General features: G+C 41.3%; 4 protein-coding genes and 1 long non-coding RNA gene across 6 annotated transcripts; all 5 read left to right on the top strand.

The window, feature by feature from the left end:
• Window positions 1-258,925: 258,925 nt before the first annotated feature.
• On the top strand, window positions 258,926-747,576 carry SPON1 (spondin 1). The gene is made up of 17 exons (XM_061610510.1): window positions 258,926-259,168; window positions 259,484-259,807; window positions 277,318-277,424; window positions 360,548-360,681; window positions 403,348-403,421; window positions 410,001-410,123; window positions 422,780-422,928; window positions 650,464-650,528; window positions 708,105-708,306; window positions 720,985-721,125; window positions 721,996-722,074; window positions 724,397-724,579; window positions 724,684-724,854; window positions 724,963-725,130; window positions 736,171-736,335; window positions 738,934-739,197; window positions 741,298-747,576. Exons 2-17 carry the CDS (start codon window positions 259,558-259,560, stop codon window positions 741,459-741,461), a joined length of 2,439 nt encoding a protein of 812 aa, XP_061466494.1. The 5' UTR covers window positions 258,926-259,168; window positions 259,484-259,557; the 3' UTR covers window positions 741,462-747,576.
• A 75,669-nt stretch (window positions 747,577-823,245) lies between these two features.
• LOC133377992 (keratinocyte-associated protein 3-like) lies at window positions 823,246-823,839 on the top strand (the record flags this gene model as incomplete). Its single annotated transcript, XM_061612779.1, has 1 exon — window positions 823,246-823,839. A coding segment is annotated over exon 1 (594 nt), but the record flags the coding sequence as incomplete, so codon positions are not given.
• Window positions 823,840-967,071: 143,232 nt separating this feature from the next.
• LOC133377991 (uncharacterized) lies at window positions 967,072-1,005,290 on the top strand. Its single transcript, XM_061612778.1, has 5 exons — window positions 967,072-967,156; window positions 967,246-967,441; window positions 968,285-968,363; window positions 1,004,690-1,004,781; window positions 1,005,116-1,005,290. Exons 1-5 carry the CDS (start codon window positions 967,072-967,074, stop codon window positions 1,005,288-1,005,290), a joined length of 627 nt encoding a protein of 208 aa, XP_061468762.1.
• A 550-nt stretch (window positions 1,005,291-1,005,840) lies between these two features.
• SYT9 (synaptotagmin 9) lies at window positions 1,005,841-1,151,377 on the top strand. 2 transcript variants are annotated; one of them, XR_009760620.1, is made up of 8 exons: window positions 1,005,841-1,006,348; window positions 1,087,541-1,087,886; window positions 1,090,481-1,091,027; window positions 1,146,134-1,146,254; window positions 1,147,328-1,147,499; window positions 1,149,101-1,149,230; window positions 1,149,809-1,149,967; window positions 1,151,000-1,151,377. XR_009760620.1 is itself a non-coding variant. In XM_061610509.1 (7 exons), the coding sequence occupies exons 1-7, from the start codon at window positions 1,006,201-1,006,203 to the stop codon at window positions 1,151,009-1,151,011; spliced, it is 1,476 nt and encodes a 491-aa protein (XP_061466493.1). In that variant the 5' UTR covers window positions 1,005,842-1,006,200; the 3' UTR covers window positions 1,151,012-1,151,377. The 2 variants fall into 2 exon arrangements, 1 of the variants encoding a protein (XP_061466493.1); XM_061610509.1 differs by lacking the exon at window positions 1,149,809-1,149,967 and having other exon boundaries at window positions 1,005,842-1,006,348.
• LOC133377122 (uncharacterized) lies at window positions 1,021,719-1,032,894 on the top strand. The gene is made up of 2 exons (XR_009760621.1): window positions 1,021,719-1,021,805; window positions 1,032,085-1,032,894. It is a non-coding gene; the product is annotated as an uncharacterized LOC133377122 (long non-coding RNA).
• Window positions 1,151,378-1,153,433: the final 2,056 nt, after the last annotated feature.

Genomic DNA, 1,153,433 nt, shown 5'->3' with positions numbered 1-1,153,433 from the left:
GCTTCCCCCCTCACCGCGCACACGTAGACAGCTGAAAAGACAGGAGAGAAGGGGGGGAAGGCGGGCAGTACCTGAGGAGCAGTTAAGGAGGAGCGAAAGGTTGCGCGCCCGTTTGGCCCCTTCTTAAAGAACAGGCGGGAAGCAGCCCCTTGCTCTGTCAACTTTCTCCCAATGCCGCAGGACCTGTATCCCTGTATTGCTTCATGAGAAGACGCAGTCTTTGCTTGGACATTACCCTAATAAAACACGAATTACTTACAACCTCTGGTCTGGTTCCTGAGTCTCATCCTGGGCCTGACAGCTAAGGAGCCACGGAATGCAGCTGTTTACATGCCTGGGGGAGTGGAGGGATGCTTCTCTCATATACGTCAATTGAAACCCACCTGCCCGTACTTACATAATTTTGTTATTGTTTGGCAGATCTTCTCTTGTTATATTTGAATAAATATGACTCTTCCATCACTACTCCTTCTTCCAACATGTGTTGGCAATGTTAGGCTTGTGTGTCTTGATCTGCAGCCTCTGCCCATGCTATATATCAGCCCTGTAGCTGGGGGGGGGGATGGATGTACTGCCCCCTCCAGCTGTGCTTTGCCTCCTCCCACCAGGATCATTTTGGAGAATTGACTTTTTAATTTGTGCCATGACAGACAATGATATCCTCCATTTAAAGAATAACAGCTTGTTTTCAGAACAGGAGCAATTTAAGAATAGGACCTTCTGGAAAATTCACTGAATAAGGCAGGGCGAGTGCCCAACAAAAGGCTCATCTGGAAGAGCTTGCAAAAGGTTTGCTCACTCAAGTCTTTCCCTGACTGGGGGTGCATTTTTCCTAATCATAACTACCCTATAATTACTTAAGTGATCCAGAAAAAACAAACAAACAGCCTATATAATATCATGACGCTTGAAGAGTTAAATATTAGATCTTTGTATTATGGGCTAGAGTTAGACTCCACCCCTTGGAATTCATTTGCTCTGCTTTTTGGCTTCAGTTGTGTTCTCTACCCAGCCAGCAGTAAAAAAAACATGTTTGCCTGCAGTAAAAAGTAGGAGTTTGTTTATTCTGCAGTTATTATGATGAATAGAGCAGATTTGGGTGTTTATTGCTAAAGGGTGAAATAAAGAGATTATTCAAAGTGATCTGAAAAAATATCTACCCTAAGTTATGTATTTATTTATTTATTTATTGCACTTGTATACCGGCCCATAGCCGAAGCTCTCTGGGCGGTTTACAGCAATCAAAAACATTAAAACAAATAAATAATTTAAAAACATATTTTAAAAACAATTTAAAACATAATTTTAAAATTCAAAACAATATAAAAAAAATTTAAAAACACATACTAAAATGCCTGGGAGAAGAGGAAAGTCTTGACCTGGTGCCGAAAAGATAACAGTGTTGGCGCCAGGCGCACCTCGTCATTTATTTTTTAGACCCTCACTATACCTTTTCTTCTTTTTCTTGAATACTTGATGGCAAAGAATGAAAACAGCCCTAGAGGAATAATTGGAAATTTGTTCTTCATCTGGATATTGAAAAATGGATAACTGTAAAGGAGTTTAAGTTTTTACTTTATTACATATTGCCCTTGAGAAAAGGACCTGCTGACCTGAAACGCATTGGGCCTAAATAAACATTTGAACAGTTTATGTACATGCTGTGTTTTGCTTTTTGTTTTACCCTTGAAGTTTTTCATCTACTGGGTTCTGTGCAGCTCAGTTTGAGGCCTTTTCAAGGTTTCTGGACAGAAAAATCAACCCAACAACCAGTAAAATATATCCAATTGCTTTCCAAAATTAGTTCCTAATTGCTTAGTTAGCCCTTTATATAGCAACTAGTAAAAATATTTTCCCTTGATTGACCAACAGAATGGAAATCTAAAGGTCATAAGAACATAAGAACATAAGAAGAGCCTGCTGGATCAGGCCAGTTGCCCATCCAGTCCAGTATCCTGTTCTCACAGTGGCCAACCAGGTACCTGGGGAAAGCCCGCAAGCAGGTCCTGAGTGCAAGAACACTCTCCCCTCCTGAGGCTTCTGGCAACTGGTTTTCAGAAACATACTGTCTCTGACTAGGGTGGCAGAGCACAGCCATCATGGCTAGTAGCCATTGATAGCTCTGTCCTCCATGAATTTGTCTAATCTTCTTTTAAAGCCATCCAAGCTGGTGGCCATTACTGCCTCTCGTGGGAGCAAATTCCATAGTTTAACTATGCGCTGAGTAAAGAAGTACTTCCTTTTGTCTGTCCTGAATCTTCCAACATTCAGCTTCTTTGAATGTCCACGAGTTCTAGTATTATGAGAGAGGGAGAAGAACTTTTCTCTATCCACTTTCTCAATGCCATGCATAATTTTATACATTTCTATCATGTCTCCTCTGACCCACCTTTTCTCTAAACTAAAAAGCCCCAAATGCCGCAACCTTTCCTCATAAGGGAGTCACTCCATCCCCTTGATCATTCTGGTTGCCCTCTTCTGAACCTTTTCCAACTCTATAATATCCTTTTTGAGATGTCAGGAACAAGACTAGAAGGAGGGGCTCTCAAGGAGGAATTAGCAAACACACCCTAAAGTATATATTTTCTCTGCTCTTCCCTAAACATATAGTATAGATAAGTTTGTTTTTCGGGTGGAATTTAAAACCGAGATACCTAATCCAGCATCAAAGCCAAGCTCAGGAGTTGTTATTGCCAAAGTATTTTTCCCATAATACAGAATCTGAACATATGGACAGATCACAGGTGAAATGTGACCCAAATGCCCCACCTAGAAATGTGGCTGCCCCTCGTAACAAGGAAGGCTGTCTTCAAGGCTGCACATAATGAACCACTTTTGAAACAGGACTTTCAATAGCAGTTGGATATAGCAGGAGGATTTGTGGCTAAATTTTTTTCCCCCTATATTATATTTTTGTAAGAGACATACTACCACACTTCTGCACAGGTGCAAGTCTGCACAGAAGCATTCATGTGTAGAGTGCTTCTGTGAGGCAAGGTGGACCAGCAGTGGCACTGCTGCTTGCTCAAAACACCTGGTGGTGGCAGGTCGCAGATCAGAGTGAGCAAGTGAGCAAATTAATGGAGCAGTGGTGGACGTGAGCGAGGTGCCCAGTGGGAGCTGGGCCTAACCAGGCTTCGCCTTTGGTGGATTGGTCAGAGGGTGGGTGGGAGAGGAACCTGTGGGGAGAGACCCATGGGGAGGGAGGGGGACCCTTGGGGGTGAGGAGGGAAAAAGGGGGACCTGTCGGGATGAGGGGGAGGGAGGGAAACACATGGAGTGGGAGTGCTGGTGACCTGTGGGGGGGGAGGGATTTTTTTAAAAGGCCTGTGAGTGCTCAGTTGTACCAATTCTCATGCTCCTGTGTCTCTCCTGTTCCTTTCTTCAAGATGTTGAAAAAACTGAGGGCTTTTAAAATTAGGTTTGTGATACATGACTCATGTGGTTAGCATCAGGCAGGCACAGGTTGGCAGCATCATGGAGGAAATATGCACATAGGGACATGAAATCTCGATACATGGTGGCCCCTATAGAGGGAATTAACCATGACAAATTTCAGGTGGGTTGCTCTGGGGGTTTTCATTCTAGCCACCTTTAAAATTTGCTTTTTCTAACAAATATTTTTTTTAAAAAAAAGACTGTGATATGGGGGCAGATTGCCAACATCAGTACTGAATGAGAAAAAATTAAAAATACTGTTTAGTATTAATAATAATCACTGTGGTTAGCAATTGGAAATAATAACAATAATAATTCTTAACTCAGAATGCTGACTAATATGCCCACAAGGTTTGGCTGGCTGGCTAACAACAACAACAACAATAATGTGTAACCACACAAGTTGGCTGTTTCTTATTGTTTGTGAGTAGTAACTGGAAAATGATATTCATAATACTGAATTTAGAAAGCTGTGGCTAAATATGTCTACAAGGTTTAATAATAATTCCTACCAATCAGAATTGAATTAAAAAAAACACAGACAACTAACTTTTAATATATATATATATATAAATAAGGATGGGAGTGGGATTGATTTGGAATGAACAGAAAACATATACAAATTCCACTCAGCCCTCACCAAACATTTCTAAGAGATAGAACTTACAAAAGATTTCTGCATTTTGAGACTTCAGCCCTTCCAAGCATTGTGATTGGAATGTGCTATATGGGGTTATAGCATTCTGCCTTCCTCTCTTTCCACCCTGGTATTCTCATTTATGGTATTGCAATTGCTCCATTTCAGAGACACCCTGTCTGGGTTCATTAGAGACTGTTTTGAGCTACAGATCTGCACAAGTCTCTACATATTGATTTGGGATTGACTGATCCACTCTGTAGAGATTTGTAGCTGCTTCAACCCAATTTGGACAGGATACAAATAGGCCCAAAATGGCCCTATTTGGTCTGTTATTTATGATTTATTCAAATAAAATGTGCAGCTCTATTAATGACAAGCCCAATGCATTGCATGTAAATGAGGTTTTTTTGAAGCCTACAATTCTGGTTAAATCCATGGTGTAACTGAATACATGCTGAAATTTTCCTTGGTCTCTTCAAAGAAATCAAACGTATTTATTTTTTAAAAATCAGGCATATAATATTGAGGTATACTAAACTAACATGGTTGAAACAAAGCTCACTCTAACTGAAGACCGTAGTGGTTAAAGAAGAAAAGAAAATGGAGGTGCTTTTATATCATGATCACCTTGGTTTGTAATTTTATTCTGGAATAATACAGAGTAAGAGAGTAGCTTTTCTTTTTGTAAGCTTGATAGCTGAGATACCAGAGGATCTAGGTGGACTATCAGAGTGGGAGATTCTTAGAAGGGTCTGAAGTTAACTCATTTGCAAAACAAGGCACGACTGAGATCTCATAAGACCTGGCTACAAGATTGCCTTCTTTTCATCCATGGGGAATACTGATCTGGGAAATGAATGGTTTTCATCATATCTCTACAACTATAGTGGAACAAAGTATGCCTGAAACTTTCCCTGTTTGACTATGCAAAGTGGATGCTTAGCTGTATTTGCCTTCTTTCAATTTAGATTACTCTTATTATTTTCAGGTTGGCTAAAATTCTCATTGTTTTCCTACTCTCCAATTGTCTTTTAATGTATCAGAAGAATTCAAAATAAGGCAAGTCTGAAGGATTGGGGGCAAGTACAGAGTTTGGGGTGCAATTCTCTGCTTTAATAACAGACGAATTGCTTAATTTTTCTTCCCAATGTGCCATTTCTCAACTTTATTTCAACATTTAATTTATTAACAGACTGCATTATTTCACTAAGGAACTGAATAGTGAAATAATGAACTGAACAATGAAATTAGGAACATAATTGAGGGACTGGAGCCAAATTTGCTGAGAAATGGCACATAAAATTGCTGGAATTAAGTCTAATAATCTATAGGAAAATTGATATTTCAGCTTTCTTTTATTAATCTGTCATATATTTATGTATTTGCCCAAGAAAGCATCTATATGAAACAAGTATTCATGAAGTAGCCATCATTGTTTGGAAACAAATTAGCTACTTTAGCATATTTTGAATCTGAATATTCACATGCATTTATTTGTTTCAAAATTTAACTCTTACAAGTAACCAATGACCTTTACATCTGTAATGGAGGAGTTAAGATGTTGACATACTAAGGCTGCATTCAAACAATAGTTTATTTCATTTCCCAAGTTTTCATTACTGGATAATTTCCGCATTTTATTTGATCTTTCACACAATGTAAAAGCCACTTCTGGAAATCTAGCAGAATATAGTGGAAGTTCAGTGCTCGTTTCTGTGTTAATTGCTTCCAGAAAAATAACTGATTGTAACCCAATTAAACCAGAAAATTGCAGGAGTAAAGTGATGAAATTTGGGGTGGTATACTGGCATACAGTTCTTTCCTGCTGTATTCAGGGGAGAACAGAAGTGCACATGTGTGGAAAGGGTGGGGGAATAGCGACATATCCAATGATGTTCATTGTGTCACACCACACACCCTGAATTTTAGCAAAACATGTGAATGCATTTCAGCATGACATGGCAGTACATCAGTCAAAAAGCTGCATTTCCATAATACAACAGGTGCAGCAGAGTGAAAAGAATGTTAGAAATCAGTACAGACATGCTACCATTGTAATCAGTAAACTAACTGAATAAACCCCATGCCTGAATGCAGCCCAGGTAAATCCATGGCTAAGGAGCCTTAGGCTAAGGAACCTTAGCCCCAGGAGCCAAATACAGACCTCCCACATACACACACCAATTGTGTCTATCTGATCCTTGGGACTCTTCCCAGGCTAGACACTCTCCTGAGCCTAGGGTTGCCATATTCCAGTTCCACAAATCCAGGCAGGCTAATTTGCATATTATGCTAATTATTTGCATATTCTGCTAATTATTTGCATATTATTTGCATATTATCCTAATTATTTGCATAATATTTGGATTGTCCAGTTGTTTTGTTTTTGTGCCTAGGAATTACCACCAAAAATTGGGGAAAGATGTGAGAAAACCTTTTTTAAAAAGCAACATTTTCAGCCTTAAATGCCTAGACTCTAGTTTCCAACACTATAGAATATTGATTGATTGATTAAGAGGATTTATATCCTGCCCTTCTGCTGTTAAAAACAGAGCTCAGCGCAGCTTACAAATATAATAAAAACAATAAAAACACACAATCAATATAAAAACATAATAAAAACACAAAATAGCAACAAACATAAAGTAAGTCAGGGCAGCAGTACGGTTAACCATATACGATATATTTCAAAGATGTGGTGGGTGGAGAAAAACAAGAAGCCAAAATGTTAGGAAAAGGAGTCTTTCACACCACATGCTCAGTTCTAAATACTATTGCAGCAAGTTTTACAAGTTCCTCCAGTATTCCACTGGTGCAGGCACTCAGACATTCAAAGTATCTGTATGTTTCTTAGGTTTTATAAAAGCTGAGCTTTGCTTAACTCAATTTTTTTTCTCCCTTTGATCAACCACATCTACACAGGTTCCACCTCCAGACTCAAAATGAAACTGGGCCTGGAAGTGTGCAACAACCCCACACATACCTTGCTAAACAGATTACCAATGCCAGGATGTCTGTCTTATCAACTACTCTCCTGCTCTCCCCCCTACCGGGCATCATGAAAGACCCAGTCCTGGGCTCAGAAAGAAAATAAATATCTGGTTCTCTTCAAAGTACTGATAAGCCTCTTGTTTTAATTAAAATAATAATTATAAATTCTTGCTCTTATCACTAATGGGAGTTAATTATCTTGCATATGCTGCTGTTGCTTCTATGGCTGTAATGGAGTGAGGTTAAAGATAAGTGAAATGCAAATAGGAAAAAAACAAAACAAAAGGCAGTAACACTTTCCTAAATGTAATACCATACCAACCACAACAAGATTCCTATGAGTAAAGCAGAAAACTCAGCATCCCACAACCAGTCAGGATTCATAACCAAAAACCCAAACTAAAAAAATCCTACCAGCCAGTCAACCAAGGTCACAGAAATCCCCATGCAGCACAACCTGACCTGGGGACTGCAGTTAATGCAGAATGCTGCAGCACAATTGCTGACATGAGTGAGATCCTCTGCATGATACCTCTGCTCTGATATCTGCATTGGTTGCTGATTTGCTACCAGGCCAAGTTCAAGCTGTGCTTTCCATGTTATGGGTGCCACATGGTACAGTACTTGTTCTGCTCTTGTAAGAAATCAGTCCTGTAAAGTGGCAGCACCTACGCTTTGGAACTCCTTGCCTATTGACATTAGGCAGACGCCTCTTTTCAGCACCTGCTAAAATCAGTTTTCTTGAGGCAAGCCTCTCCAGGCATGTGGAAGCTATTGTGTTTTTAAATCTGTTTTTAACTCATTGTTGGTTTTATTATTTTGAATGTTTTTAAGTATCTGTCCTTAACGCTTTTGCCAATAATTTGATTGTTTTAATTCTTTCTGTAAACCACTTTGAGATTTTTTACAATAAAGCGGTATATAAATGTTGTAAATAAAAATACATAAATAAATGTTGGAGTCACTGTGGACCTTGAGTCTCTTCCCACTTTTAGGAACCAAGGAATCTGCCTTATACTGATTCAGGCCATTTCGTACCATGATTTCTTAAATGCAACACCATACCAACCACAACAAGTTTTCTATGAGTAAGGCAGAAAACTAAGCATCTCACAACCAGTCAGGATTCCTAACCAAAAACCAAAAATATGATAAATGAAGAAGCATTTATATAAGCATGACTATCAAATATATTTATTATTTACACAAACTGTAAAGATATTTATAGTGCAATCCTAGGTTTATTTATTCAGAAGAAAGTCCCAGTGTATTCAGTGGGGCTTACTCAAACAGGGACAGAAATGCAACCTCAAGTGATAAGCAACTTCATTCACACAACCCCAAATTCCGAATCATGCCACTTTACGCTGTTTTGCAACTGTTTATACTTGTTTTTATGGTTATTGGATTTTAAATGGCTTTATTTCTTGTTGTGAGCTGCCTTGGTTTCCAACCCTACCTCACAGGGTTGTTGGAAACACTCCATACATGCACATGCACACACTGCAGATGTATAAATACATACAGCCCATATAGTAGTTTATTTTCAAACCAGTTGGTCATTGCAGAAAAATCAGTATTCGTTTTAAAATAATCAGTATTAGTTTCCTACAGAATAAAAACTGTAATACCTAAGTAAGCCCTGCCTACTTGCTTTAAAATAGGACTGGAGGTGGAGGGACAGAAAGAGTTAGAACACAAACACGATTCTTTTTTACATTCACTCCAAAGTCCCATTGATTTTCAGCACATTCATAACCATGTCTACTCAAAAGTAAGTCCTATTGAATTCAATGGGATTTACTCTGGGCATATGGGATTAGCATTGCTTTTACAAAAGCAAGTATGGGGAAGGTTTTCAAAACACTGCTCAGGATCTGACTCCTGCACACAAGAGGAAAAAAACCTGAAATGTATATACTTACCCAGTTTATGAGATTTTCAGATAAACAGGGGAGGAACCACCATTTTCTGGCCTCGCAATGACGTGTTCTAGACACTGCCTGAGGTCAACCAAACTGAAGCACAACCCTGGCTTCACTGATTGGCTGCAATCCTGAACGGGTGGGGTTAAAGCTACGAAGTGCTATACAGTACTGTTTAAAGAAAGATTTAACAGTCGGGGGCAGCTGATGTTTTTATGTATATCTCGAGAAGCAGACCACCTAGAAATGTAATTTTTTTAAAATTAAAGCTGAGAATCCGGGCCACCTAAGGGGCTAAACAGGCGCCGGGTGGCATGCAAAGAATCCGGGTAAACCCCAGCTAACTGGGCAATATGGCAACCCTACCTGAGCCACACCTCTAACTAGCCCAGCTTTGCACCCTTCTTGAGTGTTTTTGCTTGGCTGTCCTTGAAAATGCTTCTTGATTGCCTGAATGGAGGATTTCACTGTATATTTCTGATCTTTTGAGAGACTACAGAACTCTTGAATTGCCACAGCCATGTAATATAAATAGGGGTGGGGGAGAAATTTAATTCAGTTTGCATTTGAAGCAGAATTTCTCACATGTGCATATTCTGAAAAAACATGAGAACTGGAACACAGCCACTTATCCGAATTTTACAGTGGAGTTCTCCAGCTAAGCAATGTTTGCAAAAATGCATATAAGGGGAACATTTTCCTAAAAATGAATATATTAGTGAAAAATGTGTACATTAGTCAAAACTGCATACAAAAATGTGTTTAGTAGGAGAAATTCTAAAAAGCTGGAAATTTTTCACAATTTTTTAATGCAAATTGCTGCAGAAATGTGCAGAACCAAATTTAGGATTGGAAAAATAAGAAACTAAGAGAACTGAAATTGACAGATCCTTCCATTGCTAAATGCAAAGTTAATCACTTGTGAAGAATTCTGAAGTAAATTGGGTGCCCTAGGTGGCTGTAAGAAGCTGTAAGTCTGCAGAGTAATTTTAGAGTGTCTGGTTCTAAGAGAACTTTTGTGATGGATGACTTCCATACTACAAGTCTTCAAGAGTTTGTGGCAAAAATGTAAAACAAAATTAATTATAGGTTAAAAGATAGTATGAATGGGAGTTCTAACAAAGTTCACAATATTTACAGCAGAGATTCCATGATTTGTGTTTGCATTTAAAGTATGTCCAGATTCCATACATGATGCCTATGAAAAGTCTCATGAATCCTGTCAGGAAATCATTCTGCATTTCATTTTCAACTATCTGGAAGTGAGCTCTCTGTATCCTGTTACTTCATCTTTCCCAAGGTACAACTTTCTTCCCCCTTTTTTTTTGGCTTGGGAATGATTGGTGGCCCTGGCATAGAAAGGAGGACCCACTATAACCAAGGGAGGTCTTTGAACATTCCTATCAAATGCCTGAAACACCCCTCTAGGGTGTGTGTGTGTGTGGTTTGAAAAAGAATTAACAGAAAAGGTCAAAAAGCCCAACTGGTTTTTCAGGTCAAGTCAGGAGGAGTTTGCACATCACTAGTTTTATATATAAAAAGGCAGATTGTTTTTTTTTTAAGGTTACCTTAGCTTGAAAGAAATTCTCCTAAGAAGCATGTTGGAATTCCAGTCTCAAACAGCATTCCACCATGATAACAGCAGGTCCAACAAATGCTATTAAACATATCTGTAAACAAGGGGGGAAGTCCATTTAATGCCTAGGTTGTACTTAGGAAGGAACATAGCAAGCTGCCTTATACTGAATCAGACCATTGGTTTATCTATTGCCTACACTGACTAGCAGCAGTTCTCCAGGGTTTTAGGTAGGGAGTCTCTCCCAGTCCTACCTGGAGATGCCTAGGATTGAATCTGGGACCTTCTGCATGCAAAGCAGATGTTCTCCCACTGAGCTATGGCCCTTTCCCTACTTCAATCCCATGTGTATATTAGAAAAGAAATGGCACAATCTTTCAGTTGTAGCAAATTAAATTGAAATATTGCCCTGTGGGTGCTTTCTTTAATTTTCAAAACCATTTCCTAAACTGACAATTAATAAACCTTACATTGTACAAATCCAATGAAATAAAAACTTGTCCATGACCATAGTTTCCCCAATATCTATTTCAGTCACATTATTTTTTAATAATTATGGGATGGAAACTTCATGAAGCTATGTATCTAATCATATTTGGTTATCTGATGCTAAGCCAACTGAGAGTGAAAATTGTGTTTCCTAGCAGTAGCCACGTAGATGAACCCAGCCAATCAGTGATCATGTAGTTGATAAATGCTCTTACAGTGCTATGTCGCCAATCTGATTTGGCTGTATGATGTCACAACCAAAGCCAACTCAGAGTAAGGACAATGCTTCCTGAACTGGATAGCTCTTTTACAACTATTATTAAAAAAACATACTGGAAGGATGGCACTTTTTGACCCTGCAGAAAATGTTCAAGAAACCTTTACCCCTTGCATTTAGGCTCAGCCCTACTGGTGAGAAACAGATTAATGTAAAGAGTGGAGGCAAAGTTCTGAGACAACTTTGCTTTCTCTAATACAAAAGCTCATTGTTTGTCGTGTTTCCAAACGGGAGGGATGGACACCAATGGCAAGTGGAATGTATTTGTTTTCCCACCAAGATTGACACCAAGTTCCAAAGGTCAAGCATCGTCTGATACCCTATTTACCAGCTTAAGCACCACTTTCCCACCGGGGATGGGTTTCTATGAGAACTGGACCAGCTGCCTGTCCATCAGTTAGGGATTTTTCTTACACATCTTTTGTGTAGGAGCTGAACTTGTAAGAAGATGATAATTAGCCAGCAACTGGAATCCTTTCTATCCTGTGTGGGCAAATGGGCCTGAGGCAAATAAGCACAGGATGGATACTCAAAAGCAATCATTCTGAGCCTTAATAATTCAACATTTCATTTCCTTCCTTCCCATCCTCCTTGCATGCCTGAATTAAGAGTGACAAATAGAATGCAGCTCTGTTTGGTCCCTTCCCAGCTTTTTGTGCTGTGTTCAACGAGCCAGTCAGCCCTCCAGACTATCTTTCAAGTTCCAACTAGTTGAAACTGCTAAACTTTATAGGAGTTGGTATCTCAGTATGGAATGAGATATAATTCAAAACCTCAAAGGAATTCCTTTAAACCAGTGCCTATATGCACATCATATTGGGCTGAAAAAGGCCATTTTTCTTCCGCTTGTCCATATCACAACTAGGGGTGCTTGAGGGAATTGACATTTGCGAATTCCAACAGGAAGTGGCCTGATCTGCATTTCCCTAACTAATGTGTGGATTAGAAGGTAGCTGGCAATCGGATTTTGCACTTCTTTTTTTGTGATTTTATTATTTATTTATTTATTTATTAGATTTATATCCCACCCTTTTTCCCAGTAGGAGCCCAGGGCTCAGTTCCTGGTTCAATAAATGCAGTTCTTGGCTCAATAAATATATCAAAATGCATTTTAAAACTTGTATTTTGAGAGAAAATAAATTTAGAAATAAGTATTTTTAGAGACTCTGTTTAGAAATGCATATTTAAATACAAATTTTGCCTGGATTATTTTTAGAAAATAGCAGATTAAGGTAGAATCAGGAAAGATTTATAAATGATCATATGCAAAGGTGACATGCACTGGAAATGGACTGATCAGGAATGGGCAAATCACAGTTAGCACTGACCTGGGCTAGCACAGATTTCACATAATTTACCCAGGGACCTTCTCTTTACCAATGGCAAGTGCTAATACAATGTAGTCTTGCATTTGGGAAAGACCAAATTTGCTGGAATAAATGCAATTATTTCTAACTAGCTTTCATTTGATTGAAAGAACGTCCAGTTCCACAGCAAAAGGACTAACCTGTCACTTGCCTAAGCAATTCACCTGTTCAAAAGAGAGCCACAATTGTTTTAGGCTAGGAGCAGACACATTTTCAAAATAGAGACTATAGAACAATATGGTGGATGTCTTCAAATTAACACGGCTCAGGTGCTGATACATCTTCCTTTTCTGATGCGGGTGGTTTAAATCTTTATGAAGGAAGCATTTAGTAAAAAATGTTTGGCCACAGGAATTGGATGATGGCAAGAGGGACATGAGAAGAAAAATAAAGTCTACTGTTTACTCAGGGCAATTAGGTTAATAGTTTCACATAATTGCATGAGTGGGTGATGAATGGACAAATCTATCAATTTTACCATCCCATTTTTCCAGTCTTATGTTCAATTCTTCATATTTCCTTCATGAGAAATATGCATTTTAGTGTAAATTTTTCACAATAGACATATGCTTGTATACAATTTTGCTTAATACACACGTTTTGCAAAGCAATTTCCGCTAATACCATGCATTTCTGTATGTTGTTTTCACTAATATGAGCATTTTTTATTCATACTTTACCATATATGCATTTTTTTACAAGTTACTTGGCTGGAGCTGCACTGCAAAATTCAGAGCAGTGCCAATTTCAAAAGATGGCTATGCTTCAGTCTGTATGTTGCACTGTTTTGGAAAGTGCAAATTTGGTAAGTTCACCTTTAAATGAGAACTGAATCAAATGTATCCCCCATCCATAGGTTGGGGAGGGATACATTTTTAAGTAGCCAGTGTTAAGTTGGTGTTTCTATTTTTCTGGGTGTGAAAGATTCTTCAATCATAGATGGTGAAATAATCATGCTTTTAACAAAATTGATTTTTTTCCTCCTCCACAAATCTTGAAATGGTGTGTCACTGACCCTTCTTCATAATAGTGTTTCTACTAGTGCTAGCTTGAGTATGATGACTGCTTTTTTTTCATAGACTGGCCGAGCCACCAGCCTGTGAAGTATGTGCTAAAGTTCAAATTGCACAGCCTTTGTTCTTTGCTTAGCCCTACCTGCTCTGAATATGTAAGAAAAGAGTACAAAGAATAAAATGAGTTACAGTTAAGAATCATTTCAGGGCTGAATGGAGGAATAAATCTGCTTAGTATGCCTTTCTCTCTCTCTCTCCAAAATAAATTGAGTCTATATTAAAATAAGCAAGCATTAGTGGACCCTTCAGGATTTTGTATTAGAATATCCTGGCCTCCTTTTCTGTTAATTTTTTCCCCTTCAGATGAATTTCAGTTCTGTCCATGCCCTTTATTGTGATTTCCAATCACATGGTAGCAAACTCCCAATTCAGCATGCCATGTGACTTCATTAAGGCTGTGCAGGGACCCCCCCCAACCCAATTAATGGCCTTCATTTCTAAATACAAATAAGGCCCAATATGTTCTTGTTTTTTCACACAGGAACATGAAATTTGGGGACATGGCAGCCACAATTCAGGGGATAATAAACCCTAAGTGGGAATGAGCAGAGACTTTTTTGGGGGGTCAAATAATTGAGGAAATAGCCTAGAGTCTAGTGGAATACAGTATCTTTTAAACTGGGGAAAAAAATCCATTTCCTCCCAGGCAGCCTAGCTTACCCTTTGGAGCTGGAGCGAAGTGTACAATCCATCTCAAAAGCCTTGGTTTGTGGATTTTTAACTGGACAACTTGTGCAATAATAATAGATATCATCATCATCATCATTACCTAATTTGTGTACAACAATTTAATAATAGCTCTGGAAATTGTCTGAAAGTAAAAGTCCCTGAAAGGCTGTGATTTTGCCCATGCATTAGGGTTGCCAGGTTCTTGGCCTGAGACTCATCCTGTATCTTTAGGAGAAGTCAGCCAAGTGCAGGTGTTCTTGCAACTCTGTAATGCGAAAAACCACAAGGAATTTTAGTCTGCTTGCCTGCTGCATCTGTAGAATCTAGCAGGTTAGAAAACTGCACATGCCCACTTGATCAACACATGCAGCTCCACCCCTTACCCATATACTTTCTGGTTGCATCAGCAAGGAGAAGCAGGTTTCATCTCAGTTGCCTGTTTCTCAGGATATGTTTCTTAAGTGGTGAATGCAATGGGAGGGTCTGCCTGTCATCATGGAGGATGAAATAAAAGGGTTTGATTCCACCAAACACTCCCTCCCCTGAACAGATACAAGATATAAAAGCAAACCTCTCTGTAGAAAAGGCAGTGATACTAGCATTTGCATTTTTCAGCCCTGTACCCACCTTGTTAAATGGTGCTTACTCCTAAGTAAAGTTGCATTGGAATGCAGCCTCACTCACCCTGTTGCCTGACAGAGCCTCTGTTCAGCAATTCAGAAAAAGCTAAAAAGTATTTTTGATACATATCCTTCTTCAAAATGACTGTCAGGCATCTCCCCACCAAAGATCACCCTACTTCCATTTCCCCAGGGATGGATATGTGTGTGTGTGTGCGCACGTATACCTACACACATGTGTATATATACATACACACAGAGGCACTCGCTCTCTCTATGGATATATTCAATGCAGTGGGGGGTGTAATCTTCCCCACCTTAAGACGAATAGGAATGGAACAGCTACCCTGTCTAATGCTACCACAGCTTGCCAGGTCTCTAGAATTCACTGCGTTTTTATTTTCTTTTTTAACAAAGAGATGCCAGCACCCAGGTCTCCATCATGTTCCAGCCTTTATCATAGAAGGTTCCATTTCCCCTCTCTCTGATCAGATATGTGAGAATTGGTGTACTAAAGACACTTCTTACATGCTCAGACATGCTCCCTTTAGTTAAGATGATTGACAGAACTGATAATATTGAAATCTTGATTTCTATCTGTGTTAAAAGTTGTATGATTTTTATAGTGCTACATTGACTTGTTTTATGTTGTGTTTTTATTGTTTTTACATTGACTGTGCATTTTTATTGTTTTTATGTTTGTAAGCTGCCCTGAACTCCATTTTTAACAGTGGAAAGGCAGGATATAAATCCTCTTAATAAATAAATATTCCATAATAGGCATTTAAGGTTGAAAATGAAGGATTTTTTAAAATCTTCCCCCAGTTTTTGGTGGTAATTGCTAGGCACAAAACAAAACTGGTCAATGCAACTTTTAATATAATTAATTTGCCTAATCAGGCCATGATTTGCATAATATGCAAATTATGTAACCAATTTATAATTTGCATAATATGCAAATCAGCCTGCCCGGATTTGTGGAATTGGAATATGGCAACCCTATCCTACCACACAATGAAAAGTGCAGTGTTTTTTGCACCATCACCAAACAAGTTTAGACATTCAGCAGTATCTTGACTTATCAGTGGATGGTGGGTGCTGTTAACAGACTAATATACCTAGCACTAAATGCCAAGTACTGGAATATCTAGCACAATTGCCCCATGCTGAGACAATTGTTCTTTTTTATTTATTTTTATATTTACACCACTGTCTTTCAGTCTTCCAGAGGCTTGCAAGGAGTAAGTTTGCCAGGCCTTGACTGGGGAGTAATGATGGATGAGAAATTCAATTCAGTTCACATTTAATCATAGAATCATAGAGTTGGAAGGGGCCTATAAGGCTATCAGGTCCAACTCCCTGCTCAATGCAGAAATCCAAATTAAAGCATAACTAACAAGTGGTTGTCCAGCTGCTTCTTGAAAGCCTCCAGTGTTGGAGAGCTCACCACTTCCCTAGGTAATTGCTTCCATTGTCATACTGCTCAACAGTTAGGAAGTTTTTTCTGATGTTCAGGCAAAATCTGGCTTCCTGCAACTTCAGCCCATTATTCCCTGTCCTGCACTCTGGGACAATTGAGAAGAGATCCTGGCCTCCTCTGTGTGACAACCTCTCAAGTACTTGAACAGTGCTATCATAACTCCCCTCAAACTTCTCTTCTCAAGGCTAAACATGCCCACTTCTTTCAGTCTCTCCTCATAGGGCTTTGTTTCCAGTCCTCTGATCATCCTTGTTGCCCTCCTTAATGGCAAACCTACCTAATCTGCACTTTTCGAAACAAGATGTGAACCAAAACACAGCCATCTCACAAAAATGTGCAGTTCTCCAAATTTTGCAAGGCAGCTCTCTGGCCAAGTAACGTGTACAAAAAAGCATATACTAGGGTAAGGTATGTATAAAAATGCATGTTGGTGTAAATAACATGTAAAAGTGCATCATATTAGGGGAAGCTGCTTTGCACAAATATGTATATTAGGCAAAACTGCATACAAAAATGTGGAGAGTAGGATAAATTTGCATAAAACTGATGAATTTTCATGAGGACTTAAAAAAAGCTGATATGGAAATGTGGAGAACTGAATTTAAAACTAGAAAAATGAAAAACTGTGAGAAGCTGAAATTGACAGGTTTGCCAATCCCTACTAAGGAGGAAGTTCTACGAAAGGAGTGTGGCTGCTGCCAACAATCGAGAGCTCCATGTGTGGCCACCACCACCACCACCACCACAACTCTGGCTTCAAGTGCTTGTGATACCCACAGTATTTATTGATGTCCACTTCATACTAAGACATTTTTGAACCGATGCTCAGGCACCAAAATTAATTGAACTAAAATACCAAAATGATTTCCATGTTTGAAAACTCTGTTTGCTCACCTTAAATTGGGCCATTAGTTTTTCCCTCCCACTAGGTCAGTTGTTTTCAGTGACAGACTTGAAAGCCAACCTCTCATCTAAGAATGTAGGAAGGTCCATCTAGTCTAGCATCCTGTTTTCACAGTGACCAACCAGATGCCTATGGGAACCTGAGCACAAAAGCACTCTCCCCTCTTGTGATTGCTAGCTTCAGAGCATACTGCCTCTGACAGTAAAGGGATAACATAGCCATCATGTCTAATAGCCACTGATAGCCATATCCTCTATGAATTTGTCTAATTGTCTTTTAAAGGCATCCAAGGTGGTGGCCATCACTACCTGGGTGAATTCCATCATTTCTCTATGTGCTGCGTGCTTTCTTTTGTCTGTTCTGAATCTTCCAACATTCAGTTTTGTTGGATGGCCCTGAGTCCCCTGATTATGAGAGGGCAGGAAAAACTGTTCTGTATCCACTTTCTGCACATAATGCATAATTTTATACACTTCTATTGTGTCCCCACTTACTTGCTTTTTCTCTGAACTAAAAAGCCCCAGATGCTGTGACCTTTCCTCATAGGGGGAGTTGCTCCATCCCCTGGATCATTTTGATTACCCTTTTCTGAAACTTTTCTAACTCTACCAGGGCCAGCGCAGGCATAACTGAGCCCTTGGGCACCAGCCTGCCCTGGGTGTGCGGCTCCTGCCTGTTCCACCTACCTCTTTCCTGTGTTCTGCTGCTGTGCATGTTGCGTGTGCTGCGCGCATAGGGCTGCCATCAACCAAGATATTATTATTATTATTATTATTATTATTATTATTATTATTTCATCTGGAATTTTGGAGTGTGTTGTCAGCAATATGCTGATGATACACAGCTCCATCTCTCCTTTACATCTGCAGATGTGGCAATGGATGTGCTAGATTGATGTCTGGCCTCGGTAATGGACTGGATGAAAGCCAACAAAATGGAACTTAATCCAGATAGGACTGAGGCACTGCTAGTGGGTGGTTCCCTAGACCAGATAGGTGGGGGAAGGGCTGCTCTGAATGGGGTTACACTCCCTCTGAAGGAACAGGTGAGTAGCTTGGGGGTACTTGTGGAACCATTACTGCCACTTGTGGCCAGGTGGCTCCAGTGGCACAAAGTGCCTTCCATCAGCTTTGGCTGGTGGCCCAGCTACATCCCTATCTGAACAGGGATAGCCTAACTTCTGGTAACCTCTAGGTTAGATTACAATAATACTTTATACCTTGGACTGCCTTTGAAGTCAGTTTGGAAATTGCAGCTGGTGCAGAACTGAACAGCCAGACTGCTGACTGGGGCAAGATGGTTGAAACATATAACACCAATTCTGGCATGGTTTCACTGGCTACCAATCAGTTTCTGGGCCAAATTCAAAGTGCTGGTTTTGACCTATAAAGCCTTATGTGGCTCAGGACCCCAATACCTCAAGGACTTATTTATTTATTTATTTATTTATTTATTACATTTCTACCCCGCTTTTCTTTTTCATGATTGAAACCCAAGGCGGCTTACATATGGTTCCCAGGCAGTCTCCCATCCAGGCACTGACCAGACCTGACCCTGCTTAGCTTCAGCAGGGAGCTGGCCACATGTGCCTTCGGACCATAGCCTGGGACTTCCTCTCCCCACATGAACCAACCTGGACCCTGGGTTCGTCATCTGCGGCCCTTCTCCCTGTACCCCTTCTGAGGTAGATGCAGAGGGTCACAATATGAGAATGAGCCTTTCCAGTTGTGATTCCCCTTTTGTGGAATGGTCTCCCCAGGGAAGTATGCCTGGCACCATCACTGCCTGTTGTTAGGCACCAGGCAAAAAATAAAATAAAATAATTCACCCAGGCCTTTGGAGTTTAATTTTCCTTTTGTTTTTAGTTAAGTGGGGTGGAGTTGGATCTTGTTTTTATGTATTTTGTGTGTAGGAACATAGGAAGCTGCCATATACTGAGTCAGACCATTGGTCCATCTAGCTCAGTATCCTGCTCTCCAGGATTACAGGCAGGCATCTCTCCTAGCCCTACCTAGAGAAGCTGAGGATTGAACCTGCGACTTTCTACATGCAAGGGAGATGTGCTACCACTGAGCTACTGCCCTTCCGCTACAGAAGTTATATGTATTTTAGGATTTTATTCTTGTTTTTATAGCTGATTTTAATGTTGTAAGTTACTTTGAGTTTCATTTTGGGGAAAAAGCAGCTAATAAATATAATTAATAAATAATTATATAAACACTTTAAGGCAGAAGAGACCAATATGGTGCCTTCTAGTTGTTGTTGGACTTCCATTCCCATCATGTCTGACCATTGGCCATGCTGGCTGAGGCTGATAGCAGTTTGAAGTCCAAGAACATATGAAGGTTACCATGTTGGTTTCTCTAGATTTACAGGGTAGTTTTTTTTCCTTGGTAGTCTTACTGTTTTTCTTTCTTTGTTTTGTAGTATACTTTCACTATCACTATCTTTTTCCTGTTCATTTAGCAATTCAGTGACTCATATCTCTTGCTGCTTTGCGTGCCTCTTGTGCTGGTGCTAGCTCATTTGATTCGTTATGATTGCCTGCCATATCTACGAACACCTACATAGGGATGGACAAATCTGTCAATTTCAGTGTCTCTGTTTCTCACCTTTCCAGTCTTAAGTTTGGTTCTCCACATTTCCACATCCGTTTGCAAGTTTTAAAAAAGTCATGAATATTTATCAGCATTTTAGTGCAAATTTCTTCTAATATACATGTTGTATGCAATTTTGCCTAATAAACACATTTTTACAAGCAATTTCTCCTAATACAATGCATTTTTGTATGTTATTTTCACTAATATATGTACTAACTTGGATGGAGAAGTATAAATTTCAAAGGATGGCTGTGTTTCAGTTCGCATATTGTTTGGGAAGTATGAGTTAGGTAGGCTCGCTTTTAAATGTGAACTGAATCAAATTTATCCTCCATTCTTACTCCTAGGAGAATTACATTTTTCAAGTGAATTCCTTGAGGATACCAGATTTGATTTTTGGCAGGTCAATTTGCATAGTAATTCATTCAAACCTTATCAATCATTTTCTTTAAGCAAAGTTCTAGAGCAAGGGTAGTCAATGTGGTGCCCTTTAGATGTTGCACTTCAACTCTGACATTTGTGACCATTAGCTATGCTCACTGATGCTGATGGAATTGGAATCCAACAGCATCTGGAAGTCACTATGTTGGCTACTCCTGCCCCAGAGGTTTTCGGGCAGGCACGCTTCATTCTGCATCAAGGGCTTTGTAGATTTAAGGCTGCACAAAATAGCATGTTTTTGATCCAGGACCTGCTATTAAAACCACAATAATTCTACTATATTCAAGCTTTTAATGAACTCAACAGAAGTCTGTTATTTGCTGTTCTGAAAGGAAAATGTCAATGTCATCTGAATGCCACCATGCACCAGATGTACTTGTGGCCTATGAACACCCACATAGCCATTTGACATCAAAGATATAAATGTGCTGCTATTTTAAGACTTGAATCATCTGTGAAAATTGGGGAGGGGGAGAATCCAAAACTCCTATGAACTAGCCTTTGGCTGCTACCTCTATATTGTAAAGAGATTTCAAATTCTAATAACTCACCCAACAGTGAAGATAGATCATGTATAATACAATTAATACCTTCGATTGTGCATTGCAATAAATGGGGAACTGAAAAATACCAGTTTCTTAGAGTGAAAAACAGGAACAGTTTATAGTTGTGTTGTCTTCAGAAATTTGAGCTGATACACTACCTGGTTGCCACTACATTTGCATCTGATTTCTTTAAAAATAATTTCTTTATGAACACTGGGATTTAGCATTTTTCTTTTCAGCGGCTAAAATTGTCTGTAAAGCCTAGGGCTTTTATGTATTCTGCTAGTTCAAAATTGCCTGTCTTAACTATTGCTCAAGAGCTTAGGCCATCCTTACTTGAAAAAAAGCATACCAGGGCCAACATACTTATTGCCAAGTGTGTAATTCATAAGGCACATGTCCTGTACATCCCATACAAATCTCACTGAAATGAATGATCATGGAATCATGGAATAGTGGAAGGGGTCTATAAGGCCACTGAGTCCAACCCCCTGCTCAACGCAGGAATCCAAATTCTCTTTTGTGAGAAGATTGAACCAAGATTGTAGGAATGCCTTTTCTTTGTCATCTGCCATCCTCACTGAGTAGCTGTACCACCATTTTTCCCCCTCTCTTTTATTTTGCATGCATCTGAAGAAAGCTTTTTTTTTTTTTGCTTTTAGCATCCCTCACTAACCTCAGCTCATTCTCAGTTTTAGCCTTCCTGATGCCATCCCTGCAATTCCGTGCTACCTGTCTGTATTCTTCCTTTGTGGCCTGGCCTTCCTTTTTTGAATCAAGAACTCTTCTGCTCCTAATAGTCACCTTTTCCCACTTTTCTCTACTTCGTTGTTCCTCTCCACAACAGTCTCCTCTTCTTTTTCAACATGCACTTTTCTTTGCTGATGTTGTTCCAGCATTCTGTCTAAGAAGTCTTTGTCTTCTCTTATACTCTTGAGTGTGGCCACCCGCCATCCTAGGCTTCTCATTTTTTCTTCCAACAGTACTAACAGCTTGCACTTGTTGCACATGTACACCATGTTGTTCTCAGGCAAGAAAACAAACATTCCACACACCTTGCAGGTCACCACCACTGAAGCGTCCTTTCCATCTGTAATTGCCATTACCTTTCACTTCTTTCTTTCTACTTTTATTGGAATGGCCTGTGCTTTGTCCTGTCTTCCTTGAATGTGAACAGAAGAGTCCCACTGGTATGTGCTGCATGCTACAAGAATGTTGTTTTTTTGGTTAGTGACCTACCCCTTGACTTCCCCCACCAAACTCCACTGCCAAATTCCTGTTAGCTCACTCTGTTTGACCACTCTCTGAGAACTGGCTCACTTGTATATCCTCTGGACCAGCTGAGACAGCTCCCTCTGCTCTGCTCAGTTAGGAGTCAGGAAACAGATGTTGTTCATTGAAGTTAAAGCCTAGCAGTGAATTGCAATAATCATTAATAATCATTAATAAAAACTGATGTGTGCTTCCTCATGTAGTCGTAATCCTTATTTTCACATATCCATGCTCCAGATCTAGTGTTTGCAAGAGCCACATACAACAGGCCATGGTATCCTTGCCAGAGTTGGGGGTTGGTGACACAGTTCTTCTCAGCTTGGGACCTTGCTACATGCTTATCTCTTACCACATCTATCTATCTACCTGTGCCTTGAGATCTTTAGCTGAGGCCTTTCTTCGAGTGTCCCTGACAAATTACGTATGGTGGTGTCTGTGTGTGAAACAGCATTTTCAGCATTGGCCCCTGGGCTGTGAAATGCCTTGTCCAGCACAATAGTGGCTCATCTGGTGGGGCAGAGCCAGAGGAGTTTCCTAGCAATGGAGTTGCTGCAGCTTACCATAAGGTTGTTGTTGGTAACACAGCAACAGAGTCAGGACTGCATAGGTACACGAGCACCGGATTGGTTCTGCCAATGTGTCCACACATACCCAACTCCGAGCCTCCCAGAAAGGGACCTCTGGCCCACTGTCTAGCATGGTCTGCCTGATACCTATTTATTTTATTCTATTTTCCCAGGCCTTTTAATTTATGTGGTGGTTTAGTGCTGTTTTAGTTCTGTGAATTTTTATTCCTGTTTTGTGGTTTCAATTGATTTAACGCTGCAGAGCTGTGTTCCTCTACTCTGCTTTTAGAGTGGACTGTTTGACTTTATAGTTGTGTTTTATTTGTTGTGTTTTATTGTAACTTTGATGCATTTTAACTTGTTCTTGTTTTTATCTTGTAAGCTGCCAGAAAGCTTTTGTTATAAGGCGGCCTTAGCTAATGCAAGGTGCTTCAGGCCACCAAAGCTATGGCTCTAATAGCAACACCAGACTATGAACCTGGTCCTTTAGCAGACCTGCAGTCCTGTCCATACAATCACCATCTCCTGAGCCACTTGTTTCATCTTTGAGATAATGGATATACCAATGGATCATACAATCAGTTTGTTGCCTTTATCGGAACTCAAAAAATCTAAAGCACATTTAGTATGAACAGTTCTATTTTCTGTTTTGCAAAGTCTGAATCTTCAATGATATATATCCCTGTAATTCTGTTTGTGCATATAAATCTTATGTGTGGTACAAGAGTGCTCTTGTTGCTCAACCATAGCTCCTTCAGATCTTTATCCGTAAATAGATCTATGTGTATTGCCAAGTCCCCTCGCTTTCTGTATATTGAATCAGCATGGAGACTGAGCCTGTTAGCAACTAAAATATACACATGCTGACAGTGCAAGGGCTTAGGGGAAAGCCATAGAGCAGTGGTTCTCAGACATTCTATTCCTGGTGCTCACTTGAGAGGCTTAAAAATTACTGAGGCCCACCATGGTGGATGGAGATGGAGTTCGGCATAATCAGTTTGGCCATTACTGACATCATTTTCTACTGATCCCTCTTTGAAAATGATTAAATTCTTTGCTACAGCAATTTCCTTGTGGCAGGGAGTTCAGTAGTTCAGCTTTCCTCAGGCAAGTACAGAATTTGTTCTGGAGATATCGTCACTCAGCCTCCCCATTTTAAGCTGAATTTGCTGATCCTTTCTTTTTTCCCTCTTCCTCGCATGCCTCTCAAAGTATTGGTACTGGTATTGGTATTTATCCCCCGTCATTTCTTCTCCCCTTCACCTTTCACAGTTAACTTGTACCCTTTTCCCCCTTCCAAACTTCTAATTTGGACCTCTCTTCCCTAGTCTTTTCCCATTCACTTCTTCATTTTATAATAGCTTCTCTCTCTTTTCCTCTTCCTCTGTCCTCTCTGATGATGATGATTTTGTTGTTGTTTTAAATAACCCTTTCTCTCTCTCTCTAATTTCCTTCAACGTCCCCTCTGGCCCTTTTTCCCTCAGGAAGGAGGAAAGACTTCCTGGCTTGGCAGGAGACTGGGAAGAAAGGAGGGGATGTAAGTGAAATGGGGGGAGGAGTCAGAAAGTTCAAGCAAGAGCCTCCTTTTCCTCTTCCTCAGCCCATCTGTTCCTTTCACCTCCTTCCTTCCTGTTCCCTTTTCCTTCCCTCACACTCAGTTGGCCACATCATCTATTTCCTCGCTTTCTCTTCTCTTTCATTCCCTTCTTCCATTCCAGTTCTCATGCTACAGCCTCACTCTCTAACCAGCTCCCACTCTGAAGCTACTGCTGTTAGCCTCCAACCAGCCCAAAGTCTGCTGTACAACCAAAGGGCAGGCTGTAGCACTGAAGCCCACTGCTGGTCCCCAAGCCACAGCTTGAGAAACATTGCCACAGAGTATCTAAAACAAACAAAAAAAGCTTACTTCCTCAAGTAAAGTACTCTGCTGGATGACTTCTTTTTTTCTAACCAGAAAGTCTGTCAGTTCTGTCCCAGCGATCCCAAAACTTCCCCCCCTCACGGACCACTTTAAAATTGCTGAGGGTCTTGATGGACCACTTAACAATTGTTTTCTGCCCATTTTAGCAATTAAGAACATAAGAACATAAGAAGAGCCTGCTGGATCAGGCCAGTGGCCCATCTAGTCCAGCATCCTGTTCTCACAGTGGCCAACCAGGTGCCTGGGGGAAGCCCGCAAGCAGGACCCGAGTGCAAGAACACTCTCCCCTCCTGAGGATTCCGGCAACTGGTTTTCAGAAGCATGCTGCCTCTGGCTAGGGCGGCAGAGCACAGCCATAACAGCTAGTAGCCATTGATAGCCCTGTCCTCCATGAATTTGTCTAATCTTCTTTTAAAGCCATCCAAGCTGGTGGCCATTACTGCATCTTGTGGGAGCAAATTCCATAGTTTAACTATGCGCTGAGTAAAGAAGTACTTCCTTTTGTCTGTCCTGAATCTTCCAACATTCAGCTTCTTTGAATGTCCACGAGTTCCAGTATTATGAGAGAGGGAGAAAAACTTTTCTCTATCCACTTTCTCAATGCCATGCATAATTTTATACACTTCTATCATGTCTCCTCTGACCCACCTTTTCTCTAAACTAAAAAGCCCCAAATGCTGCAACCTTTCCTCGTAAGGGAGTCGCTCCATCCCCTTGATCATTCTGGTTGCCCTCTTCTGAACCTTTTCCAACTCTAGAATATCCTTTTTGAGATGAGGCGACCAGAACTGTACACAGTATTCCAAATGCGGCCGCACCATAGATTTATACAACGGCATTATGATATCGGCTGTTTTATTTTCAATACCTTTCCTAATTATCGCTAGCATGGAATTTGCCTTTTTCACAGCTGCCGCACACTGGGTCGACATTTTCATCGTGCTGTCCACTACAACCCCGAGGTCTCTCTCCTGGTCGGTCACCGCCAGTTCAGACCCCATGAGCGTATATGTGAAATTAAGATTTTTTGCTCCAATATGCATAATTCTACACTTGTTTATATTGAATTGCATTTGCCATTTTTCTGCCCATTCACTCAGTTTGGAGAGGTCTTTTTGGAGCTCTTCGCAATCCCTTTTTGTTTTAACAACCCTGAACAATTTAGTGTCATCAGCAAACTTGGCCACTTCACTGCTCACTCCTAATTCTAGGTCATTAATGAACAAGTTGAAAAGTACAGGTCCCAATACCGATCCTTGAGGGACTCCACTTTCTACAGCCCTCCATTGGGAGAACTGTCCGTTTATTCCTACTCTCTGCTTTCTGCTTCTTAACCAATTCCTTATCCACAAGAGGACCTCTCCTCTTATTCCATGACTGCTAAGCTTCCTCAGAAGCCTTTGCTGAGGTACCTTGTCAAACGCTTTTTGAAAGTCTAAGTACACTATGTCCACTGGATCACCTCTATCTATATGCTTGTTGACACTCTCAAAGAATTCGAATAGGTTACTGAGACAGGACTTTCCCTTGCAGAAGCCATGCTGGCTCTGCTTCAGCAAGGCTTGTTCTTCTATGTGCTTAGTTAATCTAGCTTTAATCATACTTTCTACCAGTTTTCCAGGGACAGAAGTTAAGCTAACTGGCCTATAATTTCCGGGATCCCCTCTGGATCCCTTTTTGAAGATTGGCGTTACATTTGCCACTTTCCAGTCCTCAGGCACGGAGGAGTACCCGAGGGACAAGTTACATATTTTAGTTAGCAGATCAGCAATTTCACCTTTGAGTTCTTTGAGAACTCTCGGGTGGATGCCATCCGGGCCCGGTGATTTGTCAGTTTTTATATTGTCCATTAAGCTTAGAACTTCCTCTCTTCCTTAGAACTTCCTTAGAACTTCCTCTCTCATTACCACTATTTGTCTCAGTTCCTCAGAATCCCTTCCTGCAAATGTTAGTTCAGGTTCAGGGATCTGCCCTATATCTTCCACTGTGAAGACAGATGCAAAGAATTCATTTAGCTTCTCTGCAATCTCCTTATCGTTCTTTAGTACACCTTTGACTTCCTTATCATCCAAGGGTCCAATCGTCTCCCTAGATGGTCTCCTGCTTTGAATGTATTTATAGAATTTTTTGTTGTTGGTTTTTATGTTCTTAGCAATGTGCTCCTCAAATTCTTTTTTAGCATCCCTTATTGTAATATGTTGTGCTAGATGTATGGTTTTTAATTGCATTTTAATGCTTCTTTTATTTCTTATTTTGTATTTTTTGAATTACAATTTGAATTCCGTAGAACTCAATATCAAATACAATAATAAAAAATTAAAAATATAAGAAATAAAAGCAGTAAAAATACATCTAAAAATCAATATTAATATTTAATGCCCTGTGCCTGCCATTCACAGTCACTGCTTCCTCTGCTCTTCACGGATACCTCACGGACCACCTGAATGAAGGTCAAGGGCTACGGATGGTCCATGGGCCACAATGTGGGAATTCCAGTTCTAACCTCACCTCTGTCCTCTTATCCCCCATACAAGGACAGTGCAGGTCAGCCCTGAAAAGGCAGGAATATGTAGCATCACTAATTTGTATGTATACATACCAGAAGTGACTCTGTGGCTGGGGTAGAACTGCTACATTGGCTTCCCCACAAGTGGGTTGCTGTTGCATACTGTGAGAGAGTAAGGGAGGGATGAGGAGGTGGGGAGGTTAGTGTGGTGCGTTCACATGGACAGGAGCACCGGATTGGCTCCACCAGTGCATTTTTGTCCTGCCCACCTGCCCACCACCTTATTTATTTTTGTTTATTTTATTTATTTATTTATTTTATTTGTTAGTCGCTTTTCTACATAAATATGTGCACTCAAAGCGAATTATAGTTTAGAGAGAGTTTGTATGTATGTATGTATGTATGTATGTATGTATGTATGTATAAAAGCAACAGAAATCCAGCTGCTGGGAAGCTAGTATAGCAACTCCATCCTATCTGGCAATCCACTTCCGAAACATAAATGTATTTCAATGATGTTCTTAAGGAATGGCCTTGTATTCCATCCTTTCATGTGTGTACTCCACCTTACTGTGAGAACAAAAGACATCTTGCATGCTCCTTTTGTTTTAGGTTTATAACTATTTTATTTCCTATTTTGACCATTATACTGTTTTGATCATATCAGCAGGACAATCTGATTTTCTTTGTCTGCAGTTCTAAGTTACTTCCAGAAATGGATCACCCTTATGAAAAATGGAAATGGACTGTCTTTAAGTTGATCCCAACTTATGGCAAGCCTATGAATAGGGTTTTCATGGTAAGCGGTATTCAGAGGGGGGTTACCATTGCCGTCCTCTGAGGCTGAGAGGCAGTGACTGGCCCAAGGTCACCCAGTGAGCTTCATGGCTGTGTGGGGATTCAGACCCTGGTCCAGCACCTTAACCACTACACCACACGGATCACCCTCATAGTTAAAACAAAATGCTTTCTTGCTACTCAGCATCTGACTGGATTGCATTAGCTAGCACATAAATGATGAAAACATACACATTTAAATGCTCATGTTACAGTAGGAATCTCTCTGAAATGTGTTGTCTGACTTTGATCACTGGTGTCACTTGTGCCAGCCAAATAGTTTCTTTTCTATATTAGCATTTTAATTGCTTAGGTCTGACCAGCCACTAATATGTGGGAAGAATTCTCCTCTGAGCACTGGGGCTGAATGGCTATGCCCTCATTTAGATTACAGTGGTCTGTTGACCATAGAAGGGCTGATGAGATTCCAAAAAATAGATCTTATAATGAGCTCTGACAAAGAGGTGTGACTGCTGTACCATTTGGGTCCTTGGATAAACACCACCCCATAGATGTTCTCACTCATTACCTCTATTACCATGAAGAGCAGTGTGTTTAATGATGATGCACTAGTAAATTTGGCCCCAACATTGATACCAGAGCTGTTGCTTATGTTGGATCTCCATGCAAGCAAACCCAACACTAGCATCCAGCATGCTGGGGATCTGCCAGGGCCCAAACACTCCAGTAGAGACACTGAGGCTGATGCTTATCCTGCCTTGGGCTTCCACCCCATCCCAGTATAGGTATAGCTGCTGGTGCCACTTGGACCATCCAGCAGCATGGATGCAAGTCTGAGAAACTCTGCTACCCCCTCTTCCTGGATGGGCTGCAGTGTCTAACAATGCAATCATTCTGGCAGCAATGGCAGGGGGAGAGAAAACCGAGCCCACACAGGGAGCCTTTCTTTGCTCCTGTGGTGTTTGTTGGTACCAGGAAGGTCACTTAGGAAGGTGGTACTTAGCCCTGACTTGGTCCTGATGCTACAGTGCATATAAGAAGCACATTGATGGGGTAACCTAAACCCCTTTCCTCAGCTATCTGCATTAATTGGCTGAAGAAGAGGGGGGCTGTGTGTGTTTACAAGACTGTGGGATAACCACAGCCACTTTGGGCCACAGCCACCAGTGGGCAAGTGACCTCCAGGTGGTAAGTCAAGGGAGTGAATGTGGCCCTCAGGCCAAAATAGGTTAGCCACCCCTGTTCTAAATAGAAAGATTATTTGTCAAGCTGATACTCCTATGTTGAACTGTGCACCTGAAGGCTGACATTTCTACATTTGTGTGGCAATTTCTAGATGTGGAATGTGGGGAGTATTCAGTTTTCTCTGTTCTGCAGAGCTTGAATTGGGGTAATACATACTGGTAAACTAAGGCAAGCGTTGCTTTAGCAGTATGATCTCTTAATGCACTTAAGTGCACTTCAGACTGATAAATAAAACAACAAGAACTTGTAATACCTAAGACATATGCAAAAAAGGGCACATTTTTTGAGTCAGTCACCCACTAAATGAGCACCAAGCCATTTACATTCTTACAGGAAAGTTTAACAGATGCTATAGTGGTGGGAGGCAACACTTCCTTGGGAGCTGGATTTTAATTTACATTTTTAATAAAAGGCTGTGCTAGTGGAGCCTGTTATATTTTTTTGTTTTCCAAGCACAAGTAAGTTACTCTTCTAAAATCTCAAACCAAGACATTGTCATAAGAAATTACAAGAAAAGACTTCTTCCATATTATTTTCTCATTACAATTCTGTCCAGATACGGAATCAGGTTCAGAACTCAGCCAGACACATTGGGATTGTTCATAATGAACATATAGTCTGCAGATTTATGAAAAATTATGACTTGCACTTTCTGATACCTGAGGAATGATTCAGATGGTCTCTTGATCATGAGAATGATGTGATCCAGGCAGGGTCAGGAAACAGACAGCTATTTCACATCCATATGTTGATAATACACTGGATATGGAATGGCTACTATAAGAAGTAAGCTGAAATGAGGGGAGGGGACTCTTTTGCAGCAGACTTTTCACTCTTGCCAATTTTTGCAAGGGCTGAAAACAGTGGTGCAAGTTTTTTCCATTTAGAGTGTGGGAAATGCTTCCTTTCCTCACTCTTAATGTCTTAGTGACATTATTAATAAATAAAAAAAATAAAATTCTATCCTGGCCTTCCTCACAAAAGGAGTCCGGGGTGGCAAACAAAGGACAAAACACTAAAAGCTTCCTCTTGTTGTTGTTATGTGCCTTCAAGTCGATTACGACTTTTGGTGACCCTATGAATCAGCAGCCTCCAAGAGCATCTGTCATGAATCACCCTGTTCAGATCTTGTAAGTTCAGGTCTGTGGCTTCCTTTATGGAATCAATCCATCTCTTGTTTGGTCTTCCTCTTTTTCTATTCCCTTCTGTTCTTCCCAGCATTATTGGCTTTTCTAGCGAATCATGTCTTCTCATGAAGTGTCCAAAGTATGATAACCTCAGTTTCATTATTTTAGCATCTAGTGACAGTTCTGGTTTAATTTGTTCTAACACACAATTATTTGTCTTTTTCGTGGTCCATGGTATGTGCAAAGCTATCCTCCAACACCACATCTCACATGAGTTGATTTTTCTCTTACCCGCTTTTTTCACTGTCCACTTTCACATAGAGATTGGGAACACCATGGTCTGAATGATCCTGACTTTAGAGTTCAGTGATACATCTTTGCATTTGAGGACCTTTCCTTGTTCTCTCACAGCTGCCCTCCCCAGTCCTAGCCTTCTTCTGATTTCTTGACTATTGTCTCCATTTTGGTTAATGACTGTGCCGAGGTATTGATAAACCTTGACAAGTTCAATGTCCTCATTGTCAACTTTAAAGTTACATAAATTTTCTGTTGTCATTACTTTAGTCTTTTTGACGTTCAGCTGTAGTCCTGCTTTTGTGCTTTCCTCTTTAACTTTCATCAGCATTCGTTTCAAATCATTACTGGTTTCTGCTAGTAGTACGGTATTGTCTGCATAGCTTAAATTATATTGATATTTCTCCCTCCAGTTTTCACATCTCCTTCATCTTGGTCCAATCCCACTTTTCATATGATATGTTCTGCATATAGATTAAACAAATAGGGTGATAAAATACACCCGTCTCATACCCTTTCCAATCGGGAACCAATTGGTTTCTCCATATTCTGTCCTTATAGTAGCCTCTTGTCCAGAGTACAAGTTGTTGCGCATCAGGACAATCAGATGTTGTGGCACCCCCATTTCTTTTAAAGCATTCCATAGTTTTTCATGATCTACACAATTAAAGACTTTGCTGTAATCTATGAAGCACAGGGTGATTTTCTTCTGAAATTCCTTGGTGCGTTCCATAATCCGACATGTGTTTGCGATATGATCTCTGGTGCCTCTTCCCTTTCTAAATCCAGTTTGGACGTCTGGCATTTCTTGCTCCATATATGGTAAGAGGCTTTGTTGTAGAATCTTGAGCATTACTTTACTTGCATGGTATATTAAGGCAATGGTTTGATAATTACTGCACTCCCTGCGATCCCCTTTCTTTGGAATTGGGATATATATTGAACGCTTCCAGTCTGTGGGCCATTGTTTAGTTTTCCATTGGTTGACAAATTTTTGTCAAGATTTGGACTGATTCAGTCTCAGTAGCTTGTAGCAACTCTATTGGTATGCCATCTGTTCCTGGTGATTTGTTTCTTCCAAGTATTTTAAAAGCAGCTTCCACTTCACATTCTAAAATGTCTGGTTCTTCATCATATGGTTCATCCATGAATAAATCTGTCATCCTTGCATCTCTTTTATAGAGTTCTTCAGTGTATTGCTTCCATCTTTCTTTTCTTTCAACTCTGTCAGTCAGTGTGTTCCCCTGTTGATTATTCAACATCCCTACTCTTGGTTTAAATTTCCCTTTCATTTCTCTAATCTTTTGGAATAGGACTCTTGTTCTTCCCTTTTTGTTGCCCTCTTCTATTTCTATACAATAACTATTGTAATGGCTCTCTTTGTCCCTACGTACTAGTCACTGTATTGTTGCGTTTGTTACATGACCGTATTTCTATCTCCCTTTGCTTTCCTTCTCTCTTTAACCATTTTAAGTTTCTTCAGTCATCCACTGAGGTCCTTCTCTCTTTTTAACTAGAGGTATTGTCTTTTTTTTTTAGAGCCAGTGTGGTGTAGTGGTTAAGGTGCTGGACTACGACTTGGGAGACCAGGGTTCGAATCCCCACACAGCTATGAAGCTCACTGGGTGACCTTGGGCCAGTCACTGTCTCTCAGCCTCAGAGGAAGGCAATGGTAAACCCCCTCTGAATACTGCTTACCATGAAAACCCTATTCATAGGGCCACCATAAGTCAGAATCGACTTGAAGGCAGTCCATATCCATATATATTGTCTTTTTGCATTCTTCCCTGACTTCACTCCACAGTTCTTCTGTCAACTAAGTTTAATGTTCAATGTTTTATATTTAATGTTTTTCGTTTAATTTGTTGCTGTTTGTTATTGATTTTATTGTAATACTGTATTTTAATCTTGTTTTGTTCACCGCCCAGAGAGCTACTCGCTATGGGTGGTTTATAAATGAAATAAAATAAATAAATAAATAAATAAAGCCTCAAATCTGTTCCTTATTTTATCTTTATATTCTTCCGGGATGTTATTTAAATTGTATTTTGGCATTATGATTGCTTTGTTTTTCTTCTTTAGGTTTACTCTGATTTTTGACATTACCAGTTCATGATCTGTACCGCAGTCTGCTCCTGGTCTTGTTTTTGCAGAAAATATGGACGTTTTCCTGCTTCTGCTACCAATTATATAATCAATTTGATTCCTATATTGACCATTTGGTGATGTCCACGTGTACAATCGTCTTTTCAGTTGCTCAAAAAATGTGTTTGCAAGAAACAAATTATTGGCTTCACAGATTTTAATAAGACATAGGAACCCTGCTGGGACCTGGCTCCCCCAAAATAAGGGCTCTAAGACCCTCTGAGACCCCCTGGACAACTACACCCCTACATGTAACCAAATTTGATTGGTTATGTTGTCCCTGATTGCCTGGGATCACATAACCAGGAGGAAGGACAGTTTTAAAAAGATGGTTCCAAAGCAGCTGTGCATTTGACAGAAAATAGCACACAGTCAACTTTGAAATAAATGTGGTGAGGGGAGTTAGAGGCCATTTGGCCCCTTGAGGGCATCTTTTTTGCAGCAAAAATGTACCCCTGGATATGTTTAACCCAACCCATTAATAAAACAATAACATATTTTAATTTGCAAACAAAGCATACAGAAATCTTGTATCATTCCCAATTTCCTTGTAGGATAATTATTTTTCCCAGGCTAAACGATAAGTATTTATTTATTTATTTATGAGTTTTGTTAGATGCCCATCTGGCAGAGGTTAATCTGCCACTCTGGGCGGCTTACAACCAAACACAAGTACATTCCATATAAACATAATCAGAATCCTAAAAATTAGAAATTAGAAATTAAAAGCTTAAACATTTAAATCCCCCAAGATCTGCAATCTGCCAGCCTAAATTTGAATTTAACCCCCCAAGAACTGCAGTCTGCCAGCCTAATCCCCTTCCCATGCCTGGGTAAAGAACCAGGTCTTCAAGTAGGGACTGAATCCACACCACTCCATTTTAAGTTTGGTTTCTCATGTAATGGGCCATACTAATTCACAAATATATTTGTGGCTGGTGTTAAAGCCATGATGCCCTTCACCCTAGAAAAATCACAGTGTCTTTATCCTACCAAGGACTATGTCCTTCCACAACAGCAAGGTGACTGGCACATGTAGTCCTGAGCTTTGCATAATACACAGGATAGTGGTCCTCCTGGGTTAATTCATCTGACAGGAAGGGAAGGGAGACATCTTAAGTATACCCCTTAAAGTTACCTATACGGGCTAAACCAGGGTTAGCCAAAGTGGGACTCTCCAAATGTTGCAGGATTCCCAGCTCCTATCTGTCCCTGCCAACATGGCCAAAGGTTATGAATGATGGGAGCTGAAGTCCAACAACATCCGGAGGACACCAGAGATAAACAATGTATTAAGTATTTCCACCTGCAAAGCCCAGGACCATATCTAAATGTCAGCAGTGCTGAGATCAAAATTTGTTATGCTATATCATTGATTTTAGTTTTGCAATTTTGAATGTTTTAATTATTGTGTGTATTATGTTGTGCTCCTCCCTGGATTCCTTTGGGAGGACAAGCAGTATATAAACACAATAAATAATAACAATAGAACACTTGCTTGTCCCCCTGAAAAGAATGCAGTATAAAAATTGATAGTTTGAAGATGTCTTCATCTGGGGAATGCTTGCTTGTGCTCCTGTACTCTCTTGATGTAAGTTGCTAGAACTAATTTTGAATCTGGATCTGCAAGAATTCACTAGAATTTGCTATTAATACCTTTATTTTCATGCATTTCCTAATTTTCTTACATCTCTATCTTGAATTAGGAAGTGGAGCTGATTCAAGAGTTCTTCCTCAGACAATCTTACTTGTAACTGAAGGCACATGGACCCAGGTCTGCCTATTTCCCCTAAAAACTTGGGAGAAGTGGATTTCCGCATGTCTACATCTAAAATAATGAACATGGTGGCTGTTGATTATTAAAGAGAGAAATGCTTTTCAGCCTGTTCTACCTTATAAGAAAGGTATGTGTGCACATGTACCCCATTGTTTTAGGCAGAAACAGACTTCTTATAGCCTTTCTCTCACAAATCCTGAGTAAGTAAAGTATTAACTTGTTAGAAAATCCAGTTGATAAATAAACTGACCACATATCTGGTTAGTAATATGCAAGCCCTCCCCCCCCCCCGGCTGCCCCTACTGGCTTGTTCTGAAAACAATTTGATTTGTTCAGGCATTCCTGTTAAACATTCAAAAATGCTCAGGGTTTTTCCAACCATTTTTCAGAAATGTTAAAAAAGCTCAAATGGATGAAGCTTGGCACTCCCTGCCATACTAATTCCCAAAGCCACTCAAAGACTTGAGTAAAGCTCACTGCCACACAGGAGAAGCCTCTCAAAGTGGCTTCATTAGCTGAAAATGCTATTCCAGACATCATTTCCAATTAGGGAACTCGTGCGGTAGTTGTCCCTTTCTGCTTTATGTCCCCCTTCCCCTTTGTTTGGCTGGCAGAGAAGACAGGATAGTCATAGCAGCAGGCAGTGGAGGCTGGTGTTTCTTGAGGCTGGCAAGGTTGAAGGCAGGGAGACCAACAGTAGGTGGAGCCAAAGCTAATGACAGAGACAACGAATTCTAGTTTTGTCCCCTCCCTCCTCCCTGCAGAATTCTCCAAGGGCAACACTGAGGCTAAGGAGAAGAAAGCTGACAGGCAGTGCCACCCTAGGGGCTGGTTGTGAGTAGAAAGGCAGGCGGGGACTGGCTGAGGGCAAGCTGAGGTTGATGTCCCAATTTCTCAAATGGACCAGCCTCCACTGGCAGCAACCGAATTTCACATTGGAAAAATGGAAATGGACTGCCTTCAAGTTGATCCCGACTTATAGCAACCCTATGAATAGGGTTTTTATGGTAAGCAGTATTCAGAGGGGGTTTACCATTGCCTCCCTCTGAGGCTAGTCCTCCCCAGCTGGCTAGGGCCTGCTCAGCTTGCCACAGCTGCACAAGCCAGCCCCTTCCTTGTCCGCAACTGCCAGCTGGGGGGCAAAGGGCTCTTTGGGACTATGCAGGTTGCCCATGGCTGCACAGGTGGCAGGGCACGTAACCCCTGAGCCACTCACTGTGGGGTGATCTTTAGCTGGCCCTTGACACCCAGGAGACACGAGCGGGGATTTGAACTCACAGACTCTGGACTCCCAGCCAGGCTCTCCTCCCTACTGTGCTATACCAGCTGTTGGACAACTCGAAATAGGGCCAAACTTTGGGGAGCAGGGAGGGTGGAGTTGGCATTTTAAGATCCTTGCCGTCGAAGTCTCACACTATCCCTACACCTGGTGCTTTTTAAAAGACTTTGCTGCATTGGGACTCAACTGTTGTTCATCCTCAAAGAGTGGCACTTTACAGAAGAAATGCCTAGAAATCTAGAAATGTAATCCTTCTAATGGTGAGCCTGTGGCATGGAAAGCATTGCGTTTGTTCTCTGACGTTTTGGCTGCAGTCCTGCACCCACTTACCTGAGAGTAAGCTCCATTGAACTCAGTGAGACTTACATCTGAAAAGTACTGTCAGAGACAAAACGTTTGTGCTGTTAGAGACAAAAATGGAGGCAATTGCATAAATGTATATCATATTTGGCTTGTCTCAGATGAGCTGTTTTGCAAATTCATCTATCTACGTCATGTATGATTCCTTTTGTTTTAAGAATTTTCTCTCCCTACCTTAATTTTTTTAGGTTTGGGCAGATTTTCCATCTGCTGTTCTAAACGAGGATTTTGCATCTTCTTGATGGCAATGCATAATTGGCACTCTGAGGACGTATTATCTCTTAATGTCTCCATAATTGTATATGCCTTTCTGTATCTCAGAATCGTTTGCCAAACAAAACCATTGTTATTCTCGAACCCTCAAGCCAAAGTCCAAAAGCTGTTGTTTGACCACAGCATCCCACATGATCAGGCTATCAGATATTCAGTGCTGATGTTTTTTTAATCAGCAAAAAGGCATTCATCAGAAATGTAAATATGTGTGATGATTATCTGCTGCTAGATGGTTTTTTGTCAGGAATGGAAAGAGGCTCACCAAAAATAATGAAATTTAGGAATGAGGAAAAGACCAGCAAAATATTCAATCCAGAAAGAATGGTGGAAGAATAAGTTCAGATGGGATGTGCAAATGACACTGTTGTTTATTAGTATTTATTTAATTATTCATTACATTTATATCCCATCCCTCCTCCCAGAAGGAGCCTAGGGCGGCAATAGCACGGGCCTTGCTAGATTCACAGTTTCCATTTCTATCAGCAAAATGTCTTATTCAATATTTTCTTCATCAAAAAGATATCAGGGCAGTTTACAGCATATGTAAAAACAGTAGAAAGCAATTGTATACAAAGCAAAACAGTAAGTAAAATTAAACAGTACTAAGCATAATACATTTTAAATGCTGTAAGAACTCCAGGAGTAGCATATACAATAAAGTCTTCAATTAAAGCTATGGGAAACAGATGGAACATGTAAAAAACTTTCCTTAAAAACTGATGGAACCAGCCATATATCTTTCAGAAGGGAATTCCACAGGGTAGGAGCCACCTCCAAGAAGGCCTGATCTCTAGTGCCCTAAGAACATAAGAAGAGCCTGTTGGATCAGACCAGTGGCCCATCTATTCTAGCATCCTGTTCTTACAATGGCCAACTAGTTACCCATGGGAAACCCATAAGCAGGACTTGAGTGTAAAGAGCATTCCCCCGTCCTGCAGTTTTGAGCAACTGGTATCCAGATGAATGCCACCTCCAATTATGGAGGCAGAGCATAGACATCATGACTAGTAGTCATTGATAGCGTTTTCTTCCATGAATTTGTCTAATCCTCTTTTAAGCCATCCAAGTTGGTGGCCATCACTGCCTCGGGGGAGCGAATTCCATAGTTTAACTATTTGCTGTGTGAAGAAGTACTTTCTTTTGTTTGTCCTAAATCTTCCAACATTCAGTTTCATTGGATGTCCATGAGTGCTAGTGTTATGAAAGAGGGAGAAAAACTTTTGTCTATCTACTTTTTCCATAATTTTATACTCTTCTATCATGTCGCCTCTGACTCAGCTTTGCTCTAAACTAAAAAGCCCCAAAGGGAGTCGCTCCATCCACTTGATAATTTTGTTTGCCCTTTTCTGAACCTTTTCTAACTCTACAATATCTTTTTTGAGGTATGGAAATGGAAATGGACTGCCTTTAGGTCGATCCCGACTTATGGCGACCCTATGAACAGGGTTTTCATGGTAAGTGGTATTCAGAGGTGGTTTACCATTGCCTTCCTCTGAGGCTGAGAGGCAGTGACTGGCCCAAGGTCACCCAGGGAGCTTCATGGCTGCGTGGGGATTTGAACCATGGTCTCCCAGGGAGTAGTCCACCACCTTAACCACTACATCACACTGGCTTTTTGAGGTAAGGCCACCAGAACTGTACAAAGTATGCCTTGGCAGGGGAGCATTTTCCTCTACCCTCATAAAGGAATGAAGCATGAGACCAATTGCGCAGAACCAAAAAAGAGCAGGCATGTGGGGATGCCAGTGGCATGGAGATTTTGATGCACCTGTTTATGACTGCCCTGCCTCATTTGCATACCTGATAGCAGCCACAATATCTCTTCCTACTGTAGACACCCTAACAGTACAGTTTTAGCTGGTTGCCTTTGGGGCTAAGGAATAAGTTGGGGTTTTTTTTGTTAATTGGCATACTGAGTTCATCTTTTTTGCATCTGCACTGAACTGTAGGATATTTGGAATGAAATGCTAATTGCCCTGTTCATCACTGCATTTGTCTCATTAGGCTTACCTTGGTGTTTCACCAAGCAGGCACAGTATAGATGGTCTTGAAAAGCCTACAGTATACTGGTGAGCACTATGAGGCAGCAGACAAGCAATGTGAGGCTTTCCCATACCAGCTTCTCAAGGCTGACCATCTTAAGAGAACTTGGCACATCATTGGGCCTCAATGATGTACTTGCCTGGGGGATGTTGATGCTTGTGGCATCTCTTCTTCTGTATACTAATCCAATGATCCCACGGCTGTGCCTGTACTGCACAGAGCTCCCTGCTGCCTTGCCCATCATTGCTGGTAAGGAATGATGTGCGGTGTTGGGAAGTCACATCAGAAACATAGCCCCACCTTCTTTACTGGCTGTTACTGCTCTGAGCCAGCATGTACAAGATAGCCAGCAAAGGATTTCAAGTATCCCTAAGAACAGTTAACTCACAGCTGGGAATTTGGGGGTGTGGTGGTGAACATTTAAGCTACAGATCAATTATTTAATAAATTTCTGCCAGTGGGGCGTGGGAAGTCAAACAACCCTTCTCGCATTTAAAGAATGTATGACGGGGTGCATGGCCACATGGGCAAGCCTCGCCAGATCCAGTGGCTCTATGCATGTGCATCAGTTCATGTGTAGAGCTTGCTAAATGCCAGCAAACATGCAGAATCTGGTGGTAGCTGTTGTGTGAATTAGAGATAGGGTTAGCCTATATTTCAAGGGCTGTAACACAGATAATTGTTGTTGCTCTGGGAGGTAGTAGGACCCAAACCAATTGGTTCAAATTAGAAGGGGAAAGGATTTAGGCTAAACATTAGGAAGAATTTCCAGTTCTGGTCTCCGCACTTCAAAAAGGATGCAGACAAACTGTAACAGGTTCAGAGGAGGGCAACAAAGATGATCAAGGTATCGGAAACAAAGCCCCATGAGGAGAGACTGAAATAACTGGGTATGTTTAGCCTGGAGAAGAGAAGACTGAGGGGAGATATGATAGCACTCTTCAAGTACATGAAAGGTTGGTACACAGAGGAGGGCCGGGATCTCTTCTCGATCATCCCAGAGTACAGGACACAGAATAATGGGCTCAAGTTGCAAGAAGCCAAATTTTGACTGAACATCAGGAAAACCTTCCTAACTGTTAGAGACATATGACAATAGAACCAATTATCTAGAGAGGTAGTGGGCTGTCCAACACTGGAGGCATTCAAGAGGCAGCTGGACAGCCATCTGTCAGGAATGCTTTGATTTGGATTCCTGCATTGAGCAGGGGGTTGGACTCGATGGCCTTATAGGCCCCTTCCAACTCTACTATTCTATGATTCTATGCATTTCCTGATAATATAACCTGGAAAGGTGGTGGACTCTTCTTCAGTGGATTTTTAAGCAGATGCTAGATGGCCACCTATCAAGGCTGCTGTAGTAGTGGATTTTCTGCATTGGCCTGGGGTTTGACAAGATTACCTTTGAGATTCCTTCCAAGTCTCCTTCTCTGATTCCTCTTATGCCTTCTTTCAATGTGTGGAGAAGATCTTCTGAACCTCTTTAAGTTAAGCCACTGCAGTCATATTGTGTCTTTATTCTGCAGTGAGTGAGGAGGAAGGAGTTTCAGAATCACAGATAGGATTTTTCTTTTGTCAGATGTAAATGTCATCTTTCTCTCCAGATAATTCATAAAGAATATTACATCTTTCATAAAAGTACAACACATCCCCCTTTGTGATACTAGCACATGATTCTGATATGGAGCTGAAATTCATTTACCATTTAACTGCAGATCATAACGTTGAAGATATATCCCCAATAGTTTGAATATGTATTTATCAGAATAGCAATGCTGTCAATTAATTACAATAATCTTAGAATGTGTTATAGATGGAGACTTATTATGCAAACAACAACAACATAGTGCAGTAGACTACAGTGGAAAAGAAGTGGGACTTTATTCTACTGACGGGCTCAGAGGGGCACTTTTTAAAAGTCTGCATTTTTATTTTCTACTACATAAAATGGAATGTTCATTGCATCTAATCAACCCATACCCTTGACATCTGATTTTTGGTGGGGAGAGAATTTGCAGCTGATAAATTGCTGAGATGTCACCAAAATTCCTTAGATTACATTGAGATTGCAACCTTCTGGCTACTTGGCTTAAAATGAAGTGATTGATTGGGGAAATGAACTATGTAATCACGGCTTACAAAGCTCAGAAACACTTGGCTCTTCACAGCTCACAGCTTTGTGGGAGAAAATAGCACCAAAGTCAAACCAACATCCTATTTCAATAATACCCCTAAAAATCCTGAAACTAACCACTGGCCCTCCACAGCATGGGATTCATGGGTTTTACTATAAGAAATGTTTTGAGGGGGAAGGCCATGCTAGGAAAATGTCATTTCTTCAATTCTGAGAAGTTAAACTTCCCAATATACTGCAGTGGTTACTATTCAAAGCTTACATCACTTTACCTGCTTCTCTTACAGATTTGGAGAAATTTTACTCCATATATTTTTCAAGTAGCATTCTCCATTTCATCAGGACAGTAAACAAAATTGACAGTTACCCGTCAACTCCATGAGCTGTTTCTGACCATTTCCTGTTATGCTATAAGATCACTGGATCTTGGGGATTAGGAAAAGTGAGGTGACATGAAGATGAAGGAAGACTAGAAAGTGTGAGGGAGGCAGGGGAGGAGGAACTGAAAGGAGGCCTGAATGCAGGGTGAAGCCACGACAGGAAGCAGATAAAGGTATGTTGTTGTTATGTGCCTTCAAGTTGATTACGACTTATGGCGACCCTATGAATCAGCTACCACCAATAGCATCTGTCATGAACCACCCTGTTCAGATCTTGTAAGTTCAGGTCTGTGGCTTCCTTTATGGAATCAATCCATCTCTTGTTTGTCCTTCCTCTTTTTCTACTCCCTTCTGTTTTTCCCAGCATTATTGTCTTTTCTAGTGAATCATGTCTTCTCATTATGTGTCCAAAGTATGAAAACCTCAGTTTCATCATTTTAGCTTCTAGTGACAGTTCTGGTTTAATTTGTTCTGACCCCCAATTATTTGTCTTTTTGTGGTCCATGGTATGTGCAAAGCTCTCCAACACCACATTTCAAATGAGCAGATAGAGGTATAAGCTCTAAGATTGATATTGTATCTGTATCTATGTGTTTTTAAATAATTCTGTTTCTGAGTCATTCTGTGATCTCTTCACTTTGATCTGTGTTTCAGGTTCTGAACTACGCTGTATAAAACTAATATTTGTATTCCTTTTTCACTATAATGGAGAATCTAAAAACAGCAATACCTTTCCCCCTTTTGGACAAAGTGGATGAAATTTACTGACATGAGAGCCCCTCCAGAGTTGATAAAGCCTGCCAAATTGCAGACAAATAGGTTCCAAGGATTTTCATGGGAGAAATAAAGGGATTCAATTTCCTCTCTAAACCTTTACAGGGAAAGGGGGCTTAAAATAATTAAGAGGTGGTCAAATGATGTGTATTCTTGCTTGTACATTTTAAAAAACTTTTCATCTGCTCAATAGCTTTTCCTTTCTTGTGTTTGTGTCCTCTGAAAGGATTTACAGGCAAACTTCCAATAGACCTTACCAGAGCTTGGAAAAGTTACTTTTTTTAACTACAACTCCCATCAGCCCAATCCAGTGGCCATGCTGGCTGGGGCTGATGGGAGATGTAGTTCAAAAAAGTAACTTTTCCAAGCTCTGGACCTTACAATGTGAGGCTGTCCAATATGTTGTAGAGTTCTGAAGACCTCTGGGTTGTTGTCATTTTGTTAAAGCAGAACAATATAGGATTTTTTAAAAAAATACTAAAAGAAGTGTTTAACTTTTTAACAAATCTGTGGCTTACTTTAACAAAAAACAATCCAGAGGCCTCACTTCTTGCAAAGTCAATTGACTTAGAGAAGCATATAGAGATAGGAAAATATAGAGCTGTAAGGTACTGGAAAGGACAGAAACATACATAGAAAATACCTTACAAAGATACATAGAACTGAGGTGTTCTAATCCATGTTCAGACCCTTCAAAATACCCTTCAAACACTCAACTAGGAATGGACAATTTTGGTTTCTCTCCATTTCTCATTTTCTCATTCTCAAGTTCAGTTCACCACATTTTTGAATCTGTGTTCAATTTCCCCTGATGTATGTAGTTTTGTACACACTGTTTGGTTGGAGAACTGCCTCACAAAATTTGGAAAAGTGTGAATTTCAAAGGATAGTTGCATTTTGGTTCACACATTGTTTTGCGGAGTGCAGTTTCGGTAGATTTGCATTAAAGCATGAACTGAATCAAATTTCTCTCCCATCCCTGTCCTTAACTTCTCTTAATTTTGGATGAGAAATGGAATATATGAATAGCAACACACATATGAAATGTATTTTACGTGTCATATTTGTTTTCCCAAGGTGCTGGAGATCACTGCTGTTTGATTAGCAGGAGATAGTAATCTTGCATGTGGGGAAAAATGTTTACCCAATGTTCCTGAACTTGCACAATGTGCATGATTCATGATCTAGTATTCATAGATACTTTGTGTTGTAAATTAAACTGTGACCCTTCCATTCTAGTGATATTATAGTTTAATGGAAAGTGGAATGGGGAGGATAAGGGAGTAACCTATTTTATTGGATATGCGGTAAAGTTAGCTCTCTTCTTTTCTTTTTTTGTAAAAAACAACAACAACGCTACATACTAAAGAGAGTGGCTGTGTAGAAAAAGCAGAATACATAATGTATTCTGATTTAATTGCCTTCAATGAAATATATAGAATTAAGTAGTTCAAAATTATTCAGTGCTAATGCCAGAAGAAGTACATTTTGGAACTTAAATGCTGAGATGTTTCATTTAATCTTGAAAGCTTTGAAGTGAACATGAATCTGAATGAAATTATTATTCAAACAAGGGGAATAATATTTTTTAATAAAGAGTCATAGATGGAGAAATTTCACATTTTAGCAGCTCATTGTATATCTAGAATATACCAAGTGAAGATAGGTTGAAAACCTTTTTTTCCCCATGAAAAGCTCTGCCTTCTGTCATTAGCAGGTAAATCAGGTGGCTTGCTCTGCCTGTGTTCCTAAACTCACAACTAACAGCAAGGGTCCATCCTGGAGGCATCTTAGGAAAATGAGTAGAGCTTGCTTGGCTTCATTTCCATTAGGTCCACTTTGTGGTCACAGCTATGTGAATGGTGGCTTAGATTAAACCCAGCAGTGGCTTGCTAGGTGGATGGGAGCTGCTGCGCTTGCTTTCCAGAAGGCTGTTTGCTGTTGCTTACTGCAAGGGAAAGGGGTGAGGTGGCAGGGAGTTCATTGTAGAGCAATCACAGTAGCAGAAGTGCCAGATTCATGGTGAGTGTGCACCATGCTGATCTCCCCATCACCTTCTCTCCCTTCCGCTAAGCAACAGTGACCATATAGGAGACATGTTTATACAGCATTTTATGGAAAAAGAGCATAAAATTATTTTATTATTTATTATTATTTATTAAATTTATATACCGCCCGACTAGCAATAGCTCTCTGGGTGGTGAACATAGAAATACAAAGCATAAAAGATACAATAAATAACACAATATGATACAAAATAACACAATCTAAATCAATGCAGTGACATTTTAAATTTAAATCAATTTAGAATAGAATGCTTCGGAGAATAAGAAGGTTTTAACCTGGCGCTGAAAGGAAAGCAGCGTCGGCGCCAGGCGTACTTCCTCAGGGAGACTGTTCCATAGTTTGGGGGCCACCACTGAGAAGGCCCTAGATCTTGTCATCACCCTCCGGGCATCCCTATGAGTTGGAACCCGGAGGAGGGCCTTCGTAGTAGAACGTAGTGTACGGGCAGGTGTTGGGAGCAGGCCTGCTTGTGTTTATGCTGTGCAGGCCTGCAGAGTGGCCCTTAAAACCAACACAAGCTGATGATGTCATCAGGTAGCACAAGCCACAAGAGCTCTATGCACGGCACAAAGCAGGGCGCTTCATTTCTATCCTTTTGCTTGTTACCCAGCAACATCAGCATCACAGGTTTCAAGACCTTCCCACTCCTTAGGTATCACTTAGGTATTGGTGGCAGGGAACAGCAGCACTTCAGGCTTAGATGCCGCTGCTAAGCTTTTATCAGATTCATCTCACGTTGGTGTTCTATCATTGGTTTAGGTTTCTGGAAACTGCAATATATCTCCAGTAAAAACTCACTTTTTAAGGGAAAGGTCTAGATTGTGCACAACAAATGACAATCTGTTACACTTTTTTGTATATTAATGGGGAATTTTCCAAATAGCCATTAACATAGGAACATAAGAAGCTGCTTTATATCAAGTCAGACCATCGGTCCATTTAGCTCATTATAGCCTACACCAGGGATGAGGATCCTGTGCCCTTCCAGATGTTGTTGGACTCCAGTTCCCATCAGCTCCAAGCAGCATGGTCAGTAGTCAGGGGTGATGGAAGATGGAGTTCAGTGACATCTGGAAGGCTACATCTTCACCAGCCTGTTTTATGCTGACAGACAGGTTCTCCAGGGTTTTGAGACAGAACTCTTTCTCAGCCCTTTGTGGAGATGCCTGGGGTTGAATCTTGGACCTTTGGCATGCAAAGCATGAGGTCTGAGCTATAGCCCTTCTCCAGTACAATAGCTGTATTCTTAATGTATTTCAAGCAGGTCCCAATAATGCAGAGTTGATTGAAGATGCTGTTTCTTACAGACAAAATGAACTGTTTTGACATACTACCAAGATGCTAAACTGTCTGTATTTTAGAAGAAAACTATTATTCAATTTTTAAATGTCATGTACAAGTTGTGAAATTAACGTGAAGCATGGAAAATAAATGACTCACAAAAACAATGATATCGGCATGTCTGCAATGCCTTTTCATTTAGGGATCTCTGAAGCACCTTATAAACATTAATTAATCACAATGGCATCCCCTGAAGTACATAAAGGGCTCAAAGAGATCTTTTCACCCACCTCTGAACTCTGCAAACGGTTTAAGAATTCATTGCAGAAAGGCACAATGGTTGGATGTAGGAAACCAAGGAAATATCACATGTGGGTTAGAAGAGGTATGCAAAAGGTAAAGAGGAGCACATGCACTTCAGTTTTGCTCTCTGAATTTCCTTCTCAGAAGATGCCCCCAAAGAACCCTCGAACTGCATTCTGAACTGCACCAAATTTCCAAAAGCATTTTGAGGCTTTTTTTAAAAGAGAGAGAGAGAGAGAGAGATTTGGGAGTTAGGGAAATGGCATGCTTTTAGTTGCAGAAGACCTCCAAAAATCAACAGATTAATGCTCCACTGATTTCAACAGGGAGCATTTTATTTATTTATTACATTTATATCCCACCTTTCCTCCTCCAAGGAGCTCAAGGTGGCATACAAATATAGTTCTTCCCCTCCTAATTTTATTCTCACAACAACCCTGTGAGGTAGGTTAGGCTGAGAGACAGTGACTGGCCCTAGGCCACCCAGTGTGCTTCATGGCCAAGTGGGGATTTGAACCCTGGTACCCCAAGTCCCATTCCGACACTCTAACCACTACGCCACACTGGCTCTCAATGTGCTCTTTATAACACATTCTTATGTATGTTTACTCAGTAGTAGACTCACTGTTTGCAGCCTTAAGCACATGCATATCTATCTATGGAAACCAATGGCTTCACCATGCTTAATTTTTGTAGGCTATTCCTATTTGCATGCGCCCCCCTTCACAGAATAGAAGAGGAAGTAATCTTTTGAATCTAGAAGAGCATTTCTGAGATACTTGAATAATGAACCCTGTTACGTTTGCAGATAGAAACGTCTTCCTTCTATCTTCACCTTCACAGCTGTCATACCTCACCATGAGATTTATGGACAATTAGTTTATTCTGGTAGGTTCCCAACATCTTCACAAGCCATTCTTTGTTCATGCCTAAGGTCCCTGCTGTTGGCGAAAATACGGCATCGTTCTCCAAACCTGTCCCTTCTTTTATGTTTTCTAGTAGACCCATCATTAAGCCTCATCTCCTTACCTCCACAGTTGTCCTCTGATTTACTTGTGTGTCAGAGGCAGCTGGGCTCAAACTTGGCACTTTCTTCTCTAGCACTTTTGGTAGTGAGCTGCTCCAAGCTGCAAAATGAAGGAGGGGAAAGTGCTATATTAACCTCTCAGATCTGGCCCCGCCCATGCCATTCCACTTATTCTTTTCTACTATAGGGATGGATGAATCTGCCAATTTCAGTTTCTCATATATAATTTTTTTCAGTCTTCAGTTCACATATCTGCATTAGATTGTGACTTTAAAAAAAAAAGTCAGCATCTTCAAGTGCATTTCTCCTAATAGGCACATTTGATGCAATTTTGCCTAATCTACCATTTTTTCAAGCAATTATCTCTAAATACAACACATTTGTGTGTTATTTTCACGAATGTATGCATTTCCCCCTAATGTACACATTTGTTTTGTTCAAGCATTATTTGCTTGGAGAACTCATTGCAAAATTTAGAGAAGCACAAATTTCAACGGATAGCTGTGTTGTGGTCTATGTATCGTTTCAGGAAACATGACTTAAGTTGGCTTCCTATACACACTTCCATTTCAGTGTTTGGCATTTATTTGGGTAACAGCTACATTTTCACCTGTGGATGTCTCTTGCTTGCCTGCTCACTCACCCTTCTATCTGTCATCCTTTCGCCTCTTTAGCTTTTATCCTGTATTGTGATTTATAACCATTATTGGATTTACAGCAGTGTGCAATGATTGAGTGAAGCCACTTCACAGACATGTGCATGTCTATAGAAAAGCAAGTCTCAGCAAGTGCAGCCGGAAGCAGATTCTCCCTAGCAGTCTTCCAATTCAAAAGAAGTTTTCCAATTGAGATTTGTCAGACCGAGCCAGCCCTACCTCTAGGTAGAGTGAAGCAGCCACTAAATGCTTCACAGATTCACTAAAACAAGTCTGTAGCAGCATAAAAAAAACATAGCAGTAAAACACTAAAAACCTCCCAAAACAAATACACTTTCCATTTCTGTTGGGGGAAAGGTGGAGGAAAAGGTGTTGGAGGCCAGAGCTGTGTGCTTCACATGCCCTGCCCTGGATTCCGTAAACTACCCTGCTGCCCTCAGATGTGCTGGAGAATGCTGTCTCATGGCCAGTTTTGAAGTAAGATTCAACTGTCAGCCTGGTCGGTTTCTGTCCATGGAAAGAGCAGGGCACCATCTTGTTCTTTGTTTCAGGCAATATAATGTCTTAGGCTGGACCTGTGGCCAGGCCTCCGCCCCAAGCTTCTTTCAACAGAAATGGAAAGTGTGTTTGTTTTGGGAGGTTTTTAATGTTTTACTGCTATTTTTTTATGCTGCTACAGACTTGTTTTGGTTTTTTAAAATAGATTTTGTTTTAATTGATGCTTTTATAGTGCAATCCTGTGTCTACTTAGAACTAAGCTCCTTTGAGTTCAATTAGATGGGTTTGCAGCCTGAATCTTTAATGATGTTGTCTATACAGTAGGGGCCCGCTTTTCGGTGTTCCGCTAATATGCCGTTTTTCAATTAAGGTAAGGCTCCACTTATACGACACTTGTTCCTCTTTTACGGCATTTTTCAGGCATTGGGCACCATTTTATTGACGGAGTCCTGCTTTTCGCGGGTTTTGGTTTTTGGCGGGGGTCTGGAACATAACCTGCCATATGAGTGGGGGCCCACTGTAATTGTGTTTCTATGACTGATGTATTTTTATGTATTCTTGATGTAAGCCGCTGTGGGTGCATGTAGAAGTATCTTAAGAAATCATGTCTTACTTTCCTGGGAGTGAGTAAGTAAGTGTGCACTGACATGCAGCCTCAGCCTTCAAGAGGGATTCTCTCAGTGCTCCTTGAGAACATCACCCCCCACATTGGTCCTCTCAATTGTCTTTCTATACCTTCTTTATTCCAGTTCTGTCTTTCTCTGCTGTTGTGGGTGGTTCTTTTTACTGGTCTCTACTTGAGTAGATTCAGGCAGCTATACCAGTGCAAGACAAGATTTTCTTTCATTTGCCCTTTACTTTCAAATTCTTCTTATGGTTGTTTGTTCTTAGACACACTTGAAAAATCTTCACAGTAGACACCCATCATATTTTCAATCTTTCTTTAATTATATTGAGGATTAGAAGAATGCCTTTAAAGAAGAAAGCTTAGATTCTCAGAAGTCTGACAAGCATCAAGCGCCTCCAACCTGGATTCAGTGCTCCATCATTGGCAGAAGCATCTCCACTGAGGAGAACGAATAGACATATGGACAATCCAGCTGTACATGTAAAAGTAATGGGTGATATGTAGCTTTGCACTTCTATTGCTGGTATGGACTCAACTCATTGTCAGCAGGCTTTCATGTAAAAGGTATGTGGTGTATTGGCCACCTTCACATTCAAATTGTACAATGTCAAGGATTCAGCCAAAATTCTGCTGGGAATTTTGCTTCTGTACAGAATTTGGCCCTCTGGGAGGATGAAGGTTCATGCAAAATGCTCTCTCCAGTGAGCATATATTTTATGCAAAGAAATTCTTGGATGCTTTATCATGTCTTAAATTACTGAAGTAATAGGTAATATCCTTTTGTGTAAACTTCAATCTGCAAAATCAATAATGGCCTAAAATAAAAATAATGTAGAATAACTATTCCAGGTTTTATCACCTCATTACTTTCCCCAGATAAATTATCTTTTCTAGCTTTTTGCCCTCAGGAAGCATTCATCTGGTAGGAGAGATAAATTAGAAACAGAATTCAGTGGCTATCCTTTATAGAACAGAACAGAACTCAAGGGGGTGGAAGAGAAAGAATTAAGGCCACAATCCCCTGATGTTGGTGGGAAAAAAGTCCATTGACTTGAATAGTTGTTTGCTATACCTTAAACTACCTGCCCTTGGCTCTTAAGCACACAGCCTCACTTGGGGTGGGTAAATATATTTCACAATCTGCAGAAGATATACTGTCTCTGACAGCATTGCCATGTGAAAGGACCCATGAAATGTATGTCTTTTGATGTAGGTGTGTCTTGCAGAGCTAACTGGAATATAAACTATAATTTTAAAACCTCTTAAGAAAATCCTGATTTATAGTCTCAGAAGCAAGTTCTCTTTTTCTGTATAAGATATATAATTTCTATATTCAAATAACATTTGGACAATAAATTTTGAGGTTTCTTTTTATATTTGTACATTACATTGTTCCTTTCATCTGTTGTAAAAGAATGAGTGATGGCAAACTGGTAGATGTTCATGATTTAAAGCCAATAAGGGTTCCCCCCATTCCTAAAGTGTAACTGCAACAAGCACATGGGCTGTTCACCTGGGATTCATATTGACGATGCACATTACAAGTTCATTATCAGTATTCCATAATGCTGTTAAAAGAAATGTGGTATTCTTTTTCAGAAACTTAGTTCCTGGCTCAAGACATCTTGCCACAAGAATAGTTGATTTGCAATTTTTTTCCCTGAGCGTAAGAACAACTGTGCGTAGATGGAGTACTGTCCTCTTCATGCCCCATTCAGACTTGATACTCCCATAAGATCTTGCACTTTGGGATTTGTGAACTCTGGAAGAGCATCTCAGTGGCTTTTCTCTGTGGTTTTTTCACCATAGAGCACATGTCCAAAAGGGCCCCCCAAAGCAACTTTTATTTTAAAAATTGTATTATAAAAACTGATGGTACTTCTCTTGGAGGTTTGGCTGAACTGTAGTTTCACAGCTGAGCAAAACATTTTTTTTCCTGGGGCAGGGATTTACTCAGTAGGGTTGACAAATTAACATGCAGTACAATGAATTTGGCTCCAGTATTTCAGACACTGGTGACTTTGCAACTGGATTACTGCAATGTGCTTTATGTGAGGATTCCCTTGTGCTTGATTCAAAAGCTGCAGTTAGTGCAAAATGCTGCAGCACAGTTGCTAACAGGAGTGAGATCCTATCAGCATGTGCAACTCTGATCAGAGATCTGCACTAGTTGCCAATTTGTTACTAGGCCAACTTCAAGGTGTCACTTTTTAGTATATAAAGCCCTTAGTGGCTTGGGACCAGTTTGCTTGACCTTGCTCCATATACAGCTTTTGTCTGTGGAACTGGCACTGTTACAGTTGCCACATAATATTTGTTCCACGCTCGTAAGAACCGGAACTTTTAGTGTGCAGCACCTAGACTTTGAAACTCCCTGCTTATAAACATCAGGCAGATGCCTTCACTGTATTTTTTCAGTGCCTGCTAAGAACATTTTTGTTCAAGCAAGCCTATGTAGACATGTAGTTGTTGACATCTGCCCATTTGAAGCAGGACTTACATAAGCAGAGAGCCAAGAATGGAATCTCACTAACAATAGCACAGACTCAATAGACTTCGCCCAATCACGCATCAAAACCATAGAGTTATTGGTTACTTTTGAGCTGGGTTGGAGGAAAAATTAAATTCAGTTCTCATTTAAAACCAAATCTATTAAATTTGCATTTTCTGACATAATAAGAGAATCAAAACACCACCAACTTTCAATTTTTCTGCTTATCTGAATTTTGCAATGCAGTTCTCCAACCACTGTTTACAAGGAGACATAGATTAGGGGAAAGTGTGCATAAAAATGATTGTATTTGTGAAAATAACACAAAAAAACCAAATTATATTAGCAGAAATTATTTGCAAAAATGTGTACATTAGTCAAAACTGCAGACAAAAATACGTTTATTAGGAGAAATTGCACTAAAATGCGGAAGAATTTTCATGAGGATTTTTTTAAAAAAAATCTTCACAAATTGCTGAAGAAATGTGGAGGACTGAATTTAAGATTGGAAAATGAGAAGCTAAGAGAACTGCAATTGGCAGATCCTTCCATTCCTATGGAATCCCAAACCTAGTGCTTCCTCCATGATGTCTCTGGGAAAGATTAGCATGTGTGGGAAAATTCATTTACCATGTTATCAACCCCCCCCCCAGTTTTGTGTGGTCAGGCTCAATGTCACAATGCTACTTTATACATGTGGTAATCATGTGGATTTCCCAGATCACAGGTTACTTCCCACACAAGGGCCACTGTTCAATTTCAGCCACATCATGGGTGTTGAAAAGATCAGTGCAATCCACTAGAGTGGTCCTTGCATATCTTAGCACTGCAATCTGGAGTCCAACCACGTGGAAGTGGTTCTCTGACAGCTACATTATCATCTAGATCAAGGGTTCCCAAACTGTGGTCCATGGACCAACAGTGGTCCACAAGCTTCATTTAGGTGGTCCACAGCATGTCTGTGGATTGGTGGATGAAGTTGGGAGATGGCACATCCATCGCTTTGAATATTCATGTTGATTTTAATTGTACTTTTATTGCTTCTTTTATTCCTTATATTTCATTACATTACAATTTGAATTCTATGGAATTACAATTGCTACAATGGGCAGAAAAAAATATTAAATGGTCTACCAAGACCCTCAGCGATTTTCAAGTGGTCCGTGGGGGAAAAATAGTTTGGGAACCACTGACCTAGATAGTCAGCCATACCGATTAATGACTTGGGTAACTAATAACTACCGAACAGGCACATGGTCTAATACACTCCATTTAATTTTATTTTTTAATCCCAGCAGCACCCATTATATGAAACAAAATCTTTACTCTTAAAAATCAGCTAATGCTTTTAGGTCCCCAAAGAAGAAAACCCATTCTCTATCCATTTTAGGTTTATGCATACTAATGAACATTTCATTAAGACTCAGTCAAAACTGATTCTTAGCACAGAAAGCAACAGAGTTAAATCCTCTCCTGAGAGTTGAAGTTTAATATTTAAAGTATACTGCTGGTTAATATTGGCTTGGTCAAGGTTTGAGGAGGGGATGTTGGTTTTTAAAGATTGTTTCATCTTCATATATTATAATGAGCCTATTGATAAGGGTTGTCAGCATTTTTACTGCAAAAACCTGCTAACTGAGGTCTTTATACAGCTTGGCTTTAACTTTTGTTTTTGCTTTAGGCTAAAATTAGTTAAACCAAACATCATTCTGGGAGCAATTTTTGGAAGCAAATTTGATTCAAACTGCTGTCATTTATTTATTCAACCATAGCTTAGCTGCCCTAGAAAGTCTTCACAAAGCATGAAGGATGAGCAGGCTTTAAGAATCCAATTCTGTTCTTCTTCTCACAGCAAGCAAACCTTTAACCCAATTTGGTTGGTTGGACAATGCATTTATCGATTAGGGACTGCAAACAATTCAGCATTTTCCTGGTCCAAGCAGCAAAATTGTGCTCTGCTTCTGTCAAGAAACTTCTACTAGGGTATGAAAACTCCATAAAGTCACACTACCAGCCTTCCCCATGCAGAGGCAGCATGCTAATGTTTGCTGGGTTCCCCATAGAGCTCAACGAAGACGTGCTTTTCCATTTCACAGACAGGCATGTACCCAAAGCAGTGCACCAGAGCAGTGAGTATTCCAGTCCCCCCAACCTGCTGCCCTCCCACATTAGCGACAGCCAGATGGAGGATACCAGGTTGGAGTAGGGTGCCATATTCCCTTCTAGCTTTCTCCATACCCACACACCCATTCCCAAGTTGGTCAAGTTGCTTGAACTTTGGAACAGGAATAGTTTGACTGATTGCAGGGGGAGAACCTTATGGGGAAATCATAAGTGTATATGCCTCTCATTCCTGGTAAATAGGACATTGTACTGCACATGTTTACTCCAAGTGAGGATGAGTGCTCTCACCTTTCTCGACTCAGCCATGAGTGAGAGTTAGTACCTTATCCTGGCCTTTGACACCAGAGACCTGTATTTTTAGGACCAGCCCTATTTAATATTTTTTTAAAAAAAGTATTTATTTTCTTTATTTATTAAATTTCTCTCCTGCCCTTCCTCCCAGAAGAAGCCCAGGGCAGCTCTGATTCTGGTTGTTTTTAATTGTTTTTAATAATGAATTTTAAGATTGTTGTACCCCGCCCTGGGACCTCTGGGTGAAAGGCAGCCAATCAATGCTAATGCTAATAATACTCTTGAAACCCACAGTTGGCAGTACCACTCTCTGTATATTGTTGATGGTGAGGAATACATTTTTCAGGTAAGATCTCTAGCCTGAAAGCATACGTGGGTGGGGTATCCTTGCACCTACTTTATTGTCATTAGCCTTAGCTGAAAGGTCTCAGAGATGTAAGCTCTGGGAACCTCCTTTCTCTAAGCTGGTCTTCCTTAACTTGGTGCCCTCCAGATGTTTTTGGACTACATTTCTCTTCATCCCTGACCATTGGCCATGATGGCTGTGGCTGAGAGTTGGAGTCCAACAACATCTGAAGGGCATCAGGCTGCAGAAAGGTGCTCTAAGCAATGTGTTTTCAGAATTGAATCGCCTCATACCCTGGGGAAGAAGAGAATACACTAGCTTCTTTACAGACAGTTGAAAGCTATAGACCCAAATGTTAAAACCGTGCTGAACCATTGCAGCAACTTTCCCTGTGCATTGCACAAAGTGAATTGTTAGCTCAGAAGTGCTTTTAAAGAGTCATCTCCACTCCATCTATTCACTAGCCTGGCATTTTGTTCCTTTGCACATCAAGTTTCACAGCTTGTTCCTACAATTTCAGGGTGTCAGGATGCTTTCCTCTGAAAAAACAACCACACACTATTTCATGCTTGTTTTGAAACATATACATGTTGGTCCCACAATATGCGCATTTGTATTGCCCTTTGACATCACAAAGCTGCACTGACAAGTGAATTCGTAAGCCAGATATTCCAAGCATCTAAACAAGAAAGTCAAAAAATAAAAATAAAAAATGCAATTGATTATGAGAAATGGAGTGATGTTTTTTAGAAGTTCTAGAAAAGTTCAAAAAGCATTCATTTCATTTTAGTGCCATATGACAAAGATCTAGGGAACAAATTCAGTGTGTGAACCATCTTAACACTTCTCACATTTTATTTCTAATTCAATCTGGTGTTGTTTTTAAAGCTGGAAATGCTGCATCAAACCATTAACCTAGGAATGCAGCTGACCTTGGAAAAGCCAAACTTCTCTTCTAGTTGACATTTCTCTGCTTGAATACGTCTGTTATATAAATATATGTACTTTGGGTTTTTAATGGAAAACCTCTAGAGACCAAAATATAGCACGCCAAGAGAGACTGTAAGAAAAGCAAGTTTTGTGCATGGGGAACAATGAAAGTGGGTTGGATCCAATCCTGCATGAGCACCTATGTAAGGGAGCTTTTCCAACTGCTACTCCTCACTGCAGCCTACCTGCATCGATACAAATGCCTCTCCCAGGAGTGAGGAGAACCTCAAGAAAAATCCGGGATATTTCACTGAGGCCTGCAGTGAAAACTGTGGGGTATGGTGGCAGGAGGGTCAGATTGGCTCTGTCACCACGTGCTAGACCACGCCAAACTCACCACGCATCTCCCCTCCCCCTCCCCATCTCAGTCAGCATCAGCGATCTGCCATGTTCAGAAGGCAGAAGAGCAACAGCTAACACAGCATTGGATACAACCCATAATGTGTTTATTATGTGCACCTGAATGAATCAATATTTCTTTATTACAGCAAATGACCAGCAAAGAAAGCATTCAGAAACAGCATAAAACATATTGTCCAAATATATAAACTAGAATAAGATAGGAGATCATAGAGTAAAATAAAATATACTTTTTTGTGGAAATATTACACACAGACACTAAGGTTAAAAGCACAAACTCAAAAAAGGAAGGTCATAGGATGGCTAAAATTAATTCTTGCACTATTCTTTGGGGTGGGGGAAGTTGTTAATCTAGTCTGATACATTTGTCTTTATAATATTAACATATAAAGCTTTGGCAGAAATCTGAAAAAAAGGCATGGAAAAGAACCAAAAAGAGACTGTTACCGCTCTCTGAATCTGAAAGGGGATTACAATCCAATTTCTTGAGAAAACCCACAAAAGGGGGGAAGGAAGGGGTGCTACCACTCTAGGAAAACCCAAACGCAAAACACAAGAAGAGCACTCCCAAGTGAATAATAAGAAATTACTGACTACATTGAACACCAAAATGACAGCAGAATGTGTTAATAAACGTATTTATTATAACTAGGGGATGTGCTGCCTTTAGATTATAAGGCTGAAAGAAATACATTTGAGAATGCCAAATGCTTGTAAAAGTCATCTTAGATCTACCTTTGTCATTACTGTGCACACCCATTGCTTTTCCATCCCGCGACTGTTTCTGCACATTTCACTCTCCCTGCCCCTTTCTCCTCCCTTGCCTGTCCCAGGAGAACATCATGATCACCCTGCTCAGGCATTATCACTGGCACTTGTGTAAGAAGAAGCAGAAGCACATACACTATCCCGAATGTCCCTGTGCATGCTAATGCCACCTCCTGACCTCCCACATTGAGCAGAAAGTTCTGAAAGGGGCTTCTAAGCATACTTGGATAGACATGTGCGGAGTCCTTCCTGCAAATGTGAACATTAATAGCCAGGATTTCCATTTGCATAGAGGTTTCTCAGTATGGGAAGGTTAGGGGCGGACCATGTGGGGCTGATGCACACCGCCTATTCATGTTCAGAATTCGCTGTAGAGGAGTATGGACTAAACTAGCCACTGTCACTAACAGCAGTGCTTAATTTCTGTATCACTCTGAAATGCCCTTTTTACTGATTGTAACGCACGCACTTATCATCACATTCTGCTATCATTTGTGTATGAGATGTCATTATTGTGTATGAGATGTTATTTATTATTTGATTGTCCATTAGTGGGAGCTTGTATGTGTGTGTGCCTCATTCAGCCTCACCAGTCAGTTCAGACAACCACTTAGGTGGATGGTGACACCAATGTATTCATTGAGAGAGATGTAGTGGACAGGCAGCAATTAATCTACTGCATAAGATGCAAATTGGTCCTCAAGTGGTGAATAATGCCACCAAATTATCAAGTGCTCTGTGGGGGCTGCTCGTGTGCACCACCACTCAAATCTCTTTTCAAATTCATCCCTCTGTATGCTAAACTCCATGTATGCAGAGGTGCATCTGGTTATATCAGGGCTGTATAATAGATGTGTGATACACTTGTATCTGACAACTGAAATCATGTTGAGGGCCACTTGAATATTTTTATTAACTTGAGAGGGCTGCATTATTATGGAAAGCTATGGAAAAGCATTTTGTAACAACTAACTCTGTTCTTCTTAAGCCTTCCTCTGATTTTCTTTTTGCATCCTCTTGCGTTCTCTTCTCTTATTGTACAACTACAGGTCTGCATCTTATCTCCATTATCCCTCCCTTTTTCTGTTTTCCCAATCCACAGATCTCTTTGCAGCCCCATCATTCATGGTCTTGCCTTTTTTCCACTGGGCTCTATAGCACTTTGTTCTTTGTCTGCATGACCACAGATCCCTATCTGTATTACCTCACATGTGTCTTAGCAGTCCATGTTATCTACTTTTCTCCCTGCAGCCCACAGTAACTATTTCCTCCTCTCCCTGCTTATGCCTGCACTTCCAACTCTGTTACCAAAGGTCTCTCAGTTTCCCCTCTTCTCCTCAACCCCCTCGCTTTATACAATTTCTGGGTCTCTATCCCCCTCCAGTTGCTGCTTATCTCTACGACTCTGTGCTGAATCTGAAGCAACACATATTTACATATTCAGCCAGCCTGAGAACCAAGAGCTCAAGAAAACAAATGTCTTAGTCAAAACTTTGCTACCTGGTGAGCAAGCACAAGGCTGTAGTCATCTGTGGTTTTGGGGGATGTCTTAGAACCCCTGCCTTTGGGGGCAGCAGGGTCGCTAGGTCTCCAGCATCCTATCAGCCAATTAACATGATAGGGAAGTGTGTTAGCCACTGAGAGGAGTTTTCTAACATCCTTCCTTGTACTTTCCTGCTGATTGGGGCCAATCAGAATGAAAGGAGGTGAATGAGCCACTGAAAAGACTCAGTGGCTAATACTCTCCTCTTTCATTCTTATTGGCTCCTTGGAATGTTTGTTGTTGTGGGAGAAGGCACTAACAAGGATCTCATGCTCAACCCCACAGCAAAAAATGGGGGAGGTGTCATGGCTGTGACAAACATGAAATGACCCTGCGCTTCTGAATTTGCCCTACACTACTGCAAGAGCTGCTTCACTGGTTGAGCTGGTGTGTTCTGCTGTGCTATTTGCTTTATGTCCTCTCTAGCATATTGCATTTTAGTTGTTTGTTTATATCCTTATATCCTGCCCTTCATTGGAAGACCTCAGAACAGGTTACAACAAATTCATACATAAAACCCAATAATAAAATGTCACATAATGTCAACAGTCTGTCCTTTTCTGACTACACAGGACAATGTCACTGCCTTCAAAGGCCTATGCATACAAAGCATGCCTTCAGCTGGTGCCTAAAAGCTATACCATGTTTCTGCCAGCCTAAATGTTATTTATCTTGTGATTCCTTCAAATATTCTGTTACCCAGAGTTGCCTGGTTGTATACAATGCTAGGCTACTTTCAGACATGAGGCTTATTGTGTTAGTTTAACAGATTAAAATGGTAGTGCTTCTGTTCCAATCTCTAAAATTCCTTTTACACTTCAGTACCTGTTGCGTTAAGGAAAGTAGGCTTTTCAGCTGTTATACCGGCATTTCTCACAAATGTCTTTCACACAGCTGCAATGAACAACATCTTGTTTTAGTCCCTCACCTGTTATACACATGTGCACTGTAGTTCCCCACTGTGTAAAGGTCTAAGATCTCATCCGACAACCCATATCCGCGCCTACGCCGGAATACTGGTACAATTTTCTCCAGGCAAAAAAAAAAAGCGTGCCTAAAGGGCAGGAATGCACTGCATGCTGGGATGCCTGTCACATGAGCAGCTGCAGCTAGCGAAAAACTCTCATGGTTTTCTGGGTTCCCAAGCTTGCAAATGGATTATTTCTGGTATCATTTATCATGAAAATTTGTGCTAAACTTGCACTATATTCCACTAGAATTCCAGAACTAGCTTATATAGTGTGTGAAAGATCAAATATAATGCACAAATTACTAGGTAGCAAATTGTCAGAATAACAGAATAAAGTGTGGTGTGAAAGCAGGCCTAATCCTACTCAAAGCAGACCCATTGAAATTAATAGACATGGCTAATGTAGGTCCATTAATTTCAGTGGATTCACTCGGAGTAAAAGGTAGTTGAAATCAACCCTTTGTGTTCTTCCAGGTCCATTTTTGTGCGACAACATGGTCCCTTTAGGGCAGATGTGGTGAGCTGCATCTTGCCAGTGATGCTGACTGTTATCAGCCCCACCCCTCATGGGCCAAGTTTGACAGGTGGGTGGATCTGCTCATGTAACTCATCTGATGTCACAATGCCTTCAGGTGAACCTTTTTGCACGTGACAGCCTTGCAGAGTGCTTTGCAAAGTGCTCTGTAAGATGGTGTTTGGCAAGGGACTTAACAAGATCTGACCATCAGTTGATGGGTCTTGAGAAGCCCTTTAAAAATACTATATTGCACAGTGGTTTGCAGTGCCCGCAGCCCCCCTTTGTACTGAGCAAGGGTATTACCTGCCTCATTCCTAACATCATATTTGACATCAGGTGTGGGGCAGGTGGGAGGCCTGGTGAGCCTAATTAGGACCTTAAGTTGAATTAATGTTCAAAATTAATAATGAACAAGCCCCACTGAAGGTGCTGTTACATACATCAGAGAGGCAACTAGGACCTGAAACAAAATGATGCAAGGCAGGTTGCACATATTCATTTCTCAGTCAGTCAGCAATGCCCTCCTCTGGGATATGCCATTCTGTCCCCCTCCCCTCCTAGTTTCTATGTTGCCCTCAACAATCATGGACACTGAACATGCAAACTGTTTTTGGATTTTCACCCCCTTTAAAGTTTCCCCCCTAAATATTTGCGTACTTCTGAAAAGCATAGGGTTCTCCCTAGCTTGCTGAAACCTTCTTCTTGAGCATGGATGGTGCTGTTTTCGCTGCATAAGGACTAGCACTGACCTCTGAACTCAACAATAGAGGGAATGAGGTGCAAGGAATGTGTGTTTGCAGGTTTTTTTGCTAAGCAATTCCCACCAATCTACCATGGTGAGTTGATGGCAGCAGTTTCTCATCAGTTCAGATGATGTACTGGCTTCCCTTTCAGGCAAGTGGCCATAACTGGATAAGTTTGTTAGTTTCCTATTCCCAATGCTGTTCTTTTTTTTCCTAGATGGGTTTGAAAGCAATTTGTTCATCACACCTGTTAGGCAGTATGCCAGTTTTTAAACCTTGCTTCTCTTACGGACTTCTCCTCTACCTTCGCATGGAAATCAACCTCCATTGTTGAGTAGATGTGAGCAGTGGGAACTTAGGGAAAGAGCAGTGGGAACTTAAGCAAATTGCTTGATGCTACCACCTGTGAAACTGACTGGCACTCTGCCAGATATGCAGGAGAAAGATTTACCAGCATATGAACATGCCACAAGGGAAGATTCTGATCAGTTTAATCTGTCAATGGATCTTCAGCAGGTAAATCCTAAGCAGAGATCAAGAAGTGCAAAATAGAGAAACTTTTGCCTGCTTTGGAAACAACCTGTGCCATGATTAAAAGAGTTATGAAAAAGCAAACAAGAACTTTGGAATTCTAGAATTGTCTCTAGAAAAGTTTTAAGTATTTATTTCCCCCCCATTTTATTTTTCAAGCAAGGCTAATTGTTTATGCCAGTCTCTTTTAATAAAGGGTCACCAGCTTTTGCTGATGGGGATTACCACTGACTACTTCCTTCAGTAGTTATATTTCTTCTCAGCCCAATAGATTTTTCTTAACCATACTCGTGTTGGCAGTTTGTTTCCCCAATTTCATGCATTGTTATTGTAGAAAGAACAGCAAAGAAGAAATGAATTTAGTCCATGGTCTCAAAAAAAAAAAAAAAGTCCAGCATGAACTCATAATTATAGAGTAAAACAATTTCAAAAAACAAGATTTAATAGTTAGCAGAGTAGTTAACACATCCCCAAACAATTGATGTTTGAGGTAGAAAGCATATCAATGTTAAAGTTGTGTCTGAACTTCATCCTATTACAAATCCAGTGCAGTAGCAACCCCACAGAGGCTGTATGCAATACCTTTATTGTAAAAGTTTAGAAAGTAGCATAGGGGAGCTTACAGTGTTCCAGATCTCCTGCAGTGAGATTATTGCAGCAGAAATTGTGCCAATCTGCCTGCCTTTTCTGTCTCATCTGCAGTTCTGACAGAGCAATCGCATGCATGTTTACTCAGAAAATAGTAAACCAGATGCTGTTAGACTATAGCTCCCATCATCCCTGACCATTGCTCATGCTGGCTAGGGCTAGAGTTGGGGTTCAACAACATCTGGCGGGCCACAGGTTGTCTGTTCCAGTTCTACAGTATGCCTTCACTTCAGGTAAAATCCCCCCTAGCTAGCTTTGCAGCCATTGCGTACCTTGCTTAGATGATCTACATCACAATTCAAGCTATTACATGATATTATATTAGGGGAAAGTGTGCATTAAAATGCATATAATGGTGAAAATAATATACAAAATGGATTATATTGCAAGAAATTGTTTCTAACAAATGTCTATATTTGGCAAAATTGCATACAAAAGTGTGTATATTAGAAGTGCACACTAAGGCCCCAGCTGCACTATACAATTAAAGCACAATTACATCATTGTAAACAGTCATGACTTCCCCCAAAGAATCCTAGGGACTATAGTTTGCTTAGGGTGCTGAGAGTATTTAGGAGACCCCGTTCCCTTCACACAGCTACAATTCCCAGAGCAGTTTAACAGTCAATTCGTCTTCCCAGGGAACTCTGAGAATTGTAGCTCTGTGCAGGGAATAGGAGTCTCCTCTCAGAACCTGTAAAAAATGAAAGTTGCCAGGTTTCTTTGGGGGAAGCCATGACTGTTTAAAGTAGTATAAAAGTACTTTAAATGTAGGGTTGCCATATTCCAGTTCCACAAATCTGGGTAGACTAATTTACAAATTATTTGCTAATTATGCAAATTAGGATGTTAAAGGTTGCATTGTCCAGTTGTTTTGTTTTTGTACCTAGTAATTACCACCAAAAACTGAGGGGGCATATGAGGAATCTTTTTAAACAAACCTTTCATTTTTAGCCTTCAGTGCCTAGATTCTACTTTCCTATGGACTATTAGTGTGGTGTAGTGCTTAGAGTGTTGGACTATGACCTGGAAGACCAGGGTTTGAATCCCCACACAGCCATGAAGCTCGCTGGGTTACCTTGGGCCGGTCACTGCCTCTCAGCCTCAGAGGAAGGCAATGGTAAACCCCCTCTGAATACCACTTACCATGAAAACCCTATTTATAGGGTCACCATAAGTCAGAATCAAGTTGAAGGCAGTCCATATGCATTTTCAAGAAGATTTATGTCCTGCCCTTCAACTGTTAAAAACAGAGCTCATGGCAGCTTACAAACATAGTGAAAACAAAACAAGAAAATCACAATCAATGTAAAAACATAATAAAAACACAAAATAGAAACAAGCATAAAACAAGTTAATGCAGCAGTGTAAAAATCCAGCACAAAACAAAAATCCAGCAAAGCATCAAGCAATATTGTGACTGAGAGGTTGCCTGCACCAACAGTTAGGAAATATGAATACAAATTATAACACAGATAGAAATCAAGATTTCAGTATTATCTGTTCAGTCAATCATGTTACCTAAAGAGTGTAGTGTCTGAGCATGTGAGAAACTGTCTTTAGTACATTGATTCTCACATACCAGATCAGGGAGAAGGGAAACGCAGCCCTCTATGATAAAGGCTGGAACCTGATAGAGACTTGAGTGCTGGCATCTCTTTAATAACAATAACAATAACAATAATAATAATGCAGTGAATTCTACAAACCTGGCAAGCTATGCTAGCATTAGACAGGGCAGCTGTTCTATTCCTATTGGTCTTAAAGGGGAAAAATCCTATTGGTCTTAAGGGGGGAAAACATTACACCTCCCCACTGCACTCAGATAGATAGATAGATAGATAGATAGATAGATAGATAGATAGATAGATAGATAGATAGATAGATAGATAGATAGATAGATAGATAGATAGATAGATAGATAGATAGATAGATAGATGCGGCCGATGGGCAAAATAAAACACAGACAACAGCAGTTATGGTTTGAACAAAGGGCCACTTTATTAAACTATAACAAAACCCATTAAAGCAACCTGCAGAGGGGAAACCTAGGTGCGGGAACTAACTATAGACAAGCAGCTTGCCCTACAGCTCTCGGGTGACCAGCCCCTTCTGGGGCCAAGGGCAAGCCCCTTTTGCTTACCCCTTCCCCCGGCCACACCTTGTAGGTGAGTAGGGGGGCCTTCCCACATCACCACCCCCCAGGGCCATACAACCCTCGGGTGGATGAGGTACGTTGGCCCCAAAAGCAGCCCATATCCTGCCCTTGGGCCGTAAAACCCTAAGAGACAGGCCTCCGGAACCACCAGTCACCTCCAAAGGTGCCTAAGGGGGCCACCTAGCTGTCCTTACCTACTTCCCTTCCCGCATCAGTAACCCCAAGCTTACCCTACTTGGGGTATCCATTTTAGCATACCAAATTAGCTGAATTAGCCAAAACCACCTATTGATCACAACTCCCCCTAACCATATTCCCTCCCACCCTCATAGTGTGGGACAGGCAAAAAACCTGCCGGCCAACAAGGGTGGGCAGGATAAAAATTCCTACTCGGCCCCGAAGCGACCTTGATCACACCATAAAAGAGGGAGGGTGGGGTGGGCGTCGTGAGGCAAAGAGGATGAAGGAGGGTGTGGCATGGGCTTAAATAAGACCTTGGTGCTCTGCTCCTCTACGGAGCACGTCGCATGCGCCGATTACACGCGACACGCAATGCTGCCCTTATTTGAAATGGTGGCTGCGGCTTCGCCCACTAGCCACAACTAAGCGCCGCCCGCCCAGGCTTCACGATGGCGAGCGGAGCTGGACATAGATAGATAGATAGACAGACAGACAGACAGACAGTTTTGAAAGCAACAAACAGAACTTCATTCAAGCTTGCTCTGGATCCCTATAAGGATTCCATTAATCACTTAAAAATATATGAACGTAATTGTGATTAACTAAACAGAGGTTTTTATTGTAATACCAAAACGTTTCAGCTTCTGCCTTCATCAGCTGCTAACATACAAATGCTGTTACCAAGGTGGCAGTTATAGAGCTTTGAGGATGGAATGCTCAGAGGGGCTTCATTTGCAGAAGCTAAATAGTGCTGGTACTGTCCTCCAGGTTCAGGCCATGTGGTGCCAATGTGTCCAGAGAGTAAATCCAAAAGTTCTCCGTTTTAGTCAATGCTGTTGGATCTGTTGGCGTCTCTATAGCTGTTATAGAAAAGTCCAACAGGCTGTGACCCTCAATGTTGAAATGTTTTGCAAGTGGTTGCTCCACTTTTTTTGTTAAGATTGCCAATTTGTGGTTTCTGAAGCATGTGCATAGGTTAGTTGTGGTTTTTCCTACGTATTGGATATGACATCCTGGTCTTTTGCATTCGATGACATAAATTTGCATTCGATGACATAATTATATTGCAGGACCTACAGGTGATGTTCTGTTTGATGCAATATGTCCTGCCTATCCTAGTGCTTGTAAAAGTAGCTGTCTCCCTGAGGTACATAGGTGATACAGCATTTGGAGTGACAAGGATGAGACCCAGGATTGGTGATAGGTGGCTTAACCACAGCTCTCACTAACAGTCTGCGCAAATTAGGAGGCTGGCAAAATGCTACAACAGGAGGCCTGCTGTTCTAGCAGGAGGTTCTAGCAAGATGTTCAGAGTTTGCCAGCAATGGGTAGCTCTCGGTGATAGTTAGGTGATGCTGGATAGAAATCTACCACAAATGGAATCTGTTGCTCTCTGCTCTTTGACACCTCAGTATGATGGAGGAAGTTTTCTCTGGACAGAATGGAGGCTCGGTGGATGTTGCAATCGATAATATGTAGAGGATATCCTCTCAGAAGAAGGTTTTCTTTAAGTTCACTGATCTTTCTCTGGTATTTATCTTCAGTGTTGCAAATAAATTTGATTCTCAGAGCTAAGCTATACACAATGTTTTTCTTTATATGCTTAGGATATATATATAGAGAGAGACTGTGTGTATGTATATATGTACATGTGTGTATATATATGTGTAGACCCCCATCCATCCATCCATCCCTGTGGAGGAAATGAAGTAGGGTGATCTTTGGTGGTGAGATGCCTGCCAGTCGTTTTGAAAAAGGATATGTACTAAAATACCTTTTAGCCTTTTCTGAATCTGCCAGGCAACAGGATGAGTGAGACTGCATTCCAATGCAACTTTACTTAGGAGTAAACACCAACACAGGCTGGGGGCAGGCCTGATAAATGCAAATACCAATACCTCAGCCTTTTCTACAGAGAAATTTGCTTTTATATCTTTTATTTGTTCAGGGGAGGGAATTATTCCTTTATTCCATCCTCCATGATGGCAAGCAGACAATCCCATTGCATTCACGGCTTGAGACACATACCCTGAGACACAGAGACCATTGAGATTAATGTTGCTTCTCCTTGTTGACTTAACCAGAAAGTCTATGGATAAGGAGCAGAGGTGCACATGTTGATCAAGTGAGCATGTGCAATTTTCTAAACTAGATTCTGCATATGCAGCAGACAGACAGACTAAAATTCTTGATTTTCCCAGGACAGCTGTAGTGTCCCTCATTGGCTGAGAACAAAGAAAGACATGAGTAGGCGGATTTCTCACAAAACGGCCAGAAAACTGCCTCCACATTTTGCCTTTTATCTCTAGAGCCACAAGGGCTAGATACTTGCTTTTTTAAAAAAATGAAAGCTGGGAATCCACACCACCTAATGGGCTAAGCCGTCACTGGGTAACATGGCTAGAATCCAGGTAAAACCCAGCTAACCAGGCAATATGGCAACCCTATTTAAAAATAAATACACTTAAAAGAAATCACAAACTGTTGAAGAAATATGGCAAACTAAACTTAATGTTAGAAAAGAGAGAAGCTGAAATGTACAGGTATCACTTACTTCAGTGTTAATTCTTTTCAGCACCTTCAAACTGAATCAGACCAGTGTTTAACGGTAACTGCAGGTTCTCTGGTGATGGATTCAGCCTCACTACACATGGAATATAGGTGATGGGATTAGACATCTTCATGGAGAATTAAGGCTATTAATGGTTCCTAGTGATGAATAGTATTTACTCCTTCCAGGATCAGAGTCAACATGTGTCTGAATACCAGTTGCTAGGGAACAACAGTGCTGTTGAACTCCTGACCTGTTTGTGGGCTTCCCGTAGGCCACAGTAGCAAGCAGGGTGCTGGACTAATAGGTCTTTCTTTTGATCCAACAGAGCTCCTCTTATGTTTTCATACTATGGTTTACAATAATAGGGTCCATTAGTTATGCCATCTCAGGACCAAAAATTGTTCTACTTTATTATAGAGGGTGCAAAAACATGATAAAATCATAGGCCATGGTTAAAAACAGAGGGGTTAACATAAGAAAATTCCAGTCCAGCATGCCACCACAGAGTCCTATGATTTTTCATTATGCCTCTAAATCTTTTCCTTTCACCAGCCCACCCTCTCCAACTACTCCGTGCTGCTAATTGTACATTGATACTTGTGCTAATACCATTAGCTTCTGTTAAATGTTCCAAGCAAAATCCCCTCAGAAGAGTGATTGCATCTCTCTTAACTTGCATAATGGCCAGGTCACTGATGGGCATGCTGGATGCAGTTAATAACAGTCAGTGAGATATGCTACCTAACAATTACCATGCAAAGCCAAATGGAATTTCAGTCCTGCTAGTTCATCAGATTCACCTTAGACCCTAGTGTCTATTTAAAAAATGCACCAATGATCCCAGCTTTTACAACCTTTGCAGGCTAGGTATATCTCATGTTGCTTCAGGGTTTTGTGAGTGTGTTTGGTAAGCTACAATTTTCAGCTTTTTATTTTCACATACAAAAAATCATTAATATCTGTCAGGTAAATGTAGTCAGTTTTGCACTACAAAGGCAAAGAGTGAGAAAGCATAATGGATTTCAGAATTGTCACCAGAATTTTCAGAAGAGATGGACCCAGGGCTGGCTCAGGATATTTTGCTGCCTGATGTGAAACAGCAAGCAAAGCCCCGACTCAAGTTGAAAGCTTGTTATCATTTATTACCCACCCCACACTTTGAGGTCCCAGAGCAGTTTACAACAATTTAAAATAAAAACAACTTTAAAAAGAACTTGCAATCATAAAAATCACAAAAAATAGGGTGGGTTCTACAAATATACATCTGATGTGTCAAAGGCCAGCAAATTATTTTGACACCTGAAGCAGAGAATCCTGCAAGTTATCATCTCTGTATTTTAGAAAATGGGACTCCTCACTGGGCAGTAATTGTGACTAGATCTTGGAATGGCACTTCTTTCTGTATTTGATGAGGACAGGCAGGATGCCTCACGTAAAGATATTTTAAAAAATGTATTACCAGCAGCAAGAATGATGATTGCCAGAAGATAGAAAAAAATCGGTGATAATTTAATATCAGAATGGTATCAACAAATTTGGTCTGTCACAGTAATGGGAAAGTTAACACAAAAAATAAAACACAGAAATAATTCAAGAAACAGAGTGGATAAAATTCAAGCAATTTGGTCCAGCTTTATTGCATATGTGGCACAAAAAGAACACAATGAGCAACCACCATCCACACACTGACTTATCTGGAAAGGCTGTATTAAGATAACCCTTAAAGGAAAAAGAGAACAATTACTAAACAAGGACAATCAATGAAAAATTGACTACTTCAAATACTACAATATGACCAATGCTGTTATCTTTTCTTTCTTTGTTGTGGGTTATGTAGTGTTTTATACTGTACTTATATTTATATACCAAAAATGAACTAAAATATTTTGAATAATAATAATAGTGGTAAAAATAAATTAAATAACTAACCATTTGTATGCAAGGCCAGCACAAAACATTGTGTAGCCTGAGGCAAAGAATATCCACTGTCTCCCCATTCTCACCAACTTCCTCCTCACCTTTCTCCTTCTGCTTTGGTTTTTAGTACAGGTGCTTCTAAGGTCCTCTGGGGGCATCTCATCCATGTCTCACTCCGAGGAACACAGTGTCCTTCCTTGAAGTGAGGTATTGTTAGAGAAGTGGCACTAGGGAGTTTGTGATGGCAACTGCTCCGCAAAGTTCCACAGTTATAAACTCTTAAACTTTGTAAAGAGGCACTCTCACTGCCCAGGACTCTAGGAGCTCCACAGCAGCAAAGAGAGCTTCGGCTCTGGGGTGGTATATAAATGTAATAAATAAATAAATAAAGTAGTAGCAGGTGCTAAGTGTTATTAGCAGACTTCTATTCTCCTGAGAGAGCTCCAGTGGCCAGTGGTTTAACAGTCAGCCCCTATTCCCAGAGAACTCTGGGAATGGGAGTGCTGTGAGGGGAATAATGGTCTCCTAACAACTCTCAGCACCCTTCACAAACTACTCTTACCAGGATTCTTTGGGGGAAGCTATGACTGTTTCAAGAGGAATAAATGTCTGGTGTGCATGTGGCCTAAGTTATGTTTGTTAAGCAAAATGCCACAATAGGAGGAAGAACACAGCAATTATTTTGTTTGTTAAACATAAGTGCCATTTCTCTGCAAAACAAGAAAGTTATACAGAAATTCAAATTCTAAAAAATAAGGACCTAAAGCCAATCTTCAGATAATATATAGTCTTTTAAATGAGCCTAAGATGTATGCAGATGTTTGTGCCACTGGTGTAACTGTTCTCTTTAGCTTTATGTTTTTATGTCCTCATTCTGTCACTTTTCCCATTTCTAAACAAACAGCTCCAGATGCCATAGATTTTTGTGTGTGCTTTAAAGGAAGTTTCCACAGCCCTTCAGAGACTGCCTTAATTAATAACTGCACCAAAGTCTGTGACACATCACGTTTCAGCATTTTCAATGCACATCCATGCCCAACTAATTTGTTAACTTTCTGCACACTGCTTTTGCTACAAAATTGGGGAAAATGTATTTATGAACCTCACTGGAAATGATTTGCTTTTTTATGCTTTACAATTCAATATACCACAAGTGCTTTTTAACATTCAAACACAAACACGGGCACTTAACATCAGTGTGGAAAATATCTGACATAACTAGGCAGGAACATGACTTTTCTATTTTATTTAGAGTGGAGTGTAAGCTTATTTCATTGCACTTTTACTATAAATCCCCTCAAATGTTTAATTTACTTTTGAGAGCTCCCTTGAAATGAATAACTTTTTCTAGCACTGTGTACTGATCTGTGTATTATGGTACGATCCAAACCTCCATTGTGCCAGGCTGGGTGGGTGATTGAATTAGGCAAATATGTCCCTTTGCCCAGCCCTGCGGGCCTTTGCCAGTTTGAAGCTCCCTGTTCTGGTTGCCAAATGTGCAGATGGGTGGAAATTCTGCCAGTAGGATTCCTGCTGGTGGCAGCCAGCAAAACCTCTGAAATTGGGTATTGCAGGGTGGGGATGGGGTTGACATGGCCCCACTACCATCACATAAAGGCATTGGGCCTAATCGATGCCCAATTGCCAGGACGATGCAGCAATTTGTCTGCCACCAACTTCTGCTTTGTTGCCGTGTGCCCCACCACTAAATTAAGTCCTACTGGGCAGGGACCAGGGTTTGGATAGCTCCTTTAGTCGAGGAACTGAAAATCAGATCTGTTCACTTCAAACGTGGATCAATAAAATCCTCAAGCATCTTTAACAAGAGCACTCCTGGTAAGAGCTGGGAATGCATCACAATATTTTGTGGTGATAAGAGTCTTAGTGATCTCTCTTATTGCAACTACAGCATTACAGTACAATGTGTATGGCAAATTATTTTAAATGAAGCCTTTGTCATTCTAACTGTAAATGACTAGACCCCAGTTAAATATAAAGTCATTCAGAGATCATTTTGATTACCTCCAACATGTACTGACACCCAGATAGAAGATGTATACACCAATTGTTGCCTGACCCTTTTAAGCTTTTCCACATGGTGAAAAGCACACCATGTTAATTACAGGCTCATAAGGGCTTGATCTTCTCAACAATTATTCTTTAAAATTGCAGTAATTAAACAATGACATTAGGTGGTGTCTGTGGAAATCTCAGTTAATGAGTTGTAAGTACAAACCTGCCTTCTAAACATGGATAGGAAAGGGAGATCCTTATTGTGGGAGGATGCAGCTACCACAATGTAGACCCCCCCGCTAAATACTTTTCAAGAGATTTACAAAAATTGTAAACATACATATAACATAGGCTAGATCAGAGCAGGTTATCCAGTTAGATGGCCCATGTTCAAGGCAGAAAACCAGTCCCCTGAAGATGTCAGTCTAATATATACTTTAAAGAAAAATGGTCTGTAGACCTAATATGAGTTGTGGATGGGGGTGGATGAATCTGGCAAGTTTAGTTTCTCTGAATTTCTCATTTTTCCTATATAAAATTATGTTCTCCAATTTCTCATAACAGTTGAAAATTTGTCAATCTTTTAGTGTGAATTTCTCTTGATATACATATGTTGGTCTGCAGTTTTGACTATTATACATGTTTTTGCTAGGGTTTTCCCCTAATGTAATGCATTTTTACACACATTGTTTGGCTGGAGAACACTATCACAAAATTCAGAAAAAAGTTGCGAATTTCAAAGCAGAATTTTGTTCTGGTTTGTGTATTTGTTGGAAAGTGTGAATTAGATACCTTCTCATTAAAATGCAAACAAAATCAAATTTCTTCTCATTCTTAGATGTGGGCAGTAAGTTACCATTTCAGATCCCACTGTTTTTTCAGTTTAATTAATCCTGGAAGACTACCTCCTAGTAGGGATGGGAAGAAATATGATTCAGTTGGCATTTAAAGCCAGCTCTATTAAATTCACAGTTTCTGAAGCAACATGAGAACCAAAACACAGCCATTCTTCAAAATTCACACATCCAAATTTTGTGATGCAGTTCTCCAACCAATATTTACAAAAATGCATATGTTAGTGAAAAGTGTGAATAAAAATCACTATATTGGTGAAAATAACATTAAAATGCACTATATCAGGAGAAACTGCTTGCAAAATTGTGTACATAAATCAAAACTGTGTTTATTAGGAGAAATTCACACTACATGCTGAAGAATTTTTATGAGGGTTTTTTTTTAAAAAAAGTCATAAATTGCTGTAGAAATGGGAGTTAAGATTGCAAAAATGAGGTTCTTTTAGAGGGCATTTTGGGATGCTTAAAACAACTGAAAAGAGTGCTTTTTGCTGTTGCTATTTATTAATTCTTGCTTTCTAAACCTGGGGTACAATATTTTAAATGGTTTTTAAGTCTTATAAGCTGTTTAGAGGGCTTTAATACAGCGATAAACGGAGGTACAAGTCTCCTTGCTACAACAAACAAACAAACAAACAAACAAACCTAGTACATCCATTGGTCCTGAATCAGCCATAGGCTTGTAGACAATCAGACAAAACTAGCACTAACTGGACACAAGGGATGGGGTTCACTCTTTGGTTCCGGTCAGTGTTTTGGTTTTCGCAACTGGCTTGTGGTGCTGATCCGCAATATTTTTCCCCCAATTTTTTTTGCTCTTTCTGATCTGCTTTAATAGCTAACAAAATTGCTAATGCTGTTGATGATCTTTCTACCGATAGTGTCTTGGGTTTTCTATTTAAATTTAAATTAGGCAGATCATTGCCTGTCAATTCTGCCCATTGCCTCAGGTTACTGCGGTGCTGACCAAAGACTGTCAACCTCCCATCCCACCCCCATTAAACAGCCACAGACAGGATCACAGCGAGAGAGAGAGAGAGAAAGAGAGAGAGGCTCATTCCCTCTTTCATCGTTAAAACATCCATGTGTGTGGATAGTAGGCTTAGCTAAATAGCTTCCTCTGCTTATGCCCTCCGTGCAAAAAACCAACCTCACTCAGTCAAGCAGGCTGGAGGAGCTAAGAACTCTTTTGTCAAAGAAATGCTGCTGCAATCTACCTGAGAGGGATGAAAGTTAATGGATGTTAATGGTGATTGAAGTTCTGTCTCTATGAGGTGACAGCAAAGGAATACACATTGCAGTATGCAGAGCAAAGATGTTTATGTTAATAACAATGTCAAATTAGCCGTAGATTTGTGTTTTTTTTAAAGCTGGTGTCACTGACAGTCTCAAGCATTAGCAAGGAGTCAAGCCCGATCCGAAGACATACGGGATTTGTGGATTTTGACAGAATTCAGTAACAAATCTGAAAATGTGGAAATTCGCCCCCATCTCTACTGTGCACAAAGTTGAACCCTGGAAAATTCAAATCATTTTATTATTTTTTTAGAACCCTCAACACTTCATTATTAGGTACCATTGACAAAAATATAAAGTACCAAGAAGCGATAAAATGTGTGGCTTAGAGGTTTAGCAAGACACACCTCATTTGTGAGATCCTATGTCAATTTCCACAGTATCACAACATTGAATTTGTAGTCCAATACAGGTTAATGCACATGTTTCAATTTATATGACATAAAATATTTGACACCTTGTTGGATCCATATTTCCATATGGGAGGTTGCAGAGAGGGAAGGGGAATCACAAAAGATCTCCTCAAACCCCGTTCCACTAACACAAGACTCTGCTAGATCAAAGAGCCTTCCAGCAATGGAGGAACACCAGTTGGATGCAACTCCATTTTTAGGACCTTGTCCTTTTTTGTGATAAATGTACCCTATTTGAGGAGAGTGCATATACTGTTCTTTTCTAGAGAAGGTGTCACAGACTTATCTAAAACTTCATGAGCACCTGGCAAAACAACCAGAGATTTACAGTGATTAAGATTCCACTTGAGATGCAAATGGGAAAACAATGGCCCATAATTCTAAATGTGATTACTTAAAACTGTTTTCAGAGGGACAGGCTTACTGGCATTTGTAATCCTATGGTACCTGACTGCCACTATTCTTGAGAGGAGGTCAAGGTACATGCGTCTTTTACGCCAATAGACAGTCATTAACTGGATTTGCTGGCAAGACCAGTAGGATGTACTCTCCTTGTTGGGAAATATTCCAGGGACCTTACATTTTCTTAATTTGGTTATTTAGTTTAATATTGTTTTTAATGAAAGAGCATTTCTCCCCAACTCTAGGGTGATATTCAATGAAATAATTGTTCTAAGAGTTCCACAACAGAATGTTCTCCCCTTGTCATTCTCCAAGCGCCCTGCACCATCCCAAAATCTTCTTTAGAGGCTTGGGGGGGGGAAATCCGGAACAGATCTACAGGGCTCAGGGGGAGAGGGGGAGACTGGACTGTTGTGCAAGGAGAAATCCTTGTGCTGATGAACTGTTCACCCTAGTGCTACACTGAAAATAACCCCTAGTTTTTCCTCGACCCTGTCCTGTTCTGAAGGAGAGGACTTTTTCGTTTGGTTTATTTATTCAGCCTTATTATGCCACAGAATCAGGTCACAATGGGTATGTTTGGTAAGTGTGGGGGAAAGAGGTGTGGGCTTAGCTAGTGCATACCCCAAGATAATAAAGTGGTGAAGGGAGGCTTGCCAAAGCCAACTGACTTGAGGGGGAGCTGGGACAGGGAGCATCCTGATGGACATATTGACTCTCAAGGCCAGTGGCAGAGTGGCTGAAGTCCAGCGGGCCTAAGACCAGAAGGGCCTAAATAGCCACCCAGAGAATGGCAGTTCATGGAGCGGAGACAATCAGACTTCAGCACCTGGGCTGGCATAGACATGCTGGTCATTGTAGCATTCTCTTTATAGTTTGGGGCGGTTGGCCAGACATGAACATGGTTAGAGATTCTCATTTGTTATTTTTACAACAAAATGGGGGTTATTCCCAAACAAATCGGTTTACTGACAAGCGAAACAACCACCATTCTTTTCCTGTAGCCACAATGGTGCTATGATTTAAGTGAGTTTTAAAATGCCAAACTGCATATGCTCACAGCATTTTTTTTTCTTAAAAAAGGGGTTGGGAAACTTTTTTATCTGCTTATTGCTCAAACATATCAGGAATGTAGAAGTGGTTGTAACACATTAAACGGCAGTGGTGGAAGGAGAAAAGAGATGTGAAATGATTCACATGGCTATCTGCAAGGGATCCCCCATAGTCCAGGGTCTAAAATTCCCTAGCTGCCTCACTACTCAAGGCTTATAGCTGTGGGTCGGATGATATTAACAGGGACTCCCCAACACACACATTTAGGGGTGTGGGCATGGAAGAGCAAGGAACAATTGTAATAACTGACCTGATGTGTGGAGCCTATACTGAAGAAGGTAGTTAGCAAGGGTATTGCTAGGTAATGTAAAAGACTTCGGCATAGAAATGCATGAAATTTGGATGTGCTAATGTATATGTATAAATGCAAATCTGGCCAATTTTCAGAGAGAAAAACCAAATTCTGGCTCTTGCTGTCAGGACTTATTGTGAACTATGAGGTGCCAGTAGGATTTAATAGGCTCAGTACAATGTATGTGCTTTGGACCCTTGTGCAATATATCAGCAAGAACTGCTGCTTACGTACATATTAAAACTAAAGCAAGTTATCCGAAATCTCATGCCTCTCTCTCAGTCACACTCGCACTTACACATACACTGCTCTTTCTCCTTCTCTACCCATCCATCCATCCCATCCATGACCCTGTCACCAGTCAATACTATCCACAGAGTCAGTGGGACTTCCTTCTGAGTAGACATATATAGGGCTGCACTGCTAAACAGTTAATTAGGTTTCAGAGCAGCCACGAAAAATTAATACTGCTGTAGCCCTTTGACATATGTTGTCTTGTGCCTCCATCCTGAGGGTGTGGGGGCAAATGTATTTCAGGATTTCAGTCTAAACAATACATTCCTCATTAAATGACCTGAGGTTGCACAGATTACAGTGGAGCTGCATAGTATTAATACTAAGGTGTACTCCTCTTTGTCAATGATGCACTAACAATACTGTTGCATGAACATGAAACCAGAAAAATGTTGTTCATATGAGACATTTATGTGTCCAGATAAAAAACTTCCTTGTTGGAAAGGTAAACTAGTTTGCACGACTAAGGTGATCGAGCAGGAGGAGGTTTTTAAGCCTTGTGGCTGCTAAATAAATGTTACATAGTAGCAACGTATTATTATTATCAAGTATAAAATTAAAATATTCACCATATTTAATACGATCCCAAGACCTGCCCCTTCATACAAAATCATACTTAAACGCAGGTTTTGAATTCCCTAAGGAAGAATATGATGGTGCAGTTAGGGAAATTATCCACAAAATGGAAGATAACTCAACCTACAGCTTCACCTTAAATTTACGGTGGTGACTTTTATTTATATTTCCTGATTAAGTAAAGTAGAATAGTCTTAGAGATAAAATATATGTTCTATGACACTGGTGATGCTAAGTCCTTTAAGAGCTCATAAAGCATTCGTGGAAATTATAGGCACCAATATTGATCAGTTCAAGGATGGTGCTGAGACATCAGCTTACTAATTAGAATGCCCTCCACTTTCTTAATTATCTTTCATGTTCCTCTTTTGTACAGCAGAAGGAGCTGAACAATTGCTAATGATGGATAGCCCACATCCAACTTACTCAATGTGTTTTTTTCAACAATACTTCCCAAGGTGTTGTAAAGGGACCACTTTCTTTCCAATGGCACAATGATTCTATAATGGATTCTAAAACAGCTGAACACGTTACCTTTTGTATAGGTTGCTGGACTGATAGCAATGGGATTGGAGAAACATGCTGTGAAGAAGATGAACAAATGAATACCTTTCTGAGTTGAGAAAAGTGGCTGATAAAGTATGGAGTTATCTCTGCATACATACCTGAGACTAAGTCCAACTGGGACAAAAATCTGGGAATAATCACTGTTCTAGTTCATCCCTGTGCCATTCATTTGAAAGGTTCAAGATCATTAGGTTTCCAATTGCAAGCAATGCAAGAAATTAGTCACAGTAAACTATGTGAAGATGACACCTCTTCACATGCTTGATGGCAACCTGGACATGTACTGAAACACTCAAGACAACTGCGTAGCTTCAAACCAGGTAGAATTTTGTAGCAGTCACATCCACTCCATACACATTTAAAGCACATGACTTCCCTGAAAGAATTCTGGGAACTGTAGTTTGTTAAGGGTACTGTGAGAGATAAATTATATTTCCCAAGATTCTTTGGGAGAAGCCATGTGCTTTTAAATGCGTGTGATGCGAATGCGGCCTTTAAAATAATATGAAAGCATGCTAAAAGAGAGCTTGTGTAAGCTGGCCAGTCAGTGCCAGTCTTGCCTTCCCCAAAAGTGCTTAGCTCCCTATAAATGACCCATCAGATCCCACCCAGGACCAGACACAAAGAGCCTTGTCTCTTTTTAATTTATCTGTATTTTGGTTGGACATGTTCCGCCCAAGGGCCACATTTCCTTCTGAACTCCCTTCCAGTCCATATTCCAGTAGCGGGAAGGGCCAGAGACAAAAGCAGGCAGAGCAACCAATCTGAGTTTTCCCTTTGTTTCTACACACACCCCTGTCTCTTAATCCTTCATCTAGGCAAGGAAGAAGTACGATCAGAGTTCAAGGTCACATTCCAGTCAGGCAAAAATGCTCAAGGGTTGTGTGCAAAGCAAGGCGAGGGGTGTGGGAGAGTCCCAAGGCACAATGGAGAAGCCTAGAGGCCACCTTAGGGGCCCAGGCCTGACGTTACTCATCCCTACTATATGCCAGAGATTCAGAACTGGTTTATAACATTATGCACTCTGCGCTTTCAAAAAATGACTCAAGCTGAAGAAGACCATGTTGCATTCTTTCTGTCAAAACCTACCCTAGTAAACATGGAACATCTCACTCATTCCTGTTCTGCCCAGTTTGGGTTTCTCTTTTCTTGCTCCCCTGAATTTACTGTTAGCATGGAGAGTCTGAACAAGAAGCCTTTTGAAACAGGGGTTCTTTAGGCCAAACCACCTAAACTCTACTTCTAGCATAAAAACCAGTTTTCCCCTTTGACAGTCTTAAAATTCTGGAATCCAATCTTTTCCAATGGCGAGTGCAAACAGTCTTTGTTTTCAGTGAAAAAAAGATTTTGAAATCTGTCATAGTCACCAGCACACTAAAGTTCTTTGCATGTCCAATAGGGATTCTCTCCAATTAAAACTTGTGTGTTACATATGTTATTCAGTCTTTCCAGCTCCTTACCTGAAGTATGCACGTGTTTGGTTAATAGTTGTTATGCAGAAGCGATGTCTTCTGTCTCTTTAACTCATTTTGTATAATCTTCTTTGTACTGCAGCAGGATTCCAGTTTTGTTCCACCTAAGACAGAAGTTGCAAGCAGGTGATGGTTAAACAGTGGACAGGAAAAATGTAGTTCACAGATTAGAAGTGGCAATAATGTCTGTTTCTTTACATTTCTTGTTACTTTGAAATGCCACTTTCCCAAGTATGGACTAATCTCTGCATACATACTTGAGACTAAGCCCAACTGATTTAAGTAACCTTGTGTAGGATCAGATTATGTAAATTCTAGCAAGGAAATATTTTGTCCTCAGTGTTCTTCAAAGGAAAGTTGGACAGGGCCCTAACAATGTGACCCTATACAGTACATGTCTACCCAGAAGTCTTTCAGTGGTACTTTTTCCCAGGTATGTAAGTATAGGATTAAGATTGCACTGTAAATTAAATTGCTCTTTAAATTGCTTTTTAAAAAATGTGTTTTTAGATTTGTATATTTATTTTTAATGTTTTTAATTGTTGTAAACTGTCCACAGAGCTTTCGCTAGGGGGCGGTATACAAATGCAATAAATAAATAAAATAGATAAGTAAGTGGACTTGGCACCCTGTAATTTACACAGAAAATGTTCCTAGCCATTGTAAGACCATACAGAGTGCAATATTTGATAAATTGCTCTGTATTTTTAAGTATTCTGTCAGTTGCTTTGAGATATTTTGTAAAAACCAATGAACAAATATTAACAACAAAAACAAAAGAAGGTGTTTGGTGTTCATCACTTGAAATGGAAGAGTCAAAAGAATATAGCACACTTTGGAATTTTAGACTACATGTTTGCATTTCTGGTTCAGAATCAGCTGTTAGTAAACTGCTGTGTCAACACCCATTTGCTTTTTGCTTCACCACATCTAACCTTTTTCCTTCTTGTCAGCATATTTTCTATGCCATGCTTGCCAGAAGTGAATAACACTGTCAGACTTCCTTCTTAGTAAAATAAACAGTTTACTTCTTCTAAGATCAACAGGCTTCTTTCCTCACACTGGAATAAACAGAGTGCAATTCTTTCTTCTCCGAAATTCCTCTTCTTGTTCAACAGGCCTCCCTCGCCCCATTGTTTTTTGACATGACATTTTATTTTGGAATAACATTTAAAACACAAGCAACAAAAAGAGAGAACGCACGTCACAATACAACTAGATCACTAAGTAAGGGGAAAAGGACATTTACTGCAGAGCTTGGAAGTAACTAGTTACAAGTAACGAATTACTTGTAATTCATTACTTTTTTGAGTAACGAGTGGGTAATTCCTTTACATTTTGATTGTAATAGAACTAAGAGTAATTTTACTATTTTTGTGGAGTAATTGTAACATTTCCAGAATTACTTTTGGGCATTACTTGGGGGAGCAGGGGAAATCTTCTGCTCCTCTGATTTGTGGATGAAAATCATGTGCCTCAAACTGGGCTTCTGTGCAGCGTCGCTCTTTCCTCATGCTCTGTGGATGGGTAGGAGGCGACGAGGGAGGAGGCGGAGAGTGAGACGGGGTGGAGTGGAGAAAACAATTATTGTAAAAAATGGATAGTGGTGGTGAAGAATGGAGTGGAGGGGAAAAAGGATCCGGAGGTCAAGAACATGGATAAAGGAGGAGAAGGAGGCAGCAGCAGAATGGAGAGAAAGAACTGTGGAGGTGAAAGATGACAGAGAGAGAGAGAGAGAGAGAGTACTGTGTTTGCACTTGGCACACAAAGTGGCCTCCACCACCCTCTCTGGCTACTGTGCTGCATCTGCAGTATTTTAACTATTTTGCATCTCAGGGGAAAATGGTTGCTTGAGTGAGTGTCCCTTAGTTGGTGGCAGGGCAGGGTCCGGGAGGTGGTTAAGTGACAGAGATTATGCTGGCTGGCTGAAGGGGCAGTTGCACTTGGTTTGACGTGCAAGGATCTGAGTAGCGGCCTCAGCCTCCCTCCCCACCACCCTTACCAGTGGAGAGACCACCATTGCTATCTTATGAATAAAAATAATTATTCTACTACCTCTGTATGTATTTGTTTATTTTTAATGTTGTTTTAGGCTACTTAGATGTGCAGCAGCCAAGGCCAGCACCTTGTAGGCATTATTTTTTAAGTAACTGAAATGTAATTGTAGTGATTACTTTGGAGGAAAAATAAAGTAATTAGTTACTTTCAGAGCTATTGTAATTGTAACAGTAATTACTTTTTGGGGGGCCATGTAACTGTAACCGTAATTTATTACTTTTTAAAAGTAATCTTCCAAGCTCTGATTTACTGATTATAGTCTTTAACATATTATTGGTAAACATGTGGGGCAATTAGAATAAAATACTCTGAGAAACTCATTAGCTACTGAGAGAATGTAGATGTGTAAATTATTTAATTGAAACATGGTCAGAAAAAAATATACATCTAAAGTTGATTGGAATGGTGTCCTATTTGTAAGAGAGATGCTATCCCTCTTTGAATAGGGAATCATGTGAGGTATCCATCTGCCCAGCCCAGGTGTGTCAGCCTTTGCTGGTGAGGAGCTTTGTCGCTGGCAGAGGCTTTTCACTGCTGAGATGTGCCCCAATGTACCTGCCCAAATGGTAGGCAGAAGCTACTGTCAGTTCCCTTCCCCCAGCTTTAATTTTGTGCAAATAGCCTTTTTAGTAATTGCAACATTTTACATTTTCATTGTAAAATAGCGAATGGGACATTTTGCACACTCTCAAGTATTTGTTACTGAGAGGGAGATGCTTTCAAAGCAATAGCAACAAGCCTTGCTGTGATTAATCCAAGATGTCACCACAGTCATAAAACACTATCCACAAGCCTCCTTTAAAATGAGGCTTTCTCAGGTAAATGAACTTCCTGGCAATGAATCACTGACATCTGAAAATGCTTTCTCAGAGGTTACTTTTATATTTATGACTTTTTCAAATTAAACTATTTCAAAAATTATATCAAGTAGATTGAAACCTTATTGGATAATGCCTCTTTTATTTTATCTATATCCAAAATTGTACAATCTCCAAAAATTGTGGTTTGAGATATATATGACAGGTGAAGCTAATGCAGCTGAAGTATGTTACTGTTACTTGTAGATGAGTCACAAGTCCTTTCTGTGTGGTTGTGTGACCTTTCTGCTTGGTGAAAAATGAGAAGCCATTTTATGCTGCTCAAGTTTAGGGTTGCCAGGTTCCTGTCCTGAGACTGATCCTGTAATGTTAGGAGAAGAGAGAGTCAGCCAAGTGCAGGTGTTCTTGCAACATTGTAATGAGAAAAACCACAAGGTGGCATTCTCTCTTCCCCCTACACAACTTTTAAAGATACAGAAGACCTCTTGGAGGCCAGGCCTGGCAACCAAGAGGTCTTCTGTATCTTTAAAAGTTGTGCAGGGAGAAGGGAGAATGCCACTTTGTGGTTTTCCCCATTACAGTGTTTCAAGAACACCTGCACTTGGCTGGCTTTCTCTTCTCCTAAAGATACAGGATCAGTCTCAGGACAGGAACCTGGCAACCCTGCTCAAGTTAGATGCATACAGCTTGAATTTTTGAGGTAACACCCAGACTTTAGTGCAGTATGCATTAGATTAATGCATTAATCCTGTCTGGGGAAACCCAGATAATCATCAGGTTGTGGATTAGGGAGGGTTGAGAAATTCCAGGTAAGGTGCCACAATGCCTCCAGACATCTTATTCATAGTCTGAATCTTAACTTTTAAGAACTTCCATTCACAGAAGAAGAGTTGTGCTCATGGAAGGAGCTTTCCATTCATTAGGGTCCAAACCATTGAGTTTATAACTACAAATGGTTTTATGTTTCATATGATTACCCTTAAAATATACACACACAGGGACCAACATGAAGATTTATGTAGAGAATTTGATTTCAGTTTTCAGTGTGATGCAATCCTAAATGCTTCCTCCACGGTGAAGCTCTGTGCTGTAACTGAATTTATTTTTATTATGTTTAGTGCTTCGCTATGCTGTTGTCTTAACTAACGATTCCTGTAATTTAAAACATATAAGAAAGCAGACAGGAAAGTCTCTGTACTGAAATTTTGCCTCCGCTTATCTTTCATGGAAGCTTATATTTAGAAGATATTTCTGCCCTCCAGCGTTTTTACTATAGAGTCAAAACTGAGCAGCATGAAGAATCCTTCATTTGAACTTAGCAAAAAGTCATGAAATACTCCCAAAGTTTTACATTCTCTTGGAGATGGAGGCTGCATTATCACTTAATGATTTACCTGTATTTTTGTTCTGTTCCACGTGTGAAATAATTGGTCCCTTAACTATACTTTCCATACTCTATGTCATTTATATTGGTGGGTGCATGATCCTTTCTGTTTTTATTTGATGTTCTACTTAAGAATTTTACTGTAAAGGCACTTCTAATGTTTTAGAAAAACCTGAATTCACAGGTAGCTATTTCTTGCTTGGTTCCGTTAAGAATCTGTGCATGCACAAAGGAGGACAACCCTGTAAACTGAATATGTTGTAGAGTTAACAGTTAAAAGAGAGTGGAACCAGGTCAGCATGGTGAGAGTGTTTAGCTCTGAACTGAAGGTTCCCCACCCCTTTGCAAATTTGGAGAGACCCAACTTCTTTAAGGAGCAAACAGATTGAAGTCAGACCAGAAGAGGGAAGCCAGGTATCTCTCCCAATTTCTTCCCTGAAGATGCTGAGAAAGACATGGAGCCAATTTAGTGTTTAGGTCTGAATTGCAGCTTCCCTGCCCCTTGCAAAGCTGGATGGTCACTGCTACTTTAAAGAGCAAATGGGCCAAATTGAGACTGTGGAGAAGTGATTGGGGTAGCTCTTCCTTCTTCATTCCCCTGCAGACACTGAGTACTGTACCTCAGTGTGCACCTTGGTGATCATGCAAAATGCATCACTCTGTGCACACTTTTAGAACAAATGCAGAGGCACATAAGGAAGCATGAACACACCAAGGTAGGATATACTAGTGGTTGGTGCTGAAGAATCTCCGTTTTGGGTACAAGAATAGGATTTTTCTTAGGAAGGAACACATCACATACAGTAAGTCAAGATTTCCACTGGATGATAAACAAACTGCCCCTTTATAACAAAACTGCCTTCTATTAACAACAAGGTTTGTCCTAATTAAACTGCTCTGCTAAGGACATTTTAATACTGATAACAGAAATGTTTTTCTATTAACTGGCCGACACTTGTTTGCTACTAGCTGTTCTTTTTTAGGATTTGTTGCTAAACATACTGTGATAATGCTAATAAAAGAGATGTTTTCCCAGCAACTAACCAGCATACAAACAGAACTCTACACCTGTTAGAATCTTGCATCCACCATTGGAACCTCATTATTGGGTCTTCTTAACTAACAGACCCATGTGAGTTTAACTAACTGAATTAAACTATCACAAAATGTACTATTCTCCAATAAATGAATCATGCTTCAGGGAAGTGTTTCCACTACAAAGTGAAATCTACCTGTATTAAATTAACTGTGCTCTACATTAACAAAGCCAAGTCCTGTATTACGTTTCTATTGCTAAAGTTTGCTTGCTTTAGCTGAACTGTGTCTTCAGTAATCAAACAACATTTGGACTGATACTGTTTTTAAGAATTGGCTTTTACTACTAGTAAATGATATGTTTCTACAAATGATTTACCTTATACTCACTGAATTATCTTCTACTGAACTGTCATGCTATCATTTGATCTCTTCTTGTCAATTAATCTATCTATTAATTCAACTTTTAATCAAACTGGCAATGAATGGTTTTGTATTTTGCCCTTTTTATAATGAACTGATTGTTTAATGAACTGCTTTCTGACAAACTGATTTATAATGCAGTATAAGAACAGAAAGATGAAAGATAATATAAGTACATTTTTACTTATTATTGATTAGGCATCAAGTACTGATAAAGAACCTTTGCTGATATTTGTTGAAGCCGATAAGGCATTTGACAGTATAGAATGGCCCTTTCTTTAAACCTTTCTTAAAACCTTAAGAGCATTCACTTTGGGAACAACTGCCCTGCCCAAAGTTGAGAGACTCAGACTCAACAGTGGTGTTTTCTCTCTTTTTTAAAGTAACCGACAGCTGCAGTGCAGAGCACCTCATGTAAGTAGCTGCTCTTTCTAGGTAAGCAGCATCCCTCTCTGGCACTAGCTAAGCATAACTTCATGACTCCAAGATGTTGACTCAGCAACTGTTTCACCCCCTGAGTTTGCTTAAGTAGGTTGGGCAAGCGCATGCAAACAGAGGCTCCTCCTTAGTTGGGTCTGTTGAATTTCCCACTTCAAGTGTCTTTGAGAGAGGGGCGAAGGTGAAGCCTTGGCCAGTCTTGTCTTCCCCCTCCAATGGAGGGGGTGCTAACTGTCAGTTCAGGCATAGGATGTGGAGTGTCTGGCTGGGAAGTGTCTGACAGGTCAGGTTGAGCTCCCAGAGGGGGGGCTGAAGTTGCAGGGGGTGTGATGTCAAAGAGGGGTTGGGGCACCCTCTAGGTCTGTGCCCCTGCTTGACCCCTCCCCAAGTGATTTGTCCCAGTCCCTGTCTTCATCTTGTGACTTGCCCCTGCCTGTCCACCCCCACCTGGCTCTACACCATGAGTAGAGCCTGCTTGGTTTAGGCCAATGGCCCATCTAGTCTGGCATCTTGTTCTCAGAGGCCAAACAGATGCCTATGGGTAGCCCATGAGCAGGATCTAAGCACAAGAGCACTCTCCCCTCCCGCAGTTTCCAGCTACTGGTATTTGGAAGCATACCACCTCCAGCCATGGAGGCAGAGCATAGCCATCATGGCTAGTAGCCATGTCTAATCCTCTTTTAAAGCCATCCAAGTGTAGGCTGCTGAGAAGTCTATGTGTCTGGTTTTCCAGAAAGACATAGGAATGGGTTAACACTGTGCAGAGAGTGCCCAAGGTCAGCACGCAGCTGGCAAGAACGAAACATCTATAAAAGCCTTGAAAGAGAAACTGCAAGATGTGGGGGTGTTCGGTGTTAGGAGAGCTAGGAAAGCATTCGTGTTTGTAACTCTATTAGAAAATCCTGTCAGTAAAAGACTCTTAACTAGTAACTGTGTCTGTGGATATCTTTCGGCTGGATCTATTACTACTGGGCTCTAGGTGGGCACACGCTTGGCACACACGCTGACAATACACCGCTGCAACAGGGGTTATGGGCCCAGCCTAGCAGCCCAAGCAACCCAGCCTAGAGGACCAGACAACCCAGCCTAGGGGCCAAGCAACCCAGCCAAGCTGCTCAAGCTTCCCAGCAGCAGAGAACCAAGGAAGAGTGCTTATTCGTGGAAATCAGAGAAGGAATAGTGTTTAGCAGTGTTCAAAGCATGGCAGTTTCACTTTCAGCCGGGATGCCTTTGGAAAGGTTCACTGAATGAAACTATTCCAGTTGGCGTCTAAGGATGCAAGCGTTCCTTACTAAGGAAGATTTATGGCAGGTGATTGTGACTGACCCACCGGTGGATCCACAACCAGCTCCGTGGATTCGAATAGATGAAAGAGTGAGAGCATTAATCATCTTGGCTGTTGATGGTTCTCAATTGTTGTTTATTCAAGATAAGCCGACGGCTAGGCTTATATGGACTGCATTAAACAAAGTGCATGTGAGACAAACAGCAAGCAGCAAAATTCACTTAGCACGTAGACTCTATCAGATGAAGCTAACTGAGGACAGGACGATGTCTGCTCATCTATTGGAAGTAAAGAAGCTGTTTGCAGAGCTGCAAGAAAGGCATGTGGTGCACACACAGTTGCAGCAAGTGTACATCATACTCTCTTCATTGAATTCGTCTTGGGATCCAATTGTGAAGCTATGCCAGATGATGGTCTGACAGTCGGCTATGTCTCGGGCAAGCTGCTCCAAGAGTGGGAGAGATGGAAGGAAACAGCCGAAGGAAGGGAGAGAACTGAGAAAAGAGAATGCAGAAAGCCACACTTCAAAGACACAGAAGCAAGATCGTTTGTCATAAAAGCTTGTTACTTTTGTGGTTCTACAACTCATCTACAAAGAGACTGTGAAGCGAAGCGGAAAGGACGAGGCAGGAAGCCGTCGTGTGTGCAGCTGGTGAGTGCTGACAACTGCAAAACTAAAAGCAGCAAAGACAGAGACAGTACTGTATGGGTTGTTGACTCAGGCGCTACCCACAGTATGGTGAAGGACATAACTTTGTTCAAAACTACACTTCCCATGACAGAGGATGTTGTGCTTGCAGATGGCACGCACAGACAGGTATTGGGGAGGGGTACTGTAAAGTTAAGTGTATTAAACACCATTATGACTGATGTATTGTATGTACCAAGCTTAGAATGTAATGTCTTGTCTGTTAAGAAACTGAACGCAATGGGATATGTTGTCATGTTTAGACAAGGAACATGTGAGATACAGAGAGGGGACAAACTCTGTATGAAGGGGTATCTTAGGAATTCACTGTTTTACATGCAATTCAAACCCACAGGGTGTGCTACTGTGAGTGCAAACAAGAAGCCTCATGACAGATGCATACATCAATGGCATAGGAAACTAGGACACACTAGTTTTGGTACTATCATGAAAACACCCAGTAACAGTGTGGATGTGACACTAAAAGAGTGCAATCAGTATGTGGAATGTGATGTATGTAATCAAACCAAAGCCACAGTTGCTCCCATATGTAAGGAGGCAGAGAGTAGCACAAACACACCATATCAAATGATTCATGTTGATCTTGCAGGACTGTTTCAAAGGTCACAAGGTGGTGCCAAGTATTTTCTGGTGATTGTAGACGACTATAACAGGTTTTGCACCATATATCTGTTACATGCAAAAGACGAAGCAGAGGGGAAGCTGAAACAGTTTGTGAAGAAAGTTGAAGTGCAACATGGTGTAACAATCCAAAGAATACGCTCTGACCAGGGGGGACAGTTCACTGGTAAATCATTAGAGCAGTATTTGCCAAAGAAAGGGATAGAACAAAATTTCACTGCACCGTTTTCTCCGTTTCAGAATGGGATAGCGGAGAGAAAAAATATAACACTTCAGGATGCAACTAGAGCCATGTTGAGGGACTCTGAGTTACCGAATGCGTTTTGAGGAGAGTGCATGTTGTATGCCAATTACATCCAAAACAGGTTGTATCATAGGGCAATTCAAATGACACCATATGAAAGGCTCAATGGGAAGAAACCGAAACTGCAGCACATTGTAAGATTTGGAGCAAAGTGCTGGGTGCACGTTCCCAAGGGAAAACGGCATGGGAAGCTAGCACAAAGAGCAAAGAAAGGGAATGTACTGGGATTCCAAAATGCATATTATCGTGTCTGGATTCCAAATCAAAGCAGGGTGGTGCTTAGCAGAAGTATAAAAGTCAATGAACAGGATTGGGATAACATTGAATATGTTGAATTAGACAATTCAAGTGATCATGATGTAAACACAGAACATGAGATGAAACAGGAGGAAGAGGAACAACCTCTTGCTGAAGTGGATGAGAGAGGCAAAGAGGAAAAAGAGCCTCAGGTAACATTAAGACGCTCTGAAAGAGCAAATCTGGGAAAACCTCCTGAAAGGTTTCAAATTGGCACAGTAACAAGCAAATCTGGGAAAACCTCCTGAAAGGTTTCAAATTGGCACAGTAACTGTACCTAGATTGTGTTAAATAAAACTGCAGAACAAATTGTAATTGTGAAAAGCAATGAAATGTATGTATTCATGTCTTTATGGAAAAGGTGGGAACTGTAGGCTGCTGAGAAGTCTATGTGTCTGGTTTTCCAGAAAGACATAGGAATGGGTTAACACTGTGCAGAGAGTGCCCAAGGTCAGCATGCAGCTGGCGAGAACGAAACATCTATAAAAGCCTTGAAAGAAAAACTGCAAGGTGTGGGAGTGTTCGGTGTTAGGAGAGCTAGGAAAGCAATCGTGTTTGTAACTCTATTAGAAAATCCTGTCAGTAAAAGACTCTTAACTAGTAACTGTGTCTGCGGATATCTTTCGGCTGGATCTATTACTACTGGGCTCTAGGTGGGCACACGCTTGGCACACACGCTGACAATACACCACTGCAACACCAAGTTGGTGGCCATGACTGCCTTTTGTGGGAATGAAGTCCATAGCTTAACTATATGCTGAATGAAGAAGTACTTTCTTTTGTCTGTCCTGAATCCTCCAACATTCAGCTTCATTGGATGGCCATGAGTTCTAGTGTTATGGAAGAGGGAGAAAAAATGTTTATCTACTTTCTCCATGCCACACATAATTTTATACACTTCTATCATGTCACCTCTTTTTCTCTAAGCGAAAAAGCCCCAAATGCTGCAACCTTTCCTCACTGGGGAGTCACTCCATCCCTTTTATCAGTTTGGCTGCCCTTTTCTCACTGGAGTGAAATGTAAGAACTTATTTTCAGCCTTGTGTTAGAAGGGCAATACTGGGAGGAAGGGTGGGATATAAATTTAATGAATAAATAAATAATGCAGATGTTTTAGAAGCTTTATTTTAGAAAGAGCAAAAACAGGTTGTTAAGCATTGCCGTTTAGAGTAAAAAATGGAATAAATCCTGTTGATCTTGACTGTGTAAAAACAAAACGGGTTTGTATACAAATTTGTTTGTATAGTAAGTTTTTTCTCCTTTTCCCATTTTTTTAAAAGAAAGTTAAGAGACTTGGTGTGTGTGTGTTTTTCAGCTACGAACAAGATGCAGCTGCTGACCTGAACACCTATGCGGAAGATAACATGTATCGTCCCCATAAGTCACAACAAAGGATAGAAGAACTAACAATACATGCCATTTTTGATTCCTCTGCAGGTACAGCGGTTTCCACAGGAAGAATTAAATACAGAACTCAATAGATCCCCCTTCCAGCTTACCCTTGGCACAAATTCACAGGTATATGCAAACACAGCTGTGGGAGGACTTTGTTCTCCTTTCTTATGCTTGTTTGAGCATACCTCTCTTGCCCAAGTTTCCAGCCTGCAAGTAATATGCTGGCCAGGGCTTTAGGAAGGAGGGGAAACACTGGATACATTTATTTAAATCTTTAAGACATTTATACACCCATTTTCTTAATCATGAACTTCTCCGGTGATTTTCCTCCTGATTTTGTACATGGACCTTAGGCCGTCATCCTAACTCCAGCTACCAGCCAGGAGGCCTTTATGGAGCAGCGGGACCACCACTGCACCCACAGCCCTGCCACAAACGGCAGTCGGAGCAGGAGATGGGAGGGCCAGGGCAGTCGCTGCGCCAGCCTGGAGCTGTCACGGTAATTGGGCCCAGAGTGGACCTGATGCCATCATGCAATGGTACAGGCCAGCCTTGGAACCAAAAGATCCTGGTCTTGTTCAGCCCCTTTCTGCCTCCTGTAGGCCAGTTTCAAAGCCTCCTGCTAGCTGCATCCCTGCCAGTGAGACTTCTCCCCACCCGTACATTCAGCAGGTAGATGGGGGAAGGCCTGGTCACCTGGCAGAACTGGGCAGAGAGATTCCTCCTCCCAATCTAACCAATTCCCAGCCCAGAATGGGTGTGTGTGTTGGATTGCTCTGACTATGGATTAATGAGGGACACACACAGACAATGTATGTATGTGCAAGGGAGGTGATTTCATGACTTTCCACCTATAAAATGAATATAACAGTAACCTATTTGACAAAGTGCATGTCACAATTATCTAGATAAAAACAGTAAAACATGTTACATATTAAGGAATCTATTCATCAATGCTGAGAGGTAAAATAACCATTAATTTAAATCAGGCTTGTGCAGGGAAAGAGAATCTGGTCTCCAAAAGACTGCTATTTATTAATAAGAATTATAGTAGGTATCAGTTTGATACTGACATCAATCAGGAGAAGAGATTTCTTCAACCAGCGTGTTTTAAATGTCCACAAGAACCCACCATCAGAAAAGTAGAAGGAACTATGGATCTGAACTATGGATCTGAATTTGGGGGTAATTGACTCACCAAAATTCAACTCATATTTTACATGTTGTGAATTTGAATTTTTAGGGGATTTTCCCATTTAACTAAAAGCAAGATATGATTTGTATGACGTATATAGCACAGCCATATTGAGCAGTCAATAAGAATAGAATGAAAATTAGTATACCGGCAATGGAGGATGGGTGGGGGAAAATCAGTTTTCCTACACAAAAGCTTCATAGAAAACTAAGCTTTGTAAAAATCCAGCTTCTGATCTTGACTCAAGACTGCAAAACTGTGAAATGCTTACAAAGGAAGGAAAGGGACAAAGCAAGAGATGAGAGCAGATACGGCAGAATGGAGAACCATTTGGAATGTGAATGAGCAGGGACAAATATTTGAAAAGGAGCAGACAGCTGGAATTGACAGTTGCTAAAGCCAGCAGAATCAATGGGAAGTGTATTTGGAGAAGCTTGTGTTACTCCTTCATGTTGTTTTATTACCACGGTCCCTCTTTTCTCTGCAGAATAAAGATATAACTTTCATTGTAAGACTTTGGGTTGCCCCACACATTATGCAAAAGCGAACACAGCTTTGTGTCTGCAGGTGACTTCTCACAAGACACATACACTATGATGAAAAGACTCACATTCCCCAACCTCCTCCACCCCTGATGCTTTCAGGTCTCATGCAAAGCAGCGGGGGTGGGGTGGAGTGGGGTGGAAACACATATACATCCCCTCTGGCAGGCTGCAGATTCTCTCCATACAAAAGAGAAAAAGCCTCCCACCATGAAGAAAATGTGCATGCTATAGGAGAAATTTATATCAATTAATATATTTAAATTGCATGTTGCCTCAAGCTTAGGCACATTGGTGGTGGTGGAGAGATGCTATCCTAACATGCTAACTGCTAGCTAACTGCACTATGACTGGAAATATGAGTGAGACTGAAAAAAGGGGAACATGCAGAACAAAGGGAAACGTCAGAGAACAGGCAACCAAGAAAACACTCTGCACATTAATGTGTTCCACGTGACACATGGGAAGTAAAAGAGAAAAAGGGAAGTAAACATCTAGGGACTTGCTGGAACATTTGATTCATAGTCAGAACACATGGAGGATATTTGGGGTGTACATGTGGAGGACCCCTGGGCAGTATAGGTCCTGAAGGACAAAGGGAAGCATGCAAAGCCAGTCAGGGAATGACAGGTCCAGAGTTAAGGTACCAACGCAACGACTGTGTGAAAAGGAGTAGAAAATAGAGCTTACTACAGTTCTTGGACTTGGATTCTGTCCATTTGTCCCTGCGTTGGACAATCTGGCTGAGCCAGCTTGACAGATCATCTCTACTAGTACAACACTGTGTCCCCTGAAAGAGTAATATAGTTTTGGTTTTTTTGCATTCTCTATGCATGCTTCATTGTGCCGTCTATATTCCTTTTGATGCTTGTGTAAAACTCTGTGTTTTCAATAAAGCTTTCATTAAACCTTTTCCCTTAGGGTTTTGCTGTCGCTAAGTTGGAATCCAGTGAGTGAACAACAGCCCCAGGGACCAGAGCAATTAAACTGAAATGGAAGTCTGTAGGAATGTCCAGATCAAAATGCTGGTACCTAATGAAAAATTCTCCTAAAATCCTTTGTAAATTCCTACAAAGCCCTTACCACAACAATTGAAAGCATTAGGGGCAGAAGCATGCATTATTCATGTAACCTTCTGCCACTGCTTCTGTGTATCATATGATAAAGTCATTGTGAGTGTACACTCAAGAAGCAGTTGCAGCCAATCACAGCTCTCTGAAGGATCACGTTTGAAATTACATGTTTGTCCCATCCACATGTTACAGTTTTAGATGTATTCTGAACACATCATAGCTGTATAAAACTAGAAATGAAACATGTGAAGTGACACTAACAGTAGCCTCACTGTCTGTCATATTCATTGATACTCTTTAATTTTCCATCATAAGTTGACAGGTACATCTTAGTATGTACTAGTTTTTTGTCAGGTATGGGGAGGGGAATGCCCTTGCATAATGCCCAGCTCACAATATGGAAAATAAACATAATGCATTCAGAACTGAAATAACACATTAGACTTTTTTATGTATTTTGATTATTTCTCTTCCTTTCTTTATATTTTCTTTATACGTGCACACTGAAGATTCCAAACTTTCATCATGGGAAGCCCAAAGTCGAGTTTATTTATTTTAGTTTAAAATATTGATATGCCCCTCATGAAATTAATACAAAGGCAGTATATAAGAAAACAATTCAATACAAAACAACAACTCAGAAACAGTGCAATCTACAATAAAACCATCCAATAAGACCAATATAACACAATTACACAGTAGCCAGGAATCATTCAACCTAGTATCAGATGCAGCCAGTAGTCTGATTCTGGAGTCACACAGACATGAATCATGATCATTAAGTCCAAAAGTACTCCTGCCCAACTCTGCAGTTTGATAATCAAAGCACATTGATGCATTCAGGGCATTTTCAAGGTTGGGAGCCTGAGTGACCACAGATGTCAAGTCATACAGCTTGCTGATCATCATTACTTTAATAGTATTTCCATTCAGTTTCAGTCTGCTCACCTGCATTAAATTCCCACTGATAGCCAGACACTAGCAAAAGTCCAATATTTCATGCTCTGGGACAGATGAACACTAGTCTCCATGATTTCCCGCTATGTCAACTGTCACCTCTCACAGAGGGAGGAAAGAATGAAAACCTTCAGGAACGCATAAGGAACTCCTATGGGATGGGCCAGCTACTTGTTCTCTCCCAGAGGATGTTCCATATGGAGTTCTGCAGGGTTTCATTCTGCCCCATCTTATGCAATGCTTATTATGCAACAGCCAGGTGACAGGGTAGTGAGACAATTACATGAAATCTAGTGCCATCAATATCGGTGCTTTTCCAGTTCTCTCCTTCTCATCTGATCCAGGGCATGAAATACTGGGGCTTTCCACTGGACATTGGCCCTCCTTCTGGGACCTCCATGCCAGGAATGAGCAAAACCACTCAAAGGCAGTGCCAGAAAGAGTGCCCAGTCTGGCATAATGCCAACGCATAGTGATTGTCCGTATTAAAGGCCACAGAAAGGTCTAACAGGATCCATAGGGTGTAATTTCCCCTATCCATCTCATAAAGAGAGACTGCCAAGGCTGTAAATGTAACTAACCCTGCTGAAAATGCATAAATTGCTTGGTTACTGGAACCATTTAATATTCAGCATTTGCAGTAGATGAGGGGGAAAGGGAGTGAAACCCAGTTTTGTTTCTAGTGTTGCATGACTTGGGGGTGGATGGGAAATGATGCCCTAAGGGGAATGTTGAATGAAGAAATTAAGGGAATTGTGAATTGCACTGTTGTACATAACGAGTCCAATAAAAGTCAGGACGACAATAACAGCAAAAAACCACCCAGCATTTTTAAGCAACTCCCACTTCACCACTGTCATTGGTGCTGTGGTTTATTTATGCATCTAGAAGATTCAAATGCATGCTCTCTTTTACCTATGACAAATAAACCAGCCAGGTGGAAACAACACTGAAAAGATATGCTGGTGGCTGAGGAATCATTGATCTTCTTTAAACTAACATTAATTTCAGCAAGGCAGCTGGAGGACTGTTGGTCTGTTCTATACAAGCTGACATCAGTAAATTGGAGAACAAAGCTTGACATCTTTCCATGTGTTTCTTATTGTGCAGCAAATGTTATAACACCTTGGTTACTGGCTGGTTGTAAATTTCACTTCATTAAAGTTTTCACATCTGGAGCATAAATATGCACTCTTTAAAGTAATTAGCTCTTGGAGTAGTCTGTCTGCAATATAAATGACAACAAACCCCAACACAACTTCTTTTATTGTCACTTCAGTAATGAAGTTTCCTGTAGTCGTGCACTTGGAAAGAGCTCCCTTAATGATGCAACAGAGTTGGGAACAAATTCCAAAGTTGGGAAAAGTTTGACCCAATTAATTATAAAATAATGGAACAATATTGGGGAAGATCCAGAATATGCACTGGGCACAACTTCCTTGCTAAGAAAATGAATTTAATTTTATGACTTTGAGTTTGTCACTTAAATGGGTGCTGCCTTCTCCCCCTGCCCTCCAGTCTATAATCTTGACTTCTCTTCTGCCTTTCCAAACCTCAGTTCCCTCTGAAAATGTTATGTCACACAATAGGGCTTATTACATTATGCCTAATAGGCTATGATCCAGGAAGTTTAACAAACAATACAAATATTAGCATGAGCACATCTGCATTTTAAAACACAATTGCTTTTTAAAAACTTTTCAGACATTTGAGGTGTGAGTGTAATCAAAGCTCCACCCCACCTGTGAGACCCTTAACCCCCTGAACCTCATTGTTTTTGATTGGCTTATGTCTGATTGTCAAAGGGATTCTGGGTACATGTTTGCTTGCTGCTTCCATGCTTAAAAGGAGATGTGAGAACAGACCAGCTACCCAAAATAAACAAGACATCTGGCAACATTGTGGAATGTTTAGTGGAAAAACATGGGCTAAAGTTTTGAGATAGCTCATGTGTGGAAAATTTTGTGTAGGCACAAGATAACCTGTGCCTCTGATCTAAGTGTGGGGTTTGGGGGTCAGGATATTTAGGGGACACAGCAGGGGACATACTGACCAAAAGGACAGAGAAGTCTTGGATTGCTGACCCTAAGAACAGGGAAAACACCCTCATGGGGAAGTCCAGGTGACACTTGTATTTGTGCTGGACCAATACGATAGTTAGAAGTTTACCTCATTGGTGATGCTGTGGTTGGTTGACCAAGGAAATTGGAAAAGATATTTAATTAGGTGCAGGAAAAATGACTGGGGTCTTCCCTTCAATATCTGAGAGGTCCCACATCGGGAGATGTAAAATGTCTTCATGAGTCCGTCATTCTAAGACACTCTGTGTTGCATTAAGTATTGCTTTAACCTTTAAGTTTTCTAATTATGTATTAGGAACTATACTTTATTACAATAAATTCTTTAATCTATTTCTGGTGTCTGATGGTTCTGGCCAACTGGCTAAACCCACCCTCACAAACCTAGACTGGGATACACAAAGGACTATCTGCAGTCAAATTTTATAATTAAATTGAGACCACACCTTGAGAGAAATTAGACCTAAAAATTCTGCAACTTCAAAGCCCTTCCCACCTGTCACACTCTGTCACCTGTTCTAGGTATGCTTGGATTGACATCCTTGGGCTGACAAGTGAAGTCTGGCTCTTTTAAAGTTATTCCTGTTAAGGTAGTTCAGCCAATTGTATATGTTTGTATCATAACCTATGTTCTAACCTATGGGCCAATGTGCAGGACTATGCAAACATTCTGTGTTATCAAGCCAGGCTTTGCAACTTGTGACCTCCCCCCAAGCCAAACTTAGCCCCGCAGCTATGCATTGTGACCAACCAGGTATTTACCCCATCCTACTCCCTGTTCTGCAATCCCAGGCTGGCAATGAAAACTAGAAGATTCTTGAGCCCCTGGTAGACTGCCTTAGTGGCTTTTGGGCTGTGTTGGGCCACAAGCTGTGCAGGCCTTTTTCAAGCACATCATATGAGGTGCACAAAATATTACTCCTCACCTCTGCCCTCTCTCTCTCAATCCTCTCTTTAATCAGACTTCTGCTGGAGGTTATAGAATTACAAGCGCTATAGAATAACAAGGAACTATAATTTCCCAAGCTGTCAGATAAAGCACTGGAACAAAAAACAGTAAAGGCAACTATGTTTCAAGTGACATGATTCACTAGAAAAGACAATAATGCTGGGAAAAACAGGGAGTAGAAAAAGAGGAAAGCCAAACAAGAGATGGATTGATCCATAGGGAAAGCCACAGACCTGAACTTACAAGATCTGAACAGGGTGGTGGTACATGACAGATGCTCTTGGAGGCCACTGATTCATAGGGTCGCCATAACGTAATCGACTTGAAGGCACAAAACAACAACATGGTTCAAGCATATCTCTATTTCAAGCCAACCAGTTTTCATCCTAGAATGTTAAAATTGCCTGCGAATTACCTTGTGGTTATACAGGTTTGCCTTTGATGTAAGGGAGAAACAAATTTTATAAACCAAACAAAGAAAAAGAGCTCATTAATCCATAACAATTTATAAGTAGCAGAGTCTTAATTTAATTAATGTGATTAACCAATATCTATACCAATTAGAAAGGTAGTGTGGAGAAGTGAACAGAACAGAGTATTAGGCTTATGCTAAGGAGATTTGGATTTCTATTCCAATCCACCTGAGCATGGATTGTATTTCCATGTAATGAAATCCCAAAGGCAGAAAAGCTTTAGGTGGATAAAGAGTTAAGCCACTTCTCCATTCCAAACTGTCCCCTTTATTGCCATGATAGATGCTGCTGCTGGGATTTTCTTGCATACCATATGTACATTCTATCCAGCTGAAAATCATAAGAGAAATCACACAAGCAGTGGAAATACAGATCGATCACTAAAGAGATCAGAAGCTGAATAGTTCAGGCTTGTCAGGAAAGAAATCATAAAGGTGAAGGTGTACATGGGTGACAACTTTTTGGAGATGTTAGACATAATTAGAAATATGTCAAAAATAAATGGAAGACAAAAAAGCTACATGATCATCTGTGTTGGAATTGCTTTTTAATATGTTTTTAAAGCTTTTTTTAAAAAAAGTTCTTAAATACGTTTTGTTTTAATATGTTTTAAGGATGTTTTGTTGCAACATATGTTAAAGTCTGTTTTTGTGATGTTTTAGAGTGTTTTTAGTGCTTTTGTTTGCTGCCCTGGGCTCTTACTGGTAGGAAGGGTGGGCTATAAATCAAATAAATAAATAAATGTACTATATTTTCCTGCAGGGCAAGATAATCCCTACCAGCCATTATTTCTATAGATTTACATAATCTAATCATACATCTAGTTATTATAATAAGTAACCATTATATATTCACTAACAGGTAAAAACCCTTGCAGTTTAAGAATGTACCTATAGCCAACAGATATTTATACCAAACTTTAAAAAGCAAGGAAATTGGGCAGCTACAGTGAATGCACCAGGGGAGCAGGAGACCTGACCTCCTCTCTGAGATATTGGAGTGCCCTACAAATTTGTCAAAATGCAAACACAATTTGGGTTGGTCTTTCACAGTCCAATCCACTTCCTGTTGAGCTTGGAAGAATTTGGTAACATGTGCCTCTGACCATGGGGTAGGGATAGGGGGTAGGGGGAAGGGGATGGGCAAGGGGAAGTGAGGGGTGAAGGAAGGGGGACAGAAGGGGCAAGAGGGAGGGGGATAGGAGGGAGGAGGAAGGGACAGCAGGTTTGATCATTTGCATGCTTTTTAAGTTCAGTGGGATTTACTCCTGTGCAATCATGCTTAGAATAGGTGACACTGACCTGGAGGAGGGAGGGGAGGGCAGGAAGGGGAGGGGCAGGAAGGGGGAGGGGAGGAGATTGGATGGGTGGGCACTGGGCAGAGGAGAAGACCCTTTCCTTTTCAAAAGGAAAACATTGTGAACACTATTATTCTTTTTCAGGGTTTTCCCCACCTTTTTATTCTACAGCAGGCACATGTAGCCTCCTACCCAAATTTAAACCAAAGCTGTCCCTGGCCACATCCACACCAGACATTTATTTCACTTTAGACAGTCATAGCTTCTCCCAAAGAATCCCAGGAAATGTAGTTAGTGAAGGGTGCTGAGAGTTGCTAGGAGATGTTCTGTTTCCCTCACAGAGCTTCAATCTGTGCAGCTGACTGTTAAACTACTCTGGCCGCTGGAGGTCTGTCAGGGGAATAAGAATCTCAGTGCCCTTCACAGACTACACTTCTCTGGATTCTTTGGGGGAAGCCATGACTGTCTAAAGTGATATCAAGGTCTGGTGTGGGTGTGCCCCCCTGATTAGGCAAGCCCAGCAGCTGTGAGTCTGACATTTAGAACACTGACACATGGTTCTTAGTGAGCATGCCTGGCCTTATCATTGAATTCAGTGCTAAATTTCTTAAATTAATTAAAAATAAGCCAGGTATTTTTAAACGTTTAAACTACAGAAGATGATGGTCAGAGTATGGGACAAGGTCAGTAATTGGATTACAGGTACTCTGTGAACATGGCTGATTTTTAATTAATATCAACAAATTATGAGAACTCTGACAGAAAAAAGTCCAAAGTGGCCTGTTTTTCCTCTCTCCCTTTTTACACTTTGAACTCTCGGTTCTCTCTGACTGTTTTGTGTATCACCATGAGAATTTAGAGGGTTGTTAAGCAAGCGTTTCTGAGTTCAGGACTATAAGTTTTGTAAGGTTTTGTTTTGAAATGAGCTTATAGAAGCATCAGACTGGCATAGGGGTATTTTCAATTTAACATTGTGGAATGCAAAAAATCCATGCTGACTATAGTATACAGCCACTCTTGTGGCTGTATAATCTAGGAACCATAGGTTAAGAACATATCTTAGTTTTATCCAAGATGTCTGATACTTTAGTATCATTTATATTTACCTCAAAACAAGAATATATTCTTATACCACTCTCAACATTCTGTACGTGAATATAAGGATGTTGTTATATGCCTTCAAGTCGATTACGACTTATGGCGACCCTATGAATCAGTGACCTCCAGTAGCATCTGTTATAAACCACCCTGTTCAGATCTTGTAAGTTCAGGTCTGTGGCTTCCTTTATGGAATTAATCCATCTCTTGTTTCGTCTTCCTCTTTTTAGTGAATCATGACTTCTCATTATGTGTCCAAAGCAGAGCTTGGAAAAGTTACTTTTTTGAACTACAACTCCCATCAGCCCCAACCAGCATGGCCACTGGATTGGGCTGATGGGGGTTGTAGTTCAAAAAAGTAACTTTTCCAAGCTGTGGTCCAAAGTATGATAACCTCAATTTCATCATTTTAGCTTCTAGTGACAGTTCTGGTTTAATTTGTTCTAACGCACAATTATAGGTCTTTTTTGCAGTCTTTTTTGCACAAAGCTCTCCTCCAACACATTTCAAATGAGTTGATTTTTCTCTTGTCTGCTTTTTTCACTGTCCAACTTTCACATCCATACATAGAGATCAGAAATACCATGGTCTGAATGACCCTGACTTTAGTGTTCAGTGATACATCTTTGCATTTGAGGACCTTTTCTTGTTCTGTCATAGCTGCCCTCCCAAGTCCTAGCCTTCTTCTGATTTCTCGACTATTGTCTCCTTATTGGTTAATGACTGTGCCAAGATATTGATAATCCTTGACAAGTTCAATGTCCTCGTTTTCATCTTTAAAGTTACATAAATCTTCTGTTATTACTTTAGCCTTCTTGATGTTCAGCTTTAGTCCTGCTTTTGTGCTTTCCTCTTTAACTTTTATCAGTGTTCATTTCAGATCATTACTGGTTTCTGCTAGTAGTATGGTATTGTCACCGTATCTTAAGTTATTGATATTTCTCACTCCAATTTTCACACCTCCTTCTTCTTGATCCAATTCCACTTTCCGTATCATATGTCCTGTATACAGATTAAATAAATAGGGTGATAAAATACACCCCTGTCTCACACCCTTTCCGATGGGGAACCAATTGGTTTCTCCATATTCTGTCCTTACAGTAGCCTCTTGTCCAGAGTATGGGTTGTGCATCAGGACAAGCAGATGCTGTAGCACCCCTATTTCTTTTAAAGCACTCCATAGTTTTTCATGATCTACACAATCAAAGGCTTTGCTGTAATCTATAAAGCACAGTGTAATTTTCTTCTGAAATTCCTTGGTGCGTTCCATTATCCAACGTATGTTTGTGATATGATCTCTGGTACCTCTTCCCTTTCTAAATCCAGCTTGGACATCTGGCACGTCTCACTCCACATATGGCAAGAGCCTTTGCTGTAGAATCTTGAGCATTACTTTACTTGCATGGGATATTAAGGCAACAGTTTGATAATTACTGCATTCCCTGGGATCCCCTTTCTTTGGAATTGGAATGTATATTGAACGCTTCCAGTCTGTGGGCCATTCTTTTCTTTTCCATATTTCCAAATTTTTGTCAACATTTGGACAGGTTCAGTCTCAATTGCTTGTAGCTTTATATATGTAGAATATAAGGATACTGTATCAAAGTTCAAATATGACTGTATAATTTCTGCAAGTTTTATCTGTCTATTTTCATCAAAAGCTCCAAAACCACTAAATAAATATACTGATGTGCATCAACAAGGTGTCACACAAATGTCCACGACAACTTGGCAATACTTACATGGCTTAACATACTTTGCTCATATATCTTTGAATTCAAACTCTAAGGTCACCAAAGGCTCCTTTAACACTTTGTTTCCTGAGCCAAGGCTGCATGCGACCTCTATGACATCAGAACAGCTAAGTCAATAGTAGGCAAAGGGTCCAAGGTCAAGACGTTTGCGCACTGAAGTCTACAAGGGTGTGAATGTTCTGTGTGTATGGATCAGCTTTTTGGTCAATTGCATGTATACTGAGACTGAACAGTTTCCAAATATTGTGAATGGAATTGTAAGTAAGAAGTTGTCCATGTTCAGGATAGGAGTGTGTGCATATCCCAGATTACCTCTGAGCCTTCTAACGCTAGAACTTTTTGTAATTATCCTTAAAAATCTTCAAGAATAATTAGATAGAGAGGTAGGTCATATGTCTGTTTATACTGATAAATCTTAAGAACACAGGAAGTTTCTTTATACCAACCATCTAGCTCAGTATTGTCAACACTGATTGGCAGCGGCTCTCCAGGGTTTCAGACAGGGGCCATTCCTTCCAGAGATGCTGGGGATTGAACCCAGGACCTGTATCTCTGAGCTACAGCCCTTCAGTTACTTCCAGTAACTGAAAAAGCAACTGAAGTGAACAACTATATATATATATTCTCGTGGCATTGTTTGAACTTGAAGCAGGAGTTTGATTCCAAATGGGACACTTTGTGCTTGCTAAGCTTGGAGGAATCTGTAGAGTTGCAGATGATTTGTTTGTTGATTAGGAATTGTGAAACCAAACATCAACCTCCCTAAGTACCATTACATTTCCAGCTTGATCTGTAACATTTGCAACAGGAAACATGGAGAAATGTAGGCATCAGTAATACTATCTGAAAATTTTCCCCAGGATACAGTTGACATAGATCGGAATAAACATTAACATATATAGTGTTTTTCCCCACAATTGGATACCAAGTTACGATTTTCAAAATAATTTCCTTCTACATTTTATTTACATTTTCTTTACACAATATTATAAAAATGAATCTTGATGCATTTTAATCTAATCCTGTTTTTGAAAAGGATATCAAAACTGAAGGAGAACAGAAAGGGAATGTATGATACCTACAGTTGTGTCCAAGACTGGATTAGTTTTGAAAAATTCAGAAGCTGCATACACAATATTATTTATTTATTTTTGTCATTATTCTCATTAGTGCATACATAATGCATTCGGAAAGATAGCACCAGGTGAAGAAAACTCAGATTCCATTTTACAGAGAGGACATTTTTCTACATGTACTACTGTCCTGTCATTTTTCTACCTTTCCTTCTGAAAGACATTATGAAGTTTAGCATTCATGCACAATATGGGGTTCAGGAAGGGACCAAATATTATAGTCAAGGCAAATTCCTGTTTTCAGATTGAACTATCAGGTCAAGTCCTATTCATTCCAGTTAGGTTCTCACAAATGCAGGTGCTTACCATATTCATCTAGTTAAAATGGTTTCTTTCTCTTTTAAATGACTATATACAGTACAAGCTCTCTTCGGGCATTCAGTAGAATGTGGGAGGGCTTAAACTGAATTGGAGGGGTTGCTCAGGTGCATGTGTCGAACCAGCACTAGTGTCCCAATGCATCTCACCCCACCCCTCTCATCTCTTGTTCAGTGGAAAAGTCCTCTGGAAATTCTAACCATGTTCAGATGGATCCAGTTAGAATCCTCACTTCAGTCAGGAACTCTGATTTGCAAGGTTTCTGATCACAGGGAAGATTCTTGCACTTTCGATTGGTTAGAACCCCCCTTCAGATCTTCTCACAGGAGAGGATCTGGCACATTAGAGCAGGGTTGCATGCACATCCCTCCCCACTTTAAGCCTACATACATTCTCTTGAATGCTTGAAGAGGGTTACATTTTGTGGATCCCAAGGCACTTTTGTGCAGCTCCATATTTTAATGCCAAGAATTAGTCTTTCAAATAAAAAGGTGATGTTTTTAGCCCACACGCTTGCAAAGCTACCACTCTTATTTTCTTCAATTTCAGACTCTGCTTTAGGGCTTCTCAAACCATTCCCCTAAATTGTATTTATTATCACATCCGTTTGAATCCAGACTTAGCCTATGATTTTTAAATTGTGGTCTTTAAAATGGTGCTTACATGTTGTTGTTGTTAATATTATTACTTGCTCTGCATGTCAGAGTAGAAGATGTGGGAGATGAGTACTTCATAGCATGATAAAAGAAGGGAGACTTTTATTTGTTTAATAAGGTTTAACATTTTTAAAAGACAAAAGACATTCAGATTAATTCTCCATATAAGGCATGGCAAAATAGCATGTCATTAGAATAGCATAGTCATTCTGAACTAATGATTCTAATTTTCCATAAGACTGATTGCTGTTCTGACATTCCCATGAAAGGCTGAGGGGGATGCAAAAATAAATTAATATACTGATATAATATAGTGCAAAAATCTGAAGAAAGGAAGGAAGGGGAGGATGTGTGGGTTGGAAGTCCTGGTGACTGACTTTACCTCTCCCATCAGTTCTTGCTCAGGCCTCTGCAAACTGCCTCCTACTTACCTGAGTTTGGCTGATGGTGCATGGTACAAAGGAGAACAACACCTGTTGCCAAAGCCTGCCCTTGTCTCATAGAATCATAGAATAGTAGAGTTGGAAGGGGCCTATAAGGCTATCAAGTCCAACCCCTTGTACAATGCAGGAATCCAAATCAAAGCATTCCCGACAGATGGCTGTCCAGCTGCCTCTTGAATGCCTCCAGTGTCAGAGAGCCTACTACCTCTCTAGGTAATTGATTCCACTGTTGTATGGCTCTAACAGTTAGGAAGTTTTCCTGATGTCCAGTCGAAATCCAGCTTCCTGCAACTTGAGACCATTATTCCTTGTCCTGTACTCTGGGATGACCGGTGAGCATTGGGTTTGGGTTTGCCAGTCAGGTGGAACTGTAATCTCTCTGTTTCTCATCTTTCAATAGTAGCGTTGTATTCTCACGGTCTTTGGCCTTAAACAAACAGCAAGCCTATCCAGACCCACAGATGCTGACGTGTTTTAATCTCTTTAATCTACTGTTGTTTGCAATTGTTTTAAAAATGTTTTAAATACTAGTTTTTAACTGTTTTTCTTGAAAATTGCAATGTTTTTTGTAAACTGCTTAGAGGTTTTTCTCACAATCAAGTGGCATACCCTCCAGAAAGTGCACAACGGAGAGTCAGTGGCACAGAGCACCCTGCAGCTGCTTCTAACTCAGTACACATTGCAGGTTTGCCTGCCTGCTGACCCTGGCCACAATCCCAGGAGTTTAGAAAGAGCTGCTGTTGCTTCACCAAGAGATCTACAGCACTGAGAGAGCCGGGACTGCAAGCCAAAGAGAATTGCGTGCCTGCCTCCCTCCCTGCCTGTTGTTTTCCACTGGCTGTGCGCTTCAGGGTGGGCTTTTTTTTGTTTGTGTCTGTGTGTATTTGTCACTGTTAAGGGTGCCAAATTAAAACTGCAGTATTGACTCAGCAAAAACTTTAACCATCTCCTCCACAACATTGTCAATATTGTTATATTTGATGAGGGTTTTTTTTTTAAAAAAGAAATCCGTTGTCAGGAAAATAAGTAATAAATAAATAAAATCCGCAGAAGCTTGCAGCACACAAGGTATTTATTTATTTATTTCATTTATATACCGCCCCCATAGCCGAAGCTCTCTGGGCAGTTTATAAGATAGGTCCGCAAAGATAATGACTGTGCAGACTATGGGAAACTGCAGTGCCAGATTCATATTTAGTGAAATGCTTGCTCATCCCTAGCACTGATGGGACGCATTAGTTGGATACCAGCTGTTATATTTTGTATTTTTATATTTTATTGTCAGATGGAGTTGGTTTCTATTGGGGATTGTCAGCTGCTTGGTGGAGAAAGTTCCTCAAAAAGTTGTTGATTGACCAGGGGAGGAGGTGAAAAACCAAGAGGGAATCGAATGGGGTATCCTAGAAGAGACATGGTTAGACTCTGAACAGGAGCACTCCACATTGCAACATTTTGATGCAGTTACTCCTCCTAACTTTTATTTGTAACAAGAGCTTCCATACAGTATTTTTTAGAACTTCACCATAATTGCTACATGCTGCATGGTGATGGTAATTCAGTCTCTACAGTATGGTTTTAATAACAAGTGTCCCTATCATTTTCAAGAATTTTCACTGAAGACATTGAGCTAGATATTGTTTTTGCTTTTGTTTCATTGTTCTTTTGTCACTCTAGAATAATGATGGGAGACTAAATTAGATATGTATAATGCAAAACAGGTATTCTGCAAAGGTACACATCACCTTTTCTTTTTTTTGTAAAAGGTGAACTTTCCTTCTGTATTGTCATAGACAAGGAGGTGTAGGTGACATGCACAGATTACCTCTCAAATGCTATATTCAGGTTCTGTGTAGGATTTTGTATAAGGTTAAATATTGAAGTCCATCCCCTATGCAGTGGAGGGGGTTAATCAATGAATGTCACCTACCCCTCCTTGTCTATGACAATACAGAAGGAAGGACATGCCCAGGCTTGTACTGAATGTCCTTAGCTCTCATGAGGGAACATTTCATCTGTATTAGGTTACAGGACTTCTGTGCATGAGACTAGCAGGAGCTTAGCAGAAGGTGAGTCACATCTGCTGGCTCCTTTAAGGGAGGGGGCCAATAGACTATATCTAGCAGCCTTTTACACAGACAGGAGAAAGAGACAGCTGGGGAGAAACAGACACAGAGATAGCAGGGATCAGACCAGCAGAGGCCCCAGGAATGACCAAAGAGAGAGGGAGAGACATCTCCTTCCACAGCTAAAGCTCTACCCAGGCTGTGAATGATAGTGTGACAATCACCTGCTCCCAGGGGATCTCCTAAACACTGCTGTCAAGGAACGTGAGATATTTTATGCATACTTCTGTGTGTATGTTCAGCAATAAACATTACTAGACTGCTTACCTCTTAGTGTACTTAATGGCCTAATTGGGATTAAGAACATAAGAACATACAAACAGCCTTCGGGAACAGGCCAGTGGCCCATGTAGTCCAGCATCCTGTTCTTACAGTGGCCACCCAAATCCCGTGGGAAGCCCACAAGCAAGACTTCAGTACGAGAGCACACTCCCCTCCTGCAGCTTCTGGCAACTGGTTTTCAGAAGCATACTGCATCTGACTATGGTGGCAGAGCATAACCATCATGGATAATAGCCACTGATCACCTTATTATAGGGCAGAAGGGTGGGATAGAAATATTTTAAATAAATAAAATTATCCTCCATGAATTTGTCTAATCTTCTTTAAAGCCATCCAAACAAATTCCTCAGTTTAACTATGTGCTGCATGAAGAAGTACTTTCTTTTGTCTGTCCTGAATCCTCCAACATTCAGCTTCTTTGAATGTCCACGAGTTCTAGTATTATGAGAGAGGGAGAAGAACTTTTCTCTATCCACTTTCTCAATGCCATGCATAATTTTATACACTTCTATCATGTCTCCTCTGACCCGCCTTTTCTCTAAACTAAAAAGCCCCAAATGCTGCAACCTTTCCTCGTAAGGGAGTCGCTCCATCCCCTTGATTATTTTGGTTGCCCTTTTCTGAACCTTTTCCAACTCTACAATATCCTTTTTGAGGTGAGGTAACCAGAATTGTACACAGTATTCCAAATGTAGCCATGCCATAGATTTATACAATGGCATTATGATATTGGCAGTTTTATTTTCAATACATCTTCACTGAGCTATCCATTATGACCCCAAGGTCTTGTTCCTGGTCAGTCACCACCATTTCAGACCCCATGAATATATATGGGAAATTAAGATGTTTTGCTCCAATATGCATAACTTTAGACTTGTTTACATTGCATTTCTTTTGCCATTTTACTGACTATTCACTCAGATTGGAGAGGTCTTTTTTGAGCTCTTCACAATCATTTTTTGTTTTACGAACTAACTGCCTCTAACCAATGAATTAGTAGTCACCCTGGCACACGGGTGGCACCCTGTGACAGTACACCTTCCTCTGCTAAACAAAACAAAACCCTCTGCGAAAAAAAGATGGGTGAAGTTTATGCCAGTATTGCTTCCAAATAAGCAAAAGGAGCATCAATCTTGATCAACAAAAAATCAAATCCAGAAGTGCATCAAATGTTCTCAGATCCAGAGGGCTGGCATTTGACTGAGAAAACCAATTTGTTCATTCATGTAAATGTTTACAACCTAAATATAGACTCTCATGATAAGAACATTTTTTTAAAAAAATCAAAAGACAATATTGTCATAAGAAGAGATGCTAATGAATTCTTAGACCCGGTCACACACATATCAGCTCACACAATTTCCACTACAAGCGGATATAGCCAATTCAGGACAATTCAGAAATAGGCCTGCTTATGGCATCTTGTTTATCTGACTGAATGAGATTATATTCCATCCATCAATCTTTTTCTCAATTAGATTATTTTTAATAGCAGCAACTAGTATACTTCAGTGAGTCAAGGATCGAGATTCTGTAGCTATATCTGATCATGCACTAGTGGTACATCAATTAACACCAAAAGCTGGAGTGCCTTCCAACAGAACACCATCCATCCACTAGACCAGGTGTAGAGAAGCTGTGGCCCTCCTGATCTTGCTGAAGTACGATTCTCATCATCCCTAGCCATTGGCCATGCTGGCTGGAGTTGATGGGAATTGTAGTTCAGCAACATCAGGAGGGCTACAGGCATTAGGCAAATTAAGAACAAATGAAATTAGACTTGAATATTTTCAACTAACGTACACATTGTTTCTTCCAAGGCTATTCTGTGGAAGCATGTTTGGAGGTGGGCGTATGATTGCTTCAACACACACACACCCACACACCAAGAGAGAGAGAGAGAGAGAGAGAGAGAGAGAGAGAGATTACTGAGCTGGAAACCAACGTTTAAGATAACCTATAGCAATTTGCCTTGACCCTTATTTCTGAGCTTCACCATTTGTCTCAGTTGAAATTTGAGTTGACAGATGGGTGGGAGAGAAGTGCAGCCACGACAGAATTCATACTGAAGTGTGTTAAGTAATTTTATCAGGAAGCAGGAAGGCACCCCAGCAAAATCATAGCTTATAAATTATAGCAGGCCCCAAATCAGACATTTTATTCCATTACTAATTGTTGGTAGCCGTAAAATGAATCAGACACCTAAAAACAAAACAAACAAGCTGAAAAGTGTTTGTTGGACTTATACATGAATGAATCAGACTGAACAGATGAGAATGCTGTGCTGTTTCTTGACAGATTTGCAGAAGGATCTATTACAATTGCCCTTGCAGGTAAATGGGATAGGAAATGTCATTGAGAACAGTTTCTCTTGAAGGTGATGCCAACAGATATAAATTAATACAGCTTAATTCTATGTTTTAATGGTGATGAGAGGCCATGCTTAGATGCATTTTAGAATAATTATTATGGCTGCAATCCTATACCCATTTACCTCGGAGTAATTCCCATTAAACTCAATGGGTGTTACTTTTCATATGCATAGGGTTTTGGTTTAGAGCCTGGTTCAAACCTCATGTGATGGAAAATAATTTTTCCTTTATAAACTGAATCTATGCAATCTTGTTTTAGTATACACATGTTATCAAATGTTCTGACAATTTATTTGAAATGGATTAATTCTGAGCTCAGATTTTAATTAATAATTTATTTAGGATGGAAACACCTGCTGAGAGAGGCTGTTTCAGGTTTTTGTTGTTGATCTTTATTCTGTTGTTCTCCAATACCGGGTTTGCTCCATGTGCGTGTGGCAACACCTGCACTCTACATTTAAAGAAGTGTCATACCACTTTAAACAGTTATGGTCACTCCCAAAGCATCCTGGAAACTGTCATTTGTTATAGGTCTGATAGTTTTTAGGATACTCCTATTCCCCTCACAGAGCTACAATTCCAAGGGTTCCCTGGGAAGATTGATTGTTAAACCACTCTGAGACTTGTAGTTCTGTGAGGGGAATAGGGGGGTCTCCTAATGATTTTCAGCATCCTTAAGAAACCACAGTTCCCAGGATTATTTGGGGGAAATCACTGTTTACAGTGGTATGATACTGTTTTAAATGTATAGTGCAGATGAGGCCTAAATATTTTATTGGGTTAGTATGGTTCTCCATTGTATTTGCATAACAGATTCATTTTCTTTGTTGGTAGCTTTTGGGTGAAGCTGAGAATGTTATATTTTCAAGGCAAAGGGGATGTTTGTGCGTTTGATGGATGGTCTGCACAGAACTTTTAAAAATCAGAATAGATGTATCACCCTTGACATCCAGCTGTGAATCTCAGATGATTCTGCAACAGATTTATAATGCTAGGGAAAGCATTTGAGATGAGGGAACTTTGCTGCATGCATAAGAATGAGGACACAAGAGCGTTAAGGTGACTGTGGGTGAGTCTGGAACACAAGATGCTGGCTCCCTTGCTGTGTGTTCACTCTAGTTGTGTCAAAGACAAACTGCTGCTTAAGCTTGCACTTTATTGATGCTTTTTAAATGATTCTGATCATTAGGGCTCAGCCAGTAGTCCCAATGTCTATCTCGTCAAGTACCATCAATATGCAGAAAGCCTTTTTTCCCTCCAAGAAGTAAACCTTTAGTTGGGCGGACATTTAATGAAGCAGTCCAGAAACTGCACATCAGTGCCTTTCATAACATGCTAGCCACAAGGTGAAAGCCAAGCAAAATAATTAAGATAGAAGCTCCTTAAACGTCTTTGGAAATGTATGCCCCCCCCAGACATACACAATATACAATTTAAAACATTTATTTAGTTTAGTTTGTTGCTCTGAGGGAGGGTAAGAATTGATGATGTTTATATTATTATTGTTGTTGTTATTAAAGTTTTCTTGTTTGCCCTTCACCATATGGTCCCATGTTGGGTTACAACAACAAAATGGCGCAACAAAACAAAACCAATCAACAATCCACAACAATAATTAGGTTAACAGTTTTCAAGTAGGTCACAACATTACTTTTCAGCTATCATAAGCTAGGGTACAGAGAATATATATTTAACTATGTTGAGTAAATATATGTCGTGCCCGGGTTGGGACTCAAGAACAGAATCACTTGATGAAAGCAAATCAGTTTTTATTAGAGTAATTTCCAGACATAGGCTCCTCCACCTCATGAACTCTTAACATGGACCAAAACCCGCGACATGGAAGAGAGTTGATAAAACAGAGTATCAAACATTCCCTGTCCCTTATCAAGGGGGCTTTGAGGCACGAATTCTTTCGCTCCGCCTCAAATTGCCCACATCTACACCCCTTCCCTCCTCTTTACTTTGGCGCCTTTTTAACTGTCTTTGGGTGCGGGGCAAAGGGGGGGTGGCTACCTCCTCCCCTTCTGATTCGGAGAGGATGGTAGGGAGGGGGGGTTGGCCCAACACTTCAGACGATTTCTCTCTATCCTTCTCTGTAGCCGAAGGGACTTGGACTCCCTGCTCCTCCCCCTCTGTCTGTAACTGCTCCACATTCCTAGGGGGGGAGTGCGTGGGAAATGAGTCTGTTGCCTGTTCAAGGTTTTCACCCTCTATCTGGGAAGCCTCCTCCTCCCCTCCAGACGGCTCAGCCCAGCTGCCCCCCTCTCCTAGCTCATTCTCAGAAACATCAGAATCCCAACCATACATCCTGACAATATGAGTAAATATGAATAAATAGTTAAACATGTTGGCTTGTATCCAATTAAATCATACTCAGAACTTAAGTTAGTCATGTTTATTGATTTCAGTGGATCTATCTATTGAATATATCCTATTCATAATGGGGGTATAACCCATTGTAAATGCTATAGGATGAGTGGGGAGTCCATTCTGTCAAACAGAGTAAAGAGGTGAACATTACAATTGGGGTGGGGTGGTTGAAATCTGAATCCCTGCTTGAAAGAAAAGTGCTACCACTGTTGTGTGCACAAATAATAACCTATATATCTGGTTATATATTTCATCATAGAATCACAGAATAGTAGAGTTGGAAGGGGCCCCTGCTCAATGCAAGAATCCATCTTAAAGCATACCTGGCAGGTGGATGTCCAGCTGCCTCCTGAATGCCTCCAGTGTTGGAGAGCCCACCAGCTCCCTAGGTAATTGGTTCCATTGTTGTGCTGCTGTAACAGTTAGGAAGCTTTCCCTGATGTTCAGCTGAAATCTGGCTTCCTATAACTTGAGGACATCCTGTGTCCTGCACTCTGGGATGATCAAGAATAGATCCTGGCCCTCCTCCTAATCCCTTAGATTCCCCCCTACATATAGAAGTGTGGTAAAATTCTGCACATCAATTGGCAAGGCAATATACCAAGTAGATACAGAACACCATTCTTCAACACATTCTACCACACACTTGTGCCTGATATACATGCCCCCTTAATATTTGGCTGGATGACAGACAACAAAGCTATGCCAGCATGAGATGGATGGTAATTTGGCTCTATGGGAAGTTATCAGAGAGGCTGCATTCAGACAGCAGTTTATTCCATTTCCCCAACGTTTCCTTACCTGATAATTTCCACATTTTATTTGATGTTTCACATTACATAAAAGCTACTTCTGGAAATCTAGCAGAATATAGTGGACGTTTACTGCTCATTTCCAAGTTAATTGCTTCTAGGAAAAAAGCATTTGCAACACTGTTTACCCAGAAAATCATGGGAGTAAAGTGGTGAAATTGGAGCAGTATACCGCCATACACTTTTCCTCCATGGTTTTCATGGGAGAATCATGAAGGAACAGAAGTGTGCATGAGCAGAAAGGTAGTGGCATGTCCAATGATGTGCATTGTTGTATCACACCATGCCCACTAATGTGAATGAAATTTAGCATGTCATGGTGGTATATCAGTCAAAACGTCACATTTCCATAATGCAACAGGTACTGCAGCATGAGAGGAATGTTAGAAATCAGGACAAAAGCGCTACTATTATAATCAGTAAAACTAGCGCAATAAACCCCATGTCTGAATGCAGCCTTAGTAAATAGCTGTCCATCCAGATGACTGGTCTACCAAGTGCTTTATCTCTGTTCACCCTGACTCTTGTCCCTATTCACCTATTTCCTTGCAGTAAACTCATGCAGACACCTTTCCTGCATCCCAACAAAACCCATTCCCTGTTCATTAAAAATTGCTACATCGGATTTATTCACATTAACAAGAATCTCCCCTGCTCTTCTTCTCCAAACAATGAAAGAAAACTCCTTTGCATTACGCTCACCATCACCATTCAAAAGCAATTGCCATGAATTGCTGACCTCATTTTGATAGACAATTTCTTTGCTGAAAAGCAAAGGTTCCCATATTGGGCCAGGGCCTCCCCATTTTTTTGGCAACACTGTGTTTGGTAGCAATCCCCTATCATGAACACAACTGGATACTGTGATGTGCAGCAGAATGGACCTAAAGTGATGGCAGGAGATGTGACAAGCATGGATTTTGGCATTGTTTTTATATAGCCATTTTAGGGGATTTTAAATTGCTAGAATGCACCCTAAGGTAAACATATTTCAGTAATTGACTAAAATAATTTGTTTTGATATCGTGCTCATTGGAAAAATACAACAAATGTGCTCGATCTTCCGACTCAGAGAAAAAAATGTACATTTTCAAGCTAAAGGAATAATTTTGAAATGTAGTATTAGTTTAGATGTTCATTAAAAAGACTGAAGGCACATCAGACACATCTATTTTAAGGAAAGATTAATAAAATATGCAGAATGGGAAAGCTCATTATTTCTGATACATTGTAATTACATCAAACACATAGGTGTGGAGTTTTTTTAAATCCAACAATGATTGAAAAGGCTTTCAAAAACTTTGGCTTTTTTTTTTCTTGGCAAAGTAACTCAAATGCAAGGTTATCATGTTAACTACACAATTAAATATATTCCTACAGATAAACTTTGCATTAAATATTTTGGAACTTTCAAATGCAAACTTTTACATGTTTTGTCAACAGAGTCTACTTACCATACATATTTTAGTAATATTTGCACAGTAGTGCACATCATTTATATCATGCAGAGAGGGGGTTGCATGGCACCCTCCAGGCCTCTTTACATGACCCTTGGTTCTCTCCCTCCCCCCCAGGACACTTCTTCCTCAGGCCACACCCCTCACCACCCCTGTTCTATGCTACCCTTGAGTGTGTGTGTGTGTATGTGTGTGTGAAAACCTGTGGCTTTTGTGTATCTTACTCTACTCTATCACATCCACTGCCCACGTTTATCTCTGATTCCCCTGCCTTGAAAGGTTGTCTATGAAGAAATGTGGCCTCCATGCTGAAAAAGATTTCTAACTCCTACCTTGGAGAATCTGTGCTGTACAAGTTGAGCAGCACCTTTTATTTTGAGTATATCATCAGTTTCCAGGCCACCCCTTCAGAACATCTGTGAAAGTGCACCTGCTTAACTGATGAACTAAAATCTTTGTATCCCAAGCATCTTGAATTATTACAGGTATAGTCTGTTATAATAGCTCCTGTCCCTCCATTTTATGCATGTTTTCAGTACACATTCTTCTTTTGCAGAATGAACAGCAGATTTCATTTCATCTGGACATTTATTGAAAAGAAATAAAGGCTACATTAAGTAGTCTTGTCAAATCCCAAGTTTTGAGTATGCCTGAAGATCTTACTCCACTGTTGTAAAGCTTTTGGTGGGTCATCATCAAAAATGCAATGAAATACGATGCACATCGAAGTTTCAGGATTTTAACAATCTGGTATCATCACTGTATGCCAAAACTCAGCCTGCACACTGTCAATTGACACTGCATTCTGTCAAGGTTATGTGTTAAAACATTTCTCGGATTCATTTTCAGCTCATGAAGGTCACTTTGGGAATTCAGTGTGAAGGTAGTAAAACAGTCATCTGAATATAGTCCATGATAGCCCCAGATCCTCATGATACCACTGATCTTTTTGAAGGATTTATAGTGATGCTCTGTAATGTCTGAGCATGTGGTAGAGTTTTTCAGACGGCCTCATCATCACATCTGCATTTAATCCTGAATGACTGAAAAAGCTCTCCAGTTAAGACTTGTGGATTGCAATTGACTTAGCCCCAAGTTATCATAAAATGTGATATGAAATCCTTTCCTACATGTTTACTATTAAGATACAGAAATGCAATATAGTATTGATTTGTCCAACATCATTTAATGCTATTTGTTCTAACCAGTTAGATGATGTCTGGATTCTAAATAGGAAACTCACTGAGTTTCAACTAATAACAAACTGACATTCTGTTGGTTTTCAAAACAACATTTTGTAAAAATGCAGTAATGAGACCACACCAGGAGAAAGAATCCAGTGAGGCCCCCCGCACCAACCATATGTATGGTCTAGATTTAAATTCTAATTTTATTCTCCTCTGACATTTTTTAGTAAACATCTATTGGAATATAATGAACATAATGAGCCGCCCTGGGCTCCTACCGGGAAGGGTGGGATATAAATCTAATAAATAAATAAATGACAATATTGAATCAGTATAACACAAGGCATATAATATTCAAGTGGGAGCAGCCTAGGAATTGCAAAATAAAACTACCGCATGGTGAAATATTTCCAATGTAACCTAAATGTCTTATGCAAAAGCTGTTGCTCAGGTATCAGCCTTGCCATTTGATGATCTAATAGCCCCTAGTCCTCAGGGAACATGGCAACAAAATGTTTTAGAGAAGCTCCTGTGTTCATACTTTGTCATCTCTAAGATTTTTGCATAACACTTTGTTCTGTTTCATTAAATGAAAGTACCCTAAAGTCTTGTGAAGGATTTTTTAAGATAGGCATTATTGGATTCCACATTTATTGGATTTAAATTACTCCCATATAAATAGCTTATTTGCTAAATACAAAGCAGGGTGAATGAAACCCGTCACAGAAGCCTCAAGTTGGATTTGATTTTGTTCAAGAATACCCCTACGATACAGGTATGAAAAAGGTATAAATTGTGCCCTTGAGAGTGCTTAAATTATTTGACTTCACTATAGATGTAGCTAAAGGGAAATGCATTAAGGGAATATGTTGATAATACCCAGAAAGAATTAAACTTCTTTTTTCCACATAGATTAGTTGGCTTTGCAGAGTAAACACAAAGCACTTACAACAACATGTATTTTGGTCAGTTGGACAGTAGACAGGACTAAGTAAAAAAACAAAAACAGAAACAAACAAATAAAATCCCTGATCGAACTAAACCAAATAGCAGAAGGACTACAAAAGAGCACCTTTTTGGATACATGGACCTCATTTTCCATAGACCAAATGAGCATTCATTGATTGGTAGACTAGAACAATATCATTGCAGGCAGGCATATTATAACATTACAGGAAAACATGAAAGAACCAGAATAGACTGGGAAACCTGAGGCCTTCCAGATGTTGGATTCTAAATCCCATCAGACTCATCCAGCTGACCAATGGCAAAGGATTATGGGAGTTGTAATACAAAAATATCTGGAGGGCCACAGGCTCTCCAGCCTGAACTAGATTTTTTTTAAAAAAAACCCACAGGATTATTTTACAGCAGGAATAACCAGCATGTTGCCTTCTGGATTCTTGGGAACTGTAGTTCGTAACGGATGCTGAGAGTTGTTAGGAGACCCCTATTCCCCTCATAGTGCTATGATTCCTAGAGTTCCCTGAGAAGAGGGATTGATTGTTAAACCACTCTGAAAAATGTAGTTCTTTGAGGGGAACAGGGGTCTCCAACAACTCTCAGCATCATTAACAAACTAAAGTTCCCACGATTCTTTGGGGTAAGCTGTGAGTGTTTAAAGTGGTGTCATAGTGCTTAAATGTATAGTGTGTATATGACCCAAGTCTGTTCAGTGATGGGGGGGGAGGTCATAAGTTACGAGTTCTGTACTATTTTAAGGAACCACGTGTCATGCTTGCTCTAAATAAAAAAAATTGTTAGTATAAAACAGCTGTTAAAGGAATTCCACACAAATACTATATAAACATATTTCATTTTTAATAAACATTTTAGTGTAGAATTAATTAGTAACAAATAACTGTTCTAGATGCAACTTGCCCTTCAAATAATATCTCCCTCTCTCATTTTGCTTTCATGACTGCTCCTTGATTGAACATTGTGAATGGTCTTTTTTAAATAGAAAATGGTCTTTTTAAAATAATTTTTAAAATTTATTTAATAAAAATAAATTTCAACAGCATGTAAACATAAGGAAACAATACAATTGAATGAAAATGAAAATTAAAGATACAGAAAAATAAAAAATGGTTTGTTGCATTCACAACCCCTGGGAAAATAATTATTATTTATATTGGAGGATAGTAACATGTCTTTTTAAAAAGATTTATTTTATTGGTTAAGGATTAGGGTGTTGTCCTCAGGGTCTGATGATATTCTCTCTTGAAGCTGAAGAGTTACTAAGAATTCCCTATAGTTGGCATGTTTCACTGGAGACATTTGAACCTTCTTGTCATTCTTTATATATAAAATAAAATTTTGCTATGTAGTTGAAAACAAATCTCTCTCTCTGATCCTCTACTATACCTTAATTATTGAGTTAAGTTTTAGCAATGTACCATAAATCCTCATTTAACCCCTCTAAATATTTCTGCAGTAACAATCCTGACAGCTAGCAGTAATATATAATCTATTCTTTGTTTTGTTCGTGTTCATTTGGCCCATCCCATATCTCCAGTAATGCTAAGGAAGGGGTTGGTATCTGGTCTTGTTTTGTTATTAAATTAATGTCTAGGAACACCATTTCCAAAAAAGCTCCCACCATATGTGGAAACAGGGCCAGTGCCAGGTCAGAGTGGGCCCTTGGGTACCGACCCCCCCGCAGTCACCCCGACTCCTGCATCGTGATGTTGATGGGCTGTACTGTATGTGCATGCACTGATGTGGTGACACAGAAGTCCATGCTGACTGTGTGTGTGGGAGGGTGTTGTCTGAAAGGGTGGTGGAGCACCTACTCCACGATCAGTGTCAGGTTGCAGGGCATGATTTGCAGCTGCAAATCACACTCCGTGATCTGACACCATTGTGAATAGTGGAGCGTCAGCCTCCCAGCCTGTAGGTCTAGCAGGGACTCCTTGGGAGCAATCTGCAATCAGCATTAGGTTGTGGGGCATGATTTGCAGTCACAAATCATGCTCTGCAACGCAATGCCATTGCAAATCCAGAGCTGCATCCTCCCAGCTCCAGCCTGTAGATATAGGCAGGGGCATCTTAAGACCAGCTGGGGCTCTGGGGCTCTTGCCCCACCTGGCCGACCGCTGGTGCCACACCTGAGTGGACATATGAACCTTTATATTTTGGGGGGGAAAGTATGATTCAACACAGAGACAGATGCCTGTGTGGAGAACAAAGTTCTATCAAATTTTAGGGACAATTTAAAGAAATCTTGCACTGGGGACTGAACTTTCAGGGAATTTAGAGACTCTTGTCATGGAAGAGAAGAGCAACAAAGATGATGAGAGGCTTCATGGCAAAGTCCAATGAGGAAAGATTGAAGGAGTTTTGTTTAACCTGGAGAAGAGATTATTAAATGGCCATAGGATGGCCATCTTCAAGTATTTGGAGGGCTGTCACAGAAATTGTGGAGTAATTTTGTGTTTTTTCCTATTGCTCAGTCTAGAGGGTAGAACACAAACCAACGAGTTCAAATTACAAGAAAGGGGGCTAAACATTAGGAAGACCTTTCTAATGGCACAAGCTGTTTTGACGGTGAAATAGACTGCATAAGAAGGTGGCAGTCTCTGCTTGAATTCAGTTGGGCTTTCTTCTGAGTAAACATGGGCTGCGTACATACCATACATTTAAAGCACACATCCCCATGAATCCTGGGAACTGTTAAGGGTGCTGGTAATTATAGTTCTGTGGAGGTAAACTACAGTTCCCAGGATTCCTGGGAGGTGCTTTAAATGTGCGCAGCCATGGTTAGGTTTGCACTGTAATCCAGTGACCTTTCTTGTTTGCCTCATTTATAAGCCATGCTGAACCTCTCAAAGTTCTTCTGCTCATGCTGCCACTTCTGAGATAAGAAAGCCTGTCTCCTAACTTCTATTCCCTGGTGGTGGACAGGGAATAAAAAGACCCCTGAGCTCATTCACTTTCTATTTGTTTCAATTATATTTGCTGCCCAAACATGGAAGACAAGTGCTGGAGAAACTGACACCAGTTCTGTCATTTCTTGAAGTACTTTGCTGGTTAAAGAAGTAGTTTTGGAATGGTCAAAGAAGCACTTCATACTAGGGATGGAATCTTCTCCTTTTTTATGTTCCATTCTTAAGTGTGCCCCCCTGGTGGTCATTAACAATCTGATTCTTTTTTCCTCTGATACCTTTATATATAAGCATATATACATATACATATGCACACACATACACATTTGCTTTGCAGAGAATTGATATTATAATTGCTATTTATTCAAGAGTCTCCACTGGTATTAATCTTTATTCTGACCTCTGTTATTATTGCCTGCTTACATTCCTTTTCAAGTGCACTGCAGAGCAGAGTAAGGCAGATAATCAAGCCAGTGTCTCCCCCCCCCCCGCTTGCAATCAACACCTTATTCCCTGCTGCTGCTTTTTATCTCTCAGTTATAATCAGTGCTTCATTGACATCAGTGAAAGAGAATACACATTTGAAGAGCTCAGACAGAAAGTAGATGGATAAAAGTATCACTCACACTATCGATGATTTCAAAGCTAATTTAAAAAATAAATGAATCAGACAAAAAATAATGAATCTGAAACTAGGCATAGAGAGTTGATATTTCAAAATTCTCTCTGCAAAGTTAGAGAATGTCAGAAATAATAATTAATCAGATGGCAAAGCCAATTATTGCAGAAATGGAGCCCATCACTAGTTCAGACAGACTGTTTGAAAGGCTGACATGATCCGAACAAGGTCAGAAAGCTTCTCTAATCAGTCTCATCTCCTCTCTTGTGAAAGCATACTGAGCCTCCATGGCTAATGGCACTAAGCTTGCTTATTCTAAGCCCCATGAATCTGTCTCCTGCCAGTTTGAGAAGGAAGAACTGTGTGGATGTGTGGCAGTTCTATGCCCTGTTAACAGTCTCAATAGGTGTAACCTGGAAATGGGCAGAAAAGATCCAAGGAAGACTCCCATTCCTATCCTAAATAAACATTTCATGGCAAAAAGGAAACTATAAAAAGACAAATGTCCTTCCAGCCCTCTCCAAAGGTCTAATGTCTGTAAGAAAACAGCTAATGGCAATCATGTGTCTTAAAATGCTTAGGTCTTTATGAAGCAGAGAAAAGCTGGGTTCCAGATGCTTAGAGATATCCTGATAGTGAGCTGGGATCCTTTCTTCCTCCAGGCTTATGTTTCAGCAGAGGATCAACAAAAAAAGCAAGAAAAGGCAACTTGGAACAATGCTCTATTCCTTGTTTCTTTCTTTGGGGAATTAAGGCTGAAATCCTATACATACATAAAGGCCTCAGAGAAGAAAAAGGTATTTTATGTGGCACCATAAAAGTAGCAGTGTATGCACTAGGCAAGTCTTCTTGGAAAGGGAGTTCTACAGCTTGAGCACCACAACTGAAATCCTCCTCCTCCTGCTGCTCTTCCTCCAAAAGTAGCATAGGGAGGCAAACAGCCAAATAATAAAAACAATACAAAGATTTTTTAAAAAAACAATCAAATATCCTTTCAGCTCAAAAACACCCTATTTCCGATCACCTCTTCAATTCCTAGAGAAGAGCATCAATATATGTCTTCAGCATACACCCTGTTGAGGTGGGAGCAGTTTGTTTCGTCAAGCTGAGTTATGGCTCACCAGAGCTTAGGCAACAAATCTACTTTGAATGCCTTGGAATACATGAAGTCACAAAGGAGAAGAAAATATCTCAAGCATGTTTACAGTTTATTTCTTTCATTGTTGAGTAGCCTCCCACATCTGACAGGAGAGGGTGAAGCAGAGAGAGAGAGAGAGAGAGAGAGAGCACGAAGGAGAAAAGTTTGAGAGTGTTATCCAACATCGTTGCTAAAGGGTGTACATGGAAGATTAGCAAATTGAGCTCACATCTTGAGGTTCTTCACATTTGAAGACTGTGAAATGCAGCTCTTCCTAAGGTCAAAACCAGAGAACCCTGGTGGGCAGATAAAAAAAACTCCACCAGATTTGAACGTTCACTGACATATTTCTCAGTTCTAATAATACTCCTACTGTCTTTATCCTCTAGCTAACATCTCCCAAGAACCATTTGTTGTCTGGTATATCGAGGTCATAAAACAGACTATTAAAACAGGCCATTATCTGCGGAGTAGTTACAGTTTGGAGACATTGCCAGGGGGCTGGGATTTCCCTCCCTTCATATTGAGAAAGTCACCGATATACTAATGTTGAATAAAGAGGATTTTCATTTAATCTCTTTAAGAAAATCCCTTTCCTCTATAATGGCATAACATCCACGCCTGATTTAAAAGCAATGGTTCCCCCCCTCATCTCTACAAGTACAGTAGGAGAACATGTCAAGGACCTCAAAGAAATGGAAGTCTCATAGACTAGGAAAGAAAATATCTAATAAAGAACTATCTCTGCTGCCTGATTAACCTCAATCCAACACTTAGAGGCGGTTACTACTAGAAACAAGACACAAAATTGCTCACTGTGGAACTCTGCCTTATGTCCTCATCACATGATAAAATCTGGACACCATTTTAGACAACATTACATTGTAGGGCAATTACTGTGATTATAGAAACATGGACAAGTATTTTTTAAAAAACTAATTTACTCCCAAATGCCAACAGAACCTAAAACAATTTTATTTGATATAGTGCACAGAGGGCAGGCAGGTATTTACAGTTACTCTAAAATAACAGAACCCAACTCCCACTCCACTGGTTCTCCTAAACCTGTGCTGTTGCCACCATTAAGTCTCACTTATTCCCCCTGAACCCTTAGTTCAGTAATTGTGGGGTACAGGTGCAGTGCAAGCCATAGTGGATATTATAATTAACAGAGACATTTATTTACAACAAAAATATTAAGTGCTCATCCTTAGGGTTGCCAGGCTCAGAGCCTGAGACTGATCCTGTATCTTTAGGAGAAGAGAAAGTCAGCCAAGGGCAGGTGGTCTTGCAACACTGTAATGGGAAAAACCACAAGGTGGAATTCTCCCTTCGTCCTGCACAACTTTTAAAGATACAGAAGACCTCTTGGTTGCCAGGCCCGGCCTCCAAGAGGTCTTCTGTATCTTTAAAAGTTGTGCAGGGGGGAGGTAGAATCCCACCTTGTGGTTTTTCTCATTACAATGTCGCAAGAACACCTGCACTTGGCTGACTTTCTCTTCTCCTAAAGATACAGGATCAGTCTCAGGCCCTGAGCCTGGCAACCCTATTTAACAAGCTTCTCTGGTTGCTTTAAAAATAGTACTGTATATTTAAAGAAGTATACACTTGGTTGACTTATTGCTGTCACTTTAAATACCAAGCGCTTATATTCAGCCAAGACAGCTTGAAGCAATTAGTCACCCTATTAAAACCCTTTAGCCAAATTACCATTTTACTCTCTCCACCCCAGTTAAGCCTCACCAACACCAAGGCATCTGCTGGAAGTCTCTTTTTTCAAACTTGTACTGACCTAGTGAAGCACAGGTTTGTCTTGCTGTCCTGCTCTAGAAATCTTCTCTCTGCTCCTCCTTCCAGTCACCAGAGACAAACATTCCAAGCTTCTTTAACCTTCAGCTATCCCCAGCAAGGTTTTGAGTGCCAGATCTTCCTTCTCCTCTGATTCTCATCCTCTGCAGTCTTCTTCTTCTGGCTGACCAACCCTCACAACTCCAACTCTCTCCAACTACCTAACCCTACTGACCAGCACCTGGCCATTTCTACTCTTCTTCTGGCTCCTCAGTCCAGCCCATCCAATCACACTACCTAACTGAAAATTCTAAACCTCCACCCACAAATCAAAATATGCATAGGCCCCACACAACAATTAAACTAACTTTTAGTGGACCAGACAGAAAACTTCCCTCATCAAATACATTACAATGTAAATTACAATACAAATGCCAGAACACATTACACAACACCCATTACAACTTCCCACAAACAAGAATTCTTCACATGCATTTATCCACCAGTCTTTTCAAGATCCATGAAATCAATCCAAACAATCTCTCTGCGTTATTGGGGTTGCCATGCTGGATCACAGCCAAGGCTCCTGATCTAGAGCTCAGCACCAGCTCAAACACAAGTAGGCATCTACATGAACCTCCCTTCATTATGGAGCTCAAACACAAGTAGGCTTCTGAATTAAGCTGCCCTGGGCTCCTACTGGCAGTATAATAATAATAATAATAATAATAATAATAATAATAATAATAATAATAATAATAATAATAAAAACTTCCCTGAAGGGGAAGGGACATTTCTATGCACATATCACTTGGCATGCTTGGAGCTGCCCCTTACAAATTGGCAAAGTGAACTCTGTGTACACACAGGCACTCCTGTGGTTGCAAGAAATCAGTAAACTGAGGCATAGTTCTATGGATCAGGCTTTTTGTGTTAAATAACTTATGAATAAACTATCAGTTGGTTCACACATGCATGGTCATCATTTGATGGCTGCAGTACAAAATCTAGCAGTGATTTGCATGTAAAAATGAAGTGCAGCAGTCCAACATCACCTTCTGCACAATTCTTTTTAGTGCAGTTAGTGTACACTTCAATAGTGCACCATCAAAAGCGAAATAATTAGATGAGGACAAATTAAATTTTGTAAATGCATACGTGCACTGGCCCCAACCTGAAAGAAAACTTTTAGTATGGTTGTACTTGTTTTTTTTCCTTTTTTTTTTTTTAATAATTTTTATTCAAATTTTTCAAAAGACAAACAAAACAAAGTCAAAAAAACATAACAATACATCAACAAAAAATGAAAATAAAATAGTTGACTTCCGATTTGTCGCAGATCAGCTATAAGTATATAATAAACATCAAACCTGTCCCTTAATATATACATACAGAGTCCCTTTTCTCCATAAGCTGTCTTAATTAATCATCAAATCCCAATATCATCATTTTATTTTGATCTTTCAACAAAAAGTCTAAGAGAGGCTTCCATTCCTTAAGAAATGTATCTGTCGATTTTTCTCTAAGTAAACATGTCAATTTGTCCATTTCTACTAAATCCATTAATTTCAATAGCCATTCTTCCATTGTTGGTATTGATTCCATTTTCCACTTTTGTGCATATAATAATCTTGCTGCCGTAATCATATATAATATTATTCTTCCATATTTCTTTTCTATTTGTTTATCCATAAAACCCAATAAAAAAAATTCTGGTTTTGACTGAATATTTATCTTTAGAATTTTTTGCATCTTCCTACCTATCTGTGCCCAAAATGATTTTGCCTTTTTACATAACCACCACATATGATAAAATGATCCTTCTTGTTGTTTACATTTCCAACAAACATTAGAAACATTACTATACATTTTTGACAACTTTTCTGGAGTCATGTACCAACGGTACATCATTTTATAAAAATTTTCTTTAAGATTATAGCATAGTGTAAATTTCAAACCTTTTTTCCACATATTTTCCCATTGATCCATTTGTATGTTATGACCAAAATTTTTTGCCCACTTTACCATACACTCTTTTACTTGTTCTTCCTCCATATCCATTTTCAATAAGAGTTTATACATTTTCGCAATTATATTTTCATCATTTGTACACAAACCTATTTCAAAATCAGATTTACTTATTTCAAACCCATACATTTTCTTGTCCATTTTATATCTTTCTAACAATTGTAAATAGGCAAACCATTGAAAACTATATCCTTCCTTTGTCAGTTGTTCTCTCTCTTTCATTGTATATTCTCCATGTACATTTTCTAATAGTTCTTGATAAGTTAACCATTTCTCTTTTCCAGTCATTTCTCTTCTATAAAACGCTTCTTGACTTGAGACACATAATGGTATTTTCGAATAAAACCTTGGTTTGTATCTATTCCATATTTTCAACAGAGGACGTCTTATAAAATGATTGTTAAAGTCTACATTTACTTTTACTTTGTCATACCATAGATATCCATGCTATCCCCACTTCAAATTATGACCCTCCAAATCCAATAGTCTTTTATTCCTCAATAAAATCCATTCCTTTATCCAGACTAAACAGCAGGCAGCAAAATAAAGTCTCAGATTTGGTAATCCCAGTCCTCCTCTTTCTTTGGCATCTTGTAGTAGTTTAAATTTAACTCTTGGTTTTTTTCCTTGCCATACAAATTTAGAGATATCTTTTTGCCATTGTTTAAAAGGTAAATCAGAGGATATTACAGGTATTGTTTGAAACAAAAACATCATTCTCGGTAATACATTCATTTTTATCACAGATATTCTACCCATTAATGACAGTTGTAGTTTATCCCATCTTAGCAAATCTTTCTTAATCTCTGTCCATAATTTTTCATAATTATTATGAAACAACTTTGAGTTTTTATTTGTCATAATGATACCTAAATATTTCAACTTTTTCTCTATTGTAAAATCTGTCTTGTCCATTAACTCTTTCTGTTCCCTTAAAGTTAAATTTTTCACCAACATCTTTGTTTTTTGATTGTTGATCTTAAATCCTGCTAACGGTCCAAATTCTTTTAATTTGTCCATCAATATATGAATTCCTTCCAAAGGGTTTTCTAGTACAATTATCAAATCATCAGCAAATGCTCTCAATTTATATTCTTCTTTTTTTATCTTTAATCCCGAAATTCTTTTATCTTGCCTTATATCTCTAAGCAGCACTTCTAAGACCAGAATAAATAAAAGGGGAGATAATGGACATCCCTGTCTTGTACCCTTTTGTATTTCACATGAATCCGTTAAATCTCCGTTAACAATTATCTGAGCCTTCTGAGATGTATAAATCGATCTAATCCATTTTATAAAATTGTCTCCAAAATCCATTTGCTCCAAAACCTGAAACATAAATTTCCAATTCAAATTATCAAATGCTTTTTCAGCATCTAAAAAAATCAAAGCTGCTTGTTTATCATTTCGTTGTTCTAAATATTCCAAGACATTCAAGACATTCCTGACGTTGTCACGTAATTGTCTTTTAGGTAAAAACCCTGATTGATCTTCCTGAATAAATTGTTGCAATATTATTTTCAATCTTTCTGCCAAGATCATTGTAAAAATTTTATAGTCATTATTCAATAGAGATATTGGCCGATAATTTTTTGTTTTAGTTAAATCTTGCTCCTCTTTAGGTATTAATGTTATATTAGCATTTTTCCAACTATCCGGTATCTTTCCCTCTTGCAGAATAAGATTCATTGTAGACTGTAAAGGTAGTAAGAGTTCTTCCTCCAAACATTTATAATACATTGCAGATAACCCATCTGGTCCTGGTGCCTTTCCTAATTTAATTTTGTTTATAGCTTCAGATATCTCTCTTGACGTAATAGGACCATTAATAGCTTGTCTCTGAAAGTCTGTAATTCTAGGCAAATTCTGTTTAGATATATACTCTTCTATTTTTTCAGATGGAATTTCCTGACACTTGTACAATGTTGAATAATATTGATGAAAAATCTTTTTGATTTTTACATTATCTGTCAGCGTCTCATCTCCTTCTTGTATCTTTAAAATAATATTTTTTTGACGTTCTTTTCTTAATTTATATGCTAACCATTTCCCAGGTTTATTTGCAAATTCAAAAGTCCTTTGTTTAGCAAAATTTAGTTTCCTTTCAATTTCTCTAACTGTCAACATTGACACTTGTTTCTGTAACATTTTAATTTGATTTACAATAGAAACTTTAGTTGGATTCTTTTTCAATTCTTCCTCTTTTTGTTTTATTTCTTCCAAAATTAATTGCATTTTCTGTTGTTTCTTTTTTTTTAATTCAGAGTTACATTTAATAAAATATCCCCTCATAAATGCCTTACTTGTATCCCAAACGATATTTTCACTTGTTCCTTTATGTAAATTATGTTCAAAAAACTCTTTTAATTTCTTCTTACATTCTTGTACTACTTTGTCATTCTGAAGTAAAGATTCATTTAGTCTCCATCTAAATCCAAGATTTTTTTTTTTTAAAGTTAATATCACAGGATTGTGGTCCGAAAAAGTTTTTGGTAATATATCCATTTTAAAAATATCCTTCACTAAAATTTTAGACATCCAAATCATATCAATCCTCGAGAATGTTTTGTGTCTTTCTGAAAAATAAGTAAATTCCTTTGCGTTATCATTTATATATCTCCAGGTATCCACCAATTCTAAATGTTCCATCAGTTCAAAGCAAATCTTCGGTAATTTACCCTGTGTCTCTTTGATATTTTTTTCAGAAAGCCTATCAATTTTTGGTGAGATTACCCCATTCCAATCACCCATGACGCACCAATGATCATATGAAAACTCTGACAATTTTTCCATAAGTCCTGTGTAAAACCTTGTTTTATCTTCATTGGGAGCATAAATACCCACTATCAAAATGTTTGTACCCTGTAAAGTAATTTCAACCCCCACAAATCTACCACTATCATCCAGTAATACCAATTTAGGAAGCAATTGTGGGTTAATGTAAAGAACAACTCCATTTTTTTTTTTTGGTCCAGCTGAAATAAATTCTTCACCCAAATTTTTACAAATCAAATATTTGGAATCTTTCTTCTTAATATGAGTTTCTTGTAAACAAATTATATCCAATTTTAATTTTTTCAAATAATGAAACACTTTCTTTCTCTTCTGCGCCGTGTTGGCTCCATTTATATTCCAAGTTAGATATTTGTAATCCATCTTTAAGCGTGTATTTTAAAATGTGCCTGATGCTCCTTTTAATCCATCATCTTCCTTCCCCTCCTCTGCGTATCCTTGTTGACTTTGTTTCCCAGGAATTATATCCATATCTTTGAGTTTATCTTCTTCCATATCTTTTGAAGCTTTTCTCAAGAAGTCCCTTGCTTTTTGAACAGTATTCAATCTATATTTCTGTTGTCTGAATGTAAAGATCACTCCTTCTGGAACATCCCATCTAAATTGAATTTTGCATTGCTTAAGTTTTTCTGTAAGGAAAGCATATTCTTTTCTCTTACGTAGAAGTCTAATAGGAATTTCTTTCATCACCAGTATTTCCTTACCATCCATTTTAAAGGTATTTTTAAAGTGTTGCTGTAATACCATATCTCTGGTCGTCTTTTTTATAAAATGAACAAGCACATCTCTTGGAATTTTTTTCATTGTTGCATATCTGGAATTAATTCTATAAACTTTGTCTATTTCAAATTCCATCCGATCTTCATTCAAATCCAGAAATTTTACTAAAGCATTAACAATTTTATCTCTGATGTCTTCACCTGTTTCCTCAGGGATTGCACGGAATCTCAAACAATGCTCTTTATTTCTCATTTCAGTCACAGCCAAATAGTCCAAGTTTTTTTCTAATTCCAGATTTAATATATCTGTTCTATTCTCCAAGATTTGTACCTTTTCTTTAGTATTTTTTGCATCCTCCTTTATTTGCCCAATTGTCCCTTTAATCTCATCCACTTGTGTTTTAATATAGTCTTTTATATCTATCAATTCAGTTTTCATTTCCTGTTTTATAGCATTAATCCCTTCCATTATTTTTTGAAACATATCTGGGGGTATAGCCCCTTCCTGTGGGTCAATAGAACCTCTTCGCTCCTGGGCCCTAGTTGCTTTTTTAGTTGTCATTTTCAAAAGAAGCCTTTAATTTCTGATATTAACCACTGTTCCAAAACCTAGAGGCAGTCTATTTCTTTTTTTTTTCCTCCACCAACAAAAGAGTTAATATTCCAGGCCTGTTATTATAGTCCAGCCAGCACAACACAGTTCTTATCTACGTCCAAGAATACAAAACAATCCTGGTTCCCAGTACAGCCAACACCAAGCGATTAGTAACATATACGAACAGCAGATTCGTCCAAAAAAAAATAGTCCAAGGAGAAAAATAGTCCAAAATATATTTCCATCAAATAATAATTACCTCTCATCCGTTTTTAAACTTTAAAGCTCCAAATTCAGGCCAGCTTTTTGTCGTAAAAAAAATATATAAGTTGTTTACATTTTCTTTCTTCCTCAATTATATTTAAAAGAGAAAAAGTATGACTCACCCAGGTTTCTCAGTTGCTGATTCGTAAACAAATCCCTTTTATTGTAGTAATTTAAGCCAAATGATAAGATTTAGACAGAAGTAGGCTCGCTGGTTAAGGACGTTTTTTTTGAAGGAAAAAAAAACGCTTCGCTTTATCCCAGTACAGCTTGCATGGAAGTCCTGACTCTGTCTTCAGCCGATCGGCATGCCTTCTTATCTCAGGAATTTCCTGATCAATTCCAGCCGCCGACAGCTCAACGAAGTCTTGTGGAGAATCTGATCGGTTCTCCTATACCTTGGAGAACATTTAAGCCAGTCAAAGTTTCCTTTTAACTGGCTTTTAACCTGAAAAAAGCTTCCTCTGAGGCAGAGATCTCTCAGAGACAGTCACCAGCTGAGCACTCACTTCCAGGAAGTCCCGTACTTGTTTTTTTTCCTAATGGCCACATAAAATATTAATAAAATCTGACAGGGTACATGATGAAAATACTTTTTGACACATTGTCTTTGGGACTTGATTCTGCTCTTTAAAATGATGACACATTTCCCCACAACTTATATCAAGGGAAATCAACTTGGTATTTGTGCAGTGCACATTCCTGCAAGGAAAATGGCTGCATGCCCACATTAACAGGGCTTTAGAGCAGATCACATTTTTATACTATTTCTTTTTTTAATTCCTACAACCCCATTAGACAATAAGTTAGGATATTTTGTTTAATTTAGGATGTTATCAAACCATCATCAGACAGGGAATGTGATTCCTGTTTCCATACTGTATGTCATCTAGTCTAAGATCTTCCCTGTAGTTCCTAAGGCAGATTTGAGGTCTAATTAAATAACAAGCATGAAGGCATGGGGCATTTCCTGGGAAAAGAGAATAATCTAGCCTGGGGCTGAACCTCAGGCTGTTAGTTTTATCCATTCATTAATCCTTTGCAAATGCCCCATGTTGAGGAGGAAATGGCTGTAGCAAGATGCAGAGAAATAAAGAGATAACAACAAAACATAGGTCTATGGCTTTCTTTTGATCAAAGATGCACTTTCAATTAAAGTATTTTCAGCTTATTTTCAGGGGATTAATTCCATGTCAATCAACTTGCCCCAGTGATTTTATAACTTTTTTTTCATTCTGCTTTAAAATGAGAAATGCATAACAGGGTGAAGGAACAGGCAAATACATCAGTCTTCAGATATTGGTCCAGCTCCAGAAACTGTGCCCAGCTGAATCACATGGTTAACCATGGAAAACCAAAGATCCACATGTGCAAAGTTGTGAACTGCCATCGATGGAGAAGTTCTGACTGTACTCAGGGAACTCAGCTTCCAGATCTTATGTCGTTCTTAGGTAGATCTATGTCCTGCTTGCCAATAATGCAATGAGAAAAAAAAATAGTTCAAGTGATTTATCATTTTACAAATGGAATAATCATACATACAAAGCTAGCCATCTATTTAAAAAGAAATGCCAATGTCTCTGAGTTGTAAACAAAGGATTAAACATCACACTAACAATAATGAAATGGAAATGGACTACCTTCGATTCTGACGTATGGCAACCCTAGGAAGAGGGCTTTTATGGTGAGTGGTACACAGAGGTGGTTTGCCATTGCCTTCCTCTGAGGCTGAAAGGCAGTGACGGGCCCAAGGTCACCCACTGAACTTCATGGCTGTGTGGGGATTTGGACCCTGGTCTCCCAGGTCGTAGTCCAGCACTCTAACCACAATAATACCAGGTGAATATTCTGATCCTAACTATTTATCCTGGCAGGTCTTGGCCTTGTACATCTAAGCAACAGTGTGACATAGCTTGAGATGCTTTGTCAGATTAGATGGAAATCAGCACAGCTACACATGCCTAAGATCAGTTGTCTTCTTCCATCTCTTGTGCATGTATGCATGGTGTACCTTGGTTCTTACTACTCTCTGTTTGCATGTTCGCACATATCATCATTTGGAAGATATTGCTTAACAGCTGTTATAGACAACTATTATATTCTGTATTTCCATATGTATCTTTTTTCTTTTTTTAACAGGATATAGAGGAACATGGTCTTCTCTTTTATATCCAGCTAAATTACTTTCTGCGTTTTCATTTTAATTTTCCTCTGCTGCTCTTTCCTCTGCCTATTCCAGTAGTGTACCCTTTCCCCAAATTCCAAAGGAGTGAAACACACGGACTGTAGATTGAACCTACCTATCTTTGATGTTCCAGAGAAGCAATGAGAGGGGAAAATGTATGTGGCTGGTGTTTCCTCTCCCTGAAGTTTCTGGATGTCTAGAATTGTTACTTGGGTAGAAAGTCCATCTAATCTCCTTTGGATGTGACTGAGAAGCCTTCAGTACAGGGAGTGCAAGTTAGTCCTGGTTCCTCTATTGCTGCTTCTTTGAAACCTCTGGTGTTTCATTATCATTTTATTATCAATTAACACGGGCAACAATTTTACAATTTCACAAGCAACAATGTTAGGATGTATTTATCTATTTTGAGGGAGGGAGAAGCATTTGATGGCATTCATATGGATACACACTTATCATTGTTATTCCATGAGGACAGAGGTAGAGAACTTACCTCTGGCCCTCCAGATGTTGCTGGACTATAGAACTATGGCAGTTGGAGTCTGACATCTAAAGGGCCACAGAAGAAATATTTGTCCAATCAAGGAGATTTTATATAGCTTTTTATTCGGTCCCATCTACTCCAGTATTTGACCTTGTGTACTTTCTGAGTACTCCTTTTCAAAACACTCAGACAAAATTCTGTAGAAGCACTTATCTGTTCAACAATAGCAAATTGGTTTTCAAAATAAACGGTTCCCCAGAACCAATTTTACATATTTATTTTGTTTCCAAACAACATCGAGAACAGTCATTTTTGGCTCTGAATGCTCATTCAATATCACTGAATAGATGTTTGTGAAAATGTTTACAAAATTGATTTAGGAAAGGAAAATCACTAATTCTTCAATGAAAGACAAGCTACAGAAAAGAGAACCTAGAAAAGTGAAAAGGATTAATCCCTCCTCCATGACCATACATAAGATAAAGTCAGATTTTTTGTATTCTTTCACCCCATCCCAGCTATCTGAGCATGAAATTCCATACCTACTTACCTTGGTGTTATTCCCATTGAACTTAATGGGTCTTACTTCTGAGTTAACATAGATAGGATGTGCCATGTCAACCTCATTTGGGCATGGTAACTCTGCTTGAAAGAGGCTGGGCAAAGTCTAATGTCTCCGCGTTTAATAGATGACTCTATAGTTACTCTGGGTCAAGACTTATTCCATGATGTTAGAGAGTCAAATATCAGCCTTGATACATAGATAGTAGAGGAAAAGATTCACTTTGTCTAAAATGTCACCTGCAGAGTTTTGAAAGCTCTGGACTCCCCCTCCCCATTTTTTTTGTTAATGTAGACCAATGCATGTTCTTAATTTTTTTTAAAAAAAATCATCCACTGCTATGCTTTAACAAAAATAAAACAAAACTCAGAGCTCTTTGGTTCTCTGTAGGCAACATTCAGCCCCACTTCTTGTATAGCCCATGGACCTAGAGAAATGCAGAAATATAGGAAAACTTAGAGGTATATGGTACAAAAACAACAGACTGACATGAGACTTTGTGGGAGCCAGTGGTGGCTGGTGCCCACTGGCAGAAGACAAGGAGACAAACAGTAGGTAGAGCCAAAGTGAATCATAGGCAAAGCCAACTAATTCTAGTGTTGAGTGTTAATTCTTCTCCCTTCTTCAAGAGGCAATGCTAAGTCTAAGGAGGTGGAAGCTGACACTTCATCTTTCAAACCCCCACAGAACTCATGCACACCCCTAATAGACAGCCGTTGGAAGGAGAAATTATGAAAATAAAACAGTAAAGGTTAAAGCCAGATACCTGCCAAGCAGTGCCAGATTTAGACTTGGAGCTTGGAGGCCCTTTGTTAAAAAACTACACCAGATATATATATACATATTCAGTACACATAAAATTTTAAAAGCCCCCCCCAAAATATCTGAAATTTTTTGAGGCCCCTGCAGATTGTGAGGCCCTAAGCTGTAGCTTGTTTAGCTTATGCCTAAATCTGGCACTGCTGCCAAGGCTTTAGTAGGGTTTACACTTGGCTTCAAACACAGACAGCAAAGCTGATATGTATGTCTGCAGGGGGAGAGGTGACATGAAAAGCGAGTAAGAAATATGCATTTTCTACTGTTCAGATCTTCTCTTGTGGGGAAGTGTGTATAAAAAAATCTGCATGAAGATTCTTATTTGAATACAGATTTCTAAAATATTTTCTCTCAAAATGCATACTAGCCATGATGGCTGTGCTCTGCCACCCTGGTCAGAGGCAGCATGCTTCTGAAAACCAGTTGCCGGAAGCCTCAGGAGGGGAGAGTGTTCTTGCACTCAGGTCCTGCTTGTGGGCTTCCCCCAGGCACCTGGTTCGCCACTGTGAGAACAGGATGCTGGACTAGATGGGCCACTGGCCTGATCCAGCAGGCTCTTCTTATGTTCTTATATTGTAAAACCTATTTTCTCTCAAAATATACATTTATAAAAGCATGTTTACACTTTTTTAAAAGTCAAAATATGCATTGGAACATCCCAGAACTCCAAAAGCAAATGGATCAATAGGTTTTTAATTGCACAAGAGTTTGGGAGGTGTGGTAAGGTCAATTTGAATCAGAATTCACAAAGATTGGATTTCTCAAGCACCCCAAATGTTATCCTTTCCGCAAGCTGTAAGGCAGGTTCAGCCAACTCAACGAGTTTAGTGGCTAAGCAGGGATTTCAACTTGGATCTCCTCATTCAAACTCTAGCACTTGGCCATTACATCACACAGCCTCTATTCTAGTCCCTTCTCTGCTTCTCCTGTCCCCTGGCTCTTCCTTTCTCCTGGACCCCTTTTTCCTCCATGGGCAAGTTTAATCCACTGGCCTATGCAACATCCCAAGTGGGAAGGGAAAATGTACCAGAAATGTAACATACTCTTTCTGTATCAGAAAAAAATCAGGACCGAAACCAAAGCAGCATTAGGATATTCTCTTGGCAGCTGTGTTAGGCAGACCAAAGAGCATCTGTATAGATGTAATGAAGGAAAGTCTGACATAAGACACCCATTAAAGCATGGGATTGCAAATGCTGAAGGCTACCAGTGACAGCTACCCAGAAGGATGTCCATTCAAATGCTACGTCCTTTGTCTGACACTTAGAGATGATGGCTTGATGTATGCATGTTGTCTGTTTTTTATGAAGTGGCCAGTGCTATGGCTTTCCTTTCTCTATTTAGCAAAATGTTGTTTTTCTAAGTTTTCACGTAATTCTGTATTTTTTCCCCTTCCACATTTTCTCGTACTTTCCCTAAATACAGTAGAAAGGCAGAACAGGGACAATCTCCTTGCTGTGGTAGAGCTGATCCAAAATGTCTCAGAAAACATTTTTTTGTCTGTGATTTTTTTCTCACATACACCAATTGAAAAAAAGCTCCTTTACAGAATTGTCTCTGAATATTCTCCAAGTTTCTTGGTGGTAGCCTCCATTTCCACCTCTTCCACAATCCCCTAGGATGACGCTAGGCCCGGGACATTGTGGAGGAGGTAAAATGGTGGCCAGGTTCCTAGTGCAGTTGCTGCTACTGCCACTTACAGTTTGGCAGAAAGAAAAAAACCATAAAAAACACCATTTGGAAATGAAATGGGTGCCTAAATAACTATGCCTAATGATCTTTGCATTTGACTTGGCACTGTATGGGGATGAAATCTATGTACCTCTCTTATGATTGCACATGATATTTCTGCTCTCTTGCCCATGTGTATGACAGTTTACATAATTTATATAGAAATTACTCAGGCTTTTAAGGTGTGGTTAAGCAGTGACTGTGTAGTAGAGTTGTATATGGCTTAACTCAGAAGGAGGGCTTCTCCATGGTGAGAGCTATGGTGGCATGCTCCTGTGGGAAATCTGCAGAATAGTGGCATGTCCTCAAGATGTTCTAGAGCACTACATATTAACCTACTACTGCCTATGAAATATCTGAGTTCCTTGTATGAATTCATAAGAAAACCACCGTCAGTAGCTCCTGAGGAAAAAATAAGATGTTACATTATCCAGGGCTCTTCCATCATTCTAATATGTTATGCCTTAGGTAACCCAAAACAATTTTCTTCCCGAAGTGAAGGACAATATGGCACCCCCTCTTGTTATGTATACAGAAGCTGCAGCTATGGCAGTGGAATGCTATTTCAATACTGATGGCAGGACAGCATTTTCCATTACTCCTAAGAGCAGCAGGCTGGCTTAGCAAGCAGAAGGAAAGCTGTGTGACACATACAGATCTACCCTTCAACGCTGGCACTCCCTGTCCTTCAGCATTTACCACCTGAAGTAGCTGCCTCACTCTGCCTAATCGTAGTGCCTGTGTTTTACTGAAAGCTGATTGTTGGATTTGTTGTTTGTTATGTGCCTTCAGGTCGACTACGACTTATGGCGATGCTATGAATCAGCGACCTTCAAGAGCATCTGTCATGAACTACTCTGTTCAGATCTTGTATGTTCAGGTCTGTGGCTTCCTTTATGGAATCAATCCATCTCTTGTTTTGCCTTCCTCTTTTTCTACTTCCTTCTTTTTTCCAAGCATTATTATATTTTCTAATGAATCGTGTCTTCTCATTATGTGTCCAAAGTATGATAACCTCAGTTTCAACATTTTAGCTTCTAATGATAGTTCTGGTTTAATTTGTTCTAACACCCAACTATTTGTCTTTTTTGCAGTCCATGGTATCAGCAAAGCTCTTCTCCAGCACCACATTTCAAATGAGTTGATTTTTCTTTTATCCATTTTTTTCACTGTCCAACTTTCACATCCATACATAGAGATCAGGAATACCATGGTCTGAATCATCCTGACTTTAGTGTTCAGTGATACATCTTTGCATTTGAGGACCTTTTCTAGTTCTCTCATAGCTGCCCTCCCCAGTCCTAGCCTTCTTCTAATTTCTTGACTATTGTCTCCATTTTGGTTAATGACTGTGCCTAGGTACTGATAATCCTTGACAAGTTCAATGTCCTCATTGTCAACTTTAAAGTTACATAAATCTTCTGTTATTACTTTAGTCTTCTTGATGTTCAGCTGTAGTCCTGCTTTTGTGCTTTCCTCTAACTTTCATCAGCATTCATTTTAAATCATTACTGGTTTCTGCTAGTAGTATGGTATCATCGGCATATCTTAAATTATTGATATTTCTCCCTCCAGTTTTCACACCTCCTTCATCTTGGTCCAATCCCACTTTCCGTATGATATGTTCTGCATATAGATTAAATAAATAGGGTGATAAAATACACCCGTCTCACACTCTTTCCGATTGGAACCAATTGGTTTCTCCATATTCTGTCCTTACAGTAGCCTCTTGTCCAGTGTATAGGTTGCGCATCAGGACAATCAGATGCTGTGGCACCCCCATTTCTTTTAAAGCATTGCACAGTTTTTCATGATTTACACAGTCAAGGGCTTTGCTGGATTGTTGGACACGTTGCTGAAAAACCTTTCAGTTCATTTGTGATCCTCCCTCTGCATTACCATGTATGCACATAGATAAAACACTGTAAAAAAACAATCTTGGTATGATGTTACGTATTGTTAAGTCAAGATTCTTTTTGTGCAGTGTTTCAACAATGCACAAAAAGGGTGTGTACAGATCAGTAAAACATAGTGAGAAAATAATCTCAATTCACTAATACATATGATCACATCAATTTTGCTTCGTGCATTGCTTTTTCAAGACGTAGATGTAAATTTAAAATAAACAGAGGAAGGAGGGAGGAGAGGCAAATGAACTAAACTGTAACTTGTGTATAATGGCACATAATCAAATTCAAAAATTATTTTAAGAAATCTAAACTCGAATCAAAGAGCAGGTGAACAGAGCAAATCTATAAAGGAAGGGAATGGAGGAAATCTATTCATCATCTGTAAGCAAAAAGCTCCCACAAGATCCAAAGGTACCTTACATGAGAAAAACAAAGCACTTGTATTCATGCAAGGTACACCCCGGCCCGAATTCTGTCAATTTCCCCATCCTGGTGCCCCCTCCCACACCATTCAAAAGGGTCCCTCTTTTGGGAGGTAGTTTTTGAGGGTGGAGTGGGCAACAGTGGCAAGGAGAACCCAGGAAAACCTAATTGAGAGTATGCAGCTGTTTCCACTAGTTGGACCCAACCCAATGCAGTTGTGGAAGCACTCATACAATTTGTTAAGCACAAAGAAAGTAGAATTATTATTATTATTTAATATTTCAGCCCTGTTTTTCAGCTCAGCAAAGAGCAGCTTATTGCATCAACAGACAATATAAAACCACTAATGTAAGACAATCATTAAAATCACGTATCACTAATATAATTAAAAATAGTAGCGGAGCTAGATGTCAAAAGCCTTTTTGAACAAACATGCTTTCCATTTCTGTCTGATTAACAGCAAATAGGGAACCAAATGCATTTCTAGGGACAGGGCATTCTAAGCCCTTTGCCCAACCATTAAGAAGGCTCCATCTCCCATTGTCACTCGGTTATCCAGTCATGATGATCACAAAGATAGCAGGGTCTCAGGCAGATCTTTAAGCCAAGGCAAATTGATATGGAGCAGATAGTCCTTGAGGTAAATGGGCCCAAGGCTGTTTAGGACTGGAAAGGCTAAGCCTAGCACTTCAAATTGAGCCTGGAAACAAATAGGCAGTGATGCTGGAACAAGATCAGAGTTATATCATTCAAGCTGGAGACAAAAAGTTCCAACGCTATTTACAATAAATAGATAAAAATAGTTGTAGTATTCTTTGCAACACATTTCAGCTATATTGTCAACATAGCAAGAAAGCTAATGCTGCTATAAAATGAGATGAGGCATCTTTTGTATGATAAATATTCATAAGCGATGTGAAAAAGCATGCCTTCTGCATTGACAAGAGAGTGCATGCAATTGTTTCAAAGTGTGCCTGTGAATGTCGCTACTTTTTGCTGCCACAGGCAAATGCTACACACTATATGATGTGCAAGAGGTCAGGAAGATAATGAGGGTCACCTTTGCAAAGGACTGCAGTTTTCCACTTTAGAAAAGAAAGAATTCATAAACAGCAGCACATGCTGTTAGAGGCATGAAGAGGGAAAACAGGATGGAATCTTTCTGGAAGAATGAACTCTACAGCATAAAGAGCCTAGCATGCTATCTATTTCATTCAGATCACAAAAGATCTGTGGTTACACTGTAAGACTACAAGATACTCAGAGGCAAAGTGGCAGATGAAATACATATCTTCAGCACTTTAATTTTGCACACTTCAAAATAGTATTAGTGTTTTTAGTGCTTTTGTTTGCTGCCCTATTTGCCACACTGCCAATGAAAACCATACTGATCAGCTTTTCCCTGAGACCTTCAATAGATAGGATTATAGCCTAGTACTAATATTATGCCTGCAATCATGTAGGATGAAAACTCTAGTTTATGGCTTTGTTTACAGGGCACAAATAAGCATGCAATTACTCTGTTTGTATACTAATTATGTAGAAATGCATGTTATTTTTCTCCAATAGGCTACCTAGTAATTTTGCAGTACAATAAAATTAAGGCCTAGAAATGAATATATTAACAAAACTATCTACTTCCTCTTTACAGTATTATTTAATTTATCAATAAGTTTTCTTCAGTATCCCACTGGTGATATTTTTCTTCTCTAGCTATTAATATTTTTGCACACAGATTAGCTAGCTGGGGAAAATTGGAATATGTGTGTGTGTGTGTGTGTGTGTGTGAGAGAGAGAGAGAGAGAGAGAGAAGAGAGAGAGAGAGAGAGATTCTCAGCAGATGCCAAACTGGTGTTATTTGTATTGGATAGCGTGACTAAGAATTAAGGTGATGCACACAAAACGCAATACATGCGGGAATAGTTGCACTGGGTAGTCCCTGGCTTTGCCACAACCCTCTCAATGTGGCTCTGATTTTAACAGAACAAAATAAACTCTTTCAGAAACTTGTCCCAGTTTGAAAGGACTGAAGTTCATCTCAAGTCCACTGTTTTAAACTTCCCAGTAAATTGCTGTATGCTGTATGATTCCCAAGCCTTTCCATAGAACTGCATGATGTATCCAAAGCAAAGCATATGAATATCTGATCACTGAATAAACAATGAATTATTATTATTATTAAAACACTTTAAAACATCATAAAAAGACCTTAAAATACATTAAAACAAACGTTTAAAACATTTTTTAAAAAGTTTTGAAAAACCTTTTTTTAAAAACAGGTTAAAAACATATTAAAGAAAACATATTAAAAGCAATTCTAACACAGACACAGACTGGGATAGGTCTCAACTTAAAAGGCTTGTTGAAAGAGGAAAGTCTTCAAAAGGCACCGAAAAGATAGCAGAGATGGCGCCTGCCTAATATTTAAGGGGAGGGAATTCCACAGGGTAGGTGCCACCACACTAAAGGTCAATTTCCTATATTGTGCAGAACAGAGCTCCTGATAAGATGGTATCTGGTAAAGACGGTCTTTCAGGTATCCTGGTCTCAAGCTGTATAGGGCTTTGTAAGCCAAAAACTAGAACCTTGAACTTGGCCCAGTAGCAAATGGGCAGCCAGTGCAATTCTTTCAGCAGCGGGGTGACATGTTGGCGATACCCTGCTCCAGTGAGCAGTCTTGCCGCTGCATTTTGCACCAGCTGCAGCTTCCAGACCAACCTCAAGGGCAGCCCCACATAGAGCACATTACAGTAATCCAGCCTGGAGGTTACCAGTGCGTGGACAACAGTGGTCAGTCCATCCTGGTCCAGAAATGGCCACAGCTGTCTTACCAGCCAAAGCTGGTAAAAGGCACTCCTAGCCACAGAGATCACATGGGCCTCTAGCGACAAAGATGGATCCAGGCGCAACCCCAGACTAAGGACCTGCTCTTTCAGAGGGAGCACGACCCCTTCCAAAGCAGACAACTGACCAATTACCTAAACACGGGAACTACTAACCCATACCACCTCCATCTTGCTAGGATTCAGACTCAGTTTATTAGCCCTCATCCAGCCCACCACTGAGTCCAGACAGAGGTCCAGGGCTTGCACAGCCTCTCCCGATTCAGATGTTATGGAGAAATAGAGCTGGGTATCGTCAGCATACTGCTGATACCTCACCCCAAATCTCCTGATGACTGCTTGCAAGGGCTTCATATAGATGTCAAACAGCATGGGGGACAAGATGGTACCCTGCGGCACCCCACAGCACAACTGCCAGGGGGCCGAAAGACAGTCACCCAATGCTATTCTCTGAGAACAACCCTGGAGATAGGATCAGAACCACTGTAAAACAGTTCCTCCAATACCCATCTCACCAAGTCAGCCCAGAATGATACCATGGTCAATGGTATCAAAAGCATCTGAGAGATCAAGTAAGAATAACACGGTCCCACTCCCCCTGTCCTTCTCCCAATAAAGGTCATACATCAGGGTAATCAAGGTTGATTCAGTCCCATAACCAGGCCTGAACCCAGACTGGGATGGGTCAAGATAATCTGTTTCATCCAAGAGCACTTGCAATTGCTGCGCCGCAACCCTCTCAATCACCTTCCCTAAGAAGGGGGTATTTGCAACCAGTCGGTAGTTGTCACAAACCAATGGGTCCAGGTTGGGCTTTTTCAGGAGTGGTCGGATCATCGCCTCTTTCAAGGCGGGCTCTTGACACTCCCTCCTGCAATGATGTGTTGACCACACCCTGGATCCACTCGGTCAAACCCCCTCGGCAAGCTTTAATAGGCCAAGAAGGGCAAGGGTCAAGAGGACACGTTGCTGGCCACATCATCGCAAGCACCTTGTCTACGTCATCAGGTCGCATCGACTGAAACCATTCCCAAGAAGTTGCAGCAGACGTTGCACTGGACACTTCACTGGGGACTATAGTAGACTGCTACAGAGGCGAGCAACTTTACCCTCAAAGTGCCTTGCAAACAATTCATAGTGGGCCTCTGAAGGGTCTAAAACTCCATTGCCTGGAGTTGATGTCAACAGACTCCTGACAATACAGAAAAGCTCCACCAGACGGCTACTTAAGGATGTGATGGAGGCAGAGAAGTGGGCCTTCTTTGCCGCCCTCACCGCTGCACAGTAGGCACGGTTATGATGTTTTACTCGTGCCCGATCAGCCTTACAGCACATCTTTCGCCACTTGCGCTCTAGCCATTGTCCGGCCTGTTTCATTGCCCTTAGCTCACTGGTGTACCAAGGTGCAGACCGGGCTCCACAATGCTGGAGAGGGCACTCTGGGGCAAACGTTTCAAGAGCCCGATGCGCCTCAGTGTTCCACAGCATGACAAGGGCTTCAACAGAGTCACCTGCTCTATCTATCCAGTGGATTCCATTAGGCTCCGGGGGCGGACCATCTTCATCTATCCACCACCCCTGCAGGGAAGGATCAGATCCATAAGTCTAAACTTCACCAGGAAGTGGTCTGACCATGACAATGAAGTGACATCCACACACCCTCATCTCCAGACCACCCCTTTCTCCATCTGGAGCAAAAGAGGGTGTGCCCTGCCCTATGCATCAGGCCAGTGACAACCTGAGCCAACCCCATGGTCATCATGGAGGCCATGAAGTCCCGAGCCAGAACACTAGAGGCAGCCTCAGCATGGACATTGAAATCACCCAAGACTATCGTTCTGGGCTCCTCCAACACCACAGCCGAGAAGGCCTCTGCCAGCTCAGTCAGAGAAGCTGCTGGGCAGCAGGGTGGATGGTACACCAGCAGCAACCCTAGTTTACTGTCTCCTCAGCCCAACACCAGGTGCAGGCCCTCACAGCCAGCTCCAAGACAGGAACTACACATACACCACATGCCCTCCCCACCACCAATCTCCTCTAGAATGGTTTAACAGAAAATTAAAGCAAACAAAAAGGTAATAGAAGGGGGTAGCGCCCTTGGTCTCAGGACTCCCCAAGGGGTGACTCCATTTGGTGTCACCCCTTCGGTGGTGAACCCGCTGGTGGCAGACCCGCCCCCCAAGGGCAGCCGGGCTTTTATGCCTCCTGCCCAGCCAGCAGCTGATACAAGAGGCTGCAAGATTAACTGCAGCCTCTCTCTGGAGCCAGGGTCAGGCAGGGGGTCCCAGTCCTTGCAGCACTTACCAGGGACTTCAGCTGTCTTGAGAGACAGTACCCCAAAGGAGAAAGTAGCAAGCACTCATATGCTTAGATACTCACTCCCAGGGCAGGCTTTCTTCAGACCCCTAGTGCTGCAGCTGTTCCACGGTGAATGTGAATTTCAGAACTAGTTCTTGTTATTGCAAATAAATATATTCCTTTCATTCACGCTCTTGCACTCTCACTGATACATAGAGGACCAGGATGCTGAAACATAGCATAGTCAGAGTGCTGGTAGTAAAGCACCAATGCATGTTACAAAATAACGAGTAGGGGGCAATAGACAGAAAGACGATCTATTCTTCCCTGTGCTGATTCCTCATCTAAAGCATTTGTTGATTTTGCAGGCTTTGCTCCTCCACTTCTTTTCTCCCCTTTCTTTGTCTTTGTTCTCAGTTAGTTAGTAATGGCTCCCTGAGATACTGCCAAGGCCGACCCCCTTGCCAGTGAATACACAGGGTCAAGGGTTCCTGCTTTCTCCCTTTCTTCGTATCTACATAGAGTCCATGTATGTCAAATGTTTGTTCACTTAAGCTCACAGGTTATCTATGGCAGTCTAGTGCAGGTGGAGAAAAGAATAGAGGAGACCCCATTCAAGAATTCTTGAGTCTTGGGAGGTACCAGAAATTTTCTATTTGGGAGTCAGACATCAGACCGCAGAACAGTCTTTATAATATATGCTGTTTATTCATATCTTGCACCCTACAACTAAGGGCCTTTATCCAAACGGAGCGGGATAATCCACGGTTTCCATATTCGGCTTGTCATCTGATAGTCCCCACTTTGCCTTTTAGTTTGCTTTTTTGCACCCGCACCCGCAGCGGTAAGACCCCTACATTCTTTTCTCTTTTTCCAAGCTCCGCCTCTAAAACCTCCCCCTATCAACCAATTGGTCAGCAAAAAAATTATGTATGCTCCTCTCCCCCTTTGCAACAAAGCACAATATGGCTGTAAAGGAGTTCTCAACTTGGAAGGAAAGGCTGCTGGTCGGTTTCACGCCTGCCTTGTTTGTATTTGCGATATTATGCTTAACTGAATGTATGCTTTTCTGCCTTTATTGATATTTAAGGAGATACACACGCTGGCAATTGCACTTATTTCTCCAAAAAAGCAAGAAACTGTCATCACCACCCTCCTTCTCCCTTTCCTTCCCACTGAGAATGAAATTGACAAAGCTTTCTGGAGCAGGCTTGAAACTGACCAGCAGCCCTTTTCTTGTTTGTATTTGTGATATTACACTTAAAGGAATGTATGCTTTTCTGCCTTTATTAATATTTAAGGAGATACACATGCTGGCAATTGCACTTATTTCTCCAAAAAAGCAAGAAATGTGTCACCCCCCCTTCTCCCTTTCCTTCACATGGAGAATGAAATTGACAAAGCTTTCCGGAGCAGGCATGAAACCAACCAGCAGCCCTTTTCTTGTTTGTATTTGCGATATTACACTTAAACAAATGTATGCTTTTCTGATTTGAAGCAAAAACCCCAGCAAGTACAATGAAATCGACAAAGCTTTCCAGAGGCAGGCTGAAACCGACAATCCCCCCTTTCTCACTTGCTGTGCATTGCAGATCTCACCCAGAGCGGCTGCCCAGTTTGCAGGCTGGCAAAAAATAAAATGCATCTGCACAGTAGTTGCATACCCCCCCAAAAACCCCACCATTGCAATGATTGGTTCAATTTTCCTGGGCTTATTCTCACACATGCGCAAAAGTGCAGATATGTGATTGGCTGAAATGAGGAGAAGGGGCAAGGGGAAACGCCCAAGAACCGCCCATCAGCTGTAAAGTCCGCGGTATTGCATCCTAACTCCTGAAGGCACAGTGGATGATTCCTGATTTTAAACAGCAAATCGCATTTTTGCCAGTATTGCAAGGAGCGGATTTAACCCGTGAAAATGCGTAACAGTGCGAGACGTCATTTGGACGACCAAAAAATAATAAACACACATAGCGGGCGTGTCACACATTTTGCAGTCGTCTGGATGAGCCCTAATAAAATGCATTCTAGGGAGCCTTAGCCATCATTGCAGAAACAAAAAACAGGAATTCATATCAGCATGACAGAAGTTGCTGGATATCCATTTAACATCAAAGTATAAGACTTTGAAGGCACATCTTAGTTAAAACAACTTACAATAGATGAAGGACTGAGGTAAACTCTAAGTCATATTACAGAGCCAATATTACAAAGTACATGGAAATGCATGTCATGATACATCACCCATCAGATGTCATGGATGGACTAGATGGATGGTTCTCCTGCTGAGTGGTAATGAGTGCTGTAAAACCTGGCCTTTTATACACATTCTCATTAAAGGGAAAGCGTGTTCCCATGGCCTTATCAGTTATGGGGCCTCCTAGAAGCAGCATTAGCTGCTGCCTCCTTGCCTCTCTTCTCCTAGAGATGGCAAGTATGACCAGTGTCAACAACAGGTTGGTTAAACGTTACCATACAAGGAACTTCCTCTTAAATAGCCAGAATGTTGGCTGCCTGGCTAGCCGTCTTATCTTATACTGTACTCTGCTTCATAACATTGCTTTGTTCAGAAGGGAGGGCTGGAAAAAAACAATTTTCAAAAGAGAACATTTCCCCTCTATGCTACTTATGGGGTATTAAGCTATAAGCTAAGCCATTATAAGCAAATATAAGCAAATGTAAAGAAATGTAAATGATTTCAGCACATGTTATGCATATTTCAAGCCAATATCTGGACTGGCCCATTATACATTGATCATTTTGACTCACTTTAGTGGTGTTAATATATATGTCTAAGTGTCTTAAGATTTATCTAGAGGACAACATCCTGTCAACATATACTAATAATTCTTAGTAGGTGACATCCAACACTATCCATGCATAAACAGAATGGACTTCCAGTGACTTGCATAATGGGACTTCACCCTCCTCCTTTCCCAGCAAGCTGGATGCAGGGTTAAGGAAATGAAGGCAAAGTTCCATTGTGTGAGCAGAAATTCACTTCCACAATGTTGGATTCCACCCAGTATTTATACTAGTGCTAAGTAAGGATTCTCAGGAGGTGCTAAGAACATTTGGCTCATTTGCGGTAGGGAAAGGAGGACCACAAAGTTTGGGTGAGGTTAAAATTCTGGGGCACAAAACACACTGACTGTCTCAGAAGCACCATTTTTATCTCCCAGAAGAAGGCCCTGTCAGAATGAATGACACTATCTTATCATGTAGACTTGCTACTGGGGGCTTATGAGGGGAAAAAAAGGTGGCTGCCAGAAGGAACTGAGGATGTGATCCCTGCCCCCCACTGGGAACTCAGCCAAAGTAAAGCAGCCATTTCAGCTTGGTCTAATTTAGATAGCATCTATAACTAAGTGCTCAAAGATCTTCAAGCACATCATCTCAGTAACCCTTACATAATGCTGTTATTTTGCATCGTTATTTTGCAGATAGGCTGGGAGTAGTGTGGAGGCTGAAAAGGAGTCCCTTGGTTAAGGCTGCCTTGTGAACTCATGACTAAAGGGAGACTTGAACCAGAGATCTTTTATTTGCATTAAATAAGAGTCTGCACGTGCTCTTACTGTGTCTGTGCTACTTTCTCTGCAGATATTATTCATATTTTCAGGACTGAGCCATGGATTGCAAATGTGTTCTGCTGTGCTCTGATGTGCACTGGCTCAAGTGAAACAAGTTTTTGGTCTACTTTGTTCTTTTAATTTAGAGAAAAATGTGTTTTGGACAATGAAAAGTTAAATTAATTTGGGGAGGGGGCAGGAAAACTGCAAGCAATTGGAAGAAAGTGTTGCTCACATTTTAAACATTTTTGTATGTGTTTTGTTTTTTAGCAATGGATGTGTAGGTGTAAACAATACATGAATTCAAAAACTCATGGAGGAGTGGAATCAACCTTATCTGAAAATCATACTTCGCTCTTTTACATGGAAGCTCTTCCATTGTCTATAGATGTGCAGAGAAATGTTATATTTTTAGTGAGGAGACAGTGGCACTCTGCACATATGTAATGGCACACTTTCCTAAATAAGTACTGTACAAGTCCTATTGTGATGAAAACAGCAAAGTTAACAAATTACAGCCCTACCAAGTTAAAATGTTACTGGTCATTACACTGGTTTCCAGAAGCTTTTGCACCTTGCTATCATTGTATAGCATGCATGCTGCTGTGATTTAAAATGGAATTGCTTGCCTTAGACTACATCTGTCATGAGGGAGCCAGCACGTGGCCAGAGCAGTGTATGTATATGCACACCAATTTTTCTTATTTGAAAAATGTAGTTTTGCATCTTGGGCACTGCCATCCATATTTACTTCTGAAAACAGTACTTTAAATCTTGTAATATCATCCTGTTCTGCCATTTGACTGATTTATATGCTAGTAACACTTTACACACTATATGATTTATACACTAGTAATCCTGTGAAAAGCTCATATTGAGTGTTGTTGTTTAAAAAAATCTTTTAAAACTTATCAGAATGGAAGTACTATAATGCTGATAGCATGCTTTTAAAATGGCTGGTATAATTTATTTTGTTTTCTTTTTTGAGAAGGAAAAACACCCTCTCTGCTTTAAAGCAGGAAATTTAAGGGCAAGAAATTTAAGCAGCGATATATTTATGGCAAATATATATTTACTTTTATTTAATCTACACTTAATGTGTATCTATTTAAATAATCAGTGGGGAACCTCCAGCCCATGGGCCTAATTAGGCCCACCAGACCTCCCCTTTATATTATTTTGGGCAAGCCACGCTTACTTGCTCTATACTTAATATCATATATGATGCCAGGTGTAAGGCAGGTAACGACGTGGTTGGGCTGAAAGGGGGTTTGTGCCGTGCTTTCTAAGCCCCAATGATTGTAGACACTTGCAAAGTGTAATCCTCTGCCCATGCAGTTTGATTTGAAACCACACAAGCAAAAACAGGTTACTTGACATCATTGTGACATCTGGTAATTGACAGGTGGGTGGCCCTGTCACTGGCCAGTTCCAGTCCTTACACCACACCCCAATTTAAATGACTGATTTGCTGTTTTTTCAGCATGCATTCAAATTAGCTTACAAAAAGAAAAAACATACCCTAAAAACTAAAATAATTTCTATACATGTAATATTTTGCATGTAGAGAGCCAGTGTAGTGTAGTGGTTAGAGTGCTGGACTACGACCTGGAAGACCAGGGTCGAAATCCCCACACAGCCATGAAGTTCAGTGGGTGACCTTGGGCCAATCACTGCCTCAGCCTCAGAGGAGGTCAATGGTAAAACCACCTCTGAATACTGCTTACCATGAAAACCTTGTTCATAGGGTCACCATAAGTCAGGATCGACTTGAAGGCAGTCCATTTCCATTTCAGTATTTTGCATGGGGATGGGGGCATGGCAGGCATGAAGCAAGTGTGGCAAGGGTATGAGGCAAGTGAGGATGGTGAGGGAGGCAGGCAAGATGCAAGCAAGCAAACAAGGTGGGAGGCAAGGTGGCTCAGGCGAGCCATGGAGGAACAGTCAGGACAGCACAGGGTAGCTCCTCATCTACTGTCTTGCTTTGCTGTTGCTATCCCCTCACCTCACCGACAGCCTCACCTGCAAAAGGCAAGGAAGAGAGAAGTGATGGGAGAGCCCTGGCCACTCCCCACTGTTCCTGTATCACTTGTCTCGGCCGGTCTCCTCTCTCACAGGAAAAGGTCTAAAGGGGATGAGGTGGCAGCTTGGTGATCCATTCTCAGTGAGAACACTTGGCAACCAGAGGGGGGAGGGTGACCTGTTTGGGTGTCCCTGTGTGTGTGTGCATGTGTTCATGTATGTGTGGGGGGTTGGCACGCGAAGTGAGCAGGGGAAAAGCCCCTAGCAAAAGCAATAAAAGCAGAATAAAATAAGTGGAAATGGTATCAGTCAGTAAGAAAAGTTGATCTAGGAAGAAATCCTAATATATGGCAGAAAGAAAGGTGTTCTAGCCCTTCTAGAATGGAAGCAAAGACAAGCTCTACTCAGGCTTTAGCTCTCAGTGTGAAGGGCTAATGCATGGAGGGGAAACATGAACGACCCTCTTAGCCCTTTCCTGACATCTCACACTACACCAGCCCTTCCTCCAATTCCCTGCATCTCCTGGCCCTACCCCCTCTGACCTCCACACATTCAGTACATGTCAGAAGGGAGAACTGGCTGAGTTCATGCAGGTTCTCCACAATGATCAGAGGTCTGGGAGGCGGAGCCAGCAGATTTTTAACTGTCATGCAAAGCAATTTTAAAGTTCACACATGCTTTGAAAATATATTACATTTTCAAGGAAATGACCCCAAAAGGTTAAATATTTGGTTGCCGTTAAAAAACCTGAGACAAAACTAAAGCAGAGCACTAAGGATATATTAAACTGCTTTCATTCTTGGGTTCTTTCATTATTTGCATTGCTGAACTACCTAATGAAAATCAAAATAATGCATTTTCTCTCTGTGAACACTAATTTTCATTATGTTTTATGGAACTTTAATCCAATTTATGTACTTTTATGTCCAGATCCTAATTCCTATTCTATTGTAATATTGTTTGTTTGTTTTGGAGGGGGGGGGATTTCACGCTGTGCTGTAAGCATCTGACTTTCAAAAGAAACTTGAGTAAAAACAATTGAAAAGCTATGAGGTAAATGGTGTTCCGCCATTTGGTGGGGCGAATTTGCTCCCACTCCCCCTTCTCTGAAGAAAATGTTATGGGTTGACTCTTCTGAGAGGGAGGGATTGGCGGGGGAACATGGCGTGAGGCCATTTGGCCAATCGGGATAGGGGTTGAGCAAGGCTTATAAACCTTCTCCACCCCTAGCCCAGCACCTTCGCTTTTGCTGCAGCAGAGGAGGAGATTGTGGTGCTACAGCATTGCTGTTCTGGCCTTGTGGTCACATCTTTGATCCAGCCTCTCTGATCCTTTTTGCGCTCACTTTGCGAGCAGCAGAGCGGGCTTGCTGCTAGCGATCTATCGGGCGGGAGCTGGCTTGCTGCCCAGCCTTTGATCTGTTGATCAACCTTTACCTTTCGTGCTCGCTTACCGAGCAGCAGAGAGGGCTTGCTGCTAGTGAGCAGGAGCTGGCTTGCTGCCGGCAATCTGGCTCATCAGGTTCACATAGCGAGCAGTAGCATGATCGGGCTTTTCTTTATTTAGGGGAAGCCCCCACGCGTGGCGATTGAGGGGGACCCCAGTCCGTTGCTTCTCCCAGTTTGCTTCTCTGCAGATTGGTTGGTGATTGGGTTGAGGGGGGCAACAGCGGCACTTGCATTAGCCTGCTTCTGGGCAGGAAAATAACATAAAAATAAATAAATAAAACACAATAAAAAAAGAGGAGGAGTTGGAGTAACCCACGTGTTTTGGCTGGTGTTCCCCCCCCCATTTGAGCCTTGTGAGTGGGAGGTCTGGTTCCCCTTCCCATGCCGTGGAACTCAGTGGTTAACATAACCACATCATAAGATAGGATGATGATGATGATAATAATAACAATAATATTTTTCAATTACATTTATAAATAACTATAAGTATGTGGTGTGTGTTCCTGTTCCTCCCCTCGTCACTGTTAAGTGAATGGGGTGTTGTTCCTCTTGTCCCTAGCAACATTGTCAGTTGTGTTAGTATAATATTAATTATAATATTATTGTTGTTGTTAATAATAATAGAAATAGCAGATTGGGTAGTACGTGATGCCTCCAAAAAAGGTGAAGGAGAAAAGGGGGTTGAAGGTGGTTAACCAGGTGAGCAAGTGGCCACCTGCTCATCCACCTTCATCTGAGGATGAGGACAATGTGGGATCTGTGTGTGCGGTGGTGGCTAGGATTGAAGCCTTGGAGAGCGAGTGTACCTTGCCTGCTGATCCCGAAGTGAGTCCTACTGTCCAAGAACCTATTTAAAAATCTGCTAGGTTAGCATCTAAAACTAATACTCTTTGTGCTTTGGTTGCTTTGGAGAAAGGAGCGGTTACCAGGCCACAGGTGCTTTCAGATGCTAGTGTGGCTGTGGTGCAGGTGATTCCACCAACTGTGCTTTGCTGACCATCCAAGGAGGTCTAATTCCTCTAGTGCAGTCTTTCTCAACCTTTGGGTCCCCAGATGTTGCTGGACTACAGTTCTCTTAATTCCTGACCATTGGCCATGCTGCCTGGGGTGGATGGGAGTTGTAGTCCAGCAACATCTGGGGACCCAAAGGTTGGGAATAGCTACTCTAGTGGCTCAGACATGCACCTCACTTTCTGCTGCCAGCTTGCCCACACTGGTGGCGCCCGCAGTACCTGCGGTTGGGGTTTCTCCAGCTGCAGTTTCATGTGAGGCGCACACTGCTCATGTCGCACAACCAGCCTCATTACAACAGTTGTCCCAGCAGCAGATGGTTTATATGGGGGGAGAGGTTTAGTTCCTCAACAACCTCAACTCCCCTGGCCATCTGTAGCAGTGGCCCCTTGGCAGCCAGATTCTGCTTCTGCTCTTCTGGCTTCCTCTTCCTTGCCTTTGCCATCAGCAATTTATCCCAAGGCTGATACATCTCTTCCCTTGGGGGACCACCTGTTGCAGATCCCCCAGGAAAGGATTTGGAAGGGTGAATATATAGACTTATTCACTCTCCTGTTCTGGGAGTCAGAGGTGAAACCAAAGGAAGGGGAGGAGACTAGGAGGCAGACAAAAAGAAAAAAGTGGACCACATTTGGCCTAATTGGCTTAATGCCTATGCTGTCTATATGGGGGTTATGACGCAAGCTTACCCATCCTGTGTCCTGTCCATGACAAAGTATCAGGACATTATTCACAGAGCTTTTCCGTATTTTTCAGGCATGGCATGGTTAAGGTATGATGAAAATTTTAGGCAGAGGGTGGCTCTCAACCCTACATTGCATTGAGATGTTGAGCACCCAGGGTTGTGGCTTTGATCTATGACACCTGCCAGGCTTGCTTTGGGGGACAGAGTAGATAGCGGACATCTGTTAGTATGGGCACAGATGTGTTTATGTGGGGTGAGAGGTGATCAAGCTGCAGCTGATTGCCTTTCATGGCATGGAGTTCAGTCAGGTGAGGAAGATGGAAGGATAAACAATAGGTATAACTGAGGCATTATGGGGCAAAGGGCACCTGTTAGGAACCACCACTGCTTGTTGCTTGGGGGGGAACCTGGGGGTGCCCTTGTGAACTCACTTGCACATTGGAGTGAACGCCAGCACGGTGGGGCCATGATGCGGAGGTGGGGTGCACACCCAAGGGTCAGCCAGCAAGGAGGGATGGAATAGCTTCCCCATCCTTCACTGGGGAGCCACAGCCAATGGCTGCTGACAGGCCCTGTGGAATGGAGGGATTCTGCCCTACCAGATGGAGTTTAGTCCTCACCTGCCCAAGCGGTTTGAATTTGGTTGATTTGGTTTAATTTCCTTCTTTCGGACAATCTGACTGCAGTTCCTCCAATGGAGGATTGTTATATTTGAATAAATGTCTCTGAGTCTTCTTTGCGGGTGTGGTGGCAAATAACTCTTATTTGAGACTTCTTGTACATACCTTCCTATGCTTTTCCTATTTGCCATGCTGATGACCTGCTAGTATGGTCCCTATTTGCACTCAGTGGGACTTTTAACACACACATATATAATATTCACTCATAGGCAAAAAACCTTGCAGTTTAAGAATGTACCTATAGCCCACAGATATTTCTATCAAACTTTAAAAAGCAGGGAAATTGGACAGCTATAGTGAATGCACCAGGGGAGCAGGAGACCTGACCTCCTCTCTATTGTACTGCCCTACAAATTGGTCACAATGTAAACACCATTTGGGTTGGTCTTTTACAGTCCAATCCACTTCCTGTGTATCTTGGAAGAATTTGGTAACGTGCCTCTGAGCATATGGTGAGTGGTGGCAACACCTGCCATCTCCAAAGATGGAGAATTATATTTTTGTATGTTTGTTGGTGTTCTTCTTACTTTGCTTCTTTCCTGTGTTACTAATGTTTCTACAGAGAATCTAACCCAGAAAATTTCCCTCCCTCCTTATTCATCCTAGAAATCTGTGTCAAATGTATTTTTATTAATTTCAAAGCCTTTTTATTGGTCATTGTCATGTGATGGTGAAGACAGCCTTTTGTGTTTTATATTGGAGATTATGTTCTATTTCTATTTTGGGTGCATTAACAGTGGAATCTGAAACTGCAGTTTGATGTAAAATCAGACTGATTCCAATATGTTACTACTTCAGCAATGACTCTAGCTGTTGGAAAAAAGAGGATGCATGTTTTCAGCCTGCTATGTTTAAACCACTTTATTTAAGGCAAGGTGTTCACGGTCAGTTAAAAACAGAGCACATCCACCATTTTGCTAGAATATATTTCACCTCCCACTGTTTTATCTTGTGCAAATTGAGACACTCCTGAGGTCCACTGGAGAGTATTCTGCAGAATTCAGTGCCATTATTATGTTTGGAGTTTTTTTAGTGTAAATTTTGCAAAGTGTTGCTGTACTTCACATATTCACAGAAATAGAAACAAAAGAAAATGATTTCCTACAGGAAGCTTCACTAAAATTGCAAAGGAAATCAGACATATTCAAAGTGACCATCTGAACTATATCAACTTTCATAATGTTGGTTCCTCCCTGCTAAAACAAGATCAGCACAGCACATGTCTTGTTTCTGTTATTTGGGCTGATTGCAGGTGTTGCCACCACTCACCATATGCTCAGAGGCACATGTTACCAAATTCTTTAGACTAGGTTTGGGGTTAGGATTGTACTATGAATGTAATCAAATTTAATTTTGTAAAAATTAATTGGGTGTTAGAACAAATTAAACCAGAACTGTCACTAGAAGCTAAAATGATGAAACTGAGGTTATCATACTTTAGACACACAATGAGAAGACATGTTTAACTAAAAAAGGCAATAATGCTGGGAAAAACAGAAGAGATTAGAAAAAGAGGAAGGCCAAACAAGAGATGGATTGATTCCATAAAGGAAGCCACAGACCTGAACTTACAAGATCTGAACAGGGTGGTTCATGAGAGATACTGTTGGAGGTCGCTGACTTGAAGGCACATAACAACAACAACAAGCCCCATTGAATAAGTGAGATTTACTTCTGAGTAGACATTTTTAGAATTACAGTGTGAGCCCTCAGAATCTTTCCCCCTTCTCTCTCTTCTGCCCTTCTCCCAAAATAGCACTCCACTTACCTGGGAGTAAGCCCCACTGAACTCAGTGTGATTTACTTTTGAGTAGACCTTTTCCTCCTTCCCTTCAAAATCATTGCAAGCATACAGAAGCTCTGCTCCACTTACCTGGGAGTAAGCCCCACTGAACTCAGTGAAATTTACTTCTGAGTAGACATTTTACCACCTTCCTTCCCTTCAAGCTCATTGCTGGCACACAGAACCTCCACTTACCTGGGAGTAAGCCCCATTGAACTCAGTGAGATTTACTTCTGAGTAGACATTTTACCACCTTGCTTCCCTTCAAGCTCATTGCTAACACACAGACCCTCCACTCCACTTACCTGGGAGTAAGCCCCACTGAACTCAATGGGACTTACTTCTGAGTAGACTTTTAAAAAATTGCAGAGTCCTTCAAAGCTCCCCCCCCATTTTTTGACTCTTTTCCACTCACCTCCATTTCTCCCTCCATCGACCATTTTCTCTCTCTCTCTCTCTCTCGTGCTTCCTCACACAGAGCAAGCTCAGCAGAAGGTCAGTGTGAGTCACATGTCTGTTGCCCACCAATCACAGGAGCAGACTTCCCCTGCTTCCTCCAAGTAACTGGAAGGGGAGGAGGAGGAACAGTGAAACGAAAGAACTCTTCTGCGCATGCGGTACGTTATGATCCACTGTAATGCATTTTTAATAAATTAATTAAAAATAAACCATGTCGTTTTTTAAATTTAAACCTGCTACAAATGAAGTACTGTGTTTGGGGCAAGCTCAGGGATTTGATTAGGGATACCTTACAGTCATCTCTGAGTTGTAATCAACGACAACAGATTATGACAATTTCTCAAGAAAAAAGTCCAAACGGTTTCTAGTTTTTCTCTCTCCTGTTTTTCACTTTAACCTGTGGATTCTCCATGGGGGGGTTGTGTATCACCAAGAAAACTTCCAGAGTTGTAGAGCAAGCGATTCTGAATCCAACAGTATAAGCCTTGTAAGTTTTTGTTTTGAATTGGGACTATACAAAGCACCAGAAAGAGGTGTGGGGGGTATTTTCATTTAACATGGTAGAACGCGAAAAATCCCTACTGACTATAGTATACAGCCACTCTCGTGGCTGTATAATTATACTGCTCTGCAAAAGAAGAAATCTACAAATAGACTACATGTTACTACAGTGCCCCAGGATCTCCAGTGGCAATGAAGCCAAATCCAAGCCCAAAGGTTACCTGTTATCAAACCAAGTCTTCTTCATTCTCTTTTCTTCTTGATATGCCAGTTTATGGGTAGAAACAGACTCACTGTTTTGCCACTTCCAGTGCATCTCCACCTCTCCTGAAAATGGGGGGCACACAATGCTAGTCAAATTATTTTAACTGTAAAACCTGATGGTAGCAGAGTGAGTGCATTTTTTAAAAAAATCAGCTTCAAAGGGATTTCACAACTGATTGGCAGATCAGCCCATTCCCCCTCCAGGTGTGGCCAATGGAAACGCTTTGCTCTGGTGACAAGTATGTTTACAGCCACAGACACCAGAAATACCATGAGATAATTGTAGGTAACCTATTGCTTCTCTGTGCTCCCCCACATGTCAACATTTGTACTGTGTCATAGGAGGCTTAAATGACACACCAGGCAGGGAGCTTGACAAGAACTCTATTGTCTTTGTTGAAGAAGAACAGAACAACTTCAGGAAGCTATTGACTCCACCCAACTATGTCTAAGTCCAGTGCCGCCTAGCCTCTAAACCAGTGCCCTCCAGATATTGTTGTACTACAGTTCCCATCATTCCTGTCCATCGGTCATGCTGACTGGGTCTGATGGGAATTATAGTCCAATAATGCCTGGAGGGCACCACATTGGCTAATACTGCTCAAAATATATAATTGACATTATCCACACACTTTACTAGAACAACAAAGGATTTTGAACCCCATGGATCTCTCATGATCTAGTTCTGTTCAATGGCTTAATGTTTTCTCTTACTGACTCTAAGCTATTCAAATTAAAAGGGTGGGCCAAGTGTTGTCAATAATATACAGTGCCACAATAGGGCTTCTCCTCTTCTTTATATTCCTGCTGTATTAGCGAAAATGTATTGCACAATCATGCATATTAGAAGAAACACAAAAAAAGAGTGCAGGTTTTCATGCAGACTTTTTTTTAAAAAAAATCACAAACTAATGGCAGATATGAGTTGAACTGAATTTAAGATTAGAAAAAATGAGAAAGTGAGAGAAACCAACATTGATAGATTTGGCCATCCCTAATAAGATTGCAGCCTTAATGTGCTAAAACTTAAATGGACACAAACATATCAGTACATGCCACAGATGCAATTAGACATCATTTTTCTCAGTGAAACACTGACAGATTTGGGCTTTGAAGGGTATAAGCACTGTCGAAACATATTCATGAAAGACAAGCTTATCAAAAGCTGTTAGGCAGCATGCTTTTGATACCTGTAGCTATCACACACTTCTTCTGAGCTTTCCAGTGTCAAGATTTGAGCTCCCAGCAGATCCTGAATATATCCTCCCAGCAGATCCAGAGCCTAAGTGATATCAGGTTGGGATTTAGAGTTAGTCTAAACAAGATGTAGCAGAATGAGAAGGTTGAATCCAAAGAGAATAGAGTGGACTGTACCACTTTAGACTATAAATGAGAGATGCTTCCCAGCAAGTGGGAAAAAATACACTGGTGTGAAAGGTTCTGCCCCACCTGTCTCACTGCTAGCAATGGAAAAATCTGTCAGTTTCTCATTTTTCCTCTCTTAAATTCAGTTCTCCACATTTCTGCAGCAATTTGTGATTTTTTAACAAAAATATTTACATATAGTTCACAAAATAAACCTAATTTTCCATAACGTAATAAGTACTAAGAAAGTACAATCAATGAGTAAAGGAAGGAAAAATTGTGCACATTGTGTGCAATATGCAAAGGTTTATAAAACATATAATTTTACTTTTCATATAGTTTTTCTCCCCCTGTAGGATGCACACCTTAATGTGGTGAGGGGGTTGGAGAGTGTTGAAGAAGCTGAGAGCAAAGCCGTCAGGAGTCTAGACCAAGAGGCTAGACTCCTAGCAGGGGCACCCAAGGCGGAATGGTCACAGCTGAAACACCAGAGTAGGATGCATCCAAACTCAGAGGAAGGCAATGGTAAACTACCTCTGAATATCTCTTACCATGAAAACCCTATGAACAGAGTATCCAAAATGCAACACGAGATAGTGCTGGAAGATGAGACCCCCAGGTCAGAAGGCACTCAACGAGCTACTGGGGAAGAACAAAGGACAAGTACGAGGAGCGCTGTGACTAATGATGCAGCTGGGTCAAATCCAAAAGAAGCCCAGAGGCTGATGTGCACAGATGCGAAACGAGAGTCCAGAGTTGTACGACGCACACAATAGGAACATGAAATGTGAGAAGCATGAACCAGGAAAAGGTAGAAATTGTCAACCAGAGATGGAAAGCATCAACATTACAATACTTGGTGTGAGCGAACTAAAATGGACCAGAATGGGACATTTTCAATCCGGCAACTACAAAGTATTTTATGCAGGAAATGAGAAATTAAAAAGAAATGGGGTTGCTTTAATAGCGAGAAGTGATGTAGCAAAAGCAATTAGGAGCTACAATGCAAGGTCTGAGCGAGTTATATCAATGAGATTAAATGGGAAACCTATCAACATAACCATCATCCAAGTCTATGCTCCAATGGCAAACGCAGAAGAAGAGGAATTGGAGAGATTTTACGCAGAAGTACAGGAAGAAATTGATCACACACCAAAACAAGATGTGCTGATAATCATGGGGGACTGGAATGCAAAAGTAGGAAACAGAGAAGAATTAGGAATTGTGGGGAAATGGGGCCTAGGAGACAGAAACGAAGCAGGAGAAAGACTTATTGAATTCTGTGAAGCCAATAATTTGTTTCTTGCGAACACATTTTCTGAGCAACCAAAAAGACGACTGTACATATGGACATCACCAAATGGTCAATATAGGAATCAAATTGATTATATAATTGGTAGCAGAAGATGGAGGAGTTCCATACTTTGTGCAAAAACAAGACCAGGAGCAGACTGCAGTACAGGTCATGAACTGGTCGTATCGAAAATCAGAGTAAAGCTAAAGAAGACCAACAAAGCAATCATAATGCCAAAATACAATTTAAATAACATCCCAGAAGAATATAAAGATCAGATAAGGAATAAGCTGAAGCTGAACCCTGACAAAACTGAGGTACTGTTTGTGGGAGACAAGGGAAGGTTGGGGGATGTTGACCTGGTGCTCAATGGGGTACAATCGCCCCTGAAAGACAAGGTCTGGAGCCTGGGGGTCATTCTTGACTCCCAGCTGTCCATGGAGGCTCAGGTCTCGGCTGTGAGCCGGGCGGTGCTGTATCAACTCCATCTGATATGGAGGCTGCGCCCCTACCTTCCCAACCATCTGCTCCCACTAGCGGTACATGCCCTGGTCTCCTCTCGCCTAGACTACTGTAATGCACTCGACGTGGGGTTACCCTTGAAAACGGTCCAGAAGCTGCAACTGGTACAGAATGCGGCGGCTCAACTGATTAAAGGCAGCTGCTGGCAAGATCACATCACTCCAGTGCTGAAGGAGTTGCACTGGTTACCGGTTGTTTTCCGGGGCCAATTCAAGGTGTTTGTTTAAAACCCTATATGGTTTTGGCCCAATCTATATGAAGGAGCGCCTCCAACATCATCAGGAATGCCGCTCAACAAGATCAGCCTCAAAAGGCCTTCCCTCTATCCCACCAGTTAAAACAGCTAGACTGGTGAGGACTAGAGAGAGGGCTTTTTCAATTGTGGCCCCCACTTTGTGGAATTCCCTCCCAAATGATCTCCGCCATGCCCCCTCTATGATGAGCTTCCGCCAGGCCTTGAAGACCTGGCTCTTCAGGCAGGCTTTTGGGGTTGGTTAGGTTTTATAATTGTTGTAGAGATTTTTAATGTTTTAATGTATTTTTATGTTTTTATTTTGTACGTCACCCAGAGTGGCTGGACAGCCAGCCAGATGGGCGACTAATAAATTTAATAAATAAATAAATAAAATAAGGAACAGGTTTGAGGCTTTAAACTTAGTTGACAGAAAACCAGAAGAACTATGGAAAGAAGTCAGAAACATTATCAGGGAAGAATGCAAAAAGACAATACCTCTCTTTAAAAAGAGATAAAGACCTCAATGGATGACTGAAAAAACTCTTAAAATGGTTAAAGAGAGAAGGAAAGCAAAAGCAAAAGGAGATAGAAACACAGTCAGAACTCTAAATGCGACAGTACAGCAACTAGTACGTAGGGACAAAGAGAACTATTACAATAGTTACTGTATAGAAATAGAAGAGGACAACAAAAAGGGTAGAACAAGAGCCCTGTTCCAAAAGATTAGAAATGAAAGGGAAATTTAAACCAAGAGTAGGGATGTTGAATAATCAATGGGGGAACACACTGACTGACCAAGATGAAATAAAAGGAAGATGGAAGCAATACATTGAAGAACTCTATAAAAGAGATGCAAGGATGACAGATTCATTCACGGAGGAACCGTATGATGAAGAACCAGAAATTTTAGAATGCAAGGTGAAAGCTGCTCTTAAAGTACTTGGAAGAAACAAATCACCAGGAATAGATGGCATACCAATAGAATTGCTACAAGCCACTGAGACTGAATCTGTCCAAATTTTGACAAAAATCTGTCAAGAAATATGGAAAACTAAACAAAGGCCCACAGACTGGAAGTGTTCCATATACATCCCAATTCCAAAGAAAGAGGATCCCAGGGAATGCAATAGTTATCGAACTATTGCCTTAATATCCCATGCAAGTAAAGTAATGCTCAAGATTCTACAACAAAAGCTCTTACTATATATGGAACGAGAAATGCCAGACGTCCAAGCTGGATTTAGAAAGGTAAGAGGCACCAGAGATCACATCGCAAACATACGTTGGATAATGGAACAGACCAAGGAATTTCAGAAGAAAATCACCCTGTGCTTTATGGATTACAGCAAAGCCTTTGACTGTGTAGATGATGAAAAACTGGAATGCTTTAGAAGAAATGGGGATGCCACAGCATCTGATATTCATCCCAATATGAAACTACCCGTACACTGCGCTCAACATCTAAGGCCCTCCTCCGAGTACCATCCCATCAAGAAGCTCGGAGGATGGTGACTAGAAATAGGGCCTTTTCGGTTGTGGCTCCTGAACTGTGGAATGGTCTCCCCGATGAGGTGCGCCTGGCGCCGACGCTGCTATCTTTTTGGCGCCAGGTGAAAACCTTTTTATACTCCCAGGCATTTTAAAGTGTATTTTTACAGTATTTTATTACTATGTTGTATTCTGGATGTTGTTTGGTTTTCGTATTGTTTGTGTGTTTTTGTTTCTTGAGTTATTGTATTTATTGTATTTATATATTGAGCTTGCTTTTACCTTTTATGTACACCGCCCAGAGAGCCTTCGGGCTTAGGGCGGTATATAAATTAAATTAAATAAATAAATAAATTGTCCTGATGCGCAACCTATACTCTGCACAAGAGGCTACTGTAAGGACAGAATATGGAGAAACTTCCCCATCGGAAAGGGTGTGAGACAGGGGTGTATTTTATCACCCTATTTATTTAATCTATATGCAGAACATATCATACGGAAAGTGGGATTGGACCAAGATGAAGGAGGTGTGAAAACTGGAGTGAGAAATTTAATAATTCAATAATTTAAGATATGCAGACAATACCATACTACTAGCAGAAACAAGTAATGATTTGAAATGAATGCTGATGAAAGTTAAAGAGGAAAGCACAAAAGCAGGACTACAGCTGAACGTCAAAAAGACTAAAGTAATGACAACAGAATATTTATGTAACTTTAAAGTTGACAATGAGGACATTGAACTTGTCAAGGATTATCAATACCTCGGCACAGTCATTAACCAAAATTGAGACAATAGTCAAAAAATCAGAAGAAGGCTACGACTGGGGAGGGCAGCTGTGAGAGGACTAGAAAAGGTCCTCAAATGCAAAGATGTATCACTGAACACTAAAGTCAGGATCATTCAGACCATGGTATTCCCGATCGTGAAAGTTGGACAGTGAAAAAAGCGGGTAAGAGAAAAATCAACTCATTTAAAATGTGGTGTTGGAGGAGAGCTTTGCGGATACCATGGACTTTAAAGTTGGTCAATTGTTGCGGAAAAGCATGTTCTTAATTTCCTGCCACTAAAGGCTCGATTTCATGTTGAAGTTAAATGAGCCTCGCCAACCAAAGCCAGTCCTGCAGAAGATCTCAATGATCGAGCTGGGTTCAGGCAGTGGTTCATAAGATTCCCTGGACCTAAGTTGGTCAAGGTTTTGTAAATTAATACAAAGACCTTGAACCTGGCTCAGTAGCAGATGGGCAGCCAGTGCAGATGTTTTAAAAGTGATGTCACATGTTGTTGGCCATATGCTCTCATCAGCAATCTGGCCACCACATTGTGCACCAGCTGGAGCTTCCAAACCAGAGGCAAGGGTAGCCCCACATAGAGCTCATTGCAGTAATCCAATCCCGAGGTTACCAACACATGGACTACAGAGGAAAAATGTCTGTTCCTCTGAACCGATTATTGCTGCAGGCAAAGACAACAATTTGATAGAGAACTCCTGGCCATTACCACTGCTATCTAGAAGGAAATTTGTCAACATGCTTCAATTATTTAGAATAACTACATATCACAGCCAGATGACAAAATACAGTGATGGAGCCCTATTTGTGTATCCCCCCCCAAGTGGCCTCTTTAATATACATCATCTCTAAAAGCAATCATGTAATCAGTATTATTTTGGATAGGCATGAATAGTTTGGGATATACAAAAAGTATCCATCTTTCTCTATCCTTCCTTTTGGCCTAAGTGTATTTACACTGTTGCTTTGTGGCATGTCCTATGGGTTTGTGCCCATATTTGAATGGAACAATGAACTGTTACAAGCAGCACGGGATACATAATGATGAAAGGTGGGGGATTGATTGTGCGTTGCTATGGCAGTAAAGCAATCATTTTGAGTATTGTGCTGTTTTGCTCACTTATTATGGTAACAATGATGCATATGAACTTATTGTCGAACAGTTTCAAGTAAAAGCCTCACAGGAAAGAATGATCTAAATGGAGAACTGTCCATTTACAAAAACTTGCTTTTCAGTTTGCAGCTGCTGCTGTCGCTGACAGTGTGAAATAGTACTTCAGAAACTTCCACCTCTTACTGTGGCTTTGCTAGGTCAATATGAAAAGGAAGCAAATGATTGTGAACAAAATGGGAAATTAAAGCAAGCAAGCAAACAAACAAATAGAACAGCCAATACCACCAATGACAAACCAACCTGATTGCCAATATGATAAAACTGAAGAATTCATTTTTGATGCATTTCCAATGTAAAGTGTCTCAGTCACAATATGCTCTGCTCCATATTAAAGCCCACAATAAGATAATTGTACAAAACAGGAAATTTGCAAAATAAGCATAATGGAAGGCATTTGATTTAAGAAATGAAGAGAAAAAACGATAAAGTGAAAAAATCCATGTTCTACTTTGTATGACAAATCATGAATATTGCCTCCCATTATGAATTTCAGCTACTGCCTGTGGGAGAACTTTAATTAAGCAGCTCCAGATTGCTATTGCTAGTTCAGTAGGCATGAACTTGCACACTTTTTAAAAACACACACACACTAAAGCAGATTTTACAACTTTCACCAAGGCCATAATTGAAAAAGTACTGTCTTTCCAAGAAAATAATAATCCAGATCATGCTTTACTGAGTGCAAATGTCAGTGCACAGTAATACTAAATGCCACAGTCCTCTTCTTCGGTCACCAATTGGAGAACTATTCAAGTGTGCTGCTTCTACACACCTAATACCCAGAAGTCACGTGATGACTGTGGGGGTCTCCATACAAGATTCCCTTGAGTCCGAGTTGCAGATCAGAGGATTGGATGAGCCAGGAGGGGAAATGGTACGGTTCGAACAGGGGGCTAGTCACTAGTTGCTGTAGAGAACACTACATATGCCAACCTCTGTTTTCCCAGTGCTACTTTCCCTCACTATGGGGTTTAGTACTAAATCACACAATCCCTGAAGTAGACTGCTTCCGGTGCCATCTATATCTTACATAAGATGTGGTGTTTTTCTCTCCCAAACAAATATGCTCTTAAAGACTTGTTCACTTGTCTTTAGTATGTTTTTCTTTTTCTTGTTAAACTATTTGTTTATGGGCTCCTTCAACAGAAAGGGTAGGATATAAATTTTATTATTATTATTATTATTATTATTACTACTACTACTACTACTACTACTACTACTACTACTGCTACTGCTACTGCTACTACTACTACTGCTACTGCTACTGCTACTGCTACTACTACTACTAATAATAATAATTTATTGAATGTTTAGAATGTATGGGACCCCCTTTGTAAGCTCAAAAAATTTCATGGCCCCCATGCTAATTGTAATTTTAGTCTCTGCTAATTGAAAAAAAAATGATGTGTGGCAAAATCACATCTCCAAATACTCCTGTCCATTAAAAGCTCCCTACAGACAGGGAGGTGTTGCTTTCTTTTCTTAATGCAAAGATCCAATCAAATTGGTATACCCCTCTCCCCACCCCCACAGTTTGAACATGTACAGTCCTATCTCCCAACACTAGCAGTTACTGTGTTGGACTAAGATCCAGGTTCAAATCCCCACCCAGCCATAAAGCCCACTGGGTGCCCTTGGACCAGACATCGTTTCTCAGCTTCACAGTATCTCACATAGTCTGTGTAAGGATAAAATAGAAAGGGGGGGGAACCATATCACCACCTTGAGCAACTTGAAGGAAAGGTGAGATATAAATGCAGTAATGTAAATATAGATATAACTGCAATAATAAATAAATAAATAAATACATTTCAGCTGCAGTATGTGGACCCCAGCCTCAGCCAACCTGCTGAGCTTTTAAATAATAATGATAATAATGATAATGATGATAATAATGATGATGATGATGATGATAATAATAATAATAATAATAATAATAAATAAAAAATAAAAAACAAGAAGCAGCAATGTGGTCATGGTGGGAATGCAGCATTGTAAAGACAAAAGTGTGGGGGAGATTAGTGCTTTTAGGCCTTGGGATGATCATCAGAACTGATGACTTGGTTAGCGTGCACCTGGGAAATGAGAGCAGAGCAGAAGACAGAACAGTACACACACACACACACAAACACACCTGCCTGTCCTGCAAGCATCTGCAGACATGCATATATTCAGGCACATGGGAGGGAGGAAGCCTTCAACTGCTGCAGCGGCTTGGAAAGAGAGATTGGGGGTGTGTGGAAAGTAAGTGGAAGATTGGAGGATTCCAGCACACACATAGTTAGCCTCAGAGATGGGGGGTGAGCAAGTCCTAAGCATTCTCACTGCTCCTTGGCTCCATCTGGGCCAAAAGTGAGATCTGGGCAGCCTTGGAAATAAGAATATTTTTTAAAGCAGGTGGCAGAGAAGCAGGAGCCAAGAAAGGTAGGCAGGCTGGCTGCTGGGAAGGGAGAAAGCAGCCTTTCCTTGCAGCCTTGCTTCTTTTGCTTCACGTAAAACCCTCTCCTCTCATTCTGAGTAAGGGTGCCATCAGCAGTGAGAAGATGGGAGTACGAGGAGATAGGAGTCAGCGATAGTAATCCCCTCTTCTTCCTCATAACTGCACCCTCAGCCTCCTTTGGCATGTGCCACATGTTTTATAGGCAGACGACTACCCTCAGCATGCCTGAAAGATGTTTTGCCACTTCAGCAAAATTCCTCCCCTCTTATTTGGAGCAAGGGGGAGGTCTGGTCTGCAGTAGCAGTGGAAAGCAGACAGCATTTAGGGAATGAAGACTTTAAAAAAAAGAATAAATAATTCATTTCTTTACTGTTCATGATCCCTCTGGATTACTTCGCAGTCCCCCTGGGGGTCATGGCCCCCAGGTTGGGAATCAGTGGTTTAGATTATTCTAAACTAGGCCTGAGGATCAAGGTTAGCTCCAGGTTTGAGGGGGCCAGGTCTCCTCTATCGGTGGGCCTAGCAGACTTACCTGGTAGCAAAGGACAGCAGCTCTGGATGACCTTAGTGCAGCTATTATTCTAATTTGCCATAATGCAGCCTACATAGCAATGCTCCTGCACATTGTAAGAAATGTAACTGCCAAGATGACCTCACTGCTCAGTACTGTGCAGAGCACCAGGCTAGACTACTTTTTGTTCAAAGGGATGTCTAGAGCAGATGCCAGCTGCAAGCACTTTCAGAACACTGAGCCCTGGCAGCTGCCCAAGAATGCTGGGTGTTGACACTGGCCCTGCTTAGGATACATTCTAATAATCAGTACAATGTGGATCCTTTAAGTAGCCCAATTTATCCCAGGCCACAAGACCTGCCAACAGTTGTTACCTCATATGTGTTTAGATCAGGGGTGGGGAATCTGGGGCCACATTTCCTTCTGTGCATCCTCACAGGGGTCACATGCCCATGGTGGATGGGATAAGAGGCCAAGGAGGGCAGAACAATGAATGTAAATTTTACCTTTGGGCAGTAGCTAGTTTCTCCACACACTTGCACACCCCTTTCTATCCTCCATCCAGGCAAGGACACCTTCCAGCTAAACAGGGATGGTATGAGCAATGACTGCAGAGGAACTATGGCCCGGAGAGAGTCCCAGGGGCCAAACAGAGCCCTGGTCTAGAAGGAAAGCTGTGCTGTATAGCATCACTCCGCAGGGCTCTGTTTTTGCACCAGTATGTTGGTTAAGTTCTTTCATCATATCTTACAAGGCACAAGAACAATCCTTTAACCCTTCATGTCTGCAGGATAGAGCTATCTATTGAAACATTTATATCTATCACTTAGTAGTCTGTAGAGTTTTAGTCCCAAAACCAAAGAACAAATGTAGAGGACACATTTTATAACATTAATTTTGGTCCTTGTTATTTATTAATTATTAATTTATTTTTGCGTTTATATCCCACCTTTTCTTCAAGGAGCTCAAGGTGGCATTTAACATTCTCCCCCTCTCCATTTTAATTTCACAACAACCCTGTGAGGTAGGTTAGGCTAAGGGACTGTAACTGGCCCAAAGTCACTCAGTGAGCTGCATAGCTGAGTGGGGATTTGAACCCTAGCCACCCAAAGTTCCAGTCTGACATTATACCACCAATTTGCTATTACATGAATATGGACACAAAAATGGTTGTTAGATCAATGCAGAGCCTTAAAAAGCAGTACCATCTGCTGACTAAATCCCACCACTGCCATAATTGTCCCACATGATCAACTCATGTGAAGCTATTCTAGAACTTCCTGGTTATGTTTTGATGAATATATTACAAATCATGTACTAATGTCCATCTCTTCTGTTTATATTGTGATGGCCTATGGTTATAAGCAATAAATTTGAAATGAACTATAAACTTTTTATATAACTTGATAAAAGCTTGTATTTCAGTTTTAGAAGGGAAAAAGTGTTTACCATTTAAATTCAATGAATGGCTATACCTGACATTATCAATCCATCAAGCCAAGTGCAAGGCTATTGCCACTTGCAACTCAACTCAAACTGATTGATACTGACACTGAAATGCAGGGAAATCTGTTTGCATGCAACTTTTCTGAGCATGTTATTCCATTCGTTTCAGTAAGTGGTAATATTGATCTAATATTGACAGAGGACAAGAAGACATGATGCAACACAATTATGAGGATACAGTGTTCCTTTTTTGACATGATCTGAAAATGCCTCCTACCATTTTGCAGAGCTCTCTAATCTTTTTTTTTTTAACTGAAGGCCCATTCATAGGAGGTATCCACTCTGGTGTCAAGTGCTGGTGTCAAGTGCAGTCTCTGCCTATAGTACTGGAATGTTTTTTTCCCCTTCCATAAAAAATCAAAATAGGATTGGCTGTTGTGCTCACTCACCCGAAATGAAGAGACTATTTGGGCTATAACGAGTAACAACTTTGTTGAAGTTGCAGCATTATTGTTTTAACACAGGAATAGCCAATGAGGTGAACTACAACTCCCATTGGCCCTAGCTAACATGCCCAATGGTCAGGGATGATGGGAGTTGTAGTTCAAAACATCTGGAGAGCACCATGAGAGATAGAGAGCACTATCCCCTTTTAACTTAATTAATGCCCTCCCTCCAGTGCAAGGGGCCTGAGGTAGGTGAGTTTTATTTTTTCTTCAGCCCTTTCTGGTTGACGTCTCCTGGCTTAGGGCCTACGGATAGCCTTTCTCCTATTCATGATGTGCCAGGGATCATTTGCCTGCATTACCACCCTCTTGCACCTCATACCTCTGTGTGGGTTTACTGGACAAACCCCAAGCAGAAGGCCTGTCCCTATCTCTCTAACTTTATGGCCCTGAGGAGTAGGGTTGCCAGGTCCATGACTTGAGACTGATCCTGTATCTTTAGGAGAAGAGAAAGTCAGCCAAGTGCAGGTGTTCTTGCAACATTGTAATGAGAAAAACCACAAGGTGGAATTCTTCCTTCCCTCTGCACAACTTTTAAAGATACAGAAGACCTCTTGGTTGCCAGGCCCTGATAACCAATGAACAGCTCATTTGGGAACTCCTCCAGATGATCTGTTTATTGACCATTCATGCTGATTTGCTTGCACAAAGCTTTCACAGAAGTTATACAATATGCAGCCTCCATTGAGCACTTGTTCTGATTTGTTTGCAGGGAAGCAAACAACAATGCACATTCATCTTGATTTGTTTGCAGGGAAGTTATCCCACACCTTTTAGTTTTTCCCTGTCACTTTCCTAAACACAAAATCCCTGTGTTTTTAAAAGTAGGTTTGTTGTGCCAGAATTTTAATCCACTTTAATTGTGCAAACCTAAATTTCCAGTATGTGGCTCTCTCCTGCAAAATAGTGGCTGTTTCCTGGACAGGCAGGCAGGCGAGTGGTGAACTGAAGATCTAAGAGGAGGCTTTGGTGGCAGAGCACTTATTATGTGGTCCTGTTCCAGACCCTCCACCCAGCTTGCCTGGCTTCCTCTTCTTTTTGTTGGAGGGGGGAAAAGAACCTTTTTTCCCTTTCCTTTTCGTTTTCAACAGCTCTTAAGACAGAAGCAACAAAATGCAAAAATGCATGCAAAGGCGTATCTCAAGGGAAGGCTAGCATCCAATTTGTGAACTAGAGATGAGGAAGAAATTCAATTTTGTTCACAGTTAAAGGCAAATCTACCTAATTTGTACTTTCTGAAACAATACAAAAACTGACATACAGCCATCTCTCAAAATTCACACTTTTCTGAACTTTGCAAGTAATTACAAAAATGCATATACTGAGGCAAAGTGTGCATAGACAGGCATATATTGGTGAAAATCATATTTTAAAAGCATCATATTAGGGGAAATTGCTTTACAAATACGTGCAAAGGATAAATTTTCACTAAAATACTGATGAATTTTCATGAGGACATTAAAAAAAACTGATTGATGTGGAAAAGTGGAGAACTTAAGATGGAATAATGAGAAACTGAAACTAATTGATTCACACCTTCCTAAGAAGTGAATGCAATTTTGGAGGGAATGTTGGCAAACACCTTGGAGCACATCTCTAGACCTCATACAGAATGTGGCGATGATCCTACCTATTTTGTGTGTCTTGCACTTTGACCATAGATGGCAACAACCTTCTGCCACACCCCTTTTCAACTGCAGCATGAATCTCACAGCACCATTATGCAATAGAGTGCATTCACAAATCTTTACTATGGTATTGCAGAAGCCTGCACTATTGTGCTCAATCAAAATCATTTTATTTGGTTTTTATTTAACAGACAGCCTTTCAAAAGACACTATTTTAACAAGGCATCAATTATACTAATGCACCTCTGCCCAGAAATAAGGCTTAAGCTACAGGTCCAATTGATGAATTCTGATTTCCAGCCATTTCTCAAGGGAAGGTTGGCATCCAATCTGTGATATGAATGCTATGTTGGAGGGAATTTTGGCAGAAGCCTTTGGAGCCCACCCCTAGACCTTGTGTAAAATGTGGTCCTTAATAACTATCACCAGCAGACAGGGCTTTTAATGTTAAGGTCTTATCTAAAAGACACAGAGAACTGCATGGTACTCAATTTACCTCCCTCAGAAAGATAAGGAGCTGAATCAGTTCCATTGGCATTCAGAGCTGCAGTTCCAGGGAATCAACAGCAGGAATGATAAACTCTCCATCGTCATTTTGTTGCGAAAGTTTGTTCATATTTTGGGAGTATCTTCACTACCATCTTAACTGAATGAGATTTTTAAAACTATGACAACCGAGAGCAAGCACATTTTATTCATATTTAGAGAGAGAGAAATTATTGAAGCTAGCTATGTTTTCTTGCAAGTAAATTCTACTAAATTCAATGGAGCTTACTTCCAATTAAAAGGCATTAGATAACTATCTTAACTTCACAATTCTGTGTAGAATCACATGCTCCAAAGTTTATTAATTTTAAATAAACATAGGGCTAAACTCTGTTACATGACAAATGGTGGGAAAGTCACTTCAGGAAACAGGACTTTGGAGCCTGCTGATTTTTGCACAGCAAACATCTGTTAAACCCACAGGAGTAGGTCAGACTGTTTTGTGTTCTGATCAGCTAGCAACCCTCACTTCTCTGCTCCCATTTCTCTATCCATGGCTCTTCTAACTGAACAAGGGCTGTCAGATTGCCATTACATGTGCTTGTGATTCATTTGGTCCTGAGCCTATAGGCTCATTGGGTTTAGGCATGCCTATCTCTGCAGAAGACTTGGCTGCAAAAATATTAAAGGAGAATTTTTGCACATAGAATTACATCAAAAAGGTTCTAGGGATGGGGAAAATGGATTGAAGTAATGACTCCTTTGCATGATTTTACATAAGGAGGGATAAGCAAATAAAATCTACCATATTTCCTGTGTAAATTGAGAAACTAGTTGACATAAGAAGAGGGCAAGGAAGAAATGATAATTCCTTTGTAGTAGCTTTGGGGATATGATGTTTTGAGTCCAGTCTCAACTACCTTACTTCACACACACTGAATTTGCAATGGGATTGTGCACAGGGTTTAGGCGTATTACTTAACAATAATGTTTGCTTTTCATCTTTTTAAAATTTCTTTAATAATTTGAAAAGTTAATGTGATTGTATGTTCTGTACTTATTCTGATTTAAGCAAGGTTGATTTGTTCTCGCTCGCTCGCTCTCTTTTTCTGATTTTGCACATGTCTGCCAAATTCATAATCCCCTTATAGAATTGCCTTTTAAAAGATCCTCCATCATTTCTTAAAAGCTGGCACACAGAAAAATCAGAATTATCTAAGAGGAACACACAGCCAGTTAGATGAAAATTTGGCACAATTGAGCAAAATCCTATCTTAATACATACCAGACAGCACCAGAGATGCAAAGGTATGAATTGTAAACAGGGCACACCAACACTCATGAAGTATGCTTTTGAAGGACAAAATGGTAAGAAAGCAAAAATAAAACAGAGTTCAATGATTTTAATAAATCTGTATTGGTGGAAATTTGGCCTGAATATCCCAGATTGTTAAATTATAGGGACTGTAACAGAGTACAGTTACAGAGCTCTAAGCATGTTAATGGAAGCATTCAGGTTGGGATATAAATTACTGCAATAATTAATGAATAATGGACACAGGTGCCCCTTGATGGTATAATGCAGTGGTGCGCTGGAGCCGGCTCGTACAGGCTCATGAGAGCCGATTGTTAAAGTTTTGAGAATTTTGCGAGCCGTTTGTTAACAGAGGGAGCAGGGGAAGTCTTCTGCTCCTCTGACTGGTGGACGAAAGACATGTGCTAGAAGCATAGGCTTCTGGGCAGAGCTTAGAAATGTTACTTGTTTGAACTGCAACTCCCATCAGCCCAATCCAGTGGCCATGCTGGCTGGGACTGATGGGAGTTGTAGTTAGGGTTGCCATATTGCCTGGTTAGCTGGGTTTTACCCAGATTCTTTGCATGCCACTCGGCGCCCGTTTAGCCCCTTAGGTGGCCTGTATTCTTAGCTTTAATTTAAAAAAAATTATGTTTCTAGGTGGTCCGGTTCTCGAGGTATACATAAAAATGTCAGCCACCCCCCACTGTTAAATCTTTTTTAAAAACAAATCTGTCCTGTATAGCACTTCGTAGCTCAGTCTAACCCCACCCATTCAGGATTGCAGCCAATCAGTGTGAAGCCAGTTTGGTTGACCTGGGCAGTGTCTAGAAAACCTCACCGCAATGCCAGAAAATGGTGGTTCCTCCCCCCGTTTATCTGAAAATCTCATAAATTGGGTAAGTATATACATTTCAGTTTTTTTTTCTTGTGTGCAGGAGTCAGATCCTGGGCAGTGTTTTCAAAAACTTCCCAATACTTGCTTTTGTGGGGGTAAAAGCATGCTAATCCCATATGCCCAGAGTAAATACCATTGAATTCAATAGGACTGACTTTTGAGTAGACATGGTTATGAATGTACTGTAAATTAATGGGACTTTTGAGTGAATGTAAAAAAGATTTGTGTTTGTGTTCTAACTCTTTCTGTCTCTCTTCAGTCCTATTTTAAAGCACTTAGGCAGGTATTACAGTTTTTATTCTGTAGGAAACTAATACTGATTTTTTTAAAACTAATACTGATTTTTCTGCAATGACCAACTGGTTTGACAATAAACTATTATATGGGTTGTATGTATTTATACATCTGCAGAGTGTGTGTGTGTATGGAGTCTTTCCAACAACCCTGTGAGGTAGGGTTGGGAAACCAAGGCAACTCACAATAAGAAATAAATCCCTTTAAAATCCAATAACCATAAAGCAAGAATAAACAGTTGGAAAACAGCCTAAAGAGGCATGATTCTGAATTTTGGGTTGGGTGAATGAAGTTTATTTATTTACTATTTGATTTATATGCCACCCTTCCTCCCAGTAGGAGCCCAGGACGGCAAACAAAAGCACTAAAAGCACTTTAAAACATCATAAAAACAGACTTTAAAATATATTAAAACATCTTTGAAAATATTTTAAAAGCTTTAAAAAAATCTTTTTTAAAAAAAGAAAAGGCTTAAAAACATATTAAAAAGCAATTCCAACACAGACTCAGACTGGGATAAGGTCTCAACTTAAAAGAACAAGTTGAAAGAACAAGTTCCTTATCACTTGAGGCTGTAGTTCTCTGCACACTTCCCGGTTTGAGTAAGCTCCATTGAATACATTGGGACTTGCTTCTGAGTAAACAAACATCTGATTGCACTATAAATATATTTACAGATTGTGTAATTCATAAACATACTGTATTTGATAGTCATGTTTATATAAATATTTCTTCATACTGTGTCCCAATAAGTATTTGATTTCACACTATGGTTGTAGATGATTTTTTCCTCTACATTTTAAGTGTGCCCTTCTTCCTGGGGGTGGTCATGGTTCTCCGTTGTTTTCATCCTGAGGGGAGGATAGGCTGAGAGATGATGGGTAGCACATTTAAGGTCTCTTCACCTCCCCCCTTTTTATTTGTATTTATTTTATATTTCTCCAATATCTTCCCCTGGCTGTTTTTATGTATTTTAAATATTTTTAGATTAAATAAATAGGAAATCACAACTGTGAACCTCCCTAAAAGCAATTTACCTATCCTTATGTTTTGGCAAAGTGATGGTGTGAAGGCATGCTGGTAGAACAAGACACCATGTTTGAGGCATGTTTTAAGGTGTTTGAGGACTTTGTCACACGTTACTTTTTGAGACCTGTTGGAAAGAACACGTTTCATGTTGGAAAGAACACGTGCACGTTTTGAATGGTGGCTTGGGTGCTGTTGTTTCAGTCTACGCTGCATGCTTAGGGAAGGTGATACATCATCTGGCAGCTAGCTTCATAATGTGAGAATGAAAAACATTTGGATCACCATTCACTTGTTTACTTTTCTCACTATTGAGACCACTTCATATATTACTTTTTCATACACAGAAATTTAATCTTTGTATAGGAAAAACTATTTTCTAAAATATGGACAGTGGCTGCCCAGTCAGTATAACCATTGTGCAAGATCTACTCAGCCACTGTAATTACCTTTTTGTTTGAGTGCCCTGTTGTCTGGGTGTGTATCCAACTTTGATGTGCTTATGGAAGGGGTGTGCAAGTAGTGCCCCCCCAAGTGTGGAGGCTTGGACAAACATTGTGTTATGGAAAACCAAAGTCTGTGTGAAAGTACATATTTGGAAATGCCATCAGTGTAATCCTAAACACACTTAATAAATAATATCGAACTTGCACATCACAAAATATTTTACGGTCATGTCCATAAGCACCAGGAGGGTAGTCGCCCAGGGGGTCTTAGTCCCTCTGCTTTTTTGGGAGCAGGGTCCCTATGTCTCCAAACATCCTACAATCAGCATGAAAAGGGAGTGTGTTAGTCACTGAGAAGAGTCTTCTAATATGCTTCCTTGCCTTTCCTGCTGATTGGAGCCAATCAGAGTGAAAGGAGGTGAGTCAGCCACTGAGAAGACTCTTCTCAGTTGCTAACGCTCTCCACTTACATGCTGATTGGCTCCTAGACATGTTTGTTGTTGTGAGAGAATGCATTAACAAAGATCTCATTCTTAATCCAGGAGCAAAAAAGGGTGTATGTGGCTGCAACTATCATGAAGGGACTCTGCACTTCTGAACTTTCTACTAAACAACTGATAGATACCTATGTAACTTTGTGTCTGGAGACTTATGATTAAGAATCACTTTCCATAATTGTAAGGAGGTATGTCCACACGCAAGAATCCCAGGCACCTAAATGAGGGGTGAGAGCAGCATAGGGACATAAGCAGATGTCTTACACCAGGGGTTCCCAAACTTTTCTTCTACATAAAAGGTAAAGGTGTCCCCGCACTTGTAGTGCGAGTCGTTTCCAACTCTTAGGGTGACATCTTGCGATGTTTACTAGGCAGACCATATATATGGGGTGGGATTGCCAGTTCCTTCCCCGGCCTTTCTTTACCCCCCAGCATATGCCAGGTACTCATTTTACCGACCATGGATGGATGGAAGGCTGAGTGGACCTCGACCCCTTTTACCGGAGATTCGACTTCCTCCTTTCATTGAAATCGAACTCCGGCCATGAGCAGAGCTTTGGCTGTGTTACCGCCGCTTACCACTCTGCGCCACGGAGGATCTTTGTTTTTTTCTTCTACATAGACCACTTGAAAATTGCTGATGGTCTGAAAGTATCTGAAAATTTACTATGGGCATATGCAAAATAATTAACTCCCATTAGTGATAAGAGCAAGAATTTATAATTATTATTTTAATTAAAACAAGAGGCTTATCAGTACTTTGAAGAGGTGTTTGTTGTTATGTGCGCCTCCAAGTCGACTATGACTTATGGCGACCCTATGAATCAGCAACCTCCAAAAGCATCTGTCATGTACCACCCTGTTCAGATCTTGTAAGTTCAGGTCTGTGGCTTCCTTTATGGAATCAATCCATCTCTTGTTTGGTCTTCCTCTTTTTCTACTCCCTTCTGTTTTTCCCAGCATTATGTTTTTTTCTAGTGAATCATGTCTTCTCATTATGTGTCCATTTTAGCTTCTAGTGACACTTCTGGTTTAATTTGTTCTAACACCCAATTATTTGTCTTTTTTGCAGTCCATGGTATGCACAAAGCACTCCTCGAACACCACATTTCAAAGGAGTTGATTTTTCTCTTATCCACTTTTTTCACTGTCCAACTTTCACATCCACACATAGAGATCGGGAATACCATGGTCTGAATCATCGCCATGTACACCGCCCTGAGAGCTCGTTGCTATAGGGCGGTTTAAAAGCGTAAATAAATAAATAAATAAATAAATCCTGACTTTAGTGTTCAGTGATACATCTTTGCATTTGAGGACCTTTTCTAGTTCTCTCATAACTGCCCTCCCCAGTCCTAGCCTTCTTCTGATTTCTTGACTATTGTCTCCATTTTGGTTAATGACTGTGCCGAGGTATTGATAATCCTTGACAAGTTTATTTATTTATTTATTTATTTATTCGATTTCTTAGTTGCTCATCTAGCTGGCTACCCAGCCACTCTGAGTGACGTACAAAGCAAAAAACATATAAAACACCAAAAACACCAAACACTAAGCAAGAAAGCTAAACAATAACATAGAGACTAACTCAGTTACAATAAGGCTTTTCATCTGTATAGTCCAAGAAGTGCGCCTTCAGATGGAAACTCGTGATATGAGTCTTCCCACCCTTGCACGAAGACCGGTGTGAGTGAGAGTCCATATGCAAGACCGAAAAACAACACCCCCTCTTGATCTCACATTCAGCGGGGGGGGGCACGGCAAACAAACCCCTTCAAGTCATGACTAACAGGGAAGTTCTCTTCAGAAGCCAACAACAAAGGCATTAAGATGTAAATACTGCTGATATTAAGGGCAAGCAGACAGAGGTCAGATGGTAAGATAGTGGCGGCTGCAGGGGCGCTCCCCCGCCATCAGCATTCACCAAAAGATCATCGCAACAGCATGGTGTCCCCAGGGACAGGCCGCGGCACCAGACCCGCTGAAAGGCCCCAGCCCCAGCCCAGCTCCAGCTCCAGCCCGGCCCCATGCGACGGCGGTGGTGGCGGCGGCGGGGGCAGCAGCCCGGTGCAGATAAAAGCACCAAGCTGCATCCCGGTCAGGTACGAGGGAGACGGCATTAAGAGGGGGGAGGCTGCCCCATATTTCCAATATGTTGTAGCCTCCGACAAGGGGCATTTATATAGAAAATTACCCCATAAAAGCCGTCAGTGGTGGAGCTCCCTCGTCCGTAGCTGTTGCACCTCCGCCATTTTAGACTGTGTTGGTGTGCAAAGCCAATGTCCTCATTATCAACTTTGAAGTTACATAAATCTTCTGTTGTCATTACTTTAGTCTTTTGACATTCAACTGTAGTCCTGCTTTTGTGCTTTCCTCTTTAACTTTCATCAGCATTCGTTTCAGTTCATTACTGGTTTCTGCTAAGAGTATGGTATCATCTACATATGGTAAATTACTGATATTTCTCCCTCTATTTTCACACCTTCTCATATTGGGCCAATCTCGCTTTCCATATGATGGGTTCTGCATATAGATTAAACAAATAGGATGATAACCCTGTCTCACACCCTTTCCGATGGGGAACCAGTTGGTTTCTCCATATTCTGTCCTTACACTAGCCTCTTGTCCAGAGTATAGGTTGTGCATCAGAACAGTCAGATACTGTGGTATCCCCATTTCTTTTAAAACCGTTCCATAGTTTTTTGTTATCTACACAATCAAAGACTTTGCTGTAATCTGTAAAGCACAGTGTGATTTTCTTCTGAAATACCTTGGTCCATTCCATTATCCAGCATATGCTTGCAATATGATCTCTGGTGCCTAGCCCTTTCTAAATCCAGCTTGGATTTTTTCACCCGGAGAGCTGGTTGTTAAATATTTACCAGCACACCACTGGTATAATGGCAGAGTAGTGTATGTCTGCAAGATTCATCACAAGATTCAAGGCCCTGCTCTTGAATAGATAAAAAATTAACAGTGCAATCCTATGTATGCCTATTCAAACGTAAGTTGCACTGGATGGTATTCAGCTAAATAATTGCATGTATAGAATGACTTCCACTTGCACAACAAGACTTCCCCTCCCCCTGTGTGTACCCTGTACCCTTCGCAGATATGTTCCAAAGGGTTGAGGTAACCTCCAGAAGAGATTTAGGGGGTACGGGGGGGAAGTTCCATTGTGCAAGCAGAAATCTTTGTGCTGATGGAACATTTGCCATAGTACTACATTGAATACGACCCATTTTGTTCAATTGGACTACGTGGAAACATGCAACAACAATAACAACAGTAGCAGCAGCAGCATTCTAAGAACCTTTGCCATGGTTATTTTTAGACATCATTTAAAAAAACCAGAGTAAGAAGTACATTTGAGAAATAATCACATCTGGTCTGACATTTGATATGGCATGGAAGGACCTGCCGTCCCCAAATGGTGCCCCTGATAACTAAGGGCAACAACATGGGATCTGCATCGAAAGGTTTAAGAGCGGAGTACTCCCATTCTGAGCTCCAGCCAGCCATGCTCTCTTTCAAGAAATTCCATTCCATTCCCCTCCCTCTTGCTTCCCATTCCATCCTCCCAACAGATGCTTAGCATTCTGTGGCCACTGAACATGCTGTTTTCTCTCTACTTGCAAACTTTGGGGATCCCAGTTTTGCTATCTCCCACTTTTTCTCAATGCCCCTGTTTTGGCTACTTCACTGTCCATATATTTGTATGTGTGTGTGTATCTTTCCACATCTATCCATCTCAGAGGCTTCTATTAAATGTAATTGGGAGTTTCTACAAGTTTCTGCTTACATAAAACTGTGTATACCTGATTGGTCCTCCTCTAGGATGCACACTTGAATGTGGTGAGGGGGTTTGAGAGTGTCAGTGAAACACTGAAAGATTTGGGCTTTGAAGGGTATAAGCACTGTCGAAACATATTCATGAAAGACAAGCTTATCAAAAGCTGTTAGGCAGCATGCTTTTGATACCTGTAGCTATCACACACTTCTTCTGAGCTTTCCAGTGTCAAGATTTGAGCTCCCAGCAGATCCTGAATATATCCTCCCAGCAGATCCTGAGCCTAAGTGATATCAGGTTGGGATTTAGAGTTAGTCTAAACAAGATGTAGCAGAATGAGAAGGTTGAATCCAAAGAGAATAGAGTGGACTGTACCACTTTAGACTATAAATGAGAGATGCTTCCCAGCAAGTGGGAAAAAATACACTGGTGTGAAAGGTTCTGCCCCACCTGTCTCACTGCTAGCAATGGAAAAATCTGTCAGTTTCTCATTTTTCCTCTCTTAAATTCAGTTCTCCACATTTCTGCAGCAATTTGTGATTTTTTAACAAAAATATTTACATATAGTTCACAAAATAAACCTAATTTTCCATAACGTAATAAGTACTAAGAAGGTACAATCAATGAGTAAAGGAAGGAAAAATTGTGCACATTGTGTGCAATATGCAAAGGTTTATAAAACATATAATTTTACTTTTCATATAGTTTTTCTCCCCCTCTAGGATGCACACCTTAATGTGGTGAGGGGGTTGGAGAGTGTTGAAGAAGCTGAGAGCAAAGCCGTCAGGAGTCTAGACCAAGAGGCTAGACTCCTAGCAGGGGCACCCAAGGCGGAATGGTCACAGCTGAAACACCAGAGTAGGATGCATCCAAACTCAGAGGAAGGCAATGGTAAACTACCTCTGAATATCTCTTACCATGAAAACCCTATGAACAGAGTATCCAAAATGCAACACGAGATAGTGCTGGAAGATGAGACCCCCAGGTCAGAAGGCACTCAACAAGCTACTGGGGAAGAACAAAGGACAAGTACGAGGAGCGCTGTGACTAATGACGCAGCTGGGTCAAATCCAAAAGAAGCCCAGAGGCTGATGTGCACAGATGCAAAATGAGAGTCCAGAGTTGTACGACGCACACAATAGGAACATGAAATGTGAGAAGCACGAACCAGGAAAAGGTAGAAATTGTCAACCAGAGATGGAAAGCATCAACATTACAATACTTGGTGTGAGCGAACTAAAATGGACCAGAATGGGACATTTTCAATCAGGCAACTACAAAATATTTTATGCAGGAAATGAGAAATTAAAAAGAAATGGGGTTGTTTTAATAGCGAGAAGTGATGTAGCAAAAGCAATTAGGAGCTACAATGCAAGGTCTGAGCGAGTTATATCAATGAGATTAAATGGGAAACCTATCAACATAACCATCATCCAAGTCTATGCTCCAATGGCAAACGCAGAAGAAGAGGAATTGGAGAGATTTTACGCAGAAGTACAGGAAGAAATTGATCACACACCAAAACAAGATGTGCTGATAATCATGGGGGACTGGAATGCAAAAGTAGGGAACAGAGAAGAACTAGGAATTGTGGGGAAATGGGGCTCAGGGGACAGACATGAAGCAGGAGAAAGACTTAGTGAGTTCTGTGAAGCCAATAATTTGTTTCTTGCAAACACATTTTTTGAACAACCAAAAAGAAGACTGTACACGTGGACATTACCAAATGGTCAATATAGGAATCAAAATGATTATATAATTGGTAGCAGAAGATGGAGAAGTTCCATACTTTGTGCAAAAACAAGACCAGGAGCAGACTGCAGTACAGATCATGAACTGGTCGTATCGAAAATCAGAGTAAAGCTAAAGACCAACAAAGCAATCATAATGCCAAAATACAATTTAAATAACATCCCAGAAGAATATAAAGATCAAATAAGGAACAGATCTGATTCTTTAAACTTGGTTGATAGAGAACCAGAAGAACTATGGATTGAAGTCAGAGACATTATTAGGAAAGAATGCAAAAAGGCAATACCACTAGTTAAAAAGAGAGAAAGTCCTCAGTGGATGACTGACAAAACTCTTAAAATTGTTAAAGAAAGAAGGAAAGCAAAAAGAGACAGAAACAAGGTCAGAACTCTAAATGAAGTAATACAGCAACTAGTATGTAGGAACAAAGGTAGAACAACAGCCCTATTCCAAAAGATGAGAGAAATGAAAGGGAAGTTTAAACCAAGAGTAGGGATGTTCAATAATGGGAACACACTGAGTGACAGAGATGAAAAAAGAAAGATGGAAGCAATACACTGAATAACTCTATAAAAGATGCAAGTATGACAGATTCATTCATGGAGGAACTGTATGATGAAGAACCAGAAATTTTAGAATGTGAGGTGAAAGCTGCTCTTAAAATACTTGGAAGAAACAAATCACCAGGAACAGATGGCATACCAACAGAGTTGCTACAAGTTTCCGAGACTGAATCTGTCCAATTTTTGACAAAAATCTGTCAACAAATATGGAAAATGATGAAATTGAGGTTATCATACTTTGGACACATAATGAGAAGACATGATTCACTAGAAAAGACAATAATGCTTAAAATAAAACAGGTGCTGTGGCCTGTCCTTGGAAGACGCAGCTTGCTACGAAGATCTTTCGGCTTCTGAGGGTTAGAAAGTGCCCCTGCAGTGGCCGTCGTCCTACCATATGGCCTCATCCACTTTGCCTGATATTGGTTGTGCTTACACCCTGGCTCCTTTGCCTCGGCTTCTCTGAGAACTGCCCTGTTGGTTTCGATTTTGAGGGGCCTGTTTGTCTTGCCCCTCTCCCTGCTGGAGTTGCTGGATGCTAAGATTGGGGGGAAATGCCGTTTTAGATCTTGCAGATGGACTATCACCCACACTGGTTTTTATGCCAATGTGGGAAGACTTACACCAGGAACTTCCATCTGCAGTTACATCTTCGGACTATACAGGCGAGAAGCCTTATTATTGAAACTCAGTTGCCTTTACCTTATTGTTTAGATTTTACTGTCAAGTTTTTTTTCATGTTTTTGATGTTTTGATGTTTTATATGTTTTTGCTTTGTACGTATCTCAGAGTGGCTGGTTAATCCAGCCAGATGGGCGACTTACAAATCGAATAAATAAATAAATAAATAAACAAACAAGCAAACAAACAAACAAATAAAAAGAAGACCAAACAAGAGATGGATTGATTCCATAAAGGAAGCCACAGACCTGAACTTACAAGATCTGAACAGGGTGGTTCATAAGAACATAAGAACATAAGAAGAGCCTGCTGGATCAGGCCAGTGGCCCATCTAGTCCAGCATCCTGTTCTCACAGTGGCCAACCAGGTGCCTGGGGGAAGCCTGCAAACAGGACCCGAGTGCAAGAACACTTTTCTCTATCCACTTTCTCAATGCCATGCATAATTTTATACACTTCTATCATGTCTCCTCTGACCCGCCTTTTCTCTAAACGAAAAAGCCCCAAATGCTGCAACCTTTCCTCGTAAGGGAGTCGCTCCATCCCCTTGATCATTCTGGTTGCCCTCTTCTGAACCTTTTCCAACTCTAGAATATCCTTTTTGAGATGAGGCGACCAGAACTGTACACAGTATTCCAAATGCGGCCGCACCATAGATTTATGCAACGGCATTATGATATCGGCTGTTTTATTTTCAATACCTTTCCTAATTATTGCTAGCATGGAATTCGCCTTTTTCACAGCTGCCGCACACTGGGTCGACATTTTCATCGTGCTGTCCACTACAACCCCGAGGTCTCTCTCCTGGTCGGTCACCGCCAGTTCAGACCCCATGAGCATATATGTGAAATTAAGATTTTTTGCTCCAATATGCATAATTTTACACTTGTTTATATTGAATTGCATTTGCCATTTTTCCACCCATTCACTCAGTTTGGAGAGGTCTTTTTGGAGCTCTTCGCAATCCCTTTTTGTTTTAACAACCCTGAACAATTTAATGTCGTCAGCAAACTTGGCCACTTCACTGCTCACTCCTAATTCTAGGTCATTAATGAACAAGTTGAAAAGTACAGGTCCCAATACCGATCCTTGAGGGACTCCACTTTCTACAGCCCTCCATTGGGAGAACTGTCCGTTTATTCCTACTCTCTGCTTTCTGCTTCTTAACCAATTCCATATCCACAGGAGGACTGATTGTCCTGATGCATGACTTATACTCAGGACAAGAGGCTACGGTAAGGATAGAATATGGAGAAATCGATTGGTTCCGAATTGGAAAGGGTATGAGATGGGTATATTTTATCACCCTATTTGCTTAATCTATATGCAGAACATATCCACAAGAGGTTCATGACAGATGCTCTTGGAGGTCACTGATTCATAGGGTCGCCATAAGTCGTAGTCAACTTGGAGGCACATAACAACAACAAAAGCTATGGCCCACAGACTGGAGTGTTCAATATATATTACAATTCCAAAGAAAGGTGATCCCAAGGAATGCAATAATTATCGAACTATTGCCTTAATATCCCATGCAAGTAAAGTAATGCTCAAGATTCTACAACAAAGGCTTTTACCATATATGAAGCGAGAAATGCCAGGTGTCCAGGCTGGATTTAGAAAGGGAAGAGGTACAAGAGATCATATTGCACACATATGTTGAACAACGGAACAGACCAAGGAATGTCAGAAGAAAATCGCCCTGTGTTTTATAGATTACAGCAAAGCCTTTGATTGTGCAGACCATAAAAAAGTATGGAATGCTTTAAAAGAAATGGGGGTGCTACATCATCTGATTGTCCTGATGCATGACTTATACTCTGGACAAGAGGCTACGGTAAGGATAGAATATGGAGAAACCGATTGGTTCCGAATTGGAAAGGGTATGAGACGGATATATTTTATCACCCTATTTGCTTAATCTATATGCAGAACATATCATATGAAAAATGGGATTGGACCAAGATGAAGGAGGTGTGAAAATTGGAGGGAGAAATATCAGTAATTTAAGAAATGCAGATGATACCATACTACTAGCAGAAACCAGTAATGATTTGAAACAAATGCTGATGAAAGTTAAAGAGGAAAGCACAAAAGCAGGACTACAGCTGAACATCAAGAAGACTAAAGTAATGACAACAGAAGATTTATGTAACTTTCAAGATGTCAATGAGGACATTGAACTTGTCAAGGATTATCAATACCTCGGCACAGTCATTAACCAAAATGGAGACAATAGTCAAGAAATCAGAAGAAGGCTAGGACTGGTGAGGGCAGCTATGAGAGAACTAGTAAAGGTCCTCAAATGCAAAGATGTATCACTGAACACTAAAATCAGGGTGATTCAGACCATGGTATTCCCGATCTCTATGTATGGATGTGAAAGTTGGACAGTGAAAAAAGTCGGTAAGAGAAAAATCAACTCATTTGAAATGTGGTGTTGGAGGAGAGCTTTGCACATACCATGGGCCATGAAAAAGACAAATAATTGTGTGTTAAAACAAATTAAACCAGAACTGTCACTAGAAGCTAAAATAACAAAACTGAGGTTATCATACTTTGGACACATAATGAAAAGACATGATTCACTAGAAAAGATCATAGTGCTGGGAAGAACAGAAGGGAGTAGAAAAAGAGGAAGTCCAAACAAGAGATGGATTGATTCCATAAAGGAAGCCACAGGAGTGAACTTACAAGACCTGAACAGAGTTGTTCATAACAGATGCTCCTGGAGGTTGCTCATTCATAGGGTCATCATAAGTTGTAATTGACCTGAAGGTACATAAGAACAAAACCTGATTGGAATCTGAAGTTTATACATATTTGGCTGTCCCTAGTAAATGCATTTTCAGGCTTTTTGCATTCTGTGTGAACAGAGTATAGCATAAATATGCCAAAAATATAATAAATGCCAGTTCTTCTGCGTTGCATTTATAACTGGTTGGCAAGTCTCTAATCCCTAGCCTGCTTGGCTGGTATATAGTTTGAAACAGCTCCCTCTGTCCACACGTTTGTTTATTTTATCTTTTTAATGGGTTTAGGCATATTGTTAGTAAGTGAAAATGTCACATGGTCGATACACTTCAAAAACCTGCACAGTTTTGGGGGGAAGTTGATCTAGTTTTTTTGCTTTGATATCATCACCACAAGGAGATATATTGGAATTTTCCAGTATGCACTCACTTGGATCACTTCTAGCCCAAAAGGTGAAGGATGCAGATTATCTGCAAAATTTTAGATGCATCAGCAGTCACCATTAGTCACATTGGAACGAGAGCAGCTGAAACTGACTGTATCTCAACCATGTGAGGTACAGCTTTTGGCTTGAGTTGAATACATATTGGGTTATTTTAAATGCATTAAATGTAGATGTTTCATTTATATGGGCATAAATCCGCTCAGCATTGCAAATTTATGCCATCTCTTCCTTTGTGCTTCCACTCACTGAGAACAAATAAACAGGGTTAAAATATGAACTGCCCAATTAACACATGAAGATATTTCTTTCATTGAGGATGCGGGTATGCTGCCTTTAGTGTGGCTAGTGGATTGCTACGCTAGTAAACTTCTGTTTACAGAGGTGAAAATATAATGAGTTTGCCAAGATGAAACATGGCGACTGAGACATATCAATATCAGTAACTCCTATTGCATTAGCTTGCTTTTCTGTGCACAAAAATTAATAGAAGATCTAAATAGGCCAATTTCCATGCTTCCAAAGAGTATTTTTATTTAACCTACACTAAGAAAATCCATTTGAATGGCGTTGCCAATTGCTTAAAAACTGCTGTTTTCATGCTTCATCAATATTTCCTAAACCCAGGTACTGAATTCCCACCGACAATCCTGCTAGAGCAGTCTTAGCGATGTATTAAATTCATCCTGGCCTTGAATGGTTAATGAAGAATTTCTGGATTTCATTACTGTCTGGGAGAATAATTAATTATCCCTGAAGAAACCGTAATGACTAGAATTACTTGGTTTGTGTGCATGCACTTGTGTAGGGGCAATGCGGATGCTTCATTCATTATTTAGAAAATGCAGACCCCCAACAATCATTACTCACAATGTTAGCATTCAGTGACAGGCTGACCCAAAATACAGATGCACCAAATTGGGGATATTGGCTAAGACATCTTGTAAAGATATTCACCTGTCTTGCAAATAGAGTTTAATTTGCTTGCTTCCGATACAGCAGTATTTTACCTGGCAAAAGGTCCTGATTTGCTCAGTAGAATAGCTGGAAGAGTATAAAGATACCATCATGCGAACCTCATGATGTATCAAATTTAATTTTGAAAAAGAAAAGGGAAGAGTGTATTACATTCATAAAGTAAAAGAATATTGGGTTGGATCCATACTAAGTAAGCTGAACTCAGTTCCCAATGAAATCACTGGGACTTATGTCATGACTAACCTGCCCATTGGTTTCAATAGAAACTTAGTTCAAGAAATCACATTTGCATCCTTACATTTATCTTGAGGTGGCAAGTCAAATCCATACACTACACATCTAAAGCTGCAAGTTTGAGTCCATTTACTAAAGAGGAAATTCCCTTAATCTCAGTATGACTTAACTCCAAGTAAACAAGTTTTAAGATTACATTGGAAAATGGACTGCCTTCAAGTTGATCCCACCTTATGGCAACCTTATGAATAGGGTTTCCATGGTAAGCGGTATTCAGAGGTGATTTACCATTGCCTTCCTCTGAGGCTGAGAGGCAGTGACTGCCTCAAGGTCACCCAGTGAGCTTCATGGCTGTGTGGGGATTCAAACCCTGGTCTCCCAGGTCGTAGTTCAACACTCTAACCACTACGCCACACTGGCTCTCTAAGATTACATTACATGACTTTAACTCTCATGCTTTGACTGTACTACAGTTTGATTTGAGCTTGCTACCTGGAGGTTAAAAGGAAGTCCCAAAGTGTAACCAAACTTGACTTACTTAGGATGGCAAGGTGTTTGAAACAGTTTTTATTGTTCTAGTTATGTGCATGAATGAACTGTTCTGTGTCTGAATTTATATTTATTTCATTTTACAAATCTACAAACCACTTAATATAGAATATCTAAGGGGTGAACAAGCTTAATAAAAATTACACAGCATAATAAAAATCCTTTCCTAGGATTTTAGCTGGATCATATCAGCTATAAACTAAAAAAAAATTCAGCTGGGCAGAGCCTAAGTAAAAAAAAATATATATATTTTTAACAGGCATCTAAAAGCACAGGATAGTGGGCACCTATCTAATCATCAAGGGGACAGAGGCTGCATGCACACCATATCTTTAAAGTACATGACTTCCACCAAAGAATCCTGGGAAGTGTAGTTTACCCCTCACATAGTTACAATTCCCAGCACCCTTAACAAACAACAGTTCCTAGGATTATTGGGGGGAAGTCATGTGCTTTAAAGGTATGGTGTGTGCCCAGCCAGACCTCCATCATGTTGGTGAAGGCTCTGAACGAAAACTTTTATTACAGTGAGCTCAAATAAATGTCCAACATCCATAATGGAATGGTGAATTGAAATGACTCAGCTCTCCCCAGCAAGTGGTACCTTCCTACAAACCACCTTATGATAGCATCGGTGTTGCAGAATGTACTCCCTGCTGAAATATGAGAAGCTCCATTGTATTGGCATTCTGCTGGCTTTTGAAGATGCACCTGTTTATACAGGCAGTCCCTTGATCTCTCAGCCTGAGCCTCCTTTTTTTAACTGTTGTGTTGGTTTCATGGGATTGTTTTAATGTCTAAAATTTAATGATGGATTTTTATATTTTAATGTTTGTGTAACTGTTTTTTATACTTTGTGAACATCTTAGAAGCTTACTGTGGCATTACAGTTTGTGACTATAAAATACATCATCATCATCATCATTGTGATGCTTAAGGGTGAGAAGTCAGTCGTATTCCTGTCTTAGGTCCCCACACTGGGTGCAGAAGGAAAGCCTAGGTTCCCCCTGGCTTGGCCTGCTTGAATATACTGATCAAGGTTGCCACATATGCATCATTATGAAAAATGAGGAGATGCAGCATGAGCTTGAGGTCTTGGCGAGCTCCTGACAGAATAGGTTGTGCTGGACGAGTTGACTCTACTCAGGATAAGGCAGCTTCCTTCATGTGTTCAGAATGTGAGCGCATACATACTGACCTGAGTGTGCAAAGTGAAGCAGTCCTTCCCCCATGAGTTTCTTCACACATACAAACTCAGCCCATATGCATTCAACCACATGTCAAGTATGCTTAAACTGGATTCCTGTTTTGAGCAGGGGGTTGGACTCGATGGCTTTGTAGGCCCCTTCCAACTCTGCTGTTCTATGATTATATGATTCTAATCCACATCAGAGCCTTTATCTGACTGAAGGAGGGGATGGAAAAGTTTGAACTTGGCAACGGTCATATAAGTCTCCCTTTTGTGAGAACGTATCAGAAAAATAGCTTATATAAAGGAAACAATCCCTTCCTTTTCAATGTTGGAAGCAGTCCGCTGATTACTTCATGTATACATTGCATAGATGTGTTCATGAAAGAAGCATATGTATAGAGCTAAACCATGCTAGTTAAGAAGCGCTGACTTCTGTTCTGTTCTGCCTGGCATGATACCCAAATTAGCAGACTGTTTAGCACATATTCTGACAGCTGGAAGCCATCCTCTCTATGAGGAAGCTGATAGCAATAAGAAATGACAATGCTCATGCTACAGCATTTAGCATTAGACATAATGTCAATACGAAGATGATTTGCAGCTTCTTGGCTGCTTGCTGTAAACAGGCACTTCCTCGTGCCAAGAGTAAGCCAACAGTGTGAGAGCTTTTTAGAACCTTAAAGAGCCCTGTGCTATGTGACAATAGGCTCACTTTTCACTTGAAGCTAATGGAAAGTGTGTGTGTGCGCGCATGCATGCACCCATGCGTGTACAGACACATCATGTTATGGCTGAGAGGATAAATATACAGATTTTTTAGTGAATTCCAATCATTTTGCTTATATTTTTAATGTATTTTTCAGAATAGGACATGTTCTGAAGTCCTTTGTCATGTAGAGAAGCTGGCTGCATACTAAATTGAGCCTATATTTAATGCTTATAAATGGAAGCAATCTCCTCTGTTCTGCTGGATTCATTTACTCAATTGTATAACAGTTCTGTATCTGACAACGGCTGGAATCACGCCACTGTGTCATCTCACATACCCTTTTCTTCTCAAAACATGGGTTGAATAATTATGAGTCTTTATAGCTTACAGCTTTATTTAAAACACACACGCATACACAGCAAGGATTGATCAAATGTCTAGCACTAAGCTCATACTGCATACATTCTAAGTATATCAGTGGCGTTCTGAACATATTCATATTATTTTGATGACGTTCGGCATCTCTTTGTTTCTCTGGATGATACTTCTTTTGAACACCTCTCTCCCCCTTCTACTCTTACACTGTCATCAGCTTCATTTGCCCTCACTGGTCTGGATTAATTTGTTGTGGTGCCCCACATGAGTTGCTGATGATGTCATGATGCAAGATCTCAGGTGATGATGTCACAGATGCTTGTAAACCAAAGAATATGGGTCACAACAACCAGATTATACAACAGTGGGAGCAGCTGAAGCTAAGAACAGTGACAGCAAAGAAGATGGGGTTTGAAGCAGTGGCAACAAAAGGGAAACAAGGGTACTGGAGAAAATAGAAGCAAAATGTTTCATGATTTGGGGGGGATTACTTTGGTTGAGTCAGATATACTCCTTTCAAAGTGGCTATTTTGATTAAATTTTTAGTGTAGCTCCTACAGGGCACTAGCACTGGTGAAAGAGGATAATTTGTCCTTTCATATCACTGCTGCAAAGAAGGTGTCTTTTCAGGAACCTTGGAGTAATTTGTCCTTATGAGCATTCTCATGCATCGAGAGCAAATCATTTTGTTAGCGTATGACATCTGCCGGCCAGCTAATTCATCTAAGGCTCATCTGTCATTGTTTTCCATAAGCAAAACACTTCAGTAGTACTAGACAATGATCTCTGAAGCATAGGTCAGTAAATATTAAAAGGCTCTTTTATCTACTTAAAAGAATACTGAAATGCCACAGCAACTGTTACTGAATCTGTTCATTAAAAGTACTTTTTTTAGCTATGATATTGACTCATATTTACAGTCATCAGGATCAAGGACCTGTTTTTCTTTTCTTCCATGTAACTATGCATAAGGCACCTGTCTCCAAGACTCATGTACTGTGAATGAAAAAATGGAAATCAATATTTCTCAATATTATACCATATTCTAGCTCATATTACTGTGTTGGTCCAAGTCCTGTTTTAAATCAAAGGTGTCCATTATACTTTTATTTGCCTAGGTTTTGTTTTATAACTGTTTCTTATAGCTGTCTGGCAAGCATAGTTTCTCATACCCATCAAGCTATGCATCCCCAAACTGTTTCTGATAAATTGCTGTGAACGAATGTTAGGTTTTTATTAACTGGCAAGACACCAAATGCTTTTTCTCTGTGAGGGATCAAAACATGTTGGAGCTGTGAAACCATGCGTAGTTATCACTTTTTTCAAGGATGACATAATTCAGTTGCCTTTGAGATAATGCTGACGTTGTGCAGGCACAGGGTAATAAGGATAAAGAAGAGATGAAGACAAATGAATGATCTGTAATGTGGGATGCAGGCTGGGCCCTAGGCTTTCCATTGCACACATGAATGGAATCGAAGAGTTTGAATAATGTAGTCTTCACAGTTTCACTCTGCCTGCTAGGTCTGAGGTGCTAGAAATGAAGATACTAAATTGCCTCAGGTTAGTGTTTTCACTTAGACCAAGAGCTGTTCTGTTACAGAAAATGATGTGGTAGAACTCCAGACCATGCTACTTTGGATTGTAGTGCGGGAATCATAGTTTTGAATTCTTCCCTATGTAAAACAAAAACAAAAAACACCCCCCTCAAATTCCCTTCATGTAGTAGACTAACACATTGAAGACAGAGGTTTAGCATAGCTTGGTCTTTAACTTGCATGCAGAAAACTTTTTTTGGAGGGGAGGGGTAATTTCACTGAAAATTATGATTCCACATCTAGTGGTGACTAGTGCCCATTGGGACTGCTAGGACAGAGGGCACTGAGACCAACAATAGGTGAAGCTAGAGTCAATGACAGGCAAAACCACCCCTGAATGGTTGTCAAGAAGAAACAGGCAGAAAGGACTAGCTGAAGGCCGACCATTCGTCATAAAAGACGAGTCTCCACTGACCACACCTGCAGTCAGTAGTTGTATAGTCTGTCACTTTATTCTGCTTAAGATGTAGGAAATGGTTCTAAGGCCAAAGAAGTGGAATTGTAATGGGAAAGTTCATATAATAGTTTCAAATATGCATATAATGTACTGAAATCATTTAAATGTGCTTAGAAGATGCTTAAGAATTAATGGAATAATCTATATAAAGTCTGCTGTATGCATAAGAGCCAAACAGTAAAACAGGAGTAGTTTGAAACTGCCCCCCTTTTTCCCTCCATCTCCTGATTAAAGCTGCAATTTTCCTGAGAAACACCTGGACTAGACAAAGCACAATTTTCTCATGAAGTTGAGCACAGTACAAGATAGGTCTGGGCAGACAGCCAGTGTGCCATGTGAACTGTCAATAGGAAGGAAGATGAAATCCTTATATGGTGAAGTTAAGTTGACTAGTTAAGAAAGAAAGACCGTTTTGGAGCTTCAGATGAGAGCCTGATTAGAAGTAGCAAAAAGCAGATAAGACCATGGGAACAAGCCTTCTCATAGAAAAGAAAGGGCATAAAAAGCCAGATTTCATAGCACTCAGGGCCCCTGAGCTCTGCTAGAGTGTGGGGGGGGGGGAGTCAAAGAAAGCAGGAGAACCATCCATCTATTTCATCCATATCATCTGATGGGTGATGTATCGTGATATGCATTCTGATGTCCTTTGTACCTTGGCTCTGTTTAACTCAGTCCTCCAACTATTGTAACTTGTTTTAATCAAGATGTGCTTCAGAGTTTTATGCTTTGATGTTAAATGGATATCCAGCAATTTCTTTCATGTTGATATATATTTCTATTTTTCTGTCTCTGCAACCTAAAATGCATTTTATTAATTGTAGTATACAAGATATGAATAAATAGCATATATTATAAAGACTATCCTGCTGTCTGAACAAATAGAAAAATTCTGGTACCTCCCAAGACTCAAGAATTCTTGAGTGGGGTCTCTTCTATTCTTTTCTCCACCTACACTAGACTGCTGTAGACAACCTGTGAGCTTAGGTGACCTAACATTCGACATATAAGGACTCTGTGAATACTGGGGTAGGGAGAAAGCAAGAACCCTTGACTCTATGCATTTATTGGCAAGGGGGCAGCCTTGCTGATAACAGAATGATGGGGTAGTGGAGTAGAGTCATAGTCAACTGACAAAAATGCAATATATATAAGTGAGTACCTTCTTCCAGGAGATGTGGAACCAATCTAGTTCTTCAAATAACAGCCACTGAATTTCATACTCTGGAAGTATGGTTTTCTTCCACTTTCCATATGTCTTTTTGCTTTCCTCCAAGCAAAAAGCTTGCTAGGGAGCAGGATATATCAAACATCTCTTCTGTCTGAGCTCAAGAATTAGCTGTAAGAATAAAACCTTGAAGGAGATGGTATGGCATTGGAGGGCTTCTGTAAATTCCTCTCATGGTTGTAGAACAAATGCAGTATGCATGCTAAAAGAGGAGACTTTTATTTCCTAGGACAGTGCATTGGATTCAAATGAACTCTGAGCTGAGGTGCCTCAGAAGGATTTTGCGCTTGCCTGAGGCAAAGTAGGATCGGTACAAGGCTGCACAAGGCAAAGCAGGGACAGAACTCATGCCCCCTTTCCATAACAACAATCATATGATTTTTGGGGTGAAAGGGTTATAGGTAGTCTGAAATGACGTGTTGATCTTAATTTACATTGCAAAACAAAGCAAGACACACCAACAACTGATAAGGACATATACATCGCAGTTCATTTTTCTAGTGTGTGTCCTACTTTATAGGGGACAGACCTATTTTAAAGAGATGCCAGAGGACAGGCATCTATGTGAAAGTTTGTTATTTGTGGGCTGTCCAGTTCAAATCTAGTTTAAAGATAAGAAACCATAAAAAAGGGAAAGAACAGGAGCTTTCAAGTTGCTCATCAATTGTAAACAGCAACTGGTGAGCAGGCATACAAGTCACTGGTGTGTCTTCTGCACTATGATGAGATGCTCTATATTTCTGTTTAAATTATAGCAATTATTTCTAAATGTGCATCTATACATACAAATTACCATATGCATATTGTATGCAAATTGGTGCCTTATTTCGTCCATCTCACACTCTCTTTTTGGTGATGCAAAATCCTCTTCTTTGGCCACCTTTTATTTTTCCTTCAGAACCTCTCTTCTAACTCCCAGCCAAACTCCAAGCCATCTTTTAAAATCCTAGGTACTAGTGTAAAGCACTTTGAGCAGTTAAGCATGGGGAGCTGCTGAAACATAAATTGCCTTATGAACCCTCAAAACATGTACAAATCTAGCTTGTGTGCATCACTAGATTGTGGACTGTGGGTTGAGGATAATCTTTCTTTGGTAGCATACCTATCTTAAGCACCTTTCTTGGCTTCCAGGTATAGCTAACATGGGGTGGTCAGGCATTTGCATGGCACTGTCTTATGTAATCAAGAAAATAAATTCTATTTTACAGTCCTTGAAGATGTGCATAATTTGACTTTCTTGCCATTAGATCACTGGAAGCAAAGTACTTTGAGACATGGAAAAGTGCCTTCAACTCACACCATCAAAGAAAAAGCACTGAGGGCTTTGCATTGTTGAACTATCCCATGAACTTCCTGAATAATCTTTAGTCCATGTGCTTCTCAGTATACTGATAACAAGCGAGGCCCACTTGTGATGTTTTAGAAATGTTTGCAAAACATGATAATGTCCTCTCTATGGATGTGGAAAATGGCATGAATGAACTGCTGAAACATGCCATCAGGTTGTTTCCATTCCCTCCCCCCGTGATATCCTTTGACATTAATAACCACAATCATAAAAGCAACATTTTAGCTTATCTTTTTCCTCTACTTACATCTGCCAGCACCTTGCTGCTAAGTTTCACACAGAAATGCACTTTGTACTCATAGAGCATAGTTGGCCTCATCAGTAAGCATGCACATTCAAAGCTAGACTCCTCAGAGAGTGTAAACAATTAGGCTTAGCAGTGAGGATGGTGACCTCATACAAAGTCCCTATGCCCACTTCAGATAGGCCTCCAGACATAAGAAAGATTAAAATCCTGCCATCAGACAACTAAAAAGCAGTCATGATTAATTGTAGGAAGAGGCCCAAAACAAAGAACAGAAATTTAACACTCACCATTTTTGTTTTAGTCTGTTCCTTTTTCAAATTTAAAGCAGCAGCTTGATGCTATGAACTGGTAGCAGGTACCAGACTCACATCAATAGCTAACAGGAGCCCTGTTCAGACATTATTCCTGAATGATGGGTATATCTCAAGTCCTATACAGCCCATGGGATTATGCATACCAGCCCCAGCTGCAGCCCCAGGTGTGCTGGCCCTACCCACTCCATCCCCACTTTTTCCACATTTAGCAGGAAGATCTGAAGCAGAATTGCAAAACATGTTTACCATTCTCCATACAAGCAGGAATCCTGGATTATTAGGGTTCCCAGTCATAGGGAAGATTATAGAGGTGTTTAACGAACCCCCCTTCAGACCCTGCTCAATGCCTGGAACTCTTCATATATTTTTGCAGTAGATGCCTGAAGAGGACCAGGGTATCAAGTATTCAGCAGGGTTCCCAGATTTGGAAATGGATGCCAACCCTACCATCAAAGTCCATGATAAGATCACCAGGCCTCTATAACAGAGGAGTGGGAGGTTCACCATTGTCCAGGGAACTATAGAGTTCCCTATGCATTCGTCTATATGAGAGGTCAGTGGAGAATGATATCAAAGCATAAAACATAAATTTCCAAAAAATATATACTGTTTTACCTCCAAATTTAATAAAACCAACAAAATGTAGAAACAATTGAGATTTTTCAAAAACGCCAGAGAAGTTGGAATGTTCATAAATATTCGATAGCTTAGCTGCTGAGGCAGTGCAGATGGGGGACACCAGTAGTGAGCAGCAGGGTGGTGTGGGTGGCACAACATTGCTCATCTGGCTTTCCAACACTGAACATTGTTGCAAGTTACTGAGAAGGATGAGGTGGCGGGGAGTATGGCACAGGGTGGGCATAGCAGCTGAGCCCATCTGATGCATTCTGCTGTTGTATCTGCACTGCACCAGACTCCCTGCTGTCTCCCCTCTCCCACTCTCATTCTCCATAGCCATCAGCAACGCTCAGCATTGGGAAGCCAGGTGAGCAATGCTGCCCCACCCTGCCACCTGATACTGGAGGTCACATTTCAAACAACTTAAACTAGAGCTCTTAGCTGTAATAGCTCTGGAGGTTTCAAAACACAGGTTTCAGTCCTATGTGACCGACTGAAAGTTGGGGTGGCTGTATTTGGGAAGTGATGCATGAGAGGTTAATAAGAGTGTGAGTACAGTATGTTAGGGATGGGGTTCTCTGCCTAGTTCCGATCCGCTTGCATTCCGATAGTACGTCATTCCATCCCGATCTGCCCTTTTTTTGTTCCTGCTTGCTTTGGCACTTACTGATTCAATCCACTGTTTGTTTGTTTTGGGTTGTGAAAAAAATTGCATATTTTTTAATGTAAATGCCTATGTAAAATGATCAAGGTGTTCCACGTGGTTTATTTTTTTCCTATTTATCACACCTACACACCATTACGAATGCATCAACTTAGATGAAATTACAAAGATAATTATGTAAAAATGGGAAGGAAAAATCCATGCTGATAAAATCCATGCCAATTACAACCGCAGCCCACCGCAAGAAATCAGTGCCACCCCAAAAATATAGCCAACTGTCGAATTAAGTCAGAATCCAATACCAAATCCAATTTAGCGGATATTCTCTCCCATCCCTAGTGTATATATATGAGAATATATATATTATTGATGCTTGATACATTTTGCTTGTGTGATTGTTGTAGATTGCCCTGAGCTCCTTTGGAGGTAGGGTGATTCCTAAGTACCCTAAAATGGATAAATAAATGCAGGATTTTGTGTGTGCTCAGTCTTATCAGCATAGAATTGTAGGATCTGTAGGTGAATCACCAAACCACCGAGGCATACTAAAAGGTATGTGCTAGAAGAATATAGCCTACAATCAGCAAGATTATTATTTCCTAGAATAATATTTCTGGGAGAAGCTGTAGAAATATTACCCACTGTCATTAACTGTTTCTTTAGAATTGATGAGCTAATTTGGGATTCTTGTGCTGGGAAATTTGTGCTTGTACTTTTCTCTTCCAAAGATATATTTGAATAATTCTGATTCCATGGTCTATTTTCTGTCTCTTTCCTATGCACCATAGTACATTTGCATAATATTAGCTAGATTGCAAGGAGACTACTTGATCATGACTTCTCTCAATCAGTGGCAGCAAAAGAACACTTCGGAGGAGTTTTGCTGCATGACTAGGCTGCAGTTGATACTGATTTCGTTACAGAGCCCTAAGCAACATTTATATTTGCAATTGTGCCCTGTTGTACATGAGATAATGGTTTATAAAAATGCCTCCTGATTTCAAGCACTTCCAGAAAAAAAATGGGGACCAATTAACAAAGATCATATATCAGGAGAGTGTCAGGCTATATTTCCATCTATTTGCCACAACAGCATTCCATGACTTTCAACTTGACCTTTTAAACAAGAGGCCTCTGTGTTTTCTTTTGTTTCTTTTGTTCAAGGGTCTGTTCTGGTCTCTTTGTTGGGATTTATTGTTTTTATTTTGTTTTAACAAGAGACGTTATGCTTTTTATATTAAAATGAATAAAGAGCTTCTCAGTATGATAGGCTGAATTTTGGTACAGAGGTACCTGCTTTGTACTAGGTCAAGCTATTTGTCCATTTAAGTAAGTATCACCTATTCTGAATGCCGGGGGGTCTCCTGAATCTCAGGAAGAGGTTTTTCCCATCACCTACCACCTGATCTTTAAACAAACAAACACCACCTGGATATACCAGGAAGGTACCTTTTGCATTTAAAGGAAGTGTTCTTGCTAGTGCTGAGTTGATATTTTCAGCCAAGTAATTTTTCATCATTTAAAATGGGGAATTTGCCTCCAAATTTGGCCACGGGTGGGAGAAAATTCTGACAAATGTCAGGGAGAAAGGTCGGAGCTTCCCTAATTAAAGTTATGAGTTGGCCGAGGAAGATTCTCGCTTTAATGTTCTTCATGCAGTGCTGCAGTCTTCTGGCTTCCTGCACTTCCTTTTTACTTAAAATAAAGTTGTCTAACTCTCAGGTGCTCTAGATGAAGCTGTGGGCAATCATGCATTCAGCATCAGAACTACAAGTTGAGACCTCACCCCTTCCTTCCAGGGCAGATTTGGGGTGGTACAGGGCATGCACGAGGGAGTAGAGTAGAGGGGGACATTCAGCACTCACAGTGATTTAGTTGAATACCACCCAGAGTCATTTTCCCAACCCAAAACTTAAGTAGTTGCATTAGATAAAACAATAGAGCACATAATTACAGTATACAAAAACATTTTATGCATATGGGAACTCTAATCAGTAGTGTAGTGGCATATTCCGAAGTGCAGAGTCCTTTCATGATAGTCACAGCCATGCCCCCTCCCCTTCCCCTCCTATTTTGCTGATGGGTTGAGAATGAGATCCTTGTTAATTCCTTTGCCCACCACAACAGATGTTCCCAGGAGCCAGTGGGCATGAAACAGAAGTGTGTTAGCTACTGCGAAAAGTCTTCTCAGTGGCTGACTCACCTCCTTTCACTCTGATTGGATCCTTGTAAATATAAAGAATTATTTTCCAGGAGCCATGTCTCCTGGAGGCAAACGATGTCAAATGACTGGAGGTAGAGAATAAAGTCCGGTTCCACCAGTTCTTCCAACCGGCTATATTCCAAGATAGAAAGTTTGTGGGGTGGCAAGCTGGCATCTTGCTCGATGGTAGGGGGGCCTCACTAGGGGGGGGCGGTGGCCCTCTATTAGGGGCTTGGGATTGATCTTCGCCCGGCACGTCTGTTGAGGCTGGGAATCTGATAAGAGCCTGCCTGCACACCTGTCTTTTGCAAGCGGGTTCCAAGGTAGCCCACGGGCACTGATTGTCACCAAAGGCAGGTATATCGTCCTCTGAGCCTTTGCTCCTTGAGGTCCCATCTGTGGGGAAATAGTATATTGTTCTTCGTGAGGACTTAGATGGAACAGTGTGGAGATAGTGCTGCCCCTGTCATTTTGGGACTTCTCCCAGAGCAGCGATTGTTTCTAGGGTTGGGTTCCAAATACTGACATTCGAGATAATTGGGCCAGCCTGGGTGGCAAGTAGGTCGGGCGGAGTCACTCTCTTTTCGGGGGAGCCCAATTCATCATTCTCCAGGTAGCACATGTCGATCCATGAAGGGCCCTGGGAAGGTTCGGGCCTATCTTTGGAGATGCTGGAGGCAGGATTGCATCCATCCCTTCTATGATTGTTTTTATGAGAGACTAAATTAATTTTTGCCACGATCTGGCGTGTGGCGTGGCGTTGTCCCGTCGGGGGAGGGTTCTTTTTGGTTAAATGAGGAGTGGGATCTGCTGTCGTCTGCTCCCTAGAAGGCTCGCTTTTGCTGGGAGAGCTATGATGATCTGCTTGCAAGTTTTCTAGAAGGGTTTTAAGTAGGTCCAACTTTATCACTATTTCATTTTGATCTCGTGAAGGTAGAGCTTGAAAGGATTCTCCAAGTTGGATCTCTTCTGGTTCCAGCAGATCAGCCGAGAGGGGTAGAGGGGGGCTATCATCACGTTGGGGGTAGGAAACGACGCCTGCGGAGATGTCAAAATCGATCAAATTTGTGGGAGCATGAAGAATTGGATCCAATCAGCAGGAAAGGACAAGGAAGTATGTTAGAATACTCATCTCAGTGGCTAACTCTCTCCCCTTTCATGCTGATTGGCTCATAGGATGTTGGAGACATAGAGATCCTGCTGGGACCTGCTCCTAAGAACCCTTGAGACCTTGGACGACTATACTCCTGCTAATGATAGAGACAGATGCTGAAGTATCTAAGATTATTCCATATATATATAATTAATACTACTCCTACTGGGAGGAAGGGTGGGATATAAATAAATAAACAATTTCATGCACTTTGTAAATACAGCGTAGATTAGGGTACATGGTTGAAAATCTCCATTCCCTTCGACTTTTGAATATGTATTATTAAGTAACTAAATAGATACCTGAATGCCCTAATTGTTGAAGCCATGTACAGTTAGGAACATAGGAAGCTGCCTTATACCAAAGACCAATGGTCTGTCTACCTCAGGATTGGCACCGGCTCTCAAAGGTTTCAGACAGGGTTCTCTCCCAGTCCTACCTTGAGATGCCGGGGATTGAACCCGGGACTTTCTGATAGCAACACTGATAAGATGGTATCTGCAGGAGGCCCTCACCTGCAGAGCGTAGGGACCAACTGAGTATATAAGCAGTAAGATGATCTTTCAGGTATCCTGGTCCCAAGCTGTATAGGGCTTTGTACACCAAAACTAGAACCTTGAACTTGGTCCAGTAGCTAATGGGCAACCAGTGCAATTCTTTCAACAGAGGGGTGACATGTTGGCAATACCCTGCCCCACTGAGCTGTCACCTCACCACATTTTGCATCAGCTGCAGCTCCCAGACCAACCTTAAGGGCAGCCCCACATAGAGCACATTACAGTAACCCAGCCTGGAGATTACCAGAGCATGGACAACAGTGCTCAGGCTATCCCAGACCAGAAACTGCCACGGTTCTCTTGGCAGCCAAATCTGGTAAAAGGCACTCATAGCCACTGAGGTCACCTAGGCCTCTAGCGACAAAGATGGATCCAGGAGCACCCCCAGGCTACGGACCTGCTCTTTCAGAGGGAGTATGACCCTATCCAAAGCAGGCAACTGACCAATTATCCAAACCACCAACCCACAGCACCTCCGTCTTGCTAGGATTCAGAATCAGTTTATTGACCCTCATCCAGTCCACCATAAAGTCCAGGCATGGGTCCAGGTCTTGCACAGCCTCTCCTGATTCAGATGTTACAAAGAAATAGAGCTGGGTATCATCAGCATACTGCTGACCCCTCACCCCAAATCTCCTGATGACCATTCCCAAGGGCTTCAGATAGATGTTAAACAGCATGGGGAACAAGAAGGTACCCTGCAGCATCCCACAGCACAACTGCCAGGGGCCCAAATGGCAATCACCCAATGCTATTCTGTGAAAACAACCATGGAGATAGGATTGCAACCCCTGTAAAACAGAAGGATACCATGGGCAAAGGTATCAAAAGCTGCCAAGAGATCAAGTAAAATTATAGGGTCTCACTTCCCCTATCCTCCCGATAAAGATCATGAATCAGGCAACCAAGGCCGATTCATTCCCATAACCAGGCCTGAATTCAGGGTCTAAAACTCCATTTCCTGGAGCTGATATTAACAGACTCCTGACAATATGAAAAAGCTCCACTGAACAGCTACTTGAGAATGTGATGGAGGCAGAGAACTGGGCCTGCTTCGCCACCCTCACCACCACACAGTAGGCATGATTATGATGTTTTACTCGTGTCCAATCAGCCTCACAGCATGTATTTCACCATTTGCTGTCTAGCTGTCATCTAGCCTGTTTCATTGCCATAGTTCACTGGTGTAACAAGGTGCAAACCAGGCTCCACAGTGCCAGAGAGGGCGCTCAGGGGCAACCATGTTAAGAGCTACAGCCTTTCCTCAGCTTCTTCTTGAAACATCTGTCTTGAACAAGTGTGGGACCGAGGTGGGGGAAGGAGATGACAATTTAAGAGTTGTCATTTCCCATTTACAAAATTGCAGACAGCACTAAAGTAGAACAGTGACAGCCCAGATACACCCACACATAGGAAGAGTGTGATGTAAACCTACACTGGTAGTTCTGAACATGTAATTTTGTATGATACTGTTTTTAATTCTGATTAAAAATCCTTTAATCTTCAAAACCATTATCTGTTGTACAGTTTTCAGAAGATTGTTCTAGCAATTTGTTATTGCACAGAATTAAAGAAACACATTTCTTTGTCTAGCTGAATTGAGTGACAAATCATTACAGCTTGGTTCCATAATGGATTTAAGCAAGCAGTTAATATGGAAAATGTGGGAAAGCTTAACAATGTAAAAATGCCCTTCTTACAAAACAATTCAAGTTTCCTTATACAGCTTTGTAAATCTTTCTAAGCGGGTTCCGCAGTGCACGTAAGTGAAGTAAATGACCTGCAATATAGAAAAACTGGGGGAGGGGATCTAAGAATATAAAGTTTTTCTTTCTTCAAAAATAATCCAAGCTGCCTTTCACAGCTTTAGAAGTTAGTGGTGGTGTATATGAACAATGACCTCTGACGCATTTACCAAATCTCAGTGGAATTTGAAGCATGAACTGAAATATTTTTGTACTATATTAATACACCCTTTTAAAGCATTAAAATACACAGTTCTTGATAAATCCTGATTTATTGTTCTGCATGTTCAACCTCAGTCATAATGAGAGTTGTTCTTCACTTAAGAAGTACAACCTCAGTCAGAACTCCAGGTGATAATCTGATGTTATCAAAAGAAATAAAAGTATTTATCATAAGAGAAAGGGTTAAAGAGCCTTTTGAGTCAAATGGACAAACAATGCTATTGTATATTCACTAATAGGCAAAAAACCTTGCGGTTTAAGAACGTACCTATAGCCCATATATATTTCTACCAAACTTTAAAAAGCAGGGAAATTGGGCAGCTATAGCAAATGCACCAGGGGAGCAGGAGACCTGAACTCCTCTCTGAGATATTGTACTGCCCTACAAAGTTGTCAAAATGCAAACACAATTTGGGTTGGTCTTTCACAGTCCAATCCACTTGCTGTGTAGCTTGGAAGAATTTAGTAACATGTGCCTCTGAGCATATGGTGAGTGGTGGCAACACCTGCCATCTCCAAAGATGAAGAATTATATGTGTGTATGTTTGTTGGTGTTCTTCTTACTTTGCTTTTTCCTGTGTTACTAATGTTTCTACAGAGAATCTAAACCAGAAAATTTTATTTCCCTCATTATTCATCCTAGAAATCTGTGTCAAATTTATTTTCATTAATTTCAAAGTCTTTTTATTGGTCAACGTCATATGATGGAGAAGACAGCTTTTGTGTTTCAAATTGGAGGTTATGTTCTATTTCTATTTTGGGTGCATTAACAGTTGAATCTGAAACTGCAGTTTGATGTAAAATCATACAATATGTTGCTACTTCAGCAATGACTCTAGTTGTTGGAAAAAAGAGGATGCATGTTTTCAGCTTGCTATGTTTAAACCAGTGTGGTGTAGTGGTTAAGGTGTTGGACTATGACCTGGGAGACCAGGATTCAAATCCCCACACAGCCATGAAGCTCACTGGGTGACCTTGGGCCAGTCACTGCCTCTTAGCCTCAAAGGGAGGCAATGGTAAACCCTCTCTGAATACCCCTTACCATGAAAACCATTTTTTAAAAAAATGTTTAAACCACTTCATTTAAGGCAAGGCGGGCACGGTCAATTAAAAACATATAGCACACCTAGAATTTTGCTAGAATATATTTCACTTCCCACTGTTTTATCTTGTGCAAATTGAGACACTTCTGAGGTCCACTGGAGACTATTCTGCAGAAGTCAGTGCCATTATTCTACAATTATGTTTGAAGTTTTTTAGTGTAAATTTTGCAAAGTGTTGCTGTACTTCACATATTCATAGAAATAAAAGCAAAAGAAAATAATTTCCTATAGGAAACTTCACTAAAATTGCAAAGTAAATCAGACATATTTAAAGTGACCATCTGAACTATATCAACTGTCTTAATAATGTTGCTTCCTCCCTGCTAAAATAAGATCAGCACAGCACATGTCTTTTTTCTGTTATTTGGGCTGATTGCAGGTGTTGCCACCACTCACCATATGCTCAGAGGCACACGTTACTAAATTCTTCCAAGCTACATAGCAAGTGGATAGGACTGTGAAAGACCAACCCAAATTGTGTTTGCATTTTGACCAATTTGTAGGGCAGTACAATATCTCAGAGAGGAGGTCAGGTCTCCTGCTCCCCTGGTGCATTCGCTATAGCTGCCTAATTTCCCTGCTTTTTAAAATTTGATAGAAATATCCAGGGCCAATTCTAAAGGGTGACCAGGTGGGGCACTGGCCTGAGGGCCCCACAGCTACAGGAGCCCCTGAGGGGCCCCTGTGGGCGCTCTGCTCCCCTTCTGCAATCTGCGGCAGGAGCCACAGATCGCAGCACAGGAGGAGCTTCTGAGCTGCCCGCCATCCCACCGCTTCACCTACCTTTCTCTACTGTTCTTTGCGGCTGCGTGCACTGTGTGCACAGGGTTGCTATCAATAAAGATGGCGGCCAAGGTTTCCATAAGGGACTGAGGCCTCTGCTGCCATCTTGGTTGATGGCAGCAATGCGCGCGCTGTGTGCCATCAACCAAGATGGTGGGAAAGGCTTCAGTCCCAAATGAACACCTCGGCCACCATCTTTATTGATGGCAACCCTGTGCAAACAGCAGAGAAAGGTAGGTGAAGTGGGGAGGATGGCGGGTGGCTTGGAAGCTCCTGTCTTGCAATCCACGGTGCGGCTCATGCTGCGGATCGCAGAAGGGGAGCGGAGGGGCCTGGGGCAGGCTGATGCCCAAGGGCCCCAGCGTTCCTGGACCCAGCCCTGGAAATATCTATGGGCTATAGGTACATTCTTAAACCGCAAGGTTTATGCCTATTAGTGAATTTCCCTGCTTTTTAATCTGGGAGGTAAGAAATGGGATCCTGTGCAAGTTTGCTGAGAATGGATTGATCATTTGCATGCTTATTGAGTTCAGTGGGATTTACTCCCCTGCAATCATGCTTAGGATAGGTGAAACTGACCACAAGGGATGGGGAAGGGAGGGGGAGGAAGAGGGAGGGGAGGAAAGACAGAGGGGAGGACTGGGAGGGGAGCAGGCAGGAGGGGGAGGGGAAGGGCAGGTTTGATCATTTGCATGTTTATTGAGTTGTGCAATTTACTTCCATGCAATCATGCTTAGGATAGGTAAAACTGACCAGGGGGGAGGGACGGAGGGCTGAAGTGGGCAGGGGAGGAGGAAGAAGGAAGAGGGGAGGGGAGGAGGAAGGGAGCAGAAAAGAGAAGGAGGGGAAAGGAAGGTCTGATCATTTGCATGCTTATTGAGTTCAATCGGATTTAGTCCTATGCAATAATGATTAATATAGGTAAAACTGACCATGGGGGAGGGGGAAGGGGAAGGAGCATATTGGAGGGGGGCAAAGGATGGGGGAGGGGAGGGCAGGTGTGATCATCTACATGCTTATAGAGTTCAATGGTACAATGTATATACTTCTGTGCAATCATGCTTAAGAGAGGTAAAACTGACCATGGTGAGGAGGAAGGGGAGGGGGAGGGAGGGGCAAAGAAAGGGGAGGGAAGGGGCAAGAGGGAGGGGATAGGAGGGAGGAGAAGGGAGGGTGGGTTTGGTCATTTGTATACTTTTGGAGTTCAATGGGATTTATTTCTTTGCAATTATGTTTGAAAATGGAAATGGACTGCCTTCAAGTCGACTGGACTTATGGCGACCCTTTGGATAGGGTTTTTATGGTAAATGGTATTCAGAGGTAGTTTTACCATTGCCTTCCTCTGAGGCTGAGAGGCAGTGACTGGTCCAAGGTCACCCAGGGAGCTTCATGGCTGTGTGGGGATTTGAACCCTGGTCTCCCAGGTTGTAGTCCAACACTGACCTGGGGGAGGGGCAGGGAGGGGCGAGAGGAGGAGATTGGGTGGGTGGGCACTGGGCAGAAGGGAAGCCCCTTTCCTTTCATTGTGAACAGTATCATTACTTTTCAGTATTTCCCCCACCTTTTTATTCTACAGAATGCACATGTAGCTTCCCACTAGGGTGGCCAGGTTCAGGGCCTGAGACTGATCCTGTATCTTTAGGAGAAGAGGATGTCAGCCAAGTGCAGGTGTTCTTGCAACATTGTAATGGGAGAAACCACAAGGTAGAATTCTCTCTTCCCCCTGCACAACTTTTAAAGATACAGAAAACCTCTTGGAGGCCTGGCCTGGGAAGGAAGAATTCTACCTTGTGGTTTTTCCCATTACAATGTTGCAAGAACACCTGCACTCGGCTGACTTTCTCTTCCCCTAAAGATATAGGATCAGTCTCAGGACCTGAACCTGGCAACCCTACCTCCCACCCAAATGTAAAACAAAGCTGTCCCTAGCCACATCCACACCAGGCCTCTATTACACTTTGGGCAATCATGGCTTCTCTTAAAGAATCCTGGAAAGTGTAGTTAGTGAAGGGTGCTGAAAGTTGCTAGGAGATGCCCTGTTCCTCTCACAGACCTTCAATCAAGGTGGCTGACTGTTAAATCATTCTCTCAGGGGAATAGGAGTCTCCTCTCAGCACCCTTCACAAACTACACTTCCCAGGATTCTCTGAGGGAAGCCATGACTGTCTCCCGTGAAATCAAAATCTGGTGTGGGTGTGGCCCCCTGATTAGCCAAGCCAAGCAGCTGTGAGGCTTTTAGAACACTGACGGTTCTTACTGAGCATGCCCCATGTTATCATTGGCTTCAAACCAAAATTTCTTAAATTAATTACAAATCAGCTAGTCATTTTTTTTAACTTTTAAACTGCAGAAGATGAAGGTCAGAGTATGGGGCAAGGTCAGTATTAGGATTACAGGTATTCTGTGAACATGGCTGATTTTTAATGAATTTCAACAGATTACGAGAACTCTCAGAGAAAAAAGTTCAAAAGGGCTCTGGGGTTTATTTCTCTCTCTTTTTAGACTTTGAACTCTCAATTCTCTCTGACTGTTTTGTGTATCGCCATGAAAATTGAGATGGTTGTTAAGCAAGCTTTTCTGAGTTCAGGATTGTAAATTTGGTAAGGTTTTATTTTGAAATGAGCTTATGGGAAGCATCAGAATGGCATGGGGGGTATTTTCAATTTAACATTGCGGAATGTGAAAAATCCACGCTGGCTATAGTATACAGCCACTCTTGTGGCTGTATAATATATCAACTCAGAAGTAAGCCCCAATTGAGATCAATGGGACTTACTCCCATAATTATGTGTTTACCTATACCTACTTACCTTGGAATAAGCCCAACAACTCAGTGTTACTTACTTCTGAATAGATTTGCGCAGGATTGTTCTGTAAGTCTTTAATAGTGTGGTGGTAGGTTTTAGATTGGAAGCTATGCTGGGATCTGCTTGGGGATTTTTAAAATCAGAATCTGAGGGTTGGATTTGGACCCTTGGCTACATCTATAAAAAAAATCTACAAAGAATATTATTCATATAAAATATTAGCCAAGTTTTTTTTTAAATCATTTTGCATGTCTTTACTGTAATTACAAGAATATTACAGGCTTGTTTGTATTATAGCAGGTGTTCAGAAGGAGAGAGTGGAGTGAAGAAGTAATGGATATAATCACTTGTTTGCTGTAACATTTTGGTGACAACATAATATTTAGGTAATTACTACTCCTAAGTCATGAAACAAAGTTGAAAAGGCTCCAAGCACTTTTCTTTTTTAAAAAGCGTTGGTAATACAACAGGTTTAGAATTATGTTCTGTTTATAACACATTCTCTAACAGAACATGAATAACTAGGAAAGATCATCAATAGCTTTAAGGTAGTGGCTTAAGTGATTGTAGGACTTGGGCATCTATCAAGAAAGAAACGCTATCCCATTTTTTGACAGAACTGAAAATGAATATGACTGAAATATATTATGTATTTAATATGTGTCAGTTTGAACAGCTTTAATCAAGTACAAAGGCACTTTTTGCAGTTACTGCTAATTCAAATATGTAAATTTACTTCTAAAGGTTATTATAGTGGGAAATGTTGATTATTCACATGTAATAGTGATTTTATGTTAATTTCTATCCTCAGGTTCCAGAGAACACTACAACCTTATCCTATCATACTAGTGGAAGAGTAATTTTCACTGAAGATTTCAAGCTGAAAATTAAAAAGCATTCATTTTGCTGAGGCTTTAGCATATTTTATTTTAGCCTGCATGAAAGCAAATGTAATGACTGAAAATCCGAAGCAAGGAGAAAGAATATACTAATAGGCTTGGGTCAGTATTGCTTACAATGGTAACATAGAGATTTGTTTATTTATTTGATTTTTATTCTCACCCTTCTTCTCAGAGAAGTCTAGGTGGCAAACATCAAAATGTTAAATCAATACAATTATATATATATTTAAAACAATTAAAAACCATCTAAAACATTTAAAAACTTTTAGACTGAAAACATTTAAAAACAATCACTTACCCTCACAGCTGCGAATTTCAAGGTTGCAGTGGTCAGTATCTGTGAGCCATCAAATGCCGAGGTAAACAGGAAAGTTTTTAAATTTCTCCTGAAAGTCAGTAATGAGGGAGACAGATGCACCTCTCCAGGGAGAGCATTCCACAAATGGGAGAAAGCCCAGTCATGGGACAATGTCAACTGGGCAGCACCACTAACAGGGCCTCCCTTGCCAATCATAAGGCCTGAGATGGTTGATACTGGGGGAGTCACTGCTTTAGGTACTTGATTTCCAAGCCATTTAGGGCTTTGTATGTTAGTACTATGTAGTGCTATGTAGAAGATTATAAGCATAGGTTAGATGACAGGTGCAAGGTTCCCTTCATTGGTGTGCATTAAGAGGCCTGAAACCATGCTCTTGGGCAAGCCATAAATATATTTGGGGCTTGCTGTAGAATTAGTATTGCAAAGATGTCATAGAATCATAGAATAGTAGAGTTGGAAGGAGCTTATAAGGCCATCAAGTCCAACCCCCTGCTCAATGCAGGAATCCAAATCAAAGCATTCCCGACAGATGGCTGTCCAGCTGCCTCTTGAAGGCCTCCAGTGCTGGAGAGCCCACTACCTCTCTAGGTAATTGGTTCCATTGTTGTATGGCTCTAACAGTTAGGAAGTTTTTCCTGAGTTTCAGTTGAAATCTGGCTTCCTGCAACTTGAGCCCATTATTCTGTGTCCTGCATTCTGGAACAATCGAGAAGATATCCCAGCCCTCCTCCGGGTGGAAACCTTTCATGTACTTGAAGAGTGCTATCATATCTCCCCTCAGTCTACTTTTCTCCAGGCTAAACATGCCCAGTTCTTTCAGTCTCTCCTCATAGGGCTTTGTTTGCAGTCCTCTGATCATCCTTGTTGCCCTCCTCTGAACCTGTTCCAGTTTGTCTGCATCCTTCTTGAAGTGCGGAGACCATAACTAGATGCAGTACTTAAGATGAGGCCTAACCAGTGCTGAATAGAGGGGAACTAATACTTCACACGATTTGGAAAGTACACTTCTGTTAATGCAGCCTAAAATAGCATTTGCCTTTTTTGCAGCCACATCGCACTGTTGACTCATATTCAACTTGTGATCAACAACAATTCCAAGATCCTTCTCACGTGTCATATTGCTGAGCCAAGTATCCCCCATCTTATAACTGTGCACTTGGTTTCTTTTTCCTAGGTGTAGAACTTTGCATTTATCCCTGTTCAATTTCATTCTGTTTTTTTCAGCCCAATGATCCAGCCTATCAAGGTCCCTTTGAATTTTATTTATTTATTTTTATTTATTTATTATATTTCTATACCGCCCAATAGCCGTTGCTCTCTGGGCGGTGCACAACATAAAAACATCCAATATACAAGTAAAAACATATATCAACAACTTAAAAACAATATACAATTTTGTTTCTGTCCTCCAAGGTATTACCTGTGCCCCCCAATTTTGTATCATCTGCAAATTTGATAAACATGCTCTGTACCTCCTCATCCAAGTCATTAATAAAAATGTTGAAGAGCACTGGGCCCAGGACCAAGCCGTGTGGTACCTCACTCGTTACTTCCACACAGTTTAAGAAGGAACCATTGACAAGCACTCTTTGAGTATGGTTCTGGAGCCAACTGTGGATCTACCTGATAGTTGTTCCATCCAGCTCACATTTAGGAAGTTTGCTAATCAGAATATCATGGGGCACTTTGTCAAAAGCTTTGCTGAAGTTGAGATATATTATGTCCACAACATTCCCACAGTCTACACGGGAGGTTACCCGATCAAAAAATGAGGTAAGATTAGTTTGGCAGGATTTGTTCTTCATAAATCCATGTTGGCTCCTAGTAATCACTGCATTGTTTTCAAGATGCTTACAGATTGACTGCTTAATAATCTGCTCCAGATTTTTTTCAGGGATTGATGTTAGCCTAACTGGTCTGTAGTTCTTCGGTTCCTCCTTTTCGTCCTTTTTGAAGATAGTGACAACATTAGCTCTCCTCCAGTCATCCGGCACTTCAACAGTCCTCCACAATTTTGCAAAGATAATAGGCAGCGGTTCTGAGAGTTCTTCAGCCAGTTCCTTCAGTACTCTAGGATGCAGTTTATTGGGCCCTGCCAATTTGAACTCATTCAAAGCGATTAGGTATTCCTTGACCATTTGTCTATCAATCTCAAGGTACAATCCTGCCCCTTCCACTTCATGTTTCCCAGGAGGGTCATAGACCCTTTTTTTGGGAGAAGACTGAGCCAAAGTAGGAATTGAGCACTTCTGCCTTTTCTTTGTCATCTGTTATCATTTTGCCATTCTCATTGAGCTGTGCAATTTTTAGGGACCTCCACCTTGACCTCCCCTGTTGAACTCCTTTGTCAAACTCCTATTTGCTCTCCCTGTTCACTCACTTTGTTCGATCGATCTCTGAAAGCTTGCTTGCTTGTATCTCCTCTCTTGTGGACCAGCTGAGACAGTTCCCTCTGCTCTGCTCAGTTAGGAGTCAGGAAACAGAATGAATGTCTTTAAGGATCCATGCTTCTTGTAGTCCCTTGATGTTGGCTAAGCTGTGAACTGCTGTTCACAGCATGAGAACAACAGGACATAATATATAAAGAACAGGTGATTATGGGTTGTTGTGTCTAGACGTGGAATCTGTAAAACCTGCATATAAACAACCTAAGGGCTTGCTGCATGTGGTAGTGCCATCTCTTGGCTACTGAAAAGTACTGGCCAAAGGATGACTCCAGTCACAAGATGGAAACCCAAAATTTTCTAAGGCTATGAACCTGTTTCTTCAGGGGAAATGCAATCCTTGGCATATCCTATGGGCACATTTTCTTTACTATTTTTAATAAATCCATTTGGAACTTCATCATCAATGTTTTTTCTTTCTGGCATCCTGGTTTCCTCCCCCCCATCCTCCTGAAATGCAATCCTTCCCAGAACATGTTGCACACCTAATTCCAGGACTCGGGAATTGCCCACCCACAGCACCTCTGCTTTATCAAGATTTAGCCTCAGTTTATTGGCTTCCATCTAGCCCTTCACTTCTTCTAGATACCATTCCAACACTTTCACATCTTCTCCTGGTTCAGATGGAATGGAGAGACAGAGTTGCATGTCATCAGCATACTGATGGCACCATGCTCCAAATCCCCAGATGATGGCTCCCAAAGGTTCCATATAGGTGTTGAATAGCACAGGAGACAGAATGAACCATTGCAGAACCCCACAACTCAAAAGCTACGGGGCTGAGCAACAATCTCCTAGTACTATTTTCTGGTGACAACCGTGCAGGATGGAGTGGAACCACTGTAACACAGTGCCTCCATCTCCCATGCTTCTGAGTCACTTTAATGATTATTTGTATTGTTTTGAATGGTGTTTTATTGTATACTGCTCTTATTTATTTTATTTATTTAACAAAATTTATATACTGTTTGAATGAAAAGAATGCGAGTGGTTTACAAAAACCATTAAATTATCAATAAAACAGTTAAAAACAAATAATTAAAACATTTAAAATAATTAAAACAGCTACTAACTAAAAATATTAAAACAGATCAACACCTGTGTGTCTGGAAAGGCTTGCCTGAACAGAAAGGTTTTAAGCAGGAGCCGAAAGGAATACAGCGGAGGTGCCTGCCTTATGTCAATAGGCAGGGAGTTCCAAAGAGTAGGTGCTGTCATACTAAAATAATGATTTCTTTCAAGTGTGGAATGAGTATTATGTGGCACCTGTAATAGTGCCTGTTCCACAGAGTGAAGTGCTCGAGTAGGCACATATGAGGTAAGGCAGTCTTGCAAGCAAACTGGTCCCGAGCTGTTAAGGGCTTTATATACTATTAGTAACAACTTAAACTTGGCCTAGTAACAAATTGGCAACCAGTGCAGATCTCTGAGCAGAGGTGTTATATGCTGACAGGGTCTCATCTCTGTCAGCAACCTGGCTGCACATTCTGTACTAATTGCACTTCCAGGTCAAGAGCAAGGGAAGCCCCACATAGAGTGCATTGCAGTAATCCATATTATAATATGGCAGTATAGAAATACATTTATAAATAAATAAATAAATAAATAAATAAATAAATAAATAAATAAATAAATAAATAAATAAATGTCAAAAGCCACTGACAGGTCAAGTAGAATTAACAGGGTCTCACTCCCCGTCTTTCTCCCAACAGAGGTCCTCAGTCAGGGCAACCAAAGCTGTTTCAGTGCTAAAACCAAATCTGAAGCCAGACTGAAATGGGTCAAGATAATTTGCTTTCTACAGGCATACCTGCAGCTGGCCAGCCACTATCCTCTCAGTAACTTTACCCAAATAGGGAGTATTAGAGACTGGATGGTAGTTTTCTGTAACCGCTGGATCTTCAAGAAGGGTCACATCACTGCCTCTTTCAAGGCAGTGGACATAACTCCCTCCCATAATGAGGCACAAACCACTGCTTGGATCCATTCACATGAAAAGCATCTTAGGTTCCCCTTTTTTAGAACTTTAACTCAATCCAGTGCCTCTTCCCATATATTGACTCCAGGTTTGAGGAGCATGGTGACATCTGGTGGATTCCCTCCTACTGTGCTTGGAATCACCATTGAAGTTTTCTGCAGTGTCCTGGAGGTGTGACATTTTCAACTAAGCCCCAAAACAATGCTACACTGAGGGTGCTACAAGACACAGTAGGAAAATTACATGGTGGCTCCAAACTAGGGCTATGTCAGGATTTCACTACACCTGAACTTGGCACTGGACTTCCTGATAGTCTACAGGTCCACTATCTTTGCAGACTCATCCTGAATGCTGTGAGTTTCCCGGGCTTTTCCTGACACTGCATTTTTTTTTAAAAAAAGCAAATACATAGAACTTTTGTTTTGTTGATATGAAACTGACTAGCCTATAGGTTTGCTTGTGAAATTGACTACCCTGTGTATTTGCTTTGCTAATGTTAAACTGACCACCCTACATGTTTGCTTTGCTAAGGTTAAACTGGCCACACCATTTGGGGGAAGGGGAGGGGGAGTATGGGCGCTGGGTAGAGGGAAAGTCCCTTTCCTTTCCTTTTGGAAAGGAAAACATTGCTAACAATATTTTTCAGGAGGGGAAAATCAGAATGGTAAAAGCAAAGGACAGCAGAAAAATAACTAATGTAAAATGGAACTGTCTGCCAGTTCAACAGAATGCAATCCAACAGGCACCATCAAGTGGATTCTATCCCTACTCCAAATCACTGAATATTGGAAAATGAGAGGCCCAGGGCAGACGTCAGTGGTGGTGCGTGTCCTGGTCAACCTGGTTGGACTCAGACTCACTGGTGTGTTTTTCCCTGTTATGTTTAAAGTGGAATTTCAGCTTAAAGCATTCATCAATCAGCTTACAAGTTACACAGCATTCTGTGTCTCTACACAACAATACAGAGCATGACTACTCAAGCTAAGACGCTGTTGCAGCAACTAGATACATCCCTCAAGACTCTTTAAGAAGGCTCAGGGCTGGCTTTCTGTTTGCATGGGGAAGATGTCTTTGAATGGAACTGGGTTTGCAAGCACACATTCCTACAAACAAGGCAAATAGTGGGTGCTAATTGTGCCTGTCTGCACATCTGCTGACGTGTCCTTGGAGATGGGGGTGGAGGAAGGTCAGGCAGATTTTCCTTGGATACTGTCTCTGGTCCAGCAACCAATTCCCCCCTGCGAGCAGAGGTGGCAGCAGCATCTGGGTAACAATGGAGAGGGAAGAGGAGGAACAGGGGCCGGCTTGTTGTCAGATAGCAGTATTTCTTCAGTTGGAACTGAAGCTAGGGGGGCAGAGCTCTCACTGCCTAAAGTACTGAAGCCTATTCCTATTTCAGCCTCCTGGCTCTATAACCCACTGGGTCCCTTCTCTGGGTCCCAGTTCATCTCCTCTTCCTGATCACTCCAGCAATGCTCTGCAGAACCCATGACAGTGCCCTAGCAACTGCCTGAGGATGCCAGGTGCTGACCCCAGTCTCTGATGCTCCCATGAGGCTTCACATGCACAAGGGCTTCCTCATTCACTTCAAGAGAGGGAAGTGTCTCTTGCTGTCTCTTGTCAGCAAGTTTAGAAAAACTAATTCAAACAAAATAAATAAATAAGAAGGCTACTGATATAAAGGACCTCTTTATGGAAGTGAGCATTATGGCTAATTACTTATTGGATTAGAGCTAATTACTCAACTGTCTCTTTTCTCACAAACAAAGACCAAAGTGAGTGGATAGGGCAGAAAAATGTACTGTTGACCATTGGGTTAATGAACTAACTTGCTTATTCAAACTCATATATGCTACTGACAACTAGTAATGCAGTGGTGTCAATCTTGACCACTATAAGCAGGGAAAAGGTACACTATAAAGAGAAATGACTCAAGCAAGGGAGTCAATTCACACATTATATAGAAGACCCCTGAAATCATTCATCCCAAGAATTCTAGGGAGGTGAGGTCTGGTTTTGATGTATGTCCTCCAATGCACAATGTACATGCTCCAGTCAGACAATGAATACAATCTGAGCAAGAAAGGATAGACCAAAATGATGAGGGAATACATTTCATGGGAAAACTGGCATGTCCTAGTTTTAGAGACTGGATTTCTTTTACATTTCCAGAAACCTGGACAGATTACACAGGAAACGAGAGGGTATGCCATATTCTAGAACAGGGGTCACCAACCTTTTTGGACCAATAGACACTTTGGAAGTTCTGTAGGTACCAGTCACAAAATTACTGCTTTGGGGCATGGCATAACACAAAATAATTGTTGTGGAGGTGTGGCATGACATAAAATGGCTACCACATCTAAAAGAGCAAAAAGAGAGAGACAGCCACAAAATGATGCAGAAAGGGCACCTACATCAGTCATTATCATGCTTGCTCATAGAGAGAAGCTCTTGAGACCCCTCTTCTGTTCAGAATGGAAGGGAAGGTGGGTGGGTGTCCAATCCAGGCATCTAATGAAATGTAGGCAACTGTAAGGGGACTGCCAATGCAAACAGGAATGGAGCAGGAACGGCAAACATACTCTATAGTGGCTTTTTGAAAGGATATTTACTGATACCTTCCCTGGGCATAAGAGGTACAGATGGTGTGTTGACACCTGTGGGTGCCATGTTGGCAACCTGTTCTCAGAAATCTCTCTGATCCACTGCTACGGGCAGTTGTGTATACCAGTGAATCAGGCTTTCTCTTCCACTCCTGCTGAACCATTTGTTTTCTCTCTCTGGCCACATTCACACCATTCATTTATTCCACTATTATTCCACTTTAAACACTCATGGCTTCCCCCAAATAATCCTGAGAAGTGTAGTTTTTGAAGTGTGCTGAGAGCTGTTAGGAGATACCTATTTTCCTCACAGAGCTACAGTTGCCAGAGTGGCTTAACAGTCAGTCCCTCTTCCCAGAGAACACTGGGAATTGTAGTTCTGTGGAGGGAATAGGAGTCTCCTAACAACTCTCAGCATCCACTATATCTCCCAGATTTTTTTGCAGGAAGCCATGACTGTTTAAAGTAGAATAATAGTGGAATACATGTATGGTGTGAATGTGACCCCACTGTGTGGGCAACTATATAGAGGCTGATCAGAGCTTGGAAAAGTTACTTTTTTGAACTACAGCTCCCATCTGCCCCAGCCAGCACCATGCTGGCTGGGGCTGATGGGAGTTGTAGTTCAAAAAAGTAACTTTTCCAAGCTCTGGAGGCTGTTAATACCCCCATTCCTTTGCAACAGTGTGAGGGTAAAGCTATGAAACTCTTAAAGGTACAAGGGTCCTAGGGAGGTTGACAGGTTTGTTTTGGGCATCCTTTTGGAAGGCCTAGGCCTCTGCTGATTTCTGCAATATGCACTTCTGCAGCTCTAACATTCTTTATTTTTGTTGTTGTTCTTGTTCCTAAAGAGACCAAGAAGCAGATTTTAAATGGTATACAACTCCCTTTGTGACTGGGAAAATGAGAGTGTCTGGTATGGCCATTTTCCTGTTTCATGTTTACGTGGCTGCAGAGGGACAGTAAACATGTGGTTGATTCAACTCATTAGACTACAGGAAGCTCCCTTGTGCTGTCTAAAAGTCAATTAAACCTTGAGTGCAAATTACCTTAGGCTTCTGTAACTGAATATTTTTCTTAGGTTACAGCATTTTGATTTCAGGACAGTTCTGAGCAAAAACAAGAAGTACTTGTGGCACAAGCTCAACCTTAGGAACAATCATTTCTCTAGTTCACAGGCCAACAGGAGCAAGAAAAACTTGGCTCTGGAAAATCACATCTGTTTTTAATTTCTGTTGCTTCTGCTGAATTTGAGTTCTATTTGCAAATAATTACCCCACCAATGCTTAGAAACGATAATGACCATGCAGACCAGCCCTCCTCAGTGGGTTTTCCATCCTGAGAGTCCAATAGAGTAGATGCACAGAAAAGGCTGGTTTGTTTTTTCCCAATGATATGATATGCGTATGCTACCTCATAATACTTGAGGGATACTTTTGCTTGAGTAGGAAATATTCCTAAATCTCAAGAGGTATTTACATGTCAATGCATCCCTGGATTCATTCTTGTTCTAGCATTTATTTCTTGAGATAAATTATTTCAGGGGGCTTTATATGTGACTTGGCTCCATTGTTTGAGTCATTTGCTTTTTATAGTGTAGCTATTTCCAAAATAAAGGGTTAGTTGTGGACCATACAAATTTTTGATTCACACATATTATTGTCTCATCTGAACTGGAATCATGGTTTTAGGAGGTTAATCCTATCTCCCTGAGCTTCATTTTCCTGCTGAAAACCCATCTCTGAGCTTCAGATGGCACCTTTGGGGAAACGAGCATCTGAGAAGAGGTTTGATTTTCAATGGCAAAACAGAATGGGGGAAAGGGTTAAAAAAGTATTCCCCCATGCTATAGTCCCCATCCAGATAACTGTTCCACTTCTGTGGCTTCTATTTAAGAAGAAAAGCAAGGAACAGATGGCATGTATCTCTTTATCTAATTTGTTTCTCAGTTCTTCTGACTGTCATTTCTTAGCTTTTAAGATTTCAAAGTGCAGGTATGATTTCTCAGTCTCTGACCAGTACATGGCTTGTATTTCTTTGCTTCCACAGGGATATATGGATTGAAATTCCTGACAGATTTTTTGCGATGTGAGCATCTGAGCAATCCAGTTTTGTCCTGAACATATCAAATACATTGTGTGTGTGAGGAGAAGGGTGGGGGGAAATGATGGACAGTGCGCACAGGTAAAGAGCATCGGCAGACCTAAAAATGTTACTTGTTAGTTCTTCATTATTGTACCATAAACAGTTTTTCTAGAAACGTACATTGTAGGGATGCAGCAAGTTCTGTGATTTTCTTTTCCTGAACTGAAAGTTGCATATTCACAGTTGTGAGTTCACTAATAGGCAAAAAACCTTGTGGTTTAAGAACATACCTATAGCCAACATATATTGCTATCAAACTTCAAAAAGCAGGGAAATTGGGCAGCTATAGTGAATGCACCAGGGGAGCAGGAGACCTCCTCTCTGAGATATTGCACTGCCCTACAAATTTGTCAAAATGCAAACACAATTTGGGTTGGTCTTTCACAGACCAATCCACTTCCTGTGTAGCTTGGAAGAATTTTGAGGAAGCATGTTTGATAATTTGCATGCTTTTTGAGTTCAGTGGGATTTACTCCTGTACAATCATGCTTAGGATAGGTGAAACTGACTTGGAGGAGGGGCAGGGAGGGGAGGGGCAGGGAGGTGGAGGGGATGGGATTGGGTGGGTGGGCACTGGGCAGAGGGGAAGCCCCTTTCCTTTCCAAAAGGAAAACATTGTGAATAGTATCATTCTTTTTCAGGGTTTCCCCCACCTTTTTATTCTACAGCAGGCATATGTAGCCTCCCACCCAAATTTAAACCAAAGCTGTCCCTGGCCATATCCACACCAGACTGTTATTTCACTTTAGACAGTCATGGCTTCTCCCAAAGAATCCAGGGAAGTGTAGCTAGTGAAGGGTTGCTAGGAGAGGCACAGTTCCCGTCACACAGCTTCAAACAGAGCAACTGACTGTTAAACCACTCTGGCCACTGGAGCTCTGTCAGGGGAATAGGAGTCTCCTCTCAGCAGTCTTCACAGTAGGATTCTTTGGGGGAAACCATAACTGTCTCACATGAAATAAAGGTCTGGTGTGGGTGTGGCTCCCTGATTAGGCAAGCCAAGCAGCAGTCTGGCTTTTAGAACACTGACAGTGGGAGATACAAGGAAGTTAGGAATTACTGACCTGATGCTTGATGGGGTACGTTTACCCCTGAAGGACCAGGTCCGCAGTCTTGGGGTCATACTTGAGTCCCAGCTGTCCATGGAGGCTCAGATTACAGCAGTGAGCCGGGCAGCTTGGTATCAATTACATCTGATACGTAGACTGCGTCCCTATCTTCCTGTTCACCTGCTCCCTCAGGCGATACATGCCCTGGTCTCCTCTCGCTTAGACTACTGCAATGCGCTCTACGTGGGGTTACCCTTGAAAACGGTCCAGAAATTACAGCTGGTACAGAACGCGGCGGCATGCTTGATTACGCATAGCCGTCACTGGGATCATATCACCCCAGTGTTATTAGATCTTCACTGGCTACCAGTTGTCTACCGGGCCCAATTCAAGGTGTTGGTGTTGACCTTTAAAACCCTATATGGTTTCGGCCCAGTATATCTGAAGGAACGCCTCCAGAATCACCGATTGTGCCACCTGACGAGATCAGCCTCGCAAGACCTTCTCTCGGTCCCACCGGTGAGAACAGCTAGGCTGGTATGGACCAGAGAGAGGGCATTCTCTGTTGTGGCCCCCACCCTCTGGAACTCTCTTCCTTTCGATCACAGACATGCTCCCTCCCTGTCCAGCTATCGCCGAGCCTTGAAGACCTGGCTGTTCAGGCAGGCCTACAAGATTGGGACAGATTAACTTATGTTATAATTGAATTAATGAATGGTTTTTTAGCTTAAAATTTGATTATGTTGATCTATATGTATTGTTTTTATTCTTGTTGTTCGTCGCCTAGAGTGTCCCTAACCCAGACAGATAGGCGGCTGAAAAATAAAATTTATTTATTTATTTATTTATTTAGTTGGTTCTTACTAAACATGCACGACATTATCATTGAGTTCAATGCTAAATTTCTTAAATTAATTAAAAATCAGCCAGGCATTTTTTTAACTTTTAATCTGCAGAAGATGAAGGTAAGTGTATGGTGCAAGGTCAGTAATAGGATTACAGGTACACTGTGAACATGGCTGATTTTTAATGAATTTCAACAAATTATGTAAATTCTAACAGAAAAAAGTACAAAAGGGGTCTGTTCTTTTTCCTCTCTTTTTACACTTCGAACTCTCGATTCTCTTTGACTGTTTTGTGTATCACTATAAAAATTTAAAGGGTTGTTAAGCCAGTGTTTCTGAGTTCAAAACTATAAGTTTTGTAAGGTTTTGTTTTGAAATGAACTTATGGGAAGCATCAGAATGGCATGGGGGGTATTTTCAATTTAACATTGTGAAACGTAAAAAATCCATGATGACTATAGTATAGTGTATAATGAGTGTCCTAAATCAATCAACAGATTTCTAAATCTCTGCAGAAGTAAGAAACAGAGTAATTTATTCTACAGGAATTGGCACAGCTAAGCCAAATGCACAGACAGAATGCCAAGGGGTACCCAATACGAATGTAATAAGTTTCTTTATACCAGGTTAAATTATTTGGCGATGAATACCAGAGCTTGGAAAAGTTACTTTTTTGAACTACAACTCCATCAGCCCAATCCAGTGGCCATGCTGGCTGGGGCTGATGGGAGTTGTAGTTCAAAAAAGTAACTTTTCCAAGCTCTGATGAATACTACTGATGTCTATTCTGATTGGCAGCAACTCTCAGGCAGAGATTTCTTCCCCATTCCCTGTTACCTAAGTCATTTTAAGGAAATGCGAGGGATTGGACCTAGAATCTTTTGCATGCAAAACATGTGCTCTACCACTGAGCTATAGTCTCTCCATAGTCTGAATTGTAATGGAACAACCTGGCATTCCAGGTGAACAGCTTAAAGGTGAACAGTATTTTGGGTTTATAGAAGTATTTTGGGAGACAGGCTACAGTTTTTTGAGCAGGTCAAGGAAAGAGAAGAAGATCTCACATCTGGAAAGTATCTTTCAGAGGACTGAGTTTTTGTAAAGATCTGATGTCAGGCAGTGCTGCTGGAGTGTTTAAGATGTTTTCCTCCACACAAGCTCAGCTCATATATTTGTAAGTAAACTCAGCTGTTACAAAAATGCCATAAGGCTCCAGTGTTCATATTCTAAAGGAAACCAAACCTGGGTAAGTGCTGCACCCCTGAAACTTTCTATCACTCTAGCAAGTGGGGCAGATGTAACATTATCCTATTTTTCAAAGAAGCAAAATATAAAATAGAAAAACTACTTATTTTGTGCAAACATGGCCATTTTAGATAAATTACTCTGATTGTCGATTGTGTTTTCCAGTAGTGCAGCTTTTTGAAAAACAATGAATGGAACTATGTTTATATTCTGGCTTTAAGGAGGCAAGTACGTTAGTGAGTCAAATACAATTTACAAAATTGCAAATTACAAAGGCTTTTTAGAAAGCATGCAAAGCTTCTTTCAAAATTATGCATATATTGTTGCCTGCAGTGCTAGAACTCAGAGCTGTAGGATTTTATTATTTATTTATTATTTCAATTTATATACCGCCCTTAGCAGAATAGCTCTCAGGGCGGTGAACAAACAAGATAAAATACAATATATCATAATAAAAATCATAAAAACATATACAAACAAACAACAAAAAAACACTACAAAAACACAATACGACAAAAATTAAAAATACGGATTAAAAGATTAAAAGATGTCCTATTATTATTATTATTATTATTATTATTATTATTATTATTATTATTATTATTATTATTTACTACTACTGCTACTAGATTTCTTACTATAGGTTCCCAGGCTGGGTTACAATAAATAAAGATACAATATTAAAATCAGTTAAAACAATTTACTATCAGAAGAATGGAGTGGGTCCTAAAAGACATATATCTCGGTTTATTTTGAAAAATGTTGGCTCCAAATATTGACAGCTCTTGGGAATGACCTCTTTCTCTTGTCTATACCAAATGCATTCCCCAAAGGACCAAAACAGAGAGAGTCCAGCGCATGGATCGCCAGAGGCCTCTTCTTCATGTCTGTAGAATCTGAGAAGTGGACATTCAAGACTTACAAATATTGAACATTACATATAACTTTAACTTTTATTGCCTTGTGTGACTGGGGAGGAAGGAAGAGAGAGGGAGAGATATGGTAGTTTCACTTTTTACATCGTTTAAATGCATAATTGTTGTTCCTTGGTCCATTTTTTTTAAAAAATGCTAAGTCATATTTATTTGTTTGCTTACTTTGTTGTTCATTATTTATGATTATCACATTTTGTAAGAGTATTAAATTGGACCTATATTTGTATGACACATTTCCAGTGCAAGTAATCATTTTGTATACATTATATAATTTGTGTCCATTATAAAGAAAGTATCCTGAATGCTAGTTCTTATATGCTAGTTCTGGACATGAGTATTCCCCCCTCATTTATTATTTCAAACATAATATTGATTTATTTATTTATTATATTTATATACTTAGCTAACTTAAGTGATACAATGGTGATATTGAATCAGAGTAGGCCAGACAAGCAAATACATTGTTGCCTCATTTCCCCTTGTGAAGTCCTGTTTCAGAAGGATATGGTGCAAATGTACTGCAAGTTATAACCTTCTTTCACCTGCCTGGAAGTAAAGAGGTTACAACAGAAAAACCATCAATCCTTAACAGCCCTGTGACTAGCCTTCCTTGTTAGTTGGGGTTGCCACATTTCTAGGTGGGGATTTTTTTGTGGGGGAGGCATATAATGCCAGCCAATCCTCCCCTTACTCACTGGTGGAGAGGGTGTGAAGGCCAGGCCAGGGGAAAGTAAAAGCACTTTCCATGCAAAATCCATGCAGAAAGTGTGTTAATTTAGATAATGGACTAAACATAAAATTTAGCATGAGCACTAGGAATTAAATGACTGGCATATTTTTTTTGTTTCATAAGAAAAAAATGATGTTAAAGATACAGTGAACAAGGGGATACCAAAAGGTTTTAACTCCCTCTTGAGGATCCCTCCTTCTAGCCTTGTTCCTGACCTTCAGATTTTCCTTCCTGTTGGACAATTAAGAGGAAACTGTTTAACTGATTGCTGTATAAAGGACTAATGAAGCAATTGGAAACTACTTCAGGAAAGCAAGTGGATTTTTTCTGGTTGCTGAGTTTATTATTCTGCCCAGAAACTCTGAAAGGGCCTCATACTGAGCTACACACATTGGCAAATTCAGATATTAGGGTTGAGTTAAAGGCTAAGTGGCCGGCCAGCCAGTTAACTGTAGTGTACACACGAGTGTTTCTATTCCTCTAGTGCTGTTTACATCCTTTGCAATCACATATGCAAGCAAAAGAAGAAAAAACAGCCACTTCAAGTTTATGAGTATAGGGTGTACTTTAAAAGAATAAAGGATAACACAGAGCAGACATTTTTTCAGATCACTTTGAGTTATCTCTTTATTTCACCCTTGAGCAATAAGCACTCAATCCTGCTCTACTCATCATAATAACTGCTGAATAAGCAAACTCTTACTTCTTACTGCAGGCACAAAAACATGCTTCTTTATTGCTGGCTTGGTAGAGAACACCACTGAATCTGAAACTGAAAAGCCAAGCAAAAGAAAGTCCATGGGATGGAGTTTAACTCTAGCCCAGTGGTTCCCAAACTTGTTTCCCCACAGACCACTTGATAACTGCTGAGGGTCTTGGTAGAAAACATAATGATTTTTTTCTTCCTGTTGTAGCAATTGTAATGTGCTGTGGTAGATGCTGTATGATTTTAATTGCATTTTTATTGCTTTTCTTGTATTTTGTTGTATTAACATTTGAATTCCATAGAATTCAAATTTTATGAGTTCTTCGTAGACACACAAGGAATTTGCAGCTGCCGCTGATTCACTATCAATCTGCTCCATGCCCACCCACCACCATGGAGAACGAGGAGGCAGAAGTGGAGCCCCCCCCCAGGTTGAATGATACAGTGGAGGCTGTAGCAACAGTCTCCCCAGCAGGACCAGGCCACAGAGGAGGAAGAGGAGGTTGCATACTGCAGGGCAAGCAACAGATTGTAGACTGGGATGGGCAGAATATGTTTAATTCCAACTCACTATGTCACTTGTCCTGCAGTGTGGCGCCTCTTCTTCCTTCCTCGATTGCGGTCTAGCCCTGCTCAGGGAGGCTGTTGCTGAGACCTCCACTCTTATTGTTCTGCCTAGGAGAGAGACTCCTCTGCTGCCTCCTCCTCCTTGGTGCAGGGGTGGGCAGGCACAGAGTGGATTGGTGGCGAATTGGAGGCTGGCAGATTCCATCGCCAAACACCACATACCACCTAAATGAAGTCCACAGACTACTGGTTGTCCACAGACCACAGATAGGGAACCCCTGCTCTAGCCCATAATACTAAGTTCTAGTATTTAAGTCTTCAGGGTCATGTTATTATACAGGCTTTCCACCCCCCCCATGATTACTTTTCAGGATGACTGTGATCATGAAAAATCCACCCTCAGTCAGGGAAAGTCACGAGTGAGAAGACTTTTGGGGGCTCATCCAGATGAGGCATTAGTGATGCACTCAACTTGCCTTATTCACTGAGTTTTTCAGAGGATCCTATTCTTAAATTGCACCTGTTTTTAAAACAAGCAATGACATATGGAACAATGAGATTTAAGTCAGGCAATGTACAGTAAATCTGGGGAAATTTCTGGGAAGCAAAAACTGCACTTTTTTCAAGAAGAAGAAAGGTGTTTTTTTTAAAAAAATGCTATTTAACAAAATTTATATACCGCTTCAATATAAAGACCTCCAAGTGGTTTGCAAAACACATTAAAATTATCAATAAAACAGTTAAAAGTAAGTAATTAAAGCATATATATAACAATAAAACAGCTACTAACAAAAAAATTAAAACAGATCAACAGGTTGTGTGTATGCATACAGATCAAAATGTATGAGCCTCTCACTGTATAAGCATGTAGGGTGAAATCTTTCCACAAGGAAATTGTAGGGAATCTATTTTAGACCTGTTGGCTCAGGAAACATCCTTGTTCAGCAGATATACATCAATATATTCACCAATGGTGTCATTTTGCCTTTCCAATCTTTTCTCTGCTCATTTCTTGACTTTCAGTTGCTGTTGAAAGCCACACAGATGGCTGAATAATTAGTTCCTTCTTCCTTTCCTGAATTCTTGAATATTTAATTTTCAATGACTAAGATGGAATCTTGTGTTGCCCTTTTACTTCAGCAGGAGTGTTGACTAAGTGAGGGTCGTGAGCTGGGTGGTTCATTTAAAAAAAATTGTTTTCTTCTGGATTGATAGGTAGTATAGCCCTATGTAACGTTGGGCGGTGGATACAGACTCATTCGTCCTGACTCAAGGACGGAGGCAGTTGAGATGTTTGGCAGCTATATCCATGACTGAGTAGTCCTATTCAGGATCCACTCTGCTCACCCTGTATGGGGAGGGGGCTAGAAAAGATGCCCTAAACATAGTCTGCCTCATCTCTCTCCATAACTGGATTATAGTGTCCAGTGGGGTCACCACTTAGCAGTCGCAAAAGACAATTGAATTTTGGAACATGGAATATATGGACATTGCTGGACAATACAGATAGTGAACATCCTGAATCTAGGACTGCTATCATTGCAAGGGAGTTGAGACGTTTTAATATTGACATAGCAGCACTCCAAGAAACTCGAAGAGCAGGAGAACAATTGAAGGAAGAAAAAGGAGGTTATACCTTCATCTGGAAAGGACTGCCTGAACAAGGACGAACACATGGAGTAGGCTTTGCTATTAAAAATAATCTTGTGAAGCTCTTGTCAGAAGTTCCTATTGGCATTAATGAATGACTCTCAACACTCCAATTAAAACTTGCCAAAAACCAGCAGGCAACTATTCTAAGTGCTTATGCCCCAACATTAAATGCTGATGAAGTCATCAAGGAAAATTTTTATAACCAGCTGGACACCATCTTATCAGAGATACCTAAGGAGGTTAAAATTATCCTCTTGGGCGATTTCAGTGCATGAGTTGGGTGTGATTTCGATTTATGGCCAGAAACCATTGAGAAAGAAGGAGTTGGCAATAGCAACCTGAATGGAATTCTGCTTCTGACTAAATGTTCAGAGCATAATCTTGTTATTACAAACACACTCTTTTGCCAGAAAAATAAATTTAAAACAAATTACAGTACAAATCCCTTATGTTCAATGGATGGTACCAAACTTCTTAAGGATAAAGAGTCTATTGCACTTCACTGGAAAGAGAATTACCATGACCTCCTTAATTGTAACTCTATTGTGGCTGGTGAGGTCTTCCCACAAATTCCACAACAACAAACTAGAGACGAGCTTGCAGTATCCCCTAATTTGGATGAAGTCAGTAAAGCCATCAATCAAATGAAGAAGAACAAAGCTAGTGGACCTGATGGGATTCCTGCTGAAGTCTTTAAAGAAGGTGGGCCTGAACTTCCACAACAACTTCATAAGCTCATTGAAAAAATCTAGATGAGGGAAGAGATCCCAGAAGACTTTAAGGATGCCATAATTATCACGCTTTTTAAGAGGAGTGATAGAACAGATTGTGGAAACTATCAAGGTATCTCCCTTCTTGCTACCGCAGGTAAAATCCTTGCAAGGATCCTCACAAATCACCTCCTGCCAATCTCAGAAGATGTCCTCCCTGAATCTCAAAATGGTTTCCACCCTTCCAGGGGGACAGTGGACAGTGGACATGCACGACAGCTAAAAGAAAAATGCCGGGAGCAGAATCGACCTTTATATATGGTGTTTATTGATCTGACTAAGGCCTTTGATACTGTGAATCGAACCGCTCTCTGGACCTTCTGAAAACTGGATGCCCTGATAAATTTGTGAATATTTTGCAACTCCTTCATGACAACATGACAGCAACAATTTTGGATAACAATGGCTTTCAGAGCGATCCATTCAGAGTGGGATCAGGCATAAAACAGGGATGTGTCATTGCTCCTACCTTATTTGCTATCTTCATTGCTATGATTCTACATCTTATTGAGGGGAAACTTCCTACTGGTGTGGAAATCATATATCGAACAGATGGAAAGCTTTTTAATCTCAGTAGGCTGAAAGCAAAAAGTAAGGTAATGTGAACCTCTGTCATAGAACTTCAATATGCCGATGATAATGTAGTCTCCGCACATTCAGAAAAAGATCTTCAAACTATCCTAAATGTCTTTGCAGAATCATATGGAAAGCTTGGGCTCTCCCTTAATATTAAAAAAAACCAAAGTGCTTCATCAACCCTGTATCTCCAGCATTCTATAAGCCAATCAGTATGAAAGGGAAGTGTGTTAGCCACTGAGAAGAGTCTCAGTTCTTCAGATACATACATTTAGCTGAGGATGCTTGTGCTGACATAGAGATCAGTGATGACAAAAGTTTACCCCCTAAATATCTGCATGCCAGACTACTGTTAAAGGGACAAGAGCAGGACCAAAAAAGAAAGCCTAAGAAAGGCAATCTAGATGCAAGCGACTCACAGAGCAATCCTATGCATATCTCCCAGGCAATTGGGTACAGGATCAGAGCCTTAGACTACAGACAGGGAACCTTTTTCAGCCCAAGGGACACATTCCATCATGGACAAACTTCTGGACGGGGCCAGAGGCAAAAGTGGATGGAACTCCAGGTGTTCTTGGACTTCCAACTCCCATAAGCTTAGATCTGCAGAACTGGTATTGTTATAGGTGCCACATAATATTGGTTCCCCGCTTGTAAGAAATAGCTTTTTACGTGACAGCACCAACACTTTAGAACTATTGACCTCAGGCAAATAGTTTTGCTGTATTCTTTTCAGTCCCTGCTAAAAATACTTTTGTTCAGGCGAGCCTGTCCAGACATGTAGAAGTTGGCATGTTTTAATCTGTTTTTAGATTACTGTTCATTTTAATTCTAGTTGTTGTTTTTTTAAAAAACTGGTTTTAATTTGATTTTTTATTGACAATTTTAATGTTTATTTTTTGTAAACCTCTTAGAGGTTCTAATTTACAATCAAGTGGTATATAAATTCTGTTAAATAAAATAAAATGAATCTGCCCCAACCAGCATGGCCTATAGTCAGGATGATGGGAGTTGTAGTCCAGAAACATCTGAAGGGCCACAGGTTCCGCATTCCTGCCATAAGTTATCCCAGCAGTCCTCACAGCAGCCTTACAATAGGCCAGTACTGTTTGTCCATGTTGCAGGCTGCAAGGAGGCAGGGTTAGATAATGGTAGCTTGTCTAAGGCCCTGTACTAACTTGATGGCTGAAATATCACATGAAACAGTGACTGCTGGTTTGCCCTCTGAACCAGTACACCTGGGATAGGGAACCTCTGGACCAATCATGGCCCCAAGGGCTACAATTTGGCCCTTGGGGCCATTTTCCCTAAACCATGCTCATCCACCCACCAGCTGACATCACTGATGAGGATGGGCATTTGAGGGTGCACTCCCATCCACCCAACCTCCTGATTGGCAAATCAACCCCCTTTATGCTTCACTGCAGAGGTCTGAAGTAGAAACACAGAAGGGGGCATTTGAAGGCATACTCCCACCTGATGGGCCAGTGGAGCACACCTTCAATCCCCTCCACCCTTCTTCTTCAGACCACAAGGTATGAAGGAGAAAGCGGAAGGGGGCATTTGAAGGTGTGCTTGTCAAAATCCCTCCTGCTGACACCACCTGTCAGGCTCCTTCCCTTTTTGGCTACTGCCCTGTCAGGTCCCACCCTGTGTCACCACCAGTCAGGATCCTGGTTTGTATTATTTCTCTCACTGGCTCTAGCACAGATCTTGCAAGATCCTACTGCTAGGCAGCACCACCAGCCACTCCCGTCTCACAATATTGCCTTGAGACTTTGCCTTAGTCTCCTTCTGGCTTATTGTTACTTTGTGTCTGGGTGCACTTACAGGTCACAACCCCCCTGTATCTTTGTGCCAATAAAGCATACAGCCCTGGGTTGCTCTGGGTACTTGATGATACCCTATCTCTTCACCGCTGCCACCATTTGATACTGTTTCTCCACCTTGGTAAATACCCTGCCCACCCTTCTGGTCTGTGAAAGACCCAGCCAAGGATCAGGTTTTTGGTAAACCAAGAAAAATATTTATTTATAAACACCAGGAAATAACAAGATTACTTAAGGTATATTTAACAAGCATATGGTTTCATATATTGCGTTACTCTTTATGTTTCTAGTCATATATAATCTGCCTCAATACCAACCTAATACAATCCAACCCACAACCAACAGAACTGCCAACCAACTCCTCACTCTCCAACCCCCTCAACACCAACCACCCTCTCTCAACTGTCATCCTCTCATTTATACCTTCAGCCACTCAAATGCTCAGCCAATCATCATACAGCATTCTCCAGCAATCTAGCCCATGTACTCCCCCCTCACTCAGTCCACTTACCATATATACTTTAATAAACCTGCACTTACCATATTTACAGTAATATCTATATACAGGGACATCACAGCGCTCCCATCCACCCTTTAGCTGATGGGCCAATCGAAACAAATCATCATTCCCCTCTGTGCTTCTCCACACATAGGGTGGGGGAGGGGCATTTGAAGGCACACTCCCATCCTGGACAGATCAGAGTGCACTTACAGGTTTGCTTTGAAGTCCCCAAAATGGTGTCATCTGACATCACTATGACATCAGGTGATTGACAAGTGGGCAACTTCACCCACCTGCCAACTTTGGCCAGCCAGGGGTTGGGGAAATGAAGATCTGGCTCTATGGCCAGAAAAGGTTTCCTACCCTACAGTACACCAAGGGTTGTATTCAGCTTACTCAGATAGACCCATTGAAATTAACGAACCTAAGGTTGGATCCAGAGTTTCTGTTGGTGGTAATGTGGGGGAGGGGGACAGTGGGTTTGGCCATAGCCAAAAAGGTCACCCCTTTCTCTCTCTCTGCCTTTTCATCCCTGCTCATCTGGCTACTGGAAAAAGAACAATTCACTCTGCAAGACATCAGTTCAGATCTCTTGATTCTGAAATGAGGCTGAAGGGCACAGGTTGCCCTGCAGAGGAAAGGGGAGGCAATTTTTGCCAGTTCTACCTTCTGTCTTCAACCCCTTGTGCCTCCTGAAGTTACTTATGAGAGCTGGGAGACCCTCCAGAACAGAGTGGAAGGTGGCAACAGTGGCTGCAGGGGAAAGGAGAAATGGGGGGGAATGCCCCATCTTCCTTCCTTCAGTAGGAGCCCCTGCTGTAAATCAGTCCCTTCTGTAAACAGGAGCCCTTCCATTCACGGAAGGGACACTGGAACTCTATTGCAACCTACATCTCATCAGCCCCAGCAAGTACCAGGTTGAGGAAGGTTGATCTATTGCAGTTGTCAAGCTGCTTGACTAACATACATGGACCACCCCTTACATTCAATTTGGGTCTAAGGGGGCATTTTTCAGCCTTGGCCACACAACATAGTCTGACAACCTACAAAATGTGAACTTTTTTTTACAGCAGAAGATTAGTTTTGTAAAATAACACTTTTCCTCTAGACATGGGTTTTTTATTTATTTTGTGAATCCATAGATAAACGCCTTTCACTTTTACAAACTGACATATTTTATGACTACACCATAGTTCAGAGCAAGCAAGCTGAGGATTATATGACACTTTATGCATCAGCAATAGAATTGTTTGTTAAATTTCCTTCCGCTGCACCTGTGATAAACAATGGGGTTGCATTGGATGTAACTGGAAGACAATGGGATATCCAAAGGCAGCCACAGTGCAAACATTATTACTGGTAGTGATGTGGAAGAGAAAAAGAACCTTTATTTATTCTTTTATCCTGTATTTGGAGAGCTGGTAGTAGCAGAGCTTGGAAGTAACTCGTTATTTTTAACAAGTTACTTTTAATTCATTACAATTTTAAATAATGAGTGGGTAATTCCATTACATTTGGCAAGTAACGGAACGAATACTAATTTCCCTACTTTTCAGCTTCAACTTTAACGTTTCCACGTTAGGTTGGACGTTACTTGGGGACGGGAACAAGGGGAAGTCAGCTCCTGGCTGTGATTGGTTAACACAAGACATGTGCCTCACACTGATTGGACCTCTGTGCAGACTGTCTCTTCCCTCGTGATCTGTGTTAGGAGGCACGAGGGAAGAGATGAATAGGCAGGGGGAGCCTGCTAGCGTCTGACTTTGAGAGGAAAAAATGGACGCCGGAGGAAAAAGCCAGGGCAAGGACAACAACGGAGGAGAAGGCTGCAGCAGAATGGCGAAGAGCTGTGGAGGTGAGTGACGATGATTTGTGTGTGTGTGTGCCCCGGTGTGTGTGTTTTTGGCTGGAGTCTCTGGTTTTGGGGGGGGCTCTGGCTCTCTGGCTACCACCCCTTACTCTCTGGACTCTCCGCTTCAATTTTAAAAAAAATTAAGTTTCTAGGTGGTCTAATTCCCGAGATATACACCAAAACGTAAACCCCCCCTGCACAACTTTTTTTTAAACAGATCATGCTCTAGCTACAACTCCCATCAGCCCAATCCAGTGGCCATGCTGGCTGGGGCTGATGGGAGTTGTAGTTTAAAGTAACTTTTCAAAGCTCTGGCTGCAACCCCGCCCTTTCATGATTGTGAGTAAAGTGCAGACTTGTGTTTGTGTTGTAAATCTCTCTCCCTCCAACCCTATTTTTAAAGAAATTAGGCAGGGTTTATCACAGTTTTTATTATGTAGGAAACTAATACTCATTTTTTTAAAAAATGAATGAAGTTTATTTATTTATTTTTATTATTTTATTTATATCCCACCCTTCCTCCCAGTAGGAGCCCAGGGCAGCAAACAAAAGCACTAAAAACACTTTAAAAATCATAAAAACAGACTTTAAAATATATTAAAACAAAACATCTTTAAAAACATTTTTAAAAGCTTTAAAACATTTTTTTTAAGAAAAAGTTTAAAAACATATTAAAAAGCAATTTCAACACAGACACAGACTGGAATAAGGTCTCAACTTAAAGGACTTGTTAAAAGAACAAGTTCCTTATCACTTGAGGCTGCAGTTTTCCCTGGTTGAGTAAGCCCCATTGAATACATTGGGACTTGGGACTTCCCGGAAGGAGTGCTGGCTGGTGGTTGTCTCTGAGGGAGCTCTGCCTCAGAGGAAGCTTTTTTCAGGTTAAAAGCCAGCCAAGAGGAATCTTGGACTGGCTTAAATGTTCTCCAAGGTATAGGAGAACCGATCAGATTTTCCACAAGACTTCGTTGAGCTGTTGGCGGCTGGAATTGATCAGGAAATCCCTGAGATAAGAAGGCATGCCGATCGGCTGAAGACGGAGTCAGGATTTCCACGCAAGCTGTACTGGAAAAAAGCGAAGCGTTCTTTTTTTCTTCTTAAAAAAAACGTTCTTAACCAGCGAGCCTACTTCTGTCTAAATCTTATCATTTGGCTTAAATTACTACAATAAAAGGGATTTGTTTATGAATCAGCAACTGAGAAACCTGGGTGAGTCATACTTTTTCTCTTTTAAATATAATTAAGGAAGAAAGAAAATGTAAACAACTTATATACTTTTTTTACGACAAAAAGCTGGCCTGAATTTGGAGTTTTAAAGTTTAGAAACGGATGAGAGGTAATTATTATATTTTGGACTATTTTTCTCTTTGGACTATTTCTTTTTGGACGAATCTGCTGCTCGTATATGTTACTAATTGTTTGGTGTTGGGAACCAGAATTGTTTTGCATTCTTGGATGTAGATAAGAACTGTGCTGTGCTGGCTGGACTTCAATAACAGGCCTGGAATATTAACTCTTTTGTTGGTGGAGGAAAAAAAAAGAAATAGACTGCCTCTAGGTTTTGGAACAGTGATTAATATCAGAAATTAAAGGCTTTTCTTGAAAATGACAACTAAAAAAGCAACTAAGGCCCAGGAGCGAAGAAGAAGTTCTATTGATCCACAGTAAGGGGTTATACCCCCAGATATGTTTCAAAAAATAATGGAAGGGATTAATGATATAAAACAGGAAATGAAAACTGAATTGACAGATATAAAAGACTATATTAAAATACAAGTGGATGAGATTAAAGGGACAATTGGGCAAATAAAGGAGGATGCAAAAAACACTAAAGAAAAGGTACAAATCTTGGAGAATAGAACAGATATATTAAATCTGGAAATAGAAAAAAACTTGGACTATATGGCTGTGACTGAAATGAGAAATAGAGAACATTGTTTGAGATTCCGTGCAATTCCTGAGGAAACAGGTGAAGACATCAGAGATAAAATTGTTAATGCTCTAGTAAAATTTCTGGATTTGAATGAAGATCAGATGGAATTTGAAATAGACAAAGTGTATAGAATTAATTCCAGATATGCAACAATGAATAAAATTCCAAGAGATGTGCTTGTTCATTTTATAAAGAAGACGACCAGAGATATGGTATTACAGCAACACTTTAAAAATACCTTTAAAATTGATGGTAAGGAAATACTGGTGATGAAAGAAATTCCTATTAGACTTTTACGTAAGAGAAAAGAATATGCTTTCCTTACAGAGAAACTTAAGCAACGCAAAATTCAATTTAGATGGGATGTTCCAGAAGGAGTGATCTTTACATTCAGACAACAGAAATATAGATTGAATACTGTTCAAAAAGCAAGGGACTTCTTGAGAAAAGCTTCAAAAGATATGGATGAAGATAAACTCAAAGATATGGATATAATTCCTGGGGAACAAAGTCAACAAAGATATGCAGAGGAAGGAAAGGAAGATGATGGATTAAAAGGAGCATCAGGCACATTTTAAAATACACGCTTAAAGATGGATTACAAATATCTAACTTGGAATATAAATGGAGCTAATACGGCGCAGAAGAGAAAGAAAGTGTTTCATTATTTGAAAAAATTAAAATTGGATATAATTTGTTTACAAGAAACTCATATTAAGAAGAAAGATTCCAAATATTTGATTTGTAAAAATTTGGGTGAAGAATTTATTTCGGCTGGACCAAAAAAAAAAATGGAGTTGTTCTCTACATTAACCCACAATTGCTTCCTAAATTGGTATTACTGGATGATAGTGGTAGATTTGTGGGGGTTGAAATTACTCTACAGGGTACAAACATTTTGATAGTGGGTATCTATGCCCCCAATGAAGATAAAACAAGGTTTTACACAGGACTTATGGAAAAATTGTCAGAGTTTTCATATGACCATTGGTGCGTTATGGGTGATTGGAATGGGGTAATCTCACCAAAAATTGATAGGCTTTCTGAAAAAAATATCAAAGAGACACAGGATAAATTACCGAAGATTTGCTTTGAACTGATGGAACATTTAGAATTGGTGGATACCTGGAGATATATAAATGATAATGCAAAGGAATTTACTTATTTTTCAGAAAGACACAAAACATTCTCGAGGATTGATATGATCTGGATGTCTAAAATTTTAGCGAAGGACACTTTTAAAATGGATATATTACCAAAAACTTTTTCGGATCATAACCCTGTGATATTAACTTTAAAAAAGAAAAATCTTGGATTTAGATGGAGACTAAATGAATCTTTATTACAGAATGACAAAGTAGTACAAGAATGTAAGAAGAAATTAAAAGAGTTTTTTGAACATAATTTACATAAAGGAACAAGTGAAAATATTGTTTGGGATACAAGTAAGGCATTTATGAGGGGATATCTTATTAAATGTAACTCTGAATTAAAAAAAAGAAACAACAGAAAATGCAATTAATTTTGGAAGAAATAAAACAAAAAGAGGAAGAATTGAAAAAGAATCCAACTAAAGTTTCTATTGTAAATCAAATCAAAATGTTACAGAAGCAAGTATCAATGCTGACAGTTAGAGAAATTGAAAGAAAACTAAATTTTGCTAAACAAAGGACTTTTGAATTTGCAAATAAACCTGGGAAATGGTTAGCATATAAATTAAGAAAAGAATGTCAAAAAAATATCATTTTAAAGATACAAGAAGGAGATGAGACGTTGACAGATAATGTAAAAATTAAAAAGATTTTTCATCAATATTATTCAACATTGTACAAATGTCAGGAAATTCCATCTGAAAAAATAGAAGAGTATATATCTAAACAGAATTTGCCTAAAATTACAGACTTTCAGAGACAAGCTATTAATGGCCCTATTACGTTAAGAGAGATATCTGAAGCTATAAACAAAATTAAATTAGGAAAGGCACCAGGACCAGATGGGTTATCTGCAATGTATTATAAATGTTTGGAGGAAGAACTCTTACTACCTTTACAGTCTACAATGAATCTTATTCTGCAAGAGGGAAAGATACCGCATAGTTGGAAAAATGCTAATATAACATTAATACCTAAAGAGGAGCAAGATTTAACTAAAACAAAAAATTATCGACCAATATCTCTATTGAATAATGACTATAAAATTTTTACAATGATCTTGGCAGAAAGATTGAAAATAATATTGCAACAATTTATTCAGGAAGATCAATCAGGGTTTTTACCTAAAAGACAATTACGTGACAACGTCAGGAATGTCTTGAATGTCTTGGAATATTTAGAACAACGAAATGATAAACAAGCAGCTTTGATTTTTTTAGATGCTGAAAAAGCATTTGATAATTTGAATTGGAAATTTATGTTTCAGGTTTTGGAGCAAATGGATTTTGGAGACAATTTTATAAAATGGATTAGATCGATTTATACATCTCAGAAGGCTCAGATAATTGTTAACGGAGATTTAACGGATTCATGTGAAATACAAAAGGGTACAAGACAGGGATGTCCTTTATCTCCTCTTTTATTTATTCTGGTCTTAGAAGTGCTGCTTAGAGATATAAGGCAAGATAAAAGAATTTCGGGATTAAAGATAAAAAAAGAAGAATATAAATTGAGAGCATTTGCTGATGATTTGATAATTGTACTAGAAAATCCTTTGGAAGGAATTAATGTATTTTTTTTTTTACAATAATTTTTATTCAAATTTTCATAAAACATACAAATCAAAATCATAAAACATTCAAAGACCCAAAACAAAACAAAACAAAAATGATTAAACAAAATAAAATAAAAATAAAATATTGACTTCCCATTTGTCACAGATCAAATCAGTTATAGGTCTACAATATATAACAATCCTGTCTCTTAAATTATATTATAAAATCACTTTCCTCCAGTAGTTATCTTAATTAATCATCAAATCTCATAAACATTACTTTATTCTTTCCACAAAAAGTCAAAGAGAGGTTTCAATTCTTTAAGAAATATATCTATCAATTTTTCTCCAAATAAACATTTCGATTAATCCATCTCATCAAAATCTGTTAGGTCCAATAATTTCAATAGCCATTATTCCATTATCCCTATTAATTTCATCTTCCATCTTCAATAGTCCTGTTAAGTCCAGTAATTTCAGTGTCCAATCTTCCATTATCAGTATTCCATAATAATCTTGCTGTCATAGCCATAGTCATATAATAAGAGTCTGATGGGAATTTCCTCTATCCCAAATATTTTCTTGCCATCCATTCTGAATAAGTTGCTGAAGTACTGTTGTAAAGTCATATCTCTGTTCTTCTTTTTTACAAAATGCACTGGCTCATCTCTTGAGAGTTTTTCCATTGTCACATGGCTGCAGTTAATTCCATAGATTTTCACTATATCAAACTCCATCACGTCATTCCAGTCCAGAAGATTATCCAAGCCATTGACAACTTTATCTCTAATATCTTCATTAATTTCTTCAGAGATAACGTCTCTGATCTCATTCTCCTCTCTCACAGGATCCCCTATTTCTTTAAGCTCCTGCGTCATTTTGCTCAGTTCAATTTTCAGCTCCTTACTGCCCTGTCGCAGGGTTTGTTTCGTTATCTCAATCTCATCCATTATTTTCTGAAACATAATTACTTCCAGATTCTCAGCCACTTTCTTGATTGCCATTTTTAAAACCACGAAAACAAAGCAAAACAGAAGTAAAGAAGAACCACTTCTTATTTCAGCAGCAATTGGGTTAATATTCCAGGCTTGATGACATCACAATATAAACAGAGCAGCCTGCCTTATCTCTCTATGTTCAAGAATACAAAACAAATTTGGTTCCCAGCATCAAAACAGTTAGTGGCGTCGTGAAGAAGCAGATTCGTCGAAATAAAATAGACCAAAAAGAGAATAGTCCCAGACAATATAACATTCCTCGGAATAGAAATCCCTCTTCTGTTTATATCTTTAGAATGCACTTCCAGGACAGCTTTTTGCAACAAAAACAGAGATAAGCTGTTAATTTCGTGAATAACAGAGAAGAGTTATAGCTCACCCGGAAGTACTTCAAAGCCGATCAATCTGACAAATCTCCTTTTGCTGCAACAATTTAAACCAAGTAAGAAAAATAATAGAAAGAAGGGTGCTTGCCTGTTAGTCGGTTTTCTCTTTGAAGAAAAGATAAACGTATCGCATTAAACAGATAGAGCAAAAGTTGGAAGTCCGTCCGGCATTGTTGGCTGGACCTTATCTCATAAATTAATGAAATCCAGTCCTCCCAACAAAAACAGGCTTTTGAGGTTGATCTCTACGTTTCTCCCTGCCCGGGAGAAATTTCATCAGTCAAAAAAAAAATGTTCTGACTGATTTATATCTGAATAAGCTTCTTTTGAGGCGGGAGCCCGTCTCAAAAGCAGGCACAAGCAAAGTCACCCTTCCCGGAAGTCGGAAGGAATTAATGTATTGATGGACAAATTAAAAGAATTTGGACCGTTAGCAGGATTTAAGATGAACAATCAAAAAACAAAGATGCTGGTGAAAAATTTAACTTTAAGGGAACAGAAAGAGTTAATGGACAAGACAGATTTTACAATAGAGAAAAAGTTGAAATATTTAGGTATCATTATGACAAATAAAAATTCAAAGTTGTTTCATAATAATTATGAAAAATTATGGATAGAGATTAAGAAAGACTTGCTAAAATGGAATAAACTACAACTGTCATTAATGGGTAGAATATCTGTGATAAAAATGAATGTATTACCGAGAATGATGTTTTTGTTTCAAACAATACCTGTAATATCCTCTGATTTACCTTTTAAACAATGGCAAAAAGATATCTCTAAATTTGTATGGAAAGGAAAAAAACCAAGAGTCAAATTTAAATTACTACAAGATGCCAAAGAAAGAGGAGGACTGGGATTACCAAATCTGAGACTTTATTTTGCTGCCTGCTGTCTAGTCTGGATAAAGGAATGGATCTTATTGAGGAATAAAAGACTATTGGATTTGGAGGGCCATAATTTGAAGTGGGGATGGCATGGATATCTATGGTATGACAAAGTAAAAGTAAATGTAGACTTTAACAATCATTTTATAAGACGTCCTCTGTTGAAAATATGGAATAGATATAAACCAAGGTTTTATTCGAAAATACCATTATGTGTCTCAAGTCAAGAAGCGTTTTATAGAAGAGAAATGGCTGGAAAAGAGAAATGGTTAACTTATCAAGAACTATTAGAAAATGTACATGGAGAATATACAATGAAAGAGAGAGAACAACTGACAAAGGAAGGATATAGTTTTCAATGGTTTGCCTATTTACAATTGTTAGAAAGATATAAAATGGACAAGAAAATGTATGGGTTTGAAATAAGTAAATCTGATTTTGAAATAGGACTGTGTACAAATGATGAAAATATAATTGCAAAAATGTATAAACTCTTATTGAAAATGGATATGGAGGAAGAACAAGTAAAAGAGTGTATGGTAAAGTGGGCAAAAAATTTTGGTTATAATATACAAATGGATCAATGGGAAAATATGTGGAAAAAAGGTTTGAAATTTACACTATGCTATAATCTTAAAGAAAATTTTTATAAAATGATGTACCGTTGGTACATGACTCCAGAAAAGTTGTCAAAAATGTATAGTAATGTTTCTAATGTTTGTTGGAAATGTAAACAACAAGAAGGATCATTTTATCATATGTGGTGGTTATGTAAAAAGGCAAAATCATTTTGGGCACAGATAGGTAGGAAGATGCAAAAAATTCTAAAGATAAATATTCAGTCAAAACCAGAATTTTTTTTATTGGGTTTTATGGATAAACAAATAGAAAAGAAATATGGAAGAATAATATTATATATGATTACGGCAGCAAGATTATTATATGCACAAAAGTGGAAAATGGAATCAACACCAACAATGGAAGAATGGTTATTGAAATTAATGGACTTAGTAGAAATGGACAAATTGACATGTTTACTTAGAGAAAAATCGACAGATACATTTCTTAAGGAATGGAAGCCTCTCTTAGACTTTTTGTTGAAAGATCAAAATAAAATGATGATACTGGGATTTGACGATTAATTAAGACAGCCTATGGAGAAAAGGGATTCTGTATGTATATATTAAGGGACAGGTTTGATGTATATTATATACTTATAGCTGATCTGTGACAAATCGGAAGTCAACTATTTTATTTTCATTTTTTGTTGTTGTATTGTTATGTTTTTTTGACATTGTTTTGTTTGTTTTTGGAAAAATTTGAATAAAAATTATAAAAAAAAAAGAATACATTGGGACTTGCTTCTGAGTAAACAAACATAGGATTGCACTATAAATATCTTTACAGGTTATATAAATAAACATATTTGATAGTCATGCTTATATAAATATTTTCATAGAATCATAGAATAGTAGAGTTGGAAGGGGCCTATAAGGCCATCAAGTCCAACCCCCTGCTCAATGCAGGAATCCAAATCAAAGCATTCCCGACAGATGGCTGTCCAGCTGCCTCTTGAATGCCTCCAGTGTCGGAGATCCCACTACCTCTCTAGTAATTAGTTCCATTGTTGTATGGCTCTAACAGTTAGGAAGCTTTTCCTGATGTCCAGTCGAAATCTGGCTTCTTGCAACTTTAGCCCATTATTCTGTGTCCTGCACTCTGGGATCATTGAGAAGAGATCCTGGCCCTCCTCTGTGTGGCAATCTTTCAAGTACTTGAAGAGTGCTATCATATCTCCCCTCAGTCTTCTCTTCTCCAGGTTAAATATGCCCCATTCCTTCAGTCTCTCCTCATAGGGCGTTGTTTCCAGTCCCCTGATCATCCTTGTTGCCCTCTTTTGAACCTGTTCCAGTTTGTCTGCATCCTTCTTGAAGCGCAGAGACCAGAACTGGACACAGCACTCAAGATGAGGCCTAACCAGTGCTGAATAGAGGGGAACTAATACTTCACATGATTTGGAAACTATACTTCTGTTAATGCAGCCTGATATAGCATTTGCCTTTTTTGCAGCCACATCACACTGTTGGCTCATATTCAGCTTGTGATCAACAACAATTCCAAGATCCTTCTTGCATGTCGTACTGCTGAGCCAAGTATCCCCCATCTTATAACTGTGCATTTGGTTTCTTTTTCCTAAGTGTAGAACTTTTACTTCCACCCAGTTTTGTCATGCTGTGTCCCAATAAGTATCCAATTGCATACTATGGTTGTACAATACTTCCTTTACATTTTAAGTATGCCTTGGGGTAGTCATGGTTCTCCATTGTTTTCATCCTGAGGGGCAGATAGGCTGGGAAATGGTGAGTAGCCCATGGTCACCCACTACACTTTATAGCTTATTTTCATTTTGAAAAATTAATTAAAACAATTTACATGCAGGCAAAATTTATTAAGCGGATTCACACAATATGTGTAAAGCACATCCAACTCGCATTTAAAGTGCATGACTTCCCCTAAAGAATTCTGGGAAGTGTCATTTCCCCCTCACAGTTATAGTTCTCAACACTCTTAACAAACTGCAGTTCCCATGATTCTGTGGTGGGATTCATGTGCTTCAAATGGGTGTTGAATGTGCTTTAAAGGAATGGTGTGGATCTGCCCTAGGTATGATGTTCATTCAAGAGTGAATTGAAAAGAACAATTTTAAAAGATACTTCTTACTCTTACTCATTTTTCAGACCTCTTTCTGAAGTAAAGGGTCAAATCTGTAAAAACATTTGGAGCAGCCACATTAAAAGATAAGGGCAGGGTATTCCAGGCAGGGGGTTGCCAACCCTGCTTGGATATGGATGTCTTTGCAGAAGAACCCTAGTCAAGGTTTACCAACAGCACAGTCCAAACTATATCTACTTAGAAGTCAGTCCTGTTGAGTTCTCTGGGGCTTAATCCCTTAGTAAGTGTGTTTAGAATTGCAGCCTTCAGGAGCCTCCATCTTTACTCCCCAAAGCTCCCATCTAACATCTCCACAACACTAGGCTCCTTTGTCTCTGCTGTGGCCTTCTGGTGACTGCCCTAACCTGAAGGCACTTAACCCTTCTTGCTGAAAGCAAGTAGGCTAGATTAAATGTTCCCTACCCAGGCTCATATACATAAAATATGAACGGCATTTTGTCAAAAGTATTTTTGTCTACATTTTATACCTCATCCTTGGTTTTCCAAGCTTGGCATGGAATGCTTCTCATACAGAATTAATTTGAAATGCTGCATTTTTATTATCATAATCATCATATTCAAAATAAAAAATATATGTACTGCCTTCAAGTTGATTCCAACTTATGGTGACCCTATGAATAGGGTTTTCATGAGGCTGAGAGGCAGTGACTGCCCCAAGGTCACTCAGTGAGCTTCATGGCTATGTGGGGATTTGAACCCTAGTCTCATTTTGTTCTCACAACAACCCTGTGAGATAGTAGGTTAGACTGGCCCAGGCAGGGTTATTCAGTGAGCAAAAATGATGCAAATAGGATCTCTTTTAATTGTGCTATCGACCTGCTTACTTCCACTCTGACTGGGGCATCTTGCAGCATGGGGAAGAGATGGGGGCACATCACAGCTGAAGTTCACCCATATAGGAGCATTATCTCTTTTTTATTACAGAGACGCCTGTTGCAGGTTTTGCTGCTGAGAGCAGCAGTCAGTTAGTGCGGCCACTTGAGTCACAGCTTGTTGATCCTGAGGAGGCAAAACTAGAAAGTGAGGTTCAGAAAGGAGGCCCTGTGCACGAGGAGGAGGAGGGCATGAAGCAGTGCCAGTTGCCCACAGCCACATCTGCAGAACAGCAAGTACCATGGTTTGGCTTTGAGAAAGCTTGTACATTTGTGAGCCAGAGTGGGAAAAATGTTGTTGTACGATGCAATTACTGCCTTCCAAGGATCAAAAATCTGAGATCAGCTGTTTCCTCCTCATCTAATGTGAAGAAACATTTTGAGGTAAGCCTTTGTCATGCTGGTCCTCAAAGAGTGTCCATTGTCTATTTATGTTTAAATTGTGAAGTTCCTCTTCCATTTTTTCTTGGATTCATGCTTTGTTCTTCTTCCTCAGAGGGCACACCCTGAGAAGCTGAGAGCAATTGAAGAAGCAATAAAGGCAAGGAGACATGGCCTTCCTGAACCAATGCATGACACCCCTCCTCCCAAAATGCTGAAGCAGAAGCAGACAACCCTTGAGAGGTGGTGATCTGGCAGGGATCTGCTTCTTCTGGCAGCCTGCGTACACCCTCGCTTCAAACTAGATTGGCTGGAATCGTGTCAGGCCACCACCCATACCAACAAGTAAGAACATTAGGGAAGCCCTTTGGGTGGATTACTCCAAGGGAAATGTTGTCTCAAGAGAGGCATCAGAGGGCTTAAGGTGGTAGGCAGGGGCTGGGCCTTTTCTTCCTGGGGCTCCTCATCACAACCTTGGGTTGCTGCAGGTAATCCTTAAGGGTCTGCTGTGCTGCCCCATGAGTGTGGTGACTTGGTCACCTTCCTACCTTCCATGTCATCACCCACAGGCTCAGGCTGGACCCTGAACCAGGGGACATGACAAGCATCAGGAAATGAAGAGCCGATGATGGTTTCCTAACATATATGTGTTAACATATCCTCTCTCTTTCTTAGATACACAATGGAAGCCTTGTTGAAAGCTGAAATAAAGATGGGTGTACTTAATGAGGACAGTGATCAGTCTTCAGATAAAGACCAGGAAGGAGATGACTTAGAAGTTGACTTCTTTAACTTTCTGCCCCAGGGCAAGAAGTCAGCAGTGGACACTGCTGAGGAGGAACTGGTGAGGTACCTGAGGTCTCCCAGCAGGGAAGTGTCATCACTGCATGGCTTTCCACGTGTGCTGCAGTGTTTTTTGCAGCACAACACAGGCATGCCTTCAAGCGCCGCAGGAGAACGCCTGTTCAGTACTGGTGGCAACGTAATGACTGTAAAAAGACATTCCTTGTCTGACATGCTCTTTGAGCATCTTGTTCTTTTGAGACATAACAGAAACATATTATAAATGCATTTCAAGTGTAAAATCTGATTTCAAGAGTTGGGGTATCTTCATTGCTTGGGGGGATGTGAGATTCTGTTATGCCATTATGTTAATCTTAAGGATAATTTTTTTTATTCTACTACCCCCTGTGTGTGTGTGTTTATTTTTAATATTGTTTTAGGCTTCTTAGATGTGCAGCAGCCAAGGCCAGCACCTTGTAGGAGTTTTTTTAAAAAAGTAACTGAAATGTAATTGTAGTGATTACTTTTGAGAAAAAGTAAAGTAATCAGTTACTTTCAGAGCAATTGTAATTGTAACGGTAATTACTACTTCTGGGGGGCCATGTAACTGTAACTGTAATTTATTACTTTTTAAAAGTAATCTTCCAAGCTCTGGGTAGTAGAGGTAGCAGCTGACTTACAAATTCAGGATATTTGGTCTAGGAACCATTGAGATACAATCCACATAGAATACTACAAAGTTATTGCTTTCAACAAAATCACTTTGTGGAATAGAGTCACCATCTGATACGTTATCATAATCCAATGGTTAAATCAAAGGAAATTATTTTATTTGTACTTGCTAGTGCAAGTCTTTCAAATTCTGAAACCACATGATTTGGTTGTCCTTAGTTTTGTACATCTCTCCATGAGATCTATGGGAAATCACTGTCCTTATTTTGTATTCTGGGATGATTTTTAAAACCCTTTGTTGTGTACATTGTGCACTTCACTCTCCACCTGTGCCCTTACTCAAGAGAGGATAGCTCTCGGGCACGTGCCTGCAAAAGCACACTGATAACATGATACCAACACACATTTTACTTTTCATTCCCCACTCCCCAATAACGGCCTATCCAGATAGTCAATGATGCTGAATGCGTTTGAGGACAGACAAAAGAAAGTACTACTTAATGCAGCATATAGTTAAAACATGGAATTTGCTCTCACAGGAGGCAGTGATGGCCACCAACTTGGATGGCTTTAAAAAAGAATTAGACAAATTTATAGAGGATAAGGATATCAGTGGCTACTGTCATGAAATTGTAACATTGTTCAAAATGGTTCATTGTAACATGGCTCAGAGCTCTGTGTGAGTGGAAAACTTTTAAGTTTCGTTTTTCAGCTGCCACTAATTAAGAGCTGGTGAAGCTGCACCTGGTTATCTCTGTTATCTGGTGAGAGCCTGGTACTCAAGGTCAAGCGGGCCTGAGAAGAGTTGAGATCAGGAGGGGAGGGGGCCCTGCTAAGGCGTAAAAAGTGAAGAAGCTTTGGGAAAATTACTTCATTAGAAAGTCCCCTGATTGGCTGAATTACTGTGAACTGTTGCTAGGGTTTTTCCCCTTAAGTATAGGGGGTGAGACCCATAGTCTTTGTTCCCCTGGGTTCCAACTAGATGGATGGTTACCTGAGTGGGGTTCCACTGCCTTCACTACCCTACTTATGTCTCTCTGAGGAGAGATGAGATTTACAACAACTACCTGTTCAAGTAAGTAGAATAGGTCAGTTTTGTTATTTTTGGTTGTGTCTGAACTCTCTTGTATGTCTTACCTAAATCCCTGGTTGGATGTGGGTTTTGAGGAATTGTTTTGCTGCTATTAATTGTACACTTATATTTTATTAATAAAGCTACTTCTTATTTACCCTGGTGTGTTCATTGAGTGAGAACAATTTGGTTCTGAATCCAGCACCTTGACCACTGACCACAAACTACCAAGAGTGTGTTTTGGCTTTACCAGAGGCTTCTAGACAAGGAGTGCCTGTTTGGCTCATCTTTAGGAATCCTTGGTTTACCTATGTCTGGGCTCTGGGTTTTTCCTAACTCAGAGTGAGAACCAGTTGAAGGGGTGGTGGCAGCCTATCTTCTACCTTGCAGGGTTGGTGTTGGTTTGCACAGCCTTGGCAAGGGGAAAAATTGGTTTCCAGATCAATTACCCAGGGTGGGGGAATTGGGTCCGAAGCATGCACCTGGCACCTGTGGGGTCGAGGGCATGACAGCTACTAGTCACGATGGTTATGCTCTTACTCCACAGTTGGAGGCAGTATGATTCTGAATGTTGGATTCTGCTGGAAACTGCAGGAGGGGAGACTGCTCTTGTGTTCATGTCCTGCTTGCAGACTTCCCATGTACATCTGGTTGGCCACTGTGAGAACAGGATGCTGGACTAGATGGGTCACTGGCCTGATCCAGAAGGTTCTTCTTACATTCTGATGAAGTGCCATTTCTACAATAAATGCAAGTGGATCCATTGTGTAAGATTAAAAATATTCTACTAAATGCAGTTTATTATTCACTTCTAGGCAAAAAAAACCCTTGCTGTTTAAGAATGTATCTATAGCCAACAGATATTTCTATCAAACTTCAAAAAGCAGGGAAATTGGGCAGCTATAGTGAATGCACCAGGGGAGCAGGAGACCTGACCTCCTCTCTGAGATATTGGACTGTCCTACAAATTTGTCAAAATGCAAACACAATTTGGGTTGATCTTTCACAGTCCAATCCACTTCCTTTGTAGCTTGGAATAATTTTGTAACATGTGCCTCTGAGCATATGGTGAGTGATGACAGCACCTGCCATCTCTAAAGATGGAGAATTGTATTTTTGTATGTTTGTTGCTGTTCTTCTTAGTTTGCTTCTTTCTTGTGTTACTACTGTTTCTACCTAGAAAGTTCTATTTCTCTCATTATTCATCCTATAAATCTGAGTCAAACTTATGTTTCTGATTATTTATTGACCTTTTTATTGGTCAATGTCATATGATGGTGAAGAAAGCCTTTTGTGTTTCAAACTGGAGGTTATTTTCTATTTGTTTTGGCTGCATTAACAGTTGAATGAGAAACTGCAGTTTGATATAAAATCAGACTGATTACAATATGTTGCTACTTAAGCAATGAATGTAGATGTTGGAAAAAACAAGCTTGGCTTGCCCAAGATGCATGTTTTCAGCCTGCTATGCTTAACCACTCCACTTAAGGAAAGGTGGACATGGTCAATTAAAAACACAGAACACACCTAGAAATTTTCTGGAATATATTTCACCTCCCACTGTTTTATGTCTTATGCAAACTGAGACACTCCTCATGTCCATTGGAGACTATTCTACAGAATAGTCAGTGCCATTATTCCACAATTGTTTTTAGACTTTTTTGGTGTAAATTCTGCAGTGTTGCTGTATTTCACATATTCACAGAAACAGAAGCAAAGAAAATGATTTACTATCGGAAACTTCATTAAAATGTCAAAGTAAATCAAACATATTTAAAGTGACTATCTGAATGATATCAACTGTATCTTAATATTGTTCCTTCCTTCTTGCTAAAACAAGATCAGCACAGCATATGTGTTGTTTCTGTTATGCTGATTGCAGGTGTCACCACCACTCATTTGCATTTTGACAAATTTGTAGGACAGTCCAATATCTCAGAGACGAGGTCAGGTCTCCTGCTCCCCTGGTGCATTCACTATAGCTGTCCAATTTCCTTGCTTTTTGATGTTTGATAGAAATATCTGTTGGCTATAGGTTTGTTCTTAAACCACAAGTTTTTTTTTGCCTATTAGTGAATTTCTCTCCTTTTTAGTCCGGGAGGTAAGAAATGGGATCCTGTGCAAGTTTGCTGAGATTGGATTGATCATTTGCATGCTTTATTGAGTTCAGTGGGATTTACTCCACTGCAATCATGCTTAGGATAGGTGAAACTGACCACACGGGATGGGGAAGGGAGGAGGGTTGGTTCGTTCATTTGCCTATTTCTTGAGTTCAGTGGGATTTACTCCTGTGCAATCATGGTTAGAATAGGTAAAACTGACTGGGGGAGGGAAGCCTGGAGTGGGCAAGGGAGGAAGAAGAAGGAAGAGGGGAAGAGAAGAAGAAGGGAGAAGGAAGGGAGAGGGGAAGGAAGTGAAAGGCAAGTCTGATCATTTGCATACTTATTTAGTTCAATGGGGTTTACTCCCATGCAGTCATGGTTAGGATAGGTAAAACTGACCATGGGTGAGGAGGAGGTGGAGGGGAGGAGAAAGGGAGGGGAGAAGGGAGCAGGAGGACAGGGGAAGGGGCAAAGGCAAAGGAAGGGGGAGGGAAAGGGCAAGATGAAGAAGCAGGGGAGGACAGACTTGATTGTTTGCATGCTTATTAAGTTCAATAGGATTTACTCCCATACAATCATGCTTAAGATAGGTAAAAGTGAACATCGGGAGGAGTGAGGAGTGAGGAAGGAGGGGATTGGAAGGGGATGGGAGTGAAGGAAGGGGGTATAGGGAAGGGGCAAGAGGAAGGGGATAGGAGGGAGGAGAAGGGGAGGGTGGGTTTGATCATTTGCATATTTTTGAGTTCAGTGGGATTTACTTTTGTGCAATCATGTTTAGGATAGGTGAAACTGACTTGGGGGAGGTGTAGGGTGGGGGAGGATACTGGGTGGGTGGGCACTGGGCAGAGCGGAAGCCCCTTTCCTTTCCAAAAGGAAAACACTGTGAACAGTATCATTGCTTTTCAGTGTTTCCCCCACTTTTTTATTCTACAGCAGGCACTTGTAGCCTCCTACCCAAATTTAAACCAAAGCTTTCCCTGGCCACATCCACACCAGCCCTTTATTTCACTTTAGATGGTCATGACTTCTCCCAAAGAATCTTGGGAAGTGTAATTAGTGAAGGGTGCTGAGAGTTGCTAGGAGATGCCCTGTTCCCCTCACAGAGCTTCAATTGCAGAAGATGAAGAGCTTCAATTGCAGAAGATGGGGCAAGGTGAGCAACAGGATTACAGGTACCCAGTGAACATGGCTGGTTTTTAATTAATTTCAACATATTATGAGAACTCTTGACAAAAAAGTCTAAAAGGGATCTGGGTTTTTTCCTCTCTTTTTACACTTTGAACTCTCAATTCTCTTTGACTGTTTTGTGTATCACCATGAAAATTTAGAGGACTGTTGAGCAAGCTTTTCTGAGTTCAGGACTATAAGTTTTGTAAGGTTTTGGTTTGAAATGAACTTATGGGAAGCATTAGAATGGCATGGGGGTATTTTCAATTTAACATCGTGGAATGTAAAAAATCCATGCTGGCTATAGTGTACAGCTATCCTCGTCACTGTATAATTTGGCATTGCTGAAAAAAGAACTGTTATGGTCAGTTTACAAACCCAGCTGCTACAGAAGCCAAAGACCCTATAAAAATGTGTGTGTGTTATATACACATAAATGTTTGTGTGTGATATACATATGGGGGGGCAGTGCTCATATGCAGTGTCCCTCCATGAGGCTGAGAATAGCAGTTACAATGCATTCCTACTTTCAGTTTTGAAATGTTGAGTAAAACTTCATTTTAGATTAGGTAACAACAGAAAAGGGGTCAGAAGCCTTTTTTCACAATGATTGGTTCAGAAATGCTTGTTAACTACTCCAGGAGTCTTCTTCAGAAGTGCTAAGCTTTCCAAAACTGAAAGACCCTAGAAGGCAAATTTCTGCCACAGCTTAATCTCTAAAGAGCCATTTAGAAACAGCTGGCAGCTTAATCCTTTTGTACCCATGTGTCACCAAGCATCCCTGAGATTTCTGCAGTCATTGTGTTGCCTTTCTGATATCTCAGAGTAGCAGTGAGTGAGTGCCACAAGGTACCAGATTCAATTCTCCCTGAGCTGAACCCAGAGGATAGGTAAGTAAAATTGTCTTCTTTCCCTATGCTCGTCAAGTCCATGAGACCATTTTCATTGTGTAACAGATCAAATACTCAATAACCTACACAGGGATGGAAGATAATTTCACTTGGACAGACCAATCAATTGACATCTCTCAAATGCATCGATCAAAATGTAATTGTTCTACGCATTTCACATGCATTTTGTGACCCAGCTCAAAAACATACCAAAATGCATTAAAGTGCATATTTCACAATGAAATATATTTAGATATTGTACAATGAGATTATATTATTTAAAACTGCTTATTTTGTAATAAAATACATATTAAAATGTGTTTTTGTACAGATTTTAAAATCAGAAATACATGTGGAAATGGAATGGGGTGGTCTTATGAATGAACATATGTGAAATTGTCACTGATTGGAAATAGACTCCAATATATTGGAAATAATCTGTCCATCCCTAATTGTATACTACAACCTTTAAATTCACTTTATTACAAGCATACATGCAATTAGAATGTTATAGTAAATTAGCAAATGCCAGATAGGCATAGGATGGAGATTTAAAATTATTACAACCCCCTTCTAAGCTCTTTTTCCCATTGCCTCTCCATAATCATATAGCAACATAAGGCAACAATTAGCAAATCTAGTGTTCAAGGACTGCAATCTATATTCATGTTCCAGCACACCATGGGGTTCCAAGTTCCTGCAGCAGTGACGCTTCAGTGTTGGGGAACATGCCATGCACATAATGGAGCTAGACCACTTCTCATTTGTGGCTTCTGCTCCTCTGTAGCCGGCAGAGCTTTTCCTGTCATGAAAACAAAATGCTTGAGAAGCTTTACTAACATAATATTTGTATAACATAATATAATATTTGAGAAGCTTCACTAACATAATATCACTAACAAATATTATGTAAAAAGCACAGGAGCAAGAACAATAAAAGAAGTTGGCAGTTCTTCACCAATGCTTTGCAACACTCTTTTCAGCTTGCTTGATACCAGACGTCTTTGAAATAAATGAGATTTAAATCAGAACTTTAGAAGGGAAAGACAACACCATCATATATATATATATGGAAATAAGGGATTCATTAGAACATCAAGATAAAAGTAGCACAGAATAACTATTCAGCACAACACACATCTACTTTTCCAACATAGCTGGTAAACAATATGTGAATTGATCTTAAACAGGGATTTGTTTTGTTCATTCTTTCTAGCTAGAGAAACATAATGATGATCATCAATGTCCTTAAAAAAAACCCAACTCTCAAGCATTGTCAGTCCTATATTAGAATTCTCGACTTTTTACTGGCCTTGCTGCTGTGTCTTAAGCAGAAGTCTGACATATAGAAATGTAACAGATGGATTTGACATAACTTTATATCTATGGCAGGATAAGCTGCACCTGGTACATTTCTGCATGACAGGATGGTATTTTTAAAAAAACAGGATCCAGACGACAAAAAGTTGGCAGTCTAAACCCACATAATTGCACTTGCCCCAATGTACTATTTCCCTATATTACATGAGTTCCCTATACATCATGGCTATGCCTAAAGGGTAGCAGTTTAAGCCTGATTGATATACAGGCAAGAGAAAAGCAGTACTGGAGCCTGAAAGATGCCAAGCTTTTTCTGACAAATCCAGCCATTTGTGGTAAATGTATCAGTTTGCATGTGTCAGATTGATGCATCACACCAGACATTTAAGGCAAACAGACTCTAATTGGTAGAACAAATAGAAAACCCTAAGGATGCCCATGCTTAATGACATTGCCGGTATTCTATAATGTCTCTACTACAGAAATTACTCATTTCATGGCTGCAGGCAATGCAAGTCAATTTATTTGTATCAATTGCTAAGTTAAAGCATGCACTTCTAACAAGATATACTGTACTGTGCCTATCTAGGAAAGTTTCTGGCAGCACAGCTTTTAAACAAGGGAGAGCAAGAGAGTAAAAGGAACAGGCCAGGGCATTAAGAAAAATTTAAAAGCAAAATTAACAGATGCAACTTCATGAGACTCACACCTCAGTAAACATGTCTAAATTCATACTACATGACTGTCATAATCTGAAACTTGTTTATTCAAAACCTCAAGTTATCCCTGGTCATTGTTGGGTCTCCAGGTAGTTCTTTGTCACTGTTACCTGACATAAGTAAGAATTCTACTTATCAACGGTTCTGATTATCAGAATTCTTTAGATATCCCTTAAGCAATTCAAATAATGAGACTGTAATGATTCCACCACCTAATGTATGCCTGATGAGACACAAGATGCTGGTGAATTAATTCATGTTTAATTAGTTTTATTTTGGTCCTTTTGTTAAAAGTAAACATTCAAGAGAACAGAATGTTACAGTTACAAATATTTGTTGGGTAGAACACAAAGTTCTGGTCATGGACGACGCAACTGTGAAGTAATGGGTCAAGACTGTGGATTGGTCTTAAGCCACATTATTGGTGTAACTCCCAGCTCTGAAGCTCCAGAAGAAGGGAAAATGAGATAGGTCATTGTCTTCCAAAGTTTTGTGTGGACATTTTGTCTTCCTCATAAACATCTGTATAATGTTTTAGATACCAACATGGCCCATTCAAATATAAAAACAGGATTAAGTAATGAAAACAAGAAAACATGCTAGTCCTTGTGGATCAGACTGAAGGTCCATCTAGCTCAACATTTCTGTTTCCAGCTGGGACAAGTCATATATGATTGGAGGAATATGTTTTAAACAGATTTATACACAGAATTTGGTAGTTCCAGCCCTATCAAACTTTGCTCACATCGGACCACCTCTTGTATCAATCAATCCTTTATGTCTGAGCCACATTGTTGGTGGGTTATTTTTAAACCAAACTAATTATATGCAAAATTCTCTCTCTCTCTCTCTCTCTCTCTCACACACACTCACACACACACACACACACACACACACACACACACACAGGGTATAATACATAAAAGTATTTATTTATAAAAATATTTGTGCACCACAATCTCATAAGAAAACATCAAAGCGGTTTATAATAAAATAACATACAACAATTAAAACAGATCACCAGCTGGCTTTTGTGGAAAATGTTTGTCTTAATATGTATTTGAATTATTTTATTAATATTTATTTACTCTGCCCTTTGACGGTTAAGGTATTTTTTTGTTTGGTGGGACCTACCTCTTTTGTTTAATCTACACAGTTCTGTTTTTGTTTGGAACTGTTCTACACGTTTACAGTGTAAGCTTATCATATCTACTCAGAAGTACATCCTATTGACCTCAATGGGGCCAGGCAAGTGGGGTTGCTATTGCAGCCTTACTTGCTTTTATAACTGCATGATAATATTGTTGTGACTTGCCCTTCTGCAGCACTATTTCTTATGATTTTATAAGGATATTAAAACATACTTATTTTTATACAGTCCTATGCATTGTTGTACATATCTGTTAATATGTTGGTTACTTTTGGAAACATGGGATGGTATCCATTGTAGTAGTAAGTACAGGTCCCATCACTGCAAAAATTTCCACTTGTGGAATGGGACTTTCCTCCTTCCGTATGCCTCTTAAATTTGTTCTAGAGACTCCTCCAACTCTCTGGAGCAGATTTGGGGAGGGCATGGGGCGCATGAGTGGAGAGGAAAAGGAGAGAATTCCCACTGCACAAGTGGAAATCTTTGCACATATGGGATGTGTTATATGTGTATAAAATTTGTAGAATATAATAAATATAATAATGTGTGTAACAACACGTATGTGTGAGAATTGTTAATATTTTTAGCAGTACTATGGAGAGGGAAGACTAGTTTGTCAAAGTTATGGAGCGAGATGGGAATTAGACAAAAAAATCCATCTGGGTAAGCCTGACATTAACATTTTCAGAAAATTCCATCCCCAGTTGGAATACTGTAGAAGCTCAGGCATGATGAAAGTGATGGCCCTTTGTTATTGTATCTGGGATCCTGAGATATATTGCCTTTATTCATAGTAGGTGCATTTAGCTATCATAACTAATAGTTGTTGATACACCATTAATACACCTAATTCTTTTGAAAGCCATCTAAGTTAGTAGCTATCACCACATCACTCACTTCGCTTGCCAATCCCACCTACCCCACCAACCCATCCTCGCCAACCCCTCTTCCTTTACCCCTTGCCAAAAGCTATCCACTCCCTGCCTTTGCTTCTCACCAAAGCCACTCACCCTCACTTTAACCCCCCAAAGTCACCCATCCCTCCCTTTACCCCTTGTCAAAGCCATCCCAACCCCCTTTTATGGGTCACCAAAGCCACCCGCCTACTCCCTTTACCTCCCACCAAAGCTACCCACCCTTCCCTTTACAAGTTGCCAAAGCCATACCGTCCCTTTTACACCTGCTAGCCTGCCTGCCTCTGTCTCTATCTTCCTCCTCCACGGGCCCAGCAGCTCTCAGAAGTCTGTCACACTGAAGTTTGCAGTGCCATCTGTTGGCGACCAAGTGAACTGATTCATGATTACATTCTTAGGCAAATATAAAACAGGATATATAGTCAATTCCGTAAGCTAATTATGCATTGTGTGCAGAACTGCTTTCTTTTATTTGTCCTGAATTTACTGCCAACCAATTTTATTGGGTGCCCCTGGGGACTTGTATTATGAGAGGTAATATGTATAGTGATAAATATGCTTGGCTAGAGGCTGCTGTTAAGAGTAATTCGATTTTGTTGGTTTTACCTTTCCGCTTCTGATGTTATTTTTAGATATTATTGTTAGGTCTCTTGATCTGAACTGCTGAATAAATAGTGTAACATGGATACAATGTTGATATATTGTTGGTACTGGATAGTGTACTGGATAGTCTTGGTATATTTGGTGATCATTTAAACATTTGATATGTTTTAAATGGATTTTAATGGCTGAAATGTCAGTGATACATTACAGTGTATTCTTTTTATTTGTTAGGGTGACTGTGCTATTGCACTTCAATTGTCGGTTCTGTGAACCACTTTGAACACAATGTATTTGTGGAAAATGTGTTATATAAATAAACTGACTATGGGTTGTATCCAATGCTGCCAGTGCCCAAGTGTAATGGGCCACCTCCCTCTCCTCACTCCTGCAGCCTTATGCATCCCCTAAACATCTTCTCCAGAGGGTTGGGAGACTGTGTTGTAAATTGTGTTGTAAATTGTGTTGTAAATTGTGTTGTAAATTGTTTTTAAAAGATGTGTTTTTAAATTTGTATATTTGTTTTTAATGTTTTTAGTTACTGTAAACCGCCCAGACAGCTTCAGCTATGGGGCGGTATATAAATACCATAAATAAATAAATAAATTAGGAGACTCCCTGGAGGAAATTTTGGATGTGTGTAGGGACTACAGGGCAAAGAAGCCCCATTGTGCAAGCTGAAGTCCTTTCATGTAATGCTGGATTCTTCCCTATGTCCATGATTACATATATGATCAGATACAGTGCCTTGCAAAAGCAATCAGACCCCTGACCAATGCTGTCATATTTATTTATTATTTTATTTATATCCCTCCCTTCCTCCCAGCAGGAATTACAATGGTACACTGTAATTTCATTCTGTATGATATTTTATTTTGAAACATTGAAAACACAAATTAAATTATTGCAAGGTGACATTGGTTTTATGTTGGGAAATGTTTATAAGAAACATAAAAAGCTAAAGCATGTTGCTTGCCCACACACATTAATATTTGGCAGAGCCACTTTTTGCTGTAAACAGCTTTAAGTCTTTTGGGGTAGGTATGTACCAGCTTTGCACACAGTGTCAGGGATTTTGGCCCATTCTTCTTCGCTCCAGGTTGTTCAGGTTGGTTGGACATCGCTTGTGGACTGCAATTTTCAAAGAGCGCCACAGATTCTAAATGGGATTGAGATCAGAATTTTGATTGGGCCACTGGAGGACATTCAACCTTTTGTTCTTGAGCCACTCCAATGTTGCTTTGGCTTTGTGCTTCGGATCATTGTCCTGCTGAAAAGCTGATTTCCTCCCAAGCTTCAGCTTTTTAGTGGACTAAATCAGGTTCTTTTGCAGTATTTCCCTGTATTTTGCTCCATTATTCCTTCAGTGTAACAAGATGCCCAGTCCCTGCTGCTGCAAAACATTCCCACAGCATGATGCTGCCACCACCATACTTCACTGTAGCGATGGTGTGTCTTGAGGCATGGACAGTGTTAGGTTTGTGCCACACATAGCACTTTGTGTTTTGGCCAAAAAGCTCTGCCTTGGTCTCATCTGACCACAAAACCTTTTCCCACATCGCAGCTGGGGCACTCTCATTCTTTCTGGCAAACTCCAACCTGCTTTCAGATGGTACTTTTTGAGTAACGGCTTCTTTCTTGACATCCTCCCATACAGGCCAGTGTTATGCAGAGCTCTTGATATGATTGACTGTTGCACGATTAGTCCACTTTCAGCAGCTGAACTCTGTAGCTCCTTCAAAGTTATTGTTGGCCTCTCTGTGACTTCTCTCACATGTCTCCTTCTTGTCTGAGTGCTGAGTTTTGAGGGACGACCTTTTCTTGGCAGTGCCTGGGTGGTGTGATGCAGCTTCCACTTCCTGATTATTGATCCAACTGTGCTCACTGGGATATCCAAACCCTTGGATATTAGTTTGTACCCTTTTCCTAATCTATGCATTTGTATTACATTATCTCTCACTTCTGTAGAATGCTCTTTGGTCTTCCTTCACATCCACAGCCTGACCAATTATCCTTCAACAGTTGGGGTTTTATCCTGATAATGTGACAGCAACTTTAAAGGTTCACAGGTGGAGGCAATGGTAACGTAACTGTGTCCTCAAATCTGTGTAAACTGGGAGCTTCCACAGCACAGGGGTTGAATACTTATGCAAGCAACATGGTTCAGTTTTTTATGTTTCTTACAAATATTTCCCAACATAAAACCAATGTCACTTTACAATAATTGATTTTGAGTTTCAGAATTTCAAAATAAAACATCATACAGAATGACATTACAGTGTATCATTTGTAATTCAGTCATTTGAGAGCAATATCCTCTCTTGGATCTCATCCATAATTTTATGTGCCCATTAGTTATCTTTTCCTAGATTTCTAGATTTTTAGATTAAAATGACACAGAGAACATAAGAAGTCTGCTGGATCAAGCCAATGGCCCATCTAGTCCAGCATCCTATTCTCACAGTGGTCAACCAGATGCCCATGGAAAGCCCACAAACAGGACTTGAGAGGAAGAATACCAGCAACTGGTATTCAAAAGCATACTGCCTCCAACTGTGGAGGCAGACCATAGCCATCATGGCTAGTAGCCACTGATAGCCTTGTCCTCCATGAATTTGTCTAATCCTCTCTTTTTTTTTAGCTTAGAAAATGCTACTACATCATCTTGTGATTCAAATAGTATAGTGTTCTTTGCCTAATCCTTTTTTACAGCCTTCCAAGTTGGTGGCTATCACTGTCTCCTGCGGGAGCAAGTTCCATAGCTTAACTATGTGGTGCATGAACACAAGAATTTCCTCACAGGGAAAGTGCTCTAGGCGTTTCATCATCCATACTATGGAAAATTATAGAACAGATGAATAAATTATCAGTTTGTGAGAATCTAAAAAAAAAAAAATTGATCAGAATCATAGAATTATAGAGCTGGAAGGGGTCCATAAGGCCATCAAGTCCAACCCGCTGTTCAATGCAGGAATCCAACTTAAAGCATACCTGACAGGTGGCTGTCTAGCTGCCTCTTGAAGGCCTCCATTGTTGGAGAGCCCACCACCTCCCTAGATAATTGGTTCCATTGTCATACCGTTCTAAGTTAAGAAGTTTTTCCTGATGTTCAGTCGAAACCTAGCTTCCTGCAGCTTGAGTCCATTATTCCATGCCCTGCACTCTGGAATGATTGAGAAGATATCATGGCCCCCCTCTGTGTGATAACCTTTCAACTACTTGAAGAGTGCCCTCAGTCTTCTCAAGGCTAAACATGCCCAGTTCTTTCAGTGTCTCCTCATAGCACTTTGTTTCCAGTCTCCTGATCATGCTTGTTGCCCTCCTCTGAACCTGTTCCAGTTTTCTGCATCCTTCTTAAACTGTGGTGTCCAGAACTGGATGCAGTATTCAAGATGAGGCCTAACCATTGCCAAATAGAGGGGAACTAGTATGTAGGGACAAAGACAACTATTACAATAGTTATTGTAAAGAAATACAAGAGGACAACAAAAAAGGTAGAACAAGAGCCCTATTCCAAAAGATTAGAGAAATTAAAGGGAATTTAAATCAAGAGTAGGGATGCTGAATAATCAAAACGGGAACACACTGACAGACCGAGATAAAATAAAAGGAAGATGGAAGCAATACACTAAATCACTATATAAAAGGGATGCAAGGATAACAGATTCATTCACGGAGGAACCGTATGATGAAGAACCAGAAATTTTAGAATGTGAGGTAAAAGCTGCTCTTAAAATACTTGGAAGAAACAAATATCCAGGAACAGATGGCATACCAATAGAGTTGCTACAAGTTCCTGAGACTGAATCTGACCACTTTTTGACAAAACATTGTCAACAAATGTGGAAAATAAAACAATGGTCCACTGAATGGAATTATTCAATATACATCCCTATTCCAAGGAAATGGGATCCCAGGAAACATAGTAATTATTGAACTATTGCCTTAATATCCCATGCAAGTAAAGTAATGCTCAAAATTCTACAACAAAGGCTCTTACCATGTATGGAGCAAGAAATGCCAGAAGTCCAGGCTGGATTTAGAAAGGGAAGAGGTGAAAGAGATCATATTGCAAACATACATTGGATAATGGAACAGACAAAGGAATTTCAGAAGAAAATCACCCTGTGCTTTATAGATTACAGCAAAGCCTTTGATTGTGTAGATCATGAAAAACTATGGAATGCTTTAAAAGAAATGGGGGTGCCACAGCTTCTGATTGTCCTGATGTGCAACCTATACTCTGCACAAGAGGCTACTGTAAGGACAGAATATGGAGAAACCAGTTGGTTCCCGATCAGAAAGGGTGTGAGACAGGGGTGTATTTTATCACTCTATTTGTTTAATCTGTATGCAGAACATATCATACGGAAAGTGGGATTGGACCAAGATGAAGGAGGTGTGAGAATTGGAGGGAGAAATATCAATAATTTAAGATATGCAGACAATACCATACTACTAGCAGAAACCAGTAATGATTTTAAATGAAAGCACAAAAGCAGGACTTCAGCTGAACATCAAGAAGACTAAAGTAATGACAACAGATTTATGTAACGTTGAAGTTGACAATGAGGACACTGAACTTGTCCAGGATTATCAATACCTCGGCACAGTCATTAACCAAAATGGAGACAATAGTCAAGAAATTAGAAGAAGGCTAGGACTGGAGAGGGCAGCTCTGAGAGAACTACAGAAGTTCCTCGATTGCAAAGATGTATCACTGAACATTAAAGTCAGGATCGTTCAGATCATGGTATTCCCAATCTCTATGTATGGATGTGAAAGTTCGACAGCGGATAAGAGAAAAATCAACCCATCTAAAATATGGTGTTGGAGGAGAGCTTTACATATACCATGGACTGCAAAAAAGACAAATAATTGGGTGTTAGAACACATTAAACCAGAACTATCACTAGAAGCTAAAATGATGAAACTGAGGTTATCATACTTTGGACACAAAATAGGAAGACATGATTCACTAGAAAATACAATAATGGTGGGAAAAACAGAAGGGAGTAGAAAAAGAGGAAGACCAAACAAGAGATGGATTGATTCCATAAAGGAAACCACAGACCTGAACTTACAAGATCTGAACAGAGTGGTTTATAACAGATGCTATTGGAGGTCAGTGATTCATAGGGTCACCATAACCTGAAATCGACTTGAAGGTACACAACAACAACAAATACTTCACATGATTTGGAAACTGTACTTCTGTTAATGCAGCCTAAAACAGCATTTGCCTTTTTTGCAGCTACATTGCACTGTTGGCTCACATTCAGCTTGTGACCAACAACAATCCCAAGATCTTTCTCGCATATAGTATTGCTGAGCCAAGTATCCCCCATCTTATAACTGTGCATTTGGTTTCTTTTTCCTAGGTGTAGAACTTTGCACTTATCCCTGTTCAATTTTATTCTGTTGTTTTCAGCCCAGTGCTCTAGTCTATCAAGATCCCTTTGAATTTTGTTTCTGCCTTCCAGGATATTAGCTATCCCTCCCCATTTTGTATCATCTGCAAATTTGCTAAGCATTCCCTGCACCTCCAAGTCATTAATAAAAATGTTGGAGAGCACTGGGCCCAGGACCGAGCCCTGTAGTACCCCTCTCATTACCTCCCCCCAGTTTGAGAAGGAACCCTTGATAAGCACTCTTTAAGTACGATTCTGGAGCCAACTGTGGATCCACCTGAGAGTTGTTCCATCCAGCTCACATTTAGCTTTAGATTACTAGGACCCAAATTTAATTTATCGATAATAAATTATGTGAAATTTATTTAACTCCTTTTTTTGCTTGAGTTTCTAGTCTGGTAGGTCATGTCGGAATGCTATAGAGATAGTAAATCTTGATTTCAGCAAACTATTTGACAAAATCTGTCATGACATTTGTTGATAAGATAGTAAAATGTGGGCAGGATTATTATGATTATTAGGAATCCAGGGCGGCAAACACAAACACTAAAACACTCTAAAACATCATAAGACATCATGATAATGCTCTTAGATGGATCCACTGTTGGTTAAGCAACTGTGTCCAATCATGCTTATTAGTTCTGCATCAACCTTGACAAAAGTCTCTTTGAGGTAAGTGCCAAAGGGCTCTGTCCTTGGTCCTGTGCTGTTCAACATCTTTAGACTTGGATGAGGGCGTAGAAGGGATGCTTATCAAATCTGCAGATGGCACAGAGCTGAAAGCTCCATAGAAAGCACAATCAAGATTCAAAACTATCCTGACAGGCCAAAAGCTGAAATTCAACATAGAAACAAATGTAAAGTCCTGCATTTAGATACAAAAATGAAATGAAAGACAAAGAGACCTGGCCTGGCAGTAGCTTTGATGTGTAAAGGATCTAGATGTTTTAGTTAATCACAAACTGAACATGACCCTGGAGTGTGATTCAGCTCCTTAAAAAGCTATGTGCTCTTTAGTTGCATTAACAAATATAATAGTACCACTGTATTCTGCACTGATAAGAAACATCTGGGTATGGTAAACATATATAATTTTGAGCACCGAAACTGCTTTACCAGATCCAGAGAAGAGGGAGTTATGTTCCAATTCACAAACAAGTCCAGGAGTGTCAGACTGTGTTGATCTGCGGCAAAAAGCAGATGGACCAAATTCTTCCTTCATCCCTAATTGCATTATACTTACAGTAGTGGTCATATAGTTCAGCTGTGACTATCATAGGACCCTGGACTGGATAGAGATTTGTCACTAACACATAGTGATGCACTGGCTCAGATTACTCTGAAACTACTTACACCATTACATAGTGATTCGGGCCCCTATTTTGGTTTAGAGGAAGAGCATGGGATAAAGGAACACCTGCTTTCCACCATTTCTTATATGGACCAGTATGGGTGAGTGACTATTTTGGGTCCTTTGTTCAGAGGCCATGATAGTTGCTAATGAGTGGACATAACAGTAAAGACTACATTGGTCAGACATTAACACAGTTCAAAGCGAAAAGAGTTAGCAGTCTATGGCTCAATGAAGTTTCATACATTTCAGTCCATCTGAACTTGTTGATCCAGACCGCTCCTTCCAGGCAAAGAGATTCCAAAATTTGCTGATTCCCATGACCCAGGACAAAGTGGGGAACAATTGGTTCTGAATGCTCATATTGCTTTCCAATTCATCTTGCAAGAGCAGGTGTGAGCCGTCTCTCACCCTGATAGTTTTTTGCATAACTTTATTTTTTTATAAACATAACTTTGCGTATGTCAGTAATTTAAAAATAAAATTATAATGATATGAGCCATTGCTCTGACTGCAAAAAAGAAAAAAAGAAACTAGTTGTTAAAGCCTTCCTAGGGAACAAGTCAGGAACTGACTAATAAAAGGTCAATTCAGGAATGTCACAACTATGTTAGTGAACAGGAAGAAACTAATTTCAGGTAGAAGAAAGGCCTAAGAAGGAAGGTATTAATTAAAAGCACAATAGCTATGAAAAGCCTTGGTAGTATTTTGCTATGGAATGAGCTGGTGCTGCAATTACATTTTAATACTTTGTGTGTGTGCCACAACTCAGGTTTGAATAAAGACAGGAGGATAAATGGAAAACACTGGAATACAGTGTTTGGCAGCAACGTTGTCTGGATTCTTCATAATATCTGAGTAAAAAATTAGATCTATTCCAGAGAAAACAGCTAGTGTGGAAGCAACATAATTTTTGATCCAGATTCTGAAAGCATTTTGTATCTTTCAGAGTTCTAAAGAAAAGACTAGCTTTTTCCATGTTGGTAGCATATTAGAAGGGAAACATGAAGGTGGCTAAATTCTTCCTTCTGTCCAATTATGTAAAGTGCAGGGAGCTGCCCATGATCTGGACACAGCATTCCCACAAGTCATCCCAGTGGCTAGCCTATCACCCATACTCATTCCTGCACCCTCTTCTTCCTAATCTACAGGCACAAAATTAAGAAATTTGACCTCACCAACCTTTCAGATCTTTTCCCTTATCTGACAGGTGAACTTCGAGCTTTTGCAAAACTCACCATGCCTGTTCTTGATCAATGTACCTCTTAACTCCTAAAATTTAACTTGCAATAGCATGTCTAAGCCATCTCTGTCTTAGCTGAATCAATCAGATAGATTGCTTAGTTCAGCGTTTCCCAACTAGTGGGCCACCAGATGTTTCCTGACCATTGGCAATGCTGGCTGAGGCTGATGGGAGTTGTGGTCCAACAACATCTGGTAGCCCACTAGTTGGGAAAGGCTGGCTTAGTTTATCAGGACCGCACCTATACAATTAAGAATTGCATAGAAGGGGAAATCTTGTCCAATTTGTGTAGCCCTGTGATAAGAAAAGCTTGTATGGTGAAATTCTCCGTTTTATACAATTCTTAAAGTAAAGAAGCCCATTCATGGTCTGCATCTTCCAAGCTTTATAAGAAGGGTCATTCATTTCAGCATCTTCAGCCAAACAAGCTTTACTTTCAAGACTCAAAGTCACCTGTTTACTATACTAGTTGGTTTACTATACTAGCAGCAGAGGGTCACATTTCAGCTATATAAAAAGTTAAGCCTAAGCTCAGAAAGAACACTGTAGTGGCAGTATCACTGAATATGTCCACTATCAAACAATATTGGTTTGGTTTGGTTTGTCCTTCAGAACATAATAGATCTAATAAAAGGTTTTGCACTTTATCCATCAAGCTGAGAGCCTACACAACCACCTTATTAGACTTAACATATATTTCAAATTGCTTTAAAATTTGTTTTTTATTTTACAAAATATAGATCACTAGTCTGTGTTAGGTTTTCTTGAATACTCCTAGCTCAATGCTCACATCACAAAAATTCCATTCCACATTTACACTGAAGCACAAATTAGAACAGTGTGAAAAACCATATTTCCATCCACAGAGGGGCTCACCCTACACCACTGTGTATAACATGAAATGGCATACACCAGAGGTTTTCAAAACAATTACTTTCAAGGAAATTGTTCAGTCTGACCAGGAATCCCTGGACACCCAACCACAGGCCCCTTGCACCTTACAGAGGACTCTGTGATATGTTCTAAGATGCATACTCATTTTGTGTGGGCTTGCTGGGATTTGCTATCACCTTGTGTGAACTGAGAGTGTTTCTAGCACACAGCCAACACTTTGTGGGAAAGATCAACAGTGGTGGGAATGTTGTTCACCATGACTGATCATCTCATTGGAGAACGAGGTGATTCATTGGGACAAGTCTGAAAACCATTCTTATAGATGGTTTTTATAACCATAGATGTCACATGCCTGATGTAGACTTCACGTGTGTGTGCAGCTTTGCTGGCCACAAATGTGCAAAGCAAGCCAAATTGAAGTCAAGAGTGAGCAGAAAATCCAGGATCCCTTCTTTGTTTCAAGGGGCCCCTACACAACTTCTGATGGATAGTTTTGCAACAGATCATTCACTTCATGAAAAGCAATGTTATTGATCCAGTGACCATTCAGCAAAATGACCCCAGTTATAAAGGTTTTTTAGCTGTTGAAAATAGTTCTTCTGAGATGCCTGTTGCTTTTCATCCCATTTGTGCTCCTAGGGCAGGAGTGGCAAACCTCAAGCCTGGGGCTTACATGGAGCTCTCTATGCCTCTATTTTTGGCCTTTGGGGGTCTCCCACAACTTATGCAGTTGAGTTTCCCACATTTGGGGAAATCGCAGGGGTCAGCACACCCAGATTGCAACGGATGAGCCTCACCCTGGGAAAACCTCTTTGCCACGCCACATCTCTCTTATGGCCCTGCTCTGTTCCCGCTCTGAATCCTTTTGCCCGGCTGGTATGCATCCTTGAACTGGGTGGAATGAGTAGAAACTTTTGTCTTTTGTGTGGCTGGAACATAACCTACTGTACCAAAGGAAGAATCACATCTGTTGCTCCACCCCCTTTTCCTTCTGCCCTCACCTACTTTTGTTTCTTGCCCCGCCCGCCACTGGTATGTGGTCTCTGGAAGGTTTCCCAGGAGAGAATGTGGCCCTCAGGCAAAAAATGTTTTCCCACCCTTGTTCTAAGTGTTGCCAGTCATTAGGTATTTCACCTTGCTATTCAATATTCTTGTGTTGGATCCATTGTCTGGTGTTTTGTGGAGTATTCATACCACTTTAACAATCATGGCTTCCTCCAAACAGTCTTGGGAACTGTAGTGTGTTAAGGGTTCTGAGAGTTGATGGGAGACCCCTCACAGAGCTACAACTCCCAGTATCCTTAAACTACAGTTCCCAGGATTCTTTTGGGGAAGCTATGACTGTTAGTGGTATAAGAGGGCTTTAAATGTATGGTGCAGAGTTACAGGTTGTTGTTGTGATGTTTCCCATATTCTAATCTGCCAGGTCCCACACCGGCAGACCCAAACCTCACATGCACCACTTCCAAACCTTCTAGCCCCAGCTGCACCATCCACTAAAACTGGCAGGCTCTCCACCCCACTACCCTCAAAAGATCCATCCAACTCCACCCAGTGGTGCAGTTAGGAAGTTTTATACCCTAGGCTTAATGCTATTATGGAGACCATTTTTAGATTATAATATCTATTATTTCACTTACACACTGGAGAGCCAGTGTGGTGTAGTGGTTAGAGTGTTGGACTAGGATCTAGGAGACTGGGGATCAAATCCCTATTCATCCCTGAAGCTTTCTGGGTGACCTTGGGCCAGTCACAGACTCTCGGCCTAATCTACCCCACAGGGTTGTTGTGAGGATAAAAGGGAAAGGGAAAAGGCCCATGTAGGTCAGCTTGAGCTCCTGAAAGAAGAGGTGGGATATACATGTAATAAGAAATAAATACAAAGCAACATGTGGCAACCCTGTTGTGTTTGCATCAATCCCAGTTCATTCTGCTGAGTGAGGCCCTGGACTTCCACTCGAAAATCCTGCCCCGAGGGCACCCGACTCCACCCACTGGTCAGTCGCAAACTGCCCCTGGCTCTGCTCAGAGATCATGCGCTTGGAAAATCACCAAGTTGGCAACCCAAAGGAGCTTACCTGAAAATTTCCCTTGGGGCATTGTGGCCTGGCCTCTAGGCCGCTTGTTCTATCACTGTAGGGCAGCCTTTCCCAACCAGTGTGCCTCCAGATGTTGCTGGACTACAATCCCCATCTTTCCTGACCATTGGCAATGTTGGCTGAGGCTGATGGGAGTTGTGGTCCACAACATCTGGAGGCACACTGGTTGGGAAAGGCTGCTGTAGGGAGTAGTTGTGACTGGAATTCTTACAAGAGTGAGGAACCTTTTCCAGCCAGGGGCCACATTCCCTTCTGGACAACCTCCTGGGGGCCACATGCCAGGGGTGGGTGAAGCCATGAATGTATACCTTGGTACAGTAGGCTAATTTCTTAACAGGCTTCCATGTTGCTCTCTATCCTGCAGCCAGGCCAGCAAAAAGCATTATCAGAGTTCAAGGCCACTTTCCGGCCAGGCCAAAACAGGCCAAAAGGAGGCTGTAAAGCAAGGCCAGTGAGAGGTGGCCCGGGCAAAGAGGGTGTGGCCAGGGAAGTGTCCCAAGGGCCAGACAGAGGCCTGGAGAGCATTTGGCTCAGGGCCCGCTGTCCCCTCACCCGTCTCCTACCACACTGATCTCCTCATCCGCACCACACCCTTATTTTCGAGGAAATCGCATCGACCCGTCAGTGGTGCTTACTTCAGAGTAACCACGCATAGGATCGGGCTGCTGCAGTTGCGCGCCGTTTGCTTTCGGGCATCTCCCTAGTTCTCCCCTTTCCCTGAAGATCTTCTTGATCTTGCCAAAGTTTGCTGTGCTGAAACTTCCAGCCAGCTTGGGCGGGCGGGCCGGTGGGGCGGAGTTTGGGGTGCGTGTCTCCAGGATGCATCTCCCTATCTCGGGGTCATCTGCTCCCGGGGGAGGAGGGACCGTTTGCAGCATCTGGCGGCTTGAAGAAGGGGAGGCTTCCATCAGGGGCCGGGCACGCTTGTTCGCCCTTGTAACCGTGGAGTTACTATAGACTTCGGCAGGAATGTAGGGGATTCACGTGCACAGCTCTCCCGTTCGATCCATCCTGGCGGAAAAGCTCCCCCGCAACGCACATACACGCGCGCGAGTGTCTTGGAGACACCCCCCCCCCGCGCCGCCGCCGCCGCCAACCCACCCCGCGCCGCTATTTCGCCGGCCCCTGTGAATTGAGCTTGGCTAAGTAAACATCACCGAGCTGCTAATCACAAGGTCTGAAACAAAACAGCACTTCAGTTCGGATCTGGGCAAGAACAGTCCTCCTCCTCCGGCTTTCCTTAGCAGCAGCTAAGCCGGTCCTTCCGATCTAGCTGTCCCCTTCCTCCTCTTCTCTCTCCCTTCTTCACAGCCCTCCCCAGGCTGGTTGAGGCGAGGGGGGGGGAGCTTCGCGGGCTGCAACTGATTAAAAGCTGCGTTTGTTAGTTTCTTCCTTGCTTTGCTGTCTCCGGAGACTAGAGGGGGGGGCTTTCCCCAGCCATCTATTTCAACCTGCCCATGCGGTGATTTTTATTTTGTTTTTACTTGCAGCAACAGCTTGACACAACCGTCTCCTGTGTCTTTATTCGCTCCCCCTCCCCCAAAGTTGTTGGGGAAACCAAAAGATGGGACTTTATCATCAGCCTCATCGTCACGATCCCGGCTCTTGGCGAGCCTTGCAGTTGCTCGCCTGGGCTTTCCCCTTGGTGACATTCGCTTCTTTCGCGGATGACACCCTAGAGAGAGCCCCCAAATCCGAAGGCTATTGCAGCCGGATCCTGCGAGCCCAAGGGACGAGGCGAGAAGGATATAATGAATTTAGCCTCCGCGTGGAAGGCGATCCGGAATTCTACAAGCCCGGAAACAGTTACAGGGGTAAGTCTTGGCCACTTCCAACCGAACACAGGGGGTCAGGGGCACGGCAAGTGTCGTGGCACAAACTAACGGGGTGCCTTCCTGATTGAGCGGAGGTCACTTGCTCCGTTACGGGGTGGGTGTGTGCTTTTGTATGTAAACAGAGAGCAACACTTGTTCGGGTTTTTTAAAACATCTCTTTCTTAGGCGGCGGGTGGGGGAGCTATCCCTCCCTCCCCACCCCCTTACAGCATGCTTACTGGGTGAAAGGAAGCCTCTTCTATGATGTATTATTATTATTAATCCTTAATTGTCCCCTACACTCTTCCCCCTCAACTTAGTGTTGCAACTGGAATTTTTTTCACTTGGCCAAAGATACTCAATAGGCTGTTAATTGTCTTGCCTTGAAACAGGAAAGGACTAAGAATAGTGAGCAGATGGGCCAAGATAGGGTGATGGAAAACACCAGCTTTCCTCACAGTTTCTTCCTTGCTCTCCCTTCCCCACTCCCTAAAAACTGAGGATTGCCAGGGACTGCATCTGCTAACTACTTGGAAGTTATGCCACTTGTCATTTGTATGGGAGGAAAGTCACTCTGCATGTGCTCAGGAGCACTCAGGAGGAGCCCTGGCACTGAAAACATAGTGGAAGAAGAAAAGGAAAATGCAAGTGGAGGAAAATGACACTCTGGGAAAAAGAGAGTCTTAAGGATGAATGCATCACAAAATGTTCCTCAGGGATTTGCTCTGCGCTGCTCAGAATCAGTTGTCTCCTTAAATAGGAGAATTACCTGCAAACCACATTTTCACCCTGAACAGCAGATCATTGCTGAGATAAGAATATCTAAATTCCCTGGCTGGAGGACACTCTTATTATTATTATTATTATTATTATTATTATTATTATTATTATAAAAATACGTTGGGAAAATATTAAAGCCCACCCTGAATTTGCACTTGACTGAAGGTGTCAAATCTCACATTGTAAGCTCATTAACTTACTAAAGTTACTAACGTACTAAACTTACCAGGAGGAAGGGTGGGAGGATAATATCATTAATAATAAACAAACAAACAAACAAACAAATAAAGGTAGAAGCAACTTTTGGAGCAGAAACCTTCTCCACCACCTCCAACCTTTAGCTAAAATAAGTGGAAAAGCATCCCTCTTCACCCATGAGACAAAGTCCAACTGAGAAGGGATTGCATTCTTAGGAAAGGGAACATTCAACAGTGATTATCCACTTGTGAATATTTGGCTCTTTTATAGATGGAAGGAAAGTGGATTGAATAACATAAATGAAGCTGAAACAATATGGAGAAAAAACCCACACCCTTAATTATTCTGCAAGAACAGGTGACCAACTAAACCTTGAGTTTGTAGCTCTTTTCTGTGCCAAGTCATCTTGGTATCTGCCTCTTTGATTTCTTGGCAGTTACTGGCCTGTAAATATTCCTGTAGAGGTTTGAAAATTACTCCCAGTGAAAAATTGTACAGAATGTTGTTTTCAGTTCCCAAGAAGGGTTATTTGTTTCTTGGAATTGAAGGAGAAAATAGACTTTCAAATAAACTTCCAGAGCAAACTTGGAAAAAATATGAAGTTTTTGCCAGCAAAATGCAATCAAATAATCATTTACACACATTTTTATGAATGGTAAAAGTTTTCAAATTCTGATCCCTGGCTCATTAGAGTATGTGACATTGGACATTTAGCACACATTATCTGCAGTTTTCAAAGCCAAATTCTTCCAGATCCTCCTAAAACAGTCAGATGGGAGAAGCATGAGAAAACATTGTAAATGTAACTTTGTTTCCTATAGCAGTTTAATGTTGTCACATAGCTTTATTTTTATTAACTGTCACAAGAGTTTAACAAGTCTCTCTCACGCAACATGGAATGACATCACGCTAAGTTTGAAAACTATCTGCCTCTCCCCGCTTATTCTTTTTTAAAGAAAAAATAGTGATCTTCCTAGAAAATAGCTGTCTTATCTGCACAAAATCTATGTAAGAGGCAAAGCTGATTAATTAAGGACAAACTGAGGCTTTGCGGCCTATAAATTACCAGCAAGCAAGAAACACTGTGCATAAGATGCCGAGAAAGACAGCTGAGTTATAGCCAAAGATTTGACTAAGGATATTAGTGTGTGTGTGGGGGGAAACTGGTGCCAAATCCTGGAGTGGAGGCACCATTGCCTATTTCTGATGTGATTTTTTTGTCACTTTATGCAGTACTTAATAGAAGGAGCTGCTGCCTGGAGCTGTTCTTCAAACAGACAGAGCAAAGAGTGCTTCTTGTGTTTGGATAAATAGGGTATGATCTGTTTTTAACAATGGGAGGCAGATTCACACTTGTGCAAAGAGAAGGATCAACACATGGCAGGCAGTCCTTACTATTAGGCAGAGTGAGGTGGCCACTTCAGGCCAATGATTTGTTGCTCATGAAAGAGCAACAAATTGTTAGTTGTTGAATATTGCTGTATTTTTGTTGCAGGTAGGAGAAGAGGGTGCTTCTGAGATTTTCTGCTTCAGGTCCCCAAATAACCTGACCAGCCTTGAATACTCTGTTCCTTGATTGCTGGAAGGCACCATTTGCTGTTCCACCTCAGACAGCAAAACGTTTTGGCACAGCTTGGCACATGGCACAATTTCCTTCATGCAACTAATTTCCTCATGGGATAGTGATTCTTTTTTTAGTCACCATGTGGCAGAAAGTGTATGGAAAATGTTTCTGTGGAAAGGTTCACCACACATTTGTCTCTCTTTACTAGCACGCATTCAGGAAGTGTTGATAAATCTGTACTGCCTAATTTGCATTGATTGGTTCAACATGGATTCTATCACATGGAGGTTAGAAAAAATACCACATGTGTAAAGATTAATGATATGAAACAGCCACCAGTGTTCTGTGGTGGCCTTAGCACCACTTCTGATAAGGGTGGCCATATGTCCTACTTTACAGGGGACCGTCCTTGATTGGAAGGGCTATCAGAGGACAGTCCTGTTTGAAGGAGTCCTCGATTTGATGGGCTATCAGGTTTAAAGATAAAGGGCCATGAGATGGGAAAACAGAGGCCTTGAAGTTAGCATCAACGGCATCTGGACAGCACTGAGCAGGCACACAGGTCACTGATCACAGTTTTTCCCACTATGGTGAGATGTATTGCATTTCTGTTTAAACTATAGTCATTGTTTCTAAATTTGCATCTTTACATATAATTAGTGCATGCAAATTTTATGCAATTATGTGTCCTCTTTTGTCTTTGTGTGTGTGCATGATGTATTTCCAGTTTTGGGACAATGTGTAAGGGGCCACTCTGCTTCAGAACTGACAATCCTTCCCATTCGGAATACAAGAAACTCCAAGCACAGTATTCACCAAGCATACTTGACATATGTACACTTTATACTTAAGTTTGTTTAACCATCATTTATCCTCCCAAGGGAATTGTAGCTCTGAAGAGATGGGACTAGGGTTCTCTGGCACAGAATTCTTACCATTCTCACAAAAATAAATTTCCCAGTACTCTAGGGGTGAAAACCATTAAAGCTGCTATTTAAATGCAATTGCCTATAGGTGATATCTGTATCAAGTGCATTGTTCCAGAAACAGTAGGAGAGATGAGATGTACCTAAAAGAGTTGTCTTCAGCTGAAAGCATAAGGAGGTGAGGTAGGAAGGTTCCTTTTCTGGCTGTTCCTCAACCTCCCAGGACTTCCTGTAGCTGAAATACGCCAAATGTCTCCGGCTGCAATCCTATGCACATGTAACTTGGCATAAGGTCCACTAAACACAGTGGGACTTATGCAAAATAAATATGTATATGACTGTGCGACAAAAGCTACATTTGGGTCCCTATTATCCCCAATCCTCCTGAATCCAAACTAGATGGGTGCTCCCTCAATTCTCTTTCAGATAAGTGGGAGAGGAAGTGGTTGTCAGCTCTTTTGATTTTCTTTTTCAGCATCATGACTGTAGAGGTTTTCTTAACACTCTGGCTGCAAAAACTTTAATGCTGTAAGCAATAATTTAGAAATGTATTTTTCATCTTATGATTGTAGGTAAAAGCATTGAAATGGTAATAGATTGACCAACCCTCCCAACTAGAAGGTATATAACTGTTTGGTATAAACAATTCCTTGTTTTTAAACAAATAAAAATAAAAACACACAACCATCCCTCCAGCTTCTCTTCTGCCAGCACTCCTTCTGCTGGCATTCTCTGAGTTGGATTGCTCTGTAAGTAATTCCATCCAGTTTGGCTTGTATTGACTTCTTTCTTAAATTAACTTTAGTTTTGATCATTGGAGGACAACTTTGTCTGTTTTCTTTCTTCCAAGGGACCCATGGGCTCCGAATAGGCCTATAAGCAAAGAGCCTTTTTTTTTTTTAGATTTTTAATACCACCAAATCCCGGAAGGCTTTTGGAACCCTTGGACATGGTCAAGTATTATTATAATAATTATGGGTTGCATCTAGTGCTTTGTGAATGGAAGACTGTTCACATAAGAGGGCTTTCTGGACCCATTCTTCACACTGCAGCCCCCTTCCAACCCTAAAAAGCCCATCCTTTTGCAGGACCCTTAGGAAAGAACGGAATGTAGTATAGCGATTGCAGGATGGGAGGTGGCTTGTGGGAACTGCCTTTATGGAGGCATTGCCCCAAACTGGGAGGCAACAATGAGTGGTACATTGCTAACTCAAGCTGTTAGCACCACCACCATCATTTTGGATGATCATCCTCAACTTCCTATGCCACTCTCAGCAGAGAATCGGAATTGTAGGGGGCTGCAGTGGGGAAGAGGGGTGTGAAAATCCCCATCTATGAGTGGCTTTCTGTTCAGAAACCATGGGATACATCCCTATATGTAAAAGTACTTCCAACTTCGGATTTTAAAAATTCAGTGAAAATATAGGGACTTTGGCTAGGCTCAGAAATATTGAAGAACATAGGAACACTGCTAGATTAGGCTAAATGCCCATCTAATCCAGGACTCTGTTTTCACAGTGGCCAAGGAGATGCCTCTCCTGCAATTCCCAGCAACTGGTAATCAGAGGTATACTGCCTCCTCCAGCGGATGTAGCCATTGTGGCAAGTAGCCATTGTTAGCCTTATCCTCCATGAATTTCTCTAATCCTTTTTTAAAGTCACCCAAGTTGGTGGCCATCACTGCCTCTTCTGGTAGCAAACTCCATAGTTTAACACTGTGTGAAGAAGTACTTTCTTTTGTCTGTCCTGAATCTGCCAAAGTTTAGCATCTATTTTTATGGATCTAATGTCCATCCTGACAGAGAGTTCTATACACTTTATAACGCGAACCTTGCATTTGGAAAACATGCTGGTTCTAATGAAAGGGATTTCATCACTGCTTCTGTGATTTATTTGTTAGTTTTGTTTTGCTTGGCTTGATTCATATTGCCAGTTGATTTTTATTGTCAGATATAAACATGGCCCAAAGTCCTATGCGTTGCTTATTCTTTCTGAACTAAGCAGGTGTGGTCTGATCAGTACCTATACAGAGATCAGATGACTGGGTTTCTTATGAGAGCCTTTCTAAACGTTTCTAAAGGAAGAGCAAGAAATGAATACAATAAATAAAATACAAGATCTGGAAGATTGGAGACATTTTACTTCAGGCATGCATCAACTTGTAACTCCAAGCCAAACACAGAACATCACTTTGTTTTGCAGTCCACCAGGGGCTTGATAAACCTCCCACCTACATGGACAAAAACCCCAAAAGACTTGCCTTGCCAAGCCATGATACTTAGCTGATAGGTTGTGTATGGTTTAGGCTGCAATCCTGGGAGTAAGGTCCATTGAAATGATTATGAAGGGACTTCCTCTAGGAAAAAGCACCAATTGTATTCATAGAATCATAGAATAGTAGAGTTGGAAGGGGCCTACAAGGCCATCAAGTCCAACCCCCTGCTCAGTGCAGGAATCCAAATCAAAGCATTCCTGACAGATGGCTGTCCAGCTGCCTCTTGAAGGCCTCCAGTGTCGGAGAGCCCACTACCTCTCTAGGTAATTGGTTCCATTGTCGTATGGCTCTAACAGTAAGGAAGTTTTTCCTGAGTTTCAGTTGAAATCTGGCTTCCTGCAACTTGAGCCCATTATTCGGTGTCCTGCACTCTGGAACAATTGAGAAGAGATCCCGGCCCTCCTCTGTGTGGAAACCTTTCATGTACTTGAAGAGTGCTATCATATCTCCCCTCAGTCTTCTTTTCTCCAGGCTAAACATGCCCAGTTCTTTCAGTCTCTCTTCATAGGGCTTTGTTTCCAGTCCCCTGATCATCCTCATTGCTCTCCTCTGAACCTGTTCCAGTTTGTCTGCATCCTTCTTGAAGTGCGGAGACTAGAACTAGATGCAGTACTCAAGATGAGGCCTAACCAGTGCTGAATAGAGGGGAACTAATAGTTCACGCGATTTGGAAACTATACTTCTGTTAATGCAGCCTAAAATAGCATTTGCCTTTTTTGCAGCCACATCAACAACAATTCCAAGATCCTTCTCACATGTCATATTGCTGAGCCAAGTATCCCCCATCTTATAACTGTGCATTTGGTTTCTTTTTCCTAGGTGTAGAATGTTGCATTTATCCCAGCTGAATTTCGTTCTGTTATTTTCAGCCCAATGCTCCAGCCTATCAAGGTCCCTCTGTCTTCCACGGTATTAGCTGTGCCCCCCAATTTGGTATCATCTGCAAATTTGATAAACATGCTCTGTACCTCCTCATCCAAGTCGTTAATAAAAATGTTGAAGAGCACTGGGCCCAGGACCAAGCCGTGTGGTACCCCACTCGTTACTTCCACTTAGTTTGAGAAGGAACCATTGATAATAAGCACTCTTTGAGTATGATTCTGGAGCCAACTGTGGATCCACCAGAAAGTTGTTCCATCCAGCCCACATTTAGCTAGCTTGCTAATCAGAATATCATAGGGCACTTTGTCAAAAGCTTTGCTGAAGTCGAGATATATTACATCCACAGCATTCCCACAGTCTACCAGGGAGGTTACCCAATCAAAAAATGAGGTAAGATTAGTTTGGCAGGATTTGTTCTTCATAAATCACTGTTGGCTCCTAGTAATCACTGCATTATTTTCAAGGTGCTTACAGATTTGACTGCTTCATAATCTGCTCCAGAATTTTTCCAGGGATAGATGTTAGGCTGACTGGTCTGTAGTTCCCCAGTTCCTCCTTTTCGTCCTTTTTGAAGATAGGGACAACATTAGCTCTCCTCCAGTCATTTGGCACTTCACCAGTCCTCCATGATTTTGCAAAGATAATAGACAGCGGTTCTGAGAGTTCTTCAGCCAATTCCTTCAATACTCTAGGATGCAATTTATCGGGCCCTGCTGATTTGAACTCATTCAAAGTGATTAGGTATTCCTTGACCGTTGGTCTATCAATGTCAAGCTCCAATCCTGCCCCTTCTACCTCATATTTCCCTGGAGCGTCATAGACCCCTTTTTGGGGAAGACTGAGCCAAAGTAGGAATTGAGCATTTCTGCCTTTTCTTTGTCATCTGTTATCATTTTGCCATCCTTATTGAGTAGCTGTGCCACCTTTTCTTTTCTGTCTTTTACGATGGACTTACCTGAAGAAAGCTTTTTTGTTGCTTTTAGCATCTCTCACTAACCTCAGCTCATTCTCAGTTTTATCCTTCCTGACGCCATCCCTGCAATTCTGTGATACCTGCCTGTACTCTTCCTTTGTGGCCTGGCCTTCTTTCCACTTCCTGTATGTGTCCTTTTTTGTTTTCAGGTGATCTCTAAGCTTTTTATGAAGCCACTTTGGCTTCTTCTGCTGTTTCTCCCCTTTTTTCCTTGTTGGAATTGCTTGCCATTGTGCTTTTAGAATTTCCTTTTATAGAAACTCCCACCCATCTTGGACTTCTTTTCTCATTAGGGTCGCTTGCCATGGAACCGTACTTACAATTGTTCTGAGTTTATTAAAATCATTTTTCCTGAAGTTTAAGGTGCGCACATGGCTACTCTCAGCTTTTGCTTCTGTTAAAATCAAGAATTCAAGTATGGTGTGGTCACTTTCCCCCAGAGTTCCCGTAACTGCCACTTCATCCACCAAATCATCTCTATTGGTTAGAATCAAATCAAGGATAGCTGATCCTCTGGTTGTTTCCTCCACTTTCTGTAGGAGAAAGCTATCTCCAACACAAGTCAGAAATTTCTTAGAGGGGCTGTGTTTGGCAGAATTTGTCTCCCAACAGATATCGGGATAATTGAAGTCCCCCATTACTAGTACATCATGCTTCCTCGAAACATTGCCAATTTGCTTTTCAAAAGTTACATTCTCGTCTTCTCCTTGATTGGGTGGTCGGTAATAGACTCCAAGCACCACATTCCTTTTATTACTTGCCCTATTGATTTTAATCCAGATACTCTTGGTGGAGCTACCAAGCTCATCTTCCTGTATTTCTGTGCAGAGATATCTATTTTTAACATATAGCAGGACTCCACCTCCCTTTTTATTCCTTCTGTTCTTTTTGAACAATTTATATCCTTCAATTGCTGTATTCCAGTCATGGGCGTCATCCCACCAAGTTTCAGTTATACCTATCAAGTCGTAATTACCCTCCTGTATTAAGAGTTCAAGTTTGTCCTGATTGTTTCCCATGCTCTGCACATTAGTATACAGACATCAAAGACCATGTGATTTGTGGCTTGGCTTCCTTACTACATTTTTCTGAGGACTGTTACTGGGCCCTATTAGAGCCGATCTCTCTGTTCCCATTACTATGTGCAAGCCTTCATCAGTCGTTACCACCAAGTTTACGTCTCCCTCCCCCTTAGGATTCAGTTTAAAGCCCTCCTGATGAACTTCTCCATGCTGTGGCCAAACACATTTTTCCCAGTCCTTGTGAGGTGCAAGCCATCACTTGCCAGCAATCCATTTTCCAGGATGCATAGCCCATGGTCCCAGAATCCAAATCTCTCATGTCGGCACCACCTTTGTAGCCATTCATTCACACGGAGTATTTTTCTTTCCCTTTCTACTCCTCTTCTAAGTACTGGAAGGATGGATAAAAAACTATCTGGGCCCCAAAGTTCTTGAGTTTCCTTTCCAGAGCTTCAAAGTCTGATGTGATTTGTTCATAGCTCCATTTGGCAGTATCATTTGTTCCTACATGTATGAGGAAAAAGGGATATCTGTCGGTGGGCTTGATGAGTGATGGCAATCCTTCCGTCACATCTCTAATCCATCCTCCTGGTAGACAGCATACCTGGCAAGTCCACGGATCATCTTGGCATACTTGGGTTTCAATCCCCCACAGTAGGGAGTCTCCCACTATTAGTACTCTTCTCTTCTTGTTGTGGGGTGTGGTTTCATTGGCTCTGCTTGATTGAGCTTCAGTCTCTTGCTCGTTGTCACACAGGTTCTCCTGTAATTCTTCCACCACAGGCTGTCCTCTAGTCTCATCCTTGAGTGGTTGAAAGCGGTTCCATAGTTCCACTGGTGAACGGTGTCTTCTAGCTCTTCTGCTCCTATGGAGTTTCCACCACTTCATTGTTCCTCTCCAAAGCAGTCTCCTCTTTTGCTACCACATGCTGTTGTTTTTCCACCTCCACTTCTCTTTGCTGCTGTTGTTCCATCGTTCTGTCTAAGAACTCCTTATCTTCTCTTATAGTCACCCACCATTCCAGGCCTCTCACTTTTTCTTCCAACAGTGCCACGAGCTTGCACTTGTTGCACGTGTACGCCATGTTGTCCTCAGACAAGAAAACAAACATGGCACACACCTTGCAAGTCACCACCACTGGAGTATCCTTCCTGTTCATATTCTCTTCTACCTTTTGTTTCTTTCTAACTACTTGTTTTGGAGTGGCCTGTGCTTTGTCCTGTCCTACTTGAGGGTAAACTTGAGAGTCCCACTGGTATGTGGTGCACTGTACAAGAAGAATTTGTAATTTTTTTTAGGGACCTCCCCTGTTGAACTCCTTTGTCAAACTCCTGTTTGCTCTCCCTGTTTGCTCACTCTCTGAAAGCTGGCTTGCTTATATCTCCTCTCCTGTGGACCAGCTGAGACAGCTCCCTCTGCTTTGCTCAGTTAGGAGTCAGGAAACAGAATGAAAGTCCAGCACACACAGCTGCTGCTTGTTGCCCTCAGCAGTTCTCAGGCCATGCCCTTAAGCCAATAGATATCAGGCCACACCCCTTCCAATCAAGCTGCTATGGAGCCCTTCAGAGCACACAGCTTAGACCACATGGCTTCAGCGCCCTTTTGGCCTTTTTCTTTTCCTTGCTACAGCTCCTTTGTCAAACTCCTGTTTGCTCTCCCTGTTCGCTCACTCTGTTCACTCAGTCAGGAGTCAGGAAACAGAACAGGATTAAACAACTTAGCTATAAGGCAGGTTGGTGGGGAGAGAGGGGTTCTTAAAAAAACTACTTAGAGATAATAAGTGACAAATCTTTGCCAATTTGGGTGCTGTATCAGTTGCAGTGAAGTTTCAGCTTGATTACATACTGGCATGATATTATGCAAGAATACATGGATGGGAAAGAATAATTGCTAACTTCAAACTAATTCATAATTGTCAGTCAGACTTGCCCAAAGAACATAACATTACTTTCAGATGTGGAAACTTTTTTAGTATGAAAAAACTATGACTATTGGTTTGATTTTGAACCTTTGTTGTTATGTGCCTCCAAGTCGACTACGACTTATGGCAACCCTATGAATCCGTGACCTTCAAGAGCATCTGTCATGAACCACCCTGTTCAGATCTTGTAAGTTAAGGTCTGTGGCTTCCTTTATGGAATCAATCCATCTCTTGTTTGGCCTTCCTCTTTTTCTACTCCCTTCTGTTTTCCCCAGCATTATTATCTTTTCTAATGAATCATGTCTTCTCATTATGTGTCCAAAGTATGATAACCTCAGTTTCATCATTTTAGCTTCTAGTGATAGTTCTGGTTTAATTTGTTCTAACACCCAATTATTTGTCTTTTTCACAGTCCATGGTATGCGCAAAGCTCTCCTCCAACACCCTATTTCAAATGAGTTGATTTTTCTCTTATCCACTTTTTTCACTGTCCAACTTTCACATCCATACCTAGAGATCAGGAATACCATGGTCTGAACCATTCTGACTTTAGCATTCAGTGATACATCTTTGCATTTGAGGACCTTTTCTTGTTCTCTCATAGCTGCCTTCCCCAGTCCTAGCCTTCTTCTGATTTCTTGACTATTGTCTCCATTTGGGTTAATGACTGTGCCAAGGTATTGATAATACTTGACAAGTTCAATGTCCTCATTGTCATCTGTAAAGTTACATAAACCTTTAGTGTTCATGTATTCAGATTTTGCTCTATAACTAGGAAGACTGGGGAGGTGGGAGACTCGGGGCTGTGCCTTCAGCAAGATGATAAAATTGGGAGACATGCTATATAAATCATGCTCACTCATGAAACTACTACAACAAGAACACATACAATTATTCTTACAAGCAGAAAACAATAGATGATACTGAAGATTTTGTTTGATTAAAATTAAGCTGCATTCAGAGAGCACTTTATTCTATTTTCCTGATGTTTCCTTCCCTGTTAATTTTAACATTTTATGTGGTCTTTCCATGGCATAAAAGCCACATCTAGAAATCTAGTGGAATCTAGTGGATGTTTAGCACTCATTTCTGTGTTAAATACGTCCAGAAAAAAACTGTTTTCAACCAGGTTAATCCAGGAAATCATGGGAGTTTGATGTTTTATTTTTACCATGGTTTTCTTGTGATCATACCACTGCTACTCACGTAACAAAATTTGGGCTGGTGTTCTAGCATACAGAATTCTGCATGTGTATAAGGGGGGCAACATGTTCAGTGATGTGGGCATGGTGTGGCAACAACGGATGTCATTGGATATGTTGTCCGCTCTCTCTTATACACACGCAGACTTCTGTCTGCATGCTGACAGCTGTGAATTAAATTTGTGAATGACATGGCAGTATACTGACGGGGGAAAACTACAGTTCCACAATGCAACAGGTACTACAGTATGAAAGGAACATTAGAAATCAGGACAGAAGTGCTAGCATTATAATCAGGAAAAATAATGCAATAAACCCCACATCTGAATGCAGCCATAGGCTAGAGTAATACACTTTAGCTGATTCTTCTGTCAGAATGTTAAATTTTCCATTGCAAATGTTCTTTTTTCTCTCTCTCTAAATGAAATAAACAGTGTTCTGCTATCAGCTTAGTTTAAGTATGATGCAATCAGTTTAGTGGGGATTTCCAAATAATTTTGTGCATAGAAAATGTTTCATTTTTCTTTCAAAAGGGAATTAAAAAAAACAAAACCTCACTTTTGACAATTAGATGTGGCATTTTGGTTGGTTGTGACCTCTTCTGAGAAAGGAATATGAAAACTGATGTGTACAGTTTGATAGAAAGTATGAAAATATGGAGAGACAGAGATCCATCCCCTTCTGCGATGCACTTTTGACATTTGCCTTGCTTTGTATTACTCAGAGCTACAGTGACTTTGTTGTATAAAGGAAGGGAATTAAGCACTTATCTGTGTACCTATGATCCCATCACATTTCTCTGCAGGAGGAAAAAATGTGAATTCTACTAAATAAGAAGGGGCTTATGCAAGAAGGGATGGAAATGAATATTGACCTAATGAACCACTGTCAACATATAAATTCTTTTTGCTGAGTTTAGCTGCTACTGAGATTGAACTTGTTTTCATTGTATGCCTCTTTTTATTACTTATATAGGTATTAGGTTAGATTTATGTGTGCATACACATTTATACAAATTCCTTGATATGTGTCTATCATAAATTTGATCTAGAAAGTACTCGGATGTAATGAGACAGTTCAACATCAAGTGCTTGTCAGCTTTTCCCACACTGTGTTGCCTAACAGCTTGATTGGCAATCCAGTATAGAGCGAAGTATTAGGAAACAGAATTTCCTTCCTTACCTAATCAATCCCCTTTTCCCCTGAGTGATCTATTGATGGACAGATACTTTCAACTCAGGGGAAATGCAAGCAAGTATCCATCCTTCTGGACATCCAAAAAGAGAAAGACTTCCCTTGGTAAGAGTGAATGAAGGCATTTTCATAGTGCTACAATCTTCTGGTCATGTGCTGTTCACCCTAGTTACTCATGATGGCACTGAGTGCAAGTTGCGACTGTCAGCCATAGCCATTTTTTGGAGATTTTGACTTGCCTGGTATCATGAACATTTCAAGATGAGCTGCTATTTGAACCGTAAGACCAACACTATTCATCAGGCTACATGACTCTCAATATTTAGCCATCTCCAGCACTTGAACAAAATGTCTTCTACTCTATACATTGCCAGTGGTGAAAATTGTGAGTCTATCCATCTTACATGGTTGGGCGCTATTGTGTACTGTGATTTCCAAACTTTGTAGCTGCAGTTAAGGAGGCAGGGCTCACATTATCTTCAGACATGCCATGGACACAAGTATATATTCTTTTTCTTAATGAAAATTTCTCCCATTTTCCCCAACGTTCTCTTGCTAATTAATGAAAAAAAGAAATTGCATTTGAAAATTATCAAAGGACAAAGAAAATTTCAATGAAATTCTCATAGGTGGGGGACAGGGTTTTTACTGATGTTACCTGAGTTTCAAGGTGCCCAGGTGGTGTTTGTAAGTGTCCTTTCTTTCACTTTATAAATAATCTCTCCAGTGGTCTGCACTTCCTGATGTCCACACTTCCTGAAACCACTGTGACATTCTCAGGTAGGCTTTTCTGTAAGCACCAGAAGATGGGGAGGCTGCCTATGGTGTGCCTGGCTGCTGTTTGTTGTTGTTTATTTTTTAAGTGAACACTTTTTTTAAAAAAGGAAAGGAAAAGAGAGAAGTTCCCTTAAAAGCAAAATTATTGATTGTTTCTGACTGTAGCTAAAGACAGAGATCTTGGGCATCACAATAGACAGCTCTCTCAAAACATTGATTCCAGTCTCTTGTGATAATGGAAAAGAAAATTTGACAGTGGGAATCATTAGGAAAGGGATTACAATCAGAACAGCAACTATAAATACTATTATATACATTTGTGGAGAATCCACTTTTTTGGAAATTCTCACTGCCAGATGAGAATAAGTAAAGATAACATAACTCAAGGATATAAAGAAAGTGCTACTAAAATAATAACAATCCAACCAAAAGTCTAGTTCTTTGAGCAGAAAACAGTAAACTGGTTCTCTTATGAAAATCAGTGACACCTGATGATCAAACTGTATGTAACATTAAATGCTAATGCATCTTTGCATTTGACATTCATGGTTTGTTTTTTAAAATGAAAATAGCATCATGTGTATGAAGAGGAGGCAGATGATTAACAGGATTAGAGCAGGCCTGGAGAGAGCATTTAACCCTTTCCTCTCTTGCTGAGGTCCTAAAGACAATCCTTCTCATGATGCTGGTATTTGCTTGGGAGAAGGAAACCGATTGGCACTAATGGGAGACTTAAATCCAAATGCAGATTTGAATGTATTTCTCTTTATTTATTTATTTATTACATTTATACCCCACCTTTGTTTCACCATTGAACCCAAGGCGGCATACATGTGGTTCCCAGGCAGTCTCCCATCCAGGCATTGACCAGACCGAGACCTCCTTAGCTTCAGCAATGTGGTGGCCCCATGTGCCTTCAGACCATAGCCTGGGACCACTTGGTGTACAAGTTCACCAATTGATTTTTTTCAAAGCCTTGCAACGCATAGAAAGCTGCAACTTAAGCACTTTTCCTAGGACGTGAATCCTTGTGCACCAAGCTGTGGACTCGCTCCCTAGAGTGTTTACTTCATAGTAAACATACTTTGGGTCTTGCCCCAGGAATGGGCATTGTGAGATTGTTACAAGCTGTATTAAGTACTATATGGAGCCACAGCTTTAATTCAACTTCTAGCTGATTCTGGAAGAGCAATGCCTCAGTCATAGTGTAAGAAGGGCTAAAAGGTCTGAGTTACCAGGAGGTTACCAGTTTAAACATTGCCTCTTCTATGAAAGTGCTAGGTAGCCTTTGGGCAGCTGTTCTCAGCTGCTGCTGCAGCCCCATGCAAATTATGAGCATAACAATGCTGATCTACCTTACAGGGTTCATGTAAGGATTACAAGATGATAATGGCATAAAGCACTTTGAACCCTGTAAAGCATATAAATGCACATAAAAGGTGTTATTAAGAAATGACAGCTGGTCTTCCTGGGATCTAAATAAGACCCAACATGGAAAGTTGCAGGCAGGGGCCTCAGGAGTTTGCTGCTTATCATCGCTTTTTAAAGTCTGATCATCACTGTTTGCCATTTGCACGAACATGAACTCCTCAGATGAATATTCTCTATGTCATCTGCATTTGCCAACACCCACCCAAGTTTCTTAGCTGTCACACAAGGTCTGCGAACAAAGTGGTGAAACAATGAAATGCCAGTAGTTTTTTCATAACTGAAGCTGAAGCTAATTCCCTCTGCAAGACATATTTTATTTTCACATGCTGGGGTGTCTTTCTAAGACTTTGGTTAGATATTTAAAGTCTGAGTCAAATGGCACTCCTTTTTTTTTTAGACAAATTTTAATACAGCATTTGTAGGTGGTAGCCTACTTCTTCAGCTGCCAGAACTGCTGGCAGCAAGCAAGGCAAGGCAATTAGTAGAATGTTTATTTTTCAGTGAGCCTCCTTTCAAAAAGGGCTCTCTTGCAAAGTACGCAGGAGAATATGTCACCAATGTTTAGGGGAAAGGCTGTGGCTCAGTGATAGAGCATCTGCTTTCCATGCAGAAGGTCACAGGTTCAACCTCTGGGGTCCCCAGGTAGGGCTGGGAAATATTCCTGCCTGGAATGTTGGGGAACTATTGCCAGACTGAGCTTAATGGGCCAATGGTCTGACTCTGTATTAGGCAGCTTCTTATGATCCAAAGGCTGAAATCCTATATTCCAGGAGGGGGGAATCTCTGGCTTGAGGTCTCCTAGCCTCTCCTCCCAGGTCCCACCTTCTATGCACCTTGTTGCCCCCACTGATCAGCTAAGCGGTGAGAGCAAGACATTATTGGGAAGGGGAGGTTTCTAGTGGGTGTCCCACTGCAGAGTTGCTGATGCAAGAAGAGATCACTCTTATCCTCCATTGGCAGCTCATTGTATATTCATGCTGGGCACTGAGAAAGAAAAGTCCCGTTCTCAGTGCTCAGTGTGGAAGCCAAGGGACTTGCCAGTGGAGGAAGAGATTGTTCTCTTTCTTCATTGGCTGCTTGCTTCATTTCCCTGCAGGACAATGAGAATGGGAAGCCCCTTTCTCAGCGCTCTGCAAGGAAACATGACTCTGCTCTATGAATATGTGTGAATGGGGGAGGCGGGCGAGTGTGTGGATGCATTGTTATGTGTGAATGGAATGAGTATATGGATGGATGAGTATGAATGGGCTGTGGATGTGTGGACGTATTTGTGTGAATGGGCTGTGCATGTGTGATCAGATGTATCCAAATGTCGGTGGGTGGGTGGATGTATTTGTTACTCAGTTGTTACTCTGCCATGTCACTCTACTTTTATTTATTGGAACTGATTTCTTGAGAATGGCCATGTTTAGGTCTCTTACAGGAAGGTCAGGAAGGATGAAGTGTTTCCTATATTTCCTACTGCCAGATGCTGGGGAACAGCCACCAAAGGTGGATATCTCCCCATCTTTAATTTCTTGATCCTACTAAAGAATCTAGACACTGATCACTGTCAGTGAGAGGATCCTGGAATAGATCTACTAGAGCTCTGACACCCTTTATGGATTATATAAGCTTTACGGCTTTTATGCCACTGGATGCAAGCTTATACTATCACATGATCAGAGAAAAAGTTTAAAATGCTAATATTGTTATTTAGGGGAGGAGGAATTACACAGTCCATGGATACCAATGGTGTGATTAAAATGGCAAATTTACTCATGAAACAAACCACCAGGCACATATTCAAACAAGACTTAGTAAGAAAAAAAGGCTGACAAGTTTGAAAATGTGCCCATGAAAGAGTTGCATGAATGAATCCTAAAGCAATCTTGGTAGCATGCAGAATGTATAACAGACTTGCATTTCAAGACTGATATTTTCTGGTGTGTGAATGCCTATATGCTGAACATGACTACTTTTTCTACTAAACATATAATATTTATGTATATACTGGTCTCTGCTAAATACATTATTTGGATCCTTATCCTTAGTCAAAAGTTACCCCAGTATTTATCAAGGTCAAGACTAGTTCCAGAGGATGGCAAGGTTGGGCATTTGCCAGGGCTTCAAGTCTAACAGAGGAGCCACTGTCCTAACAGTCCTACCATTTCCACTTTTCACAAAATATCAAAGACAATGTAATCTAAGAGAATTCTAAGTTTGCACACCCTACTTCTTCCAGGTGAGGGGATCCCACTGATGGTTTGTGGCTGAAGACCCCCCCCAAAATTCTAGAACCAGGACTGACTAAAGTATTTTATGAAAAAGCTCTGAAGAAGCAAGCTTATTTCAAAAGTCTTATTTTCCTGCCTTTTCCTCCAGTAACACTTTCTGCTGCCACTCCAGCCTATTTTCGTGGATTCACACTGATTGCTTTGAAAGAGGGCAAAGAGGGAGAGAAAGAAGAAGACCATGCGGGGGCTTTTCAGGTGAGTAGCTAGCTCTTGAACTGTGGTTCCAGTGATTATGTCTGGTTGATGATTTCATGGAAGAAAAAAAACTGTACAAAACAGCATAATCTGTTTGTGCAGATATTGATATCTCAGTAGTTGCAGGCATAGTGTAAGCTCTATAGCTCCAGTCAAAGATCAGATTTGTAGGGGAAAAGGTTTTGGCAGGTGCTGGAAGTTGGCTGTGGAGTTCAGTGGATTTTTATTGTAGCCCAGTCTTATGCATGTTTGCTTAGAAGCAGCCCCCAATGAAGTCAATGGAATTTAACTTCCAAGCTAAGTACATAGAATTGCAACCTTAACTACTTTGATAAATAGGATACAAGAGATCAGAAGCTGGCCTTGGTATGCCACTATTTCTACAAAACACAGTCAAGTCCAAATATTTTTGTAGTGTTCATTTTGTCAAGCAGTCTGTCTATTTTCATGCTCATTCCTCTTTCAAGACTAGTGAAGGTGATTTTATCATGGTGGCATTTTGATTCCTATGCTGTTCAAATCCAGCATTGTCACTTGAAAGTAGGTCCCACTTAGTTCGCTGGGGCTTATGCCTAAATAATTCTGCACAAGATGGCAGTTTGTCTTATTGAAATATACTTTAGTGATTCATAGTCTGGGCCAATGTGTCCTGGAGCCTTTGCATTTTCCAAAAGACATTAATCATGTGACTGTCATGTTTCCTAATTGTTCATGAACTAAAAAGCAAATAAAAACAGTAAGTTCAAGTTAGGAAGGAATATATTTTTGCATCTGTACTGCTAGAGAGCTTACATTTATCTCTCACAGTAACTTAGCAAAGCCACTGTTATTCTTCTTGATCTCCACTGAACTTTGGAGTTTTCTTCATAGGGAAAATGCCTCAGCAGTTTGTTCCATTGTATGTTTACTGCTGTATCAGTCACCATCTTTTTTTAATTGCAATTGTAGGATCTACAGCTTTCCAGTTGGTGCTGCAATTCAGCACTTTTATGCCTATAGGGAATTCACAGTTCTAGAGTCACTTCCTGGAAACAGTATCAAAGATCACACACATTAAAAGGCATCTTTTGGGACACATATGATTAAAACAAAAACAAAACAGGTTGCCCCTGGACCTTGCTCCTGTGTATAATGACTGGTAAAGTCTGGGACAAATTATGAATAGTTCAGGATGTTGAAAGGTACTGCAGCTGAAATTAAAAGTTATGTATTATTTATTTAAACTATTTCCATCCCATCCTTCTACCCTACCATAGGGCATTCAGGGTGGCTCACAATAAAATCATGCATAATAAAATTACAGAAACATTAAAACAGATAAAAATTACATAAGATACAATTAAGAAATATATGGGAGTGATATTAAGAGGTAAAACACTAAAAAGGGAGGGGAATAAAATCAGTTGCAGGCTCTACCTTCAGTCCCTCCCAAAGGCTCTGCAGAACAAGATGGTTTTCAGAAGTCTCCAGAAAACCAGAGGGAGGGAGCAGAGTGGGAGGGAGCAGAGGGGGCTTCCTGGGGTAGGATATTCCAGAGCTTGGGGGCCGTGGCTGAAAAGTCTCTCTTCTGTGCGCCTGCCAATCTGACATCTTTAGTTACAGGCACACAAAGGACACCAGAGGCAGCTGGTCTTAAATCACGGGCAAGTACATATGGGCATAAGCAGTCCCTCAGGTACATTGGCCTAAGGCCGTTTAGGGCTTTAAAGGTCAGAGCCAGTACTTTGAATTGGGACTGGAAACAAATTGGAAGCCAGTGGAATTGATAAAGCACAGGGATATGTTCCCTGTGCCATGATCCAGTTAACATTCTGGCTGCCACATTTTGAACCAAAATGCAATTTCCGAACTGTTTTCAAAGGCAGCCCCAATCAAGCCTTGAAATGTCACCAATGCATGTGTCACTGTGGCCAGGTCAACTGTTTCCAGGAACGGGCACAGCTGGTAGCCCAGTTTGAGTTTGCCAAAAGCACTCCTGGCTACTGCAGCCATCTGATATTCAAGCAACAGGGCAGGATCCAGGAGTACTCCCAAACTGAGGACCTGCTTCTTCAAGGGGAGTGCGACCCCATGTCGAACAGGTTGCAGCCCTATTCCTGGCACAGTTTTCCCCTTGACCAGCAACATTTCCATCTTGTCTGGATTAAGTTTTAATTTGTTAGCCCACATCCAGCCCTTCATAGCCTCAACTCCCTCCCTGCGGTCAGGTGGTAGGGAAACAGAGTTGTGTGTCATCAGCATATTGATGATATCGAACTCCAAATCTCCACATGATCTCTCCCAATTGTTTCATATAGATGTTAAAGAGCATGGGAATGGAACCCTGTGGGACCTCGTAGACCAATGACCAGGGGGTCAAGCAGTAGTCTCCCAGCACCACTTTATGGAACCAGTCCATCAGGTAGGACCAGAGCCACCATAAAAAGGTGCCTCCCAATCCCATCCCAGCTAGATGGCCCAGAAGGATACCATGGTCGATGGTATCAAAAGCCACAGAGAGGTCCAGCTTCACCAACAGGGATGCATTTCGCCTCTCTGATGCCTGGCGTAGGTCATCAAGCAGGGCAACCAAGGCAGTCTCTGTCCCATGACCAGGCCTGAAGCCTGATTGAAAAGGGTCTAGATAATCAGATTCATCCAGCCACAGGGTTTAATGCAGGCTTCTTTAACAAAGGTCTTATCACAGCCTCTTTCAACAAGGTTGGCATAGAACCTTCACTTAGGGAAATATTAATTAAAATTCCAACCAGCCAGCCACTCCGCCTCTGGCAGATTTGATTAACCAGGATGGGCAAGGGTCAAGGGAACAAGTGGTGGCCCCCACTTCTCCCAGAGTCCTGTCCACATCCTCAGGCTTTACAAGCTGAAAAGTATCCATAGAAAAATGACCAGAGGAAGCCTCAGGGATATCTGGCACAACTGTAGTTAATGAGGAGTCCAAATCAGTCCAAATGCAGGTGATTTCTCACTAATCAGATAGAGTGCTCCTGCTTAGACCTATCACACAACACTATCAACAATTGGCAGCAACTGGCCATAGTCACAGAGCTCTGATTTTCTTCCCTCCTCCAAGCAACATTCAATGGATGAATGTGATATGCTGTGTTAGGCTGTGGCCTCAGGGACAGTTGGAAGCTGCAATGATGTGACTCCGCCTGTCCTCTTACCCTCACTAAGCCTCTGAGTAAGTTATATCTAGTTTTCATCATCCACCATAAAATGGTTCATTATTCAATTTTGAAAATAAAATACTAAATAATGTAATATTATTTTAATAATAGATGGTAATGTACATGACCTTTGATGCCTATTTTGCACCAGATTGCATCAAGGGCAGATGCCTCTATTGCTCCACCGGTGCTACCCTAGTTTTCAAAAGAGATTTGGCTCTTAGTGGCGCTCCTTTCCAATAGGGCTGTGCACAGCCCTCCCTATCCACCCTATGGACCCAAGCTGTGGGCCCTGAGGAGGGCCAATCCACCCTGTCCCAAAGAGGGGACCACCTGCCCCACTCCGGATCCATCTCTGAAGTTATTTGGGTTAGGGCTAAGGGTTTTTAAAATTAAAAATATAGTTGGAGGGAAGAAGGAGGCACTACATCTCCTTTTCCCCTGCTCCCCACTGAGAGCAGGCAGGTGCAACCAGTACCACACAGGATGGAATCTTTCTGCTTATCGGTAAGCAGGACAATTCCATCCTGTGCGTTGCTGGTCGCTGCTCCTTCACTAGGACCTTCTCTGCATGCAGGGGAGCCAGCCACAAATCAGCAGCGACCAGCACTACACAGGAGGAATAATCCTGCTTATCAGCTGATAAGCAAGAAGATTATACTGTGGGCTCCTTTTTAAAGCGGCTTCCCTGCATTTTGGGAAGGTGCTCCTGGAGGGGATTCAGTGCACCGGGCTTGAGGAGGCCTGGCGGGAAGGAGGAGCGGTCAGGCATGAAAAGCACCTACCTTCTCCCATGAAGTGGTGCCTCCTTTTCAGTTTCTCTTCCTTCCCACACACACTTGCTTGTTCTTTATGCTCTATGCCCCATCCTGATGGCCCCGGATCACTCTGGGCTGCCATACCTGACCCACAGAGATTTGGGGCTATCTCGACCTGACTCGGCTGAGGCCCAAATGTCTTCGAAGAGGCCTGATTTCAGCTACAAATAGGCAATAGTGAAATGGGGCTGATGCCTTGATTTGTATCCAAAGAAATATACACTGATAAGAACACAAGAATAGCCCTGGTGGTCTGGCATCCTGTTCTCACAGTGCTTAACCAGCAGACCTATGGGAAGCCCACAAACAATACCAGAGTGCAAGACCACTCTCCCTAATTGGGATTCCCAGCAATTGGTATTCAGAGGAATATAGTCCCTGTCAGTGGAAGCAGAACATAGCCATCATGGCTAGCAGCCATTCCATTGTTAGCCTTGTCCTCCATTAATTTGTCTAGTCCTCTTTCAAAGATATCCTAGTTGGTGTCCATCACTACATCTTGGGGATGTGAATTCCATAGTTTAACTATGAACTGTGTGAAGAAGTACTTCCTTTTGTCCGCCCTGCTTCATTGGACATTCACAGGTTTTAGTGTTAGGAGAGAGGAAGAAAAACCTTTCTCAGTCCACTTCCTCCATGCCATGCATAATTTTATACACATCTATCATGTTGCCTCTTACTCACTTTTTCTCTAAACTAAAAACTCCCAAATGCAGCAACCTTTATTGATAGGGGAGTTGCTCCATCCCTTTGATCATTTTTGTTGCCCTTTGCTCAACTTTTTCCAGCTCTACAATATCCTTTTTGAGGCAAAACAACAAAATTGTACTCTGTATTCCAAGTGTGGGTGGACCATAGATTTGTATAATGGCATTATGATACTGGCAGTATTATTTTCAATCCATTTCCTAATCATCCCTAATATAGTATTCACTTTTTTCACAGCTGCTACACACAAGGTTTTGTTCTTCATCAGTTACTGCAATGTATACATATGTGTGTGTGTGTATATATGTGTGTATATAAACACACACACACACACACATATTAGTGCATTGGAATGCCCTCCCAGACGAGATACGCCTGGCGCCTTCTTTGTTATCTTTTCGGCGCCAGGTAAAAACCTACCTTTTCGCCCAGGCTTTTTAAACATTTTAAATTTAATTTTAAACCTAATATGGATTTTAATTTATAAACTCATGGCAATTCTATTTCGGATTTTTATCATGTTATATTTTTCACACTTGCTCATATTTTAATTGTGATTTTATTTGTTGTACACCGCCCTGAGAGCTTTCTGCTATAGGGCGGTCTAGAAATGTAATAAAATAAAATAATAAAATAAAATTTGTAAAATTAGGATTTATTTCCTAATTACCATATATGCATCGCAATGTGCATCATGCTACTCTTGCTTACATTGAATTCTATTTGTTATTTTACTGCCCATTCACCCAGTTTGGAGACAGCCTGTTGGAGCACCTTACAATCCCTTTTGGTTTTAACCACCCTGAACATTTTGATATCATCAGCAGACTTAGCTACCTCACTACTCACCCCTAACTCAAAATCATTAATGAATAAGTTTGAAAAGCACAGGTCCTGGTACTCTTCATTTGGGCTCCACTTTCTACATCTATCCATTTTGGAGAACTTCCCATTTATTCCTGCTCTCTGCTTCACGTTCCTTAACCAGTTACTGATGCAGAAATGGATTTGTACTGTTCTGTGGACTCTTGTTCAAGAGCTCACAGAAGTCTTCTCACAATGCATCATTAGTTTGTGTTTTAGTATGCGAACATGCAGAATAGAGTATATAAAATCTAGTGGGCCATACTTAGGAATGAGCTTGCATAATAACTTACACAAGGGCTTACTCAAACTTGGGGTCCCTTTTCTCATACAATGCCTTCTGCTAAGTTGGGAAGGCAAGAGGTTTTCTGCTAGTGGAAGGGCACCTTTAGGTCATCCAGGTTCCATTAATGCCCCCCCCCGATCATAACACCCCATATTGTCATTCAAAGGCTATATTCTTTTTTCCTCTGTGGCTAATAAATGTTGTGTCAAGGATCAGCTCTACCATTCATAGCACTGTTCTTCAATCTTGGACCCTCAGATGCTGTTGGACTCCAACTCTCATCATACCCAGACAGCACGGTCAATGGTCAGGAATGATAAGCGTTTTAGTCCATCAACATTTGGTGACCCCAGGTTGGAGAACACTGATATAGAGAATGTGTGGGTCAACATAAAATCCTTTTTGTACTTTTTAATCAGTGAAGAGTTAATAACTAGTGCAATCAATCCAGCAGACATGATCCTACAAAATATGTAAGCTTAACTTTTATTACGCTCAGTTATTATTATGTTCAGTTTTTCAACTGAACATCAGGAAAAACTTCCTAACTCTTAGAGCCATATGACAATGGAACCAATTACCTAGAGAGGTAGTGGGCTCTCTGACACTGGAGGCATTCAAGAGGCAGCTGGACTGCCATCTGTCAGGAATGCTTTGATTTGGATTCCTGCATTCAGCAGGGGGTTGGACTTGATGGCCTTATAGGCCCCTTCCAACTCTACTATTCTATGATTCTATGCCTATGGTGTTTTTGAAAAACCTGGATCACTTTATTATTTTGCAGAAATCTATACAAGTCATACAGCTTAATTTTGCTAAGATTTTCAGCAAAGCATGTTTAGGAGAAAAATAAGCATCCTGTGCTTGATAACAGTATTATTCACTGTTAATAATATGGAGTTTGCAAAAATGGAATAGCATTATTATTCTTACAGATTTATTCTTCTTCCCAATTTACCATTCTGTGACACGTATTAAGCATTTTAGAAAAATATATGAAAGTGTATTTCTGGAGAGCCACTAGGAAACAGACATTGAAAATAATCTCATTGTCCCCTGTCTGTAAGCTCCTTTTCTGCCAAAACAGAACTTAGAAGAATATTGAGAATACTGAATATGCTGAATACATGTACTATGTTTTATCTCTCGCAATGGATATTTTGGTTTTTCTTATCCACAGCCTGAATTTGCAAGTAAGATGAAAATTGCACATACAAAATATGGGGTTGCCATCCAAAAGGGCAGCCCTATGGCATACCTGCCCCCCCCGTAACGTGGCATGCAACCTACTGTTAATATGTTAATATGTGTTCTGCTGGTAATATGTATTCTGGTAATATGAAGTGGTGCATCTGATTTCCTGATGCACATCAGTGGCTGCATCGGCAGGCCTGATGGGCTGCTCAGCCTAATGACATCAAGAAGAGAGATAAATTGTGCTTCACATTTAGTACAGGAGGAGAAATTCAGTATGGTGGTATATATTTTGATTCTTGTAATGTCTTATTCTGCCCTGTGTAAGAACATAAGAAGAGCCTGCTGGATCAGGCCAAAGGCCCATCTAGTCCAGCACTCTGTTCCACAGTGGTCAATTAGATGCCCATGGGAATCCCACAAGCAGAACTTGAGTGCAACAGCATTCTTCCCACTTGTGATTCCCAGCAAACAGTATTCAGAAGCATACTGCCTCTGATGGTAGAGGTAGAACATAGCCAAGTATATTAAGAAGGAAGTGACAGGATCTTTTCTCCAGTTCCTTTTCTAGATGGATGGGGATGCCCAAGGAACTCTGATGATAGTAAGGCTTCTTGAGACTCTCATGTTCAGATTCAGAACTGAATGAAGTAGCTACTCAAGAAAAAGTGCCTTGAGTGTCATAAACCAAACAATATGGAGCAGTTCATGAAAGATACTTGATTTGATATCAGAATTTCCTTGACAGGATTGAGATATACCAAACTACAGGGGAGGAATCACATTCAACATAGGGATGGGGAAGAATTTCAGTTCAGTTTGCATGTAAAGGTGAACCTACCTAATTCATACTTTTCAAAACAATTCAAGAACCGAAACAGCCATTCCTGAAAAATTCATCCTTCTCCAAATTTTGCAGTGTAGTTCTCTGGCTGAGTAATGTGAACAAAAATACATATACTGGGGTAAAGTGTCCATAAAAATGCATTCATTAGTGAAAATAACATACAAAATGCCTTGCAAAATGTGTATATTAGGGGAAATTGCATTCAAACATTTGTATATTAAGAGACATTTACACTAATGCTGAAGAATTTTCATGAGGATTTTTTTTAAGAATAATTGCTGCCTAGTTTTGGAAAACTGAACTTAAGATTGAAAAAGGAGAAATGGAGAGAAACCAAATTTGACAGATGCATCTCTAGTTCAACATTGTACTTGTGCCCATAAAATGCTTACAACATGCTTGTCCTGTTTTTCTGGGGTGGGTATGATTCCCTCCCCCAGGTCCAAGTCTTGCCTCCCATGGGGGCACCTTGGGTTTTTGGAAAAGGGAGACGCTGTAATTGAGATGATGGATGAATAACTGTCCACTCACTTGTGGACCTAGGGTTGAGAGATAATTACTGCTGCATTAAGGGGTTGACTCAAAAGGAGTGTGAATTCTTCTCAGTTGCCTGTGGCTCTTTGGAGGGAAAGGTGCAGATGAGCAGGAGGGATCAGTGAAACAGAGGAAAAAACCATGGGTGTCCATGGCAGGGGGAGTAAGGGGCACTCCCCCCCTCTGGAATCTTAGATGTATTTATTTATTTTAATGTACACAGACACACACACATCTAGCTAATCAACAAGAGGTTTAGAGTGATCTCTGAGACCACTCCTATTGAGAATGGTGGCCAGACTCAGACTCTGTGCGCTTGTTTGGAGGAGAGCCTTCCTGGGCCAGCAGGCAGCTCAGATGAATGCTGCTTTTTCTGATCTAATGATGCTGCTTGTGCAAATATTACAGTATTTTGAAACTCCAGAAATGCAATGAAAATATAAACAAAGGAGTTGTGGGTGCCTTTTTTGTGACCACATGAGGATCTTGAGGGTGATGCTGGACCCAGCCCTGCTATCTGAGGGGCAAGTGGGGGCAGCAGCCAAAAATAGAAACCAAAAGTAACCCAGCAGAATAGAAATCAAAAGTGCCAACAAGGTTCTCAGGAAATGGGAAGCAAAAATCCTTCTTTTAGAAAATAGAGACTTAGTGCTACTGTATTGATTGGATAAAGGTTGAAAAAAAGATGCAAGGTTTTTCTATATAAGGCTGCTAGGGAGAGAATGTAAAGAAGCAGAATTGTTTCTATTTGTTTAGCTATGGATATCAGCAACTACTTCAAAAAGCAGAAGACAGCTAATGAGTCCCAGATATATACTGAAGATACACCTTCATCAGACATCATGCATGTAGCCTTCAATGTGTCTGCCTCAAAAGAGACAAAAAATGTCCAGGTACAGGCAGCGGCGGGACATGAGAACATCCCAACTGAAAATACTGAGGCAGCTACCAGTACTGTATAACTAGAATGACAGGAAAAGTTGGATATAGAGATCTATGCATTGAAGCAAATCTGTTATATTAAAATTTCAGCTGCTTACACAGTGCTAGGAACCTACAGAAAATTAAGATTTTAGGTCTAAAGAGCATTTCACAATGTATGGCTTTCTACATATTCTCTTTGGTCAGTATACTTTGCTGTTTTGAAAGAACCTGTATGTTGTTATTGCATTTTAATAGTATGAGGGGTACAGGGCACATGCATTACCAAAGTTTGTACCAAGTACAAAGACTTGAATGAGGCTGCAAGAGAGCACTTACAAAGTGGATGGCATAGTGGTTTACATGAAGATGCTTCTAACTACCTTTCTGTCATGAACAGGAAAAAGGTGTTGGTTGAAGAGCTATAAAGGAAAATAAGCAGAAACTGTGGTCCATAATGTTAACCATTGTGTACTGTGGTTCACATGGCCTTGCTCTTATTTGTAAGACCAGTGCCACAGGTAACAACAACAGTCCTTTTATAATCTTGTGTTGAGGCAGGGAATGATTTTTTTTTTTAAAAAAGATGGAAACTGGGGCAGGCAATGCTAAGCTGCAAGAACTCAGAATGAGTTAATAAATTTGTGTGGCCAAATTTTGAGGGTAGATATTATTGTGATGCTAATGCATTCATGAGATTCTTTGCTTTAGCAGTAGAAACAGCAGATATTTCAGGCATCAGTCTCTAGGTGTAAGATTTAGGGAAGAAAGTGATGGGAATAACCTGTACATGAGGCATTTTTGGGGTTCATTTCACTCTCAGACCAAACTTCAGTAGGCATAGCCAACATAATCTTGTCTTATTTGGACTAGATCTCAATAAGTTAATTAGAAAAAGATATGATGGCTGTTCAACTATGGCATGAAAAGGTGGGATTCAAGCACAAATCAGGACAATCTATCCTGAGGCAACCTTTGTCCACAGCTTATCTCATAGACTTAGACCCCATCTGCTCTATACATTTAAAGCAAGGTCATACTACTTTAAAACAATAATGGCTTCCCCAGATAATCTTGGGAACTATAGTTTGTTAAGGAGGCTGAGGTTATTAGGGGACCTCCATTCCCCTCACAAAGCTACAGTTTAACAATCAATCTGTCTTCCCAGGGAACTCTGGGAATTGTAGTTTTGTGAGGGGAATAGGGGTCTCCTAGTAACTCTCAGCACTCTTAACAAACTACAGTCTCAAGTGCCAAAGTAAGTTCAGCAACCTGGTAATTCCATGAAAATGTCAATCTACAACTCCATTTTTCATTTTCACATATAGTTAACTTTTTCTACATCATTTTAAACATAATTTTCCAAAGTTTCATTATCTGGTAATAGTTTTTCAAAATGGCATTTTACACAGGAGTAAAACAACCATAAGCACAGCATGCAAGATGACTCACAATTTCTCTAATCCCCCCCATCTTCAATTAAAGATCTCTCCAAGAAAATAGGCAATAGGTAATGACCCTTTATTATATTGATAGTTTTGCTTTCTCATTTGGTACACTGAGAAGAAATTTTATGTTAGGAACAAAATTAGATGAGCTTAGGACAATAAAACTTTGTTAGTTGAGTATGTTATGTAGGTCACAAAAACACATACTTTTCTCTCCGCTTAATAAGTAAAAAGAAAAACTATACTTTTTAACTTTATTCTTTTCTTTGAAGTTGCTAGCATTAAGAAAATGTGAGATATTAAACGTAGTCTGTTTTGCATGCAACCATTATTGTGACCAACATACTACCACCACATGCATGAATCATTAATTTTTCACATAATTTATAATAAACCACACAAATACAGGGAATAATGCATCTACTATGGGAAATGTCATTATCCTGAAAGAAAGAAAGCACAGAAGCAGAAACATCCACTGAAGTATTTATGTCAGTTAGCAACTTTGTTATTGTTGAGTTTGAGACAGGGGAACTGAAAAGACAATTTGTTGCCAAAAATTTGTTTGATCATTAATATGAAATTCTCTTCTTGAAAAAGGAGACTTCTGTAACATTTGGCTCCTTGCAAATGATGATAAATGTTGGGTTTAAAGGAAACAAATCATTAGAGTGTTGTTACAGCCAAGTGTAAATTCCTGTGGGCATTACAGCTTCCCACACAGACTTAGTACTGACCTGCAGCTTGTGAATGCATAGTAAAGTGTCATATGCACACAGTCTTGGTGTGGAAGCAATTATTTGTTGGTGTCTGACAATGAATTGTAATGTGTTATGTTGGTCACAGGTCATTTGCCAGAAAACCTTTCTTCATCGTTTCTAAAAAACATTACCTTCAGTTTGGATCTTAATGTTTATTTCTGCAAATGGATTTGTTTTTATTATTCATACTTTTACAAAATTTAATTATCCAAGTTCCAGATAAATTATTGAGGTTGCAAAACTTATGTTGGTAACATCTTTTAAAACACACTCAAAAGAAAGCATTTAAACTACCAGTGGCATACTTCTTGATTTTTTTTTTGTAGATTAAGCCAGTTAACAAACAAATTAGTATTAATTGGAGCTCAAATAATATTAACTAAAACACAAAATAGTATAGAACAAAAATTTACAAATGATATGTTAGTCACTACAGAATTACCCAACACCATTTTTAAAATATTGAAGGATTTAGGCCTAACAAGTGGCAAAAGACAAGGAACAACAGAAAAATTGCAATATTTGAAATTCAAATTGCGAATTTAAACAGGCCAGTACAAACAATATTTGAGTTGTTTGAAAACTGTAGAAAAGATTTGAAGTAAGTCATCACACAGATGTCAGCAAGTACAAATTAGTGTGGTTCATCTCCTGTAACTTAATTATAATTTCTCCTTTACAATAAAAAGGGGGTTATTTTCTTCTTTCCACAGCTGGGTACATTCCCACCATTAATGTCCCATTGCTGCTAATATCCAATTAACTTTTCAGCACTGGCAAGAAAATGAGGTTTTTACAATGGTCTGGACCCCAAGCCTAACTTTTTCATCATCAGATCAGCAAGTAAAAAAAAATCCCTTAACTGTGCAGAAGCAGGCAAGAATTTTGAACTTTTGATGAGAATTGCCCAAAAACTGAATTTTCTAAATATCTCCAAATGCCTCATGGATCTCAGTGTAGGCATAATTATTAAGCAATTTAATTAGTTGTATTATACTGCTTAGAAGCTGAAATCAGCATTTTAATTGGGAGATGAATATTTCAAAATATTTTGAATAGCTAAATTCATATTTTTTTGGCATAAAACAGAACTCATTGTCCTTCCACCTGCAAACACTCTATTAACTACTCTTTGTAGAATTAACACCTGCCTGTAATGCCTGCATTCATTAAAGATTTAAGTATCAGTGTCACTAATGTGTAGCCTTGCATTATAGTTGCCCTCTGTGCCACTAGCTGGGCAAAAAAATAAAGTTCATAAATGCTGCATTAGGCTTATGCCATGCCTCACATCATGAAGTGATGCCACTTTTTGCAAGCAGTTTTTGTGCAAGATATTTTTTCACCCGGCAGGCAGCCTATCCCCCACCCCCATGGGCATGTTTAGTTGCAGCAGTGCAAACAGAGGTTTGTGCCATTGCATCACAACTGGCACACTGAGTGCAGTGATTCAGGCAGAGCCATACAGATCTGAGGCAACACCTCATAGGAACAGCTGTTCCAGCACTGGTTCAAGGGTAATTTATCCCCTACATTGTACAATTCAAGGGGTGTTGCTTTAAGTACAGATTTAAACTGATTTTTTAAATTTTTATTTTACATGTAGAACATTTTGAAATTATAAAAATGTCAACACTGTTGCAATTGTACAATGTTTCAACTCTACTTTTAGCCAGCTTTCATACATTTATAAAAGGAGTATTTGAAGGGAAAGTGTGGTTACTGAAGGTGGGAGAGAGTAAAGGAGGTGACAGCCTCATTCTGATGTGAAGATAATACATGAACTGCACACACTTCTGGAGCACATGACTCGTCCAGAAGAGAAAGATAGGTGAGATTTGGAGCAAGACATCGATGGGGAAGAGGCCATCTGCCAATAGCTGGCCCAAGGTGTTTTCCTGCCTGATGCAAAGGACAAGATGGCACCCCACCTTCCACATACAGAAGCTTAGACTGGCAGTTGAATGTTACTTCAACATTGGCAATGGGATGTTGTCCTCAACAGCACTTGAGGACAGCAGGCTAGTTTATTTATTAATTACATTTATATACCACCCCATAGCCAAAGCTCTCTGGGCGGTTTACAGCAATTAAAAATATTAAAAAACAAATACACAAATTTTAAAACACAAAAACAATTTAAAAACACAATTTAAAACACATGCTAGTTTGGGGGGTAAAGGAGAGGCTGTGTAGCAGAATGCTGTTCTCCACTCAGGATGTGCCACCTGCAGCAGGTGCCTCACTCTGTCTGATGGTAAGGCCAGTCCTGCGGCCATTCCTCTTCTGTTTGTAATTTGATGCTGCTGTTGGTGTTGATGGAATTCACATTTCATCATGTAAATTCACATTTACACGCAAAAGCTAGGAGTACTCTTTTGAGTTTTCTGTGTGGCTGTACCTATTTTGAAGTGTAGAACATGTTGATATTTAGAAATATTATGTTATCTGGAGCATGGTGCTTCCAGCAGGGGCAGATATGGGAGTTGCTCCCTAGCACCGCTTACAACGTATTGTGAAGAAGGTCTCTGATGGTTGGGGTTTGGCATTAGGTTTTGAGGCTCTATGTCCCATGTTCTAAGCATGTAGTTCTAAAGGACACACACTTCCTGATTTGCATTAGGCAAATTACTTAACCTGTCCACTAGGTTCCCCACTAGGAATGTAAGCATGCCAGTACATATGTTCCTATTTGGGATTTTGAGAAGACAAACACATGGAAGTTTGTGAGGTGTTATATAGGAGTGGATGTTGAATTAAAGATTTGTTTTTAAAAAAATCAAAGACTCCCACCATTCCTTCCAAACAAGCCCTGCTGTTTGTTGCGCTTTGTTTATTTGTGTGAGTTACTACCTGAACCAGTGCCAGCCACACCTGATTCATTGTCATTGTCCAACTTACATTTTTAAATTAAAAATCTATCCATGTCTAATAAGTCCTGAAAAAAAAAAGAACTAAATTCAGAAATAACAAAATAACTAAAACAAAATGGAAATAACAAACTATTTATCTTGACATTTTTGGCAGTCTGGTAGTTTGAGACTTTTCTCATGCAGCAACACCCCAAGAAAGCTGAGCTTTTATGCAAAAAGGACTGACAAACGTATAAACCAGGCCAAGACCACCTAGCAAAGACCACCTACTAAATTGTTATTTATTTTAACTGATTTTAATACAGTACTGTGTTTTTATACTGTTGTAACAATATATTATTGTAACCCTGGATATGAAATCCTAATTGCAATAATAATAATAATAATAATGGCAACAAGAGTAGATGCACAAAGGTTACTTCTAGTACAGCCCTGTAATTTACCCTAGAATAGACATTGGCAGAGTAGCTAACAGCACAGAGTCTGAGCTGTGTGTACGGAAGGAAGAAGGGTGGGGAAACCGCATGAACTCTTCGTGACAACCCCCCCCCACGCATCTACTGGACTGGACAATGAGAACGCACATCGAAGTACTCATCCATATCAACTACGGGAGGTGGGGAGAGAACGTCACATTCCACCATTCATAAAGCTGCCTACGAATATCACACTCGACCAGAGCCGTCCCTAGGCACTGGGAATCGGGGCAGTTGCCCTGGGCCCTGCGCTTTGGGGGGCCCACGTTTGGTGATATAGAGAAGCTGGGCTGCGGCAGGGGTTTTTCCTGCTGTTGGGGAATCTCCTGCTCTTCGGCTGGATGCCTGAGTGGCTTCCTTGTGCTTCTGCCCGCTCATCAGCTGTGTGTGATCTAATTTTAGGCGGGAGGTTTGAATCCCCTGCTCTTTGGGATTGAAACCTCCCACCTAAAATTAGATCGCTCACAGCTGATGGGTGGGCAGAAGCACAAGGAAGCCACTCAGCAGGCACGCAGCTGAAGAGTCTCTTGCACGAACAACTGACTGACTGACCGGCCAACGAAGTTCTTGAGGATGGAGCTCTTGCCTGTACTCTGACTGCCCACCATGGCGATTTGCGGCAGGTCAAGGAAGGTGGCAAGTCTGTCCAATAGAACTGAATGCATCCCATAGCAACGACCTAAGGGGGGCAGATCCACTTCCTCTCACAGCCTGGGGCAGCAACCAACAAACTTCCCCCTCGGATTCTCCTCATCAGGCGTCAGTGATGCTCTGCTCCGCTTTCCACCCTGCCCTTATGTGTCAATCGCTATCATTATTGCACAACACAACTGCCATTTGGTAAAGTGAAATTTTGTTAAGGGACATTCTCGCATGAGCAAACTCCCACGGCATACCTGCGGACCATTCGCGACACACCAATGTGCCACGGCACAGTGGTTGAAAATCATGTGACAGAAGGAAGTCAGTCAGAGCATCACAGGTAAAAGGTAAACAAAGCCTATCCATCTGGAGGACCCTAGCTCTATCTTCCTTCTGGAGCTTAAACAAAAGAACAAAACAGGAGTTGCTCTTGCCCCACTTCCAACACCCCTTCTCAATGAGTGTTTGGTTCAGTCCACGAGATTCTTCTTGTGTCGCAGCTTGCAATGTCTTGACTTTGCCCAATGCCTTTCGTGGGAGTGTCTGCAGTCATTTCTTCTGTTGGACAATATTCAATCTTGAGCAGTCCTCAGCGGTAGGTGGGTGCTTCACGTCTATGTACTTGGTGCGTAAACTCACCCCTTCTGACTCCAAGAGTCTGTTGCGTCCTTGCTTGCTTCCCAGTCCCTTTTGGTTGGCAAGCTGGTTTTTCAGCACAGGTATCCCACAGCTACCACCACATCTGGCTTGGTAACAGTACTCATATGCAGGCTTTTCTTTAGCATTTGGCTTCTTCTTGAATTTCCTCTTGTAGCCTGCAGTTTTCCTTACTTGAGGAATCTTGGTTGGTGTCCAAGTTTTACTTTGGTGTAGAGATTCCAGTTCTTCCTTGGCTGGCTGCCTCCACCTCTCAGCTTCGACTTTGGGTAAGGCATCAATCTGTTTCCAGGTCTCTGGCTCTGGAAGTTCATTTCTTGCAAGGTAAGCAAGTCTCTCTGGTGGTACACCTCTGTTGGTGCGTTCAGAGCATCTGGGTGCTAGTGCTGCGGCTGCCCCTTCTGGCTCTGTTGCCTCTTCTGGCTCTGTTGCCTCTCCTGGTTCAGACTCCTCACCTTCCTCTGCAAGTATATTGTTATACCTTCTGTGGTGGAAGAATAATTCAGTTTCTTCTTCCATTTTGCTGTCATCTGTTTGGTATGGTGCCCCTCCTGGTCGGTGTGCGCACTTTCTTTCATCAAAATGGACAGCTCTGCATACTTCAACTTTGCCAGTTTGGGGATCTATTACTCTGTATCCCTTTTTCGTTGGAGAATATCCAATAAAAATCACTTCCCTGGCAGTGTTGTCAAGTTTGGATCTCTTTTGCTTTGGGATGTGCACAAAAGCCTTGCACCCCAATACACGAAGGTGTGACATACTTGGTACCCTGTCATGCCACAGTTCAAATGGAGTTTTCTTGGTTGCAGATGCAGGAAGCCGGTTCTCTTTCCAAACTTCAGGACAACCTTAGTGACAACCCAGGAGTGCCAATGTCATGTACTCATACTGTTTTTTCCTCCAAGTTGATAGATGTGTGAATTTGACTCAAATCAAATTTAATTTTTTTTAAAAAAATCATAGGATTTGACCATTGCAAAAAAGAAAGTCTCAAAATAATGCTTTTTTTTCTACAAGTGGGTGAAAATCCATCTAATATGGAAATATATGCTTCTGATCTCCTTCTCATGGCTGCATCGGGGGGGTAAGAACACTGATAAACCATGGTTTACCATGATGCTAAAGTGTAGCCAATGCACAGAAATTGATATTCCACACTTAATAAGTATTATTTCTTTAAATCATGTTTCAGGAGAGAACAGTTACCTGCCTTCTCCTTTTCCCACATATTCAATTCAGTGGGAGTTGAAAGAGTATAATGAAAGACTGTGGAGGAGTTAGTATTTAGCCTTTCCTATGTAAAAAAACTAGGTAGGAGACAAAGGGATAACATACAATAGTCTTCCAATAAAACAATTCCATATTTATCTGTGCCAAAATTATTTTCACATTTGCCAACACTGACATTCAGTGTGTGCAACCTATAGGCTATCAAGGGAGATTAATGCATGACTGAATAAACTGAAGCCTTGATTTTTTTTTAATTCTAGAAAATTCTACCATCATAGAGGCAACTGAGTTTGCTGACCCACTTAATTACTTCCTGGAACCCCATGATTTCATTGTGTCAATCCATGATAAGTAGTTCTTGCAATTAAGATTGATTTTTGAGTCAGATCAACACATTCTATACCTGAAGTCCTAGCTGGATTTAGAAAGGGAAGAGGCACCAGAGATCATATTGCAAACATACGTTGGATAATGGAACGGATTAAGGAATTTCAGAAGGAAATCACCCTGTGTTTTATAGATTACAGCAAAGCCTTTGATTGTGTAGATCATGAAAAAATTATGGAATGCTTTAAAAGAAATGGGGGTGCCACAGCATCTGATTGTCCTGATGCACAACCTATACTCTGGACAAGAGGCTACTGTAAGGATAGAATATGGAGAAACATTGGTTCCCAGTTGGAAAGGGTGTGAGACAGGGGTGTATTTTATCATCCTACTTGTTTAATCTATATGCAGAACATATCATACGGAAAGTGGGATTGGACCACTGGGGAGCCATAACTTCTCTCTGCTACGCACTAATTAATAGCTTATCTCTGTTTTTGTTGCAAAAAGCTGTCCTGGATTTGCATTCTAAAGATATACACAGAAGAGGGATTTCTATTCCAGATTTTTATTTTGAAAAATATTATACTGTTTTGAGACTACTCTCTTTTTGGTCTATTTTATTTTGACGAATCTGTTTCTTGACGATTGCCATTAATTGTTTCGATCCTGGGAACTGCATTTTGTTTACTTAACTATTGGAGAGATAAGGCTGTCTGCTCTGTTTATACTGTGATGTCACCAAGTTTGGAGTATTAACCCAATTGTTGCTGAAATAAGAAGTGGTTTTCCTATATTTTTCTTTTAAAATGGCAATTAAGAAAGTGGCTGAAAATCTGGAAATAACTATGTTTCAGAAAATAATGGATGAGATTGAGATAACGAAAATTGAATTGAGTAAAATGAAGCAGGAGATTAAAGATATAAGGGTCCCTGTGAGAGAGGTGACCCTGGAAGGGGTCCCTGTGAGAGAGGAGACCCCGGAGATTGGAACAGGGGTCCCTGTGAGAGAGGAGACCCTGGAGACTGGAATAGGGGTCCCTGTGAGAGAGGAGATCCCGGAGATTGGAACCAACGTGGAACAGGAACAAGATTTGGAGTCTATGGACTTTAGAAATAAAATCTATTGTTTGGAACTCAATGTTATCTCTGAAGAAATGAATGAAGATTCTAGAGATAAAGTTATCAATGGCATGGATAATCTTCTGGACTGGAATGATGTGATGGAGCCCAATATAGAGAAAATCTATGGAATTAACTGCAGCCATGTGACAATGGAAAAACTTTTAAGAGATGACCCAGTGTATTTTGAAAAAAAGAACAGAGATATGATTTTACAGCAGTATTTCAGCAACCTATTCAGAATGGATGGCAAGAAAATATTTGGGATAGAGGTAATTCCCATCAGACTCTTACTATATGACTATGGCTTTGACAGCAAGATTATTATGGAATACTGATAATGGAAGATTGGATATTGAAATTACTGGACTTAACAAGACTACTGAAGATGGAAGATGGAAAATGGAACTAATAGAGATAATAGAACAATGGCTACTGAAATTATTGAACCTAACAGATTCTGATGTGATGGATTAATTGAAATGTTTATTTTGACTATGGTTATGACAATAAGATTATCATAATTAGTAATGAGATGGATTAATCGATATGCTTATCTGGAAAAAAAAATTGATAGATATATTTCTTAAAGAATTGAAACCTCTCTTTGACTTTTTGTGGAAAGAATAAAGTAATGTTTATGAGATTTGATGATTAAGTAAGATAACTACTGGAGGAAAGTGTTTTTATAATATGACTTAAGAGACAGGATTGTTATATATTATAGACTTATAACTGATTTGATCTTTGACAAATGGGAAGTCAATATTTTACTCTTTATTTTTTATTTTTGTTTTTTTTTTCTTTTTTTCTTTTTGTTTAACTATTTTTGATTTTGTTTTTTGTCTTTGAATGTTTTATGATTTTGTCTTGTATGTTTTATGAAAATCTGAATAAAAATTATTGAAAAAAAAAAAAAGGAAAGTGGGATTGGACCAAGATGGAGGTGTGAAAATTGGAGGGAGAAATATCAATAATTTAAGATATGCAGATGATACCATACTACCAGCAGAAACCAGTAATGATTTGAAACGAATGCTAATGGAAGTTAAAGAGGAAAGCAGAAAAGCAGGACTAAAGCTGAAAGGGAAGAAGAGTAAAGTAATGACAACAGAAGATTTGTGTAACTTTAAAGTTGACAACAAGGACATTGAACTTGTCAATATCTTGGCACAGTCATTAACCCAAATGGAGACAATAGTCAAGAAATCAGAAGAAGGCTAGGACTGGGGAAGGCAGCTATGAGAGAACAAGAAAAGGTCCTCAAATGCAAAGATGTATCACTGAATGCTAAAGTCAGAATGGTTCAGACCATGGTATTCCCGATCTCTATGTATGGATGTGAAAGTTGGACAGTGAAAAAAGCGGATAAGAGAAAAACCAGCTCATTTGAAATGTGGTGTTGGAGGAGAGTTTTGCACATACCATGGATCGTGACAAAGACAAATAATTGGGTGCTAGAACAAATTAAACCAGAACTATCACTAGAAGCTGAAATGATGAAACTGAGGTTATCATACTTTGGACACATAATGAGAAGACATGATTTACTAGAAAAGACAATCATGGTGGGAAAAAGAGAAGCGAGTAAAAAAAAGAGGAAGACCAAACAAGAGATGGATTGATTGCATAAAGGAAGCCACAGACCTGAACTTACAAGTTCTGAACAGGGTGGTTCACGACAGATGCTATTGGAGGTCCCTGATTCATAGGGTCGCCATAAGTCGTAATTGACTTGAAGGCACCTACCAAAAGATTCACAAAATTCTAAACTACGGGACCTTTGTTATGGGATGAGGCTATTCCACTTTAAAACTACCAGAGAAAACTGGCATCCAGTTCTTTAAGCCAGGGGTAGCCAATGCGTTGCCCTGCAGATGTTGTTGACTCTCAGCTTCCATGAGTTTCAGCCAGCATGGCCAATGGTCAGGGATGATGAGAGTTAGAGTTCAACAACATTTGGAGAGGACCATGTTTGTTATGTGCTGTCAGCTGTCCAAGTGAATCTCATGTCTTATTTCTTGGGACTATGACACCTAGACATACCAAGGTCCCTAATCAACTACAGTGCTTTTCAAAGAAATATGTCCTATCTTGCAAAGTTGGTCATCCTTGAGAATGATACTCATCTCCTAGGATAAAGTTTGGATTCCTGCTGAGCTTGGACTTGCTAGGTGATATTGGGCATCAATTTTCCAGCTTTAAAATGCAGCTAACAGTGACTGAGCTATGAAGACAAGATAATGATAATACAGCTTTTTTACACAACAGTAGTGCGACATAAATAATAACAAAGTAAGAGGGCTATAACCAGTTTTCTTCCTACTTCATGCAAGGTTGAAAATAAGGGGGACTTCATTGTAGCGCCATGTCTATCATTGAGCAAGCAGAAATCCTTGCGCTGATGCGACATGGTAGTTTAATACTACCCTAAATCACGGAAATCTTAATATTATAAATGTGCCCATATGCACAGAGGGGTAAAAAAGTGGTTGTAGGTCCAAATCATCAGGGGATAAATATATAGCACAAGCGTGTAGCAATTACAGATATGACAAGCTGAATTAAGATAGCATATTTGAAGTTAAAGAAATAGAAACATCAAATATGTTTATTTTTTTCTTTCTTGGTATAAATATACATCCTATGTACTTAAAGGTAACGAACACGCCATCTTCTTTGTGAGTCAAAAGTAAACCCAAGTCCTGTCACAAAATAAGAAACATAGAGGCAAAATGGAGGTTTCAGAAGTCGTTCAACTCCATGTCTTATATCCATGTCTTCTTCTTGATGGACTGAAATCTTGTTTTTCATAGCAACAGGTGCCATTTGCAAGGGCATAAAGTTTTCCTCCTCTGAAAGACCAATATTGCCCTGGGAGGGGGTCGCTTTTTGTTGTAAAATGGTTCCCCATCTCCCTCTCTTGGCAAGAGAAGATGAGACATGTTGCTATGGATTACCTTCTTCATAGTAGCTGTTGCCACTAGCAGTGGTTCTTAACCTGGGGTACACGAACCCCCGGAGGTGCGAGACATTTTTTCTAGGGGTGCGAGGCCTTCTTCAAGAGATTTTAAAAATTCATTTAATCTTAGCTAAGTTAGGCTAAAACACACATTAAAATTAAATTAAATTTAAAAATGAAAGGTATTTTTTCAGGGGGTGCAAGAGCATATTTTGGAAATCCAAGGGGTGCTGGCAGTGGAAAAGGTTAAGAACCACTGCACTAAAGGAAGCACTGCACAGGGTGCTGTGCCTTAGCAAGTTGCAAATCAGATCTATCTCCTTCTCTCAGCAAAGCACTTGCCAAGAGAGGGGGAGGATCACATTGCACATATTGCTGTGGATTGCCTCCTTTAGAGTAGCTGTTGCAGCCACTTTTGCAGCATTCCATCTGTTGAATTTGTTTTTACTAGAAAATCCACTTGGCTAGGTAAAATAATAAGATCCAGAAGCCCAAAAATATCCATATTAACAATTATGGTTTTCATTACTTAATTTAAAACATTTGTACCTCACCTCTCCACGAGACACTGCAGTTTCCAACAAAATAAACAATAAAACAATACCATGAATAATAAAATACATTATATAATAATCATCTGCTAAATAAAAATCACTTTTTAAAAAGTGCAGAAATGCAAAAGAATCAGAAACTGTCAGTCATTTGTATGAGGTAGGCTTTTGCACCCTTTCTTCAAAGCTTAAAAACGGCAGTGTCCATCTTCTGTTATATGTGGGGAGCTGAGAATATATTTGACCTCTTTTGAAACAACTGGCCTCTGTTCACCTCCAGATACAAATCATCCACTGGGCCCACAGAAGTTGCCTTGTTCCCCCAACTGGGCTGGGAGCACAGTTGAAATGTGAGTCAAGATAAGATATGCCATCTAGATATGTTTGCACTTGCTCTGCCATCCCATGTTCAACTAGCTTCCCTAAGGGAAAACTCAAAACAGACCTGACTAAATTATGTCTGTGTAAGGGAGATTTCTTCCAGGAACAGCTGGATAACAGCTTTGCCCAATGAAAGAGGAACCATCCACCTAAAGTGATGTATTTACTGTTTCAGCTAGCAGACCTTTAAGCTCCACTAAGGTAACCTTGATCAGGATGGACAACATTGACATCCCTGAGGAAACAAGGCTGAAATTAACCAATTACAAGTTCTTGCTTCTGACATCTGTTATAAGTGTCTCAAGCAAGTCAGCCTGGGATCTGAGCAACTTTACCAGCAAAACAATTGAGCAAAACTTCATAGATTTCATCCTTTGGGGGATGTGGCTTTCAGCACACAAGTCCTCTTGACACCTGCAACAACTCAATAGACTTTAATTTTCTTGCGGCAATGGTGACAGAGAAGCAGGGCTGTGGAGTCGGTACGCCAGACCTTCGACTCCGACTCTGACTCCTGTATTTTTCTACTCTCTGACTCCGACTCCTTTATAAATGGCAAATGTATATTAACTAGTAATAACACATTTACTGTAGTAAAATGGTAGCACAAGGTTATTTCATCACCATCACGTGAATCCAGAGCTTGGAAAAGTTACTTTTTTGAACTACAACTCCCACGAGCCCAATCCCTTTCTACCGACTCCGACTCCACCCAAAATTGCTCCTGACTCCGACTCCACGACTCCGACTCCACAGCCCTGCAGAGAACAGTTTCTTAACAACAATCACTGCCACCTCATTGTCCTGCAAATGAGCTCTTTGGTGTACTCAGATTGATTCAGCATAAGGCTTGCACCATATCAGCTCTAATTGTCTCCCTATCTGTTTCATAACCCTTAGCTCCTGTATATACCAGGTATAGAGCCTTTTGAGATAGAGGAAGTGCACATCATGGAGTAACCTTGACCTAGTCAACCATTCATTTCATGCACTGATCATAGCATCAAGCTCTAGTATCTCTTATGGAATAGAAATAGTTTCAAAAGTCTCTGAGGTGTACCATCTTAATGGACCTCTGCTTGTATAGCAGGTGTGGGGCAGAGCTTGGAAAAGTTACTTTTTTGAACTACAACTCCCATCAGCCCTAGGCAACATGGCCACTGGATTAGGCTGATGGGAGCTGTAGTTCAAAAAAGTAACTTTTCCAAGCTCTGGTGTGGGGCACTGTTGGCCCTCCAAGTGTTGCTGAACTACAACTCCCATCAATCTCAGCAAGCATGACAATGGCCAGGGCTGATGGGAGTTTTAGTTCAGTAACATCTGGAGGGCCAGGTGTTCCCCACACCTGCTATACAGAGATGGCCAGTCATTCTGAACCATGCCTTGCTAGATTGCTAGATTGGCGGGAACTAGAGAGAGGGCATTCTCAGTGGCGGCCCCCACTTTATGGAACTCCCTCCCACAAGATCTATGGCACGCCTCTTCCCTAAATGTATTCCGTAAAGCCATAAAGACCTGGTTCTTTCAACAGGCCTTTGGAATTTCCGGGGAGGGTTAACCGTTATGACTGAAATGCCTCTAACCCTGTATTAATATTGTTCTCGCTGCTGTATTGTTTTTACATTGCATTATTGTATTTTATTGTATTCTGTTTTAATTGTTACATGTATGTCGCCTAGAGTGGCCAACGGCCAGATAGGCGACACATAAATTAAATTTTATTATTATTATTATTATTGATTAGGTAGTGGTATGACAATAACAAAGGACTGATTCCAGTATATTCTATAATAAAAGCATCATAATTCTAATGTAAATCCAGCCTGTGATCTAATGTGTATGTAAAATCCATAATAAGCTGGCTCAGCCCCAGAATTGTCATGTAGGCCATGAATCTGAACTGCATCTGACAAGAAGGCCTTTAGGGATCTCCCAACACCAAATCCAATCCTATCTTGGCCAGCTCATCCAGGGGATCTGTAGTGTAATTGGATAAGTACCACAACAGCGGAATCCTTAATTTGTCTCTGGATGCTAGCACAAAATACGTGGTGAGAACCAGTTGCACCAGTGAGAGCTGGTTGCACTGAATAACTATGTAGAGAGGGGGGAAAACACAGGCTTCGGTATATGATGGCAACTTTAACTTTCTGACATTTATCCCAAGATTGGTGATGAACTGAGTGCCAAGTTGGGTCAATATCATGTACCAGATCTCAGTAACATATACCTAGTTGTCCTGCATCTCCACAGCACAAGTGTGGAGGGGAGCTTTGTTCCTTTTTCTTCCCCCTTCTGATTTTATAAATAAATCTGATTTTCCCCTGAATACTATTGAGTCTAATAATCTTATATATGTTTGGTTGGAAGTAAGTAACTGAGTTCAGTGGGATTTCTTCCCACATAAATGTGCAGATGATTATCCTTTCATGTACCATAGCACTTGTTGGATAAATTCTCAGCACTGCCTGAAAAACTAGTGTGTTGCATTGTCTTGTGTTGCTGATAAGCAGTGTGTCATCTTTCATATAGCCATCTTTTCACAAAGCTATTAAGTTAGTCTAAAGTCTTTAGTAACAACTGCTGAAATCTTCATGATTAATCTGCGACACAATGTTTTTTAAGCCAAGTTATTATCCTGCCCACATCATGAAAACAGGATATAGACCTTTCTTTTCCTCTGTAATAATGATGAATGGCCTTTGAAAACAGTCCCCAGAGGCTATCCTTTAAGATAGATGAGCAGTCCTATAAAAGACCATACTTTTAAGCCCCACCAAGTTCAAATAAACTAAGCAGGAACATGATCCACTGGGAAATTTACCTGTGAAAGCCCCATTGTAATGAATGGGCAATGCCCTTACACATTCTCTTCAATTTAGCTTGAGCACCATGTGTATGTGTTGAGGGTGGGGGGAGATGCCATTTGATTGTCTCAGATGTTCTGTAACTAATTCACATCACCCAGAGCAACTATGTGTAACCTTTGTGAAGAATCAGTTTATTAAAAATATCTCAGAGGAAAGCAGTTATTTCCAAGATCAGTCAGTTCTTTTATATTGCATCAGTTTGGGCCAGCTCGCAGATGGATAGGTTTCCTAGAAGCTTTAATATTAAAGACAGGAGATAATAGAAAGTCTAGTATTGTTTTGTTCTCCACGTTTAATAACATAAAATAGAATTTTCAGCAAGGACCAACTACAACAACAGCAGATGTCTTCTCTCAGAAATATAAACAGAAATGTTTTCTTAGGAGGAAACATGTTTTTAAAGTCGTACTAGTACTAGTTATACTAGTATGCTTAGGTAACAAATCTAAGCTGAACATTTTTTGTCAGAGACCAAGATCTGATTTCCACAAGATGTTTTGTCCACATAAGACAAATGAGAAGGACCATTGCCTGTGGTAATGCATGCACCTTGCATATAAAAGGTCCCAGTCAAATCTCTGGCATATCCAGACCCAAACGGAAAGACTCCAGTTTAAAACCCTAGCGAATCACTGCCAATCACTGTATAGCCTATCTTGGACACTGATGGGCAATAGTACTGAGTGTGAGGGACCAATGATCTGATTCCATATATGGCAGTTTCTTATGTTTCTTTATATGTTTTTGTAATGTAGGAATGGGTTTACCAGTTCAGCCATTCCCACATTGAAAAATAAATATACATGTGCATGAGTGAATTAAAGGTTCTGCATGAATCAGCCCTGAGCTGGACCACAATGCAAAATGAAGAGTACTATTCATTTTGATACTCAGTGTGGAATGTTTACCAGGAAGTAAATGCATGGTTCAGTGGGGTTTATTACCGAGTCAACAATCTTAGGATTAGACTGTTTGCTTGTTTTCCTTCAATTTTTACTATCCATTTTCTCCTGACACATGCGTCTGAGTGATACAAAAGGCCAACATATATCTGAGGTTTAAGTTCAGTGTGGTAGCAGATGGTTCATTCAAAAATCTTCCTATTGTCGAAGAACCCTATGACATACATGACCTTTCAACCCTTTTATCTCAAAACACACTTCACTAATTTGAATGGCTGGATCCTGGATTGAATAGCTATAGACAATCAGTTTAGATTGATTTATCTCCTGCTGGTGGTGGAAACTGCAGATTGGGACTTTACTAAATGAATATACCCTTCTCTTTGATCTGGATATACTGTTACTCTCTTTGAATTCACAAAGCATCTGCCTTTCTTTGAAGATCATCTTCAAAATCATGTGCCTTCTTTCCCTTGTGATAAATGCACATAAAAGTTAAGAGAGGTGGCAACCATATGGACACTGGCTTTGAAAATCTTAATATATCCATTATCTTGCCAAACCTGCTAGAAAGACATTTTAAATCCAAATAATAATAATAAAATGTTCTCCAAAGGAATTTCAGTATTAATATAGTCTTCATGCTAGGATACAAACTAATAGAAATTATGCAAACTAATAACACATGCATTTTGATTGCTTCTTTCATTTCTTATACTGTGATTTATTGTATTATAATTTGAATTCTATGGGATGCAAACCATATGCAATAAAATACAAGAAAAGAAGCAGTAAAATGCAACTAAAACAATACAGCATCTAGCACAGTACATGACCATTGGTACAACAGGCAGAAACATCATTTAGGGAGCAATCCAACTCACCCTTCCGACAGGCCGGGGTGAGTTGGATGCTGCAGATCCATGGCAGTGCCAGGAAGTTCCTGGCAGTGCCGGGCTCTGCTGGCAACAGCCCTCCGCCATGGCTGAAATGTGGTTCCATCAGGAACCTCCCGGCACCACCAGGGGTCCTCCAGGGACAGGCAGCCCAGAGGACAGAGGCACAACAGAAGCTGGTGGAAGGCCCGAAAACAGGGCATTCCAGCAGTGTGGCAGGGGAGGGGCCATGGGGGAAACTTACATGAGATCCTTCTCGCATTCACACCATTCCGCTGGGTCCCGATCCCCCTTTGAACTCCAGTAAAAAAATAATTAAAATCCCATTCAGGCCTACGGGAGCACTTATTCCCTGGGAAGTCTGGTGGCCGGATCCAGCACTTTCCAGCTGACTCGTGCACACGGCTCCTGACAGAGCTGGTGTCCATCCAGGCCAGCGGCTCCTGAAGAGGAGGAGGATCCCATGGAGCTTTCTGCCGGCTTCTCCTCCACCAGCCCACCCTCCACTGGCTGCTTGGCAGTTGAATTGCTTCTTTAATGGTCTGCCAAGACCATCAGCAATTTTTAAGTGATCCGTGGGGGAAAAAACTTTTGGAAGCATTGATCTACAGCATCTGGAGGACACCATGTTAGCTATCTCTGAAGCAGAGTGAGCTTTCATAAGACCTCCTTATTTCTAACTGTTAAATATGCGCTGCACAACATGTTACTCAGTGTTAAATTTAGCAAACATGTTGCAATCCTAACTCCACTTACCTGAGAATCAGCAATATTGAATTCAATGGAACGTTCTTCAGAGTAGACATGGCCAGGATTGTAGCCATAGATGGATTTGTAATGGGCCATTAACCATTTCATTAACTTTGGCTTTGAGATGCCACATCTCTCTTGTTTTTGCTGCAAAAGAACAGGGCTACCCCTCTGGAAAGTTCATTAACTTTAAAAGGGAACACACAAGGAAGAGAACTGATTTGTAAATATATGTTGATGACAGAGATATGCATGTATGTTATGCTGTGATACACAAAATGGAAGAAAGACGTACAAAATAAACCAGTCAGTGGAATGGGAAAATACCAGATGAAAGTACAAATGAATGTTAGAACAGACTGAGCCAGGTTTGTACAGCCTTATAAGGTGGCACCCTTTCTCAAGCCAACTGTTGTTGGAAACAGAAATCAAGTTTCTTGAATAACATAGAACTTCACAATATATTCATCAAATGCCTAAACATGCAGTCCACTGCAGCTCAGTGAAAGAGCATATTCAATGCCTAATTTTACACTGATGTTGCTAAAATGGTGAATTTTAGTTGTAGCAGTTTCCAGCAAATATCTTTCTATATTTGTCCTGTCACAACAACAACACTGAAACCTTATGTGACATAACCAAGCTAGGCATAGGTCACAAAAATGTTTAATCATTCTATTTGCCTTGGCTGTGATCCAGGAAACATTTTTATGTGTACAGAAGGGATTGTCCACATAGAGTGGGAGTTTGGCTTTCTGTTTCCAAACTGCAGTTTCACTGCGGACTGCTTTGCAAGCTTTTTTTTTTAAAAGTCCCTGAATTTCAAAAGCATCTTGTGAAGTGGCATAGGAGACAGGGGTGTTGCTTGGCACAGAAGGCCAAACTCCAGAGCTTAGATTTTTCCTTTTGTTATTCTCTGTTTTATTGTCTTTATGTCATGCAGTTATGAAATTCATCAGGAGAAATTTTGCAAAAGGATCACACAATTTAAGGATCGTCAAAAATTCTGAAGGTGTATTATCAGTGGGATTTTCAAATGAAGAAAAAAAGGAGTTCCTCATTCAGCCATTCTGATCCCTCTAACACAGCTTTCCCCAGCTGCTACCCTCCAGATGGACTGTATTGCAACTCCCACCATTCCTATCCAGCAAAGGCATGCTGCCCATGGATAGAGGGGAGCTGTAATCCAAAAACATCTGGAGGGCACCAGCTGGGAAAAGCTGCTCCGGTATATAACTTTACAAATACCTGCCCTGTAGAAACCAAAGGAGACGACTACTACAGCATTAGTATTTGTATTCGGTAGAGAAGATGAGCCACCTAAAGTATCACTCTGGAGTACTAGATATCTTTCCCAGACATCTTAGAGATGTCCAAAAACTGGATCCAAGCTCTCATTTGGACCTAGGATACAAGATTAGCATTTGGCAGGGATGTGTATTGTCTCTGGGTGTGGGCTGAACATTGTGGTGAATTAGGCTGATTCGGGGATATATTCCCCCACTCCTGAGTTGAAGCATGATGTCAATAATACACACACACACAGAGAGAGAGAAAGTCATATCATAGATGTCACAGATTACAAATAGGGTTGCCAGGTTCCTGGCCTGAGACTAATCCTGTATCTTTAGAAGAGAAAGTCAGCCAAGTGCAGGTGTTCTTGCAACACTGTAATGGGAAAAACTCCAAGGTGGAATTCTCCCTTTCCCCTGCACAACTTTTAAAGATACAGAAGACCTCTTGGAGGCTGGGCCTGGCAACCAAGAGGTCTTCTGTATCTTTAAAAGTTGTGCATGGGGAAGGGAGAATTCCACCTTGTGGTTTTTCTCATTACAGTGTTTCAAGAACACCTGCACTTGGCTGACTTTCTCTTCTCCTAAAGATACAGGATTAGTCTCAGGCCAGGAACCTGGCAACCTTAGAAGTGCAGCATGTACAGAGTGACTCTGAAACAGATCAGAATTATTTAAAATGCACAGATTTTTGGGTAATGAGGACCTTCTAAATCTGCTCTGTATTTGTTCAACCTGTGGTCTGATTCAAAACGAATTGTGGAGAAAATGCCTGAAATCTAGTATTTAAACCACCCCAAATTGTGCAAGCATAGCTTAATTCTATGGTTATAAAATCTAGTTCATTGCCATCCTTGTATCTGGCATATGGATGAGCTCATTTGTTTTATATGATTATGTATTATGCACTTGAAAGACTTCAGAACCAGATGTTTTAAGTGACTGATGTTTAACTGGACAGTTACTTTGAAACAAATGAACATTAACTCACCAGCTAAATGTATCAGTTTGCTAATATAGCATGAGCTTTGCTTAAACAGGCAGCACCCTTGGTCTGTAGAGTCACTCTTCTAATGCTAATTACTGTCAATCAGTGCTAGATTGTTGAGTTGAGGTGTAAATTGCTATCAAATTACTTAGCTTTTGTGAAAAAGAGATTTGCATGGTGTTGCTAAACATTGCAAATAAGATAGATTTATCTGTCTTCATGAGAGCTAGTACAACCTCCCTATTATGTGTCAGAAGCCTGTGGAGCATGGTGATCTAAGCTAATAGATGGAGGCAGGTGTTTGTGGCTACCCTTTGGATTAATACAGTGTCACCTGCTTACATTATTGATCTATATCAGGGGTGCAGAACTGGTGGGGTGGATTCTTGTTTTTCCACCCAACATGTGTCATGTTTGACAGGTGGGCGGGGCTGTTCACCTTTCAATCACCTTATGTCACAGTGACTTCAGATCACCCATATTTGCCTGTGCACATTGAAATCAAACTGCAGGTAAAGGCACAGCCTGCAAAGTGCTGAATCATCAGGTCTTGTGAAGTTCAGTGCAGCAAGCTTTGGAAGAGCTAATAAGCAGCTGATCATCAAGTCTTGCAAAGCCCAGTGCACAATGCTCCAGAAAACCCAACAACCAGCTGATTGTCGGAACTTGCAAAGCTCTGTGCATAGCATGGTCAAGGGTTAGTGATGATAGGATTTATAATCTACAACTGGTAGGAACTTTTGGCCCTCCAGAGTTGAACTACAACTCCCATCATCTCTGGCCATTGGCCATGCTTGCTGGGGTGATGAGAGTTGTAGTTCAGCAACATCTGGAGAGCCAAAGGTTTCCAACACCTGGTCTACAACATTTGGAGGACACCACATTGATTACTCCTGGTTTAATATACATTGCAATTCTGTGTTTAACTTCACAACAGTGACTGGGAGATATCCCACTCTCATACTTATATTTAGGTCCATTTATTTCAATGGGTTTTCTCTATGACTACATTGGATATCACCTATTATTTTGATTATATGTGTGAGGTTATTTGGGGGAGTTATTGGCTTGCATCCCGACTTAGTTATACTTAAAGTAAATGTACTTAAATCAGTGGAAATTGTTAGTCATGACTAACCTGATTCCCATTTATTTCAATTTACTCTAAGCATGACTAAGTCTGGATCCAACCCACTGAATCTACTATTGCATCTTTTCTATTAATATTATAACTTACTCTATATAAGGCAGATTTGTACATTCATGAAATTGGGAAAGTTGGTGTCATTGCACACACTATACAATGGGAAAGGAACTAGTCCAAGGGAAGAACATCAAAGACTTGCAGACTTTCAAACTGGAAAGAGTAGCCAGTGCAGCTCCTCAAAAGATGAGTCTTAAAACACGTTAATCGACATTTCATTAGAGACACTGAGGAGTGAAATCAGAGCGTGCTGTTGAATTCTTCTGATTACATCAAGATAGGAGACACAGTTAATTCATGAAAAGATTCCTATATTTTGCAGAACAAACTGACTTCATGATGCAGAAAAATAGGAAACAGAATTAAATGCAATTGAGCCCAGTGCAATATAACATATCTGGAGATATACCTCAGCTATTAAGTGTCCAGACTAGCTCTCTCTCTCTCTCTCTCTGTGTAATAGGGCATGAGATGCAAGTAACAGTTTATCATACAGTGACCATAAGCCAGTAGTATAATGATTTGACTGTAACTGGTTGACATTTCCCACAGACACAGATAAACAGCCAATCAATTTCACCTGAGAGATCACTGACTGGAGTCTCTGATCACACCCAAAAAATCTTTCCATTTAGTCTCCCAAAGAGAAAGTATTCTCAATTGCTGATTTCTAATAGTGGCTATCTATAACACCTAAGGATGTGAGAAATAACAAACAGAGAGAAAATCCTTCTTAATCCTAAATAGGATAGTTGTTATTTAGTAATTTATCCAAAGCTTTGTCAGAGAGTTTGTTACAGTGCTGTAAAAATAAATGTACTGTGGCCAAAGTGAGCTGTTAAGACAGCTGCATGAATGGGGTTGGCTGCTGTACTCTGAAAATATGGCACCTCTGGCTGAGGTTTATTAAGAGGGTTGAGAGATCTTGTGTAGAGTTGAGCTTGGGAAAAGGAGGGATTAAAAGTTCCCAAAGCAAAAATTTTGCTGTCTTGCCTCCTAGAAAGATGATTGCATTGGGTCTCTTGCTCGAACCAATCAGACTTATATTGGTACAGGATTGTAATTACTATCAGTCTAATTTTATAGTGATCCAAGTTCAAAATCATTAAAATGATGTTGCTTCTTCTCATAAATGTTTTAATGGAGACAAAATTCCATGGGCTGTATCCAGGGCTGCACAATTCAATTTCCACTCATGCAATGGAAATTCCCCTTCCTCTCCTCCCCCTGCCCCCCATCTGCTCTGGAGGGTCTCTCAACCCCCTGGAGCAGATTTTGAGAGTGCACAGGGAACTGCAAGCAGCAGGAAAGGGAATTTCCATTGCACATGTGGAAGTCTGTTGCGTTAATGGAACTGCAACATTATATGCAATGCCATGTTTCCAACTCTCTTTGAGCGTTAAGCTTAAGCAAAGCATCTTTAATCCTGTGACAACTGAGGCACTAGTAAAAACGAGAAAGCTAATGAAGAAGTAAAAGTCTTTTTTCAGCTTCTGCATAGTCTACACAGATGCTTGAACAGCTGGGCTATTTAAAAGATCAAGACCTCCTTGATTTATGATTAATGATGGCTGACCAGATCTGCTGAGTTACTGAACATATAAAACCAAATCAGCAACAAAAAGTCTGCAGGGCTGAAATGGACTCTAAAAACCAGACCCAAGCTAGTCATCTAATGCCAACTTTGGAAAGTGCTAAAACTTCAACTTGATGAGGTTATAGTTGCAACCTCAAAACTATCAGCACACTTGAAAAATTGCCAGATCTTCAGTCTTGCTTTTTCAAAATCACATGAACCTATTTATGCATTAAAAAGAAGAGAGCATTAACTGAATTCTATTAGGATTTGTAACAATGTACAATGTAACAATCATAGATTGGGACTTTAATAGAATATTTTCTGATCTTCCCTTTTTCATTTTTGTAACTGTAACACTGTTAGCCAACTGTTCATCATGCCTGTATGCAGATTATTTTAAACAGCTTAATGGATACACTTCTGCTGTGTTCTACTGTTTATCAAAGAGAACCAGTGTGGTGTAGTGGTTAAAGTGCTGGACTATGACCTACCAGGGTTCAAATCCTCACACAGCCATGAAGTTCACTGGGTGACCTTGGACCAGTCACTACCTCTCAGCCTCAGAGGAAGGTAATGGTAAACCCCTTTGAATACTGCTTACCATGAAAACCCTATTCATAGGGTCACCATAAGTCGGAATTGACTTGGAGGCAGTCCATTTCCATTTTCACTATTTATCAAATGGCATTTTTTTAAAAAAAGCTTGGTACATCTTACAGAATTAATATTTTTGATTATTTGTTTCATTTGCATCTTATGTTCTTCTGGCACACGAGAAAATATTTTCATTCTGATGATCATCCCACTTGTAAGTCCATAAAGTTCTAAACCTTGCTGAAAATAAAGTTGAGGTTAAATTAAGGTGCATTTTATGCAACACTTTGTCCCTATGAAAAGCATACTGCAATGTTCTGATTAGTTGAGAAGGCTATAAAATGAAGCAAAAATTGTTGAGAAGTATTGTTTTCACTCATGTGTAGCTTCATGATATGATTAGAAATCCAAATTGGACTAGCTAGGTGGTGTTATCAGAATGTTTATTCAGAGTGATAGCAATGTTTCCTGACTTCACTCTGATTTGACTGCATGACATCATCTGACTGACTAACCTGATGATGTGACATTATCACACTGCCTACCTTGTCCCTGGCTGGCCTTAGAAAGAAGCCACATTCACTGCTGGGATTGTTTAACACTCATTTCTGTGAGGGAAAATTCATCACAGCCCTTATTGTAAGGTTTTAAGCCTTGCTCACCACATTGCAGAATATACACAATATGGTGCAGTACTCAGCAAAGTGTTGAGCTTGAATGTGGCAGATGATGATCCCTGGTTAGTCCAAAGGTCTCCGTGTGGCTTTGGGCAAACCTGTCTTATTCACATTTTTTTGGTGAGGATTTGAAGGAGAATAGAAGCCCAACTCCTGCGCTAGCAAGAGATCATGGCCATGATGTTTTCCAGCCGTGCTAGGTCACAAACTGCAAAACAGGAACTAATGTCCTGGCATTTGATAATTACATCATGGGGACTATAGATATGCATACATATGCATGCATAATTTCCACAGTCTTCCTTCCCAAAAGAGGCACTTGGGTTTGGAAAACTGCAATTGGAAGTATGAAAATGTCCATTGGGCTCCTACTAGGAGGAAGGGTGAGATATAAATCAAATAATAAATAAATAAATAAGATGCATGCTGTGCCCCATGCACTCATGATATCATACTTACAATGGCGTATACCAAGCATATGGGCCCACATCCATGCACATTTGCCAAGAGTACATTAGGGACTACGTAAATTGTGTACCCATGATACCTCAGATGTGATAGTATTGGGTTCTAGTTCCTAATTGGCTCTGTGATTTCCATGAGACTCCACATGCAGTCATTATCTTCTCTTAAGAAGGTGATTTACCCGCTGCAGCTCCAGATCTTCCCACATTTGCTTCAGTTCCATCTTTCTCTGTCTGCACCCAGGCTCTCGTTTGACTGTTAAAAACCTGGAGTTCAGTGATATCCTACCCATGTTTAGGAATGGAGCATCATACTCTCAGATTTAGATGAGACACTTCCACCAAGCCATGTCTACTGAATGTGAGGCAAATCCAGATCTGATTTATTGGTAACATCAGTGTGTAATCTCCTTATATCCTATTAGTGAGTTTTGTTTGTGTTTATTTGTTCCATGCTTTCTTGCTCCAGCCACACTATGTTGACCTATTGCATCATGAAATTCAAGCATCACTCAGTCTCAAAGAGAAAGTATTTTATATAAAAACAGTGTTGGAAGTGGGGCAAGAGCAACTCCTGTTTTGTTCTTTTGTTTATGCTCCAGAGAGAAGATAGAGCTACGGTCCTCCAGATGGATAGGCTTTGTTTACCTTTTACCTGTGATGCTCTGACTGACTTCCATCTGTCGCTAGACTGTGATGCCTTTAGGGAAGCTTACCTGCCCCTCCTCCTTCTGCCCTTTCCATTCCTTTGTTCTCAGGCTGTCCAGGAGAGAGGAGACATGCCTTTGTCTCTGTTCTCTCCAAGCATGAGGCTAACTCCTGCACCTGGGCATTATGCCTCCAACATAGCTAGTTAGTTAGAACTAGGTATGCCTTTTCTATCTTCTGTGTATTTCTATAAATAAAGTAGCTTTTCTTATTTTACCAAGTCTCCAGTCTCAGTGATGCTGATGCAGGGTAAAAGCCTGCTTTCTTAGGCAAACGCATGCACACGCTGGCACACTCACATTTTAACATCTGCTGTTACTCTGCTGCTGTGGTGCTGCTTTTAAACAAAGTTAAGCAACACAACTACACACAGAGCAACAAGGGTTATGGGCCCAGCAAACTAAGTTGAATGCAAGTTGTAGCTGAAGCTGAAGGTGCTTGTGTGTAATTTATAAGGGAGACTTTTAAGTTAGAAAGAAAAGCAGAACAGAGATAGAAAAGATGGCTGAACTTACTTCACTCGAGAGACGCGTTCCAAGGCTTGAAAAGGATAACTTCGAACTATGGGATTTAAGATTTAAAGTGCCCCTGGAAGGAGAAGAGTTGGAAGGAATACGGACTGATCCTGAACCCTCGGCTGAGGATGCAAATGCAAGGGCTGCATGGACACATAAGAATGCAAAAGTAAAATCTCTGCTTATTTCTGCTCTATCAGATGAAGCACTGAATCTGTGCACAGGCTGCAACAGTGTTAGACATGTATGGAAAATTGCAGGAAGTCTATAACAAGAAAACAACGAGCCACATTATGTTTCTATACAAGGAGTTGTTTTCTCTGAAAGAAACTAATGAAAGAGGCAGTCTCAGTAAATACACAGAAAAGTTTTCAGAACTTTTAGCAAAATTGCAGAGATGTGGTCGTTTTCTAGATGAAGAATTACAGAAAGGATTGCTTTTAAGCTCTCTTAATCAGGATCATAAATTAATTTGCTGTGTACTAGAGAATTCTGAACAAAGCCTGAATCAAATCATATCGTATTTAAAGGACCAAGATTTTAAGGAAATGCAGGCTGTCTCTGAGCAAGCAAACCTCACTGTGGGGAGAAACAATCAGACAAAAGGTAGCTGGATGAGTCATCAGCTCAATCCACATAAGCATCAAGACAGGTGGAATTTGTGTTTTCTATGTGGCTCTCCAAACCATTTTCAAAGAAATTGCGATAGGGGGCAGACAAGAGAAAGGCCTGACTTCAAACAGAGGCCGGCTGAGGTGAGAGAGGCCCTCAGGCAAACTGACTTTAAGTGTAAACAAAGACAAAGGATGTCTTCACCAGAGGATTTTAGCTATGTCTCTTATCCAAGCAAGAGTGACTGTAAAAGCAGATTTTTAATTGACTCAGGATCCACCTCACATGTAATAATTGATAGGAACCTGTTTAAAAATTTTGAAAGTCACAGGCAAAAGATACTGACAGCGTCTGGAGAGGAAATTTTCTCTGAAGGAAAAGGGACAGTGAAATTATTATGTAAAGTGCCAGATGGACAGACATCGGTGGAACTGAGGGAATGTTTATATGCTCCAGAGTTTAAGGACAATCTAATCAGTGTTACCAGAATATTAAAATTTAGAGGCGAATTCCATATGAATGCAGAATTTTGCCATGTTCTAAGTAAAGGAGTAATACGTTGTACTGCAAAAGTGAAAAATGGACTTTTAATTTTGGACTATATTGAAACTATCAAATGTGGTCAAGGAAACCAGTGATTCTCAATGCTTACATATCTGGCACAGGGGAATGGGACATGCTGGCTTTGCCAGAGTTGCTGCTCTAGAGAAAGAGAATCTGGCAAGAGCCATTAAAATGAGACAGTGCAATTGTACACAAACTTGCGAGTGCTGAATTAAAACTAAAAGTGGGAAGCCAAAATTTCCTAAGAAAAGTGAGAGGAAAACCAAAAGGCGTCTAGAGTTAATTCACACTGATCTATGTGGGCCAATGAGAATGCCCTCCCAAGGTGGAAATTTATACATGCTGGCTTTTATAGTTGACTATGGACTACAACCTGGGAGACCAGGGTTTGAATCCCCACATAGCCATGAAACTCACTGGGTGACCTTGGGCCAGTCACTGCCTCTCGGCCTCATGAAAACCATATTCGTAGGGTCGCCATAAGTCAGAATTGACTTGAAGGCAGTACATATACACACACACTCCAGGTATACTACCATGTATCTGATAAGGGAGAAAAGTTAAGTACTTCAAAAACTGAAAGACTATGTTAGGATTGTGTCCAAGAAATTTGGCAGAAAGCCACAGATCATAAGATCTGACAGTGCAAGGGAATATGTGTCTGGGGCTATACAAGACTTTCTCCATGAGGAAAGCATAGAGCACCAGACTACAGTGGCCAACCCAGAGCAAAATGGGGTTGCAGCACGCATGAACTGGACTCTTGGAGAAATGATTAATTCCTTGTTGGAAGATCCACAGTTACCAAAGGAGTACTGGGGAGAGGCTGCAGTTACTGCCACTTACTTGCAGAACCGGCTTCCTGCATCTGCAACCAACAAAACTCCATTTGAACTGTGGCATGACAGGGTACCAAGTATGTCACACCTTCGTGTATTTGGGTGCAAGGCTTTTGTGCACACACTGAATGTCAGTGTTGGCAAATGTGAAAATAATTTTGGCACAGATAAATATGGAATTGTTTTATTGGAAGACTATTGTATGTCATCCCTTTGTCTCCTACCTAGTTTTTTTTACATAGGAAAGGCTAAATACTAACTCCTCCACAGTCTTTCATTATACTCTTTCAACTCCCACTGAATTGAATATGTGGGAAAAGGAGAAGGCAGGTAACTGTTCTCTCCTGAAACATGATTTAAAGAAATAATACTTGTTAAGTGTGGAATATCAATTTCTGTGCATTGGCTACACTTCAGCATCATGGTAAACCATGGTTTATCAGTGTTCTTACCCCCCCCGATGCAGCCATGAGAAGGAGATCAGAAGCATATATTTCCATATTAGATGGATTTTCACCCACTTGTAAAAAAAAAGCATTATTTTGAGACTTTCTTTTTTGCAATGGTCAAATCCTATGATTTTTTAAAAAAAATTAAATTTGATTTAAGTCAAATTCACACATCTATCAACTTGGAGGAAGAAACAGTATGAGTACATGACATTGGCACTCCTGGGTTGTCACTAAGGTTGTCCTGAAGATTGGAAAGAGAATGTAAGAATAAGATTTCCTATTGAGGAACTCCTGATAAGCTTCTGTGCAAACCCAGAGTTCCTTGAAACCTGTGAAAACCACTAGTAGAGCATTGTATAGAGAACATGTGGTCTGACTAGCTCAGTGCTGTCTGCTTCAGTCTTCCCCAACTTGGTGTCCTCCAGATACTTTGGACTACAACAGCGCTCACCAACCCTGGGCAGTGCTAGCTGGGACCGATGGGAGTTGGAAAGTTAGTCTACTCAAATATGCAGCCACATCCTTAGGCCTTTCAGTGCCAGAAATGCAGCTTCGCTTACCTGCGCGAAGCTCTGGGGAGCGGTAGCACAGTTGCGGCCGATGGTGAAGTCGCAGTAGCCATTTTGAAGAAGGGAACGTCGCGCATCGCATTGGGATGACGCGCGATGTTCCGCATGGAGGGGGCGGAGCTACGGGCCTATTTAAGCCCGCTCAGCCCCCTCCGACTTCCTCTTGGCTCATGACGACGAAGAGAGGAAGAATGACGGTGTGGGACAGAGCTACTGAACAGCGAGGGACAGAGAGCGGTGGCCATTTTCTGGCCGCATGGTCGATGCTTGGGCCTGATCAGCCCATTTAAGGTGGCAGCCATGAGGGCAACGACTGTTAATGCTGCTGCGTGGCTGCAGGTGGCCTGGTGGTGAGGCCTGGCCAAGTTAAGCAAGATTACACAAACATCCTCCCCCCTATACAGGGAGGAGGGAGTGGATGTTAAACAAGGATTACAACCACATACATTTAAATATTACGCAAGTATATTTAGGCAGTTAAAGGGATAGATAGATAGATGGAGAGAGAGAGAGAGAGAGAGAGAGATGCATCCCTGTGGGTTGCTGATTTCTCCCCCCCCCCATAAAAGGGGAAAGGGGTGAAGGTAATATAAGAGTACCACTTAGATATATTGAACATTTACATTAAATATTAAATAATTAATGATAAATAGATATGAGCCCAATGCCTCCTAAGAAGGAGAGAGTTGGGCCAAAAGGGGCATGTGCCTAGCCAGCAGGCCTCGTTAAAAGGGCCTAGCGGGCAGGAAGCGTCTGGGCTGATAATGGTAAAAGAAAGAAACACATTTATAAATAAAGTAAAATACAATAAACATATCAAGTTAATAAACATGCTATATATGTATTTGGCACCCCCTTGCTGCCTAGGCCTTTGGGCATTTAAAACCACACACACACCCTTAGCCCAGGGCAGATTGTGGGAGAAAAGGTGGTTTAGTGTAGTGGTTAGGGTGTTGGACTGCGACCCAGGAGACCAGGGTTCGAGTCTCCCCAACTGCTGTGAGGCACAATGGGTGACCTTGGGCCAGTTACTGCAGGCTCAGAGCAAATTATGGGAGGAGGCTGTGTTATAACACGATTCTTCACACTTTACACTTTTTACAACAAGCCAGTAAGACAGCTGCACAGGCTTTTCGAGCCTGCCAACACAGGCCCTATTTCCCCCTTTGACTGCCAAGGCTGGGTGTGAGTTCAGCCTAGGTAGGGGGCGCAACACAGTGAGGGATGTGGGTGAGGCCCTGGCAGCCTCTATTGGCAATTGTGCGGGGCTCTTTGATTAGGCTTACAGTTTTTTTTCCTAGACCTGGGCCTATATTAGGTTGCAGGTACTTTATTCTATTAATTTATTACATGGTGGCTGTTGGGGGATACGGAGCACTTGGCTAAGCTTCCAACTTCTTGCTAGGCCCAGGAATATATTAGGTTGAGGTAATTAATTCTATTATCATTACATTATATGGTGGCCTCGGTGGGGCTGGGTGAGCCTTCTGGGACTTTGTGCCTGTCCTATTTAGATACTAGTGGTGTGCACAGATGACAAGGTTTTGCTAGAAAATGTCTAAATCACCATAACTTAGTTGACAGTGATCCTTTTTCAAGTGTCAGTGACACGCTAATTGTTACCTCTGAGACAGAAGTTGCATTTATTTGAATTTAGTCTTGTATCAAAAACAAAGCATATGGCATTTGTTGTACTAAAGAAGGACATGCAAACTTCTGCATGGAATTGAAGGTCTAGCAGATTATAATGTGGCTTGATGGGAGGATAGGAATAAAAAGGACAGCCAGACTGCTTATAAGGCTCTTATCCTAATTCCAGGATCTTAGACTTTACTAAAGCAGGGGTACCTTGACAGGAGTTTAGATTGTTGTTGACACAGAAGCTGCCTTTTAAGTTCCAGGCAGACTCTTCACCCTTTCCTGATGATTTTGTAACAACAACAACAAAAACCTTCTTTGTTAGGATTTCTGATATCATTTACCTGTAGTCATATATAGCATGCAACTTTTATATTGGCACTTCTATTTTGATATCAGTTACTTGAAATCAATGTAGCATGCACATTTTGCATTTGAACATTTATTATTATGGTTGTTTGGAAACCCACTAGGAGAAAGCTGCAGTGGGTCCAAATATTGGTGACAGCAGCATATCCTCAGTCTCTGTGCTTTAGGGGAACTGGATTAGCTGCCATGGAATAGTAGTTGGTAAAGTGTACTTACTCATAAATGATTTACTCCCTTTCTTTGCAGAAGGATATGCGCAGCAGTGAGATATTAGGCCGGAGGCCTTCAAGGGGGTAAGAGGAAGCCTCCAGCTTAAGCTGCTCAGGGACATGTGTCCCTCCCCAGTTAGATTTGAGGTACTACGAACTTCGCTTACTGGCTACCCGGTTTAAAGGGAGGTTTGTCTGTGTTATGGTGTTTTTCTTTTGGTTTCCTGATCCCAGATTCCAACTCCCGGCTGGCCTTCAGGGCATACAGTCTTAAATCTGTCGTAGTTATGGCCCTAGGATGCAGAGGGCATATTACACCTGATTCACCACCAGTCCTGTTCAAGGGGTCAGGAAGTGATGGGTTTATACTGGATAGCCTGGGATAGTGCGCTGCACTTCATTCAACATGGATAGCCTGTGATAGGATAGCCTGGTCGGTCCAGTTGCTCAGGAACCCTTGGAGCATTCAAAGGCTTCCTGTGACAAATTGGCAAGGCACTTTGCCGATAAAGTCGAACACCTGAAGAACTCGATTCTGTACGCTGTGGATGCAGTAGAGGATCCAGAGTTAACCAGTTGCAATCTGGTTCAGTGGGATCGGTTCCGGCCTCTTCCTTCTGAGGATGTGGACAAGGTACTTTCAACGGTGAAGCCTACCACCTGTCTGATTGATCCTTGCCCATCATGGTTCCTTATGAACTGCAAGGAGAAATTGGGCGAAGGGATCAGGGCGGTGGTAAATGCATCCTTGAAGGAGGGTGTAATGCCACCGGCCCTCAAGGAGGCAATTATAAAACCCATTCTAAAAAAGTCCTCCTTGGATCCCCAAGTTTTGAACAACTTTCGCCCCATTTCGAATTTGCCATTTTTGGGCAAGATCATTGAGCGAGTGGTGGCTAGCCAGTTGTCAGCACACTTGGATGAAACGGATTATTTAGATCCATACCAATCGGGTTTCAGGACTGGACATGGTACTGAAACAGCCTTGGTCGCTCTGGTAGATGATATGAGGAGGGCATTAGACAGGGGAGAATTCACCTTTCTTGTCCTCCTGGATCTCTCAGCGGCTTTTGATACCGTCGACCACGGTATCCTGTTAGATCGCCTGGGGGGATTAGGAATAGGAGGCACTGTTTTACAGTGGTTCCGTTCCTTTCTCTCTGACAGGCATCAACAGGTAGCATTGGGAGATGAGGCTTCAGACCCTTGGCCCCTCACTTGTGGAGTACCACAGGGTTCTATCCTCTCTCCCATGCTATTTAACATCTATGTAAAACCGCTGGGAGCTATCATCAGGGGTTTGGGGCTGCGGTGTCACCAATATGCTGATGATACGCAGCTCTATCTCTCCTTTAAATCTTCACCGGAGTTGGCTGTAGAGACCTTGTCCAAGTGCCTGGAATCCGTGAGTGGGTGGATGGGAAGAAACAGGCTGCTCAATCCTGATAAGACCGAGGTGCTACTTGTGGGTGACAGGGGAAGGTTGGGTGTTGCTGACCTGAATCTTAATGGGGTAAAATTGCCCCTGAAGGATCAGGTCCGCAGCCTCGGGGTTGTTCTTGATTCCAAGCTGTCCATGGAGGCTCAGATTTCGGCAGTGAGCCGGGCAGCTTGGTATCAACTACACCTCATACGGAGGTTGCAACCCTACCTTCCTATTCATCAGCTCCCACTGGTGGTACATGCCCTGGTCACCTCTCGATTAGACTACTGCAATGCGCTCTACGTGGGGTTACCCTTGAAAACGGTCCGGAAACTACAACTGGTGCAGAATGCGGCGGCATGCCTGGTTACAAACAGCCGCCGCCGTGATCACATCACGCCGGTGTTATTTCATCTACATTGGCTTCCAGTTGTTTTCCGGGCCCAATTCAAGGTGTTGGTCTTAACCTTTAAATCCCTATACGGTCTTGGCCCAGTTTACCTGAAGGAGCACCTCCAGTACCACCAACTAAGCCGCCCGACCAGATCAGCCACACAGGGCCTTCTCTCCGTCCCACCAACGAAAACAGCTAGGTTGGTGGGGACTAGAGAGAGGGCATTCTCAGTGGCGGCCCCCACTCTCTGGAACTCCCTCCCGTTCGATCTTCGCCATGCCCCTTCCCTGGATACATTTCGCCGAGCCTTAAAAACATGGCTCTTTGGACAGGCCTTTGGGGTCCCCGGGGTGGGCTAATTTCTTTATATTGTTTTAAAATTGTCTATTGATGGCCCTGTACAGCCGCTTTTTAAAATGGTTATTGTTGACTGCATTGTATTTTATTATGTATTGTATTATTATGTATTGTTGAATTTAATGTTGTACGTCGCCTAGAGTGGTTTCGGCCAGATAGGCGACACAAAAATTAAATTTATTATTATATTATTATTATTTATGTGGTAGAGCATTATCTATGGACTGCTATATTTCTCATATGGAGTGCTGCAGCTCCTTCTGCGGGGGGCAGTCATGGCTTCCAACTCCCGGCTGGCCTTCATGGCCTACAATCTTCAATCTGTTTTAGTTATGGCGGTAATTGCCAGGGACAGAGTGTAAAGATGTACAGTTGGGCAGAGTTCTTGGCCCCTTCCTGGCCACCCCAGTCAGGTAGGGCCTTAAAAGGCAGTGGACAAATTACGCCTGATTCACAACCAGTCTTATTTAAGGGGTCAGGCAGTAACGGGTTCATACCTGATAGTCTAGGACCTGTGCTCTATGCTTCATTTAACATGGTGCGCACAGGTGGCAGAGCATTGCCTATGGACTGCTATAATTCTCGCATGGAGTGCTTCAGATCCTTCTGGTAGGGGGCAGTCAGGAGACAAGTGGACTCAGAAACAGTGGGGCACTATCTGTATGATGGGCTGTTCATCGGTAGAGCAGATTTTGGGGTGCATGTTAGCACCTGAGGTCACAGCTTATAGTATGGATATGTAACTGGGGGTTCCCTTGAAAACTGGGAATATGGAGGATCCTGCCCCAGTGTTCACCTTTCTGGGTATCAAGATTGGCTCTGTGCCAGTGTTCACCTTCTGGGTATCAAGATTGACTCTGTGGCCCAGGGCTGCAAGCTGCACAGGGACATGCTTTAACTGTTGCAGATTAGGATCCTGGAGTTTTTCCAGTTCTAGCTAAGGCACAGGGTTTTCGAGATCATTCCATGGATTTTAGGGTCCGGTGCATGTTGGCTGGGTGGGCTAGGGAGCGCCCAGCTGCCCCGATCACCACCGTCCTATATCTCCAGAGCTTTTGGAGAAACTCATGAGCCAATGATCAGCTGTATGTTCTTCCACCTATGAAATACAGCTATTTCAAGCAGTGTCCCTTACATGATTTTTGGGGCATTTCGGATTGGAGAAGTAGTGGCTGGGTCTAAGATGGACCAGTCACAGCGCACCCTCTTAATGTCAGATATCAATATGAAAGCAGGCAGCGCTTACCTTACATTACGTAGGTCTAAGACTGACCAAAGGGGTAGGGGACGGACTGTTATTTTAGCTCCCTCCCCCTTGCCACACATTTGCCCAGTGATGGCCCTGCAAACATTTATGACAGCTAGAGGAGCAGTGAGTGGATATTTATTTGTTCACAGGAATGGTGATCCCCTCACTAAATATCAATTTTGGGCACTTACGAAGAAGGCCCTACACAGATTAGGAATAGACCCATCATGTTTCGGGACCCACTCTTTTAGAATTGGAGCGGCTTCCACGGCAGCGGGGCTGGGTTTTCCATGAGCCAGGCTGCAAGCTGTTGGAAGGTGGGCTTCTGGGGCCTACAGGAGTTATGTCCGCCCCATGAGGGGGCATGGTAATACGGAAGCCTAATGGTGTTGCCTTGTTTTGGCAGGTTGCTGGAGGGGGACAGAGCGGATGCGCATCCTAATCTGCGGCCACAGCATGATTTTCTGGGCGGGCCGTAGGGCCGCATCGTCTCGGATGGGCTCGCAGCTGGGGCTCAGTCAACAAGCTACTGTACAATGGCTTGGCCGGCAAGGGATGTGCTGGGATGGGCTCCTACCCACCCTGTTCCGGCAAGGGTTAGTGCGTGACATTCTGCACATTTTGGTCATTCACCTGGGAGGTAATGACCTGGGTTTACTGAAGGGCAGGGCCCTTACTATTCAAGCATGTAGCGACATGCGCGTTATAAGGCAGCGTTGGCCTTCAGTTTGTCTGCTTTGGTCAGACATACTGCCATGCAGGGAATGGCGTGGAGTTTGGGACCCCAGGAGGATAGACTGAGCATGTAAGAGGGTCAACCGACAGATTCGGTTGGCGCTTCTTGGGGATGGTGGGTTGCCCATTCCACATCCGCTTATACAGCATTCTAGGGTTGAACTCTATAGGGCCGATGGCGTTCACCTGTCAGACACAGGGAACGACATCTTTTTGCAAGACCTGCAGAGGAGTCTGCTGGAAGTTCTTCTACGCAGTGGGGAAAAGGGGACTAAATAGAGATTTGTCCCCTTTTTGTGGCGGTAAAGTGCGGGAGGGGAAATAGGTAATGACAGCTAGGTGGCCCCCTTAGGCACCTTTCAAGGTGATTGGTGGTTCCGGAGGCCTGTCTCTCAGGGTTATACGGCCCGAGGGCAGGATATGGACTGCTTTTGGGGCCAACTTACCTCATCCACCTGAGGGTTCTACGGCCCCGGGGGGTGGTGACGTGGGAAGGCCTCCCTACTCACCTACAAGGTGTGGCCGGGGCAAGGGGTAAGCAAAAGGGGGCTTGCCATTTGCCCCAGCAGGGGCTGGTCGCCCGAGAGCTGTAGGGCAAGCTGCTTGCCTATAGTTAGTTCCCGCACTTAGGTTTCACCTCTGCAGGTCGCTTTAAACGTTCTTGTTTATAATTTAATAAAGTGGCCCTTTATTCAACCATAGCTGCTGTTGTCTGCGTATTATTTCACCCATCGACCGCAAATGGTACTAGTAACTTTATGCCTGCTATATCTCCTCTTCTAGAAGTCCCTCCCAGGTATCTAAGAGCAGGAAAATATGGCAAGCCTGTAATTTATTTTAGAACTAAAGAAGTGTATATCCTTGTGCGCTGCCGTGCTAATATTCTTAACAGAACATCATAAATACACAAACATATGATTTAAAAAAAATTATTTGAAGATTTGATGCTTTTGTTATTGTTCTCAGATATAGCTATGACTGTTGCATTTCTTGGATTCTTTTGAGGCAATGTGGATCAAAGTAGTAAGGTAACAGCTGTTTTCTAACAGTTTATTAGCAGCGAAAGAGAAAGGTCTGCTTTTTTTTAGAATATTTTGTATTTTTCCTTAAAATTAAATGGTTAGGTCTATATCTTCTAATTTCATTACGTGTTTATTTAAAGTTAATTTAGGTTGCTTAGTTACATGTACACATTGCTCAAGGTCAAAACACACAAGATGTTCAAATGAAGGATTATGCAATGGTAAATTGTAAAATGTAAACCTAGCATGATTATTTTAGGTATATTTAAATATAAATGATTCTGCTTGAGAGGAGGGAATTCAATAACATGCTTTTCATACCCCTTAACTGCGCTACTGTTTTTAAATGCTGTGATTTTACTTATGTGTGCTTTAATACAGGTTTTCTATTTTTTACTTTTTTTGCGATATATTGATAGTAACACATTCAGCTATCTTTCTGGAGAAATAGATAGCTATCTAGTTGCTATATTATATTAATCTTCTCAAATCTGAGGATTGCTAAAGAATAAAAAAGGGCTATGTCCCATGACACTGTTGTATTATTAAAAGCATCATGGTTGTGGCTAGTTCTCACCCAGTCATTGCCTCAGATTCCCACTGGGTGATGATTTGGTGAGAAGCACCTGTGCAATTCAATCTGCCCATGTGGCACTGGGCCATTAAATATTAAGACCACACAACTGGAAGAACTCACAGAAAAGCAGACCTCACTTTGTTGCTGTTGTAATATACAAAGAGCACCACTACATTGGCTTGTTCTGTGATAAACTGCTGGCTACTGTTACAACATAAACATCATGTCCGGGGTTTCAAGGTGTCATCTAGCAGCTCTGAGCTTACTTCAGCATCTCTGCAGTAGTATGGAACTTTGCCATGATGCTGGAATCAGTCCCAATCCTCTCTTGTTCAGCATACCATCTGGTAGTTTGGGTAGCATGTGGTAGGACTCTCCTTTCTGCATGGAATGCTGTGCATCTGGGAATTGTTCTCCTCTCATCTATATATGGGGGGGGGGGTCGGTATAGACAATGGGGATGTTCCACTATACATGTTCTAGTATAGAACAAGATAATGGAGAAGCCACTCCTGGGTGAACTGATGTGTTGCAGAGCTTTGGGCCATGTCTCAGGTCTTTATGTAATCAGCTGACCCAGATTCCTATATTATCTATTCCTCTTTTCAGATGTGGCACCTAGCCTGGCAATGTTACTGAGTTGCTGCTTTTTTCCATCCACTCCAGGATTTGCCTTCTGGAAGATGTTAACCCAGTTTCCTAATTGACCAAAATGTCTCAGTACAACAGTTTGGTTTGAGAACCTGTGTTTCAATATCCAAAGCTGGGCTGATGAGACATTTTCTCAGTTTAAAACTAAACTGACAGCCATATGCTGATCATTATTATGGGAGGTATAATGTAATGTGCTTGTTAGCAAATACAGTAGCTGTAAATCCATATGCTAATTCACAACATTGGTAATAGCCAAAATTGCAGTATGAATGGGATCTTTTAGTACAATCAAAGCTTATTTATATAATGCCGTAGGGTATAAGAAGAACCAGATGTTCCCTCAAGCACTGTGAACTGCAGTATTTTTCCACTTATCCATGTCTAATTTCTGTTTGCTAGCATTAAAATTTCATCTACAGGGATTATTATTTTCCGTTTTTTCCTCTTTTTGCCTGAAATGATTCAAGTCATTATCTCCTTGAAGAGCCTGATTGACAGCAGTCATAGGTGAAGCTAGCATTCAGTTCAGGCACCAAGCCTCTCAAAAGAGGAATGGTTTTACTGCACTATTCCTGAATATGTGCTTGACAGCAACATTTTATCTCGTTGCAGGATAAACAGATCACAAGACACAAATGGCGAATATATACTGATAGGCTTTTGCATTGTCTAGAACATTTAATGGAACAGCCTAAATGCTGTTAGCACTTCATGATACTTTAACATCCATCAACATTCAAAAGCCTTTTATAATAATTGCTGTACTTTATGAGAGGAGCCATACGTCAAGGACAAATTTTGTGATAATCTGTTATGCACACATATGAGATTTAGTGGTGCGTGGCGGCATGGTGGAAGGAAGCAAAACGAGATGTAACATGATCCTATGCATGTTTCCTGGCAAGTACGCTTGGAACCTGCTCCCAAGAAAGTGTGCATAGGATTACAACCCTGGTTGTACTTTTAAAGATGGCTAGCTCTGTCAGCTTTAATTATTTTTTTAGCAGGAGTAAAGTTCCTAATGTGAAACCCTATGCAGCCTTCTCATGTAATGGGTACTGAAGTCTAGTAATAGTGAGTAATAGTTCCTCTTAGCCTGGCTCTTTCCCCATTGTTTTATTTCTGTTCATGTGCTTTTGTTGCTTACTATAGAATTAAATGACAACCCCATGTCAAGTGCCATCTGCTCCCTCTATAACATCTAGAATAACTTGCCCTTCCTGGTATCAGGTATATGGTGTGTTTCCATGCCCCTGGTCCACATCTTTGGCTGGCAAGGGAAAGAGTAGTGGGCATGGAAACACACCATAGTCAGAGGCAGTATGCTTCTGAATAAGAGTTGCTGGAAACTGTAGGAAGGGAGAGTGCTGTTGCGCTCAGGTCCTGCTTGCAGGCTTCCCACAGGCATCTGGTTGGCCACTGGGTGAACAGGAGGCTAGACTAGATGGACAACTGGCCTGATCCAGCAGGCTCTTCTCATGTTCTGTTCACCATGTAGTAAGCTCAGCATACAGGGTAAGCTGCACTAGGGTTGCCTGGTTCAGGGCTTGATCCTGATCCTGTATCTTTAGGAGAAGAGAAAGTCTGTAACAGAAAGACACTGTAATGGGAAAAACCGCAAGGTGGAATTCTCCCTTCCTCCTGCACAACTTTTAAAGATACAGAAGACCTCTTGGTTGCCAGGCCCAGCCTCCAAGAGGTCTTCTGTATCTTTAAAAGTTGTGCATGGGGAAGGGAGAATTCCACATTGTGGTTTTTCCCATTACAGTGTCATAAGAACACCTGCACTTGGCTGACTTTCTCTTCTCCTAAAGATACAGGATCAGTCTCAGGCCTTGAGCCTGGCAACCCTAAGCTGCACCACAGGGGTTGCCAACACGGCACTCATGGGCACCAGTGTGCGCATTCCTGCTCCCTTCAAAAATGCACAATCACAAGAGACTGTTTGCTCTTCCCATTCAGTTTCATTGAACTTGCTCAGCCCCTCCTACAATCATCAACAACACCCCCCCTCCGGAACATGCTCACATTTCATTGGATTCCAAGATTGGACACATCCTACCTTCAGGTCTGAAACAGGAGAAGTAGAAAGAGCTCTCTGTGAGCGACCATGGCAGTGGCTGATGTAGGTGTGGTTTTTTTCCATTGATAAGGTGTGGGGGGCATTCCCACTCCATGTGCCTCTGAATCCAGATGAGAAAAAGGCATGCAGAGCATGATATAGGCATTATCTCCTATCACCCTGGTAATATTGCCAGGGCTGTGTGTGCTGCAGCTATTCTCCCTCCCCCCAACAAAGGAGGCATGGGCAGCAAATAATAAGTGTTTGGCACTTCCTTGGGGGGTGTGTGGAGGGGACTGCACATTGTCTGGGAGGGGGCTGCAGTCATCCCGTAGGCCTTATGTCATAACAGCCCTGGCCTAACAGAACAAGCAATTCAGTCCTCATGTTGCATTTGTCAAAGCCCAGCAGAGCTGGCAGCTGATCGTCATGATAATGGATTCAGATGAAAAGATATTTACTTTTTTATTACGCAATCTTTTTAAAAGTATGTTTGCAGTGGATTGCTTCCAGAAGTCCTCAGCTTTAGCAGATGTGAGATCATATATAGAATCCCACTATCAGAAATCACTCAATGTATTTAACTTACCTTTAAGGAGCACAGAATGAATCTTATGGTACTGGGTCCTGCATTAACCCCTGAAACTGAATTATCTTCTTTCCAACTAACTTTATTGCATTAAGACACTGGATTATACAATCAACAGACTGAAGGAATAACAATATTTTCACAACTGAAAAGTGTGCATGAAAAGTGTGAGCTGGGTTTTGCTTCATGGTCAGAATTGGAAAATAGTTTTCTTCTGGGCCAGAATGAATAGCACCTTTGCAGTCTGGAGTTTTTGTTTTTTTAGGGGTGTGTGATTGCTTTCCCCTGTAGAATATAGCATGCTGTCTAGTCTGAGCCATGCGAATATCCATGATTTCTACTTCCAGTGCAAAGGCAGCACATTTGCTGTTGCTGATAAAAGCACCAGATTTGAAAATATTATCGTCAGAGTTGGGATACGTATTGAATGGTTACAGATGTACATTTAAGTCAATAACTGATAATATATCTGTGATGTGCAATAATGATTCAGGTATGCATTATATTACGATGCCTGGAGAGATTGTGTGCATTTGAATGGGGAATGTGAAGTGCACCTAACTCAATGCAGATTAGTATCACATGTGATAATTATCAGGATGGCTTCTTGTTTAAGGATGGGAATGTCATACTGGCAGTTATGCTAGTTCAGGTTTATGTGTTTAAGGAACTTCCTTTCCCTGAAATAATACCAATACATTGCTATGTTTTGAGAGCATGTATTCATTCGTGAGGTTCTAGCCTCAAGTTCCACTCTTAAAGTCCTGATTTTGTTTTGAAAAGAGAACCTGGTTGTAAAATAAAAGAACAGGACAACTTCAGCTAACCAAAGGGTCAGGGGAAGTGACATAGTAATTTGTACAGTCAGTTGCCAATTGTGTTGTCCATGACAACAGTTTTGGTGCTCAGACTATGTTGCAACAGATTAGAAGCCATGGAAACCACTCTCCTTTCCTCCTTCTAGCCCTGGGTAGCCAGTGATACTGCAGGTGCCCCATAAACTCATGCTTCTGCTTTTACTGCTTGGTGCTATTTCTATCTGCTAGGAAAGATCCTAGGATTTACGAGATGCTGCAGAACTGTGACAGTTGAGTGACTTGCAATCATTAGGAGTGTCTGTTGCTGTGGCAGAGGGAGTCTTCCCCAGAGTTCCAAAAATAAAAGCCATATTTTCACTATTTATTTTGACAATCTATATACTGCTCAGTTACAGTGATCTCTAAGTAATGTATTAGAAAATCAATGCAATGAAAAGAGTCCAGCTAACTATGGGGGCCAAGCCTCTGAAACCAGTGTGCAGAAAGGCAAAAGCATTTAAGGAAATAAAGTGACAGATTTCACTAATTCCTAACTGGAACGCTCCATTTTACTAAATGATTCCTTGCTTGTAGACATAACTTGGGAGGTGCAAATGTTCTGCTCCTGTTCTGTGCTCATGGCATACATATAATCTTGATTATGTAGGTTTATATATGTAGAAAGGGGATAGGGAAACTTGATGGCCCTCTAGAAATTACTGGACTTCAACTCCCATCAACCCCAACCAACATGGCCAATGGTCAGGGATTATGGTAACTGGAGTCCAACAAGATCTGAAGGGCTACAGATTCCCCAGCCCTGATATAGAAGGTTGATTTGTGAAGGACCTTGGATTGATGAGCAGCATGCATGCCTTTTAGTTCTTTCCAGCCCGTAGATTGTCTTACTTTCTCTTAATCCTAGAAGGCTTTTCTAAAACAGGGTGTTTGCTTAACTGAATATTGGTTCTTATGACCATTGCCTTCCATGTTTTTCCACCTCCAATCCCCCAAATCTGTGTACTTATTTATTAAACTTCTTGGGCTCTGCTTTTGCTGCTAACCTGACAGCTGATGCTGATGCAAGCTGTAATGCTGAAGATTTGTGAGATCCGCTCAAGAGATAAATGAATTTTTCAGTTCAACAAAACAAAGTCTGTAATTCAAGTTCAATAGCATTTCTTTCCCAGGGTGATTTTAGCCATGGATTAATTGTTTCTGTTTTGTAAACAGTCCGCAGAAGTCAAAGTGATCTGCCTGCACCAGTAGGGTGGTGATTTTTTAAAACTAAGCACCTGATGAGAAAGATAAGTGCTAAATGCATTATTGATTGATTGACTGACTGACTGATTGATTCTTTTACATCAAAGCTTTTACCACCAAGCAAGATACTGATATTATTAGAATGTAAAAATAACAATAAAATAAACATCCAAAGTTTGGAATGCAAAGCCCAATTCCCAGTAGGTAAAAATATAAATGAAATAAAACAATAGAGGAGGAAAACATGGAACCATAGAGAAGAAAATAATTATCTTGGGGGGAAAACTTACAAACTTCTCTTACTGCATTAGCCTGAAAAAAAATCTGGTTTATGGGAAACTGCCTTATATCAAATCAGTCCATTTGTCTGTTTAGCTCAGTATTATTTACACCATCCTTCTGCAATCTGATGAGGTCCAGACATTTAAAAAAACGATGCCTATCATCCTGAGCCAGCATGGTCAATGGTTAAGGATGATGGAAACTATTGTTCAAAACATCTGGAGGGAACCAACTTGGGGGAGGATGTTTGCACTAGGGATGGCATCTATTGGTCGGTGCCAGTTCATAAGCATTCAGTCGACCTAACAGGCTGGCATCGATTTGAATTTGATCTGTATCCACTGTTTCCCCTCAGAAAAAAGTATCAATATTAATATCAATATTTTAAAAGGAAATATCAATGTTTTGAAGAAAATATTGACATTTTAAAAGGAAACATTAATAGATTATCATTCTTACAATCAATATTTTTGAGGCAGATTTTTTTTAAAAAGTCTGATTAAAAAATAGCTGTGGAAACTTGCTATATTAAAACCCAATCCTCAGTGACTGAGAATAAGCAAATTAATGGAAAATTTGGTACCAAATCCAAACTGGGCGGAATTCTAGCATATTCCTAGTCTACACGGACTGGCAGTGACTCTCTAGGATTTCAGGCAGGAGTCTTCCTTAGCCCTAACTGGAGATGTCAGAAACTGAACCTGGGACTCCTGCGTGTAAAACAGATACTCTTTCACAAAGCTATGGCAATTCCCCTAGTTCCACATTCCATTTCCAACATTGGCCAGCCAAATGATTCCAGCAATTACCATTGTCTGTAGTTTGCTTCCAGGATCTTGTACTCAGATATGTATTGCCAAAAGAGATGAAATGTGTTGGCTGGTACCACTTCGACACATTCTGTCGTCCTGACAGGCAGTATCAAATCAAGTTTGTTCTTTGTCTGCTATTTGCTGCCTTTACTGGTCTGATTTTCCCCCTTCTCAAAAATATTGATATCAATATTTTCAAACAAAATGTTGATAAATGACAGGAAATATCAATATTCTGCCTTCTCTGCTGTGACTCTGCTGGTCAGTTTTCAAGTTAGCAAGAGGAGACCAGCTGTTTTCCTTTTGGAAACGAAATTAGGAAAACAGCTTTCAGTGCCCTCCTGGGTGAGACTTGGCTTGCTTCATTCCACTTGGAGTTTGGATTATTTGAGTGGATCAACTAGGGAGTGGATTACCTAGGGAAGTGGTACACTGAAGGCATTCAAGAGGCAGCTGGACAGCCACCTGTCTGGTATGCTTTAATTTGGATTCCTGCACTGAGCAGGGAGTTGGACTTGATGGTCTTATAGGCCCCTTCCAACTCTACTATTCTATGGTTCTGTGTGTGGCACAGAGAGGGAAAGAGCTGTACTGCTGTGCTGTGAGTAAAATCAATAAAAGAGAAATATATTTGAGGGAATATTCAAGGGGGGAGAATCCTGTGTCAAGGAAAATCTGCTGAAGTTCAGAGCAAACAGGACCACTGAAGTTCAGAGCAATGTGGACCATTGAAAAATACAGTGCTAGATCTGAATTCAGCAGAATTCTCACCCATCCCTAATTGCCATTGAATATGGAGATTCTGTTTAGCTATTATGACTAAAAGCTTCTCCCACACTTGCATAGTGACTTCCAAGGCCCTTCACTCTTTGGACCATTCAAAGTTTGACTAGTATATGCCCCTCTCCACTCCACTTAATATTTGCATGCAAATAAATAAATATTCTGATAAATCCACACATATTTAACACTGAACAGTAGTTTTAGATCTTTATGATTCTGGTGTGCTGGCAATAAAGCTTCCAAGAAGCTGAGGTCTTCCAAGGAGGTCCTCTTTCATCTAGTAACCATGGTGCATCACAAGATGTGTTTCCAATGATACCAGGCAACTAATTAAAGATGTTTTAGCTAATTAACCTTAATTGATTAATCAATGAAATTGTTATTTAATTAATCTACTTATCAAATGCATTAAAGATGCTGTGCTTCCCTATGTAGATTTACTTGAAAATAAATCCTGCTGAACAAAGTGAGACTTGCACTGGAGTAAAAATAGGATTGAGCTGCACAGCTTGCAACTCCAGTTCTGCTTACAGAGGAATTATCTTGTAAACTGCTTGGCTTTAATCTAGCAAACTCTGCTCTTGCCAAATTACTCTACTTGCCAAACCTCAAGGAAAGGGGAAACTGCTCCACTCAAGATGGGAGATTAGATTGCAAAGCTGGGGGATACGATCCATCTTTGGAAACATGCTTTTGGTGGTCAACATAGCAGATTTGGTAGGTAAACAGGCTCCTGTCACTGAAAACTCGGTGCACATAACAGCACAACCTGCTGTTCTATTGATGGCTCCTCTGTGTTCTCTTGTCACTGGCGTTTCTTGTGGCCAGAGCAAAACTATGCTAACAGGCTCCATACTGTGGAAAGTATATAATTTAACCAGTCTGACTAGAAGGTTAGTGGACAAATAGCAAGCTTAAGTGCTTTTTTCATCAGACAGTAATTATGATGCTCAAACTGTTGGATGATAGGCAGGCATTAGCCGAGTGCTATGAGAATAGTGTTGAGAGTAGGGATGGGGAAGAAATTTGATTCAGTTCACATTTAAAGGTGACTGTGCCTAATCACACTTTTTGAAACAATATGAGAACTAAAACAAAACCATCCTTCAACATTTGCACTTCTTTGAATTTTGCATTGCAGTTCTCCAGCCGTGGAATGTGTACGCAATGCATATACTAGGATAAAGCATCCATAAAAATGCATATATCAGTGAAAATAACATACAGAAATACATTTTTATTGGAAATTGTTTTGCAAAAATGTGTGTATTAGGCAAAATGTCATGCAAAATATGTGTACATAAGGAACAAAATCATCTTAAAATGCTGAATTTTCATCAGAACTTTAAAAAGAGGCAATGTGGAGAACTGAATGCAAGACTGGAAATATGAGAAACTGAAACTTGACATGTTTGCCCATCTCTAGTTGTGAGTGTGAGGCAGTTCATAGGATTGAAGATGACTTTGTCATAATCAAACAGAGATAAATGTGTTTAAAATCCCTGATTCTCTGTGGCCGTCAACTGCAGTCTTGCAATCATCTGGGGGCTAATGTTTGCAGCTGTGCAGCAATAGGCTGAAATAACTGTGTGAATATACTGCAAGTTTCAATCCAACAATTCAGGCTTGGCAACAACGCCGCAGCCTTTGGGATCGTCAGGATCCTGCTCCCCCTTTAGAATGCCAAATAAGCCACCCAGAATTATTGTAACTGAGAGCCGTAAGAAACGTACCGTGCCCACCTGGACCCTGGATAAGCCCGGAGTGTTAGAAATAATCACATAAACTCAGCAAAAGCAAAGAGAGAAGTCTTCAGTGCAAACAGGGATTAAAGCCTGTTGTTCTTTGTATGAATCTGCAGGAGTTCATTCATTACACTTCAAGTCTTTTACAGGCAGCTCAAAAGATATTGATTATATACAAATGTGGGCATAGAGCAGAACAAATTTGCTGTAGTGAGAAATTAATTGAACAAGCCATTTCAGATGACAGGATTAAGTTCTCAGCAGCAGCCTATTACTGACAGCACCAGAACGACCCAACTGCAATTTTGTGGCTGTTGCCACCCCAGTGCATGTTCTGTCACACTTTAATACAGCAATTATATGTTTTCTTGGCCATAGCTTGGTGTGAGTGGTGCATTCCGGAGCCAAGATTATTCTATAAAGACGTTTAGAAATGAAATGGACAAAGGATTTTATTTTGTTCCTTGGATTAAAATGTCAAGAGTCGTATGCTATAATAATAATAATAATAAATTTAATTTATGTGTCGCCTATCTGGCCAGTGGCCACTCTAGGTGACGTACATACAATAAATACAGCAAAATACAATACAATAAAATACAGTGTAACAATATAAATTATGATAACAAACAATACATAGTAGAAGACGATCCTGCCCTCAACTCAACCCTCTAATGCCACAAGACACAATAAGCCAGAGGTGGACAGAATCTCACTGTTCTCTGGGTAACCTGCAACACTTCAACATGGGTCTTCAATTCCACGTCACTGAACCAGAACAACAAAAAGGTTTTCCCCAAAAACCTATGGCAGAGACAAAGGCAAATTTAGTTTTTGGAAGGGATGGAAAAGGGATTGAAAAGAACATAGCACGTGTCATGAAATGTGGTGATATAAATCAGTGTTGCAGACATATCAAGATTATATAGTTGCCTCTCTCAAAAAGGATATAATTGAGCTGGAAAAAATGATGAAATGATCTTGGCATTTAAAAAAAGCCTAAGTATTTGGGGCATTTTGGTTTAGAAAAAGATAACTAATGTGGGGTGTGTGATAAGAGTTTTGTGTACTCATGAACTTCAAAGAGAAATACTTCCCCCCTCTGTCTCTTATAATACTTGGACTTTGGGTCACCCAGCTAATTTGGGCACTTTTCCCACACATAATGCATGGAATTTACTGCAATAGGATTTGGTGAACATCACAAGCGTAGATCAATAGGATGACAGAAATTAAAGGAGGATTTGTCTATCAAAGGCTGTATGTGCTTTTGATGTCGGACTATATGTGGGGCTACCCCTGAGATTTGCCCGGAAGCTGCAGCTAGTGCAAAATGCATCTGCTCAAATACTCACTGGAGCAGAATATTGTCATCAAGTTATGACGCTGCTTGAAGAATTGCACTGGCTGCCAATTAGCTACAGGGCTAGGTCCAAGGTGCTGGTACTGGTGTACAAAGCAAGTCCCAGGATCCTTGGGCCCAGGATAAAAAGAAGATGATCTTGCCCCTTATATACCTAACTGATCACTGCACTCTACAGGAGAGGGCCTTTAGTTTGGGGATACCTACCTTTGGCGCTCCCTCCCATTACATATCAGGCAAGTGCTGGCTTTATGATCATTTCAGTGCCTTTTAGAGATCTTTCTTTTCCAAAAAGCCTTTTAAGTGGAGATTTTTATCCCAGTCTGTATCTAGAAGTTGTTTTTAGATATGTTTTATTGCTAAATCACTTCAGGATGTTTGATAATAAGTGATTCATAAATGAAATAAGTAATAAAGGTGCTTAGTAATGGCAGCTAGATGGAACCTCCATGTGCAGAGGCAGCATTCCTCTGAAGAAACGATGCAGGACACAAACATCAGAGGATGACCCACATTTTCATACACTGCCTGTGAGTAGTAGGTTTTGCTGGAAATGGAATGCTAGATTAGGTGGATCTTGGTTTGATCCAACAAGTCAATTCTTACATTCTTATAATCTGTCATTTCACAAAGGTGAAGATATATCTTTTAATTCTCATTACAAACTAATTACAACATAGGGAGGGGCTTCCACACATTGGCTCTGTGGGCACAGATCCTATGTGCAACTGACTTGCATGCACATGAGACAGGTAAAGGCATTTGCCTGAACCCACAATAAGTAAAACTGGGGGTAAGGGCAGGGGTTCACATACAAGCCCCATCCTTAGCATCCCTAGGCTTCTTTTCTGATCTTCACGTAATTAGTTCATAGGAGTGAAGAGGGTTTTTTAAGTGCATTCAGTCAATGGGAGGTGGGACTTGCATGCACAACCTTGTCCCCATTTCAGTGCTTGAACACGTCCCAGAGGCTCTCCTATTGTTTAATGTAATGTTCTTTTTTAGCTCAAAACAGAAAACACACAAAAAACAGGAAGCATCCAATGGTGTGAACAAAAAAAAAGGGAGAGTATATCTCAGAGGTACTGATCCCTGTTTATGTTTTTTTCTCTCTCTCTTTTTCCCACAAAGTGAAGATACCTGATATTGGTTGCAAGTATATTGTTCGGGAGTTTGCTGCTTAGGAGCTTTGCCCTGGCAGGTCCCTTAAAAGGAATGGTTTTTGAGTAGCTTATAAAGCAATAGATGAGGTAATATGTCTATATGTGCAATAAGAAAAAAAAGTTTTAGTCATGAGGGCTTTCATTGTTCATTTTAGATTGATGCACGTTAAAAATTGAGGTTCTTTTGAAATAACAAACCATTGTATTTCAAAAAATTTTATGTTTTCTTATATGTGGTTTAGCCAATGATGTTCTATTGTTTTAGATAAACCCCTGAAGACGGTTCACTGGAGGCAAAAGATGTCAGGTTAACATGATAATTAACATGCTTCAGGATCTCTGAGATACACTCCCTTTTTCTGTATATAGCTCAAAACAGACGCTATTCTTGCTACTCTTTCTATTACAGCTTTTACATGCAACCTGTTTAATTGAAAATCTAGGTTTCTCCTACGTGTGGGGAATGGCCCTGAACCATATATATATGATGTATATAATGTCAGGGGGCAATCAGGATCCTCAGTATGAATTGTTTTTTGTACCCCACAGCTACTGATATCATTCTTTGCTCTTAATATTTGCCTTCATTAGCACTTCTTTTTAAATTTTTTTTCTTTAGCAAATTGATTTGATTTGTCCACTGATTTCACTACCCATTACACTTTAGGTTGTTTTCATTTCCCCAGAGCCATTAGCTTGTGGTATTGAAACCCAGGGAGCATGGGTAAAGCAGAGAAACAAAGGAAGTTAGAGAAGCTGGATTTGTTTTGCCTAAGGCTTGTGTCAAGAGTTATAGCTCTGGGTTGGTGAGGTAATACAGTGCTTCTTTGGCTAAATAGGTCTTATCTTCCGCAGTATGTCACTTGAGTTCCCTGGTGATTTATAAAGCCAGCAACAGTATTATGTTACCCAAGGAACAGATATCAATCACAGATAGTAAATAGTTAAAGCAACAGCACTCATTCAGATTTGTTTTCTTACACCCACACAGCAATGTACATTCTTGTTGTAATATGCATTCACAGAGCAAGTCAGTGTTTGCTCTGTGTCTATAAAGTCATGAACTATTAAACACACTTGCAAGATGTTACTGGAAGAAATGCTGCCATCTTCAAATTCTGAAAAGTAAATGATGGGTTAAAATAATGAAAGGGATATCTATTTATGCTTTGAATGTAGGGTTTACTCCATAGACACAACATTTGCCCAGCAGAAATGTAACTCTGACATTCTAATGGATGGGTGAGTGAAAGTACTGATAAATCATTGGAGTGAATACATTTTAGACCCCTTTACAAACCCACATTAATTGAGCTAATTACAAGGGCCATATAGGCTGATGCCTTAGGGTGCTCATCAGTGATTCTGGTTGTAATCTGTTCCCCTCCCACACTCTTGTAACAACTTATAGCTATATTTGGCACCATCCTTTCAAAACTCCAACACCTCAAGGGTAATGTAGAGGAGGCAGAGGCAGGGGTGCCAATAGGATTTTTTGGACCCAGTACACTGTATATAGATTAGGGCCCCTACATTCCCAGACCCTCCACCTCCTGGCAATCTATGGGCAGGAACTGCTTATATATATATGTATATATATATATATATATATATATATATATATATATATGTATATATATATATATATATATATATATATATATATATATATATATATATATGAACAGTTTTTTGAATCCACAGTCTTGATTTAAGATGTATTTATTTAACAGATTTCTAACTTGCCTTTGACAGTTCTTGTCCTCACAAGGCATTTTAAAACAGTTATAAATAGTTCAAAAACCATACTAATATAATTATTAAATAACATTTAAACATTAAAATAACATTAAAAAGATAGCAGCAGCTGAAAAGCTTCTGCAGCTTGACTGAACCAACTCTCAGCCTAATCTACTTCACCGGATTGTTGCAAAGATAAAAGGGAGAGAGAGGATCTAGCAAGAAAAGTGAGGTGCAGATGTATCATGTCATATTCACAGATCATGCAGAGACTAGGGGGAAAATGCACCAAGGCAGCCTCCCACCAGTTGCTTTAACTGCAACATTCCACAGTCTTGATATTTTACAGCAAGATACTAACAAAAACAAAAAAGCTTGCCACCTGATAAATAAAACACACTCTCTATGTGCAGCTTGACTGAACCAACTCTCAGCCTAACCTACCTCACAGGGTTGTTGCAAAGAAAAAAATGGAAGAGAGGACCAAGGAAGAAAAGTGAGGTGCAAATATATCATGTTGTATTCACAAAGCATAAAGTGAGGGGGAAATGCACAAATACATCCCCTTTGCTTTAACTGCAACATTCCAGTCCTGATATTTTATAGCAGATTACAAAAAAAACCCAACAAAAAACAAAAACTTGCTAACACACACACATGCACAAATGCATGTGCTCTGAGCATGTGCAGATTGACTGAACCAACTCTCAGCCTAACCTACCTCATAGGGTTGTTGCATCACTGAAACTGTGTAATCTACATGCCTACTAAGATCCTACTGCAGCAGTGCTGTGTGCACTTCTGTGATCTTCCAGACCTCGTGCTGGATGTGCACAGAGAGTGGACATGCATGCATGCTGCAATACTGCTGAAAGCCAAAAACTCACTCAACTCATGTGACGTCACCTGTGCACCATTACCGAATATACAATTTCTCAGCTGCGTGCAGCAGGACATACATGTCACCTCTGGTGGGACCACTCTCACTCTCTCTGAATGGCAAGGGCAGGCTCAGGGTGAGAGAGGCCCTTCTGAGCTCCTCCTGCCAGTGACTGACCTGCCTTACAACTTGTTTGCCTCACACAAAATTGGGTAAGAGGGATAGCAGCAGCAGTAATCCCTTGGTGCACCCGGCAAATACAAACACTAAAGAAATAAACTGGCAGCTAAGTACATGATAAAGCGCTGGATCTGCCAGGATTCCCCCTTTTACTAAGAATGCAGTACTTTTTATATGAGGGTGGAAGCCATAAGTAACTGAATGTGATTTACTTACTTACTCTCACTCTGTCTTGTTTGGCTAGTAGCTGAAATGGCAAGGTCAGGCGTGGGGTGAGAGGGCTCCTTTTGAACGCCTCTTATACATGCTTGACCTGCTGCTTTGCACCTTCTTGCTCACTCTGTTGCTCCTGGTGGTCTGGGCACTCCAAGAGATCCCCGCTACTGCTGCACGTAAGAGTTGTGCAAAATAAGCCAGCTGATCCGGCAGCATGGAAGCAGCAGGAACCCCTCGGAGAGGGGTGCAACCACCAGGAGTGGCCCAGGGAAGGCTAAGCTTCAGGACTGGTTCAAGGGATTCCTGCTGCCACTGTCCCACTCAGTTGAGAGTTGTGCAAAGCAAGCAAGCAAGCCGCAAGGCAGGTCAGTCACTTGCAAGAGGAGCCCAGAAGGGCCCCTCACCCCGGGATTGAGACCCAGTCCACTCTCTCTGGAGAGAGGGGCTGGCAGCTGAGGTGGCAGAGGTGGGTGTGGGTTGAAAGAGGCCCTCTTCCTCATTCCTCTGGTCAGAGAGAAGGAGTGGCGGCGGCAGCAGCAGCATGAGAGGGAGGCAGCAGCCAAGCAACCTCGGCGATCATGAATTTAAGGGAAAGCAGAGGGAGACAGAGTGGCCAGGGGGCCAGTTGGAGGACAGAGTGGGCCCATCCCCAGGGAGGGTGTGACGTGCCTCCACTCTCACCCTTTGAGTTCTGCCTCCTCTCAAGTATGGACGCAATGCTGTGCCACAATGGGGATGAAAAGCAGATTTATGCAAATTCAGCTCTGGACTATGTATAATAGGATGTTTAGAAAGTCAGGAGGTAAGGCAGTCCAGCCGGGGTGTGTGTGTGTGGTGGGTGGGAGTAATACTGATCTGCCACCGTGCATGGATTTGACACTACAGGTTTTCCACAGAGCGGTTGTTTAGCATCAATATTATCTCTGAGTTCTTCAGGGACAAGCTGCCTGGTATCAGAAGAAAAAGATGTAAGAGCTGCCTACAAGCTCAGCATTGAAAGCATGGCCTGATTGAAAAGAGTTAACTCACTTTTGCATAGCAGGAGAACTTCAGAAGGAGACAAAGTCAACTTGGGTTAGTTCCCTGATCTGTACAATGGGAAAAGAGCTCAGCATGTTTTCCATTTCTTTATCTTTACAGTGATGAAATAAAAACAAATACATGATAAGAAGTATTGGCAACTTCTTTTCTTGGTTAGTTCTCAAATCTTTTGCTGAAATTATTTGAATCTCATTGGGAATAAATAATATTTTATATTACAGAATAGCAATTAGTCCTCAACATCTAGAGGCAGATGAAGATTGCAGTCCTAAGTACACTTACAAGGGAATAAGCTCCATTGAATGCAGCAGGACTTACTTCTCTGGTCAATATGCATAGGATTGTACTGCCTTTGTAGTTAACTGGCAGCGCAGGCCTGGGTTGTTGTTGTTGGTGGTGGTTTGCATTGGGCAGAGCAACCCTGCAGGCCTTCATCGGCTTCCTGCTGACCACAACCTGCAAACTGACATCAGACAGAGTCACTATGCTTGAGTTGAGCTCTTCCCCAGCTTCCATCCACCAAATATGTAGATGGGTACAGGTGCCGCTGGCAGGATCTCTGCCAGTTGGAGTAAACAGAAAGCCCCAAGACAGGGCAAGCCTGAGCCAGTCCAGGGTCCATTGGATCCCAGGTGAGTGCTGCTGCCATTATGTGAGGGCATTGGGCCCAAATTCTGCACAAACTCAACGGGCACAGCCATCTGTCTGTCTCCCTCCTTCTTCTGCCCAGCTGTGATATGAGGCAGGGGCACACAAGCGGCGGTGGCCCCACTGCTCCATAAAGCCCCCCTTGGCTGGGGTGGAATTCAATTTGGTCCCTGAACCGTTTGTCAAAATTACTAAAGAAATGCATTAAAATGTGAAGCTGCTTTATGAAAACAGCAGGGCTGCAGTCCTATGCACAGCTGAACTCTGTGGGATTTACTTCTGCATAGAGATGCATAGGGGTCTAAGTGACATTCACATCGCCACGACTCAGGCAAGCAGTGGGACAGAAGATCATGTGGAGAGCTGGGTGATGGTATATGTGAATGGACAAAAACCCCAGTTAAAAAAAACTGGAATTGTCCTGTAGCAAGAAGGGCTAAGTTGAATATGCAAAATAGTTATTTTTTAATTTATTGTTAGATTTATATTCCACTCTTCCTCCCCGTAGGAGCCCAGGGCGGCAAACAAAAGCACTAAAAACACTTTAAAATATAATAAAAACAGACTTTAAAATACATTAAAACAAAACAACTTTAAAAACATTTTTAAAAGCTTTCAAGAATCTTAAAAAAGGTTAAAAATACATCTTTTTTTAAAAAAGGTTTAAAAACATTAAAAAGCAATTCCAGCACAAGACACAGACTGGGATAAGGTCTCAACTTCAAAGGCTTGTTGAAAGAGGAAAGTTTTCAATAGGCGCCGAAAAGATAGCAGAGATGGTGCCTGCCTAATATTTAAGGGGAGAGAATTCCACAGGGTAGGTGCCCCCACACTAAAGGCCCGCTTCCTATGTTGTGGGGAATGGACCTCCTGATAAGATGGTGTCTCCAGGAGGCTCTCACCTGCAGAGCACAGTGATCGACTGGGTATATAAGGGGTAAGACGGTCTTTCAGGTATCCTGGTCCCAAGCTGTATAGGGCTTGGTACACCAAGACTAAAACTTTGAACTTGGCTCTGTAACAAATGGGCAGCCAGTGCAATTATTTCAGCAGTGGTGTGACATGTTGGCGATATCCTCTCCCAGTGAGCAGTCTTGCTGCCGCATTTTGCACCAGCTGCAGCTTCCGGACCAACCTCAAGGGAAGCCCAACTTAGACCGCATTACAATAATCGAGCCTAGAGGTTACCAGTGCATGGACAACAGTGGTCAGGCTATCCCGGTCCAGAAATGGCCGTAGCTGTCTTACCAGCCAAAGCTAATAAAAAGCACTCCTAGCCACTGAGATCACCTGGGCCTCTAGTGACAAAGATGGATCCAGGAGCACCCCCAGACTACGGACCTGCTCTTTCAGAGGGAGTACGACCCCATCCAAAGCACGCAACTGACCAGTTATCCGAACTCAGGAACCACCAACCCACAGTGCCTCCATCTTGCTAGGATTCAGACTCAGTTTATTGGCCCTCATCCAGCCCACCACCGAGTCCAGACAGAGGTCCAGGGCTCTCCCAATTCAGATGTTACAGAGAAATAGAGCTGGGTATCATCAGCGTACTCCTGACACCTCGCCCCAAAGCTCCTGATGACTGTTCCCAAGGGCTTCATATAGATGTTAAACAGCATGGGGGACAAGATGGTACCCTGGGTACCCCACAGCACAACTGCCAGGGGGCCAAAAGACAATCACCCAATGCTATTCTCTGAGAGGGACCTTGGAGATAGGATCGGAACCACTGTAAAACAATTCCTCCAATACCCATCTCACCAAGTCAGCCCAGAATGATACCATGCTCAATGGTATCAAAAGCATCTGAGAGATCAAGTAAGAATAACAGGGTCACACTCCCCCTGTCCTTCTCCCGATAAAGGTCATCCATCAGGGCAACCAAGGCTGATTCAGTCCCATAACCAGGCCTGAACCCAGACTAGAATGGGTCAAGGTAATCTGTTTCATCCAAGAGTAGTTGCAATTGCTACACCGCAACCCTCTCAATCACTTTCCCTAAGAAAGGGGTATTTGCGACCGGTCAGTAATTGTCACAGACCAATGGGTCCAGTGTGGGCTTTTTCAGGAGTGGTCAGATCACTGCCTCTTTCAGGGCAGCTGGAAACACTCCCTCCATCAATGATGCGTTGACCACACCCTGGATCCACTCCGTCAAACTCCTTGGCAAGCTTTAATAAAAAAAGAGGAGTGGTAGTGGTCAAATATCAATGCAAAAAGGAGAGGGGGTATAAAACCCAAATGACCATTAACGTTCTGAAGTTGTTTATTTTATTTTGTCTTCTTTAAAAATGCCCAACGCGTTTCGGCTCTATTTCATATCAGCCTTCGTCAGCGGCTACAATACAAACATATATACATTTACATAATTAATACTTCATTTGTATTACATTTGAAATTCTTAATAAACAATAGGAAAACACACATTTGTAAAAAAAATTTACTTACATTCTTCTTTGTCTATTTGTTTCTCTAACTGTTTATAGCATTCTCTTCACCTTCTTTCTGTGTATTTGTTAAAACTAGATGACGTACTTTTATATGTAGAGTGGTACTCAGCTGAGATGTGTATTTCATTATCTACTCAGAAATTGCCTGTAAGGGATCCTCTAAAAACTCTGTGTCACTACAAAAGAGGAAGAAAATCCAGTTCTCCATTTAATCCTGAAGGAGACATAGTATTTAAAGCCAAAATCCACCATATTTCTCTTTTTAGGAGTCTACTGTTGTTTTGCCTCCACACTTTTTCTACACCCCAAAAATGAAAATCTTTCATAGTGTGTTTACATTCAAGAAAATGGTCTACTAATGGTGAATCCTTTCTGCTGCACCTTATATTACTAAGATGTTCTCCTTACTTTCAAGGGTCTAGTTGTCTGTCCTATATATAGGTTTGAACAGCTACATTCTATGGCATAAATGACATATGAAGTTGTACATGTAATGTAATTTTGTAAAGGAAATTCTTGTTGATTCTGTGGATTTTTAAAGAATGTTTTCTTACTTGTATATTTACAATATGAATGGACTAGAATTAGTTATTTCCCTTTCATAATCTCCCATAAACAAATTTGCCACTTCTGGTGCCATAGGACAACCCATGGCTACACCTGTTATTTGCCAATAAAATTTTCTGTTGAAAGTAAAATAATTCTTTTCTAAAGCTATTTCGGCCAAAGTACATAAAAATGTGATGGTGGATGTTTATCTGATCTTTTTTCCAAAGTTTCTCTTATGATCTTTATTGCTGATTCTTGTGGGATATTGGTATATAAAGAGCGAACGTCCATGGTGACTAGCAGGTCTTCAGGTTCCACATGTAGATGTTGTATTTTGTTAATGAAATCTACTGAATCTCTTAGAATTTCAATAGAAAATTTTATTGGCAAATAACAGGTGTAGCCATGGGTTGTCCTATGGCACCAGAAGTGGCAAATTTGTTTATGGGAGATTATGAAAGGGAAATAACTAATTCTAGTCCATTCAAATCCAACATAAAATGTTGGCTTAGATACATAGATGATGTATTTCTTATTTGGACAAGAGCAAAAGAACAGCTATTAGACTTTTTGGTATGGGTAAATAATAAACATCCCAGTATAAAATTTGATTCAGTATATAGTGAAACAACTGTACATTTTTTAGATCTAAAAGTGATTAAATGTGGACAACAACTTTCCACATTATACAAAAAGTCTACTGATAGAAATGCGTATCTTCATTATGAAAGTTCACACCCAAAAATCATAAAAAATAATCTGCCCTATGGACAATTTCTTAGAATTAGACGGAATTGTAGTTCCAATAAAGAATTTATAGATCATTCACAGTCTTTAAAACAACAATTAATAAATAGAGGATATCCATCATCAAGAGTAGAAGAGAGCTTTAGATCAGCTTCACAACAAGATCGTACCATCTTTCTAACATCTAAACCCAAGAAAATTTCTAACCGAATGCATTGCAGCTTAACATTTAACCATATTACAAATAGATTACAAAATAGTATTAAAAGATACTGGTATATTTTGAAACGTATTCCAGGGTGTGCAGAAAAGTCAATTATTTCTTTTAAAAGGACGAAAAATATAAAAGAATGCATAATTAAAAGTACACATAGAGAGCAACAGGATACACAAAGAACAATAATGGAAATAACTAAACCAACAGATCATCACCCATGTGGATATTGTACATATTGTAAATATACAAGTAAGAAAACATTCTTTAAAAATCCACAGAATCAACAAGAATTTCCTTTACAAAATTACATTACATGTACAACTTCATATGTCATTTATGCCATAGAATGTAGCTGTTCAAAACTATATATAGGACAGACAACTAGACCCTTGAAAGTAAGAATAGGAGAACATCTTAGTAATATAAGGTGCAGCAGAAAGGGTTCACCATTAGTAGACCATTTTCTTGAATGTAAACACACTATGAAAGATTTTCATTTTTGGGGTGTAGAAAAAGTGTGGGGGCAAAACAACAGTAGACTCCTAAAAAGAGAAATATGGTGGATTTTGGCTTTAAATACTATGTCTCCTTCAGGATTAAATGGAGAATTGGATTTTCTTCCTCTTTTGTAGTGACACAGAGTTTTTAGAAGATCCCTTACAGGCAATTTCTGAGTAGATAATGAAATACACATCTCAGCTGAGTACCACTCTACATATAAAAGTACGTCATCTAGTTTTAACAAATACACAGAAAGAAGGTGAAGAGAATGCTATAAACAGTTAGAGAAACAAATAGACAAAGAAGAATGTAAGTAATTTTTTTTTACAAATGTGTGTTTTCCTATTGTTTATTAAGAATTTCAAATGTAATACAAATGAAGTATTAATTATGTAAATGTATATAAGTTTGTATTGTAGCCCCTGACGAAGGCTGATATAAAATAGAGCCGAAACGCTTTGGGCATTTTTAAAGAAGACAAAATAAAATAAACAACTTCAGAGCGTTAATGGTCATTTGGGTTTTATCCCCCCTCTCCTTTTTGCAAGCTTTAATAAGCCAAGAAGGGCAAGGATTGAGATGACACGTTGCTGGCCACATTGTCACATGCACCTTGTCCACATCATCAGGCCTCATCAACTGAAACCGTTCCCAAGAAGTTGCAGCAGAGATTGCACTGGATACCTCATTGGGGACTACAGTCGATGTGGATGGGGCATAAAGACTGCTATGGAGATGAGCAACTTTACTCTCAAAGTCCCTTGCAAACAATTCAAAGTGGGCCTCCGAAGGGTCTGAAGCTCAATTTCCAGGAGTTGATGTCAACAGCTCGGAAAAACTCCACTGGATGGCTACTTGAGGATGCGATGGAGGCAGAGAAGTGGGCCTTCTTCGCCACCCTCACCACCACACAGGACTCTCCCCAGGCCATGTCCCCTCTCCTCAGGCTACATCCCTCGCTAGCCCTGCCTTGCCCCCTCCATGGGTGTTTTTGCCTGGTTGGTCTTGAACTCTGACAATGCTTCTTGCTCATCTGGATGGAGGCTAGAAAGTGGTGTATGAGTGTGTGTAGAAACTAGCCTAATGGACAAATATAAAGTCTGCATTCGTCACTCTGTCCGCTTTTGCCTCTGGCCTGCACCTTTGGTATTTGGCCCCCGCAAGGTTGCCCAGTAGAGAATGTGGGCCATGGGCTGAAAAGCTTCCCACCCTGATGTAGAGTGTCTTTGGGGGAAAGGGAGAAAATGGCTACAGTCTGACCATGCCAACAGATCTCTAGCTGGCTGGCAAGTACATGGGACAAAGCAATGAAAAGAGGAATAGGAGGCTGTCACTGCCATTCCTTATCATGCTACCTTCAGTCAATGTAATGTTCAGCCTTCCCTGCTCCTACCTGAACCTCTTCAATAGTTTCTTTCCCTCGAAACCCTCCCATCGGGGGGAGGGGGTTAGAGTAGTCATCCTTCCCCCAAATTGCTAAAACAGTCCAGTTTGGTAAACTGAAAAAGGCAAATTCCATGCTAGCGATAATTAGGAAAGGTATTGAAAATAAAACAGCCGATATCATAATGCCGTTGTATAAATCTATGGTGCGGCCGCATTTGGAATACTGTGTACAGTTCTGGTCGCCTCATCTCAAAAAGGATATTCTAGAGTTGGAAAAGGTTCAGAAGAGGGCAACCAGAATGATCAAGGGGATGGAGCGACTCCCTTATGAGGAAAGGTTGCAGCATTTGGGGCTTTTTAGTTTAGAGAAAAGGCGGGTCAGAGGAAACATGATAGAAGTGTATAAAATTATGCATGGCATTGAGAAAGTGGATAGAGAAAAGTTCTTCTCCCTCTCTCATAATACTAGAACTCATGGACATTCAAAGAAGCTGAATGTTGGAAGATTCAGGACAGACAAAAGGAAGTACTTCTTTACTCAGCGCATAGTTAAACTATGGAATTTGCTCCCACAAGATGCAGTAATGGCCACCAGCTTGGATGGCTTTAAAAGAAGATTAGACAAATTCATGGAGGACAGGGCTATCAATGGCTACTAGCCATGATGGCTGTGCTCTGCCACCCTAGTCAGAGGCAGCATGCTTCTGAAAACCAGTTGCTGGAAGCCTCAGGAGGGGAGAGTGTTCTTGCACTCGGGTCCTGCTTGCGGGCTTCCCCCAGGCACCTGGTTGGCCACTGTGAGAACAGGATGCTGGACTAGATGGGCCACTGGCCTGATCCAGCAGGCTCTTCTTATGTTCTTATGTTCTTATGTTAACTGGGAACAGCTCCAGTTGAATTCTGAAATTTGGGGTGATAAGGTGAAGCACAGCTGTTTGCCTCTTAAACAGACCTGTACTGTCAGCAGTCGGACAATGAAGTGATGGAATGGGGAGGGGGGACATGTCAAGCCGAAGTAATGGTGAGAAAGGAGACAAAACTGTTTGCAAAGTGGCTAGTGAAAGAATGACCCTAACACAGGGAAGAATGCTAATATTTGCCCAAGAGGTTGAGAGAGTTTCCAAAGAAGAATTTAAATTTTCTTTAGCTTTCTCCTTCTCCCCTATTTTCACAAGTGTGCCTTACATAATGTGCAATACTACATGTTCAAAAAGAGAAAGGATTGTACTCTATTTATTTGCTGGCATTTCTTTATCTAAAGATGTACATGCCCTGCCCTTAAGAAGCAATGCTTTCCGGCAGTAAGCCATAAAACCGATTAAAACAACATTAATTAAAACAGTAGAAGCAAAACCACAGCATTTTTTGAAGCATCTTACCAGCAAATTTAAAACCAAATTCAAATAGGTGTTTTTAACAGCCTGGGGAAAGTAAAATACCTTTGTCCAGCATTGGGATGGTATAAGGGTGGGTGAGGGAGGGCCATAGCTCAGTGGTAGAGCATCTGCCTTGCATGTGGAAGGTCCCAGGTTCAATCCCCAGCATCTCCTGGCAGGGCTGGGAGAGAGAACCATGTCTGAAATCCTGGTGAGCTGCTGCCAGTCAGCGTAAACACTACTGAGCTAGATGGACAGATGATCTGACTCAGAATAAGCTTTCTATCTTCTCATGTTCCTTGGTGTGAGCATTCCTGAAGGAGGGGACACCAATGCCAAAAAGCACCTCTTGCTCGTTGCCGCATGCCAAAGAGCACCTGGAGAGAAGGGCCCTGATGATCATCTTAATGCATGGGCAGCTATATAAGAAGAGCCTGCTGGATCAGGCCAGTGGCCCATCTAGTCTAGCATCCTCTTCTCACAGTGGCCAACCAGATGCCCATGGGAAGCTGGCAAGCGGGACCTGGGTCCTGCTTGCACCCCTCCTGCGGCTTCTGGCAACTGGTTTTCAGAAGCATACTTCCTCTGACTGTATAGGAGAAAGTAGTCCTTTGCTTACCCTACATACATTTCAGCACATATACAGCTTTACAGGAAAGCACCAGCATATTGAACAATGGTAAGAAACAGAGTTGCAACACATGTAGATGTTTCAACCCTAGTGAGATATATTCCCTAGAATGAGTTCCAACGGAAGCAGCACATGTGGTGGGGCAAGGCTGCAGAACCATCCTTCTGACCTCGGTGCCACTGCTGGTTACCTGGACAGTCACTCGCAATCTCAGAAAGAAGGCACTGCAGGCCGCACCAGGTGACACCAACCCTAGTGACGCCACTGCATCTTAGTCTGGTGTTTCAGCTTTGACCATTCCGCCTTGGGTGCCCCTGTTAGGAGTCTAGCCTCTTGATCTAGACTCCTGTCGGCATTGCTCTCAGCTTCTTCAACACTCTCAAACCCCCTCACCATGTTAAGGTGTGCATCCTAGAGGGGGAATTTGGACATAGTGGACCTATATATTTTTCAAGATGTTCACTGGGTGTCCAGAAAAATATTCCTGAACCCAGGGAACCCCTCCCCTCAAATGAAGTCATCAACTCATGCCAGTATACCTTTCAACATTGCCATTGTTAAATAATGTTACAGCTTAACTAAGGAGTCGGCAATCTTTTGGGGCCAATGGGCATGTCTGAATTTTGAGAAAGCACTGTGGGCACAAAGCACAAAATGGCTGTTGGATATGCAGCATAACACAAAAAGGCTGGTGTGACAGAACACCAAATAGCTGAAATCTAAAAGAGCAGAAATAATGCTCCCTATCCAATACCCACCATCAATGGGGAAAAAAAAGTCACATCAGTTACTGTCATGCACAATCACAGAGAGAAGTTCTTTGCACCTCTCCTGTCTTCAAAATGAATGGAGGGAGGGTGTTCAGTCCTGGCATCCAATGAAATGTGGGCATGTTTAAGGGGGCATGATCAATGCAGGATTGTCTGATTTAGTGGAAACAGGAACTGAGCAGGAAGAGCAAACTCGCATGCATTGTGGATTTTTGAGGGGATATTTTGGAGGTACTGGTAGGCTGACTGGCACCTAGAGGTGCCACATTGGTAACCACTGGCTTAACTAGAAGGTTCAAGTTTAAATTTATTTAAGTCAACAAGAAGTTCAATGGAGAAGGATTGTTTCTTTATGGAATTCCCTATAAGATTGTAGTGCCTAATGCAAGTTCTATCACCTGGCAATTCTCTCAGTAGGCATTATATTTTTATGAGTTCTAACCTTGATTACTCCTCATGATGCCACCTGATGATCCAGAATATTGCTCTGGCTACTTTATTCATACTTGCAAGTTAAACTTATTGTCTCTCACAGCTATATAATAGCTACAGGTGAGCTTGAAAATTTAGGTCAGAAATGTAGAAGGGGAATCAGTATAAATCTTGCGGATAGATGTTTCCTACCGCAATCTGCAAAACTAAACACTATAGACAAGCCTATTGTAGTAAAAGAAAATCAGTCAGGCATTTTTTTAACCTTTAAACTGCAGAAGATGAAGGTTAGAGTATGGGGCAATGTCAGTAATAGGATTACAGATAGTCTGTAAATATGGCTGATTTTTAATTAATTTCAAATACTTATGAGAATACTGACAGAAAAAAGTCCAACGGGGTCTGGATTCCCCCCCTCTTGTTTTACTCTTTGAACTCTTGATTGTCTTTGACCGTTTTGTGTATTGTCATGAAAATTTAGAGGGTTGTTAAGCAAGCATTTCTGAGTTCAGAACTCCATCAATAAAATGGCGCCCGACACCCAAAAAAGGCTATAAAAGCAGAACAAGTGCTGTATGAGTGGGGCCTTACTCTAATTGAAAACTGCCGTATTAGCGTACTGCTGAAAAGCGGGGCCCTACTGTATACGTTTTGTAAGGTTTTGTTTTGAAATGAGCTTATGGGAAGCATCAGAATGCCATGTGGGGTATTTTCAATTACGCAATGCAAAAAATCCATGCTGGCTGTAATACACAGCTACTGTGGTGGCTGTATAATGCTCTGTTTGCATCAGTACTTCTAAACCTTTATCTCTGTGTTCCTGTTCTATTGTCCATCTATAGCCTTCATTCATATAAATTGTGAGCAGCCTCTTTTGGAGGGAGGACATTTTATATGTTTGTTTATGGAGTGCAAGGATCATGGCTGACACTTAAAAATAGCAAATACATCAACTGTAGAACAACTATTGTTCATTTAAATTTTCCATTATAGCTGTTTTATGATTTTTATTGAGGGTTTTTTATTTTATCAAATGATGGTTTTGCTTTTATTTCTCCCATTCTGAGTAAAAAAACAAGCAAACAAACAAATCTGTAAGTGGCTTTGAACGGGGACATCTAATCCTGGGGTTCCTGAGGTAAAGCCTGCAGACACCGACCTTGGTGCCTCCTAAGGCTCCCCTGCCCCTCCCATTTTAAATATTTTTGAAAAATTCAGGGTCTTTGGCTTTTGGGGGTATGGTTGGGGAGTGCATTTTTAGGGGGGTGGTCTGCTTTTTTGGTCTGTGCTTTATTTCAGAGCCAGTGTGGTGTAGTGGTTAAATTGTTGGACTATGACCTGGGAGACCACACAGCCATGAAATCCCCACACAGCCATGAAACTCCCTGGGTGACCTTGGGCCAGGCACTGCCTCCCAGCCTCAGATGAAGGCAATGGTAAAACCACCTCTGAATACCACTTACCATGAAAACCCTATTCATAGGGTTGCTATAAGTCGTAATCAACTTGAAGGCAGTCCATTTCCATTTTTTGCTTTTGCTTTGGGGAGTGCAGGTTTCTTTTGGTGGGGGAGTTCTGAACATCACCAGTTTTTCTTCTGTAAAATGGGTATTTTGTGGTGCCTACAAAAGTTTCTTAGATTTACAAATGTGCTCTTGGGACCAGAAAGATAGGGGACCCTGCTCTAATCAGTGGGTTGGATCCAGAGAAACATCCAAGCATTGGGGGTAGCAGAAGCTGACTTTCTTGTTTCTTCCTCCCTCTGGTAGTCCCAGCAGTCTTTTAAAAAGGCTCCCTTGAGGACTGGAGCAATCTCCTGAATAGGTCTGGCTGAGAGAGAAGGGGGTTTCCCTCAAAGATCATGTGAGCAACCTTTCTTAGCTATCTTAGCCTTCTTGTGCATTAAACATATATTGTCTTGCAGTAATGCAGTGGCAAAGTCAGAAATATAGGGTCCCTTTATAATAGTCACAGCTATATAATAGTCACCCCCTTCTTATACAATCTTCTAAGATTATAGAATAATCTGGCCAGGCTTCAATATTCTCCTTCTCTATCAGTGTCATCATTTGACTGTCCTTTCTCACTGTTGGGAATATTGCCTGAATTACAGAATTTAGTGTCTCCTGCTGCTGCAAAACTGCTTGATGATGTAGATGGGATGCTATCACCAGGATTCACTGTCTTTTCTGCACTGACAGAATTCTCACTCTCCACAACTTGTCTTTTTGAAGTGGGAACTAATAAAGGCTTGCTTGCAATTATACTTATTGCGGCCTGCATAACTGACTCAGAAAGCCGGAAACAGATAAAAAATCGCACAAACTAAAAAAAAAAAAAGCTGCTGTGTGCATGGGCTCCCCTCCCATCTCTTTCTCTGGGGCTTTTTATTGTTGTTGTTGCAGGGTTAAGACAAAGCCTGTGTTTCCTAAATGAAGGAATTCACACTCTCTAAGCAGACCAAACACTCATTTTGCATAGGTATTTGTAACCTTTTGAACTTTGCCATTTTCTAGAAGGTAGAAGGGGATTTTTCCGCACACGTACCCCTGTCTCCTATATCCCTGTGTCACCCCTCCTCCTTTCTCACAGAATGTTAGAAAGAGGGGGGGGGTTTAGCCCATTTGGCCAGTTTTTCTTCTTCATCGATATCATCGTAACCATGCTGTAAGGTAAAGAACTTCCTTTGCTGATTTCTCCTTTTTGGCTGCCATACTATACTAAGAGTAACTGCGTTTGGGCAGAGCTTATGAACTTTAAGGGAAACTTAAGCATGAATATTCCTGATCCTAACTTCTGGTGATAGCTGCACCACACAAACATTCTTAGGCATATTCATTTGCATTTCACCTTACTATGCACCACATTATACAGCCACAAGAGTGGCTGTATACGGTAGTCAGCGTGGATTTTTCACATTCCGCAATGTTATATTGACAATACCCCCATGTCATTCTGATGCTTCCCATAAGCTCATTTCAAAATAAAACCTTACAAAACTTATAGTCCTGAACTCAGAAATGATTGCTTAACAACCCGCTAAATTTTCATGGCAATACACAAAACAGTCAGAGAGAATAGAGAGTTCAAAGTCTAAAAAGAGAGAAAAAAACCCAGAGCCCTTTTGGACTTTTTTCTCTGAGTTCTCATAATCTGTTGAAATTAACTAAAAATCAGCCATGTTCACAGAGTACCTGTAATCCTAATACTGACCTTGCCCCATACTCTGACCTTCATCTTCTGCAGTTTAAAAGTTAAAAAAATGCCTGGCTGATTTTTAATTAATTTAAGAAATTTTGGCTGGAACCCAATTAAAATGCCGGACATGCTCAGTAAGAACCAACTGTCAGTGTTCTAAAAGCCAGACTCACATCTGCTGGGCTTGGCTAATCAGGGGTCCATACCCACACCAGACTTTGATTTCACTTGAGACACTCATGGCTTCCCCAAAGAATCCTGGGAAGTGTAGTTTGTGAAGGGTGCTGAGAGGAGACTCCTATTCCACTGACAGAGCTTCAGTGGCCAGACTGGTTTAACAGTCAGCTGCTCTGATTGAAGGTCTGTGAGGGGAACAGGGTGTCTCCTAGCAACTCTCAGCACCCTACATTAACTACACTTTCCAGGATTCTTTGAGAGAAGCCATGACTGTCAAAAGTGAAATAAAGGTCTGGTGTGGATGTGGCCAGGGACAGCTTTGGTTTAAATTTGGGTGGGAGGCTACATGTGCCTGCTGTAGAATAAAAAGTTGGGGGAAATGCTGAAAAGCAATGATACTGTTCACAATGTTTTCCTTTTGGAAAGGAAAGGGGCTTCCCCTCTGTCCAGTGCCCACTTACCTAATCTCCTCTCCTCTCCCTCCTCCTCCCCTCCCTGCCCCTCCCCCAGGTTAATGTTGGACTATGACCTGGGAGACCAGGGTTCGAATCCCCACATAGCCATGAAGCTCACTGGATAGCCTTGGGCCAGTCATTGCCTCTTAGCCTCAGAGAAAGACAATGGTAAAACCACCTCTGAATACCGTTTACCATGAAAACCCTATTTATAGGGTCGCCATAAGTCGGGATCGACTTGAAGGCAGTCCATTTCCATTTTCAAACATGATTGCACAGAAATAAATCCCACTGAACTAAAAACGTATGCAAATGATCAAAATCACCCTCCCTTCTCCTCCCTCCTACCCCCTCCCTCTTGCCCTTTCCCACCCCCTTCCTTTGCCCCTCCCTACTCATCCCCATCCCGTTCCAATCCCCTCCTTCCCCTTCCCCTTCCTCTCCCTCCCCTTCCTCCTTCCCATGGTCAGTTTTACCTCTCTTAAGCATGATTGCACGGGAGTAAACACCATTGAACTCTATAAGCATGTAAATGATCAAACCTGCCCTCCCCTCCCCTTTCTTTTGTCCCCTCCAATCTGCTCCTCCCCCTCCTCCTCCCCCATGGTCAGTTTTACCTATCCTAACCATGATTGCCTAGGAGTAAATCCCATTGAATTCAATAAACATGAAAATGATCAGACCTGCTTTCCCACTCCTTCCCCTCTCCTTTCCCTGCTTACTACCCTCCCCTCTTCCTTCTTCCTCCTCCCAAGCCCACTCCAGCCCTCCCTCCCCCCTGGTCAGTTTTACTTATCCTAAGCATGATTGCGCAGGAGTAAATTGCACTGATATCGATAAACATGCAAATGATCAAACCTGTCCTCCTCCCCTCCCCCTCCTGCCTGCTCCCATCCCCCTCCTCCCCTCTGCCCTTCCTCCACCCCCTCCTCCTCTCCTCCCGCTCCCCTGTGGTCAGTTTTACCTATCCTAAGCTTTTTTGCAGGGGAGTAAATCCCACTGAACTCAATAAGCATGCAAATGATGAATCCATTCTCAGCAAAGTTGCACAAGATCCCATTTCTTACCTCCCAGTTTAAAAAGCAGAGAAATTCACTAAGAGGCACATGTTACCAAATTCTTTCAAGCTACACAGCAAGTGGATTGGACTGTGAAAGACCAACCCAAATTGTCTTTGCATTTTGCTAAATTTGTAGGGCAGTACAGTATCTCAGAGAGGAGGTCAGGTCTCCTGCTCCCCTGGTGCATTCATTATAGCTGCCCAATTTCCCTGCTTTGTAAAGTTTGATAGAAATATCTGTTGGCTATAGGTATGTTCTTAAACCACAAGGTTTTTTTGCCTGTTAGATAATATATATACATGCAACATGATTAAAAGCACCATCTCTCTCTCTCTCTCTTTCTCTCTCTCTCCCCCCCCCTCTCTCTCACACACACACACTTTCTCTCCCCCCCACCCTCGCTTGAACATATTTTGTCTCTCTTTTCCTCCTCTTCCTCCTCTACTCCTGGCTTTAGCGTGGAACAAAATCACACATCCCCCCCCTTTTTTTTGCTGTTGGATGGAGAATGAGATTTTGTTAACACCTTTTCACACAACATATGTCCCTAGGAGCCAATCAGAGTGAAAGGGGAGTGTGTTAGGTACCAAGAAGAGTATTATCAGTGGCTGGCTCACCTCCTTTAACTCTGATTGGCTCCAATCAGACAAGGAAGCATGTTAGAAGACTCTTCTCAGCGGCTAACATTCTCCCCATTCATGATAATTAGCTCGTAGGATGATGAAGACATAGGGATTCTGCTGAGACCTGGCTACTAAACAAGTAAGGGGTCTAAGACCCATTGAGACTCTGGATGAGTACATCCCTGTTGTCTTGCAGTAGCTCAAGCAGAGAAAACTAACTCTAATGGCCTGATTATGAAATAATCCCTTGTATATAAAACTTCACCTTGTATATAAAATTAATCACATTCTCCATAATGCTTGGGTAATCAGATGGTCTGCTAAGTCAGAATGCTGGTTACATTTATGTGTAGTTACATGAAAATAGATGGTGATTATGGGTAATCAAAAGCTGAATAACTATACTTTACATAATGGGACTCTTATGTATTAAATAATATGGACATCTAAGGCAGATACATAGCTACTATAGAATTTAGAAAACTGTACGTTAGGTACATAATAATTTGAAATGCTTTTTAGCATCAGCTTGCCTGAATATATGTTTTTCTTTGCCATGAAATAGTTTGGTGTACTTGCTAGGGAATAGCACAAGACCATATATTATTATTTCTAAACAAGATAAAAACTTTTCTTGATTAATGTCTGCAGAGTTCTAAAAGGTGGTACAAGTTGTGAACATTTTTAGCATCTTAGGTGACAACTCTGTAAGTGGACTCTGTCATTCACAAATCCTGTTTTGGTGAGGAGGAGAAAAAGTAAAACAAATGATTTCTCATAAGAATTAGTTTCGAATCTCACCCTTCCCCAAACCATTCTATACAGACCATCAATAAATTCTGAATGGACAAAAATAATATAAAATAGTGTCCACTAAGGAAACATCATATCTTTTTTCAAAGTTTCATAACCCAGAATAGCTTGTCACAATAACTGGAGAAAATGCAAAAAGAAAACATTTTCCTCTGGGGAGCAGTTAAGCCCTGAAAGGCAGGAACTTATTGTCCCTGTCTTTTTTATGCAGCACACAAAGGGCAAAGGAAGCTACCAGGAATGTACTCCCCTTACATCAAGTAAAACTTGAGAGGCATAAAGTTAGTGTTTGAGACTGCACAGGAGTGTTTTTTTTATATTTGGGGGGCATACCATTCATTTGAACATGTGCCCTTTCTGTTCCTGTAAGCACTTAAATGTAAACCATGAGATTTTCCAAAAGAAATTTATCTTACAGTGACTAAACATATGTTTCTATGTCAGCCAAAATAAGTAGTTTATTGGTCTCTTGGGCTGTCTTCTTCTCCCTGAAAAGGAACTCTGTGAAGCTCAAAAGTACATCTTTCAACATAAATAAAAAGTATCTCTTTATTGGTAATCCAAGACAGCTGTTCTGCACGCACACATACACACAGAGGAGGGTCTTTGTCAGCAATGGGATGTGCAATAATAATATCTCACATTTTATCCCAGTACTTACAGCTACTGTACAAATTAGATAAGTATTATACCCATTCTGCAGATGGAAACTGAGGCTGAGAGAGTGACGTCCCAAATGCCATTTAGGTTGTTTCCACACTAAAGCCTTTCAGTGCTGCTGATGCATTGCTTTTTCACAATGAGGTGGAAGTGCAATAATTAATATGAAGGTTCCACACAGCACATACCATGGCACCAGTACCGGTTGACGGGGTGCAGCAGTGGCACTTACCTGTCCTCCCATCATTGGCATTGCTACAGGTTACCAGGAGGGGTGAGGTGGCAGTGAAGTTGGTGCAGTGCAAACACACAAGTGGGAGTGCTGGATTGGCTCCGCTCACGTATTTGCACCACACCAACCTCCCCCCTCCCCCTCTCACTCAAGGGTATCAGCTGTAAGCAACCACACTCTTATATACACACACACACACACACACACACACACACACACACACACACACACACACACACAATCAAAAGCCATTTCCCAGGTTTATTTTTTACTTCTTTGTTTCAGTATTACATGAGTATCATGAAATAGAACAATTGGGAATGGAAATGGGTGTCTAGAAATCTTTGACTGTGAAAATCAACCACTGCCAAGGAATGAAACCAAAGGTTCCCCACCATATCTGGAAGGTGTTTTGCACTCACTGAAGGGCTATTGAGCCCATTGCAGAAGAGTGCTGCCAAAAAGAAGTAAAACCAAATCTAACAATTTTCTTTGACTTGCACAAAAACTTCGGCAAAAGTTTGCACAACCTCTTGCACAGGTTTCTTCAGCACCTGTGTCTTATGGCCTTGCCTGAACTCTTGCATGGGGTCTTCCATAAACTTGCCAAACAGTGCTAATGGCTGCTTTCCCTTCTACTCACTACTTTTTGAAATAAAGCCTATTGAGTTCAATAGGATCAAATCCCAGGTAAGTGTGTATAGGAGTAGCATACATCCTTTAAAAAAAAAAGATTCAAGAGTTGACTTGACAGTGTTTTGGCTGGTAACATCTTAGAAGTGGAGTGGGAGTATTATTGTGAGGGTTTGAAGGGCAGAGATGTATTGCTCTGCAGCGCTACCTGACTCTTCCAATGAGTCCTACAAGTAGGATACATTGTTCAAAACAGGAAATATAGATGTTAATTTCCTTAATTTGGACAATGAATATACATTTTTCATAGTACCAAATTTGGACATCCTTGGCATAGAATGTATGTGTGTGTGAAGTATGTCAGGACACAAAGTCCTATCTCTGTTTAGAAAATGTATCACCCAATCTTCACTTCACCTTCACTGCCATCTGGCTCCTCACTTAAATATCTCCATAACTCACTGTAAGTTACCAACTTCTCAGCATTTCTATTTCACTGTCCTTTTCATCTCATGTAAATTGGATATACCCAAAGGTCTTTACTGCAGTAGAGTGCTACTGGTGCTACATTTATTTAGTTATTGGCATTTCTACACCATGCCTTTTTTTATTTTTAAATGCTCATAGTGGCTTACAACATATTTAATACAACATCAATATTTCATCCAAAAACATTTTTATAACGTAGAGCAAAAGACAAGTACAGTAATAAAAAAAACGCTGGAAAACAAAGATATTTAATGCTGAATATATCTTTATTATATAAATTTATACGTTGCTTAATAAAAAAACCCAACAAAGTGGTCAACAATATAAAATATAAAACAATTAAATGCAGCCAACCCCACTTCTGATGATGAGTGTGTCTTTCTAATATCTGTGTTTGCAAATATTTCTCAAATTTTGAATATTTTATATCAGTGTTCAATGGTTATTTATTTATTTATTACATTTATATACCGCCCCATAGCCAAAGCTCTGTTACTGTTGGGTTTGTGGAATCCCAGTTCTTGAAATAACAGTTATTATCCTCAGCTTGGTGATAAAGAAAGACATTTGTTGCCAAACAAGAAGGTGAAAATCAAGCTCTCTGTTATATCTTGTATTCCTGGTGAGTGTAAGGTGACACTTTTCTCTGGTCAAGGAGGTAAACTATCCTAGCTCTCTTTTTCTTCAGATTTCCCTTTTTGTTCACCTTCCATTCAGTCCTATGAACGAAGGAGGATTTATGCACCTTGACCCAGACACTGGTGTCTGGGAGACAAAGGTGCCATAGACTGATGAAAATACGATTTATATCTTATTGGTGGTATTATAAGACCTTGAATTTAGTAGAATTTTACAGTGCAGTTTGATGAAATATTATCCCTGTACCATGTACTATTCTTGCCACGTAATAGGAGCAAGCAATGTATACTTTATTGTTTTCTTCTTGTAATTATCATGGTGAACTGAACCTTAAATCACTGGCACATTAAAGACTAGCTTATTTTGCCTATAATTTATACATGTGGGGTTTGTTTTCCATTTTACTTTTTCAGTTTCATTTTTTCTTCTTTCTCCAAAACATGCTGTTTGTGGATCGCCTGTGATTTAACAACACTATCATATCTAAATCATTATGTAGGAAAGAACAAAACCCATCTGTTTGTTATTTGATTCTAAGATAAATTTATAAGCATATGGGTATGTAAACCAACTTTCATTCAGTCCTTTAAAAAAATTGCAGTTGATTTTAGGTTTCTTCCAGTGGTCCTGTGGAATATCACATGGTGTCGGGGGATTGATGTAAAAAAAACCCCAGGTCACTTTGATTATTTTTCATTTGGGATGGAAAGTTACTCAGAGATTGGCTTTGGATAATGCACAAATCTCTAGAACTCCAGGATTTTCTGAAAATCAGATCCTATGTACTGGACGTAGGAGGTGCCTTTGTGTTCACATAGTGGCTTTTTTATCCACTGATGGAAGAGAGACATTTTGTGCTCATTCCTCTGCCCTCTGCCCTCTGCAGGCTCCAGTGCCTTCTGAAAATGAGCTCCAGAGAGCTGGGGGACTGCCCATAACAGAATGGAGGGTGTTGTTGGGAGACTGAAGGAGGAAGGGAGAGTGAGTAAAAATCACTGTCTTTTTCCATCAACAGAGCTCAAAAAGCCATGCTGTGAGTGCAATGGCACCCTTGGGTTCCTTCCAAGGTCTTTATAGTTCTTTAATGTCAAGGCTGGAGTCTTTGCAGAGTTCCACAAACCCACATGCTGGGTTCTCTGCAATCAGGTTTTGATAGGCTTTGAGTTGTATCCAACATAGTGCTACAGAAACTTCCTGTCAGTGCAAGGATTTCTGCTTGCACAATGGAACATTATCCCTCTCTCCCACTGTGTGCCCCCTAAATATGTTCTGTGGGGTTCCCCAGACCTCTGGAGCAGATTTGCTAAAGGTATGGGGTTCACATGGGAGAAGGAGAGGGGAGGAAATCCTGTTGTTCATTCAGAAATCCTTGTGCTGATGGGACATGTTAATTGAAGACTGCCCTTTGTCAGAATCTTCTGTGGCCCTCCTGCATTTAAAAGAAAACCCACTTTTGGAATTTCAAGGGATGAGAGCAAATTATCCCAAGGTATGTTAGTGGCTAATTTTGCCCATTCCTGTGTCATAATCTTGTTTCTGTAGATATATGCATTTGGATAGTGCCCAGTACTTTTGGGGCACTTTATGTAAATAAAATATGGATGATGATGATGATGAAATATAGCCTCTTTATGTTACTTTAGATTATAGATGAAGAAGAGACACAGTTCATGAGTAATTGTCCTGTGGCTGTTACTGAGAGCACACCAAGAAGAAGGACACGCATTCAGGTCTTTTGGACAGCACCTCCTTTGGGCACAGGCTGTGTAATTTTGAAGTAAGTAAGTTTGTGGTTCAAATGTTTAGTTGAAATGTTGCTGAATATACTGTACTTCATGATATTGTGGTACTTTTCCTTGTCTCATCCACAAGAGTCAACAACATGGTAGTTTGTGTGTGTGTGACATCAGATTTTTATTTTATTTATTTATAAAATTATTCATAGGCTGCCTTTTGCTTTTTGGGGGGCATAGCCCATTCAAGGCACCTGACACGCTGTCAAAACACAATACAGATTAAAATTACCAAGGCACTTGTAGTAAGAATTATTTTTAAAAGTAGGCTAGTTAAAACAGATAATGCAATATAAATCTCAACAGAAATAAAAAAGCTATCCATGCTAAGGTCACACCTGAAAAATAACCTGAAATAAAAATAAAAATGGCTTTATTTGAGAGAAAGTGACCTAAATAAATTGGATTTTAAAACACACTGAAGAGTTTGCAGCATTGAGAGAATTGCACAATCTGGGTGCAACCACAGAAAAGGCCCTGTATGTATTCCAGTTCTACAAAGTGGTTAGGGCTGAAGAACAGAAGCCTCTCTGTCCCAGTTAGTTATTGCACAGAACTGGAGCATGGCATACCTACTGTGAGCTCTCCTTTCTTCCTCCTGCAAAAGGGAATTGGCTAGACGTTACACACATCATAGGGATCAGCATCTCAGGAAGAGTTTTCTGTTGTCACCAATTCTCACAGTACAAGTGACCTTTAAGAATGACTCTTCCTTGGTGGCTTCCCGGAAGATTGCTCCGCCTGTGGCTGCCTCTGAGATGAGCTCTGTCTCAGAGGAAGCTTTTTTCAGTTTAAAATCAGTCAAAAGGGAACTGGTGTAAATGTTCTCCCAGGCAAGGGTGAACCAAATAGATTATCCACAGAAACTTCGTTGGGCTGTCGGTGGCTGGAATTGATCAGGAATTCCCTGGGAAAGGAAGGCATACCTAGCAGCCGAGGACGGAGTTAGGACTTCCAGCAAGCTGGGCTGAAAAAAAGCAAGACGTTTTTTCTTTTAAACGATCCACAACGGGTGAGCTTTCTTCTGTCTAATCTTATCATTTGGCTTAAATTACTACAGTAAAAGAGATTTGTTTAAGAATCAGCAATTAAGATACCTGGGTGAGTTACACTTCTCTCTTTTATACAAGGAATTAAGGAGGAGGAAAGAAAATTTAAAAAGCTTATCTTATTTTTTATGGCAAAAAGCAGGCCTGAATTTGGAAACTATAAAGATTAAAACGGATGAGGGGCAACTTACCCGAAGAGAAAATCTGATTTAGATGATTATTTGATTGATATATGTCTGGGACTACTTTTTCTTGGACTACTTTCTTTAGACGAATCTGCTGTTCGTGTATGTTACTAATTGTTCGGCGCTGTGAACCAAATTTGTTTTGCATTCTTGGACGTGCGGGAGATAAGAACTGTGCTGGCCAGATGTCAACAGGCCTGGAATATTAACTCCCTTATTGCTGGAAAAAGAAGCAAATTACTCTTTGCTTGGGAATTGTGGCTATATTGGAAATTTGAAGGGTTTTTTTTCAGCTTTAAGAATGACAATCAAAGAAGTGGCAGAGACCCTGGATGTACCCCTGGAAGGGTTTTCCCCTCTGGATATGTTTCAGAAGATAATGGATGAGATTAAGATAACGAAACAAGAACTGGGACAGAGTAGACAAGAGATGGCAACTGAATTTGGTAAAGTGAAACAGGAGTTGAAAGAAATAAAGGATTATATGAGAAAAGAAGCAGATGGACAAGCAATAGAATATGAAAAAGAAATTAAAGGGAAGGAGCAAATTCTGGAGATTGGATCAGATATATCAAATGTGGAATTGGAAAAAGATTTGGACTTTATGGCAAAAATTGAAGGGAGGATGCAAGTCCTGGAGATTGGAACAGATATATCAAGTGTGGAACTGGAAAAATATTTGGAGTTTGTGGATCCTGGAGATAAAGATTACTGTTTGGAATTCGGCGTTGTCACTGGAGAAATTGATGAAGATATCAGAGATAAAGCTATCAATGTTTTGATGGAATTTCTGGACTGGAATGATTTGATGGAATTTGAAATAGAGAAAATTTATAGAATTAATTCCAGATGTGTGACAATGGAAAAACTCTCAAGAGATGTGCTAGTGCATTTCGTAAAAAAGAGGATCAGAGATATGACTTTACAACAATATTTCAGCAACACATTCAGAATTGATGGCAAGGAACTATTTGTGATGAAGGAAATTCCCATCAGACTCTTACTATATGACTATGACTATGACAGCAAGATTATTATGGGTGCAAGGATGGAAGTTGGAAGATGGAATTAACACTGATAATGGAAAAATGGCTATTGAAATTACTGGTCCTAGTAGACTTGATGAGATGGATTAATTGACATGTTTATTTGAAGAAAAATGGAGGGATATATTGCTCAAGGAGTGGAAACCTCTCTTTGACTTTTTGTGGAAAGAATAAAGTGATGTTAATGAGATTTGATGATTAATTAAGATAACTACTGGAAAGTGATTTTGTAATATATTAAGAGACAGGTTTGCTATATATCATAGACCTATAACTGATCTGCGACAAATCGGAAGTCAACATTTTATTTTATTGTTTAATTTGTTTCTTTTTTGTTTTGTTTTGTTTTGTTTGAAAATTTGAATAAAATTAATGATAAAAAAAAGAATGTCTCTTCCTTCTACCTTGCTTCACAGATGGACCCACTGCACTGTCAGAGGCAGAACACAACCGAATAGACAGATTGCATCATTGCAGCATTGAGGGAATTGCACATTCTAGGTGCAATTTATTTGCTTATTAAGTGCAATTATATAACCACCTCATATAAGGAGTGCTCCGGGTGGTTCACAGGGCATTTACATGTCTTGAAACAATAGGTGGTGGTGGGGACTATAAGTACATGAAATATTTACTGGGGAATTAGCTACTGTTTTTGAGTTGCTGTTTTTCCTTGGCAGCAGAATAAATTCTGGGAGGGGATGGAATGGCTGTGTTCACACATAATGCTAAGCCCACAAATAATTTAGCATGAATGTGCTGGCTCCTAGGTGAGGAATTTGCAGCCACTTTGCTCCTCCGTGGTTCTTTTAGTTTACTGCAGCTCAGCAGGTAAGCCAAGGATTGCCTTAGTGTGTCATCTGAACACAGAATCATGGGTAAGCTGTGTCCTTCTTAACCATGATCTGTGGCCAAGTTTGCTGCAGATCGTGATTAAGGAGGGGAGAGGTTATTTGTTTGTTTATGTCCCGCCTTTCCTCCAAGGAGTTCAAAGTGGTATAACGTGGTTCTCCCCCTCTCCATTTTATCTTCACATTTTGAAGTGAATGTGTATTTTAAGGTCTGTTTTTATGATGTTTTGATGTGTTTTTAGCCTTTCTGTTCGCTGCCCTGGGCTCCTGCTGGGAGGAAGGGTGGGATATAAATCAAATAATAAATAAATAAATAAATAAAAATAAAACCCTGTGAGGTTGGTTAGGCTGAGAGGCAGTGACTGGCCCAAGGTCACCCAGTGAGCTTCATGGACAAGTGGGGATCTGAACCCTGGTCTCCCAGGTTATATTTCAACACTCTAACCGTTTTGCTACACTGGACACTTTTGGACAACACGCTAAGCCAAACTTTGGTTTAGCTGTCATGCGGCTCTGATCTCCATGACCCAGGAAGGAACAAAAAGGTGGTCTCCTTTCCGGGAGCCAGAATGTTCATGTGGTCCTGGTAAGTTGTGGTTTGGCTTACTGTGATGTACAAACCAGGTTTTTGCTCTCCTCTCCCTGAATTTCCTGCTGCTGCAGCAGCGATAGACCTTTTGCTTTTCTTTCATCCCCCCTATGCAATGCCAATAATTATTCCCCCCTTCTTCATCACTTCCATGATCCCAGAGTGGGTAACTATAACTAACAACGATTTTCAAAAGCTATTAACAAAATTAAAACAATCTGCAATAAAAATGCAACAGAAAATACCAGCCAACAACTCTTTATCAAACCTATCCCATCAGAATACAGCAGCAAATTCCAAAACCTTCCCCAACAACATGACAACAGCATTATGAGCTGTATAGAAAGCTGCATGCACTTTATATCCTGAACATAGTTAGGGGCAAAAATTGCTGCTAAGGGACAAAGCAGAAGGGCCACAGCCTATAAATCTACTGCAGGGGGCAGAGGACTTACCTTCTGTCACTGAGATGACAGCCATCTGTGCCTGAGACTGTGCCTCTTTGTTTCCACAGTATCCTCTGTATTTCTACACTGTGTTCCTGGATAGCCACAGGAAGCCTGAACAATAATTCCAATAGCTTTTCCAATCAATTTCAGCCCATGTAAACAGTAAATGGATGAGCATTGTACTGAAAGGCCAGCACTTATATGTCAGCATTTCACATGCAAAAGATTGCTGGTTGTTGGACCACTTTTTACACTTTCAGCACTTATTGTGCATTATCTAGTCCAGGCATGAATGCATGTTGATCAGGGGACAGCTAGATGTGAATTTTTTTCTGTCTGCTCATTGGATACAAAGGTTTGGAGCTTCTCCAGACTTTCTACAAGATGGTGAACATTATCATCTACACAGACTGACCATTGACCAAACTGGCTAGGGCTGATGGAGTCCAACTACATCTGGAGGGTTGCAGGTTTCTCATTCCTGACGCAGAATTATAGAGTTGGAAGGGATCTTGAAGCAAATAGTCCATCCCGCTGCTGAATGCCCAATATCAACAGGTCAAATATTGCCCGTTACTTTTCCCACACAGGATTTTGGTTAGCTTTGTAATCCTGAAAAAATCTTGTGCAGTAGGTTAATATTTCTCCAAAGTGAGAATGAACAAAACAGCTGACAAAGGAAGAGAAAGAGTGAATTACTTTTAAGTTTATGGCTTTACTTTTTGAGTTTATGGCACAGGAAGGAATCAAGCTTTGAACTTCCTGTGTTAATGAATTGCATTGCAACTATATGCAACATTAAGTCAACTGTAAGGACTGGGACTAGGACAGAGTAGCTCTTCATAATGTTGCAGTTTGTTATCATTGACCACTTACTGAAAAGGTTTGGCTTTTAATTAATTAAGGGAGGCAATGTATATAAAGAACTCTGAACAATTGCGCATACTTCATATGAGTAGTAATATTTCTCTTCCTAAAATATTATTCCTAAACTATCAGTGGTGATCTCTATTATAACATCATCGGGGGGGGGCTTGAGGAAGGGGCTAAAGAGCTTGTAGAAAAACAAATCCCATACCAAGGTAGGAGAAATGAAACTCTAGTATATCAGAACTGGTTTCCCATTCTTAAATGTGTCAGCTCTTTTAAAAAAAAACATTTTGGGGCTCAGAACCTTGCAAGAAACGGACGCTCTCTGATCTTGTTTCAACATAGTGCCAGTAGCAAGTGGCATCTTTTTTTCCAACTTTGGAGGTTTCTATCTATGATCCTCCCTGACAAAGTTGGATATTTCCATGTTATTCCATTCCCTAGTGATCTCCAGATTAGATTTCTGTAATGCACTCTGTATGTGGCTGCCCTTGGAAAGTGTTCAGAAACTGCAACTGGTACAAAATGCTGTAGCTAGGATACTGCCAGGTGCTGGGGCTTAGGTCCACCACTCTGCCAATGAAAGCTATCCAGCTCCAAAGTTGTGCAGAACCATAGGATAGGATACCATACTATGTTGATATTGCCTAAATAATGCACCTGTTAAGTTGTGGCATTCTGTATGAGCCCATTCACATGCTTCAGTCATCATCTGAGGCCCTGCTGCAGATCCCTTGACACCATGAGGCATGCTTGGCAGTGACAAGGGCTATGGCATTTTCTGTAGTGTTGCCGCTCCTATGGAATGCTTTGCCAAGCATGCTGTGACAGGCCCCTTCATTGTACTGACCTTAGCCTGAATGTTTCCTCTTTCTGGTATTTTGATGTTTAATTCTGATGGCTGCTTTGCAATTGTTGTTCGGGCCTTGGTTTTTATGTTAATATTTTGATTTATGGTTTGGTTGAGTTGTGAAATGTTTTATATTTTATAACTACTATTTTTATTGTTACCCACTTTGACTTTATTCCAAATAATTATTTAAATGTGAAGCCTCTCCCATTTAAGAAATTTCAGAATTTGTTTTGCTTCCCTCACAATTTCCCAGGCCTAATTTAGACATGCTGCAAAAAAAATCAAGAAGTTATGCATGTGCTTCCCTCTGTGGCGCAGAGTGGTAAGTGGCGGTAATGCAGCCGAAGCTCTGCTCACGGCTGGAGTTCGATTCCAACGGAAGGAGGAAGTCAAATCTCCGGTAAAAGGGGTCGAGGTCCACTCAGCCTTCCATCCATCCGTGGTCGGTAAAATGAGTACCTGACATATGCTGGGGGGTAAAGAAAGGCCGGGGAAGAAACTGGCAATCCCACCCCATATATACGGTCTGCCTAGTAAACGTCGCAAGATGTCACCCTAAGAGTCGGAAAATGACTCACACTATAAGTGCTTTATTTTTTCCCTTTAAACTCACCTTTACTTTTTCCCTTTAAACAAGGTCCACAGTTGCTATACCCCATGTTAGCACATCAGCAGAACACCTGCTCTGTCTATATTATTTATTGAATTGATTATTTTTTGCATTTATATCCCTCCCTTCTTCCCAAAGGAGCCCAGGGCAGCATCCCTTATATCCCAGCTCATCACTGAAATCATCCAGAGGAGCACTGTTAGTTGTCTTCTGTGTTAACAGAGGTCTGATTGGCCTCAACCAGAAGTTGGGTATTTAGTGTCACTGGTCCCAAGTGTGGACGACTTTTCCTGTAGAGATTGGGTAGACATCTTTCCTTTTGACCTTCAAGTGTTTCTTGACGACTTTTTATGCTGACAGATCTATGCAGTTGTCTAAAGTTTTATTGAGTAGCTATATATGTTGTTCTAACCCTACATGACCATATGAAGCAGCCCAGTTTCAGTAATACATGCTGGGTGTATGGAACACATCACAAACAAGTTGGAAAAAGCCATAGCTCAGTGGTAGAAGAGATAGGTTTGCATGAAGAAGGTTCCAAGCCTAATCCTTGGCATCTCCAGCTAGGACTGGGAAAGACCCTTGTCCAAAATCCTGGAGTAGACAATGCTCTGGGACCGATGGCCTGACTTGGTAAGGCTGTTTCCTAAGTTTCCTTCATTGTTTTTGCAAGCCCAGTGTCACATTAAAGTTGGCCTTAGCTGATTCAGCTAAGGAAGGATCTCCAAATCTGCTCTGAAATAAAATTTCTGTTACAATTCTAAGTTGATGTTACTTCTCATCCACAAAAGTAGCCTGTTAAGCTAGGAGCACAATGCTGGGAGGAGTTTCTTAAAGTGACATGGGTTGTAATCCTTCAGATATCCTATATAATATGAATGAAGAATAATGAATAAAGTTACCCTGTAAAATTTAGACTTCTTGTTGAATCAAAAGAGAGCCTGATGTGTTTTCTTGAGTGTAAGTCAAAAGACTAAAGCCTATCAAACACAAACAACTACCTTCATTGTGACTTGTTGGTGACTGCGATTAACAGTATAATGCTGCACTACCTTGTTGTGCGGGGGCAGCACAGTACATACCAATTATCATTTTGCTTTTGGCACAAACTTAACACCCTGTACATGTTTTTCTACTAGAGTGTAAAGCTCTGTGCGCATCCAAATTACAGGGTTTACAATAAGCCTCTTCCCCCTTGCTTTCCTGGTGCCTCTTCACTCCCACATGAATGCATACAAATGCTGACCATTTTCTCAACTATTGTCACATCCATGAAAGCCATAATGATACCATAAAAAATCACTTAAAGAAAATAAAAGCTATACTGATACCATAAAAAAGCACTTAAAAAAAACAAATACCCACAATCTTTGTATGAAAGCAGTTGTTTCTGAAAGGTATAGGCAAAGCTTCTGCTACCTTAAACTCTCAACCAAAGCTGACAGTATTAGATATTTCTTTCATTTTTCAGGCCTGTATACCTAAGAAAGTATATGACTGTTCAGGGTATGTCCTGTTCAGAGGAAACACTAGAGAATATGTTTATTCCCTGTGTCCTTTGGGGGATGGCTATTGTTACTGATAGGGAAACTGAGAGGAGCATATAGAGTGATGGTCCAGTGAAGGTAGGAATGTAGGAATCTGTCTTATACTGAGTCAGATCATTGGTCCATCAAGCTTAGTACTGTCTATCAGGGATGGAATCCACAGCTGCCATGGATTCACCATTGATCCGTTCCATGCCCACCCCACCATGGAAAAGGAGGCAGAAGAGGAGCCACCTCTTGGATCAAACATTACAGTGGAGGCTATAGCAATGGCCTTCCCAGCAGGGCCAAACCATGGAGGACGAACAGCAACAGGAGGCACTACACCATGAGGTAAGCAATAGGCTATGATAGGTGAATAATATGCTTAATTCCAACCCCATGGTTGGAATTAAGTGGATTTTTCACCAATCCCAGCCTCCAACCTGTTGCTTGCCTCATGGTGTGGCACCTCCTCTTCCTGTTCCTCCTCCGTGGTCTAGCCCTTTTCAGGGAAGATGTTGCTGATGCCTCTGCTCTATTGTTTGGACCAGCCCCCCCATCTCCTCCCTCCTCCTTCTCTGTGGTGGGCAGGTATGGGGCAGATCAGCAGTGAATCTGCGATGGGCAGATTTCATTCGTATTGTCTACACTGACTGGAGTGGCTGTCCAGGGTTTCAAACAGAAGTCTTTCCCAGCTCTACCTGGAGGTACCAGGGATTGAGGCTGGGACATTCTGCCTGCAAAGCACATGCTCTGCCCGTGGGCTAAGGGAACAAAGATGCTCCTTGTACTCACATCAGCAGTGAGAGAGTGGCACAGTGCTCTGTGGATATTACAACTGAGGAAATGCCCAAGAAGACTAGTTGTTTTCTCCTATTCCTACTGGAACTTTCATTGGAATCTAAAAGTTATTATAAAAGGGGTTTATGTGAATATTATAATAAGCCAAATTTGAAGAATGGTTGGCAATTCTTCAACAGTTCACTGCCCTTCTCTCATTTTCATCTACTCAGTTTTAATGAGTATAAATGCAATACTTGCAGTTCTATCCTATACTTGTCTACTTAGATGTAGGTCCCATTGAAGCATGACATTGGGTTCACCATATGTAAATGGAAGTTATTTTGCATGATCAAGTAACAACTGAACCCAGAGGAAACTCACCTGAGACATCACTCAGGGCATCTTACTGTCTTTTTTATAGCTGGGGAAGTGAATTGATGAATGGATTTTTAGACTATTGCTGCTATTTTACTTCTTTCACTTTGTGTTAGTATACTTTATATTGTGTTTAAACTGATTTCTTTAATAAACACTGTAAGCAGTCTTAAGCTTAAAAGAGGCACTTTTTTTAAAAAAAGTTGAAATTTCATTCAATTAATGCAATTTTTGTGAAATGTAATCAATTAAATCTTGACACATTTTGTTTACTCCTCAGTCCCAGCTACTCATGAAATATGTGGCCTGGGTTGCATTTGCTGGTTGGCTAGTAGTAACTTATTTTCTGAAATGGTCAAATAACTTAAAACAGAATATTATTGGAGGTGGGGGCAGCTTGCGGTAGAAATTGTGTTTGTGCAGAAATGGCAAGGGAAATGCTTTATTCTTTTTAAGACAAAGTGTGGAATTTGTTAGTTTTCAGCATAAATCATCCCTCCTATGGTTTATTCATGTGTCTGTTTTTGGATGTGAGCGGCCACCAGAGGGTTTGAACAACTTGAAAAGGACATAAAGTCTGCCAAATTGGAGATTTGGCAGATTTAGAACATAATTTACATGTATTTTCTAAAAATCCTGTTAATTTGGGAAATGGTACAGCTGGAAGACTAGCTTTGGTGTTAGCAAACCTTAATGTAGACTTCAGGACTTAGTACTTTGAAGATCATTTGGGGTCCTGTTTTGTGAGTTGGATATGTCGCTCCACAAGATTGCACTTCATTATGAAGTTCCCTTTCCCCAAAGAGCCTATGGATGTGAAAAGCACATTTGCTGGATACAGGGGACAGTTCACATAGTCAAAATCTTCTTCCATATAACACAGGGAGAATAGCCACCCAACACCCAGAAGTGGTGATAGGTATGATGTTGAAGGGATATAGAAAGAAAACTGTTGCAAATGCATGAACTACTGCAGGAAAGTTGTGGCTGTATCTGTTAAGAGGCTCAGTCAGACTTTATATCATCCTTCCCCAACCAAGTGTCGTCCAGATGTTTTATACTACAACTCCCATAAGCTCCATCTAGTATGGCCAATGGTCAGTGATGATGGGAATTATAGTCCAAAACGTCTGGAGGGCACCAGGTTGTGGAAGGCTACATTATATTATTTGAGCAAATGTGTCTGTGGGGACAATTGGAAAGCAACACTGGAAGATTATTTTCAGTGAGAAGTGCCCCAATGACACTTCGAGCATTGTGTAACAGAAGGTTCCAGTATTAAGAATTTTGTCAATGAATATGAGGGTGAAACTGCATGTTACATTTCTGTCTTTTATAAAGCAGCTGCTGTATGTGTGTGTGTGTACAGAGGGTGATCTGGATTGCAACTGCAATTTAATAGACTTTTTTTAGGACCCACCTTATTCTTCTGATTGTAAATTGTTTGAACTGATTTTAATCTTGTATTTTTATATTGTTATAACCCATGCTGAGACCTTATAGTGAGGGACAGTTAAATCTAATTAACAACCACCACCTAAATGCAGTTTTCACACAATGATGCTCTTGCAAGGAGATTTCCCCTACCACCCTCCCATTACAGCATCCTTTGGCCACTGAAAAGTATATCTTGAGGGTCAGGGGACTTGCATGGAAGGCCTAATATCTGAGACAGTGATTTGTAGATGAAAGAAAGAATACCTCAGGCAGAGGTAGCTTGTGTAATTGGAGTAAGCACATTTATAAGCAAAATGCTTTGGGGGTGATTTTTGATAGAAATATTGTATAGCAAGAAAAAATTTAATCCCTCCAATGCTGTGGTTTCAATTGAGAAAGAAGAGCCCTGTCATGACCCAAGGTTCCAACTCTCCAATTTCTGGGGATGGGGTCATAGATTCAGAATGCAGCATCTGAAGAAGATAAACAATTGCCCCCAGAACAAGCCTAGATGGCCCTCACCTCCCCTAGAAGGTCCAGTGGAAGAGGAGCCTGTTTGGTCTGACCTCTTCAACCTGGGGAGTTAAGAACATAAGAAGAGCCTGCTGGATCAGGCCAGTAGCCCATCTAGTCCAGCATCTTGTTCTCACAGTGGCCAACCAGGTGCCCATTGGAAACCCACAAGCAGGACCTGAGTGCAACAGCACTCTCCCACTTGTGATTCTCAGCGACTAGTATTCAGAACATTTAGAGCATAGTCACTGTAACTATTAGCCTTATCCTCTGTGAATTTGTCTAATCCTCTTTTAAAGCCATCAGGTTGGTGGCCATCACTGCTACTTATGTTGCTGTCCTCTGACTCTAGCCCAGAGTCCCAGTGGGAGCACACTGTGCCCTGAACCTTCAGAGACTAGACCCCTTTAACTGAAGAGGGTTTGATGTCTGGGGGCAGAGCTGACCACCCAAATGGAGCTGCAATTCTCTGTAAGGCTCAGTCTAGCTCTACTTGCTGTTGAAGCAACATTTGAGCTTGACTTTCTGATGCTTCAGCTTGAGCAGTATATGGAGCTATCCAGGGTGCTATGAGCTTTGCATGATAGAAAGCTGATCTCTGCTTTGTTTCACCTTACCTCATTTGAATCTGAATCTTGCCTTAATATTGCCTGGCCAGAAGCTGTGCTTAGCAGCCTCATCCTTAGACTCAAACTCTGTATGTCTGAGGCCACTGCCTGGGTCAAAACACATATCTCGAAAAAGAAAGTCTGTGGACAGTTTTAAGAATGTATTTCATAGCTGAGCTCTCAAGAAGCTCAGGATGGTGGACATGGAGTTATCCTTACGCTATTCTCATTGATGTCATTTTATGGGAGAATCACCATTATTTGGCATTCACTTACCTTGCACTCCATCCCATGACAAAATATTATACAGCCACAAGAGTGGCTGTATACTATAGTCAACATGGATTTTTCGCATTCTGCAATGTTAAATTGAAAATACCCCCATGCCATTCTGATCCTTCCCATAAGCTCATTACAAAACAAAAGCTTACAAAACTTATAGCCCTCAACTCGGAAACGCTTGCTTAACAACCCTTTACAGGCATACCCCGCATTAACGTACGCAATGGGTCCAGAGAGAGTACGTAAACCTAGAATGTACTTAAAGTGAAGCACAATCCTGCATGGTCCTTATGCAAATGTCACAATGAAACTCAGCAGAATGCTTCACTAGGAAAGAAAAGGCTTTTAAAATCTCTATGCAAAGCAGCACTCTCCACAGATGGTGGTGCCTTTATCACACACACACACAGTTCCCGAAGTGCCTCCGCGACCCATACGGATTCCCCTAACGTAGCTGATTCCCACCCTTTTCCCAAACCCACACCGCTTTGCGTTTGTTTTACAGGGCACTGGCAGATAACACTTTCGTTTTGCCCGTAAAATCAATAAAACGTATTCCACGCCCGTCCCGACCCCTCCTTGCAGCAGATTCAAATTAGTTTAAAAAGATAAAGGGGGGAAGGGCCGAGACGGATCACACCAAACCAACCACCCTCTCCCAATTATTTCCCCTTATCGCCACTTCCAGCAGTAGGAAAACTTTCTCCTGATTGCATTCAAGTACAGCTGCACAGGGAAGGGGGGAAGTGCACTAGGCAAGAAGTAGACTCTCTGCAGCCTTTGGAGAAGGAAGTCCCCAGGCTGAGCAGTGTGCAATGTCTGTCTCTTCTCTCTCCCTTTCCCCCCTCGATGCCCCCTTCCTCTTCCCTTGTCTTGGCCGAGACTTTGGCAGCGCTGCAAACTGTGGGTTACCCTGCTAATCTGCTGGCAGATGTTGTCCATCACACTCAGTACTAGGTAAACAATGCAGAGCCCAGCAAAACAAAAGATTTCCACTTCACCTCATTTAACATCTCTCACTTACTCTCCGCCTAAGCGGGGAGGGAGGTTTTTTTTTTAAAGGATGAAGAAGGTGGGCTTTGGCTAAAGCTGTCGCCTGGGCTGTCAGCGCTGCATCTTCCCACCTGTATCGATTGCCTCCACTGCCTTTTCCCCCCGCAGGGGCTGTTGGTGCCAGAGATCCACCTTAAAATGATACACACAACCCCACACCCCATGAAAACTTAATTCTCTCATCCTTCGCTAAGCTCCAGCCGCTACTCCAAGTGAGGATAGGGGGGAGGGAGAAAACGGAGGGGACGAAGTGAATGGCAACTTGGATTCTTTTCCTTGCTTTGTTTTGGTTTGGGTTTTTTTTTTTAAAGTCTTTCGCTGGTGCTTCTCCAGCAAAAAAGAAAAAGAGGAGTGAATCGTCCCCCTCCGTTATGAGCTTCGTTTCTTCCTCCTCCATTGTGTTGAGTGGCTAGGAGAGAGGTAGGGTCTCTCTCTCTCTCTCTCTCTCTCTTTCCTTTTTTTTCTTTTTGGGCAATAGGCAGGGTCTCTCTTTGCAAACCAATGACACAAACGCACATGGACCAGCCTTGCCCCCTACGTTGATCGGGCGGTGGCATCATGCCGTTAAGTGTCCGTTCTTGCAAAGCGAGCGTATGTAAACAGGGGAATGGTTTACGGAAAATATGTCCGTACTCGCAAGTGTCCGTAAAGTGAAGGTCCGTATAGCGAGGTACGCCTGTATGTTTTCATGACGATACACAAAACAGTCAGAAAGAATTGAGTTCAAAGTGTTAAAAGAGAGAGAGAAAAACCAGACCCCTTTTGGACTTTTTTCTGTCAGAGTTCTCATAGTTCATTGAAATTAATTAAAAATCAGTCATGTTCACAGAGTACCTGCAATCCTACTACTGACCTTCATCTTCTGCAGTTTAAAAGTTTTTAAAATACCTGGCTGATTTTTAATTAATTTAAGAAATTTTGGCTTTAACTCAATGATAAGGCTGGGCATGCTCAGTAAGAACCAACTGTCATTGTTCTAAAAGCCAGACTCATGGCTGCTTGGCTTGGCTAATCAAGGGGCCACACCCACACCAGACCTTTATTTCACTTTAGACAATAATGGCTTCCACCAAAGAATCCTGGGAAGTGTAGTTTATGAAGGCTGCTCAGAGAAGACTCTTATTCCCCTGACAGAGCTCCAGCGGCCAGAGTGGTTCAACAGTCAACCACTGTGATTGAAGCTCTGAGAGGGGAACAGGGCATCTCCTAGCAACTCTCAGCACCCTTCACTAACTACATTTCCAGGGATTCTTTGGGAGAAGCCATGACTGTCTAGAAATAAAGGGCTGGTGTGGATGTGGCTGGGGACAGCTTTGGTTTAAATTTGGGTGGGAGGCTACATGTGCCTGCTGTAGAATAAAAAGGTGGGGGAAACCCTGAAAAAGAATGATACTGTTCACAATGTTTTCCTTTTGGAAAGGAAAGGGGCTTCCCCTCTGCCCAGTGCCCACTCATCCAATCTCCTTCCCTCCCCCTTCCTTCCTCCCCTTCTCCTTCCTGCTCTCTTCTGCCCCTCCCCCAGGTCAGTTTTACCTGTCCTGATTGCACAGGAGCAAATCCCTCTGAAATCAAAAAGTATGCAAATTATCCAACCTGCCCTCCCCTCCTCCTCCTCCCTCATCTTCTGCCCCCCTCCCTTTCCCCTCCCTTCCCCTCCCCATCCCCTCCTTCCCCCTCTTCCTCCTCCCCCTCTGCCCCCTCCTCCTCCCCATGGTCAGTTTTACCTATCCTAAGCATGATTGCATGGGAGTAAATCCCATTGAACTCAATAAGCATGCAAATGATCAAACCTGCCCTTCCCTTCCTTCACCCCTCCCCTCCCCTTCCAATCCCCTACTTCCCCCTCCCCTTCCAATTCCCTCCTTCTCCCTCCCTTTCCTTCATGCCCCTCTTCCCCCTTCATCCTTCCCTCTACTCTCCCTTCCCCCTCCTCTTCCCCCATGGTCAGTTTTACCTATCCTAGCTATGATTGCACAGGAGTAAATCCCACTGAACTCAAAAAGCATGCATATGATCAGTCCTGCCTTTCCCCTCCTTCCTCTCTCCTCTCCCTTCCTTCTCCCTTCTTCCTCTCCTTCCCTCCTCCTTCTTCCTCCTCCCCTGCCCACTCCAGGCCTCCCTCCCCATAATAAGTTTTATCCATCGTAAGCATGATTGCACAGGAATAAATCCCACTGAACTCAATAAACATGCAAGTGATCAAACCTGCCCCCCTCTTCCCCCTCCCCCTCCTGCCTGCTCCACTCCCCCTCCTCCCCACCCCATCCCCTGTGGTCAGTTTCACCTATCCTAAACATGATTGCAGGTTAGTAAATCCCACTGAACTGAATAAGGATGCAAATGATCATTCTCAGCAAACATTCACAGGATCCCATTGCTTACCTACCAGATTAAAAAGCAGAGAAATTCACTAATAGGCAAAAAAAACCCTTGTGGCTTAAGAAAGTATGCTCAGAGGCACATGTTACCAAATTCTTCCAAGCTACACAGAAAGTGGATTGGACTGTGAAAGACCATCCCAAATTGTGTTTGCATTTTTACGAATTTGTGCATCAGTACAATATCTCAGAGAGGAGGTCAGGTCTCCTGCTCCCCTAGTGCATTCACTATAGCTGCCCAATTTCCCTGCTTTGTAAAGTTTGATAGAAATATCTGTTGGCTATAGGTACGTTCTTAAACCGCAGGGTTTTTTCCTATTAGTGAATATAAGCTAAAATATGGGTGGAGAACCTTTTCATCCTGTGGGCTACATTCTACTATAGGCAACCTTTTGGGGGCCACATGCCTTTGCACACTACATTCCAGCCATGCAAACATCAGAGGTTTCCACACTCAAACACACCTCTCCATACTCCATTTAGGTAAGCAAGAAACATTATCATAGTTCAAGGACAAATTCCAGTTAGACAAAAGCACCAGGCCAGTGAAAGTTTGCCAAGGGCCAAATAGAGAGGACTGGAAGGACACATTTGGCCTCTGGGCCTGAGGTTCCCCACCCCTGAGCTAAAGGATTTGCCAATGCCTTAGTTATCCCATGTGCTCCTTTATAATCTTATAAGAAACTGCTGGTAAGTAGTTTCCATTCTCTGATTTATTGTCTGTGTTTCAGCCACTCATGAAACATGGCAACCCTTCACTATCATGAGTGTCAGTCACATAAATATATCATGAGATGGGTCTCTTTCTATCCTTAAATCCTGTGCTTCATTACAGTGACATCTGTGTAATTATGATTTCACATTATTCAAGTTACTATAATTTTGGAACACAGCTGTTCAGAATATCCACACCAAAGCATAAGCCTAGCTGCCAACCATACTAAGAATCATTTTATTCAAATCCTAGCTGTTTCTGCTACTGTTCTCACTGATAAATTACCATAAATTATGTGCATGGAAGAGATGACAATTATTGTACGAGAAAATACAGACACCAAGTATGCTGAAACCAGTGATAAGGGTTGTTCATCTTTGGAGGAAAGTTACTAATGATTGAAGTTAAAAATGTTATTTCTGGGAAGTGGGATGTTAATAGTTTTCATGACATCTGTTTCCAGTTTGTCAACATATATAATATGATTCAGTTGTTTATATTATACAGTTTATGTAAAATATTATATAGATTTAATTAGCTACATTTACAAAACTAAAATAACTATGCACGTTGAGGGAAAATATTTATGGATAGCATGATAAACCTCTCACAAACAATGGAATGTTATCATAATTATATTTCATTTGTGATTTCTGGTTAAATGTTTGCTTGCAGTTTCCCCACCCCACCCCCAGAGTTAATGTAACAGATTTTAACTGTTTAGATGGAGACAATATGAGTCTTCTTGATTGAATTAGCACTGTGACAAACCCTGTCTCCAATCTGCCAACCATTTTCTTCCTCTGCAGAAGAGGCTTCAACTTTTTTTGCATCATTTGCAAAACACTTTGGAATTTCTTTAGAAGTTCAGTGGGGTGCAGGTTGAGTTTATGTAGCAAGTGGACCGAGTGTGATGTGTGTTCCATTATTTTTTTCTCCAGCTCTCCGCAACCTCTTCAGCTGCTTGTGCTTTCTGATATGAAAAGCTGCACCGAGGAGTTACCTCCTTTCATCTCCCTCTGGCCTTTAATTGAAGTGCTAGAATCTGAGGAGTGCAAATGGGGGAGAAATTTGATTCAGTTCACATTTAAAGCCCAATCTATCAAATGCACACTTTCCAAAAAAATATGAGAACTGAAACACAGCCATTCTTGAAAAATTGTGCTCATCTGAATTTTGCAATGCAGTTGTCCAATCAAACAATGTTTACAAAAATGAGTATATTAGAGGAAAGTGATTTTTTCATAAAAGTGAACATACTGTGAAAATAACATACAAAATGCATTATATCTTTGGAGAAGTTGTTTGCAAGTGGGTACATTAGTCAAAACCAGAGCTTGGCTGGTTTTTTTGCTGGCTGGGGCTGATGGGAGTTGTAGTTCAAAAAAGTAACTTTTCCAAGCTCTGGTCAAAACTGCATACAAAGATGCATTTACTAGAAGAAATTCACACTAAAATGCTGAAGAATTTGCTGCAGAAGTGTGGAGAATTGAATTCAAGATAAGAAAAATGAGAAACCGAGAAAACTGGAATGGACAGATCCTTAAATGAGACTGGAACTGTTGCTGGGTTTGTTTTTAAAGAGAGGTCTTCCATTTACCCCAATTTATTAAAAAAATCCAATACTCTTTGCATTCACCTAATGATTTCTTTAAAAGTGAATGTACATCACTTTTTAAAAATACCAACAAACAGCTACCAGTGCACATTAGGTAGCATTCCCACCTTTCTGTCCTGGTAGGAAAACCGAGCCAAGGACATCATAGGGTTTTCAGGTAGCACTGTGGCCTGGGAAGCATGCAGAATGCAGAGCACCAGATAGATGATTTGTAGATTGAAAGAAAAGACACTCACAAACACCCTTGAAAGCAAGGTAAACTACAAACCCCCCACCTCCAGCTAATGAGTATTTTTCCAAAAATTTCCCCACCCTTGATCATTTTTGAACACAATTTCTTTTTTCATTAACTTATGGAGAAAGGTCATGAGGGGAGGGAGCTAAATAACCATGAAGTGTTAAAACCTGCTCCACAACATCACTTTCAGTGCATTAACCATAGGATTGACATCAACGTAATTGACTTCTCAACCCATCTTATTTAATGGAACTGATCATTTGAGTTGTGAGTTTCCTTGCCTCCAATAGGGCCATCACTGGTATGGATTGGGAGCAAAGATACAAGCAATGTGATGTTCAAGAGTCATATAGTGAGTTCTACTAAACTATATGGCTGGCTGGTAGTGGAGGTGGGAAACTCACCACAGGGATGCTAAACCTCCATGGAATGGTAAGTGTAGCATCTAAACTGGTTGGTAGGGTGATTCCAATCCTCTTGGTGAGTGTAACTTAAATTGATTCTTTTTATGAGTCTGGTTTTTTTATAATAGAATTTTGGGTCCAGGTCTGAAGCACAAATGTCCAAAAGATTTATCACTTGGACCCTTTAAAATATGTCATGATTATATCCTCTGAAAAATTATTTTATTCATGGTTGGAGCATTTTGTTAAAGAATGAGCTCTTGAAAGGCAACCCTGAAAGGTGGCCTATAAATACAGAAAATATAGGATTGCTACATTAGTTAATTAAGGCTGCATTTGCTGTACAAATTCAGACTGGTTGCATTGGCTTACTACGAAGAACACTCTAGGAATTCAAATTCTGTGACAGCACATAGGTTCTTGGCAAACTCGTTAAGAAGTAACTCTAAGTGCTTATTCAGGTACAATTAAAAGCTTTCGGAACTGGTTAGATTCTCAGTTGTAGATTTAGTTTAGGACAAGAAGATTCCAAATGAACTATAATGAAGACTATGAGTATATCTAGAGTCTTTTTTTTAGACTACAAGGTTACACTGCTTTGTTACAGCTTCCCCTAGGATGCTTAACTTTTTTGTGAGAAATCCATAACCTCTTGTCAGAGAACTGGTGTTTCTAAGGTTTCTTGGGAAGAGAAAATTGCTTTTATTAGAGTATGTAAGACCCCACCTCCATGCTAAAAAAACCACAAACTTTCCCAGGGTAATATGCCGTAGGCAACAGATTCACATTTGTTATTTATTTTTACTGGACCTGGACCTGTCATGGGTGGATCCCATTGTAAGTTTCAAAGATCCTTCCTGGATGTTCAGTTTTAACAGTGTATACCAGAGCAGGAACCTTATAAAAAAGGATACAGCAAACAATTGTAGTTCATGTTTTAACTTCTTTCTATCTTCAGTAGTGACTTTTGCATGTAATAAGAGATGGTCGTAAGGCGCTGCATTCCTAGTTCAGTGAAAACATAATAATTTTGACCTTCCACGCTTATTTTAATCAAGTGCAGACTTTTGAAAAGGGCTAATTTTGACACTTAAAAAAGGGGAAGTGAACCTTGGAAGGTGGTGGGAAAAGGTTTTAGGCATGAAAACACTTCAGGTAACATTTATTATGCCTAACATGCTTTGAGAGTAACCTCTCTCCAACAGAGGTAATTTCAAAATTAAAGTTCACAAAGTACAGTTTAACCGTTGCATCATAAAATGTAGGTTAAAACATCTAAATAGATACAAAATAACTTTAAGATGGCATTCAGAACACATATATAGTTAAAATCATTATCCATCCATCCATCAACAATTTTTATCCCACTTAAAGTCATCTCTAAGTGACATACAATGACAATAAAAATGAGTTAAAATGATACAGTCAGAATTCGCCTAAAATGCCTGTTGGAATAGGTGCCAGAAATTCAACAGGAAGGTGGCCTGTCTGACCTCAACTGGAAGGGAGTTCCATAAAACTGGGCCCACGGTATTGAACACATGGCTCTTGGTGAATATGAGCCATGCACCCAAGCCATGGGGAACCAGTGGCTCCCTTGGACCCCAATGACTGGGCAGGGATATAAGTGATCAAGATATCTAGATACAGATATGCAAATAGATATAAAAATAATACCCATGGGACCTCCATGCAAATATCTATTAAAATTGTTTTTTAAAAATCAGTAAATCTCATTATTTTGTTAGTGGTTATAATATAAGAAAAAACTGGAAGTATGCCAAATGCTGCATAGCTGCAGATTTGGATGGATACTTCCACAATAGCCCCTTTGGCTAGACTTTCTGGGTGCTGTTTACTTAGAAACATAGGGCATAGGAAGGTGCCATATGATTGCTCCATCTAGCTCAGTATTGTCTACTCTGACTGGCAGCAGTTCTCCAGGATTTCAGACAGCATTCTCTCCTAGCACTACCTGGAGATGCTGGGGATTGAACCTGGGACCTTCTGTATGCAAGACAGATGCTCTACCACTGGGCTGCAGCCCTTCCCGTAATACTTGTGGTATCAGTGCTGCTTCTTTTTCAGAACTGCTGCTTGAGGAGGTCCCATCCTTTCAGACTGATGATATCATTGTACCATGCATCAAATCATATTTAGTCTGATTATATTGTATAGTCCAGCTGGTGAGGATAGGAAGCATTGCCCTCACTCCAGATAGGAAAACTCTGAACTGTAGTCACCTAACTCATCGCGCTAGTGGAAGGCAACACAAGGATTCTTGCTAGTGCAATGGGACTTTCCTCCCTCTCCTCCCTCCCCAAATCTGCTCTGGAGGGTTGGGGGTTGGGAGAACCCCCAGAACAGTGCACAGGGGGAGGAGAGGGGAGATCATTCCGTGAGGCAAGCAGAAATGCTTTTGCTGACAGAACAATCTCCTTAGTGCTGCATTGAATACAGCCCTATATTGCATAGTCAAATCAGTGTGAGGACAAGAAGCTTTTCCCTCACACCAGATAGCTTCTTAATCAAGCCATGCTGCTGATCAAATCTGACTATGTCATCAAGCTTAAGAAGGGTGAGGGCTCAGATTTTACTCCAGGAGTAACTGACCCAGTGAGGCAGAGCTGTAGCAATAGCCTACTGGTAGCAGAGTTGCTGCAGCTTACTAGGAGATCATGGCTGTGGGAACACATCAGTTGAGAGCATCTGATTTGCTTTGCCAGTGCATCTGTGCTATTCCCCTCATACAGCTACAATTCCCAGATTTCTCTGGGAAGAGGGAGTGACTGTTAAATTGTTGGGTGAGATTCAATATCAACTTTAAATCAAAAGGAAGGAGGCACAATGAGATTGATATTGACTCTCACCCAACAAAATCACACTGACAGTTGTAGCTCTGTAAAGAGAATAGGAGTCTCCTAACAACTCTCAGCACTCTTCACAAGCTACCCTTCCCAGGATTCTTTGGGGGAAGCCATGACTGTTTAAAGTGAAATAATAGTGGAATAAACTTATGGTGTGAATGTGGCCAGGGTTGAGGTTTGTTTTGAACCTAGCCCTGATTAATCTTTCTTGATCAGAGAGTAGGACTTTGGTTGCAACGTCCAATAAAATAAATAGTTATTTACTACTATTTTGGAGAGGAAAAGACTGGAAACCATTGTTCTAAGACCCCATCTGCACTATACATTTAAAACACTATTATACCACCTTTAACAGTCATGGTGTCCCTCAAAGAATCCTGAAAATTGTGGTTTGTCAAGGGTGCTGAGAGTTGCTAGGAGACCCCGATTCCCCTCATAGATCCACAGTTTCCAGAATCCCCTGGGAAGAGTTCTTAAACCACTCTGGGAACTGTAGTGCTTTGAAGTGAATAGGGGTTTCCTAACAACTCTCACCACCCTTAACAAACTATCATTCCAAAAAATTTTAGGGGGAAGCCATGGTTGTTTAAAGTGGTATAAAAGTGCATTAAATGTATACTGCAGATGGGGCCTAAATCTTGCTGAGTTTATGATCATCATCACTCAAGAAACTGAGATATTTAGAGGCATGACCCACTGAGAAGTTCTCTTGTACAATCTCAATTAAAATGAAGTAAAGCTGGTCAAGGGCATGCTCTTATTCATCTTAGTGGACAGTATGCCCACTTACATATTATCAAAAAAGAGGAAATGCATCATAAAAAGAAAAAGCAGTTGCCTGCTCATTCTACTCATGGTTGATGGGCAACTTCAAGGCTCACGTGTCTGTTTTGATTCTCTATCTTTAAAGTGGACTTGAACTGGAAAGCCTTCAAATAGAGGACTGTGCACTGTAAAGTAGGACACATAGCTACCCTATTAGTGAAGTTTGAAAAATGAAATGGACAGCCTTCAAGTCAATGCCAACTTATGGGCGACCCTATGAATAAATAGGGTTTTCATGGTAAGCTGTATTCAGCGGTGGTTTTACCATTGTCTTCCTCTGAGGCTGAGAGGTTGTGAATGGCCCAAGGTCTCCCAGTGGGCTTCATGGCTGTGTGGGGATTCGAACCCTGGTCTCCCATGTTGTAGTCCAACACCTTAACCACTACACCATACTGGCTTTACAAAGGTGATATTCCTTATAGATTAAATCCTAAATTTGAAATGGTCTGGGAAGTTGTGTTATATAAGTTGCTGCCCAGGCAGCCTTTACACTCCTATAGAAGAGAAGTAGAAACACTTTTTTGTGTGTGGTGCTTTATTTTTCACTGACTGATTTTTTAAAAAGGAAATACTAATGTCTCTAGAGGTGGACAGTTATACTTTTCTCGGCCTTGACGTATCCAAAAGGAAAATACCACAGGGAGTCAATGTGAAAGAATAAGATAAATTCTCCAAATTATCAAGTGTTAAAATCTGATTTATAAGCTGAATCCCACTGAAGGGAGTTTTAGGTTGATTTTAATGGGCATACCCTGTGGCCTTTAAAGATCTGTCCTTTCTTATCTGCTCTTGAATGACTCCTTCAGTCATCTGCATTACGAGCATTGAAAAGGCAAAGGGGGAGAGGTCTCTATCATTTCCTAGTTATTTGCTGTTTGTAAATGAAAATCATGCTTAATTTAGGAGCCTGACATCTGTGGAACATTTGCCATTCCACCACAGCTGCCAGTGGCACTCTGGTTTGTTTTCCAAACAGATGTTTAATTTGACTTCATTGTGGTTGTCAGGTTATTGTTTTTCTTCCCTCCTATTTTTTTTTCCAGGGGAAATGATGAGAGGAAGAAGAAAGTGAAATAAATGGGATGCTCATTGGTTTGTGTCTTTCCGAAGCATAAATCAGGATAACAAATAAAGACATCATTAATGTTTTTGGCTACAGAATGATTTAACCCAACAGTTGTTTTTTTAAAAAAACAACAACAGCATAATCACCAATTGAATCCAACCTGACACATTATCACAAAATGGATGTTTACAAAACATTTTCTGGTTCAGCAGGCAACTGTTTGAAGGGCAACGCACAGTGGGAATTTCATTTTTTCCCACATGCACAAAATCTAAATTAATGTTAACAATATTTGTGTTTTGAATGGAAGAATCAATATTATTTACAGATCTTAAACACTAATAACCTTAGAACCCATGATTAGGGATGGGGGAGAAATTGAATTCAGTTCACATTTAAAGTGAATATATCAAATTTTCTCTTTGCATAAAAATATGAGAACTGAAACACAGCCATCTTTCTGAATGAATTTTGTGATGCAGTTCTCCGACTTATATTTACAAAAAATGCATAGATTAGGGGAAAGTGTGCATAAAAGTGAATATATTAGTGAAAATAAAATACAAAATTCATTATATTAGGGGAAATTGCTTGCAAAAATGTATACATTAGTCAAACCTGCACACAGAAATGTATCTATTAGAAGAAACTCAGACTAAAATGCTGATGAATTTTCATCATTTTTTTAAAAAAATATGCAAATTGCTGGAGAAATGTAGAGAACCAAATTTGAGATTGGAAAACTGAGAAACTGAGAGAACCGAAATGGACAGATCCTTCTGTCCCTATGCACGATGCAATTGCCTAATAACTTAAGATGGAGTATTTTTGCTGAGTATTTTGGAAACTGGCTTATAGATATAAATATCATTGATGTGAGCATTCAGCTATTCATCCTCACCACAAATTTGTGAGGCAAATTCTTGTAACTCTCACTTCCTTTCAAACAGAGATCTGAAGGTGAAAGACAGTGGAATCCCTGAAGGCCATCCAGCATGTCCACAGCCCTGCTGAAACTACATACTAGCTCTCTAAATTCCAAGCAGGATGATTGAAGTATTTTATCAGCATACAGATAACACCATGTATAGTAGCGTCCAAAGGTTTTGACTTAATTTCAGCAGACCACCCACAGATTAGAAAGGAGTAAAATAAAATCTTGGCTGACATCCCAAATCTTGAACTAAGTGGTTTGCAGTAAATTAAATAAAGTAAAAAAAAAAATAGTTATCCTAATTTCAAAATAATACAGGTCAAACATAAAAAATACAGGACTCTGGTTTCCAATTCAATCTCCCTTGCAATTCCATCGTCTGAAGTAAGCCACACAACTCCATCTATGTTCACATAGGTCACTGTACTCAAGAACCCAAAGTAACCAAACCTATATCAAGAAATAGAAAGATCTGCAAAAGCCACCACGTTTCTTTAAGCATGCCAGTTCAGTTAGCACCTTTTTCAAAGGCAATATCAATTGGAATTTGGTAACTCAAGGTTGCCCACAATGTGAGCAACTTTGGTGAAGAAAAGAATTTATTTCCATATGTGTCTCAGCCGCATTTTCCCAATAAAACCACACAAACAGGAATTAAATTATTCCTACTGTCTAACCAATTTCCTTAACCGCATATTGATCTTCAGAGTTCAGTTCAGTTCAAAACCAAAATAGAAGTGAAATGTTGTCATAGACCTGGGGACCGGTCTAGTTGAGCCAGCACCTTTCTCACATCAGCTCTCATTGATTCATCATATAGAAGAGCAGGAGAATAAAGCTAATTGGCTTCACACTGATGCTTGGTAACTGCCATCCATCACTATGTGTGACATCCAGCAGTGTCATTCTCATGCAACAGACTTCTGCCTGTGCAATGGGGTTTCCACTTGCAACAGACATCTGACTGCTCATTGGAGCTTCAACTTGCTTGGCTTCTCCCTGAAGCTCCCCACATGCCCCTAAAATCTGCGCTATAGGGTTGGAGATACTCCGGGGTAGATTTTAGGACCAAAAGGGGGAAGAGGGAAAGCCCCATTGTGTCTGCTGGTGTGACATAAGTTATCATCCTGTATATCACATTATAAATAGATAATTAGCATGACAGAAAGATACCTAATTACTATGATGGAAGCCGAACTGATTTGAAATCTCTGCACTTCATATTTAACATAGGAGATCTCCTTACCATACTGTTATATCCTATCCGGATCTCATGATAATGATTCTGAGATACAGGAGGTCAGTAGAAATGTTTGACAGAATGAGTCATCCTCAGGAACCCCACATTCCCCAAGTTTGCCTGCAATCCAGTTTGACTGAGTTGTAGTCTACCCTGAAAAAAATCTGCCTTTATATATTCACAGTCCTTATATACTGCTAGCAGGAATACTTCCAATGGGATATGCATTAAACACACACACACACACACACAATGTCAAAAAGAAATAGCTATCAGACCAGAAGCCAAAGCGTCTTTCAAATGCTTTGTGGAACAGTAGGTTTCACTTGTCTCTGAAAAGAGGCAAGAGGAACTACCATTCCATTCACAGGGCAAGGAGGGAATGCCATGATTTAGAAAACACCACAGAAAAAGCCCTGCTCATAATTGGCTACAGTCTAGTATTTGACTATGAAAATACTTGGATGGTATTTTAATTGGGTGAGTGCAAAGCTCCAGGGTAAATTATAAGGAGCCAGGATTATAATGAGATAATCAGGATCCAGGCTGTATAGGAAAAGGTCAAAACCAGCACCTTCAATTGAATCCAGAAAGAAAGTAGCAGCCATTGATGTTGGTTCAAGACAGGTGATAACATACTTAACAAGAAGTGGGCAGGTGCATTCTGAATCAGTTGCCCCACATAGAACATATTACAACAATGCATCCTGGTAATCATCAAGGCACGAATGACAGAAACCAGAAATCTATGTTCCAAAAGTGGGTACAGTTGCCACTCCAGCTGAAATAGTTAAAAATCCATAGCGTTATCTGGACATCCAAATCAATGCTGTTTGAAGACCCAGACCTGATCCTCAATTGGCATGTGACCCATCCTCATCCAGAACATATGTTTGCCAAGCTAGCCAATCCACTGAGTCTCCCACCACTATTACTTCTGTCTTATCCCAGTGAACTGAGAAACATCCTGCTTCCGTGAATTACTCAAATATCAGGTTAAAACTAGCTTCATACAAAAGGTTGCAAAAGGAATTGAATTTGTTTAGTGTGAAAATAATGATGAACTCTAGAAGATCAGTTCAGCCTCGCTGCTTGTTTGTCAAAATGTCTGTCTTCATGCACTTTACTGAAGAATGTGCAAATTTCCTTAAGATGTGAAAAAAGAGGCATGCAACAGTTTCAAACAAGCTATACAGCTGTCTGCTTAATAAAGCAGATTTCAGCTGCAACAAATGATAAAAGCACCTGTATTGCCATTCCAAGTATTTCTGTAAGAATGTAATAAATGTCAGAAGTGTTTGGAAAATTCCTTCAGGAACCCCCATAAAACATGATAGACTGTTGCTTGGAAGTGGCAATGGGTTGGGTGTGGGCCAATAAACTGAAGGTGAATCCTGATAAGACAGAGGTGCTATTTGTTCTGAGTTCATGGATCTAAGAGGTGGGGAGATGGCCTGTTCTTGATAGGTTTACACTCCCCTGGAAGGAGCTGGTCTGCAGCTTGGGATCCATCATTGTTACTGGAGACTGTCTCAGTAGCTAGGACTGCCCCTTTCCAACTCTGGATGGGTTGTCAGTTCAACCCTCTTTTGGAAAGAGATGACTTGGTCATTGTACTCCATTTTCTAGTAACTGCTAGAGTGGATTATTATAACACGCTCTAGGTGGGTCTACCCTTGAAGATGATTCAGAAATGTCAACTGCTCCAAAATGCAGGAGGCAGATTACTGGCTGGGTTTAATTTTAAAACAGCTGCACTAGTTGCCAGTTTGTTTCAGAGATCAATTCAAGGTGCTCTCATTGTAGGGTTGCCAGGTTTAGGGCCTGAGACTGATCCTGTATCTTTAGGAGAAGAGAAAGTCAGCCAAGTGCAGGTGTTCTTGCAACACTGTAATGGGAAAAACCACAAGGTGGAATTCTCCCTTCCCCCTGCCCAACTTTTAAAGATACAGAAGACCTCTTGGTTGCCAGGCCCGGTCTCCAAGAGGTCTTCTGTATCTTTAAAAATTGTGCAGGGGGAAGGGAGAATTCCATCTTGTGGTTTTTCCCAAGCTACCCAATTTCCCTGCTTTTTAAAGTTTGATAGAAATATCTGTGGGCTGTAGGTACGTTGTTAAACTGCAATGCTTTTGCCTGCAATACGTTTTAACAGTTTCCTTGGGACAGATGTTAAGCTAAGTGGCCTGTAATTTCCCTGCTGGATCCCTTTTTAAAGATTGGTGTTACATTAGCCACTTTTCAGTCCTTGGGTATGGAGGTGGATTTGAGGGACAAGTTACATATTTTTGTTATAAGATCAGCAATTTCATATTTGAATTCTTTGAGAACTCTTGGGTGGATTCTATCCTGACCCAGGGATTTGTCAGTTTTTATTTTGTCTACTAAGCCTAGAACTTCATCTCTCATTTCCACTCTTTGCCTCAGTTCCTGAGACTCCCTTCCTGCAAATGTTTGTTCAGGCACAGGGATCTGCCCTATATCCTCTGCCATGAAGACAGATGGAAAGAATTCATTTAGCTTCTCTGCAATCTCCTTATCCAGCTTTAGCACACCTTTGACTCCCTTGACGTCCAAGGGTCCAATTGCCTCTTTTGAAAGTCTCCTGCTTTGAAAGTATTTAAATAATTTGTTGTTGTTGGCTTTTATGTTTTTTTTAGCAATGTGCTATTCACATTCTTTTTTAGCATCCCTTATTGTCTTCTTGCATTTCTTTTGCCAGAGTTTGTGTTCCTTGTTGTTCTCCTCATTCAGACAAACTTCCATTTTTTGAAGGAAGCCCTCTTGCCTCTAATAGCTTCTTTGACTCTGCTTGTTAACCACGCTGGCATCCTCTTGGCCTTGGTGGTACCTTTCCTGATCTGCAGTATACCCTCCAGTGGAACTTTTAATATTGTGTTTTTAAACAGCTCCAAGGCATTTTGCAGTGTTTGACCCTCTTGTCTTTGTATTTCATCTTTATTTTTACCAGTTCTCTAATTTTTGGGAAGTTCCCCCTTTTGAAGTCACAAGTGACCTTGTTGGATTTTCTTGGCAATTGGCCATATATATATATAATTTAATAATAATGCTTACATCTTGTACCAGGTCCTAGGCAATACTTAAGATTAACTCCAGGATCACTGCCCCTCTGGTTGGTTCCATGACCAATTGTTCAAAAGGCGCAGTCATTTAGGGTATCTAGATTTTTTTTGGTCATGATTGGAACACATATGTAAGTCAGTCTATGTCAAGGTAGTTGAAGCCATCCATTACTACAACATTTTCTAGTTTGAATACTTCCTTGATTTCATTTTTCATCTCAAGATCTCCCTCAGCATTTTGAGCAGGGGGATGATAGAATCTCCCCAGTACTAAATTACTCTTGGGTCCTGGTACTACCACCCACAATGATTCTGTGGAGGAGTGTGCCTCTATTGGCATTTCTAGCTTGCTGGATTCAATGCCTTGTTTCACGAACTGAACAACACCGCCTCCAATATGTCCTTTTTTGTCCTTTCAATGTAGTTTATATCCAGGGATAATTGTGTCCCACTGGTTTTCTCCATTCCACCAGGGTTCAATTATGTTTACTATATCAATGCTGTCCGCTAAGATCAAGCACTCCAGTTCTCCCATCTTGGCTCAGAGGATTCTAGCATTAGAGCATAAACATTTATTATACAGCCACAATATTTTTTGCATTCTGCAATGTTAAATTGAAAATACCCCCATGTCATTCTGCTATTTCCCAGAAGCTCAGTTCAAACCAAAACCTTACAAAACCTATAGCCCTGAACTCAGAAATGCTTGCTTAATAACCCTTAAGTTTTCATGACGATACACAAACCACTCAGAGAGAATAGAGAGTTCAAAGAGTAAAACAAGAGAAAAAAAATCAAGACCCTGTGAGTGTTTTCATAATTTGTTGAAATTAATTAAAAATCAGCCATGTTCACAGAGTATCTGCAATCCTATTACTGACCTTGCCCCATACTCTGACCTTCATCTTCTGCAGTTTAAAAATTTAAAAAATGCATGGCTGATTTTTAATTAATTTAAGAAATTTAACATTGGAGTCAGTAACAACCAATTGTCAGTGTTCTGAAACCTAGACTCACAGCTGTTTGGTTTGCCTAATCAGATGGCAAAAAAAAAAAAAAAACAAGCAGGAAAGCACCACAACATGCTCCAGCCAAAGAGAGGGGAACCCTCAAGGTACCCTCAGAGGCACATGTTACCAAATTCTTCCAAGCTACATAGCAAGTGGATTGGACTGTGAAAGACCAACCCAAATTGACTTTGCATTCTGACAAATTTGTAGGGCAGTCCAATATCTCAGAGAGGAGGTCAGGTCTCCTGCTCCCCCGGTGCATTCACTATAGCTGCCCAATTTCCCTGCTTTTTAAAGTTTGATAGAAATATCTGTGGACTATAGGTGCATTCTTAAACTGCAAGGGTTTTTTGCCTATTAGTGAAAAGAGAGTATCTCTCTTCAAGTGTATTTGGCACCTTTGGTTTGGCCTGTGGTACTTTGGCCTTTGAATTGCTGTCCTGTGCCACTGCACACACAATGCCTAGTTCTAGCCCTACCCTTTTTAAATTTTTCTCATTTTTATGTCTTTATCCTGGGAGGAAATTTGTTCCTCCTCAGCTCCTGTCTGCTTTCCCCCCTCAACTGATGCTAAAGACACTGATATATGGACTACTGAAAGCTGGCAGCTTAGTTCTAGCTCAGGAAAGCCAGGAACTGTGACAGGAAGAGAGTCAAGCTGAACTCTGACAGAACTGTAAGGAAACTGTGAGCAGCAGCAACAGACAAGTACTGTGCAGAGACAGAATTTCAGTGGTATCGGAATTATGGGGAAGAGCCATACTCAGTGGTAGAAGATCCTAGGATCAGTCCCCAGCATCTCCATGTAGGGTTGTAAGCGACCCCATCATGCAGCCCTGGGAAGTTGCTATCAAGCACCATAGACAATGCTAAGCTAGATGAACTGATGGTTTGACTCAATATAAGGCAGTTTCCTATGTTCCTATATTTGCTTGGGGCTGAAAAAAATGCCCTAGGAAGTAAGGATATGTTATCCTTAGTTTTCCCTGATGATCAAAGTGGGAAATCTGAAAGGGAAGCAAATTTCTTCTCTCATCAGAAAAAGCCGAAGGTAACCTATCCCCAAGACATCTGCTACTAAGAAACTAATTTCCAAGGATGTCATTTGCTTCTGTAGTGTCATTTATGGATGGTGCTAATGTGCCATGAATGCTGTGATTTATACCTGCAAGAGGTAGGAGAGCTTATCTTTCCCTTTGCAATTTATTCCCAAATAAATTGTATAATTTTCAAATTACACAACAGATGTGTATTTTGTTCTTGGGGAAACCATTTTCCCAAAACAAATATCAGTATTTGATGTGGCGTAGGAGTTTCCTCCAGGAAGAATGTGCTGGTTCAAGACCTGCCAGGGCTGGTATTTCTGCCAAAATCATTAATAAGTGGGTTGCAATATGGACACGAACAGAGGAAGGGGGATTTATTATTGCTGTGAAGCTGATGGGACGAGTAAAAAATGAAATGAATGTTACACCCCAGGTACGTTTCAGCTTTACATATTGCTTATTAACTAGGTTATATATAACTCGAATGGTTGAAGCATTGCAGATTTGTCCTATGTATATAAATGTAAACTGACATCATGTTTGGGCAGTTTTTAATTATTTCCAAAGGAACATTTGGATGTAGTTTTGGAATGACTTCCACTCCAAAATATGCATTCCAGATGCATTGCATTAATATGATACTGCAAAATGAATAATGTAATGATCCTGAATTATGATATTATAAAACCATAAGAACAACTTTCTTCCCTCCTGTTTTTTTTTCCTTCCCTTGAAACTTCGTACACAGCGGGGATAAGCCAATAAAAATCTTTTATGTAAGCAATGTTCTCTCCTTTGCTGCCAAGCATTTATATATATATATATATATATATATATATATATATATATATATATATATATATATATATATATATATATATATATATATATATATATATATATATATATACTGAAATAAAGGGATGTTCGCTACTTTTCTATCTGCCACAAGCATTTCATAGGAAAGGTCATAAATAATATGTGATAAGGAGATGGGGAAAATCTATACAAGTTTGAACAGTATCTCATAGTCATTGATTTGCTGTTATAAAAATGGACTGATTTAAGGTTATTGGTGCAATCATACTACCTCTCAGATTGGCAACAAATAGGTGAAACATAAATCACTGCACCTTACACAAGCAGAAGAGACTGTATTGTTTTGAGCTAGTGATCATATTGAAGTATATTGCTGAAAGAAGAAATACTTTTCAAATGTGTGAACCCATTTGGAACCTTCAGTTACTTGGAATTCACATTCATACAATGCAAATCTGTAGCATCTGCATAACTATAGTCATGCATGGTTCACTGTTTATTTCAACTTTTTAGAAATTATCAAGAGTATGCCTCATCTAAGCTTTGAATGAACTGTTTTTAGGCACAATGAACTAGAGGAGTCATATATGGAAAGTCTTGTTTCGCCATAGAATAATAATTCAATAAATGATGTCATAAAATATATGTTTAAATGAGCTGGAAATGATTAGATCTCTTCAGAACTCCTCCATGCTTATAATGTATATGGGGGCAAGGGAAAACTGGACTGTGCCATGGCCCCACCACAACCTATGCACATAGAACAAATGTCTGAAATGGGGTACCTATACACACACAAATACATGTACATAGATGGTGCATGAAATTTATTTATTTATTTATTTAATTTCATTTATATACCGCCCTAAGCCTAACGGCTCTCTGGGCGATGTACATAAGAGAAAACAGCACAGTATATAACTACAATAAATATAACAAAGTCAAAAGCCAAAAACAAACTAACAACAACAAAAACCAAACAGCATCATAATACAACACTAGTAAAATACAATTAGAGTACACTTTAAAGAGTACCTTTTGTTATTTAGGGTGTAATAGGGTACAAAATGGATTTTCTACCTCAGGTCTGTCAAGTTCCATTCCATTTCAGTCAACACAACCTTTGTGTGCCCTCTCTCTCCCCCTCTCCTATGATGAATCTCCTAGCTTAGCATGGACACTGACACCCACCCGTGCCCCAAACACCTTGTAGGTTTTCTATCCATCTTGGGTGTTGGTATCCAGAGTGAGGCTTGTCACATGGCTAATTGGGAAACCTGTGCAGATCTTCCCACAGACAGTGTGGGAATAGAATGGGCAGAACCAGTGTGTATGCAGGTGTTGGAGTGGAGCCATCATGCACACCCTACTTGAGTTGTTTAAACACAGTTAGAATAATACTTGAATAGGGCTATTGAACATAGCTAACAAATAACCGATGATTTATGGATGATAACCAGGGAAGCTTGCAGCCAGCCAGGGAATGACACAAAATAACTGTTCATGCTTCAGAACGTACATAGAACCCTGCTGGAACAGCCAAAGGCCCATCCCAGCAGGGGATGTTATGACATGTAGCCCCAAGACTCCACAGCCCCAATAAAGCAGCCTCCATCAACCAGGTACCCTCCAGGATTTTTTTTATATAACTCCCATCAGCCTCAGCTAGCACGGGCTGGCTGGGGCTCCTGGTAGGTGTAGTCCAAAACATAGGAGGGCACCAGGTTAATGAAGGCTGCAGTGCAGTATGAACACATTCTTTTTACATTTTTCTTTCTTTCTCATGTGTCCTGTTGCAAGGGCCCATGTGGGAATAAACCAACATCCATCTGATAATGTAACAATAAGATACTCATTCAAAATACTGAAGGTAGAACCTGTAACTGATTTTATCTTTTAGCTTTTACCTCTTTAGTCCCTTTTAATACCACTCCCCTATATATCTTAACTGTATTTTGTGCATTTTTATCTGTTTTATGTGATTTTATTGTGTATGATTTCATTGTGAGCCACCCTAAGTTCCCTATTTTAGAAATAGAAATATTTTAAATAAGTAAATATAAATATGAATTTAAACACACATACCTTAGCTGGAAGCGTACACCTCAGCTATTTGAAGCTAACCCAGGCAAGGCCTGTCCATAAAAATGCTCCCTGCTGAAAGGAGCTGTTGTGCCATTTGGACTTGGCATATGGAGTGGATTTAATAGGCTAGGGGACATGCAGGCCCCAAGCCATTAGGGCATTGTTGGAGATAAACAGCACCGTGCCTGGTATATGCAAAGTAATAGTCAGTGCTGATACTGGAGCAGAAGTATAATATGTTTTCACCAGCCTGCTCTGTCAGGAATGCATAATTAAGGGCATTCCACATAATGAATGAAATACTTTGTATAGTTGATTGCATATCTTTTATACTGTGAACACGGTGGCACCATGGCACTGACTCATTATTATTAGGGTGGCAAACAAGGGACAAAACACTAAAAACATCTTTTTGATTTTTTTTTTTAAATCTTGAAAAGCAATTCCAACACAGGAGTAGACTACAGAATCTTCTTGGTTCCATTGGTGTGGGAGGGGCCAGCCCCATTCTTTTCCAGGCTTCTCTGACAAGGGGAGAAGTGTGCGGGTGCTACATTGTCTGACACTTAATCTAGTACCTTGACAGCATCAGACTGAGCAGTAGGGAAGGGCAGCCTGTCTGTGCAAGGCTGCTCCCCCCCCCAAGAGAAACAACAAGGGAAGGGAAGGTAGAAATGCCACATTAGCTGCTGTTGTAGCACTACTGGCAAAATATTTAGCCCACCTGTTGTTTCTGTTTCAACACCTCAGACAGTGGCAGGAAGGGTTGGGGACAAGTGACTAATGCTCTCTTTCTACAAATCTGTGTGGATTCGTCACATAATTGTTATATTCCTGCATAATTCTTCTGAAGCACCTGTAATTCAACTACTGTGGGTGACAGCATGATACTAATAGATGGGCCAGCCTTCCAATCCAGGTTTCCAGTGCTGATGCTCTCTTTGCCCTCCTCTTTTCAGAATGTGGCAGTCTGGATGATTGAAAATTAATATTTATATACATGAACTTCAGACAGAGAACAGAGAGATTTGTTGAGCACAGAACAAACATAAACATATATTTAATTAGATTTTCCAAGGTTTTTGTTTCATTATATATGATGGTCAAGATCCTGCTTTGAAGTGAGTGGAATCACATCTATGACCAATAGTGGAATTCAAACTGGTGCTGATATTCTATGCCTTTTTTCTCTCTCTAAAGCTTTCTGATGCTATTATGGATTATTTAAACTGCTGTTAAGCTCGAGTTCACTGCAGGTGCCACAGGACAGAGTGAGAGTCCTCACCAAATGTATTCATTGTCTCATATATACTCAGAAGAAAGTTCTGAAAGACATTCAAAACATTTGTTCAAATAATTTCTGAGAATGAATGAGATGGAAACGGCTGAAGGATCTTGGTTCTGGCCTTTATCATACATAGCTGTTGTCAAACAATGTTTATGAGAATTACAGTTTTGTCCAGAGGAATGGTATGAATGAGTCTCAGCCCTCTCTGACATTGATTTCAAAAAGGAACCAAACTGTGGAATTTGATATTTGAAATTTTCTAACACAAGTAATTAAGCAAGATCTTGTTAGTACAAAATCTTGTAATACAAAAAAAATCTTACAAATTTTACCAGTATTCAACCCTTAATTAATCCCAGGAAATTCAGCTGGGGGGAGGGAAATGGTGTAGAATTTTGACTATCACCTCAAACAACTTACTAGTATTACCAGGTTTAGGAAAGTGATACTGCTTTGGGGATGTGTAACGTTTAACTAAGTCAGTGCTTTTCATCCAATATTTTTTCAAACAAATGATGATGATGATGATGATGATGGTTTATTTCTATCCCACCTTTTGGCCAAAAGGCCCTCATTTATTATTATTATTATTATTATTATTATTATTATTATTATTATTATTATTATTTAGTCTAGTCTAATTGAAGGACTAGTCTCTTAACCTCTATTCTACACTGACAAAAAAATTATTATTCACTGAACAATTTACAAAGCTGAATTTTCACCTTTGATACCTTGTTTGTATCCAGTGAACTATAGTCAACAACAGAATTTCTCAGCAAACATGGTGTGAGATCATGATCCCCAGTAAGGTCAGCATCCAAAATTCCATTGCTTTCACCCTTGACCTCTTCTGTTGACAGCAACTGATTTATTCCAGGATATTTCTGTAATTACCGACTCTTGACCTTTTCTGCCCATTAAATATTTAAAGTGTAAAGCAGCATCCTTGGGTTTGATGTTTTTCATCAGGGAAACCTGCTCCTTACTATGACATCCTTTTCCCCATTTCCTCCCAGCTTTCTGTCCTTGATAGAAAAAAACTAAATATAAAGCCTAACAACCTCTTTGGAGTATCTAGATAACATGCAACTCACAGGAAGTTGGCAATGGATATTATCTTTGTGTATGAAAAACTAGGGGCTGCCACCATGCTCACTTCACTTCACTCTCTCACCTACCCTGCCGCCTAACCCCTCACCCAAACCACTTCCCTCTCCTCAGACCACCTCCACCACTCCTCCTCAACAGAAGCCTTTTATGAATCTCTCTCTGCTTCTCCTCCCCTTCATATCAGAGATGCAAAGGAATGCCAACCCCACCTACCCCAACCAAACCCCCCACTGTCCCCAGGACTTGCCAAACTCCCTCTCCCCTCAAACCTGAACAAGCCACCCTCCCCCCTCCCTCCCCTTAGACTTGGCCAAGCCTGTCTCCCCTCTCCCTTTACAGATTACCAAGCCTTTCTCCCCCTTTAGACCTTCTCCCACAACGAGGAGAGAACCAGAGGAAAGAAGCTGCTACCAGCAGGCGGCTGAGGTGAGTCACGCAGGGCAGGGCAGCTCCTCAGCAACCACCCTGCTCTCCCACAACCTGCTGCTTCCCTCCTGATTGTCCTCTGCTGCTGAGGTTGAAACAATGGCATCAGTGAAGTGGGTGATGGTGACAGTAGCAGAGCAGAACAGTTGCTGAGGGGCTGCCTGGGCCTGTCATGACAATTCCCTCATGGTTTGCCTGGGCCACCTGCCACCACATCCCTCCTTTGCTGACCTCCAACACTGCTGCAATAGCCTGGTAGCATTTAGAAGGCTGTTGTCACGTTGTAGGTCACAGTGCTATCTGTCAGCAGGTGGTGCTGCAAACTACAGAATGACGACAGCTTAGCAAAATATATATTGTGTTAGAAAAGTGACATATGAAGTGGTCCTCAGATATATAGTAAAGGTGATACAAATTCAAAGGTTACAGGGCTGCAGTATCCTCTGTCGCAGATGCCTCAGAGGTTAGGAGGAAGACAGAAAGATTTAAGGGAATATCATATAGTCCCCCCCCCTTAGCAGTGGCAAATTCAGTATAGTGGCAAATTCAGAACTGCAGGGTGCCTACATATTAATCACAGCCATTCTCCCTCCCTGCTTTTTTTTTTTTTTTTGCTATAGGGTTGAGAATGAGGTCATTGTTAATGTCTAGGAGCCAATCAGCATAAAAGAGGAGAGTGTTAGCACTGAGAAGAGTCTTCACCTCCTTTCACTCTGATTGGCTGTAATCCCCAGGAAAGGAAGCATGTTAGAAGACTCTTCCCAGTGTTTGACTCACCTCCTTTCACTCTGATTGGCTCCAATCTGCTGGAAGGACAAGGAAGCATGTTAGAAGACACTTCTCAGTGGCTAACACACTCCTCTTTCATGCTGATTGGCTTGTAGGATGCTGGAGACATAGGGACCCTGCTGGTACCCTGTTCCCCCAAAAATAAAGGGTCTCAGTTCCCCCAAGACCCTACATGACTACATCCCTGCCTCTTAGTCTTGCAGATATAAGCACACTTTCTAGACAATACATTTCACTGAAATTTAATGTGACTCACTTCTGTGTAAACATGTTAGGATTGGATTGTAAATGGATTTTATTCTGGATTTATGATAACTTTGGTTTTGAATATTATCTATTTTTGTTTTTTATTTGGTATTTTAGGAAATTTTGCCAATGCCAGACTAAAACATTTTGCTGTGCTGGTGGCTGCATAAGCCTCAGATCCCAAAGATATTGACCTGAGGAATCTTCCTAAGCATCAGAATCTGAGCTCTGCATGTGCAGCAAGATAGCCTCTTCCTTACTATTACAACTAGATGTCTTTTATTACTCTTAGCACAGCTCCTGGCTCTAAAAACTAGTTAAGGTGTACAAAAGAAGAAATACAAGAGGTCCACCTTACCGATCATCCTGCTACTGCCTGCAATAGTCAACTAGGCGATAGCCTTCCTCTGTTTTATGTCCCCTGCATCTTTCACTTAGCATCTGGTATTCATACTGGTATACTGCCTTTGAATATAGGAGTTTCATTTATCTATCATGGCTAATACCTGCTCAGTTTCTCCTCCTCCTTGAACTTGTTTAATTCTCCTTTAAGCCCCTCTGAGCCAGTAACTGAGAATGATATTCAACTAACACGTCCTGTCGGTGCAAGGATTTCTGTTTATGCAATGGAATTTCCCCCACTCCTCTTTGCACAGGCCCTCCCCAAACTTGCTCCAGAAGGTTGGGGGAACCCTTAGAACATACATAGGGGTGTCCAGGGGAGTTTGTTGTTATGTGCCTTCAAGTTGATTACAACTTATGGCGACCCTATGAATCAGCGACCTACAATTGAATATGTCGTGAATCACCCTGTTCAGATCTTGTAAGTTCAGGTCTGTGGCTTCATTTATGGAATCAATCCATCTCTTGTTTGGCCTTCCCCTTTTTCTATCCCCTTTTGTTTTTCCCAGCATTGTTGTCTTTTCTAGTGAATCATGCCTTCTCATTATGTGTCCAAAGTATGATAACCTCAGTTTCATAGTTTTTGCTTCTAGTGATAGTTCTGGTTTAGTGTGTTCTAACACCCAATTATTTGTCTTTTTCGCTGTCAATGGTATGCGCAAAGCTCTCCTCCAACACCGCATTTCAGATGAGTTGATTTTTCTCTTATCCGCTTTTTTCACTGTCCAACTTTCACATCCATACATAGTGATTGGGAATACCATGGTATGAATGGAAATCACATTGTACAAGTGGAAACCCTTGCATTGAGAGGACATTATTTAGCACCATGATGGATGCAACCCCTTAATACCTAGTGGCAACAAATAGCTATGAGTTAATATGTTCTGTGGTAAAGAATGACTTTCTTTTTTTACCATCTTCAGTGTGCCACCCTGCCCATCAAATCCACTGGTTGATCCCAAGTTTGAGATGGGCCTGCTTTTCAAAGAAGACATGAGTGAAGAATAATTGCCTTTGTTTGACAAAAGAAAATCAAATCTATGGGGTATCAGTGAAATGTCCAAGGATGTGTAGAACAGGGGCCACCAGCCTTTTTTAGGCCTGTGCACACATTTGGATTTTTGAGTAAATGCTGTAGGTGCCATCACTTCTAGCCATTTCCAGTAAAATTAACATCAGCCTTGAAAAGCACAAAGAGCTGAAAGAGGATGTGGAAAGAAAGATTCTATGTGTTTTTGAAGGGAGAAAAGGGTAGCCACCCTTACCACCTCATGATAAAGGTAATAGTGAGTGGGGGTGGAGAGGGCTCTGAGGCTTTGTGGACATCAGGAGAAGACCTCAAGGGCAGCATTGCACCCACGGGCACCCTGTTGGTGACCCATAGTGTAGATATTCAGATACAGAGCAGTCTCTTCTTAGCTCTATCACATGCCACTTACCACAAATTAAGTCTGCAATCTTGTACCCCCTTATCTGGAAATAAGCTTGATTTAACTCAGTGGGACATACTTATGGGTAAGCAATATTTAGAACTGTGCTATAAAACCGAAAAAAGAAAAAGAAATGGGAAAAGTAGAGAAGAGTAAAAAAGCAAATGTAGGCACCATCTGTTACAAGTTACAAAGTTCTTACAATGATCAGCTTGAATGGAAACAGTTCATGGAGATAGAGAGCCCAATAAAACAGATCTCACAGGACAGCTGATGGCGGACTTCCCATCTCTCCCTCTGCTATAGAGTGTTGGAATGGCAGATGCTAGATCAGGTTTGGGCAACCTTTGGTTCTCCAGATGTTGCTAAACTACAACTCTCATTATCCCTGGCCATTGGGCAAGCTGCTGGGGCTATTGGGAGTTGTAGTTCAGCAACATCTGGAGACCCAAATGTTTCCCACACCTGTGCTTGTTGATATCTGAAGGATAGCGGATCTTGATAGAATTCCTCTCTTAGTAGAGCCAAGGGAGTGAGCGGCCCTGCTTTTCATCTCTCCCTCTACTACAGGATGTAGCCAGGTGGAATAACTGTTACTAGATGATGGTGGAGGGAGACTGTAATGAAATGATGGCTGTTTGGTTATATCTGTGTGGTATGTGATATGGATACACACACACACATGTAAGTTGTTTATCTTGTGTTTATTAAGTTGTCACAATGCATTGTTTTTTATGCATTTGGGAGTCTTTAAATTGCTGCAGTAAGAAATGAATGCTATAGCTAGCATTGTGTGTGTGTGTGTATATATATATATATATATATATATATATATATATATACGTATATATATATATATATACACATATACACACACACACACACACACACACACACACACACACATACATGTACTGGACATAATCTAGTGAAACATTTTATGCATGTGTACAAGTCCATATGTCTATAAAGACCTTTCTTATTTTTTTCAGAGAGAAGTTGCTTCTATTTCCCCTCTGCTTCATAACTCAGTTTTTAATTTTGCAGGACTTTAAACAACAGCTTGCAAAGTAATGTCTCTGTGGATTTTCCAGCACATTTCTGTGCATTTCGGCCATTGGCAATAGCCTCACTACACTTATGCATAACTAAATCCCACTGAAATCTCAGTGTGAGAAGCAAATGCTGCTGCTTAGGATTGCACTGATTCCTTTATGCTTGAATATTTCCATTTTTTTGGAAAATATTTCCATTTATAATTTGAAGATTAATGGCAATGGTAGAAGCTGGCAGGAGAAAGTCGAATGAAAGCAGCACAAGAATGAGTGAGAAAGACAAAAACAATAACCCATGCTATTATCTGAAGAACATGTTCAGTTCTTATATGAGAGATTCAGGCCACTTCCAGATGACCTGTTTATTCAGCATTCATTCTGATTTGTTTATACAAAGTTTGTGGGGAGGTTAGATGATATCAGCAGTTTATTGAGCATTCATTCTGATTTATTTGCAGTACGTTAGATGACAGTAGGTCAAACAATTGTTATCACACACTTTCCAGTCCATTTCCCCATCACTTTCCTTATTGCAAAAAGTCCCATCTTTTGCAGAAGTGGGTTTGTAGCACAAGGCCTTCAGAACAACTGTAATTGTACAACCCAAATTTGCTAGTATGTGATTGAATTCCACCCAAAAATAACAACATTCTCAAAGTGCCCTCAGAGCAAGATTTCAGTGTCCTCTTGACCTGCTTAAACCTTACTAGTTTAGCAAGAAGAAAAACCAAGGGTGCTGAAGGAATTGCATGTTGTGGTTTATTTTAATTCTCTTGCATGATGCTATGGATTGTTTTCCCCAGGCAAATTTTACAGATTTCATTTTAATTAGGAAAAAATGAATATTGTAAAAGAAGAAAAATGAGGCTGGGATATTTTAAAAGCCAACTAACTGATAACTTTTAACGTGACAGGTTTTTTTGGTTAATGAAGCATTGGAAGGAAGCTTTACCTGATTTGCTCTGGGGAGTTCATTTTTAGAAGTCATTCTGTGAGCATGTGATCTTGGCTGGTGTTGGATCAAATCAATGACTTTGGCATTTGCAATAGAGTACAAAGTGCATTGATGTCAATAGAAAGTCTGAAGATCAAGGAGCAATAGGAGCTGCACTTTTGAATCCTTCATTTGCTCTTACTACTTCTGTTCCATTTCTGTGCCTTCTGGATACTTTGGCTTCAGTGAACTTTACAAAATGAGTGTGTGATCTTTCACAAGCGAGGCTAGATGAAGCCGTTTAAGGCTATCTAGGACAGACAAAAAGAAGGGACAGATACAAAATAAATGCAATGCTTTCAGACAGATTTCTCTGTCCAGGTTATGAAATTCAGGTTTGCAGACCCTATTCTGGCTGCGATTTGTTTTCTTTTGTTTGTGGTGAACTCCGGGACAAGCCAGACAACTTTATCACAACCTGCTGGGGACAGGGGTGACCTGGAGAATTGGTTTTATCCTTACTTTTCCTATTAGAATGGGGTGGGATGGGAGCGGGTGCTGTTGAGAGATGATGAGAGTTAAAAGGGGCATGCTATTTGTAGAAGGTACCATGAGACAGTGGAAAGCTGATCAACATAGAAATACTAAAAAATCAGATACATAATTAATCCTTACTGTAAAGATGGGGAGCAGAGAAACTGACTTTCCTAAGACCACATATCACGGCAGGGGTGAGATTCAAACCAAGGAGATCCTGATTCATTGCTAAACCTCTTTACTAATGCTATACCAGCTCTTGTTAAGCTTTTTGCTTTCAGTATGGAGGAGGGTTTGAAATAGTATCACACAGATTAAATAAGACTCTGACAGGGAAGGGAGGAAATTGAAAAACTGACATCTTGTTTTAGGAACTGTAATCTTTTTCTTATCTATTGGAATAGAAAGTTTAATAGTATGTTCCAACTGATATTCCTCCCCTTTGATGTTTGCGATGGACTTTAGGCAGTTAAGGTATTTTCCTGTGTTTCTCCTTCTTGTGAAATGAGTTAGAGGCATCTAAGCAAACTAAAACCTTCCATCCTTCAAGAACTAATCTGGAATGGGGGCAGAAAGGGGAGGGAAAGATCTGCATACCCAAGAACAGGTGGGTATCCAGTGTGGTGCCCTCCAGATGTTTTTGGACTCTAAGTCTCATCAGCCCCATTGCTGATGGTCAGAAATTATGAAAGTTGGAGTCCAACAACATCTGTAGGGCATCATGTGGCTCCCCATGTTCAGGACCGTCAAGAGCCTTCAGACCAGCTGGTGAACTGAGCCATTCCTCACACTCAACAAACTGCATGGCTCATTGAGGGTGGGTAAGGCCTACTCATGAATCTTATCTTCAAGTAAACCTGCAGAAGATTAGGCTATGAGGCTCCAAAAACAAACTGTTGGCTGAGTATAATGAAGAAAAAATATTATCTGCTGTCTCTATATTATCTGTTGACCATTATTATTGCTGTTGCTGTTATTATTATGCATTTTATGAACACTCTGTTTCCATCTCTCAAACAGGGCAAGTATTGTACAAAAGCGAATTATTTATTTTCAAGATGAGGGATCTCTCACCAAGAGGCTGTGTGAACAAGGTATGATAAACATTATTCATTTCCCTCTCCCTGATTGCATTATCTTGTGTGCTTCCTCCTTTTGCTGATTTGATCTACCAGAGTAACTCAAAGCAGAGGTCTGACATATGTTGGTATTTCTATTTGCTAGTTAGGGTGGGCACAAATCAGCTGAAGTTAAGCAGTTTAAGTTATATTGATTTCAACTGAACTTTCCTTTTGTAATCAAAAAGTAGACCTCACTGCCCACCTGTGTAGTCGTGGATTTCCTTGCTATAATTGCTTGGTTGGCTCATAAAATGCTCATTGAGACACTTCCAAGGTTGCAGTCCCAGTCATAGTTCCAAATAATTCATTCATGTGATTCAGAACTGAATAGCAAGGATGTCCAGGCTAATATGAAAAGGGTCAAGGTCTGTAAGATCTGGAACAAAATTCATTTCCAGGATGTTAGCAAAGAAAAAGAGATCAGAAGATGGCCTTGAGGCTGCAACTAATTTATAAGGAAAAATGGGACTTCCTTCAGAATAAACATAATTAAGTTTCAACTTGAGAAGCCTGATCCTACACCAGTGCCAATATTGTGCTAGGATAATGTAGTCACATGGATCCTACGCACTCCGCGTAGGCAATGATGGCAATGATGTACTGGTATGAATCCCCAATGCCAACATATTTTTGGGCTTCACTGGCAGAAATGAATTAAAAGCAAACCTATTCCTGCATAGACAGGCAAATGTTGTGGCCATACAGTAGACACACGCTGATGTGGCAGCACTTCCTACTGAAATCAAGCAAATGGAATCAGAACCATCTTTGAGGCATGAAATGGAAATGGACTGCCTTCAAGTTGATCCCGACTTACGGTGACCCTATGAATAGGGTTTTCATGGTAATTGGTATTCAGAGGGGGTTTACCATTGCCGTCCTCTGAGATGCAGTGACTGGCCCAAGGTCACTCAGTGAGCTTCACGGCTGTGTGGGGATTCGAACCCTGGTCTCCCAGGTCATAGTCCACCACCTTAACCACTATACCACACTGGCTCTCTCTTTGAGGCATAACGAATACTGTATATTTTCTGGGGAGACATTGTTCAGAACCAGAAAATGTGTTTGTTGAGTGGCCAAAAGCAAACATTGAAAGGAAATATGTTACCAGATTGCACGGAATAGCCAGAAAATATCATTAAGCCCACTGAGATCATCCTCATCTAGTTGGGTTAGTTAACACAGAATAATAAACAACATGGAAAAGCTGCTATGTGAAGACTGTTTGAAGCAAAGTTTTGTGTGACAATGAAGATGTGGTTTCTCTAAGGAAATGTGCAAGGGTGCAGTGTTTTAGAAAATCAAGTTACCTTGGCTTGAATGCACCACCTCCAGTAGGTGCCTATTCCTGTGGTTAATCCATGGAGTTAAACAAGTTTGCTTGAAATTCTGTCTTTGGCCAACTGCCTGTCATCAGCTATCTGTTCATTTGCCTGTACTATACATATTAGCTAATTTTTTTTTTTTTCAATAATTTTTATTCAGATTTTCATAAAACATACAAGACAAAATCATAAAACATTCAAAGACAAAAAACAAAATCAAAAATAGTTAAACAAAAAGAAAAAAAGAAAAAAAAAACAAAAATAAAAAATAAAGAGTAAAATATTGACTTCCCATTTGTCAAAGATCAAATCAGTTATAAGTCTATAATATATAACAATCCTGTCTCTTAAGTCATATTATAAAATCACTTTCCTCCAGTAGTTATCTTACTTAATCATCATGTTAGTGCGTTCTCTCTTAGAAGATAAGATGAACGTTCGCTTTAACAGATAGAGCTTGCTGTTGAAAATCCGTCCCACCTTCGTCGGCTGGACCTCGTCCCATAAATTAATGAGATCTGGTCGTCCCAACAAAAATAGGCTTTGAGGTTAATCTCTTCGTTTCTCCCTACCCGGGAGAAGTTTAATCAGTCAAAAAAAAAAGAAAAAACTGACTGATATATCTGAATAAGCTTCTTTTGAGGCAGGAGCCCGTCTCAAAAGCAGGCACAGGCTAAGTCACCCTTCCCGGAAGTCACATATTAGCTAATTTTAATAGTCCTTCATTTTATTTTATTTTAAAAAATCCTTTTACTCCTAACATAGGCACTATGCAGTTGCTTCATACTTCATGTTTTGGTATTGGTATTTGGTTATGTTCACATGACTCAGGAGTGGGGAATCCAGCCAAAATGGTGATTCTGTAGTCCAGGTGCCACAACTGAAAAGGTCCTCTCTCTTGTTTCCCATCAGTTTCATTTCTGTTGGCAAAGGGACAATGAGGACTGAGAGTGAGGTTCAACCTCAGAAATGGAAAGCACATCATCCAGGTTCTCAGAGTATCTCTTATTTAGGAAAAACAAAACACTGAATAATAGCCAAATCCACTGAATAAGCATAGCAGGTTATAAACTGGATTTAGAAGTCCAAGGCTGACCAAAAACACAGCTGAAATGTTTACTTCCTCTGAAGCCAGAGCCTTTCCCTTGATGTGACTTGTGTGTGTCACTCACAGCTACTTATGTGACAGTGGCTGGGAGATGAGAAGAAGGGAAGAGGAAGTGCCAACATTGGTCCCAATCATGACTGCCTCAGGGACGTGATCAGCCCAGGATCCAGTAAATCAATGCAAGTCTACTACTATATATGTGTTGACAAGGCTTGCAAAGAATGCACTCATAATGCAGGTTTTACTGTTCACAATACTAGTTTTATTATGGGATGAGCAATCATCCCACCCCAGCCTCCTCACAATTTATTATAAGGCACTTCGAGCTGATTTTTCACTTTTGCACCTGTCCACCCAGCATTCACAGGACAAGGCATCTTTTTTGTAATTAACAGAGGAATGGCCCATTGCTTTCCCTGTTTACATGGAAGCCTAGGAAAGCTGTGTATGCCCCAAGGCCTGCACATACATCTGTGTTCTGTAAATGTGGTAGCCTTTACAAAAGCAAATGCAGAGAGTCTGTGCATGAGAGGGTTTGTGTACTGGTCCCAGGCCATATGGAAACAATAAACTTTTAACTCCTGAATGTTTTATCTTTGTCAGACTCATGTTATCTGTGTTTTTATTTGGTGGATGGAGAAGTTTCCCAATGATCCACTTTTCCTGACCCAGGCAAATACCCCGGCTTGCTAGGAGGCAAGTAAAACCACGTGGAAGTTCATGCCACAGATCAGATTTCCCTGACATTAGGAATACATAATGAAAGACAGCATTATGTGGGTTACCCAGGCAATGTGCTGCTGCCTTTTCCTGCTCCCTAAAGAACAATTCCTAAGTGGCCATGTGAAAGCATGCATGTACAAATTAGAAAAAGTTTTAAAAGAACATCTGTTGTTAAGTGGTCAAAAGGTTGAGTGCAATTTGTGGTCTAATTATGACTTAAGTAACAATAGGAATGTACATTCCTGAACTGTTTGCCTCCTTAGTTTACATGTAGGGAGTTGCTTAATAATCAAAGAATATATAGTATGTTGAATGCCAGGAAATGGACCAGGCTTTATCTGCTCTGGCACCAGTCACCAAGCTTCTAAAGTTTAAGCATAGTTAAAGGACCATGGTTCCTAACTTTGATCTACATTGATCCCGAGCACATTCTTGGAAGGAAGTCCTATTGAATTTAATGCAATTTTCAATGAGCTTAGGACCACAGGCAGATTCACACAAACATCCTTAACACAACCCCATCCAACTGTCCCTGGGTACAGGAATCACATGCAGAAGTAGGAATTAGCATTCCACAGATATTTCTGTGATCACAGATGAACTTCTTGGAGGCATTGCAAGCACATCTATGGAATGCCCATTTATATAATGCCCTTTGCTATGCAATCTTTATACACAGGAGTATATAAAGCTGTCCAAAGACTTCCTTGCCTTCAGTTTGCCTGCACATACACGCAATTCATTTTCTTAGTTTTGCTATGCAACAGTTAGAAATACCTTTTGATTTCATTGTTTGAAAACCTGAGGGATGTTCAAAAGTGCCCATCCACACTGACTACATGAAGGGAGGACTGGGACCCTAACCAATATCAGCATTCCCACAGCTTCACCCTCTGACCTACATGTATTCTGGGAAAGTCTGAACAGCTGTATGTTTGTGGGCCAGCCTTCCCCAACCTGATGCCTTCTACTTGTTTTGGACTGGAACTCCCATCAGCCCATCCAGCATCACCAAATGACAGAGATTATTATTATTAGTAGTAGTAATAGTAGTAGTAGTAGTAGCTGTTGTTAAAAACATCAGGAGGTCACCAGCTTGGGATCCCTGGTGTAGGCTTTTCTATGCGATTTGGAACTGCACTTGCATAGCTTTCCGTGCAGATTTTCCACTGAATATATGGAAGTCAGGAGCTGGAGCTGGCAGGCACTTTGACATTGAGGGTGGGCTAATAGCCTCCACCCACTCCCCACTGCTACACATTCAGAGAATACATGGAATGGCACTTATGAAGGGGACTACAATGATTGTGCAGAGGTTCCCTCTACATGTTGACTGAATGTGTGCAGACCGCTGATCCCCATCTCTGTTGTTGGTACAGCTATTTGCCCCCCCCCCAACCTCTGTGCACGTGCTCTGCTTGTATGAAAGGGGCTCTTATGCATGTACAGTTATAAACATGTAGACACCTCTCTCTGATCAGGAACCTTGATGGAGGAGTGTACACACATACAACTATACACACATAAAGCCCCCTCACTTCTACATGTGAAGATGCTAAAGGCAGGTCAGGCAGGCACATCACAAGTGAAATCTGTAGGCACCACCTTCCGCCTTCCCTCTGTATGTTCAGTGGATGCCTTGGAGGACTGTCTGCATGCATAGTCTTTGTGTTTACTGTAGCCTTTTCAGAACTGCTGCCCCACTGAACTTGTGATGGAGAGAGCAGTGATGCCTGCTGGCTCCACCCTCAATGTCAATGTGCTTACCATCACCCCCTTCTGACATCCATGTATTTGGGGTACTTTAAGGTCACTGTGCAGAACTTCTAACAGTGTAGAAGAGAATATTGGCAGAAAACTTTCCGTTTTTGTCCAAGCATGTAGTATGCTGTTGCAAATAGTTTAACATAAAGTAATGATTTCCTCAAACACTCTTTCATGATGTTTTCAGCTGAGAAGACACTTCGCTTAGAAGAACTGTAAAATGTAAAAGCTGTAAAATACACATCCTTCTGATGCCTAACTTCTTTTAGAATTACATCCAAATTGCATAAATTTTATGCAGAAGTCTTCCAGAGAATGCTTCCCAGACCTCCTTGGAAAGGAATGGTAATTTCTTGGCGCAGCAATGCAAAGATAATTGCTATAAGTTGATCTTACTCCTGCCCCCTTTCATCCTGCCAGGTTGGAAACACTGCCACATTTAAGGAAATGCCAAGAGTGCCTGGCCTTCATCTTTTTCATTAGACCCTAAAGATTAGCATAATTTGGCCTTGCTTTGATAGGCTTTTTTTAATACACTGAACTGTGTGCTGTAAGATGCTTAGTTGAATTTAATAAATATGGCATATTTGACATCGGCTAGGGTTTTCACTTTCTTAGTCCATTTGGAAATGCAGATTGCATTCAGTTCTATCAGCTCTTAACACTATGAAGGGTGAATGTGCTCAGTGAAGTCACTGGAGCAGGTTACCTAAATGAAATTGAGACATTTGGTTTGTGTTCTTGAATACAGAAAAATCAAGAGGAGCTGAAAGCAAAAAAAGGCTTGTCAAGAATCTAAAGTAGATTCCAGTTAGTTCTAGAATAGGAAAGTATTTTGCATTTAAACATGTATCAGTACTCCTTTGTACAACAGTGTGTTAAATCATAGTATATATAGCCAGGCATTTGTTTTATCATTCATTATGAATGCAGTTGGAAGTTGGTAAGTCAGTAGGGTGTTCACACATAATATTCAACAAGTATACCATCTGTGTACCTGCGCACACAAACAGTTAAGGTGTACAGCGAGTATACACTCCTTCACACACACACTTGTATATACATAGAAACTGCTTGTACCTAGTGTACACTCTTTCTCACAAGCACTTGTATATGTGTAGAGACAGCTTGTACTTGTGTTAAGTGTAACATATGAACAACCGTAACGATTAGCAGATTGCCATGTTTTCATTCCCTTTAAAAATCAAAACAGTGAGAGTGCCGGGGAACTGTTTGACACAAACAAATTGAAACTAGCTTCTAAACATGTTTGGAAATAGTGTGTTAACACGTACCCCATGGCTTTGTTATAAGTTGTGAAAAAGAAGTGGGAGCGCCATTGGATTGGTTTTGTCCAGATGCTACCACATCTTGGTATATGATTCTGTCTTCAGATATAAGCCTATTAAGATTGAGATCATCTTTTATAATGACATTATAATACAATCCAGCAAGAATTCTTCAGAAGAAGTGACTTTAACTGAAGCTCAAGCTACAGTACTAACTTTATATGCAAAAGTCTGGATTTAAACTTCTTGTGATTTATTTGCAATTGTAATAAAACATATTCAAATGCTGCACCTTCAAAAATGCCAGTACAGCTAAATAGTGGCTTTTCTTGTTTCCTTTTAGATTCAGTCTTGGAGGGTGTGACTGATAAGCCAATCTTAGACTGCTGTGCTTGTGGAACTGCTAAATACAGGCTTACCTTTTATGGAAACTGGTCAGAAAAAACACATCCAAAAGATTATCCACGTGAGTGTGTTTTATATTATTTTCCTTATTGTATATCAGCCTTCCTCAACCCTGCCAACTTTCATCAGACTCAGCTAGGGATGGCAGAGAAATTTGATTCAGTTTGCATTGAAAGCTGAATCTCTCAAATTTATACTTTCCAAAACAATTATTATTATTATTTTATTTATTATTTATTACATTTTTATACCGCATATACTAGCATAGCTCTCTGGGCGGTGTACAACAAAGCAATACAAATATATACAATAAAATCCAATAATAACATACAACAAAAATACAAAAAATACAAAAAACTAAAAACAATTACAACACATTTTAAAACTGAATTAAGTTAGATTAAAAAGCCTCAGAAAAGAGGAAGGTTTTAACTTGGCGCCGAAAGGATAACAATGTTGGCGCCAAGCGCACCTCATCGGGGAGACTGTTCCACAGTTCGGGGGCCACCACTGAGAAGGCCCTAGTTCTTGTTACCACCCTCCGAGCTTCTCTATGAGTCGGAACTCGGAGGAGGGCCTTCGATGTAGAATGCAGTGTACGGGCAGGTTCGTATCGGGAGAGGCGTTCCAACAGATATTGTGGTCCTGCGCCGTATAAGGCTTTATAGGTCAAAACCAGCACTTTGAATCTGGCCCGGAAGCAAATTGGAAGCCAGTGCAGGCGAGCCAGAACAGGTGTTATATGTTCGGACCGCTTGGTCCTCGTTATCAATCTGGCCGCCGCAACAACAATATTGTTGCGCGCCTCCCCAATCTCCGAGCGGTGAGATTTCCGGGGTCATCCAGGGTTTGGTTTCCTTTGGGAAGAAGGTCAGCGGAGACTGTGGTGTCTTTATGAAATATGGTTTATTTATTTACACACATTCCAACCTGAGCTTAAGATGGAGGCGTTCAAGGCATCAGCAGTCCAATATCCAGCTTTCCCATCAGTGTTACAGGAGGCACCCCAAATGCCATGGTGCAGAGAGCCAGTCTCTCTGCCTGCCTCCAGTTAGCAGCCTTTCTCTAAACCAGCCTTTCCCAACCAGTGTGCCTCCAGGTGTTGTTGGACCACAACTCCCATCAGCCTCAGCCAGCATTGCCAATGGTCAGGAAAGATGGGAATTGTGGTCCAACAACATCTGGAGGCACACTGGCTGGGAAAGGCTGCTCTAAACAATTCCTTACACACACTCCAAGCACAAACTTCTGCTAGCTGCCAGGAGGGAGGGGAGGCTCTCCTGAAGAGTTTCGATGACAAAAGGGTCTTTCTGGACCATTTACCAGTTGCTGGGCAACTGATAGACCCATTACAAACCTGGCCACTCTATTTGTTTAACAAAAGAGAGACTAATCTGACCAGCAGAGTGAGTTCCTCATTCCAAGGCACAGGATTCCAAATCAGAGGCTAGAAGGGGACCCACAGGGATCATCCGTTCCAACCCCCATGCTTATAACAATATGAAAACCAAAACACAGCCATCCTTCAAAATTCACCCTTATCTGAATTTTGCAATACAATTCTCCAACCAACCAATGTTCACAAAATTCATATGTTAGGGAAAGTGCACATGAAAATGAATATATGAGTGAAAATATCATACAAAATGCATAGCATTAAGAGAAATGGCTTGCAAAAATGTGTACATTAGTCAAAATTGCCTACAAAAATGTGTACATCAGGAGAAATTCAGACTAAAATGCTGAAGAATTTTCATGAGGATTTTTTAAAAAATAATAATCATAAATTGCAGAAATGTGAAGAACTGAATGTAAGACTGGAAAATGAGAAGCTAAGATGACCGAAATTGACAGATCCCTTTATCTCTAGCGGCAGGCCAATGGCCAATGGTGAGGGATGATTGAATCTGTAGGCAGCTGTTGAATGGGGACTAAATTCTGCTCAGGGAACAGGTGCATGCAGCCAAAGGAAGCTTCTTTCTTCCTTTTGTTCCCACACCAGCACTGCTGCCACTTTGAAAGCCTGTAAAATACAAGCTTCTTTCTTGTGCTTTCTAAAGGGAGAGCGAAAGCACAGGGAGAAAGAAGCTAGCAATGCCCCTTGTGCTGCAGTTCCCATGCACCTGGCAGCTAGCAGGCTATTAGGTGTCTGGGAACCCCGCAGAAGGGATTTGGACAGGACAACCCACCTTTCAAGTTTGGTCCATGAGGCCAATCCTGGTAAGAATCTGGCCTGTGAAGCTAAAAATGTTCCCCACCCTGGTCTAAAACATATGTAGAGCATCAGGCTGGGGAAGGCTTTGTAGACAATCCCCTGCTGTCTCTCCTTTTGTGTTCAGATTTTACACATGCACTGATGGGCAGTCTAGAGCCAACATCCAATCCAACATGATGGATTTTTCAGCTTTTTCAGTAATACTGGGTTATGATATTTTAGCCATCCTCATTGCTAGTGTAATCCCACAGGAAAAACAGTAAGATTAGATACTGATGAAAATCATGGTACAAAACATTTTAAATTACCACTGTGCAAATAGTGTGCTGCAATGATCCAAAATTGTCTGAGCCTCTGAAGCACATATGAAACTCAGCACCATTCTTTTCCATACTGTTGAATTTTCCACAAATACATGTAACATACATCTGATGTCTGACATTTGAAGAGAACTGGTCAGCTGCTGTTTGCCGACAGCGCTCTGTGTTAGAGCCCCAGATGCATACCAGAATTCCTGAATCAAGGTGAGTTACAGAGAAGATCTGAGCAAACGTGTAGAGATACCAGATTATTTCAGTTTTATAGTTCTTTGCTCAAGTTATTTGAACTTTTCATTTTGGATCTCACGTCTGATTTTTAAATATTGGCTTCACATCAGTGACAATGAAGCCCAGCAATGTGGCTGGAGGTTTGAGCCACATTTATTTTCTCTTTAATAAAGATCACACAATGGGGAACATATTACCAAAGTTTAAAGGCTTTGTGTATAATTTTATTTTCTAATATTGCCATGTCCCCATTGCAGCTAGCTGATGTTTATGCAGCCAGAACTTTGTCTATATATCAATTGTTATTTGATATAGTCTACATAGATTTTTGTCTCAACTTTATTAAGTTGAATACTGCCTCGTTCAGATATGGAACTGAGCACGTTAATAAAAGAGTTTATATTGATATATTAAAATTTGTAGCTGTGAAGGTGAGATTGTGGAACAAATTAAAAGGGTTGGCTGTTCTCACAGCTGGAATTCTATAGATGCAGGATAATATTTGATACAATATATTTAGCTTATGGGTCTTTTAGCTTCAGTCAAAGGATCACATGATTAGATGAAATTATTTTATTACTTCATTGGCACTTTTCTTGTCCTGAATTGTGTGGACTGAGTTCCCTGGTTTGTTTACTTGGTTCTTAGAATAATGAATAAATATGAGTTGGTTTTTGAGCGTAAAAGAGACTCCCATTACTATTGATAATTCAGTCTGGTCATCTAACAGTTCCTGGGGCAGTAGATAAAAAATACAGAGAAGTAAAGTACTTGTAATGATGCAGTGCATTAAAAATTAAGCAGCTATTAACATTGCTTGATGTGAGGATATATGATACCCAAGGAGTATTTTTGTTTAATTATGCTTGTAAAGCTATATATCCAAATGAATGCCTAAGGGTCTGATCATTTGTTAGTTTCTGGGGGAAAAACATCTACCCATAAGAATCTTAAGCCCCACCACCACGACTCCCATCACTTATCATCATAGCTGGAAGTAACAGTGAGCCCAGCTATGCCACATATCTTTCTTCCTGTGGCCAGCCAATTTATCTCTAGAAAGAAGGAGATTTCAATAAGGTGGTCAGGAAGATACCACAAGGTTCATGGCTTGTGGGTTTTTTAAAAAAAATATGAGGTTTATCATTTTTTCTTAATAAAATTTTTAAAACAACAGAAGGTACAGGTGAATCTATGTGAGGCACCCAGATTTCTCACATCCTAGGGATCATTCATGGGTTTTTTGGGATGGAGGGGCAGAGTGTATCAACACAAGCAACCCTAGGTACCATACCCAATTAATTTGGTATAGGCAGTGCTTTTTTTTTTGCAAAAAAAAATTGATGTGTCAGTACTCATACCTTGATAAAAGTGATGTGGGTACCAGCACAAAATGGTTGCTATTGGCAGCAAAAAAAGAGGTGGCAGTACTCCATATCAGTGAGCAGTCACCAAAAAAGCACTGGCTGTAGGGCATTTCATTGGTTCCTTTCTCACTTCTTATGAGAAAGGGAAGAAGCACATTTGTACCCTAGCTTCAAACTGGGTTGAAAAATGCATCCTTAGATGGCATCCCATTCCAGCTGAACTTTTTATTTCAAAGTAAATGGGATTGTTGTTGTTGCTGCTGCTGCTGCTGCTTGCTCTTCACCAGTAGGTCCCAGGGCAGGTAACAGCAGTCTGAAATTCAGTATTAAGAGCAAATAAATCAAATTACATTCACATGAATAGGGAGAATACCCCCAAAATACACCTCAAGTGCCAAAGGCTAGGGCAGCCTTTCCCAACTAGTGGGCCACCAGATGTTGTTAGACCACAACTCCCATCAGCCTCAGCCAGCGTTGCCAATGGTCAGGAAAGATGGGAATTGTGATCCAACAACATCTGGTGGCCCACTAGTTGGGAAAGGCTGGGCTAGGGTAAAGAAATGTGCAGTGCCGGCACCAGGCATGATTGGGCCCTTGAGCACCAGCCTGCCCCGGTCGTGTGGCTTCTGCCTGTTCCACCTACCTCTCTCCTGTCTTCTGCTACTGTGCGCACTACGTGCACAGGGATGCCAAGGGTCTAATGCCCCTGTCACCATCTTGGTTGATGGCATGCATGTGAGGTACGCTACGTGTGCGCACATGCCTGCCATCAACCAAGATGGCAGCAGGGGTATCAGTCCCTTAAAGAAGCCTCCACCACCATCTTGGTTGATGGCAGCCCTGTGTGTATAGCACAAGCAGCAGCAGAAGACAGGAAAGAAGTAGGTGGAGTGAGCGAACAGGCGGGCAGCTTGGAAGCCCCGTCCCTGCGATCTGTGGCAGGGAACCTGCCGTGGATCGTGGAAGGGGAGCGCTACTCTCCCACCCTAATGAGGGGCACACCTCTGTGGGGAGGGAATTCTACAACTTAGGGGCTGCCCCAAAGAATGCCCTCTCCCAGGCCACCACCAACCAAACCTTTGAGGGTGGTGGAACTACCTGGAAGGCCTCCTCTGCTGAGCTTAATCCGCAAGAGGGTCTGTGGGGAAGGAGGCAGTCTGTATCACTGAGCTGAAGCATAGTTCTAAATAGGTGTGGTTATGATCACAACCCAACACCTTTGCCATAAGCAAATTAAGTGGAAATTATTTCAACTGATAGAGCCAGAGCTAGTGTGATGCAGTGGACAGAGTTGTGGACTCAGATGTGAGAGGGAGCAGCTCAGAGTTCTCCAGCTAACTTGGATATCTCTATCTCTCAGCCCAACCTATCTTATATTGATGTTGTCTGAATGGAGTAGATAGAATTATAAAGCATTTTCTACACTTAAATGCTCTATGGAAATGTTAAACAAAAATTGAAATAAATGTGACATAATGTGAAACAAATGTGTTTATAAGCTGGCTGAAAGTCAGCAGAGAGACTGGCTTTCGGAGATGGTACAAACACCTGGAACCGTGTGTAGAGCAAGGAACAGATTGCTGGATTCATTTATGGGAAGCATGGGTTCCCATAAAAGCTATTATCAGCTAGGAAGAGAGACTGGGACATTATTATCTGGGAATTCTTGCCTCTTGAAAATTGAGTGGTATACAAACAACCTGCCTCACAGGATAAACCAGCTATCCATTTCAAAGCACTTTCTACACTTAAGAGCTGTCTATGTGTTAAATAATAATGTAGTGATCTCAATAATTTTTGCCCAGCTGTCAGGTAATACGGAAAGGATTAAATATTATTAAACTTTATGATAGCAGTATAAAACACACCAGAAAGTGTATCCATTCTTTCCTTGTCTGCATTTCTATGCGAGCTCACCTCATAAATATAAATGTTTTAAAGTCCTGGTACTTTAACAGCAAGAATTATTTTCTTTGCTTAATTGTCATCCAGAATATTTGAATATTTGCCACTGATTTTGACATTAATGGAGACAACAGTAACCCCTGCAGAAGAACCAACAGCAAATTGTAACTATAAATTCCTGGGAGGCCAGAAAGCTTTTCCTCCTCTCCACATACCCTGGATTTTGAAAATGAAAAGTACCTGTCAAAACTGCTGTTTATTATGCAGAGCTATGAACCTATTAAATGAAACAAAACCTTATTCACTCTGGACTGTGGAGAATCGTGGAGTGTTTGTCATCATGGTACAGCCAAAATGTCCATAAATATGTTCCTTGCTGGATGGCTCCTATAAATCTACTACTTTTTAAAATTATTTATCAAATTATATTTCACTTGCTGTGCTAAGTTTAGAAGATTTCTCACACTGAGCATCTGATAGAACTACTGGTTAAAAATACATAAACCTATCATTTACTAATTCCCATTCAGTGCTCAAAAAGATGGATAGTATTGAGTCCAGACATATAATTCTGGAGTTTCTAAGGAACAATTTTTTATGCCTATTGAAAATAAACTTTGACTAAAAGTGCTGGCTTTATTAGATTTCTGTGGAAATAAAAAAGCTTTAAGGAGAGCTCGGCTTTCGCTTTGCCCTGGGAGCATTAATATTACTAGCATATAAATAAGATTCCAGCACTTAAGCTTGCAGATGATGTCTCCCTTTAAGTTACTTACAAACTTTTATTTACTACTTTGTCATCCAAGGTGCACTTTAATCCAGATCTAATTTGTTAAGGTCTGTTCTTGGCAATATCCAGAATTCACTTCTTTAAAAAACCCCAAAGACACTTGATATTTTGGAATCATAAAATGCAGCCTTGAATGTAGCTGAATCATTTATGAGAAGGCATAGACAGCAGTTTGGAGTGCAACTTCAGTTTGTGCTCTTGAAAATCTTCCCAATAGTGTCTTTTGTGTCAGTTGCATAGGCATGCAGCTGCTAAGCATCACTTTTCCTGCTTTAAGCCCTGTCCCATTGAGATCAGTGGGATGTAGTCACAAGCAAATGTATGAAATATTATGAAACATATGTATGAAATATTATGCCTGAATCCTAAGTGTACTTAATAGAGTGTTGATTCCATTTAACTCAATAGAATGCACTTCCAACGAGTAAACATAATATGCTTAAGGTCAGGTTTCACACATAACAACCAAACAATATGAAATCATGCCTTTCCTAGCATTTTAAAGGACCTGCATGGTTCACAACCCCGTTACTTGGAGTGAAGCTGATTTATTAGGCAATTGAAATAGTCCTTTCTTTACAATATTATATAAAAGTTGAGATTCAAACCCTTTCACACAGTCTGGGAGCTCATGCACTGAATATAATGGCTGCCAAGCTCATAACTCATGCTCTTTACTTATATTCTACACCAGCCGTGACATTTGCACTTTATGAGACCTGTAGAAATCAAAAAATCTCTGCACAGAAGTGATTTAGCAGTCATAAAAGCATAGGTTCTAGAATAATTTTTTCTATGAGTCTTGATACTTCGTTGTCCTATCTATCAGGATATAAGAACATTGCACATTGTAGAGCTGTGCAGTTTCTTCTGATCCTGTTCAGCAGGAGCTTCCTGTACAGTGGGGTGGTGCTGCAGAGCCACCCTCTTGACACTGAATTTGTCACTTCCTGTTGCGGTGTGGGGCAGGATGGTGGTGAAGACCTGTCTGTGCAGGAACACTAGCAGCGCCAATCCATCACTCCTGTCTTATCCTGGTAAGTGGCAGTAACACTGGTGATGGGAGGGTGGTTCCGTGGTACTGCCCCACTGTCCAATCTGTTCTTGCTGTGCAGATCCTCAATGAACTGAGGGTGCTCTGAAATGAAGCAGGAGGCAAAAAAGCCGTGACAAAGTGGTTTAGCAGAGCTTCATTTGCATTTTAGGACCTGCTTCTGTCTCTCATTTGGCTTGGCCTATTCCTAACTTTGTAACAATTTCCAGTCAACTTAGAATAGGGGTGGCTGAATGAGAACAAGTTAGCGCTGTGGCAGGGCTAACTATTTCTGTGGATTTATACCAATTGAGCATATAATTATTAAAAGAAAGCTCAAACATGTAAGTTTCATGCAAATATATATTTAAAAAACAAGTGGCAGGGTAGCAGAAACATTTTTATGTTCAGAATGTAAAGGTGTTGACCTATTTCCCTGAAATTTGGCAGGCTTAATTCTCACAGAAAGGGCTGCTTGCAAATTTCACCCAGTTCTGTTAAAAATGCAAATGTTACAGGTGCAATATAATTTTTCCATTTAAATCCTTGCAAACAAAACTTTAAGAAATGAATCAAGCCTACAAAATGGGAATGAAATGAAGCAACAAAATGAAGTGGTTTCCCAAACAAAGCAACAAATCCAAATCTAAACCAAATATATATCTGTCTGATATCCAATTAACATATTCAGAATAGACCTGTGACTAACACTGGATAACACAGATGTGTTGGTTCCTAAGATATTTCATAGAGTAGGGGATGTGTGGCATTCATTTTCTTTGTTTGCTAGATTTTTCCCAGTTGTTTTTCCTAATGATGCTTAAAAATGGATCTTCATTACTTTTCTAATCTATTGGAGCACATTCATTCCTCCCTCCCCTTTTCTCCCTACTGTCTTTGTCAATTCCTGTGTTTTACCTTCAGCTGTTTCAGTTTGCATGCCTTTTGTTTGCTCTGCATATGCATTTATCCCCCCCCCCGTTGCCTATTCCAACAAACTTATTCTGGTTAGCACACTTTCCACTTACCTTCTCCTCCAATAACTCTTTTCCATTTCATCATTCTAATAAAATAGGGAACATCTTTTGTTCTCTCCATTTATTTTCCACATTCATTTCGAGTTTGTCGAGTGAATCTTCTCTCCACTTAAACTTTTTGGCCTAGTTTTTGAGTAAATGGAACATTTGTTTCTGGCGCCAGGCGTGCAGGGACAGTAAGACAGCTGCTGAACATTAATAGCACTATGTTGCTTTGTAGCTGCTGGTCCAAGTGGAGGGGTAAGTGACAGAGCAACATAAAGCTATATTCCCCAGCCACCTCCAAAGCGACTGTGGATATTATAGTAGCAGGCAGGCAAGGAGGCAGCAAGATGACCTGCAGGGCATCCAAATTCTTGGGGCAAGTTTGTCTGTTCTTATATTTTCTGACGATCCAACTTATCCAAGGCCAGTTTCATGTGTGTCCCACAATGCACAATGTCTGCTAGCTATGAGAGAAGGCAGACCCTTCTGCCTCATAAAACATCTTTTAACTCAGAACGCTACAAGCCAGTTGAATAATGGGCAACAGATATTCTGCCCCAGCCACTACTCATACAGAGCTTACTGTGAGGCTAGGAATCCCCACTCACTGAAGTGTAAGGGAAAATACATGGGATAGGGCCTTCTTGGTGGTGGCATGCTGACTGTGGAATTAACCCCATCTGTTTGCCTGTTCACTGATGGAGTGTTAGCTACCATTACAGTTGGTAGCATGAGGCTCTGTGAGTGCTTTTTAGACTGATATTTATTGCGGCAGTTTTATGTAATCTTAATTGCTTGGAATTGCTGTTGTTTTTAACTACATCATAACCTGCCCTGGTATCACTTCATGAAGGATGGGCTAAAATATGTGATGGACAGATTAAGATGGTCCACTCCTGGAGACTAATGGCATCCACTGGATTCCTGAATGCCCTGGGGGAGTTCCCAGTAGATAGAGCAGGTGACCCTGTTGAAGCCATTGTCACGCTGTAGAACAGCGAGGCACGTACCCTCACAGGGTTGCTGGAAATATTCCACACACACTGGAGATGTATACACCCCATATAATAGTTTATTGTCAAAACCAATTGGCCATTGCAGAACCTTTTTTTTTAAAGTATTAGTTTCCTGCCAAATAAAAGCAGTGACACCTAAGTGAGCCCTGCCTAACTGCTTAAAAAAGAATTGGAGGGGGAGAGAAAGATTTGTAACACAATCCTTTTCTATGTTCAATCAAATGTCCCATTGGTTTTCAACACAATCCTAACCATGTCTACTCAAGTCCTACTGAATTCAGTGGGGTTAACTCCCAGCAGAGCCAGCTCCAGGCATGCTGGGGCCCTTGGGCATCAGCTTGTCCTGCCTCCCTATGTGCGTGCATGCACACGCCCCCCCCACCTATCTGTCTGCTGTCTTTTACCATTGCCTTTAACGAAGATGGCGGCCGCAGTTTCCCTAAGGGGATAACACTTCCACCACCATCTTTGTTGATGGCACGCATGCGTGCTAAGCGTGCACATCTCTGCCATCAACTAAGATGGTGGCAGGGGCTTCAGTACCTTAGGGAAACCACGGCCACCATCTTCGTTAAGGGCAATGGTAAAAGACCATTAAAACCCCTGCGTGCACACTTTTATTATAATTATAGCTAAAATTGTTTACAGTGTTTGCCCACCAAGATCCTGCTGTGATATTCTGTTGTAGTGGAGGGCTATGGATGTTTGCTCAGAAGGAAGTCCCAATCCTGTATAAAGTATATAAGTACTCTTTATGCTGCTAAAAGCTATATATTTACTGGATTCCTGATATGAGACAAGCAGGAAAAGGGAACTGTTCTCAGAACCTGAAATGGATTTAGGTATTACCTGGGGGTCAAAACAAATCATGTCAATCACAACCCTGGCTTCAATTATTGGCTAAAAACCTGAAAGGGCAGGAATTAGAGCAGCTGGTACTAACAGAAGTTGTGGGGGGCAGGCAGCTGACATTTTCATTTGTATCTTTTGAACCAGACTACCTAGAAATGTATTTTTTTATAAATTCATAGATTAAGGTGACTGACCTGGAGACCCAGAGAGGACCCCCGATAACCGGAGTCTCTGGGTGTATACCGGACACCTGGCAACTCTAGATAGAGTAAATGAATAAATAATTATCAACTCTCAAATTCAATTATTATTATTATTATTATTATTATTATTATTATTATTATTATTATTATTATTATTATTATTATTATTATTATTTACATTTGTATACCGTCCCAAAGCTGCCGCTCTCTGGATGGTTTACAACAATTAAAACATTAAAAACAAATATACAAATATACAAATTTAAAAACACTTAAAAAACAATTTAAAAATTGGGTACATTCAAATTAGGGGTGTACACCTGAAAAATTACTTTTGTTTTTTATTTAGTTTTAGTTTCTACAGACCACTGTAGACCACATTTGCATTAATTGTGTTTCTCATTAGGTACTGGCACCTTAGTTTTAATCTTAATTTTAGATTTATATTAGTCTTTGTTTTTACATTGATTTCAGTGGAGATCCAGTCTGTTGACTGCAATATTAATGCTTTCCCATCCAAATTGCATGAAATATGTAGCCTCATAATCAGATCTGCCATATTTCATATTGATTGGACAAAGGGTACCCATGTTATAGACATTGATCTAAATGGGAGATACAGCAAAATTTCCCCTGCTTTTAACTGTTGTGTTTTCCATGCAAATTTCATGAAATCTGTAGGCGACCTTTTACCATCTCTGTGCACACAGAAATTTTCTGCCAAATTGCAGAAGGTTATTAGCTAAAAATTCTCCCCATTTGATTGTTACGAGACTTTTTGAAGACGCTGAACTAACATTTTGTTTGCTTGCAATGAGAGTTGACATGTTACATCAGTTTCACAGCTCTGGTTGAGCTGTGTAGGAGAAATGTATCAGTATGCAATACAATGCAATACCTGTATTTTGAAATGTATCCATTTATACAGAAAGCCAGTGTGGTGTAGCGGTTAAGGTGTTGGACTACGACCTAGGAGACCAGGGTTCAAATCCCCACACAGCCATGAAGCTCCCTGGGTGACCTTGGGCCAGTCATTGCCTCTCAGCCTCAGAGGAAGGCAATGGTAAACCACTACTGAATACTGCTTACCATGAAAACCCTGTTCATAGGGTCGCCAATAAGTTGGAATCGACTTGAAGGCTGTCCATTTCCATTTTTTCCATGTATGCATTTTGGAATGTATCCATTTATAAAGCTGTGCCTTTTAAATAAAACTAACATGAGAAACCAAAATGAATATGAGAAACTAAAATGAAGGTTCTCACATTTGTTTCTCATATTGAAACTTATGTAAAACTTATGTGAAACTTTTGTAAATCTTATCTATGAACAGATAAATTCTTCAAAATAGCACCATTCTTACACAAGAAGGAGGTATCAGCAGACTTGGCAGAATGACAAGTTTGTAGAAGTATAGGAGATATTTAGGGAGGGGAAAAACCCTGAGAAAGGAAGCTACCAAGAACAGCCCAATGATGACTGAGAATGCTCAGATTGTTGGGGGGAAATGGCAAATTGCGGGGAAGAGGAGGAATGGAATGGAGTATCCTGGAAAGGACATGTCTATCTGTCTGGAATCCTGAACAGGCATCTTCAGAAGAGGGCCTTCACAAGGGAGGCCTGCCAGTGGAAATGAAGCAAAAGAAGATTATCTGTTTTCTGTGGGAACGTCTCGTTTTCACTCCTACAGAAGGTCAGTGGCAATTGACTAAAGGATAGACTGCTCAAAAAATGCTTAAAAGATTCTTTATCTTTCTTGGTTCAAGGACGAGCCAACCACTGGTCTGCAATCATTGGTGGATCTCATTCAAAGAACTATGTACTTTGGGAATATGGAGGATATGCAAGTGAAGGAGTTAAGCAAGTTGCAGAGTTTGGATCACCAGTCAAAATGGAAGAAGAAATTCGACAACAGGTAATTGTCATTTAATCAATTAAAACAAAGAAAACTGTTAAATATATATATATATACCTGCTAGGAACTAAAAGTATTTAAAGAGTCAGATTTGAAATATTTTGTTACTGTTAGGATTCTCTATTTTAGCAAACTTCAGCAAAGCCAATTAGAGTTTTCCTGGATAATGATTTTAAGATTTAGCACTGTGCTTGAATATTCAGTAAAGACCATCATCTGATTAACTCTCTTCTTAATGAAACATTGAAGTATTGGCTTTGTCTATAGCTTTGACTTAGAGCAATTCTGTACAGCATCCTTCAGTATGCATTTTTCTTACTACACAAATTCAGTATAGCATGTGAGTTACTGCACTTTACACCATCCTGGATTGAAAAGGGGTCAGTTGAAGTGTGATAGTAGATTGTGCCTGAGTTTTAGGAATAGGTCTCAAATAAAACTAGGCTTATACAAGCCATGGTCTGAAAAATCCATGGCGCCATCCTGAACTCTCTCTTTACAATTTTCTTACAAGTAACATATAAAATATGAAGTACAGAAGAAGGTCTGTGTTGGTGCTTAGTAACAAAATAAGTACTGTGGCATTAGAACCAGACTAGCCACAATCTTGCTGGCTGTGACAGAGTTTGCTGAGTTCTTTGTAAACCAAACTGCTTGCTGAATCAGACTTTATACTAAAGTTATCTCTTGCTGCATTTTAACGGGTGAATTTTTGATACCAAAGAAGTTCCTTGGTTCAGTCAATGGCATATGCCCTTTTCTAAGTGATGGCTAGGTGATGTAATGTTGGAAAAGATGGGAGGGCTTGTGTTTAAAATTTAGCAAATGAATCCAAACAAACCACAAGCTCCTGGGCATCCACGGTGTGCATGTGTGTGTGCATGTGCATACACACATGTGCAAGAGGGGACGGTTCTTCACCCCCACATTAAGCCATAATCCACAGATTCCCAGTTTTCATTTTCGAAAAAAAGAGAGAGTAAGTTTCTAGCATTTGTAGAACCTAAGATGTGAGGCAAAATGTACAGGCACTGTTCTCATTTTTCTAAGAAATGAGCCTGCTCTACCCTTTCAATCAAGTCAAGTATCTTGTTTGTAGACACTCATTGTTTAGAAAGTGCTGAAAAGTAGGTGATAAGACGACTTCAATCAGTTTACTGTTTAGGAGTAACTTCAAGAGATATGAAAGCAGGTTAGTATAGTATTCAGAGAAGGTTAGTATAGTATTCAGAGAAGAGACATGAAATTGAAGCAAATATTGGTCTTATGTTATAACCTGTAACTAAATAACTCCATTGTCAAAGAGTGCTTATGAAAGTCTCTTTTCAACTTAGATATCACTAGCAAAGCTTATACATTTATGTGTATGAATATTAGACAGAATTGGAAAGCATTAGGTTCCTCCATCTGAACCTCTATGCAGTATTATAATAATTTACTCAACCTTCATAGCAGGGTGTCAGGTGTAGAAGTAGTGGAATCAGTTCTACAACTGTGAACCTATTAAAAACCCTCTAATATATCAACTAAGGGAGCAATCCAACTTGTATTTGTGCCAGACTGGGAGGAGTTGGATGTGGCAACCCCTGGGAGAACCGGCAGGCTCCTGATGCCACTTGGCTCTGCCGGGCTCTGATGACAGAAGGCCCTCGTCCCAGCTGAGCTGCGCTGCTGCTGGAAGACTGCCGGGGATGTCATGACTGGCAAACTGAGAGCCAGCCGAAGCCAGCAGAAGGCCTGAAAATGGGGCATTCTGGGGGTGTGCTGGAGGGGGGGACTTAAGTGACATCCTACTCACCTTTGGGGGTGCTCCCATGGGACCTGATCCAGGCAGAAGTTTCACCAGCAAAAAGGTCAGCATAGGAAAATAATTACAATGGCACTCAGTGGGGAGTGCTTACTCGCTGGTAGGGGTATTTGTCAGAGCCAGATTTTGCTTTTCTGTTTGTGCACACAGCTCCTGACTGAGCTGGTGTTCAGCCGGCCCAGTGGCACCCAAACAGCAAGTGGATGCTGTGGAGCTTCCCGCTATCTCCTCCGCTGCCCCCCCTCACACTGGCTTCACATGAATTGGATTGCTCTGTAAACTGCTGGTCTAGACTTTAAAACATTACTTAAAGGGGGGCAAGCTTAGATTCTCAAGTGGAGTCTTATCAAGTGGATAATTCAGTGCTCATATCATATCTAGTTACTATATAAATATGGTTTGCTAAAGTAAATTAGTTTTGAAGTACATTATTTTATACAAAGACCAGTCTCATATGTAACTTGATTTCTGTGCAATACCTGTCAGGATATGCGGGAAATACTGGTGTGTGTTCTTTACAGGTAATGCTTATCCGAACCCACCAGTAAGGGAAATGCCCTTAGGAATTGACCAGCATTGGACCCCATTGTGATGCTGGCCATGCATCTGGGATCCCACTGGGCAACCAGGGAGAATTTGACATAAGGTCCAACCCCTCCTGGCCTAGAGGTGTAGCCTGCATGTCTCCCTGCTAGACCCCTGATGGGGGTCCCCCTTATATTTTGTTCCTCCCAATGCTATTTCCACCTTGTTGTGACACAGAGCGTAAAAAGATTCGTTCATTGGGGGAATCACAGAAGCTTCCCAACCAAGTGCCAATTGAAGTTGAGAGTAAACCCAGAAACCTAGTGAAGCACTAGAACAGAGGGTGGGCAGGTGAGGAAGCTCCCAAAGAAAATGGCTCCATTTGGAGGGCTGGCCATGCCTTTTAGGCCTCTGCCACTCCACCCCCTGGTGAACTCTCCACCAACAGAATTCTGTGACAGCCTGGCTGAGAAGGTTTATGGCTGCTCTCTGTTGCCACCGCGCCACCATGCAATGGTGCCCCACAGAGAAGGGTACATAGGGCAGGGATTGTATTTATATTTAAATGATACCAATTATACATTTTTCTAAATTTACTTATATTTAATTAGCATATGTAAATGTTATTCAAATCTGTATCCTCATTCACCGTCTTTCTTTCCTGATGCATTCTTTTTCTTTTTTGGCAATGTGTATGTGACCACCCAAGGAAGAGATCACAGAAGTCCCAGGCTGTGGTCTAAAGGCACATGAGGCCAGAACCCTGCTGAAGCTAAGCAGGGTCAGGTCTGGTTAGTGCCTGGATTGGAGACTGCTTGGGAACCATATAATAAGCCGCCTTGGGTTTCTGTCATGAAAAGAAAGGCGAGGTATAAATGTAATAAATAAATAAATAAGTCAATGGCAAATGTTTTATTGTTAAACATTTAGACAACTGTAAAGTAATCTACTTTCAGAATGACTTTACTGGAGTCTTATGACAGTGGTAAAAGAAAATATATAAAAAAAACCATTTGCTGGACTGTAGAAAAAAAAGGCTCAGGAATCTGCATTGTGAAACAGCAGAACCTGGAGACACACATGGCAATTGAAGGCAATGCCTGACCCCCAGGGCTAAATTCTCACACTTGATATGCGTACGTGGCTCTTGTGATCTTCAGGGAGAGTTTCTATCTGTGATTCAAGCAGGAGAAGTTTGTATCCAGGAGTGTTCCCTCAGGCTATATTAGGGTTTTGTGCTCAATGCATCCTGATCTAATACTTCCAGGCATGAATTTAAATAGGGACTTGTTTTCATATATTAAATGTGAAATGAATGAGTAATTGAATTCCCCTGGTCTCACCCAAGCCTGCTTAGCTAAGCAAGAAAAGGGTGTATGCGCAAAAAGTAAAGCTTGCCCATTAGAGTGAGGTACTCTGCTCTAAAGTGACTTCTTTCATTTCTCTTAGGTACAGAATGGATGCTGCTTGGGCTATAACTAGAACATGCATAGGGTGTGTGGCTGCACCCAAAATAGTAGCCTTGTGTCTTCCTCCTTCTCTCCTCCTGCTCCCTTTGTAGGTGATGATATCAGGTGTAGAGATTTCCTGCCCTTGCTTCACTTCATTAGCTGTCTTTTTGGGGCCTACGAAAACCCAGAGCATGGGCATGATGATATAATGCTATGTGCTTTGTATTACTAGATATTTTTGTTTGGCAGCTGTGTATTAATGGCTACCAGTCATGATGGTTATATATGATGTTCAGTATCAGAGGCAGTATGTACAATGCAAATATGTCTGACAGGTAACAAATAGAGGTGTTATATGATCCAAGTTCTCAAGTCCAAGAGGTAGGAAGATTGCCTGCTCTGGGTGTGGTTGCGCTTCCCTGGAAGGAACAGGTTCATAGCTTGAAGGTCCTTCAGGAGACAACATTGCCACTGGAGGCTCAGGTTGTCCTGGTGTCTAGGAGTGCCTATTCCCAGCTATGGCTCATTTGCCAGCTACACCCCCTTCTGGACAGAGGTGGCTTGGCCTCTGTACTCCGTGCTCTGTTAACTTGCTGATTGGATTATAGCAATGTGCTTCAACTGGTCCCAAATGCACCAAAGCCCTGAGCACCAAATCCCCTTGGCAAGCAGCTTCCCTGCATGCAGGGAAGCCTCTCACAAAGGAGCAGCCTCCCACAGTAAGAAATCCTCTTGCTTATCATCCTGCATGGTGTCGGTCACTGTTCATTCGCGGGTAGCTTCCCTGCATGCAGAGAAGCAGCTTGCAAAGCAGCAGCAACTGGCAATGGTCAGGTTGAAATTGTCCGTCTTACCAGCTGGTAAGCAAAATGATTCCATCCTGCGCTAGTTGCACTCACACGCTCTCAGCTGGGGGGAAGGTGGGAAGAGAAGGAGGCAAAGTGTTTCCTTCTCCCCCACACCATATTTTTAATTTTAAAAACCTTTAGCCCCACCCCCAAAATAATTTCAGGGATAGATCTGGAGCCGGGTGTGTGGTCCCATCTTCAGGGCAGGGCAGATTGGCTCTTCTTGGGGCCCACAGATTGGGGCCATGAGGCAGATAGGGAGGGCTGTGCACAAATCTAGTGCTCACATTAGTGTTTAAAGCCCTAAACAGGGCCCAAATATCTGCAAGACTGTCTCCTTTCTTACAGACCTTCTTGGGTGTTAAGATCAGCAGAGGAGGCCCTCTTGGTAGCTCCACCACCCTCAGAGGATTGAGGTGGTGGTGGCCCAGCAAAGGGCATTATCTATGGCAGTTGCTAGGTTGTATATAGTTTCCAATCCACTGTATGCTGAAGACACTACTCTTTATCCTTTCCTTTTGACACTTCAGATTTGTGTTTTCAGGACTCACCCAATTCGTGTGACTAGAGTTTTAACTGTTTTTATAATTGAATCCTAAATTGGTGTAACCCACCCTGAAACCGATGGTAAATGGCAGGTGGTTGTTGTTGTTGTTAATAATAATAATATACTAAAGCAGTATTTTAATATAACAAATATATCAGACAGTACAAATTTCCATCCATGTGATAAAAATTTCACTGTTCTCTTTGTAAATGCCATTATATAATGTAGATCTACTTTGTTTTGCACAGAGATGTAAATTGTGAATATAGAATTGCCTCATCTCTACTGGGTCATCATATCTTAACTTTCTTAGGTGAAAAATCACCACCCGACTAATTAGACTGCTTGCTGTGAGTTAAAAGTTAATGCTTTGTAAGATAAATTAAATAATTCAAGGTTCCTTCTCCCTTTGATTGCAACAGCTATTGATTGCTATATTGGCTTTGTTTGCACTTGGTCCAATACGTGAATTGAGGAAGTTAAATTCTAGGAATTAGTACTCTGCATGTTACATAGCCAGTAAATAACTATTACAGCAACCTATTTTGTGTAGTGGACTTTTGCCTGAGAACTCTAGGACAGTAACAAATTATTATTGGTTTTTAAACACTTGCTGTAACATTCCAGTTAACAACTATGAAAACTTTCATTTTCTCCCCTTGTTGCCATGCATCTGTACTGTGGAACAATCACACCTTTCCAGTAAAATTAACATTAGAAGTCTGCACAGAGTAGGCAAGGGCTGAGCGGACTTCAGGGTTGTGGGATTAACTTTGTGTTTTGCATTAGAAGTTTTTTACTGTGGTCATGCTTAGCCCAGGAATTTGTTTTCAGAACCAGGACAGAGGTCACAATCCTTTCACATCTAATACTACTGCTGGTTTTCTCCCTAAGCTTTGTCTCTGAGCACAGTAGCCACCTACAGCAAACCATTTCCATCAGCCACACCTGGAGGGGGAACATTGATCTGCCAGTCAGTTGCAAAATCTCTGAAGTGAATTTTTAAAAAAGCACTTGAACTGATTCCACCAGGTTTTACAATAAAAAGGGGCAAGGTTTGATGAGCATTGTGTGCCCCAGTTTTCAGAAAAGAGAATTTTTAGAAAAGAGAGGAACCAGCAGAACAACAAGTGTGTCTGTACCCTTTGTTTCAGCATCCTAATTTAGAAGAGGGGGAAGCCTTTTTGTCACTGCTATTGTTAAATGAGTGCTGATATACAAGATTCTACAACAAAGGCTTTTACCATATATGGAGCGAGAAATGCAAGATGTCCAAGCTGGTTTTAGAAAAGGAAGAGGCACCAGAGATCATATCGCAAACATACGCTGGATAATGGAATGGAACAAGGAATTTCAGAAGGAAATCACCCTGTGCTTTATAGATTACAGCAAAGCCTTTGACTGTGTAGATCATGAAAAACTATGGAATGCTTTAAAAGAAATGGGGGTGCCACAGCATCTGATTGTCCTTATGCACAACCTATACTCTGCACAAGAGGCTACTGTAAGGAGAGAATATGGAGAAACCAATTGGTTCCCCATTGGAAAAGGTGTGAGCCGGGTATATTTTATCATCCTATTTGTTTAATCTATATGCAGAACATATCATATGAAAAGCAGAATTGGACCAAGATGAAGGAGGCGTGAAAACTGGAGGGAGAAATATCAATAATTTAAGATCTGCAGATGATACCATACTGCTAGCAGAAACCAGTAATGATTTGAAACGAATGCTGATGAAAGTTAAAGAGGAAAGCACAAAAGCAGGACTACAGCTGAACGTCAAGAAGACTAAAGTAATGACAACAAAAGATTTATGTAACTTTAAAGTTGAGGACATTGAACTTGTCAAGGATTATCAATACCTTGGCACAGTCATTAACCCAAATGGAGACAATAGTCAAGAAATCAGAAGAAGGCTAGGACTGGGGAGGGCAGCTATGAGAGAACTAGAAAAGGTCCTCAAATGCAAAGATGTATCACTGAACACTAAAGTCAGGATCATTCAGACCGTGGTATTCTTGATCTCTATGTATTGATGTGAAAGTTGGACAGTGAAAAAAGTGGATAAGAGAAAAGTCAACTCATTTGAAATAGGGTGTTGGAGGAGAGCTTTGTGCATACCATGGACTGCGAAAAAGACAAATAATTGGGTATTAGAACAAATTAAACCAGAACTATCACTAGAAGCTAAAATGATGAAACTGAGGTTATCATACTTTGGGCATATAATGAGAAGACACAATTCGCTAGAAAAGACAATAATGCTGGGGAAAACAGAAGGGAGTAGAAAAAGAGGAAGGCCAAACAAGAGATGGGTTGATTCCATCAAGGAAGCCACAGACCTGAACTTACAAGATCTGAACAGGGTGGTTCATGACAGATGCTATTGGAGGTCACTGATTCATAGGGTCGCCATAAGTCATAATTGATTTGAAGGCACATAACAGCAACAACTGTCCTGCCCAGAGTAAGACTCACGAGAAGGAGATGAGACTGGAATTAATTCCTGTTTTATTAAAGTAACATTGAAGGCAATGCATTTCATAGGCACGCTATGCTAACTCACTACCATCCCTAACTAAGCTACTTAAGCATACTCTGCGGCATGTAGTTGACTCAGCACCCAGATCCGGGGGGTGCAATCTTAAATAGGAAAGGCCTTCGCTCGTAATCTCTGACTGCTTCGCAGCCCCTCCTTCTGACCGAAGCGCTTCTCCCGGTGTCTTGCGCAGGGTGAAAGGGGGCGTGCCTCTGCTGGCTCATCGGACAACATATTCTCGAAAGGTGTCTGCTCGGATTCATGAGGCGGGGAAATGCTTGACGTGCCAAGAGGGGAGCTCAGTGGAGGTGGAGTTGGCGTGCATGCCAAGACATCCCTCAACGGTTCGGGGGGACATCTGGAGGTTGAGCACAGTCTTCTTCGGCAGGAGAACTGACCGTGGGAACTGGCACAGTGTCAAACACACCTCTTCCCTCCTCGTCCAGGAAAGTCTCAACACCCTCTAACTCTTCTCCCTGCCCTAACAGAAGGAACAGAAGCTCATCCAGCCCCCCTCCTTGATCCTCCTGAGGGCACTGGGGCTCAACAACAGTGATGTACCACCAGTTAAACTCGTCAGTCTAATGTGAATTCCCCAGAAATCTTCGAGTAGAAGATTCCAGTCTAATCTCCTGAAACAGACTATACTTTATGTCCTATATTTGGTTGTTTTACCAAGGTCTCTTCTAACACAATAATTGTCATTAATATAGGTTACTTTTAAGTAGAGACCTTATCCCAGTCTGTGTCTGTGTTGGAATTGCTTTTGAAGATGTTTTAAAAACTTTTTTAAAAAGATGTTTTTAAAGACGTTTTGTTTTAATATATTTTAGTATCTGGTTTTATGATGTTTCAGAGTGTTTTAGTGTTTTTGTCTGTCACTCTGGGCTCCTGCTGGGAGGAAGAGTGGGATATAAAGTTAATAATAATAATAATAATAATAATAGCAAACAATAATAACAGCAGCAGCAACAACAATAATACCAATAATAATAATTCCAGACAACCTATTTATTCAGCATTCATCCTGATTTGTTTATACAGTGTTTGTGTGGAGATTAGATGGCATCAGCTGTTTACTGAGCATTGATTCTGATTTACTTGCAGGGAGCTTATATAATGTTGGGTAAAACAGTGGTTATCTGACACTTTTTAATGCATTTTCCCATCACTTTATTGTAAAAAAGGCCATTTTTGCCTTGGGGGGGGCAGAAAAGGTTTGTTGCGCAAGAGTACCAAATCATCTTTAATTGCTATCTGTTTCTATATCATGGAATCCCACCCCAAAATAGCAACAGTCTGGAAATGCCTTTAGTCACATTAGTCAAGACCATACAGTGGGAGGACAAATCCATGCATAGTATGCTAAATTTCTGTTAGATTCTGCTCACAAATCTGGGTTCAGAAAAGTTATATCTATTTATTTGTTTGTTTGTTTATTTATTTATTTATTGTACTTATATACCGCCCCATAGCCGAAGCTCTCTGGGCAGTTTACAGTAACTAAAAACATTAAAACAAATATACAAATTTAAAAACATATCTTTTAAAAACAATTTACAACACAATTTAAAAATTTTTAAAAATTTAAAACACATGCTAAAATGTCTGGGAGAAGAGGAAAGTCTTGACCTGGCGCCGAAAAGATAACAGTGTTGGCGCCAGACACACCTCGTCAGAAAGATCACTCCATAATTTGGGGGCCACCATTGAGAAGGCCCTCTCTCTTGTTGCCATCCTCCCAGCTTCCCTTGGAGTAGGCACCCGGAGGAGGGCCTTTGATCTTGAACATAGTATACGGGTGGGTTCGTATCTGGAGAGGCGTTCCATCAGGTAATGTGGTCCTAAGCCATGTAAGGCTTTATAGGTCAAAACCAGCACCTTGAATTGAGCTCGGAAACATAGAGGCAGCCAATGCAAGCGGGCCAGAATCGGTTTTATATGTTCAAACCATCTGGTGCCTGTTACCAATCTGGCTGCTGCATTTTGCACAAGCTGCAGTTTCCGAACCGTCTTCAAAGGCAGCCCCATGTAGTGTGCATTGCAGTAATTAATTTGGAGGTTACCAGAGCATGGACAACTGAAGCCAGGTTATCCCTGTCCAGATAGGGACGTAGTTGGGCCACCAACCGAAGTTGGTAGAAGGCACTCCATGTCACCGAGGCTACCTGAGCCTCAAGTGTCAGAGATGGTTCTAGGAGAACCCCCAAGCTACGAACCTGCTCCTTCAGGGGGAGTGCAATCCCATCCAGGACAGGTTGGACACCCACCATCTGATCAGAAGAACCACCCACTAGCAGCATCTCAGTCTTGTCTGGATTGAGCCTCAGTTTATTAGCCCTCACCCAGTCCATTGTCACAGCCAGGCACCGGTTCAGCACATTGACAGCCTCACCTGAAGAATATGAAAAGGAGAAATAGAGCTGCATGTCGTCACCGTACTGATGGCAACACACTCCAAAGCTCCGGATGACCGCACCTAACGGTTTCATGTACATGTTGAACAGCATGGGGGACAGAACTGACCCCTGCGGAACCCCATATAAATAACAGTCTTCCATAACTTTTCCTCATGTACACACTCACACATTCACTTAAAGTATGATCCCATATATTATTATATTTATGTAAAAATTAAATCTCATACTCAAATCCAATCCACATTTACTATGCATCAAGTCCCATTAAGTTCACAACAGTGAATTCACGTTAGATAGAAGCCACAGAGCCCATACGGGTGAATTTCCCACAGAGAAAGTCTGTTACTGCATATAGATGTGATGATTGTTAACAAAGAGTCCTATTTTTTTGTAGAAGTGCAAGAAACCCCACAATCACACTTGTGTGTGTAAAACAGCAAAACAGATGCATTATGGGGTAACTCTAATGGTGACTTTGCTCTGGTGGAACATATTTTCCTCTGTTCTTCTAATTTTGGCCAGTTCCCTCCTACCTGCTCCAGTCCTCCCTCCTGTACTGTTCCAGCAGATTCCCTAGATCAGTAGCAGACTTCAGGGAGAATAGGGGGCCGCAGTGGGTATAGTGGATCAGCAAAAAGCTCATACCTTGCAGAAGCACTTTCTATTGTACAAAGTCACCATGGGTTATAGGGTTGCCAGGTCAGAAGCATCCCAAACCCTGAGATTTCAGGGGCAGGCCCTAATGATGTCATGGGGTGTGTCCTAGTGATGTCATGGTGTGGGCCCTAGTGATTTCATAGGGGGTGGACCCTAGTGATGCCATTAATCAACCACAGTTGCTTGGAGCATGCCACTGGGGGGGAAAACTCTGCTTGGAAATTAAACTAGAAATCTTAGCTAAATGAGGGTGTTTCCAACTCCAGCTGAAGTGATGGGATCATTCCTTCTCGCCTGCTTAGACAGCCTCAATAAAGCACATTAAATCTAGCCTACTTGCTTCTGGCAAGTGCCCTCAGGCCAGGCCAGAGACCAGAAAGCCATTGTAGGAAGAAAGCCTAGTGTTGTGGAGATGTTATATGGGAGCACTCAGGACTAAATGTATGCCTCTGAAGGCTGCAGTTCTAAACACACTAAGGGACTAAGCCCCATAGAACTCAACAGGACTTACTTGTGAGTAGATATTGTTAGGATTGTGCTGTTGGTAAGGCTTGACTAGGGATCTTCTGCAACAATATCCATATCAAAGCAGAGTTGTCAAATCCCCTGCTGGGAATGCTCTGACTGCCTTTTAACATGGCTGCTCCAAACTTCTTTACAGACTTGACCCTTTACTGCAGACAGAGATTTGAGAAATGAGTAAGAGTTAAGAAGATTCTCTACTCTTTCCTGTCTAGTCTGTGGGCTGCTATAAACTCACTTTGACAGCCAACTCAGTTCCAGTGAGTAATAATTGTCAGAGAGAAAACACACATGGTTTGGTCTACCTTCACAGAGAGTAGCTTAGGAACAACAGCAATTGAAGCCACACTTCCCAGTATGTGAATTCTGTTCTACCACTATTGGAAAAGAAGTAAGCCATCATGCAAATAGCAAGGTGCATCATCAGTGGGTTTAAGGGGGTTGAGCTGACCACATGGAACCACTGTTGTTGCTTCTATGGATGTAAGGGAGTAAGGTCAGAGATAAATGAAATGCAAATAGAAAAAGAAAAGATAGTGATAATTTCCTAAATGGAATACCATACCAACTACAAGAAGATTCCTATGAGGAAGACAGAAAACTCAACATCCCAAACCAGTCAGGGTTCCTAACCAAAACTAAAAAAAATCCTGGCAGCTAGTCAGCCAAGGTCACAGAAATCCCTATGCAGCACAGCCTGATCCCCCATGTCTGTCCTGTGGGCTGCTATAAACACACTTTGACAGCCAACCCAATTCCAGTAAGTAATAATTGACAGAGAGAAAACACATGGTTTGGTCTATCTTCACAGACAGTAGCTTGGGAACAACATCAGTTAAAATCACCCTTCCCATTATGTGAATTCTCTTTTACCACTATTGGGCAAGAAACAAACCATCATGCAAATAACAAGGTGCATCATCCTGGCAGCTAGTCAGCCATGGTCACATAAATCCCCATGCAGCACAACCTAACCCAGGGGCTGCAGTCAGTTCAGAATGCTGCGGCACAATTGCTGACATGAGTGAGCCCCTATCAGCACATAATACTTCTGCTCTGAAATCTGCACTGGTTGCCAAATTGCTACCAGGCCAAGTTCAAAGTGTGCTTTCCATATTATGGGTGCCACATACTACTTGTTCTGCTCTTGTAAGAAATCGATCCTTTTGTGTGTCAGTATCTATGCTTTGGAACTCCTTGCCTATTGACATTAGGCAGGCACTTCATTATACTCATTTTGGCACCTGCTAAAAACATTTTTGTTTAGGCAAGTGTACCCAGGCATGTAGAAGCTATTATGTTTTTGTTTTTTTTAACTCATTGTTGGCTTTATTATTTTGAATGTTTTTAAATACTTGTCTTTAACTGTTTTTGCCAATAATTTTGTTTTAATTCCTTCTATAAACTGCTTTGAGGTTATTTTATAATAATGTGGTATATAAATGTTGAAAATAAAATGCATAAATAAATTTTGGAGTCACTGTCGCCCTTGGGTCTCTTTCCTCTTTTATCCTGAGTCAGGCCATTTGGTACCATCTTGCTTAGTACTGATGTCCTGGACTAGCATTGGCTCTCCAGGATTCCAGGCAATAGTCTATTCCAGAGATTGAATTTTGGACCTTTGCATGCAAAGCATGTGCCCTACCACTTTAAAAAGTATCTTTTAAAATAGTTCTTTTCAATTCACTAATGAATGCACAGCATACTAGGGCAGATCCACACCATGCACATTCAACATACATTTGAAGCACATGAATCCTACCACAGAATCATGGGGACCGCAGTTTGTTAAGGGTGATGGGAAATATAACTGTGAGAGGGAAACTACACTTCCCAGGAGTCTTAGGAAGAAGTCATGTACTTTAAATGAGAGTTACATGTGCGTTAATAGTATTATGCGGATCTGCATTACTTCATAAACTTTGCCTGCATATAAATTATGTTAATTACATTTTAAAATGGAAATAAGCTACAAAGTTTACTGGGTGACCATGGGTTACACACCATCTCTCAGCCTAATCTGCCCCTCAGGGTGAAAACACTTGAGGGGAAGAATGGCACACTTAAAATGTAGAGGGAATAATATTTGTAAATAATAATTTACAGCCATAGTGTGAAATCAGATACATATCAAGACATAGTATGAAGAAACATTTATTTAAGAATGAATGTCAAAGATGTTTATAATTTACATAACCTGTAAAGATATTTCTAGGGCAAGTCTATGCATGTTTACTCAGAAGCAAGTCCCAGTGTATTCAATGGGGCTTACTCAGACAGGGAAGCATGCACAGGACTGCAATTCAGTGATAAGGAACTTCACTCACCCAATCCAAAATTCAGAATGCCACTTTAAGCTGTTTAGCAACTGTTTTATACTTTTTTATGATTATTGGATTTTAAATGGCTTTATTTCTTGTTGTGAGCTATCTTGGTTTCCAACTGTACCTCACAGGGTTGTTGGAAATATTCCATACACACGCACATTGGAGATGTAAAAATACATGCACCCCATATAATAGTTTATTCTCAAAACTAGTTCGCCATTGTAGAACATTTTTTAAAAAAGTATTAGTTTCCTGCCAAATAAAAGCAGTGACACCTAAGTAAGCCCTGCCTAACTTCTTAAAAATAAAAAGAATTAGAGGGGGAGAGAAAGATTTGTAACACAATCCTTTTCTATGTTCACTCAAAGGTCCCATTAATTTTCAGCATAATCCTAACCATGTCTACTCAAAAGTAAGTCCTACTGAATTCAGTGGGGTTAACTCCCAGTTGCAGTTGAGGGGCAAGCTTGGGTTGAACAAGGGCCACTTTATTAAATTACAGCAGACAAACCCAATTTTAAAGTGACCTGCAGAGGGAAAAAACTAGGTGCGGGACTATCTATAAGCAAGTAGCTTGCCAAACAGCTCTTGGGCGACCAGCCCCTGCTGAGGCAAGGGCAAGCCCATCTGTTTACCCCTTACCTTGCCCACACCTTTTGGTGAGTAGGGGGGCCTTCCCATGTCATCCCCACCCAGGGTTGAATAACCCTTGGGTAGATGAGATGAGTTGGCCCCAAAGGCAGCCCATATCCTGTCCTCGAGCCGCAAAGCCTTGCCAGAGAGGCCTCCGGAACCGCCAATCACCTCCAAAAGTGCCTAAGGGGGCCACCTAGCTGTCCTTAACTATTTCCCTTCCTGCACCTTCCCACCACAAAAAGGGGACAAATCTCTATTTAGTCCCTTTTACCCCACTGCCTAGAAGCACCTCTCGCAGACACCTCTGCAGGTCCCCAAGAAATAAGGCGTTACCTGTGTCAGACAGGTGAACGCCGTCTGCCCTGTAAAGTGCACCCTGCCAGTGCCAAATGCGTGGAGTGGGATGGTTAACCCACCATGTGGAGGAAGGGCCAACCGAATCCTTCAGTTGACCATCTTCCGTGCCCAGTCTATAGCCCCTGGATCCCATACCCCACGCCACTCCCTCTGTGGGAGCATGTCTGACCATCAGATGTACGCCAGGCCACCGTTGCCTGATAAGCTGCATGTCAGCACATGCTTGAACAATGAGGGCCATACCCTGCACCAAGCCAAGGTCATTCCCACCAAGGTGGATGACGAGTACCTGCGGAGTAATCCGTGTCACATGTAGCTGGAATAGAGCAGGTAGAAGCCCCTCCCAACGCATTCCTCGCCGGCCAAGCCACTGTATTGCTGCCCATCTGCTCAGGCCCAACTGTGAGCCGGCGCTCAAGTTTGTTGCCCTTCGAGCTGCCCAGAACACCATGCTGTGGCCACAAATAAGGATGCGTGTCTGCTCCGTCCATCAGACGTGGAAGCGTGTCTGATCATATCAGACGTGGTAGCGTGTCTGAGTACATCAGACTTGCAAGCGTGTCTGATCACATCAGACGTGGTAGCGTGTCTGAGTACATCAGACTTGGAAGTGTTAGGTCCAAACCCAACACGCGAGCTGTCTCTGTCTACCTCAGCTCACATCCACCCGGGATGGGTGCGGAGATGAGTGCATTTAACCCACTATCAGAGATCAAGTAATCACAACACAATTCCTTTGCAAAGGGGAACCCGATACTTACAAGCCAAAGGCAGGTCAGAATGGGAACCCTGTTTATTGATAGGTCAGAGAATATATAGCCTTTCCCCGAAGGTTACAATATTGGGGAGCAGCATCACAAACTACAAAGAAACAATTGATTGTCACCATAACCTAAAGATATGTAAAGGAGGTGAAGGGGTGTATAGGAAGAACATAAGTAGAAACATCAGAATATCTTTCAGACTATGGGTCTGCATATTTCACATGTCCTTGAGATAAGCGCTCTGCAACCAAGGAACAAAAGAGAGATACAGAGGAGGAGCCCCCAGCTGCAACCAGGCGCCCCTCGAGCAATGGCAGATTAACATTGCTAGTCTTGCATATCAAAGACCTACATGTCAAGGTTTATGGGGCAGTAGGGAAACTTTAACATTTCTATACATATTATGATTTGCAACTATATGCGAGGCAATAAGCTTGAATGTGATACAGGATTCAAGGAGAAGAGGGAGGTTTCCAGCTTAAACCAGCTTTATTATACTGAGCCACTGGAATGTGAAAGGTCAGGTCACCAGGAAATAAACCGACATTTAATATCAAAAGTCATTCAAAGGCCACTATGGTTCTGCTCCTAACACTGCTTGTGTTTCACAAGGTATGAGGTGAAGCTATAATGTTTTAAGGCAAATTAATATTTAACCTAACAGTCCCACCTTTCAGCCCTGAGAGAATGACTATTCTCTCAGGTAGCTGGATTTTCATGTTTTGGTTCCCACAACGGTCTCAAAGCCATTTCTACAAAAGTAGGCTGGGATTTTCGGGAAACAGAAGTCATTAGTCTATGCAGGCAGACGGAGGCAAGCTGCATCAAATTTGTTTTTTTTTTTAATAATTTTTATTCAAATTTTCATACAACATACAAAACTAAACATTCAAAGACAAAAAACAAAATCAAAAATAATTGAACAAAAAGAAAAAAAAAATAAAGAATAAAATATTGACTTCCCATTTGTCACATATCAAATCAGTTATAAGTCTATAATATATAACAATCCTGTCTCTTAAATCATATTATAAAATCACTTTCCTCCAATAGTTATCTTACTTAATCATCAGATCTCATAAACATTACTTTGTTCTTTCCACAAAAAGTCAAAGAGAGGTTTCAGTTCTTTAAGAAATATATCTATCAATTTTTTTCCAAATAAGCATATTAATTAATCCATCTCATTACTAATTATAATAATCTTATTGTCATAACCATAGTCAAAATAAACATTTCAAACAATCCGTCTCATCAGAATCTGTTAGGTTCAATAATTTCAATAGCCATTATTCTATTATCCCTATTAGTTCCATCTTCCATCTTCCATCTTCGATAGTCCTGTTAAATCCAGTAATTTCAGTGTCCAATCTTCCGATAGTCCTGTTAAATCCAGTAATTTCAGTGTCCAATCTTCCATTATCAGTATTCCATAATAATCTTGCTGTCATAACCATAGTCATACAATAAGATGGCTGCATCAAATTTGGAATGCATTGCAGACAGCAACAACCAGTAATTAATAGCACAATCACTAGAACAATATAAAACAAAATCTTATGCCAATCGGGCCATGCAGAAAACCAATCTGAAAGGCTAGAAAACAAGGAGAAGTTACCGATGTGTTCAACATCCTGATATATTTTTCCAATATCATTAATGTGTTTAATGACATCGGCCTTACTGTCCGTGATATGGGTGCAACACTCACTTCCGATTAACGAGCAGATCCCCCCGTGGGAAGTTAATAAAAAGTCCAAGGCTAACCGGTTTTGTAAAACTACAGTTCTAATTTGCCCTTGTTCGTTTGTGAGGTCTGAAAAGGAAATGGCAGAATCATTCATAAAGCGTTCAAAAGCTTGAGAAAGCTCTACAAGCTCTTGGTAAGTTTTAGCAGCCCCGTACATGGGGAAAAAGCCTCTCAGCACTGCTTCTCCTGTTCCCCTTCTATTCCGGCGCCTGAGTGTCGGTAACGAGGGGGAGCCCCGGAGCCCCGGAACTACCCTCCCCAGAGTGCAAGTCCAAGAACCTGCTATTGGTAATTTCCTTACCGCTGAATGTCCGCAGAGCCACCAGAGCCTGGTTGGGGTTAGGTGATCCACCAAGTCGGTCAGGAAAGGCACCAAGTGGTGTTCCGAAAATGTAAGCTGTAGTAAATGTTGCCAAATAGCTAACCACGCTATGCCTTCTGTTGAACGTGTTCCATTTAGGAAGGTCCAGTTCCCCGGCCCAGTCGAGAAAATCAAACCCTCGCACAACATACCTCCGGTTATTTGTTTCCCGCTGCTAACACAAACAGAACTGGCGATGGGCCCGCTAAGGATCAGCCCTCCCTCTAACTCTTGGGAGCTGGAATGTGACGCAAAAGAAAGATATTCTTTCAGCGGCAAAGGGGCCCCTGTTAAGGGGACTCCAGCCTGGCCGTGTGGTGGTGTATGTGCACAAACATAACATGTACCTTTCTTTGGAGCGGTTTCCTCTAACAAAGCCACAAAAGTGTTTCCATCCCACCCATAGCCTATCTTTGTGTCTCGGTGTTTCAGTTGAGTTTTAAGATTTATTTTAGGTATAATTTTAGCTGTTGGCTGTTGTGGAGCCCTTTGTGTTTTACTTCTTTGTTCCAACCACTCATAACAGGAAGGCTCTCCAATGCCCACACAGAACTTTTCTCTTTCTGGTGTCTTAATTTGAAAAGAAAGCATGTTATATTCTTGCCTTATGGTGTTTTCGTCCAAATTTGGGGGACATCTGTAATTAGGCAGGGGGCAGTATTTTCGACATCGCAGTGCCAGTCTAATAGGCCATTCCATTTCTACCCGGGTGCAGTGAACTACCCATTTACCCGTGTAGTTATGTTGTAGAATTACAGCTGCCTTATGGCATAATCGTCCTGCTATGTCTGCCTTTACCATTCCTTCCGTTATTTGTTCCACATCATACAAAAATGGATACGGGCAGTCTTTAGTTTTAGGTACTGTCCTTCCAAAGTCTTTCAGTATGTAGTAATCGGCTGTAGTACATATCTTAACATCTGGGGGACAACAAATAGTCAGTGTACAAGGGATCATCATGAAGAAGATGCACAAAAGGAAAGCCATGCTTGGGGGGTGTTGGGTCATTTCTGTATCGGCAGAGACCACTGTTTTAAAGTCGATGTTTAGTCAATATCTGCGTTTTGGAAGGGAAGTTGAGCTGCTTGCCACTGTCCTGTTTCCTCGCTCCTCTGCAGGCGCAGCTTGGGAACCAGGGGAGGCAGAGACGCAGTCACAACGGCTGGTTTAACGTGGGAATGGTGTATCCACGATTTCCGCCCTTCCAGAAAGACTGCTGCTTGTGTAGATAAGAGGACCTGGTGTGGACCCGTGTAGCGTGGCTGCAAGGAATCGCCCCTTACAAACTTCTTTGCCCAGACAAAGTCACCCCGCCGGTATGGGTGTACTTGTTCCTCGAGGGGCACCGTTTTGGTATATCCAGCAGTTTTCCACAGCTCTCGCACTTTGTTGTGTAAAGAAAGATACTGGGATACAGTTATATGATCCCCCCCAATAGTGAAACATCCACACATGGCAGGGACCCCCCTTTTGACGGGGGTCTTCCATACATTAGTTCATAGGGGGAAATCCCCAAAACCCGAGTGGGGCGCGTACGCAAATGGAAGAGAACGAGAGGGAGTACCTGAGGCCACCTTAACCCGGTTTCCTGAGTATACTTAGCCAATGCCGTCTTAATTTCCCGGTTTTGTCTCTCAGTCGCCCCGGAAGATTGTGGATGGTACACGGTGTGGAATAGATGTTTAATGCCTAGCCCTTCTTCAATTTTGGCCAAGATTTGTCCAGTAAAATGTGTGCCCCGGTCGGAGTCGATAACTTCTGGGACTCCGAAACGCGGTATGATTTCTCTTAATAATAATCGTGCCATGGTTGTAGCGGTGGCATTTGCAGTCGGGAATGCTTCAATCCAGGCCGTTAGAGGGCAAACCATAACCAGCAGATGTTTCTTTCCTTCTGCTTTTGGAAGATCCACAAAGTCAATTTGAATATGTAAAAATGGTGCAGCCGGTACGGGTCTACCCCCTTTTGGTGCCCTGTTTGGTAAAGCGGGGCCGTTTGCCTGGCAAGTGTGGCATGCTTTCACTATTGCTACACATATTGGTTGAATACCCGGAGCATACCAGGAGCGTGTAATTGAGTCTACTAACGCGTGTGTTCCATAGTGGCCCCCATGGTCGTGGAACCATTTTGCCGCAGTCTGGTATAATGATCTAGGCAGGCATGTTCTACCATCTGGCCTAATCCATAGCTGCTGTTTCAATATCGCACCCAACTCAGTCCATCGCTTTAATTCCTGTGGATGTACTGAAACAGATACAGGTGGAACAAAGGCAGTAGTTACGAGTGCCAGCGTTGGCCAATTTAATGGAAGCAATGCCGCTTGCCTTGCGATTTGATCTGCCAAGGCATTTCCCAATGTCACTGGATCTTGTTCTTTTGTGTGTGCTTTACAGTGCACCACAGCCAATTGGAGAGGTTCCAAAATAGTTTGTAGTAATTTTTGCACCAGTTCTAGATGCTGGATGGGTTTTCCCCCTGCTGTTGTGAACCCTCTATATTTCCATAAATGTATATGACAATGAATTACCCCGAAAGCATACCTGCTGTCCGTGTAGATGGTCACCTTCTTTCCTGGCGATAGTTGGCACGCCCGGGCTAAAGCATATATTTCCGCCGCTTGTGCTCCCCACCTTCCCGGGAGTGCAGTTGCTTCTAGCACTTCCCATTGTGTCGTTATTGCAAAACCCGTATATCTTACCCCATCCTGGTAGTAGGAACTACCATCCGTAAACAGAACAAGGTCCGATTCCGGCAACGGTTCATCTGAAAGATCTGGCCTTATTTGTAATGTAGATTGCAAGATTTGTACGCAATCATGATCCGGAAAAGGTGGGGGTAAATCGGGCAGAAGAGTTGCTGGATTTAACGGCCCACAACGCTCAAACCGCACATTAGGATCTTCCAGTAGTTCCGCTTCCAACTGTTGCTGCCTCTGTGCCGAAAAGACCTGTGTAGTGCCCTTTCTCAGCATTGCTGAGAGCGCGTGCGAAGTCCAAACGGTAGTTGAATGGCCAAGGGTCAGTCCCTTCACCTTGGTCAAAAGTAAGGCAGCTGCTATTAATGTGCGTATGCATGTAGGGGTGCCGTAGGCTACATTGTCAATTTGTTGTGAGTAAAAGGCTACCGGGAAGTGACTGGGGCCGTATATCTGTGTTAGAACCCCACTCGCAACTCCTGCTCTTTCATGTACAAACAAATGAAAAGGTTTGCCATAATTTGGGGGTTTCAGAGACATGGAGGTTGCTACACTCTGTTTTAATAATTCAAACGCTTTCTCATTGTCCCGGCTCCATTGAATTTTATCAGGAGCTTTATTTGCTGTGAGCATGTGTAGCGGTTTACTCAATTCTCCGCAGGATGGCAGCCACGGTCTGCAAAACCCAATCAGTCCCAAGAAACCTCTCAGCTGCCATTTTGTCTGAGGGAGCGGGCAGTTTTGGATGGTGGAAACACGTCCAGGGTCCATTTGTCGCCCATCTGGCATCAGAATGAAGCCCAAATATTTAACTCTGTCCGATAACCACTGAATTTTCTTCAGGTCGATCTTGTGACCCCTAGAATATAGATACAACAGAAAAGCCTTACCATCGTGCCGCAGCGCCCCCTGGTGTTCGTTTGCAATAAGGATGTCGTCAACGTACAAAACAAGAATGGAGCCCCGCTCTGGGGTGAACCCCTCAAGATCATCTCGTAAACACTGGCTAAACACCCCGGGACTATCGCAATATCCCTGAGGAATTCGGGTCCAGACGAAAGAGCGTTGGTCCCATTCAAACCTGAACAAAAACTGTGAATCTGGGTGGAAAGGAATACTGAAAAAGGCATTTTTCAGATCAATGACAGTAAACCACTTCGCGTTCCATGGGATCTGGCTGATGATTGTTACTGGATCAGGAATGACTGTATGTAAAGGGATCACATACCTGTTTACCGCCCTGAGGTCTTGACAAAATCTCCACCGGATCAGATCTCCAAGTTTCTTCGGGGCTTTTTTTATAGGCAGGATAGGCGTGTTGCAGGGGGTTCGCTGTGGTCGAATAATGCCTTTTGCAATAAAACCTTCAATGATGGGGCGGATACCTTCCCGCGCTTCCAAGGATAGAGCATATTGAGCGACTCTAGGCGGAGGGAGGAAAGGTTTTACCTGTATCCGGACGGGGCTTACCAAGTGGAGCAAACCCACATCCATGTCTTCTGTGCCCCAAAGGTCTGGCGGAAGGTCGGCCAGATCTTCTGGCAAACTGTGCCCTACTTGTTTGTGTCTGGCTACTGTACCCGCTGGAACTCCCAATACGCTCATCAATAAGCCCACCCCCTTAGGAGTGCAGGTTAAGGTAGCCTCCAGTTTACATAGCATGTCTCGGCCCATTAAAGAAATGGGGCACGAAGCAGAATAGAGAAAAACATGATTAAACAATTTATCCTTATACTTTACTTGTAGCGGTGATGTAAGGCACATAGGCGTGGGGTTTCCATCAACCCCCATTGTCATTTTAACTTCATTACTCAACCAGTCTGAATGTGCTACATTAACCAAGGAATATGTAGCCCCGGTATCCACCAGGAATGTAACTTCCAGCCCTTGTACAGTCAAAGAAAGTTTGGGTTCCGAAGCGGGGAGAGAGAGAGAAAGAAAGAACCCTGCGAGAGACATAAGATTCATTAGTCCCGCTCCCAGCCCCTCCTTCTCCATGCTTAGTCATTGGTGGTTCGCTTGTCGGCCGCCGTACTGGTCCCATGAAGCCGGTGTCTGTTGAGTGGCTGGTGGCGGCGGGGGTGGGAAGTCGGCGGCTGCACCTGTAAAGTCTGGGTAAGGGGAGTTATTTTGTGGTTGCGTGTATTGTGCGTTCCCTGTCCTCCATGGACAGTCCCGCTTGAAATGTGTGTAGTCTCCACACTGAAAGCAAGCCCTATCTCCTTGCCATGATTGTCTTGCTTGTCCCCTGCCTCGCTGCTCTCCGGCCCTTGGCCCCCTCGGAAATCCTCGTCCTCTGCCTCTAAAGCCTCTGTTTGGCGGCTGGCCTCTTATCGCAAGAGCCAGCATCTCAAAATCCTCTTTCTTTTCTTTCTTTCTACTCTTCTCCTTATCCTTGTCCCAGACAAAATCCGCAACCTCTAGGATCACAGTCACAGCTTCCCCCCCCATCCAGGTCTGAAATTCAGAAAATAGTCCCTCACCGCAGGCTGTGCCTGATGGACAAAATTAGCAATTAGTGTCAGATGATCCAGCATGTTTTCAGGGTTCAGATTAGTGTAACTATGTGCTCCATCTAACAGGCGCGACCAGAATTTTCTGGGAGGTTCAATGGCTTCTTGTTTTATAGCCATAAACTTTGCTTGGTTGGGAGGCTTCTAGGACATCCGCTCTAGGTGTGTCAAAATCCTGTCCCTATCGGCTTGCAATTGGGCACGGCGAGGCTGCGTCCAGTCTCCCGCTACCCACCCACATTGCGGCCGCCTGAGCCCGATCTGACCAAGCCATATGCGCCGCTGCCTCCGCAGCCCAAGCAGTCTCAATTGCCCACAATCTACTACGTTCTTCTCCTGTCAATACTCTTCTCAGCAAATGCTCCACATCCGAATACATCGGATTGTGGCTCTCGAACAACCTGCCCAACAATTCCCTGATCTTCCTCGGCTGCTCCCCAAAGGTTCCAGCCATTCTACTCCATTCTTTAAGATCCCATTCTAACCAGCTCTTTAGCTCAACCACCTCAGTACGTTGGATGCCACCTTGACCATCTACATACGGTTGATCTCGCACCACCAAAGGAAACTCTGCAGCCTCTACTGCTTTCCTTTCTCTTTCCTTTTTTCGCCTGCGCGTGTCCATGCCCCCTGAGGCCCCCTCCTCTTCTTCCTTTTCATCTGTTTCATCGTCTGATCCAGATGAAAGGACCCTGGCCTCCGGATTGGGATTCCCGCCCCCGGGAGCAGGGAGTGGGTCTGGAGCCGAGGGAATTATAGAACAGCTCAGGACCATTCTTTTGTCTGATTCTTCATCAGTAAAATAACTAGGAGGGGGTTCCTCAATAGACAGAGTTCTTACAGCCATCAAGGTGAGACTGTCCCACTTTTGTGACCCTATTTTCCATAGGAGCCAGAATTCCAATTGATCTGGGTGGGTATCCCCAATCCGCCTCCGCACTCCCAACAGCGGAGCGGTTTCAAAAGATCCACCCCTTGGCCACCGTTCACCCGGCACCGAAACTGCAGTCATCCGCGGCCACTCCTCCTCACAGAGCTCTATCATCTTTTTCTTTTTCAGGCCTCTTTTGCGCACTGGCAACTCTTCCTCTTCCCACAACATGCACATTATTCCCAAAGGGCTGTCCTTTACCGGCACACTTCCTTTGTTTCCCCTGACGTCTGATAGAGGTTTTCCTCAACTTGTACGTTACCCACGAGCCACCAGCCAGCCCCACCTTCGTGACAACCGAGAAAATGTTCTCGTGGTGCCTGTTGTCCAGAAGGGGGTGCCCCAGGTAGCACGTGGCCCCGCACAAAGGGATCCCGGATGAGCCCCCAATTTGTTAGGTCCAAACCCAACACGCGAGCTGTCTCTGTCTACCTCAGCTCACATCCACCCGGGATGGGTGCGGAGATGAGTGCATTTAACCCACTATCAGAGATCAAGTAATCACAACACAATTCCTTTGCAAAGGGGAACCCGATACTTACAAGCCAAAGGCAGGTCAGAATGGGAACCCTGTTTATTGATAGGTCAGAGAATATATAGCCTTTCCCCGAAGGTTACAATATTGGGGAGCAGCATCACAAACTACAAAGAAACAATTGATTGTCACCATAACCTAAAGATATGTAAAGGAGGTGAAGGGGTGTATAGGAAGAACATAAGTAGAAACATCAGAATATCTTTCAGACTATGGGTCTGCATATTTCACATGTCCTTGAGATAAGCGCTCTGCAACCAAGGAACAAAAGAGAGATACAGAGGAGGAGCCCCCAGCTGCAACCAGGCGCCCCTCGAGCAATGGCAGATTAACATTGCTAGTCTTGCATATCAAAGACCTACATGTCAAGGTTTATGGGGCAGTAGGGAAACTTTAACATTTCTATACATGTTATGATTTGCAACTATATGCGAGGCAATAAGCTTGAATGTGATACAGGATTCAAGGAGAAGAGGGAGGTTTCCAGCTTAAACCGGCTTTATTATACTGAGCCACTGGAATGTGAAAGGTCAGGTCACCAGGAAATAAACCGACATTTAATATCAAAAGTCATTCAAAGGCCACTATGGTTCTGCTCCTAACATTGCTTGTGTTTCACAAGGTATGAGGTGAAGCTATAATGTTTTAAGGCAAATTAATATTTAACCTAACAGTAGCGTGTCTGATCTCATCAGACTTGGAAGCGTGTCTGATCATGTCAGATGTGGAAGCGTGTCTGATCACATCAGACGTATTGGCCACTGTTGCCTTATCAGCTGCATGTCCAAACATGCCTGAATGATGAGGGCCTTGCCCAGCATCACGTCAAGGTCATTACCATCGAGGTGAATGACCAGTACCTGCACAGTTGTCCGCGTCGCATGTTGCTGGAATAGAGGGGGAGGAGCCCCTTCCAACGCATTCCTCGCCGGCCAAGCCACTGTACCGTTGCCCATCTACTCAGGCCCAACTGTGAGCCGGCGCTCGAGTTTGCTGCCCTTCGAGCTGCCCAGAACACCATGCTGTGGCCGCAAATAAGGATGCGCGTCTGCTCCGTCCCTGTCCAGCAACCTGTCAAAATAATTATAACCTGTTAGGCTGCAGAATTCCCAGGCCCTCCAAAAAGTGGAAAATATCACCCTTATAAGCCAGAGGGCCAGCGTCCCACAGCCTGCACCTTCGCCTGGGAAAAACCCAAGACCTGCTGCTGTGGAAGCAGCTCCAATTCCAACAGAGTGGATTCCAAACTCTGAGGGGTCATGCCGTAGCCCCTGTACGGCACCCTTTGCGACATCTCAAACTGGTATTTTGTGAGGGGATCCTCACTTGCAATGGCGAATAAATGCATATAACCCTTATAAGCACCCAAAGACCAGAGTCCAATGGCCTGCACCTGTGCCTGGGAAAACCCAAGCCCTGCTGCTGTAAAAGCAGCTCCAATTCCAAGGAGTGGAAGGCCCGCTTTGTGAAAGCTCAAACTGGTATTTTGTGAGGGGGTCCTTGCTTGCATGGATGAATAGATAATATAACCTATATAAGCACCAGAGGACCAGCGTCAAACGGCCTGCTGCCATAAAAGCAGCTCCAGTTTCAAGAGCGGATTCCAAATCTGAGGGGTCATGCCCTAGCCCTTGTAAAAGCCTGCTTTGTGAGCTCCCAAAACTGGTATTTCGTGAGGGGATCCTCATTTGTATGGCTGAATAAATATCCGTCTCCCAATCCCATGGCCAAGCATACGGTCCGCCCCATATATCTCTGGTCCGTCTTAGACCTTTTCAATCATATACCAGCGCAACCCTCTCTTCATGAAGACATCTGATAGCTGGAGGGTACGTGAGACAGTTCTCGTTGGGATCCAGCCACCACCTCACTTATCCTAAAAGCTCCAAAACCAGCATAAGGGCTACTGTGCAGAATAGTCTGGCTTCATAAATGAGGAGCTTATTGTATTCCCACTGGCCCACCACACCCAAATAATGTCCAGTGAGACAGGGCGATGTGGATAGGGAAAGCCATCAGCCTAGCTAGGAAAGAAAGTCCTGCCAGCTTACCTTGAGGAATTGCAGCAGGTGACTCCCTAACCGCTCTCTGGTAGCTGGCGAGTGTGCTAGGGGCCATGGAATCCACGGCCCTAATCCTAGTGTTCCTAAATAGAAGGGGGTTACAAAATCTGGCTGTGGCCAATGAGCCCTTCTGCACATGTTGACCTCAAACACGGGGAATGAATTAATGAAAGGTGACATCCATAGTTAACCCTTCCTTAATCCAGGCCTGCAGCTGCAGGAAAGAGGGCCACGCAGCCAGGACAGCGCATAAAGCAGCCATGACCCTGAACCTGTAGTAAGGCTGTGCAAGCCCTGTCATGGCATCATAACTCCCGTAAAAGACCCCTAACCTCTGGAGGACCAAAAGGAAACCTTTTATGGCCCCTGAAAACTCCAGGATCCTAATCTGCAACAGTTATGTTGCTTGCAGCCCTGGGCCACAGAGTCAATTGTGATACCCAGAAGGTGAACACTGGCCCAGAGCAAATCTCGATACCCAGAAAGGTGAATGCTGGGGCAGGATCCTCCATAGTCCCAGCTGTCAAGGGAATCCTCAGGCACATATCCATATTATAAGCTGTGACCTCAGGTGCCAACAAGCATCCTAAAATCTGCCAAACCTATGATCAGCCCATCATACAGATAGTGCCCCACTGCTTCTGAGTCTGCTTGCCTCCAGACTGCCCCCTACCAGATGGATCTGCAGCACTCCATGAGAGAAATATAGTAGTCCATAGGCAATGCTCTGCCACATGTGCGCACCATGTTAAATGAAGCATAGAGCACCTTTCCTAGACTATCAGGTATGAACCCGAATCAGGCGTAATTTGCCCGCTGCCTATAATCATTCCCTGGCAATTACTGCCATAACTAAGACAGATTTAATAGCGTAGGCTATGAAGGCTGGCTAGGAGTGGGAGTATGGGATGGAAAACCAAAAGGAAAAAACAGTAACACGGACAAACCACCCTTTAACCGGATAGCCCGAAACGAAGTTCGTAGTACCTGGAGTCTAACTGGGGAGGGATACCTGTCCCTGAGCAGCCTATGCTGGGGGGCTTCTTCTTGCCCCCTTGAAGTCCTCTTGCCTCCTAGCTCACCGTTGCCCATATCCTTCTGCAAAAGGAAGGAATCATTTATGAGTAAGTACTCTTTACTAACTATTAGTTCATTGCAGCTAACCCAGTTACCCTAAAGCACAAAGACTAAGGATATGCTGGTGTCACTAGTGTTTGTCCCCCCTGCCGCAGCTTCGTCCTAGCGGGTTTTCAAACTCCCATCAGAATATAAGAGCCCATGCAAAAGTTGCACGCTATGCATGACCGCAGGTAATTGGTATCAGAAATCCTAACAAAGAAAGGTCCTGCTGTTGTAAAATCATCCATAAAGGGTGAAGAGTCTGCGTGGATCTGAAAATGCAGCCTCTGTGTCAAAAAGAGAGTCTAATATTCTGTCAAAAGCAGCCCTTGTGTCAGTAAAGTCTACGATCCTGAAAATAAGGGTAAGAGCCTGATAAGTAGCCTGTCTTTCCTCTTTATATCTTATCCACTCATGCAGCCACACTATCGTATCGCCAATTCCCTGCAGAAGTTTGCATATCCATCTTTAAGTATAACAAATGCCATAAGCTTTGTTTTTGATATGAGACCACCGTCAAATAAATGCAACTTCTGTCTCAGAGGGAATAGTAACGTGGAACTGCCACTTGACCAGGATCACTGTCACCCAATTTATGGTGAGTTAGACATGTTCCAGCAAACCCTGTCATCTGTGCACCCATTAGTATCTAAATATAACAGACTCAAAAGCCCCAAGGCCACCATGCGATATAAGAATAACAGAATTAATCACCTCAACCTAATAGCTCAAGCAAAAGGCCGCAAGCCTAACCAAAGAGAGGCTGCCAAGGCCTTACCCACATCCTTCACTATATTGCGCCCTCTACCTAGGCTGAACTCACACCCAGCCCTGGCAACCAAAGGGGGAAATAGGGCCTAGTGACAGACTCAAAAGGCCTTTGCAGCCTCCTCTCTCGTAATTTGCTCACAGCCTGCAGCCCACTGCTGTTGGGGAAATTCAACCATGGTCTCCCAGGTCGCAGTTTTAAACACACCAAGCACTACTAAAAGCTATCCCAGGGGTATGGGGATGGTGGTTTAAAATTGCCCCAAGGTCAGCATTTTATGACAGGACCCTCATTAAGTCACTGTCTGCAAGGTAGAAACCTTTGATTCCAAACCCCTGCAGCCCTTTTACTCCAATTTATTTTAATGACTTTATGCTATTATTAAATGCCAGTATTGTAAACCACTGGCTGTATTTAGCCACTGTCTGCCAGGTATTATCAATTTATTCAAAACCTTGCAGCTCTGTCACTTTAATTTATGGCAATTACTGTATATTGAATGTGTGTATGATCTTATTTAACTGGCTGCAGAAAGCAGCCTTGAATAGTCAAAACCCTGCAGCACTTTCACTGTAAATTATGTGTGTGTGATCTTGTTTAACTGGCTGCAGGAACAGCCCTGAGACGACACTGCAGGAGGACGTCAAGCGCCTCCCTCCCCCACCAGCCAGGAGGGTGTCCCTCAGCGTTTGGCTTAGTGAGCCCAAGGCCCGCTCCAGACGCCGCCGCTCCTGCAGCCTGCATACCACCCGGCAAGGCCCGAAAATGGCTCACAACGCAGTCCGTGAAGCAAAGAACTAGCGCCCAAAATTGGCACCAAGCACGTGGCTGTGCCAAAATGGGCCGCTGCGCTCCACTCTGCTATGTCCCTCGCCGTCTATGTTGCAATTCCAAAGAGGAAGGTAGGAGGGGCAGCTGGGCTTAAATAAGCCCTCCAGCCTCGCCCCTCCCTTCAGCCAAGTCACGCTCGCATCATAGGTGCGATGTGTGACTTTTGCCTCACTTAAAGATGGAGGCGGCAGCTTTGCCCCCATCTGCAATTATGCCCCGCCCGTCAGCTGTGCGGCGAGCAGGGTGTCATTTGTGTGGAATTAGCATTGCAGCTTTACTCCCAGAAAAGCTTCATTCTGGGAAGGTTTTCAAAACAGGTTATGAATAAGACAAATAAACTGCCCTCTTCAACTGTCCAGTAAAATTTAAACTTGTTTGACTCCTTAATTAGAAAGATATAACACTGTAGCATGTACATTTAAAACTTGTGTTCAAAAATTAATTGAAAGATAAATGTATAACATGCCATTTTTACAAGTATAGTAGGGCCCTGCTTGTCAGCGCCCCGCTTGCCGTCGTTCCACTAATATGGCGGTGCCAGGGGGTGATCAGCTGTAGTGCGGCAAGCGTCAGCCACCATGCTCCATCTGACAGAGATCAGCTGGAGCACGTGAGCTCCCCGCGGTCCAGCTGATCACACGCTATAGCTGACAGGGATCAGCTGGAGCACGCATGCTCCCTGCAGTACAGCTGATCACACGCTACAGCTGATCTCTGTCAGCTGGAACACGGGGAGCTCTTGCACTGCAGCTGAGTAGGACCCCACTTTCTGGCAGTTTTCGCTTTTCTGCGGGGGCCTGAAACAGAATCTGCCATATGAGTGGGGCCCTACTGTAATTTTAAAAAACCTGCATGCACACTTTTATACCTACCAAGATCCTGTTGTGATCTTCTGTTGTAGTGCAATCCTATGCATGTTTACTCAGAAGCAAGTCCCAATCCTGTGCAGAGAAATACTCTTTATGCTGCTGAAGGATATATTTACTGAATTCCTGATGTGAGACAAGCAGGAAAAGGAAACTGTTCTCAGAACTGGAAATGGGGTTTAGGTATTGCCTGGAGGTCAAACTCAACACTGACTTCACTTATTGGCTAAAAACCTGAAAGGGCAAGGAGTAGAAGAGCCAGTAATATCAGAAGTTGCGGGAAATGGCGGCTGAAATTTTTGTTTATATCTTTTGAACCAGATCACCTAGAAATTTATTTTTTAAAAAATGAAAGGTAAGAGTATGGAGTTTAAGGTGGCTAAAAAACTGGAGTCTGCAGGTGAAAACCGGAGAACTGGAAAACCTAGATATCACTCAGAATAGAGTGGAGCACAAGTGCTCCCCTAAATGTGCCAAAGTATTTGCAGGTGGCAAATTGCAGGGCTCTTCTCAGCAACCACCATTGTGTGTGTGTGTGGGGGGAGGGTGTCAGCAATTTCCCCCTGGAATGCCCAGGACAACACAATATCTGGGGAAATGGTGGCCTTTAGATGGTGGTTGCTGACAGGAGCTCTAGTATCACCATCTTTTTTAAAAACAATATGCCTCCTAATCTTGAATGGAAAATTCTCATTTGAGAACTTTCAGCTCAGCTTTAGTGGTCAACATACATGTAATTTGTGTCCCTTTTCTCCTACATGAAAATAATGTATGTGAAAGCAATCCAGAATGTTTGAAATGGCCATTTACATGTTATTACTGCAAGTTTTAGGAGTCTAATATTAGACATGTTAGAATCTAATAAGGCTCATGTGTGAGAACAGTATGAAGAGATGTTGCAATTCAAAATTCTCTCTCACAGTGAAAATCAGTATTCTGTGAAACCGCGTACTCTATTTCTGGCTAGCATTTTCCAAATAACAGGTGCAACACTGACATTTACAAAAACTCTCATTGGTTTTTCTTGTGGAACTTTGTTGATTACAGCATGAACTATATTTATGAGATAGAGTACAGCATAGTTGCAAAGAATTTGTGGGAATTTAAATCCATCTGTAATTGAATGGTGGCCAGATGTTTTGAAATTAGAAAGTGTTTTTTATGTATCTATTTACATTTGGCAAAGTACATTTTTAGCTTTCTCTGTCCAATTAAGATGAATGGTAACTCACAGTAGTACTTACTATGGTCTGAATTTAGTTTCCATAAATTATTAGTTTTAACAAAAACTGGAAGTTTGAATTAAGAATGTACAGCAGAAACTTTTTGCAGTTTTTTTTTAGAGGGGGATCACTTGAAACTTATCATGTGATATAAATGAAAACCCCAGCTTGTCCTAAGTCTGTGGTTCCCAGTGGGGCCTCTCAGACACCTTGATGGCAGCTGCCAAGACCCCCTGCCCCTCCCAATTTTTATTATTTTTATTTTGAATGAAAGGGAGTTGCTTTTTTGAATAGATGCATTTGCCTGTTTTTTTGCTAGTGGAAATGTTGCCTGCTTCTTATGCCTACATTTATTTCTTTTGGGGCAGTGTACATTTTTCCTGTTTGGTTCTCAGCATTGGTTGGTTCTCAGCATTGCTAGTTTGTCTTCTGTGAAACTGGTATTTTGTGGTGTCCCCAACAGTTCCTTAGAGTTCCACATGTGCCCCCATACCCCAAAGGGTGAGAACCATGTCCTAAGGAGAAATATTTAGGCCACCTAGAAACAAAAGTCAAGAATGCCATTTTCAAAAGAATGCTTTTGGCAAACTTTCTTATTAATCAAAATGGATACAATGGTATATATTTATTTATTTATTACACTTGTATACCGCCCCATAGCCAAAGCTCTCTGGGCGGTTTACAGCAATCAAAAACATTAAAACAAATATACATTTTAAAAACATATTTTAAAAACAATTTAAAACACAATTTTAAAATTTAAAACAATATAAAAACAATTTAAAACACATGCTAAAATGCCTGGGAGAAGAGGAAAGTCTTGACCTGGCACTGAAAAGGTAACAGTGTTGGCGCCAGGTGCAACTCATCACTAACATCATTCCATAATTTGGGGGCCACCACTGAGAAAGCCCTCTCCCTTGTTGCCACCTTCCGAGCTTCCCTTGGAGTAGGCACCCGGAGGAGGGCCTTTGATCTTGAACGTAGTGTACGGGTGGGTTCGTATCGGGAGAGGCGTTTTATCAGGTATTGTGGTCCCAAGCCGTGTAAGGCTTTATAGGTCAAAACCAGCACCTTGAATTGAGCTCGGAAACATAGAGGCAGCCAATGCAAGCGGGCCAGAATCGGTTTTATATGTTTGAACCATCTGGTCCCTGTTACCAATCTGGCTGCTGCATTTTGCACAAGCTGCAGTTTCTGAACCGTCTTCAAAGGCAGCCCCATGTAGAGTGCATTGCAGTAATCTAATTTGGAGGTTACCAGAGCATGGACAACTGAAGCCAGGTTATCCCTGTCCAGATAGGGACATAGTTGGGCCACCAACCGAAGTTGGTAGAAGGCACTCTGTGCCACCGAGGCTACCTGAGCCTCAAGTGACAGAGATGGTTCTAGGAGAACCCCCAAGCTACGAACCTGCTCCTTCAGGGGAAGTGCAACCCCATCCAGAACAGGTTGGACATCCACCATCTGATCAGAAGAACCACCCACTAGCAGCATCTCAATCTTATCTGGATTGAGCCTCAGTTTATTAGCCCTCATCCCATCCATTGTCGCAGCCAGGCACCAGTTCAGCACATTGACACCCTCACCTGAAGAATATGAAAAGGAGAAATAGAGCTGCATGTCATCAGCATACTGATGGCAATGCACTCCAAACCTCCGGATGACCACACCTAACGGTTTCATGTAGATGTTGAACAGCATGGGGGACAGAACTTACCCCTGTGGAACCCCATACTGGAGAGTCCAGGGTGCCGAGCAATGTTCCCCAAGCACCACCTTCTGGAGGCGACCTGCCAAGTAGGAGTGGAACCACTGCAATGCAGTACCTCCCACTCCCAACTCAGCTAGTCTCCTCAGAAGGATACCATGGTCGATGGTATCGAAAGCCGCTGAGAGATCAAGGAGAATCAACAGAGTCACACTCCCCCTGTCTCTCTCTCGACAAAGGCCATCATACAGGGCGACCAAGGCTATTTCTGTGCCAAAACCAGGCCTGAAACCTGACTGAAATGGATCCAGATAATCGGTCTCATCCAAGAGTGTCTGGAACTGGCCTGCAACTACTCGTTCCAGGACCTTGCACAGGAATGGAACATTTGCTACCGGCCTATAGTTATTAAGATTTTCTGGGTCCAGGGAGGGTCTCTTCAGGAGTGGTCTCACTACTGCCTCTTTCAGGCAGCCAAGGACTACCCCCTCTCGCAGAGAGGCATTAATCACTTCCCTGGCCCAGCCGGCTGTTCCATCCCTGCTAGCTTCTATTAGCGAAGAAGGGCAAGGATCCAGCACAGAAGTGGTTGCATGAACCTGTCCAAGCACCTTGTCAACATCCTCAAGCTGCACCAACTGAAACTCATCCAAGAAATCGGGACAAGGCTGTGCTCTGGATACCTCACTTGATTCACCTGCTATAACACTGGAGTCTAAGTCCTAGCGGATGCTAAAGATTTTATCCTGGAAGTGCCTAGCAAATTCATTACAGTGGGCCTCAGATGGTTCTACCATGGCCAGAGTGTAATAGCCCTCGGACAATTCTGAAGAGCTCCGCTGGGCAGCAGATTGATGATTTGATAGTGGCAGCAAAATATTGTTTTTTTGCTGCCCTCACTGCCCCTAAATACAGCTTACCATAGGCACTTAGCAATGTATCATTGCATCCACTAGGAGTTCGCCTCCATCTGCGCTCAAGCCATCTCCTATATTGTTTCATCGCTCTCAGCTCTGGGGTATACCATGGAGCCGTACGAGCTCTACACAGGAGAGGGCGCTCAGGAGCAATCATGTCAACCACCCAGGTCATTTCTGTATTCCACAGTTCAACCAGGGGTTCGACAGCAGCGCCAGCCCTATCAGCCGGAAAACTCCCCAGTGCCCTTTGGAAACCATCTGGATCCATTAGTCTCTGGGGGGGACCAACTTAATAGGTCCCCCACCCTTGCAGAGAGGAAAAGCCGCTGTAAGTCTACACTTCAGCAAGCAGTGATCTGTCCATGACAGAGGGACTGATGTAAGGTAGGCTGACATGGTAGGCTGACATGTCTACTCAGAAGTAGGTCCCATTGAGTTCAGTGTGGCTTACTTCCAAGTAAGTGGGCATAGAGTTGCAGCCTCAGGCTTTATCTGGAGCATGTTGAAATTAGAGGATTTTGTCTTTCTTTTTATGATCTTCAAATCAGTGAATTAGTATGTTTTGACATGAGGTGAGCAGTTCATAGGAAATTGTCAGAGAGAGGCATGAGGGCTTGCACTTCTGTGCCGATATTGTATGTGTGGCTGCCTATGCGAATGACTGAGTGTGTATGAAAGGAATGGAAGAGATGGAATGATGGCATGATCACCAGTTTAAATAATCGTGGGCCATTAGTGTAAGTTTTGTTGTATTTTGATAAGATTTTGAATGAATGAGCAATGCTTTCCAGAGACAAATAATTTCAGCACTAGCAGCTGGTGGGAGGGTGAAGGCAGAGTAGAGTTGTGCATCTGGTTTCCCGATGTTGAGCATCGCTGTCACGGGAAGAGCAAGAGGGACAAGGCACAGGGAGCTCAGTGTTGTGCGGACATGGCAGCAGAAGTGATAGATTGGCTCTATGCTATGCCCTCACTGTGCTGAGCTCCCTGCACCTCACACCTCCACCTATCCCTTTCAGTAAGTGACACTTGACATTGAGAAGCTAGGTGCACAATGTCAGCCTGCCTTTGCTGCCCGCTGACCACTGCTGGACATGCGCACACATCTATTTTTGGACTCAGGTGTCTCTGGGTGATGGATAGCTTTAGCCTTCATGTAATGAAAAATCATGGATTATTACCTTTTATTTCCACCTATTTTGGCTATCATATATGGGCACTTGCCCAAGGTGATGAGTCCAATGATCTCTAATGGCTCCTCACATGGTTACTTTTCTTGCCAATATAGGCTGGAAGTTGTGCAGCACTGATTTGTCTGGATACATTGTTTGATAAGTTCTCATGTTACTCTGATTCTGATGGATTTTGATGTCACATTGTTGGAAGTTTGTAGTATTACCTGAGGTTCAGTCAGCCTTGGCAAGGCCATGCCCTGTAGAGGTTCAGCAGGAGCCATCCCGACCTTCGTTTAGACATCTCTTTATTTGGGCATACCTTTGCAATGTTAATTTCTTTTTACCAACCAGTATTTATTAATTTTTAACTGACGTTTTTACTGATTTTATTGTAGTTTTGTATGTTGTATACCACCTTGCTGTATTTTTATGAAACTGTGGTCTATGTATATATATATCAATAAAACCAAATAAAACCAAATATGCCTGCCCTGCCCACAGCTTGCCAGGACAAGAGATGCTCTTGTAAGGCGAACAGTGGGAGGCATTTCCTTCCAGCTCTCACCTTAAGAGGTAGGCAGGCAGTCAGCAGGGAGAAAGTCTGAAGCTGCTTGCTAGCTGCAGATTCTATTGCAGATTGCCTAAAGTGATCATCAGAGTTCCCATATACTTTATTTATTTATAAAATTTGCATCCTATCCTTTCTCCCAAAAGTGCCCATTTTGTTGTATTTTCATCCAGTTGCATATATTACAATGGCTCTGTGAATAAAATTGTATCTCATATTGGTCTAACTTTGGATTTGAAATCATACAACACGGGTCTTCTAAAAGTGTGAAAGCTACTATTCTTGTTTTTAATTAGCTGTAAATCAGTAGCTGTGAGACAGAGGGCTCATCTACATGGGAGCATTTCTTCATAGGAAATACAATGCTTTTACTTTCACTTTTCATTTGTATCATTTGCAGTTCCTGCTCAACATTAGCTGCCAATTGCTTTTTCCCATTCACACAAGCAGGCATTCCTCTGTGGAGAATTAGTCTTGCTTTTTCCTTGTGCCCCACTCTCCAATTACACAGTTACCCTCCCTCTGATTGCTAAGGTGACCGAGCATGCTCAGTCTGTTCTACCAGCTGCAGCAGGTTCCTTTAAAAAAAACCCCAGAAGTGCAAATGTATGTGCTTTCCCTGCCTATTGTTGGTAGGATACAGCTGAAATACAAATCTTTGTTAGAGCAATGTTATGCTTTTGCACACAAGTTAGGGGAAAAAGAAAATAAAGGCACTGTTTGCAGAAACATGAAAAAGGCCAGCAGAATGGAGGACAGCAACTGGAAGTTGCTTGTCAGCCTACACAGAATAAAATGAATGAAGGGAGGAGGAGGGAGTGGGCATGGAGAGGGGAACGACTGACACACCCACCTAAAAGCATTGGAGCAAAGCCTCTGCAACCACTAGAGAAAGGGAGTGAAGTTTCCCCCCCCATTTTATATTATCAGTGGATTGGGTTAGTACAGATAAACTTCATAATAGCTTCTGTTTGCCATTAACGTCATGTGAACCATGCAAATTTAAAGGAGATATGAGTAGCACCGAACACACAGTAAACCACCATGTAGATGAGCCCTGAGGTGAGGGGTTCCTGGTTATATTTTGACTGAAGACCTGTGGGATCTGAAATGCTGCAAATGGAAATGCTGACCATCAACTTTTCTAACTGACAGTTTGGCACATGTGAGTTCTTTCACAGTGTGATGTTTTTGTATGGGCAGTCCTATGCACTATGCACTTGGCTCCATGCAGTGCAGTTTAATTTGGGAGCAGTCAAAGTGTCAAGCCACATTCTTATTATGCTTTTCCTGGCACCTTTAGATGGAAGCTGCAGCACTAGGAAAGTTCAGTTAATAAAACTGTTAGATTTGTGATACCTGTATTAGGTTAATTAATGTGCTTCAGCTCTGTGGTTTTAATCTACAAGTAAACAAAGCTTTGAAAGCACGCACGTCTTGACACTTCCCATCTCCAAAACCTCTCCATTCACTTTACCTTTTGTTTTCAGGCAAATCTGAATTATTTAATATTAATTGGAAGCAAAATTGATTTGGCAGAATGCATCTGTGGAATTTCAGATTGAATATTGTTAACGAAATTTATAATCATTCCATAAGAAAGGGAGGAGATAGGGGTTTAAAATGCCTGCACATTGGCATTTTAAAATGTGACATGTTTCTAAAGTGATTTAGTTTTCACACCTGGGACCTTTAATAACCTTGCTTGTGCCATCTGCAGATTGCTAACAGTCTCCACTTTTTTGCTCACAATATAGAGGGGCCGTTTGGAAAAGATTGCCCAGTTCTTACAAAGGGTGGAGAGGTGGAAATGCTGGGCAAAGTGGGTGGGGTGAAGTGGACAGGCAACTGTGTCAATTGGAGGAGCTGCTTTATGCCAGCAGCATTCCTCTGCCTTAAGCAAGGGTATTTCCCAGTCCCATCACCACCTCTTGTTATGAAATGCAACTGTACTCTTAGTTATACACAGGCTATGTATGCTATACCACTTGCTGTAGCCCCTCTTATAAAGAATCAGATTCAAATCCAGAAACACAGGTATGGACATGGAGAGGCAGAGCATGAGGAAAGTAGCACATCATATGCCAAGCTACTGGAGAAAATAAAATATGACTCTGCCAGTAATCTGTTAGTACAGATCACTGCATACAGACTCACTCTGCTGAGTGAGAGCTCAATAGTCTAAATGAAACTGTCTGCTGAAGTGATTGATGTCTCCCACTGCCTTTACACATTCCCATTTGCAATAATTAAACAACTTTTTTTTTACTTGTCTAGAACTTATTTATTGCAGGAAATTGAGAAGGGTCCCATATTCCAGGAGCAGGCATTGACTTCAGTTATCAAGTTCATACTGCAGCACTCCAGACTACTGACCTGGAAGGTCATGGGGCTCATTTCACAGTAGATGGAAGGTTGCTATCTGTTTCCCATTTTTGTAACCCTCACCGACCATAGATGTGAAAGAAGGAGACTAACAGGAATGAGTTAAGTTACAAGCAATGCAAGAGTAAAGTTGTTGCCTGGTAATTGGTGCAATTGTGCGATGGGGGCTGGCCAGGAATGACATTGTGGTGGAGTCAGTGTGTTGGTATGTCACTGTTAAATCAGCAAAAAAGCAGCACACAGCTCAGCAAGGAGATGACTATCTTTGTTGGACCATAGGTTTAGGCTATCCATCTGATAAGTGCCACACAATTTTTATTTTGTTTATCCTCGTGACAACATGCACTACAGACATTCATTATTCTACTTGTGCCATGATTACATTTTTCCATCTTTCAACTTAGTTGTGACAATTTACAAAATAGCTGACATATTCAATCCACCATGACTTTGTGACTGTCTCTACATGGTAAACCATTCAGATGCTATGACTGAGTACATGGATAAGGGCATTTCCTCATTGTAAGTAACCACATGCAAATTGCTGGTAGAGAACTGTTGGGGCATTGGCATGGCAGCAGTGTCAAATGTACTGTCAGTCCCTGGATGATATTTGTTATAAATCCAAAGTTCCAGTAAAGTGAAAACCCTTGGCTTGTTTTCACAATGTGGGGCTTAAATTGGTTTGTGCTTATATTGATCTATGTGACTTACATTTTGTGGCCTATCCTTTGTAAAGGACACTCATGCATGGTACATATCGCAAAATAGTGTGAGAAAAGCTCAAAGGCATTTTTTTAGTGTCATGTGCAAAAGCAGCCTTAGTGGATGCTTCCTTAGGCAGGTGAATCTGTGGCTGTTTTGCCTGTTTCTATCCAATGTTGATGTTGCAAAAGTGAAACTTCTGCTTATACAATGGGACTTCCTCTCCCTCTCCTCCTCCTGCAGATCCCCAGGCATCCTCACAATCTGCTCCAGAGAGTTGGAAGACCCTCTGGAGCAAATGTTACAGGTACATTAGTGGAAGAAGAAAAATGGGATGTCCTGTTGCATGAGCGGAAATCAGCTCACACAGAGTTGAATACAATCCAGATTCCTAATACCATTTTTGCCTTGTATGCTTTTCTATACCCTCTTCTCCAAATCTCTATACTTTCCCTTCAGCTTCCTGCTATTCTTTCCTATCACGTATTTATTTATTGCCATGTTCTGTGGTGTTCCTCCCCACAACACATTCTAAATATTAATACAAAGATTAAGCTTACAAAATACACTTTTATTGAAGGTCCACCAGGCATAGTTTCAGTTTCTTTGGCTATAAGGATATACTGTGCCAAGTGAGTTCAAAACCCAGCAATCATTTTGAAAAGAGCTGTCTCTCTAAAACAAAACATCTCATTCTCTGCAATAACAGCTGGCATTTTCTTTTGTGTACTGTTTTACCTGGTATTTCTTTTTTTCCCCAAAGCGTGAGAGATTCTATACTTTATTTATTAATCTGATGCCAGTAAGAGGGAGAGCAAAATTATATTCCTGGCCACCTCCTGTTCCCCTTACATGAATAAGAAAAACAAAAGAGCTTAACCTTTTTGTCCTGTATCTGGCAGAGCAGTATTCCAATCAATAAACTAAAAAATTGGTTCAGTGGTTACTGTAGTTTCTCTAATTAGGTGGATCTGAATAAATTTCCACAGTTTGTGCAATAGGAGAGAGCCCATGTTCTGGCTGAAAAAAACAGCTGATCATTTTGAATACTTACTTCCGAAAGCCTGGATGTTTTGCATTATTATTGCAAATCAAAGAATAGTTGATAAAGGCTAGAGCTGACATTTGACACAGGAAATGTTGTCCTACCTTTACCAAGAGATAACATTGTTAAGCAAAATGACTGTGCTAAAAATAATGTACCTTCACGATCTGTTCAAATCACACAAAAGTATTAAATGTTTTTGCTTCCAGTCGCTGAAAAGCAGAAACTCCTGACAAAACCAATTATAGTTGAGGACACTTACTATTCTTGAAACTTTAGCAAATAAATAAATACCATATTCACAGAAAAGCTATAGAGAAGAGATACATATAAGTTCTGTCTGCATAAAAAATAAGGATATCTCCCACTCTCGGTATGGCACTTAAGCACCAAAGGAGTTGTTCATAAGATGGTCTCTGGAAGTACAATGTAAAAAGGAGAACCTTTTTCTCACTTGGGTAGTACAGAAAGAAGACCGTGAATCTGTTCTGCCATGATATTCCTCTAAAATCACCTGGGCAAGGGACTAATGCATGTTCAGGGCACTTGTGCTATGCAGCACGTATGGAGTACATCACACCTCCCACATGCTTTGAATGAATGTGTGTTTGGTCATGAATGAAGAGGAAAAAATGAGAGACAAGAGCCACCAATCTAGAAGTTGGTAGGAATCATAATATGGAACTGAGGAATAGAGAGAATAAAGAGGGAGATGGCATAATCATATCAATAGGAGAAAAATGTTTTAGCTAGATGTGGCTTTTAACAACTCAGAAAGAGAGAACTGAAACAAGAGGAGTCCAGTAAGGAGTTGACCAAACAAGAATTAGATAGGGGACTGGGTTTTAAAGAAATCTGAAAGGTTCTTGCACAGGTATACCAATGAAGTTAGTTGCATTTTAAGTATTATAGTTAGTATCTTACAATGCACAGGAAAGCATACACATACGTTCCACATCTGTTTTACTGCAAATACAATGTCAGATTGCCCATTAAGAAAATCCAAGAGTTTATATGTTATTACATAATCTCAGCCTGTATAGTCAATCCACCATTACAAGAATGTTTGAAGCAATGAGTGTGCAAAGCACATCCAAGTGTCACTAGAGTGGGTGTGAATGTGTGCCTTTGTGTGACTCCATAAATGCGTGGAGTATGAACGCTTGAGAGGTGATGTAGACCCACGTTTCTCTTAGAAAAACCACTCTTACATGTCACCATTCTAACAGATACGGATGCTCAAGCAAAATTTAACCTTGCAGTTATATTAATTGATCTGGGCTGCATTTGGCAACACCACTGAAATTAGTTCCAGAAAACATAAAGTCTAGACTTCTTGGAAACACTGTCTGAGCTTGTCAAAGCATTTGTAAACCCTAATAAGCACTTGGCCCACAAAGGTCTTCTGGATGCACAGCAAATATGAAGTCAATTACTTTCATGCACTAAGTACATTGCTGTCATTTGTTACTCTGCCCAAAAGTGTGCTAAGCAGGCATGTGTCATGTTGTTGAGCATCTTATGAACATCTTTGCTAAATGCATAATGAATGTGTGCACATGTGGGATATATGGAAATAGGTAGCACTCTACTAATTATTCTTTTGCTCTGGTAGGCAATTTTTTAAAAGGACTGCACTGAATGATCAGGAGTGAAGAATGTTGGCATGAACAAGGGGTTTTAGGCCCTTCCAAAATGCTTTACCAAAGAACTCCCCTCCCAGTATTTTTTTTTATACCAGTTAGCTACTGTTCACTGCTTCAGTTTGTTGCACCTTTGGCACCATTTTTGGTCTAGTGTCAGTGTATTCTTCTCATAGTCCTCTGATGCACATCTGGATGCAGATGTCACCCATTCAATTGGTTTCAACAGGTGTGCATTTGAATACTGCATTTTATGAAGATGAAACTACTTGCCAAATTTGAACCTGCAGGGATAAAATATGTTTCTTGGTTGTTGAAAAGAACCACTAGTAGTGAATCAGGGATTTTGGATAACTTTGGGAAGAGGAGTAAAGTTTACTTAGATTTGATCAAAAAGAAAAGTTTGGGTCTAAATCAAGAAGGCTGTCCATCTTGGAATTAAACAGATCAGCATCAATTTTATGTGACTGTTTCATTACCAATTTTAGATGGGGATTAAATGTTTGCTTGTTTCACCAAATACAAGGGTCCTCAACTAGCTTTATAACTACAGAGCACCATCAGCAAAACAAAGAGCTAATAGCAGAATAACAGTATCAGTTTGTTAAGCATTTTAAAAGGCCTTGATGAATAAAAAGTTTTTTATCCAATGCTAAAAAGCCTTTAACATGCTTACTCAGAAGCAAGTCCAGTTGAGATCCATGGGGCTTACTCCTACATAAGTGTTGCCCTGGGCTCCTACTGGGAGAAAGGGCGGGATATAAATCTAAAAAAAAATAAGCAGCTGTAGTCATATGCAAGCTTATCTGCAAATCCTGTTAAATTCAATGGAACTTCTGAGTAGACAGACAGACATAGGATTGCAATGTGAGTTTGGTGCTAAGAAAGCCTTCCTGGGGAGAGCATTCCATAAGGGGACATCACAACTAAAATAGCCCTTTCCTGGGTTACTTCTCTCCTGATCTTTAATGTTACAAGCAGCAGTGCAGTGCAGTATGCTTACAGAGCAAATTTAGCAAAGTTCTACAAATGATATCTACTTTCCTATTTTGAAGATACCATTCAGAATGACAGTTTTTTGAATCTAAATACACTAGAGATATATTAATTACAACACAATCATTTGTTTTTGTTTAGCAAACAGGAGCAAGTCAGCCATGAGCAAAATAATAAATTTTGATCAAGACAACATGAATAGAATACTAGACACTCCTTTACTAATGGAAATTATTATTATTATTATTATTATCTTGCTTCATCATTTCCTGCTGTTGGGTTTCAGTCAGAAAACTGTCGTTTTGCAATAGACTCCCACAGTGGGAAAGATCTGGCCACAGTAATTGTTAAAATACTGGTGTTTTCCCCATCTGATAATACTTCAATCTGAACTTTTAAAACGTGTGTGGGTCGTTTTGAACAGCTAAAATTGAAGCATGGATTCCGTGATTATAGCTTTTTAAACTTCATCCTCTGTTGTGAGATTTTGTCACAGACATAAATTGGTGGATTTGGTTTTCTATAGAATCTGTAGTTTTCCACAGCACTGCTGTAATTTCCAAAAGTCAGCAGACACACATTAGCAAATTTCATTTAGCCATTTAGAATCTGGTTGGAACTGCAGGTGTATGACATTCTGAAAAAGCATGGTCAGTGTTTATTTTATATCATACCGGTTTTGCTATATTCGCTGTTCTTGTTCATACAGGACAAATGCCCGCAGGAACAGATGCAGTTGGTGTTTAACACAGAGCTTGGAAAAGTTACTTTTTTGAACTACAACTCCCATCAGCCCCAGCCAGCATGGCCACTGGATTGGGCTGATGGGAGTTGTAGTTCAAAAACGTAACTTTTCCAAGCTCTGGTTTAACAGCATGTGAATGTATACATGCAGTAGCACAGACATAGGATCCTACCTAAAGGAACCAATAAATAAAAACAGCTCTCCAATGTATTTGTCGTTCGTTTTTTAAGACAAATTCCTTTAACTGTGGTAATATAATCCTATCTTGTGATTTTTAAATATCTGTTGTGGCGGGGGGAGGGACCTATACACAAACACATGCCAGTGGTGTTGCATGGATGGAGTACAATGGAGCTATAGTCAACTGAAAAAAATGGAACATGCTGTTTAGTGCTATGGTGGGCTTTCTAAGTCCCATCAAGTCTTGACTATTGGCCAGGTTGGCTAGAGCTGACAGGAGTTGGAGCTCACCCTCCCACACACTCATGTATTGTGTTACTACATTCCTTTGAGGAGGATGGCAAACCTGCCTCTGCTCAAACACGGAGGAGCAAAAATGGGGCAGAAGGGCTGTGAGGTGGATGGGATTTCCAGCAATATAAAGGGGATGGATGTTTGCGCAAAGTTTCAGGCACCTTAAATGAGGATTCAGGGTACAAATTGTTCAAGAATCCCATCCTTTTACCCTGGGACAAATAAGGGGAAGTTCTGCTAAGTTGCAGGGCTTCTGGAATGCAAGGTACATAGCTAAATCAAATAATTTCTCCTCTTTTATAATTTGAAGGAATACCAGGATTCTGTCAAATGTGTAATATTCTCCTTAAGCCTTCTAAAATTCTTATGCAATTTCTTCTAAACCCTCTTCCATCTAGGCTTTGTATATTGTGTGTAATGAATCCATTGACACATATTCTAATATTGTTTGGGCAGAGTATTCACCATTGTTTAATTTAATTTTTAATTTAATTTTCCGGGAGTGCTTTTCCAGTCTTTAATGGGAAAGGTTGTAATGTGACATTGGTGGATTATTTCATTTGAAATGTTTTTTACTCTTGTTGAATAAAGATCATTTCTGAAAAGTGTTGCGCTTGCAGGTTTCATGCTTTTGTACATAATTCACCACTCAGCCACTGAAATAAAATAAGGTGTGAATGAGTTTAGGAGACGTTATTTGCCTGAAGGATTAAAACAGATATAGAAATGAATACAGGATATTGTAATATAAATGGATGAAGCATTTTCATTAACTTCTGAATATAATCTCATTGGATTCCTTTTGAAATGTATTAAAGGCAGTTTTATCTTTAGGCTATCTTGTTCACACCTGGATGGTTTTATTCCAGAACTTCTAGTTTCAGCTTCTACGATCACTGGGGCTGCAACTCACAAACCACTTAAATTGAGTGCAAATCTATGGGATTAAGCCATTTCTGTATTGCATTAATAGTGAAGGTTATTACTATAGGGTTTTTGCTCTCAGAGTTCCATATGCCATAGCTGACGGGAGACTAATAGTTTTTGAAACCTGCAATGTTGCAAGAAATAGAAAAGTCTGAAAAACCTACACCTTCCATTTAGGTTAGATTTGAGGATTAGGGCCGTGTTTATTGCCTGGAATTGGTAGTGTAGTGCCTGCCAAAGAGTTCTCATGAGTAAGACATAAATTTACCTCTGAGCCTCACTTGTGCTATTTATATGAAGAGGAGGGGCATTTGTAGTACAAATGAGCTTTCTGTCCAATGTTATTTTTAGTAGTGGTGGACTGAGGTAGTCATCAGATAGCTTTTGAATGATTGTAGGGGATTAAAAGTGAGTGAGGAGGGACTTGCATATTAAATTCATGTAGCAAAGGCATCTTTACACTCAGACCTTTTTTTCTCAAAGGCTTTTTGCCATTGCAACATGTTTTTAAGGATGTTTTGTTTTTAAGATTTTTTAAGAAGTTTTTTTCTGTTAGTGTTTTCTCACTTATTTGCCATCCTGAGCTCACTTCGGGAGGAAGGGCAGGATATAAATTTAATAATAAATAATAATAAAGTGCTGGTAGTGCTCCTAGTATACTCTGGGGTTGTTTTGCCCCACAATGCCTCTGTGGAAGAATCACAATATAGCATTCTTCAAGAGGCATTACTGGCTGACAAAGTGGCTGTCCACTTAAGGATGGGAGAGAAATTCAATTCAGTTCACATTTAAAGGCGAAACTATCTAATTTGCTCTTTCCAAAGCAATATGAGAACATCCTTGAAAAAAGTCACACTTATCCGAATTTTGCAATGCAGTTAACATAAGAACATAAGAAGAGCCTGCTGGATCAGGCCAGTGGCCCATCTAGTCCAGCATCCTGTTCTCACAGTGGCCAACCAGGTGCCTGGGGGAAGCCCGCAAGCAGGACCCGAGTGCAAGAACACTCTCCCCTCCTGAGGCTTCCGGCAACTGGTTTTCAGAAGCATGCTGCCTCTGACTAGGGTGGCAGAGCACAGCCATCATGGCTAGTAGCCATTGATAGCCCTGTCCTCCATGAATTTGTCTAATCTTCTTTTAAAGCCATCCAAGCTGGTGGCCATTACTGCATCTTGTGGGAGCAAATTCCATAGTTTAACTATGCGCTGAGTAAAGAAGTACTTCCTTTTGTCTGTCCTGAATCTTCCAACATCCAGCTTCTTTGAATGTCCACGAGTTCTAGTATTATGAGAGAGGGAGAAGAACTTTTCTCTATCCACTTTCTCAATGCCATGCATAATTTTATACACTTCTATCATGTCTCCTCTGACCCGCCTTTTCTCTAAACTAAAAAGCCCCAAATGCTGCAACCTTTCCTCGCAAGGGAGTCGCTCCATCCCCTTGATCATTCTGGTTGCCCTCTTCTGAACCTTTTCCAACTCTAGAATATCCTTTTTGAGATGAGGCGACCAGAACTGTACACAGTATTCCAAATGCGGCCGCACCATAGATTTATACAACGGCATTATGATATCGGCTGTTTTATTTTCAATACCTTTCCTAATTATTGCTAGCATGGAATTTGCCTTTTTCACAGCTACCGCACACTGGGTCGACATTTTCAGCAAGGCTTGTTCTTCTATGTGCTTAGTTAATCTAGCTTTAATAATACTTTCTACCAGTTTTCCAGGGACAGAAGTTAAGCTAACTGGCCTGTAATTTCCGGGATCCCCTCGGGATCCCTTTTTGAAGATTGGCGTTACATTTGCCACTTTCCAGTCCTCAGGCACGGAGGAGGACCCGAGGGACAAGTTACATATTTTAGTTAGCAGATCAGCAATTTCACATTTGAGTTCTTTGAGAACTCTTGGGTGGATGCCATCCGGGCCCGGTGATTTGTCAGTTTTTATATTGTCCATTAAGCCTAGAACTTCCTCTCTCGTTACCACTATTTGTCTCAGTTCCTCAGAATCCCTTCCTGCAAATGTTAGTTCAGGTTCAGGGATCTGCCCTATATCTTCCACTGTGAAGACAGATGCAAAGAATTCATTTAGCTTCTCTGCAATCTCCTTATCGTTCTTTAGTACACCTTTGACTCCCTTATCATCCAAGGGTCCAATCGCCTCCCTAGATGGTCTCCTGCTTTGAATGTATTTATAGAATTTTTTGTTGTTGGTTTTTATGTTCTTAGCAATGTGCTCCTCAAATTCTTTTTTAGCATCCCTTATTGTCTTCTTGCATTTCTTTTGCCAGAGTTTGTGTTCTTTTTTATTTTCTTCATTCGGACAAGACTTCCATTTTCTGAAGGAAGACTTTTTGCCTCTAAGAGCTTCCTTGACTTTGCTCGTTAACCATGCTGGCATCTTCTTGGCCCTGGCGGTACCTTTTCTGATCTGCGGTATGCACTCCAGTTGAGCTTCTAATATAGTGTTTTTAAACAACTTCCAAGCATTTTCGAGTGATGTGACCCTCTGGACTTTGTTTTTCAGCTTTCTTTTTACCAATCCCCTCATTTTTGTGAAGTTTCCTCTTTTGAAGTCAAATGTGACCGTGTTGGATTTTCTTGGCAATTGGCCAGTTACATGTATGTTTAATTTAATAGCACTGTGGTCACTGCTCCCAATCGGTTCAACAACACTTACATCTCGCGCCAGGTCCCGGTCCCCACTGAGGATTAAGTCCAGCGTTGCCGTCCCTCTGGTCGGTTCCATGACCAACTGATCTAGGGAATAGTCATTTAGAATTTAGTTCTCCAACCAAGCAATGTTTACAAAAATGTATATATTAGGGAAAGTGTACATAAAAATCAATAGTGAATATAATGTACAAAAATGCATTATATTAACAGAAGTTATTATTATTATATTATTTATTAAATTCTGTCCCACCCTTCCTGCCAGTAGGAGCCCAGGGTGGCAAACAAAAATACTAAAAACACTCTAAAACTTTTTAAAAAACAGACTTTAAAATATATTAAAACAAAACATCTTTAAAAGCATATTAAAAAATCTTGAGAAATATCTTTTGAAAATACATTAAAAACATTCTCCAACACAGATGCTGTTGCTTGCAATATATATATATTAGTCAAAAGTGCATACGGAAAATGTGTTTATTTAAATAAATTTTCACTAAAATGCTGAAGAATTTTGATGAGGAATTTTTTTAAAAAAATTGCAAATAGCTGCACATCTGTGGTGAACTGAATCTAAGACTGGAAAAATGAGGAATGGAGAGAGTCAAAATTGACAGATCTTTCCATCTCTACCCTCCATTGAGGATTACCATTTTGCTCCCTACCCCAACAATGCCTCATGAAAGGATGCTATGTTATGTCATCACATCCTTCCACAGAGGCATCATGGTGGGGAACTCGAGATGGTCCTGGAGCTCATAAGGAGCTCCACTTGAGCAACAAATACAAAATCTTTAAGATTAAAAAAACACATATGTTAAAAAGCAGAATGATGCATCTGCTATCATGAATCTAAAATGTAAAAATGCCACTCCCTCACCTGAATCAATTTTTATCCATTCCAGCCCTGAAACTGACAGATTTTTCAATTCCCTTCCCTATTTTTGCAGCAAGAGAATAGGGCTGTAAAGTGAAGACTGATTTTCAGCTCCACTCAGTTTTTTACATTTGCACAAACCAATCAAAGAAATAAAGCTTTAAGTGCTCTTTCACTGCATATTTTTTCAGAATTTCCTGACTAGCATTTCTTAAAGTCAGGTGGAATCAGCAACAAGCAGTCTTTATTCAGATCTATAGTGCTGGAAGTGAGCTCAGCTCATTTACTAACCTCTCTGAGTACAAAACTGCAGCCTGAATAACAATATCTTCTAAGCCCTTTTATGTAGAAATTTTGTGTTCACAAATCTCTGTACAAAGTGACCTGATCTTGCCTCCTGGACTAATGCGCTTATCAGAACGTGCTATCCATTGGATTTTTCACTTCAAATATTGAGATATAGGCTTTGGCAATTAAATATATCAAAAAACACATTTAGAGAATAACATTTTAACATTTGGATTTGGATAGAAAATAACACATTTAAATAATATTTTTTATTTTGTGTTAGAAAAAATAACATTATGTACAAATTGAATTGAAATAACAATAAACAATAAGAATAATTTAAATAGTATTGCGAGAAGACTAAAAAATTGCAGATTAATGCAAAAATGGAATGGGACAGAATCATGGTTAAAAAACATGCAAAGGTGAAATAGACAGATCCACCCATTCCTATTTTTTTATATTTGAGCACCTCACACGAAAACATCAAGATAGGTGAAGTTTGTTGGTTGCAAACATTTTTGCAAACATTAGGCTCCTTTTTGGAGGAAGGGTGGGATATAAATTTAATAAATAAATATTAATTACTACCTTTTTATTTATTTATTTTATTTTACATTTGCTGCAAATTCTTCCACTACTAATGTAAACAGGTGGAAGGCACTCCTGTCTCATTTGCTTGAACAGACTACTCATAGCTAATGAGTAAATATTAACTAGCATTGATCCTGGAGCATGCAAGGTGGTTAAGTCCCTAGAAAACTGATGTTTAAGTCCAGCCAAAGTCTGCCTGATATTCATGGTAATGAATACCTTTCTCTGCAGAAAGGGCAACATGTCACCCCTTCTCTTAGTGACATTTTTCTGGGGACTGTCCTTTATCAGGACAATGAATGCTTTTGGTTTTTAGCTGTTCTTGCATTTTTAGAAATGCTAGGATTTTGTTGGCTTGAATTGTTTTTATTTGTATTTTGTATTGTGTGTTTCTGTTTGTGTATAAGCCGCCCCACCAAAAGGCAGCCTACAAATAAACCATAACATAACATAATGCCCTCCCTGAAGACGCTGACCTGGCACCAACCTTGAGCCTTTTCATACCCAAGTGAAGACTTTATTATGTGCCCAAGCATTTCAGCACCTTTTATTGCTGGTCTTGTGCTCTTCTGACTTCTGCTGGATATTACTGATGTTGCTGATTTTAAACTGATGGGCTAAGGTTAGGTATGGAGGTTTGTCCAGGGAGGTGATTTATACATGCCCAGTCGTATTTTTCAGTTTTTGCATATTCTCCGTCTTCATGTATTGAAACACCAAGCCCTTCTTTCAAAGTCAGAAACCAGTTCCTAGAAAGAGAACCTCTGTCCACTCTCAGAGAACCCTGGAAATGAAATCAAAGAGGCACATTTTACTCTCCTGGGCATTATAATGCATAACTGGGCCTTATGATCACACTGTGCCTGTGTTTATCAATTTCCAGGCTCAATTCAAAGTTTGTTTGACACCTACTTCATTTCTGAAGTTGATACTGTGTGTGTGTGTGTGTGTGTGTGTAACCATTTTTACCTTTAGAGTTCTTAATGATTAGGACTTAAGTACCTTAAGTACCTGGAGGACTGCATGTCTCCACAAAGAGGCCCTTCTTTGACTACTCCTGCCATCTGAAGTCTGGTTGGTTGCTCCAAGGCAAAGTTGTGGCATCCTGACTGTGGAATAGTCTTTCCAGGGAGTCTTGCCTTGGTGCCTTCCTTAATGTCATTGCATTACCAGGCAGACTTGTTTGTTTGTTTGTTTGTTTTCCCCAGGCTTTTTAATCCTTTGCACTTTGGCTTTTATGATGCATGATTTTTTAAAAAAAATATCTGCTGACTTTTTTATATTGCCCTTTTATATTGTAGTGGTTCAGTGTTCTAATTTGTTTTATTGAACTTTTCACTTTTTTTCAGCTGACCTGGGATCCTGTTGAGTAGCACGGTATAAATAAAAATACAAACATAATTAAGATTTCATGAATTTGGAAACCTTCCAGATTCATTTTAAACCAAGAGGAGTGATGAAAGCCTTTGTTCAGTATTACATCCATGATCCAAGCATTCTGTGGCACAGATAAATGATAAGTACACCTCTCTATCTCAGATATGCTTATTATTCCATTTTATCATTCTCATGTTCTTTTGAGTTTCAAGTCATAAGAACATAAGAACATAAGAAGAGCCTGCTGGATCAGGCCAGTGGCCCATCTAGTCCAGCATCCTGTTCTCACAGTGGCCAACCAGGTGCCTGGGGGAAGACCGCAAGCAGGACCCGAGTGCAAGAACACTCTCCCCTCCTGAGGCTTCCGGCAACTGGTTTTCAGAAGCATGCTGCCTCTGACTAGGGTGGCAGAGCACAGCCATCATGGCTAGTAGCCATTGATAGCCCTGTCCTCCATGAATTTGTCTAATCTTCTTTTAAAGCCATCCAAGCTGGTGGCCATTACTGCATCTTGTGGGAGCAAATTCCATAGTTTAACTATGCGCTGAGTAAAGAAGTACTTCCTTTTGTCTGTCCTGAATCTTCCAACATCCAGCTTCTTTGAATGTCCACGAGTTCTAGTATTATGAGAGAGGGAGAAGAACTTTTCTCTATCCACTTTCTCAATGCCATGCATAATTTTATACACTTCTATCATGTCTCCTCTGACCCGCCTTTTCTCTAAACTAAAAAGCCCCAAATGCTGCAACCTTTCCTCGTAAGGGAGTCGCTCCATCCCCTTGATCATTCTGGTTGCCCTCTTCTGAACCTTTTCCAACTCTAGAATATCCTTTTTGAGATGAGGCGACCAGAACTGTACACAGTATTCCAAATGCGGCTGCACCATAGATTTATACAACGGCATTATGATATCGGCTGTTTTATTTTCAATACCTTTCCTAATTATTGCTAGCATGGAATTTGCCTTTTTCACAGCTGCCGCACACTGGGTCGACATTTTCATCGTGCTGTCCACTACAACCCCGAGGTCTCTCTCCTGGTCGGTCACCGCCAGTTCAGACCCCATGAGCGTATATGTGAAATTCAGATTTTTTGCTCCAATATGCATAATTTTACACTTGTTTATATTGAATTGCATTTGCCATTTTTCCGCCCATTCACTCAGTTTGGAGAGGTCTTTTTGGAGCTCTTCGCAATCCCTTTTTGTTTTAACAACCCTGAACAATTTAGTGTCGTCAGCAAACTTGGCCACTTCACTGCTCACTCCTAATTCTAGGTCATTAATGAACTTTATTTCAATAAAGTTGAAAAGTACAGGTCCCAATACCGATCCTTGAGGGACTCCACTTTCTACAGCCCTCCATTGGGAGAACTGTCCGTTTATTCCTACTCTCTGCTTTCTGCTTCTTAACCAATTCCTTATCCACAAGAGGACCTCTCCTCTTATTCCATGACTGCTAAGCTTCCTCAGAAGCCTTTGGTGAGGTACCTTGTCAAACGCTTTTTGAAAGTCTAAGTACACTATGTCCACTGGATCACCTCTATCTATATGCTTGTTGACACTCTCAAAGAATTCGAATAGGTTACTGAGACAGGACTTTCCCTTGCAGAAGCCATGCTGGCTCTGCTTCAGCAAGGCTTGTTCTTCTATGTGCTTTGTTAATCTAGCTTTAATCATACTTTCTATCAGTTTTCCAGGGACAGAAGTTAAGCTAACTGGCCTGTAATTTCCGGGATCCCCTCTGGATCCCTTTTTGAAGATTGGCGTTACATTTGCCACTTTCCAGTCCTCAGGCACGGAGGAGGACCCGAGGGACAAGTTACATATTTTAGTTAGCAGATCAGCAATTTCACATTTGAGTTCTTTGAGAACTCTTGGGTGGATGCCATCTGGGCCCGGTGATTTGTCAGTTTTTATATTGTCCATTAAGCCTAGAACTTCCTCTCTCGTTACCACTATTTGTCTCAGTTCCTCAGAATCCCTTCCTGCAAATGTTAGTTCAGGTTCAGGGATCTGCCCTATATCTTCCACTGTGAAGACAGATGCAAAGAATTCATTTAGCTTCTCTGCAATCTCCTTATTGTTCTTTAGGACACCTTTGACTCCCTTATCATCCAAGGGTCCAATCGCCTCCCTAGATGGTCTCCTGCTTTGAATGTATTTATAGAATTTTTTGTTGTTGGTTTTTATGTTCTTAGCAATGTGCTCCTCAAATTCTTTTTTAGCATCCCTTATTGTCTTCTTGCATTTCTTTTGCCAGAGTTTGTGCTCTTTTTTATTTTCTTCATTCGGACAAGACTTCCATTTTCTGAAGGAAGACTTTTTGCCTCTAAGAGCTTCCTTGACTTTGCTCGTTAACCATGCTGGCATCTTCTTGGCCCTGGCGGTACCTTTTCTGATCTGCGGTATGCACTCCAGTTGAGCTTCTAATATAGTGTTTTTAAACAACTTCCAAGCATTTTCGAGTGATGTGACCCTCTGGACTTTGTTTTTCAGCTTTCTTTTTACCAATCCCCTCATTTTTGTGAAGTTTCCTCTTTTGAAGTCAAATGTGACCGTGTTGGATTTTCTTGGCAATTGGCCAGTTACATGTATGTTTAATTTAATAGCACTGTGGTCACTGCTCCCAATCGGATCAGGGGGAAGATAGATCGTTCCCAGTATTAAATCCCTCCTGGGGCATGGTATCACCACCCACAACGATTCTGTGGAGGAATCCGCCTCTTTTGGGGTTTCGAGCTTGCTGGATTCAGTGCCTTCTTTCACGTATAGAGCGACATCGCCACCAATACGTCCTTCCCTGTCCTTCCGATATAGTTGATATCCAGGGATAACCGTATCCCACTGGTTTTCTCCATTCCACCAGGTCTCCGTTATGCTCACTATATCAATGCTCTTCTCTAAGACCAAGCACTCCAGTTCTCCCATCTTGGTTCGGAGGCTCCTAGCATTAGCGTACAGGCACTTGTAAGCAGTGTCTCTCTTCAAGTGTCTTTGGCACTTGTGGTTTGGCCTGTGGTAATTTTGCCCTTCTGAATTGATATCCTGTGCCCCTGCTCTCACGATGCCTACTTCTAGGCCTACCCCTTTTAAAATTTCATCATTTCTTTGGTTTTTATCCCAGGGGGGAGGTTTATTCCGATCCGGACCTTTCTCAGCTCCTGTCGGGTTTCCCCCCTCAGTCAGTTTAAAAGCTGCTCTGCTACCTTTTTAATTTTAAGTGCCAGCAGTCTGGTTCCATTCTGGTTCAAGTGGAGCCCGTCCCTTTTGTACAGGCCCGGCTTGTCCCAAAATGTTCCCCAGTGCCTAACAAATCCGAACCCTTCCACCCGACACCATTGCCTCATCCACGCATTGAGACTGCGAAGCTGGGCCTGTCTGGCTGGTCCTGCGTGTGGAACCGGTAGCATTTCAGAGAAAGCCACCTTGGAGGTCCTGGCTTTCAGCATCCTACCTAGCAACCTAAATTTTGCTTCCAGGACCTCACGGCTGCATTTCCCCATGTCGTTGGTGCCAACGTGCACCACGACCACTGACTCCTTCCCAGCACTGTCTACCAAACTATCTAAACGACGGGCGATATCCGCAACCTTCGCACCAGGCAGGCAAAACACCTTGCGGTCTACACACCCATCACACACCCCACTGTCTATGTTCCTAATGATCGAATCACCCACTACAAGGATCCCTCCACCCCCTGGAGATATATCCTCGGCACGAGAGGATAGCTGCTCATCCCCCAAGGAATGGGTCCCTTCTAAGGGATCGTTTCCCTCTTCCTCAGCTGGATGCTGTCCTTCCCCGAGACCATCGTTCTCCATGATAGCAGGAGAGCTATCATCGTTGGAGTGGGACACAGCTATAACGTCCCTGAAGGCCTCCTCCACACACCTCTCTGCCTCTCTCAGCTTTTCCAGGTCCGCCACCTTGGCCTCAAGGAAATGAAGTCGTTCCCGGAGAGCCAGGAGCTCATTGCACCGAGAGCACACCCACGACTTCTGTCCAACAGGCAGATAGTCGTACATGCTGCAGGCGGTGCAAAACACTGGAAAGCCCCCACACCCCTGCTGGCTTCTTACCTGCATAGTTTTGTTTAAGGTTTATTACATCAATGGGTTGGAGACTGCAGTTTAGTTGAGGTCAGGGAACAGACGGGCAGAATGGGGGGCCCTGGCCTCCTCGCCCTGCTGCCGAACTCGCTCTGCTGCTTTACTCGCCTTGACACTTTGTCAGCTGGGGCCTTGACGCTTCGTCAGCTGGGGCTCCCTCTAGCTCGTGGAGCAAGTCATCATTCTGCAGGGGGAGAAGGAGGAGTAGGAGAAAGAAGGAGAAGAAAAAGAAAGAGGACAAAGTGACATTAGTTTGATTGTCTTACATTCACTAGCATAAGCATTTTTCCTAAGCCACTCTGAGAGCCTTTTCAGCTGAAGAGCAGGGTAAAAATACATCCATAAATATCCCCCAATGCATCCAACCAATACAGTTTTAATTGAATGTCACTAGAGAGCCTTGGTCTTTATCCTTCTAAGGAGAGAAATAAAGTGTCAATTCCTCGAAAAGATTTAGGATACGACTTAAAGCCACACATTCAGATGAAGGACACAACTTAAAGCCACACACATACAGACTTAGGTTATGACTTAAAACTGCACATACATAGATTTAGGACACGACTTAAAGCTGTACATATACAGACTTAGGATATGACTTTAAAGCCATGCACATGCAATCCCACCCAATCTTTCTTTAAAAGGACAGTAGGCCATGCATGTACAAGGATTTCCCTGGTAGGTTTCCTTCCTTATAGAAGAAAAGAAGGATTTTTAATGTATAAATTACTGTTTTAGCCTTTTCTTCTGTTTAGCTGTTTTTAGTTGTCTCTATTTGCCTGTTTTTGATATTTGTTTTGTTTTAATCATTTAAAAAAATAATTTATTTTTTGTTACACCAGCCCTAGTATCAGTACTGATGAAGGATGGGCTACAAATCTTTTAAATAAAAATAAACAACAAATGAAATAAATATAATGTAGTATTCTGATCACAAACCAGATTTTCTGTACCCCCAAAACAACTTAATATTTGGTCTCAGGAAATTATTTTTTCTTCATCATTTTCAAGGTAGACACATTTTCTTTGAGGCGTTTTTTTTGTGGGGGGAAGAAAAAATAGCAACAGCAGCTGGCTATTCATAGAGGAGAAAAATTACTGGCAGGCTATTTGCCAACTGCCTGTCTGGCTGCTCCTTGCACAAAAGAATCATAGAGTGCTTAAAACAAGAATAGTTTATTCATGATAGAACAAAGGTCTTACATGAAACTTTTCCTGAGAAAGCAATACAATTATATGAATAATCTCCAACAATATGTCATTAGTATCCTTCACTCCAAAGATGTAACCTAGGCAATTACATAGCACAATACATCAAAATCATATTAGCATTTCCCATCTACTATTGTACAATAGCATTATAGTAACTGAGTCATGTTTGCTAACTGGGTCTTTAGGCATGCCAGTCACAATGAAATACTTACACAATTGCAGCCAATATTAACATTCTTGTACAAATACTTTGGATCAGATTTGAGAACATGATTAAGACTGAGTACAATGGAAGGTAATGCAACAGAAATGGATGTTATCATGGAAGGCACCTAAGATGTCCAAGTAAAAAAAAGGGAATGTGTTGGCCTGTGGTACATATTCATAAGCTACAAGAGGTTTTTTTTTTTAAAAAAACAACATATTAAGTCCAAGTACAGAGCTTTTCTGTGTATGCTGTGATGCATACATGGAGCACATGTGATATAAATGTATGTGCACAGAACATTCCTCAACACTGAATGGAATGAAGAAGTGCCTTCTTACATAAGATCCCTTGCGTAAGTTATTTATTGAACTTGTGTTTGTGGCTCTTCAATAAGACTACAAGGTTTGGTTGATTTATTGAGACATGACTAGTGTTAATGCCTTAGCATCACAGCATCTGTCATGGGTGGGCACTAGTCTTGGGAAAGCCAGAAACCTGAAGCTATGTGACAAGCCAGCAGCCAGGGTCCTAGGATGATTCAAAAGTAGGGGAGAAAACCATGAGGAAGGACCAAGGAAAAAACTGATGTTGGGATCGAAGAATAACCAAGGGTGCCAGATGAAGCTAGATCTCAGGAAGACCTTGTTGCCTGAGCAAGTCTCAGCTGAAACAGGAAGACTTTTATATACCTTAACTGCCCAGAAAGATCCAGCCTGGATGGAGTCAATCCAAAGCCAGAAGGTTAATGAGGATAAGGGTAACAATGGCTGCTAGCAGTATGTCTCTGGCTACTTGGTTGTTATGTGCCTTCAAGTCGAATATGACTTATGGCGACCCTATGAATCAGTGTCCTCCAAGAGCATCTGTCGTGAACCACCCTGTTCAGATCTTGTAAGTTCAGGTGTGTGACTGCTTTATGGAATCAATCCATCTCTTGTTTAGTCTTCCTCTTTTTTTACTCCCTTCTGTTTTTCCAGGCATTATTGTCTTTTCTAGGGAATCATATCTTCTCATTATGTGTTCAAAGTATGATAACGTTAATTTCATCATTTTAGCTTGTAGTGGTAGTTCTGGTTTAATTTGTTCTAACACCCAATTATTTGTCTATTTTGCAGTCCGTGGTATGCGTAAAGCTCTTCTCCATCACCAAATTTGAAATGAGTTGATTTTTCTCTGATCCACTTTTTTCACTGTCCAACTTTCACATCCATACATAGAGATTGGGAATAGCATGGTCTGAATGATCCTGACTTTAGTGTTCAGTGATACATCTTTGCATTTGAGGACCTTTTCTAGTTCTCTTACAGCTGCCCTCCCCAGTCCTAGCCTTCTTCTGATTTCTTGACTATTGCCTCCATTTTGGTTAATGACTGTGCCGAGGTATTGATAATCCTTGACAAGTTCAATGTCCTCATTGTCAACTTTAAAGTTACATAAATCTTCTGTTGTCATTACTTTAGTCTTTTTGACGTTCAGCTGTAGTCCTGCTTTTGTGCTTTCCTCTTTAACTTTCATCAGCATTCGTTTCAAATCATTACTGGTTTCTGCTAGTAGTATTGTATCGTCTGCATATCTTAAATTATTGATATTTCTCCCTCCAATTTTCACACCTCCTTCATCTTGTTCCAATCCCTCTTTCCGTATGATAGGTTCTTCATATAGATTAAACAAATAATGTAAATGTACTGCCTTCAAGTCAATTCCGACTTATGGCGACCCTATGAATAGGGTTTTCATGAGGCTGACAGGCAGTGACTGGCCCAAGATCACCCAGTGAGCTTCATGGCTATGTGGGGATTTGAACCCTGGTCTCCCAGGTCGTAGTCCAACACCTTAACCACTACACCACAACAAATAGGGTGATAAAACACACCCCTGTCTCACACCCTTTCTGATTGGGAACCAATCGGTTTCTCCATATTCTGTCCTTACAGTAGCCTGTTGTCCAGAGTATAGGTTGCATATCAGGACAATCAGATGTTGTGGCACCCCCATTTCTTTTAAAGCATTCCACAGTTTTTCATGATCTACACAATCAAAGGCTTTGCTGTAATCTATAAAGCACAGGGTGATTTTCTTCTGAAATTCCTTGGTCCTTTCCATTATCCAACGTATATTTGCGATATGATCTCTTGTACCTCTTCCCTTTCAAAATCCAGCTTGGACATCTGGTATTTCTCACTCCATATATAGTAAGAGCCTTTGTTGTAAACTCTTGAGCATTACTTTACTTCAATGGGATATTAAGGCACTAGTTTGATAATTACTGCATTCCCTAGTATCACCTTTCTTTGGAATTAGGATGTATATTGAATGCTCCCAGTCTGTGGGCTATTGTATTCTTTTCCATATTTGTTGACAAATTTTTGTCAAAATTTGAACAGATTCAGCCATAGTAACTTGTAGGAACTCTATTGGTATGCCATCTGTTCCTGGATATTTGTTTCTTCCAAGTATTTTAAGAGCAGCTTTCAACTCGCATTCTAAAATTTCTGGTTTTTCATTATATGGTTCCTTCATGAATGAATCTGTCATCCTGGCATCTCTTTTATAGAGTTCTTCAGTGTATTGCTTCAATCTTCCTTTTATTTTATCTTAGTAAGTCAGTGTGTTCCCCTGTTGATTATTCAACATCCCTACTCTTGGTTTAATTTTCCCTTTAATTTCTCTAATCTTTTGGAATAGGGCTCTTGTTCTACCTTTTTTGTTGTCCTCTTCTATTTCTATACAATAACTATTGTGATAGTTCTCTTTGTCCCTATGTACTAGTTGTTGTATTATTGCATTTAGGGTTCTGACTGTGTTTCTATCTCCTTTTGCTTTTGCTTTTCTTCTATCTTTAACCATTTTAAGAGTTTTGTCAGTCATCCATTGAGGTCTTTCTCTCTTTTTAATTAGAAGTATTGTCTTTTTGTACTCTTCCCTGAAAATGTTTCTGACTTGGGTTGGTCAAAATGCAAAATTGTGTTTGCATTTTGATAAATTTGTAGCTCAGTACAATATCTCAGAGAGGAGGTCAGGTCTCCTGCTCCCCGGGTGCATTCACTATAGCTGCCCAATTTTAAAGTTTGATAGAAATATTTGTGGGCTATACGTACATTCTTAAACTGCAAGGTTTTTTGCCTATTAGTGAATTTCTCTGCTTTTTAATCCAGGAGGTAAGAAACGGGATCCTGTGCAAGCTTGCTGAGAATGGATTGATCATTTGCTTGCTTATTGAGTTCAGTGGGATTTACTCCCCTGCAGTCATGCTTAGGATAGGTGAAACTGACCACAGGGGATGGTGAGGGGAGGAGGAGGAAGAGGAGGAGGAAGGGGAGGAAAGGCAGAGGGGAGGAGGGGGATGGGAGCAGGCAGGGGAGGGGGGGAGGAGAAGGACAGGTTTGATCATTTGCATGTTTATTGAGTTCAGTGCAATTTACTCCTGTGCAATCATGCTTATGATAGGTGAAACTGACCGGGGGGGAGAGGGGAGGGCTTGAGTGGGAATGGAAGGAGGACGAAGGAAGAGGGGAGGGGAGGAGGAAGGGAGAGGAGAGGAGAGGGGAAGGAGGGGAAGGAGGGGGAAAGCAGGTCTGATCATTTGCATGCTTATTGAGTTCAAAGGGATTTACTCTTATGCAATCATGGTTAGGATAGGAAAAACTGACCATGGGGGAGGAGGAGGGGAGGGGGAGGGGGAAGGAGAAGGAGCATATTGGAGGGGGGCAAAGGAAGGGGGAAGGGAGGTTTGATCATTTGCATGCTTATAGAGTTCAATGATATTTACTTCCGTGCAATCATGCTTAAGATAGGAGGAAGGGGAGGTGAGGAGGAGGAAAGGGAAGGAGGGATTGGAAGGGGATGGGGAGGGAGGGGTAAAGGAAGGGGGAGGGAAGGGGCAAGAGAGAGGGGATAGGAGGGAGAAGGGAGGGTGGGTTTGATATAGGTTTGCCAGACACCTCTCAGTCTCAACTAGGGTTGCCAGGCTCAGCCCTGAGAATGATTCTGTATCTTTAAGAGAAGAGAAAATTCAGCCAAGTACAGGTTTTCTTGCAACACTGTAATGGGAAAAACCACTAGGTGGAATTCTCCCTTCCCCCTGCACAACTTTTAAAGATACAGAAGACCGCTTGGAGGCTGGGCCTGGCAACCCTAGTTTGATCATTTGCATACTTTTTGAGTTCAGTGGGATTTATTTCTGTGCAATCATGTTTGGAAATGGAAATGGACTGCCTTCAAGTTGACCGAACTTATGGCTACCCTTTGAATAGGATTTTCATGGTAAATGATATTCAGAGGTGGTTTTACTATTGCCTTCCTCTGAGGCTGAGAGGCAGTGACTGGCCCAGGGTCACCCAGGGACCTTCATGGCTGTGTGGGGATTCAGACCTTGGTCTCTGGGGTCCTAGTCCAACACTGACCCGGGGGAGGGGTGGGGATGGGGGGAGAGGAGATTGGGTGGGTGGGCACTGAGCAGAGGAGAAAACCCTTTCCTTTCCAAAAGGAAAATATTGTGAACAGTATCATTGCTTTTCAGCATTTCCCCCACCTTTTTATTCTACAGCAGGCACATGTAGCCTCCCACCCAAATTTAAACCAAAGCTGTCCCTGGCCACGTCCACACCAGGCCTTTATTTCACTTTCGACAGTCATGGCTTCTCTCAAAGATTTCTCTCCTGGGAAGTGTAGTTAGTGAAGGGTGTTGAGAGTTGCTAGGAGATGCCCTGTTTCCCTCACAGACCTTCAGTCAGAGTGGCTGACTGTTAAACCAGTCTGGTCACTGGAGCTCTGTCAGTGGAATAGGAATCTCCTCTCAGCACCCTTCACAAACTATACTTCCCAGGATTCTCTGAGGGAAGCCATGACTGTCTCCCGTGAAATCAAAGTCTGGTGTGGCTGTGGCCCCCTGATTAGCCAAGCCCAGCAGCTGTGAGGCTTTTAGAACACTGACAGTTGGTTCTTACTGAGCATGCCCCGCGTTATGATAGGGTTCCAGCCAAAATTTCTTAAATTAATTAAAAATCAGCCAGGCATTTTTTTAAAACTTTTAAACTGCAGAAGATGAAGGTCAGAGTATGGGGCAAGGTCAGTATTAGGATTACAGGTACTCTGTGAACATGGCTGGTTTTTTAATGAATTTCAACAGATTATGAGAACTCTGACAGAAAAAAGTCCAAAAGGGCTCTGGGGTTTTTTCTCTCTTTTTAGACTTTGAACTCTCTATTCTCTCTGACTGTTTTGTGTATTGCCATGAAAATTGAGAGGGTTGTTAAGCAAGCGTTTCTGAATTCAGGACTCTAAGTTTTGTAAGGTTTTGTTTTGAAATGAGCTTATGGGAAGCATCAGAATGGCATGCGGGGGTATTTTCCATTTAACATTGCGGAATGTGAAAAATCCACACTGGCTATAGTATACAGCCACTCTTGTGGCTGTATAATTTTGGCATTATGGTTGCTTTGTTCTTTTTCTTTAGCTTTACTCTGATTTTCGATATGACCAGTTCATGATCTGTACCACAGTCTGCTCCTGGTCTTGTTTTCGTATAAAGTATGGAACTTTTCCATCTTCTGCTACCAATTATATAATCAATTTGATTCCTATATTGACCATTTGGTGATGTCCATGTGTACAGTCGTGTTTTCAGTTGCTCAAAACATGTGTTTGCAAGAAAGAAATTATTGGCTTCACAGAATTCAATAAGTCTTTCTCCTGCTTCATTTCTGTCTCCTAAGCCCCATTTCCCCACAATTTCTAGTTCATCTCTGTTCCCTACTTTTGTATTCCAATCCCCCATGATTATCAGCACATCTTGTTTTGGTGTGTGATCAATTTCTTCCTGTACTTCTGCGTAACATCTCTCCAATTCGCATTAAAACTCATTGATATCACTCACTCAGACCTTGCATTATAGCTCCTAATTGCTTTTGCTACATCACTATTAAAGCAACCCCGTTTCTTCTTAATTTCTCATTTCCTGCATAAAATATTTTGTATTTGCCTGATTGAAAGTGTCCTATTCCTATCCATTTAATTCACTCACACCTCGTATGGTAATGCTGATGTGTTCCATTTCTTGCTTGACAATTTCTAACTTTCCCTGGTTTGTGCTGCTCACATTCCATGTTCCTATTGTGTACGTCGTACAACTCTGGACTTTTGCATCGGTGCGCATCAGCCTCTGGGCTTCCACTTTGCTTTGACCCAGTGAAATCATTAGTCACAGCACTACTCGTACTTGTACACTGTTCTTCCCCAGGGGCTTGCTCAGTGCCATCTGACCTGTGGGTCTAATCTTCCAGCAATATCTCGTGTTGCATTTTGGATACTCTGTTCATAGGGTTTTCGTGGTAAGTGGTATTCAGAGGTGGTTTACCATTGCCTTCCTCTGAGTTTGGATGCATCTTAGTCTGGTGTCTCAGCTTTCACCATTCTGCCTTGGATGCCCCTGCTGGGAGTCTATCCTCTTGGTCTAGACTTCTGATGGCATTGCTCTCAGCTTCTTTGACACTCTCAAACCCCCTCACCACATTAAGGTGTGCATCTTAGAGGAAGCTCTGAATACTAGTTGCTGGGAATCACAGGAGGGTAGAGTGCTGTTGTGTTCAGGTTCTGCTTGTGGAGTTCCCATAGGCATCTGGTGGGCCACTGTGAGAACAGAATGCTGGACTAGATGGGCCACTGGCCTGATCCATCAGGCTCTGGATGCTGAATGAGAAGGACCTTCTTATGTTCTTCACTGAGAAGGCTGCTACCTGCTTTTCAGTGATACATCACTAGGCAAATTAGAAGAGGGTACTGGCAGTGAGTCCAGCACTTCCATCTGTGGGTAGTTGACTGCTTAGCAGATAACTCTAACTCTGTGCATTATTTTGCCTGCCCTTGTACTTCTTGAATCTACATTCTATGAAAATGTCCAAATCACCTCTCCTTACCTTGTTTTATTTTGTAATTACTTTGAGTGAAACATTGTTTTTGAAAATCAAATTTCAGTGACATCAGATGTAAATTTATTTATTTATTTATTTATTGAATTTATTAGTCGCCCATCTGGCTGGCTGTCCAGCCACTCTGGGCAACGTAGAAAATAGGCATACAATACCTAGACATTAAAAATCTAAAAACAATGAAGATAATATCTAGCCCACCCCAAAAGCCTGCCTGAAGAGCCAGGTCTTCAAGGCCTGGCAGAAACTCATCATGGAAGGGGCATGGTGGAGATAATTTGGGAGGGAGTTCCACAGGGTGGGGGCCACAACTGAAAAAGCCCTCTCTCTAGTCCTCACCAGTTTGGCTGTTTTGACTGATGGGATGGAGATAAGTTCTTTTGAGGCTGATCTTGTTGGGTGGCATAGCTGATGATGCTGGAGGCACTCCTTTAGATAGAACAACCAAAAGGCTTGAATCCAAATCAGCTTGTTGGTGAATGGATGGGATCCTTCTAGTCATGGAAGGGGCTTTGATCCAAGAGAAAAGTCCACTCAGGGAAATAGGAGAGGATACTTTGCTGATCACCCTGTACTCTCCTGAGCCACTGCCTACACTGTTCCAGAGAAACTTCCGACACTCCAGAGCAGATTTTTAAGGGTGCAGGAATCATGTTGCTGAGGGAAGGGGAATTTGAGTGAAATTGCCTCCCCGGCACCATCACCACCTTCCGTGAGCAGGGGCATTCTTTGAGTGAAACTCCACTCATGGAAATTTCTGGATACAGCCAAGCTTAAAAAAATAGCCTCTAAATTAAACCCTCACAGTATGTTTATGTGATCAAAACGTAAGAGGCAAGCAGGGAGGAGCTGTCCAGCTCCAGTTTGCTGGCCTATGTTTTACATGAACTATTTAATCTCCCAACATTAACTTCCCTGGAAAAGTCACAATGGTATCGCTATTATCACATTTCCATCTGCAGAGCTTTTGAAAACAATAATTTTCAGTCTCAATGCTGTTGCAATTAGGTATGAAAAGGTATCTGAGAAAAACTGATATCATTGAACAAAAACCCATGAAAACCTTATTATGTTCTTTAGCTGTGCATCAGCATTAAATGCTTCCCTTTGAAAAGTTAATGATGTGATTGCTACATTACTTTAAAGATGTGAGAATATGTATAATGACAGGGTTCTAATACAATGACCTTTTTTAAAGAAAAAATATCTTTTTAAATTTTCCCTTTGGCTATTGGATGCTTATTGAGCTTGTCACATAGTGTAGATTACTGATCTTTTAAAATACTTTTCTTGCTCTCAGTAATTGATGTACCATTTTTCCACAGGATATTTTCTTGTAAAACACATTCATCTTTTCTCCATTAAGATTAAACAGAATGGTCATTATATCAAAAAGAAATAATATTCACTTCTTATTGCAAAAATGCAGCTATTATGTGTCAAATATACACATTAACTTTGCCTTCAAGGTAGGATTTTAATGGCTCTTTAAATATAATGCAGAATCACTGCAACATGCAATAATAGGAGGAATTTTCTTCATTAGGAGAAATTATATCTTAATTATATGTGGACCCTAAGGGGTTTTGTTGTTCAATTCATGCTTTTAGCAAAGAAATATTTATATATTTATGGCTCTACTAATTTATAATGTCCATTGTGCAGGTTTAATGTCAGTATAGAATATTTCCTGTAAAGAAATAATACATTTCTTTTAGAATTTTATACAATGGTAAATAAATAACATATTTTGCAATTTTGCTCAGATGAACTAACAAAAAATAACTTTGCAAAAACCAACAATAGCATTGGCTGGTTTGATATATGAGTAGAAATTAAGTTTGTACACAATTGCTGGTCAGTTTTCCCTAATAATTGCTGTAACATTTATCCATTGCTGAAGGCAAGCCCATTCTAAATGGAATAAATGCTTCTCTCCTTAGTTAAAGAAGCAGCTGCTGGAAAAATGGCAAGTGAAGCCCAATCTGTGTTTGCAGTAGGGTTGCCAGATTCAGTGCCTGAGACTGATCCTGTATCCTTAGAAGAGAAAGTCAGCCAAGTGCAGGTGTTCTTGCAACTCTGTAATGGGGAAAACCACAAGGTGGAATTCTCCCTTCCCCCTGCACAACTTTTAAAGATACCGAAGACCTCTTGATTGCCAGGCCCGGCTTCCAAGAGGTCTTCTGTATCTTTAAAAGTTGTGGAGGGGGGGGGAAGGGAGAATTCCACCTTGTGGTTTTTCCCATTACAGAGCTGCAAGAACACCTGCACTTGGCTGACCTTCTCTTCTCCTAAAGATACAGGATCAGTCTCAGGCCCTGAGACTGGCAACCCTAGTCTAGATAGCTCTATTAATGTATTTTTGCTTCTACTTTATATTTACACAGTTATAACAAAATGTGACTGCTTTATCATTCCTGTCATTCTATAATATAAGACTCAGATATATACCAGAGTCCCACATAGATGAATCCTGGGTGTGTAGAAATGGTTCAGAAAAGGGCAACCAAGATGACCAAGGGAATGGAGTTACTCCCCTATGAGGAAAGGTTGCAGCATTTGAGACTTTTTGGTTTAGAGAAAAGGCAAATTGGAGGTGACATGACAGAAGTTTATAAAATTATGCATGGCATGGAGAAAGTGGATAGAGAGAAGTTTTTCTCCCTCACTCATAACACTTGTGGACATCCAATAAAGCTACATGTTTAAAGATTTAGGACAGATAAAAGAAAGTAATCCTCCACACAGCACATAGTTAAGTCGTGGAACTTGCTCCCAGAGGAGGTAGTGATGACCATCAACTTGAACAGCTTTAAAAGAGGATTAGACAAATTCATGTAGGATAATGGTATCCAAGGCTACTAGCCACAGTGGCTATGCTCTGCCTCCACAGTCGAAGGCAGTATGCTTAAGTTTGTTTGGTAGTAGGTGATCTCAGGTCTGTGAAGGCCACTACACATACTATTAGGCTGTTGACATACTACTTCATGAGCTTGTACTGGTGTTCTGCACATGGCAGCTGTTTCATACGAATGGCTCAGCATGATTTTGTGCAATTAAATTAAAACAGTCACCATGTGCCTAGTGTTTGTCTTCATTCCCTCCAAGTTCAGCACTAATTCTGAGATACTAGAGTTGGGCAGGGATGTGTGAGGAATTTTCCTTTGGTGAAATTTTACACACACTGTCATATCAGGAGCAGCATCATAGCACAGTGGTATACAGAAGGCTCCTGGTTCAAATCCCAGCATGTCCAGGTAGGCTGGGAGAGACCCCAGTCTGAAACCCTAGAGAGCTGCTTCCAGTCAGTGTAGACAATACTGAGCTAGATGGACCAGTGGTCTGACTCAGTATACGACTGCTTTCTGTCTTCATATTAATGAAGCAAAGATCCAAGGATGGCAAAAGTGCAGTCTTTAATAAACTGCTCCCTGTAATAAATGGGCAGAAGGAGGCACCTGGAATCCAGAAGAATGAGGGCCTAGATCTGCTACTAATAGGCTTAATACAATTATCCTCCACCTTTTTAATTTTGTAAAGAGCAGCAAAGGGAAAGCCTGAGCAGCCTTAGGCTGGAAGGGGAAATTTTATTCTTTCTCTCCCTCATGGTTCCTCATGGTCCTCCAAAACCTCTATTTTCAGTTCAAAAGAAGCCTCCATTGTCAACAGTGGGAGCTTTCATTGAAATGCAAACATCAATTTTCAGAAAAGCTATTTTTGTTAGGACCCTGTCTGGAAGAGAAACTCCACCTCCCCACCATTCACAGCTCCAAGGCTACCAGGTTCACTCACTGGCTGCTATTTACAAAATTGTGCACCTTAATTGGATTCACATCTAGTTTGCCCCTCAACTCACTCAGAAGGTAGTTGGCAAGACCTGGGACAGCTCTGAGGAGGCAACTGAAGCCTTCTTCTTCCTCAAGAGTGGAGAGCCTTAAAGGAGTGGACCTCTCACCTGACACCTAGCACTCTCTTGCTTTTTTCTCTCTGTCAGTTCCTGGTGTGTTGTCTACACAGACAGGCAGGCAGTGTGGAGTGTGAGACCCTGGTGTGAAAGGGGCCTGAGGAGCATAGCTTTCTCCTGAATAACCTGAGGTGTGTGAAATGAGTTAATGCCATACCTCTTTTCAAGGCTGTGTTGATCCAGTTACTGGGAGGGGTGAGGCTGACATAGGAAGGAATCATGGTGCAAACTCATCCTGTTTGACCTTGAACCACTGACATTAGAGAAAAGGTGAGACAGAACCAAGCTGCAGCAGTCCCCACATCCCTGAAGATGATGTGAATCTGTCCTCCAGTTTCTCAAAAGTTTTCTTCCTCTGCAAAAGAGCCTTCTAATTTTTTGCCTCATTTTCAGAACACTTTAGAATTTCATTGGGTGAGAGGTTTTGAGCTTACTTTTATCATTCCAAGGTGGCCAAAGATGGAGTGTGTGTTTTTCTTTCCACTAAATGTTTCTCCAGCATTCTGCTACCCACACTTCCTGAACTGAAAAATCCCCATGTAACCTGTGATGTCTTTCCCCCCCCCAGCTTTGATTTAAGCATTCCTCCCCATCCAGAAGGCTGCAGAATGCAGACAATTGGTGAGATCATCTATAGAATGATCAAAAGGAAAGGAAACACCTCCCAACCACTTCAAAGGTGATGTAAGTGTGGCAAAAAACCCGCACTCCACCCATGAGAATGCCACCACATTTCTTTCTCTGTCTTGATAATTTTCAATTTATTTTCTCGTTAACTGATGGAGAATAGTCAAAACACATGCAGAAGAAATGTTTAGCACAGCACTAGCTAATGATGGACGAAGCACCCTGGACTCAATTCAAGACTGGACCTGGTAAACTGAGCTATTTTACTCAAAGACTTTCCTAGCCTAGTGGCAGAGGCTGAAATAATGACAATTCTTTGAGAGCATCAATAAGCATGTGTACTTCAACTTTCAAAAAGCTTTTGATTAAGTCCTCCACCAAAGACTCCCGAATAAGCTTAGCAGTTATGGGGCAAGAGGAGATGCCCTCATAAGAGTCAGTAACTGGTTAAAGAACAGGAAGCAGAGAGTAGGACTCAGTGGACACTTCCCACAATGGAGGAATGTAAGAAGTAGGGTACCTCAAGGATCAGTTTCAGGAGCTGTGCTTTTTAACTTGTTCATTAATGAGTTCTTTACTTGACAAGCAGTGAGGTGGCCACATTTGCTGATGACACCCAATTGTACAGGTGGTAAGAACAGAAAAGGGATAGTGGAAAGCTCCAAAAAGATCTCTCCAGCCTGGATGAACAGGCATCAAAATGACAAATGCAATTCAATGTAAGCAAGTGTAAAGTGATGTTTGGGGCAAAAACATCCTAACTTCAATATACACTAATGGGGTCTGTTCTGGTGATGACAAAGCAGGAAATAGATATTGGTGGATAGATCAATGAAAATGTTGACACTAGTGTGTGGAGTGGTATAAAAAGGAAAGTTCCATGTTAGGGATAATTAGCAAAAGGATTGAAAATCAATTTGCCAATACCACAATTCCATTATACAAATTAATGGCGTGACAGCACCTGGAATGCTGGGCATTGTTCTCATTGCAATACTTCCAAAAGGATATTATAGAGTGGAAAATGTTCAAAAGAGGGCAGCCAAAATGAGCAAGGGGATTGAAACAACAACAATTGGGGTGTTTTGGTTTTGAAAAAAGACGAGTAAGGGGGGACCGTGATAGAGGTATACAAGAGTATGCATGGTGTGGAGAAAGTTTGTTCCCTCCATAAAACTAGAACTCCTGGCCATCCAATGAAACTGAATGTTGGAAGATTTATGAAAGACATCAGCGGTAGCGGCTGGCAGCACAGATGAGGTGGTGTTGCCAGCCTGGCTTCCCAATGCCGTGTCACTGCCAGTTAGCAAGACAGAGAGGGGTAAGGCAATGGGAGCTCAGTGAGGGCACAGTGGCAAAGCCAATCTAACGTGACTGCGCCTATGGCTGCCCATCACCCCACTGCCTTGTCCCTCCCTCTCAGTAATCAGCAGGTAATGCACCCTGTTGGGAAGCCAGGTCAAGAATGTACCCTCGCCCACCTCACTGGCCTCTACAGGACATAAGGAATTACTTCTTCATACAGCACTTAATTTAGCTATGGAATGTGCTACCTAAAGACGCCATTGCCCCCATCCTGGCTGGCTTTAAAAGGAGATTAAACAAGTTCATGGAGGACAAGGCTATTGATGCCTACTAGCCACAATGGCTGTGATCTGCCTCCACTGTTGGAGGCACTATGCTTCAGCATACCGGTTGCTGGGAAATGCAGGAGGGGAGAGTGCTGCTGAATTTATGTCCTTCTTGCAGGCTTCCCGTAGGCATTTGGTGTGCCACTGGGAGAACAGGATGCTGGACTAGATGGGCCATTGGCCTGATCCAGCAGAGCTCTCATGTTCTTATGTTATGTTGACTGTGTAGTGCAGCAGCAGTCTTCTCTGCCCATTGTTCTATTACAAGCTGGGTTAATTTGTACCTTGAATCAGCTTTAGGGGCATCTCTACACAATACCAGAAGGGACTGTAATAAAGTATCTCTCTATGTTCTGTCAAGAGGATTCAAAAATATTTCAATTAACCATTTATAGTGCCAGTTAGTACAGTATGCAGAAGAGATTAATATAATGGGGGCATTTTGATCAGGCAGGTGGTAAAGGTAGAAGGAGTCACTATTTTCCATGTTCTTAAGCGAAAACCAGAAAAAATTCCAAGGAGTTTAGCAGAATGGCTTTAACTAGCTTATTCTTCAAGGATTCTGGCAGGAGGAATCTTGGCCGGATCTTTGTGAGAGCTCAGAAACAGCTGATGATAGTGATAATGTCTTTTATTTGTCTGAGTTTGTGAGGCGTGAGAAAATAAGATGGGTTCTAAGCAATAGGATAATTCTATTTTCCTCCCAGTACATGGGAAGATAAGGCTGCCATGTGTTGATGAGATCAGTTCTTTAATAGCAGTAATTTATCTGAGCGCACACTAGAGGTAAACATAATGTTTCTGTTTAAAGTTAAACACATAATTTAGCTTAGGTGTTTCCTTAATTCTGTTATGACAGTGAGATTGTTGATCTATTGGCATATTTTAAATAATAATTCACTAATAGGCAAAAAACCTTGCGGTTTAAGAACACTATAGCCCACAGATATTTCTATCAAACTTTAAAAAGCAGGGAAATTGGGCAGCTATAGTGAATGCACCAGGGGAGCAGGAGACCTGACCTCCTCTCTCAGATATTGTACTGCCCTACAAATTTGTCAAAAAGCAAACACAATTTGGGTGTTTCCCAATCCAGGAAGTGGATTGGACTGTGAAAGACCAACCCAACCTTTCGCCTATTAGTGAATTTCTCTGCTTTTTAATCCAGGAGGTAAGAAACGGGATCCTGTGCAAGTTTGCTGAGAACGGATTGATCATTTGCATGCTTATTGAGTTCAGTGGGATTTAGTCCCCTGCAATCATGCTTAGGATAGGTAAAACTGACCACAGGGGAGGAGGCAGAGGAGGGAGGGGCAGAGGGGAGGAGGGGGAGGGAAGCAGGCAGAACAGGGGGGGAGGAGAAGGGCAGGTTTGATCATTTGCATGTTTATTGAGTTCAATGGGATTTACTCCTAGGCAATCAGGATAGGTAAAACTGACCATGGGGATGGAGGAGGGGGAGGGAAGAGGAGAGGGAAGGAGAAAGGGAGGGGAGCAGAAGGAGGGGGAAGGGGAAGGAGGGAATTGGAGGGGGAGGGGCAAAGGAAGGGGGAGGGGAGGGCAGGTTTGATCATATGCATGCTTATTGAGTTAAGTGGTATTTACTCCTGTGCAATCATACTTAAGTTAGGTAAAACTGACCATGGGGAGGAGGAGGGGGAGGCGATAGGGTGGTTGGGCACTGGGCAGAGGGGAAGCCCCTTTCCATTCCAAAAGGAAAACATGGTGAACAGTATCATTGCTTTTCAGCATTTCCCCCACCTTTTTATTCTACAGCAGGCACATGTAGCCTCCTACCCAAATTTAAACCAAAGTTGTCCCTGGCCACATCCATACCAGACTGTTATTTCACTTTAGGCAGTCATGGCTTCTCCCAAAGAATCCTGAGAAGTGTAGTTAGTGAAGGGTGCTGAGAGTTGCTAGGAGATGCCCTGTTCCCCTGAAAGAGCTTCAGTCAGAGTGGCTGACTGTTAAACCACTCTGGTCATGGAGCTCTGTCAGTGGGAGTCTCCTCTCAGTACCCTTCACAAACTACACTTCCCAGGATTCTCTGAGGAAAGCCATGACTGTCTCCCATGAAATCAAAGTCTGGTGTGGGTATGGCCCCCTGATTAGCCAAGCCAAGCATCTGTGAGTCGGGCTTTTAGAACACTGACAGTTGGTTCTTACTAAGCATGCCCGACATTATCATTGAGTTCAAGCCAAAATTTCTTAAATTAATTAAAAGTCATCCAGTCATTTTTTTAACTTTTAAACTGCAGAAGATGAAGGTCAGAGTATGGGGCAAGGTCAGTATTAGGCACCCTGTGAACATAGCTGATTTTTAATGAATTTCAACAGATTATGAGAACTCTCAGAGAAAAAAGTCCAAAAGGGGTCTTGGTTTTCTCTCTCTCTTTTTAGTCTCTGAACTCTCTGTTCTCTCTGACTGTTTTGTGTATCACCATGAACATGTACAGGGTTGTTAAGCAAGCGTTTCTTAGTTCAGGACTATAAGTTTTGTAAGGTTTTGTTACGGGAAGCATCAGAATGGGAAGGGGGATATTTTCAATTTATCATTGTGGAATGTGAAAAATCCATGCTGGCTATAGTATACAGCCACTCTTGCGGCTGTATATCGTCTGATCTTTCTCTTCTCAGTATGAAATAGGGATGGGGTTCGCTGCATGGTGCCAATCCGCATGCAGTTCAATAGTCTATCATTTCTTTACAGGCCCATCCTTTTTTTGTTTCAGCTTTCTCTGGCACTTGCCAATTTGATCTGCTGCACATGTTTTTGGGTGATTTGATCTGCAGTTGTTTTTTTGGGGGGGGGGAGTTGCAAAAATTACATAATTGTTTTTGTAGATATTTATGTAAATGACAGCATTCCACGTAGTTTTTTGGTGGTGGAGAAAAACATTGCATAATTTTTAGGTTGCTTTATGATCTGGTTTAAGCAATGAATTCCCAGTTTATTTAAATCATGTAAAATCTCTCACACTTAGACAGGGCACCAGGAGCTATGCTAATAATTGGACATCAACAAGGGTCTCGTGAGGGGCGGCAATAGAAAGTTAAAAAACACAGTCTATGAGAGTGTGGGAGAGGTGCAGGCAGGCAGATGGCAATGATGCCCCACCACACCACACAGACACTGTCTCTCACTGTCAGTCACACAGTGACACACACACACACACATTTTGAGGTTTTCAGTTTGAAGAACTAAGGATGGCATTGAATTTGATCCAGGCCCAACCACTGTGCCAATTCCAAGCTGGCACATCTGTTTTCCTGCTTCTCACCTTCCACCCTAGCTGGCATGTGCAGCTGGTCTGTGGATGCAGCAGTCAGCCTGCTACTCCATTAAGTCCTGCCAGGCAGTGACTAGAGTTTGAACTGTGACTAGAGTTTGAACTGCCTCCGGCACCGGTGCAACTGGGCCAGGCCTGCCTGCGTGAAGCACCCCTCATCCGAGCCGCTCCTCTCCCAGCACCATGCTGCCCTGGTGCACTGGCTGGAGGCCCGCCTGGGACACGGGGAGCATGCCGTCAGCCTCCGGCAGTTCTGCAAGACCCTTGAGGCCCATGCCAGGCTTGCCCAAGCCGCTGCTGCTGGGGAGGCAGGAGCCAGAGGGGAAGCCGCAGCAGCCACCACTGCAGCTGCTGAGGAGCGAGCCTGGAGCGAAGAGATATGCTATTAAGGTCACGTTTCATATCCAGCCATACCAGGGACGTGATGACAACACCGTGCACAACAACGTGGAATACATCCTGGGCAAGTGGTTGCTCCATGACCAAGAAGTCCAAATGCCAAGTCAACTTCATCCACTTTGGAATGTGACAACAAACTCTTGCTGGAGGGTCAAGGGTCAAAAAGATAGGACAGACCCTTGTGAGGCTTGCATAGAACAAAAAGGACATTTTTTCTTAATAATGTTATTTGTTATTTAGTTTAATTTTTATAAATTGTATTGCTTTTATTGATGTATTTTAATACTTGTGTTTATTTTTCTTAGTGAGTCACCTTGAGGGCCTTTGGCCAAAAGGTGAGGTATTAATAATAATAATAATAATAATAATTTAGCAGAGAGAGCAAGAGAGTGAGAGATAAGACAGCCCTTGGCTAGCTCAGGACAGCAGCAACAAAAGAGGGGCAGGGGTGGGGCGAGGAGAGTGGCATGGATCAGTCTCATCATCGTAATGTTTCCCATGCAAGAGATTCAGAATGCTCTGAAATATCTTGTTTGAAAAATATGACACTGCAGGATGATTTGGCAATTAACACTGAAGACACATATAGTCTTTTTTGCACTATATTGTGATAATAACAAAAAAAATTGTTATATTTAATGAACAAATTGGGTGTTAGAACAAATTAAACCAGAACTATCACTAGAAGCTAAAATGATGAAACTGAGGTTATCATACTTTGGACACATAATGAGAAGACATGATTCATTAGAAAATATAATAATGCCTGGAAAAACAGAAGGAAGTAGAAAAAGAGGAAGGCCAAACAAGAGATGGATTGATTCCATAAAGGAAGCCACAGCCCTGAACTTACAAGATCTGAACAGGGTGGTTCACGACAGATGCTGTTGGAGATTATTGATTCATAGGGTCACCATACATCGTGGTCGACTTGAAGGCACATAACAACAACAATGAACATATGGAAATCCTGTGGTTGACACAACATCTTAGTTATGAAAAAAAATGTAAAATAGGGGGTTTTGAAAAAAAAATATTGCTGATTGCAGTTGCGGCCGCAAAATCTGTGCTGATTACAGCCACAGCTTGCCATAAGAGATTGGTGCCACCCCAAAGGGATAGCAAACTAGTGAATTCAGTCAGGATCCGGTACCAGGTTCGATTTTGTCAGATATTCTCCCCCATCTCTGGTATGCAATAACACTTAGTTTACTACTGCTTTTACTATTTGACATTAAAGTTAGCTGCACTAGTGTGCTAATTAGGCACTGTATGTAACATACAGGTGGAGGTCTTTCTCCCCCAGGAAAACTTATATTCTATAAAGAAAGAGAGTAGAGGTCCATAACTGACAGATGTGCAGAGGGTAAAATAGGGGTCCTGAAGATTTTGTTTGGTGCACATATTTAAGCAAACAAACCTGATTTCCACCTCCTGGACTAATACACAAATCAGAATACAGTTTTCCTTTCTTATTCATACTTCTCTGTATTTTACGATACAGTTCTTTAGTAAAATAAAAACCCAGTAAGATGTGTATAAAATGCAGATTTTTACAATAAAATGAGTACAAACGGAATCAACTTACACCATATGTGCCCTCTTAACTGCTACAATCTGCGGAACTGGCACTATTATATGCGCCACATAATACTCATTCCACACTTGTAAGAAATTGTTCTTCTTGCATGGCAGCACCAAGAATGTGGAGGTCTTTGTCTATTGATATCAGGCGCCTTCAGTGTATTCTTTTTGGTGCCTGCTTAAAACATTTCTGTTTAGGCAATCCTATCCAGACACGTAGATGTTGCCGAGTTTTAATCTCTTTTGACTTTCCTGCTGTTTCAGTTGTCTTTGAAATATTTTTAATACTTGTTTTTAACTGTTTTTATTGATAAATTAAGTATTTCTTGTAAACCTCTTAGAGGTTCTGTTAACAGTCAAATGACATAATTTTTTTAAAATAAATAAATGCAAAACAATGTGATTTTTATGCATAAAATATTCAGATTGATGCAGAAATAGGACAGAGCAATGAATGAACAAATGCAAAACGTTATAGACTGGAAATGTAAATGTGATCCATCCATCCCTAAGCTGAATATGGGAGCAGAAATTTGCACAGCGGAGATGCTGATATCATGGGTCAGCAAAGGTTTTGCAAAAGAAGCTGACCTGAAGGCTAAGAGGGAAGATGCTTGATAGATTCAAATGGGGAAGCTGCTTCAAGCATAGCGAATCATTTGGTCAAAGGAATGAAGCTGGGAAAAGAAGAAGGAAAGAAAGTTGGAAATAGTAGATACGTTTAAGAGGAAGAGAATGACCCCAAAGAGAAAGGATAGTCAGAATTGAGGAGATTTTAAAATAAGTAGAAATTTGAAATAATACAAGAAGACAAAGGAAAACAAAGCATCAGTTAATAAAATAGTCTGTATGGGCTTCAGCAGGTGAGTCAAGCCTCATGCTACAGAAAAGGTGAGGCAATGATGATTTAGTAGAGATGGGAGTTTCTGAACCATTACAGCATTCATCATACTGTTTAGCTTTCATTTTTGACTCTTAGCGGCAAATTCAGAAGTGCAGGGTCCCTTCAAATTAGTCACAGCCATGCCCCCTTTCCCTTTTTTTGCTGCTGAGCTTAGAATGAGATCCTGGTTAATGCTTTCTCCCACAACAACAGATATCCCTAGGAGCCAATAAGTATGAAAGTAAAGAGTGTTAGCTGCTGAGAAGAGACTTCTAAGTGGCTGATTTACCTCCTTTCACTCTGATTGGCTCTGGTCAGCAGGAAAGGACAAGGAAGCATGTTAGAAGACCCTTTCATACTGATTGGCTCACAGGATTCTGGAGACATAGGGACCCTCCTGGGACCCTACTCTGAAAAAGTAAAGAGTCTAAGACCCCCTGAGATCCTGAAAGACTACACCCCTACTTGAGATAAGTTTCTTCCAAGTGCCAGAGCAGTGCATATTTCTTTCTCAATTTCAAAACCAAGAAAGCATCACTGCCAGAAAAAAAGAATAATTTATTTCAGACCCAACACTTTCTGGAAAATCCTCCCCCCCCCCCAATTCACTATAAATACAAGAAATTCATACGTCCACAGGAAATGTGGTATCAGAAGACTGTAGTAAGGTATAATACAGTTTCATAATAAAAAGTAGGAAAATTTTCAAGTTACTTATTAGTAAGTTTTTCCACACAAAAGAACTATAAAATATGTACCTGAAATATCGTCTTATCCCTTATATACCCAGTCGATCATTGAGCTCTGCAAGTGACTGCCTCCAGGAGATACCTTCTCATCAGGAGGTCTGTTCCACACAACATAGGAAGTAGACCTTTAGTGTAGCGGCACCTACCCTTTGGAATTCCCTCTCCTTAAATATTAAACAGGCGCCATCTCTCTTGTCTTTTCGGTGCCTACTTGAAGACCTTCCTCTGTCAACAAGCCTTTTATATAGAGGCCTTATCCCAGTCTGCATCCGTGCTGGGATTGTTTTTAGATTGTTTTTAAAAGATGTTTTAAATATATATTTGTAAAGATTTTTAAAAGATGTTTCATTTTGTTTTTAATACGTTTTTATAGATTTTAGTGTTTGTGTAATGTGTGTTTAGTGTTTGTTGCTGCCCTGAGCTCCTTTTGGGAGGAAGGGCGAGATATAAATTTAATAATAAATAAAAGAAACAAATATAAGACATACATTTATGTCTATAAATCACATATGTTTATAGAACAAAAGTGTATCTAGACAAACCAAATTAACAACAGAATAAACATCTAAACAAAGAAAACCCATCCCTAAAACAGAACAAACAAAATTAATAAGGTTCAAAATGTAGCCTAAAAATATTTAATTTTTTCCTACAGTGTGAGATTACTATACTTGTTATATCTTACTATCTCATTTCCTGAGTATGTGTGTCCTATATTTATAGTGCTCTCGAAGAAGAAAGAGTTTTGGGCCTGAAAAAACTCTTTCTTCAAACATCTGGAGTTCCTTCCTCTATTTTGTTCCCTTTCTTTTCAGTCAGATTTCACATAGATGCACAAAGTTTGCAGATTTCACATGGATGTACAAATTACGGCGATCTTCTCCAGAGACAGATGCAGATTTCCTTTTTACTACACCCCCCCCCCGAAAAAAGATGGTGAATCTCTTGCTCTCTAGATAGACAATATTGTTTGCTCTTTCCTCTTGGGTACTATTCACTTAACCCAATTTTCTATATTGTAAAGATGCATCAAGTAGATCCAATTTGTACTGGAAGTTTGTAATCTCACACTATTTCCCATCTAGGTGCTACCAAGCCTACATCTACTTAGCTTCAGACTTCTGATTCTACTACTGCATTCCTCATGTATCCATAAAATGTTTAATTAAAAAAAAAATTCTGTTTAGAGGATAAAATTATCTCTATGGCATAATAACCTCATTAATTATCGGGGGTCTTCTAAAATTGTTGACATTTATTTGAGATGAAATACTGAGTGTAATAATGGTCAAGAAGGCAGAACCGAAATGACAAAAAAGTAAAAGCTAGTTTTGAGGAGAGATGCATTGATTTAATTAAATTTCTGTCATACACCTAGCAAAAAAAAAGAGGCAAATTGGAGCCCACTGTATTGGTTAGATACTTCAGATCTGACACAAATGAAGTCTTTATTAATTCTTTGCCTGGGTCCATCACTTGTAGTGACTGCATTGCACTGTTATTTTTGAGATGAGTTGGCTTTTACATCCAGTGTAATACATTGGCAATTGATGCCTAAAAATGTACATATAAGGACAGATCAGCCAATCTGTTCCTCTCAAAGTGAAGAGGCCAGAGGGAGGGGCATGATGTGTTTAAATAGTGCATGGTGTAGCACCATCCTGTACAGCTGCTGTCACACCTCCCTTCAAGGTGTGGCTGCAAAGGCCCACTGCTGCTGGAGCTTATTGCTCCTGTTGGTGAATGGGAATTATATTAGTGCTGTTTCTGCACTCGGTGTTTTTACTCAATGTTTATTCTGTATTGCTTTCAGCTGGTTGTATTGCTGCCTTTGCCGCTACATACGTTTTGCAAACCACTTTGAGAAATCTTGTTTTAAAAAATGGCTTAGAAATTTTCTGGGGACTGTCCTTTACCAGGAATATGAATGCTTTTTTATTTTAGCTGTTGTTGCTTTTCAGAAATGCTAGGGGTTTTTTGGCTTGAATTTTTGTAAATTGTATTGTTTTTATTTGTATTTTATATTTGTGTTTTTCTGTTTGTGTGTAAGCTGCCTTGGGGACCTTTTTGGCCAAAAGGCGGCCTAGAAACATAACATAACATAACATAACATAACATAACATAACATAACATAACATAACATAACATAACATAACATAACATAACATAACATAACAAATTATCTAAATAAATAATCTAAACTAAATCATTGTTAACTATAGCCTTTCAATGGAGGCACAGGGATGGAGGAAGAGAGAAAAGAACAAGTGCACTCTGTTTTTGAAATAGATGCTGAACTCTGGCCCTTGCAGCTATAAACACTAAGGATTTTCTTGGAAGACGCAAGTTGGTGTGCCCAATAATTTATTTCTCTTCTTCACAGAGAACTCATTTTAAGTGTTGATAGCTGGGAGTCCCCCAAGCAAGCCTTTTGAATTACAGTGGATCATACTCTTTCAGGGTATTAGAGTCCCCCAGTCAAAGCTAATGGAATAACATTTTTATTTTGCCATGTACAATATTCTGTTTTTATTTATTTCTCGTGGCCATGTGTCCATTCCAAATCAGAAGTTTCATACCCATGAGAAAACAGCGCAAAATGAATTTCATAAAAACGACAGAACTCAAGTTTTTCCTAAGAAACCTTGGCCAGTTCAGGTCAAGCTGAATAGCTTTCCCAGTGTCATTCTCTACTTTAAGGCAGCAGGAACCATCAATATCTAAGCCACAAATGGCAGAGCTTCTCAGCCCAGTTGCCCTTGCCAATTTTGAGTCTGTATTTTGAGGCTTGTACAATAGAAAAGCGGTTTGATTTCCCATGTTTATTTATTTTTATTTATTTATGAGATTTGTTAGACGCCCATCTGGCAGAGGTTAATCTGCCACTCTGGGCGACTTACAACCAAACACAAGTACATTCCTTATAGACATAATCAAAATCCTAAAAATTACAGATTAAAAATTAAAAGCTTAAACATTTAAACCCCCCAAGATCTGCAATCTGCCAGCCTAAATTTGAATTTAAACCCCTCAAGAACTGCAATCTGCCAGCCTAATCCCCTTCCCACGCCTGGGTAAAGAGCCAGGTCTTCAAAGTCCACTGAAAGCATAACAGGGAGGGGGCCTGACGGAGGTCAGTTGGCAACAAATTCCAAAGCGTAGGAGCCACGATAGAAAAGGTTCAAGACCTTGTCCTCACCAACCTCGCTTCTTTTACTGGAGGTATAAGAAGTGAGCCATTCAAGGACGATCTTGTAAGCCGGCGCCCCTGGAGCAAGTGAAGGCGATAATACATTGCTGCAATGAGCTTCTGTGTCTTCCTCTTTCATCAAAAGTCAGTAGTACTTCATTCAGCTTCCGTATAGGAAACCATCTAGTGTTTCTAGCTACTGCAAAGAGGCATGAGGAAACAAAGAGAGAGAGTGACTGCTAAGCTCATAGCTAGCATGGATCAACTTATGATTTGACATGTGAAGCAGCTGTTAATAACAATATCCCAAAGCAAGTGTCAATAGGGGGAAGACTTGTCATGTATTGATTTCTTGAGACAAAAACTATGTGAAGGCATATGGAATGGTATCTCCCAGAGAATAGCTATGCAAAGTGATACTGAGTAAACTGGGACTTCTTGTGAGCATTTTAGGGGATGTAGAATTGCATGGGCACTAGAGATGAATGAATTAGCTGTAGCATGCTTTGGATTAACTCAGAAATATTTGAGAACATTGCAAAAACTGGAAGGATGGAAAATGGAAGATTTTGCGGAGAGGGATCTGATCCAATCCCCCATCCTCAAAAGCTTTCCCCTTCCTGCCTCCCAACTGTTTTCCTTTTTACCTTGAAGCTGTGTTGAGGATAAACTATGAGGGTCTTCCTTTCCTCCCCTCATATCTATTGCATAACAGCATTCTGCAGTGCTTGAGACATTGGCTTTCCACAAACAATTCTGGGCACAGTAATTTAGCCCTCCCAGAATTACAATTCCCAGCACCTTAACAAACGTCAGTTCCTAGGATTCTTTGGGAGAAGGCATGTGCTTTAAATGTGCTGTAAATTTATGGTGTGGGTGTGACCTAGGAGAGAAGTAATTCTTCCAAGGACTTCTGTAATTTTTTCTGAGTCTGGCTTTGGAGAACTTTGCCAGAATCACTAATAGGCTTGAAAGTAACTAGTAAAATGGCAGCAGTTCCATGGGTCGGTTAGGAGTGGAACCAGGCTGGAAAGGTAGCAGAGACTCTACCAGCTACAGTATTTATCCAGGATAGGTCTGCTATGTGTGCCCCGCTGTTTGGCCATCATTGTGCCACAGGCTTTTTTAACTTTTCAAAGTGAAGCAAGTCTGTGGAGTTGCTTGTTCCAAAACCATATCCCTCAATTTCTTTGCACTTTGTGGGAAATTAGACCTTTGATGGTATTTTAATGCACTTTGAGTAGTTTAATTTCTTTGGATCTGGTACCAGGAAAAGTTGTTGATTTCAAATCCAATATGTCAATAGAGTGGAACATTTAATAGGCTTAATAGCTCCTTGGAGTTAAATTAGTTTCTTGAAACCTGCTGAGGCATTAAGGTGTTTGTTTGTTTTTTACCACATATCAATAACAGTACAAATTTAGTAGTAGTGAGTCAGGAATATATCATTTTTGTAGGCTTGAATCAACTAACTAATTTCTATGCCTCTCCTGCTTGCTTCATTTGTTTCTACCACATGAACAGCATTGATGTGCAATATAAAAATGAAGTTGTAAAAGTATCACCTGACAAGGTTACATCTCTGTGTATTTGTTGTTGCAATAAAACCACACTGTGCTGGAAACTTGTAAGAAGTCTTCATGTCATAGCTAGATACACATATTTTAAAAGATTTTTTTAAAAAAAGGATATATATAAACTATTTGTTTTCTATTGTACTGAGACTTTCCCCAGATAGTGAAGTTCTTTGCTGCTTTTTATCTTATTTTGACAAAGGTTTAGATGAATTCCTGGAAACTAGGAAAAGCAATAAATATAACTTCTTTCCATTTTCCATTAATATTTCACAAAATCTCATGAGGCTAAAGCGTGAATCTGTATGCTCACATTTTAGAATGCTGGGGGATAGGGAAACTATATAATGGATACCTTGATGAATTGTTTCTCTGAATCTTTCATTAGGGCTTGATTGACAATTGCCCTGATCCTTTAATGCTATGTTTCTTTTCTAAATTTCATTAGGATCTTAATATATTTAATGCATAAAGTCAACTGCTAATGAAATTTTGTGTGTGTCCCATGCTTATTGATTTAACTTTACTACGCACCCTAAGAAACATTGGCTTGGTTCATGTGACACAGTAAGCCAAGTCATGGCTTATCAGGATCAAACAAACATGTGGGCTTCCAGAGAGTTAATCACAGCCACTTTGCTTGTCCCTTCAACTAATCACAAGGTGCGGCCAAGATTTGTTGTTCAAGCATGCAGTTAGTGAGGACAGTTTAACCATGAATGTGGGTTCACTCAGTGTGATTCAGGAGTAAAAAAGATCAGGGAGGAGCAAAACAGCTGCAAGCTCCTCTTAGGAGCCCACATATTCACGTGGCCCTGGTAAACCATAGCTAGACCAGAGCTTGGAAAAGTTACTTTTTTGAACTACAACTCCCATCAGCCCTAAGCAACATGGCCACTGGATTAGGCTGATGGGAGCTGTAGTTCAAAAAAGTAACTTTTCCAAGCTCTGAGCTAGACTTACTGTGTCATGCAAATGAGGCCATTCTGTGATATAACCATGTGATTTCTATTGTTACTGGCAGCCATTATTGGGACACTCAGACACCATTTCAGAATGACTATTGGTGTAATCCTATACATGTCTACTCAAAACTAAGTCCCATTGAGTTCGATGGGAATTACTCCTCTGTTAGACTTGTATAGAATGATAAATATGTGTATGGAATATGCCCATGAAAATGATGAGAAAGGAAGTGTTAGGAAGTGTCTACTCTAATCTAAGTCCCATTGAGTTCAGTGGGAATGACTCCTATGTAATTATGTGTAGTATTGCAGCCTTAATCCAGTTCATATGTGTGTGGAGGATGCCCATAGAAATTATGACAATGGAAATGTAAAGGTCCCCACTGTTGATGAACTCTAACAATGTGCAGACAGTCACCCAAAATTTTGCTTATTACATAAGTGTCAAAGTAGGCCAAGTGATTATACATCAGTAATCTCTTCAAGGTAGTGGTCAGAAATAAACAGTAATTTTCAGAAATCTTCTGGGCTGATTGTGAGACTGACTGCTGGCAGCATGAATTAAAATAAAGGCTTGTTGGAGAAAGGTGATGGTACCTGCCTACACATGTGTTCTGAATCTTGAACATAGTAAGAAGCCAGGAGGAGTTCTAACTGAGTAGAGACTTTTTCAGATTCAGAGCCAGGTTACTGTACTCATAATTTTTAGAAGATCTTAATACTTGTGAAAGCCTGGTTCTTGGCTAATACTTGCTTTTTTAACCCAGATTGGAAAATTTGCACATGTGGAAAAAACAGATCTGTGAGCAATTTATCATGAGAAAAGCTTGTGATTATGTACAGATGGGTTTTTTTTGGGTGGGGGGGTTTACAGTGTGGTCTGTGCTTGGCAATAACAAGATAAAGTCATTTGCTTTTGCTTTCATCTACCTTTCCTGCATTAAGACTTGGGACTGGCACAACATAAGTGTGTAAAAATTCTGGAATAATCAGTAGGTACTGAGGGAAGAGTCTCTCTCTGTGTATCTATCTTTATATACACATTTTTCTTGCTATACATGAAAGCAACAGGCAGATGTGCAGACTACATCTCTTGTTCATCTGAGATGAATATCTTCTGCTATAGAGACATCAGGCCTCACTACTCAAAGTGGTGGAACCACAATACATTCTTTCATGGTGAAGTGTGTTTCAAAGCGCCTATCAAGTTTGAAAGTACAGGCTCAGCATTTCTATATACTCTTCCTGTTTGTCTCACTAAAAGTACATTCAAAATTCAAAACAAAATAGGATTGAATAATTAAATTTTTGTTGCATTCACCATGCTATGGATAAAGGTTAGTGCCCAGTTCGTGGGTCTGGGAAGGAACTTTGCCTGAATTTATTATTGGTCCCATGATGCTGGGTTTTTACTGTCCTCATAGCAATATTTGTTATTTGTCATTAAATTGAACATATTTCCATCAAAACTTCCTGCTGTAGGTGCTGGGGGCGTTACAACTGTAAGTGGGGGTGATAATTGTTTGTACATCAGGTGAGCTTTAGATTCTTGCCATCACCTGTCAACATTCTCCCCCAATATGCAGACTGGATGGTGGTATTTATTAGAAGTTGGACTGCCTGATATCTGGATCCATGTCCTGTGCCATGCTAAACTCTGTGAGCTGTAAACCAATAAAAAGTTGTGGCTGTTTGAACTGCACTTGAGGCTATGCATAGTTCATGCTCTCAACCACCCCTCCCCAATTCTGTTGACACAACTTAATATGCTGTTCTAAGAGATGCACAAAGACTAATTTAGTTGAATTTCAGTCCCACTGAAGTCAGTTGAACTTAAGTAGGATTGCCATATTCCAGTTCCACAAATCCGGGCAGGCTATTTTGCATATTATGCAAATTATTTGCATATTATTTTCATATTAATATTTGGATTGTCCAGTTGTTTTGTTTTTGTGCCTAGGAATTACCACCAAAAACTGGGGAAAGATGTGAGAAATCTTTTTTTTAAAAGCAACATTTTCAGCCTTAAATGCCTAGACTCTAGTTCCCAACACTATGGAATATTTATTGATTGATTAAGAGGATTTATATCCTGCCATTCTGCTGTTAAAAATAGAGCTCAGCAGAGCTTACAAATATAATAAAAACAATAAAAATACACAATCAATATAAAAACATAAAAAAACACAAAATAGAAACAAACATAAAGTAAGTCAGGGCAGCAGTATGGTTAACCTTTGCTGGTCATTGACCGAAATAAACTTATTTACATTTTTTAGTATGGTTAACCATTACATATACGCTATATTTCAGAGATGTGGTTGGTGGAGAAAAACAAGAAGCCAAAATGTTAGGAAAAGGAGTCTTTCACACCACATGCTCCGTTCTAAATACTGTTGCAGCAAGTTTTACAAGTTTCTCCAGTATTCCACTGGTACAGGCACTCAAGACATTCAAAGTATCTGTATGTTTCTTAGGTTTTATAAAAGCAGAGCTTTGCTTAACTCAAAATTTCTTCTGTCTTTGATCAACCACATCTACACAGTTTCCACCTCCGTATTCAAAATGAAACTGGGCCTGGAAGTGTGCAACAACCCCACACATACCTTGCTAATTAGATTACCAATGCCAGGATGTCTGTCTTATTGACTACTCTCCTGCTCCCCCCCCCCCACCGGGCATCATGAAAGATCCAGTCCTGGGCTCAGAAAGAAAATAAATATCTTGTCCTCTTCAAAGTACTCATAGGCCTCTTGTTTTAATTAAAATAATAATTATAAATTCTTGCTCTTATCACTAATGGGAATTAATTACCTTGCATATGCTGCTGTTGTTTCTATGGCTGTAACGGAGTGAGGTTAAAGATAAGTGAAATGCAAGTAGGAAAAAAAACACAAAAGGCAGTAACACTTTCCTAAATGTAATACCATACCAACCACAACAAGATTCCTATGAGTAAGGCAGAAAACTCAGCATCCCACAACCAGTCAGGATTCATAACCAAAAACCCAAACTAAAAAAATCCTAGCAGCCAGTCAGCCAAGGTCACAGAAATCCCCATGCAGCACAACCTGACCTGGGGACTGCAGTTAATGCAGATTGCTGCAGCACAATTGCTGACATGAGTGAGATCCTCTGCATAATACCTCTGCTCTGAAATCTGCATTTGTTGCTGATTTGCTACCAGGCCACGTTCAAGCTGTGCTTTCCATGTTATGGGTGCCACATGGTACAGTACTTGTTCTGCTCTTGTAAGAAATCAGTCCTGTAAAGTGGCAGCACCTACGCTTTGGAACTCCTTGCCTATTGACATTAGGCAGACACCTCTTTTCAGCACCTGCTAAAATCAGTTTTCTTGAGGCAAGCCTCTCCAGGCATGTGGAAGCTATTGTGTTTTTAAATCTGTTTTTAACTCATTGTTGGTTTTATTATTTTGAATGTTTTTAAGTATCTGTCCTTAACGCTTTTGCCAATAATGTTATTGTTTTAATTCTTTCTGTAAACCACTTTGAGATATTTTACAATAAAGCGGTATATAAATGTTGTAAATAAAAATACATAAATAAATGTTGGAGTCACTGTGGACCTTGAGTCTCTTCCCACTTTTAGGAACCAAGGAATCTGCCTTATACTGATTCAGACCATTTCGTACCATGATTTCTTAAATGCAACACCATACCAACCACAACAAGTTTCCTATGAGTAAGGCAGAAAACTAAGCATCTCACAACCAGTCAGGATTCCTAACCAAAAACCAAAAATATGATAAATGAAGAAACATTTATATATGCATGACTATCAAGTATATTTATTATTTACACAAACTGTAAAGATATTTATAGTGCAATCCTAGGTTTATTTATTCAGAAGCAAGTCCCAGTGTATTCAGTGGGGCTTACTCAAACAGGGACAGAAATGCAACCTCAAGTGATAAGCAACTTCATTCACACAACCCAAAATTCTGAATCATGCCACTTTATGCTGTTTTGCAACTGTTTATACTTGTTCTATGGTTATTGGATTTTAAATGGCTTTATTTCTTGTTGTGAGCTGCCTTGGTTTCCAACCCTACCTCACAGGGTTGTTGGAAACACTCCATACACGCACACACACACACACACACACACACTGCAGATGTATAAATACATACAGCCCATATAATAGTTTATTGTCAAACCAGTTGGTCATTGCAGAAAAATCAGTATTAGTTTTCTACAGAATAAAAACTGTAATACCTAAGTAAGCCCTGCCTGCTTGCTTTAAAATAGGACTGGAGGGAGAGGGGATAGAAAGAGTTAGAACACAAACACAATTCTTTTTTACATTCACTCCAAAGTCCCATTGATTTTCAGCACATTCATAATCAAAAGTAAGTCCTATTGAATTCAATGGGATTTACTCTGGGCATATGGGATTAGCATTGCTTTTACAAAAGCAAGTATTGGGAAGGTTTTCAAAACACTGCCCAGGATCTGACTCCTGCACACAAGAGGAAAAAAACCTGAAATGTATATACTTACCCAATTTATGAGATTTTCAGATAAACGGGGGGGGGAACCACCATTTTCTGGCATTGCAATGAGGTTTTCTAGACACTGCCTCAGGTCAACCAAATGCAACCCTGGCTTCACTGATTGGCTGCAATCCTGAATGGGCGGGGTTAAAGCTACAAAGTGCTATACAGTACTGTTTAAAGAAAGATTTAACAGTCGGGGGGCGGCTGACGTTTTTATGTATATCTCAAGAACCGGACCACCTAGAAACTTAATTTTTTAAAATTAAAGCTGAGAATCTGGGCCACCTAAGGAGCTAAACGGGCACCGGGTGGCCTGCAGAGAATCCGGGTAAAACCCGGCTAACCGGGCAATATGGCAACCCTAAACTTAAGTAATAAATAACAATGTCCCATTGACTCCAGTGGGAACTAAGTTCAGCTAAGTTAGGCTTGCATGAAACCTTAAATGTCTGCATTTGTGAAGCTACAAGGCTAAATAAGAAATATCAAGCTATACGTTTAAAATATGGATATGTTGTGATGAACATCCAAATGAAACAGTCTGAAAAGATTTGTCAATAGTTTTTGCAGAACCAATCTGAATCTTTCACAAGGGGAAAGAACAAACTGTGGCACTCTGAATACAAATCTTCCCCGTGTGCCTGCTGCTAATGCTATTTAAGCTGCTTGCCGATAGCTTGAGTGAAATTGTTATCTGAACACAGTTCTAAGAAATGCTTATGGACTAACATTTAAGCCCAGCAAATACTTCAGAGAAACTGTTTTGCCTTATTTCAGAAGCACTTTTCCAACTGTTTGCAGCATTAGTGCCGGCCTTCCTGGTGTGGCTAAAATTAAGTTTAGGCAGCTTTCCCCATCATTAACCTCTCTTTTCAAGAGGTTATAAACATGGTCATTAACATTTACTATGAGTCAAAACTTGGTGCATAGCGTTTCAACCCAGGAGCTTAAGCTTTTTACAATGAAAAAATATTGAGTTTGCTTTTACATTATGTAACTCTGAAACTTGCGGTTTAACTGTTGTCAAGTTTTTTTTTCATTTCTACATTGATCAGACATGGAGTTAAAACTGGGGGGGGGGAATCCCCAAATGTGGTTTGTGCTTACAATATAAGTGCATCTTTGTGATTAATCTTCATTAAATAACAAGATATATTTCTTCCATTAGTTTTCTGGACATTCTGTACAGTAAGCTTTAAGGGCTCAAAAAGAACCATTGGGTGCTTCCTAATTAAACCTTTTTAGCACTGGGGAGGCATTGCCTCTGCTCAGTGAGCTGGACGTGGAATTGCAACTGTGATTCTACATTGTATTTAATAAGTGCTTTATCTTTATGGCAATCTCACTGTATTCCATTGGCATGGAAAGGGAAAAGATAGGAAGGCTCTTTAATTAACTCCCATCTGCCTGCCAACTCTTCCTTTAATTACTTGTTTCACCCCCATCCTTCAGTTCAAGAATGGGGAGCCTGTGTCTCCTCCAGATGTTGAGGGATTCCAGCTCTCATCACAGAGTTGGCCCCAGCCAGCATGCCCAATGCTCAGAGGTGGTGGGTGTTGTAGTGTAGCAAGCCTGCCTTGGCTTCTGTGGCTTCTTTCCTTAGCAATTTCTTTTGTACCATTTCCCCACTCTTTTTTAAAATTATGGTTAAGTTTGAGACTAACTGCCTCCCCCTTTCTCCATTCCAGGAGGATGTCATCTCCTCCCTCCAGACCCCCTTTCTTTCCCCAGTGTACTGAGGTGCTGGAACAGAGAAAAGAAAGCTAAAAGGAGAAGTGTGGGGCTTGGGGGCTGAGGAATTACAATGCCTTTCCATCAAAGTTCTCTCTCACACACACACATACATATTTGGAGGCAACAGGAAATGAGGGCTTAGCGTCTGGCTTATTATGGGAATGGGTCAGACCATTTTAATTTTGTCATATGGTTCAAGTGGTGATCAGCCACTCTTAAAGTGAGAGGCTACCCCTCTGCCTCCCTCTCCCCACCCTTCCCCTCTTAGAGTGGAGCACAGCAGAGAGGTAGGATTCTGAGGGACTGCTGGGCCGAATCTCAGTCAAAAGCAGCATCCCCTCACTCCCCTCCTTCCTGTGGTTTTCAAAAAATAAATTTCCTCATTTTAAAAAACATTTTCTTTGCACTCTTGCCCTGAATGATCCTCCTGTCCACCACCCCATTACTATGGGACGGGGTGGGTAACCCTCTTCATCCAGTGGGCCACATTCCCATCTGGACAACCCTCCGAGGGCCACATGCCAGTGATGGGTGGAAAGCAAATGTAAATTTTACATTTGTACAGTAGACTAGTTTCCACACTGTCACACACCTGACTCTGTCTTCCATCCAAGCAAGCAAACCAAACAATATGGGTTTTCTGTTCAAGGACACATTCCAGCCAGGCAAAAACACTCAAGGGGCCAGTGAGGGGTGTGGCTCCATGCCTGAGGTTCCCCACACCTGCAATGGGAAGTCAAAAGCTCAAGACGGTTCCCTCACCACTTAGCTCCTGCCAGCTCTGCCTTCCCAACTAGACAGCTGACAGTCTCAGCTGGTTGTGCCTGATGTGCTCAGTTGGTTGTGCCTGATGAGCCTCCCGCTTCCCTGTCCTTGTTCAATGACTCATCTCTTACCATCTCCTACCTGGCAATACAAGAGGAAGGATGCTAGATGGGCAGCTCTTTTTCTGGTGAACAAAGCACATCCCTTTCCACTTACAGCCCCCATGAATTTGTATTCGGCTCCAGTCCTGCTTCCAGCATCTTTCCCGCACATTGTTCCACCTGTGGGAGCTTCTGCAGTGGAAGGAGTGGATGGGGGAAAGGCTCAGCCAATCTGCAGAATGGGTTCATGGGTTGAACTCTGGGGGCTCACTGAAGTCTGTTCAGCCCAATTCTTTCACCCTGGATTGTTACTTTCTACAAACACCTTGCAACGGGCCTTGGCAGAACTGGAAAAAGAAAGAAAAAGGTAAAAGGTGTCCTCTGGCAGGAAGTAAGGAGGCACACAGATAAAACCATTACACTTAAAAAAGATGGAAGAGCAGCATCTAAGAGTCATTCACACCTGTGGTGCTATTCCTTTCTTTCTGAAAAAAAGAGTGAGAGAGAGGCAGATTTTCTGAGTCCCCCTCAAAAACAAAAGGCAATATTCAAGTACTGTGTCCCATCAGTGCAAGGATTTCCACTTACACAACAGGACTTTTTGCCCTCCTCCCCGCAGGTCCACCCTACATTCACCCCAGAACTGCTCCAGAGGGATTCAGGGAACCCTATAGCAGATAGGGGGGTACAGAGGCAGCAGAGGGGGAGAATGTTCTATTGTGCAAGCAGAAATCCTTCTGCTAACCAAACATTCACATAACACTACGTGGGATACAACCCAGAAAATTGAAGCAGCATGGAGACAAATTCAGAATAAGGACTACATGTTGATTATGGTCCATAAAGTGCAAGTGAAGAAAAGCATAGTTTTTAAAGTGCCCATTATTACCTTTTCTGCTTAGATCCTAAGAATGGAAAGCCCTTCATTCATGTTTTCATATTCCACATTTCAAGAAGTCATAAAATGCGCATTTCTGAAGAACTGTTAACACTCGATTGTGTCACCACTCAAGTGTTTGTGTGCTTAAAAACTTAATAGAGAGAAAATAGACATAAAACCAAGGAAATTACATAAAGAAGCATTAAAACAATGTTAAACTAGGTGATTAAAAACTAACAGTCAAAAATGAATGCTATTTATTGAACTCATTATGATTAGTGATGGGCGAACTCTCCTCAACTCAATTCAGAATTGGCTTGGCATATATGAGATTTCTTTCTGCAAGATGTTGCCTGTTTTTCTTAGATTTCTCTTCTGGCTCATAATGTAGGTGCATGTACGCTGATTAGGGATGGGGGAGTAATTTGATCCAGTTCACATTTAAAGCTGAATCTATCAAATTCACACTTTCCAAAATAATATGAGAACCCAAACACAGACATCCTTTGAAATTTGTAGTTATCTGGATTTTCTCCAACTAAAGAATGTTTCCAAAAATGCATATATTAGGGGAAAGTGTGCAAAAAAATGAACAAGTGAAAGTAGCATACCAAAATGCATTATATTAGGAGAAATTGCTTGCAAAAATGTGTGCATTACTCAAAACTGGATACAAAAATGTGTTGAAGAAATTAATACCAAAATGCTGAAGAAGTTTTGTGAGGGTTTTTTTAAAAAATGAGAAAATTGCTGCAGATGTGTGGAAAACTGAATTTGAGATTGGAAATATGAGAAACTGAGATAAATGAAATTATGAGACCTTTCCATCCCTAACGCAGGTAGACCCCCATTCATACACTTTGTAAAGGATTATTATAAGCTACCCAAAAGTTTTCAGTACCCCAGCCCAAAACACAAATACAGAGAACAAGCCTTGTTCATCCTCCAAAGTAGACTGTACATTGCCACAGCCACCAGTCCTTTCTTGTAATCTTCTTGCCTCTAAATTGTTAATTGGCTCCAGTTGTTACTCCCTAGGCAGCTAGATTTGCCCGAGCCCTCCAGTTACTGATCCATAGACTAGATACACTCTTGGTTTGATTCATCAGTGCAGTTCTCATGATACTACAAAACCGGAATTGCCACAAGAATTCCATGCTGCACGAGATCCCAGCTGACACTCCTTCATTTCCATGAATTACTCTTTTCTTTTTGTCTATAAAGAGTATAATAATAATTAGACATTTGAAAGCAATCACATTTTGGTTGTGCTAGTGTCACCATTGTAAGATATGTGCTAACCATCAGAAAATCTGCAGGAAGGATTTTTCTCCTTAGAAATTAACATGTGTTTTGAATTGTAGTTATGCAGATTAAAAATAAAATAAAATTTAAAACTCCTGCTCCTTCTCCTTCCAGCCAAATGCAGGAGGCAGAAGATTCCACTTCATTTCTGCAGAGATAAATGAAAGAAAAGGGGCCTGTTCCACATGCAGATTTTAGTCAAGGGAGTTCCCTTTCGCTGCCAACCATCTGTAGGTTGTAGTACGTGAGCTCAGGGATAGAAGCCAAGGTTCTATCTTTCCCTCCCGCTAGTGGTAAGAAAAACCTGGAATAAGCCTGGTTTGGCAAGGTAGTTTCAGTATACTTCAATATACTAAATTTGAACAATTTTACATCAGCTAGAACTAAAAGTCAAGGAATTGTTTGAATCAGTGTTCCCCTGCTCAAACAAAAGTGGCCCCAATTTAAGTGAGCACAGTCCTTACCCTTGAATTGGGGCTTCAGCTCATCTCTGTTGCTTCATGGCCTCTCCCTCCCATTCCCCAAGGGTAAAAAACCCTTTTGGGAAGGTGAAAGGGTACCAGGTGTTGGCAGAAGCAGAGGGCAGTTCCATCAGTGGTAACAGATGCACAGTGTCTTTTCCTATTGGAAATCCTAATGCTTGTCTACAAGGCCCAGAAGAAGGTGACAACAAGTCATTTGCTTTCAAAATGATGCACAGAATGTAATTCCCTGCCAGCATTTCTGGGACTTGTAGTGAAACCTCAGAGTCCCTAAAGAGAAAAGACACCCTTGTGTCAATTTCAATGGCTGAGAATGCCCTATACTTCCTTCCCCTTCCTCAAGGTAAAGTAGCAGGGGAGTGGGAACAGCAGGTAATCAAAACTTTCTAAATGTTCCCGTAGAAGATATCCAAGGTTCATTTTCAAGACAAGGCAAAGGACCATTGCCTATCAATGTTGGGACTTTTTTTCCCTTCCTGCTTCCTGGGCTCCAGTCAAAAAAGTTGTATCTCAGTTGTAGAGTACTTGCTTTGCATGTACAAATCTCAGGTTCAATCCCTCCTTTGGTTCACTTCCTCTCCAGTTTGAGCTGGGAAAGACTTCTCTCTGAAACCTGGAAAGCTACTGCCAGTTAGTGGCACTGAGCTAGATGGACCAAACCGCCACATTTTGGCACCAACTAAAGCTTCTGAGCACTCTTCAGAGGAAGCTCCATGTAGAGCACACTACAACAGAACAACTGGGTGATACCTATAAAGCATACATGACTGTGCCCAGATCGGACTTCCCCAGGTGTTGGAGGACTTGTGTTGGAGATAACTTTCTCCTACAGAAAATGGAGGAAGCAACCACAGGATCAGCTATCCTGGACTTGATTCTAACCAATAGAGATGATTTGGTGGATGAAGAGGCAGTTACGGGAATTCTGGGCGAAAGTGACCACACCATACTTGAATTCTTGATTTTAAGAGAAGCAAAAGCTGAGAGTAGCCATACGCGCACCCTGCACTTCAGGAAAAATGATTTTAATAAACTCAGAACAATTGTAAGTACGGTTCCACGGCAAGCGACCCTAATGAGAAAAGGAGTCCAAGATGGGTGGGAGTTTCTAAAAAAGGAAATTCTAAAAGCGCAATGGCAAGCAGTTCCAACAAGGAAAAAAGGGGGGAAACAGCAGATGAAACCAATGTGGCTTCACAAAAAGCTTAGAGATGACCTGAAAACTAAAAAGGACATACAGTAAGTAGAAAGATGGCCAGGCCACAAAGGAAGAGTACAGGAAAGTATCACGAAATTGCAGGGATGGTGTCAGGAAAGCTAAAGCTGAGAATGAGCTGAGGTTAACGAGAGATGCTAAAAGCAACAAAAAAGCTTTCTTCAGGTATGTCCATAGTAAAAGACAGAGAAAAGAAATGGTGGCACAGCTACTCAATGAGGATGGCTAAATGATAACTGATGACAAAGAAAAGGCAGAAGTGCTCAATTCCTACTTTGGCTCAGTCTTCTCCCAGAAAAGGGTCTATGACCGTCCTGGGAAACATGAAGTAGAAGGGGCAGGATTGGAGCTTGAGATTGATAGACAAACGGTCAAGGAATATCTAATCACTTTGAATGAGTTGAAATCAGCAGGGCCCAATAAACTGCATCCTAGAGTATTGAAGGAACTGGCTGAATAACTGCTGTCTATTATCTTTGCAAAATCATGGAGGACTGGTGAAGTGCTGGATGACTGGAGGAGAGCTAATGTTGTCCCTATCTTCAAAAAGGGCAAAAAGTATGAACTGGGGAACTACGGACCAGTCAGACTAACATCAATCCCTGGTAAAAAAAATCTGGAGCAGATTATAAAGCAGTCAATCTGTAAGCACCTTGAAAACAATGCAGTGATTACTAGGAGCCAACATGGATTTATGAAGAACAAATCCTGCCAAACTAATCTTCTCTTGTTTTTTGATCGGGTAACCTCCTTTGTAGACTGTGGGAATGCTATGGACCTAATATATCTCTACTTCAGCAAAGCTTTGACAAAGTGCCCCATGATATTCTGATTAGCAAGCTAGATCAATGTGGGCTGGATGGAACAAATGTCAAGTGGATGCACAGTTGGCTCCAGAATCATACTCAAAGAGTGCTTATCACTGGGTGGCAGTAATGAGTGGGGTACCACAGGGCTCGGTCCTGGGCCCAGTGCTCTTCAACATTTTTATTAATGACTTGGCTGAGGAGGTACAGAGCATGCTTATCAAATTTGCAGATGATACAAAATTGGGGGCACCGCTAATACCTTGGAAGACAGAAACAAAATTCAAAGGGACCTTGACAGGCTGGAGCATTGGGCTGAAAACAACAGAATGAAATTCAACAGGGACAAATACAACGTTCTACACCTAGGAAAAAGAAACCAAAATGCACAGTTGTAAGATGGGGGATACTTGGCTCAGCAATATGACATGTGAGAAGGATCTTGGAATTGTCATTGATCACAAGCTGAATATGAGCCATCAGTGTGATGCAGCTGCAAAAAAGGCCAATGCTATATTAGGCTGCATTAACAGAAGTATAGTTTCCAAATCACATGAAGTATTAGTTCCCCTCTATTCAGCACTGGTTAGGCCTCATCTTGAGTACTGTGTCCAGTTCTGGTCTCCACACTTCAAGAAGGATGCAGACAAACTGGAACAAGTTCAGAGGAGGGCAACAAGGATGATCAGGGGACTGGAAACAAAGCCCTATGAGGAGAGACTGAAAGAACTGGGCATGATTAGTCTGCAGAAGAGAAGACTGAGCGGAGATTTGATAGGACTCTTCAAGTACATGAAAGGTTGTCACACAGAGGAGGGCCGGAATCTCTTCTTGATTGTCCCAGAATGAGGACAGGGATTAATGGGCTCAAGTTGCAGGAAGCCAGATTTCGACTGAACATCAAGATAAACTTCCTGTTAGAGCTATCCGACAATGGAACCAATTACCTAGAGAGGTAGTGGGCTCTCCAACACTGGAGGCATTCAAGAGTCAGCTGGACAGCCATCTGTCGGGAATGCTTTGATTTGGATTCCTGCATTGATCAGGGGGTTGGACTTGATGGCCTTATAGACCCCTTCCAACACTACTATTCTATGATTCTAGGTAAGGATGAAATTGGTGCACCAGCATAAATAGATACAAAGTGCTCAGGGATGACTCTGCAACCTTCCAGGAATAGAACTTTTTTCAGAAGCTCCCTTAGGCGTTGAATGTGCTACTTCAAAGGGAACACAACTGTGCCCAAGCAATCTGAACACAAAAACCTGGATCAACTTCAATCCCAACCGAAATGTCTTTCATCTTGTGTGGATTACAGGCTGGTTCATATTTACCTGCAACCACCACATGACTACTGGGTTGTGTGAAACAAACAGCCAACAGAAACAATCTATCATTGATAGAATATTGTTAATTGCTGATTGCCACAAAAAGTGTTTGTGTGAATTGCACAGATTTCTGGTCTTTTCTTTCCCCTTCCCATCAACTCCCATTTTCAAGCTCGTATGTACTGATCAGTTCACTCTCTCTGATTTTCTCACTCTATTGACACTAAGTAAATGTTAAACAGTAGTATTGCTGCATCGCAAAAATGTATTCCTAGTTTTCACGTTTCGATCACCAAGGACTCATTTTCCACATCATAGTAGTCACTACCAGCAATCACCTCTAATCTTTCTCTCTGTAGTCATATCTCCACATTGCCCAGATGTTCACCATAAGTTTGCTTAATTACACAGGCACCATAGCCATAAAATCCCTGCTACCTCCCCTTAATGCTTAAACCCATCAGATTCTTTTTTTATGACTCAAATTAAACTCAGTTTAAATAACTTTGTTGACATTTCTTGCAGCTGTTTTATTCAATTCTGTCTACTTTAGGTCATGATCATTTTAGGTTTTATCAGACATAATTCAAATCAAACAAATAAAATACTTTGCCAAAATCTTTACCAATCATCTGTTCCATCTGTTGTTCAGTCCCAACCTCATCTCTCTCTCTAGCCAAGGAAATCATATCTACAAAACATTTAATTATTTTGGAGGTATTATTATTATTAATAATATTGTTTGATCCAGTATATTATTATTATTATTATTATTATTATTATTATTATTATTATTATTATTATTATTTAATTTGTATCCCGCCCTTCCTCCCAGCAGGAGCCCAGGGCGGCAAACAAAGCGCTAAAAACACTTTAAAACATCATAAAAACAGATCTTAAAATACATTAAAACAAAACAGCGTTAAAAACATTTCTAAAAAACAACTTTAAAAAAGGGTTTAAAAACATTATTACAAACGTATTAAGCAATTCTAACACAGACGCAGACTATGTCACAAACTGCTGATATTACAGAAAACATTTGCCCTTCTGAGGTACAGCTTTGCCCCATGTCATTAACCACACAGGACTGAATTCCCTTGTGCAGCATCCAATGCATCAGTTAGGCCCTTCAGGGTTGCAGAGGATGTTGCCAAGTTACATCAGCCAGAAAGGATAGCAACTGGGAAAAGGGGAAGAGTCACTCAGTTTAGTTTCGTTACCTAGCACTGGGTTACATCTAAGCAGCTACAGTAGCACAAGACCCTACTGACCCCTCTCCTGCTTAAATCAGTGGGTATTGACTTTGTTAATGATGCTTATGATACCCTATAATGCATCCCGCCAAAGATCAATAGATTCTATGTGTTTGACATGTTTAAAGAGTGTGTTTAGACCAATGTCTATCAAAATGCTTATAAAAAATGGTGATGGGTGAATACACCCCATCAAAAATGGTAATTACTAGCTTGTGAAGTTACAAACGCCACATTATAAGCTTGGATGAAAGTTCTTTGTTATTTTGAGATATTATAGTACATATTTTTTGCACAGGTGCATCAACTAGTGCAGCTTCAGAAGGCACTGTATATAGTACAGCATCACAATATCATGACATGCATCTCAGCATCATGCATCACTTTATTCCCTTCTCTGATTCACTGTTTTTCACATGCCCTGAGATTACAGTTGAGCCTGAAGAAGTAGCTGCAGCCCAAACTGAAAGAACTGAATGGGCAGCAGCAGCATACAGGAAGATGCCTAGCAGGACTCGTGTACTTCCTTCTTAGGATGGGATTAGTTGTTGAAGGATTTTAGATCCAAACTTTAAAACTGATTGGCTTGGCAAAGAGTCACTAAAGGGTTAAAGTCAGACCTGACACTAGCAGGTGGCCAGGTTGGGCACTGGCCAAGGGCTCCCAGCTCTGAGAGGAGGCCCTGCTGCTGGAACTGGGGAGATGTAGCTTCCACTCTGTGATCCATGCTAGCATCGGGTGGCAGAGCGTGTGCCCTATGACCCAATTCTGGCGCAGATAGTAGAGCAGCAGCCACCCTCCCAGGTAAACCCCCCCCCGGTTCAGACTGGCCATACAACTTTCTGAGATACCATAGAGCCACGTCACAGCACTGCACACACATGCTTCCCCTCACCTAATATGGCAGCAGGAGTGTCAAACCCCCCATCTTGGGTGATGGCAGGTATGCACGTGCATCATGCTAATCCACTGAAGCTGCTGGATCGATTTAAACCTCTGGTAGTGGTGATGGTGGTAGTGATGAGCAAGTGGAGTTGTCAATGTTTGCATCATTATAGATTTCATGTTTATGGCTGGAATCCTATACCTAGCTGCTTATGCACAATTTCTACTAAAGTCTATGGGGTTTAGCCTTAAAAGTGTGTTTCTGAATCAGCACAATCAAAGAGTGTTTTACTGTTGGATGCATTAGTATATGTCAGTGATTCTCAAAAGGTGTGCCCAGGCACACTGGTGCGCCCTAAGAGGTGGCTAGGTGTGCCTCAAATATTATGAAAATATATTTTAAAAATGAGAAGAAACCCATTTGTATAGGGTAAGTAATAATTTTCTATAGTTTGCTATTTTTATTCATAGTTTAAAATATATTAACATATTTTTAATTTTGAACACGAAGTGCGCCAGAAAATATTTATATGTTTTACAGTGCGCCGCGAACCAAAAAAGTTTGAGAACCACTGGCATACGTAATTCATGCTAAATACATATTTTTACATAACCATTTATTTTTTAATAGATTCTTTTTATTTCTTTGTCCACATTAGCTTTAACATTCCATTTTCCTTGATGTAGTTACAGTAGGGCCCCACTCATACGGCAGTTTATGTTCCAGACCCCCGCTGTAAAGTGAAAACCGAAGTAAAGTGGAACCCATTGAATAGAATGGCGCGCAATGCCTGAAAACCGCCGTAAAAGTGGAACAAGCGCTGTATGAGTGGGGCTTTAGTCTAATTGAGACCGCTGTAATAGCGAAGCGCTGTAAAGCGAAGCGCTGTAAAGCGGAGCTCTACTGTATTCCTTTATAATATTTCTTTCTTCTTTTTCTAATTGACAAGCAAAATAAGAATAGCAAACATTCTTGCTTTAGATCACAAATCTCACCAGCCTTATTTGCCTGTTTTAATGACTGCTGTCCGTGCAGAGATTATAAAATAATCCATTACTACCATTGTCACCGTTTATAACTGATAACCATTTTGGGCAGTCATTTCATTGGTCAGTAATCCCCAAGAAGTCTATAACAGTCTCTGTCACCAGACTGTTCAATAAAATACTGTACACCAGTTTTCTTGAGTGAGTTTTTCATAGCCATTTATTTTCAGATCTCATAACCCAAATAATATTAATGTACCTCCAGTCGTGTGCGTTGCACACAATACTTTACTGGCATTGTTTGCCAAACTTATTACGTCTGTTTAGATTTCAGCTAAATGAGATCCACTTGACAAGTTTTCTCATGAAGGTTTCCTTCATTGTATCAAGTCAAATGACCTGCAAGAGCATGCCAAATGGAAGCATGCATTAAGACACTTGTGTGATTGACAATTGAAGGACACTTGTGCAGAACTCTGTACTAATCAGTTTTGTGCACATCAAGCCTCACACACTGTTATGTGCAGAAAACTAATTCATGCAGAGTTTTAAACATATGATTAGCAGTCAAATAACCCCCAGCACCTAGATGGGAGCAGGAAAAGCAGAACACAGGAATATTTTAAAACTGCCCAATCACATCTAATAGCACTTGCAGCTTCATACTTCAGAAGCCTAAAAGATTTTTGAGGTGAACTGTGTATGTGTGTGTGTGTGGAGGTTGCCTCACATCACTAGGCTTGGCATGGGAGTCTGCAGTACGGTGGTGGGGATTTGCAACATCTCCCACACTAGCTGAATGCCTTCCGCTCCTGCAGAAGGATCTTCGGATCCAAACAGGTGTGTTTTTATTTGAACAGTACCATTTTTAAAGGGTCTCATTTACAGGTTGTGGTAGAAAGCCCAATCTGTTAATGTCTTTTTACATTAAACTGGGAGCAGCTCAGGAATTTAAAAAGAATTGCTATGTAAAATTCAATCAAATATATCCCTTGCCATAACTTTGATATCATTGCTAAGCAGTGAGCAAGGAATCAATGCAAGTTTATTGAATGTGGCTGGAGATGGGTTGGAGAATGTAAACATTGATTTTTCTATATTATAAACAAACAAATATTGATAAAATTTTGCATGTGGAAAATGGATCTTGCTTTACTGCAATGAACAATGGAAATTTTAACAAGAAAAGCTGCTCAAAACTAAACCTGTAATAGGTTATGAAGCAGATGTTTTATTATGCTAATATTAGTGACATTAAATTAATATATTTTAGGCGTCCCGCAGAAATTACTAAGGAACCATTTCCATTTATTTCAATATTGAATTTAATTGCTGTATACCTAATGAAGAATTTGATGAAAAGAGTTAATGGAAATTTGATGTATAGAAAATGCAAAGAAAATATGCACATGGGTGACTGGTGTTCTGGTCCACTTCACTTTCTTGTGGTTATTAAACTTTGCAAAACAAAACAAAGTAAATTTCTTCATCTGCTATAATATTTTGAACTCATGGATTTTGCCAAGTAATGAAATAATATTTTGTTTCTCACAGCCCAATAAATGAATTGCATTTCTCATCTTTTCAAAAATTCAATACCCATTAGCTATTGAATACTTATGATTGAATCAGTCTATTTGTATAGTAGGGCTAGATATACCCTTCCATGAGACTAGGAAGCTGCCCACAGCCACATATAGGGTTCCCTGTATCTTCCCCTCTGTAAAGAAGAAAGCAGCTTTAAATCGTGAATGTGAGCAAAAAGTGGCAGGAAGAGAAAGATTTGAACAGTTCTTCCCCAGTCCTCTGCTCGGAAGGAAGGATCATAGAACTGCCTGTCACATGTACTTGGGCCCTAAATCTCCTGATGTTCTTTTAAGTGGATTCAGTCAACCAAAAGCATGCTATAAATGCTTAAAAGGCTTACCCCATGGTTCCAGTAGCAGCATAGATAGGTGACTGTAGCCTTTGGCCACAAGGGGCAAAACAAATGAACAAATGAAATGTTAAGAACTTGATTGCATTTAATGTATCTATCCTCCTCTCCTTACAAACAGCAGCTGTATGGGATATAGGGACCAGCGAATCTATCAATTTCCATTTCTCTGTTTCTTTTTTATTATCATTATTACTGAATATTTATAAAATTTTACAAGAAACTAAACAGCATAAATTCTTTTCCCCCCCACACCTTCCAAAGCATGAATCACAAGAAAAAAAATGTTTCTGTTTCTCATTTTTTTCAATTTTAAATTCAGTGCTTCACTTTTCCACATCTTTTAGCTTTTTTTTTTTTTTTTTAAAGGTCCTCATGAAAATTCACAAGCATTTTAGTGTGAATTTCTCCTAATATGCACGTTTGTGTAGGCAATTTTGCCTAATATACAATTTTTCATAAAGTGTAGTTCCACTAATATTTATATTTTCCCTAAAATAATGCATATTTGTATATTATTTTCACTATGCATTTTTGCACACTTCACTCCTAGTATGTGCATTTTTGTATGCATTACTTCACTGGAGGACTATACTGCAAAATTTGGAGAGGTGCCAATTTTGAAGGATGACTGTTTTGCTTTGCATATTGTTTTGGAAAGTGTGAAATAGGTAGATTTGCCTGTAAATGTGAATGGAATCAAATTTCTCTTCCATCCCTGTAGGAGCAGGAGCTGGATCATGACATACAAGGGGATAGTTTAACCTCTCCACTCCCACCTTGGCTGTGTCCCATCAAAAATCTTCCCCTATGGCACCTTTACTCCAAGGACGAATATAGCTTGGAAAGGTGATTTTTGATGGGTCCATACAGGCATGTAGCTGGGGGGGGATATCCCCCCTGAGCTGTGCTTCACCCCACCTAGGTTTTTTTGGGAAATTTTCTTTTTAATTTGTGACATGACAAACAACAACAACCTCCATTTAAAGAATGATAGCTTGTTTTAAGAACAGGAGCAATTTAAGAATAGCACCCTGTGAAAAATTCAGTGAATAAAACAGGGTGAGTGCACAACAAAAGCCTAATCTGGAAGAGCCCCCAAAAGTCTACTCACTCAGGACTTTCCCTGACTAAGGGTGGATTTTCATGATCATAATCACCCTATAACTACTTAAGTGATCCTGAAAAAAAAGCTTGTATAGTAACATGACCCTTGAAGAGTTAAATATTAGTATGTTTTATGATGGGCTAGAGTTAGACTCCACTCCCTGAATTTTCCTTTGCTCTGCTTTTCATTTTAATTTCAGTTGTGCTGTCTGCCAAGCCAGCAAGAAAGAATCACGTTTGTTTGCCTGCAGTAAGAAGTAAGAGTTTGTTTATTCTGCAGTTATTATAATAAGTAGAGCAAAATTGGAGGCTAATAGTTAAAGGGTGAAATAAAGACATAACTTAACTTAATGTGATATGAAAAAAATGGCTACCCTTTACTCTTTTAAAGCAGTCACTATACTCACAATCATAGTGGCTATTTTCTTCTTCTTTTTCTTGATTACTCGACGGCAAAGGATAAAAACAGCCCAAGAAGAATAGAAATATTGCTCTGTAAACTAGAGTTAGCTAGCTGGCTGACTGTATACCTAGGCTGTAACTCAGGCCTGATTTCTGATTTTCCCATTATGTGCAGCTCAGCATGAGGCCTTTTCAGGGTTTCTGGACAGAAAAATCAACTCAGCAACCAGTAAAAATTTTTTAGTGGCTTTCCACAATTAGTTTCCAATAGCTTAGCTTGTCCTTTATATAGCAGCTAGTTTTCTCTTAATTGTCCAACAGGAAGGAAAATCTAAAAGCCAGGAACAAGACTAGAAGGAGAGATTCACAAGGAGGAATTAACACACCCCCTATAGTATTTATTTTCTCTCTGCCCTTCTCTAAACTTGTAGTATGGGCAAGTTTGTTTTTCAGGTGGAATCTAAAACGGAGATACCTATTGCAGCATCAAAGCCAAGCTCAGGAGCTCACTGTCTTTACCAAAGTAGTTCAGCTCATGAAGAATCAGAACACAGGGACAGACCACAGGTAAAAGGGAACTGTAGCTATAGGCAAAGTCAAGCTTTTGAGTTTGGTATTCCTGGGGATCTCTCAAAAAAGGGTGAGACCATTCAACAGATTAAACTTCATTCATGTAAGTTAACATTCTCTGGATGGAGGAGGAGTGATGGAGAAGGTCACTGACTTTTCCTTCCCCTGGCCTGGCCCTCAAATCCTCTCCAGGATCATATCCCCACCAGTGTAGGGTGGCGGATTGGCTGGAGCTATGCACTTCTTGACCCCAAATGTCCCACCTGGAAGTGTGACTGCCCCACCTAACAGGGAAGACTGGCTACAGGGCATGGAAAGGGGAAGGGTTATAGTCCCCCTCCATGGGCCATGGCCCTGCTCCTGCTGTCTCCCTCTCCCCCTCTCCATTTTTGAATTTAAAAGCCAAGACATATTAAATGGAATGTATCATTTGTTTTGGTCCTCAGCACAAAGATCCCCTAGCTTCTCAGACATTTGGGAATGTAGATATGAGATGTGTTATCACCTTGCTTAAGGCTACAGACCATCACTTTCCTAAATAAGGTGAATTTTTAAGCAGCTACCACCTAGCTCCAGGGCATCTGTAGCCAACCTCAATGCTTAAGCTGCAATTCTATACATACTTCCTTGGAAATAAACCCCACTGAATGCAGTGATCCTTGCTTCCAAGTAAACATGCATAATATTGTTTCAGTGGTGGTTGGCGCCCATTAGGACTCGTAGGGCGGAAGGCAGAGAGCCCAACTATGGGCAGGGAGTCCAACAGTAGCCAGTGATAGGCACAACCACCCCCTGATTTGCTGATAAGAAGGCTGGCAGGTGGGAGGTTGGTTGAGGGCAGACTTGGTTGGTGGGGCAGAGCCCCATTTGCCCTAATGCACTGGCCTGCACTGGACTGTTTTGCACTGTGTAGAATGTAAGACAAATAAAGGCTTTGGAATAGCAGGGGAAGTGCTGGGGATTTGTTTTGATGGGCGAATAAAGAAAACTGAAATAGGAAATGTAAAAAGCTATGATCCTTGGAAAACTGCTCTCTTTCCCCCTTCAGTGTGATTAAAGCACCTCTGTTGAGAACAAAAGAGCAGTATTCGTGTTTTAAATTGTAAAAACAGAAACTTGACAAAACTAATTGAAGTGTGTTAAATGCATGTAAAAAATAGCTCTGCTTCATCTTAATTTGAAAGCAAAAATGGAAAGTACCAAACAATAAAAGCAGAGAGAGTAGCAAGCCTTCTTGAGGTAGAAATAAGTATCCCCATTGATTTGGCACAATGACTTCTTGATGCATTAGGTATAATTACAGACTCCGAACCCCTGGTCGCCTGGAGTTATTACCCTCTGAAATGGGCATACGCTTTTGTAGTCATCTCTGGCTTCATGTACCACTCTGTGGGGTTTTACCTGTAACTGCACCAGCGGGGTATTTTCTCATGACAAAGATGAATGCAGCTTTTTGTGCCATCCCAGCATGATTTGTCCTATTTTCTCATGCCATTATCAAGAAAGGGTAGCATGCATCTATTATAAATATTTGAAACTTGAGCCTACTGTGACAGGCACCTGCTTGAGCAGGATAGAAGCTTGTGCTTACACAATGATACCTTAGGAAGCAAGGGTATTCAGGAAACTCTTAAGAGCCATCAGAACAGATTAAAGTTTGAAGGAGGGGGTTCTCATTCTTTTTCGCCTTTGCCTTTTTTAAAAATTCTTTGCAGAATTGTATAATACTAGAAAGGCTCGAGGTTGTATAGCAAAGTTAGAGAGAAAGGAACTGTATGGTCAACCAAACCAAACATTCTTTCTTAAGATCTTTTTAGACCCTGACACCATCAGCAGGGCCTTTTAAATATTTAGCAAGATTTATATGAAAAATGGAAATGGACTGCCTTCAAGTCGATCCCAACTTATGGCTACCCTATGGATAGGGATTTCATGGTAAGTGGTATTCTGAGGGGGTTTACCATTGCCTCCCTCTGAGGCTAGTCCTCCCCAGCTGGCTAGGGCCTGCTCAGCTTGCCACAGCCACATAAGCCGGCCCCTTCCTTGTCTGCAACTGCCAGCTGGGGGGCAACTGGGCTCCTTGGAACTATGCAGGCTGCCCACGGCTGCACAGGTGGCAGGGGACGTAACCCCATAGCCAGTCACTGTGGGGGTGATCTTTAGCTGGCCCTTGACACCCAGGAGACACGAGCGGGGATTTGAACTCACAGACTCTGGACTCCCAGCCAGGCTCTCCTCCCCACTGTGCTATACCACTTAACCAAAGAACTAAGCAGTTTCCTTAAAATAGTCTATTTTACTAAATAGGCAAAGAATGCTATAAAATGGATGGTGAGTTCTGGCCAGCCTATTAAATGAGGGGAGGTTGACATAGTACTGAGGGGTGGTGTGGAAATAGCATGGGGGAGATCTAAAAGTCACATGGGAAGAAACTTTCAGAATAAGGAACGTGATGTCATAATATTTCCCAAGGTGGCTATTTCAGGTTGTGTTCTGTGAACCATTTTGCAATCATAACCTGCAATCTAGCAGAGTTTGATTGGTCTATATTGTGCTCCACTGCCCTGAGTGGAATTCTTGATGGAGCACCACTCCTGCTTTTACCCTCCTCAATGGAATGCTCCTTTACTTTCTCTGTGTCGGTTTCTGTGACCTATATACCACTTAACCAGAGAACAGTCACAAGAATTCATCTGTTGTATGTATGCTCCACAGCAGGTGAAAGGACCAAAGGAGTAAGAAACATATAATTCATATTTTTCAAGATTTCACCATCTCTTTTCTCTGTGTACTATGCAGAAAGGATCCATGGGTCCTTGTTGGACAGAAATGTCCAGGGTGGTACTGCGGAGCCACTCCCCCCACCCTGGGGACTGCAATTGCATACTTGGACAATGTAAAGACAGGACAGGGCAGTGGTGAAATCAGAACTGTGCAAGTACACCTGAAGAGCCAATCTGGCATTTGCAACATTGCATCCACACCCACCCAACCCTGGCACCCCGTGCCTTTCCCTCACACCATTCAGGTAAGCAGCAACAATGCCACTGTTGGGAGGGTGGCTCCATGGCACTGCCTAAACATACCAGATGTTTCTGCTTTAAATGAGGATTAGACAAATTCATGAAGAATAAGGCTATCAATGTCTCCACGGACACTGGCACTGCTGCAGCTTACCTGGGTGGGGCTGGAATGGGCCAGAGCAATGGCAAGGGACTGCATGCATGCCCCAGATTGACTCTGTTGGTGCCTTCACACAGCCCTGATCTCACTGCTGTCCTGACCCACCCTAGCCTTTTTTAGGAGAGCAGCAGCAATGCTGGTGTTGAGAGGATGGCTCTGATCCATCACACCTGCTGCTACTGACTCCCATCATCCTTGACTATGGGCCATGGTGGCTGGGGCAGATGAGAGCTGGAATTCAATGAATCTTGGAATTCCTGGAAATAAGCTCAGTTTAAGTATAACTTACATCCCCTTAAATGCTTTCAGGATTCCACTATGAAGCTAAATAAAAATATGTTGTGTCTATCTTTGTTGTTATGTGCCTTCCAGTCGGTTACGACTTATGGCAACTCTATGAATCAGCAACCTCCAAGAGCATCTGTTATAAACCACCCTGTTCAGATCTTGTAATTTCAGGTCTGTGGCTCCGTTTATGGAATCAATCCATTTCTTGTTTGGTCTTCCTCTTTTTCTACTCCCTTCTGTTTTTCCCAGCATTACTGTCTTATTATTACGTCATTGTGCCTATCTAGCCAAAATTAAACACGTTAAAGTCCTACTGACTTCAATGGGAGAGTTAATATGCTTAGAAGTGCTTCATTTTGGCTAGATCACACTGTGATCACACTGTGGCTTTCTCTGAAATGCTACCGGTTCCACATGCAGGACCAGCCAGACAGGCACAGCTTTGCAGTCTCAATGCGTGGATGAGACGATGGTGTCGGGTGGAAGGGTTTGGATTTGTTAGGCACTGGGGAACATTTTGGGACAAGCCGGGCCTGTACAAAAGGGACGGGCTCCACTTGAACCAGAATGGAACCAGACTGCTGGCACTTAAAATTAAAAAGGTGGCAGAGCAGCTTTTAAACTGACTGAGGGGAGAAACCTGACAGGAGCTGAGGAAGGTCCGGTTCAGAATAAACCTCCCCCCTGGGATAAAGACCAAAGAGATGATGAAATTTTAAAAGGGGTAGGCCTAGAAGTAGGCATTGTGAGAGCAGGGGCACAGGATATCAATTCAGAAGGGCAAAATTACCACAGGCCAAACCACAAGTGCCAAAGACACTTGAAGAGAGACACTGCTTACAAGTGCCTGTACGCTAATGCTAGGAGCCTGCGAACCAAGATGGGAGAACTGGAGTGCTTGGTCTTAGAGGAGAGCATTGATATAGTGAGCATAACGGACTTCCGGGAAGGGTGACTTAGCCTGTGCCTGCTTTTGAGACGGGCTCCTGCCTCAAAAGAAGCTTATTCAGATATATCAGTCAGTTTTTTCTTTTTTTTTTGACTGATTAAACTTCTCCCGGGTAGGGAGAAACGAAGAGATTAACCTCAAAGCCTATTTTTGTTGGGACGACCAGATCTCATTAATTTATGGGACGAGGTCCAGCCGACGAAGGTGGGACGGATTTTCAACAGCAAGCTCTATCTGTTAAAGCGAACGTTCATCTTATCTTCTAAGAGAGAACGCACTAACAGGCAAGCACCCTTCTTTCTATATTTTTCTTTTACTTGACTTAAATTGTTGCTGTTTAAAAGAGATTTGCCAGATTGATCGGTTTTTGACATCTCACTGGGGAGCCGTAACTTCTCTCTGCTACGCACTAATTAATAGCTTATCTCTGTTTTTGTTGCAAAAAGCTGTCCTGGATTTGCATTCTAAAGATACACACAGAAGAGGGATTTCTATTCCAGATTTTTATTTTGAAAAATATTATACTGTTTTGAGACTACTCTCTTTTTGGTCTATTTTATTTTGACGAATCTGTTTCTTGACGATTGCCATTAATTGCTTCGATCCTGGGAACTGCATTTTGTTTACTTAACTATTGGAGAGATAAGGCTGTCTGCTCTGTTTATACTGTGATGTCACCAAGTTTGGAGTATTAACCCAATTGTTGCTGAAATAAGAAGTGGTTTTCCTATATTTTTCTTTTAAAATGGCAATTAAGAAAGTGGCTGAGAATCTGGAAATAACTATGTTTCAGAGAATAATGAATGAGATTGAGATAACGAAAATTGAATTGAGTAAAATGAAGCAGGAGATTAAAGATATAAGGGTCCCTGTGAGAGAGGTGACCCTGGAAGGGGTCCCTGTGAGAGAGGAGACCCCGGAGATTGGAATAGGGGTCCCTGTGAGAGAGGAGACCCTGGAGACTGGAATAGGGGTCCCTGTGAGAGAGGAGATCCCGGAGATTGGAACAAACGTGGAACAGGAACAAGATTTGGAGTCTATGGACTTTAGAAATAAAATCTATTGTTTGGAACTCAATGTTATCTCTGAAGAAATTAATGAAGATTCTAGAGATAAAGTTATCAATGGCATGGATTATCTTCTGGACTGGAATGATGTGATGGAGCCCAATATAGAGAAAATCTATGGAATTAACTGCAGCCATGTGACAATGGAAAAACTTTTAAGAGATGACCCAGTGTATTTTGAAAAAAAGAACAGAGATATGATTTTACAGCAGTATTTCAGCAACTTATTCAGAATGGATGGCAAGAAAATATTTGGGATAGAGGTAATTCCCATCAGACTCTTATTATATGACTATGGCTTTGACAGCAAGATTATTATGGAATACTGATAATGGAAGATTGGATATTGAAATTACTGGACTTAACAAGACTACTGAAGATGGAAGATGGAAAATGGAACTAATAGAGATAATAGAACAATGGCTACTGAAATTACTGAACCTAACAGATTCTGATGTGATGGATTAATTGAAATGTTTATTTTGACTATGGTTATGACAATAAGATTATCATAATTAGTAATGAGATGGATTAATCGATATGCTTATCTGGAAAAAAAATTGATAGATATATTTCTTAAAGAATTGAAACCTCTCTTTGACTTTTTGTGGAAAGAATAAAGTAATGTTTATGAGATTTGATGATTAAGTAAGATAACTACTGGAGGAAAGTGATTTTATAATATGACTTAAGAGACAGGATTGCTATATATTATAGACTTATAACTGATTTGATCTTTGACAAATGGGAAGTCAATATTTTACTCTTTATTTTTTATTTTTGTTTTTTTTTTCTTCTTTTCTTTTTTTCTTTTTGTTTAACTATTTTTGATTTTGTTTTTTGTCTTTGAATGTTTTATGATTTTGTCTTGTATGTTTTATGAAAATCTGAATAAAAATTATTGAAAAAAAAAAAAAGATATAGTGAGCATAACGGAGACCTGGTGGAATGGAGAAAACCAGTGGGATACGGTTATCCCTGGATATCAACTATATCGGAAGGACAGGGAAGGACGTATTGGTGGCGATGTCGCTCTATACGTGAAAGAAGGCACTGAATCCAGCAAGCTCGAAACCCCAAAAGAGGCGGATTCCTCCACAGAATCGTTGTGGGTGGTGATACCATGCCCCAGGAGGGATTTAATACTGGGAACGATCTATCTTCCCCCTGATCAAAATGCTCAGGGAGACCTTGAGATGAGATATGAAATTGAGGAAGCATCCAAACTAGGAAATGTGGTAGTAATGGGTGACTTCAACTACCCGGACATAGACTGGCCACATATGTGTTCCAGTCATGACAAAGAAGCAAAATTTCTAGATATTCTAAATGACTATTCCCTAGACCAGTTGGTCATGGAACCGACCAGAGGGACGGCAACCCTGGACTTAATCCTCAGTGGGGACCGGGACCTGGTGCGAGATGTAAGTGTTGTTGAACCGATTGGGAGCAGTGACCATAGTGCTATTAAATTAAACATACATGTAAATGGCCAATTGCCAAGAAAATCCAACACGGTCACATTTGACTTCAAAAGAGGAAACTTCACAAAAATGAGGAGATTGGTAAAAAAAAAGCTGAAAAACAAAGTCCAGAGGGTCACATCACTCGAAAATGCTTGGAAGTTGTTTAAAAACACTATATTAGAAGCTCAACTGGAGTGCATACCGCAGGTCAGAAAAGGTACCGCCAGGGCCAAGAAGATGCCAGCATGGTTAACGAGCAAAGTCGAGGAAGCTCTTAGAGGCAAATAGTCTTCCTTCAGAAAATTGAAGTCTTGTCCGAATGAAGAAAATAAAAAAGAACACAAACTCTGGCAAAAGAAATGCAAGAAGACAATAAGGGATGCTAAAAAAGAATTTGAGGAGCACATTGCTAAGAACATAAAAACCAACAACAAAAAATTCTATAAATACATTCAAAGCAGGAGACCATCTAGGGAGGCGATTGGACCCTTGGATGATAAGGGAGTCAAAGGTGTCCTAAAGAACGATAAAGAGATTGCAGAGAAGCTAAATGAATTCTTTGCATCTGTCTTCACAGTGGAAGATATAGGGCAGATCCCTGAACCTGAACTAACATTTGCAGGAAGGGATTCTGAGGAACTGAGACAAATAGTGGTAACGAGAGAGGAAGTTCTAGGCTTAATGGACAATATAAAAACTGACAAATCACCGGGCCCGGATGGCATCCACCCGAGAGTTCTAAGAACTCAAATGTGAAATTGCTGATCTGCTAACTAAAATATGTAACTTGTCCCTCAGGTCCTCCTCCGTGCCTGAGGACTGGAAAGTGGCAAATGTAACACCAATATTCAAAAAGGGATCCAGGGGGGATCCCGGAAATTACAGGCCAGTTAGCTTAACTTCTGTCCCTGGAAAACTGATAGAAAGTATGATTAAAGCTAGATTAACTAAGCACATAGAAGAACAAGCCTTGCTGAAGCAGAGTCAGCATGGCTTCTGCAAGGGAAAGTCCTGTCTCAGTAACCTATTAGAATTCTTTGAGAGTGTCAACAAGCATATAGATAGAGGTGATCCAGTGGACATAGCGTACTTAGACTTTCAAAAAGCGTTTGACAAGGTACCTCACCAAAGACTTCTGAGGAAGCTTAGCAGTCATGGAATAAGAGGAGAGGTCCTCTTGTGGATAAGGAATTGGTTAAGAAGCAGAAAGCAGAGAGTAGGAATAAATGGACAGTTCTCCCAATGGAGGGCTGTAGAAAGTGGAGTCCCTCAAGGATCAGTATTGGGACCTGTACTTTTCAACTTGTTCATTAATGACCTAGAATTAGGAGTGAGCAGTGAAGTGGCCAAGTTTGCTGATGACACTAAATTGTTCAGGGTTGTTAAAACAAAAAGGGATTGCGAAGAGCTCCAAAAAGACCTCTCCAAACTGAGTGAATGGGCGGGAAAATGGCAAATGCAATTCAATATAAACAAGTGTAAAATTATGCATATTGGAGCAAAAAATCTGAATTTCACATATACGCTCATGGGGTCTGAATTGGCAGTGACCGACCAGGAGAGAGACCTCGGGGTTGTAGTGGACAGCACGATGAAAATGTCGACCCAGTGTGCGGCAGCTGTGAAAAAGGCAAATTCCATGCTAGGGATAATTAAGAAAGGTATTGAAAATAAAACAGCCGATATCATAATGCTGTTGAATAAATCTATGGTGCGGCCGCATTTGGAATACTGTGTACAGTTCTGGTCGCCTCATCTCAAAAAGGATATTCTAGAGTTGGAAAAGGTTCAGAAGAGGGCAACCAGAATGATGATAGAGCGACTCCCTTACGAGGAAAGGTTGCAGCATTTGGGGCTTTTTAATTTAGAGAAAAGGTGGGTCAGAGGAGACATGATAGAAGTGTATAAAATTATGCATGGCATTTAGAAAATGGATAGAGAAAAGTCTTTCTCCCTCTCTCATAATACTAGAACTCGTGGACATTCAAAGAAGCTGAATGTTGGAAGATTCAGGACAGACAAAAGGAAGTACTTCTTTACTCAGCGCATAGTTAAACTATGGAATTTGCTCCCACAAGAGGCAGTAATGGCCACCAGCTTGGACGGCTTTAAAAGAAGATTAGACCAATTCATGGAGGACAGGGCTATCAATGGCTACTAGCCATGATGGCTGTGCTCTGCCACCCTAGTCAGAGGCAGCATGCTTCTGAAAACCAGTTGCTGGAAGCCTCAGGAGGGGAGAGTGTTCTTGCACTCAGGTCCTGCTTGCGGGCTTCCCCCAGGCACCTGGTTGGCCACTATGAGAACAGGATGCTGGACTAGATGGGCCACTGGCCTGATCCAGCAGGGTCTTCTTATGTTCTTATGGATTGGTAAAAATACTTGAAGCTTTCAAGTTTGTCATTTCAGGGGCAAATATTCCCTTGGGTTTCATGCAGGTATTTTGCTGCCTTGTTGAAAACTAGAGGCATTCAAGAGGCAGCTGGACAGGCACCTTTTGGGTATGCTTTAATTTCAATTCCTGCATTGAACGGGGTTGGACTCAATGACTTTATAGGCCCCTTCCAACTCTATGATACTATGATTCTATGAACTGTAGCAACAACTTCACACGGTTCACAAAGAAAACAGGTGAATTATTAATATATACTGTGTTTATATATATTACAAGAAGACAAGCTTATGAAAAATGTGTTGAAGTCTACCTAAACATTACCTTTTGTGACTGGGCTGAATTTCAAAAGTGAATATTTGGAAGGAACATTTGCTCAGGATGCATAAAAATTAGTCACTCAGCTGCACAGCATCCACCCAGTTTTCAATACAGATTTTCTGCTAGCTTCTAGTAAAGTTTTCTATTGGGAAACTTTGACACTATGTTAACTGGGAAGTTGTTTTCAGTAAATAAGTGAATTCAGGGATACAGTAGGGGAAACAGAGAGATTTATAAGGTTGCCTATTTAGCAAGCAAAAGTTCAGCCACAGATACAGTGAAAATCTTCCCCTGAATGCACATCTAGCTGTGTTTGATTGTGCCCGGTGTGTTTAGGACCAGAGTGGTGTAATGACCTTTTTACTTACAGTTAAACTCTTATTCTTATACGGTACTTTTGAGCCTTGTATTTGAACATGTAGTGGTCTGGAGACTGAGAAATCAGGCCCAGAAATAAGGTGGAAGATGTGCCACTGGGATCTACCTTCAGTTCCCTGTGACCGCACTTGTCATCCCAACAATTGCAGGTAGACTGGGTCATTTTAGCACAACCATCCACCCCATCCCTGCATTTAAGGTGGCCAGGTTGCATAGACAGATCATATGAAGTCTGACTGGAGAGACATGAATGGGAGGTTGGGAACCTGGTGGGAAGTGCTTCGCAGGAGCTGATGGTCCTACTGAGCATATTACTTGCACTTTATCTAATTATTTATTTTAAGGAGCTGTAGCCTTCTCCAAAAAGTGTTTCGGGAGTGACTGACATAAGATAGTAAAACCAAAGATGTATTATATAACAAAAATGCAAATAAAAGCACATTACTAAAACTGAAATTACAAAAAGTAGAACAGCAATTACAAAATTACAAAAAGTAGAACAGCATAAGACCAACATCAGAGTGTTTCTGTGTTAAACACACACACACACATACTCCAACAATTCATTCATAAAATGCCTTGAATTTTTTTTTTAAAAAAAGCTTTTGCCTGGCTCTGGAATGACAACACAAGTTGAACATCCATGGAGGAAACATTGGCTATTTGGGGTGCCATGACTGAGAAGGTTTGACCTCTATTTGCTGTTCACAAGTATATGATCAACTGCAGGAGCATGTGATGATGATCACAGCAAATGAGCACGTTCATGTGGCAATAGGTACACCTTTGCACTTTGGATTTGAGGCTGGGAGGGAGGAGGAAGGGGCAGGTTAGAACAGCATGCTCAGCTACCCCCTCTCTGCCCCCAATTCTTGCAATAGATGGATCTAGGGTGATCCAGTTAGCTTCTGGTTAGGTTTTTTTGCTCCCTTCCCTGACCCCCAAAAAGGGCCAAGTGCCTTGGTAGAAACTCTGAGTACCCTTCTGATGCTACCTCCCATCTTTTGTCACTGGAATTTGTATACAGGTATCTCTTTTGCCTAGAGCAGGGGTTCCCAAACTATAGTCTGTGGACCACCCATGGTCCACAAGTTTCATTCAGGTGGTCTGTGACATGTTTATGGATTTGTGGTTGAAGACTGGAGATAGCAAATCCATCACATATTCATTAAATATGGGTAGCTTTATCATATTTTTGCAATCCCCATAATGTCCTGGACCTAGCATTGTTCCAAGGCATTGTGGGATGGAAATCATGACTGCCGCAAAAAACATTCAGAGAAAGGTCTGGAAAGTGGCCTCCTTTTCTAGGGGGACAAGTGAGAAAAAGAAGCAACTCAGAAATTTTCTTAGAAAGAAATGTTTTCTGAGAAATTTCTACTTTGCCTTACTTGCTCAAGTACTGCACTTTTTATTTCTATAATTGCTTTTACATATATGGCACAATGGTGGTGTTCAAACCCAAAGAGGTGTGAAATTATGCATTTTTATAATATAGGGGCTCTTTCTCATACAGCTATTTCTTCTGTCAGTACTTTCTTGGTAACAAACTGAGTAGTACAGGAAAGGAAGCTGTTGCTATCCAGAGAACAATTCTGGTTCAGACATAGCCTCCATCATGAAGCATGTCGCAGACAAAATCTTATACACCTCAGAAATATTTCTCGCTAATAAACTAACTCTCCTGTGGAAGGAAGGAAAGGAATTGGCAGTCTAACACTTATGATGTTTTATCTTCATCCTGAAGTTACAGGATCCATGATTTTTCCAAGGGCTGTCCATCTCTTTCCATTACTAAATCTCATACCTGAGGCCAAAGCCTACAAACATGGATCTGTTCTTACTCACTTATCTTTGACAGCTGTGAAGTTATAACTTTATCTGAGCTTACTGAGGAAGTAAACTTTAAAAGCATTTAGAATCTTCCCAAAGATTTCAATAAAGTCTGGCCAATCCTTGGCATTCTGTGCTGATAGAAGTCATATTGTTCCACATTATTTATATACCACCTTTCTTCGAAGGAGCTCAAAGTGGTGTACATGGTTTCCCCTTCTTCGTTTCATCCTCACCACAAACCTGAAGCAAATGTGAAGCTTGAACCAGGCAGATCACTTTGAGTCCTAACGCTATAATATTCATCTCCAGTGAACTCTTCTCTATTGTTGGGATTAATAACAGCAGCTATCATATGTGCTTTATTGTTATGTTTCTCTTTTATACATTCAAGACCACAGAGAAAAAATACTGAAAAAACTGAACATCACTTGCAATATATGGCTAGCTCCTGCACAATTTCCTGTGTCTTTCAGTGTGGAAACTGAAGCTAGATGACCTGGTATTTTGTTTTTTTTCCTGATGATGAAATATAGGGTAGGGTTGCCATATTCCAGTTCCACAAATCCGGGCAGGCTAATCTGCATATTATGCAAATTATTTGCATATTAATATTTGGATTGTCCAGTTGTTTTGTTTTTGTGCCTAGGAATTACCACCAAAAACTGGGGAAAGATGTGAGAAATCTTTTTTTTAAAAGCAACATTTTCAGCCTTAAATGACTAGACTCTAGTTTCCAACACTATGGAATATTTATTGATTGATTAAGAGGATTTATATCCTGCCCTTCTGCTGTTAAAAACAGAGCTCAGCACAGCTTATAAATATAATAAAAATACACAATCAATATAAAAACATAATGCAAACACAAAATAGCAACAAACATAAAGTAAGTCAGGGCAGCAGTACGGTTAACCATTACATATACAATATACAGTATTTCAGACCTGAGGCCTGAATCAGTATAAGGCAGATTCCTTGGTTCCTAAAAGTGGAAGAGACTCAAGGGCCACAGTGACTCCAACATTTATTTATGTATTTTTTTTACAACATTTATATACTGCTTTATTGTAAAAAAGATTGTAAAAAAAAGCAAGTATTGGGAAGGTTTTCAAAACACTGCCCAGGATCTGACTACTGCACACAAGAGGAAAAAAAACTGAAACGTATATACTTACCCAATTTATGAGATTTTCAGATAAACAGGGGGGGAAACCACCATTTTCTGGCATTGCAATGATGTTTTCTAGACACTACTTCAGGTCAATCAAACTGAAACACAACCCTGGTTTCACTGATTGGCTGCAATCCTGAACGGGCGGGGTTAAAGCGATGAAGTGCTATACAGTACTGTTTAAAGAGAGATTTAACAGTTAGGGCGGCTGACGTTTTTATGTATATCTCAAGAACCGGACCACCTAGAAACTTAATTTTTTTTTAAATTAAAGCTGAGAATCCAGGCCACCTAAGGGGCTAGCCGGGCGCTGGGTGGTATGCAAAGATTCTGGGTAAAACCCGACTAACTGGGCAATATGGCAATCCTAATATAGGGTCATCTATAATAACAAATTTCTTAAGTTTGCAAAGCACCAATGAACACAGTGATGTATTAATTATGAGCATTCTTTTCCATTTCTAGACTCATAAACTTTTAGATGTACTGTTATTTATGGATGTGTTTGTTTTTTCAAATGTTAAGGTATGTTCACACATGCGTGCAATCCTATAAGTATTTTTGCAAGACTGAGCCAGCGCTCTGTGTTTTGCTGCTGGTATTTTCTCTCCACCCAGCTCTGCCGGCTCATCTGGTGTTCTCACCTCACAAGGGCTTCTGAACAGAGTTAGGAGGTGGCATACTTTAAGCTTGCATGACTTAAGCCATCTTAATGTATGCTGGCTTCTTCCGTGTAGAATTATTCTGCTCAGGTTGTATTTAATTAAGTCCTACTCAGAATAGACCCATTGGAATTGATGAACCTAAACTAGTCATGTCTATTAACTCCAGTGGGTCTACTCTGAGTAGGACTAACATTGAATGCCACCTTATTTTTTTAAGTGGACAAAGGTGTTTTTGGTATAGACCAAAGAAAGTAATGTATGAATGTGACAGACACATGTGCCATAGAAAACTGTGATTGGCTGACGGTCTCCTGAGCGTATAGTCAATGGTAAACCCAGTTGTTGTTGTGTTTGTTTTGCTGTGCAGTGGTTGCAACAGCCCTCTTTTGTCCATCTTCAGACCAAGATGATGTATGATAAAATATCTTATAAACATGTAATGCAAAAGATATAAAGTCACAGGGACATAGACAGGGGCAGCAACACACTTATAAAATGTGAGCACTATCCCAAGATTAAAAGGTCTAGATTAAAATGACTGGGTATTTCACAATTATTTTATTTTATTTAACAGAATTTATATGCCTCCTCATCAAAATCTTTAAGCAATTCACATTAAATACAAAATACACATTAAAATCCAGATAAAATCTGAGGTAAAAAACACGTTGACCTATTTTGTTTTTCAAAATAAAAGTAAAATCAGCAGTTTAATATATATATATATATATATATATAATAAATTAAAATTGCATCTTAAAATATATGCCAATATTACATTCCGAGTTAGGCTTGTGTAACAAAAAGTTTTTTTAGTGGGGGCCAAAAACATTATAGCAAAGGAACGTACCTAATGTCAACGAGCAGGGAGTTCCAGAGTCTAGGTGCCACCTCACTGAAGGATCAATTCCCTGCAAGCGCAGAATGAACATTGTGTGACAAGTTGTACATAAATGTAAAGGACACATTAAGAACGACCACAGAGTGGCTTCTGAAAATGACATTCCATTCCATAATGACATTCACTCCTTGGCTCATGGGTGCAGCTATCTCCCGCCGCCGCCCCCTGAGACACATTGTTCCCATGGACAGTGTAGCCTTATTTGAAACTGTGTGGCAGGTAGGCTGTCAAGCTGCCATTTGGAATGATATCTAACCTTTTTGAAAGTTTAAAAACAGGAGGAAACTGGAAAACCACCCTCACCATCTTGTATAACTGTAAGCATGGTAGCCAAACTCAACCTCCCCCCCAAAAAATAACCCATTCACACCCCTACCCTGATCTTCAAGAACTGTTTTCATCCCAGATACAACCCCAAAGTTTTGGGGAAAAGTTGTTCCCAAACTGTGGCCCAGCCCCAGCAAAAACGTCAATGATAACTGCCTTTATTATTGGTGATATCCTACAGATAATCTTAACATAATATAAGAAGAACCTGCTGGATCAGACCAATGGCGTGTCTAGTCCAGCATTCTGTTCCCACAGTGGCCAACCAGATGCCTATGGGAAGTCCACACGCTAGAGCTGAGTGCAATCTTACTGTTGTGTGTCAGGCGGTCTTTAGAATCACTTACTCTGCTATTTGTGTAGGTGGTTTTAAAGAAGAAATACACTTTTCCTTCCCCCAAAATTATTTGGTTATATTATTTCATAATTCTGCCTAGTGGCAGAATGTTGCATCAATTTGTGTTGTATATGCCTTTCACAAAAGAGTTGTACAAAAGGAGAAAGAGAGAGGTGTGAGAAATTGGGTTTGTAGGTTTCAGAAATTCATATGTTCCAGACCATATCTAGAACTATGTGCAAACTCTCAGGCTGCTCCTCCATCCCTGTGTGTAGTGGCCATTAAAAGCAGACCAAATAAAAATGCCTTACCATACGCCGTAGGGAATGTTCAGGGTCAGACCTTATTTTTGTTTTCTTTCTGGTTTGCTTTCTCTGAATGTAAGCAGGGAGGAGCAAAACAGACCAGACTGGTACATTTTCAGTAAACTGTTAACGATGGTTTACAGTGATATGTTAACTGGATCATTAGAAAGTTTATATTGCTTTCTTCTAGCTTAATGGCAGGTTCTGTTAATACTGTAAATTGCAATTGTAAATTATCTGTCTGTCTAATAAAGCCCTGCTTTTCTGATACATCAGAGCGGCTAATTGAATAGCGTAAGAGGGGCTTTGTCACCCCTGCCTGATAAGCCCCACTGTAGCAAGAGAGTGTATCAGCCAATAGCATCAAAAGAGATTGAGCAGCCATAGAAGTCAGCATTGAAGAGGAGATTGCAAGAGTGAAGAGGGTGAAAGAGAGTGCTGTTTGCAAATGCAATGGTCCTCTGTGACCTTTTCCTACAAAGTGGGTGTGGATGTCATTAACAGACCATGAGCTGTTGACATGCTAGTTTCTAATAAAAGGAAAGGGGAAAATCAAGGGTCTACTCTGAGTGTGTCTAACAATGGATATCACCTGATGAGCTCTTCATTCATTAGCATATTACAGTCCACCCCCTGTGTTTGTTGTACTCATCTTCTTATCTAAACCTCCCATTCAAGCATCACTGAAAACTACTGGTGTTTCTATTCTCTATGTGTATAATTGCTTGGCTCTTAAAAAAAAAAAGGTTCCTAAGACACAAAATAAAGTATGCAAATAAATTGTTGACAGTAGCATCAGAAAAAATGTGATTTATATTTTTCCTTCTTACAATCCTTTGTCTCATATTTATATATATATATAAAGAGAGGGGGTGTTGTCTTGCTTAGATGTGAATATAATTTTGTAATTTGATATTGTTTTGTCTTCAAGATAACATGTATAGTAATTCGATGAGAAAATTACCATGGCAAGTATGTTTTCTTTGAACAATGGAATAAATAGCTACATAAAGTGTATGCTGTTTGGTGACTAGTTAATGCTACCCAAGGGCTGTAATAATTCATCTCACTTCTTTGTGAAGAGTTCCCAAGTTTGTTTATTCTCTTTCCTTTGTTTAATTTTACTTGTATTAGCACTAAACACATTTCTTCTCTATGTGTTTCCTGAACCTAGGCACTGTCAATCCCCTGGAGCAAGCATGTAATTTAGAACAATATAGTATAGAGTTTGGCTGCTGTATTTGTTGCTGAATCACACCAGGAAATTAAAGATATTCAGAAAGATATTCAGAAATGTCATTGTGTGGACTTACTTAATTTGTTCATTTCCTCACAAGCAGTTTCACCATATGTAATGACCAAATGCACTGTATATGTGAAACAGGTGTTCCAAGATATTCTCCAAGATGATATGTTTATTTGTGCTTTGCTCTAAGCGATGAGCATGACTCCATTGCAAGGAACTGAAGAAAGCTACAGTGGTATAAGCTACATATTTTCTCCATCAGGAGAAACCCCAGAGTTTCCTGACAATTATGCTCTTCATGGTAGCTGTTGTACAGAGATACTTCCCTTTAGTAACTGAAATGCATGTTAGATCATGTAAGTGCAAGTGTAATTAGTCCCTGGAACTTCTACCATGTCTAATGCATGCAGATACCCATATTCAGCATTAATTATCTCATGACAGTAATGGATGCTACTACCAACAAGCATTTTCCTTCATAATTGTCTAAATTTGCATTGTTAGGAAACTTTACCACCTTTCTCCATAAGGGACATTTCAAACACCTGGCTATGAGTTCTGTTGACCAGAGGTCCTTTGTGACCTCCCTGACGTTATGTGGCAGGAAACTGTAATAATTAGGTACTTGAATTATTTAACATTCAATGTCCTTGCCCTATCCTTAACAAGATCACCTATAGTATTAGAGCTACTGCGCAACTGGAAGTCTCTTTCTTAGAACTGTATACATCTCAATCCTGACTTTGTTCAACCTTTGGCACAGAAGAATGCTCCACATTGCTCCTTCTAAGCCTGTTCTGACCCAACAGATCCTGTGGAAGCAAAACTTCTTCAGCTTAGCTAGACTTCTTACCTTTGCATCTCCTCCCATCTCCTTGCTTCTCAGCTGTGCTTGTTGCTTTTCTGACGGATTAGTCAGGGACCTTGAAGGAAGCACCAGTCAGTGCCAACCAAAACTTCATCTTGATGTTGTGATATGCATTGTGTCCTTTGTGGCATCTAGTGTACAGAACTGATGAGATAGCCATATACAGAGGTAGCAATAAATACTTAAAAAACAAATGAATTTCAAAAATAAAGACAAGTAAAGCGGTAAAGCAGCAATTGAGAGTTGAGTTTAAGGTCATCAAAAACAGAATTCATTTCTTGCTATTTCACCCACAGGCTTTCCAATTACTTTCTCTCTCTTGCATATGCAGCATCTTTTGTTACAGTTTCACATCCATTTCAGATGTTTCCTTCAGAGCTTGTTGGTGTTACCATTTAATAAGTTTGTTGACAACCAGCTTGACCCACTGCACTATGAGATCCATTCCATTTTTCATTGTGGTTATGAGTTCAAAAAATGGCACAGTGAGGTCCTGCTAGTGTCTGTACACATGTATCTTACAGGTGTATCTGCAGAAAAGCTTATTTTGGGTATTAGCAATACTAGTCTTGGGTTCTTTACTGAAGGCATTTGTGCACACACAATAATTACTAGAGACAATTGTACACACAGAGACAGAATTGCTTTTGCTTTTAATTATTTTGTTTTGAGGGGGAATTTAACATTGATCAATAGAGACCAATATTGATGTGCTTTACACTGGTTGCTTGGATTATACACTTAAGCTGCAATCCTACCCCCACTGACCTGTGAATGTCCCATTGAATTTACTGAACTGTGAATGTCCCATTCAATTCAATAAGACTTGCATCTGAGTGGCATGGTTAGCATTGCACTGTTAGTTACTATCACAGAGATAGAGGAGAGACACTGGAAGTGGAGAGGTGCTTGATTTGGAGTTGTAAGGCAGAGTCTTAGAGACTCGATTTAGCTATGGAGAGAATGAAAGAACCAAGAAGGAGAAAAGGTTAGATGCAAAACGCTAGTTTTTCCCATCTCGCAAGAATCAGAGTTGAACTCCCAGTCAGCTGCAGGAAGAAAGCAATTAATTGTTTGTCCAATTAAAATGGATTTCTGCCCAAGGATGTGGACAAGATCCTTGGAGCGGCACATGCCACCACTTGTGTACTGGACCCTTGCCCTTCCTGGCTCATTAGAAGTACCAGAGGGGGACTGGTCGATTGGGTCAGGGGAGTAGTTAATGCCTCTCTACAACAAGGCAGAATTCCATCATGCTTAAAGGAGGCAGTTATAAGACCACTGCTGAAAAAGCCCTCCCTGGATCCCTCTTTACTAGGCAACTACCGGCCAGTGTAAAATATTCCATTTTTAAGCAAGACAATAGAGTGTGTGGTGGTCGCCCAACTCCAGAAATTCCTGGATGATACGGATTATCTGGATCCATTTCAATCTGGTTTCAGGCCTGGCTATGGGACAGAGACGGCTTTGGTCGCCTTGGTGGATGACCTATGCAGAGAACTGGACAGGGGGAGTATGTCTCTGTTGGTTCTACTGGACCTCTCAGCGGCTTTCGGTACCATCGATCATGGTATCCTTCTGGGCCGCCTTGCCGAGATGGGACTTGGGGGCACTGTGTTACAGTGGCTCCAATCCTTCCTGGAGGACCGAACCCAGAAGGTGGTACTGGGGAACTCCTGCTCGACCCCCTGGCCATTGACCTATGGGGTCCCTCAGGGTTCAGTTTTGTCCCCCATGTTATTTAACATCTACATGAAACCGCTGGGAGAGGTTGTCCGGGGTTTTGGGGTTCGGTGCCATCAGTATGCCGATGACACTGAACTCTATTTCTCTTTTCCACCTGAAGCCAAGGAAGCCGTACAGGTCCTAAACCAGTGTCTGGCATCAGTGATGGACTGGATGCGGGCAAACAAGTTGAGATTAAATCCTGACAAAACAGAGGTACTCCTGGTCAGTCGGAGGGCAGATCAGGGAATAGGGATTCAACCGGTGCTGGATGGGGTCGCACTCCCCCTGAAGTCTCAGGTTCGCAGTTTGGATGTACTCTTGGACTCAGCTTTGAATTTGGAGGCCCAGATTACTGCTGTATCCAGGAGCGCCTTTGCCCAATTAAAACTCGTGCGCCAGCTGTGCCCGTTCCTGGAGCTGCCTGATCTGACTAGGGTGATGCATGCCTTGGTTACATCCCGCTTAGACTACTGTAACGCACTCTACGTGGGGCTGCCTTTGAAGACTGTTCGGAAACTTAAATTGGTACAAAGAGCTGCAGCCAGAGTGCTAACCGGGGCTGGTTACAGGGACCATACAACTCCCCTGTTACAACAGCTCCACTGGCTGCCAATTTGTTTCCGGTCACAATTCAAAGTGCTGATTTTGACCTACAAAGCCCTATATGGCTCAGGTCCAGGCTATTTGACAGATCGTATCTCCCTACATGAACCTGTCTGGGATTTGAGATCTTCAGGTGAGGCCCTTCTTGTGCTCCCCACACCTTCGCAAGTACATATGACAAGGACACGAGATACGGCCTTTTCGGTGGCCGCCCCTAGGCTATGGAATTCCCTTCCGAGTGAGGTGCGATCAGCTCCCTCCTTGCCGTCTTTCCGGCGACAAGTAAAGACTGTTATATTTCAATGGGCATTCGGGATAGAGAACAACCAAGATTAAATGTCATAGGATTGGTGACTACAGTATATGATTTTATTATTTTAAATTGTCCGCTGTTTTTAACGTATGTTTTATGGTTTTTAATTTTTCTCATAGTTTAATTCTATTCTAATTGTATATTTCTGTATGTTTTAATGGTGTTGTTTTTAGTTGTAAGCCGCTCTGAGTCCTATTGGAAAAAGGGCGGGGTAGAAATAAAGTTTATTATTATTATTATTATTATTATAAGTGGTCACACAAGGGGACTGGATGGTATGGGCTCATGTTAGGGCAGCTCACAGGCGAGAGCACCCATTTTACTTATTTATTTGTACATAAGTACTGTAAATACTTCCTGGCCTGGCTCCAATTATGAAGATTAGTCATTAATCTTGATATTCAAAATTAGTGTATGCCAATGGTATACGGGTACAACTACCTGCATCTGCCACCATTTTGTGACTGGCTCTGTCCCTGCACCTCTATTTTGTGGCTGGTGGGCCTCAGTAATTTTCAGGCATCCAAAGTGGGCCATGGGGATAAACAGTATGAGCCCTTGCTCTGGTAAGTAAAATCTGATGCATCATGAGATTAAGGATAAGCTTTAATGCAGTGTTCTCTATTATGCACTCCTTGAGAAGCCTGTGCATGTTACTTTGTTTAAAAGTAAATGATTACAAAATATAGTACATGGAGGCTTAAGCAATGAGTATGGAAGGAAGGGCTCTAAAACAGACCTTCTTGATGTGAGAGGAGAGGTGTTGTAAATACACAAGAGCTTCCATATATATTATATGCAAAAAGTTGGGAGGTATGGGTTCTGATATCTCAAGACTACATATTCTAAATTGGCATTCAAATGCATATTCTTCTCTTTGTAGCCAAAATGCAAGGCACCTTTGAAGAAATGGTAATAGAAAATCTCTGTGATAAGGCACCGTTCCTTAGACTTACCTTCCCTTTTATAAAACAGTTCTTTGAAATTTAGACTGAAAAGAAATAAATAAACCATTTCCCTCTTATCAGCATTGCTTTAATGTGCTCAGAAGAGTGAATCTTTAGAATGCCAGGAAATCTGATGGGTGATAACAAGCTTTTCATTTACTGCACTGATTGTCTGTTGCTTTTCTGTTTCCTGGACACAGAAGGAGGATTATAAAAGAAATAACATTTTGTTGCTCATTTCTTTCCCTTTGTGACTTAGCACTTTGCAGTGTAGCATTAACTGAAATGACATACCACTTTAAGCATATGATGAACATTAATGAAACCTATTTTATGTGGAGGGGTAGTCCAACTATTTCTAATGACTGAAAATTGCAGCTGCCTTTTATGGTTAAATTCACTAATAGGCAAAAAACCTTGCAGTTTAAGAATGTACCTATAGCCCACAGATATTTCTACCAAACTTTAAAAAGCAGGGAAGTTGGGCAGCTATAGTAAATGCACCAGGGGAGCAGGAGACCTGAACTCCTCTCTGAGATATTGTACTGCCCTACAAAGTTGTCAAAATGCAAACACAATTTGGGTTGGTCTTTCACAGTCCAATCCACTTGCTGTGTATCTTGGAAGGATTTAGTAACATGTGCCTCTGAGCATATGGTGAGTGGTGGCAACACCTGCCATCTCCAAAGATGAAGAATTATAGTTTTGTATGTTTATTGGTGTTCTTCTTACTTCTTTCCTGTGTTACTAATGTTTCTACAGAGAATCTAAACTAGAAAATTTTATTTCCCTCATTATTCATCCTAGAAATCTGTGTCAATTTTATTTTTATTAATTTCAAAGCCTTTTTATTGGTCAATGTCATATGATGGTGAAGATAGTGTTTTTTGTTTCAAACTGGAGGTTATGTTCTATTTCTAGTGCATTAAGTGCATCTATTTGGGTGCATTAACAGTTGGACCTGAAACTGCAGTTTAATGTAAAATCAGACTGATTACAATATGCTGCTACTTTAGCGATGACTCTAGTTGTTGGAAAAAAGAGGAGGCATGTTTTCACCCTGCTATGTTTAAACCACTTTATTTAAGGCAAGGTGTTCACGATCAATTAAAAACATAGAGCACACCTAGAATTTTGCTAGAATATATTTCACCTCCCACTGTTTTATCTTGTGCAAATTGAGACACTTCTGAGGTCCACTGGAGACTATTTTGCAGAAGTCAGTGCCATTATTCCACAATTATGTTTGGAGTTTTTTTAGTATAAATTTTGCAAAGTGTTGCTGTACTTCACATATTCATAGAAACAAAGCAAAAGAAAATGATTTCCTATAGAAAACTTCACTAAAATTGCAAAGTAAATCAGACATATTTAAAGTGACCATCTGAACTATAACAACTGTCTTAATAATGTTGCTTCCTAAAACAAGATCAGCACAGGACATATCTTCTTTCTATTATTTGGGCTGATTACAGGTGTTGCCACCACTCAACATATGCTCAGTTACAATAACTAAAAACATTAAAAACAAATATACAAATTTAAAAACACATCTTTTAAAAACAATTTAAAAGAATTTATCATGGCTTCTCTCAAAGCCATGGCTCAACGCCAATCATGGCTTCTCTCAAAGAATCCTGGGAAGTGCAGTTAGTGAAGGGTGCTGAGAGTTGCTAGGAGATGCCCTGTTCCTCTCACAGACCTTCAATCAGAGTGGCTGACTGTTAACCATTCTCTCAGGGAATAGGAGTCTCCTCTCAGAACCCTTCACAAACTACACTTCCCAGGATTCTTTGAGGGAAGCCATGACTGTCTCAAGTGAAATCAAGTCTGGTGTGGGTGTGACCCTCTTCTTAGCCAAGCCCAGCAGCTGTGAGGCTTTTAGAACACTGACAGTTGGTCCTTACTGAGCATGCCCCGCATTATAATAGGCTTCCAGCCAAAATTTCTTAAATTAATTAAAAATCAACCAGGCATTTTTTTAACTTTTAAACTGCAGTAGATGAAGGTCAGAGTATGGGGCAAGGTCAGTATTAGCATTATAGGTACTCTGTGAACATGGCTGATTTTTAGTGAATTTCAACAGATTATGAGAACTCGCAGAAAAAGTCCAAAAGGGCTCTGAGTTTTTTTCTCTCTTTTTAGACTTTGAACTCTTGATTTTCTCTGACCGTTTTGTGTATCGTCATGAAAATTGACAGGGTTGTTAAGCAAGCGTTTCTGAGTTCAGAACTATAAGATTCGTAAGGTTTTGTTTTGAAATGAGCTTATGAGAAGCCTCAGAATGGCATGGGGGGATATTTTCCATTTAACATTGCGGAATGTGAAAAATCCCCGCTGACTATAGTATACAGCCACTCTTGTGGCTGTATAATAAAAACAACATCCTTGAGAGGATGTGCTACTAAAGTAGCTTGGATTTTTTGGGGGAAGAATTATTTTATCAACTTTTATTCTCCCTGAAGAACAGAGCCTTTTATGGGGGTTTTAGGGATGCTAGATGGTTATATGTACTTTTTAGCAATTCATAAAAAGATCTAACAATGTAAATGAATGAGAAAGAGAAAATGCCACAAATAAATCTAGTCTAAAGATAACTGTAAGATTCTGGGGCCTCTCTCTGATTATGGAACCACATGCTTGCCAGTTTGAAAGAGCTTTAAGGTAAAGCCAATTCTTAATAACTTTATTATTCTCACTTAGAAGCAATTAAAGTTAAACTGCTTTTACCTGCATTTGGTGTCAGTTTTTCTTATGGGCCCATTAGAGTAAAATTAGAGGTATTTGTGTAAGATAGCTCAGTCATTTGAAATTACTTTCCTGTCTCATGTTCAAGCCTTTGATAGCATACTTTGCGTTTGAATTCTATTTTGGAGAGACACTAAGCGTGTTAATTAGATTCTCTTTGTGTTGTTTGCAGGCTAAGAGGAAGAAAAAGTGAAAGGGTATTTTTAACACTTAGGTTATAGTAATTGCCTGTATACCATAGTACAGATATCTGCAGCAATGAAATATTCGCTATAGCGAAATGTGGATTTTTGGTAATATGAAGTTAAAAGTTGGGCTTTTTACATTTAATTTATTAAAATTAAAATTAAGGTTCTTTAATATGTTAAACTCTTGTTGATGTATTTGTACAAAAAAGGTTCACTAGGCTTTTCAAGAGATGGAAACGTACTAGTTCCAATAAAGCAAAGGAGAAGAGTTTCAGCCTCCTGTACATCCAGCCCAATGTGAATGTAGATCACACCAAGATGAACCTTCCATCTTATCTGTGCCCTATAGGGAATGGATTATACATATCCATTTCTTGTGGCAAGAGCCTGATCCAGATCAATATACTTGAAAGAAGTATATGGAAAGCTTGCCCTCTGAGAGTCACAGTCTTTCCTCTGTAGCATATACATCTGTAAGTCCTGATAAATTTATCAAGGCTTACTTCTGAACAGACATACATTATTTTCAGACATGGGGCAGGGCCGGGGTCAGGCATGCTGGGGCCCTGGGACACCAGCCTGCCCTGGGCCTGTGGCACTGGAGCAAACCCCCTCCATACAGGCTGCCCACATGCTCCACCTACCTCTATCGCTCCTGTAAATGACGTGCATACTATGCATGCATGCCTGCCATCAACCAAAATGGCAGTGGGGGATTAGCCCCTTAGGAAAGGCTCTGACTCCATCTTAGTTGATGGGGGGGCATCAGACCCTTAGGGAAGCTTCCACAGCCTTCTTGGTTGATGGCAGGCATTTGCATGCAGCACACCCATCATTTACAGGAGCTATAGAGGTAGGTGGGGCATGCATATGTACTGACTATATTGAGAGGGAGGTGCCTGGGAGCTCCCTCTCCATGATCCACAGTAGGACTGGGAGTTGACACTGCTGCAGATCACAGAACAGGAGTGCCACCTTCCCACCCTAAGGAGGGGTTTCTCAGGGGGCCCTCAGCCAGGGTCCAACCTGGTGGCCCCCTGGTGCTGGCCTTGCATGGGGCTTATTGTGTTAATTTAATGGATTAAATTATAGTGTTTCTGTCCTGATTTCTAAAGCTCCTCACACACTTGGTACCTGTTGTGTTAAGGAACAGTAGATTTTTCAGCCAATATACCAGCATTTTGCACAATTGTCTTTCACATGGCTGAAATGAACATCTTATTTTGTCCCTCACCCATTATTCACATGCATACTGTAGTTCCCCACTGTGTAGGAGGTCTAAGATCTCATCTTGTTGCCATGCAACCTTTCTCCCTTTAGCATCTGACTTTATTTTTTAATTGTATAAACACAGGAGTGTGTGTGGGAAATACTGCTGCTACCCGCTCCCACACCAAATACTGGTACAATTTTTGTCAGAAAAAAGTGTGCCTAAAGGGTGGGAATGCACTGCATGCTGGGATGCCCATCACATGAATAGTTGCAGCTAGCAAAAAACTCCTACGATTTTCTAAGTTCCCAAGCTTGCAAATGGATTATTTCTGGTATTATTTACCACAAAAATTAGCTTGGAACTTGCACTATATTCCACTAGAATTCCAGAACTAGCTTGTGCATCGTGTGAAAGATGAAATATAATGAGCAAATTACCAGTTAAGAAATCATCAGAATAACGGAATAAAGTGCCGTGTGAAAGCAGCCATGTATATGATTGCACTCTTATTCTAATTTCCTTTGGGCCAAATTTTATATTAACCAGTTCCGCTTGTTTTCCTCAGAATCAGATTATTATAGCGTTTGCATGAGCTGATGTTTATGATGTTCTGAAAATGGTCAGCCATGCTTACCAGGGCTGATAGGCAAGATATAACTAGCTGTCTCTAACTGACCACATAATTCAGAGTTGGGAAGAATAATTTGATTACAATCTCCAGATCTTTTCTTGCTATTTAGAGAAAAAATTATCCAACAGCTCAGAATGTGGATTTATTTATTTATTTTACAAGCTGCTTCGCAGCCAGAAGCCATCAGATAAAATGAGATAAAACATAGAAGTTTAATTTAAAAAAAATACACAATTAAAATTCCATACAATGTTTGGGTCATACTTCAGAGAAAGATCTTCAATAGCTGCCTAATTCACAACTGGCTACTTGGGCATGCTCAGTATTTGGCCTCACTCCCAAGCATTACTCCAGGGGACCATGATGTTTGCTTTTCCCACTCAAAAATCAGGACCACAGATAATCATGGTGGATTCTGAAGCTGTATTTTGTGGTGGGATGCACAGGGGAGAATGTGCAATGTTTAAACACAATGGATATTGTTGGCTCAGCAACCAAAAGGATGAGATAGATGAATAATCTAAGACTTGAGGGACTAGGACTCAGATACTTTTCTACAGAGAAAGTGTTCCTTTCTGTGTTCGTGGTGTTTTGTCTTTCAGAACTAATCATTGTGAAATGGAGCACACATCTGAATATTTCCTGAGTTATTCATGTCTCTTAAATACGGTTGCCAGGTCTCCAGTTTTCTGCCGGAGTTTCAGGGAAAAGGGGGCCGTCTCCGGCCTCCAGCTATACTTTATTTAAACAGGAGGATCTCCGGCTTTTGATTGGCCCCCTCAGCCATGCATGCGTGATTGACACACGCATGCGTGAAGGCTGTGGCTGACCGTCTTCCCGCCCGCATCTACGACGACATGGGCGCCTTGGTTGAGTCGGCGCTCCTGCAGGGCTCCTCCCAGCAGCAGCGCCGGGCGTCTCCCTCAGCTGTCATGGTGTGGGTGCCGACGGGCAGGAGCGGCCGTGATGGGACTGAGGAATCGGTTCTGGGGTAAGAAGGCCTAGAGGCCGGCTCGGGTCATTGGTAGGAAGGTCCTCGCTCGGTGGTCGTTGCGCACAGGGCAGTCGTTGCCGGAGTAAACAGGGCCTTGCGCACAGAGAGAGAGAGGGAGAGAGAGAGAGAGGAGCGGGGGCGTTGGGCAGATGTTGCATATTTAGAGTTTACACAGTTAGCTAAGAACTGCCCAAGGGATGCTCTTGTAGTCAAGTCTTGTGACTATTAAGAACTTTATGAGTTTCAAGAAACTATAAAAAGTAAAAAAAAACCAAATCTCCAGCAAACATATTACAAAAACAGTTACAGTCTCTGCCAAGTATAAGGCAGGAACTCTGCAGAGCTGTTGAATATTACTCTGACATCCTCCACCAGCAAAGAAATAAGGATTAGAACATGATGCAGGCAGGAGCTGGAAACAAACAGGATGGATCCCTACTGTGGAAGAGCCCAAAAAGTTTTGTCCTCCAAACCAGGGCTGAGTTGTGCAAACTGTCATATGAAATGGACTTGAAAAAGATTCAGGAGCTGGCACAAAACTGCTTAACAAGTCTTTTTATATATAGTACTAGAGAGAGTAGTATCAAAAGTGCAGGATGCTATCATGCTACTCTAGTCTTAGGAATACAGAAAAATCAGGCTCCCCTTGTGCCTCATACATTTTCCTATAAGTCTCATACAATGAACCACACACACATCCCTTGTATAACCAACAGCTATGTTTGTTTGTTTGTTTATTAAATTTATTAGTTGCCCATCTGGCTGGCAATCCAGCCACTCTGGGTGACGTACAAAATTAAAACATATAGTTACATTAAAATATTAAAATCTCAACCAATAATAATAAAACCTAATCCACCACAAAAGCCTGTTTGAAGTGTTCTGTACTGCAAGCACAAAATAGCAGCTGTCATGAACCACCCTATTCAGATCTTGTAAGTTCAGGTCTGTGGCTTCCTTTATGGAATCAATCCATCTCTTGTTTGGCCTTCCTCTTTTTCTACTTCCTTCTGTTTTTTCCAGCTTTATTGTCTTTTCAAGTGAATCATGTCTTCTCATGATGTGTCCAAAGTATGATAACTTCAGTTTCATCATTTTAGCTTCTAATGACAGTTCGGGTTTAATTTGTTCTCACACCCAATTATTTGTTTTTTTTGCAGTCCATGGTATCTACGAAGCTCTCCTTTAACACCACATTTCAAATGAGTTGATTTTTCTCTTACTCACTTTTTTTACTGTCCAACTTTCACATCCATATGTAGAGATCGGGAATACCATGGTCTGAATGATCCTGACTTTAGTGTTCAGTGATACATCTTTGCATTTGAGGACCTTTTCTAGTTCTCTCATAGCCCAAAAAAGTAAGGGGTCTATGACCCCCCCACAACCCTGGATGACTACATCTCTGGTTAGAAGTAGAAAGAAAATAAAGTGTCTTTTTGTACAACATGCAATCAAGTCAAGGAATTCAGGGCTGGATGGCCACTAATTTGGATGGCTTAAAAAAAAAGATGCATCTATGAAGGATTATGTATATCAAGCACATGATAGCTAAATGGAATCTACATTCAGAGGCTGTATACCTCTGGTTGGCACATCCTGATTTGCTTATGGGCATTTGAAGTAATTTGTTTGGCTGCTGTTGAAGACAGAGTAGTTATGTTCAGATGTAATGCTAAACCATGGTGGCATATTGTGTGAATGAACAGCTATAGGTCACATACTCTCTTGTCCCATGCAATCAGAAGCAAGGGACACGTTTGGGAGATATTTGGGAGCTATTTGTTGTTGTTATGTGCCTTCAAGTCGATTATGACTTATGGCGACCCTACGAATCAGTGACCTCCAAGAGCATCTGTCATGAACCACCCTGTTCAGATCTTGTAAGTTCAGATCTGTGGCTTCCTTAATGGAATCAATCCATCTCTTGTTTGGCCTTCCTCTTTTTCTACTTCCTTCTGTTTTTCCCAGCATTATTATCTTTTCTAGTGAATCCTGTCTTCTCATTATGTGTCCAAAGTATGATAACCTCAGTTTCATCACTTTAGCTTCTAGTGATTGTTCTGGTTTAATTTGTTCTGACACCCAATTATTTGTCTGTTTTGCAGACCATGGTATCCGCAAAGCTCTCCTCCAACACCACATTTCAAATGAGTTGATTTTTCTCAGGGGTGGGAGGGCAGAGAGGTGCCAGGGCTGAAGCGGCCCAGAGATCACCAAGGTTGCCTGGCCCAGAAGGCCCTGGCGTCGAGGCTCGGTGGGGCGGCTTTGGGGGGAAACGGAGGCAGGCGCTCTGCACAGTGCACATGCTTATTGCTTAGGAGGAGGCGCTCTCTTCCTTTATTTTTATTTTTTTTCTTTTTCTGGTCCTCCCCTCCCTCCTGCTGCCTGTCGGTCCTATATAAGGCCTCGTAAAGTAGAAAGGCAATTGCTGCCTACACTCACCCTGCTTGTATGGCCATAAATATTAGGGGACACCCACTGCAGTAGCCAGCCAACACATAAAGTTGCAGTGCCTTATGGATAACTTTGTGGATGATCCCCAGTCAAGTCTTAGCAACAACACAATGCTGACAGGCAGTTGCCAACTGCTTGCCTAGAATGCCCTCCCTTGTCCTTAACATGGCTGCAACCATATCTACTCAGAAGTAAGTCCTACTGAGTTCTATGGGGCTTAGTTCCTTAATAAGCATGTTTACAGTTGCTGCCTTCAGGGGCATCCATCTGTGCTCCCATCTAACATCTCTGCAACACTAGGCTCCTTTCTTCCAATAATGGCCTGGCCTGAGGGCACGTAAACCCTTCTTGCCAGAAGCAAGTAAGCGAGATTAAATGTTCCCTAAAGGCATTGAACTGTGACCTGGCAGACCAGGGTTCGAATCCTCACACAGCCATGAAGCTCACTGGGTGACCTTGGGCCAGTCACTGCCTGTCAGACTCAGAGGAACGCAATAGTAAACCACCTCTGTCTGAATACTGCTTACCATGAAGACCCTATCTGGGATCAACTTGAAGGCAGTCCATTTCCATTTTGCATCACCCTAAGCTTGTGAGAAAGAATGACCTTGTCACTTCAGATGGACCTAGGAACACCCTATTTTAGGTAAGATTTCTATTTTAATCTCTGATCAGAGAATTTTTTTTGAATGGTATGCTCCAAGCAACTGTGGTTGATACAATGTATCATGTTTAATGACGTCACTAGGGCCCGCCCCGTGACGTCACTAGGGCCCGCCCCGTGACGTCACTAGGGCCCGCCCCCATTTTCTCAGGTTTTTGGATGGTTCCGACCTGGCAACCCTACTCTTAAAGGATGAAAATGCAGCAACTTAGAACCACAATAAAAAGTCAGATTTTGAATGGAATGAGGCCTAGAGATCATTTATTAGTAGTACACTAGCAATAGAGAGTATATAGACCCCCAAGCTATTCTTGCAAGAAATCTTTTGTGTGAGTGACAAAAGCTCATTGATCATTGAACAACTGTGGTAGCTCCAAATTCTGAGTTCCTAGTAGAATGGACAATAACAGAGAAAAATGAGGTGATCACAATCATAGTATATGCTGCCAGAGACAGTGGTATAGAGAGGCATATGGCAACACTAACATTCATTTAAAATAAAATCACTGTAGTTGATAGAATTGGATTTCAGGACTCATGTCAACCCTATGCTAGTGGTCACACTACAGATCATTTTGGTTTGCGGTAATAAAACTAAATCAAAATGATGTACAAGGTACAATGGTACATTATAAATGGTTGAGTGAAAAAGGCAACATTTTGAGGGACCTTTCAGGGGAAGAGTTTATACGTAACATGTTCATCATTCAACCAGAACAAGTGTGACTTGTGTGTTTTGAACACCATAAGAGATCAAACCTGACAGAGCTTTCCTATCACCCAAACGGTTGAAACAGAATACTTTTCAAGGGAGAAAGTTCAGCTGTAATTCATGAAGTGATGAAATGATGAGTAATGAACTATTAATCCTGAGTTTCAGCTTCTCAGTCAACAATTAATAGAGAAAGTTCTTCATTTGCATTGATGGTTAAATTGATAGCGAAAGGAAAGGAATAGATTTGGTAGTTAAGGCAAGATTAAGCAGTAGTGACACATTGAAAAATGAAACTACAAAAGGGACAGAATTGAGGTCAATGAGAACCAGATGGATATTACATACAGAAGAGAAGAAGTAGAAGGTTTTAAGGATTTTGAAAGCAAGAGACAATAGAAGGGGGGACACTTTACTAAAAGAATGAGGAATGGAAACAGTGATGCAGCAGCTTTTTGTTTTTTTTTGTTTTTTTTTTAATAATTTTTATTCAAATTTTTCCAAAAACAAACAAAACAAAGTCAAAAAGACATAACAATACATCAACAAAAAATGAAAATAAAATAGTTGACTTCCGATTTGTCGCAGATCAGCTATAAGTATATAATATACATCAAACCTGTCCCTTAATGTATACATACAGAGTCCCTTTTCTCCATAGGCTGTCTTAATTAATCGTCAAATCCCAGTATCATCATTTTATTTTGATCTTTCAACATAAAGTCTAAGAGAGGTTTCCATTCCTTAAGAAATGTATCTGTCGATTTTTCTCTAAGTAAACATGTCAATTTATCCATTTCTACTAAGTCCATTAATTTCAATAACCATTCTTCCATTGTTGGTGTTGATTCCATTTTCCACTTTTGTGCATATAATAATCTTGCTGCCGTAATCATATATAATATTATTCTTCCATATTTCTTTTCTATTTGTTTATCCATAAAACCCAATAAAAAAAATTCTGGTTTTGACTGAATATTTATCTTTAGAATTTTTTGCATCTTCCTACCTATCTGTGCCCAAAATGATTTTGCCTTTTTACATAACCACCACATATGATAAAATGATCCTTCTTGTTGTTTACATTTCCAACAAACATTAGAAACATTACTATACATTTTTGACAACTTTTCTGGAGTCATGTACCAACGGTACATCATTTTATAAAAATTTTCTTTAAGATTATAGCATAGTGTAAATTTCAAACCTTTTTTCCACATATTTTCCCATTGATCCATTTGTATGTTATGACCAAAATTTTTTGCCCACTTTACCATACACTCTTTTACTTGTTCTTCCTCCATATCCATTTTCAATAAGAGTTTATACATTTTCGCAATTATATTTTCATCATTTGTACACAATCCTATTTCAAAATCAGATTTACTTATTTCAAACCCATACATTTTCTTGTCCATTTTATATCTTTCTAACAATTGTAAATAGGCAAACCATTGAAAACTATATCCTTCCTTGTATATTCTCCATGTACATTTTCTAATAGTTCTTGATAAGTTAACCATTTCTCTTTTCCAGCCATTTCTCTTCTATAAAACGCTTCTTGACTTGAGACACATAATGGTATTTTCGAATAAAACCTTGGTTTATATCTATTCCATATTTTCAACAGAGGACGTCTTATGAAATGATTGTTAAAGTCTACATTTACTTTTACTTTGTCATACCATAGATATCCATGCCATCCCCACTTCAAATTATGGCCCTCCAAATCCAATAGTCTTTTATTCCTCAATAAAATCCATTCCTTTATCCAGACTAGACAGCAGGCAGCAAAATAAAGTCTCAGATTTGGTAATCCCAGTCCTCCTCTTTCTTTGGCATCTTGTAGTAGTTTAAATTTGACTCTTGGTTTTTTTCCTTGCCATACAAATTTAGAGATATCTTTTTGCCATTGTTTAAAAGGTAAATCAGAGGATATTACAGGTATTGTTTGAAACAAAAACATCATTCTCGGTAATACATTCATTTTTATCACAGATATTCTACCCATTAATGACAATTGTAGTTTATCCCATTTTAGCAAATCTTTCTTAATCTCTGTCCATAATTTTTCATAATTATTATGAAACAACTTTGAATTTTTATTTGTCATAATGATACCTAAATATTTCAACTTTTTCTCTATTGTAAAATCTGTCTTGTCCATTAACTCTTTCTGTTCCCTTAAAGTTAAATTTTTCACCAACATCTTTGTTTTTTGATTGTTCATCTTAAATCCTGCTAACGGTCCAAATTCTTTTAATTTGTCCATCAATACATTAATTCCTTCCAAAGGATTTTCTAGTACAATTATCAAATCATCAGCAAATGCTCTCAATTTATATTCTTCTTTTTTTATCTTTAATCCCGAAATTCTTTTATCTTGCCTTATATCTCTAAGCAGCACTTCTAAAACCAAAATAAATAAAAGGGGAGATAAAGGACATCCTTGTCTTGTACCCTTTTGTATTTCACATGAATCCGTTAAATCTCCGTTAACAATTATCTGAGCCTTCTGAGATGTATAAATCGATCTAATCCATTTTATAAAATTGTCTCCAAAATCCATTTGCTCCAAAACCTGAAACATAAATTTCCAATTCAAATTATCAAATGCTTTTTCAGCATCTAAAAAAATCAAAGCTGCTTGTTTATCATTTCGTTGTTCTAAATATTCCAAGACATTCAAGACATTCCTGACGTTGTCACGTAATTGTCTTTTAGGTAAAAACCCTGATTGATCTTCCTGAATAAATTGTTGCAATATTATTTTCAATCTTTCTGCCAAGATCATTGTAAAAATTTTATAGTCATTATTCAATAGAGATATTGGTCGATAATTTTTTGTTTTAGTTAAATCTTGCTCCTCTTTAGGTATTAATGTTATATTAGCATTTTTCCAACTATGCGGTATCTTTCCCTCTTGCAGAATAAGATTCATTGTAGACTGTAAAGGTAGTAAGAGTTCTTCCTCCAAACATTTATAATACATTGCAGATAACCCATCTGGTCCTGGTGCCTTTCCTAATTTAATTTTGTTTATAGCTTCAGATATCTCTCTTGACGTAATAGGACCATTAATAGCTTGTCTCTGAAAGTCTGTAATTCTAGGCAAATTCTGTTTAGATATATACTCTTCTATTTTTTCAGATGGAATTTCCTGACATTTGTACAATGTTGAATAATATTGATGAAAAATCTTTTTAATTTTTACATTATCTGTCAACGTCTCATCTCCTTCTTGTATCTTTAAAATGATATTTTTTTGGCGTTCTTTTCTTAATTTATATGCTAACCATTTCCCAGGTTTATTTGCAAATTCAAAAGTCCTTTGTTTAGCAAAATTTAGTTTTCTTTCAATTTCTCTAACTGTCAGCATTGATACTTGCTTCTGTAACATTTTGATTTCATTTACAATAGAAACTTTAGTTGGATTCTTTTTCAATTCTTCCTCTTTTTGTTTTATTTCTTCCAAGATTAATTGCATTTTCTGTTGTTTCTTTTTTTTAATTCAGAGTTACATTTAATAAGATATCCCCTCATAAATGCCTTACTTGTATCCCAAACAATATTTTCACTTGTTCCTTTATGTAAATTATGTTCAAAAAACTCTTTTAATTTCTTCTTACATTCTTGTACTACTTTGTCATTCTGTAATAAAGATTCATTTAGTCTCCATCTAAATCCAAGATTTTTCTTTTTTAAAGTGAATATCACAGGGTTATGATCCGAAAAAGTTTTTGGTAATATATCCATTTTAAAAGTGTCCTTCGCTAAAATTTTAGACATCCAAATCATATCAATCCTCGAGAATGTTTTGTGTCTTTCTGAAAAATAAGTAAATTCCTTTGCGTTATCATTTATATATCTCCAGGTATCCACCAATTCTAAATGTTCCATCAGTTCAAAGCAAATCTTCGGTAATTTACCCTGTGTCTCTTTGATATTTTTTTCAGAAAGCCTATCAATTTTTGGTGAGATTACCCCATTCCAATCACCCATAACGCACCAATGGTCATATGAAAACTCTGACAATTTTTCCATAAGTCCTGTGTAAAACCTTGTTTTATCTTCATTGGGGGCATAGATACCCACTATCAAAATGTTTGTACCCTGTAGAGTAATTTCAACCCCCACAAATCTACCACTATCATCCAGTAATACCAATTTAGGAAGCAATTGTGGGTTAATGTAGAGAACAACTCCATTTTTTTTTTTTGGTCCAGCCGAAATAAATTCTTCACCCAAATTTTTACAAATCAAATATTTGGAATCTTTCTTCTTAATATGAGTTTCTTGTAAACAAATTATATCCAATTTTAATTTTTTCAAATAATGAAACACTTTCTTTCTCTTCTGCGCCGTATTGGCTCCATTTATATTCCAAGTTAGATATTTGTAATCCATCTTTAAGAGTGTATTTTAAAATGTGCCTGATGCTCCTTTTAGTCCATCATCTTCCTTCCCTTCCTCTGCATATTTTGTTGACTTTGTTCCCCAGGAATTATATCCATATCTTTGAGTTTATCTTCATCCATATCTTTTGAAGCTTTTCTCAAGAAGTCCCTTGCTTTTTGAACAGTATTCAATCTATATTTCTGTTGTCTGAATGTAAAGATCACTCCTTCTGGAACATCCCATCTAAATTGAATTTTGCGTTGCTTAAGTTTCTCTGTAAAGAAAGCATATTCTTTTCTCTTACGTAAAAGTCTAATAGGAATTTCTTTCATCACCAGTATTTCCTTACCATCAATTTTAAAGGTATTTTTAAAGTGTTGCTGTAATACCATATCTCTGGTCGTCTTCTTTATAAAATGAACAAGCACATCTCTTGGAATTTTATTCATTGTTGCATATCTGGAATTAATTCTATACACTTTATCTATTTCAAATTCCATCTGATCTTCATTCAAATCCAGAAATTTTACTAGAGCATTAACAATTTTATCTCTGATGTCTTCACCTGTTTCCTCAGGAATTGCACGGAATCTCAAACAATGTTCTTTATTTTTCATTTCAGTCACAGCCATATAGTCCAAGTTTTTTTCTAATTCCAGATTTAATATATCTGTTCTATTCTCCAAGATTTGTACCTTTTCTTTAGTGTTTTTTGCATCCTCCTTTATTTGCCCAATTGTCCCTTTAATCTCATCCACTTGTGTTTTAATATAGTCTTTTATATCTGTCAATTCAGTTTTCATTTCCTGTTTTATATCATTAATCCCTTCCATTATTTTTTGAAACATATCTGGGGGTATAACCCCTTCCTGTGGATCAGTAGAACTTCTTCTTCGCTCCTGGGTCTTAGTTGCTTTTTTAGTTGTCATTTTCAAGAAAAGCCTTTAATTTCTGATATTAATCACTGTTCCAAAACCTAGAGGCAGTCTATTTCTTTTTTTTTTCCTCCACCAACAAAAAAGTTAATATTCCAGGCCTGTTATTGAAGTCCAGCCAGCACAGCACAGTTCTTATCTACATCCAAGAATGCAAAACAATTCTGGTTGCCAACACCAAACAATTAGTAACATATACGAGCAGCAGATTCGTCCAAAAAGAAATAGTCCAAAGAGAAAAATAGTCCAAAATATAATAATTACCTCTCATCCGTTTTTAAACTTTAAAACTCCAAATTCAGGCCAGCTTTTTGTTGTAAAAAAAGTATATAAGTTGTTTACATTTTCTTTCTTCCTTAATTATATTTAAAAGAGAAAAAGTATGACTCACCCAGGTTTCTCAGTTGCTGATTCATAAACAAATCCCTTTTATTGTAGTAATTTAAGCCAAATGATAAGATTTAGACAGAAGTAGGCTCGCTGGTTAAGAACGTTTTTTTTAAGAAGAAAAAAAAAAACGCTTCGCTTTTTTCCAGTACAGCTTGCGTGGAAATCCTGACTCCGTCTTCAGCCGATCGGCATGCCTTCTTATCTCAGGAATTTCCTGATCAATTCCAGCCGCCGACAGCTCAACGAAGTCTTGTGGAAAATCTGATCGGTTCTCCTATACCTTGGAGAACATTTAAGCCAGTCCAAGTGAATATTTTAGCAATTGTTACACAATGGTCTGTGTGGCTAAGAACACCATGTGCCTTCTTGCAGACAGAGATTGTACCTTCACAACATGAAGCATGCATGAATGGGGGGGGATACATTTTCAAGTTTCTGTGATTGGGAAAGACCCCAACTGCTATTTAATCTAAGTGATCTCTTGGTAATGGAGAAATTCTGCTTTACAGTCTTTTTCAACCAATGTAATGGATAGTTTCTAGAAATCTGCATTGCAAATTGGGATTATATCATTTAATGCAGGCATCTGGGTGGCCAATGTGAGAGCAGGATGCTAGACTAGATGGGCTGCTGGCCTGATCTAGCAGGCTGTTCTTATGCAAGAAAGGCAAGACTTTTGCCCTGAAGGCCACATATGGTGGTGGGTGGGCAATCAGAAGCTGCATGCCAGTGGACACTGCCAGAGCTAGAGGTGGATGGGGCCTGGACTGGTGGTGAACAGGGACACACACTCAGCCTCATACACAGTCACCCCCTCTCACACACAGAACTCTTTAATGGAACGAGGTGGACACAATTTGCATGGGCAGGATAGCACATAGAGTGAGGATGGGCAGGATAGCTCAGGATAGCTGTGGGGAGGAAGCAAAAGTTGGTGGAAGGGACAGCTTGGACGCCCATACAGAAGGTCTCATAGGAACGGCATGCAGCTCACAGGCTATGAGTTGCTCACACGTATTTTAACAAACTTCTCAAAGCATCTACAGAATTCTGCAGTTATAGTTAAGAGCTTTTTCACACATTACAGTGCAATGAACTCAGCTTTGCCAATAAAAACCCCCAAGCATTCCCAGATTTATAGGATGCACATTTTGTCAAATGCTCCTTTCACAAACCTGTAGTGAAAAGAAGTTATCCAAATTTGAATTTGTTTGTACAAAATTAGCATGTATATCCTCTTAATCTGACCTATTCATAATCTAAAGTGTTGAATACGTTTGAATTTACAGGGTTTCAGAAAAAGAAACAAGGTGTGAAAAGATTACATGTAGTCAACTTTAGTTAATGTAAATTTATCTTAGCTTAGCTAGAATAACAGCACAGCAAAGGAGAGTATAAGAATGAAAGGGAGAAAGAAGTAATTGTCTTCAACTGAAGTGTCTGGTGGAGAAGAAAAATATTCTGTAAAAGTAGCTTCATTCTTAGTATGCATGATACGATTTGATATGAAGGTAGAGTGTGTTTGCTATTTTTAAAAAGATAACATGGTCAACCTTTCTTCTAATTCAATGTTTTAATGGGAAATGTACTCAGCTATGCCCTGAAATATCAAATTGCAAATAGGAAGGCACTGGATATAAGGACTGAATTGTACAAGTTCATTGTCATACATGACAGGTGGAGGGGAGGGTGGAGGGGAGGGTGGAATTGAGTCCTTTCACTGAGTGGAGATTCAATTTCCTGATTATTTGGGGATATGAAGAGTATTTTGTGTTGTGGATCAATATTTCAAGTCTGTTTGGTGTTTCTGACTAAAAACTCTGGGGAATTGAAGTAGCTCCTAAAAATGAGGTGGGTGAAACCTTCCCAGTATATTTATTTATTTCTCATATTTCTGTCTTATAACCTATATTGCATATTTGAGGGAGATTTTCCAAACGGGGACATGAGGACAGGATTTTCCAAATTGTAAGTTTGCATATTATTTTTAGATCATAGCTGGAGGACTATCCAGACTCCATGCTAGTAGGAGCTGGGTCGTGGCAGAGGTTTCCCTCCAGCTGGCTTTACTCAGCTCCACCAGTGCAGGCCTCTGCTGCCCCTGAACTTCCCACAGCAGCACCCACTGCAAGTGCAGGCTGGTGGAAGCTACCATCAGCTGTATCCTTGTCAGCAGCTCACCAGCTACCAGTGATGGGCCTTGTCCTGTTCCCACCAGGCTTCCCAAGGAGGTAACAGACTCCTCAGCAGAAACACAAGTGAGGGCAGCGCAAAGCCAGTCTGGAGTCCAGATTCTACCCCAAAGCCAAAGAGGTCAGGCAAGAATCAGGGTCAGAAGCCAAGCAGTCTGTAAACAACACAGGTAAGGGGCTAGGCAAGAGACAGGTCCAGGGTCACAGGCAATCTGTAGACAGGTCAGGTGCAGCTGGAATATAAATGTTGTTCCAGCAGCCTTTCCAGCCTAGCACTGGGGTGCAGCTGCTGAACCACACCCCAAACCTCTGCTGATTCCCATTGACACCTGCAGCCACACCATTACTCCCGAGGAGTCCGGGCCTGTAGTGAGACACTTCTGTGGAACAGCTGGGTTTCCATCTGGTGACAGAGGCAATGCCTCTCCCTTGGGCTCAGGGGCTGTTCAGCCTTGATGTCAGAGGCCAAACTTGCCCTGGGTGCAAACAGCCCATCCTGGACCTTGTCATAGGACCCTGGCCCTTTAGCCTCAGATGAGCCTGAGCCAGGGCTGAGTCCAAGCCCAGAGCCTTCTGGTCTTCCTCTGATGAGGACTCCTGTCAGCTCTGCACTGAGACAGCAGTGCCGGTGGGGGCTGGAAATTCCTGGGTAATTATCAGGGCGGGAAAGTCCTTAGCTGGCAGTCTGGTCATAAATCTGCCAGGCTAACGAGGATGAAGCATGATAAGGGCAAGGCCCTTCCTAAGCTTACGTGCCAAGCCAGAAGTCCAGAAGCGAGATCACTAGAGGTCCAGGTTCAACTGCCAAGGGGTCAGTCCAAGATAAGATTCAGGGAAACTAGACACACACGAAGCCAAGCCTGACGTTGTAGTCAGCAACAAGCTGAAGCCAAGGTTTGACTTTTAAGGAGCAGGTTTGTCAGCAGGTGTGAGCCCTCAGCGTTTTGGCCTTAAGTGGACAGGCCTGCCCCGCTTCTGCCTGACCTTCTGCTGTCTACGTTCTGCAGGTGAGGGGGGAGTATCCCGTTCACTGTCTGCGTCTGGCTGAAGGGCTTCAGCTGTGTCTGGGGTGCTCTGCAGCTGAGGGGGAGAAGGAGCTGGGCCCTCAGGAGTTTCCTCCGTTTCTCCTTCTGGGTCTGCTACTTCTGGGTCTGCTGCTGTTACTCCCGAGTCATCCTCATCTGATGAGTCCTCTGACGGGTCCATGACAACTCCTCTGATGAGGACTCCCCTGGTTGGGACCTGACAGCCCTGCAGCTTTAAATGCAGTAGGCAGAGTATTATGCTTTTACACTTGTTGGTGATAGATTGTTGCTTGAAATAGTTCCACATCAAAACAGCTGGCAGACTCTTATTGGGCAAGGTACCAAGCAAATGCCCATTCAAATAACTGACCAGCTTGTGGTTGACGTAGTGAAGCTTTTGTCAGACTCTTCGATCAACCAACTGCACAACTTCTTATGGCAGGGGTTACCAAACTGTTTGCTGCCAGTGGTCAGCAAGCTTTGCTCAGGTGGTCCATGGTCTATCTGTGGATTTGTCGGAAATGGTGCATCCATTGCATTAAATATTCAAATTGATTTTTCATTGTTTTTTATTGCTTATTTTATTTCTTATATTGTATTTTGTTGTATTACAGTTTCAGTTCTATGAAACAGAATGAAATACAATATGTAGAAAATAAAAGAAGCAATAAAACATTTCAAAACCATACAGCATCTAGTGCAACAGATTACAGTTACTGCCACAAACAGTGAAATCATTAAGCGGTCTGCTAAGACCCTCAGTACTTTTCAAGTGGTCCATGGGGTGAAAAGTCTGGGAATCACTGCCTTATAGAACAAGTCACGCACACACACCTCCTTATGGATTTGGGACACTTAGGTGCAACTATGAATATGCAATTTGTGCTCCTGAAAACAAAAATTAGGAATATTCATTATTTCCCTGGACCTAAATTTTATTCTAGAGATAATAGATTTTTATAGTACACAAACGTAGAAACATGAATCCTCTAAAATTCAGGAGGCTGCTCATGTGTGATGCTAACATGCTGATTTTTTTTTTTTTAAGGATAGCTGTGACCTTTTCTTAAGCTTAACCCAGCCAAACCACTTGAAGCTTCTTGGCATGGATATGTCAACAGAAGGTACCATGCCTGTGAATTCTGAATACATAAAACTGTGCATAATATTACAGACTACTCGACCCTATGCTCCAGTGCTCTACTGTTGCTTCAATAAAACTTAACACCTTAACTGTTACTGGCTCCAGTCCAAAGCCTTGTGTGATGAGCTCCATGCATGCAGCAACTCTTCTGTGTCCCACCTTCCTCCTTTCTGGAATAATCTCTGTGAACTGCCCTCCCCCTAAAATTTACGGCATATTCAGAAGTGCGTTTAAACATAGTGCATGGAGTATGTGTCTGAAGAGAAGATTGGGAAATCCTGAGTATGCAGGTACAAGTTTACAGAATTGAGGGCTGTCAGGGTTGAACCTGTTATGTGATCTTCCTTAGGTGTCATGCCTTATCAAGTTGCTTATGAATTGTTTTCTGTGGCAATAGTTGTATAATATTTTAGTTGTTTTCTTGGAACATCACTTTGGGACATACGTGGATGGTGATTTATCATCACCATCGTCATCATCATCATCCTATGCGTGTTGATTCAAAAGTAAATTGTCTCATATTTAATGGGGCTTACTTAACAGAGTTGCGTATCGCCCTTGGGATTCTAATTCAGCTGCCTGGACCAAAGTTTCCTAGGCTCTTTGTGACATCAGAGTATATAAGGTAATAGTAGCAGAGAGGTTGTGTCATCTCTGCCTGCCAAGTTTGTTTCACTTTCATGTCAGATTTGACCACTAATGGGACTATGGGAACAGGATCAGACACAGCGATTAATATTCAAAGCAACTGCAAGAGTAGAGAGATTAGAGGACAAAAGTGCATGACTGTCAGCAAAAGTTCCAGTGGTGCTCAGACTTGTCTCTGCATGTATTGTATTATATAGGATCATTTATTGTCTGTGCTTCTAAAAAAGGATACAGACAACAATCACACTGTGTGAGTGTACAGTCATACACAATCACAGCTGTGTACCACTATAATGTTGGGGCGGGTGGAGTGGTGAAATTTTCCAAAGTTATGCCATACAAAAATGAGCAAGCCAGACACAGGGCATTCATCAAAAAGTGGAGGCTGGACAGGACTTCCGGGAAGGGTGACTTCGCTTGTGCCTGCTTTTGGGACGGGCTCCCGCCTCAAAAGAAGCTTATTCAGATATAAATCAGTCAGAACATTTTTTTTTTGACTGATGAAATTTCTCCCGGGCAGGGAGAAACGTAGAGATCAACCTCAAAAGCCTGTTTTTGTTGGGAGGACTGGATTTCATTAATTTATGAGATAAGGTCCAGCCAACAATGCCGGACGGACTTCCGAACAAGCTCTATTTGTTTAAGCGATACGTTTATCTTTTCTTTAAAGAGAGAATGGACTAACAGGCAAGCACCCTTCTTTCTATTATTTTTTTTACTTGGTTTAAATTGTTGCAGCAAAAGGAGATTTGTCAGATTGATCGGCTTTGGACAACTTCTGGGTGAGCTATAACTCTTCTCTGTTATTCACGAAATCAACAGCTTATCTCTGTTTCTGTCGCAAAAAGCTGTCCTGGAAGTGCATCCTAAAGATATAAACAGAAGAGGGATTTCTATTCCTGATTTCTATTCCGAAGAATATTATATTGTCTGGGACTATTCTCTTTTTGGTCTATTTTATTTTGACGAATCTGCTTCTTCACGACGCCACTAACTGTTTTGATGCTGGGAACTAAATTTGTTTTGCATTCTTGAACACAGAGAGATAAGGCAGGCTGCTTTGTTTATACTGTGATGTCATCAAGCCTGGAATATTAACCCAATTGTTGCTGAAATAAGAAGTGGTTCTTCTTTATTTTTGTTTTGCTTTGTTTTCATGGTTTTAAAAATGGCAATCAAGAAAGTGGCTGAGAATCTGGAAGTAACTATGTTTCAGAAAATAATGGATGAGATTGAGATAACGAAACAAACCCTGCGGCAGGGTAGTAAGGAGCTGAAAATTGAACTGAGCAAAATGACGCAGGAGCTTAAAAAAATAGGGGATCCTGTGAGAGAGGAGAATGAGATCAGAGATGAGAAAAGAAAAAATAAAGGGAAGATACAAGCCCTGGAGATTGGAACAAATGTGGAATTGGAAAAAGATCTGGAGTTTATGGATTTTAGAAATAAAATCTACTGTTTGGAATTTAACGTTATCTCTGAAGAAATTAATGAAGATATTAGAGATAAAGTTATCAATGGCTTGGATAATCTTTTGGACTGGAATGACGTGATGGAGTTTGATATAGAGAAAATCTATGGAATTAACTGCAGCCATGTGACAATGGAAAAACTCTCAAGAGATGAGCCAGTGCATTTTGTAAAAAAGAAGAACAGAGATATGACTTTACAACAGTATTTCAGCAACTTATTCAGAATGGATGGCAAGAAAATATTTGGGATAGAGGAAATTCCCATCAGACTCTTATTATATGACTATGGCTACGACAGCAAGATTATTATGGAATACTGATAATGGAAGATTGGACACTGAAATTACTGGACTTAACAGGACTATTGGAGATGGAAGATGGAACTAATAGGGATAATGGAATAATGGCTATTGAAATTATTGAACCTAACAGACTTTGATGAGATGGATTAATCGAAATGTTTATTTGGACTATGGTTATGACACATCACACTATGTGACGTCATGATGGTTATGACAATAAGATTATTATAATTATTAACGAGATGGATTAATCGACATGTTTATTTGGAGAAAAATTGATAGATATATTTCTTAAAGAATTGAAACCTCTCTTTGACTTTTTGCGGAAAGAATAAAGTAATGTTTATGAGATTTGATGATTAATTAAGATAACTACTGGAGGAAAGTGATTTTATAATATGATTTAAGAGACAGGATTGTTATATATTGTAGACCCATAACTGATTTGATCTGTGACAAATGGGAAGTCAATATTTTATTTTTTTGTCTAATTATTTTTGTTTTGTTTTGTTTTTTGTCTTTGAATGTTTTATGATTTTGTTTTGTATGTTTTATGAAAATTTGAATAAAAATTATTGTAAAAAAAAAAAAAGTGGAGGCTGGACAGGCAGATCTATAAGGTCAAATCTGGCTTTAATCAAAGGTGGGGGAAGGAGGCTTTGAGTACCACAATTCAGTGACCATGATCCAGTTAGTTACACACCTCTGTATAATAGGAGGAGAAAGTTTTTGCACTGGTATGAACCCCTTGTGCATACATAACTCTGGAATATAGCCTTTGGAGTTGCCTTAGAAATGATCAGGGGAAATTTCCCTATCATCATCAAGGGGGAAAAAAAGGCAAACTCCACTTTCTGTTAAAGTAATTGCTGTTGAGAAGAAGACCACCCAAGGAAATTATTTACATATGGAGGAATTATTTGCACAAGTCTCAATATTCAAATTAATCACAGGTCTAGCATAGATTACGAATTCCTTTTCTTTGCATTTAAATTAGACACTGTTATGTTTGTTACTGGCAAACAGCAGCAACTTTTATTCTGTCCCAGAAAAGGTACAAGACTGAGGCAGATGAAAAGGATTGCTCATGAAAAGGATTGCTCATGAAAAGGATTGCTCATCTGTCTTTGTGGCTAGAGATAACACGGCAATTGTCAATATGACTTTGTTTTAGGGGCTCAGATGTGCTCTTGCAGAACCAGTGGGTGGGATGAACTATCCATCTATGATTAAAACAGGGAAGGTCTAATTGAAATCCTAAACTTCTAAAGAGGTAGGATTAAAACACCAGCTTTGTGCCCTTTCAAACAAAATTCCTACTGGAATTCAGTGGCCGAGTCAGGACTTTCCCATCATCTGCTGTGAGGATGGCCTCCAGTTGTGGTTCTGTGCTATATACTGCTAACAAAGCTCATAGTTCTCTGGTGCCTACTTTTAATGGTCATGAACCTGCAATATACAACTTTGTCTTTATAGGACTAGTCTAGGGGCAAACCTAAGGCACAGTAGCCTCCTACAAATCCATCTGTATAATCTAGACCATCACTAGCAGAAACAAATTCAGTTTAGTGCACTAACAGTGCAATCCTATGCATGTCTACTCAGAGCAGGGACGAAAAATCTCAGGCTTGCAAGCCCAATGTGGCCCTCCAGGCTTCTCTAGCTTCTCCCTGGGACCCTCTTCGGGCCACAACTTCCCCCTGCCACACCCCTTACCAGCCCCTCTTTGAATGTCTTTGCCCACTGGGATTCCTATCCATTCTGACCTCGGGGAATCCCTGTGAACCTAGAGAGGTTAATGAAGTAGAACCTGGACTTGTAACACTGGGATCTCCAGGACAAAATGTTATTAGGATACAATTCTGTTCTTGGCCTGTCCTCCAGATAGCTTTTCCCCGTATAGTGAGAAATCATAGGGCAATCTCACAGGGTTTGGTTTCCTTTGATGAGAAAGAGGCACTGAAGGTTCACAGTATCATTGTAATATTTGCTTTATTTATAAAATATACAAGTAGAGCACAGAGTGAACAAACAGGGCAGCATTCCACTAACTTCTTGCTCTAGCGCAAAGATTAGCAGTAGCACAAGGAGATTTCCCCCTCTCTTCTCCTCAGATGTGCCCCATGCCATTGTCAAATCTGCTTTGGAGGGTTGAGGAAGCTCCCAGAGCAGATTTAGGGGGTACACAGGGTAGGAGAGCAGGAGATTGTTCCATTACATGAGGAGAAATCCTTCTGCTGACAGAGCCTTAGTGCTACATTGAATACAACCCATACACTCCTGCTACAGCAAGCAGCAGAACTGGTAAAACTCATGGATAAAATCAAAAGAACCAATGAAAAACAACCAGCGATAGGTAGATCAATTTCAGGATATTTACAATGACCACAGCAAGCCAATTTATGAGGCAAAAATCCTATTGCACATATTTGCCTGCCAATGGAAGGTTATCAGAGACAAGGATAATTGGTCCTCCCTTTGTAACGCATTTCAGAGCCTGGGAGAAGTCACTCAAATGCCATTTCTTATGTTCCTGCCAAGCATGCTTCACCTACATCTAATATCTGAAAGCACTGGTGCAGCCTTTCAGTTCAACTAAACAGCTCCATTAACTATGAACCCCCATAGCTGGTTTATCCCCAAAACCTGTGCCAAAGTTTTGTGCTACTTTTGTGTTTTGTGTCACAAACCCTGAATTTTGTGCTGCCACCTACGTGTGCGTTGATACATCCAACAGGATTTGTACATAATGCTAAAAAAATCCAATATTATCCAGGCTCCTCTAAACCTGTGTCAAAGTTCTGTGCTGTTTGTTCCACCAACTCCAAGTTTCTGGCACCACCCACAAGCGTGGCTTGATTCAGTGTGACATATGAGCTAGGCTTCTGTGTTAGAAAGTCAAGGGCCTAGGGCGCTAAGAAGGTACTGCTGCAGAAGTCAGGAAAAGGTGGTGGTGGTGATGAATTTAATATACTGATTTGATCAAACCAGCCTGATGTTTAGCTGCAGGGCCACATCTATGGCTATGGGCACATTAGTTGCCTACAGATAAGTGTTTCAATTGGCTACAACTGAAGGGGCAATGGGTTGATCTGCCATCAGTTGTGAAATCTTCCTGCAGCTGTATTTATATAAAAAAACAAAACAAAACACTGGAGCTGATCTGACCAGGCTTTTTTAGAGCAAAAAGGGGCGGGATTTGACTACCGTCGTGTGCCCCCTGTTTTCAGAAAAGAGAGGTAGTGATGCACTGGAATTAGCTCAACAGTAAGCATATAACCACATTTGCTATTTGTCTTTGTATTCTGTGACCCACTGGATTGCACCTGTCGTGTAGGAGACCCTTACGTTCTCCCTTCACTTTCTCCCACTTTATACTGCTGTCTTTCAGAGTGCACACCATTTCTGTAGAACATATGAATGACAAGGAATTTGGAAAATAGGCACCCACTTACATCAATAACTTGGGGGACGGTGCCAGTGTCCAACATTGTTTTTCAAATTGATGTAAAGATGCAGCCAGCACATGGTCATAGACAAGAGGCTTTGTAACATTCCAATAGCCAGATATGAGTATAAGGCAGGTGTCTAATGTGCCAGCTTCAGAGACCTTTGCCACATGTGTGTGTCAAACTCATGCCTGACTGCTAGGCACTTACAGTATGTGCCCCTATATGTGTGTCCCCCCCTTCCCCCTGCTCCCTAAATGCATTGCAAATGCTTGGGTAGAATCTAACTTGACTAGATTCACTTTAATGGAACAGCACCACATAAGTGAAGTTTGGGTAAAGGAGTTTCTGCAGTCCTCCTGTATGAGAGAACCATTTCATCTATACTAGAAAAGAATGCTTTCCAAAGTAGCAGTAAAGTGACTTGCCCTCAGTTTTTGCCAGAAATTTTTGCCAGAAACACCCCTAAAATTCAACTGTGTTATGCTCAAGTAACTCTTGGAACAACAGAAAGTTTTGCATAAATACGTGATAGCTGGGGCAGATGTTGTTCTGATAGCTTCTCAGTGGAAACAGATTCCTGGTTTGGCTCCCTGTCTCTGCCCATTTGAGAATAATCACAGTGAAAGTGAACAGTAGTGACACGCCATTAAGTTTAATGCTGCTGCACATGGGGGCGCTTAATCTCCTGGCATTTAAAAAAAATCTCAAAAAGCTACAGACTCAGTACAAAAACAGAAATAGACCCATTTTGAAACGGCATGACGAAATGCTATAGACCTTTTTCCATAATTCCCAATTAGTCGAAGAGGTCATAAAGAAAAGTGTCACTGTACTCTATGACTAATGCCATTATGAGGAACTTATGTGGCACACTGCAATATATTTCTGTGTTGCTTAACCAGAGATCACGAAATCAAATTCCTTCAGCAGTGCAAATGCTCACAGGGCCAACTTGCGGCAGATTGGTGACCAAGGTGAAATTTTAAAACCCAGGCATTGTCTCTAGATTAGAGGTAACCAGTGTGGTAGACTACAAAGCCCATCATCCCTGGCCATTGGCTGACAGAAGTTGATGGCAATTGTAGTCCAAAACATCTGATGGGCATCATGTTGGCTACACCTGCTCTAGATCATGGTCCTGGCAAACTATCCTCATTTATCAATTATGTGCAGTAGAAATCCCCTCCTTTTATCCTCACCATTACCCAGAGATAGGTTAGGATGAAGAATAGTGACTGGTGTGAGGTCACTCAGCAACTCTCAGCAGCAAGCAGGGATTTGAATCCAGGTTACCCAGCCTAAATCCAACACTCTCTCCTGGCCCCTACACCATACCTACTCTACCTTCACCATTTTGCCTCATAGGACACTCTGATCTCTGAGACCCTATCTGCATCATACCTTTCCCATTGCTGCTGTTCTCTTTCCCACACACAGATACCTTGATTATATTAGCTCCAGCCCGGAGGCGAGGGGAGAGAAAGATGTGCCCTCTTCCAAAAGGATCTCCAGCTATTTAATTGATTAATTATAAACCACAGTTTCATTAAAGAGGCAACCAGGTGGTGTACATCATACAAAAGTTACAATGACAATAAAAACATCATTGCAACTATCATTTAAAAACATCCATAAATACTGGTTGGTTAAAAGAAAATCCCCATTGCAAAGAGCTGTTTAAATAACAACATTTTAGATGACATTCAATTGCTCAACTGAAATTCTGCAATTTACATGAGGTGCAAACTGATAAAATAAGTATACAAAATTTGTCAACTTAAAAAACAGATAAAACTATCAACTAACAAAAACTGTATCAGATTGAAAATCTCATAACTGTATCAAAGAAAGATGTTTCACTATGTCAAAATCCTATCACTGGTATAAGGAACAAGTTGTCCATTTGTGCACCTGCACCCTCCAAATCACTGCTTCAGCTCAGCAGCTGGTCGGATATGTCTATAAGAGAGGAATCCTAACTCCAGATCTGCACTGCTGAGGGGTAAGGCCTAGGATTGGGTGGAGGGCTCCACTGCCATGAATGCTTCTGCTGTGCCTGTCAAAAGTGTGGCATGTTTTGGAGCTATCACTGGTCTGGTAGTGGTTCTGCTATCATTCGCAGGACTGGCCAAGGATCTGCTGGATCCTAAGTGGCCCATTGCTGAACAGAAGCCTGATCCAGGGCCCCCTACTACACAAGCCTGAGGATGGTGTAGCAAAAGGAAAAGAAGTCCCCACCACCACTTTTTGCCTTGACTGGCAGGAGCCAGCAAAGTTTTAGACTCAGCCATGTCTCTGCCTCTTTGGGACTCCCAAGACAGAGTTAGGATTGGCCTTCCAGTTCTCATCTAATGTTGGCTGTTGTTACTGGGGTTGAACCAGAAATCCAGATATGTTCTCTATTATATTTGGATGGGTTTTTGAAACCTTGACCATTTCCTAAGCCCCCAGTCATGTATTATAAAACTGTTTTCTTTGTCACAATCATATGCCTCAGAGAACATGCATTGTCCTATATAAAGAGGCAAATAGCATATCTTCAGGAAGCGCTGGATCAGTATAGCCCTCTTTTCTAGAACATCTGTCAAAACAGCAGATCTCAGTTCCAGATGGGAAATTGTGAGCTACTTTCAGAGCCAGCTCCAGAGGGCGGCCAGGTTGGGTCCTGGCCAAGGGCCCCTGCAGCACAGACGGGACCTTAGGGTGGGAGGGTGGCACTCCCATTCCATGATCCTCGGTAATGTATGGTCCTGCAACCCAATGCTGCCATGGACCATGGAGAGGGAGTTCCCAGGCATCCCCCAATACAGACAGCGTGGGCTTCAATAAGTCTGCCCACATGCCCCACCTACCTCTCCCATCAGTGTGAATGCTGTGCGCACACACCCTGCTATCACCCAAGATGGTGGCAGGGGCTTCCCTAAGGGGCTGATTCCCCTGCCACCATCTTGGTTGATGGCAGGCATGCACACTACAGCGCACATCATTCACATGACATGAGAGGTAGGTGGGGTGCATGGACGGGCTTATTAACCCTGTGCTGCCTGTATGGGGGGTGTTAGGCTACAGTGTTGTGGTTCCGGGGAAGCTGGTGCCCAAGGGCTCAGTCATGCCTGGCACTGGCCCTGGCTATTTTATTTCTCATTATAAGGTAACTAGGCCTAAAGAGGGTGTTATCTGTTGAAACGGCAAAATTTTTCATTAGAGGAAAAATATTATGCTTCAAAAAAGAAGAAACAATAGAAGCATACAAAATATGGAATTCTCAGCCAGTAGAATTGATTTTAGTAGCAAAATATACAGCAAAGTAATTTTTCCTCATTTTTCCGTCGATGGGAAAAGAAAATAAATTAAGTTCTAAAGCATCTCTGGACTGCAAAGTGGGCATCTCCGTGTGGAATTTTAACAAGGGAATTTTCATGTCAGGCAAGACATCTGAGGACTCAAACACACTTATTGCAGAGCTGTGGGAGATATTAATGCTTGTCTGCATTTGATCAGTTTGTTTAGCATTATGCTGCAAGCAAATTAAAGGAGAGGCAGCAGAAATTGCCTGTGTCTTGTAGAGGTTTGTTCTGTCATTTCGTTTTTGTAATTTAAAGTTGTATAGGATTAGTTTTCTGAATTGCACATCATTAAAATTCAATCTCAAAAGTTTTGGTGGAAGTTTGAGGGTTAGATTTGCAACCTGAGAAGACAACTGAGAAAAAAAACATACAAGAGCTGGGTTTCTCACTTATCGCCTCTCACTTATCACCTCCTGTGCTGGTGCTGCTGCTTCAGCAGTGGATTGAAAGAACTGTGCTGTGTAGCACCCAAGTCAGCCAGCAAAAAATGTAAATGTACTGCCTTCAAGTCAATTCCGACTTATGGCGACCCTATGAATAGGGTTTTCATGAGGCTGAGAGGCTGAGAAGCAGTGACTGGCCCAAGGTCACCCAGTGAGTTTCATGGCTATGTGGGAATTCAAACCCTGGTCTCCCAGGCTGTAGTCCAACATCTTAACCACTACGCCAGCACTTAGTACTAAATATCCTTTGTTTTACCCTTGGTGCAGAAGGTTCTGTGCACACAATTGGACATATGCAATCAATCAAATGCCTTTTGGATGTCATGTGAAAGAACATAAGAGCCCTGCCGGATCAGGCCAATGGCCCATTTACTCCAGCATCTAGGTTCTCACAGTGGTCAACCAGATACCTATAGGAAGCCTGCAAGCACCACCTGAGCCCAACAGTACTCTCCCGTCCTGTGGTTTCCAGCAACTGGTATTCAGAGGCATACTGCCTCTGACAGAACTTGTATATAGCCATCAGGGCTAGCAGCCATTGATATCCTAATTCTTCAGGAAATTGTCAAATCCTCTTTTAAAGCCATCCAAGTAGGTGGCTATCACTACATCTAGTGGGTGAGGATTCCATAGTTTAACTATGCACTGTGTGAAGTGCTTTCTTTTTGTCTGTGTTCCAACGCTCAACTTCATTGGGTGGCCATTATTTCTAATATTGTGAGCTAAGGAGGAAACCTTTTTTCTATCCACTTTCTCCACACCATGCATAATTTTCTGTACCTCTGTCATGTCTCCTGTTACCCACATTTTCTGTAAACTAATAAACCCCCAGTGTTGTAACGTTTCCTTATAGAGGAGTTGCTCCAACCCCTTGATTATTTTGTATGCCTTTTTGTGAACCTTTTACAGCTCTACAATAGCTCTACAATATCCTGGTTCCACCTTCCTCTATATCCCGCTCTCTGCTTGTCCCTGATGCAGAAAAACCTATCTGTGTAGCAGATCTTGTTTGCCTTGCTTGTCCTGATGTGCCAATGGCTAATGCACTTGGAGCAGAATGGCATATACTCTGCTTCTATGCTGAAAAGCACAGATTGTCCCCTATCATGTAAAAGAGCCTAAACAAACAGGACGTGTTCTTATCTCACCTTTCCATTATGGCCACATCATCATCAGGCATTGGTGCGCTGCCATTAATTCATTCACTTTCAGGCAACAGGCAGTGGAGACTGCAAAAAAGAGGAAATATCATGGACAGGAGCTAGTCAGGTGACAATTCTGTGCTCTGTGCTGATAAGGATCTTTGCAGGATGCTTTCTTAGGGGCAGCAGCCTTAGCATTCCAGGGAAATCTTAAATATTATCAGATTTCTGTTGAAGGACGAAACAGAGCTCAAAGGTCAAACTAAGGCTTTAGGAGATTTCAGAGAGAGAACTTAAGAACATGGCAAGGTTTGTAGTCAAGAGCTGGCATGTAGTCTGCTGTGATTAAACAATCAAGAAGAAAGGAGGCATCAGAATACAGAGGTGGGCACAGGCAAGGGAACCAGAATTGGAGCAGCTTCAGAAGGAAAAAAGAGCAATTTGAAGTATCTCTGTAAAGTGGCTTCAAGAAGAAACAGCAAGAACATGCTTGCTGGCACCTAAGACCATTTTTTAAAGGTGGAGCTATGGGGGGGGAGATTGTGTACCTCTGGCCTTTCCTGGTACTGACTGCTTGCTCGCAAGGTGGAAGTCTATTGACTTAAAATCAATGAATAGACCCAGTCTGTGGTGGTACTCACTTCCAAACTTACTTCACCCCCAGGTTCTGGATCTCCAAGCTAACTCATCTTCTTTCTGAAGTGGAACTGATGCATTATGAATTCTCTTCCCTGTTCTTTCTTGCTTTCCCACTCCACATTACCTCTGTACCCTCTCTCTCAGTTTCCCCTTTTTCTTCTTTCAATCTCTCTAATTTGTTGTGTTTTAATTTTTACACACACACACACACCACCACCAGTAGCAGCACTCCTTATTCCTCCTTGCTGGGTTTGGTAGCAAGAACACCCAAAGTTTTCATTCCGCCATCAATTCATACCCAGGAAAGAGATGCAACTACAGGTTGGCCATGCAGCATGACTGACCAGCTGCCACAGGCTGGAACAGCTGGCACCATCTCCACCATGCACCTGTGAATGCAAGGGATGGAGAAACAACACCAAGGTAGCAATTAGGGTTGTGTATCTACTTCAGACAAAGACCAAACCAAAGTGAGCCACCCCAGAGTTATTTGGATCTCCTCTGAAGCAGGTTTTCCCTGAAAACAGTCCAGTTTTAACTGGGACATTTAAACTCAAAGTTTTGGTGCCTCACAGAAAATAAAGGCAACTGTCAAGACTGTGATACAGGCCTGCAGAGATGTCCCTGTTCATACTGCCCAAAAGGCAGGCATTGGGGCTTTGACAGCTTCCCTGATGTACATGCTTTTAGAGCATTGTCTCTATTGACTCATCGTGGGGAGACATCCAAAGCTTCAGAAAACCAAAGCAAGGCTTTGCTTTGAATACAAAGCAAAGCAGATCTTACTCAAAGTGAACCACAGTGGGTTCGAAAGTGATTTTTATTCCCTGTGCACACCTCTAGAAATGATGTATTCTCCCATCCCATGCCTTCTCACTTTGGATGGGCTTGGGTAGGCATTAGATGTCCCCATGTAGAAAAGGTCTATAAATCACTAGTCTTCAAAATTACCCTGGAATTGCAAGTTTACATGATGGGGCTACACCAGCCCACAGTCCTTGAGTTGAGCAAACCTTTGATATGTACTAGCAATAATATCTGAAGTTTTGAAATGTGTATCGTTCTCTGTTCTGCTCACAGCTTTTTTTCTGTATGAATTTTATAAGCAAAGTTAGGTGCACAGATGGACCATGTGTGATGTGTAGCTTTCATTTGATTGGTATACCAATCTTCCTATGGCCTTAATAAAAATATATTAAATTGTTCTTTTTGCAGATAATTTATATTATTTTTTAATCAAAGATATGAGAATCTTCTCTGGACTGGTCTAAGAATTTATGACTATCAGAATGCTTTTTGGGTTTTTTTCTCACAGATGTGGAGAGATGCCAAGGTCGAAATACCTATTTTATGAGCCTTCATTAAGCTTTTGTTACCAGCTTTCAGCCATTTTACAAGCTCTTAGTTGAAATAGCCCATGAATACTACCTCCAGAGATTTTGTTTTAAACAGCAATAATCTAAAGTTTGCTGATTCTCTTTCCATAAATTATGGTGATATGAAATATTGAAACATACTGATAGGGCATGTTTATCATTTTTTAAGAGAAATACAATAGGAACTCACAGAACTAAGAGCATTGTGTTGTGTTCCAAATGCAGCTTCATGACCTGCTCACAACATGAGCTGATTAAATGGGGAATTAGCATCCTTGGGGACGGTGGTACATCAAGCAAAACTGTGTTGTACACACACAGACACACAACACTTCATGTTTGCTTCTTGAAACCTATTGTCTAATATACTACAGAATTTTATTCATGTGGTACACCAGATCTTCATGAGAAATCTTTTGAGCTCATTTTTAAGTTTATATATCAGAGGACAAAAAATTTTTTTTAAAAAAATCAGAAACAAAACACTAAATCCAGAAATAATCAGGTGCAACAAGGTGTTGGCCATTACTAATAGCTTCCATGAGGAAGCAGCTTGCAGTGGTAGCACTTAGGATATGTGGGTGCATATTCCTGTCCATATTGAGAGAAACACAGGAAAGCACCTCCATGTTTGTTTTACGTGCTGGTGCTGAGAATCACATCACATTGGCTAGATGTGTACATGAGATCTAGTGGTTCTGCAACCAGGCATATATTCATTTAATTAATTTTACACACACACACACAAGCCATCTTAATGCACCAAAAGACCTAATAATATTAAGTTAGCTTATCCATGTGCAATAAAATCCAGTATAAACCTATATCAGTCTTACCCAACCTGGTCCCAAAACATCTGGAGGACACCAGGCTAGGGAAGGTTGACCTGTTCACATAGAAGGCTGATCTTTGCATGTATCCCTTTGTACCACATGTCCAGTGTAGACTGAATTATATGGAACAACTATTTCCCATGGCTAAACAGGTTAAGAGACCGGGGTGTCTCTAACCAAAAATGAATTGTTTCAGGACACTGGCATTCATCTCATTCCCATTTTATATTTAAAATGTTGTACTGTAATTAAAACAGATTAGGGGAACAAACAGAGGCAGAATCCATTCAACTCACATGTACTATGGAAATGTGAAGGCAGTTGTCTGTGTGTTCACTCAGGAGAATTAATTGAGGTATTTACATACTAATATTACCTAATTAGCACAGTGACAGGATAATTAAGTTACAGTCTGCGTTTGGCCAAGTACCACAGAATACACAAATATTGCCAATGGCTTTCACTTAGCTAAGTCTTTCCAGTCACACAGACTTCAGGCAGCTGTTGTCCTTGAGAATCCTCTGAGAAGACCCTAGTTTTCTTGGAAAGGATAGATTTCCAATTTATATGCCTTCTTTGGAAGGAAAAAAAAGAGCAAGGTACAAAGACAGGCCCCACAAAAAAGATAAGCAACATTTGGCAAGCTGTTCTTGTCTAGAGAATGGATTGTACAAGACATTCAGTCTGGTAAATTATCCAACAGAAATGGCCACAGAGAGTTCGTGGCAGATGTTCAATTCAAAATGCATGTTCTTTTTAAAATATGCAAGACGGCACAATTGCCCCATCTGATGTTTGCATGTGAGAGTCTGTTTTGTATAAAGAAAAGAAAATAAGATTTTTTAGAAAAAAACACATAAGATGGTTTTGATTGTGAGATTTTTAGACCAGTTACACAGACTTTTACATTGGCAAAGAAATGAATAGGATCAGGCACTAACCTTTTGTGCTGAGTACCATAGCATAACTTGTACAGTGCTGCTGCAGGTTGCTGGCTACACCTCTTAGACTGCCATAACGAAAAGCTAGCTGGTTCAATCTAGTGATGGAGCAAATCTGAACTGATGTGGATTTGAAAGGGTTGTCTTCTGGGGGCTACATTTTGGAGTTTGTCTGAAGGTCATAAAGTCCAGAGTTTGAAAACTGTCTAGCCCTTGTCATTCAGACATTACTAGGAGTGGAGTGAGGTCTAGAAGCTTCAGAGCATGCTGCACCGGCACCCCCAAGCCCACCCCTGATTATATAGTATATTGTTGCGCGCCACCCCAATCTCTGAGCCGTGACATTTCCAGGGGTCCCTGCGCTCGCCCAGGGTTTGGTTTCCTTGGAAAGAAGGTCAGCGGAGACTGTGGTGACTTTATGAAATATGGTTTATTTATTTACACACATTCCAACCTGAGCTTAGGATGGAGGGGTTCAAGGCATCAGCAGTCCAATATCCAGCTTTTCCATCAGGGTAACAGGAGGCACCCCAAAGCCATGGTCCAGACAACCAGTCTCTCTGCCTACCTCCAGTTCCCAGCCTCTCTCAGACACACTAAAAACACATGCCTCTCCGTGACCCCAAGAGGCGGGGGAGAGGCTCTCCTAAAGAGTTTCAATGACAAAAGGATCTCCCTGGCCCATTCACCAGTTGATGGGCACCTGATAGACCCATTAACCCACCTGGCCACTCTATTAGATTGACAAAAGAAACTCATCTGACCAGCATAGTGGGTTTCTCACCCCCAGGCACAAGTCTCCAAATCAGAGGCTGGAAGGGGACTCATAGAACGTATCCATCTCAACCCCAAATCCATAACAATACATTCCCCGCTGTTCTGTTCCTTGGGATAGCTCTGCAGAGGTGGTGGCAGGGCAGACGAGTAACCAGAAGGCCATTGTAGGAAAAGGGGAGCTAGTGCTGTGGAGATGTTAGATGGGAGCACTCAGAAGTAAAGATGGATGCCCCCTGAAGGCTGCAATTCTAAACACACTTACTAAGGGACTTAGCCCTATATGTCAGGCCCAGGATGCGACTCAGGAACCAGACCAGAGGTTGTAGTTAATTCGTGTTTTATTAGAGTAATGTCCAAACAAAGACTGCGCTTTCTCATGAAGCAATACAGGGATACAGGTCCTGCGACATTGGGAGAAAGTTGACAGAGGAAGGGGCTGCTTCCCGCCTGTTCTTTAAGAAGGGGCTAAACAGGCGTGCAACCTTTCGCTCCTCCTTAACTCCCCCTCAGGTACTGCCCGCTTTCCCCCCCTTCTCTCCTGTCTTTTCAACCGTCTGCGTGTGCGTGGTGAGGGGGGAGGCATCACCTCCTCCTCTTCTGAAGTGTCCGATTCCACTATGGGTGATAAAGGAGGAGCTGAGGGTAAACCATCTCTCCGCCTTTCTGCTGTGATCAGCCCTCCCTCTTGCTCTGAGCTGCGGAGAAGGGAGGGCCTGGGAATGTCTGGGGGGGATTCTAAAACTTCAAGGCTCTCAGGCTCCCCGTTGCTAGGCGACCCTATCTCTGGCATGTCCTCTGTTTCAGCTTCACTCCACAGAGGGTAAGTTCCTCCCTCCTCCCTCTGCCAGCCATCTGAATCCTCTTCTTCCAACCCCCCAGGAGCCCAGCTCATCCTCCCGACACCATAGGACTCAACAGGACTTACTTCTGAGTAGATATGGTTAGGATTGTGCTGTTGATAAGGCTTGACTAGGGATCCTCTGAAAAGATATCCATATCCAAGTAGGGTTGGCAACCCCCTGCCTGGAATGCCCTGCCTGCCTTTTAACATGGTTGCTCCAAACCTCTTTACAGACTTGACCCTTCACTGCAGAGAGAGGTTTGGAAAATGAGTAAGGATTAAGAAGATTCTCTACTCTTTCCTGTCTATCCTGTGGGCTGCTATAAACTGATTTTGACAGCCAACTCAATTTCATGACTAATAATTGACAGAGATAAAACACACATGGTTTAGTCTACCTTCACAGGCAGTAGCTTGGGAACAACAGCAATTGAAGCCACCCTTCCCAGTATGTGAATTCTCTTTTACCACTATTGGGCAAGAAACAAACCATCATGCAACCAACAACGTGGATCATCAATGGGTTTAAGGGAGTTGACCTGACCACATCGAAACACTGTTGTTGCTTCTACAGATATAAGGGAGTGATGTCAGAGGTAAATGAAATGCAAATAGAAACAGAAAAACAAAAGACAGTGATAATTTCCTAAATACAATACCATACCAACCACAATAAGATTCCTATGAGTAAGGCAGAAAACTCAGCATCTCACAACCAGTCAGGGTTCCTAACCAAAACTAAAAAAACTGGCTGCCAGAAATCCCCATGTAGCACAACCTGACCTGGGGGCTGCAGTTAGTACAGAATACTGCAGCACCATCGCTGACATGAGTGAGACCCTGTCAGCACATAACCTCTGCTCTAAAATCTGCACTGGTTGTCACTTTGCTACCAGGCCAAGTTCAAGGTATGCTTTCCATGTTACGGGTGCCACATAATATTTGTTCTACTCTTATAAGAAATTCATCCTTTAGTGTGGCAGCACCTACACTTTGGAACTCCCTGCCTATTGACATTAAGCAGGCACCTTCATCTGCTAAACATATTTTTGTTTAGGCAAACCTACCCAGGCATGTAGAAGCTATTAAGCTTTTTATCTGTTTTAACCCATTGTTGGTTTTATTATTTGTAGTGTTTTGAATACCTGTTTTTAACTGTTTTTGCCAATAATTTTAGTGTTTCTGTAAACCGCTCTGAGATTTTTTACAGTAAAATGGTATATAAATGTTGTAAGTAAAATTTGTTGTTATGTGCCTCCAAGTTGACTGCGACTTATGGCGACCCTATGAATCAGCGACCTCCAAGAGCATCTGTCATGAACCACCCTGTTCAGATCTTGTAAGTTCAGGTCTGTGGCTTCCTTTATGGAATCAGTCCATCTCTTGTTTGGTCTTCCTCTTTTTCTACTCCCTTCTGTTTTTCCCAGCATTATTGTCTTCTCTAGTGAATGATGTCTTCTCATTATGTGTCCAAAGTATGATAACCTCAGTTTCATCATTTTAGCTTCTAGTGATAGTTCTGGTTTAATTTGTTCTAACACCCAATTATTTGTCTTTTTCGCAGTCCATCGTTTGCGCAAAGCTCTCCTCCAACACCACATTTCAAATGAGTTGATTTTTCTCTTATCTGCTTTTTTCACTGTCCAACTTTCACATCCATACATAGAGTTAGGAAATACCATGGTCTGAATGATCCTGACTTCGGTGTTCAGTGATACATCTTTGCATTTGAGGACCTTTTCTTGTTCTGTCATAGCTGCCCTCCCCAGTCCTAGCCTTCTTCTGATTTCTTGACTATTGTGTCCATTTTGGTTAATGACTGTGCCGAGGTATTCCTTGACAAGTTCAGTGTCCTCATTGTCAACTGTAAAATACATAAATGAATTTCAGAGTCACCGTGGCCCTTGGGTCTCTTTCCTCTTTTAGGAACAAAGGAATCTGCCTTATACTGACTCAGGCCATTTGGTACTATCTACCCCAGTACTGATGACATGGACTAACATTGGCTCTCCAGGTTTCCAGGCAATTGGAAAGATTCCATATACAAATACACTGGAGATGTAAAAATACATATACTTTATATAATATTTTATTGACAAAACCAGTTATTGCAGTTTCCTACCAAATAAAGGCATTGACCTTTGGGTGAAGGGCAGGTAATAAATTCTAATTCTAATAATAATTCTAAGTAAACCCTGCCAATTTGCTTTAAAAGAAAAAAGGACTGGAGGGATAGAGAAAGATTTACAACACAATCCTTTGCTACAGTCACTCAAAAGTCCTACTGATTTACAGCACAATCCTAACTATATCTACTCAAAAATTAGTCCTACTGAATTAAATGGGGTTTACTCCCAGGTATGTGGGATTAGCATTGCAGGCTTACTCCCAGAAAAGTGGGCATCGGATTATAACTTCATATTGAGAAGGTTTTCAAAACAGGCTATGAATTAAAGAATTAAATTGCCGTCTTCAACAGCCCAGTAAAATTTAAACTGGTTTGATTCCTTATAATTAGAAAAGTATAGCATATTATACACTCACTCAACTTCTGATGTGCAGACAAGCATGAAAAGGAAACTGTTTTCAGAATTTGAAAAAGGTACTAGGTATTGCCTGGAGGCAGAGCCGCCCCTAGGCACTGGGAAGTGGGGTAGTTGCCCTGGGCCCTACGCTTTGGGGGGGCACGCTTGGCAATCTGCATATAAAAGCAGCAGCCGCTTCCTCCTCACGGCCGCAGTAGCGAGCTGAGGGGAGTGTAGAAACGAGCCGGGAGGAAGAGGTGCAGCGGCGGTCTCCTGACAGCCACGGTAGCGAGCCAGGAAGGAGAAAACGTCACAGTGAGAAACGCTAAGCGAGTCTATAACAAAGGCTGCAGAAAAGGGAGCCGCAGCCGAAAAATACAAAGCCGCCGCCGCCAACGAAGGCTGCAAAAAAGGGAGCCGCAGCCGCAAGCTCTTAGCAGCTGAAATACAAAGCCTGTGCCGCTGCCTGGAGGAAAGGATATATAGAGAGAGAAAGAATGGGGGGGGACTATGCTTTTGCCCCGGGCCCCGCACATGCTAAGGGAGGGCCTGCCTGGAGGTCAGCAAATCCCTTGTCAAACACAATCCTGACTTCACTTATTGGCTAAACAACTGAAAGGGCAGGTGTTAGAGTAGCTGACTTCTAACAGAAGTTGGGGTGTGACATTTTGCTATATATCTCTTGAACCAGACTACCTAGAAACTTATTTTTTTAAATGAAAGCTAAGAGTCCAGAGATTGGGGTGACTCACCAGGAGACCCAGAGAGGACCCCCAAAATGCAGAGTCTCCAGGCAAAAACCGGAGACCTAGCAACCTTATTAACAAATAATGAAAGGGGGGGTTAACCGTTGCCTGATTAGTCAGGGGCAGCTTTTTAGTTGATCAAAAGAGATTTTAATTAATCTAACCAATTACTTGGCTAAAGGTTATGGCCCAGTTTGTAACATATCTAAGGGAATTATAGTAAGATAGCAGAATTACCCAATGATATAAGGGGCACCTGAAACCTTATCACTAAGCAAAATAATGATAGGCAATTATGCATAAATGTGAGAATAAAAGCTGTCTAAGTTATAGTCAAATTACCTGCCAAACAATATTGAGCAGTACCTTCAAATAAACAAAAATGAACAGTTCATAGTCATATTCAGTGCAATCCTATGCATGTCTACTCAGAAGAAAGCCCCATTGATTTACTCTCATATAAGTATGCGTAGTCCTATATACACTTACCTGGGAGTAAATTCCATTGAATTCAATGGGACTTCCTTCTAAGTAAACATGGGTAGGATTGCACTGGTAAAGAATACGTTACATGAGCCAGACAAAAACAGGAGTATTATAAGAAAAGGTGTAGTATCAAACAATTCCTCTAAAGTCCTTGAACTCAATATTACTGTCATGTTCAGATTCAGATAACCTGATGCTTCTTAGTCTCAAAGATGTCTGGAGGGAAGAAAAATAACAACAGGAGCTCTGAAGAAATTTGTGGGGAAAGGCATAATTGCCACAACCCATCCATCTGTTTGAGGGAAAGTTCCTTCTTGGCTCCAAAATAAGCTTATTACCAAGATGACCCCAAGGGGACTGGGTGAAATTCCACTTTAGCCGAGACCCAGTCTCTAGTTGTGGTGTCCTTAACAACCCAAAGAAAATGCTAAGAACATTTCCACACAATCATAAGGAAAACCTTTCAGGTACTGTAGGGTGTCCCAGTTTCACGTGATTGTTGCCCATGCTGCTGTGAGACTCCCTTCACAGGCTCTGGGGCATGCCATTGTTCAACTCTCTTTCTCGAAAGTTTGCCTTTGGCACGTCAAATCACAGAATTTATCTTTTTTTTTCCCAATTAATTTTTATTCTAATTTTCAAAACCAAAATAATACAAAAAGAAAACAACACAAATCAATAACTAATACAATACAAAAAAAATACATATATATAAAAATATTGACTTCCGATTTGTCATAGTTCAGCTATAAATCTATAATATATAACAAACCTATCTCTTAATAGATTATAAAATCACCTTCCTCCAGCGGTTATCATTAACATCATATCATTTTAATATTCCACAAAAAGTCAAAGAGAAGTTTCCAATCGTTGAGATATATATCAATCAATTTTTTTCTAAATAAACATGCCAATTAATCCAGCTCATCAAATCTACTAAATCCAGTAATTTCAAAACACTATAATTCAACTATAAATCTATAATATATAACAGACCTATCTCTTAATAGATTATAAAATCACCTTCCTCCAGCAGTTATCTTAGTTGGTTTCAAATCTCATTAACAACATATCATTTTAATCTTCCACAAAAAGTCAAAGAGAAGTTTCCAATCCTTGAGATATATGTCAATCAATTTTTTTTCTAAATAAACATGTCAATTAATCCAACTCATCAAATCTACTGAGTCCAGTAGTTTCAAATCGCTCTTCTGTCATTATCCATATTGGGTCCATCTTCCATCTTTACGCACCCAAAAATCTTGCTGTCATAGTCATATAATAAAAGTCTGATAGGAATTTCCTCCATCACAGATATTTTCTTACCATCAAATCCAAACGTAACACTGAAGTATTGTTTCAAAGCCGCATCTCTGCTGCTCTTTTCCACATGATACACTAGTACATTTCTTGAAGGTTTTTCCATTGACACAAAACAGGGATTAATTCTATTAACTTTCTCCATTTCAAGTTCCATCAAATCCTTCCAGTCCAGGAATTTTTTTGAACCGATAATATCTTTATCTCCAATCTCTTCAATTCCTTCAGAGACAGCGCTGTATTCCAAACTGTAATATTTATCTCCAGGATCCGTCACAACCAGGAAATCCAAATCTTTTTTCATGTCCATATTTAAGCCAATCTCCATAGATTGAACCTTGCCTTTAATTTCTCTTTCATCCTTTTTTTGTTTTCCAGATCTATCTTTATTCTCCTTTCACATAGAATCCTGAGTTTCTTTCAGCTCCTGTCTCATTTCATGAAATTCAGTTCTCCACGCTTGTCTATTATTTCTCAGTTCTTGTTTTATTGAGTTAATCCCATCCATTATTTTCTGAAGCATGTCTAGAAATAAAGTCCCTTCTTGTACATCTATGATCTTCTTAATTGCCATTCTTAATACCAAAAGAACAAAACTCCTTCAATTTTCAATGTCCCAAGCAAAGAGCAGTTTATTTCTTTATCCAGTTACAAAGGAGTTAATCTTTCCAACCAACTAACATCACACGCTAGACAGTCCTTATCTCTTAAATGTCCAGAAGTGCAAAAACAGCTTTTAGTTCACAGCGTTCAAATAACTAGTAGCAGAGAGAATGAGCAGATTCGTCAACAACAACAAAAAGTAGATCAGAAAAAATAGTCCCTTATATATATTACACAAAAGTCTTGTAAATCAAAAAGATTTCTTATCTCTCCCAATCAGAAAGCTCTCATCCGTTGTAATCTTTAAAACGCAATTTTCCATGTCAGCTTTTTGCAATAAAAAAAAAGATAAGCTATTTATATTTTCTTCCCCCTTAGTTCCGTAAATAAAGAAGGAAAGTCTTACCTCATCTAGGTTATCTTAATTGCTGTTACTTTGACAAATCTCTTTAGCTATATAGATAAGAAAATGATAAATGTAGACAGGAGGTTTGCCTGCTAGTCCGTTAAAAAAAAGGGGGTCACTTATCCAGCTGAGCTAGCATAAAATCCTCGCTCTGTCTGAACTGCTGGAAGACAGACAATTCTGACGAATTCCAGGCTCCAACAATCAAAACAAAACTATGTGGCAGATCTCACGCTTCTTCCTTATCCAGAAGAAATCATCCCCAGTCAGAAAAAACCCTTCTGACTGAATTTAAAACTGGATAAGTTTCATCCAAGACGGGAGCCCGTCTCAGAGGCAGCACAGGCGGAGGGATCCTCCTGGGAAGTCTGAAATCACAGAATTTATCTTGCAAATTTCCCTCTGCAAATTCCAGGAAAGCTGTAACAAGTGGCTGAGAACCGGCCCAAGAAGAGAACTGACACTTTGTTTCTGTCAGTGTCACATCCTCCCGCCACATAAAGTACTAGAAACGTTTCCTCTCTCTTTTTGGCCATGATTGACATTTACATGCCAAAAGTGCAAATTGTTCAGCATTTGGGGTTCTTCTTCTTTTCTGCTTTTGTTGGAATGCTTAGCAAAACAAATTGTTATCCAGAACTGATAACTGACATAACGATACTTGGGATTTGCTTTCCATTCTTCCACTGGTACAAATGCATGCAGAGTGAATAACAATGCCTGACAGTTTTCATTTTAATGTTGTTATTGCTTTGACACCTCTTGACTTCCTGCCAACACAGTTGGCATAAGGCCTATATCCCTTTTGCCCCATTGACTGTTTAGAGACCATAGTGGTTTCTTCTTGTTATCTCTGCTGTTTTCGAAATGGCAGCTCTTGTTTTGCCCTTAGAATCTTCAGAATCTGGAAGGCTTCTGCTCTCCATTGCTCTTCTTCCTCATTCACCGTCTGGGCTCTGGTGCAGGATTTTGTTTCCCTTGGAGGTGGGGGAAGAGGATTGTTTGCTTTGTGTGTGCATTGAATAAAAATCATTCAAATTCTTAGGGAAAAAATCTTAGGGGGAAAAAGAAATGCTTATTCAAAAAAACACCATGTTTTCATTGCTTGTTGCTTTGTTTTTTAAAAGGATTTTCTCCTTGGCTTCATTAAAAGTTTCATGGCCTCAGCGTGTTGCTTTCAGAATTAAATCTCTTATACCTGGAACATCACAGTCCCTAATTTGGCCATTCAGGGAACGCCTTGGTGAAATATTGTTTATGGGCATCATATAATCATAGAACTTGAAGTGATTTCCAAGGTCATCTTTTCTACCCCCACGTGGTGCAGGAAATCTGCTGCTACAGCACCCCTGATAGATGACCTCCCACCCCTGGTTTAAAACTTCTGTCTAACCAATTGCTCTGGTTGTCGTTCTTTAGCATTCAACTCAGCTCCCTTCCCAGGTTCTCTTGACATTTAACGTCTTAGTAGACAATGGCTGCATTTTGCCTTTAGTGAACACACACATGTAAATGCATTCACATGACCACCAAGCCTCAATGGAGTGTATAGTTTGCCATTTTACATGTACTGCCTCTGTGGTATGCTTTGAATGTTTGTTATGGTAGGGTGATTATGTTTTTCAAGTATATGTTTACTAAAGAACAATCATCCTCTTGGTGTTTAACTATTGCACACACACACACGCACACACACACACACACGCACACACACACACACACATAAAGGAGGTGATGGACCTTAATGCTGGGTTCTCCAATGGCTGGTAGACCAATTAGAGTTTTAGTAAGCAGAATTTAGCTTAGTGTAGCTTGCTCAGCGCTCTGTGTTGCATGGATGTGATTGTATCTGAGAGAAAGCAAATGTTTACCTTGCTTTAAATCACTCAGACTTGGTTTCAAAATAAGAAAAGACTACTTTATTGATAGAAATACATACTGGATAGGAAAGGTGCTACTTCTGTCAGCAGAGAAACAGGACGGTGAGTCAGAGGTGTGAATAGCTCCCTCATGCATATCAGTTTACATGGAAGGAAGACAGACAGAAAAGATGAGCATAGATCAGTGGCAGCCTAGCCAGCTATAAGAACTATCTCTCTCCCCATGCAAAGAGGACCAAATGGGAGTTGCTCTTGTCACACTTCTAACACTTAAATGATATGTACTAATGGAGGAGACTAATGAAGAGATCCTTGGGTCTTCCACCATGCCTCTGTTTTAATGTAGGAAATGTTTGAGGTATTTGGCAACTCAAACTATCAAGCATTCTTTTGATAAACCCAACAAGAGACAAAGACTCAGACATCATGAAAAAATTAAATAATTTATCATTGTAGGCTAAAATTAGTAATAAAAAAAGAAGTTTAAACTTCCTATTGTTATCAATGCAATGGATAAAGGACTGTGAAAACTACGCTGTGCCTTTGCTGAACACACTGTGTGGGTGTGCCTGCACATCTACTCCGCTCTCCAAAACATCCCTTCTTCAGGTGCCTTAAAAGATAATGCTCCAGATACTTGCACATGAGCCTGTCTCTGCTTCCAGAACTACTTCAGCAGTGCATACAGGAAAGGCATCATGAAAAAGCTGAGGAGTGGGAAGGTGGTAGTGATGGTAGGGAGAAATTTGATTCAGTTCGCATTTGAAGGCAAACCTAACTAGTTTGCACTTTCTGAAACAATATGCAAACCGAAACACAGTAATCCTCTGAAATTGGCTCTTCTCTGAATGCCGTTCCCTACCCAAGTGACGAGTACAAAATTGCATATGCAAGGGTAAATTGTGTATAGAAATGCATGTATTACTGAAAATTGCATACAAAATGCATTGGATTAGGGGAAATTGCCTTGGAAAAATTGTATATTAGACAAAACTGCATACAAAAATGTGTGTATTAGGAAAAATTGCATTAAAATGCCAATGAATTTTCATAAGAACTTTTTTTAAAAAATCAGAAACTGATGGGGAGATGTGGAGAGCTGACTTTGAGATTTGAAAAAGAAGAAACCAACAAGAACTGAAATTGACAGATTTCCACAACCCTGGAAGGTGGTAATTGTACTTGGGAAATCTATTCACTCTTGTCTGGGGAAAAAAATCTGTAAAAATGCCACATTCCTCCAGAAATATTTATTTACTTACTTATTTATTAGTTTTATAATAAATAATAAATTATTATATTTATATCCCCCCTTCCTCCCAGAAGGAGCCCAAGTCCTTGGTGGAGTGAAGAACAATTGTGACATCCTCATCTGGTAGACCAGTCCTCTCCCTCTTGTCTATGCTTAGCTGACCTGTTGTGCAGAATAAAAACAGCTAATAAAACATTTCAGAAGCAGTAAACATACTTAGGTTTGCGCTGCATACCTGAAGAAACAGATAGAAAATATTAAAACCATGACTGAGTATTGATGATCATTTATATGCAACATTCTTTAATAAGCCTTCTCCATCTCTAACTGTCCATCTGTATCACATTGTAAAAAATGTGACTGAGCACTATAATTTCCAGCCGTGCATTCAATGTCTTGGGAGAATCTATCAGCAGGAACATCAATCCCTGCAGTTTCAACCATTTTCATTATCTCTTTTCATATGCTAAAATATTGTGGTTAAGATATGATCTACCTACAACAAATGAAATATTTGTATTGTTAATTAACCTGGCAGATTTATAAACTGGGTTTTAATCTGCTTTAATCCCTTTGAACTCTCCCCCCCTTTTAATTTCTGCATGGAAGAAATAAGTATTGTTATTTATTTATTTATTTATTTATTTGTTTGTTTATTTATTGCATATGTATACCGTCCCATAGCCGAAGCTCTCTGGACTGTTTACAACAATTAAAAACATTAAAAATGAATATACAAATTTAAAAACACATCTTTAAAAAAGCAATTTAAAAACACTAGCTCAGCAGGACAATCTGCACAAATGTAACAACACACCCACACAAACGTCAGTTGCTTGGCCTTCCAACAAAATATATGAAACATGAATGTACATTCCTTTATCAAAGAACCTATTTTCTGTCAGGAACACTCTCCACAGGGATCTGCGTGGTATCTTTACTGACATCATCTACAGTGCCACTTCTATACCAGGTGCTTATGTGCTGCTGCGGTTGTTTTTCCACCTGCAGATAGACGGAGGTAGCAGCAGAGGGGGACGGGCAGGCAGGTTATGAACTCCAAGAAAACAGCTGTTCCTTGCTAGCTTTAGTGGAGAGCATATGGCCACAACTGTTTCATTTTAATGGATAGTTATTGTCTACTATATTCACTAATAGGCAAAAAACCCTTGCAATTTAAGAACATACCCATAGCCAACAGATATTTCTATCAAACTTTAAAAAGCAGGGCAATTGGGCAGCTATAGTGAATGCACAAAGGGAGCAGGAGACCTGAACTCCTCTCTGAGATATTGTACTGCCCTTCTCTGTCAAAATGTAAACAGTTTGGGTGGGTTTTTCACAGTCCAATCCACTTCCTGTGTAGCTTGGAAGAATTTGGTAGCATGTGTCTCTGAGCATATGGTGAGTGGTGGCAACACCTGCAAACAGCCCAAATAACAGAAACAAGACATTTGCTGTGCTGATATTGTTTTAGCAGGAGGAAGCCAATATATTAAGGTAGTTGATGGCTTCCTCCAAAGAATCCTGGGAAATGTAGTTTGTGAAGGGTGCTTAGAGTTGCTAGGAGATGCCCTATTCCCCTCATAGAGCTACAATCCCCAGAAGAGGGCAGAGCTTGGAAAAGTTACTTTTTTGAACTACAACTCCCATCAGTCCCAGCCAGCATGGCCACTAGATTGGCTGATGAGAGTTGTAGTTCAAAAAAGTAACTTTTCCAAGCTCTGGAAGAGGGACTGACTGTTAAACCACTCTGGCCACTGGAGCTCTGTAAGGGGAATTGGATTCTCCTAACTACTCTCAGCACCCTTCACAAACTACACTTCTCAGGATTCTTTGGGGAAGTCATTGCCGTTTCAAGTGGAATAAATGTCTGGTGTGGGTGTGGCCTCCTGATTAGCCAAGCGAATCTGCTCTGAGTCTGGCTTTTAAAACACTGACAGTTGGTTCTTATTGAGCATGCCTGGCTCATTAATAGACTTCAATGTTAAATTTCTTTAATTAATTAAAAATCAGCCATGCATTTTTTTAAACTTTTAAACTGCAGAAGATGAAGGTCAGAGTATGGGACAAGGTCAGTAATAGGATTACAGGTACCCTGTGAACATGGCTTATTTTTAATTATTTTCAACAAATTATGAGACCACCGACCGAAAAAAGTCCAACAGAGGTGTGGATTTTTTTCCTCTTGTTTTACACTTTGAACTCTCGATTCTCTCTGAGTGTTTTGTGAATCGCCATGAAAACTTAGAGTATTGTTAAGCAAATGTTTCTGAGTTCAGGACTATCAGTTTTGTAAGGTTCTGTTTTGAACTGAGCTTATGGGAAGCAGCAGAATGGCTTGGGGTTGTTTTCAATTTAACATTGCAAAATGTGAAAAATCCACGCTGGCTATAGTATGCAGCCATTCTTGTGGCTGTATAATTTTGCATATTGTTGTCCCTGTAAATCGCTGCAGGACTCTTCCTGGATGTGTGAAGCAATACATAAATTGAATGCATTGAACTGAATTGAATTAAAGAACAAAGGTAGCAGAGGTAATGGTTGATGGGAAATGATAGATAATATGAGAGTGTCAGCAATGCAAACCTTTCACAGGAATATGTCAGTCTTCCCCCAGACAAAGGCTTGTGTACAGAACAATTGTGTGGTTAAATGGTTAAAGTTTGAAACATCAAAAAAGAAGCAAAATGTTTGATGGTTTAATAGTGATATTGAGAATGCCATTCAAGCTGTTTGAGTAGTCGGCAACTCTTTCAATATTATGCTGACCTTGTCTCAGCTAAAATTCCCTGTTGGCAGTTATGTCAGTGGCTGTATAAACACAATTATGCTATCCATTTGAATTTTTTTCCTGGGATTCATTTATAGACCTAAATGCAAATTACTGAATAATTTCATGGCAAAAACTGCTGATCCTTCTCACTTTTTGAAAGTATGTAAAATATTCCTTGAGGAATTAAAATGAAAATCACTCTGCTGGAATACAGAGGAGTACAGAAAGATATACATGAAAGTATCTCCTCCCCACCAAGATGACATGATACTGCCGAGAGAACACAACTTTTAAAAACACAAATCAACTTACAGAAAAAGAAGTCTAAGACCAACTGATGTTCTGAGAAGTAATTATTTATTCTTTGGAGATCACCATAATGTTGTGATATTATTTTTTAAATGTCATGTTATAAGGTTACTTTTTTTCCTTTCTGTGTGATTATTTTTTAAGTGTTTGAGACAGACAGACAGACAGACAGACAAGGAGAGAGACAGACGGAGGAGAGAGAGAGAGAGAGCATCTTGCATAAGCACCTAGTCAGACGGCATTATTATGGCCAGCTGCAGGTTTTCATGAGTTCTAGGACAAACACTTATAGTAGGTCTTCATATATATACATATGGAGGTAGCTAATGCAAGCTGCTGAGCTAGGATTCACTTTACTCCTTTGTGTGCGTGCGTGCATGCGCACAGAAGGTAGGATGGCTGAGAAGTTTGATTCAGTTTGCATTTTAAGCCAAATCCATCAAAACTATCAAAACAATTTGAGAACCGAAACACAGCCATCCTTCAAAATTCACACTGAATTTTGCAATGTAGTTCATCAACCAAACAACATTTATAAAAATGCATATGATAGTGGACAGTGTGCATAAACATGGATATATGAGTGAAAATAATATGCAAAAACGCATCATATAATGAGAAATTGCTTGCAAAGAGGTGTACATTAGTCAAAACTGCCTACAAAAATGTGTTTATTAGGAGAAATGTACACTGAAATGCAGGAGAAACTCCATGAAGATTTTTTGAAATGAAAATTGCTACAGAAATGTGGAGAACTGTGGAGAATTTAAGACAGGAAAAATTAGAAAATGAGAGAACCGAAATTGACAGATCTTTCCATCCCTAACAGAAGAAGGAAACGTCCATGCCCATTTTCCTTCACAGATGATCCACAGACCCCTGCCACAGCTCAGTGGTAGAGCAGGACCATAGCTCAGGGCAGAAGGTCCTAGGTTCAACCCCTGGTAGCACCAGGTATGGCTCGAAGACTCCCTGTCTGAAACCCTGGAGAGCTGCTGCCAGACAGTGTTGACAGTACTGAATTAGATGGACCAATGTTCTGATGTTTATCAGCAGGTTGTGCTGAGGCAAGGTGACAGGACAGGGTGGGGGAAGGCTATCAATGGCTACTAGGCTGTGTCCTGCTTCCACAGGCAGAGGCAGTAGGTGTCCAGATACCAGTTGGTTGGAACTGCAGGTGGGGGAAGTGCTGTGGTGCTCAGGTTCTCCTTGCTGACTTCTCACAGGCACCTGGTTGGGCAAGGAGAGGACAGGATGCTGGACTAGATGGGCCTTTGGTCTGATCCAGCAGGTCCTGGGCTGCTTTGGAGGAAGGAACAGGATACAAATCTAATAAATAATTTTATTTAGTAAGCAGATTTACTAGCTAGAAAAATAATGGCAGGGCTCATTCAGGCAGCTCTTATTTCAGGAATAAAGAGTTTTATTTCAGAGCTTTCAGTCCCTGTATTCTAGATGAGTGAAATGCTTCAGCCTCTGCTCCTTAACACAAGAACATAAGGCGATCCTGTTGAATCAGGCCAATGGCCCCCATCTAGTCCAGCATCCTGTTCTCACAGTGGCCTACCAGTTGCCCATGGGAAACCTGCAAGCAGAACCAGAGTGCAAAGAGCACTCTCCCCTTCTGCAGTTTCCAGCAACTGGTATTTGAAATCTACTGCCTCTGCCTATGGAGGCAGAACACAGCCATCATAGCGAGTAGCCATTGATAGCCTTCCCCCACCTTGTCCTGTCACCTTGCCTCAGCACAACCTGCTGATAAACATTACCGATGGACTGATCCAGGATGACCATATCCTGATGCACCATAGGCATATTCCTAAGATTCTGGTTTTTATCAGAGAGAACTCCAGTGATGTGCCAAACTCAGAGTGTTACTTAAGAGGGCACCATCTGGCTGATCATTCAATATCACTAGAGACTCAGCTAGCTCTCAGCACACATTACTATGGGTAGAAGGAATGTTAACTGTTATATAGAGGGTTCAATAGATTAACACAGCCATCAGTAAATTAACAGTGGTTAACCTGGTTTAGATTGAGTTCCTACAGATTTTTGATGAGATCAATATCTTGATCACAGAGGTGCATGCTTTTCCTCATAATGTTTCTCTTGCTTTCATATGAAACTCATTCAGTTTTGCCCTTCCATGAACGGATTGTAGCATTTCCTGTTTATCTGGGGAGAAACACGCTTCAAAAATCTCCATTAATCTCAACCAAATTCTATTTCATGCCAAGATTTTTTTCCCTATTCATATGCATTGGCTGCCCTTGCACAGTCTCAACTGATTCCAATTTTTCTGATTGATTCCATTGTACTGGCAAATCTGAAAATAATGTTGTCAGCTAACCCCCACATACGTGATTTCTGAATGTCTGCAATCAAACCTGTAACTGATTCAGGGATTGGTCTCACTCTAAATTAATTTTATTTGTTCTCAGTGACATCACACAGCTGGATTTGACTGGCTACAAAATGTCATTGTTGCAGTTCTGAAGTCCCAAATTGCTTAGAGTTTAGGGCAAGTGCTCCTTGATTCCTGTAGGACAGGCTACCCTCCCTTTTCTGTCTTCCCATCAGATCAGAGAAGCCCTGCACATCGGGAATAACCCAGTCAGCCACTCCCCACCAGTCCCTCAAGAGGTAGCCCCTGCTTCCATCCCCCTTTTAGGGACTCCATCTGAAGTTTGTAAGCCATCTCCTCAGCCCATCCTTACTCACCTGCAGCCCATCCTAGAAGCAGTAAATATTAAGGGGGGAGGGAAGGTGCTGAAGAGCTAACACGTTGGAGAAATAATGGCAGAAAACAGGATTGGAAAAGGTGAATTATGCTCAGAGATTTTCATGAAAAAAAGTCTAGCTCTCCAAAGTTATAGTGTTTCACATTAAAAATAAAGCATGAGAATATTGGGTGCAGCCCTAGTTATGTCAGTAATGAGACACAGCAAAGTCATTACCAGAGTACCAGGCCAACTAGGTTATAAAGCAGTGTTCCCAAATCTGGTGCCCTCCAGATATTTTGAACTACAGTAGATGTTTTGGACTACAAAAGGCAGAACTGCTCGATTCCTATTTTGGCTCAGGCCACATCCACTAGACATTTATTATTTATTATATTATTTATTTATTTAATAAATTTGTATCCTGCCATTCCTCCCAGTAGGAGTCCAGGGCAGCAAACAACAATACTAAAAACACTCTAAAACATCTTAAAAACAGAATTTAAAATATATTAAAACAAAGCATCTTTAAAAACATTTCTTAAAAAAAAAATCTTAAAAAGCAATTCAAACACAGATACAGACTAGGATAAGGTCTCTAATTAAAAGGCTTGCTGAAAGAGGAAGGTTTTCAGTAGGCACTGAAAAGATAACAGAGATGGTGCCTGCCTAATTTTTAAGGGGAGGGAATTCCAAAGGGTAGGTGCCACTACACCAAATGTTTGCTTCCTATATTGTGCAAAACGAACCTCCTAATAAGATGGTATCTGCAGAAGGCCCTCACCTGCAGAGCACAGACTGGGTATATAAGGGGTAAGACGATCTTTCAGGTATCCTGATCTCAAGATATATAGAGCTTTGTACACCAATACCAGAACCTTGAACTTAGCCTGGCAGCTAATGGGCAGGCAGTGCAATTCTTTCAGCAGGAGTGTGACATATTGGTGATATCCTGCCCCAGTGTTTAATTGCGCCGCTGCATTTTGCACCAGCTGAAGCTTCCGGACAAACCTCAAGTGCAGCCCCACATAGTGCATTACAGTAATCCAGCCTGGAGGTTACCAATGCATGGACAATAGTGGTCAGGCTATCCCGGCTCAGAAACTGCCACAGCTATCTTACCAGCCTAAGCTGGTAAAAGGCACTCCTAGCCACTGAGGTCAACTGGGTATCTAGCAACAAAGATGGATCCAGGAGCACCCCCAGACTACAGACCTACAGAGGGAATACGACCCCATCCAAAGCAGGCAACTGACCAGCTATCTGGTTGGGAGCCACCAACCACAGCACCTCCATCTTGCCAGGGTTCAGACTCAGCTTATGGGCCCTCGTCCAGCCCACCACCAAGTCCAGTCACCAGTCCAGGGCTTGCATGGCCTCTCCCGTTTCAGATGTTACAGAGAAATAGAAGTGGTCATCATCAGCTTACTGCTGACACCTCACCCTAAATCTCCTGATGACTGCTCCCAAGGGCTTAATATAGATTTTAAACAGCATGGAACAAGATGGTACCCTGCAACACCCCACAACACAACTGCCAGGGGGCCGAAAGACAATCACCCAATGCTATTCTCTGAAAACAACCCTGGAGATAGGATTGGAACTATTGTAAAACAGTGCCTCCAATACCCATCTCACTAAGTCAGCTCAGAAGGATACCATGGTCAATAGTATCAAAAGCTGCAGAGAGATTAAGTAAGAATAACAAGGTTGCACTCCCCATGTCCCTCTCCTGATAAAGGTCATGCATCAGGGTGACCAAGGCCGATTCCGTCCCATAACCAAGCCTGAACCCAGATTGGAGTGGGTCAAGGTAATCAGTTTCATCCAAGAGTACTTGCAATTGCTACGCCACAACCCTCTTGATCACCTTCCCTAAAAAGGGGGTATTTGTGACTGGGCAGTAGTTGTAACAAACCAGTGGGTCCAGGGTGGGCTTTTTCAGGAATGCTTGGATCACTGCCTCTTTCAGGGTGGCTGCAACCACTCCCTCCCGCAACAACACATTGACCACACCCTGGATCCACTTGGTCAAACACCCGTGGCAAGCTTTAATAAACTAAGAAGGGCAAGGATTGAGAGGACACATTGCTGGTGGCATCATCTCAAGCACCTTGTCCATGTCATCAGGTCACATCACCTGAAACTGATCCCAAGAAGTTGCAGCAGAGATTGCACTGGACATCTCACCGGGAAGTACAGTAGATGTGGATGAGGCATCAAGATTGCTATGGAGGCGAGCAACTTTACCCTCAAAGTGCCTTGCAAACAATTCACAGTTGGCCTCCAAAGGGTCTAAAACTCCGTTTCTTGGAGTTGATATCAACAGATCCCTGACAATACAGAAAAACTCCACTGGATGGCTACTCAAGGATGCAATGGTTGCAAAGAAGTGGACCTTCTTCGTCACCTTCAGTGCCACACAGTAGGCATGGTTATGAATCATAGATTAGTAGAGTTGGAAGGGGCCTACAAGGCCATCGAGTCCAACACCCCTGATGTTTTACTTGTGCCCGATCAGCCTCACAGCACATCTCTCGCCACTTGTGCTGTAGCCATTGTCCACTTTAAATAGTCATGGCATTCCCCAAAGAATCCTGTGAAGTGTAGTTTGTGAAAGGTGTTGTGAAGGGTGTTGTTAGCAGACTGTTTTTCTCCTCACAGAGCTCCAGTTCCCAGAATTCTCTGGGAAGAGGGGCTGACTGTTGACCACTCTGGCCATTGGAGCTCTCTCAGGATAATATGTCTTCTAATAATATTCAGCACCATTCACAAATTTCACTTCTCAAGATTCTTTGGGGGAAGCCATGACTATTTGAAGTGGAAAAATGACTGGTGTGGGTGTGGCCTCAGTCTTCTCCCAAACTAGAGTCTGTGATCTCCCTCGGAAACATGAAATTGAGGGGGTAGGATTTCAGTTTGAGATTTATAGAAATGGTCAAGGAATAGCTAATCACTTTGAATGAGTTCAAATCTCCAGGGTCTGAAGAACTGCACACTGGAATATTGAAGTAACTGGCTGAAGAACTCTTGGAACCACGATCTATTATCTTTGCAAAATCATGGAGGATGGGTGAAGTGCCTGATAACTGGAGGAGGGATGATGTTCCTATCTTCAAAAAGGGTGAAAAGGAGAAACCGGGGAAGTACAGACCAGTCAGCCTGACATCAATTCTCTCTGACTATTTTGTGTATCACCATGAAAATTTAGAGGGTTAAGCAAGCATTTCTGAGTTCAAGACTATAAGTTTTGTAAGGTTTTTTTTTTAACTGAGCTTATGGGAAGTAGCAGAATGGCATTTTCAATTTAAAATTGCGGAATGTGAAAAATCCATGCTGGCTTTTGTATACAGCCACTCTTGTGGCTGTATAATTTGTAGTTCCCAGCATGAGCCATGGCAGAGAAATTCATCCATCAAGCCCCTCCCAAATCAAATACACCACTGATCAAGAGAGGTTTTAGGGCTGGCAGATGGTGGGGTGTTAATCACATAAAATGTTTGCAAATAGAAAAAAAAATGTTCTCCAAACAAAGACTGCTTGGTTAGCTGGTCTGGTCAAATAATTCACAGAAATCAATTCAGACATCATTCACAAAAATAATTCACAGAAACCCACTGACTGTGTGGATGCAGTCCAAACTCCCCCCTGATGATGGGGCTTTGCAGAGCAGTGGGCCACTGTCACAAACACAGCCTTGTTGCACATGACAGCCTTGACCGAAGGTGGAGGGAGGCAGCATGATCAGGCATGAATTGGGCCCAATGCTGCCATGTGACAGCAGTCAGACAAGCTCAGAATCCAGCAGTTTTGTATTTGTGTTTATTTTGTTTTTTTGTGAGCCGCCTTGAGGGCCTTTGGCCAAAAGGCAGCATAGAAATAGAATAAATAAATAAATAAAAATAAAATAAAAGATTGTGCCCTCTGTTACTGAGCTACAGCTCTCCTCCTATAACAAAAAAAATGCAAGAACAAAAGAAATCTGAGGGTTTACAAGAAGATTAGCAGAACAGTAGAGCAAAGGGGAGGTGAAAAAAGAAAAAAACGATTATTCGTAACAAATCCTTTGTCTCAGTGTTCTCTAATCTTCATAACTTTCTAGGTTATTGGTTGCTGCTTAAGTTGTTTATGGTCAAACAAAGTAGCAGCGTGGCACTATGCCAATTCTGAAGTGTTTGCACCTCTAGCAATGCACATTGCATTACTATGAATCAGGGCATCCTTTAGTGTGAATCAGAAAACCTGTCTGAAGTGTAAAGCAAGAAATCAGACTTCATTCTGGATCTCAGCATGTTTTCCAAAGTGAAGGATCTATTGCTATGGTTTCTCTAAGTGAGGCATTGGAATCAATGCAGTGTAATTTGAGAAAGACTCACTTTTCAGTTTCAGAAGTTCAAAAACAATTATAGTTGTGATAACCACTACATTTCCCCTGCCTCTCAAGCCTCTCAGGTTATATCCAATTGTATCAGAACATCAGCATTTCTGTTTTTCTTTGATCACTGCCAAACAGAATTTCCCCGCAACTGAAAATTGCTGGTTTTACTCTGCACTAGAATAATAACAGCTGCATTTTGTTAATATTGATATGCACCTCAAACTCTGAGTGGTGAGAGATTTCCAGGGGTTCCTCTACTTACCCAAGGTTTGGTTTCCTTGGAATGAAGGTCAATGGAGACTGTGGTATCTTTACAATATATGATTTTATTTACACATATATACAACCTGAGAATAAGACGGAGGATTTCACAGCATTAGCAGTCCAACAGATCTTGCTTCCCCATCAGACCCCAGGGAGGTACCCCATAGACATGGTTGGGGATTCAACACAGAGAGAGTAGGCAATCCTTTCTGTCTGATTTCAGTTCCCAGTTTTTCTGTATCTCATTCTAACACACACACAAACTACTTCCTTTTGGGGGTAGGAACACTCTCCTTCAAGAGTTTCTATAGCAACAGGACCTTACTGGACCACATCCTTACATATGAACAAAGACTTGGCCAAGCTAGCATGATTATCTTTTGAAATGAACTTGTGTGACCAGTGGAGCAGCTTTCTCTGCTACAACTCCATCTGTACGGATTCCAGATCAGAAGCTGGAAAGAGGACCCAAAGACATCATCCATTCCCAATCCTATAATACTACACCTTTCGCTGAAAAAGGTCTGTCCCAGACCTACAAATAAACAACAGAACAACAGCTTTCCCTGTAGAGAAATAGCAGATAACAGGTTAATAAGCACATTGAAACATACATCATCACAAGCACAGTCATAGCACAGTTACATTTCCACACAACAGTAGTACAGTAATAACTTATTCCTCTAAAGCAAGGTTGCAGTTCATTCAGGCTTTCCTCTCCTATAACAATATTCATTGGATGGATAAGCCTTGTAAATCTGACATTTTTGTCTCTTCCTAAGTTTATGAGCCAATTGAGTTTTGCATTCCAAATGTAGAACAAAGTTATTTTGTTTTTGGTGAGGTGATTTCTGTAGTGTTTTATCAAGAAAGCCCTTAAGCTGAGTGATGTGAATGTAGTGCAACACAAACCTGTTCTTCTTATGGAACAGCTCATTGACCACTTGATCATGGGAAGAATGGCAACTATTAATTGCTTCATCCTACATCTTGACATGTAAAAATGTTCATGTGGACTAGCTGTGTGTACACCTAGAAATCCTTTTTGTAAAAGTGACAACTAATGTAAGAAATGTTATTTGAAATTTGTAGTGTGAATGGAGATACCAGGACATCTTATAAACTCCCAAGGAACAATATTTATACATTATATCTCAAAGAATCACAAAGTTGCATGGAATCCAATACACATCTGGTACAATCACCCACAAGATATAAAGCACTAAAACAAAATGTTTGCCAATATTTTCTGAGAAATAGCAATTTTTATGTAGCTCCTTCCATTGGAATAATATTTTACTTCTTGTTGTTCAAGCGAAATTATTTGCAACTATTGCTTTTTACACTGTCATCAGTGGATATAGTGCAGTATCCTTCAACCTGGGGTCCCCAGATGTTGTTGGACTACAACTCCCATCAACCTCATTCAGCTTAGCCGATGGCCAAGGATGATGGGAGTTAGAGTGCAACAACATCTGAGTCCCAAGGTTGAAGAACAGTGATATAGTGAGTTGTTCTTGTCCCTCTTTTTCAGTTACATTTAAATATTTGAAAAGTGTCAACCCATCTCCACCTTCACACTTTAATCTTTTTTGTTAGCTAAACAAACCAGTTTCATTCATTCTGTCAAAATTGAATTCAAGGCTATTTATCATAGCTCCTTGGAGAATCCTTTGTAGCTTATCAGCATCCTTATTTAACGGTGGTACTCAAAATGGAAGACACAATTTCAAAGGAGGTGCTAGTAGCACTGAGTAGAACTGCAGTGTGAAGCCTGTGAACTAGCATTTCTGTTAATGCAATCTAAAAGCATTGGTATTTGTTGCAGTGCTACCTAAATCTATTCTGGGTAGTCAATCTGGAAGAATATAGTGTGACTGTCCAAGTGAAATCCTGTGCTTTCATCATATATATCTGTATTTTGTGTAAAGAAAGGAGGGAACCTGTGGCCCCCAAGATATAGTTGGGCTCCAAGTTCCATCCATCCCAGTCCAACAGCATCTGGTGCATTACGGGTTCCCCATCCCTGCTAGAAAGGTTGTTAGATGGTGTCAACTGAATGACTTCTCAAGGTGCTTTAAGGTATGCCCCTAGTGGTGATTAGAACTATAGCACAGTACACTGGTGTTTAGACTGGCCTGACAGGAAGTTATGCCTGTATGGAAGTAAAGCACCTTTATAGAATCATAGAATAGTAGAGTTGGAAGGGGCCTATAAGATCATTGAGTCCAACCCCCTGCTCAGTGCAGGAATCCAAATTAAATCATATCTGACAGGTGGTTGTCCAGCTGCCTCTTTAATGCCTCCAGTGTTGGAGAGCCCACCATCTCCCTTGGTAATTGGTTCCATTGTTGTACTGCTCTAACAGTTAGGGAGATTTCCTGAGGTTCAGCTTTTATTCATTTATAAGCAAAGAAGTTCTTTTAAAAGATGGAGAAGTTAGATAGAACCAAAATATGGCCAAATTATGCTCATTATCTACAACCCTATGTTAACCTTGCAGAGCAATCCTAAGTACCTGGGATGGGGGGAGATCCATGACACAGCATCTACAGCCATGCTGGCTCATAATGGTGCTGGCTCATAGAGGTAGGATGTGGCAGACAGATGTTCTGGTTGCTTCTCCACCTCCATTGGAGAACCAACGGACATATTATTAATTATGCCAGCTTCAAGCTGGTATAGTTAAGAGGCCTGATCCAGGGTAATGTTGGGCCACATCTGAGATGCCTCTGAACCATGCCCCCAGTGGTATTCCTATGCCCATGGAGTATTCCACAGAGACACTAGAGGCCTTCAGGATGAATGTGCTGCTCCACTTCTGTTCAGGTACAAAACCCTCAACCAGCCTTCAGCAAGTGTTAGGATTATGGCTGTGTACAGCCCCCCCATCCATTCCATGGCTCCAATCCGGGGAGTCAATAGGCCAACCTGCCCTGGGTTGACCTCTGGATCACCCCTCTGCCCCGCCTCAGATTCACTCCCGAATAAGTTCAGGGGCAGGGCTACTGTTTAATTAAGGTTTAAAACTCTAATTAAACATGTAACAGGGAGTGGGGCATAGAATTGAGACCTTACAACTCCCCCCTCCCCATAACTGAGATGGGGGTCAATTCTGCAAGTACTGCAATGCCTCCTTTTCCCTGATCAGTGCCTCAGCAGAGGCATTGATTGGGAGGCAGGCTGATCAGCATAGGCGGTGATCCTAAAGGAAAGCCATTTGTGGAGAATCACCTGCACCACGCAGAATCAACCCCTCTGCTGAACAGCTGATCAGTGGGGTGCGATTCTGTGCTGGCGCTGCTGTGCAAGCAACTTTCCTTTAGGAAAGCTGCTTGCACAGTATCCCCCTTATCATGCAGAATCTCAGAGGGATCAATCCTGCTGGGGGCAGGGGGGCATGCAGAAAGCTAAGCCTACCTTCTCCCAGAAGACACAGCTGAGGATCCGAGGTAGGTCTTGGCCTTTTCATGACTTTTTCTGCTCTGCCTGCATCTTCTTCCTGCCTATGCCCTACCCCCTGACAGCCACAGATTGTTCTGGGTCATTCAGCCCAACCAATAGTGATCCGTGGTTCTCTGAGCCCGACTCAGCTAAGGCCGAAATGCCTCTGAAGACCCCAATTCAGCTCAGGGGTCAGCCAAATATAGAGCATGGTCCTAGTAAGGATTGCTTTCTTTTATATCTTTTCTTTCTTTACCCTTTCTTTAGATCAGGGTAGCCCATGTGGTGCCTCCCAGATGTTGGTGGACTCCAACTCCCATCAGCCCCACCCAGCATGATGGGAAGAATGATGGGAGTTTTAGTCCAGCAGCATCTGCAGGGAACTGTGTCGATTACCCCTGCTTTAGATATACACCATTCTTCAAATGACACTAACCTTACATTTGTTAAAATTATAACATTTCTGTTATTAGAACTTTTTTGCTCATAGTAACTTCGGTACAACCACAATTTGTCTTCCTAATTGTTTACACACAGTTTCAACATTTCAATTTTCCTTAAATCTTATTAACAAGATTTAATATTATCACTAGGAGCTGATTATAGAAACACTGGTTAAGAGCTGCCTAATTATTAGTCCCTTCAGGACCCTGCTAGAAACAGTTTTTTGTACTGATGTCTCAACATGAGCAATTACACTTTGAGGTGTTTAATTAAGTCAACTGATAATCAATTAAGTCAATTGATAATCCACCAAACAGCATTGCATCTTAAATTTTATTTAAGGTTTGGTTAGGCATAATGCAATATAGCACTGATTTCTTAGTAAAATCAAACTGTTTGTCATTCTCAAACCAATGATTAGTTTATTTGAGAAGTTCTCTTTTCAAGAAAAAGTACAGGCTGACATAAACTCATGCTCTGTTGATATAGCCCTCAGCAGACTAGATTGGCAGTATGATGACACCCTCCTGTTTGACTTTAGCGCAGAGTTAGAATTTGCCAGTCTGATAGGGAGCAAAGAGCATGGGGGTTAGCACTAGAGAATCTTAGGTGCTAAGTCTCAAATAAACACAGCCATGCCTTGAAAATGAAAGATGGCTTAGAGCAGCCTTTCCATCCTAGTGCCCCCCAGATGTTTTGGATTACAATTCCCATCAGCTCCAGCCAACATCATGGACTAGCAAATGTGGATCGAAACATCTGGAGGGCACCAAATTGGAGAAGGGTGGCTTAGAGTACACTGCATCCTCTTTCTAAGAGAATATGAGAGGTGGAGGCAGGGCCCTTATGACCATAAGGGATCTGGGCTCTCAAATGGGAGAGAGATCTGGCAGCTGGCAAAGATCTTTATTGGAGGAAGACCTTGCTGACCTGGTGTCAGTGTTTCTGTAGATGATGAGAGGCAGCAGTGCAGCTACCAGATAAACAGGGTTCAAGTGACGTAAGAAGGCAATTAAATTTCCCCAGGCTTTATCTAGGTTCTGACTGTGGTCTGCCTCCTAAGTCTCACTAACCCATGATTCAAGTGCAGAGTGAGCTGCTCTTGCATTCTTTCCCTGGTTTCCTGCTTGATAGCCTGTCTACTTCCTGAGCTACTTTCAGATAGGTGGCTCCTAGTACTAATAAATCATTGATCTTCCACTATAAGCAGTAAGCAGAATTGTAATTGACTTTCCACACTATTGGGGTCAATGCATTTTTTCTGTATTCTGTGTTCCATGCACATCAATGGACATGCCATACATCCAGTGGGTTTCCCAATATATCTCTGCCCACATCAAAATCATGCAAGGAAGTGAGGGGGGAGGCACCCAGAAGTGACAGGAACAAAAAGAGGGGGGAACCCTCAAAGTGCCAAGCCAGTGAAAAAAACAGTAGTGGAAACAGGAATGCTTTTAATTAATGCCTGACGTGTTTCAGGTACAAGTCACCCTTTGTCAGGGGCAATCTGTCAGAAAAAACAAATGTGCAACATTAAAAACAGTTTTCAGTCATACCAAACATAATAACCCATTTAAAACATTAATCAATTAAATATAAACAGTTCCACATTGTACTGGACACTGGCTACAATATTATCATGAATAGGAGAAAAAAGGGGGAGAGAGGGGGACAACTGGGGTAGAATGCATTACAAAATGAAACAAAAGCTACATATAGATATGCATACCACAAAAATAAGATACTGGCACATCTTTTCCAAAATCTAAAAAAAATAAAAATAAATGCAAAGATAAAATATCTATTCCACTATACACGTGAATGTAAAAACCATGTCGAAGGCTTGATATATAAAATAAAAATAGCTTAGAAAAAGAACAATTTATGAACAAAATTGATAAAAAAATACTTTGAAATAGACCAGCAGCCAAAAAAGTATTTTTCCCCCCTAGGGCTATCTCTATTACAAATGCACCAAAGATTGAAAAAATGAAAAAATACTCAGCAAAAATGGTGCACAAGCCATACAGCTGTCTACATGAAAAGACAATATGAAGAGAGCCAAATGGCTCTGGAATATGGGCAACCCCCCCTTTTTTAAAAATGGACCAATTTGCCCATTCCTAGCTAAAATATAAACATATTCATGTGGGGTACAAGTGTTGTTAAAAAACAAGATGCTCTCTTTGTATATGTACTGTGTGGAAAGTGGTTGTACCCTTTCCACTAAGTTGATTGTAATGTGTTAAAATGTTTCCATTTTTCCATGGAAAATCCTTGATTGCACTGCATACCGCAGGACTGTGACCTGAGAGTTTATGCCCTAATTTTTTTTTTCAAATTCCCATATTAATTTTTTAAAAGATAAAAATAACTTCTTGAAAAATAAAATGCTCTTAACTTTAAATAATTGCTTTCATTCTGTATAATTGTCATTGTGAACAGTACAAGGGGATACAGAGAGGTTTATGAATTATTTCAAATTGGTTAGTACTAATCAGAACAATTGTGAATGGAACTCATCATAGTAAAAACATTAAAAGAAATGTTACCGTAGGTATCATAATTGCAGCAGGCATTTCAGTCAAAAAAAATAAAATACAATCCTTTGAAATGTTATGTAAAAGTAAAATTATGAGTATATTTGAAACATACATTTATTGCATATATATATTTCATTGAAATAACATTTTGCCTTCAGTGTATGACAGCAAGTTAAGATTTAAATTAATACTTGAAATTAAAGCAGCTTTATATATTAACGTTTATTCTTTAAATGAAGTAGAAATCTACATAATCATCATTTATAGAACTCTTCCTTTTTATTATCTATTATCTTCTAGACTTGAGTTGCACATTCAGAATATTATATTTACTGGAGTGAAGGGTGTTTTAATTGAGTGGGAGGAGAAACTATCATTTTAGATTTAAACAATGCAAACATTATTTTGAGGAAAAATAGTTATAGAATCTATAAAATATTGTTTCAAATTCCTGAAGTGAGCATATATAATTTTGATCAGGGCTGTCAAATGACTTATCAGGGACCCTAGTGTGGCCTGCAGAATCCCTATCAGATTCCACACAAATTGCTGAATTATTTCAATTCTCCAGGATTAGGAGAAGCAATGCCCTTAGTATGCCAAAAGACTGGTTTAGGGCTGGTTCACACAGAGCTTTAGTATGGGTCTGGTGCTACTCACAACCCCTTTTAATTTGCATGAATCACATGACGTTGCACGCAATCAGCAGCTAGATCGCAGTTTTCCCCTTTAAATCCATAGTATCAGTCCTCTTTTAATCCAAAAAGGGAAGGTAAAAATGACTTCTGTTTGTATGTCTGAGTGCCTGCAGATGCTTTACTCCAGTGCTTTAGGTGGGTGTATCAATTGTTCTGCTCTCCATGCCCACTCCCTCCTCCTCCTTTCATTTCATTTCCTCTTTGGCTGCTGGCTCCATTCTGCAAGCCTGCTGCAAACTGTGCTTTATTTTTCTTTCTCCCCTAATTTGTGCACAAAAGCATAACACTGTTCAAGCAAATATTTGCATTCCAGCTGGATTTTAGCAGTGAAAACACAAATAATTGCACTTTATGAAACTCTGGAACAAACTGAGCATGCTCAGTTGCCAAGGTAGCCAGAGGAAGTGAAATTTTAACCATAAGAGGGTATGGTCATTAGGAAGCTGCATGATTAATCCTTTCCCTTCAGTGTGAATGAAAAGCACTGGGTTTGCAGCTGGCTTTGGGCTCCCTATGTGGATCGTGCAAACAGAAAATGGAGGTAAAAGCAGTGTCTTTAATACAATGTTTTGCTCCCATGTGGATAAGCCCTTAGTGATGGTTCATATTGCATATCTCAGTATTGCATTCCTCAGTATCAGCTTCTCTCGCTATTCTCCTTAAATTAAATATTCAGATGTCAAAGAGAGTGGTGAATTAAGGCAATGGAGTGCACTAGAATTGAGCACAGTATATAATTTACAATTTCTTCACATTTACAACCAAGGGTGTGGAATGGGTGATGTTGCCTATCGCCAGCAGAGGAAACTTTGATTGTAGAAATCTTTAGACTGAAAGGATCAGAGGGCAAGCAATATCATATGGAAAGAGGGCTCAGAAGTTGGGGAGCTGGGAGCTGCAGATGGGGTGCTCAAACTAGGGATGCAATTGATTCAAGAGGTCAGTGTCTCTGTGTGATCCAAAGACTGGGACCCATGATTATCATACATTTTAGTTCAGAAATGCACGTTTTGACATTGTTATATAAACTTCCTTTAAGAAAGATGGAGGGAAATGGCTCAGAGATCAAGATGAAAGTTGAAGTGGTCCCAATGGAAAAAGTTACAGTACTCATCTACAAATGATAGTTTTTGTCTATAACCATACATCTCTGTACATTCAGGGTTTCAAACCTATGTCTCCCCCTGAGACATTTTATCCCTTTTTAAAATATACACTGTATTCTGTCAACTAGCAGTGTAGTGTGGGCCTTGCGTATTTCATGGTGCTTGTTGTGGGGACTGCTCCTAACAATTGTCTTGTATGTTTTGTATCGGTTATGTGGGTAGTGCTGTATTGCAGCTGAGGCGTGAAATAAGACATAGACACAGCAGCTTGGATTGAACAAAAGGGCGACTTTATTAAACAATATCAAAAAACCCCTTTTAAAGTGACCTGCAGAGGGAAAACCTAGGTGTGGGAACTGTCTATAAGCAAGCAGCTTGCCATACAGCTCTCGGGCGACCAGCCCCTGCTGGGGCAAGGGCAAGCCCATCTGCTTACCCCCTACCCCGGCCACACCCTGTAGGTGAGTAGGGGGGCCTTCCCATGTCACCACCCCTGGGGCTGTACAACTCTGGGTGGATGAGGTAAGTTGGCCCCAGAAGCAGCCCATATCCTGCCCTCGAGCCATAAAGCCCAGACAGACAGGCCTCTGGAACCGCCAATCACCTCCAAAGGTGCCTAAGGGAGCCACCTAGCTGTCCTTACCTACTCCCCTTCCCACACCTTCCCGCCACAAAAGGGGGACAAATCTCTATTTAGTCCCCCTTTACCCCACTGCCAAGAAGCACCTCTCGCAGATACCTCTGCAGGTCTCCCAAAAAGATGTTCCCTGCATACAACAGGTGAACGCCATCGGCCCTGTAAAGCTCAACCCTCGAATGCTGTATGTGGGGATGCGGAATAGCCAACCCCCCATGCTCAAGGAGAGCCAACCGAATCTGCCGGTTGACCTTTTTTCGTACCTGATCAATCCCCCTGGGGTCCCATACACCACGGCAAAACCTGCGTGGAGAATGTCTGACCACAGCAGATGCACCAAAGGCCACCGTTGCCTTATCAACTGCATGTCCTCACATGCCTGAACACTAAAGGCCTTGCCCTTCATCAAACCAAGATCATTCCTACCAAGGTGAATGACTATAACTTGCGGAACTGCCCGCACTAAACCTTGCTGGAACAAAGCGGGTAGGAGCCCATCCCAATGCATTCCTTGGCGGCCAAGCCACTGCACTGCAGCCCATTGGCTGATGCCCATGCTCGATTTCGCGGACCTCCAGCCTGCCCAGAAGCCCATGCTGTGGCCGCATATTACAATGTGCATCTGCTCCATCCCCATTCAGCAACTTGTCAAAACAAATTATAACTCGTTAGGCTTCCGAATTCCCAGGCCCACCAAAAGGGTGAATATAGCCCCTATAAGCCCCAGAGGACCAGCGTCCAACAGCCTGCAACCTTGCCTGGGAAAACCCGAGACCTGCTGCCGTAGAAGCAGCTCCAATCCTAAAAGAGTGGGTCCCAAAATCTGAGGGGTCCTGTCCTAGCCCCCACAAGGCCCACTGTGTGAGTGCCCAAAACTGATATTTTGTGAGGGGATCCCCACCCTCATGGGTGAACAAATATCCTCTCCCTGATCCCCTGGCCCCGAGAAAAACCGAGGAAGATGATAAAATCCTGGTCCACCCCCTGCACCTCTGATCAGTCTTGGACCTCCTCAATTTAATGCAGACACAACCCCCCTCCATGCTGACATCTGACAGCATGAGGGCGTGCTGAGAAGGATCTAGCTTGGAGCCAGCCACCTCCTCTTCTATCCTAAAAGCTCCAAAAAACAACGTGAGGGCAACTGCCTGGAACAGCCTGGCCTCATAGCTTGATGAGCATACTTTTTCCCACTGGCCCACCAGACCCAGTAAAAGGTCTGACTATAAAGGGCGATGGGGATCGGGGTAGCAGAGTGTTCTCCAAAGAAAAACCCTGCAACAAAAAACGTGCTTCCCCTTTCTCTGGGTATCCAGCAAGAAGGTTCTGCAAAACCTCTAACCTAACCGGGGAGGGACCCTTTTCCTTGAGCGGCTCCAGGTGGATGCTGCTTCCTTCCCCCTTGCTGCTCCCTGCCACCTCCCCTATACATCCTGACTCTGGGACAGGCTGTGCATGAGTGTGCTGCTCCACAAATGGAACACTCATGCCTGAAACGACACAGGCTACGTGCTACCCCCCTGGGAACTAAATTCCCAGCACAGCAGCTGTTGTTGAACCCACTGCCCTGCATTCAAGTGGGGAAGAGTAGCAGCTGACTGCCTGCTCAGTAAGTGCTCGCTGTCACACCTGTCATGGCTCGGGCTGCTGCCATGAACTGCAGCCACAACTCCGGCTCTTTCTTGTCCCATGGCAGCGTCCTATCACACGAGGCCACATACGAAAGGCCTCATCATAGGACAACCAGGCTAGGCCAGAAAACTCTACATAGACTCTATAGATAATTTCCAGATATTTCACCAGAGGCAACCCCCTCAGCGGTTGCCTTTTCATTATAACTCCAGCATAGATCAAGTATGCTGGTAGCCAGTTGGCCCATGTCCAATCCACCTTCTGATGCCTGGGCTTCTCAGGCTCCCCACTGTCATCCCTTTCCTTATCCTTCTTTGGATGCTTCTGGTAGAGCAGGGAAAACAAATTCACGTAGTCCCCCCGCCAAACTTTATCTTTGGTTGTCGGGAGCAGGTGGAAGCCTAGGGTGACAGACGTGTCCCTGAAAGGGATGGCACCTGCCGCTACTGATCCCAACGGATCCGCTGTTGTGTCCTGAACTGCAGCTGCAGCCAGCTGTTCACTGGCCAGCGCCACAGGTGGATCTGTCCCCATAGTAGATGCGGCTAGTGCTGCTACCTGCCCCCTCTCCATATGTTGCCAGACCTGGTTGCAAGCCACCCACAGCAGCGGCTGGAGACCTCCTGGTGTCACTGTGCCCTGCCATGTGTTGGATGCACTACCTGCCCCCATCCTCAAAGGTGTAGAGAATGGCTACCCAGATCCTGGGCCCATGGCCCCCATGGAGACCACCCCCAACCAGGCCACCCAGCTGCTGGAGCAGCCTAGCTGACTCACCTGCACCCACCAGTGGTCCCGTCGCACTAGCTGCCTGACCCTCCCCTGCTGATGTTGTCAAGCTGGCCCCAGGTGCAGCCTCCTCCTGCTCTGTTCCAGCTGCCGGTATCGGTGCAGAGGGCATCTCTGCACCCTCAGTCGCAAGCCCTGTCAAGCCAGGACTGGTTTCCAGGGCACCCAGCTGGGCTAAAATCAAGGCAACAACATTTTGGTCAGTACTCCGTGGCTGCCTCGCGACACCGCTGTTCTGCGCCCTAGCCTTAGTATGTGTGGGCCTGGCTGCAACCCCAACTGAAGTCCCAGGAGTGGCTGCTGGTTCCCCGGCAGTCTGGGGGCTCATGGTGCCCTGGCCCAACGCCGCCATCCCCTCCTCTCTAGCGCCTCCAGGCACACCAAAATAGCGGCCCAAGGTGGTGTCTCATCATCATCAGAAGAGCCAGCCATGGGGGGTGCTTAGGTGGTGGCCCATGGGCCTTCCCCTTCCCTTTTGCCCCTCTGTTTCCCTTCTTGGGTGGCATTGGGCTTATAGGTATGCAATTCCACTATACCAGCTATTATTACCATTATTTTGCCAAATGTAAATGTACTGAATTTTATTTTATTTTTATTTATTTATATTTTACTTTAGTTTTACCACCCTTGTATGTCTGTGAATCTTGCTTACACCTGCTATCCTCCCCTACCAACATGGGGGGGGTAGCTGCAGAAAAGGGGGGGCTTGACTGGCCTGGCCTTCCAACAAGGCCTGCTCGCTCCCATGCTGAAGCAACAGCAACAGCACCGCCACCCGTGGCCGCCCTTATGCTGAGGTGCCTAGCAGATCGCTCCCTTCCCTGTTCTATCTCCCTCCTCTAGCTGCCGCAATGGGGGGGAGCAAAAACCAGGCTGACTCAGCCTCTCAGAGGTGGCCTTCCACTGGCTGCGGCTTCCCTGCCTGCGCCACAAAATGGCGCTGTCCATGTGGCGATCAAAATGGCCACCGCTGCTCCTGGTCCTGCGCCACTCTGTCCTCCTCTATCGGCTGGCACTCACCAAGAGGAGGATAGGAGGGATGGCACAGGCTTAAATAAGCCCCTAGCGCTCCGCCCCTCCACGCTGCATGTTGTGCGTGCATACTACATGCGACGTGTGACGCTGCCCATCTTAAAGATGGCAGCTGTGGTGTCGCTTCCAGCCGCAACTATGTTCCCCCTGTCCAGACTGTGTGGGTGAGCGGAGCGGTATTTCTGTTTTGATTGTTGCATCCTGGTTTGCTTCTCGCTTTGAGCATTTAAATTGTTTTACAGCCAGGTCATAAAGGGAAGGTTGGACAAAACATTAGAAAGGATGGGGGGTTTTCATAAAAGAAAGTCCAGTTGATTTACAGCAACTTCATTCCAAGTAAGCATGCTTAAGCTTCAACCACAGTGCACTAGCAACAAAATAACATGAGAAGAGTCCTGCTGGATCAGGCCAGTGGCCTATCTAGTCTAGCATTCTCTTCTCACAATGGTCAACCAGTTGCCCATGGAAACTTGCAAGCAGGACCTGAACGCAACAACACTCTCCCACCTGCGATTCCCAGCAACTGGTATTCAGAGGCATACCGCCTCCAGCAGTGGAGGTAGAACATAGCCATCATAGCTGGTAAACGTTGGCAGCTTTATCGTCCATTAATTTGTCTAATTCTCTTTTGAAGCCATCAAAGTTGGTGCTCGTGATTCCATCTTGTCGGAGTGAATTCCATAGTTTAACTACATGCTGTGTTGAGGGTTTTTTTCTATCCTGAATCTTCCAGCATGCAGTTTTATTGGATGGCTCTTGGTTCTAGTATTAAGAGAGAGAGAGAGAAATTATTTCTATCTACTTTCTCCACAACATACACCTCTGTCGTGTCGCCTCTTACTCACCTTTTTTCTAAACAAAAATACTCGAAATGTAACATTACCTCACAGAGAAGTTGCCCCAACTCCTTGATCATTCTGGTTGCCCATTTATCAATCTTTTCCAGCTCTACAATATTCTTTTGGAGGCGAGGTGACCAGAACTGTGCACACTATTCTAAATGTGGTCTCAGATTTGTGTCATGGCATTTTGATAGTGGTGGTTCTATATTCAATCCCTGTCCTAATAATCCCCAACATGACACACACTGGATCAACATCTTCATTGAGCTATCAACTAGGACTCCAAGGTCCCATTCCTGGTAAGTTACCACCTTTTGAGATTTCATGAGTGTTATGTGAAATTAGGGGGGTTTGCCCTAATGTTCATCACTTTCCACTTGCTTACACTGAATTACATTTGCCAATTTGTGCCCATCTGTCCAATTTATTTATTTATTTATTGTATTTGTGTACCGCCCCAGAGCCGAAGCTCTCTGTGCAGTTTACAGCAACTAAAAACATCAAAAACAAATATACAAATTTAAAACACATCTTTTAAAAACAATTTAAAACACAATTAAAAAAATTCAAAGCAGTTTAAAACAGTTTGGAGAGAGTTTTTTGGAGCTCCTCACAATAACCTTTTTGTTTTAACCACCTTGAATACTTTTTTGTTTTAAGTATCTTGTCATTGCTGAGAGCACAATCAAGCATTCCAAGGTCTGCACTATTGTTTCATAGTCCTCCTGCAGAATTCAAGATGCTAATCATGATTCCCTGCAAAGCACATAGGCCCTTCATACCTTAAGGACCACCTCTTTCCCTTTATTATTGAGATGACCCATTCATCATGAGCATAGTTGTAACAAGCAATAGGGGTTGTTATGTGAACTGACCCTATGCATACAGACTTCCATTTGATGTGTGTTTTTTGCCAGCCAATGCAAGAAATTTGTATTTAAAATACTGCACTTCTGTGTTCATGTAAACAGAGAATTATACAAATTCCCTGCTGTTTAATCATGGCTGCTTAAGTTTCTTATCTGATGTTTCAGATTAAACTCATGGATACCATGGACTGCGAAAAATAAATAATTGGGTGTTAGAACAAATTAAACCAGAACTATCACTAGAAGCTAAAATGATGAAACTGAGGTTATCATACTTTGGACACATAATGAGAAGACATAATTCACTAGAAAAGACAATAATGCTGGGAAAAACAGAAGGGAGTAGAAAAAGAGGAAGACCAAACCAGAGATGGATTGATTCCATAAAGGAAGCCACAGACCTGAACTTACAAGATCTGAACAGGGTGGTTCACGACATATGCTACTGGAGGTTGCTGATTCATAGGGTCACCATAAGTCGTAATCGACTTGAAGGCACATAACAACAACAAATCTGTTTCACGATAAGGAAAAGCTGCTGTAGTGTTTGAGATCAATAAGTTGTCTCCTCATTTAGATACACATCTTTTAAAACTAGACATGGCAGCACAAACAGTAAAGTTATTGTGTGCAGTTTATAGTCATCTTTCCAGTATATCAATCAGTAGCTGCTGCTAAATAGTTAAGGCCAACCAAATCATTCATATACTGAGCAATAATGGAAGGGAGTGGGTGAGAAATGTTTGTGCTGCTTTTTAAACTAATATTTTATCCAAAGCAGAAGGCAGTACTGAAGTAGAGATGTAGTGGCTGGCTTTGGTTAGCATTTGTGTGATGCACAATACCAAGGCAGACAATTTATAACCAAGAAGTTGATTTATGGTATTGGCTTAAGAGACCTCTTCTACTTCATCTTGCAGTGCAAAGCTAAGACAATTGTGCTGGCCGCTGTTCTATTTTTAATTTAGTTGCTGCTTCTCTTTAAACCAGCCTATCTTTATTTTCTTTTTTCACATATTTCTGACATTGGAATTTTATTTAGATTGTGAACTGGGATAGACAATGTTGGAATGAAATCAACTGATATTAGCTGGTCCATAATGCCTGGTCATTGGCCATGCTAGCTGGAGATGATGCGAGGGGTAGTCCCAAATGCCTAGAGGGCACCTGGTTGAAGAATGCTGTCTTAATGTGGGGTTTGCTGTTCCTTTTAGTCAGCCTTGTAAATAAAAAAAGGCTGTAGGGAATAGACTAGATTTGTCCCAGCTTAACTAAGTTGAGGGCTTTGGGACAGCTGTTTCCTAAAGTGGCCTTGCGTTTCTAGCAACTGTTCCGTTTACCAACAAATGCCTGCATTTTTTTAATGCATATACTAGGCAGGAGGAGGCCATCTTGGCAAAAAGGAGTGGGGCAGGTAACTGTGAGGGCACAAATACCCAAGTGGCACATTCCTGGCCAACCACCCCACAGCAGAAAAGACCTGCTGTCTTTTCCTCAAGGCACCGATAGCCCAGGCAAGGGGTAAGTAAGTGCTGCAGGTGAGCAGCAGGAAGCCATATGGCAGGGAGATGTCATATGGCTCTGCTAGGGTTTGTGCTCTCCTTTCAGTGGTTGAGACAGGACTGCATCTTCGCAGCCAATGAGCTCTCTTTGTTCCCACCACCCTGTTCACCAGCTCACCAGCTCCCTTGGCACATGCTCCTTCCATTCCAGTCCAGTCATCCGCACAGAAGTGCAGCTGGGGCATGAAATGGCAGCAAAAGAGTTAAGCGGTGTGAAATTTCTTCCTAATCCTAGCATCTGGGCTTGATTAAGCTGTCTGGTTCTGCTGCCCTTTCTGTAGTTGAATTGGCAACGGTTAGCAGGAAGCATCGGCAGCAGGACTTTTGTCAAGCAGTGGGAGCCTAGTGGTTGTGGGATGGAACAACCTCAGGCAGTTTCAGTGTGAGAAGGACCAGAGGGTGAGGGTGTGGTGGGGATAATGTTTCTGATCTGCTCTCTATGTGTGTTTTCTACCCTCTGCCACATTTCTGTTTCTCGCATGACTCTGTGAGTCAGCCTGTTGTGTCCTCTGCCTCCTGTCTTCTCTGAACCGTTCTATTGTGTCCTGTGCCATAGATTTGCGGTATGCCCATGGGACTAATTTCCCTATCCATAAAATGGCTCAGTATCTGAATGCTCAATCCCTTAACAATATGGTGCATAAATATGTCTGCTACGCATGTGGCCTGTGACCTGGCTCACCTCTTTGAAAGATTGGCTCTGGCTGGAGTTTTATTTCTTGTGTTGTCCTTGTGACACACAGTCGTAGCCTGGATTGTGTTAGGTTGATGATGTGGTGGCAGAAGGCTTTTAGGCATCTAAGTGCCACAAGCAGATATCAGGACTGCCCAAGGTTCAATGGACACAGAGGCTTCTCAGACAAATAATTGTTATGTGCTCAAGTCAAGTATGACTTATGGCAACCCTATGGATCAGCGACCTCCAACAGCATCTGTCGTGAACTACCCTGTTCAGATCTTGTAAGTTCAGGTCTGTGGCTTCCTTTATGGAATCAATCCATCTCTTATTTGGCCTTCTTCTTTTTCTACTCCCTTCTGTTTTTCCCAGCATTATTGTCTTTTCTAGTGAATCATGTCTTCTCATGAGGTGTCCAAAGTATGATAACCTCAGTTTCATCATTTTAGGTTCTAATGGTAGTTCTGGTTTAATTTGTTCTAACACCCAATTATTTGTCTTTTTCACAGTCCATGGTATCCGCAAAGCTCTCCTTCAACACCACATTTCAAATGAGTTGATTTTTCTCCTATCCACTTTTTTCACTGCCCAACTTTCACATCCATACATAGAGATTGGGAATACCATGGTCTGAATGATCCTGACTTTAGTGTTCAGAGATACATCTTTGCATTTGAGGAACTTTTCTAGTTCTCTCATAGCTGCCCTCCCCAGTCCTAGCCTTCTTCTGGTTTTTTGACTATTGTCTCCATTTTGGTTAATGTCTGTGCCGAGGTATTGACAATCCTTGACAAGTTCAATGTCCTCATTGTCAACTTTAAATTAAATAAATCTTCTGTTGTCATTACTTTAGTCTTTTTTACGTTCAGCTGTAGTCCTGCATTTGTGCTTTCCTCTTTAACTTTCATCAGCATTTGTTTCAAATCATTACTGGTTTCTGTCAGGAGTATGGTATCTTCTGCATATCTTAAATTATTGATATTTCTCCCTCCAGTTTTCACACCTCCTTTATCTTGGTCCAATCCTGCTTTCTGTGTGATATGTTCTGCGTATAGGTTAAATAAACAGGCTGATAAAATATACCCCTGTCTCACACCCTTTCCAATTGGGAACCAATCAATTTCTCCATCTTCTGTCCTTACAGTAGGCTCTTGTCCAGAGTATAGGCTGAGCATCAGGAAAATCAGATGCTGTGGCACCCCCATTTCTTTTAAAGCATTCCATAGTTTTTCATGATCTACACAGTCAAAGGCTTTGCTGTAATCCATAAAGCACAGGGTGATTTTCTGCTGAAATTCCTTGGTCCATTCCATTATCCAACATATGTTTGCAATATGATCTCTTGTGCCTCTTCCCTTTCTAAATCCAGCTTGGACATCTGGCATTTCTCACTCCATATATGGTAAGAGCCTTTGTTGTAGAATCTTGAGCATTACTTTACTTGCATGGGATATTAAGGCAATAGTTCGATAATTACTTTATTCCCTGGGATCCCCTTTCTTTGGAATTGGGATGTATTCTGAACGCTTCCAGTCTGTGCCCATTGTTTAGCTTTCCATATTTGTTGACAAATTTTTGTCATAATTTGGACGGATTCTGTCTCAGTAGCTTGTAGCAACTGTTCCTGGTGATTTGTTTCTTCCAAGTATTTTAAGAGCAGCTTTCACCTCACATTCTAAAATTTCTGGTTCTTCATCATACAGTTCCTCCGTGAATGAATCTGTCATCCTGTCATCTCTTTTATAGAGTTCTTCAGTGTATTGCTTCCATCTTCCTTTTATTTCATCAACAGATTAGAGAAATGAAGGGCAAATTTAAACCAAGAGTAGGGATGTTGAACAATCAACAGGGGAACACACTGACTGACCAAGATGAAATAAAAGGAAGATGGAAGCAATACACTGAAGAACTCTACAAAAGAGATGCCACACAGGTAATATGTGTTATTAAATATTTGAAATCTTCCAATTTCTAAGCCAGGATTAGGTTTTAGGTTCATTGATGTAAACATCCTGAATAAGCAATTATGGGTTTTCTGTCACACTGCCTAACTAAGCTACAATTTCCATGTTACATTGTTCACTCAGTCATTCCATTCCTCATCTCCAAAGTTGTTTTGGTATAGTTTGAACCTAGGAATTTCTGCTCAATTTATTAAGTGGATGACTGCGAGGCTACCTTAATACCCAGCCAGGATTCTTATCCAGAAGACACCAGTGTTTGTTTCCTCACATATGCAGTGCAGAGCATCATGTTCTTGGTGAGTTTTATTTAGCAATGCAACTTCTAGCAACTTGAGTGGCATCTAAAATTACTTTTTTGAAACAAAAGACAAGATTGCCATATACTATCTTGGCAGTAAATGTTCTCTTTGGGGCTTTACTTTTTATTAGATTCCTAAAGGGACCACATAGGTGCAATTTACATTAACTAAATTGTAGTCTAGATCACCATTCAAGAATGTAAAGCTTCTGGAAGCAGAAAACTGCACCCATAAAGACAAATTTTGAAATACACTTTTAGGAATTGTCAATTAACTTAAAATGGCAAGTTGTTTCTGTTCAAATTCTGAGCGCTCAGTTATTTAGAAACTGCCATTAAATTGTCCATTGACACAATAGGACTGTCCATATCAGATAAAATAAAACAATTAAAATTAAATCACTGCTGACATTGAAGTGTATTTAAAATCAGCTGCAATGAATAAGGCTGCAGGGTTTCATTCCACCAAATGAAAGGCATAGAGCCACATGGGGCCAATGGGGTTGGGTGATTTATAGGAAGGGGGAAAATGTGCAGGGCAAATCAGCAAAAAAGAGAATAGAAATTGTGTCAAAGGAGACCAGGTGAGGAGCAAAACATTCCAGAAAAGTACTGTAGGCTTCTAAAACTCCAGCTGAGCGGTGAGAACTAGTGACTGAAGCTAAAATCTGTTGTGGTGTAAATTTGTTAAGCAGAGAATAACAGCAGTCTGAAATGCGTGTGTGCCAGTGTGTGTGTGCATTTACCTAAGTAGCAGGCTTTTACCCTGCATTGAGATCACTGAGACTTAAGACTTAGTGAAACAAGAAAAGCTACTTTATTTAGAGAAATACATAGTAGATAGAAAGGCATACCTAATTCTAACTAACTAAGTTGGAGGCGCAATGCCCAGGCTTGGGAATTGCCCTCATGACTAGGAGAGAGAGGGAGCAGAGACAAAGGTGTCTCCTCTCTCTCGGATAGTCGGGAAGAGAAGAGAGGAAAGGGCGGAAGGAGGAGTGGCAGGTAAGCTTTCCTTAAGACGTATCAGTCTAACAGCCGGAGGAAAGTCAGTCAGAGCATCACAGGTAAAGGTAGTCAAGCCTATCCATCTGGAGGACCCTAACTCTATCTCCCCACTTGCTCTTGCCCCACTTCCAACAAAATCTTCCCTTAGAAATCTTCCCTGTTTCAGCTTGATCAGGTACCATATTGAGATATAGGAATCCAGAATCCTGGCATTTAGATAGGGCACAAAAGGCTTCATCCATAGTTGATTGTAATCAGCAGAAGATTTCTCTGCATAAGCCATATGGGAGGAACTAAAGAAGAGAATTCTTGTCTAAAGGGAATTAGAAAAATCCATGGAGGGTAAGGCTGTCACTGGCTACCTTCACCATTGGAGGCAGTATGGCTCTGAACACCATTTGCTGGCAGTCATAAGTGGGGAGCGTCCTGTTTCAATTAAGTCCTGCTTATGGGCTTCCCATGGGCATCTGGTTTGCCACTGTGAGAACAGGAAGCTGGACTATATGAGCCTTTGGCCTGATCCAGCAGGGCTGTTTCCATGGGGAGGAGCTGGGCTGCATAGAGGAACTATGACTTGGGCTTGGACAGTAACATCTGGAGGGTCATAGGTAGGGATGGTGGAAAATCAAACTTGATTCAGTTCACATTTAAAGGTGACCTTAGCTAATTTTCTCTTTCTGAAACAAGATGCAAACCAAAACACAACCATCCTTCAAAGTTAGCACTTCTCCAAATGTTGCAGTGCAGTTTTCCAGCCAAGTAATGTGTACGTACAAAACTGCATATACTAATGTAAAGTGTGCATATACAGTAAGTGCATATATTAGTGAAGAGAAGATTGAGGGGAGATATGATCGCACTCTTCAAGTACTTGAAAGGTTGTCACACAGGGAGGGCCAGAATCTCCTTGTGATTGTTCCAGAGTGCAGGACATGGAGCAATGGGCTCAAGTTACAGGAAGCCAGATTTCAGCTGAACATCAGGAAAAGCTTCCTAACTGTTGAGCGGTATGACAATGGAACCAATTACCTGGGGTGTTTTTTCCCAACACTGGAGGCATTCAAGAAGCAGCCAGACAGCCACCTGTCGAGTATGCTTTAATTTGGATTCCTGTATTGAGCAGGAGGTTGGACTCGATGTCCTTATAGGCCCCTTCCAACTCTACTAGCCTATGATTCTATGAAAATAACATACACAAGAATTTGAAAAATTAAAGACTGACAGGATCTGAAATTTGCTCATCCCTAAAAGGGATAGAATAGAAAGGAAGCAATGAAGCAAACCATCCTGCCTGTCTGCCACTACCTTTGCCTGTACAGGTGTTTTTGAAAGGGGGGAGGGAATAAACCTGAGACCACTGGTAACCACCTGTCATCTGAAAAATTTCAAACCCTCTTTGTTTCTCACCCTGAAAATAATCACCCTGCCCCTCCCCGATTTCCCACCCACAAATAGGGATGGGGAATGCGGGAAGGGTGGGTTCAGTTCAGCCCTAGAATAGCTCCATAGTAAAAGATGGAATATGTTTTTCATCATGACCATTTCATTAGATTTAACATATGTTTTAATTTAAGGTCACTACATTTACATCTATCTTGTTTCTGTTTTGTAATTTTCCACAATTCTGTTCAAGAGCTTTTTGAATGCAATGTGTTGATTTTCAGTTCTTTTATCTGTGTCCAGCAGTTCCCATCCTTGTACTGGTGTACTTCAGGAGTGGAGAACTTTTGGCCTTTCAGATGTTGCTGAATCACAGCTCCGATCAGGCCTAGCACACATGGCCAATGGCCAGGCATGATGGGAGCTGTAGTTCAGCAACATCTAGAGGGCCAAAGATTCCCCATACCTGATGTACTTACTTGTTTGCAACTGTCCATCTGAAAAGTTAATTCTGGAGAGTGGGTGTTTGTTCAGAGGTGAAGGGAGTCCCCCATCTCTAATCCTTATAGCTCCAGTCATCTCACATCTTCTATAGTTTCTCCTGGGTTCCTATAGGATGTGCTCATTAAGAAGGGAAGCAAAACAGCAACACTGAAAAATGAACAGTGGTTAAAATGCTGAATCTAAGGAAATGGAAATGTATGAGGGTATTTATTAAACTGTCTGAGTACAAATAAAACTGTCCATAAGAAAATGTCATCTTCCACAATACATACAATTTCGTTTTGCAATTCTCTCACTGCCCTGAAGTAGGAGTATCACAAACAGAATTTCAACCTTTTAAAGGGAAAAAAATGCTCAAAATAATTCTGCAGCCATGGAGACAATCATGTATGCAGTCTCTCTAGTTTGACATCTAAGCACAAAGCTTTGATGCCCTTATATTCCTGTTTTATTAAGCACCACACAGAGGACAACAGAAAAATAGATCAACACCATCACCCCTCAATATAAAGACATGAAAATGAAACAGCCTAAAGTCGATAGATACGTATCTTGGTTTAGGGAACTATGAGCAAAGCAGAAGGCTCAATGTATTGTTAAGGGGAAAGGGGACACTGCACGAGTTCTGATAGCATTAGTTAACTTTAAGATGAATGAGAGAATGGGTGTAGAAACCGAGCCCCACTTCCTACATTCACAAGGGAAAGGGCCATAGCTCAGTGGTAGAACATCTGCTTGGCATGGAGAAGGTCCCTGGTTTAGTCTCTGGTAGTGCTTGGAGAGAGTTCTGTCTGAAACCATGGAGAGCCACTGCCTGTTAGCATAGACAATACTGGACTAGATGGACCAATGGTCTGACTCAGTATAAGGCAGCTTCCCATATTCTAGACCTCAATCTAAAACTGCAAGAGACAGAATAGTATGTTGAAGGAGGAAAACAAGTCCCTCCCTTTTATCATATGAGTAACCTTTGTAAGAGACTCAGCATGAACCTTCAGTCTCACAGGGACACTGTCCATAAGATGTGTCACAAGTCCTCCAGACTCCCATCATTAGCATGTTGGCTGAGTTATGGGAGTTGCAGTCCAAAACAGCTGGGAGAGCACCAGGATGAGGAAGGCCAATTTATCAGATACCCCTCAAAAAAGGGGGAAACAATTCAAATGATTGTCCACTGATATTGGACCCAAGAGTACAGAGAAGTGGCTGCTCCTCCACTATACTATTTCAGAACCTGGTGACTATCTGGATACCCCCTTTATCCATCTCCTTGCCTCAGAGATAGACGGCACAAATCATTTGCTAAGTGATGCAAGTGATGGTATTATTAATACTTTTGCAAAAGTCAGTGTTGTCATATGTTTCAGAATATGAAGACACTGTGCATGCACCCTAGGTGCTGAAATATGGGACTCCCCTCCTCCCTTGAGTATCAAAGGCTACTAGTTATGGTGTCAATATACTGATTTCAGGTTCATATTTTTCCTGGAGAGCAATAGTGGACTATTGGCCTAATGTTCTACTTATGGGCCTCCTAAGAAGTTGCTGGTTGGCCACTGTGAGAAACAGAATATCAGATTAGATAGGGCTTTGTTCTGCTCCAGCAGGGCTCTTCTTATCTGGTTTTTAGAAGTATTCTGCATGATCAGTAGAGTTCATCCAGATGTGGAAATATAACCCTGGATTAGGGTTGCCAGGCTCAGGGCCTGAGACTGATCCTGTATCTTTAGGAGAAAACAAAGTCAGCCAAGTGCAAGTGTTCTTGCAACCCTGTAATGGGAGAAACCACAAGGTGGAATTCTCCCTTCCCCCTGCACAACTTTTAAAGATACAGAAGACCTCTTGGTTGTCAGGCCCAGCCTCCAAGAGGTCTTCTGTATCTTTAAAAGTTGTGCAGGGGGAAGGGAGAATTCCATCTTGTGGTTTTTCCCATTACAGTGTTGCAAGAACACCTGCACTTGGCTGACTTTCTCTTCTCCTAACGATACAGGATCAGTCTCAGGCCCTGAACCTGGCAACCCTACCCTGGATATTTGGCCTGCACAACTTGTAATTCCTGAAACTGAATGCCGTCTGGGAGCGACATGTAGCAGCCGATCATGAACTTGACAAATATGTGGGGATGGGGTGGTGATGTGACTTCGGGACTGCAAAACTTGGATGTTATCAAGCACCTGGTAGGCCAACTGATGAGATGGGTTTTGGTTGGTGAAACACAAGTTGCGTACTGGCTGTGCTGATCAGTTTTTCTAGACTTGACATCATTTGAAGTCTCTCTGACTTTGGCTGTGGCATATTTGACAAGATGTACTAAAATGTTACAATCTGTTTACTTGACAGCTCTTTTGTTGCTGTCGCTCTTTGCTGTCATTAAAACTATTGATTAAATCACAGGGTTATTAATGCAGACTAAAATGTTGTGCTTGCACTTGCAAAATTTACTAGTCAGAAAGAACAAAAAAGTATATGCAGAATCAGCAGTTATGTTTTCACATGGTATATGCTAGGAAAATCACTTTTCATTTGTTCCTGTAAGTAGTCAGTGCTATATCATTTCACAACTGGAAAATAAAATACATGTCATATCTTATTTATTTATTTGTTTGTTTATTTATTTATTGAATTTCTTAGTCACCCATCTGGCTGGCTATCCAGCCACTCTGGGCGATGTACAAAATAAGCATACAGATACAATAGACATTAAAAATCTGGACACAAAGATAATAAAATCTAGCCCACCCCAAAAGCCTGCCTGAAGAGCCAGGTCTTCACGGCCAGGCAGAAACTCATTATAGAGGGGGCATGGCGGAGATCATATGGTAGGGAGTTCCACAGGGTGGGGACCACAACTGAAAAAGCCCTCTCTCTAGTCCTCACCAGTCTGGCTGTTTTGACTGATGGGATAGAGAGAAGGCCTTTTGAGGCTGATCTTGTTGGACGGCATAGCTGATGATGCTGGAGTCGCTCTTTCAGATCTTGTCCAAAACTTATTGCAAACATTTTACCTTATTTCCTGATCTTAGAATGAATAATCGTAGTGAGCTCATTTCACTGTAGTAGAATAAATGCTTCCTTTTCACAATGTAAACTATTATGCATCTCTTTAATTTATTTTGCATCCTTACAAAATAATTACATTGATTTTGTACTCAGCAGTTGTATCCCTGTCTGCCCCTCCCCTTTCCACTTCCAGAAAATGTTTACAGTATGATTGAGAAACACTATTGAAAAGCATGAAAGGCTTGCTTTAAAATGAAAGTTTGGATTATTACTACAGTAGGGCCCTGCTTTACGGCACTTTGCTTTACAGCGATTCGCTAATACAACTGTCTCAATTAGACGCAATTAGACTAAAGCCCCAGTCATACGGTGCTTGTTCTGCTTTTACAGTGGTTTTCGGGCATCGCGTGCCATTCTGTTCAATGGGTTCCGCTTTACAGCAGTTTTTGCTTTACAGCGGGGTTCCAGAACATAACCCGCTGTATGAGTTGGGCCCTACTGTATTGTGAAGTGGTGAACACAGCAAAATATGGGTTTAAGATGAGGCTATCAACAGTAATAACCCCATCTTAAAGCCAGAGTAATGGCCATTTTTGAGTAGGGTTGCCAGGCTCAGGGCCTGAGAGTAGGGTTGCCAGGTCTCCGGTTTTCTGCCGGAGTCTCCGGCAAAAGGGGGCCGTCTCCAGCCTCCGGCAATACTTTGTTTAAAGTGAAGGAATCTCCGGCTTTTCATTGGCCCCCTCAGCCACGCATGCGTGATTAACACACGCATACGTTGGGCTGTGGCTGGCCGCCTTCCCGCTCTTTCTCAGTCACGCTCAGGCAGGGACTGCAGAGACAGCGGCTGCCAGCAGGTGCCTGAAGGCAAAAGCGGCCCTTTCGTGCACGCAGCAAGGAAAGTGCACCAGGCCCATTCCAGACGGGCGGTTCCCCCCCACACCAAATTTCGGGATATCTCCTCCTCTGGCACGCGATTCAGGAAGGGAGTCCAGTGACCGCCTGGTATTAATTTTGTTTGACTTACTAGATTACAAAGGATTGCAAAGGGGCGCTTTGGAGAGACGCGGGGAGCGCTGAGCTTTTAAAAATTCTCTCTCCCCGCGAGAAAGACAGGGACGAATAAAGCGCTCCTCCTCCTTTGCCAGTAACAGTTTGCCTCCCCAAGTGGCTGCGCGTAAAGGGGGTGGGGGAGGAAGGAGCGAGAAGGCTGGAGACTCCAGACACCCGGGCCCTGTTCCTTCCCCCCCCTCGCCTAGCCCCTTTGCTGCAGCCGCCACTGCCAGGAGAGAGAAGAACGAGCCGCGCACGAGCGAGCCAGTCGCGCCTGCCCAACTTCGGTGGCAGGTGCTGCTCCTGCGTGTGTCTGTGCCAAGGCGCGGTGAGCCACCCTCGGTTCCAAGCGGACGCTGCCACAGCTCAGCCCGCCCAGCCGTAGCTCACCTTGTCCCCAAGAAGCCGCTCGCAGACAGTGGAAGCAGCTGCCTGGGCGAGGAGAAGCCGGCCGAGGCTGCCTGCAGGTGGGAGCATCCTCTCGGCTCGGCTTTGCCTAGGCAGCCTTGGCTGTAATCATACTAGAACCCTATTACTTGCTTCTCTTGAATGTTGGCAGTTGTCAACAGGGTGAAGCCACTGTGATACTCTGCTGGAAGAATAGGAATATAATTTTTTATTTATTTAATTTATTATTGCATGTATATCTCACCTTTGTTCAAAGGAGCTAAAGGTGAGGTATATGGCCTCCCTGCTCCTCTCCAGGTTATCCTAACAACAACCCTGCGAAATAGGCTATGTTGAGAGTAAGCCCCATGAAATGCAATGTGACTTAAAAGCACAGGATTTGGCTGCATGCCATTTTTCAGTTTTTTTCCTGTTAGTTGTGGTGATTGAGGTTGTGGTTAAAATCATACTCAGTGAACAAAAAGTTGGTTTTGAGAATTACTTCGTGTTACATTTTGCTTCAAAAACATGCAACTTTTCATGAAAGGTAAATCCCAACCTGTAATGTGTGAAAGTGTTACCACTAATAGGAATAATAATAGGTATTATTCTTATCCTCTTTCCTGATGTTCTGATTGTCTGTGTGCAGGGATTTTGTTTTTAAAAAAGGTGTGGGAGTATTCAAACATGTGATTCCCCTCCCCCCACACCTTGAAGTGGTACAGTCCCAGGAGAGCTGCACCATGCTCTAGTTTCTAATGTGCAATCTGGTTATTTTAAAAATGTTGTTGTTTGACTTGTAATGGTGCCAAAGAACTTGAATCACAGCCACTGAATGCAGTGATGGCTATTTCATTAGTGGACTTTAAAGGGGGATTAGACAAATTTGTGCAGAGATACTCAATGACTATTAGGGCAGAGACACTCACTATTCTGCCGGTTCCAGTACATCTCCACCTCCTCTTCTGATAATGGGACACACGATGCTAGTCAAACCCTGCCTCTTTTTACTGTAAAATCTGGTAGGAGCAGTTTGAATGTGTTTTTTAAAATTTGCTTCAAAGAGACTTTGCAACAGATCAGCAGATCAATACTGGCCTAGATGCGCTAATGGTCTGACTTGGTATAAGTGTGTTTTCAGTGCTTCCTTAGGGGAGTGGACCTATGCACATATACGGTATGAAAAAGAAATATACTAGTCTGAGATGGGATCCTGGAAGCAAAAGTAGGTAGCCAGTACATGAGATAGTCTCAGTGGAGACAGAGCAGGGTAAATGGCTCATAATCTGGCTTGCCCCCAAATTTATTGAACACCTCCATCACAGGGTTGCTGAATCCTATCTAAGTCTAAGATGATATGCTGGTACTGCTGTGATGCTCTGCCATGTTGGCCATGCCCATTTCAACTTGGCAGTATATCAAAGGAGATTTCCTTGCAAGACCTCAGGCCTTCAGTGTAAACTTTGCTAAACCTGAATTGTCATTCTGTTTGGTCTCAAAGCCTGGCTACATGTAGCCTATTTTGCTGTTGGCGTATGGTTAGGATTGAGCTGAATGAATGACATCTTAACGTTCCAGACAGTTTCATGGGTGGCCCTGGGGAGGAATAGTTTGCGAGGAGCTGTCCAAGATGCTGAGCACCTCGAGCACTGCAGCACCAAGGCCAGCGCCTGGAAAATTCGGACTAAAACCCGGAGTGGATTCACTGCCCCACTGACATTGGAGTCACCACTGTACACACCTGAGCATCTGGATGCTGCCTGAGGTGGTCACCTCATTCTCCCAAATGGGAGGGCCTGACTTTGAGCAGTAAGTTGAATCTGCCCCCAGGGTCCCCCACAGTTCCCACAAAAGGAAAGAAGGAGCAGAAGTCCCCAGTGGCAGAAGCCAAGCCAGGACTCTCCAGTAGGCAAGTTTCTATACACACTCACACACTCCTCTCTCTCCTCCACCCCAGACAAGCAAGAGGCACGATCAGTTGCCACATACACTACAGTTCAAGATCCACCAGCCACTACAGCAGGTCTGGGGAAATCCATCTCTTGTTTGGCCTTCCTCTTTTTCTACTCCCTTCTGTTTTTCCAAGCATTATTATCTTTTCTAGTGAATCATGTCTTCTCATTATGTGTCCAAAGTATGATAACTTCAGTTTCATCATTTTAGCTTCTAGTGATAGTTCTGGTTTAATTTGTTTAACATGGCTGCAACCATATCTACTCAGAAGTAAGTCCTATTGAGTTCTATGGGGCTTAGTTCCTTAATAAGCATGTTTACAGTTGCTGCCTTCAGGGGCATCCATCTGTGCTCCCATCTAACATCTCTGCAACACTAAGCTCCTTTCTTCCAATAATGGCCTGGCCTGAGGGCACGTAAACCCTTCTTGCCATAAGCAAGTAAGCTAGATTAAATGTTCCCTAAAGGCGTTGAACTGTGACCTGGCAGACCAGGATTTGAATCCCTACACAGCCATGAAGCTCACTGGGTGACCTTGGGCCAGTCACTGCCTGTCAGACTCAGAGGAAGGCAATAGTAAACCACCTCTGTCTGAATACTGCTTACCATGAAGACCCTATCTGGGATCAACTTGAAGGCAGTCCATTTCCATTTTGCATCACCCTAAGCTTGTGAGAAAGAATGACCTTGTCACTTCAGATGGACCTAGGAACACCCTATTTTATGTAAGATTTCTATTTTAATCTCCAGAGAATTTTTTTTTGAATGGTATGCTCCAAGCAACTGTGGTTGATACAATGTATCATGTTTAATGACGTCACTAGGGCCCGCCCCGTGACGTCACTAGGGCCCACCCCGTGATGTCACTAGGGCCCACCCCGTGATGTCACTAGGGCCCGCCCCCATTTTCTCAGGTTTTTGGATTGCTCCGACCTGGCAACCCTACCTGAGAATGATTCTGTATCTTTAAGAGAAGAGAAAATTCAGCCAAGTGCAGGTTTTCTTGCAACACTGTAATGGGAAAAACCACAAGGTGAAATTCTCTCTTCCGCCTCATAACTTTTAAAGATACAGAAGACCTCTTGGAGGCCAACCAAGAGGTCTTCTGTATCTTTAAAAGTTATGAGGCGGAAGAGAGAATTTCACCTTGTGGTTTTTCCCATTATAGTGTTGCAAGAAAACCTGCACTTGGCTGAATTTTCTCTTCTCTTAAAGATACAGAATCATTCTCAGGCCCTGAGCCTGGCAATCTTATTTTTGAGCTATCACAAGGCATCTTTTTCTCGTTGCTTGGAATAATGAAGTCCTGTGAATTCCTCTTTTGCAAAAAGAGATCTACCATTTCACATTGTTGTTGCTGATATCATTTATTAGATTTATAGAGATGCCAATAAAAAAAGTTCCCTCTATGGCTTACTGAAAATATTAAAAATGCAATATGTAATAATTAAAAAACATCAACAATAAAAGACAGCAAAAAACCCTTCCTTGCATACAGAGTGCACAACATAGTTTACAGTCCAGATTTAAAACACAGCTAAAAAGCCTAGGACAAAAAGATCTACATATTATATCTGATTAAACCTATTGTGGTAAATACCATCACTTTCCAAAACATGACAAAGGGGTATAAAGACGGCATTTGGTGAAGGGAACTGGAGGTTCTTGAGATGTACTGCTAAAAGACAGAAAGGATTGTGTTATATAGCTTGTTTGGGGCATTTATTTATTTAAGAAATGTCCAGCCCACCATTAAACATTTTGCACCTATGGCAAATTCCATCCTTTAATGGTAAACTGGGAAAATTAAGATAAGATTTAGTTGTTTCCCCTAAACACTTGTTTAATTTTGAGATGTACAGTACCAATAAATGTAAAATGTTTCTGACTAGTTTTCTACTGGCCACTTAGTATCTTGCAGTGTACTTGTAAATCTTAATATTCACTGGAATTGTTGCAGTTGCTATTAATGCACTCTCTCACACACATACACACAAACATTTTAAGTGATATGGAACCAAATACTGATCACAAATCAATTAATAAATAAATTGTTGTGTAGGAACAAAACTGATCTAATACATGTGGATTAGTGAAGGAAGGAACCGTCAATTTTTGTTATCTCAGTTTCTCATTTTTCCAGTCCTAAATTCGGTTCTCCACATTTCTGCAACAATTTGCCATTTCTTTTTTAAAAAATCTTCATGAAAATTCTCCAGCATTTTATGTCATGTTCTGGTCAGATGCTGGATCCCACAGAGAAGGAGACAAGGCTAGAGCAAGGGCAATTCTCCTCCATTCCACAGCATTACTCCTGGTATGCTCCCAGTCTGACGATCTGTAGTGGGAGGCATCTGGTTCTTCAGGCAAAGGAAGATACCCATGAGGGTTCAGGCTCTGGCCCCATAAGTCCTGATGGTCTGGGAGGTTCCCCTGGGAGTTCCTGTCCAACAGCCTCAGGTGCAATAGTCAGCTCTGAGACCTGACCCCTGACTTGGCTCTTCATCTAGTGCCCCTGTAGCCTCCAAATCTGTGTCCATATCACTTCTGGATACAGGGGTCATGACAGTTTTACTTCCACCACCCCTTTTGCTGGTGTAACTTCCTCCGGGTTGCCAGGTCACACAGCTGAGCTAAACAAGGTTTGGAGTAGGTGTAAATTTCTTTCTGCCCCATCCCACCCCTGCCACAATCCCAGAACACTCAATTTTGGGATCGCCTGTGCAAATTCTGCCATCTTAAGTTCCACTGGCTGAGCCACCAGAAACCTGGCACTGCCAGGTTGAGGGACTTATGCCAGCTGAGCTGGGATCAGGAAGTTACACTGGCGTATCCCAGGCTCAGCAATGTAGAGGTGTTAACCGAGGGAAATGGTGACTGAGTAAACTGACCCAGTAGTGTACACATGATAAGAACCTTCTTTCTATCATTTCAATGTGAATATAATCCAGAGGATGGTGATCAGAATGGTGAGAGGTCTGGAAACAAAATCTTATGAGGTACAGTTGAAAGAGCTAGATATCTTTAGGATGCAGAAGAGAACATGAACGGGAACCTTCAGATATTTAATGGTATGCCACACAGAATATGGAACAGACTTGTTCTCTGAAGCCCCAAAGGACAGGCCTAAAACCTATGGTGAAAATTGCAAGGAAGCAGGTTTCAGGTGAACGTTACAAGAAACGTCCTAATGGTATGAGCTGTTCAACAGCAGAATAGACTGCCACAGGAGGTGGTAGGCTCTGAAGGTATTTAAGGAGAGAATGTCTATCTGTCAGGGATGACGTAGTTATGTTCTGCACTGAGGTGGGGGTGGGTCAGACTATATGGGCTTCATGATCCCTTCCAGTTTTGTTATTCTAAGCCTCACATAATTTAAGTATTCAGCACAAAAAGTGAAGCATTTGCAGTGGAAACCATTTCCCTGTTGTCTCTGTGGGTCTTCCAACACTAACAGTCTCAGAATGAGTTGCACTAGAATAGCTGAATATTGCTTGTGTGGTTTTTTTTTTAACATGCCCTTTTTGGTAATATATTTAATAGTTCAGATTCTTATTTAGTTCTTTAATTTTTGTAAATGGTTGTTCCATGGAGTTTTCTCTAGCTGAAAATTTTAAGCATGGTTTTTATGGTTCAGAGAATTGAAATAGTTGCAATTACCTGTGCACAGCAGCTGATGCCCATTTAGAATATTTATGCTGAAATGCTGGCTTGAAAATAACCTGTTAAAGCTGATTTGTCACAAAAGCTTTGAAAGCTTGGAGAACGGCCACCTGCTCATAAAGTGTAGGGTTGTAAAGTGGTCTTAATTAAAGTTGTTGGCTTTACATGCAGTTAGGGTATCCACCAGTAGTAAGGCTTTCAGTGTTGTGGCCCCTTGAAAAGAGGCATGCCCCAATAATCTACTCTTTCAGACATACGTGTAAGGCCTTTTTATTTACCCAAGCCTTTTCTGAATGAATTTTTTTAAATTATTGTCCGCTGATCATCCTCTGCTGTTGTATTGTTATTTTATCTATATTGTTTTTGATGTATATATTTTATACCTATTTTCAGTTTTCTCTGCACTTGCTCTGGATATTTTATAATGTGAATGGTTTAGATAGTTTTTAACATAAACAAATTGTGAAAAAATACATGAAATAAATGCTCATTGCTACATCCAGCTGTCTCTAGTCGGGCTCCACATAAGAGAGCCCTGCTGGGTGAGACCAAAGATATTCCAGCATACTGTTTTCACATTGACCAACTAGATGCTTATGTTCCCACAAGCAGGACTTGAGCACAACAGTACTCTCCCCACTGGTGTTTTCCCAGCCACTGTATTTAGAGGTATACTGCCTCCATTAATACATAGCCATCTTGGCTAGTAGTCACTGATAGACTTATTTACTTTAACAGCCCCAAATCACAAAATAGAATGGGTCCCAAAATATGTGTCTCAGGTCTCCAAGGCCAGGGTAAAGAGATGTACCTTCAGCACTCACCTGAAACTGTAAATGAAGTTGCCAGATGCACCTTGGTGGGGAAGGATTTCCACAACTTAGGGGCCACCAGAGAGAATGCCCTTTCCCAGGCTACACCTCCCCCACTACCTCTCTAGGTAATTGATTCCATTGTCGTATGGCTCTAACAGTTAGGAATTTTTTCCTGATGTCCAGTTGAAATCTGGCTTCCTGCAACTTGAGCCCATTATTTTGTGTCCTGCACTCTGGGACGATCGAGAAGAGATCCTGGCCCTCCTCTATGTGACAACCTTTCATGTACTTGAAGAGTGCTATCATATCTCCCCTCAGTCTTCTCTTCTCCAGGCTAAACATGCCCAGTTCTTTCAGTCTCCCCTCATAGGGCTTTATTTCCAGTCCCCTCCTCTGAACCTGTTCCAGTTTGTCTGCATCCTTTTTGAAGTGTGGACACCAGAACTGGACACAGTATTCAAGATGACGCCTAACCAGTGCTGAATAGAGGGGAACTAATACTTCATGCGATTTTATTTATTTTTATTTATTATTGAATTTGTATCCCACCCTTCCTCCCAGAAGGAGCCCAGGGCGGCAAACAAAGCGCTAAAAACACTTTAAAACATCATAAAAAAAGATCTTAAAATACATTAAAACAAAACAGCGTTAAAAACATTTTTAAAAAAACAACTTTTAAAAAGGGTTAAAAACATTATTTAAAAACATATTAAGCAATTCTAACACAGACGCAGACTGGGATAAGGTCTCAACCTAAAAGGCTTGTTGAAAGAGGAAAGTCTTCAAAAGGTGCCGAAAAGATAGCAGAGATGGCTTCCACAGGGTAGATGCTGTCACACTAAAGGTCCGTTTCCTATATTGTGCAAAATGAACCTCCTGATAAGATGGTATCTGCAGGAGGCCCTCACCTGCAGAGCACAGTGATTGACTGGGTATATAAGGGGTAAGACAGTCTTTCAGGTATCCTGGTCCTGAGCTGTATAGGGCTTTGTACACCAAAACTAGGACCTTGAACTTGGCCCGGTAGCAAATGGGCAGCCAGTGCAATTCTTTCAATAGCGGGGTGACATGTTGGCGATACCCTGCCCCAGTGAGCAGTCTCGCTGCCGCATTTTGCACCAGCTGTAGCTTCCAGACCAACCTCAAGGGCAGCCCCACATAGAGCACATTACAGTAATCCAGCCTGGAGGTTACTAGTGCGTGGACAACACTGGTCAGTCTATCCTGGTCCAGAAACAGCCGCAGTTATCTTACGAGCCGAAGCTAGTAAAAGGCACTCCTAGCCACTGAGGTCACCTGGGCCTCTAGCGACAAAGATGGATCCAGGAGTACCTCCAGGCTACGGACCTGTCCTGCCCAGAGTGCGATTTACGAGATGGAGACAAGGATGAAATTAATTCTTGTTTTATTAGAGTAATTGAGACATCAAAGGCAGCACACTTCATAGACCTTGCTACGCTAACTCACTACTGTCCCTAACTAAGCTACCTAAGCATACTCTGCAGCATGTGAAGAAAGTTGGCTCAGCACCCAGATCAGGGGGGTGCTGGCTTAAGGAAGGAAGGTCTTTGCCCGTAATCTCTGACTCCTTCAAGGAGCCTCCCTCTAGATGAGGCGCTTCTCGTGACGTCTCTGCATCCCAGAGTATTGAAGGAACTGGTTGAAGAACTCTCAGAACCGCTCTCTATTATCTTTGCAAAATCATGAAGGACTGGTGAAGTGCCAAATGACTGGAGGAGAGCTAATGTTGTCACTATCTTCAAAAAGGGCAAAAAGGAGGTACCGGGGAACTACAGACCAGTCAGCCTAACATCAATCCCTGGAAAAACCCTGGAGCAGATTATAAAGCCGTCAATCTGTAAACACCTTGAAAACAATGCCGTGATTACTAGGAGGATTTATGGAACATGGATTTATGAAGAACAAATCCTGCCAAACTAATCTTATCTCATTTTTTGACTGGATAACCTCCCTTGTAGACTGTGGGAATGCTGTGGACATATTATACCTCAACTTCAGCAAAGCTTTTGACAAAGTGCCCTATGATATTCTGATTAGCAAGCTAGCTAAATGTGGGCCAGATGGAACAACTATCAAGTGGATCCACAGTTGGCTCCAGAATCGTACTCAAAGAGTGCTTATCAATGGTTCCTTCTCAAACTGGGCAGAAGTAACAAGTGGGGTACCACAGGGCTCGGTCCTGGGCCCAGTGCTCTTCAACATTTTTATTAACGACTTGGATGAGGAGGTACAGAGCATGCTTATCAAATTTGCAGATGATACAAAATTGGGGGGCATAGCTAATACCATGGAAGACAGAAACAAAATTCAAAGGGACCTTGATAGGCTGGAGCATTGGGCTGAAAACAACAGAATGAAATTCAGTCGGGATAAATGCAAGGTTCTACACTTAGGAACAAAACACCAAATGCACAGTTATAAGATGGGGGATACTTTGCTCAGCAATAGAACATGTGAGAAGGACCTTGGAATTGTTGTTGATCACAAGCTGAATATGAGCCAACAGCGTGATGTGGCTGCAAAAAAGGCAAATGCTATATTAGGCTGCATTAACAGAAGTATAGTTTCCAAATCATGTGAAGTATTAGTTCCCCTCTATTCAGCACTGCTTAGGCCTCATCTTGAATACTGTGTCTAGTTCTGGTCTCCGCACTTCAAGAAGGATGCAGACAATCTGGAACAGGTTCAGAGGAGGGCAACAAAGATATTCAGGGGACTGGAAACCAAGCCCTATGAGGAGAGACTGAAAGAACGACAATGGAATCAATTACCTAGAGAGGTAGTGGGCTCTCTGACACTGGAGGCATTCAAGAGGTGGGCAGCCATCTGTCGGGAATGCTTTGATTTGGATTCCTGCATTGTGCATGGGGTTGGACTTGATGGCCTTATAGGCCCCTTCCAACTCTACTGTTCTATGATTCTATGTTGGATTATTTATTGTGTATACAGCCTTCAAGGGAAGGGCAGGATATATGCACTGAAAATGAATAAATAAATAAACAATGATGGTAGCTCTAAATGTCATGCTATTTGGCACCTCTTATGTAAGAAATCCCTAGTACACATGTCCTGATAGTGCAACTATTGCCACAGTTACCATCTAAATGCCCCCCCAAATGGCTAATTAGCTCTAAATGCTCCCCTTTCTTGGTGTTCCTGAATCCAAGCAGTTTTTGTACTTGTCAAGCAGGCATTTGAACACTGTCTAGAGTCCACACACCTTTCATAAAAGTCAAAAAGAGACTTGGCTTTGGTGTCTTTGATGAGCTGAAAAAGTAGTTTATGTAGTGAAAAATTGATTCCTTATTTATAGGGAAAAAGAAATGCAAAAACTTGTATATTCAGAATGATTGAGTTGCTGAGGGAGTAATTCAGTCTCTATCTGTATATGTCGCTGTATAAATATTGATTTCAGCCCAAGCATATCTGTAATGTTCATTTATGATGAAACGTGGTTTTCTCAAGTGCCACCATTTTCCAAATGTCAGGTTATAAGAGCGCCTCCATTCTGCCTAAGAAAATCATTGTCATATAAATGAAGCTGTGTGGAGAGTAAAATTGGCAAACCCCAACTTATGTAAACTCTGCAATAGAAATGATTTGCAGCTGTTTACAGAAGTTTGGAACTGGGCCAGTGTCATATATATAGAGGAGAAGGATGCAATTCATATCCCATCAGAACTAAAGCAAAACAAGTGGAAGGCCCACATAATGTGTCTCTGTATGATTTGATTTCAGATGGAGGATTCAAATCATGTAATGCACACACACACATGCTCACATAAAATCCTCCCTGCACATACAACCTAGAGCATGTCAGGGGAAAAGCTAGCCTATAGCCTGCTTCTTGATGTGCTAATTTTCTGGACGCAGAGAGGGGGTTTTTTTATATGGGGGATCATTCAAACCTTTGAGACCCCCCCCCAGTCTGGAATGGTACAGCCCAGAGACAGATACATTACATGAGGTTTCAAATGAAATCAAATGTTTGGAATGAAACCAAGGAACCTGACATCATCGACAGTAGTTCAGTCTGCAGGCAGATTTAAGGTTCCATGCATAGTAATATTCATACAGTAGTAGCCAAACTATCACATTATTTATTATGTATTTCAAAGGCATGACATAATATATGCCCCCCCAAGGATACTTAAAATTCTATAAGACACAAAGCCCAATTAAACCATTTAAAGGTTTGTTTAGAAGCAATTCAAATTTGGGGCAGCAGACACAAAAGGCAAATAAATTATCATGGCAATTTTGCTGGTTTTACATTATCCCAGCAAGTTTGATGTGTCTCCAGCTATTGGAACCTTGTACTGTATGGATCAGTTTCTTTTGCTGAATGGAGAGCAAGGACATTGATGTTGCATTTGTGATAGCACTACTGGGCATACTCAGATGCGAAGGTACTTTTCATGAGTTCAAAAGGAGGCATGATTATAACTCAAAGAAGCCATTGTTAGCTGATAGAATTGCATCAGCCCTTTCCTTCACTTAGCAGAGTGAAGGTCTCAAACTCAATTTACTATGGAGCATTCAAGAGAGGAGTGCTCAGGCTGAGGATGTTCCCAAACAACCTATTGATCATTCATCCTAATTTGTTGGCAAGGAAATTAGACTACTTTGCCTATTATTTTTTTGTGGGGAGAATAGATGTTGCATCAGAGCAGGTTCCTGCACTGCTCACTGCATTTTACTCTCACTTCCATCATCGCAAAATGTCCAATCTTTGGAGTAAGCTAGCTTGTTGCACAAGACCTCCAAATCAACTTTCATTGTGCAGCCCCATACGTGATTGAATCACATCTGAAAATAGCAACAATCTGGAAGCACTTTAAGTGTCCTTGTAGAGGAAGCAGCTCACAGAGAAACCCTAGCCTGGATACTCAAGACATTTGTCTGAGAAGATCTTGGTCTTCAGATGCAGGTTGTAGCACATGTTGGGTCTCTGAAAGTACAGTGGTTAGAGTATAAGAACATAAGAACATAAGAAGAGCCTGCTGGATCAGGCCAGTGGCCCATCTAGTCCAGCATTCTGTTCTCACAGTGGCCAACCAGGTGCCTGGGGGAACCCGCAAGCAGGACCTGAGTGCAAGAACACTCTCCCCTCCTGAGGCTTCCGGCAACTGGTTTTCAGAAGCATGCTGTCTCTGACTAGGGTGGCAGAGCACAGCCATCATGGCTAGTAGCCATTGATAGCCCTGTCCTCCATGAATTTGTCTAATCTTCTTTTAAAGCCGTCCAAGCTGGTGGCCATTACTGCATCTTGTGGGAGCAAATTCCATAGTTTAACTATGCGCTGAGTAAAGAAGTACTTCCTTTTGTCTGTCCTGAATTTTCCAACATTCAGCTTCTTTGAATGTCCACGAGTTCTAGTATTATGAGAGAGGGAGAAGAACTTTTCTCTATCCACTTTCTCAATGCCATGCATAATTTTATACACTTCTATCATGTCTCCTCTGACCCGCCTTTTCTCTAAACTAAAAAGCCCCAAATGCTGCAACCTTTCCTCATAAGGGAGTCACTGCATCCCCTTGATCATTCTGGTTGCCCTCTTCTGAACCTTTTCCAACTCTATAATATCCTTTTTGAAATGAGGCGACCAGAACTGCACACAGTATTCCAAATGCGGCCGCACCATAGATTTATACAATGGCATTATGATATCGGCTGTTTTATTTTCAATACCTTTCCTAATTATCGCTAGCATGGAATTTGCCTTTTTCACAGCTGCTGCACACTGGGTCGACATTTTCATTGTGCTGTCCACTACAACCCCGAGGTCTCTCTCCTGGTCGGTCACCGCCAGTTCAGACCCCATGAGCGTATATGTGAAATTAAGATTTTTTGCTCCAATATGCATAATTTTACACTTGTTTATACTGAATTGCATTTGCCATTTTTCTGCCCATTCACTCAGTTTGGAGAGGTCTTTTTGGAGCTCTTCGCAATCCCTTTTTGTTTTAACAACCCTGAACAATTTAGTGTCATCAGCAAACTTGGCCACTTCACTGCTCACTCCTAATTCTAGGTCATTAATGAACAAGTTGAAAAGTACAGGTCCCAATACCGATCCTTGAGGGACTCCACTTTCTACAGCCCTCCATTGGGAGAACTGTCCGTTTATTCCTACTCTCTGCTTTCTGCTTCTTAACCAATTCCTTATCCACAAGAGGACCTCTCCTCTTATTCCGTGACTGGCTAAGCTTCCTCAGAAGCCTTTGGTGAGGTACCTTGTCAAACGCTTTTTGAAAGTCTAAGTACACTATGTCCACTGGATCACCTCTATCTATATGCTTGTTGACACTCTCAAAGAATTCGAATAGGTTACTGAGACAGGACTTTCCCTTGCAGAAGCCATGCTGGCTCTGCTTCAGCAAGGCTTGTTCTTCTATGTGCTTAGTTAGTGTTGGGCCATGAAGTTTGCTGAGTGACCTTGGGCCAATCATAATCTCTTAGTCTAATCTATCTCACAGGGATGTTGTGAGGAAAAAATGGAGGGGGGGAAAGAACCATGTACACCATCTTGGAGAAAGGTGGGATACAAATATAATAACAGGAGTCCTTTCCTCATCCAGTTTCATCAGAGTGGTACAGTTGCTTTTGCCATAGCACTTTTTTTGCTATCCAAAGGGTACAGAGAATTTTAGCAGAGGAGTCTCAAATAGTGGGTAAAATCCTTATCCTTCCATGAAAATTCTGAGATACTCCTCTATGTGCACACCAGGACCACTTGCTATGTCTTAATAAAGCAACAGCTTGTGAGTTTTTGTTGTTAAACAGAATGCAGGTATTTCAGAACTGTTTGGGGCTTGACTGTATGTCTTTGAGCTAAGTGAGTTGTAAGCAATGTTTCTGATAGGTGTAATATAGGGATATTTGCGTCCTTCTTAGAAATGATAAGACAATTAATTCATTAGGGTAATAAGAAAAAACCAGTCATTACATAAGTATAATACCAATACCAGCTGTCTACCATATAAAGCAACGAAACAGCTGAACACACATTTCATGACTGATTGATCTGTATTTTGCCATTAGTTCTGGTAAATGGCATCTGATAATGATTTTTATTAGAAGGCTTTTCATCCTTCGTTAGAAGGATGTCCCTCTGTGGACACAACCTTTTCTTTCAACAAACACATGTACTGTCTTGTCCTTCCTGCTAGCTTTCCCCAGTCACCAAAGCACCTCGTGCCATCTTCCCTATACCTCCAAACTAGGGGTGGATAGATTTGTCAGTTTCGGTTCTCTGTTTCTCATTTTCCCAGTCTTCAATTCAGTTCTCCCCATTTCTGCAGCAATTTGCATTTTTTTAAAAAAAATCCTCATGAAAATTCGCCAACATTTTAGTGCAAATTTCTCCTAATAAACACATTTTTGTAAGCAGTTTTAACAAAGGTATACATTTTTTGCAAGCCATTTCTCATTATCTAATGCATTTTTGCAATGTTATTTCACAGAGTGAAATGCATTGACCCTTTGCATATCAGGGAGCCAGTAACCCAGGATGCCAGATAAAGGCAAAGAGAAAGCCTACCCCTTCTCCAGGGCCGGTTCTAAAGGGTGGCCAGGTGGGGCACTGGCCCAAGGGCCCCTGGAGCTACGGGGGCCCCTCAGCCGCCCCTCTGATCCCCTTCTGCGATCCGTGGCCCCCCACCTACCTGTCCTGTCTTTAACCATTGCCCTTAATGAAGATGGCGGCCTCAGTTTCCCTAAGGTACTGAAGCCCCTGCCGCCATCTTAGTTGATGGCAGACATGCGTGCGCGTAGCACACACCATGCCATCAACAACGATGGCAGCAGAGGCGTCATCCCCTTAGGGAAACCGCGGCCACCATCTTTGTTAAGGGCAATGGTAAAAGACAGGAGACAGGTAGGTGGGGAATGTGGGGGGATGTGTGCGTGCATGGACACGCATGCATGCGTGCACACACTCATGCACGCACACACTGGGGCCCAGGGCAAGCTGATGCCCAAGGGCCCCAGCATGCCTGGAGCCGGTCCTCCCCTTCCCTCTCCCCATGCAAACCACTGCTGCTCCTCACATCCCAGCCAGGTATAATGGTTAGACTAGGACTGGGCACACCCAGGTTAGCATCCCCACTCAGCCATGAAGCTTGGTGGGTAATATCATGTCATTCACTATCTGTCAGCTTTCCCTGCCTTGCGTGGTAGTTGTGAGGATAAAAAGGAGCAGAAGAATTATGTGTGCCACCTAGAGCGCTTTGGAGAAAGAAAAGGACATAAAGATAATAAATAAATGAAATAGGTTAAGACTTATGAATAGGTAACCTGAATGAAGAGGGGACCGACTGACTTACAGGGAAGGGGACGATGGTATTGGCGGAGTCAGCAATTTGCATGAGGGTGCTTTAAAGAATGCAGGCCACTGAGCATTCTTTCCCAGCACAGATTTTAACTGGGAATTTAAATTCTCATCTTTTGATTGAGTTGGGCTTTTAAGTCATTTTGGAGCCTGGCTCAGGAGAACTTCACCAGCATTCCTACTACTTAATCATCAGGACCTTACTTTGCATGTGTGAACCTGTCAGTGAATCAGTGACAAGACTCTTTGAAGCAAGCTGGTGACAATGATATTTTCTATTAACATTCCAGATTGCAGAAGGTGATATAATTAGAACAGTATTCTGAATGTACAGAGCCAAATTCTAATCAGACTAGGACAAAATGTTGTATCGTCATTGATTTTTGACGCCCTGATTTTTTTTTCATACTAACTCGCCCAGCTGGGAACTTGCTTGGCCTGTATTAATGAAAGCAGCATAGTAACTCTGCATCAAAAATTAATTATTTCAAGCTGGTGTTTTAGGATGAGTAGAACAAATCCCAAACACCGGGAGGAGCCAAAAAAGTTTCACAGACTATCAGCACAGCATGTTTCCTCCTCCTCTCTCCCTTTCCATTCTTGGCGAAGAGAGGGAGAGAGGAAAGTAACAACAATAGCAAAAGCTGCCGGTGAAAATTGATTTCCCTAAACTGGGGCATATGTGGATTAGAGCTAGCCTGAGGTACTGGAGTCATTTCTGTCAAGCAGCGGATGGCAAGATCATCACTAACCTGAAAGGACAGCTCAGTTGGAGCTGCCAATTGCACATAATGGATGGTATGGGCTTTTAGTTTAATTGGGGAATCGCTTTTAAAAAAGGCACAGAAATCATGGGAGTGAATTGTGAACATCATATCCCCCCTTCAACATTTACTGGGAAAGGATCCTATGGAAGAGTGTGGGTGGGGAGAGGGATGCTCTTAGAAACACTTGATAGATGTTTCTGCGCACCAGAGTCTCATTAAAACTGTTTGAGGCTTATTACACAACATAAAATTTCAGAATTGCTGAGACAGAAATTCCTGTAAGCATCAAGAAAGAACGAAAACCCCTTTATTCATTTCTCAGCCTCACACAGGTGTAACATATTCTTATTGCTTTTATGAGATCGAGTCAGAGGGCAAGGAATGAGGATAATATCACTTTATATTCTTCTGTTTAAGAGAAGCGGCAATATGTTTATTGTTCATTATGTTTTCATAGAAATGGCCCCTTGCAATATAGAAAGTATCCTTCATGCCGTTTCCAGTTCTATTGACAAAAGTAGTAATACTGACATATATGTCTGAAAGCTCTGAAATTAAGTTTTGTGGATAATTATCTGTCTGTCTGTCTGTCTCTCTCTCTCTCACACACACACACACACACTTTAAAAACACAGATTTATTGTCTAACGCTCCCCAGTGCAATCATGCTTGGTAATGTCCACAGATCAATAATTTTTGTCAATCCAAGGTAACATTCATTGCAACTTTTGGACTCTAAAGGCCTAGGACTTGGGAGACCCGGGTTCAAATGTCCTCTCAGCCAAAGCTTACTGGAGTAACCTTGGGCCAGTTACAATCTCTCACCCTAACCTAATTCACAGGGTTGTTGTGAGGATAAAAGAACCATATATGCTGTTTTCAGTTCACCGGAGGGAAAGGCAGCATAACAGCAGATAATGATATATAAAAACATTGCACACAACAAACCATGTGGCACTTTTCCTATTTCTGAACTGATTCACTGGTAAACTCTGAAGCAGATCAGGAGAACCACTCAAGAACCATGTGGTACAGAGCCCACATAGTAGACTGGCTTATAAAATCTTTGCAAAAATGTATCTTTTTCTACAGGGCCACTTTGCACACACTTCTGGTTGCATGCTAAAACAATGGAACAGGGATATGAGGCTCCCAGGCAAGCACAGCAGCATTCCCTGCAGATATGGAGTCTTTCTGTTGTTGCACTATACAGGTTTTTATGAAGATACCATGAGGGTGGTTTATTTGCAAAAGAAAATTCTGTTGTTTAGGGAAGGGCAACATTAACTTGCATCATTATTATTAAATTACATCAAATTGCCAAATCCTGAAAGAACCTATATCTTAGGAGACAGATCCTAGGAGAAGGAAGCCTATAGAAAGCTAGTTTTCAACACCACCCTAGCAGGAAAGCTTCAGGGGACACTGTAAACAAGGCTAAATTCCAGTCAGAGAGAAGGGGAAAAAGGAAACTCCACCAATACATACAGGTTCAGTCTTTGCTAAAAAGGGCAGCTTTAGCTTTCCTTAAACACAACCACAAGCTCTGTTTCCCTAGATTAAAGAAAGGTCAGGCTGTTCTAGGTTGGAAAACAACAAACAAACAAAAAGACTCGCCTGGAAGTTGTAGCCCCTTGCTTAGATTAAAAGCAGCCAAAAGCTAGTCTAGTTTGTCCAGGCCAGAGTGCAAGGCACCACTTAAAACTACAGGGGAACTTGCACTGATAAAAGTGGTTGTTGTCAGCAAATAAAATAAAAATAGAGTAAAAGCTAGTTAACCTTTCTTAGTACCACTAGTCAAAGTCCTTAAACAGCCCCACCCCTCGCTACGGAAGGAAGCCTGCCTTCAAAGGAAGGAAGCCTGAGATAATCCTAAGGAGTTAAGCCCCAGCAGATAGTTGTGCCATCAGCCTCAATTAACACATCATTGGCTGGCAGCAGTAGCTGGGAGGGACCAGCCACACATATAAATTCAGAGCACCCTAGCGAGGGAGTCTGCTCCACAAGCTAGAGGGAGCCACAGCTGATGAAGCATCAAGGCCCCAGCTGACAAAGCATCAAGCCGAGTTAAGCAGCAGAACCAGTTTGGCAGCAGGGTGAAGAAGCCAGCCTCCGCCCACTCTTCCCATCTGTTCCCTGACCTCAACTAAACTGCATTTTCCAACCCACTGACATAATAAACTTTAACCAAAACTATGCAGGTAAGAAGCCAGCAGGGGTGTGGGGGCCTTCCAGTGTTTTGCACCGCCTGCAGCATGTACGACTATCTGCCTGTTGGACAGAAGTCGTGGGTGTGCTCTCGGTGCAATGAGCTCCTGGCTGTCCGGGAACGACTTCATTTCCTTGAGGCCAAGGTGGCTGACCTGGAAAAGCTGAGAGAGGCAGAGAGGTGTGTGGAGGAGGCCTTCAGGGACGTTATAGCTGTGTCCCACTCCAAGGATGAAAACTCTTCTGCTATCATGGAGAACGATGGTCTCAGGGAAGGAGAGCATCCAGCTGAGGAAGAGGGAAACGATCCCTTAGAAGGGACCCATTCCTTGGGGGATGAGCAGCTATCCTCTCGTGCCAAGGATATATCTCCATGGGGTGGAGGGATCCTTGTAGTGGGTGATTCGATCATTAGGAATATAGACAGTGGGGTGTGTGATGGGCGTGCAGACCGCAAGGTGTTTTGCCTGCCTGGTGCGAAGGTTGCGGATATTGCCCGTCGTTTACATAGTTTGGTAGACGGTGCTGGGGAGGAGTCAGTGGTCGTGGTGCACGTTGGCACCAACAACATGGGGAAGTGCAGCCATGAGGTCCTGGAAGCAAAATTTAGGTTGCTAGGTAGGATGCTGAAAGCCAGGACCTCCAAGGTGGCTTTCTCTGAACTGCTACCGGTTCCACGCGCAGGACCAGCCAGACAGGCACAGCTTTGCAATCTCAATGCATGGATAAGACGATGGTGTCGGGTGGAAGGGTTTGGATTTGTTAGGCACTGAGGAACATTTTGGGACAAGCCAGGCCTGTACAAAAGGGACGGGCTCCACTTGAACCAGAATGGAACCAGACTGCTGGCACTTAAAATTAAAAAGGTGGCAGAGCAGCTTTTAAACTGACTGAGGGGGGAAACCCGACAGGAGCTGAGGAAGGTCCGGTTCGCAATAAACCTCCCCCCTGGGATTAAGACCAAAGAAATGATGAAATTTTAAAAGGGGTAGGCCTAGAAGTAGGCATTGTGAGAGCAGGGGCACAGGATATAAATTCAGAAGAGCAAAATTACCACAGGCCTAACCACAAGTGCCAAAGACACTTGAAGAGAGACACTGCTTACAAGTGCCTGTACGCTAATGCTAGGAGCCTCCGAACCAAGATGGGAGAACTGGAGTGCTTGGTCTTAGAGGAGAGCATTGATATAGTGAGCATAACGGAGACCTGGTGGAATGGAGAAAACCAGTGGGATACGGTTATCCCTGGATATAAACTATATCGGAAGGACAGGGAAGAACGTATTGGTGGCGGAGTCGCTCTATACGTGAAAGAAGGCATTGAATCCAGCAAGCTCGAAACCCCAAAAGAGGCAGACTCCTCCACAGAATCGTTGTGGGTGGTGATACCATGCCCCAGGAGGGATTTAATACTGGGTATGATCTATCATCCCCCTGATCAAAATGCTCAGGGAGACCTTGAGATGAGATATGAAATTGAGGAAGCATCCAAACTAGGAAATGTGGTAGTAATGGGTGACTTCAACTACCAAGATATAGACTGGCCACATATGTGTTCCAGTCATGACAAAGAAGCAAAATTTCTAGATATTCTAAATGACTATTCCCTAGACCAGTTGGTCATGGAACCGACCAGAGGGATGGCAACCCTGGACTTAATCCTCAGTGGGGACCGGGACCTGGTGCGTGATGTGTTGTTGAACCGATTGGGAGCAGTGACCATAGTGCTATTAAATTAAACATACATGTAAATGGCCAATTGCCAAGAAAATCCAACACGGTCACATTTGACTTCAAAAGAGGAAACTTCACAAAAATGAGGGGATTGGTAAAAAGAAAGCTGAAAAACAAAGTCCAGAGGGTCACATCACTCAAAAATGCTTGGAAGTTGTTTAAAAACACTATATTAGAAGCTCAACTGGAGTGCATACCGCAGAACAGAAAAGGTACCGCCAGGGTCAAGAAGATGCCAGCATGGTTAACGAGCAAAGTCAAGGAAGCTCTTAGAGGCAAAAAGTCTTCCTTCAGAAAATGGAAGTCTTGTCCGAATGAAGAAAATAAAAAAGAACACAAACTCTGGCAAAAGAAATGCAAGAAGACAATAAGGGATGCTAAAAAAGAATTTGAGGAGCACATTACTAAGAACATAAAAACCAACAACAAAAAATTCTATAAATACATTCAAAGCAGGAGACCATCTAGGGAGGCGATTGGACCCTTGGATGATAAGGGAGTCAAAGGTGTACTAAAGAATGATAAGGAGATTGCAGAGAAGCTAAATGAATTCTTTGCATCTGTCTTCATAGTGGAAGATATAGGGCAGATCCCTGAACCTGAACTAACATTTGCAGGAAGGGATTCTGAGGAACTGAGACAAATAGTGGTAACGAGAGAGGAAGTTCTAGGCTTAATGGACAATATAAAAACTGGCAAATCACCAGGCCCGGATGGCATCCACCCGAGAGCTCTCAAAGAACTCAAATGTGAAATTGCTGATCTGCTAACTAAAATATGTAACTTGTCCCTCGGGTCCTCCTCCGTGCCTGAGGACTGGAAAGTGGCAAATGTAACACCAATATTCAAAAAGGGATCCAGAGGGGATCCCAGAAATTACAGGCCAGTTAGCATAACTTCTGTCCCTGGAAAACTGGTAGAAAGTATTATTAAAGCTAGGTTAACCAAGCACATAGAAGAACAAGCCTTGCTGAAGCAGAGCCAGCATGGCTTCTGCAAGGGAAAGTCCTGTCTCAGTAACCTATTAGAATTCTTTGAGAGTGTCAACAAGCATATAGATAGAGGTGATCCAGTGGACATAATGTACTTAGACTTTCAAAAAGCGTTTGACAAGGTACCTCACCAAAGACTTCTGAGGAAGCTTAGCAGTCATGAAATAAGAGGTGAGGTCCTCTTGTGGATAAGAAATTGGTTAAGAAGCAGAAAGCAGAGAGTAGAAATAAACGGACAGTTCTCCCAATGGAGGGCTGTAGAAAGTGGAGTCCCTCAAGGATCGGTATTGGGACCTGTACTTTTCAACTTGTTCATTTATGACCTAGAATTAAGAGTGAGCAGTGAAATGGCCAAGTTTGCTGACGACACTAAATTGTTCAGGGTTGTTAAAACAAAAAGGGATTGCGAAGAGCTCCAAAAAGACCTCTCCAAACTGAGTGAATGGGCGGAAAAATGGCAAATGCAATTCAATATAAACAAGTGTAAAATTATGCATATTGGAGCAAAAAATCTTAATTTCACATATACGCTCATGGGGTCTGAACTGGCAGTGACTGACCAGGAGAGAGACCTCGGGGTTGTAGTGGACAGCACGATGAAAATGTCGACCCAGTGTGCAGCAGCTGTGAAAAAGGCAAATTCCATGCTAGCGATAATTAGGAAAGTATTGAAAATAAAACAGCCGATATCATAATGCCGTTGTATAAATCTATGTTGTGGCCGCATTTGGAATACTGTGTACAGTTCTGGTCGCCTCATCTCAAAAAGGATATAGAGTTGGAAAAGGTTCAGAAGAGGGCAACCAGAATGATCAAGGGGATGGAGCGACTCCCTTGCGAGGAAAGGTTGCAGCATTTGGGGCTTTTTAGTTTAGAGAAAAGGCGGGTTAGAGGAGACATGATAGAAGTGTATAAAATTATGCATGGCATTGAGAAAGTGGATAGAGAAAAGTTCTTCTCCCTCTCTCATAATACTAGAACTCGTGGACATTCAAAGAAGCTGAATGTTGGAAGATTCAGGACAGACAAAAGGAAGTGCTTCTTTACTCAGCGCATAGTTAAACTATGGAATTTGCTCCCACAAGATGCAGTAATGGCCACCAGCTTGGATGGCTTTAAAAGAAGATTAGATAAATTCATGGAGGACAGGGCTATCAATGGCTACTAGCCATGATGGCTGTGCTCTGCCACCCTAGTCAGAGGCAGCATGCTTCTGAAAACCAGTTGCCGGAATCCTCAGGAGGGGAGAGTGTTCTTGCACTCGGGTCCTGCTTACGGGCTTCCCCCAGGCACCTGGTTGGCCACTGTGAGAACAGGATGCTGGACTAGATGGGCCACTGGCCTGATCCAGCAGGCTCTTCTTATGTTCTTATGCCTGTTTTCTTCCATGAGGGCAGGCAACTGTGTTATAGCAGGGGAAAACATCCCCATCTGTGATGTTATGCAGCCTTCACTGTGCTGACTGTACTCTGTTCCTCTTGTAGGCTAACCTTTGGAGCTCATGGGCTAACCTGTGTCCCTCCCACTCTAACTCCCACCAACCCCAGCCCACATGGCCAATGGGCAGGGATGATGGGAGCTTTACTCCAGCAACATATGGAGGGCCATGGGTTTCCCATCCCTGGGCTAACTTTTTTAACAGATCCCATTAATAATGCCTATATGTGGAAAACAGTGGCATGGGAAAGGATGACACTGTAACTTTGGGTGGGTTGAACCTCTTAGCATAACTCAACAAGAAGGCAGCATTCAGACATGGGGTTTATTGCATTAGTGTCACTGATTGTAATGGTAGCACTTCTGTCCCAGTTTCTAACATTCTTTTCACACTGCAGTACCTGTTGCATTATGGAGCTGTGGCTTTTTGACTGATATACCCTCATGTCACACTAAATTTCTTTCACACCAGTGGACATGGTGTGACACAGCAGTGAACATCATTGGACATGTTGATGCTCCCCTGCTCTTCTGCACATGTGCATTTCTGCTCCCCCATGATTCACCCAGGAACATCAGGAATGAAACAGTATGCCAGCGTATCGCCCTAAATTTTGTGACTTTACTCCAGTGATTTTATGGGTTAATTGAGTTTCAATTGATCAGGAAATTAGCACTAAGCTACCACGATATTCCATTAGATTTCCAGAAGTGGCTTTTACATCATGCGAAAGATTAAATAAAATGCAGAAAATATCAGGTAAGGAAACATTGGGAAAATGGAATAAACTGCCATCTAAATGCAACCGAAGTCTGGATCCTGCTCGTGACGAGACCATCCCTGGGAAAAGTTACATGCAGTACCAATTCTAATGTAACTTTCCCATGAGTATGTGCCCATTGTAGGAAAAGTTATCTTTGTGAGTAATTAAAGTTATCTGTGTCATGCAAGGAAGACGTACATTCCCTGAACAGGAAATGGAATGATGAGCTATATCTGCCTTCATGGGAATTATGAGAAGCTATTTGAATTCAAGTGCCTTTTCCCCTGGTTACAAATCACTGCAGAGACCATAATATTGTCCAAACATCATTTTGTTTATTTATGTTTATTGCTTCTCTTTTGCAGAGTGATGAGGTCTTGACTGTCATCAAAGCAAAAGCCCAATGGCCTGCCTGGCAACCACTAAATATGTAAGTATGCAGGGAATTAAACCTCCTAAAAGACTTTCTTCTTCACTGTCCTCCAACAGAATGCACTAAATGTCTTGCCTTCTACCAAAGTTTATCTCTTTCAAAGAGCAATAGAAAAAAATCCAGTTGATTAATGAGTTTCTTTTTTTGCTTATGCCATCATGTCTCCTTCCATTTACTTCTCTAATGTACATGTGTGTGTGTGTGTGTGTGTGTGTGTTTTAGGGAGGTTAAATAGATTAGGAGTTTCTTACTTACCAGGCACTACAAACATAATTATGTGGTACTTTCCCTGCTCTGAGCAGCGAAAATATATCTGCACTATAGACTAACAGCCCAAACTTTTGCATGTTTACTTGGAAGCAAGTCCCAATGAGTTCAGTGGAGCTTATTCCCAGATAAATGAGCAGAGAATTGTATCCTTAAACTAGTTTTACAAAAGGAGCTGTGGGGAATCCAATTCTGGAAAGAGGTTGGAAATTCTCGGTATCCTTACAAAACTAAAACTCCCAGATTGCTTTGGGGAATCTATGGCAGTTAATTTGTGACACGATTGGCTTCTATTGAAATACAAGTTTGTTTTTAGAATATGACCATTTCTAAAGGAAAAACAATTATTTTATTAGTTTATTACATTTATATCCCACCCTTCCTCCCAGAAGGAGCCCAGGGCGGCAAACAAGAACACTAAAAGCACTTTAAAACATCTAAAAAACAAGATTTTAAAACATATTTAAACAAAGCATCTTAAAAACATCTTTTTTTAAAAAAACACGTTGAAAGCATCTTAAAAACCAATTCCAACACAGATACAAAATTACTAATAGCTGCAGACAATAGGTGCTAAAAGTGGTAGTACACCAAACTCCACCCAGCTGACCCGCCAGTTCTGCCTGTCAAAGATTTCCCCTGGCTCCCCTGATTCTGTGTCTGCTCCTGAACCATTGAAGACTAGGACCTAACTCTCTGATGCTTCCTCTGCGCTCTCTCTCTCTCTCTCTCTCTCTCTCTCTCTCTCTCTCTTCTGGGCAGGGGGTCTATTATTCAGGATAGGGAAGAACTTTGACAATGTTTGTTAGCTCCTTCATGAACACAGCTTTCATTAAGGAATATATGCATTAGTCATGTTTCTTAGTTTACAACTTCCTTTTCTTTTCCCCCATCTTCATTTGCTGTACAAGCTTCCTTTTCAAATCAAATACATACTTTCTGGAGTATAACCCTAGAAAAGGAACTATAGGGTTATGCTCCATGCTTGCATCCCACCCAGAACTCCCACTTCGTTGAATGATTGGCTCATTTCCTAATGTACAAATCTTCTAGTACATTTTCATTTGATTACTTCATCACAAAATATGAGGCTTTACACTTTATTGCACAATCTTCCTCTAGTCTCCTGAGATTTGTTTGGCTGATTCTTTTGTTCAATTTTCTTTTCTAAACTGCCACATTTGTAATGCTTTTTCATCAACACCCTCAATGTTTCAAGGCTTATGCTTGATTTGGCTAGCCCTGTGGTGTGTGTACTTTGGCATTTCATGCTTTCAAGACCTTTGCCTAAACTGTATAGTACATTTTTTTTCTAAATTGTTCTGTCCATACTGTGGATCAGTGGAAAATTGCCTTTCCCAAGGTTGTCATCCCAGTGTCTTTCTAAAATAGGATTTTAAAAAAACTCAACCAACTCCTCTGGTCTTATTTACTGTACTGTTTTAGCAATGAATAATTTTTAAACACTGTATATCTAAACTTTTATTTGTGCACCTATTTAAATATTTCCTAAGCATATTAGCCCATTCTTATGCTTTTAAGACACTCTTAATGTTTATACAATTACTTACTTCAATTGCCATGTAATTAAATTGCCTCTCAGTGCAAACAATGTCCACAAGAAATGATCCAAATATCAGTAATTTGAAATTTCATACCAAGCTTTACTGTCTGCTGTCAGGGCCAATCAATCAATCAATCAATCAATCAATCTTTATTGATACAGTCATAGACGAAAAACATTTATAGATAAAACTACGTACATTTATAACAAAAGGTTACAAAGATGCAGTCATGTTAAAACAATAAAACAATAGAACAACAATAAGGTAGCGGAAGCTTCTGAAGGGATAGATGCCCTCCGTATTGATTGGGCCGCGAAAATGTATTTAGCGACTTGCAAGATAGTATCCTTATTCGCTGCTGACAAAAGATGTAAAAGTAAACAGTCAAGCGGTTTGTAGGGGTATTTATTTATGATTGGGGTTATGAATTTGGAGCGAATATCATCATATAGGGCGCACTCAAAGATGACATGAGAGAGAGTTTCTATGGCGCTGACACCGCAAAGGCATAATCGGTTTGCATACGGGATACGTTTAAATCTCCCTTCAAGTAAGGCAGAGGTAAGACAGTTAAATCTAGCCTTTGTAAAGGCTAGACAATATTTGGGGATCGTGAGAATTTCCAGATAAGGGGCACTGAGCATAGGCGCAAAGCTCAGACCAAAGTGAATAGGAGAACAGGTCGAGGTGGCTGCGGTAATGGAGCGTTGGAAGTCCATATCACTGATACGAGTCCGGATAGAAAGTTTAACTGTCTCTGGAGTGTGGGACATCAGATGTTCAATTGAGAGGCCAATACTTGCGAGGTAGTTTGTAAACGTTAGGGCCCATTTCGAGGTAAAAGAGTCTTCCCAGAGTAAAGGGAGATAGCCAATGGATTTTTCATAAGACATTTTAAGCCAGAAATTTAGGGCGGTCATCCACGCTTGAGACTCAAGTGAGACTAGGCCGGATTCTAACCTAAGGACCGCTGCAGGAATGCACCTGGGAACACCAAAAATTTGTCTGAGAAACAAGGAGAGAACTGCCTCCACAGAAGAGTTGAAGGTGCCAATCCATAAAGGTACGCCGTAGAGAAGTTGAGAAATAGTTTTGGATCTAAAAACCTTTAGGGCTGCCGGAATGTATTGTCCTCCTTTAGTGAAGAAGCCTATCAGGGCCTATCTGCATATTGCTCAGTTTGGGAACTGGACATGCTCCAAAGCATATCTGATCCCAACAGTCCTCACTTGTCAGAACCACAACTGCAAATCCAGTATGGGCTCAACCTTCTTTGAGCACAACCAGCTTTCTGTTTTGGACATCGGGGTACAGGCAGGCCCCACTTATACGGCAGGTTCCATTCCAGACTGCCACTGTAAATCGAAAATCGCCGTAAAGCAGAACCCATTGAGTATAATGGGGCACGTCACGCGAAAATGCCACGAAAATGCTGCAAAAGCACAAAACTGGCTTTAAAACGGGGAATTTCCCACCGCCGCATTAGCGGAACGCCGGAAAGCGAAGCGCCAGTAAGCTGGGCCCTACTGTATCTTGACAAAGTGTAGGTATCCATCTTTAAAGTGAAAATGTGTCATGTCAGTTGAACACTGTAGCTACATGCACTTATATGGTGTGTGTGGAAAGTGTCCTGTTAATCCCCTTGATAATGTCTAGGTAAAAAGGTAAAGATGTCCCCGCACTTGTAGTGCGAGTCGTTTCTGACTCTTAGGGTGACGTCTTGCGACATTTACTAGGCAGACCATATATATGGGGTGGGATTGCCAGTTCCTTCTCTGGCCTTTCTTTACTCCCCAGCATATGCCGGGTACTCATTTTACCGACCACAGATGGATGGAAGGCTGAGTGGACCTCGACCCCTTTTACCGGAGATTCAACTTCCTCCTTCCGTTGGAATCGAACTCCGGCCGTGAGCAGAGCTTCGGTTGCATTACCACCACTTACCACTCTGCGCCACGGAGGTTCTTGTTTATGTCTAGAGTGTACCCTATTTTGCACGCACCCTAGTCTTCCAGGGGTTGATGCACTTTCCCAGGATTTGTCCCTTTTAAAATGTCTGAATGTTAATCCTGCCTAAAGCTACAAAAATTTTGGATACTCTTTCCATATGCGTCCATTAACTTTGATCCACACACCTACACTGGTGTGTATATAACTACACCTAGAGTGCACAGGGACAGCAGGAAGTTGTATATATGCTGCTGCAGTCATAGGTTAACAGCTCAGCAGATATGCTTGACTCAGGAGGTTCCATATAGGGCGAGGCATGGTGTTACATTCTAATTACCCCATTTCTAGGTGTGGTCTTGTTTTCCCACTCCTGTACTGCAGGCTTCTGCATACCTGGTTCAGTAGATCCATCTGCCTGTGGAAGTCTCATATCTGCAGACTTCGCTAGGACAAACTGATTGTATTTCAGTGTGTGCCATTATTCTGCTCACTGTCTAAAAAACAGGGGACTTTACTAGCTGTGACAATTTGTACATTCAAAATTACCATTTTGCCTTAGATGAATAAACTATTATTTACCAATGTTTAAAACATTGCCTGCGGATAAATCATATTAGCCTATTATTATGCATAATGTAACAAACCAGTTGTGGCTATGCATGGCTAATTTTCTACTGACTAATAAGTATGGATAATATTCTTAAGAGTAATCACCAAACATGCACCAGGAAACTGATTTGCCAAAGCATAGTCTTGCATAATATATAACTATGTCAAAACTTATCACTATATGTTAAACAAGAACCTTACAGCATGAGAATTTTGCTGGGATTATAACGCAAAAGATATTTCCACCCGCATTTTGTAGTCTCCAGGGATCATAGTGTTAGACTACAGTTGTCAAAAGAAATTGCTACCCTAATATTTCTGTTTTTAAGATATTAAGGTTTGGAATAAAGCAATATTTTCTCATATGATGAAACATGACTAATCATTGTTCCAGTCTTTATCACTGATATGTCAGTGTTTTCCCGAAGTTAAAACTTGTCACTGGCATCTGGAAAGCTGTGAATACATGGTTGGAATTTTTTTATATGCTACTTGAAGATTAAGCATTGGCTGCTGTTATACAGTCATCATTTTAAAACGGATGTTATGCTTTTTTAAAAATTGCAGCAGTGATATGAACCTGTTGCTAAGTAATCTGGTGTAAGGGAACAAACATGATTGATTAATTTTTTGCACAAGTTGATCAGCAGTGAAAGACAAAAAACACAAAACCTGATGATCACATCCAATGCAGTCATCTTCTACTAGTATATTATCCTAATATTTCAGCTTTGAGCATTTGAATCTCCCAGTAGTCCCATGTGGCTCCACATCTCAGAAACATTAGTCCATTGCCTTATGCATCTATCAGTTCTAAGAACTGGTGCCCCAATGCATGCAGAGTTTGTTCAGCCAGACTAACATCCCAATTAAGAACCTAAGAAGAACCTGCTGGATCAGGCCACTAGCCCTTCTAGTCCAGCATCCTGTTCTCACAGTGGTCAGATGCCTGTGGGAAACCTGCAAGCAGGAACTGAACACGAGAGCACTCTCCCCTCCTGCTGTTTCCAGCAACTGATATTCAGAAGCATGCTGCCTCTGACTATGGACCATCAACTCATTTTGATGGTGTTAATGAATACATTTTATTGAGTATGAGGGCTGATTCTTTGAAATAAAATTAACTGGGACATGCAAGATGTATGTTTAGCACACAGATTGTCACGCATTTATCCAAGGCTCCAGCTGGGTTAGTCCAATATTTTAGACATCCCTTGAGCCATACATTTCATACATCTTTGCAGCATTGTTGCTTCCAGTAACAAAAGGGTTTTTTTCTTCCATGTGGAAGCATCACATAGATACTTCCCATGTTAGAATTAATAGCTCCAATGGGAATAGGACTCTGATAGGCAAAATCACTATTCTTGCATGCACCCTAGTCTCCGAGCAGTGCAAAACTTCCAGGGATTGATGCAGTTTCCTAGGGTTTGGTTTCCTTGGAATGAAAGTCAGGGGAGACTGTGGTGTCTTATAGGATATATGTTTTTTTCTTTACACATATATACAACCTGAGCTTAAGATGGAGGGCTCACAGCATTAATGCTCCATTGAATCTTGCTACCTACAGCCCATAGATTTGGGGGTTCAGAAACAGAGAGCAAGCTAGCCTCTCTGTCTGTTTTCAGTTTCCGACCTTTTCTCAGATTAACTCTAACACAGACACACAAACTACTGCCGCCTTGGACTCCTGCTGGGAGGAAGGGCGGGATATAAATCAAATAATAAATAAATAAAATAAATACTTCCTTGAGGTGAAGACCTCTCTCCTGAAAGAGTCCTTATGACCCACATTGCTCTCCTGGCCAATCCTTAAATGTGTTAATGAATGCACTGGACAGACTTGGTTGAATCCATTAACTTATGAATGAAACTAGTCTGATCAGTAGGGTAGCTTTCTTCCTTTGCAGATCCCAAATCAGTGGCTGGAAAGGGGATTCCTAGAAATCATCCATCTCAACACCCAAATCCCATAACACTATCTACATGATAAACACTTTCCCACATTAATAGCATGTGGCATAAGATCCAGCCTTTGGGGTGCTACTTTTGGACTAGTAACATGGAAATAATTCATGTTACTATTCCAAAAATAGTAACATGAATTTTGCAAAAGTAATATGAATTATACCAGGGTTTGTAGTGTATTACATAAAGCAATCTTTTTCCTTCTGAAAAAGTGAAAGAAAACTTATATTCATTACATTAGCAGACATCTTTATCTTGGTTTAACAGCCCTTTAGAGTGTGCCATTTAAATGATTTAAAAACAACCACCTGATTTTGCTTTTAAGCTGACCCCCTGTGTGAACAATGCAAAGAATAAAAGACAGGATTGCTTTCCATTTCTTAACATGATAATGTTTGTAATGGTTACATGTCTCTCAGCAATTATGTTTAATCTATCATTTTAGATAGGAGCACCCGAAAGTATATATTTTTATTTTTTTATTGTTTGATTTATATCCCACCCTCCTCCCAGCAGGAGCAATCCTTTTAAAGGCAATATGGACCAGTAGTTGGATTATTGTTATTATTCTTTGTCTGTTTCAAAAATGACATGCCTGGAACATCTGAGCCAACGTTGCAGACAGCATTATTCAACTTTGCCGCTGTCCTTTGCATTGCAAAGACTGAGTAAAATAAACTGACACCTCAATTCCCTGCTCAGTTCACTGTTGTTAATAATAGTGATGACCCCAACCTGAGGCAGCTGTTTTCATATTCTAGACTATACAACCCACCTATGGCCATTCCTGAGGGACTCCAACAGGGAAGCAGCCAGGCTTAATAACTGAACAGCTTGACAGCCATAGCACAAAAATGAAGAGCGCTTTGAAAAGTGTCCTTAATTAATCAACACATGTCCAGCTGAGTCAATTAACAACAACCTCCATGTTGTTCCTGTTACATCTCACACCTAGTCTCAGCCTGAAGCTTTATTTGCCAAGTGTAATTTTTGTTGTGATTGTAACCATCCAGAATCCTGGGGCATACATGGCTTCCAAATGATGCTATAAATCCATCTCATGAAACTATACCACTTAGTCAGGATGGACGAAGACTATCTTGATGCAGGAGCTCCTTCCAGGTGATCTAGTCTCACACCACAACAGTAACATTTATAAGTAGGGTGTCATATGTGGGTGAGAACTGCTTCCAGACTGTCATTATTTTGTGGATGGGATTCAATTGCATACTGAAACATTCAGGTTGTTCAGTTAAAGTGGATTTGGTGCTCTTGCAAAACAAATTCACTTGAGAGAGAGACTAACTTTGTCCAGTAAGGAAAGGAAAACGCTCTCGAAAGTGTGGGATAATAATTGTTTGGCATGATATTGTATCCCCACAAATGAATCTAAATCCATGCTCAAACAACAGTGGGCATTGTGTAACTTGCCGCCCTGAGCTCCTACTGGGAGGAAGTGCAGGGTATAAATCTAATAAATAATATAATATAATATAATATAATATAATATAATATAATATAATATAATATAATATAATATAATATAATATAATATAATATAATATAATATAATAAACTTCCCTACAAACTTTGTGCAAACAAATCAGGATGAATGCTCATCTGGAAGCAACCGAGTTTAGTAATATGGTTGTTTCCCAGGTCTGAGTGGCCAGTGCTCAGGGGAGGATTACATTTTTTCTACCTCCAAATCCATTTGAGTTTCACTGTATATTTGCAAGATAGGTTTGATTGCATTAGCAAAGGTGGTGATTATTTTGCAAGTTTACTGATGTGAAGTCTATCATATACGGTGGAATTTATAACAGAATCAAAGCCCACTTGAAGGAATGTTCAGAGAGGGCATTTGAATTTCAACTTTCTTGACTATGTAAGCAAATCTGATGTAGTTTCCAAGGTAACCAGATCATAAAATGGGAAACTGCAATTATATTGCCTTTTGGGCAACTTGGGAGAGTCTTCCATTAGCTGTTGCCAATCACTTTAAAACACTGTGTAAGGTGAATATATTGATGCAGCCAGCAGTGGAACCCTTGAGGAAAAGGTGTTCTATTGAACAGTCCAATTCTGTTGTATTGCTGTATTGTTTTAATGTGATTGTTTTATTGCATATTTTAATTATGGGTGTTTATTCTTCAATGTGTAACAGGTATTCAGACTTTGTAAATCACTTTGGCTTTAAGTGTTATATCTAATAAATAATGTAACTCATAAAATGAAGTGCCTTTTTTCTATTTGAGGGATTTGCTGTTTAAATAGTGCCCTTATTTATGTGGATTTTTAATTCATTCTATTTCAAAGTCTCAAGGTAAATAACTATGTATGACTGAACAGCAACTAATTTTTTAAAAAGCATTTAAATAGAAAATGCCAAGTTGAAGGAACTCGTGTCCTGTAATGATGATGAAGTATTACTATTATTACTGTTATCATTACCATTACCACCAATGTCATAGCATAAGGGAGAGAGAGGTTTAGATTGCAAGAAGCTTACAGTCTAAACTTTGACTGCATGAGATAACTAAAGGAAAGGGAATAAGAGATGCAAGTTTTAAAAGGGATGAAATGTGAGCAAATACATTTGCAAATACTTAGACAATTGTACTTGAGATTGGGGACTGGAACGTTTGGCAAGGGCTTCCTGGGAAAAGGATGCTTTGAGTATGTTAAATAGTTGTGTGAATAAGAGGATCTTGTTTTGCTACAGAAGCATACACCGCCTTAGCTAGATTGCTGGAGCAGAGCTTGGAAGATTATTTTTAAAAAGTAATAAATTACAGTTACAGTTACATGGCCCCCCAGAAGTAGTAATTACCGTTACAATTACAATTGCTTTGAAAGTAACTGATTACTTTACTTTTTCTCAAAAGTAATCACTACAGTTACATTTCAGTTACTTTTTAAAAAAAACGCCTACAAGGTGCTGGCCTTGGCTGCTGCACATCCAAGTAGCCTAAAACAACATTAAAAATAAACAAACACATACAGAGGTAGTAGAATAATTATTTTTATTCATGAGATAGCAATGGTGGTCTCTCCGCTGGCAAGGGAGGTGGGGAGGGAGGCTGAGGCCACTACTCAGATCTTTGCATGTCAAACCAAATACAACCTCCCCCCACTGAGCCAGCCAGCATAATCTCTCTCACTTAACCACCTCCCAGACCCTGCCCTTCCACTAACTAAGGGACACTCAGTCAAGCAAACATTTTCCCCAGAGATGCAAACAAGCACAGTAGCCAGAGAGGATGGTGAAGGCCACTTTGTGTGCCAAGTGCAAGCACAGTATTCTCTCTCTCTCTCTCTCTCTCTCTCTCTCTCTCTCTCTCTCTCACACACACACACACACACACACACACACACACACACACACACACACTCACTCACTCACTCACACACACTCACTCACTCACACACACTCACTCACTCACTCACTCACTCACACACACTCACTCACACACACACACTCACTCACTCATTCACACACACACACACACACTCACTCACTCATTCACACACACACTCACACACTCATTCACACACTCATTCACACACACACTCACACACTCATTCACACACTCATTCACACACACACTCACACACTCATTCTCACACACACTCACACACACTCACACACTCTCACACACTCTCACACACTCTTTTTTTTTTTTTTTTTTTTCAATAATTTTTATTCAGATTTTCATAAGACATACAAGACAAAATCATAAAACATTCAAAGACAAAAAACAAAATCAAAAATAGTTAAACAAAAAGAAAAAAAGAAAAAAAAACAAAAATAAAAAATAAAGAGTAAAATATTGACTTCCCATTTGTCAAAGATCAAATCAGTTATAAGTCTATAATATATAACAATCCTGTCTCTTAAGTCATATTATAAAATCACTTTCCTCCAGTAGTTATCTTACTTAATCATCAAATCTCATAAACATTACTTTATTCTTTCCACAAAAAGTCAAAGAGAGGTTTCAATTCTTTAAGAAATATATCTATCAATTTTTTTTTCCAGATAAGCATATCGATTAATCCATCTCATTACTAATTATGATAATCTTATTGTCATAACCATAGTCAAAATAAACATTTCAATTAATCCATCACATCAGAATCTGTTAGGTTCAGTAATTTCAATAGCCATTGTTCTATTATCTCTAGTAATTCCATTTTCCATCTTCCATCTTCAGTAGTCTTGTTAAGTCCAGTAATTTCAATATCCAATCTTCCATTATCAGTATTCCATAATAATCTTGCTGTCAAAGCCATAGTCATATAGTAAGAGTCTGATGGGAATTACCTCTATCCCAAATATTTTCTTGCCATCCATTCTGAATAGGTTGCTGAAATACTGCTGTAAAATCATATCTCTGTTCTTTTTTTCAAAATACACTGGGTCATCTCTTAAAAGTTTTTCCATTGTCACATGGCTGCAGTTAATTCCATAGATTTTCTCTATATTGGGCTCCATCACATCATTCCAGTCCAGAAGATAGTCCATGCCATTGATAACTTTATCTCTAGAATCTTCATTAATTTCTTCAGAGATAACATTGAGTTCCAAACAATAGATTTTATTTCTAAAGTCCATAGACTCCAAATCTTGTTCCTGTTCCACGTTTGTTCCAATCTCCGGGATCTCCTCTCTCACAGGGACCCCTATTCCAGTCTCCAGGGTCTCCTCTCTCACAGGGACCCCTGTTCCAATCTCCGGGGTCTCCCCTCTCACAGGGACCCCTTCCAGGGTCACCTCTCTCACAGGGACCCTTATATCTTTAATCTCCTGCTTCATTTTACTCAATTCAATTTTCATTATCTCAATCTCATCCATTATTTTCTGAAACATAGTTATTTCCAGATTCTCAGCCACTTTCTTAATTGCCATTTTAAAAGAAAAATATAGGAAAACCACTTCTTATTTCAGCAACAATTGGGTTAATACTCCAAACTTGGTGACATCACAGTATAAACAGAGCAGACAGCCTTATCTCTCCAATAGTTAAGTAAACAAAATGCAGTTCCCAGGATCGAAACAATTAATGGCAATCGTCAAGAAACAGATTCGTCAAAATAAAATAGACCAAAAAGAGAGTAGTCTCAAAACAGTATAATATTTTTCAAAATAAAAATCCGGAATAGAAATCCCTCTTCTGTGTATATCTTTAGAATGCAAATCCAGGACAGCTTTTTGCAACAAAAACAGAGATAAGCTATTAATTAGTGCGTAGCAGAGAGAAGTTACGGCTCCCCAGTGAGATGTCAAAAACCGATCAATCTGGCAAATCTCTTTTAAACAGCAACAATTTAAGTCAAGTAAAAGAAAAATATAGAAAGAAGGGTGCTTGCCTGTTAGTGCGTTCTCTCTTAGAAGATAAGATGAACGTTCGCTTTAACAGATAGAGATTGCTGTTGAAAATCCGTCCCACCTTCGTCGGCTGGACCTCGTCCCATAAATTAATGAGATCTGGTCGTCCCAACAAAAATAGGCTTTGAGGTTAATCTCTTCGTTTCTCCCTACCCGGGAGAAGTTTAATCAGTCAAAAAAAAAAGAAAAAACTGACTGATATATCTGAATAAGCTTCTTTTGAGGCAGGAGCCCGTCTCAAAAGCAGGCACAGGCTAAGTCACCCTTCCCGGAAGTCCACACTCTCACACACTCTCACACTCACTCACACACTCACTTGTCGTCATCTTTCACCTCCACAGTTCTTTATCTCCATTCTGCTGCTGCCTCCTTCTCCTCCTTTATCCATGTTCTTGACCTCCAGATCCTTTTTCCCTCCGCTCCATTCTTCACCACCACTATCCATTTTTTAAAATAATTGTTTTCTCCACTCCACCCCATCTCACTCTCCACCTCCTCACTTGTCGCCTCCTACCCATCCACAGAGCATAAGGAAAGAGTGACACTGCACAGAAGCCCAGTTTGAGGCACATGATTTTCTTTCACAAATCAGAGGAGCAGAAGACTTCCCCTGCTCCCCCCCCCAAGTAATGCCCAAAAGTAATTCTGGAAACGTTACAATTACTCCACAAAAGTAGTAAAATTACTCCTAGTTCTATTACAATCAAAATGTAAAGGAATTACCCACTCGTTACTCAAAAAAGTAATGAATTACAAGTAATTCGTTACTTGTAACTAGTTACTTCCAAGCTCTGTGCTGGAGGGGGGGGGGAGCTCCAGGAGCGGCTACCAAGAGTGCCTCTTTCCATGTCTCGATGGTATGAATTTGCCACAAAAAGGTCATTGCCAAACAGCTGTTCTCTGCTGTAGGTGGCAATTGCAATGGGGGCACAGAGGAAGTGGTAGCCTCTCTTTACTACTTGTGCTTCCTGCATACTCATGGATCTGTACTGCCTTGCTAATGGGGTTGTTTTCATCATTTACTACTTAAAGCACAACTCCTGGCCCATTCACTTCTCTTCTCTGGATGCAACTCAGAGGCTACAGTGAAAGTAGAAGACACCATGCAGATGAATGGGCCAGGAGTCTTCCAAGAGGCAGCTGCTTTTTAACATCTCTCTTGCAGGAGAAAGAATTCCCTGTAGTGCAGAATTATCTGTAGTACAGATGGAGAATTAGCTGCTTTCTCTAAACCATTGGCCCTCTTCCCCCTGTTCCTGTTGTGTGATCCACCCTGCTTCTTCCTACAAGCCACACAAGTAAAAGAAAAGGGAGTTCTCTTCTGAAGAACTATTCCGAGGGACCAAGCTTACAACAGCAACCTGGTTTTAGTGTTACCAGTTACCAGTAAACAAAGTAAATGCCAGGAAAGCACCTTAATGCTAGAAGCCAAGCCAGGCATGCATTTCTAGATGGATTTGAGGACATTAGGTATAGCTCTGCAGTCACTTGAATAGGCTTATTTGTTATTGCACATAGGTGCAAATACAGTTTTATAGAGGGCTAACATCAAAGGGAGAGGGAGACATACACTTCACTCATTTTCTCTGTCTGAATGATGAAAGTTGGCATTTTTGTCTAGCAGCACCTGTGGGAAAAATAGAATTAATAGGAAAGTAAATGAGCCATTTCTGAATAAAGGGACTGCCTCTCGGTGAATCCCTTATGTAATTCTGCTCATGACTTTGAATGCTATTGGTCTAAAAAGAACATTACCACCTTTTGTAATTTTAACACATGCTTTGCCATTGTTGATACTGTGATTTTTAACTCCAACTTGCTGCAGCTTATAATAATTTGCAGGGTATATTTCTAACTTACAGTAGCTGTAGAAGAAAGCAGGGCCCCAGCTAGCTTTGTTTATGGAAGTTATATAAAGGCAGGTCACAAGAACCAAATGGTTAAAATGCCTTTAAATATCTAATCAAAGCAATCATTCCATACTTGAGCTTCATGCAGAACAAGGATAGCTAACCTGTGGCCCTCCACATGTTGCTGAACTGCAACTCCCATCATCTTTGGTCATTGGTCATTATCAATGGAGAGCATAGCAGTTGTAGTTCAGCAATATCTCTGGAGAGTCACAGGTTAGCCACCCCTTATGTAGAACAACCAATAGAGGGGTGCCAATCCTCACACCATCAAATGTGTACTGGATATGGAGGTATAAATATAATTCTGAAAGAACATACATACTAAATTACACAGTAGCTGCATTTGGACATGACACCTAACTGTAGTTTAGCATTATAAGACGGAGCTAGGAAGGCCTCAAGCTCATGTGCTCCCCCCCCCGTCACTGTTGAAAGTACTCAATCAGAAGTGGATGCTTCTGTTGTAAATTAACCAAACTTTAGTGTGAACCTTAAACTGTGGTTAATCTTAACTATGGTTTGTTGAAGCAAGTAAACTATCGCTTGAAGTTGACTTGCTTCAACAACGAATTATGTTGCTGTTTTTAAATCTGTTAAAACAAATTACAGTAAATTATTAGATCCCTGTTTTCCCCCCTTTAGTTTCAATTATAATCTGAGGAATAGAAGAATTCCAACCTTATCTTTCCACTCTTCCATCACCAAGCAATGTCAATAGCTGATAGGAACATTACATTTCTACATTTCTTCTGACCTGTTGCCAACACAATGGGAGGGAGGGATAGATCAGATCTCCCTCCTTCCCTCATCCCATAGCTGGAGAACTGCAATTGTTGTTCCAGCTAGGAGAGTGTTGTTTAATGGGAAAGAAGGAAAGAATTAGAAGAGCAGGGTAGATGAACAGAAGTCGGGGACAGTGGACAACCTCTGATGCCAGATTGTTTTCAAAAATAAGATGAACTGTTCCTTTATTTTTAGATGTTGCTCATCTTAGTTTCTGAGTAAATCCAACATGAGCCAGGGAAGTGGTCCCTCTAACAATGAATCTGATGAGCTCAAGTGTAAAATGCAAGATGCAGGCTTTTGAGTCACCCAGATCTCTTCCCCATGCTTACAGGACAAACAGAAAGCTCCCAATGTTTATCTGTTTTTCCCATGCCTCCAAAATCAAAGAAGAGTTGGAGCAGACATTAAATGAGGTTATCATTAGGCCATGCAGTTAAGTGTTCAAGTTACTCAAAGTCCCCACCAGGGAAAGGGCAGTAATGAAAGGCTTAGGACCACGTAAGTAGCCAGATAATTCACTGACAAAGTTAGATTCTACTGCGTTTGCTGACTGTGATTCTCTACTAGGTCTATACTAAACCTGCATTAATCAGCACTGACAAAGGAAGATTCAAATCAATGAGCTTCTTAGTTTTGATAAATGAAAGGATTTAAATAAATATTAATGAAATCCACAAAGCATTAGTCCTAGAGATCTAGGAACAAGTCTGTCAGTATTGTCAATTAGTCTTCCAAGAATATGCTTATTAACAATGCATCAAGACATTCTCTAGTAATACATTATGTTCCTCATGCCTACAAAGTAAAATGAACACAAGTGTATCCAAATACCCATTTAATTTTATAAGAAAAATATATCTCCATTTTCACCTGCTGGCATTGTCACTTATTTTCTTCTGAAAATATAAGGAAATGGGGGGAAATAAGTGTTGGTATCTTCCTTTTAAAATATAAAAAAAACCACACTTGGTTTTTCTAAACTATAAGCCCCCCAGAACATAAAAAGGGGGCATTACATTTAGACTTAGTTATTCTGTTAATTGGACTGCTCAGCTCACTTTTGTATTACAACACAATGCAGTGTCCATTAGGGATGACTTGGTGTTCAGTCTTTGATATTTTGCATTTCACAGTACCAATTTTTGAAAATGTAAATCATGAATGAACAGATTGCATTGGAATTGTTGTTTTGCTCAATTAATAATGTCTTTCATATCCAGCTGAGAAGTACAATTAGAGAAAATATATATTTTGAACACACAAATATGAAATCTTCCAACAGTTTGCTCTGAATGTGACTAACTACAGTTGTGAATTGTAAAATGCAGTCTTATTCTGAATTCTAATTAACAGTTATGTTCACATTTTAATTTGTATTTGTTATTTCCTTTAAAGTAGAAAGGAAAGCTGATATATTATAGTCCTTTAGTGAGTCATCCACTGTGTATTGTTAGCATTTCATTATACCAATTTCTTTTAAAAACAATTGCCTTTCATAACTTGACAATGAAATCATGCATACATAATTTCTCCTTCAGTCAATAGGTGTCTCTGGAGAGTTATATACTAATGTAACAAATCCTACCCATGTAGGGCTGTTACTGGTCTTGTTCATCAGAATCATCTGTGAGCCTCTCCACTTTAAGGCGAGAGTGGGAAAAAACTGTGAGGATTCTCAGCTTTGCTAGGAGTAGCCTCATAAAGGCATATATGTAATTGGCATTTATATTTTGTAAACCACTTAGAAGCCAATTTTAATATTAAATATTACTATTACTACTGTAGTAGTATCAACAACAACTGCTAGAGTTGCCTTGTCTCTGGGTTTTGGCATAACTTTATTGTTAAAAACCTCAAAGCAGTTTATAGAAGGAATTAAACCAATAAAATTATTGGCAAAACCAGTTAAAGACAGGTATTTAAAAACATTCAAAATAATAAAACCCACAATGAGTTAAAAACAGATAAAAAGCACAATAGTTTCTACATGCCTGGGTAGGCTTGCCTAAGCAAAAATGTTTTTAGCAGGTGCCAAAAATAATACAATGAAGGAGCCTGCCTAATGTCAATAGGCAGGGAGTTCCAAAGCATAGGCTCTGCCACACTAAAGGATCAATTTCTTACAAGAGCAGAACAAGTACTATGTGGAACCCATAACATAGAAAGCATACCTTGAACTTGGTTTGGTAGCAAATCAGTGCAGATTTCAGAGCAGAGATATTACGTGCTGATAGTTTCTCACTCATGTCAGCAGTCTTGACCTCTCAACCTTGACATTGGACCTGCTCTGGACAAGGACTATGGTGGAGCCAAAAGATTAAAGCCTTTCCTCCTTTATGTCATGGTCTTGACTCAAATTCCCCCACTGCCCCAAGACTGCAACTTGCTTAAAAAAAAAAATCAAAGCAATTGCTAATTGTGTGAATTTGAGTAATGGGCATTGCTGCTATCATGTTAAACTGTTGATACTGGTTTATGATCCAGGGAACTGATTTTGCTGCTTGAGTTCTGCTGCATTTTATCCATTGTGCTTCATTTTGGCTGTGCAGGCTTTTAGCAGAGGGCTCATCCATACCTAACTGCAAAATCCATGTTTTCTATGTTCAGTTGGTGTGTCGAGATCCATATATGTCCTGATTGTGGTTGGATTTATATTGTGAAAACCTGATTTTCAAGCATCCATACGCATGGGCTTTATATTTTTTGTCTAAATCGCTTTAGCATTGGCCACTCCCCTGAGTCTACTCCTTTTCAGTGATTGTTCCATAACATTTGTTTGCTTTTTGTGCACTTTTTCAGAAGAGTGCAGAAATGTATTTTTTTTTTAATTCCCATGCATGCGCAGGTTTGTGGATGTGCAAAAGGGCAAAGTTAATGGACCCCCCTCCCAAGTGCAAGTAAAATAAATGTCTGGGCTGTCGCATATAACATAGTGCATACTAAGGGTGGGAGCTGCTGGTTACTTCCAATTCCATTGAATTTGTAGAACTGGGAGGCAAATCCCTTTCCATGTTTGATTGTTTCCCGCTATCTCCTGCTGTTACCGTTTTGAAAGGGCTTTCCTTCTGCCCAGTTCACCCACCAAATCTCCTCTTCATGCCTCCTCCTCCCAAATTGTATTAGATCCTCCATCACCCACCATGGAAGAAAGCAAGAGATTGTCTGTCATTCAGTTTCAAGTTAGCAAAGGGAGGACCCAGATTAGCCTCTTCAGGCTCGGAGGAAAAGAACACAATTTACAGTGTGTGTGCTCACACACAAACAGAGAGAGAGAGAGAGACCTGGCTGCCTGGCTCTTTGGTATGTTTGACTCCCCCTCCCATCCCCATCAGGTGTTGGGCAGGAAAAGAGGGGCTTTGCCTGCTGCTGGATTGGCTGCAAGATCAATATCACGTTAAAGTACTAGAGTTTGCTCCTCTCACCCTTTCTTCCTATCAGCTCAAGGAAGCTCAGTTAAAAACCTCCTCCTTTAAACTCCTTATTTTCAATGAATTGTTTGTGTAATATCACAAAATAGCTTTTAAGTGGAAATATTATTCATTAAACATTTGATTTTATGTTTGATTGCACAATAGTAGTTTTTTTTAAAAAAAAAAACTCAATGTGATTAGGGTTGCCATATTCCAGTCCCACAAATCCAGGCAGGCTAATGTGCATATTATGAAAATTATTTGCTGATTATGCAAATTAAGCAACCCTACATACACCCCAGTCAATAACAAATCCACATTTCTGGATCTTCCTAGAACACTCTTCATGTGGAGCACAGGGAAGGTGAAAGTTTAGGTATGTAGGGGAGGGACTTGATTATCTGCTGTTATCTTGGAAGGAAATGCAGGCTCCTTCCTGAGGAAGGCTCGCCAATGGAACAAACCCTCTCCACCAGCGTTTTTGCCTAGCAGGCAATTAGTCAAAGAGAAGAATACAATCTTTTATCTCTCCCCAGTCCCCCCAGTTTTTGCCACAGGAGGAGTCCTCTCACACCACACCCTTTACCTACCCCCACCCCCCCCCTCACATGTCATGCCAGAGATAATAATTTACATGCATCTTCGCTTGCGGGTGAATGTGGGCTGAGAGAAAGTCAGAGACACACGAGTTCCTGACCAGATGGGCATATCCTATAGAAAAAGCAACCCCCTTATCCTGTGTCCCTTCCTTTCCCCCCCTTCAGAGAGACAGTGCGTCTACCCCAGGGCACCCCCTGCCACCCATGAGACGCTCTGTGGTGCATTCCCATCGGCCATTACTGAAGCATGCACCATGCAATGGTGTTTCTTCCTCTGCTTCCCCTTTCCTTAATTGCTCTGTACCAGTCCAGTGGCGGAGGGATAAAGCCAAAACCACTAACTACATACAAAAAAAGAAGACCCTGTCTCAGTCTCTGCTGTGCTGCAGAAGGATCTCTCTCATTTCTCTGCTCCTTTACAGAGGAAAGGAAGGAGGTGTGGAAGGTGACAGGGGGGGGGAGAGGGAGGGAGCGTACATGCCAGCGAGCTAACAAGTGATGTGGTTCGATTGAAGCTTGGGAGCTGTTACTTAGGGGCGAAGGCAGTGGAGTGTGCTGTGCAGCTGCAGGAGGGGAATGTGTCTCTAGAGAGAGGGAGAAGGCGGGGGGAGGGAGAAAAGGGTTTGGAGAGTGGCTGGATGGACTGCAGCAGCCAAGACACGGGGGGGGGAAGAGAGGGGGGCATAACAAAACCCCTGGCAGGCATAGTAGTACCCTCTCCTGGCCTGGAAAATCCAGGCCACCTAATGGGCTAACTGGGTGCCGGGCAGCAGGTCTACAATCTGGGTAAAACCCGGCTAACTGGGCAATATGGCAACCCTAAATATGATACAGAAGCCAGAAGGAGGAGGCACCCCAGTTGAGGGCCAGCAGCAGGAATGACCAGTAAGAAAGGAGGCGGAGGTGTGGACAGAGGGTGGATCCAACTTCAGCACCAGAAATACAACTAGCTATTAGGGGGAAAGGAGACAGGGGGCTTGGCCTATGACTGAGGAACACCCATGGACCTCCTGTTGCAGGAAAGGCTGCAACATTGTGTCTGAGCGCATGAATGCAAATACGATTGATTATTGATATAGGAAAGCATATCGTTTTTTCAGTGGTATTTCTAATGCAGATTTGTGAATGCGAAAATCCGTACTAGCTTGCAACCTCATATGGATGACGGTGAATTAATGAGGACACAAAGTAATAACATTGCAGTCGTATGGGTAGGCCCAGATTATTGTTGTGCTTTTAGTTGTTTAACTATTGTTTCTTCATCGTAGTATGGGTTTTACAATTATTGCACACTGTTTCAGATGCTACTGCCATGCAAGAGAATGCAGTATATTTAGGGTTTACTAAAAAAAATGCAATTCACATTTTATTATCCATGTTTTTCCCTAGAGTTTTACACTTGAGTACTGTAGTTATATATTAAGAGCCCAATGCTGTCAACCTAGTTTGAATTAAGTAACCTTTCACAAAAATTCTATGGTATGTGGTGGTAAAGTTTTGCAGTTTGGGAATTATAGAAAAGAAACAAGACAAGACATTCATTTGTCTCTATGGCAACAGTCTAGTGTACCTAGCCCAGCTGTTTTTCTCCTTTTAAAAATCATGTTAAAGATAACTAGTATATGTCAGAGCTTGGAAAAGTTACTTTTTTGAACTGCAGCTCCCATCAGGCCAATCCAGTGGCCATGCTGGCTGGGGCTGATGGGAGTTGTAGTTTTAAAAAGTAACTTTTCCAAGCTCTGGTATATGTATAGCATGGAAACATTTCTTTAATGTCAAAAACAGAAGTGTGTGAAACAATGATATATAATGAAAGGAAAATCTGAAGAATTAAAGTAGAGGGAAAAGCAAATTTATAAGAACATAAGAACATAAGAAGAGCCTGCTGGATCAGGCCAGTGGCCCATCTAGTCCAGCATCCTGTTCTCACAGTGGCCAACCAGGTGCCTGGGGGAAGCCCGCAAGCAGGACCCGAGTGCAAGAACACTCTCCCCTCCTGAGGCTTCCGGCAACTGGTTTTCAGAAGCATGCTGCCTCTGACTAGGGTGGCAGAACACAGCCATCACGGCTAGTAGCCATTGATAGCCCTGTCCTCCGTGAATTGGTCTAATCTTCTTTTAAAGCCATCCAAGCTGGTGGCCATTACTGCATCTTGTGGGAGCAAATTCCATAGTTTAACTATGCGCTGAGTAAAGAAGTACTTCCTTTTGTCTGTCCTGAATCTTCCAACATTCAGCTTCTTTGAATGTCCACGAGTTCTAGTATTATGAGAGAGGGAGAAGAACTTTTCTCTATCCACTTTCTCAATGCCATGCATAATTTTATACACTTCTATCATGTCTCCTCTGACCCACCTTTTCTCTAAACTAAAAAGCCCCAAATGCTGCAACCTTTCCTCGTAAGGGAGTCGCTCCATCCCCTTGATCATTCTGGTTGCCCTCTTCTGAACCTTTTCCAACTCTATCATATCCTTTTTGAGATGAGGCGACCAGAACTGTACACAGTATTCCAAATGCAGCCGCACCATAGATTTATTCAATGGCATTATGATATCGGCTGTTTTATTTTCAATACCTTTCCTAATTATCGCTAGCATGGAATTTGCCTTTTTCACAACTGTAGCACACTGGGTCGACATTTTCATTGTGCTGTCCACTACAACCCCGAGGTCTCTCTCCTGGTCGGTCACTGCCAGTTCAGACCCCATGAGCGTATATGTGAAATTCAGATATTTTGCTCCAATATGCATAATTTTACACTTGTTTATATTGAATTGCATTTGCCATTTTTCCGCCCATTCACTCAGTTTGCAGAGGTCTTTTTGGAGCTCTTCGCAATCCCTTTTTGTTTTAACAACCCTGAACAATTTAGTGTCGTCAGCAAACTTAGCCACTTCACTGCTCACTCCTAATTCTAGGTCATTAATGAACAAGTTGAAAAGTACAGGTCCCAATACCGATCCTTGAGGGACTCCACTTTCTACAGCCCTCCATTGGGAGAACTGTCCGTTTATTCCTACTCTCTGCTTTCTGCTTCTTAACCAATTCCTTATCCACAAGAGGACTTCTCATCTTATTCCATGACTGCTAAGCTTCCTCAGAAGTCTTTGGTGAGGTACCTTGTCAAACGCTTTTTGAAAGTCTAAGTACACTATGTCCACTGGATCACCTCTATCTATATGCTTGTTGACACTCTCAAAGAATTCTAATAGGTTACTGAGACAGGACTTTCCCTTGCAGAAGCCATGCTGGCTCTGCTTCAGCAAGGCTTGTTCTTCTATGTGCTTGGTTAATCTAGCTTTAATAATACTTTCTACCAGTTTTCCAGGGACAGAAGTTAAGCTAACTGGCCTGTAATTTCCGGGATCCCCTCTGGATCCCTTTTTGAAGATTGGCGTTACATTTGCCACTTTCCAGTCCTCAGGCACGGAGGAGGACCCGAGGGACAAGTTACATATTTTAGTTAGCAGATCAGCAATTTCACATTTGAGTTCTTTGAGAACTCTCGGGTGGATGCCATCCAGGCCCGGTGATTTGTCAGTTTTTATATTGTCCATTAAGCCTAGAACCTCCTCTCTCGTTACCACTATTTGTCTCAGTTCCTCAGAATCCCTTCCTGCAAATGTTAGTTCAGGTTCAGGGATCTGCCCTATATCTTCCACTGTGAAGACAGATGCAAAGAATTCATTTAGCTTCTCTGCAATCTCCTTATCGTTCTTTAGTACACCTTTGACTCCCTTATCATCCAAGGGTCCAATCGCCTCCCTAGATGGTCTCCTGCTTTGAATGTATTTATAGAATTTTTTGTTGTTGGTTTTTATGTTCTTAGCAATGTGCTCCTCAAATTCTTTTTTAGCATCCCTTATTGTCTTCTTGCATGTCTTTTGCCAGAGTTTGTGTTCTTTTTTACTTTCTTCATTCGGACAAGACTTCCATTTTCTGAAGGAAGACTTTTTGCCTCTAAGAGCTTCCTTGACTTTGCTCGTTAACCATGCTGGCATCTTCTTGGCCCTGGCGGTACCTTTTTTGATCTGCGGTATGCACTCCAGTTGAGCTTCTAATATAGTGTTTTTAAACAACTTCCAAGCATTTTTGAGTGATGTGACCCTCTGGACTTTGTTTTTCAGCTTTCTTTTTACCAATCCCCTCATTTTTGTGAAGTTTCTTCTTTTGAAGTCAAATGTGACCGTGTTGGATTTTCTTGGCAATTGGCCATTTACATGTATGTTTAATTTAATAGCACTGTGGTCACTGCTCCCAATCGGTTCAACAACACATCACGCACCAGGTCCCGGTCCCCACTGAGGATTAAGTCAGGGTTGCCATCCCTCTGGTCGGTTCCATGACCAACTGGTCTAGGGAATAGTCATTTAGAATATCTAGAAACTTTGCTTCTTTATCATGACTGGAACACATATGTGGCCAGTCTATGTCTGGGTAGTTGAAGTCACCCATTACTACCACATTTCCTAGTTTGGATGTTTCCTCAATTTCATATCTCATCTCCAGGTCTCCCTGAGCATTTTGATCAGGGGGACGATAGATCGTTCCCAGTATTAAGTCCCTCCTGGGGCATGGTATCACCACCCACAACGATTCTGTGGAGGAGTCTGCCTCTTTTGGGGTTTTGAGCTTGCTGGATTCAATGCCTTCTTTCACGTATAGAGCGACTCCACCACCAATACGTCCTTCCCTGTCCTTCCAATATAGTTTATATCCAGGGATAACCGTATCCCACTGGTTTTCTCCATTCCACCAGGTCTCCGTTATGCTCACTATATCAATGCTCTCCTCTAAGACCAAGCACTCCAGTTCTCCCATCTTGGTTCGCAGGCTCCTAGCATTAGCGTACAGGCACTTGTAAGCAGTGTCTCTCTTCAAGTGTCTTTGGCACTTGTGGTTAGGCCTGTGGTAATTTTGCTCTTCTGAATTTATATGCTGTGCCCCTGCTCTCATAATGCCTACTTCTAGGCCTACCCCTTTTAAAATTTCATCATTTCTTTGGTTTTTATCCCAGGGGGGAGGTTTATTGCGAACCGGACCTTTCTCAGCTCCTGTCATATAACTTATGACTACAAAAAGGCAAGTTTGTGAACCATTTGTGCTTTATGATTGGCTTAAACAGGGGTGGATTATACTGTTCCCTACTGAAGCTAGATATGAATGGATTTCCCTAGTTCCTTTTCATTATTCTTCTATGGTTTGACTCTCCTCTTCATTTTTCTGTCTTCCAACTCTAATGGAGAATTTCTAATTAATTTCAGATTTGGCACATGAGGAGTTTGCCTCCATTTGTTCACTTTGATTGATTATTGCATTAGCGTGCTATCTTGGCTTGTATTATTGAGGCTGTGTCCTTGTGGACTATAATGATGTTGATGATGACGATGATGATGATGATGATGATGATGATGATTTTATATCCCACCCTTCCTCCCTGTAGGAGCCCAGGACGGCAAACAAAAACACTAAAACACCATAAAAACATTAAAATATATTAAAACAAAACATTTTTAAAAACAAAAAGCTTTAAAAACATCTTAAAAAGCAATTCAAACACAGGAACAGACTGGGATAAGGTCTCTACTTAAAAGGCTTGTTGAAAGAGGAAGGTCTTCAGTAAGTGCCGGAAAGATAACAGAGATGGTGCCTGTCTAATATTTAAGGAAAGGGAATTCCAAAGGGACACTAAAGGTCTGCTTCCTATGTTGTGCAGAACAGACCTCCTGTATCTGCAGGAGGCCCTCACCTACAGAGCGTAGTGATCGACTGGGTATATAAGGGATAAGAGTATCTTTCAGGTATCCTAGTCCCAAGCTGTATAGGGCTTTGTACACCAAAACCAGAAACTTGAATTTAGCTTGGTAGCTAATAGGCAGCCAGTGCAATTCATTCAGCAGTAGGGTGACATGTTGGCAATTCCCAGCTCTAGAGAGCAGTCACCAGCTGCAGCTTTTGGACCAAACTCAAAGGCAGCCCCACAAACAGCTCTCTGTAGTAATCCAACCTGGAGGTTACCAGAGCATGGACAACAGTGGTCAGGCTACCCCAGTCCAGAAACCGCCACAGCTGCCTTACTAGCCAAAGCTGATAAAAGGCAATCTAGACACTAATGTCACCAGGGCTCTAGCAACAAAGATGGATCCAGGAGTGCCCCCTAGACTACGCACCTGCTCTTTCAGAGGGAGTACGACCCTATCTAAAAGGGACAACTGACCAATTATCCAAACTCAGGAGCCACCAACCCACAGCACCTCTGTCTTGCTAGGATTCAGACTCAAGTTTATTGGCCATCATCCAGCCCACCACTGAGTCCAATTCAGATGTTACAGAGAAATAGAGATGGGTATCGTCAGCGTACTGCTGACACCTCACCCCAAATCTCCTGATGACTGCTCCCAAGGACTTCATATAGATGTTAAACAGCATGGGGGACAAAATGATACCCTGCGACACCCCATAGCACAACTGCCAGGGGGCCGAAAGACAATCACCCAATGCTATTCTCTGAAAACAATCCTGGAGATAGGATCAGAACCATTGTAAAACAATGTAAAACCATTGTAAAAATCTCACCAAGTTGGTTCAGAAGGATACCATGGTCAATAGTATCAAAAGCCACCAAGAGATCAAGTAAGAATAACAGAGTCACACTTCCCCTGTCAATAAATAAAGGTCAACCATCAGGGCAATCAAGGCCGATTCAGTCCCATAACCAGGCCTGACCCAGATTACTTGCAATTGCTGTGCCACAACCCTCCTGATCACCTTCCCTAAAAAGGAGGTATTTACGACTGGGCAGTAGTTTCACAAACCAATGGGTCCAGGGTGGGCTTTTTCAGTAGCAATCAGATCACTGCCTCTTCAGGGTGGCTGCAACAACATGTTGACCATACCTTGGTTCGTCTTGGTCAAATCCCCTCAGCAAGCTTTAAAAAGCCAAGAAGGGCAAGGGTCAAGAGAACACATAATTGCAAGCACCTTGTCCATGTCATCAGGCCACACCAACTGAAACCAAAGTTGCAGCAGATGTTCCACTGGACACCCAACTGGGGATTACACTAGATGTGGAAGTGGCATCAAGATTTCTATGGAGGTGAGCAACTTTAACCTCGAAGTGCCTTGCAAACAATTCACAATGGGCCTCTGAAGGGTCTAAAACTCCATTTCCTGGGGCTGATGTCAACAGACCTCTGACAATACAGAAAAGCTCCACTGGACGGCTACTTGAGGATGCGATGGTGACAGAGAAGTGGGCTTTCTTTGCCTCCCTCACCACCACACAGTAGGCACGGTTATGATGTTTTACACGTGCCCAATCAGCCTCACAGTACGTCTTTCGCCACTTGCACTCTAGCCATCGTCCAGCCTGTTTCATTGCCCTTAGCTCACTGGTGTACCAAGGGGCAAACCAGGCTCTACAATGCTGGAGAGGGAGCTCGGGAACGCACATGTCAAGAGCCCGATGCATCTTGTTGTTCCTCAGAGTGACAAGAGCTTCAACAGGGCCACCTGCTCTGTCTACTGGGAACTCCCCAGTGCATCCAGGAATCCAGTGGATTCTGTTAATCTCTGGGGGCAGACCATCTTAATCTGTCCACCATTCCTGCAGAGGAAGATTGAAGCAAAAAGTCTAAACTTCACCAGGAAGTGGTATAATCATGACAATGGGGTGACATCCAACACCACCTATCTCCAGACCACCCCTTCCTCCATCTAGAGCAAAAACCAAGTTGAGGGTGTGCCCTGCCCTATGCGTCAGGCCGGTGGCAACTTGAGACAGCCCCATGGTAGTCGTCATGGAGGCCATGAAGTGCCCATTTAGAGTGCTTGCATCTTTTCCCATATATATCTTCCCAACATTTAAGAACTTCAGTGAGGGCCCTTCTCTATATCCATGAAATAGGATGGATGACTACCGCGGTGGGGAGATCATAGCCATTATGATGGTGGCATCCCATTTATGGAATGCACTCTCCAGAACGGCACCAGGTACCTTTTGAATTATCTCAGGTCTTAATTCATATTTCATAATACTATCTTTCTATCTATGTTTTTGCACTAATTTCTTTTTATCTTTTTTTTTAAATGCTGGTTTTAATTTGATTTTATGTCACTTGTATTTATGCTGGCTTTTGGTTCGCATTTTGAGAAGTCTTATTTTTCTGATTATATTTTGTGTTTTTCTTAAGTTTGTGAAAGTGCCCAGAAGACTTAGTTGATGGGCATTGTAGAAATGTAACAAAGAAATAAAACGCAAGAAATTCTGAAATCTCAAAATAGGAATCCATGTTCACAAAAGCACCTAATGATATAAATCCTCAAGCATTTTTCACTGTAAGTACTAGGGTTGCCAGGTCTCTGGTTTTCACCCAGAGATTCCATTTTTAGAGGTACTCTCTGGGCCTTCGGGTGGGTCAACCCAATCTTGGGACTCTCAACTTTCATTTAAAAAAAAATTAAGTTCCTAGGTTGTCTCATTCAAGAGGTATACACCAAAATGTCAGCACCCACAGAGAGAGAGAGAGAACTTCTATTAAATGAGCTAATAGCCAGCTGCTTAAATATCTGCACTTTCACGTTTTTAGCCAATAAGTGAAGTCAGGTTTGTGATTGATCAGGGATTTGTCGACCTCCAGGCAATAGCTAGAACCCATTGCAAGCCCTGAAAATAGCTTCGTTTTACTGCTTATCTGCACATCACAAGTTGAATAAGTGTATAGCTTTCAGGAGCAGCGAGTGCCTTTTTCACTGTGTGCATACTGCACAAAAATCAAGCAGAAGATCTAGAAAGAAGATCACAGCAGGATCTTGGTAGGCATGCACAGTAAACAATTTCAGTTATGATTATAGTAAAAAGTGTGCATGTAGGGTTTTTTAATTACTTGCAGAAATAGCATATTATACATTTTATCTTTCAAATAATTTTTGAACAGAAATTTTAAAAAATTGTACATGCATTCTATGATGCCATTATAGTGTGTTATACTTGTCTAATTCTAAGGAGCCAAACAAGTTTACATTTTCCTCGGTTGTTGAAGAGGGTAGTTTATTTGTCTAATTCATAGCCTGTTTTGAAAACTTGCCCAACATGCAGTCTTCACTTTTCTGCAAATAAAACTGCAAAGTTAATCCCACATACCTGGGAGTAAACCCCATTGAATTCTATAGAACTTTTGAGTAAACATGGTTAGGATTGTGCTGTAAATCAATGGAACTTTTGAGTGAACATAGCAAAAGATTGTACTGTAAATGTTTCTCTCCCCCTCCAATCCTATTTTTAAGCCATTAGTCAGGGCTTACTTATGTGTCACTACTTTTATGTGGTAGTAAACTAATTCTGTTTTTTTAAAAACAATGTTCTGCAATGACCAACTGGTTTTGACAAAATGGGGTGTATGTATTTTTACATCTCCAATGTGTGTGTCTTTCCAACAACCTTATGAGATAGGGTTGCTGATTGGAAACCAAGGCAGCTTACAACAAGAAATAAATCCATTTAAAATCCAATAACCATACAAACAAGTATAAAACAGTTGCAGAACAGCTTAAAGTAGCGTGATTCTGAATTTTGAGTTGGGTGAGTGAAGTTCCTTATCATTTGAGGTTGCAGTCCTGTTTGAGTAAGCCCCATTGGATATATTAGGACTTGCTTCTGAGTAAACATGCAAAGGATTGCACTATAAATATCTTTATGGGTTGTGTAAATAATAAACATCTTTGACAGTCATGCTTATATAAATATTTCTTCATACTATGTCTCAATATGTATCTGATTTCACACTATGGTTGTACATTATTATTTCCTCTACTTTCTAAGTATGCCCTTCTTCCTTGGGGTGGTCATGGTCTCCCTCTTTTGTTTTCACCCTGAGGGACAGATTAGCCTTATCTGAGGGACAGATTAGGGCAGATTAGAAAAAATGGTGAGTAGCCCATGGTCACCCAGTAAACTTTTGCAGATGATTTCCATTTTAAAAATTAATTAAAATGACTTATATGCAGACAAAGCTTTTGAAGTAATGCAGTCCACACAATACATTTAAAGCACATCCAACTTGCATTTAAAATACATGACTTCCCCTAATGAATCCTGGGAAATGTAGTTTCCCCCTCACAGTTATAGTTCCCACCACTCTTAACAGACCACAGTTCCCATGATTCTGTGGTGGGATTCATGTGCTTCAAATGTGTGTTTAAAGTGCTTTAAATGAATGGTGTGGATCTGCGGTAGGGATGTTATACATTCATTAGTGAAGTGAAAAGTAAAATGTTCAAAGATAATTTTTAAGCAGGGGAAAGACTGTAGCTCAATTGTAGGGCATATGCTTTGCATGCAAAGCTCCTAAATCCAATATCTGGAAAAGACTATTGCCTGGAATCCTGGAGAGCCAATGCTAGTCCCTGTCATCAGTACTCAGCTAGATGACACCAAATGGCCTGTATCAGTATAAGGCAGTTTCCTTTTTTCCTCAAAGAGGAAAGAGACCCAAGGGCCACAGTGTCTTCAAAATTTATTTATGTATTTTATTTACAAATTTTATATACCGGTTTATTATAAGAAACCTCAAAGTGGCTTATAGAAGGAATTAAAACAATGAAATTATTAGCAAAAAAACAGTTAAAGACAGATATTTGAAAGCATTCAAAATAATAAAACCAATAATGAGTTAAAAACAGATTTAAAAAAATAGCTTCTACATGTCTGGGTAGGCTTGCCAAACAAAAATGTTTTTAGCGGGTGCCAAAAGGAATACAGTGAAGGTGCCTGCCTAATGTCAATAGTCAGGGAGTTCCAAAGCTTAGGTGTTGCCACACTAAAGTGTCAATTTCTTACAAGAGCAGAATAACTACTTTGTGGAATCTGAAACCTGGAAAGCACACCCTGATCTTTGCCTGGTAGAATATCAGAAACCAGTGCAATTGTGCCACAGCATTCTGCACTAACTGCAGCCCTCAGATCAGATTGTGCTGCACGGGAATTTCTGTGACCTCGGCTGACAGGATTCTTTTAGTTTTTAATTAGGAACCCTGACTGATTGTGGAATGCTTTCTGCTTTACTCATAGGAATCTTGTTGTGGTTGGTATGGTATTGTATTTAGGAAATCATTAGTATATTTTTTTCTATTTTCATTTCATTTACCTATGACCACACTTCCTTACAACAGGGAGTCTATGTGCTCAGCTCTACACCCTTAAACCCACTGATGATGCACCTTGTTAGTTGCATGATGGTTTGTTTCTTGCCCAATAGTGGTAAAAGAGAATTCACATACTGGGAAGTGTGGCTGCAATTGCTATTGTTCCCAAGCTACTGCCTGTGAAGGTAGACCAAATCATGTGTGTTTTCTTTCTGTCAGTTATTACTCACTGGAATTGGGTTGGCTGTCAAGGTGAGTTTATAGCAGCTCACATGATAGGCAGGAAAGGATAGAGGATCTTCTCACTCTTATTCATTTCTCAAACCTCTTTCTGAAATGAAGGGTCATGTCTGTAAAGAAGTTTGAAACAGCCATGTTAAATGGCAGGGTTAGGTCATTCCTGGCACAGGGTTGCCAACCCTGCTTGGATATGGATATCTTTGCAGAGGATCCTTAGTCAAGCCTTACCAAGAGCACAATCCTAACCATACCTACTCAGACGTAAGCCCTATTGAATTCTATGTAGCTTAGTTAGTAAGTGTGTGTAGAATTGCAGCCTTCAAGGGGCATCCGTCTTTACTCCTGAGTGCTCCTATCTTACATCTCTACAACACTAGGCTTCCTTCTTCCTACATTGGCCTTCTGGTGACTAGCTTGGCCTGAGGGCACTTTAATCCGTCATGCCAGAAGCAGGTAGACTAAATTAAATGTTCCCTATCCAGGCTACCTAAGTAGGTGACAAGGAATGATTCCATCACTTCAGCTGGACCTGGGGACTCCCTCTTTTGGCTAAGATTTCTATCTCAATTTCCAATCAGAGAATTTTTTTTAATAGCATGCCCCAAGCAACTGTGGTTGATGCTTAATGTACCATGCTTAATGATATCACTAGGGACCACCTCTGTGACATCATTAGAGCCCGTCCCTAAAATCTCAGGGTTTGGGATGCTTCTGACCTGGCAACCCTATTAAGTAACCTGAGGAAAACACTGGAATAGCCCCTGAATGGTAACTGAAAGTGATGAACATGAATTCTACAGTCCTTATTTCATAGATCTACACAGGTCTTATAGTTGTTCCATCCTTTTCTCTTCAGGCCAGGCTATCTCCAACATTATCTGGTATTTATATGTATACTAACTCAGTATATAGATACTCATTTAAGTATTATGGTTAACAACTAGGACCTGCAACAAACTATTGCAGTGTGGAGGGCTGTTACTCTGGATTATAGCCACCCACACCCTCATCCAGGATACTCCCTTCTATTCCCCCTTCATCGATTTTGCTCCAATAGCCAGTATTTCATGCCCACTAAGCATGTTCAGTCCTCATTGTCTTCCAACTCTGGAAGTTTTAATTGTACCAGTCTGTCTTTATTTTCCCCCCCATACATTACATTTATGACCGCTATTGAGAAGTTGTTTCAGGAGTTGCCTGCACTTAGTTTTTTCCCCTTAAATATTTTTATACATCTGCGAACCTTCTGATTTCCCCCTCCCCCTTCATGTGCATGGTGGTGCTTTTTTGGCTACATAAGGATTTACACGTTGACAATTGGGGCACATCCCTAATCTCCCCACTCCCCACCCTGTTGGTGAGGCCACCACCACATCCACAGCCCTGCCACTCATAGCAGCAGCAATGGAAGGTAGGTGGGCATGATTATTTGGCCTGATCCCCATTATCAGAACAGGGGTCTTTCTGCTCATACATTTAGCAGCCAGTGGAAAGCCACCTTAGACAGATTTCTTAGTTACAGCTCATGGTTTGTCTTGAGTGACAAACCTAACCAATTTTATCTTATTGGATTTCTCTTAGGAAAGATAAATCCGGATTAAATGGGGAAAAACTATGGGCTAACATTTTTATGCCAATGATGTCTTGTGGGCCCTGTGAAATTTCTTGTTTTAAAAACCATGCAAAATGCTCAGATATGAAATTTATGGGAGAGCTATAGGAGTCTCTGTTTTTTATTTGTTCAGATGGAACATCAGTCAACAGTAAAATAAATAAAAAGGCAATTCCATCACAAATGATTAATAAATATTGTGTTTCATGTCATGGGAAAGGAAAAATCCTGTTATAAGTTTTCACAGCAAACACAAAGTCCACCTCCTATGATTAAATTTCTATTTAAAATGCAACTGTCAGTAAGAAGGAAAATGGTCACAATTAAACACTAAAGACAATATTATTTTTCTGGCTTAACTGTGTAACTCCCAACCATGCCAAGGTCCTGATCCTGCACCTATGAACTTGATTTAGTTGGCTATTGAAAGCAATGACCAGCCAATTGTAAAACAAGCTTTTAATTGTTCCAGGCTGTCTTATTTTCTTTCCCCCTTCGTCACATTTATAGCCACTATTAAGAAGTTGTTTTCAGACCATCTGTTGCCTGCCCTTTGGCCAAAACACCCTTCGGTCTAGTGACTGCTAATGTGTGCACTTAATCCATCTGATTAGTTTTTAAATCTCCTTGTGATTCTTCCTGAATTTATGTAAATAATTGTAAAGCAAGTACTACAAAATATAATAGAACTTGATAAGATTTAAATTAATTTTCTATTCTATATCTAGCTCTCCATCAGGTAAAAAATCTATGCCTGTTAGAAGTTCTGAAAGGCTTTGAAAAAGTGTTTGATGTTAAAGGAGGCAAGGTTTTTAAGTCTTAATAAAGGCACCATGATGTCTGACATCTTTTGAGATTACACAGGGAGTGAAAATACAATTGCAGGCTTGTCGCTGCTTATAAAATAGATTGTCCTTCAGATGGAAGAATGCTGTAAGCTCTGGCAAAAGCTTCAAGGCTGATTTCTACTATCTATTTCTTTTCAGATATTATAGCAAGTAGTACAGGTCTCAGAAAAAGAAATAAAATTAGGATTCTTCCACACCAGGCAGCACACTTTCAGTTCTTTTTGCTATGAAATCCAGATGTGTGGGCTGGTTCAACCCTATCAATCCTAAGGATGGGGAACTCTGTCAATTTAGGTTTCTCTCTGTTTTTTATTTTTGAAGTTTTCACCACATTTCCACATCAGATTACGATTTTTTAAAAAGTCCTCATGAAAATTCACCAGCATTTTAGTGCAAATTTCTCTAGTATACACATTTTTGCAAAACAAGTGCCCCAAATATAGTGCATTTTTATATGTTATTTCATGAGCATGTGAATGTTTATGCACACATCCTAGTATATGCATTTTGTAATTTGGAGAAGTTTAAATTTTGTATTGTTTCAGAAAGTGCAGATTAGAAATGTGAAATTAACCCAATTTCTCCCCATCCCTAATCAGTCCTCATGTTCCTGCAGACAGTGTAGTTCACATTGCTGGTTTGTAGGTGTGGTTGTAGAAGAGTCTTGGGGAAGAAATGCTCCCAGGGCATCTTCTCTGCTGCTGATCATGAGTTACACCGCAGCATGATGGCTGTAGAAGGGGTGATCAGTATTCGTTTTCTATGGTTCGAGGCTCTGAGGGTTTTTGAAATCCCTGTTAAATTTTCAGGTTGGTGAGCAGTGTTCACAAAATTGGCAAATGGCATTTTGCAAGGTGTGATGTGTACACTTGGTTCTTATTTATACATTATTTTATTTAATGTATAAAAAGTTGAAATCCTGCCCTTCAGTTTTATTTTAAATAATACAATTAAACCCATTAGCCAGCACCATCCACATGTTAATCATATGAAGAGGATCTATGTGTAGAAAAGGACAGCAGGGCCACACCACTAGGTCACTTTTGAGGTTGTAGAGGTTCCTCACCCTGCCCCTGATATCCATGCATTGAGTGTGGATATTTGAGAAGGGGAATCTCACACACATAAACCTCTACATGAATATACTTTGAGCTAGAACTGTGTACAATCAAAGTTCTAGCTCCTGTAGAAGCCTATGCACATTCCAGTAGGAGGATATCAGGCCACAAACTCCTGAGTTACTTTAAGATTCCTCTTTTCAGAGGAATATGCTTAGCATATGAATATTAGGGGGAGGGGCAAGGAAGTGGCCCCTTTCTATGCATGAGCCCTGATGTTAAGGACTACAGCTGTCATCAGAATAGTGATTACACCTTAATCAAAATCCTTATATGTCCTCACTCAATGGTTTATGTAGATACTAGGAGACAACATAGAGCCCCACAGAACACCACAGCATAATGCCATAGGACACAGCAATCATCTCTGGAAACAACCCTGCAGATAGGAATTAAATCACTGGATCACATGTAAGGGTATGTAGTGAGAGGTCCTTTTGTTTTTCATTTTAAAGCCACATTTGTTTTAACCTTTGTTTAAATGCCATTAATTTTATGTTTACCTCAGGCGAGAATAGTAGAATTCCTGCAATTTTCATGGACATTTGGATGGGAAACATCCAGGTTATAAGCAGATGTCAAGATGGATCTCCATTGAAATTAATGGGGGGTGGGAAACAGAAAAGTGAAAAACAAAACAAACATACCACATTTGTTTTTCACATTCATTTTTGTTTTTATACTAATTTTCATGAAAAATGAATGGGGCTCCATTTGGGTAATTTCTCATTCTTTTTAAAAACAAAACTAGATTGCAGTTTGCACCTTGGAAAGGCTATCAGATAGCTATCTTGGTATCAGGTGCCAAGAGATTCCAAACCGTTCACTGGGTAGCACTTCCCCTGCTCTTCCCCTGGCAGAGGTCATCCATCATGGTGACCAAAGCAGCTTTAGCGCCAAAATCAAGATGGACATTAGATGCAAATGAATCTTGTGGGGAACCTTTTTCAGCCCAAGGTCCTGACTGGAACTTGCCAAATCTTCTAGGGGATGCATTTCAATGGTGAGTAGCGCAAGATAGAGTGGGACAAACAAAAAACTTAAGAAAAAGAAAAATACATGCATTTTGTCTCTTGCCACCCCCGTCACAAACACACATCCACCAGACACAGATTAACCTCTCCCTCTCTCACACATACATATATGCACCCATACATATACTCTCACATGCCAGACATTCAGGAAAGCTCAGCATTCCCAGGCCTCTCCACTCCTGTGCTGGGGTAGGGGTGGCTTGAAAGACTCTAAAGGATCTCTAAAGAGTAGGCAGGGGGATTTTATTCCCTCATCTTAGCACTAAGCATCATAGCGCTAAGATCAGCGATAAGCCCTCTGCCTGCTCTTTAGAGATCCCTCTTTGCCGTTTCCTCTCAAAGAGGATGCATCTCTGATCTTAGTGCTGTGGTGCTTGGTTCAGAGATCCCATTAACTATCCTGTGCCTAATGTCACACGATGTCAGGGACTGGCATGCGAGTAGGATTTATCCAAAATGGGTTTGCAGGACACATGGAGAGGGCTGTGAGACAGATTATGCCCACAGGATGGTTCCCCACCACTGGTCTAGATAATCAGCATCATCCAGGAATGTTTGGAGCTGGATAGCTACAAATCCTTTGACCCCCGTGACCCAAAAGGGAACGTTAGCAAATGGCTGATAATTAGAACAATCTTCCAAATCCACAGAGGGCTTCTTGAGTAGTCGCACAATTGCCTCCTTCAAAGCAACTGAGAATAATTAATTTCAAGTGGACTTTAATCACCTCCTGGATGCAGCTGGCCACTTCTCTCCTATAAGATGTTATGAGCCAAGAGAGAAACGAGTGGATCAAACAGGTAGCATAATGCACTCCTCCAATATCCTTGTCCATATCATTATGCGAGCAAGGAAGATAGGTCTCAGTAATTGAAATTCATCCAATAAAGCCAGCCTAGACTGTGCTTCACACATATTAACTGCCTGAAGCACAGAACTAGTGGCATCAATATCAAGCCAGATTCAAGTGATTTTTGTCCCCAATGTGCTCAGCAAATAAACCAGAGTAGGTCTCTAAAGCTTCTATAAAGTCATTTCATGGACCAGACTGAAGAAGACTCCAATCTATTTGGAAAACTTCTACAGGATGACCTGGTGTGGCTGCATTCCTGGTAGAAATGTACTCCTACTTTGTTACCATCATAACCACAGAGCAGGCTCTAAGCTGATGTATCCAGCCAGACTCAGTCCAAGTTTTCTCTCACTTGTGCTACAGCCATTACCCCATCTCCTTCATTCCTGCCAGCTTCTTGGTAAACCAAAGAGGTGAGCAAAAGTGGAAAAGGGCATTTAGGACCCATCAAGTCAACTGCATCAAAGAGAGTGACTAGAGCACAGTAGCACTAACCATGCCAAATGGAAACTCCCCCCAGGCCGTGGATTCATCAACATCCAGGCATGAACCATTTTAATTGGTCCACCACCCCTGCAGAGGGAAGTAGTTGCTGAAAGCTTAAACCTCATCAGGAAATAATAAGACCATGACAAGAAAGCCTAAGTGAAATCTCTCACTCTCAGGTTCTGTTAACCTTCTGTTAAGAACAACGGTGTTAGTGACAGCAGCCTATCAGAAGATGTGGGTTTTCCATGAATGCCTCTTATTGGCTTATCATTAATTTTATTTGGTTACATCACATCATTAACATTCATTTGGTTAAAAGCCTGCTTTCATTTCATTAAATGGATGATGGCCATCTCTGCCTCTCTCACTCTCTCTCACAGCCACCTAATCTGTGACATATAGGTCTTTCTTCCTTTCTAGATGAAAACATGCATTTCTGTGCATTTTTCCCCTCCGATTATAAGGGCAATGCTCTGTCCTCTACCTGATTTAGTGGGATTTAGTGAGAATAGACTGCAGACAGAAGCAAGTGCTGGAATCATGGGGTAAAAGATAGGGATTCCTTCAACGTAATTAAGGCTTAATGTAATCCACAAGTCCCACAAGTCCCCACACCCTTAGTCCCTCACTTTTAGTCAAATCACGCACCCCGCAGAAGCTAAGGAGGCTGGACCCAACATTTAAGCACTTCCTGAGCAGAAACATGGAGGTAACTATTTCACATCATTCAGTGCACGGATGGGGAACCTGTGACCTTCCAGATCTTGTAGAACTAGAACTCCCATCATCCTTGACCACAACCCATGCTGGCTGGAGCTGATGGAACTGGAGTCCAACAACATCTGGAGAGCCTCAACATCTGGAAAGCCAGTTTCCCCACTTCAGATCTGATGTATGCCACAATATGTTCTACATACTGCTGTACCATAACTCTACCTACCTCTCTCTTTTTCTTTTTCTTGGTTCTGCTGACCATTATCAAGTGTCAACATCAAGCATAAAAGCTACCTAAATGGCTACCTGAATATGATTTATGATTTGTTCTGCCAGGAACAAGATTTTAGTGCATTGGGGCTTTGAATTCAGTTATGAACCCTGTTTGTTTGCTTTTCCTTTTTTCCCTTGAAGAGCCTTTTTTCTTCTTCATGCCTCTGAGATTTAGCCAACAAAGAGTGAAGCTATATTTTTGGTAGGAGTTCTGCTGTGAAACCTGACAAATCAAGTTTACTGTACATGATCTACTTCAGTTCGTGTAATAGCCTTTGTAACAGAAAAAAATAAGACAAAAAATCAGCACACTGGTCTGTTAGCACAAAATGACTCTCTGGCATCATTAGCATGGATGCAATTAGTCCCACACCTGGCTGAGTAGCATTCACTCCAGATGAGTGACAACCACTACAACCTTGGAGTACTACTGTAAGTATGTATGGTGTGCTTCTGTTGGGAATAAGGAACCTAAGCTGAAAATAATATTACAGTGCCCTGGGAAGCTTGGATAGTAACATCAGAGGGCATACAGGGCCTCTATGTTCAGGAGAAGCATTTGTGATAGCACTGGAGTATACTTTTCCAGGTACCCAGAAGGGAAAAACAATGAAAACAGAAGGAAGTGCAAACAGTGAATTCAAATGATATTAGTTTGTGTGTGAAAGGGGGGGGGGAGAGAGAGAGAGACATCAGACTGGATATGCCTACATATTTCTCCTGAATCAAGCTCAGATAAGAACATTTGGACTTGAAATAGTCAATCTCAAATGAAAGCTCCTTCCATCAAAATCAAAGCTGAAGAAGCAGGAGAAACTGGCATGGTGGGGTCTTGCTACACTGCTACTCTCTCAATAGCCGCATTGTTGACGCTTCCAGGAATTATGCAAAGGTGGCATCAAGGTTGGGGCTGCATGGGTGCATTGGCAGAGCCAATCCAGCACTCCTGATAGTGTGCCCACATAGTCCTGAGTTTGCCACCATTCTGTCCTGCCCCTGCACCATCCCAGTAAGCGGCAGCAACACCACTGTCTGGAGGGCAGCAGTGTGGCACTGTTCCACTGCATCAGCTTCCCTTGTGGAGAAGCCTACATATTCAGTTATGAAGAGAAGAATCATATTATTTATTTGTTTGTTTGTTTGTTGCATTTGTATACCACCCCATAGCCGAAGCTCTCTGGGCAGTTTACAACAATTAAAAACATTAAAAACAAATATACAAATTTAAAAACACATTTTTTAAAAAGCAATTTAAAACCACATGCTAAAATGCCTGGGAGAAGAAGAAAGTCTTGACATGGCGCCGAAAAGATAACAGGGTTGGCGCCAGGTACACCTCATCACAGAGATCATTCCATAATTTGGGGGCCACCACTGAGAAGGCCCTCTCCCTTGTTGCCAGCCTACCAGCTTCCCTCCAAGTAGGCACCCAGAGGAGGGCCTTGGTTGTGGAGCATAGTGTACGGGTGGGTTCATGATGGGAGAGGCATTCCATCAGGTATTTTGGTCCCAAGCCGTGTAAGGCTTTATAGATTAAAACGAGCACCTTGAATTGAGCTCGGAAACATACAGGCAGCCAATGCAAGTGGGTCAGAATCAGTTTTATATGTTTGAACCATCTGGTCCCTGTTACCAATCTGGCCACTGCATTTTGCACAAGCTGCAGCTTCCAAACTGTCTTCAAAGGCAGCCCCATGTAGAGTGCATTGCAGTAATCTAACTTGGAGGTTACCAGAGCACGGACAACTGAAGCCAGATTATCCCTGTCTAGATAGGGGTGTAGCTGGGCCACCAACCAAAGTTGGTAGAAGGCACTCCATGAGTGACAGAAATGGTTCTAGGAGAACCTCAAGCTATGAACCTGCTCCTTCAGAGGGAGTGCAACCCCATCCAGGACAGGTTGGACATCCATCATCCGGTCAGAAGAACCACCCACTAGCAGCATCTCAGTCTTGTCTGGATTGAGCCTCAGTTTATTAGCCATCATCCAGTCCATTGTCGCAGCCAGACACTGGTTCAGCACATTGACAGCCTCACCTGAAGAAAATGAAAAGGAGAAATAGAGCTGCATGTCATCAGCATACTGATGGCAACGCACTCCAAAGCTCCGGATGACCGCACCTAACGGTTTCATGTAGATGTTGAACAGCATGGGGGACAGAACTGACCCCTGCAGAACCCCATACTGGAGAGTCTAGGTACTGAGCAATGTTCCCCAAGCACCACCTTCTGGAGTCGACCCACCAAGTAGGAGCGGAACCACCGCCATGCAGTCCCTCCCATTCCCAACTCAGCCAGTCTTCCCAGAAGGATACCATGGTCGATGGTATCGAAAGCCATTGAGAGATCAAGGAGAATCAACAGAGTCACACTCCCCCTGTCTCTCTCCTGACAGAGGTCATCATACAGGGCAACCAAGGCTGTTTCTGTGCCAAAACCAGGCCTGAAACTCAACTGAAATGGATCCAGATAATCGGTCTCATCCAAGAGTGTCTGGAGCTGGCCTTCTACCACTCGTTCAAGGACCTTGCCCAGGAAAGGAACATTTGCTACCGGCCTATAGTTATTAAGATTTCCTGGGTCCAAGGAGTGTCTCTTCAGGAGTGGTCTCACTACCACCTCTTTCAGGCAGCCAGGGACCACCCCCTCTCGCAGAGAGGCATTAATCACTTCCCTGGCCCAGCCAGCTGTCCCATCCCTGCTAGCTTTTATCAGTGAAGAAGGGCAAGGATCCTGCACAGAAGTGGTTGCTCGAACCTGTCCAAGCACCTTGTCTACGTTCTCAAGCTGTACCAACTGAAACTCATCCAAGAAATCGGGACAAGGCTGTGCTCTGGATACCACGCTTGATTCACCTGCTATAGCACTGGAGTCTAAGTCCTAGCGGATGCTAAAGATTTTATCCTGGAAGTGCCTAGCAAATTCATTATAGCAGGCCTCAGATGGCTCTACCATGTCCTTGGGGCCACCGTGTGATAGCCCCCGGACAATTCTGAAGAGCTCTGCTGGGCGGCAGATTGATGATTTGATAGTGGCAGCAAAATATTGTATTTGCTGCCCTCACTGCCCCCAAATACAGCTTACCATAGGCATTTGCCAGTGTGTAATTGCATCCACCAGGAGTTTGTCTCCATCTGCACTCAAGCCGTCTCCTATATTGTTTCATCGCTCTCAGCTCTGGGGTATACTATGGAGCCGTACAAGCTCTACACAGGAGAGGGCACTCAGGAGCAATCATGTCAACTGCCTGGGTCATTTCTGTATTCCACAATTCAACCAGGGTTTCAACAGGAGTGCCAGCCCTATCAGCCGGAAAACTGATTACATGTTTTATGCAATTCTCCTGTTGTGCCTGAGCATATGTACTCCATGCCATAACTGAAGCTCTGGTGCTAAATGGTGCCAACTTTACTGTGAATCCAGAGCACTTGTCATTGCAGCTCATTTTACTTTTCCTGTCTGGATTACTATCAGGAAAATCAAATGGTCCCTGAAACTTTATAAAGTATACAAAATTAGCACTGCAAATGTTCTCAATATGCTTTGAATATATTCTATGGTGGGCCTGAAGACCTTGCTGAAAATCACTCCCACTCAGCCTCATTGAAATCTGAAATGGCATCCCTAGATATCTGGCACTGTGTTTTCCTTTGGGCATTATAGATTATGTAGGGAATAAGAAGCTCTGTTCATTTTGGCAGAAGAATTCCACCACATTAACTCTTTCCTTGACCTCTGTTCTGCAGGAATAAAGGAAAGATGGAACAAGAAAAAAATATTTATTGCTACAGCTTCCAAGCCCTACGTTTCTGTTGTTGGAGAGGCACAACAGGTTAGAAGAGAGTCCCATGCTAATAAACTTTTCACATATCCCTAGGATTTACTCTGGGGAAATTGTCTGACCTGTCTGAACCTCCATAAAATAGACAGCCTCAGCTAAAAGGCACTATATTTTTTGTTGACTGAATGTGAGATTGGAAGACCTCTTTATATAATACCGGCATCCAGTAATATTACTTTAAGAGCAAAATATAACCCCTTTCTTACATTTTGTGGTCACCACTTTCAATAATCCACATCCCAAACTCAGCATTTACTTTCACATTTCTCTGTCAAATACAAAGTGAGCAATTGCTCTCCATCTGCGTATCTGCAGTGCTGTGTGTGAACACTGCTGTCTTAATGAAGCTTTGATTCGATCAGTCTTTTCTATTTCTCTTTACCCAGGATGAGATAATCCAAAGTCATGCATGTTCAGGGATTCATCTTATATGAAATGAAAACACTGGAAGTTCACAGTGAGAAATGCCCACATGCAGTCTCATAAAAAAGACTGGAAAAGTCCTGTATGCATGGGGCTCTGGATGGCACACTTTTCAACATGTTCATAATTAAATTTGATGTTTAGAATTGGCATCACCAAAAAATACTGTGCTCTAATTAACATAGTGCTCTATTGATATTGTGTTCTAAATAACAAATTCAGTACACTGAATTTATACTGAATTCAGTACTCCCTTTATTAAGTTTAGCTCATGCTTGGAATCAGCCTCACTTCCTCACCTATAAAATAAGGATAATAAGGAATAGGATGGATGTCTCCTTGGTTGGCATTGTGGTCAAAGATGTCTCCCATCCTTTCTGCTGCTCTAGGGTAAGGGAAATCCCTATGGGCAACAATAGGGGTTTGAAGAAGGAAACAAAAAACATAACAATTCCTTAGGCTACTTCATATAGACTGTCAAAACAGACACATCATTCCATTCCAATGACACTCTTATTTTTGTTTGTTTCTTTATGGTGAGTTCTGTGACTCAACCTTGATTGCTTAGCCTAAGATGCCCTACCTCCTCTAGGATGCACACCTTAATGTGGTGAGGGGGTTTGAGAGTGTTGAAGAAGCTGAGAGCAATGCCATCAGGAGTCTAGGCCAAGAGGCTAGACTCCTACAAGGGTCACCAAAGGCGGGATGGTCAAAGCCGAGACACCAGACTAAAATGCATCTAGACTCAGAGGAAGGCAATGGTAAACCACCTCTGAATACCTCTTACTATGAAAACTGTATGAACAGAGTATCCAAAATGCAACATGAGGTAGTGCTGGAAGATGAGAGCCCAGGTCAGATGGCACTCAACGAGCTACTAGGGAAGAACAATGGACAGGTACGAGTAGCGCTGTGACTAATGATGCAGCTGGGTCAAAGCTGAATGGAAGCCCAAAGGCTGATACACACAGATGCAAAAAGAGAGTCTGGAGTTGTACAACGTACACAATAGGAACATGAAATGTGAGAAGCATGAACTAGGGAAAGTTAGAAATTGTCAAGCAAGAACGCATCAACATGAGTGAATTAAAATGGACGGGAATGGGACACTTTCAATCAGCAACTACAAAATATTTTATGCAGGAAATGAGAAATAAAGAAGAGATGGGGTTGCTTTAATAGTGAGAAGTGATGTTGCAAAAGCAATTAGGAGCTATAACACAAAGTCTGAGCAACTGATATCAGTGAGATTAAACAGGAAACCTACTAATGAAACCATCATCCAAGTCTATGTTCCAACGGCAAACACAGAAAAGGAGGAATTGGAGAGATTTTACGCAGAAGTACAGGAAGAAATTCATCACACACCAAAACAAAATGTTCTGATAATCATGGGGGACTGGAATGCAAAAGTAGGGAACAGAGAAGAACTAGAAATTGTGGAGAAATTGGGCTTAGGAGATAGAAATGAAGCAGGAGAAAGACTTATTGAATTCTGTTAAGCCAATAATTTGTTTCTTGCAAACACATTTTTTGAGCAACCGAAAAGCTGATTGTATACGTTGACATCACCAAATGGTCAGTATAGGAATCAAATTGTTTATGTAAATGGTAATTGGTAACAGAGGATGGAGAAGTTCCATACTTTCTGCAAAAACAAGAGCAGGAGCAGACTGCAGTACAGATCATGAGCTGGTTGTATCGAAAATCAGAGTAAAGCTCAGAGCTTGGAAAAGTTACTTTTTTGAACTACAACTCCCATCAGCCCAATCCAGTGGCCATGCTGGCTGGGGCCGATGGGAGTTGTAGTTCAAAAAAGTAACTTTTCCAAGCTCTGGTAAAGCTAAAGAAGAACAACAAAGCAATCATAATGCCAAAATACAATTTAAATAACATCCCAGAAGAATATAAAGATCAAATAAGGAACAGATTTGAGGCTTTAAACATAGTTGATAGAGAACCAGAAGAACTATGGATTGAAGTCACAGACATTATCAGGGAAGAATGCAAAAAGACAATACTTCTACTTAAAAAGAGAGAAAGACCTCAATGAATGACTTATGAAACTCTTCAAATGGTTAAAGAGAGAAGGAAAGGAAAAGGAAAAGGAGACAGAAATATGGCCAGAACTGTAAATGCAATAATACAGTGACTAGTACCTAGGGACAGAGAGAACTATTACAATAGTTATTATAAAGAAATAGAAGAGGAAAACAAAAAAAAGGTAGAACCAGAGCCCTCTTCCAAAAGATTAGAGAAATTAAAAGGAAATTTAACCATGAGCAGGGTTATGTTCAATAATGTTCAATAATCAAGAGGGAGCACACTGACTGATTGAGATAAAATAAAGAAATATGGAAGCAATACACTGAAGAACTCTATAAAAGATGCAAGGATGACAGATTCATTCATAGAGGAGCCATATGATGAAGAACCAGAAATTTTAGAATGTGAGGTGAAAGCTGCTCTTAAAATACTTGGAAGAAACAAATCACCAGGAATAGATGGCATACCAATTGATATGCTACAAGTTACTTAGACTGAATCTGTCCAGATTGTGACAAAAAATTGTCAACAAATAAGGAAAATAAAACAATGGCCCACAGACTGGAAGTGGTCAACATACATCCCAATTAAAAAGAAAGGGGATCCCAGGGAATGCAGTAATTATTGAACTATTGCATTAATATCCCATGCTAGTAAAGTAATGCTCAAGATTCTACAACAAAGGCTCTTACCATATATGGAGTGAGAAATGCCAGATGTCCAAGGTGGATTTAGAAAGGGAAGAGGTACAAGAGATCATACTGCAAACATACGTTGGATAATGAAAAGGACCAAGGAATTTCAGAAGAAAATCACCCTGTGCTTTATGGATTACAGCAAAGCCTTTGACTGTGTAGATCATGAAAAACTATGGAATGCTTTAAAAGAAAGGGGGGTGCCACAGCATCTGATTGTCCTTATGCGCAACCTATACTCTGGACAACAGGCTACTGTAACGACAGAAGATGGAGAAACCGAGTGGTTCCCAATTGGAAAGGGTGTGAGTCAGGGGTGAATTTTATCATCTTATTTGTTTAATCTATATGCAGAACATATCATACGAAAAGCGGGATTGGACCAAGATGGAGGTGTGAAAACTGGAGGGAGAAATATCAATAATTTAAGATATGCAGACGATACCATACTGCTAGCAGAAACCAGTAATGATTTGAAACGAATGCTGATGAAGGTTAAAAAGGAACGCACAAAAGCAGGACTACAGCTGAACGTCAAGAAGACTAAAGTAATGACAACAGAAGATTTATGTAACTTTAAAGTTGACAATGAGGACATTGAAGTTGTCAAGGATTATCATTACCTTGGCTCAGTCATTAACCAAAATGGAGACAATAGTCAAGAAATCAGAAGAAGGCTAGGAATGGGGAGGGCAGCTATGAGATAACTAGAAAAGTTCCTCAAATGCAAAGATATATCACTGAACGTTAAAGTCAGGATCATTCAGACCATGGTATTCCCGATCTCTATGTATGGATGTGAAAGTTGGACAGTGAAAAAAGCGGATAAGAGAAAAAATCAACTCATTTGAAATGTGGTGTTGGAGGAGAGAGTTGCGCGTACCATTGACTGCAAAAAAGACAAATAATTGGGTGTTAGAACAAATTAAACCAGAACTATCACTAGAAACTAAAGTGATGAAACTGAGGTTTGGACACATCATGAGAAGACATGATTCACCAGAAAAGACAATAATGCTGGGGAAAACAGAAGGGAGAAGAAAAAGAGGAAGGCCAAACAAGAGATGGATTGATTTCATACAGGAAGCCACAGACCTGAATTTACAAGATCTGAACAGGGCGGTTTATAACAGATGCTATTGGCAGTCACTGATTCATAGGGACACCATAAGTCGAAATTGACTTGAAGGCACATAACAAGAACAAAGATCCCCTAACTTTGCTTTCTTGAGTTCAGCATGCTCTCTATTGTGAGAATATATAATGGATGTTAGCAGCAGTTGCATGCCCAGTCCTTTATATATCTAACTAATTACACCATGGAGGTCGGACAATTGTCCAAAGGCTTCTTTTCCAGTCCCAGAATATTGTAAGATGCAATTTTAAACTGTTCTGTACAAGTCTCTTGTTTGCACTTGGATAACAGCTATAGCACCAGCATAAGATCAGACATTCAATATGCTGTATAAATGATGACCATAATAAATATAATTAACATTAGAGGCATACTGCTACATAGTTATAACTACTTGGGGGATCCACATTTTATGACGTGCAACTTTCTTTCCTTGAAATGACTTTAAATGGTGAGTTTTTCTTTTTATTGAACAAGTCACACATCAACCTGAAATGTGTAATTCTGTTCCCGTTTTCCTTCCATCTGCCACTTTCTGAATGCATAATTAATAGAGGGGTTTTTTTTAGTGTTAAAACCATGGCAGCTTGATTATTCTTACTGTGAAACAGTACATTTAAATTATATTACAGGATGCGATAAGATCTTGTCTTGATGATTTTATCTTCCATCTAAAAATAACCATGGCATACTCATGAAGAACAATGACATGGAGTTAGCTGGTATAAAGTGAGTTATTGCCTGATTCTTTATATTTCTGGGGGGAAAGCGCATCTGGCTATATTAATAAATTGAATACATTTTATCATTTAGACTGAGACTGAGTATATTTTCTCATATTGTTATGATTTTATTACTGGCCCCAGCATAATGTGGTGGAGTCATAAGGGCAATCTTGAAGAATAAATTGATTATGATTAGTTGGCAAGAAGACCATTCCTACATTCTCCAGCTTCCTGTGGCAAAAGTCCATCTGTTCTCCATGTCATATTCCCAGTGGTATAGGCTGTGCCTACCTCCATAAACACTGTTCAAGTCCTGGCAGAGGAACCCAAACAGTGGGAGGAGAACCAAAGGTAGATAAACCACCTTTTCCAGCACCATGACAGTCTCACACCCATGGGCTCATTAGAGGTGCCAGGTCAGAAGCATCCCAAACTCAGATTTCAGGGCTGGGCCCTACTGATGTCAATAAGCAGGCTCTAGCAATGTCACAGGGTGTGCTCCAATAATATCATGGGGCAGGCCCTAGTGATATCATGGGGGTGGGCCCTAGTGATGTCATTAAGCATCAACCACAGTTGCTTGGTGCATATCATTCAAACAAAAACATTTGTCTGATTGGAAATTAAGATTGAAATCTTAGCTGAAAGAGGGTGTTCCCAGGTCCATCTTAAATGAATCATTCCTTCGCACCTGCTTAGGGAGCCTGGGTAGGGAACATTTAATCTAGGCTACTTGCTTCTTGCAAGAAAGGTTTAAGTACCAGGCCAGCCCAGTCACTAGAAATCCATTGTAGGAAGAAGGGAGCCTAGTGTTGTGGAGATGTTAGATAGGAGCACTCAGGAGTAAAGATGGATGCCCCTGAAAGCTACAATTCTACACACACTTACTAAGGGACTAAGCCCCATAGAACGCAATAGGGCTTACTTCTGAATAGATATGCTTAGGATTGTGTTGTTGGCAAGGCTTGACTAGGATCCTCTGCAAAGATATCTATATCCAAGCAAGGTTGGCAACCCCATGCCTGGAATGCCCTGCCCCTGCCTTTTAACATGGCTGTTCCAAACTTCTTTACAGACGTGACCCTTCATTTCAGAAAGAGGTTTGAGAAATGAATAAGTGTAAGAAGGTTCTCTATCCTTTTCTGCCTACCCTGTGGGCTGCTATAAACTCACTTTGATAGCCAACTCAATCCCAATGAGTAATAATTGATAGAAAGAAAACACACAAGGTTTGGTGTACCTTCACACATGGGAACAGCAGCAATTGTAGCCACACTTCCCAGTATGTGAATTCTCTTTTACCACTATTGAGCAAGAAACAAACTGACATGCAACCAACAAGCTACATCACCCGTGGGATTAAGGGGGTTGCGCTAACCACTGTTGTTGCTTCTATGGATGTAAGGGAGTGGGATTAAAGATAAATGAAATGAAAATTGGTCAGGATTCCTAACCAAAAACCAAAACTAAAAAATATCCTGGCAGCCAGTCAGCTAAGGTCACAGAAATCCCCATGCAGCACAACATGACCCAGGGGCTGCAGTTAGTCCAGAATGCTGTAGCACTATCGCTATCATGACTGAGACCCTGTCAGCACATAACACCTCTGCTCTGAAATCTGCACTGGTTGCCGATTTGCTACCAGGCCAAATTCAAGGTGTGCTTTCCATGCTATGGGTGCCACATAGTACTTGTTCTGCTCTTGTAAGATATTAATTCTTTAGTGTGGCAGCACCTATGCTTTGGAAGTCCCTGCCTATTGACATTAGGCAGGTGCTCCATTGTATTCTGTTTGGTACCTGCTAAAAACATTTTTGTTTTTAGTCAGCAGAAGGGCTAGCCAAGCCAGGTCATTGGTGACAAGCAGTGGGCCTGGGAAGTACCAGTTCACCACAACCCCATGCCTGCTGCTTGAGGTAACTGCCTCAGTTTTCCTAATGGTAGGGCCAGCCATGAAGTTATGTATATACAGGTGCATACCCTTTTTATGTGGCACAAATTCTACCAGATATTAAAACATGAAAAAAATCCAAAGGAATGTGGAAAGAAATGCCAACTTTAGATATTTTTGCATGTGAAGCAAAAAATCAAAATTATACTTCTCTTCCTGAATTTATTAATTACACATAAAGGCCCAGGTTGTTAGTTCTACTCAGAGCAGAGCCACTGAAATTAATAGGCATGACTGACTTAGGTCCATTAATTTCAATGGGTCTACTCTGAGTATGATTTAGTTGACTACAACCCCCAATTTATACATGTCATATATTATTAGCTATACTGTAAAACTGATTGTGTGTGCACGTGCACCAAAAAAGTTTATGCTGCACTTTGTTTTCTCATGACATTGTATTTTAATATTGTATTTTACTATTTTATGTTTGTGAGCTGCCAAGATAATGCTATTGTTGGATGATCTATATAAATGCTGTAAATAAATAAATAAAGGAGGATCAGGGTGGGGGCAGAAATGCCACCATCTTCAGAAACTGCTGACATGATACTGCTTGATATTGCTTCATGGCAAAGTTGGTGCTGGCAAGAATTCTTGAGTTGCATGCATGTCCAAAATCAGAAAAAATAAGAGGAGGAGGAGGAGGAGGAGGAGGGATAAACAGTCTCTAATAGTGGATTTTATTGAGTAAGATGTATGCATAGATTTTTATTTTTATTTTTTAGAGAGAGGAGATTAAAAAGCCCCCATAAAGGTGGTGGCAGAGTGGCTTATCTGCAAAATACACATCGGGTTGACATTACTTGTATTCCCTCACTAATGTACCCGTCATTAACATGTACCATCAATTTCAGAACCTCATTCCAGAAGAAGCAATGTGAAAATTGCAGTATCATGAAGATCCTAGTGCAAAAACTATCGATTTCAGCAGAGGTTTGCTCCATCATAATTCTTAAACTGATCTGTGCAACAGAAAATCCTGAACCTGCTAAATCATTTGCAAATCTTTATATTTAGTTCAATTGGTGCTCTTCAATCCATCAAAGATATTCTTAGTGGAGACTGAGGCATGCTTGTTCAAGGAAAGCAACAACTGAACATTAATAGCTTGAGACATTAGAATTAAACTGGCTGAACCACTTCAAAGCAAAGAGCAATCTTATTGTAGCTGCCAGGTGATGGATGAGATGACAGCAGAAGTCTTTTCCTCTGTAGTAGTTACAGTGACCTATCCATCTTGCAAGTTTTGGTATACAGTATTGGTCAGATTTTCTCCTTGGAGGCCTCTAATGAAGACACAAACAGAATTTGAACTGAGATTGTGTCAGCCTGCCTGATGGGGACAAAGCATAGTTTTAGGAATTTTTCTTCTAAAAACATGCATATTTCACAAAAAAGGGAAAATAGACTTGTTACACATAGAGACATGTGATCAACATTTGACTACCTTCCTTATTTTTTTTACCACTTGTTTTTAGATTGAGGGTGTAATCCCAGCCCCAGCAGAACACTAGCTGAGGGGTAATAGGTATAATCCCACTGGCAGAAATGGTAGTATATTGGCAAGATGGCGCATATTGCAAGTCCCCACACACATTGGTGCAAAGCTCCATGATTGTAGATGCTCCACCTGTGACATGCTGCTACTGTTGCAGGAGAAAATTGTGTGGTGAGGGCAGGTATGGATATTAGATACACCATATCAAAAGCCTTTTCATTTCCCCAACATGGTGTGACCCTTCACTAGCCCTGAGACTGCCACAGTGCTTGGAAAGTTCTTTTTAAAATGCACAAAAAGTACCTACTTCCAGTTTAAGTTCATCCTTTTAGAAAACAAACTACTTCATTCAAATGACCTTCTCAGTTCATAAAAATTTCATTCTCAGCAAAAGTTTTCAGCTTTAAGAATGTTACAAGCTGCTGTGCTGAAATTTAGGGTCCAAAATCAGAAGCCACACACAAGCAATAAGATGTCTGACAGACAGACAGAATGTCAACAGGTGAAGCGTTCCCCATAACTGTTTTTGCATGTGAGACAAGGCTTACCCTGTTTAATATGTCCTAGCCACACAGCTGTTAGAAGCTCATACAGCATCATTCACTCTGTTCCTGTACCTGTACTCACTGCAAGCAGTTATGTTGGAAGAGAGTTAATCTCTTCAGCAGGGAAGATACAGGAAATGCCTCACATTCCTTCCATTTGATTGCTTAGCAACTGTCCTGCCCGAACACCCTGAAGTCAGTCACGAAGGAGGAGCTGTGCTTTTCTTTAATAGGTTTATCAAAGGTTTACGGTTCAGAGCTCTTCATGAATCAGTTTACAGGTTACAAAGGGTTCAGCATTATTACTAGGCTAGATTAGACCTGACTACAGTGCAATAAGATGTTGTCGCAGCAACTGGACCCGCCCCCTCACCCAGCTTAAGTAATGTTGGGTGGGCACCCTATTTGTGTAAACTGTGTGTCAGTGTTGGGAGTGTGCATCTGAGAGCTCCACCTCAGAGGAGCCATTGGGGTGTGTTGTTCTTGCCAGCGCTGGCACCTCTGAGAGCACGTCAAGGGTGGCCGCTCTGCCTCAGCTGGACCCTCCTTGTTGGAAGAGGAAGAGGAGGCGGGAGATGGCTGAGCAGGTGTAGGTAGAGGAGCTGTATCAGACAGGGTGACAACTCTTGACTGGGCTGAGCCTCCTTGTGGGTAACCAGAGCTTCAGGGGCGGAACTGTCATTGTCCAGAGCAAGAGAGTTCTCAGAGTCCAGCATGCCCGGCGGCTCAACATGGAAAGCAACAGTCCATTCAAAGTCATCCTCCTCCTCTGTCATCTTACTGCTTCACTCTTGTTCTGCTGGGCTCATGACATCATCCCCTCTCCATGCCGCTCCTCCCCACACCCTGGGGGCTTGAGTTTACCTGGGTAACTGTCATGGAATTCTCTCACCAAGTCTGGTGCATGGACGTCAGGCATCACCTCCCAGGGTCTCTCCTCCAGTCCAAACCCCTTCCAGTGGATCAGCTATTGCAGCTTTCTCCAACACTGATGGGAGTCGAGAATTTGCTCCATATTTTTCCTGACCGTCGACCAGTACGGGTGCTGGGGGTGCTTCAGGTGCCCTGTATGGATGTGGTGGCTCCTCAGGGGTCAACAAGGAGTGGTGGAATACGGGATGGATCCTCATGGTGGCAGGCAAGCACAAGTGGTATGCGACTGGTTGATCTGTGCCTCTACTTCAAAAGGCCCTACACGCCGAGCCCGTAGCTTCTGACAAGGGAAGGTTATTGGTAAGTATCATGTGGAAAGCCGCACTGTGTCCCTCACCTGTATTTCAGGATCAGACTGGTGATGCTGGTCAGCGGCCCACTTGTAGGCTGCCTTGGCCCCCACCAGTTGCTGTTGTAGCATCTGCTGCATTGCCTGTAGTTTTTGCATGTATTCTGCCACCACAGGAACTGCCAGAGTGGTGGCTGGGTTATGAAAGGCATGAGGGTGGTATCTGTAGTTGGCAAAGAAGGGGTCTGCTGGGTAGAGGCGTGCATCAAATTGTTGTAGGCAAACTTTGCAAGGGTTAGCAGAGACACCCAGTTGTCCTGTTGATAGTTGACAGAGCAGAGAAGATACCATTCCAGGCTGGCACTGACGCTTTCTGTCTGCCTATTCATTTGGGGGTGGTATGCAGAGGACAGCCATAGCTCAATCTGTAGCAGCTGCCAAAAATGGGAAGTGAACCCGGGTCCCCGGTCCAAGACCAGGCTGTTTGGGAGTCCATGTGCCCCAAAATTTGTTTGATGAACGGTTGAGCAGTCTCCTTGGCAGTTGGTAGGCTCACACATGGGATGAAATGTGCCATTTTGCTGAAGGCATCAACTACCACCAGAATGGTGGTGTTCCCCTGGGATGAGGGTAGATCCGTGATGAAGTCCAGGGTCACCATTCTCCAAGGCCCCTCTGGTATGGACAGAGGCTCTAAGAGTCCAGCTGAGCTCACAGGACGTGCTTGGCCCTCATGCACTTGGGGTAAGACTGCACATACTCTCCACATCATGCTTGATCCTGGGCCACCAAAAGTCTTGTGTGACTGCCTATAGAGTTTTAAACACCCCAAAGTGCCCAATGGTTGGAGTGTTGTGGTACTGTTGCAGGATCCTGGCACTGTTGCAGGATCCTGACACTGTTGCAAGATACTTGCCCAGAGCTCTCCTGGGGGCACGTACAGGGCTTCATAATGGTATAGTATCCCCTCCCGGGAGAAGCCTGGCATCCAATCCTGATGGGACTCCTGTAGTTCTCGAGCCCGCTCTTGGGCAAACAGATTCTGTTCCTGGGTGGTGCATAGCTCTTCTATCCAAGGATCCAGACAGGCCATTGCCACCAACTTGTCCAAGGGGATGATGTGCTGCAGAGGGGGTCTGCCTGGGGTTCGTTGTATTCTGGCTTTCAAGAGAATCATCCATCCTGCGGTTTGGGGCATGGGAGACCTAGGAGATCTTGAAGTGGAACCTGGTGAAGAATTGGGACCACTGCACTTTATGCTGATTCAATTTGCAGGCCGTCTGGAGGCTCTCAGGTTTCTGGTGATCAGTACAGACCTCCACTATGTACCATGCTCCTTTGAGGAGGTGTTGCCAGGTTTTGAATATGTTGCAGATGACCAGTAGCTGTCAGCTTCGACGGGGTGAAAGCTGGGCTGTAAACTCATTAGCCAGCAGCTGGCTGGGTTGTAAATCTGCCATGGCCAGGAAGATAACGAGGAAGAAACTAGGGAAGATCAGAGGAGTCTTTCTGAGCGCACATACCGAGTCTGTGTCCGAGAAGTGAAGTCAAGGGGAAATTCTGAGTCCAGTTAGTCAAGAGATCAGTCCAAGGAATCTGGGTCTAGCGTGGAGGTCACAACCAACGCTGTAGTCAGCAGCCCACTGAAGTCAAGAACTGCCTTTTAAATCCCACTCCCTAAGACAGGTGCAGGTAATCAGCCCTCCGGCTTCCAAGAGCTTGCTGTTTTAAATGGCCAGAACGGTGGCATTGTTGCATCATCCACTGGTGTCTTCGCTCTGCAGGGGGGAGGGGAGCCTTCTGTTCACTCCCTGAACCGACTGAGGGGCTCCAGCTGTGGGAGAGCTGCAGCTTTGTCCTCTGAGATTCCACTTGTTTCTTCTCCTGGGTCTGCTGCTTCTGCCCTCCAGTCTTCCTCTTCTTCCTCCTCTTCCTCCTCTGAGGACTCATCCAAAGGGGGCATGACAGTAGCTCCTTCTCCCAGACCATGTAATTTTGATCAGAGTTGGTCAGCTTTCAGGAGAAGTATGCACAAGGATGCAGCCCTCCCCCTCCCTTGGAGGGCAGTAACCAAACACTGCCCCGATGGCTACATCCAATGCATCTGTTTCCACCACAAAAGGTCAGTGGGGATCAGTATGTTGTAGTATTGGTTCCGAGGAGAACAACAACTTGATGCTTGAAAGCCTGTTGGGTGGCTTCGGTCCATTGAAAGGGGCCAGTTCCTTTTAGGCAGTCTGTTAGTGGGGCAGTCATATTGGAGAAGGCAGCCATGAAGCATCTATAGTAATTGGCAAACCCCAGGAATCACTGTAGGTCCTTTTGGGGGGGGCGCCAGGAGAGCACACAATACACCTTTTCTAGGTCCATCTCTACTCCTGTGGGGGTAATATGATATCCCAGAAAGTCCAGAGTGGTTAGATCAAGCCCACACTTCTCCAACTTGGTGTACAAGTGATGCTCTCTCAGTCTCTGCATCACAGTCCTCATGTGAGCCTTTTGCTGTTCTGGGGAGTCAGAGTAAGGATGTCATCTAAATAGACTATCATAAAGTGATCTGAGTAGTCCTGAAAGATGTCATTCATAAAATTCTGGAAGACAGCTGAGACATTCAGTAGTCCAAAAGGCATGACCAGGTACTCGAAGTGGCCATACCAAGTCTTGAAGGCAGTTTTCAATCCTTCCCAGATCCTGACAAGGTTGTAGGCTCCACACAGGTCCAGCTTAGTGTAGCTCTTGGCCATTTGCAGTCGCTCCAGCATCTCGTTGATAAGGAGGAATGGGTAGCTGTTGGGGATGGTGATTTTATTTAGCTCCCAATAGTCATGGCAGGGACGGAGTTTCCCGTTCTTTTTCTTGACAAATAGCAAAGGGGCCCCAGCCAGGGACTACGATGGTTGAATGAAACTCCACTTCAAGGTTACATTAAGGAAGTCCCTTAGAGTGGCCAACTCTGGGTCAGAGAGCGAGTAAATGCGACCAGAGGGAATCTGGGGCTCCAGGAGCAAGTCTATGGCAGAATCATAGGTCTGATGAGGGGGCAACTGGTCTGCCTCCTTCTTGTCAAACACATTTGCGTAGTCCTGGTACTTTGCAGCCAGGGGACAGTGCAGCAGGCATCAGAGTGACTTCTGCCATCACTGCGGTTGCTTCTGCGGGCCAACAGTGCTGTTGGCAATAGTCTGACTGGAACATCACCAAGGCTTCCAAAATGAACTTAATTATGGGAACTGCTTGTAAGTGTAGTTCAGGGATGTTTTTAACTAGTTCAGTGAACTTTGTTTAACTAAACTAGCTAATTCCCAGCACTGGACTGGCGTAGTTAATTTGGAAGGGAAAAGGCAACCCCCATCTCCTGCCCTAACCACATTAAAAGGGCAGGCCAACTGATATGGTTTCTCAGCCTGTGAACCACACACACACACTGTAAATGTACAATAAAAATTTTCTGCCCAATTCCCAATGCATCATGAAATACAGACACAAAGAGTTTACTAAAGCTTGAAGAATTTTGAAAACTGCAACATCTGCCTTATCAGACCAATCCAAACCATTAATATGTCTCAGTGTATGCTTAGTCCATATATCCCAGATTGCAAACATTTTCAAATAGTCTTCTTTGTTCTTAAAACTAATTAACCTGCTTTGTATCTTTTAAATACTTGTACTATTTCTTAGGACTTAATGTCTGGTTCTTTTCAGTGATGGCAGATTTATTGAAAATTTCCTAAAGTTCTGCCATTAATTTCAATCCAACCTATTAAAAATATTGTATGAAAGTTGAATGATCTGTTTCTTCTTGAACTGAATTATCATCTGAGTGTGAATGGAATTCTACAATTTCTTTAATATAGCATTTATACAATTTTTAATTAGCATTTTTAATTTTACAATTTCTTTCATATAGCATTAGGTGGCTTATTGTAAGCTTTTTCAGTGCAGCAATTAGTTGCATAATATACTCAATAAATATTTTAACTCAACCATTTTATTTTTTATAGCTCACTTTCAAATATTTGCATACTGATTGATAAATGTTCATACTAGTATAAAAATCTTCCCTCCAGTATCTCATCTCTTCTATGAAAAAGCTTTCTGTTTTTCTGCCTCATGCTAAGGGGACTTCAGAATTTCTTTAGACTTCCAGTGGGTGCAGGGTTTTGAGCTTACCCGAATCATTATGAGGTGGCTGGGAGGGGTGTCCTGTGTTTTTATTGTTATTATTTATTATTATATATTACATTTGTATACCCCTTCGTAGCCGAAGCTCTCTGGGCGGTTTACAACAATTCAAAACATTAAAAACAAATATACAAATATGGAATATTTGGAAAATATGGAATTATTTCTTTCCACTAAGCATTTCTCTAGCACTCTGCAACCTCCCCAGCTGGCCAACTTCCTGATCTGAACCCCCCCCCCATGGGAGGAGTTATCCCTCAATGTCTTTCCTTGAACTTTAATTGACGCACGGGGAGCTGAGAAGGCTACAGAGTGCAAACTGGTGAGATGATTTGTAGAATGAAAGAAAGGACACTCAGAACCCTCACCTCAGACACCTCAAAAGTAAGGTAAGTGCAATTTTCAGCACAACATTAATTCATATCGTGTAATGCGTGTTTGTTTATTTTATTCAATTTGTATACCGCTTTTCCACACAAATGTGCCCAAAGTGGCTCACAACACAACAGAAAAATGAATATCAGTATAACATTAAAATAGCAACTCAATCAATGTACATTCAACAACACTATAACAATTCAAACAAAGAATTCATTTTGATAGTATAAATGTTATAGCATTTAAAATATAAAATAAGCTATCAAGACATATGAACCAGAGTCAGACATGAAAAACATTTTCAGTGCAGGAAAATGTCAAGAAAAATATAAGTGGCAGCCAGTTCTTCAAAGATGCCAAATGCTGGACACATCAAGCAGATTTCGTTAAGCCTGAAGTAAAATATTTTCTCTCCTTCCTTGCTGTAAAGAGCAGTGTTATCAGGCAGAGAGGGATGGTTCCAGGAGAGCAACAGCATGCAGGCAGGTCTGAGTAAATGGCTCACCTGCTGTGTGTAATTCATGGGAGATTTTGGAATAAAGTACAGATTAAGGTATGAGATTTCTGCTTGTCTTCATTTTCTGTTGGCTGGCCACTGTAGGAAAAAGGATGCTGGATTAGAAAAACCTTTGGTCTGATTTGATCAAGACAGGTTTTGCTTTGTTCCAGGTGTCTCTCAAACTGGGAGATGGATGACATTTCCTGTGACTGTAACATCAATGGGAGGGGTGCCTGGAGGAGGCAACAGAGCTGCTCCTTTGTGCTCTATTTATTACAGTGCTGTCAGTTTTATTATTATTATTTTAATGAAGGAATGGGAAATTGGCCTAGCTTCTTAGGTCAGTGACTGAAGGCCTCAGTGGATGCCCTTCCTTGCCAATGCTTGATGTCTGCCCTGCCTGTCTCAATCACCCTACAGCAGAGCACCTGCAACACATTGATAGATGGCTGCAAAGGAGTAGGACCACTGATGGCATAGCTATGCTCCTTCCTTGAATCCTTTAGGCTTGAGACTGGCACAATCCTGTGCTGGCTTCAGATAACAGCACATTTTGCCTGACAAATAAGGCAGATGCCAGATATCTCTGCCCTATTTGGCAAGGACAGGATGCTACGGCAGGGCAAACATTTTAATATGGAGAAATAGTTGCAATAGTTTTGTGCATAGCAGAGATGGTTCATACACTGGATAGATGGATTGTCAATCACTGAAGACCTTTGGATGCTGTTACTGAAACAAGACTGATTCCATATGCAACATATCCTCTACTTGAGGGAATCCTTGGCAAGACCTCAGGAATTTGAGTATGCTTATCACCATGGATATACTTTGGCAGAAACTTGCACAATACTTGGCTACAACAGTTACAGGCTAATGCTATAAATCTCACACACGCTTGAGCACTAAATCTAGCTAATGTTGGTTTTGAAAATGGTGCCAATCTGAATGCTTCAATTGAAGGCAAGCCCAACTACAATTATGGTGAGAATATATGTCTTTTGAAATTACCTGTAGCTTAAACCAATATTTATTTATTTATTTATGTATTTATTTTATTTTATTTATTGTATTTGTATACCGCCCCATAGCCGAAGCTCTCTGGGCAGTTTACAGTAACTAAAAACATTAAGAACAAATATACAAATTTAAAACACATCTATTAAAAACAATTTAAAACACAATTTAAAACAATTTAAAAACACATGCTAAAATGCCTGGGAGAAGAGGAAATATTTTGCCAGAAGTGTGAGATAGGAATCTCTCTGTTTCCTTTGCAAGTGACTTGGGGTCTCTATACAAATCTAAAAGAAATCTTGGAATGAATAAAAGCCATTTCAGTAAACACACATGTTTGTCTTACTGTTGAAAAGGAGATAATATAAAACATTACCAGACACTTTACCTTAGCAATCTTTTATTGCCATGATTCAGGTACAAGAAGGAATTCTGCTATCCATCACTGATCCTAAAAGCACTTTTGGGGAAGTGATGTGTCAACTTTGGTTTGACTCTGTTCATGAAAATGCTTTATGGGTTACAGCATAACTCTCTCTTGCTATATTTAACTCCATTTGGCATGCAAATCGATGTCTTCTCAAATAGCAATCTTTACTTTAACCATCTCTCTCTCTCTTTTTCATTTGCAGGAGAGCTGCTCCCTCTGCTGAATTTTCTGTGGACAGATCACGCCATCTGATGTCTTTTCTTACTATGCTAGGCCCCAGTCCTGACTGGAATGTAGGGCTTTCGGCTGAAGACCTCTGTACCAAAGATTGTGGATGGGTCCAAAAAGTAGTTCAGGATCTTATACCATGGGATGCCGGCACTGACAGTGGAGTTACCTATGAGGTATATCAGAAATATTTACATAGAATATGTGCTGTTTTATAGGACAATCATGCACAGGTTTGTGAGAGATGTCTGCCCTGAAGGGCATGGTACAAATATCTAAAATATATAAATTAAATGTACATGCCTGCTGTTTCTGATTGGATATTACAGAACCCAATCAGAAGTGTGGAAAGGGGGAATGGCAGGTTCTCCCCCCCCCCAAGAAAGGATGCTGTGGCCTCTAGAAAAGATTAATGTAGGCTATAAGTAAAGTTCTGCTGTATTGTTAGCTGTCTCTCAAAAGAGATGGATATCCTTGTAGGAGGCTAATGAAGAAAGTCTCTTGCTGTGGGCAGCACTGATTAGCCCTGAGATTAGAATTTCCTCTGAATTTCACCTGAAGTCACCTCTCACAGCAGATGCTATAGTTCCTGTTCAGGAGTAACATCCAAGAAATCTAAAATGGAAATGGACTGCCTTCAAGTTGATTCTGACTTATGGAGACTCTATGAATAGGGTTTTCATGAGAATGGCTACTAAAACTAATGGACCTGGCAGAAATGGATAAGATAACCTGTCTACTGAGAGGAAAAACAATAGTCACATTTCTCAAGGACTGGGATTCCTTTTTGAGTTTGTTGCGAGACACAGAAAATGAATTGGTGATATTGGGTTTTGACGATTAATTAGATTATTTAATTGAGAAAAAAGGAGAGTATGTAATTTATTAGTGAACAAGGTATCTTTATATGTATCTGTTACAACTGATCGAAGATAGATCGGAAGTCATCTGTTTTTGCATTTTTTTTGTATGTTATTTGTATTTTATTTTCTTTAAAAAATAAAAAAAATTATACACGAAGAACAGGGTTTTCATGGTAAGTGTTATTCAGAGGGGGTTTACCATTGCCTTCCTCTGAGGCTCAGAGGCAGTAACTGGCCCAAGGTCACCCAGCAAGCTTCATGGCTGTGTGGGGATTCGAACCCTGGTCTCCCAGGTCCTAGTCCAACACCTTAACCACTACACCACACTGGCACTAAGAAATCTAAAGAGAAGTAAAAATAATTTCTTATCTCTTGTGAAATTTCTCAGGGAGGGCGTTCTTTTGTTTTGTTTTGCATTTCCTATTTAAGGCCTTATCCTCTGCAGTTTGAACATTATACCTTTTGGCTACAGATTAAAAACTGCTAGTGTTTTTGTCTTCTGCATGCAGACATAACTTATCCAAGGAAAGGAATTATTTGCTCATATGGGTTTGCAGATCAGAACTTCAAATAGTTGTAAAAGCCATGATTCTGCTTCTGTGGAGCCCCCTGTGAAGATGTGCCATTCTGAAATATTTATTACACTTCATCCTGTCCTTCCTCCGAACAGCTCAGATTGACCTACATGGTCTCCCTATTATTATCACAGTAGCCATGTGGGGTAGGGTCGATTGGTAGATAGCTCAGTCCAGGGTCCAAGGTCTCCCAGTAAGCAGAAACTTGATGCTAGGGCTTAAGTCCAATGTTTTAGCCACACTAGCCCTAAGCGCATAACAGTTCCTTCAGATAAAGGACATCCCTTATGTTGAAGCTTATTTGACTACTAGCACCTACCACTATTTTTGACATACAGTAATGTGAATCTTTCAATCCTTTGGGGGTTTTTTGGATTCAGATATGAAATGGCTCCTTATATTAAATTTAAATGTCTTTTATTAAGTGGGGTGAAAAATGCCCCATCTTAGCCTACTGAGATTGTATCATATATTATGTATCTCCCAAAAGGTAAGAGGTTTTTCTTTTTGTGAAAAGACAAAGAACTGAGAGCCTTACAGGGCAATCCACATCCTAGATCCACTGGGATGAGCAAGTTTGGAATAGACAGATTTTGGGCTATCTTGGCTGAGCTGCAGTTCAGCCAGGGCTACACCAGTGTAACTCTCATCCCAGCTGAGTCAATTCCCTCAGATCAGATCAGCTGGGGCTCAGATGATAGAACTCAAACCAGTGGAACATACGCCAATACAGGTTCCCCAAAAAGGATTTTCCAAGGACATGGTGGGGGCAGGATAGGGTAGGGAAAGAGTTACACCTATTCCAGACCTCTTTCAGCTCAGTCAGATGACCAGGCAACCTGACAAAACTTACGCTAGCAAAAAAAAAGGTGGTGTAAGTCACACTCTGTTTTAAAGGGTGGTTTTCCCAGTGCCAGCCTTGGGCCAGCTCACAAAGCAGTGGCCCTGCTCCTGAACAGAGTTTGAATTAGAAGTAATTTATGATGGCTTAAATTAAGCCAGTATACATTCCATTGATTTCTTGTACTTAAGACTGTTCTGCAGCTCATTCGTAGAAACACTAAGCTACAGCGTTGATATTCTGTATATGTTGCCAGAGCAGGAAAAATAAATTTTGTGAGTTGATCCTTAGATGGTGGTTACTGGTAATTTATTCCCCTTGCATTTTTCCAAACAAGAGACTGCCACCATCTTAATTTGATAATTGCATTTCTGTTTTCTGCTGCTTTGATCCCATGCGCTAACTTTGGCAGTCACGGTTTTCCAACAGAATTGCCTTCCTCTTCATTGTTTGCATCAGCTTCTGTGGGCCCTCTACATCTCAAATGCCTATCAAGAACCAGAAGGCACCCTGTGTCATCACACACCATGCGTTTTCTAGATTGACCTAACCACCCCTTGTACACAGCCACTATGCAACAGCAATAATAGTAAGCAGTTGCTGATATAGCACCTCCAGTGTTGGCTGTGAGTATAGAGTCCTTATGACAGAATCTATGAGTCTGAAGAAAAGGAACTGCAGCCCTGTAATAAAGGCAGTATTTTAACATTAAATGAAGCAAATAGTATCCCTTCAGCACTACAAGTACAATAGCTTCTGTGTAAGTAAAGAATCAATAAGTTGTATTTAAACATTGGACTGGCTCTTGAGAATAGAGGGAGAATTTTGGATCTAAATCAGAATTGTTTTATGTAAATTTATATAAAGAGTTTCTTATCCTATATTCTTTTGACTAGACTTGAAAGAATATACAACCTATGTTCTTATCACTAGAAGGAAAGATTCCTGCTTATCTGCTTCTTTAGGAAAAATGAACAATATATTTGGTGGATGCTTCCTGGTATGTTTATTAAATAACATTACATGAAACCAAAAGATCCAATGTGAGTGTGCATGCTGAATCTCTGATGTGCATACAGAAGTGTGGAAACAGGGGATCTCATTCTTTCCAATGTTGAGGGAATCTTCCATGTGCCACAAAAATTGCCATACGTACGTATTGATCCTCAGACAGATATTTTGTTCCTTATAATATATATATATTTAACTAAGCAAGTTAGAAATCGAGGATTTTTGTACGTTAATACATAGAATATGTTCAAAGAACAATAACTGATTCTAATATTCCATTGACAAAAGCAAGCCATTTTGAAAGCAGTCTGTTGAGTATGCACTGAAATAATTTGTTCCAATTTATGTACATCCATGCTGAGGTGGCTAGTGCCATGTGCTATTTTCTACCCAAGGCTTCTCCGGAACAATATAGAGTTTATTTCCATGACTCACAACAGGAATCCTGATATCTTACTGTTCTGTCATTGTATTGCTCTGTGTGGTCTTATCAAACTTCCTGCCTACTATCATTTTGTGCTGTTTAGTGGAATTATTGGTTTTCAAGCCCGCTATTGCCGTCCCACTGAATGTTGTTGTTCAATATATTTTTCTTTCTCCCCACATGTGTTTTCTCATTTTATGGTTTACTATCCAGCCTCCTATCCAAGTTCATTCCTTACTGTAGGTCAACAACTCCCAATTTAATATCCCCTGGATTGTAAAATGTGTTGTTTACTTTCTCTCCCAGTCATTAATGAAGGCGTCAGCAGAAACCAGGACCAGCATCACTTCTTAACTAGTATAACAGGTTGTCATTATCCTTTGAAACGGTCTCTTGGTCAAAAATAATGAGGACAAACTGGTCTGGGAGCTCATTTAAAATGAATAAATAGATGCATTTTTCTATCTTAGTATCTTGTACTGTATCATCTACTAAACAATTACATTGACATTGGAGACCTACTGCTCTCTAATGAATTAGCTTGTTGGCATTGACTTTTGACAGTGAAACAAAGGTATTATTAAACAAATCCTTGGCTTGGGTTATTGGCCAAGTCCAGTGGATTAGCTGTATTTGCAGCAGGGCACCCAGAGAGATATAGCGGTATTGGTTACCTCTGTGATTGATCAGCATTTGCGTGGGGGGTCAGACTGAGTTTGCCTTAAACAGGAATGCACATTGTAAAACAAGCTATTTTTTTTAATAAAGTAGAATGCTAACAATAGTCCAGGTGAACTGCAGGTAGAATATACACTTGAAAATAAATAGGTGATACCGAACCCATTCTGGACACCTTCACCATGGGAACAACAATGTGTAGGTTTGGGCTTGAAGTTACCAGTACTCATTCCCTTGTTTCAATCCTGGAACAGACTGAAGAATGGATTCCTAAAAGCCAGCACTAGAATGGTCCAGAAAAGGCCAAACCTTTTCTTAGTCATTCAAGGGGGGGGGGAATGAAGATTAATCAAACATGACTCCGAAGATGACAGTATGTGTGTGTATGGGGATTTTGAAGGAATTCCAATGGGGGGGAGGAGATCGTCCTTAATTTATTAACAGAACATGGTAGCTGAGGGATCTTTTTTCCTGTGGCTGCTTGCAGTAGGGTGAGACTCTTCACACACAGGCTTACTATCATAGAATCGTAGAGTTGGAAGGGGCCTATAAGGCCATCAAGTCCAACCCCCTGTTCAATGAAGGAATCAAAATTAAACTATACCCAATAGGTGGCTGTCCAGCTGCCTCTTGACGGCCTCCAGTGTTGGAGAACCCACCACCTCCCTACGTAATTGGTTTCATTGTTGTACCACTCTAGCAGTTAGGACATTTTTCCTGATGTTCAGTTGAAATCTGGCTTCCTGTAACTTGAGCTGTGACAGTAATTCCATGTCTTGTACTCTGAGGTGATTGAGAAGAAATCTTGGCCCTCTTCTGTGTGACAGCCTTTCAAGTACTTGAAGAGTGCTATCTTATCTCCCCTCAGTCTTCTCTTCTCAAGGCTAAACATGCCCAGTTCTTTCAGTCTCTCCTCATAGGGCTTTGTTTCCAGTCCCCTGATCATCCTCTTTGCCCTACTCTGAACCTGGTCCAGTTTGTCTGCATCCTACTTAAAGTGTGGTATCCAGAACTGGATATAGTACTTAAGATGAGGCCTAACCAGTGCCGAATAGAGGGGAACCAGTACTTCATGCAATTTGGAAACTATACTTCTGTTAATGCAACATAAAATAGCATTTGCCTTTTTTACAGCCACATCACATTGTTGGCTCATATTCAGCTTGTGATCAACAACAACCCCAAGATCCTTCTTGCATACTGAGCCAAGTATCCCCCATCTTATAACTGTGCATTTGGTTTCTTTTTCCTAAGTGTAGAACCTTACATTTATTCCTGTTGAATTTCATTCTGTTGTTTTCAGCCCAATGCTCCAGCCTATCAAAGTCCCTTTGAATCTTGTTTCTGTCTTCCACGGTATTAGCTGTGTCCCCCAAATTTTGTATCATCTGCAAATATGGTAAGCATACTCTGTACCTCCTCAACCAAGCCATTGATTAAAATTTTGAAGAGCATTGTGCCCAGGACCAAGTCCTGTGGTACCCCACTCATTACTTCTGCTCAGTTTGAGAAGGAACCATTGATAAGCACACTTTGAGTACGATTCTGGAGCCAACTGTGGATCCACCTGATAGTTGTTCCATCAGGCCCACATTTAGCTAGCTTGCTAATCAGAATATCATGGGGCACTTTGTCAAAGGCTTTATATTATGTCCACGATATTCCCACAGTCTATAAGGGAGGTTACCCAGTCAAAAAACCACATAAGATTAGTTTGGCAGGATTTGTTCTTCATAAATCCATGTTGGCTCCTAGTAATCACGGCATTGTTTTCAAGGTGCTTACAGATTGACTGCTTTATAATCTGTTCCAGAGTTTTTCCAAGGATTGATGTTAGGCTGACTGGTCTGTAGTTCCCCGGTTCCTCCTTTTTGTCCTTTTTAAAGATAGGGACATTAGCTTTCCTCCAGTCATCCGGCACTTCACCAGTCCGCCATGATTTCACAAAAATAATAGACAGTGGTTCTGAGAGTTCTTCAGCCAGTTCCTTCAATACTCTAGGATGCAGTTTATCGAGCCCTGCCGATTTGAACTCGTTCAAAGTGATTAGGTATTCCTTGACCATTTGTCTATCAATCTCAAGCTCCAATCCTGCCCCTTCTACTTCATGTTTCCCAGGAGCGTCATAGACCCTCTTTTGGGAGAAGACTGAGCCAAAGTAGGAATTGAGCACTTCTGCCTTTTCTTTGTCATCTGTTATCATTTTGCCATCTTCATTGAGTAGGTGTAGCACCATTTCTTTTCTCTGTCTTTTACTATGGATGTACCTGAAGAAAGCTTTTTTGTTGCTTTTGGCATCTAACCTCAGCTCATTCCAGTTTTAGCCTTCCTGACGCCATCCCTGCAATTCTGTGATTCCTATCTGTACTCTTCCTTTGTGGTATGTCCTTCCTTCCACTTCCTGTATGCGTTCTTTTTTGTTTTCAGGTCATCTCTAAGCTTTCTGTGAAGCCACATTGGCTTCTTCTGCTATCTTCCCCCTTTTTTCTTGATGGACTTGTTTGCCATTGTGCCTTTAGAATTTCCTGTTTTAGAAACTCCCACCAATGTTGGGTTCCTTTTCTCTTTAGGGTCGCTTGCCATGGGGCCTTACTTACCATTGTTATGAGTTTATTAAAATTGGGTTTCCTAAAGTCCAGGGTATGCATATATCTACTCTCAGCTTTTGCTTTCTTTAAAATCAAAAACTCTCATATAGTGTGGCCACTTTCCCCCAGAGTTCCCATAACTGCCACTTCATCTACCAAGTCATCTCTGTTGGTTAGAATCAAGTCAAGGATAGATGATCCTCTGGTTGCTTCCTCCACTTTCTGTAGGAGAAAGTTATCTCCAACACAAGTCAGGAATTTTGTAGAGAGCCCTTTTTGGCAGAATTTATCTCCCAACAGATATTAGGGTAATTGAAGTGCCCCATTACTACTACATCATGCCTCCTTGAAACATTGGCAATTTGCTTTTCAAACGTTTCATCCTCATCTTTTTTTGATTGGGTGGTCAGCAGTAGACTCCAACTACCATGTTCCTTTTATTCCTTGCCCCATTAATTTTAATTTAGATACTCTGGTGGAGCTACCAAGCTCATCCTCCTGTATTTCTGTGTAGGGATAGATATTTTTAACATATAGCATGACTCAGCCTCCCTTTCTACTCCTTCTGTTCTTTTTGAACAAGTTATAATCTTCAGTCGCTGTATTCCAATCATGGGAGTCATCCCACCAAGTTTCAGTTACACCTATCAAGTTGTATTTACTCTACTGTATTAAGAGTTCAAGTTCATCCTGTTTGCTTCCCATACTCTAGGCGTTAGTATATAGACATTGATGACCATGTGATTTATGGCCTGGCTCTCTTCCTACATTTTTATGAAGACAAGTCTGGCAGCACTTTCTGGAATGTCCACAGGCATTCTAGGAAGCACTGTCAGGCTGAAAATCTTTGGGAAAGTATTCTGCCCTGCTACAAGTTATGAACAGGGCTTTCTAAAAAATTAAGAGCAAAAACTGCCCCATTTGCACTTGCAGCAACATGCAAGCACATGTTCACATATAGGCTTCCAGTTAAGCAGCACTTACTAGAACACCCATGGGCATTCAGTGTGGCCATGTGATGTTGTGTGGTCACATGGGCGTTCTAGGAAATGCTGCCAGGCTTGAAGAGCTCCACATTGTTGCAAGTGTACGCAGGACATTTTTAAATGTTTGCTCCACAAAATTTCACAGAAATTATTCCATTCTCCATGAAAGAGGCAGAGAAAAACATGAATGCCTCTTTCATAAGGAGCAAAGAGTTTTATGAAAATAATAGGTGTGGTTCAGCACAGGTTTAGTCTAGAACTTGCTGCTACCTATATAATGCTAATATCTTTCCAGTCTCTTGAAATGGAATCCAGCAGTATATTGCTTCTTTTTTAACAATTCTGGATGTTTGGTTTTTTAAATTAACTCTATTGCCTGTTCTCTGTTCTGCTGAATTGATCAAAATAGTAAAAATTATGTGTCTTGAAAATGCGGGGGGGGAATTCCCACATTCTTAGTGAATGTTTCTGAGCTGATCAAAGTAGAAAAGCATTTATGGTGATATTTCCCAATAGTTTCCTTGACAAAGCAAAGTGTGCATTTCTTTATGTGCTTCTCCTGCCACCTGTCTGCTTGCTAAAGTCATTCTCCAAATGCCAAACCTCTGGTCTTTAAAAAAAATGAACAGAATCTAACTGGTAAAAGCTAATATATAGTGTAAATTCAGAAGATAATAGTTTTTTTATTATGCTTAAAAGTGTGGATATGTATATGGGTGTTTTATATATTGTTACGCTTTTAAAGCAAGGATGGGAAACTGTGGCCAGCCATGTGAATGAAGCAGACTCAGATGGACCCTGAGCTGAATCAAGCAGCTTATGAAACACTGAAGACGAAGGCAGGCTGTTCTTTGAAGCATAAAACTAGGGTCTGAACTGAATCTTGTCATGAGTGCACACTGCTGTTATTTGGACCAATCAGCTGACTCACTAAAAGGCAGTTTCCTACATTCACCTAATTCGGAAAACACTGGACTGCAACAATTTGACAATAATAGCATCTGGATTCTTTGTTTTAAAAAGAAATGAGTGAACAAATCTGGTGGCAATTCCAAAGAAAAGGGCTAGTGTGGAAACAACCTTAGGGCTCATCCAGACGACTGTATAATGTGTGACATGATCGCTTTGTGTATTCATTATTTTTCAGTCGTCCATATGACATCGAGCACTTTTGCGCATTTTTGTGCGGTTAAATCCGCTTTGGCATTACCGCAAAAAATGCAATTTGCTTTTTTAAATTGGGAATTATCCGCTGCAACATTAGGGGCTCGGATGCAATACCGCGGACTTTAGAGCAGGAGGCGTTCTTTGGGCGTTTCCCCATACCCCTTGCCGCATCCCCAGCCAATCACGTATTTCCACTTTTGCGCATGTGTGCGAATGTCTGGGAAAAGCCCGGGAAAACAGAACCAATCAGAGCAATGGTGTGGTGCTGGGGAGGCCTCGGCAATTTCGACTGCGTAGATGCAAAAAAATGCATTTGCGCAGAAGCTCAACAGCCATTAATCTTTAGCCAGCTCATGGTGGCTCTTCCCTTATGCTGCCGCCACTGCCTACGCAGGGAGCGAGAGGCAGGAAGAGAGAGAGAGAGAGAGAGAGAGAGAATGGGGAGGAGCTGTTCTAGAGAAATAAGTGGAATTGCCAGCCATGTGTATCTCCAGAAATGTTAATATGCATAAACGCAGAAAAGCATACAGTTGGTTTTGCGAAATATCGCAAATACAACCAAAAGACCCACAGGAATTATTAGCATATAAGTGGTTTGCTAGATGGCCACCCACAACCATCTAAGGAGGCTCTGGAAGGAGAGCGGAGGAAGGGGTTGCTGGTGGCGAGGGCCAGCTGCGGAGAGAGCAGGCAGTGATGCCAGGCCACCCCCATGCGGGTGGAGACCCCAGGGAGGCTCCCAGGCAATCCCTTTCCTCGCAGGAGCCTCTCTCCCACAGGCTGCTTGAAGCTATGTTCACCAGCCTGAGGGAGAGCTGAGCAGCGAGGGAAGGGGGCTGTCGAATCAGCTGTGGGGCGCTCTGACAGTTCAGCTGTCAGCCCAGCTGATCAGCGGCTTGGTGAAGGGGGGAACAGCTGCCTAACGTGGAGCAGCTGGAGCAGAGAGAGAGAGCAAAGGAAGGAAGCAGGCAGTTGCAGTGCAAGCCTGGCTGTTGGAGAGGAGGGGGAGATGGGGGGTGGCAAGGGCTCTTGGAGGGATGCCCCATCCCCTGCGAAGCCCCTGGAGCCCTTGGCCCCCTCCTCGGGAGAGCTGGAGATCGTTTTGCTGCCCCTTCGCTCCAGCCGCTCGTATGGCGAAGTCGTGGGCTAGAACACCCTGGAAGCCCAGGGGTGGATCAGAGAGAAGCCAGCCAGAGTGGCGAAAAGGGGAGGAGAGCTCAGGTGGCCCAGCAGCAGCTGGCAGGGGGTGCTGCCAGGCAATAAAAAAGTAGGGACTTGGGGCGGTATCCAACTGACGTGTTGCATCAGTGCAAGGATTTATGCTTGCACAACGGAACTCTTCCCCCTGCACCCCTCTTATTCTGTTCTTTGGGTTCCCCCAACTCACCAGAGCTGATTACAGGAGGGCACAGGGTGTGTGCAGGGAGAGGAGAGAGGGAACATTGGACACAACTCTAGCTAACATAGATGTAGATTCAGCCATTAACATACATTTGAAAGTCCTCCTCCGTTATGATTTCAATGGAGGAGTTGTGTTTATGATGGTTTATTTAAAACATTAAGGCATCCATATTAAGTTTTCATAACTAACCTTTTTAGTAGCCACAAAGGAAAGGCAAAAGTCTGTCTCAAGGGGAATAGGTGGGAGATCTGACGTTGGGGTGGCAAATGAAAGCTCTTGCCATTCCATTTGACCTTTGCCTTTTATGTATCAAAGTGAAAAGTAGAACAAGAGAGCAATTTTTTTTTTAAAAAAAATGCACAGTACAAGAACTTCCTTTAGTCTTTAGATCAGTCAACCTGAAGTCATTGTGTAAACTGGAAATGATTTATGAGTACTGACAGACAGAGTTCATGGACACTCACTATGAGTCAACACAATGTCTTCTGCAATATTCAATTTTCAAATTAAATATTTACTTTCCTGAATATTATGAGAGCAGTTAATGAGAAATGTGCAAGGGTAGACAAAGTGAGGATTTGAATAGAGTAGCTTGTTTATTTTCTGGCTACATTTTTTTTTAGTAAGGTGCTAAGATCACACAACCACTTGTACATTCTGTGTCTTGAAATAGTTGAGTGCAGCAATATGTATTTATGCTCAAAGCCTACAGTGTGTTTGATTTTGTACAGAAGTGTAGAAAAGGAAGATAGAATGGGTTTATAGATTTCAGCCAAGTTTTACATCTGGTTTCGCAGGTTATTATAAGACAATGCCCATTATATTTCTGATGGTTTTTGCCATTTTAATGTTTTTGTTATGTATTATTGCTATCAAATTGGTTCTAATTGTGCATTGTTGTACAGTGGAAGCTCATTTTAAAGCTGGGATCGGGGGACAAAGGATGCACCTGAATTATAGGGATTCCGGATTATAACAAAAACCGTGGTCCTATATACAATATTGTACTTGGGAACATTGTACTACCCATGGTACATCCAAATCCACGGTGCAGTGAATCATGTTATAATGAGCTTCCACTGTAAAATGATTTGATGTTACATTTTTATATATGTTTGTTAGATGCAGTGGGGGGACTCTTTGTTTAGGGCTGAAGATTCATAATATATAAATTAATACAATATAAATTAATAATCAAAGAAATTACACATTGACTGTCTCTATGTAACATGTTCATAAGGTATTGTCATCAATAAAAGTTTATATTATCCTGGGCATGAGATGTGAAATGAGCATCATACTCTGCTTATTCTTACTTATTAACTAAGGGCTGCACCCCTGCTTGTTCCACTCACCAACCCCCTGCCACTTCCCCACTAATTCCCTAGAGCTTTCCCTTTCCACCCCACACAACTTCTAAGCTCTCTTTTCACCTTCCCAACCCCATTTATTTATTTATTTATTTATTTATTAAACTTATATACCGCCCGACTAGCAATAGCTCTCTGGGCGGTGAACATCTGAAGCCACTTCTATTCTGCAGCCCTGTTTTGCAGCCCTGTTTTCACCTTCACTCCTATATCCATGCCTCCCCCTCCCCCTCCTTTGGTGCAACTTCCCCTTGCACACAGACCACTCCCATGGTAACCTCCTGCATGTTTCTCCTCCCACATATTGCAACTATAAAGTACCCATTTCACCTCCCTCCCAATTATGAAGCCCCCATCCTCTCCTATTCTGCAGTCCCTTTCGTACCCCCACTGTCATCTTCAGCCCCATTCCCATACCTCCTTCTCTGTCCTTTTTGCAATCCCTCTTTGTGCCCCTGTTTTCACCTTCGCCCCTTTCCTTCCTCCTCTTCCTTCCTTTTCTCCACATCCCCCATTTCCATGTCTTCTCCTCCCTCCTATTCTGCAGCCTACTGTGCATACACACCCTATGATAATATGTTACTATATCTTTAAGATGAATATAATCTTAAGAGTAAGTCTGTTAAGTTAGATAAAGTTAAGTTCACTTGATAGATGTTGTACATGTGTGTTACTATATTGAATCTGGAACTTCATGTTGAATACAACACATGGTACCAGGAGTTAAATACATTCTGTGAAGTTACTATGGAATATTAGAAGGCTCCACACCCTTTATCTCTCTCACATGAGGTGGCTGAGGAATGGAAGAGGGAGAAATCTGAATACAGTGAGAAAAGATTTTATAGCTATAATCTTTTGTGCTGAATTTTCACTAATCAAATATTATATATTTTGCATTATTGGTTTCTTCTTTAACTATATCCGATTCTCTCTTTTTTTATTGCAGTCACCCAACAAACCAACAATACCTCAAGAGAAGATAAGACCCCTCACCAGCCTAGATCACCCCCAGAGTCCCTTTTATGACCCAGAAGGAGGCTCTATTAAATCAGTAGCCAGAGTCGTCATCGAGAGGATTGCACGGAAGGTACCAGCATGACATTCCAAACAGCAATATAAATGGAGTATTGGGCAAAAAGAAAATCTAATAAGAGCTCAGTTGGCCATTACTAGATTTTTCAACAGATACAAGAAACATCAAAGAGACTTTGTGAATTTTCTGTCAGTAGAGATGTAAAGACTCCAATCTCTTAACCATGTTGCAAGATCATATGTCCCTCACCAGAGAACCCCCTGAGCAAATTCATTCCCTCTCATTTAACCATAATTAAAGGATAAATTGGCACCAATTGGTTTGCTTAAGAAGCAGACCTCTTCTAGACAGTACATAGGAAACTAATGAACCCCCACTAGAGGCTCAGTGGCTAGCAAACATCTGGGACATATTTAGCAGCACTGGGTATGAGAAAACCAGAGATGCTTTAAGGGATCTGATTAACATTTCCTATGCAGATGATTTCAGGGAATGCATAATACTACTGACCATGGTCTCCCCACATGCCTCCTGATAACATTTAGTATGAACAGTGGCATCATCATGCTGAACATTTCCCCAGCTTGCACAGCATTTTCAGTAACACTGGCTTTTCACAAAATACTCTTTTGTATCTTAGCTTGCTGTTTCTGACTCACATTTGTAAACTACTCTGGAGAGTAGTTCCAGCAACTCTCACTCTTCAGAAGACAGACCTAAGCACCCCTGAGGCTTTAGCTTCCTAGGTTATTTCATAAGACCTAGAATTTAAAAGGGCTTTACGAATACAGCAGACCTATATAACCTTGAAAGTCCATGGACACATATTGTACATCATCTTCAGGCAACTGATTTTCCATTTCAGTGCCTACAAGTGTATTGTTTCCTCTGCCAATTTGAACCTTTGCAAATGTTTCTTTGCAGGGGGAACAGTGCAATGTTGTTCCTGATAACGTTGATGACATTGTTGCAGATCTTGCTGCAGAAGCTCCAGAAGATGAAGGTGCTTTTTAATTATGTTCTGTTTGCACAAGTTTGTGTTTTGCTTCATCCTCCAGTGCTGCTACTCTTTATTTCATGCCTACTGCATTATTATTAGGACAGTATTAAAAACAGGAGGGGGAAAAACAATTTGCTTAGCTATTTGTGGTTGGAGCCAGCATCATTACTTAATAAACACCCACAGTGATGGTGTCAGCAGGCAGAATTTTTTGGAATTGAAAGCAGCACTATGCTCATTTAGAAGAAGTCTAATCCCACTGACTTTATTATCCTGCTCTGGGTTGGTCTCCGTCAGGCTCTACTATTTTCCTCATCTAACTGCTCTTCTTTATTAATGACTGTGTTAGTCTATAAGGACAGGCTGCCCTTGTAAGCTTATGATATGTGTAGAATTCAAATGAGAACAGGAATGATTCAGCCAATGCAAATGCACAGTATCTTAAACTGAGTATGTTGGAGATGATGGAGTTAAGTTTTAAAAGTAAAAAAGAGTCTTTGTTGTCTGTCTCTACATAGAAGAATGTTACTGGCAAGACTACCCCTTTGCCAGTGAATGCATAGAGTCGAGGGTTCTTGCTTTCTCCCTTCCCCCATATCTACACAGAGTCCTTGTATGTCGAATGTTAGGTCACCTAAGCTCACAGGTGATCAACAGCAGTCATCTAGTGTAGGCAGAGAATAGATTAGAAAAGACCCCACTCAAGAAGTCTTGAGTCTAGAAATTTTTTATTTGGGAGTCAGACTTCAGACAGCAGAACAGTCTTTATAATATATGATATTTATTAATTTCTTGCACACGACAACACCATGCATTCAAGGTGGCCTTAGCCATCATTGCAGAAACAGAAAAATGGAAATATATATATCTGCACAAAAGAAATTGCCAGATATCCATTTAAAATCAAAGCATAAAACTGTGAAGCACATCTTGATTAAAACAAGTTACAATAGTTGGAGGACTGAGTTAAACAGAGCCAAGGTACAAAGGACATTGGAATGCATGTCATGATACATCACTCATCAGCTGTTATGGATGGAATAGATGGATGGTTCTCCTGCTTTCTTTGACCCCCTCCCCACTTCAGCAGAGCTGAGGGGCCCTGAGTTCTATGAAACCTGGCTTTTTTTTATACCTTCTCTTTTCTATGGGAAGGTGTGTTCCCATGGTCTTTTCTCATTAATTCATTCCTACAGATTTGTCATAAACATTCTCATGGGACAGTCTTACAAACAAATACCTTTCTATTCTCATAGATTTCTATTTTATAAACATAGATAGAGATTAATATCAATTCATAGGTGAATTAGCCAGGTTACTGCTGGCCATTCAGAAAATCTTAGTAAGATATTTCCTGTTCTCTTTATTGTTTATGTTCTAACTCAGACTTGTTTATTTGGAATCTACTATCTTGTCTGTACGCCCAGACTTCCTGGAGGGGAAGAATGGGTACAGAAATGTTTGTCTTTTTTAAAATGTTTTTTCTCCAACTCTGAAGGGGGGCAAATTCTAACTACTGTTTTACTGTTTGGCTCTTGTACCTATAGCAAACTTGTTACACTAGCTCAATAAGTCTTAAGCATCTTCTAAACAAATCTAAGCATGTGTAAATGATTTCAGCACTTTATATGCATATTTTAATCCATTATCTGGATCAAGAGTTAATTACCTCAGTGTCATTTATGCCTTGGAGGCAATTTCTGTGGGTTCTTGTTATTTGGTGATGTTCTCCAAATAAATGTTGTTCTGTAATCTCATTAAAAGTTCACATTCAACCTGGATACCTAAGTTTCAAAAAAACTGCTTGTGTGACAAGTTACCATTAATCCATCTGAACATATGGATGAATTTGTCTGAGCTTGTGAGTTCTTATGGCTGTCATTCTCTATGAAAGGCTATACTGCAGGGGTGGGCCACATGGTCTTCATGCAGAAAGTATCAGGTTCAATCCCTGGCATAACCAGTGAAAGGATATCAAGTAGGAGGCGTGAAGAAGAAGAAAATTAAAATGCATTGCCCTGTTTGAGGGGAACATTCTGACTGGGTTTCAGCAAGGCTGGTAATGTTGAGTTGAAAACGTGCATGTGTTATGTGTGTACAAAATAATTTGAATGGCTTGTGTGAAATACTGTGTGAGCATGTTTGCCCATGAAAGATTGTCAGTTAGTTTGCTTAAAGATGTGAGAAGACAAATAAGAGGGCAAAAGGTACAATAGATACAGAGGGAGGAATAGATATCAGGGAGGAAACCATCCCTAGGCTTTTTTGTCCTAATAGGACTATGATTATGCACCATGTGAAGAAGTGTTTCCTTTCACATTTTAGATGATACTCCAGAAACCTGCATCTATTCAAACTGGTCCCCATGGTCAGCCTGTAGCTCTTCCACATGTGAAAAAGGCAAGCGGATGAGGCAGAGAATGCTCAAAGCTCAGCTTGATCTCAGTGTGCCTTGCCCAGAAACTCAGGATTTTCAGCCATGTATGGGCCCAGGCTGCAGTGATGAAGGTAGGAAAGAAGAGGAGAGGAATAGAGATCCAGGTATCCTTCTCACTTTTTTTCATCCAGGTGAGATTTAGGGGGAAAAATGGAAATTGTCTTATATATTTTAGATGGCTCCACATGCATGATGTCTGAGTGGATAACATGGTCCCCCTGCAGTGTGTCCTGTGGCATGGGGGTGCGATCGAGAGAAAGATATGTGAAGCAGTTCCCTGATGATGGCTCTATATGCAAAGTGCCTACTGAAGAAACTGAGAAATGTATTGTAAATGAGGAGTGCTGTAAGTATTTGATTTAACCTTGGATATTTAATCAGTACTAAAGCCTAATGTGATCCCTCTGTTAAATGAGTGCCAGTAGACTGATCTTCTGCCTATTTTTATGAATAGCTCCTAGTACCTGCCTGGTGACAGAATGGGGGGAGTGGGATGAATGCAGTGCCAGCTGTGGGATGGGTATGAAGAAACGACACCGAATGATAAAGATGACCCCAGCAGATGGATCCATGTGCAAGGCAGACACCACAGAAGCTGAGAAATGCATGATGCCCGAATGCCGTAAGTATCCCAGGTCCACCCAGTCACTGTGTGAAAAAGTGGCAAATTTTCCCTCTTGAGATATTGCTCAAGCACGGTTTATATATTTTATAGTAATAATGTAACTACTTTTGATACTCAGATATGTAACACAATCCATCATTTGCTGGTATTCTGAAATACTTCTGTACGTTGACCACCAAATCAGTCAATCAATCTTTATTTCAGTCAATGACCAGCATAAAAAAATATTAAAAGAAACAGCCCTAAAACATATTAGCCCATCAAAGGTTTCCCTAACATACAACTTCAGCCTTGTCATAGCTAGTTCAAACCTACAAGTACAAAATCTCAACATTACTCTCTTCAAATAGTCAAAGTCCGAAGCAGTTGACATTGCCATCATATGTTTTGAAAGACCTGTAAGGAGTATATGGAAGCTGTCTAAGAAGTCTAAAAGGATTCACCAAATGATTTCTGGCTGAAGAGACTAGGCATGGCCCATTATCTGAAATCTGAATATACTTTTTCAGGGGGGAGTATTTTGAAAAGGAAAGTTTTCTATGGGTGAGGTTCATCAAAACTAAAAACAAAAAAGCTCAACAACAACCTTTTCACTCTTCCACACATTTCCATCAATTGTTTCTCATTCTCCTGCTGCTTTGGATTTTGTAAAGAAAAAAAAATCACTTCATCATCCCAGCCAATCAGAGATTACATCATGGCTGGCCCAATACATTTTGTTGTCTGAAATGAATGACAAGTTGGCACCCTTCCCGTTCCATGTACAGAAGCTGACTGGTGGTTGGCAGTTTAATGCTGGCAATAGCCACCCTGGGCTCCTGCTGGGAGGAAGGGCTGGATATAAATCAAATAATAAATAAATAAATAAATAATAAGTAGGATAAGTAGCATATCTAAGGGAAGCTGGCAAGTTTAAGGGGTGCAGGACAGGCCACATGGCACACAAAGCTCTATCCTCCAATGAGAATGCTCAGGAGAAACAGCCAAGATCTGCCACCACTGCCTCACAGCTGCTATTGCCTCCCTCTGCCTAATGATAGGGCTGGTCCTGGATCAAATAAACATCATAATGTTATCCCATGTAGCTAAGCAAATCTGGCAAAACTAGGACAACACTGATGGCAAATGAAGCCCTCTAGTTGCTCTCACTTAGATGTGTGGAAGAAGAAATACATTCTCATTGTGCAGGCAACTGAGCCAATCTTTTCTGTTTGACCATGTTGCTTTGAGAATGTCAGTCCAGTTGCATAAATTTAGGGATGAATGAATTGGTATTTCCGGTACTTTCACATATCATCATCATGAACATCATCATCACCTAAAGGGCCCAAGGCAGGTTACAACAATTTTAAAACATTTAAAAATAATTTTAAAACAACCTATGCCCATAATTCTATTCCAATTCCACATTAATCTTCAGTTTAAAAAAATCCTCTCAAAATACATATTTAAATATGTATTTTAAGAATTATTTAAATGTTTTGTTCTCTTAAAATGTATGTAAATTGTTATTTTCCCTCAAAATACATATTTAAATGCATATTTTGACATATTTAACTACTGAGGACTGTATCACAATATTCACAGAAGTGCAATTCAGTGGATGACTAAGCTCATTTGCATGTTAGTCCAGGTTCTTTTGTATAGGGATTTTCAAAGACTTCAAGCATCTCCAGCTGCTTTGGCGATGGGGATGTGTTTCCTCTTCTCCCTAAAGTCTTCTTTGCTTTAAACAGGTATTACAACAACCTACAAAATTCCTTTGTCTTTTGATGATTAATCCTGTTTGTTTGGCAGCTTTAAAGCTTAAACTGTAAAACCTGCCTTTATTGACTATTTTTGCCAGCACAAATATTGACTATTTTTGCCAGCATTTGCTTCTGTTGAAATGTTATACCATTCATTTCAGCAAATGCACTTTTAACAGTATGAACAGGAAGGGTATATATGGTTGTAGAACACATTTAGGTAAAACAAACTGCTTTAAATCAAATTTGACATCAAGTCTGTTACATGGCATATGCTGGATATTCTTAATCTAGGTATTGCTTTTCTGCATCACTGTCTTCAGATAATTTTCCTAGCCAAGAGGATTATGGGCTGTGGTTTGAATGCTTCAACTAGAGCTGTTTGGAGCTTTCTCCTGTGCATGGAAAAGCTGATCTCAGGTGGGTTATAGCTCCACCTAGCGGTTGAAGGCAGAAGAGTGCTAATGGATTTTTTTCACAAGGACTTCCTGCTCTGCGCAGCTCCTTACTTCAGTTCTCTTCTGCCTTCCACCACCAACAGTTGATCTCACTCTTCTCTGCATTCAGGCCTGTATTGTTTGGTGTTTTTTCTACTTTTGTTTGTATTTTCCTCCCTCTCTCTACTGTTTTTCCCTGTGTGTCTTGTCTTTAAAAAAGGGGGGTTGTACTTTAAGTTCCCCCGAGGCTTCGTGGCGGCGCTAAGCCAACTGCAAAATGGTGACCCCCCAATTGTCCTCCGAGACCCAGTCTTTTATTCTTCATTGGACCCAGCCCCTCCTTACTAGCCACTTATTCCAAACACATCTGTGCTCTCATACTGTGAAACGCCTGGCAGCCCCATCCATTCCTGGTGCGAGCAGGGATGTAGATTGTGGTGTGCGGCCCAGGAAGTTGAGTGCTTGGCAGCCTATCCTCCATATTCTTGCTGCGGAAGGGCCCAAAAAGCAGGACGCTCCAACTATAGGGGAAGTGCATTCAGCCTTATCCTCCCATAGCACAGCAACATTTGGCCTAGCTATCCTCACAGCCTTTAGCCCCTATAAGACCCACAGCATGGTTTGCTCCCATGGGGAAAGCAACACGCAAATTGGATAATCCACTAAAGAAACCCAAGTTAATCCAGTCTCCCATTGGAATGGACATCGCGACACACCACCATTATCTGAGCAGGCCTTAGGGCCTTTATATACTGGGGAACCTCAGGCGGAGGCAACCATAGCCTGCCCCTCTTCCAGCAGGCACGAGTTGGCTGAGGTGTATACTGTGTCAGGCAGGGTGGCTTCACAAGGACTGGCACCCAAGAAAAATAGGGGAACCAGTCACATCAGGCAACGACCTGTTAATCCACAGGGGGCTGCAGGGATGGACACCCATAGCACCATTTCCAGGGCACAGAGGGACCAGGAATCCCTATCTGAGGAGGAAGGCACCCAGCTCCAGCCCACCCTAGAAGAGGTTTTTTCTACATCATCTCCTGAGGATTTTACAGGCTTCCTGGATACAGCTACATTTCACCAAGCATTTCAGGAGCCAAGGGGGGAAGCATCCATCGCTTACCCCTCTTCGCATCAAGATCTCCAAATTCGGGGGGGGGGCACAATCCACACTGCTCTCATGCTCAACCTCTACAGTTGCAACCATCAGTGCATATGCTACAACACTTAAAGGAACAGCTGAGAGAGTCCCTCCTAATGGATCTAGCCAGAGACCTGTCCACAGCAATGGCTACTGCACGACAACCCACACAGGACACACCAGCCACAGCTCCCACTCTGCCACCTTCAAGAGCGCAAGTGGTGCATGGCCACACCACAGTCCACTCTTCTGCAAGCGCACTCCAACTACCAGGCAGCGCATCACCAGATCCTTATGCCACCTTACAAGGCAGACATCCACAACTCTCAGAGGAGGCAACAGTGGACCCAGACAACAATCTGATTGTCCTTGATGAGGAAGAATGGAATGGAGATTCAGAGTCCGAGGAGATAGTAACAAATAGGTTTTTCCAGGATGCTCATTTCCTTCCACTCCTGTGTAAGGCAATGGAAGTTCTTAACTTAAATTCCCCGAAAGATCCCCCGGTTCCTTTAGCATCTAGAATTTCAGCTATGTGTCCAGATCCAAAACCCAAGTCAAGGGTGTTAAAACTTCCATCACTACTACCTAAAGTGATCAAGTCCGAATTTGATGCCCCACTGCAGTTCAAGAAATCAGTTGCAACAGCCAACAAATACTATACATTGGAACAACACATCGTGGACGAACTCAAGGTCCCACTGTTGGATGCTCCCATCGTCAATTTACTGAATCCGTCCTTGAACCCGAAGGACTCAGATGCCCACCTCAAGAAGGTGTCAGAGTGCAAGCTGGATCTCGGTCTTAGGAGAATTCATGAGGCCAGTGCGCTCACCATCAGAGCAGCAGCAGCCTCCTTGGTATTTGCAAGAGCATCCCTGCTATGGCTGGAGGACTTATTGGATGGCCCGCAGCAGGATCCATCTTGAACCCAAAAGTCTCTTCTGAAAATTGCGAGGGCAGTGACCTTTATGGCAGACGCATCCATGGACACCATGCAGTTTTCGGCAAGGTCATTAGCAGCGTGTGTCTTCACTCGAAGGACCCTGTGGCTACGCCATTGGGAGGCTGATGCTGCAGCCCACTCTAACCTTGCATCTGAGCTCTATGTAGGTGGCGAACTCTTCGGTGATGATGCCTTAGCTGGAGTCCTGGAATCGAAGGAAAAGAAGAAAGCTATGCCTTCTGCCAAGAAACCAGATGATAGGAGATCATTTCGCAGGCCATTCCATCCTTATTTGCCCTCTCAGTCCTTTAGAGGTTCTAGGGCATTCAGAAGAGCAAAGAACACACATACCAGCCATCCCTTCTGGAATAGGCAATGTACCCACTCTAAAGACCAACAACCCTTCCCCAATAGATCGGGTTTTGGATCCCAGTCTCAAGGGAATAAGCATCAGTTCTGACGCCAGTGCCCCTCAGGTGAGAGGACGCCTTCAACACTTTGCCCACCGCTGGAGGGACACGTCTTCGGACCAATGGGTACTGCACACCCTTCAATACGGACTGAAGCTGGAATTCACCTCCCTTCCCCCAACCAGGTTCATCGCCTCTCCCATTTCATCATCTCCAGACAAACAGGAAAGGACCCTACAAGTGATTGCCCACCTCTTACACATCGTGGCAATAGAACCTGTCCCAACAGGTGAGAGGTTTTCAGGAATCTATTCTATATTCTTCACCGTCATGAAAAAAGACGGATCTTTCAGGGCGGTACTCGATTTGAAGAATTTAAATCAGTACATCAAGTACTGAAGGTTCCTCATGGAGACCTTGCTGTCAATCAAGGAGGCATTGAGAAAGGGAGATTTCCTCTCATTTATCGATCTGAAGGAGGCCTATCTACATGTCCCTGTTTTCCTGCGTCACAGATGTTACCTCCGGTTTGCGGTGGGGAGAAACATTTCCAGTACAGGGCCATGCCCTTTGGTCTGGCATCTGCCCCCAGAGTATTCATGAAGATCATGGTTGCTCTGGTGGCACACCTCAGGACACAGGGGGTCCATGTCTTTCCTTATCTAGATGACTTTCTGCTTCGGTTGGCTTCCCTCCACAAGGGCCTGGGAAGATCTGTACATCACCCTAGCATGCCTGAAGGATCACGGATTCCTTGTCAACCAAACCAAGAGCCAGTTTTGTCCAACCCACAGCATATTACATTTAAGGGCCACCATAGACTCACAGCTAGCAGTCATATTGTTAGCACGAGACAGAGTGGACAAGATAATTACAGCCGTAATACAGCTTCTAACACTGTCTTCAGTGGACCTTATGCATCTGGCAGGGGTCTTGGGGTTGATGGTATCAACCTACGAAACTACCCCATGGACCCGTTACCATTCCCGACCACTCCAGTGGGCACTTCTACCTTTTCAAAGCGACATTGCAGCCAGGAGTCATCGGAAGGTGGCTCTGTCACCAGTGGTCTATTGCTCTCTCCTATGGTGAGCACAAGAACCCAATCTCCTAAAGGGAGTGCTGTTCCAGGAACCTCCATGGACCCTGATCACCTCAGACGCCAGCCTAATAGGATGGGGAGCCATTTGCGAAGGTCAGATGGTACAAGGGACATGGTCACCACAGGAATCAGCACTTCCAGTGCTATCTCATGGAACTTCGGGTAGTCCGATTGGCCCTGAGGCACTTTGCGGAAATCAAACGGTTGGGGGTGGTGCTGATCAGGACAGACAACATATCGGCCAAATCTCATTTGAATCTTCAAGGAGGCACATGCTCCCCAAAACTACAGAAAGAAGCGGCCTTACTGTTTCAGTGGGCGGAAACGCATGTGGACTCGATCCTCGCAGAGTACCTCAAGGGGGAGGACAACGGCCAAGTGGATTGGCTCAGCAGACAGAAGGTACATCAGGGAGAATGGAAGCTTCACCCGATTGCCTTTCAGGAAATAGTGAGACACTTTGGCAGAGTCGAAGTGGACCTATTTGCGACTCACCTCAACCGCCAAGTAAACAGGTTTTTCTCCAGATATGTGACACCAGGAGCGGAAGGTGTGGATGCTGTGACATTTTTAATGTTTTAATGTATTTGTATGTTTTTATTTTGTACGTCGCCCAGAGTGGCTGGACAGCCAGCCAGATGGGCGACTAATAAATTTAATAAATAAATAAATAATAAATAAATAAATAAATTCCCCTCAGGAAAGATCTGTTGTCTCAGGGACAGCTTCATCACACACACCCAGGGTGGCTGACGCTTCATGTCTAGAGATTGAGAGACGACTCATTCCACCTCAAGTGGAGCAAATGATGATGGCCTCAAGACGCCCTTCCATGGTTAGAATATATGAGACTACATGGAAAGCCTTCTCGACATGGTCACAATACAAGGGTCTAATTCCAATGAAAGCAGGTATCAACGAGATTCTCTGCTTTGTGCAAGATGGATTATCCCTAGGTTTTAGGACAAATACCCTCAGATGTCAGGCTTCAGCCCTTTCAGCAGTTCTGTCTACATCTCCTGAGAAACCACTGGGATCTCACCCATTACTCAAGCATTTTCTCTGGGGGGCAACGGCATCGGCACCTCCTAAGATCCATCGTTACCTGACTTGGGAGCTCCACAAGGTGTTAATGGCCCTACAAAAGCCCCCTTTTGAACCTCTAATTTCTCTATGTCTCCTATCCTTTAAGGTCCTATTTCTTGTGGCCATTACTTCAGCCCACAGAGTGTCTGAGTTGAATGCCCTGTCTGTCGACAACAATTTCTGTGTGTTCCATAAGGATAGAGTAGTCCTATGTACTGTTCCTTCTTTTCATCCTAAAGAGCTGGTGCTTCCTTCCTTTTGTCCTAATCCTATCCACCCCACAGAGAAAGCTTGGCATTTGCTGGATGTGCGAAGAGCCCTGAAAGTATACATTTCTAAAACAAAACACCTGCATCAGACAGATAGTTTATTTGTCTCCTTTCACCCAGTGTCATTAGGGAAGAAGGTATCTTCATCCACGCTCACTAGGTGGATCAAGGCATGTATCACGCTAGCCTACACCTCACTAAAGTAAGCCTGGCCAGCTAGGATAGTGGCACACTCAACGAGGACAGCAGCCACATCAGCAGCATTCTCACATCATGCATCGCTCATAGAGATTTGTAGAGCAGCTACTTGGGCCACACCTAATATGTTTATTAAACACTATAAGATTAACACACATGCCTCAAAAGATGCAGCGTTTGGGAGGAGGGTGCTATAGCACGTTCTCCCAGATCACTAGTATACAGGCATACCCCACTTAAACTCGCTTCACTTAAAGTCACCTCGCTATAAAGTACATGCTCCATACTCCACCATACCCCACTTTAACATACGCGCTTCGCAATAATGGACACTTAATGGCATGACGCCGCTGCCATCTAGTGGCGATTGCAGTGCAGTACATGCATAGATAATTGCTTCACTTTAAGTACATTTTCACTTTACATACATGCTACGGTACCATTGCGTATGTTAAAGCGGGGTATGCCTGTACTCAGCCTAGCGATATTCCCACCCTACATGGGTCAGGTTTGGTATGCCCCACCTGAGATCAGCTTTTCCATGCACAGGAGAAAAGACATTTGGTCTTACCATAAAATGGTTTTCTCTGCGCATGTCTAAAGCTCCCTAGGAGAGCTGGGCTGCCATTACTGTTTTTTCATCTTAGGCCTACAGCAGAGAGCGTATGAGTGCTGTTGTTTACTGTTAGTTTCTGTGGTTCCTACTGTTTTTTTCTTGTTGGTTGACTTGTTATCAAGAACTGAAGTAAGGAGCTGCACAGAGCAGGAAGTCCTTGTAAAAAAAAACTCATTAGTGCTCTTCTGCCTTCAACTGCTAGGTGGTGCTATAACCCACCTGAGATCAGCTTTTGACATGCACAGAGAAAATTGTTTTATGGTAAGACCAAATGTCTTTTCTCCTTCTGCCAGCAGCCCCAGGGGTACTTCATCCACAGTGGCACCTGACAAGTCTGAATCAGTACAGTCCACTCAGCCACCTCATTCTGCTGCATTTGTAGACCCTAGCCTCTTATCCTAGACTTGGGCAGATCAGGGAGAAGGGCCTAGGGAAGGATGGGTCAAACAGCCTAGGAAGGAAGCAGCCAGGCCCAGGGCATCAGAACTGAAATATGGAGTGGGCCAGAGAAATGAGGGCAAGAGGAATTGGCCAGAAGGAGGACCCTGATGGGCTAAACAAAACTGAAACAGAGAATGGACAGGCTGGACAGATAGGGGAAGTGCATATGGACAGGAAATGGAGGGGAAAGGGAATGATTTGAAATAACCATCCAAATCCTCACTTTGGAAATCTACTTGCCTCTGATTTCCATTTTTCACAAGAATTTGATATTTTGCCAAAATTATTCACATTGAAAAATAAATATTCATCACAGTTATGTTTATCTGACCACAATTTGAAAAAACAGCAGATATACATATATAGGACTGTTTCTGCCTGTTTTATATTTGTTGGCTGACATGTGTGCACATTTTCATGGGACCATTTATTTTATTTATTTAAGACATTTATATACTGCTTAATCATTAGCATTTCTAAGTGGCATACATAAAAAGTAAACTAGACAGAAAATGAAACTATAAAATAATAAAACAATAAATCTAGATATTTTCATTAATCAATCACTACAGTTCACAAAGTGCAAAATCTCATTTTCCCATGTATGGACCATTTCATATGACATGGTCCGAAGACACGGTTAATCAGTAGATCTTATCAGGGTCCATCTTGCAAAATTTTGGCCTGCATCAAAACCTCATCCAATGAGGGTTGATGCAAGCCAGAATTTAGTGTGCAAATGAACTATGATAAGATCCACTGATGAACAGACTCAAGTCAAAATGAGAACTCCACGTCCTAGCCATCCAACCACTGCATATAAATCTGTCCAGGGTTTTCCAGTGCTGCATGGCCACTAACGTCACCACCACTGGCAAAACTGTCTCTGGATCCTCGTGCAACACTGGCTCCCTCACTGCAGACCAAGTTGTAACTTTATGCATAAAGCCCACAGTTCATGGCAGTGCCTTCTTAATTTTGCCACTGACGATTGGCAGGGTGGTCATGAGGAACCACTGGTCAATCAACTCACAGCCAGGTGATATGTGTCACTTCTGGAAAAAGGTGGAGATATTTCCTAGGAAATTAGACTTAATCCAATTATTGGGGAAAGGGGCTAACTGGAGGCTACCTCTATTTCTCTCAAGAATTGCTAAATAAGGGTGTTTACTTGCTGTAGATATGGTAAATGTTCTAGAAGCTTTGTGTGGCATAGTGGTTAAGGTGCTGGACTACCACACAGCCATGAAGCGCACTGGGTGACCTTGGGCCTTTCACTGCCTCTCAGCCTCATGAAAACCCTATTCATAGGGTCGCCATAAGTTGGAATCAACTTGAAGGCAGTACATTTACATTTTAGGCTTCTACTTAAGTTACTATTGCTGTAGTGAGCAAATGCCTCCTCATTCAACCACTATGGAGAGGATCTTTGGTGGGAACCACTAGGGCTTACACTGTAGCTTTCTCTAATTCCTTGCAGTAGCGCTGTGGTCATTGCTCAGAGCAAAGCTAAAGTAAACACATATTCTCAGGGCACATGTAGAGTTCCAGTTGAACTGAGCTTCTTAACAACAGCTTATACAGCTTGAGGGGTTGCCACTGAAACAAGAGAAATGGCAGAGGGAGTAGGGCTAAGCGAGAATTTCAATTCAGTTTGTGTTTTAAGCTGAATGTATCAAATTTGCACTTTCCAAAACAATATGAGAACTGAAACACAATCATCCTTCAAAATTCATACTTATTCAAATCTTGTGATGCAGTTCACTAACCAGTGTTTACAAAAAAATCATATATTAGGGGGAAGTGTGCATAAAAATGAATATATGAGTGAAAATAACATGCACGGATGCATTATATTAGGATCAATTGCTTGCAAAAATGTGTACATTACTCAAAACTGCCTACAAACATGTGTTCATTAGGAGAAATCTGTGCTAAGATGCTGAAGAATTTTCATGAGGATTTTTTTTTAAATCGCCAACTGCTGCATAAATGTGGAGAACTGAATTTCAGATTCAAAAAATGAGAAACTGACAGATCTTTCCATCCCTACAGGGGAGATGGGTTAACTCTCTCCCCCCTCATATCCCTGATCCAATTCAGGGAGAGGGGAGGCTGCTTTTGAGAACAGAAAAAGATATTGGGAGACCTGATCACAGTTCTCCAGCAATTTCTGGCTTGTCTGTCAACAAGAAGTGAGAAAGATGGAAGAATTTGTGGGAGGAGGTCAGTGGCCTAGACTCTCATGAATAGAGAAGAATTGGGAAGAAACTGGGGAGCTGGGTATGCCTGTAAGGAAGGAAATGGAAGTAGTGTTGAGGAAAGCAATAGACTGTATGCTACTATGTCCAGACTTCTTCAGACTCTTGCTACTGAAACTATGCTGAAGCTATAGCTTTACTCTGTTTGTAAATATATCTGCCAGCTGTGTACAGAGTGACTCTGTGATGGGGTCACCAGTGGCTGCGCCCTGATCACCAGTACAGGTTTGAGTCAACAAGCATACTCCTCCATTGCAAGTTCTCCCATGTTACCCAGCCTGTCTTTATCAAGTAGCCCCATCCCCCAACTTTTCCCAAATGGCTGGACAATATTTTAAAATTAAGTGCTGGCTGTGAGTTAGGAAATCTTTCTTCCCTGCACTAGATACCATTCCCTGTATGCTGTCTCCTTGGTCTGAATGGAGCGACTGCAGTGTAACATGTGGGAAGGGGATGAGGACCCGACAGAGGATGCTGAAATCTGCAGCAGAGCTTGGAGACTGCAATGAAGAGCTGGAACAAGTGGAGAAATGCATGTTACCCGAGTGTCGTAAGTACATATGTCTGGAACTACTGGAATCTGAAGGCCAATTGGCTGTGTCCCACCCCTTTCTTCCTTTTTAGCATACTGCTAGGCCATAAATGTGTTAATTCTGCTTGCTGTGATAAAGTGCAACTCCTGACCTGATTGTAGCCTTGCATGGCTATGCTATGGTCAAAGCACCATTTTCACACCAGTTATCAGGGCAGTGCTGTGGACAGCTGATTGACTTGGGCCAGGAGCAGGGAACAAGGAGTGTGAGGGAAAAGCCAAAAGTCAGGTCCAAACAGCAAGTCAGGGTCAAAGGACAAACCAGAAGGCAAAAATCAAGAAACAAGGCAGAAATCAGGATGAAAGAACAACCAAGGAGATAGTAACACACTAGAGCACAAGAAGACCTTGTTGGTTGAGCAAGACTCAGCTGAAACAGGGATCCCTTATACTCCTTCCTGTCCAGAAAGAACCATTAGCCAGCCTGAGCAAGCAGACTCAGTCCAGGGACTGAAGGTACTTCACTGATAAGGCTCACCACACAGGGATCAGATGCTAGCAGCTCCAAACACAAGGCAGAATGCCTGATTTTATCCCAAATGGAGAATTTCTTCTATCTCAACTTTGGGAGAGCCCTATTCTTCCATTTCTGCTGAAAAATGTTTAAAATGGTAGTGCAATATTATTATTACTACTACTGTGCATCAGATGCCTTTAGGGGTTAGAGCTGAAGCCTCTTGGATTAGCTGCACATTATGACATCAGATGATTGACAGCCTGCCCACTTATCAGCCTCATTCACCTGTCAGATTTGGTCCATGGAGCCAAAAAGATTCCCCATCCCTGAACTAGAGACCTCCAGGCAATGCTTAGACCTCACTGCAACACCAGAAAATGGTTGGGGTTTACCCTTGTTTATCTGAAAATCTCATAAATTGAGTCCAGCACCCTATTGGAACTGCCACATCACTGACTGCAATCCTGCCATGCCACCTGGAACAGAAAAGCAAGATTAAATATGGACACTTCAACATTACAGTTTGGAGCAAACCTAATAAGATGGAACATTTATGTAAGAACCAGTCAACTACAGCTGGAATCCAAAGAGGCAAGGCCCAGGTCCCCGAGCCCAAGCTCCCGCAGCCGCCCCCCACATAAACCATTACCACCACCACCAGCAGAAGCCCGGGGAGCAGCAGCTGAGCGAGCCCGAGGACGTGGAGAGGAAGACAACGTTGAAACAGCAAACAGCTTCACTGTAACAAATGCCTGTTGCCCTTCTGCCTCTCGGGAACTGCCGCCCCCTCTAACACCACCTCCTCTTTCTTGGCAGTGCCAATAATGATAATGTTATTTGTTATTTAATTTTATTTGTTTTTATAATGTTATTTGTTATTTAATTTAATTTTTGTAAATTGTATTGCTTTTATTGTATTTTTATTGTATTTTTATATTGTATTTTTATATCTGTGTTTATTTTTCTTTGTAAGCTGCCTTGAGGGCCTTTGGCTGAAAGGCGGGGTAATAATAATAATAATAATAATAATAATAATAATAATAATAATAATAATAATAATAAGAGACTTCCCAACAGATAGCTCATACACTTAACTGCTATACCCTCCCAGCTCTCAAGTGATAATGACTGCAGGATCTTTTTTTAATAAGCATGATACATAATCATCATTTACAAAAGTAATAGTGTAGTCTAAGAATAAAAAAATAGGTAGTAAAATATAGCATTTAAAGATTCATGGAACGTACCTATGTCATCCTTTTGTGGCTGATTTTCCATAGGCGATGGAAAATAAAATAAAAACTAGTGAAATAGCTGTTTGGGGGTTCCATTGCTCCATCTGTTTATCGTCCCCCACTCTGTCCCTGTTTCTGCCCTCCGTCTTTCCCTCCGAGCTACCCTCTCCCACAAGAGTGCTCAATCATAACTCTAATTACCACTTATATCAGCCTGCCAAGGATTCAGGCTACTCTCACTGGCTCTGAAGAAGAGCAGTGCCACTGGATTCTGTTATGGGAGGCACGAATGAATTCCTGCCCAAGATAATGGGTAGGCATGTTATAGTGGAAGAGACAGAGGAAAGGAGAAGGGAAGAAAAAGATTACTGATGTCGTGCCTCAGGCATCTCTGTGTCTGTGGAAGGGATAGATCATAACTATTGTCTGTGGCGGTACAAAAACAGCACCTGGGCCTGTGAGTTCTAAGATGAGCATTTCACCACCTCCATATTCAATCCTTCCTGACCAAGTAGAGATCACGACTGATGGTGAATAAGTCCCTAACAGAGTAATGTGACTTTATTGTCAAAACATAATTATAAGAAGATGCTCTATCTTTTAGCTTTTAAATGTGTGTTACTGCAAAACAGCCCTCTCCAACCTGAGACTCCACAGCCAGCATGGCCAATGGTCAGGAATGATGGGAGTTGTAATCCAGTAACATCTGGAGAGCACCAGATTGGAGAAGGCTGCTGTAAAATTTGATATGAGACCATAATGGAATTTTCTAAAATGTTACACTAAAAAAAGTCATTGTTCTTCAGCTTCATTTGGTTAGGTAACTTGATTCTTCTAACACTATTTATCATTCTGTCTATGTAGCCATTGACTGTGAGTTAACAGAGTGGTCTCAGTGGTCAGAATGCAACAAGTCTTGTGGGAAAGGTCATATGATCAGGACAAGAATGATAAAAATGGAACCCCAGTTTGGAGGAGCTCCATGCCCAGAAACTGTACAACGTAAAAAATGCCGAATAAGGAAATGCTTGAGAAACCCCAATATTGAGAAACGGCGATGGAAAGAGCCTCGTGAAAAAAGGAGAAGTGAACTAGCAAAAGAAGATGAAGATGGTGAGCAATTTCCAGGTATGTGTAGGATACATTGTAGCACCACAAACTGATTAAAAGAGGAACGAACTGGCACACAACCCTAGACTATAAAACTAGTTTATTTAAATAACTGATTGATCCTGAGTGATTGATAGATCCTGAACTAGTTGTGGGGATCACAGGAATGTTAAACCCTTTACATAAAATTTGGTTGACTTGTAGATTATTAAAATGGTTTTTAAATAAATCACATTAGTTTATTTCTGTACTAATTACAACCCACATCATCCTTTTCAAGGTGACTAACAGAACTGTGCACAGCCCCCCTGATCTGCCCTGGGGGCACGACCTGGTCCCCCCCATCAACTCAACCCCCCATCTGTTCCACCCTGGATCAAGTCCCGAATAAGTTCAGGGAGTGGAGCTGATGTTTACTTGGGGGGTCAAAATAAAAACCCTAATTAAACATCCAGCCCAGAGGGGAGCAGGAAAGGGGACATTGCGTCTCCTTCTCTTCCCCCTGCGCAAAGAGGGGGGGATTCAGTTCTGCTGGGTGTTCCTTCACAAGAAGCTTCCCTGCAGAGAAGCTGCTTGAGAAGCAGTACCCCTGCACTTCACAGGATCGATGCTTCCGCTCAACAGCGTCATGCAGAGGCATTGATCCTGCAGAATGCTGCTTGCAAAGGAACATCTGCACTCCAGAGGATCAATGCCTTCTCTCAACAGCTCTTGTGCAGAGGCATCAATTTTGTGGGTGCTACTTTGCAAGCAGATTCCCTGCAGAGAACCCACTTGTAAAGCACATCCCTGCACCCCACAGGTAGATGCCTCCACTCAACAGCAGTTGAGCAGAGGCATCCATCCTGTGGGGTGCCGCTTTGCAGGTGGCTTCTCTTCAGAGAAGCTGCTTGTGAAGTAGCAGCCCTCCACAGCTATTGAGCAGAGGCATCAATCAAGTGGGATGGTGTTTCGGGAGCAGAGCATCAGACAGGAAGGAGAATCAAGTGGTATTGTCTCCTACCTTTTCCCAGGAAGAAGATAGGTCTCAGTCTTTCCTTCTCTTTCCTGCCCTGTTCCCTGACAGCCCTGGATCACTCTGTGCTGCCCGACCTGCAGAGATCCAGGGCCGTCTCAGCCTGACTCCACTGGTGCCCAGAATCCACTGAATCAGCCCATTTCAGCTTGGACCTCAAGCCTCAGCCAAATCTGGTGCAGAGCCCTAGTGACTAACACCTGAAATAACAACAAAAAAAAACTCACCAAAAATTACAAAGGAAATACAACTTTCCTAAACCAACTGCAGCCCCAGGCACCATTTTCAAAGCATTGGGCTTTATCCAGATTTAGTCATGCACAGAGAGACCCACTAATTTTAATTGGCATGTCAAACTCAGGACCGTCAATTTCAGTAGGTCTGCTCTGAATAAAACTTAGTTGACTACAAGTCAAGTTTATACTTTTTCCTAACAATTGAATGGGAACACATTCCATAGCTTCAAGACTCTCCTTCCATTTGTCATTAATCCCATCTATTTAATAGAAGCAACCCAGTTAACATACTAAGTTGGGCCACTGCAGTGCCTTATGCATTTGGAAGACGAACCTATTTACACGAGCAACATCTGTGACTCAAAATATACACTGTGTGTGTGCTGTAGTTTGAATATATTCATGAGCCACAGACAGGCAGTCCACTGAGAACTTCTACAAGTACAAGATATATCTCAAGGTAACATGCAGAATGACCTGTGGAGTCATCATTATTTACATATGCAACCAATTTTAAAAGTTTGGGGTTAACAGCAGAAATAGGAAAAAAATAAGTAACCACATAAGGAGAGCCTGTCCATCTAGTTCAGCATTCATTTACACAGTGGCCAACCAGATGCCTGAGGGAACCTCACCAGCAGGATTGGAGTGCAAAAGCACTCCCCACCACCACCGTGGTTTCCAACAGCTGGTATTCAGAAGCATTCTGCCTCTGACTATGAAGGCAGAGCATATCCATCATGGCTCATAGCCATTGATAGCCTTATCCTCCATGTATTTGTCTAACCCTCTTTTAATTTGTGAAGAAGTTAGAAATGTCAAACAAAGTTTAGTACTGACCCTCATGCTTTTTTATTTTAATTTTAGGTTGTAAGATGAAACCATGGACTGCTTGGTCAGAATGCACCAAATTGTGCGGGGGTGGAATCCAGGAGAGGTTCATGACAGTCAAGAAGAGATTCAAAAGCACTCAGTTTACTAGTTGCAAAGACAAGAAGGAATTAAGAGCCTGCAACGTTCATCCTTGTTAGCAAAACCTGAGTCTTTCAGATAATGCACTCTGAGCTAAATGTAAAATCAACCTTGATTTGATTTTTTTTTAAAAAAAGAAGATATAAATTGTGTATATTAGTTTTCATTTTTGCAGTGTGGTTTGCTTATTAGTCTTGCTGGTGCAAGAGATATATTTTATAAATATTTCTTCACAAATGTATGCTGAGAGTGGCTCTTTGATGCTCCAGCTAGCCCTTAATGCATAAAACTAGTGAAGTCATTGTAAAACTCCTATAACTTTGAAATTATAGACATCTCTGTGTGGACGTACCATAATCATAGAAATATTACCTGTAAATACATAGGGTGCATGCATAACAACATTGCAGACTTAAATATCTATTTGGATCCACTTTCAAAATACTCAAAGCAGTGCCTCTGTGATTACACAACTATGCCAAGGAATTTCTTCAATAATGCTGCTTCAATAATACTTCAGGTGCATAGTTATCTTTTAAAAATTGTGTTTATAGCAATCCTTTGAGACGTTTATTTTTCCTTCATGAAAATGGTAGGGACTTCAGCAAAATCAAGCATCTTTTGTTTGTTCCCACTTTCAAAAAGGAAAGCAAGACTAAACTGTTTATATATGAAGAGCAGGAATGAGAACATTTTCTGTCTGCAGGCCACAAATTAACCATTGGGCTGCATCTAAGTAAGGACACAATTCACATTCAGAAAGTCATATGCAAGGTCAGGGATGAGGAACCTGAGACTACTTTAAATCGTTAGACGATTAGCCTTTCTGGCTGGGGTCCAGCTGGATGAGAGTCCAGCAGCATCTAGAAAGTCAAAAGTTTCCCTTTCCTGTGCTAGGTGATAAAGTATGGTAAACAAGCACTTACGTTACAGTAGCATTGGGGAACCTGTGGCCCTCCAGATGTTGTTGGACTCCATTAGCCCCAACCAGCCTAGCCACAGGTGAAGTTGCCCGTCTCTGATTTAGAGATTATGCTTGCACGGGGCAGACCTGAGCCAAACAGATCTCAGGAGTTTCTGGGAAAACTGCCCAGCACCAGAACTTCAAACTTTGTTCTACCAAGTGATTCTAATAAGGGGAAGAGGTTTCTCGACATAACTTCAGACACTGCCTTTGCTTCTTTCAGACAAACAGCTTCCGTTTTGTCTCCTCATCTCCTGGTAGAGACATTGCTCCCCTGATGTAATTGTCACTGCATCGATCATATTTTTGTTTCTCCTTAATTTCCTGCTAGTTTTCCAATTGTGTTGGCCATATTTTCAGTATATGTTTTCAGAAAAAAATAACTGCCTTGTAGGAGCAAACATGGGGGTGCTGGTATCATATCTTAGTATAAAAACAAAAAAAGTAACTATTGGAAAACTAATCAGAACTTGAATAGTGGGATATGTGCTAGCATTGTTAAAAAGGGGAATGGGGTCAAGAAGAGGGTCCGAGACACTTAGGGGTGGAGATGAAAGCCACTGCATTTCTGTTTAAAATGTGAGCCTGCATTACAGAAAGAATCATTGTATGCTGTTGCAAGATGAATATCTTGAACTAATCCTTCATCATCTTTCCTGCAAAACCCATTATTGGTTGACTTGTCCCATGGCAGAAAAGTAGGGTGCAGTTGAACTAATAAGGGCCACAGTGTGGCTGCAAGGTGGGTTGGTTACCTGTCCCTTATACAGTCAGTTGTGTTCAACATGTGAAAATTCAAACTAGAAAATATGCTGAAAGTGTTAGCTATTCTGTATGTTAGTAGCATAGAGTATCTTTACATGAATACCTTGTTCATTTGCTTCAGCTTTCACCTGCAAAAGCTTCAGAAATATACCACAATGAAGAAGGCAGAGAAAGACCCTATTAGGAAAAGGTTATATAACAGAGCTTGGAAAAGTTACTTTTTTTGAACTACAACTCCCATCAGCCCCAGCCAGCATGGCCACTGGATTGGGCTGATGGGAGTTGTAGTTCAAAAAAGTAACTTTTCCAAGCTCTGTTATATAAATAGTTTAAGAAGCAAGCTAGAGTCTACCTATAATTCTCATTGAAGAATGGGTGCATGGACTGCTGGTAATTTTTTGGTCTAGTGCAGCAGATGACTCCCAGGACTAATAATGTAAGCATACATCTTCTTCAAGGAAATGTTTGATTGAGGGGGGGAGTGAGGCATACATGCCATGTAATTTTGTCAGAGCAGCTTAGTACAGAGCATCAGGCTGTGAGGTTATAAATGCTTTTGAAGGATAAGAGATGAGTGTGGGTTTCTGGAGGTGCAGGGAAAGTTTCAAGTAACTTACCAGAGTGTCCTGTAAAACATTGGCATTTCAAAAACCACAGGATAAAATGGAGGGCCTGTTTTCTCATTGTCTTCCACTCTCTTTGCCAAACATCATCTTCACTGTACAATTCTTTTCTAAAAAGGAATGAGTAGAATTGGAGAGTCCCAAAACTATGACAATATTGTTGCATAATAAAGTGCAGGGCAATGCCATCAGCCTACAATAGGTAAGGGACGTCCAACTATTTCAGGAAAAGGATTATGTTCTGCACTCCAAAATTCCACAAGGGTTTCTTCTGCATTTGTCATGTAGGTGCTGGTGTTATGTTAACCATCTTGTGCCCATTCCTGTGCTGTAGCATTTATCAGCAGCAGCACTGTGTGTTGGTCTCCTGTTCTAAAAAAAAAAAGTTCTTTACACAGGGAGATTCACTTAATGCTAACTATTGAGCTCTGGGAAAATACAAACACCTCTTCCAACAGAATACCATGAGCACATTATACATGGAAATTTATAGGTCTTCTATGTAACTTTTCTGAGAATGAATCCAACGCAACAAGAATCTAAGTTCCTACTCACAGAACCATTTAAAAAAAACACTATGTGGTCAACTAACACCAACATCACTCTTCTATGCATCCAAACACGCCTTCAGAATCAGTTCTCCTTTTGAGACATCAGCCTAGCTTCCATTTGGAGGCAGGCTTTGCCAGCTAAGTTAAAATCTGAAGAGGTAGGCTCTTTACTTTCTTATTATAGCCATTATAGACATTTTGAGAGAGGCCTTTTTATTCAAGATAAGTGTATGGTCTTTTGTTTGGATGCCATTCAGTTCTCTTTGGTTTTGTCATGCCAAATTCAAGAGGTTACTTTTGATAGTCCCAAAAGGTTGGCAATAACCTTTTTTCCAAGAGCCAATGTGCACACCTAGAGCATCATTTGCTATTTCCACCTAGCCTCCAATTCTTCACCATATTCTTTCTCATAAGGCTTCTCCAACTTTGTTTCCATATTCAGGAGCCATATTGGCATGCTGAAGGACATGTCCTCATTACAATTAATTGTGGTGAAGGAGTGTCTTCTTATGTACCATTATGACAGAGGAAATTGCACTGAGTGGGCAGCCATTTCCATTGTAAATCAACCAAAAATTGTCGAGGGCCAAGAAACAAGGGGAAGAAGGATCAGGAAAAAATAAGGAGGGCCCTTAATACAGGTACAGAAATGTCTTGAAAAAACAAGCACACTTATGAGTTAATGCATGAGGATTAGGTTGACACTCATTTTCACATCCCTGTTTTTAGGTATTTAAGATTCAATTATGTTTTCCTTCAATAATTTATGCATTAACTTCCTCGTATTATAAAGTTATTCAGTCAAAATATGCATGAAATGTGTAATCACTGGAATATGCCCAGTTGCATTTACTTGCAAAAAGCAAAACAAATCCCCCTGCATTAAAACGTTGTTGATTCTTTTATGCTGTGTTTGTATTAAATTAGTAATTGTCCCAGGAAGAGTGCTGGCTCCACTGAACTAAGTAAGAATGTTGTGCCTGATTCCCATGGACTTAATAATTTGTCATTCACTGCCCCCAGTATTTGATTGACACAGCAGCTGATCCATGAAGTTGCCAGTAATGTCTTTAATATCTAATAGTATTATGTTTGGTTGGCTGACTTTTCAAAGGATTGCTATCAGGAAGCATGAAATAGCTTGCAGTTGAAGACAATTTGATTTTTCCATCAACTGATAAGATTGCTGTCCCAGTTCAAGTTGACCAATTTCTTGTAATTTGATACAAATGGTAGGGGGAATCTTTAAGCTTGTTTCTTTTTGGAGTAGTAATAATAATAATAATATTTTTTTCAAAATGAAACAAAAAATGAGACTAAGGCTGCAATCCTATACACACTTCACCTGGGAGTAAGTCCACTGAAGTCATGAGACTCTTGAGTAGAGATGCATAAGACTGTGCTGTTAATCGTATTTAACTTAAGCTAGATGGAGGCTCTTAAACTTGCTTTTTTATATTCAGGAAATAAATCCCAAAGTGACATGGAATACACAGCATTGTTACCTAATCCTTGTAGTCTTGTAATATTTGCTGCAAGTCAGCCAAAAAAAAGATCACATTTCTTTTCTTGTACAATAATTCATGCCTGTTGCACACTTTGGAACTGAAAGCACAGGTATAGCTTTAGGAATATTATGCACCTCACTTACCATTTATTAATATTCTGCACATTTTCTCTTCTTACATAGTCTGTAGAAACTTTACAAGCAGAAATGTTAGGTTTTAATAAGACCAGTAGGTTTTAATAAAAGCAATTTGATTTTAAAAACAAACAAAACCAAGCCTTTTTGATTTCATGTTTTCATTTTTGTTGGTTTTGCTTCACTATGGAATTTCTGAGAAAGCTGTCATGGATATATTTCTTACCAAAGTCTTGTGTAGATGTTTTGTATGTAGTTGTCTGGCTAACACATTATTATTTTGGAATAAAGACATGTTTACTATGAAAACAATGTCACTTGTGTGTTTCAGTTAATGGTACAGATTCCAGAACATAGAACAGACCTTAAGAAGCAAAGTTCTCTATATGTACACATATTATGTCATTGGCCCAGCCCCTTCTGAACCTCTCCGCTTCTCCTGATTGCCACTCACACACACACACACACTTTTTGCTCCCTCCTCCAAGTTCCTAATGTCACACTACTGTTCACTACTGCCACTTAGGAATTAGATGTGAAAATCAGAGGCATGATCTAGTCAAAGTTAATCATGTAGTACTATTGATTTCCATTTGAGATGACGTACTAAGCACGTGCTATGATAGTTAAAGCAATATGAAACTGATATGAACAGGAAGCTTCTTGGTCAGACTATTTGCCCCTCTTGTCTAGTAATGTCTGTTCTTATTTGTAGCAGCTCTCCAGGATCTTAGGCAATGGTCTTTCACATCAGCTGATACCTCAGAGATGGGGTACCTGTAGCCCTCCAGATGTTGATGGACTACAGCCCTCATCACCTCTGACCAGTAGCTATGCTGGGTAGACCTGATGGGAGCTGGAGTCCAACAACATCTGGAGAGCCATGGGTTCGTTTTAACTGGAGATGCCAAGGAATGGGACTGAACATGGAAACCTTCTGCAAAAAAACCATTTGCTCTACCATTGATCTATTGGTTCTCCCTGAACCAATACTGCAAGGACAACAGGGCAGCTCTTTAACCATTAAGCCAAAGCAGCAGATACTACATACTATGCACTTGAAGAGTTATTGTTTATATACATATAATGCTGTCAAGAAAAGCAAAGATAGCTCAGTATTGCATTTTCTTGCTTTTTTTGGTACTACTTCTACTTCATGCTTTTACTCTGTGAAATAGATAGATAGACTGACAGACAGATAGATAGATGAGATTAGTGCACCATATTTCAGGTTTAGTCATTCTCAAAGCATTTGTAAGGTCAAAATCTACCTAAAGGAGGAAAAGCTATAAGGCAAGATCTGACCTATTGTAGCTTGGCTTACTAACGACAGGCATTTCATTTAGCATGACACACCAGTTAAAAATTGCCTTACCTCATGTGTGCCAACTCAAATCACTGCAATCTGCAGAACTTGCACTTGTAAAAGTGCCATTCAGTGTCCATTCTGTGTTTGTAAGGAGGCATGCCTGTAGTGTGGCAGTACCTGTACTTAGGAACTCCCTGTATAATGCCACTAGGGAGGTATCATCATGGTGTTCTTTTCGATGCCTGCTGAAAATGTTTCTGTTTTGGCAGGCCTATTCAGACACATGATTGGCTACATGTTTTTATTGTGTTTCATTGTTTTTAGATGTTTTTAACAGTTTTAAATATGTTCTTATTTTGTTTTTAATTGTATCTTTAACACAAATGTGTTTGCCACCCTAGGCTCCTTTGGGAGCAAGAGTGGGATATAAATTTAATAAAATAAATAAATAAATAAATCCTTTAAAAAAAAATCAGCTATGTCATCTACAAGTTTTGTCTTTCTGTGCATGGATGGGAGTTGAAGAATCACCCACAATATATTTCACATTTTTCAAGCCTTTTTAAAAAATATAATACTCCTTCCCCATCATACGGTTGTACTTTGCTCTTTAACCAATAGTGCATTTGCTACCATTCCCTTCCACTACTGTACTCGATACATGACCTTGTATACGGGCAGTGCCAGACAGGGCCTACATTTGTACCAAGGCCTAACATCTGTTTTCAATGTTACTCAGTAGTGGAACATATTTAAATAAGAACAGATGGGATGACCCTGAGTAGGTGCAGAGTTCATTTCTAGGCAGCAATAAAACATCCACACACAAAGGTGTTGTCACACTTGCTTCGGACACATGTCTCTAAACATCAGCATGTGCTAGGCAGCTAGGAGAACTATTCCCAATACTACCCTGGCTTTTTTTCTCATTGAGGTTCCTATCTGTCCAGTAAAGCTGACTCAGGTACCAGGTTTTAACCAAAGCAAACTGGAGACAAGCATGGGTAACATTATGATCATATAATCTAGATAGCAGAGTGCTCACATAGGGTACTGAAGGGGACTAATGGAGACACCAGAGTTTTTCAAGAAAATAACAAGTAATTGAGAGGAATATGACAAAAGGGGCTCCCCCAAAAGTGGGGGGGATTGTAGGTTGAGTTTACAGCTGCGTAATGTGGCTTCAGATTCTGAGGGAGAGGGAAGGCAAGGAATTGTAGTCTGAAACAGTAGGCAGAGAGAAGAAAACTTAAAAGAGGAGAAAAGTGCATATCCTCCTTTTTAGGGTCTTTCAGAAAACACCAGAGAAGGGGGTGATTATTCACAGGATACAACTTCAAGGACAGGCACAAGTTGAGGAACTCATGACCACGAGAAAGAACAAGCTTGTTTTAGAAGGCAAGCAGAAACTTGGATAAGTGCTGGTGTACCAGGACAGTGATAGGTTCAGGTATTGGAAAACGTAACAAAAGAAGAGAAGGATGCTTTAGAGACAAAGGGAGGACAATTGTCTTGGGCTTGTATAACAAAAGAGTATTTCCTTAAATTGCAAAATGGGGTTTATAATTCTTATTATACAGTATTCCTTAGGCTTTGATTAGATGGAAACCATAGGATTTAGCACTTTCTGGACATTTCAGGATATTAGAATAGTTGCCACTCCTTTGTCTGTGTCAATAAGTGAGGTGTTGTCAGGAAAACTTACACTCAATTTGGATTTTGCATTGTGCAGCCAAGCCTCTGCGTTGCTTTCCTTTTCAAGTAAACCAAAATGGAAATGTTTTGAGCCAAAGTGCTAAGAAGCACTCATACAACATAGTAGAACTTGCTGTCGCAACAAAGACTGATGAAAAAGGGTTTTGGAATCAGAGAGTAACATTTCTAAAGGGTCTTGAATGCTAAAATCTCTCTTTCTGGAAATAAAGACTGGTCCTAGAAAGATAATATCAGGAATAGCTTAGAAAAGAAAGATAACCCCTGTCACTGTCACTTGCGACAGAGAGGAAAAAAATAGAAATAGTTAATTTATGCCAGTTTAATTCCCTTCACCTGTGATGAGCGTTCAGATAATGCCATCACATTTCCATTTTAATAACTGCAGCAAGAAAATGTACGTTTTCATTTTTCCACCTTGGAAGAAGCAGCTTTACTTCAGCCTAAAGACTTCACCAGCAAAATGCACTGGGCTTAAGATCCTTATAAGGGGTAGCTCAGTCACCTGTCATTCTTCACTCTGCATGCAAACTCATTTAAGGCCTTTATCACTAGGCTTTTAATATCCAAACTTTACTTCCTGCAGTGTTTCGCAACATTCTGTGAAATAAAGCAATTACAGCCCACCTGAATGATATTTAGCATTTCCTTCTCCAGTTTGTATGAGACAGAATGATTTGCACATTAACTTATGCAAAGCGATAACCGCTCAGTAGGTACAAAGCAAGAGGATTCTTTACACTATCCTATTGACATAAAAAATCTGGTACTGTTGACTTTGCAGTGTTTCATAGCTCTTACAAGACTGGCTACTTTGAAATTGGAGCATAAAATTCAAAATGAAAAGGAAATCTAGAAACATGTTTCCTGCATCCATTATCAGAGCCACTTGAACAATGCAGACGGAGTCCCGAGAGAAAATCCTTGGGAAAGTTTACTGAACAAGCTGAACAAAACAGTGTACAACTTAAACAGATCAAAACTATAGGTTTTTGTCGTTTGACAAGTCTTGTTGACAGCAGGGTTAGATTCAACTAAACTTCCACACAAAAAACTCCCCACATGCTAACTCACTAAATAACATGCGGCCTTCCTTGGTTACAATGCAATGGTTTCATCTGCCTCATGGGTGGTTGACTAACATTGAGACCAGAATTATGTTACAAACGGAATGATCTTTGCCGCTGCACTTCCAACAGTATCTGCACCAGCAGCGATCATATCCTCTCAGTAGTGGTTGGTGGGGTGGCAAAGGCATTCTGGTGTTACATAACTGGCCTCTGAATGGCAAGGTTACTGCTGCTGACTGAGAGAGCAAGGCCCAGGGAGCACAATGCAATGCGGGTACAGCAATGAAGCCAGTCTGATGCTCCTGCTGTTGTGCTGCACCATGCTCTGCTCCCTGTGCCTTGTAAGCAGCAGTGGCGCTTGGTGTTCAGAAGTCAGCAGGGCAACACCATCCCACTTTTTCTGCTCCATTGACCACTACTGTATACTCTTAGCTTATCTATTATTATTATTATTATTATTATTATTATTATTATTATTATTATTATTATTATTTGATTTATATCCCGCCCTTCCTTCCAGCAGGAGCTCAGGGCGGCAAATAAAAGCGCTAAAAACATTAAAACATCCCTAAATAACTTTAAAACACATTAAAACAAAACATCTTCAAAAACATTACTTAAAAAAAACTTTCAAAACATCTAAGATTAAAAACATTTTGAAAAAGAAGGTTTAAGAACATATTAAAAAGCAATTCAAACACAGATGCACAGACCCCTCCCATCTACCACCTAGATAGCCTCCCGTGTGAGCCAAGCCCTCTGTGTGAGTGCCCAAACTCACACAATTGTCCTCAAACAGAGGCCCAGTTCATGTGATCTTTTTTAAAGGAGGAAAATTATGTGTGATGAGGCATTCATGAAGAAGGGCTTTGCTTGGTGGAAGGGTGGGGGTCAAACTCCTCTTCCACCATGCTACTGTAGCATTGCCCCTAGCTGAATCAAAGTGGAGGCATCTGCCAAGGTGGACTGGTGTTTCCCAATAAACTCTAAGACATTTAGCAAAAGAGAGCTGGAATGTGGTCTTGTATAACTCAAAGAAGGCTGCCTTTTTACTAACACTGAGGCTTCCATCGACGTCATCTTTTAACCACATTTGGAGGCCAGAATTGCCTAGGATAATGGCAAAGGAAGAAAAACAATCCTCTCTGCTTATGCCATATTATAAATACATGAAGGCTGAATATGATTAGGTAATATCAGTTTGTCAGATTATATGCAACATATTGTTACTTAAGAAGAGTACAGCTGGATCAGACGAAAGGCTCATGTAGTCCAGCATTCTGTTTTCTCATTGTCCTGCCAGATGCTGATAGGGATTCCAGGGTAGGAAATGAATGCAATAGCATGCCCTTCCACTCTCCAGCAATAACTGAGGGTAATATATAGCCACTGAATGACTAGCAGCCATTGAACATTAACATGTATCTACTTAGAGCTTACAAGCAATACAAAATCTATCCTATCCTGTTTCTTTTTCCCATAGCAAGGGGTATTGCTAGAAGCTAAAGTCATGTCCTAAGCCTGGCCAGTAATGCAGAAAGTGCCTCCTGCCTTTCTACTGGGCTACAAGTGCATTTGGTTGTACTGGTTAACACATTAAAGGCTCATTCAGAACTTCTGCTCAAGGATCTTGTGTTGTATGGTTATTATCTTGTTTATTGTGTCGTAAACTGTCCTGTCTCAGGTTTATGCACTCCTTCCTCCACTTTTCCTCTGCTCCCTTCACTGCTGTAAGAGTTAACTAGTAGGGTTAGAAAAAATTCAGATTCAAATACATGTGGGGGGTCCTAGCTCTATAACTGCCTTCTACACATTGTGAGGGGAGTAGGTTGGACAGCTCACATTCTCACCCTAGATATAATTCAAAGTACTGAGTAACATCTGAACGGACACTAAGGTAGCTAAAAGGCATCAAGGATGGCATATCTGTGAAGTTGCAAGGACCCTGCCCCCATCCAACACCTGTTTTTCCCATTGCATCTGCAGTCCATCTGATGATACCCAAAATGGACTCTTGATCCTGGCAGCCCTGTGACGATGGAGTGCTGCCTTGCAAAAATAATTTGCTTGAAAGATAAATACTTACCATATATTAGGCAATGTCTGAAGACCTTGACGCCCTTGTGACATTTGTTTGCAAGGAACAACTTTGTCTGGATACCTGTTCAGACATTTGGATGGCATACATCATTCTGTATGTGTAAATTAAGAAGAAATGTATTGATACCTATTGGGGTGCTAATGTGAACAGGCAAGGATTTTTTCCTTTTTCTTGTCTTGTTCCCCTGCCCTTTTCTGTTTTTTCTTCTTTCCTTAATAAATTTGCAATAAAAATCAGTTTAAAAATGTGCTAGTTTGTTTTAGTAAATTACTATCCTGCCTTACCCAAAGAAACCAAAGTTGGCTAACAACATGAAATATAAATATAAAAGCTCTCAAAAAGCATAAAATTTAAATACATTTACAGTAAAATGAGTGCAGCAGACCGAATAAAGTAGATAAAAATAGACCAAGCAGTTAGATATATAAACACCTTTGGGAATAAATGAATTTCAATAGGGGGTGAAAAGTTATTGAGGAGCGTGCAAGAGTAAAATACTCTGAAAGATTTTCTAAGGGGTGTTCACACAGTACATTTAGCAGGTGTACAATCTATATATACAATAGTCGACCTATTCAAACAAATTAAGCGTAACTCTTTCACACAAGAGATAGCTTGTGCCTAGCTTGTGTTCAGTGTAATGTGTGAACGAGCCTAAAGATAACTCACGTAGGTCATCATTCTAAAGATGTCACAGATAATATTGTTATATAGATTTTTTTAAAAAAGAGCTGTAGTGTAATTACCATTTTCCAGGACTATAATTTTTAATTGTTTTGATAATGAATTAAGTAGATTTGCAAATATGTTAGAATTATTTAAATATTTTCAAGCAGACCTTTAAGCCTGAATCTTTGTAACACAAAATTAAAAATCATGTTTCTCAGCATCACTGGCAAAGGCTACATTTTCTCAAATTGTACCAGCAATCTCAATCCCATTGCAAATTAATATCTGTAAAATGGAAAGTTTGAATCCAGTGTAATACAGCATTAGAAAAAAAATGGTTTTCCAAGTCTTCTCATTTTAGTTTAGGCTTGAAATGAAAGTCTAAGTCTTCTCAGCTAAGGAAGTTCCATATATGTTGTGGCGCTCCTGTGCTTTGAAGAGACAGTGAAATGTAGCATTTGTAACAATCTGCAGTTTGGAATTCAGCCTCACCCAACTCTATGTAGGCATCTTTAAATCACGATCATTCACCTCATCATATTGGATTATTTATTTATTTATTTATTTATTTATTGCATTTGTATACCGCCCCATAGCCAAAGCTCTCTGGGTGGTTTACAACAATAAAAACATTAAAAAAATATACAAATTTAAAAACACATTTTTAAAAAGCAATTTAAAAACACATGCTAAAATGCCTGGGAGAAGAGGAGGAGGAAAAGGAAAGTCTTATTAAGCTATCTGAATCTTAATGTACATAGAAGTGGGAGGGAGGGAACAGGGGAATGGTTTCCCAAGACTGGGAAATATTGGATAAATCTCTTAGTGAGACTTGGTAAGGTGAAAGTCCCTGTTAAACAGGTGCAAGAACACTGAAAGATAAATAAAAGTCCACTAGATGGCACTAAAAGCACACCTATAGTATGTGTTTTTGTGGTTTAAAAAGCTTACATGCAACTGGAGAGTATTAAAGAGTTACAGTGTGGAAGCTTTTTTAAAAACAAAAACCCTGCTTATCTCATTTTAGGAATGTGAATTAAACTGCTCAGTAGCATAAATTAACTCATTAAAACACTGTTTCCAAAAAGTATCCTTCTAGTTTGAAAGCCTTCCAAGCAACGGTTCATAGCTACAATGGATGATCCCTATCTGGTCTAACCACCATTAGTACTTCAAATCCACACACAATGGTCATAGGACATGCCTCCAGATGCATAGGAAAGACTCATTTAAAGCAAAGCAAGGAACAAGTTGTGATCATAATTCTGCTTTAAGATTGCCACCTTCCCCTCATCCCTGTCAGTGGCGGTGTTGTGTTAGTCCAGGGTCGGGAAACCTTTTTCAGCCCAACGACCAGATTCCCTCCTGAGTAACATTCTAGGGGGACACATGCCAGTGATGGACAGGGCCAGAGGCAAAGCGTGTGGAGCAATGAATATACAGTAAATGTTACCTTTGTATAGTAGGATTGTTTCAACACACACAGAAACACATCCAAGTTCAAGGACTCATTCCAGCCAGGCAAAAACACTCAAGGCCAGAGAGAAAGAGGTTTGGAGGTCTGCATTTGGCCCAGGGCTGAGAGAGCTCCAGTGGCCAGACTGGTTTAACAGTCAGCCACTCTGATTGAAGGTCTGTGAGGGGAACAGGGCATCTCCTAGCAACTCTCAGCACCCTTCACTAACTATACTTCCCAGGATTCTTTGAGAGAAGCCATGACTGCACAAAGTGAAATAAAGGCCTGGTGTGGATGTAGCCAGGGACAGCTTTGGTTTAAATTTGTGTAGGATGCTACATGTGCCTGCTGTAGAATAAAAAGTTGGGGGAAAGCTGAAATTCTTCCAAGCTACACAGGAAGTGGATTGGACTGTGAAAGTCCAACCCAAATTGTGTTTGCATTTTGACAAATAGGTAGGGCAGTCCAATATCTCAGAGAAGAGGTCAGGTCTCGTGCTCCCCTGGTGCATTCACTATAGCTGCCCAATTTCCCTGCTTTTTAAAGTTTGATAGAAATATCTGTGGGCTATAGGTACGTTCTTAAACCGCAAGGTTTTTTGCCTATTAGTGAATACACCTACTACTCCTTCATCTCTCTTCATGACCAATACATGTCCGGTTACTTTCTACTGAATAATTTCAAGACAACCATGATATATATTCATTCTCTCTCTTTCCTTTTTTTTTTTTTTGGAGAAAGGGCTTGTGGACCAAAAGTCAAGTTTTTATAATTGACCTAGTGTTGTGAGGTAACTTTTGTCATGTCATGACAAAGAGCCTTGTGTAACCTCCTCTTTTGAATTATTTTAAACGTGCGTGCTGCTGCCTCCTCAAAGCCACATATTTGGCAAGCATACAGAATAACAGTACTGCGATATCTATTATTTCTAAAGAGCTTCTTATCAAAGTGCTGTACAAAAGATAAAACTCCAAAACAGACCCTGCTTGGAGGCTTACAAATTATGAGGAATATGGGGAGGGCTTGTCATTAGCTCAGCAGCACGACTCAGCAACCCATGACTACCCTGGCAACAAACTTACCTTGTTCATTGCAAAAGGATTTAGCTTCAGCAACATCTTCATCTCTTAACAACACTTGATGTTTAACATGTAGCATAACAAGCATGTAGAGGAAGTTCCACAGTATTTGCACAAACAAAAATAGCATTTTAAGAAATGTATTCAGGAAGGCTCTCACATTCTCAGTGTCTGGTGCCCTTTCTGTTTACCCTGATTGCTTAAGATATTGAATATTACTTTAGTCTTCACTCTGTCAGAATTTGAGCCCTTACATTTTACCCCTATGGAATTTTTCTTTTTATGCATTTGTCCTTTTTGTGTGCTGATGTTGTGTTTTATCTCATTTGATATTTGATTGTACTGTTTTATTTGTGTTTTAATTTTTGTCAACTAAATTGTTGTGTGTCACCTAAAAGATTAGGTGAATATGGGATTAATAAATACAAATTATACATAAATAATGCACCAGGCATATTAGTGATGAAGCTTTTGTTTTTTGTGTCTTGTGTTCATATGCACACTGTTCTTCAAGGCTTGTGAATGACAGAACCAATTATTACATGAGCTTGTATTTGAAGACAATTCACCAGTTACTTTATGTCTATCAGATGACATATTTCATTTGAAAATGAAATGGTCAGGAAAAGCCTTCTTAAAACGTTTCCCAAGTTTTCTCAAGTCGTATATAACTTGTCACCTTCAAAACTATTGTATTCGCTTTTTAGACTATAAATATCAGCTCCTAACAATCTCTGAGGTGGAGAAGGAGAAAGTCAAAAAAAGACTTATTTGATTTTTTTAAAAACTGAGTGGTGGTCTCAAATCAGAACTTTCAGTTCAATTCTCATGTGCTTGGCAGTGTAAGAATCTCTCTTCAGGACTCATAAGCTCAGGATCTTGCTAAATAAAAAATGAGCTTGTCCCCATGCCTCTTCATGTAAAGGAGAAGCATATCCATGGCCCTCCTGTCATTCTGCCTTGGTGCCTACAGAGGGAAGCAAAGTACTGTTTTATGCCTAACACACCATCACCCTAGCTCTAGGTAATGCAGCATTACCCAACATTTTTCGATCCAACGCCCCTTTGCAAAATCTTTTTGTGCCCAGCACCCCCCTCAAATTAAGTATATGCCAATGCTTCCTATTCTTCCCTTAAAATATGAGTAATGCATAAAAGGTATTTTCAATGATTATTACTGATCGTTTTTATCACTTATGACACTGGCTGCTATTGAGCGTTGGGAATCGCTGACCTAGAGACACCTGAACACATATAAGGCCTTTACCGGGAAGAAAAATCCACGTGGGGGCAAGGAAAGACCTGCTAACACAAGCAAAGCGAGCGCCGTGTCTCTTCACTGCCACAAACAGGGCACAATGATACAGACAGAATTACAACAGCCTGGGCAAATAACGCCTTGTCAGGCAGACACAGTAACGACTTCTTAGACTTAGTGCTACCAAGCCTGGGAGGAAGGCAGAGGGAGGTGCGCAAGTTGCAAGATTTGCAAGCGTCTGCAGCGGCAAGAGACTGTGTACCGCAAAAACTTCCTACTGCAAAGGCGCATGCCGCTCCTGCAGGGTCTTGCCATCTGACTGAGACCCCCTCATATGTTGATGAGTTACAGCTCTGTAGTTCTAGCCTCCAGCTTACATGTCTTGAGAAGGCGAGATGTTTCGAAAACAGCTGCAAAGCAGATAAATAAACATACTTCTCCTCCTCACCCCAACCCTCCAAAAGAACACAGCTTTCTCAGGTTTGAAATGTCTTCTTATCCTGGCTTCTCATTAAATCCTCATAGAAGGAGTGAGGGTATGAGGATTTTTAAATTAGGGCGAATCAGAACGTAGGAGAGAAACCTACCTCAAAGAACAGGGCAAAATCAACACCGTAAGGTAATAATAGAACCCCCACATTTTTTCCACCCTGCCCAAAGAAATCTGTAGGTTACTTACCAGACCGAGCCTACAGTCTCCCTTCTTTTGTCTGTGGGGATATAAGCAGATCATGGGGCCTTTCCCCTACAGCTCAAGAACTCCCGCAGGCAACCCTTGCCTCCATTCCCCCAAACATATCTATAGCCACCATCGATGTTACTGGCAAAATAACCCACTTTACTCTGAAGTAGCATACATGTGACTTCAGGTACAGTTAAGTAAGCCTGGATTGGATTGGCTACATCCTCCTTATGTTTCAGTACTTTAGCTGTGGTAGGTTAGTGTGGGGCAAAGAATGACGCTGTGCTTCTGCCCTTCTTTCTACTCTATCTGGACGGCAAACTTAAATGCTTCAACTTCAGACCACCAAATGTCAACACCCCCCTAATGAACCCAAATGCCCCCCTAAAGCTTGTAGTGATGCCAATGCCCCCCGGAAGGCCGTTATGCCCCCCCAGGGGGGCGCTACTGCCCACGTTGGGAATCGCTGAGGTAATGTAATGAGTCCTTACTTCCAACGTAAAGTCTCAACTAAGGCCATTTTCACAGGTGATGTTTAAATCCTTTTTCCATTCCCCACACCGTTAAACAGCACATAAAACCTACATTTGGTTTTAAGAGGAGCTCTTCTGCTTTCTGTCTCTGTTTAACATCACCCCAAAGTGACCAATTTCATATCAGAAGAACTACCATGCCAGAGGAAGAGAGCTTTTGCTATTCACCATCTAAGGCAAAGAATGTTTCACTCTGTTTCTCCAACACAGCTTGGAGTAAGGACTGGTCCTACCTCCATTGGCAGTCCTTTAAAAGGACCCATTTTACTGCTGAGGGTGTGTTACATCATTTCTGATAGTCCTAACAAGACTGAGATGCTGTTGGTGGGAGGGCCCTCTGCCCAGATGGTTGACGTTCGACCTGCCCTAGATGGGGTTACACTCCCCCTAAAGGAGCAGGTACGTAGTTTGGGGGTCTTATTAGATCCGCTCCTGTCACTTGAGGCTCAGGTAGCCTCGGTGGCACGGAATGCATTCTACCAGCTTCGGCTGGTAGCCCAACTACGACCCTATCTGAACAGGGAGAATCTCGCCTCAGTTATCCATGCTATGGTAACCTCTAGATTGGACTACTGTAATGCACTCTACGTGGGGCTACCTGTGAAGACGGTTCGGAAACTTCAGCTAGTGCAAAACACTGCGGCCAGAGTTCTCACTGGGACAAAGAAATTTGACCATATAACACCTGTCCTGGCGCAGCTGCACTGGCTACCGATATGTTTCTGGGCCAGATTCAAAGTGTTGGTTCTTACCTATAAAGCCCTAAACGGCATCGGACCGCAATACCTGGTGGAACGCCTCTCTCGCTATGTACCTACCCGTTCACTACGCTCGACGTCGAAGGCCCTTCTCCGGGTCCCAACTCATAAAGAGGCCCGGAGATCAACAACTAGATCTAGGGCCTTCTCGGTGGTGGCCCCCGAACTATGTAATGCCCTCCCAGACGAGATACGCCTGGCGCCTTCTCTGTTATCTTTTCGGCGCCAGGTAAAAAACTACCTTTTCGCCCAGGCATTTTAAACATTTTAAATTTAATATTTTAAACCTAATATGGATCTTAATTTATAAACTCAATGGCAATTCTATTTCAGATTTTTATCATGTTTAATGTTTTTATAATTGTACTATATTTTTCACACTTGCTCATATTTTAATTGTGATTTTATTTGTTGTACACCGCCCTGAGAGCTTTCTGCTATAGGGCGGTCTAGAAATATAATTAAATAAATAAATAAATAAATAAATAGTAAGGAATTATACATTGTTTTTATATTGAGACATGCGTTTATTAGGTAGGGATGGAAGGATCTCTCAATTACAGTTCTCTCAGTTTCTCATTTTTTCTATCTTAAATTCAGTTTGCCACATTTTTGCAGCAATGTGTTTTTTTTAAAAAAAACATCCTCAGAAAAATTCAGACTAAAATGCTGAAGAATTTTCATAATACACACATTTTCGTATGCAGGTTTGACTAATGCATACATTTTTGCGAGCAATTTCTCATCTTATAAGGCATTTTGTATGGCATTTTTACTAATACATTCATTTTTAAACAGTTTCCCTGATATCTGCGATTTTTGTAAACATTTTTTGGCTGGAGAACTGCACTGCAAAATTCAGATACGTGTGAATTTTGACGTATGGCTGTGTTTCGGTTCTCATATTGTTTCAGAAAGTGTAGATTTGATAGATTCGCCTTTCAGTGCAATATGAAACAAATTTCTCTCCCCATCCCTCTCATTAGGTGCCTATTATGAACGCTTTGAGCTGTCTTTTATAGAAGGATGCTACAGACAATATAGTGCTTTGTCTATTTATACTCCTTGTTTCTTCGCACTCTGTTGTGAACTGCCTTGAGCAGTGATGGCTAACCTGGCACCCTCCAGCTCCAGCCAACGTGGCCCTTGGTCAGGAATGATGGGAGTTGTGGTCCAGCAACATCTGGAGTGCCACAGGTCTTGAGTGTAACATATACAGAAAAGCAGTATACAGATAAACTAACTGACTGCAAGGTATTCTTAGAACTGCTTCTCATGTTACAGATTTAAATGGTTTGCTGTATCTGCACCACAGATAACTGGGTTTTCCCTTTCATAGTTATATACCATCCTTTGTGATATTTCTCCCAGGACAGTTTACAATGTATTTTAAAGGAAAACAACAATGAAATATAGAATAAACCAATTCAAAGTAATAAACAAATGGCATAATGAGCATAATGCACAATTAAAATGACATTTTAACAGCAAAATCCTACATCTGTCTACTTAGCGGTAAACCCTATTGAGTTCAATGGGGCTTACTCCTAGGTAACTGAGTATAGAATTTCAGCCCAAAATAGCAAAGTAAAAACCTTCACTTCCCCTGTTTTAAAACAAAGCAACTCCCCAAAAACAAACCAGTAACATGCCTGAGAAATTAGAAATGGCACCTAAAAGATCATAAAAGTGGGTGTCAGGCACTTGCACATTAGAGTTCTACAAGCCGAGTGCCACAGGGGAGAAAGTCCTCTCACTTGTATGAGTTGCAGACAGTCCTAGCTCACTCACAACCCCCTACTACTGCTATCCATGAAATAAAGAAATGTAACATCCTTACCCATACGGACAATGTGTGGATCTGTAATGTAGATCTGTAAAAATGCCCTCGGGACAGCCTTTGCCAGTCTGGTGCCCTCCATCAGCCCTAGCCAGCACAGGGGTGGGACCAGCAGCAGAACCACACTCTTAGTGCTACATATGGGTATCCTTCCTGCCATCAGTTCATGAAGGAGGGTAAAAATGCAGCTGATTCTGTTCTTCTGGTTCTACCAGGCAAGAGGGCAAAGGGCAGGGCCAAGATGAGCTAGCCTGTCTCTCTTCTCTGGTGTACTATACAACTGCAGAGGCACACACACACAGCACTCAGTGAGACTCTTCAAGGCAATGTGGCAAGGAGCAAAACCATTTGGTGTGCACTGCACATGCACTGATTTTTCATGATGGGATGGCATACCTTCCAACCTCTCTGTTGATCATCCACCTCCATACTCAGTGTGGATCTTCTCCTTTGGCCACTCCCACATGCCTTGTACATTGTGTTTATATGGCTGCAATCTTCTGATTGTTTGAATTCAATGGGGCTTTGTTTGGAGTATTCCTTTGGAGAATTGCGCTGTAGCTGGTCTGTGTGTGTGTGTGTGTGTGTGTGTGTGTGTGTGTGTGTGTGTGTGTGTGTGTGTGTGTGTGTGTGTGTGTGTGGTATAGTACTCTGTGCTGTACTTGTGGGCATAGTCAAAATAAAAAACTTAAATATGGAACTACATGTTACATTTTATTCCATGATTCTTTCTTTATCCAGTGCCGGCAACTAAATTTTGAAGTGGAAGACCAGCATGGGGAGAGAGGTAGGCTTCTCAACTCTTTTTGCCTGTGCTGTTTTTCCATTAAAAATACCCTTCCTCTTTTTGTGGACTTTGCAAATGAATGAACAAAAGAAAATTGCATGTAAATTGTATGCATCTTTATGCACTTTGTACACACGTGTTCCATAAAATACACTTTTCCCATTACCATTTCTCTAAAATACACATTTTACTGAATATTTTAAACATAAAATGTGTATTTTTGTGTGTACTTTTTGGGACCCAAACCACATTGCAAAATCTGGAAAAGTGCATAACGCATCTCATAGTCTTTTCCAATCCATACAATTTACATGTAATTTTTTGTGCATTCATTTGCAAACTCCACAAAAAGAGTAAGGGAATTATTATAGCATGTTCAGGAACATTGAATTGGGTCGGCCCACTGTAAAAGGTTTCTCCCCTATCCCTAGCAGAGAAATTGCATGATGGGAAAGGAACTGCTCTACTCCCCACCTCCATCAGACTTTTCCTTCAAATTGCCACCTCAGCAGCTGCAAGACCAACATGAAAAAGAATCACCAAACTATATGGAACTTGCAGTTTTTCCCTAAGATGCAACAGCTAGGATCTCTCTCTCAAAAGTAGCCTCACTAGTTTGTAAAGATGTGATTTTAGGACAAGGCCTCACAACTTGTGACTTCCCTGAGTGTTTTGTTTATTTTTGACAGTGTGTATCTTACCCTTAGAGAACCAGTGTGGTGTAGTGGTTAAGGTGTTGGACTACGACCTGGAAGACCAGGGTTTGAATCCCCACACAGCCATGAAGCCCGCTGGGTGACCTTGGGCCAGTCACTGCCTCTCAGCTTCAGAGGAAGGCAATGATAAACCCCCTCTGAATACCGCTTACCATGAAAACCCTATTCATAGGGTCGCCATAAGTCAGAATCAACTTGAAGGCTGTCCATTTCCATTTTCATCTTACCCTTAATGCAGCCTGTCAGCCTTGCAGTCTGCAGCCTGGCAGGTTGCTGACCAACCTCTGTTCCCCTCTTTTCGCTACTGGCCTGTAGGCAGCAAAAATAGGAGGCAATTTCTTCTATCCCAAACAGCAAACACCAGCCAGTTTGTCATGTATATAGGTGACAAATTGTGCACAACTGTTTTACGATTACAGTAATAAATACAGCGCAATGCGATTTTTAAAAAAATTAAAATGTTTTGTGTAATCATTTCTTTTTAAATATAGAGCTGGGAATAGCTATCAATGTGTATTTCATCACTCTAAGCCAAACATCCTTGGTAATGATCAGAGTATGTTGAATTTTACTCTTAACCACATGTGCTTCAAATCATTCAAGCTTTACAGTATACTTAAATTACCAATTAACCCTCACCAAAAAAAGATCAGCTTGGGTCAACTAAAAAGATCAAGACTGTCTGGTCACTTCCATTTCCACTACAAAGCAATATGGAATAAACGGATTGGCAGTTTGTGTACTCTGCACCCCCAAACAAAGGTCTCGTGCTTTGTGATTAATGGTTGCATGGCTCACCTTTTCTTCCCTGATAAACTGCATTTAACCACCTTTTTTGTTTTATTTTTTTGTTTTATTTGCATTCTGGTGAGAAAGAACCTATGGAAATGTGCCTCCCTGAGAACAGGCACTAGGAAATAAAAGGAAACACAAGTGCAGGGTTTGGAGGTTTTGATTTTTCATCTTGTTCCAGAACTTTGGGGGTCCTGGCTCATGATCGAAAAAGAAGGAAATAGAGACTTGACCTCCATCCTGGAGAAAGTGTTGGGGGGGGGGACATACTGTATGTTTTATATTAACCAACGAAAATCTAGGATGCATGTCCCCAATTTTAAAAAACATATCAATTCCTTTAACTGATCATAACATTTCCTATCAATGTTCAGGATGTATACTTGCCCAAATATCATTTATGATGTTCAACTATGTATAAGAAAGTATGCACTAGCAGTCTAAAAATGGCTTTACCTGACACAAACACTTATTTAATATGAAGCAACAGCTACATATAACATCTGGATTAGTTGGTGTGGAGATTTTGTGCTTTGAGATGTTTTTAGAACCTCAACTATCATAGTGATTATGCAGTGCTAATTCACAGTGTCTTGCCTGAGAATGATAGCTGTTAATTGCTTTCATGAATATGGATCTGAACACTTGCCTATAACAGAAAGGTGCTATGCACTTAAAAATTCAGATCAGCTATGGGAGTAATGCTAAATAAGGTCCCACTCACATATTACTCTCTGCCCAGATCTAAAAAAAAAGAAAAGTATTTGATTCTTTCAATAGGCAAATATCAAAGGGATAGCAATGTTAATATACTAGGTTCCTAAAGGCAACCTATTTATGGAGCGCTAATCCTGATTTGCTTGCACAAAGTTTACATGGAGGTTAGATTATGGCCTGTAATCATTGAGCATTTATTCTAATTTGTTTGCAAGATGGTTATACCACAATGAGTATTCATCCTGCACTCATCCTGATTTATTTGAAGTATATTTATACATCTGCCCATTGATAATTTTTTCATTCCACACTTCTCCATCACTTTTCTAACCATAAAAGGTCAAATTATTTTTTAAAGTGCAACAAAGCATTTTAATCCACTTTAATTGAGTAAACCTAAATTGCCCGGAATGCACTTGAATCCCTCCCACAAAAAAATAATAGTCTGGAGGTGCTCATTGTCATAAAAACCACAGCACCTTGAGAACCTTCTATTATGGCATTACAGTTTGCAGATTAGAACCAACTTCATCAGGAGTGTACTCCCTATTGGCAGTTACATATATAAATGGGCAGAGAGTAGTAGGGGGATGTAAACAGTGTGGCCAAAAGCCAATGAAGATGCAACAGTAGTCCATTATACAAAGTGAACTCTAGACCACTGAAGCTATAACTGCTGGTCTTCAAGATGCCATGAGATTAGTTCAAACTATACGAGTCTCATTCTGTCTTGTATGTCCATTTCATTCAAGGCTGACTTCCTTTTACACACACATTCTGCCCCACCCTACTATAATTAAACAACTGCAAGTCCTTACTAAGTGGTCAGGAGGGAACTGCAACAAACCCTTTCATATACCCATCTGTGCTCTCAAAAAAACAACAACCCCAACTTCATTGTAGTACTCAGATTATGGGGGGAAAGGTAGGGAGAATCTTAATAGTATTCAAAAACACCACTTTCTGACCCTTCCCAATTTTATTATAATTACTGCCCCCTATAGCCATCTAAACACAGCAGATGACTCTGCCTCCTGTAATTTGTCATTTTTGCACCCTAGCCTCAATTGCTTTTGCTTGACAATGTTCTGATTTACAGCATTGTTCTGAAATGTATCTGTGCTTCAAGTAGGTTTTGAAACCATTCTGTAAATCAGAACATTGTCAAGCGAAGGATATTCCTGTTGACTAATACTGAACCATATTTGTTAATGTTCAAATATGGTCAAGAATATAACAGAATCTACACACGGATTGCCTCTTTCTTTAATTAATACATGTGCATGAATCATGCACATGCTCTATTTTTCACTCCAAACCAGAATCCCCTGAGTGCTCTGATACGTTCATGGAACTGCTGCAAGGAAAGAGCTTCCCAATTCCCCTCAACAGGAGGGTGGATCCCTTTGTGTGAGTGGAGCTGCTCCATCCATTGAAGCAAATTATTTATCTATTTAGTTAGTTATTGCATTTCTATCCCACTTTTCCTCCAAGGAGCTCAAGGTATATATGTTTCTCCCCTTCTCCATTTTATCTTCACAACAACCCTGTGAGGTAGGTTAGGCTGAGAGGCAGGGACTGGTCCAAGGTCATCCAGTGTACTTCATGGCTGAGTGGGGATTTGAACCCTGATCTCTCAGGTCCTAGCCTGACACTCTAACCACTTTGACACACTGGCTCACCACGGAGGAAACCATTGTAGACAGGGGATCAATGTATCCCTGAACCAAAATATATCACAATGTCAGAGCATGTGGCTAAACACTTAAGTCCCATGAAGCCAAGGGCAGCACCATTTATTAGAAGTCAAATACTGCTGGTAGTTTCACATTTTGGTGTGAATATCCATCAACATCAGATTCAACTTAAGTAACTTTTTTTTATTTTCTACCAGAATTGGATGAAAATGCAGGTATGGTTGTCCCTTCTGAAAGGATGAAAGTTGCCAAATTTCAGAAAGACAGGCACAGCAGTTCTCCCACAAGGATAGAATATACAGAGTTGGAGTGTAAGAACAGAAAGCATGTTTATTCCCCTTAGGAGTCTTTTGGGGAGTCAGTTTGAAAACTGGTGCCTTGAGGGAGATGTCCCGGGACAGAAACCTGACAAAGTTAAGATGAATTACTCCAGGGGCTATTGTGCTGGGTTATTTTACTTTGCTGCACAACTAGAAAGTTTCTGTCCATCCCCTTTCCTGGAAGTGCTCTCTGTGAAGAAAAAGAAAGAGCTTTGGGGATTTCCTGATCCACCTCTACACACTTTGTTAATGGCACGAACCAGCCTGAGAACACGAGAGTCTGCCCCAGATCACCTTGATTAACTTCATTTGGGGTATACACAGAGCCAATAATCATCCCTAATGTTTACAGAAGAAGGAGAAAAATGCAAGTAATGAAAATAGGGGTGTCTATGTGCTCACACAACAATTGGTTTGTGCGCCACAGTGACATCCATTTCATTTATTTTTTAGAAGACACTCACTGTTGGGAAATTTGAAGTATTTTCATTTCACACCACTTCGCACTTTCACTACACAAACACTGGTTTTGTCGTGGTTGACAATAACAGAGGACAGGAGCAAATCTACCAATGCTACTCGGCCTTGCAAAGCATGAATAAGAAGCACCGAGAATTTTTGTCATTCGAGGTAATTAATTGACACTTTGCCACAGACCCCCAAATTGGGTAATTGCTGCACATATTTTAGGCTTCATATTGTGATGTTTGCAAGGTTTCTCTTTGTCTCTTGGTGTTTTACACTGTGATTCCCCTCAGCAGAGATATACAGTATCTATCATTGGATTTAGTTAGAAGATATCAATTTGTTATGTTACACATAAAAGGACCTTGCCAATTTTTCCTAGCAGAGATGCTAAAGAGCTCAAGCATTTGAATGCCTTATTTTGTAAGGGGTAAATGACATGTTACACACAATTACTTATACTGAAGTCCTGTTCACTTTTAAATGAAAAGCAGAAGAGTGGTGGAGGGTGGCATGTTTAACCCTTTTTTATCAGTCATGTTTCTGATCAAAATAACTGCTCTAGCTGTTTTTCCCCTCCCCAAAACAGTCCCAGTATATATTAAAAGTTAATTTGTTTGTAATGTGTAGTTGCCCTTCACAATCCACATCTACATTTTTGTGGGGAGATATCAGCTGATAGATACCTCAACATTTAACAGCTCCACCTTGAAAACTATTCCTTCCCAGTGCATATTATTCTTACATTGTGCATTGTGCTATTTCAACTTTAAGATATCGTGACCTTGTTAAATGTAGTAATTCTTAGAATCAGGCTACGCTTTTCAAAAGTGCATGAATTTATCCCACATACCGATTCTTGTTCTGGTGCATATGTACCTTGTATTGCTCTAGCCAACATGAAACCCTCCAGTTCTTGTTGGACTACATTGGCCATGCTGGTAGGGGCTTGTTGGGAGTTGGAGTCCAACCACATCTGCAGAGCACCATGCTGACTACCCTTTCTCTGTTTATTGGAATTCCCATGACAGCAGTAATTAAAAGTTAATAGTGCATAAGGAGGTGGTGGGCTCTCCGACCCTGGAGGTATTCGAGAAGCAGCTGGACAGCCACCTGTTGGGTATGCTTTAACTTGGATAAGCAAAGGACTGGACTCGATAGCCTTATAGGCCCCTTCCAACCCTACTATTGCATGATTCTATGATTCTAAGCACATCACTGCAAAACATGCACATGGGCTATCAAGGGCTTATGCTCTGCAAGCTGATAGCAATAATTATGATGTTGTTTTATCTTCATTTTTACTATATGTTAGCAGCAGTACAGGAGCTGGATTGTGTACAGAGAGCAGGAATGGTGAAAGGTAGTTCCCTTTCCTCACAACCAATCATTTTTATTTTATTTAAAACATTTATACCCTGCCTTTCCACAAAAATGTCCAAGGTGGCCAACAACAATTGAAATAAATAGAAGCAATACTAGTAGTAGGAGCAGCAGTGGTAATAGACATAATATTTACTAACAGCATAAAAATCCAAAAAAATAAAAAAGTTCTACAGAGCAGCTATATCATCAAAATAGATGATGTCAACCATCACTGATTACAGATAACCTATTTACTGAGCATTCATCCTGATTTGTTTAGACTAAGTTTGCAGGGAAGTTATATGGCATCCATTGTGTTTCTTGAGGATTCATTATGACTGGTTTGTGGGGAGTTCATATTATGTCATGTCAAACAATTGTTATCTCATACTTTCTAGTGCATTTCCCCATCATTTTCCTTACTGCAAGAAGTCATCTTTTTTTTTCCTGAGGGAGGGAAACAGATTTGTTGTGCAAGACCACCAAAACTACTTTAACTGTGCAACATGAATTTGCTGGTATGTGATTGAATGCCATTCAGAAGTCTGGAAGCAGCCTAGAACATAGGAGGCAGGGTCTAAAACTCCCTATAATCCAAATGCCTTTCTTAAAAGAAAGTTTTTATACTGTGTCGAAGGCTAACTCAGCAAAAAATGTTTTTAAAGAGGGGGGGCTTCTCTAGGCAGGGAGTTAAGGACTCTGGTAATAATCCTATAATGTCACTCCAGTTCTAGAACTAGGACATGTAGGTAATAGGATTGCCAGGTCTCCGGTTTTTGCTTGGGGACTCCAGATTTTTGGGGTACTCTCCAAGTCTCAGGGTGAATCACCCCAATCTCTGGACTCTCAGCTTTCATTTATAAAAAAGTTTCTTGGTGGTCTGGTTCAAGAGATATGCACCAAAATATCAGGTGCCTCCCCAACTTGTTAAATGAACTCACAGCTAGCTGCTCTAACCCCGCTTTTTCAGGTTTGTAGCCTATAAGTGAAGTCAGAGTTGTTATTGACAAGGGAATTGTTGACCTCCAGGCAATAGCTAGAACCCATTGCAAGGGCCAGAAAATTCTTGCCTTTCCTGGTTTATAGCTTTCAGCAATAGCAAAAGTCCCTTTCTCTGTGTGTGCCAGTCAGGAAATGTAGAACAAAAACATCACAACAGGATCCTGGTAGACAATTGTTTACTGTGAACGGTTTCAGTTATGATTATAATAAAAGTGTTCATGCAGGGTTTTTTTAATTACTTGCAAAAATAGCATATTATACATTTTATCTTTCTAATAATTTTTGAACAGGAATTTAAAGAAGTGTACATCCAACTTGCTTAAATTTTCCTGGACTGTTGAAGAGGGCAGTTTATTTGTCTAATTCATAGCCTGTTTTGAAAACCTTCCAAATATGAAGCTTTAATCCTATACTCGCTTTTCTGGGAGTAAAAATGCAATGCTAATTCCACATACTAGGAGTAAATTCCATAGAATTCAGTAGGACTTACTTTTGAGTAGACACTCCTGTGCATGCTTTCCTGTTTGAATACATTGGGACTTGCTTCTGAGTAAACATGCATAGGATTGCACTATAAATATCTTTACAGGTTAATGTAAATAATAAACATCTTTGACAGTCATGCTTATATAAATATTTCTTCATTTTATGTCCTGATAAGTATCTGATTTCACACTATGGTTATACATTATTTCCTCTACTTTTTAAGTGTGCCCTTCTTCCTTGGGATGTTCATGGTCCCCCTCTGTTGTTTTCACTCTGAGGGGCAGATTAGCTGAGAGATGGTGTGTGCATGGTCACTCATGTCATCCAGTAAACTTTGATTTACTTTGGTCACTCAGTAATCCTTGTAACCGATTTCCATTTTAAAAAAATAAGTAAAATTATTTATATGCAGACAAAGTTTATTAAGGAGATCCACACAACACATTTAAAGCACATCCAACTCTCATTTAAAGCACATGACTTCCCCCAAAGAATCCTGGGAAGTGTGGTTTCCCCCTCACAGTTATAGGTCCCACCACCCTTAACAAACTACAGTTCCCAGGATTCTGTGTTGGGATTCATGTGCTTCAAATGTATGTTGAATGTGTTTTAAATGCATGGTGTGGATCTGCCCTAGTGTGTTGTGCATTCATTAGTGAATTGAAAAGAACAATTTTAAAATATACTTTTTTAAACAGAGGAAGGGCTGTAGCTCAGTGGTAGGGCTCATGCTTTGCATGAAAATGTCCAAAATCCAATCTCTGGAAAAGACTATTGCCTAGAATCCTGGAGAGCCAATGCTAGTCCATGTCATCAGTACTGAGCTAGATGGTACCAAATTGCCTGACTCGGTATTAGGCAGATTCCTTTGTTCCTAAAAGAAGAAAGACTCAAGGGCCACAGTGACTCTGACATTTATTTATGTATTTTATTTACAACATTTATATACCGCTTTATTGTAAAAAAAAAACCCGCAAAGTGGTTTACAGAAGGAATTAAAATAATAAAATTACTGGCAAAAACAAAGACAGGTATTTCAAACATTCAAAATAATAAAACTAACACTGAGTTAAAAACAGATAAAAAACATTATAGCTTCTACCTGCCTAGGTAGGCTTGCCTAAACAAAAATGTTTTTAGCAGGTGCCAAAAAGAGTACAATGAAGGTGCCTGCTTAATATCAATAGGCAGGGAGTTCCAAAGCATAGGTGTTGCCTCACGTAAAAGATTAATTTCTTATAGGAGAAGAACAAGTACTATGTGGCACCCGTAACATGGAAATCATACCTTGAACTTGGCCTGGTAGCAAATCGGCAACCACTACAGATTTCAGAGCAGAGGTATTATGTGCTGACAGGGTCTCACTCATGTTGGCAATCGTGCCACAGCGTTCTACACTAGCTGCAGCCCTCAGGTCAGGTTGTGCTGCATGGGGATTTCTGTGACCTTGGCTGACTGGCTGCCAGGATATTTTTTGTTTTGGTTAGGAACTCTGACTGGTTGTGGGATGCTGCATTTTCTGCCTTACTCGTAGGAATCCTGTTGCGGTTAGTATGGTATTACATTTAGGAAATCATCACTTTCGTTGTTTTTCTTTTGCTATTTGCATTTCATTTAAGTCTGACCTCACTCCCTCATATCCATAAAAGCAACAACAGTGGTTCCATGCACTCAGCTCAATCCTCTTCAACCCACTAAGGATGCACCTTGTTGGTTGCATGATGGTTTGTTTTTTGCCCAATAGTGGTAAAAGAGAATTCACATACTAGGAAGTGCTGCCTCAATTGATGTTGTTCCCAAGCTACTGTCCTGATGGTAGACCAAATGATGTGTGTTTTCTCTCTGTGAATTATTACTCACTGGAATTGAGTTGTCAAGCTGAGTTTATAGCAGCCGACGAGGTAAGCAGAAAAGGGTATAGAATCTTCTTAACTCTTACTCATTTTTCAAACTTCTCCCTGCTGTGAAGGGTCAAGTCTGTATAGAAGTTTGGAGCAGCCATGTTAAAAGACAGGGGCAGGTCATTGCTGGCAGGAGGTTGCCAACCCTGCTTTGATATGGATATCTTTGCAGAGGATTCCTAGTCAAGCTTTACCAACAATACAATCCTAGCAATATCTACTCAGACGAAAGTCCTGTAGAGTTCTATGGGGCTTAGGCCCTTACTAAGTGTGTTTAGAATTACATTCTTCAGGGGCATCCATCTTTACTCCTGAGTGCTCCCATCTAACATCTTTACAATTCTAGGCTCCCTTTTTCCTACAATGGCTTTCTGGTGACTGGCCTGGGCTAAGGGCACTTAAACCTTCTTTCCTGAAGCAAGTAGTCTAGCTAAATGTTCCCTACCCAGGCTCCCTAAGCAGGTGAGAAGAAATTATTCTGTCACTTAAGCTGTACCTGGGGACACCTCATTTAGCTAAGTTTTCTATCTTAATTTCCAATCGATTTTGTTTGTTTGTTTGAGTGGTATGCTCCAAGCAACTGTGGTTGATGCTTAATGTATCATGCTTAATGACCTCACTAGGGCCACCCCCATGACATCACTAGGGCCTGCCTCAAAATCTCAGGGTTTGGGATGCTTCTGACCTGGCAACCCAAGCGGATAAAGATGTTCATTCTGTTCGTTGTTCTAATCTAATCCCTTATTCACACCTCTTGTTCCCACTAGCAACCCTCACATCACCACCACCACAATGGTACCATTGCAAGAATAGCAAAGATACATCTGGCCAGAATGTTCTACGGCAAAAGTAACAACAGAAGTTTTTAAAAAACCCTTAAGCGTAATGAAAATGTTTGGGATGTATTTCAAGACACGGGTACCTGTACCACATGGGCCGCCAGCCTATCTCCCACAGGTGTCATGACACCTGCAAAGGCCTTCGGTGATATCCACAGCATGTAGTCCAGAATATGAACTTTCTTTTTTTTTTTCTTTTTAAAGGATGTCTGTAGCCCTCCTGGGAAAAAAAAACAAAGGAACAAACTGTGCAGGCACCATTCTAGATGATTTATGAGAATTGAGCCAGCCTGGCTGCTCCCACCTGACCGTGTTGTTAGCCAACAATTAAAGTCAGAGCTGTGATTAATAAGTGAGTTGTTTGCACACCAGGCAATAAGAATCCCTGGGGCCCAACAGAGTTGCTTCTTTGCTCCCCCCCTTTTAGTGCACTTTTCCTGCTTCTGTATTTTCTCCTAGTTCATGTAATCTGCATAGTTTGCCCTTCCTTTTTCCCTAGCAACCAGGATGCATCTTTCCTGTGATGGGTTCACCCAAGTTCAGGTAATGCCTACAAATTATTTTCTGCAAATGCTATTACACAGTAAGTGTGGATAACTGTTAAAGAATCCCTTCCTCCAAAAAAGGCAAATGTGAAAACTTTGCAAAGTGGCTTAGGTATGTCTCCTGCTTTGCAGGAGCTAAAGACCAGGGACTCATGAAGAATACACTGTAAAATTGACTTGCAGTACAATAGCATATATGTCTAATCAGAACCAAGTCTTTTTGTGCTTAATGGGGCTTTGGTTTAGGGATGGCATTGGGGAAAAACAGTGTTCTTGCACCTTTAATAGCTGTATGGCAGGCATAAGTTCAACAGGTCAAGCCTTTTTTAGTATGGAAATACAATTATAGGAAAAGCATCACCAAAATTATTCTAATTTTGTGTTATGCCATGCCCCCATGTCAGCCATTTTGTGATTGGTGCCCCCAACACTCACAAAATTTGAAATGTGCCCTATGATCCAAAAAAGTTGGTGATCCCTGCTCTACTGCAATATAGGACAGTGACATAGTTATAGTTCTCTTGAGCTAGGAATACCTTTTCCTCAGTGTGCTGCTCTGTCTGGTTTATTTTTTTCACCATACCCGGCTATATGTTCATCACTGGAACCCATCATATTAGTTGCCCAATACCATTGCCCTACTTAGCAAAATTTTAAAATATAGTTTAATTAAAGCTAATCTTTACAAAATACAGCGTGGCACAGCCTTTTGTAAAAGCCGCAAAATAGCTTGTCTAGGAACCTGTTCATGGTGCTCCTGCTGCTGGTCACCATTTTTTTGGCACACAGAAAGCTGAGATGAACTATTCATCACAAGCACAGTAAGGAACTTCGCACACTCTGTACTCATTGACGAATGGGGATCAGGAAGACAAATTCACCACAATCACAGTTCTGTCAGGGCTTTAAGATTGCAATTGGAGCCTTGCAGAGATGGTTGTGTGTGATTCTGCCAGCAACTTTAGTGCTCACCTGCAAACTCCCATCTTTCTCTCCATTTTTATACTAAAATTGGCCATGAATGTTATTCTCCAGCTTACGCATACAGTATTTAAGAGCATGTCTATTTATTTATATATTTATTACATTTATATCCCACCCTTCCCATCTACACATTGACCCTCCTTCCCTTTCCTCCCTCATGTGTCCTGTCTTGACTATATGGCCTAAAAATTGTGTATGTGAATGTTATGTGTGATGGGGTCTCTAACAGGGAATACTCAGCAAACTAGCAAAGCACCTCATTAAACAACAATGCTCATGAGTTTAGGGGGAAGCCATGACAGTTAGTGATAACTAAACCCATATAATTTTTTTAGTGACATTGTAGCTAAGTCAAACACATTTCTAAATGTTTGCATTGCCTGAATGGTTGGGCCATAGCTCAGTGGTAGAGCAACTGCTTTGCATGAAGAAGGTCCTGGATCCAATCCCTGGCATCTCCAGGTAGGACTGGGAAAGACTTCTGTCTGAAATCCTAGAGAACTGCTACCAATTAGTGTAGACAATTCCAAGCTAGATGGACCAATGGTCTGATTCGGCTTAAGGTTCCTTCCTGTGTTCACAAACTGAAATGTTAGATAGATTTTGGAATGACAAACTTAGTGCAATTAGAATCTTATGCTATTTTCATGGTGATTCAGTATTTTTAAAACAAATTGCCCACTGTCATAATTCTCCGTACCACAATAGCCCTCCGAGGGCTACAGCAGGTTAGGAGAGAGTACCTGTCCCACATCCGTATGCAGGCTCACAGATTAGAATGAGCTGTTGAGATCTAGTCAGGGAGACCCCTATGCTGGAAAAGAGCTCCTCTTATAGGTCTCTGTGCTTCATTCTGCTCTCACAAATGATGCTATGGTGAACCCCAATCCAGCACCCAAGAATATGAATGTGGCTCTCTTGCACAATGCATGTGCCACCAAGTAGATAGTAAGATCTATCAGCTTTGGCTATATTGATCACCCATGGGCTAGAGTCAGGTATTCTCTTCTCTCAAGGACTATGGGTCCCACAATTCAGGGGCCAGAGTCCTTGTTGGGGTAGTAGGGTGCCAAACAACCCAGCCAGGTAGAAAAGCTGCCACCACTCCTTAAGTCCACTCTAACTTGAGTTAGGAGAGTCCCAAGCTGTACACTGGACATCCCTTAAGATTCAATGGAACAAGAGCTAAACCCAGACTCTTCGTCCCTTCAGCCCGAAAGCCTCAAAAGTGACTCAGCAGCAGTTTGACCAAACAGCCAGGACTGTACTTAGTACCAGAATCTCACCCAAGAAACCACACCAAATTATTTATTATTTATTTATTAGCTTTATATCCTGCCCTTCCTCCCAGTAGGAGCTCCTCCCAGTAGGAGCCCAGGGTGGCAAACAAAAGCACTAAAATACTTTAAAACATCATACAAACAGACTTTAAAATACATTAAAATAAAACATATTTAAAAACATTTTTTTAAAAAGCTTTAAAAACATCTTTTTTTTAAAAAAAGTTTAAAACATATTAAAAAGCAATTCCAACACAGATGCAGACTGGGATAAGGTCACAACTTAAAAGGCTTGTTGATAGAGGAAAGTCTTTGGTAGGTGCCAAAAAGATAACAGAGATGGCGCCTGTCTAATATTTAAGGGGAGGGAATTCCAAAGTATGGGTGCCAATACACTAAAGGTCCATTCCCTATGTTTTGTGGAACGGACCTCCTGATAAAACGGTATATGCAGGAGGCCCTCACCTGCAGCATGCAGTAATTGACTGGGTATATAAGGGATAAGATAGTCTTTTAGGTATCCTGGTCCCAAGCTGTATAGGGCTTTGTACACCAAAACTAGGACCTTGAATTTAGCCCAGTAGCTAATAAGCAGCCAGTGCAATTCTTTCAGCAGCAGGGTGACATGTTGGCGATACTCTGCCCCAGTGAGCAGTCTCGCCACCACATTTTGCACCAGCTGCAGCGTCTGGACCAACCTCAAGGGTAGCCCCACATAGAGCACATTACAGTAAACCAGCCTGGAGGTTATCAGTGTATGCACAACAGTAGTCAGGCTATCCTGGTCCAGAAACGGCCACAGCTATCTTACCAGGCAAAGCTGGTAAAAGGCACTCCTAGCCACTGAGGTCACCTGGGCCTCTAGCGACAAAGATGAATCAAGGAGCACCCCCAGACTACGGACATGCTCTTTCAAAGGGATTACGACCCCGTCCAAAGCAGGCAAATGACCAATTATCCAAACTTGGGAACCACCAACCCACAGTGTCTCCATCTTGCTAGGACTTAGACTCAGTTTATTGGCCCTCATCCAGCCCACCACCAAGTCCAAGCAATGGTCCAGGGCTTGCATGGCCTCTCCTGATTCAGATGTTACAGAGAAATAGAGCTGGGTATTGTCAGCATACTGCTGACACCTCGCCCCAAAGCTCCTGATGACCGCTCCCAAAGGCTTCATATAGATGTTAAACAGCATAGTACCCTGTGGCACCCCACAGCACAATTGCCAGGGAGCTGAAAGATAATCACCCAATGCTATTCTCTGAAAACCACCCTAGAGATAGGATCGGAACCAGTGTAAAACAGTGCCTCCAATACCCATCTCACCAAGTTGGCCCAGAAGGATACCATGGTCAATTGTATCAAAAGCTGCAGAGAGATCAAGTAAGAATAACAGGGTCACACTCCCCCGTCCTTCTGATAAAGGTCATCCATCAGGGCGACCAAGGCCGATTCAGTCCCACAACCAGGCCTGAACCCAGATTGGAATGGGTCAAGATAATCTGTTTCATCCAAGAGTACTTGCAATCGCTGCACCACAACCCTCTCAATCACCCAATCAATTATAAGAATGTTATTATACGAATTTATATTTTAAAAATTATGAGGTATTTATTAATAATTATTTTAAAATAGCAGCATAAAAAAGAACCTATATACCACTGAGAAATATGAAGATAAAAAAGATATTAAGAAATATCAAAGTACATTTAGGGAGTAACAGAACAAGACAATAAAGCTAATTTGCCTACTCTAATACAAACCACTTAGAGCAAATGACCCCGCAAAACCAGCAAGTAATATAGGATCTCAACAGGTGTCAGGATCCAAGACATAAGACAAAGAGTATAGTACAAAACAAAGGACCCAAATTACTTTTACAGAAATGGCCTATCAACACCAAGGCAGGCCTTCTTGACCAATAAGAGGGCGAGCTGGCTGGAACTTTCCAGAGCTTAGGTGTACATTATTCATCACTGTCCACAGATGTCTCAAAGCAATTTACAAATCCATAAAATACAAAACAATAATCAATTAAAACCCAAATACATAGAGAAAATACAATAAGACAAAATTCCAAAAAGTGCTCATCCAGCAATGATAAAAAGGCAATCCCTGCCTCACCCCAGTAAAAGATCAACACCACAAAACAGGCCAAAAACGGTATGATCAAAGTTAATCTAAAGCCTAGGCAAGCAGAAATGTCTTTGCCCAGTACCTACAAACTGACAATAATGGTACCAGGCATGTTTTCCTCAGGAGAACGCTCCACAAACACAGGAGTGGGTGTGTAAGTCTGTAGAACATATCTGTTTTGGGTCCAATTGTTTATTATGTTTCTGAAGCCTCAGAATAGAACCTTCAGGTCTATCAATTTTGTTCTGCAGTCATTCATATCGACAGGGTTGTGGTTTCGCAGGCTACTGATTATGTCTGCTCTACAGTCTGTAAAGAGCTTAGAACATGGGGTCTACTTAGTAAGTGCTAACTGTTCTCCTCCTAGGCACCTGCACACAAGTATAGGCATAAGAACTGCCACTGCAGTTCCTATAACAGCAACAACAGTATTTTAACCCAATATTTTCTTTAAGAAATATACTGTGTGGTATTTCCTGGCCCGTTATTATTAGAAGCAGACTCACATGTTATCTAACTGATATGGTGTTGTAATGGTTATCATGCTTTAGCACTGATGATAGTGTGAGCATGTCATAAAGGAGTGTCTGTTGCACGCTCCTTTCGTATTTAGTATCAAAGACAGTTTGGTCGTAACAAAACAGGCTCCCCATTCTGCCTTGAACCGGGGAAAGGGGAGGCGAAAAATACCATCTGCCTAGATGTGTAAAGATTTGCAAGTGTGATAGAATATGTTATCACAGCTAATTGATAGAAACATTGCAGGAAAGAGAAAAGATTTGGCAAAACCCAAAGGTTAAGCATACAACTGTCTAGAACACTGGAAGTCTAGGGAGTCTCACAGCAGGATTCAGAGTTTCCAATCTCTATTTCACTATCTCTGTCTCATTGTTTATTGTTTATTGACTGCCCTACATTGTTCTATACTGCTGCTATTTAAAATGATTATGGTTGACTGCATTGTATTTTATTCTGTATTTATATTGTATTTTATCAATTTCAATGTGTATGTCGCCTAGAGTGGCTTCGGCCAGATAGGCGACACAAAAATTAAATTTTACTTACTTACTTACTTACTCTTTGGAATACATCATTATCAGATGTGGCAAAGCCACTCCCTTGGGCAACTTTAAAAAGTGCTAGACAACTTCTTGAAAAATGGGTCTATCATTAGCTGTTAATCATGAAAGCTAAATGGGATGTCTGTGTTCACAGGTAGCTCACCTCTGAATACCAGACACTGAAGACAAACCTGGCTCACCACAATTGGAATGGAAAAAATGTGCAAGACTAGAGGGACCTTTGATCTTATCTAGCAAAGCAATTTTTCTGTTAAATGAAACACACTGCCTGAATTTTCTAGTAGCTTGTAAACAAAAGCAGTGCTACCAAATTAGCCATCACACACACACACATACACAAAATAATGACAGGTATTGTAGAAGACAATTTATTATGCTAGGGAAAAAAGGAATACTATATGTAAACACAGATGAAAACTTATAGAATTTATTTATTTATTATTTGATTTATATCCCACCCTTCCTCCAAGCGGGAGCAACAAACAAAAGCACTAAAAACACTTTTAAAAAGGTAAAGGTGTCTCCGCACTTATAGTGCGAGTCATTTCCGACTCTTAGGGTACAAAACAACTTTAAAAACATTTTAAAAGCTTTAAAGACATCTTTTAAAAAGGGTTAAAACCAAATTGTTAAAAAAATATTAACTTAAAGTTAAGTCTCAACTTAAAAGGCTTGTTGAAAGAGGAAAGTCTTCAAAAGTTGTCAAAAAGATAACAGAGATGGTGCCTGCCTAATATTGAAAGGGAGGGAATTCCACAGGGTAGGTGCTGCCACACTAAAGTCCGTTTCCTATGTTGTGCAGAACAGAACTCCTGATAAGATGGTATCTGCAGGAAGCCCTCACCTGCAGAGAGCAGTGATCGACTGGGTATATAAGGAGTAAGATGGTCTTTCAGGTATCCTGGTCCCAAACTGTATAGGGCTTTGTACACCAGAACTAGAACTTTGAACTTGGCCCAGTAGCAAATGAGCAGCCAGTGCAATTCTTTCAGCAGCAGGGTGACATGTTGGCGATACCCTGCCCCAGTGAGAACTCTTGCTGCCGCATTTTGCACCACCTGCAGCTTCCGGACCAACCTCAAGGGCATCCCCACATAGAGCGCATTACTGTAATCCAGTCTGGAGGTTACCAGTGCGTTCATAACAGTGGTCAGGCTATCCTGGTCCAGAAACGGCCAAAGCTGTCTTACCAGCCGAAGCTGGTAAAAGGCACTCCTAGCCACTGAGGTCACCTGGGCCTCTAGCGACAAAGATGGATCCAGGAGCACCCCCAGACTATGAACCTGCTTTTTCAGAGTGAGTACGACCCCACCCAAAGCAGGCAACTGACCAATTATCCGAACTCGGGAACCACCAACCCACAGTGCCTCCAGTGAGTCCATTTTAATTCACTGTAATCCTAATAGACTTTTCTGGAAATCCATTGCGACTTACTTTTATAAGTAAACATGCATAGTGTTGCACTGTTGGACTGTCATTATAGAATAATATATGCACCTTTTATTGCCAACTTTGAACTATATTTGAATCTTGACACAATTATTTCTGAACACCCAGTCTCTGGCATTGTGGAGTCTGACCTGCGCCTTGGTATACCAACGAACTAAGGGCGATGGAACAAGATGGACGATGACTAGAGTGCAAGTAGCGAAAGACATGCTGTGAAGTCAACCAAGCACAAGTGAAACAACATAGCTGTGCCTACGGGGGGGGGGGAGCTAAGAAGACCTCTTCTCTGCCTCCATCACAACCTCAAGTAGCCATCTAGTAGACCCTTCAGAATCCCACTGTGAATTGTTTGCAAGGCACTTTGAGAGCAAAGTTGTTCACCTCCATGGCAATCTTGAGGCCACATCCACATTCACTGCAATCTCTAATGAGGTGTCTAGTGCAACATCTGCTGCAACATCTTGGGATCAGTTTCAATTGATGTGACCTGATGATGTAGACAAGGTGCTTCTGACACTGTGGCCAACGACATGTCTCCTCAACCCTTGACGTTCTTGACTTATTAAAGTTTGCTGAGGGGGTATGTCTGAGTGGATCTAGTGTGGGCTCGATAAGGGCCAAAAACCTGACTATGAATCCTGGAAGATGGAGGCACATGGATGGGTAGTTTCTACGTATGGTCAACTACCTGCTTTGGATGGTGTTGTATTCCCTCTGAAAGAGCAGGTTCATAGTCCAGGGGTGCTTTTGGATCCATCTTTGTCGCTAGAGGCCCAGGTGACCTCAGTGGCTAGCAGTGCCTTTTACCATCTTGGGCTGCTGAGGCAGCTATGGCCATTTCTGGACCAGGAGAGCCTGACCACTATTGTTCATGAACTGGTAACTGTGATGTTCCTATATTAATGTATATATGGTAAGTGTTGGTTGTTTAGAAGATACATGGTAAGTGGAGTGAAAGAGGAGGGGGAGTGAATGGGCAGTAGAATGCTAGATGATTGGCTGAGTGTTTAAAATGGCTGAACGTATAAAAGGAAGAGTGAGAGTGGAATCTGGGGGGAGAAGAGAAAGAGTGGGTTGCTTGGTGGGGTTTGAGAGAGTTGTTTGCCAGGAGAGAGTGGAGAAGGAGGGGGGTGGAGTTCGGATTAGTATTGAGTAAAACCATATGCTTATGTGCCTTAAGAAGAAATCTTGTTAATCTTGTTAGCTTTGTTATCTTTAATAAATACTTAATTTGGTTTACCAAAGGCCTGATCTTTGGCTGGGGTTTCACAGACCAGAAGGGAGGGTAAGGTAATGACCAAGGCTGAAGGGGAACTGTAACAAATGGTGGCAGTGGTGAAGAGAATAACAATACCAGTATTCAGAGTCTCTGGGAATACTAGTATTAGGACGTGACTGGTGGTTGCCTAGCAGGGGGATCTGTTGAGATCTGTGCTAGAGCGGGGAGAGAAACAATAAAATAAAGGACAGTCCGGACTGGTGGAGTCCCTGGTGGTGCCTAGAGACAGGCAGTAACCACGAGCAGGTAGGAACCTGACAGGGAGAGCCAGGGAAGGGCGTCACAGTAACCTCCAGGCTGGATTACTGCAATGTACTCTATGTGGGGCTACCCTTGAAGGTGGTCCAGAAGCTGTAGCAGGTGCAAAATGTGGTGGCTCAGCTGCTCACTGGGAGGTCGCCAACATGTTATCCCATTGCTGTAAGAAATGCACTGGTCACCAATTAGCTCCCAGGCTAAGTTCAAGGTGCTAGTTTTGGTGTACAAAGTCCTATACAGTTTGGGAGCAGGAAACATGAAAGGTCATCTTACTCCTTATATATCCAGTTGATCACTGTACTCTGAAGGACAGGGCCATCTGCAGATACCATCTTATCAAGAGGTCCATTCTGTATAATATAGGAATCAACCTTTTAGTGTTGTGGTGCCTACCCTTTGGAATTCCCTCCCCTTAAATATTAGTCAAGGCACAGTCTTTGTTGTCTTTTTCATGCCTACTGAAGACCTTCCTCTTTCAACAAGCCTTTTAAGTAAAGATCTTTCCAGTCTGCATCTGTACTGGAATTATTTTTAAATATTATTTTTTAAAAAATTGCTTTATCACTTGTTGTTTGCCAACCTGGGTTTCTTTGGGAGGAAGGGCGAAATATAAATTTATCTAACTAACTCTAACTAATGTTTTGGTGGTATCACCCTCTTTTGTGGCTTTCATAGATAGAATTACCATTTATTAAATATTAGGGAGAACAGTATAATAATATTGCACTCTAGTAACCAACAAATGAGAAAACAGAACTACAAACATTTCCTTCTCCTTTTCATAAGAAAGCAAGACAAATTCACTATTTATCCTATAGCCTTCAAAAGATCTGTCTAGATGAATATGGACATCTTAGATTAGTTAACTCTGTATCTTGATATGTACAGAATGCACACTGTCTGATTTAAGAATCCAACATTGCCCTGATTGCTCCTAAGCCAAGAGCTTGTAATACCTTCATTAACCTGAGCTCTAGAGATAGAATTTTTGCTTCACTTGTAAAGTTCCATTAGCCCAGAGGCTATTTTCATCTTCCTCCCATGTACCCCTGCAATTAGTGCTGAAACTGGACATGCAAAAGTTGAAACAGAGTTTACATTTCTTTCTGTATGTCTTTATGTTCACTGGCCTCCCTCAGGTGACCTGAGATATTTGTATGTTTTTGTATTTGTATGTTTTTATTCTGTACGTCGCCCAGAGTGGCTGGACAACCAGCCAGATGGGCGACTAATAAATCTAATACATTAATTAAATAAATAAATAAAATACAGTTCATGCAAACAAATGGAAGATGATCACAAAGTCATAACAGGCTATACATGTGCTGGCCTGTGCTGGGGATGGAGCTGGTCAACAAAATACTCCCAGACAGTTACAGGTTCTGGATAGGGATGGTATGGAGGACAGGGAAGGTGTGATAGCTACAAAGACCCCCATTTCCTTGATGAATTGCCGGCAGCCTACATGTCTTCAGCGCCTCAGACATCTGCACCTTATCAGAACCACCCTGTCAGAGCCTGCAGGTTGGCTTACCTCCATCTCCCTCTCGCCTTGGTTGCTCACCTCTTAAGCTACTTGGGAGGATTGTGTTGATCTCCTAGTCCATCTGCTCCCTGCTGCCCCCCCTCCACTACTAAAGCTATCTCAGAGAAAGCTGGTGCTCATCTCTGCAAAATTTAGCTTGCTTGCAGCTGGAAATTCTCTGACTTCAGTTGTGTATTCTGGACAACATGAATGCAAGAGAAGGGAGGTAGTTCCTCCTTGCTCGCTTAGGGATTACTTCTGAAGCTTCATGGACCCCTTGGGATGCTTTTCATTTCTTACTTTTAATACAGTTTGCTAGAACTCTTGGGTATGATCCATAATTTTTATGTATTGCAAACAGCAATAACTTTCTGTTTGCCATTTCACTTCTCACCTAAAATAGGAAGAGCCCTCTCTTATATGCCACCTTTTTTACAACATGCCTTTATTTTGGGTGTGATTTGCACTATTAAAAGTGTGTGTTTTGTTGTTCTATAGTCAGTATCACCTGAAGCTAAGTTACTGGGCTAAATTCATGCCTGGCATAACCTGGTTTCAGTGAATTCACACCAGGGATGAATCTACCCCACTGTGTTCTAAAAAGAAATTGTAAGACAATAATGTATTTTCCCCACACACATTGCTCTGAGCCCAATTGCTCCATGTGGAAATATAGAAGCTGATTGCGAAAGGAGGATTCATTTCAATTATTCTTGGTAATTCTCAGTGAGAGGAAACACAAATTCTGTCTTCTGTTACATTTTATACGGGTTTTTTCCCTAGATAACTGAAGGCAGTTTTTCTCCAGATGTATGAATTAATAACTATAAATGGAAAGGGCATGTCTTAGACCTTGTTCACCTAGGCAATATAGGCATGGTTGGCAACTGAGAGGGAGACAGAACATGTTTTAGTAGATTTCTTGGTCATGTTGAGTGGGTCATGTAAGAAATCCACCATGGGGTCTGTGCAGATGGAATGTTTTCCCTTCGTTAACCATAGTTAAGGAGTTGAGAATGGATTGCAAGATTGCATGCTCCTTTCCTTCCTCTCCCACTTCCCATGTAAATTCTCTCTGCCCCACCCTTACAATGAGTCATTGGTATGGGTACACACTGGGGGTGCAATGAGAAATTTTTATCTCCTTTCACCCCCATATTGCCTCAGTGGGAAGTTTTTCTCTGGTAGTGCACAAATTCCACTAAGTTTCAGTGCTCCCTTTGTAATTCTCGATGCAGCTTCTGATGAAACCTGCAACGGTTATCTCGACAGCATGAAATCACTTAGTGAGAAATCAAACATCAGGTAACTAATGTGGTGCCTTCCAGATCTTGTTGGATTCCACATCCCACCAGCCCCATCATGAACAATGGTCAGGGATCATGGAAGCTTAATCAAACAACATCTGGGGACTATATTGGCTAGCCTGATCTACAATTTGAAAAGCAAGAGACGTAGTAAGCACAAGGCAAAGAGAAGCTGAGGTAACAAGCAAATGGTTCAATTTGCTCCATGATGGGCTGATTCTGGGCCAGTTATGTAATACGCAATTGTACAGTTCCAAAGGGTCAGTTTTTTGTCTTAAAATTTGCTTGCAGGCATGCACCAGTTTGTACCAGTGGACAGCTGTAATAATAAGTGTGGAATAATGCTTCATGCAGTTTTCAGTAGGCGATTGTTATTTTTCTTTCTCAGCTGAGAAATGCCATGACAATAACCCTGTAATGCTTTAGAACAGCATTCTGATAAGCAGATTAGTTTTCAGAAATGTAGTCAGGCAGCAGTTAAGTTCTTTTTTATTTATTTCAGCTGTCTCCACTGGAGATTTATTTTTAAATAAATGAACACACTTCATGTACTAATAGTTCTGGCTTTGCAGAGTACATCAAGCATTATGGGTAGGATCGTAAATAATGCTTTCCCATAAGATCTAAGTGATAGAGTTGGCTGGAGTAATCATCTGTTATTGTAAACAATTCCTCTTCAACATGTGCATGTATCAAATTACAAAGCCTTTAATACAAGAAAGCAATGGAATTAAATATGCTTGCTTTATGCTTCTGGTGCCTTTTTTTTTTTTAGATGTGGTAGTTGAAGGCATTCTTGTTAGATTCAAAAAGAATGGAGAGTCAATTACATAAAATTCTATGGCTTGCTATAATCCTTTGCCCAATTACAGATTCTTAAACCCTTTGATTTCATTGGAGTTAGAGGCACATAATTATTTTATTTCAAGCACTTATGAGTCGCTTTTCTAGGAACATATTCAAAGAGATGTACAATCCAAAAAGCAAACTGCATACCAACATCAATTGAACAATAAAAGGAAAGCATTGATCAATTACCCACACACACACTCAAAAAAACCCCCAGCAGCAACTGGTCATTAAACAGGAGGTAAAAACAAAGAACTACTTGAGCAGTAAAAACAGCTGAGAAATTTTCTAAAAATTCATGTTATTATTATTATTATTGTTGTTGTTATTATTATTATTATTATTATTTAAATAACCTGGAGACTAGGAGAAGGAGCCATGACTCCTCCCAGACAGATCCCTTGCTCCGGCTGTTCGAAGGCTTCCAGCTTGCAGGGCAAACATGAAACTGAACGTTCATTGCACTGATTGTTGCATGGCAGAGTTGCCAAGGAGGAGCCCTTCCTGCTGCCCGAGAGAGAACCATGATGGCCACGGCAGAAGGGGGGGCGGTGGATGGGATGGGGCAGCAGATGTGGCATCTGTGGCGGCACCAGTGGCACCAGCGGTGGGAGAAGGTGCCCCGGACACCGCTCCCAAGAATGCAGCCGGAGCCGCCTCGGCACAGTTTGATCGACAGCCAAGGAAGTCCTGCGCCGCTTCAGCCTGCGGGAGACCTGCAGGAGAGCTGCGGCCTCAGCATGGAGCAGGTGTGGCAGCTCCGGAAGAAGTACAGAGCCAATGGAAATGAACCCCTGCAAAAGCCATATTGAAGCAAGCATCTCTTCTCCACCCCCACGACTTTAACAGTGGTATTAAAAAGGGGGTTGAGGTTGCAATTTTATCAACATGGCAAGTTCTCTGGAAGATGATGGGACTTGTCTGAGCTACCGTGCATAAAATCATGAACGTGGTGTTTCCAGCTACCCCACTACCTCCGGCCTTCGGAGGGCTTGCAAGAAGCGGCTGCAGGAGTGAGACTGCAAGTAGCATCATGGGTGGGGTGTTTCTAGGAGCAAAGCTGAAATGGTCTTCATTTCCTTTTATTATTGCCATATAGCCAAGAGGTGGAATGTGGCCTGCTAAAGAATGTATATGCTATACTTATAGCATTGAAAAGGATTTTAGCTGTGACATTTGTTATTGTTGTATTACTGCTGTTGTATTATTTTATTATGAAATTGTTTTTGTAGTTGTTTGCTTTTGTTGTAAGCCACTTTGAGCACAATTTTTTTTGTGTAAGTCGCTTTGAGTTCCATTTGGGGGAAAAAGCGACGAACAAATATTATTATTATTATTATTATTAATATTTATTGATATTAATATTAATATATTAATATTAATAAATAATAATACATATAATTAATGAAGAATCTTCATTATTTCTCTTTCCTTGACTAATGAATTGCTGGTGCACAGGACTGTATGGTTTGCCATCTTCTCTTGTCGACTACTTCCTCTCTTATCTACTGTTGCCTTCAAAACTTTCAGGTGTAAAGATGAGTCCAGCATTTCTTTGGAATAAAAATGACCTGTATACACACTCCTCTGAAAGAAAAATAGAATTAAGTAACTTCAGCTTATTTGTAACTAACAGAGCTGCACCAAGTTGGGTTGGGAGAGTTGATTTGGCAGAGGTATCCCTCCACCCAGCTCTCCCACCTAAACCAGCCTCTTGCTGGTCAGCACTAACCTTTCGCTTCCACATGCCAAATGTGGGGTAGGAGGAAGGAGCCACCAGCAGGCCTCAAAACAGGGTTCTGGGGGTGGGGAAGAGGCAAGGCTGAGCCAGCTTGAGATCCATTGGATCCCAAGCCAGTTTCACTGTGATTGTGTGACAACATGGGCTTGATCCAGGGCTGATCCCTGCACCAGTTCCACCTTCTGCCCAGGCTGCTGCTGGATGTGGCAATGGGCACTGCTCCATACAGCCCCACTGGTGGGTGGTGGGTGGGAGGAAGGTTTGGATTTCAGCCTTCATACCTATCCATGAGTTAGCAATCATTCTTTCTGAAAAGAATGAAGAGTACCAGAATACCCCAGAGCTGAGAGCAATGAAACAATATCGGAGATGGCTTGAGTGCAAATGGAGATGAACTCCTGGTGGATGCAATTATACACTGGTAAGTGCCTATGGTAAGCTGTATTTCGGGGCAGTAAGGGCTGCAAAAAAACAATATTTTGCTGCCACTATCAAATTATCACTCTGCTGCCCAGCGGAGCTCTTCAAAATTGTCCGGGGGCTATTACACTCTGGCCCCAGGAACAAGGTAGAACCATCTGAGGCCCGCTATAATGAATTTGCTAGACACTTCCAGGATAAAATCTTTAGCATTCGCCAGTGTTATAGCAGGTGAATCAAGTGAGGTATCCAGAGCACAGCCTTGTCCCGATTTCTTGGATGAGTTTCAGTTGGTGCAGCTTGAGGACGTTGACAAGGTGCTTGGACAGGTTCGTGCAACCACTTCTGTACTGGATCCTTGCCCTTCTTGGTTAATAAAAGCTAGCATTGATGGAACAGCCGGCTGGGCCAGGGAGGTGATTAATGCCTCTCTGCGAGAGGGGGTGGTCCCTGGCTGCCTGAAAGAGGCAGTAGTGAGACCACTCCTGAAGAGACCCTCCCTGGACCCAGAAAATCTTAATTATAGCCCGGTAGCAAATGTTCCATTCCTGTGCAAGGTCCTTGAATGAGTGGTTGCAGGCCAGCTCCAGACACTCTTGGATGAGACCGATTATGTGGATCCATTTCAGTCGGGTTTCAGGCCTGGTTTTGGCACAGACACAGCCTTGGTCACCCTGTATGATGACCTTTATTGGGAGAGAGACAGGGGGAGTGTGACTCTGTTGATTCTCCTTGATGTCTCAGCTGCTTTTGATACCATCGACCATGGTATCCTTCTGGGGAGACTGGGTGAGTTGGGAGTGGGAGGGACTATATAGCAGTGGTTCCGTTCCTACTTGGCATGTTGGCTCCAGAAGGTGGTGCTTGGGGAACATTGCTCGGCACCCTGGACTCTCCAGTATGGGGTTCCGCAGGGGTCAGTTCTCTCCCCCATGCTGTTTAACATCTACATGAAACCATTGGGTGCGGTCATCCGGAGCTTTGGAGTGCATTGCCATCAGTATGCTGATGACACGCAGCTCTATTTCTCCTTTTCATCCTCTTCAGGTGAGGCTGTCAATGTGCTGAACCGGTGCCTGGCTGCAACAATGGACTGGATGAGGGCTAATAAACCGAGGCTCAATCCAGACAAGACTGAGATGCTGCTAGTGGGTGGTTCTTCTGACCAGATGGTGGATGTCCAACCTGTCCTGGATGGGGGTTGCACTCCCCCTGAAAAAGCAGGTTCGTAGCTTGGGGGTTCTCCTAGAATCATCTCTGTCACTTGAGGCTCAGGTAGCCTCGGTGGCACGGAGTGCCTTCTACCAACTTCGGTTGGTGGCCCAACTACATCCCTATCTGGACAGGGATAACCTGGCTTCAGTTGTCCATGCTCTGGTAACCTCCAAATTAGATTACTTCAATGCACTCTACGTGGGGCTGCCTTTGAAGATGGTTCAGAAACTGCAGCTTGTGCAAAATACAGCGGCCAGATTGGTAACAGGGACCAGACGATCTGAACATATAAAACCGATTCTGGCCCGCTTGCACTGGCTGCCTGTATGTTTCCAAGCTCGATTCAAGGTGCTGGTTTTGACCTATAAAGCCTTACACAGCTTGGGACCACAATACCTGATAGAATGCCTCTCCCGATACAAACCCACCCATACACTACGTTCAAGATCAAAGGCCGTCCTCTGGGTGCCTGCTCTGCGGGAAGCTGGGAGGATGGCAACAAGGGAGAGGGCCTTCTCAGTGGTGGCCACCAAATTATGGAATGATCTCTGTGACGAGGTGCGCCTGGCACCAACACTGTTATCTTTTCGGCTCCAGGTCAAGACTTTCCTCTTCTCCCAGGCATTTTAGCATGTGTTCTATATTGTTTTAAATTTTTAAATTGTGTTCTAAATTGTTTTTATAAGATCTGTTTTAAATTGTATTTGTTTTAATGTTTTTAGTTACTGTAAACCTCCCAGAGAGCTTCGGCTATGTGGCGGTATACAGGTATAATAAAATAAATAAATAAATAATACCAGACTTGATATCTTTCATAACTCACAAGCTCATATTCTACAAGATGAGAAGAATGACCCACTCACTATTGGTTGGTATCCATTTCAACAGGAGACAAAGGGAATATCATTTTTCTCTATTAATCATTGTGATGGGGATGTGTATACTTACATAATAAAGTTAGCTAGTATTACTCTCAGTTAGGAATGGGTGTGAAATTTGATTCAGCTTGTATTTCAAGCCAAATCTTCCAAATTCACACTTTCCAAAAGAATATGAGAACTGAAACACAGCCATCCTTTGAAATTCACACTTATTCAAATTTTGCAATGCAATTTGCCAAACAAACAATATTTACAAAAATGCATATGTTAGGGGAAAGTGTGCATAAAAATGAATATATGGGTGAAAATAACACAAAAATGCATTATATGATGAGAAATTGCTTGCTAACATTAGTCAAAACCAGTAGCATAGTGCCAAATTTAGAAGTCCAGGGTCCCTTCAGGAATCATCAGGATCGTCTTCACAGGCCAAATTTGACAAGTTACTGAGGGCACCCGCCTGTCAATCACATGACATCATTATCCAATCCATTTATCAACCCCCCCTGCAAAGGTTTGCCAAGCCCCAACATCCTGCTGGCAATCAGGTCCTTGGAAATCGCTGGACATGAGGCATGTTTGGCACTTCCCAAAGCACCAAACATAGAGCTAGCAAAGTGGTTGCTTCTCCCCTCAGCATGGAGAGTGGGAACAAAGAAGCAAGGAACAGGCCTTGCTGCCTGCAAAAAAGGTACTTCTCACAGCTGATCTACAAAAAGCCCATTTCTTCCCCCTGCATTTTGCATATCAGCTGAGAGAAGGACCTCTCTCACACACATGATACACAGACTTGCACTGCAGCCAAAGTGGAGGGTGCGTGGGAAGAGAGAGAAAGAGGGTGAAGAAGAGTGTATGGAGAATGAGGTGAGGTGGCATTTCCTCACAAAGAAGGGGGCAAAGGAAAGCTGAAGAAAGGAAGAAGGAATGCAGCCTGTCAAATACAAGGGGAATTGCTTGTAAAGCAGTTCTTTTCCCCTCAATTGTGCTTTTTGCGGGTTGTCTGAGAAAGTGGAGAGCAGGGAGAGAACCACACGGAGGGTGGGGAAAGACAGAAAGAGCAAAGGGTTCAGAAGAATGAGTTTGCCTGTATTTTACAAGGGGAAGAAACCTGCTGTTTGTAGATCACCTATGAGGACGAGTTCTGTCTTGTGCAGTGATGTCTGTAACATACCCCCACTCTTCTTAGCCCTTTGTCTCTCTCCCCCCTCCACTTTTTCCCAGACAACCTGCAAAAATCACCATTGGGGGGGGAATGCTTTCCAAATAATGCACCTTGTATTTTACAAGCAGCCTTCCTTCTTTCAGTCTTCCTTCCTTCATCCCCCTTCTCTGTGAGAAAATGCTGCTTTGGCTCACTCTTAACCCCATCCTGCTCCTCCCCAGTGTGGTTGTCTTTACCTTGCCTCCTCTATGGTTCTGCATGGGACTGTTTGAAAGCAATTTGTTTTAGTAAGATTCTGATGCTAACCCCCTCTCAAATCAGGCTTTGCTGTTCCTCCTCTACTCAGTAAACTTCTCTCTCTTAATTCCTGTTGATTCTCTCCCTCCTCGTGTTTCTCTCCTCCCCACAATAGATGCTGGGAGCCAGTTAGCATGCAAGGAGGTTCATACTGACGGCTGATTAGCTGTAGTGACTCCTGACCTTGCTAGATTCTCCCACTCTCCTAAGTCAAGAGGAAAGGGCGTAGCTTTTAAACGCAAACATACACTCTGCAGTCAAAGGGCGTAGCTTTTAAACGCAAACATACACTCTGCAGTCGGGAATTGCAGTGGCTCCATTGGCTGTAGAGACAGATAGATGGACTCCAACAGGGGGCTGGCAGAGGCTGGCTGCAAAAAAAAGTAACAGGGCTGTGTCCTGGACTGTCCGCCCAAGAAAACATACCTGGTCAAAACTGACTTAAAAATGTGTTTGCTAGGAGACATTTGCACTAAAATGCTGGAGCATTTTCACGACGATTAAAAAAAAACCCACGCAAATTGCTGCAGAAATGTGGAGAAATGAATTTAAGACTGGGAAAATGAGAAACTGAGAAATCAAAATTGACAGATCTTGCCATCTCTACTCTCAGTAGGAGAAAACATGAATGTTTGCATGTCTCTAAATCAGTTTCTTTATAGAGCAGATCAAACAAAACACAGTATTGATTTATATTCTACTCATTTGCCATGTCAGTCAGCAGGGCAGGCTATGGTACAATCACAGCAAGTAAAGTCAAACTGTTGTATTTTATTTTTTAGAAAAGGTGTCCATCTAAAAGAATAGCAGAAAAGCCGGTGAAGGTGATATATATTTTAAGTTCTGGGAAAGGGAATCAAGGACCAGAGTGGTAAAATTTAAAAACACTTTGGTAACAAAGTGAGAAGAACTGGCCATCAAGTTTCAATATGACAATCATTCTCTCACATATTTGCCATTGCAGAGTAGTATAAAATATCACAGCTACATGCACAATATAAACCTGTGGAGGAAGCTCGACACTTGAGGAACAACAACATGGAAACAACATGGACACAGCACATGGTTTTGTTCATTATTACACAGCCACGAGTAGCTGTATACTATAGCCAGCATGGATTTTTTGCATTCTGCAATGTTAAATTGAAAATACCCCCATGCCATTCTGCTACTTCCTATATACACGTCAAAACAAAACGTTACAAAATTTAGTCCTGAACTCAGAAACGCTTGCTTAACAAACCTCTAAGGTTCTGTGGCAATACACAAAACAGTCAGAGAGAATCGAGAGTTCAGAGTGTAAAACATGTGAAAAAAAGCCAGACCCTTATTGGACTTTTCTCTGTCAGTGGTCTCATAATTTATTGAAATTAATTAAAAATCAGCCATGTTCACAGAGTACCTGTAATCCTATTGCTCACCATGCCCCATACTCTGACCTTCATCTTAAAAGTTTAAAAAATGACTGGCTGATTTTTAATTAATTTAATTTTTTTTTTTACATTGAAGTCTGTTATAATGTTGGGCATGCTCGGTAAGAACCAACTGTGAGCTGTTTGGCTTGGCTAATCAGGGGGCCACACCCACGCAAGACCTCTACTTCACTTTAGATAATCATGTCTAAAGAATCCTGGGAAGTATAGTTTATGAAGAGTGCTGAGAGTTGTTAGGAGGCTCCTATTCCCCTGACAGAGTTCCAGTGGCCAGAGTGGAGACTGTAGCTCTGTGAGGAGAATAGGTCCTCTCCTACCAACTCTCAGCATCCTTCACAAACAGCACTTCCCAGGATTTTTGGGGGAAACCATGACTGTCTGAAGGGAAATAAAGGTCTGGTGTGAATGTGGCCAGTGACAGCTTTAGTTTAAATTTGAGTAGGAGATTACATGTGCCTGCAGTAAAATAAAAAGGTGGGGAAAACTCTGAAAAACAATGATACTGTCCACAACGTTTTCCTTTGGAAAGGAAAGGGGCTTTCCCTCAGCCCAGTGCCTACCTACCCAATCTCCTCTCCTCCCCCTTCCTCCCTCCCCCACCCCTTCCCCTTTCTCTCCCCTCCTACCCCTCCTGCAAGTCAGTTTCACCTATCCTAAGCATGATTGTACAGAAGTAAATCCCACTGAACTCAAAAAGCATGCAAATAATCAAACCTACCCTATCTTCCTCCTCCCTCCTAACCCCTCCTGTTTGCCCTTTCTCTCCCCTTCCTTTGCCCCTCCCTCCCCCTCCCCCTTCCAATCCTCTCACCCTTTTCCTCCTTCCCATCCCTTCCTCCTTCCCTCTCCTGTCCCCTACCCTCTCCTCCTCCATGGTCATCTTTTCCTATTGTAAGCATGATTGCACGGGAGTAAATCCCACTGAACTAATAAGTAGGTAAATGATCAGACTGCCTTTCCCCTGCCCCTTCCCTCTGCTTCCCCCTCTCTCCTTCCCCTCTCCTCCTTCTTCTTTCCTCTCCCTTTCTCCTTCCTCCTTCCTCCCCTCCCCTCTTCCTTCTTCCTCCTCCCCTGTCCTCTCCAGTCCTCCTTCCCTCCTCCTCCTCCCCCATGGTCAGTTTCACCTATCCTAAGCATGATTGCATGGGAGTAAATCTCACTGAACTCAATAAGCATACAAATGATCAAACCTGTCTCCCCCTCCCCCATTGTCCCCTCCCCCCTCTGCCCTCCCTCCCCTTCCCTCCTCCCCCTTACCCCTGCCCTTCCTCCTCCGCCCCTCCCCATCCCCCTACGGTCAGTTTGACCTGTCCTAAGTTTGATTGCAGGGGAGTAAATCCCATTGAACTCAATAAGCATGCAAATGATCAACCCATTCCCAGCAAACTTGCACAGGATCCCATTTCTTGCCTCTTAGATTAAAAAGCAGAGAAATTCATTCGAGCAAAAAAACCCTTGCGGTTTAAGAATGTACCTATAGCCCACAGATATTTCTATCAAACTTTTAAAAGCAAGGAAATTGGGCAGCTATAGTGAATGCACCAGGGGAGCAGGAGACCTGACCTCCTCTCTGAGATAATGAACTGCCCTACAAATTTGTCAAAATGCAAACACAATTTGGGTTGGTCTTTCACATTCCAATCCACTTCCTGGGTACCTTGGAAGAATTTGGTAACATGTGCCTCTGAGCATATGGTGAGTTGGCTATAGGTATGTTCTTAAACCGCAATATGTTTTTTTTTTCCTATTAGTAAATTCTTATATTGTAGGTGTCAGCACTGGGCATGTGCTTTTACAACTTAGGTTATCAATCTGATTAGAGGAGGCTTTTTAGGCTCCTTTTGGGAGGAAGGACAGAATATAAATTTAATAATAAGATAAATGAAATAAAACAATCTGTATGGAATTCTATAGATTTTGTTTTACGAATATATGAAACAAAGTGTTACAAAATGGCCAGATTATAATCTATGGTCCAGTATACATAGCCAGGATATTGTAATGTGGTGCAAGATAATGTCACATGTCGTGGACAAGGTGTTTGTGACGATGCGGCCAGCAACGTGTCCTCTGGACCCTTGCCCTTCTTGGCTTATTAAAGCTTGCCGAGGGGGTCTGACTGAGTGGATCCAGAGTGTGGTCAACGCATCAATGAGACAGGGAGTGGTTCCAGCTGTCTTGAAAGATGCGGTGATTCAACCACTCCTGAAAAAGCCCACCCTGGACTCATTGGTTTGTGGCAACTACTGACCAGTTGCAAATACCCCCTTCTTAGGGAAGGTGATTGAGAGGATTGTGGCGCAGCAATTGCAAGTACTCTTGGATAAAACAGATTATCTTGACTCATCCCAGTCTGGGTTCAGGCCTGGTTATGGGACTGAATCAGCCTTGGTCACCCTGATGGATGACCTTTATCGGGAGAAGGACAGGGGGAGTGCGACCCTGTTATTCTTACTTGATCTCTCAGCGGCTTTTGATACCATTGACCATGGTATTCTTCTGGGCCGACTTGGTGAGATGAGTATTGGAGGCACTGTTTTACACTGGTTCCGATCCTATCTCCAGGGTCGCTCTCAGAGAATAGTATTGGGTGACTGTCTTTTGGCCCCCTGGCAGCTGTGCTGTGGGGTGCCGCAGGGTACCATCTTGTTCCCCATGCTGTTTAACATCTGTATGAAGCCCATGGGAGCAGTCATCAGGAGCTTTGGGGGGAGGTGTCAGCAGTATGCTGATGATACCCAGCTCTATTTCTCCGTAACATCTGAATCAGGAGATGCCGTGCAAGCTCTGGACCGCTGCCTGGACTCGTTGTTGGGCTGGATGAGGGCCAATAAACTGAGTCTGAATCCTAGCAAGATGGAGGCACTGTGGGTTGGTGGCTCCCGAGTTCAGATAATTGGTCAGTTGCCTGCTTTGGACGGGTCGTACTCCCTCTGAAAGAGCAGGTCCGTAGCCTGGGGGTGCTCCTGGATCCATCTTTGTCGCTAGAGCCCAGGTAACCTCAGTGGCTAGGAGTGCCTTTTACCAGCTTCAGCTGGTGAGACAACTGCGGCTGTTTCTGGACCGGGATAGCCTGACCACTGTTATCCACACACTGGTAACCTCCAGGCTGGATTACTGCAATGCGCTCTATGTGGGGCTGCCCTTGAGGTTGGTCCGGAAGCTGCAGGTGGTGCAAAATGCGGCGGCGAGAATGCTCACTGGAGCAGGGTATTGCCAACATGTCACCCTGCTGCTGAAAGAATTACACTGGCTGCCCATTTGCTACTGGGCCAAGTTCAAGGTTCTAGTTTTCGTGTATAACGCCCTGTACAGCTCAGGACCAGGATACCTGGGAGACCGTCTTATCCCTTACATACCCAGTCGATCACTGCGCTCTGCAGGTGAGGGCCTCCTGAAGATACCATCTTATCAGGAGGTCTGTTCTGTACAATATAGGAAACGGACCTTTAGTGTGGCAGCACCTACCCTGTGGAATTCCCTCCCTTTCAATATTAGGCAGGCGCCATCTCTGCTATCTTTTTGGCACCTTTTGAAGACTTTTCTTTTTCAACAAGCCTTTTAAGTTGAGAGCTATCCCAGTTTGTGTCTGTGTCAGAATTGCTTAATATGTTTTTTAATAATCTTTTTAACCTTTTTTTAAAAGTTTTTAAAAATGTTTTAGACGCTGTTTGGTCTTAATGTATTTTAAGATTTGTTTTTATGATGTTTTAAAGTGTTTTTAGTGCCTTGTTTGCCGCCCTGGGCTCCTGCTCGGAGGAAGGGCGGGAATACAAATTAAATAAATAATTAAATAAATAACAACAATAATAACAATAATAACAATAACAATAATAATAATGATGTCTCATATCAGGTCTTCCACCCACCTTTGGCATTAAGGACTTGGTGTATGTGAAAAGGTTATTAAATGCTGTATAGAGATGTGAGGACTCATCTACACAGGGTTTTATTGTGTGTCTGGTGCTACTTGTATCCCCTTGTAATTCATATGGTTCACATGACTTTACTGGCAAACAGAAGCTATCACACAGTTCCCCCCCCCCCCCTGTAAATCCGTACTAACCCAATCCTCTGATAATTTGAAAAGGGAAGGTAAAAACGTCTCCACACCGTATCTCTAGGGCTTGCAGATTTTTTGCTCTGATGCTTTTAGGTGGGTGTGTCATTTGTTCCCCTCTCCATGCCCACTCCCTCCTCCTCCCTTCTTTAATTTCATTTCCAGTGGGCTGAAGGGAAACCTCCCTTTCTGTTGCTCTCTCCCATTCTGCAAGCCTTTTTTATGTTGCTTCAAACGGTGTCTTTATTATCTTTTCCCCCTAACTTGTGCACAAAAGTATAACACTGCTCAAACAAAGATTTGTATTTCAGCTGTATTGTACCAGTGAAAATACAAATAATCGCACTTCTGCATTGTTGTTTTTTTAAATGAAACTTACTGGTAGAACAAACTGAGCATGCTCAGTTGCCAGGTAACCAGAGGAAGTGGAAATGTTAAATTAGAGGGCGTGGTCTTTAGGAAACTGCATGATTGATGCTTCCCTTCAAGTTTGACTAGAAAACACCCTGTTTGCAGCTGACATTGAGCCCTTACTGTGGACAGAGCAAACAGAAAACGGAGGTAAAAACAGCATCTTTAGCACAAAGTTATGCTCCCATGTGGATAAGCCCTGAGTCAGCTTAGAAAGGTCTGTGAATACTTCGAAGCTCATGTATTCTTGGTGATTCATTCTACTATAAGGGAGAGGTCATGTACTTTAGGAGGCTATATAAAAGTAGGACAGGCAGAGACAGACTATTGTGAGGGACTGCATGTAAGAAGAGGCAGGAGGAGGAATGTATAACTCAGCAGATGCTACTGTTAAGATCTAGAGAAGGGAGTCCCAAGCAGCTGAGGCGAGGTGAAGTATTCTCTGTTCTGAAGAATCCCGTTTATGTGGCTTGTGGTTGCTTTGATTATTCTGCTGAGTAACTAATAAACCCACCTAATTAGCACAGCAGGCTTCTGTTTATTTGAATTCATCATAAAAGAACATCTGCCCTCCCCAGCAAACGAAAGGGGGGGGAGGTGACAGGACAATCAGTAAACTCTTTTGCTTGACATTACTCTTTCAGACATTATTTGACTGTGTGGATAGGAATGGGATTCTGCATGACTGATCTTCACACATTCATTATGAACAAAGGCCTCGCACATACAGCTATGTGTGTGCATACAACTATATGTGACCAGAAGCCTGCTTTTCAGAATTACTAATCATGTGGAGAAAGTTCTGTACATACATTTGCACATTTAGTAGCTCTTAATGAATACATGGAGGTGTAGCACACATGATCCAACCTCCATTACATGTCCATGTAACACCTACATAGGGCCCTGGATTGTGCAATTTTTGGCTAAAAGTATGGTGTGAACCCTATTTGAATGTTCCTCATAATAAAAAATGAGTTAGGTACCCCAGGCATCTGATTCAACATATCAGTTCTTGAGAACATCCTTTGCCCTTACTTAACCTGAAAAGCAAAGGGTCAGTATGCTAGAATAACAGAGTTGTGTATTATCACTCAGCCCTTTCCTGAAAGTATCCTTCATTCAAATCCTTTTGAAATTAGTAGCAGTACTTGGAGCTAAAAGGCAAATCCTCTTCCTCAATTAAATTTATGAAAATCTAATTCCTTCTGGTATCTATACTGAACTGCCACAGTACCATTTCCTTTCAAGGCAAAGGAAAACATTTCAGATGAGGGCACAAAAATAAAATAAGAGCACAACATGATTATTGCTGGGATGAACAAAAACATCATTTAATAGTACAGGAAACAAAAACACTGGTGTTCTTGATTGAAGTCCCAGACTTTCAAATTGAGACAGTGTATTGTTATCACCAAGTTAAATGGGCTTTTTGCCTTCAGGCCTTATGGTTCTTCTTGCTTTGCTTCCAAGTACAGGAGTTCATCTGGTCCAGAATTCATTTCTAGCTAAGCTGGCTATTGCATGACATTGTCCTTTATATCAAAAGAACTCCAGCATGCTGTGCCGAACTTTGACACGGAGGCAAACTGGGCACTATGGCTGCTGAAAAAGGTTTGCAAACACTGTCAGATCTACTAAGTTGCCTCTGGCCATGAGAACATGAAGAGAGCTCTTTGGAATTATAACAGGCTAACTAGTCCTGCTCCTGTCTCCAATAAATTCTTAATTCTTTAGGGCACATATGCACAGTGCAGTAATACAATCCTCTAGTCGTTGTCCACAACCCAGATGTGCTGAAAACCTTAAAGGTTTGTGTAAACTTTGTGTTATTTTGCCAGATTGAACTATTGATGGGCAAAACCCAGCCATCTTGCTTCAGAATGGGCTGGGTATTCCCATGCATATTTGGACACATCTCAGAAAGTTCCACTTTTTATGAAAAATTAGAAAAAGACACAGCCTGGAGGATCTTCTCCACTGAAGGATCTTATCTCTTACTTTCCCCCCATCACCCCCTTAACTGAAATTTACTAAGTTTTGGGATAGGGTGAGGTGATGATACCATGGCAGCTAAGATGTCTGGTCAGAAGTGTTTCTGGAATCTAAATTCAGGATCTGATTTTTCAGGTTTGGATACATTAGGACTTTCACATGGTCTAGAACCCCAATCATGCAAGATCCCTGATTGTGGGGAAGACACTATGCATGTACAGCTATATTTCTGTAGGGATCACTTTCTCGCATTCAACTGAATGCACAGTCATTGAGAGTGTGGCCAGAGGGGTACAACAATGTCACTGGTATGGCTGAACTGCTCAGTTTCACATCATGAGTTCACTGAATGCATGAGTTGGTTTTGTAGAAAGAGCTATTGTTTCTCTCCAAGCCTTGAAAAAGCTTTGTTTGCCTGTTTTTGCATATTGAACAAATGTGAATGGCAGAAGAACAAACCAGAATTGTAAAGGTTGCATGCTTTTTCCCTGCACAGTTGTCAATCCTAAAAAAATGATTGATTTCTATTTGTTCCCATCTTCTGGCAGAAGTAGTACTAGAAACCAACCTATGAAGGGCAGCACCTGTAAGGCTGCAGTTGAGATGCTACTGACCCCAGAGGTGGTTACCAAGAGTCACGTCTGAGCCACCTAATGGTGTGCTGCTATGGGGCACAAGAACGCTTTGGACATGGAGATCAACCTGCTAATGACACATTCAAAGTAGGAACTCTCACATCTCCCCCACAACAAAAAGCATGAGCTTCAAATATATGTGGAACAAGAGCTCATGCATGTTGCCATAGGGGATCTGTTCAAGTGCTCACTTTGCAGATTACAAAGTGAATGTGAACAAATAATACAAGTCACTTAGGTGTCGTCTTTCAGTGGTTTTTTGAACAGCCACATCTGTCCCCAGCTTTTCAGTTTAGTATGCCTGAGCGGGGTGGAGGAAGAAAGAACGGGACCAATTGTAAGAGTGGTTTATTGATGTGAACAGCATAATATTGCAGAGGAGACATATGTCTCTTCTTTATTAGGAAAAATCCCCCATAAGGACCCTTCATGGAAAAATGATGACAGGCAAAACCACATTCTAATGAAATATGTGCATATATGATGAATAGTCAGTGTGATTGCTTTATACAGTATTTCTCTGTGAATTAGATAAATTTGTTAGGGATATACATGTCAAAAGCTATCAGTCAAGTAACAGATAAAAAGGAGCCTTGAGTCCAGAGACCATTTTCCTCTGATGGGGACAAACAATGGGAATGACTAGCACCATCCAATGGAGATGGCTACCTTCTTGCTTTTGAGCTTCCCAAGGACACCTTACTGGCTATGTTTAGTGGCAGAATATGGCACTGTATATACCTTTCATCTGACCCAGCACACTATGAACAATAGCAAATGAGAAACTATGTAGTAGGGAAGGGATCATAGAATCATAGAACAGTAGAGGTGGAAAGGGCCTATAAAGCTATTGAGTCCAACCTCCTGCTCAATGTATGGGGATCGGGAAGCAGTGATCTGAGGGTGCTTTCACACTGCACTTTATTCTGTTATTCTGACAATTTCTTACCTGGTAATTTGCGCATTATATTTGAGCTTTCGCACGACATACCGGGTAGCTCAGGAATTCTGGTGGAATAAATGATACCAAAAGGACCTTACATCAGTGGTACATGCTCTGGTAACCTCACGTTTGGATTACTGTAATGCGCTTTACGTAGGGCTACCTTTGAAGACAGTTCGGAAGCTACAACTAGTGCAAAATGCGGCGGCCAGATTGCTGACAAGGACCAAGCGGTCCGAGCATATAACACCTGTTCTGGCCAGCTTGCACTGGTTGCCAATATGTTTCCGGGCTAGATTCAAAGTGTTGGTATTAACCTATAAAGCCTTATACGGTGCGGGACCACGATACCTTGCGGAACGCCTCTTCCGATATGAACCGGCCCGTGCACTACGTTCTGCTACGAAGGCCCTCCTCCGGGTTCCAACTCACAGGGAGGCCCGGAGGGTGATGACAAGATCTAGGGCCTTCTCAGTGGTGGCCCCCGAACTATGGAACAGTCTCCCTGAGGAAGTACGCCTGGCGCCGACTCTGCTCTCCTTCCGGCGCCAGGTCAAAACCTTCCTATTCTCTGAAGCATTTTAAGTTACACTGATTTAATTTTAAAAATGTTTATTGTGTTGGATTGTTGCTTGTATTTTAGTATTGTTTTGTTATTTATTGTATTTTTATGCTGTTTTATGTTCACCGCCCAGAGAGCTATTGCTAGTCGGGCGGTATATAAATTTAATAAATAAATAAATAAATAAAATAAAAATAATCCATTAGCCAGGCTGGGAACCCAGAAGATCATGGGAGTGTTTCGCTAGCTGCTGCCACTCATGTGACAGGCATCCCAGCATGCAGTGCATTCCCGCCCTTTAGTCGCACAGGTTGTTTTTTTGCCTGACGAATGTTGTACCAGTATTCTGGCATCGGCGCAGATAACAGCAGCATAATAATTAGCGCAGATGACAGCAGATGAGGGCCTCCTGCAGATACCATCTTATCAGGAGGTTCGTTCTGCTCAATATAGGAAACGGACCTTTAGTGTGGCGGCACCTACCCTGTGGAATTCCCTCCCTTTGAATATTAGGCATAGATATCTGCTATCTTTTCAGTGCCTTTTGAAGACTTTCCTCTTTCAACAAGCCTTTTAAGTTGAGAGCTATCCCGGTCTGCATCTGTGTCAGAATTGTTTAATATGTTTTTAATAATATTTTTAACCCTTTTTAAAGCTGTTTTTTAAAAAATGTTTTTAATGCTGTCTTGTTTTAATGTATCTTAAGATTTGTTTTTAAGATGTTTTCGTTTTAGTGCTTCGTTTGCCGCCGTGGGCTCCCGCTGGGAGGAAGGGCGGGATACAAATTAAATAAATAAAAAAATAAATAAAATTTCCCACACACACCCATCTTGATACAACTAAAACAATTTAAAAAGTCAGATCCTAAAGGGAGAGGGCCTGCATGGCAACGGGACAAGATCTGAGACCTCCTACAGAGTGGGGAACAGTGTGCACGGGTGAGGGACGAAAACAAGCTGTGTGAAAGACAGTTGCATGAAATGCCGCTATATTGGCTGAAAAAGTACTGTTCCTTATTGCAAGAGGTACTGCAGTGTGAAAGGGATTTTAGAAATCGGGACCCAAGCTCTACCTTTTTAATCCATTAAACTAGCGCTATTAGCCCCATGTGTGAAAGCAGCCAAAGTGGTGTTGGACTTCAAGTCTCATTATCCCTCACCATTGGGGATCCTGGCTGGGACTTGGCTCTTGAGAGAACAGCCATGGCTCCGTGATATGGCATCTGCTTTGCACGCAGAAGGTCCTAGGGTTAATCCTCATCAACTCCAGCTACAGCTGGGAAAGACCCCTGCCGGAAACGCTGGCGAGCTGCCACCAGTTAGCATCAGGTGTGTATTGGAGAGGGGACACTCCAGGACACAGTCCTGTTACTTGTTTTGCAGGTGGCCCCCTGCTGGCCCCCTCCTGGAGTCCCTGTGTCTATTGGATTTGGGTCTTGCTGTCTCTGAATCCATGGCTCCAAGGGCATTGGAGGGGCTGCGGGAGACAGCAAGACGGGGACGATCAGTGGGATTCGGCTGGCCTTCTCCCCCAATGGCGGGAGGTGGAGGCAGAGTCCCCAGCCTCTTAGCTCGCCTCGCTTTACCACACCCTTGTTAGCACTCCAGGCGGCAGCCATTGGCTCTCCACCTCCCCCCCACTTGTTTTCTCTCTCCCCCCCTCCTTGCCACAGATCCAGCGGTTGGCGTTTCTCCAGGTTTCCTGGAGGAGCAGGACGCTTCGGAGTTGGAGCCTGTCAGGCACAATCATGCTTTGTGAGGGGTGGATTTTGGGGGGGTGTTTCCCTCTTCCTCCTTCTTCTCAGAGCACTTCTGTTTCCTTTGTTGTGTGTCTTTGGGAAGTCTGAAGTGCAGTGGCCGCACTCTGATGCACGGGTCTGGGGATTGGTCTGCCCTTCCCGGATGCCACTATTGGGGAGGGTCTCTTCCTCCCTGGCAAAGCTTCCCCTGACCACCCACTTACAAATCTGGCACTTCTGGAGAGGGCAATGTTACTATTGCCACATGTACCTGGGCAGAGAATTTTGGGCAGGAGTTTTTCTCTCCACCTCCTGCAGGCTTGAGGGAGGCGTGACAATAGTTAAGGGACAGGGAAAATCTTTAGACAATGGTGAACTTCTGACGATTCTTCACCCCTCCATTTGCCACACACACACACTCCGATCAGCCCAGAAACTTGGGTGAGGGGTGCTGTATTTCTCCAATTCTTCATTAGCTCATCTTTTTTTATCCCACCCCCTCCAAGATGGCAGCTGTCCCTCCAGCAGTGGTGCAAGCAACAGTGTGAAGGATACAGGGATGTCAGCATAACCAACATGACCACCTCTTTCTGGGATGGGTTGGCCCTCTGTGCCCTCCTTCACTGCCACAGGCCAGATCTCATGTGAGTGCTAATATGGGAGAGGGAATTGGAAAGGGTATTCGTTTCTGATCTTTTCCCCTCCTTTGGCATTAAGGACTTGGGGTGCATGGGGGAGGCATCATTGCAAAGCATTGTGGGGATGGACGTCAGCTCAAAAGGCTGACAAGTTCCTGGAGGGTAGATCTATCAGAGGGGATCAGCTGAAATGGCAAAGGGAAGCTTCCATGTTCAGAGGTGGTATACCCAGGGGTGCAGTCGTTCAGGATCCCAAGGGGTCTTAGACCCTTTACATTTTTGAGAGCAGGGTACCTATGTCTTCAGTGTCCTTTCCTGCTAATTGGAGCCAATCAGAGTGAAAGGAGGCAAGGCAGCCACTGAGCAGACTCTTCTCAGTAGCCAACACACTCTCCTTATTATGGCAACCAAGAAGGGAAACTCAGAAAAGGAAGTTCTTTATTTTACAGCATCTTAGTACATTTGTCAGTGTACATGCACAGAAAATAGTAGATCAAGCTGAAAGGAGATATGCATTGATAATTGCAATGCATCACTAAGGGAAAGTACTCCGAAAAAAGTAAGAGACTGGAAGTTCATTTTACTGTATAATCTTGGAAGGTTGTATAATCTTAGAAGGGGTGTGGCTGTGCGGAGGCATGGCTGTGAGGGAGAGTGGTATAACTGTCATGAAGGGGCACTGTACTTCTGAATTTGCCACTACACTACTGGTTAACATAGAGATAATAGTGAGCTAGACAATAGTCTGACTTGCTGTAAGGCAGCTTCATAACATCTGGGGAGCCATGGATTTCCTACATCTATTGTAGGGCTTTGCAATAAGTTATGAGAAACACGGAGCTGCCACCAGACCATGTACATTTCTCTTTCCCCCTTTTCCTGATAAGATTTAGGTAAACACAATGTGTTCATACTCTGATTGCCTGTTAGCCACACAGATGGGGCAATGTACAGCATAACAGTGTCAAGTCATGCATTCTGTTTAACAAGGAAGTGGAGGCAAACAGATACTGTCATGGCAGATAACTACATGTTCTGGAACATTAAATATACAAAATTGCTTGCTCATTGCTCATCCTGACCAGAGCTTGGAAGTAACTTGTTAGAAATAACGAGTTACTTGTAATATGTTACTATTTTGCATAACGAGTGGGTAACTTCGTTACATTTTGTATGTAACAGAACGAGTGGTAATTCCATTACTTTTGAGCTGCAAATGTAACTTTTTTGTGTTACATTTGGACGTTACTGGGGGGGGAAAGCAGGGGAAATCATCTGCTGCTGTGATTGGTGGAATGGTGGAGGAAAGATATGTGCCTCAAACTGGGCTTCTGCGCTGTTTAGCTCTTCCCTCGTGCTCTATGGAGGCACGAGGGAGGAAATGGAGAGTCAGACAGAGCTGGAGGGCAAGGAGGAGTAGAAGGCAGAAGCAGCAGAATGGAAGTGAAGAGCTGTGGAGGTGAGTGTATGTGTTACCCTTTCCAGCCTACTCTCCCTGCCCCCCCCACTCGTCCTGCCTCCCTCAGCCTGCTTGCCCGCCCCCTCTGCTCTTCCTGGCACCCCCTGCTTGTCCTTGCATCCCCTCTGCTTGTCCTTGCATCCCCTCCGCTTGTCCTTGCACCCTCTTTGCATCCCCTCCTCTTGTCCTTGCACCCTCTTTGCATCCCCTCCGCTTGTCCTTGCACCTTCTCTGCACCCCCTCCGCTTGTCCTTGCACCCTCTTTGCATCCCCTCCTCTTGTCCTTGCACCCTCTTTGCATCCCCTCCGCTTGTCCTTGCACCTTCTCTGCACCCCCTCCCCTTGTCCTTGCACCCTCTTTGCATCTCCTCCGCTTGTCCTTGCACCCTCTTTGCATCCCCTCCGCTTGTCCTTGCACCCTCTTTGCATCCCCTCCGCTTGTCCTTGCACCCTCTTTGCATCCCCTCCCCTTGTCCTTGCACCCTCTTTGCATCCCCTCCGCTTGTCCTTGCACCCTCTTTCCATCTCCTGTGCTTGTCCTTGCACCCTCTTTGCATCCCCTCTGCTTGTCCTTGCACCCTCTTTGCATCCCCTCCGCTTGTCCTTGCACCCTCTTTGCATCCCCTCCGCTTGTCCTTGCACCCTCTCTGCATCCCCTCTGCTTGTCCTTGCACCCTCTTTGCATCCCCTCCTCTTGTCCTTGCACCCTCTCTGCACCCCCTCCGCTTGTCCTTGCACCCTCTTTGCATCCCCTCCGCTTGTCCTTGCACCCTCTCTGCATCCCCTCCGCGTGTCCTTGCATCTTCTCTGCACCTCCTCCGCTTGTCCTTGCACCCTCTTTGCATCCCCTCTGCTTGTCCTGGCACCTTCTCTGCACCCCCTCTGCTTGTCCTTGCACCCTCTTTGCATCCCCTCCGCTTGTCCTTGCACCCTCTTTGCATCTCCTCCACTTGTCCTTGCACCCTCTTTGTATCCCCTCCGCTTGTCCTTGCACCTTCTCTGCACCCCCTCTGCTTGTCCTTGCACCCTCTTTGCATCCCCTCCGCTTGTCCTTGCACCCTCTTTGCATCCCCTCCGCTTGTCCTTGCACCCTCTTTGCATCCCCTCCGCTTGTCCTTGCACCCTCTTTGCATCCCCTCCGCTTGTCCTTGCACCCTCTCTGCATCTCCTCTGCTTGTCCTTGCACCCTCTTTGCATCCCCTCTGCTTGTCCTTGCACCCTTTGCATCCCCTCCGCTTGTCCTTATACCCTCTTTGCATCCCCTCCGCTTGTCCTTGCACCCTCTTTGCATCTCCTGCGCTTGTCCTTGCACCCTCTCTGCATCCCCTCTGCTTGTCCTTGCACCTTCTCTGCACCCCTCCGCTTGTCCTTGCACCCTCTTTGCATCCCCTCTGCTTGTCCTTGCACCCTCTTTGCATCCCCTCCACTTGTCCTTGCACCCTCTTTGCATCTCCTTCGCTTGTCCTTGCACTCTCTTTGCATCCCCTCCGCTTGTCCTTGCACTCTCTTTGCATCCCCTCCGCTTGTCCTTGCACCCTCTTTGCATCCCCTCCGCTTGTCCTTGCACCCTCTTTGCATCCCCTCCGCTTGTCCTTGCACCCTCTTTGCATCCCCTCCGCTTGTCCTTGCACCCCTCCAGAGAGGGTGAAAATTGGGAACTGGCAAGAGACTAGGAGGTAGGTGCAGTCTCATACTTCTGTTTGTGTGTTTTGCTTCAGTTATGTGCCTCTCATAGAGCGACTCTCACTAGGCAGCAAGAGATGACTACCCCAAGCAACTAATTTGGGGCACCATGCAACAAATTATTAGCTATTTTAATTTTTGGTTGTTGTATATTTACTGTCAGGAAGACGTACTTGTGAGATTTTCTGCCTCAAATGCCAACATAACTTTTCAAGCTATGGTACTATGACCTTGACCTGGGGGCAGGGGACCATTTGCTCTTCTGCTTCAAGTAGCAAAATGTCTTGGACTGCACCTGCTTGCAGTCATTTCACATACTGGACAACTAACATGGCTTTTTGGTGAAGGGCAAGAGACAATAAAACTGTTATCTCAAAAACAGTTGTGCTTGAGGAAAAGATGGCAAACATATGTAGAACTGAACTTTTCTGCAATAATATAGACATTTGCATAGGGTATTTTTTTCTACTCATGGAATATTAAATCTTTAAGTCCTAAATCCTTTGTCATCCCCTCCCCCTTGTGCACACCCTTTACACTGTCTTTCTCCCTATGCATGTAGGTCAAAATGACAACTGGTGTAGTATGGGAACTAACAGAATGAGAGCTGAATTACAACTCAAAAAAGAACTTTCCTGCTGGTGTCTGCTACTGACGTGGGGGGCATTTTGTTAGGGAGAAGTGATGAGAGGGGGTAATTTGCTGCTGAAACTTTTTATCTGCAACCCCTTCCCTGGCCACTTTTCCCTAGCTGATGGAGGTCAATAAGGAAAAACATGGGGCATTGCACTGGTAAAGTGGCAGGCATGGAAAACAGCCCCTTCCATCTATCTCCTGCTTCACCTACCCAAATGCACCCCAGCAAATGCTTTGCACATTGACAGCACACATTTAGTTGGTTTTCTGGTATTTGCTGCTGAAAGTGTAGTTCCATGCTGGGTGCACCTGGGACGTTCTGAGTTCATATCTTACCACAGCCATGAACTCGCTGGATGACCTTCTGGCCACACCCACGCCAGACATTTATGGCACTTTAAACAGTCATGACTTCCCCCAAAGAATCCTGGCAAGTGTAGTTTGTGATGGGTGCTGAGTGTTATTAGGAGACTCCTATTCTCCCGACAGAGCTCCAATGTCCAGAGTGGTTTAACAGTCAGCCCCTGTTCTCAGACAATTCTGTGGCTGGAGTTCTGTGGGGGAAATTGGCCTGTCAGGTGTGCTTTAACTTGGATTCCTGCATTGAGCAGGGGTGTGGACTTGATGACCTTAAAGATTCCTTCCAACTCTACTATTCTATAATTTTCTGTTAGCTGGGACATCTCTCTCTCTCTCTCTCTTCTCTCTCTCTCTCTCACACACACACACACTCACTCACACAGCCACTGAGCATTTCATAACAGAGCATGCTCAGTACTCATTTGGACTGTTTTGGGAGTCATCCCCTTTCTGTTTTCTCTCTCTCTTTTTTGTATACTGCAACACTTGGGGTTCCCTCTTGCCCACTAATACTCCTTATTATGTGTGGTATGGATGGTGATACCATGGCTACATAAGCAACAACACTTCCAGCCTGAGCTTCAGAAATAGAGGGAATGACACTCTGACCAGTTTAAGTGGTTAGTATTTAAAACTGATTGGAAACTGTTCAGTTTGATACAAGGTGGCTATTAAGCATGACCTAAAAGCTGCAATTCCAAGCATACTTGGAAGTAATTCCCATAGCAGTAAATAGGATTTACTTCTGGGAGTATAGAATCAATCCGTAAGAGTCTCCCAGTAGACACCATACATGTAAGCACATGGCTTTTCCCCAAGAATCTTGGGGATTGTAGTTTACTCCTCACAGAGCTACAATTCCCAGCACCCGTAACAAACTACAGTTCCCAGGATTCTTTTTTGGGGTGGGGGTGGAAATGTGCTTTAAATCTGTCATGTGTATGCAACTTTGGTGAGATAATAGCTGAAGGTAATCAGCCCAAAATGATAACAAATAATCAGTAGGCATTCCCAAAAGACATTCAAACAGTGGGTAAAAAAAAGTGAGAATTACAGAGGCAAATACAGAATGCAGTTAAGCAATAAAGTAATGCAAGAGAGAGGAGACATCTTTGTCTCTGCCCTCTCCCTCCTGAGCCAGGAGGGCAACTCCCAAACCTGAGTGTTGCGCCTCCAAGTTAGTTAGAACTAGGTATGCCTTTCCTATCTACTATGTATTTCTATAAATAAAATAGCTTTTCTTATTTTACTAAGTCTTAAGTCTCAGTGATCTCAGTGCAGGGTAAAAGCCTGCCACTTAGGTAAACGCACACATTGGCACACACACATCTCAGACTGTTGACAATCTCTGCTAATATCTACACAAATTTACATAACATGCATCACCTGAACTCACATGATCTAGAGTTACCTTAGATCTTGCAACATTTGCAAATGAGAAGCAATAGGGTTTTATATTAGTTCTGATTGTCTATTGGGCTATCATAGGGTATGTATTTTTTGCCTTTTCTGTGGCAAAAACTCCAACTTCAGTGGAATTTATGTGATGTGTTCTAACCATTTGAATGTGGCTAATGAATGCTTTATTCTTTCATCAGAACTTTAGCAGTAGTACTAAAATACTAATAAAAAAGGGAAAGAGAAAAAATACTTTACATACATCATTCAGCTGTATTGTTAATTATAGATATAGATATAAAGGATAAATGGTATTTTGTCAAAAGTATTTTTGTCTACATTTTATACCTCCTCCTTGGTTTTCCAAGCTTGGCATGGAATGCTTGTCATACAGAATTAATTTGAAATGCTGCATTATCATAATCATCTTCTTCAAAATAAAAAAATAAATGTACTGCCTTCAAGTTGATTCCGACTTATGGTGACCCTATGAATAGGGTTTTCATGAGAGGCAGTGACTGGCCTAAGGTCACCCAGTGAGCTTCATGGCTATGTGGGGATTCGAACCCTTCTACTACCCCCTGTGTGTGTGTGTGTTTAGTTTTAATATTGTTTTAGGCTACTTAGATGTGAAGCAGCCAAGGCCAGCACCTTGTAGGCATTTTTTTAAAGTAACTGAAATGTAATTGTAGTGATTACTTTTGAGAAAAAGTAAAGTAATCAGTTACTTTCAGAGCAATTGTAATTGTAACTGTAATTACTACTTTTTGGCCAAATAATTGTAACTGTAATTTATTACTTTTTAAAAGTAATCTTCCAAGCTCTGATCCTAACAATGCCCCGGTCATTCTAGTGTCCATTTTCCCATTTAGTATATGAGGTACCGGGGCTTAGAGCTGGTGAGATTAATGTTCAGCCCCTGCCCACTATGTCATATTAATTCTCATATATGGCTTAGCATTGGGGCTAATTTTTTTAAAAAACTGGATTAGGTCTTAGCAAGCATTTGCTAAGAAATGATCCTGATCAAATTTTATTTAGGCTGCAAAAATTAAAACAATAGATTTTGGCTTAAAATGAAAAGCAGAGAAATCTGACCTTATCTACAATAATGAAATATGATTCTGGCATTTGGAAGCACCATCAAGGGAAAAGGACTGCATACGTTTTCATCAGCAAGATTGAATTGCAGTTGTGGAACTTTCATAAATGAAGCACAGAGGCATTAAAATGTTGGGCTTAATTATGTCTTCTGAGCACTGTTCAAATACTAATATTTACCTTTGAGTCTACAACTAAATTGCATGTTTTCCAAACCCACAGAAGGCACTTTCTGAAGTCAATATGCGGATTGCTTTGGGGGATGCATCTAATAATTATGCTACTGATTGGAAGTTTTGTCAATAATTTACACAGGAAGCAATGCTGGTATATTACATTTTAAAAACAAGAAATCTGTTTGTTGGCTGCGTTGATGAGCAGGCTCTGAGAATATCCTCTGTTTCGTTTCTTTTTAAAGGCCCATTTATTCCAAATACAGAGGTCTTTAACTATGTAAGTGGTCTTTGTTTTAAATATAAATCTTTCTTACTTTCCAAATACACATAAATAATGCTTAGACAGGAGAGTTGAACCCTTCTCTTTAAGATCCTCTGAAAGGTGCCTTATTTAGTAGGCAAACATTCAGATTCATTAACTAATATGCCTATAAAGACCTCTGTGGGTGCTATACTGCCAGTCTCTCAGTTTCCTACATTGCTTGAGTTCAGCATTATCTCTTATTCCAGATCACCCCATAGTCACTTAATATAATGAATGTCTATTATTTGCCGCCTGGGCTCCTACTGGAAGGAAGGGCGGGATATAGATCAAATAATAAATAAGTAAACAAATAAATAAATAAAATATTATTTGCACATTTCACACTTCTCTGTATAGTAATGGATGCACTTTACCTCACACATAACAGCAATAAAGTGTCCTTGTTTTTAATCATGTGAAGCTCAATTTCTGCTTCTCATCTTCTTCAGGTGAGGCTGTCAATGTGCTAAACCGGTGCCTGGCTGCAACAATGGACTAGATGAGGGCTAATAAACTGAGGCTCAATCCAGACAAGACTGAGATGCTGCTAGTGGGTGGTTCTTCTGATCAGATGGTGGATGTCCAACCTGTCCTGGATGGGGTTGCACACTCCCTGAAGGAGCAGGTTTGTAGCTTGGTGGTTCTCCTAGAACCATCTCTGTCACTTGAGGCTCAGGTAGCATCGGTGGCACGGAGTGTCTTCTACCAACTTCAGTTGGTGGCCCAGCTACGCCCCTATTTGGACAGGGGTAACCTGGCTTCAGTTGTCCATGCTCTGCTAACCTCCAAGTTAGATTACTGCAATGCACTCTATGTGGGGCTGCCTTTGAAGACAGTTCAGAAACTGCAGCTTGTGCAAAATGCAGTGGCCAGATTGGTAACAGGGACCAGATGGTTTGAACATATAAAACCGATTCTGGCCCGCTTCCATTGGCTGCCTGCCTGTATGTTTCCAAGCTCGATTCAAGGTGCTGGTTTTAACCTATAAAGCCTTACACAGCTTGGGACCACAACACCTGATGGAACACCTCTCCCAACACGAACCCACCCATGCACTACGCTCCAAATCAAAAGCTCTCCTCCGGGTGCCTACTGTGAGGGAAGCTGGGAGGCTGGCAACGAGGGCCTTCTCAGTGGTGGCCCCCAAATTATAGAATGATTTCTCTGATGAGGTGTGCCTGGTGCCAACACTGTTAGCATGTGTTTTTAAAGTGCTTTTTAAAAAATGTGTTTTTAAATTTGTGTATTTGTTTTTAATGTTTTTAATTGCTGTAAACCACCCAGAGAGCTTTGGCTATGGGCAGTATACAAATGCAATAAATAAATAAATAGGCCTTGCTTATTCTAAAATATATGATAGCCTTTAGAAAATGTAAGGCTTGCTTCATACTAAGCATAACTATACATTCCATGTATTTTCTGTTTTAAACATGGTCATTAGTGCTGAAATTGTGACATACTTATTTTTCCATTTTCTTCCCATGTTCCATCACCCACTATTTTTAGAATCATGCATCTAGATGTCAGTACCACTGACAGTTTTTTCACCTTTGCTTTTCAGCCTGTTTGGAGAGAAGGCAGACAGAATAAGGCCATGGGCTAATGCTATACTACAATAAAATAAGTATCTGTGTTAGTTCTTTAGCACAGTGAATTGCTAATAATAAATCAGGTTATCTAGCCCTTGAAAACCAAGAGCTCCCAGTATATGCAGTGAAAGACCCTGCATGGCTGGGGTGTTTCTTACATCTAAATGCTCAATTAGGTATTTTGAAAAAGGTTAAATGAATTATGGCCCTTTGCATGTACCAAATTGCTATTATGAAGAGAATAGGGTTGCCAGGCTAGAAGCATCCCAAATCCTGAGATTTCAGGGGCAGGCCCTCATGATGTCAAGCCAGCTGCATCCCATGGGGAGACAAGGAGGAACGTCTTCTTTCCCACCCCCTGATGGGATGTAACCAGTTCCAAACCTGGGGGGCAACAATCGGCCTAAATTTCCCCATGGAAGGGAAATTTGGGCCCGTTCTCATGCACCCCCCCCAGCCTCAGAGCTAGCTGCAATCAATGGAGGGGCAAGGAAGAAGTTCCTCTTTGCCCTGCCAGTCGAATCCAGCCAGCTCTGAAGCCTGGGGGCATGTCAACAGACCTAAATTTCCCTGGATTTGGGCCTGTTGTTGCATAGCTTGGCCTCTGAGCTGGCTGCATTTGTTTCGGGGGTGAGGAGGAAGTTCCTCCTTGCCTCACCAATTGAATGCAGGTGGTTGCAAAGCCAGAGGGGGCATGTCAGTGGGCCTAAATCTCCCCAAGGAAGGGAGATTTTGGTCTGTTGTTGTCATCTCCTCCAGGAGACCAGAAATCCAGAGACTGGGGTGACTTGCCTAGAGGCTCATGGGGAACCGCAAAAAAAAGGAGTCTCTGGATGGAATCCAGAGGCCTGGCAACACTAGAAGAGAGTGAGCAGTAGTAATGTGTTTTCGGGGGGGGGGGTTGTAAGGCTAAGACTGATTGGTGTGTGTGTGTGTGTGTGTGTGTGTTCATTATTGCTTAATGAGTGAGAAATAGATTAAGTAGCATTCCATCTGTTTCTTACAAAAGGAGAGCATGCATTCTAATTGAGTATATAATAGAGCAATTAGTTGAAAGAAAACACTTAATCCACCAAAAAGGCCTTTAAAGGTTTGACAGCAAGCTGGAATTCTCATCATTTCCGAATTTTACAAAGCCCTAAATGAAACAAAGAGATAATACAGTAAACATCTGAGAATCATAGCCTTGTTCAAACCCCACATCTTTATCCAAATAAGGACATTCTGCACTGAACAGCAGAAGAAAAAGGAACTGGAAACAAGGTAATAGAAAACCACAGATGATCTTCTCAATCAAAGAAGACATTCAGTGATTTGAAACAGGTTTTTGTGGCCAAGGGCAGGGGAAAAAGGAGAGTATTAGACTTCCTTAGTTACAGTCCCTGAACTTCACATTGCATTATTTAAAAAGAAAAGAAAATACAATATGAATGTGCTGCAATGTATCACAAAAGATTGCAGGTGCTACCCCTTTCCCAAATAAACATCCCTGCACTTAGAACAAGAGCATGTCAAGGAGGAGACAATTACCCTTGTCCCTGACAACCAATTCTGTACATAGATGGAGAAATGTTTCTTTAAAATAAAAGCAAAAATGAAAGAGCATTCAGTTCTGCAATTCTTCACCTACAGTTTTACCACGTGTTTACCAATTTACTATGTGATGACATCAGCCAAACAGATCTCTGAGAATAAAGGAAATCCCCAGATTCAGCCTGTGAATCTTCTGCCTGCTCTCTGTTACCCACAGTGTGTCAGAAGAGGCATGACTGGGGGAAAAGGAGTGCCTACACTGTGTCGGTGCGTGCGTATAGATATCATACAAGTAAGAAATTCTGGTGTCGAATAGATCCAGTGAATAAGCCAGGCCAGGCAAGTTTCTTGTAAGAGTCTTTACTGACAAAATACAAAACACAGTTCTCTCACTCCAAACAACTTTCCCCCACACCAGAGCTTCTGCAAGAGCAGCTTCTTATCTACCCGGTTGCCCTTGTCAACCACCTGCTGGCCTTGAGGAACCTGGCAACCCCTCTGCTCTGCTTAACTCTTTTGCTTCAGGTTTCCTTCTCTCACTGAAAACCCTGTCTGTGAGTCTCATAACTTGCTTTACTGAACAACAGCCCCCACCTGAGACTCACAGATCACAAAACTACATGTTCATTTATACAATATAAATTTCCATTCCATAATTCTTGCAATACACATCGGTACATGGTTTTGTTTCCTTACAGTATCTATTTACATTTCCATTTCAGTTTTTGTTTCTTTATTCATACAAGTTTTACAGCATTTTGTTCACTTTTATTTGATAACACTCATTTATATTTCATTCTTCAATACAGTATTTCCACATGAGATCCATTGTTTCTTTGTCTATTGGACCTTCTTTTTCCCATTCTACAGGATATTCATCTGTCTCATCATTCTTTTGTGTAACGTTAAATGTAAATCTATGAGGTGGTTTTCCTTTTGTTTTTCTTTCTGACCGTCTAACAGTATCTATTTCCATTTCTTCCTCACTCTCAATTTTACTTGGTCCTGCACCTGTGTCTGCACTTGTTCCTGCACTAGTACCTGGCACTTCTTTATCTTGCATTGCTATGTCTTCACTCCTCAGTCTTTTCACAGTACGTTTGCCACTTTGAATTAAGTCAGTCAATGCGGTTCTTAATGGTATTTGATGCCCAAAAGGAACATCTGCTGCTTCCTGCTTGCTTGCATCATCAAGTATTACTGTTTGACTGTCTCTCCAAGGTTTATCTATCACCTTTATGCTTCTACTTAACACTAATTGTTGTTTCTCAGGCAACCAAATTCTATAATATGAATTCTGAAATCCCAAAATGCGACCTGCCTGAGCTCTTGGGGCTAATTTACCATGCCTTTTCTGCTTTGAAACATGCACCCAGCATTTTGCTCCAAAACGCTCTATGTGTTTTAACCTGGGTTTTCTTCCTGTCAGTTTCTCATAGGGAGACATGCCTATTACTCTGTGCAGAAGACGGTTCTGAATGTAAGCAGTGTACAGAATACATTCACCCCAATAGGTGTTATTCATATCTGCATCAACCAGCATGGTTCTCATTGAATCCTGCAGTGACCGGTTCCTCCTCTCTGCAGTTCCATTGGAGGATGGTGAGAAAGGAGCAGTGAGACTTTGAATTATTCCTTTCTTTTCTAAATATGTTTTAAACGAATTACTGGTAAATTCTCCTCCTTGATCTGATTTGATATTTTTGATAACAACCCCATATTGTGTCTCTGTCCTCTGTATATGCCTTTAATTTATCTTCCGCTTCACTTTTCTTTTTCAATAAGAATACATGTGTAAATCTGGAAAAATCATCTACAATCACTAAATAAAATCTTGCCCCACCTTTTGAGCACTGGAAAGGTCCAGCCAAATCCACATGTATGAGCTGATAGGGTTTAGTGGTAGTACATTCACAGCTCTTATTGACAGGAGTCACAGTCATTTTTGTTTTATAGCATACCTCACATTCATCCACATGCTCACAATGTGTTAGTTCCAAATCTTGACTATGCTTTGGAGTATTTTTCACTTTCTCAAAATGTGCATGCCCTAATTTTCTGTGCCATTCATGTATACAGTTTTCGTGTATGTTTTTATTTACTCCTATCCAGGCACACGTGGGTTTATCAAGCTTGCTCTCTACCATAAACATTTGGTTCTGTAATTTCCCTTGCATACAGATTTCACCATCTTTTCTCACAAAACATCTATTCCCTTCAAATGTTATTTTACAACCTGTTTGAGCTAATTTTCTCACCGATAGTATGTTATATTTTAAACCAGAAACTAATAACACATCTGTCAATATAGTTCTCAAATTACTTAACTTGAGCGTGCCTCTTGCAATTGCGTCCTGAGTCGATTCGTCAGCCAGATAAATCTTCTCTTGCACTGGCTTTGATGTGTAAAATAAACTAGAGTCTGTGATCAGGCAATCAGACGCTCCGCTGTCTAACAGCCATTTAGAGTTAATTAGTTTATTGTCCTCCTTAGTAATAAAGTTCACACTTGGTCTCCGATGTCCAAAGTCCCTGTTATTTCTCTTCTTACTTAAACAATGTCTCTGTATATGTCCTCGGGACCCACAAAAATAACATATTTTATTCTCTTGCCTGTTTCTTTGATATTGTTGTTGTTGTACAGCCTCAGTCTCTTTTAACTCAGTCCTCTTACTCTCTTGTCTCCTATTCCATTCTTGGTGAAGTTTCTGCTCTACAAAGTCCAGAGATAAAGTTCCGTCTGGTAAAGTCTCCAAACTAGAGACCAGTACATCCCATTTTTGATCAAAAGAAGATAACAGTATATAGACCATCTGAATGTCACTATGATGTACTCCTCTATCTTGAAGTTCAGCAAATAATCTACGAAATTCAGCCAGATGCTCTGTCATAGTCACTTCATCTGTAAAACGCATCTGATAAAGCTTCCACGCTAAACACAGCCGGCTCCCTGCGGTTTGCTGCACATGAGTGGCCCTTAGCTTCTCCCACATTTGATTAGCTGTCAGCTCATTACTCACCAGCAACAGTTGAGAATCAGACAGCCCCAGAGTAATAAAAGCCTTCGCTTTCTTGTCTTTCTTCGTCCATGCTGCTGAAGGAGCTGCCGAAGGGGGGGTTTCTACGACATCATTCAAATCTTCTTTAATCAGAACTGCTCTCATTCTCCATTTCCAGCTGGAGTAGTTTACAGCATTCAGTCTCTCCATCGGCATCCCGGATGACAGGTTTACAGCCATGTTGTCCACTCTTTACTTGCCTCTTTCTTGCACTTTCTTTTCTCTGCAACAACGTCACGTAAATGACTCTTGAACCCCTTACTTTGTATGATAAGCTGGGCCCATAACCCCTGTCGGTACGTCTGTATAGATATCATACAAGTAAGACATTCTGGTGTCGAATAGATCCAGTGAATAAGCCAGGCCAGGCAAGTTTCTTGTAAGAGTCTTTACTGACAAAATACAAAACACAGTTCTCTCACTCCAAACAACTTTCCCCCACACCAGAGCTTCTGCAAGAGCAGCTTCTTATCTACCCGGTTGCCCTTGTCAACCACCTGCTGGCCTTGAGGAACCTGGCAACCCCTCTGCTCTGCTTAACTCTTTTGCTTCAGGTTTCCTTCTCTCACTGAAAACCCTGTCTGTGAGTCTCATAACTTGCTTTACTGAACAACACACTGAATCATTCCCACTATGCCTAAAAGTTAGCTGAAAGAACAGATAACGTTTTAGACCGAGCGGATCAAGGGCAGGGATTATGGTTTTCTGGATCAGAGTCCAGAGCAGAAATTTGATTTAGTTCACCTTTAAAAGCAAACGATCTGAAACGACATGTAAACTGAAATACAGTCACACTTCAAAATTTGCACTTCTTCAAATTTTGCAATTCCGTTCTCGAGTCAAATAATGTGTTCAAAAATGCATATACTGGGGGAAAGTGTACATAAAACTGCAAAAATAACACAAAAATGCATTATATTAGGGGGAATGTATCTGCAAAAATGTGTATATTAGGCAAAATTGCATAGAAATATGTGAATATTAGGAGAAATTTGCACTAAAATGCTGATAAATGTTTGTGACAATATATTTTAGAAAAGATAACAGACTGGTGTGGAAATGTGGAGAACTAAACTTAAAACTGGCCACAGTGACACATGCATTGGTGACATCGAGGGTTGATTACTGTAACACACTTTATGCGGGGCTGCCTTTGAAAATGGTTTGGAAATTATAGTTGGTTGAAAATGCTGCAGCCAGAATGTTAACTGGAGCACGGCACAGGGAGCATATCACCCCTGTGCTTTATCGACTCCACTGGCTCCCAATTTGTTTCTGGGCTCAATTCAAAGTGCTGGTTCTGACCTTAAAAGCCCTAAACGGCCTTGGACCAATGTATCTGAGGGACAGCTTATGCCCATATGTACCTGTCCGGGATTTAAGATCATCTGCCTCTGGTCTCCTCTGCATGCCTGGAATGAAAGATGTTAAACTGACAGGCACACAGCAGAGAGCCTTTTCAGCTGTGGCCCCCAACCTTTGGAATACCCTACCACAGGGAGCCCGCTCTGCTCCCTCCCTGATGGTTTTCTGGGGACTTCTGAAAACTATCTTGTTCTGGAGAGCCTTTGGGAGGGACTGAGGGTAGAGCCTGACACTGATTTTATCCCTTCTATCCTAATTCTAACCTCTGTAGTCCCTTCAATACCATTCCCTATATGTGTGTGTGTGTGTGTGTGTGTATAGATAGATATATAGTATTTTATGTATTTTAATTGCATTTTATGTATTTTAATTTATTTTAATTTTTTTGTGATCTTTATTGTGTGCAATACAGCCAGTGTGGCGTAGTGGTTAAAGTGTTGGACTATGACCTGGGAGACCAGGGTTCAAATCCCCACACAGCCATGAAGCTCACTGGATGACCTTGGGCCAGTCACTGCCTCTCAGCCTCAGAGGAAGGCGATGGTAAACCCCCTCTGAACACCAGTTACCATGGAGGGTCACTGTAAGTTGGAATCGACATGAAGGCAGTCCATTTCCATTTTTCATTGTGTACAATTTTCATTATATACATGTTCAATTTTATTATAAGCCACCCTGAGTGCCCTATTATAGGGTAGAAGGGTGGGATATAAATAAATAAATAAATCAGAGAAACTGTAATTGACTGATTCAATTATCCCTAGCACAGCAGAAAGGTGTCTGCCAAGGAGTGCAATAGCCAAGTAAGAAACCAGTCAGTCTGTAGAGAGCATTAAATACTATTAATCTGGGTACAGAAGATAGATATCTCCAGCCCATGTAGATGGCAGCAACAAAAGTGCAAGAACCTCTGCCAGAGAAACCAGATGTGGCCCTTCAAGTATTACAAATCTTGGCATACCAACAAACCAAAGGAATGGGCAACTCTATGGCCAACAGGAACTGGCAATTCATGCTCTCTTTCCAAAACATACCAGCTGTGGCAGCTAATTCTTCTACAAACATCCCATCTGAAAGAGTTATTTACTGCTGCAGTGTTTCTCAAGCCAATGAAGGTGGCACTAACAGACAGCAGGAAACAATTCTGTATGCAGCTGCAAGTCACAGTCACCTCAGGCTGACAGTGAAATGGAGGCAAGGGAAAGGTTCCTCAGAGGCCAGATAGGAAGTGGTGCCATGAGCCAACTGGGTATACTTCAAGCAGTTTTGAGTCAGGAAAGTGTGGAAATTGAGAAGGGGTATGTGTCATTTAATAAAGTCTGACATTCACAACACTGTTCCATTACTACACAGATACCCAGCACTTTCTACTTTATATCAAATCAGCACTTGTATTTATGCACCTGGAACTGATTGATGGAAGGGAAAGAAGACTAGGAAGCAATTTTGAGTGGGAAAACAGCAAGCAGGCAAAAAAGTCTGTACCCCTTCGCCCACCACTGCTCTACTAAAAATAACAGCTTCCTAAGATTGCTTTCATTTAAACAACAAACAAGCTCGGCGGAGGCTTTCCTATGCTCATGTACATCATATAGCACATCCTTTGCCTCTAAGATTCTTGGGAAATAGGGGAATAAACTTCTCCATGGGTCGCTTCATTCTAAGGTTTTTCCTTATTTATTTACCAGTCTTCTCCCATGCTAGCAAATCTTAGCTAAACATGGTCCAGCAAGTGTCAGTAATATTTCAAATAACAGTATAGCTTTTCAGAGGGATAAATTATCTTTCTCTATGGAACTCATCATCTACAACACTGGTATGTAAGCTGTACCAAAAGAATTTAATATCTTTAAACCCCCAAATATACAGTTAGTTTACATTTTTGTTAAGAAGAAAGACAGAAATATGCAAGGATTTTAGGCACGAGGCATCTATAGTTGCAGGTCATACATGAGTCATAAAGAGATCTTTTTCTTTAGGGACGCTGTATTTGTGCTGCATGCTCCACATCATTTAAGCCAGAAAAGGGGTCATCTGGGTAGCAAGGAGCATTGTTTAGCAGTCTGGCCAGCCGATCATTGTTTAATTCAACATGTCACCCTGTTGCATTTTATTAGACAATAACAGGATGGAGCCTGGCAATGTGCAGGAGTTTTTCTGCTCCAACTTTATAACTAAGACACAAATATATCTCCCCCCAAAAAAGGTATATGGCTGTAATGCTGTCTACAAGTTCCATGAAATTCACTAGGTCTACCTTCCAAGTAAACCTGCACAGGATCAGGTTTCGAGTCAGTCTCAAATGGTGGTTCCTGAAAGACGGGGTGGATTTTTATTTTATTTTTTGCCTAAGGGTCGCATTCACTCATGGGCAACCTTGCAGGGGCCACATACCTGTGATGGGTGTGGCCAGAGTCAGAAGTGGGCAAATCACCAGATGTAACTGTAGGATTTATTCAGTTATTTGTACTGTTATTCAGGATTTGTACAGTAGGATTTATTCAGTTAAGGTTTCTATGCACACACCTTTTTCCATCCTCCGGGCATTATCCCAGTTCAAGAAGATCTGGAGCTGGTGGTCTGGGAAGGAATATTGAAGCTCTTCTCTAGCTTGGATTTAAATCAGAATCAGATAAGAACTTTCAGTCCAATGTTATTAGTATTTATAACTGCATTTGAAGCAAGCATTATGAGCCAGCCATATTCATGTTTCTAATCCTGGACATATTAATGTTGGCACATTACTACTTCTTCTGTGCAGTTTCCCATTTCAATAACTAGCCTAAGGTGCTATAAAGTGCCAATGAGATCTTTCAGCATTCTTAAGAAGGAGCGGGAAGGCAACAGAATTAGCCATGGAGATATCTAAGTGACATTAGCAAAACATTACAATAGGTTCTGGGGGGAAAGATGGGAACACAGAAGAACAGAGGATGGACTTTATCCTAAACTGTAAGCCGGCTGGGGATATGATGGTGTTATTCAGTTCATAATAGCTGGCTGTTAGAGATTACAAAGATATCAAGAACAACACTAGGAATGTGCAGCAGAGGCATCATTTGTATGAAGCAGCACTTCTGCATGGGGTGCTTGCAGAGATAATCCTGTAGGCTCCACCTGATGTGTTGCATTTATTTATTTTTAAAATATATACCCCATCATTCATTGTAAATATGATCTAAGGGTGGGTCACAACATGAACCTATATTAAATCAGCAATAAAATGTTTACAAACTCCACAGTATAAAATATATATATATATTTATATATAAATTAATCCCACCATCTGTCCTCCTCCAATAGATCGGCCAACTCTTAGTTCAAAAAGGGAAAGAAATGTTTCAGCTTGATGCCAACAACTAGCCAATGTTGATGCCAGCCTAGGCTTGGGGAGGTAGAGAATATTCCACAACTGGGGTATGGGCACCAAGAACATCCTGTTATGAGTCCCAGCAGTCTGGATTTTGTTTGGAGACAGAGTAACCAAAAGGGCTTCTCCGGTGGATCTCAAAACATAGTCAGGACAGCACAGGGAGAGGTAGCTTGATCCTAAGCCATTTAGGCTTCATACATCTTGAACAGGTTTCAGAAGCAGACAGCCATTGAAGACCTTTCAGGGCAGGTGTCATATGGTCTCACATGGCTTTAAGAGTCAAAACCCTCACAACTGCATTTTCCACTAGCTTCAACCACTGAACCATCTGGAAGGGCAGCAACTAGAGCACATGACTATCCCTGTCCGGGAACAACCACAGCTGGCACACTGGTTGGAGCTGGAACCAGGAAACAGGCACTTCATGCTTCTCTGGTCATTCTAGTGACAAGGTCAAATGAAGGAGTCCTTCAGGGGGAGTGCAACCCCATCTAGAATAGGCAATTCACCTAATTTCAGGATTTAGGAACCTTCAATCGACAGTTCCTCTATTTTTTCAGAATTCAACTTCAGTTTATTGTTCCTCATCCCACTCAGTATTGCCTCCATACAACAGGTAAGCATTTGGACATTTTCACCCAATGCTGATGGAAAGGAGAGATTATATTGAACCTACATTTTCATATTTGTAAAACTGTCACACATGATGCAACACTTTCTTCAGTCACCCTTCCATATGGTAATATCACATTCAGGACTTTGCAGGTCTATAGGCTGTTTCTACATGTATCAGTGAGTAGGTAAGCAAATGTTTCAGAATTCCAAAGAAAACACTGGAAGTAAGTAGAAACTTACTTCCAAACTGTTCTTTGGGAAGTTCCTTATAAAGTCTAGACACGCTGTTAAAACCTGGTAAAATTTGCCAAGGAAAGCTGGCATTATGAGTTGGCATTTTCAAAAGCCTCTCTCATTTGAAAAGACATATCCAAAGTCTGGAATAAAAAACGGTATAATTTCAGTATTTAAAATCATAGACATATGGAGCATTGGCACTTTGATCCTGTGACCTGGACTTGTGGAAGATTTATAAATCACAGTAAGGAATATATGGTTAAATATTAGCATTCAGAACAAATTGTTTACAACTTTTTTCAAAATCTGGATTTTATTCTCATACTGCTGAGGTAATGTTGGAGCAAAGTGATGCTTAATGTCACCTCTGAGGCACTTCAGCACTAATGTCTAACTCTAAACAGTATTGTAGTGGCAAATTCAGAAGTGCAGGGTCCCTTCATGATAGTCACAGCCATGCCTCCCCCCCCCCCTCTTTTTTTTGCTGCTGGGTTAAGTATCAGATCCTTTGTCAACCTTTTACCACAACAACAGATATCCCTAGGAGCCAATCAGCATGAAAGGGCTGTGTGCTAGCTGCTGAGAAGAGTCTTCTCAGTGGCTGACTCATCTCCTGTCACTCTGGCTCCAGTCAGCAGGAAAGGACAAGGAACCATGTTAGAAGCCTCTTCTCAGTGACCAACACACTCCCCTTTCATGCTGATTGGCTCATAGGATGCTAGAGACATAGGGACCCTGCTCTGAAAAAAGCAGACTCCCCCGAGACCCTGGCCAACTACACCCCTGCATCTAGACCATCTTACCCCTTACATACCCAGTCGATCACTGGGCTCTGCAGGTGAGGGCCTCCTGCAGATACCATCTTATCAGGAGGTTCGTTCTGCACAATACAGTAATACCTCGCATTAACGTACTCAATGGGACCAGAGCGAGTATGTAAACCGAAAATGTCCTTAAAGTGAAGCACTACCTTTTAAAACTTTTTTTCCCTCTCCTTCATGCGGAGCCTCAAAGCCCTGCGCTAAAGCCTCTGCTGCTGCGCTGCCGCGCCTCTCAGCTGATGGAGATTGTCTCCCAGTTGATTTGCGGTGGCGCAATCGCTTCTATTTCCACACCCACGTGCTAAAGCCTCTGCTGCTGCGCTGCTGCGCCTCTCCCTAACCCTAACCCTGTAAGTGGTTTGCTAGCTGTGTTTCTGGAGAAATACAGGCATATGGAGCATGTACGTTATAACAAGGTGACGTTAAGTGAAGCGATGTTAAGCAGGGTATGCCTGTATAGGAAACTGACCTTTAGTGTGGTGGCACCTACCCTGTGGAATTCCCTCCCCTTGAATATTAGGCAGGCGCCATCTCTGTTATCTTTTTGGTGCCTTTTGAAGACTTTCCTCTTTCAACAAGCCTTTTAAGATGAGACCTATCCCAGTCTGCATCTGTGTTAGAATTGCTTGTTAATATGTGGTTTTTTTAATAATATGTTTTTAACCGTTTTTTAAAGATGTTTTTAAAGCTTTTTTTAAAATGTTTTTAACATTGTTTTGTTTTAATGTATTTTAAGGTCTGTTTTTATGATGTTTTAAAGTGTTTTTAGTGTTTCTGTTTGCCGCCCTGGGCTCCTGCTGGGAGGAAGAGCGGGATATAAATCAAATAATAATAAATAAATCTAAATCTGCTATAGCAGGATGCATGAACTCAATCGCATTCACATTAAAGTAATAATTAAAGTAAGAATAAAACATTCAATGTATTGTACTACATAATAGCTCCATGAAAAAATGGAAATTGACTGCCTTCAAGTCGATCCCCACTTATGGTGACCCTATGAATAGAGTTTTCATGGTAAGTAGTATTCGACTCGACGGGGCCCCGAAGAGCAATGCCGAGCTCCGAGAGGTCACAGGGTGAGGAAGGGCAGCTGCCGCAGGGAGGGGATTCCCAAGCCTCCTTCGCGCCTCGCTCTAGCACCGCCCTGGGGAGCCCCTCCTCCTCTTGGGGGCTTGGTGCCTCACCCCCAGGCTTTCCTTGCCTCCCATGGCGTGGCAGTCCTCACTAGCCTCCCTCCCTCCCTTCCTTCCTGCAGAGGCGGGCCTCAGAGCCCAGCGGCTAGCTTGCAGTGGCATCTTGCTGGTGGTCCTGGGCCACTTGACCTTGGTGCTGGGGGCCATCATCCACGGCTCCCTCCTGCACCATGTAGCCCGGCCCGCGCACACCATCACCTCAGAGTACACCATGGCTAATGTTGTTGCGGTGGCTTCTGGGGTCTTGAGCATTGCTGCCGGCGTCCTGGCGATCCTGGTGTCCCGGAGCTTCTCCCACCGTTACCTGCCTTGGATCCTGGTTGTTATCTCCCTGACAAATTTCCTGATCTCAGGAGCCTGCTGCGTGGGGCTGGCACTTGCCATCTCCCTTACTGTTGTCAATGGTGGCCGTCATCTCTTTACTGGTTGCAACAGTTCTGCCGTTCCAGCTGATGCCTGCACTGTGATAACAAATGAGGGCCCTTTTGACACTACCCGCATCTATGACACAGCCCTGGTCATCTGGCTTCCTTCCTTGTTGATGGCAGCAGTGGAAGCCGGATTGTCTGCCTGGTATTGCACAGCCTCCCTCTCTCTCTGTGGAATTGGCCCCTCTTCAGCCTCCTACAAAGTGGCCCTGCTTCAGGCAGCTGCCCCACAGGAGGTGGCTGCAGAGGAAGGCTCTGAAGGGAAGCCTCACCACCAGCCTCTGGTTGAAATGGATGAGGAAGAGTGCTGCCTTTGAGGGTGGAGGGAAGAGAGCAACCCACTTTTGCTGCTAGACTGTCCTTCATGTTCTTGAATGGACAGATGGGCTTGTGTTCAAGGTGCAGAGCTGCCCAGGCAGGAATCTCCCCCAAATTGTTTTTTTAAAAAAAGTGTTTTTAAAATTGTATATTTGTTTTTAATGTTTTTAATTGTTGTAAACCGCCCAGAGAGCTTCGGCTATGGGGCGGTATACATATGTAATAAATAATAAAATGTAATAAATAGTATTCAGAGGTGATTTACCATTGCCTTCCTCTGAGGCTGAGAGGTCGTGACTGGCCCAAGGTCACCCAGGGAGCTTCATGGCTGTGTGGGGATTCTAACCCTGGTCTCTCAGATCATAGTGCTCTCTATAATTTTGAAAAGTATGATTTGGTGGAAAGCTAAGTTATAAATTTAACAAATAAATACAAGTAAAGATTTAAGGATAAGATGGGGTATATACTTAAAAAACAGAAATGTATTTCATTTATTTGTCATCTTACTTCTTCCTTAGTTTTGCCACTAAGGAGGTGAATCCCAGGCCTTCTTTTAAAAATCATGACTGATCTTAAAGCTGCATCTTCTTTGTATGATGGAATTTCATTATTTTAATCAAGGTATGCTAGAAACAATTTTCTTGATGAGATAATTAGAGAATGAAAGGGTTTCATACATAGCTTGATTAAGAGCAGACAACTTGAATTTTTGGATGCTGAGGGGGTAATGGAGAACCATCCTTAAATGACTATAATTCTTGTTACAGCTGACATCAGAGAAGTACTGTACTGTATACCTACTCATCGTGTAACAAGTGGATCCATGCTATATTGTAAGGTTTGGCTCCCAATCATTTTTTTTAAATCAGAAGATTTACAAGGATCCCTAGATCTTAATGTGACCTGAAGCAAATCGCAGAATACAACCGATAAATTCCAACGGTCAAGTGCACCTGTGCCTCAAGGCCAGATTCACAAGGGAGCTAAAATCCGTATTGAATATGAAGTTTTTTTCCATCAAGATAGAGTTCCACGGTTCACACACGTCCGTCCTCCCTACCTTCTAATTCGCTGTTTTGTTAGTTTGCTTTCACACACGGTCACATTTATTAGTATCACTGTTTTCTTGTGGCCCCATTGCCAAATTTACATGTTAACTCCCTCCAGAACATCCCCATCGCTAATTGAGAAGGGGAGGGGGTTTCTGTCAATTTCACGCTAAGCCGGAGACAGTGGGGGTGCAACTGACATGAAATTACTTTTTTTCTGTTGTCGGTTTCATTTCCTCTACACATAGCCCTTTTTTGTGAAGAATGAATGAAATGTTTATAGTGAGTAGTGTGAATATTTTTGTGTGTGTGTGTGTGCGCGCGCGTGTGCCTTCATCGCTGGGAATTGTGAGATACAACAAGGGCTAAGCAGGGGCTCCTCCTCCACCACCCTCCCGGGGCTACCTCCTCCTCCTCCTCCTCCTCTTGAGGGGCCGTGAGATAAAGAAGCAGTGGCGACAGAAGCAGCACCAGCGACACCGGCCTGCCACAGCCCTCGCCTTGTAGCAGCCAGCGTGTGACAGCATCAGCCTCCTGGGTGAAGCCACTGCAGTAAAGGGCGTCCAGCAGGGCCAGGAAGGAGGAGTGTGACGAGGATGGTGGCATACATCTAAGCATAACATACAAAAATATATGTTGAGAGAAAAGTAAAGATAGTGAGTAAACAGAGCACATCACTGATTGAAAGGACTGAGGGAGGGAACTTGTTCGGGGGGAAAGTGGGGGAAAGGAAGGCTAGAGCGACCAGACGTTTGTTTGTCAGCAGCAGGAAACAAAATGGTGTCCATAGACAGTGTAGGGGGTGGAGAAACGGAGGGTCTAAAATGACAACCTGTGCAGCCAAAAGCAGCAGAGAAAAGCAACTACACGGCAGGTGGGCACCAAAGCAGGTACAGATTTTCAAACAAATTTTGGGTTTTTATTGCATTGATTTAATCCGTATTTAAAGGCAATAGCAGCTGAATGCACTCGCGTTGGCAAAAACGTCATGTAAATGGTCCAAATTAAAAGCACCAGATCCACACTAAACCGCCATGTGAATGGGTCCTCAGTCTAGAAACACCTTGTAGGTACAGAAGCTCTGGAGCACACATGAAACCCCCGCATACTTAGCAATTCTCCATTCTCTTCAATAGAGGAGTCAGAATAAAATGGATTCATGAAGAGTTGTTCCTGACAGGGAAATGAATGGTAGGCACTAGTGCCAACATGAAGTTCTATACCATGGTTTAAGTAGCTAGACCATAAGACCCCAAATCCCAAATCAACCTATACACATGTGGTGAAAAATTAAATAGGATTAATTCCCAGTGGTAGTAATAGAGCTTAAATATTCCACTGTGCATTACGTCCCATTACATACAAAACAAATACACACAGAAAATCCCATTCACACCTTTCCCCTGCGGTGATGAAAAGCAGAGTTGTCAAATGATCAGAATCCTTCCCCCTTTCTTTCTTTTAATCTACCCCCTTTTGTTTTCAGGATGACTGGAAGAAGCCAATTGAAAGCAAGAGGAAAGACTGACTCCCCTGCTCCTCCTTCATCTGCTTCTATTCCAAGCTGAGTACCTTCAGGTCAACATACCATTTTTGCCCCAGACTTGGTCCCTCTAGGTGCACTAGGAACCCCTGGAACCCACCTCCAGGCCCTCCCCAAACTGTTGGGCTCTACTTGCAGGCCCTAAGCAAATCTGAGATGTTTGATGCCAGCATTGGAAACTCTGACAGAGAAGCTTCTGCAGGAGTTAAAATATTTAAAATATTCTCTATTGTGAATAACTTATGAGGATGAGCTATATGAGCAATTACACCAGAATTCAGGAAAGCAGCTAGTAAAATATTGATCTAAATGACCCAACACAATTCTCCCAGTTGCAGCGGAGCTGAATAAACTTGCAGCAGCTGAAGATCTGTGCCCTCAAAGGTATGTTTGTGACGATTGCATTCGGATGAGAAGAGAAAACTGAAGGCTGCTAGAAATTATGGCCGTGACCAGCACGAAGTACACATGTCAGATTTATACATGCAGTGGGGATATTTTCCTTCTTTCTAAGCACAGTAGACCCACCACGTCATCACAAGATGCTTTTGAAAACTCCCAACAGTCTCAGTGTGGCCCCTCTCTATGGTGCAGAACTAAGCTAGTGAAACCTGCATGTGACTGAGAGAGAACACTGTGTTTTGCAATATCCTATTTGTGCAAGAAAAGCCAGTTAATGAAAAATACCAGTGTTTGCTGGCCAGGAAAGGATTTTGGAGTCATGATTGGGGGATGAGAGACAAAGAACTAAGACAGACTGTGGTGAGGTATGGACACGGGGATGGAAGGAGAAATGGGGAGAAATGGTGGATAGCAGAATTCTGATCAGACAACATGCCTCAAGGATGTTGTTGTTTTTAGTGTGCAGTTAGACATAAAATGTAGAGTTGGAAAAAAATGTGCAGCTGGAAAGCTGACAATGTTCAGTATAAAAATTAGGGGGGGATAGGTATGTTAGGTGTATGCATTTATTAAGCACTTAAGTGACAGTAGGGGTGGGGTTTGCTGCATGGGTCCGATACATTTGCATTCCAATAGTCCGTCGTTTGATCCCAATCCATCCTTTTTTTGTTCCTGCTTGCTTTCACACTTGCCAATTTGATCTGCTGTGTGTGTTTTTGGGTGATTCAATCCACGGTTTATTTATTTTTTTGGTGGCCAACATTTCATAGTTATCAACATAAATACTTATGTAAATGATGACAATATCTGATGTGGTGTTTTGGTGGTGGGAAAAAAATTGTGTAATTTTTAGGTAGTTTACATGAATCATCACAGTGTTCCACGTGGGTTTTTGGCAGCATTAACTGAACATAAAATACAGGAGAAAGTTTGAAATAACAAATTCTTGCAGATTTGCAGCCACGGCCACAAAATCTGTGCTGATTACAGCCGTGGCCCGCAGTAAGAAATAGGTGCCAGTCCAAAAGAATGGCTAACTATCGAATTCAGCTAGAATCTGGTGCCAGGTCTGATTTAGCAAATATTCTCCCCCATCCCTAAGTGACAGTCAATGCCAGGGACAGCATGTACACAAATTATATAAGGGGAGAATGCACTCAGTTGCACTCCAAACTTAAAACAAACTGCCCAAACCACATTAAAACACCTTCTTCTTTTGGGCCAGAACCTCGTCTTCTTCATCTTAATCTTGGGGCAGATAATGCTTTGTTGCATTCTTGTGAATACTCTTAAAGTACTCCTTTTTTTGTGCACTCTAGTTACTGAACTAAGGCAGATTCATAAATGAATCATTGTTGTAGAGCAGTGTTTTTCAATCTTGGGTCCCCAGATCTTGTCAACTACAATTCCCATCAAGCCCAGCCAGCTTAGCCAATGGCCAAGGATGATGGGAGTTGTAGTCTAACAACATCTGGGAACCCAAGGTAGAGTAGATAAGAACTACTGGCTCCTTTGGAGAAACCACCACTGATACAGCTGATAAGCAAGGTGCAAAACACTCTGTATTCATTTGGCTTTTTCTTTTTTCTTTTGAGTGTGGGTGTCTGATGGGGAATTTTTGCAGCTGGAAAATCTGCTTTTAAAAAACCCTGATATGCCTAAGAAATAGATACTAGTTGTACAATGTGTGACTTATTCAGTCATTTAATCACTGAATTGTGACCTCCCCTGAACAAACAGGGCCACAACATGGTACAGGACCGGGTGTTAGCTAATATAGTGAAACTTAATCCTCCTTCCGCAAAAAAGAAGCATAAAATGTAGACAAATAGTTCCAGTTGATTAATTTAAAGGCCCTTCCAGTCTTTCCTGGTCACTATATGGAGTGCCATTGCTACATTGAAGTAAGTGCTCTTGGAAAGCTGGCCAGAGACATCTGTAGTATTATCTCTTTGCCTGGCGGGTCCAAGGGCTGGAGTACTCCACAGCATCTTGGAGGCTTTTCCCCTAAAAAACTGAGCACTGTAATAATATAGTTGGAGAGGGATAAGAGAGGGACAGCAGGAAAAAGTACTGGAGACAGAGCAATTTCCCTCCCTCTGTCCCACACCCTTCCACTGTGTGTATCTGTGTGACACAGTGTGTGTATACACCTGGGTATATCCAAACATGTGAGCATATTTGGACAAGCCTGTGGCTATTTTGGTACATGTATAAGTGTGTGTATCTGTACAAGAAATTGAGTATCCATGCGAAGATATGTGAATGAGCCCATCTGAGAATCTGTGATATGTCTGTATGCAACAGTGTGATAGAATATACAAATATGCCTAGACAAGTCTCCAGGAATAGCTGAAGGAAGGACTGCCGTTCAGTGGTACAGCACATGGTTTTCATGTAAAAGGCCACAAGTTCAACTTGTGACATGTCTAGGTAGAGCTGAGAAAGATTTTTGTCTGAAACCCTAGAGTGTTGCTGCCAGTCAGTATAGATAATACTAGATGGACTAATGGTCTGACTTAGTATTCAGCAGCTTCCTGTGTTTCAAGCCATGCCCATTCGGCTGATGAATGTTATTCCTTGCTTGCCTTAGGCTCTGAGCAGAGGGCATCTCAGGCCACTCAGGCTGGCAGGACTGGAGACAGTGCCTGCTGAATCCCTCCATGAGCACTTCCATGCAAAGAGCTGGCAGAGGAACTTGGCAGAGAAATTTGAGGAGGAGAAGGGCTGACTTTTCTCCACTCACTGCAAGTGGTTGAGTGCCCACATTTACCTAGATCTATTCCAGACTGTGTGAGATGTTTCATTAATTTAAAGCAAAAAATAAAACAAGTATCAGGACTTGGTCCAATTACCCATTCCAGGAAGTCTCTAAATTAGTTTTCCTAATTTACTTCTCTCAGTATGAATAACACTCTGAAGCAGTGTGGATAATTTCTGATCAATACTTTATATTTTTAAATCTCCTCTACCACAGCAAGCCAAGTAAATGAATAGTTTATTAACCCAAATCTGCATTGTAAACACACATAGTATGCATTATTTCATGGCAATTTAAAGAACTCATTTAAAACAAAAATCCTCCACTCCTTCTATTTAAATATTTATGATTTAACAAACTAATTTGTACAAGGAAAATCACTGTGAGACAAGTGAAAATCTGGAATAGGAGTGTGCCCCTACATCACTCTCTGGTTTCCAGTCCCCTTTCTGGTACAGAGAGATTTTAGGACGAATGCTTCCAATTCTGGATCTGAGTTACTGTTCTTCACAGGAGTTAAATTCATTTTTATTGTAATTGTGAAATTGCAGTGCTCTGACTTGGGTTTCATGGAATGCAAGTCTAAGTCGGATTTCAACAAGCTTCATCAAGCAGCATAATTTAGGCACCGTGTAGGCATAAATATAAGACAGATTATCATTGCTTTCATAAAAATGTTGGTCTAATGCACTGCATCAAGACTGTTAAGCAGCAGGAGTCTTAATAAAAAAGGGATCAAAGACTAAGCAGACTGATTGCTGTACATCTATTAACATATTCCTATACATATGCAAAAAGACCTCAGCACGAATTAAAATTCAAGTCCCCTGTATGATGATGGAAGCTAATTGTCCGGAAGACATCCTACAGTTATTCTGCATGAGCGGTTCGCTCATAATGTATGGCTCCACATAGAAACCACTTTACCCCCTTTTTCATCCAATGCCCGCATGAAACCAATATAAAGTGGTTCTTATAAATGTATAAATTCACAGGTAGTTAAAGCTTTGATAAAAACTCACTGTTTATGAAAGGGGGTAAATTATAACCCAAAATTTTTCTGCAGCTCTCTTTGCAAAAGCACTATGTCTCTGCATCAGAACTGACTGACAGCAGAGTCCCATAATGAGCTTGTAGATAGGGCATGATCCTTGCCATAAGTAAAAAAGAAAGCACTGTTTCATACAATGTATACAAGTTTTAGAACTCACTGCCAGAAGATTTGGTGATTCCACTAGCTTAGATGGCATTCCGTTAGTCATTTAGCTTATTGGAGAGGTAAGGAACCTGTAACCTTTCAGATGTTGGTAATTCCAACTCTCATCAGCTCCAGTCAGCATGGCCAATGGTCAGGGATGATAGGAATTATAGTCTAGCAACATCTGAAGTTTCCCCACCCCTGTCTTAATAGAATAAGCCATGCACTGTTCTGAATAAGAGGTGTTAGAAATGGAAAGTGACCTGTTGCCTTCCTGTCTTGCTTGTGAGTTTCCTGAATGCAGGTGAGGCTTCTTGGCTGTGCCTGGTTGATTACTGTTGCTAGACTAGATGGTTTGATCTAACAAGGGTTTTTTAAAGTTCTTGTGCTTATCCGAAAAAATGCCTTGTATTTATTAATAATATAAGTATCTGACTTACTAGCAGACCAGTGAACCCTAAAACAGTATAAAATTAGTAGGTCTCTTCGAGAGGCAAACACAAACACCTATTCAGGTCTTCTTCTAAGTGGTAAATTTCAGTTATCTTCTGTTTAGGAAATTCTTCCTCCTCCTCCTCCATGAGTTGGTGTCTGAAGCAAGGAGCCTGTTTTTCAACTCATGTAGGCTCCACACTCAATTTAGAACTCTGATTTTCCAGGGTTCTACATCAAACTGGAAGCTCCCATGACTTCAATAGGCTCCCTGCTTCACACAGCTACCCTCCAACCCACAGAAGGAGATATTGATGGGGGGCAGTGTTAGTGTACCTGTCCTCTCTCACATGTGTCACATGTGGAATTTCCCAATTAGAAGAATGCCTGAATAGGGCTACTGGCATCAGCAATTCACAAGGGACACGTATCAAGTCATAACAGCATTTTCCCATCTGCCAACTACAAGAATGCTATCTACGCTAGTGATTTAAGTCTCCATCGCCCCAGGTATTTGTTATTATAGAAATGATTTAATAAACAACATTGCCATTATTTCAGTATGTAACTTTGCTAGCTTTCCCAAAGGCTCCAAAGATGTGACAGCGCATGAGCTTAGCCAAGATTTCATTATTTATGAAGGGAAAATATATATGACAGCCTTCTCTCCAGGCTTCTCCAGGCTTCTCCTATCTTGTAAGGTTGCTGTGATGATAAAATTGGGTGGAAGAACAACTATGGACAATACCCAGAGCTCCAGGAAGGAAGGGTGGGATGGAAATATAATCAGGGCCAGCCCTAGGATATTTATTTATTTATTTATTTATTCATTCATTCATTCATTAGTCACCCATCTGGCTGGTTGTCCAGCCACTCTGGGTGACATACAGAATAAAAACATACAAACACATTAAAACATTAAAATCTCAACAATATATAAAACCTAACCCACCCCAAAACCCTGTCTGAAGAGCCAGGTCTTCAAGGCCCGGCGGAACCTCATTATAGCGGGGGCGTGACGGAGATCGTTTGGGAGGAAATTCCACAGAGTGGGAGCCACAATAGTGGCCCTCCGGGTGAGGAGTGCCTTCAGCATCCCCACCCCATGGTCAGGTTTGCATGGCTATCCAGAGCGTTTATGGGGCTTGATGCAGGTGGAATGTTGGGGACCCTGCAGCTGTTCCCTATGAGGACCCATGCATGCGTGTACAAAGCTGGGGGCCACCTGTGAGAATTATAGCATGCACAGACTACATGTAAGAATTCTCACCTGCAGCTCCTCCTTGCCCTGGGATCAAACAAAATGGCAGATGAGCTTCATTTTTTCTTACATGGGATTAAAGGAATAGATTTGGGTTGTGCTTCTCCTGAGTATCTCCTCCAAATTCCGAACACCTTCTGGCAAAGCTTCTTTCTGCTTCTTGGGGCTCTGTCTCACAGATCCTCTGGTTGTGGCCGGCTGCTGGCTTTTTCCACTATTCATCCAGGAAGGATTTCTCCTGTAAGGCCTGGCCTCACACCACTCCTACAACTTGCCCTGTGGTAACTGCTACAGACAACTGCTCTCCAGTAGCACCTTGCCTGGAAATCTTAGGTGGTGTTCACTCACTCCACTGATTTTTACCTAGCAAAGGACATCAAAGTGGAAATTGAAAAACAAATGTACTTTAAATCTGACTGAAGTAAGATCATTTTTATAGTGGTTAAGGTGCTGGACTACAACCTGGGAGACCAGGGTTCAAATCCCCACACAGCCATGAAGCTCCCTGGGTGACCTTGGGCCAGTCACTGCCTCTCAGCCTCAGAGGAAGGCAATGGTAAACCCCCTCTGAATACCGCTTACCATGAAAACCCTATTCATTGGGTCACCATAAGTCGGAATCAACTTGAAGGCAGTCCATTTCCATTTTCACCCAAACCTGTAGAACTTGGGGAGGGGGGTAGAAAGTTACAGACAGTTGCTTTTTGCTACCCAAGCTCACTGCAGACAGTATATTAAAAAAACACAGTGACTGAGCTCAGCTCTGTGCCCCCCTCAGCTGGGCACCTTGTCGGCTGCCCAGCTCACCCACCCCTAAGGCTGACCCTGGATATAATAAATGAATAACAACTAAGCAGCAAGGATACAACCAGCAGTCTCCTTCACCTGGGAACTATTCTGTGGGTGCAGAGAGTAAGGCACCTGAGCCTTATTCTTCTACTGGTGCCATACAGAACACATGTGGTTGATGTCTTCTTTGAAAATGCCCCTCCCAACTTGTGAGAAGCTTGCACAGACGTTACAGAAAGGGCCAAGCTAGCAGCTTGTTCTAAGCATTCCATTTTGCAGAGAAAATTTGATGCAGGAGCACTTTCCAATAAGACCTCTCTTAAACACATTCTTGAGTTGGCACACTGTTGTAAGAGGTGCCTGCAGACAAACTGCAGATTGGATAGGCCATTTCAGTGCAGCCTTCCCTGTGGTTCACAGGCGGGTAGGTGATACTTCAGCCACAGCTGTCATTAGGGATAGAGAAGGAACTTGTTTTAAATGGATTAGTACCAGAAATTTACAGTTCTGAACCATTTATGTTTTGCCTGCATTGGATTGCTTTGTGCTTTGAGCATCTACCTATGTCTGAGCTGCCCAATGAATTATACGCAAAAGTTATACACATATGCTAAAAAGTGTATACCATACATACCATACATGTATTATATAATACATATAAAAGAGTCATCTAATACATCGAAACCTGTCAAGCCCCACGCATAATTTTCTGCAGCATAATTTTATAAGTATTAATGCAGAAGCATTTTGGGAAACCTGGCAAGTATAAGCGTATAATATGTATACAATAATAAGTATCATCATGTGAGAATTCATATTTATTCATAGAACTGGTAAAAAAATAACTGAGTTCTCATTATGATCAAGGAGCAAGTCAGGAATGAAAATAAAATGTTTGCTGATAAGCTTGTCCTTGACATTGTCAGAAAATTCTATCCCTAGCCCTCATAGTCGATGGGGACCAGTCAAGTGCAAGCAGTTAAGTACATGGTCACCTTTCTGGCAGGGTGTCCTAGTGTGACACTGAACTCTACTTATTTGTACAAATCTTGTTTAATTATTTGCTTGATTAGAGTGAAAAAGAATACTAGGCCTATTTTGAATCCATAGTATAAATGAACTAAAATTACCTTGTTTGTGTGCTAAAATGTAAAATGCTGACAGTTAAGTTACTTGTGTGTGTGTAAAGAGAAATGCTAATATGCTGAATTGTAAAAGCATTGTTTGCGTAAAGCTGTGTCTGCAAAATAGATAATCGTATTCTCACAGGCTTTTAGTTGCAAATGCACCTGTGCCCAGACTATGTTGCAAACTATGTTGCACATGTACAAGGTCAATATGAACATAACAAGTTTGGAAAAACAACTTCTAAATATGGTTATTAGGAGGAAATGGGCATGGATTAATGATGTAGTTATGATGTAGATGTGATGAAATTGATGCATGAATAATTAGTAAAACAAAGCTTATAAAAGGGCCAGCACAGCAGAGTCTGTCAGAACTGGCTTGGCCCTTCTCCACGTGCACGTGTTAGAAATAAATATATTCTATCCTCCATCTTGTTTTGTTCGTTCTTGAACTCTATTGGGTGAGTATTGGGAGTGGATCCAAGCTACCAGAATCCCTAAAAGGGACTGGGGCGTATTGTTTATAACACTAGGATTAAGGAAAATGCCTCCCCTTCCTTGGGACTGTTGCTTCCTATGCTCCAGGGAGCATGACAAGCAGCAATGTAGCTGTGTCCTAGAATTGTGAAAGTAGTTATGCAATGAAAAGGGATGACTCCAGAATGGTGGGGGAGGGAGGCTGAAAGCTTCCAGTGAGAAGCCAGGATGTGAAAAATGTCTCTTTCTGAAAGATCCTCATCTCTTCCTGATTTTTTATTCATATTGGTGCACACTGAAAAAAGAAAAAAGGGAGCAATAGCATTTTATACTTGGTCACATACTGAATTTCAGATACTTGGACAAAATTCTAAATGTAAAAACAACATGCAGGTTCAATGAGGCAAGAAAAACAGGAAATATATGGATGATAACTACTCCTTTAAAATAAGAAACTGTGATATTATTGGAGAATTTTATTCATTCACTGTGACTTGCAGCGCAGGAGAAGCACTGAAATACCATTCAAAGAGTTCTCATGAAAGCAAAACCTTGTAAAACCAACTGAAGCAAGAATACAAATGTTTCTAAATCTTCAGTGAGAGCTGCTTCACGTTGTATTAAACTGTGCCTCTGGCACAATCCCTTTTTATTTGTATGCAGGCTGCTGTGCCACCAACAGTACATCAAAGGCTAGCCCAAATCTTCCGCAAAAAGATTTTAATGTAAAGTCAGACTCCAGCCAAAATCAGTACAGTCCCACAGATTTCAGTGGGAGAGTTAAGCACACACCTAAATCTCTCTCATTGAAATAAATAGGATTGTTCTTGCCTTTTACCCCCAATAGATTTTATATTTGAGACATTTATGCTAAGAAGTCAAATGTATTTTTTACCAAACAGGCTTGTGTGTTATGCTGTGTGATACAAACTTGGGCACAAATGATTACTCTTCTTTCAAAAGAAAAAGTAAGTTATTATGTAAGTACTGAGTACTGCATCTGATAGGTTATGTCCATCTGGGGCCATCCTCAAGGCTACTTAATAGAGATAGAAATAGATATGTGACTTTTTTCCATTCCCAGTACTAAATTGCATATTAATTTTGTGACTGAGTGTCTGGAACAAGCAACAGGTTTGCTGGTGAGTCCAGATCTGCAGGGGGAAAGCAATAAGACTGGAACAATGTTCTATATTGTTTTAAATTTTTAAATTGTTTTTTAAATTGTTTTTAAAAGATGTATTTTAAATTGTATTTGTTTTTAGTTATTGTAAACTGCCCAGAGAGCTTTGGCTATGGGGCAGTATACAAGTTTAATAAATAAATAAATAAATAATAAAATAAACAATGTGAAATAGCAGGCTTGGTCTACAAGTTTAAATGGAGAACTGATGGTCATGAGCCTGGCACAAAGCACAATAGCTAGCTTGTCTCTGTTTTGAAAGTGGAACTGATGAGCACTAGTTAAAACAGAATGAAACCAAATAGTTATGATTTATTTATTTCATTAATTTTTTGCTCTCCACAAAAAAGTCTCAAAGCAACATACAGATCAATAAAATACACTGTAAAGTTTACAAAGATTTAAAAACAAATGCATCAAAAATATAATAAAACAGATTTTTACCAAAAGGGTCCATCTTAAAATGTAAATATACTGCCTTCAAGTCGATTCCGACTTATGGTGACCCTAAGAATAAGGTTTTCATGAGGCTGAGAGGCAGTGACTGGCCCAAGGTCACCCAGTGAGCTTCATGGCTATGTGGGGATTTGAACCGTGGCCTCCCAGGTCATAGTCCAACACCTTAACCACTACACCACACTGGCTCTCATAGGGTCCATCTTACAATACTATAAAAAGGATGCCTCCTACCCTTCCCTGCTGAAAAATGAACACCACAAACAAGGCAGAAATCATACTGCAGTCACTACCTGCTGTGAATGAGGGTGCTAGGTAGCCTAGATCCAAGCACAATAGCTCTATTATCTTGACCAAATGGGGAACACTCTATAAGCTCATGTGCATGTACTCTTATTACCATGTCATTGTGCATACACAACGATGAAAAAGCACCAGTGGAAACATGATCCATACCACCCACTCCAGATGTTGATTGTTTTCAGAAGGTCTGAGCTAATTAGTCAGCAAGGAATTTTCCTACTATTTCTTTATTTAATTTGTTAGTCACCTCATGCCCGCTGATCTCTAGGAAACTTACCACACATTCTAAAAACATACACTATATAAAATTTAAAACCCAAACAAAGAGGACAGAGACAGCATACTAAAGCCTGAGTGAAAAGGAAGGTCTTCGCTCGGCACCTAAAGATGGATAGAGAAGACGCCAGGCGTGCCTCCCTGGGGAGAGCATTCCACAGCTGGGGGTCCACCACTGAAATCCCCATCAAACTTTACAGTGTCTCTCGTGGGGGACATGTCTTTTAGCACACTGTATATGAGGCCTCCATCCAGGGGCAACCCATGGCTCTGATGTCAGTAGGGCAGTGAATCCATTCTGGGTTTTAGTTTCAACTGTCAAGGAGCAGTCCAAGATGTTACAACGTATTCCCAAAACTTGGTTCAGCACCTTGGGCAGCTCCCTGAAAGTTCAGACTAAAACCCAGAGTGGATTCACATTGGAACCACCAGTCTCCACTGCTCCCATCTGCACTATATTTAAGCAATATCATACTGCAGTCATGGCTCCCCCAAAGAATTATTGGAACTGTAGTTCTCAGAGTTCCCTGGGAAGAGGGATTGGTTCTTACACCACTCTGGGAATTGTAGCTCTGTGAGGGGAATAGGGGTCTCCAAATAACTCTCAGTACCCTTCACAAATTACATTTCCAAGGATTGTTTTGGAGAAGCCATGATTGTTTAAAGTTGTGTGATACTGGTTTGAATGTATAGTTCAGATAGGGCCTGAAACAAACTTTATTGTCCTACACAGAGCAGAAAAATTAATATGGGAAGCAGCCTTAGGCCCCTAGCAGAAGGGAAACAACCTAAAAGGCAAGCAGGAAAACTCCCCCTTGATAGTTTCTGGACATTCAATACTTATGAAATAATTGAGTTGGAATCTTCACTCCACTACATCCAATATTACATTTTCTTTTCTTCAGTGTCCTTACTAAGGGTTGGATTTCATCCATGATTACAGATTCTAGAAGCTAAAGACACCTAACCTTACAGATTGCATTTTGTTGTGAGTACTTTTTGTTTGCCACCATCTCATTTACAATCTATTGAAACAAGGATGACAAATGTTGTTGTGTGACTGTTCTGTTTTATAGGCTTTCCTTCTGATTATGCTTTTCTCCCTTTGTAGTTTGCTTTGTGACAAGTGAAATAAGCTGTATCTTCCCCAGAGAGGACATGCTGCCAATAATACTGTATACACAGAAGACCTCTGACTTTGTAGGCTTTAATAGAAAGGTAACAAAGGGGCAAAAAGAATAGTTGGCTATTTGTGCTCCCCCTCCAGATACTTGCATCTTCCTGCTCCTTGTTTCTTCTTCAGGCATTAACTGGAGGAAGAAGCTGTCAATGGTGAGGCTTCACCACCACAGGTGCCATACAATACAATGAATGCTCATCTGTTTACATAGGACTGCTAATAGTGTTTGCACGTTCAACCTCTTGGCACTGAGCATACAAAGACATATTAGGAAAGCACTTAGCAGTATGCCAAAAGCCAATGCACAACTGAAAGATAGCCATGGGCTCCTCTTGTCCCCAAACCTAAAATAAAAGCACAAGATTACTAACTATGGTAACAGTTCAAAGGAAAACAGATCTCCTTTCACATGAACTGATATGACTGCAATTTGATGTTTTCTGTAATCCCCACCCTACATATATCATCATCATCATCCCATCCTTTGCCTTAAGGCCCCAGGGTGGGTAACAATCAAAATACAAAAACAGTCGATAAAACATTAAAAGGAGAAAGCACAATTCTATTTGAAAAAACCAATGCAATATATCCACATTACTGTACAGCAGCCTTTCCCAACCAGTGTGCCTCCACATGTTGTTGGACCACAATTCCCATCTTTTCTGACCATTGGCAATGTTGGCTGAGGCTAAAGGGAGCTGTGCTCCAACAACATCTGGAGGCACACTGGTTGGGAAAGGCTGCTGTACAGGCCAGACACCTTGGATATTCAGAAGGCCTGGATATTTAGTCCCATGTCACTGTGTACAGGATAGGTACACTTTGATGCAAAATTCTTCTCATATCACTGTGTTGTTGACCCTAGTCCTCTTTTAAGATTATGTCAAGGGAGCCCTCTTTGGGGCAACGTAAATTGAAAAGGGCTGTGGGGCTCAGCCTTTAGTCTCACTCCCCATAAGAACATAAGAACATAAGAAGAGCCTGCTGGATCAGGCCAGTGGCCCATCTAGTCCAGCATCCTGTTCTCACAGTGGCCTACCAGGTGCCTGGGGGAAGCCCGCAAGCAGGACCCGAGTGCAAGAACACTCTCCCCTCCTGAGGCTTCCGGCAACTGGTTTTCAGAAGCATGCTGCCTCTGACTAGGGTGGCAGAGCACAGCCATCATGGCTAGTAGCCATTGATAGCCCTGTCCTCCATGAATTTGTCTAATCTTCTTTTAAAGCCATCCAAGCTGGTGGCCATTACTGCATCTTGTGGGAGCAAATTCCATAGTTTAACTATGCGCTGAGTAAAGAAGTACTTCCTTTTGTCTGTCCTGAATCTTCCAACATTCAGCTTCTTTGAATGTCCCCGAGTTCTAGTATTATGAGAGAGGGAGAAGAACTTTTCTCTATCCACTTTCTCAATGCCATGCATAATTTTATACACTTCTATCATGTCTCCTCTGACCCGCCTTTTCTCTAAACTAAAAAGCCCCAAATGCTGCAACCTTTCCTCGTAAGGGAGTTGCTCCACCCCCTTGATCATTCTGGTAGCCTTCTTTTGAACCTTTTCCAACTCTATAATATTCTTTCTGAGATGAGGCGACCAGAACTGTACACAGTATTACAAATGCGGCCGCACGATAGATTTATACAACGGCATGATGATATCGGCTGTTTTATTTTCAATACCTTTCCTAATTATCGCTAGCATGGAACTTGCCTTTTTCACAGCTGCTGCACACTGGGTCGACATTTTCATCGTGCTGTCCACCACAACCCCGAGGTCTCTCTCCTGGTCGGTCACCGCCAGTTCAGACCCCATGAGCGTATATGTGAAATTCAGATTTTTTGCTCCAATATGCATAATTTTGCACTTGTTTATATTGAATTGCATTTGCCATTTTTCCGCCCATTCACTCAGTTTGGAGAGATCTTTTTGGAGCTCTTCGCAATCCCTTTTTGTTTTAACAACCCTGAACAATTTAGTGTCGTCAGCAAACTTGGCCACTTCACTGCTCACTCCTAATTCTAGGTCATTAATGAACAAGTTGAAAAGTACAGGTCCCAATACCGATCCTTGAGGGACTCCACTTTCTACAGCCCTCCATTGGGAGAACTGTCCGTTTATTCCTACTCTCTGCTTTCTGCTTCTTAACCAATTCCTTATCCACAAGAGGACCTCTCCTCTTATTCCATGACTGCTAAGCTTCCTCAGAAGCCTTTGGTGAGGTACCTTGTCAAACGCTTTTTGAAAGTCTAAGTACACTATGTCCACTGGATCACCTCTATCTATATGCTTGTTGACACTCTCAAAGAATTCTAATAGGTTACTGAGACAGGACTTTCCCTTGCAGAAGCCATGCTGGCTCTGCTTCAGCAAGGCTTGTTCTTCTATGTGCTTAGTTAATCTAGCTTTAATAATACTTTCTACCAGTTTTCCAGGGACAGAAGTTAAGCTAACTGGCCTGTAATTTCCGGGATCCCCTCTGGATCCCTTTTTGAAGATTGGCGTTACATTTGCCACTTTCCAGTCCTCAGGCACGGAGAAGGACCCAAGGGACAAGTTACATATTTTAGTTAGCAGATCAGCAATTTCACCTTTGAGTTCTTTGAGAACTCTCGGGTGGATGCCATCCGGGCCCGGTGATTTGTCAGTTTTTATATTGTCCATTAAGCTTAGAACTTCCTCTCTCGTTACCACTATTTGTCTTAGTTCCTCAGAATCCCTTCCTGCAAATGTTAGTTCAGGTTCAGGGATCTGCCCTATATCTTCCACTGTGAAGACAGATGCAAAGAATTCATTTAGCTTCTCTGCAATCTCCTTATCGTTCTTTAGGACACCTTTGACTCCCTTATCATCCAAGGGTCCAATCGCCTCCCTAGATGGTCTCCTGCTTTGAATGTATTTATAGAATTTTTTGTTGTTGGTTTTTATGTTCTTAGCAATGTGCTCCTCAAATTCTTTTTTAGCATCCCTTATTGTCTTCTTGCATTTCTTTTGCCAGAGTTTGTGTTCTTTTTTATTTTCTTCATTCGGACAAGACTTCCATTTTCTGAAGGAAGACTTTTTGCCTCTAAGAGCTTCCTTGACTTTGCTCGTTAACCATGCTGGCATCTTCTTGGCCCTGGCGGTACCTTTTCTGATCTGCGGTATGCACTCCAGTTGAGCTTCTAATATAGTGTTTTTAAACAACTTCCAAGCATTTTCGAGTGATGTGACCCTCTGGACTTTGTTTTTCAGCTTTCTTTTTACCAATCCCCTCATTTTTGTGAAGTTTCCTCTTTTGAAGTCAAATGCGACCATGTTGGATTTTCTTGGCAATTGGCCATTTACATGTATGTTTAATTTAATAGCACTGTGGTCACTGCTCCCAATCGGTTCAACAACACTTACATCTCGCACCAGGTCCCGGTCCCCACTGAGGATTAAGTCCAGTGTTGCCGTCCCTCTGGTCGGTTCCATGACCAACTGATCTAGGGAATAGTCATTTAGAATATCTAGAAACTTTGCTTCTTTGTCATGACTGGAACACATATGCATCCAGTCTATGTCCGGGTAGTTGAAGTCACCCATTACTACCACATTTCCTAGTTTGGATGCTTCCTCAATTTCATATCTCATCTCAAGGTCTCTGTGATGTTCCTATATATTAGTGTATATATGGTAAGTGCTGGTTGTTTAGAGTATACATGGTAAGTAGTGAAAGAGGAGGGGGGGTGAATGGGCAATAGAATGCTTGATGATTGGCTGAATGTTTAAAATGGCTGACAGTATAAATGAAAGGATGACAGGTAAATCTGGGGGAATGTGAGGTGGTGAATTGTGGAATCTGGGGGGAGAAGAGAAAGAGTGGATTGCTTGGTGGGGTTTAGAGAGTTGTTTACCAGGAGGGAGGTAGAGTTTGGATTAGTATTGAGTAAAACCATATGCTTATGTGCCTTAAGAAGAAATCTTGTTAATCTTGTTAGCTTTGTTATCTGTAATAAATACTTAATTTGGTTTACCAAAGGCCTGATCCTTGGCTGGGGTTTCACAGACCAGAAGGGAGGGTAAGGTAATGACCAAGGCTGAAGGGGAACTGTAACAAATGGTGGCAGTGGTGAAGAGAATAACAATACCAGTATTCAGAGTCTCTGGGAATACTAGTATTGGGACATTACTGGTGGTTGCCTAGCAGGGGGATCTGTTGAGATCTGTGCTAGAGCGGGGAGAGAAATCATAAGAGAGAGTGGTCCGGACTGGTGGAGTCCCTGGTGGTGCCTAGAGACAGGCAGTAACCACGAGCAGGTAGGAACCTGACAGGGAGAGCCAGGGAAGGACGCATCACATGTGGTGTCAGTAGCGGTGGGATACGAACAACAGAGAATCCAGATACGAACCAAAGAGAGTCCCAAAGACACGTGGTGACAAAGGAGACTACGTCACAGGTGTTGGCTGTAGCAGTGAGATACGAATACTAGACAATACCTAATAGTTGTGTGCCAAACAGAAATAACAAAACAAGATTTCTTGTGAGAGTGACTGGCAAAGAGTGTGTGGCAAAGAGTGAGTGAACTCAAACACCATGGCTGAATACATAAAAATGAAAAGAGAGGAGCTGGTGGAGAAGTGCATAACATTCAATTTACCTCATGAGGGTAAAGGGGTAGATGAATTGAGGGTAGCACTTATAGGATTTGCAACTGCCCAGCAAAAACAACCTGTCAGAGAAGAGACCCCAGAAGGATATTTAAGCAATCCCGCTTATATAGAGTACTTGAGAGAGAAGTTGAGGATGGAAGGTGCAGAGAAGGAAAAACAGAGAGAGTTGGAAGCTGAGAGATTGAGGATGGAGGCTGAGGAAAAAGACAAGCAGAGAGAGTTGGAAGCTGAGAGATTGAGGATGGAGGCTGAGGAAAAAGATAAACAGCGGGAGTTGGAAGCTGAGAGATTGAGGATGGAAGGTGCAGAGAAGGAAAAACAGAGGGAGTTGGAAATTGAGAGAATGAGATTGGGGCTTGAGGAGAGGGAGAAGCAACGAGCATTGGATGCTGAATTACAAGTAGAAAAGTTAAAATTTGATAGAGAGAAATTTCACTCTGAGGAGACAAGGAAAGAGAGAGATGGAGCAAAAATAAAAATTACTCCAAAGGACTTTGCTGTCTATGAGCCTGGTCAAGATCCTCAAATTTACCTCAGCACCTTTGAAAAAGCAGCTCAGTTGTGGGGGCTACCTGAAGATAAATACATGCAGTATTTATCAAACCTGATTAAAGGGGAATTGGCTGAGGTATACCAATATTTCCCCTCAGACAGGCCCGTCACCTATGCTGAATTCAAAGAAGCAGTGTTTAAAAGATTCAGACTGGGGCCTGATTATTTTAGAAAGCTTTTCAGAAACTGCCAGATACTGACAGGGAGGTCTTTTGTGGAACTGGGAGCAAAGTTGATGGATATATTTGGAAAGTGGATGAGTAGTGCCAAAGCTCAGTCAGTGGAAGAGGTGAAAAGCCTCATGATACTGGATCAATTATACCATCAGTTACCACCAGAAATAAGGCTCCTGGTCAAAGACTGTTCCCCTACATCTGTGCAGGAGGCCGCAGAGATGGCGGATAACTTCGCCTCCAATAGAACTGGCTGGGTGGGGAAAACATCAAGAGAGTTTAAACCCAGACCATATAGTGCTGGCAGAAGGGATGTGGTACCACAGTGAGTGAGTCCTCCATTAAAATCTGAAGGGCACAGGACACCCCAGAGTGGATCTGTGTACCCTAAAAGTGAGGAGAAATTATGCTACAAATGTGGTAGACCAGGGCACCTACATTTTCAATGTGAGGTTGCCAACCCCAGTAGTAATCCTGCTCAGACAAGGGCAGTGAAAACAGAGCCCAAGGCTTTAGAAACAGCGAAAAAGGTTCAGTTTTGCCAGATAAACTGGACAGAAGTAACAGACCTTGATTCAAGTCTGAGAGAGGAAGTGAGAGTACAAGGGGCAAATTATTGGGCATTGCTTGATACTGGTGCCGCTCAGACATTACTGAGGCCAGATTTAATAAAATCTGAGGTAATATTACCTCAGGAAACTGTGACTATCCAAGGAGTGAGGGGTCAACCAGAAAGTTTGCCTGTGGCCCTGGTGGAAATGACTTGGAGAGGCCGAGAGGGCCGATATAAAGTAGGCATTAATGCCCAGCAACAAGAACCAGTAATACTGGGAAGGGATGTAATGGGCACCCAAGGAAAGATCTATGTAGTGACCAGACAGCAAATTGGCAGAGAAAAAGAAGCCATATTAAGGGGGGCTGAAACAAACAGGGTGGAATCTGTTAACCAGCCTCAGGTCACCATAGCAACCACTAGCAGGCCTGCTGAAGAAGACAAACTGTATCAAGTGGTCTCTGGGGAAGAAGCAGAGCAATTCAGGGAAGAGCTGCGTAAAGATATCAGTTTGAAGCAGGTAAAGGAACAAGCCCTGACCCAACAGATTCCTTTCACTGACAAACTGAGGAATCAAGTTGTGTGTGAGAATGGGATTTTATATAGACTGTGGATGCCTGCTGAGAGAAAGGATGAATGTGAACCAGTGAAGCAATTGATAGTACCTAGCAAATACAGAACCAGATTGCTAGAGGTAGCCCACGATGTCCCATGTGCAGGACATCTGGGAATAAAAAGGACCAAGAGGAGATTGGCTGCACATTATTATTGGCCAAATATCTCCAAGGATGTAAAACAACATTGTCTATCTTGTGGAATATGCCAAAAGGTGGGAAAGAGTGGAGTAAAGACCAAGGCACCCTTAAAGCCCCTTCCTATAATTGGACAACCCTTTTATAGAGTGGGAATAGATTTGGTGGGCCCTTTTTCCAAACCCACAAGGCATGGCAAGAAATATCTAGTGGTGGTGGTGGATTTTGCCACCAGGTACCCAGACACAGAAGCACTGAGATCTGTAGAAGCCCCTGTAGTGGCAGAGGCTTTATTAAAAATCTTTATGAGGCTGGGTTTCCCTCATGAAGTGCTGACAGATCAAGGCAGTGTATTCATGGGAGAAGTGATGCAATGTATGTGGAAATGTTGTGGTCTAAAACATCTAAAGACCACTACTTACCATCCCGCCACTAATGGGCTAACTGAGAGATTCAATGGAGTTTTGAAGGGCATGATAAGAAGCTATGTTCAAGATCACCCACAAGACTGGGATGAATGTTTGGGATGCTTCTTATTTGCATACAGAGAAGTCCCTCAGGAGTCAACAGGCTTCTCACCCTTTGAACTAATGTTTACTAGAAAAGTGAAGGGACCTTTGGAACTGCTAAAAAATTCATGGGAAGGAACTCTGGGAGAGTACAAAACTTCTGTAGTAGATTTTGTATTGGAATTCCGCAATAAATTAACATCAATGATGGAAGTAGTGAAAGAGAATTTGAGTCATGCACAGGAGAAGCAAAGTTACTGGTATGACAGAACAGCCAGAGAACGTGTGTATGATGTGGTAGATATGGTTATGGCGTTCATACCCAGGAAACATGACAAATTACAGGCTAACTGGGAAGGACCATATACCATCAGAGAAAGGCTTGACACAGTGACATATGTAATCACCACAGACCAATTAAACAAAAGCAAAGTGGTTCATGTAAATATGTTAAAGCCTTACCATACCAGGGATGCAAAGGTGTTGCAAGTTACCTTATTCCCTGAGGGAAGTGGGCCTGAACTTCCAGATTTGGTACAGGAAAGCAAAGACAAAGGAGGGGTAGGTCAAGTGGAATGGTCAGAGGAGGTAGAGGAGGAAGTAAAAGAAGAGATTCTGAGAGTTTTGAAAACCTATAGGAATCTCTTTAGCAACAAACCTGGCCGAACCAGTATAGTTATACATTCCATTGATACTGGAGATCATGCCCCAATCAGATCTGTTCCGTACCGTGCGAATGGGAAAGTTTTGAATGAGATCAAAAAGGAGGTGGAAGATATGCTGGAATTAGGAGTGATCAGGGAATCCATCAGTCCCTGGGCCTCAAGTATTGTCCTGGTTCCGAAAAAAGATGGAACGACAAGGTTTTGCATTGATTATCGGCTAATCAATAAAATTACTGTCCCAGATGCATATCCTATGCCTAGGGTAGATGCTATGTTAGAGTTGTTGGGGGCAGCAACCATTATCTCTACACTAGATCTCTGTAAAGGATTTTGGCAAATGGAACTAGACGAGCAATCCAGAGCCAAAACTGCCTTCAGTACACCAGATGGGTTATATGAGTTTGTGACCTTACCCATGGGACTAAGGAATTCACCAAGTTCATTTCAGAGGCTAATCAATACTGTGTTGCGAGGCATGTCAGATTTTGCAGTGGCCTATATCGATGACGTGGCCATTTTTAGCAAGTCGGTGCCTGAGCATGTCCAACACCTTACAACAGTATTGGAGGCCTTAAGAAAAGCAGGCCTCACAATAAAAGCTAAGAAATGCCAGTTTGGACTAAAGGAAGTAATCTATTTAGGACATAAGGTGGGGAGTGGGAAAATCACCCCCTTACGGAGCAAGGTGGAGGCAATACAAGCGTGGCTGATCCCCTTAACCAAAAAACAAGTAAGGGCATTTCTGGGTGTGGCTGGTTTTTATAGGAAGTTTGTGAGAAATTTTGGGGAAATAGCAACCCCCTTGCATGAATTGACCAAGAAGAAGTGTTCTGAGCGTGTGGTATGGATGGATGAATGTCAGAAGGCTTTTGATCTGCTGAAGCAAGCCTTGTGCCAAGGACCCATATTAATAGCACCAGACTATGAGCAACCATTCATCGTGGCTACAGACGCGTCAGACCTCGTGCTGGGAGTCGTCTTGCTGCAGGAGAGAGAAGGCACCAGACATCCAGTGGCGTATCTGAGACGCAAGCTGACGCCGAGGGAGAAAAACTATTCGTCGGTCCAGAAGGAGTGCCTAGCGGTCGTGTGGGGACTGAACAAGTTGCGCCCATACGTGTGGGGACGAAGATTCACAGTGACTACGGATCATTGGGCCTTGTTATGGTTGCAGACTATGAAAAACCATAACACTATGCTGCAGAGGTGGTCCTGGGCCCTACAGGACTATTAAGTGGACTTCCAGTTCATCAAAGGCAAGGACAATGTACTGGCCGATGGACTTTCCAGGCAAGTGGCTGGGACTGCAGTGACGTGACCAGACAGAGGAACAAAGAAAGACATTTTCCCCATAGAGACTTTTATTTGTTAACGCGACGTATAAATCCTGGAACAGGAATAATACTCTGCCGTTGTTTAAGGGGGGGGAAATGTGATGTTCCTATATATTAGTGTATATATGGTAAGTGCTGGTTGTTTAGAGTATACATGGTAAGTAGTGAAAGAGGAGGGGGAGTGAATGGGCAATAGAATGCTTGATGATTGGCTGAATGTTTAAAATGGCTGACAGTATAAATGAAAGGATGACAGGTAAATCTGGGGGAATGTGAGGTGGTGAATTGTGGAATCTGGGGGGAGAAGAGAAAGAGTGGATTGCTTGGTGGGGTTTAGAGAGTTGTTTACCAGGAGGGAGGTGGAGTTCGGATTAGTATTGAGTAAAACCATATGCTTATGTGCCTTAAGAAGAAATCTTGTTAATCTTGTTAGCTTTGTTATCTGTAATAAATACTTAATTTGGTTTACCAAAGGCCTGATCCTTGGCTGGGGTTTCACAGACCAGAAGGGAGGGTAAGGTAATGACCAAGGCTGAAGGGGAACTGTAACAAATGGTGGCAGCGGTGAAGAGAATAACAATACCAGTATTCAGAGTCTCTGGGAATACTAGCATTGGGACGTTATGGGTGGTTGCCTAGCAGGGGGATCTGTTGAGATCTGTGCTAGAGCGGGGAGAGAAATCATAAGAGAGAGCGGTCCGGACTGGTGGAGTACCTGGTGGTGCCTAGAGACAGGCAGTAACCACGTGCAGGTAGGAACCTGACAGGGAGAGCCAGGGAAGGACACATCACAGTCTCCCTGAGCATTTTGATCAGGGGGACGATAGATCATTCCCAGTATTAAGTCCCTCCTGGGGCACGGTATCACCACCCACAACGATTCTGTGGAGGAGTCTGTCTCTTTTGGGGTTTCGAGCTTGCTGGATTCAATGCCTTCTTTCACGTATAGAGCGACTCCGCCACCAATACGTCCTTCCCTGTCCTTCCGATATAGTTTATATCCAGGGATAACCGTATCCCACTGGTTTTCTCCATTCCACCAGGTCTCCATTATGCTCACTATATCAATGCTCTCCTCTAAGACCAAGCACTCCAGTTCTCCCATCTTGGTTCGCAGGCTCCTAGCATTAGCGTACAGGCACTTGTAAGCAGTGTCTCTCTTCAAGTGTCTTTGGCACTTGTGGTTAGGCCTGTGGTAATTTTGCTCTTCTGAATTTATATCCTGTGCCCCTGCTCTCACAATGCCTACTTCTAGGCCTACCCCTTTTAAAATTTCATCATTTCTTTGGTTTTTGTCCCTCACTCCCCATTGTCCCTGTTGGGCTCCTGCTGGGAGGAAGGGTGGGATATAAATCAAATAATAAATAAATAAATAAATAATTGTCCCAACATCTCATGTTGGCTTCCCCATGTTCTAGTGTAACATCTGCACTGGAGAGCCTTTTCTACTTAGGGAGCCTTCCTGCACAATTAAGAACCTAAATCTTCTAGGGTCCATATAGGTCTTCTAAGGTATCTGTTTTAAATGGATTTATATATGGAAATTGGCAAGTCTGACCCGACTGAGCTTTGCTCACATTGGACCACCTCTTGTATCAAATGCCCACTTATGTTCAAGCTGTTTGTGGAGTGTCAGAGGGGTTTTTTTAAAAAAAAAATGCTTGACTTATTATATGCAGAGAGCCAGTGTGGAGTAGTGGTTAGAGTGTTGGACTAGGACCTGGGAGACCAGGGTTCGAATCCCCACACAGCCATGAAGCTCACTGGGTGACCTTGGGCCAGTCACTGCCTCTCAGCCTCAGAGGGAGGCAATGGTAAACCCCCTCTGAATACCACTTACCATTAAAAACTCTATTCATAGGGTTGCCATAAGTCAGGATCGACTTGAAGGTAGTCCATTCTTCTAAATTATATGCAAAATTATATGGAAAACATTGTATACATTTCAAAGAATCATATAATATGTAAAAAAGAATCATGCCCCATGTTGTACTATATTTCTGCAGCATACTTTTATAAGCAAATACATATTTTATACAGTTATATGCCTTGTTGTATGTATCAGTATATGTGCTGGTTGCTTTAGGAAGCCTGTTGTACATATGTATATATTATGCTTAGACTACTATACGTATAATAATGTGTATAATATGTGAGAATCTTTAGCAGAACCATGTGAAAAAACTCAGCTTTCATCAGGATTAAGGAGTGAGATGATTTTTTTAAAAAAATCCATGCAAATAAATTCAGCATTGAGATTTTCAGAAAACTCTATAATCATGCGGGGTGCCCCCATATGTAGAAAAGGTTCCCCATGCCCACAGTGGAAGTTACAGCCAAACATGGCAAAGCTAGAAGGAGCTGTGTGACAACTGGGGGCAGGGTTAAAGGCACACCACTGCCAGGTTGCCCCTTCCTAACTGTAATGCCCAAAGAGTCTTCTTTGTCATGAGAATATTCTGCTATTCCATCCTGAAAGTGCACAAACTTTGTTGGAACACAAATGGCATGGATCTTCAGACATACTCCACACCAGGCAACAGGAAAAAGTGGAAATGTTGCATGGCTCCTTCACTAGAAAAAAAGGTTCCCATATATCTTAGATTTATTGAAAGGTTGCAAACGTCATAATAAATGCTATCAACTTTCTATATAATTTTAAAAGCTGCCTATATTATTTACAGTGGCAACTTGAATAAATAAAACTATCTGGATGAAGAGTGTGGTGTTTTGTGAATAAAAACTATGCTAATGCAGGCTGCTATGAGCGTCTGTTCCAAATGACTTGAGCTGTCGGGCTACTTGAGCGGTGAATCAGAACTTGAACACAGAAGTTTCTCTGAATGAAAAGGAGACTGGAAATTCTTCAAATATCTTATTTATGGATGCATATTCTTATATTTGAAGACCTGTAACTATGGAAACTCTGTTTTAGAATCTTACTTGAGATTATTGTTTTGATTTAAATTGGAGTATAATATCCACCTTCTTTAATATAGCTGTTTCTCCGAATTCCTTTGTGTATTCTGTGATAAATGGAGGAACAAAAATCTTCTCTCTGGCTATCTTAATTTCTGTAGGAGCCCCTTATATGCTTCAGTGTAATGTTCTGGAAAAGGTACACAGCAGGTCTCTGTTGAGCTTAAGGATCCTTCCTTCCCAGAAAGAAAAGGAATTTTTTTAGTTCTCTTTAAACATTGGTGCATCTGAAGCATGAATAGGTGCCTTCCCAACAGAAACCCTTAGGCTAAGTATGACATGTTTCCCTCACAGTACGTAACTGCACTACACTGTGGATAACAATCATTTATAATTTAAGGGTTGTATCCAAAAGTGTCATTCAGCTAATGGTAGGGACGGGAGAGAAAATCAGTTCACTTTGCTTTTTAATACAAAGCACCTTATCTTTCAAAATTTGCACTTCTCTGAATTTTGTGATAGACTTCTCTAACCAAATAACGTATAAAAATCAAATATTTTCAGGGAAAGTGTGCATAACAATGCATAGAAGAGTGAAAATACCACACAAATATGCATTAGGGAAATTGCTTGCAAAAATGTGTATATTAAGAAAAAGATGCACTAAAATGTTGATGAATTTTCATGAACATTTGTTTTATTTTTATTTTTTGCAAATTAATGCAGAATGTGGAAAACTGAACAACACTGGAAAAATGAGAAATAGAGAGAAACTGAAATTTCCAGCCATCCCTAGCTACCTGTAAGGCATCTGTCAGTGGAACGGGGTAAAAGCAATTTTAAGTTATTTCCCCTCCTCTATAATCCCCAACTCACCTAAATCTGCTGCAGAGACTTAGAGAACCCTCCAGAGCAGATACTGAGGGGCGCAGGGGGCTGTAAAGGGGAAATTTGTTCTCTCCTTACCATCAGCTGAGTGACACTATTGGATACAACACTACATTTTTAGTTGTTGAGAATTGTCAAATTTCATAAAAAATACTGATGGTCAAATTTGAACATTAGGCTCTTAATCAAATAACAAATTTGGATATGTTGGAACAAAGAATGGGGTTTTCTGTGCCAGAACAGGATGCAACTGGCTACCCTGCATACCAATCTGACTTTTATTAAATGCAGTTTAGAATTATCAGACTATGTTTTCTTTCATCCAAGGAGATGTCTGCCCCCCCCAAAAAAAGCTATTAGGTACACCTAATGCACTCAGTGCCTCCTTAGTGGTACCCCTACTTCAGATTTTTTGCCATACTAATTCTTGTGATCTTTGTACAGACATAGTGAATAGCAATGTCTTCATTCATCTTCAAATTGCAAGGGGAACATGAAAAAAAATATGGGAAGATAATTTCAGCTTCCAGTTTCAAGGGGCAAGCTGGAGTACTTGTCCATGAATAAATTTGCTTGAGCATGAATGTGCTGAAATATGTAACATTAAAATTGCAGAGTGTGGTTTTGCAAAAGAGAACGGACAACCCAATTTAATGCAGACCAAAATCCTACCATATATTTATATTTGGTGTCTAATACTCAGGAAACAATTTCTGAAATGTACATTGACCACACTGGAAGGTGACAAAAATATGAAAACTGGGAGCTGGCTTATATATATGACTAGTTAAATACTCATTATATTTACTGGGTGAAGATGGAGGGGAGCATTTTAGTCCTTCCTCTCATTATCCTTGCTTTTCCCCCTCAAAAGCTTTCCTCCTAAATTTCATGCCCCTTTCCTTTCCTCTCCAACTTCACACTGCTATTCTCAACTGCCCCCCTTCCTCACTTCTAGGGTTGCCAGGTCAGAAGCATCCCAAACCCTGAGATTTCAGGGGCTGGCCCTAGTGCTGTCATGGGGGAAGGTTGCACTGATGTCATGGGGACGGGCTGTAGTGATGTCATGGGGTAGGCCCAAATGATGTCACAGGGACGGGTGATGTCATTAAGCATGATACCTTAAACATCAACCACAGCTGCTTGGAGCATACAATTCAAACAAAAACATTTCTCTGATGGGAAATTAAGATAGAAATCTTAGCTAAAATATAGCTGGGTAGGGAACATTTAATCTAGCCTACTTGTTTCTCACAAGAAGGGTTTAAGTGCCCTCAGGCCAGCCCAGTCACCAAAAGGCCAGTGTAGGAAGAAAGGAGCCTAGTGTTGTGGAGATGTTAGGTAGGAGCACTCAGGAGTAAAGATGGATGCCCCCAAAGGCTGCACTTCTAAACAAACTTAGTAAGCCCCACAAAGCTCAATAGGAGTTACTTCTGAGTAGATATGGTTTCGATTGTGCTGTTGGTAAAGCTTGACTAGTTGGTAAAGCATCCTCTGCAGAGATGACCATATCTAAGCTGGGTTGGCAACCCCCTGCCTGGAATGCCCTGCCCCTATCTTTTTACATGGCTGCTCCAAGCCCCTTGACAGATTTGACCCTTCACTTTAGAAAGAGGTCTGAGAAATTAGTAAGAAGATTCTCTACCTTTTCTGTCTGCATTGTGGACTACTATAAACTCACTTTGACAGCTAACACAATTCCAGTGAGTAATAACTGACAGATTATTGTATGATAATTGTATGATCTACCTTCACAGACAGCAGCTTGGGAACCACAACAATTGCAGCCACACTTCCCAGTATGTGAATTCTCTTTTACCACTTTTGGACAGGAAACAAACCGTCATGCAACCAACAAGGTGCATCATCAGTGGGTTTAAGGGGGCTGAGCTGAGTGCATGGAACCACTGTTGTTGCTTCTATGGATGGAAGGGAGTGAGGTTAAAGGTAAATGAAAATGCAAACAGAAAAACAGAAACAAAGGACAGTGATGATTTCCTAACTGTAATACCATACCAACCACAACAAAATTCCTGTGAGTAAGGCAAAAAACTCGGCATACCACAACCAGTCAGGATCCCTAACCAAAAGCCAAAACTAAACAAATCCTGGCAGCCAGTCAGCCAAGGTCACATAAATGCCCATGCAGAACAACCTGACCCAGGTGCAGAATGCTGTAGCACGATTGCTGACAAAAGTGATAGCCTATCAGCACATAATACCTCTGCACTGGTTGCCGATTTGCTACCAGGCCAAGTTCAAGGTGTGCTTTCCATGTTACGGGTGCCACAAAGTTCTTGTTCTGCTTTTGTAAGAAATCAATCTTTTAATGTACCAGGTACACTTTGGAACTCCCTGCCTATTGACATTAGGCAGACATCTTCATTGTACTCTTTTCAGCACCTGCTAAAAACATTTTTGTTCAGGCAAGCCTACCCAGGATCATTCAGACCATGGTATTCCCAATCTCTATGTATGGATGTGAAAGTTGGACAGTGAAAAAAGCGGATAAGAGAAAAATCAACTCATTTGAAATGTGGTGTTGGAGGAGAGCTTTGCGCATATCATGGACTGCGAAAAAGACAAATAATTGGGTATTAGAACAAATTAAACCAGAACTGTCACTAGAAGCTAAAGTGATGAAACTGAGGTTATCATACTTTGGACACATCATGAGAAGACAGGATTCACTAGAAAAGACAATAATGCTGGGAAAAACAGCAGGGAGTAGAAAAAGAGGAAGGCCAAACAAGAGATGGATTGATTCCATAAAGGAAGCTACAGACTTGAACTCACAAGATCTGAACAGGGTGGTTCATGACAGATGCTCTTGGAGGTCGCTGATTCATAGGGTTGCCATAAGTCATAATCGACTTGAAGGCACATAACAACAATTCAAGGTGTTGATTTTGACCTTTAAAACCCTATACGGTTTCAGCCCAGTCTATCTAAAGGAGCGCCTCCAGCATCATCAGCTATGCCGCCCAACAAGATCAGCCTCAAAAGACCTTCTCTCCATCCCATCAGTCAAAACAGCCAAACTAGTGAGGACGAGAGAGAGGGCTTTTTCAATTGTGGCCCCCACCCTGTGGAACTCCCTCCCAAATGATCTCCCTTCTATGATGAGTTTCCGCCGGGCCTTGAAGACCTGGCTCTTCAGGCAGGCTTTTGGGGTGGGCTAGATTTTATCTTCATTATTTTTAGATTTTCAATGTCTAGGTATTATATGCCTATGTTGTATGTCACCCAGAGTGGCTGGACAGCCAGCCAGCCAGATGGGTGACTAATAAATTATATAAATAAATTCTATAAATAAAACAACAAACTATGAGGGAAGCATCCCTCCACACCTTGGGCATATAAGCAATTACACTGTTGGCTCCTCAGCCAAGGATTGTGAGAAACTTTTCCCTCCTTGCTAAGTGAGCCTTGAGTATTGGAACCTGACATGCACACCTGAGCCCCACTGTCCAGCATTCACCAAGGTGCACATGCCAGGCCCCGACAGTCCCCCCAAGTAACCCCCAAACATCATGCTCTGGGTGATGACTCCAGAGTGCCCCCTAACCCACAAATGCCTCGGAGTGGCTGTCAAATGAGTTCTTACTTCCCCTTATTTGAGCACACTGAATGCCATACAAACCAAGTGGACCAAATGAGAGCAAATATATGCCCTGCAGTGTGATGTAGGGAAAAAAGAGAGTCCCAAGTGCCAATCAGGGACTCCCAAATTCTTACTCAGCCCCAGAAACTGTGACTAGCCAGAGCCCACGCTAGAGGGAGGGAGGCAGGGTGCTGCAGCGGTGAAATAAAGGAGTAGAGGGGGCGGAGCAGCCCTAAATACTGAGCTTGCTGTCCCCTTCCAATTGGGCACTCCTGTCCATGTGATTTGCCGACACCCTCTCCCTGGGAGACACCAACTTGAGTCTATTTGAAGGCAGAGGGTATGTGGCTAATTGGTCCCTGCAAAAGGCTGGAACGTCGTTCTTACCTTATTTTCTCTGTATATGACAAGACATAGAACAGGCAGGCAGGCAGGCGAATACTACAGGTGCAGAATTAGTTCAAACAAACAATGACTAACCTAGCATTGCAATGCTATTGACTTAGCAATTAGCCATTATCACTATGGGAACTTAAAGTCCCTGGCTGCAATCTTAAACCATTTTATCTGGGATTAAGTCTCACTGAAATCAAGTAGCTCTACCTCTGAAAAGCCATGCATAGGACTACATTGTAAATTTGCATTCTTTGGATGCCAGTGTTACATTGCTCTGCAACCATAACTTCTACATGTGCAACAGGCTTCCTCGTGTAAGTACCATGAAGCAGACAGGTTCTTTTTATTTTTAGCACTAATGTAAGAAAAGTGATTTAGTGCTGCAGTTTTCCGGCAAAGGTGGTGATTGGGAACATTGCATTAGATTCAATTTGAAGGGCTTCGGAGCTTGGCCTAAACCTCACAGTACTTGCCCCCAAAAAGCCTTTGAATGAAGACCAGGCTTTGTCAGTTGGAATTGAGGGCACCACTCTTGAAAACATGTTCTAAAAAGTAATCACACTCCAGCACTGCTGCCTGAACACTGAATACAATAAATGGATTACATAACTTTTCTGAAATAACATCTTTTCCCCATTATAAAATGACATGAAAGGCTTGAAACTGAATCTCCTTAGGTACAGTTTGGAACATCAGTCAAAACTTTGCCCTCTTATCTTCTCTCGACACTTGCTATGTAAGAAGGCATCCATCAGAGTACATGCCATGCCCCCTGCTTTAGTGGAAGGAATCATAGCTACGTGATGGAGACAGAAGGGCCTAGGCTTTGGTCCCAGGCATTTCCTGTTAGCAGGGCTAGGAAGGCCATCTGGATGAGAGTTGAAGAGTTTATGCCAGTCAGGGTAAAAAATGCTGGATAGTCTAGCTCCGTATAAAGCAGCTTCCTACATTAGGATGCAGTCCTAACCCTGGCAACTGCCAGGTGGGGCTTAATGGAGTGGCAAAGCCACCACCAGATAGAGATGTATGAAGACATTGTTTTCCATTCTGCCCTGTATTTGTCTCATGCAGCACAGCTTCCTTCCTTCCTTCCTCCTTCCTTCCTTCCTTCCTTCCTTCCTTATTTATTTATTTATTTATTCAATGTATATTCTGCCCTTCCTCCCAGAAGGAGCCCAGAGCAGCATACACTAAAAGCACTTTAAAACATCTTAAAAACCAAGACTTTAAAATATATTAAAACAAAACATCCTAAAAGCATCTTAAAAAGCAATTCCAACACAGACACAGACTTCATCTGCCAAAAACGACATTATTTCTCTTGCTGTTTGTTGCAGTGAAATTACAGAACACATGTGTAACTTGGGTAATTAATTACGTAACTTACATAACTTACCTAAGTTTCATTGCCATTACATTATTCCACTCCATTCATTTCAATACAAAGGAAACACAATGTAAATCGAAGAGGGCATAATCAATCACATTTTTAATTTTTTAAAATTTATACCCAGCCTTTTGGCCAAAGGCCCTCAAGGCGGCTTACAAAAAAAAATAAACACAGGTATAAAATCAGAGCTTGGAAAAGTTACTTTTTTGAACTACAACTCCCATCAGCCCCAGCCAGCATGGCCACTGGATTGGGCTGGTGGGAGTTGTAGTTCAATAAAGTAACTTTTCCAAGCTCTGTATAAAATACAATAAAAATACAATAAGAACAATATAATTTACAAAAATTAAATTAAATAACAAATAACAGTATCATAATATTGTTAATTAAAAGCAGGGAAAGCCCAGGGTTCCAATCTGAAGAAGTTATTAGTTAAATTGAAAGTACTGGGGAGCCCCAGGTTCAAGTCCCCACTCAGCTCCCTAGATGACCTTGGGACCATCATCTTCCCTCCAGCTAACTGACGCTGCAGGGCTGCTTTCTTGCAGGGCACTTCATGCTGCGGAGGCTGGAGGCTCGAACCCTTGCAAGGGTGCCTTCTGCTGTGGCTGGGCCTTACTGGGCTGGTGGTATTGGTGGTGGTTGTAATAGTAGCGGTGGTGGTGCGGCAGCGGCGGTGACAGCAAGTGCTGCTGTGGACCGGGCTGCTCCTCCATTGAAAAGCCACAGGGCTTCTGGACAGCAGCAGCAATGATAGCAGTGGCGGCGGCCTGCAGTCCTCTTGCCTCTCCCTCAGTGTCGCCCTGTTTCTGGCTCGCTGCACTGTCGGGGGGGGGAAGGATGCAGACTGTTTGTTTGCAGACTGAAAGCCATAGCAACAGTGACTACCGGTTGATTTCCATTCCAGACATGGGGCGAATAAATGGACTTCGGCAACTTCTGTTACTGTTTCTGAGTTTGTTAGAATTCTCTGACATCCCTGCTGGCACCAGATCTGCAGTTCTGCCAAGCATGCCGGCCAGGGTGGAAAGTGATGGAGGCCAATACTGTGAACTGGGGCCAATACTGCCATGTGAAAGCAGTGGGGTTTGCCTGTGATCCCTTGGGATACCACTCATCCTTCATGTTTCCTAATTCTCTTAAACCGTAATTTCTATGACACTTTTGTACTGAATGATTATCTTCAGCTATTTGTATTCCCTGACTCTTCATTCAAAAAGTTTACTTCTTTCTTTCCTCCTTTTATACCTTGATTTCTTTCTTACAGTATGTCCAGGAGTACACAGAGGTTGAGTGCCTTGCCCTTCCATTGTTGATTATTCCCACCCTTATTACTGGCATATTTGTTTATAACCTTTGTCTCATTTCTCATATTTATTTTTTATTTACAGTATTTAATAAATTTATATACCAAAGCAGTGTACAATACAACATAAAAATATAATACACCACAAAACTATAAAACTCAGTATAAAATTCACCATTATCCATAATAAATATAAATAACTGGAGTCATACTTCAGGGGATACCTGAAGGTTCAGAAATGTTTTGAGCAAGTGTCTGAAAGTTGGCATTGAATATGCTTACCTGATATTAATTGGGAGGGAGTTCCACAAGGCAGGTGCTGTTCCTAACAACCATAGAGTGGTCATCAGGAATGTGAGGCACCACTAAGAATGCCTCCACCACCATCACCCACCCCACAGTGATCACAGTGACCAGGCAAATATGTCTCAAGAAATCCTTTAACTCAGCATGGCTTTGGGTGAGGAAAGAAAACTCTGCTAAGTTTTGCATCATTAGATTTCATTAGGCTTCACATGTGAATGGCGAGAGTCTAACTCTGGGTCTATCTGCAGCTGCTTTTAACGCAGAGTTAGATGATACTGTTACACATCTACATGGGAATCCCTCTGTGTGTCAACCCAAATATGACTCCTAGAATGTGTTCACTTGAGAGATGAGGCCTTTTGCATAGAGATAATCAGGCACTGCTCTCTCCACAAACCAACCTTGTACCAGCATACTATCTGTGGAATGGTCTCCCCAGCAAGACCCACCTGTCACCTTCATTGACATCTTTTCTATGGCAGGTAAAGACTTAACTTTTTTTCCTAGGCTTTTGATGAACTGAGATGATGTTGTTTTTCCTATTGGCATGCTGTTAAAGACTCCTGTGCCTTGTTGTTGTGTAAATTTGTATATTTGTTAAGCAGAGAACAACAGCGGTCTGAAATGTGTGTGTGACAGTGTGTGCGTTTACCTAAGAAAGCAGGCTTTTACCCTGCGTTGAGATCCCTGAGACTTAAGACTTAGTAAAATAAGAAAAGCTACTTTATTTATAGAAATACATAGTAGATAGAAAGGCATACTTAGTTCTAACTAACTAACTAAGTTGGAGGCACAATGCTTAGGCTTGGGAGTTGCCCTCATGGCTTAGGAGAGAGAGAGCAGAGACAAAAGTGTCTCCTCTCTCTCGGACAGTCAGAGAAGAGAAGAGAAGAGAAGAGAAGAGAAGAGAAGAGAAGAGAAGAGAAGAGAAGAGAGGAAAGGGTGGAAGGAGGAGGGGCAGATAAGCTTCCTTAAGACATATCAGTCTAGCGACGGAAGGAAGTCAGTGAGAGCATCACAGTTAAATGTAATCAAGCCTATCCATCTGGAGGACCCTACTCTATCTCCCTTCTGGAACTTAAACAAAAGAAGAAGAAGAAAAAGAAAAAAGAAGAAAAAGAAGAAAAAGAAGAAAAAGAAGAAGAAAAAGAAGAAAAAGAAGAAGAATGTTATTGAATGCTCCTAAACTGGGTTGCAGTATTTTAAGAGTAATTGGTTTTAACATCTTAATAGTTTAATCCTGTTTTAATGCTGCTTTTATATGTTTATATGTTTTATATTTTTATAGGTTCTTAATGATATGTACTTACTTTTATGTGGAAGCCGCCTTGAGTTCCAGTTTGGAAAAAGGGTGGGGTATAAATAAAGATAATAATAATAACAATAACAAAACAGGAGTTGCTCTTGCCCCACTTCCAACATGGCTAACATGCAGTTGAACTGTACATGTTTTGTATGGTGTCATGTATTTCTGTTTATGTTTTTAAATGTGTTGTAAGTCACTTGGATATCCTTGAGTAAAAAGTGACTAACAAGTCAAATAATAATAGTAAATAGTAATGTAGAGCAGGAGTAGCCTACATGGTATCCTCCAGCTGTTTCTTTCCATTTTAATTTTAATTTGCATACTTGCCTTCCACATTTATCCGCTGAAGGCAGATTACAAGCCATAGAAATGACAAGATATACAACAAAAAATCACATTGTTATCCTATGACCATTCAAAATATAACTAAAAATAGACAGTTAACAGAATTATTAAAGTATTTAATTCATTTTGCATATAGCATTAAAAGACAATATCAACAAAATATCAATCAATGACAATAAAACAAAACCACCCTCATCTATTTCCATAAATAATACCTTCAAACTGGTTAGGGAAGGTATTATGGCCATGATCCTACCCCCTCTCGTACATACCTTCATTGAATAGAGGAAATGAATTTAATGAATCCATTAAATTCTTTTTGCTTTGTAGCAAGTGAAAAGCAAGTCAATGGCTAGGCAACAGCTTTCTCCATGTCTAGCTCAAATACACACACACACACACACGAACACCTCTTTGCTTGCTTGAGGCCTCTCTCTAGGATCATCACTGCAGTAACTCTTTATATGAACCTTATTACTTTCCTCTACTCTCCCCATCATTGTATCAATCTATTAGATTATGAGGCTGTAGGTAAGGGCTGCACAGTGCTTAGAAAATTGTAGGTGCTTTGTAAGTGATAAATAAATAAATAATATGTGCTCTGAAACAGAATGCCCGGAAGCAGCAGAACTGGGTCCCAAATGCAGAAGAATTGAGGAAAGGAAATGTTTCACATAGATGAAATGCTTCTTCATAATCCTGTTTCCGAAAACTGATAGGATACTTCCATGCTGGGAGCCTTGATCGTTCAGTTATAACTATATTTACTTTCAGCTTTCAGATCCTGCTATGTAAAAAGAAAGACAGACACAGAACAGGGCAATTTTCCAAAATATAAAGGTCCTTCGAGTCCAGAATTTCTAGGCCTCCCATGGCGTCAAGAGCTTCTGAAGACATTTCTGTGGAATTCCACTGTGTAATTCACAAAAGGCTCAGCAATTCACTTTCGTTACAGTATCTGTCAGATTTCTACTATACTCCTCTAGTGTAATTTTTTTTTTTTGGCTGGGGAGAGGGGAGGATATTGATTTTAGAAGCTTTTGTAATGGAAGCAATGTACATTGACTGAGACGCAAGGGGACATTACTATATTGAACTCTTTCGTTCAGGAACAGCTGCAGCACGAGGGGACTGAGGAAGACCTGCCCTGGGAGTGAGTATCTGGCATCTGGGTGCTTGCTACTAGCTCCTTTGGGCTGCTGTCTGTCCAGACAGCTGAAGTCCCTGGGACTGCTGCAAGGACTGGGACCCCCTGCCTGCCCTTGCTCCAGAGAGTGGCTGCAGTTAATCTCACAGCCCCTTGCAACAGCTGCTGGCTGGGTCAGGAGGCGGTGGGTCTGCCGCCGGCGGGGTCACCACCGAAGGGGCGACACCAAAGAAGGTTGCCTCTTGGGGAGTCCCGAGGGCAAGGGTGCTGTAGTGAAAGCGGGAAGCCTTCCCCATCTGCTCTCACTGTCCCAGGTGTCAATCCCCAGCCTTGGGCAATTGATCCCAGCAAATCCTGTTTCGCCAAGGTTGTGCACACTCACACCAACCCTGCAAGGTAGTAACTGCCACCATCCTTCTAGCTGGTTAGCCACTGTGGGGCGAAGGGAACCTCAGAGCCCAGTTAAACACCAGAGCTTCTCAGAACAAGAGCCTTTATACGCAGCCTTGCCCCTTCTGAAGCCTCAGGCAAAACGTTACTTGTTACACAGTAGTTGTAGTCCAATGACAAGGACTGAATTTAGGAACTGACCCCCCTCTGAAGTGAACACACGTTGGTTAAAGTAAATTAAAGTTTATTAAAAAAGAATAAGAAAAGCATAAAAGTATTACAGATAAAAAAGAGGTGCACAAAATAAGGTTTAGCAGCAAACTGAATCCTGTTACCATATGCCCAAACAGGGCAAGGTTTGGTAAGAAATACAAGTAAGATAGTTTTTGGCACAAATCAAAATAACAAAACTTTCTTGCCTAAGCTATACTTACAGACCATAGGATCTATAGATGAATAGCCTTCTCCCCTCAGGGAAATGCAAGTCAGGATGGAAATGGAGCCACAACAGAACATCACCTATGGGACAAGGTGGTGCTCCCGAAGTGGGACACAAAAACCCAAAGTTCTGAGCTCCTTCTTATGGAAGAAATCTTCCACCCAGCCGGAGACAATTAACCAATTAAGATATGATCAAAAGGATGAAAAAACTATGTTCCCACAACACCAGGCGCCTCCTTTTGGTTTCCCAAGGCAGTTCCTTTAATTTTATGGCCTTGACGGAACCAGGCCCCTTCTACTGATAACAAGGTGTGAGGTTAGCTTGTAATCTCATACTAGCTTGCAATGTCATGAGGACAACAGTGAATTAATGAGGACACAAAGAAATAACATTGCAGATTATGCAATCGTATGGACGGGCCCACAGCTCAGCCACTACATCATCATCATCATCATCATTCATTAGATTTATTGCCCACCCTTCACCATAGGTCCCAGGGTGGGTCCAAGAAATTTAGAAACACAATATTAAAAATGCTTTAAAACAGATTACAGACACAATAGTAGTAGGGTAAGAACATAAGAACATAAGAAGAGCCTGCTGGATCAGGCCAGTGGCCCATCTAGTCCAGCATCCTGTTCTCACAGTGGCCAACCAGGTGCCTGGGGGAAGCCCGCAAGCAGGACCCGACTGCAAGAACACTCTCCCCTCCTGAGGCTTCCGGCAACTGGTTTTCAGAAGCATGCTGCCTCTGACTAGGGTGGCAGAGCACAGCCATCACAGCTAGTAGCCATTGATAGCCCTGTCCTCCATGAATTTGTCTAATCTTCTTTTAAAGCCATCCAAGCTGGTGGCCATTACTGCATCTTGTGGGAGCAAATTCCATAGTTTAACTATGCGCTGAGTAAAGAAGTACTTCCTTTTGTCTGTCCTGAATCTTCCAACATTCAGCTTCTTTGAATGTCCACGAGTTCTAGTATTATGAGAGAGGGAGAAGAACTTTTCTCTATCCACTTTCTCAATGCCATGCATAATTTTATACACTTCTATCATGTCTCCTCTGACCCGCCTTTTCTCTGAACTTTAAAGCCCCAAATGCTGCAACCTTTCCTCGTAAGGGAGTCGCTCCATCCCCTTGATCATTCTGGTTGCCCTCTTCTGAACCTTTTCCAACTCTATAATATCCTTTTTGAGATGAGGCGACCAGAACTGTACACAGTATTCCAAATGCGGCCGCACCATAGATTTATACAATGGCATTATGATATCGGCTGTTTTATTTTCAATACCTTTCCTAATTATCGCTAGCATGGAATTTGCCTTTTTCACAGCTGCCGCACACTGGGTCGACATTTTCATCGTGCTGTCCACTACAACCCCGAGATCTCTCTCCTGGTCGGTCACCGCCAGTTCAGACCCCATGAGCGTATATGTGAAATTAAGATTTTTTGCTCCAATATGCATAATTTTACACTTGTTTATATTGAATTGCATTTGCCATTTTTCCGCCCATTCACTCAGTTTGGAGAGGTCTTTTTGGAGCTCTTCGCAATCCCTTTTTGTTTTAACAACCCTGAACAATTTAGTGTCGTCAGCAAACTTGGCCACTTCACTGCTCACTCCTAATTCTAGGTCATTAATGAACAAGTTGAAAAGTACAGGTCCCAATACCGATCCTTGAGGGACTCCACTTTCTACAGCCCTCCATTGGGAGAACTGTCCGTTTATTCCTACTCTCTGCTTTCTGCTTCTTAACCAATTTCTTATCCACAGGAGGACCTCTCCTCTTATTCCATGACTGCTAAGCTTCCTCAGAAGCCTTTGGTGAGGACCTTGTCAAACGCTTTTTGAAAGTCTAAGTACACTATGTCCACTGGATCACCTCTATCTATATGCTTGTTGACACTCTCAAAGAATTCTAATAGGTTACTGAGACAGGACTTTCCCTTGCAGAAGCCATGCTGGCTCTGCTTCAGCAAGGCTTGTTCTTCTATGTGCTTGGTTAATCTAGCTTTAATAATACTTTCTACCAGTTTTCCAGGGACAGAAGTTAAGCTAACTGGCCTGTAATTTCCGGGATCCCCTCTGGATCCCTTTTTGAAGATTGGCGTTACATTTGCCGCTTTCCAGTCCTCAGGCACGGAGGAGGACCCAAGGGACAAGTTACATATTTTAGTTAGCAGATCAGCAGTTTCACCTTTGAGTTCTTTGAGAACTCTCGGGTGGATGCCATCCGGGCCCGGTGATTTGTCAGTTTTTATATTGTCCATTAAGCCTAGAACTTCCTCTCTCGTTACCACTGTTTGTCTCAGTTCCTCAGAATCCCTTCCTGCAAATGTTAGTTCAGGTTCAGGGATCTGCCCTATATCTTCCACTGTGAAGACAGATGCAAAGAATTCATTTAGCTTCTCTGCAATCTCCTTATCGTTCTTTAGGACACCTTTGACTCCCTTATCATCCAAGGGTCCAATCGCCTCCCTAGATGGTCTCCTGCTTTGAATGTATTTATAGAATTTTTTGTTGTTGGTTTTTATGTTCTTAGCAATGTGCTCCTCAAATTCTTTTTTAGCATCCCTTGTTGTCTTCTTGCATTTCTTTTGCCAGAGTTTGTGTTCTTTTTTATTTTCTTCATTCGGACAAGACTTCCATTTTCTGAAGGAAGACTTTTTGCCTCTAAGAGCTTCCTTGACTTTGCTCGTTAACCATGCTGGCATCTTCTTGGCCCTGGCGGTACCTTTTCTGATCTGCGGTATGCACTCCAGTTGAGCTTCTAATATAGTGTTTTTAAACAACTTCCAAGCATTTTCGAGTGATGTGACCCTCTGGACTTTGTTTTTCAGCTTTCTTTTTACCAATCCCCTCATTTTTGTGAAGTTTCCTCTTTTGAAGTCAAATGTGACCGTGTTGGATTTTCTTGGCAATTGGCCAGTTACATGTATGTTTAATTTAATAGCACTGTGGTCACTGTTCCCAATCGGTTCAACAACACTTACATCTCGCACCAGGTCCCGGTCCCCACTGAGGATTAAGTCCAGGGTTGCCGTCCCTCTGGTCGGTTCCATGACCAACTGATCTAGGGAATAGTCATTTAGAATATCTAGAAACTTTGCTTCTTTGTCATGACTGGAACACATATGCGGCCAGTCTATGTCCGGGTAGTTGAAGTCACCCATTACTACCACATTTCCTAGTTTGGATGCTTCCTCAATTTCATATCTCATCTCAAGGTCTCCCTGAGCATTTTGATCAGGGGGACGATAGATCGTTCCCAGTATTAAGTCCCTCCTGGGGCACGGTATCACCACCCACAACGATTCTGTGGAGGAGTCTGCCTCTTTCGGGGTTTCGAGCTTGCTGGATTCAATGCCTTCTTTCACGTATAGAGTGACTCCGCCACCAATACGTCCTTCCCTGTCCTTCCGATATAGTTTATATCCAGGGATAACCGTATCCCACTGGTTTTCTCCATTCCACCAGGTCTCCGTTATGCTCACTATATCAATGCTCTCCTCTAAGACCAAGCACTCCAGTTCTCCCATCTTGGTTCGCAGGCTCCTAGCATTAGCGTACAGGCACTTGTAAGCAGTGTCTCTCTTCAAGTGTCTTTGGCACTTGTGGTTAGGCCTGTGGTAATTTTGCTCTTCTGAATTTATATCCTGTGCCCCTGCTCTCACAATGCCTACTTCTAGGCCTACCCCTTTTAAAATTTCATCATTTCTTTGGTTTTTATCCCAGGGGGGAGGTTTATTCCGAACCGGACCTTTCTCAGCTCCTGTCGGGTTTCCCCCCTCAGTCAGTTTAAAAGCTGCTCTGCCACCTTTTTAATTTTAAGTGCCAGCAGTCTGGTTCCATTCTGGTTCAAGTGGAGCCCGTCCCTTTTGCACAGGCCCAGCTTGTCCCAAAATGTTCCCCAGTGCCTAACAAATCCAAACCCTTCCACCCGACACCATCGTCTCATCCACGCATTGAGACTGCAAAGCTGGGCCTGTCTGGCTGGTCCTGCGCGTGGAACCGGTAGCATTTCAGAGGGTAGGTCCTAAAATATGTATATCTCAAGTGTCCAAGACCAGGGTAAGGAGGTGCATCTTCACCATAGGATGGAAACTATACATGCACTCTGTATTGCGACTCATAATTCTCCCCATGTTTCTGTTTCCTGTTCTAGTGTGTGTTTACAGATCCACACCACAGTATATTCAAGTCATACTCTGTTTACCTTCTCCAAACTTTTCTTTGCAATAATGTGAGCTAGGAAATATATTTAACTTACTTATATATAGATGGAAAAGCACCAGACTCTCTGCTTGTATATACCTCTCCCCTTGAGTGCATCCACAAATTGCTTTCTGAAATCTCATCCTAAAAAGGAAGAGGTGCCTAAGCAAGTTTCTGTGTAAACATCTGACAGGATTAGTCTCACTGCAGTGTTTCAAGTGGCTGATAGATGGAGACTGCTTGTAGACCAAACTTGAGAGAAAATGTCACCACTTGACTCCCCTCCCCTTTTGAACATGGCATATATAATCCTATGCCAAGACATGATCAAGAGAGTCCGTATGTAAACAGCACTTAGTGAAAAAGAAAATCTTACTTTGGCTGAGCTGCAGTAAGTTGAGGGTGTCACCAGCTGTAAGATAATTGTGACTTAATGCTCTGCCACTCCTAAACTGGAACGTGTATTATATATGCTCAAGATTAACATTTACTATATCTGTTACAAGCTTTAAAAGGAAGGTAGGGACATATTGTTGTTAAAATAACAACCTCAATTTATTCTGCACCAATTGTATTATGTTTGCTGTGACCATTTTTGGTGAAGGGCAGGAAAAAATCCTCCAGAAAACCCCAAATATGGTCACAAGCTAATATTTTTGGTTTTTAAAAATTGGGGTAAACTCTGGGAATGAAATATTCCCTAATCCCACCAATTATGAATGCCATCTTGAACTCCTTAGACAAAAGATATATCTGTATCTGTATCCAACTAAGTCACATTCAAAGTAGACCCACTGCTATCAATGGATGTTATCAACCTAAGGCTGTTGATTTTAATAGGGCTACTCTGAGTGTGACTTAGTTTGATAAAACTCAATAAATAATAAATGCCTTGCTTGAGCAAGGGACTTCTTGGGTCACAGTTAAGTTACTTAAGCACTACACGAATGCTACACATGATCACAACTATTCACAGCTCCACTCAGCTGTTACTCCGATGCCATTCTCATCCTCCACTGCCTTTTTTATTTATAAGGCAGTTATTGCAGCCAACTGGGGATGACATGATGATATCATTGTGTTATCTATCCAATCATATTTGGCTCTGTGATGATATAATTAAACCACTTCACAGGGCTGGCCGCAGACATGCCAGGGCCCTTGGGCACAAGCCTGCCCCAGCCCCGGCTCTCCCCTTCCATAATTCATGGCAGGATCGCTGCCACGGATCGCACGCCCTGCCATTCCCTTGCTTAACCTACCTTTCTCATCTGTTCTGCGGTTGCACACACAGTGCTGCCCTTAACAAAAATGGTGGCCGAGGTTTCCCTAAGGGGCTGAAGCTTCTGCCCCCATCTTGGCTCATGGCAGGGATGCACACACACAGCACGCATGCATGCCATCAGCCAAGATGGCAGCAGAGGCTTCAGCCCCTTAGGGAAACCTCGGCTGCCATCTTTATTAAGGGCAGCACTGTGTGTGCAACCTCAGAACAGCTGAGAAAGGTAGGTTAAGCAAGGGAATGGCGGAGCTCCTAAGCTCTCGCTGTGCGATATGCAATAGCGATCCTACTGCAAATTGCGCAAGGGGAGCAACCCCAGGGGCCCTAGGCCAGTGCCCCACCTGGCCGCCCTTTGGAACCAGCCCTGACTTCAGAATAGGCAGAAGCATCACCCTCACTCTGGTTGTCAAGAAAGGAGCAGTGTTACAAATGCTTTTGTTCCTTCTTACATCTCTGCTGAAAAATTTACCAAATGGGGTAAGCTCATTTCACAGGATCAAAAATATTAATGAAAAGTGTCCCCTTGCTCTTACCACTCTTGACTCCTGGGAAATTGTAGAGCACAGCTATAGGTGGGTCATGTTGCTTCTTGTCAAATAAAAGAGGCAAACACAATATTTTCATAGTTGTGCTATCTCTGTTAAGTGTCACTCTCTTCAAAATAATATACTGATGCACACCATCCCAATCTCTGGTGAATGCATGACATCCAGGGGTCCCTGTGCTTACCCAGGTTTTGGTTTCATTGGAATGAAGGTTGGCGGAGACTAGGTGTCCTTATGCACATGCACAGCCTGTGTGTAAATAAACTATATTTCCATACAACGTAAGATGAAGGGGTTCAAAGCATCAGCAACCCAATAGATCTTGCTTTTCTTGCATGGCAGTGGTTCCGCTCCTACTTGGCACGTCAGCTCCAGAAGGTGGTGCTTGGGGAAAATTGCTCAGCCCCATGGATTCTCTGGTATGGGGTTACACAGGGGTCAATTATTTCTCCCAACCTATTCAACATCTACATGAAACCGTTGGGTGAGGTCATCCGGAGTTTTGGAGTGCGTTGCCATCAGTATGCTGATGACACACAGCTCTATTTCTCCTTCTCAACCTCTTCAGGTGAGGCTGTCAATGTGCTGAACCAGTGCCTGGCTGCAACAATGGACTGGATGAGGGCTAATAAACCGAGGCTCAATCCAGACAAGACTGAGATGCTGTTAGTGGGTGGTTCTTCTGATCAGATGGTGGATGTCCAATCTGTCCTGGATGGGGTTGCACTCCCCCTGAAGGAGCAGGTTCATAGCTTGGGGGTTCTCCTAGAATCATCTCTGTCACTTGAGGCTCAGGTAGCCTTGATGGCACAGAGTGCCTTCTACCAACTTCAGTTGGTGGCCCAGCTATGCCCCTATATGGACAGGGATAACCTGGCTTCAGTTGTCCATGCTCTGGTAATCTCCAAGTTAGATTACTGCAATGCACTCTACGTGGGGCTGCCTTTGAAGATGGTTTGGAAACTGCAGCTTGTGCAAAATGCAGAGGCCAGATTGGTAACAGGGACCAGATGGTTCAAACATATAAAACCGATTCTGGCCCACTTCCATTGGCTGCCTGTATGTTTCCAAGCCCGCTTCAAAGTGCTGGTTTTAATCTATAAAGCCTTACACAGCTTGAGACCACAATACCTGATGGATGCCTCTCCCAACACAAACTCACCATACACTACCTGTAGCATCCAAGGCCCTCCTCTGGGTGCCTACTCCGCAAAAAGCTGGGAGGGAGAGGGCCTTCTCAGTGGTGGCCCCCCAATTATGGAATGACCTTTTTGACGAGGTGCACCTGGTGCCAACACTGTTATTCTTTTGGTGCCTGGTCAAGACTTTTGTCTTCTCCCAGGCATTTTTAACAGCATTTTAATAGCATGTGTTTTAACGTGCCTATTGGTTTTTATGGGTTTTAATTTGGTATGGTTTAAATTTGTATACTTGTTTTTAATGTTCTTGATTGTTGTAAACTGCCCAGAGAACTTTGCCTATGAGGCGGTATATAAATGCAATAAATAAATAAATTTTCCATCAGGCTTATAGGAGGCATCTTGAAGCCATTGTGCAGGGAACAGGCTTCTCTGTGTGTCTTCAGTTCCCAGCCTTTCTTCAGATTCACTAAAAACACAAGCCTCTCTTTTGGCCCCAGGAGGAAAGAGCTCTCCTGAAGAGTTTCAATAACAATAGGATCTCCCTGGCCCATTTGCCAGTTAATGAGCATTTGACAGACCCATTAGCCCACCTGGCCACTCTGTTAGATTAACAAAGGAGATTCATCTGACCAGTGGATCTGGTTTCTCAGCTACAGACTCCACCTCCAGGTGCAGGGTTTCAAATCAGAGGCTGGAAGGGGACTCATAGAAATCATCTATCTCAATCCCAAACCCATAACAATACTATTCATATTTTAGCTATTTTCCAAGAATGGAACGTGTTAAAAGTACAGAACATTTTTATATATAATTGCACTGTGCCTATTCTGCTGTTAGAGGCAGTATATTTCTGAATACCAATTGCTTCGAATTACAAGTAGAGAGAGCACTGTTGCTCTCATCTTCTGCTTGTGGGTTTCCCATAGCCATCTGGCCAGCCTCTGTGAGAGAATTATGCTAGGCCAAGATAGACCTTTAGCCTGATCCAGCAGGGGTTTTTTATGTTCTTAATTTGGTGACTCAAATAAGACTATTTGTAGACTTGGTGATTTAAATAAGACTAATGTGGAACCTTAGTACCAAGCCTGCTGATTGCCAAGATCTTGCTTGGAACCTTATCATCCTACATTTGACAGAAGCCTTGTGTCTTTAATAGCCAAGAGACAAGACATGCAGATAGTAAGCAGGCAAAATTTGCACCAGTGGGCAGATGCAATGATGACAAAAGTGTCACCTGCTCAATTTCTGTTTGTCACATAGTTATTGAGGTCGCATGACCATTGCCAGAAATGAAAAGTGTAGCTTTATTTTTAGAGGGTTCAAAACGGCAGAGGGCTAATGCAAGACTGCTCCATGGTAGAACAAGTGCTGCTGTGTAGCAGGGTGTAACTATCTGTTCCTGGTGGCCACATGGGATGGTAGGTAGATAAAGGCAGAAATTGGTGTTTGGATTGTGCAGAAAGACATTTTAAAGCAGGGATTGCTAACCCTTTCGGGACAGTAGGCTCATTTGGAGTTTTGAGAAAGTGCGGTTGGAGCTAGTCACAAAATGGTTGCTGGGAGTATGGCACAACACAAAATGGCTACCATATGGGTGTGGCATAACACAAAATGGCTGTCATGTGGGTATGGCATAATGGCTGCTGCCATACGTAAAGCAGAAAATGAGACAGAACCACAAAATGGTGTGGATATGTCCTCTCCCATCAGCTACCCCATAAATGGGGGGGGACATATATCAGCGACCATCATGCTCATGCACAGAAAGAAGCTCTTTGCATCTCTCCTGTGTTCAGAACAGATGGGAAGGTGGGTATCCAAGAGTAGTAATAGTAGACCACCTCATGTCAAACTGCTATGCCACGCCCCTTTTGAGTTTGATGGGTGATGTCAGCAGAAGCCCCCCCTGGAAGGCCCCCCCGGAAGGCCCACCCTGCCATTTCCGTTTCCCCTGATGACCTCACCAGATATCTCATCCCCCAGAAGCCCCAGCCCTCGTGCCCCACCCCAGAAACGGTAGCCCTGTGACCCCCCAGGAGCACGTGGTCCTCGCTGGACCAATGGGTGTATTTTTACTCAAAACGGGATCCCGGATTGGTCCCTATAGGGGCATGTGACCCCTCTATGAGCACGTGGTCTCCAGGGGACCAATCTGAAGAGGTTTAAAACCCAAAGGTGAAAACAGGGTACTGGAATTGCACCCCAAAGGAGTCCATTTCCACCCCATCCTCTCCAGAACAGCCCAATAGGGATAAGTAACCCCTCTACAGCTACGTCACCCAAGGGGGGAGGTTTTGAATCCCTAGCCAATCAGAAGAGGGGACAGAGAGACCTGGTACAGAAGTGCATTTTGCAAGCCCAGACAAGCTCTGAGGATCGAACATGGAACCTGCCAGCACCCCTTTGAGTCCTACGGAATTAACTATGCCACCACCCGCAGAGAGGCCTAACCCTCGAAAGTGCTTTATTAGCACAAGTTCTAATGAAGATGAACGTTTTTCACCAACTAAACTGCTAAAAGAGGAAGAGAACAGCCAAATGTGGAACAGCATGTTGGAGGCCATTGCAACAGATAACGCTGTAATGCCGGTAAGAGAATTGCGTGGAGAACTGCAAAATATAGGAGAGGCAAAAAATGTGAAAACATGTCCTTACTTTTCTAGGGATCTTCAGTAACTGAAAACTCTGCTGAAGCTAGCTCCCTGCCATGTCCAGCACCCCTGTGGAAGACGGTATCAATAGAAAACATTCACATGCAGGTTTGTAGTGGGATTATATGCATGTGTATTATAAAAACAAACAGAGGTATGTGTTTGATTTTTCTAATTTTTTATTTTCTTTTTTAGAACTCTGCAGATCTGCCAAGAAATCATCCCAGGCATCTCATCCTTAGAAGCATCCTTGGCATTCAAACCCGTGAAACAGACAATATTTTACCAAGAAAACGGAAGACAGCAATGAAATGCATTGTCAGAGCAACTGTGTATGCCATTTTGAAGCACTGTTTAATGCAAAATATGTATAATTCTTGTGAGGGCTGTCTAATTCAGGCCCCATCTCAGAAAAGACATCCATGTCTGACCTGGACAAATCCTGTACTTTCTAGAATGTTGAGAATTATATGTGGAAAGATCTGTTTTAAAAGTGTGCTCCATGTTGTTATCTTAACAGCATACAGTCTGAATTGTCTTGTCAATCAAACCACAAGCAACTGTTGATGAAGTATTAAGCCTTGTTACCAGAGTAGGCCGTTCCCAGAAGTCTGTCAAAGTTGTTGAAAAGATACTGAGAGACACTGACCAGTCATATCTAAGCCACATTTTAAATGTTATTAAGAACAGAAGTTACAAAACTTTTCTTACATCTCTCAATGAATCTTCTGAATAAAACGCTCTTTTGGAAACATAGTGTGTTTTTCTTTCTTTTTTAAAAATAAAGATGTAAATAATCTCCTCCTGTGGAACACATGAATGATTAAATTAAGACAGGGCTCACGGTGGTGAGCTAATCATCCTCACCATTTCTGTTTTAATGCCAAAAGTAAATAAATATATTGAATGCTAGCCATGAGCAGCTTCCTAGGATTTAATCCTATATGGTCAGCTTCTCCTAGGTCTTAATTCAAACTGGGGAGATTACGGGTTAAACAGAATAAATGTACAGGATCTGTTTTTTATATCCCTCTTGGTAAATCTCTGAAAACTAAAATATAGGGTTACCCGTGAGCTAAAGAAGCTGCCCATGCATGCAGCATGCTTGTAAGATGTAGGGTTTTTATACTGTATTTTCTGAATGAACTGTGTTAAATTCAGGCTTACCAGAGAGCTTCAGTTATAACAACCCCACCCCCACCCCCTAACAACAAAAAAGAGCCACTTTGCAACATACCTGTAATATTGTGGAACCAATCACAGATCAAAGATACCCAATTTTTTCAGGATGCAGTTATCCATGGTTATTTTTGTAAAACACATGGTTTTTGCATGGCACCCTAGAAACTAGCCAGCCATACAGTGACCACATGGGCCAGAAAAATGGCAGCGACCACATGGGCCAGGAGAAAAAAAAATGGGTGTGACCATGAGAAAAAATGGCGGTGATCACCTGGTATTGGAAAGGCCAATACAGGACACTCTCTATAGGTAAAAAAAATAGCAGTTCTCCAGGACGTAGTGTAAACCAATCACAAAGCCAAGGTCTGCATACATTAGGTGTGATGATATAAAAGGCCTACACAGCCCAGGATCTCTCTCTCTTTTACCTGGCAATCAGTGAGTACCTTCTATTGTTTTTCTAGCATGATTTAATAAGTTTAAGGCCATGTGGCTGTTCCTAGCACTTTTTAAAATTCTTTAAAAAAAAAATTCCCCCTGCAGAGGCTGCTTCTCTCTGCAAACACATTCTAATCTTCTAGAAGGTAATTATTTATTTTATTATTGTGGTGCATGGTTTAATTATAGTACAGTTTAGCCCACAGTATTTTTTCCCCAGCACTTTTTAATAATTCTGATTAAATTTCTTTTACCCTTGCAGAGGCTGCTTCTCTCTGCAAACACACTTTAATCTTCTAGAAGGTAATTGATTATTTCATTAATGTGGTGCATGGTTTAAACATCTATTGTTTTTCTAGCATGACTTAATAAGTTTGAGGCCATGTGGCTGTTTCTAGCACTTTTTAAAAATCTTTTTAAAATAAACAATTTAATCTTCTAGAAGGTAATTGTTTATTTCATTAATGTGTTGCATGGTTTAAACATCTATTGTTTTTCTAGCACGATTTAATAAGTTTGAGGCCGTGTGGAAGTTTCTAGCCCTTTAAAAAAAAAAATTTCCCCTGCAGAGGCTGCTTCTCTCTGCAAACACACTTTAATCTTCTAGAAGGTAAATGTTTATTTCATTATTATGATACATAGTTTTATTTCGTTAATATGATACATATTTTAAATTTCTTTTTCCCCTGCAGAGGCTGCTTCTCTCTGCAAACACACTTTAATCTTCTAGAAGGTAAATGTTTATTTCATTATTGTGATACATAGTTTTATTTTGTTAATATGATACATATTTTAAACATAGTATAGAATAGTCTCTAGCTATTAATTGGAAGTATATACAGTTTCCTAGCACAATTTAAAAAGTTTGAGGCTGTTAGCGCTCTGCTGCGATAACAGGGTTTAAATTTACTTTTCTTTTTAAATATAATATAGAGAAAGCCCCCAGCATCATAAGAGAATGTCTGCAAGTAAGCTCTCTTTTTTCTCGACAAGTTTGCAACATATAGTTTATTTCTGGTCCCACGTGAAGAATTTCCCCTTTTTTTTCACAGATTCTGTTCTTCAGGGTGGGAAAGCATCAAAGACAATGCAGCAAAATTTATCCAATCTGTTTGAAGGTAATTAATGCTTGTTTATATAAAGAAATCCTCATAAGGCACGAGGTCTAAAGACCGCTGCATAAATTATAGGAGACCTTCTGAATGTTATGAGGCTTGTACATTTATTTCTCAGATAGAAATTATACAGGATATATTAAACAGGGAATATTAACCAAAACGGCAGATAGTAATTCTTGAATAAGTCCATGATTCGGATCTTCATATTGTGGAAAGGTCTCTCAAAATGCTTAACAAAACTGCATTCCTGCAATAAAGATAGAGAGTATTTATTGTTATGGCTGAAGGCAGCTAATTTCTCAAACTTAAGAACAATATATTTTTGTCATACTCACCCATCTTCCATTTTCCAAGATCCACTCTGATTTTGTAGTGGTGATGTATGCTGTGATGTAATGTATAAGCTGATCCTCATTGCTTTGTGTCAGAGGAACTCCACACATCTGTAATGTTTTAGCGATAATACCTCCAAACAGAAGAATTGTTAAAAGACGACCCCAATTTGATTTTCCATCAGCAAATACTGATTCTACCACTCTGCCAAAAGTATTGCATGCTGCCTCTGTAGATTTAATTTCAAGAGAGTTCAAAAATGGGGCTATTTTTTCTTCAATCTCATCTTGAATTGGGCGGGCAATATTTTCAAAAACTAGGACCGGTTTGAATTGATGGATCTTAGGTACTGTTCTCCCACAAACAAAATTTAAGGAGCTTTGAACCATGATGAGTGTATGATTCTCCATCTTTTCTGAATGTGCTGCTAAACACTAGTCATGCTATGTATTGGTTCCAAGGGGGCAGGTCTCAACATGTATTCCTTATCTTCAGAAGCTCCAGGTCCAAGCTATCGCTATGTTTCTAAACTGAAGAGAAAGATAAGCACCACCCCTTCCAGGATCTCAAATAATGGTATGATAAAGGACTATGAAAAGAAACATTTTCTAATTTCAATAAAATTCTCAAGCGTGTAATGCGGATATGTTTTCTGGCTGTAGGTAACAGGGTTCAGGAAATTGAGGTGGCAGGACCGTCCCTTAAAAAAACAAAGAAAACACACCACATAGAGGGACCGCAGACCTCAGATGGTATAGGTAAATAAGATATTTCAAGTTGTAAGGGTCATTTAAGGTCAATAAGGAAACCATCAAAAGAGCTAATATGGTTGTTATTCCTCACAGTGTACAACAAACCACCACCAACAGCTGAAGTTACAGACATAGAGATCCAGGCTGTTCCTGATCCAGAACCTATACAGAGAAGGTGTGACAGCCCTCTACATTCATCACAAGGATCCCTAAAATTATGGATTCCCACACAGGGGCCTGAGGAGCAAGATCTACATAATTGTGTTGAGCAGTATAGACTGGTATCAAATACATATGAAGCTATTGAGAACATGGTTAAAAAAGCTAAGAATATGTTTAAAAAAGCTAGCATGATGATGATGAATGCCAAACAGTATCAAACATCTGCAAATCAGTTTTGTAGAAGGGGCTGTATTGATTCACCAGCCATGACTACACTTCTTAAAGAGATTAAAAAACAACAACAGTATCACTGCAGTGCTAATAGTATTGCTAAGCATGTACAAAGGGGTGGCGGTAAACCCAAAAAAAGGTTCGGGAAAAGCAAACCAACCCAGTCCCAGCTGTACTGGTGAAGGAGGATTAAAAAAATACTGTGCATGGCTAAAAAAACACTCTCAGCCTCTAAAAGCCATAAGCGGTCAGGTAAAAAAGGCTGTAAAAATACTCCTTCTCTAGGCACAGCAGTTCTAAAACATTTCCAAACACCACAGGATGCAGGGTCTTCAGGTTCACACATGTCTACACAAGCTCAGGATGTGGATCCTATAGGGACTGTCTCGCATTCATCTACACCACCCCCAGTTAGTGAAGGTGAATGTGCACCCAGTGATCATGAGGGGCTGGTATATGTAGAACGTGTTGCTACATACCAAAGACATTTTGAAGGCTTCCAAGCATTGCGCGTTACTGAGGTATTCCGATTTATTAATCTAGACCATATCAGATCATATGCCCATGCTGTATCAGAATTATACAATGCCATCCAGATGGTTCTACAGGATATTAATAGTAGAATCGCTCCCGAGGATTTTGTTCAAATAAGGTTAGAGGGTGGGGTCTATCAGATCCACTATTTTCAGTCAGAAGGAATAGGGATGACCTGAATGCTGAGGACTTTCTAACGCACATGAGCAACCTCTTGCAGAGCAATGCACAAATACTTGCAGATGTCTCTCTGCGTTTGGTTGTTACAATTGTGAGGCCTCCAAATGGTGGAGGCCATAGGGCAATAGGTTCTATACCCAACAGTGCAATCATCAGTAAAAAAAGACAATATCTGGTAGATTTAAACTCCTTGGGTAACAATCTCTGTTTTGCTGGGGGGCCCTTAGCTGTTATGGCTGAGAAGTCCCGTACAGATAACGAATTGTTGACAGCAGCAGGGGAGTTGCATAAGGAACTAGGCTGGAGTGATCAAAAGAAAGTTGCCCTTAATGATGTTTCCTTTATTGAAGACCTTTTAAAGGTCAACATCCAAGTAGGCCACTTCAATAAAAAAAAGGGATGGAATCTGTATCACACAATAGGACCGAAATACCCCAAAACCTATCCTATGCTTCTCCATGATGAACATTATTATGGAGTACACAATGTAAAAGCTGTTTTTGGATCTAAAAACTACTGTTTTTAGAAAATACTGTGAGTATTGCAATACATTATACACACACATGCATAACTGTATGTATCGCTGCAGGCTGTGTCTTAGTACAGAATGTGCTAGTAATGTTGGTACACTGCAGAGATGCAATAATTGTAAGATGGTATGCAGATCTGCATCCTGCTTATTTAGACACAGACAATTGGCCTCTAAGAAAAGTGTAAAATGTGAGCACAGAATCTACTGTGTAAAGTGTTCCTCTCTCCAGAATCCAGGGCATGATGACCAAAAATGTAAAGGAAGACAATGTAGTGTTTGCTGGGGGTTTATCACATTGGACAAGAATCATCAGTGTTACATGGCACCTATTAAGCAACCTAAAGTGTCTGTAAAATACGTATTTTATGATTTTGAGTGTCATCAGTCAACAGGCGTTCACATTCCAAATTATTGTTTTGCACAAGCGTTTGCAGGGGAAACTGTGGAATGTTTTAAGGATAGGCGCAAGGATTGCAAAAAGAAAGGGGGGAACAAACAGAGGAAGAAGCCAAGACAGAAAAAGAATGAGTGGCCCCCTGCAGACAAATCTTGTGAGTTTAAGGGTGAGTCATGCCTTGCTGAGTTTATAAACACCTTCACTAAGGATAGCCAGTTCAGCAACTGCACATTTATAGCACACAACTCTAAAGGTTACGACTGTTATTTTATAATTAGTCAACTGATCAAGGAAAAAATGGATGTAGATATTGTTGCTCAAGGGGGGAAACTGCTCTGTGTGACAGTAAACAGGCTAGGTATCAAATTCATTGATTCCCTTAGTCATTTACCCATGGCCCTCTCTAAATTTCCATCTGCTTTGGGTTTTGAGGGTTGTAAGGGCTATTTTCCCCATTATTTTAATACTCCAGAGAACTGGAATTATGTGGGACCAATGCCCAGAGTCGAGGACTATGGTGTACATTAGATGATGCCCGAGGAAAGGGAGAAATTTTTAATTTGGTATGAGAAGAACAAATCAAACATTTTTGACATGCAGAAAGAGTTGGCGTTTTATTGCAAGCAAGATGTAGCAATTTTGGTGCAAGGCTGTACCAAGTACAGACATGAAATCATAGAAATGACCAAGGCTCAGAAAGCAGCAAAGTCTGGCACTGAATAGCGCGCTATAGATCCATTCCAATACCAATACCAATATTGCCAAACTGGCTAGTGTGAGTTTAGCAATGTTCCGGTTTAAGTTTCTGAAGGAGGACACCATAGCCCTACCCCAACCAGACAACTATCACAGACAGTGTAAGAGATTCTCTACCTCTTCAGTACAATGGCTATCATACTTAGAACATAAAGAAAATATTCAGATTCAGCATGCCCTAAAGGGTGGTGAATTCAAATCTGGTGATTATTTTCTTGATGGCTATGCAGTCATAGACAATAAGAAAACGGCTTTTGAATTTAACGGGTGTTTTTGGCACGGCTGTGTCCTATGTTATCCTCCTGAAAATAGGAATTCTTTGATGGGTAAATCTTACGAGTCTCTTTACAACTCTACAGAGAAAAAAACTGCTGAACTTAGAGGGTTGGGGTATGAGGTCAGGAGCATATGGGAGCATGAATGGAAGCAAATGTTGAAATCAGATGAGGAGCTTAAAAACTTTCTGACTTCAGCAGGGTTTCCTGAGCCTCTAGAACCTAGAGATGTTCTCTATGGTGGACGCACTAATGCTATCAGTCTTTATTATAAACCAAATGCTGAAGAACAGTTAGAATATTTTGATGTCTGTAGTTTGTATCCGTTCGTTCTTAAAAATAGAGAATATCCCTTAGCACATCCAGAGGTAATATATGAGAATTTTGAACCCATCTCTAATTATTTTGGGATTGCGAAGGTAAAGGTGTACCCTCCCAGGGGTCTTTTCTTCCCTGTACTACATGTTAAGATGAATGGAAAACTCATGTTTCCCCTCTGTGCAACCTGTGCAAAAGCACACATGGAATCCTGCAACCATTCTGATGAGGAATGGGCTCTGATAGGAACGTGGTGTACAGTGGAATTGGATGTTGCTATAGAGAAGGGATACAGGGTGGCAGAAATCTATGAAGTGTGGCATTTTGAAAGGACATCCATGCAGCTGTTTTCAGAATATATAGACACGCATCTGCGTCAGAAACAGGAGGCATCAGGGTACCCTGAATGGTGTGTCAGTGGAGACGATAAACAGAAATATGTAGAGGACTTTCTCAAAAAAGAGGGGGTGTTCTTGCGCCACGAACTGATCTCTGAAAACAAAGCAAAGCGTAATATTGCCAAACTGTTTTTAAATTCTTTGTGGGGGAAATTTGCTCAGAAACCCAATGTGGCTAACACCCAGGTGTTGAGAGATCCTGATGACTTGTTTAACATTCTGTTTTCTGATGCTTTTGAGGTTTCGATGTGTGAATTTATTGATGATGATGCTGCCTGTGTGACTTGGAAACATTCAAAAGAACGTATGACAGTCTCAGGTGGGAAGAATGTGTTCATAGCATGTTTTACAACTGCCTATGCTCGCCTGGAGCTCTATAGCCTGCTTGACAAGCTGCAGGAGCGTTGTTTATATCATGACACAGACTCTGTTATATTTGTGAGCCAGAAGGGACAATGGGTTCCACCTCTAGGTGATTTTTTAGGGGAACTCACAAGTGAAATCCCTGCAGGTCAATATATCACAGAGTATGTCTCCGCAGGTCCTAAAACGTATGGTTACAAATTGTCAGGAGGGACTGCATGCCTGAAGGTCAAAGGAATAACCTTGACGGCTGATAACTGTACAAAAATTAATTTCGATAGTCTGAAGGACTTAGTTTTTGCCCATGTCTCAGACAGTAAAGAGCTGCCGCAGCGTGAGATAGTAGTGCAGCAACAGGGTATTGTTCGAAACAAAAGGTCCTGGACTCTTGAAACTAAAACTCTCAAGAAAACCCAGAAAGTTGTCTATGACAAGAGAGTGATTACCAAAGGGTTTAAAACCATTCCTTACGGGTTTTAAATGGATACACGGTGGCACCACCCCTTCTCGGCCATTCTAGCAGGTCCTAGTAACTGCGGTAAAAGTTTTTTTATAAAAAACATGATGGACAATGCTCACAATGTACTTGCAGCTATGCCTGATAATGTTGTATGGTTTTACAATGTCTGACAACCGTTGTACCAGGAATTACTATGTAAATACCCTTTTATTAATTTTGTGAAGGGCTTGCCAGAGAAATTTGATGATGACAATTTGCTGCCTCCTAATAAAACAAATTATGTTATTATTGATGATCTGATGAATTGTGCGTCACAGGATCAAGAAGTGGAAAAAGCTTTTACACAGTACGTACATCATAGAAATCTGAGTATTTTTTTCATTACGCAGAATATTTTCTGCAAGGGAAAAAGCAACCGCACCATCAGCCTAAACACTAAATATATGGTGTTGTTTAAGAACCCCAGAGATAAATTACAGATTGCAACTTTAGCATGTCAGATGTACCCTAGAAATGCACAGTTCTTCATGGAAGCTTTTGCAGATGCAACACAAAAACCTTATGGTTACCTGGTTGTTGATTTAAATGCATCCACACCTGAATCTTACAGATTAAGATCAGGGCTTTTCCCTCCAGACTGGCCTGTGGTATACACTATGAAAAAGGCCACTCGTGGTTAAAAAAGGCAGTAGCTTAACCGCTCTGTGTTCTTTGAGTCTGGTTAGCCAGTTGGTCAACATGTCCAGCCACGTAAAAAGAAACCTCCCTCTCTTAAATCTTCTTATTAAGGCTCCTCCACATCAGAGGAAAGCCATTTTATGTGCAGCTTCAGATGATCTCATTGCTGCAATCTCAGAGATAGCCCTCAACACTTTAAAAGGCAATATTCCTCTGTCTCCCCGCCAGGTGCGTGTATTAAGAAAAAAACGCAGCCTTATCAAAAGCCTCAGCAACAAAAGAGTCTCAATAAGGAGGAAGAAACAATTAGTGAAACAGTCTGGGGGTTTTCTCGCACCGCTACTAAGTTTTGCCATCCCTCTAATAACAGGACTGTTAACTAAGCAGTGATGGAGTATGCTGAAAAGATGTACCTGGTTCCCAGCCATCAATTAGAACAATTGAAAGGAACCCCTCCTAAGGAGGAAGACATCAGAAAAGCCACAATCTATTCACTCGATACTGAAATGAAGGGAATTCTTCACAGGACGGATTTAACTCAATATGAAAAAGCCAGACGTTATGATGGTCTGCTTCAGAGATATCTAATTCATGTAAGACATAGGGAGGCAGAGAAAGAAAAACTAAACCTGTTTCTACCACAGCCCCAACAGGCCTCTGCAGAACCCCCTATAAATTCTGATACAATCATTCAAGAAATACTGGACAGTCTGCCTGCTAGATGTAAGAATCATGCTAGGTTGTTAAACAAAATGCTACAGAACAAGAGTGTTTCCACGTGGAACGACAACGGTGTCTTTGTGTATAAGGGCAACGCTATAGATGGATCCAATATATTGGACCTGATTAAAGGAATCACGCAGTCCTACGCCCTCTCTGTAAAGCACCGACCCATAGGATGGAATGTTTTTATGACAGCCCTAGCTGAACTAAACATTCCTACATTTGTTGTGGGCAATGTTGCCAACAGGGAATCTTTAGACATGTTAAAGAACCCCTCTATCTCTTCTAAAAAACATGTTGCTGCATGGCTTGACCTATAGTATCTCTGCTGAATGTTTTATAAAGAAATAAAACTTTAAAATGTGTGCTTAACTTTATATGCTGACTGTGTCTGATTGTTTTACAGGTATAAAAACCACCACAACAGTATAAATGATTTAAACCCTCAGGGGTGCTTTATTGGAAAACACGGCTATGAAAATCATTGCAGGATATACAGCTCTGGAATGGTTGAAAACACAGATGAGGAAGGTCTGGGCATATTTCTCTTGTTTACAATCTGTTCCACCATCTGATCATTTCTCTCTAAATCATAAGAATACAGTTCTTGAACCTGTTTAAATGTTAAACCCTTACAACGCTGTTGTAGAAAAAATACGCAGTGGTAGCCACAGGCGACAGAATCTGGGGCTTGTAATTGTCAGGGCTGAAAAGCAATCCTAGCGGTATTTTTCCTTAGAAATTTTATAATGGTCTTGGGAATCAGCGGGTGGTCTGGAGGATGTCCATAGGAATCAAAAAATTCACCACCGTTATCTTCTGTCAGGTAGATGGCCAGCCAATGTTCTCCAGGCATGTTGTTTGGGTGGGTATTGACTACTAGCCCCACAGGTCTTTGTAGTAATCTCTCTTTGGGGAGTCTGTCACAGGGAAACACACCGTAGAAAGGTTTTCACGTGTAGGGGTTTGAAGAGAGGATGCGTGTTAACTGCACGCTGTCCATGTTTACATATAGTCATACAATACATTTCTTCTGTGATTTATCTCTATCACACTGTCAAAAACTCCATACACTATCATGTTGACTGTAGCTGGGAGAGCCCTAGCAAATCGAACTTCTGCTCTCAGATTCCCTGTTTTGATCAAAGAATAGTGATCCCCGCATTCTTGGTCTGGAGACAGGTCGAAAGCAAAAAGAGTGTAGCCTCTTGCAAACTCCTCGCGGTTAATTAAAAGAGCCCTATCTTTCATATGTTTGCCTGCTGTCTGCACCAGGCTCATGTATTCTCGAACACAGTTTCCGGTTTCAAATTCTGGCTGATGAGGCTTTGTGGGAATTTGGAAACCATCGACGTACAGAGATACAAAACTGATGTCATAATGCTTAAAGTTAAAAGGGTTTTTATTGTATATCCCACTGAAGGAAACATTATCCACCAACCCTATAACTACTTGCTTGGGTAGCTGACCCAAAAACAGATTCTCCTGATTGCTGACACGGCTTCTTCCTGGGATGCTAAACACTTTCATGCTGACACGATCCACAGGGTATTTGGCATTGGATGCCAACAATGCCTCTGCATGTCCTAACCGGACACCTGGTGCCACTCTCACCTTCTTTACAAAAAGTGAAGCTGATAAAATTTGCAATTTGTGGCGGCTGTTTGCATCATTTGTCATCAGGCAGAAAGCGTATTTGTTGCGTGTCAGTTTAATTTTCACATCCGCACCGTTTAAAAGCAATTTTTCTTGAAAAAACAGATCAGCATGGAGATGTCCTAGGAGGTCTATTTTCTGGCTTTCAGCTGTCAGTGCAGCCCTTCTAACAAATCCTAAATTATCCCCATCCAGGGTTGCTGTTTCGTGTTCTCCAGGTGTGTCTTTGTAAAATAGCCCTGCAGAGAATTGTGTGGCTAGCGTATCATCACTGTAGTTCAGCACAGCTTCTATGAAGGCTCTATAAGGGTAGCAGTTATTGCTCTGACTGATGAGACGGTCTCCCAGGGTCACATCCAGTTGACTAAAGATGGAGGCCAGCGGATAATTCACTAAACCCACATTAGCATCTCTGGCCAGGTTTGTTCCATCATGGTTCACAATTTTGCAGCACACATATAGCATTGTATTGTTTAAATCCATATAATCTTCACCATTTCCTGAAATGTAGAATTCTAGAGGTGCAGTTTCCGTTAGCGCTGCCAAGGGAGGGACCTCGATAAATAGGCTTCTCTCAATACTGGTCTGGGTAGGCCCTATCTGGAATAGATCTAATTCAGATTTAGTGCATTCCTCAGAACTGCAATGGATGAAGGCCATGCTGGTTTAAAATATATCTCTTTTTCGGGCCGGTACTGTTTGCCTCTTCTTTCTTGAAGTTTTCTGCTTCTGAGGCTTTTTCCTCAATGGCGGTGCTCTTTTAAAAGGTTGAGGAGGGCCTGTTAATTGTACCCGTGATGCTTTTCTTTTCAAGGCCTTTCTCCTTTTAATATACATCAGCCCTGAGCCCTCTTGTTGGGGTTGTGGATTAACTCTATTCAAAACTGCCTGAGTAACCTGTCCTACCACATCTTTAGCGATATTCCTAGCAGCTGTTTTAGCATGTGGCTTAATAATCTCTAGGCCTCTTCTCAAAAGTGGTACGGCTTTTTGAAAAAGGCTCCTGAATATCCACCCGATTCCTGCCCCATACATAACAGGCGTACCATGGTACCCCGGAAGAGCATTTCCAGCCTGGGCCCTGTAATAATTCCGGTAAAGGGTTGGGTCACCGTAGGTTTTCAGTATCACCATTTTTAAAACGGCAAACCTCTGCGTGGGCAAATGTGTACCTTCACAATCACCTTTCCAAAACGAAATGGTACGTTTTTGTTCTGATCCGTCTTTATTTCAACATTAATGGTGTCAATATGATGCTTACTCACCGGAATATAGTGTGGTTTGTCATAAACAATGTTGACACATTCGTTATTCTGTCCACGCACTGGTACAGAGCGCAATAAGGGTACATAGAAGTCCCCAACTATCTGATGCTCTACGATGTCGGTGTAAATGTATAACGTGTTGAAGCCTCCTGTAATGTCTGCTGTAAAAGGCAGCTGACGTACATGGATGTTGGGAAACAACCCTAATATGTGGGTTAGTTCTTCACTGATTTTAAACGTGCAACCATCATCTGATTTAAGTCTAACCATTCTAGTTACTTGGTCATAATGTAGGACCATATCGGGGTGCTCGCTGCTCTGGTCTAGTATAAGGCTGTTCATGTTTTCCAGCAGTTCAGGGATGCTTGAGTAATAACCACGTCACAGACGATAGGACCATGTTTTTTCTCCATTACCAATTTCAAATCGGGAATCAGATGTTAGATTGTTCCAGCTGTGTGGGTACTGTATCTCAACCAGACCTACTTCCCACGCCCCTGGTAGATCCAGGGGCCTTGCTAGGCGAATAGTAAAAGCTGAGCTAGTGTTCTGCGGAAAAACAGTTACACAAGCATTGCTAGGCAGAGTAATGTAAAAACCACTATCCCCCATTCTTCTGTGCAGGTTCACAAAGATCAGAAGCAAGTACCCAACTGTTGAACTTACTGGGCCAGCCTAACCATTTCACTAAATGATACTTTTTCCTACCCCTGCCTTTTGTTGATAGAATTGTTTCAATCCTGTACAACTTGTCCTGTTTGTCATTAACCTTCTGCAACTCTTCAGAATAGAAAGAACCAATTACAGGCTCCCCAGCATAATCTTTTAACAGGAAGACAGGTTTCCTTCCTCTTCTGATGACCTGATCCACTATAAACAGCTCTGTGGTGAAATTTTGTTCATAACCCTTGACAAATACCCCCTTGCTTTTAGAAATCCTCACGTGGTCTCCTTTCCTGAACAGCGTTGATACCTCTTTTCAGTAAATACAGTCTCCATAAATGGTTTTCCATACTGCCAGGGCGTTAGAATGGTTAATATCAATAGGCCTTGCTCTGATAGTTCTATGAAAACTATGATTATAACTTTTTAAGAGTTGTGGCAGGATATCGATATAACTATAGGTATTGTTAGCTGTAAAATACCTCCACATTTTTTATTTCAAAGTACGGTTAAATCTTTCAACAATAGCAGCTTTTACTTCATTATTGCTGACAAAGTGGTGAACTCCATGCTGCTTTAACAAGCCGTTTACGACTCTGTTTAGAAACTCTTTGCCTCGGTCCGTTTGGAGCTTTCGGGGCTTTCTTCCACTCTGACTGAATATAACATTAAAAGCTTTAGAGACCTCTTTGCCTGTCTTGTCTTTTAAAGGCAATGCCCATGCATACTTAGACAGAATATCTATGACTGTTAAAATGTACCTGTAGTTCTTGTTGTGCTTAGAAAATTGTTGCATATCTACTAAGTCAGCCTGCCATTGAGCATCGATATCAGACACAATAGTCTTGTTTCTTTTAAAATGGATTCTGGCTGGCTTATGCAATGTGTAAGCATCTTGGTCTGAAAGCCATGTCATAACATGTTTCCTTCTTAGTGTTTTACTGTGTTTTTTTGCCTCCTGAAATAGATGGTTCACTCCCCCAAAGCTCCCAGCCTCCTCAGGTGTGTAATATGTGGTTTTTAGAATTTCATCATGCTCTCCCATATTGCTGGTTGATACAGGTATGGACACCGATGGCTAAAGTAAACTATTTTTATTGGTACAAAAAACTCCTGTTTCAAGCTTTCAGGGTTCAGGCTTGGGACAGACACATGAAATGCAGGAAATATTAACAGCCTGCGAACTCTCAATGTGTAGATTTTCCATATCACCATCATGCGTCACATCTTCCTATGGAAAAAAAAAGAGAGGCAATTTAGCATCAGGGTTGCACCAAACTGGGAAAAACAACACACTAATAAAAATACAGCTCAGAAGCACCTACCTGTAGACACCCTTGCTCCATGCCTTCATTTAAATCTTCCAGCCACTCGTTTTCTTCAGCCTCCATTTCCACCATGGGTTTAAAAAGTACACTTCCATCCACAACCTCAGCAGATTTCATAAGTTCTTCTTCCTTCAGGAAATGAGCCTTCAGATCACACCCACAATCACACTCTGTGTCGGACATGGATTCACTAGAATTTGCCTGGAATGAGGTTTCAGGGTCTGGATACTGTCCGGCAGTGAACACCGCTACAGGTAAGTTTGGGGTTGAAACAGACTGTTTTTTTCTAAAATGCTTTGATTCTTCCTTTCCACTGCTAATTTTTATACTCGCTGGTGGAAATGATAATCTCCTAGGCTTTACCTGCCTTTTTGACCGCATTTTCAAAGGAGCTAGAGGATAGGAAAAACCTACTAGCCCATATGCTGATTCGCACGCAGGTTCCATGTTCGATCCTCAGAGCTTATCTGGGCTTGCAAAATGCACTTCTGTACCAGGTCTCTCCATCCCCTCTTCTGATTGGCTAGGGATTCAAAACCTCCCCCCTTGGGTGATGTAGCTGTAGAGGGGTTACTTATCCCTATTGGGCTGTTCTGGAGAGGAGGGGGTGGAAATGGACACCTTCAGGGTCCATTTCCGGCACCCTAATTTCACATAGGAGTTTTAAACCTCTTCAGATTGGTCCCCTGGAGACCTCGTGCTCGTTGAGGGGTCACATGCCCCTATAGGGAGCAGTCTGGAGAGGGGGGCGGAATTGCACCCCTTTGGGGTGCAATTCTGGTACCCTGTTTTCACCTTTGGGTTTTAAACCTCTTCAGATTGGTCCCCTGGAGACCACGTGCTCATAGAGGGGTCACATGCCCCTATAGGGACCAATCCGGGATCCCATTTTGAGTAAAAATACACCCATTGGTCCAGCGAGGACCACGTGCTCCTAGGGGGTCACAGGGCTACCATTTCCGGGGTGGGGCATGAGGGCTGGGGCTTCTGGGGGATGGGATATCCGGTGAGGTCATCAGGGGAAACGGAAATGGCAGGGTGGGCCTTCCGGGGGGGCCTTCCGGGGGGGGTCTTCCGCTGACATCACCCATCAAACTCAAAAGGGGTGTGGTGTAGCGGTTTGACGTGAGGTGGTCTACTATTACTACTTCCAAGGAAATGTTAGTATGTTTAAGGGAGGGGTGTTTAATGTAGGAGAAGCTAAGCCAGTGCAAACAGGAACTGGGCAGGAAGATCAAACAGTCTCTTGTGTATTGTTGATTTTTGAGGAGATATTTATTGAGACCTTTCAATGGGTGCCACAGGAAGTATTGGGGAGCATACTGGCCCCCGACAGGCACCACTTTGGCAACACCTGTTTTTAAGTGTTTGTCCTAGCTGAAGAGTATGGCTGTGCTTCAGGCAGCCAAGCAAAATGGCTTGGGCTGGACCTGTTCCATGGGCCTAAGCAGCTCTATGCATTCTGGCCCAAAGTTTCACTTTCCTACATTCTCATATGAGGAAAAAAGATTAATGCTATTATATAATATCAGTAGGATGTTCCTTTTAAATGAGTTACCAGAGATATGGCATACCTTTATACAGAGGTCATAATGTAGACTGTAATTTTTAAATTAGCTACACATTTGACTTATGAGCTCCAGCAGGAAGCTGACAGATGGCTACACATGCCAGGAGAATGTTGGTATTAAATAGATCTAAAAATAGCCTCAAATGCCTTGAGATTCATCTCCAAGTTACAGTTAACGACTGAACTGTAATTGTGCAACCAGTGAAGATCCTTCTTGGAACAGGTTAATTTTCAACTTCAGTCCTGATAATGGACTCCTGAAATATTGGAGGGAACAAAGGAAAATGTCTGAGTACAGGGAAGTGAGAATTACCATTAAATTGAGAAGGCAGTCTTCACATGAACATGTTCTACATCACACATGCAGACTGAAATGAGAAGTAAACATCTAGGGACTTGCTGGAATATTTCACCCACAGAGAGAACACATGGAGGACATCTGGGGTATACACATGGGGTGTACACGTGCAAGACACCCGGGGTGCCAAAAGTCATCACTAAAGGAGGAGTGTTTAGAGCCAGTTAGGCAATGGCAAGTCCAGAGCTAAGGTACAAACAATTGTGTAAGAAAGCATAGAGAAAAGGGCTTGGTGTGGTTCCTTGACTTGGACTCTGACCTTGTGTTGGACCATCTGCCTCGGCCAGCTTGACAGGTCACCTCTATGAATAGAATGCCATGTCCATTGAAAGTGTAGGATATTTTATTTGTATTCCTGTTGCATGCTTGGGCTTTCTATATTCCTTTTAATGCTTGCGTTAGCATTGCACACTCAAAAGTCCTCTCCATGGGCTCCTCTTTGGATCTTTAGGCCCTGCATGCAGGGATACTGGGGATGGGGCTTGCAAGCATGCCGCCTCCTCCTTCCCACTTTAGGCCCTTGCGTCAGTCTAAGAGTGACTGAATAGGACTTTTTTGACTTCTGATTCTGAAGGAATCATCTGGTTGCAGTTTCCTGAACTTATATTGTGATAAAAGTGACTAAGGCTGCAGTCCAATACACACTTACCTGGGAGTAAGTCCCATTGAACCCAATGGAGCTTACTTCTGAGTAGACATGTACTGGATTGCAGCCTAACTCCTTACTAGGTTTGTATATATAAGACTCAACACAAAGGGGTCATGATTCCTTTTGCATGCTTGTGCTTTCTGTTTCAAAATCTAGGTCCTCATATTTGTCAACTGCTCAGCAAATACATACAGCTTTTAAGCATCCACTTGAAATATTATATTTCATAGCATGCAGCCCAGAAATTCAGTCTTGCTAACTAGCATGTGCTACTGCAATGTTATAGTTGTAAACAAATGTGATTTTTTCATAAGGCATTTGCCTACACTGTTTCTTTTCTTTGAAAAAAACAGATTTAAGTAGATGGATTTTTCCTCTTGGTTTCATTTAATGTTGCACTCAGCATAAAATATTCCCCAGCAAATATTTACTGTTCAAAATTTTTGTACATGCCAATTTACTAGTATTCACAGTACTGCTATTCCTGCATCAATACCACACAACAAATCAAATTTAGTTACATGACATTGTCATGAAACCAGTCCAAAGCATGCCATCACTCTGAGAAGCCACATTGCAAAACAAGGTTTCCCTGCTCACAACCTTCCCTCACTGAAATAGGGGAGGCAGCCCTATAGCCAGGGTGGAGCAAATGAGTGCACCCCCTAGACCTGTGCTCCCCCCCCCAGATTATTTTATTTGGATTTTTTAAAAATTTGTGACATGAGAGATAATGGCAGCCTCGATTTAAAGGATGACAGCTTGTTTTAAGAACAGGAGAAATTTAAGAATAGGATCCTCTGAAAAATTCAGTGAATAATGCACAACAAAAGCCTCATCTGGAAGAGCCCGCAAAAGTCTGCTCACTCAAGACTTTCCCTGACTGAGGGTGGATCTTGAAAAAAAGCCAGTATAGTAGCATGACCTTTGAAGAGTTAAATATTAGAACTTTTTATTATGGGCTAGAGTTAGACTCCACCCCTTGGACTTTCCTTTCCTCTGTGTTTCAGTTTCAGTTTCATTCTCTATCCAATCAGCAATAAAGAAGTATGTTTGTTTGCCTGCAGTAAGACGCAATAAGGGTTTAAAAACAATCTGCAGCTATTATAATGAGTAGAGGAGGACTAGGGGCTTATTGCTTAAGGGTGAAATAAAAAGATAACTTTTTTATGAAAAAATATCTGCTAAGTTACTCTTTACTCTTTTAACTCACTCACTATACTCACAATCATAGTGGCTATTTTTTCTTCTTTTTCTTGAGTGTTTGATGGCAAATGATGAACACAGCCCTATAGAACACTGTTGTGCACACTATTGTTAGCTGGCTGGCTGGCTGGCTGGCTACCTAGGCTGTAACTCAAGCCTAATATCTGATTTTACCAATGTGTTTAGCTCAGCATGAGGCATTTTCTGGGTTTCTGGGCAAATCAATCTAGCAACCGGTAAAAAAAATTCCAATTGCTCTCCAAGGTTAGTTTCCAGTTGCAACCAGTTAAAAAGTTTTCCCTTGATTGTTCAACAGGAAGAAAAATCTAAAGGTCAGGAACAAGACTAGAAGGAAGGAGCCTCAAGGAGGAGTGAACACCTTTTGGCATCTCCTTGTTGACTGTATCTTTCACATCCTTTTTTCTTATGAAACAAAAAAGTCCAGTCATTTAACTCCTGCTGTTCATACTAAATTTTCTGTTAACGTGACCTTCTTGTTGTTGTTATGTGCCTTCAAGTTGATTATGACTTATGGCGACCCTATGAATCAGTGACCTCCAAGAGCATCTGTCATGAACCACCCTGTTCAGATCTTGTAAGTTCAGGTCTGTGGCTTCCTTTATGGAATCAATCCATCTCTTGTTTGGTCTTCCTCTTTTTCTACTTCCTTCTGTTTTCCCCAGCATTATTGTCTTTTCTAGTGAATGTCTTCTCATGATGTGTCCAAAGTATGATAACCTCAGTTTCATCATTTTAGCTTCTAGTGACAGTTCTGGTTTAATTTGTTCTGACACCCAATTATTTGTCTTTTTCACAACACTCTATGCATGGAAAAGCAGTGAGAGGGAAAGTCACTTCCTTTCCCTTTGCCTGGCTTTCATGTCCTCTCCACTGTGCGGAGATTGGCTGGTGCTACGTTCCTCCCCCTGCCCACCTAGTGTTGGCCCACTGAAGAAGGATGGCTGGCTACAAGGTGAAGAGGGAGGAGGCACAAGAAAATGCTCATTAAACTGCCCCACTTTCTGCTTGTCATAGTTCTTGAGCACCTGATTGAAACTTCTGGACCAGTCTTTCCCAGCCTGCTGCGCTACTGATGTTTTGGGCTAAAAGTTCCAACAGTCCCAACCAGCAAAGCCAATGGTCAGGGATAATAGGAGTTTTAGACCAATGACATCTGGAGGGCACCAAATTGGGAAGGCTGTTCTGGACTAGCCATCATGTGTATTCTAGATATATTACACTAAGCATTTTAGGTTAAGTGACAGTGTACTGTTAATTTCTACTGCTGAAAGGGATCTGCAGCATTGCCCAATGTTCTTTTTTTCCTTGCAGCTCATCCATCATGGTATTCCACTTGGAGCTGAGTTTGGTTCATTCTTCTTCAATTCTCAGAGACATACATCACAGGACAGTAATTTTTCATTTATTTAGCTCTCTGTCTAACAGGGACATCTACTTTTAGCTGGATCACAGCAATATTGTGAGTTATTTTTCCATTTTTAATGCTTAGAAAGTGCTATTTTGATTAATAGTATCATATCTCTGTATAATGCATGCAATTATACTGAGGTTGTGCATTTTTATTTTATTTATTTTTATTTTTATTTATTTGTTTCATTTTTAAACCGCCCATAGCGAATAGCTCTCTGGGCGGTGTACAAAAGGATTAAAATACAAAATATCATAATAAAAACAGCCGAACAATAATAAACACAAACAGAAACCACAGAAATATAAAAGTAAACACATTAAAATCCCTGGGAGCATAGCCAGGTCTTAACCTGGCGCCGAAAAGATAGCAGCGTAGGCGCCAGGCGTATTTCTTCGGGGAGGCTATTCCACAATTCAGGGGCCACTACAGAAAAGGCCCTAGATCGTGTAACTGTCCTCCGGGCTTCCTGATGTGTTGGTACCCGGAGGAGGGCCTTAGCTGCTGAGCGAAGTGACCGGGTAGGTTCATAGTGGGAGAGGCGTTCCACAAGATATTGCGGTCCCACGCCATTTAGATTTTGCTGAGAGCTAAACAAACCTTAATAGAGTACTAAAATATTGAAAAGGGAAGGAAAAGAAGAAATTTTCAAGGTACACTGAATGTTGCTGCTTTCAGGGTGCCCCTATGCATCTGTGAACAGAACAGAAGGATGGCAGTTTGTATCATACTCATAAATATTTTCCTGTGTTACAAGTAAGGTAATGTGATGTTATATAGTGCTGAAAAACAGTGCTAAGGGCTGGAGAACAATGGGCCAAAGTTAGGGCCAAACTAGATGTGATGATTCTCATGTTGTTTGTCCTTACATACCTGATTTAAAAAAAAAAAGAATAAGTGGGACCATGGCATGAGGAGAGGTGGGTTAATACTTTCTCTCCAATAGTCTTGATTGGCATTTCCTCCCCCTCCCCCATCACACTGAAGGAAATGGAAGGAAAGTTCCCATGCCAGCTGTTTAATTTAATTTAATAAAATCAGGTACCCAAGAACAAAGTATTTGACAATTGTCTCATCTAGCTTGGCCCTTAGATAAAAATAATAATGAGTAAACATACTTCATTAATGTACAACACTAAAGCAGTGAGGCTCTTTTCTTCATTGATAATAAAAGCAAGAAATGCCAATTTATACTATTGGCAGGATGATGCTTTAGAGATGGCTTCTGCGAAGAAATGATAAATTCATACACATTTTGGGTAGCAATTGGATAGCAAATAACAGTTTGGAGTGCAAGTAAATAGCTAAGATTCAAGGCTGTCATGCTAGAAATCGAGGTTATGGTCTGTCCTGTGATTTTGTGTCACATTCTTTCTTTTAAGAGACAAACACCCTCCTGTGGCTTTTACATAACCAAGATTTTAAGTTTATTGTCTCCACCTTGTTAAACTAAGATATGAGCCTGTAAATGAATGAAAAATAGCAGATGTTTCGGTCACAGACCTGAGCTTGACTATCATTATTCATTCATAAGTTACAAAGTTTTTCTATGGAACTGTGAACTACACCTATTAGAGATAATACCTTTGCCATAACTGGTGTGATAGTTATGTGAGAAACAAAAAGAGGTGAATCAAACTGCTGGTGTTTTCAGGGGTTGTTAACTTCTAGTTGGTTTGGCCTTCTGATTCATAGTTAGAGTGTCAAAACTCGCACACATGCACCATCACCACTGTCAGGTCTCATCAGAACTCCTGGCCCACACACTGGTGCTACCAACTGAACAACATTGCCCTGGCCCAATGTATGCAGTGAGTGGGCAGGGCCAGCATCATTTAACTCATGACAATGAGTTAAAGCATGTTGGGCAGGCCCAGACATATCATGGCCTTCGGATCGCACAAGAGAATGTGCACAGAAGCACATCTGGAAGATGCACCTGTGATTCCAGCCTGTGGACCTCACATTGCTGTCCTCTGACTCAGAGGATTTCATTACAGGAGTCCCAGTACAATCAAAGTCTTCCTTACTTTAGTAGAGTAAGATTGCTGGAGCAGGCTGGGACCTTTTAACTGAAGAGTCATCTATTTACAGCTGAGGAAGAACTGCTGCTCCCATATAAGGATCAGTCTGACCATCACCAGAGCTCTGCTTTCTTATGCATAACCTAAACTCTCCACAAGGACTTGTCTAGCATCCACCAAGAACCCTGCACTATGCCTTACTTCAGATTAAGTCAGCACTTGTATAATTACAGTTCCCCCCTACCCTGCAAAAAAAGTTACTTATTTCCCAGATTTTTAGATCATCCTACATTGTGTACAGTGTCAGGGAATTCCACAGTCAGGGAGACACAACAGAAACGGCCTTATCTGTGTTGCTGTAGAGTGGTTGAACCCCATCAGTGGGACAATGAGAAGACCCATCCCTGCTAACTGCAGAGTCTGTGTCACCTGGAATGGGAGGAGGTGCTTCAACAAATAACTTGGTCCTAGGTTGTACAGGGCTTTCAGCTAATATATGTTGGATGGATGGATGTCTTTTTAAGACAAGGTCTTCAATGTTGAGTCTCTTTCCTGGACATTTTTTTTCTTAATAATGTTATTTGTTATTTAGTTTAATTTTTGTAAATTGTATTGCTTTCATTGATGTATTTTATACTTGTGTTCATTTTTCTTTGTAAGCCACCTTGAGGGCCTTTGCCCAAAAGGTGGGGTATAAATAAACGTAATAATTTAATAATAATTTAATTTAATATGTTCTTTTTTGTATGAATTCTTAACTACATTGCAATATTTGGAGAAATGTAAATATTGAAGGACATTTGTGTTTTTGTTCATATATAAATTCAGGAAGTGCAAATTAGGTAGGGTCACATTAAAGATTAAATTAAAGGGTCACAGAAGATTTATGTAACTTTAAAGTTGACAACGAGGACATTGAATTTGTCATACCCCGGCACAGTCATTAACCAAAATGGAGACAATAGTCAAGAAATCAGAAGAAGGCTAGGACTGGGGAGGGCAGCTATGAGAAAACTAAATAAAGTCCTCAAATGCAAAGATGTATCACTGAATACTAAGGTCAGGATCATTCAGACCATGGTATTCCCAATCTCTATGTATGGATATGAAAGTTGGACAGTGAAAAAAGCAGATAAGAGAAAAGTCAACTCATTTGAAATGTGGTGTTGGAGGAGAGCTTTGTGCATATCATGGACTGCGAAAAAGACAAATAATTGGGTGTTAGAACAAATTAAACCAGAACTGTCACTAGAAGCTAAAATGATGAAACTCATACTTTGGATACATCATGAGAAGACATGATTCACTAGAAAAGACAATAATGCTGGGAAAAACAGAAGGAAGTAGAAAAAGAGAAAGGCCAAACAAGAGATGGATTGATTCCATAAAGGAAGCCACAGACCTGAACTTACAAGATCTGAACAGGGTGGTTCATGACAGATGCTCTTGGAGGTCACTGGTTCATAGGGTCACCATAAGTCGTAATCGACTTGAAGGCACATAACAACAACAACAACATCATATTAAAAACTGAGCAAAGTTGTCTCCCAACCCTGTTGGTGAAATCTCCACAGATTCTGGTTTATAGTTAAAACAGGGGCTAGGTTTCTTGTATGATTTCCAAAGCTTTCAATTTAAGTTATTACTGAATTATAAGGGACATTTCACAGGGGGGGCATGTACAATAGTGTCATTCCCAGCCTGCCATTTTTTAATTGAAGTTATCTTCAATACAGTTTCTGTACAGTGCAGAAACACATTTATAAACATCTGCCTGCTTTCCAACTCTCCTTGGGTAGCCACTCAAAAGTACAGTGTACGGGATTAGCATTATCTTCAAATTCAGTTTAACCTTCCAGTACACTCAACATCTATAATGTGTATTTGGAAAATCAGAGCCTGCTTTGGATAATCTTTGAGGGCACTTCCTATTTGCCTATGTTAGAATGCTGTTTTTATATGCTAACAGGCTGTATATAGTCATTTTTTGTCTTACATGCCTTAATTTTAGGGGTTCTCTTCAGATCCACATGAGTACAGTTGTTCCTTCATACAAAAGAAAAAATGTGACGTCAGTAGGCACAGAAACAGGCCAATGAATAGACTGCTTTTGATAGCCATTACTTTTGCAGAGGCAAAAGGACACAAGAAGAGCCCTGCTGGATTATGCCAAAGGCCCATCTAGTCCAGCATCCTGTTCTCACAGTGACCAGCAGATGCCTATGGCAGAGGCTCCCAAACTGTGGTGGTCCATGAGCCTCATCAGGTGGTCTGCAGCATGTCCACATGAAATATTTGTGTTAAGAATTTTGAATGCTTCTTTTGTTTCTCATATTGTATTTTATTCTATTACAATTTGCAGTCCATAGAATTCATATTGTAATACACTAAAATACAATATAAGAGACAAGAGGCAATAAAACCACAATAACCACACAGCACCTAGCACAGTGTATTGCAGTTGCTACAACAGGCAGAAACAATAAGTGGTTCCACCAAGACCATCAGTAATTTTGAAGTGGTCTTTGGGGGTAAAAGGTTGGGGACCATTGGCCTATGGGAAATCCGCAAACAGGACTTGAGTGCAACAGCATTTTCCCCACATTTGATTCCCAGTAACTGGCATTCAGTCTCATTCTGCTCTGACAGTAGAGGCAGAACATAGCCATATCTCTGCCATGACAACTTCTATGATCTCCAGACCTTTGAAATGGTGCTGCAGTTTAGATCTCTGACCTTGCATATCACATGCACTGATGGGGGAGAAATCCACTTGGTGCATATTTTCATATCAGCCTACCAAATCTCCACTTCTTGAATCAATGTGCAAACCAAAGCACAACTCTTCTTCTAAATTGACACCTGTATTGCCAATCTCTGGAAGAATCTAGATGTAAATCAAGGAGGCTTAGAATGGTATGTGCATGGCTTCTGTCCCATAATTCATGTGTCATACCCCTGAGTTATTGAGGTACTGATTGCTTCTGCACACTGTTATTGCTTAGTGTTAGAATCTGAAGAGCTTAAAGTAAAGGCTTTCTGACACTGGCTAAGAAATGTTTCACTCTGTGTTCAAAAACAGTACAGTAGGGCCCCACTCATACAGCGGGTTATGTTCCGGACCCCCGCTGAAAAGCGAAAACCACTGAAAAGCGGAACTCATTGAATAGAATGGCACTCAATGCCCAAAAACTGCCATAAAAGCAGAACGTGCCGTAGGAGTGAGGCTTTAGTCTAATTGCGTCTAATTGAGATGGCTGCATTAGCGAAGCGCCGTAAAGCAAAGCGTCGTAAAGCAGGGCCCTACTGTACTTGAAAACTTTGCTGAAGTAACCAAAACAATCCAGCTTGTCTCACACCTCTGCTCACCCAGGTGCACTTGTTTATGGTTTTCTCAAGCTGGAGAGGGACAGTGAACTTAATTGGTTTATGAATGTTCTCACCCTGCTTATGTAAACAGGCAACCTAGATGAATGGGAAGATAATGATCTAATAGGTATAAGGTGCCCCCTCCCAGAGGGTCTTTTAGGTATAAATAAAGGACCCCTAGATCAGGGAAATTAAGCCTTGGCGGTGCTGAAGGATCCTCAAAGTGACATCCAATTAAGCCTCCAGAGGTCTTGAAAGCCCCCACCAGCCTCAACACCAGCTTGAAGAGAACCCACCTTGAATAAAGAAGCAACATCAGGAAGACTCAAGAGCCGTATCCCCCCAACAAGATATTCTCACTATACACCTGTATGAGAGGTTTCCAGCCAGCGAGAGAAATGTAAGACAGGAGCACAGAGAGGGGGGGAGGCAGAGACCTGCTAGCTTACCACTGTTAAAGGTTTTAGATACTGCCTCTGTATATTCGTGTTTTATCTGGCTAAAACCTGTATTTGGTTGCCTGCAATAAACTGATGCCTGATGTTAGCTATTAATTTTGTTTTAGTGTTTTATTGCTTGCAAACAATGTAAACAGCTTGCTCTAATAAACCATTTAACCTCTTCACCACCAGAAGTGTTCATTGCCCCGTTGAAACTTACTTGTCTTGTGCCTGTTAAAGAAGGCATTTGGCAATACAACACTTGAATTTGTGCTAAAACTTAAGCAGAAATGCATAGTGAAAAAATGTACAAAATGCATTCTATTATAGAAAAATTGTTTCCAAAAATACATAGACTAGGCAAACTTGCATACAAAAATGTGTAAATTAGGGAAAATGCACACAAAAATGCATACAAATGTTCACACAGACTTAGCCAGATAGAGAGAAAATGTATGCAAAAATGAGTTAGACTGAATTTAAGATTGAAAAAATGAGAAACTGAGAGAAACCAAAATGGAAAGATTTGTCTATTCTTAGTCACATGAATAAAGAGGTCAGGTGATCAACAGAGTGCAAAAAAAGCAGGTGACCGCATTGTCTGAACTGACCCTTAGATTAAAAAAAGGTGACTTTTAAAATATGATCCTGAAGGCATCTTCATACGGAACCAAGACACTGTCTTGATCAAGAAATGACTGAACAAAGTATACGGCAGTGAGCCTGCTGTACTCTAGATATTTTCCATACACAGTATGTATTTCTTATTTGCAAAGCATGTTAGAGATGGCACCAGTGCCGTATTTTACCTTCTACTCTTTCGTCTTCCCACCTGAAAATGGTTAAGTGAGAGCTAAATTGCCACCCAAGGTGTTTTGTGCCCCACTGATACTTGGGTATGCACATGGCAAATGGATAATTGCTTTGTTCACACCATCAATCATACTAATTTTCCTTCTGGCTTTTTAGCATCTTTTCCTGGCCATTAATTATCCATCACCCCTGTGTTTGCTTCCTGACCCTTTTCTTTTATCATAAGACATAATAAACATTCATTTTTAATTAGACTTTCAGAAACAGGAACTGTTGTTTCCCCCCCCCTTTTTTTTTTTTTGCTTTCAGACAACACTCGGAGGGTGCCTTTCAGCAAACCCAATGATCAAGATGTGGCTGCCATGGATACAAGGAAGTGGAGCTGAGAAGAAAATTCAACAATAGGAATAATAGGTGCATGGCCTACTTAGTTGGAGCACATATCTGAATAGGAGATATTTTATACAGGCCTTGTGAAAAGTAAATTTTTAAGAATCTTTCAAGTCGCAGGTTTATAAGTATCTCATGGAATAAATTGACCTACATTTCTAAGAAGCAGTCAAGAAAAAGTCTCTTTGACCCTAAATGGTTTTGAGTAGAGGCATATTACAGAATATAAGGCTGAAGGCACTGAAGGTGTATAGCTACTAGAGTTGCAAGTCTAGACAGTGGGTGGAAGGAAGGGAGAGAGGGAAAGAGACTTCATGTCTTGTTCGGGCCACAAGTGGGAGCCCAAGAGACATGGCTGATGCCTGAAGGTGACTCAGTTAATCATAGGAAGGGTCAACCTTAAGCTGCAGAACCTTGGACAGCTCTAAGCAGTCAACAAGGTCAGGAGTTCTACTGAGGTCTTTTGTCCATCTTGAGCTGGAGGCTCCATGCTCTTTCTGAAGACTAGAAAACCTTAAAGGAGTAGTTATTTGGCCTGAAGCCTAGTATTGTGTCACCTCTAAGTCAGCTATTACCTTGTATAAATGGGGAAAATCTGGTTTATGGGTTGTTGTGTCCATTTCTGGGTCTCCAGATCAAGGGATTCCTTGTCAACTTATTTCATGCCTGGTTTCAGCATCTCCATACCTTGGACTGCTAGTCCTCCTAATCCAGCTGCCTCCTTCTCCTCTGTTACAGAGTCCTGGTTGCTGTGGTTGCTGTTCAGGGTAATGGGGATGGCACTGAGGATGTTTCAAACTGAGATATTTTTCCAGGCTCACGCTAGCAGGGGTAGGGAACCTTGGGCCCAGGGACCAAATGCACCTCCCCAGGCACCTCTATCAGGCCACACTCCTTCCTGTGCAATACCTTTCAATGGTCCTATTCCACTCCCTCCTTGAATGTTTTTAGGTGGCTGGAATGTGTCCTTAAATTGTGATAATGCCTCTTACTTGCCTAGGTGGAGAGTTGTGTGTGTCAAAACCTCTGAATTTTGCAGGGTGTGAATGTTGCTTACTTTACAAAGGTAAGAGTCACATCTGTTGCTCCAACTTTGTATTTCCGATCTCTATGTATGGATGTGAAAGTTGGACAGTGAAAAAAGCAGATAAGAGAAAGATTGACTTATTTGAAATGTGGTGTTGGAGGAGAACTTTGCGCATACCATGGACTGCGAAAAAGACAAATAATTGGGTGTCAGAACAAATTAAACCAGAACTATCACTAGAAGCTAAAATGATGAAACTGAGGTTATCATACTTTGGACACATAATGAGAAGACATGATTCACTAGAAAAGACAATAATGCTGGGAAAAACAGAAGGGAGTAGAAAAAGAGGAAGGCCAAAGAGGAGATGAATTGATTCCACAAAGGAAGCCACAGTCCCAAACTTACAAGATCTGAACAGGGTGGTTCACGACAGATGCTCTTGGAGATCGCTGATTCGTAGGGTCGCCATAAGTCATAGTCGACTTGAAGGCACATAACAACAACAACAGCCATACCCAGTCCCTGGAAGGATGCTTATGAGTTAATGTGGACCTCAGGCAAAAAGGGTTCCCAGCCCATGATGTCCATGATTAGGTGTCTGACATTCACATACCACTTGAGGACTCACTGTGGCAATCCACATGCTGATTGCTGCTAGTCAAAGGGGCCTTGAAGCATCATCATGGGTGCATAGCCCAGGACTGGGACTGAAGGTCAAAACATCCTCTGAGGATACCCGTGACATTAGGCAGAGTGAGGTAGGCACCACAGGCAACAGATGCTAGGGAACCCAAAGCAACTGCAACATGTTGGCAGATATTGCTATGTGTGCCATATGCTCTACCTCTGAACTCCTTAAGCTAGCTTGCTGACCTCATGTGCAGTGGAGGATGCTAGCTTGTAAGTGGCATCAAAATAAGATTTAATTGTCAATCCAGTCAACTTTGGTATTTAGAATGGGGGAGTGTCATCATGCCCTTTGCCCAAGTGAGCAAAATGTCTTGGGCCAGCCCTGCCTCTGACACCAAGGAGGGAGGAACCAGACGCAACAGGAGAACCAGCAGTATGAGCTATGGTGTTGAACCCAAGCCCAAACACCAAGGAAAAAATACTGCTTCTTGCTCTAAGGATCTCATACTCTAAATCAGGGATTGTCAGTGTGTTACCCTCCAGGTTTTGTGGTGTACAACTTCCATCAACCCCACTAACATGGCTAATAGTCAGGGATAATGGAACTTGTAGTCCAGCAGAATCCAGAGGGCACCCCATTGACTACCCATTTTTAATGTTGACAGTGGGGGGGGAAAGAAAGTAGGAGAAAAGATGTAATGAGTGAATCTATGTCAAGTGTGGTTCCTTGGTTATAGCAAGGAGTTCCTCTTTTCCATTCTAAAGGATTCTCAACCCCAAGACATCTTTGGCCTAGTCAACTTGGACAGAACACAACCACTTTGATTTTAAAGGTGCTTTCTCTCCAATTTTCTTTTTTTTTTTACAATAATTTTTATTCAAATTTTCATAAAACATACAAAACAAAATCATAAAACATTCAAAGACAAAAAACAAAACAAAACAAAAATGATTAAACAAAAAAATAAAATGTTGACTTCCCATTTGTCGCAGATCAAATCAGTTATAGGTCTACAATATATAACAATCCTGTCTCTTAAATTATATTATAAAATCACTTTCCTCCAGTAGTTATCTTAATTAATCATCAAATCTCATAAACATTACTTTATTCTTTCCACAAAAAGTCAAAGAGAGGTTTCAATTCTTTAAGAAATATATCTATCAATTTTTCTCCTAATAAACATGTCGATTAATCCATCCCATTAATAATAATAATAATCTTATTGTCATAACCATAGTCCAAATAAACATATCGATTAATCCATCTCATCAAAATCTGTTAGGTCCAATAATTTCAATAGCCATTATTCCATTATCCATATTAATTCCATCTTCCATCTTCAATAGTCCTGTTAAGTCCAGTAATTTCAGTGTCCAATCTTCCATTATCAGTATTCCATAATAATCTTGCTGTCATAGCCATAGTCATATAATAAGAGTCTGATGGGAATTTCCTCTATCCCAAATATTTTCTTGCCATCCATTCTGAATAAGTTGCTGAAATATTGTTGTAAAGTCATATCTCTGTTCTTCTTTTTTACAAAATGCACTGGCTCATCTCTTGAGAGTTTTTCCATTGTCACATGGCTGCAGTTAATTCCATAGATTTTCTCTATATCAAGCTCCATCACGTCATTCCAGTCCAGAAGATTATCCAAGCCATTGATAACTTTATCTCTAATATCTTCATTAATTTCTTCAGAGATAACGTTAAATTCCAAACAGTAGATTTTATTTCTAATATCCATAAACTCCAGATCTTTTTCCAATTCCACATTTGTTCCAATCTCCAGGGCTTATATCTTCCCTTTATTTTTTCTTTTCTCATCTCTGATCTCATTCTCCTCTCTCACAGGATCCCCTATTTCTTTAAGCTCCTGCGTCATTTTGCTCAGCTCAATTTTCAGCTCCTTCCTGCCCTGTCGCAGGGTTTGTTTCGTTATCTCAATCTCATCCATTATTTTCTGAAACATAATTACTTCCAGATTCTCAGCCACTTTCTTGATTGCCATTTTTAAAACCACGAAAACAAAACAAAACAAAAATAAAGAAGAACCACTTCTTATTTCAGCAACAATTGGGTTAATATTCCAGGCTTGATGACATCACAGCATAAACAGAGCAGCCTGCCTTATCTCTCTATGTTCAAGAATACAAAACAAATTTAGTTCCCAGCATCAAAACAGTTAGTGGCGTCGTGAAGAAGCAGATTCGTCAAAATAAAATAGACCAAAAAGAGAATAGTCCCAGACAATATAATGTTCCTCGGAATAGAAATCCCTCTTCTGTTTATATCTTTAGAATGCACTTCCAGGACAGCTTTTTGCAATAGAAACAGAGATAAGCTGTTAATTTCGTGAATAACAGAGAAGAGTTATAGCTCACCCAGAAGTTCTTTAAAGCTGATTCATTTGACAAATCTCTTTTTGCTGCAACAATTTAAACCAAGTAAAAAAAATAATAGAAAGAAGGGTGCTTGCCTGTTAGTCCGTTTTCTCTTTGAAGAAAAGATAAACGTATCGCATTAATCAGATAGAGCTTGTTCGGAAGTCCGTCCGGCATTGCTGGCTGGACCTTTTCTCATAAATTAATGAAATCCAGTCCTCCCAACAAAAACAGGCTTTTGAGGTTGATCTCTACGTTTCTCCCTGCCCGGGAGAAATTTCATCAGTCAAAAAAAAAAAATGTTCTGACTGATTTATATCTGAATAAGCTTCTTTTGAGGCGGGAGCCCGTCTCAAAAGCAGGCACAAGCGAAGTCACCCTTCCCGGAAGTCCCTTTCTCTCCAATTTTCAAGGAAATTTGATCCAGGTACCAGTGACATCATTTCAGTAGGAAAACAAAGCTCCAACTGTGAACAAAGCATTGATTTATAGTGGGCAAATTGGTACTTGCCCCAGAGAGAATTTTCATTATTTTTCCAAAGAGAATTTTGACAGTTACCAGCATAACAGGTTTTTTTCTTTGTCAGGCTGCAGTTTTCCCTTGTCAAAACTGTCTTTCAATCTATCAAGAAACCAAAGAAAATGTTAAGCAATGCCATTAATATTCTGTGTGTTTATCAGTGATGAAAATGGTATTAGTTTGTTTGTTTCTTTGTGTGTGTGTGTGTGTGTGTGTGTGTTACATACCACTTAAACAGTACAGTCTAGTACAAATTTATGCACGCTGAAGTCCCATTATGATCAACAGAGCTTTAGGCTGCAGTGCTATACACACCTACCTGGGAGTAATCTGTATTGTAAATAGAATGTCTGAATACACATTTATAAAATTGTGTTGTAAGGTTGCAGTCCTATCCAAATGGACCTGAAAGAAGGTGCCACTGAACTCAATAGGCCATTCTTCTTTCCTAGGGTTGCATCATAAGCACTGGACTCTGGCCAGGGCATCTGGCTTCTCCCACAAAGAAATTGTCCACATATGAAGGATCTTCACTTGCAGAGCATTTTCTTTGTTGATAATTGGCTGTCTAACTTCTGGACCTGGCCCAGGATTTCTGTTATTAAAACAAGAAGAATTAGAATTTGCTTTTGATAGGTATGGAAGAACCTTCAGGGTTGTATATGTGATAGAAAAATACACACCCAACTACCTTATGCTATGTAGAATGCTTTAATAAGAACATACAAACATAAGAAGAGCCTGCTGGATCAGGCCAGTGGCCCATCTAGTCCAGCATCCTGTTCTCACAGTGGCCAACCAGGTGCCTGGAGGAAGCCCGCAAGCAGGACCTGAGTGCAAGAATACTCTCCCTTCCTGAGGCTTCTGGCAACTAGTTTTCAGAAACATACTGCCTCTGACTAGGGTGGCAGAGCACAGCCATCACGGCTAGTAGCCATTGATAGCCCTGTCCTCCATGAATTTGTCTAATCTTCTTTTAAAGCCATCCAAGCTGATGGCCATTAGTACATCTTGTGGGAGCAAATTCCATAGTTTAACTATGCGCTGAGTAAAGAAGTACTTCCTTTTGTCTGTCCTGAATCTTCCAACATTCAACTTCTTTGAATGTCCACGAGTTCTATGAGAGAGGGAGACAAACTTTTCTCTATCCACTTTCTCAATTCCATGCATAATTTTATACACTTCTATCATGTCTCCTCTGACCCACCTTTTCTCTAAACTAAAAAGCCCCAAATGCTGCAACCTTTCCTCATAAGGGAGTTGCTCCATCCCCTTGATCATTCTGGTTGCCCTCTTCTGAACCTTTTCCAACTCTATAATATCCTTTTCGAGATGAGGCGACCAGAACTGTACACAGTATTCCAAATGCGGCCGCACCATAGATTTATACAACGGCATTATGATATCGGCTGTTTTATTTTCAATACCTTTCCTAATTATCCCTAGCATGGAATTTGCCTTTTTCACAGCTGCCACACACTGGGTCGACATTTTCATCGTGCTGTCCACTACAACCCCGAAGTCTCTCTTCTGGTCGGTCACCACCAGTTCAGACCCCATGAGCGTATATGTAAAATTAAGATTTTTTGCCCCAGTATGTATCCTGAAGCATTCTCTAAATGCCTTGAGCAACATCATTTACTCTTTTGGTTCTGTTTCATCTAAAATCTAATATATAATGATGTAATAGAAATACAATTACCAGAATTTATTCATCGGTTTGCAATCTTCTGCCTTCAGCTGCATTTCCTCAGGAAGATGACTCAACAAAAGAGCAACACGATGGAGATGGTTTGAGAGAGTGTAAATTTTCAGGGACCCTCCCTAGCTGTACAACACTGAGTTCATATATTTCTATTTTGTATTGTTTATCTGTGGCTATGCAGGAGTATGTATTCCTGTATAAGAAAGGCGGGTGTGTTGGTAACTATGATACTGTAAAATGATTAGGAAGGGAAGAGGGAAAAACAGATCTTCTAAACCAGTGATGTGATTCCAGATCTTCAGCCAATGTGAATTTGGGAGACTTCACGAACTTGAAGAAATGATACCAGTGAAGAAATAGTACCATTATGCAAAGCTCTTTGATATGCACATCAAATCAACCCATAAGCATCTGCTCATCTTTATCCAGATGTTAACTCTCCATAAATAGCACAATATTTTCTTAGTTTGCATAACTAGCAGTTTAAGTAACACTGGAGTTGTTTTCATTTAGACTTCTATGGAAATGTAGATCATTTTTTTGTCCCCATAGAGGTCACTCAGATTGTAAAAAGAGTCTGCTAAAGTGGGTCATATTGATTGGACAAGTGTAACAGATTCCCATTTGTTGAAGGAATTTCCACTGATGGATTTTAATGTTTGGCCTTTGCATAAATAAGGAAATGGCCGGAGATTCCTTCTGGAAGAGAGCATGCCTTTCTTCCCATAGTTTTGCTTGCCTGTGTGGAATGATGACATCAAGATGCTTACCAAGTTCAGAATGGGTCTGGGAGAGACATCGAGGCTGTGTCCACACTAGGGCATTAAAGCGTATGTGGATCATTATTTCTGTGTGTGCATTTGTGCACCTTCATCTATGCACGAGTGCTTTCAGTGTTCTGCCTCTGAAATCTATCCCAATGTTTCCATCCACATTAGTGGGTGGTGCCTGATATGATGTATTCTTCTCTGTGTTGTTGTCACCTCCCCTCAGTTAGTGCTTTCCTACTCACCATAAGTTCCACAATCCTGATGTCCACTGTAGACAGGCATGCAGGTATTTTTTTTACCTTTGTGTGCACGCCTTTTATATTTTTTAAATTTTGAAATGCAAGTTTTTTGATATGCCAGATTTGCCCAAAAGAGCAGTCTAATATCTTTGTCTATCTATTTATCTTCATTAAAAAGGGTACCACTTTCTTTCTTACTCTTTCTTGCCTCCTGTACCTGCAAGGGCAAATTTTATTTTAAATACTGATATTTTGTGCAAGAGCAGTTCTGTATAAAAGAGCTATTTTAAAAATAAAAATGCTGCAAATGTGCCTTCAGCAACAAGTGGTGGGAAAAGGCAGGCTGTATCCTTCTCTTTGAACTGATGGAAAACAAAAGGGAAGTAGGGTTGCAAGGGTAGATGACACTCAGCAAAATGTCAACATGCATGCTTAAAAAATCACCCAAACAATGCACTTCAGTATATTCACAGTTGGGTAACATACAATTTTATATTTGATTTTCTTCCCTTATCCACAGATTGGAAAAATCTAAATTTAGTGGGGTGTGCCGCTATTTGGATGAAAAGGACATAATGTGGATGCCACACATACACACAAATAGATACAGCAACAACTTCAAATCCACATTAAACTCCAGTGTGGATGAGCCTAAAGAGTGCTGAGTTGCTCTGCACAAATTTTATGGTGCTGATAGCCTCCTTAGGAATCTGATAGGGGAGCAGCATTTGCTTGTATGAGTTTATTGCTGTGCATTTCCACCTCTGCTCAGCCTGTACTTTTATGTGTAAATAAATCATATATCACATAACACCCCTATTATCTTATTCCAAAGAAAGTAGACCAAGTGGGGAACCTGTGGGTCTACAGATGTTGCTGGACTACAGCTCATATCATCCTTGATCATTGGCCATCCTGGCTGAGGGATGTCCTCATCCTGGCTGAGGAGTCCAACAACATCTGCAGGGCCATCCTTTTAATAGACCTTGGATACATACTGCAGACCTGGAGTTCTCAGTCTTGAGAGAACAGGGGTGCATATAATATTTTTGGCAGGTGCAGTTTAACTGATGTTGGAGGGCTTGCATTGGTTTTCAATATTTTGAAAATGTATCCAGGAATTATGCTGCTAGATTTTACAGGCAGACATCTGCAAAGACAAAGGGTAGAGACACACTCACTGTTCTGCCAGTTCCAGTGCATCTCCACCTCTCTTTTCTGAAAACGGGGGCACACAACACTAGTCAAATGCTTACCTTTTTTACTGTAAAACCTGGTGGGATCAGCTTGAGTGTTTGTTTGTTTTTAATTTACTTCAGAGCTTTCACAACAGATTGGCAGATCACGTTCCCCCTCCAGGTGTGCCCAATGGAAACGCTTTGCTGTAGGTGACTATAGTGTGCCCACAGCCAAAGAACAGACCACAGCAGCTTGGTCATTGCTTGTGTACATTGGCGCCTTACAGCGGCTAACGATATATAATCATTTGGCCAAGCATATGCTGAACATTGTGTCTTATTGTTAATTGAAGAGCAGGGAGCTTCATCTGTTCCTGCTGCCTTCTGCTCCAGATCAGATTCCCCCATATCCAATAATTTGTTTTTGTGGGGCAGCCTTTTATATCTCCTTGAGCAATCAGTTGCTATCTTGTGGCTATAACTGGGGATTATATTTTGAAATGTACAAGGCACAGCAGGAGTTAAGGAAATTACCAACAATAATACTTTAGCACCTCTAACAAAATATATGTTAGTAGAGTTACACCAATACAAGATGACAGATGCCCTGTGTTCTGAGGGCATCATTTATTTCAAAACACTGAATCTCTGTAACACCCAAGTGGAGATCAGAATAATTTATGGAAATCATGAAACTATACAGGAATGTTACTAATTTTGCATAAAATGTCTCCTTTTGATTCTCTTCTCTCCTTCTAGAATTTCAGAAGGGTTTTTTAGGAGCTTGTGTAAATGAATGAAGCTTTAAAAAGAATCACTTTTCCTATTCCCTAAGGCACTTACATCAGGCTACATTCATAATTTAGTTCTCTAATACATTTCAAAACTCCCTTGTAACTAATACATTTGACATCAGCTACCATTATTCAGTGGTTAAAAGAAACCATCTTGGAAAATTTCCTAGAAAAGCCATTAAGGCCACAGTGGCTACTGACAGTTGTGAGGTGAATGTGGAAATAATAGTCAAGAAGCCATGGAACAGGTCCAAATCCAGTCTTTTCTCTGGACAGCTCTGATAAACTACATAGGACTAAAACAACCAAGAGTCTTGTAGCAGGGGCAGAGGTTCTTTTATGAGTCAGACAAGGCAATGAACACACCGGGTTAGTGCCTTCCCTGTTGATTTTATTCAGAGAGAGAGGAAAGACAGAGCTTGGAAAAGTTACTTTTTTGAACTACAACTCCCATCAGCCTTAGCCAGCATGGCTACTGGATTGGGCTGATGGGAGTTGTAGTTCAAAAAAGTAACTTTTCCAAGCTCTGAAAAGATAATAACAACAAGAAAAAGGAAGGGAAAGGCAGGTACAAAAATTCACATCCATTCAGTTGCTGGAACCCTGCTATAGCAACAGACAAGCCACCCTGGGCTCCTACTAGGAGGCAGGGCAGGATATATAACAACCACCACCATGGCACAATCTTTGCCCACAGGGAGGTTAGTCATTCTGAGTATCCCCACCACAGGCTCCAATACATTGTGCTGACTCATGCTTCATCAATCACACCTGTGCATTGGCTAGCTGATTAGGTCATCTGCTACACCTGGCTACCCTGTATCCCTAAACTCTCTCATGGGAGCCAAATAGGGTTGCCAGGTTCTTGGCCTGAGACTGATCCTGTATCTTTAGGAGAAGAGAAAGTCAGCCAAGTGCAGGTGTTCTTGCAACCCTGTAATGGGAAAAACCACAAGGTGGAATTCTCCCTTCCCCCTGCTCAACTTTTAAAGATACAGAAGACCTCTTGGAGGCTGGGCGTGACAACCAAGAGGTCTTCTGTATCTTTAAAAGTTGTGTAGGGGGAAGAAAGAATTCTACCTTGTGGTTTTTCCCATTACAGGGTTGCAAGAACACCTGCACTTGGCTGACTTTCTCTTCTCCTAAAGATACAGGATCAGTCTCAGGCCAAGAACTTGGCAATGCTAGAGGCAAGAGAAAGTTTAGGCACACAGGATACACCAAGGGAAAGGAACAATTGCATCACGCCACACTAACTCCTCAAAATTACAATGGGACTTCCAGAGGGTCCCACTGCAGACACCTTAAAGACAGACACATTGATTATATGGCATATACTTTTGTGAACTACTGTCCATTTCATAACATGCATTAAGTATTATCCAGAGTTTCAGGCACAGATATACATGGGTATGGGTAATTTTTTTGGGGGGGGGAGGGGATTGTAAATCAGACTGAAGTAGGGTTGCCAGGTTCATGGCCTGAGACTGATCCTGTATCTTTAGGAGAAGAGAAAGTCGGCCAAGTGCAGGTGTTCTTGCAACTCTGTAATGGGAAAAACCACAAGGTGGAATTCTCCCTTCCCCCTGCAGAACTTTTAAAGATACAGAAGACCTCTTGGAGGCCAGGCACTCTCTGCACTTTCAGGTAAGTTAATTTTTCAAGGCCCTGAAGCATCCGGCAGGGCTTTCCTCCTCCTGAAGCTGAACTGAGGCTGATGGCAGCCCTGCCTGAATCTCCTAAGGCCTTTCTGTCCTAAATGGAAAGTCTGGAGGGAGCCTGGTGGGACTGCTGCCTCTGTTCAGCTCTCCTTGTGCTTTTTTTGAAGCCATAACTGGAGACAGCAGCATGATGTGGTGTGTTAGCTTGGCCAAATTCCTCCTGAGCTGGCAGGTGCCTGAGCACCATGCTGGGCACTCTGCAGCTGTTTCATTTCTCTCTCTCTCTGACAGAGAGGTAAGTGACAGCTTTGGGTAACAGTAGGTGCTCGGGGAACTGCAAAGAAGCCTCTGAGCATCAGTAGGAGACCTGCATACCATGTTCTGCTCTTTCTGTTTCAGGGCACAGATATAGGGTGGGAAAGAGTTTACTATACCTTTGCAGTGGACCACTTAGGTGGCTGCTAGCCCTATATTCACTCTAACTTGGCATAGGAAGAAAGAGCAGCCATGATGGGAAAATGGAAGGGGAGTACTAATCTAGAGAACATTAGTGGACAGCCTCCAGAATATTTTCTTAGATAAATGAAGGGTGCATTTTGGAAGCAGGGCTCTGGGACTATTCATTTGCCCTTTCTAGGAAGAGAGAGAGAGAGAGAGATACACACACAGAGAGAGAAGCAATCCAATATGCAGCCCTTTAAGTCTAAAAGGAAGATGAATTTGGACTCAGCTGGTTGCCAGGACTGGCCCAAGACAGTTTGTTGTCTGAGGTGAAGGGCACGATGGCACCCTCTTTGCATTCCACGTATAGAAGCCAACTGAACTGGCAGTTGAATCTTACTTCAACACTGGTGACAGGATAACATCTGTCATACCTGAGACAGCATGGTAGTTTGGGGTGGCTAGGATAGGTTGTGTAACGTACACAGCTCTGTGATCCAGCAGAAGGGAATGCTGAAGGAGCTTGAGAAGGAACATACATGAAGCTGCTGCCATTGCCCCCCACCCCCATATCTACCACCTAAAGTGGTTGGTTCCATTTGCCTAATGGTAGGGCTGGCAATGCTGGTTACAATTCTCACTTGAAACAAATGACCAGGTGAGCAGCTATTTGCGAGCCTGCCTGAGTAATCAAAAGGCTTAGCCTCCTCAGAAAAGGGATTTTAAGGCCGATCATTGGCTCATTGTCCTTGGGACACAGATAAGGGATTATGGAACCAACCATGCAATCTGCCACAACTTAATGTCAGCACTTTATGAGAGTAGAGGCATGATGAATCCTGAGAACAAAGAAATTGACACAATCTTTGAGTGCTCTGGAGACCCACACATAAATGTTTCAGAATCTATCCTCTTGGCCTATCTATAATCCCATGAAACACGAACATTTTATTCCTATGTCTGTTCCATATGATACATTTTCTTTAATGATAAACAGACTGTGCAGCCACTTACGTCAATAGATTTTAAAATATTGCTTGCAGTCTAATAGCAGATGAACTGAGGTGTAATGGTTCATTTGTATTGCCCAGTAGGGTCAAGTATAAGTACTCAGTTGGGAAATGATCTCACACTGACCACATTATTTTATGTAAAGTGCTGCTGACCTATGGGTAGCAAATGTCGGGATCAGAAAAAAAGTTAAGAAGTCCATAGAACTATGGAAGAAACTTAATGAGATTATTGCCTAATGTAAAAAGTCCACAGTTAATTTCTAATTCCCAGTGCATGTGCCTCCATCTGCCACATCAGTTTTCATACATTGCTGAGTTTATGAAACTGTCTGTACAAACCTCTTGCTGTTACTACACTGTACTAATTGTTCTACTTGGAAAGAGAGGAAGGCAAGTCTGTCTCTCTTATTTTTCAATTTCTTTTCAATTTTGTCTGGAAGAGAATGAAAATATTTTTAGGGCCCACCCAATTTTGTGATTTTAGGTTGTTTTTAATTGTTTTCAATGATGTATTTTAAAATTGTTGTAAACCACCCTGGGACCTTTGGGTGAAGGGCAGTGGCATCACTAGGGTTTGTGTCACCAGGTGCCTGGGAATGCCGGCGTGCCTCCCTCGCCCCGCCAATGCTACTCCCAGTCCCGCCCGCCCGCCCACCTGCCTCTGAGGAGGAGTTGGCTGCTCTGACGCCGACCTGGAGTGCTTCTCGGCTCCTTTGCCAGGCAACAGCATGGGCGCCCTGCCCCATGACAGGGCAGCTCTGGGTATCAACCCCCTCATGGTGTCACCCGGGTGCAGTCCGCACTCCCCGCACCCCTCTAGTGATGCCACTGGTGAAGTGGGGTAATAAATGATGATGATACCCAAAGGCAGCACTAAAGCAATTTCCCAAAGCTCAGTACAGTGTCAAAGAAGCAATGTGTAAATGTCTTGCAAGATCTTGCTAAAAATATATTTAAAAATCAGTATATGTTAAAACTGATATTATTATATTAAGGGCAGATAGGGTCTCAATTTTGGTGGCACTAGTACATTAGGGGATATACTCTACTTGTGTATTATATCGGGGTAGCTAATGTGATGCCCTCCTGATGTTGTTGGACTACAGTTCCCATAATCCCTGACCATTTGACCATGTTTGCTGGGGCTGGTGGGAATTGGAGTGCAACAACATCTGGAGGGTAACTCATTGACTGCTCCTGCACTATATGAACAGACATACACATACATTCACAAACACTGCTGCTATGATTAGGTTCTAAGAGCTTCCAGTTTACATGGGTTTGTCCTAGGGTTGCCAGATCCATGGCCTGAGACTTATCCTGTATCTTTAGGAGAAGAGGAGGTCAGCCAAGTGCAGGTGTTCTTGCAACACTGTAATGGGAAAAACCACAAGGTGGAATTCTCCCTTCCCCCTGCACAACTTTTAAAGATACAGAAGACCTCTTGGAGGCCGGGCACAATGGGTGTTTCCCATTACAGAGTTGCAAGAACACCTGCACTTGGCTGACTTTCTCTTCTCCTAAAGATACAGGATCAGTCTCAGGCCAAGAACCTGGCAACCCTAGTTTGTCCAGAAGTGTTTCCCAGGAGAAAGAAGCTCCACCAATTGTGGACTTTCATAGAGTTGATATGGAAGATGTGAGGTGGTACTTCTACTTATTGTTAAGCCTCCCAAAGAAAGATATGGTAGGACATTATGAAAACAGAACATTGCATTGTAGCCAACATTTACTCAGAGTAGACCCATTGAAATTAATGGACCTTAGTCATAGGCATTAATTTCAATGGGTCTGTTCTGAGTAAACGTTCATCTAATGCAATCCATTATTTACTTAGCACTGTGATTACCAAGTCACACAATCTTATGATTGATACTGAAACCATGTGGTCAGGATAGCTGAAGGTATATGTGTGTCACCAAACTGTTACATTACAATTTTAATAATCACATGGTAAACATGGGTTTGTGATTTGTCTCTTGTAACTGCAAGCTCTTTTGGTTCGGTGTGCCTGTGCTGTGTTACACACTGACTCAAAAGCTCTCATGTCTAGTGCCGTGAGCATGACCTGCAGTTCCAAGACACTACAATTAAATGGTGACTGAAGGGCTCAAAAAATGCCTGCCGTATGTTACACGGCACTTATGGGTGCTAAGTGTTATATGGGCCTGTCTGCTTCTTCACTGAAGCTCCAGCACCATTCTCTAAGGCACTGCTGGATATATTAGGAGAACCACTTCCATAAATGGTAAACAAATGTGGAATCAGCAGCTAAAATCTTTTAATATCAATATTTTTAAAACTTAAAGTCAACCTTCCACATATGGATCACTTTTTTAGCATGTATTATAGTCTATAGTTAAAAGAAAACACAATGTGATATTTCAAATTGGTGCTATGCTCTGTACTAAATGTAAACTGCAATTGCAGTTTGACTCACTAACGGGAGTAAGATTGGGAAATTATATGGGAAGCTCTACTATTATGGATGGTATTTAATCCTAGTCCTACTTAGAGTAGACCCACTGGTGTTATTAGACATGACTCACTTAGCTTCATTAATTTCAGTGGGTCTACTAATACACCCCTATGACTGTAGAGCTCTTATGGCTCAAAATGGGAGCCTGTTAAATTAAGTTACATTACTACATTCCATTTTGGTTTGTGTTGCTTTTAGCATTGCTTTCTTCAGTATTCATATATTGAGATGGTTCTTGCACTGCCGCAAGCTAGTGTATATTCATTATTTCAGTTTTGCCCATTAAGTGAAGTACAGCAACATGCCAATTTTTACTCAAGCCTGCAAATTTGAAACCACACATAGTAGGCCATCCCAGGGCCTGAAGCACATACCAAACTCACACTGTAATTTCCTGGTAAGTAGTACATTAGAATGAGACTCGGGAGACCAGACTCTTGTTCGTGCTCTGCTGAGAACCTGAAGTGTGACCTTGGGCAAACCATTTCACCTCTTTGCACTTTCACTTGGGCTCTAAAATGAGGATAATGGTACATTGCCATTGCCTTGGAAAGTGTTTGAAGTGGATGAAAATCAATATAAACAATTTATCTTCCCTTTACAGATTCAAAGTTTTCCCCAATGAATTTTGAATGCTCTGTGCGTGTGTGTTTTAGAAATTTCTCTGCAGGCTTTGTATGCTCGAGAAAATGTTATGTAAATCATTCCACCTAAAACAGTAGCAGTAAATGGACTATGCTTTTCTCGGGTTCGGCACAAGCCCACGCCCAGTATCCTGGGAGTCTACATATTTAGAAAGGGGATCCTGTTCCTACACAAATGCTTGTTACAGATGCTGCTGTGAAATGCACTCTTAACAGAAAAAGTCACACCTGCCGGTCAGTTCCTTGCCAACCAGCTATTCGAAGGACAGACACTTCAGGCTCTTCACTGCCTTATCGTCTGCCTCAGTTATTTATTCATGTGAACTCTGGGAAGTTAAACAAGCCTGTGTGGTCTGTTTGGTCATTTACCCCCAGTGTCATACCAGGGCCATCTCCAGGTTTGAAGGAGGCCTTGGCAAAGTACCCATCTCTGGTAGGCTCCTACCTGTGCTGGGTGGTTGTAAGCCACTATTTTAAATTGCCCACATTTCTCCCAGTAAATTATCAGTCAGGACACGTTTCACAATTAAAATAGTATGTCACCATTGACTCGGGTATGACTCGGGCATCAGGTCTTGCTAGAGTGTTGGAGCCCAGCAGCTACTTGACTATGCTGTGTGTGTCGATATACAAAGCCTGCTAGACACCTTCTCCACTACCATGCCCAAGAAATTCACCTGAACAAATGATGTTCTATGACCATTTAATATAAGAAAGGCTGGCTGCTATTTATGCATTTATTAATTAAACTATTTCCATCCTAGCTCTCAGTCACAGACTGTCAAGCTGGCTATCAATGTTTTAAAAACAATAACTACAATAAAATGGTGGGAAAACATATCCGTTTTAATAGCAGCAATTAAATCAGATTCACTGATAGCTGTATACATGGCTTCACCAATCTGGTGCCCTCCAGATGTTTTGGACTACAACTCCCTTTCAGCCCCAACCTGCCTGCTTGTTCTAGCTGGGGCTGATGGGAGATGTAATCCAAAATATCTGTAGGGCACCAGGTTGCACCTGTAGGTGCAGTGGTGCCCTTGAGGACTTCCCCATATGCCCATATTGCCTCTGAGCCCCCTCCCACTGCTGCCCTCTTCATTGTCAGGTGGGGAGGGTGATTACATTATTCCCCCCTAAAGGTACTTCTAGATAAAGGACAAAGTTCAAAGAGTTACACTCTTTTCCACTTCCTTTTTTTAACATCTGCTTTTCAGGGCTCAGATCAGCACCTGAGCAGCTGAATGAGTAGGAGGGAAGCAATTTGGGACACTGGGGGTGGGGCAGTGGGAGGGAAACAAACTGGCCAAGGGGTAGAAAGTGGTGCACCACTGGAGTCCAGGGGAAGAGAGGAAGAGAATGAGGGATAATGCCATTCATGGAGGATAAGGCTATCAATGGCTACAAGCCATGATGTTTATGACCTACCTCCAGTGTCAGAGACAGCGTACTTCTGAACGCCAGTTGCTAGGAATCATAAGTGGGGAGAGCACTGTTGCTCTCCGGTCCTGCTAGTGGGCTCATCATAAGCAGCTGACTGGCTGCTGTGAGAACAGGCTGCTGGGCTAGTAGGGTTCTTTTTAATGAAGTGCCAGAGGGAGAGAAAGTGGAGAAGGAGAGAAAGAGAGAGCGTGATAATGGAGTGCCAGTCTTATCAGGGTTCCCAATCACATGGAAGGTTCTATTCATGTTCAAACAAATATGTGCCCCATGCAGGCCTTCCCAACAAAGCATAAAGGAAGTTGATGCCTATGAGGATGTTGGAGGGTAGGATTTACACATCTGCTGTTGCTCCCATCTACTCTGTGAGTGTTCACCTGAAAATGCCTCATCAGATTCTGAAAAAGAACCAGATTCTATGCTTGTGGGAGTCTGGTCATGTTTTCAAATTAAAAAAAAGGGGGGGTCCATCGGATTTATTTCAGTCCTCAGTCACATCATGCAATATGCCAGTCCTGTCTAGCATACAGGCATGGCCCAGAAGCATCTGAGCCATCCATTCCCACTTCTGCTATCATCCTGCTCTGGAATCATTTGGCACCTAGGAACTGAAGAGCCACATCTGCACAGCAAGGGCCACAACAGGCTCAGAGATCCTGAAACTCAATGTCATTTATTTTATCCTACCTTCCTTGAAGCTCAAGTTGGCTCACTGTCACAGCAACAATCCCTCAAATAATAACAATACAGTTTGCACTGCTCCAGAAACACTAAGCTCCACAAGGCTGTGCTTACATGTTCACTCAAATGGATAGATTTTCCTGGATAGATAACCTGTGCATTTGTGGGAACACCTAAGCATTTCTGAGCTTGCTGTTTCTATCCCATTTTTGAATCAGGCTCTTCCCCAGGACCAGCATCTGAGCTCACTGCTGATGCCTGCTCTGGGTCCTCATATTTTTCTCCCGGTCCTGCCCTCCAAACTGCTCCAACCAGATAGATCAAGCCACCATTCCGCCCCCCACCGCCGCAATGTTGCCAATTTAGCATCAATCTGGCATTGTGTGAAATTTAAAGCATGGCTTGGAGTGTCACCACAATCAAGTAATCCCACCAGGACCTACTGCCAGAGCAGACAGCCCTCCAAGGCTCAAACCTGGAGCTGGCCCTGCTGAGTCACTGGGGACTGGAGAAGGGATATGGAAGTCCAAATTTCATCTGAATTGAAGCCTAAAGAGTTTTTCCATTTCTATCCCACATATGTGGCAGAATATAAATTCTTATATACTTTTTTTTTTAATGAACATGTCCTTAATCAGGGTCAGGGATTATTCCAATCCAGAGGCACTCAGGGCCAGGTATTACTTCATTAGGTATTATGCCTTATTTCATGATCATGTGATTTCAACTGTGAGAAGGAGGACAGGGAGGCTCTGACTGGTTCCATTCCAAGTTCTCTGTCAGCCCCCAGCCCCATTCATCTGCTGGGTTTGAAGGCCCAAGATGTATATTATTCTGTACATGCCTAGGTTCCTTGTGTGATCTAAAACCTTCCATAATCAGGACTCCAAATTGCACAGGGAGCCTATGCACATAAAGCAGACCTTCTTCAGACTCCCTCCCCCAGGTAAAAGTAGGGTCAGGGAATGAAACCAACAGGGACAATTACAGCAGGGTGGGGTCAGTATAGGCAGCTCCATTCTCTTCCTCCTGATGTGAGTGTATAATGACTGAACAGGGCTATTATTCTCCAAAATCTGATGATCTGTATTGGACTTGAAAGTGTTTCTAAATATGCTTTTATTGTTGTTATTGTTTTAAAATGAATTGCTCTGAGCTCTTTTATGGGAAACAATTCATTAATGAATTACATTAATAAATAAGGTAGCAATGATGGTTGAGTCATTTTGTTGAAAATACGTCTTTTATATCCAATTATTTATAAAATAGAAAAAGAAACATGACAACCACCAGGATGCAATGGATAACAAATAATTTTTACTCTGTTTCAATCAATCCTTCTATATAATGATTTGGAGTGAAAGTATTCCTTTGAGAAATGCTTCTAAACTACATTTCTGGCTATCAGTATCCCTACACTTTTTAAAATAAACACTTTCACAGAAGTATTAAAACACACACACAAGCAGCCCTATTCTTTGACAAATATAACACTACTGTATTTATGCCACACAATGTATTTATTTACTGCAAATCTTGAAATGATAATCCGGAAGGTAGTTCTTTTAAACAGATGTACTGCACAGGTTGAAAAGGCTTTTCAGTTTAAAACAATCTGGCAATGACATATCTTTCAGTAAAGAGTAGAGGTTCTTCAGAAATGATCACTTCATGAAAGACCTGGAGCATGTCCAGACAACCTGTTTATTGAACATTCATTATTCTGATTTCAGGGAGGCTAGATGATGTTGGGTTAAGGGAAGTATTATCTCACACTGTCCAATGCCAGGTCCCAAGCTATGGTCTGAAGGCACATGAGGCCAGCACCCTGCGGGTCAGGTCTGGCCTGGATGGGAGACTGCCTGGGAACCATATGTAAGCCGCCTTGGGTTTCTATCATGAAAAGAAAGGTGGGAAATAAATAAATAAATAAATAAATGTCCTGTCACTTTCCTTATTGCAAAAAGTCTGACCTTTTGGGGAGGTGAACCTGTTGCCCAAGACCTCCTAATCAACTATAATTATGTGCCTGAATTTGCCTGTATGTAATTGAATCCCACCTGAAAATAGTGACAGTCTGGAAGCACCTCCTGGACTGTTCTTACTCCTTTTCACAGGAGTTTGTAAATCTACGTCTTGCAATTCTAATGAAAAGCAAAATTCCATTGCCTCAATTGAATTGTTCTTTCCAGAGGAACACATGGAGTTTCTGCACAATCAGGTTTCTGCATTCACTTCAGTAGAAGAGCATACATCCTTCTCACATACCCCTCTGATGTTATGATAGATGCTCGTTTTTTTAAGTGGTTTTTTCCTAATGTTTTCTTAATTCCTTAAACTACATCCCATTTCCATCCCCTGTCTGTACTCTCTGCTATATTATGTGGGTGACATAGGTAAACAGTTCAAATTGTAATCAAATCACCAATGTGAAGGTTTGTTTAAAAAGAAGAAAAACTTCAGTCACCTAGTCTTCGACTTGGTTCAAAATATGTAGTTATCTGATATAATATCCACAGTATTATATTTTTTCATTTTTTCTTCCTCTCTCTTAGTTGTTCAAACGCTGATATTGTAAAAACTATTTATTTTGGTTACTGCATAATTGCTGGTCTTTTTTGTCTGATGAATAACCTATTTTGCATGACACTGTAGAACCTTCGTATTGTGTCTATTTTTTTCTTTGTAAAACAAAAATTTACAATAAAAAAGAAGAAAAACTTCAGTCACCTCGTCTTGGACTCCACCATTATAGGAGGTGAATCAGGTATCCAGTCTTGTCCAGTTTTGGCTGGATGAGTTTCAGTTCGTGTGATTTAAGGAAATGAACAAAGTGCCTGGTCAACCAATCATTTGTGTGCTGGATTTTTGCTCCTCATGTTATATTGTAAATGCAAAAGAGGGGACACCTTGAGTCAGAGAGGTAATCAATGTCTCTTTATGAGCGGGAGGGTTCCCAGTCAATCTAAAAGAGGCAACAGTAAGATGGTTACTGAAGAAACCCTTCCTAGACCTTGACAATTTTACCAACTTTAGGCCAGTGGCAAACATCTCATTTATGGGCAAGATCTTTGAGTGGGTGGTTGCCAACCAGTTCCAGATATTCCTGAATGAAGATGATTTTCATATAATCTGCTTTCAGGCTAGGTTTTGGCACAAAAAAGCCAAAACAAAACAGAGGAGTGTGATCTTGCTGGTTTTCCTTGATCCTTCTGCTATTGACATTGGTATCTGTCTTGAGTGACTGCCTGAGCTGGGAATGGAGGATAGTGTTTTGTCCCGCATGGTATTCAAGACATACATAAAACTCCTACAGAAAGTGGAGGAAGTAACCAGAGGATCAGCTATCCTGGACTTGATTCTAACCAATAGAGATGATTTGGTGGATGAAGTGGCAGTTACGGGAACTCTGGGGGAAAGTGACCACACCATTCTTGAATTCTTGATTTTAACAGAAGCAAAAGCTGAGAGTAGCCATACGTGCACTCTGGACTTCAGGAAAGCTGATTTTAATAAACTCAGAACAATTGTAAGTACGGTTCCATGGCAAGCGACCCTAATGCAAAAAGGAGTCTAAGATGAGTGTGAGTTTCTAAAAAAGGAAATTCTAAAATTGCAATGGCAAGGAATTCCAACAAGGAAAAAAGGCGGGAAACAGCAGGTGAAGCCAATGTGGCTTCACAAAAAGCTTAGAGATGACCTGAAAACAAAAAGGACACATACAGGAAGTGGAAAGAAGGCCAGGCCACAAAGGAAGAGTACAGGCAGGGATCACGGAATTGCAGGGATGGCATCAGGAAGGCTAAAATGAGCTGAGGTTAGCGAGAGATGCTAAAAGCAACAAAAAAGCTTTCTTCAGGTATGTCCATAGTAAAAGACAGAGAAAAGAAACGGTGGCACAGCTACTCAGTGAGGATGGCAAAATGATAACAGATGACAAAGAAAAGGCAGAAGTGCTCAATTCCTACTTTGGCTCAGTCTTCTCCCAAAAAAGGACCTATTACCCTCCCAGGAAACATGAAGTAGAAGCTTGAGATTGATAGAAAAATGGTCAAGAAATACCTAATCACTTTGAACGAGTTCAAATCGGCAGGGCCCAATAAACTTCATCCTAGAGTATTGAAGGAACTGGCAGAACTCTCAGAACTGCTGTCTATTATCTTTGCAAAATCTTGGAGGATGATACCAAATTCTTCCAAGCTACACAGGAAGTGGATTGGACTGTGAAAGACCAACCCAAATGGTGTTTGCATTTTGACCAATTTGTAGGGCAGTACAATATCTCAGAGAGGAGTTCAGGTCTCCTGCTCCCCTGGTGCACTCACTATAGCTGCTCAATTTCTCTGCTTTTTAAAGTTTGATAGAATATCTGTGGGCTATAGCTACATTCTTAAACTGCAACGTTTCTTTTGCCAATAGTGAATTTCCCTGCTTTTTAATCCGGGAGGTAAGAAATGGGATCCTGTGCAAGTCTGCTGAGAATGGATTGATCATTTGCATGCTTATTGAGTTCAGTGGGATTTACTCCCCTGCAATCATGCTTAGGATAGGGGAAACTGACCACAGGAGAAGGAGGAAGAGGAAGAGGAGGAAGGAGGGGAGGAGAGGCAGAGGGGAGGACTGGGATGGGAGCAGGCAGGAGGGGGACGGGAGGAGGACAAGTTTGATCATTTGCATGTTTATTGAGTTCAGTGGGATTTACTCCCGTGCAACCATGCTTAGGATAGGAAAAATTGACCGGGGGAGGGCTGGAGTGGGCAGGGGAGAAGGAAGAGGGGGGAGGAGGAAGGGAGAGGAGAGGGGAAGGAAGCGGAAAGCAGGTCTGATCATTTGCATGCTTATTGAGTTCAATGGGATTTACTCCTATGCAATCATCGTTAGGATAGGAAAAACTGACCATGGGGGAGAAGGAGGGGGAGGGGAGCATATTGGAGGGAGGCAAAGGAAGGGGGGAGGGCAGGTTTGATCATTTGCATGCTTATAGAATTCCATGGTATTTACTTCTGTGCAAACATGCTTAAGATAAGTAAAACTGACCATGGGGATGAGGGAGGAGGAGGGGAAGGAGGAGGAAGGGGAAGGAGGGGATTGGAAGGGGATGGGGAGAGAGGGGCAAAGGAAGGGGGAGGGAAGGGGCAAGAGGGAGGGGATAGGAGGGAGAAGGGAGGGTGGGTTTGATCTAGGGTTGCCAGGTTCAGGGCCTGAGAATGATTCTGTATCTTTAAGAGAAGAGAAAATTCAGCCAAGTACAGGTTTTCTTGCTACACTATAATGGGAAAAACCACAAGGTGAAGTTCTCCCTTCCCCCTACACAACTTTTAAAGATACAGAAGACCTCTTGGAGGCTGGGCCTGGCAACCCTAGTTTGATCGTTTGCATACTTTTTGAGTTCAGTGGGATTTATTTCTGTGCAATCATGTTTGGAAATGGAAATGGAGTGCCTTCAAGTCGACCGAACTTATGGCGACCCTTTGAATAGGGTTTTTATGGTAAATGGTGGTTTTACCATTGCCTTCCTCTGAGGCTGAGAGGCAGTGACTGGCCCAAGGTCACCCAGTCAGCTTCATGGCTGTGTGGGGATTTGAACCCTGGTCCCCCAGGTCCTAGTCCAACACTGACCCAGTGGAGGGGTGGGGAGGGGGAGGGGAGGAGATTTGGTGGGTGGGCACTGGGCAGAGGGGAAGCCCCTTTCCTTTCCAAAAGGAAAACATTGTGAACACTATCATTGCTTTTCAGCATTTCCCTCACCTTTTTATTCTACAGCAGGCACATATAGCCTCCCACCCAAATTTAAACCAAACCTGTCCCTGGCCACATCCACACCAGGCCTTTATTTCACTTTCAACAGTAATGGTTTCTCTCAAAGAATTCTGTCCTGGGAAGTATAGTTAGTGAAGAGTGCTGAGAGTTGCTAGGAGACCAGACAGGAGCTAAGAAAGGTCCGGTTCGGAATAAACCTCCCCCCTGGGATAAAAACCAAAGAAATGATGAAATTTTAAAAGGGGTAGGCCTAGAAGTAGGCATTGTGAGAGCAGGAGCACAGGATATAAATTCAGAAGAGCAAAATTACCACAGGCCTAACCACAAGTGCCAAAGACACTTGAAGAGAGACACTGCTTACAAGTGCCTGTACGCTAATGCTAGGAGCCTCCGAACCAAGATGGGAGAACTGGAGTGCTTGGTCTTAGAGGAGAGCATTGATATAGTGAGCATAACGGAGACCTGGTGGAATGGAGAAAAACAGTGGGATATGGTTATCCCTGGATATAAACTATATCGGAAGGACAGGGAAGGACATATTGGTGGCGGAGTCGCTCTATACGTGAAAGAAGGCATTGAATCCAGCAAGCTCGAAACCCCGAAAGAGGCAGACTCCTCCACAGAATTGTTGTGGGTGGTGATACCGTGCCCCAGGAGGGACTTAATACTGGGAACGATCTATCATCCCCCTGATCAAAATGCTCAGGGAGACCTTGAGATGAGATATGAAATTGAGGAAGCATCCAAACTAGGAAATGTGGTAGTAATGGGTGACTTCAACTACCCGGACATAGACTGGCCGCATATGTGTTCCAGTCATGACAAAGAAGCAAAATTTCTAGATATTCTAAATGACTATACCCTAGATCAGTTGGTCATGGAACCGACCAGAGGGACGGAACCCTGGACTTAATCCTCAGTGGGGACCGGGACCTGGTGCGAGATGTAAGTGTTGTTGAACCGATTGGGAGCAGTGACCACAGTGCTATTAAATTAAACATACATGTAAATGGCCAATTGCCAAGAAAATCCAACACGGTCACATTTGACTTCAAAAGAGGAAACTTCACAAAAATGAGGGGATTGGTAAAAAGAAAGCTGAAAAACAAAGTCCAGAGGGTCACATCACTCGAAAATGCTTGGAAGTTGTTTAAAAACACTATATTAGAAGCTCAACTGGAGTGCATACCGCAGATCAGAAAAGGTACCGCCAGGGCCAAGAAGATGCCAGCATGGTTAACGAGCAAAGTCAAGGAAGCTCTTAGAGGCAAAAAGTCTTCCTTCAGAAAATGGAAGTCTTGTCCGAATGAAGAAAATAAAAAAGAACACAAACTCTGGCAAAAGAAATGCAAGAAGACAATAAGGGATGCTAAAAAAGAATTTGAGGAGCACATTGCTAAGAACATAAAAACCAACAACAAAAAATTCTATAAATACATTCAAAGCAGGAGACCATCTAGGGAGACAATTGGACCCTTGGATGATAAGGGAGTCAAAGGTGTACTAAAGAACGATAAGGAGATTGCAGAGAAGCTAAATGAATTCTTTGCATCTGTCTTCACAGTGGAAGATATAGGGCAGATCCCTGAACCTGAACTAACATTTGCAGGAAGGGATTCTGAGGAACTAAGACAAATAGTGGTAACGAGAGAGGAAGTTCTAAGCTTAATGGACAATATAAAAACTGACAAATCACCGGGCCCGGATGGCATCCACCCGAGAGTTCTCAAAGAACTCAAAGGTGAAATTGCTGATCTGCTAACTAAAATATGTAACTTGTCCCTCGGGTCCTCCTCGTGCCTGAGGACTGGAAAGTGGCAAATGTAACGCCAATCTTCAAAAAGGGGTCCAGAGGGGATCCCGGAAATTACAGGCCAGTTAGCTTAACTTCTGTCCCTGGAAAACTGGTAGAAAGTATTATTAAAGCTAGATTAACTAAGCACATAGAAGAACAAGCCTTGCTGAAGCAGAGCCAGCATGGCTTCTGCAAGGGAAAGTCCTGTCTCAGTAACCTATTAGAATTCTTTGAGAGTGTCAACAAGCATATAGATAGAGGTGATCCAGTGGACATAGTGTACTTAGACTTTCAAAAAGCGTTTGACAAGATACCTCACCAAAGGCTTCTGAGGAAGCTTAGCAGTCATGGAATAAGAGGAGAGGTCCTCTTGTGGATAAGGAATTGGTTAAGAAGCAGAAAGCAGAGAGTAGGAATAAACGGACAGTTCTCCCAATGGAGGGCTGTAGAAAGTGGAGTCCCTCAAGGATCGGTATTGGGACCTGTACTTTTCAACTTGTTCATTAATGACCTAGAACTGGGAGTGAGCAGTGAGGTGGCCAAGTTTGCTGACGACACTAAATTGTTCAGGGTTGTTAAAACAAAAAGGGATTGCGAAGAGCTCCAAAAAGACCTCTCCAAACTGAGTGAATGGGCGGAAAAATGGCAAATGCAATTCAATATAAACAAGTGTAAAATTATGCATATTGGAGCAAAAAATCTGAATTTCACATATACGCTCATGGGGTCTGAACTGGCGGTGACCGACCAGGAGAGAGACCTCGGGGTTGTAGTTGACAGCACGATGAAAATGTCGACCCAGTGTGCGGCAGCTGTGAAAAAGGCAAATTCCATGCTAGCAATAATTAGGAAAGGTATTGAAAATAAAACAGCCGATATCATAATGCCATTGTATAAATCTATGGTGCGGCCGCATTTGGAATACTGTGTACAGTTCTGGTCGCCTCATCTCAAAAGGGATATTATAGAATTGGAAAAGGTTCAGAAGAGGGCAACCAGAATGATCAAGGGTATGGAGCGACTCCCTTACGAGGAAAGGTTGCAGCATTTGGGGCTTTTTAGTTTAGAGAAAAGGCGGGTCAGAGGAGACATGATAGAAGTGTATAAAATTATGCATGGCATGGAGAAAGTGGATAGAGAAAAGTTCTTCTCCCTCTCTCATAATACTAGAACTTGTGGACATTCAAAGAAGTTGAATGTTGGAAGATTCAGGACAGACAAAAGGAAGTACTTCTTTACTCAGCGCATAGTTAAACTATGGAATTTGCTCCCACAAGATGCAGTAATGGCCACCAGCTTGGATGGCTTTAAAAGAAGATTAGACAAATTCATGGAGGACAGGGCTATCAATGGCTACTAGCCATGATGGCTGTGCTCTGCCACCCTAGTCAGAGGCAGCATGCTTCTGAAAACCAGTTGCCGGAAGCCTCAGGAGGGGATAGTGTTCTTGCACTCGGGTCCTCCTTGCGGGCTTCCCCCAGGCACCTGGTTGGCCACTGTGAGAACAGGATGCTGGACTAGATGGGCCACTGGCCTGATCCAGCAGGCTCTTCTTATGTTCTTATGTTCTTATGAGACACCCTGTTCCCCTCACAGACCTTCAGTCAGAGTGGCTGACTGTTAAACCAGTCTGGCCACTGGAGCTCTCTCAGTGGACTAGGAGTCTCCTCTCAGCACCTTTCACAAACTACACTTCCCAGGATTCTCTGAGGGAAGCCATGACTGTCTCAAGTGAAATCAAAGTCTGGTGTGGGTGTGGCCCCCTGATTAGCCAAGCCCAGCAGTTGTGAGGCTTTTAGAACACTGACACTTGGGTCTTACTGAGCATGCCTGCCCTTATCTTTGGCTTCCAGCCAAAATTTCTTAAATTAATTAAAAATCAGCCAGGCATTTTTTTTTTAACTTTTAAACTGCAGAAAATGAAGGTCAGAGTATGGGGCAAGGTCAGTATTAGGATTACAGGTACTCTGTGAACATGGCTGATTTTTAATGAATTTCAACAGATTATGAGAACTCTGACAGAAAAAAGTCCAAAAGGTCTCTGGGGTTTATTTCTCTCTCTTTTTAGACTTTGAACTCTCTATTCTCTCTGACTGTTTTGTGTATTGCCATGAAAATTGAGAGGGTTGTTAAGCAAGTGTTTCTGAATTCAGGACTCTAAGTTTTGTAAGGTTTTGTTTTGAAATGAGCTTATGGGAAGCATCAGAATGGCATGGGGGTATTTTCAATTTAACATAGCGGAATGTGAAAAATGCACGCTGGCTATAGTATACAGCCACTCTCGTGGCTGTATAATATGAGCCAACGGTGTCATGTGACTGCAAAAAAGGCAAATGCTATATAGGCTCCATTAACAGTAGTATAGTATCCAAATCGCGTGAAGTACTAGTTCCCCTCTATTCAGCACTGGTTAGGCCTCATCTTGAGCACTGTGTTCAGTTCTCATCTCCGCACTTCCAGAAGGATGCAGACAAACTGGAACAGGTTCAGAGGAGGGCAACAAGGATGATCAGGGGACTGGAAACAAAGTCCTATGAGGAGACACTGAAAGAACTGGGCATGTTTAGCCTGGAGAAGAGAAGACTGAGGGGAGATATGATAGCACTCTTCAAGTACATGAAAGGTTGTCACACAGACTGAACATCAGGAAAAACCTCCTAACTGTTAGAGCCATACGGCAATGGAACCAATTACCTAGAGAGGTAGTGGGCTCTCTGACACTGGAGGCAGCTGGACAGCCATATGTCGGGAATGCTTTGATTTGGATTCCTGCATTGAGCAGGGGGTTGGACTTGATGGCCTTATAGGCCCCTTCCAACTCTACTATTCTAAGCTCAGTATAAAGTGCTGGTTTTAACTTATAAAGCCTTACGTGGCTTGGGACCTCAATACCTAAGGAAGTGTCTCTCCTGTCATGAACCTAATTGTACCTTAAGATCAACATCTGAAGCCCTTCTCTGAATCCTCCAAGAGAGGTTTGGCGGGTGATGACAAGGGAGAGGGCCTTCTCAATTGTGCTCCACCTCCCCCATTTATGAAATGCTCTTTCCAGTGAGGTCCACCATGGGCCAGAACTATTTTCAGTGCCATGTTAAGGCCTTCCTATACTCCCAGGAATGTGATGGTATATCATGATCTGATTATTAAACTTCAATTTGTGGTTGGTATTTGCTGGTTATTGTTCTGGTTATTTTCAGTTCTTTTTATGGGTTTGCGGAGCTGTATGGTTTTAATATAACAGGGATAAATTGTTGTTATTTATGCTTTGGCTGTTTGTTTTGTATATTTAAGTGTTTTCTAAGTTGCCTTGAGTTTTGGTTTGAAAAAGGTGTATAAAGTGTTCGTAAACCACTTACAGGCTTTTTACAATCAAGCAGTATATAAATTTTGTTAAATTAAATAAACAAATAAATAAAAAAGGATACTAGTAGTAGTAGTAGCAGTAGTAGTAGTAGTGGTAATGGTAGTAGTTAAGTTAAGCCCACCCTGACCCTAAAAGTTCTTCCTTTTCAATCCCCTCCGTGGAAATTTACACAAATATGCGGGATATCCTATCTCCTAAAAATACCAAAAATTGCTGGGCCAAATGAGAATACTTATACTAAACAAACAAGCATTTCTAGGAGCAATTATGTTTCTTACCAACTCTTGAAAATACCAAAACTTGCTGGGCCAACTAAGTTTACACTAAACAAACAAACATTTCTCAGAAGCCCTTACATTTCTTGCCAACTCCTGGTTCTGCATTGGATGATGATTGTTTTATTGTTCAGATATGTATATCAAAGCCACAGCTCTTGTTTATAGAAAGGGTGACTGTGTTATTATGCTATGGGTTTATTAAAAAGTATCGAAGCTGGTGTCAGAGGTTGGCCGAGTTGGGCACCTGCCTAGGCCCACACCTTAGAAGGGGGCCTGCACCACACCTCATCACCAAAGCCCCCTAATCCTGCTGATGTTTCTCTCACTATTGCTGCCTTTATGCCTCTAGCCTAGATAGCCAGAGTGGGTGAGTGACTGAGTGCTTGACAGAAGCAAGGAGAAGGTACGGCTGGTTCTGCTCACGCCACTAGGGGGCATCTTATTCTAGGGCAGTTTCAGACACTGACAGAATTAAATGGCTGTGAACTGTATATGTTGACTTTGTAGTGCTTCACTAACAAGTTCTCTCAGCATTGCAATTTCTTAAAGAACAATAAACAAAAATATTTAAATTGAAGATAAACATTATTATTCAATGGAGCTGAAGACTTTAAAAGCTATCCTACTATGTTTCCTAGCAACCAAAGCATTTAGTCCCTTTCTCAGTACAGTTTCAAGCATTTATGTCTCAGCTACATTTTCAGTAACTATTTAAGAATCTCTTTGGCTTTTAAACTTATTTTGCTGAGGGAGCCTCGCATACAGGCTGTTCAAATAGATTTAATTAAAAAAAAAGTCGCACAGTGATGTAACTGAGTTATTTGGTTTTACACAGAAGTAAGGTAAATTGAAGAGATTTATTAACAAAAGTCTGTGTTTTTACAGTTTCCATGCTTGGGCCCACTCAGCTATCATTTATCCAGAGAATCATGAATCCAGGAGATTGCTGTAACTCATTAAAAGGGATACTTCATAGTTAATTTAGCACACATGAATACAACTCACCAAGGATTTATTGAAAAATCCATTCAAGTCCTCTGCCATGTCAATTTTATATATTCACTTAACACTACAATACATTGCAGGCTCAGTTTTCATGATTCTTCCACTACAACGGTGGACCCATTGTCACCTTTTTTTATGAAGGTACATGACACATAATTGATCTAAGTTATGTATTTGTCCCTATAACTAGATACAGGTCAAATAAAAAAGCAGGACATTGCAGTCAAATAAACATGCTTGGATATTCTCTGAGAATGACATTGGTTTCAAAAGAAACTGACCACTTCTGATTAGGCCACATTAACACCATACATTTATTCCACTATTATTCCACTTTAAACAGTCATGGCTTCCCCCAAAGAATCTTAGGTAGGGTAGTTTGTGAAGTACACTAAGAGTTGTTAGGAGACATACACCCCATTCCCTTCACAGAACTGCAGTTGTCAAAGTGGTTTAATAGTCTCTGTTTCCAGAGAACACTGGGAATTGTAGGTCTCTGAGTAGGGTTGCCAGGTGTCTGGGTTTTGCCCAAAGACTCCAGATTTTGGGGGTCCTCTCTTGGTCTCCGGGTGAATCACCTTAATCTCCGGAGTCTCAGCTTTCATTTTTTTAAAAAAATAAGTTTCTAGGTGGTCTGGTTCACGAGATATACACCAAAACGCCAGCTGCCCCCTCCCTGCAACTTCTATGAAATGATCTCTTAGCTGGGTGCTCTTATAGCCAATAAGTGAAGTCAGGGTTGTAATTGACAAGGGATTTCTGGGCCTCCAGGCAGTACCTAAACCCCATTGTAAAGGTAGAAATTGTTGGGTTTCCCCCCTGTTTATCTGAAAATCTCATAAATTGAGTAAGTATATAGCTTTCAGCAGTACCAAAAGTCATTTTTTCTCTTGTGTTCAGGAGTCAAACAAGTTTAAATTTTCCTGGGCTGTGGAAGAGGGCAGTGTTTTGAAAACCTTCCCACTATGAAGCTTTAATCCAATACTTGCCACATACCCGGAGTAAACCCCATTGAATTCAATAGGACTTCCTTTTGAGTAGACATGGTTAGGATTGTGCTGTAAATTAATGGAACTTTTGAGTGAATATACGAAAGAATTGTGTTTGTGTTGTAAATCTTCCTCTCCCACCCCAATCTTATTTTTGAAGCAATTAGGCAAGGCTTACATAGATATCACGGCTTTTATTATGTAGAAAACTAATACTGATTTTATTTTTTAAAAAAAACATGTTTTGCAATGACCAACTGGTTTTGATAGTAATCTATTATATGCGGTCTATGTATTTTTACAATGTGTGCATTTATATGGAGTCTTCTCAACAACCCTATCAAGTAGGGTTGATGATTGGAAACCAAGGCAGCTCACAACAATTAAGTTCTTTATCTCTTGAGGCTGCAGTTCTGTGCACACTTCCCTGTTTGAGTCAGCAATTGTGCTGCAGCATTCTGCACTAACTGCAACCCCCAAGTCATACGAACATAAGAAGAGCCTGCTGGATCAGGCCAGTGGCCCATCTAGTCCAGCATCCTGTTCTCACAGTGGCCAACCAGGTGCCTGGGGGAAGCCCGCAAGCAGGACCTGAGTGCAAGAACACTCTCCCCTCCTGAGGCTTCCAGCAACTGGTTTTCAGAAACATACTGCCTCTGACTAGGGTGGCAGAGTACAGCCATCATGGCTAGTAACCATTGATAGCCCTGTCCTCCATGAATTTGTCTAATCTTCTTTTAAAGCCATCCAAGCTGGTGGCCATTACTGCATCTTGTGGGAGCAAATTCCATAGTTTAACTATGTGCTGAGTAAAGAAGTACTTCCTTTTGTCTGTCCTGAATCTTCCAACATTCAACTTCTTTGAATGTCCATGAGATCTAGTATTATGAGAGAGGGAGAAGAACTTTTCTCTATCCACTTTCTCAATGCCATGCATAATTTTATACACTTCTATCATGTCTCCTCTGACCCACCTTTTCTCTAAACTTTAAAGCCCCAAATGCTGCAACCTTTCCTCATAAGGGAGTCGCTCCATACCCTTGATCATTCTGGTTGCCCTCTTCTGAACCTTTTCCAACTCTATAATATCCTTTTGAGATGAGGCGACCAGAACTGTACACAGTATTCCAAATGCGGCCGCACCATAGATTTATACAACGGCATTATGATATCGGCTGTTTTATTTTCAATACCTTTCCTAATTATCGCTAGCATGGAATTTGCCTTTTTCACAGCTGCTGCACACTGGGTCGACATTTTCATCGTGCTGTCAACTACAACCCCGAGGTCTCTCTCCTGGTCGGTCACCGCCAGTTCAGACCCCACGAGCGTATATCTGAAATTCAGATTTTTTGCTCCAATATGCATAATTTTACACTTGTTTATATTGAATTGCATTTGCCATTTTTCCGCCCATTCACTCAGTTTGGAGAGGTCTTTTTGGAGCTCTTCACAATCCCTTTTTGTTTTAACAACCCTGAACAATTTAGTATCATCAGCAAACTTTGCCACTTCACTGCTCACTCCCAGTTCTAGGTCATTAATGAACAAGTTGAAAAGTACAGGTCCCAATACCGATCCTTGAGGGACTCCACTTTCTACAGCCCTCCATTGGGAGAACTGTCCATTTATTCCTACTCTCTGCTTTCTGCTTCTTAACCAATTCCTTATCCACAAGAGGACCTCTCCTCTTATTCCATGACTGCTAAGATTCCTCAGAAGCCTTTGGTGAGGTACCTTGTCAAACGCTTTTTGAAAGTCTAAGTACACTATGTCCACTGTATCACCTCTATCTATATGCTTGTTGACACTGTCAAAGAATTCTAATAGGTTACTGAGACAGGACTTTCCCTTGCAGAAGCCATGCTGGCTCCGCTTCAGCAAGGCTTGTTCTTCTATGTGCTTAGTTAATCTAGCTTTAATAATACTTTCTACCAGTTTTCCAGGGACAGAAGTTAAGCTAACTGGCCTGTAATTTCCAGGATCCCCCCTGGATCCCCTTTTGAATATTGGTGTTACATTTGCCACTTTCCAGTCCTCAGGCACGGAGGAGGACCCGAGGGACAAGTTACATATTTTAGTTAGCAGATCAGCAATTTCACCTTTGAGTTCTTTGAGAACTCTCGGGTGGATGCCATCTGGGCCCGGTGATTTGTCAGTTTTTATATTGTCTATAAAGCCTAGAACTTCCTCTCTCGTTACCACTGTTTGTCTCAGTTCCTCAGAATCCCTTCCTGCAAATGTTAGTTCAGGTTCAGGGATGTGCCCTATATCTTCCACTGTAAAGACAGATACAAAAATTCATTTAGCTTCTCTGCAATCTCCTTATCGTTCTTTAGTACATCTTTGACTCCCTTATCATCCAAGGGTCCAATCACCTCCCTAGATGGTCTCCTGCTTTGAATGTATTTATAGCATTTTTTGTTGTTGGTTTTTTATGTTCTTAGCAATGTGCTCCTCAAATTCTTTTTTAGCATCCCTTATTGTCTTCTAAAAGTCTGCTCTAAGTTTACCTTTAAGAAAACGCCAGGGTGTGGTAATAGGAGAGAGATGGGGGAGATAGCAGCTTTGCAAAATACAAACATATCTCTAATGTAAGGAAAACTTCAGAAGCAGGAAGGGCCCCTCCTTTACAACTGGCAAACTTAGCTTGTAATCATAGAGAATGATTCTGTCCAGAAGGCAGAACCCTTGTAGTTCTTCCTACTTCAAAATCAACTTCACATTTGTCTAACACGAAAGCCCCCAGATCAATTTGTCTGCAACATGACAGGTTTCTTATCCGGGGGCACATATCTCATGCCTGCAATTATCAAATTGCCACAATTATGTGAGATGAAGTGAAATAGTCATTGTTTTATAGTGAATGGGATGGGGGAAATGAATGGATCCCAACACTGTAATGGCTGTTGTTGCAGGAAAACCACTGCAGCTGTCCTTCAGATGGGGCAGCCTTGTCTGCAAATTTCATGCAAAAAAAAGTTAGAGACCTTTCTTTTCATTTTTTTTTTAAATCAAATTTTAAAGGTGCCTAGTACAAAAGCCCTGGACCTATTTTCCTGTGATTTGGCAAGATTTATCCAGCTTGCAATACGCCTGCACATTTCATCCACTTCTGGGGAAAAGAAAAAATGTTAGAGCCATTTTTTAATTTCCCAATAGTGAATGGGGGAGGGAGAAATAAAGCAGATTTGTACAGAACTTGAGCCAAACTGAGCAGTCTACAAAGCACTTCAGATCAAGGCAGGCTGTTTCTGTAGTACTGAATCAGGGTGTAAAGCACATCTTGCAATCAGTGCACACACCTAGTATATAGCTACAATGACCAGCAGCCACTGATAGCCTTATCCTCCATGCATTTGTCTAATCTTTTAAAGCTCTCCAAGTTCACAGTTTTCATCACATCTTGTGGTAGCAAATTTCCTTTGGTTCTAGTATTATGTGAATGGGAAGAGTATGTCTCTGTATCACATTTCTCCACACCATGAAGAACTCTATACATTTCTATCATGTCCCTCTTTTCTCACCTTTTTTCTAAATTAAAAAGCCCCAAACATTGTAAGTTTTCCTCACAGGGGAGTTGCCCCAATCCTTTAATCACTTTGCTCCCCTGATTCTACACTTTTTCCAGCTCTACAGTATCTTCTTATAGAAATAATGACCAGAATTACACATAGTATGTGTAGTATTTACAGTATGTCCAAATTTAGCCACACCATAGATTTGTATACAGATTTGTAAGATTTTTCATTAGTTCATTCATAGGGAGACTGAACATTCTGGGTTCTGTTTTCTACTGATGATGCATGCATTCATTAAACCGTTGCCATCCTATGTACATTTAGTTAGGTGTATACTGTGTTGAATTCAGTGGGTTTTACTATAAAAGTTGCTTAGCTTTTAATTTCTAGCTGGAAAACTGCTTTACCAATAGTTCTCTGAGAGTCAGAGTGTATGTTACATTAAATGCATTTTTGTATGTGCATGCTGATGTTTATTTAAAATAAGAGCCATGTGGAGGAGAGGCAATCCAGACTGACAAGGCATGGGGCATAGTTCTTCCCCATAATAATATTTTTTTCCAAATAGCAGCCATGATGGGGAGCAATATTGAAGCACAGTATGGTGTGTATCAAGAAGGGTAAATTCTTCCCCTTCCACCACAGTCCTGGCAAAAATCCCCCATTGGAAAGCTGCTTTTTGATTTCTGGCAGAAGCTGCAATTGGCATGGGGAGAAAGCTTAAATTCCCCCTTCCCCTTGATGCAGTATCAATCAGACCCCCATGCAACTGCTGCTTTTAAAAGATGGATGAAAATGTGAAAATGCATTTAACATACCATGTTGTTTAGCCCAGAGGCATTCCTTCCTGCAGGACTGATATAAATATCTTTGCTCAGCATTGAAATCTTATACTTTTTCAACAAACATATATATCTTTTTGCACCCTTTCCCAGATGAATTATGCCTTGAGGCATGACCTGTCCTTCGTAAGAGCTGCATAAAATCATATCTCATAAATCCTAAAACATTTGCAATTTTAATCTATAATCCAGCTACTAAACGAAGGTGAGTGTATGGAAATTTCAGCTTCAATATATATATACCTCATAGTTACCATTTAAAGAAACTGAAAGTGCCAACCCAGTATTTCTTCCAAGACATTATTACTTTTTAAATCGTGTTTGGTATTTTGGAATTTGACATGGTTTACCAGGGCTGAGTCAAAGTAGGAGTGAATGATTCCTTAAAACTGTTTCGTGCTTTTCATAACTCCACATCAGCAGGATATCCAATGCATATTTTCCACACTGAAACTTCAAAACTGGGTCTTCCAAATGGCAATTTTAAAACTGATTATTATTTTTCAAGCTCAGGGTTGTTTTTAATTCTGTGTCTTAATTTATACCAGAGGATTTCCTTTTTTTCATGGCCATCATGATTTGGCTTTCTTCAGAATATGTTCTTAACCTTCCTTTTTCTCACACCATTTGGAATAACATTCACTTTGTTTCTACATACTTTGTATTTGTTGTTTTGGTGAACATTTTTCTTTTAGATTGGCTTAAGCAAGTATAGGCAACCTGGGGCCCTCCAGATGTTGCTGAGCTCCAACTCCTGTCATCCCTGACTTCTAGCTATGCTGGCCAGGTCTGATGAGATGTGTAGTCCAGAACATTTGAAGGGCGATAGAATGCCTAACATGGGCTAAGGCAAATCTTGCATAAGCATTCTTATTTGGGTGTATATCCCATTGAGTTCAGTGACACTAACATCTGGATATACATGCTTAGGGTGGTGTTGCATGTGATTTGCTATGCTGATATCTTTTCATCCTTGCTAGAATATCCATGATGTTAACATGTCAAAATAATGTATCATTTTACAAGCATCATTAAAGATTTCCGGATAGCTGGGCTGTAGAGTCCCAACTATTCCACAAATACGGGGAAATTAAGGAATCTATCCACCTCTATGAGAACTTGTCAGTCTTAGTATTGAAAACATGCACCACCAGCATGCTGTCAGAAATATTGTACAAGAATTAAGCCTGAAGAATAGGAAGAGGTCAAGTATCATCTAAAGCATGCATGGGGAATCTGGACCTCCGGAGATTCCCCATCCCTGATCTAAGGACACTGGAGAGTCAGTCATCCCTAATAGCTGATTAGAGAAATGTTATTGTTCTGTAGTGTCATTAGACATGTTCACGTGTTTCTCTGAACATGCGATAAGTAAAATTGGGGATGGGGGAACAGAGGTGTACACACAAGAACTGCTCCCAAATATCCCCAGGTGAACAGGTGGCTTCTCAGACCTTTCAATGTGATTAGTGTAAAAATCTGAAGACTTTTTTTAAGAACTTTGATTGAATGTGCTTATCAGTTTCCCTAGCAGGGAAAAGTTAGTGCAAGGATTTCCACTTGTACAATGGATCTTCCACTACTTCCCTCCCCCTTTCCATATCTACTCTGGAGGGTGGGGTGGCATAAAACCCCAGATCAGATTAAGGGGGCATGCAGGGGATGGGTGCAAGGAGAGGGAGGGGAAGTTTTATTGCTCAGTCGGAAGTCCTGGTGCTGACTGAACAAGTTTGTTGAATACCGCCCCATAGCAATATTTCAACGCCTCCTGCAACTCCTTCTGCAGTTTATGTTGTGCTTTTGGGTACTGCCTTAATTTTCACAACACTTTGCTATTTATCTCTGTTTTTTCACCATTTTCTTTAATTTCCCATATTGTTGAACTCATTCTCCCTCAAACCTCCATGTCCCCATCCATTTTCCAGGCATCACAAGTGTACAAAATGTGAAGGCAACAGAGTCTTGTGGCACCTTAAAGGTTCTTTGTTGTTTTAGCTACAAGCAGCAGACGCATGCAGCTATCCCTCTGGTAGCAGTGAACAACAAATGTACTGTTTTCAGCTATTATTGCCATAAAGTAATATGCGAAGCTACACTGCCCAAATTCCCTCTTCTACATCGCAGATTTAAAAAGCATGGGAGTCCTGTTCTCCTTTGCATATAATTTCTCCTAGCATATAAGAATGGTCGCTTAAACTGTACAAGATGACAACTGTGTCAAGTTATATTTGTGTGAAACAAGAAAAGCTAGAAAATAAATACTTTTACATCGATGAATTGAGTTTTTACTACTTAACAGAACATAGAATTTAAAATATATGCTATAGAAAGAATGGGAGTCCCATTCGACTTACTTCTAAATTTGTTGTTATATGCCTTCAGGACTATTACAACTTATGGCGACCCTATGAATCAGCGACCTCCAATAGCATCTGCCATGAACCACCCTGTTCAGGTCTTGTAAGTTCAGGTCTGTGGCTTCCTTTATGGAATCAATCCATCTCTTGTTTGGCCTTCCTCTTTTTCTACTTCTGTTTTTCCAAGCATTATTATATTTTCTAATGAATCGTGTCTTCTCATTATGTGTCCAAAGTATGATAACCTCAGTTTCATCATTTTAGCTTCTAATGATAGTTCTGGTTTAATTTGTTCTAACACCCAACTATTTGTCTTTTTTGCAGTCCGTGGTATCAGCAAAGCTCTTCTCCAGCACCACATTTCAAATGAGTTGATTTTTCTCTTATCCACTTCTTTCACTGTCCAACTTTTACATCCATTTTGTGACTATTGTCTCCATTTTGGTTAATGACTGTGCCAATGTATTGATAATCCTTGACAAGTTCAATGTCCTCATTGTCGACTTTAAAGTTACATAAATCTTCTGTTGTCATTACTTTAGTCTTCTTGACATTCAGCTGTAGTCCTGCTTTTGTGCGTTTCTCTTTAACTTTCATCAGCATTCATTTCAAATTATTACTAGTTTCTGCTAGCACTATGGTATCGTCTGCATACTTGATATTTCTCCTTCCAATCTTCACACCTCCTTCATCGTGGTCCAATCCCACTTTCCGTATGATATCTTCTACGTATAGATTAAACAAATGGGGTGATAAAATACACTCCTGTCTCACACCCTTTCCGATTGGGAACAATAGGTTTCTCCATTGTCTGTCCTCATAGTAGCCTCTTGTGCAGAGTATAGGTTGCGCATCAGGACAATCAGATGCCGTGGCACCCCCATTTCTTTTAAAGCATTCCATAGTTTTTCATGATTTGTACAGTCAAAGGCTTTGCTGTAATTTATACAGCACAGGGTGATTTCCTTCTGAAATTCCTTGGCCTGTTCCATTATCCAATGTATGTTTGCGATATGATCTCTGGTACCTCTTCCCTTTCTAAATCCAGCTTGGACATCTGGCATTTCTCGCTCCAGATATGATAAGAGCCTTTGTTGTAGAATCTTAAGCATTATTTACTTGCATGGGATATTAAGGCAAGAGTTCAATAATTACTGCATTCCTTAGGAGCCTCTTTCTTTGGAATTGGGATATATATTGAATGCTTCCAGTCTGTGGGCCATTGTTTTCTTTCTTTTCTATATTTGTTGGCAATTTTTTTGTCAAAATATAGACAGATTCAGTCTCAGTAGCTTGTAGCAACTCTGTTGGTATGCCATCTGTTCCTGGTGATTTGTTCTTCCTAGTATTTTAAGAGCAGCTTTCACCTCACATTCTATAATTTCTCTTTCTTCATCATATGGTTCCTTGATGAATGAATCTGTCATCCTGGCATCTCTTTTACAGAGTTCTTCAGTGTATTGCTTCCATCTTCCTTATATTTAATCTCGGTCAGTCAGTGTGCTACTTTGTTGATTATTCAACATCCCTACACTTGGTTTAAATTTCCCTTTCATTTCTCTAATCTTTTGGAATAAGGCTCTTGTTCTACCTTTTTGTGGTCCTCTTCTATTTCTATACAATAACTATTGTAATAGTTCTGTTTGTCCCTACATACTAGCCGCTGTATAGCTGCATTTAGGGTTCTAACCGTGTTTCTATCTCCTTTTGCTTTTGCTTTCCTTCTCTCTTTAACAATTTTAAGAGTTTCTTCAGTAATCCATTGAGGCCTTTGTCACCACACCAAAGAAGACTCGTGACACAAATATGGAATAATGTTATATTTATTAAAATATAACACTCTAAATCAAATTCAATTCTGCCAATTAATCAAATATAAAATACTTCGGGCAGGTGAGGCTAAACCTAAGTGGGAGGGAATACTCCCTCCCTTCCTGAAGGCAAGTGATTCTCCTCAGACTGTAAGTCCCTAGTCAAGGATGTGGGAAAAATCCTCCCTCCTTGCTATTGGAGTCAGGTATGTGGTTCCAACCTCCGCACCTTGCCCCCGCCATGCAGGCGTTCACCATGATGCAGAAGCCGGTCCCACGAGGACACTCCCCAGATCTCCACCAGACATTAAGCCCTGATGGTTCCCTAGGGAGTGCCCTTTACCAGAATGCCTCAACCGCCTCAATTTTAACCTCAATATACCTCACCTGCCCAAATTCCATGCCACAAGAGGGGATCAGCTGAAGCTTGGTCCCCTCAACCCATTGAAAACAAAGCCCCCAGACCCAACCTAACATCCTCCAATAACAAATCACACCCATGCTCTGAGAGATGAACCCCATCATCTCAAAACAAGTGTGGAGAATGAAACTTAATTCTATCATGAGGGATGAAAGCCCCACCAAGGGACAAAACCAAATCCCTGAATTTTCTATTGACCCACTTTCTAGACCTGTCAATCCTATTAGGGTGAATTGCACTCCTCCACACCCTTCTCACAAGCATGTCAGACCATACTAATATGAGATTGGGATAAGAACGAATGAGCCATGTGAGATCATGAGTGACCCTGAGCAGCAAATCCATACCCGGTTGCTGCACCAAGTCATTCTCCCCCAAATGAATTAACAAGACATGAGGCCAGCTAGCCGAAGACATGATTTGGCACACCAAAGGCATCAATGCATCCCACAAAATGCCCATCCGAGCCTCCCAACTAACTGTAGCTCTTGCAGAAAGCTGCAGCTGCATCCCGGCAACAGTCAAAGAGGCCCTCCGGTGGGCCCAAAATAAGATAGAATGGCCACACAGGACGATTCTCGCCAGGACTGGAAGGCTCCGCACACCTAAGGAAAACAGAAAAACAAAGTTACTTAGAATTAATACCTGATGTAAGACTTGAAAGCAGAAGAACGCCACCTGCCAATTGCGTGGATGTCACCAACGTTCATGCTTACGAGGGCTGCGGCCGTAGCCGCCCCAATCGGAAAAGAATGTAGCCCATAGACTCCAGCATCGTGACCACTGGCCAACAAGGCCCGCCGAACAATGGCCCAGAATTGAAACTGAGTTAGGGCAGAACCATCCGCATGTATGAAGAGATAACGCTGACCCACTGGCCTAATAGACAGAAATTGACGCATTGCAGACACAGGGCATAATTCAGAGACCTGGCAGCTGCATAAAGACACAATACTGCCACGGCCCTTCTGATCAGTCTTAGAGACTCTTAGGGAGAACCTCATTATGTCAGCACCTAACATGCAATCGCCAGAGCATAAGGCCCGGTAGGACACATCATGCTTAGAGGGGACTAACACTTCACTAGGGCAAAAAGCACCATAGAACATTGTCAGAGTTACTGTGGCGAAAAGGTGCAACTCATACTGAGATGAGCATATAGAACAAAACAATGCCAGGATCTGGAGGAGGACATCGGGTGTGATTGGCCTCCTCTGGTCAGTGGGCCTGGGAGTGGAACGCGACCAACCCTCAAGGACTTTTCTGACCCTAAAATCTACAGAATGGTCCGGCAATCCCCGTGCCTTGGAAATAAAGGCCAGCGCAGAGAGGTGTCCAGTGATAGTTGAGACGGAATTGTTTTGCCCTTTTAAATAACATAAACTGCAACAAATGAGATGCAGGAATAGGCCATGCAATAGGCAGAGCAGTACTGGTTCGGAAAGCCTGGAATTTTTCAAAGACACGCTGATACGCTTTTTGAGTGCTGGGAGCAAGGGCAGAAGCAATGGCAGCCCCAACTTCTAATTGCCAAGGCTCCACAGGAAAGGTGGATATTAAATATTAAATATTAAATATTAAAACAGTAGATATAGCTCAGATAGTCACTTTAAATACATTTGATTTACTTTGCAATTTTAGTGAAGTTTCCTATAGGAAATCATTTTTGTTTGCGTCTGTTTCTGTGAATAGTCAGAGACAGCATGCTTCTGAAAACCAGTTGCCGGAAGCCTCAGGAGGGGAGAGTGTTCTTGCACTCGGGTCCTGCTTGCGGGCTTCCCCCAGGCACCTGGTTGGCCACTGTGAGAACAGGATGCTGGACTAGATGGGCCACTGGCCTGATCCAGCAGGCTTTTCTTATGTTCGTATGACTTGGGGGTTGCAGTTAGTGCAGAATGCTGCAGCACAATTGCTGACTCAAACAGGGAAGTGTGCACAGAACTGCAGCCTCAAGAGATAAAGAACTTAATTGTTGTGAGCTGCCTTGGTTTCCAATCATCAACCCTACTTGATAGGGTTGTTGAGAAGACTCCATATAAATGCACACATTGTAAAAATACATAGACCGCATATAATAGATTACTATCAAAACCAGTTGGTCATTGCAAAACATGTTTTTTTTAAAAAATAAAATCAGTATTAGTTTTCTACATAATAAAAGCCGTGATATCTATGTAAGCCTTGCCTAATTGCTTCAAAAATAAGATTGGGGTGGGAGAGGAAGAGTTACAACACAAACACAATTCTTTCGTATGTTCACTCAAAAGTTCCATTAATTTACAGCACAATCCTAACCATGTCTACTCAAAAGGAAGTCCTATTGAATTCAATGGGGTTCTTATGTTCTTATGTTCTTATGTTCTTAAGGTGGTACCGGGTCCAGGACCAGAGCTGCTCCAGGTGCTAGCTCCCGGAAACGTGCCATGTGTAAGCGGGAAAGAGCATCAGCAACACTATTTTGTAAGCCTGGGACATGCCACGCGATGAATAATATATTAAAACTCAAGCATTGCAAGACAAAGGCACGCACTAGGCGCATAACACGAGGAGATTTAGAAGTCTGAGCATTGATAACGCACACAGTGGACAAATTGTCACACCAAAAATGTACAGTGCAATTTTGAAAAGCCAACAGCCATATATAAACCACTACCACAATCGGAAAAAATTCTAAAAAGGTCATATCAGAAGTAAGCCCAGAGGCTTGCCACTTGGAAGGCCATTTCCCAACACACCACTGAGATCTAAAAATTACACCGAATCCAAGGCCCCCAGCAGCATCAAAATGTACTTGTAGTTCGGCTTCTAATAGTAATTCCTCACGCCAAAAGGAGAGACCATTAAATTCCTCCAAGAAAACTAGCCACATGTGCAAGTCTTCTTTCATTCCTACTGTGGCCCTAATCAGATGGAAACAAGAACGAACTCCCTTCATGGCATCACAGAGATGCCTAAGGAATGCATGACCAGGGGAAATGACTTTAGAAGCAAACACTAAATGGCCTCCAAGTTCCTGCAACTGAGCAAGCGTAATTTTCCTCAAGACAATCGCTGAACGAAGTCGTTGCCGCAGGGTAAGCAACTTGTCCTGGGGCAAACTGGAAGACTGAGTAATAGTATCTAAGTGAATCCCCAAAAAGGTTAGGGAAGTAGAAGGACCCTCAGATTTTTCTGGAGCTAGAGGGACACCCAACTCAGCTGTTAAAGCTTCAAAAGATTGCATCAAGTGGAGACAATGAGAAGAACCTGCTGGCCCTACAAACAAAAAATCTTCCAGATAGTGGGCCAAGAAGGAAGAAGAAGCCCTCTTTCATAATGCCCACTCAAGGAAAGTGCTAAATGCTTTGAAAGCAGCACAGGACACAGAGCAGCCCATCGGCATGGCTCTATCAACGTAAAACTGGCCTTGAAATTTGAAACCTAGCAAATCAACATCAGCTGGATGTACTGGGAGGAGACGAAAAGTGGACTTTATATCGCACTTTGCCATTAAAGCACCTCTACCGGCCCTACGAACTACTCTCACAGCCTCATCAAAGGAGGTGTATTTGACCAATGCATATATTGGAGAAATGCCATCGTTAACAGAGGCACCTTTAGGAAATGACAAATTATGGATAAGGTGATATTCCCCTGGCTGCTTCTTAGGGACTATACCCAAAGGAGAAATTCTCAAATTCTTTAATGGAGGAAAGGGAAAGGGGCCGGAAATGCGATCGGCAGCTATCTCTTTTTTAAGCTTGGCAAAAACTACAGGGGCCATTGTACTGATAGAAGGTTGGTTGACGGAGGAAGTGGCAACCCTCGGACCCTCAAAAGGGATACAAAAACCCTTAGAAAAACCCTGCAGAAGGTAACTAGCGGCCCGTCTATTGGGATAATAATCCAACAACCCTGCAAGAGGAAGCAACTTAATAGGGCTACTGGCCTTGTGACGTACTGCCGCTGTTGCCAGACCCGCATTTGGGGTGTTGTTGTTCCCCTGAACCCTGGCGAGCCTGATGGGCACGCTGGCAGGAGGAGCTGGGGTGGTTGCCACTACAAAGTCCAGAGACGTGCCGGAACCTGCAAGGATGTCTGAGGCAATGGCCGGTGCTGTTTAATGTCCAGCAGACTTGATGGGATTGAACCCATTGCCCGCCTTGGCCGAAACCAAAGGCGGAAGTCTGCGCACGCACCAAGAGGTGCCCACTATCAGCCCTATCGCCTGGAGTGGGCCTGGCCAGGGTCATAGAGCACAGCCACAGGCCCAGGTGTTCCACGTCCCAATGAAGGGTGGGATCTAACGCCGCCCTTTGCCTGAAATTCTCATCATACCGCAACGAAGCGGTACCAGAGAATTCATGAAAGGCCCGATGAATAACGTCCTGATATTTAATCAGGGACATGGCCCTGGACAAATAAGCCTGAGTCATCATGCCCATATAAATTGTATAAGTGTTGAGCCAATTAGGCCATACGCAATCTACTTTCTTTTTTGTGGCCGCCTCACGCTCTTTATGATCATAACCCTCTTTAGGTTTTGTCTCAGTTTCACGAAAAAGGAGAGTAAATATATCAATATACTCCCAGCGCCAAATTTTTTCCTTTGTTGTTAACAAGAGATGGTCACCCAATGGAGGGAAGTATTGCCTTGTGGGTAAATGCCCTGAGGAAGAGGCAAAGAAACAGGAGATTGACTAGACGAAGCCACAGGTGGCCACCACGGAGTAACAGCTGCAGCAGGCCATGGGAACTGAGGCTGCTGTGGAACTAACACACCTCCCATATAAACCGAAGATTGTGCGGCACCTCCTTGCACCTGAGAACCTACCATAAGGGTATTCTGTTGTGTAAAGGCCCCTTGAGCCTGTACTTGTGTGCCATGAATATGTGGTAGTGCAAACTGCTCACCTGTATAAGCAGCTGGGGAGGCAACCACTGCAGGTGCCATGAACCAGGAAGCTTCAGAAGGTTGGATGCCAGTTGAAGGAAGAGGAAGCTGTCCTTGTAAGACCCCAGTGCCAGCTGTGACTGGGAGCATGGAAGAGGATGTTGCTGACAGAACCACAGGCAAGCAAGCTGGTGATATCTGAACAGCAGACTCCTCAGCAGGTGCTGCAGCTTCAAGGACACTAATCCTGGAAACCAAATCAGCATGAACACGTGACTTAGGCATCTTAGCGGCCAAGCGGGCAGATTTCTTACCTGAAGGGGCAGTACTGGGACCCGCCTTTGAATCAACTGGATGCCTGTGCTCTCTCTAAGGCTTCCACCCTAGCCACCAAGGCACAAATGGTTCCCATGTCTTCATCTTCATCTGAAGACTGGTGCTGTTGAGATGGTGGGCGCTTTGTAGCCTGCTTCACCACATGAACCCCCTTTTTCTGTTGAACCTTCTTGGGTGGCATGTTAGCGCTTTTCACTTGCCAGGAACCAAAAAACAACAGAAAAAATAATTGTAAAAGTAGAACAGGATCAAGGGCCCTAAATTAACAAACAGGATGTATAAGTACACTTTAGTATGGCACAGATTAACAATAACAACAATTCAAAATAACTATGAATACCAAAGCAACAAAAAAATAAGAACTCGGAATAAACAGGCTGCAATCAAAGCACTACATTAATGAGGGGAAGGGGGGGAAGGAAGGGGGATGAGGGAGAATACGATACAAGTCCTTTTATATATTTACATAATTAATTAAACAATTACTTCCCTATCAATTTATAATTATACTTATTCAATCAGTTAATAAATAATTAAAGTAACCAAGCAATTAGATAAAATGAACCGCACGGATACGCAGACGAAATGGGAAAGCCTGCTGTACTGCAAAACAAAGCAAACAGGGGGGGCGGGGGAAGGGGCCCGCACAGAAATAAAAGATTTCGCAAGACTCTTGTAGAATATGAACCGGGAACCTCTGGCTCTACCACCCACAGCTCTTCCCAACTAGACCACCCTGGATGCCGGGGGATCCAAAAGTGCTTTAAAGCGCTAATTAAGGCCAAGGAAAAAAGCCAACTGCCGGCGAACCAGCAGGGTGGCCGCTAAACCTGTGGGCGGACGCCCACAGCCCACCTCATTAGTGGGAGAACCCAACCCCAGAAACGGAACAAACCAAACAATCAAAGGAATTGAGAGGAAGCAGACTCTAAACAAACGGTGAGGAGCACTGGGACGCAACGAACAATCACCAGCAAGACACGGAAGAAGCCTGCGATCCTATCTCCAGGCTCGCTCTCAGAGAATAGCATTGGGTGACTGTCTTTCGGCCCCCTGGCAGTTGTGCTATGGGGTGCCGCAGGGTACCATCTTGTCCCCCATGCTGTTTAACATCTATATGAAGCCCTTGGGAGCAGTCATCAGGAGCTTTGGGGCGAGGTATCAGCAGTATGCTGATGATACCCAGCTCTATTTCTCCGTAACATCTGAATCAGGAGAGGCCGTGCAAGCCCTGGACCACTGCCTGGACTCGGTGGTGGGCTGGATGAGGGTCAATAAACTGAGTCTGAATCCTAGCAAGACGGAGGTGCTGTGGGTTGGTGGTTCCTGAGTTCGGATAATTGGTCAGTTGCCTGCTTTGGACGTGGTCGTACTCCCTCTGAAAGAGCAGGTCTGTAGCCTGGGGGTGCTCCTGGATCCATCTTTGTCGCTAGAGGCCCAGGTGACCTCAGTGGCTAGGAGTGCCTTTTACCAGCTTCGGCTGGTGAGACAGCTGTGGCCGTTTCTGGACTGGGATAGCCTTGTCCACGCACTGGTAACCTCTAGGCTGGATTACTGTAATGCGCTCTATGTGGGGCTCCCCTTGAGGTTGGTCGGGAAGCTGCAGGTGGTGCAAAATGTGGCGGTGAGATTGCTCACTGGAGCAGGGTATCGCCAACATGTCACCCCGCTGCTGAAAGCATTGCAACTGGCTGCCCATTTGCTACCGGGCCAAGTTCAAGGTTCTAGTTTTGGTGTACAAAGCCCTATATAGCTCGAGAACAGATACCTGAAAGACCGTCTTACCCCTTATATACCCAGTCTATCACTGCACTTTGCAGGTGAGGGCCTCCTGCAGATACCATCTTATCAGGAGGTTTGTTCTGCACAATATAGGAAACGGACCTTTAGTGTGGCGACAACTACCCTGTGGAATTCCCTCCCTTTAAATATTAGGCAGGTGCCATCTTTGCTATCTTTTTGGCTCCTTTTGAAGACTTTCCTCTTTCAACAAGGCTTTTAGGTTGAGACCTATCCCAGTCTGCGTCTGTGTTAGAATTGCTCAATATGTTTTTAATGTTTTTAACCCTTTTTAAAAGTTTTTTTTAAAATGTTTTTTACACTGTTTTGTTTTAATGTATTTTAAGATCTGTTTTTATCAATGATTTAAAGTGTTTTTAGTGCTTTGTTTGCTGCCCTGAGCTCCTGCTGGGAGAAAGGGCGGGATACAAATTAAGTAAAAAACAAACAAACTAAAGACATTTCTGTTTTCTCAGGCTGATATGGTAATTTATATGGTAATATTTAGCCTGAAAAGCAATGTGTCAATTGTATTTTTAAAAACTGTTGCTTTAGGAGCATTTCAGTTTTGTATTGTTTTAATCACTGATGCAGTTTTGTTGTTTATCCTTTGTTTCACGTCACCCTGGGCTGTTTGAGGAAGGATGATTCCTAAATTCAAATTATTGTTGTTATTATTCTTATGATTATTATTTTCAGCTATATTTTCTAAATGTATAAAGTTTAATTTTCTAAGTATATGTGTGCACATATTTTTAAAAACCCATAGCTGGTCTGGCAGTCACAAAAGAGGAATATGTTTGGTAATCAAAACACAAAACAGAAGAACAAGGAACAGACAGTACTTGACAAGCACATGAACAACCAATATGAGGTATGATCAATAAGAGATTTGATTTTCCTTCTTCAGACACTATTGTTATGTTTACAAGCCAGCATGATGGATTACAGCTACAAAGTTAATTTGCTTGCAACATTTTTCACCACTTAAGGAAGAATTGCCTCAGTTTCCTTGGAGAGCCAAAGTACCCGAGTCAATTGTAGTTTTAAATCAAGCCACGTGTAGAGAAACCTCAAACTTAAAAATTATAAACTACAGTTAAAACAGCAATAACTGGGAGATTTTCCATATGATGATGGTCCAATGGGTAGAGCAATGAAATCCAACTCAGGGGAAGCCGGCAGAAGGGATGCAGCGGAGGAAGAGCCGTTGGGAAGCTCTGTGGCATCCATTTGTCCTTTGAGAGCTGCCGGGCCAGCGGAATGTGGGCTCAGCCAGGAGCTGTACACATGAACTGAAAAGAAAAAGCTGGTTCTCAAGAATACCCCTATTGGCCAGTAAGCGATCCCCGGTGACTTCCATTATAATTATTTTCTTAGACCGACCCCTTTCTCGGCATAACTTTGACCTAGATTGGGACCCTTAGGAGTGCTCCAAACTTGGATATTGTGTAAATTCTCTCAGCCCCTCCTCCAACCCCCCCCAGAATGCTCCTTTTTGGGGCCTTATGCCTAGGGATGGTGTGAGGCATGACTGGCTCTTGGGCACCTGCCTGCCCTTGGTCCACAGTGCCACATCCCAACACCCCCCTGATATAGCTGGCACAGGGCTAATAAGCCTGCCTGCATGCCCCGCCTACCTCTCATGTTGTGTGAATGATGTGTGTGCATAGCGTGCATGCCTGCCATCAACCAAGATGGTGGCGGGGGCGTCATCCCCTTAGGAAAGCCCCCACTGCAATAGTAGGTGATGGCTGGCAGGCAGGCATAGCACGCACAGCATTCACACTGATGGGAGAGGCAGGTGGGGTGTGCATGGGAGCTTATTGAAGCCCGCGCTGTCTGGGCCACCTGGGACCTCCTTCTCCAATCTGCAGCAGGTCAGGTTGCAGGACCTGACACTGCTGCGGATCATGGAATGAAAGCACCATCACCCCACCTTAAGGAGGGACCTTTCAGGCCACCCTCTGGCGCTGGCCCTGCTTATGCCGGCTTCCGCAGCACACCTTCTGCCAGGCTGGGCTTCCCCAGTGGACCCCCAGCAGGGCCCTGGCTCTGCCACAGCTGAGCCAGGGTGAGGGGTTTCTGCCAGCAGAGCCCAGCAGAGCCGGGACCCTGCTGGCTCAGCCAGGGATCTGCCACAGCCAACTCCCCTCAGCCTGGCATAGATATGAGTTGGATTGCACCCTTCTTCTATAAAAGGTTGTATTGTCACATCTGGTTCAAAAACCCTTGGATTACCAAAGCTGCAATTCTATGTGCATTTTCTAGAAAGTAAATCCCACTTAATTCAATGAGACTCAGGTTGTAATTCTATATTTACCAGAAAGTAAGGGTTACTAAATGCAATGAGATTTACTGTAGGGATAGGGCAGAAGTTTGTTTGGTTCACATTGTAATGCAAACCTACCTAATTTTCACTTCACAAACCCACTAGCCAACTGAAACACAGCTATCCTTTGGCATTTACACTTTTCAAAATTTTGTGATGCAGTTCTCCAACCCAGTGTGTGCAAAAATACATAATTAGTGAAAATAATATACAAAACTACTGTTTATTAGGCAAAAATCTGTACATTAGGCAATATATGCGAGATGCATAATTAGGATAAATGCACACCAAAATGCATATGAATTTTCATACGTACTTTTTCTAAAGAAAAAAATTCAAATTGACTTGGAAATGGGGTAAACCGGAAAAATGAGATCCTCAGAAACCAAAATTGACAGATTCACCCATCCCTACTTCTGAGTAGGCATGCCTAGGATTGTGCTATAAGGCTGGAGTCCTACACACACACCTGTGAGTAAGTCCCACTAAAGTCAAAGCGACTGAGTGGACATGTATAATATTGCATGGTTAACTCTGAAAAGCATGTTTGTGAGCAGGCTGTGAAACAAGCAAGTAGTAATTTGGGTGAAATATTCTTTTGTTTCTGGTGATGGACTCAGTCCAGATGTTACTGTCAGGATGCCAAATGGAGCAGTTCATTAAAAGTTTCTTGAATCCATTATTCTCCTATCATTCAATGAGGTATTGATCTTTGATTAAGTGGTACTTCAAACTTAGAGGATACCAGTCACAGATAGAGCAGCTAGTTACACTTTAACTACAAATCCATCAGTCTGGCAATGAAGATACTGAAATATGAAGCATTATTTGGACTCTTTTCCAAGTCTGTGGCCTTATAGTAAAATGTGGTGTTGTATTTTGGCTTATCAGTGTTAAAAGCACATCAAAGATTTTATATCAGCTTTCCACATGAAGAGCCTGATCCCAAGATCTACTTCTTAGTATGCTTGGGGTAAGGCTTGGGGTATATGCCTCAGCTAACACCAACAATCAGCCTGGCTCCTTGTTTCTGGACCAATGGAAGTTCTCAGGATGTCTTCAAGCATGGGCCCAGAAAAAGCACATTTGAATAGTTATGTCAAGAGGCTATCAGAGCATGCACAGCAGTTGCAAGGTGACTCTTCTCCAAGAGAGGTATAGCTGGTGTATCAACCAAAGTTCATAAAATATTCTCGCAGCTGTCATCTTCACCTCAGAATCCACGAGAAAGACCAGCTTCACCAGCATATATAAATATTGCTCAATTTTATTGCCACTCAAATGTCAGATAACTAAAATATTGACCTCTCCTGCATTCCTGCTGTCAGATATTGCTAAATGATTATTGTACATGTCAGATACCATCAAATGACTACATTTGATGATATCTGTCATGCAGTGCAACTGCACTTATCACATCAAATATTAATACATACTGGCTGCTACATATCTGATACTGTCAAATACTGATTGCGACTGCATGTCAGTTATCAGATACAATCAAATACTGACTACAACTATGTATGTCAGTTATCACATATTGTCAAAAGTTGATAGCTACTCACTATATGACTGACTTTGTCAATACTGGATGTGATTTTATCCCAACTCTCAGATGTTGACTGTTCCTGCACGGTCTTTTGATGTCAAATGCTGGTGCTGAATTCTCTGAATATTTGGGCAATACTCGCAGAGAAAAAAAATATTCACTGTTAAAATTTGCAGAGAAAATTTTGGATGGAAAAATCATTTCAGCTCTGACACAGGTGATAGCATGAGAAGTTACAATGGCCCAGTGCAGAATGAGCAGTTAGGAATTAATTGATCCTTAGAAAAAATGGCAGAAAAGTGATGGGAGAGAGAGAGAAAGGGTGGTAGCAAAAAGAGAAAAACAGGGCTAGAGGAAAAAGAGAGATAATGAAGAGGCAAAAAGAAAGAGAATAAATGAGTGTCCCACCCACTTTGGGCTGTGGCCCCAACCCCATCTGGTGCCAGCATGCAGTTTACCCCCCGCCAGATTGCCCCCAAAGAAATGAAGCCTTAACAGAAGAGAATGTTCCCCACCCCTGTTCTAAAAAGACCTGTGTCTTCAGGGATGCTGGGCTAGTAGTCTATGTGAGAAAATAACTAGCATAGTGACTAGCTTCACCTGTTTCAGAATTTTGAATAATGTCTCCTGACATCTCGTGCAATTGCTTTACTAATTCTACCTCCATATTCTGCATCATGTCATTTAGCTTTTCCTCCAAATGCAATGTGAAGGCTTGCTGCTTTTTTTGGCCTCACGAGAGACCTGCAATTTGTGCAATTTAATATGAGGTGCCTATACCCATCTATCTCCTGCAATTGGGGAGAGCTCTGAGGCATGTTTTCATTTGTGCAGAGTCCAGCCAAATTAGAGATATCTCCTTATAGCCCAGAATGCCCTGGTATAGAACAGGGGATTGAGTGTATTCTTACTTTGGTGAACTCATAAACTAATTTGCACTTTAGTGGTGTCCATTTTATTCATTAAGTCATTATTTTATGCAATGTATAGGCTTCGCTATAACAGGAGTTCTCCAGGCAGCCTACAGGAATAAACAAGGAACATTAAAACTTGCTCGCCACTTGCATTGTCTATGGCAGAAACTTAATCTCATACAGGAACTAATCTGGCTTATTGATGTCACTGGGTGAAATATAGAGAAAATAAAATTCAAAGATATTGTAGGTTGCAATTGATGTGGGGCCTTTGGATACAGGGACTACCACCACACAAAGAATAGACTGTCAATCCTAAAAAGCTTTGCTTTTTTTTGTTAATCTGCTAAAGAAACTCTTTGATTTATAATTACATTGGGCAAGTCTGAAGTAGGATACTGTAGAGTGTCAGAGTTGTTCAATTAGGCTGAACATTATTGTCCTCCATGAAAAGGTATCTTTATTTCAGCAGGGGACAGAAAATCATTACATATGGTTAATGCCTTGGTTGGTGTCTGGATAGAAACCTGTGGGAAATATAAAATTGTTGATATCAGAATACAGGCAACAGATAGAGCCAGAATCATTTTTATCATATTAGTTTCCATGGATACCATTGCCCTGCGTATGCTTCCCCTAAGAAGTATGTCAAAGTCAAATCACATTGCTTAAAGCTATATAAACTGTGAGATAGTGATGTAGCCCAACACTTTGTTATAGGGAGGTCACTCATCCAACTTACCAATGCGTATATCTCAGAACCAGCTGTTTGCAAAAGACTGTAGGAAGAATTCTATGGAAAATCTCTCCAAATCTGAATTTCTGTTTGAGTGGCCACCCTTTCAGTATTGTCAGTTATGTTTTTTTCTGTTCAAAGATGTATTTACTCATAAAAGTTCAATGAATCATGGATCAGGTAGCCTTAAGGCTGAAACAATATTGGCCTGGTCACATGGGGGGAGGCATGGAGGCAAGGTGAGAGGAGGTTTAGAGACACAGACAAGTCTAAGACTTCTTGTCTAGATTCCTGACTGATCTGTCCTCTAAACCTTCCACAATGACCAAGGACCATCTGAACAGACCCTATAGTGGTTATTAGGGATGCGGGAGAAATTTGATTCAGTTCACATTTAAAGCAGGATCTATCAGAATTACACTTTCCAAAATAATAATGAGAACTGAAACACAGCCAACCTTTGAAATTTGCACTTATCTAAATTTTGTGATGCAGGTCTTGAACCAATCAATGCTTATTAGAAATGCATACATTAGGGGAAAGTGTACATAAAAATGAATAAATTAGCAAAAATTACATGGAAACACATTATATTAGGAGAAATTGTTTGCAAATATATGTACATTAGTTAAAACTATACAAAATGTGTTTTTGTAGAACTGCACTAATTCTGAAGAATTTTCATGAAGATTTTTTTTAAAAAAAAATGCAAATTGCTGCGGAAATGTGGAGAAGTGAATTTAAGATTGGACGTGTAAGAACTGAGAGAACCCAAATTGAGAGATCCTTCTATCCCTAGTGGTTCTGAGATCAATATATTTAAGACTACACTTTATATCAGACAACACAGAAGCAGTGGAGTGAAAGATGCTTGAATTAAGCTTCCAAAAATATTGAATTTTGTTAAGTGCTGTCAAGATTCTAACATTGTACTAAGGGGCTTTAACTGACATGATTGCTCTCCCAATAACAGGTGGTGCTGTGTCAGGAACTATGTGTCCGGTTCAGAGCCGGAAGGACGAGGCTGGAGCGTAGGTGCGAGCAAATCTCATTTTATTAGAGTAATGGATACATCAAAGGCATTGCGCTTCATAGAAAACCCTGCGCTAGCTCACTAGAATTCCTAACTACACTCTAGACATGCTCTGCAATGTGGGAAGGAAGTTGCCTCAACGACTTCACACTGTAAGCGGCAAGCTTATGAAGGGAATGTTTTTGCATGTAATCTCTGACTCCTACGTAATTCCTGTCTTTGCCCTGTCCGTTTCTTGTGGCGGCGGGCGCGCGGGGACAGAGGGCATGCTTCCAACGGCTCATCGGAAGACACCTGCTCCTGAACAACAGGCTCAACATCAGGGGGCTGTGCCACACTGGAATCCTCCTGGGAACTGCTTGGCAAGGGAGGAGCTGGCACTGTCTCTGGAGCTTCCCCCAACACGTCTTCTGCATCAGCCGGGGGTGGCGCTCCCTGTTCTTCAGAGAGTGTGGTAACTGTAGGAATTGGCTGGTGTGCATGCTGACCCCCACCTGCAAGGTCCTGTTCAGACTCAACAATTCCCAACTCCGCTTCCTCTGGCGGCAGAGGCGCCTGAAACTCATGCCTCCCCCTTCCCTGTCCATTCTGGTTTAGCTGAGGCTCAACACTATGCTACATAAATGCTTTTGTTCTTAATAATAACACTTTTCTGTTCCATATAGACTTGTTCTCTTAAACCCTGTTTAAGTGTTATGCCTGAATGGGGAATTCAGGGGCATGGTGGACCAACCCTCAAACAGGAAGGTCTGAAGGGAACTTCTGAATGAATGTAGTTAGAATCCTCTACACAAATTGTAGCTTTACCCAACCAAAGTTCCCATTCATAGGGAGGGATTCTAAGTATGTTCATCCAAATTCACCTTTTATCTTGGAGAACATTTACACCAGTCATAGATTCCTCTTGATTGACTTTAAACTGAAATAAGCTTTCTCTTAGATAGAGCTCCCTCAGAGACAACCACCAGCCAGCACTCCTTCCGGGAAGAACCGAAGATTATCCACGTAACTTCATCGAGTTGCAGATAGCTGGATTTGATCAGGAATCCCCTGAGATAAGAAGGCTTACCTGGCAACGGAAGACGGAGCTTGGATTTCCAACATGCTGTGCTGAAAGTAAGCGAGACGTTTTTTTTCTCTCTTTAAAAACGTTTTTAACGAGCTAGCCTCCATCTGTCTAAATCTTATCTTGGACTCAAAATACTACCGTAAAAGAGGATTGTTTACGAATCAGCTAATTAAGAAACTTGGGTGAGTCACACTTTTTTTTTGCTTTGCATAAAGTTAAGGAAGAAGGGAGCAATTCAAAGAACCTGTTTTACTTTTCTTTTTTTTTATATGACAAAAAGCTGGCTTAAATTTGGAATTATAAAGATTAAAACGAATAAGAGGCAACCTATTGGACAAAATGTTTTTGATTATTTGAAGGAAATATATCTGAGACTATTTTCTATTCCTTTCTATTTTGGATTATGTTTTTTTTTTTCCAACGAATCTGCTGTTCGTGTATGCTACTGACTGCTGGACGCTGAGAACTGGATTTGTTTTACATTCTTGAATGTGCCGGAGATAAGAACTGTGTTGGCTAAGATCATACTAACAAGCCTGATTATATTAACTCTTTAGTTGTTGAGGAAAAGTAAGAAACAGTTTGCCACTAAGTTTGGAAACATTGGTTAATAATAGAAAAAGTTTTACTTTTTCAGAATGACAACCAGGAAAGCAGCCAAAGTTTTAGAGCGAAGAGTTTCAACTGATACACAGAAATGAATAGACATGTTTCAGAAAATTATGGAGGGATTTAATGATTTTAAACAAGAGATGAAACAAGAGATGAAACAGGACAGACAACAATTTAAAGATGAATTTCACAATATGAAAAAGGACTATAAAGATTTACAAGATCATATCAAAACAGAAGTGGGTGAGATTAAAAATAATATTGGGCAATTAACACAGGAAGTAAAAAATGTTAAAGATAAGGTGCAAACCTTAGAGAATAGAATTGACATTGCAAATGTGGAATTAGAAAAAAATCTGGATTATTTTGCTGTTATGGAACTTAGAGATAAAGAATATTGCTTGAGATTCCGTGCAATTCCTGAGGAAACAGGTGAAGACATCAGAGAGAAAATTGTTACTGTTTTAGCAAAATCCTTGGAAATGAATGAAGATCGGATGGAATTTGAAATAGATACAGTTTACAGAATTAATTCCAGATATGCAACAATGAAAAAAATCCCAAGAGATGTACTTGTTAATTTTCTAAAAAAAAAAGACTAGAAATACGGTATTGCAACACCATTTTAACAATGGCTTCAAAATTGACGGTAAAGAAATATTGGTGATGAAGGAAATTCCTATTAGACTTTTGCGAAAGAGAAAAGAATATGCTTTTTTCACAGAAAAACTTAAACAATGTAAAATTCAATTTAGATGGGATATTCCAGAGGGAGTGATTTTTACATTCAGACAACAGAAGTATCGATTAAATACTGTTCAAAAAGCAAGGGATTTCTTGAGAAAAGCTTCAAAAGATATGGAAGAAGATAAATTCAAAGACATGGATACTATTCCTGGGAAACAAAGTCAACAGAAACAGGTAGAAGAAGAAAAGGATGATGATGAATCAAAGGGAGCAACAGGTACAGACTTTTCTAAAATACATGCTTAAAAATGGATTACAAATATCTAACTTGGAATATAAATGGAGCTAATTCGTCGCAGAAGAGAAAGAAAGTATTTCATTATTTGAAAAAATTAAAATTGGATATAATTTGTTTACAAGAGACTCATATTAAGAAGAAAGACTCCAAATATTTAATCTGTAAAAATTTGGGCGAAGAATTTATTTCGGCAGGATCAAAAAAAAAAATGGTGTGGTCCTTTACATTAATTCACAATTGTCCCCTAAATTGATATTATTGGATGATAGTGGCAGATTTGTGGGAGTTGAAATTACCATACAGGGTACAAAAATTTTGATAGTGGGCATTTATGCTCCCAATGAAGATAAAACAAGGTTCTATACTGGACTTATGGAAAAATTATCAGAGTTTGTATATGATCATTGGTGTGTCATGGGTGATTGGAATGGGGTAATTTCACCAAAAATGGATAGACTTTCTGAGAAAAATATTAAAGAGACACAGGGCAAATTGCCGAAGATTTGTTTTGAATTGATGGAAAATTTGGAATTGGTGGATGCTTGGAGACATATAAATAATAATGCAAAGGAATTTACTTATTTTTCAGAAAGGCATAAGACATTTTCGAGGATTGATATGATTTGGATGTCTAAAAGTTTAGTGAAAGATATTTCCAAGATGGATGTATTACCAAAAACTTTTTCGGATCACAATCCAGTGATATTGACTTAAAAAAAAAATCTTGGATTTAAATGGAGACTAAATGAATCTTTATTACAGAATGATAAAATAGTGCAGGAATGTAAGAAGAAATTAAAAGAGTTTTTTGAACACAATGTATATAAAGGAACAGATGAAAATATTGTTTGGGACACAAGTAAAGCATTTATGAGGGGATATTTTATTAAATGTAACTCTGAATTAAAAAAGAAGAAACAACAGAAAATGCAATTAATCTTGGAAGAAATAAAACAAAAAGAGGAAGAATTGAAAAAGAATCCAACCAAAGCTTCTACTGTAAATCAAATTAAAATGTTACAGAAACAAGTGTCAATGTTGACAGTTAGAGAAATTGAAAGGAAATTAAACTTTGCTAAACAAAGGACTTTTGAATTTGCAAATAAACCGGGGAAATTGTTAGCATATAAATTAAGAAAAGAACGACAAAAAAAATCTTATTTTAAAGATACAAGAAGGAGATGAGATGTTGACAGACAATGTAAAAATCCAAAGGGTTTTTCATCAATATTATTCAACTTTGTACAAGTGTCAGGAAATTCCCTCTGAAAAAATAGAAGAATATATATCAAAACAGAATTTGCCTAAAATTACAGATTTTCAGAGACAAGCTATTAATGGTCCTATTACGTCAAGAGAAATATCTGAGGCTATAAGTAAAATTAAATTAGGAAAGGCGCCAGGACCGGATGGACTATCAGCAATGTATTACAAATGCTTGGAGGAGGAACTTCTATTACCTTTACAGTACACAATGAATTCTATTTTGCAAGAAGGGAAGATACCGGATAGTTGGAAAAATGCCAATATAACATTAATACCTAAAGAAGAGCAGGATCTAACTAAAACAAAAAAATTATCGACCAATATCTTTATTGAATAATGATTATAAAATTTTTACAACGATTTTGGCCGAAAGAATGAAAATAATATTGCAACAATTTATTCAGGAAGATCAAGTGGGGTTTTTACCTAAAAGACAATTACGTGATAACGTCAGGAATGTTTTGAATTTGTTGGAATATCTTGAACAACGAAATGACATACAAGCAGCCTTGATTTTTCTGGACGCTGAGAAAGCATTCGATAATTTGAATTGGAAATTTATGTTTAAGGTTCTAGAGCAAATGGACTTTGGAGATAATTTTATAAAATGGATCACATCGATTTACACATCACAGAAGGCACAGATAATTGTCAATGGGGATTTAACGGACTCATGTGAAATACAAAAGGGCACAAGACAGGGATGTCCACTGTCCCCTCTCTTATTTATTTTGGTTCTAGAAGTGCTGCTTAGAGACATAAGGCAAGACAAAAGGATTTCGGGAATAAAGATAAAAAAAGAGGAATATAAATTGAGATCATTTGCTGACGACTTGATAATTGTATTAGAAAATCCCTTGGAAGGAATCAAAATATTGATGGACAAATTAGAAGAATTTGGACCATTAGCAGGATTTAAGATCAATAATCAAAAAACGAAGATGCTGGTGAAAAATTTATCTTTAAGAGATCAAAAAGAGTTAATGGAGAAGATAGATTTTAAAATAGAAGAAAAGGTGAAATATTTAGGTATCATTATGACAAATAAAAATTCAAAGTTGTTTCATAACAATTATGAAAAATTATGGTCAGAGATTAAGAAAGATTTGTTAAAATGGGATAAATTACAGTTGTCATTAATGGGCAGAATATCTGTAATAAAAATGAATGTATTGCCGAGAATGATGTTTCTGTTTCAAACAATACCTGTCATATCCTCTGATTTACCTTTTAAACAATGGCAAAAAGATATTTCTAAATTTGTTTGGCAGGGGAAAAAACCAAGAATTAAATTTAAATTACTACAAGATGCCAAAGAAAGAGGAGGATTGGGTTTACCAAATTTGAGACTTTACTTTGCTGCTTGTTGCTTAGTCTGGATAAAAGAATGGATTGTATTGAGGAACAAAAGATTATTAGATTTGGAGGGTCATAACCTGAAGTGGGGATGGCATGGATATCTATGGTATGATAAAGTAAAAGTTAATGTGGATTTTAACAATCATTTTATAAGACGTCCTTTGTTGAAAATATGGAATAAATACAAAACAAGATTCTTTTCGAAAATACCACTATGCATTTCAAGTCAAGAAGCATTTTATAGAAGAGAAATGGCTGGAAAAGAGAAATGGTTAACTTACCAAGAATTATTAGAAAATGTGCATGGAGAATATATAATGAAAGAGAGAGAACAACTAATAAAGGAAGGATATAGTTCTCAATGGTTTGCCTACTTACAATTGTTAGAAAGATACAAAATGGATAAAAAATGTATGGGTTTGAAATAAATAAATCTGATTTTGAAGTAGATTTGTGTACAAATGATGAATGTATAATTGCAAAAATGTATAAATTTTTATTGAAAATGGATATGGAAGAAGAAAATGTAAAAGAGTGTATGGTCAAGTGGGCAAAAAATTTTGGATATAATATACAAATGGATCAATGGGAAAATATGTGGAAAAAAGGTTTGAAATTTACATTATGCTATAATCTTAAAGAAAATTTTTATAAAATGATGTATCGTTGGTATATGACTCCAGAAAAGTTGTCAAAAATGTATAGTAATGTTTCTAATGTATGTTGGAAATGTAAACAACAAGAAGGATCTTTCTACCATATGTGGTGGTCGTGTAAACAGGCAAAATCATTCTGGGCACAGATAGGTAGGATGATGCAAAAAATCTTGAAGATAAATATTCAGTCAAAGCAAGAATTTTTTCTATTGGGCTTTATGGGTAAACAAAAAGAAAAGAAATATGGAAGAATAATATTATATATGATCAAGGCAGCAAGATTATTATATGCACAAAAGTGGAAAATGGAATTAATACCAACAATGGAAGAATGGCTATTGAAACTAATGGACTTAGTCGAGATGGACAAATTGACATGCCTTCTCAGAGAAAAAACGACAGATACATTTCTTAAGGAATGGAAGCCCCTTTTGGACTTTTTGTTGAAAGAAAAAAATGAAATGACGATAATGGGATTTGATGATTAATCAAGATAGACTATGGAAAAAAGTGAACTTTGTATGTTTTAGGGGTCAAGTTTGATATATATTATGTACCTATAGCTGATCTGTAACAAATTGGAAGTCAAGTTTTTTCTTTTTATTTTTGCTGTATTGTTTTTGTTGTTTGATTTTGTTGTGTCTGTTTTATAAAAATTTGAATAATAAAATTACAAAAAAACAAATTCACTTCCAACCCCCTTCAAGCTTTCCTCCTCAACTCAGGAAGGTTGTGGTGGGGGAACCTGGTGGAGATGCTGAGGCCAGTGTGTGTGGCCCCACTTCCTTTTACACATGCCTGAATGGGGCTTTAGGAATAACCTGGTAATCTGATAGATTTCAAATAATGAAATCACTTAACCAAAAATTTAAAAATGAACATTTATTTTGCTTCTCTTAGAAAAATCTTTAAAAATGGGAACGCATAAAAAGGAAAAGGCCCGTGTACTGTGAAATGTTCCTTTTAAATGAACAACAATTAAGAATTGGATGTGACCAGATTGGTTCTTTATTCATTACTGACAAACATTGCCAGTGCAGTACTTTTTAATATGAAAAAGTGTACTTACAGGGAAACAGTAAACAAGGGGTGGACTAATTAGGCCTGCCAGGCTTCTCCAATTGGCCCATCAGGCCATTTTGGCAAAGCCACACCCACCTGCCCTGCACCTGATATCATATATAGCATGATATAGGTGTGGCCAGGTAAAGTTGGAGCTGGGCCAAAAGGGGGCTTGCAGGTAGTACTGATCAGCAGCTGGTCCCACCCACCTGTCAAAGTTGGCCTGCATAGGGTGGAGCACACAAGGATCTGGTTCACTGGCTAGATCCCCCACACCTGCAATAAACCAACCAGATATTCTTTCTCTGTGTGGCTGTACTCTTTATTTTCACCACCAATACACCTGGTTAAAGTTACCCTTTATGGTGAATTTACTGTCAAATTCATCATTTTGTCTGTGGAGCGAAGTGCCATTCTGGCTAAACATAAGTCTGCAGATTCACACTGTTTTCCCCTATGGGGCCAGGAACACGTAGCACTTTATGTAGCATTCTTTTATCCTTTTCAGCCAATAACACATTTATTTCCCAATAACTTCCTGACACAGGTAGAGACAATAAAGTACAATTACTAAACAGTCATATGGTCCCAAAAGAAGACTTAAGGGACAAAAAAATGTTGCAGTAAATGCAGTGACTCACATTAACATGGAGAGAGGATTTAAAGAGCAGTCTGACATACAATGGGGGAGAAAATTGTTCAGTTTGCATTTTAATAGGACTTCACACTGCCCAAACAAATATGTGAGCTGCAACATAGCTATTCTTCAAAATATGCACTTCTTCAAATTTTGCAATATTATTCTCCCATCAAAAATGCATAGAAAGATGTATCTGTTAGGAAGTTCCTGCAAAAATTCATATGTTAGAGAAAATAACATAAAAATGCATTATATTAGGAAAAATTGCATGTAAACTGTGTCTATTAGTATGCACATACAAAAAGCGGATAAGAGAAAAATTGACTCATTTGAAATGTGGTGTTGGAGGATAGCTTTGCATATACCATGGAGTGCGAAAAAGAAAATAATTGGATGTTAGAACTAATTAAACCAGAACTATCACTAGAAGCTAAAATGATGAAACTGAGGTTATCATACTTTGGACACATCATGAGAAGACATGATACATTAGAAAAGACCATAATGCTGGGAAAAACAGAAGGGAGTAGAAAAAGAGGAAGGCCAAACAAGAGATGGATTGATTCCATAAAGGAAGCCACAGACCTGAACTTACAAGATCTGAACAGGGTGGTCCATAACAGATGCTGCTGGAGGTCACTGATTCATAGGGTCGCCATAAGTCATAATCGACTTGAAGGCACATAACAACAAACACATTTTTGTGACACATTTTTTTAAAAAATCACAAAGTAATAGAGAACAATCATAAAATGACTGGCTACTCAAGAAATTTTAAGACAACTGCTTAAAAAAGTCTTCAAGAAATTCGTGAAAGTCAAAAGCTAGGATGTCTGCCAAATTTATGTTGGAAGAGTGTTCACAGCATTGGATCGGTGACACTAACTGCCCAACTTAAGTATCTACATTTATTTATTAGAAACATTTATGTGCCATCCATTATTATAAAAATCTGAGGATGGTGTATAAGAGATATAAAATCCAAAATTGCAATGCATTAAAATCCAAAATTACAAAGCATTAAGATCCAAAATTACAATAACAACAATCCACAGCAGAAAACAAATAAAAATAGACATTTAAGTGCTGACACTAAAAGCTGGCAAATGCTTGAGTGAGCAAAACAGTCTTTAGAAGAAGCCAAAATGATGCCACAGATGAATGTGCCTCTTCTATCTGTGATGAAAATGCAAAGTCTTCTGTGATGCTTATTTAGGCATTGCTCATGTGTGGGCTACATTGCAACTTGTAAGCCAGAAAAAAATCCATAGGGGCTGCTGATGCTTCCTTAATTTATATAGTTAGTCTGTAGAAAGAGCAATATTAAAATGAAAATAAAGCACATTATTTAGGAAGAAGGTCTATCTATGGATTCTTTTCTTTATGTTGTGCTTAATGGTTTCAAACAAACTTCAGCATAAATGTATTTTTCTCTATTAGTTTCCTGCAGCCCTGTAGGCAGCCTTCCTTGACAGGTGGGACAGCCACATTTCTAGGTGGGGTACTTTCTGCAGGGGGGGGTGCATAGCTCCAGCCAATCCCCCCCCATCATTGGTGGAGAGGATGTGAGGGCCAGGGGAAGAGAAAAGCAGTGACCTTCCTCTCCACAGGCGTCCTCCATGCAGAGAGTGTGTTAACTTATATAATGGGTCAAGTTAACAGAAAATTTAGTATGAACACAGAGAAATAACTGGCATATTTTTTGGTTCATTAGAGGTTAAGAAGTTAAAAACTAGTGCAGACCTTGTTTTCTCAAAAATTCAGTTTTAATCTTGTATCACAACACCACCAATACAAAAAACAGGTTTAGAAACAGAATAAGAACACATTACAATGCAACCATATAGTCAAGCACTTAGGGAGAGTGGTGCTGAGAACAATGTGCAAAATGTTCTTGTTGAAGTCAAAGAGACTGAGTCCTTAACTTTGTAAACTAGTTATTGTATAATAAACTTCCTTTTGTAAACCAATAAAAATGCTTGAGAAAACTTTCTGAATTGTAGGTTCACGATACACCTTTGCCAACACACCAAGGAAGACTCGTGACACATGTATGGTTGAAATGTTATATTTATTAAAATATAACACATAATCAATCAAATTCCAATCCGCCAATTAATAATCTCAAATCCTTCGGGCAGGTGAGGCTCAACCTATCTATGAGGGTCTAGACCCTCCAAACCAGGAGGCAAGTCAGTCACATCGTACTGCAACTCCCCAGACAAGGATGTGGGAAAACTTCTCCCTCCTTGCAATCGGAGTCAGGTTTGTGGTTCCAACCTCCGCATCCTGGCCCCACCGTACAGGCGTTCACCATGATGCGCAAGCCGGTCCCACGTGGACCCCCCCCGGATCCACACCAAGCATTACGCCTTGATGTTTCACCAGGGAGTGCCCTTTACCCAAATGCCTCATCCACCTCCATTTTTAAGCCCAATTACCTCACCTGCCCGAATCCAACGCCACAAGAGGGGATCAGCTGAAGCTTGGTCCCCTCAACCCAAAGAAAACAAAGTCCCCAAACCCAACCTAAAATCCTCCAATAGCAAATCACACCCAATATCCGAAAGATGGACACCATCATCTCGAAACAGATGCGGTGCATGAAAACGGATTATGTCATGAGGAATATATGCCCCACCCAATGACAAAACTAAACTCCTAACTTTCCTATTTACCCACTTTCTGGATCTGTTGATCCTGTTGGGGTGCATTGCACCCCTCCAAACACGTCGCACCAGCATGTCGGACCACACTATAACAAGGTCCGGGTATGACTGGAAAGAGCATTAAAATCCCGGGTGATCCTAAGCAGCAGATCCATACCTGGCTGCTGCACCAAGTCGTTTTCCCCTAAATGAACCACCAACACATGTGGCCGGTTAAATGATGCCATAAGGCGACACACCAAAGGCATGAGCGCATCCCAAAGCATGCCCCTCTGACCACCCAGCCAACCATTGCTCTAGCGGAAAGCTGCAGCTGTGTCCCAGCAAGCGTAGAGAAGGCTCTCCGATGTGCCCAAAATAAAATAGAGTGGCCACACATGACGACCCTCGCAGGCACAGGAAGGCTCAGCACACCTAAGAAAAGAAAAAACAATACATCAGAATCAATACCTGACATAAGACTTGAAAGCGGAAGAACGCCATCTTCCAATCGCCTGAATGTCCTGAACGCTCATGCCCACGAGGGCGGCGGCCATAGCCGCCCCAATCCGAAAGGAATGCAGCCCATAGACTCCAGCATCGCGACCACTGGCCAACAAGGCCCGCCGAACAACGGCCCAAAATTGAAATTGAGTCAGGGCAGAACCATCCGCATGTATAAAGAGGTAACGCTGGCCCGCTGGCCTCATTGACAGAAATAAACGCACTGCAGCCACTGGGCACAATTCAGGGACCTGGCAAACTCTCAATGAAATAATACTGCCACGGCCCTTTTGATCAGTCTTAGAGACTCGAAGGGAAAGCCTAACTATCTCTGCACCTAGCATGCAATCGCCAAAGCAAAAGGCTCGGTAGGACACATCGCGCTTTGAGGAAGCCAATACTTCGCTAGGGCGAAAAGCACCATAGAACATCGTCAGTGTTACTGCGGCGAACAGGTGCGATTCATACTGAGATGAGCACAGAGACCTAAATAAAGGCAGGATCTGAAGGAGTACATCGGGCGTGATTGGCCTCCTTCGGTCAGCGGGCCTGTGAGCAGAACGCGACCAACCCTGAAGGACCTTTCTGACCCTAAAATCTACAGAATGATCCTGCAATCCTCTTGCCTTGGAAATAAAGGCCACCAGAGGTGTCCGGCGATGGTAGAAACAGAATGAGATTGCCCTTTCAGATGTAACTTAAACTGCAGCAAATGTGAAACAGGGATAGCCATACAGGAGGCAAAGCACTACTGGCATGGAACGCCTGGACGTTCCCAAGGCACGCTGGTATGCCCTCTGAGAGCTGGGAGCAAGGGCAGAAGTTATAGCTGAAGAACGCCACCTGCCAATCGTCTGGACGTCCTCGATGCTCATGCCCACGAGGGCAGCGGCCGTAGCTACTCCAATGTGAAAGGAATGCAGCCCAAAGACTCCAGCATCACAACCACTGGCCAACAAGGCCCGCCGAACAACGGCCCAAAATTGAAACTGAGTCAGGGCAGAACTATCTGCATGTATAAGAGATAACGCTGGCCCGCTGGCCTGAAACACACACACACACACACACACACACACACAAAATTGCCGCATAGCGGAAACTGGGCATAGTTCAGGTACCTGGCAACTAAATAAAGATACAGAACTGCCACAGCCCCATTGATCAGTCTTAAAGACATTTAAGGAAAACCTCATTAAATCTGCACCTAATGTGCAATCGCCAGCATAAAGCACTACAGGACACATCGCGCTTTGAGGAAACCAATACTTCACTAGGGCGAAAAGCACCATAGAACATTGTCAGAGTTACTGAGGCGAACAGGTGCAACTCATACAGAGATGAGCACATTGACCTAAATAAAGGCAGGATCTGAAGGAGGACATCGGGTGTGATTAGCCTCCTCCGGTCAGTGGCCTTGGGAGCGGAACACAACCAACCCTCAAGGGCCTTTCTGACCCTAAATCTACAGAATGATCCTGCATTCCTCTTGCCTTGGATTAAAGGCCAGCACAGAGAGTGTCAAGCGATAATTATGACAGAATTAATTTTGCCCTTTTGAATATAGCATAAATATCAGAATACTTCCAGAACGCATGCCCGCTAGGGCAGTTGTCGCAGCCGCTCCTGTATGAAAGAAATGCAACCTCTAAACATAATGCCCATACGAACAACATAGCAATAATCAAAATTAAATCAATATGTAGCCATTAATGAATATGAAAAGATAGTACTGGCCCACTGGCCTAACAGAGAAAAAGCTCTATCCAAGGGAAACCAGAAACACAGTGGGCGATGGGCAGCCCCTCAGCTTAACCACTCAGTCACTAGCCCACTGGTCCATATTAAGCGTATGCGCTAAAAAAAAAAACAGCACGGCAATATAAGCGCAGGGCTCAAATTTTACAATGACTTGCCCAGAAAGCTAATTTTTCCAGGGCAAAAGGCTCACTGAAAATATTATTAAGGCCACCGCCCAGGACAACTGTCCTGTAAGGGGGGGGAAACTAAGAATCATCGAAGGCAGGAGTATCGATAGCACATCCGGGGCAAATGGCCACATAGGACCAGGCGGTCTCAGGGTGGAATGCAACTAACACCCTTTGGTTTTCATGAAATGGGTTCCCTAATGCACTTGGCCAGAAAATTAATGACAAAGGCAGAAAGGAGGCAAGATATATTCCCAATGGTAACGTCCTGCCCTCTTTAGTAGATAATAAACTGCAACAAGGTGTACATCATTCGTTCATTGGGGGGGGGGAAATGGCCTCATAAGATCAGGTGGCATTAGAGTGAAATGTAACCAACCCCTTTATGATATTCATAAAATGGGTTCCTGACTGCACGTAAACCCAGACATACCAAGTGATGAATAGATATTGTATTATACTTTGCAGAATAAACGCATGCACAAAGCGCATAGCTCAAATAGCGTTGAGGGTCTGGGGATTTACCCCATAACCATAGCCAAGTGCTGCACTGAACGTATCATGCAGATCTGAAGGGCAGAAGGCCACATATGTACCGCTGGCACTGTAGGAAGATAATCCAAGAAAATAAATTCTATAGTGAGCCCCCAGGCACCTAAAGGCAGCCTGCCATTATTTGGCACGCCCAAGCTCCTGAATTGACACCAAATTATCAACTACAGCCTGTATCAAAACTTACCTGCAGTTCAGGCTACAGGAGGAAGTCCTCTGTTCTTTGAAGAAAGAACGGCCGCTGAAGAAAATTGGTAGCAGCGCCCAGTGTACACGAGACTGCCATGAAATAGATGCGATTGAAGAGGGTACCTGCATCTTGTGAAACAAGCAGTATACAATTCATATTTGTGGAATAAAGTTAAATTGATTTAAAAATTCCGTGGAAAAGCGTCATAATAAAGATTTACCTAATGCTAGAGGAGCACTTTAATCAAGGACCAATAAACTGTCAATCTCAAATTAAGCATAATGTTTCATTTTAGATATTTCAGGGATAAAACAGAGCATTTAAAACTACAGGAAAGATATATATTAACCTTAAACATATTGGCTCCCAGAAAGCCACAACTATGAGTTTACCAGGCTGTAGGGCATTTCCTTTCTGCTTGGCTCAGAACGCCACAACAATGAGTTCACCTGGCTGCAGAGCATTTCCTATAAGCTTACATAGCATAGATTACCTTTCTCGGAATCACACCTATTCACATATTTAAAAAAAAAACCGCAAAAGAAATATGAGATGTGGGATTTTTCTATACTCACCTTAAAATAAACTATTGCCCTTTAGAGACGCTATTGTAGAAGCATCTATACTTTTCCTCCATGCATAAGAAATGCAACAAATTATGAAGCTACATGATCGAGAACATTATTTTAAAATACAAAACATGCATGCAGGAATACAAACAGAACTAAGTATATAAAATAAATGATATGGGGATAAGCAACAACGAAGATCAATCTAAAACCTACATCCGCAATGCTACCCGCCAGAATAAGCTTCATATATCTATATATGATTATGCATATATCTATAAAGATTTTAAAATTAATTTATATATTATCAAAGTATTTATTCATATAATAATGATAAAATCATTCCATATATAATAAAGAATTTAAGAAATCAAAACAAGCAGACACCCCCCCCTTCCAAGCTACTCACCCCTCCTACGCGAAAAAAGCAAAAGGAACGGGGGGAATCTAAATACATATCTATAAATATTAAAATGAATTCATGTATTTATTTATTTAATAATAATAAAATCATATTATATATCTAGAAATATCTGAAAATTAATTCATGTATGTATCTATTTATTTATATATTTAATAATAAAATAATATTATATATAATTTATTAATAAGACAAAACAAGCAGACACCCCCCACCCTTGTGAGCAACTCACACCTCCCCCATGAAAGAGGCAAAAGGAATAAGGGAGGGGGCTAAGGGGAGGGGTAAACAACCCAACTCCCCACAATCCAAAAAGGGGTGGAAGAATTATGTAGCAGGCTGAATGGAGGGGGGGGTTAATGAAGGTTACCATCCACAAAGGGGGGTTGCTTGTGCAAAGCACTTGCTTAAAACCCACTCTAGCAAGGCCCCAATAGGGTGCAAGGAAGGCCCCTGAAATAAATGGGGTGGGATTGGTGCTGGAACGCACCTGCAAACAGCCAGCTCCAGGAAGAGCTGACAAACGGAAAGGGGCCAACAACAGAAGGCAAAGTGTGAGAAGTCCTATAGAAAGCCATGTGTAGGCTCAGCGCAGCAGCAGTAGAGCTAGCAAGCAACACTGCAACTGCTGCACAGCTGACGCGCGGGAAAAGGGGGCCCAACAAAAGGAAGGCGATGAGGGAGAACTCCAGGAAGCAGCCACGTGCAGGCTCAGCGCCGCAGCGCCAGAGCCAGCCAGCAAGCCGAGGCAGCCGGTCAAACACCGCTGCCCAGCTGACGCGCGGGAAAAAGAGGAAGGCTGCAACAAACAGAAAGAACGCCCGGGAAGTAGGTAAGACGAGGCACTAATGCCAACGCCTCTCAGCTGATGAGAAAGCAAAGTTAAACAAGGCACGAGGGTACCGGCGGTAGAAAGCAGGAAACCTCTACAAGGAAAATTCACCAAAGACGGTCAGCAGCAGGAGACCCAAGGAGCCTTTTCTTAACGTGCCGCAAGGCAAAAAAGGCACGCTCTTAAAGCGGAGCAGGCTATATATAGCCGCTCAAAACCCTTACCCCATTGGTCAAGATACCCCACCTGACCTCTTACACAATTTCTGGAACCTTCCCGAGCCTTCCTAGAAATAGGGTGTAGGCAAACCCGCCCCTACCAAATGGGCAGGACCGTCATTTTCAGAGAAAAGAATGTATAGCACCTAAAAATCATGCTTTAGAACAGTTGCAGCTTTCAGTTTTTCCTAGAATTAATGTAATTTTTAAATCAAAATTAGGGTTACCTGCCCTTTCTTTTTCAAATGCAAGAAAGACCAAGTTTGCTAAATGATTGTCAGTCACTGAATCATGAAAAGGCCTCATATCAAGCTGCACACATTGGGAAAATCAGAAATTAGTCCTGATTTACAGCTTTGGTGGCCAGCCAGCAAGCTAAGTGTAGTATGCACAGCAGTTTTTCTTTTCCACTGGAACTATTTTCATCATCTGCCATCAAGTATTCAAGAAAAAGAAGAAATAGCCACTATGATTTTCAACATAGTGGGTGCTTTTAAAAGGTAAATAAGGGTAGATATTGTTTCAGATCACTTTATCTCCTTTTTTCAACCTTTAGCAATAAGCACCCAATCCTGCTCTGATCATAATAACTGAAGAATAAGCAAACTCTTACTTCTCACTGCAGGCAAACAACATGCTTCTTTATTGCTGGCTGGGTAGAGAACTCAACTGAAACTGAAAAGCAGAGCAAAGGAAAGCCCAAGGTATGGAATCTTAACTCTAGCCCATAATATGAAGTTCTAATATTTAATTATTCAAGGGTCATATTACTATACAGGCCTTTTTTTCAGGATAATTTTTCAGGGTGATTGCGGTCATGAAAAATCCACCCTCATTCAGCGAAAGTGTTGAGTGAACTGACTTTTTGAGGTTCTTCCAGATGAAGTCTCTGTCGTGCACTCGCCCTGCCTTATTCACTGAATTTTTCCCCATGCTTAACCTTCATCCTGACTGTTAAAAAGAAATCACACTTGCCTGATTTGGGGGTATATTTGGACTCCAATGAGATTTCCAATGGAAGGATGGGGTCACTTTGTACCCCAGAGACCCCAACTTTTTTTGTCACCACAAGTGTGCTTGATACTTTTGAAGCATTTTGAGCCAAAAAACACTTATTCAGAAGAGGTAGAATTTTTCTGAGCAGTATATGTTGGCTCCTTCACCATGCATAGTGAGTAAACTGGGGTATTTTTGGACCCCAGTAGGGTTTGTTTGGGCTTTTATTTTCTTCCAGAAGGAAAATGTAAGAGGTGACTGGCTGAAATTTGGTGACTGGCTGAAATTTTGTATGGGTGACAGTTTGTGACAATGTCCTAGAAGGACAACCCTGAGGTCTACTCATGTGTAAATTACTCAGTAAAAGATAGAAATTTGCTCCAAGGGCTTCTAAGGTATTTTTGGCCCCCAGTGATTTTTCATTTCCAGAAAGAAAATGGTAAGTGGTAATAGGCTAGAATTTGGGGACATTGAACAGGTTAAAATTTGTGACAATGTCCTAGAAGGACACTCCTGTAGGTCTACTGAGGTGTAAATTACACAATGAAAAGTATATACATGGACCCCAGAAGTCAGGATGAAGGTTAAATTGCTCCTGATCTTAAAACAAGCTGTCATTCTTTAAATGGAGGCTGCCATCATTTGTCATGTTATAAATGAAAGGCAATTTCCCAAAAAAATCCAGGGGGGGGAGGACAGCTTCAGGGGGCTAGTGCCCCATTCCCCCCCCCAAGCTATAGGGCTGGTTTCCTAAATTATATTAGAAAATATAGGGCAAGTCATGCAAAATGACATCCTTAATGACAACAGTGAGGTACTGTTACTCCTAAATATTACTAAGTTGCATAGTTGCTTTACCGGACATTTTGGATGGATGAAACCTAAGCAGATGGATGTATCCAAGCACCTTTTCTTTAATTGCATACAACATGTATGTTCCTGTTTTACTTATATATTTGAGGCAACTTTCACACTCCTAGCTGTTATGTAATTAAAAATATGGAACTAAGGATAGAAAAGGAAAGCCTCTAATTCCACCATTTGGGAAAGTGGGTAAGCTACTCACACATTGCTTGTCTTAAAAGCAATTGCTCAACAAGATATGTTGGAAATGTCATTTACTTATTCAGGCGGTTCGGTATGAACATCAAAGCCTTTGATCTGATGTTAAACTGCTCCAGTCAGAGCTGGTATTACAGCTCTGCAAGTCTCCTGTTCCAACAAAAATTTTGAACATATCCCTTCCCCTAATTGCTTTACACTGTGCAAATATTTGTCCGATGAGGGTTCATGGTGGACCTACTTATTTATATAAAAATGTAAAAACAATGGTTGCAAAAGTGATAAAATGACAAGTCCATTGACCAGACAAAGACATAGGAAGAACAGAGGAAGCTGCCTTATACTGAGTCAGAGCATTGGTCCATCTAGCTCAGTATTGTCCACACTGACTAGCAGCAGCTCTGTGGGTTTCAGGCAGGGTGCTTTCCCTGTCCTACTGAGAGATGCTCGGGACTGAACCTGGGACCTTCTGCATGCAGAGCAGATCCTCTAGCCACTGAGTTAAGGCTTAAGGTGCTTGTCTTGATCTTTGGATGCAAACTTTTCCCTATAAATGCCATTCAATGCATCTGTAGATATGTACATTTGTGTGTTGTCTGGTAGCTACTTAGTAATTCCCTTCAGAAATTACATCCTACCCACCCACTAACCAATTCATTCCATGACTAGTTGTTTTAGGACATAGTCATTTAGGGCATCTAGAAATATCACCTCTTTGTCAGTGGGATATGCATTTAATCAATCTATATGGGGGTAATAAATTCACCTATTACATGTCCTCCTTTGGATGCTTCCCAGATTTCATTATTATAAGGTCACCCTGAGTATTTTGGTGGGGGTTAGGTACAGAATGCCCTAGTACTAAATTACTCATGCAGGGTAGTATTACAATCCACAGCGATTTTGTGGAGGAGTCTGCCTCTTTTAAGATGTCTTGTTTGTTTGTACTGATAACATCAACCTCACCCCAGTACGCTCTTCCCTGCCCTTCCTAAAGAGTTTGTATCTGGCGATGGCCATATCCCACTGGCTGTTACCATTGCACCAGAATTCCACTGCACCCACAATGTTCTCTTTAAAAACAAAGTTATCAGCTCCTTCATCTTGCCTTGGAGGCTTCTGACATTAGTATATAAGCATTTATATATGGTGTCCCTCATTAAATGTCCCTGGCATGTGTGATTTCCATTTGGCCTCTTTAACTGGCTATCATGTTCCACTGCACTTTCATTGTCTAGTTCTACCTTGTCCCCATATGGAAGATCAGGAAAAAAATTCACCACCATTCCCTATGAATGATTCCTCTTGATGTTCCCTAGTTCCTTCTGGATTTCCCCCCAACTTATTGATGGCCAGAATGACAAGGGGCGAGGCAAGATGGCACATGCCCAATCTCTTCCCCTGCGCACACACACATAGGTGGAATACCTAAAGGGGGCTCTGCTGAATCAGATCTGGGGAGAGTGTTAGGATAAGGAAAAATTTGCTCCTTTCACTAATAAATAAATAAATATACATACATAGCCTGAGGCTTACTAAAGCCTTAAGCCACACCAGTTTTATTAATCACTTTTAATTGCATCTGCCAGCAAATAGTTGATGCATTCAACTTCTGAGCCCGAAAAGTTAACAACAACCTGACCCCTCATTTTTCCTCATATTACTTCAGAAAAAAGGCAGTGTAGGATATAATGTTTGATGTCTTCCACTTGACCCTAACCATAAGGACAGAGGCGCTGTTCCATGAGGACTTTACACAGAATCTGCCCACAAGGTATGTGGAAGGCATAGTTCGGAAATGTAAGCTTGATTGTCCTAGAGTACAGGACACAGAATAATGGGCTCAAGTTATAAGAAGCCAGATTTCAACTGAACATCAGGGAAAACTTCCTAAATGTTAGAGTGGTACAACAATGGGACCAATTACATAGGGAGGTGGTGGGTTCTTCGACACTGGAGGCCTTTAAGAGGCAGCTGGACAGCCACCTGTCAGGTATGCTTTAATTTGGATTCCTGCATTGAACAGGGGGTTGGACTCAATGGCCTTATAGGCCCCTTCCAACTCTACTATTCTATGATTCTAAGCTGGCAAATGCCTTCCTTAATGCTGCACTCGTGAGGTTGACTAAGTACTGTGAAGTACATTTGTTTTCCTTAAAATGGGGCTATCATAGGGAGAAGTTTGAGTGCTGAACCAGAACAGCATCTCAATTAGCATCCCACTCAAGGAGACAGTTGCGATTTTTTTTGTGTCCCAAGACTTAACATCCTCTAACAAGGGCAGATAATACATTTGCCAGATGTGGGACAGCGTATTTGCCCACTTGTTCCCCTCCCTGTAGTGCCAGTAGCCAGATTTAACTAAATGATCTTTGAAAAGGCTGGCAAGCTTCTTGAAATATTTTAATAATAGATGGATTCTTACAGTAATTAAGGGTAGTCCTGCCTCTAGCCTTAAATATGCAACACTGTGTTTAACACCTCTCCTTAATGAATAAGGTCAGAAAGAGAATCTTGCAGCCCACTCTCGCCCTAGCTGTAAGGTTGGAATGCAATTCAATCAATAACCTAAGAAGCCATCTGTCAACGTCAGTCCTTTCAAGCTTTTCCCACAGTCTCAATCTGTTCATAGTGTTAAACACTGACATAAGGTCAATAAACGCATCATAAACATGTTTTCTATAACAGTTGGTGTACTTCTGGATGAAGGCCTTCAAGGTGATACAATGATCTATTGTACTGTGGCCCCTTCAAAAACCTGCTCGTTCTGGGTAGAAAAGTTTCAATGATTCTGCCCAGTCCTCCAATTTGTTTAAAAGATGATGGGTATATAGTTTGAAGGATATATCCAAGAGGCTAACTTGATAATAATTAATTGGCTCCTGTCTGTTGCGCTTTTCATAAATTGGATAGATAATTATTTGTTTCCAATTTGCGAGGACAACACAGGTATTATCAATTTCAGAAAAAAGCCTTGCTAGGATCAGGGACTTCTAATGGGCATTCAGTCTGAATATCTCAGGGGGCACCATGTCATCCCCAGGAGCTTTCACCCAAATTAGAGTGCAGCCCGGTAACCAGCCTTCCTTGATAGGCGGGACAGCCACATTTCTAGGTGGGGCACTCTCTGCAGGGGGGGCATAGCTCCAGCCATCCCCCCATCATTGGTGGAGAGGCTGTGAGGGGCAGGGGAAGAGAAAAGCAGTGACCCTCAGTGGCTAACACACTCCCTTTCATGCTGATTGACTCATAGGGCACTGGAGACATAGGGACCCTGCTCCCAAAAAAGTAAAGGGTCTAAGACCCCCAAGACCCTGCGCAACTACACCCCTGCTGGTATTGCAGCAGAGATGTATTTATTTATGTATTTATTGTTGCATTTATATTCCACCTTTCCTTCAAGTTGCTCAAGGTGGTGCACATGGTTCCCCCCTTTTCCATTTTGTCCTTACACCAACTCTATGAGATAGGTCAAGCTGAGAGACTGTGTCTGGCTCAAGGTTACCCAGCGGCTTTCCTGGCTGGGTGGGGATTTGAACCAGTTCTTAGCCCAACACTGTAACCCACTGGGTTTGGGATACAGGACTGTACATCTTCAGATTGCCGGGGGGGGGGAGAGAAAAAAGAAAGAAGAGAAAGCAACACCTCCCTGTCTGCAGGGAGTTTTTAATAGAAAGGGATATTTGGAGATATGATTTTGCCACACAACATTTTTTCAATTAAGACTAAAATTACAATTAGCATGGGGGGGTCATGACATTTTTTGAACTTACCAAGGGGGTCCCGTACTCATAAAGGTTTGGAACCACTGTTCTAACATACTTACTTTTAAACAAGCTTTGTGAAAATCAACATGACTGTGGCAGGACATTTTACAGGATCATTTTGGATGATCAATCATGCAACCATTTATGTATTTTTAATGAAGATTAACAAGTGTCCTTGCAAATAATAGAAGAGCCTGAGGAATTTTCTGGTGGAACTAATAGCACAATCCTATTTGTTTATTTATTTAATTTATATCCCAACCTTTCTCTCAAAAGGAGCCCAGCGCTTTCCAGTCCGAGGTAAGCCCCATTGACTTGCATTTACATGATCATTTGAGGTGATCAGTTGAGGTCAGTGGGGCTTACTCCCTCCAGATAAGGGTGTTTAGGATTGCAGTCTTAAGGATGGTGCTGAATGCTTAAAGTGTAGTCCTATACTTGTTTGCTCAAACATAAGTCCCCCTATATTCAAAGGAATGTCCTCCCATATAACTCTGCATAGGCTGCAGTTCTATACCAACTAAGCTGAAAGTAAGCCTCAATCAAATCAGTGGGACTTATTTATGAGTAAATATGTACATGTTTGTGCAGTATGTCTCAAAGGCAATCCAGCCGTTTACCTTCACCTGGAAGAAAAATAATGTCACACACACATTGCTACTAAACCAGCAACTTTAGCAATAATCTTTATGGACGGGAGATGAGAACTATGTCTCTTGTTTATCACAATCCTTTATAAAGGCTTGGGCATATACCAGGCAATGAGCTGAGCAGAAAGTCATTGGGGTATTGTGCTGTGAAGGCAGGTGAATCGTGATGCTAGAACCATGGGGAACTACGTAAGCTCACAGAGCCTCATACGGAGCTCTCTTCCTGAAGGAAAAGGAGATAATTAAAGGCTTGATGGAAAGCCTTTGAAGAGTTTCATTGCCTTCAGTGGATTTTAACGCAAACCGTAGGAGAGCAGCCAAATGTTCTCTGCCTACAGTAGCTAGAGTGTCTGAGGAAAAGGAAAAGGAAGAACAAAGCATCAAGTACTAGTCTTTTGAAAGAATGCATTCAAAGGATATTAGAGAGAAAAAACACGTGGGGAAAAATCAAGCACTAAAAAGCATTGCAGATCAAGTAGAACGTTATCTGCAAGAGAGCCAGAGATGAAAGGAGGAAACTGTCAACAGGAGATTTCAACATAAACTAGCTAACAATTTCTGTTAAAAATGATAGTAGTAGTAGTGGTGGTGGTGGTGGGTGTTATTAATTGCATGCAGTAAGTAATGGTGCCTTTTACAGAGAAGTATGCAAGCATTTGGTTGTTTCTCATTATGGAGCAAGGTATATAGAGAGGAACATACCTAATATCAGTTGAAAGCATCTGGTTTCTGTTGCAGGGTGTTAAAGACTAGCTGAATAGTAGTGAGGAATGCCCAGTTTTTCAGATGGAAGCATCCTGGGATACTTTTTGCAGGGTCATGGGCGCTAAGATTTATGCAGTTCACTGTAAATGTATCAATGACTAGGCCCATAACCACATACAAATATTTTAGGACATAACAATTGGCTTGCTGGATCAGACCACAATCCATCTAGTTTACCGCTATGTTTCCAGCAGCGCTCAGCCAGATGCAAACAGAATATGAAGGTGATATATTTTCATTATTGTTGGTCCCCAGCACCTGGTGAAGTATACTGTCTCTGGGTGAAACTAGGCAGGACATTTGTTGCATAGTTCAGCCTTGCCTGCTTGATTTTGGTTTAACAAATAGCCTGCATGGGGCCCCAGCTGGCGTGGACTGTAGCATGGGTGTGCTCTAACCCTTTAACCCCATCACTGTCCCGGTCAGAATAATCACCATACCCTGGCTGTTCACAATGAGAGAAAGCTCCCATGACTGGCACTGGGGGCGGGGTGGGGATTCTGATTGAGACCGTGGTGGAGTTGTAAGGAGACATGCTTGACCTGACTTTATTCTTTGGTTCATATTAATGGATCAGGGCACAGAGCTTGCTTGCGTTGCAATATGGGAAAGCAGCCTCCTTTGTTGACTCCTGGTTTGTTTGTGACTTGGGAAGACCAGAGCAGGCTTCCTGACCCCAGAAGGCATGCATTGACAAGCAACGACATAATAAGGAAGAACTTTAAAGTTTGCAGAAAGGATATTCCCTCTGACAGAACAATGGTACCAGGGTTAAAATAATTTATGGCATCCTGGGATTATAAAAGTTTTTTTCTGAGAAAACAAAAGTTTACATTATATACCTCACCGGAGACAATAAAGTTAATTCAAAACCCATCTGGTAAGAACAGACCCCAAAATTACTTTTCAAAGGACTGTCTCATATCCCCTGGTCACGTACTTACTTCCCCACCCCCCTTCCCCAGTGTACATGTTAGTTTATGAGACCCAAAGTCACATTTAAGGTGGAGGATTTGCCCAGGTAAAATGAGCACACTAGTGGCTCAAGGTCCTCTCATCATATCACTCTCTTGGATCATCCAACATGCCTTGGTGGATATCAGACCAACAAAAGGGTAAGATCAGGCACATAAATCTTTATACTGGCTTTGAGTCATGACTGACTTCAGGAAAGGTGTGAGTATATTACTTAGAAACTGCTCACATATAAGCTGTAAACTTGATGCTATATTTTTCCTGTTCCTTATAATAAACCAATCTTTTGTTCAGATCTTTGTGTGTTCTTTACTAGGTGGCAGGGTTAAGATTTATACACATTCAGAGCAACACACACTTTTTGACTCCTGCACTATGCTGTTGGGGTATGGTTTGAGTCTTATGTGGGGTGGACACAAATAAATGTTTGAATATCAGAGTCAATCGGTTAAAGCATCCCCACTCCATAGTTTTGATCTACTATTGGTTATATATATATAAAAAATCAGCTATGCAAGGTTAAACTGTATGACAAATGCCATGTCTAGCTTTGCCCTCAGTCTATACCATTGCTAGATCAGACTTCCATGAATCTCTCTAATACTTTTTTAAAACTAGTGGTTATAATTGCTTTATTGTTATGTAATCACGTCTGCATGTAATTTTCACACGAGCAAGCTGCAAGAAATTTAGGAACAAAGGGGAGAATCTCCCCCCCCAAAATGGTTGGCAATTATATTAGCAAATATTCACACAGTAAAAGAGAATTGCCTGTAATCTCAGGATGCTGTGAATGCATTAATATGATTGATGAATTCATTTGTACAGGAAGCAAGTCAAGAGCAAATTAGCTTTAATTTGACTAAATCAGGTTAATGGTTATGGTTAGATCCCTCATGCTTTTATAATGTTGATAATAGGAAAAACATATTATAAAGGCTTGGCTGTTCTCTGAAAATGCTTTCTCATGCTTACGAAAAGGCATGTGGTGGGGGGGAGAGAAATCATGTAAAACTGAATATATCATAAAAGGCTCAATAAAATAATATTTTTAAATCTTCAATACAATTTGCATTAATGATAATTATGGGAATTTTTCTGTTTCTTTCCTTGCTCATTTTCAGATTTAAAAAATGAGTCCTCTCTTTTTAATTTTTTTTATACTTTATGTTAGTTCATCCAATAAATAAAGTAGTGTACATAATAAGTTTATCTGTATCACATCTTGTTGTCATGTGTTCTAGTCTGTGTTGTGACACTTTCTTCTGTTTTGCTCTTCTTAAGCTATGCACTGCTCAGAAAAACTGATCATATAGCCATGTTTGCTGGCAGAAATAGTGCATTTGTGTTTGCTGCGGTGTGGTTTTTACACTGATTCCATAATCCTGGGACGTCTCTTGCCCTCAGAGAAGCAAATGGCATCACATTCAGCCTAGATCAGGAAGGTGAAAGTAAAGAGGAATCCCAGTTTTCTGGGAGGCATGTTTCTATTTCCATTCCAGAGCACAAGGACTCATCTTGGCATGCAAACATTTATATCAGCCTTTCCCAACCAGTGTGCCTCCAGATGTTGTTGGACCACAACCCATCAGCCTCAGCCAGCATTGCCAATGGTCAGGAAAGATGGGAATTGTGGTCCAACATCTGGAGGCACACTGGTTGGGAAAGGCTGATCTATAAGAAAAAGTCATTAACATAACTTTTCAGGACACTTCATATTGCAGACAGATTCCCTTTCTCAAAAGAGAAAAGAAAACTTCCATAGGAACAGTGTGCTAAGAGAGAATATTATCATATTCCATAATCATATTCCATAAACTCCTCATGAGTTCACCATATGTCACTTCCTATATCTAGCGTTTTTTCCTCAAGACTGAACATACAAGTTCTAATCATCTGTCACATTTTACAATGCACATTTCTGTAAATTGAATCACTTGTGCAATACAACATAAAGAAACTCAAAAGACTCCATTTCTGAAGTTGTTCATGTCGGAGAGTGGCGAAACTGGGAATGGAGAGACTGAGTGAGCCTTTGAGTGTGTTTGAATCTTTGCTAAAGATTATACCTTCCCTGCAAGTTAGTCAGACAGAGACTTTAAGCTTTAAAATAAGAAATAACTACTTTATTCTGGAAGTACATACTTGATAGGAAAGAGTTCTACATCTAGCTAACTAGCTAAGTTGGAGATGCAGACACTAAGCCTAGTGTTTGCCCTCATGCTTGGAGGAGAGGGAAAGACAAAGAAAATATGTCTGCTCTCCCTCTCAAGAGAAAGAAAGAAAAAAGGAAGGAGGAAGGAGATGTGGTCAACATCCTATACATATCAGTCTAGCAGGAAGGAAGAGACAGCAGGAGATCAAAGGATAGGTATTAGCCTAGCAATCAGGAGGTCTCCTCTCTAGCTACCCTTTTTAACCCCATGCAGCCTCAACCTACAAGTTGGAGTTGAACCACATATTCCAACAGTTCGTTTAGTATAAGGTCCACGTATTGCACTGAGTATTGAGTAGACTATGACCAAGTGACAGAGTAAGAAGCTAGGGTTTTAGCTTTGCAAATAAATTCTTGGTCTATAGCTTTGGGTTTTTATTCCTAAATCTGACTGATGCCTCTAATAATCTTTCTTCCATTAGCTCAAAACGCTTAACTTTCTGGTGTCTCTTAAGCATTATGCTACTGCTTAGAGAAATGTCTAAAAGGAACATGATTCAATGAAAGGATCTGGGTGGGTAATTGCCTAGGAACCATTTTTAAGCCAGGAGCATGGACCCAGGAAGACAGAATCAACAAGAAGAACAACAATGCTGCCAACAATACCCATGTTTGGATATAATGCTAAACCATGGTTTAGTGTGATGTGGATGAGCCTAGCTTCTTCCTGGGTCCATGCTCTTTCCTTTCTTCCTCCTGTGCAGCCAAGGAGAAGATTATGGAAACCTATGCTCCTGCTTTTACTTACAATCTCTGCTTTGGTGATTTGTCTGAACCGTGGATTTTGGTTTAACACTAACTATGGTTAGTTTCATTATTATGAATGATATCCAACAGTAGTCATATTCTGAGTAAACCCAGTGAAATCAATGGACCTAGGCTACTGAAGTCCATTGATTTCAGTGTGTCTACTATGAGTATGCCTTAGTTGTATATCACCGTAATCATTATTATTATTATTTACATAAGCAACTATCAAAATAATTAATCACTCCATTGAATTCATACTACACAAATTTCAATTTTTATTGTTGTTGTTATGTGCCTTCAAGCTGATTACAACTTATGGCGACCCTATGAATCAGTGACCTCCAAGAGCATCTGTCATGAACCACCCTGTTCAGATCTTGTAAGTTCAGGTCTATGGCTTCCTTTATGGAATCAATCCATCTCTTGTTTGGCCTTCCTCTTTTTCTACTCCCTTCTGTTTTCCCCAGCATTGTTATCTTTTCTAATGAATCATGTCTTCTCATTATGTGTCCAAAGTATGATAACCTTAGTTTCATAATTTTAGCTTCTAGTGATAGTATAAAGTTAAATACAGATATAAATAGATAAGACCGGGAGATAAATAAATACCTATCTTACAGAAACATTTATATTTGTAAACATCTTAAGCACCATTGAGGCATTTAAAGAATGCATGATGGAATAATAGGTGGAGAGTGCATGGGGGCACACATTCAGGCCTTGTCCAAACACCCTTGGGGAAGTCTGAAGGGGGCTTCTAAATACAACCATCGGAAGGTTTCTAAGCAAGTTCAGCTGAACCTGCTTAGAAACCTCCTTCAGACCTTCCCATTCAATGCTGGGTAGAGTGGAAGAGTTGGCAGGACACTGGGGAGAGAGGTAGCACACACATACCACAGCTCCCTACATACATTATGCTCTCAAACATTATTTGAACACCTTAATAGCACTTTAATCATGTTTAGATTGCATGAATAAAGGGAAGCCAAATGTTATTAAAATTTCCCATTTAAAAATCTTACATCTGTCAGTTTTATGTATTCTATCAGCTTAACCATTTCTGCTATTCTTCAAAGCTTTCCTAATTATTCTTTGAGTGACAGCAATTTTTGAAGTTAGCTTGTTTTGAAGTTAACCACAAGTCAGCGTTAAACCACAATTCTGGATTTGGATGTGATGCTCCTGTAAATGTTGTATGGTAATTATGTTAAGTGTCAGTTTTGTAGAGTAAATGTGGTAAGTAGAGTGAGTGAGAGGGGGGAGTACATGGGATGGAATGTTGAGGAATGCTGAGTTGTGATTGGCTGAGCGTCTGCATGGTTGAAGATATAAATGAGAGAATGACAGTTGGAGAGGGGTTGTTGGAAGTTGTTGGTTCTGGGCTTTGGAGGGGTGGATTTGTGTTTAGGAGGGTAGTGAGGCAGGTTTTAGGACTAAGAGATATAAAGAGAAAACTATTATATGTAACCATACACATGCTGACTGAACTTAAAGTAATCTTGTTTATTCCTTGTTTTAATAAATAAATAGTTTTAGCTTAACAACATGCCTGATCCTTGGCTGGGATATTACAGACCTGAAGGGTGGGCAGAGCCAATACCAAAGCTGGGAACAGTATCAATGGTGGCAGCGGTGAAGGGATAGTGTAACAGCAGCAGGTATCCAAAGCAACCTAGGGCTGTAATCTTTAAAGGCCGAAAAATACAGGGGGGTTGTGGCCTGTAAGTGCATCCAGACACTATGTAGCAATCTGTGGAGGAGACTAAGGCACAGTCTCAGGGCAGTATTGCATTACAGAGTGTCAGGTGGTGGCGCCTAGTAGTGGGATCATGAGAGACCTGTGCTGGGGCTAGTGTGAGATATCCATTACGAGACCAGACCGCAGGTGGGGGTCTGACAAAAGCCCATGATACATAAAAAAAATTGCATCTACGCTTCCACAGAACTATGGCTTGAAAACAGAATAGAATATCTACAGTATTAACTGGGAAATGAAGTAAAGACTTAAAAATGAAAGGGAAAAAATGGAGATAGCTAAAGAAATGTTTGCCAATATGAGGCAGAAAGAAGCTTAAGACAAATTGCCCCAATCTGCCTAATGTTAATCATGACTAAGGGTGCAATCTATGTATACTTTCCTGGGACTATGCCCCATTAAATGCACTGGAGCTTGTTTTAAAACAAAAACATGCTGCATATCCTGTTGAAATAAATGGAACACATTCATGTGAGTAACTTAAGTTCTGTTGTTTTCAATGGGATCTAGTCATGTCTAACTTTAGTTGATAGACTGGGGCCATTTCCTTCTGAATTAAAACTGTTCACCATCTGCACAAAAATCCCAAATATTCCACCAAATTACATAAACTGCCCTGGAAGGGTTTTGCCCTGAAAGATGGCACATATGCTTCTGAAATAAAATAAAGTTAAATAAATACCCCAACAATCAAAATTTGCTTGGCACAATGAACTATAAAAATACATTCCAGCTACAGGAGTAATTAAAAAGAGGTCATAGGCCTAGAAACAAGAAAATCTTCTATGAGGCAAAAAATAAAAATAAAAAATCTGATGCTACAATTTCCTGCAAGCACATGCAAAGTGCAAAATATAGTGGTAGATGCAGAAACTAGATTCCTGGAAAGGATGATTTTCATTTAAAAAGAAGAAACGTTTCAAGGCCTTAGGAAAGCAAATGTATATCAGAAAGCATCTGGGCAGCCTTCATCCATCAAACACCAACTGTTAAAAATAACATAGGGGTATATTTGGACCCCAATAGATTTCCAGTGGAAGGATGGGGTCACTTTGTACCCCACAGACCCTCCTTTTTTTTGTTACCACAAATGTGCGTGACACTACCAAAGCATCTTAATCCAAAAAACACCTATTCAGAGGAAGTAGACTTTTTCTTAGCAGTATACATTGGGCCCTTCTCCGTGCATATTGAGTAAACGGGTATTTTTTTGACCCAGTGGGTTTTTTTTCCAGAAGAAAAATGGTACGTGGTAACTGGCTGAAATTTGGGGATGTTGTACAGGTGACAGTTTGTGACAGTATCCCTGAAGGACAACACCACAGGTCTACTCATGTGTACATTACACAATAAAAGGCAGAAATTTGTTCCCAGGGCTTTTTGCTAGGGTATTTTTGGACCCCAGTGTTGTTGTTTTCAGAAAAAAAACAGTAAGTGGTAACTGGCTGAAATTTAGGGACATTGTACAGTTTAAAGTTTATGACCATGTCCTAGAAGTACACCCCTGTAGGTCTACTTATGTGTAAATTACACAATGAAAAGTGCACCTGGAGGTCCAAATGGACCCAGAATTCAGGATGAAGAGGAATGTTTGAGGAATGTCTAGTGAAATCTCAGTAACCAGTGAGATGGCTGAATAAGATTTCAACTGGCCAGAGGGCAGAGATTCAGTGCTTTGCATAGTTTCTGCCTAACAGAACCAGAATAGGTTATACAAAATATGCATATTTACTTAATTTGCATAATTTATACATGTTTCAGAATTTGCCTTTCTTAACACAGAATTGGGGTTTGCTTGGTGTAGAATTCTGTTTTATTTTTTTAAAGAACTGATTTAAAGAACTGGCTGTATATAGGTCTAGAGGTTGGATTCTATCTCTTTCTCATGTGTTGGTGGGATTCCAGTATATAGTTCATATATGGTTTTTATATTCATATATACATTATGGAATAGGCAACATAAGGTAGGAATATAAGAGCATATTCTGGCCCACAACAGTTATGTCTTTGCAAGTTGAATAATAATGTTTAGTTTTCAGACACTCTGCAGATGATAGTAGCTAATTAGCACACTGTATAGTTATAGCTTATGTCGATCAATGGGAGAGAAGCTAGTATGTTTTTTTGTTTTTGTTTCACGGTCATCCAAGTACTTTGTAAACTGAAGTTAAATGCTCAGCAAGTGTTCACTGAAGATAAATGTTGTCCAATTAATTCTTTAGATCCCTAATTTCCACACCATGGTTTTAGTATCTTTGATCATGAGACAGATAGTTGCCATCCCAGGATAAAGATGAAACTCAAAATCAGCACAGTGTTCTCACACATTTTTATCATTTCTTCTTCACCATAGACCTCTTTCACTCTGATTAGTGCTCTGTTCCCTGATGCCACTGAAACTCATATGTAGTGGGTCCATGGGTTGTATGTACCAGATTTGAATCCCAATATGTATGAAGCCCTGACTTTGATCCAATGAAATATTTACATTTTTACAATTAAAACCAAGATTTATTATAAATTAATTTCTTCTGCAGATGAGCAGTCTGCTGGTTGCCACGAGTAAGCAGCCAAACTTCACCATCTTGTGTATGTTCAGATGTTGCTCACTGTAACACCTTAATTGTTGTAAACCACCCAGAGAGCTTCAGCTATGGAGCAGTATACAAATGCAATAAATAATAAATAAATAAATACTTACCAAAGGAAATGAATGTTAGCATGTACATTTCACAAAGAAGGAAAACCAGCCATGAAAGGGTTAACTGACAGTAAAGAGTAAATCAAAACCCTCAGCCGATACAGGTGCAGACCCTAAATCACCTAATGACTAAATGACCGTGATGGGCTATAAAGACAGGAAAAGAAAAGGATGTGTTTTTGTGTGTGGGGAAGTAAAGAGGAGAAAGACGGACTGTGTAACTTGTGTATTCGATGCTGGAACTGCTTTATGTTATTCTGCTGATAAAAGACTGTATATTTCTACACGTGCATTGCGTTATTCTTGGCAAGGTGCAAAGCAAGGGTCTGACTACGGTCGGGTACGCCAGTGTATGTCTGCCAGAGCAAACACCAACAATGAACATGTCCCATCTGCACATGCTCAAAATAATTTAACTTTAACCCTTTAGCTACTCCTTGCCAAAGGAAGCAATCACTTTAACTTTTTAGTTCTGAAACCATATAATAGCTAATCACATTGGAAGACTCAAACATATTGACTTGTGTCAACATTTCTTTCTTGCTACCGGTTGGGCATTTTCTTATCCTCCAGCTCATTGAATTGTGGCTGCTATTCTTGTAAAGTAACAGCTAACAAACTTTCCCCCCCTTTTTGATAGTAAAATATGGCTGAAGTGCTGAGCGGCACTGGAAAGGACATGGGGAAAGCAATGCATTTTCTGTTTTCAGCCTTTTGCTGAACTAAATGATTGCATGGCTTCCGCGCGCCCCGCCCACCACTGCATACACTGGTGATGTTCTTTCTCTCTGAGAATGTACCATCTATTGTGTCTTTCACTTGGTACATGTCCTTGACAAATGAGTGGGTATGAGCAATGGGCTGGATGATCAATCATGGTTCAAATGGAATGGGAAAAGGGAGGGGCAGTTTCTTCATATTCCTTAGTTGGTTCTTGGTTCTAGGTGTGTTTGTTCAGATAGTGGACACTATGAGGATGGATGGGTATGTGTACGTGTGTGTTGGAAGTATGGCAAGGCAATTTTCTAAAAAGGAATTGTGGCAAAACTGTTTACTTTCAAACAGTGTTTGCTGCTGCAGCAAAGCAACCAGCAGAGCTCCTGGGTTTTCCACAGTGACCACTCCTCATTCAATGAAACATACTGTTATGAGCATGGGGGGGGCTGGAATGGATGGTTTCTGTGGGTCACCTTTCCAGCCTCTGATTTGGAATCCTATGCCTGGGAGGCTGGCTCTGCTAGCCAGAGGAATCTCCTTTGTTAATCAAATAGAGTGGCCAGGTAGTTAATGGGCCTGTTAATTGCCCCGGCAACTGGTGAAAGGGGCTGGGAAGATCCTTTTGTCATTTTAAACTCTACTGGAGGAGAGTCTCCCCCTCACTCCTGGGCAGGGAGAAGTGTGTTTGGAGTTGGCAGTGTGTGTTCTAGGGAACTAGGGCTGCAGGCATGCGGAGAGGCTGGCTCCCTGCATCGTGGCAATAGGATGCCCCTGCACCTAGATGGAAAAGCTGGATATTAGACTGCTGATGCCTTGAACCCCTCCATCCTAAGCTCAGGTTGGAATGTGTGTAAATAAATAAACCATATTTCATAAAGACACCGCAGTCTCCACTGGCCTTCTTCCCAAAGGAAACCAAAACCTGGATGAGCGCAGGGACCCCCTGAAATCTCACTGCTCAGAGATTGGGGGAGGCGCGCAACACTGGTGTCAGAAGTGGGATTGAGTTTCCTAGAGGAAGCCTTGGGAGCAAGGTGTGCCTGAGTCAAGATGGAGGGGAGAACAGCATTTCTCCTGGAACAGATGAAATTGATGTTCCAGCTGGACCAGCAGCAAAGGCAGAAAGAACGCCAGGAGGACCAGCAGCAAAGGCAACAGGAGCGGCAGGAGCATTGGAAACGAATGGGAGAGATATATGAAAGCATCTTTGGAGAGAAAAAGGAGACCCCATGTGAGGAGGTGAGAGCCCTGCCTGATCAGCCACTACAAGGGGTCGAGGGTGACCCAGGAGTCCAGCTGCAGAGCACCCAGATGGAGGTGGCTAAAGAGATCCAGAAAGTGGATGGGCAGCTGGAGGGAGTGGGCTGTAAGGAGTTGCAGTCAGTAGTGGAGGAAGAAGAAGTTTTGATTGTCCAGGAGCCTGCCAGGGGGGGAAACAGCAGAGAGCTGGAAGTGAAGCCCCAAGATTTGAAGGAGGACAGGCTGGAAAAAGAAGAGGAAGGTGCCTTCAAAGAAAGTAAAATAGAGGCTGGAGAAGAGATGCTGCTGATAGATTTCTCTGCTCCCTGTGTGCCAGCTGTGGAAGAGAAAGTGCAGGAGGAAGAAAAAGCTTCAGACAAAGGTGAACTAGAGGCTGGAGAGGAGCTGCCAGCGCCTGGAGAAATGGCTGTGAAAGAAAAGGTGCAGCAGGAGAAACCTGAGAAGGGAGTTCAAGTCCAAGAGAAGCTCCCAGCGCCTGGAGAGATGGGTGAGATAAAATCCCCAAGTGACTTTGTCCCTTGGGTGCCCCATAATGGTCTTGTGGGGTGGGATGCAGCTCCTATGATGGGTGCAGTCCTTGGGCGAATTCCAGCAGTGAGAGGCACCCAGTACCCAGTGAGTTTGGAGGGTAAGAGACACTGGGAGGGTTTCCTGCCTCTGTTTGGGCCCATGTTTCATACTGGAGATTGTGAGGGAGGACAGAGAAGATTTCTTTCTGCCAGCCTGGGTGGACTAGGCCAGCTAATCTTTAAGAAGATCCCCCCGGATAAAGACTTGTGGCAGAACTTTGATTTGGCGTTTGGGGCAGGAGACCAAGTGGACTGGCTTGAAGACTTTTCCCAGAGCAGAGTGTGGCAAGAACATGGCTACAACCTGCCATGTGCTGGGGAGGAAACAAATCTGTTCCTGGAAAGGAGTCCCAACCCCCTGCAGGCAGCAGCAGGGATCAGCTTGGACTGGGAACGCCATGAAGCCCCAAGACAAAGGGCCATGTTGGCAACCGCATGGCTTTGGGGTGGGGGTTGTGCTTATGGGACTGTGTAATGCTGTTGATTTGTGCCTTTCTGCATGCTGGTGGGGATATGAGCTGTTTAATGGGTTTTTTTAGGAATCATGCTGATAGGTTTTTTTTGTGTGTAATAAGATTTTAATGTTTAGGATTTGTTATTCTGTGACTTGGATTGTGGGTGTATGTACAACTGTTTGGGAGAGCAAGGAGTAAATGTACATGTGGTTGAGGGCATGCTTAAACATGTCAGGAACTCAGGCAACTGCCCAGTTATGTGGACTGGGTAAGCTGTTGGATGTAGAACTGTGACTGGGAGCTCCAAGAAAGAAGAGGAAGCCCAAAGAGAGAGTAATTAATGGAAAAAGGTGCTGTAAGGGAATGGACTGTTTTTGTACTTGTATGGAAATGAGACTGTAATATGACTATGCTTTTAATGACGTATATTGCAATGTCTTGCTAACCGGTATCTGTTATTTCTTTGTAGGAAAAGTTGTTATTCTGTTGTTTTTTTTGCAGGTCTGGGACAGACCTCTTTCAGAGAAGGGTGTAGTGTTATGAGCATGGGGAGGGCTGGAATGGATGATTTCTGTGGGTCACCTTTCCAGCCTCTGATTTGGAATCCTATGCCTGGGAGGCTGGCTCTGCTAGCCAGATGAATCTCCTTTGTTAATCAAATAGAGTGGCCAGGTAGTTAATGGGCCTGTTAATTGCCCCGGCAACTGGTGAAAGGGGCTGGGAAGATCCTTTTGTCATTTTAAACTCTACTGGAGGAGAGTCTCCCCCCCACTCCTGGGCGGGGAGAAGTGTGTTTGGAGTTGGCAGTGTGTGTTCTAGAGCAGCAGCAGGCATGCGCAGAGGCTGGCTCCCTGCATCGTGGCGATAGGATGCCCCTGCACCTAGATGGAAAAGCTGGATATTAGACTGCTGATGCCTTGAACCCCTCCATCCTAAGCTCAGGTTGGAATGTGTGTAAATAAATAAACCATATTTCATAAAGACACTGCAGTCTCCGCTGGCCTTCTTCCCAAAGGAAACCAAACCCTGGATGGGCGCAGGGACCCCTGAAATCTCACTGCTCAGAGATTGGGGGAGGTGCGCAACACTACAAATAAATTGTGCAGTGCAATGTCTGTAAAGTGTTTGTTTGGTTCAGGAAAAGAGGGTGTCCAAAATGGGTTCTATAGCCATGCGTGTCATCTTTCACTGCACTACAATGACAACGCCAAGGAAGACTACCAGAGTCAATACAATTTCACTTCTGGACGGAAGGATGGGATATAAATTTAATAAATAAATACCATAATCCATGCCTTTCTCCCAGTCCTTGTCCCCAGCACCTTCCCCATGCATAGTTATAGCATCAGGAATCCAGTTGAGTCTGCCGCTGATAGTGGTAGTGGATGGTCTAGCCCTAGCGTATCCTTTAGCTGCCACTTCACAGAGCCTACTAAAGTTTTCTGCTGTTAGCACCACTTTTGTCTAGCTGAAAATATTTCTTTCAAGAATTATGCAAGTATAAACAAATTCTGTAGTCTATTTATTGAGCACTTTATCACTGCTTTTACCTATAAGAACTTGAATGTAAAGCAGGTGTGGGGAACCTTTGGCCCACCAGACATTGCTGAACTACAACTCCCATCAGTCCTAGCAAGCATGGCTAATGGCCAGGGATAATGGGAGATGTTCAATAACATCTGCAGGGCTAAATGTTGCCCACACCTGATGCAGAGTTTAATACCAACATGTGGCTTCAGCAGTGGGATCCTACTGTTAGTCATGTTTGCATTGCTGGGATTCTAGGGACAACAACAGCAAAAATGCAAACCAAAAGAAGCAAGTCTTCTTTCCTTTTCAAGTGATTATGCACAGCAGCAGAGTTCATTTATTCCTCAAATGTTCTAGGATTTGCTAAAAGTGAAACAAAGAAAGAAGCGTTTGTTAGTGCCTCTGCTAAGAAAGGAGGTGCCCAAGCTGTCAGATAGACAAAACATCATCTGAGCAGGTGACTTAGTAAATCACTGCTTATACTAATTCAGCATATTCATGGAATGCCAGATCTTACTGTCAGCTGCAGCAAGGCTGTCAACTTTCATTCCAGTTCACAGGGAGAAACAAGTCTTGACTCTTGACAGAGGGCAGAAGGACAGATTGCGCTTTTACATGCATTTCCTTTCCAATGGGAATGTCATGGTTAATTTTAGAGTTTCAGTAAAGAACTTTCCATTTTTAAATACGTGTTGAACCATAGAGTTTATGGATTCTGTTACTACAAAGGAAGGCAACATTTGTTGCTCCAGTGCTAGATGCTTCCCCCCTTAATGTTTGTTTTTTTAAAAAAAAATTGTGCCTACAAGCCTATACATCTGTTTAAAATGTTTTTTGAATACCAGATATTTTAATGATGTATTGTTTTTAAGTGTTTTCATATTGCTGTAACACCGCCTTGATGTTTTGGAAGAGAGCAATATATAAACACTTCTGTAAATAAATAAAATTTAAAAATGTATCTTTGACATAAAACAGCCACCCAAAGAGGCTAGCTATGTATTTACAATGAAATGAAATGAAACATTCTATCCAGCTTTTAAAAATCTAATTAATTCCAGTGGGTCCAGACAAAGGACATGCTTAATTCTCCTACTGAAAATGAGTGGTTAATGTTTATGGATTGTGCCCTTTTGTTGGTTTTCTACCAAGGGTTACCAACTTTTTGAACCAGAGGGCACATTTCAAATTTTGAGAGAGTGCTGAAGACACCAGTCACAAAATGGCTGCAATGGGGGTGTAGCATAACACAAAATTAGGGAATAGTCATGGTGAAGTTTTTCCCATAATTGTATTTCCATACTAGAAAAGGCCTGACCTGTTGCATTTTTGCCTGCCATATAACTATTAAAGGCACAAGAACCCTGTTTTTCTCCAACACCAACCCTAAACCAAAGCCTAGGCTTCCTTCCTGTACACACTTATCTGGAAGCAAGCCTTATTAAATGCAAAGACACTTACTTCTGAGTAGACATGCATACCATTTTACTGTAAGTTACAGTGAATTCTTAATGATCCCCTGGTCCTTAGTTCCTGCAAAGCAGGAGGCATGCCTCTTTGCAAAGTTTCCACATTTGCCTTTTGTGGGGAGGAGGATTCTTTAACATTCGCCCACACTTATTGTGTAGTACTATTTGCAGAACATAACTTCTAGTCACTGCCTGATCTCAGGTGTACCCAACACAGGAAAGATGCATCTCAGTTGCTAGGGGAAAAGGAGGGGCAAACTGGAGATTCCAAGGAGTAGGAGAAAAAAATACAGAAGCAGGGAAAATGCACTAAAAGGGAAGGCAAAACAGCAGCTCTTTAGGACCCCAGGGATTCCTATTGCCTGACATCCAAACAACTCACTTATCAATCACAGCTCAGACTTCACTCATTGGCTAAAAACACAGACAGACAGGAGCAGCCAGGCTGGCTCAGTTCACATAAATCACTTAGAAGAGTACCTGCATGTTTTGCTCCATAATTTATTTTCTACGAGGGCTAGAGACTTCCTTTTTAAAAAATGAAAGCCCAGATTTTGGGCTACCTGGTGGGGTTGTCATGGGAGGATGGGCCCACAGTGGTTAGAATCTCTCCAGCACTTTGTGAAAATCCAGTTAGTGGCACTGAAATGCAGACCTGGATAGACAGGAATTTCCCCCAGGGAACCATTGTAATTTTGCCAAACGCTCACCCAAGGTTTGGAAGATTCCAAAAGTACATTGCAAGGTCTTTTGGATCAATCAATGTGGTTATGAGACGCATGGACAGGCTCAACCCACAGCAGTTGACCTCTGTATCTGAAAGTACCAAAAACCACTTCAAAGCACAATAAGTACCAGGAAGTGAGTACCAGGAAGTGAGTAAACCGCCCAGAGAGCTTTGGCTATGGGGTGGTATATAAAAATAAATAAATAAACCTTTAGTTTAGCCCTCAGAGGTAAAACAGGATGCTAAGGTAAGGCATACATTGGTTAGTTTCACCACACAACCCGGAAGAGCTCTGACGGTTCAGCAGGCTAAACAGCTCATTCATTGAGGCTTCTTCCTAAATGAGTTCAAAGGACCACTGAGTAAAGTAAAGTTTAGTGGTAACCCGAGATTCATTTTAGTAAAATTATGCATTTTATCTATAGATGTATGACATCATAAAATAGGTATAAATACAAGTACCCTAGACTGTAAGGGTTGCTCGTGATCAAAACCTTGGCTGCATCCAAGAGATCGAGTCCCAGGCTTGGTAAGACATACTCTTATATTGTAAGACCTGATCAATGCTTTTTTACTCATTCTTAGGGAAAGTATTTTCTGTATTAGGGATAGATAAATAAAATTGTTGTTGTTGTTATGTGCCTTCAAGTCGATTACGACTTATGGCGACCCTATGAATCAGCGACCTCCAACAGCATCTGTCATGAACCACCTTGTTCAGATCTTGTAAGTTCTGTGGCTTCCTTTATGGAATCAATCCATCTCTTGTTTGGCCTTCCTCTTTTTCTGCTCCCTGCTGTTTTCCCGAGCATTATTGTCTTTTCTAGTGAATCATGTCTTCTCATGATGTGTCCAAAGTATGATAACCTCAGTTTCATCATTTTAGCTTCTAGTGACAGTTCTGGTTTAATTTGTTCTAACACCCAATTATTTGTCTTTTTCGCAGTCCGTGGTATGCGCAAGCTCTCCTTCAGCACATTTCAAATGAGTGGATTTTTCTCTTATCCGCCTTTTTCACTGTCCAACTTTCACATCCATACATAGAGATTGGGAATACCATGGCCTGAATGATCCTGACTTTGGTGTGCAGTGATACATCTTTGCATTTGAGGACCTTTTCTAGTTCTCTTACAGCTGCCCTCCCCAGTCCTAGCCTTCTTCTGATTTCTTGACTATTGTCTCCATTTTGGTTAATGACTGTGCCGAGGTATTGACAATCCTTGACAAGTTCAATGTCCTCATTGTCAACTTTAAAGTAACATAAATCTTCTGTTGTCATTACTTTAGTCTTTTTGACGTTCAGCTGTAGTCCTGCTTTTGTGCTTTCCTCTTTAACTTTTATCAGCATTCATTTCAAATCATTACTGGTTTCTGCTATAAGGCCTTGCTTACTCACAAAGGGAACCATTGTTCTTAGGAACAGTAATGCAATTTGCGGTACAAGTGCCTGAAGAAGAGGTTACCACGACAGGGTTACCACTGAAGGCAGGTATCATGGCACCTGCAGGCAGTGGATTGGCGACCCCTTTTTATTACATCAGTCTTCATAATATGCACACAGACATAGAAAACAACCATAGTGACTAAAAAGATCCTCTACTACTGCACTATGACCCTTCTCAAAGATATATTGCTGATCCTTAAGGGTGTTCTGCAAACACATGCAGTGAGTGAATCAGTCTGCAACTGGCTGTAGATGAACTTCTTTATGGGGCTGATATGGCATTAGTCTGAGAGTTGCATCCAGCAAGACTTGATAGGCCTTCTCTGACGTTCACATAACTTAAAATTTCCACAACATGTGAATTCACTTCCCTACTTGCAGGTTGCGACTAGTCGAGAAAGTGACATTGAAAGCTGCCTTTAGATAGACTGAAAGGAGACAAACAAATAATACAGCATTTCTAGAAAAGGAGCTCCCCAAATGTATATGTTTATATGAGAGAGTATGACATTCAGAACAGATAAGAAGAGGAAGGCAATCAAAAAGCAAAAGTAAAAATAAACTTTTGTCTTATGAGAGGGAAGAGAGATATCCTGTTTTTGACCCAGATTTTATTAGCTTTGATTGCATTTTCCTAAAGGTATCTTCATAAGATGGCAGAAACAACCTATGAGGATGAGCTGTAGCACCTTGAGACATTGAACTCCCTCTGGTAACAAGATAATGGGTACAGAAATCAAAAAGGGGGGGAATGAATCAGCTGTAAAAGATTTATGGAAAATAAGCCTAGCACCTGGAAAGCTCTATTGTGCGACTAAAAAGATGAAGTTTTCATGCTGTGCCATTTATATCTTCCTTAGAACACTTTGTTGCAATCCTGTCTCTTTGTCTTGGGCTACAAAGTGTTTCTCCTGGATCCTGGGGTACTGTTTTCAATGGATGAGGGATGAAGGAGGGAACAAAGACCTTTTTGGGGGGGGGAGTCACGAGAAGAGTAGAAAGTCTATATAAATATTTAAAAATAAATTGCAGGGTGGGAAGAACACAACACATTATATTTTGAAGTATTTTGTTGTCTGGTAATAACCAGCATGTAGCTGCTCTTGAGTAATGATCACATATAAGAGGGTGGGAAGTAATTATCACATATAAGAGGGAACTTCACTCTCACTTTCCAGCCTCCCTAGATGGTGTCCATGCTGAAACTGATGGTTTGTTACTTTGGCTGTGAACAAAATTTAAGCTGGATTTTCTTTGTAAATTTGTTCCAGGCCACTCAGTTTCCTTATGATTTTCTTTGGGGATCACATTTCCAGAAATGCATCTTAGTCCAAACAATGGAATATTTGCCAACAAATGAATATATTGTAAATGCAGCAGTAGGGCTTTTAGTGATATGGTTTTCAGTATTAAAGTGATTTGGATGCAGTTGTCTTTGCCCAATACAAGACAAAACATTCTACAGTTCTATAAGGACATGCTGTGTTGGAGCTGCCTAGCTATCATCCACCAAGCAAAACCCAGCAATTTTGTTTAACTAATTCTGACACACAAGAGATTACTGGACTCCTGAGGAGAAAACCTATGAAAGCTGTATTGCTTATTGTTCTGAAAACTGATGCACATGATGTTGGGAAACCTGAAAGGATGTTAATGGATAACACCTGCTTCAATGTAATGGAACACACACACACAAAGGGAAAGTAGCAAATAGACCACTGGAAAGCCAATTTAACATTCCTGAAGCACTATGTTCAATAATTATCCAATCAGTTGGGAATGTGTATTATTGTGCTTTCCAAGGGCCATGGCATCTTAAGCAACTGTTTTTGGAATGGAAATGCAAAAAATACTCTGCACCCCAAAAATAATTAGTGTCACAGCAAATCTGTATTGAGTCCAAGATATTTTTTAAAAGAAGTGAATTATCTCGTTGTGAATTAATCCAAAATTCTATATTAATGTGACCAGCAAACAGTGCTGTACTGAGTAAAAGAAACAGCTAAAAGTATGTTGCACTCAGGGAGCCAAACCTTCGACTCCGACTCCTCTATTTTTCTACTGTCCGACTCCGACTCCATCCAAAATTGCTTCTGACTCCACGACTCCAACTCCAACTCCACAGCCCTGGAAAGGGCTGTAAATGTCTTTTTAAATTGGAAGCTCTCATAGGAGCATTTTTATCGCTGCCTGAATATGCGCTGATCTTGGCATCACAGCATTTGTCTTCATCTGGGTCCTGTGTCATACACTGACACACAAAATGTTTTCCATCCTGAGTTATGGTGAAATGTTCAAATACAGTTGACTTCATGGGAAGCTTCTTTGACATTTTGAATTTATATTTTAAAAAATTTGTCAATCAAAATTTATTTTGAAGCCAGAGTCGGTACATTTCTACTGACTCCGACTCCAACTCCACCCAAAATTGCTTCCAACTCCAACTCCACGACTCCGACTCCACAGCCCTGGTTGCACTCCTGTATCCTCTTACCTGGGAATAAGCCCTATTAAATTCAGTGTGGCTTACCTCTGAGTACACATGCCTAGGTTTGCACTGCTAGAGTCATACCGTCTTTCTAAATTTTCTGTTCTATAAGTATCATATATTCTAAAACAGTTTCCTCCAAAAGGTGTCTATTTCTTATTCCAAAAGAACTTGCCCTTGAAACCATCATCTGAAAATAATTTGGTAAAAGCTAAAGACATGAATTATTTGTGAAAGCAGATTTCCCTTTAAATATTTTTTTGAGAATTGTTTTTAAAAAAGAATGTAACGAGATACACATTTTCAAGCTACTAAATTTGTTTATTATATAAAGAGAGCAAATAAAGAGAGCAAAGCAAGAAAGTCAAGCTGAGAAGATCAGACCTATTTCTACATGTATGTTGGTATCTTAGCTTGAAGAAGTTTTGATTAGTGGCTGTAGGGGTGAGACTGTGCTGGGACCATCAAGGGGCAAGCTTTTCCACCTGCCTTGCCCCACCCCTCTGCCTGGACCATATCAGGAGGAGCTGCAGACTGAAAGGTACTGCTGCAGGGATGAGACTGTGCTGGGACCATCAAGGGGCATGCTTTTCCACCTGCTTTGCCTCCCACCCCTGCTCTCAGTGACATTTTTCTGAGGACTGTCCTTTACTAGGAAGATGAATGCTTTTGGATAGCTGTTGATGCTTTGTAGAAATGCTATAATTTTGTTAGTTTGATTTTTTGTAAATTGTATTGTTTTTATTTGTATTTTGTATTTGTGTTTTCTATTTGTGTGTAAGCCACCTTGGAGGCCTTTTTGGCCAAAAGGTGGCCTAGAAATAAAACAACATAACACCTCAGTAGCGCTGGCACTTGGCCATTAATCCCTGCCCCCCTTCTGGTTGTTTTTAAAGCTGGGTCATCTACCAAGCCAGGAAGGCACTTTTCAGAGTTCATCCAGCTGCCCCACTGTATCTGACAGAGTAGTGATGTTACCATATTACCCTAATGCAAGGACTACTCAGGCTGAGAGCCAAACTAGATGTGCTGTTTGCATGTTTCTAAAAATGCTAATAGCATCAACTGGAAGGGGCAATAATTATTAGAATTGCAGCAAGTGGAGAAGGGAAAATTTTACCTTTTCCTTTCCTGTTACAGTCCGGAGGAACATCCCTCATCTGAAGCTATCATTTGCATCAGAAGTAAATCACTCACTGATCTCAATGGGAGTTTTACCCAGACACAAATGCTTAGTGATTTTCCTTAGGACCACAAACTACATCAAGTGCAGTTTGATCCACAGTCCAGGTGCTCATTTTCTCTCTCTCTCTCTCTTACACACATACTTGCAAAATGTTATGACAGTACTGATCTATTTGGTGGAGAAAGGAAGGGACTGTCCACTTCTGCACACCAAACTAATAAACAGTATGGGATTGGGATATTTGAAGGATCATCTCCTCCTGTATGATCCTGCCCATCCACTGAAGTAAACATCTGGGCAGGCTTCACCAATCCAGTGTTCTATAAAGCATGGTCAATGGTCATTCCAGGAGTCCTATAAAGTAAACCTATAAAAACCGCACTGCAGTTTCAGAATAATAAGCAGTGTACCTGGGAAAGGAAGAACCTAGGAACTACAGACCAGTCAGCCTGACATCAATCTCTGGGAAAATTCTGCAGCAGATTCTAAAGCGGTCAATGTATAAGCACCTTGAAAACATGGATTTATCAAGAACAAATTCTGCCAGACTAATATTATCTCATTTTTTGATCATGTAACCTTCCTGGTAAACTGTGGGAATACTGTGGACATAATATATCTCGACTGCAGCAAAGGTTTTGACAAAGTGCCCCATGATATTTTGATTAGCAAGCCAGCTAAATGTGGGCTGGATGGAACAACTATCAGGGGGATCCACAGTTGGCTACAGAATCGTACTCAAAGAGTGCTTATCAGTGATTCCTTCTAAAGCTGGGGGGAGGGAACGAACAGGGTCATATGGGGCTGGGCCCTACTGGGCCCATTGCTCTTCAACATTTTTATTAATGACTTGGATGAGGAGGTGCAGGGAATGCTTATCAAATCTGCAGATGATACAAAATTGGAAGGCATACCTAATACCCTGGAGGAAAGAAACAAAATTCAAAAGGATCTTGATCGGCTGGAACATTGGGCTGAAAACCACAGAATGAAATTTAACAGGGATAAGTGCAAAGTTCTACACTAGGAAAAAGAAACCAAATGCACAGTTATTAGATGGAGGATAGTTCTACAGTACTACATGTGAGAAGGATCTTAGAATTTTTGCTGATCACAAGCTGAATATCAGCTAACAGTGCGATGGTATCTGCCAGGACTTAGATTCCAGTGTTATAGCAGGTGAATCAAGTGAGGTATCCAGAGCACAGTCTTGTCCTGATTTCTTAGATGAGTTTCAGTTGGTACAGGTTGAGGACATTGACAAGGTGCTTGGACAGGTTCATGCAACCACTTCTGTACTGGATCCTTGCCCTGCTTGGCTAACAAAAGTTAGCAGGGATGGAACAGCCGGTTGGGCCAGGGAAGTGATTAAAGCCTCTTTGCGAAAGGGAGTAGTCCCGGGGGCCCTGAATAGTGAGACCTCTCCTGAAGAAATCTTCCCTGGACCCAGAAAATCTTAATAACTATAGGCCGGTGGCAAATATTCCATTCCTGAACAAGGTCCTGGAATGAGTGGTTGCAGGGCAGATCCAGACAATCTTGGATGAGACCAATTATCTGGATCCATTTCAGTCGGGTTTCATGCCTGGTTTTGGCATGGAAATAGCCTTGATCGCCCTGTATGATGACCTTTGTCGGGAGAGGGATGGGGGGACTGTGACTCTGTTGATTCTCCTTGATCTCTCAGTGGCATTTGATACCATCGACCATGGAATCCTTCTGGGATGACTGGCTGAGTTCGGAGTGGAAGGTACTGCATGGCAGTGGTTCCGCTCCTACTTGGCGGGTCGATTCCAGAAGGTGGTGCTTGGGGAGCACTGCTCAGGCCCGTGGATTCTCCAGTATGGAGTTCCACAGGGGTCAGTTCTGTCCCCCACGCTGTTCAACATCTCCATGAAACTGTTGGGTGCAGTCATCCAGAGTTTTGGAGTACGTTGCCATCAGTATGCTGATGACATGCAGCTCTATTTCTCCTTTTCATCCTCTTCAGGTGAGGCTGTCAATGTGCTGAACCGGTGCCTGGCTGCGACAACGGACTGGATGATGGCTAATAAACTCAGGCTCAATCCAGACAAGACTGAGATGCTGCTAGTGGGTGGTTCTTCTGACCAGATGGTGGATGTCCAACCTGTTCTGGATGAGGTTGCACTCCCCCTGATGGAGCAGGTTCATAGTTTGGGGGTTCTCCTAGGACCATCTCTGTCACTTGAGGCTCAGATAGCCTCAGTGGCACAGAGTGCCTTTTATCAGCTTTGGTTGGTGGCCCAGCTATGCCCCTGTCTGGACAGGGATAGCCTGGCTTCAGTTGTCCACACTCTGGTAACCTCCAGATTAGATTACTGCAATGCGCTGTATGTGGGGCTGCCTTTGAAGACGGTTCAGAAACTGCAGCTTGTGCAAAATGCAGCGGCCAGATTGGTTACAGGGACCAGACAGTTCGAACATATAAAACCAATTCTGGCCCGCTTGCATTGGGTGCCTGTATGTTTCTGAGCCTGATTCAAGGTGCTGGTTTTGACCTATAAAACCTTACATGGCTTAGGACCACAATACCTGACAAAACACCTCTCCGGACACAAACCCACCTGTACATTACGCTCAACATGAAAGGCCCTCCTCCGGGTGCCTACTGCAAGTGAATCTGGAAGGATGGCAACAAGAGAAAGGGACTTTTCAGTGGTGGCCCCCAAATTATGGAATGATCACCTTGATGAAGTTCGCCTGGTGCCAACATTGTTATCTTTTTGGCGTTGGATCAAGACTTTCCTTTTCTCCCAGGCATTCTAACAATATGTACTGAGCTCTGACACCAGGTCTTTCACCTGGTTTATTTGTGCTTCATGGTTTTAAACTCTGTATGGTTTTTTAAATTGTATATTTGTTTTTAATGTTCAATGTTTTTAATTTTTGTAAACCGCCCAGAGAAATTTGGCTATGGGGTGGTATATAAATAAATAAATGTGGCTGCAAAAAAGGTAAATGCTATTTTAGGCTGCATTGAGAGAAGTATAGTTTCCAAATCGTGTGAAGTACTAGTTCCCCTCTATTTGGCTCTTGTCAGGCCTCATCTTGAGTACTGTGTGGGCTCTCCAACACTGAAGGCATTCAAGAGGCAGCTGGACAGCAGCACGTCAGGTGTGCTTTGAGCTGTATTCCTGCATTGAACAGGGTGTTGGACTCAATAGCCTTACAGACCCCTTCCAGCTCTACTGTTTTATGATTCTATACCTTTCATAGGCTTACTCCACAGGAGTCCTGTAATGACCAGTGGCCATGCTGGCCGGAGGTGATGGGAGTTGTAGTTGAAAATATCTGGAAGGTATCAGATTGGGGGGTTACATCAGAGCATCTTGTGTATGTGCCCCATGATTACTATCAGAGGCACAATTGGTTGAGACAGAAGACAGGCTCTTTTCTATAGTGGCAGCCAGGTTGTGGCATTTACTCCCTAGAAAGCTTGATTTAAGCTTCAGAAGAACCATCAAGACTTTCAGTGGATTCACTGGCTTTTAGTTTGGGCTGAAGTTTATTTCTCCTACTTTTACACTTGATTTAAAAACAACCTGGAATTGGTTTTATAGTATGTTACGGATTTTAGACGTTTGTATTATTTATTTATTTATTTAAGCCATTTCTATACTGCTTAATAGATTAAAAAATCTCTAAGCGGTGTACAGAAGATAAAACAACAGCAAATATTATAAAAATATACAATAAAGTCACAATAAAAATACATACATAATACAAATTAAAAAATAAATATTAAAACAATTGCCTTGCACTTCTCCACTCAACATCTCTCAACCTCCTGGCTCTCACCCAGGACTCCACCCATCCACCCTGGCTGTCACCCAGGGTCCAACACACACAAATCACCCCCAAAGTCTCACAAGCTTCCCAGGGGATCCCAAAAATGGTGAACAGAAGGATGCGGGGACAGCTGGAGGCCCAGGCCATCCCTGTTGTGGAAGGCGCTGTTGACAAGGATGCCATTCTTGTCGAGGCAGCACAGGTAGGAGTGAGGGGCGTGGAAGGCGAGCTCCAGGTGGCGGTGCATGATGAAGCTGGAGTGGCCCATGTTGAAGTCCTGCGAGGAGATGAGGCCCATTGTCACCAACACCCACCACATCATGAGCTCCAGGTCACGGCCCCAAAACACTGGAGGCAGCTCCGACACCGGGCCCGAGGAGAAGCAGGAGGAGGCCGCCGACACCGATGTATTCTATATTTCCTAACTGTTCCATCTCCATCTTCTTGGGCTCACTCAGGGGAGCTGAGTCACTCCCACTGAACTGGGGCTTCATGTTTACTTTAGACAGTCATGGCTTCTCAAGTTTTAATTTTGTAACTAGGCCAGTGTGGCATAGTGGTTAAGGTGTTGGACTACAACCTGGGAGACCATGGTTTGAATCCCCACATAGCCATGAAGCTCACTGGGTGACCTTGGGCCAGTCATTGCCTCTCAGCCTCATGAAAACCCTATTCATAGGGTCGCCATAAGTTGGAATTGACTTGAAGGCAGTACATTTACATATGCTTTTATTGAAAAGAAAACAGTTTTCATGCATTATTATAGGAAATAAAAATAATATACAAAAATATAACTGAAATACGGTAGAGAAGATATAGTTGCTATTTTGTTATACTAGATAATTTTGATGTGTTTTTATGTGCAGGTGAACAGGCAGCAACCACCACCAAGACAGTATAGCTATACTATTTAGATCTGTTTATGCTGCATATGTAATTTCGGAGGATGATTTCTTACAATAAAAGTTTTAAAAAAAACAAGGAAGAGGAGCAGCAGGGCCAAGAGTCTCCTGGGATCAGCGGTGAGCCCCTGCTTTGTTGTGAGCCTTGGCAGGTGCCCAACTGTATTGATTCCTGACCCCTGTAGCCAGCTTTCCTTGTTGGGTGGGGCAGCCACATTTCTATGTGGGGCATTTTTGGAGGGAGGTGCAAAGCTCCAGCCATTCCCTCCCCCCCCCATCACTGGTAGAGAGAATATGAGGGCCAGGCCAGGGGAAGGGAAAAGCAGTGGCCTTCTCCCCCTCCAATTCCTCCTCCGTGCAGAGAGTGTGTTAACTTACATAATGGGCTATATAAAGGTCAAGTTAACAGAAAATTTAGGATGAACACCAGGAATTGAATGACTGGCATATTGTTTGCTTCATAAGAAAAAAAGAATGTTAAGAGTACAGTGAATAAGGGGATAGTAAAAGGTGTAAAACCAACAAAATGGTTTAGTGTGGAGCTTGTTTTCTCAAAAATTCAGTTTTAATCTTGTATCACAATACCAATACAAAAAAACCCCACGGTTCAGAAACAGAGTAAGAGCACATTACAGTGTAACCATATTCAAGCATTTGCGGAGAGTGGTGCTGAGAATATGCAAAACTTTCTAGTTGAAGTTAAGGAGACTGAGTCCTTAACTTTGTAAAATATTTACTGCATAATAACTTTCTTTCGTCAACTTATAAAAATACTTGATAAACAGACAAGAAAGCTTTCTGAATGGTAAATTCACAACAAACCTTTTCAGAGAGCACCCAAAAATAAAACTTTAGAATAGCTGTAGCTTTCAGTTTTTTGTAGAATCAAAGTAATGTAAAACTTCATCATAATTAAGGTTAGCTGTTCTTAAAACAAGCTGTCATTCTTTAAATGGAGGCTGTCATTGTCTGTCATGGCACAAATTTAAAAACAAAACAAAAGAAATCAGGGGGAGAACCAAGCACAGCTCTGGGGCGGGGGGGGGGGATTCAGCCATTTGCCCCATCCTGGCTACAGGCCTGCTGACATTGCTCCTGAGTGAAAGGCATGACTTTATGCCCATCATCTTTATATGGGTCTCTGTCCCTGCTGTTTTTCCTAGTAATGTGGTGAGGGGGTTTTAGAGTGTCGAAGAAGCTGAGAGCAATGCCATCAGGAGTCTAAATCAAGAGACTAGAATCCTAGCAGGGTCACTCAAGGTGGAATGGTCAAAGCTGAGACACCAGACTAAGATGCATCAAAACTCAGAGGAAGGTAATGGTAAACCACCTCTGAATATCTCTTACCATGAAAACCCTATGAACAGAGTATCCAAAATGTAACACAAGATAATGCTGGAAGATGAGACCCCCAGGTCAGAAGGCATTCACCGAGCTACTGGGGAAGAACAAAGGACAAGTACGAGTAGCGCTGTGACTAATGACGCAACTGGGAAGGAAGCCGAAAGGAAGCCCAGAGGCTGATGCGCACAGATGCGAAAGGAGAGTCTGGAGTTGTACGAACAGATGCTATTGGAGGTCACTGATTCATAAGGTTGCCATAAGTCACGATCGACTTGAAGGCACATAACAACAATGCTCCAGGAAATTCCAGAAACATTGCTTGCAGTTTGCACCTTTCCCCAGGTAGTGTGCGAGGGAGCCCCTTTCAGATTTGTTTGCAAGAAATTCAGAGACTTGTTACAGAGAGACCTACAGTGCACTCCATGATGCATGAGCAGACATTGCAAGGGACAAGGCACTGATCAATCCCACCTTGGTGGGATTTAAAAAGCAGTTTGAAAATTTGGTGGGAAAAGGTTTGCCTCAAAGTAAAGAGAATAAACTGCCATGGTTAAACACTAATAATTACTTTTCCACTCCAAATGTGAACCTCTGCAGGATCTGTGAAATAAAAGAGATTTTGTTGTTATTATTCTCAAATTATATGATAACGGTCACTTGCTATTGATTTGTTGGTGATTAGGGGTGTGGTTTTTTAAAAGAAGCCCTGACATCTTGGTGGTTCTGAATCCAGTCTGTGCTAAGCAGGTTGTAATAAAATGCTACATTCCTTAAAACAGGTCAAATAAGTGTGGTGTATAATTAAGTCAATTCCTGACATATGCACAAAAACATTCTTCATTTGTATGAAAAACTGTTGCACCTCCATTTCTAAACAAACAGGCTTTGTTTAGTGTTGTAAAATAGAAGGCTTTTTCCTTCTAATAGTCAGATGTGGCAGTCAGCGCATGCATTATTTATAGAAAATAATTGCAAAACAATTAGTTGAGCGACTGTAATGATGTTTGAATGGATGTAAGTAGTGAGACATAGAAAACATATGGTATTTCACCAACTATTTATAAATATTATAGCAGAATCGCACAGAAGAATGGTCTCATCTTCTACAAGAGTCAACAAGGAAAATCTCCCTTAACTGCTGAATACCCATGGTGTTACTGTCATCCTGACATTTTATTCTTTGTGTGTGTTCTTCTCACACATACATTCATCTTTCTCCCCCCACCCAAAACCTCCCAGAAAGTTTCTCTTTCAGAATGCTCTGACCATACCTAGGCAGAATTTGTTTTTCAGTTGTCCACTAACACAGGGCACATCTATATTTTTTCTTTTGCAAGAAAAAGAGGATGTCAAGGATACAGTGAAAAAGATACCAAAAGGTGTTAACTCCTCCTTGAAGGTCTCTCCTTCTGGTCTTGTTCCTGATCTTTAGATTTGCTTTCCCGTTGGACAACCAAGTAAAACTTTTTCACTGGTTTCTATATAAAGGACTAATTAAGTGATTGTAAACTAATGGTAGAAAGCAGTTGGTGTTTTTTCTTAACTGGTTGCTGGGTTGGTTTTTCTGTCCAGAAACCCTGAAAAGGCCTCATGCTGAGCTACACACATTGGGAAAATCAGACATTAGGCCTGAATTGTACCCTAGGTGGCCAGCCAGCCAGCTAACTGAAGTGTGCACAGCAGTGTTTCTATTCCCCTTGGGCTGTTTTCATCATTTGCCATCAAGTACTGAAGAAAAAGAAGAAAAAATAGTCCCTATTATTGTGAGTATAGAGTGTGCTTTAAAAGAGTAAAGGGTAACTTAGGATAGATATTTTTTTGCGATCAGTTTAGGTTGTCTCTTTATTTCACCCTTTAGCAAGAAGCACCCAATCCTGCTTTACCCATCATAATAACTGCAGAATAAGCAAACTCTTACTATTATTGCAGGCAAACAAACATGCTTCTTTAATTGCTGGCTTGGTAGAGAACACAGCTGAAACGGAAACAGAAAAGCAGAGCAAAGGAGAGTCCAAGGGATGCAGTCTAACTCTAGTCTAATCCAAACTTCTAATATTTAACTCTTCAAGGGTTCATGTTACTATATATGTGTTTTTTTCAATATCACTTAAAGTAATTATAGGGTGATTGTGAGAATGAAAAATCTGCCCTCAGTCAGGGAAAGTCTTGTGTGAATGGACTTTTGGGGACTCTTCCAGATGAGGCTTTTCTTGTGCACCTGCCCTGCCTTATTCACTGAATTTTCAGTTGACACTATTCTTAAATTGCTCCTGTTCTTAAAAGAAGCTGTCATTCTTTAAATGGAGGATGTAACTGTCTGCATGTCACAAATGAAATCTAGGGTGGTGATGCACCCATTTGCCCCACCCTGGCTACAGAGCTGATTTAGAGGTCCAGCACTTCTAGCCATGCCGTTCCAGGATACTTTATTCCATTACCGCCCCCCCCCCCCAGTTTTCTGTATCCCCTCCAACAGAGAGACAGCATGATGTACCCACCAAGCATGCTAAGTCCTTATTGGGCTTTTTTGTTCCTATATGGTTTTATTTCTATTTTTTTCTGCACTTTTGCAAATGTGGGGCTTTTCCCAAGCTTGCAGATACCTCCGTCTTATGTATGGATAGATTCTATTTTGGCTAGATAAAATTCAGCACTTACCCTGAATATCATTAATGAAAGGAATAAGTGAGACCTGCAAGAAAATGTGGCAGTGTGGAATGGATCTGTTTAGAGTTCCTGTCACCTAGCCATAGATAGATATTGTGATAAAAACATGAAGTGCCTGCTAGATCAGGCCAACAGCCCATCTAGTCCAGCATCCTGTTCTCAGTGGCCAACCAGATGCCCATGGGAATCTTGCAAGCAGAACCTGAGTGCAAGATCAGCACTCTCCCCTCCTGTGGTTTCCAGCAACTGGTATTTGGAAGCATACCATCTCTGACTGTGAAAGCAGAGCATAGCCATAATGGCTAGTAGTCATTCATAGCCTTATCCTCCATGAATTTGTCTAATCCTCTTTTAAAGTCATCCAAGTTTGTGGTCATCACTTCCTCCTGTGGGAACAAATTCCATAGCTTAACTATCCATTGTGTGACGAAGTACTTTCCTTTGTCTGTCCTGAACCTTCCAACATTCAGCTTCATTGGATGTCCATGAGTTCCAGTATTATGAGAGGGAGAAAAACTTTTCTCTGCCCACTTTCTCCATGCCATGCAGAATTTTATACACTTCTATTATGTCGCCTCTGACTCACCTTTGCTCTAAACTAAAAAGCCCCAAAGGGAATCACTCCATCCCCTTGATCATTTTGGTTGCTCTTTTCCAAACCTTTTCCACCTCTACAATATCTTTTTGAGGCGAGGTGATCAGAACAGTATAAGTATTCCAAATGCGACTGCACCATAGATTTGTGTAACGGCATTATGATATCTGCATATTTATTTTCAGTATCTTTCCTAATGACTTCCTACAAGGAATTTGCCTTTTTCACAGCTGCCACATGATGCTGGATCAACATTTTCATCAAGCTGTCCACTACGACCCCTAGTTCTTGTTCCTGGTCAGTCACCACCAATTCAGACCCTGTGAGTGTATATGTGAAATTAAGATTTTTTTACTCCAATGTACATAACTTTACACTTGTTTACATTGAATTGCATTTGCCATTTTACTGCCCATTCACTCAGTTTAGTGAGGTCCTTTTTGAGCTCTTCTCAATCACTTTTTGTTTTAACAACTCTGAACAATTCAGTATCATCAGCAAACTTGGCCGCCTCACTGCTCACCCCTAACTCTAAATCATTTTTGAACAAATTAAAAAGCACAGGTCACAATACTGTTCCTTGGGGGACTCCACTTTCTACATCCCTCCGCTGGGAGAACTCTCTATTTATTCCTACTGTCTGCTTTGTTTCCTAGCCCATTCCTGAATCCTGATCCACAAGAGGACCTCTTCTCTTCACAGAGAACCACCATGAAAAAGCAACGAACACAGAAGGGGGAGAGTGTGAGGCTTTTGTTTGATTTATTCATTGTAGGAATAAAAAATAATGAAGAGATGCATTTTTATTTCTGCGCTTTGGAAAATTTGTGATGCTTTCCCCTCATGTAAAGAGCCTGTTTGTTTCTGCCCCCGACCTGCTGGGCTCAGTTTATGGGGGAAGAGAAGCCGGAAGGCCCAGGCACCAAGGCCTGTGCACTGTAAAGTGTTTTGTTTGGTGTTCTGGGGTCCTTTCTGGGAGGAATGCTGGGATGGGAATTAAATAAATAAATGTACAGTGAAGGCAAAATATCCCTGTGCAGGAAAATTGTGTTATAAGGAGGAAACATTAGAGATGATGATGATGATGATGATGATGCTGTAAGGACAGCCGCACTTTGTTCATATGCCTCCCAATTCTAATTGAAGAGTCTCCTACATATAAACAGATGCTCAGTTACATTGCTCCGTGTGTGCTTCCAACATAAAGCCTCAATCTCGAGAGAAATTCTGTTCCAGAAAAAGAAACTCTTAACCCGCATGCGGGGAAGAGAACGTGAAGGCTGGCTGACAATGTGCGGGGACACCCGGAAAGGCCGAGCATCAGGTACAGAGAGGAAGGAGAAGCCTTCCCTTTTGGCGTCAGGCTGCGGCAGTGAGAATTCCTGCCGCTAGGGAGAGCTGTGGAGCCGAGGCAAACGCGCTTAGCAGCCGAGCCAGCCAAGGCTGATTGTGCGCCTAGATTTGAGCGCAACTGGTGGCGGGGTCCTCCTCCTTATCATCATCCGGGCGGGGCCCTCTTCCCTCCCGCACTTGCGAGCACGGCGGTGGCTCCTGCACAGTGCCAAGGCCGGCCAGGTGAAGTTGGGGAGCGGCGAGGAGGGGCGTTGTTCCTGCTTTCCAGTATGCAGGCGGCTCCACAGTTGCCTCGGCGGCCGCAGGCAAACGACAGGCAGCGGCAGCCCCAGAAGCGCGTGTGAGCCACCGGAGAGCTCCTCTCCACTCACAAGGATGCTGGGGGGCGATGCCTGGCGGCAGGGAGGACGAGATTTGCCAGAAAGCGCTGAAGCTGCTGGTCGAACTCTGCTCCGACGGGACGGTGGAGAACGACAGATGCCTGGAGTTCAACTACTACCTGCGGGACAGCGGCAGACCCCGGCCCACCGACTCCGGTAAGTGACGCGTCCCGGGATGCCAGGGTGGGTTAGCGGTGGTGGGGAAGGTGACGGTCGAGAAGAACTTCAGCGGGACGGGGAGTCCGTTTCCCTGGTTAGAAACAAATACCCACCCATCCCTGGCTAGGTTTGGAGAGGTGGCGCATCAACAAACGCCTCCTCCTATCCCTCCAACCTTCCGGAGACCGGAATTATCACTCTACCTGAAACATGCCCTGATTTCGAGGCGATCGGGACTTTACTCCCAAAAAGTGAGGTTGGGTTTGTTGTTCCTCGTCTGTGCAGCCAGAGAACACAACATCCCCCACTCCTAATCACATTTAGGCGCCAAACCCACTGGTTTCGATGGAATCTACTTCCATCTGTGCATTCTTCGGAGGGTAGATTTAAAGTGATATGGAAAGGAGTCGATTTTAATAGAACTTATTACTCAGTATGACTTTACATCCCGATCCTGTACGTGTTTACTCAGAGGTAAGTGCCAGGAAGTTGAGTTAGAGTTCCTCCCATGTAAACCCTGTATTCGATTGCAGACATAGGCCAGTGTAAGGTGCCATCTCGACTATTTTTAGATCCTGTCTGAATTTCTGTTGCTGCTGTAAGACCTGCAGGTATGCAGTATTAACTGAATAAACGCCTCTCCAGGAACCAAATCATGCCAGGGGCTTAGGCTGAACACATAATGGGACCAGGAGGGTGTGTTCTTTTATCTAAAGGCATCACACTGTTGTTCTTAATGAAAGTAACTTAAATATTAGGTATCTCTTAGCCAATTCTGATCTTACAGGAATGCTTTTTCTGTCTTGCTTGCACAAACACATACATATGTGCCTAACAATCAGATCACATGTGATAGAGTGTTAAGTCGCTCTTCTATACCTCCTATCAGTATTTTAAACAGCTTACAATATACTGTAACAAATCTCTGTGTCTTGGATTTCATTAGGACCAAACTTGATTATGAACATCAACTGGCAGAAAATCTTGTTTTCTTTTAGATATGTTTCCTGAATAAAGCCTGATTGTATTGGAACTGCTAGAGCAAGGAGACACTACCACAGTTTATTAGTAGTAGTCATTTGGATGGATAGTAGTTAGAGAAGCTGTTTGCTTCCTGAGTTACTGGAAGCCCAGAAGCCAGTTTTGGTAAATTCATATGACAAGGATCAGGGGATTTAAGCAAAGCTTGCATGCTGATTTGTTAAATGGATAGATGCTTCTGTTCTGTCTTGAAACTACTACTGAGCTACGAGCTTAAGCACACTTGTTTGGAAGCAAGTCCTGTTGAAATCAAGAGGGCTTCTACATAAATGTACGTAAGATATGGGGGTGGGGGAGAGGCAGGATGGTAGACTTTACAGCTGATGGGCTTTTCCAGTACTGTTTTACTTAGGAACAATCCTTGGTTTCTTATATTTTTGATAGTGTTCTGATTTAAATGCTTCTTTTTCTTAAAGAAGCACCTCAAGCTGGATTGGCTGCTTTCTACAAAGATGTTAAGCATTGTTTGAATCTCAGATATCCTAGAAATCACAATTCTGTGTATTTAAAGACTCAAGAGTTCTTCCTGATGCATTTACAGATTTGTATTTCATCGAGGGGATATTTCCTAGATAAGTAACCAAAGGCCTAAGTTTCCTTTTAGTTGTTTAAGTGTGAGAAATTTGTATCTAGTGCACATCCAAGCCCCAAAGCCTAAACACATGCACAAGTCTTCAGCCCATATTGCTCTTCCACCCATTTGCATTGCAGACATAGCTGACTGTAGGGCTAGCATTGATTATGCACCTAACAATACATGATGCACACAAAGTTCTCCCACTGTATATCATACCTGTTTTTCCTTAATCTACTGTCTGGGCTTTTTGCTTGTTGCGTTAGCACTAAAAGCGAGTATGGGAAGCTATAAAGCAGTGCATTCTTAATGTCATTTATATCCTTCTGAAGCCATAGTTTACTTATTTATTTATTTGAGTTATATCCCGCCCTTCCTCCCTGTAGGAGCCCAGTGTGGCAAACTTACTAGGAGGTACATTCCGTTGAACTTAGTGGGGCTTCAATCCAAGAAAACTAATTTTGGATCATGCTGCTAAAGACATTTGCTTACTTATATTTTGTAGCAGGGCCCCATTTGTATCAGCATGTCACTGGAGATACCTGGTCCTGTGGCAAAGCAGGCCTGGGGGGGGTGAGATTCATGCTGAGTCTGTATCCCCCCCTTCTACCTTGGATCTTGCTTCATGTATTTTTTATTTATATTCTTAATCTTGGACATTGAAAACAGCATGCAACTCAATTGAACATGAGGTTTTTGCATACAGTTGAGTAAAGGATCTGGCCTGGAATAAAGGTCTAGGGGGCAATTTTAAGTAGATTGGGCTTCACTGCAACCTGTGAGGTATGGGATGGGGAATCCAAATTAACCTCAGCTCCTCTAACCAGCAATGTTACCATTGGACTACATTGCAGGGCTTCCTTAAGTTACTCTCTCAGCGCTGCCCCTCCCAACACTGCAATATGGATTCAAAACTGAACTATGCTGCAGATTTGTTGTATATTACGCTCTCAAGCCAACCAGCAATGTGGGGATAAAACCTATGGGTAGTACTGCATGGTTGTTGAAAGCTACTCAGTTAGCTTGAGCCCAGCCTGCAATTGGGGTCTAATGCTTCTGGGGAACACCACAGAGTTTTTGTAAAACATTCCAAGCCTAACCTGCAGTATTTCATGTGAGTTACACCGCAGGCCTGTCATAAGCCTTTCTCCAATCCACAGCCTTTCCAACCAGCAATATGGTGACAGTGAACTGTATTTGAGTAGCACAGTGGGGAGGAGAGCCTGGCTGGGAGTCCAGAGTCTGTGAGTTCAAATCCCAGCTCGTGTCTCCTGGGTGTCAAGGGCCAGGTAAAGTTCACCCACACAGTGAGTGGCTCAGGGGTTACATGCCCTGCCACCTGTGTAGCCGTGGGCAAGCTGCATAGTCCCAAGGAGCCCAATTGCCCCCCAGCTGGCAGTTGAGGACAATGAAGGGGCTGGCTTGTGCAGCTGTGGCAAGCTGAGCAGGCCCTAGCCAGATGAGGAGGACTGGCCTCAGAGGGAGGCAATGGTAACCCCCCTGTGAATACCACTTACCATGAAAACCCTATTCATAGGGTCGCCATAAGTCGGGATCGACTTGAAGGCAGTCCATTTCCATTTTCAATACACTGGGACCCAGTCGTGGGTACATTACAATCTTGGATTTCTCCGCTGAGTTCTGTGAGACGTTCTCACTTCTGTTTCTGGCAATATTTAAAAATAGCTTCAGTGTGAACCAGGAACTAAATTATCTAGACTATAAGATGATCCTCTCTACACTTTTTATATTCATGTCTCTTTTTCCTCATTCCTCTCAGAGGAGGAAAGAGAAAATGACAAATAGAGTTAAGGACAATGGAGTAAGAGATCCAGTGATATTACCCTCTATTTCCCACTCTCTCCTTTAATCCTCTTCTTGTCTTCTCTCTGAGCTAGCCTCTACTGCAGCCTTTCCCAACCAGTGTGCCTCCAGATGTTGTTGGACCACAACTCCCATCAGCCTCAGCCAGCATTGCCAATGGTCAGGAAAGATGGGAATTGTGGTCCAACAACATCTGGAGGCACACTGGTTGGGAAAGGCTGCTCTACTGGCTGAGCAGCAGTTTTTGAAGCTTCCAGGGCTGCCATTCTGTGTCCTCTTCAGCAGCCACTTTCAGTCAGTTCCATCTCCCACACACACACTTTCCTTTCCAACTGACTCAATCTTCTGTGGCTGTCATCATTTATTACTCGCCCTTCACCGAAAGGTCCCAGGGTGGGTTACAACAATTTAAAAACAACCTACAGTCCCAAAATAGAGTGGGTTCTAAAAATACATGTCTCAGGTGTCAAAGGCCAGGGTAAAGAGGTGTATCTTCAGCATTCACCTAAATTGTACAGAGAAGTTGCCAGATGCACTTTGGTGGGGAAGGAGTTCCAAAATGTAGGGGCCACCACAGAGAATGCCCTCTCCTGGGCCACCTCCAAGCTTCAGAGGGTGGTGGAACTACCAAAAGGACCCCTGGGGTGATCTCAATACCTGAGAGGGTCTGTAGGGAAGGAGGTGGTTGTGATGTTCCTGTATTAATGTATATATGGTAAGTGCTGTTTGTACAGGAGATACATGGTAAGTGGAATGAAAGAGGAGGGGGGAGTAAATGGGCAGTAGAATGTTGGATGATTGGCTGAGTGTTTAGAATGGCTGAGAGTATAAATGGAAGGATGACAGTTAAATCTGGGTGGACGTGAGTGGGTTGTTTTGGTGGGTTTTTGAGAGGAGATTGTGTGGAGAGTTGGTGGATGTGAGGAGAGTGTGGAGTTCGGATTAATACTAAGACAAGTACCAGAAATAGATGAAACCATATGCTTATGTGCCTTTATAAAGTAATCTTGTTATCTCTGTTATTTAATACAAACTATATTTGGTTTACCGAAGGCCTGATCCTTGGCTGGGGTTATACAGACCAGAAGGGAGGGCAAGGTGCTTACCAAGGCTGAAGGGAAACTGTAACAATTGGTGGCAGCGGTGAAGGGAAGAATATAACACCACAAGTATTCAGAGCAAACCAGGATCGTATGCTTTATATATAAAGATCAAAGGGATTGGGGACAGCTTAAGCACTCAGTCACAGAGGTAACCTGATAGAGAGACTCAGGCAGAGTCTCTGGGAATACTGGTTATAGGACGTGACTGGTGGTGCTGCCTAGCAGGGGGATCTGTTGAGATCTGTGCTAGAGCGGGGAGAAAAACCATAAAAAAGGACAGTCCGGACTGGTGGAGTCCCTGGTGGTGCCTAGTGACAGGCAGTAACCATGAGCAGGTAGGAACCTGACAGGCAGAGCCAGGGAAGGGCGTCACAGTGGTCTTTCAGATATTTGGACCTAAGTCGTTTAGGGTTGTAAACACTAGCACGAGCACCTTAAACATAGTCTGGAAATGAATTGGCAACCAATGCAGCTGTTTTAAAACAGGGGTTATATGAGATCTAAAGGGAACACTAACCAGTAATCTTGCTGCTACATTTTGGACCAGTTGAAGTTTCCAAGTCGTCTTCAAGGGCAGCCCCACGTAATAATCCAGTCAGAGCATGGAGTACTTTGGCCAAGTCATCTCTGTCCAAAAGGGGCCATAGCTGATGAACCAGCCAGAGCTGGAACTAGGGAGTTCTAGCCACTGAGGTCACCTAAGCCTCCAGTGACAATGCTGGATCAAGGCGTACCCCCAAGCTACGAACTTGTTCTCCCCACCTCCTGGACATGAGAACTCTGGACACATAACATCTTTGTCTTTTCAGAATTCAGCCTAAGTTTATTGGCCTACATCCAGCTCATCACCACCTCCAAGCACCAGTCCAGCACCTCAACTGACTCTCTTGATTCAGGTGGAATGGAGAAATAGAGTTGGGTGTCATCTACATATTGATGGCACCTCACTCCAAATCTCCTGATAACAGCTTGCAACGGCTTCATATAGATGTTAAAAAGTATAGGGGACAAGATGGAATCAAGTAGAACACCACAGAACAGCTTCCATGGTGCCAAACAGTAACCTTCCATAACTACTTTTTGGAAGCGGCCCTGGAGGTATGAGTGGTACCACTGAAGCACAGTGCCCCCAACCCCCACCTCCCTGAGATGATCCAGAAGGATACCGTGGTCACTAGTATCAAAAGTTGCTGAGAGGCTAAGATAAACAAGTAAGGTTGCACTCCCCCTATCTCTCTCCTGACAGATGTCATCAACCAGGGTGACCAAGGCAATTTCAGTGTCATGACCAGGCCTGAAGCCAGACTGAATGGATCCAAGTAATCAGTTTCCTCCAAGCATGCTTGAAGCTGGACTGCCATCACTTTCTCAAACACCTTGCCCTAAAAGGGGATATTTGCCACTAGGCGATAGTTGTTTGACACCTCTGGGTCCAGGATGGTCTTTTTAAGAAGAGGACGAACCGTTGCCTCCTTCGAGGCAAATGGTGACTCCCCCTCCTCCAGTGAACCATTAATCACTCTCTTAACCCACACAGTCAATCTTCTGTGGCTAGGTCTAAGAAGCTAAAATGGGCAAGTGTCAAGGGGTCAGGTGGTTGGTCATGCTTCTTCAAGCAGCTTGTCCACATCCTCAGGTTGCAGTAATTGAAACTGATCCAGTATGGATGGAACAGACAGTGCTCCGGACACCTCAATTGGACTTGCTCTAACCACTGCATCCGACTCTGTCTGAATCTGAGCATTTTTGTCCCTAAAGTGCCTCCCAAAGTTGTTACAACAGTCCTCTGAGGGTGGCAGTGCAATGCTGTCTTGGCCAGATGGCAAAAGCACATTCACCTCTCAGAAAAGCTCTGCCAGATGGATACTTGCAGATGCAATAGTGGTGGAGAAGTAAGCTTTCTTCATGCATGTTCCTCACTGGGCTGTTCCCAGCCCCACCTTAGGGTTTTTTTTTTCTTCTTAAGATTTTTTGTACTTCTGCAAACCTTGAGGTTCCCTCAAACCCGCTGATTCCTCTTCTTATGTGTGTGCATGAGGGAGTGGGGTGTGCGTGCAATTTTAGCTACGTAAGAATTGACACTTAATCCTGAATTTTGGAAATAGAGGGAATAATTTTCTGTATCAGGAGGCCAAAAGCAAATTAAATCCCACTGATTTTACTGGAGGATTGTGCCCACAGTTTGTGGTGTGATGTTGAGCGGCTCTTATATTATACAAATCTCTCATTATGATGTAGCCATTGGTCTTCAACTGGTGGGTCAGGATCCACTGGGTAGCGGCCCAACCTAATGCATGCTTGAGCTAAAGGTGGGTCCTTGGTCTGAAAAGATTCAGGATTATTGATTTAGTGAATATAATCACATACTAACCAGTAATCAGTAAGTCTACAAAAATGATTAAGGAATAAATATGTTTTCTAGTTCACCAGTCCATGCACACAATCTGTGTTAGCCATTTATGGCACATTGGCAGCATTTCTCCATTTTGATTAAGCTTCCTTGCCTGATCATATGGAAGCAGCAGTTATTTATCACAAACAATCAACTGATTGGCTATTCACAAACCTAGGCTATTGTGTGGAGCAATTTCCTGCATCAAATTTTACATGGAATAAATTAAATTTTAGTTAGGTTTACATAACTTTCATTTAAAATAAGCCTAATAAGAACTCTTGAACATAAAGTTAAACATAAATCGACAGGTATAAACCAATTTATGCATGTATTTCACAAGTTAAAGTACAACTATAAATTATACTTGGTGTGACTGATAGATATCTGTCAAAAGGAATTCATAAAAAGATTGTTTCATTTGTTCTTTGTCATGGTCCTGAGTTCTGAGTGACATTTTTGAGATATCCAAGATCCTTTTGACTTGTACTGTATTGAAAGGGTTTCTGTGCAATCATTGGTGCTCTCGGTCCTACTGAGGACATTGAAATTGCTTCAGTCAACTGTAAAGTAAGTTAGTTGAGTTGTAAAACCACACATAATGTTAAAAGATTTTGGTTTTTCTTGCAGAAGACACCATATTTTCATGAAAATACTATTTTGAAAAAACCTTTATAGATAGTTACAGTGTTCTCTCCCCACCCCCATCTGACATCTTAGTGCTGAAGGTGGCAGTGAACACAACAGCCTGCATTAACATATGATCACATCACCCCATCTATGGCAGGTGGAACGTCTTCCTGTGGTGCCTGTTCAACAGTTGCTGCAATGGCTCAATCTTGAGCTTTCATTTACTACAAGAAGCTTTCTTGCAGCCAAAGTAGCACCCTCGAATTCTGGCTGGAGTACTTTAATCCATCTTATTTTTATTTTATCTTTGTTGTTGTTTAAATCCTGGAATTTTTGTTTGTTTGTTTGTTTTTGAGGAGGGCATGTGGTCACAGGCAACAGGGTCTCATTGGTACTGTACGATGGCATATAAATTTTACAAGTTATGAATAAGAAGGTGGTATGACTCACGAGCAGCATGTGGTTAATAACAGTTTCCAGTGCCCCTACCTGTCCCATCTGCAACAGAAAATGGATGAGAAGGCACAAGCCCATCCACGTTCATGTGCTTCTTATAAAAATGTGTTAATAGTACTAAGCTTAAGAGGGAGGAGGAAGTCAATCTTCTTCCTCTCCCTAGCAAATACTTCGGTGCTGGCAAAGCATTGATTGATTAATGGTGTGTGTGTGTGTGTGTATGTAAGTAAAATGGGCATTTGGACTGATCACATGCTTTAAACGCTGCATTTGTTTTTTGTTAGTGTGTTTGGTGCTGTTTGCCTGGAGCCCGTACATGAATCCTCATGAATGGGTGTGTACATTCAGCTAGGAGACTTACGTATGCAAGACCCTGTAGCATGTTTCAGTCTCCATATGCAAAAGTTTGCTACACAGATCTACTCAGCTGTGGGTCAGTAAAATTGTGTAAAAATACAATCCAGATGAGATGTTATTAATGTAGTGCTTTTCTAAACAATGATATACACTTCTGTAATTTTTAAAGTACAATCTATGATTTCTCATTGTTTTATATTTGCTACTATACATGAAATGATAGCAGACATATATTTGAGGACTATGCATTTAGCTCACTTTTCAGTGGCTGAAATATCATTGTATGAAGAACACATTAAAAGAAATCCCCTCACTGTTCTGCTTTTCTGGTCATGAAGTCAAAAGTCTTATCCTAACTGGAAAACAATATATTGAGTTTACAACAAAAGAAAAGAAAAGAAACAGCCAGGCCTCTGTAGCTCAGCAGAAACCTATCAATAGTAGACAGGCCAAAGACAGCTTGATTTGTTCAGACAAGCCATCCGATTGAGTTAGTAGAAGGCAATTAATGAGCTCTGAAGAATGTCTCTACAAGTTTTTGAGGACTGAAAGAATGGCGGCAACATCCAACTAAGAAAAAATCTTCCTAATTAGTAGCTTGACTCCAACATAATATTTTAGCTTAATTCATGTAAAACTGTTTGCACTAGAGGATTTGGTCATTATGGAAAAGATTGCTCAGAACTATATGGGATGGCAGATGTTAGAAGAATAAAAGAAATGAAAAGCTAGCATTTTTGTTGCCCTCTTAAATAATGCGAATAGTGAGTACCCAGTTAACTCAATAGTTCATTTAAAGCCAGGCTTCTGGTGCTAGATGAGCCTCCTTACCAGCAAGTGCCCCTCCCTAGGAATGCCCTTTCATACACTGCAGGGTGTCTGCATGTATGGAAACCCTGTTTCACTTGTACAGCTCCTTATAGGATCCTGCTGTGTCCAGAAAATGTATAGATAGCTTAGTCTAGATACACATGCATAGCTATATCAGAGTACTGCATGTGGCCTGGCATCAGATAACACTCTCTTTCATGCTTGTTTACTCTGGAAAAGAAACATTTTGTTCCTAACCAACTGCTGGGTGGTTTGAGGTATACCTTCTCTATATAGGAGATAGTACGGTGACCATTACCAGCCACATGCTTGTTCCTTTTGACTGTAACAATGTAGCAACCTCTCCCCCCCCCCCCATGCCAGTGTACTGTACTTATTTTAGTTCCCTGGTATTATTTCTCTCCTTTCTGTTATAATATAACGTAAAAGGTTTGTTGATATATGCCTTCAGGTCGATTATGACTTATGGTGACCCTATGAATCTTTTTGGATATATTCATAGGGTTTTCATGGTAAGAGGTATTCAGAGGTGGTTTACCATTGCCTTCCTCTAAGCATAAAGTAAAATACTTATATTAAATAAACATCCAGACAAACTATTTGTGTTCTTTCTCAGTTAACACATGAAGATACTCACTGTAAAAAAAAGCCTCTGAGATCTGCTGATTTGAAGCAAACACAAGGAAAGAGCCCTTCAGCTGTAGAACCTAGTTCTGTAGAACTCAGGTGACATATACAAGAAGTATAGGCATACAAAGAACATAAGTCTAGAACACATCCTGATGTTCAGCCTACTGCTGGAAACAGGCACTGAAAAAGCAGAACCATATACTAATTCATTGTTGTTTTGCTTTAATTTCCTTTGTAAATCTTGACCAGCCACTGTTAGAAATATGTTAGTCTAGAAACAATCTAACTGGTTGTTCCTATGATCCTGAACAATCAGTGTGGCTTTGTGTGGTCCTGCCATTGAGTTAATTATGACATCATGACAAATGATGGTTTTTCATGATGCGAATGAGCTGCAGTGAGCCTCAAACTGGAGCATCTTGGGGGGGGGGAAGGTGTATAGAGCTAGCCCAGCCTTACCCTTCACTGGTGGAGAGGATGTGAGGGCCGGGCCAGGGTAAGAGAAAGGAAGTGCACTTTCCCCTCACTACTCCTCCATGCTGAGAGTGTGTTAACTTACATTATGGGCTATGTAAGGTCAAGTTAACAGAAAACTTAGTATGAAATGTTCATGAAATAGATGAAATCTTTTAACTGGTTTCTATATAAAGGATCAATTAAACGTTTGGAAACTAACTGTGGAAAGCATTGAGTTTTGTTTTTACTGGTTGCTGGGTTGGTTTTTCTGCCCAGAAACCCTGACAATACCTCATGCTGAGCTGCACACATTGGGAAAATCAGAAATTTGCACTGAATTTCAGCCTAGATGGCCAACCAGCCAGCTAACTGTCATGTGCACAGCAGTGTTTTGTACCTCTAGGGCTGTTTTCATCCTTTCACCAAGAAAAAGGAGGGGAAAAAATGGCCACTATGATTGTATTTTGAAAGTGAAACTGAAAAGCAAAGCAAAGGAATGTCCAAGAAGTGGAGTCTCATATAAAGTTCTAATATTTAACTCTTCAAGGGTCACTTTATTATATTGGATTTTTTTTCCAGGACCATTTAAGTAATTATATGGTGAGTGTGATCATGAAAAATCCACCCTCATTCATGGAAAGTGTTGAGTGAATGGACTTTTGGACACTCTTCCAGATGAAACTTTTGTTGTGTACTTGCCTTTCCTTAGGGCACAATCCGACTTGCATTTACACCAGGCTGAGGGGAGTTGAATGCGGTGGATCTTCCCTGAGCCAGCTGGATCCTGGCTCAGCGGGGTTATGCTGATGTAAGTTCCTCAGCCAACTCAGCTGACACTGGTGCAAGGCCCTAAAAAAGGAGTGTGTTTGGGGCATGACAGGGGTAGGACTGAGGTGAGGGAACTTAGGCCACATCAAACTCATGTTTGCAGCACTTCTGCAGATCTCAATCAAGGCAAAAGTTATGCCAGGAAAAATGTTGGTCTAAGAGAATAATGGCAATATAAGTCAGTGGAGAGTTGTTACTGCCCGGTAGGGATATTTGGGAGAGCAGGCTTTTACTTTTTGGTTCCTGCATGCAGCTGCCAGTTGAGCCAGCATTTGAGAAACCCAGAGGCTCCTGAATGGCAACTGGATGTGGCGGAACTTGACGCCAGCTTCTTTTGTTCCAGGACAACTTATGCCGGCATCCTCTGAGTTGGATTCCTCTGTTATTCAGTGAATTTTTCAGAGAGTGCTATTCTTAAATTGCTCCCATTCTTAAAACAAGCTGTCATGCTTTAAATGGAGGCTGTCATTGTTTGTCACATCACAAATTAAAAAGACAACTTTCCAAAAAAAATCTTGGGGGAGGGTGAAGCACAACTGGAGGGTGCAGTGCACCCATTTGCCCCACCCTGGCTATAGGGCTGTTCCAGAGGTGTTGGTTAGGGAAAGGTCTCAGGCAAATTTTTATTTATGTTTATTTTCTTACATTTATATCCCACCCATGTTTCTCCCATGGAATCCAAAGCAGCATACATGTGGTTCTCAGGAAGACGTCCATCTAAGCATTAACTGAATCCAAAACTGTTTAGCTTCAGCAAGGTGCCTTCATGTGCACCTTCAGATCATACATTGGGATGTTGTGTGTTTACCACCCTAATGCAACTGCCTCAGTGCAAGAGGTCTAGTCACAAGAGAAGCTTCTGTCCGATTAGCTCTTTTAATCATCGAAGTCTGTAACGCCATCTTGATTGTGCACCTTGTGGAAGACATCAGTAGCAGATAGGGCATGGGCAGGGAATCCTTTTCAGCCCAAAGGCTGTATGCTCTGTGGGCAAACATCTGGGAACTGCATGACAATGCTGGGTGTGGCCAGAGGCAAAGTGGGTGGAGCAGCTGATGCAACTCTTACCATTGTATGGTAGGCTTCATTTAAGCCATGCAGAAGCCAGAGCTTTCTACACACAGCTCTCTGCCCTCCATGCATGCAAGCAAGAGACATGATGAAAGAATACACTCTAGCCAAGCAAAAGTACTCATGGGTGTGGAGCAGGGGGTTGGCAAGGGATGTAGCCTGGAGTGAGAGGGAGTGGTCTGCAGAGAGTTTTGAGGGCCAGATAGACAGGTGTGAAGAGCCCCATCTGACATTCATAACTCCTAAATATTACAGCTTGGACAATTTACAACAAGGGCATCATTTTGGTAGTATCCCCATCGAAGAAGGAATGTGTGTTCCACCTTTTCCCAACCAGGAGTCATCCAGATGTTCTACACTCCAACTCCCATCAGATATTTTGGACTACAGCTCCCATCAGCCCCAGCCAGTGGTCAGGGATGATGGAACTTGTAGTTCAAAACATCTTGAGGAAGGGTGGTGTATTCCATTTCTTAATATAGCTTCTAGGTTCTAGTAAATGGCATGTGAAGGCAGGGCTACTCATCAGTGAGCATTTTCTGTGGCATTAACAAGAGTAGCAAACTTCTTACACAGATTAGCATTTGTGACTGTGCATGTCATTGACATAGGCCAAAAGTGTGCCTCTGGATTGTCAGTCATAAAAATGGTTTTCAGAAACTGCTGTATTCCATGCTTTTCATATCAGTAATATCAGTGGGGCTCTTCCTTGAAAAACAAGTAAGGATCCAACCCTAGGAACCTATAATGAAAAATTCATAAAGATCATAGGAGACTGTTGTGAAGCTCCAGAACAGGATGAAAAGAGAGATCAGGAAATACTTATGCAGATAAATATGATAAATCAAAGGCCAGGCCGTTAATCATAGTGAATTTCATTAATGCCACACTGAGTAGAAGAATGACACTACCAAAATTAAGTTAAGCTTTCTGTTTTTTATTGCCATGCTGGGCTGTATATTTTTGAAGCCCAAAAAATAAACTAGTGGTCTGCTGCTATTTATTTATATTAAAAATGGCTTCTGACAAATTACCGTGTAAATAGATACTGTTGGTTTAGAAGAGGATACGGAATTTTTGGAGGTTAGGAACAAAAGGAATGAAAAGTCAATTTAATCAAGTTAAGAACAGATGCTTAGAGCCAGGAAACTAAAAAAAAGCAAAAAACCCACAAAGTCAAGGATGTCAAGTTCTGAATGAACTGTATGAGACATTTTATGCCAGTGGAATCAGGGTCTCTTCATTAATATTCTACTTGTATAAATGTGTTCTTTTTGTATGCAAGGAAAAAAAACTAATCCAGCTGCATAAATTATCAACAGGGAAAATAAGCATGTATTTTGGATACATGCATTTCTGGATAGCATGTATTTTGAATGTTCTCATGCTGGTACAGCCTCTTACTGCATGTCCTTTATATGTACAGATGATACCTAATTCGTTTAGGCTTTATATTATGCTTGATGGATAATACAGTTGCATCTAGAAGAGAGTGGGAGGCTTTGGTAATTGGTTCATGGATTATTCTCCTAATCGGCTATTTGAATAGTCGAGGCACCTTGTGGGCACCATGTTTGCTCCTGGAATAGTTTTTCTGTTTATTGTGCTGATACCACTGCATAACACTAGGTTTGCAATCATTATGTAAAATTATATAATTTTAAAATACTGCCACTTTGTGTTATCAGAGAGGAGGAGAACTAGGGTGGAATTTGGGTGATGTGTAGATCAGTAGAAAAAAAAATGCTTTGCTCAGTTGGCTCTGAAATTTACTGGATTCTCAGAACCAGATATTAGTGACTTGCAAGAACACAATGTTACTGTTGGGAGGATCATTCAAATAATGGATGTTTGGTGATATCCATTGATTCTGTGAAACGTATGAGTAAGGTTGGATTTTCCAAATAGGGCTTAAAGAAAGATAACTGAGCCAGAACAGAGACTGTCTGTAACCTTACACCCACATGCAATGGTCTCTCTTTGGGATAGGGGACACACAGTGATAAAAATGTTTGCTGCCGCAGGCCCTGCCCTCTCTAGTTAGTATTTTTCCAAGAGAGGAGGAGGGATTGCTGTAGATTGCTGCCTTTTGATGTGGCAGTTTGCAAGTGTTTTGAAGGAAGATTGTGCAGTGTGATTGGCTACGATGGGGAACCATGTAGGGGAATTGAGTAGGGCATCCCTGGGGAACCTCTCAGCCATGGGCCTAATTAGATTCAGCAGGGTCTTTTTCTCCAAACCACACACACCTGTTCCATGTCAGGTGTGGGGCAGCTGAAGATGTGGCTGCAAAAGAACAATCAGGAACTTAAAGTGCACTTCTGCTTGTTCCTTGGCAAGCGGAAATTGTTAATACTGCCAAGCAGCTGATTGGCACTGACAGTGAGCCCCTTTGAAGTTGTCCATTTGCAGGCAGGGTTTGGATTCTAACTGCACACACATTTTTTCTCTGTAAACCAGCCTTGCAGACAGCTAGCAGCTAGGGGAATCATGTAGCACTGTAGTTGCAAACCCATTGCAAGCTACCTCTTTAAAGGAGGGTTGCAGCACTTGAGAATCTCTCCTCAAATTTCAAGAGGTTTGTCTGCTCAGAGGGGCATTACGTTCCTGATTCACTTGAATCACCAGTCCAGGAAGCACTGCTCTCAATATAATAGTTGCCCTCTGTGATGTCATCACCCACTGCATAGTCCTTCACTGGCTGAGATGAAGTAGAGGTTAGAGGAGTAAAATAATGCTGCAGCAGCCTAGGGAAATACAGTAGGGCCCCACTTATCCGGACCCCCGCTGTAAAGGGAAAACCGCTGTAAAGCGGAACCAATTTAATAGAATGGCTTACGATGCCTGAAAACCGCCGTAAAAGCGGAACAAGTGCCGTATGAGTGGGGCTTTAGTCTAATTGCATCTAATTCAGAGCTTGGAAGCAACTTGTTATAAATAACAAGTTACTTGTAATTTACTACTATTTTAAGTAACGAATGGGTAACTTCATTACATTTTCTTAGTAACAGAATGACTAGTCATTTCCTTACTTTTTAGCAGCAACGGGAACGTTTCCGACGTTACTATTGGACGTTACTTAGGAGGGGGGAGGAGGGGGAGTCTTTTCCTCCTGTGATTGGTGGACAAAAGACATATGCCTCGCACTATGCTTCTGCGCAGTGTGGCTCTTCCCTTGGCATGAGGGGGGAAGGGGAGAGCCAGACCGCACTGGAGGACAAGGAAGAAGAGGGGGAAGGCAGCAGCAGCAGCAGAATGGAGGTATGTGTTACCCTTTCCGGCCCGCTGCCCCTGCTCCCCCTTGCCCTGCTGCCTCCTCTGCTCACCATGCTACTAGCTCTCCTCCACATCACCAGGCCCTCCTGCAGACATTTCCTTTTATTCCTGCACCCCTAAACAACCACCGAGATGGGGAGGTAAAGAAGCTCTCAGCAGCTATGCCAGCCACAACTTAAGAAAGGTGCGTGTGAGAGAGAGAGCGGGAGAGTGCGAGCGTGCCTCTCTCTCTCTCGGTGAAACAGGTCACAGCTCCGGCCGCAGCTTCCCGGCCTGATACTCTTGTTCCTCCTCTTTCGCCACGGTGATCCCACTACTGCGGCAGCGTGGACACTCCCCTAAGGCAGCCGACTGAGGAAGGAGAGAGGATGGAAGGAGGGGGAATGAGCTGGGTGCTTGCTGCCGGCAACATCCACTCACCCTCCTCGTCATTGCCCTGCTCCTCTCTCCCTCGGTATCTCTGTGTGGTCAGCTGCGGGCCGTTTAGAGACAGGTGCAGAGGCGGTGGTGACTTCCTAAGCAGTTGCCGCCACTCCTCCCTCCTTCTCCTTTTCTTCAGAAGTGAACTGACTGAGGCGGCTATGACTGCTGGAAGCAAAACCTCCCTTCACCTCAACAACAGCAGAGCATCCTCAACGAGGGCAACGGGCCTCGTTATTCTTTTTTTTTCCCCTCCCTTTTTTCTCTCCTGGTTACCACAACTCTTACTGCCGTGGTCTGGATGTCAGCCAATCCTTTGCTCTCCCCAAGGGCCTGCCCCACTGCCCACCGAGAGAGAGTCTCAAGCAAGAAGCCTGCAGAAGGTGTACTGATGAGTACAATAGACCAAACATAAGAAATAAGACACAGATGATCAAAATATTGGCTCTTCCACGCAGTTGCCAAACACACATGTGCGAGTGAAATGGTGAAATCTTTGATTTAAACTATAGTGGCCTTGTAGGAGTTGCTGCATGAAAGTGTTTCTCTGCCCACTCCTCCCAAGGAGTACAGTGCATAAGCCCACCTCTACTGGTAGTGTTAAAAATGGATATGGTCAGCTCTTTCCTTTCCCCCTCCTGAAATCTGAGCTGTCCTGCCTAACGGTATTCTGAGATAAGGGATGTTTTTAGGATGCTGACTTGTGCTGGGAAGACATAAAAGACCAAAATAAGGAATGCTTATTTTAACATGTTTTATTTTATCATAAAATGTATATGCTGTCTTTTAAAAAAAGTTTTGGCCACGGGTGATTAGATCATATTAAAAAGAAAATACAAGCCATAAAATGCAACATTAAATCCAGGCAATAAATAGAAACATAAGAATAAATCAAGAGGTATCTCAGTGAAATGTTAAAAGCCAGTGTCATTCATATATATGAGGTTTGTTTGTAATCTTTTTTGTAATGGTACTATTATGCAGTACTGTCGCCTCTTTTCCCTCCCTTTTTTTTTTTGGTGCTGGCACTTGCAGCACTTTTACCAAGGTATGAATATCGGCACCTAATTTTTAGCAAACAAAAAAAAAGGTGTGTGTGTATATACACACATTGTTGTTATGTGCCTCCAAGTCAACTACAACTTATGGCGACCCTATGAATTGGTGTCCTCCAAGAGCGTCTGTCATGAACCACCCTGTTCAGATCTTGTAAGTTCAGGTCTGTGGCTTCCTTTATGGAATCAATCCATCTCTTGTTTGGCCTTCCTCTTTTTCTATTTCCTTCTGTTTTTCCAAGCATTATTATCTTTTCTAATGCATCATGTCTTCTCATTATGTGTCCAAAGTATGATAACCTCAGTTTCATCATTTTAGCTTCTAGAGATAGTTCTGGTTTGATTTGTTCTAACAACCAATTATTTGTCTTTTTTGAAGTCCATGGTATGCACAAAGCTCTCCTCCAATACCACATTTCAAATGCGTTGATTTTTCTCTTTTTAGCTTTTTTCACTGTCCAACTTTCACATCCATACATAGAGATCGGAAATACCTTGGTCTGAATGATTCTGACTTTAGTGTTCAGTGATACATCTTTGCATTTGAGGACCTTTTCTAGTTCTCTCACAGCTGCCCTCCCCAGTCCTAGCCTTCTTCTGATTTCTTGACTATTGTCTCCATTTTGGTTAATGACTGTGCCAAAGGTACTGATAATCCTTGACAAGTTCAATCTCCTCATTGTCAACTGTAAAGTTGCATAAATCTTCTGTTGTCATTACTTTAGTCTTTTTGACTTTCAGCTGTAGTCCTGCTTTTGTGCTTTCCTCTTTGACTTTCATCAGCATTTGTTTCAAATCATTACTGGTTTCTGCTAGTAGTATGGTATTGTCTGCATATTTTATTTATTTTATTTATTTGTTAGATTTTTATACCTCCCGACTAGCATAGCTCTCTGGGTGGTGTACAACAAAGTGCAAAATATACAGTAAAATTCCATAGTAAAATACAACAACAATGTAAAAGAATAAGGAAACTAAAAGCAATTACAACGCATGTTAAAAACTAAATTAAGTTAGATTAAAATGCCTTAGAAAAGAGGAAGGTTTTGACTTGGTGCCAGAAAGACAGTAACGTCAGCGCCAAGCGCACCTCATCAGGAAGACTGTTCCAAAGTTCGGGGACCACCACTGAGAAGGCCCTAGTTCTAGTTACCACCCTCCGAGCTTCTCTATGAGTCGGAACTCGGAGGAGGGCCTTCGATGTAGAACGTAGTGTACGGGCAGGTTCATATTGGGAGAGGCGTTCCAGCAGGTATTGTGGTCCCGCGCCGTATAAGGCTTTATAGGTTAAAACCAGCACTTTGAATCTGGCCCGGAAGCATATTGGAAGCCAGTGCAAGCGGGCCAGAACAGGTGTTATGTGTTCGGACCGCTTGGTCCACATTATCAGTCTGGCTGCCACGTTTTGCACAAGCTGTAGCTTCCCAACTGTCTTCAGAGGCAGCCCTACGTAGAGCGCATTGCAGTAATCCAATCGGGAGGTTACCAGAGCATGTACCACTGATGTGAGGTCCTCCCTGCTCAGGTAGAGACGTAGTTGGGCTACCAACCGAAGTTGGTAGAATGCATTCCGTGCCACCGAGGTTACTTGAGCCTCAAGTGACAGGGAAGGATCTAAAAAGACTCCCAAACTACGAACCCGCTCCTTTAGGGGGAGTGTAACCCCGTCCAGGACAGGGTGTATATCCACCACCTGATCAGAGAAACCACGCACCAACAGCATCTCAGTCTTGTCTGGATTGAGCCTCAGTTTGTTAGCTCTCATCCAGTCCATTATCGCGGCCAGGCAACAATTCAGCACATTGACAGCCTCACCTGAAGACGATGAAAAGGAGAAGTAGAGCTGCGTGTCATCAGCATACTGATGACAACACACTCCAAAACTCCTGATGACCGCACCCAACGGCTTCATGTAGATGTTGAAAAGCATGGGAGACAGAACTGACCCCTGTGGGACTCCACATTGGAGAACCCACGGTGTCGAGCAGTGCTCCCCAAGCACTACCTTCTGGAGACGACCCGCCACGTAGGAGCGGAACCACTGCCAAGCAGTACCACCAACTCCCAGCTCCGTGAGCCTCTCCAGAAGGATACCATGGTCGATGGTGTCAAAAGCCGCTGAGAGATCAAGGAGAATCAACAGAGTTACACTCCCTCTGTCCCTCTCCCGACATAGGTCATCATACAGGGTGACCAAGGCTGTCTCGGTGCCAAAACCGGGCCTAAAACCCAATTGAAATGGGTCTAGATAATCGGTTTCATCCAACAGCGCCTGGAGCTGGCCAGCAACCACTTGTTCCAAGATCTTGCCCAGGAATGGAACGTTCGCTACTGGTCTGTAGCTGTTGAAATTGTCTGGGTCCAAGGAAGGTTTTTTCAGAAGTGGTCTCACTGCCGCCTCTTTCAGACGGCCAGGGACCACTCCCTCTCGTAAAGAGGCATTTATCACTTCCCTGGCCCAACCAGCTGTTCCATCCCTGCTAGTTTTTATAAGCCAAGAGGGGCAAGGATCTAGTACCGAAGTGGTTGCATGCACCTGTCCAAGCACCTTGTCCATGTCCTCAAGCTGAACCAACTGAAACTCATCCAATAAAACATGACAAGACTGTGCTCCAGACACCTCACTAGGATCAACTGCTATAAACTGGGAGTCTAAGTCCCGGCGGATGCATATCTTAAATTATTGATATTTCTCCCTCCAATTTTTACACCTCCTTCTTCTTGGTCCAATCCTGCTTTCCGTATGATATGTTCTGCGTATAGATTAAATAAATAGGGTGATAAAATACACCCCTGTCTTACACACTTTCCGATGGGGAACAAATCAGTTTCTCCATATTCTGTCCTTACAGTAGCCTCTTGTGCAGAGTATAGGTTGCGCATCAGGACAATCAGATGCTGTGGCATCCCCATTTCTTTTAAAGCATTCCATAGTTTTTCATGATCTACACAGTCAAAGGCTTTGCTGTAATCTATAAAGCACAGGGTGATTTTCTTCTGAAATTCCTTGGTCCGTTCCATTATCCAACGTATGTTTGCGATATGATCTCTGGTACCTCTTCCCTTTCTAAATATACACGCATACAGATATATATATATATAAATATGACAGAATTGTCAACCTCAAACCCATCTCCATTCTTCACAGTTCTGTCCTTACTTCATCTAATAGGAATATCAATAGAGATTATTTGCTGGATGAATGCTTTTTGTCATTAATTTTGAAAAATGTCTTTTTCCATCACAGCCCCTCAAAAATAACGTGTTTATTCTACATGATCATAGGATGACGCAGCTCTAATAAAATCAACAAAGATTTTTGTGGTACTAAAGGCACCAACACACTTACTGTGGTAGGAACCTTTTTCTAGGAAAGAGCCTGTGTCATTATATGCTCCTAGTCTACAATCCTAAACACACATACTACACAGTAAAGATGGGACAGGTTTGGACTGGAGCTAATTGTATAAACACAGAAACGTAATTGTTTTCTAGTGCAGATACCACTGTCAGTGCCATAAATGATTTCTGTCTAGGGCAGTGAGATAAGTGTTCCAGTCTTGCACTTGCAGCATGCTGTGTAGATGAAATAATACCAGCATAAACTTGCAGAAGGGGAAATTAATCCAAGTGCTTTGCAACACATTCTCTCATGATGTGTGTGTGTGTGTTACCCTTTCTGGCCTGCTTGCCATGCTCATCCTGCCGCTCCTCAGCCTGCTTGCCTGCCCCCTCTGCTCATCATGCCGCCCCCGCTCATCCTGCCGCCCCCTCTTGCTCACCCCCCACTTGTCCTGCCGCCCTCTCTCACGCACACGCACATACAAGAGAGTTCACATATCCCTCTCAGCCCAAGTGCATCTCTTCCTCTTAGACCACACATACATATACTCTTACCCTCTCTCACACACAGAGAACATACATTCATCTCTACCTCTCTCTCCCAAGTGCATCTCTCTTCCACAAATACATGGGCACCTGCAGGGATCGGGGGGGGAGTAAAACATTGTAAAGCCGGCTGATTTCTCACAAAAACAGAGAAGAATCTTATCTGAACACTGTCTCATGTTCTAAAAATGCTAGAAACTTACTTTTTAAAAAATGAAAGCAAGGAGCCTGGGGATTATGGTTCCCTCTGGGGGCACCAACAAAGGCTTTCAGGGGCATTAAGGTGTTCATGGGTACCACGTAGGGGACCCCTGCACTAAGGCATGTATTGGAAATAGTTATTTGGTGTTTTTTTCCTCCGGATTTTGTAGTATACCTCAAAGTTAAAAAACCATACCAAAATGTGTAACTTTAAAAAAAGCATTTTAGGATAAAAAATGCTTGAATGCATACACTGAGATAAAATACATATTTAAATATGTGGGTAAATACAAATTCAAATATGGATCAATGTGGAAATAGGACAGAATGGACTATGAACGAGAACATGCAAAATTGATGCAGACTGGAAAGAGACTGATCCATCCATCTCTGTTTGCCAAGGAAACAAAATCATCAGTATTCAGCGGAAGAATATCAAAATATGAATATTCTTTAACATATCTGCAACAAAAACCTCATCAAAATAAATTATTTCCCCAAGTGATAAAATGAAGGCTTTCTCAGACCCCATTATGTAGTTTTGGAAATTCTGAGATTTTAATAACAATAATAAACTATAATGAAATAATGCTATTTCAAAGTTAAATGAATTATAAATCAAAATATTCTACAAAATCAAAATAATATATTATAAATCTTGCTATAAACCCCATCCCAAACACACACTATTTGCTCTTAGATGTAATTTTAAAAGTAACAAAATGAAGAAGTGTTTCTATGCTGATCATACCAAACTATGTCTTGGTTGTATTGTACATATTCTGCTCTTAAGTGTTATTATGTGCCTTCAAGTGGATTCTGACTTATGGCGACCCTATGAATCAGTGACCTCCAAGAGCATCTGTCATGAACCACCCTGTTCAGATCTTGTAAATTCAGGTCTGTGGCTTTATGGAATCAATCCATCTCTTTTTTGGTCTTTCTCTTTTTCTACTTCCTTGTTTTTCCCAGCATTATTGTCTTTTCTAGTAAATCATGTCATCTCAGGGGAAAATGTTTGCTTGGGTGAATGTCCCTTAGTTGGTGGCAGGGCAGGGTCCGGGAGGTGGTTAAGTGAGAGAGATTATGCTGGCTGGCTGGGGGGGGGGCTGCACTTGGTTTGACGTGCAAAGATCTGAGTAGTGGCCTCTGTCTCCCTCCCCATCTCCCTTACCAGCGGAGAGACCACCATTGCTATCATGGATAAAAAGAATTATTCTACTACCCCCTGTGTGTGTGTGTTTATTTTTAATGTTGTTTTAGGCAGCAGCCAAGGCCAGCACCTTGTAGGTGTTTTTTTTGTAAAGAGTAACTGAAATGTAACTGTAGTGATTACTTTTGAGAAAAAGTAAAGTAATCAGTTACTTTCAGAGCAATTGTAATTGTAATGGTAATTACTACTTTTTTGGGGCCATGTAACTGTAACTGTAATTTATTACTTTTTAAAAGTAATCTTCCAAGCTCTGGTCTAATTGAGACCGCTGTATTAGCGAATCGCTGTAAAGCGGGGCCCTACTGTAATGGCTGTAAATAGTGCTGGGATAAAAAAGGTTTAAGAAAATGTTTGGGGAATGAGAAACTATTTTGCCCACAATGCCCTGAAAATGTTCTCAGCAAACAATTTGGAGCAGCCTGTTTCACTTCCTTCACAGACTTTTGTTTAATTTAAGGAATCCTTAACTGGGACTAAATCCTCAGCAAATGTGAAGTTAAAATAAGCCAAAAGAAGCAGCCTTTTCTTTTAAAAGATTCCTTAATTTTTAAAGGATATATAATATATTTTATGCTTGAATAACTCAAAAGTGATTCAACTGATTTTGGTCAGACATTTTCATAATGACATGAGCTCTTAAAGTTTAATTTAAGCATGTCAAATTTCAGTCTGAAAAGTCAAATTTTCAGACATAAAGTCATGATAGAGTGAAATTGTAGATTCATAGGTAGAATAACCCTTTTGAGTTAAAGTACAAGTTGTAGTGAGTTAGCTATGATGTGACTCATTGAGAGGCCAACTTACCAACATTTTGCATCATCTATCAAGGTCCAAATTGATTCTGATTAAACGATGCAGCCATTCTGCTTTGGTAGCATTTTTTTCCATATCATGCACAATTATAAAGAATCCTATGAAGTACAGGATGGCCACAACTTGAGCATTCTGACGGTGCTTGCAAATGAGTCAGTAACTTTGAAATACCAAAATGTATTTTTCCCTATGTTTGGGTGGGGTCATAACTGATCCCAAAGGACTGTACAAATTGTGTAAAAAACTGCCCTCCAACCTCTTCTATTTCATATTCCATGAATTCTCCTGCTGCTTTCCTTCCTTCCTTTTAATTAATGGCATTGCAGTCAGTTAAATAAAAATAAAGGGGGGAGGCAAGGAAAAAGAAACACTGAACACTGAAAGTAGACGGGATCTAAGGCTGTGAACTCACTAGCTTCCAACAGCAGTGTTTCCATTAGCCACGCCTGGAGGGGGAATGGGTTGATCTGCCAATCAGTTGTGAAATCTCTTTGAAGCTGAGGTTTTTTTTAAAAGCATTCAAGTTGATCCCACCAGGTTTTACAGTAAAAAGGGGTTAGGTTTGACTAGGGTCGTGTGCCTTCATTTTCAGAAGAGAGGTGGAGATGCACTGGAACTGGCAGCACAGTGAGTGTGTCTCTACCCTCTGTGACACCCCAACATAGTGAGAAACTAATTTATCAACACATTAGCTATTTTATGTTGATGCAGTAATCATGTTATGCTGATGTAGGAATCCAAATTCAAGCATACCCAGCCCCGTGTCAGATATGCTTGAAGTTGGATTCGTACACTGAGCAGGGGGTTGGACTCTATGGCTATATAAAATGGTCATTAAAATCTTCCAGTACTATTGTGGTACCCCCTATACCAGCCTTTCCCAACCGGTGTGCCTCCAGGTGTTGGATCACAACTCCCATCAGCCTCAGCCCGCATTGCCAATGGCTGAGGCTGATGGGAGTTGTGGTCCAACATCTGGAGGCACACCAGTTGGGAAAGGCTGCCCTATACTATAAAACATTTAACATTGTTTTATATTGCAACATGGGTATATTTGGAGCACTTTGTCCAGTATATCTCAATGGTCTTGTAAAAACTCTGACTAAATTGAGGTATCTTTGACCCTCAATATCTCATTAGTAATGTGCATTTTCCAGGGGAAGGAGGGTTAAAATGCATATGTAAATGCATTTTAAAATATGTTGTAAAACAGTTCTATCCTCCTCTTTTTGAGGCATTTGAAATAAATGTATGCAACTTTTCTTTAATTCAAGATACTGTTCCTGAATTAGTTGGCTAAAGCAAATATTAATTGTAAAGGAATAGGCTGTTAATTTTATTAGTGTCAATGGATAATATATAAGTACTTGGGATACAAGGCAGAAAAAGTTCCTCTACAGCAGTAACTGTCAAATAACTTTGGAGATAAAGGCTAAAAGACATATGTTGATAGGTCTACTGGTTTCCTGCAAATAAGGTTGGGTTCTTGTAATTGCTATTTTACATAACAGTGACAATGCAGATTTTAATAGTAGATGTGGCTTCTACCAGCAGGTTTATAGAACTTTAGAACAATGCCATTTAACTGAGAAATGGGAAAAGCTTTGTCTTGATACATATGAAGAACACTGTTTATTTTTTGTTTGTCTTTCCACTTCTATTAGTCAATGTTATTTTTAAAAACTGAATCATGTGCCAGCTCTGCTGTGTCCTTGCAGGGTTGGCCAAGGTGCTTGTCTATCTCTCTGCCTCAGTTGTCCTTGTTCACACTGTGGAGGGTAATAATAGCGGCCCTAGTAACCTTAGGGGGTTGTTGTAAGGATAATGTATGTGAAGAACTTCAAGCATTTAGGAGGAAATGTGATCTAAAAAGGAATTATTTCTGTAATTAAAATAGATGCCAAGAATGGGTGACATGGCTTGTGACAGCTTTCAGGATGGAGCCAGAATAGAACAGTTTTGCCATCTCACCCACAGTTCTTCTGCATTTGTGGTTCTGTGGGTAGCAGGAAAGTGAGGCAACTGCTATTCAGGAACTCTTCTGGATTCCTCTCTCCTAAGGTGATGACATCCTGAAAGCCTGAGGGTGACTTTTGACCACTGCTTCCTGAACCTCACTTCTGTGTAAAATAAGAGGAAAAGCTGTCACTCAGTGGTAGAGCATCTGCTTTGCATGCTGAAGGGCCAAAGTTCTGACCCTGGCATCTCCAGGTAGGACTGGGAATGTCCCTTGTCTAAAACCCTGGATATCCACTGCCAATCAGTGTAAACAATCCTGAGCCAGATCAGGGTAGGGAAACTTTTCAATCTGGCCGTCCAAGATCCTTATCATGGCAAGCCACTCCGGTCAAGTTTGACAGTTGGGCATCAGGTGGCATCATCTTTGAAGTGCACTTCCATGAGGTTTCTATTGAAACTGCTTGGAAATTGCTTCAAAATGAAGGCCATGCCTTGGCACAAGTTGGTGTGGGTTTGGGGAAAACATCCTTGTGGGCTAATGAAGATTTCTGCTGGGTCCAATGAAGCCCACTGGTCAAAGGTTTCCCACTGGTGAGCTAGATGGACTAATGGTCTGACTCAGCATAAGGCAGCTTTCTATGTTCCTATGAATGACTGTGCATTAAATTTCCCAAATGCAAAAAGTGTTATTTGCATGTCTATATTCCATTCACAGGTGAATAACTTTACCTTGAGGAGCTGTCCTTATATCACAGCATGGGAACCCCATTTGAATCAGACCCTGTTGCAAAACACAGCTGCACATACAGCGCAATCTGAAAACTGTTCCTAAGAAGCCTTTGACGTGCTCATCCACTGTTTCATTGGATGGCTTTGACAATATCCTCCCTCAACCTAAGTATCCAGTCTGTAAAATGGAACATGAATAATTGGAGCATTTGCCAGCTTTATTGGGTGAGGACTGGCAAATAAAGATTTACGAACACTCTGCACATTAATCTTCCACGTGTGTTTATGTATCGGGTGAAAACTGTTGAAGTTGCTGGCTCTGCAGTGTTCCATAAGTACTGGAAGAGACTTTCTTCAAGCACTGCCCTCCCCCTGCTGTTTCAGTTTGCCCTTTTCCGTTGGACCTTCAGAATAAAAGACAACATGTTACACCCAGCCTGTGGATCTTTTGAAAACATTTGAATCCAGGGGAGGGCATCTAGGATAAATGAATTGTAAATATTCCTATTAATTATTCATCTTAAAAACCTAAGCAAATGTCACAGGAAAACAACAATATGAGTCAAACTGCAGGTCACTTTTGTTTTCAGTATTACTGTAGGTATGTTTACTTAAGCTAGGCATTACTGAGCATCAAATCAATCTTTCTTCCTTTCTTTTTTTTTACTCAGTATAAACCAAAATATAAGTAACTTTTCACCAAAGCAAACAAACAAACAAAAATCCAAATGAAATACATGTAAAAATTTATCACTTCCAAATAAAGATTTTGGTAAACCCAACCAAATGCCGTAAAGCTGCAGTCTTTCAGTTTTATCTTAAAGAGAGATAAAAAAGGAAAAACACCAGTCTTCAGTTTGTATCGTCTGTAGTTAGGCCTGTTACCTTGTGCTGAAATCCTGTGCTCACTTACTTGGAATCAGTGCCATTGAACTCAGTGGGAGTTACTTCTGAGTAGACATGCACTGGTAATTATAATTTATTGTATTAAAAATAAAATGTAGTTATTACTGAGTTGTTGGCAGAGTCTCCTATTCAGAATAGTTCTCTCTAAAACAATTTTGAGAAAATAGGGGAGGGGAGCAGGGCCAGCCTTAGACATGCCAGGGGCCTTGGGCACCAGCCTGCCCTGGCACATGCACACATGCCCCACCTACCTACCCACCAGGCAGGTGGAGGAGCAGAAGGGCAAGCAGGAGGTTGGGCAAGCAAGTAGGGGGGAGGAAGGGCAAGCGAGGGAGCAGGGGGAGGGAGATGCGAGGGAGTGGGCAGCGGTGGAGGGCGGGCGAGGGAGGGAGGGGTGGGTGCACGGGTGAACAACTCCCTCCATGAGATCCGCAGCAGGGAGTCTGCCACGGAAGGGGAGCACTACTTCACCATAACGAGGGGCCCTCAGGATGGCGGGCAAGCGAGTGGACGCAGGTGGGCCGGCGACCGGGCAGGCAGCTCCCTCCTTGCGATCAGCAGCAGGCTGCTGCGGAAGGGGAGTGCTACTACCCCACCATAATGAGGGGCCCCTCGGCCCTGTGAGCCACAGGGCCCTCAACCAGGGCCCCACCTGGCCACCTTTTAGAGCCGGCCCTGGAGGGGAGGAAAGTATTCAAGGGTAAATTGCAAGCAAACAACCCAGTATATTTTAAGAGTATTTGTTGTTCCTTTTTATACCTTATATAATAACCACAGCAATGCTATCAACATAGGTCACTCACCATTTTTTTAAAGCAAAGGTTTTTGTGCTTTGGGGCCAGCATGTTAGCCTATAATATAGGTGCCTTGAAGAATAACCACTTGTGGCTTGAACGTATTAAGAGGCTGCCCCTTTCCTCCTGTTAGTTTTGGCCAGCTAAAGCCTCCCTATCTTCTGCTATTCTATGACCCCATGCAGGGAACTCTCACACATTGTAGTAGTTACTATTCCCCTTCCCATTTTTATAATACCGTTTTACTGTTTTTCTTTTGCTGTTTTATTGCTTTTGCATTATTTTTGTATGCCACTTAGAAATGTTTAAATATTAAGTGGTTTAGAAATGTTTTTAAGCAGATAAATACAAAGTCAATAAAATGTGGGGATGGGGGAGAGGATATGCATAGCTTCGGTATTCTTGCTCCATTTTGCTAACTTAGTGATTTACTTGTCTGCAGGCAAAGCTCCATTCAATAAAATTTCCATTTATCTTTTTGGCAGATACTGTACAATATAAATATTTTCACTGTTAGGAAAAGGGGTTATTTGACATGCCACCCATATTTCCATAATTTAATTATTGCCATTGGCCCTGTGCTTTCCAGAACCTAATATGTCATCTCTAATTTATGGCCAGTGCTCTAGGTAATTTAAGTCAAGCATAGTTGGTTCCATAGCCAAGACCACTCCAGTTTTACCATCATTTTTCCAGTGTGCTGAGAAAACAGTGCAAGAGCTGAGGCGGGTCCCATTAGGTAAGAGAAAAAAACACTTATAAAATAGAAACCATAAGCTTTGAGATCTTTATCATTTGAGTTTAAGCTTCCCTAGAACTGGATCCGGCATTCCAAACCAGATTTTCAAGCAGTCTTTGCATTACCAGAACTGGAGATTCTGTGCCACCCATATGTCAAAGAGGATGAAAACATGCCTTTGCATCTTTGGTTGTTATATTTCCAAAAGTAAGATTTATTTATCATTTCTTGATGATCTTGGGAAGTCTTTTGCAACTTGAATAATCTCAGTTAAAAATGTAAATGTGTTGTCTTCGATTCTGACTTATGGCGACCCTATGAATAGGGTTTTCATGAGGCTGAGAGGCAGTGACTGGCCAAAGGTCACCCAGCGAGCTTCATGGCTGTGTGGGGATTTGAATCCTGGTCTCCCAGGCAGAGCTTGGAAAAGTTACTTTTTTGAACTACAACTCCCATCAGCCCAATCCAGTGGCCATGCTGGCTGGGGCTGATGGGAGTTGTAGTTCAAAAAAGTAACTTTTCCAAGCTCTGCTCCCAGGTCATAGTCCAACACCTTAACCACTACACCACACTGGCTGTCACACCACACTGGCTCTCAGTTAGGGCCATATATATTCTAACATTCAGCTGACTCCTGCTTGAACTTTGTATCTTTGTGATGCTCCCTGTCCCTCCCCTTCCAATCTGAGATCTGTTTTATTTCTCTGTTTTATGCCTGCTTAGTACAAAGCTGTATTTTAAACCTTTCTGTATTGTTGTGGATCTCAGCTGCGTTTCTGGCATTAGTTTAAACTGGTTTCTGGCTTTATTTAGATAAAATGAACAAAGATATTATTTCAGTTTAAAGCTGTGTTTTGCTTTTGATGTGCATCTTGTGACATGTCTGCTTTCCAATAGATAGGAAAACATGAGTGAACATACATGAATGCTTTCTTAATTCTCTGGGCTTTTGCCGGGGCGGAAGGACGGAGAACCATTACTTGTAAAGTTGTGGGTTTTTTCCAGTGTATTTCTAACTATTTTCACATGTATTATGTTAAAAGGAAGTATGTTGGAGGATATTTATTTTGTTCTTATATCTTCAGTGAATGAGGTAAAAAAAGTAAGATAAGCATAACACATGGTCCTTTGTATACTTGATTCTTGTTATCACACATTAGCATTATTGGATTATTCATGATGGTTAGCACTCTTAGTGCATTGCAATACTATGTCCATTCAGCAGGGTCAGTTTTACCTCCTACTCCAACCCATTCCAAAACTAGAATTCATAAGAAACTATTCACAGAGAGATGAAGTAGGTCTAGCCAAACATGGCATCTAAATTGTTCTATATCAGATTAAGGCTGTCACCTGATTCTATTCTGTATCCAAAGCCTATACACCATTTTTACACCATCTCTCTTACCTCCATTCTCCCATGTGCACCACTTCATAAACCTTCATTTTTTTCTCTTTATTTATATGATTTATATCCTGCCTTTCCTCCCAGTGGGAGCCCAGGACAGCAAACAAAAGCACTAAAAACACTTTAAAACATCATAAAAAGAGACTTTAAAATATATTAAAACAAAACATCTTTAAAAACATTTTTAAAAAAGATTTAAAAGCATCTTAAACGGTTTAAAAACATCTATTTTTTTTAAAAAAAGGTTTAGAAATATATTAAAAAGCAATCCCAACAATATGTTGTTGTTGTTATGTGCCTTCAGTCAATTGCAACATATGGCGACCCTATCAATTGGCGACCTCCAACAGCATCTGTTATAAACTACCCTGTTCAGATCTTGTAAGTTCAGGTCTGTGGCTTCCTTTGTGGAATCGATCCGTTATTTGTTTAGACTTTCTCTTTTTCTACTCCCTTCTGTTTTTCCCAGCATTATTGTCTTTTCTAGTGAATCATGTCTTCTCATTATGTGTCTAAAGTATGATAACCTCATTTTCATCATTTTAGCTTCTAATGATAGTTCTGGTTTAATTTGTTCTAACACCCAATTATTTGTCTTTTTTATGGTCCATGGTATCTGCAAAGCTCTCCTCCAACACCATGTTTCAAATGAGTTGATTTTTCTCTTATCTACTTTTTTCACTGTCCAACTTTCACGTCCATACATAGAGATCGGGAATACCATGGTTTGAATGATCCTGACTTTAGTGTTCAGTGATACATCTTTGCATTTGAGGACCTTTTCTAGTTCTCTCATAGCTGCCCTCCCCAGTCCTACCCTTCTTCTGATTTCTTGTGTGCATTTGAGTTAATGACTGTGCCAAGGTATTGATAATCCTTGACAAGTTCAATATCCTCATTGTCAACTGAAAAGTTACATCAATCTTCTGTTGTCATTACTTTAGTCTTTTTGACTTTCAGCTGTAGTCCTGCTTTTGTGCTTTCCTCTTTAATTTTCAACAGCATTCGTTTCAAATCATTACTGGTTTCTGCTAGTAGTATGGTATCATCTGCATATCTTAAATTATTGATATTTCTTCCTCCAGTTTTTACACCTCCTTCATCTTGGTCCGATCCTGCTTTCCATATAATTTGTTCTGTATATAGATTCACTAATAGGCAAAAAACCTTGTGGTTTAAGAATGTACCTATAGCCCACAGATATTTCTACCAAACTTTAAAAAGCAGGGAAATTGGGCAGCTATAGTGAATGCACCAGGGGAGCAGGAGACATATGGTGAGTGGTGGCAACACCTGCCATCTCCAAAGATGGAGAATTATATTTTTGTATGTTTGTTGGTGTTCTTCTTACTTTGCTTCTTTCCTGTGTTACTAATGTTTCTACAGAGAATCTAAACTAGAAAATTTTATTTCCCTCATTATTCATCCTAGAAATCTGTGTCAATTTTATTTTTATTAATTTCAAAGCCTTTTTATTGGTCAATGTCATATGATGGTGAAGATAGCCTTTTTTGTTTCAAACTGGAGGTAATGTTCTATTTCTATTTTGGGTGCATTAACAGTTGGACCTGAAACTGCAGTTTAATGTAAAATCAGACTGATTACAATATGCTGCTACTTTAGCAATGACTCTAGTTGTTGGAAAAAAGAGGAGGCATGTTTTCACCCTGCTATGTTTAAACCACTTTATTTAAGGCAAGGTGTTCACGATCAATTAAAAACATAGAGCACACCTAGAATTTTGCTAGAATATATTTCACCTCCCACTGTTTTATTTGTGCAAATTGAGACACTTCTGAGGTCCACTGGAGACTATTTTGCAGAAGTCAGTGCCATTATTCCACAATTATGTTTGGAGTTTTTTTAGTATAAATTTTGCAAAGTGTTGCTGTACTTCACATATTCATAGAAACAAAAGCAAAAGAAAATGATTTCCTATAGAAAACTTCACTAAAATTGCAAAGTAAATCAGACATATTTAAAGTGACCATCTGAACTATAACTGTCTTAATAATGTTGCTTCCTCCCGGCTAAAACAAGATCAGCACAGCACATGTCTTCTTTCTGTTATTTGGGCTGATTACAGGTGTTGCCACCACTCACCATATGCTTATTGGGTTGAATTGGATATACTCCTATGCAATCATGATTAGGATAGGTAAAATTGACCAGGCTGGGCCTGCCAACCAAGATGTCTTCTGTATCTTTCACAGTTGGGCAGGGGGAAGGAACAATTCTACCTTGTGGTTTTTCCCATTACAATGTTGCAAGAACACCGGCACTTGGCTGACTTTCTCTTGTCCTAAAGATACAGGATCAGTCTCAGGCCCTGAACCTGGCAACCCTACCTCCCACCCAAATTTAAAACAAAGCTGTCCCTGGCCACATCCACACCAGGCCTCTATTACACTTTGGACAATCATTATTTATTTATCAATTTATTTAGTGTATTTATATACCGCCCCAAAGCCGAAGCTCTCTGGGCGGTTTACAATAACTAAAAACATTAAAAACAAATATACAAATTTAAAAACACATCTTTTAAAAACAATTTAAAAGAATTTATCATGGCTTCTCTCAAAGCCATGGCTCAACGCCAATCATGGCTTCTCTCAAAGAATCCTGGGAAGTGCAGTTAGTGAAGGGTGCTGAGAGTTGCTAGGAGATGCCCTGTTCCTCTCACAGACCTTCAATCAGAGTGGCTGACTGTTAACCATTCTCTCAGGGGAATAGGAGTCTCCTCTCAGCACCCTTCACAAACTACACTTCCCAGGATTCTTTGAGGGAAGCCATGACTGTCTCAAGTGAAATCAAAGTCTGGTGTGGGTGTGGCCCTCTTATTAGCCAAGCCCAGCAGCTGAGGCTTTTAGAACACTGACAGTTGGTCCTTACTGAGCATGCCCCGCATTATAATAGGCTTCCAGCCAAAATTTCTTAAATTAATTAAAAATCAGCCAGGCATTTTTTTAACTTTTAAACTGCAGTAGATGAAGGTCAGAGTATGGGGCAAGGTCAGTATTAGCATTACAGGTACTCTGTGAACATGGCTGATTTTTAATGAATGGATCAATAAAAACCTCTGGCTGGCAGCGATGGGGCTTGATGGAATAGCACAGCCACTGCCTCTTCCACAATCCTGTTGCTTGCACCTGCCAGGGTTGAAGATAGAATCCAGTGGACCCTGTGCTGGCCCTGCCCCCTCCCCTAAAATGCTCTGTTTGGGGGTTTTCTGCCGGCTGCCTCCGGTGGTTTCCCTGCCAGCAGTAGATTCGACCTAACTGTTGGGCAGGCACTTTGTAGCTCTTCTTGCTAGTGGGACTTCTCTGCTAATGGTGGAGCTCCTCTAGTGATGGAGGCTTAGAAAGCTTTTGTTTATTTAGAGACTATCTCATCCACCCTTCATTAAAAATAAACCCAAAGTGGGATAGAATATACAAAACATAATGCACAATACTCCCACTCCGCAAGGTACTTACCGTCGCGGTGTGAGATTTGCGGCCTGGGAGTGAAGCCCTATCCGCCATGGTAAGGAAGGGTTTTTGTGCTGGCTGCAGGCTTGGACTTCTAGGCAGTGAGCCTTGGGAAGTCTCCCGTCCATTTTAGTGGGATAACATGGTCATGGGACAGGTCTGTGACTTCCTTCTATTTCGGAACGGTAGGGTTATGGCCCTTGTCTGTTCCTTTGTTGTCTAGTGCCCAGATTTTAATGTTTTCTTTTGGGGCATGGTAAGGTAAAGTATTGACACTGTTTTATTGAGGTGCTGTCATGGACTCAGGTGGAGTTGGTTCAGCTGTGCTGTGCAACCGCACATTGGGAGATTGGGGAGCAGAGTCAAAGATGGCCATAAGCCGGTCTGTCACCCCAGCATGCTCCACAGCTATCAGAATGCAGGAGGGGGGTTTCCCAGGACTTCTGGGCCGGCAAGGGCTATGCGCCAGAGTGGCCTATTCGGTGAGTCACCTGCTGGGATTGCCTAGTGAATGGCTGGAGACTGGGCCTCTCAGTCCAAGCACTTCGAGGTAAAGGCTGATGATTTTCCCACTTATTCCAGGGACTCTAGAGTCCGCTGTATGTTAGCTGGGTGGGCTAGAGAACACCCTGCCACCCTCAATCCCTGTTGCCCTTTCTCACAGGACATTTTATTGAGTATGGTGGGCCAGTGAAAAACAGTATGCTCCTTAAGCTAGGTGGCAGCCCTTATGCTGGTTTTTGGAGCTTTTAGGATAGGTGAGGTGGTGGCCGGATCCAAGGGAGATTTGTCTCAATGGGCCCTCCAGCAATCAGATGTCTCCAGGGAAGGGAGTTGTACCTGTATAACATTGATGGACCGGCAATGTTGCTGGACAGGGATGGAGCAGCTATGCACCCTATCCTGGGCTTACAGTTAGGCCTCAGTTAATGGGCTGCAGTGTGGTGGCTTGGCTGGTGAGGAATACTTTGGGATGGGTTCCTACCCACTTTGTTCCAGCTTGGTTCAGTGCGGACATCTCCAAATGTGGTGGTCATTCCCCGACTTGGGAATGACCTCAGTATTTGAGTCAAGGCCCTCAGGTGGTGGACATGTGCAGACATGCAGTTCGGGACGCAACGATGGCCTCGGTTACCTAAGGGCATGGCCCTCAGTTGCAGGCATGTGCGGACATGCACTTGGCGAGGCACAGGAAGGGCATGGCCCTCAGTTTGGCAGGCATGTGTGGACATGCAGTTGGCGAGGTAATGGAAGGGTATAGCCCTCAGTTTGGCAGGCATGTGCGGACATGCAGTTGGCAAGGCAACGGAAGGGCATGGCCCTCAGTTTGGCAGGCATGTGCAGACATGCAGTTCAGGAGGCAACGATGGCCTCGGTTACTAAAGGGCATGGCCCTCAGTTGCAACGAAAGGGCATGGCCCTCAGTTTGGCAGGCATGCGTGGCATGCAGTTAATAAGGCGACGTCGGCCTTGGGTACGTCTGCTTTGGTCAGACATACTCCCACGTGTTGGCACACAGCTGGGGCTTAGCCAGTGGGCCACAGTACAGTGGTTGGGCCACCGAGGAATGCGCTGGGACGGGCTTCTTCCTACGCTTTCCCAGTCGGCAGTGGTTCGTCATGTGCCACAGTTTTTGGTTATTCACCTGGGCAGTAATGACCTGGGTATGCTGAAAGACAGGGCTGTTATCGAGCAGGCGTGTGCTGACTTCCGGGCCATCGAAGGACGCTGGCCGGGAGTGCACTTGGTGTGGTCTGATGTTTTACCCCGTAGGCATTGGAATTGCGAGGGTGACCCTAGGGGCATAAATAGGACCTGCAAGAAAGTCAATAGGCAACTCAGGCTGGCTCTTTTGGGCTCTGGTGGGTCAGTCATACACCATCCAGAGATAAGACACACTAGGTTGGAACTATATAGGTCAGATGGAGTCCATATGACAGATATGGGTAATGACATCCTTTTGGGGGACCTGCAGGGGGGTTTATGTGAGTTGCTCGGCTGTGGGTAAGTGGGGACTAAACTGAGGTTTGTCCCCTCTTTGGTGGCAGGGAAGTGCAGGAAAGGTTAAAGGTGAAGGGCAGCTAGGTGACACCTTTAGGCACCTTTGGAGGTGATTGGCGGTCCCGGAGGCCTGCAGCTCCGGGTTTCACGGCCTGAGGGCAGGATACGGGTCACCTTTGGGGCCAACGTGTCTCATCCACTCGGAGTTTCAGGGCACCGAGGGCAGGCGATGACGCAGGTTGGCCTTCCTACACACCCTAGGGGTGTGGTCAGGGCAAGTGGTTGGCAGATTGGCAGCCCCTTGCCTGGCAGGGGTTGAATCGCCCCAATAGCTGCAAGCAGGCTTTGCCTGACTCACCAGAGAATCCCGTACTTGTGTTCCCCTCTGCAGGTTCATTATACAATGTGAATTTGGTTAATAAAGTGGCCCGTTATTTAACCCAAATATATATTGTGTCTGTGTCTTATTTCACCCTTGGGCCGCAAAAGCCAGTTTCATAAAATCAGAATAATATTTATTTATTTATATCCCACCCTTTCTCCCAGTAGGAGCCCAGGCTTATCATCACAAGCCACAAATCAGCAGGCCAGTGAGGGCAAGCGACTGAACTCCAGAACAAGATTGGCTAAGGTGTGTTTTTAATTGTCACCAAGACCTCTTCAGAATTGAGAGGAGGGCATTCCATAACAGGTTACCTCACCCTTTCCATCCTTGTACTTTCCATTATTTAGTAAAGATAAATTTTTGCATGCACACACTCCATACAGTCACTCATTGTGGATCCTAATCTAGATTAGAATCTCCACTTCACCTCCACTTCATTGAAAATGGGAGAGAAATCCATTGTTTTCACCACCCACATTGTGAGCATTGCAGGTTGGCTAAAGGGTGTTGTGGAGTGATTAATTAGTGTTAAGTGGTGGTTGTTATACATGTACAGCAAGTATGATAAAACACATTTAACAATAGTACTAAGCATTGATATAGCACTTTAAAAGGGTGTTCAAAGTGTTTCAGCCATATTGTCTTGTTTTAATCCATACAACAATTGAATGATAATTGCTCTCTTGCTCCCTTACAATATTGGGATGAGATTTACATACTGATTGGGATGGATGAATCTGTCTTTTTTTCTTTATCTTGGTTTATCATTTTTCCAAACTTAAGCTCATGTCTCCCAATTTTCACATCAGTTTGCTTTTTTTTTTTAAAAAAAGCATCAGTTTTAGTGCACATTTCCCCTAATATTTACATTTTTGTATGCAATTTTGCCGAATGTAGACATTTTGGCAAGCAGTTTCCTCTAACATAGTATTTTGTATGTTATTTTCACTAATATATTATTCTTATGAACAAGTCCCTTAATGTTCACATTTTTATACACATTATTTGGTTGGAGAACTGCACTGCAAGATTCACAGAATTGTGAATTTTGAAGGATAGCTGTGTTTCAGTTCATGGGCTTTTGGGGAAGTGTGAATAATGTAGGCTCACATGAAAATGTAACTGAACCAAATTCCTCCCTACATACCAAAAGCCCCCAGTGATTTATGGCAGAAACTAGATTCAAAACTATGAACTCATAGTTCATAGTTCCATAATTCATAGTTTAGTCCTCGGACCAGTGCTCTTCAACATTTTTATTAATGACTTGGATAATGAGGTGCAGGGAATGCTTATCAAATTTACAGGTGATACAAAATGGGAAGGGATAGTTAATAGCCAGAAGACAGAAATGAAATTGAAAGGGATCTTGATAGGCTGGAGTTGATAGGCAGGGTGAATGGTGTTGAGGTGTTAAGTGGACAGAGCTGTCTGTGCCATCCAGACTATCCTATACCGCCTTAGCTCGACTGCTTCCCCAAGATAAGGTGGAGAACACTGCCTCATCACCAGCGGTGAAGAGTCAACTGCCAGTCCATCTGGCTTTTGGACATGGAATGGGGTAGGGATTCTTGCCCTTTGCCTCGGGCAGAAACATTTCTTGGGCTAGCTCTGACTTTCAAAACTTTGTTACAGTTAGAATCCATTAGCTCCTAGTTTACATGTTACATTACTCATTTGAATGCCAGTAGATGCCAATAACAGAACAACTAAAAGCATTTGCCTAGTTAAATTCTCATACAAGATAACATACTTGTCTTTATTTTTAGACTGTTACAGATGCAGAGTTTCTGGTGACAGAATTCTGTAATAAGGAGACATTGACCTTTTAGGGCCCTGGTTTCCAGTATAAACGTACTAGGTTCTTAAAAATTGAAAACTTAGTTTTCTTCCGTGCTGGCACCTATTACTGTAGAAACTTTCTCTGAGGAGTTTGCTGACTCATGCTTAAGAAGTCAAATAATTGGATGGTAATGACACATCTTGTTTAGATGAAGAGGAAATATGAAAAAGCACTTTTGAATTATAAAGTGTTAATGCATTCCTAATTGCACTCGAGTTCTTCTTAAGATCCCCTGTGAATCAAATTCTGCTTGTTATTCCAGCAATGCAATACCTGTTTGGTGAGCTTGAAAAGAGTGTATGACTAGTGCAGGTTTTCCCAAAATGAGACCTGACGAAATGGAAGTGGGTACAGAAGGAGCAATGGGTTGAGACATGGGAGAAAACTGAAGCTCCCTGGCAGTCTCATGACATCAATCTGAAAGCACTGAAGTATAGATAAGTTTTCAAGAAAAGCATTCAGCAAAGTGTTGAAAGATGATTTCCTTTGCTCCCACCTCCAGCTACCATCTTCCCTTTTTAGACTCCTTGTCTTGTTACACTTGATAGTTCACAGGTTTGATAAAATCTCTGGAGCAAACTTGATGAGATGCTTACAGATCATGAATGGAAATACCCTCTCCCTCAGCATCTCTCATGAGCCAGTTGAGAGGCCCCTGAATCAGTTTTAAACTGAAAGGTGGAGAAAACGCTGTATCCTAGCCATGAATATCTGTGAGAGGCAGAGGGAATAGCATCACATGGCAGGATCACATGAAATACTTATCTAGACCTATCAGCTGCAGACATAGCTCTGCCTTTGCTAGCAGAAGCAAATAAGTTCTTGTGAAGCACTGGAGAATGGATGAGCTACAGTGCTGATTTAATTGCAGTTGTGTCATTTTGTTGTTGGTGCTGCCAAGTGGCAGTTGCTACACATCACAGGCAAGGAGAGAAAGAACTGTGGGCAGGTTGTATTTTTGTAGTGCAGACACTCATGTTCAGCCAGGAAAGGCAGTTCTGCTGAGGGGGTGCTGCTTCAAAAATTGTTAAGATAGAAGATGATCAGAAATCCTTCTATGTAAACCAAGTACTATATGAAAATATAATGTGGTCAATAATGCGGTTGACAATTCCCAAGGAGCTAGCAGCATTTACTTAAAAGGTAAAGGTGTCCCCGCACTTGTAGTGTGAGTCGTTTCCGACTCTTAGGGTGACGTCTTGCGACGTTTACTAGGCAGACCATTTGTATGGGGTGAGATTGCCAGTTCCTTCCCCTGCCTTTCTTTACCCCCCAGCATATGCCGGGTACTCATTTTACCGACCACGGATGCATGGAAGGCTGAGTGGACCTTGACCCCTTTTACCGGAGATTCGACTTCCTCCTTCCATTGGAATCGAACTCCGGCCGTGAGCAGAGCTTTCAGCTGCGTTACCGCCTCTTACCACTCTGCGCCACGGAGGATCTTATAGCATTTACTTAAATGTCAATAAATCAAGGCAAAATATGGATTCGTTTCTAAGCTCTTTCAAACAGTTTGAACGTGTAGGTAAATGCCTGAAGTTTTATTTTCAAGCAGGCTCTCTTAAATGGCACCAAGCTTCATATGTGAATGTCCCTTGGGGCTAACAGCAAAAGGCAACATTGCTCACTTGTGAATGAGCGGATTCGTCTGTGCTCTGCGTTTCTTTTGAATATTTTTGAAAATTTAGAACACAGAGTTCTTCCAAGGTTCCTTTGTACAGCAAGGCAAAGCTGTATAATTGTGTTAGGGATTTTGTTCACAGCAAATCAAAAACAATCATACTGCTACAGCTTTGTGGCATTTTTGCTCTCTTAAATTGCATTAGCCTGGCAGTTTGTAGGAATGCCTCCTGTACCTGTCCTATCTGATTTATGATGTAGTTTTATCCAGTCTCTGGGTTGAACAGTCTCGGTTTTTGTTGTTGTTTTTGTTGTTGCTGTTGTTATCATGTACCCACTTATCCCTAAATAATGTATGTTATTCTTCAGATTTTTATCCCCCTCTGTCCCCCAAACTCAGAGTTCCTTATAACACAAGCACAACCTCCCCCCACATTCATAATTTTAAAAGTTACAGTAAGATTAAAAACTGTAAAACACAAATGACCCCACATAAAGTTTATTTATTGCATTTATGCTAATAAAATTAATTCTCTCAATGTCATACAAATAAAAAGAGAATAAATCAACTGTACTGCAATAAAACCAGAATAAATATAAGAGCAAAAGCCAGCTAAAAAAACTATCCCATTCTCTCTAGCTCTGCCCCTACTATTATTTAGAAATACTTATAGACTGCCTAATTCCGAAGCTCTCTAGATAGTATACACAATAAAATTATTGATAAAATATTATGAATCTTTAGGGATAGGAGAAGCTGCTCTGAGAAGCTGGATACAATAGTGAAGGCTCTCTTGCCTTTTCTCAGAACATTGATAATTTAAGTCTGTGTATGCTTTTAACGTCCAAATTGATAAGCCATAGTTTGCAGTTGGATGGCAAACCTGAACTATAGTTTGAGCCTTGTTTGGGAAACCTGTTGTGTGGCATGATATCCAAGCTGGCAAACTATGGATCTAGCCATTGCTCTGCCTCCTGAGGCTGCATGTATGGAGACAGGTGTGAGCGGATGGAAAATGAAAGCACTCAGGAGCTACAAGTGGTACGAGATATCATTATCATGTGTGGGGAACTTTTTGTATGATGTAGGCTCCATATAAAGTGCAGAATGTCCAGTGCCAGCCCAGGACATTTTGCTGCCTGAAGCAGAGCCCAGATGCCATCCTTCTGTTGCTCCCCCTCCAACTATGGTCAACTATGGAAAGTTCTGCTGTGCCACTGATACAACAATGTCTGTCTCTCCCTACCTCCATTATAGCGCTGCCTGAAGCAGGCAGGATGAGTTTAATTGCAAGGCCAACTCTGAGAACTTCTGCAAAGCAGAACAGCTATACTTGACAGGTCTTGTCTGTGAATGGTTTTGAACACCATGAACATAGGATGGTGGCGGTAGTGGTGGGTTTTGCATCTAATAGCAACAGCCCAGCTTTGCCCACAGTTGAGCGAGATAGTATGATTTGGGATAGTTTCTGGGGGCTCACAAAGGAGTAAAGACACGGTATATATCATAAATCAATGTATATTTGGAACATACATCACGGTTTTGTTTATGAACTTTTGTTAGCATAAACTAGGGTTTGGCATGATATCTGAATTAAACGTATATAACCCTTAGGACTTCCGTTTCTGCTAGAAGCTAAGTGCTGGGATGGAGATTTTATTCTGTCTGTTCAGACATGTAGGGAGCAATCCAAACCCAAGATCTGCCAGAGTGAACAGAGTTTGGAATAGGCAGATCTCTGGCTAAGCTGGCTGAGCCAGGGCTATGCTGACTAGAAGTCCTCCATCCTGGGGCTCAGCAGCTCAGCTGAAGCCAGCTCAGTCAAGGCCAAGGTAAGTCCTGAAAAAGGGAAGAGGGGGAAGGGGGAGACTTATCCCTATGCGAAACGCTATTCTGCTTGGTCAAGTGACTTAGCAACCCAGCAGAAGTTACACTGGTAAAAAGGGTGGCGTGAGTCAGACTGTTTTAAAAGGCTTATTTTCCTTCTGCCAGACTCAGGACAACTCAGCTGTCAGAGCTGAACAGGGGAAGGGGTCTGCTCCTGGAAAGGGGCTTCTCATGATAGTTTTCCATCTACCCATTATTTCATTTCAATTGTTTATTTAAGGTATTTATGTACCACTTAATTACCAACGTTTCTAAGCAGTGTAGATGGATTGAGGTTCTCCCCTCCTTTGGCATGATAGTAGAACCCGATGAAGCTACCTGGTGGGAGATTCAGGGCGGACAAAAGGAAATACTTCTTCACATAGTGCATAATTAAACTATGGAGTTTACTACCACAAGATTTAGTGAGGGTGCCAACATGGAAGCTTTAAAATGGAATTAGGCAAATTCATGGAGGATAAGGCTATCAATGGCTATTAGTCACAGTTCACCGTTAGTCCTACTCAGAGTAGACCCATTTAAGTTAATGGCCATGGCTAACTTAGGTGCATCAGTTTCAGTGGGTCTACTTTGAGCAGGACTTAGGTGAATACAACCCCATGGTTATATTACTTAGCAGTTGCTGGGGATCATGAGGGGGAGAAGGGAACTGGTTGGCCACTGTCAGAATAGAATGTTGGCCAAAAGATTTTGGCCTGATCCAGCATGGCCGTTCTTACATTCTTATTAATAATAGGTCACTGCTTCCAGTAGAAGGGATTGGAGTGACTTGTAAGAACGATAAAGTTCTACAGCAATATATTGATGTTGAATGTTATTATAGTTTCATTTCAATATAAGCGGTATATAAATTGCCTAAAATAAATAATACAATTTATTTACTCTATTGTTTTCCTTTTTTTTTTTTTTTTGGTAAACTCTTCTGGCTATTCATTAAGCTGGAAAATGTTGTGGACATATTAAATCATAATACTGTGGAGTAGCACCTATGCCATAAACATTTTTGGGACTGTGGATGCTTAGGTTCATAATCAATATTTAGACATAAGCAGAACTACTATCCTGATTCATTAAACGTAACTATGATAAAGAGGCAAATAAACCTTTTGAACACTGGCAGGCCCCATTTCTGAGTTTTTTTCCTATAGAAGCCCATTATTGCAGACCCAGTAGCTATGAATGGGTATCAGGGACAGAAGAGCATTGCTTTTGCTGTCTCTGCCTGTTTTGTAGATTCTCTCTCTAAACTATGATCACACAGTGCTATTTGCATTCCCTATGGCAGTTCTTTGGCTTAATTTGCTTCCCCTAAATGGGAAAGCTTTTATGTAAAGTTTAATTGGATGGCTGTTTCAGAAATAGTACAAGAAGAGGTTAAATGGATGTTACATTTTATCTTTTTATTATTATTATTTTTCACCTAAGTTTCCTACATAAGTTGCCCAGGTTGCTGCCCATTGTGTTCTTCTATTATGTTTTTCAAAACCAACAGTTCCAGAGCCAGGCAATGGGGATCCATCCTCTCCCACAGTGGAATAAGGTAGTGTCAGGAGAATATTATTTTATATGTGAACAGTACTTTGATTCTAGTTTAAAAAAAAAAATCCCATGCATTTGATTTGATTTCAGATTCCTTATACTGGTCTCACTGCTGGTAACGCTTACTATAGATTTCTTAGCACATTTCCCAGCGCTTGCATGAAGCTCCCTTGAAAATTCTATCTCTCTCAGTCTGAGTCTTCTTCCTAGACTGGGTACTTAGCATTGATTTGCTTTGGCTTTATATGGCATTCTCAGATTCACAGCCTAATCAAGTATTCATAAATATTGGCTTTCTCCATGAATTTTACATTTTGAATGGGATCCAGTTTCTGCCATCTCTTGGGCAGTAATATAATGAATTGGTGAACATGCAACATGACAATATAGCATTTAGTAATAAATATACATAAATTACATATAATACATAATTGTATAAATAACTCATTTTTATTCAATGCTGAAAACAAATTCAGTTCAATTATTTTTTATATTAAAAGCATTCCACTTTGGGACACCAAATTATTAATGCTATTTGTAGCCTTTGTCTTAAATGCTTACAGATTATATAAACAGTTTTCATAACATATAGGGGGAGATGGCTCTTTAGCTCTTTTGGCCCCAAACCATGTATAGATTTTAAAGGTAAAAATGAGCATCTTGAACTGAACCCAGAAACACATCTGTAGCCTGTGCAGCTCAAAAAAAAACAAAGTAATCACATGATTTAGCAAAGTAGTTCTGGTTAAAACTTCAGCTGCAGTATTATGAATCAGCTAAAGTTTCCAGCTGCCCTTCGAGGGTAATCCCACTTAGCATGCATTACAGCAGTTCAGGCAAGAGGTAACTAAAGCATGTGTCCCCGTGGCAAAACCTGTGTTCTCTATAAATTATTTGTTTATAAAAAAATAGTTCTGTATGGCAATTTCATTAAAAATATCAAAGCATTTTAAACAGTTATATAAACAAAATAAAAACCACATAAAATTTAAAACCATCACCAAATTATTATAGAAAATATTTATCTTGTTTACATAAGTAGCAGCAAAGAAAAGTTTTCAGCAAATGTTTAAAGGTCAATACAGAAAATGCCTGCTGAATCGCTATTGGAAGAACATTCCACAGGGCTGGGCCAATGACACTAAAGGCTCCGTTTCTTGTCTATGTCAAATGAGCGTCGTCAGCTCAGGGGATAAATAGTGAAGCTCCTACAGATGATCTCAGTGGGATATAAGGAGGTCCCTAGATGTAAGTTGTTCAGGGCTTTGTAAATTAATAGAAGTACTTTGAACGTGGCTTGTTATTAGACGGGCAGCCAGTGCAGATGTTTTAACAATGGTGTCACATGCCAACTATGTGCCCCCATCAAAAGTCTGGCTGCTGCATTCTGCTCCAGCTGTAGGTTCCAGACCAGGCCCAAGGCAGCCCCAAACAAAGTACAATGCAGTAATCCAGCCTCCAGGCCACGAATGCATGGACTTCTGTGGTCAGACTGTCTCTGTCCAGGAATGGCCGTAGCCGATGAACCAGACAAAGCTGGTAAAAGACACTCCTATGAATAGGTAATATTGACCTAAGCTAAGTAAAGGCCTTCCTAGTCACTGACATCACTTGCACATTTAGCAGCTATGCTGGGTCAAGAAGCATCCCAATTCTGCAGACTTAGCTTTGCAGGGGAAGTGAAAGCCCATCCAAAACAGATTAAACCCTATTCCATGATTCAGCATTTTTACTGACCTGGAGTGGTCGCTTGTTTTGCCTGGGTTAAGCATCAGTTTGTTGGCTTGCATCTAGTCCTTCATTGATTTCAAACATCAGTTCAGGTCTTCCACTTCTTCCATGAAATCAAATAAAAAGGACAGATGAAGCAGTGTCATCATCATATTAATGGCACTGAGCCCCATATCTCTGGATATTCTCCCTCAGTGTTTTTATATAGATGTAGAACAAATTAAGGGAGAACATAAACCAGTGCTCTCATTGTTAATCAGAAATTCCCAGGAAGACCCAGAATCACCACAATGTGGAGTCATTAACACCCATGTCAAATAGGTGGTCTGGATGACGGTATCAAAAGCCACTGAAAGGTCCAAATGAAAAAAAACAGACTTTACATGTTTGACTCCAAGCATAGATAATTTAAGAGGGCAACCAAGGCAATTTCAGACCCATTACCCATCCCAAAATGAGATTGAAAAGGAGCTCTGTTTCATTCAACAAACCTTGGAGCTGGTGTCGTTCAAGAACCTTTCCCAGAAATGGCAGATTTGAGACTAGGCAGAAATTCTCCAATGTGGTGGAGTTCTTGCAACAAATGCTGGGCTAGGTGCACCTTGATGTGATCCAGGACAGTACATCTGGAGTTTATAAGTAAATAATAATCAATATAATATAATAAAAATAAGTGATAACATTACTGTTAGAAGATCCTGAGTTTATACTCTTGCTTTGTACATTTAGAACACAGTAGGAAAATTCAGCTTTGTTGCAAACGTGGAGTTTTCAAATACTGATAAATATTTTCAAAGTAAGCTGTACAAATTTTCCCCTTGTAAAATTTATGGTGTAAGTTTTAACCATTGTAAGCTACTCTGATTAGTGGAAGAGTCGGCTGAAAGCAATGAATTATTTATTTATGATTATTCTGTTTGTGGTTTTAATTAGAATAGGACAATTTAAAAGTAGTGATTCATTGTTTACTTGAATTACACTACGTCTAATCAAGCAACAACCTCCTAAAAATTCTGTTTGGTGCATTTGATTGTGTTTGAACTATGCTGTTGTTACTATAATTATAATTATTGGGGTTGCATTGTGGTAGAATTAAACAAATTTGTGTCTCACTTCCAGCAGGATCTTTTAAATTGTATACAAGAAACAGATTTCAATGTTCTGTCTTCCCTCCATTAGCTAAATATAAGGTGGTGCCTACTGTCAGTCTGTTGAAAAGGCACAATAGCATTCTGTTAGTCACAATTATTATTTTTCTTTTTTATATATCATAATCACTCGGCGACTGGAATTAGAGTCTGTTTAAAAACAGCAATGCATGTGCACAGAGTTCTTATTTGAATAACTCATCTGCAAATAATAAATAATTACTGTAAAGTCCTTTGGTATAATGGCTTTGCATCAAGATGTAGAAAGGTAATTTGCTTAAAATGTTAGCTCAAATGGAAAAATGAAGGAGTACTAACAAGCAACAAATGTATACAGTAAAAATTAATGTCTCTAGATTTGTATCTGAAGTGTTATATTGCTTCATTACCCTTTGCTGTATTTAGAACATGCAGATGATTGACATGAATTAGCTGAATCCTTCATGTTGCCTGTGGCAGCTTTACTGTGAAGAGATTAAGTAGGCCTCTAGGGGGGAATTGTAATCTAACAGGAGAAAGTACTAGAAAATGATGGAAGGTTTTTTGTTGTTGCTGTTGTTTAGAAAAACAACAACCCACTATCAGTGTCTAGTCTATTATTAATGCAATCAATTCTTATAAAAATGTCTGGAAAGCATACTGTTCTCTACGTGATATTCTTAAATTTAAAATACAAATGCTTTTGCTGGAAGACATCTGGACTACTTAGATTATGGATGCACAAACAGTCAAGGTTTTGCAGGCATTCCATTTGAATGCTCACAAATGTTTTGAAGGAGCTTGCAAAGCGCCCACCTCTGCGCTCCTTCCCCTGTCCCCAAACCCTTGAACTCCTTCTGTCTGCCCCAAAGTTCAGCAGTGCCATATGAGAAACCCCTCACCTGCGCTGAACTTAGTGGAAGGGTTTCATCTATGGCACTGGGGCTACTGGGGCACAGCCCTCCCAAGAAGAATGTCAAGCAATTTTTAAAAATCTTCCCCATCTCAAAGCTACGCACTGTTTCCTGTCCCACACATATGTTGTACTTCTATTTGAAGTCGGAAGAGTTCTGTAAACATTTCTGTGGGTGTACTGTTCTGTGGTCAATCGGGTCTCTGCAGCCCTTAGCCACATCATAATCCAAAAGTACAACTATGGCAAGGAGGTCACTTCCATGTTCTCTAGGCAGAAAAAACATGTGAAAATTGAGTAGTGGGGCTGTTAGCTTTCCAGCCTAGTCTGGGAAGGCTCTTCCTCCATTTCTTGTTATGAGGACTGACTAGCGGTCTCTGTATATGCCTACTGAGGCTACCTTGAAGGGCAGTTGAGCATGCTCAGAGTGGTTTTCTTGAAAGCCACACCTCAAAGCACATTATTCATAACTAGCCAGGAGAATGTGTGGTTGCTAGTTTGAGCAGCTTGGGCTTTAAAAAAAAAAGTTAAGAGACAGCAACGGTGGACAGAGTATGTGAGTATCTTTCTAAAATGTCTATTTTTTGCATAATCATTTGCATTTATTTTGTGAATGGGGAAGAGGGCGCATAGGAAGGGAGATGGTGCATGGCTTCTGTGGGTGTTGCAACTTTCAACACATGTGTTAGACCTGTAGCGTATGTGTGTCTCTAGGTCTGATAGAAGTCTGCAGATTTTGCATTCCTGTTTTGCTTTAGGTGCTCTGTGTGCCTGTGCATTATATTTAAATTTGGAACTGCACATATAAATGTGTGCGTGTCTTTTAGTTTTGAGAGAAGTATGGATGTTTTGCATTCCTGTTTTTCTCTAGGTTTAAAAAATGCTGTTAGTGTTTAGTTGGCTATTGTAAGAACCGGATGTTGGACTAGATGGGCCTTTTGTCTGATTGAGCAGACTCTTCTGCTGTGGTGATTATAAGATATGCTGTTTATGCAAATGATATCTGTTGTGGAATCACCTTAATAAATGCAATAGGTTCCTCATTGGTGAGGCAAGTGCACTCTGTGCATGCTCATGCCATTTATTTGTGCGGCTTATAGTTCCTAATCATGTCTCCCAGAGCTTGGAAGTAACTCGTTATTTTTAACGAGTTACTTGTAATTCGTTACAATTTTAAATAACGAGTGGGTAATTCCATTACATTTGGCAAGTAACAGAACGACTAGTAATTTCCCTACTTTTCAGCTGCGACTTTAACGTTTCCACGTTAGGTTGGACGTTACTTGGGGGCGGGAACAAGGGGAAGTCAGCTCCTGGCTGTGATTGGTGAATACAAGACATGTGCCTCACACTGATTGGACCTCTGTGCAGACTCTTCTCTCATGAGAGGTGAATAGGCAGGGCCTGCTAGCGTCTGAGAGGAAAAAATGGACGCTGGAGGAAAAAGCCAGGGCACGGACAACGGAGGAGAAGGCAGCAGCAGAATGGCAAAGAGCTGTGGAGGTGAGTGACGATGATTTGTGTGTGTGTGTGTGTGTGTGTGTGTGTGTGTGTGTGTGTGTGTGTGTGTGTGTGTGTGTGCCTCTCCTTACCTCGCTGCTGCCTCCGCGGCACCTTCTGCCCCCCCATGGCCTACTTCTCTTCCTTCCCCCCCTTTTTGAACTCTCCCCCTTGTTCCCATGCATACCTGTGTGCTGTATTTATCCAGACAGAGCACTCCTGCCTTTTCAAATGCTGGCTAGCTTTTTATTGTATATTTATTTGAACTCCATCTTTCTTTTTATTTGTATTTTTGTCCTGTTTAATCACAAGACTGAATTGTATGTGGGACAAAAACTGTCTCAGTAATAATAATAATAATAATAAAAATTAAAAATCATTAGGCGTATAATAAATGGCTTAAGGCTGATTTTTTTGTTCTTGGCAGAGATGAGGTGAGAAGTAGGGTCCTTGCAGCTCCTCCTCTCAGTTCCCCAGCTCTCAAACTCATGTTCTGTGAGAAAGAGAGAGATTCCCAGTCCCAGAGAGAGACAACTCCTGTAAACCCCATTCTCTCCAACAGCATCCCCAGGCGGCGTACCTGTGAAGATCACCTCTTGTTGAAAAAAATCCATTTATTGCAGCTGAATATCTGGGCAATGTAAAATTAAAATGTTTAACTGATTAATCCTCTCCCTTTCAATAAACTGATCAATTACATTTCAATTGATTTGCTTATCACCAAGACTTCAAATCTATGAGAATTTCCAGAATATAATAATTAAAAGGAGTGCAAGACAATGAAGAATTCAATACAGAAGCTCTAGGGCACACAGTTAAAAAAAAATCAAGGCTGATCTTTGTTATTGTTTCATGCATTCCCCGATACAGTAACACACAAAATTACTCTAAAAACAATAAACAAGTGTCTCATATTAAAACTCATTCTTATCAATAAAAATAGGCCCCACTGATTAATCAACTCTCCTTTTAGTTAATTAATCTGCTGAAAATTAAAGCTTGTAGCCCTAGAGTTGGCTTTTTTTTCATTTGACCAGGAAGACAAGTACCGTTCAGTTTGCATACAGTGAATTTCAGAGTTGAGATTAATCTGTTCTCATCACAGCCCAGGCTTGTGTATTTATGTGCAAGCCCTTTCTTGATGACATTGCCATGTGGTGACCAAAGCAAGGAGGAGAGAAGTCTCAGGCTGTGTGGTGCAGTCGCTGCAACACAATTGCTGCCTAGAAAAGAATGTGCAGGTGCAAAAAGCAGAAGCTCAAGTAAGCTTCAGTAAGATCAACAGTGCCAAAGCTGCACAGGCTGCAATAGGCAATGTTGAGGGGTTTCATCATTACTGCTTTTTAGGAAGTGAAGGTCAACCACTGTCAGTGCCGCCCTGGGCTCCTACTGCGAGGAAGGGCGGGATATATATAAATATAAATAAATATATATATATACAGAAAGAAAGATAGGAGAGATGTAAAGGGGAGTATTTCTTTAGATGTTACCCTACTTTCCATTTTTGCTTTCTATTTGCTTCTAGCCCTATTCTGTCACTCTCCAGTACACATGAAGAAGGGGCAGTGAGGGCAACTCCCAAACCTGGGTGTTGCGCCTCCAGATTAGTTACTTAGAACTAGGTATGCCTTTCCTGTCTACGATGTATTTCTATAAATGAAATAGCTTTTCTTATTTTACTAAGTCTTAAGTCTCAGTGATCTCAGTGCAGGGTAAAAGCCTGCCACAAACACACACATTGGCACACACAAGCATCATAGACTGTTGACAATCTCTGCTAATATCTATACAAATGTACATAACATGCATCACCTGAACTCACATGATCTAGAGTTACCTTAGATCTTGCAAGATTTGCAAATGAGAAGCAATAGGGTTTTATATTAGTTCTGATTGTCTATTGGGCTATCATAGGTTATATGTTTTTTTCATTTTCTATGGCAAAAACTCCAACTTCAGTGGAATTTATGTGATGTGTTCTAATCATTTGAATTTGGCTAATGAATGCTTTATTCTTTCATCAGAACTTTAGCAGTAGTACTAAAATATTAATAAAAAAGAAAAGGGAAAGAAAAAATACTTTACATACATCATTCAGCTGTATTGCTAATTAAAGATATAGATATAAAAGATAAACGGCATTTTGTCAAAAGTATTTTTGTCTACATTTTATACCTCATCCTTGGTTTTCCAAGCTTGGCATGGAATGCTTCTCATACAGAATTAATTTGAAATGCTGCATATTTATTATCATAATCATCATATTCAAAATAAAAAATATATGTACCGCCTTCAAGTTGATTCCAACTTATGGTGACCCTATGAATAGGGTTTTCATGAGGCTGAGAGGCAGTGACTGGCCCAAGGTCACCCAGTGAGCTTCATGGCTATGTGGGGATTTGAACCCTAGTCTCATTTTGTTCTCATAACAACCCTGTGAGATAGTAGGTTAGACTGGCCCAGGCAGGGTTATTCAGTGAGCAAAAATGATGCAAATAGGATCTCTTTTAATTGTGCTATCGACCTGCTTACTTCCACTCTGACTGGGGCATCTTGCAGCATGGGGAAGAGATGGGGGCACATCACAGCTGAAGTTCACCCATATAGGAGCATTATCTCTTGTTTATTACAGAGACGCCTGTTGCAGGTTTTGCTGCTGAGAGCAGCAGTCAGTTAGTGCGGCCACTTGAGTCACAGCTTGTTGATCCTGAGGAGGCAAAACTAGAAAGTGAGGTTCAGAAAGGAGGCCCTGTGCACGAGGAGGAGGAGGGCATGAAGCAGTGCCAGTTGCTCACAGCCACATCTGCAGAACAGCAAGTACCATGGTTTGGCTTTGAGAAAGCTTGTACATTTGTGAGCCAGAGTGGGGAAAATGTTGTTGTACGATGCAATTACTGCCTTCCAAGGATCAAAAATCTGAGATCAGCTGTTTCCTCCTCATCCAATGTGAAGAAACATTTTGAGGTAAGCCTTTGTCATGCTGGTCCTCAAAGAGTGTCCATTGTCTATTTATGTTTAAATTGTGAAGTTCCTCTTCCATTTTTTCTTGGATTCATGCTTTGTTCTTCTTCCTCAGAGGGCACACCCTGAGAAGCTGAGAGCAATTGAAGAAGCAATAAAGGCAAGGAGACGTGGCCTTCCTGGACCAATGCATGACACCCCTCCTCCCAAAATGCTGAAGCAGCAGCAGACAACCCTTGAGAGGTGGGGATCTGGCAGGGAGCCTGTCACCCAGAGCAATCTCGACAGGAGAATCATTTATTTCATTGTAGAGGAGACATTACCACTTCAGACTGCGGACAAACCATCATTCATTAATCTGGTTCGCATTGGACTCCCCAAAGATCTCACCATCATATGTGCCAAGACTCTGAGAGACAGAATTGAGAAGAGAGCATGCCACATGAGAGAAACTCTTGCAAACTGAATGGGTGCTGTGGCATATATAGCAACCACTGCAGATTGTTGGACCAATGGCAAGAAGAGTTACTTTGGGGTAACAGCCCACTGGATCAACCCAACTACCCTGAAACGTGAGGTCGGGGCCTTGGCTTGAAAGCGTCTGAAGGGGCGCCATACATACGATGTCCTTTCAAAAGCACTGCATGATGTACGTGTGCAGTACAGGATCCACAACAAAGTTATGTGCACTACTACAGACAATGGCTCCAACTTTGTGAAAGCGTTCAGAGTTTTCATGGCCAAAGAACCAGTGGAAGCTGCAGGCACCAGTGACGATGATGGTGATAACCAGGAGGAGGAGGAGGCTGAGGTGGAGTTTGTGCCTATCTGTGAGATCCTGGACACAGGACCTGAGGCAGAGGAAGAAGCTGCAGACTCAGGAGAGGATTTTGTTTTACCACCACACCAGAGATGTGCTAGCCACACCCTCAACCTTGTGGCAACACAAGACATAGAGGCCATGCTTTCTGACTCCTCCAAAAGTAGTCTTCTTGGTCCTTTCAAGAAACAGTTTCGTTCCTTGATGGGAAAGTGCAGCAAGTTGTGGTCCAAGCAGAACCAGTCAGCCCAGATTGCTGAGTATATCCATGCACAATGTGGTGTGTATCTGAAGGTACCGAATAAGACCAGGTGGAATTCCACCTTTGATGCGTTGAAGCAACTACATGAGCTCCTGTCAACTGTGCCACTAAAAATGCACGCCATAATGGACCGCTGCTCCTTGTCCAGGATCACAGCTGCTGAGATTGAAGTGGTACAGGAATACACAGAGATTATGGAGCCACTAGCCCAGTCCCTAGATATCCTGCAACGGGAGAATGGCATGTTCATGGGGTATTTGCTACCAACGCTCTGCAATCTGGACCGCAAGTTAGAAGGACTGGAAAACAAACCTGAGAGGTACACATACTGTTTTCAGCTGCTGAGAGGTGTGCGCAAAGCCCTAAGGAAGCGGTTTGCAGCTATCTGGGAGAACAAGAGGCTTCTTCTGGCAGCCTGCCTACACCCTCGCTTCAAACTAGATTGGCTGGAATCGTGTCAGGCCACCACCCATACCAACAAGTAAGAACATTAGGGAAGCCCTTTGGGTGGATTACTCCAAGGGAAATGTTGTCTCAAGGGAGGCATCAGAGGGCTTAAGGTGGTAGGCAGGGGCTGGGCCTTTTCTTCCTGGGGCTCCTCATCACAACCTTGGGTTGCTGCAGGTAATCCTTAAGGGTCTGCTGTGCTGCCCCATGAGTGTGGTGACTTGGTCACCTTTCTACCTTCCATGTCATCATCCACAGGCTCAGGCTGGACCCTGAACCAGGGGACATGACAAGCATCAGGAAATGAAGAGCAGATGATGGTTTCCTAACATATATGTGTTAACATATCCTCTCTCTTTCTTAGATACACAATGGAAGCCTTGTTGAAAGCTGAAATAAAGATGGGTGTACTTAATGAGGACAGTGATCAGTCTTCAGATAAAGACCAGGAAGGAGATGACTTAGAAGATGACTTCTTTAACTTTCTGCCCCAGGGCAAGAAGTCAGCAGTGGACACTGCTGAGGAGGAACTGGTGAGGTACCTGAGGTCTCCCAGCAGGGAAGTGTCATCACTCCATGGCTTTCCAGGTGTGCTGCGGTGTTTTTTGCAGCACAACACAGGCATGCCTTCAAGCGCCACAGTAGAACGCCTGTTCAGTACTGGTGGCAACGTAATGACTGTAAAAAGACATTCCTTGTCTGACATGCTCTTTGAGCATCTTGTTCTTTTGAGACATAACAGAAACATATTATAAAAGCATTTCAAGTGTAAAATTTGATTTCAAGAGTTGGGGTATCTTCATTGCTTGGGGGGATGTGAGATTCTGTTATGCCGTTATGTTAATCTTCAAGTGTTGGGGTATCTTCATTGCTTGGGGGGATGTGAGATTCTGTTATGCCATTATGTTAATCTTACAGATAAAATTTGTTATTCTACTACCCGCTGTGTGTGTGTGTTTATTTTTAATATTGTTTTAGGCTTCTTAGATGTGCAGCAGCCAAGGCCAGCACCTTGTAGGAGTTTTTTTTTAAAAGTAACTGAAATGTAATTGTAGTGATTACTCGTGAGAAAAAGTAAAGTAATCAGTTACTTTCAGAGCAATTGCAATTGTAACGGTAATTACTACTTTTTTGGGCCAAGTAATTGTAACTGTAATTTATTACTTTTTAAAAGTAATCTTCCAAGCTCTGGTGTCTCCTCTGCTCAAGTCTGTGAGAGGAGGCTATGTTGTGAGGAGGAGTTGGTGGTGCTAATAGTTAAATCCCTTAGGATGCATCACACTTTGAGTGGGTAAAATATTGCCTGCACATTTCCCTTCTCAGTAAGCCAATTGACAAGAGCTTCCTTGTCTTTATACCTTTAACAAACAAGCACACCAGAGGAGCTGGAAAGTTGCCTTTAAAAAAATCCTTCTTTCAGTCACTGGCTGATTGTGTAGTGTTGGGTACATTACTCTGGTATCCTTTCAATCAAAGGGGCAGCCAACTAGCCATGGCTTTCAGTAGAAATGAAACAATACTCAAGTAGCATTTAAGAGGCTAGCAAATATATTAGTCTAGTAGGGGCTTTGCCCCTGTGTGCTTCATGTGCCACGTGCACACAGGGTCTCCCAAACATGCACACACAGGATCTCTCTGTCTCTCTTTCTCTTTCTCTCTCTCTCTCTCTCTCTCTCTCTCTCTCATACACACACACACACACGCAGGGATTCACACACTCAGAGAGAGGCTTCCAAACACACATGCACACACAGAGCCAGGGGCTCCCAAATACACTGGGACTCCCAACTCCCTCCAGGATGCCCAAATGTACACACACCCCTAGACACACACACACACACCAGGTACCCCCAAAGACTTACGCAGGGACTCCCAAACATACACACATACCCAGGTGACTCCCCAAACAGCCCCAACTCCCCAAATGCCGCCCAGGCACTTGCTGCCACTCTGGTTAGGCAGCTTACCAGCCTCCTGCCACTGCTGCCTCTCTCTCATCTGCTTACTTGCTTCCAGCATTGTCGCTGCTACCCAATTGCACCTCTGCCGTCTCTCTCACCCACCGCCCTGCTCGTCCGCCCACCAGCTGCCATCCTTGTTTCCCTTACTCCCTTGCCTTGCCTACCTGCTGTCCTGCTGTTATGTGCCACCCACATGTATGATGGTGTGACTGCTTACAAAAATGTTATATAGTTAGATTACATAAAGCTTTAATGCAGTGATTCCCAACGTGGGCAGTAGCACACCCCTGGGGGCGTTACAGCCTTTCAGGGGGTGTTGGCATCACTACAAACTTTAGGGGGGCGTTTGGGTTCATTAGGGGGGTGTTGACATTTGGCAGTCTGAAGTTGAAGCATTTAAGTTTGCCGTCCACAGATAGAGTAGAAAGAAGGGCGGAAGCACAGCGTCATTCTTTGCCCCACACTAACCTACCACAGCTAAAGTACTGAAACATAATAATAATAATAAAAATAATAAATCTTTATTTTTACCCCGCCCTTTTTCCAAAACTGGAACTCAGGGCGGCTTACAAATAAACTCTACACATAGGTAAAAAACCATACAAAAATATACAATTAAAATAGAATTAAACTATTCGTGACATTAAAACCATGAAACATACACTTAAGATACTAAGACAATTTAAAACATTAAGAATAGGACCATAGAACAATACAACAGACCTCATGAGGCCCTATCTTAAACATCTTCTAGTCCAAAAGCCTGTCGGAATAAAAAAGTCTTTGCCTGCCGACGGAAGGATAGCAAGGAAGGGGCCATTCGTGCTTCCCTAGGAAGAGAGTTCCAGAACCTGGGGGCAGCCACCGAGAAGGCCCTATCTCACGTCCCCACCAATCGCGCTTGCGAAGGTGTTGGGACTGAGAGAAGGGCCTCTCCTGAGGATCTCAACGCCCGGGCAGGCTCATATGGGGAGATACGGTCTGACAAATAGCCTGGACCTGGGCCATATAGAGCTTTATAGGTCAAAACCAGCACTTTGAATTGTGAGCAGAAACAAACTGGCAGCCAGTGGAGCTGTCATAATAAAGGGGTTGTATGGTCCCTGTAACCAGCCCCAGTTAGCACTCTGGCTGCAGCTCTTTGTACCAGTTTAAGTTTCCGAACAGTCTTCAAAGGCAGCCCCACGTAGAGCGCATTACAGTAATCTAAACGGGATGTAACTAAGGCATGCATCACTGTAGTCAAATCAGGCGTCTCCAGGAACGGGAGCAGCTGGCGCACCAGTCTTAGCTGGGCAAAAGCACTCCTGGCCACTGCAGAGACCTGGGCCTCCAAGTTCAAAGCTGAGTCCAGGAGCACACCCAAACTGCGAACCTGTGTCTTCAGGGGGAGTGTAACCCCATCCAGCACAGGCTGAATCCCTATTCCCTGATTTGCCTTTTGACTAACCAGGAGCACCTCTGTCTTGTCTGGATTTAATTTCAATTTGTTCGCCCTCATCCAGTCCATCACTGATGCCAGGCACCGGTTCAGGACCAGGACAGGTTCCTTGGCTTTAGGTGGAAAGGAGAAATAGAGTTGGGTGTCATCCACATACTGATGACACCGAATCCCAAACCCCCGGACAACCTCACCCAGCGGTTTCATGTAGATGTTAAATAACATGTGGGACAAAACTGAGCCCTGAGGGACCTCATATGTCAACGGCCAAGGAGTCGAACAGGAATCCCCCAGCACCACCTTCTGGGTTCGTCCCTCCAGGAAAGAGGAGGTAGCCAATCCAATCCAGGCTTACTTAATTGTACCTGAAGTCACATGTATGCTACTTCAGAGTAAAGTGGGTTATTTTGCCAGTAACATCGATGGTGGCTATAGATATGTTTGGGGGAATGGAGGCAAGGGTTGCCTGCGGGAGTTCTTGAGCTGTAGGGGAAAGGCCCCATGATCTGCTTATATCCCCACAGACAAAAGAAGGGAGAGTGTAGGCTCGGTCTGGTAAGTAACCTACAGATTTCTTTGGGCAGGGTGGAAAAAATGAGAGGGTTCTATTATTACCTTACGGTGTTGATTTTGCCCTGTTCTTTGAGGTAGGTTTCTCTCCTATGTTCTGATTTGCCCTAATTTAAATATCCTCATACCCTCACTCCTTCTATGAGGATTTAATGAGAAGCCAGGATAAGAAGGCATTTCAAACCTGAGAAAGCTGTGTTCTTTTGGAGGGTCGGGGTGAGGAGGAGAAGTATGTTTATTTATCTGCTTTGCAGCTGTTTTTGAAACGTCTCGCCTTCTCAAGACATGTAAGCTGGAGGCTAGAACTACAGAGCTGTAACTCATCAACATATGAGGGGGTCTCAGTCAGATGGCAAGACCCTGCAGGAGCGGCATGCACCTTTGCAGTACACAGTCTCTTGCCGCTGCAGACGCTTGCAAATCTTGCAACTCGCACACCTCCCTCTGCCTTCCTCCCAGGCTTGGTAGCACTAAGTCTAAGAAGTCGTTACTGTGTCTGACTGACAAGGCGTTATTTGCCCAGGCTGTTGTAATTCTGTCTGTATCATTGTGCCCTGTTTGTGGCAGTGAAGAGACACGGCGCTCGCGTTGCTTGTGTTAGCAGGTCTTTCCTGGCCCCTGCATGGATTTTTCTTCCCGGTAAAGGCCTTATATGTGTTCAGGTGTCTCTAGGTCAGCAATTCCCAACACTGAATAGCAACCAGTGTCATAAGTGATAAAAACGATCAGTAATAATAATTGAAAATACCTTTTATGCATTACTCATATTTTAAGGGAAGAATAGGAAGCACTGGCATATACTCAATCTGAGGGGGGCATTGGGCACAAAAAGATTTTGCAAAGGGGCGTTGGGTCAAAAAAGATTGGGTAACACTGCTATAATGCATTACCAAAACTGATCTGATGAAATAGACTTTATCCCCCAAAAGCTTATACCATAATAATTTTGTTGGTATTTAAGGTGCTAGTCCTGTACTTTTTGTTGTTCTGCTAAAATTGCACTGTGATCTACTTTACAGGGTTGTTACAAGGATAAAGGGTACTAAACACTTTGGCGAACTTGAAATGTTATTACAAAAAGTAGGATGGTGCAAAGGATGGTTCAGAGGAGAACTTATTGCGCAGAGCCTTTATGTAGTACAAGATCATGGATTACACCCTGCCTGTGCATCCCACCCAGGCAGGTTTGTCCTAGCAGATAGCCACACATTGAATTTGGCAAGGACCAACATGTAGGCCTGAATATCCTGGTTGTGTTCCAGATTCTTTTTTCTTTGATTTTTAGGTTAAGCTTTTTCCATGATTTCAAACCTGGGTCCCTTCTTCCAATTCAAAATCAGAAGCAGACAGTCTGGAGATAAACTTTTTATTTTGTTTATTCCTTATTATCAGTGTAATGTTTATATCCATTCTACTGTTCCTTTAAGTACAGTAAGGCCCCACTCATACAGCGGGTTACGTTTCAGACCCCCGTCTAAAAGCAAAACCTGCTGAAAAGTGGAACTCCCTTCTGAACCAAAGACACTTTTCAGTCTAGGTAGGTGTTAGCTATTTGTAAAATGTAATGTTTAGGTGTCCACAGTAGCTTTGCAAGGTAGCAGAATGAGGAGAAAACCAGAACTTGGCCGCACCCTTGTGACTTCCATTGACCACACCCACATGACCCCATGACAGCCCTACCAGGTCTAGTGGGTGTCATGCCTCCATTGGATGAGTCCTCAGAGGAGGATGAGGAGCCAGGGGATTGGCACAGCAGACCCAGGAGAGGGAACAAGCATACCCACCCCAGAAGCAGCTCCAGACCTGCCACCACTGGAACATGTTCAGGATACAGCTAGGGCCCCTCAGTCAGATTCAGGGAGTGAACAGGAGGCCGCTCCACTCCCTGCAGAGTGAAGGTGCCTACAAGTAGCAGAGCAATGCAGGTGTTCTGGCTGTTTAAGGCTACAAGCAACTGGAGGGCTGATTGCTAGCACCTGAACCAGGAAAGGGAGCTTAAAAGGCAATGAGACACCATTTGCCCTTTGCTGGAAGCATTGTCAAAATGCCAGCGTCAGACCCTCACCAGCCATGCCTTGAAACCTGGATTACCTTCATTAGAATATGGGCCTTGCTTTGTTCACTGCCTTTGCCTTTTGAAAGGTGACCTGGTACGCTCACTGAGACCCCTTGACCCTGTTGAGCCCCAGCTCTCCCAGGGGGATCAGAGTGGGGAGCCAGCCAAGTCCCAGCCTCCTCAGATAGAGCAGGGGGAGGAATCAAAAGTAGATGAGACTTTCGAGGACAATGAGGGAGGGGAGTAGCTGACAGCCTGCCAGTTCCCACAGACAGTTCTCCCGCTGAAGCAGACTTCGTTTCCCCTACAGACGCCTCAACAGAGCCGTTGAGGGATGACTGGGTGGGCACACCAGCTCCACCCCACCCACCCCCAGGATTCCCAGCCTGGCACTTCAAACGCTTTCCTGCCTCCTGAGGCATCTATCGAGCCTGTACTGTCAGATGAGCCAGCAGAGGCTCGCCCCCCTTCGCCCCGCATGAGACGTCAAGAGAAGGTGGGACTTCGCAGGAGTCAGAGATTGCGAGCGAAGACCTTCCCTACTTAAGGCAGCGCCCCCCTGACCCGGTTGCTGAGTCAACTTTCTTCACACGCTGCAGAGTATGCCTAGGTAGCTTAGTTAGGGAATGTAGTGGGTTAGCACAGCTAAATCTATGAAATGCATTGCCTTTGATGTTACTCTAATAAAACAGGAATTAATTCCAGCCTCGCCTCTGTTTCGTGACTCCCACTCTGAGCAGGACAGACCCTTGATTATCCGCTTACAACCAAGCCCCTGTGTAGGTAGCTGCCAGCTAATTGTTTTACAGCACCATATATCACCTCGGTGCAGCCAGCAGAGATTGACAGTAGGCACCAGCTGCCACTGGTAGCGCTGAGTGGGGACCCTCATCTCTGGTGAGCTGGCAAGTAGATTTGTGAAGGCCTCAATAACACAGTACATTTTGATAATGAAATCTACATAGTAGAATGAGTACAATTTGAAACAGTTAAACTAGCTCTGTGTATCAGATTCCTCACCAGCAGTTTTTGCAAAGCACACAAGCAGCCTCTTTTATTTGAAAAATGGATAGTTAGCATAACAACCTATGAATATTGGTGATCTTCCCTCCTGATGGTCTGGCAGCCCCCTTTTCGTCATCTGACCCCTTTTACAGTGTCTTCTTGGATCTCTCATCATCTACTTGCCCATTCATTTTTCTTCACTTTTGCTTTCTAGTTCCTACCTTTGGCCTTTCTCCTTTCTGAAGTTCCCTTGATATCTTCAGCTGATCTGTTCTGATGTCACAGTGACCCAGTGTTGGCAGATAAATCATGTCCAAATGGGTATTATTGGCTTAGCTGATCTGATGTCATGTACAGCATAGCTCATGCAGGTGAATGATAGGATAGCCACTGCTTAGTCTTAGGATCAAAATTCCAGTGTGGCCTTCTACTAGGAACAGCAAGACAGTGTTAAGACACTACAGTAGGGCCCCACTCATATGGCAGGTTAGATTCCAGACCCCCACCGAAAAATGAAAGCCACCAAAAAGCGGATCAGATGTAGCGCGGGGGTTTGGAACCTAACCCGCTGATCACGCCGGAGGAGAAATTCAGCTGTCTACAGATGATCTTCCCCTCCTCTGGCGCGATCAGCTTGAGTGCAGGAGTCTGATAACACCAGAAGAGGAGATCAGCTGTAGCTCCTCCGGCGAGATCAGCTGGAGTGCAGGAGTCTTATTGCCCTGAGGAGGAGAAGATCAGCTGCAGCACGCTACAGCTGATCTTTCCCTCCTCTGGCAAGATCAGTTTGAGTGCAGGAGTCTGATCATGCCAGAAGAGGAGAAGATCAGCTGTAGCGCTCTACAGCTGATCTTCCCCTCCTCCGGCGAGATCAGCTGGAGCGCGGGGAGCTCCAGCCCCCCTGCCAGCTGATCGCCCTGCTGGTGCTGTATTAGCAGAACGCCGAGAAGCGGGGCCCTACTGTATATATATATTTGTCATTGTTATATTAATTTGAAGCTTTACAGGTCTATTGCAGCCTAGAAAGGACACTTAGATCCACCTGGTACAGGCATGTACAAGCGGCAGCTGTCAAGCTAAATACAGCCTACTAGCAATGGATGCAAACACATTTGCTGTCTGCCTGAGACCACAAAACGTGGGAGTGTTGTGAGTTGTCTAGCAGGGTGCAATATAAGCCTCATAAGCCACCCTGGGCTCCTGCTGGGAGGAAGGGTGGGACATAAATTAAATAATAAAATAAATAAATATAAATAAATAAGCTGCATTCAGTTGGTAGGTTGCTAGTTGTGCAGGCCTCATTGGGTAGAAGCACATGCATTATTGAATCCAGACGTGTGGATGTATAGAAGACTGGTTTTGTCCTCAGAAGCCTAACACATTTTTGAGTATTCTCTACCCCCCCCCCCAAAATTAAACATTCCCACACAGAAACAGATAAGGTGTCTACGTAGCCTAGCACCTGGTTCACAACAGCTACCAGTATCAGGACTGGAAAAAGAGCTTAGGTTGAAGAAACTACTGTGGCCTTTATGGATTGATTCATCCCATGTCAGAGGCTCACATCTGCATCATTTTAAGGCCACCTTCAGTGTTAAGCTTTTATCCTTCAGCCACTTTATCTAATGGCAGGTGATCATTCTATTTTGATTGATTTTTTGAAACCTGTTTTGAATCTGGCCATGTTGTCGATTATATTCTGGAGTATCCTTGATGAAGATCTGCTATGTGTTATGGTTATTGTCCTGATGATTATCAGTTTGTGATAATGCGAAGGGGGGGCTTTTTCACTGATGTAATGGAATGCGCTCCCTACTGAAACACAAGTGGCCCCATCTATATTGGCATTCTGCCAGTTGTGGAACAGGCACCTGATTACACAGGCATTCTGTTGATCTATCAATCTGAGCCTCTTGTTATAATTGCTGTGTTGTCTTAATTCTGTTCAGTTTGTTTTATTGTTGATAGCCAATTACTATTACAATATAAACACAAGATATTTATACACACACACACACATACATAGAGAGAGAGAGAGAAAGAGAGAGAATTGATCCAATAAACAAAATTTAAAACAATTAATTTAAAAGCACCCCTCAACATTTGGGGCTAGTATGATTCAAAAAGACCGCTGTTATCTTTATTGTAGTTAAAGCAAATAAAGCTACTCTATAGCTGACTAATTTATCTACATCAGCCAGCAACCATCTGATCTTAAAATCGTCTGATTGAACTTCTAAGGAGGTCTGAAGAGGGAGAAGATACCTAGCCCTTGGTGAATTATATAAAGGACACTGTAAAATATAATACACAAAATTTGAATTATCCACTTACACAAAAACGTTCTCTTACTGGCCTATTTAGAAAATCTGCCAGCCAGATATTCAGTAGGCATCATCTGAAATCTAAGCTGGGTGAAAGCATGCCTAACAGAAAGAAAAGGTTAGGTTCCACAAATAAGTTGTCCTTTTATGGTCTGACTTAATTTTGGTATACCAAATGGCAGACTTGCAGTTCTCCATGTATTCAAAATCTCTTTTGACATCTTCGGCAAAAACGGTGTCCTAGTTTTTACAGTCAGTTATATCCTGTGATGTCATTGCTAAAGGAATCAAATAACTCAGCATCAGACATGTATAAAGTTGTACCCAGCCTTCTGTAAATCTAAAAACCATAATTTTGCTAAGTGTTGATCTGACATTGATGACAGTTTTTTCAAATACAATATGATGGATTTGTGAATACGTGCTTTTAGAGAAGGGAGACCTACTTCAGTCCTTAGTAATGCACTGGGTATACTGTGTGTTACTGCCAAAAGCATATGAAAAACATTTTGAATTATTTATCAATTTATTAATTTTCATTTATACCCTGCCTATCTTTCATTGAGGAACCCAAAGTGACATGCATGTGGTTCTCTTCAGATCATACCCTAGGAATTACATTGAGTACATCTCTGCAATGGCTACTCCAAATTGCTACACCATATAAAATATAAAATGTGGGACACAATCTTGGCAACAAAACTTTTAACATTGGTTCTAACAGGCAGCTAAAGATGTAATTGCCTCAAAATGGGTATGCCAATAGGTATTTTCAGAGAAGTGAAGCCCTAAACATTAAAAATGAATGACTGTTCAATACTATGTCCATCCAGAGCCCATTTATGTTCTTTGTGGCTTTTGATGAATACCACCACTTTAATCTTACTGTAATAAATAGACAGACTGTCCTGTTTACAGTAAATTCCAGATTTGGTAAGTAATCTTCTCATATCCGTTTGAGTTAATGAAATAAGGTTCATGTCATCTGCATAGAGCAGGACTGGGACCTTGTGTCCCAACGGCGGGGACACGGGAGAAAGAGGAGGAAAGATCCCCAGTGACATCATTTATACAAAGATTGAATAAAAGTGTTACCAAAATACAACTTTGTTTGACTCCCCTTACTGTAGAGGGAACCCGCCAGGTCAACTGGGATTTTGATATCAATATTGCAATAAAGCTGCTGTATAAGAAACAGCAGACATTTATGTAGTGAGATAGTGTCTAATTTCTTCTGTAAACATTGTTGGTCTGTGGAATTAAAAGCAGATGAAAGATCTACAAATGTAATATATCTTTTTGATGGACCATTTACATACTTTTGGATAAGTATCTAATCAAAACAAAACACTGGTTGATTATACTATGTCCCTTGCGAAAACCAACCTGCATTGGGGATAGCACCTAATGTTCTTCAGCCAGTCGTTCTAATTTGTCTAGAAGGTGTCATGCATATATTTTTACAGGAATATCTAACAGGCTTATTGGGTGGTAATTTGAAGGACCTCCCTCCAATCACCTTTCTTGTAAATTGGAAGTACAATACTAGATGTCCAACCAGGTGACAATATTCCAGTTGAATTAAATGTTGTAATAGCATTGCCTAAATTAGTGCCCACCACACTGGATCTATACGAAATATTTCAGGTGGCAGCATATACCATTCTAAGGACAGTTTCCCAATGAGACATTTTCCTTCTGCTTCAGTAATGGGGTCATATGACTTATCTATTATTTCGTACCTCACTACTTGGCCCTCTTCATGTTTACCTTCATACATATTTTCAAAGTGTGAAACCCATTTTGACATTGGGGTTTGGCCCTTCACTATTGATTTTGTTTGTTTAGCATGTGCTACAAGATCCCAGAAATGTTTTTTCTCCAACACAGACTACATTATAGAATGTAGAGCAGCTTTTGAGTATATATTATATGACACAAAAATATAATCCACCATACTACACCCATTCCGGGATAAGTGTAGTAGCCTTTTGTCTTATTCAGGGGCCCACCATTTAAGCAGGTAACTGGTGCTTATATACAATAAAGTGATTGCCTATTTTTATTGATGAATCTATCCTGTGAATATCCATCTGGAATGTTAACATTATTCTCATCTAAAATAATAACTTTACTCATTTGTTCATTATTTCTATGAATTTGGACATTAAAATCCCCACACAACAGAACCTCTGCTTTTGGAAATACTTCCTCCATATATTGTAAAACTTGTTTCAAATCCCACTAGACTTGTTTCGCATGATGATTTATAAATTTAAGAGACATATATACATATAAACAGATACCTGGATTAATTTGATTAATTAATTACTGGATTAATTACTAATACCATCCATTATTTGTTAATTTTAGATCTTTTATATATGTTGTGTTAATTGGATTGTTTTATTGTATATCTGAATTATGGATTTTATATTTTAAAGTTTGTGTAAGAATTTTTTCTTGACCAGTGGGCATAGCAAGCTGTCAGAGGCCAGTGGAGTGAAGCTGGCAAAGGCTGCTGCTTGAAGACCCATTGGAAGGGAGGATGCTGGCTGTGCTGGCATAGAATGACAAGTTTCCTTCCGCCACTCCTTTTCCCAGCTTACCAGCTGCCACAGTGGAGGACTGTGGGAGGTAGCCAAACAGGACCTAGATTTTGCATAATTTCCCCCCACCACTCCTCCGATACACCCCTGGAATGCCACTTTTGCCATTTTTGCAGGCTTCCACCAGCTCCCTTTACACCCTGGCGGACCTGTGACTGGGCTGGAATGAGGGACTTACGCCAGCATAGCCCAACAGAGCCAGGATCCAGCTGGCTCAGCCAAAGGTCCACCATATCTAGCTCACCTCAGCCTGGTGTAAATGCAAGTTAGATTGTGCCCTCAAAGCCTATTTAGACATTAAGTGGCATATAAATTAATAATAATAAATATAGCCTGTTTTCCTTTGTTTTATCTTGTAGTCTTTGTAAGCCACCTTGGCTGAAAGCCAGGGTATAAATAAAATTTAATAATAATAATAATAATAATAATAATCTATTCATACCATCAGATTTATGAGAAATAGGATTTCCTCATTCAGAGTAGAGCATACGAGCCTTTTCATGTTAGTGTAAGTTATGTAAAGGCAATAGCACAAACAGATAGATACACATCAGAAAGAAAATTGTTAATAACTTTTTACGAACAGCTTCCAAATCAGTTTGATTTTGAGAATGATACGATTTGAGATTATTAGGTGGTCTTTCATTTCTAGAATAGTGGCAGCTGCCAAACTGTCCTTCACAACTTTGTACTTTACAACTAACATTCCTTTCTTTTCTTTTTTTACTACAGCAGTTGATGGCATAACTTTTCCCTTGTGTTTGATTTCCTTCTTTGAAAGTCTTTCTGCTAGAAGAGTTGATAGTATAATCCTGATGACAACGCCTTTGTTATATGGCAAGAAGACACTAATCCCATTTGACTTCCTAATTCCTAATGTTTAGTTATATTAACCTAGAATTATGCAATTTGGGAAGGGCATCAGGCACTGTATAATACTATTTAATGACTGTCTACTCTGAGGTTGGTTATCTTTCTTTTGCAAAAGAGACTTCTCTGAGACTTACTCTCTACTGCCAGTCTTTGTTCTAGGAATTTCCTCCTTCCACGTGGCCATATAGTATCGGGGCACAGCATCAACTTATTCCTTGCCTTGTAATTTCTCATGTGGCGCCATCCATGAAATAGAAATGGCAGTGGCAATTCACCCAACTACATTGTTTTAATTTTTTTATTTTCACACCCTGATTCAGAGTTCCATGTGTGCTTCATTGTTGGTTATGATTTTGCTAATTTTAATTATGTTTATCCATCTGCAAAGCAAAAGTCTAAAAGCAAGATACATTTTTATTCAGTAGTAAATCCCACCTGTTCAGTGGCGCTTACTCCTTAGATGCCTTTCCCAAATTGCATAGTTCTGGGTTAACATGACTAAGAATTAGGAATTAGTAATGGAACATTGCCTTCTTGCCATCTAACAAAGGTGCTTAGAGCTATAACCCTGTATCCACTTGCCTGGAAGTATGCACCATGGAACTCTGTGAGGCTCAGTTCTGTGTAGACATGCATAGGATTGCACTGTAAACAAGTGTTCATTTTACATCCAAAGAAATTCACACAAGTATATAATTTTTTTATTTCTTAATTTTTTTAAAAAAACAAACCTTGCTTTGTTTTTTTTTTGTTACAGGTTGAGAGGAGGTAAGGGGCTGTGGTATGATATCATGTATTAATTCCATCTGGTGGTTCATTCATCCTTTTTCGTAGAAAAAATAGAATAAAGATGCCTTGTGAATAAAGAAGTTATGTCATGAATATGTAATACAGAGTATTCCCATTTCTCCAGTTCATGGCAAACTATCAAATTTTATATGCTAGCACTAGTGAGGATTAAAGGCTTCTTTGCCTTTTTCATGCAAAAGTGAGTAGATTTCAGTGCCCTTTCCTTTTCAGGGGTTGGCACAGTAAGCTCATTTTACATTTCCTGACATTTGCATCTTTTCATACTTCAAGAGGATAAAGGTCTCTTACAGAAATCCCTGCAGAGATTTGTGTGTGATGTCTTTTCTTTTTTTAAAAAAGAGTGCTTAACATTTCTATAGTATATTCAATAACATTTCAAATCAAGCAGGATGAGAGGGTGAACAGCAGGTCCAGAGAAATGTCTAGTGTGTATGTATTTGCTCTTTTCAAACAAGCAGCTTCCTCGTTCGTAATGTAAACTCAATAATAACAATCTGCAGACAACCACTTTTGTTCATGTAATGGGAAAACCCAAAGACGGGCCTTGGCATTAAAGAAAAACATTTGAGTTTTATAGTAATGCTGTGTTGTGGGCTTTCCGCACTATGGTAATTCATTTTCAGAGAAAGTTATGCAAAATAAGCATATCTTGACAGATGGCTGCCCACTATCAATAATGCCTTCTATTTTCCAATATCCAATATAGTATTAAACAGAGCACATACTTTGCTGCAGAAAATTCCAGGTTCAGTCCCCAGCATCTTCAAGTATGGTGGGGAAAGATTCCTGTCTGAAACCCTGAGTGCCACAGACAGTGAGTGTAGAGAGCAGTGAATCATAGACTTGGAAGGGACCGTTGAGTCCAATCCCCTGCTCAGTGCAGGAATCCAAGTTAAAGCATACCCGAGAGATGGCTGACCAGTTGCCTCTTGAATGCTTCCAGTGTGGGAGAGCCTACCACCTCCCTAGGTAATTGGTTCCATTGTCATAGCTCTCTAACAGGAAGTTTTTCCTGATGTTCAGTTGAAATCTGGCTTCCTGTACTTTGATCCCATTATTCCGTGTCCTGCACTCTAGGATGATCTAGAAAAGATCCTCACCCTCCTCTGTGTGGCAACTTTTCAAGTACTTGAAGAGTGCAGTCATATCTACCCCAGTCTTCTTAAGGTTAAACATGCCCACTTCTTGCCGTTTCCCCTCATAGGGTTTTGTTTCCAGTCACTTGATCATCCTCATTGCCCTCTGAATCTGTTCCAGTTTGTCTGCATCTTTCTTAAAGTGCAGTGTCCAGAACTTGATGCAGTACTCAAGATGAGGCCTAACCAGTGCTGAATAGAGGAGAAACTAGCACTTCAGACGATTTGAGAACTATACTTCTGTTAATGCAGTCTAAAATAAATTGCCTTTTTTGCAGCTACATCGCACTGTTTGCTCATATTCAGCTTGTGATTAACAACAATTCCAAGATCCTTCTCACATGTAGTATTACTGAGCCATCTTGTAACTGTGCATTTGATTTCTTTTTCCTAGGTGTAGAACTTTGCACTTATCCCTGTTAAATTTCATTCTGTTGTTCCCAATGTTCCAGCCTCTGAAGTTCACTTTGAATTTTGTTTCTGTCTTAGAGGGTATTTGCTATCCCTCCCAATTATGTATCATCTGCTAATTTGATAAGCATTCCCTGTGCTTCTCATCCAAGTCATTAATAAAAATGTTGGAGAGCACTGGGGCCCAGGACTGAGCCCTGTGGTACCCCACTCATTACCTCCCCCCAGTTTGAGAAGGAACCATTGATAAGCACACTTTGAGAATGATTCTGTAGCCAGCTGTGGATTCCCCTGATAGTTGTTCCATCCAGCCCACATTTAGCTAACTTCCTAATAAAAATATCATGGGGCGCTTTGTCAAAGGCTTTGCTGAAGTCGAGATGTATTATGTTCACAGCATTCCCAGTCTACCAGGGAGGTTACCCAATCAAAAAATGAGATAAGGTTAGTCTGGCAGGATTTGTTCTTGACAAATCCATGTTGGCTTCTAGTAATCACTGCATTGTTTTCAAGGTGTTTACAGATTGGCCACTTTATAATCTGCTCCAGAATTTTCCCAGGGATCAATGTCAGGCTGACTGATCTGTATTTCCCAGGTTCTTCCTTTTTGCCCTTTTTGAAGATAGGGACAACATTAGTCGTCCTCCGGTTACCTGGCACTTCATCCACCCTCCATGATTTCGCAAAGATAACAGACAGTGGTTCTGAGAGTTCTTCAGCTAGTTCATTACTCTATGATGCAGTTCATCAGCCTCTGGAGTTTTGAACCTGTTCAAAGTAATTAGGTATTTCTTGACCATTTGTCTATCTATCTTAAGGCACAGTTCTGCCCCTTCGACTTGTACTTGAGGTTTGCCAGGAGGGTCATTGACCTTTTTTTGGGAGGAGACTGAGGAACTGAGCACTTCTGTCTTTCTTTGTCATCTGTTATCATTTTGCCATCCTCATTGAGTAGCTGAACCACCATTTCTTTTCTCTGTCTTTTGCTGTGAATGTACTTGAAGAAAGCTTTTGTGTTGCTTTTAACCTCAGCACATTCTCAGCTTTAGTCTTCCTGATGCCATCCCTGCAATTCTGTGCTACTGTATGGTCTGGCCTTCCTTCCACTTCCTGTATGTATCCTTTTTTGTTTTCAGGTCACCTCTAAGCTTCTTGTGAAGCCGCATTGGCTTCTTCTGCTTTCTTCCACCTTTTTTCCTTGTTGGGATTGTTTGCAATTGTGCCTTTAGAATTTCCTTTTTTAGAAACCCCACCCATCTTCGACTCCTTTTCTCATTAGGATCACTTGCCACGGAATCTTACTTACCCTTGTTCTGAGTTTAATAAAACTGGCTTTCCTGAAGTCCAGGGTGCACATATGGCTACTCTCAGCTTTTGCTTCCTTTAAAATCAAGAACTCAAGTACAGCATGGTCACTTTCCCCAGAGTTCCCTTTTCTGCCACTTCATCCACTAAGTCATCTCTCTTGGTTAGAATCAAGTCAAGTTGTTTCCTTCACTTTCTGTAGGAGAAAGTTATCAGCAACACAAGCCAGGAAATTCTTGGAGGGGCTGTGTTTGACAGAATTTGTCTCTCAACATATATCGGGGTAATTGAAGTCCCCCAGTACATTTATTTATTTATACATACATACGGACATACATACATACATACCCTGCCCTTTCTCCCAGTAGGAGCCCAGGGTGGCATCATGCTACTACATCATGCCTCCTCAAAACATTGGCAGTTTGCTTTTCAAAATTTTTATCCTCATCTTCTCCTTGATTGGGTAGTCGGTAGTTGACTCTAACCACCATGTTTCTTTCATTCCTTGCCCCATTTATTTTAATCCAGATGCTCTCGATTGGGCTACCAAGCTCATCCTCCTGCATTTCTGTGCAGGGATAGATATATTTTAACATATAGTGCAACTGTTGAAGTAGATAGACCAGTGATCTGACTTGCGTTCCAGTTGTTTGGGGCATAGACTGAAAGAATGGAGAAGGTGTGGATAAGTGCATTGTAGAGACATGTGCCAGGAAATAGGAAACAGCATAATGAAAGGTCAAAAGGTTGCACATGCCGTTAAAGCCTCACTTCTTGGGCATGAGAAATGTTGCTTGCTTCTCATCTGGCTTCTTTCATAAGGTATTGTCAATGTGTTAGTTTTTCTGCATCTCTGAAAGCAAGGTAAGCTGAATTAAGTGTCAGATATCAAATTCCACATGTGTGGCAATCTCACAGATGTGCTTGTCTTTGGTTATTCTGCTCTTCTCCTTCTCCCCCAGTGCAGCTAGTTTGCTACAGTGTAGTGTAGAAACTCTATGAGGACTGTTTACCAAACGACCTGCTGCTCTTATGTATGTCTCTCTCATTTGATTCATTGATAGTCAATTGCGAATCAGCTGTTTACTTATAATTTGGTTAGATGTGTGTGACAATTGTCCTTTTCATAGTTAATGTACAACATAATTGTATGTAATTGCAAAAACTAGAAGCTTTGGGGTCTGAAAAGAATATAAAGTATAGCAGTGCCACTGGCTTTCAAATTATTTTAAAGCTAGATGTGGAAAGTGTAAAATACTCCTTTTTCATCCAAGCTTATTGACAATATTGTACACAGTTGTCGTCATCCCCAGACTGCTCATGATATTCTGCAAGATCACATACAAAATGACAACACTCATTATTTAAAACAAGAACTGTGTTCATAAAAGTTGGCAAAGATTATAACAGGGATTTTGGAATGACTGTCGTTCCAGCCATCATCTCTCTATCACACAATATAGGCAGGGCTTGCTGGCAAAAAATGGAATGTGTTGTTGGGTGATGTAGTTTCTTGGGCAGCGAGGCATTGCTCACTCTTGCCTATAGAAAAGGAAAAGTGAGGAATTCAAACTCCTCTCCAAAAACATCCTCAAAGGAAAGCAAGAAAAAGAAATGTCTGTCCAGTCAAATTTAGAAGGTATCAAAAGGCATCTACAGTGTGTGAACAAAAATCACCTCCAAAGTCTAAAAGTTACCAAAATCTGCAACTAAGCAGCCTTTCTTCTGATGCCTTCTGCAGTACAATCTTCTTTTGGGGGCTTATAACATCAAATCTGAACCTATAGCATAGTTCTGCATCTCAAATATTGAAATGGATCATGCCCAGGGTTAGAGAGTTAACTGCACCTATTTCAAGGAGACTAGATTAGTGCAGGGCTTTCCTCCAGGAAGAGAGCCAGCGTGGTGCAGTGGGTTGAGTGTTGGACTACGGGAGACCAGGGTTCAAATCCCCACACAGCCATGAAGCACACTGGGTGACCTTGGGCCAATCACTGCCTCTCAGCCTCAGAGGAAGGCAGTGGTAAACCACCTCTGAATACCGATTACCATGAAGACCCTATTCATAGGGTCACCATAAGTTGGGATCGACTTGAAGGCAGTCCGCTTCCTCCAGGAATCACAAGGTACATTACTGCAAATAACCTAACCTGCAGGGAACCTTTACCTCCCTTTCTGGATCCTCCTCTCTAGTAGACTCAGGATATTTGGTATTCCCCTAGATGGGGAGAGAGGTGGGAAATCAACAAAATGTTGATAATAGCATTATTTTTATATTAATATATATATAATATATTTTATATTATAATCCCTGAGCAGCTTTTCTGCTCTGAAACTCTGTGTTTCTGAATACAGTTGCTGGGGAACACAAGAAGGCTATTGTGCTTCCCATAGGCATCTTGTTGGCCACTGAGAACAGAATGCTGGACTAGATAGGTTTATGGCCTGATCCAACTGCTTTTAATCTTTTAAACTAGTGTCGATAAGCTTCACTGGAATTTACCCAGTGCGCCACAAGAGACAGACTTTGGGGCCAAATGTCAGGGCCCTGCAGTCATTAGCGAGGAGGGAGCTCGCCATCCCCCGTCTCCAATTGAGCCAAAGATGGCTGTCAATTTCTTAGCAATACTGCTGCTTAGAGCTGTTGCTTGGGTTTTAGTGCAAGCAGTTTTTCCTAATATAATGCATTTTAATGATATTTTCACTAATATTTATTCCTACTACTATTACATTTCTTGGTTGCTTTTCTCACCAAGGATTTACATTTACCAATTAAAAACAACAGATTCAATAAAATCTAAAAACACTCCTGACAATTAAAAACCAGTTAAAAAACCAATACAAATTAATGTAGTGAAGGGCAGGTATGAATTTGTGCCCCACTAGAAGAGGTCATCAGCAGCTAAGACCTCACTCATCAAGGGCAAAAGGCCTGGGTAAAGAATAAAAAAAGACTACCTGGTGCCTAAAGATGAATAAAGATGGCACCTGGCATGCCTTCTTGGAGACAGCATTTCACAATTATTAATAATATATTCTTTTTTATGCAGACTTTTGCCCACTTCTCCATGGTTTGTAGTCATTACATTGTCAGTGGAAGGCAGGAAGGTCAAGGTGCATTGAATTTCCTGAGGGATATAAATGTAAGAAGCAGACAGTCTTTCTTGTAAACACAAAAGAGCCAAGGGAAAGTAAAGTGTCTTTGTAATTGAGATTTCCTGTTCCTTTGTTTGCATGTGTATTTCTACTTTGTCTCCCACTGTAATGGACCCCCACTTGACTCTTGTTTAGTGACTCTTTGAAAATGAAGTGGAAATGCCTTCAAGTCGATCCCGACTTATGGTGACCCTATGAATCGGGTTTTCATGGTAAGTGATATTCAGTGGGGGTTTACCATTGCCTTCCTCTGAGGCTGAGAGGCAGTGACTGGCCCAAGGTCACCCAGTGAGCTTCATGGCTATGTGAGGATTCGAACCCTGATCTCCCAAGTCGTAGTCCAACACCATAACCACTACACCACACTGACTTTTTAGTGCTTTCCTTTCTGTTTTGCATGTTTTCATTTGGGAAAGACAAAACAAATGACAAGAGGCCATGTTTAAACCACTCCTTTTACTCTTTTTATGGGGACATAAAGAGCCTACATTCTGTCAAGTCAACCCCTCAGGATACTAACACTCAGTGGTGTGCTGGAGCCAGCTCGCACCGGCTCACGAGAGCTGATTGTTAAAGTTTTGAGAATTTTGCGAGCCGTTTGTTAACAGAGGGAGCAGGGGAAGTCTTCTGCTCCTCTGATTGGTGGACGAAAGACATGTGCCAGAAGCATGGGCTTCTGGGCAGAGCTTAGAAAAGTTACTTGTTTGAACTTGCAACTCCCATCAACCAATCCAGTGGCCATGCTGGCTGGGGCTGATGGGAGTTGTAGTTAGGGTGGCCATATTGCCCGGTTAGCCGGGTTTTACCCAGATTCTTTGCATACCACCCAGCGCCCGTTTAGCCCCTTAGGTGGCCTGTATTCTTAGCTTTAATTTAAAAAAATAATTAAGTTTCTAGGTGGTCCGGTTCTCGAGATATACATAAAAACGTCAGCCACCCCCCACTGTTAAATCTTTTTTTAAAACAAATCTGTCCTATATAGCACTTCGTAGCTCAGTCTAACCCCACCTGTTCAGGATTTCAGTCAATCAGTTTGAAGCCAGTTTGGTTGACCTGAGGCAGTGTCTAGAAAACCTCATTGCAATGCCAGAAAATGGTGGTTCCTCCCCCCATATCTGAAAATCTCATAAATTGGGTAAGTATATACATTTCAGGTGTTTTCCCTCTTGTGTGCAGGAGTCAGATCCTGGGCAGTGTTTTCAAAATCTTCCCAATACTTGCTTTTGTGGGGGTAAAAGCAATACTAATCCCATATGCCCAGAGTAAATCCCATTGAATTCAGTAGGACTCACTTTTGAGTAGACATGGTTATGAATGTGCTGTAAATTAATGGGACTTTTGAGCGAATGTAAAAAAGGATTGTGTTTGTGTTCTAACTCTTTCTGTCTCCTCTCCAGTCCTATTTTAAAGCAAGTAGGCAGGTATTACAGTTTTTATTCTGTAGGAAACTAATACTGATTTTTTTTAAACTAATACTGATTTTTCTACAATGACCAAGTGGTTTGACAATAAACTATTATATGGGCTGTATGTATTTATACATCTGCTCTGTGTGTGTGTGTGTGTGTGTGTGTGTGTGTGTGTGTGTGTGGAGTCTTTCCAACAACCCTGTGAGGTAGGGTTGGGAAACCAAAGCAACTCTCAATAAGAAATAAATCCCTTTAAAATCCATTAACCATAAAGCAAGAACAGTTGAAAAACAGCCTAATGAGGCACGATTCTGAATTTTGGGTTGGGTGAATGAAGTTTATTTATTTATTATTTGATTTATATGCCGCCTTTCCTTCCAGTAGGAGCCCAGGGCGGCAAACAAAAGTACTAAAAGCACTTTAAAACATCATAAAAAACAGAGTTTAAAATTTATTAAAACATCTTTGAAAATATTTTTAAAAGCTTTGAAAAAACATCTTTTTTTAAAAAAGAAAAGGCTTAAAAACATATTAAAAAGCAATTCCAACACAGACTCAGACTGGGATAAGGTCTCAACTTAAAAGAACAAGTTGAAAGAACAAGTTCCTTATCGCTTGAGGCTGTAGTTCTCTGCACACTTCGCAGTTTGAGTAAGCCCCATTGAATACATTGGGACTTGCTTCTGAGTAAACAAACATCAGATTGCACTATAAATATATTTACAGATTGTGTAATTCATAAACATATTTGATAGTCATGTTTATATAAATATTTTTTCATACTGTGTTCTAATAAGTATTTGATTTCACACTATGGTTGTAGATGATTTTTTCCTCTACATTTTAAGTGTGCCTTTCTTCCTGGGGGTGGTCATGGTTCTCCATTGTTTTCATCCTGAGGGGAGGATAGGCTGAGAGATGGTGAGTAGCACATTTAAGGTCTCTTCACCTTCCTCCCCCTTTTTATTTGTATTTGTTTTATATTTCTCCAATATCTTCCCCTGGCTGTTTTTATGTATTTTAAATATTTTTAGATTAAATAAATAGGAACTCATAATTGTGAACCTCCCTAAAAGCAATTTAGCTATCCTTATGTTTTGGCAAAGTGAAGGTGTGAAGGCATGCTGGTAGAACAAGAGACCATGTTTGAGGCATGTTATAAGGTGTTTGAGGACTTTGTCACACATTACCTTTTGAGACCTGTAGATTCATGTTGGAAAGAACACATGCACGTATTGAATGGTGGCTTGGGTGCTGTTTTTTCAGTCTACGCTGCATGCGTAGGGAAGGTGATACAACATCTGGCAGCTAGCTTCATAACGTGAGAATGAAAAACATTTGGATCACCATTCACTTGTTTACTTTTCTCACTATTGAGACCACTTCATATATTACTTTTTCATATACATAAATTTAATCTTTGTATAGGAAAAAGTATTTTGAAAAATATGAAGGACAGTGGCTGCCCAGTCAGTATAACCACTGTACAAGATCTACTCAGCCACTGTAATTACCTTTTTCTTTTGAGTGCCCTAATGTCTGGGTCTTGGTTCAGGTGTGTATCCAACTTTGATGTGCTTATGGAAGGGGTGTGCAAGTAGTGCCCCCCCCCAAGTGTGGAGGCTTGGGCAAACATTGTGTTATGGAAAACCAAAGTCTGTGTGAAAGTACATATTTGGGAATGCCATCAGTGTAATCCTAAACACACTTAATAAATAATATCGAATTTGCACGTCACAAAATATTTTATGGTCATGTCCATAAGCACCAGTAGGGTAGTCACCCAGGGGGTCTTAGTCCCTCTGCTTTTTTGGGAGCAGGGTCCCTATGTCTCCAAGTATCCTACAATCAGCATGAAAAGGGAGTGTGTTAGTCACTGAGAAGAGTCTTCTAATATGCTTCCTTGCCTTTCCTGCTGATTGGAGCCAATCAGAGTGAAAGGAGATGAGTCAGCCACTGAGAAGACTCTTCTCAGTTGCTAACGCTCTCCACTTACATGCTGATTGACTCATACAGATGTTTGTTATTGTGAGAGAATGCATTAACAAAGATCTCATTCTTAATCCAGGAGCAAAAAAGGGTGTGTGTGGCTGCAACTATCATGAAGGGACTCTGTACTTCTGAATTTTCTACTAAACAACTGATAAATACCTATGTAACTTTGTGTCTGGAGACTTATGATTAAGAATCACTTTCCATAATTGTAAGGAGGTATGTCCACACGCAAGCATCCCAGGCACCTAAATGAGGGGTGAGAGCAGCATAGGGACATAAGCAGATGTCTTATACCAGGGGTTCCCAAACTTTTCTTCTACATAGACCACTTGAAAATTGCTGAGGGTCTGAAAGTATCTGAAAATTTACTATGGGCATATGCAACATAATTAACTCCCATTAGTGATAAGAGCAAGAATTTATAATTATTTTAATTAAAACAAGAGGCTTATCAGTACTTTGAAGAGGTTGTTGTTATGTGCCTCCAAGTCAACTATGACTTATGGCGACCCTATGAATCAGCGACCTCCAAGAGCATCTGTCATGTACCACCCTGTTCAGATCTTGTAAGTTCAGGTCTGTGGCTTCCTTTATGGAATCAATCCATCTCTTGTTTGGTCTTCCTCTTTTTCTACTCCCTTCTGTTTTTCCCAGCATTATTGTATTTTCTAGTGAATCATGTCTTCTCATGATGTGTCCAAAGTATGACAAGCTCAGTTTCATCATTTTAGCTTCTAGTGACAGTTCTGGTTTAATTTGTTCTAACACCCAATTATTTGTCTTTTTTGCAGTCCATGATATGCACAGAGCACTCCTCGAGCACCACATTTCAAAGGAGTTGATTTTTCTCTTATTCGCTTTTTTCACTGTCCAACTTTCACATCCACACATAGAGATTGGGAATACCATGGTCTGAATGATCCTGACTTTAGTGTTCAGTGATACATCTTTGCATTTGAGGACCTTTTCTAGTTCTCTCATAACTGCCCTCCCCAGTCCTAGCCTTCTTCTGATTTCTTGATTATTGTCTCCATTTTGGTTAATGACTGTGCCAAGATATTGATAATCCTTGACAAGTTCAATGTCCTCATTATCAACTTTGAAGTTACATAAATCTTCTGTTATCATTACTTTAGTCTTCTTGACGTTCAGCTGTAGTCCTGCTTTTGTGCTTTCCTCTTTAACTTGCATCAGCATTCGTTTCAGATCATTACTGGTTTCTGCTAAGAGTATGGTATCATCTACATATCTTAAATTACTGATATTTATCCCTCAATTTTCACACCTCCTGATCTTGGGCCAATCTCGCTTTCCATATGATGTGTTCTGCGTATAGATTAAACAGATAGGATGATAAAATGCACCCCTGTCTCGCATCCTTTCCGATGGAGAACCAACTGTTTTCTCCATATTCTGTCCTTACGCTAGCCTCTTGTCCAGAGTATAGGTTGTGCATCAGAACAGTGAGATACTGTGGTACCCCCATTTCTTTTAAAACCGTTTCATAGTTTTTTGTTATCTACACAATCAAAGACTTTGCTGTAATCTGTAAAGCACAGGGTGATTTTCTTCTGAAATACCTTGGTCCATTCCATTATCCAGCGTATGCTTGCAAAATGATCCCTGGTGCCTCTTCCCTTTCTAAATCCAGCTGGTTGTTAAATATTTACCAGCACACCACTGCTAACACTGTTAAATATATTTAAAAACTCAGTTGATAAACATTTTTTCCTGACATGGGCATGTGATCTGGCACTACTGAAACTTCCTTAAACAAAGTGAGGAGAGAGCAGTCTCTTAGGAAAGTAAGGTCCCTAGTTTGAAGCAGTATGTGAGCCAGTTCTGCTTAGCTTGATATTATGCCATAGAAAATGGGAAAGAAAAGAAAAAACCTTGGTAGGCTACCAACCAACCTGGTGCCCTTCAAATGTTTTGAACTGCAATTCCCATCATTGGCCATGTTGGGTAGGGCTGATGAGAATTGTAATCCCAACCATGGGAAAGGCACTAGATTGGGAAAAATTGGGCTATCTAGTCCACCATATATCGGTGCTACTTATGAGGCTATATATACTAGTCTGGTCCAGCAGGACTTTTCTTTTGACTTCCAACTGATGCTCCCATTCAGCTCCCCAGTACCTGTGACAAAGTAGAAAATTCTTGGTGGCACTTTACCAAAGAGGCACCACCATCTCTCATGCCTGAAGCGGATTGTGAGAGTGCTACTAAATGCACACTTGCATTAGCACGTATAGGCAGGCCCAAATAATCCAACACTGGCATGCATTGCCATATAAGAGACATTGCAGCATTGCAATGAGCTGGAGATCCTGTGTGAGACCTTGTTGTCTGGTATAAGGACAAGTAGAACTGGAGCATACCCTCCAAACTGTCACAGATGGAAAAGAGGCATACTTGAAATAACCCAATTTTATACCAAGTGCTGCTGCCCAAGACTTTCTCCAATGTTAAATGTTGAAAAGAGGTGTTCATAAGAGTACCCCTCACACATTGAGGGGAAAGCAGGATCAGTCAGCATCAGTATGAAGATGCTTTATCTGGATAGGGTTTCCCATGATGAGGTGGAATCCTGATTGGTCCAGGACCCTCCTTTGTGTGGAGAAATCATGTGTGTGAGCATCCTATGTGTGTATGGCCTGTACATGTTGTAATCAATAGCACAGCTGCTGGGGGACATTGCTGGTGCATGTGCCAGTGCTGAGGGGGCGTGGCTGGCCTTTGCGATCCTGCAACTACCTCATGCTTTTGGGGAACATGTGAGAGGGGTCATCCGAACACCTCTAATAGCTTTACTCTGCTTTCTTTATGCTATGTTCCTGTTCTTTACAGTCACTTATCTCAACAACAAACAACAACAACAATAATAAAAACAATGTTTATTAGATAAGTTAGTCATTTGTTGCCGGAAGGCCTCCAAGGGACTTAGAAAACCCTAAAAGCTGGGAGAGTGTTCTTTTTGTTAAAGCTATACTACTAAAACCTGTTCTCGTACTACAAAAGACGATCACTAGTTCTCTCCTTGAATGAAGGAGGACAGTTAGCATGGGGAAAGGCCCTTCCTCCAGGCCAAAAAGGCTGTTCTAATGTCCAGAGAAGGAGAGGACTCTGCCTCAATCCCAGTATGACTAAAAATATTAAGAGTTATAGGAAAGCTTGTAGGCTAGGGACCTGTGGCCCTCTAGATGTTATTGGACTATAGCTCCCATCACTCTCACCATTGGCCATGCTGGCTTGGGCTGATATGAGTAGCGCAAAAACATTTTTTATTAGTATAACTTTGAAAAAAAAGGGCAACATCTGGACAGCCACAGGTTCCCCATCCCTATTGTAGATCATCTAGTCTAATTCCTTGCTTAATGCAGAAAATTGAAAACTAGAACATCCCCAACAGATCACTATTTAGCTTCTGCCTGGAGACCTCCAGTGAGGGAAAGCCCATCTTCTGCCTAGGAAATTGGTTCAGTTGTTGAACTGTTCTTACCATTAAGAAATGTGTCTCATTTAAACCAGGAAGCAGATTCTTCCAAACTCCTACAGGCTGCTCTAAAGGGAGGGGAGGGGAGCATGTGATCCAAAGGATCATCCCCATACTGTTAAACTGTGGTTTGGCATTATGCCCAAATTGAGCCAATGTCTATTGTAGATTTTAAAAGACCCCTTTAGTTGAAGGACAATTTACAGCCATTTTTTAAACCATTTTAAAAAAACTGGCATGCTGATAACACTCACAAGATAGATATGCCATGCCAGATTTCAGAGAGCTGGGACAAATGATTTTAGAAATATTAGAACGTTCAGGTATTGTAATGGTAGAAAGATATGCTCCCTGTCCTCTGCCTTAATATATATATAAGGAGAATCTGATATTATGTAAAGGAGAATCTGGTATCTGTAAGTTTCAGTGGCACACACTGCCCCTAAAATATGTACTTACTGTCTGTGCAGCTGAGCTGTGACCTTTACAGCTATTGAGGTACTGGTTCACTGCTGTGAGTCTTTTGAAAACTGAGCTTGTAAGAAAGAAAGGCAGTCTTTACCTTGAGTATGGACAAAGGTCTGAAAACTGAACTATCCAGTTGCAGTTTCTGTATGTTTGAGCAGCCAGGGTCTGTCACAAGGAGGTACAAGTTGCTGACTCTAGGCCAAGAAATAACAGCATGCATAAATATATTTATGTCTAGATAAATAAGTTTAGAAGAGCTGAACTACGCCAAGAAAAGTGTAGTAAGGTTGATGGTAAACCTTGGATGATACTTATCCAAAATTATAGACTGTGAGTTCTTTTTGGAGACATGGAAGTACTCTTGACCTTCACTTTTTGTGTACAATACACAAGGTGTTTTTTTGTTTTTGATTGCAGTTCAGTCACTGGCAAGTGGGTTTGCAGGACTGTTGTGCTGCCTTGGGAAGGTACCTGCTAAAATCTCCTTGAAGGCCTCGTGGATGAGCATCCAAATAAAAAACTGATATTGTCATTCACAAAAGAGTAACTAGTGCTGCATGGCAGATGTATCTGTGTTCTTGCAGCTCTTTTAAAAATAGAAATAGCTACTTTCCACAATTTCAACAACATTTTCTTCTTTATGGATTGTGTTTGTTCTTTGAAGGATGTGTGATGTTCCTACTGTGTATGTGTGTATGCATTTGCGCGCGCACACACACACACACAATTAAAGAGCAAAAGGCTTTATTATTTATGTAAAATATTTATACAGTACCTTACCATTCATTAGGATCCAAGAGGTAGCTAAACGGCCGTATCAACCAGGTGAACTATAATTAAACAACACTGAAAACAAGCAGTCCATAGCAAAAGCTTTCGTCCTGTTGGTTTTCATACTACAACAATGTGCTATTTTCAACATGGAAACATAGAATAATATTCCCTCAAAGGTCACCTCAAAAATCATCTAGTACAGTCCTTTGCCAATGCAGGAAATGTGCTGCTACAGCATTCCTGGTAGGTGGCCATCCAGTTTCTGCTTAAAAACAGACTTCTAAGGAAATCTTTCTATTGCTTGTATCAACAGGAAGTTCTTCTGTACATTCAGTCTAAATCAGAATTTAGTAATATGTCCCAATACCAGTTGTGGGAAGGGATCAATAACAAGATGGCTGTTTCCTTCAGGCTGTGTGTGTGTGGGGGGGAGAGAGAGAGAGAGAGAATTCACCCTACTAATGCTTATATATCACACAGAGTAGTTAACATCAATTAAAACCAACTATAAATATGCAATAATACTCCAAAAATCAGTTTAGTTATTTAACAGCATTTGTATACTGCTTACCATTACAAACCCTGAATTTATCTACAACATAGAAAATACATTAAAATATATCATATAAAAAAAAAGTATAAGAAATATAAGACAACTGGACTAGAGTTAATGGTTGGGAAAAGCCTGACAAAAGAGATGTGTTTTTTAAATAAATATCAGAAGCACCTTGCAGTTGATGCCTCCCAAATAACTGGGGACTGGGGGCGAGGAAAGCAAGAGAGAAATAGAGAGAGGTGTGGTACATAAAACAGAGGCATTCGATTAAAAAGAAAAGTATATATGGTAAAACAATGTTTCCTATAAAACAACATTCGATAAACATTGCAAGACCTGTGCTAGTTTGATTAAATATCTTTTTTCTTGAGTGGAGAAGGGAAATAATAAATGCTTTGTTTTGTTTTGTGACCTGGACAGTAGCATCTAGTTCTGTTAAATTTTCAGAGGTGCTTATCTTAGAACTGAGTTCTCCTTCTACAGTAGGGCCCCGCTTTACAGCGATTCACTAATGCAACGGTCTCAGACGAATTTAGACTAAAGCCCCACTCATACGGCACTTGTTCTGCTTTTATGGTGGTTTTTGGGCATCGTGCACCAGTCTATTCAATGGGTTCTGCTTTACAGCGGTTTTCGCTTTACAGTGGGGGGAGCAAAACGTAACCCACCATATGAGTGGGGCCCTACTGTACTGTTAACACGCATTTGTTTTTCTTCTCTTTTCCCCCAGATATCACAGTGAGTTTACTGTCCTTAGTTGTCACAGCGTGTGGACTTGCTTTGTTTGGGGTATCTCTGTTTGTATCCTGGAAGCTTTGTTGGGTTCCTTGGCGAGAACGTGGCCTGCCTGGAAACAAGGAAAAGCAGGAATCACTGAACTATACAGATACAGACACCAATGACCATGAGTATAGCGAGGATTACCTGGGACAGCCTACTACCTACCCTGACTCTTCCATGAAGATTAGCCACACATCCCCTGACATTCCATTGGATGCTAAGACAGGGACCAAGGAGAACTGTGTGCACAATGTTCGGATGCATCGACAGATCACAGAGCCAACTCCTTCTGCTCGGTCAGTAGCTACAGTAAGAAACAGAGGTGACCATACAGTGTAAAGCTTTTCTTGGTGAAAGGTATTTCTTACCGGACGGGTGCCTTGATCACAGGGAAATGCACAGGTGGAGATTTGGGTTTGCTTTACTGAATGCTGGAGCAGGAATCTTGATGGGGAAAGGAGAAGAAGGCAGAGACCGGTTTAGAGATATCACCTCTGATATGGAACAGATGGGCAGTCAGTGCACTCCCTGCCGCCATTTTCCAGTTCCCATGATCCTGAGAGAGGCTTCGTGAGTCATACATAAAAGTACTTGAAAGACTTTTGAGTAAAGGCCTGGTCATAAGAGAGCCAGGAAAATGCATGTGTCTGGAGGATCAAACATAAAACCCAGAGAAAAGGAAAAGTCAAGGAAGAAAGGATTGGTACAGTTTTCAATATTCAGAGAGGGAGTTAGGAGACTTAGAGGAGAAGGAAGTGGGTAAAATAACCCTGTTCTCTCCGACTGCCTGAGGCTTGCCTGACCCCCTTCTTCATTCTGGGGCACAAAGGAGCATCCTGTGTGAAGCAAGGGATGTGGAGTCTCTTCTATATCCCTTGTCCACTTTGCTGCTGTGTCTCAGTAAGCATGTAGGGAGGCTTTAGTCTAGCTAGCATTTCAGACGATGGAAAATGTCTCAAGGGATCACAAATTGCTAAGTTGTCTGCACTTTGTGATCCAATTTCTTATTGCCTGACAGCTTTTGTACCCCACCCTGTTGCTACATCTAGCAATTTATGACAAAAGGGAGAGAGCAGTACACTTCAAACACTGTTTTCATAATAAAATCAAAGTCACATTTTTCAACACAGGCTTGGGGATTTTTCTCTGAGACTCTTGTGAAATCAGCCATTCTTCCTTTTAGGCTATAACTTGATCTAAAAAGTGTTATAAACATAGATGTTTAGTTTGAGAAATCCACATACACATTCTGCTGTGTCTACTGGCTTTAAGCCTCTCTGTCATTATATTAACATTACTTTACTTACACAGTAAATGCTTGTTATAAAACCGGGGATGGGGGCCAAAGAATGCAACCACATTATAGGGCTTTCGCATTATAACGAAAGCCACATTCTGTAAACAGAATTTGATCAGGGGAAATCATCATCCCTGTGGTATAGCCGAAGCTGCTGTACAGTAAGCCATGTTATAACAAGCTTCTACTGTATAGAGAAATACTTGTCTCAGTAAATACACACACCACACACACACATATTATATATATTACATGCATACACACCTGATGATGCTGACTAGTGGCTTGCCCAAAATAAAAGTGACTGTTCAGAAAGAGTTAAGCTTTTAAAAAGACTGCCATGAATTAGTAATGTACTAGAGGCAAACTTGAAGAACACATGACATGTGCTTTTGCAAGTGTTCCCATAGGAGCCTGACATTTATGAGCAACATATAGAAAGAGCCCTGCACATTTTTGCTGTTTTATAAGCTTGACAAAATTGCAAGGGTGTTAAAGACCTGTAGTAACTGAAGGTAGCCTCAATTTAATCCTGCAAAGTATGTTCATTTGCACTTATCTCTGCAGTGGTGGGTGCTGATACATCCCTGCAAAGATTCCAACAAAAATAGAACAGGTTAATAAAGCACTTGTGAGAGTTTGAAATAGGAAGTGCTAGGTTTTAGCCACAGCTTTGATAGAGTGGAGGAGTGGGATGTAAAATCACCAGGGGAGCACTGACTGAACAAAATTGCACAAAGGGGAGTGTATGAAAGGGATGGGAGTGTTAATGATTGTGGGCCAGAGTCAACATAAAAACTGCAGGGCAGTATCAGATCTATGGTTCATCCACTTCAGTGCACTGTTGCTGACAGTGGCCAACGACTTCACAAGCAAGACATGATGAAGATAGCTATTCCCTGTAATTTGCCCCAGCATCTGACAATCAAAGGTATACTGTCTCTCCAAATGCATACAGTCAATTTTTACCATCGTAGCTAATACTCTATCATAAGCTTGTTTCCACTTTTTAAAATCTATTGAGTGGCTTCACTGAATGGACAAATACATCCGTGTTTCGTAAGTAGCAAGGCACTTTGGACCTCTGATCAAAAGGGAGAGATGATTGACATATATGGGTGGGGCCAGGGGAGCAGAACACAGCAACACCAGGGCATGAGATGCTGCAATTTGAAACTGAGTGTGCAAGTTGTAGCATCCACTTAAAGCAAACCTGACTTAAGTTCCAAATTATGGAAGGGACTAGGCATGAATTAGATGAATACTTTGACAATTGAGAAAGAGATGTGAAATTGACACAGCCAGGATGCAATGAAAGGAACTATTGAAAGGAGGAGGAACATGCAAAGAGCCTCCACACTCCATTACTTGAAGCCCAGGTGATACAGGTGATTGGAAAGAGCAGGAATAGGGATGCAGTCAAGACATAAGTCTGTCTGGAAAGAACAGCAGCAGCTGAGATGAGCTATGGGGGAGAATTATTTTTAAAAATTCTTAATTTTCCAAAATTTTGATTCACAAAACTTAATAACGATATAGAGATTTCATATTCCTACCAATCTAATCACATCTGTCTGTCTTGTTTTATTTAAGGCATAATTCAATCCGAAGGCAACTCAATCTCTCAAACCCAGACTTCAACATCCAGCAGATCCAAAAGCAGGAGCAGCTGACAGGGATTGGGCGCATCAAGCCAGAGCTGTATAAACAAAGATCGGTGGACACAGATGATGGGCGGAGGAATAATAGCAAATCTTGTGGGAAACTCAACTTTATTGTGAAATACGACTGTGACTTAGAACAACTGATAGTGAAGATTCACAAAGCTGTTAACCTGCCAGCCAAGGACTTCTCTGGGACTTCAGACCCTTATGTCAAAATCTACTTACTTCCAGATAGAAAAACGAAACACCAGACTAAAGTACATAGAAAGACCCTAAACCCAGTGTTTGATGAAGTTTTTTTATTTCCTGTTCCTTACAATGATTTGAGCACAAGGAAACTCCACTTCTCTGTATATGACTTTGACCGATTCTCCAGGCATGACTTGATTGGCCAAGTGATAGTGGATAACTTTTTAGATTTGTCGGACTTTCCTAGGGAATGTAATATTTGGAAGGACATTGAATATGTCACCAATGTAAGTATGACCTATTTTTATTCCGAGATTTTGTTTTCTGCTTCTTTGTCCTGTTTAGCTACTGCACCAAAGTGACAGATTTATGAAGAAAATTATCCATTATTCTCACTACCTGAAATTGACCTGAAGACTAAATGCATTCTTTATGGAGGAGTTACTTTTTCATTATATACAAATCTGTTTCTTTTGCCTCAACTGCATTCCTAAATATTATTTTCATTGCTAATTTCATTTTCTAGTGATTTATATGATTTAACACAGAGAACATCACTTTTTAGAGCTTGGCAGGCCTGAATGTTCTGCTTTGAAAATTCTCAGTGCACCTAATTTTTTCTTCTAGAACTCCAACGTTCTCTTCCCCACACCCATTGCTTTCCAGAATCCATTCTTGATTCCATAACTCCAGTTCCATAGATGCATTTCCATAATCTTTGGGCACTGTGAACATTTCTAAAACATAATAGGTTTTTTGCTTATTTACTGTGCAGCCTACATCATCAACAGAGTAGCAAAATAGCATGGTGGTTTTGTTCCAGGTCAGTTCTGCTGAGACAGAAGTCACCAGTGGTGTAGTGGAGAGGCACATAGGGGAGCACGTTGTTGTTCAGAGCAGGAACAATGATGTCATTTGCCTGAGTACCACAGTAACTTTCCAACTTTCCTTATTGTGGCAAGTGAATGAGATGATAATGAGGTTTTTGTTTGTGAGAGCTTAGCATAAAGGAAATCATAGAGTAAGGGAAATAAGCAGAGGCTAGATACTTCTTTCCCGCTTTAGGATGCACACCTTAACGTGGTGAGGGGGTTGGAGAGTGTTGAAGAAGCTGAGAGCAAAGCCGTCAGGAGTCTAGACCAAGAGGCTAGACTCCTATCAGGGGCGCCCAAGGTGGAATGGTTAAAGCTGAAACACCAGACTAAGATGCATCCAAACTCAGAGGAAGGCAATGCTCCCAGGCATTTTAATCTTCTTAACTTTTTTAATCTTTTAATCTGTATTTTAATTTTTGTAGTATTTATTTTGTTTTTGCTGTGCTTTTCGTTGTTTGTTTGTATATGTTTTGTATTTTTATTATGATATATTGTATTTTATTTTGTTTGTTCACCGCCCTGAGAGCTATTTCGCTAAGGGCGGTATATACATTGAAATAATAAATAAATAAATAAATGGTAAACCACCTCTGAATACCTCTTAACATGAAAACCCTATGAACAGAGTATCCAAAATGCAACACGAGATAGTGTTGGAAGATGAGACCCCCAGGTCAGAAGGCACTCACCGAGTTACTGGGGAAGAACAAAGGACAAGTACAAGTAGCGCTGTGACTAATGACGCAGCTGGGTCAAACCCAAAAGGAAGCCCAGAGGCTGATGCGCACAGATGCGAAAGGAGAGTCCGGAGCTGTACGACGCACACAATAGGAACATGGAATGTGAGAAGCATGAACCAGGAAAAGTTAGAAATTGTCAAGCAAGAAATGGAACGTATCAACATTACAATAATTGGCGTGAGTGAATTAAAATGGAGGGGAATGGGACATTTCCAATCAGGCAACTACAAAATATTTTATGCAGGAAATGAGAAATCAAGAAGAAACGGGGTTGCTTTAATAGTGAGAAGTGATGTAGCAAAAGTAATTAGGAGGTACTACGCAAGGTATGAGCGAGTGATATCAGTGAGATTAAATGGGTAACCTATTAACAGAACCATCATCCAAGTCTATGCTCCAATGGCAAACGCAGAAGAAGAAGAAGAATTGGAGAGATTTTACGCAGAAGTACAGGAAGAAATTGATCACACACCAAAACAAGATGTTCTGATAATCACGGGGGACTGAAATGCAAAAGTAGGGAACAGAGAAGAACTAGGAATTGTGGGAAAATGGGGCTTAGGAGACAGAAATGAAGCAGGAGAAAGATTTGTTGAATTCTGCGAAGCCAATAATTTGTTTCTTGCAAACACATTTTTTGAACAACCAAAAAGAAGACTGTACACGTGGACATTACCAAATGGTCAATATAGGAATCGAAATGATTATATAATTGGTAGCAGAAGATGGAGAAGTTCCATACTTTCTGCAAAAACAAGATCAGGAGCAGACTGCGGTACAGATATGAACTGGTAATATCAAAAATCAGAGTAAAGCTAAAGAGGAACAACAAAGCAATCATAATGCCAAAGTACAATTCAAATAACATCCCAGAAGAATATAAAGATCAAATAAGGAACAGATTTGAGGCTTTAAACTTAGTTGACAGAGAACCAGAAGAACTATGGAATGAAGTCAGAGACATTATCAGGGAAGAATGCAAAAAAACCAAAACCTCTAGTTAAAAAGAGAGAAAAATCTCAATGGATGAATGAAGAAACTCTTAAAATGGTTAAAGAGAGAAGGAAAGCAAAAGCAAGAGGAGATAGAAGCACAGTCAAAACCCTAAATGCAACAGTACAGCGACTAGTACGTAGGGACAAAGAGAACTATTACAATTGTTTCTCTATAGAAATAGAAGAGGACAACAAAAAGGGTAGAACAAGAGCCCTATTCCAAAAGATTAGAGAAATGAAAGGGAAATTTAAACCAAGCGTAGGGATGTTGAATAAGGCTCTTACCATATATATGGAGCGAGAAATGCCAGACGTCCAAGCTGGATTTAGAAAAGGAAGAGGTACCAGAGATCATATCACAAACATATGTTGGATAGGAACGGAGCAAGGAATTTCAGAAGAAAATCACCCTGTGCTTTATAGATTACAGCAAAGCCTTTGACTGTGTACATCATGAAAAACTATGGAATGTTTTAAAAGGGGGTTGCCACAGCATCTGATTGTCTTGATGGTCAATCTATAAGAGGCTACTGTAAGGACAGAATATGGAGAAACCGATTGGTTCCCAATAGGAAAGGGTGTGAAACAGGGGTGTATTTTATCACCCTATTTGTTTAATCTATACGCAGAACATATCATACGGAAAGCGGGATTGGACCAGGATGAAGGAAGTGTGAAAACTGGAGGGAGAAATATCAATTAAGATATGTAGATGATACCATACTCTTAGTAATGATTGGAAATGAATGCTGATAAAAGTTAAAGAGGAAAGCACAAAAGCAGGACTACAGCTGAACGTCAAGAAGACTAAAGTAATGACAACAGAAGATTTATGTAACTTTAAAGTTGACAATGAGGACATTGAACTTGTCCAGGATTATCAATACCTTGGCACAGTCATTAACCAAAATGGAGACAATAAAGAAATCAGAAGAAGGCTAGGACTGGGGAGGGTAGCTATGAGATAACCAGAAAAGGTCCTCAAATGCAAAGATGTATCACTGAACAGCAAAGTCAGGATCATTCAGACCATGGTATTTCCGATCTCTATGTATGGATGTGAAAGTTGGACAGTGAAAAAAACGGATAAGAGAAAAATCAACTCATTTGAAATGTGGTGTTGGAGGAGAGCTTCTCACATCATGAGAAGACATGATTCACTAGAAAAGACAATAATGCTGGGAAAAACAGAAGGAAGCAGAAAAAGAGGAAGACCAAACAAGAGATGGATTGAATCCAAAAAGAGAGCCGCAGACCTGAACTTACAAGATCTGAACAAGGGTGGTTCACAACAGATGCTCTTGGTGGTCACTGATTCATAGGGTCGTCATAAGTCGTAATCGACTTGAAGGCACATACCAACAACAAAGATACTTCTTTCATTTTCTTTAATGGGATTCATACTTCATTCTAACAGTTTCTCTGCAAGATTGTCTGCATTTCTAATTAAAAGAAAAAGGTTGCATTTCGGCTGGCTGGAAATCTATTATTAAATCTCAGTGTGTTTTAGAAATGTAATCTGTGCAGGCAGTCAGAAATCAGTCAATGGAACTTGTTCCCAGGAAACTACATAGGACTGCTAATGTTGATTCTTATAAACTGTGTATTTAGAGATGGGGGAGAAATTTGATTCAGTTTATATTTAAATGTGAACCTACCTAATTCGCAGTCAGAAACAATATGTGAACTGAAACAAAACCATGATTAGAAATTTGCACTTCTTCCAATTTTGCAGTGCAGTTCTTGAGCCAAGTAATGTGTACAATGTTTGCAAAAAATGTGCATATTAGAAGAAAATTGAACAATAATGCTAGTGAATTTTCGTGAGGATTTTTTTAAAGAAAAAACCCACAAACGGATGTGAAAATTTGGAGACTGGTCTTGGAAAAATGAGAAACTAAGAGAAAGCAAAATTGACAGACTCACCCATCCCTGTATATTATACAATGTGCTGCTGCTCTCTGGTGTGTGTCTATACCTCTATTATTTGTGTCAATGAACAAAAGAAGACCCTGCTGGTTCAGGCCAGTGGCCCATCTAGTGCAGCATCATACTCTCACATTGGCCAGCCAGATGCCCATAGAAAGCCTGCAAGCAGGACCTGGATGCAAGAACACCTCCCCCCCCTTGCAGTTTCCACCGACTGGTATTCAGAAGCATACTGCCTCCCACTGTGGAGGCAAAGCATAGCCATCTTGGCTAGTAGCCATTGATAGCCTTAACCATGAATTTGTCTAATACTCTTTTAAAGCCATCCATGTTTGTCACCATCACTGCCTCCTCTGGGAGCAAGTTCCATAGCTTAACTATGCACTATGTGAAGAAGTACTTTCTTTTGTCTGTCCCGAATATTCCAGCATTCAAATTCATTGGATGTCTTCAAGTTTTATACATAATTGTATTCACTTCTATCATGTCACTTTTTCTTTAAACTAAAAAGCCTCAAATGCTGCAACCTTTCCTCATAGGGGAGTCACTCCATCACCTTGATAACCTTGGTAGCCCCTTTTTTGAACCTTTTTCAATTCTACAATATCCTTTTTGAGGTGATGTGAGCAGAACTGTACATAGTATTCTAAATGCAGTCACACCATAGATTTGTCTAATGACATTATGATGCAGTTTTATTTTCAACAGGTTTCCTAATGATCCACAGCATGCACGCTGCACATTGGGTCAACATCTTCAATGAGCTATCCACTATGACTCCAAGGTCTTGTTCCTGGCCTTTCACTGCCAGTTCAGATCCCATGAGCGTATATGTGAAATTAAAGTTTTTGCTCTGACATGCATCACTTTACACTTCTTTCCATTGAATTTCATTTGCCTTTTTACCACACATTCACTCTGTTTGGAGAGGTCTTTTTGGGGCACATGACAATCTCTTTGTGTTTTAACAACCCTGAACAATTTAGTATCATCAGCAAACTTGGCCACCTCACTGCTCACCCCTTACTCTAGATCATTTATGAACAAGTTTAAAAACACAGGTCCCAATACCGATCTTCGGGGGACTGGATTAATGCAGGTCCCTCCATTTTGGACTCTTCTTGGGAACAAGGTATGGTGGCTGTGATGATGAGCTCTGGTATGATGAGCTCTTTAAAATCTACCACTACTCTGCTGGAAACCACACATCTGTCTGATGACTGTATAGTTCTAGAAACATAAAATATTTATTATTATTTATTTCACCAATATACCACTTAATGCCATAGCCTGGAAAGTTTTTCGATATCGTAAGGGCAGCCAGTGCAAGCTTTTCAGCATCAGAGTTATGTCCTGACAGTAGTCTGTCCCTACAGCAGTCTAGCCACCACATTAAGTGAGGCTTTCATCCACTTTCCATATAGTTTTCCTCCACTATATAAAGCATGACATCAGCAGTTCTCTGATGGGGCTATTCTCAAGAAGGGGAAGGAAAATATTGTACAGTCCCATTGCAGCCCTGCCACCCTCAGCTGCTGAAGGTCTCCTCTTTCAAACAACTCTGCCTTTTCTCTCTGTTGCTGCTATTGATGCACATAACTATCACCATAATGTTACTTTTCATAATTTCCTTCAAATCTTTCTTCAGAACTTTTCTGTGATGCCTTTGGTATAATGTCACAGTCTCCACAGCCTAAGGGAGTATTCTTAACCTCTCACCCGACCCTGGTGAATCATTATCAAGTTGTAGGGCCACAGCTGCATCTGGGTGGAAGGGGGTGAACAGGCAGACTGCTGCACCAGCGTGGTGCAGCTGGCACAGCTGTCAGGCCGAAATCACATGATACCATCATGTGTCAGCAGTGGATCCCAGGCTGGCTCAGCCCTGCCCCCAGAAAGCAGGGATCCTGCCAGCAGTACTTCTGCTTGTCCACACATTTGACGGAGGGAAGGGGGAGCTCTGCGAGTGGTGCTGGTGTCACTCCATAGGTGGCAGAAGGCTGACTAAGCTCAACCGGGCTGAGTGGAGGGATATCTGTGCCCAATCCAATGCCACTCTCCCCAGCATGATGCAGCGGGGGCTTGGATTGCTCTGCCAGTATGCAGAATTGCAATAATCACAACATATTCACTTGTTTATCCCTTCATCCATTTTCCTCCAGTGGTTTTTTTGTGTGTATGTGCGTGATGAAACTCACTGGTACGGAGTCCTTTTTTTTCTTTTTCTTTTCATGCTGCCCATGGTAACCATTTTGTGCTGGCACTCACAGCACTTTTGTCAAGGTATGAGTACTGGCATCTCATTTTTTACAAAAAAAAAAGCACTGAGTAGTACTAATATCAGAGTATGCATCTTACATACAAGTTCTCACAGTGCAGTAGCTAAGCAAACTGAGTTGCTTGTGTTAACTAGAATGTGTGAGATTGATTACCAGGCCTGGCTCCAGGCATGCCGGGGCCCTTGGGCACCAGCTTGCCCTGGGGCCCTTGGGCACCAGCTTGCCCTGGGGCCCGGCGTGTGTGCGCATTCATGTTTGCGCACATGCGGGGGCCCCCACACACCCCCACCTACTTGTCTCCTGTCTTTTACTATTGCCATTAACCAAGATGGCGGCCGCGGTTTCCCTAAGGGGATAAAGCCTCCACCGCCATCTTTATTGATGGCACGCGTGCATGCTATGCGGGCACATCTCTGCCATCAACTAAGATGGTGGCAGGGGCTTCAGTACTTTAGGGAAACCGTGGCCGCCATCTTCATTAAGGGCAATACTAAAAGGCAGGAGACAGGTAAGTAGGGGCGTGGGGGGCCACGGATTGCGGAAGGGGAGTAGAAGGGCAGCTGAGGGCCCCCTTGCTACCCTGTAGCTCCAGGGGCCCTCAGGCCAGTGCCCCACCTGGCCGCCCTTTAGAACTGGCCCTGTTGATTACCCATAAAGAACTCATATCTATTTCCTGTGAGTTCTGACAGGTATTGTATGGACATGAAAATATGAATCAAGTTACTTGAAATGGTTTTTTATATATAAAATGGCCTAATAGGCAGCAATCCAATCATTAAGCAAAGACTAGGCAGCAAGAATTTACAAAGTTCATTTCAGACTAAATGAAATTACGTATTAGGCGCTAGATAAGAGATTTCTGGTATCAAATGGTAAATACAATTCAATTTAAACTAGTGTATAGTCTTGCATATCAATGGTGAAAAATCTTAAATTCACATATATGCTTATGGGGTCTGGTGGTGACTAACCAGGAATAAGACCTTGGAGTCGTGGTGGATAGCTTGATGAAGATGTCAACCCAGTGTGCGGCAGGTGTGAAAAAGATAAGCTCCATGCTACGGATCATTAGGAAAGGTATTGGAAATAAAACTGCCAATATCATAAGGCTGTTATATAAATCATGGCAGCATTTGGAATAGTGTACTGTTATGGTTACCTCACCACAAAAAATATATTGTAGAGTTGGAAAAGGTTCAGAAAAGGGCAACCAAAACGATGAAGGAGGTGGACCCATGATGGCTGTGCTCTGCTTTCAGTCAGAGGTGGTGTGCTTTTGAATATCAGTTGCTGGAAACTGCAGAAGGGGAGGGTGCTCTTGTGCTCAGGTCCTGCTTGCAGGCTTCCCATGGGCATCTGGTTGGCCACTGAAAACAGAATGCTGGACTAGTTGGGCCATTGGCCTGATCCAGCAGGCTCTTCTTACGTTCTTATCATAGCATCAATTTATCTTTCTCTAATACCCATGACACTAATTCTAACAGAAATAGTTATAGACCCTAAATTTTCAAACCTGTGTTCTTAGAATCCTATCCTATAGACATTAATATTCTTAGCAGAAGACTTTTCTTAAGAGACAAATTCACCAGTAGTAAAAATAACAAAACCAGATCCTTGCTGGTGAAAGCTATATTCTTGGATGGTACTGTGTTCCTCTGCTGGCTTCACAAATTAAAAAGCAGTTAATTTGCTCCAAAACACTATAATCGTATTACGTCCACACATTTTTTTCTGGATACTTTTAAGGCTAACAGCAGAGCAACCAAATTAGTTACATGCAGAGCAGCATTTCAGCACATCTGTGCATTCCATACCCATTCTTGGTTTTGTTGTTCAAACAGACATTTCTTGGAAATTATTTGACTTTGGATATACTGCCATTGGTCTGTTGTGTTGAGCCTAGTTTAAACAAACTGATCAAGGGATTCTAACATTTATTTTGATTGTGGGATATTTTCCCCTCCAATGGAAATGATTCTCACCAGGAGCCATAACTTAATTAGAAAGACTGATGGTTTCTAGATGACAAAAAACTTCAGATAAATGAAGTTTTTACAACACTCAATTTTCAAATTAATATATTATAGCTTTATATTCCTTGAATATTTGTAAATGTGACTCAGGCACTAAAGTTATAGTATAATTTGAGAACTCTGCATATTTTACTTATCAGTTTCCTATGTTTCCCTGAGGTGATTCTCAAATACTGTAAACGTAATCCCAACTTCTTGTTCAGTATCCTCCAGAGCAGTATAAAATCCATTCTATAAAAAATGTTGAATCTTGCCAGAGTTCATGAACCTTTCAACTGAGCTTTGTGATAAGAAAAATAGAACTGATTTATTGTTCAGCACACATTTTGACCATGCTCATCTCTGAATCTTGACTGTTTCAAACTTCCAAAGGAATTTTATGGGGAGGGAAAGGAATTTTTTCATGTATTTTCACCCTAAACATACTTATCATTGAACCTATTGCACTTTACTTGTGAATAAACAGATTTAAGATTGTTGTTAGTTCAACACATTCCTAGAGATTATCCACTGCATGCCCTTAAAACACCTTTTCTTGTAATCCTAGTCACTAGAAGTCAATGTAAACAGGCAAGTCTTGGAATACCATGAGAAACTGAGGAGTTTCAATCCTCATTCCAGTGTTTATATGAGTTCATCCAGGAAGTTAAATGAATCCTTGCAGTGCCTGCAGGGAAAGCTCTTCTATCCTGAGCCATTTTTATCAGAAACCAAGAGATGAGAGAGAGAAAGAGAGAGAAGCCCAATAAGAATCTCCAGTGAGTAGTGCAGATAATTCTTTGAAGGCATGTGATACAGTTCTACAACTGAAGCTAACTAGGCTTGGCCCAGTATGTTGTACAGACAGGAGCCAGCCTGGGAGCTGCATGAACACTTCTCTGAGGTCCTTTGTGGACAAATAGGGATATATAGGTGTAATAAATAACCATAGTATTGAAAAGTAATCATAATCATGAAATAATTGATAAATGACATCAAACTTGCCAAAATCTTGAGTGTAATTTCTCCAAATTATTCATAGAACAAGTTGGGATGGAAGGACAAACCAGGATGTAGGTGGAGGACCAAATTTGTTTAAGAAATAGCTGGTGGAAAAACCACATGGAAAGTTGATTTGAATCATTGAAGAAAATTAGTTTCTTCTCTTGCTGATTTTAAATGTACCGCATATTCCGGCGTATAAGACGACTGGGCGTATAAGACGACCCCCAACTTTTGAGAAGATTTTCCTGGGTTAAAAAGTCATCTTATACGGCGGAATAACAGCCCCCCAACCACAGCCACAACTCTTCAACCCGCTTGCCCCCATAGCAACCCGCCCCCAGCCGCAAGAAAGACTCTGATCCCCGTTTAAAAAGCCAGTGTCCCTCTCCCCTTTCTTCCCTGCGTGGCCAGGGCCCCCTCGCCCCATAGCCCGCACCGACCTTTGCCCACCAAGAAGTGGATGTCGCTGAGCACCTCGTTCTTGAAGAGGAAGGCGAAGCGCTCCTGCACCGTCGGCTTCGTCGCCTGCCAGTTGTAGGCCAGCTCCCGCGGCGCCAGCAGGCCGGAGGCGGCGGAGGCGGTGGAGGGCGCCGAGGAGGAGGTCGCAGGGGCAGCTGTCGGCAGCGGGTTCCCGCCTCTGCCGCCTCCCGCTGCTGCTGCTGCTGCCGCCGCCCGGTGGTTGTGCGTCAGCAGAGGTGCCGGCGCAGCCTGCGGCGGCGAGAGCAGCGAAAGCGGCCCGCCGTTGGCCACCCGAGGAGGAGCAGCCGCCGCCGCCACGGCCCCGTCGCTCGCCTGAGCAGCCGCGGGCGGAGGAGCAGCAGCAGCGGCAGGAGGCGGCGCAGGCGAGGCCGCCACGGAGGAGAAGGACGCGGGGAGGCTGCTGCTGCTGCTGCTGCTGCTGCTCCCCACCCCGGCCGCCATTTTGCGGCGGAGGAGGCCGCGCAGGAGATGGCGGGGACGGAGGAGCAAAGGGGATTCCCCTCAGGGGAGGGGACGCCGGGCCAGGCTGCAAGCAGGAGAAATACGGTACTATATTCCGGTGTATAAGACGACACCCGGCGTATAAGACGACCCCCAACTTTTGTGAAGATTTTCCTGGGTTAAAAAGTCGTCTTATACGCTGGAATATATGGTACTTGATTTAAATCAGCCTACCCTGCTCAAGAACAGCAACAAAAACTTGTACTGACTTAATAGCTCCTAGTTCCACTGCATTATACTCTTATCTGTGTTCTGATCAAAGTCGTATGTTCCTACGTCGTCTGCAGCAATTTATTATATCATTTCTAAAATTGCTCTAATTCAAGATGATTTCGTAATGTTGTCACTGATTGCAAAAGATTATACTTTGAGCAAGAATCTATCATTTCCCAGCATTTCTTCTATTATAAGCCAATAATGAGGTGGGAAGCCAGTCTTTAAAGGAAAAAAGACAGGAAAGATAACATCCCTTTCAGTTCTGAGGTGCTCAGTTTCTTAAAACTATTTTATTTTTGCTGAGAAAATGTATTTGACACAGCCAAGAACAGGTATAGCAATCACTGATAACTTAAACATATAGCAGGCTAATCCAGCAGGCTGAGCTGCAAACCATACGTGCACTGAAAGATTTCTGAGTGACTCCGTCCTGAAGTAATCCAACCACATTTGCACTCAGATCCTAGGGAAACTTCAGAAGTGGTTTATCCAATGATGCTCTATGAGGACTTTCCCTCAGAAGAAATAAAGGGGGGAAACTGTGGAGAGGGGAGTGCGTTCAGGCCCTTGCATGCACCTGAATGGATTCTAGAAATAAATATTATGATGCATCTGCATTACATGCGTATACTGAATCACCAAGAAACTGAAGTAAATTAGATAAACTATATATAAACGTCATATTGTATTTGTTTTTAGTTACTGTAAACCGCCCAGAGAGCTTCGGCTATGGGGCGGTATACAAGTATAATAAATAAATAAATAATAATAAATAAATAGAGATTTTGAAGGTAATTAATTCCTTTTGAAAATTATTCAGACTCTCAGCAGGCTCCTTCCCCAGCTGACTCTTGCAAAGTACCTGGCTTTTAAAGTTACCTGGAGGGAGGGGAACAAACAGCTTCAGCGAGTTTAGCTACCCCAGGCAAAACACAGGCACAAACGCCCAGCAAGCTCCACCCCCAGTAGAATAGCCATCAAGAGTCTGTCAGGATCTTTAGAATTCTCAAAGAGGAAAACTGGGCAAATGCATATAATCTGAAATCTGCAGTGCGAATAAATCATGGAAATGTAGTCTACTTTGTTGGTTTTGTATTCTGCATGCAAAGGTCTCAACAACCCAAACAGATCACTGCACACTAATCTGTGCTGTATACTTATCCTTACCCCTGCTTTCTTGGCAACAACAGTATGAGGAGGCCTTCAGACCAGGGTGGCGGCTGTCTCAGGCCAATAAGAAAGTGTCACATTATAGGCCTAACTTAAAAGGTGCAAAGAGTAACATTTATTAATACTTTGAAGAAGCAACACTTTCTCCGGTGTTACAGCTAGAGCAACCTTTGCCAACCCATGCTAGCTGGAACTGAAGAGACGTACATCTGGAGGCCCCTGGGATGGTGTAGGCCAGGCTTAGAGCCTCAGGAGTAGTAGCAAAGCCTGTTGTAGATGGTTTGCAGGGGTGGAGAGAAAGACCCCTGGTTCTGGCTTTCCTTCTTTAATCAAATATGCAAGGAAGGTTAAATGAGGTCTTGGATCTGTAGGGCTTGTGCAGATAAAATGTGTTGAGTATCAAGAGATGTAAATTTCTCAAGGGAAAAAAACCCCTCACCGTTGAAGGAGAGAAAAAAATAATTGCACTTCACGCTGTGCACACTTTCTGTAGCACCTCAGCTGTTTCACTGCCCTATCAACTTTTTTCTCCCCAACTTGTTTTACATTGTGCGATAATTCACATTTTCCCAAACCACTTTTCCAGTAACGGTTCCCTTTTCCTTTTTTGAAACTGACAAGTTTTAAAAATATGTTCTGCTAGTTCCTGTTAAGCTAGAATTAAGTAATTTGTGCCTGGAGACAGGTGTCAGCTTTTTCAGAGGGTTGAAGGTGGTATGGGAGAAGCATCCTGCCTCTGGTATGCACACCCAACTTGTGAATGGAGCTGACAGCGGGATTGATGGACGCTGTACTTCAAAATATTTGGAACCCACCAGGTTGTTTCCTCAAACCCTTCTGTTTGATAAGAGTTGTGTGTACATAGCACCACAAGAAATAATGCCTCTTTCATCCTATCCCACCATGGGTAAATGATGTTTGTATCATTTAACTCTCTTAAAAACAGTTAACCTACTTCAGACACTAAATCAGGCAGTCTTCACTCACAATCTGAAGAATGGATTTTAGTCCCCCCCTCTTTCATCGCGCTCCGACCTTAGTGTGTAGTGCTGGTGCCAAGTCGAGGTGTGGGAACATAAAAGCCTGAGTTGTGTGATCTTTCTTTCTGTCTTTTGAGGTGGGATGTATCATGTGAAGTGGGTAGCTGCATGTGTAGGTGACTATATCAAGTAGGAAAGGAAGGGAGGACACCTTCAGGTGAATAAAGTATGCTTTATGGAGCCAAATGCATTTCAAATACAAATTGTTCTTCAGGACCATTTATAGGCACAAGTCACCAACTCTTTGGTCTCCAAATTCTATTGCAAAATGCATGGTGTGTCCATGTCACATTTATTTATATCCTGCCCTTCTTCCCAGCAGGAGCCCATGCTATCTAAGTGTGTGACAGAGGGAAGCCTTGACACTCCCCAGGAAGTATCTGATCCAGAACACCATATATCTCCAGTTATAACAAAAGACCACTCTGCATGGCAAAAAGGGCAGATTTGTACGTTAGCATTATTACATATTTGGTCTTTAGGAAAATGAGCTTTACTAAACTGATTGGTACAATGGGACTTCAGCAAAAGAGCCTACTGGGAGAAAGAACTCACATGGTCCAGTCCTATCGTCTTCATTTATAATTTTCTCCTGCTGGTATAGCACAGTTGGGAGGAGAGCCTGGCTGGGAGTCCAGAGTCTGTGAGTTCAAATCTCCACTCGTGTCTCCTGGATGTCAAGGGCCAGCTAAAGATCAGCCCACAGTGAGTGTCTCAGGGGTTACATGCCCTGCCACCTTTGCAGCTGTGGGCAAGCTGCATAGTCCCAGAGAGCCGAGTTGCCCCCCAGCTGGCAGTTGCAGACAAGGAAGGGGCTGGCTTGTGCAGCTGTGGCAAGCTGAGCAGGCCCTAGCCAGCTGAGGAGGACTAGCCTCAGAGGGAGGCAATGATAATCCCCCTCTGTATTCCACTTACCATAAAAACCCTATTCATAGGGTCGCCATAAGTCGGGATCGACTTGAAGGCAGTCCCATTTTCAGAAAGTCAGTGTGGTGTAGCGGTTAAGGTGCTGGACTACAACCTGGGAAACCAGGGTTCGAATCCCCACACAGCCATGAAGCTCACTGGGTGACTTTGGGCCAGTCATTGCCTCTCAGCCTCAGAGGAAGGCAATGGTAAACCCCCTCTGAATACCACTTACCATGAAAACCCTATTCATAGGGTCGCCATAAGTCAGGATTGACTTGAAGGCAGTCCATTTCCATACAGGGAAGAGCTCTTCACCTATTTGAATTTCTGCCTGTCATACAGCTTTTGAAGAAACAGGCCCAGCCAAGAAGAAAAAGATGGCAATGATAATATCAGCCCAAGTTAAACATGTCCTCCAGGAGTTATTTCTAACAGGGATAACTTTTATTACACTTTTTATGTTGCACAGGAACATCAGTGCTCTATGGACAGTGAGGGTGGTCAGTATTACACCTATCTTTAAATAATTGCATTGGCTGCGTGTTCGCTTTCATACCTGACTTAAAGTGCTGATGCTAACTTGTAGTGCCTGAAATGGCTTGGAACATAACTTTGGGAACATCTCTTCCCATATCAGTCTGCCAGTGCTGGAATAACTTGTGGAGAGGTTCTGCTCCAACTACCTTCTTAAGTAGAGGTGCACTGTGCTTCCACAACACATTTTCTCTGGTGGCACCCCAACTTTTGCATGCCTTCCCTCAGGAGACACCCCTGGTGCCAGCATTTTTTTGGGGGTGGGGCAAGTTTCAACTTTTCTATTTGCCCTGCATTTTTAGTTGGATCTGCTTTTGTTCCTTAGTTTTATGTTTTTAGCTTCCTTTTTATCTTACTTCTTTTGTTATGTATTTATTTTTTATTTTAAATTGCTCTTGGAATTTTACTGTACTGATGTTTAGACTATAAATCACCCTGAGATATAAAACTGTTGAAGGTAGCTTAGAACTCGAACAAATACATATTTTTTAAAAAAAAGAAAATACTGGATTTATATTGCATAAACTGTTTTCATAATGTTTTGCTCTACCTGGAACCTTCGGGTGAAAGGTAACTAAGAAATACTTTGCTTTTAGGCAGGAAGATGGAATTTTTCGCTTCTAGTTGGGTGCATATTTAAGGTGTCGACATTTTATTGCCTTTAATTTTTGTAAGTTATATTTTATTGCTTGAATTTTGTATTTGTGAGCCATCTTGGGAACCCTTTAGGCTAAATGAAACTCCAGATTCTAACCAGAGATTAGAAATAAACTATAACTAACTTACTAACTGTTGGGTCCAGAGACTTGCATTCCATTGATTTCAATGGGTCTACTCTGACTAAGTCTAGATTCAACCCTCTGGGCTGGATAGAAGGAAGAAAAAAATACAGAAACCTAAAAAGAAAAATTTATTTGGAGGGGACTGCTGTTTAATTTGTTTTTAAAAATTGCACTGGTGCACTTTTGTGGAAACTCAATAAAAAACAATACTCTCTTTTAGGAAAACTTGTTCTTTAAAAAAGGATATATTCATTAAAAATACATTATCAATATTCTGTAATTCTCTTTAAACTGAAATAGCATCCAAGGCATAATAGACCTGCAGAATAATGGAAGAGTATAGTTGCGGGAATCTGCTCATCCCTAATGGTTCACATTAGGACTCTTTTCATTTGACATGGTTTCATGCTATAGTATGTTCAGCCTGCACCCATATGATAGAGCAGATCACAGGGAAAGTACCCACATCAGCACAACAGATGGTTGCTGGAGTGAGGGATGGAACCCCAGCCGGAAGCAGCAATTGCACTTCAATAGTACACAAGAAGCATTTCTCAAGACTCCAAAAGAAATGATGACAAACTCAAATGTTTTGCAAGCAATGGTTAGATGCATGGCTTAAGTTTCACATATGACATAGTCTTTTGCTTTTATTAGTTTATGATGCTATTTTTTTGTGGTGCTCATTACAAAACTACATAGAAAAAGGGTGAAATGGTTTGAAAAGAATGCTTGGACAACACCTCCCAAATGATTAAGCATGAAACTAGAACATACTTTAAAACAAATAAAATATATTGGTGGGGGGAGTGTAAAATGTTGTCTACATTCTTCAGTTTTCCCCTTTTCTACTTATGCACTTTTCCCTAATGGAAAAGTTACTGACTTTTTCTGATCTTACTTTCCTTCTTCTCATCATCCACCTTTTCCAAACCAAATGCTATCTCCTTCTGTAGGGCTATCCTAAATACCCATCTGGGACCAGAAGCCCAAGTAGCAATAGAGCCAAACCCTTGAGCACTTAGAAGTGTTTCTGATTTGCTGTAAGTTGCATGATGCATGCTAAATTAACAAGGCTGAAATACTGTTTTCCCAGGAAACTTTTACCTACATGATGGTGTCAGTACACTACACTAGTTTTGAGGTTTCTGACAGTATTCTGCATGGGAGTACAAATCAGGTTATCACAATTAATTTTTGAATTACAGACACTATTTGTGGACTTTGGGGGGGGGGGTTAAGGAAAGGACAATTTATTTTCTGCCAGAGTTAGGAATGAAAGATTCCAGGGCTACCACAACTTTAAATCGCTATTAGGGGGGCATATATATTTTGCATACATTTCCAGCTTCAGTCTGGGCTTAGACTCTTTATTTTCAGTCACCACGTTTGTGATAAAAACTTCTCTGGTCTTTGCTCAGAACTTATTCCAGCTGTTGTTGTGTGTTTTTGTATTTGGACAGGTGACTTTTGGCCTGTTCATCAGTCTCCTTTTGTAGGATTTGACCTTCCCCTGAAGCTTTCCCACCAAACCATGTGTCCTAAATACATTCTTTGTGCTCTCTTCAACCTGGAAATCAGTTCTTTGACTTGCCAATAATTCTTGCACACCCCTTTGATTACTTCCTTAAGTCTCCCTCAAGTTTCAATTCTATCAGATCCTGGCCTCCATTTTCTTAATATCCTCCCTTCAGGGCTGACTGTCTTGCTTTATCCAGGTGACTTTGCAGTCTGACTCAGGTTCTTCTCTCCGGGTTAGCACTGGTGTCTTTCTCTTTTCATTTCTTCTGCCATCACAGTCACACCTGTAATTGTCATTTTTTTCTCTACATTTTTGATGGCAGTTTGAAGTTGAGAAATAACAGTCTCCATCTTCGTTTGTGTTTATAAGGCTAGTGTCCTCTCTCTGTAGGAGATGTACACATTCAAGTGACCTCAAGAAGTTATCCTCCTGATCCGCTGCTCCAGAGCTGCTCATTCTCACCTACCATGGGATTAGCTCTATGCTCAACCATGGCCAAATGGCCTTTCAGATTTTTTTTATTTAGGGTTGTATCCAAATGTGTCCCTCTGGTCACAGAATGCTCTTTAGATCCAGTTAAGGCTCCTATGAATTGAGGGGAAAACAGAATTTTTGCTGATTCTCTCTCTTCCTGTTGAGCCCCAGTTCCCCCAGGTGGACCAGGGAGAGATGTCAGAGGAGGATGAGGCTTTCGAGGACACTGAGGGAGGGGGAGATGCTGACAACCCACAAGTTCCCGTGGTCAGCCCTCCCAACGATGTGGCACCCGCCCCGACTGCAAGCGCTCCAAAAGAGCCACTGGGAAGCGATCTCTCTCACACACCAACTCCACCCCCCAGGATTCCCCACCTGGCACTTCAAATGCTTCCCTGCCAACCTGCTCCCCGCCCCCCGAGGTCGAGCTGGCACCTAGCGAGCCTTTGCTGTCAGATGAGCCCCTCACAAGATGGTGCGAGATGAGGGACGGTCAGAAGGTGGTTCTTCGCAGGAGTCAGAGATCACAGGCAAAGACCTTCCCTATTTAAGACAGCACCCCCCTAATTGGGTTGCTGAGTCAATTTACTCCACACGCTGCAGAGAATGCCTAGATAGCTTAGCTAGGGCCAGTAGTGAGTTAGCCTAGTCAGGTCTATGAAGCGCACTGCTTTTGATGTAACCGTTACTCTAATAAAACAAGAATTAATTCCAGTTTCGCCTCCATCTCGTATCTCACACTCTGGGCAGGACAGTTCCCTCCCAAGCGCTTCTGCAGCCCCCTATGTCTTCCCAGAGGGTTGGGAAACATTTTGGAACAGTATGGAAGGTGGCACAGGAGACTTTAGAGGAGAGGGGAAATTTGTTAACCCCACCACCATCACTTTCTGTTCACTAAAGACTCCACTGGAGTAAAGAGCCTTCCATGAATGGAGAACAACAATGTGATACAACTCTTATTTATTTGTTGTTGTTATATGACTTTCAGTCGAATCAGCAACCTCCAATTGCATATGTTATAAACCACCCTGTTCAGATCTTGCAAGTTCAGGTCTGTGGCTCCCTTTATGGAATCTATCTCTTGTTTGTTCTTCCTCTTTTTCTGCTTCCTTCTGTTTTTCCCAGCATTATTGTCTTTTCTAGTGAATCATGTCTTCCCATTATGTGTCCAAAGTATGATAACCCCAGTTTCATCATTTTAGCTACTAGTGACAGTTCTGGTTTAATTTGTTCTAACACCCAATTATTTATCTTTTTTGCAGTCCATGGTATGCGCAGAGTTCTCCTCCAACACCACATTTCAAATGAGTTGATTTTTCTCTTATCCACTTTTTTTACAGTCCAACTTTCACATCCATACATAGAAATTGGGAATACCATGGTCTGAATAATCCTGACTTTAGTGTTCAGTGATACATCTTTGCATTTGAGGACTTTTTCTATTTCTCTCATAGCTGCCCTCCCCAGTCCTAACCTTCTTCTGATTTCTTGATTATTGTCTCCATTTTGGTTAATGACTGTGCCAAGATATTGATAATCCTTGACAAGTTCAATGTCCTCATTGTCAACTTTAAAATTACATAAATCTTGTGTTGTCATTACTGTAGTCTTCTTGATGTTTAGCTGTAGTCCTGCTTTTGTGTTTTCCTCTTTAACTTTCATCCGCATTTGTTTCAAATCATTATTGGTTTCTGCTAATAGTATGGTATTGTCTGCATATCTTAAATTATTGATATCTCTCACTCCAGGTTTCACACCTCCTTCATCTTGGTCCAATCCTGCTTTCCATATGATATGTTCAGCGTATAGATTAAACAAATGGGGTGATAAAATACACTGCTGTGTCACATCCTTCCCGATTGGGAACCAATAGGTTTCTCCATAGTCTGTCCTTACAGTAGCCTCATGTCCAGAGTGTAGGTTGCACATCAGGACAATCAGATGCTGTGACAGCCCCATTTCTTTTAAAGCATTCCATAGTTTTTCATGATCTACACAGGCAAAGGCTTTGCTGTAATCTGTAAGGCACAGGGTGATTTTCTTCTGAAATTCCTTGGTCTGTTCCATTATCCAATGTATGTTTGCGATATGATCTCTGGTACCTCTTCCCTTTCTAAATCGAGCTTGGACATCTGGAACTTCAAAGATGCTTAATGTCAGTTGTTGCCTTTCATGTCAGTTGTCCACAGAAAGCAATGTACAAAGTAATTGCACAATAATATAATAGATCCTCTTGGCCTTGGAATATTTTTTGTGTAAATTACAATTTCTGTGACATTCACTACAATCTAATTTTAAGAGAGGTAAAGAACAGCAAGTACAACTCTTGCATTCTTGGTTCTCTTGAATGTGATTGTGTAAATTTTGCCCTTTTTAAATTGTTCAAGCCCTGGAATTACCTGCAAGCAATTTATACACTCTATCTTCAAAATCCACTATATCCATGTGGTGTTTTTGTGGGGGGGGGGGGGTTGGGGGGGTAAGAACCTTCATCTCACTTTTAATTTTCAAACCATTGAGAGTATTTTCCCATCTGTTTCTTTGCAGAAAGAGCTAAATCTGTTACTACCTCTGAGAGTTCGTCTCTCAAAAATCCTAGTGTTGTAGATGCTGATTAAATTCATGAAGTCTAATGAGAATTTATTCGTCCCCCTGAATTGCACATACTGTACTTATTTGAAGTGCCTAAAGCTATTTTAAGCCTTAAATCGCTACAAGATATCAGAACTATCAGTCATCATTCTCTACTGAACAGTTTCCCTCCCTAGGTTTTAGGATTTCATGATTCTTATGTATAGCCTGTGCTCTTCTAGTGTTAAAAAAATGTGGTTTTCCTGCCTCTTTTTGGGGGGGGAAGTTGCCTCTCTTAAGATCATAATTGGGTTGTTTTTTTTAGAGAAACATAATTTAATGTTGGATACTAACATATCAGGTTCAGTTGTGCCTGCAGTGCCAGTTCATTTTTCCCAAATGATTCTGGATCATGAGAAAGGAAGAGAATTGGAATGTCACATTTACCTAATGCACATTAGCTCAAAATAGTAGAGGAAAGGAAAGAATTACTTTTAGATAAGCCATTTTTGGCAGGGTTGTGTTTGGGTTTCTTTAATCATCCTAAGGCACCTACACAGCTCTTGCACACATTGCACTAGTAGGTTTTAGAAGTAAGCTGTCACCTTTATGCATCTTGTTAACAAAAGAACATAAGGAGAGCCTGCTGAATCAGGCCAATGGCCCATCTGATCCAGCATCCTGTTCTCACACTGGCCACCCAGTTGCGCAAGGGAAGCCTGCAGACAGAATCTGAATGCAAAGAGCACTCACCCCTCCTGTGGTTTCCTGCAGCTGGTATTTGGAAGCATACTGCCTCTGACTATGAAGGCAGAGCATAGCCATCATGGCTAGTAGCCACTGACAGCCTTATCCTCCATGAACTCTAGAACTCCAGGACACACCCTGATAAGGAAGTGATTGGTGGCGGGGGTTGGTTTGGTGTTTTGCTTTTGGCAGATGGTTTCGTTTAAGTTCTTAAAAGCACAATTGGACCATGAGTCACATATTCACGTTCTAGTCCAGTGTACTTTCTCATGATTGATAACAGCCTTGATTAATCATATTTTTCCTCTCATTTGATCTTAACTAAGTGATCAGTTTCTTAAAATGGGCATCTCTCTGCAACCCTCACATGCATCCCCTACAGCATAGACACTACTTCAGTATGAATCAAGCCCATTTTGCAGAGGCAAGCAGGTGGATAGAGTTACCATATGGGCAGGACTCATCTGATGGGCCTTTCCCATGGAACTGACACCCTTCAGCAGGATTCTGAACCCATGGGAAAGATTCACATAAATGGCCTGACCTACATGGTTGCACTATTCACGCACATGTTTGTAAAGAAGACCTATGAAAACCATAAATAGGTGCTCAGCAAGCTGAAGAGCATAAAACCACAAATTAACAGCAGTTATCCCATAAATTACCTATTTAATAAATTATACTGCTTCATTGACACAAATCTCTAAGCTGTTCAGATAAAACAATATAAAATACTCATTAAAATACCCAAAAATAAATAATTAAAATCAATAGTTATAAAATGTATCAGGATATAATATATAAAATCAGCATGATCAATCTAGATTATGGAATTATATTTTATTCAAACAAACTATGGCTTGTTTCTCCAAAGTTTGTTTTGTTTTACAGCTGCTCTTGTGCCTTTGTAGTTTGGTGAGCATCTGGGGGTGGGGTGATCAAACAACCCATTGTTAAGCAAGGGTGCTGAGTTCACGTTTAACAAGCCAGGTTTAAAACAAGCTATAGTTTATAAGCCAGCAACAAACCATTGCTTCAGATCATGGGTTGTTGGAAGTAAACAAACCATAGTTAAGTTGAGGAGGGTTTACACATCACACTAAGCCATAGTTTAATTAGCATTAAGAGCAAACCATTATGGCCATTGTGGTTATCATAAGGATGCTGCTGAAAATAGCTTCTCTAGGTGAATTGTACCTGTCCCACTGTTAACAAGTAGGAGTACTTGCTATTCTGTCTGACCCTCCCAGCAGCCACTGAGAATGAGGATCAGGAACTAGTTTGCCATTTTTCTTCAAAGCTGAACAAAAGAAAGCCCTCGTTCTTTGAAAGAATGGAAGGAGAGTCTAAAATAACCCTAAGGGGAGAGCATTATGACTCAAAACTTTCTCCATTTCTAAGAACAAAAAATACTTTCTTGAAGCATCTTTGTATATTTCCATTTGACACATTTGATTGGTGTTTTTGGCTCGTCAATACAAAATGGCCACATGTATTTGCCTTGTTATAGTAGCCAATATTCTATGTCATTAAAAATTAAAGAAATTCTCTCCTGGAAAAATAGTAGACGTAACTTGCCATCATGAGTGTTAAATCATCCAAAAACCTTTTATCAGAGAGAAAATGAATCTATCTGGAAAAGAGCTGGATGTTGGTTATTGACAGCTTAATTGTGATAGATAAAGATACTAAAATTGTAGTTAGAATTTCCGCATGTCAATCTATTACTTTTGTTTTCTTAGGCAGAGTTTTCATTCAGAAGAATAGATAGAAGCCGGACTTTGATGATAATCTTGGGGCCTAGCTACATATCATGGGGAATGCACAGCTATCATTGTGCTGTGACACACCCCACACACAGAAAATTACATTTCCACACCCTCATTCCAGATAATTGTCTTCTCCCTTCAGGGAACAGGATAACACTGTTGAATGTGATAGCCACATCACAGATTTATTTTACCAAATGTTGCCAGGGAGACATATGGGAGGATATGGGTTGGCGGCAGCCATACATAATGTGTAAATCAGTTTTGGATAGCAATATTTTCAGCTATCTGCTAGACAGGGGGGTCTAGTAATATTCATTAGTGCATGTTTCCTTTGTCGTATCATTTTTCAGTTAACACTATAAGCATCCTATAATCTGTTAATGTGTTATACCTTTTCCAGGAAACTCTTGATTCTTGGATTCACTTCTGCGATTAGTATCTGACACTTCAGAGACATGGTGAAAACCCTTTGTCCAGTGCTGCTTAAAATCATATATTCCTAAAATTTCAAAGCCAGAAAGCAATTAGATGCAAAAAATGTGCAGTTCCTCTTCTTCGTAGCCTTACATCCAGTCTACAATCTGCAATATAAGGTAATAAGTAAATATTGACACTTCCCCTCTCCTTCTGCATGCTATGCAAAACATTACCATAATCACAGTATGGCAGTTCTTTCTCCAGCTGTCTTGCTGGAGGCAAAACTGGACCGATGTGGGAAATCTGTGATCAGGATCTCCTGCAGGTTTTTGTTTTTGGTAATTAGCATCTCTGTGCAGCTGCTTTGAAAATTAAGAAATTAGTGCTAGTCCATGCCATTTCCGCAATCTAAATCCACCACTCAAAAGCTGCTATTAAAATTGAGGGTGTGGGAAACACATAGATACCAAAATATACCTGTTTTTTCCCACCTGAGTGAATAGCAGCTTTTATCTAGCATCCACATGACTGCTGATTACTTTTTTTTAGGAGATACTAATCAGGATACTCCTACATTATTTATTAGATTTGTTAGTTGCTAATTACCTAAAGGTCTCCAAGTGACTTACAACACATTTAAAACATAAATATAAATATACCACAAAAATAGATTAAAACAACCCCTATAGGAAGCTTCGGCAGCACATTCGAAACAAAACATCATCTCAGTTTCTCAGAAGCCTGGCAGATAAGATAAGTGTTTACCTGGTCCCAAAAAGGTGTCAGTGAAGGTGCCAGGTGGATCTTGCTGGGGAGAGCATTCCACAGATGCGGAACCACCACTGAAAAGGCCCTCTCCTTAGTCACCATCCTCTGAGCCTCCCTCAGGGGGTGGATCTGGAGAAGAGCCAACATGTATTGGAGAACATGTACTGTTCGGCCTCATTCATTGGGCAGATGTGAGGTTTTTTCTGAGCTGATACCAAAGTGTGGGGCAGAGTTTCCTTGAAAACTACAGGGGAGGAGGTGCAGCACATGTTACTGTCATCAATGCATACACATGGAGTAGAATATGAACATTGTAGCTGTACCATTAAAAACATTAGGAGATCATTAAGAACAGCCTTCCCCAACCTGGTGCTCTCCATATGTTTTCAACTACAGCTCCCATCAGTCCTGACTATTGGTTATGCTGGCTAGGAGTGATGGGAGTTGTAGTCCAATATATCTGAAGAGCATCATGTTGTGGAAGGCTGATTATGGACAATAGCACCTCATCACCCAAGACAGTTATAATTCAGCCATTTATTAGCCAGTAAATATATGCCTGTGGCAAAGCTACATTTTCCTTGCCTTCACTTCATAGTGAGAATAGGATTCCCAAAAAAGATTCCTGGATTAATAAGGTCATAGCTGCCTTTTGTTTGTCTGAAAGAACCAAACCAATTACTTAAAATCCCAAAACTTTGTGCCGGGGGTCACCAACCTAGTGCCTGCTGGGGCACCCAGGCAGGAGCACCACACTCTGAGCTTTCATATTGTAAAAGAAAAAGCAAGTCTCTAGCCCTCCTAGAAAAAAGTTACGAAGCAAAATGGGCAGGTACCCTTCTAAGCAATTTTTGTAAAATTCGCCAGTGTGGCTGTCAGTGTTTTTAACCAATGAGTGAAGTCAGAGCTGTGATTGGTAAGTGTGTTGTTTAGACACAATGCAATAGGAATCCCTGGGATCCTGAAGAGCTGTTGTCTTGCTCTCCCTTTTAGCATACTTATCCTTCTTCTGTCTTGATTTCTAGAACTCTGGAATTTCCATAGTTTGCCCTTCCTTTTCTCCTAGTTTTTTTCCTGAGGCAGGTATTCTGAGTTTCCTAGTAGTTGCTTTCTGCAAATGCTACTACTAAATGTGGGTGGATGTTTAAAAATCCCTTCCCCAAATGGCAATTGCAAAATGTGAAAACTTTGCAAAGAAGCTTAGGTATGTCTCCTGCTGTGCAAGAGCTTATGTCCAGGCACTCATTAAGAATACACTGCAGTACAATGGTATACATGTCTATTTCAGAATAAAGTATCTTTGTGTTTAATGGGACTTACTCCCAAATACTTAGGTACAGGATAGCAGCCTAGGCTCTGGTTTAGGATTGTCATTGGAAACAAAAGGAGTTATTTATTTATTTATTTATTTATTTCAAAAATTTATATACCGCTCTAGTTCCGAAACGCAGAATTCAGAGCGGTGAACATTAAAAAACAGAGATAATACAAAAACAGCATAATAGAATACCTAAAAAAAAATAAGTAAATTAATACTAAAAAGTTCGACAACAATCTCACTTCAAACATTAAAAGCTAGTTGAAACAGGTATGTTTTAATCCACCGACGGATATTGTGCCTTTAACAGCTGTATCTCCGCAATCAAGAAATGCAGGACATAGCTGTCTTCCCAGTATAAACATAAGGTTGCCCAGAGAGGGGGTGAGGAGAGAATGATGGTACTCTTTCTAATTTTGTGTTATGCCATGCCCCTATGGCAGCCATTTTGTATTACGCTATGTCCCCATGGCATCCATTTTCTGACTTGTGTCCTCAGCACTCTCTCAAAATTCAAAATGTGCCCTGCTGGTACAAAAAGGCTGGTGACCTCTGCATTGTGCTGTTCCTTTAAACATTAATTCCCTTAGCAGAAAAAGAGGAAGATCAAACAAGAGATGGATTGATTCCATAAAGGAAGCCACAGACCTGAACTTACAAGATCTGAACAGGGTGGTTTATAACAGATGCTACTGGTCGCTGATTCATAGGGTCGCCATAAGTCGTAATCGACTTGAAGGCACATAACAACAAATGTGCGCAAATTGCTGGATCTTCCAGAGGTAACTAACAGCAATCTTAGGCATATCTACTCAGAAGAAACCCCAAACAAGGTTAATGAGATTTACTCCCAGGTAAGTGTGTATAAGATTGGAGCATTTATTGGGTTTAATAATGAACTACCAATGGAGAAATGTCATCATTAGGCTGGAACTTCCTGTGTGATAGTTCTTACAACACTACAGTAAACAGATACTTGCCCTGTACAAATGACATATTGCTAGATAGTTAACAAGTGAATGTTTCAATAGTTATGTCTTTGAAAAGAGCTGAGATCTTTTTAGATGACTGGGGGGGAAAGTGATGGCAATCCACTCCAGGCACTGATTTATGCATTATAGCTGCATGTAGAGGCTTCTTTGTTGTCACTGGTATCACATGGTGAGTACTTCAGTGCTGTGGTTTAGCACACTGACTGGGTGATTTTTGTCAAGCTACTGCACAGAAATAAAAATAAAGGTGTGCAGTGTGGCGCAGTGGTTACAGTGTTGGACTACAGCCTGGGAGACCAGGGTTTGAATCTCCAGACAGCCATGAAGCTTACTGGGTGACCTTGGGCCAGTCACTGCCTCTCAGCCTCAGAGGAAGGCAATGGTAAACCCCCTCTGAATACTGCTTACTATGAAAACCCTATTCATAGGGTCGCCCATAAGTCAGGATCGACTTGAAGGCATTCCATTTCCAATGAAAATTGGCCAAAAGTATTCTCCTCTTGCAAATCTGGGGTAGTATCACTGAGACCTGGCTAGTTACCTCCGGTGGAGTGAATCTCACCAATCTCTGTCCTCCTGGTTTCACAGTGGCTCATCAACTTAGACTTGATAATCGAGGAGGAGGAGTAGCCTTAATATATCGTGAATCGATCCCTTTGATTGAGCTGCCTCATTCACATAATATGGGGTTTGAATCTCTTTGTTTAAAATTTGGTAATCGTGTTGGCAAAGAAAGAGTGCCTGAATGTATTTTTCCACAGCAGAGTTACAAGGCCAAGAAGCACAGAGTCCGTGCAGATCTCAAGGACAAGTATCCAAGGCAACCAGCTGGCCTTATCTATAAGACTTAGCAGATCTGGCCAGTCGGTGTGGGGGTCGAGGAGTTTGTACAGAGAGAGAGCTTGTGATATATTCTATTGTCAGTAAAGTGACTCTTAAAACTTATTACTTGTCTGGCTCATTGCTTCAACTGGCATCTAGCCTGTCACTATACTGTTCTGCATCCTGGGCATCTGCTTGCGCCAGATACAACATCCAACAAGTGGTAGCAGAGAATGGTTTGCCTGCAATATCATAGGGGTGCCTATTCCAGCAGATTGGAGAAGGCTGGATGAGAGGGCAAAGGCGTTAATTGTTCTTGCTATTGATGATTCTCAATTACTGCACGTGCGTGATGCAACAACAGCTAAGGAAACCTGGGAAAGTTTGAAAAATATTCATGTGAAAAAGACTGCCAGTTCTAAAATATATCTTGCCAGAAGATTGTATCAGATGCGCTTATCTGGAGATACAACCATGTCAGAGCATTTGTTGGAAATAAACAGACTGTTTACTGAGTTGTCAGAACGTGAAATTGAACATTCTCAAATGCAAAAAGTGTATATCACATTAGCTTCACTAGATTCAAGTTATGATAGTCTGGTGAGCTCTTTGGAAGCAATGGACGATGCCAATCTCAATATGGATTATATAGAAGGAAAACTTTTACAAGAATTCCAAAGGAGGCAGGAAATGGCAAAGCAAGAAAGGACTGAGTCTAAACACAACGTGGAAAAACAGAACAACAAAGCTGCACAAGAGAGACTGTATGGACAAAAGGCATGTTATTTTTGTGGTTCCAAGCAACATCTTCAAAGGAATTGTGAAGCAAGAAGAAGAGAAAGAGGAAGAAAACCATGTGTACAGGTGATCTATGCTAGTAAGAATAAGCAATGTATTAACAATGAGCAGGGAAATAACTGTAAAGATTTATGGGCAATTGACAGTGGGGCAACAAATAGTATAATCAAAGATAAATCCATGTTTCATACATTTTGTGACGTAGAGGATCATGTAATAATGGCTGATGGATCTAAGAAACAGATCAAAAGTAGGGGAACAGTGAAATTAGCAGGTTTCAATACCATTATGACTGATGTGCTGTTTGTTCCTGATATTGAATGCAACATTATGGCTGTGTCGAAACTCAATGAAATGGGGTTCACAGTAATGTTCAAAAGGGGTTCAGTGCATGTAATGAGAGGAGAAAAATATTCATGAAAGGAATAGTGAGGAACTCATTGTTCTTCTTACACGTGAAACAAACAAATCATGTACTCATGTGTGCTAATAAGAAACCCCATAATAATTGTGTTCATTTATGGCACAGAAAACTAGGCCATATAGGATATGAAAATGTGGTGAAAACAACAGAGAACAGTAATGATGTGACATTGAGAAACTGTGAAAAATATGTAGACTGCCACGTGTGTAAACAAACTAGGGCAGTTGTGGCTGCAAAGAACAAAGAAGCCATGCCCAGTACAAATGCACCTTATCAATTAATACACGTGGACTTAGTGGGGCCATTTCAACCTACTCAGGGGGGTGCAAGATATTTCCTGACAATAGTTGATGATTTTTCAAAATTCTGCACTGTTTATTTACTAAAAGCTAAAAGTGAAGCTGCAGAGAAACTGAAAAGATTTATTACAAAAATTGAACTGCAGTTTGGTGTCAAAATACAGAGAATAAGATCAGATCAAGGAGGAGAGTTCTTAGGACACTCTTTTACTGAATACTTGGATAAAAGAGGAATAAAACAGGAGTTAACAGCCCCTTATAGTACTCATCAGAACGGGTTAGCTGAACGCTGGAACAGGTTGCTTCAGGACTCAATTAGATCAATGCTATGTGACTCCTCTTTAACACAAGGTTTCTGGGGAGAGTGTGTTCTGTATTCAGCTTACATTCAAAACAGAATATTCCATAAGGCCACTGGAATGTCTCCTTATCAGAAATTGTATGACAGAAAACCCAGATTAAAACATTTGATTAGGTTTGGAGCAGAATGCTGGGTACATGTTCTCAAAAATAAAAGGACAGGGAAGCTGCAAAGGAGAGCAGACAAAGGGTACATGCTGGGATTTGAAAACACGTATTATAGAATTTGGATGCCAAAACAAAGGTCTGTGGTGTTAAGCAGAAGCGTGCAAGCAATAGAGCAGGATTGGGAAGAGAAAACATATGTGGAGTTGGGAAACACTGAAGTTAGTAATGAACAAGAACAGGCAGATACAGTACCAATAAAACAAGAAGAAACAGGCAGCAGTAGTGAATCAAGTTCTAGCTCTGAGAGAGAAACTGAGGAATCGCCTGACACAGACACAGACACTAAGGCAGAAATACAACCACACAGATCAGAGAGAACAACCAAAGGTATTCCACCTGTTAGATTTAAAATAAATTCCATTAAGCATATAGACTTCAGTAACTGGAAAAAGTGGGATGATGGGAATCATGAAAAATAATTGCTGAAAGAAATATAATGAAAATGATGCTGAGATTGCAATGGAGTAACTGTATTACAAATGATGCTGATGTAAACTGAAGAAAAGAAATGTACCATGTGGAGAAATGTAATTTAAGTGACTGCAAGAAATGTAACTGTAATTGTGATAACAAAAGTTAGAAGAAACATGAAAGATGTAATGTAAATGATAAAGGTTTATGCTATGGAAAAATAGGTGGGGGGTGTTGGCAAAGAAAGAGTGCCTGAATGTATTTTTCCACAGCAGAGTTACAAGGCCAAGAAGCACAGAGTCCGTGCAGATCTCAAGGACAAGTATCCAAGGCAACCAGCTGGCCTTATCTATAAGACTTAGCAGATCTGGCCAGTCGGTGTGGGGGTCGAGGAGTTTGTACAGAGAGAGAGCTTGTGATATATTCTGTTGTCAGTAAAGTGACTCTTAAAACTTATTACTTGTCTGGCTCATTGCTTCAACTGGCATCTAGCCTGTCACTATACTGTTCTGCATCCTGGGCATCTGCTTGTGCCAGATACAACATCCAACAAATCAAGATCAACTAACAATCTCTTTAATCTATCGCTCCCCTCATTCGCCTACGAGGTCTCTGTCCGATCTATATAACTTAATTTCAGAATGGATGTTGGAGTCCCCCAGACTTTTAGTACTGGGAGATTTCAACATTCATGCAGAATCAACTTCCTCAAGCTTAGCACGAAATTTTTTAGTCATGATGTCCACTTTAGGTCTCCAACAACTAATTACGACCCCCACTCATAATGCGGGCCATACTTTGGATCTTATTTTTCAATCGGATCCAAATATCAACGAATGGAAAATAGATAACATAACCACTACACCACTATTATGGTCGGATCATCATCTGATTAGTTTCAAATTATTAGTAACCCCCCTGCCTACTAACACTAAAAGATCTACAAAATTATATCGGCCGAAGAGACTACTAGATCCTAATATATTTGTACAAAAACTTAAAAATTATCCTAGCCCGTGCTTTGGAGAATCAATTGATTCCCTGATTAATACCTGGAATTTTAATGTGACAGAAACAATAGACTCAATGGCCCCTCTTCGACCCTTAAAAATGACAAGACTGAAACCAGCCCCTTGGTTTTCAGAAGAATTGTTAAAAATGAAACGCGCTTATCGCCGTTCAGAACGCCGATGGCGAAAGACTGGGAGTCTTTCCAAGCAGGCCGACGCTAAGAAACTAGCAAAAACTTATGCCTCTGCAAGACATGCCACCCAAAGATCTTTCTATTCGGCTGCTATCACTTCAGCCGAGAATCAGTCAAAAGAGCTCTATAGGATAGTTAATGGCTTACTCCATCCAACAAAGCCTGATTCTGGTATAACTCCCTCACAGGCTCGTTGCCAAGAATTTGCCACATTTTTTGAGAATAAGGTTGGTCAGATTCGTTTTTCACTGGACGCTAATAAAACGTCAGGCTCTTGTGATTCTATAGTCGATGCGGCCCATTTTTCTCTTTTTACAACCTTTCAACTGATCCAACCAGAGGATATTCCTAAGCTCCTCAGTGGAATGAATCCCACGACTTGCTTATTTGACCCATGCCCTTCCTGGTTGATAAAAACATCTAGAGTTGAATTGGCAAATTGGCTATGCCTGATAGTCAACTCATCACTGCAACAAGGCCACTTACCTGAATACCTGAAACAAGCAATTATAACACCGTTACTTAAAAAACCATCTCTTAATGCCACTCTTTGTGATAGCTTCCGCCCTGTATCTCTGCCATTTATAAGTAAAGTAATCGAACGAGTGGTGGCGGTACAGCTACAAAGTTTCATAGACACCAATGACCACTACGACATCTTTCAGTCAGGTTTTAGACCTCACCATGGGACTGAAACAGCCTTAGTGGCGTTGGTTGATGATTTACGGCTTGAATTAGATAAAGGTAATGTGACCTTACTAGTCCTATTGGATCTGTCGGCCGCATTTGATACCATTGATCATGACATCCTTTTGAATCGCCTTTTTGAGATGGGGCTGCGAGGCACTGCTCTACAATGGCTTCGCTCTTTCTTAGAAGGTAGATTTCAAAGAGTTGTTCTTGGGGATTTCCTCTCAGAGCCCTGGCCATTGCGATATGGGGTTCCCCAGGGATCTGTTCTCTCCCCAATGTTGTTTAATATATATATAAAACCATTGGGCCGTATTATACGCAAATTTGGAATTTCCTACCACCAATACGCTGATGATACGCAACTCTACTGCTCATTTCCACCAGATATCAAAGGGGCTGTTCATCCTCTGAACCAATGCTTGGCAGCAATTCAAAATTGGATGAATAGTAATAAACTAAAACTTAACCCAGACAAAACAGAGGTTCTATTAATCGGACGAGATTCCCTTCAGGAAAATGAAAATCTCCCCTTATTAGATGGGATCTTACTTCCCCTGAAGGCACAAGTCCATAGCTTAGGCATCATTTTAGATTCAGCCCTAACTTTGGAACCTCAAGTCGCAGCAGTCTCCCGGAATGCGTTTGCACAACTAAAATTAGTCAGACAACTTCGTCCTTTTTTGGGACTATCTGATCTACGGAAAGTAACACAGGCTCTTGTAACATCACGATTAGATTATTGTAATTCTCTTTATGTCGGCCTTCCTGTTAAAAGCCTTCGGCCGCTGGTTCAGAGAGCAGCGGCACGGATGCTAACAGGAGCTGGCCCTCGAATGCATACCATGCCTCTTTTATATCATCTGCACTGGCTTCCTATCAGATTTCGTAACCAATTTAAGCTATTGACTTTAATTTTTAAAGCTTTACATAATCTGGCGCCATTTTATCTATGTAATCATGAATACACATCCCACCGTCCATTGAGATCCATTGTTGAATGTACCTTGATTATCCCTTCAACTTTTACAATCTGTAAATTGGGCACTAGGAACAAAGACTTTTCAGTAGTAGCCCCTAGCATGTGGAATGCCCTTCCACTAGAGATACGGCTTTCGAACTCTCTCTTAGATTTTCGTCGACATGTTAAAACATTTTTATTCCGCCAAGCTTTTAATTTATAAATGTTTTCGCTTTATTTAATCTTAATTTTTGCCAAGCTTTTAAAATGTATGCATTATTGTTTTATCAAATTATTAATGTCTAATGGATTTATTATTTGATCTTATGAGTTCTTATTTACATTGTATGAGTTTATATTTTGTTGTATATTGTTATATAGTTATATTGTTGTTTGCCGCTTTGAATTCAGTGAACGAAAGCGGGTTATAAATTGGCAAATAAATAAATAAATAAATAAATATAAAACATTTAAGAGCAATACAAAACAAGCATTAAAAATGAACTTCATGTGGTGGATGTAACAAGTAAATATTTTGCAGGAATCTCATTGTACATGAAAACACATTGCCACTAAGATGACTGTTTTCAATGCATTAAACAATAAACGATTTTGCTTTGGGGATATAGTAAACCTAGGGGAAAACCCATCTGTCAAAGACTAGTATATTTCTGTTTTCTAGCTCTTCATTTGATCTGTAACAAAGATGAAAAACCATTAGCAATGGAGATAGTCCAAAAATTGCTGGCAAAAGAAACCTAAATGTAGAAATACACGATTACATCTGTTAGGGTGTTATGGAAATAGATCTGGCACTGCACTTCACACGATCAGCTCTCACTTGGTTGAGAGGCACCTGAAGTGTGTTTTGTGATGCTTTTGATTACATTGTCTGCACTTTTTCTAAGCTGGCATTTTGAGCACATTTTGGGGGGGGATTATTTTTTATTTATTATTTCCACTCCCACATGCATGTAAGTAAATTTGGGCTGTGCCAGATTTTTGTGAGGTTTGTTTTTCAGTGCGCAAGGTGTGGGGATGTGGAACAAATTGTGAGTGCCAGTAACGTGGTAAATTTCAGTTGAAATGAATTTCCCACCTGGATCCTTTTTTGCCTTACTTTTTTTCATGGTAGGTTGGGAGCAACTGTGGGGGAACTGGGTAAGTCCTTACCGTAGAGTCATGGAGGAAAGCAGATAACTGTCTTTTGGAAATTGTGAACAGGTTTATGAAATGGTGAGAGCCTTTCAGCTCAGCATCAGATAAAGGCTATTGGCTTCACTGACGATGAATTCCAGGTTCCTCGGAGACTTTCTGTACTCAAGTGTGAGTACTCAAGTACAAAGCACACATCCACAGCAATTGTATCCTCATATGCTTGTGTTTTAATGAGAAAAACCAGGATAATAATATTTATATTTATTTATTTATTTGTTGCACTTGTATACCGCCCCATAGCCGAAGCTCTCTGGGCGGTTTACAGCAACCAAAAACATTAAAACAAATATACAATTTAAAATACGTATTTTAAAAACAATTTAAAACACAATTTAAAAATTGAAAACAAATTATTGTTTTATTGTTTTATTTTAAGTTGTTTTCAGGATCTTTTCTTGTAAGTCTCTTCGTACATTGTTATATAGAAAAGCAGAATCAGCATTTTTTATTTAAGTAATAGATAACAGGAATTAGGTAAAGATAAAGGAGAATGTCCTGTTGTTTATATGTTGGCTGTCCTCCTAGCTTATTGAAAAAGATCCTTGAACAAGCATAGATGTAGGTGGTTGATATTTGAGGTGACACTTGTGCATCTTATATTCAGACATTCACATTAAAGCTTATAGGGAACTGGCCCTTTTCAAGGCTGCTTAGGATCATAGTTCAAAAGTATTTTAATAACATAAAAGCTACATTGATATGCATTTTCTTAGGGAACACACTGCTTGAAAGTTTTCCAAGCACCTCTTGTTTTAAGAGTGTGTTGTGTTGTAAAAGATGGTTCTTTAAATCTGAGCATTGTCTCAGTCCTGAAACTTGTTTTTAATATTGGTATTCAGTCTATATAAAATAGGGAAGGCAAGAGAGTCTCTGAGCCAGACCAGATTAAAGGGAATGGCTTTCTAGCCAGAGGGCATGGCTTTAAGACACCCCATTAGCTGCAGTAAGTAATCAATGCCTTTATCCCAGAACATTACAATCCCTCAGATCATGTCTGCTATTGACATCTTTGGCACATTTTTTTCTTCAAGGAGCTTTTGTGCTTTTTTCACAAAGCTGCATAAAGGTTAAAAACTCAGCAGGTGAAGGCTTTCTTTTACTATATCTTCTGGCAAAGAATTATCCTGTTTTATGTCTGGTTATATCATCAAAGCATTGAAAAGCTGCTAGAAAAAATAGTGTCTTAAGAATGAATATTATTAATGATAGATAAAAGTTTTTTTCGTTTTTTTTACTGCGGTTCTAGGAAATCTACTGCCAATATACAGTGTCAACAGAAATACGGTCTCATTCATCCACTGGCCACATTTGGGCACCACACATCATAGTTTAGGGTGATGTGAATGAGCCTAGCCTCATCATGGGCTCACACTCCCCATTCCCTCTTCTCCTCCCACACAGCCAATACAAGGAGTTCAGAAGCTTTCACTTCCACTTTTAGTTAACCATGTCATCCAATCTGGGAACTGAAGTTAATGTTAACTATGGTTAATTTCAACAAGCTAGCTTCTGAAACCACAGTTTGAAGTTGGCTTGTTAGAAATTAGTGTTAAACACAGTTTGTTGCAACAGGTGGCATGACAAACCATAGTTAAGGGAAAGAGAGAGCTAAAACTTTCAAACTCCTTTTTCTGGCTGCGTGGGAAGAAGAGAGGGGATGGAGAGCACACAGGCTCAGGTGGAGGCTAGGCTTGTACATATGCTAAATGGAAATGGACTGCCTTCAAGTCAATTCTGACTTATGGTGACCCTATGAATAGGGTTTTCATGGTAAGCGGTATTTAGAGGTGGTTTACCATTGCCTTTCCCTGTGGCTGAGAGGCAGTGACTGCTAAGCCATTGTTTAACATGATGTCCAAACACAACCAGTATTTTTGACTGAATGTATTGTGTTTTCAGGCTGGCACATCAATGTGTAACATTTCCATATTTGATTACTGGTGGCTATAATAAATAGGTGCACAACTAGTTAGAAGTTTAAAAGGCAAAGAGGCCAATGTATTTCTCAAAATAATAAAGCTGGCTCAAGGTAGACTCACTTTTGTGGGCAATATGATTTGTGGAAAAGGAAGACGGAGATCTGAGAAGGTTGAAGGAGCCAGGCATTACATTATGTGTTTTTCCTCTTCAAAACTCCACAACATCAGAAATGATTTATTTATTTTTATTTATTTTATTTATTGAATTTTTATACCGCCCCACTAGCACAGCTCTCTGGGCGGTGTACAACAATATAAATGAATACAATAAAATCACATAAAGCAATACAAAAAAGATATAAATAAAAATCCACAATCTAAAACCAGATTAAGACATATGTAAGAAGAACTAAAATGCCTGATAAAATAGGAAGGTTTTAACTTGGCGCCGAAAAGATAGCAATGTCGGCGCCAAGCGTATCTCTTCGGGAAGACTGTTCCACAGTTTGGGGGCCACCACTGAGAAGGCCCTAGTTCTTGTTACCATCCTCCGAGCTTCTCTATGAGTCGGAACTCGGAGGAGGGCCTTCGATGTTGAGCGTAGTGTACGAGCAGGTTCATATCGGGAGAGGCGTTCCAGGAGGTATTGTGGTCCTGCGCCATATAAGGCTTTATAGGTTAAAACCAGCACTTTGAATCTGGTTGAATGTTACATGTGGACACAATTTTAACATGACGTCTATGTAATGGCTTACCCATTGTTATCATACCATATAGCACTAGTCTCTACTTTCTAGTTCTTTATCACACAGAATCAGTGACGTGAGGAGGAAAAATTTCTATTTCAAAAAGTCATTGGTAACAATGAATGGATGCCAAATGCAAATACAATATTAGGCAAGCTTGGCAGTTTCAAAGGGCAGTATCCAACAATGTAGTTCTATTGGCACAAGGATTTCCATTTGCAAAACAGAATTTTCCCTCCATCTTCTCACATCCCCCATCTGCTGCGAGGGGGGGACCCATTCCATATTTAGGGGACACACTTCAAGAAGAGAGAGTTGCAAAACCAGAAGTCCTTCTGTTAAAAGAACTACTTTAGCTTTGTTTGCTAAATTAAGTCACCCTGTAGGGCATCAGAAGATTTTCCAGTGCAAATAACCGTATCCAAATTACCCTAATTTACATAAGAAAATTTCCAGATTTTCCCAATCCAATTTTTCTGGAAAACCCACATCACTGAATGGAGCCTTCATGCTGATGCTAGTCCCGTCAATGACATGGCAGTGCTGGTGTGAGACTGATTCAAACAATGAACAAACAGGAAGTGGAGGCTGGTACTGTACTTTTCAGTGGTAGCAAGATAAGAGCAGGGTTCAGTTTCTATGCTGTGCCTCTCACCAAATTAATCCGGTCATTCCAGTAAAAGATCATCTCCATTTACTCTGTTTCTGGTAAGATTTCATTTTCCTTCTATCTGTTAATACTTTGGTCTGTTGATTATATTTTAGTACCATTCTGATAGGCTTCTCAAATACATTCACAACTTTTAACCCAGTAACCCAAACCATCCACTGAGTGTTGTTGCTAATTTAATAGTCTCTTTAATTCTGGCTGCTCTGTTTCAGAATACTGAAATGTTCTCTCTATAGGCCATTGACGCTTATTACTTCAAAGTAAATGAAGTCCTGATGGAAATGGTGTGACTATGGTTAAAAGTATTATTTCAAAAGGCAAATGCTGCCGATAAAACGAATGTGACATTTTATTACACTGATGGTCTCTTGAAAGTTTTGTTGTAGAATGCTACTGGATACACTATGTTGTTTTAATGGTAATGCTTTCCCCTTTTGCACACTGATTAACTATCTGGAGCACAAGTATGAAGCCACATCCTGTGAGTAGCCCCAGTGGTAGGTGGTCCATTGGGGCACTGCTCCACTAACCTCAGTCTGCCGTCAGCCCCCACCTGGCATTCTCCTTATTTACAGCCAGACCAGGCAGGGAGTGGCACTGCTTGGCACCCCCCTTCCTTGGTCTCAGTGTTTCCCTAGTAGAACTGAGCAGGAAGAAGGATGAAGACAACACTAGAATGGATTGTCTCTGCCTGTCATTGGCTCTGGCTCCACCTACTGTTGGTCTTCCTGCCTTCTGCCTGTCAGTCCCAATGGGCACCAACCACTACCACCATTTATTTTACATATAAGCAAATGGCCTCAAGATTACTGTCTTAATGAAGAATGGTAGCCTACCAGTCGGGTGCCTGGTAGCATCCAACATTTTATTGCAGTCACATGTTCAGGGATTCTAGAGATTTGCAAAGCTATCATACATCAGATGATCAAGGCAGCCTCAAAAAGAGACACGCTTCAATCTCTCCCTTATTCGGCTGAATAGAGTTACCAGCCACTGGGATATTTTTAAAGAGAGATCTATCCTTATAAAGCACCTTACATGGTGAGCTCTTCAGAGCTGTTCCTTTACTAGACTGGAGTAAAAAAAAAAAGGCAGTTGAGCATACCTTACGTAAGCCTAATCATACATCATCCTGCTCTTACAAAAGTTTCTTATACAGGTTGGAAAGGATATCTCTTAACACCTGCTTCTGCCACCTCTCTCACCATCAGTACTGCCTAAGTTGTTCAGCTTCCATCCCTTTCAATGTGATCTGATTAGAAGTAGACTCTCATAGACAGTGCAAAAAATGAGTAGGCTGACTTATTCATCATAGCTGGTAAAAGAGAAGAGGATATTCAGCGCTCAGAAAAGGTGAATGACAGTCAAGAGCAGAATCTAAAGTCTGTGTTTCATCTAGGTATAGCAACGTCACTGTGTCAGCATAGCTTCTCTTCCCCTGCCCCCTTTTGCTGGTCTATTAGATGTGATTTAATCAAGACTGGCTGTTCTGTCGTCGTCCCCTCCCCACAAGTGTTATGAAATCATTCTGTTTCCATATTCATCCATTTTTGAATTAAGTTAAGAGCCACAGTGCTGTAGATTGTACATGAATACACATCAACACAAAACAGACTCAAGCTATAGAAAAAGCCCTTGCACTTGTCCATGCCCACGTTTAACTTAGCTTGACATTTTCATTTTAACTTTATCTATTTTACAAATGTAAATAATAGAGATATGCTGGTTGGAAGCAACCCTATAGCCAGCTTTCCTTGTTAGGTGGGGCAGCCACATTTCTAAGTGGGATGCTTGTGGGGGAGAGGCACATAATGCCCCCCTACACACAAACACACACTGATGAAGAGGATGTGGGGGAAAGGAGTGATCTTTCCTTCACTCGTCCTCCATCCAGAGATTGTGTTAACTTAAATGAATGAAGTTTAATCTGTGCAACTGTCTCACTCTTTTTTGAGAGATTCCCAGGAACACCAGACTCAAAAGCTTGACTTTGCCTATAGTTACAGCCCTCTTTCCCCTGTCGTCTCTGCCTGTGTTCTGATTCTTCATGAACTGAATTACCTTGGTAATGACAGTGAGCTCCTGAGCTTGGCTTTGATGCTGCACTAGGTATCTCAGTTTTAGATTCAACCTGAAAAATAAACTTGTCCTTTCTACACATTTAGGAAAGGAGCAAGAGAAAATAAATACTTTAGGGTGTGTTTGTTAACTCTTCCTTCAGATTCTTGCCTTCTAATATTTTTCCTGGCCTTTAGATTTTCCTTCCTGTTGGGCAATCAGGGAAAAACTTTTGAACTGGCTACTATATAATGTACTAACTAAGCAATGGGAAACTAATTGTGGAAAGCAATTGGATTTTTTTTACTGATTGTTGGGTTGATTTTTCTGTCCAGAAACCCTGAAAAGGCTTCATGCTAAACTACACATACTGGGACAATCGGAAATTAAGCCTGTGTTACAGCCTAGGTGGTCAACCATCCAACTAGCTAATTGTAGTGTACACAATAATATCTATGTTCCTCTAGGGCTGTTTTCATCCTTTTCCATCAGGTCCTCAAGAAAAAGAAGAAAACTTAGCCATTATGATTGTGAGTATAGTGTACTTTAAAAGAGAAAGAATAAAGGATAACTTAGGGTAGCCATTTTTTCAGATCACTTTAAGTTATTTTTTAATTTCACCCTTTAGCAATAAGCACCCAATCCTGTTCTACTCATTATAATAACTGCAGAATTAAAAAAAAACCTCTCTTACTTCTTACTGCAGGCAAACAAACATGCTTCCATATTGCTGGCTGGGTAGAGAACACAACAGAAACTGAAAAGCAGAGCAAAGGAAAATCCAAGGGGTAGAGTCTCGCTATGTACCTACCCGTTCACTACGCTCGACGTCGAAGGCCCTTCTCCGGGTCCCAACCCATAAAGAGGCCCGGAGATCAACAACTAGATCTAGGGCCTTCTCGGTGGTGGCCCCCGAACTATGGAATGCCCTCCCAGACGAGATACGCCTGGCGCCTTCTCTGTTATCTTTTCGGCGCCAGGTAAAAACTTACCTTTTCGCCCAGGCTTTTTAAATTTTGTAAATTTTTAAATATTTTAATTTAACATTCTAAACTTAATATGATCTTAATTTATAAATCTCAATGGCAATTTTATTAATGTTTTATAATTGTACTATATATATATATATATTTTTCCACACTTGCTCATATTTTAATTGTGATTTTATTTGCTGTACACCGCCCTGAGAGCTTTCTGCTATAGGGCGGTCTAGAAATGTAATTAAATAAATAAATAAATAAATAGAGTCTAACTATAGCCCATAATACAAAGTTCTAATATTTAACTTTTCGAAGGTCACGTTACTATACAGGCTGATTTTTTTCAGAATCACTTATGTGATTCTGAAAAATCCACTCACAGTCAAGGAAAGTCTTCAGTGAGCAAACTTTGAGGAGCTCTTCCAGATGAGGCTTTTGTTGTGCACTCACCCTGCCTTATTCACTGAATAAATCACTTAATTTCTCCTGTACTTAAAACAAGCTATCATTTTTTAAATGTAAGTTGTCATTGTCTGTAATGTTACAAATTAAAAAGAGGTCAATTTCACCAAAAGTATGGGGGGGAGCACAGCTCAAGGGAGAGCTGTGGGGCTGTTTGGAAAAACCTTTAATGTAATAAGACTTCACAGTTAATATGCCATCTGGGGCACAGGGGAGATTTAAATATTTATCTCCCCTGATATTGCTGAAGAAAAGAAAAGATAGTGCCAAAAGATCTGAAACAGTGCAAGATTTTAGAGCAACCAGACAGTTTATCTGTTTGCTTATGACAATGGGTTGTATCCAACAAAGTTGTCCTTTTTGCCCAAGGACTTCTGCTTGTGCAATGGAAATTCCTCCCTCACCCCACCAAATCTGTTCTGAGCATTCACCTAACCTTTTGCAGCAGATTTGCAAGGGGAGGGTTCAGGGAGAGCAAAGAAATTGTGTTGTGCCAGTGGAGGTCCTTGCACAAATGGGACAACTTCAGTGGATATAAGTGTATGTAGTTCTTCCAAAGAAAGTGAATACGTACTGTCAGATTAAACTTGGAAAACAGTCTGTTGGCCTCTTTCACTTATGCAGCTGTTTGTTGTCAATATGATTGTGGAAGTGATCACTGAAGTAACCTGTGGGTTAGGTCAGCTAAAAGGTCTGACTGTTCATCTTTCCTGATGTGACTGTAACTGTCATGTTCAGACTTTATGTTAAGATGGTCTTGGATTGGTCTGTATGGTTTTTCATAGAAATAATATCTGCCTTGTTTTTATTTAACATCATCTTGTGTTGGTTCAATCAGTTATGTCAGAGAACTCGGGTCCTATTAAACTCAGTAGTGCATTTTGCCATTGATATCAATCTAGTCAATATTTCTCTGGATTTTTCTCATAATGTACCAAGATGGGAAGGCCCATGAAGTAGGTGACTATAGAATTGCCTTACATTTGGCCATCCATGTGGCTCACCGGCTCCCTCCCTCACACATACATCCTATGGCCTATGTGAGTGAAAAACACTTAGCACAAGATCTGATCGTGGCCTCAGATAACAACCACACACATGAATGGACACATGGAGAGTTTGCAGCCCTATCCACATTAAAATGCTTTTTACTGATAGTTTTCCTCATTAGCATTTTCTCTCAATTATTTCATCTAAGATTTCAAAGGTTCCAACATGTCATGGGGGTGGTATTCTCTGCTCCAAAAGATACCTCAATTGGGAAGTTACACTAGCTGGGACTACAAATCTATTTAATCCACTGTCAAGGAGTTTCCTACCTTATAGGCATTTTAAGTGAGATTCCAACAAGTAGGATCGTATGAAAATTGATGATATTTCAAAGGGAAGGGGAAATGTGTGAAGTGGAGCAGGAGGAAGTATCTATCCCTCTTGGATAGCCTGTATATAGATCTGTTCCTCATGTCTTCACATAGATGAGGTCCAAAGATGTGAACTGGTGGTTGCTGAAAGCCTGCACTCAAGCTCCTTGATCATAATCTTCTTATAGTCATGGCAGGAGGGAAGGTGCTCCTCAGCACCCCTTCTGCTTCCATGCTTCTTCCTTTGCACCCTATCCCTCAGGCCAACATACAGGCATATAGCGCCTAGAAGTGTATGTCAGTACCCAGCAGAGTGTGCTGCTGGTGCCTCTGCCTTCTTGCTCCTTCAGTCTGAATGGGAAATAGAATAAGGGCAAGGAAGTCTCTCTCATCCCCAGGGCATTCACACTAAGGACTTATTTTAATTATGTTGTTTGTTGGCAGTTAGTTGTATGTTCTCAAGTTGGTTTATGCCCAGTATGTAATGAAGCCTGACAGTCTAATTAGGAGTGAGAGCATGCAAAATAATAAAGATTTTATCCATATTTTATTACCATTGTAGTGAATTGCCATGGTCCCTTTGGTCCAGTATTTTCCAGCATTTTTTTCCTTTTTTTTTTTACAATAATTTTTATTCAAATTTTCATAAAACATAGAAAACAAAATCATAAAACATTCAAAGACAAAAAAAACAAAACAAAAATGATTAAACAAAAAAAAATAAAATGTTGACTTCCCATTTGTCACATATCAAATCAGTTATAGGTCTACAATATATAACAATCCTGTCTCTTAAATCATATTATAAAATCACTTCCCTCCAGTAGTTATCTTAATTAATCATCAAATCTCATAAACATTACTTTATTCTTTCCACAAAAAGTCAAAGAGAGGTTTCAATTCTTTAAGAAATATATCTATCAATTTTTCTCCAAATAAACATGTCAATTAATCCATCTCGTTAATAATTATAATAATCTTATTGTCATAACCATAGTCCAAATAAACATTTCAATTAATCCATCTCATCAGAATCTGTTAGGTCCAATAATTTCAATAGCCATTATTCCATTATCCCTATTAGTTCATTCTTCCATCTTCAATAGTCCTGTTAAGTCCAGTAATTTCAGTGTCCAATCTTCCATTATCAGTATTCCATAATAATCTTGCTGTTGTAGCCATAGTCATATAATAAGAGTCTGATGGGAATTTCCTCTATCCCAAATATTTTCTTGCCATCCAATCTGAATAAGTTGCTGAAATACTGTTGTAAAGTCATATCTGTGTTCTTCTTTTTTACAAAATGCACTGGCTCATCTCTTAAGAGTTTTTCCATTGTCACATGGCTGCAGTTAATTCCATAGATTTTCTCTATATCAAGTTCCATCACATCATTCCAGTCCAGAAGATTATCCAAGCCATTGATAACTTTATCTCTAATATCTTCATTAATTTCTTCAGAGATAACGACTTCCGGGAAGGGTGACTTAGCCTGTGCCTGCTTTTGAGACGGGCTCCTGCCTCAAAAGAAGCTTATTCAGATATATCAGTCAGTTTTTTCTTTTTTTTTTGACTGATTAAACTTCTCCCGGGTAGGGAGAAACGAAGAGATTAACCTCAAAGCCTATTTTTGTTGGGACGACCAGATCTCATTAATTTATGGGACGAGGTCCAGCCGACGAAGGTGGGACGGATTTTTAACAGCAAGCTCTATCTGATAAAGCGAACGTTCACCTTATCTTCTAAGAGAGAACGCACTAACAGGCAAGCACCCTTCTTTCTATATTTTTCTTTTACTTGACTTAAATTGTTGCTGTTTAAAAGAGATTTGCCAGATTGATCAGTTTTTGACATCTCACTGGGGAGCCATAACTTCTCTCTGCTACGCACTAATTAATAGCTTATCTCTGTTTTTGTTGCAAAAAGCTGTCCTGGATTTGCATTTTAAAGATATACACAGAAGAGGGATTTCTATTCCAGATTTTTATTTTGAAAAATATTATACTGTTTTGAGACTACTCTCTTTTTGGTCTATTTTATTTTGACGAATCTGTTTCTTGACGATTGCCATTAATTGTTTCGATCCTGGGAACTGCATTTTGTTTACTTAACTATTGGAGAGATAAGGCTGTCTGCTTTGTTTATACTGTGATGTCACCAAGTTTGGAGTATTAACCCAATTGTTGCTGAAATAAGAAGTGGTTTTCCTATATTTTTCTTTTAAAATGGCAATTAAGAAAGTGGCTGAAAATCTGGAAATAACTATGTTTCAGAAAATAATGGATGAGATTGAGATAATGAAAATTGAATTGAGTAAAATGAAGCAGGAGATTAAAGATATAAGGGTCCCTGTGAGAGAGGTGACCCTGGAAGGGGTCCCTGTGAGAGAGGAGACCCCGGAGATTGGAACAGGGGTCCCTGTGAGAGAGGCGACCCTGGAGACTGGAATAGGGGTCCCTGTGAGAGAGGAGATCCCGGAGATTGGAACCAACGTGGAACAGGAACAAGATTTGGAGTCTATGGACTTTAGAAATAAAATCTATTGTTTGGAACTCAATGTTATCTCTGAAGAAATGAATGAAGATTCTAGAGATAAAGTTATCAATGGCATGGATAATCTTCTGGACTGGAATGATGTGATGGAGCCCAATATAGAGAAAATCTATGGAATTATCTGCAGCCATGTGACAATGGAAAAACTTTTAAGAGATGACCCAGTGTATTTTGAAAAAAAGAACAGAGATATGATTTTACAGCAGTATTTCAGCAACCTATTCAGAATGGATGGCAAGAAAATATTTGGGATAGAGGTAATCCCCATCAGACTCTTACTATATGACTATGGCTTTGACAGCAAGATTATTATGGAATACTGATAATGGAAGATTGGATATTGAAATTACTGGACTTAACAAGATTACTGAAGATGGAAGATGGAAAATGGAACTAATAGAGATAATAGAACAATGGCTACTGAAATTATTGAACTTAACAGATTCTGATGTGATGGATTAATTGAAATGTTTATTTTGACTATGGTTATGACAATAAGATTATCATAATTAGTAATGAGATGGATTAATCGATATGCTTATCTGGAAAAAAAAATTGATAGATATATTTCTTAAAGAATTGAAACCTCTCTTTGACTTTTTGTGGAAAGAATAAAGTAATGTTTATGAGATTTGATGATTAAGTAAGATAACTACTGGAGGAAAGTGATTTTATAATATGACTTAAGAGACAGGATTGTTATATATTATAGACTTATAACTGATTTGATCTTTGACAAATGGGAAGTCAATATTTTACTCTTTATTTTTTATTTTTGTTTTTTTTTTCTTTTTTTCTTTTTGTTTAACTATTTTTGATTTTGTTTTTTGTCTTTGAATGTTTTATGATTTTGTCTTGTATGTTTTATGAAAATCTGAATAAAAATTATTGAAAAAAAAAAAAATTTCTTCAGAGATAACGTTAAATTCCAAACAGTAGATTTTATTTCTAAAATCCATAAACTCCAGATCTTTTTCCAATTCCACATTTGTTCCAATCTCCAGGGGTTGTATCTTCCCTTTATTTTTTCTTTTCTCATCTCTGATCTCATTCTCCTCTCTCACAGGATCCCCTATTTCTTTAAACTCCTGCATCATTTTGCTCAGTTCAATTTTCAGCTCCTTACTACCCTGTCGCAGGGTTTGTTTCGTTATCTCAATCTCATCCATTATTTTCTGAAACATAGTTACTTCCAGATTCTCAGCCACTTTCTTGATTGCCATTTTTAAAACCACGAAAACAAAGCAAAACAAAAATAAAGAAAAACCACTTCTTATTTCAGCAACAATTGGGTTAATATTCCAGGCTTGATGACATCACAGTATAAACAGAGCAACCTGCCTTATCTCTCTATGTTCAAGAATGCAAAACAAATTTAGTTCCCAGCATCAAAACAGTTAGTGGCGTCGTGAAGAAGCAGATTCGTCAAAATAAAATAGACCAAAAAGAGAATAGTCCCAGACAATATAATATTCCTTGGAATAGAAATCAGGAATAGAAATCCCTCTTCTGTGTATATCTTTAGAATGCACTTCCAGGACAGCTTTTTGCGACAGAAACAGAGATAAGCTGTTAATTTCGTGGATAACAGAGAAGAGTTATAGCTCACCCAGAAGCTGTCCAAAGCCGATCAATCTGACAAATCTCCTTTTGCTGCAACAATTTAAACCAAGTAAAAAAAATAATAGAAAGAAGGGTGCTTGCCTGTTAGTCCGTTCTCTCTTTAAAGAAAAGATAAACGTATCGCTTAAGCAGATAGAGCTTGTTCGGAAGTCCGTCCGGCATTGTTGGCTGGACCTTATCTCACAAATTAATGAAATCCAGTCCTCCCAACAAAAACAGGCTTTTGAGGTTGATCTCTACGTTTCTCCCTGCCCGGGAGAAATTTCATCAGTCAAAAAAAAAATGTTCTGACTGATTTATATCTGAATAAGCTTCTTTTGAGGCGGGAGCCCGTCCCAAAAGCAGGCACAAGCGAAGTCACCCTTCCCGGAAGTTCCTATTTTCCAGCATTTTTTTCCAAAGAGCTCAGCATGCGGTCATGGTACTTGCCAGTTCTGTGCTACATGGTAGCTTTGGGCTGTATGAAGTACACTCAATGTGATTTATCAAATTCACTGATGTTTGTCACATCATTTCTTTGTTTTTCTGTTTTATTAAAAGTTTGCCGGGAGCTGTAATAAATGCAAGTAGTGTAGACCAAACAATGGGTAATGCTCTAAGGATTCAATTGCAGCCTCTGTTTGATTTGTAAAACTGGCTTTTGAGCTTAGGTGCACCACATGTTCTCCAAACTGACAACATATTGCCTGGGGCAAATTTTACACTGTACATCTGAAGCAGTACAGAGCCTCTGTGTGTATCACTACTACACTGTTTCAATAATCCTATTTTTTTTTTAAAAAAGTTTTAAAATAAAGATTCAAATCTTGAGTTTACTTTCCCCTTTTAGCTCTTTCTTTGTGCTTTTCTAGTTGTGTTTTTTATTTTCATTTTAGATAACGCCATAGACAATTTTTTATCTTGGACCCCATTCATTAGTTTTTCCTGGATGCCGTGAGTCACACAGAGACAGTCACTGTGACATCCAGCACAGGCACTGCCAAACTAGTCTCTTTACAAGTTCGTATTTGATAAGCAAGTGCTAATAGAAGACGTCAACTACATCACTACTGAGCCTCCATTCCCTGAAGATCTCCATTATCCTCACTGTAGGAGGCATTTCAGATAGAGGGTTACATTGATTAGTGAGTCCGATTTTATTCCAGCATTTGTAATTCTAATACTTACCTTGTTTTCATTTTTGTAACAAAAGTAAAGTAAAAGAAATACAACTGCTGTTGCTATTAAATAAACCTCATAAGCAAATTATGTGAAATCCCAAATATAGATTTCAGTATTAGAATTGAACAAGTGATCATAAAATGCAGGCCATTCACATTTTCCACTGTATTTAATTCTTCAGGTAAATTCTCTTGAAGCATTAAAAACATCTCTTTGTTACTACAACTCATTATTTTGATTTGATACAAAATGTCATGGGCGTTTCTAGACTGAAGATCCCATGTTAAGATGGCTCAACGGAAATGTACACAACAAGCTGCATTTTTTCTGGTGATTTCAAATTCAGTTAAAATCAAATGACTCTAAATAAAGGTTCTTCTCTAATGTAGGTTTTTTGTTGTCAAATGGGAAAGATCTGTTCTCTTATGATACAGAAAATACCAATGTGAAATGACTTAAAATGAAATAGTCCCTAGTGTTATTAGGCCAGCATTTTGTATGCAATTGCATCTCTTCTTTGCAGGGGTGGTTAGTGAATGCTAAAGTGACAAGGGGAAGGCTTCATACAGTCTTCAAACACTTATTGTAGCAGGGCACATATAATAATGTCTTGCCTCTGGCAAGCTATAACAACAAGTATTGAGGAATGTGAGGAACTTCTTGAGAGGCCTCGGGACCTCTGGAAATGGTTGCCACCTCAGAGCAGCCTTTGTCAACCTGGTACCCTCCAGGTGTTTTGGACTACAGCTCCTATGATCTTTGACAATCTGGAGGGCACCAGGTTGGGGAAAGCTGCCTCAGAGGAAGTGACACAAATACTGAGGATGTCAGTTGTCCAAGTGGAGAGCAGGAAAATTCCAACTTTGGGTTGAATGTAGCTACTCCACTCTGCAAGGATGGAGGGCCCATTGAGATGGTCTGCCCTCGGAGACTTATGGAATCTGATGGATTCTTGAATGCTCTGGGAGATTTTCCAGTTGGCATGGCTGGTTCTCCTGTCGAGGCTCTTGTCTCAGTGTGGAATGGTGAGATGCTTAGAGCCATCGACACGATCACTCCTGAGTGCTCCCACCATCACTGTGGAGCACATAGGTCACCTTGGTATTCCAGTGATCTGCATGTAATGAAACAGGTCAGCAGCTGGAGCACAGGTCGTGTAAATCTTGATCCAAACCTGACCAAACATGGGTAAGGCCAGAAACATGGGTATTGGCCCTACCATGTATCAGTGGTGGTGGTGAAGAAAGCTTACTTCTCCTCCACCATTGCTTCCACAGGTAACCGGCCAGCAGAGCTTTCCCAAATGGTAAATAGGCTTTTGTCATCTGGTCAAGAGAGTGCTGTTCTGAGAGTGCCTTGGAGGCCTGTTTTAACAACTTTGCAAGGCACTTTAGGGACAAAATCGATCAGATTCGAACAGAGTTGGATGCCACAGTTAGAGCAAGTCCAGCAGACGCATCCAGAGCACTATCTGTTCCACAGTGTATTGGATTAGTTTCAATTATTACAGCCTGAGGATGTGGACAAGCTGTTTGAAGAAGTGCATCCCACCACCTGCCCCCTTGACCCTTGTCCATTCTGGCTGCTGAGAATTAGCCATACGGGACTGACTAGGTGGGTCCAGGGAGTGACTAATGCTTCTCTGGGAAGTAGCATCTGCTTTGAAGTAGGTGGTGGTGTGTCCCCTCCTTAAAAAGACTTCCCTGGACCCAGAAGTGTTAAACAACTATTGCCCAGTGGCAAATATCATGGTATCCTGGAATGTCTTGAGAAGGTGGGAGTTGGGGGCACTGTGCTTCAGTGGTTCCACTCAACCTCCAGAGCCACTTCCAAAAAGTAATTATGAGAGGCTGCTGGTCAGCACCATGGGCTCCTGCTGGGAGGAAGGGCAGGATATAAATCAAATAATAAATTAAATAAATAAATAAACTATTCTGTAGTGTTCCACAGGCTTCCATCTTGTCCCCATGCTGTTTAACATCTGTATGAAGCCACTGGGAGCTGTCATCAGGAGATTTGGAGTGAGGTGCCATCAATATGCAGATGACACCCAGCTCTGTCTCTCTATTCTATCGGAATCAGGAGAGGCAGTTGAGGCGTTGAACTGGTGCTTGGAGGCAGTGATGGACTAAATTTAGGCTGAATCCTGAAAAGACAGAGGTGTTATGTGTCCAGAGTTCCCATGTCCAGGAGGTGAGAAAATGTCCTGTTCTGGATGGGGTTGCTCTTTCCTTGAAGGAGCAGGTCCACAGCTTGGGGGTATGCCTTGATCCAACACTCACTACAGCAGCCTTTCCCAACCGGTGTGCCTCCAGATGTTGTTGGACCACAACTCCCATCAGCCTCAGCCATTGGAAATGGTGGCTGAGGCTGATGGGAGTTGTGTTCCAACAACATCTGGAGGCACACTGGTTGGGAAAGGCTGCACTAGAGGTTGAGGTGCATGTGGCTAGAAGTGCCTTTTTCCAGCTCCACATGGTTCCCCAGCTTCTGCCCCTTTTGGAGAGAGAAGACTTGGCCACATTGCTCCATGCTCTGGTAACCTCCAGACTAGATTATTGCAATGTGCTGTATGTGGGGCTGACCTTGTAGATGACTTGGAAACTGGTCCAAAATGCAGCAGCCAGATTACTGGCGGAGGTTCCTTTTAGAAGTCATATAACAGCTGCATTGGTTGCCAATTCATTTCCAGAACTAGTTCAAGGTGCTCACGTTAGTGTTTAAAGCCCTAAACAACTTAGGTCCCAAATATCTGAAAGACTGCCTCCTTCCCTACAGATCCTCTTGGGTGTTGAGATCAGCAGAGGGGGCTCTTTTGGTAGTTCCGCCACCCTCGGAAGCTCAGGGGGATGGCCCAGGAGAGGACATTCTCTGTGACAGCCCCTAAGCTGTGGAACTCCCTACCGAGGTGTTTGGCAACTTCGCTGTACCATTTTAGGCAAATGCTGAAGATGCACCTCTTTACCCTGGCCGTCAACACCTGAGATGTATGTTTTAAGGACCCACCCTATTTTCTGTGATGTTTTTAACTTTTTTTTTTCATTAATTTTTATTCAAATTTTTAAAGACAAAAAACAAAACAAAAATTATTAAACAATAAAATAAAATGTTGACTTCCGATTTATCGCAGATCAGCTATAAGTCTACAATATATAACAATCCTGTCTCCTAAATTATGTTATAAAATCACTTTCCTCCAGTAGCTATCTTAACTAATCGTCAAATCTCATAAACATTACTTTATTCTTCCCACAAAAAGTCAAAGAGAGATTTCAATTCCTTGAAAGATATATCTTTCAATTTTTCTCCAGATAAACATGTCGACCAATCCATCTCATTCAAATCCACTAGGTCCAATAATTTCAATAGCCATTTTTCCATTATCAATATTAATTCCATCTTCCATCTTCAATAATCCTGTTAAGTCCAATAATTTCAGTAACCATTCTTCCATTATCGATAATCCTATTAAGTCCAATAATTTCAATAGCCATTCTTCCATTATCAGTATCCCATAATAATCTTGTTATCATAGCCATAGTCCAAATAAACATATAGATTAATCCATCTCGTCAAACCAGTTTGATCCAATGATTTCAATAGCCATTCTTCCAATATCAATATTGATTCCATCTTCCATCTTCAATAGTCTTGTTCAGTCCAGTATTTTCAGTATCCATTCTTCCATTATCAGTATCCCATATTAATCTTGCTGTCATAGCCATAGTCATATAATAAGAGTCTGATGGGAATCTCCCTCATCACAAATCTTTTCTTGCCATCAATTCTGAATATGTTGCTGAGATATTGTTGTAAAGTCACATCTCTACTCTTCTTTTTTACAAAATGCACTGGCTCATCTCTTAAGAATTTTTCCATTGTCCCATATCTGTAGCCAATTCCATAGATTTTTTCTATGTCAAACTCCATCACATCATTCCAGTCCAAAAAATTATCCAAGACATTGATAGCTTTATCTCTATTATCTTCATTAATTTTTTCAGAGACAACGTTAAGTTCCAAGCAGTAAGCTTTGTTCCTTGTATCCATAGACTCCAGATCTTTTTCCAATTCTACATTTGTTCCAGTCTCCAGAGCCTCTCTCACAGAATCCACTATTTCTTTAAACTCCTGCGTCATTTTGCTAAATTCATTTTTCATCTTCTGTCTACCCTGTCTCAGGGTTTGTTTCGTTATCTCAATCTCATCCATTATTTTCTGAAACATGATTTCTTCCATGGTCTCAGCCCCTTTCCTGATTGCCATTCTTAGAACCACAAAAACAAAAATTATTTCAGTCACAATTGGGTTAATATTCCAGGCTCGATGAAGTCGCAATGTAGACAGTACAGCCTGCCTTATCTCTTATGTTCAGGAATACAAAACAAATTTAGTTCCCAGCTTCAAAAGAGTTAGTGGCGTTGTGAACAAGTAGATTCGTCAAAATGAAATAGACCAAAAAGAAAATAATCCCAAACATATAATGCTCCAAAGTTCATAAATCAAATTTATTTATTTATTTTCCCTCCACGAAATAGAAATCCCTCTTCCGTTTATATCTTTAAAATGCACTTCCAGGCCAGCTTTTTGCAATAAAAACTAAGATAGGCTTTTTCAATTTCTTTCCTCCTTAGTTTCGTGAATAAAGGAGAAAATTTTTAACTCACCCAGAAGATCTTTATAGCTGATACATTGACAAATCTCTTTTTGCAGCAATGATTTAAACCAAATGAAAAAAAATATATAGAAAGAAGGGTGCTTGCTTGTTTAAGTCCGTTCTTCTTTAAAGAAAAGATAAACGTGTCGTTTATTCAGCTAGAGCATGATGGACGTCCTCCGGCATTGCTGGCTGAATCTTCTCTCATAAATTAATGAGATCCAGTCCTCCCAAACAAAAACAGGCTTTTATGGTTAATCTCTATGTTTCTCCCTTCCCGAGAGAAAATCTTCATCAGTCAAAAAGAATGTTCTGACTGATTTACGCTGAAAAAACTTCTTCTGAGACGAGAGCTCGTCTCGAAAAGCAGGCACAAGCGAAGTCACCCTTCCCGGAAGTCGATGTTTTTCACTTTTTTAATTATGTGTTTTAAAATTGTAGTAGCCTGTCCTGGGACCTCTGGGTGAAGGGCGGGTTAACAGCAACAACTTCTTCTACTCCTTAATGGGCCACCATTTGTTCCATTTGTTTTAATGGGTGAGGGAAATGCTGCTTAGAGAGGCTCACCAAATAGTGCCCAGGGTTTCCATTCTAAGTCTAGATGAAAGAAGTGTAAGAGCATAAAAGTCCATACTGCATCTACTCCACCATAAAAGCAAGCACAAGCTTTCAGCATCACGAAAAAGGAGTAATCCATCATTCCTCACCAGCTCATCTGAACATGGCCATTAGTACACATAGTCAAAGGCTTGAGGAGTATGGAAAGTAACAGGAATTTGAGTGGGAAGGACTCATAGTTTTGAAACAACTAGGAAACATTCTGATAGATAAGATAGAGTCTATTCACCCCCTCTATTTTTTCAGGACACCAGCTTCCAAATTCACCAGTCTTACAAATTCACTCTTTATGGTATGTAGCTTGTGTCCTTCAGGTTTTGGAGAACCCTAGGACTAACAAATAGTTTAACCATTCTAATCTTCAACCATATGAAAACCTGGCCCAGGGTATGGGGTTTTGAGTGTACCTAATTACTGTGACTTGACAAAGGGTGTTGTGTGTGTGCCCCATCCATACTTCACTTCACCCTACCCCAAACTCACTTGGTGAGGCTACAGTGACAGGGGACTTCTCTGCAAGGCATTCATACTTCTTTAGCTCCTGGGTTGCTGCTGTAGCCAGCTCAATGTCTATGCACATTCTTAAAAATACGAAGGTGATCACTGTCCTTACTAGTCAGAACCGCAAACTATTGCCTCAGAATGTGGAGGTTTCATTTATCTATCTTTTATACTAACGGGGAACACATTCTTCCAGTGTGGATCCTTATGTAGCCAAAAGCACCACTCACCCGCAAGAGCAAGTATCAACAATCTTGGGGAAACCCCAAGGGTTGCAGAAGTGCAAAAAAAGTCACAAAACAAATTAGAAGAGAAACACACACACACACAGCAGAAAAGCCCAGTGAGGACAGAGCATGCTCAGTGGTCATGGAATGTTGACTGAGAGGGAAAAAACAGAAAACTATGGAGATGGGAAAATGGAGAATCCTGGAAGATGACATGCCTGGCTAGATAGGACCACGAAAGGAGCACCCCAGACAGCAATTTTTGTGTTGCAGATTCCAGTTGCTCTAAATAATTGCCACTGATAGGCCTATGCACTATTTATTTATATATTCACTAATAGGCAAAAAAAATGCTGTTTAAGAACGTACCAATAGCCAACAGATATTTCTATTGAACTTTAAAAAGCAGGGAAATTGGGCAGCTATAGTGAATGCAACAGGGAAGCAGGAGACCTGACCTCCTCTGAGAGATTGTACTGCACTACAAATTTGTAAAATGTGCAAACACAATTTGAGTTGGTCTTTCACAGTGCAATCCACTTCCTGTGTAGCTTGGAAGAATTTGGTAACATGTGCCTCTGAACATATGGTGATGGTGGCAACACCTGCCATCTCCAAAGCTGTAGAATTACATTTTTGTATGTTTGTTGGTGTTCTTACTTTGCTTCTTGCCTGTTACTACTGTGTTATATTTCCTTCATTATTCATTCTAGAAAACTGTGTCAATTTTATTTTTATTAATTTCAAAGTATTTTTATTGGTCAATGTCATATGATGTAAAATCAGACTGATTACAATTTGTTGCTACTTAAGCAATGAATCTAGCTGCTGGAAAAAACAAACTTGGCTTGCCCAAGAAGCATGTGTTCGGCCTGCTATGCTTAAACCACTTAGGGAAAGGAGGGCATGGTCAATTAAAAACATAAAGCACACCTAGAATTTTGCTAGAATATATTTCACCTCCCACTGTTTTATCTTGTGCAAACTGAGACACTCTTCATGTCCACTGGAGACTATTCTGCAGAATAGTGAGTCCCATTATACCATAATTATTTTTGGAGGTTTTTTTAGTGTAAATTTTGCAAACTGTTACTGTAGTTCACAGAAACAGAAGCAAAAGAGAATGATTTACTATTAAAAAAAATCACTAAAACTGCAAAGTAAATGAAACATATTTAAAGGGACTATCTAAACTATATCAACTGTCTTAATATTGTTGCTTTCTCCCTGCTAAAACAAGATCAGCACAGCACATGTCATGTTTCTGTTATTTGGGCTGATTCCAGGTGTTGCTACTACTCACCATATGCTCAGAGGTAGTTTGTGAAGGGTACTGAGAGTTGCTAGGAGAGGCCCTATTCCCCTCACAGAGTTACAATCACCCAAAGAGTGTTGACTGTTAAACTACTCTGGCCACTGGAGCTCTGTCAGGAGAATAGGAGCCTCCTAACAACTCTCAGCAACCTTCACAAACTACACTTCCCAGGATTCTTTGGGGGAAGCCATGACTGTCTAAAATGAGATAAAGGTCTGGTGTGGGTGTGGCCACTTGATTAGCCAAGCCAATCAGCTATGAGTCTGGTTTTTAGAACACTGACAGTTGGTTCTTACTGAGCATGCCTAACATTATAATGGACTTCAATGTTAAATTTCTTAAATTAATTGGAAATCAGCCAGGCATTTTTTTTTAACTTTAAAACTACAGAAGATGAAGGTCAGAGTATGGGGCAAGGTCAGTAATATAATTACAGGTACTCTGAACATGGCTGATTTTTAATTAATTTCAGCAAATTATGAGAACTCTGACAGAAAAAAGTCCAATGGGGTCTGGATTTTTCTCTTGTTTTACACTTTGAAGTCTCGATTCTCTCTGAGTGTTTTGTGTATTACTATGAAAACCTAGAGTTTCTTAGTTTAGGACTTTAAGTTTTGTAAGGTTTTATTTTGAAATGTGCTTATGGGAAGCAACAGAATGGCATGGGGGGTATTTTCAATTTAACATTGCAGAATGCTAAAAACCCATCCTGGCTATTGTATACAACCACTCTCATGGCTGTATAATTCCTGCATCCATTCAAATTGGTGATCATTGTTGCATCCTGTGGTTGTGTATTCCATATTAATTTAATAATTCCTAAAGAAGTAGTAGATGAAAATGTATTTCCTCAATACAGTCAGAAATGATATGAGAAAATATAGACAGAGGACTTGAGATATTGGAAAAGTGGTCTCCAAATGTAGTTCACTGTTACATGCTAAATTTAGGTATCCTGCTTTGGTACCGTTTGAGTTGTAAGGACTGACAGTGCTAGTATGAAAAATGGCTGCAAACATTGTGCCTGTTTTAGAGCCATTTTATGTCCTCTGAAGCCAAACATCATGCATTTATTTGGGATATTTTGATTAATGGAGTCATTTTTAATATTGTTTCAAATGTATGTTATTGTTTTATAGGACAAAGTGGATCTTGGCGAGTTGATGTTTTCGCTTTGCTATCTTCCAACCGCTGGTAGACTAACTATCACTATAATAAAAGCTAGAAATTTAAAGGCAATGGACATAACAGGAGCATCAGGTAGGAATATCTTTCATTCCAATTTTAAGGTACTTCTTCATATAAAGTGATCATTCACCTATCTACTGACTGTCCTTAGATTTTACAGATGATCCCATGTAGTACATGCCCATCCTAGCATTCTCTTACCTGAGTTCTTTCTTTGAGCACTAAAAACACAATAATTTATTAAAGGGAAAAATGTATAATTGTTCTCAGCCACTTCATTAATATTATTCTGTATAGGGATAGTGGGGCTGTGCCATGTTGCCTTTTTTAAACTTTTAGGTGTACATTGTTACACAAGTGATCTAAAGTATGGCCAGGCACCAGGCATGTTTTCTGCAAATAATAATGCTCGGCCAGTTAGAAATGTATCCCAAACACAACTGACGTTTGCATGTTAGACATGCACTCCACCCACTATAAATAATTTAGGGATACCAAACTACCCAGCTATTTTAATTGGGATAGCAAAACTATCCCAGTTTCTTTTCGATGCTTCTTGCAAACCTTTGGGTTTGATGAGCCACAAACATGGTATAATATGTACTGAAGAAGGGCAAAGCCATGATCTTGCCATCCACTGTGCACCATGATATGGTGGTCAACAGAGAGAAGAAACATCATCCTGCACTACAATGCCACTAAACATAGGGTAGATACCTGGGACCATCCAGCAAGGACAAATGTAGTTGCAAACAGAGACAACTGGTGACCAGTGGCACTACTTGCACTCTTATGTCATTTGGGGTGTGAGTGTGACGTAAGGATACAAGGTGACATTTTGTTGCACACTTCTAGTATTTTCATAAAAATCTTCTCAGGATACAATTTGGTCCCAAATTCAGTCTTTTGATGCAAATCAACCCCAGTTTTTATATGGAAATCTTATTGGGGTATAAATATGCCTGAAGGAATGAATAGTGCCATCCAAATCACAATAGAAGACAAGGTTATGAATTAAAGAACATGCCTTCTATTTAAACTACCAGTGAGAAGATTATAAAGAGAATGAATATGATTCCATGCATTGTTGCTTTCAACTTTTTATTTTAAAATAAACTAGCATGCTTGTTATATCCTTCACCCAGATCCCTATGTGAAGGTTTCACTTATGTGTGAAGGGAGACGATTGAAGAAGAGGAAGACTTCCACTAAGAGGAACACCCTCAATCCTGTTTACAATGAAGCCATAGTCTTTGATGTCCCTCCAGAAAACATTGACCAAATTAACTTGTCTATAGCTGTTATGGATTATGATCGGTGAGATATCTGGACATCTCTTAAAACTAATGACATAATCTAATCTAGTGACAGTAGTTGAAAAAGGAGAAGCCCAATCTTCCTGTGAAAGAAGAGCTAGGAAAAGAATGATTGACAGCAGGGGAGTGGATTTGGGTGGGGTTAGACTGAGTGTAGCTTGTGGAAAGAAGAGTGGAGAGTTTGGCTGTGAGGGACAGAGGCACTGAAGGGCAAATTAGATGAGGGAGATATTAAAGCAAATGTTTAAAAGAATTAGGATAGCTTAAGATAGTTAAGTCAGGAAACAAGAACTATTCAGACTCTGTATATAAAGACTGGTTGTTCTGGAAGTTATGTTCCCTAATTAAATATATGTTTAACTGTCTGTGTTCTGGTCTGGTTGGATTCTCAGGAGAATATTTCACCCCATGTGTTTGGTGTGGATGTAGTTGAGCCAGTATATAAATATATAAATTGTACCCCTCTCTGTAAGCCAGTAAGTAGTGGCAGCAGGTATTTTGAGAGTGGTCTGGACTCAGTGGAGTAGCTGTGGGACTGACCTTAGTAACCACCCAGGAACAGGCTCTTGTGAGGGGCCCTGGGAATGTCACATGCTTCAACTCCTCCTACTGGAGTTCCAGGCCAGTGAAGAGGTGACAGCCTGAGCACTTGCATACATCACAGGCTACACTCCATATCTGCTCACTGAAGATATTTCTGAAGCTTTATGAAATGGAAAATCAGCTAATGTTGGGCAATTCTTATTTCCCCTTTCTTAGTATCCCAGTCTGAGTGCCTTTTGCCTCATCTCTTGTGGTGGGGGAAGAGGGTGGAATCTTTCCAATATATGGGAGACACAACATCTTGAAATGGTATATGGGAGGTTTGATACCTTAAATAGAGCCTCCAGGAGTTTCTAGGGGATATATTAGAGCCCAGTATAGTGAGCTCTTCTCTTTATAGAACAGAAGTGAGGGAGAGGGATAGCCTTTTCTTTCTGACTTTATCCACTTGAAGCAACTTTGGTGGGTTCCACATTGCTGCTATGTTCCCTAGACAAAAGAGAAAATGTTGACAGCATGGACAGCAGGGGAGTATTATCCTTTCACATGGGGCTGACAGTAGTCTCCCATCCCTGTGGCTGATCAGGTCCACACCTAGTTAGCTTCAGCAATGCTACAACGAAATGGGCTCTCAGACCATTCCCTAGCCCTGAAAGTCAGTGAGACTAAAAGCCAACAGCTAGTTTCTGACCTCCATTATTTGTGTGTTACATGAAGAAAGGGGGTCGGGAAGCTTGTTCTCAGTAATATACAGCTCTGGTTTTTGTATAAGAGCTAAACTTCCAGTCCCTGAGGGCCAAACTGCATAGGAAGTTAAATATGTCTTTAGAGCTAGTGTAAAGATTTTTAAAAAATGTGGAAGGGGAGTTTATTTAACCCCTTCCTCCCCTTCTTTGGAGGAAAGGAATTTTCTGTGTAAATATCCTTTGCATGCTTTCTCTGATCCCATCTAGTTTGGTCTTTAGATGGTTCCCCCCATCCTTGGGGGGAGGGGTGTTGAATGACATGGTTCCTGAATGTAAAATTTTAAGAAATAAATATTATTGAACATTTTCACAGTGTAGGTCACAATGAGGTCATTGGAGTCTGTCAAGTAGGCAACGATGCAGAAAGCCTTGGGCGAGACCACTGGAATGAAATGCTGTCATACCCTCGGAAACCCATCGCTCACTGGCATCTGCTTACAGAGGTAAGACTCCTTCATCTGATATACTGCCTTTCCATTATGATGGAAACTATGAAAATGACAATAGTACTAGAGAAAATACCTTTTTGTTTCCCTTTTCAAATCAGAATCCATTTGCGTAGACTAAATCCTTTTAAGACACATTAGAATCCAGAGAGGCTTAAAACGAGATTGATGTAGAGATCCAGTAAAATCTGGTTCTCAGAGATTTTCTTTTTAGTGTAATGTTACAATACTTCCATCTTAAAGGTAAATCCAGATACTGTGCATATGAGGATTTTTATAAGATCTAAAACCTTGGGTGGACCAGTACATCCTAGTGTACTCGATTACATCTTTCTTTTGAAGATGATTGTGTCCACTGGATTACGTATATGAAGAAACAGTTAAAAGGGTTTAATGTTGCATTGATATACAAAGCAGAAATAGTGGTTTATTATCTTGTAACAATGTCATTCCACTGTTCTGTCCAGAGGAATGTCAAATTATGTTGAAATTAAAAATGTCCTCAGAGATCAGGACATACAGCAAAACCTCTCAAGTTACAATTAGATTCCTCTGTTTCTTTTGTCTTCATTTAGGGCCCTATTCCACAGAAATGTTATGCAGGCCTTCTGCGCATGGATGGCTGCCGAAGAGGCTTCCTCACTCTTTTAACCTATTCAGCAGAAATTTGGCATTCCTGTTGAACCCTTTCTTAGCCATTTTCTCAGGGGCCATTCCGCAGAGAGTCCAAAGGGGTAAAGACATCCCTTTAATTTCATTATTTAACCCTCATCCCTTTCCTAACCCTAGAATACATTAATCCCAAACTACAAGATGCAAAATCTTTGTTTGTTAGATGGAAATGTACTTTTGTTTCTGAAGCTTTCTATAATTTTGATTCTAACATAGATACCCATGTCTATCTGTAACTCCCATATTGTCATCTATTCTCCTTAAATTAATTGCATTGTTAGCCATCTTGTCTCAATCCAGGTGATAACTTGCACAATGCATTTTTGAGATTCGTGGAAAAGAACACATTATTTTTATTATGATAACTATTGTCATAGATGGAAAAGATGGAATTGCTGTGTTTTATATACCTAACCCCATTGTTCATTAGTCCAGCAGTCAAACTAGTAGTAGGCATTTTTGTATTTTCATAATATATGGATCGGGATGTAACAGTGATAGGGAAGTTTCAGTAAATTGGGTATCTCATCCCTTGTAACCATCAATGGCAAATGCCAGATGGCCCACACAAAGCTGGTAGAGCAGTACTAGGCTAGTATTGTACCTCCATAATTTATCACATGGTGTATTTTAAAAATAATTTACGGGCTCACCACTGTACAGCACAAGTGCAAGCTACTCCCACCATAGCATTTTGAGAATCTGGGTCTTGTGCAATATTATGAGCCATGATGTGGGTGGAATATGGCAGTTGGAAACAACTAAAGTACAATTAATGATACAAATATAAGTATTAAACAAAAAAAAGGATACATAAAATAATTAGGTTTCATATTAGGCCTTATCTATTGGTTTAAAAATGTTTGGTGAGAAAGCTTGTGAACCTCCTGCTGGGAGGAAGGGCAGGATATAAATCAAATAAATAAATAAAACCTCATTCTTCACCAGACACGTCCCAATCAGATGCAAAATAAAATAGGTTTGTGTTACAGCCAGCCTTGTTGATTTTCTTATATGATAGTTTTTTATCAGGTTTTGTTACTTAGATTACAATTTGTTTGGCCTAATTCAAATTTGTTATATTTACTTTGCAGCACTGTTCCTAAAGGGTTTGAAAAATCTGAGCCCCCAGGTCATCTCCCTTTGGGAAAGGCCGAATAAACTGTAATCCAATTAGCAAATCTTGGAGAGAGACTTCCAACACAGCAGCAACACCTCATCTGAAGGAAAAAAACCCAAACCACTAAAGCACTTTTTACCTGGTATGCAAAGATTATTATAAACCAAAATGTGAAGTGACTATCAGCCCCTTAATGGAAAATATTTAGACCTATACATCTTTGTTACCTTTTTTAAGGGTGAGGAGTTGTGTGTTTTTGTCAATCAGACTCTGAAAAGCCAGTGTGGAGAATGTCTGCTATCAATAACGTGCATCACTAAGTAACAAAGTGAAAAGCAAAAATAAATTTGAAAAGCCTAGTAATTCTGCTGTTGGAAGAACTTTCTATTCATTAAAGAGATGAAATATTTATATTGTTTGTGAATCCTTATTGTTAAATAACTGCTCCAAGTTTGTAGAATAAATCATCTCTTTAAACTATAACTTAATCTTATCCTGTTACCATATAAATAACAAGCTGGTACCTGCAATGAATTATTAGTGAAATGTTTAGCCATCTTGCATAGTGATAAGACCAAAACTGGGGTGTTGGGGAGTTGGAGAACTACATTTTTCGTTCGTCCTAGCAGGGCTAGCACCAGTCATGAGTGAGTCCTTGGACACCAGTCTGGCCTGGGCCCATAGCACCGTACACCACACCACACACTCCTGATGCAGACAGCATGGGGCTTAAATAAACCCTTCCACCTGACCTACCTCTCATGTCAGCGGGCATGCCCTATGCTGCGTGCACATGCCATCACCCAAAATGGTGGCAGGGGCATCAACCTCTTAGGAATGCACCCGCCACCATCTTGGGTGATGATAGGCATGCGCGCACACTGACATACTAATTCAGCAGGGAGGTGGGGCAGGCAGCCTTATTTAAGCCTGCACCACCTGTATTGGGGGGTGCATCCTTGGCCAGCACCGAACCAGGCCACCCACTGGCATCGGGCCTGCTTCCTGGCATGTCTGCAGGCCACTGTGCGTGTTAGCAACAACATCCAGGACTGAAACCTGAATTGCTCCAAGCTTTTCACATCATCTTCTGTTGCCTTGATTTCTTTTTTAAAACAGCAGTTAGAGAAAGAGCTTGTAGCAGGAAGGTCTCTTGGCCCATCACTTTTCTGATAGTGTCATGAGGATTATCATACAGCAGACCTTCTCTAGATTAATCCATTTTAACCAGCCCCGTTCCAAAACGGTTGGGAATAGTTAAGGACACTAAAGCATTTAAGGCTGGCAAATGATTTTTACACCCAGCTTTTCCTCCAGCCATATTTTCTGAGTAAGAGCAAAAATAGCGGCCATTATAGAAAAATCATCATTTCCAGCATGCTATTGGATGGAATTAGATTATCTATGCAATTGGTTCCTTTTATGGTACACCATATGAAAAACAAAAATTGTAATTGTGCTGAAATACTTTGCAATTTAAAGCAAATGGAAGGAGCAATTTTTGTTATGCCATATTCAAACTAAGCATCATAAGCAACAGAAAGTCATTTTCACAAATACATAAGAAAAGATTAATGCATGCACCATGTAGCCTCCTCATAGCTCTCCAGTGTGAATCTGCCTATTTTCATCTTGTGACAATTTCACATACATGGAATAATTGGTCTGTGTCCCATTTATGTCTGTGTTTTTTAATAAATCCTTTAAAAAATCTGCATAGGCAAGGCACCTACAGGGATGCCGCCCCGGGCTCTTACTGGGAGGAAGGGCAGGATATAAATAAATAAATAATCATTTTGCAGATTATGCGGACTAATCCACATATCTATGTTGCAATCCATGCATGGCCCCAGGTGGCTAAGGTGGTTTGGTCCCAAAAAACCTATAGTGAATGGAATTCTTCCCACATCCCTGTTCCACACCTTGTGAGGAGCAACCCATTCTTTGACTGTTAAAAGAGCGTTCCTGGCTCCCTCTTTGAGTTTGCTGCTATATGTCCAATGCAGGCTGCTTCTCCCAATGTACTTCAGAGGTATAGTCATTGCTCTTTGCAGAGGTTTTCACTCATTTGTGAAGACTTTGTATACACACTCATCTATGCCGTGTCTTGTGTTCCATAATAATTAGCATTGTTAATATTGCCTTAAATTTAAATAATCGTCAATAAAAAAGAAACACAAGTATTATTTTTATTTTTATTTTATTTTATTATTTTAAATAAGATGTAGCTAGATGCTGGAGTTTTAAAATAAAAGTTGGAATGCTGGACTTGAGCTAGACAAAACTGATTCTGTAACTTCAAGATTTTATGGCATTAGTGAAATTTGTTCTGTTCAAAGTTCATAAGTTCTAAAATCCCATACACTGTGCAGTTCCAAGTGGAATATATTAGCTGATGGAACCACACT

The sequence above is a fragment of the Rhineura floridana genome, chromosome 2 (assembly GCF_030035675.1).
Source record: "Rhineura floridana isolate rRhiFlo1 chromosome 2, rRhiFlo1.hap2, whole genome shotgun sequence".
Taxonomy (NCBI): Eukaryota; Metazoa; Chordata; class Lepidosauria; order Squamata; family Rhineuridae; genus Rhineura; species Rhineura floridana.
The sequence above is the reverse complement of the archived record's forward strand: the minus strand, read 5'-3'. Positions and strand labels throughout refer to the sequence as shown.

Excerpts from the sequence above, each read along its gene's own strand:
- LOC133377991 (XM_061612778.1), top strand. The coding sequence starts at position 967,072 with ATGGGGTGGGATTGGTGCTGGAACGCACCTGCAAACAGCCAGCTCCAG. Across the intron at positions 967,442-968,284 it reads AAAGAACGCCCGGGAAGTAG|GCAAACAACATGCTTCTTTA; the intron begins GTAAGACGAGGC and ends TTCTCACTGCAG. Across the intron at positions 968,364-1,004,689 it reads AGAGCAAAGGAAAGCCCAAG|CTGCCACATGATGCTGGATC; the intron begins GTATGGAATCTT and ends CCTTTTTCACAG.
- SPON1 (XM_061610510.1), top strand. The coding sequence starts at position 259,558 with ATGGGACTTTATCATCAGCCTCATCGTCACGATCCCGGCTCTTGGCGA. Across the intron at positions 403,422-410,000 it reads CAAGAGGCTGTGTGAACAAG|ATTCAGTCTTGGAGGGTGTG; the intron begins GTATGATAAACA and ends GTTTCCTTTTAG. Across the intron at positions 725,131-736,170 it reads ATGCATGATGCCCGAATGCC|ATACCATTCCCTGTATGCTG; the intron begins GTAAGTATCCCA and ends TCCCTGCACTAG.
- SYT9 (XM_061610509.1), top strand. The coding sequence starts at position 1,006,201 with ATGCCTGGCGGCAGGGAGGACGAGATTTGCCAGAAAGCGCTGAAGCTG. Across the intron at positions 1,006,349-1,087,540 it reads ACCCCGGCCCACCGACTCCG|ATATCACAGTGAGTTTACTG; the intron begins GTAAGTGACGCG and ends CTTTTCCCCCAG. Across the intron at positions 1,087,887-1,090,480 it reads GAGCCAACTCCTTCTGCTCG|GCATAATTCAATCCGAAGGC; the intron begins GTCAGTAGCTAC and ends GTTTTATTTAAG.